The sequence below is a fragment of the Eublepharis macularius genome, chromosome 12, assembly GCF_028583425.1.
Source record: "Eublepharis macularius isolate TG4126 chromosome 12, MPM_Emac_v1.0, whole genome shotgun sequence".
Taxonomy (NCBI): domain Eukaryota; kingdom Metazoa; phylum Chordata; class Lepidosauria; order Squamata; family Eublepharidae; genus Eublepharis; species Eublepharis macularius.
This window is the reverse complement of record NC_072801.1, coordinates 39804392-40916362: the sequence shown is the minus strand read 5'-3', so window position 1 is coordinate 40916362 and position 1111971 is coordinate 39804392. Positions and strand designations below refer to the sequence as shown.

Below are 1111971 nucleotides of genomic sequence, written 5' to 3'. Positions count from 1 at the left end.
GTTCTAAACAGAGTGATACCCTTCTAAGTCCACTGAAGACAATGGATTTAGAAAGGTGTGATTTTGCTTAGGATGCCAGTTGGGTAAATTACAGTTGGTAGAGAAAGGATGAGATAGCAACATAATCTGTCAGGAGAATAGGTCTCAAAATACTTACCAGCAAAAAAGTCAGAGTGGGTTTTTGTCCCTGCTTTCATCTCTCTGTATCTTTAAAAAAAAATAGAAACCACAATTTTCTTGCAAAAATGAATGAGATGTTTGTCTTTCTGCTGGAATGGACGTCAGAAGCTGCTTCAGTCTCCCTCATGAAACAATTACCTAATCATAAATAATCACCCAGAACTCACCAAATATCCTCCAGATCATCTGCTTGCAAGCTACAATGGACAGGATACATGGCCAGTTGCAGTCCCAGCAACCGCCCGCCCCCCCCCCCCCCGCCGCAATTCTGCACCAGGCCTTGAAGAGCTGCTCTCCTCAAATCCCCATTGATCATCAAGGCAGCCCAGGAAGCATTAATGAGATTCTGGGCATTTTATAATTGGCAGCACAGCTTTGCAAGACCCCAGCCAGCCAGCCTGCCTGCTCAGAGCTCAGGGAAGATGCTGGCCTTTACAGGGGACGGGGGAAAGCAATTAGTGTACAGCTAAAAGAACCCCCCACCTGGCCCTGCTGAGTACCAGCTGCTGGGTGTCAAAGGAAGAAGACCAGTGCCTACTTGCATGTCCATATGGGGAAAGGGGCCAGGTGAGATGCCATAGCTGACTTACAGAAGGAAAAAAGGGTGAACTCTGCACTGCACTTTCCCTCTTTCTGTGTAGTTTGATGTTCCCCATTCCTTGAGAAGTCATGCTGATTGATGATGATGATGATGATGAAGACCACGATGATGGCAATGATGCTGCCTTCTTGGTCAGCTTAAGGTCCCTGAGGAAGCAAACCATACAAAAAATAAAACAAGATTTAAAATCCATATCCAAAGCAGCAGAAACTAAAGCAATTTACTGAAAATGAACAAAAATTAAAGAGGAATATGCCTGCAGAGGAATAAATCATCTGAGTGACACCACAGGAGAAGAAAGAAACAGACATGAAAACACAGGGTAAAATCAGAGTGATCCAAGGAAAGGGGTAGTAAATGAGTAATAACTCCTAATGAGTAATAACTCATAATAATAATTAAACCAGCTGACGGGGAAATCTTCAGATGGCATCTGAATGTTAGTTAAAATGATGTTCAGTAAATTTATTTGGTGGGTGGGTGGGAGCTATCTTGTATCTATTCCACCCTTCTTTTAAGGAGCTCAGGAGGACAGGTCTTCCCTCACCTGTTTTTCCCTGACAACAACCTTGTGAGGTAGGAGAGGCCGAGAGAGAATGATGGCCCAACATTAACCAAGCAAGCTTGGTAGAATGGCAATTTGAACCTGGGTCTCACAGAGCCTAGTCCAGTACTGTAACCATTACATCACAAAGCCCTTTCTATTGTGTGTGTGTTATGCGCCATCAAGTAGCTTCTGACCTATGGCGACAGTATGAATTAATTACCTCCAAAATATGGATGTGGCTTTCTCTTTTCCTGCTGCCTTCCAGCTTTCCTATCATTATTGTTTTTTCCAGTGAGTCTTTTCTTCTCATAATGTGACCAAAGTACAATAGCCTCAAGTTTTGACATTTTAGCTTCTAGGGGGAATTCAGGCTGGATTTGATCTAGAACCCACTTACTTGTGTTTTTGTCGTATTTGTTTTCTAGTAGACGGGTATATTTTGTATAGTACCTAGCACACTGTGGGGGAAAGCAATATTTAATATATTTAATTTTCAACAAGGCCCCATCTGTGGATACTTAATTCCAGAGGCTGGAGCCATGTACAGACAGGACAGATTTTTATTTATTTATTTATTTATTTATTTACATTATTTCTAGTCCACTTTTCTTACTGAGACTTAAGGTGGATTACACAGTATAATTCAATACAATTAACAGGTAGGACATTCAATTTGAAAATAAGCAGAAATCTGATAGAGAGTTGAAACAATGCTGAAATACAACATAAGCAATTTGACACGACATCATAAACAATAGTAACAGGCAGCACAGAGTAGTATAGACTACAGTCCCTATCGCTTTATCAAAGCATTTCTTTGAAACATTTCCTTACAGCATAGCCCTATTACCTTTTTTCAAGCCTGAGAGAAGACCAAGGTTTGCATAAAAATCTAAAATTTAAATAATGACCTCTCCCAAATAATATAAGTAGTCCTGCATCTTTAAGAACTTGATGTCCTCTGAGATCTTAGTGGCCACTGTTGTGTTTGCTAAACAACCACAATATTGTTAGCCTTCAAATTTTGGTTTCTGTCAGTAAATACCCGGGGGGAGGGCACTTTCTAAGGCTATTTTGGCCTCTTAGTTTAAACCAGCCCCCCTTCCTCCTGCCCTGGAGGGAATATTCATAGAAGCTAGGTCCAGTAGCAACCACTGGGCAACTCACTACCATGCAATTTGCTCAGTTTACCCAGATGCAGTAGTGGCTATGACTTGGTGCCGTAAAATGTGCTTGGGTGCCTTAGGGTTACCACATCCTCCCTAGGACAGCAGGCAAGCTTCTGCTCCAAGGCTCCAGGCCCTGCTGTGCCTCTTCACTCCAGTAGAGAGTCACACTGTGACATCACTTCCAGTTTGTGACCAGAAGTCATGTCACAATACTTTATGAATTCGCACATCTCTATTGTAAAAAACCCCCAAACCCATAGACTCCTAGAACGTGATGACATTACATCTGAGTAACAAGCCCTGCCACCAAAGGTTCCCACTAATTTCCATCTCTCTAGGATGCCTCCACACAACTCACACAACTTGGCCAGGCCTGGTAATAGCAATGACACAACTCACCTGAGCAACTTGCTATCGCATGACTTTTGCATCTTGGCCAGACTTTTTCCAGGGAGAGGCTGCCAGGGCCAGGGAAAGAGGGAACATTGAGAGCCAGTGTAGTGTAGCAGTTATGGCATTGGACTAGAATTTGGGAGACCCAAGTTCAACTCTCCACTCTGCCATGGAAACAGATTGGGTGATCTTGGACCAGTCACTCTCTGTCAGCCTAAACAACCTCATGGGCTTGTTGTGAGGATAAAACAGAGGAGATGAGAATGATGAAAATTGCTTTGGATCCTCATTGGGAACAAAGCGAGGTATAAATGAAGTAAATGATAAATAAAGCTGAAGAGTAGGGGAATGAAAGGTTAGCTGGTTGCTTAGCAGGAAGGAGAGAAGGCAGCTGGGAAAGAGGAGAGGATATGGCAGCTATGTGGAGGAGAGAAAGAGGAAGTAATGTAGGCAAGAGGATAAAGGGGAATATAAAGTAACCCCTGCACGTCCTTGCAGATTTCCTGCTTGTAATTTAAATAGTAGCAGATGTACTAGTTAATTTCTGGAAAAGGTGCTGGGAGGCACAGGGATCTACACTGGATGCAGATCCTTTCCCCCAAACCTGTTTGGGGAAGCTGCTCACATTTTTGTGCGCAGTTTTCTTGACAACCACAAATGGAACATGAGAAAGAGATGCCAAAGCGTGGTCCCACGTGGAAGGATCTTCTAATGACGTGAAAACACCGATTCTCACATGTGAAGAGGTGGAGACACAGCAGATGACTCAGTGGCTTGGCAAATGCAGTTTGTGCATTGCTTTAATTCCTGACCTGTAGCATGCAGAAGAGGTTGCCCCATGCAGCCTCCTATAGGCTAAAATAAAGCCATTTCTCCGAGGACTGGAAATTTGCTGAAAGGAAAAAAGAAAAATAAATGCAAAAGAGAAACCTTGGAATTTTCAGGGGGGAAAAGCAGAAAGAGGTTTCTCTCTTCCCACCCCCAGTGTTTCGGCTCCATGGAATATCCTGCTTGGTATGATTCTGGTTGCTGTAGAGGAACACTTTAGGCCTTAACTTCTTGCGTGCCCTTCTCATTTCTGGGCAACAGCTGTCCCGACTGCAGGCTCGCGCAGCAGGAAGGCCGAGTCTCTTTGCTCAAAGCCTGCATGGGTCCACAAAAAGCCAGCTGGTCACATAAATGCCTCCACATCCAAAAGAGCTTCACCAGGAAGGAACCCAAGTTTTGAGCTACACAGGAAATAGTTTTAAAAATTCAAAACAGAAAGTCAGCTTCCAATCACAAAAATCTCTTAATGGGGATTAGAAGAGATTCAGTCATGGCTGCAACGCATGACTTCTTTTTATTTTAGAGCAAAAGAGATAATCCTACTTTCTTTGCCATCATCTTTTAAGCACACGAACATGTTTTCCTTAAACTAGAACATGTTCAGCGGTTGGAGCGGTTGACTCCAAAAGGAGAGACAGTGTAGTCTGAGAGCATCAGTTCCCCAACACGGTGCCCATGGGCACCATTGCTTGCTGGTGTGTTTCCTGTGAAGTCTGTTGGGGATAAAATCCAAGTGATTTAAATGGCACAGGAAAAAAAAACCCAAGCCACTCAGAGGCTGCCCTACCAAGCTGACCGACTAGCAAAATACTGAGCTCATCTTGGGCAAGGACATCAGAGTGGTGCACCCTCAGTTTGGCTACAGACCTTGCTAGGGTTGCCAGCTTCCAGGAGGTGCTACAACTGATCACCAGACTGCAGAGATCAGTTCTTCTGGGGAAAATGGCTGCTTTGGAGGGTGGACCCTATGACATTAAACCCCACTGCGGTCCTTTCCCTCCCCAGCTCCACCCTCAAATCTTTGGGAATTTCCCATCCTGGAGTTGGCAACCCTACCTCACTTAGCCCTTTGGGCATGGAAATCTCTGCATGTGGCTGAGCAGAAAGCAAACCTTCCCCTTTCTATGAAAACTGCAACCAAACAGCATCTTTCACTGCAAAGCAAAGAGCCACTCCTAGCTTTCCTCTGCCTTCCCCAATGCAGGAAGCATCACTCGGGAAAAACCAGTTGTTAGAAGAGGAAGATCCTTTCCTCAGGTTTCAGAGGGGAACAAACCAAAGAGTGAGAAAGATAGTCAGGGCATCTGTTTACTGCTCTGACTGTCCTTTGATGTGTAGATTACTAATCTCAGGACTTCCTCCTCATGACATCCTTCTCTTCCTGGCTTTGTCACACTTCTCTCCCTTCTCTCCATCATGCACCATGGATGCAGGACTTATCCTGCCATCCATGTCCATCCTTAGACTAGATAGTAGATAGGAATCTATCTCTCTTTCTTTCCCATGGGAGTATGGAGCTCCTATAATAAAGAACTCTTATTTCTTTTCTAAACATAAGGAAATGTAAGTTTCTTATTTTCTTTCTCACATTCACACGAGCCAGTAGACAAGCTCTAACCACTCATCACATTTTCTTTGTAATTGATATTATTCTGCTAAGGCCCAGCTATGGATTCCTTTAAATAGGGTTCTGGGGCCAGTATGCTCCTTTCATAGGTTATGGGCCCAGTTTAAGGGTGTAAAAGGAGCAATACGACCCTGTGCTGCATGCTTTACCAACTGAGCTGAGAAAAGCTGATGCAGTTTAGAGAAGCATAGAGAACAACAGGAAAGATGAGTTTGAATAACAATGGAACTGGGCCTGCCCCTCCTAACAGCTCCCACAAGATTCTGCTCCCTCTGACTCTCAGAGGTTGAATGGGAAGAATCTCCAGGCTGGAGACTGGCATCCATTTGCTCCTTTAATATTTGCATCTGCCACGAGAGCATCTATCTAGAAGCAGCTGCAATTTTGTGATTGGCTCTGCCTTATGGCAGTCATTTTGTGATTATTTCTACCTTCACAACAGCCGATTTGTAGTGACCCCTATTACCCAAAGTGGCCATAGGCTTCACTAGGTAGAGGATCTCTGGTTTAAAGCATTGGACAGTAACTGGGGAAGATCAAGGTTCAAGTCACCCCTCTGCCATGAAGCTAACTGGGTCTTTGGACCAGCTACTGTCTCTCAGCCTGACTTGCCTGGCAGGATTGTGAGCATAAACTGGAGAAGGGGAGAAGCATGTATGCTGCATTAAGCTCACTAGAGTAAGGATGGGATAAAAAACATAATGGAAAGGTGGATCTCAGGGCTCAAGTCCTGGAAATCCAAATACTGGGTTGCCAACTCTAGGTTGGGAAATTTATGGAGATTTGGGGGTGGACACTGGCAAGGATGGAGTTTGGAGAGGGAGAGACCTCAGCAGGGTACAATGACATAGAGTCGACCATCCAAAGCAGCCATGTTCTCCAAGGGAACTGATCTCTGTACTATGAAGATCACTTGTAATTAGGGTTGCCAGATCCCCCAGCCGCTCGGGCAGGAGGTTGGAGGCCTGGTACCTACCTTTAGGAGTCCCTCTTGTGCGCACTGCCAGCCTATGCAATGATGTCTTTTCCCAGAAATGGCATCATCACACAGACAACATGTTGTCCTGGGAGCGCTCCCGTGCTCCATTGGGGGCCAAATTGGGCCTAATTGGGCCATTGCAGAGCACAGTAGCACTGTCATGCTCTACAGTGGCCCAAATCCACCCAGATTCTGGGCCAAATTAGGCCAAATCTGGCCACATTCGGTTCAAATCCAGCCTGACTTGGGCTGAATCCAGCTTGATTCAGGCCTGAACCCAGCTGAATCGGGCTTAAATTGGGACTTTGCGGCACACAGGTGCACACTGCGCCACCCAGAAGCGCACCCCAGGAGGTGTGTTCCTCCTCCCACCGGCCAGGTAAGTGCGGGAGGAGTATGGAGTGTGGGAGCTGGGGATCCTCCACCCCCAGTGTGGGACTGGCAACAACTACTTGTAATTCTGGGAGATCTCCAGTCACCATAAGGTTGGCAAGCCTACATAGTACTCAGTATGTGAGCTCTGGCTGTGGCTCTTGCTATGGCACTTTGCACATGTCCCGAGGCTAGGGTTACCAACAGGCCTGGGAAAAAATGTTGTTTCCCTTTAATACAGGCTTAATGAGATCTTAGTTATTTGGTGTTATTTACCTCCATGCCATGAAAATTTTCACCTTTGCCATGTCACACATTAACCCTCTATTGAAGGGACAGGGCATTTCCCCTAGGCCTGTTGACAACCCTACCTGACTGACATTTTTCTTTTTTGGTGTCAGTCCTCTGTATAATGGCCAGAAATCCAACAGGTGAAATTTTTCTGTTCATGCAAACACATGTGGAAACTTTTCCTCTTGGATTTCTAGCTGACCTATGTATTTAGATATCTATATCCTGCTTTTCTCCCTGGTGGTAACCCAAAGCAGTTTACAACACTGTTCTCCCTTCCTCCAATTTATCGTCACAACCGCCACCCTGTGAAATAGGTTAGGCTGGGAGTGACTAGCCCAAGGTTACCTTGTGAACTGCCATGGTGCAGCAGAGATAATTCATACCTGGGTCTTCCGGACATACACTGACCACTACACAACACTGCTAAAAGTACAGAAGTCTGCAGGCACCACTTTCGGGCAATTCTGTCTCTCCAAGAAGCCAGGAGGGCAAATCTTCCCTGGCAGTTTCACTCCTACTCCATCACAGGCTACTGAGAAGGCCTGCAGACACCTTCATTGCCTCTCAGAGGATCAGGCATCTTTGGCTAATGACTATGGCACCCAAGGCCCTCCAGTATAGTTATTTCAGTTAATATTAAGACTTCCTTTCTGTAAGTTGCTTTGAGAATGTTCAGAGTTGAAAAGTGGCTTTTTAAAAAGCCACTACTTGCAGCTAAATCCTCACTTGCTTCATTTTGGAAGTCGCAATCATTTCCTACAATTGACACCTGGTTCAACAAGATATGGGATTTTCTAATAATGGAAAAAATAACAGAAAAGCTATACCTACAGAAAAACCCCACTGGTACTTTGGATTTTTATGTTAAGTGGGAGCCTTTCCTCGAATTTCTTTCTAAAAATGATCTACTTTTGACAAAGCTACCTTACCAAGATGTTATTGATATGGAAATGTGGGGTTTGTGGTGACCTTTTGTGCAGATTGTTATATTACTATTATTAATCTCTCTACTGTTACGATTGTTCTGTTTGTTATATATTTAAAATAAGTGTTACTGGTTTCTTGTATAGATACTGAGAAATTCGTATCCATCTTTGGTTTTCATTTGAGTATATTGTTGTTTTGTTTGATGATAGCTGTTAATGTTAATAAAATTATTAAAACAAACAAACAAACAAAAAATTAGAGGAAAGAAAAAGCCACTACTCCACAATTGTACTAAATAAACAAACCCTGTCAGGAAAAGGGTGGCAACGATACCAGGAGGTCTGCATCAGTTCTTCACTTTCCTGCCAAGGTTTCAGAGTTCTGATACCTGCCATCCAACCCTTCTTCCTTTCAGAATATTTATTTCCTTTGGTTATTTGAATATCCCTAACCCTTCCTTGAAAGAATTTGGACAGGTGTATATATACCATACAACCCTCCGTTCCCCCTTTATTCTCACAACAACTCTGTAAAATAGGTTAAGCTGAGAGTGTGACTCGTTCAACATCACTCAGTGAGTCACATTGCCAACTAGACCGGGGGGGGGGGATGGTCCTGCCCCTTTAAAAGAGGTTTAATTAATGGGAAATGGGCAATTGAAGCTTTCATGGCATGGAGGTTTGTGACTGAAGGGACAGCTAGAGGGACCCTCTTAAAAGCTGTCAATCCTTCTTTTGACACAGTCCAAGTCTTGCACTGTAACTGTGATATTACACTGCCTAAAAGTAGCCAAAGGGGATGGAAAAGAGTTCTTTGGAACGAAAGTGAACTGTCAGGACATCTAAGATAGGGGAAAACAAAGAAAAATTAGTAGCCGAGAGTGCCATCTGGTGGACATTTATAATGTAGAAAACTGGTCTGGATCTTCACTTTTGACGAAAGCAACAACACTAACCAAGACAGTGTGGTGTAGCGATCAGACAAGGGCCTGGGAATCATGTCAAATCCCAACTAATCTATGAAGCCCATAGGGTGGCTTTGGGCCATTCACTCTCCAGTTAACGTTCCTCATAGCGTTGTTGTGAGCATAAAAATGAAGCTGGGGAGAACGATGTAAGCTGCTTGGGGTCCCCATTGGGGAGAAAAGTGAGGTACAAATGAAGTTAAAAAAAAAGATGAACTGCTTTGAGGTACTAAGGGGATGAGTTCTTATTTATTTCAGACATGGGCTTAAACAGGTAAAGACTTCTGAGCTTAAACATATCTATACTTATACCAAGTCTAAAAGAGTCCAGTAGCACCTTTAAGACTAACCAACTTTATTGTAGCATAAGCTTTCGAGAATCACAGTTCTCTTCTTGAAAGCTTATGCTACAATAAAGTTGGTTAGTCTTAAAGGTGCTACTGGACTCTTTTTGATTTTGCTACTACAGACTAACACGGCTAACTCCTCTGGATCTATACCAAGTCTGACACTAACAATTCATATACATTCAGACAGGGCTTTTTTTCAGCTGGAATGTGGAGTTCCAGCACCTCTTGAAAATGGTCACATGGCCGGTGGCCCCGCCCCCTGATCTCCAGACAGAGGAGAGTTTAGATCGCCCTCCGCGCTGCTGGAGCGGCACGGAGGGTGATCTACACTTCCCTCTGTCTGGAGATCAGGGAGCAGGGCCACCAGCCATGTGACCATTTTCGCCGAGGGCGATTTATACTTTAAAAAACTCCCTCCTTGTTCCAGCTGATTAAAAGTGATGTCATTGTGCGGTCCTGAGTTCCAGCACCTCTTTTCCCAGAAAAAACGCCCTGCATTCAGATATAGCTACTCCAATTTGATGCTACTTTTCTGGAAAATAAAGTTTTCTTTCATTTATTTGAAGACGCTTTCCTACAGAAACATGGCATCCTTACTTGACAGTGCTGGGCTGGCTGGTTGTTATGGCCCTGGAAACAGCACATCCAAAGAAGAATTGCCTCTAAAGGAAATGATTTTTAAAAAAAAAATGCTATTGCCTTCGACAATACATCAATGCTTTAGGTAGGTAGCTCTGTTGGCCTGCAATAGAACAGCAGGATTTGAGTTCAGTGGCACCTTAGAGACCAACAAGATTTTGGGGCATAAGCTTTCGAGAGCTCCTTTCTTCCCTTTGGTGTCTGAAGAAGGGAGCTTTGACTCTTGAAAGCTTTCACCCCCAAAATCTTGCTGGTCTCTAAGGTACCACTGGATTCCAATCTTGCTGTTTCAAAAAACGGAAAGACATTTTAATTATGTGAGCTCATGTCTGTATGGTGCTGCTTCAAAGTTATCACCTCAAAGAGAATTAGATATTAGTGTCAAACAGACCAAGGGAACAAGAGTTGAAATCCCTGCTCATCTATGAAGCTGACTGGTGCACCTAGGGCCTCTCACTTTCTCTGAGCCTAGCCTAGCTTACAAGGTTCTTGTGAAGCTAAAATGGGATCCTTTGACATATGCTGACCTGAGTGATAGAAGAAGAGTGGGATAGAAACTTGAGAAATAAATGCTGTTTATTCAACACTTTGTTGAATATTTGCAATAAAACTAACACTAAATGGCAAGCTTTTCCAGGAGCCCAAGGGGAAAGGTTTGTGGGAAGAGAGCATGGTATAGCCAGATCTTGTCAGAGTTTGAGAGCTAAGCAGGGTTGGCACTTAGGAGACCACCAAAGAACAGCAGTCTTGCTATGCTGGAGGAAGACAATGGCAAACCATCTTTGCTGCTCTCTTGCCTTGAACGCCCCATGGATGGGGTTGTCATGATTCAGTTGTGAGCAACCCAACAGTACATTATTCATTCAAGTGGAAGGGCTAATTCCTAAAAACAAGAACTCTCAGGAGCTACTGTTATACACCCTAATCCAAGATACAGATAGTGGTGAAGATTTAATTGTATTATCCAGGAGTTAAACAGAGCAGGCACTGTTATGAGTTTTGCATAGAAATGTCACAAACTATACCTGTTGCATGTTATGACCTTTTAACTCACTCTCCACAATCTCTCTCTCCCCCTCATTGATAATTCCAGCTGGGTAGCTGTGTTTGGAAACTGAAAGGATAATTATTCCAGCACCTGCTTTTGAGAGTCAGAGCTCACTTCATCAGATGCACTCTACTATATAAAAGGCTAACTGTGTTCCAGACAACTCACTCCCTACCCTGAAGCACCTCCAGAGGGCGATGCCATGGAGGGAAAACCAGAAGAGGCAGCCCATCCCTCCAAGATCGTGCTAAGGCTGGAAGTCCAGGCCAGGATCAGATGCAGAGCAGGCAAAATGCCTGCTGCATTCACCCAGCTGGGATCATAAGAAGAGCAGGTGGCAATGCCCGCCACCCCCCCGCCCCGCCTTCACCCAGCCAGGATCAGTCACGGAGGAGGAGGCAATGCTCACCCCTCGCGTTCACCCAGAAGTGCGCAGAGTTTCAGCACGTGAAAGAGTTTGTGGGAGAGTCGGAGAAATACCATCGTGGTAGGAGAAACCACGCCCTGTGAAGAAGTGCTCATGAAACAAGCTTGAGATACTCGGAGGCTTGTCGGGCGGGGAGGTCCCCCTTGGGGGCTCCCGGTTGCTGTTCTCCACCTGCACATTCCATTCTCCTCCCAGTCTTCCAGCTCCTTTCCACTTTTTCCGGAGGGACTTTTCATCTGCCCCCACGGTTCCAGCGGGAATCCTCAGTGTACTGATTGAAGACAGCTCATAAGAGAACTCTTGGGATTCTTCCCTTTTCTGAGGATACACGTGCTACTCCGTGTTGTAACACCTTGCTGTGTGTGATTGACTGTGATGACATTATAGTGATTATGATGTTTTAGAATTTCACATGTTGTATTTCACTCTTGTATATTACTCTCAAATTCACTAAATTATTTTTGTGAACATTGTGTGAAGAATTTAGTTTACTGCATCAGTGCTCGTTTGTGTTTTTTGGCAAGTTTAGGTGGGTGAGCAAGCTTGATAGCCCCTTTTGGTTTGAAATCAGGCATGGAGTGTCAGGGCTTGCCGCGACTGCCGCTGGGCGTCTGCACTGGGCGGTCTGCTCCTGACGTCACAGGGGGGCCAGGGATTCTGCAGGACCCTGCTCTGTGGAAGGAGGGGTGGTATACCTCACCCAGACTCCCTCTCAGTCCACTCGCTGGCCTGCTCAACCTGGCCTGCTTACCCCCTGCATCCTCCTTCAAGAACTCTCCCCCAAGCCTCCACCCTTGCATCCTACTGCTCTCACTCCACATGATCACTCCTCACTCACACCCACCACCTCAGAGCTCTTCCTAGCCACCTTATATAGGGCTTCCTTTCCCCGCCCCACCCTCCTCCTAGGTTTCTGCCATCTCCTGACTTGGCCCAGCTGTGCCTTCCCTCAGGTGTTTCCCTCCTACCACTAATCCCTTCTTGGCTTCCTTGCCTTGCTGGCAGGGTGGGATTGAATGCAAGCCATCCCCAGCTGAGGTCTCCTTGGCCTTGCTCATGAGGAGCTGCCCCAGCCGGCTTCGGTGCTGCTGAGCCTGCCTGGCCTTGCTCACGAGGAGCTGCCCCAGCCGGCTTCTGTGCTGCTGAGCCTGCCTGGCCTTGCTCACGAGGAGCTGCCCCAGCCGGCTTCTGTGCTGCTGAGCCTGGCTGGCCTTGCTCGCGAGGAGCTGCCCTGGCCAGCTTCTGTGCTGCCTGTTGGTTGATGCCGGGCGGGGCTACCCATCTCCTCCCCCAGAATGCCTGTGGCAGCTCCACCTGGAGGGGCTTGGCTCCTAGCACCTCCTGAGCCAGGCTGCTGTCGTCTAGCCAGGGTGTGGCTCTGGGCTGTAGTGGCTGCTTCTCCTCCTTGGAAGGTAAGGGCTTTGTTTGGGCTATTGCTGTGTCCCTATTCCCCCTGCCCTGGCCCTTTTCCTCTAGCCTGCTTAGCCCCCTCTCCTCCCCCTGGGGGGTGGGACTAGCTGGCTTCTCCCTGCTCCCTCCCGCCTTCTGAGGCTTTGGCCTTTCTCCCCTTCCCCCTGGAGCAGGCAGGTTCTGGCTCTGTTTGCCAGACAGAGCGGTTGAACTGCTGTCTCCCGGCTGCCCCCTGCCGCTGCCTGTCAGCAAGTCCGGGGGCTGGGCTGCTGACCCCGGACATGGAGCAGGTAGTGATGCCTGCCCTCTGCCTTCACCCAGCTGGGACCAGGAGTAGAGGAGAAGGCAATGCCAGCCCCTCGCCAACACCCGGCCGAGATCAGGAGTGGAGCAGGTAGCAATGCCCCCCACCTTCACCCAGCTGGGATCAGGAGCGGAGGAAGTGACAATGCCCACCCCCCACCTTCACCCAGGTAGGATCAGACATGGAGAAGGTGGCAATGCCAGCCCCACAACTTTACCCAGCTGGGATCAAGAGTGGAGAAGGGGGGTAATGCCTGCCCCCCACCTTCACCCAGCTGGGATCAGGTGTGGAGCAGGTGGCAACGCCCACCCCCCGCCCTCACCCAACTGGGATCAGATGTGGAGCAGGTGGCAATGCCTGCCTGCTGCCTGTGCTAGAATATATGTTAGACTTAATGTGTTACTGGACTCCTATTTTATTCTCATTCTGTGTATCTACATCCCACTGACAAACGTTCCTTTAATGATGTGACAAAATGGGCGTCAGCCCCCTAATATGCATCAATAAACCCACTAGTCTGTCACAAGATTAATTTTTGTTTCAGTGATGAGGAAAAGGCACTCTTAGGCTTAAGGAGAAAATAAGTCAATATGGGCTGGTACCAGGAAGAAAATGGCACCTTATGTCTTCTGTTTCAAGTCCCCTCCCTGCCCCCGAGAGATAGTGCCATTAAGAAATTTAAATTACTTTCACTTCTGGGCAGGCTGTATCTAGACATTCCTTTTTTGGCCCAGCGGGATGAGAACACACACTTCTTGGTGGCACAAATGGCAGCGTCCTGCAGTACCCTAAAGACTATTGTGACATGACCTTTTCTAGGCTACAAGCCCCCTTGATTGGAGTCACGTCCATGACAGAGGGATGGCAGCATCTTTTTGTCAGATTGCACCTCCATTGCAGCGAAATAAATGGCCAGAACAGCGCCAGAAGTTGCTTTGCAGGAGAGAATTCCAGAGGCACTACTGAGTTGATTAGAAAACCCTCGAGGGAACATGGAATCTCCCCAGTGCAGCCTCTTAGTAGACAAGCGGTGTGGCACACATCATTTTTCTTTTCCTCATTTTAACCTCCCACTAACCCTTTGAAGTAGGTCAGGCTAAGAGTGTCTGACTGATCCCCAGGAAGTTTGGGGATTCGAATGCCAGATTGCCTGTATTCTAGTCTGTCACATTCGCCACACTCTAGCCCTTACGGGATGTCTCACACACTTTTGCCTACTAGCCATGGTGATTAAAAGAAACTTGCATATACTGAGACAGCAAACTTCTGAATACCAGTGCTAGAAGGAAAGCCTTGGACTGTCTATTTTTAAAAGTGTTTTATTTTGTAAACCACCTCAGCCGGGTTCCCTAGAAAGGCAGAATAAACATTTTCTAAATCAATAAATTAAATTAATGCCCTGGTGGCCGTCCAGGGCAGCTGGTTGGCCATTGTGTGAAGCAGGTGGACTAGATGGACCACTGGACTGATCTAGCAGGGCTCTTATGTTCTTCTGCTGAAACGCAGCTCCGCAGCTCCTTCTACTTGCACAGAGCAAATGGGGAGAAGTGGGGAGAGGTTTATTTTCATCAATCATTTGAGAAATTTAATTGGAAGTGGCCGATTAGATACTGTCCCTACTGCAATCGCCTGTACCTCCTCCCAAGCTGTCCATGTTTCCCTAAATAAATATGCCAATCATTAGCAGGGTGCAGCTACTTCCATGTAACCCCCCTCCCCATTTTCTTGTTCGAACACAAGAAGCCCTAGGCAGATCCAGCTGCATTGTTCCTTCCCTTTCATTGACCAGCCGGGAAAGAGGGTGACAAGCCAATGCGAAGGAACTTCACAATTGCTCCAAGCCTTGTGGTTCCCGTTTTGTTACTGCAACTAAGATGTCTTCCTCTTCCACATGAGGATGGGATTTTGTGCTTTTCCAGTTGCTGGTATGGCTGCAGATACAGGGCAACCATAACCAGGTTTCCACATGGCAGGTTTCCCAGCAGTTTCCCTGCCCCAATCTCCTGAAAGTGGCCACCCCCTCTCCTCTCTGGGCCACCAGAGTGTTTGCAATTACAGGGGAAAATGCCACAAGAATATTATTATCTTCATATACCATTGTAACAATAGGTGTAGCTTGTTCTCTGAATACCTAGCTGTTGTTGAAAGAAACGTCTCTGGTCCCTTTCCTTGCAAAGCCTTTTTCCTTGTATCTCTGTAAGGGAAGGGACTAGAGACTTAAGTTTTTAAAAACAAAAGCTGAGCATTCAGAGAAGCTGTTGCTTCACCAACAGTGGTATATTTTTACAATGGTTTATCAATTACACTAGTTCTGATTTTAAAAAATAAAAGCCTCCTGGTGGCAGGGGGAGGGAATGTCCTCTGTGGGGGCAGGTTCAGGAGAAACGACTGTCATCTGGCCAGAAAATCCTAATATACCCACCCACACAGCAGCCACCCAGCTGGCTTTACTGTGACTTCAGAGCAAAGCAGGTTTGAGACACACTGGAGAAAACCTGAGGAAACGCCTGGAAGTGCATGAATGCATCACGATGCTGTGGGGAAGCACGAAAAAACCCACTTCCCGAAAGCACTGAACCCACCTCCCAAAAGCAGATTCCCCCAATGTGGGAAAGCAGTCTCCAAGCTGTTAAGTGTGAAGCTTTGGTATGTTCAAGCAGTTGCCTCTGAGGGGCTATTGGATGGTGCCCATGCCATTACACATGACAAGGCTCATCAATCTTCCCACCTGACAGCTCTGTTTTGGGCAGCTAAACAATGGGGAGAGCTCTGGGGTTTTTTTTACATGTTCTTTGTTGACACTTTTTGTGTAAAAGGTAGAGGTAAAGGTAAAGGTCCCCTGTGCAAGCACCGAGTCATTACTGACCCATGGGGGGGATGTCGCATCATGATGTTTTCTTGGCAGACTTTTTTTTTACGGGGTGGTTTGCCATTGCCTTCCCCAGTCATCTACACTTTACCCCCAGGAAACTGGGTACTCATTTTACTGACCTCAGAAGGATGGAAGGCTGAGTCAACCTTGAGCCAGCTACCTGAACCCGGCTTCCGCCAGGATCGAACTCAGGTCATGAGCAGAGCTTGGGCTGCAGTACTGCAGCTTACCACTCTGCACCACAGGGCTCCTACTTTTTGTGTACAGCTCTTTAAAATCCAGACACAATAAAGGCTGTTTCCTCAGCAGCAATCTCCCCCCCTGAACAAAGCTCTCCTTTTTGCTGGATGCTCATATAAACAGCAACAATTCACCTTATGGGGTGGGAGACAGTCCGATACTCTGGTCTGAGGACATGAGATAGAAGAAACATCTTCTTTGTATCCATACTGGGCCCTCTATTAGGGCATCAATTGCAGAGTGCTACTATAATGCAGTGGCTTAAGAGACTGAACTATGACGAAGACAGGCCCTGGGTTCAAATCCAACCTCTCTGCAATGAGCCCCTTCCATCTTGAACAATGGTCAAGTACCTAGCAATGCAGCAGCAAGACACTTCCACAGACAGGAACCAGTGTTTCTGGAGTTCTTCTTCGTCGTTGATTGCTCTTGTCCTCTCTCTTTTTTTATACTGACCATCCAACCTGATGAAGAATTCTGTGGAACTTGGAACCTTGATGTTTTGTTTTATTTTGATTCGTCTTAATAAAATATTATTACAACTTTTTTTTTTGGCATTTCCCCCCAGACCAGTAATGGCTTTCCCCTTTGTCTTGAACACAACCAAGAATACTGGGACAAAGAAACAATAGTTATTCTTCTTTTGAAAATATAACCAACTGCAGCTTTTCAACTGTGTGTCTAGCAGTAATAGGAATAAAAAGGTCCCTTGTAAAGTAGAGAGGAGAAGTTTTCAAAAGATACAAAACAACTGAGCAGGACTGGAATTTGTCAAAAAAAATTGCAGACAATATTTTATTGGGTGCAAACATCTTCCAACCCATGATTATTTCATCCAACAAAGGATTTCTTCCCACATAAAGTGCCTTTTATTCCAAAAAAAATCTAAGAGGCATTTGTACATGATGTCCCTTTTGGTGTTCTCCCTTTTTCCAAATTAAGAATAAAATATGTTTTGTTCCATTAAAAATGCATTTCAGTAGAAAATTTAAGTTTTAATATACCATGAAAACTCTTCAATAGTTTTGGCAAGGGAATTCTCTAAAATAGTGCAATATTTGCAGTGTTTTGATTATGAGCCCTCTCCCCACCCAGGGTATGGGCACAGTCCACAAAGAAAGAAAGAAAGAAAGAAAGAAAGAAAGAAAGAAAGAAAGAAAGAAAGAAAGAAAGAAAGAAAGAAAGAAAGAAAGAAAGAAAGAAAGAAAGAAAGAAAGAAAGAAAGAAAGAAAGAAAGAAAGAAAGAAAGAAAGAAAGAAAGAAAGAAAGAAAGAAAGAAAAGCCCAAGTCCCCCAAATCAGCACAGCCTCTTCTCCTCAAATGAGAAGTTGGCATTCCAGACTGAAACTGGATAGACATTAGATGTTTCTGCAGAATTTGTCCTAGCCTGTGGCTAGGAATTTTTACTCTTTACACAGCAGAATTTTTACTTTATTTAAATTAAATGTGACTGTCTTGTGCATACAGTTTTGTTACTCATAGATCAACCTGGATCCACACACTGCCACAAAGCTTACTGTTCCAGAGGAGTTAACCGCGTTAGTCTGTAGTAGCAGAATAGTAAAGAGTCCAGTAGCACCTTTAAGACTAACCAACTTTACTGTAGCATAAGCTTTCGAGAACCACAAGTCTCTTCATCAGATGCACTTGCATCTGACGAAGAGGACTGTGGTTCTCAAAAGCTTATGCAACAGTAAAGTTGGTTAGCCTTAAAGGTGCTACTGAAAGCTTACTGTGTGACCTCAGGGACCCACTCACTCACAGCCTAAAGCCACCTGACAAGATTAATGTGAGAAATTGGGGAAGGACTAAAACTTACTTTGTTGTGTGGGTGGGTGGGTGCGTGTGAGAGAGAGAGCACCAATAGGTAGGCCTCAACAAATTACTTGCTCCTGGCAGGTATTCCCTGTTCAGTGCAAAATGAGACCCTCTCTCTGACTTTCCTGGATCTGGGAGCTAGAGATGGAAGAGAAAGGATTTCTTGAGTCATAATCCTACTTCAGATTACTCCAAAACCAATCTTGCCTTGATCAGACCCCACCCATAAAGCTCTTTGACACATGTAGCTGTAGCTACATGTAGAGCTACTGTAGCACTGTGGTTAAGGGGTTTGGCTGTGAATCAGCACTCTACTGGTTCAAATCCCACTACTGCCATGAGCTCAGTAGGTGGGCTTGGGTAAGCCACTCCTCTCAGCCCCAGCTCCCCAGTTACATTGTGGGGATAACAACGCTAACTTGTTCACTGCTCTGGGTGAGGCACTAATCTGTCTAGAAGAGTGGTATATAAGCACAGTTATTATTATGTAGATGTCATGGGGAAGGGAGGGGGTTACTTGGGTTGCTAGTCAAGTAAGTTAGCCAAGGCAAAATTTGAGGACCACTTGGGAAGATGTGCGTAGAATTGAGAGGGGGGCAGTGCTAAGAAAGTCAAGAGGTGAGGAAAGACGGGGTCAAGAGGTGCAGAGTTTCAAAATTAAGAACAAACTTTAAATGGTATAGGGTTTAAAAGGGTTTTTAATCAGTTTGGGAGGACACAATGCCACTTTGCTCCTGCTGAGTAAGACAGCTATGGGCAATTCTGGAGGCCTCTTTCCTTTGACCAGCCCCAGAAGCATCTACAGCTAGTCACCCACAGCAACCTCCCTATCTCCGAGTGAAGGAGGAGGAAGGGCTACCCATGCCATAGACGGAGATAGCCTTTAAAGAACTGTTGGAAGTATATGCTCAAGGACTGGCCAAGGTGAGAACAGAGTCTCAAAAGAAAATGGAGGTAAGGGAGATGAATCCAAGGAAACTTGTTCTTTGGCCCACTTTCCTTTCAACCTGGCACTTGGAAAAGTGGGAAAAGATGTAAGATGTCTCTTCTGTTGCCATTGCTGGTACAATTCAACATTAGCATAGCCACTTAGCTTGTGCAGCAGTAGTGCCAGCAAGAGAAAGGCATCACTATTTCCCAGAGGTGTCTAGAGATGTGCACAGTCAACCAGCTCTGTCAAAATGGGATTGACTTCCGAAGCAAGCATATAGATAATATCGTTTGTAGAGAGAAGAGTGTATGGAAAGATACTTTAAGAATGGAGGGGGGGGGGGGGTTGCTAGCCTGTGTTCTCAACAGCACGAATGCAATTCTAGACATGCTGGCTTTCACAGTACAAACACTGTGCATTTGCCCTAGAGAAATATATATGCCTCAGTAGCCTCCTGTAGGATTTCTGTTTTTTCAAGAGGAATGCACCAACATGCTCCTTTAGCACAGAGGGTGATGCAGTGCTAAGCCATCCGTGCCTCATTCAGGAACTAAAGATGCCAGGAACTAATTCTTCCACAGGAGAGTTTTCAAAGGGTAAAGAGCAGGCACGCCCCACCACTGCAAGTCGCCTTGGCTGGATACGGCCATCTGAAGACAGTGAATGGGTTCCTCTGTGACAACGGTTGTAAAAGAAAGCACTGCAAAAAGGTATGACGACATGCAACATAACCAAGACCTGATTCTTGCACACAAAGGCCCACCTGTGCATGGGCAAGAGAGGGGGATGCCTGTCTAAATCCTGGCATACTCAAGTCTTGCACATTGACGGTGAAATCATCTCTGACCTTAGTGCTGCAGCTCCACACTATTCCGTTTCCACTGCTTTGTGGACAAAAATCTATCAGTGCCCATCTCTGGGCATCTCTTTGAACACGAGATCCAAGAACTGCCCTGACCTCCCCATACAGCTGCCCCACTGTACTGGAGCAGCAAAATCTGGATGCTAAAACCCAGCAGGATCAGCAGCAGGAAAATATACCACACACCTATTTATGGACTACCTAAAAACACATCGGCTTTGGGGGGCTGAAGGATGGATCATGGCCCCCCCCCACACACATATGTAAGAAAACCATCACTTTGTGTTAAAATAGTTTCAATTTTATTGACTAGCGGATATAAAAATAACACTTGTAGGGAGCTGTTCTTCCCCAGCCAGGTGAGGGGTGGAAGCGGAACAGGCAAGTTTTGCCCACCCACCTCCAATTCTGTACTCAGGGCATCCCATCTCTTTCCTTTTAAAACCAGCAAGGAAACCCTTGGACTTGTTTCTGACTTTACCCTCATCTCACTTAAGAGAACCATTATTTCTGATTTTAATTTTGCACTTGGCTTTCAATTGTTTTTAAAAGAGAGACAAGAAAGAAAAAAACAACACCCCACTCTCAATTTGTTGAACTTGGGCTACCTAGAGAGCAAAACGTTGGATACAACGAAAGCTTAAGGTGCTAGCTGCAGCGATTAAGAGGCTAGCAGTTATTCTGCAACAAGCCAAAAAAGAGAGAAATGGGGGTGGGGGCAAAAGACAACAGGGGGGTGGGTCCATCAGCTCAGAGGATCCAGAGGCGACCAGGCTTGCATGTCTAAAAGGTTCAACTAGAAGCACATCTCCCACAGAGTCAGTGCTTTTTGTACACACCACACACGTGCCAGTGCGCAGGGAACGCATGCCAAATATGGGCACACACACCGTTTATCCTGGGCACAGCTGAGAAAAAAGAAACGCCAGACACGGGGGTGGGGGGGGGTACTCCAAATAAGGCTTACATCTCCTCCACAGCTCAGACTGCCTTCCCCCTCAAAGGCGCAAAAGGCTTCAGGGTAAAGTATGGCAGTTGTGTTGGAATTCTGGGACGAGGAAGAGGAGGGGAGGGAATGATTCTCAACACAAACGAACCTCAAAAAACAGTAGCTTGGCAGTAACTTGCGGTGCATTGAAGCAAAAGGCCTGGGGGTGGGGTGGGGGGGAGGCCTCTCAGAAGAGCAGATGGGAAAAACAAAGCAATACACTTCACTGTTTTTTGTACATGGGCAAGTGGAGAAACAACACCCACTTGTCCTTCAGACACCCCTTCAGACAGAGCAGGGCAAGCCTGCCCCCCTATAGGGCGAGGAAACGCTTCCCCCACTGCAGCTGCACCCCCGTCAGAAGCACCCTGCCCACCCCATGTTTCACAGTCTCTGTATGGTCTCTCCAGGGGAGGACGGGCAGGGTCATAACTGTGCATGTGAGATCCACTGGCTGTCCATGGGGCGCCTCAGAAGTTCCTCCACATGTCGTGCTACATCCATCGAATCATCCAGATCCAAGTCCCCTTCTGTATCTAGTACAGAGTCGTGGCTGGAGACAGAGGGAAAGGAGAGGTATGAATTAGTTGGTCTGCATTGGGAAGAGGGAGACACAAGCTCCTTGACCTTTAGAAAAACCAGGACTACTGTTAATGGAAGGGCCATGGGCTCCCTTGACAAATTCTCTGTAGGGTTACTGGGAAGAAGCTGTGATAGATGAGCTTCAAACTGGTCTAAAATGTCTAGGTATGCTGCTTGACCACTTTCTGGATAAAAGAATTTGTCTCCTCTCCCCATTAGAAAATCTAAGATGGTAGGGAAAAGCTGCCATGAGTTAGGCAAGTATTGAGAATAGAGCAAGAAGTGTGTATAGTTACAGCCAGGGCTTTTTTTCTCAGGAAAGAGGTGGAGGAACTGTCACCCAGGGCAACTCCCAGGAGGAGGTGATCCCGTCATACATGTGCATGCGCACTCCAGGGGCTGAGTGATGACATCACTTCTGGGAAGTGACATCATCACACAGGTCGTGGCGACCCTGGAAGCACTCCGGTGCTCCATGGGGGGCCCGATTCAGCCTGGATCAGGTCAAATTCAGCCCAGATCACGCCTGAATTGGCCCAGAACGGATTGGGCCCATATCGGCCTGGAATGGCTGCTGCTGCATAGGAGAGCACTCTCCTGCCTGGCAGTGGCCCAATCCTGGCCATTTCGGGCCCAATCTGGGCCATTTAGGGCCCAAATTGGGCTGAAAAGGGCCCAAATCGGCCTAGATTGGCCACTGCCGCATGGGAGAGCATTCCCCTGCCCAGCAGTGGCCCAATCCTGGCCATTTTTGGACTAATCTGGGCCATTTCAGACACAAATTGTGCTGAAATGGGCCCAAAATGACCTGAATCCCCCTGGAATGGTCTGCTGCCCCATGGGAGAGTACTCTCCCTTCCAGCAGTGGCCTGATACTGGCTGTTTTGGGCCTGACCCTGGCCGTTTTGGGCCCAAATTGGGCTGAAAAGGGCCCAAATTGTCAGGATCAGGCCCAAATCAGCCTGGAAAGGGCTGCTGCCACATGGGAGCGCACTGGTCCGCCCGGTGGCAGCCCAATCCTGGACATTTCAGTCCCAATCCTGGATGTTTAGGGTCCATATTGGGCCAAAATGGGCCTGAAATGGCCAAGATCAGGCCCAAATTGGCCTGGAACGAGCTGCCGCCACACAGGAGAGCACTCCGCTGCCCAGCAGTGGCCCGATCCTAGCCGTTTCAGGCCTGATCCAAGCCATTTCGGCCCCGATCCAGGCCATTCTGGGCCCAATTTGGCTCCCCCGCTCGGCAGCAGCCCGTTCCAGGCTGTTCCCCCATTGTCCCACTCAGCAGCGGCCCGTTCCAGGCTGTTCCCCTTCCCCTCAGGAGCAGGCTTACCTTAATGGCCATTTGCTCCAAGGGAACTGATCTCTGAAGATCAGGGGGTGGCACCAGCACACATGGTGAGGTGCTGGAACACCGTTCCGGAGTGTTCCAGCAGAAAACAAGCCCTGGTTACAGCCTATTTGAGAGGTGGACTGGCCTGAGCAGAGGTTTAGGAAAGGTATGGAAATACTAGATTTAGCTCTGGAAAGGAACTGTGCACACTGCAAAGGGTAGATCTACACATTCAGCAGAACGAGGTCCTGATGAAACAGAATGGACTACACCACTTCCAACTGATCTTGGGGGAGGGTATCTATTTTTAATTTTTCCCCCTTGCGTGAACACTCTCTCCGCATGCTGAAAACTAGTAGGGAGCCTCTTCACTCTTGTGTGCTAGTTTTTTACTTGCAGGGTGCTTAAAAAAACTGAGGAGCATTAAAACCGGTCCAGCCCACTCTACCATCTCAGAACTCTAATGCTTCATTTCTGCTTTTGTGTTTACACCAAGCTGTGTAGACGGAACAAGCTGAGGAGGAGGAGGAGGGGATGGCAGAAGAGATTGGATTTCTGGTCATGCTTTGCCCTGTGAACTCACTGGTCTGGATGGCTAGAAATCTGAGGGCTCCTAGTTCAAATCCAGGGAGCTGAAGAATAGAGAGCTGGGAAGGAATATGAGATTAACAACAGGTTTGTTTCAGAGCAGATAAGGCAAAGTCACTGGAATATTAGTGCAGGAGAGAACAGGTTCAATTCCTTCTCATTCAGAAGCCTGACCTGCTTCAGTGGCTGAGGCAGAGGGCCAAGTAGGTCCTCCTTTACTTACTTCTGTGGATATAAGTTGTAGTGGGAGGTGGAGCCAATAGCTGGGGATGCTACATGTTCCATATAAGTAGTCCCTCCCCCTGCAGAGTCTCCTGAGGTGGTGGAAAAGCTGCAATAGAGTGAGACACACATCAGAAGAGTGAAACTCTTGCATCTTCAGGGCTAGACCTCTCACCAGATCAAATGGATTCCTTGTCCATTTAAGGGGCACTGGGTGTAAGACACTGGGGACCCATCTCCATGTCAGCAAACCCTCAGCAAACCCTTTACTCTTCCTCAAATATGACAGCCTGTCTGTTCTGATGAGCTTACATCCTCCTCACAAGGTTCTGGTGGGCGTCCAATGTCATGCTTTCCAGGTGTGATGGTTCCTAACTACACATGTCTTAGAAAGGTCTCTTGTTTCCTTATATCCTTTCTGAACATTGCTTTTGCAGGACCTTCTTGGCTATATTTGAAGCTGCCAAACTCCCCCCTCCCTGAAACAATACAGAGCATAAGGAGCAGACACTGGCATAAAAAAAGAGACCGAGGCGTGATCCATGGTCATTCAGGTAGCAACCTCTTAACCCTTGCAAGCCCCACCTCTTCTCATTCCAATCCTTCTCTTGGGGCTGGTGCCAGCAATATACAGACTTTGCTTCGATTTTTTAAAACTGTGAATTCTAATATAGATTCCTCAGCCCAGTTCTCAAAGAACCCTCCCTGCAGTTACTGGCTCTGCTCCTCCGGGTGGGAGGGAGAACATCTGGCAGATCTGAAAAGTGGAACCTCTTGAAGGAAAGCCTGAGAAAGATGACAGCATGCACAGGGAAATTTCTTCCCTGCTCCAACCACCACAAAGAGCCCTCCTTTTTTAAAAAAAATACTTTCCCCCACCACGACACTCACTCTGGCACAACTTGCTTGATCTGTGGCTTCACATATCCATCCACGGCCTTTGCTGCAAGCAGGAAGACAGACCCAAAGAAACAAAAACAAAACAGTGCAGTCATCATATGGAGCCAGACAAGCTCTTTGCGGCATCAGAGCTACAGGCACCTCCAAAGAGTCAAGAGGAGCCCTGCTTCTTTTAGTGTGCATACAGGTGTAAAAATCTTCAGCAGCAGACATGCAAATCTGCAAACGGAACCAAGCCCAGGAGAAACCACCCTTTCAGTTTTTAGCACAAGTGCGCTGAACAGCGTGCTACTGGCTGATCCTTGTGGCAATCGTGAAGCCACGCTCCCTCTGCTCAGAGCAACGTTTTTAAATGAGGCACTAAATAAATTTTAAACTGGATACACTTCTTAGTCACCTGGAGGAACGAGATTTAAAACAGAAAAGCCAAGAGCCCAGCAAAAGTATGTGAAAGAGATCTCAAAGTATGCGCAGGACTCAAAACTGCATTAGGTATGGCACTGAAAGGTGAGAGAAGCAGATTTGCCCTTGGGTACAAAGCAGACTGTACACCTGCCTGGTGGGACGTGTCTGTACATTCCCTTATTTCAGTTACACTGAGCCATTCCGCTGCCGTTCTGGATTAAAGCAGACATGAGATTAAGCCCCAAATACACTACTCCCAGCTGGTTTTATGCGTTTATAAGCTTTTCTCTTTGGCGGCAACTTGTCTATTTACATTGGGAAAATGAAATGAAAGAAGCCAACTCTGACATATTTTATGCACGTCGCCTTCTACTGTCTTAATGCTACAATCCTGTTAATACATTCTGAAAGAAACGTTACGTATGACTTAGACGGTGCAAACTCAGGTGTGACAGTTGCCGAGACTCCTCTGATGGATGTCTGCAGACATCAACGTGCATTTAGATGTAAGTGTGAGAATAGACCACAGCTGGAAAGCCAGCGAAGTTTTGGTGCTAAAAACTCACCAAGGACTGGTGTGTAGTATTTGGAAAAGACTTCTTCCTTGGGGCGCTCAGGATACACATAAAGGAGGTAATTGAGGTCACCGAGGCGGTCCGCCAGGGAGCGGATGGAGAAGTCGCGGGTGGTGAAGGGCATCAGGTTCCAGAACATTCGTTCAGCTGTAAAACCCAACAGCATCAAAATGTAAATGTAAGAAACAGCAAGGACATCCTGTTAATCAAAGAACAAGACACATTCCAATACAAATGCAAGATGCCAGCACAGGCAAGTGCAAAGTGCCATATTTTGTGACTGCTACAAAAACCACTGCTGTGGAAAATTTGTTATAATATGCCCTGTGATAGTCCTAATATGAGGTAACTGACACAAGGGGAAGAGATGCTGGATGCATTTTTTAAACTAACACTGTGACCTTTTAATCTTCCAGGAAATTCTGTTGCTGACCTAAAAGTAGCAGTTATTCTGCAGAGGAATTGCAAAGGGAGAGTAGAAAGAGAGACCGCTGAATTGCAACTGACAACAAAGCTCAAGACAATGCATCACCTGGATTGAATGGAGACCTAGGCTTCTGTCTCATTACCAATGCCGATTTCTCCACACCTGCTACCCCTCTGCATATCCCATCTAAACCAATCAAACCTGCTATTGTCACTTACCTGCAATTGTCATTCGGCATCTGAAATCACTCCACTTTCCAAGATATAAGGACAGATGGACTCATATTCTTGCTGTATCTGAAGAAGTGAGCTGTGACTCATGAAAGCTCATACCCTACCACAAATGTTGTTGGTCTTATAGGTGCAACTAGACTCTTGTTCTTTTCTACTGCTACATATAAACACAGCTACCCATCTTCTTGTGTCCTTTATACACTAAAAATAGTTTCTGGAAAGGTCATGATCTGACACTTACACAACACTCAAGAGCAACGTGTAACTTTCCTTCCACCACCGGAAAGGAACTCACCATTCTCAAACTTCCAGGCAATTGTGATGCCCCCAATCTCAGAGTCACTGAACCTTAGGAGGAAGGTCCCATCTGGCTTGTTGATCAGCAAATCATGGGCCTGCTGTTTGTTGACAAAACCTAGGATAGCCCTGGAGAAAGGAAAAAGGAAGAGGGTTAAGGCAGGGCTCATGGCCTGAGAAAGCTTAGAATGCAGAGAAGCTTGGAATGTAGAGAAAGGGAGATCTCACCCGTCATTCCAATGTGGCTTCAAGTGTTTCTTCAGGACTTCCATCACCCCGTCGAACCATTGCCAAAATGTGTAATTTCGTCCTGGAAGGTTCTCCTGGTGGAACAGAAAGGCAAACATTTCTGCCTGCTTCTCCCTCTGTGTTTGCTATCTGGCAAAGCAGCCAGATAGCAAACACATCCTCCGATCCTGTGCTAAAGGTCTATGGGAAGCCCACAGGGGCAAAGTTCAAAGGCACAGTTGTTAATCAAAAGTATGCATCCCTTTAAGTGAAGATGCCTCCCTGCTGGATGGAACTGACTTGCTGGAATGGTATATACACTTCTGTGGATTTGAACTATAGGTTGAAGGGTTGTTTCCAAGGCACATGTCCTTTGTCTGTGCACTTAAGGCAAATTGATACTGGGGAGGGGGATTGGCAAGCCATATGTTTGCAGTGTAAATCCTCAACTTACTTGTCCTAGAAGGGCGATGCAATCAGCAGTCAGATGCCAGCTTTGCATCCCAACAGTCACACACCTTCGGAAAGGTTTTTACAGCATGCAAAACAGTAGCGCAGGTTTCAGGTGAACTCTCACCTAGCCAGTTCCTCACTAATCTATTTTGCACCTGGACTGAAACCCTGCAAAGAATTTCAAGAACTGGTGTAGTGTAGTGGTAAGAAAACCTTCTCTGAGTTAGGGAAGTCCAACAGTTTAGCTCTTCATTTCCCCTACTGGGTAACACAACACAAGTCACCTTTTCTCAGATTCAGCCTTCCACCTGCAATATGGGAGCAATAATAGTAGCCTGCCTTACAGGGGACTTTGTAAGAATTACTGAGCAAATGCTTTCAAAGCACCGAGCGCTCTAGCAAAATGATATACAAACAACACTCTATTCAAAAGAGTGCCAGATTACACCAGGTCCCAATTCCCACTCACCCTGAAAGAAATATGTTGATCTCCTTAGAGGAAAGTAGAATAAAAATATGAGTCATTTATCTTTGCTGCATAAACATTTTGTGTCAAAATGTCTAATTTTCAGCGTATTCCTTCCTACACTCCCCATCCTCTGAGGTATTCTACACATACCGCTCCACCCTTTTTTAAAGACTGAGGAACTGAACCCCCAAATGAACTATCAGAGGTTTCCAAATAGAAACTAAGGCTGAGGAGGGGTACAAAGCCAGCCCCTCCCACATCCACTACTTCCTCCTTGTCCAAGATTTTCACTTGTTGTTTTGTTCTGTATGTATTTTAGCTCTGGTTTTAATGATGGTTGTCTTGGGTGGTTTTAATGGTTTGAAAATGCAATTTTATTGTGCATGTTTTGTTAGTTGCTTTGGTGGCCCTTGTGATGGCAGAGAGGCAGAACATAAATTTTGTAAAATAAACAGAAATAAATAAATACTCTGGTCCACTGGTCCAAATTAACTTTTATCTGAATAGAGACACTCCAATATGTATCTAGTAATGGTTGTTTTAAGTTGTTAGTATTTTAATGTTCACTGCCTTGGGGACCATATTTTGGGTACAAAGGCAGCATAAAAATGTTTTAAATCACTATCTACAACCCCCTCGCTTCTGTAAAAGCAAAGTTTTCACATGGCCCCATTTACACTCTGGATCTCTAACAAATCTTTTCCTTGTTCCTCTACTACAGATGGTTGGTAATTAGCTGTCCAGAGAAGTCTCAGGGTGCTGCTGGGCTTTCCAGCTGCCAAGCAAAATTTTTCCTCTTTCCTCACTTGAAACAGATTCTTCAAGCAAAGTGGCAAGTTGAGGATGAAAGAGTTTGAAGTGTGTATACAAAGGGGTGGATCCAACCATCCACCGAGGAGCCTTCCTCCAGCCTAAAGACCTTTCCTTAAACTTAGTGGCTCTTCCACCAATGGAGGAACTTAAGTTGAAGTTAAGTTGTAAGAAGGCTTCAAACTTGGCACAGTGGAGTGGCAGAATCCACCCCAGGCAGCGCCTGCCAGAGAGAAGACTGCAGAGACCTTGTTTTTCATTTGTAACCCACCTTTCTCTCCAGTGGGGAGCCAAAGCAGCTCATCACGTTGTTCTCCCCTCCTCCATTTTATTCTCACAACCACCACCCTATGAGGAAGGTTAGGCTGAGTGAAAGTAATAGACCCAAGGAAACCCAGAGAGTTTTCATGCCAGAGCAGGGATTCGGACCAAGTTGTCGTGAATCCTACTTGGACGTAAGTAACCATTACACCGCGCCTGTGATGGGAGTGGGACAGGCTTGCAGGCCTCAGCATTTCCCACTCTCCCTTCAAAACTGAACTCTGCCCCATATCGTCGCTAACCAGTTCATTACTAAAGCACCGCCCGCCCCGCTCCTTACTCTGTTGAACTGAGCCCAGGAGACAGCCATACTGTTGTACTCTTCGAGGTGATTAATGTTGCTGTTGAAGAGCTTCTGGGCGAGGAAGAGCAAGTTGTCCTTGGTGAGCCCTCGGCTGCTCTGGACCTCGGCCTTGAACTTCATGTTGAGGGCCTCACACAGTTGGGACCACATGACCTTGTCGGGCACAGCAAAGGGCACGCGGCCTGGCTCAGCGAACGCGTTGTCCCATAGCACCGTGGCGGTGGCGTTGTTGTCCTGGCTGCCATGCACGATCACCACTACGGGCAGAGAGAGAGTCTTCACCTGGAAGACAAGCTCGTTGCCGCCAACGCTGAACTGGGACTCAAAGAGGATGGTGAACTTCTCCTCCGTCACTGACTCGGCACCACGCCGGTCTGAACGTTTGATCCGCTTCAGGGACTGTGCAGTGAGGGGGTGTGAGGATGAAAGGCACAGGGAGGGGGGAGAGAGGAGAGATTGTTAAGGGCCCGGAAGAAATATGAACTACTTGGGGTGCAGGGGTATGCTTAAGTGGAGGCCATATATGTTTGAATTCAAATATACCATCAGGCCAATTTGCTGAAGGAAAAATAGTTTGCACAATTTGGTCTGTCTGGAGATTTTTTTTGTGCACATTTGAAGGACTTCTATTAAGGACTGTGGCAGTAAAAGTTCGAAGGAGCCATGTACATCATTGATGGAAGAGCAAAGAAATGGAAGAGGGGATGAAAGACAAAAAAGGATACAAAGATGCCCCCGCACCTCACTAGAGGCTCCACCCAGTTCCCTGCCTTTTAGAGATGCTTCTGCACTCCCACACATGATGGAGCTTTCCTCTGAAAACCAGGAGGAATAGTAATATGCTTTTTAGCAGGAAAAGAAGCAGAATGTGGAACTGGAGTAACAAGGGTAGGAATTCATATTGGCATCTCATCTCTCACCATATTGCGGAAGTGAGCACTCAGTGTTCCAGTTGCCTGGTGATATTCCATCACACAGCAGTTGTTCAAGATATCGCCACTGCTCTCGCTGCCAAAAGGAAAACAATAGTAGTTAGCAGAACTGATGCTATACCACAGATTTAGAATCTTCCTACTGAAGTTCATCAGGTGCAGAACTAAAGTAGAATTGATCCACTGAATTCTTGTTCATGCTTTAACAAAAAGCTCACTTTATTAATTTAGAGTTCACTAACTATTCTAACTGCCCTGACTTGGATAGCCCAGGTGAGCCTGATCTTGTTAGATCTCAGAAGTAAGCAGGGTTGGCCTTGGTTAGTAACTGGATACGAGACTTCCAATGAAGACCAGGGTTTCAGAGGCAGACAACGGCAAACCACCTCTGTTAGTCTCTTGCCATGAAAACCCCATCAGGGGTGTGTGTGTGTCATAAGTCAGCTATGACTTGAGGGCACTCTCCTCCACCATCAATTATTCTAACCAAAGAGATGTGTGTGTGTAGACTATAATTAATTAGGGGTTTTATCTTATCAGCCTTTCAATGGTCTGCTTCTGTTTTATGGATAGTTTTTATGCTCCTAGGTAATGACTTGTTTTTTTAATGGCTTGCTTTTTGTTTATACCGTGGTTCTTCATTGTAAGCCACCTTGAGCAGCTTTCTGAAACAGCATAGAAATATTCTAAATAAATAAACATAACTTGGCTTTTTTCTTTGGTGCCCTGCCTGCCAGCCCCAACAAGACTCTGGATAAATGGCAACGACGTCCTGGAATGTTCATCAGCATTCTTAATTCCTCAGGAGCAAGTTGAGAACACTAATATAATGCAGCTATTGTGCAGAACCAGAAAAGTCAGCTTTACTGGAAGAAAAACTCACACAGGTTAGGAGCTATGTGCTGTGAGCAGGAAGGGAGAATGTCAAGCAAGCTTTGGAAATTGTGGAGACCAAAGGCTGAACCAAAGCCTGCATGCCTCTTGGTTCTTTTACCTCTTGTACAAAACACTGAAAACACATTTACCTATGGCTCCTGTGAGGGTATTGCTCTCCAAGTATAACTGCTAATTTCTTTCTCCTTCTAGTTTAACAGAATTGGACTAACATCTCATTTTGTCATTTAGTTCTCACAGCCCTCTCTGGCTCGGTCACTCCTCTTCCCAGCCACATGCAATACACAGGGGTGTGGGGGTGAGTAACATACTTGCGGGTGCTCTCATTCTTGAGCAGGGCTTTGGCCTGCTGCTCACTGATGATGGTGGCCTTCACCTGTGGGGGGTTCATGTGCACATTTAACTTTCCGCCGACCAGCAGCCTCACTGTGGCTGCAAACTTGGTCTGGGTTTTCAGCACTTGGGGAGGCTGCTTTTCAATAATGAAGGTGCTACAGCAGGAGGGAAAGGGAGAGAAACAGAAGACGCCATTAGCACACAGAGAGATGGTTAAGTAATACCCTTGATGTAACTAGTTGTCACCACTCAGAATTTCCAAGTTCTTCCATTATGGTTCTGGAAACAGTGCTGAAATTCACAAAGGCCCCTTTGCATGAGACAGGAAAAGAGGGTCTGGAGCTCTCTAGGTTTAACACTATAACATTAGAAGGGGAGCTGCATGTCTGCAAAGAGTGTGGCTTGGATCTTATCAACAAGTTCAGCGTGCTAGGTAGTTTCGGCCCCAGAGTTTGCACAAGATGGTTGGTTTTCAATAAGACTTTGTGAAATGGAAGAGCTGACAGAAGAGAAAGCAAGGTTTGCGGCAGAGTGTAACTACCATTTGTAGGCAGAACATGTTCATAAGATCCAAGCCTGTTTCTTCTGAAGGAGACCATGAATACAAACACTAATGCCCCACACTGAGTCAAAATACCTGATTAACTAGCACGTGTCATCCTGGCTTAAAGAGAGACTTGGATTTCTTCAGTCACTACAATCTCGAATAGCTCCACACTTTTTTGGAAATTTTAACTGGCTGTTCTTAATATGTATTATCAGACTTGTACCAATATCAGTTAATTTTAACTTCAACTACTTGCCTGTTTGTTCAAACCTTTGACCTCCCTCACCATCCAGTATGTGTAACTACTAATTCTGTTGATTTATGACTGGATTCACTCCTGCCCGTTCTGCATAAATTCCTCCTTTCCCCCCTTACATTCAAAATTTACACTTCAAGGCTCATAGTATAATTCACAGCAAGTCCTGATTCCTCCACCCCAACCTGCCCCATAAAAATTTCCCAGTACACTTTTCCAGTACGTATCTATCGAAATACCTGGCCTGTCCAGATTTGCCAGAATGAAATCTATGCCTGCAACTGGATCTGCGTACTGTTGATCAAATATCTATTTTCTAGTACATTTCAAATAAACATGCCTTTCTGTTTGTTAACAGATGGATGATCTGCAAATCTGCCACCCATCCTCAGACTCTTATTTCAGCAAGGATGCCCCACCCCAGACCAATTACCTAGTGACCAGGGCAGAAATAATGTCAGTGACAGTGCTGTTGAGCTCTGCCAGCATCTCCTCAATAGGTCCAGGAATGGGTAGCTGTTGGCACAGGTGTTCGGCACGACGTACTTGCTGCCGATTCTGGCAGATTATCTCGGCCAGCTTCTCACACCTGGGGAGAGAAGAGGTAGTCAGGAAGCCATGGAGGAGACATGGCTAACCCAGAGGGCATCTCCCAGTTAAGGTCAGGAGGCTGCCCAAACATCCTCGCTATATCCTTGTTTGTGGTAAGAGTGCACATGTACATGAGGGCACCACAAACAAAAAGTGTGGATCAACAGGCACTACTTTCAGCTACCACTACAAAACAGGCTCCCAGGAATAGTGCTGGAGCACCATAAGGCCCTGGTGTGTGCAAACACCCAAAGCAGTGGAGAGTTTATTCCCTAGCTCACAGTTTCTTGCCTTCAAAGATCACAAGCCCTCTCAAACACCATTACTGCAATCTTGCCTGGATTTAGGGCTGATTCCACACTAGCCTTTTAGTGTGGAAACTGCAGCAATGAATCCATGGACAATTCAAACGATACAGTAGTTAGTCCATTACATAGCAGTATTTTCTGTTCGGCTTCCATCTTGTTTTCGTTTTAAACAAAACAAATTAAAATTGCAGCACTAAGCTGTCCCATGTAGCCGCTCAAAATCCAACTGAGGCTTCTTAGGGTTCCGGTCTCTTTAAAATGTTGTCTCTTATTGGCTTAATTAACTATTTCTGGTTCTTTGGGGTGTTCATAAATCAATTGTAAATTGCCTGCTCTTGCTTTCTTGGGGAGGGATGGTGCTTACATAGGGGGTTTGCACTTTTAGTCAGCCAAAACCATATTAAAAAGAAACTGGTAGTGGTAGTGGAAAGTGCCGTAAACTTGTAGCCAACTTATGGTAATCCTGTTGAGTTGTCAATGCAAGAGACGGTGGTGAGCCATTGCCTGCCTCTGCGTAGCAACAATGGACCTTCTTGGCAGTCTCCCATCCAAGTACTAAACAGGGATGACCCTGCACAGGTTCCAGAGATTGGCCTAGCCTTGACCATCCAGGTCAGGGCAAAAAATAAATTACAATCATTATTTTGTAAGTATAAAATAGAAAAGGGGTGAATGCTGAAAGCCACTGTGGGGAAAAAAGTGGGGAATAAATTAAATTTTTTTTTAAAATGATGAGCAATTACTTTGGCTGGCTACAAAGTGAAAACCAGTACTTCAGCCTGAGTGCCTATTCATGAGTGTCAAGAGAGTCGGCCAGCTGGGAGCAAAGAGGAAGTAATCAGGCTGAAAACAAGGTAAAATGCAATGAGAGATGGGATCTTTTCTGAAAGAGATTTATGAATAGAGCTGTATTAGGGTGAGGGTTTTTTTAAAAGAAAAAAAACCTCTTATGAAATTGGAATGAAGTATGCTAAGATCATATAAGGTACAGTAGTTGGCAGTACTCTCTTGCTCTGGTGTATTTGCAAAGTTGCTTGTAGAAACTTAAAAGTGCAATCCTAAGCAGAATTACACCTTCTAAGCCCACCGACTTCAAGAGACTTAGGATGTAAATCTCTTTTGAATGGCAATGTAAAGCATTTATTCTTTAATATTACATAAATATGACAATTATTAAAATAATTGTATATGCTAACTGAATTATAAATTATGTATTTTCTGTTGTTGAATCAACTAAATAGACATGGGCGGTTTTCCATGCCTTAAACATTTCTGGAAATTTTACATTTCTTAGTGGAGTGCCCTTTTTCAGTTCTGCTGAAAGTAGAAAAAGGATTCTTTTAAGCAGTGCTAAAAGATTCCAGCATGGTACCACCCTAGGCTCCAGCTGGCTCACCCATATCCAACACCAGCTAGGGCAGGATACTAAGTAAGCTGCGCACTAATGCTATATTGTAATAATGCTATAAAAAGAAACAGTAAAAGGACCCTTCCAAATTATTTTATATATTAACTGCATGCCACTATAATTGTGTTTTTATTTGATTACCTGATTGTGGTTGCAGTTTATTTTTATGGACGATGTTGTAAAGGCCAACTGCTGAATCAACAATAAATGTAACCTGAATCTGAGTTAGCACTGGGACTGCAGGATAGAAAACGAGACAGTGATGGATGTTATTACACTGAGCACAAAAACTCTGTGGCCTTATATGCATGCTGATTATGATAAGGTACAAGATGGAGATCTGAAGTTCTTCACAGGAAACATCTGAGAAGGCAGAAGAACCCAGCTTGGTTCAGGCAATTCCAGTGGGGTAGCCGTGTTAGTGAAGTGAGCTCTGGCTCACAAAAGCTCATACTGGAATGAATGCTGTAAGTCTTTACAGGTGCTACTGGACTTCCTTTTTATCAGTTCAGACGCAAAGGGTGCAAGTAAGCTGAGAGACCCCCCCGCCCCTTCTTTCACCCTCAATTCCATTCCCACCACACCGTTGCTACCTACCAGGCTTGCAGACCATCTAAAGGGCCCTCAGGGGGCCCACCGTTCCCTGCCAGCTGTTGCCGCCTCTTCCACTGGATCAGCTCATCATCCAGGATGATCGTCTGCTGTTTGCGGAGGAGGGCCAACGTCTGCTGGTGCTTTTCAGCCAGCTCCTGGAGGAGGAGGAGGAAGAGGAGATGGGGAGTTAGACGGGAAGCAGCATGAGGTTAAACAGAGAGAGGGAAAAGGGAATGAGGAGCTGGGGCTGGCAGTGCTCACCACACGATACTGCTGCAGTGTCTGGGCTTCCCGGTGCAGCCATGCTTCCAACGAGGCCTTCTTCTGTTGCAAAGTGGGCTCGCGGGCCATGCGCTCCTGGGGGTTCAGCTGTGAAAGCTGAGTAAACTGGGCTGGTGGGGGAGAAGAGAGCATCAAGCCCCACTTTGGCAACGTAAGAGGCCTCTTACACCCATTTATGCCAGAAGGGGGTGCCTTCTGTCCATCTCTGAGCTACTCATCAGAGTTCTTGAAGAGATCAGCATAGCTAAGGGTGCAGCATATTTAGAAAATCTGTATGGCGCCTACTTGAGGCAGTTTAGAACTAGAACAATCAAACAAAATCTACTGTGACAATAAAACAAGCAAACAAAACAAGCCAAGTAGAATAAATAAATAAGGGTCAATTAAAAAATCCCAGCCAATTAAAGAAGCCAAGTCATAAAAACAAACAACGCAATCTGAAATGATATTGATAAAACAGTCCCCAGGCTAGGTGCAGACAATGAAATAACCAAAAGGAAACATGTTAGTCAAAAGTAAAGAGAAATGTTCTAGGGTGGCACCTGAAAGGAAGTAAAGTATGCACAGGTAAGCCTTAGGGAGAGGGCATTCCACAGGAGAAATGCCACCATGGAAAAAGCCCTGCCTCTCGTAACCACCTGCCTTACCTCTGCAGGTGGAGGTAGAGAGAGCAGTGAATGAAGAAGAGGATCTTAACTGGCAGGTTGGACAATGCAAGAGGGGGAAGACTGCATACTTTCTCCTTTGCCTCACCTGTCTCGCTCTGACACACACCTTGCAGGCGAAGGCTCTCTTGGTACTGGATGATGAAGTATTCTTGAGTCTGCTGAAGCTTCTTCAGCTGGTTCTCGGTATCCTGAGTGACCAGGCGCAACTCCTCAAAGGTCTGGTTGATCTGCAGGTGCTTCTGGGAGAGGGCATCAGCCAGGCTGCTAACTTGGGAGGGGCTCTGAGGAAATGGGCAGGAAAGAGGAACAACAACAAGGTGGAACTAACTATCAGGAGTATGGGTCAATGGCCAAGGAGCCACCTCCTGGCAGATCTGAATAAGCTTACAGGCAGCAGGAAAAAAATTCATGTAGATGCTTCCACCCTTCCCAAGTGATACGCCATACTCACATCTGTGGCCTCTCGCACCAGGCGCTGTTCATGGTAGAGGATGTGTCGGATACAGCGCACCAGCTCCATAGGGCAACGCTCATACGTGTTCTGTGCAGAAAGAAAGAACAAATTACCTGAGACTTCAGGGGCAGGGAAACTGGGGAGGAGTAGCCCTCATGAAGAACCACCTGCATAACATCCATCCTGTCTCCCAAATTGCTACCTCTTTCCCTCCCTCCCTGCTGCTGCTGCTGGCACCCACCTGCAGCTGAGTGGCATAGTGGCCCAGCTTGATCTTCAGAAGGAAGCCATCCTCGCCCACCTGGTGGTCCGCCTTCTTCTGCAACTCCTGGATCAGCCCCTCCAGCAGCTGTGTGGCTTTGGTGCCCTCCTGGGGGTTGTCCATGTCGATGGAGTCCCTGCCAGTTGAGGGCACAGACCAAGTGCCTACATGTGAATTCCTAAAGGCAAGCCCTGCTTCTGCCCATGTGCATCATCCCAAAAGGAGATGGCAAGGGCAGCAAGCTTTGCCACCCTCTGACTTTCAAATGAGAGGCAGACACCCTGGATCACCCTATTAACAAATACATAAGTGCCCTAGTATGCTGTGCACATTAATCTGGAAGAACTACCAGCCCCTAGTTTCTTACAATTATTTGACTGAATTTAGAACGCAGGCCACTCATAGTCTGGCACCAAAAGTTCACCCTTTTATCACTGACAGGGAAGGCAACTCTGCTGGCATACAGATGTCACAGTAGATTTTGTCTCCTGTGGGTAGCCTAGCTTCATCTTTCCTTTGCAATGCAGAAGGTAGACATGTGTATCAGCAAATCAAATGCTGTGTTGTTAAGCGTGCTCACGCTTCCTGAAATTCAAGTGGGCTGCCTGCGTTTTTATTTTAAAAGTTGCATGTATGCGCATTGTTCATGAAAATGTAACATTCACCGAATATGTAACGTTCACTAGTTGCCTTTTTAAAGCCATAGAACAACAAGTATGTGAATTTTTTTTAAAAAAAGAAATACTCAAATCAGATAACACCATGTCAGATATAAGGTCAGGATCAGAGAACAAGTCACAAAACCAACTTTAATTCCTTTTGAGCTTCTGCCGAAATAACCAAGTTCTGCTGCCTGTATAGATATATCAACAAAAAGGCCATGAAGGCCTGCCTCGGGAGAAGCATGCCACACAGTGAAGGTGCCATAACTGAAAAGGCCCCATGCATTGTGCTCACCTGCCACTGGTTGCAAGGGAACACAGAATAAGGTTTCAGAAGTGGATCTGAACATTTGGTTCTTACTGAAAGAGACAGGTGGTTGTTGGAAGAATTCAGAGGTAGAGGCCCATTTTCACAGGGCCTTACACAGCCAGAGATGCCTACTCTAGAAGAAACAACACAACTAGAACCCAGTGACTAAGGAGTCAAAAATCAAAAATCAACAACCATATCTTGTGAAATTTACTAAATAAGCAAAGTGCAAAATGCAAAAAATACGTTTATTTCTGAGGTATTGACCTGCCGGGATGTTGTTCCTCAGATGGGGGGGATGAAAGGAAGAGTAATGTAAATAGGAGTTGCGGTCTGTTGGCTTCTTAAAGGGACGGACCCCTAAAGATGTTCCGTCACGTTTGTAAATGATGACATCCAAGAAGCTTATCTGCCGGAAGCTGCCCTGCCAGGTAAAAGAAATATTGGGATCCAAGGAGTTTAACCATGTAGCTAGGGGGGCTGCAGATGACCCACATTTCAAAATAATTAGAATGTCATCTATGAATCTCCTGTAAAAAATAATCTGATCCAATACATGATTGAAGTCTGAATTAAGAATAAGCTCTGACTCAAGGCGTGCCATATAGAGGTTGGCGATACTCGGGGCTGCAGAGCAGCCCATGGCAACTCCCTTTACCTGGTAGTAATATTGATTGTTGAATTTAAAATAGTTGTGTTCTAAAATGATATCCAGGAGGTTCAAAAGAAAAGGGGTGGAGGGATATTGGGAAACACGTTGATATAGAGCAGTCTCCACAACTTCACGTTTGGTAGAGCATTTCCTGCAGAACAATCATCGCTTTAAAGACCTCAAGATCTCTGTTTTGGGGACGATTGACACTACAGGAAGAGGGGACGGGGAGAAGGCACTCCTTAGGCAGGAAGTGTCCTGGATCTTTCATTTAAACAGCCTTGAACCTTATGGGTTAAATAATGAATTAGACTTATCGTGTTACGTTTAAAGGGAATCAACATCAGGTTTGCGGTACTGGAAGCTGCGGTTTGAGGTCTATTTATTATATTATGTAATATTGAATAACAATGTGTATCTGGGAAGTTTAGTTTTGTGATTTTTGGCGATTGTATGTGTGTATTGCTTTAAAATTGTAACACAGTGTGTATCTCTTTAAGTAATGTGAACCACTTAGTTCCAGTACCTATATTAAGTAGCGTGACTGGCAATTAGTCCCTACACGACATTGTTCGTAGATGAGACTTTGGGTCGAGTAAGAACTAGAAAATGAAGCATGTGGTGGTGACCAATAAGTTGCACATAACTTTATTGTATTAATTTTATTGTTATTAACTGTTATATATATATTTATTAAATGTTATATATATATATATTTATTAAATATTTATTAAATATTTATTATATATTTATTACAATGATTATGATTATACATATAATGATTACAGTCCAGTTGGATTACTAGCCTGATGAAGTGACCAACGAAACGGGTATTGGAAATTCTGCTGGCTGAAACCCGTAGCAGAGGAGGAGACCCAGCTTGGTGGCTGTGGAGGAACGCTGCCTGTCATCTTTCATTACCTCTGGAATACGCCATCTCCACTTGGGCTACTGTGCAACAGACTTTATGTTGACCCTGCCATTGTGCATATGAAATATTGGGTATTTCTGTTCTTCACTCCATTCTTGAGTTTTTGACTTATGATTTGTACTTCATTGACATGTTCATTGTTGTATTTTGCACTTTGCTTATTTAGTAAATTTCACAAGATATAGTTGTTGATTTTTGATTTTTGACTCCTTAGTCACTGGGTTCTAGTTGTGTTGTTCCTGTTCTGCCCCAGTGAGCCCATTGTGTAAGTTCTACTCTAGAAGAAAGGCATATTCTCTAAGAAAGCATACTCTCTAATAACTGCACACTGCCAAAAAAACAAAAAAAAACAAAAAGGAAAGTTTCCAGGAGCTTAAGAACCAGCAGGCACTGATAATGGTCTTCAATGACCAAAAGTCACAATTGCCAGCAGTTCCAGAAGCAGCATGGCAGGCAATGGAGGGATAATGAGCAAGCCCTTAAAAATCTGCGTCAGATCAGGGACACAAAGCAATCTGGAGGCACACAAAGCAAGCAGGCACCTTGCCTAGAAAACCAAGTCAGCTTGGGAGCAGGAAAGAGGAGGAACACTGGACTTGTAGAGTTCACTCTCTTTCTTGTGACGCTCATCCCGGCCTACCCAATCACAAGGCTGAAGGTGGCCCTGGAAGGCCAAACCTCACGCTCACCTACCATGGTTGGCTCTCAATCCACTGTGAAAGGTAATGGCGGACCTCGATGGGGAAGTGCTGTCCATAAAGGGCCTGCATCTGCCGCAGGGCATCCCCCTGCAGTTGCTGTGCTTGGATCCACACTGCCATGGCTCAGGACTGCTGCAAGGGACAGAGGGGAGGGGAGGGGAGAGAATGCAGCTTGTTAAAAGCAGAGGATTCCATCTATAGGCATGCACATTCTCAGCCTGTGTCTTCTTCAAAGACATCCCAGCTTTCCACCGCAGGAGATTCCCACTACGATAAAACCTGATATATTTATGATGCCCTCCCCATCTAACTTACCTGATAGATCTCAAGGGCAGACACATGGTGATACCTACATTGGTTTTTTTTTAATCCTGCCTTTCTCCCATCTTCCCTCAGCCTTGCAAACAAAGGATCATTAAGAAGGAATGAGGGGAGTGGGGAAGAATATGAGGCTCAGGTATTGCAGTGACTTCTCAACTTAAACATGTATAAATGCAGACTGGAAGAAAGAAGTTATTGCTTTGTCTTCCCACCCCAAAAATGGGCATTATAAATGACTGATAACTACAAAGTGAAGTGCTGAAATTCAAGAGAGCCTAGGAGCTTTTTTCAGGCTTGCCAGGGCTCCTGAGGCCCAGATGTCAAGAATGAAGGGCCCAGACCCTTGAAGCTTGGTTGGGTAGAGACAGATCCTAGTCTGCAGCACATGCTCACCTGGGGGCTCAAGGCTGTGCCTGGTGGGCCAGCAGCTAAGAGCCCAAATTCATTGGAGTTATGCAGAAAATAGCTTGCTCCTTTGCTTCTAGCAGCTCACCCAGAGATCTGTTTCCCCTGGAGACTAAAACCCTGAAATCCTGAAAGCTATGCTTTCCTGGAATCTATGCTCCCCAACTGGAGATGTCTATCCCATCCAACAGTGAAGGCTTAAATCAGCAAACTGTACTACATAACACAAAGTGCTTCTTTATCCCATAGAGCAGGTTGTGGTTTTTCATCACAGGGAGCAGGCTATGCTTGCTCACAAGGGTGAAAAACACTCTGCAAATCCTCAGGTACATTTTCCTGTTATGCATGCTCCTGCACTGGGTCCTTGCAATGAACATCTCTGGGCCAGAAAGGTGTTCAGAAAATGGCAAAGGTTTACTGATCATAAATGTTGCTGAGGAAAGACAAGAGGGAAGAGAAAATGGGAGTTACAGCCTCATGAGATTCCTCCCCCTCCCACAGCACAGTCGGGCAAAGTTGCAGGAAGAAACTTGAGTCTATGACTGATCTGCCGCAAAAAAATTTAAGTGACTTAGCTGAATTTTAGAAACTTTAATGGACTGTTTTAAACGTGCTGCAGCATACCATAATCCATGAACTTTCAGAACAATTCTTCCTTAATCAGTTTGGTCTTTACCGCATGAGAAGCTAGAACCTCAGACCTCTGTCATCATCCATTATGCATGGCAATAACAAGAATCGTTCAAGTCTCCAACATAGTCTCACACCCAGTTTATGATACCAGGCCTCTCTTTGCTCAATTCCTCCCTTTTCTCCCTCCAGTTCTGTAATTTTCTGCATTATAAATGAGGAAAATGATTTTTTCTTTCATTGTCTCTGAGGAAGTAAGCTCTGACTCACAAAAACTCATGCTGGAATAAATGCTTCTAGCCTTTAAGGTGTGACTGGACATCTGTTTCGTTTTGTGACAACAGACTAACATGGCTTTCACTTTGGAACTGAAATGTGATGCACCAGGATGCAAGCCTGCTTGAAGCAGAGGCCTTGGTTTGGAAAGATCTTCTAAATCTTTGGTGGCTCTTCTGTGGGGAAGGGAAAGCCCAGGTCCTGGAGAAGCTCCGTGATCAAGCCAAATCAAGTTCAAGAACTAGCAATCTCTATCCATCTTGATCACCACCCCACTCCAAAGTTCCATCAAGGGCAGTGGTAAGATAACCTGGAAGACCTGGCATGAGTGACTTTTCTATTTTAAATGCACGCACATGCACGCACACACACAATCTTTTTAAACAAAGGCCCCTTCCCCTTTGTCTATTAAGTTCTAAAATTCAAGGGCCTCCTATCAGACGGAGTTTGAAATATTTTGCATGAAAGACATCTGAGAAGTTTATTACAGAGCCACAAAGAATGGCCATATTAGTTTAAGGCACCTTACACAGCCTGGAACTTCTATTATTTATAAAATCAACATGATGTCCTGCAGAAGTATATAATCTGCCCACATTTCGGGGGGGGGGGAATCTAATAAAAATGACCGCATGATAGCACATTAGAAATTTTGCTGTGAAACACTCTGCTGTCACTGCAACCATTTTTCTGCACATCCCAAACTTTCTTTCAGTTTCTCCTTCTGCCAGTTTAGATTACATTAAAAATTTGAAGGATATTCCAGGAATCTGCCCTTCACTAGTCTGGTAAAAATCTGCTGTGTATTTCTAAAGTTATGTAGTTTCAAAACTTCACTGTTCAGTGGAAAATCATCTACTGGCATACTGTGCAATACCTATCAGAGTTTCCGAGGTCAGATATATGAGTGGGAAGAGTTGGCAAACATCTGCTTAAACATATTATGATGGAATCTCCTCCCACTAGTAAAATGACCACTGTTAGACTGAACAGCCAGGCAGAACCTTAAGAGAGATGGAAAAGGCAGCGGTTGGTTTATTGGGAGAGAGTAGGCTCTGCTTACCTCTGCATGTGTCTAAGGTCCAAACTACAAGTGACGAATGACACAGGTTGGACACTTGTTAGCTTCCCTCAAGTTTTGATGGGAAATGTAGGCAGCTTGGCAGAATGTTGGACAAGTGACAGTTGAAAAGTCCACTGGACAGTAGTCAAAGAGCCAAGCTGCAAGACCAGGATGCCTACATTTCCCATCACTTGTAGCTTGGCCCTTAGGGTCAAAACACACAATACTCATGGGCAAGTGTCAGATCCTGCAATGATCCCTGGGAATTGTAGTGAAAAAAAACCCCATCCGCTCAACGTGATTCTCAACTGGTGAGGGAAGAAGGAGTCTCTCTCTCTCTCTCTTTCTCTCTCTCTCTCTCTCTCTCACACACACACACACACTTACTTTCTCTCTTTCAAAAATCCTCTGAGAACTTGGGATGAGGGTGGGGGGATGGGGAACGATGGAACAAGAGACAGGAAAAAGCCAAGATGTTTTCCGAGTGCAAGAGAAATCTAGTCCCTCCCAGGAAAATTGCTGCTCCGATTCTCCCACCCCACCTCCATCTCTGAGCTGAAGGAAAACCAGCTGAGTGTATTTTTGAAAGAGAATCAGTCTCCCTTTGAGAGATCTCTTTGAAAAACAATCTTTTCAGTTGAGTGGCTGTTCTTTGAAACAGATGCAGAGGAGTTAGCCGTGTTAGTCTGTGAACTTGATTCTCGAAAGCTTATGCTACAATAAAATTGGTTAGTCTTAAAGGTTCTTTGAAAGAAAATCCACTTCGCTGGAGGGTTGGGGGGTGGGGGGTTAGACTACTATTTCCAGCAATGATTGTGGGACCAATCAAGTGCTCTTCACGTGAAGTTTGTCTCGTGTGTTCTGCGAGTCGGAGGAAAATACTCCTGCATGGATGTTGTTGTGTATTACAGGGTATAGCTGGTTAATAACTAATCAAGATATGACCAGAATATGTCTACTCTTTAATTCAGTTAATATTCAAACTGCAATGATTTTTTTTAGCATTAAGTAAAAAAGGGAAGCGTTCATGTCTGGCTGTTTGGCACCTCCCAAACTTGGTTTCAATTCTACAGGTAGGAAGAGGGACAATAAGGGTAGAGAGCGGCTCAGCAGACAGATGCCTGACAGGAACATCATCCAATCAGAAAAGGGTGTCAATGTTCCCACTATAAAAGATGTCTTATATGTTTTCTGCGCACAGCAAATCCACTTCACCAACATTTCAGTAGCTTTGAGTGGACATTTCTGATTCTATGTAAAGCATGGGTCTTCTTCGGAATTTCGGGCAGCAATCACTAGGCGAGCTGCACATGTACCACTGAAAGACAAGTAGAGCCTGGAAGCCTGGAGAAAGGGGAATAGAGGGCAGAGGACCAACCTTCTCCTCAGTGATAGACAGTATGTTTCACTGGCAAGAGATGACAGAAGCAAACACTTTGCTCATAGCTTCAGGCAGGCAGGGCTGCACAGACGGAAGAGTGAAGGGGCAGAGGCTTCCTTTCTCTACGACAGGCAGATTGTTTGCTTTGAAGCTCAGACTGGGAGGTAAAGATCTAGGCTCTCTCCCCTCTCCGCCATGGTTATAGACAGCATGTCTGCCCTACAGAGGGTGGCAAAGGGAAACATTTTGCGGGTATTAAAGGCAGGCATGGCTGCACGGACATAGAGGCTAACCCTACAATCCCACCCACACTCGATAGGCAGCTTGTCTGCTTTGCCAACTGAAAGGACGGGGGGTGGGGGTGGAATAGAGGTAGAGATTAAGACTTTACCTCATTGATAAATAAGCCCCAGTCAACCAGATGAGCTGAAAGAGATCAGCAATGAGGAAAGATTAGATTTCTCTGTGTGTGAGAGAACTGTTTAAAGATTTGAGATTTATGTCTTTAGGTTTAAATAAAAGTCGCTGGGTTAGGGGGAGAAAGAAAGGAATTCTTTTTTAAACTTTGTGGCCCAGCTGGATGACCCATGTGTATATGGGTCTGCCTGTTCATGCGTAAAACAGGAGAGTGGGATGAGGACGTCTGTTTTCAAACAAAACTCCACCAGCAGGCTAGTTGACCAGCTCCTCAACCACTTAGGTCTAGTGGAACATCTCCGTTTTGCAGGCCCAGCGGAACTACAATAAGTCCCATAAGGCCGGGGTCTCAACTGGGAGAGCATTCCACCAGAGCAGAAAAGGCTCTGGCCCTGGTTGAAGGCAGGTGAACATCCTTGGGGCCAGGGACTACCAGCAGATGTTAGTCTACCAAGCATAACACCCTCTGGCATACCAAAGATATGTAGGTCCCAGTCCATTAAGGGTCTTAAAGGTTAACACCAACACCTTGAACTTGACCCAGAATTTAACCGGGAGCCAGTGCAGCTGGCACAGTACAGGTCGAATAGGTGTCCTAAACAGGGGTCCTGTGAGGACATGCACCGCCACATTCTGGACCAGTTGCAATTTCCAGGTCAGTTTCAAGGGTAGCCCTGCATAGAGTGAGTTATAGTAGTCCAATCTGAAAGTGACTGTTGCATGGATCACTATAGCTAGGTCATGGGCGGAGAAGTAGGGAGCAAGCTTAAAAAGATAGGGAGGGAAGGAGGTCATGGGTGGAGAGGTAGGAAGCAAGCTTAAAAAGGAGAGACCAAACAAGGCTATCCTTTTTCCCTTTCCCGCCCCCCGAAACCATTTTCCTGTACGAAAACAGTGCATTGGGGGGCGGTAGCTAATTTTCCTGCTACAGCTAGAGAATCTGTGCATGTCATGTAACTGTGCAGAGCATGTTCAAGTAAGCGCATGCCCATGCAGAAAAAGTATCACCTAGAGGCACCCTGCGTCTCAGACCCATGGTGGGTCTCTTGGCTCTCAGGCTGTGGCCTCGTGCAAGCCAACAACCTATTGCTCCAGGACCAGACTGAGATGTGTTTTGGTGTACTTATTTATTTAAACTGTGTTTTGGTTATTTAAATCATTCATTCATTTGGCTTGTCCTTTGGTATTTTTTGTCAGCTACTCTGGGACTCTCAGCAAAACACTGGCCAAATAAATAAATAAATAGGACAACTAACCTCTTGCAAACCTTGTGTGTGCTGTTTCTACAGGGAAAGTGACCCTTTGGTGGGTGGGTTTCTAGTACAACTGGCTGAGTGTTAATGGGTGAAGAAGTATTGCTGTGTACTAACTGGTCTCTCAGATCAGATCTTCTACAGAAACTGTCTTTGGTTTTTAATTTTAATACCAGGTTTATGCCTGGTATTGGAAGGTTCTTTAAATCTGTTTTTGTATATGTTATTGTAGTTGCCCTGAAAATACTGCATGAGAAATGTACAGGGATCTAAGTGAAATAAAATTTCTTTTCCCACTACACTATCTTTTATTTCTTCTCTTCCTTGATTCTGCATTATTGTGGCCCTCTTTTTCTGATACTGGATTCTCCAGCTGGTCACTCTTCTCATGGATTGGGATACGATTTTCACTTTTTCCTCTAGAACAAACTGATAGACTTCTGGACAAGCCATCTATGTTTTTGATCCCAAATACCCATGTACACTGACGGATTGGGGTGAATTAATATATTTAAACAAGAAGTCTATTAAAACAGATTTATCTGCTTCCGCTTTAGAACAATATTGCCGAGCCACATGTATTCCCAGGCAACTAAGGTTCAACAAGTAATCTAGTCTCTTCCAATATGATAAAAAAAAATTCTAAACAAATGGTGCTCCATCCTTAATAAATGTTCCTTGGACCTAATGGTTATTATTATTATAGAGACCTCTAATCAGCCTGCTACTCAACTGCAATCCTCCACTGAAAATGTCTACGTTGAGGGATTCACAGACTGGGAATACATTTGAACAGAAACTGCAGAAGCTGAATAATGAACTGCAACAGTTTAAGGAGGAAATGAAAATATTCAAACTCAAAACATTTCTACAGGGTAATCTGGACTATGATAAAAACAGAGTCTATTCCTGGCTATTTAAAATATGCAGAACCTCCACACACAGGGTTTCCTTTGCAGATTCCTTAGCCATCTCTGGAGAACAACAGAAATCTATCCCTATAGAGACTAACATCAGCTTGGATGAAAGCACAAGTTATAACAGATCAGCAATCTCTGTGTCTTTTTTGGACAAAGGCATAGAAACATATACCACCAGAAGTATTTTATCTACTGAAAAAAATAAACATTTTCAAGAAAAGATTCTCTATCAACCCAGATTTAAATAGAGACTTTGATCTGTAAACGGTCAGGATTTCATCTCAGCAATGACATGAAGATTCTCAACAGGGGCTTATCCTTTATGCCGATTCCATGGTACGATTTGCTGGTCACGTGGATCAATTCAGTATTTTTAAATTTATTGAAAGTTTAGGGTTTAAGGCATTTAAACACACACACAAACACAATGTATGTTTAGAGCATCCCACCTCTATTCCTTTCCTCTCTGTTTTATGCTTCCAAATCTGATTCCACCTGTAATACAGGTCTTTGAGAGTAAGATTCTTTAAGACCTGGAAAAATTAGAAAACCTAGATGGAATAACGATGAGGATGACACTAAACAACTTGGCTCATGACAAAAGTATACAAAAGAAGCAGATAAGGGGGAACCCACTGTTATACAGAATAGGTGGAACTATGAACTTGAAGTTATGAGACAGTCTGACAACAAGATATATACTATACTTCATTTAGTTATGACCTGATCAAAACTGTACAAAACAAAATTAACACCCTTCTTCAAGAAGAGGGTGTTAACTATGGAGTATCTTCCTTTATGGGACAAACAATTTCTCAGTAATCCTAATCCTAGAACCCTAATATTTTATGTTCTGCCAAAGATCGAGAAGAATATTTCCCCTCCTCCTGGGAGACAAATTATTTCTGGCTGCAATTCTAAATATGTAAGCTTCTTTCTTAGACCCTTTGCCTCACTGAGGCCATTATACATAAAGGAGACCACAGACTTTATTAACTAGGTGAAATTATCAACATTGAGGTGGATATTCTCCTAGTCATTCTGCTCTACATCAACATTCCACCAATGGATGCACTATTAGCAGCAAAGAATATTTGAAATAAAAGCACTAACTGCTCACCTACTTTTTTTGTTAGGATTAGCAGAAAGTGCTCTGAAAAGGAAATATTTTTCATTCAGCTACCAATTTTATTGATAGACAAAAGGTATAGTAATGGGTTTTTCTGTAGCACCAGAGGTTGCTAATTTACATATGGGAAATTTTGAACAGCAACTTATTTACTCTAGACATAACTCCTTTGTAGATTACAAAATCAAATGCTAGTATTATATTGATGATGCGTTCTTATTGTGGAAACCAGGACCACCTACTGAATTTTCACAACTGGTTCAACAAATGAGATAAGAAAATAAAGTTTGAATTACATATGGGTAAGCAAATGATAAACAGGAAGAGTTATACATGCATATATTAAAACAACCTACAAATAAGAATTAATTTTCAGGGTTTGACAGTCACTACCATCCAGCACATATTAAGAAAATTTTAACACACAGTCAGCTTCTTAGATTAAAGAGGAATTGTATCAAGATAACAAGACTTTAAGAAAGAGGCCCTAGTTTTGGGACATAACTTGACCACTAGAGAGTACATAAAGTATACATTATAAGCAGCACATTCTAAAGCTTTATCTCAGAGAGAGAAAATTTGCTTCAAAGGAAGAAAAAAGTTCATCCTGAGAGACTGGTGTGCAGCTTTTCTTTTAAGTGTATAATGGAACGACTAATCTAAGAAACTAGTTAGTGTACAGTAATACTACTTTACCCATTCTTAGCTAGTTTTACCAAGAGCCAGCCTACCAAACGGTCATTTTCCCTGTGGAAATTGTACATACTGTATGTAAGTTTACATGAACCATTAAGGAATTTAAAAATCCAATAGATGGAAAACAGTATGTGCTCAAATATTTTATCATATGTAATTCCAAACAGGTTGTTTACTTCATTAAGTGCCCTTGTGATAAGATATTTTGGGGGAACATCCAGAGATTTATTTTATTTACTGTATTTATATGCCACCTTTCTCCCCAGTGGGGAACCAAAGGAGCTTACATAATACTCCTCTCCTCCATTTTATCCTCACAACAACCCTGTGAGGTAGGTTATGCTGAGAGTGTGTGACTGGTCCAAGGTCACCCAGTGAGCTTCCATAGCAGAGTAAGAATTCAACCCTGGTTTTCCCAGATCCTAATCCAACCACTCTAACCACACTGGCTCGTGAAATTTCAAAATATGTATTTCTGAACACAAAAGCAGTATTTACCTCAAAAAACTGGTCCTCCTTTAGTCCAACATTTCCTTGAACATAGTAACAGTCCACTGACATCACCGTCTGGGCTATTCAAAAAGTGACTAGTCAACATGATGGGGTGCTGCCGAGGAAGGAAGTGGAGTGCATCTTCAGACTTCAAACCATGACTTCACAGGGGTTAAGAGTCTAGACTTTTTAAAACTGGAGTGACTGGAAATCTTGCTGTACACTGACCATCTGTTCTATAGCCAGTTTAGTGTAGTGGTTAAGAGTGGCAGGACTCTAATCTGGAGAACTGAGTTTGATTCCCCACTCCTCTGCTTGAAGCCAGTTGGGTGACCTTGGGTCAGTCACAGCTTCTCGGAGCTCTCTTAGCCCCACCTACCTCACCTCAGTTTTGTATGGTTTGCAAGTACATATAAACAGCTCCATCTGAATACATGTAGGCCTGTTATCTAAAAGAACCTCAACCACTTCATCTCTGGTAAGACAGAGCATTTGCATGGCTATTCTAAAAGAGTTTTATCATGCTCAGTTTGTATTTTTATAGAAATTGTCTTTGGTTTTCAGTTTTCTGTAATATTTATGCTGGGTATTGACTTTTTAAAAAAATCTGTTTTTGTATATGCTGTAAGACAGCACCTGATGAAGCTGCGTGCAAAACGTAGGGATCTTTAAATAAAATTTTAAAAATTTCCCACTGCACCATCATTTTTTCCTTCTTTTCCTCAAATGCAAGTACAACCAGAAAAGTAACGACTCAAGAATTATCAGACCATGAGAGTTTCGGATCTTCTTGGCTCTAGCAACTGAAACGATTTAATTAATATATTTTAAAAACAGACAAGGCCTTTGCAAAAGGCCAGCCTTGTGCACGTTTACTCATAAATGCAGCGCTGTATTTTATCTCAGAATTTTTTGTATTTGCCGTGTTGTAAACTTTATTTTCTGTATTCAAGTTTCAATAAAACCTAATTATATATTAAAAATAAAATAAAATAAAAATAAATGCAGTGCTAGCCTAGCTCCCCTCTCCTCTTACTGATCTGTGAGACACCTTACAGTGGATGTACAAACTTGCCCCCAAGTCTTCCAGCATCTTGTCTAGGTTGACCTCAAGTTGTAAGCAAATTCAACACATGAGATTTTAGAATATGCTGAATAATCACACGGAGTGTAAATTAAGGGAAGCACTCAAACATATGATTTCCATGCTTTTTCAGCTGGGTGAATAGTTTGTAAGAACCTTCTCTCTTAAATCAAAGCTTTTTAGATCCTAGAATATTAGCCACAAAAACCACAATGCAGAGAAAACAATGGGATCTCTCCCCTACCCTTTCTCATCATATCAGAATGGGAGGTGGGGATCACCTTTAACAGGCATTAAACTCAACAACAGAAAGAACTCTTAAAGAACACAACTAATTTGTAAAATTTGCTACCACAGGTGTCACAAAGGCCACCTGCTCAAACGGCTTTTTCAAAAGGAATTACAGAAAATCATTGGCAGAGGATACTCACCATGCTGCACACAGAGGCAGCAGAACCCTAAATATCAGATACTGGGAGCCGGCAGCACAGGAGGAATATTGCCTGCATGCTTTGTTTCCAAGGCTCCTAGGGGCATCTGGTTGGCAGAAGCTACTGCTGGAAACAGAAAGGTGGACGGACCTTCTGTCTGATCCAGCAAAGTTATTCTTGTACGGATCTTGGGAACCCACATAGAGTCAGACATCCAAGCTGCCAACAACAACAAAAAAGTGATGATAGGTTCAATTGAGGGGTACTATTTTGAGGACAGTAAGACTTTCCAACAGCAGCACATAGGTGCCAGCTTCCATTTTGGCCCCAGGCAACACTCAAGCTCAGTAGTTTATTTTAGGCCATTGAGTATTTAAATTGGCACTCATTGTAGAAAGCACAACAAATGCAAAGGCTGGGAGGACAGATGGGGGCAAAAGGCCTATAAAAAGCAAACCTTTGCCTCGTCACATCCAGATCCCAGGATTAACTGGGTTGGATTCAGTGGCCAGAATCCACAGTGGTGATGCAATGACGGCCAAGGAGAAGGTGCACCATGGAGGGAGAGGAGACACTGGGCAGCCCCTGGAGAATGAAGCACAGGGCAGGCAGCCAGTTGCTAGTTAGTTCAGAAATAAGTAAATGGCACACATCACAGGTGCCGAAGCAACCTTAGCAGGGCAGAGGGCAGCCTGAGAAAGTTTCTGATGGTCTGTCGAAGTGACAAGTGTGTTCTGTTGTGTTAGGCAGATGGAAATGGTAAAGAAACTCAACCTCTCTCTGCATTGCTTCCCTCTCCCCTGGTACTGTAGGCACATAATGCATGCTTAGCTGCACTAGTAGGAACTCATTTTGCACAATCCAGGATGATGTGTCTCTTCACATCCACAAAAACATTCACCAGCCCACCCATACCCATGATAGTTATTGGCCTAAAGAAAACACATACACAAATCAATTGTATTTTTGGTTTACAAAAGACTCCCCACCCCCTATTAGGTTGCATGGAGGTGAATCTTATTCATCACACACAACCAGGCAAATGGTTATTTACAAGCTTTATACATGTATTAATTTTTGATTAACCTAAGCAGGCACGGCCGATGCGATCTGTAGTGAGTTTGAGACGCAAGTGAGGAATCTGCTCTCTTAGGCAGAACTGGAACCTCAACAAATCAGAATTCCAGTTCTCACTGCTTTTATCGAGAATGGATGTGGAGCAGTGCCAGAAAGATAACAGGAGGGTCTTCGGACTATCTGTCATGGAGCAGCTGAGGGTTTACTAGGCAAATACTGAAAATACTAGGTAATCCAAAGGTTACCAGACTGGAATGGGGGAGGGGAATGGCACATTTCACACCTTTGAGAGCCATCCTTCAAGGTCACCAGCAAACTCCTCCACTGTCAACTCCACTACAAGCCAGAAGCAATGCTTCTCCAGCACCTACAGCTTAGGGCCCAGCAATTTGAAAATGAACAATTAGAAATGGAGATCAGGGAGGTAGCTCTCTCTCTAGACAGCATTTCTTTCCCTATATTATACACCCTCTTGTGCCAGTAGAAGATTTAAAAAAAACAGGCTGGCATAGCAATGAATTTACACCAGCCTAGTTTTGTCCACAAACGCACTGGTGGAAACCTTTTGATAAAGGTACGCTAGACCAAGGGACAAAAAAAAGGTGGACTTGGGGCTACTGCAGGGAAGAACTGGAACTCAGTCAAACTTGTATGCTCCCAAGGGTTCATGTCCATTACTTGCGCATCATTGTTTGTAAAACAGATGGCAAAAGTAAAATTGTTCCTGTTCGATTCAGTGGAAAGCACCCAAAAAGAAACTTACAAAGAGGACAGAGACCATGTATGTAGTTAGCATTAAGGAGGGAAGGTCTCCTGTCATCAATAAACCCACAAGTACAGATAAACACCCATTATGCAATAGAAAAGTCCATGCAAAGCATAGCCACCAAGTGTTTCATTCCACCTTACTGTTCTGGCGGCCAAATTTATTCTTTCTTTCTTGTATGATTAGACCTAGCGCACATGGTTGCAGGAGAAATGCAGGAGACAGCACTTGAATGCACTGCACTGGGGAGCATTGTCAAAATCATATTCCCTCGCAGATGAATCCTTAAAGACAGACTTCTGGGAGAATTCCAAGGAAGTGAATTCTCAATGGGAGAGCCAGGTGAAGCCTAAAAAACTATCCAAATGATAGCACCCTTCCCCAATTACCATTCAACAATCATAAGAACATAAAGTAATCATGCTGGATTGGATTAAATGGACCAATAGTCTAACATCCTGTTTCACACAGTGGCCAACCAGTTGCCCCAGAGGGCCAACGAACAGGGTACAGGCGCCAAGGCCTTCTCCCAACACTGCCTCCCATGCAGGGGCGGCGCAAGGTTTTGCGGTGTTCATGGCCGGCTGGCCAGCCGGCCAGGTGTCCTCCCCGCGTGTGTGCAAGCGCACGCACACCAGGCTGCGTGATGACATCACGCGTGACATCATCACAGCAGTGCGTGCGCCTGCCGCCGGCCTGATCACTGTGGCGGGCAGCCTCCGAGCTCTCCCACTCGGTTGCCTGCGCCGCTGCAGATGCCTGCCCGCAGCGGCTGCGCCCAGCCGGGGGCTTGTGCTGGCAGCGGCGGCAGCGCGGGGCGGGAGGGATAGGAGGCTGCTGCTTTGTGGCGCGTGCTCCCGCCCCCGCGCCTCCTCCGGCGCTCCCTCCGGCACCCCGTGCCTGAGGCCACTGCCTACCTGGCCTCAATGAGTGAACCAGCCCTGCTCTCATGACTGATACTCAGAGGTTTGTTGCCTCCCTATATGGAGGCTCCCTTTACTAACTTTACTTCAGAGAGCATTTGTTTCAAGTGCATCTCACATCCATTGCTGTCACCATGTTTCCCTCATCACTCCATAAGAAACAATTCCCCTCGTACAGAGGCAGATATCCCCTTCCCCTCAGTGCCACACAGACCATCAACAAGGCCTGCAGAAGCAGTCGTTGGAGGGTTTTCTTCCTTTCAGGGCTTGCTGTGCATGTCAGATGGAACAGCTGCAGCTGCACCTGTACCACTTTGCCTGTCATTCAACTCCTTTTCTATGTGATGCTGTCAGAACTCACTGCGCAATTTTTATGCTCCGTGAAAGCTGTGCCTGTTTCCAACATCTCCCTGTCTGCAAACCACCATAAGAACACACAGAACCTCCCCCCCCCATTAGTCACATCAGATATTTTAATGGTAGGAGTTGGCATCCTTAGATGTAAAGCATGGGTTGCAGACAGGAACGGTGCATCATGCGAAAATTCAGAGCCTCATTCCCAGCTGCCTTGGTGGCTGGGTGTTAAGGCTTGAGTCATGACCCTGGATCCTCTTCCCTTTTCAACTTGAAATTATTGTTGCTATAAAGACACTACGACAGGCCTTGTCTTGTGTGGGTCACTCATGCTTATGTCTCCTGAGCTGGAACTGAACACGCATCTCCTTCTCTCTGCTGCTCTCTCCCACTAACCTACATGCAAATTCATCATGTAGCCTCCTATGAGTTTGCTATCATAACACAGTCTTCCTCATGTGTGTAGTAGGTTCTTTAAGTGGTAAATACCAACATGTTATTAGGAGACTCATCTGTAGAACCCAAAGGCCATTGGAAGGTCAGGACCCCCTTGTGGTGGCTGTGCATCCAACAACACACATAAAGGGGGGCTCTGACCTTCCAATGGCCTATGGGTTCTATAGATGAGTCTCCTAATCACTGGCCTATAGGAGGTATCGATGAGGAAAGATATGGTAGACTGTTTCAGGCAGCTTATCTGTGCACTGTGTATGGGTGGGATGGATTTTGCAGGGCTACTGTGGCATTCCTTCAGCATCACTTGCTGACTGGTGCCATCTAAGGAAGGCTAATGTAAGACTGTCATCGATGAAAAGCATGGTGATTAGTGGAAGGCAAAAGGGTTGACAGGCCTGCTGTGGGAGTTGCTACACTCTATTCTGTTTTTCTAACGGTATTTTTGTGCTTGTGATTCTACTGTTGGATGAGCATAGGATCCTGACTACCTTATACCAGCACAGGCCCCAGAACTGCAAGACCATAGGCACAGTATAGGCCTTTATTCCTCCATATCTTCTTGCTCATAGTTTGCTTCATTTTGCAAGTATAACACTGTTGGTTTGGCCTTTGGGGGATACAACCACAGTATCCATTTTACTATGAAAGCAAATGCAGAATCTGGAAAAGGCCTGGCAGGATACCTAAGGAGACAATGCACACCAGGTTATTCACTTGGACAACTTAGTTGAAGTCACAATAGCCACCACTGCTAAAGTAAGTGAAAGCAAAAAGCTTGGGATGAGTCTTGAGTTGCAAGCCAAAGAGAAATTCCAAAGTGCCAAACAGGAAGCATTCCACAAACTCGAACAGAAGGGAAGTCCTAGTTATATAGAAAAGAATATGGGACCAAGGTATGGGGCGGAAGTGAAAGAGTTGTGATTTGCAATGAAAATTTCAGTACCTAAAAACCGCAACGAGATCACAGCATGACCAAAAAGGTACTTTGAGGCCCCAAACAGTTTTGATCATGGCCCAAAATTATCACAGCCACATTCGGATGGGATCAAAAATAGAACACTGAGGTAGATACATAACTGGTCCAGCTACAGGAGCTGTAAGGAGACCCATCTATGTCCTCAAGGTCAAGAATGGTTGAACAGGAGGGAGGTGATGGCAAAGAAAAACAGAGCAGGCCAAGAGATCATTAACTACCTCATATTGCTCAAGTGAGAATTCTGTGGTGTGGAAGATAAACAAATGAGGTGCATATTTCTTATAAATAATCTTTGTACACATCTACACATCTTTGTACACACAGATAGAAAAGCATTTTCCTAGGAAAATAGGAACAAGTTCTCTGGTGCTTCAGAGCAACTCTTGGGAGTTTCTAAGTACGAAGAGAGGAAGAGTACTGGCTAGGGAGAAACGTAAAGTGAACTCACCCCAGGGAGCAGGAACGCTGAGATGAAGGAAGCCTCTGAGAGATGGGTCCACCAGTAAGAAAAGAACTTGGCTGCTCTAACAGATCCCTGATCCCTAGCTGCAGTCAGTTGAGGGAGGGGAATTTGCACATGGGAAGAGAGAAGTAGGCAAGTCCAATGTGCTCCATTCCGTTTCTACCTTTCCTTTTCCTTCCCCCCTCCCCCACAAACACCTTGAGTGTCTACCATTTGCATTACATTTTCTGAAATGTAGTGTTTAGAAAACTCAAGGATACAACTGCGTCATACCACACTACACCCAGACCCTCTGGGCATCTCCTATACATTCCTACACATCCATCAGATATACTTTTCTGTTCAAACAAGCACTCTTTTCTTCCATTGTTTTGATTAGGAGCGTACACATGGGGTAGTGTACCATAACACAGTGTGGCAACTGTTAAGTTGCATGCATGCAAACAATGCATGCTGTGGCAATGTGCAGGGGAAAGACAGCAATGCAAATACTCTTTCATCAAAGCAAGTAGGTGCATCCTTCAACATTGAATCCCAGCCCCATTTTCTGCCGTGGAAATGTAAGCCTAATTCCTACAACAAACACAGGTAAGACCTGTAGCCTTCTTGCTTTCAGATTGGATGATCTGGGACAAGCCTACAGGACAACATACATGTATGGTAGTGGGTGACTCTGTCGGTGTGTGTGTGCTTAATAACTCAATTTTGCAGCCAACCTGAGATTGCCACCTGTTAAGCACCAGACTACGTACAGCTGGTTGGGTCACAAGTTTGGAGACCTCATTCCCACAGTAAGAAGCTGGTACCCCCCTCAAGCTTTTGTTGCTGTTGCTGGCTCTCTGGTTGCCCCTGACAGGAAAGAGCAATTTCCTTCCAAAACATCAGCTGCCTCTAACAGACCAGCTTCCTCCCCCTTCAACGTTCCACAGCAACGTTCACTCTCTTGATTTCAATTGCATAGGAGGCAAAATACAAAGTGTAAGGAGCCACTGGAGATTGTGCTGTAAGAGTATCTTAGGCTTAACTACAGAGACAGCCCAAGCTAATTACAAAGGCAAGAAGAGACAAATAAGGTTTGACTACAGTACCATGCACAACAGAGAGGGAGGGGAACCCTCCCCCCCCAATTCCGCTCCAAGAAAGCCCATATTCTGTATTCCAAATAGCTGTTCTGGTGCTGCAATGTCATTGGCTCACAGCACAGGTAGCAGAGTGTCTACCGGCCACAGATTGAGGATAAAGGGCCTAAGAAGGCTGATATTGGAAGACATTGTATTCTGAATTTTTATTGCTCTATAGCCCTTTTCACACAATACATCCATACTGGAATGTAGGAAACATGCATATCAGGACAATGCATAATCTGCAATGGTCCTGTTACATGTGATCACCATTTGAACTGAACAGTGCGCATACAACTTCAGTACAAGGGAATGAGAACCCCGAAAAGTCCAGTGGCCAGTTTCCACATACTGAAAACTGTACACATGCGCAAAATACATGCATTGCTCCTGTTCGGACAATAGGGAGACCATGCTTCATGCGGTTGTGAGGCTCCAGTATAAATAGATGCAATGTTTGAAAAGAACTTGTGCAACTATCTTAGCAAAACCTAGGACTCCTCATCCATTACTGGAATTAACTAGCTTAGCATAGTGAATGAACTCTACATATTTCTCAATTAGGTTTGAATTTTTCACAACTGCATTTCACCCAGGACTTCCTGCTATTTTTTAAATACTCGTACACAAAATGTCTGCACACTGAGGGTCCTCTCACTGTATCTGAAAAAGTGAGCTGTAGTTTAGGACAAATTCTGCTGGAATAACATTATCTTAGTCTTTAAGGCACCACAATAGTCCTGTTTATTTTTGCATTTTTAAATACTTTGTGTATGGAGCTGTAGGCATTTTTGAAGATGTGCCGCACCATTTGCCTTTCTGTTTTAGGTCGCAAACTCGAAAGGAGAACTTCTAAAGCCAGATTTAAAACACATCATTTTTTTAAAAAAAACATGTCATCTACGATAATTTTGAATTAAGTGGTGCTAGTACAAAAACTGTTCAAAATACAACCGGATTTACAAGTTGCAGAAGCTAAAATATGGAACAAGTTTTAACATCAGTTAAAATTTGACCATTTCAAAAAGTGACAATTTCAGTGGATAGTAGTCTGAATCTGGAAGGGTTTTTTTTAACTTTATTTCTAGCCCCCTCCTTTCCCCAATGGGGACTCAAAACAGCTTACATCACTCTTCTCTCTTCCATTTTATCCTCACAACAAGGTGAGGTGGGTAAGGCTGAGAACGTGTGACTGGACCAAAGATACATAGCAAGTTTCTGTGGCAGACTAGGAGTACAAAGCTGGATCTTCCAGATCCTAGTCTGACACTCTAACCACTATACAATACTGTCTTACAAGTTGCTCTACAGTGCTTATTTTGAAAGTTTCATGACAGTTATATGATTTTTTTCTGTAACACACTAAGTGTAATCCTAAGCGGTTACTCCAGTCAGGGCTGGATCTAGGGTTGCCAGCGCCCAGGGCAATCCCAGTCTGGCTTTCACCCCGTGTGCACAGCGCGCGCATGCTCCCAGCACTGAGTGATGATGTCACTTCTGGGATGTCATCACGCAGGGCCCGGAGGCATGCCACCTGCATGGCAAGCCGGCCGCCCCAGCACATGGGCGGCTGAGTGGAGGGCGGGGAGGCCGCCCGTGCAGTTTGCCTGCCCCGCTGATGGGGCAGCCGGCTTGCCACGCGATCCCTGTCCTGCACGCATGGCAAGCCAGCCACCCCATCGGCGGAGCAGGCGGGCAGCCTCCTAGCCCTCTGCTCAACCGCTCGCACTGCCGCCACCAGCTCTAGCGCGCTCCCAGCGGCTGGGAGCCGTGCCCGGCGCCCCTTCTTTTGCGGCACCAGGGGCAGACTACCCCCCTCCCCCCCAGTCGATCCAGCCCTGATGCCAGTCTAAGCCCATTGATTTCGATGGGCTTGTAAGTTCTGAAGTCTTTTGTGCAACAGTAAGCTATTACTTTCCTTGACAAAGATTTTGATGGAAAAAGGAAGATACGATTTCTGAAAAAAATCAGATTTTGCAGAAGTCTAGCAATAAAGTTTCATGGAAACTGCAGTTCCCAGAATCCATAACCCTCAAAAATCTGAACAGTAAGGAGGCTAGCTGTGATTAGTTCTTCCTCAATAGTATTATCAACATTTAGAAGATTTTTTTTATTTAAACCATTTTATGTCACCTTTCCACTTAGCTTAGGATACAAGGTGGCAAACAATCAAAAACATTAAGACAAGCTTGTGTAAGTGGAATAAGATTGCCAGGTTCCTAAGGTCTCCCGGCAGGAGGGATGGCCATTATTCACCATGAGCAGCAACTTCGCACACATGTTCCTGACCCCAATGTGATGACGTTACTTCCAGAAGTGACGTCATTGAGCTGGCTGCAAGCATGTTCCCACGCTTCACACAGCCAAAATTGTCCCCAAACATGGCAGCATTCCTGCAGCCAGCATGATGATGTCACTTCAGGAAGTGATATTGTCATACCCCGCCAGGACCACATCCGTTGAGCACTTTCCTGGGTCATCTGCTGGTGATGGCTGATGGCTGGGTAGTTTGCCACCTCCTGCCAATCGCCAGCGATTGACGGGCAACAGGGCAAACTGCCAGGAGTTTGCTCACCACTGCCAGCTAACTGGGAAACCTGAAGTGGAGTATGGTCCCTATGACCCATGCCAGTCAGCATTCTGGCTGTGGCATTCTGCACCAACTGTAGCTTTGGAACACTCTTCCAACAACAGCCCCAAGTTGCAGTATTCTAATCTAGATATTAGCATGATATGTATTACAGCGGCCAGATCTTTTTTGCTCAAAAAAGGCCACAACTAGCTCACCCACCAAAGCTGGTGAAAGGCACCTCTGGCCACCCATCTGTTTATTCAACAGGAGGCCTTAGTAGGGGCGCAGGGGGAAAATTCAGTTGATTGTTGGTTATACTGAATTGGAAAAAAATTTGGAATTTAGGGAATACTGATTTCATTCTTCAGTTTGGTTTGGTACTACAGAACAAATTCAGTAAAATTCGGCTGCTGTTTCCTAGGAGAAACTGAATTCTGAAATTTCTGGTGGCTTGGAGCGGGGTGTGTGTGTCATTTTTGGAAAAAAAACCCACCAAATTTGCAGAGGATCTAGTCCTTATTGTCCTCTAATGACCCTCCAAGTTTCATAAATATTGGCCCAAGGGGGCTATTTTATGGACCCCCAAAGAAGGTGCCCTCAGTCACCTCCAATCTCCATTATTCCCTAAGGAGAAAACCTGCAACTAGCTTGCTTTAAAAACACTTTTTAAAAGTTCACACTTCACAACTCTCTCTTAGGATACCCAAAAAGTACACTCAAACACCACTGGGGTAAGTTAACAAACTGAACCAACAACAGCCCCCTCCCAGAAGAACAACCAACTGAACACCTGATCAAACCAAACTTCTATGCCAACAGAAAACAGAACCCAGCAAAAAAAACACCAACCAAACTTCTGTAAAGAAAGCCCAACACCAAGGGAAAACAGCCCCCCCCCCCGAAGAATAAGCAGCAAAATGAACAGTAAATATAACCAACTTCAAAAGTCAGAAATCAAAGCCCCCTAACACAGCAAAAGGCCATTTTTAAAATGCAAACTAAAAAAAGAAAACCCTTTCCCCATCCCACCTACACCTCTCCATCCCAGACACCAGGCTAACCCCCTCCCCATAAAGGGGGGGAAACCCAGTGAGTCTACGATTCTCAAACTAGGCAGCAGCCAGGAATCCACTCCACTCACTGGGTAGCAGGATCCAGTCGCTGTCCAAAGCAGGCCAGGAGAGAAAGCCAACAGCCAGCAGCAGCTAGCAGGCAGTGTCTCTTATCTCTAGGCCAGAGCAAAATGTAAGCTGACTGAGGCAAGCCTCCTAATTTAACTCCCTGTGGCAGTTTTAAAAAGGTACTCTGCTTCTTAAGAATCCCATTGGCCAGAGAAGAAGAGCTGCTGCAAGGATCGGTCACTCACACTCCCTTCCCCCTCCTCCTTCTGTCTCTGACTCACTCCCCCTCCCATCTGGTAAAAAAGGCCAGAAGCAGTGTTTCTTTGCTGTTCTTTAGCAAAGGAACAGCAAGGAACAGCACTATCCTGCTTCCCAAATTTTACCAAATAAATTCGGTAAACTTAAATTCGGTTTAAGTTCGGTAACACCAAATTATACCGACTCAAAGGGATCTGGCAAAGGAATCTGGTTGGTTTGGGGGCTCAGAATCCCAAGCCCAGATTGGGCGATGCCTCTTTTGTCACATGTGGGAAGAACCCTAAAAAACCCTTATTCCATCTAAGATCACCACCTCTTTTATGACTGCCCTCGGCTATGAGTTCTGCCCACAGCTATGACTTATGTAGGTCTTTTATCAGTATCTAAAGTAGCCTATGTATAATGGTGCCTGGAGTATTTTAATGTAAGTTTTAAGTGTGTTTTTAAAGTTGATTATTAATTTGTGTCTTATTGATGATGTGAGCCGCCCTGAGCCCATTAGTGGGGAAGGCGGGATATAAGTCAAAATAAACAAACAAATAAATAAAAAGTTGTCCCTTTTGTGTGTGTGTGAAGATGTGCATGCATATGTGATCCTGGGTGTGTATAACCATGGGTGGATGGTTTCAGTTGAGCAGCCGTGTTGGTCTGTAGTAGAAGAGAAAGATTCAGGTCCAGAAGCACTTTAAATACCAACTAGATTTCTAGAGTATGAGCTATCCTAGTTCTGCGCTGTATTTACTCAAGTGTTCTGTCTTTCTACTAATAAAGCTGGGTCAGTTAAGACACACTGAAAAAGTATTTGTCCTACAGGAAAGCAAAAAGCAAACACAAACTTTATAAATAGTACAGAATACCAACATGATGCTACAAAGTAGAAATCACCTTCATTTGGAAAATAGGAATGATGCTATGCAAAGAACAAATCTAAATAAACCCTTAACCACCCAAAGTGGAGAACAATTAATATAATAACACAGAATAAAATATAAAAATACTGAACATTAATATTTTATAAGTACTATGGCAATGAATAAACATCTTTATATAACTCTACCTTTGGCATGGTATATTTATTTTTATCACCATAAGCAATAAAGGGCATCCATCCTTTTAAAGAGGTAGTTCCCTTTGCCAGGCCCTGGCCTCCATTACTTGGTTTTTGAGTTTGTCCATAACAGCCATGTCCCAGCAGCCAACGACTGAGGGAAGAAGTGCTGGATTTTCACTGCTGGGTTACACAAAGGTTGGCAGCTGCTAGTAGAAATCTAATAAGCTTTTTAGAGAATAAGAAAAAGACACTATTTTGGCTACAGCATGCTTTGTCATTTTTATTACTTCAACATGGAGTGGGGGGAGTAAATCCTCAACTCTCAGCCCCTCTACCTAAAATTGGCCCTAACCAATATTAATTTACCAGAAGCCAGAGGCAACCAGTTATTTGGAATTTTTTTTTCAGATAGCAAACAAATACTCAAGATTATGTAATTCAGTGCAATTCAGCAATTCCGTGCAAGGTCAGTTAATGGACACAAAGTCCTGTATCTTAAGAATCTCAGCTATCATGGAACAATGTTTCTAGCCATTTTGACTGCGGTGTGGGAGCTTCAAATGTCTTTATATGAACAACAGCTGATAAAATCCGGGAAGTCATGAAGGCTGCTGAACAGGATTTTTCATAGTTGATTTGAAGAGCTTGAGCATGATGTAGTCCCTTACCCCTACCTATGATAGCAGAAGCAGAATAAATCAATGCAATTGTGCATATAGATGATTAAGGTATAATCCAATATAATATTGGCCAGTCAGATATTTCTCAGGAAATGAAGGTAACAGCTCTCCCCCATAAATTTTCCCCAGCACTGGTATACTGTGCCCGTACATGAAGCTTTCATTTGCCTGTCATTACTAATAGTCACTGAGAACCAATTCTCCATGCATTTGTCTAATCCTTTTTTATTGCTATTTAAGCTAGGGGCCAGCACCAGATGTTAAGGGACTGAAATCTGTAAATTAATTATGCATTGTATGAAAAAGCACGTTCTTTAATATCAAAGTCAGGACTAACAAATCAGCTTCATTGTATTATGAGGGATGGAGGAAAAAATATCCTTTTCACCATTCAAGGTTTCATAAACTTTTTATGCCCCTTTCTTATCTTTCCCCCTAAATTAAAACCCCACAGACATCTTAGCCTTTCCTCAAAGGACCATGCAATGTTACGGTCCCTTTATGTTTGTATTTACTACCAGACACTCGGATGTATTTTTCAGCAAAGATTTATTTTATCCTACAATACAAGCCGGGGCTATGAAAACCTCTCTCCAGCTGTCATGACCCAGTTGTTGGCTGCACCCTGCACCATCTCTCAAAAATTAAGAGGACTTAGAAAGTCATAACCTGAAGGATTAGTAGCCAATATGTATGCCCGTAATAGCTCTTGCTAAATAAAGAGGGCACGGAACTCCACCAGAGAGACTGAGCCACAAGTCTGGCTTAGAAAGAAAAGAAACTGAAGAAAATGAGGTATTTAAGAGAAAAGGTTTCTATGACCAACTGGTAGGAACAATACATTCTTCCTTATAATGCTGAGGACCAAAGAGGGACCATTAAACTAAGTTCAACAACAGACTACCAACAGTCAGTAACAGAAAACCAAAATACAGCATGTGCAAATTCTTATTAGTTACGGAGAGCTAAATTAATTGAGATATGGAGCTTGACCAAATCAGAGAGCCAGAAGGAATCAAAAGGTCATCTAGCCAACTCCAGCTATAGGTAGGGTTGTCAACATGTCCTGTCCCTTTTATATAGGTTTAATGGGATGTTATTTACCTCTATGCCATTAAAAGCTTCAGCTGCCTCCTCAGTCAGAGGCAGCAAGCCTCTGAATCCCAGCGCTAGGGGACGACATCAGGGGAAAGCCTTGTCCCGTGTGTACTGTCTGTTGGCCTGGATTCAAGTGACAACTGTTCCCTCATCCGCCCCTGAAAATCAGTTTATGCAATCCAAATTTTGGCGTGTCTCAAGCAAGGAGGAGGCGCAAGAATTGCTTATTCAGCAATACCTCCAGATGATGTACACAAACAAGCCGAATCACATGCAGCAAAGGCCAGTTTGGTTAAAACACACACACACACTCTTTCTCTCAAGATGGAAAACACACAGCCTTCAGAAATGTGCAAAAACAGAAGATAACTGAGAATGTACGCTGAATGGTTGTCATGAAGTGGGAAGAAGGTTACAGCCTTGCAGATATTTGCCACTTTTAAATGACTACTTGAATGCTACCATGCTTGAAAAGAAGAACTGCATCTCCAAATAAGTAGAGTAACTCAAAAACCATGAGGTTTTCAATCTAAATTGTTAGCCTTGACTAAATATCTAAGCACGTTTACATCAGTCAAATCAGAGTTACACCTCAATGTTGATGGTTGTAAATTCTCTTGGACTGAATAGCATTTAAAAAAAAAAAAGATTTACAGTTTGAAATGCTGCAGGCCAGAGCAACTGGTTCACTAAACACCAGAGCTAAAACAATAACGGGAACATGATATTTTTCTTTCTCTGTGATGAGAGATGCCTTAATCCGACTGGGAAATTCCAGGTTAAACCTGTCCTTAATCTCTAACATAATAACTCTGGATAAAGCAGCATCTGTCTGCACATATACACTTTAAAATGTTTCATGTTGCAAATTACAGACAGAAGGCACAAATCCCAGAGTTCCCAAATCAATACTACACACGAGGCAGAAAGAGCAACTTGAAACTTTTACCTCAGTTCTCACCACTAACTGTGTATCACACAACTCATATGTGAGGTTAATACACATTTTAAAAAAAATCTGATGGCAGTTTAAACCCAGATAGATCAAAATGGGTAGCCATGTTAGTCTGTCTGTGACAGGAGAAAAGAGCAAGAGTCCGGTAGCACCTATAAGACTAACAAAATTTGTGGTAGGGTATGAGCTTCAGAAGTGAATTGTGACTCACAAAAACTTATACCCTACCACAAATTTTGTCAGTCTCATAGGTGCTACCGGACTCTTGCAGTTTAAACTCAGAATGCTGAAACTTAATGAACAATTACAAATTCAAAGCCAGCTTGGGAAGAAAGTGTGAGTGGACATGGGAAATCCCAAGTCTTTGGTTGCTCTGAGACTCAATATGAAGTGCCCAAGAATTTCAAAGATCAGCTTGTACTGATCTAGAACCAAAAACTTCATGCTAATGCCTAAAAACTGGCTCCCAGGAAATGGAAATTTCCCCCATCCCAGAATCAGCAGAAGCTTCCCAGTATTTCCTATTTATTCAGAGATTTCTCACATCGCCCTTAGCTCTCAGTCCAGGCTTCCAGTTGCAAATGAGAATACAACTTCAAAGCCAAGTTACAAGTGATGCCTGACACAGGTTGGACACTTGTCAGCTTCCCTCAAGTTTTGATGGGAAATGTAGGCGTCCTGGTCTTGCAGCCTGGCTCCCCGACTGCTGTCCAATGGACTTTTCAACTGTCACTTGTCCAACATTCTGCCAAGCTGCCTACATTTCCCATCAAAACTTGAGGGAAGCTGACAAGTGTCCAACTAGTGTCAGGCGTCACTTTTATTTTGGCCCTCAGTCTAGAACAATGGTCAAATGGCAAAGTTGCTTGGGACTTCTCTGCAGGGTGGATAAAAATCCATGTTTTTTCTTTTTAAAATATGTTTTATTCTAAAGATTCTTTGGTTAAAACAAATATTACTTTGAAAATGAAATCCAGGTTAAAATGAAATTAGAATGTATCAGAAGGATGTTAAATTCTACAGTTATATCTTAAAACTCAACTCCTGGTTATCTCTTGAAAAGGGTGGGGGGATGGAAGAGCACAAACTATTTTATTTCAAGTCATGCACTGCAATTATGACACAATGGAGCATGGCACTGTGTTTATTATTGCAAGAAATTGTTGATACTTAGTGAAGATCACTAACCAAATAGAATGAACTATTCCTTTCCATCACATGGAGAAAGTCTGCTTTTGTCCATTAATTTCCAGCCTTGCTTCCAGAAAGTTCCTGCCCTGCTCAAGGCTGGAGCCGTGGCCCGTGCATACATGCTGTTCCAGCAAAGTCCGTAGATGAATGGAGGCCTTAAATATCACTGCAAGGAGATGGAGGTGCAGGCCCCTCCCCTCCAAGAGCAGACTATTGGTACTTAAAGGTGCTCTGTCTGATTACGGTAGAGTGTGTGGTGACTTGGCTGAGGTGGTTTGGAGTCAGTCAAGTCTTAGTCCGAGAGCAAGGCTGTTTCCCAGTGTGAGCAGGCCAGCTCAGACTCATGGGGCTCCTCCTGCCCGTCAAAGGGGGCTCCTGGAAGTGTCTCAACTGCCTCATTCTGTGGTGCTGTTAGATGCCCAGCTTCCACCTCCAAGTCTCCAGCATCCTCATCTGAATCCATGGCAGTTCCCAGCATTTAGCACAGTCTCCATTGCACCTAATTATGGGTTGGATCCCACAGAAAGTTTCCACATGCGCAACAATCCCTGCACAAACAGAAGCCCTAGAATTACTCCTTGCCTTCTGCTTGCACTAAATAAAAATGACTATCCCCACTACCTTTTTGGTGTAGTTCGGCAAGACATATCTATTACCTCTGATATAATTTCAAAAGAAAAATTAAATAAAATCATGCAAACTCTCTATTGTACGTTCCATGGCTCCGCATGGACACAGTTATTCTGTTAAAATTATACTTAAGTTCTAAGCATTCCAGATGCCTGCATGCTATTGCTTGCCCAAGAGGAACTGCACCAACTACACTTTCCTTTCCATTCATGTATCGCTGGATCCAACCCTGTTTTCGGACAAATTCTGGAGAACAGCCCTTTTAATCTGACGTGGTCTGAACAAACAGCCTTGTGGCATCTTAAGCACATTTGTTGTGGCCTAAACTTTCATGATGTAGTGCCCACTTCATGAAGGAGCACTTGTCTTCAAGTAAGACAGTTTGCTTAGTGCACAGTGCGCGCTAGACATTCATGATTTCATATATTAACCCATTTCTAAGCAGATTCAATTCTGTAGTTCAAAAGGCATATAGACTACACTGATTTGAGATTTTAAGTTATGCTCCAAGGAAGCAGAGAGGCTTTTTTCAGACACAAGCCAATGTATTTTAATTGTTATGGCAAGAATTTAGTGTATGTTCTTTATAGGGAATGCATTTTTAGAATATGGGAAGCCTGATTTAAATCAATGGTTTTAACTGAACATTTCTCCTTGGTGATTCAAATTAAAATCTACATCCCACCTTGATTTAAATCAATCCAATCTGCTTCCTTGCTCAGATCAACTCATATGAGTTTGAGGTTTTCCCCCTCATCTTCAGCTCTCCCTCTTATGACAGCCAGTGTGGTATAGTGTTTAGAGTATTGGACTAGGATCTGGGAGACCCAGTTTCAAACTTTCACTCTGCCATGGAACCTTTCTGGGTGACCTTGAGCTAGTCACATACACTCAGCCTAACCTACCTCACAGGACTGTTGTGAGTATAAAATGGAAGAGAGAAGAATGATGTAAGCTGCTTTGGGTTCCCACTGGGGAGAAAAGCAGGGTACAAATTAAATAAATAAAGGTGTAAGATGCCTTCCTTGAATGCAACTCAAATTTATTTGATCAATGCAACTTAAATAATGATGTGCGAAATTTCATTATCCCACTCACTTCCCACGGCAAACAAGTCTGCCATGGTCAGACTCAGGTAGCCATCACAGATCCGACAGCAGGCTCACACCACAAAGGGTCTAGAGGAGAACGCAGGATTTAGCTTCTCTAATCCACATGCTCCTTTTCATGTTTTTCCTGTTTGAAAAACAGACATCCCTCCTCCAAACACCTTTTCACATATGCAAACAAGACATGTGGCACATAGAAACTAGGAATGCCACAAACTTTGCTTTGGACAGGTTCTCTAGGCAAATAAATTGGATTTGACAGCCTCAATCACCCACGAGCCAAACTTTGGACCTGACTGCCTGTCTGCCTCAAACAGCTGTTGAACAGCTTTACAAGCTGTGCAGTAGCTGTGGCGGTGGTGGTTTCATTGCCTTGACATGATGGAGTTTAATTCCTTGCCTTGTGTGGGATTTTGCATCGATGCAGTAAGAGAGATGATTCTAGCAGGTAATTAAGCAACACAAAGGGGGGGAATTATGGCTCCCATAAGGCTGGGAGAAAATGTGCACGCACAAAACAGCATTAGTAACGTAGACTTAAACAGACATCAAATGGCAAGGCTTTTAAAGAAAATGTAGTGTTGATTTATAATCACCAGCTGACTGATTTGGTTACTGTTTATTTATATTACTGGCTGCTGAACAGTGTGCAGCAACAACAGGGTGGGGTGGGGGAGTTAGACTTTTATCAGGGTGACAAGCGCATTGTACTATGCTGCTGGATTACATGAAAAGTAATGCAAAGAAGCTTGAACTGTTAGTGAACAGCAGAACTGTTCCTTAAAATAAAACAGCCTCCCTGTTTGCAACTACTAAACAGACTGTCAGCCAAATCAGCATGTGTTTGAGAATCCCTTGTGGAAACAACACTCCCTCCCTTGTCACATCTAGGTTGACTTTGAGAAATTGGACTGCAGAGGGAAATCTCTTATGGTGCAAGGAGAAAAGAGAAAGAACACTATGGTGCAAAAAATGGGGGAGGGTATGCTGAAGGGAGTGGAGAGAGATCAGTGGGTAGAGGAACAGAAAAGGGGGGGGTACAGATGCTGGCCTGTGCTCTTGTAGGGAGAGAAAAGAATATGTGCAGTGTGCAAGCAGGGAGAAAGCATGCAATTGAGTGGAAAGAGAAAACAGAACAGGGAGAGGGGTTCAGGGAGAATGGAGGTGCTGCACAGAGAGACAGAGAATTTGTATAACATGACACACAGAAGTAGTGGTTAAGGGTTAAAAATGCTGAGTTAAAATTCTAAGAAAAGATGCTTTTCTGCTTTTATGTTTATAAGAGTACATACAGCCCTCTTGACTTGCTAATAATGTACAAGTGGCCCTCAGAGCCATTTGCTCTGCATACCCTGTCCAACTATGTTCACAACAAAACCAGAGAGAGGCAGCAGAAAGTACCACATCAAGAATTCAGGACAAAGAAGGACATGTTAACACAGGCAAACCCTCCAGAGAAGAGAAAACAGAAATCCAATGAACGGGAGTAAAAAGCAAAGCTGAAAAACAGTACCAAGAAAGGAATCATAATCTACATAGCTCCTATTTGGAAATATTTCTACAAGGTATTTATTTAAATGCCATCATTACTCCAATTTTGCAACTGAGAAACAAAGACAAAGAAAATGTAGCCAACTTTATACACACACAAATTGGCTACATATTTATTTATTTAAAACCCTCATGTTGTTTCCTTTCAAGTCCCCTAAACTTGTGCAAAAGAGGATACAAGACTGCCACAAAATACAGCCCCTGAAACAAAACTACTTTTGCTGCCTCCTAAAAGCACTCAGGGCTTAAAAAAAAAAACTAGTGAGATGACGAAAGAATGCAAAACGGGACCATACAGCAGCCAGAGCCTCAAGCTGGAGACGTCACAAAGCACACAAGTTCAGCCATGAGGGAAGGTCACGGCTTTATATAATTTTCAGAAACAGCAGAGTGATTCTGAATTGCTTTAGAGCACTCTGCCTGTTTGTGCAAGATACAAAAATAGGCAAACATTTCATTGGCTTTCCCTGTGCCATCCAGCCGATATCACTGGGCAAGCATACAAAACAGCCAGTGCTCCTAATCAACAATAGGACACTAAACATGAAAGCAATGTACCCAATGTACAATTTTTAAAAATAAAGCAAACACTCTCTACATCTAAGATGCTACAAGATTTTACAGAGGCATCTTTCCTATAAACAAGAACTGAAGTATTGCACGCACGCACACATTTATTTAAGAGGATGCTTTGTTTTTGTTTTTCAAAAGGAGAACTTGCCACACTCGCCAGCCATTGTATAAACCAAAACCAATCTGGGACCATTACAGCAAGATTACAACATTGCAGAGTGGGAAACTGTTAGCATGGAGTTGAGAAACCGACCTACTTTACCAGAGGCCTTAAATATAAAGAGCAGACAGCAACATGCGGGGGATGGGGGGGGCACACACAGCAAAGGTAGCAATTAAGCAGTGGCTTCTGTAAGCAAACAGCGCACTTGCCGTTCCACTGTCTGGAGCAGTCAGATGAGGGAATCCTGCTTTATCAGCTGCCCAAGCCCAGCCATATCATCCAAGAAGTGGTGCTCATACAGAGCCACCCTCAACACTTCCCAGCACTGCAGGGAGAAACAGTTAAAGGCGATGCGCCTTCTATCATCTAACAGATGTTCACATTGGGTCCTGGCACAAGCAAGCCAGCATTTCTTCAAAGCATGATACAAAGCCTCCTCTCTTGCCTAGCAGCATTCCCTCTCACACACATGCACACACACAGGTATCCCTCCTACGGGAATGTTTTATGTTCATTTAAAAAAAAAGAGGCAAACAGAAATTAATGTGCTTTAAAACAGCACTTATTAAAATTATAAATGCTGCAAAGCATAGAACAAGTCAACCAATGAGGCATCTTGCCCTATTGACGTAAAAAGACTATTGGGGATCGGATGTTTTTTCCTCTGTGCGTTTGGGCTCAGAACCATGCATAGCTCAGGATATCTCTGGAGGTTCTGAAAACCACAGATTAGAATTCAAGGAACAATTTGCCCAGTTTGCAAGTCACTGACAGTGCAATCCTAAACAGAGTTACTCCAGTCTAATGCCATGTATTTCAATGGGCTTAGAATGGAGTAACTCTGCTTATGTATTGTGAGTGAGTGAACTTCTGCACAGCACTCATCTCCTTGAAATTTCCTCCTTCCCACACCATGACACTGACAGCCAAGCCCGGGACATGGAAGTAATTTTTTTCATATGAAAAAAAATCAGGTTTTATTATTGCATACATAAACAGGAAGGAAGTCCCAGATTCTGAGAAAAAATCAATTACTGGCAAATGTAGAATTTTTGCCATGGAATGATGTAATAACCAATGCTAGACTGCCATGAAGATGTACCATTCCACTCATGAAAAAGTATACAGGTTAGGTCCAGGATCCTCATCCTGTGTTAAGAGTCAGACATGAGTTACTGCCCAATTCAGATTTTGACTGTGAAACATAAAAAAGGGGCACCTACCCACCTGCAGACCATTTCAGGTCTGGAAAATGGTGCAGGGGACAGGCAGAGTGAAGTCCCTTCTCCATGGGCACTGGATTCATTACATCTATCTGATATCATGTATGCGGGAACTGAAGAGAACCCACAACTTCCATTTGACTGTTACACAGCAAAGAAACCAGGGACCCAACCTGTGTATTCTGTAATATGTAAAGAGGCTGTTCATTTAATCTCTGACTGGAACCTCCCCATTAGGCTAAATGAACAGGACCTACCTCTCTGGAGCAAAGAACAACTTGCTGCAAGTGAGCGAGAGCGCCATAGGCTCTCTGTGAAGTGATTTGGAACAGATCTGCTCATACCATTCCAAACAGAAATTCATCTGGGTAGATGCAACTTAGAACAGGGTTAAGACAAATTATCACCCACATACTCTGCCCTCTTTCTATGCTCTCTAGTCATCATGCCTACCATTCATGCTGGTAGTTGAGCAAGAATTGGAGACATGTTTTTGAATATGCAAGTATCAGTCAGACCAGATTCTGCTAACACAACAGCTTCAGGCAGGAAGGGAGCACCCTGCCATGCTGCTTCTTTCCCCATGACCTGTCTTCACTGCAACCTTAAATTGCACATTGAGGAAATCTGATCTTCTGGCTCACGCATAGAACTCATACTGAAATGGCCACTATTCCCACATTTCTTCCTCATAATTTCCCCCCCACCCCACATCTTTCATATCAAGCCACTTACATTTATTAAGTTGGATAGAATACAAGTAAGGGAAAATGGTAAACTGAAATAATAAACAAGGAACACACAACCACATCAAACAATGTGGAGACACAAATGTCTTGATAAAATGGGAAATAAAATGGATCGAAGAGCATGTACCATTTCTCATTGCCTACATCCACACTCTCCAGTAATGTGAAAGGATTGGGGAGATACACAAAGACTGCCAAATATTTTCTGTGTTCTCTTCCAAAAAGGGATTTTAAGTCTCATAAGTCAGAGACTAATTAGAGGCAACTGGTGGAATCTGTTAATGCCTTTGATTTATTACCACTTGCCTAAAAGTGCTGGGAATAACTCAAAGCCAGCACCATTTGAAGCCGCATGACCAGGACTTACCATTGTGTCCTGAGGAATTTTCTTTTCACTTTTTAATTTATTTTTCAGTGACATCCAGCCTGATGAAGAGTTCCAGTTAACTCAAATGGTCACATACTATGATGTGACATTTGGATGCTACTAACAAAAGGTATTATTCAGAATGTGTTGTGTTTGGGGGGGTTATACGCTGCCAAAGTGCACATCAAAGTGCTTCAAGGTGCTGAGAAGCAAGCGGCAAGAAACCTGTTCAAATATTGATATATTACTCCCGATTCAGAGGTAAGTCCAGTAGCAGGTCAGTGGAAATGTCCTTACTTCCCTTGTATTTATGCTTGTCTTTACAGATTCCTCACTGGGATATTCGTCACTGGCTGGACTGACGCACTGATCTTCAAGGGAAGTATCTCTACAATCAGTGTTCCCAACCATTGCACACAATATCAGTGGGTCAGTCCAGCCAGTGCCGAATATCCCAGTGAGGAATCTGTAAAGACAAGCATAAATACAAGGGAAGTAAGGACATTTCCACTGACCTGCTACTGGACTTACCTCTGAATCGGGAGCAATATTATATACAGGTTTCCTGCTGCTTGCTTCTCAGCACCCTTGAAGCACTTTGATGTTGAGAGATCCAGAGCTTGAATGGTCCTTAAAAATAGTGAAATGACTTGAATAATCATATGATGTGAACATTTTAATCAATATTTATTACAAATATTTATTGGATGTATGGTGATATTGTTGTATATGTATATTTATTCACTTATGAGCACTGTGCACTTTCATTATTAAATTAAGGAATAGTACATAATTGTTTTCTGCAGAAGATCTTGTGCCATCTGCAGCCTTGCAACCCTAGGTCTACCCAGATGTAAGTATCCTTTCATTCAGTGGAGCTTACTTCCAGGAAAGTGTCCTTAGGGACTGCAGCCTAAATTTGGCACAAGAGAGAGAATTATGGGGAACAGCATTCCCAATAAGTCAACAGTTTTCGAATATTAGAATATACCTGGTGAGACCCAGGTTTAAATTCCTGCTCACTATGGAAAACTCACTGGATACCCTTGGGCCAGTCATTCTCTCTCAGCCTAAGCTCCCTCAGAGCATAGTTGTGAGGATAAGGTGGCGGAAAGGAGAACTAGGCATGCCAACCCTAGCACTCTAGAAGGAAAGACAGGCGTAAAACTTTAGAAATACCACAACTGAAAAGGTCCTGTCCTTAAGGGGTCACCCATCTTATTGGGGGGGGGGGTTGAGCAGGGCCTCTGACGCAAGTCTCAATTCTTAAGCAGCCTCAGATGAGAGGAAATAGGCCCTTTGTGTGTCTTGGCCCACACTGTTCAGGGCTTTCAACATAAGAACAAGCATTCCAAACTGAGCCCAGAAATTAAGAGCTAAACTACACCAGGACGCTCACGTGAAGGGAGTCACAATGTTAGCCGGAAAGCAGAGTTTTAAAAGACAGATCGGAAGGCTTTGTCAATTTTCCCTTTCTACAGAGCCAGCAAAGATCTCCTCAGAGGGTTTGTTTATTTCCTCTTCACCTCCTAGAAGGCAAGTTGAAACTGACAGAGCCTTCTGGAGGAGAAGAGGAAATTAACAAACCCTCTGAGGAACAATCTTTGCTGGCTCTGTAGAAAGGGGAAATTGACAGCCTTCCGATCTGACTTTTAAAACTCAGCTTCCAGGCTAACATTGTGACTCCCTTCACGTGAGCGTCCTGGTGTAGCTTAGCTCTTAATTTCTGGGCTCAGTTTGTAATGCTTGTTCTTATGTTGAAAGCCCTGAACAGTGTGGGCCAAGACACACAAAGGCCTGTTTCCTCTCATATGAGGCACCACAACTGAAAAGGTCCTGCCCTTAAGGGGTCACCCATCTTATGGGGGGTGGGGTTGAGCAGGGCCTCTTCCCTTCATGTGTGCGTCCTTGTGTAATTTGTCTCTTGTAGTTTAGCTCTAACTGCTAGCCAGTGGAGTTCTTTCAGCACTAACAAGGTATGTTCCTTGTAATCAGTACAGCAAGCAGTTGCTTGTTGGACCAAACAAAGTCTCCAAATGTCTTTAAAGCTTCCTTCAAAGTAACCTACCCATAGCCAAGCCAAGAGAGTGCACCTTATCTCTGCTGTGCTCAGGATCCAGCAGACTAGAGTTAAATTTTTTTCTAGCTATTCATGAGTGTACAATATTGCTTAGCTTGGAGTGTATATCTAGTTAATGTTCAGGTAATATATACACTGCTCTGAATTTGCAGAATGCTTGCAGATAAAAAATGTGTGGAATGGACTTGGTACAGATGGACACCCAACCCACTCCTGGGCAGCAGGATACTAAAGATCCTATCCATATACACATCCCTGAAATTCAATCATATCCATCATCATAGATGGGGCTGTGCATACTCTGCACTTAAACCTTCCCCAAATTCTGCAGAGAAGCCAGCCAAAATCTGCAACCTGAATAATTAATGCGAATTTTCACAACACAGTTGTTTGCATATCTATTCTACTACCCACAGAGAGTGGTAGATCACTTGACCACAGGAAATCCTTCTCAGACTTCTGAGATTTCACCTATTTACTGCCCACAACTTTCCAAGTTGATCTTAGATTTGCAGGATGTTTAATTTTATGCCCGAAGCTGATATCATTAGAGGCACATGGTATGCACTGCCCCCATAATAGTTAATGACAAGCAGTTCGGTGTAGTGCTTAAGAGTGCAGGACTCTAATCTGGAGAACCGGGTTTGATTCCCCACTCCTCCACTTGAATCCAGCTGGGTGACCTTGGGTCAGTCACAGCTTCTTGGAGCTCTCTCAGCCCCACCCACCTCACAGGGTGTTTCGTTGTGGGGATAATAATAGCATACTTTTTAAACCGCTCTGAGTGGGCATAAGTTGTCCTGAAGAGCAGTATATAAATCAATTATTATTATTATTATTATTATTATTATTATTATTATTATTATTATTATTATTATTATTATTATTATAATAAGCAGAGAGGCCATAAAATTGACATTCAGCTGCGGGGCAAAGCTCTACTTCTCCCTTACATTCATTACTCAATCAACACGTGTATGGTCCTTAAGTATAATGAAGTATCGCTGGAGACCAAGACCAAGGTAGTGCTTATTATGGTATTTCCCGTTACTATGTATGCATGTGAAGAAAGCTGACAGGAAGAAAATTGATCCATTTGAAATGTGGTGCTGGAGGAGAGTTTTATGGATACCATAGATGGTCAAAAAGGCAAATAAGTGAGTTCTAGATCAAATCAAGCCTGAATTCTCCCTAGAAGCTAAAATGACAAAACTGAGGCTGTTGTTCTTTGGTCACATCATGAGAAGACAAGGATCTCTGGAAAAGTCAATTAATGCTAGGAAAAGTGGAAAGCAGTAGGAAAAGAGGAAGACCCAAATGGGGTGGCTTGACTCAATAAGGGGAGCCTCATCCTCCAGGTCGCAAGATCTGAGCACGGCTGATAATGACAGGACATTATGCAAGCCATTCATAGGGTCACAGTAAGTTGGAAAAGACTTGACAGCACATAACACATACACACCTCTTTCCAAAGAGGAATTAGTTCCTATGAATGACAATTCTCTCCCTGTCTGTGCACACTTTCTCTACAGCAGGGGCTTATTATGCATTGAGCGAAAGTAATGAACTCTTAGCTTTCTCTACTCTTTTACTTTTAAATATATACTTGGCTTTGCATGCAACATTCTGCTTTTTAAAAAATATTTGCATTACAAACATTAAAACAATTTAATTTCGTCCTCCATCCTTAGTAAAATCCATGAAGAACAGACACAGAAGACACAATAGCAACACACTTTTCCATGCCAAGGACAGAGCAACACAATGTTTTTGCAGAGAATTTGCATATATGCATGAAGCCTTCCAGTGAGGGCTTCAGTTCCTCATAGAGCAGGTTTTGGTAGAGCCCGTCCTTTTATTATTCATCATTCTTAAAATACTCTGTTTGTTTGCATGTTCCGACACTCCTCCCTTATTTGTGTTTCTACATGCCATGCTACCAGGTTTTATTTCTCATACTTGGGGAAATATAACAACCTGGCTAAACTGTCAGAAAGCATTAAGAACAGAAATAATGAACACAGGAGTCCCCAAAATGATACCCTAGTGCCATGGAGCCCACTGTAACCCTTCCTGGCGCCCACCATGTGTTTTTAGAAAGTCGTCGGGCCCAAGTGGGGCTTTTGTCCAGCAGGGCTTCTGACTGGTCTTTGGAAATCTTATTGCCTGGCCGATTTTTAAAAAGTTGTTTCTGCAACAGCTACTACTACAGCACAAGGATCTTCCCTGTACTATTGTATGTGTCAATTTTAAAAGGCATTCTGTTAAACAGAGTTTCTGCCTGAATGCTGAACAGTTACTATTAGAGTTATACACAACTTCTCTCCCTGACATTTTGTTGTTGGCGCCACCACATGTGGTAGCCATTTTGTAGTTGGCTCCACCTCTCACAGCAATCATTTTGTGGCTGTGCCCACGACACTGTGTGAATTCCAAAGGGGCCCGCAGGGGACCCCTGCTATACCATGTGAGGATAAATATTTTATACTGAAACAGTGTGCTTTCTGAGAGAGGAAATCATTAATTGTATGGATATAACACACCACAAACAGCTGGCACCTACTGCCTCCCCAAATAGCCATTTATTGATCTGCTACACCACATCACAGAATGTTAAGGCAAATACACCAGCAAGAAACTGTTTACTAATTCTGCAACAGAAGAGCCTATGTGGATGGGGGGGAAGCCTCTCATGGACTCAGGAGAAGAAGCCATGGAGATAAAGGAGGATAGGAAAAAAATGTGATGCTTGGAAGCTCAGTGGAAACTGGACCCAGGAAAAACATGGTCTAAACATCATTGTTGCATGCAAGTAAAGTAAGGAAAACATGGCAGGCTATGAGCAAGAACCCTGAATCTTAGGAAATGGTGATAGAAAGGGAGAACCGCAGGGGAAAGGGAGGCAAGAAAGAAAAGGGCTACTGGTAGGAAAGGCTCAATGATATTGGCAGAATAGTCAGGAAAAGCAACTTTGGGGATCTTAGAGAACATGCAGAGAGAAACCAAAGGCCAATAAAGGGAAAATGTAACACAGTAATTGAGCTAACGAACCACCTCTTTGGCAGCTCATTTCTAGCATATCAGAAGGTTTTGAAAGCATCAGCTGGCATAAAGATTGGATAGATTCTGTGGATGTGGTATATTTTGGCTCTTTGGCAATATGACTGAGCACTACATTATCCCCCCAAATGTGTTTACACCTGCCCCACACCAGGCTTTCTGCACCCCTCTAAGAGCTTGAACTGCCTATTTTGCAAAATCCTGCCTTCACCAAGTACACAGGTCTTGGGCAAAACACAAAACAGACTCAGGGATGGGGGATGACAAAAACAAACTAACAGGCAACAGAGACCGAAGCAGCACAGCAATACTGATGCAATGAGCAAGGTTTGGGTTTCCATAGCACCTACCTCCACTGTTCCTTGCTCTGACTGGAGCTTTTGCACACCACACCACTGGGTGGGGGGAGAAGGGGGACAAACTTGTTTTTATTCTGATATGATTGGGACTCAAGTGTCCTCCAAAAGAAATACACTCAGGCAGTATTAACAGTCATTGTAATTCACACCGTTCCCTTTCTCCCACCGCACGAACGTGATTTTTTTTCAGCCACCCTGCAAGAGAGAACCAAGCGAATCAAGGCCTTGTGGAAATACCCTGCCTTGAGTTCAACTCCTTAACTACTAAGCAAAATGATACCAAGCCTTGATGAAGCTTCCTATAAGGCTAAGTCACACTGGGATCATGCCTCACAGAGGCTACAAAAGGATTCAGTTAACGGAATAAGCCAAAGTATCTTCTATTTAACTTCATCATCTTGTTCAACAACAAACAACAGCCTATCTAATCAGAAGTAATAAACAATATAGAATTCAAGCTCCGCATGTCATCATTCAAGTGGAAGGGACTGAAGGCAATCCAAGGCCCAGCAGTATGACCATCACTTACCAGCTATCTAGATCACCTCACACAATTTATTTATTTATGTCATTTATAGTCTGCCTTTCTCACTGAGACTCAAGGCGGATTACTTGGTGTGAGACAGTACAATCAATATCACAACATTTCAATATAAGTGAAATGGATATATACATGCAATTTGCAAGATTTAAAGAGAAAGAATGAATGAAAAGAAAGATTTAAAGGTTTAACAGTGTTGAAACAGAGCACAGAAAAATTCTATGACTGATATATTAAACAATATAGGACTGACCCAGTAAGATCATACTTATAACAATAGTAGTGAACTCTATGGTTCCTTACAGTCTACATAAATAGTAGTAAAGTCTTTAGTCCCTCTTTATCCCTTTACAGATGAGTTCTCTATCCTTTTACTGATGGATCTCTTGAGGCCACTTCCTTACAGTACAGCCCTCCCATCTGAGCAAAAAGCCCTCTTGATGCAATGGTTTTGCATCGTTTATGGAAGGCCAGGAGAATGGGAGTTTTCCTAACAGGTGGGCCATTCTATAAAGTAGGGGCCAACACAGAGAATGCCTGTGTATAGGCAGCTATTGATTTTGCCTATGTGAAAGGTGGTACCTGAAGAAGGCCCTGTTCAGATGAGTGAAGTTGCCACGGTGGAATATCCAGAAAACAATGTGCTACAAGAAGCAAGCATATCACTGCAACAAGGAACACCACTAAAAAGAGAACCTGCAGAACTAATATTTCCAAGTGTCTCATACAAGCAACACAGGTCAAGTAAATGCAGTGCAGGAGCAATGCCGGTAGTACTTCATTTAACGCCAGGTGGAATCAACCTGCACTGCCGGCTGGTAAAGAGGGTTGTCTCACTCAGGAGCAATTGCTTGGCTTTTGCCTTCAAGGGGAATATGCCTTCAAAACTGCCCCTACAAGGGCAGTGGATAGCATAGATGGCCACTCAGGACCCACGTTAAAGTCTCTGCTCAGCCATAACAATTTAATATTATCTTTTTATTACTAGGAAAAAAAGTTACCAGACATTATGAGGGGTGGAGACGGCTCATGTAAGGCTGTGACCAGGAGCTACCAGAGGAGGGACAAAAGACTCGCACGCATTCTATCCACAAATGCATCTCTTTGCTAGCCCCCTGTAACAGTGATGGTTATTTACTTATCTCTGTTGGCACTGGAGCTAAATTTGGACTCTGCACCTGGCAACTCCATTGTCACAAGCAGGTTTTGGCTTCTCAAGAATATGATTTGAGTTCATTTACTCTCCTAAGGGAAGAAGCAAGTGGATTGTAATGAAGTACATTACAACAGGTAGGTACCCAATGCCTGGGATAGGAATCAGCTATCGCTTGCTCAGACACAGACCACAAAGTCAATTTATTTACATATGAGGAAATCAATAGGAACCACTGAGAATGCTACATATCTCCATTTGCACAATCCCACCTTGAGTTCTGTTTTTTGCCTACACTAGAGATAACAGAGACTGGTTATTTATCCATAATGTGCAAACATGCATTTTTATGTCTCTGTGTATGTGCATATATGTGTATACACGTCTTAGGTTTCAGTGAGAATGGTGAACTATAAATAAGGTACATATACACATGTTACATTTGAATCTTATGCTTTCTCTCAAGAATTCAAAGAAGTATACATGGATAGGTGCCCAATGATTTCATTTTATCATCACAACGACCTTTCAAAGGTAAGATAGCCTGATCCAATTTGGTAGTTGTGGTAGAAAAAAAATAATAAACAGGAGTCTTGTGGCACTTCCCATACATCTAAAGAAGTATTTGTAAGTTCACAAAAGCTTATCCTGGAATAAAAATGTGTTGATCTATATGATGTCACAGGACTCCAAGCTGGCCTGAGAAGCCATTGCTCCAATTCAGTTATATTTCTGTGCACTGTTATATCAATAATGACCAGTAGAGAAGGGGACAAAATGAACTATATCTAGCCCTTTGCTCTTCCTCCCAGACAATGGAGGGATGCTGTCACACATGTACTGGTGGCTCAGGTTACACCTACAAAACCTTAGCTACTGAATCAGGGTACAACTACATTTCTGTTTATAATTTTTCATCCAGGTAGGCTGAGTCCACATACATAAATCCCCTGGCTAGTTCAGGGTAAGTGACTCAGTGAAAACTCTATTACAGTACTGAATGGCATCTGAGCTTCTATGTCCAAACCTGCCACTGTGTGGGCAAACACTGCTGAAGTAGCTTATAGCTTAGAGAACCAGCGTGGTGTAATGGCTACAGTGTTAGACTAGGATCTGGGTGACTCAGGTTCAATTCCCTACTCTGCCATGGAAGCTCGCTGGGTGCACATGGGCCAGTCAAACTCTCTCAGCCTAACCTACCTCACAGGGTTGTTATGACGGTAAAATGGAGAATTATGTAAGTTGCTTTAGATCCCCACTGGGGAGAAGGGCAGGATATAAAAATAAAGAAAGAAAATAGCAAACAGGACTTTGTTTCTGATGATATGCATCAGTATACAGTATTGGCACTTCTTTCTGGAGTACCAGCACCTCTTTTGAACAATGGGCTTGGGCACCCAAGGAAGTGAACCTCATGAGTACAGGCACCTTTTTTTTTTTAAGAAAAAAAGCAATCATCAAGTTGATACACATGAAAAGAAGCAAGCCACATATTATAAGGGAACCTCCCAGAGTCATTATTCATTCCTAACTGAAAATCTGATCGTGAGCAATCCACAGTGTGTTAGAGCAATACTCTTGACTTTCAGCCCAACTGACCTCAAGGGGCCATTGACAAGCTAAATATGTCTTGCTCACTGGGGAGCAGTATAGAAATAAGTAATAATTGCTCTGAAAGCAATTTTCAAAGCAATTATGCATGTACACACTGAAAGATTATTCCAGATCAGAATATAGGCAAGAAAAAAATCACATTTATGTAAGAAAAGTTGGGTAAGAATTATCCAGGTAACAGTCTGCGATGCATGAAAGCAGTGTGAAAGCAGCATCAGGGTCTCAATAGTTGTATCAAGAAAAAGTTAAGTACAAAAGAACTCTTGTAAGAACGCTGAGAAAAGTTATTCTTTTCACAGAAAATGTCAGCTTACTCCCCCAAAGCAGTCATTCTTAAAACATGTTTTACTATCAAGAAAGACCAGAGCAATTCAATATAACACATAGGATCTGATTAAGTATTGATCTACCAGTGATGTCGGCAGAGAATTTTTTTAAAAATTATAAAAACATGAGAACTTTGCTAGATCAGACCCATGGCCCATCTACTCCAGTACCATTACAGGCCATGGCCAAACAGCTGTTCTGGAGGACCAACAAACAGGGCACAGAGGTCAAGGCCTTCCCCTGATGTTACCTCCCAGTACTGGTACTGACAACTTCACTGGTGCTGAATGTGGAGGTCCCTTGATGATTATAAATTTGTGCAAAAACTCCCTGACAACCATGCTACACGAAAATGAAGAGAGTTTCATGCAGAATACAAGTTTTCTCACAATGTGTACCTGAACTGCCAGAACCTCATTCTTTTTTCTGAGGAAGGCAATGGTACCATGACACACAGGAAGAGGCAAATATGGAGCAATACATCAGGCACACATGAACCCTCGCACCAATGACATGGCTTTGAAACTGCAGCAAACATTTGGGAAACGGCAGGGAGGGGAAGCTGCATGGCAGATTTATTGCTGCTTCTGCTGGAGGTAAACACTTCCACTGCTCAGCACGCGTTGTTTACAGCTCATCAGGAAAAGCAGAAAGCAAAACAGATCACCCCAACCAACAAAACTCTGGGCCTCCATACAGAATTTAAAAAGAAAACAACGAAGTATTTGGCACTGTAAATTGCAAACGCCAATGGAGTTTGTGACTTAACAGAGAGATTTTATGCATGTGTCGAGTGATTTTCTTTTGCTCCGTTTCAAGAATATGGGCTACTAGGGCCTACAGTAGAACTGCAAATGTGTTCGTCTGTCATAGCAAAATAAAATGAAGGTCCAGTGACATCTGTTATCTGACAAAGGGCGCCTTAACTCTAAGGTGTTACTGGACTTGAATCTTGCTCCTCAGTGGCATCTTGGAGCCACAACCCACTTCTTCTGATAGTCAATAGGACTTCCATGAAAGGCTCAAATCCCAGCACCTTTTGGTTTACAAATCAAGCACAAAGTATACCTTGCTCAGAAAGACCTGTTCACATTATTCACAGTAATGGTGTTGGCTTGGATATTCATATACGCAGCCTGATACAGGCTGATTTTTTTTGTTAAAAAAAAAGGCATGCGTTTTTCACTTGCGTGGTTATAGCTTGAAAACCTGTAAACTCCTCAAAGAAAAGCCACATGTGACATTGTTTATGAAGGCCAATCCCAAACAATACAACGTATGTGGATGCTTTGTTGGGTTATTTTGACCCATCTTAATGAAAAGGTAGGAGATGGTTTGTAGGTAGGTTTTTTTTAAATTTTATTTTATTTTTAGGATCTTGCTAAGGACCCACAGGGGCTCCCTACTTTTCCTATGTCAGCAGGCATATTCCTTATCTCGTCCCTCCCACACTCTTCTCGGGGGTGCCTGATACACGGTGGGGGCCAACCAGTACTTATTTACCGCCATGCATTCAGCAAATACGCGGAGCAGGAAGGCCACCCCACTTCCCTTTTAGGCACCCAGGCTCCAGAGACACACGGGTATGCCGTTGCGCGCGTTCCAACGAGCTTGAAACTGCCCCCTCTGGCGTGCGCTGCGTACAGACCCGTCTTTATTTTTTAACGAACCAACTAACACGCGCGTGGCGTCACGCACTCTGAAGGCGAAAAAGCATTACGCATGAAGGCGGCGCTGCGTTCTTGCGAACGGGCGGACGCGTGTGTCCTTCCTTCCCCCGTCCCCCTCCAGTCAGGAAAGCCGCCCGGCTCTTACCTGGGCCGGCCGGGGCCGGCGGCTCCCAGGGCTCGGCACGCAGGTTCGCCTCCCTTCTCTGCGTCGACTCCGGGCCTCGCTCGGTCCCGCAGCCCTGCCCCCAGTCACGGTCCCCGACTCCAGCCACAGCCCTTCCTGCCTCGGCGGCCCGCCTCTCGCTTTCCCCCGAGCAGGCCCGCCTCCCTTCCCGCCCAAGAGCGGCTGGACGATGGAAGTCCCTTCAGTCGCAGCAGCCTTCGGAGGGCGGCGGCAGCAACGCGCAGCTCCTCGCACGCGCGCGCCTCCGAACACAACCTGAGCGGCTTCCAGAGGCCCCGCGCGCCTGGCGACGCGACGTCCCGCCGTAATGCCTCCTCCGGCAAAAGGCGCCTCAGGGGCACGTCGCCCAGTCCTGCCCGAGGAAGAGAAGAGCTTCCCTTCCAAATACACAACACGCGCCTCTCTAGCTAGTTCGTTTTTAAAATTATTAGTATTAAATTTTGCCTTTCTTCCGAGGAGTCCAAGGTAGCCTAACAGAGTACCCGCTCATGTTTATCTTCGCAACGATCCCCTGAGGTAGCGTAGGCTGAGAGAGAATCCCTGTTCACACAGGTAATGGCTGTGTGAATCCACATTCTGTCCATGTGTAAGTGTACACATTATTATTATTATTATTATTTAGCTTTTCTCTCTGAGATACAAGGTGGATTACACAGTGCAAATCAATAAAATATAATCAACAAGCCGTTCACTGAGCAAAATGCAACATGATCAACAGTTTGAACGTTCAATGAACAGTTACAATAGGGTAAGGTTGCAGACAATTTGAAAACCAGCATAAATCTGAACACAGAAGGAAACTTTCTGAAATAAAATGTAACTAATTAACACGACATCTTTAACATGGAAATTACCTTTTAAATATATGTGTTGAATAATTCTCATGTTACATGAGCCCATGTACAGATGAATGTGAGATTTAGACCACACATTTATCTACGTATTGGTCCTTTCATTTGTACATTGCATGTGTGTTGGCTCTTACAAACAGGTTGTGTATGTACATATACATTATACATGCATTTACTGTAACGTTTGAACAGGGCTACAGAAGCCACTGCATTAAATCTTCACAGAGTGAAGTTCTCCCTTTTTCATCCTCACAACACCCCTGTGAGGTAAGTTACACTAAGAGGGACTGGTCACTCAGTGCACTTTGAAGGATGGGGATTTGAGCCTGAATTTCCCAGATCCTAGTTAAATAATCCATGCTGCACCATACTAGGTGTCATAATTTTGCATGACAGGTTTGGAACAAAATGATTCAGTGTGAAGCATTGGGGAAACATGCACCTTTGATCCTTTTAGCGCATTTTTTTTCTCTCCCTTCTTCCAAGGAGTTTGGGGAGGCATATATTTTTCAACAACAACCAACAACAATATTAGAATATTTATTTACTTACCAGCAACAATTGCTGAGAGATTGTCAATCCCCATGTGTTGACAGTGTTCTTTCAAGCCTGGGAACAAATAGGTAGCCACTGAGGCTGTTTCAATGGATATTGCATGTGAGCAGCATCACACAGCAATCAATAGGTAAACTGAAGTTTTCAAGGTATCTTCAAGGAATCCCCAAGTGTTATGGTAGTCCATTCCTGGAGTTACAGAAAGTGTGGATCACGGTCAGCCTGATTTACAAAGGAAGGTAACTTAGGAACCAAGTGCAGAACACTCTTGGCAACTATGCCAACCTGGTCTTTCAGATTCCACAAAAACATACTGGCTCATCTATTTTTTTTTAAATAGCTCATCTATTAATACATGCATGTAACATTTGTGTTATACCGATAGCTGGAAAGGAGGAAAAGGGTGTAGTGGGTAATTTCTTGGAGAACCAGGTTTGAACCCACACTCTGTCCTTTATCTGCCCTTGGGCCTGTTACTGTACCCTACCTCATAGGGTGGTGGTTGTGAGAAGGAGGGGGGATTAATGTTGTAAGCTGCTTTGAATCCCTTTTGGAGAATAGTGGAGTATAAATATCTAAATACATCAACTAATGGAAAAATACTTGAGAAAGATAAGTCAGGAAATTTGGGATGGCCCCAAACAATTACAGTCTTCTCTTTGCAATTTTTTTGTTCACTCTCCTCTCTGGGTCTCTTGGAACCCTTTATCAACCATACATCTATGCACATTTGCTAGCATAGTTGCTGCTGCTTCCATTGCTTTTTCTTCCAAACTAGTAACAGCATGCGTAAAGATTTCCTCCCTCAATGGAAGAGCTTACCCAGTTTAGCCTGGTAGAAGTCAGCAGACGTAAGAAAAGATACATGCAAAGGGGGAGAGGGGGAGGCACTTGGCCTATGCTCTCAGTCTAGGCAAACCAGTTTCACAGCATCTTCCTGCCTTCTAGGAGAATGTAAGTTCTCCATTTAAAGACACCCCCCCCCCCGGGGTGACTGGTTTTCTTTCTAAGTAGCCACATGATGCCAAAGCTTAAAGGAGGATATTATTTCAGTGCTTTGCCCAGTGTGTCTGAGAATGGCAGTCAATGAACTTAGGTGTGCCTTACTCTGTATAGAATCAGTCTTTTAGATTAACAGTGCAGAACTACACTTAACCATGTTTTATTGTCATTATGAATCACTATCCTTATTTTCTGCACTCTCATAGCTCTCAGAAAGTCCACACTGAAAACACCACACATCATTTGGAGGCTGGAAACTACAGCAAGAACACATCAAAATCACTCATGGGTTAAGGTAATTTTTAAAAAATCTTTTCACCTGCACAAAGGTTTTAATTTGAGCAAGGGGGCTCAGCCATGCAACTTGTATTGAATGTTGGGTCTTAGCCCTAGAATTCTGTGATCTTAAAGAACTGTACTTTTCTCAGCACAGTGTATTTCTCTTACTCCTTAGTAGCCATAGCCTGCCCTCACACATCTGAGATTTTCGCTCAGGAGGATTCCAGGTGAGATGACATTACTGCGTGAACCCTCATCTGAGAAAATAAACAGTGGTGAGTGGAATCCATCAACCCTGTGAAGGGCCCACTTTTATGACTAGAATCTGTGTCTATTGATAATTTCTGTATGTTCTTGATCTGGGAATGTTCAGTTTGGAGGAGGGGAGGTAATGGGGAGACATGATTACTCTCTTTAAGTATTTAAAAGGCTGGCATTTAGAGGAGGGAAGGAAGCTGTTCCTGCTGGCAGCAGAGGATAGGACTCAAAACAATAGGTTTAAACTATAGGAGGTAAGGTACCAACTGGACATTAGGAAAAATTTCCTCACGTTAAGAGTAGTTCAGCAGTGAAATCAGCTGCCTACAGATGTGGTGGGTTTCCCACACTGGCACTCTTCAAGGAGCAGCTGGACAAATAATTGTTGGGGATGCTTTAGGCTGTTCCTGCATTGGGCAGGGGGTTGGACTAGATAGTCTGTAAGACCCTTTCCAACTCTATTTCTATGATGATAGGTGACCACATAATTTGACACCAACTTCAATTTCTCTCTCCCAGGTTTAGGGTGAATTGATGGCTAATGGGACTTCCACAGTAGTAATAATTGTTTTGTTTTGTCCTGTCCTGGATAGCCCAGGTGAGGCTGATCTTTTCGGCTTTCAGAAGCGGAGCAGGTTTGGCCTTGGTAGTAATTGGATGGGAAACCGCCAATGAAGACTAAGATTGCAGTGCCAGGCAATGGCAACCTCTGTTAGTCTCTTGCCATGAAAACCTCACCAGCGGGCACAATAAGTCAACTATGACTTAATGGCGCTTTCCACCACCGATAGTTGTCTTATAGTTCAATTATGTTCTATACTTATACTGAATGTATAATATAATAATCATTCTAGCTAAAAGAATATTAATTTTGTCTCTCCTATGCTACAGTACAAATGCTGCTGTTCTTTTGCACCTCCTTCAGAGTAATTGTATCTGTAGACCACCACCCATAGTGGTCTACAGCATTAGCTGTAACTTTGCACATTAGCTTTAACTTTACAGCAGTATAGTGCTTTGGAAATTGTATGTTGGTTGATAGCTGTATATTTTATTTGGCTCTTCTGTCAGGTATGTTTTCATTCAAGGAAGGTGAATCTCAGAGAATGATTCTTAAAAAGGTGGAAAAATAGGGGATGTAAGAGTAAAGTAAAAAATGTAGCACCATTTATACCCAGCTTTTAATGAGCAAGCAGTTACGGTAGTATCTTTCTGCCATTTGATTTCAATTCAATTCTAAAGCAAAAACCATCTTTGTAGCATAGACTTGTGTTGTCTGCACAGTGTTGTTTCTCTGGATTTGTATCTTACTTTGCAACTTACGCTTCTTCTTTGTGTTCATTGACATTCTGTTTGCTGAAAGTTTATAGTATGCCAACAGTGAGGGTTTCACCCTCCTGGGGAATCACAATGCACCAATGCAAACAATAAACATGCAAATCTGATAGTCACAAATATAATAAAGTGCAACAGTGCATATAGTATAATAAAAAGTGAATAAATAGTACAATAAATAATTACAATAAATAATGCTGAACAAAATTCCTAACCATATAGTCAAAAATCTGTCAGTGCAAACAAGTTATTTAACCGTTTCTGCTTTTTTTCCAGATTCAGAAAAATGGATCAGCTGCAGGGTCCCACCGGGTATAAGTAAGTATGAGTTTTTCTTAGTGGTGATGTAGTAATCCAATGCTTTTCTTTGCAGATTTCCAACCAGTCTGGAGGATGCCGCCGGTGCAAATTCTACCCAACAGACCGCTTGCCCCTTCTGTTTCGCAATGCTTTTGCTTTTTTAAGGGCTGCTTCAATTAATAACACAAAATCAATCTAAACAAGAAGATAAGCAAGTAAAAGACATCTGTCCCATGGTTAACATATGAAATAAACGTCTCATGAAACCATTCAGATTCTCTAGACCCAGATGTCAGTATGCCAGTGAAGTGACAGACAATGCTTCCATGATTCACAAGGCAAACCACACCCACTATATACCAAACACCAAGGTTAGAGCTGAAAGTTTATAGTAACCAAGCATTGCTCAAGGTGATGAAGTAGTTTGCTTCTAAACAGTTTACTCTGTCAATAACAATCCCTTTTGTTGCTATTTTTTATTTGCTTTCCTAGACTGTTTCCCCATTGATGTTTTGGTCACCCTTGGTTTCATTACTGCATTTACATTATATCTTCTATCACTACTGGTTTTGTGTTTCCTTCTGCTTTGCTATCTTCCCCAAATGATCTGTTTGGAAAGATTACAAGTAGAGCACCTTTGGATATCATATGGACAGGAAAATGTGCATTTTTTTCAGTTCCCATCCACACATTGGCACCATTTTCTTTACTTTAGTCCCTGTGTCTGCCACCCTCCCAAGGGCTTTTTGAGGCGTTTGCAAAAACCAATAGTAGCTAGATCTCTATAGCATTAATAATGATCCAGTGCAATAATATATTAGTTCCCAACATTAATTTTTAAAAGTCCCTAGACCTATTTGGTGTGGAGTTATAAGGGGAAAGGTGCAGCCTGCACATTTCTTCTTATAACTCTGCAATAATTATCTCCATGTGGAAGTTGCCCTCCATGTGTCTTTACATTACTCTTTTTTAAGGCTGTTGATAAACAGACTTGTTTATTTGAAAGATGCAGCAGAGCTTTAGCAAGCAAATCTAGGAATGAGACTATACTAGAAAGCTGAGTTCTTATCTGGATTCAATCTCTGAACTGCAAATACTTTATTGGCATAGTTATTCCTCTTGCAAACTAAATAAGACTTAAAGAGAAAGACAGTCCTTTTTTCTTGTGAGAATAAACAGAACTAATTAGCTCTGGTGTGGCTCTAGGGCAGCTGGTGACAACTCTGGGGCTGTCCCAGAACATCTTGGTTCCAACATATGTGACTGGTCATACATTCAGTTTGGGTTTCTATATTGCTCAATTGTCAAGTGGTCTAGCAGTGGTGGAAATTTCAACAACTCCTTTGTCATAGATAGACCACTTCTTGGTGAGGTTCAGACTTACAGGAACTCAGGATAGCCCTCCCCCTCCTGGAGGCTGATGGATCCAGAAGAATTCCTGATGGCCCTAAAGGAATTTGTTGCCAACCTGGCTGGTTCTCCCATCAAATTCTGATCAACCCTTGGAATCCAGAGATCAAGCCATCATACTTGTTGGCATGATTGCTCCTAGACAGCCTTTTTTACCCAGCGGTGCCTGTTCTGCTCTTTGATTTACTGAGGATCTGGGAGCAATGAAGTGGGTTGGCAGATAGCTTGAGCCTAAGTGAAGAACTTGGAACAAACATGACAGGCACATCTTTGTGACCACTTTATTAATCAGTTATTTAATAGATAAATGAAATGCTCTTCAGAGATTTAAAAAATGCTTTCATTCCTTCCAACGTGGATGCCACTAATTGTGCAGGACAATATCAGAATTTTATCAGAGCTCAGCCTAGTTGCAGTGCAATCTGAAGTTGAGTCCAGGTTGCTTGGAGGGCCCACTGCATCTGTGCTCAACCCCTGCTTGTCAAAGTATATTAGATCTTGCTAGAGGGGATTTCCCAGTTGGGTCCTGGGTACAATTAAAGGAGAGAATTGTTCAGATTACCATGAAAAATGATGCCACAGAATTTTAGTTTTCCTTTGTAGGAGAGTCAGGTGAGACAGTAGATGTACTATGCATGTGTTTGGAGGCAGTAACAGGCGGAATGAGGGACAATAAACTAAAGACAAAACACTGGTGCTATTGGTGGTAATGTTGCTAATCGGCGGCGGGGGGGGGGGTGGAATAGGCACCCTGTTCTAGATAGGATTTTACTCCTCCTAAAGGTTTGCAGGCTACAGATGCACATTTGAGTATCATTTTTAGCCAAATTTGATTGATGATCCAGTGGCCTTCTTGAAAAGAGCCAGAATGGTATAGTGATTAGAGTGTCAGACTAGGATCTGGGAGACCCAAGTTCAAATCCCTACTGTGCCATGGAAGCGTGCTGGATGACATTTGGCCAGTCACACACACTCTGCCTGAGAAGGATGTTGTAAGGATAAAATGGAGTATAGCAGGATGGTGTAAGTTGCTTTGGGTCCCCAAGGGTTTCTTTTTCTTTGAAAGCATCAGTTGGTTTAAAGAACAGCTATAAGAATGCTGATTGGTAAAGAATATAGGGAACATACTTTGCCAGTGCTAAAAGAACTACAGTGGCTTCCAGTTAGTTTCTGAGGGCACAATTAAAAGTGCTGGTTCTTACTATTAATCCTCTAAAGGGTCTGGAACTAGGACTACCTGCTGCTGTAGGAACCACCTCCTGCTAATGAACTTTTCTTTGGAGGCCCTGCTCTGTGTGCTTTAAGAAATAATTGCACATTGGTGACTAAAGACAGGGCCTTTTCTGCTGTGATACCTCACCTTTGGAATGCTTTCTGATGCCTAGTTGCTTGCCTGCTGCTGAGCTATTCCGTTTCAAACATTTGCTGTGTATTTTACCCTGGTTATTTTTATACTTGTTTCTGCTCTTTTTCTGCTTTTATTTGATTCACCTCTGCTTTGGTATTTATTGCTCATCTGTTTCTGTTGTTTTTATAGAAAAGTGGTTGTTTTATAGTGTAACTGTTTGTTGCAGACTTCATGTGACTGCTTTTACATGGAGTATATTCTTTTATAGTTTAATATTTAAGAGCTGCCTTGTGTGTTGGGTTGAGAGTAAAAGATGGAATTGTCTTAAATAAATAATTCCAAATTCTTTAGGCGTCCCTCCTTTTAATTGTCATCCAGAGCCTTGATAATTTTTGTAGAGTTATACCCTGGAAATCTTGTTGCCCTTTAAGGTGCTAACTGCAAACTATGCAAAACAGAATTATTCAAGAGGGCTTTTCTACACCAGTAATAGGGCTGTACTATAACAAAATGGTTCAGAAAGATACTTGGGTAAAGGGTTAGGAAATTTGGAGCTAAACTTCTGTGTATAGTTTATACTGCTTGTTGCTCTAAGTAGGAAATCTTTGCATTGTTTAACGTCTCATTTTAATATGCTTTGTTTCAGTTCTGTTTCAGATTTCTGGTTGAATCCTGTTTTCTACAATCCACATCCTATTGTGTTATTTATTGGATGTTCCATCCTGTTGATTGTAGTGACTTTATGTAATCTGCCTTGATTCCAAGTGAGAAAGCAGACTATAAATAACACAAACAAATAAGGTGCCACTTGATTTCTGTTTCACTTTGCTAGTATAAATGAGGATATATGCAAATATTTTTGTAAGACATTTCACACATCACAAAATACCTGTCATATAAATAACTGTTCTCTAGATATGAATGTAGCATCCAACGTAAGGGAGTTTACCACATATTCTGTTCAGACACACAAATTGTTTTTGCAAGGTGAAAAAAGAGCTGTAGATTTTGCTGTTTCAAAGTCTTGTTCATCCTGAAAGGGGGAAAAATAAGTTTAAAAAATGAGGAAGATGTTTGAAAATGCCAAAATTGTTAAGTTATGTACCACATTTTTTTCCTTTTCTGAGATCTCCATATTTTTGGCAGACAATTGCATTTGTTGTTGAAGAGCTGAGAGTGGGTCTCTGATCCACCCCAAGAATTATGTGATAAAAATGATTGTGCTCATTGTGGTTGGATGACCTGTATTAGTCTGTTTCTAGTTTACAAGAACAAGGAGTCCTTCCAAGAAATATAATAATAACTGTTGAAAAAGCTGTTGGGGAATTCTTCATGCATCTGCAGAACTTACCGCTTCAAGATGTTGCAAAAGTTAATGGTTCAGCAAGCAATTATGAAAATTATTAGGAATGTGTCCTGTGACAACTGTTGTGATAGTAGCTAAAATGAGGAGCCAATTCTTACAGGGTGTTGCAGATTAACATTTCTGACTTCCAGGGCAGGAAAAGTTCCTCCCTAGAGTGACAACTTTACATTTTATTGTGGCCAGGGCTCTCTAGGGTTCACCCCTGTTTTTCAGTGTCACCTCTGATGTGTGAATTAATTGAGCGCTTCTAATTATGTACAAAATGTCTTGCTCTTGCTAAGTAGTAACCCTAAGCCCCAGATATCAGCAAAGCGATTTTCTGGTCAGCCATGTGGCTTACAAAGACACTACACTAGGAGTGTGCATTCAGATATTTCCAAATGGTGCCTTGAATGTCCTGTTTATTTTCAGATGGGGTATTTCCAATCCAAAACTAAACAGGGAATTTCTGGCACTGTTTTGGATCAGAAATATCCAAACACACACCCATACGCTAGACCTCTGCCTCCTATCACTACAATATGTGCATTGGCTTTTTTTCCCTGGGGATACTGCGGGCATCACCACTGATTTTCCTGTGAGGTCCTGATCAGACAGACTGCTCTATTGAACCTTTTAATAGCATTCCTAGTTGTTTAATGCTGAGCTGTGCAAAGCTACAAATGAAATCACCCAGATGTCATAGAAATAAGATATGTGCAAGGGCTAACGATTTTGTAAATAATATTTCTACTATATTTTTTCCTTTGTGCAGTAATGCTCTAGATAAATCCAGCATCACCATTATCCGCTCTCAAGATAAATTGCCTTGCTATATAAAGTTTTGTTACCTTCACTTCATTTGCTAGAGAAGCACTTCCATTCTTACAGCAGCATCGAAATATAATTTTTTAAAAGTTTAGTATCCTAAAATACTGAGGCCATTTGAGGGGACAGGGAGAGTCATGTTCATTGTTGCTAATGATGTCACAGGCTTTAGCCAACGGTTGCCTGACACTAGCAGGGCACCCAAATTTCCCCAGAGGCAAATGTTGTCTTCTAATTTTGGGGTACCACTGCTGAGAAAATATTATTTCTCTACATCATCCTGATTCATTGAAGGTTCCATTTAGCCACTGTGGCTAATAGCTATTGATAGATGAATCAGGAAAGATCCATCAATGGCTATTAGCCATAATAATATGGATTGTGTAATTTCATTATTGAGGTCTCAAGAAAGTAGACTCTTCCTTCTCCTCTTCTTAAAAACAGAAATGTGTCACTGGGGCAGCCATAGTTTTGTCTCTTGGTCTGTCATGATGAGGAAAAATGTGAGTACCTGTTCTATTTCTCCTCCTAGGACTAAAAGTAGAGGGGGAGAGAAAAATTGAACTGGGGGAAATTGACCCCCCCCCCCGCAAATCCCACAGCTGCTTTCTGAGGCTAAATTAACATGGCATGTAGCTTGGTCCTTAGACTTTAACATATATTATTATACAACAACAGCAATTCAGTCTATTAGGCTGAACCTGTAGCAATCCCTTTCCAACTTCTAAACAAATTAATATTAATAAATATATTCTATAGATCCTTTTCTGTCTGCATCCACATGATGACTCAAAGTCTCAATTTCCATGTCATTGCTGCTACAAATACAGAATCATTTGCATTGGCAATGGCGCATCCACGTGGGAGTTTTCTGCATACTTGGTCCTTGGGCAGCTGCCATTTCCCCTGCATTCCTTCTACTGCCCTGTGCTGCTGGATGGCTTATTTCAGACTTTTAAAAATTGTTATCATGGTACACAACAATATTATACTGAATTCCCAGCTTTCTTATGCAATCAGTATCTGTCCCTTTTCATTGTAGAGATATAAAGAGGAAGGTGCATCCCCATAACAAAGGGCTAGACACTACATGCTAGGAAATTCAAAGAAACTAGTAGATCATAGCAATAGATTGTTATAGTGCTATAGTGGTCTAGCAAGTACCGTTTTTTTTAAAAGTCCCCCCAAAGCCCTCTAGTTGTATGGGGGGAATGGCAGGTGATGGGGGGGATGAGGCAAGAAAAATAATGTCAGTGTGGGCAGAAGCTTAAAAATGTGATCGTTTCCTTCATGTGGTTCACAAATGTGCCTTGAAGGTGGTCTTTCCAAAAAGATATCAAACCAGGTTTGGGAAGGATCAGAACAAAGCAGGAGAAAATCCAGAAAGTAGATGATTAGGGGACAACACTGTGTGAATGCTCAACCCCCCCCACCCCCAACCCAAACTCCTACTCTAGTGTGGATGCCAAACAGGAACAAAACCTCTGAATGAAAGGAATCTCTGCCTGTATCATACTAGGGAATGGGATATGTAAGTACTAACCACCAGCAATAAAAACTTGCTGGAGAGAGACATTCTAAAAATGTCTATGGCTTACTGCTGAAACTGTTCCTGGATACACCCTGCTTGAAAGAGATGGACAAATACTGGAAAGAAGCCTATAGTTGCAAAATTCTACAGAAATGATTAATAAATGACAAGATCTACAGAAACAGTTGCTGGAATATCCAGGAGGAGTGCCTTCTTTGAAAACGGCCACCAACTGAGTGAAAAGGGTGGGCATACTTTTTTGTGGCTCAGAAGGGAAAAGAGTCACCTCCCTTTGCATTCTGAATGGCAGTTCCTATGAATTCTGCCACAATGCTTTGCAGGAAGCAATACTCAGAGTAGTTGTCTGCGCTTCAGCGCTCTAGAAAGCCGCCTGGGAGTTTCCTGCACTTTCACTTTCAGTAGAAGCTGAGTCTTCCGAGAATGTAGCGTGTTTTTGATGGAGCTGAACTCATGAGGCATTTCCCCTGCCAATATCTCAACTATGCAAGGCGTTCTTGTGCAAGTTTATGCTTAGGTTGACAGTCCTTTACCCTGTACATAACTAGATAGTCTACAATTAATAGGTACATGTTAGCTACAGAGCTACGGTTGCTGTTCTTCAAATTGACTTCACAGGTAGGATCCAAACCAATGCGCAGAATTTTGAATTAGAATTCATTAACAAATTTAAGACAGTGCCCTCCTGTCCCCTGCCTTAACAGGAACCTTAGATTCCTAATTTTCTGTAGGTGTTAACATCTCGCATACCTCACCCTTGTAGATGCTGGGTTGGATAGGGCTGCCAGCATCCAAGTGGAGCCTGGAGTTCCCCCAGAATTACCACTGATCTCCAGATGACAGAGATTCATTTAGATTTATATCTCACCCTCCCTATGAATGGGCTCAGGGTGGTTAATATCAACAGACATCAATAAATACTGTCTTTAAAACACATAAAACTGTAACAGTTTCCCTTGGAGAAAGAGGCAGCTTTGGAGGGTGGGTTCCATGGTATTACTTTCCTGCTGAGCTCAGTCCCTTCCCCAGACTCTACCAACCTACCCCCCAGGCCCCGCCCCACAAATCTCCAGGAATTTCCCAAGCCAAAGCTGGCAGTCCTAGACTAAATTGGCAATTTCCACTGATTCCCTTTCCCATTGCAGACCCTATCATGTTGTGCCTCACAGTCCCCTATCTAACAGGAGCAGCATTTCATGAAGATGATCAGGCTGTAGTGGGAGGGGGTAGGCTGAAAATTCCATTCTTCCATTGGACAACTTGAATCCAATCAATAATCTGTTCACTATATAATTTTGTCCTGCATTAGATGTGTGAATTCTGTTTTGCTGCTATTTAGAAGTGTCTTACACTGACTCTATGAACTGATTACTCCTTCTATTGAATTTTGTTTTACACTGGCTTGTCTAGATAATATCCTTCTCCCCTCCCATATAAAACCCAGATCAATGGTTGTATATTCTATATATCTGAATAAGTGAGCCCTGACAAATGATGTTTCTGTGGGTATTTTCTGAAAACAGATGCTATATTTTTTTTTGGAAAACTTTCTGCCCCACATATATAAACACTGCTCTTTATCTATCTATCCAGGCTGTTAGAGGGGCTAAATGTAGGACCTGAAAGATGGACAAACCCCAGTGCTTGTTCATGGTGTATTTATCTTCTTTTGTTAACCTTGTTTAAATTATTTATTAATTTTAATCAGTACATTTTCCAATTTGAATTTTCCTTGAAACCCCACATCACCGGCTTGGACTCTTGAAAGCTTATTTGATATGAAATAAATTTTGTTAAGACTTTAAGGTGCTTATTTGATTCCAGTGTAATGCTGCAACAGCAGACTAACAAAGCTTCCCCTTTAGAACTGTCCTCTGAAGATTTCAGTGGGCTCTAAGAGAAGCAGGCGAGAAGGAGGCAGCTGTACTCCCACCAACACATTGCTTTCATTCCTCTACTGCAGAGTGGCTGTTGGCTTCTCTGCCTCCCTATGAGACAAATTATCTTGCTCTTTTCATTAATTGGTGGTGCTGAAAGCAAGAGAGAAGTTTTTGGAGGTCTGAAGATGTCCTTTACTGATCTTCCTTCATTCTATGTGACCTCTACAACCAGGGAATGAAAAGGTGAAGGACACACTATTTGTATTCAGAATATCTCTGATAGAGCAGCCAAGAAAAAAAAAAAGAATTGCACCTTGGAAAGCAAGTGAAAGTTGCTCCAATCTTTCAGGGTAGTTTGTATTTCATCACTGACAATCTGATCTGGCCAGAACACCTGTCTGTCCTGGTAATTCCTCCTTGCCAGCTGGGCATTTGGATTCTGCTAGCAACTTCCCTCGTACCATTAAAACATATAGGAGATGATTGCAAAAGGTAGGTAGCAAGCAGTGTCCTCACTTGCCACAAACGGCTCTTCCTCACTACCTATGGAAGGTCCTTCCCTGTCCCCTCTGCCCTGTCAACATAATGTCAGCAGCAGCTGTGTCATGCTGGACCCTGAACTTTGCCTTGGCAGCAGCCAGGGGAATATCCCAGCCAAGCAGAAAAAGCAAATGCATTTGCCTTGCTCTCATTGGACAGTCTTTTATTGTTTGTTTTGAAAATATAAATCTCTGGTAAGAATTTCAAACTCAATCTGTGTGTGAGATCACCTCCAGTCAATGATTTCAGTGGCATTGAAAATATGGGATAATTTGTGCCATTAAACTTGTGTAAAAGAGAGACCGTTTGGGGAGGGGGCTGGGATTTCAATTTCTGAACACAAAACTCGGCCTTGGAAGAAGTAAAGTAGCATCTCCGTTCTTCACATACATATGCAGAAGGAAAGGATGATGCAGATAGGCTTTATCATCGACAGAATGTGTGTGTGAAATAAATATAATTTTTAGGTAAGAATAAGAGCTCAGTGTTAACCAATCAAAAGTGCAGCCAATTAAGAACAGGAAATTAAACTCTGCATTAAACTGAAATGAGAACATGAACAGAAAAAAAGAGGGAAAGTATTAACGTGACAGAAAACGTGGGCCTTGGGGATGGGAGGGGAGACTTTTATCTTCCTAGTGAAACAGGAATTATTTACAGTAAAAAAATGATACGGGAGTAAAATTGAAGTAAGGTTCTCCTATTAGCAGGGTTTGGCCATTGTATCCAACCCAGAGTCTTCTAACACTGGGTTGAATCCATGAGTTATAGGGCTGCCAACTCTGAGTTGGGAAATTCCAGGAGATTTGGGGGCGGACTCAGGGCAAGGCAGAGTTTGCGGAGGGCAGGGAGCTCAGTGGAGTATAACACCATAGACTCCACCTTCCAAAGTAGCTGTTTTCTCCAGAAAAGCAAGATTCAGGTCCAGTAGCACCTTAAAGACCAACTAGGTATCCAGGGTATAAGCTTTTGAGAGAGCTCTGACACTCAAAAGCTTATACCCTGGAAACCTAGTTGGCCTTTAAGGTGCTACTGGACACAAATCTTGCTCTTCAACTACAGACCAAAACAGCTACCCACCTGAAACTATTTTCTTCAGAGGAATTGATCTCTGTAGTCTGGATATGACCTGTAATTCTGGGCGATCCCAAGCCCCACTTGGAGGTTGGCAGCCCTAAATATTCTGCTAATGATTGAGCCGTCCACTGAAGCTTTCTTTAGTGCAAGAAGCCTTCTGCTGTGGCTGTGGCCATCTTCTACCAGAGGATGTCTTCTTGCACGGGAAGAAGGTCCCGCCATTAGCTTAACAGAACTTTTTGATCTAACCCACAGAGTTTGTATGACTCAGCACTTCGGTCATGTATGAAGCCACCAACTGCAGTTAATACACTTGGTTTTCAGTGAGAATAATGGCTTATTTGATTATTTATTCAGTTATTCATTCCCTTGATAACAGGCCTTTCTTTCCCTTTGTTTTGATGTTAATCACAGCATGAATAACACTGCGATGAAAATAATATAACAGGCTCCCAGCTTTTGGGAGTGATGAGCTTTTCCAGGGGCAGTATTTCCCAGGTTTTGTTTCTTTTTTCAGGTCAGAGAAAAGGGGAGACTTTCATTGACTTTGTAATATTTGCTTCATTCACAAATCCACAAATGGGACACAAGTGTAGCAAATGGTGTGCTCCTCTCAGGCCGCAGATGGGCAACTACTCCACCTCAGATCCTTAGAAAAAGAACGAGACTTTGCAGCTTAAACAAGATTCACTTTTGGCCAGCTCACTTACAGTTTACCTATTTTGATGCCTTTTCTAAACAATTCAAACAGCTCTTTCCTCCGTCTCCCTCACCTGCACTTGCTGCTCAGCTAAGGAAGGGTATTGCCCACCTTCAAGCTCTGCTAGATTAATCATTTAAATACACAAATTCCCAGCCCCCACCTATCAGGAAACAGGCATCTAACCACTAGCTCCCCCGATCAAGCATTAAGGAATTGGCTTGGTCTGTTAGCCTAACTAAGGAACAGTACGGTGTCAGCTATGAAAATAACTTTAAAAGCAGTGGCATATAGCTCTGCTGCCTGGTTCCACTCTGCTGCCTGGTAGTAGTGGCAGTAAACATTATCAGTTCTTCTGGGCAAGCCTAATCCTATAGTTCTGCTGTGCCAGTGGGTGTCACAGTGGGGCAAACCCAGCAGCAGGGTCAAGGGCACACCACAGCTGCAAACCCCAAACAGAATGTAGCAAAACTTACAGACGCTCCCGTAGCATCCAGAAAACTCTGCTGCTACCTACCAATCACAGCGTTGCACACCAAATTAACACTCCCAAATTAACCATGCAGAGAAGTCACCAAACCATGCACAGCGACCGCCAACCAACCTTGTGCATGTACATCCTCTGTCCACAATGCACAACTAGGCAACCAGAAAGAGACCACAGTACCTCCCCTTTCCTAAACTATTGTGGCCCTGCGGGCATTTGACAATCTCAAGCCTCTGAGAACTTATAAAAGCCTGGAGAGGGAGATCCTGTAGAGGAGCTTATGAATTGCTAACCCTTTCTCATGACTTCTTGCACACACTGCCCCGCCCCACTTTAGGATGATTGCCAGCGTTTGCTGGCTATTCTCCAGGGACAGTTGGTTATCAGTTCTCCCCTCCTCTTTGTACAGTGCAGCTAACAAAGAAAAAATACATGCAAAATTAAAGAAAGTGAGCCAATGGAAGGAACATCCTCTTCTGCATAGCCACAGCCACTGATGAAGGGGCAGCAATTGGGACAAGGAGGTTGGTGAAAGGACTGAGCACCCCCTCCTTCTGCAGGAATGGCCATAATCACTCTAGCAGTAACCAAGAAAGGGACATCAGGAGGACACGACGCTACTGGGACTGCCCATGACCCCTTTGCTGGCCTTCCAGCGGCAAAGTTCAGGACACAGACCCTCAACCCAACTGGGGTTTGGTGTGGAAGAGTTCATTGGCCCCCATTCCCAGTGCCCAGTGTCATGGAGACATCCAATGTGTATAAATGTGGATCCTGTCTCCCAATTCTCTTAAGGACAAAGAGGCAGATGAAGCAGTCACAGGTTTTAGTCAGCAGCACCCATTGTGGCGTGAGTTCTGACTTCTGATAACCTCAGAGGAGAATGGGATTGGTTCCCTGCTTGGTTTTGCACATAGCACCAGGCGCAGTTGGCTTACTTGACATGAATGGTCCTAGCCAATTGGCAACAGGGGCAGCTGCCCTGGGCCCCATGCTGTGGGGGAGAGAAGATAAAGAGCAGTCTCCCACTGCTGCCACTCGCTGTCTGGGGCTCAGTCAGTTGACTCAATGGCAGCTGGTTGTGCTTGCTCCACCTGAGGCTCTGGCAGCTGGCTTCCACCTTGCATGAGGTGAGGGCTGCCTCTTGCTTGGCACCCTCAGAGGGGCAGGGGGCATCAGGGGGCCTGGTTGTTGTAGATTTTCCGGGCTATATGGCTGTGGTCTTGGCATTGTAGTTCCTGACATTTTGCCAGTAGCTGTGACTGGCATCTTCAGAGGTATAGCACCAAAAGAGAGATCTCTCTGTGTCAATGGAACTACAATGCCAAAACCACGGCCATACAGCCCGGAAAATCTACAACAACTAACGTGGTTTCATTTGTTGTTCTTTCATGTGGCTAATGCTAGTACAATGCAGAGAGAGAAATATCCCACCTTCTTTCCCTGCCTCTGCTTTCCTGGGTCGTAAAAGCCTAGGGGCACCTTGCTTGCTTAAATAAGCAATGGGGTTGAATGCACCAAGAATCTTCTTAAGAGGCTAATCCATGCCACTCCCCCCCCCCCACACACACAAGTGTGTGGTGTAAAGGCTCTGGCTGGGCCTGCAGCATTTATCTCTGCTAATAAGCAAGGGGACAAAAATCACTTGTGTAGCTTGTTCATCCCTTTGAGTGAAGCATTCTGCAGGATGGGTGGAGAGGCCGAGAGCTCCTGTTACCCAAACCCTCAGTACATTCTGTCCCTCTGCAGTGGCTGGATGGGATCATTGCAGGGACACCCCCCCCTTCCTTATTAGATCTATAACTTGGGCACAATCTGCTGTCCCAACACATACCCTCTCAACTACACACATTTTAAAAATCAGCACTGCAACTTGTGTTTTGCAGTGGACCACTTGTCTCCATGGCTCAAATCTGCAGTTAATGCTACAGTAGTGAACTTGGGAGTAGGAAAAGATGTTCCTGGTAGCAGGGTTTTTCTCCTCTCCCCCAGCATTCACTCTTAGGCAGTTCAGATATAACATGAAATAAAGTTTTTTTTAAAAACTATGATTAGCTAGAGAAATTTGGCTTGTAGATAATTACTCAAATCCTAGTTTGTCTCAGCAATTCCTGGTCTCATTGCCTTTGGTCTGGCTAGGCATCTCTGGAGCAGGGAGGGTGCTGGAGACCCAAAGCTAGGATGAAACCGGGATGCCTGCATTCATACATAACAATAAACTGTAGTTAAGACTAACTGTGGTTAAAAAACTAACTTCAAAACACAGTTTCAGATTCTGGTTATTTAAAGGGGCAGCCTGCATTCAGTTATGCAAACCATACTAATTAAACCCAGGTTTTGTGTTACAATTGAACCAAGCTTTAGACTGCATTACCTGCACTCAGGGCTTTTTTCCTGGGAAAAGAGGTGGTGGAACTCAGGACCGCACAATGATGTCACTTTGGGTCAGCTGGAACAAGGTGGGAGTTTTTAAAAGTTTAAATCGCCCTTGGCAAAAATGGTCACATGGCCGGTGGCCCCGCCCCTTGATCTCCAGATAGAAGGAAGTTTAGATTGCCCTCTGTGGTGCAGAGGACGATCTCAACTCCCCTCTGTCTGGAGATCAGGGGGCGGGGCCACCAGCCATGTGACCATTTTCAATAGGTGCCGGAACTCCGTTCCACTGCGTTCCTGCTGAAAAAAAGCCCTGCCTGCACTGATTGTACTGGTTTACTATCTGCATTATAAGTCCAAGTATCAGCATGGTCCCCACCCTCAGCCCCACTGATTGCTGTTTTAAGCACATCAAGTCATTGTACTTGCAGACTGGAAAAAAAACCCTCCCCCATCTTCAGGTGCCCAAATTCTGCAGTCGTCCCGCCAGCCCTCCCAGGACATACCTAGTCCCAGCTATCCAAAATGTTTTCTGTCTTATCTGAGAACTGGATCACTCACACAACCTTGCAAATGAATTTATAAATTCAGGAGTGGTGGAAGTTGTGTGCTCTGCAACACCATTTATGTAGCACCTGAAAAACAAACAGCATTATTGAGGACATCTTGGCGTAAAAATCTAGATAGTGGCAGTGGGATATATTTAGACTGTGTCACACATCTGTGACTCTGCATAAAGTCTGGCAAAACACTGGCACCAAGTGCATTTCTAATCATTCTGGTGAAGTGGAGTTTAAGTTTCAAAAAAGATCTTTGATGGGGCGTGCCAGCTGAGAGGATTGCCAACTCTGGGCTGGGAAATTCCTGGAGATTTTGTAGAGGAACCTGGGGAGGGAGGGACATCAGTGGGGAATAAGGCCATAGAGTCCATTCTTCCAAGCAGCCATTTTCTCCAGGGGAATGGATCTCTGTCATCTGGAAATCAGTTGTAATTCCAGGAGATCTCTGGGGCCCACCCAGAGGCTGGCAACCCACCCAAAACTTCTTGTGGCTCTGGCAGATGGTCACTACAGCTCCTCTCTGACATTCAAATGTTGAAACCAAAATGTGTTTTCCTGTCCCTCAAAAGGCTCTTCGCTTTTAAAACAACCTTTCAAACATACATGCACACACACAGAGGCCCAAAACGCATCCATGTCAAGACAACACTATCTAAAGGTGCCCAAAATACAGAAGGCCAGCCAGCCCTCTTATACGACTGCGGGGTGCTGATGATTTCTAATTGATTTCCGAGAACACTGTCCCTCCTTGTTCAGCTTCAGAAGCGCAAGCAGGCGGTTTTCATGGTAACCCTTTTTCTTCTAAATGGCACCTTCAATTACCCTCTGAAGAACAAGCACCTATTTAGACAAGAGACGAGACGCTGAAGAAGGCAGCTGGTGGAAGGGGAGGGGAGGGCCCTTGAATGTTTCCACTTTCTCCTGATGCCAGACAGACTCGGTGAATGCACCAAGCCAATTACGTGCCAGCTGTGTCCTAGGCAGCCACAGGATGTGAGCATTGGTCATTTGCTTTGAGACCCCCTTTGGCTATTTCCTCTGGGTGAGTGGGGGGGGGGGGCGGTCAGTGAGGCTGTTGTCATCAAGTGTGCTTCAGCTCCAGTTCCTCAGCTTCTCTGCAAAACAGAATTGTGGATTATCTTTTTAAACTCCTGAACAACAACAAGGCTTCATAAATTGCACAGGTGTTTATATTGGCAAACTGGCATTTTTTTCTAGTTATAAGCTGCCTCCAAACCAAAACATTGAAAAGTTTTCAAACATAGCAAGCAACACTGGAGATGCAAGAAGAAAACAATGAGCGCTAAATCTGAAAAGCAGCCCATAGGTCTGTAAACTTGCTTGCTGAATTCTTCATGACCAGAATTATCCCCTCCACCATGCATTGTCTTTATGATTAGAATTATCCTCCCCTCCTTTGCCCAATTAGAAAGGAAGAGATATAGGTGCCTTATGAAGAACACAAAGACAAACAAAAGCCTGTGAAAGAAGATCAGTTGTGATGGGGGAGGGATTTTGCCTGAGTGGCAGAGCATCTGCTTTATCTGCAGAAGATCCCAATTTCCATCCCTAGCATGTACAGGTAGTGAAAGACTTTTACGAGACCCTGGAGAACCACTGCCAGTCAAAGCTAGGGTTGCCAACTGTCCAAGAAAAAAGATGCTTCCTGTTCCAGTACTATGGTTGTTGTGGATTTTCCGGGCTGTATAGCTGTGGTCTTGGCATTGTAGTTCCTGACGTTTCACCAGCAGCTGTGGCTGGCATCTTCAGAGGTGTAGCACGAAAAGACAGAGATCTCTCAGTGTCACTGTGTCCTGTGACACTGAGAGATCTCTGTCTTTTGGTGCTACACCTCTGAAAATGCCAGCCACAGCTGCTGGTGAAACGTCAGGAACTACAATGCCAAGACCACGGCTATACATCCCGGAAAATCCACAACAACCATTGTTCTCCGGCCATGAAAGCCTTTGACAATATATTGTTCCAGTACTGTTAAAAAGTGTTCCTATGCAGAAATCAGCAAGGGATCATTTCATGGTATTGGAGTAAAATGTCATGGCGACAGATCCAGCTGTTAAAGAATCCTAGCAGCTGCTTCCAAAGCTGGCAAGCCTAAGCAGAGGAAACAATGGTTATTTTGGTGTATCAGTATAAGGCAGATCCCTGTGTTCAGACACCCCGTCTTCCATTGTGTCTGGGAACAAATTCACAGCTTCCCTATGGCTGCATTCTGCTTTGAGAAGGAAACATCCAGAGATGCAGTCATTGATTTTGTGATACGTAGCTTGGCCCTAAGAAAGAACAGTAGAAAAAGACAAGCAATTAGCAGGAGGTCTAACAAGAGGTGTTCTTCCCACAGAGTGCCCAGTCCTGCCCCATATCCTTAACTGTCCCTTCTAACCAGGGCTTTTTTTCTAGGAAAAGAGGTGGTGGAACTCAGTGGGTTGCCAGCACAGGGGACAACGCTTGGCAGGAGGTGGTGCCCCTAGTACCACATGTGCGCGCGTAAAGTGCACGCATGCTCCCAGGGCCAATGACGTCACTTGGGGTCAGCTGGAACAAGAGGGGAATTTTTAAAAGTTTAAATCGCCCTTGGCAAAAATGGTCACATGGCTGGTGGCCCCACCCCCTGATCTCCAGACAGAGGGGTGTTTAGATTGCCCTCCACACCACTCCAGCAGCGTGGAGGACAATCTAAACTCCCCTCTGTCTGGAGATCAGGGGGCAGGGCCACCAGCCATGTGACCATTTTCAAGAGGTTCCAGAACTCCATTCCACCACGTTCCAGCTGAAAAAAAGCCCTGCTTCTAACAACCTATTTTTGCTGCATTATTGGAATTCTGTTGATTGCAAAGGAGACATTGATGCCCGTTCCAATTCTTGTCTGTCTGGTCTTTTCACCTTCTTGTGTCATGCTTAAAAATGCGGACATAAATCAGACAGTTCCTCCTCCAGTTGTCAGTCTGTCTAGGAATGTCAGGACTGGAGGAGATTAGGAGGCAAGCAAGCCATTCGGTAAGTCCAGGCAGCTCAATCAGCCATGAGTTGTTCAGGTGGAGGAGCTAGGCTAGAATCAGGGCCTTCCTGGAGGGTAGGTTTCAGAAGGTGGTGTTGAGGGACTGCTGCTTAGCCCCTTGGGATTTGGCCAATGGGATTCCATAGAGTTCCATCTTGCCCCCTATTCTTTTTAGCATTTACATGAAACCTCTTGGTGAGGACATCTGAAGATTTGGGCTAGGTTGTCACCAACATGTGGAAGATACTCAGCTCTATCTTGCACTTCCAGCTGATCCTAGAGAAGCTTTAGAAACCCTGAACTAGTGCTTGGAGACAGTTTCAGAGTGGAGGCAGGCTAATAAACTAAAACTTAATCCAGGCAAGATGGAAGTGCTACTGCTGAGTGGAAGGTCTGGCCCAGGATTTAAGGCATCACCTATTTTTGATTGGGTTGCACTCCCCTTGAAGGAACAGGTCCATAGTTTGAGGGTGTTCTTGGACCTGAGCCTGCTGCTGGATAAGCAGGGGCAGCTGTAGCCAAGGTGCCTTTTACCAGCCTCAACTGGTTAGCCAGTTGTGACCTTTCCTGGGCAGGTAAGATTTGGCCACTGTGGTACATGCCCTGGTTATATTAGATTAATGCAATATGCTCTATGTGGGGCAGCCCTTGGAGAGTGTTCAGAAACTTCAGTGGGTGAGGAATGCTGCAGCCAGGATGCTGACTGGAGTGAGTAGTAGGGAACATATCACTCCAGTCCTGACTCATCTACACTGACTTCCAATTTGTTTCCAGGCACAACTCAAGGTGCTGGTGTTGACCTTTGAAGCCCTACATGGTTTGGGACCAACATACCTGAAGGACTGCCTGCTCCCTTATGAATCTACCCAAGCAGCAAGGTCATCTTTGGAGGCACCGCTTTGGGTGGCCCCACCTTATGAGAGTACGCAGGTGGCAACCTGGGAGAAATTCTTCTCAGTTGTGACACCAAAACTCTGGACCTCTCTCTGCAGGGAGATTTGCCTGTCCCCTTCCATCGTCCATTTTCCAAGACAAGATTTTAATTAGCATGTTTTGTTAGCTGCCTTGGTGGCCCTATTGGGGCAGAAAGGAAGGGTGAAAATCTTGCTGGCTAAATAGGAATAATATTAAGCATCAGGAAATGGATCAGCTCCGGTCCTTGAACCAGTACTACTCACTGTCCTCTAGTTGCCAGTCCAGAGGTAAAGGCTACAGTGGAGAGAGCACATTTGGATTAATGGGTCTTTCCTAGAAACTACTTTAGAGGAGGTGAGTCATAGACCATCCTTCCCAAAGCAGCCCTCTGGGAATATGGTTGTGAATGGGGAGATGACTGGCTTCCTTGTAGCACAGAGGAACTCTCTCCTTTACTGGGCTTATGCAAGTGGTGACCAGTTGCACAGCTGCTACCCACCCCTTCTGGCTCCCTGTTCTGAATGATACAAAAAGCACTGCCAAACATCTAAACAATTAGCATGTTTGTAACCCCTTTTGGCTGGTGTGAGCATCTGTCAGGGTAAGCTTTGCCAATCCTCCTCCCGCCCATTCGAGACATATACTCTGTTGTCAACGCACCAATAAACACTACCAAAAGGGGGAAGGGTCACCATAACTCATTCATGACCCAAGAGAATTAGCAAGGTGAGAGTCGGATCTGTGAGATCTCTGACTGGCCATTTGAGGATGGGCACAAAGTTTAAATGGATTTGGATTTATATCCGTGCATGCATACCTATCCAGGGGGACCTACAGTGGCTACAGCCTTCTCTGGATATGAAAAAGTTCTTCTGTTTCATGAGCAGTCTTCTAATAACTGTGGGACTGATTGAGGTTCTTCTCTGAGCACCACCATCCCTTATTTTCTTCTTGTATCCCATAACAACAACAACGTTTGATTTATATACCGCTCTTCAGGACAACTTAATACCCATTCAGAGCAGTTTACAAAGAGTGTTGTTATCCTTAGGACAATCACCCTGTGAGCTGGGTGGGGCTGGGAGAGCTCCAAGAAGCTGTGACTGATCCAAGGTTACCCAGCTGGCTTCAAGCAGAGGAGTGGAGAATCAAACCCAGTTCTCCAGGTTAGAATCCTGCCGCTCTTCAGCAGTATACCAAACAGGCTCTCCTGCTCTGAGCTGAGTTGTAACTGCATTTCTCTTTCCCTTTGGACAAAACAAGGTGGGTAATTAAAAGAGGAGAAGACAGGGTTGAGTAGACATAGATTCAAAACCAGAAGGCAGAAATTAGAAGTTGGTGCTGAGGATAACAGAGTCACTGCACAGACTGCCAAGCTCTGTCTCTTACTTGTTGGCATAAGGCCTTGGAGAACTTTTTATTTGCCTGTTTACTTGCTTTAAGAACACCTCTGGCATTTGGTGAAAGCTGTAAATAAAGGAGAAAGAATACAACTGCAAGATTAACAAAGCTCACGGATTTTCCTCCCTGGGCAGATCCTGTGTGATACTGGCTAGGAAAACTATTTTTACAACTATAAGTGCACTGATCATTTTGCAGAACTGGAGAAAAGATGGACAGAAATGTCTTTCCAGTGACCAGCCTCTTCCTCGATTCTACCTCTGAGCTGAAACAAAAGTCTCTGCTCCAGGAGGGTTGCCTTTTGTGCCCTTGTCCAATGGGGATAAATTCATCATACCAGCTATCGATGCTGCTCCTTGCTGCTAATTCTTTCTGGATTCATTCTGGACAATAACAAAGATATCTCACTGGCAAATGACCATTACTCCAGACCATTTCAGTATCTGTCAAAGTCTTGTAGAAACGACTACCCCAAATATTGTCATAACCCCTAAGTATGTATATTATTCTCCATACATACTGCATGGGCTAGCACATTCAGGGCCATTTCAAGTTATTTCATGACCTCAAGCAAGCTATATCCATTGGCTTCTCCTGCCCTGCCACGAGGCAGGCCCAGCCAGGCCCAAGCATTGCTGCAGGCCTTCGGCTCCGTCCTGGCCAGCACTGGAACAAATCCGGGAGATGATGCCTGTCACCTCCCACATCACCAAGCTGAGTCTTTGCATCGTATCAGCACCCCCTTATGGTGCCACCCTTGGCAGTCACTTGGGTTGGGTGTCTTGACCAGGGAACTGGCCTGAGATACATTTTTGTCATGCTTGCATCCCCATCTTCTTCCAAAATCACAGAGAGCAGCCAGCAGATATGGGGTCTCCCATTCAAGTGCTGATGAAGACTAGCTTGCTTAGCTAAGGACACAAATGCTGCACGTGATTTTGGATCATCCTCTGGCAAAACATTTCAACCTCTGAGGAGCAAATTACTAACATTTCTGGCAATTACAACTCGGCTCCTGTCGTAACTTTTCAGTCCCTGCTGTTTCTTCTGGCCTGCTCTCCCTGAAAGGTCTCTGTGTTTGAAGGCCTTGTCCCATCTCATCTTCCAGCTCCTGAGGCCTCTGCTTTCCGAGCCCTACCATCCTCGAGGCCAAGCGAATGTGATTCTGGGAGACCTGCGGCCAGTTCTCAACATTTTAAAAAGGGAAAAAATATCTGTTTTATTCCAATTGGGACTGAAGCTGCAGTGTGGGCTTAAACTTTGCCCTTCATTTTGTTTTGTTGGTCAAAGCTGACCTCACCTGAAAGGGGCTAAAGACAGGCAAAGAGAGAGTCTCTTGCTCTTTCTTTTCCTTACCGGTTTGATAACAGGGGAATCAGATTCTTATGGCAAAACCATGCCAGGGCAAAGCATTAAACTCATTTCCCTCCTTGCTGTACTTTGGCTCCTGTCTGAACTGGCACACCAAGCAGCTGCTAATCCCCCTTTAAAAATGCTCCTCTGGCATCTCTCATTTGGCGTTCCACCTCCTACCCCAATCTTGCCCTCTGTTCTGACTCGTCCGAATCTCCTTGCTATGGCTAACGCATGGAAGTCCTTCCTTGAACACTGTACTTGGTCATTCCTACTTAAACCCCACCCCTTTTACTTGGGGTTTGACTTCTCTTAATACTAGTTCCCAACTCTAATCAAGTCATATGGACACATAGCTGTCTTTTCCCTGACATTTCTTCCCTTCCCCCCCCCATGCACACTAACATGATCTATTCTATACATCCATAACCAGATGGTTAAGCGTCTTTCATTTTATGTACAAGCAGCTGGGAGAGGTTTGGATGTGGGCCATGATAGAGGAAGCCAGAACCTTCACCACCCAACACTATTTCCCACAGAGAAAGTACCCCTCTTCTCACGTCAAGCTGCTATTAACCTCTGCAGAGAGGAGGAAAGACAGCGTTGCTTTCCTCTCCCCACCCCCAGGTGCTTTTCAATAAAATTAAAAACATTGGGAGAGCTAGTCATAGAGCTCTCACAGCTCTATGACTCTTAGATTGCAAGTTCCTTGTGGGACAGGGACATCTCATTTCCCCCTGTAAAACCCTGTACGGCGCCGTATATACTGATGGAACTGCAGAAATCGCATTCATTCATCTTTGGCCTTAGGATCCCTACGCCTGCACTCTGCCCCACCCTCCACTTCTTTCGTTTAATTTTCAAAGATGCTATGCACCCTTGAAGTTGCTCCAAAGGAAATCTTTGCTTTGAGATCAGGAAGGCTCTGGGCGCTTTTATTTTGCATTCATTCTGTGAATATACAGTGTTCCTAAACTACAGAGATGTAAATATGCATAATGATATATCTTTCAATTTTGCTTAAGATCTTTCCTTATGTAGCAACAGCAAAACACACACCCCCCCAAATGAGCGTGCAGAGTTGCCTTGAGTTGGTACCCTGATGGTGCCAAACTTTTGATTATGTCATTCTTTTATGGAACCCTTAATATTTCACTGACTTGTACAGGCCTGTGGGTTCCTGCTAATGTTGCTGCTTTATCTTTTCTCCTGCTGCAGCTGTGCAACATTTTTCCCCGTTGTAGCTAATCACAGGTCTGGATCGCCATGGTTTCTAGCCAATTGCCAATAGGCTGTGAAATATGTGTTTTTCATAGACATCTGGATCTCATTTCACAATGTTGGTAAAACGCCATCTCTTCATGCTTTCCTTCAGAATTTCTGTTATAATCTTTTCCTTCTAATAAGAACTGACCCCTGCTAGATCAAACCAAAGATCCATCTAACCTGGTATCCCCACCCCCCCACACACACACCACCACCAGGCAGCCAGATACCTCTGGGTGCTCACAAACAGGGAAAGAAGTCAACAGTCCCTTCCCTGTCCTCAGTATCCAGTTAATGGGGTATACTGTCTTTGAACATGGAGGTTGTGTATAGACATTCTGGCCAATGTTTGTTTTATCTTTATGTTTTATTTGATTTATATTCCACCCTCCCCACGAATGGGCTCAGGGCAGGTTACATCAAGCATAAATTAAAATTTTAAATCAACATTAAAAACATACAATCATAAGATTACAGAGCATAGTCACCAAAGTGGCGGTCTTCACCAACAGCAATCCCCTGCCTCTAATACATGAGGGGGGGGGAGGGGAAAAGGGGATGGAGGGGCAGGCTCAAGTTTGTTCTTATAGAGGCCCAGATGACATTATGGCCCCCTCTTGACAGGAGACTGGAAGGGAGGCTCACCAGATAACATAGGAGTGGCTTCAACCATATGCCTGGTGGAACATCTCCATCTTGCAGGCCCAGCGAAAAGATAGAAGGTCTTGGCAGGCCCGCATAGCAACACACAGAGAGTTCCACCAGGTGGGAGTCAATAGCTATCAGTAAACCTATTCTCCATTCATTCATTCATTCATTCATTCATTCATTCATTCATTCATTCATTCATTCATTCATAGTCTGCTTTTCTCACTGAGACTAAAGGCGGATTACATAGTGTGAGATTAGTGCAATTAGTATCAAGGAAAGGACATTTCCATACAGTGTCAAGGACATTTCCATAAATAATGTCATAGGATTTTACAAAGACATAGCATTAGAGAGGATCCAATACGGGGTTGAAGACTTGTTGAAACAGAACATAATCAATTCTAGGACTGACATTAGACAACATGAAGCACAGGTAGTAAATAGGAGTACATATTTAACGCAACAGATAATATGTAAGGCAACATAATGGTGAAGTCTATGGTCCCTAACTCATTAGTGAAACTCCCTCCCTACAATATTGCACTCCTATCTGAGTAAAAAGCCTTTTTGAATAATTCATTTTTGCATTGTTTGCAGAAAGCCAGGAGCATGGGGGCTCTCCTGACCTACTCAGGCAGGCTGTTCCACAGGGTAGGGGCCACCATGGAGAAGGCCCATGTATGGGCTGCTGTTGATTTCACCCATGTGCAGGCTGGCACCTGCAAGAGACCCTGTTCAGATGAGCGAAGTTGCTGTGGAGGGACATAGGGAGGGACGTGGACCCATAGGTATGTTGGGCCAAGGCTGTGAAGAGCTTTGTATGTAATAACCAATACCCTGAATTGAACACGGTAACAGATAGGTAGCCAATGGAGTGACTGTAGGATGGGAGTGATGTTTGTGCTCCTGCTCGCTTCTGCTAACAGTCGAGCTGCAGCATTTTGCATAGCATGGATCCAGGTGGCCAGGTCAGCTGTGTTGAGATAAAAAGCCATCTTCCAGGCTAGAATGAGATTGTAGAAAGCATTTTTGTGGCTACCTTAACTTGTTTTTCTAGTAGTAGTGATGGTTCCAATATAACCCCTAGGCTCTTAACTGAGTCTGCAAGGGTCAGACAAACTCCATCAAAAGTGAGGAATACAATGTCTTTCAAGATCTCTGTCTTCCCAACAAGCATCACTTCAGTCTTGTCTGGGTTCAATTTCAATTTGTTATTTTTCAGCCATTTCACCATGGCTGCCAGGCAGCGATCTAAGATTTCTTCTGCATTCTGTGGGGACCTAGATAGCAAGATATAGAGTTGGGTGCCATCTGCATATTGATAACATCCAACTCCATAGCTGCGAATGAGTTCTCCTCCTAAAGGTTTTAATGTGACTATGTCTACATCTTGGGATAAATTCCATATGCCAGTTATATTTGTGTGAAGCAGTGCATCTTTTCTCCATCCTGAGCCCACTGCCAATCAGTTCTAGAATTATAAGACAGTGAGGAAAATTGTTTTTCATACACTGTTCTGATATTTGTCACAGTTTTATAAACACACAAAACTGCCTTGTACTTTGTAACAGACGATCAATCTGTCAGGGTCTGTATTGTCTATTCTGACTTGCAGCAGCTGTCTCAGGTGGAGGTCTTTCACATCACCTACTGCCCTATCCTTTTAACTGGAGATGCCAGGGATTGAATCTGGGACCTTCTGCCTGCCAAGCAGAGGCTCTACCATGGATCCCCATTCCCTCCTCAACCTTCTGCAGTCTGTGTTCATATAGTCCACCCAACCGCCTCATTTTCTTACATGGGTAGACCAAGTCAGCATGACTGAGGCACACACACATTGAGTGATGCAGGTTGTACAACTCAAATGGTTTACACTGAAGCAGATGCATTGAAGTAACATGGACTTGAAAAAGAGATTGCTTTCAAGCAAGATGGACTTCTAAGGTTGGAGAAATGCAAGCTTGTTCAGGAGGAAAGGCTGAGTGGGACAGAGTTGGCTTGCTAAAACAGCTGCAGGGAAGAGTGATTACCAGTGTCTGTATGAGTACAAGGACCTTAAGTAGGAATTCCTAGGATAAAGGTGGAACATTGCTGGAAACAAAAAAGAACAAGATTAAGCAGGTGGAGTCACTGCTTACTATACTGCAACTGGATATATGGGAGCAACTGCTCAAGTTCTGCTGCATTGTGGCTCAAAAACAAAATGGGTCATGTAGTTCTATAGATATGTGGCCATGTGGACTGACTTGACTGCCACCAGTGAGAGATAGATAGCTTTGAGGGTCAGGGTTTGGATGCAAGTAGGAGTACAAGGATAGATAAAGTAATAGTAAATCCAGTTCGATTTGGGAAATTTGTCAATTTCTGCTTGATCTGCCTGCTGGGTATTGATGGGCACGAACCGAAATATGAACCAAAATTCATCACAAACCAGCTGGTTTGTGGTTTTGTGAATTGGTGGTTCATCAGAGCCCATTTCTGACAAACCATCATGAACTTTAGACCAGTTCGTTTGGTTCGTTTTTTCAGTTCGACACTGCAGACAGCCTGGCACCAATCAGTTTCCTAGGCAACGGGGGATGGGCTTTCTGCAGACCTTCTACTGACCTGGAAGTGCTGTTTTGCTGACCCAGAAGTGACATTTTCACAAACCAAATGAACCAGTTCACAAACCAGGGCAAGTTCATGAAAGTTCGTGGTTCGTTTGGTTTGTGAGATGCGACGAACCACGAACCACATGGTTCTTTTTCCCCCGGTTCGTGCCCATCTCTACTGCTGGGCAATGCTGGCCCTAATCCCAGCATTTAAGAGGGGAAGGGATTGGTGGCACACTACGGTGGGTATAGCTGGCCATGACTGGTGATCTGCTGGATCAGATCTGTGGTCCAGCATACAGTTTCACACAGAGGCCAATCAGTTAATCTGGAGAGCCAACAAAGAGGGCATTGAAGGTAAGGCCTTCCCTAATGCTGCCCCTCCACCCAGCACTGGGATTCAGAGGTTTGCTGCTTCTAAAGGCTCCCTTAATTCACCTTGGCTAATAGCCATTGAGGGACTTTTTCTACATGAATCTGTCTAACCCCCTTTTCTATGCTCACAGCCATCACTACCGCCACTGGCAGCGCATACACAATGTAAATCTGGCAACATGTTGCTCATTGCAGTATTATGTTGTGCGTGTGGCTGCAAAGAGGGAAGGAGATTTTCCAAATAGCTGTAATGGTACTCAAAAAAAATGTAGTTAGTTGTGCATCAGATGGGCATTGATAGCAGAATGGCTGGAGGCAGGGGAGAGGAACCTTGAATGTAAAGAGAAAACCAGAAGCAAGACTTAGTTTTCTTTAAAAAAAAGTTTTGACTTTCTTCTTTTGCAGTATGGAAATTAATGAATGCACTGAGCACATGTCTGCCACACAAAGAGGTTCTGGCTGCATATCAAGGATAAGGGATGAAGGCTCTAAAGAACTACCCGTGCAACAAATGTAAACTGGTTTCACTATGCTCGCTTGTGGGGATTTTTTCAAGCTTCCCCCCAAAGTACTAATAGCCAGCAAAGTGTCCACACTCTCAATTCTAGAGCACAAACATTAAAACATTTTCCAACCAGAAGGGAGGAAGGAGGAAAAAAAATGACAGAGAACCAGAAAAAAAAAGGGGGGGATGACAGGGAAAGGAGGTGTTTGTCATTTTCGACACCTTTTTTCTTTATTCTTCCTTCGTTTATTTTGAAGAAAAACACAGCTTATTAAACCCTGCACAATTCATTTTCCTTATTTCACAAAATATGTCCAATTGCACATTAGAATAAACTCTGATTGCTCCCTTGAAGGGAATCCTGAAAATCATAGTTTAGAAAGGGTAGAAAGAAGACCGTTTAGCCCTTCAAAGTTCCTGGGATTCTTTGGATTAGTGCTCTGACTGTCTAATTGATCTGAAACTGGTTTGAATTTGTAGTGCAGATCAGCCATTTAGTGAACAGCTACCGTGAGTGGAAAGCATCAGAGAGCTACTATATGTTCGGATTTATGCTTGCTTTCAAATGTTTGCAACATATATCCTATTCTTACCTGAAGAAGGGAGCTTTGACTCTTGAAAGCTTATACCCTGAAAGTCTCTAAGGGGCCACTGGATTCAGATCTTTCTACCATACCCTACTGAGCTTGTTTATTGAATGTCTTAGCTGTGGTTCATACTCACTGCGTAATCCACCTTGATAAACTATGAATGAATGAATAAATAAAATAGGTTTTTAACAAATGTTTGTTGGAAGGAACAATGGTAGCTGGAATCTCAGAAAGAAAAAAAACCATAATGTTTGTGAGTTAGGATTTAGGATGGCTGGGTTTTGATGAAGAAAAAAATCCCCTCCCCACTAAATTTTCATGCTTTGTTTTTGGGAGAGAGGATTTGACAGATCGCAGAGCTGGAAGAGAAAGGCTGCAATATCAGCTGAACTTTCAGGCACGCAGAGAGTCGCATTGGCTGCAGCATTTATCACCCTGTGCCATGCATTCTATACCAGGGCAGTTTCTGGTTCAAATCAAGAAGACAGAGGAGGGCTATCATTGGTGCAACAAGGAGATTCTGGCAGGATTGGGCTGCTTCAGGCAGAATCAAGTCCTTGTGGAATTGGCTCACAGGAACTTAGATAATGGAGAAAGAGGATAATATCTTCCCAAGATGGCAAGAGGGTCAAACTGGACTTGTGTGCAGATGGGCCAGAGCAACTCAAGCCAAGTGGAGGGTAGAGAGGAGAAGTTGGAGAGCAAGAAGAGGTCAAGGAATGGTGCAGGGCAAAGCCACAGAAGGTGTAGCTCAGCGATAGGACACATATTTTGCTCGTTGTCTAAGGTCCCAGGATCAGTTCTCAGCATTGTCCATTGAAAAGGTTTGAAGTAGCAAGGCTAGGAAAGGTCTCTGCCTGGTTGATTGGAGAGCTATGGGTCTATCAGAGTAGACAACTGATTCACTGGCAACTTGTTGTGACCCATCCTACGGAGAGTCACAGTGTTGGCATGTGTGGTTGTTTGGGTCTCTTTTTAAGGAGTGGGAAAACAGTAAAGAGAAAGGGCGATTAGATGCAAAGCAGGATGACGGAAACACTTCAGAGAGAGATGGGTTATTAATGTTTTAAATCAATTGTCTGACATTTATTTTATCCTTGTGCAGAAGAAAATACAGGTGTGGTTTTGCAGCCCTAGGTAAAAAGCTGCACCTGCAAAAGTGTCCTCCTCTGCAAAGCTATTTAATATCGAGGAGCCCTGCCTTTGTTTCCCTGATTTTATTGGCAGGTGGGGTTTGTTTGGTACTGAACAGGTTTTAGTGCCTACTCTTGCTGAAATCTGTTTTACTGTGTATACGTAAAGCTCTTTCGGTCTGCTGTTCTTACTGACTCTTATTGATTTTTAAGAATCTTTTGATATTCCCATAAGCTACCTAGAATATTCATTTTGGACAATTTGGCTAATACTCTAAACAAATAGACACATTAAACAGAAGACATTAAAATCTGGCTTGAATAATAAAAAAATGTCTGAAAAGGCTGAAGACTATAGGAGCAAACCATACTAGTCTAGATGGATTAATATTCTGAGGAATCTTCTTATATTCATAAAGCACTTTTCCAAAAGCTTACATAGCACAGCATGTTTTACATGCTGACATTCCAGGTCCAACACCTAATAATATCAAACAATCTTCTTTGTAGGGTTGTCAATTCTGATTTGGGAAATTCATGGAGATTTGGGGGCAGAGCCTGGGGACAGCACAGGTTGGGAAGAGGAGGGAGCAGGGCTGCCACGTCCCTTCACGCCCCCAGCAGGAGATTGGGACTCTGGCTCTTACCTTGCTCCGTCCCTGTGCTCTTCTTTCTCTCACGCTTGCTCCCGGTGTGCATGATGATGTCACTTCTGGGAAGTGACATCATCATGTGGGTCAAAAGGCAGCCTGGGAGCTCTCCTGTACTCACCAGCAGGCTGAATCACCCCGCTGTGGGGCATGATTTGGCCCGAAACAGGCCTGTTGCAGGGCGCGAATTGGGCCAATGTGGGCACGGGAGCATGCCACACTGCCCAAGTGTTTGCTGCACTGCCCGGGGACGTGCGGCACCACCCAGGGTATGCCCCGGGGGGCATGCCCCCCTGCTGGCCAGGTAAGTGGGGGCGGGGGATCCCCCACCCCAGGCGGGGGAATGGCACCCCTAGGAGGGAGTTCAGCAGGGATATAATTCCATAGACTGTACTCTGAAGCTTTCACTTCCTGCAGGAGAACTGATCTCTGTACTCTGGAGATCAGTTGTAATTCCAGAAGAACTCGGATCCCACCTGGATAGGGTTAACAGGTCCCTATTGCTCCCAGCAAGAGTGAGGGGGACCCAATACTTACCTGGAGTCTTCACGCTGGCCATGGGAGAATTCCCACACTCTGCATGGGGTCAATTCTTTGAGAATCAGCCCCTTTGGAGCCAAAATTAGCCCAAAGCAATGCACTGGAAGACTTCCGCAACTAGCACAATGACGTTACTTCTGGAAGTGACGTTGTTGCAGCTGCTGGGAGCATGTGCACCACACGTGTTCCCAGAGTGCCTGTCACTAGTGGGTGATTGTTGGGAAGCCTGAAACCACTGGGTGATTGCCCTCCACCGGAGGGCACCTGGGATCCCTATACCTGTAGGATAGGGAACTGTCAGACCTGCCTTTGTAGTAGACCTTGCTAAATTGACCAGTATTCTAAAATAATATAAAGCAGTATGATTCTCAGGCTGCGTCTACATGGGGATGTGAAAATGCAATACAGCAGCAACAGATGTCTGGGAAAAGAGGAATTAACCTCATAGGAAGGGGCAGTATTTGGGGAATAATCTAGAAGTGACATGGGTGTAATTGTTTCATCTTTGACTTGGAAGTGGTATCATAGAACATGATACACATAACAAAGTGGCATCACATCCGTGCTAGGGATAGATCCTAGGGAAGGCGGAGTTTAGGAAGGGAACTCAGTGCAGATGTGATGTGTCATAAAGCCCACCCTCTGTCGTGACAATGTCCTCTAGGGAAACTGATCTCTAGAGTCTGGAGATCAGATGTGATTCTAGAAGAACTCCAGGCCCCATCTGGAGACTGGCACCCTTAGATAAACTGGAGAGTCTTGGGGGGGGGGCAAAATAACAGTTTTTCACTAAGCTCCTTCCTTAACCTATGATCTTTGCTTCCTTTGCTTGAAGCTGCGTGTTTAGAGCACTCTATCCACTTTGAAAGTTGCATAATCTTCTCAAATCAGAGCTATTCATACGCCTTGAGGAGGAGGGCCCTATTAGTATCCAAGCATTGCGGTCCAACCCTGTGAGTTGCAGCCTCTTTCCTCAGCCAGAGTGTGGGCAGCCAGTTAATACAGACAAGGTGTGGTTGTTCAAGAGAGACGGTTTCTTGCAGTAACTGTTCAGTGCAGTTTACAAAGCCTTGTTATTAGAGCTTGGACTGAGTTAGGGGCTGAAGCCAGCAGCCTCTTAGAGAGGCAGAAATTGGAGTCATTAACCAGGTTGGGTGTGTGGGCATAACACAAAAAGAATCTGCAGGTTGTCCGGGTCTTTTAAAAAGCCATAAACCAGCATTCTGTGATCTTGAATAATCTAAGCTGCCACCCTTAGCATGAACACCTGCACAGCAATGCAATAAAAAGGAAAACTTTTGCAACTGTTGAAAGGAAAGAAACGTTATCCTTTAAAAGGAGACCTCTCTCACAGGTCTTCTCTCTCATGATAGAAGCTACATCTGGATCACTGGCAGCCATTCTTTTATTTTGCTTTTAATGGTACATTTGTGTAAGTACTGCTACAGTATGGCTTGAACCTGCGGTGGTTGCTTGGGGTAGACAGCCTGATCTATATCAGTAGTATTTAACGGGAGGAGAGAAGAACAATGTAAGCTGCTTTGAGTCCCCATTGGGGAGAAAGGCAGGGTCCTGCACCTAATTAGATGATCTTCTCAGTAGTTGGTTGCTTGGCTGGCGTGCCAGGGAGTTTGGCGCTGAAACACAAGGCTTGTGCCAAGTGAACCGGTTGAACCAGCACTGAAGTGCGGCCAGGCTTCTGCCTAAATAGGCTGAGGGATGATCTGGCTTGGCTGCATCTAGAGATGGGCACGAACCGCATTACGAACTTCAAAACCCACGAAAATGGCGATCGTGCAATCGCGATCCGGCGGGTCATGATTGGCCACAGCCAACGAACCAGCAGTCAGCAAAAGCCTGGTTTGGTGCGTTCGGCCATGGTTCGGGAAGCCAGACACTCAGGCGCGAGCAATCAATTCCCCTGGCAACGGAGCCGGGGGAATGCCTGAACTCTGTCTGCGCTCCTTCTGTCGCCCTGGAAACCCGAATGGAAGCCCAGCTTACTTTGAGTGGCAGGTTTCCCTTCCAACCACGGAGCTGCAAAGCGGTTACAAGTTGGGAGAAGGCACCCGGGGAGGGAGGGGGAAGGGGGTGTCCTGTAGCCATGGGCACTCCAATCTCATCCCTGCAAACCCTGATAGGCAGCTCTGATGGCCAAACACAGACCTCCTGCGTTACTCAAGGGGACCTGTGCTTATAAATAGCCATGGGCTCCCAGGCTGGGTTTCACTTTCAGCAAGCAGTGGAGTAGGACAGAGCTCTTGCTTGCCACTTGCTAGCCTTTGGGGAGAGAGACTAATCCAGCTTAGATTTGGGTGATAGGGATCTATCTCCTCTGGTTCCAGGGCTGCTGCCTGGCTCTGGGGCCAAGTTCAGTGAGCACCTCGGCTGAGGGCTCACATTGATTATAATTAATCAGTGCCTGATCTGTTCAGGTCTGTGGGAGTGGTGGGCTAGGGCTCTAGTCCCTCCCTCCCTCTGGTGCCAGGGCTGCTGCCAGGCCTGGGGGCCAAGCTCGGTGGGCACCTCGGCTGAGGGCTCACATTGATTATTATTAATCAGTGCCTGATCTGTTCAGGTCTGTGGGAGTGGTGGGCTAGGGCCTGACCTGCCCATCCTCTACTTTCCGCAAAGGCAGGACGGCAGATCAGGTCAGCCCGTTTCACGAGGGACTGGCCTGTTACTGCTCCCTCCTTGGTTACACAGCTCGGTTTCGCTTGTACAACCGATTTTATTGTGTACAGATACAGTCGGTTGACAATGTGGCGGCACCCCTGTCAACGGGACTGACGGGAACTCTTTCAGCTGGGTGGGAATGTGTGCCGCAACTCCCGTCCTTTCCAGCAAGGCAGGAAGGTGGGTACTATTGGCTGCCGCCGCCGCACTGTCCCTCAGTGGAACCCTCGGGTGAGGACCCGCGGATGCTGAGGGATCTTCCCCCTTCCCCTCCTCATGATGACAGGTCCTCTCCCACCCACTCCGGGAATACCAGCGCGCTCCTCTTTGGCCTGGTGGGCAGGCACATGGGGGGTGCTGCCGGCGAGTGGCCAGACCCCCCGCCCCCTGAGGAGAGGTGGCTCATCGCTGTCTCCCCATGCCTGCCAGGCTGGGCGGCCGCCGGCATCAACCACGTTCCTGCCCTTGCTGGGAATACCAGCGCGCTCCTGTTCGGCCTGGCGGGCGGGCACATGGGGGGTGCCGCCAGTGAGCGGCCAGACCCCCCACCCCTGAGGGGAGGCGGCTCATCACTGTCTCCCCATGCCCGCCAGGCCCAGTGGCCACCGCCGATACCCACCTTCCAACATAGCTGGCAATACCAGTGCGCTCCTTTTCGGCCTGGCAGGCGGGCACATGGGGGGTGCCACCGGCGAGCGGCCAGAGGTGCCCACTGGTGGCGGGCAAATTCCTGGGGTTTACTTCCTTACCTGCCGGCGATCAGGAGGAGATGGAGGTCATTGAGGAGGCAGGGTGGTCCAAATCTCTTGTTGTGGGTTATTAGTGAAACTTAAGAATGCTTCTCTTTCTCTTCCTTGCCTTTTTTTGTCTCTTTTGTCTCTTTTTCTCTTCCTTGCTCTTTTGGATGAGTAGATGAGGCCCCAGTGACCAATTACCAAGCTTTAGGGGTCAATTAATTTTTAAATTCAAAGCAGCCATCATGGTATAGTGCTCAGAGTACTGGAAGAACCAGGTTCAAATCCCCTTTGCCATGAAAACTTGTTGAGTGACCTTGGGCCAGTCACACACCCTTAACCTAATCAACTACTTCACAGGGTTGTTGTATAAAATAGAGGAAAAGTGAATGATGTAAATTGCTTGGGGCGTCCCATGCGGGGAAGGAGGGGTATAAATGAAATAAAAAATAAAAATAATTTAACTCGGGCACCAGCCAGGAGGGGAGAGCTGGTGGTAACAGGCGTTAAAAGAAGGAAACGGCATTGGTGCTTCTTTCCCCCCACTGTACAGCAAAGACCAGTGTTGGGGAAGGGGCAGTTTAGAGGGGTGGTGTGGAGAAAGGGTAAACACCCTGTTCTCTTAGCACTGATTATGTTAGCGGCATCAAACAGCTGCTTTACAGTAAAAAAAAGAGAAGCACGGGAATGTCACCGATTTTGTCTAGATTAACAGCAACCAAACTTTGCTGGGATACAGGATACAGTTGTGGCTGCAGCTGCAGTGTTGCCAGCTGTCCACATGGTAGCAGCACTTTGCATCTCTATCTGTGCCAAAGCGGTTTTCAAACCATGTTCTTCCATGGGGCTGTACATCACCCAAGGGCATCTGTAAATATCGGGGAAGCATTCAGAGCTGGGGGGGAGGCGAATGGGAGGAATTTAGGCCCATAGACAGCCCTTTGTCCTAACTTCCAGTGGCTTCTGACATCCAACAGAGGAGTTATTTTATACTGTAGAAAAGAGCAAGAGTCCAGTGGCACCTATAATACTAACAAAATTTGTGATACGGTATGAGCTTTTGTGAGTCACAGCACACTTCTTCAGATACTGTTTTATACTGTTCACCCTGTCTGAACACCCCAGGCCCTTTAAAAAGTAGCATACACAGTAAATAGGAAACAAACAAACAAAATTTCTCAGTTCCTGAGACTAAGTGTATATGTGTATTCAGCTTCCACGAATTCCATGGAATTCGTTGCCACAGGAGGTGGTGGCAGCTACAAGCATTGCCAGCTTCAAGAGGGGACTGGACAAATATATGGAGCAGAGGTCCATCAGTGGCTATTAGCCACAGGAGATAGATGGTATTCTCTTTGTGGGGAGGTGGTGCTCTGTTGTCTTGATGCTGGAAGGAAGGCAGTGGGAGGGCTTCCGGTGTCCTGGCCTCACTGACAGTCCTTTAGATGGCACTGGATTTCTAGCCACTGTGTGTGACAGAATGTTGGACTGGATGGGCCACTGGCCTGATCCAACATGGCTTTGCTTATGTTCTTATGAAAAAAAATCCAGGGGGCAGTGTGATAGCAACCAAGACAAGGGAGAAGCAGGTTTGGTGTAGTTTTTAAGAGCAGCAGGACTCTAATCTGGAGGGCCGGGTTTGATTCCCCACTCCTCCACTTGAAGCCAGCTGGGTGACCTTGGGTCAGTCACAGCGTCTTGGAGCTCACTCAGCCCCACTCACCTCACAGGGTGATTGTATCAATATAACATCAAATTTGTTTATAAAATTACATGTACTATCATCTTTCAACCTGCCAGCCCATCCCATAACATTCCATGACAACAAGGAAATAATTTGTGGTTTATCCTTATGACTCCCATTCGTTGATTTTGATAGTCATTCAGAGGTGATCACACTCAGATGTCCCTCTTTATCCATATAAATACATCCATTCTTTGCAGTGTTCTTGGTGTCTAAATTGTTCCTAGGGCTACTCATTTCTTTTGATAAGAGGCATTTTTCTTTATTCTTGAGGTCTTCCTCACAATCTTTTGATTGGTGAATTTGTAGCTCCCCATTAGCAATATCAGTCTTAATTAAGGGCTCTATACCAGATGCCAAATTCAAGGTAGTAGGAGTAGTAGGAGCAGTAGTGTTTACACTCATGTGGTTGATATTTGGCAATGGCATTGGGCTCGTCGAATCCATAAGGTCCATGGATGAGCAGCCCTGTCTGATCTTTAATAAGGTCTCTCTTAAATACTCTAATCCAGGGCTCATTTCGAGGGGGAACGTGCAGGAACGCAGTTCCAGTACTTCCCCAAAGAGGTCACATGTCAGGTGGCCCCGCCCACCTGACTCTTGGCCATTTTGGGCCCGTTTCAGCCTGGATTGGGGCTGAAACGGCCCGGATCGGGCCTCTGATGGGAGATGGATCACTCTCCCACTCAGCAGCGGCTTGATCCTGACAATTTTGGGCCCCTTTTTGGCCATTTTCAGCCCCTTTTTTCCATTTTGGGCCCAATTTCAGCCCTGAATGGCCAGGATTGGGTCCAAAACAGCCAGGATAGGTGATGTCAGGGGATGTGGCATATGCAAATCAGTTATGCCAATGACACACTTCTGGTGATGTCAAGGGGCATGGCATATGCTAATGAGGTATGCTAATGAGCTATGCTGGTGAGTTCCTCTAGCTCTTCTTCTACGAAATGACCCCTGCTCTAATCTATTCGTAATTGCTAGCTGATCCATTGCTGGTAAGGTTGAAAAGTTCTTTATTAAGTCCTCCTCCACTGAATTTTCAAGATGTATAGTTTCACTTCTGACTATTTGTTCTTCCTCTGGCCTGGTGATCAAATCATGTTGTCATTCCTTTGCCACAATTTTCTTGTACTTATTCTCTTCCCCATCCTTTTGTCCATATTCTGTCACTGTTGTTGTGAAAAGAGGGGCTATCACCATATTATCAAAAACTCGCAGTGGAAAAATTCCTTTGCATCTCAGGCATGCTTTTTGTTTTAACAGCTGGGATGGTATTCTTGAACTCTTAAAGGTAAACATAATTCTCTGGGTTTGTTTCGGGCTGTTAATAGCTTCCAGCCTTAACAAGTGTATATTAACAGGTCTTTCTTTCAAAAGATAACTCAGATGCATTACAGCCTGTTGCTTATTTTTCCAAGGTAAAGAAGAGGGTTTTGAATAGTGGCTCCTGTGAGTCTTTTCTCTATTTTTCCAAGGTGGCATACAGCCTCTATGTCGACATATTATCAAGCAAATCTTGTTTGGTTGTAATATCAATTCTTGGGATGGCTTTTTATTGCTTATTTGATTTCCTAATTGATGCCTTCCTCTTTCCAGTCTAGCTTTCTCGGCCGTAGAGGAAAGTTCAGCGCAGCTCATTTTCATATATCTTTCATTAACTAGCCCTTGCACTGTCTGTGTTAGCTCTACAAGATGAGTTTTTAAATCCACCAATGAGTCAAAGATAAGCTGCACTGTCTTAGCAGTCAGTTCAGAGTAGTTTATCAGTACATCTTGGTTTAATTCTTCTCTAGTCCCTTCTTCTTTCATTTTTACAAGTTGTCCCAATTCTCCCAAATCCTCCGCTTCTTCCATATTAGTACTCTTTGTGTCCAGAATTGTAAATTTATTTGAAACAAGAACATTATATATTGTATAACTCTCATGAGCAAAAAAAATCTACTATTTTTGTCTGTTTGCTAGCAGGCAGTGAGAGAGTCTCCTCCTCCTCCTCCTCCTCTTTAACACGCTGGCGTTTGCCAACTTCCATTTTACTAAGGGTAGTGTTTTGCTTGAAACAGCAAACTATAAGCTTATCTTCTGGCTTCACAACAACACTTGCTAATTAAGCCAAATCTTGAGCGGGTTTATAAATATATATATATATATATATTCTTTTCCCATTCAGTTGAACTTGGGCTTAAGATAGTCACAGGTAGAAAGAGTCAAAAGCCAAGGAACTTACTATGTGTAGGAGAATTCCTTCCAATCCTTTCAGACAAGTTAAAATGAGAGTTATTTAAATACCCCCCCTCACATTGGCTTCACCCAATGGATCAGATGTTTCTCCCTCATTTCCCTCTTGAGAGTTCCACCACCTCTTTTCCCAGAAAAAAAGCCTTGCCAAGAAACACTACACCTGACAAACTTCTGCCTGCCATATCAATATTGCTGTTTAAAAGGCACAAGACCATAGTGTGTGTGTGTGAGTGTGTGTGTGAGAGAGCAACTGAGACCTAAGAAATTCCATGCTTCCTCTCTCCCTCCCAGAGAAAGGTACGTGATGAAAAGAGGACAGAATCAGCAACAGCAGCTCCTATTCTCCTCCTCCATCTCAAGCATTATACTGCCTAGCTCTCCCTCCCCATGCTACATTTCCTTCTTAAGATTTTGAGACAACCTTACATTTAAAAAAAATCTACATGGACACTTTTGATTCTGGAGCTGATGTTATTGTCTTGGAAGCACAGTCCTGGATGTGGGAGAAGTGTAGAGCGTGGGGCAGTTGATTTTAATATCAAAAGATGTGCAGGTACAGTATGCTACCCTACTTTACAGCAGCTTTGCTCTGACAGGAAGAATCTAGTAGGAGAAAAGTGCCTAGGGTAGTGGAGTACAGGGGGGAGTCCAAAGGAGGGTATTCAACTGCCTCCACCTGTGTACCCCCCTTTTGAGGACCCCTCCCCATACATAAAGCTCCCCCTACTTCATATACAAACCAAGCAGGCAGAAGAAACACTGTGGCTGCCCTATCACTTCTCTAATTCTAAGTGCCACTGTAAGGGAATGCCTTTATTATGGTCAACTGAGGCCAGGTTTATGCTTGCAAGAAACTGAGGCGATAAAGTGCTGAGGTGGTAGAATGGATTGTGTCAGTCTGCAAGAAACAATTGAATGAGTAAAACTCCCTGCAACTAGAAAGCCAGCATTGCAAGCACAGCAAAGGGGTAGCAACTTTATTCCTGCTGCTAGTTTACTATGTGCATGGAAGTTGCAAAGGCGCATTCAGAATTGGAATCTACTGCCTGCAAAGTGCAGTGGTGCAATCCATCCTGCTACCTCCTGAGCATGTAAAACCAGGAGTAAAGCATCACAAAGCAAGAAGCTCAGCAGGGTTCTTCACCTCCCTTGTACAGATTTAGGTGTCCCTAATGCTGCTGTTGAAAATTGTTCTAAACTAACCCGACAATATGTTCTGAACAGCAGGGGGTGCTGTTTCACCATGGCCGCCACCTCCTCCTCTTGGCAAGAGAGTGAAACAGGATGGTGACAGCCTGTGCCAAGCAAAGCAATTGGCTAAACAAAACCTGGCTCATAACAGCAGTGAACAAGCTGCATTTTTGTACATACTTAGGGGCAGCAGCCAGATTTTCTTGGAGAGAGATGGGTGCTGTTTATCTTGTGGCTTAGCTAACTTCTGTCAGGCAGAGAAATCACAGCAATATTAGGGTTTGTGTTGATCCACTAGTTCAGCTGTGAGCATAAGGTCTAGCATCAGTTACTTCCAGAGATTCTTCCAAACTTTCCAGACTATGATCTAAACTCGTTTGTTAAGTGGGTCTAGCCATTCCAGTCCTATTGCAAATATTCAATCAATTACATTGGCTACTTGTTTGTTTCCAAGCTCAAATCAAAGTGCCGGATTTCGCTTTTAAAGCTATTCACCGCCTGGGACCCACATATCTGAAGGACTGCCTCTCTTTCTATAAGCCTCTGCCAAAACAACTGCCCTCCCAGCAAACTCTCGTTTCTGTCTTCTTTTAAGAAAAAAAATTGACTGGTAGTTCCACTGTTATGCTAGAGGTTGCCCTAAACTTACATCTTGTTACTCTCCTTCAGGAAAGAGTATAAAACAGAGTTGTTGTGGGGGGGGGGATTTCACTGAGCTCTCTCTTCTTACTACTTTTACAATGCAATCCTATGCAGAGTTACTCCAGTCTAAGCCCACTGAAGTCAATGGCCTTAGACTGGAGTAACTCTCCATAGGATTGCACTGTTAGAGTTTAAGCTGTATCATATTAGTTTTAAGCCACAGAGGGAAAAGTTGGTATCTTGAATGCTGTAGAGACACACAACGTGTTGAATTTATTTCATAACACAAGACCGTATAACCCAGACTCACTTAACGTCGTGACCGCTGAGATATCCTGAGACCACTGCAATTGTACCTAAAGGCAGGCCACATAAGATTGAAGCCAGCCCGCCTCTGTGCTAATTCTTTATCAATGAATTACCAGCTTGTCAAGTTAAGAGTATTGTGTTGAATTTACCCATTTCAGAGTTGACTGACAAAACACCATGTTTGTAGCAGGTCCTTTACTTCATTTTTTAAGGCTATTGGGAAGGAAGGAAGCAGATGCAAAAAGTGAATGCATTCAAAGCTGCATTGAAAAAGAATTGTTCAGAAGAGCATTCTTATAAAAGTGATAGGACTGCGTAATAACAAAATAGTTCAGGAAGGTGCTTTTATAAAGGGAATAGGACTGTAAACTATACTTTTGCGTTTAGCATATATTATCTGCTTGTTGTATGTATTATCTTGCTCATTGCATTGTTTTATACTTATGTAATACAATTTTCTGCATTGCATCTTAACATCTCTAATACTCTATGCTTTGTTTCGGATTTCTGTAATCTTAGTCCTATTACATTGCTTGTTAGATTTCTCATTCTACTGCTTGCATTGATTTGCTACATAATCCATCTTGAGTCTCTGTGAGAAAGGTGGACTATCAATAAAATATGTAGGCTTATATCAAACCTGTATCATTCTGTTTTACGTCTCACAGAACAGTCATATTCATTAGAAGTCAAGATATTGCTCTGTTACCTCTCCCCCGGTCTTCTCCCAAGCCCTTTCTGCTTTCTGGATCACACAGAGATATACACAAAGCACCCACTGCAACCCTCCCACAAAGGAAAAAAAATAGCATTGGAATATTTATTGTAGAGAAAGTTGAAGCTTGTAGATACAGCAATAAAATATACAAAAAAGTTGAAATCTTTATGGTCTAGGCAGCATACAGGGAGGGAGGGGAGAAAATATGCTTAATATAAGGCGCAGAGTGGCACGAATAAGCTATTTGGTTAGAAGAGCAACCAGGGCAGCTTTGCTCTAGTCTGAACGCTTTTAGTTTGGCATTACAAAAAAGAGACAATTCTATTCCTAATGACAAACATTCCAGTAGGGAACAGGTAAACCTAAAAGCTTTGGCCACCTCCCATCCAGCCACCTCCCCTAACTAATACTGCAGAACTCATTTCCTCTGAGTGCCATAGGGAATTGTGAGGGAAGTCCCACAGTGGAGACTTGCCACCATCACTCAGCATCCTCTTGTCTTGCGCTGGCGTGCCAACATCACGACCAAGCAGAGGGCATCGGGTGCTGCTGGAGCTTATGCCACAGCAAGGGGCACGTGGGGAGGAAGACCAAGAAGGCTGAAGAGACTCATTGCACAGAGCGGGCCTTTTACTACAGGTGAGCAGTGCTTTTTTTAATTCTAAAAGCACTCATATATAAGGCTGCACCGATTTCCACCCATTACACCCTCAGGATTTGGGATAGCCCCTCCCTGCCAACGGTGCTGGTACTCAGTACCAGTATTAGCGCACACACACACACACACACACACACAAAAGCCCTACAAATAAGCATCTTGTAAGAAGAAAACAATGGGCTAATCCATGCGACGAAGCCTCAGGTGGTAGGGGAAACCACTCTAACTGCTATCTTCTTTTTTTAACTCACCCTTTCAAAGATTTTCTCCAGGCACAGCCAGGATACTTGGAGCTAAATGCTGGCAACACGCTCGCAAAAGGAGCCGACTGGTTGAGCTGTTTTGGTGCTACACCTCTGAAGATGCCAGCCACAGGTGCTGGCGAAATGTCAGGAACTACAACGCCAAGACCACGGCTATGCAGCCGGGAAAATCCACAACAACCATCGCTCTCTGGCCGTGAAAGCCTTCGACAATACATCGGTTGAGCTGTTAATTCAGATACGCTGCCTTTCTTGGGACCAAGGCCTTAAGAGCAGAAGGTAAGAATTCCCTGCAGCATGAAACCCCCTCTAACCTGCAACAACGCAAGAGAACTGTGGAGAGAGAAAGTGACTTTGATCTGGTTCAAATCCCACCCCTGACATGGTTGTGCTGTGCAAGCTCTAAGCACACCACTCAATCTCTTGCTCCCAGAACGCTCAGAAGAGGGAATGCCCAACATCAGCTTCAAAGCGCAAGGCGATCAGGTGACTGGGCTGCTGGCATGGCTCTCGTCCTGAGAACAACTGCTTTCCTCACAGGGCTGTAGAAATATTTTTTTAGGTTCATTTTTGCACCGCTAAGCAAAGTAGAAAATGGATCTTTACTAGGGAAACAAAAAAATGCCCTGATCTAAAAATGTCCGCTATCTGCCTTCCCTCTCTCTGGGGTGATGCGCAACTTGTTGAAAAAAAAAATCCTGCTCACACATTAACCAGACTCTGTCTGTTTGTTACTGCATGTGCTTGGATGTTAGCAAGAAGCAGTGTTTTGTGGCATGCACTAAATTTATGCAGGAAGCCAAGAAATACGGCTGAAGAGTGAACGCAAAGAGGCACTTGGTCTCCCAAAACACGTACACGCACACCTTAAACAAATAGCTTTATACATAAGGAAAAATAATTTTTCAAAAACTAAAAGTAGGACTTTTTCTTCCAGGCAGGCAAGGGCAGCCAGCAGTGGTGTGCTCAAGACTGGCAACCCCTGCGCACGTGTCTCTTGCTGCATCGGTGCCTGTGTGGCTGGGCTCCATGACTGCAGGAGGAGGAGCTGTTTCGTGCCAGGAAGCTAGAAATCATCAGCTGACTAGGAGGGGCTGGTCACATGGGCGAGGAGGCGCACTCAGGAGTCAGCTCCATGTCGAACTGCAAGGATTCTGCAGAACATGCAGAAAGAGGGGTAAGTATTCCAGCGACAACGCAGGGATTTTCACTGAGGCCACAGATGGCCGAACATCATCCAGCTCTCAACGACTGACTGACTGAGAACTTGCAGTATGGCAAGGGGGTATGTGCGATTTCGCAGGGAAGGAGGGAAGCCCCTCAACAGGACACTGGCCACGGAATTCAGTATCCCTATTTTAAAACTAACTCTTACGGCAAGAAGACTTGTTTGAGGCCAATATTTAGTAAACTCTTTTTTAAAAAAGTTTCTTTGTGTACTCAGAAGGTAAAGCTGCCCTGCGTAGCTCACTGCTTTTTGCAATGTCGAGCAGAGGCAGAATAAATTATGTAAATGTAAGGAACTCTAATCTTTTATACGGATTAATCCAAATCTGGATTTAAAAAAACCCTCTAGAGTGTAGATGGCCCCCCTGCATGCTGCACTGCAGAGCTACTGATCTCGTCTTGATGCTGATGTAGATACGCTCCTACCAGGGAGTTCCCACAGTGCTACACCTGACATGCTAACTAGTTAAGTTTTGTTTCAGAAAGATTTTTGTCTCTGTCCTTGACTTTATTGCTTGTTTCAAATTTTCTGCTACCATACCCTACTGTATCTACTCACTGAATGTCCTGTTCATTATTGTATTTTACTCTGAATTTCCTAGCTGTTTATTATATTGTATTTCACTTGCACTGTGTAATCCGCCATGGGTCTCTGTGAGAAAGGAATGATGATGATGATGATGATGATGATGCCAGCTCTGAGCTGCTGCTTCTCATCAACCTGTCCAGTTTTCATCTACACCCTCTTGTTGGTTCTTTCACCCTCAGCCAAGCCTTTCAAGTTCTCTTTGTGGGGGTCTTCTTCCTTTTTTACATTAACCTTCCACCTTTAAAAACTCTTCAAGGCCTTTTGCCAACTCACCCTCCCCTTGTATCATCCCTGCTTCCACCCCATCATCTCAGTTTTCCTTTTGGCTTCATCCCAGAATCTGGCACCCTTCCTTCCTTATTTTCTTTTCCTTCCAAAAACCCAGATGAAATTTCACTCCGTGTGTCTATCTTTAAACCCCTCTTGTCCGGTTCTCTCCTACCTCCCCACTCACAGAACCTCATTACTTGGATTTAGTTATCCAGGAGATGTCAAAGCTAAGTATTTGTTAAGTCCCCTTACCTTTAATGGGAAATAGTTAAGCACATGCTTAACCCGCCAAAGGGCTGCTGAATGGTACCCCAAGTGCCGCCCAATGGACACTCCCAGTGGTTCTTGCTACAGCAGATACAGCAGCAGAGTGCTGACACGCGTATCCCACTTCCTCCACCACCACAGACCCTGCACTCACCAAACTGGCCACTGGCATTTCCCTCTGCTGCTTCGCCGTTATTGCCAAAATGGATCAGGGATTCGAGTGTGCGGGGAGACATGGGCAGCTCAATGGTGCTACTGCAAGTCGTTCTGGAAAATGGGTGGGGCGGGGGGAGAAGAGGGAGCAGCTGTAAATGGCTTGGCCTCGGCCCTGGAACCAGGAACTTAGCCCTGCTGCAGTGAGGCACAGCCAGAGCAATAACCTTCCTTATCCTGGAATCTAGTCTCAGGGAGTAGAAATTAAGCTGGGGCCCTGCCTCCCTGATTTCTGTTCTCTCTTTCTCTCCTCTCATTAGAACTTTAACGAGGGCTTTTTGTGGAGCACAGCTCCTAATCGTCGTATGGAGTGTGGAAAGCAACGCATATCGCTTCCACCTCCTCTTTGTACCATATTTCATCTTGTCCTTTAGGGGAGCAGGGCCATTTCTGAAAAGGAGCCAGCTGAAATACAGCTGGGGAAGTGAGCTCCACTTATAAACAAGCCACATCGCAACACTGTATCGAACCCTCCTCCCCATGCTGTGGAAACCCACCCCTCTTGCCAAGACAGCATACTTACGGGGTCACGCAGATGAACTTGGTCTTTAGATACGGAGCAGTGCCTGTTGGGGGGGGGGAGGTTCGGGAGAAAGGGCAGAATATTCCGTTAGCTGATGTGTACTGGAGAGTAGCGAAGGTCTCCCCTCTCAAGACTCCAGCTCCTGTGCTACCCTCACCCCCATTCCACAGAGCAGGACTTAAAGAAACGATTTAAAGACTCAAGGCAGACATATTAAGCTTAGTCTGAAAGTTCTTGCACTTCGCTTTTATGGGTTTTTTTAAAGTTGCAAGTCAGACTTTTAAGAACCTTAAGAAACAGCAACATTTAACAGGGGCTTATGTTGACTTGCTATCTAAGATTTTCTATCTTCTGTTCTCTTTTTTGCCATCTTATTTTCAGACTCAAGACTGCAAAACAACAATTACGTTAGTATCAGAAGAAACACACCAATTCTCTAAATGAGAATGTGCCAAGGGGTGTCTGTGATGCCACCCAGATTTACTAGTTATGCGCATCCCCCGCCCATTCAACAAAGCCTAACAAGAGAGAAAGGAAGGGCAAATAGGATGGAGAGCTTCCTTGCTTTGTCACAGATGCCACGTGATCCTATGAGCTCTGGTGGTACAACTTCTCCCCAAACACTACTTGCACGCTCAAGGTCTGGCCATGGCTCAAAGAGGTATTATGAAGGCCAGTATTTGCGCAAGGCAGAGCACATGCACACACATGTCAAGCAGCTGTCAGTATTCTATAGACACACCCCACTGGGACCAATCAACTGAATAAACACTATTTGGAGATCTTGCTACCCAAAGTGGGAGAATGGCACAGAAAGTCAACAACTACCTGGGTCGGTAGCTTCAGGGTGCTCCTGGCTCTCTGGCCGGCAGTACTTTCCAAAGGCCTCCTCCTTGGGAATATCGGGATATAAGTAAACGAGAGGGGAGACCAGGATGTTGGTAGCATCCATGATCTTGTAGCCCATGATGATCTCGGCAAAGGACATGCTGTTGAGCTGCTGCTTGGTGTACGGCTCCACTGACTGGATTTGTGTCTTTCCTGCAGCAAGGGAAAGCCACAGGTGAAAGGAAATTAACAGGCATGCCCCCAAAAGGAACAAGAAGAATTTTTTGGCCAAAGGGGCGGCAGGGGGACAAACAAACGAAAGTTAATGATAAGAGTTGCTAAGAACAGCTGAAAAAAATCACAAGCTGGGAAATAAAGTTGTATCTAGACGACAGACTGAAAACTAGCTACGGAAGGTGGGACAATCCCCCAGCCATTGGCTGAGCTGCTGTGATGTCACTGTATGTACATGATTTTTTAAAAATTTCATTTATACCCTACCTTTCTGCCCAATGTGTACCCAAAATGGCTTACCTCAATCCTCCTCTTCTTCATTTTTTCATCACAGCAAACCTTGCAAGGCAGGTTAGGCTGCGAGTGTGTGACTGGCCCAAGGTCACCCAGCAAGCTTTCAGGGCAGAGGGGAGAACTGAACCAGGCCCTAGGACATCACTCTAAACACTATACTATACTCGCTCTGAATGTTGTTAGGGGAAAGCCATCTTTAATGGCATACCGACACACGGTACAACTTCTGTACAGTACAACTTCACAGTTAGGCGGTGAGAAGAGTATCATACTGGGTCTAAGGACAGGAAGAACTTGCTTTGGATAGGCAAGGAAGATCTGGGAAGCCACGGGCCAGGAAGTCTAGAACCCCTTGACTAAATTTCACATATTCATTTGAACTAAGCAACCAACTCTTTATTTTGCAGCTTGTTTTTGGCAGCTTGTAAACAACACTAGGCCAGTCTGTCACTTCTTATTCCAGCGAGGGAGGTGTGTCCTCAGCTGGTCCCTCTGGGGCAGACTTCCAGCCCTGCATGGGTAAACCAGAATCCCAACTCTCCATAATCACTATTATTTGGAGGTAGGAAGGAAAGTTTCTCACATCAGACCTCAAAGCTAGGCTGCTTTCTGCTGCATTTTGCAGCTTGGTGCATTGGCTTGAGTCATCTGGAGTGCTTGCTGAATCATGCAATAGAACAAATGTGCACGGGGAGCTCTTACTCTCAGAAGTGGTGGCTCGCCACCTGGAAACAGTCGTCGTATAGAGGCAGCTCCCTTGGAAAAAATGCCCCTTTAATTCTGGTCACTGGGAATATTAACACGGATCATTAAACAGTGCCCTTCCTAGGCAAAGCCGCTCTAACTGGCCGGACACCAGAGAAAGCCCAAGTCCACCAACTCCGGAAGGCAAACCAGATAAGCAGCAACCTTCTACCGCTGACCCCTGTGGTTCTGCAAAGTTACGTGAAGCGGCTCAGCTACAGACCAGTGGCAGAGCATATGCTCTCCTGTGCATTAGGCTCCAGGTTCTATCCCCACCGTCTTCAGCTCAAAGACCACAAAGAGCAGGGGGGCCAGGGAAGGTGCGTGCCACTCACACATTTAGGACCATGCTCCTTACCGCTGATGTCCTTTTCCACCCACGTGAAGGTGATCCCACCTTCCTTGCTGCTTTCACTGAAACGCAGCAGGAAGGTCCCTGGCGGCTTCGTGCTCAAGATGGCCCTCTCACGCTCCTTGCTGATGAATCCCATGATGTACCTGTAAAAAGAGAAACACCAGCTTTGCTTCTCAGGTATTTTCAAGCCAATGACTCTACCAGCAATGCCTGCTTCTCCAACATCAAGCTGCAATGAAAGCCCTCCTGCCACTGAAGCCAGCCATATTAAGGCAGAGAACCCCTCTCGGGAGCAGAGACACAGGCAACAGCAGAAGCCTTGATGGCAGGTACTCACTCACCCTTCGTTCCAGAGGGCCAAGATGTACTTCTTCACCAGGTCAATGATGTTATCCAGCCAGACCCAGAAAGAGAAGCCTTTGCCCGCCATGTTCTCCTACAGTGAGAGCCGGGGAGGAGAAGGAAGAAGAGGGAGATTCATGTAAGCAGAGGGAAGCCATATCTGGGCCTAGACACCACCTCCGGACTTCTGAAGGCCTTACCTTGCAGAACTTTGCCCACGTTATCTGACATCCAGAGTAATTGACACCTGGCCCTGGAATGAGGAAGGGGGAGAGAGGGAGAACAGCAATCAAGAAGAATGTCAGCCTTGAAGTCTTGCCTGGAATTTAATCTTTTGGGTGCCGGTTATCCCATGTGCCAGTGCTTTATGCATGGCCTTGGCAATCCTCTGGTGGCATATCTGAGAAAGGTTATTGCCAGTCAGAGTTGATGCTTCTTGGCTAGGCAGCTCACCGATTCAAAAAGGAGCAAAGGACATCTTTCTTCAGGCCACTATCCCCCAGAAAAAAAGAAGAGTCCATTACCAAGCAGTTTCTCAGCAAGTGTCGTCAGCTGCTCTATACTGAGCCCACGTTTGGTAGTAGAGGAGAACTGCCAGCTGAGCACCTCAGCCACCTGGTCCCAAGTGCCAATGGGGGGTTTGGTGAAGAAGTTTACATTCTGTCAACAACAGAACAACGTCTGTGAGTCAGAATCAGGGAAACAAAACTCTTTCGTTCTCTTTGGTACACCGAGGTTTCTGTAGCTGCAACATACCTTGGGGTTGTTTGTCAGCATGTTGTACCACAAAATTGATGCCCAGGCGTTTGGCATTTGGCAAATGTTGGAGATCACCACTACAGGAAGTGAATGTGTCTATAGTAAGGAAAGGAACAGAAGCTATGAGCACCAACAAATCCCTCTTTCCTCCAAACTTCTGTTACCTCTCTTAGGCAACTAGCATGCCCAGGTTCTTGGTTAGTATGGTAAATACAGGAAGGTGTGTCTGGATTGGGGAGAGGGGAGGAAGAAGAGAAGGCTTACAGTGTTATTGAGTGTGCATGTGAGTATCTAGGGAGAGGACTTGAGAGTGTAAAGAGATCCAGGCAACCAGGCAGCTGTGAGCATCAGGGTGGAAAGGCTAGGACAGCAATCCCCATTGTGGCACCGACCAATGCATTTCCTTGCACTCTGTTAAATCTTCTCTTTATCTACTATGTTAAAATTCCCCATTTCATTCCAATAGCGAAACAAACCTCAGCATTCTAACCCTGACACATGACAAAGCTCATCTTAGAAGTTCATCTTAGAATAAGCTTTCATGTTGGGATACACAATTCGGGCATTGACATAGTTAGACAAGTAGCCTCTTGTTCGCCTGTCTCCATCACAACACTGCAAGGTATGAAAGGCCAAATGAGTGTAAGTAGCCCAATGTTGCCCAGGGTCCTTCATTGCAGAATGGGGAATTCGAACCTGTTTCTCCCCCAGATCTTAATCTGACATCTTAACCATTACATCACACTACCTCACATGCCAAACACATATGAATTCCAGTGTAAAAAAGGGTAAAGCTGGGGCCAGCCATTGCAGAACTCACCTCTAAGTCAATTTTCAGGCCCTGGTGGTAAACTTCTGTTTCAAAGGTGATGAGATGGAGCTCTTCTGTGACAATGAGAGATGCCTGAACAAGAAGTGGAAAAGGGTGGAGGGGGGGACATAAAATATTTACCTAGGTTGTGTTTCTAGCCTTTTGAAATTCTTGTTTAGCCTTAGAAACCATCCTGTTGAGGCAGGTTAAGCCAAGAGGTAGGGGGATATTCTTAAGGCCATCCAATGAACTTGGGAGCCAAATCTGAAACTGGGTCCCTACAGTCAAACTCAACAACGGCCATCTTCCTTTTTACCAGGGTGTTCTTTGCTTTGCTGGAGATAATTGGGTATACACACTTTAATAGTAGGACATATGTCTGACACATCTGGGACAGTGTCTAAAAACAACTGGATGGCCCCAAAGAAAAATCATAACGCTTCGGAGGAAGCAAGGAGGAAGCTGCCCAAGGCAGAAGGTTCCATTGTCCACATTTCACTGGAGCTAACAGGTAAACTAACATACTCTTTCACACAGTGTACTGGGGCACTCACATCACAATTTGCTCTTCCTCCATTACCACATCTCTGCTCCCGCAGCGTCTATGGAGAAAAGTCAGGAGTTACACACGGCGTGGCCAGCGACTGCCTGGGCAGATGCCCAGGGGTAACGGGAAGAGAAAGAAAACTTGAGCAGCTCACCAGGTGCTTGAATTCTGCAGAAAGGCTTCCATTGTTGGACTCCTCCATGTTCATCACCTTGGTGTTTGTGCCTAGGATGTTAAATTTCCTGGACCTTGGGTGGGGAGAGAAACGGCACAAGGGGAAAAAGAAAGAATGGTTCAAATGTTATGTAATTTCAAAAACTGCTGCCCAAAGCCACAGGGGAGGCAGGAAGGATGCAACTTGGGATCCAAGAACTGCATCTTATGTATCTGTCTCATTTATATCCCATTTTTCTTCCATTATGGAACTTAAAAGAAGATGCCACAGGTTGTTATGCTTTGAACTTACCCCCGAAGTGCAGCTACTTCACCAGAATCCCTATGGGAGAAAGGAAGCACAGGACTTTGATAGCAGTTCAGGATGGACTGGTTATGTTATGCAATATAAAAATCAAGACAGGTCCACAATAAAGGCAGAGGAGATGGATGCTTTGTTAACAGTGAAGGGGGCACACAGCACTGCAAAATACTGCAGGAAGTGACTGGGGAGGGCAGAGATGAGAACAGGGGCCTCCTTATCTCCTTTTTTGGCAGGTCGGTCCTAAGGGAATTCGGTTAGATTAAACAGGATGAAAGACCACAATAATGAAGCTCCAAGCAAAACTGGCAAAATATCTATCCTTGAAACTGCTGCAGCTGCCAAGATGAACAGGCTTTTTCAAGAGATTTTATCACTGCATCCAAATTAGAAACAGAGATCTCTCATCTGGACAGATGCACAAGGCTCTATTGTTTTGCACCCACACAATCCAAGCACACACACCTCACTCCCTCAAATGTGTTGTGAAGGGCTCAAACCTACTTGTCAATGCAGACTTTGATTTTCAGCTGGTAGTTCAACTCAGGGAACTTGACCAATAACCTGCAAAAAAAAACCCCAACAAACAAAACCAGGTTAGGGTTTGTGTTGGGTTCTAAAGACGGCATCCCCTCAGCCCCTTCCACCTCCCACGGTGCCAGGGGTTGTACCTGGGGCCTTCCTCATGTCAAACATGTGCACAGCCATGGAGCCTTTGGGTCATGCAGCAACTGCAAGGCTTACTCTGTAGGAACAGTCTTTGGCTCAGACTAATCTGAGGGCCAAGCTAGAAGTGACGAATGACAACTTGCCTGGCAAGTGAACAGACTCGCGTGTATTCCTCCCTGTTCACTTGCGCTCCACTTGCACTCCACTCGATCATATAGTGATCACGTAGTGATCGAGTGGAGTGCAAGTGAACAGGGAGGAATACTCGTGAGTCTGTTCACTTGCCATTCAAGTGTAATTCATCACTTCTCGCTTGGCCCTGATATTGAGAATTCCATTTCAGCTAACTTTGCAGAATCTATACACACCAGGTGTTGAACTTGCATGGAGCAAGTAAGTAGATTCATGAGGAACTCATTTATTTTCTTTGGTGCAAGTTCAAGAATTTTTGTTCTCCAGAGTTTTAACTGACACATTTGCATTTCTGTCATTTTTATTTATTTATTTAAGTTATTTAATTGCTGCCTTACTCACTGAGACTCACAACGGATTACACAGCAAGAGTCATTTTGCCTTTTACCAACTCTTTAACCTGCTTATTGTCTGATCGCCCATGCATTTTGAGTTGTTTTAAAATTGGATTTTGTTATCCTTTAATACTTTTTTCTAAATAAATAAGGCAGCCTATTGACTTTTAAACAGATTGAAAATATAGTGCATATAAAGTTGCAGAATTTAGCTTTTTCTGGTGCAGAATTCCAGCCTTTCACTGTAGCACCATCCTCAAAATCTTTCCCACCACAAACACCTATGTAAGGAGACAGCCAACAACTCACCGCACTTTTGTTGTGAATTGTACTCCTGTTTTGATAACCAGTGGGCGATCGGGGTGCATCGGCATACAGGGCTGCCTCTCCACCACAAATGCACTGGGAGGAGAAAGAAAACAGATACGAGAAGGGGAAGCGTGAACTTCCTAGCTCCGAGATGGGCCCGTGCCTTCCGCCCACCCGCAGGCAATACCTTTTCATGAGGTTCCTGAATAACTCCACAATGCGCTCCTCCAGTAAGGGCCGGTGCTGGACGATGGGGTCGCCCTTGTAGGAGACCTTCTGTTGTAGCTCCTCAAGCTTCTTGATCTGCTGACGTGTTTGCAGCTGCGACTCTGCCAAGGATGTTATCCTGGGATGGAGAAACGGAAAGGGCTTCAATGGTACAAAATGTATCGTTTTCCTCCTTAAAAGTACCGCCTGCTGACTAGGCTTGCTGTCATCTCAGCCCTGCATGTGAGCAATCGTGCCATCTATTTTAAACAAAATATCAGAAATGCCCTCTGCAAAGCTGCTGGGTGTCCCGTCATACCGTTCATCCATCTTCCAATAACAACAACAACATTCGATTTATATACTGCCCTTCAGGATGACTTAACACCCACTCAGAGAGGTTTACAACGTATGTCATTATCCCCACAACATCAAACACCCTGTGAGGTGGGTGGGGCTGAGAGAGCTCCTAGAAGCTGTGACTGACCCAAGGTCACCCAGCTGGCTTCAAGTGGAGGAGTGGGGAATCAAACCCGGCTCTCCAGATTAGAGTCCTGCTGCTCTTAACCGCTACACCAAACTGGCTCTCAGGTACCATGATCTGGTAGCAGATCTCCAGGGCCTTGGACCAGGATGGGTGGAGGGATGTCTTTCCCAACCTTGCCACCAGAGAATCTTTTAACTGGAGGTGCCATAGACTGAGGTTGGGATCTTCTGCTTGTAAAACATGTGCTCCACCGCTGACACTCCTCTTCACGCAATTCAGGTTTTCCCCTACAGGGAAACCGTAGTAACTACTACTCACGCACGCAGGAACTGCCACACTGCAGCAGACCAATGATCCATCTGGTCCAGCATCCTGCTTCACAGATGCTCGTCTACAGGCAGGGCACAGGGAGCCCAAAGCCTCCCACTGCTGCTGCCTCCCCAGACCCGGCATTTGGAGGGCTGCTGCCTCTGAAGATGGAGGTTCTACTTAGTCACCACAGCCAACAGCTCCTGATGGGCCTCTCCCCTCTATGAATCTGCCCTGTCTCTTTTTAAAGCCCTCCCCATTTGCACAGCAGAATATCATTCTTATGTTCCGCAGCTCTCATGTCCTGTGGCGCATTATGCATTGAAAAGTCTCCATTTGTTATTTATTTGCATTATTTGCAAGCATGTGCTTATTTTGAGACATTGATCTCCTCCACACAGGTTACCTGCCCCGAGTTCACTGCTTTTGGGGTCCCCCCCCTGTTTCCCCACAGTACTGTGGTCCATTCATGCACCTCCAGGGGTTTCCCTGGCTTTTCTCCAATCTTTCTCAGACCTACTTGTTGAGAAGTTTGGGGAAAGATTGCAGCAAAGCCTGGATGGCCGCCACGTACATGAAAAGGTTGGATTTTCCCACCCACATAGCAGCCATTTTTCCCTGACTCTGTCCCCATTTGGGCCATTTCCTCTCCTGACACTGGAGGGAGGCTTTTGATTTTTTTAAAGAGTTAGTGCTAAAAGAGTATATGCCATTGTGCTGATGGGTAGAGCAGTTTCTCTGAGGTCTCAGGTTTCATTTTTTTTTAAAAGTCTAAAGATTCTTCCACTGAAGCGATAGAAGGAAAAAGGCATACCTCTGCAAGGGAAGGAATTTACAGACTTACTTTTTTAAAAAAAAATGTAACCCGGAAATTCCGAAAAACTGCTACACCAGTACAATGATAGCCTAGTGCTGATTTTTTAAAAAAACTGCAAAATCCCTGTCGGCTGGGGGTGGGGCACTTCTGGGGACTGGGGAACCTGCCACGTGGACGCCCTGCTGCGGCGGCGGCACTTTATCTGCTGCCCACACCAGTACTGGGAAAACAACAAGATCCTTTCGCTCTGTGGAAGATGCCATTGTGGAAAAACACATCGATGAGCTGTCTTGGGAAAGAGAAGGGCGGCCAAGCTGCGGGGCCCTCACCAGTTCTCCAGGCGATCCAGGCAGATGTTGGGTGGGCCACCGATACATGCGATCTGCTGTCTCCTCTTCCAGTCAGCCAGCTCCTCATCTACCAGGGTCTTCTGCACATACTCCATGGCTGACAGGAGCCCTGCCAGCTCACTAACAATTCCCTACGTAAGGAAGGAACAGGCGCATTCAGGACCCTCTTCTTCTTAAATTCAGGCATGCACCCAGTTCCTCAAGGAACACAACAGAAACCAGTGGTTTGCACAAGTAGAACAGCCAACACTGCATGGACTGCTTTGGTGTAACTAAATAGTACCTTGAAACTGGACTGTTTTAAATATATCTACCTTGGATTTTAACCCACCCTTCCTCCCAAGAGCTAACAGCAGCATGCGTGTTTTACTTCTCCTCCACTTTATCCCTACAGCATCCCTGCGGGGTAAACGAGTCTAAAAAGCAGTCGCTGGCTCAGTGCCATCCACGAAGCTACACGACAGAGGAAGCATCGAGACCCAGCTCTCCTTGGATTTAGTCCTCTGCTTTAGCCTCTATATCACCCTGGCTCTCTAAAAGCAGCCAGTTCACACGTTCGGCTACAATGAGCAAAGGAACAAATGTTCAGGCATGTGTGGACCAAGCCCAGAGTCTGCCTCCCATGCTGAATGCTAGACAACATTAGTATTCAGTATGGAGTATGGAGTCAGCGGCTACTCGAAAGCCTGATGCTTTCTGCCATGTTGCAAAGCAAAGACGGCACACGCACAGCTGCTAATGGGGAGCCCCAGGCAAGGAGGGGGATGTTTGGAACGGGGGCAAAAGAGGGAGGGAGGGAGGGAGCCTTCTCTCTGCAGCCCTCACCCTCCGCATCTGATCCAGTGCTGTCAGCATCTGCTCCAGCTGCTGCATCTTTTGCCGTGTCACCGACTGATTGTTCCCGTTCAGATCTTGCATGTCTAAAAGGAGAGTTGTAGAGGGAGAAGATTCTTAATGGATGCATGCGAAAGGCCCTGCAGTTTCATGGAACGCCTTCTTTCACTATACCGACCAGCCTAAACTTTGCCTCTGGTAAATGCATGCCTTTGCAGTTACAATCCTGTTTCCCTGCTTTTGGTTTCTTTGCATTGTTTACTGGTCTCTCTTTACTGCTTTCTGCCCTGACTCTAATGCCTCTCAAATATATTCTTCCTCTAGGTGTTGCTCATCCCCCGTCCTCCAATTTTCCAGACTTTGGCTCATCTGGTTCTTTGTAGTTGGTCAAACACACTTTTCTGCACATCTCTTTGTCAAGTCTCTGCATTTTCTCTTATTGCTCTTTATCTACAACATATCCTAGCAGCAGACTTTAATTGACCTAAGGCTGCTTTATTTTATGTAGCCTTTGCTAATGGTTTTTCAGCTTCGGAATTCAGCATCCTGAGAGTCTCAGCTATCATTTAAGAAAAAAAAGTCATCCAGTTTTTGACCTTTATAGCTGTGAAGATATGCTCAAAAGCTGCCTAGCAAATGCTCAAAGATGTTCATGTAATGCTTGGACAATTCTCAGACACCACAGGAGATCTGACCAGTATTCCAAGGGACTTCAGTTCTCCTGAGGATCAAAGTGATGTGTACACAATTTTAAAGTTTAGTCAGGTTTCCAAATCTGGCTTTTTAAAAAACGCCTACACAGTCCTGCATATGGGCAGATCAAGGCAGCCACCAGCCTCAAGTCCTTGGGGCAAAGCGCCTCGGTTACCCTTGGCCTTTCGTTCAAAAGGAAAGTTCCAACCCCTGGATTTTAATGAGTTCTTCTATGCTTCCAGGGGCAGACAGAAGTCTCTCTGCTGATGTTTTCTTTGGCAGGATAAAGCCTTTTGCTTGCTAGGCAGCTCCAACCAGCTCCCCATACCTACCACCTTGGCTCTTCAGGGTCTTGTAGTTGAAGTCAAAGTCGTCCTGGAGGTTTTCCACCACTTTCATCTTTTGCTCAAGGTCCTGCAAGGAAACCAGGAGGTCAGTGTTGGGGCCATCTGAGATCTGGGGACAAGGAAGAGAGGGCTGGTCTCCCTCCCTCACTTACCTGGACCCTCTTTCTCACATCCTGCAAGTGCTGCTCCAGCATCTGTTGTTTCTCTGTGACCACAGCGGCTGTAGGATGGTTTGCCTGTCCCCCTTGCTGTGGTAAAGAAGGAGGTGAGGGGAGAGGAAGAGAAGGAGAATGTCACCATTTTTACCTCAGCCAACAACTCGTTTTTTGTTGTTGTTTAAAAAGGAACCTTGTTTTGAACGGAGTAAGGACTGAAGCAACAGCATTATTGGCCGACTCATGTAGAAAAGTTTCAGGTGGGTAGCTGTATGTAGAAAAGTTTCAGGTGGGTAGCTGTATAGGGCTATAGTAGAAGAGCAAGATTCAGGTTCAGTAGCACCTTAGAGACCAACTAGACATGCAGGGTATGAGATACATCAGATACTCTGACGAAGGGAGCTTTTGACGCCCAAAACCTCATACTCTGGAAATCTAGTTGGCCTTTAAGATGCCACATCTTGCCTACATTCTCTGACATGCAGCCAGTATGAACAGCCAGAATGACTGAGACCGTGCCTTCTCCTTTCTTCTGAACAGTACTTGGGTCTACAACAATAGAGTTGTTAATTTCTTCCATCCCTAGCATTCAGGGCTTTTCCTTGTCCACTTCCTTGTCCACTTCACTTCAAGTCACAGTTCATACAAGCCACTGAATCAAGTGCTAAACTTGGTAGGTGGGATATACTCTCAAATGGCAGGGGGCAGGCAGTTCCACGGCTGCATGCTCTCCCACAGAAAAACGTCCCTTCAAACAGGTAACTAACATCGCTGGAGGTCAGCCTAGCCTCCTGCTCCCCTTTGCAAGCAATTTTTCTTCATGCAGGGAGATCCCTCTTCCCCAGGGTTTTAAGGTGCTACAGTTTAAGAAATGCACTGCCAATGGATTCTGCTCTGTGGCAATTTGGTGAGGTTTTTTTAAAAAAAATTAGTTTTAATTGTCCTGCCCCTCGGCCAGACTGTCACTATGAGGATAACGGGGTCTTATATATTTCTGTACATTGCTCTTCCACTGCCATCATTTGTCTTTGAAGGAAAAACACAGTTTTTATTTACATGCTGATAGCTTGGATTATAGTAAGCGTAGAATAGGCTGACACTGAGACTGAGGGATAACAAGAGCCCAACTATTTATTTATTTAATTGGATTTCTAAACTGCCCTCCCCTTTAACCGGACTCAGAATGGTGTACAACATTCTAATAGTTATAACAGGATAATTAAATTGCATAAATAGACATATAAATAGTTAATTAAATCAATTAATCAAGATAATACCATTAAAATAATGCAATCTAAACCAGAAATGGTGTTGAACAGTATATATTTCTTCCCTCAATAAGGGACAAATACTGGGGCCAGTAATGGTGGTCACCATTACTCTCCTCAACCATAAGCCTGGCCGAACATCTCTGTCTTACATGCGCTGCAGAACTGTATTAGGTCCTGCAGGGCACACAGATGTCTCCAAGCTGAGAGTTCCACCAGGCAATCGCCAGGGCCAAGAAGGCCCCGGCTCTGGTTGAGGACAGCTGGACATCTTTTGGGCCAGGGATCACCAATAAATTCTGATCTGCTGACCTGGTGTGGTTGGAGAAATGCCAGTCTGGCAACAATTGTGATCTGGGCTTCCATGGGTAAGGAGGCATCCAGGATCACGTCCAAGCTCTTGACGGTCACTGCCGGTGTTAAAGGCATGTCATCAAGAGCTGGGAGTTGGCGCCCCAACCTCAGATCACCCTTCCCCAGCCACGGGACCTCCATCTTTGATGGATTCAGTTGCAGTCGACTTGGTTTCAACCATCCAGCCACAGCCTCCAGACCTTCAGCCAAAATAGCTGAGGTGACATCTGTCCACCAACAGAAACAGCTGAGTGTCATCAATGTACTGATGACATCCCAGCCCGAAACTCTGCACCAGCTGGGTAAGAGGACGCATGTAGATGTTAAACAACACAGGAGAGAGGACAGCCCCTTGGAGAACCCCCCACTCTCTCAGCACCACCCTCTATCTCTATCAAAAAGAGGCAAGCCACTTGAAGACTACCCTTCAAATTCCATGCCGGAGAGCCAGCAGGTCAACAAATCATGGTCAACCATGTCTAACGTTGCTGATAGGTCTACTGACAATAGTAATGCCAACCCATCATGATCCAGCTGTCTGCAGAGATCGTCCATGAGGGCGACCAGTACCATCTTTGTCCCATGGCCAGGATGGAAGCCAAACTAGAATGGATCTTTCAGGAAACTCTGGAGCTGCTCCACCATCGCTCTCTCAATTACCTTGTTCATAAACGAGAGATTCAAGACTGGGCAGTAATTGACAAGATCCAATGGATGTAAGGATGGCTTCTTCAAGACTGGTATTACCACAGCCTCTTTTAAATAGAACCCACAACTAAGGGACAGATTGATCATGTCCATGCTGCCAGGGCGGTGTGACGGGCCTGTTTAGGGCTGAAATTGGGCTGGTGCAGAGTGCAAGAGTACTCCACAGCCTGTTGCGATGCCCTGCCTGCTGAGGGCCAGGCTGGCACGCCGGGCCTCCTTGGTGCCTCCTGGAGGCACCAAAGAGGCTGCTGCAGTGACAGAAAAGGGCGGCCTGGCTTGGGCCTCTCCACCCCCTCCTAAGCAAGCTGTATTGGCGACGACTCTTTATCCTCGTGCAGACCAGAATGCGCCTGCGCAGGGATAAAAAGTGAGCTGTTGCCAATACGGCTTGCTTTTTATATAGTAGAATTATCTAAAAGGAGAGTATAAATACTTAAATATATGATAGGCAAATACTGTAACACTAAAGAAAAGCAATATGGTGTAACTAAAGGAGGTGGCAAGCCCTATACTAGTTCTACCTCCCCTCCCCAAGCAAATTAAATACACAGTTTTCCTTTTTCTAGCTATCACCCTGAGCAAGCACTTGGCAAGAGAAGAGAAAGACCATGACAGCCTCATGCAGCACTCTGTGCTGCTGGTTGAGTTCCCTCTGAATGAAAACCTCCCATTTCAGCTCAGCCCTAATTCCAAATCAAGCAAGTGTTGCTGCTTACACAAAAGGACAAGGGGACAGAGAGAAGTCTCTGCCTAGAAGAAACAGGCTGAGTGTATAAGGGAGCCACACAAAGTCAAACTGAGCACCTTAGCATAGTCTCTTGTCCATAACCCTGTTCAAACAAAGAATCTGGTGAGATGTCTGATATTTTTTCTTTCCCTGCTGCATGGGGCTTGGCCCATTTGCACAAGTCCCTTGAAGCTTTATGCACTTTGTACTGTGAAAAACGATCCTCGAAAGGGCTATCACATGAAGGATCACACTGGATAGGCCAGTCTGCAGGAGGCTGACTCGGGTATGATCCTGCTAGATCTCTCTCTCTTTCTCCTCCACCCCTAATTCTAAGAACTGTATTTAAAATCAAGTCCCAAACACAGCAATCAAGAGATTGGCAGATACAAGGGAAAACCCAGGACACATTACAGCTGCGTGCAGAGACTCGTCTGCGGCATTGTGCTACCTTAGCCAGGAGCCACAGTTTCCCGACAAGTGGAGGCGTAGGCTCTTAAAGGAACACCGTCTTGAAGATTCGTGCAGTCCAGCTACTATGTTTCTGCTTCTTATGCACCAGCACACACAAGAGAGTACATGCTTGTACATCATCTCTTTCCATCATAGAAATTTTCTGAAGCTATGACCAAACGGTCAGCAGTTTCTTTAGTGGAATCAATAGCAAGAGCAGGCCAAACACCTCCGGGTGATCTCCCTTCTCACCTGCGCTGCCGTTGCTGCTGTCTGCAGGAGCCGATTCTCCTCCCAGAGGCAGCGGGCCACAATACGGGCAATTTCCATTGGTTTCTCCAGGTATCTGCTCTGTATAGAAGGACACAAACTTAAATGAAATAAAAGGAGCAAAGATACCATCAAAAATGCACAGTGAATATTGAGGGTATGCTCACACAAGCAGTTCCTTCATTTTAACCTCCCACCACTGTGAAGCACCTAAGAACGGCCTTGCTCACACCAAGGAGTCTTCTGGTCCAGCATTCCACCTCCCAAAACAACCAGTGAGACACTTCTTGGAAATTCACTGCCAGGTCTTCCTCTAGGTCTTCCCCTATTTATCCCCAATATCTGGTATTCAGAACCTAGGCTCCCGCTCTTCTTGGGAAGGCATGGTTTTGTTCTTATGATCAGGTTAAAGCAAGAAGGAATGTCAATCCCTTGGACTATCGGTACTCCAGCTTCTCACAACTGGGGCCAATTTGACCAAAATCTAGGCAGCAAATTTCAAGTTGTTCTAGCGGGAGCTGGTTTCAGCAGTGATGGAACTCTTGTTTCTGCCTCCACACGGTACTTGGAAGCATGCAGTATAAAGGGAAGCGTAGTGCTGGTTTCAGATTCAAAGCAGCAGGCAAATAAATATGCAAGGCGCCTAAGGAAAGCAGCCAAGAACTTATGTCTTGTAGAATGTCATCGTAAAAGCTAAAATAAGCTGAGTGTGGGATATGTGCCTAGCAATTAACCTGCTTATCAGAAGTCCTCAAACCCTCAGTGAAGCCTTAGATCAGAGGTGTGCTACATATAGCCTGGGGGCTACATGTGGCCCACTGACACATGTAGTACAGTCCAACCACGAATTTGGTAACTCAGCAGACACTGCTGAACTCCATACCCCTGTATGGCTGCAGGTCTAAGTTGAAACTGGCTCAGGTCAGGGCAGTTGGGTGCCAATGGAACAGCCCCCAAAAGATGGGTAGCATCGCTTAGGCAAGCTGCCCAGGAGTGGCAATATCTGGGACTTTCCCCCGCCTTAAAATGCTAACAATGAAACTGGAAGCCAAGTTTCAAACAAGGAAAACTAAGTGGAGGTCGAAGGGTTAAATCCTCTCTTCCTTCCCTGCACAACCCAGAAGCAAATGGAGACTTGTATGAGCCTAGAGTTTGCAGCTCATTTACAGAATAAGATGGTGATCTTCATCTTGTTTGCTTGACTCTGATCCCTAGCATCCAAAAACCTGAAATTCATGGGGAAGGCCAGATGATGTCATGATGTGAGACCTGATAATGTCATTCCAATCAAGTCAGTTTTGACCCATGTAACTGATTGAGTTGTGCATCTATGCCCTAGAAAGTGGCTGAGGAAGCCCCAACCAGGCTCTATCCCAGTCCATTAGGTAGTTGTGCTGGTCTAAGACAGAAGCAATACAGGCAGGGCACAGACTGAGGACTGTGCTTTACTAGATGCTGGGAAGAGAGATGGGGGAGGGGGCAAAAGAGAACAAAGCCTGCCTTGGTTAATTGTTCTCACAGCTGTCCATAAGGGCCTTGAGTTGGCTTTGTCTCTGAAATGGAAATATTGCTTAAATGATAAGTCTTGTGGGGAGCAGCAGCTTCCAATTGAACAAGGCCCTAAGTTAAACAGAAGGTCCGATGCACTGTAGCCTCAACTTCTCTGCATTCTTACACTCTGAATACCATGTGCTACTCACAGCCACTTTCCATTTTCTGTTGGCTCTGTTTGCGAGGTCAGAAATTTGAAGGATTAGTCAAGTGATATGAGCAAACAGGCATAATAGCTGTTGCACTGGGGGAGGGCAGTGGTCCAAGGACCAGGGCATCTGGTATTTCACCCCTTGACCCAGAAGCTGTCCCACCGAAATCTGTCTCTGAGGTCAAAGAAGTTCTGCTTTCTAAAATAAGAATATCATGTTTGCTTTCCTGATTGTTTTTTACATACACAAAGGCTAAAAACCATTTGTTTTTTTAAAAGCTGAGCGAGGGTCTCATGATGGATTACATTGGGCATAAAAGGACAGATGCAGGTTGCGATTCTCATCCTTGGGGATTCCTGATACGTTCTGGGATGATGATGCTTGCAAATGCTTCATGATCCAGTTTCTCTGGCCGCAAGATATACTTTATGCTACATTTTATGGGTTCACTTAGTAAGAAGCTGGGATGGAATATACTCAGCTAAGAGACTGAGCAGCAATATAGAAACCCTTAGTTTAAATCCCACTACTGTCACAAATTCAGTAAGGAGGCTTGCATACGCTACACTCCTCCCTATTCTAACATTGACCTCTCCTGCCAGACTTTTGCAAGAGCTGCTGTAGTAACATACATGAATACTTTTGAACATACTCAAGAGCTGCAGGATTGCCTAGCAGTTTCCCGGCAGCTTCAGATTCCCATATGTAACGAGGTCAGGATTCGGTCTAGAGCCTTATTCAAAATCAGCCACAGGTTCTGCTGCTAAGCAGGGGTAAATCTCAACTAACTGGATCACACAGCAGAGAATCATTTCTCTCTCTCTCTCTCTCTCTCTCTCTCTCTCTCTCTCTCTCTCGTTTCAAGATACCAGGAGCCACCATTCCAGACGGCCTCCCTCTTCAATATTCCTTCCGTCTCAGACTTTTACAACTTTTGGTCGGTGCTCAGGAGGGCCATGTAACATGAAGCTTCACAAATGCTGCTGGTGGGGCTGCCCAGCATTTAAGATCCCCTCTGCTAGTGCCTCTCACCTGTAAGAATTGCTTGATCCGACGCAGGTTGTGCTGGTAGAGAACATTGGATTCCTGTAGAAAGCGGCTATACTGCTGATCAATTTCACCCAGGAGGTTGTGGAATACCAGTGTGGCATGGGACTCCTTGCTGGCGGCATAAGCCCTGTAATGATATGGGGAACGAATACAGAGAGAGGTAGAGGGGAGGAAGAAACAGATTTACAAGACTGCCCTTAGAGCACTGAAGAGACGGCAGGGAAAGGCCTGCCTCACCTCTTCTTTGACGAAGAATCTCCACTCAGTCTAATCCTAAAAATGCTCCGCACTGAAACCAGGAAAGGAGTATAATTACTATCAGGAAGCTCTTGTTTATTTTCTCTAACTTTCCAGCCGAGTTCTGTAAGCACGCAATGGAACACAAGAGCATATACCCATGAACTGAAGATCCTTAGAAACCCCAACATTCCCATTATCAATTGCATTTTTACAAAATTCTGGCTGAGATGCAATGCCAGTTGGAAGATCATTAAGTGAGAATGTGATGTACTGTTGGAATAAGTGCTAAACCACACGAGACGAATTACATGAGGACGCTCAAGTGAAGAGAGATGCAAAGTCAGCTGGGAAGGGTAGTTTGAATTTTACCTCTCTCTACAGAGCTGGCTAGATCCCTCCTCAGAGAGTTTGTTAATCTCTCTACAGAGCAGGCAAAGATGATTCCTCAGAGTGTTTGTTAATAATTGACAGAGCCTTCAGGGAGGCAAAGAGGAAATTAACAAACCCTCTGAAATGTGATCTTTGCTGGATCTGCAGAGAGGTGAAATTAACAAACCCTCTGAGGAGTGATCTAGCCAGCTATGTAGAGAGGTATGAAATTCAAACTATGTTTCGTGGCTAACATTGTGTTTCCCTTCACTTGAGCATCCTCATGTAATTCATCTCGCGTGGTTTAGCTCTTAGACTAATGAGACCTGGGTTCTAGTTCCTGTTTGGTCGTGAAGCTCACGGGAAGACCTTGGGCCAGTTAGTTTGTCTCAGCCAAGTCTACCTTACGTTATTGTGAGGATGAAATGAAGGTAGGGAGAATCAAATCAAATCTAAAACCAGTGCAAAAGTACAACTCACCAGTCCTGGCTCTCTATCCAAGGTGCAAGGAACTGCCGCAGTTCCATTGGGAAGCTGTCGCTGTAGAGCTGGTGGAGCTGCTCCAAATACCGTGTGTCCAGCTGCTGCAGTTGGTTCCACTGCGCCATCTTAGCAGCTGGCTCCGGAAACCTGGGAACATACGCATAAGCACTTCACATGCATGATCCATTGGTGAACCAAGCCACTGCCAAGACAGATTGCTGATGCATGAAACTTAATAGATTTACTGGAAAACTGTCAAGCTCTCAAGCGTATAGTTTCCACCACCAAAGGAGTGGCTCAGCAGCAGTAATATCAGCCCTATTCTTATCATCCTCATGACAAATGCCCCTCTCAATTCTTATTCTCAAAACCCGCTCAATTCTTATTCTCAAGCAGAACAGCAAGGTCCTGTTGCTTGCTGCCAGCAACCAGGTACACTGCCTCTAATCATGGAGGCTCCATTAGACTGACCATGGCTAATAATCTCCAAAAAATCCACCTTCCAAAAATTCAACTGAACAACAAGAACAGGACCAGTAGTTTCTGAGGTTATAGACTGCCATGCCCTCTCAAAGTGGTTCATTCCTCCCAGGGAAGGTCAAGTGTACAGCATCCGTTTTGTAAAATCTCTGCCCACCCCCCCCCCAAGCAGGGAAACCGAGCTAAGGGCAACACACAGGAAATCCCTTCTTGTTTCCAAGAAGAACAAGAGGAAGAACTGGGACTTGCGGCAACCAAAAATGACCACAACATCAAAGGTTTTAGAAAGCAGAACTTGTGTAAATAAATCCACGCAGAAGATCTGATATTTACCAAGCAAGCATGACCCAACAGTCTTGCCTTCTGGAGCAGTTCTCATCAACAAGATAGGAACTCCACTACCTAAATCTCAAATGCCTGACCTGTGGGGGCAAGCAAGCCAAAATTTTATAGATAAGGGCTATGAAGGAGAATTTGCTAAACATGGTGTCGTGGTCGGAGTGTAGATCTGGGAGACACAGATTTGAATCCTCACTCTGCCATGCAAGCTCACTGGGTGACTGTGGGCCATCACTCGCTTTTAGCCTGATCTACCTCACAGGGTTGTTGTGAGGATAAAATGGAGGACTGGAGAATGATGTAAGCTGTTTTGGATCCCCACTGCGGAAAACTGCAGGATCTAAATGAAGTAAACAAAGTCAGCCCCCTGTCTAGAGAAATACCCCCAGCACATGCTCAGTTTTATAGAATATAAGAGCACCTGTAATGGAATTGTTGTGTAATACCGCTTCAATAGGCTATCCCAGTAGGTCTCAGAGCAAGCAAGAGTGGGAGGGACACCATTTCACCCTCCCCACTAGAAGCCTGCAGGAGTGCAGAGCCTAGCAAGAACCCTTCAGAATCAGGCCAGAACAACCCTGGGCCTAGTGGACAAGAAACAGCCATAGTTAAGTATTGTTATAGCTCTTCCTTTGAAGTCATATTCTCTGCTCCCCATTTACTGTTAATAAAGAACCCATCAAGTTAAAGAAAACGGCGTGTTTCGTTGTTTGCTCCACTATGCAACAGGAATCACCACTGAACATGAGAAAAACAGCCACTTCGTCCACTCAGACTGTAACGAGCTTTTGCCAGTGTCTAAAACTAAGCTTTGACAAGCCAAGAGAAAGATGAATCTCTCTCCTGGGAAGCTTGTAGCAATTAGTTTTAGACCTGTCAAACAGATAAGTTCTTTGAACCAGCTGTTTATCAGTACATGTATTTATATAGGGTTCAATATTGCTTTGCAACTCCTTATCAAACACACAGACACCTGTCTAGAGTTTATTTCACTTTATTGAAAATACACCCTAGTTTTTTAAGGAAGCAAGTAATCAAAATATAAAAGGCTATTAATATAAATCCTATAAAAACAGAACACAGAAAGGCAATAAGAAATAAGTTTGCTAACATTTCTTAATAAATCCTAAGTTTAACATGCTCAAAGTTTCTATGAAATACATAGGTAGAATAAGTTCTCACCTAGATTCTCTCAAGAGATTTCTTCCATCAGTACCCTGCTATTCTATCTGTGTTTGCAATTATATACCTCATCATATGCAAACATTTAAGGTCTATTCACATGATAGCACAAACAAATAATGATTGGTTTGACACTTCACTGAATATTCATAATTTCATAGTACAGCCTTCCAATTAGTTAAAAATTATGTCATAGTCAGAACTGCACAACAAAACTACGAATCTCTAACAAGTGTCAGAAAAAGTTAAGTTGAACGATCACCATTGGTTGAATTTCTGATAGAGGAACATTAATCTCGATAGAGTCCACTATTTTAATTAACTGTCTAAGGACGAAAGCACACCTGTTGAATTACCTAACACATAGAAAAAAATACACAGAAAGTTCATGCAAAGTTTAAAAGTTCATCTAGAGAATACAGGAGCTTGGCCTAGTGCTATTCAGTATTGATTATTGTCATGTGATTTTAATCTATATTGGCATAACAAGACCTAGCCAAACTAGATGAGACAGTGGAAGACCTGGGAATGGCTCTCCTGTATAACTTTTAAAAAGTTCACACCAAGTAGGGCAATTGTATTATCTGCGCATTTACCTCACGGGACAAAAAGCAGCTTGGGAGAGGGGAAGGATTTAGATCAGGAAAACAGCATGAGGGGCAGGGTTTAAAAAGCCCCTTTCCAACGCATGTGGCTCCCCTCCGGTTTTTAAAATATAAATAAAAAATAAAACACATAAAATAACAAAATACAATAACAAAAAAGTTAAAATAACACTAGAAGATTTTATCATGGCTCCCTGGCTATTATGGTTTTCAGCAATCTAGACTACTTCTCTATATATCCTCTAAGAAAAGAGAGAGGAAGGAACCACTCCAGAAAGATTACTCAGACAAGTTAACCAAGCCATGCCCTTCAGAGACAAGTAGAGGACACTGGCTGCAATCCTAAAGACATTTTCCCTCGGAGGAAGTCCCATGTTATTACAGAATTACAACTGATCTCCAGGTGACAAATATCAGTTCCCCTGGATAAAATGTCTGCTTTGGAGGATGCATTATACGCCACTGAGGCCCTTCCACTCCCCAAACCCTACCCTCTCCACGCGCGACCCCCTAAATCTCCAGAAATTTCCCAACCGAGACCTGGCAACCCTATATATTGGTTACAGTGACAGATTAGGAACTGGAAGACCAAAGTTTGACTATACACTGTCATTATTTAATTTTAAAACATTTATATGCCACCTTTCCACCCAAATAGGGTCTTCAAGGTAGAAGATTGCTGGGGACAAGGACACACAATCTAACCTCCCTCATACGGCTGTTGTGTAAGAATAAAATGGAAGAATTATGTCAACCATATTCAAAGGGAACTATGATTCTACTGCAGACCAACATGGCTACCCACCTTAAACTCATAATAATAATCTGTGGTCTATCTGATGGGAGACGGATGATCATCAGAAACACACCACACATGCCAATAAACCAGAGATAAAACTCTGCATTTGCATAAGAAGTCAGGAAGGTATGGAAAGAGTTTAAAAATAGAGGTGGGGAGGTGAGAACAGCCCCATGTGGAGCTTTCAAGATACTCCTTCCCTGTGGTTGTTTTTTTTTAACCTGAAAATACCACCTAAATTAAGTTACTCTTCTGGTCCCACGCTGACCAACAAATTAAAAAAACAAAGTAACTGTACAGCTTGCCCAAGAATATCAAACTGAAATAACTCCACATTTAAACACCCATATCAAGTGTTTAAAGGCTTCACATATATTATCTTAATCACGCATCTGAACATTCCTGTAAGCTGCATTAATTATTATTATCCCTATATTTATGGGAGGAGGACTGAGGCTCAACAAAAACTAGCTTACTGAAGGCCATCTCACCCACTGGGGATTTACCAAACACTGTCCAAGACAGTTTCCCAACAAAATGCTGCTGGGGAGGGCAGGGGTAAGCATCTAGCCTCGATTTTGGATTAAAGACTCTCCCAGATGAGTAACTTATTCTGACTTTTATCCCACAAAGAAAAGCAGGTATGAGTAGGGAGGTATGCAGCCAAAACAGGAAGGAATTTTGTGGCACCTTAAACTCTATCCTCATTTATTCTAGCAGAACATTTCTTCAGCCAGGGCCCACTTTTGAGGTCCAGTGATTACAACAGTATCCAGGATGGAGTCCTGAGTTCAAATCTTCACAATGGGTGATCTTGGGAGAGTCACACTCCTATTAGCCTCACTGACCTCACAGGGGTGTTGTGATTAAATGGAGATGAGAGAACCACATACACTGCTCTAAGGACCATGGATTACAGGTGGGATAAAAACGCAATAGAGGGAGACAGACATGAAGTGTTACAACCAACTATGTTACAGGTGCTGTGAGAGTCTTTGTCATTCTGCCCTACGTTGTTATTGAGGACAGCATGCCCTGCCTCTGTGGCAAGAGAATAAACAATTCCAGAGGCTAATCGTACAAGTCTCTTGCAGTAGAAAGAAATAGGAGCCTGGCAACACCCTAAAGACTAACATTTTATTCCAGCATAAGCTTTTACAGACTGAAGCCCACTTTGTCAGTTACCATGGGAGACTAAACAGTCTCTATTCATCACTCTCAAAGAAAAGGATCATGTTACGCAACTACATCTCAGGGTTTGCACCCCCCTTCAGCTTTCTACAGGGTGTCTGAAGGATCCCTGGAAAATGGGCCCTTCTCTAGTTACATTCCCACCAGGTTCACATGCCTGGTGATTATATAATGGGCAAGACCAGCAACTGCCCTTACCTTAGCATTCCCTGTCGAACAACCCATCTGACCATGTTAGGAAGGCTCCCATATTTTGATTGTTCTGCAGAAGGTGCAGAACAGAAACGTTCAGGAGAGCATTTTTATAAAGGGATTAAAACTGTAGTATAACAGAACAGTCCGCAACGGTGCTAATCCTAACTGTCAGCTTATGTTTAATGCACTGTCTTCTATCTTTGTACCCTCTGCATTGTTTATTGTATGTCATGGCTTTAGGGTTGCCAGCTCCAAGTTGGGAAATTCCTGGAGATCTGGGGAGTGAAACCTGGAGAAACCTGGAGAAAGCGGGGTTAGAGGAGGGAAAGGACCTTGGCATGGCATAATTCCATAGAGTCTTCCCCCCCAAAGTAGCCATTTTCTCCAGAAGAATCGATCTCTGTGGCCTGGAGACCAGCTGTAATTCCGGGAGATCTCCAGCCACTACCTGGAGGCTGGCAACCCTACATGACTTAGACAGTTATCTGTTTTCTAATTTCTGTAATACTAGTCCTGTTGCACTGTTATGGGATGCATTATGCTGTTTGATAAAGTTTTTAAAAATCTTTTGCAATCTGACTTGAGTCTTAGTGAGAAAGCAGGCTCTAAATTAAGCAAATGAATAAACAAAAGTTATATGGTTGCAAGATGAGATGCAACAGCCTATACAATGCCAGGCAGAACATGGGATGGTGGTATTGTTTCTGGATATTTTCCACGTGGGGACAGACTTGCATAGTTTCCCCATTGCTGCTGCAACTGCTAATACACTTCAGTAGTGACAGGGCTTCAACACAACAGGTTTCCCCAGTCATTCTTTTTTCAATTAGAAACTGAATATATTATATCAATATACTGTTATCCCAACCCATGCATCAGTTTCTCTGAATCCCCCACCTTCCACCTAGCCCTTTTCCTTGCAGAGAAATGCCTTTCCCCTTATATCACCACAACAAAAGGGGGTGACTTTTTTTTAAAAAATGGAAGGTGGGGATTCAGAGAAACCGATACACATATAGGTACATTGAAAATGTGCAGTTCAATAACTGCTTTTATTACAACAGAAAAAATCTAGTGACAGAAAGAGGAAAATGGCTGCCATGTGGCTGGGACTGGGAAACTTCAAACTTTCCCACCAACACAGCAACACATCCAGGTTTTGCTGTGACCGTTCCTAAAACTTCAGAGCAAAGCAAATTAATGAAAGACTGGAGACTCTGGAAAGTGCATGAATGCTGTGGGGAAGCAGGAAAACCTCCATTTCCCAACAGTAACAAAACTGGGGCAAATAATGCATGTTGAAACACCTTATATACGGATCATATCACAGCCCACTCTGCCCCTGGGCAAAGAGTTTCCCTTCTCATTCACCCATCCTTCTTGGGCTTTGTGTAATAGAAGACCTTGAGGGAGAAAATATGCTAGAGATCTCTTCCCAATTAACTGAAAAAAGATGCAGGAAAGGGTACCAGTGAGGGGAGAATGCACAGCCATCAAGACTGTACATAAGAGAAGAAGACAGCAGAGCACTGCAAACTCCTTTGCTTTTGACAGATGTCTCTCCACTGGAGCCTCGCCTGAGGCTACCCCTCAAGTCAAGACGAGGAAAGGGAGAGACATGGAGGAGCCCAGTCAGTCCTCAAGAGTGTATGTAGGTTCCCTTTAGGGGGAGTCCGAGCAACCCCATCAAAAGCTGAAGTATGTTTATGGTCTGACACAGATGTTGTGTGAACAGGGTTTGAGTTGTTCTTGGGAAAAGTACCTAGGGATTATCAACACCAAATATGCAAAGTCCAGAGTTACTCGCAGTAATACCAGGCCAGGGGGCAGGGGGACTTTCAAATATCACAAGGCTTCATAGCAGCATTTACCAATTATTCACTCAAATGAGAATATGTGGAACTGTTTAGACTGGACTGCAAAAAAAGGAAGGGACTGGACAAACATTTGTGGGCTGGAATCGTGTGGAGATTAACAACAGGAGCTGGGAAAATCCGCATTCAGATTTCATCTTCACCTTGACAAACTTACTCAGAAATCTGGAGAAAAGCCCCTCTCTCTTGCCCATCCCCTTCCCTCTATTTTCTGTCTGCAACATGGGATAAATAACATGGGCCTACCTTATAGCACTGCTGCAAAGGTTACTGAATTCTTATATGCGAAGATACAAAACGTGCAATGTAAATGCTAAAGCGTTATTAATCAAATAGGTCCTTCAGATCAGAGGATTTCTTGATTACATTTTTGGCAGGCCAATCACCTACCAAATCACAGACTGAAATGAGATCTGGTGATACAGAATTGCCTGGCACTTCCACGTGAGAACGCTCTTCAGCAATCCGTCATTTGAAAAATAACCACCCAGCAGCACTACTAGGAAAACAGATAGATCTTTTTCAGCAACTGCCCTCTGGTTTCAATTCAGACCAGCTTTGGTCATGGAACGAAGGCAGCTATTCGTTAAAAAAAAAAACCCTCTGTACAGCCAATGTTTGAATTTGTGGCTCTGGGGTGACAAAAGACTTTCTGTGTCACTTGTTAAAATGTTCCCTTTAAGAACCAGCCTGAAGGAAATTGCTCCCAGCTGTCCCAGCTTGCCTACTCAGAAAAACAAACATTCTCCTTTGATTACCTGCTAAAGGATATGGCCAGAGTTAGCGAAGTGCCAGTTTAATTAAATGTTACAAATAATAATAACAACAACAACCCATAATTGCACCCATTTAAGCACACACTGATGACCAGTCAAAATCTGTAATCCCCCACAAATTTGCCCCTACTCTTAGGGGAACAGGGTTACCAAAAGGCCTGGCAAAACATGTCCTGAAAGTGTTAACAGGGAGCTGAAGTGGTAACAGGGAGCTCGTATGGAGACAAACAACATCACTTGGTAAATAACATCCCATTAAGGCTCTAATAAGGAGACAGGGCATTTTTTTTCTCCAGCCAACTCTGAAGGGGGGAAAGGGCAGGGTCTTGAAGACGATGTCCTCCTGAGGTTTAGAGGCACTTGAAACACTTTTGAGATCCAAAAGCAGCTGTTGAGGCAAGGCTCCACCCTCTTCCCTTGTCTTGCTCAACCAACATCTTTGAAGCCTTTCAAACGTCCAGCGCAAGCTCGGGAAGATCTCCCGCACTTCTTCAAATCTTAGAGAAGCCTCCCAGGTCTCGCCCTCACACTGGAAATGCTCCGAAAACAGAGCAACATGCTGCTTTCTCAAGCCTTTACAAAACTAATGTTAAGGTCTGAGAGGCTCCACCACCCTTCTGGCCAGTATTGGAGAGGGTGAGGATGCTCGCCAGGGTAAAACACACACTTGGCAGTGGCAAAGGCATTTGTGGACACTCAGATTTTTATAAAAAGTATCCACATAAAATCTCGGAAGATAAAAGAGACAGTTCATCTGGACAATCTTTTATACCTTGGCCTTTCTCCCCAGTGGGGACTCAAAGCGGCTTCCATCATTATCCTCTCCATTTTATCCTCACAATAGTTCTGTGAGGTAAGTAGTCTTCCCTCACCATCAGATGCTCACTGGAGCGTCCAAAGGTGTCATAGTCAATTTTGGTCACATCCAGGTACATGTTTTTGGATGCTTCATATACCTGATCAGCATCTGAGGAGGTAAAAAATGCTAAGACAAGTTATCATATCAAGCAGGAAGTTATATATATATTTTTAAAAAAACATACATGATAAGAAACAAAACATCTAGCATACCGTGGAAAAAGGAGTCTAGTTCAGCCTGCTTCGTGAGGTGCCAATTTTCTGTGTGCGGGGATTTTTTAAACAGAGAAACATTTCAAAATTTCCCCACTTACTGCCTGAAGTCTTTATTTTCTTGTTGCATATGCAGTAGACCAGGTCTTAAAAGAGAAGCCCTTCACAAACCTTCTACAATGAGGGCTGCCAAGCTCCGGATGGGGCCATGAGTTCTCCTGGAATTACAACCAATTTCCAGACTCCAGAGATCAGTTCCCCAGGAGGAAATGACAGCTTGGGTGTTTGTGTCTATATGACATCACATCCCTGCTGAGTTCCCTCTCCAGACACCATGTCCAAATCTGCAGGAATTTCCCAACCCAGAGTTGGCAACCTCACCAAACTTCCATCAAGCCATATTTACATGTCCAAAAGCCTCCCCCCAACACAACACATGAAAAAAGGCTCACAGATCCCCACTCCAAACTGCCACTATAACATTCCCTTCTGAGTGTGGAAGAGATTCTCATCTCTTTCACTTTTATAAAAGCCCTCCTCTGGTGCCTCACTTGAAAAGCAGGAAAGGGGTTTACTGTAAATGGAGACGGCAGAGCCTGCTGGGAACAGCCCCAGAGACAAGGAAGTAGCAGCTCTTTGGATTTCTTCCATGCTTGTGTCACTTGGAAACAAATTATAGACAGGAAGGTGCCGTTTCCATGTTCTGGTCTGCTACCTTCTCCTCCCCTCTACTTATTTTCCCCTGCTTCTTTCCCCCTTAAATAGAATGATGAACAAAAATTTTTTTACCTCAGGCTTTGGTGTCACTTTAACTCTTTGAACACCAGAGTAAAGAAATCGTAAAAAGAAAGCAACACGAAATGTGAATTTTAGATCAGGAAGTGCTTTCAGTTACTTAAAGGAACAGAGTCACGTCACCTTCGCCTGGAGGAATGTGGTTTCTCCTGGAGACAAAGGCATCACAGCAAAAGAGAAACAGGGAACTAGGACTCCCCATGATGATTATTTAACCCCAAACAGTGAAGAACTGTTGTGTATGGCAAAGGACCACCCCATAAGGAGACCCAAGGTTTGCCAGCCTCCAGGTAGTGGCTGGAGATCTGGAATTACAACTGGTCTCCAGGCCACAGAGATCAGTTCACCTGGAGAAAATGGCTGTCTTGCAAGGGGGACTATTAAATAGTGGGTTCAGACTTGAAGTAAACCAACAGCTCTTTATTCAGTATAACCACACACAACAACAACAACTGACAGAAACCCTCAATATATATACATACCAGTTTTCCCTCCCAAAGAGTTATAGCCAATGAGAACACGTACTTTAGAATACCCTCGTTTGCATAACTCACATACATTGTAACTTATTTACAGCTCAGTGATTGGTCTTTATCTGGCTCTCCTGATTTGCTGCCACCCGTACTTAGTGGCCACTGATAGCAAAGCCTTGAGTTCTCTATCAGCTACAGTTCGACCAATACATTACACTCCTCCCCCCTAAGTCAGAACTGACCTCCTAACAAATATAATCTTTCAGGTGGCTGGGAGTAGTCCGAGTCCGCTGGGACCTTCGTAAGGTCACTTGAGGCGAGGGACAAAGTGCGTCCGACAATTGAGCCGGTGTTTGGGCAGTTGGTAGCCCGTTACTTAGTTCTGCTTGGTTCTCGGGGGTAGTACTTGCCTCTGCAGCCGGTGAGCTGACCGTTGGTGCCTGCTGTGGTATAGCTTCACTGTCCGTTTCTGGAGGGATGGTATCCTGTTCACTGGGCGTTGGTAAGCTCTCGGCTCCCGTTGTCCTGGTCGGCCATCTGCGTCGTAGCTGGTCCACGTGTCTTCGTAGTTTCCTGCCATCCGCAGCGACAACGGCGTATGACACTGGTCCCGTTGTGGTGTCCACGGTCGCAGGCACCCATGGCAGACGTCCGCTGTAGTCGCGGGCATATACGAGATCCCCCGGCTGGAAGGTCCTTACCTCTCCTTCCGGCATGGGCCTTTCCTCATCCGCTAGGTCGGGGTGCAGCCTGTCGAGAGTCACGGTGAGCTTCCTGTTCATTAGTAGTTCAGCGGGGCTACGCCCTGTCGTAGAATGCGGCGTGACGTGTTGCTGTAACAGGAACGCAGCCAATCGCGATTGCCACTCTCCTTGGCTGATTCGCCGAAGGCTGTCCTTTGTTGTCCGCACCATCCGTTCTGCCTGCCCATTGGTGGAAGGGTGGAACGGAGCAGACGTGACTTGCCTGATGCCGTTGTTGGCCAGGAACTGCCGGAACTCCGCTGACGTGAATTGTGTTCCGTTATCTGACACTACCGTGTCAGCCAAACCGTGTGTTGCAAACAGCTGACGTAGGGCCCTAATGACCACAGCAGTAGTCATTGTGGAGACGGGGACAACTTCTAGCCATTTTGAATAAGAGTCCACAACTATTAGGAAGGTTTGTCCCTGAAATGGCCCTGCAAAATCAATGTGGAGTCTCGACCAGGGTGCTCTCGCTGACTCCCAAGGATGTACTGGGGCTTGCGCTGGAGCTGGGCGTGTTTCTTGGCACGGCTGACAGGTACGGACCCATTCCTCGATAGCCCTATCCATGCCTGGCCACCAAACATAGCTGCGCGCCATTGCCTTCATGCGGACTATGCCTGGGTGTCCGCTGTGTAGTGCCTCCAGCACTTGTTGTCTCAGTTTGCTGGGAATTACAACTCTATTTCCCCATAGCAGACAGCCCTTGTGCACTGAGAGTTCGTGCTGCCTAATGAGGAACGGCCGAAACTCTTCGGCCAGCTGGCCTGATGGCCACCCCCTCCACACCCAGTTGAGAACGCGGCTGAGGGTGCGATCTTTAGCAGTGTGTGACGCCACGTCGGAGGCTCTAAGTGGTGGACTCGGCAAGTCTTCCAGCAGCATGATGTGATGAGCTGGAGATGGGTCGGTCCCCTGGTCAGCAAGTGGCAGGCGGCTCAGGGCGTCGGCATGTCCCATTGCTTTGCCGGGGCGGTGCTGTAAGTCGTAGGAGTAGGCAGACATGAACACCGTCCACCGCAGCATTCTGGGCGAAAGGATTTGAGGCGTTTGCTTGTCTGGAGAGAGTAGTCCCAGGAGTGGTTTGTGGTCGGTTGCGATGAGGAACTTCCGGCCGTAGAGGTAATCATGGAATTTTTTCACCCCAGCTACGATTGCCAGAGCTTCCTTGTCTATTTGGGCATAGTTTCGTTCCGCGGCCGACAAGGTTCTTGAAAAGTAGGCGATGGGTGCTTCATGCCCGGTATGCATTCTGTGGCTTAAGACGGCTCCGATACCATATGGGGAGGCGTCGCAGGCGAGTACGAGTGGTTTTTTCTCATCAAAGTGTGTCAGCACGCTCTCTGACGACAGTAGTTTTTTTACTGCTTCAAACGCCGCGGCTTCTCTTCTGCCCCACCCCCAGGGGGCAGAGGAATCTAGAAGGCGGTGCAGGGGTTCTGCAATTGAGGCCTTATGTGGCAAGAATGCGTGGTAGAAGTTTAATAGGCCCAGGAAGGATTGTAGTTCCTTCTTTGATCCTGGAGGAGGTGCACTTTTAATGGCCCGTACCTTTGCTGATGTGGGATGAATACCGGCTGCGTCAATGAGGAATCCCAAGAATTCCACACTCTCAGCAGCGAATTGGCATTTCTCTCTCTTTACCTTTAAGCCGGCGTCTTGTAGTTTGCGAAGGACACAGCGAAGCCTCTCTGCAAGTGCGCTTTCTGACTCCCCCGCGATTAGGACGTCATCAAAGTACGGAATGACGCCTGGAATTCCGCGTAGAAGTCCTTCCATGATGCCTTGGAAAATTCCTGGGGCGACGTTGACGCCGAATTGTAGTCTCTTAACCTTGAACGCCCCTCGGTGTGTCACGATCGTTTGGGCTTCTGCCGTCGCCTCGTCCACTGGTAGTTGTTGGTAAGCCTGTGCCAGATCAAGCTTGGCAAAAATCTTTCCCCCTTGAAGCGATGCCAGGAGATGGCTCACGACTGGTACTGGGTAGGCATGTTGCTGTAGTGCTTTGTTGATTGTGCATTTATAATCTGCGCAAATTCGGACCGCTCCATTGGGTTTCAGTGGGGTTACTATGGGAGTTTCCCATTTAGCGTGAGAAACTGGCTCCAGGATCCCCTGTTCGATCAGACGATCCAGTTCCTCATCTATCTTTGGCTTGAGCGCAAATGGAACCCTGCGAGGCTTCAGGCAGATGGGGGCCACGGCTGGGTCTAAGTCAAACGAGACAGGCGGTCCTGTGTAATTACCAAGGGCCCCGTCGAAGACTGCTGAGAACTCTCTGCATACTGATGCTACCTCATCACGATGCAGCCGCTGCACGCCTGCGATTTGGATGCCGAGAGGGCGGAACCAGTCGAGGCCAAGTAAGCTAGGTTGGCGGCCTTGAACTACCACTAATCGTAGTGGGCCAATAAAGTCCTTGTACTTTACTTGGAATGTGCCGATGCCCATGATCGGCACGCGGCGGCCTTGGAAGTCTTTCAGCACCATGTTTGCTGATTCAAGATGAGGTGTGGATGACCTTCTGCGTATCAGCTGGAGGGTGTGTGACGAGATGATGGATAACGCGGACCCTGAGTCGACTTCCATTTCACATGGCATGTTTTGGATTTTCACGGTTACTTTTATTTTGTTGCTGCTTGGAGGTCGTAATGCTTGCACTGATGACTCACTAGTCTGGGCTACATTAGCGTGGCGTATAGTGACTGTATGGCAGTCGCTCTTGCGGTTGGGTGCCTTGTTGTAGCCCAGTGCTGACTTGTGGCTGGACTTGGGCGATCTGACTTGGTTCTTTGCAGAGCGACAGGCTCGAGCGATGTGTCCCATCTTCCCGCAGTTCCGGCATTGTGCTTCCCGGAACCGGCAGGACTTCCTCCAGTGAGGTCCTCCACAGCTTGCCCAAGGGGTGCCCTGAAATGTTGTGGCCCCCCCCGGTTGCTTGCCGTGGAACTTAGTTCTCAGGACCTCTTCTTCGTCATCCTCTGATGATGACAGGTCCTCTACACACCCCTGATGTACCTGTTCGGCCCTGCGGGATGATGGGGAAGTGTGCGACTGCCAGACCTCTTTTGCAGACTGTTCTGCTGCTTCAGCAGCGAGTGCCTCCTCATGCGCTGTTTTGAAAGTCAGCTCTTTCTTCGCAAAGAGTCGTCTTTGTAGTTTTTCATTTCGCAGCCCACACACCAACCTGTCCCGAAGTGCCATCTCTAGGTCAGGGAAATTGCATTGCCGGGCTGCCTGCCGGAGGGCTGTGACGAATGCCGCTATGGATTCCCCTTGGGCTTGGTTGCGGTTGTAGAACGCGTGTCTGCTGGCTATTTCTGATGGCTGTGGTGAGAAGTGTTCTTTGAGTCTGTTCTTTATTGTGTCGAACGGTGTAGTTTGAAGCTGGGCTGGCGCCACTAGTGCCCGTGCTATATCAAACGTGGAACGCCCACACACGCTGAAGAACGTTGCTCTCGCGAGATCTGTGTCTTCAATCTTGTTCGCCTCAAGGTAGAAGTCGAAGCGGGTAATGTAGGATTCCCAGTCCTCGGCTGTTGAGTCAAACGGTTCGAAGTGGCCCTTAGCGGCCATGTCTGCCTTCTGGACGACGCGAGCGTATGTCGGATGGTGGAGGTGACAATTCCTCACGCTTAAGATTTCAGCTTAGGTCTTGGGGCTGCCTACCCAAGCACCTTGTTAGTGATATCGCTCTGGTATTGGGGCTGCATACCCAATCAGAGATCCCATCCTCGTCGCCAGTATTAAATAGTGGGTTCAGACTTGAAGTAAACCAACAGCTCTTTATTCAGTATAACCACACACAACAACAACAACTGACAGAAACCCTCAATATATATACATACCAGTTTTCCCTCCCAAAGAGTTATAGCCAATGAGAACACGTACTTTAGAATACCCTCGTTTGCATAACTCACATACATTGTAACTTATTTACAGCTCAGTGATTGGTCTTTATCTGGCTCTCCTGATTTGCTGCCACCCGTACTTAGTGGCCACTGATAGCAAAGCCTTGAGTTCTCTATCAGCTACAGTTCGACCAATACATTACAGGGACTCTATGGAATTATGCCATGCCAAGGTCCTTTCCCTCTTCAAACCCCACTTTCTCCAGGTTTCACCCCCCCCCCCAGATCTCCAGGAATTTCCCAACTTGGAGCTAGCAACCCTAGGAGACCCCCCACAATCAGACAAATAGCAGGATGGGGCGGCATTTTATGCAATAGATTGTTACTCATCAGAAGCTGATCTATAAGGGCAAGAGTTTCTGGCATTTTGCAACCAACACAGAGATTGAATTCCCCAAGGCATTTGTCTACTCAACAACAATTATAGAAAATCATGGCGAGTAGGTTTGCCAACTTCCAGGTGGGGCCTCGGTTCTACCGAAATTAGAACTGATCTCCAGACTACAAAGAAAAGTTCTCCTGGAGAAAATGGCAGCTTCAGAGGGTGGACTCTATGGCAACACATCCCTGCTAAATTCCCTCCGCTCTCCAAACTCCGTCTTCCCCCAGCTCTGCCTCCAGATCTCTAAGAATTCCCCAAACCTGAGGTGGCAACCATAAATTGGGAAGAGACAAAGGAGCAAGGCACCCACCCACCCACCATTCTGAACCCAGCCCTGAAAGCGGATTAGCCCCTCTGCTGCCCTGCTTTGAAGCTCCAGGAAGTGTTGCTATAAGGCAGAGAGGCAATTTAACCCTTTCCTCTCCAGGCCTCTCCAGCTATTTAAGTAGCCCTTCCTAAGATGAAGTAGGGAAGGGAAGGCGGCATGGTAGGGCCTGATCTTGGAAGCTAAACAGGGTCGGCACTGGAATGGGAGACCACTAAGGAAAGCTCTGCAGGGGAAGGCAACGGCAAACCACCTTTGCTTCTCACTTGTCTTGAAAGCTCCTTGCTAGGGTTGCTATACGTTGGGTGCGATTTGAAGGCACTTTACACCCTCTCTCTCTCTCTCTCTCTCTCTCTCTCTCGCACACACACAAGATACAGTTAGTTTCACACAGTATACTGGGAGAACAGAAGTAGCTACGCAGCGGCCTTTGTTTTGCAACACGGGCAAAAGTGGAAGAGGAATTACATCCCACCGTTTCTACACAGTGTGTTCCACCCACCCTCCCGTCATGACCACAAAAACCACTCCAGCTCTTCCTGTACAATTCAGCTACAGATCATGCAGGCTAGCCGTCCTCACGTGTCCTACTCACGAACTCCTCCCCAGTGGACCGGCAGTCCAGCATCAGAGGTGTTTTCCACATTTAGCTTCCCCATTGCTGCTGCAGCTGCCAGTACAGCACTGGGCAACAGGGATTCCACACCGTGTCAGGTTGCCTGACAGCCTCACTGCCACCACACATCATCAGGGCTTTTCCAGTTGGTAGTTGAGTATCATTTAATTTTATAATAATATTTATAAAAGTTTATCTGAATCCCCAGTTTTCTTTCCTTTAAAAAAAAAAAAACCTCCAGCCCCTTCCATTGCAGGCATACTTGCACATTGGAAGAGGCTAGATACTTTTTAAAAATGAAAGCTGGGGATTCTGAGAACTTTTCCCACATATTGGTAAACCGATGTAATAATATTTAATTGCTGATTATTTTAAACAAGAAGAAGCCCTGCAACAGGGGGTTGGGGATGAAATGGCCACTGTGAGGAAAACTGCTGCTGTGCGGACATGCCGGGAAACGTTCCTGCTCATCCAGGCTTTGCTGCGATCTTTCCCAAGACTTTAGAGCAAAGCACATTTGGGAAAGATTGAGGGAAGCCAGGGAAGCCCTCGGAGATGCACAAATGCACAATGATACTGTAAGGAGCAATAACACCCCCCCCCACCTCCCAACAGCATCAAATCCATGGAAAATGAACTACGTGGAGATGGCCAGAGACAGAGCGCTGGTGGTTAGAGAGACCTTTGGTCTGATCCAGCAGGACGTGTTTGTGCACTTATCCTACTGAGATGCATTATGAACACACTAAAAAAGGGTTCCTCAGCCACAGTGCCACCATGAAAAAGTGGTTGGCAGTTGGGAAAGTAGGAAGCAGTGGACTTCTAAAAGCAAAACAGAAATGAAACCCCCAGGCACAGGGATGATGTAGATGCCAAATAAAGCGGTCATATCTTACTTCCGGATACATTTCCTGTGCACGGGCTTCAGCTCAACTCAGAAACGCTGATTAGTTTTCTCGTTCATTTCTCATGCTTAAGGAGAAAAGAAACCCCACTGAACCAAGTGCAAAGAGCAGCAGGGTTCAGAAATCAGAAGCAGAAAACCGGCCCCTGAAACTTTGCCTTCTGGTTGATAGAAATTTCCTCCCCAGGAAATCACCTGTTTGATGGATGATCTTTGGAAATTTCATCCTAACCTAGTACAGTCTGATGAGGAAGGCTCTGCATGCCCCTTCAAGCCTCTTGGAGGAAGAAGACATAAAACAACAATTTCATTTCCCCCTGCAACGTGACGCATACAGATTCAATGAAGTAGCACTTGTTGAATTCTATCACTTAGCTATTGTTAAAAACTTTTGCTTTTATTTCTCTTTCAATGTCAATTAAAAAAAACTTGGAAGAACTAGCTGACCTTGGTGTCAGGATAAATGCAAAGAGAAAAGGGTTTAGTGAATCATTCAATTTAAATAAACCTTACCTCACATTGTTATGAGTACAGAGTTGCATTCAAAAATTAACTAATCATAATCCAAGGCAAATCTTTTCTATTCTCCAATATAAGTTTACTCACTCTAGAAATGAATATTTTTTTAGTGTGTCACTGTTCACTTTCACAACCGCATGAGTTAAAGAAAGGGAAACAGGTGGGGTAGAGAGAAAAGGTGAAACTCTTACGTAGGCATCTTCCAACTAAGAAAGTCTGCAGATATTCCCACCAAAGAGGATCTTTCTAATAGATATTTCAGTGCCCAGCATTTCCACTGCCTCAAGATCACTGAGCTATCTTTCTCAGTGGCTTGAGGAGGACGTTCTTGGTTTTATATAATCAGTGGATATAATCAGTGGATACTCTTGGTTTATTGTTTCAGTCTCTAGCTTGCTGTCAGGTTAGTAATTTTTGTCTTCTCAGGAATTCAGGCATTTTGGACTGGTGAGTCCAGAGGCTGTGGTTAAGATGTACTATAGTCTCTTCCCCACCAGGACAGGCAGCCTGTCTGCAGGGAGGAAAACACATTATGCACGTACTTTCTGGAAGACAGGCAGACTTACCTGCTACAATACAGACAGGAGAGGAAGGAAGGCTTCCTCCCTCCCAACAAAAGTTAAGGCCAAACCAGGTGAGACATAAAAGACTGTAATGAGGAAGGATCAGAGGTTTCTATTTATGAGATCACCAAGAATATTTCTGAGATGCCTTGACATCTTCAGTTTCATATAGAAGCAACCATTCCATTTACTAGATCCAAATACACCTCCCCAGAAGCTGCAGTTAGTCCCAGTTGAGGAAGGGAGGGCAACCTCCTGTTCATTAAAAAAAAAGCACTCGGGGCTCCATCTTAACACCATAGGGGTGTGCAGATGAAGAGAGTCAAACCCCTGCCCCTTCCTGCGCATTATTCTTTCTAGGAGCACTGATGATGTTGCAAGCATGGGAAAAAAATCATGAGAAGGGAGGGTTTAAACTCTGCTTAGGCTGGAACCACAGATCTTGTTCGGCCCTATGCCTAATCCTACAACACCTTCAGCAGAAAGGATACCAAACGCCACTTAGGATAAAGGCCTTAGACATTTGCACACTAGGAATAAATCAGACCAATACACATATTACCCCATGCAGGCACATTATCCTCCTCCAAAGAAAATGACTGCAGATGGGAAAATGGTACCCTACCTGGAGACTGCCAGCCAAAGTAACTGTTTTGCCTTGTTTTGTGGCAAGAGCAGCCTTGGAAGAAAAATCCACAGAACTTTTCCCAGAAGGGATTCCAAGTCGGAAGTTCCTCGTGGATGATTATACAAAGCCAGAATAGTTCCATGCCTTCCTCTGCTGGTCCAGCCACAGAGCCTTGCAGACCTCATGCCAGGGTTGAACTGAGCGTTTAACATACAGGGAAGATTCCCTGTGGCCTCTAGAGCAGAGGGCCATTGGCCAGGCCCTGGACCCCTGCCACAACACCTCAGGCTGGGGCCCCTCAAGGGAAACAATGAGTATCAAGCTCATGCACTGCCTCCTCCCACTGCACCGTCACTTTGCAGGCTGGAGGAACAAGTAAGGAAGGTAGTACTCATGGTTAGTACTGGGCAGCCCTGCAGCGATACCCAGGAATGCCACAAGGGTCACTCAGCTTGACTCAGTCCACAGTCAGTTTCCATCCCTGAGCCATTTGGGCTGCAAACTCCAGGCTGGAAAATTCCAGGAGATTTCAGGGTGGCACCACAGGAGGGCACAGTTTGTGGACAGGAGAGACTTCAATGGAGCATAATGCCATGGAGTCCATCCTTCAACTGGCAATTTTTTCAAGGGAACCTGACCTCTGTTGGCAGGAGATCAGTTGCAATTCCAGGGAGATCTCCAGGCCTCACTTGAAGGTTGACAACCTAATTCCCACACAGGTCCTTCAGCATCACAAGGAGCAGAGCTCTGCTTCTATTATTATTGGGTTTTCGTTGTAGTAGTATTGATTATTGCTTGATGAAATAAAGCCAAGACTCAACAATCAATTTCCTGTTCCAGAGAAGAAATTTTCAAGCCAGATTTGTAACTCTGATCACTTGCATTCAATATAATGTTTTTTTTAAAAAAATCTCCTTTAAGAAAAACATCTTGTTTCAGGCAAACAAGAAATTATTTTCATGATCGCAGTTAATGTTGAGGGAGACTAGGGCCGTCGTCACACGGGCTTTTATTTAGCGCTAAAATGGCGCTATTTCCTGGCAAACACCCACCTTATTCCAACACTGTAGCGATTTTCTCTCTTCTGCTTTGTGCTTGATAGTCACGCTATTTTGTGCCTCAGTGTGAATGCCTCACATCGATGTATTTCGCCTCGCAACGTCCTATGCCCTCCCTTCAATCCCAGAATCCATTTCTTCCTGCGACTCCCCTTTTTTTATTTTATTATGTCCTTATAATGCCATAACGACATAACACAATGCAAACTTTTTGCTGAAGTAAAAATGACTCAATCGCCATGGCAGAGTCGTCAGCGATGGGGATCACGTCAGACAGGGAGTTTTCTGCGGGCAAAGGGCTATTTATATAATTTCAAAGTTGGAAAAACAAAAGGGTCATAATGTTTTGCTCTAACGGAATGTTTATATGCTGTTATTCCGTTATAGCGAAATTAAACGCCAGAATATTAAAAAAAAACGGGGAGGAGCTGCTTCTGCGCGGTTAGAGAGAACAGAACAGAGTGCTTCGGTGTGGACAGCTGGTGGCGCGAAGAGCCGTTAGGTGACCCAAAGAAACGTTACTGTGCCGATAACAGGTAGGACGCTATATGCTGTAAATTTAACGGAAGAGATGCCCGTGTGACGATGGCCTAGGATGCTGATATCTGAACTGAATGGATCTCTGCTGTCTTCTGTAAGGCAATAGACAATTTCTAGGGCTGCAATGTCTAGTCAAATAATCATTAATTCATTTTTGCTATTATTAAAACTGTGGTTGCATTAGTTGGTTAGTCAATCAACTAAGATTTCTTCAATTGGACACCTAGGTTTCGAGTTTGTTTTCTGCATCTTAACCCTTTGTTACTCTTAACATTTCAGTTTTGTTTCCTTGTAGTTTATCCCTCCTCTATGCATTTCCTATACAAAGAAACACCTCCTCCTTATCTCAGGATTAGTGGCTCATATTTCATAATAGAGGAATCTATTTTAAACATACACAGCTTTGAATCTGTACAAACTCCAAGAACTTTGCTAGACCTTGCAAAACCGGAGAGGCCCAAGACGCCTCTGTGGAAGCATACAAGCCCCAGCGATTGTATGATGAAGGGTTGTTGGTGGAACACAAATGGAAAAAAATCTCTAGCACTTAAACAGTTGATATGGAAAAACTAATACATACTTATACAAGACTGCCCTTAAATATTAGGTGCTGGTTTTCAAACGTCTTGGGAACTGGAAGCATTCCTCCTGCCCCCCAACTTGGACAAATCATCATAACAGAATTTCTAAATTAAGTTAAAGATGTGAAAGTAGAAGAAGAGGAGCAATTGTTGGAATAAAGAGTGTTGTATAACGTCTGTCCAAATCATTGGTATTGTGAGAAAAGTTAGTGGCTGTTTTAATGAGCGCTAACTTTCACACTAAGAAATCCTGAAATGGAGCATTAATTGGAACAGAGCACTTGTCTCAGGGGGAAAAGAAACTGATATAGACACATCCTTGATGTCTATCAAAGCCTTTGTTTTTAACACACACTAAATTTCTTTCTCATGCCTTTCAAACAGCAAGATCCCAGAATACCCTACGGCCTCTCCAAGTCTACACACACATTCTGGAACTCAAAACCTTGGAGAAGTCAAGCTTACCACATTCTGACTCATCAATCCCCCTGGTAAAGAGCCAGGAGAATATATACAACTTGCCCTTCTCCAAAGAATTCAGATCAGCTAATGCCATTGTCCTCTTTTCCACTGAGACACTGCAAGTCTGCTCCTCTAAAGGGGCTTACAGCCAAGGCCGGTTGTCCAGAGCAGCTGCCCAAACAACTGCTTTAGGCAGGACAGTGAGGAGACCCAAGCCCTGCAGGGGTTCACTTTGCTCTCAGCTCCCAGCAGCCCTGAGGAGGATCAACATACCCTTCTGGACCCTGCTAGCTGCAGCGTGGTCCCAGGATGAGAGCAGTGTCCCTTGCTTGGGGCAACAAAGTGTTTGGGACTGATTCTGCTTATGTCTTGTGTTCAAATCAAGACACAACAGGTAAAAGTCAGCCAACAGAGCAGAAAGGACAGGATATTCTAAAAGGAAACAGTCTCCTTGATTAAAATTATAGGCCAAACTGTTTAAGATGTTGGCAAGAACAGAAGAGGTAACAAACTCCTTATTGCAAGACTGGGACGTCACAGGTTTCTTCTCATCAGACAAAGAAGTCTCATAGACACACACAAAAAGAGTTGCTATATGTTCAGGCAGGTGGGGACTCTGATAGGCTAGGCAAGAGTAGATTACGTTAACCAAGACACAGATGCTTGGGGGTGAGGAAGGAGTGTGGATTTGGAGAAGGGAACAGACATTACTATAAAATTAGGACTCTGGACATGCAGCATATAGATTTTCTACCTAAATAAATAATAAATAAAACCTAAAGGAAGGAAGGGGTAAGGGTAGGGACAATATTTCACAGACATTTCACCTAACCAAAGATACAGGCACTCCCAACTTAAGCTGAATTTAGAACTCAGAAAGATACCCACGAGGATTACAGTAATTGTCATCTCCCACTTTTTATGCCCTAGGAGAATGCAGTATACATTGTCCAGGTAATCCTTGTAACAAACCCAAAAGATAAACATCCCAGGAATTTCAATGATACATTGGGCAAAAGAAAAAAAGAGAGGCCTGTAGAGGCTGAGGCCAAGTACTTTCATGATTAAGCCACAATGCGTAGTGATTTAGAGGTAGACATTCTCACTCCAAAACATAAAAATTGCAAAATGTTCGGAAGGAGTGTGCCTCTGAAATAGCAGCTGCAATTTTGGGGTGTGGGGCTTTTTGACTTGCTTTGTGTTACCATTAAAAACAAGGATGTCATCTCCCACTCTAAACTCAAAAGCAATAAATATAAAATTACGATCATTTAAAATTTTAACACGTTGGTATCTAACCCCGAAAAAGCTATCTGTCATCACATCAAAATACTCACCCATGTGTTGGAAAAAATGTGGAAGTATAGGCACATTTGCCCACTTTTGGTGGCAGTGCCCCAAAATCAAAACATTCTGGGAGGAGATACTAAAGCAAATAAAATTAATAACGAACTACGACATACCCCTGGAGCCCCAATTAATTTTTTTGAATCTATGGCAAGGGGTAAACGTGCCAACGCCTCAACGAGATTTAATTACTAATCTACTTGCCATAGCAAAATCATCAATAGCATATTTTTGGAAAAACCAGTCTCCACCATCCTTGAACCATTGGTACTCCAGAGTGTGGAATCAGCTCATTATAGATAAAATAACAGACAATTTATCGGCTAATTCCTCAACATCTAACTATTATGAAAAATGGTGGTCTTTCTTAAATTTCATTGACGAAACTGAAACACTTCCTCCCAACCATCTATACCAAGATATACTGAAAGTCTAGCACTATGAACTAAACCAACTATACCAATATACTGTGACTTATTCTTGTGGTATATGAACTACAAATTATAGTAAGCAAGTGTTTTAAATGTTTTTCTTCAAAACCTGCAAACTTGTATAACCAATATATTACTCCATGTATTTGCAATTTAATGTTTATTGTTATTGTTTCTGTTTATAATTAATAAAATTTGTTTATTTAAAAATAAAAAAAACCAGGGATGTGGGAATAGGCCTGTTCTCACAGAGGCACCAAACCTCCGTCTGGGCTGTGCCACTTTAGATTGCAGCTCTTATGACTGAATGTTCCATTCAAACAATATTCCTGCGTAAAGAGAAATACCTTTTCGGGGAGAAAGCTGAGTAGGGAACTTTGTAATTGTCAAGCTACTATTTCATCACATCTTTTTTATTGTTTGTTTTATGACCTGAATGCAGTTGCTGCTCTATTGCGATCATGATTCATCTGTCACTTCTGTTGGAAAGGCTCTCTTGCTTGTTTTTTAAGTGACACTTTATGGTGGTATAATCAATAATTATTTTTGCTGGAAGCTTTTGTGTCTCCTGTTTTTACCTTGTTAACCATCTTGAATTTCAGGAGAGGCAACTTATACATTTGCCAAATTAAACAGAGGTGTTCAAATTAAAGAGAGGTGTTTGGTATGGAAGAACGTTGGTGCTGCATGAATCCCACATCTACTGTGGTATAGGCCAGATGTGGGTGTTCCACTTCAGCATGGCCCTAGATCAACTCTTGTTCTGATACAAGACAGTTGTTAAGTGATGCTCTCTTAAGACATCATATCTGGTACAGTGAACAAACACTGCCTCCGACCCCTAAACTACTGTCTGTTCAGAAACCTTGTTCCCTTAAGGTCTTCTCAAAAAGTGAAGGGGTAAACTTTATGATTAGAGTTGTCAGCCTAGCCTGTTGATGGCAGCTAAATCTTTAATAGCATGCAATTGGAAATCTACGAAAATACCAACAGTGGAAGGTTGGATTAGCAAAATATGGGACCACTATATCCAAGAGAAAATCCATGATGATTTATACCAAGCACAAAATCATACGAAAGTGATTTTTTAACGAAATGGTTTCCGTTTTTCAAATATCTCATTATTACTGAACTACACCCTCCTAAACATCTGCAATTTCTCACTTTAATTTAATAAGATATGATAATGTAATTCCCTCTGTTTACTTAGCTTTTTGTAAATCTTGTTATGTGATTGTTTAGCATATGCTCGATAATGTAATTGTTTAAACAAATTTTATAGTCCTTACTGTAATTCATAATCTCTATTTTTTAATTATCTTTAATATTGTTGTACTGTTATTGTTGAAATGAATAATATTTTTTTTTAAAAGTTGTCAGCCTACCTGGCTACTAGTCATCTTGCTTTGTGCTCTGGGTAATTCCACCACCTGAGCTTACATGGGTGGCAGCTTGAGAATGGGCCGCCTCCATCGGGACACCACAATTATGGAATTCCTTTCTCAGGTTGCCCAAAAGTGAAGACTTTTCTGTTTAGTTTGGCACGCCCTCAGTGACCCCCCCTTTTATGTGGCTATGCTTATGTGTTTGTGCTTTGTTGAACGGATTTTATTGTTTTATCTATATGCATTTTAAATTTCGTTTTCATGTTTTGACTGTTTGCCATGTTGGGGACCTTGAAGTGGGTGTAAAGCTGGCATTAAAATGTCCTATATATAAATAAACAATAATTTAAAGTGGTTTTTCTAGCTGTCCCTTTAATATCAGGTTGATCAAAAGCAATTATTGGGGCTGTTATTTAGCTTCCTGTCATGAAGAGCTTCAACTGCCTATTTCTACATATTCAATCTCTAATAAAGGGTCAGGGTCTTTTTTCACCCTGGACAGTTATCAACTGTACTTGTGGTGTAGAATTATACTCCGAACATGTACAAGGAATTTTGTTCTGACAGCTCTGTGTTCAGAGTTACCATGTGACTGACAGAGAGTGAGATGAAAAAGACGCCCAAGTTACACAAAAGTCCTCACGGTATTTAATAACAAATTTTACATGCTAAAGCCAAACCTTAAAAAAAAGAACTAAATTAAAAATCCTGATACAAGCAGGCGCACATTCGGGGAGTTGGGAGCCTGCGCAAGACTTCAAAATGTATTCCTAACAGAGTCAGAATTGATGGATCTAATTTTCCCCAAGTCAAATGAGACCGCCTGTTCTCCATTTTTCCAAAAACAGAAACTTGGAAACAAAGTTGTTTTGTATTCATGATGACCTTTCGCTAGTTTAACTTGTTCCAAGCAGCCTGGGCTTCCTGACAGATAGTGAAAGATTATGCTTTCAGAAAGGCAGCCTCCAGATCTTTATAATCAAGGTCTTACAAGAAGGCATTGCTTTTTCACACCCCACCTCTATAAACCCTGACCAGAGACAAAAACAGCACTATGGTTTTGACACTGTGGACACCAGCTGGGAGAACTGCAACAGCAGCCAGCCGGGAATCGTAAAATAGACTTACAGCAAACACGGTGGACGGGAAGAGGAGTACTTCTCAGCAAGCGGCTTACTGGATTTATATTCCAGATCGTATTAGGTCTACACTGGAACCATCACAGAAGCCACAGTGCTGGACTGGTGCATTACTGTGAATGCAAATTGTGATCTATTTCTTGTCTATTGACAAAATTGCAGCATATTCTGCAGGTATTCTGCCTGAGTGATCCTGCTGCTCTTGAGGAGAGCAGTAAAAGACATGGATGCTTGAGGTAGCAAGCCCTGCAACTTAGGAGGCCACAACACAGTCCCCAATACACAGCTATTCAAATAATTTATAAAAGGTACCCTAACAACAGGTTAACAACAGGAAATCTATGAAGACCTTGCACCAACTGCAAAACTGGCTCGTTTCAGCTCCTTCTCAGGACCCTGGTACAAATGAGACCTGACCCTCTAGCAAGGGGCCACATCCCCAGGTTCTGAGAGAAGATGTGCAGGTTCCATCAGGCATCCCAGAAGCAATCCCTATGGCCCACTTCGTCTCCACTAGAGAAAAAGCATCAGAGGAGGCTGGGAGCATTAGAGGAGGCTGAACTACCAGCAAAGCAAAAAAAGTTAGGTTTATTGCTTGAAACCGACAAGTAAACATCCACGGAGGTTTTAGGTTTGTATATCCTTGCTTTTATTTTCTTGTTTTTGCACTGAATGTATCCCCCCCACACACACACTGTTGCATAAACAACACTTCCTGTCACCTTTTTGGTTGCTGTACCAAGCACCCAATTTAGCTGGCAGCATCAAAAGCTACCACAAAGGATCGAGCCACTAAGATGGGGCACACACAAGAGTCTGCATAGTCCCAACCAGTTGCAGGCAACTTGCGATTATTTGTTCCCACTCTGCACAGGATCCAGCTTAGAGGCCTTGTCGTTTGAGTGTGAACTCTGCCCGCTACTTCAGACCTACAAGGGCCTCCCAGCGACAGTGAAAACCGCCCAAAGGAGCACTAGAGTTTGAGGCCAAGCCCTCCCGCCACACGCAGCTATGCCTTGCCATGCTGCTTTCCAAGGGAGCGATAACAGAGCCCAGCCAACGGAGCAGAAGAGTCCAGCCCACAGGGACATCACATCATATCCGGTAGATCTGTGCACATAGCAAAGAGCTCAGGCCCACAGGGCCTTCCATCTCTCAAAGATGTCAGCCGCTTACTGAACTGACAGGGGAGGAGAAAAGAGGGCATTCGCTCCTCTGCTCTAAGCCTGCCTCCGCAAAGGGACATTGCTCTTCCCAGCGGTCACCTGCCTCTTACCCTCTCTCCATAGGCACAGAGCTCCTAATCCTCCAGAAACCCACAGAGTTCAGGCACACACAAATCTTTTCAGATACCTGCTGGGCTATCCAATTCTTCCTCCACCACCAGAGCACCCATTTCAAAAAATGGTGTTTTTAAATTATCATTATCAGGAAGAATGAAAAAGGGATGAGGGGATACAAAAATAGTAATTTATTACAAAGTTTTCAAAGAACAAAAAAGGCTTCTCCTTCCAGGCCATGATAAACAAAGCTCACCTTTCCATGACCTTATATCTTCCTGGTTTGTAATTCTATTCTGATGTGTCCCATAGCCTCCTGATCCAATCCTCAAAATGGGGGACCACAGAAGGACAGTGCCAGTCCCTTCTGCAGCCAAACACTATTCATCCTCCCTCTAATAAAGCCAGCCCTGCACACCTTTGGAACAACCTGTGAAAAGGAAACAGCTCTCAAATCTCTCTCTCTCTCTCTCTCACACACACACACACCTCTTGCAATGCTCACAGCAGCTCTGCACTGGCAGACTTGAATAAACAAAGCAGCCCCCAAAGAACCTGCTGGGACCCTGTCTATAGATTGTCTGATTGCCCCCCCCCAACCATTCTCAACCATCTCTCAAGATGCCATCTGCCTCCTACATTGCTCTTCCCTGTCGCTTACAGTCCCATCACTAGCATACTATATGTGCCAGACCAGAACCAGGACGGCTTGGGTTCAACTTCCTATAGGCTGTGACCCTAGACCAAGTCATTCTTTTTACGCCTAACCCACCTCACAGGGTTGCTGCGAAGATAAAATAGAGAAAGCCACATACACTCCTCTGAGCTCTCTGGAGAAAGAGAAGGATGAAAATAAACTAAATAAGTAATAAACAAATCTTGTACCACAAGCACCAGCACCCACGGATCTCTCCACTGAGATCCTTGCTTTCTAAAGCGCTGTCAGTCGCTTGGAAATGGTACACAGAGACCACGGTGCTGTTTGCTCTCACCTCTAGTGTACAGTTTTGCTTATTCAAACGGTAAAAAGAAAGGCACTCTGCCCATGCTCATGAGCACTCCCTCCTTTAACAGAAGGGAAACGATGGCAATCAAGGCTTGGAAACAGCACTCAGTGACCACGGTGTTCTTGTCTCTCATCCCAAGCAAGTGACTCTGGTGTAAAGGGAAAGACACTCTGTCCGTGCTCAGGAGAACTCCCTCCTTAAACCGAAATGTTTGCAACGAAAGCTGCGGCCGGCGCTAAAGCCTATTCCCCCCACCAGTCCCAGGCCTACCTTGCAGTCCTCCCGCTTTCCCTCGCCCACCAGCTGGGGCCGATGCGCCTCAAACACTTCCCGTCGCTTTGCTCCCAGCCCCGTGTCAGCTGCTGACCGACGCTCGAGTCCCGCCCCCGGCTCCTAGCGTCTTCGAGAAGTTCCACCAATGGCCGGAAAGCTCTGCAGATCTTTCGCCAGAGGGCGCTGTGAACAGCCAATCAGAACGCACCGCCACTTTGATTATTCATCGGGCTGTTCCAACCTGGGCCCTCGACTCCCGCCGCAATGCTGGAAACCCAGCTGAGTTCCGGGCAATGCGTGACGTCGCCGCCGTCGGCTTGAGCCTAAGGAGGAGGCGGGGGGCGGCGGCGGCTGTTAAAGCGGAGCCAGATCGCGGGAGAGGCGGCGATTCAGAAGAGGGTGGGGGTGGTGTTAAGGAAAGAAAGGGTCCGGTTTAGGGAGTAATAGATATAAAACTCCACGTTGGAAGAAATCTGTATTTTCCCCCGTCTTGGTTCCGGTTCTCTTTTTGTTTGCTTGTCTTTGCAGAACTTTCCCTCTCACCCCCCACCCCGCTTGTAAACTGCTGCTTCTTATTTCCGAGCGTGGGGAGGGAACGATGTACTTTCTGTGTACAGAAGCGCTTTTTGCTTTTGCATGTCGAACCGAAGGGGGAGAAGAGCACGCCGTGGGATAGGGTCTGGCTGCGAAACAAGATGTTAACAGCTGAGTTGCCCCGAAAGTAAATGTAAAAAACGCGTAATACCAATGATTAGGACCGAGCCAATGACGCATAAGGATGTGCAAGTTTTCGAGTTCCTCAGAACTCTTCATCAGAGCTTTAATCTCTGGGGGTTAGGCCAGAGATTAATTTTTTTTAAAGTTTTGGTCATTGTGTTAAGATGATCTCCATAGGCCAGCGTATGGTGGGTTTATGGCCCAGACAAAGAAGAATTGGGCTGCTGTAGGCCCCAGGCTGGTAGATCTGGGTTCAAATCCTGATTCTGTCATGAAGCTTCCTGGGTTATCTTGGTACAGACATTTTCACCCACTCACAATTTTTGTGAGGATAAAATGGGCGGGGGGAGGTAAAGGTAGTTCCCTGTGCAAGCACCGAGTCATTACTGACCCATGGGGGGGATGTCACATCACTACGTTTTCTTGGCAGACTTTTCTTACAGTGTGGTTTGCCATTGCCTTCCCCAGTCATCTACAGTTTACCCCCAGGAAACTGGAAGGGAGAGCATAATATGCCACCCTAAGCTTCTTGGAGAAAGAGTTGAGATGCAAAAACAAAAAACATATTTCATTGAATCATATGAAAATTTCTTATGATTCTTTTACACTTTCTGTCCTGGACACAAATCATACCTCAATCATGTGAGGGTGATGGGAAAACGAACTCACTCCCATTTGGGGGGGGGCACTGAGTACTAGACAATGTTCCAAGCGAGAGCCAGTGAAGTGTAGTGGTCAGCATGTTGGACTAGCACCTGGGAGAGCCAGGTTCAGATCCCCACTCTAGCATGGAAGTGTGCTGGATAGCCTTGGGTGAGTCACACATGCTCGGCCTAACCTACCTCACAGTGTTGATGTGAGGATAAAATGGAAGCAAAGACCATGATGTAAGCTGCTTTGGGTCTGTATTGGGGAGAAAAGAGCGGTATAAATGAAGTCAATAATAAAATAATTGTTGCTTTATCAGGTTGCTGTTGGAGTCCCAGCAGACTCTTCTTATGAGGAATCTGTGGAGTGATCTCCCAATTCCTGTGGGAAGGGCAGCTAGTGAAGCGCTGCTGTTTCTTTCGGCCCTGCCAATGCCTAAAGGAGTATGAAGTACAAACTTGCTCGTGTGTACAAGGATGGTGGTGGCATGTTTAATAGGGGGCCACTGGAGGTCCTCTTAATGAGCCCACCCCCCCAGCCTGGAGATGTTCCTGAGTGATTGTTTTTGCATGAACGAACATATTCTATGTCATACAATGGCATTCTAAGTAGAGTTATGACAGTCAAATCTCCTTGAAATGAATGAGCTTGGACTGGCTTAACTCTGCATAGACTTGCCGTGATAGTCCGCAGCTGCCTTTGAGTATGGTGTGCCTGAGGCTGCTCTCTTACTTTTTCTTTGCTGATTCCATTGATCAGATCATCTGCTATTTCTGTAAATATCTTCTCACAGGCAGTGGCAGGCCGACATTTTTGAGACCCTGAAGCTTGAAGTGTTATGGGGGCCCCTTCTTGACCAGCAACAATCGGGCAACAGTTGGGGGTTCGGGTGCAGCAAGCCCCCAAGAAAATTTTGAAATGTGACCAATTACAGGGACATTTTGAGGCCATATGAAATGGGCATTAGAGCATATTCTAAGGTCAATATGAAGTACTTCAACCCACTGGCTTATGATTCTGTCACTAAAATAGTCTTATTTTAAAAACAAACACTTAAAAAAACTATCAGTTTGGTTGAAAAATTCACTCATTAAAAAAAAAAAGTTGCTTCAGGGCCCCTCCAGGATTAAGGGCCCTGAAGCTTAAGCTTTATTAGTTTCATAGTAGATCCGCCCCTGCGCACAGGAAGAGGGTAAAGTGAGAACCACTCTGTTTTGTTGCTCTGAAGGTGCAAACCCAGAGCACCATCTCTGAGAGCAGTACATGGTTGGCTGTAGGTGTGATTGGGACAGCCACCTCCTCCTGCCATGGCAGCCCTGGGCCTGATTAGAAGCCACCTTGGGGTCTGGATGACGGAGAGGCACGCTAGAAATGCTTTAAATATAGAAAACAACACTTGTATGGAGGAATTCAACAGGTGTAGAGTCATCTTTGCAGCTTCTCTTGGGAAAAGCTGTACCCCTTGAATTTTTGCCAGCTTTGCAGCTGTTGAACGCATAGAACCCCTGTCAGGAGAAGAAGAAAAAAAACAGAAGCAAACTTTGGAAGAAGTCATTGCATGGCCCCGAAGCTCATCTCCTGGGTGATTTTTTTTCTTGCAAAGTTGTTCAATTGGTTAAGCAATGTGGAACATTGTGTAAATTGTGTACATATTCTGCAGAGACTGATATTGTGAAATATTTAATTAAAGATGGCGTCTGTGGCAGAGACTCAATTGGACAGAGCTGTCATTGAAATTGTTCATTGCTGACGGGTGCTATCATATGAAGATGAGCAGAAGCAATATTTTTAGGATCTTTTATTTCTCTTGCACATATTTTCAGCCTATGCCAACATTGTATCTGGATAGCAGATGTCACAGAGTTTTAGTAAATTGTACATACATAGCCCCAATGGATGGGGCCTTTATGGTCGTAATATCCCGCTTCTTGTGAAATACTCATGGCAAAGGGACTGATCTACAGGTATCTCCTTTTTATTCTCCTGGGCATTTGGAGGCTGATTGTTTAAGCACACCTTGATCTTTTAAAATGTGCTTCTGTTGTTTCATCTTTAGTTTACTGTGTTTTTATGCTTTTTGCATTGCCTGCTATCATTTGCAAGATACTTTAAAGACTAAAAAGTAGAAGAGGGGATCTCATTTTGTATAAAATAAAGACTATTGTCCTCTGTGTGAGAACATCCAGGAAGAGATTCCTCTTTAGTGGTTTTGATGGCTTGACAGACTCCTGTAAAATTTGCAACTTGTGGCTGACTTAGATAACTAAGATACCAATAAGTGACTCCTCTGCATCTTGTTTGGTACTGCAGCTTTAAAAAAAATTGAGGCAAGTATATATAGTTTGTCATCATTGTGTTGAACTTTTTATTACATTGTTCTCATCTCTTCCATTTTATCCTCACAACAATCCTGTGTGGTAAGTTAGGCTGACCACGTGTGACTGGTCCAAAGTCACCCAGTGAGCTTCCATGGCAGAGCATGGATTTGAACGTGGGTCTCCCCGATCTTACTCCAGCATCCTAACTGGCTCTTCTTTTGCCTTTTTCTTGGGAGATCCAGCAGAAACATTTGTTATTCTTGATGCTTCCTTTTTCTGCTTTAGGGACATCCTGTCCCTTTTTGCTCTCAAAGGTCAATGTTGTCTCTTGTTACTTCTGACTCAGATGGTCTTGGGGTTTCCCCCAGGCTGAAGGTTGTCCCTGCCACTTTGATATTTCCTGTCAACTTGAACAGCTGGTGACATCAGAGGAATCCCCACCCTGAAAGCACTAGCACCCCCTAAGCTTTTGAAGAAGAGGGTGGGGCAAAGGCAGTGATTCCTGATGCTCCCTTTCTTCTCCCCCAAAGCATCTCTTCCTTCAAGCAAAGAGCATGTCAGGGCCCCTCCACAGCTGAACCCCGGAACGTTTTGAGGGAGAGCAGGAAGATCTGCAAACAGCTTCTCATGAAGATCTGTGGGGACTTTGTCTTCCAACCCCTAATGTTGCCTGGGCCCTCCTAGACCATAAGCTTCTCCTGAATCCTGAGGCCTCAGGAGAGGAACCTGCTTCCAGAGCCACCCCGAAAAGATACTGTCAATCTTTTAGCCACAGGGGTAGTTGTTCCTTCGACCGCAGAGGGCCAGGCCTCGAAGCAGGAGCTGGTTGCTTCCAATACTACTAAAACCTCAGTCCCACCTGAGAGCTTTGGTGGCTCACCTGCTTTGCACTGACACTCCCCTCCACCCGTGGCCTAGCGTTTGTCAGTCTCTGGGCCTAGCATACCATACCATACTGGAGTTGCCCTGGTAGTACTTTGCAGAACCCAAGTTAATTGATTGCCCAGGTACTTCCTGCTCGCAAGGGACCCATTTCTACACCTCTGGCATCCCACTTCCAGAGGAGAGAACAGAACTAATTCTGGATTTTCTTTACTGGAGGAAGTTTTGCAGAAAGACCCAGGGGATATCACGTCTGGGTCTTCAGGGAGTATTCATTCAAAACCAGCTGCCACTATCATTGGTAGATACTTGGTTTGGAACCTCCAGACATTTTACCCCTGTTACCGTGGCAGGCATTTTATGGTTGTATGTGCAGCCCATCCCTATGGCAGCCATTTTGTGGTGGTGCCCATTAACCTCTAAATTTCAAAGGTATCCACAGGTTCAACATCTGGAACCCCTGGATTAAAACCAGTTCTTGATACTTTTGACTGACCTCCTGAAATACAATGTTTTGTGCAATATTGTAACATCCTGTACTGACTTTTTATATTCTTTTCAACCTATAGTGAAGAATGTTATGGAAAAAAATCAATAAGGAGTTAAAAAAAAGGAATTCTAGAATAACATGGAAGATTTTTTAAAGTATGACCTTCCTCAGTCAAAGTCCATATTCCAAGTTCTAGGAGGTCACGAAGCACCATGGAGAGTCCAGTGACAGAATACAACTCTGCTCATCTCTCCCTCTGAATTCTTCTCATCCTCATAGAGTGGATGAAGTTGAATCAGTGATTCCTCTTTCATGAATTTCTTGAACATCACATCCAAACGCAAATTAGTTACTGAATGCTTTCTGAGATACCAGCTAAGTAGGGTTGCCAGTCCCTCTTAACGTCCCAGCGGGGGGGGGGCGCACTGGCTCCCTGCACTTACCTCTTGGGGTGGGGGGAGCGCGCATGCTCCTGAAAGTGCGATGACATGACTTCCAGGAAGTGACATCATCACGCAGCCCCCGGGGAGCACACCCATGCTCCGCAGGGGCTCAGATCGGGGCTGCTGTGGAGGACATGAGCGCTCCTGGGTTCCGCAGCAGCTCAAAATGAGCCTGTTTTGGCCCAAATCGAGCTCATTTTGGGCCTGTTTTGGTGTGGATCAGGCCCGTTTTGCCCGGATTGGGGCTGCTGCGGAGCGTGGGAGTGCTCCTGTGCTTCGCAGTGGCCCAAAATGGGCCCGATCAGTGCCAAAATGGGCCTGAAACAAGCCCAGTTTGGGCCTAAACGTGCCCGTGTTGGGTCGCTGTGGAGCACAGGAGCACTCCCACGCACCACAGCGGCCCCTATCCAGGCCAGAACGGAAGGTGCATGCCCCCCACTGTCCAGGTAAGTGGGGCGGGGTGTGGGGTGCGGGGGATCCCTCGCCCCCACTGGGTGTGTGGCATACCTACAGCTACACCAAAGCACAGCAGTCTTATGTCTGTATAGGAGGTGAGAGGGTTTAAAATCTTGCCCTGAATGACGATGCTGAAGTTGGTTCCCAGTTCCTTATTCTCAGTTCCTAGTTCCTTATTTGCAAAGCCAAAGAAAAATATCATGGGGAAATTTAAAAGCTCTGCACCCTAAAATAAAGGTGGTAGGGGCACATCTCGCACGCCTCCAGATTCAGCAGACTCAGCCCTCCAGTGGACCTGTACTGGGTTATCTTACACAACCCAGTTCATGAGTTAACAACTTCAAAGTAGGGTGCTTCCAGAACAAATCAATAAGCAGAAAGGGGGTGGCTGCAACAGAAAAAAAACCTCTTTGGATCACCCCAAATCACACAGCTCTGAACTCCAGAGTTGTTCCCTACAAGAAGACATGTGTTGGTTCTGATCCAGTCTCTGGTTCTGGACCTATGGCCTCCAATTTGGCCTGCCTAGAATCTTTTATTAGACACTGCTGTGAATAAGGAATAAGGAACTGGGAAAAATATAAGCCCTCTATGACCCAATGCTATTTTTTGATCACCCCAAATCACACTGCCCTGAACTCCAGAGACTGTCCCCTACAAAAGGACGTGCTGGTTCTGATCCAGTCTCTGGTTCTGGACCTAAGGCCTCCTATTTGGCCTGCCTAGAACCTTGTATTAGACATTGCTGTGAATAGGGACCTGGGGAAAATATAAGCCCTGTGCACCCCAAAACAATCTTTGGAGCACTCCAAATCACACAGCCCTGAACTCCAGAGACTGTCCCCTACAAAAGGACATGTGCTGGTGTTGATCAAAACATTGGTTCTGGTGCTGTGACCTCCTATTTGGGCCGCATCCCAGAAGCTTGTATTGGGAACAGCTTCTGTCTCAAAGCAGGCCTGGTCTTCTTGGGTCTGCTCAGATTTGGAGCCTGGACTAGAGTGTTAACTCATCTATCTTTTTCCCCTTTCCTATTATTCCCAGTAAGATATACTGGAAAACATGCACTCAGGCAGGACTGCACCTTCTGCTCAAAAACAATGGCTTAATGGTTGTCTCTGGGGGAGACAAAGAGAGGGCAAACTGTCTCCGAGGTGGGACAATGAAGTAAGAATGTTTGATTGTGCCTTCCTGAGAGGATCTGTAGGTGTAAAAAGATTATCTGATGACCAATGATATCTGGATGGGTGAGGCCATAATAGGGAAGGGGGTAAAGATAGATTTGGAAAGGTGTGTGAATGGATTCATTCAAGTTGTTCTGGAGACCTCCATTGTTCAATGGTTATGCATAAGTGTGGAGTGTGGGGCTCAGCGGGCAGCTCTCTCTGTGTCTCTCACTGCTGCCACTGCTGCCACCACTGCGCCCCTTGTCCCTGCCGGCGCAGGCAGCACAGGGGCGGCAGCGGCAAGAGAGTGAGCTGCGGTGGCCATGGCCTGCTCTTTCTCTCGCCGCGGCTGCAGCTGCCCCTGTGCTGCCTGCGCCGGCAGGGACAAGGGGTGCAGAGGTGGCGAGAGAGTAGGCTATGGCCATCGCAGCTTGCTTTTTTGGCGCCACTGCCGCCTCACCCCTTGTCCCTGCCGGCACCGGCTGCAGAGGGACAGTGGCAGCTGCGGTGGCCGTGGCGGCAGCAGTGAGAGTGGCGTGCTCTTGCAACCGCCGCCTTCTTTCTCACAGCTGCTGCCTGCTGTCACGGCGCGGGATAGCGCCCTGCACCCAGGGGCGCGCTGCGCCACCCGGGGAGGGGGTGCCCCAGGGAGGGCCCCCCCTGCCTGCCAGGTAAGTGGGCGCGGGGGAGGGAGGGTGGGATGGGGAGACCCCTGCCCCGAGCAGGGGGATGGGAACCCTACAGCTTGTCTGCGTTTTTAACACATGAGGAGAGGGGCTTATGATGCTGCCATATTCATAAGCCTTAACATCATGAGGGCAAATGTGACATAGTCAGGCATTCAAATGGATAAGTTAACACTCTAGTCTAGGCTCCAAATTTGAGCAGGCCCAAGACCAGGTCTGCTTTGAGAAAGCAGCTTTCCCCAATATAAGCTTCTTGGAGGCAGCCCAAATAGGTGGTCACAGCACCAGAACCAATATTTGGATCAGCACCAGCACGTCCTCTTGTAGGGGACAGTGTCTGGATTTCAGGGCTGTGTGATTTGGAGTTATCCAAAGATTGTTTTGGGGTGCAGAGGGCTTATATTTTCCCCAGTTCCTTGTTCACAGCAATGTCTAATACAAGGTTCTTGGAGGCAGGTCAAATAGGAGGCCTTAGGTCTCCTATTTGAGGTCTCCTAAGGCCTCCTATTTGGCCTGGCTAGAACCTTGTATTAGACATTGCTTTGAATAAGGGACTGGGGAAAATATAAGCCCTCTGCACCTAGGCTTGCCAATCCCCTGTCTGGGACGTGGGATCCCCTACTCCCACCTCCTCCCCCCAACCCCACTTACCCGGCTAGCATGAGAGCGCACCCCCGGGGCGCTCCTGACAGTACAGCACACCCCCGAGCAGCACCCCACTGCAGGGCACCCCCACACCCCGCAATGGGCCTGTTTTGGCCCAAATCGGGCATGTGGGGGTGATTTAGCCCTTTGGCGAGCGTAGGAGCGCATGCCAGGCCACCCTTCGTCCCGCATGATGACAGCACTTCCCGGAAGTGATGTCATCACACATGCCAGGAGTGCGCACGTGCACGTGTGAGAGAAGATGCACTGACAGCTTCAGAGGGTACGTTTTTGGTCCTGGCTAGAGGTGGGCACAATCCAAAAAAAAATACCGATCAAGCTGATCGTGGATCAGCGCCAGCGACGATCCCGAATTAACGATCCACACCGATCATCTCCCGTTTCCGATCTGTGGATCGTGGAGGCCAAAGTGGAGGGGCGCCCCGCTGTTCCCAGCGATACAGGAACGGTGGCTGATGCCGGTGGCATCTGCGTTTGTGTTTGGCTGTCTGTGTTTGGCCGTCAGAGCTGCCTATCAGGGTTTGCAGGGATGAGATTGGAGTGCCCATGGCTACAGAACACCCCCTTCTCCCTCCCTCCCTTGGGTGTCTTCTCCCAGCTGGTGACTGCTTTGCTGCTCCGTGTTTGGAAGGAAGCCCTGCTGATCAAGGCAATCTGGGTTTCCATTCGGGTTTCCAGGGCGACAGAAGGAGGGCAAACACAGCTCAGGCATTCCCCCGGCTCCGTTGCCAGGGGAATAGATTGCTGGCGCCTGAGAGTCTGGCTTCCCGATCCGAGCACGATCGCCCTGATCAAGCCCCCCTCCCAACCGCTGGATCATTGGCCATGCCCGAGCACGATCCGCCGGATCCTGATCGCACGATCGCCACTATCATGGTTTTTTTTCGATCGTAATGCGGATCGTGCCCATCTCTAGTCCTGGCCCCGACCTGGTGGAACTCTATTCATAGCAATGTCTAATACAAGGTTCTTGGAGGCAGGACAAATAGGAGGCCATAGCTCCGGAATCAGATCAGAACCAGCACATGTCCTCTTGTAGGAGGACAGGGTTGTGTGATTTGGGGTGATCCAAAGTTTTTTTTCCACTGCAGCCCCCCCCTTCTGCTTATTGATTTGTTCTGGGGGCATCCTACTTTGAAGCTGTTAACTGAAGAACTGGGTTTTGTAGGATGACCTAGTATAGGTCCACTTAGAGGGCTGAGACTGCTGAATCTGGAGGTGTATGATATGTGCCCCTACAACCTTTATTTTGGGATGCAGAGCTTTTCAATTTCCCCATGTTTTTCTTTGGTTTTGCAAATAAGGAACTAGGAACAGCGAATAAGGAACTGGGAACCAAGTTCAGCTTCATCCCTGGATGGTGGATCTAAGGCACAATTTAGAAGCAACTAAATGGAACTCTGAACTCTCCAAATCCTGCAAGCTTCATCCATACCTGCTTTGGCCTGTCATATGTCATTTGAAGCTGGTTTCCTTTGGTTATGGGTGCAGCTGTGAATGATTCCTTGTGGGTGGGTAAAGAAATTCCATTTGTTAAGGGAGGCAGTTGTTTACTCTTTCTGAAGAACCCCTTAGAAGCTTGCAAACTATCTTCTGTTCTTCAATTCACCTTCTCTGAGCAAAGTTTATCAATGGAGTGACTGGAGACCATCTTAGGAACCTTAAGACCCTGTTATCTAGAAAGTGCCCCCCCCTGCTGTGATATAGGTTCCCCTCCCCCACTGACACCCATATCCACTTTTGCTTTGCATATGATCGAGAGCCAGTGTGTTTGTGTGGTTAGAGTGTTGGACTAGGGTCTGAGAGACCTATGTTTGAATCCCCTCAGCCCAGGAAGCTTACTGGCAGCACAATCCCTCTCACAGAGTTACTCCAGTCTAAGCCCATTGATTTCAATGGATTTAGACTGAAGTAACTCTGATTAGGATTGCATGGTGGTTGACCTTGGGCTAGTCACTCACTCTCAGCTTAACCTCCCTCACAGGGCTGTTGTGAAGACAGAATGGAAGAGAGAACAATGCAAGTTGCTTTGATTCCCCATGGGGGAGAAAGTTGACGTCCACATGAAGTAAATAAATGATTCAAGAGCAAAAGCCTTATGCTAGGGGAACTGGTATGAACTTCGCGAAGCTTTAACCAAATGAAACTAAAAGCAGGTAAGGCAGAAGTTATGATAACTTGTATTCTTAAGTGATGTCAGTAACAGTATAGTGTTGTTTTGAAAAGAATGGTCACACTCCCTTAAAAGAAGAGGTTCGCAGCCTTGGGATGCTCCTAGGTCTAGTTTTGTTCCTGGATTCTCAAGCAGTGCCATGACTAGAAGCACTTTGATAAAATCTGGTATACCGGTTGTACTGGTTCTTGGACACAGAAGAGTCAGTCTCTTATCACATGCCAAGGATTATTGCCAGGTACTCCATGCTAGAAAATCTTATCTGACGGCGATTATTTCATGTAAGTGATGATCTTTTAAAAATCAATTCTTTAAAATGTAAATTGTTTTTTAAAAACAAACCTATGGATTTTTAAAAACCTTCTTATGTATGTTTTGCAAGAATATTTTCAGTGTATATACCATGTGTTTGTATGCTCTCTCTCTCTCTGATTTCTTCAATTCTACCCTAAATTTCAGATTCCCTGATATTCAAAATGCATGGTTTGAAGGAGAGAATAAGCTGGCAGGGACTTGTACTGAGTGCTGGTGAGGTGACCAAAATTATACCTCCATCTTCTACTTTGAGCCTTCCGAGAGAGTAGCAGTAAGAAATGTATTATTTCCCCCCAGGAAATGTATCACCCCCACCAGCCAGCAAAGGGTTTTCCTTTTGTTGCTTTTCATTGTGGTTCAATCCCCTTCTCTGGTTAGCAGTGCTCCTCACAGAGCTGTTGTGCCTTATACAAAATGTAACATTTTTTGCAGTTTTAGTGTTTTCTATAGATCTAGGCAAAGCCAAACAATACTAACAAGCATGCTAAGGGTGAGCTGGGGCAATATTTTTCTCCCTCTCATTCAGGGGCAGTTTAAATTGTTTTGCTGCCCTAAGCATGCACTGCACTATCTAGTATGGATACAAACTGACCTACAGTGGTGTTAATGGTGCTCACAGGGACCTGCCTTGGATTCTGTTTGGGTTGCTGTGCCAGGTGATGACAGACCTCTGCTGTGTCTATTCCTTCATCCCATGCCCCCAGCAGCTGTGCTGGTGCCCTTGCTGGATTGGGCTGCCCCAAATGACTGCCTGTGTCACTTGAGTGGTGAACTGGCCTTGCTTTCAGTCTGAATCCCAGAATGTCGAATGGGACTTACTGACCCACCTCTTACCTAAGGCAGGCAAGACTTCTAAGGTCTTTGTGCATACTGGCTGCAATCCTATGTACACTGATGTGTGAGAGACTCCCATAGAATTCAGTAAGGCATACTTCTGAATAAGCAAGCATAGCACTTAGGCTTGACAATTACCCAGTGGTGGTGTGTATTTTTCTGCTTTTGCTGCTGCCCTCCTCGTGCTTTCCTCTAGGTGGTGGGAGAAAAATGGGCCGAGTAAACAATGGCCGTTTCCAGACGGCCCCCCGCCTCGCGAAACGTCGCGCGTCGTCGCGCGTCGTTGCGCAGAAAACGCGAAATATCGCGTTTTCTCGCGCGAGTTTTGCGCGACGTCGCGCAAAACTCGCGCGAGAAAACGCGATATTTCGCGTTTTCTGCGCAACGACGCGCGACGACGCGCGACGTTTCGCGAGGCGGGGGGCCGTCTGGAAACGGCCAATGTCACTTCTGGCAGACACCTGGAAATGTCACAGCTACTCCACAGTGCTCTACGAAGGTCCCAAATCAATATGTTCTTTGCTGTAGAGATTTGGAGAATTCCTAGAGTGTCACGGGTGTGTGTAGGGGGTGCTGTGAGACCACTTCTGGTTTTTCTCCAGAAGTGACATTGTGACATATGCAACACCATTCTTTCACAGGTCCTGCCTTGTGAAATCTATTTTCTGGTGCTAGGCTGACAACCCTAATAACATTAGAGAATGATATATATCAAAAAGGCACATGAGCACAAAGTAAGCATTAGCTATTAGCCATTTCAATTGCTTTTCCAATTCCTTTTCTCTGGTTCTGTAAGCTGCAGTACTGCAGCCCAAGCTCTGCTCACGACCTGAGTTTAATCCTGGCGGAAGCCAGGTTCAGATAGCCGGCTCAAGGTTGACTAAGGGCCAAGCTACAAGTGACGAATGACACTTGAACGGCAAGTGTATTTCTCCCTGTTCACTTGCCCTCCACTCAATCCACTTGCCGTTCAAGTGTCATTCGTCATTTGTAGCTTGGCCCTCAGCCTTCCATCCTTCCGAGGTCAGTAAAACGAGTACCCAGTTTCCTGAGGGTAAAGTGTAGATGACTGGGGAAGGCAATGGCAAACCACCCCATAACAAAAAGTCTGCCAAGAAAACATCGTCATGTGATGTCCCCCCATGGGTCAGTAATGACTCAGTGCACAATAAGTTCCTACAATTGACACCTGGTTCAACAAGATATGGTATTTTCTAATAATGGAAAAAATAACAGAAAAGCTATACCTACAGAAAAACCCCACTGGTACTTCGAATTTTTATGTTAAGTGGGAGCCTTTCCTCGAATTTCTTTCTAAAAATGATCTACTTTTGACAAAGCTACCTTACCAAGATGTTATTGATATGGAAATGTGGGGTTTGTGGTGACCTTTTGTGCAGATTGTTATATTAATATCTCTACTGTTACGATTGTTCTGTTCGTTATATATTTAAAATAAGTGTTAATGGTTTATTGTATAGATACTGACAAATTTGTATCAAGCTTTGGTTTTGAGTATATTGTTGTTTTGTTTGATGATAGCTGTTAATATTAATACAATTATTAATTTTTTTTTAAAAGTAATGACTCGGTGCTTGCACAGGGGACTACCTTTACCTTTATACTGCTGTAGCACACTGTACTGCAGATGTTATATTAAGGGACTGTACACTTGAAGGACCGCCTCTCCCTGCATGTTCCTATATGGCAGCTTTGTTCTTCCCAGCAAGGCCCATTGCCAGTCTATTGTCCACCTGTCTGTGGAACAGCCTCCTGGAAGAGGTCTGGGGTATTTCTATGGCCTTTGGCAGGTCTGCAAGACTGAGTTATTCTGGAGCACTTTGGGGAATATCCCACTGGTGTGGTCATGATAAGGTGTTTTTAGATTGCTTTCTCATGTTTTTTATGACTGTTGTTTTAATGTTTGTCAAATTGTTTTGATTTCATTATTATTGTATCCTGTAATTCTTGGAGAAAAGGTGAATATATAAAATATTTAAAATAAATAATGGTAAATAGAAAATGTATGTCTCTGTAAGAGGCTTGGGTGCCCCCTCTTCCGCCCAAAATTGCCAACCTAGAGGCAATAGGTGTTTGAAAAAGTGGCATTTACGGCAGCAGAACTGTAGATGAGATACCGCCCCCCACTCCCATTGCAAAAAAGCCCACAAAGGAAACTAGTTGCTGATCAGGCTGAACTGCATCAGTTTCATTTTACACAGGCCGAGATGGGAGCTGCTGCCCCCTGGAGGGGAAAATGGGACCCATGTTTTGTTGGATATATAGATATTGTCTGTGGGGGAGGGGGTCTGAGCTTGGGACCCTTGAAGGCTGTCTCTAGAATCTGGCAAAAAGAGACATGCACCCCACTGCTCCCTGCACCAAAATGCTTCACACCTGCTCTTTTAGAAAAGGAAGTTTATTAAGTCACTCTGCTCACCAGGAGGCAGTCTTAGAAAAGGAACCAAGCAGCTGCTTGGCACAGCCCCTCCTTGCTGTCCCCAGTGTGGAAGTGGTGCCCTAGATGTGGCAGCCTTAAATGCTAAGCATCTTTTTTCACTTGGGCTCTTCTGGGCATGAGATCCATTGCAACAGATAAGAATACTGAAAGATGCACAGGAAAGCGGAGTGTGGCAGGGAAGCAGCCCCAACATTTACGTGCACACTCCATGGTCAGATAACAGTACTCCCCCCTCCCCCGCACACACCCATCGTGTCTTCCTGTTGGGAAGTGGATTGCTTGGCCAAATCAGGTAGCTTCGGTGTAGATGGTAGCAGGGGAACAGTGCACAGAACAGCCCTCTGCCCAAGCCTATTGCAGACATTCCCTCCTGGACCCCCACAAAGAACAAGCATGGAAAGGACAAAGAAGAGTACTCTGCCACATCATGCAAGGGAGGGCAGCAGCATGCACCAAACATGAAGGAAGGAAGCCTTGTTGCACTGGGGAGGGGGGTGGGAAGTGAGGCTCCTGGTTCTTTGCCCACAGACTGCAAAAGAAAAGAGGGGTGGGAAGGCAGAAGGCAGTTGGGACTTGGGAATGACCAAGTGGTCGGGTGTCTGTCTCCCCCGCCCCCCCACATGCCTCCCTGTTTTCTCCCTAGCTGGCAAATTCAACAGACATAGCTAAGTGTTAACCTGCTGGGAAGCACCCAAATAGCATTTGCTCTAGTTGAAAACCGGGTGATACCAGCCAGCCATAGCACAACCCCCACCCCCCACCCCCAGCGGTTGACCTAGAGCCCAGGCACTGCAGAAAACCATCTGCAATGCTAAGGATCTGCCCCAAGGGTGGGTATCAAGATTGCTAACTGACAGGATAACAGCTTTCCTTTTCTGTTCTCAGTCTCTGCCATTTCTCTCTCTGCTTAACACACCTGCCTGCCATTTCTTTCCATCCCTCAGGAAATAAGCACACATCCATGTAGGCCAGGTGGCTCAGATAGATGAAGCTATAAGCAAAAAAACAAAAAGCATTTGAAGATTCTTTGTAGAGAGCTCATTCCTCCTCTCTCTTAGTGTCCACACTGGAAGTTCCTGGTCCTTTGTGTGTGCAAATGTAGGGCCCCATCAAATGTGACAGCATCAAAACAATCTTTTTAGGGGGTGGAGCATAGACCTCACTCTTGCACCCTCTATTACAGACTTCCCCACTATGGCACCTGTGGACACCATGGCGCCTGCCAGTGTTAGAGCTCTTCAGAAAGTGGCCAGGGCCATTGTAAGGCATGGCTAATTATTGGCTGCGCTCATTCAACTGAAAGGGTTTTCTGTTGTAACAGCAGCCACAGCCACTATAGGATCAGGAGGAGTAAGCACCTGCCCTTTCCTTAGTCAGTATGTGGTTCCATTTCCCCTTCATGCTATCATTCTTTTAAATTCTTTTCTTTTTCCCTCCATTCCCTTGGGCTTTCCTTCTTTTCTTTTTATTCCTCTTCTGCAATTCATTTGCAAAGCAGAAAGGGAAGCACTGCACTTGGCTCCGTCTCCTGTGGCAGCCATTTCGAGTTTAGTTCTGCCTTTGCAGCAGGAATTCTAGAATGGTGCTCACCCCCCCCCCCCTCAAAATTCCAAAAGGTGCCTGTAAGGTTGAAAAGGTTGGGGATCCCTGCTGTAAGGACATCACATCCTTCCTCCCTAGCCAACCTTTCCCCATTTCCTTTCCAACCAGTTGCTCCCCTTCTCACTCTCCACCATGCCAATGATATATCAAGCCAGACAGCTTCAAGAGCCCGCCCACCTCTTCTTTGGTTCCATACTTCCTGTTCTCCTCTTGTCTGTCCAATCTGCTTCTGGTCCCCAGGAAGCACTCTTGACACTGCGCATCATAGCTGAGAGGCAGTCATGCTTCTGGGGGGGGGGGGTGCAAATAGGTTAAGTTGTCAATAGCACCTTGGAGGGAAGGGCAGGATGGCAGGTTGGGGTGAAGATGGCAGCAGGCTGGCAGAGAAAGCTTTCAGTAGCAAGGAATGGTGTTCGATAGGTTGCTAGGAAGTCCCGTGTTCTATGCTGAAACAGAAATATACAAAAATGCACCTTGGTGCTACATTTTGGGGGAAGGGGGTTATAAGATTGCTATATTTTGTGTGTGTGTGTGTGTGTGTGTGTATGCCCATGTAGGGCCAAAATAGAGGAAACGTGAAAGGTTACATGTTCAGCTTTTGACGTTCTTCTGCTTCGTGCCTTACTCACTGTCGCTCTTGTCTGCCAGCACTGTGTCTGACTCTTCCGTGATCTGCAGGAGCGTGCTCATTTCAGGGCTCTCGCCCCTCAGCAGATCCGTGTTCTCTGTCTCATCCCCACCAACCTCCACCATTTCAGTGGCCTTCACCTCCACTTCCCCTTCCCGTATCTTCTTGACGTGGAAGGTGAAAGGTGGCACTTTGTAGACTGCTGTCTTGGAGCGAGCATAGACCGTATGGTCAGGGGTGAAGGACTTCTTCAGCTTATCCCGGGAAGTCTTCATCTTCTCCCTGCGCTCATTGGTGACAATCTTGGTTCCCAGCTTGTTCATCCTCTTCTCTAGGTTGTGTCGGGTCTTCTCCAAATTCTGTTTGGTTTTCTCCAGGTTCTCTTTGGTCTTCAGCTTGGTCTTCTCCAGGTTTTCTCTGGTCTTCAGCTTGGTCTTCTCCATCTTCTCCTTGGAGAATGCTTTCTTGAAGTCATCCACCTTCCTCATACCACTCCTTTTGATACGTTCTGCCCGTGACTCTTCAATGATCTCCTCTACCTCCACTTCTTCATCTGAGGAGAGCTCGATATGTTCCTCATCAGCATGCTCATCACCTGCTGGTAACTCTTCTCCTTCCCCTTCCTTCTCTGTTTCTTTCAAAGACTTACTGATGCTCAACTTGGTTGGCAGCTTCACCTCATCCTGCAAGACATAAGGAGAAATGACAGCGAGATTTCTAAGGGCACGTTTACTGTTTCCTTGGGCAGCCAGTTAAGGAGCCAGTTAAGGAGCCTTTGCTATGTTAAGGAGCCAGTTAAGGAGCCTTTGCTATGGGGAGGGAAAAAACCCACTGAAAGGATCTTAATTCTATTTTACACCATCTTGGGGATCTTCCAGACCTGAGGCTCAGGGACAAGTGAGGGTCTACTCTCTTGGGCAGCAAGGGATGCTTGCTTAGTGGGTTACCCCTTTAAGATCAATGGGCGAGTTGTGAGAGCAACCGTTCTTGCAGTTTTGATCTTATATCAAGGCTGGCACAGAGAGGGGCTTCTCCTTAGATCTATAAACTTAGATACTACACATCACACTAACTCGCTAATAAAATGGAGAATCTCACTTATGACCAAAACCACATGTTCTTTGTCAAATAAACGAGATGCAGTGGTAAATCCCACCTTTCTGAATGGCTTCAGATCAATTCAGCTACCCTGTACTGGTGCAGTTAGAATGGCCTCTCGTTTTTCAAAAATGTACCCACCAATGTTGGGAAGAGGTGCTAAAAATACTTGAAGTCAATGAGAAGGAAAAATATCCTCTTACACCCCTATAATCTAATTGCTAAGCCTTCAAACTGAGGGCCAATAAAGAAGGGGAGATATAACAGAGGTTGAGGTCTTTCATGGTGGGGGAGGAATCTCCCCCCTCCCCATCCTCATTAGGATTGCAACATGTTCACCTCAGGAAAATGTAATCTGACCCCCCCCCCACACACACACACAAATACACATATTTAGGTTACAGGTCAGTTGTGATTGTTGGTGTCATGTGAGATGGGGTTGCATAATAAGAATAACATTTGATTTATATACCACCCTTCAGGACAACTTAACACCCACTTAGAGCGGTTTACAAAGTATGCCATTATTATCCCCTCAACGAAACACCCTGTGAGGTGGGTGGAGCTGAGAGAGCTCCAAGAAGCTGTGACTGACCCAAGATTACCCAGCTGGCTACAAGTGGAGGAGTGGGGAATCAAACCCAGCTCTCCAGATTAGAGTCCCACGCTCTTAACCACTAAACCAAACAAGTCTCCCACATACCACCGGTGTATTGTCACAGACTCGTTCTGCTTGTCTGCCCTGTGATATGGCCTGGCAGATTCAGCCCTCATTTTTGCTATGTCAAACTGGTATTGAACCCAGTCCTTGGCTGACATGCTTAATTTGCCTTGATGGGTCTGATTGGTCATATATTAGATTGTAAACCACCTTCAGATTTTGAAAAGCTGTGGTCAAATGTCTTAAATAAATAAATAAATTTATTATAAGTGCCCAACCATGGTAAAACTATGCTCTCTTTCCCCTAATTACATGTGAATGAGATATCATCTAGTTGGCTAGTGAAAACTCGCTTTCTCAAATATCACACAATGACTGAAATGCATTTGTAGCATGCCAGAGCATCAAATGTCAAAGGATGCCCTCTGGTGTGTAGAGTGGGATATGGCATTCATCCCAGAGCAACATAAAGAGAAGTTGGGGTGTCGAATGAAAGGCTGATTCAATAGGACAAGTTTTTCAGTGATATGGAATATACAGCCTTGGTGACCTTGCAGGGCTAACAAACTCCACCTTCTGCCTAGCAAAGTTTTCTTCACTCTATCAGTTTAGCACAGTTATGTTGGAATGCAGAAGGAACTGAATTTGTCAGCGTTTACTGGGGCGGGGGGGGGGGGTCCATCAACATTTTCTGCTAATATTTCTATCATGAACTAAGAGTTTCTCTACACGAGGTATCTGACACGTGAAGAACACGTATCAGGAGATGCAATGTTAGCTGGGAAGGGTAGTTTAAAAAGACAGCGCCAGCAGGGCAAAGGCTTTGCTATACATTGGAGCTGTGTGAAGGGGCTGTGAAATGCCAGAAGGGAACTTCAGCCCATTATAACCTCTCCAGGTCCAAGCCTGGTTCTAGAAGGCAGCTGCAGCCCATTTCAATTCCTGGATGCCCTCTGATTGTGGTCCCACACAGTTTTAGACTGGAGAGGTGAAAATGAAATTAACAAACCCTCTGAGGAACAATCTCCGCCAGCTCTGTCTTTTAAAACTACACTTCCCAGCTAATATTTCATCTCCCTACACTTGACGAACACGTGCAGAGGTATCTTGTGTAAAGAGACTCTTACAAATGACCTGAAAGCACACTGCAGACTTTTGAGGGGAACCATTTCTGGGCCACAGGGGAGGTAGAAAGGGGTGGTTTTCTAAAAGGGAAGCAAGCTATAGCAGCACCAGGGATCAGAATTCCAAGCTCTCCCACTGATTTCATCTCTCGTTCTTCTGGGATCTGACTATCTGAGAAATAACAGTGACATTTGGAAAAACAATTCTGGGCTCAACATCAGCCAGTTACAAAACTGCATTGTTTGGAAATAAGGATTAAGCAACATGCTCAAGGCTGCACAGAGTGTTCAAGTCAGAGAAGGCAGCAGTCTTTCTTCACAGCCTATGGTGTCCTGCACCCAAGACTGTCAAGGCAGAATGTTCAGGGACAGGGATGCTGGAAGGCTGGAACAAGCAGCACACCTGCATAATGGATGGCACCCAGCCATCATGAGGATTTCACACTTGATTCTGGGGATGTGCCACTTCAGACTGCAGGAAGAGAGCCTGATGTGGCTGACTACTCCTCCATGCAGAAAAACCAAAAAGAAATCCTGAGCATAGGCAAGAGGGGCTGCTTCCCCGTGGGATTCTCCCTGGCATAGAGGGTAGGAAACCCCCACACTGAAGGATATTGTACCCATTCTAAGTATGAATTGTGGTGTTCCTAGGGCTTTCCCCTTTAAACTGGATCAAACTAAAACTCTACTGTCTTTATAGTGACTGTGGGGATCGTCATTACAGAGAGGGGTGCGAAGCCAAGATCTTTTTTTTTCCCCAAGGGAAGTTCCTGAATGAAGTGTAGTTCTAGCCCATTGTTTCCCAACATTTTTCCATGGAGGAGCCCCTGAATTAATTTTTCAAATCCCGAGGAACCCCAGCCTATAAAAATGTTCACAGGCCAGGAATACCTGATGGCAGGAAGTGCATATGTGTTTGCATGTAAATATGTCTGTGTGTCTGTGTGTCAGCTTGCATATTTTAAGGGCTGTTTGGAGTTATTCCATGATTTCTTGTGGAACCTGGATGATAAGTTCTGTTCTAACTTGTTATAAATTCTGGGTTAGGTGCCCTTTAAGAGTCTTTCCCCCTTTTCCTGGCAAACCATGCTGTACAGCTATAGTATGGCTCAACAGGGAATAAAGAAAGTGAGGGGAAGGGGAAGGGGTTGGGGTTGGGGCCACAAAGGCCCTGGCAAAATCTCTGTTGTCTGTGCTTATGCATAGATGTATGATGGAAGAGGGGCTTAAGCAGGGGGTGGAGGTCCAGTAACAACAAGCAAATGGGAACAGGGAATGCAGATTGTGTTCCTGCTTGCTCCAGCCCCACTTACTGCTACATTCACACACCCATGTAGATACAGCAAAGATTTCACATTTGAGCATAGCCATCTTGCTTATCAGCTAATTTTCTACATGATTTGAGCAGATGAGCATTTAATCACATGAACCCTCACATGCAGTCGTAGAATAGCTTTACCTCTGCAGTGCGAAGTGGACTTAGGTCTCCACCCCCACCCCTGATAATTCAGCCAAACAGCAACCTCATTCTCAAGAGACCCCAGAGCTCTGTAGTGGCGTGGGTGCGTGCAAAGAGGAGGCGTGCAGGCGGGCATGTGGGTGAGGAGAGAAGCAGATTTGGACTGAGATTGGTTTTCACCCAAGCAGCACATAGTGTGCATCCCCCGCTCGGCATTCCCGGGATGAGCTGGAAATAGCCACTGCAGTTCTAAGCACTGCAGCTAGGCCCTGAAAAGCTAGGCAGATTTATGACCCTGAGAGTTGTTTGATTCAAAGAGGACTGAGTACGGAATGACTGGGCAGCCTCACAAGCAGAAGCAGAAGAGGGCTGAAGCAAAGGAGGAGGAGAAGGTTCATTCTGACTGAGCAGGGGAATCCAGCTCCGCCTGCAAAAGCCCCTATGCCTGTTAAAGAATCTTGAGATCTTAGAAACTTGAATTTTTCAACACCTCCCCCCCCCCCCCCCGCCCAAGTCTTTTTAACAAAACTTTCCTCTGGGCTTGCCTTATTTCAGTTTTGCCAGGGAAGGTCCCGGGAAAAAGTTATTTCATCTTATTATGAATTCTCGCTTAGGTGCTCTTTAATACTTTAAGTCACTAGGAATTCAAACTAGGAAGCCACAAAAATACCAAAACAAAGAATTATGATATCATAGATTTTTTTAAAGGCATATTATGGTCTGGCTTGGTAAATTATGGTCTGTCTTGGTAAATTAATTCAAGCACTGCAGTGGCATCAGATGGTATAAAGAGGGATGGTGGGGGGTGGGGGTGGTAAGAAGAACAGCAGGTTTCACCGTGGAAATTCCTGGATATTTTGGGAGTGGAAAAGGGCTGTGGAGGGGAGGGGCCACTGCAGGGTATAATGCCATAGGGCCCACCCTCCAAAGCAGCTGTTTTCTCCAGTGGGACTGTTCTCCATAGTCTGGAGATCAATTGTTATTCTAGGAGATTTCTAGGCCCCACCTGGCAACCCTAAAGCAAGTAATTATGAGCTCTCTGTATATGTACATTCCAATTTAGCACAGAATGCCAGGATAGGCTAGCCAAAGTGTCCACCAGATGGTTTCTTGCTGGTTGAAGTTAACATTAGCTTGAGGTGAGAGCATTTTTATGGACAATAAGTTAGGAGGGAGGCAGCTTACTAGTTTCCCCTCACCCCAGCCAGAGTTGGCTGGAGAGGGAATGGAAATGGTCCAGGAGAGAGGTGTTACAGGGGAGAACTGGAATGTGGGGGAAGCGTTAATCACTCTCTTTCACTCTCTAGTTCTCCCTTTCACATCCTTGTCCGCTCCCTTGGTTTGCCTCACCATGACCTCTAGTTTCACCCTTAGATGCCCCATCAGGATTTCAACAAAGAAAAATAATGTTTTATGCTTTGGATCCCCATTGGAGAGAAAAACATGAACATAAGAACATAAGCAAAGCCATGTTGGATCAGGCCAGTGGCCCATCCAGTCCAACATTCTGTCACACACAGTGGCTAGAAATCCAGTGCCATCTAAAGGACTGTCAGTGAGGCCAGGACACCAGAAGCCCTCCCACTGCCTTCCTTCCAGCACCAAGACACAGAGCACCACCTCCCCACAAAGAGAATACCATCTATCTCCTGTGGCTAATAGCCACTGATGGACCTCTGCTCCATATATTTGTCCAGTCCCCTCTTGAAGCTGGCAATGCTTGTAGCTGCCACCACCTCCTGTGGCAACGAATTCCATGTGTTTATCACCCTTTGTGTAAAGTAGTATTTTCTTCTATCTGTTCTAACCCGACTGCTCAATAATTTCATAGAGTGCCCACGAGTTCTTGTATTGTGAGAAAGGGAGAAAAACACATCTTTCTCTACCTTCTCTAACCCGTGCATTATCTTGTAAACCTCTACCATGTCTCCCCTCAGTCGTCTTTTCTCCAGGCTAAAGAGCCCCAAGCGCCTCAATCTTTCCTCATAGGGAAAGTGTTCCAACCCTTTAATCATTTTAGTTGCCCTTCTCTGTACTTTTTCCAGTGCTATGATATCTTTTTTAAGGTGTGGCGACCAGAACTGTACACAGTACTCCAAATGAGGCCTCACCATCGATTTATACAGAGGCATTATGATACCGGCTGATTTGTTTTCAATCCCTTTCCTAATAACCCCTAGCATAGCATTAGCTTTTTTTATGGCAGTCGCACACTGTGCTGACGTTTTTAGTGAGTTATCTATCATGACTCCAAGATCTCTCTCTTGGTCAGTCTCCGCCAGTTCAGACCCCATCAACTTGTATTTATATTTTGGATTTTTGGTTCCAATGTGCATTACTTTGCACTTGGCTACATTGAACCTCATTTGCCGCATGGATTCCCACTCTTCTAGCCTCGACAGATCCCTTTGGAGTGCCTCACAATCCTCTCTGGCTTTCACCACCCTGAACAATTTCGTGTCATCTGCAAATTTAGCCACTTCACTGCTTAATCCCAATTCCAAATAATTAATAAACAAGTTAAAAAGCATTGGACCCAATACCGACCCCTGTGGCACCCCACTGCTCACCACCCTCCACTGTGAGAAGTGCCCGTTTATACTCACTCTCTGTTTCCTATTAATTAGCCAGTTTTCGATCCACAAGAGGACTTGGCCATTTATCCCATAGCTACTGAGCTTACTTAGGAGCCTTTGATGAGGAACTTTGTCAAAAGCTTTCTGGAAGTCAAGATAAACAATATCTATCGGGTCTCCCTTGTCCACTTGTTTGTTCACTCCCTCAAAGAACTCTAACAGATTGGTGAGACAAGATCTTCCCTTACAGAACCCATGCTGAGTTTTCCTCATCAGCTTTTGGTCATCAATGTGCCCACTAATTTTATTTTTGATAATAGTTTCCACCAACTTACCCGGTATTGATGTCAGGCTGACTGGCCTGTAATTTCCCGGATCTCCCCTAGAACCTTTTTTAAAGATGGGGACAACATTAGCTACCTTCCAGTCCATGGTATAACTATCTAAATAAATAATTATAAATACAACAACAACGCCTAGTAGCCTGCACCTACAACCTCACAGGCCACCTTCCCAAGATTTTTCAGCCCTTCTGCATCACCATTCCCGCTCCTTGAATCACTTTTCTGCTTTAACCCTACAAAAGTCCCTTCATTTGGCTGGCATATCTTGCCATTCTCTGTTAACTTGGGTTATGCTCATACGTAGTTTGAAATTCATGCGAATCATTGCTGGCCTTTGTAATTCTAATGGAGCGATACTATCTGTCTTTTTCTCACTCACAGAAGCAAGGGTGCAATCTGCCAGCAAAGGTACTCTATGTGTCTACTTCCTCTCTGACACTGAGCATAGGGATACTGGTGAGAAAAGGCCTTTAAAATCATGGCCTGGAATATGTCTCCTCCCACTTTTAAAAAGATTTTGTAACATCCATTCTGACAAAGAATTCTGGAGAACTCAAAAGCTTGCACAGTGTTTAGTGTCTTTCAGATTGATCATCACAAAAGGTATTAGATGGATTGTGGTTTATATGTGGCACCTAGCCCACTGCTGGTACCAGGGCAGAATCTATTCTACAGTTCCATGATGGCGTGTACAGGACTGGGTGCAATTTCAGTAAATCTCATTTTCCCAATAATGTTTTTAGCCCTTGAGGTTACAAAGTATGTGGATAAAACCCACAGGCAGCCTAGAAACTTATGTGAATGGGAGAAAGCTGGGTCTCCAGGTGCCATTAAGTGTCACCTATAGTTCCTTGCCCCTCTTCTTACTTACAGGGTGAAAAGCAAACATATTCTTGATATGACTTGTGCATTTCTTGGCACAGAATCTGTATTTTTGTTTAAAGCACAGAGCGCAAGCAGCCCTGCTTATCAAATTCTTTTCCAAGCATCACTCCTCCTGTCTCTGCCCTTCCACTGTGGAGTTTGCCCATCTTTCTTGATTCTCTTCCAAGATGGCAATTCTTGTTGATAATTTGGACCCTGAGAGCCTTGACTCCCTTTCTCTGTCTCCAGTACATTGTAGTGGCTGAACAATGTGCTTGTCAGGGGAGGGGAGCTGTCTGGAGAGAGGAGTGGCTTCCTTTACTATAATTCCACAATCAAGAATGGCTAGAAAATGGCTTTTCAGCCCAAACCCATGGGCTGCAGGGCAAACAGTGTTTTCAACTTCAGACATTGAAAATGCCTGTGAACCTCCTGGGAGAGGTGTGTATATGAGAGAATGTTGTCAATACCAGGCAGGAAATGAAAGAGACACAAAAACTGTGTAATGCTTTTGGTGTACAAACTTTCAAGTTCTCCAGAACTCCTTCTCAGGTTAGATGTTAAAAAGGCCACCCAAAGTGGGTAGGTGGAGATGTTTCAGGCCGTGATCGTAAGGTGTTGTTTTGTAAACATCCTATGTGGAATGCCTAGCAGGTCTGCAGACTGGAAATGTTATGGGTTTCAAGTTTGCACCTGTAGCCTTTTAGGAAGATGGAGTGAAAAATGGAAGCGTCTAACTAGAAATACAAAAACCAGCAGTTAGTTGGTCTTTATTAAAAGTGTTACATTTTTAAAATTTTGATTTTGGACAGAGGTGGCTGTAAGGATGCCAGGCAACTCTCAAGAGACTTCACTTCATGAGTAAAAGTTCTTTATTGATAAGATGCCAGTATCATACACTTACGCCATCCTTGCTAGGACTGGTGACTACAGACAAGTATCACGCAGATATAGGTTCCCCAAAGCTACTCCTAATTCCCCCCACCAGAGCTTTTTTTCTGGGAAAAGAGGTGATGGAAAGCACGTGTGTGCTTCTGGGACCGTGAGATGACATCACTTCCAGGAAGTGACATCATCGTGCAGGCCGTGGCTGCCCCAGGAATGCTCCCATGCTCCACAGGGGGCCTGGTTTGGGCCCAAATTGGCCTGGAATGCATTGCTGCTGTGTGGAAGAGCACCTCCCTGCCCAGCAGTGGCCCAATCCTGTCCATTTTGGGCCTGAATTGGGCCGAAATGGGCCCCAAAAGGCAGAAACGGGCTCAAATTGGCCTTGAATGGCTGCTGCCACACGGGGGAACCCTCCCTTGCCTGGCAGTGGCCTAATCCTGGCCAATTCCAGCCTGAATTGGGCCAAAACCAGCCCAAAATGGCCAAAAAGGGCCTGGACCAGCCTGAATTGGGCCCAAATTGGGCAGGATTGGGCCGCTGCCACGTGGGGGAACCCTCCCCCACGTGGCAGCAGCCCAATCCTGGCTGTTTCAGGGGCAAAAATTGGGCCGAAACTGGCCCGAAATGGGCCCCAAACGGTCTAGATTGGGACTGAATTAGCCAGGATCGGGCTGCTGCCAGGTGGGGGACCCGGCAGCAGCCCGATCCTGGCCATTTTGGGCCTAAATTGGGCCAAAATGGGCCCAGAATGGCTAAAAAGGGCCTGAAACAGTCCAGATCAGGCCCAAAACAGCCCAGATCAGGCCCAAGTTGAGCCCAAACAGGCCAAAAATGGCTGAAACAGGCCCATTTGGGGCCCATTCCATGCTGAAATAGGCCCAAAATGGCCATTAAAAAAATTCTTAAAAATATGCAGTGACATGGGTGTTTTTAAGAGGTGCCGGAATGCCATTCTGGGGCATTTTGGTTGAAAAAAGCCCTGCCTCCCCTTCTCCTAACAGTCCTCTAACTCTGCATTCAGGAAAACAGGCTGTGTGATTCATGCACTGCTCAAGGTCAAGTAGGCTCTGAGGCTTGGGTGAGATTACAGCAGGAAAAAACACCTTCTGTTCCCAGTTTCCCACCCCAGGTTCAAATAACAGAAACACCCAGATGAACAGCATCAGCTTCAGCTGGAGGGGTGGTGGTGGTGGTGGTATTGAATATGACAGGTGATCCTGAGCACCTGACAACAGCTAGCTGTAAACCCTGTCAGTTTTGAAGAGACATTATAAACATGTTGGCCATGCATTAAACCTTCAGGCATAAGAAATTATAAAGAGGCTTTCAAAGCTGAGCATGAAAACAACCCCAGAAGCGCAAGACATGTTGTACTAAAATGGTATTCACGGTGGCTTCATGAGAAAGAAACCCAGGCTTGCTCAGCTATCAGGGCCAAGTGACATGTTACACTTTACACAAGTGGCCAATGGGGACTGATGTCCCTGCTGCAGTTCCTGCTTAAAAATGCAGCAAGAGTTGAAACAGTTCATGGTGCTGGGGGGCATTATTTGCTCCATCAGGAGGCTGTGTGTGCAACCATTCAATGTATAGCTTGGTCCTCAGGGCTCATTGGATGGCTTTAGGCAGTTACTCTTTCTTAAACCTAGCCTGTTTCATGGGGTTGCTGGAAGGAAAAAAAGAACTTATCTACCTTGCAAGGATAAAATGTAGGAATCACATATGTTTCCTTGGAGGAAAGGTGGGATAAAAACGTATGGACAGAAATATGAACAATGCTATCTGCATTAAAATGTCCAGTGCCCCTTCACTTGACACCACAATGATCACAAACGTAACATATCCAATACCCAGGCTGCTATCTAGTTTGCAAAGCTGCACCCATTTCACAGACCCTCCAGAGACTAGGCTAGTTGTTTTTTCATTGGGACTTGACATAGACCCATCTAATAAAACATGAGCCTTGGTGGTTCAGATAGCACACTACTATGAGAATGAACTCGGGATTTCCTGGTTCAAATCTGCTCTCAGTCAAGCTCTTGCTAGGTAGTCGAAGTCAAGTCATATTCTCTCAGATGAAATGCACGTGCTTTTAGAGCTTTCTAGTCCCTCTGTTGGGGCACACAGCTGAAAAATGAACAGGCAGCCTTTAAATGTGCTTTTATCCAGTTTCTGAATCAAATCACGGCCTCTCTACACTAGGCTCAAGTGAAGGGACATGCAACGTTAGCTGGAACATGTAGTTTAAAAAGACAGAATGGAAGGCTCTGTCAATTTGCCCTCTCTACAGATGGTAATTAGATGAAATTAACAAATCCTTTGGGGAGCAATCCAGCTCTGTCTTTTCAAACTACCCTCCTGTGTAGAGGGTAGACAGAGCTTTGGCTTTTAAACTATGCCTCCCAGCTAACATCGCGTCTTTCTTCACTTGACCATCCTCATGTAAGAAGTATCACGTAGAGGGACTCTAACTTACAGAAGTATTCCAATCTTCCTGTTTGAGTGATTTTGGACGTTAAAATACAGGTACAGAAATGCAGGGTGGCTGTTCTTGTTGTAAGAATCTCTCCCAAATCATCTCAGCACTTAGGAAGAATGAAATACAATACTAACAGTATGATCAGGGTTGCACTGAAGTATACTCTTATTCGATCGTGCTGATTTTGCACGGCCTACTGAACCCGCTTAGATCAATTATTGCTTCTGATATGGAAATGTTTTTGATGTCTTCTTCAGATGAAAGCCAGCCATTGTTTTATTTTGAAGGTTTGGAAGAGAAAGGTGTTCACCAGACACATGAAGCAATGCTCCAGAGATTCCTTGTCCCACTAAGAACCCCTCTCCAAAGCAGATTTCAAAACTATTAATTTATGTGGAGTTAACCTGGTTTCTAGAACAAAGAGCAACCATTTTGCAACTCACTCCAATGGAGGCTGTTTTCCAAACATGACTTCCCTTCTACCTTCTGTTTATACATAAGCTGCCTGTCTTGCTAGTTTCCAAAGCCTTGTTAAGAACAGAAGGCCAACATCTGCTTTGGTAATAAGGTCTATGAATTTGGGACAAGCTTTGCAAGCAGCCTCTGGGTGGAAATGGGTGGATGCGTGGAATCAGGATATCCCCCGTTCCTAACAAGGCAGAGGGCTGTCGTTTTCTCCACAACATCACCTGCCAGAGCAATTCCTCATCTCTCAGAGAGACTCCAGAGACCCCAGGAATCACTTCCTTCCCTGGGAAACTACACAATGACGCCAAAACAAAAGCCACCTTCCCTCCCCAGAGTGGCACAGCTACACCTGGAAACCAGCCATATCCGGGCAGCTGTGATCCTTATCAGCTCTCCTTGGCTTCATAGCTTTTCTGCAAGGTGGGGCAACTTCCAACCTCCCCTCTGTTGCATGTAGATTCTGTCTTGCAACAAACACAGGAGCACGGCCTGCATTGCTTTCTGCTTGTGGGTACAGATGCTCGAACACCCACCAGTTCAGCTCATGTCCTGTTCATCTGTTGCACCCCGCCTCCCCTGGGGCCACCTGCCACTCTGCTGTCTTGTTGCTGCACCCATCAGGGCTCTCCCTTGGCCTCAGATGCAGGAGAGGGGCCTGGTTGCACCACCTCCCCTTTGCCTGTTCTGGGAGTTGTACTTCAACAGCAGCAGCAACTCGTCTCAGGACTTCCTCCCTGGCCTGGTTGTGGATGCTCCTTTTATCCCCCTCCCTATCCCAAGAAGCACTCCCATGTCCCTGCTCCCAGTGCCTGCTCCTAAGTTTGAACCAATGAGACACATCTTGTTCAGCTTGGCCCACCCCCTTCCTCTGTGAGCCAATCCTGGGCTCTCACTGGCCCTATTTGAGCAGGGTCCATCTTCTGCAGAAGGTGCTGTGCCTTCTCCGGGGCCTTGCCTTGCCAGTCAAAGCCCTGGGTAGGGTAAAGCCCTGTCCCCACCCCTGCTGACTCACTGGCCAAGGCTTCTGGGGTGGAGAGAACCCCTGGTGGCTCTCCTTGGGTGTCATCTGATGCTGCTGCATCCTGCTGTGCCAATGCTCTGCCTGGCTGCAGCAAGCTGAGCATGACTCTGGTCTCCCTGGTTGGGTCGCCTTTCTCCGTTGCTGCTGCCAGCTACTCTGTGGGTTCTCTCCCTCCTCTATTGGTCGGGTTAGGGCAGCCCTGCTGGGGCTCACTGTCTGACAATCTGCCTACTTAATCTGGGGTGGAGGTGGCGGAAGGCCCTCTTGCACCAAGAGCGGGCCTGAGGTTGGCTCTGGACCTGGACATCACCACTTGTGAACAGGGAGATGGGTTTTTTGGACAGACTGTTCATCTGTTTGTCAACACGTTTACGGAGGTTCCGAAGGTTGCGCTATTTTCCTCCCTAATAGCACAGTACAGTGCAATCGGCTTTTCAAGCATGCACGTTCTCACACAGCCTGAGTTCTATTCCCCCTTTCCTTGTTGCTCTTCAGGGCAGGCAGTTTTTTAGTCAAAACCATATAAAACATTCATAATAAATTCTGTGTTAAAAAAAACCATTTGGTTTTCATTTAAGTAACCCTAATAGTCAAGACTAGCTCAATCTCCCCAGATCTTTGAAACTAAACAGAGTTGGCCATGGTTAGTACTTGGATAGGAGACCACCAAAGAAGACTGGGGTTGCTATGCAGAGGCAGGCAATGGCAAACCACCTCTGTCTCTTGCCTTGAAAATCTTATGGCCCTTGGGTTGCTATGAGTCAGTTGCAACTCAATCTGATACACAATTATTTATTAACCTGTAACCATGTGAATGGCTGCTAAACTAAAAAAACCTGATGCAAACCTATTCAGTGAACACTCAAGTTAGTGCTGATCATGTTGGAAGTTAAGGACTCTAAGCTGCAGAGGGGGAATGTGAGAGCGTCAACAAGACGAGAGAGGTCAAGACCTGCACATCCTTCTTTTCACTGTCCTAGTGCTATCTTTTTGAAATGTAGATTGCTATTCTTAGGGTTCCTCCTTCCTTCTGGCTGCCTTTCTCTTCCTCCCCCTTTCCTACCATCCACCATGAAGGCAGGATACGTTCTTGCATCTCTCGCCATCCCAGTATAGTTAGCTAGATTAGAATGCTGCCTCTCCTATCCTATCCACAATGGAGTTCCTTGAAATACAGGACTCATATTTTCTTTACTAAAGATAAAAGCAGGTTCCATGTTACTCTCTGTTCCTCAGCAGTTGTCACACATTTCGTTGCGCTTACATGTACACTCTTATCAGTCCAATGACTGTATCATGTCTGATTGTTACATTCAAACATGGTAAATTTGCTGGTTGAACATATTTGATGTGAAATTTGCAGCATCCCTATTTATGGGCACACACGATGATGAAGCGATTTTGGAATTTGCACGTGCATGACCAAGTCACAAATCATGGGTCATTGTGTGTCATGCTGTAGAGTTGTGAGATTTTGCAGTAATTATTAAAGAGCACTAAATTTCAAGTCTTCAGGATAATAGATTAAAAAAAAAACCTGAACATGTCTTAAGCACAAACAGGTGGTTATATGCTCCAGTAGGATATGTGTTGTACCAAAAAACATGATTTAGGGTTTCAATGTAGAGAACTGGACAGGCCTGGTTTCCTTGTCTGCATTGACAGTACACTATGAAACACATCTAACACTCCCCTGTGGCAGTGAGTTGCAAGAGAATGAGGTGTGCAATTGTTCACCATTGCTAATCCAGCTAAGGAACTCTTGATGCCAATTTACGTTATACAGATCTCGTGTCCTCCAAATAGGCTTCTCGGGTGTTGTCTAGGAGTTGTGTGAGCGGAACTCAATTCCCAGGCATGCAGGGTCTTTACTCAGATCAGGACTGTAGCATATGGGAAGAAGAGGATTAAGACTTTATCTCAACACCATTTCCCTGACTTGAACTGCTTCTGCATAGAGGCAATCCCAGGTTTGCTCTCATTGGTACTGTGAATACATGTTCCCCTCCACACTTTCCACAAGTGCTTTGGGCACGACCTTTTGGGAAAACATGCAGAGGAACCTGGAAGGGGGATGACTGGCTGAGGATATCATGCAGAAACTCCCACGTGGATTCCAAATGTACAGAGCAGCATCAGAATCCCCTAAGACGAAGAAGGAGAAAATGGGCCCCTTTGTGTAGGAAACAGTATTGAGTCAAAAGAAATAACTGGTGCAGATATAGCCTTAGATAAAAAAAATCTTCCCTTTCTTTCACCATGTACACAGAAAGATGGGGAAACTGAACAGAAGTCCAGTGGCACCTTAAAGACTACAAGACTGTCTGGATTGTAGGGCCTCCAGGCCACAGAATTTGCACACCCAAGGGAAGCCCTGATGCACCTTTGTGGATGGTGCAAGGGACAAAGTGGGCAGCCTCCAGTGTACTGCTCTCCCCTCCTGACTTGTTAACTCTACAGGATAGCTTTCCTTCCTGCTTCTCCCCGCCTCCCAATCATGAACTCCCCATCCAAGTCCACGTTCCTTAGCAGTGACTCACTGATCCAGCAGCCTTTATGGGCACACTCCAACTGCCTGGTTGCTACAACACACATAAACACTCCCCTCAATGTATAAAAGGCCATCAAGACACAAAGACAAGTGATGTTCCCAGCCTGGTGGGGCCAAGTGTTATGAAACAAGTGGGGGCGGGTAGGTGGCAGAGGCAGATGGAACTACAAATGTAAGACAGAAGCAAAAAACGGCAGCGCTGTCAGTCCAGGTCAGGCTGTAGAAGAAAGGAAGTGGCATGGGTTACATCCCTGCTACATAAAGAAGGATTTAGCCAGCCGAACAGTGAATGTGTTTGCCAGCCATATTTAGGCTGCAATTCTAAAGACATTTTCTGGGGAATAAGCCCCACTGAATAACATGGGACTTACTTCAGAGAAGACCTGATTAGTCTTGCTCACTAAATGGAAAAGTCAGACACAATAGTTTCCTAGAATGGTCGGGCACTGTCATTGTAATCAATGCAAATGCATTCAAGGTCTGATTTAGACAATACATGAAATGCAAGTCTGCCCAGGAAACACATGGAACCAGCAGCGGGACAAACAGCCTGCTTCCTCATGCCCATTTTTTTCTAGTAAAAGCGTGCAGGGTGGATGGCAGAAAATGCCGAAGCCTTTCTTGCTGCTGCACTATATCCCGGAGCTGATTCTACCCCCTCCCTCCCTACTTTTAAGATGAGTCTCAGGTCATATGTGAAACGCAAGCTGGGGTTTCCCCCAACCCAACTCACATTTCACATGTCATTTAAACAGATGCTCAAACAAGAAGGAAAAAGAATCCCCAGTTCTGCAAATTTGAAGCAGAAACTGGCTGGGCACAGAGGGGATTGGGAATGTTCTCAGTGATGTCACCAAGAAACTCCCCTGATGTTTGAAGGATGGAGAAGGTTGACAGCTGAACCACATTTTAATTCGTTGATAACAGCATCTGCCATTTCATCTGTAAAGCCAGGCTCACAAGGCAGCTAAGGGACACCTAGTGTCCCTATTCTTACATATGTCATTTTACATTATGTTTGCTGCCCTTGTGTGATAGGCTTATCAAAGACAATAATGTGATATCCAATCCATAAACAACGTTTTGGGAGTAGAGTTGCCATCTGCCCACACCCAGCAGTTATTTGCCCACAAACACACTCACTTGTCCACCAATACGGATCGTTACAGCAGGCGATAGTAGGATGTGTGTGGGTGGGAATTGCATCCAAACCCGGAAGAGATGGATAGTGCTCTAGGAATTCCCGTAAACCTCTAAGGTCTTTACAATAGAGACCCGGGGGGATTCCTAGAGTCACCCAAAGGTGACATCACATCCAGACACATCACATCCAGATGCAATCCACTCCCCATTTTCTCCTGCTGCCTTGCAACCCTATTTGGGAGAATGGACATACTTTGAGAAGGGATGGAGAGAGAGAGAGACAGAGACAGAGAGAGAGCGAGAGAGAGCTGTGTTGCCCTTTGCCCCAAGTATCAGGGTAAATGTGCATTCCAGTGCTGGAGACTAGCAGTGCACAGCTCCCACATAAGAGGAGGAGGTACAAATGGTTCAGAGAATGGTGGGCATCACTTGGATGGCTGTCCACAGAAGAACAGCCCAGAAACAGATTGCAAAGTATTAGAAATAGAGCTGTCAGCTAATATAAGGACTTTTATTGTTCTTTTTGCCTTTTAGCTGATTAATCAATGCATTACATTCCAATAAATATGCCCTAAATAAATATGTATTTCCAAAAGCCTGGGTTTTTACATGTCCTTTTTTGAAATACGGAAAGGAAGCTTATGACAATTCAATAAAAAAGCTACAATAAAAAAACACCAAAACTGTACCTCCAATATATCTTTTATTCTAAGCTCCATTCATTTAAATAGGACCCTCCCAATTTTTAATATGCAAAAGTTATGTTACAGCCCAGTCTTAAGTACACGTGTTTAGACATGCCTCCACTGAGTTCAGTGGGTCTTAGGGTCAAAGCAGTCACTGAACAGCCAAGGTACACAACAGTCTCTCAGTAGTTTTTTACACGATAATAATGATAACCACAGCATTGGTGACTGCAATTAGAAGTGAAATGGTAGCCAAAGAGGAGTTGCTGAATTCTTTCCCCTCTTTCCCACCCTTTATTAGCCAGCTCGTATATGCTTTCCTTAAACACATCTTTCCTTCAGGGAATTTGATTCCCTGTATATTTTTCTGAGTGGAAAAAGCTGATTTTGAATGGGAAAGAGTTAAGCCCTTCCTTCCCACCCACCACTTCTCTGATTGAATTGTGAATTTTTTATTTTAAAAAAAAGTTAGGCGAGGGCAGGTGCTGTGTAATTTTTAATCTGGCCACTACTTCTTAGTAAGCATGTTTAGAATTGCACCCTTTCAGCCCAATCATCTGCAAGTTTACTCATAAGTGTCTTCCATTTACTCTTAAGAAAGTCTGCAAGGACCGCATCCTTGTTAATTCTATCAATTCAGCCATTTACAACTTGCACCTTAATTAAAAATGAATAGTATTTTGCTTTTAAGTGATAAAGTGACACTGGAATGGGGGGGGGGGGAGGTTAGAATACCCATTGCCACCTATTACACGAAATATCCAACAGGGGCCTGCGACACACAATCGCATTCCACACTGTGAGCACAACAGCAATACATGTGCTATTTGGAGGGTAAAAGTAAGGATTGCAACACTGCATTTAAAATCTATAACCTACGTTTATACGCATATGACAAGGAAGAACAGCTTCTGAGCATTTTCACCCAGGAAATGCAGATATGCATTAGTATTACTATGGAGAAGCTTGGAGTAAGTTTTCGTTGTTTTAAAATATATATTTAGTATTTTTATCTGGATGTAAGCAAGCCTCCTTGAGCAATCTCATTATGGATAAAATGGGGCATAAATATGTCAAATTAATAAATAAAATTAGGGTACTGGAACTGATTGTTTGAGACCAGAACAAACTCCTCATGGGCCAACTCCTTTGCCAGACTGAAAGCTTGAAAACTTCAGACAAGAGAGACAGAGGATCTCATTGCTGGTATGATATGAGCATCTGTGTAATTAGTTGTGTCAATAAAATGTCCAAAGGCAGGTAAAGCTTCTTTAAAAAACAACAACTCTGCTTGGAGCCTGGCTGTGCCTTGCCCCCCCCCCCCTGGAACCCAGTGCGAATTCTACTTTTGGTCGCAGCAGCATTCCATTGTGGCTCTCCCCTCCCTTCTCTTGCCTGCTGGGTGGAGCTTGGAGGAGGGAGAGATTAAGGTAGGAATTTGAAGCTAGTGGGCCAAGAAGAGGCACGCTGCGCCCTGCCAGGAACACACAGCTCTGGCAGCCACATCTACATTCCTCTCTCACAGAGGGTTTGGTTGAGCGGTTGGAGTTCAGAATTTGTGAAGGCACATCTGGGAAGAGGCAGATGATGAGATTTGTTTCATGGTAGCATATGTAACTTTAAAGTAGACTATGAAGGTGAGGTGCCCAGAAACAGCAAAGGAATAAATGATACTGGATTACAGGTCTTCCTCTATTTATCACAGGGCAGTCCAGTCTGTTTCTAGACCTTGACACATGGACACATAAAACTGCCTTGTACTGAATCAGACCAATGGTCCAGCAAGGTCAGTATTGTCTATTCAGATGGGCAGCAGCTCTCCAAGGTCTCAGCTAAAGGTCTTTCATATCACCTCCTACCTGATCCTTTTAATTGGAGCCACCAGGGATTGAAGCTGGGACCTTCTGCATGCCAAGCAGGTATTTTACCATTGAGTCACACAGCCCCTCCTGCTCTGTACCTTTAATTGATGACCTGCAGGCAGGAGGGCTCATGAGCAACAGGACCATCTTTTTTCCCATCTCTCCATCTCAGGAAAGCTCTACCTTGTGAATTTTTGCATCTTGTATAGCCATCACGAGCACACAAGCCCCATTCTGCTGGAGGACAAGGCCTCTCCCTGGTCTCCAGCTAGCATCTTGCTGCAGTGAAGGCTCATTCTGCCTCAAAGCCTAGTAATTGGAAATAAAATGGGCTTCATTTGCCCACATATAAATTTGACTAAATAAAAACTAGGCTTTCAGTTTAAAATTGGGAGACCTCAAGATCAACTGCTGGCTAAATGGCAAAGAGAGCTTGAGTCTCGAAAGCTTATACCTCGTGAATCTTGTTGGTCTTTAAGGTCCTACTGTACTTGAATCTTGCTGTTCTATTGCAGACCAATATGGCTGCCTACCTGAAGGTCTTTTCAGTATCTCCTGGGCTTATGCAGGACTGTGCCTCAATGACAGAGAATCTGCTTGGCATGCAGAAGGTCCCAGCTTCAATTTCTTCAGCATCTCCATTTAAAAGGACCTGGTGGCACGTGTGATGTGAAAGTTCTCTGCCTGAGACCTTGAAGAACTGCTATCAGTCTTAGACAGTACTGAGCTTGACAAACTGATGGTCTGATTCACTGTAAGACAGCTTATATGTTTATATGTGCTTTTTTGCCTTTGCACAGGGAAGATGCTTCCATTTTGCTACTGTACATAAAAAAGAATCATATTCCAAAACATTTAGCAAAACATACCACTAGGCCTGCTTAGTCAGCCAGCAGAAGAGAGCTTGTACAGGAAAAACCCCAGGTAGATAGATAATAATTGTAATGCACTGATGTGGCTACTTGCAGCATTAATAATAACATAGTAACACCACCATCAATGTGCACGGCACCTTAAAGAGTTGCAAAAGAGGTAGGTTCCTGCCCCAAAGAGCTTACAATCACAATGTATTTTTAGCACATCTTCATCCTACCATTTCTCCAAGGGCCTTGGAGAAGTGTTTGTGGTTCCCTCTTTCCCATTGTATCCTCACCACAATTCTGTGAGGTAAGTTGAGTGGACAGAGAATGACTTGACCAATGTCACTCAGTACTAAGTTTCCCAGCAAGCAGGGATTTGAATCAGGGTTTATCAAGTCTTCCCCTCCATAGTCTAAACACTACATCACGTTGGCTGTCAGAGAAAGCCACCATTCTGAGTGGGGGAAATGGCACCCAATTCTATGTATGTGGTTTTCAACCCAATGTTTTAGAAATCAAGAGGTGAGGGCTAGATGAAGATCCTGGAAGGCTGGTGAAGACTGATCAAAAGGACCACCAGGAATTTGCACGGCAGAGGCCCATTGGGGGTGGGGCAGGGAGCACCAAGATGGAAGTGAAGGCAAGCAGGAGAGGAATATATTTTAAGGACAGTTACATGCAGCAACTGTCAGTGCCCCCCAAAATTGGCGACATTCAAAGTTCCATCCTAGCTCTAACCTATTTCCCATCCACTCTAAATTTCATTTCCTGTTCCACATCCATTCCCTCCTTAATCATTTCCACTTCAAGTGAGATTGTGGGAAAAAGAGATGTCCAAATCCAGACAGCAGGTGGGATCCAACCAGCCTTTTACCTCAATCTCAGCTAATTCCCATCTTTACTACAGCCGCTGTTCCACATGTATTTTGGCCATGCTGTTCAGTCCCCGGATACCTAGTACAGGCACTTTGGGTCAAAGGGGTCCCCCACATTCCTTTTTCACCAGCAGAAAAAGCTGGTTGGATCCAACACAGAAAGTCTCTAGCAGAAAATTCTTAAATATAATCCATCCAGGATTTTCTGCTTTATACAGACTGGGATGATAGGCTGAAAGAAAAGGATTTGTCCCAGAGCAGCCGCTCAGTCTTTGGCTGTCCTTTGCTGCGCCAAAAAGAACTTCAGTGTTCTAAATATTTGTGTAGAAGATAACATTTTGGCAGCAGCATATGTGCTCATCATATTGCTCCAGGATTTAGTTCTATAAGTATGAAAGCAACAAAGAGTATTCTGTGAATATGTGCAGAGTGCATTTCCCCTTACCACTGAACAAGCATGATCAGTACCCACCTCCCTGAGATCAGGGAGGAAGAAGCAGCCTCTTTAAATTTTATTTACTTCATTTATACCTTGACCTGCATACTTGGCATACTCCTCACTTTGGACACAGTTTGGCTAGGAAACGCCCCATGCTAGGACAGGCTTGCTTGTGCAAGCAGTGAAGAAGATTTAAATAAAGAACAACACCACAGCATCAGCTTGCTGCTATCTTTGTGCTGGCAGGCAGGCAGAGCCTCTGCAGAACAGACTGTGAGCCCACTTAAGCAGAGATGAACTAATTCTCACAGCCCTCATAGCAGAACCTGCCCAGTCTACCTAGAGTATCTAGAATTTAAGGCAAACTATTTTCAAACTTCCCCAAGAGGCCAATTATGGAAGCCTAAAGATGAAAGAGGGCTACAAGAGACAAGTGGTTGGGGATGTTCAGGTAAATCCCAGGGTACTCTTGGAGAGAAAATGTTTCAGAAGTGCAGGGTGGTGTTTTGGGAGCCAGAAGGCAAAATAACTTTGGTGTATATTTAAGAAGCCTGAAAATGTGAGAGGATCTCAACAGAGGGGGTGCTGGTCAGGTGTGTGAGGGTGTCAGAGGGTTCTTCCTGCATTTCAGAGCATTTGTGATTATTCCTCACAGCTGACTTACTTCTGTGGCTGACTCACTGATTAAGACACTAGGTAACCATTGTTATAAACTTCTTGACCTTGCAGTGGAATCCTTCCCAGTTTTATGGTAAATTAAGCTGAAGTGTGGGGAGAAGCTACCCCTTCAGTAGCTTCTCCCCACAAATTGTATCATGGGGTGCCCAACAGTGCACAGCCCTCCAGATTTCTCATTCAGGTCCTGCCCTTTCATCCTTCCCTCTCTCAGACAACACAAGCAAACACTCCAGAAAGACACACAACCGCTAGAGCAAAAGATCTCTCTAAGCAACTAAAATGAGGCAGAATTGCCCTACACACATGGGGGCTGAACCCTCAGTGTCAGTGTGAAGGCCAAGGCCCATGAGGCAGCAGGGCGTGTGGTGGGCGGGCTGGTGCTTTCAGAGTTTCAGAAGAAGGTGGGCATCATCCGTGGATGGCTTTGCCTTCAGTGGCCCAAAGTGGTTGCCTCCCTTCTCTTCCTGTGCTGGCTGAGGCCATGGCATGCTCTCTGGTGAAGGGCCAGAAAGCAAAGTCTCTTCAGAAGGGTCATAGGGCTCACTGTCTTCCGAAAGGTCAAAGGGCACATTCTCTGGTGAAAAGTCTGCGGGCAAGCTCTCTGGTGAAGGTTCGCGGGACACACCATGGATCCTCTCGGGCTATGGTGAGGAAAATGAATCATCAGTGGGCAGCAATGGGGATCCCGAGGCTTCTGCACAAGCACAGCCACGGGCTCAGTTAATCAGAGCGGCAGCAAGGGCACACAAGCAAAGAGGCCTGCTGCAGCCTTGTAAAGGAGTCCTTTGCCAAACATGTTCATACACCCCATCCAGCTCATGCATACTTTTGTTAGTTGTTTGTGGAGGAAAAAACACACTTGAAGATGCCTTTAACAGAGTCAGACCCTTGATCCATTGAAGTCAGTACTGTCTAAGACTGGCAGTGGCTTTCCAGGGTCTCAGGATGAGGGTCTATCACATCACCTACTGCTAGCTTCTTTAACTGGAGATGCCAGGGATTGAATTTGGGGACCGTCTACATGACAAGCAGATGCTCTGTCACTGAGCCGCAGCCCAGATCACCTTTTGTAAAATTCCCCTGCCTGGTTGCCCTGACACAAATCTGACTTGCCACCGGCAACCAGACATGTTGATGTTCCAGGTCTGCCCAGGCTGCAGCTCTCTATGCTGGGTGCAGCACACCATCCAAGCACTACGGCCTGCTGCTGCATTACAACCACACCCTGTTTTTACAGTCCCAGGCAGGCAGCAAAAAAAAGTCTTTCCTCCTGTGGTTTCACATTTTCTCAGGGTCTTTCAGCCTTGCTTTCTAATTACTGCATGGTGTGCTACTCATTTAATGTAACCACACTTGTGCATGTTTGCATCTTGTCAGATACTGATGGTTGTGCAATACACCAACCAAGTTCTCCCCTTCAGACCTTCAGGCGTGGGAAGGAGCTCAGGGTAGACAGGGAAGCTGCGTGTTCCAGGGCTGTTTTAACTTGTAATGGATCTGAGGAGTTTTGAGCTCAACTTTACGCCTGAAAATAATTTTTGTTGTTGCAAATCTGGCTGCCAGGTTGTTTTACTGAGAACATTGTAGGGAGAGGGAAACTTTTAACACGCTCCTTCCTGAATGTTTTCCTGGCAGAAAAAGTAATCCCTGAGCGGCTTTCCTCCTGCTGGGGAGAAAAACGGATACGTGCACATTTTCCCAAGCAGGGCTACTTCCACACCTGGGTGTTTTTCCATGGTGGTCAGGTTCCTGATGCAATCCTGTGTTAAATTGCCTTTGCAATAAGGATTCTAAACAGCAGAGGGTAATCCATTTTCTCTCCACTGTAAGCTGCGCTTTTGCTTTCATATAGGGTTGTCAACCTCTAAGGGCCAAACTACAAGTGACGAATGACACTTGAACGGCAAGTGTATTCCTCCCTGTTCACTTGCCCTCCACTTGCCCTCCACTCCATCCACTTGCTGTTCAAGTGTCATTCATCACTTGTAGCTTGGCCCTAAGTGCAGCCCAGAATTACACTGATCTCCATGACTCTTTGGCACCCTAATGAGGTCCCTCCCCACACCCGGCCCCATCTCGGGCTCTACCATCAGATCTTCATGAATTCACACCTAATGTGCACTGAAACCCACCCTCCTTCCATGTTCTCGTGTAACTACCAGGAGCCCCTCCACCTTGTTTAAGCTTATTAAAAAAACATCTCAGGAGCACAGGTAATGCTGCATAGAAATAATGCTATACCTTTTAAAAATCTTTTAAGAAAAACTGTCCATGGATTTGCAGAGGCACCTCCCTCTCCCCCTGTCTGCAGTAGAAGATTTGAGCCCAATAACACCTTAAAGATCAACAAGATTTTCAGAGTATAAACTTTTGAGATCAAAGCTCCCTTTGTCAGATACGGGTAGGAATTTTTACTTGTACCTGAGAAAGGGAGTTTGAGTCTCAAAAGCTTATTCCCTGGAAATCTTGTCGATTTTAAAGATGCTACTGGATTCAAATCTTGCTCATGCTGATAGCACTCTGCCCAGGAAATACTGGTTTTTACCAGATTCAAAATAAAGTAGAATATTTTGCTGAAGGAACAGGCTGTGAATGATCTGTGCACAAGGAGAAGACAACATCATGTGGAGACATGAGAGGGAAAAGTCAGGTGGTTGAAATGGGGGAAATCCTTGGTTTGGAAGCAGCCCAGGAGTAAAAGCTGCTCACAGGTGGCTCTTTCTAGCCACCTCTGAGCAGCTTTTACTCTAGCCACCTAACTCCTTGACAAAGCAGTCCTGGAGGATGCATTTCCAAAACAGCATCCTTTACAATAAACATGGAATAAATCATCAGACCCCCAAGGACCCAAGATGCTTTCATATAATCTTAAAGTTTCCACTGGATTTACAGTACCAAAGAGTTTTGTAGCACCTTAAAAACTAACAGCTTTATTGTGGCACAAGCTTCCAGGAATCAGAGTTCCCTGTCAAATGCATAAAGTGTTAACATTCAGGCAGCAGAGAGATTTATAGCCAAAACCACAAACAGCAGAAATGGGATGGGATGGTATTGGAAGTTATTACACAGGAAGGCCAACTCTGCTTAGGATATCACTAAAACGCTACTGGCAGGAAAAGTCCATCCTTCAGTACTTTCCTTTTCAACCTTGGCAATATGCCCTGTTCTAGTGACATACCAGAAGGACATCAAAATAAGTTCAAAATCTATCAGTAATATAGAAGATCTGGTATAGATTTTAACTGAGCATAGACCATTTTATTGATCTGTCAGTGATTCTTAATGCTGGAGAGATAAGGCAAAGAATGTCCCAGGTTTGGATGGGGAACTGGACTTAAAAGACATCTTAGCATTTATATTTCACTGAATCTCATGCAGGAAACTTGCAAAATGACAACAGCTCCTTCTATACTTCCAAGAAGCCTTTGCTTATTTCTATTAATCAACCAGCATTTTAATTGAAGTTAATATTTTGCTGATTAGGCAAACTGCTTACATTGACAACCCACTTGGCTTTCCCTCTGAAAATGCATTTATAGTCAGTTTGGTGTAGTGGTTAAGAGCACGGGACTCTAATCTGGAGAGCTGAGTTTGATTCCCCACTCCTCCACTTGAAGCCAGCTGGGTGACCTTGGGTCAGTCACAGCTCTTCCAGAGCTCTCTCAGCCCCACCCACCTCACAGGGTGATTGTTGTGGGGTAATAATAACATACTTTGTAAACCGCTCTGAGTGTGCATTAAGTTGTCCTGAAGGGCAGTATATAAATCGAATGTTGTTGTTGTTATTATTATTATTATTACGTTTTGTCTTTTGACTCAAGCCGGTCAAGTGCCAGCTGCTTACAATTTTTATCTGCCTTTCTGAAGCTGTTCCTGGCACACAACCAGACAACCTGCAGAAGGTAGAGGGAGAGGCACGCACAATATCATCCCTGAAAGGTGCAGACTAAACATCCTGAGGCTTTCTTTTTCTAAATGTTTAACTTGCTTTTCCTTCCCCTGACATGACACATGATCAACAAAGACTGCTGGTCTTTGTCCTGTCTTGTAGGAGGATGGCTGATTTGCTGCAAGGCTCTGAAAAGAGACCACAGGCAGGCTTTGTCAGTTCCCCAAAGATAACAAATGCATTACTGAGAACAAAGGGGTCAGTTACTGCTACCTTTTTCACTTGATCTCTGCCTGTTTCCCCCCACCTCTACAGACCCCAAAGAACATGCCTTTTGTCCAGATGGGACCCACATCCCAGGTAGTCTTTTGGAGATTTCGTTTTTTAGAAAGTGCTCTTCCTTCATTCACTAGTGGAAAAGCTGGTAGGATCTAGTCTGGTAATTCCTGAGCAGGGCAGGGCAAGTACATGTTTTTGGCCTTACGCATGAGACTGTTTCCTAAGATCTCTTCCTCAAAACACTTTTCTTGGGATTGATCCTTTCCTTTAGTCCCTTCGGTCTTCTTTGACCAAAGCATGACATAGCACTAACTTTATTCATGCTGGGAATGGGATATAAGTCTTTCCATTACAAAGGTGTGCGGCAGTCACTTATTTGGATACTATATGTACCTTGTGATTTTATTGCACCTTCAATATCCACAGCACCTTGCAAAATATCTAAGCAAAATAGACAAATTTGTACCCCAAGGAGCCGTCAATTGAAATACAAGATTCCTGTTCCTTTGCCTCATTTTATCTTAACTTGAATATGAATAGGAAATGTCTTTTCTCTTAATTTCTCTTGCTCTGGCTACTTGACAGCTACACAGTTCAGTACATTGTGACAACGTGAACAGCATTCCAGCAAAGCCAAGCTTCTAGCCACAGCAGCTTTAAAATAAAACAAGAGCATCAACATGTTAAATCTTAAACCACCAGATTCTGCTTTCTGCAGAAGAGGAGAAATATTGTGTACCTGGATGTAGAAGAGTTTTTAATAGACTGAGAAAAAGAAACTTAGAATGTACTTAGATGCTGTCAATTAAGAAGAGCTGGTGGGAACCACTGAGCCGAATTCCCCAAGCCTCACTTGGGAACTACAACTTCGAGGCCATCAGTGATACCGAAAATAGATGGAAGAGAACAATCCTGCAGCTAGCTCCCGAGGGAAGGTTTTGCCATAGCCTAATAGGGCCTTCTGCAGCTCTAATTGGGATGGATTTTTTTTTTTACAGCTGAAAGGGAGAAAACTCCTTTGTCAAAATCACCTTGCAGTGTTGAGGAGATGCAGTTCTTCTGATGGACCAGAAACATGGCACTACGTTAAACTCAAAGGGAGGAAGAGGAAAGATGCCCTAGACACAGTTTAACTGGGTCATGCTCAGAAGTGGCAAGTGTGCCATTGTGTAATTGTTCAGCTGGGACCAAATCATGGATTCTCTTCCTATATTTGCTCTCAAAACGTACAGGGGAATTTTCTTCTTATGAAAAGAGCATGGGTAAAAATGTTGGAACATAAGTGGCTTTTAGATACTGGACCAAATACAAGTTCAGGGCTAAGTGCAATTAGGACTATGTGAACTTACTACACAGCACAGAATCGGGAAAATCTCAGAGGGTTTGGTCTATTTCTAGCCTTTGTGGAAAGCTTGGAAACATGCCAGGACTCCCAACAAGAGGTTATCAAGCTAAAAGGAGCTGTTGGTGCAGCTTCTGATGATGGCCAAGAGTGAGACAGCTGCATTTTCTATCATTTGCTATTCCTTCTCACAATCCCCATGCAACCCCCCCCCCGCCAAAAGCGCCACTCCTACTCACCCACTACACTGTAGTTTAGAGAAAGCTTTTCTGACATTGCTGAGAAAAACATGTGTAAATATTTCTAAGTACACCTCTAAGTGTGTCTGGAATAAGAACTCAGAAACCATGTAATACCTATTAACCCAAAATACCAAACTAATTTTTGGCTGGCCTTTATAAAATATATTACATGGATTTTTCTACTGGATTTTGCTATGGACCACCACAACTACCTGTTTCTTTTCACAGTAAGGAGGTATAGGCAGAGTTCCTTTGACACTACCTCAGTACCTTTAAAGACAGTAAGAGATTTTCCATTTTGCTTTGCAAACCACACACAATTCCCCAAACACACATGAAAGGAGAAATGATAAATGGTATAATTCAAGGATGTGTGAAGAACAAAATGTGCTTCCCTAAGTTCTAAGAATTGCTGGCCTTCAAAAGGTTTTGGGGTGGATTTTAAATTATTCAAGGCTGCTCTCGAGTTGAGTTTCCAGAATATGAGTTTGGAACATTAAAGGAGATACACACAAGATCATTCTCATTCCAGAATAAAAACCACACCCTAGGAGATCTGTTTTCACAGTTGCTAAGGGCCAATCCACGCATTACATGTATCTTATCTGTGCAAGATGTTTCAGGTGCACTTGAATATGCAAAGAGGATGCATGCACATTTGCAAGTACATGCATGCATGCATCCATCATTATCTGCATCATGAGACTATTAAGATGAACTATTTCAAATGTAGACAGCAAAAGTTCAGCTGGGGATAAAGCTGGCACTCCACAGTTTAAAAGAAAGGGGAGTGGTCTCAAAATCATTTAACGCTAACTAGATAGTGCTTAATATGCTGTAGGTTCCCTTTTACTCACATGATCATAGTCTTTTTCAATGAGTTGTGAAAAGTTAAGAGTCCTGTATCAGCAAGCCACAGTTTACTGGATTAATGGTATGCTAACTAGTGAAAGTAAAACAGCAGACCTGGGCTTTCCTGCTTCTCCAGAAAGGACAGCTTTTGCATTTAGGAGGCATCAAGTCATGTTCAAGAACAAACCCCCTTCTTGTGCATGTTGATCCACTATGGCTATAAAATGTTAATACATATCCTGTTACATTCACAGGGTCACACCCATACAGAGCCGTGATAATTGCTTATGAAGTAATTTGCCACCTTTGATGTGGGCGATAGTATTAATTCTTCCAGAGCTCATTGCTGAATTCTCATGGCCTTGAGAACAAAAATAACTGTGCCCACCACCATTCTTGGACAAATCCCCAAATCTCAAAGCAGAGACTTGCTTGTAGGCTACAAAATCCACTCAGATGTGAAGAAAAGCATGAGCCTTATTGTAAATGACAGAGATGATTTTTAGTATTTATCAGCATAGCCCAATCCTTGCTCTCCCCACTTTTTCGGTGTGCAAAAGTGAGGAATTCTGAAACAAAACAAACAGTACCAGGCAGGGAGAGAAGCATCCAGAGCAATGAGGCAGGCTGACCTCAGTAGGAAAAAATTCCCTTTTGAAAGCAAATCTATTTTTCTTCCTCCATTGTATACAGAGTAAAATTGTTGCAATGGGGCAAAGTTCTGGAACAGATGCATCACCAGCTTTCCCCAGGGCCCCTGCAGTCCATTGTGATCAATCATTGTTACAGGCTGCCTGGCGAGGAGCGAATCTGTTTGTCTATAGCCCGCCTGCTCATTTAGTGGGGTAGCATTTGTTCTTTGCCATTTTCAAAAATGGTCCAGTGTGGTGCAGTGGTTAATAATATAGGAAACCGAGAATGAAATCCCTACTTTATCAGGAAGCTACTTGGGTGTCCCTGGGCTGTAGTCTCTCTCTCTCTCTCTCTCTCTCTCTCTCTCTCAGCCTCCCCAAGCTTGCAGAAGATCTGTTTCTAAGTTACACTGAATGCAACAGTCTGTGTACAGTGTATACTTGATTGTTCTTTATATATGCATTGGTTAATTCTCACTTTACATTTGATACATGTACAGCTGAACTTGAGGTTGAAACCCCACATTTATCTGAGTACTGACGCCCGGTTCCATTTGTAAAGTGGACATGCACTGGCTCTTTCTTAAAAATGGGCTCAACGCACATACATGCAGGTTGTACGTGTGTTCACTGTAACGTATGAACTGGACTGGCGTTGTTGGGAGAATAAAATGGGGAGCTCCTTTCTGAAGAGGGGGAATGAAGAAGTTCTAGGGCAGGAAAGAAATGTACTAAATAAATTCAAAAGGGCTTCAAAATTCTCCTCTCATTTGCTGCCCCCACCCTGACAATTCTGTAACAACATTGTTACATTCATTATCACAACAAGACTGAGGACTGGTTGCAATGATTTCTGCTTAATGAACAAGGATGAGACTGGGTGGCTTGTCAACAGCCACACACTGAGTCTGATGGCAGTGCTGGGATTTGAAGCCCATATTCCAAGCTTTAAACAAACTGTTCAGGCCCTGAAATGCTTATTTCATTCAAGCTATGGGGTTGTTCCTCCCATGCACAGCCAGGGTGGTGCAGTGGCTAAAACATGATGTCTTGATGCAAGAATCCCATGTTCAAGTCCCAGTTTAGCAAAGAAACTCATTGAGAGGCTTTCGTGTGCTCCCATCCCTCAGAGCAACACCGCACATATGTAGCATGAGGCTAAAATTCCCTGGCAAAAATGTGTGATCTAAAATTTAATTTTAAACCGTGGGCAGATTTGGGGAAACAGTTTTCTTAAGTTTCTCATTTTCCACCTTCATGGTGCATAACTCACTGAAGGCTCTCTCTTGCTGAAGACTCTCTTCCCTCTCCTCCTGAAAAAATGGCCCTGCTCCCAAGCTATCAGCAACAGGATGAAATGACTAACCACCACCAATTGAATTATATCTGGTATCTGAATTGCTGAAGAATAACTAAAGAAATGAGTTCACCAGAACCTTGACATTTGCAGAAAATCCATTCCTGCAATCACCATGAATTTCTCCTGCAAAATTTAACACTGTAATGATTATATGCGGTGAGAGTAGAAACAGGCTGGAGGCCACATTTCACAAATAAGTGGGACTGAGAGTCATGCATCTGCATGGTGACAGTCCACCTTATTCCTATTGTCTTTTGGGGCAAATGACCAAATCAGAATTAAAGCAGGGGAGGCAACATTCACATGGTCAAAGAGATTTTATCTGATTGATACCTAGCATACTCTTATAATGAAGCTGGTGCTGCTGATACTGCTGGCAGCCCAATTCTTAGCACGCTCAATTGGAAACAAGTCCCACTGAGTTCTATGGGACTTGCTCACAGGTGAGTTGCACAAAATTTCAGCTTTAGTACTTATATAGTATTTTAGATTAAGGTTTCTAAGCATTTCATATACAGAAAGAACCATTGTGTACCAAATCATCACCCCCACATTGTAGATGTTGCATTCAGGGTTAGTTTGGTGTAAGAGCGCGGGACTCTAATCTGGAGAACAGGGTTTGATTCCCCACTCCTCCACTTGAAGCCAGCTGGGTGACCTTGGGTCAGTCACAGCTCTCTCAGAGCTCTCTCAGCCCCACCCACCTCACAGGGTGTTTTGTTGTGGGGATAATAACAACATACTTTGTAAACCGCTCCGAGTGGGTGTTGTCATCCTGAAGGGCAGTATATAAATTGAATATCTTCATCATCATCATCATCATCTATCTGAAGGCTTGACTGTAATTTGACCCAGGGACTTGCTTGTTCCTAGTGAATTGTTTTAGCCACAATATTACACTAGTCTAAAATCTATCAGAACCACAATTGTTCACTGATAAATTCATAGCATGGAAACTGGACCTTCAGGGCACTTAATGATTCTAAGGTTTATTGTCCCACAATCTGTGCAGTTTGACACCTCTGGGTTCTACTGTGTGGCAATTTTTGCCAGGTTGTTGATTCTCTTTCCACAAAACCCAGGCAGATTCTGACACTGTCTTGGAATTGTTTTAGACTCCAGTGAAAGGGATGAACAAATACTTCGTTATTAAAGTTAGTAAAACATTCTGACTTATATAATGACAAAGACTGACCTCCAGTTTTACCTCTCTTTGGGGTGGATCCTTCCAGTTTTTTCACTGGTGCAAGAGGAAGGAGTGTTCTGACTACTGAAAAAGCTATGCTGGGGATCATGGGGACTGCATGCATAAAAAGCTGGGTGGGATGGAGTCGCAGAAAGAAAGAGAATTGGGCAAGAATACCCCACTTGCACCAGCAGATACGTTAGTAGGACCCAGTCCTTATTTCCTTCTCTTTCCTTTGCTATGCATTTTATTTTCTTCTGTTTTCCAGCCATTAGGGGCCCAAAACTTCCCAAGCATGATCCACACTGCTTCCGTTAAGTGTATTTATAAAACTGGTTTGGTGGTAGTTCATAATCCTGATATACTGTATTCCCGCCTTTGAAGCATGATATAATTGGGAATGCCCAAGCTGTGAATCAGAGGGCTATATTGGTCAGCTACTTGTCAGATTCCTCCACTAGACATAACTAGATCCAATTTCATGTTGCAGTAGTAAAAAATGGCTACATTATTTGCTGGTTTTCTCAGGGAATCACACTGGCCTTTTTGACACTTGTCCCTCCAATGCAGGTTAACCCTTTCTTGTGAAGTCCCACTTTCCCTTCCACCACAGGCCTCAAAGCTTGGACCACCACAGAAGAGGAAACCTGGCTTGGAGCTGTGTATTTTGTTTGTTTGATATTATGAGATCTGAAGGCTGGCCTGGGAGCATGCTGGGAACAGGGCTGCAAACAAAGTAGAACAAAGCAGCCTCTCACGGCAACTGTGAAAAGCTCCAGGACCTGAAGGGTCATGAACGAAAGAATCTGTAACCCACACTGCATCAGATTTAATTTTTCAGGCAAACTATTAAATGCAACCCACACACCCCTGGGGAACAGCATTGTTACCAAACCCTATTGAGGAGTGAAATTCTGCTTGCCAGTAAGAGAGCAGTTGCACATTATGCATAGCTCCCCCGAATCACTGCCAGACCATGCACATTAAATAACCGATCTTAATTCATTGTAACTTGAAGGACACTACTTGACTCTCTGTCTCCATACGAAACAATGGGCTGAATGTGTCCCACTACAATTTTGGGCAAGGTGACGGGCTGTCTAAAGCCAGCTTTGAAATCTTAGCACAATTGTGAGCAATACATTTTAACATTCAGCTTCCTTGCTCTCCAAGATTCCAGTGATGACATAAATCCTGACTGTCCTATATATGGTGTGCTATAATATGGGAGTCTTGGGAAGCCCTCTTTGGGTGTGGTCAGGGGATCAGGGGCACCATCATGCTAGAGGGCCAACCAGAAACAAACAACCTCACAAGCAGGAGTGATCAAAAGGGCACCCTTACCTGGTAGATCATGACTTTGAAGTTCCTGCGCTTCAGCAGCTCTGCCTCGTTGGATTCCAGCTTCTTGATCTGCCCACCTTGCTTCTCCAGATTCTGCCGGACAGTTTTCACATTCACACTGACCTTGCGGACTTTCTCCAACATCTTGTTGACGGTGTTGCTGGTGGTGGTGTGGGCCTTTGTGAGCTTGGCCAGCTCCCCTTGGATGCTGGCCACTACCCCATCCATCTCCTGCTGCCTCTCCTCGAGCTGACTCTGGGTCAGCTGAATCTGATCAACGGCTCCAATGATCTTGTCCAGAAGGGTGAGCACCATTACACCATTAATCTGGTCAGATTTGATGGGTTCTTCATTGGGTTGCTCTTCAGAAGCCTCAGAAGCTGCTGGTTGCTCAACAATCTGGAGGCTGGTGTCTGCCATGGTTGCTCAGGAGTCCTGCCTAGCAGAGCCTGGAGAAGTTTGTCACCACAGGGACAACTAAAGAGGAAAGGCGAGACTGAATCCGAGATCTCTCAGAGCTGGGAGGCGAGCCAGAAGCTGAGAGCGCAGCGCGTGGATGTGTGCTTCAATTGAAATGGCACAGCCTTTGCAAAGCTGTCCGGAGAAACTGTCCTGCAAAATTTTCCAGGCTTCCAAGCCATTGGCTGACTCCACCCCAACTGGAGGAAAGGAACCTCTTGCCAAATGCCTGGCAGCCCCACCCCTTTTTTTCTGAAATGATTAAAATAGTTGGAGAGGAGGCAACAGCTTCAGCATGCAAGCTCAGGCAGGGTTTGCTCACTCCATACTTCTGGAGGAATGCAAAAATGTTCATACTCAACAAACTCTTTTACCAAGTTGAAAGGCAGGAATTCCTAACAAAACTTCCAGGGAATCCATCGGGGAGGAAAAGAAACAAAACACTCTGTGTAAAGCAGCTGGAGACTTTTGCCATTCTGTGTATAACTGCAAATGTTCAAGAGTGGCTGGCTGGAAACAGCTGCACAGAGGAAAAACAGCTGGGATAACCCAGAGACCTCTCCTTTCAGCCAGGCCTTCATATGCTTTTAATGTTTCCTTTTAAAGGCACTAAATGACAATTGTGCGCACATGTGGCTTTTTTCACTCAGCATACACAGCTGGTTGTACTACTATGTGCCCACAATAATGCATTCCCAAGAGCAGGCATGCCTTGAGATACAAGTTTGCACTTACGTGCAATGAATTTACATGGATGAGGCAGATTCTAGCTGTTTTCTGGTACAGTCAGTGAAGCCAACGGGTTCATTGTGAATGATATAACAGAGGGGCATTTTCCTGTTGCCACCTCATCAAGCTAATGTCCTGCTGTGCCCAGATTTGAAGAGGTTTCCAGTGTTCTCTTCTAATAATCAGGAAATTGATGGAAGCTTCAGGAATAAATAGCATAGTGTGCAATTCCTTCTCCCAATATGAAGCAACAAGGCAGGTGATGAATTTGCTGATGGCCTGTTTTGCAAACAAGTCAGATAAAGCTGTTTTCTTAGTCTGATTTGGCCGCCTCTGGATCAATGTACCTTGGCCTGTCCTTGTGACTGGCAGTCAGACATGAATCAGGGATGGTGCGGTGGTTAGAGCGTTGAGCTCAGCGGTGATAACTGTCTGTTCAAATCTCTTCTCAGCTACGAAACTTGCTGGGTGAGTAGCTATGTATTTGAAGGGCAGGATTGTGTTGGCACTGGGGCAACCACGGGACAACCATCTGTTTTCTGGATTTTGGCTCAAAGTTCCCCACACCATCTCTGCAACCAACTGTAAGGATGAAGGGATGGAGAGTATGCATTCCAGGTCTAGATTCTGGGAAGGCTGTCTGATGGTCTGGCCTAGACATTTGGTTGACAATGATCAGGTGGGCCTGGAGATCGTCTAGAATTATAACTGATCTCCAGAATACAGAGATCAAGTTCCCCTGGAGAAAATGGCTGTTTCGGAGGGTGAACTCTATGACATTATACAATGCTGAGGTCCCTCCACTTCCCAAACCCTGCCATCCCTAGGCTCCATCTCAAATCTCCAGGAATTTCCCAACCCTGAGTTGGCAACGCTACCTAAACTTATGGCATTCTTCTGGCAATGAGGACAGGAAACAGACTCTGGTTTGGTTCTCAAAACCAGCAAATTGCTTGTCTAAGTTCTTTTCTTTTTCATGCACCTTAAAATAAGGATAACTTCTTTGCAGTCCTGTCCACCCACCCCCGCTGCCCAATCTTCTAAAAGCAACACAAGCTTCCCTCAGAAACCATCTTCACATGGCTCAACATCCAGCATTTGAGTTTTAAATATCACATATACAAATGTCTGAGGCACTCTGGTATCATGCCAGGAATTTGCCTGTCATCCCCCTTCTCATAGGATGGCATCTCGCTGAAGCCCGGCATTGTGTTAGGCAAAAAAACCTTCATTAGTTGATTGGTCAAATATTATTAAATTTTAAAAAATGGCTGCAAGTGAAAGTCAACTTACGGTGACCCCATGGAGTTTTCAAGGCAAGAAATGTTCAGAGGTGGTTCGCCATTGCCTGCCTCTCCATAGCAACCTTACTTCCTTGGTGGTCTCCCATCCAAGTACCCTGCTTGCTTCTGAGATCTGACGAGACCGGTCTATTTAATCACATCCTTCTTCCAAGCAGCTCATGATGCTCTACATGGTTCTCATCTCCTTTATTTTATCCTCCCAACAACCCTGTGAGATAGGTTAGGCCAAGAAAGAGAAAGTACAAGCACGCAACTGGCAGTGAGCTTCCTGGTTGAGTGGGGATGTGAACCCAGGTCTCCCCCCTCTAGTTGCTCATTGCTGGGCACTTGTGACCTGTTTTTCCTTTTGTTTACAAATATTCTGACATACAGGGTGAGTGACTCTGAATGTGTGCTTTTCCTCCGACAGGAAGGAAAACTTTTTTTAAAGGACCTAAAAACAAAGTGCTCCTGAGCACGTCCGGAAGGTTTTTCCTTTATGGGGGAAATGTTGCTTCTTGCCTTAAGACTGGAATCTTATTTATTCACTTCATTTATAGTCTGCTTTTATCTTCACTGGTGACCCAAAGTGGCTTCCATCATTCTCCTCACAACAACACTTTGAAGTAGGTTAGGCCAAGAGGGTGTAACTGGTCCAAGGTCAGCAACTGAACTTCTGTGTCAGGGTGCAGATTCAAACTGGGGTTTCTCAAATTCTAGTCCAACACTCTAACCACTACACTACACTAGCCTCACCTTTCTTGGAGTGACGAGAGCCTTGTCTGAGTGGGAGACCTGGAGGGCCATGACACTCATGGTTAGGAGAAGGAATTCAGGCAGTACTTTTGAGCTTTCTAGTTTGTCTATATGGTAGGCAGCTTTTTCAAGTGAAATGGAGAAATTTCAGTAGCTCCAGCTCCCATGATTTTTGTGGGTAAGAACATAGCTAAATGATGCATGGGACAGAACAGAGAGACTCACAGGTACCTTTATATTTCAGAAATTAAATCCAGCAAACTTGAAATCTTGTTTACCCATGCTGAACAGAGGTAGGCCTAATATCAATAAGGGCCAGCATACACAAGGCATTCATTCTTTATTGGTTGCGATGATGGAAACTGCCAGATAATCACCATCTAAAATGCTTACTCCCTGGCAATTGCTCTAGACTGCACACAGCATAAATAGAAGCACATGATCTGTCTGCTGAGATGTTGATATGTATGAAAGCACGTAGATCATAATCAAAGACAGAGGATTGGATCCAAAAAGCGTTTCTGCTGATGGAGAAAGGAGGAAGGGGTCCCCTTTGTCCATCTAAAAATGCTATGCTGAAGATCATGAGACTTGCATGGTCAAAAGGCATGCAGGACAGGGGGCTGCAGTAAGGAGGGGAATTGAGTGAGACGGAGTGAAAAAGCTAGCTGGATCCAACTCAGATCTTGTTGAGATCTGAAAACTATTCAGACTGTTTGTTATTAGCTTGCTATTAAAATGGTGTTGATTGGCAAAGATATTCCAGAAAATTACACTCCCTCTTCTGAGGATAGCTCTCCTAAGACTGCATTTTCTTGTCTCTCCAATGATGACCCCTTGGTTTTTGCAACTGCAGAGTAAACAAATGAATACGTTTACCTGGGTTATTTATATGCCGCATGCCCTTTTTGTTGCTTGAATTAGAACTCTGTTTTGTCATGACCTATATAAAAATTCAGACTGACTGACTGGCACAGCATCTAGGACACCATCTTATACGCATGCCATTTTTGTCAAACACATCCTAGAAAATGGTGTGAGCTGCCTCCATATTTCACTCTTACTAAAATTTGGAGTTGTCTGGAGCACCACAGCATACCTTTGCATTCTCATAACAAAGCTTGTACAGTACAAACATTATGAGGGCCATTATTACCCCCATGTGATACCTTTGAGAATGAGTATGTGCTGGGACAGTACACACATGCGTATTAGTAGCAGAAATTGCTTGGCTGGAGCTTACTCTGGCTTTGAACCCAAACAATTCTAGCAAAGAACCAACAGACTAGGACAATAACATTCTGGCTAGCTCACAGCCTTAGACTTATGCCTAGCTAATGAGTGTTTGTGTGTGATTCATACTTCCTTCCTGAACTGCGTTGTTAGCTCTCTTTTTAAAAAGTGCAGTTACAGCACATAGCCAGTAGGAGGAGCTAGGCCTTGTAGCTTACTTGAGAGAGAGAAGCTTTCTGTCAAGATCTTTATCTACAATGGCAAGGCAGGGGATGCCCCAAGAGACATGGGAATGCGACTGGGGTAAAGGGGGCATTTACCCCTGCCCTTGCAATCAGATGAACTCGGTATATATTTAAAAAGAAGGATGCCACTTAAACAAGAGTCTTCTTGATTACGTAGAATATCATACATTATTGGTCAAATAATACGTGGGCAGCTGACAAGGGCTGCATTCAGAAATCTCGAACAAACCCCAAGAACAAGTCTGAAACTCATGGCCTTACAAGCTTCTTCCTTCCTCCACCCTTGTAAGGTTTCATAATTCTGGTTTTGCAGGCAAGAAATAAAAGCATAATTTGTTAAAGTGGCTAAGATTCAACATCGGTTAGGCTGAAGGTTTCCATGACCACGAAATTCGTGATCTTGGGTGTGGTATACAGGAGGGAAGGACAGAACAGCAATCCTGAGGATTTCAGGCTTGTGCTTGTCAGGAGTGTAACGTGATTTGTATGTGACCTCTGAATGCAGCAGATATCTCATCAGTCATATGCCAGCCCTACACTCTCACCAGCCACTCCCTAACCAAGTGAGGAAGCTTGCACACAGACCTTTAGCTCTGCTCTCCCCCACACCATCCTGAGAAAAAATGGCAGCAATTTTCTTTTTAGCTTCCACAAGATATCAATCCTCCGCTATCCAGGTTCTCCTCTGCCTCACACCATGTTTTCCTGAACTTGCTACGGTGTGATTTTTCTAGGAAGATCACACTCAGAGTGGGTTTTGTCATGCTGTGGAAGGAGGTGTGAATTTTTGGACCTCCCTGTCTACATCTGGCACCATTTCCCCTTGCACCCAGCATCCTCCCTTCCTGCCTGCCATTGGCAGGAATTTTAAACAATCAGCAATAAATACATTGCTATAGCATCCCACCTACTACTGTTTTTTTTAAGCCAGCAAGAAGTATTCTGGCATGAGGGGAAATTAAGGGGAAGTACGGAAAGTATGGATGTTCTGTTGCTACTGAGAATTCCTCCATGTTTGCAACGGCAATGACAGCACAATGGGGATTTGTGCCCATGCTAAAGAAGCCTAGATGCATTTATTTTTATTAGGTTGTCCTGGATAGGGTGCCATGCAGTGGAAACTGAATTCCCTTCTGCATTTTTTTTCATTTACCACATGTTGAAAATAACAGACCATTTTACAGATAAACATTTCTTAGGGCACAACCCATCCTTCCTGATTTATCCTCAGAAGAGAAACAAAAGCTGCCAGTGTTGAAGAGTGATGAGTCAATTTTACACATAAAGGCTCTACTTCAGGCAGGAACACAGCAAGTACTTTTGCACAGATTATTCAAATGGCATCTTCTTCAGAGGTGCTCTAAAAGTCTCCAAGGTTTGTGCAGCTGTGGAATAAATCCTGTAATGTGTAGGGGGATATATGTACTCTGGAACTCATCACTCAAAGCATCTAGAAAAAACAAACTGTCCCAGAAATCCTGATGCTGACTAGAAAAGATTATTTACTAGATTCTGTCTTCAGAGAATGTAATACAAACATTAAACTACTTTGCTACACCTCAGAGGTTAAAATGTAGTGCTTAAAGAGTCCATGTGGGGAGACTTGTTTAAATCTTGATTACCAATGGTCTTTATTGGGCGACCTTGGGCCAGTGAGTCTCTTTTTTCAGACTAGAATCTAGGAGATTTAGGTTTAAATCCCCACCATACCATAGAAGCTTGCTGGGTGTCCTTGGGCCAGTCACACACACTCAGCCTAGCCTACCTCACAAGGTTGTTCTTGTGAGGATAAAATGGAGGAGAGGTGAATAATGTACACTGCTTGGGGTCCACCATGGGGACACAGTTAAAGCAAATAAGTAAATATTGTGAAGATACAAAAGGAAGGTGAGGAACAGCAAGTGCTATGAATTCCTTAGAAGGACATGATAATATCATCCAAAACATACAGAATTATTTAAGTTGTTATGTTTAACACATCATAACTGGTGCACAAGAAGCAGAAATATGACCACCTATGCACAAAGAAGCTGAGAAGAAGTTACACCTAGTGAATTTCAGCCTGTCAACCAATTCTTCAAAAACAAAGTATGAGATACTTCCGTGCAACAATTAATTTTATTTATAATATTTAAAAAAGCCTTGGGCTACATTTCTTTATGGGACGTTTGTTTTCTTTACAGCCATGCTTAAAACAACTGAAACTTGGGGGGGGGGGGAGTATTTAGTTTTGTGTGGAAGTCTGTTGAGTTCTCTCTGTGCGCCTCCCTCCCTTATAAAATTACAACCTTATTTTCAGGAGGGGAAGCACCTCACATCTTCAGCAGTGCTAAAAAGAAAATTCTCAACTTATACAATTCTATTTGGGAAAGTGGTATTTATTCTTTTCAGTATTATTAGTTGTAATAATAAAGGAGTGATTCAATTAAATCTGCATTACGCTTAACTATTAAATAAGAACTTATTTAACAACAATAACTTACTTAACACGTCATGGGCATTGCATTCTGGGGTGATCATGAGGCGTTAGGTAAATCGAAGCCGCTGAACCGCTAAAAACGACTTCGTCACCTCCCGCTCCCAATGACGCCATCCAACCCAGAAGAGGAGTTACTGCGCTTGCCCAGTCCCACTCCGCCCCTCAAATGGCGGCCTGTCAGCGAGATCCGCAGCGGACCGGTACTACGACAAGACACCTGTTGCTAAGCAACCAACTGGGTCTGGCGGAAGAAGGCACGTGGTGACGTCAGCGACGGAAGCCGAGGCGGTGACAGCAGTGGTTGATTAGGAGAGGTGCCGACGGGCCTGCGGGCTGCAGGTGGAGGTGGTTGTCGAGGTCTGTGGGAAGGAGAAAGACACCTCCCCCCACCGTCTTTTCCAAGGAGGTTGAGGGGGGAAGGGAGGTCTCGCAGTGCATTGAGGGATGCGGAGGCCCTGTGGGGGGTGGCCGCCCTAAAGGGGAGAGGGGTGTATGTAATTCTATACTATTGGGGCGGCTCTGACTGAACTGGGGAGGAGCCATTGTTTTTAAAAAATATATATCGGTATGGAATCATCTGGGGGGGGGCAGGTTTTCATTTGGGGCCTTTTTGTTACGTAAGTGGAGTGATGTTGTGGAGCGTGTATGTGGGAGGGAAGCTCTTCGGTTAGGTGGTTATTCCCTTGAGATGCTCTCTGGGTCACTGGGAAGAAAGGAGGAACATCTCTGAAGGCTACCGATGATGTTCTTCATATTAGGGGTTATGTTTGGGGTATTATTGTGTTGTTGCTGAGGAGTTAGCCATGTTAGTCTGTAGTAGCAAAATAGTAAAGAGTCCAGTAGCACCTTTAAGACTAACCAACTTTATTGTAGTATGAGCTTTCGAGAGCTACAGCTCTCTTCGTCAGGTGCCGTGTTGTTGCTGTATGGGGTGCTTCTCTTGGGAGAGGGGACTGGGGTTCAGTCTGGCATGGCAGAATCACTGTGCTAGAACAGATGAGTCTTTTTGTTATGGGCAGCAAAGAGAGGTGACTCTGCTATTTGGGAGGAGAAAATTGATTTCTTTGTTGATTAAAGCCTAGTTGTAGAGGAACAGCTGCATTAGTCTGCTGCAGCCCAAAGAGCATGAATACTGTGGCACTATAAAGATGAAAGCATTTATTGTGACCTGTAGCGAATGTCTGATGGTCGTGCTGCGCCATGAAGATGAATCTGCTATGTGGGTTCAGCTTCTCAAATGCTGCAGCAAATGTGTTTGTGGTGCTGCAAGACTAATTCATTAAACTGTACGTATATTCCCTATTGTGTTGTCTCTCTATGTTGTTTGAGGGGGAAATTGACCTTATAGGATATGGTGATAGCAGCTTTTTCTTGTGGCCTTAGGATGCTGAAGATAAAAATTACTCCTTTATTTGCCAGAAGAGCCTAATCTGATGGAATCAAAAGGTGTGTGTGTGTGTCTTGGACAAATGAGTCCCCCCCCGTAAGTTTTGCTAAAGAAAAATGCTGTTTTGCCATTATAGTTGTTTTGAAGTGAGAAAGGAGAGGATTGTGCAAATTGAAAGGGAAATTCTGGCAGACATTCTGTGAGTAGGCATTTCTCTACTAACATTTGATAAAGAAAAACATTTGTTTTAGTTACTGGACCTTAAAAGTGTTGTATGTAATATAGTGCAAGTTAAGCCTTCTCTGGGTTTGTGCATTAACAGCATACTGGGTATTTGGGCTTAACTAAGCTCAGAGTTCAATAACACTGACAGAGTGCCCTTGAAATGCCCACATATCTTGCTTGCTGACAAGAACTAAAATGGCAGCTTTGGGTTTGCCATTTAATTTTTGTGCCCAGCTTCTGGTCTCAATCTTGTCATGCGGTGTGGTGGAGAAGATGCTATGTATGTGGTCGATCACATTCTGACTCCCATCTATCAGCGTGCTGCACCTTTTGCATGCTCTGAGGCGGCTCTTCCTTCATGTTTTTGTTTTAAGTACAGAGCAAACCTTTTCGAGGCCTGCTTGGGCTGTTTGACAGGTTCCCAAGAAGAAAGGAAAACATTTCATTAATTTATTCCTGACTGGGTGAATCTCCACTGGGTGTTTTGTCCCAGCATGAGACAGCAGCAGTGGCTGCATTGAAGAAAATGCATTGTTTGTTTTGATTGCTGCAATCTGGACTCTGGATATGCCAGCCTCCTTCTGCTGTGATGTATCTTGCCACTGCAAGCCTCTAGTTAGTGGTTTAATCAGTTTGATTCACATAATGGCCAAAAGAGCCAGCTAGACATCTCTGTCACTGTGTAACCTCTGTAGACTCCAGCATGCAAATGGCCCCTTAATGGAAACAAGCTTTAGATCCCCTGTGCAGCCAAATAAATCTGCTGCAGCGCTGTGTGATGGTAAAGCCTTTCCTCACTGTGACTGTCAGCTGATAGGCTGCTGCTTATGTTTCTAGGGCACCAGGCTGCAGTAGCAGCTAGGTGCCATGTGATGCTCATGAAGCATTCAGGCTCTGGACTGTGAGGAGCATTTCAGCAGTGGTAGTGTTCTTTTAATTGCTGATAGATTGCATGATGGGCCTTAGCTATGTGTGGCTCCTCAGTGTGGTTTTTGAAATGGTTCTCTTTTTCCAGAGACTACCAAAGACAGCTGCTTGCAGCATGCGAGAATCACCAGGACCTTTTAACAAGGTGGTGTTTTTTTGGGCTACAACCTGGGACTGGAAGAATTCTAAGTGCCTACAAATTGGAATTATTTTGCAATGTTTAAATCACAGTGGAAAAGAGGAAGACCTTTTTAGCCCGTAACTGAATTTGCTATATTCCAGCACTGGCTCTTTTAGTTCATTGTGAGAGGGCTGATCACTTGGAATGATGTCACTATGGCATATCTTCTCCCTGGGAGAAAAGTTGGGGTGTGGGGGGAGGCAGAATAGAATGTATATTTTTCTGAGGAGTCTCACCTTTATACTTAAAGGCTTAAGAAGATTCTGACTCTGCTTTGGGCCATCTTTCTTTCATCATGGGGGAGCTGTTCCGGAGTGAAGAAATGACCCTTGCGCAGCTTTTCCTCCAGTCTGAAGCAGCATACTGCTGTGTCAGCGAGTTGGGAGAACTTGGAAAAGTCCAGTTTCGGGATGTATGTATCTGCCTTTCTGCATTGTGTGATACAGGTTACTGTGTTGTGACGAGCCTGTCTGTATACTTACTCAATATAACACTTTTCTACATTGTTTAAAACAATTTACCGTAAAACAAGCAAGTTTAAAGCTGGCCAGGAACCTTACTTGACATATTAAAACTTTAATACATTATTAACACCATTAAGTCAGGAAAAACCTGCCTAAACAGTGCATTGCCATCTAAACTGGATGACAGAAGAGAGAGACCTGCTTTAACCAGCAGCCCACTCCATAAGAAAGGGGACACCATAAAGAACATTCTTGCTTTGTTGTTTACAAATCTCCCATCTTTCAAGGAGGTGAAAAGGGAGCAAACTTTGTTCTGAGGGTGTTAAGGTCTATCCAGGCTATATAGATGGAGAGGTAGCCCTTCCGCTGTCAGGGACCCAGGCCCTCTGTACTCAGAAGGATTGTTCCTCCTTTCTATAAAGTTAAAGTATCTTTGGTTTCTATCTGGGTGTTAATTATTAGTAGTATTGCCTTAGAGAGCATTCAATGATCTGGAGTCAAACTTAGAAAAATGCAAATCGATCAAGTAGCAGTCCATTGTGTTTAAGATTTCTCCCACTCTTCATCTTTCTTGGTCTCCGTGGCCTTCAGCCTACAAAACCTTCTTGCCTCTCCATTTGATTCATGCACACAGGACATAGGTCAGTCTTAGGATAGACCTCCAAAGTCTTTTCACTTAGGAGATAAACAATTATTAACTTTCTGTTGCTAACTTTCTGTCACTTCCCTTCCAATTATAATTTTTCTGAACTTTCTCTGATGTCATAGCACTTCAGCCAGAAGTAGGGGAAGGTCTGTAGATTTTCCAGTTGCTAGTTCTCAATCACTGTATATACAGGACTAGACTACATTTTTTTTCATATTGTATTTTATTTAAGTTTTTCAAATTTTTTATAATACAACATCTTGAAAGTATTAACAGAAAATATATAACTTCAATTTCAAACCAATTAACAGTGTAATTTCTAGTAACAGTCAACAACTAACAACGTCTAAACTACCAGCTAGTCTAGACAGAACATTAACCTTAATTAAAACAAATAAATAGATGTAACAATTATTGACAACACATCTCTAATTTGCAGTGACCAGGTTATAAATTGCCTTATGGTGTAAGGGTCAGGTAATGTTTTTATAAATAAAGCTATATAGTATTTAAAGGTAGGCCAAGGAATAGTATAAGTCTTGTTTCACCTTGTTGTTAGACCATTGTTTGGACTAGACTACATTTGATAAGTATTTTTTTTTTAATTTACAGTTAAATCCTGATGTGAATGTCTTCCAGCGTAAATTTGTTAATGAAGTCCGAAGGTGCGAAGAGATGGACAGGAAACTCAGTATGTCATTGCTTCATTTTATAATTTCTACTCATAGAACAATAGAATTAAAGCAGCCTGTCCATCATGTATATTGCCTCCTACTTTTTCTTGTGGCTGTCACGTTGCATTTTGGATTAGATTTCTTGGAGTTTGGTTCCTTGATTGGAACCAAACCCTAAAAAGTCTATTCCAAAATGCAACATTACAGCCAAACAGAGCAATCTCTTGGTTAAGACAAATTGGGATCTCTGCCCTGGGCCCTGTACTTTGGAGGGCCCTACTGGGATGGGGAGGTATGATATTCCCAAAAAAACTTTCCCACCTACTTGTGAACAATGGAGGAAGTGCAGGGGTCTTGTAGTGATGGCTGAGACTGCAGTCTGGCCTTTTGGCTATCTGCCTTTTCTTCTCCCATTCAACTCTCCGTTCAATCTTTGCTAAGCATCCTCCTTAATAAAAGCTGACATGTGCTGTGCTCTGTAGACATGCACGTTGTCTTATGCTTCTAAATTTTTAATGGCTGTTATCTATTTTTCTTATGCATTTTTAATATTTTAAGCCTTTTTGAGTATTTTTTTAAACAGAAGAGCAAGGTCTACATGTACTAACATTAATAAATAACTACGTGCTCTAACGTTAATAAATAGTTACGCTTAGAAGGAAAATAGGTTTCATGAGGAGCAAACAAAAGTCCTTAGGGTGGAGAAAATTAACCAGTCAGGTTGAAATCTTTAGGCTCGTGGCAAACAAGGATGGCTTGTTGATGTAATCTGTGCAGTTTCCCCTTTTGCTTTTATGAAATTGCTCAAAGAGTTGACATGTTAGTTGTCCACATTTTTCATGTGTATTTATTTTTGTCCGTTACTTTTATTTAAAAATATTTTATAAATAAAATGAGTGGAAAGAGATGCTTGTTGATATTAAAGGTTAACATGTTGCCAGTGGAAAGGGGTGGAAAATGTTAGCTAAGATGACTTAAACATTCTGGTCCATTATGACATAACAATTTTCTGCTTCTTTTTTGTCGCCCCCCCCCCCTTTCAGGGTTTGTTGAAAAGGAGATTAGAAAAGCCAACATTCCAATTGCAGACACAGGCGAGAATCCAGAGGTGCCATTTCCTCGAGACATGATTGACTTGGAGGTAAAAACCTCTGCCCTAGCAGGCCTTATGGAATCTTGTCTTATTTTGGCTGTTTCTTTTAAAATGAGAAGATCCGCAGATCAGTAAGATCAGTCAGGAGAAGTGGCTTCTGAGCAGAGATTTAAAGAGAGAAGCCCAGGAAGGACAGTGGTTAAAGCATCTGAACTTTTCCAATTCCATTTTATAAAAAAAACTCACAGCAGTAGTTTGTATCAAGCCATAAAAGCAGCACTTGGGGAGGGAATTTGAACAAATAAAGACTTGCATAGGTTTATAGACTTCTAGTTGTCCAGAAAAGGCACACGTCGATTCTGTCAGAGGGGTAGCCATGCTAGTTGGTTGCAGAAAAAAATGAGCAGGAGTCCTGTGGCACCTTAGAGGCTATAATGAACTTCTATTCCAGCATGTGCTTCTGAAGACTCAAGCACACTTCAGGTCTGGGCTCTAGTCCATAAAAGCTTAAGATGGAATAACATTGTGTTTATTGTTAAGATGTCACAAGCAGGGCTGGTGCCAGAGTTTCTGGCGCCTGAGGCCGGGGGCAGCTTCAGGGCTGTTGCCGCCCCCACGCACACGCTCACACCTGGACCGTGTGATGACATCACTATGCATGACATCATGCAGCATGCCGCTGCGAGCCAGCCCCATTGGCGCGGCAGGCAGCTGGGAAGGCGCATGGGTGGCATCCCAGCCCTCCCTCCTGCTGTGCCTGGCCCGCAGCTGCGTGCAGGTGGCAGTGGTGGCAGCATGGGGCAACTGAGCAGAAGGGCTGGGAGGCTGCCTGCTCAGACTGCCCCGCGCTGCCGCTGCTAGCACGTGTTCCCGGCCAGGCGCAGCAGCTGCGGGCCAGGCACGGCAGGTGGCCAGGGTGGCGTGCGGGCAGCTTCCCAGCCTTTCTGCTCAGCCGCCAGCGCTGCCGCCACCAGATCCATGGCACATGCCCCCAACCCCAGCGCCCCCTCCGGCACCCCAGCTCTTGAGGCAGCTGTTGGACCCGCCTCCATGGACGCATCAGTCCTGGTCACAAGACTCTCATTTATTCTTGGATTATGCCAAGTGAACAGTCTGGAAGCTACTTTCCCTCTTTTATACAAATGAGCACAGCTTGCTGTACAAAATAAAATTATTACAAATTGTTACAGTTTTTGCAGAAAAGCACAATATTTACATGTGGCTTGCGTAACCCTTAACAAAATTTACCATTTCACACTGAAGGAAGGCGACATCTATGGCACATTGACAGCTAATCATTTTGCTGACTTTTTTCTTCCTTCTCCTTTTTTCCTCTAGGCAAACTTTGAGAAAATTGAAAATGAACTCAAAGAAATCAACACCAACCAAGAAGCCCTGAAAAGGAACTTTCTAGAACTGACTGAGCTAAAATTCATCTTGCGCAAAACTCAGCAGTTTTTTGATGAGGTCAGAATATCGGGTGTTTTTCCCCTTCTTATGCACTGGGCCTGCCCATCACAACCCACCACTTTCTTTCTTGAGAATGCTTGCTTAAGTTGTACTTTGGGGCAGCAGTACCTCTTTGGTTTTGAGAGAGCTCTACAAATTGGTTTCACATTGTTCATGCAAACATACATGGCTTGCATTAGCTGCAATTATTGGTAGTTTTAGTATTATAAGGAGACGTTCTTCCAATAGTTGTTTGAATGACATTTTGACCTCTGAACAGTGCATAAACATTGGCTCTATAGAAAGATCTGAGTACAACAGAACATACTAAGGATTTTTGAAAACACACCTGGGAAAACTATTCCTGTTCCAGATTCCTGAGTTCTAGTGTTAGATTTTCAGAAATCTGGAAGATCAGGTGCCTGGCATATCTCCAATCTTGCCTCTCCAGGTAGCAGCAGAGAGATCAGTCACATGTACAAATACATAATGTGCTATAAAAAGAGACAAAGACAGTCTGCTCTGTATCTAGATGTCAGACTTGGTGGTTCTGCCAGTTCTCAGACTTGAGGTTACAGGGCGCATCCTTCAGATTTTTAGGCTCCTGGGCAACCAGATGCCTGGAATTTTCCCAGTCCCGTTAGGCTTTCAGAAAGTGCAGTAAGGGATGTAGTGAAAACTAGCAATGTTGGATCAGCAAGTGTTATGATGTATCATTAGAATGTTGTCCTTCTTAGAGCAAGCCATAAGCAAAGCCAGACCAATGCTTTGCAGAAACCTCAGCTTTCAAGGCATGAAGACTTATGATTAAGGTTTAAGTACTTAAAAGCTTAAACTGTAGAAACACTGGCAGAATTAACAGGCTTTGTGCAGTAGATCATGACGTCTTATGCCTAACTTAGGCTTAAGGCCCAGTAAGGGATGAAGTGCTGTGTCCATCTAATTCAACAGTCCAAACAAAATGGAGTTACTCTTATGAGCAAAATATCTGCCTATCTTTTTGTCCTTGGGAAAGATTTATGCTGCCCCTCTCTCTGTTCACTTTGTGAATGATGATGCAAGCATGCTGGGAAGACGATCAATTATGGATCTGGGTGCTTTGTCTTCATGTGTTGAATGCCAGTTTACAAGCTGTAGTCTTTGGGCTGGGCTTTCTGGGCATGTGCCAATAAGTTGGGTTGCAGGTTCTGCAGTTGACACCTAAGTATGAAGTGGGGAATTGGATGCAATGCTCCGATTCTTGAGCGTATTGGCTTCTGAATATTTTAAATGGAGTATCTAGCTGCAAAGGTATGTGTTCAGCTTTATAGTTGGTCCCTGGAGAAATCTCAGAAATAATTTTTTTTCAGCGCTCAGAATGGAGATGCAACATCTGGTGTTGCCCCTCCACCGATTAGCAAAGTTAGTAATGCAAGATAAGCAAAATTTTGCTATTTTTGATGGAGGATTTGGCTTGCCTTGCTTCAAAATGAGTACAGCCTTGGTGATCCGCTATTTGGTTGCAGGAAGGCAGATGCTGTTTGCTTGTTCTCTTATTTGCAAAAGGGTATATCTAAAAAGGCAACAGAACATTTGATCTCTGTGCAAAGTACATAGTGATAAGGTAGTGAATAGGCAACCAGCTGCCTGCCTGGATTCTTTCCTCTCTCCAGGTTTCTTAATTGTCCCCTGTATAGATTCCTGTCTCATGGCCCCCTCTTTATTATCCACCTCAACTGCTGCTTTGTGACCGATTGTCTTGATACATCTGCCAAGAGTTCTTGAACCTTCTCTTGTGCCATGTGAACAACAGAGTGCTCTGCTTATGCCCATTGGCTGCTCATTCCTGTCTGCATAAAGATGATCAAACTACCTTGAGGTAAACTTCATGCCATCTGCACCATTCCATTAAGCAATGACAAGCTGTATCTATAAATCAGGTGGTAAACTGCAGTGTACTGAAGCAGAGTCTTAGCTTACGTGGTTGAAATAGGTGACTGGCCAAGGCTTATATTAAGTACTTGAATCTTAGGAAGGATTGTGCAGATAGATGGATCCCTACCTCTGGCTGGCCTGCAAACTAATACAAGCATAAACACAAGCAGATTAAGAGTTCTGGTTGTGTTAGCTTTACCAGCACCTAAGTGGAATGGCTTCCAGTTTGATGGCCTCAGTTATGGAAATGAAGAATCCAGTGGCAGTTGGTCCCAGGCAAATCAGTGGTGAGAGTCTAATCCCTGCTGCTCCCTCCTGCAACTGACACCTTCCAGGCAGACACCAGTGAAGGAGAACTGTGCTAGAGCTGTTGCTGTTTGTAGTGGGAAGAAGGAGGTTAAGAAGCCTGTTCCTTAGCTGGAGTGACTCAGTCTACAGAGTCAACTACTCAGTTCCCAGCTCCCATTCAGTTTGTTGCCAGACAGGGTTACATGGCCCAGCTGACACTTTCAAGGCGATCTCTTTCCTGTATACTAGTCATGTAACAAGGGGTGGGGGGAGCATGCATTAATATTTTTTAAATCCTGCTTTCTGTACAAGGTTATAAATTGCTGTCTCTTGTCTGTGTTGCTTAGATGGTCATAGTCTGATGCAGTCTGTTTGCAAATGGAGCAGGCACTGCTGTGCCTCATAGTGAAAAGCTATTTCAACTTCTGTTCTGAAATGAAAATAAAGTTCCTGAGCGTCAGGGTTGTGGAAGAACACTTGGAAGTGTAATGTTTGGGAAAGCATCCAATGTGCGCTTGGCCAGGTTATTCCCTTCTCTTGGCAAGATGCATCTGTGTGAGCAAATGTCAAACTTTGTGTGTCAATTGAGCAGCGGATTGTCTGACAAAGGAGCTTAAAGCAAAGGCTTGTGGTAGACTCTGTAGGGCCAGTTCCCTCTTTCCAAATTAGGTTAGTTATGTAAATTTTATGCTGTAATCACAGTTGTTTGCCCTGTACTAGGTTTTCCGGCATTGTTCATTGTACTGATTTGAGTGTTCCCCATTGCCGTTCTCCTTTGGGCATTCCTGAAATGTAGTTCCCCAAGAACCGGTTGATGACAACAGTAGTTTAAATATTCACAGCTTACCTAGAACTTAGACCAAACTTTTACAAACAGCAGATGGAGTGAAAATTGGTTGCCTTTCTGGACATGCCAATGCATATAAATACACAGGTTTGATACAAAGGTACTTTCTGAATGTGATCTTTATATACAAGTTTACCATTTTATTTGCTATTTTGTGAGGATGCTTTTCTAGCTTCACTGTGTTGATAGAAGGGGATAGAAGTTCTCACTGAAAAGAGCAAATGCCTGCACAAAGGCATGTTTTAATAGTTTTAAGATATTTGAACCACACAAGCAGCTATTTAGATTCTGCAGATTGACGTGAATAGTATGTACTATGTAATTTTCCACCGAAGTGTAATTCCTTCAGAGTTGTGTGGGTAGCCTTGTTGTTCTGCAGTAGAATAGCAAGCTTCAAGTCCAGTATCACCTAAAAGACCCACAAGATTCTCAGGGTGTAAGCTGTTGAGATTCAGAGCTTTCTGACGGAGGGAGCTCTGATTCTCAAAATCTTATACCCTGAAAATCTTGTTGGTCTACTGAACTTGAATGTTGCTGTTCTTTAGAGTCATCATGAGTGAGTTCACTTATATTCTGTGAACATCATCACCTAAATGGATAAATGTTCTTGTCATAGGGGCCATTTACAGTGATATGGCTTAGCTGTTGCTCCCCTGTTCATTTTTTTAAACCACTGCAAAGTTTGCAGACTGCATTCAACACTTGAAAACTTACTAAATCTTTGGGAATGTCTGCACAATTTTACAGCAAGAAATGGTTTAAAAGACAGATCCCTTAATCTGTAGGCCATACATGTTGTTGTCGGGAGGTGCAGGAGGGGAGATCAGGCCTGGCTGTGACATGAAAGGGTCCATCTTCTGCCAGCATAGCCATTTCTTGCCACTGGGAATGAAAGAACACCATGGTTTTGTTTCTGTTAACTGCTGATCCTTTTCTCAGTCTTCATGTCTTTACTTTGTGAAGAGCAGTAAGAGCTGGAGAAATATCTCTGGATCTTTTAGCCCTGTGCCCTGGACTAGACGGGAAGAAGACTGGAAAAGTAATGGTTAATGGCATGCAGTTCCCATCTCTTCTCCTCTGATTTTTCTTTCTTTTCCATCACCATTTGCCCTCCTCAGTTCTATTTCATCTGTCTTCTCTCTTCCTCCTCTTGGTGGTCTGGTTTTTGCTGCAGATGTTGGAGACAGAAAAGTGAATCTACTTGGGGAGGGGGGTTACTTCATGTTTTGCTTCTGGGCTAAATCTGGGTGGCTTCTTTTAAAAAAAAAAATCAGAAGGACCTTGTCTTGTCTGGCCCAAGCAGTTGTCAATTAAAGTTACGCTTGGGGATGTTGCCTGCTTAAAAACAGAAGAGGAGTTTTGCTGTGTCAGGCTGAAAGTCCCTCTAGTCCAGCATCCTGTTTCCCTCTCTGGCCAGACAGGTGCTAGTGAAAAGACAAAACAAAAGCCCTCCACTGTACGACCCCCAGGAACGAATGTGCCTCTAAAGCAAGCTAGCATGCTTGTTCCTTTTGATTCAGGTTTTAGGATTTTTGCCCCTAGTTGGAAGGGGCGGTGTTGACTCAGTCTTAATAACAATAGCAATAACAACATTCGATTTATATACCGCCCTTCAGGACAACTTAGTGCCCACTCAGAGCGGTTTACAAAGTATGTTATTATTATTCCCACAACAAAAACACCCTGTGAGGTGGGTGGGATTGAGAGAGCTCCTAGAAGCTGTGATTGACCCAAGGTCACCCAGCTGGCTTCAAGTGGAGGAGTGAGGAATCAAATCTGCTTCTCCAGGTTAGAGCCCCGTGGTCTTGATCACTACACCAAACTTTAATGAAAGGAATTGATATTGGCAAGATGGCTTGCAGTATAAACTACCCTTGTAGTAGTTCCTCCCCCCCTCAAATAAATTCAAGTGCTATGCAACTGGTGGCTGAAATTGCAGTAAGAAAAGTGCCTTGTCATGGTTTGCCAAGTTTGAAGCACGTCTTCCTACCATTTGTTCACTTAATATTGGGGGGAGATATTAGGGAAGGTTTCCTGTAACAGTTTTATAGTCTACAGTACAATAGAAGCATTTTTATACTGACAAATACAATTCAAGATCCTTCTTTTTTCAAACAAAGAGCCCCATGTTTTCTTCATGTGTGTTTTGGAACAGTTTTTGTGTTGTGGTATGGTTTACGCTTTCTGTATTGTGTTCTGTGGTGAGTTCGCAGCATGGCAGATGGTGCAAAGGTAGGAATAGGGAATGAATGGGTTATCCTGTGAGGAGTGGAAGGGGTTAAAAAAGTTGATATCCTAAGAAGTGCAACAACTGGGGAGCTTCACAGCAACAACTAGGGAACTGGGGATGCAAAAGGTTTCCTGCACACAAATGACCTGTGTAGGAAAACACTGTGTCTCTGGGGGGAGGGGGGGGGCAGGTAGCAAGTGAATAATTGCCCATGTCTGCCAAACACGGGGATCAAATTGCATATTCTCTGAAGTGGTTGGACCTTGTAGCTTGAAAGGAATTAGGGTTGTCAATCTCAAAGTGGGGTGTGGAGTTCTTCTGGAATTGCGACTTATATCCAGCTTGTAAAGATAAGTTCTCCTTGAGAAAATGGCAGCTTTGGAGGGTGTAATCTATAGCATCATATGTCTGATGAGCTCCCTCCCCAAGCTCTGCCTCACCAGGCCGCACCCCCAAATCTCCAGGAATGTCCCAACCTGGAGCTGGCAACCGTAAAGGGAATGCAAAAATCTACTGCAGAGACAGTTACGCTTGGTCATAGCAGTAAGATTTTAATACTCTGAAGTATGTAGTAATTGTAGAGCAAAGGAGAAATTTGGGAGGTTAGCGTAGATAATAAACCTGCAGAACTCTCCTGTCTCCCCCCACCTGATGACCAAAGGTTTGCCAAATGGATTTTGCCACCTGCAAAACCAACCTTGGCAGCCCTTTGTGCCCAGAATAGCAAGTCCATGTGCCCCTTTTTCATAGACCCATTACTTGCCATCATGGCAAGATGGGTGTGTTTTCAGGTTCAGTTGTCAGAAGACCCATGCACACATTGTAAGATGGGATATGCTTCTTCTTGCAGTTTAGTTTGTTTCAAATATTTTTTCTTTACTGCTATGGCCTGTCGTGGTGGAAATGATTGTAACTGCTTTGCCATGTTAATGCTGCCTCTGAGGGTGCGGCATCAACATCCTTCCTGGAGCTGCTCATAAGTACCAGGGCAAGCTAAGTTCCCAAGAGTCTAGGAAAGGACTAACTTGTAAATTGCAGAGTATTTTAATAGTCAGAGAGAGATGCTGGAAATATATTGGGTACAATTTTTACCATGATTGCTTGGTCTGACACAAGTTGTGCTAGAGAGAAAGGGATAAAAAGACTTTTCTGTAGGTGCAAAGAGTTGCCAAAATGCAAATGCAGGGAATAAAATATGCTTCCTTCTATGCAGGCACTTCAAGAATGACAGGTCACTTAATCTGCTCCACCTAGAGAGGCAGTTCCCAATGTAACCAGAATGCAAAAGGCTGAAACCAGCAAGGAACTAACATAGAAGTTTTAAAAACTTCAATAAATGCTACTGAAATATAGCAAATTTGTGTAATAAATCACCACATAGATAATACAATAAACATAATACATATCCACGCGAGACCGCATACCCTCTACCACATCCCTCAGTGGTGCATGCAGTTTTTCATTCAAAGTCCATCAGTAAATAATTTTCAACAATGCAACACACTGAAGACGTCAGCCCAAAGGGCAGAAGCGGTAAGGATGGAGAACGGCAAATCAAGAGAGGTAAGTAGCCCCCAAGGGGGTTCAGTTCTGGTGGTGTGACATTGTAAGGTGGAATACAAAGAAAAGTGGGGGACCAGAAATGCCCCCCCCCCCCATCTCTACAAGCGTCCGGTGAACTCTGCTTGTTTCATGAGGTCCACTTCTTCAGGAGATGATATACAAACAACCACCACGTGTTTTTTCTCCCACTCTCAGTGAAGGAAACACATTTTTCTCATGCATATATTTCAGCGCACAAACAGACTTGACCACGTGGATATTTGATTGATTGATCTTCATTGTAACATGTATATTTCCTTCATTGCTGTTTACTATGTTTATTGTATTATCTATGTGGTGATTTATTACACAAATTCGCTATATTTCAGTAGCATTTATTGAAGTTTTTAAAACTTCTATGTTAGTTCCTTGCTGGTTTCAGCCTTTTGCATTCAGATCACATAATCTAGCTATGTAAGCACAGCAGCTAGTGAGAGAGAGCCTACAATTCCATCAGTGCACGAAAAATAATGGCCACAGAATTTGAAGGGATTATTTCATTTTAAAGGAGTAGCAAGCTTCTAGTCCTTATGGCTGTGAAGACCAAGAAGTGTATGCCCAATTCCTGCTGAAATCTTGGAGTCAGAGGTTGTTGAGTCCATCAGATTGGTAACTGTTGCTTGACCTAATCTACCCTACCTTGTGATAAAATGGAAGATGTCAGAACAACACATGCCACCTTAGCTTGTTAGAGGAAGGGCAGGATAAAAATGTACTTAATAATAAACTAGTAGCATGCTTAGTTCAGTGCATAATGTCACCTTGAGCTGATTGGAAGGGCAGGATATAAATAGGTTAAATTTAAATTCCTTGGTCCTGTAATATTCTCCCCCCCCCCACTTTAGCTTCTAGGCTTCTTTTGACTCCTTCTCTGAGCTGAGAACCTCTCCAATGATGTCACTTAATGTTTGAAGCCTCCCTACCCTCTGGTTATTACAGAGGAAATACACAACTTATATAGTGGGATTTAAAGAAGCCCAAAGCCTTTTGGCCAAGACTGCTGACAACTTGAACAAAAAATGTTTATCCCCCCCCCCCCCCAGCTGAACTCCTTGGGAGCTTAACTTGAAGTCCAGGCAGTTTTTATCCTGCTTTTCTTGTCTTTTGGTCTCAGCTGAGATGCATTGCTGGCTGCTTTTTTGTTTTCTCCTTTGCTGTCCCTTCTCCTCCTCTTTCTCTCTCTGCTCATTCTTTGCTTCTCTCCACCCATCTCCTGGTTCCTCATCTCCCTGCATGCCACTAACTAGTTTCATTAGATATTAATTGATTTGTGAATTCAGGCTGAATTGCATCATCAGCAGATGGCGGATCCTGAGCTATTGGAGGAGTCCTCGTCGCTGCTGGAGCCGAGCGAGGTGGGCAGAGGAGCACCGCTGCGGCTGGGGTGAGTGCTGCTGTGAGTTCCCGTAGTCTCTGTAGTGCTTCATAGGATCTCCCTCTTCAACCACCAGCAGGGCTGGCAAAGGCCACAAGACGATCTGGTTAGGCCTGCATTTCCCTCTTCTTGCTTTCAAAGCAGTGACAGTTTTGAAGGGTGGTTCTGTTAGGTTAAATAGCACAAACCAAAATATGAACCAAAGTTCGTGATGAACTGGGCCAGTTCGTGGTTCGCGAACCGGCAGTTCATCAGAGCCCATTTCTAACAAACCGCCACAAACTTTAGGCTGGTTTGTTTGGTTCATCTTTTGGTTCATCACTGCAGACAGCCTGGCGCTGATCAATCAGTTTCCTAGGCCACAGGGGATGGACTTCCTGCAGACCTTCTGCTGACCAGGAAGTGACGATTTGCTGACCTGGATATGATATTTTCATGAACCAAACAAACCAGTTCGCGAACTGGGGCAGGTTCATGAAAGTACATGGTTCATGAAATGCAATGAACCATGAACCTCATGGTTTGTTTTTTTTCCAGTTCATGGCCATCTCTAGTTGCAAACCATGTTTGTCAGTTTGACCCCTCAAGGTTAACAATGGTTAAACTGAACTTTAGTATGGCCACAACATATGAGTAACAGAACGGCTTCTTGATACTGGAAGAAACTGAATATAGGCTCTTTCCTTGTCTTTGGGGCATTGGGTCTGTGTTCCTTTTACATTCATGCAACTGATTGAGTTGGTTGTTCTCTGCTGGCTTTCTTTTCTGGCATCTACATTATTCAAGGGCCTGTACAAGTTAGCTTTATTTCAGTGCATATTGATTAGATGTATGTTTTGCTTCCGTTTCCTCCTGTGGTGTTCAGGTTTGTGGCTGGTGTGATCAACCGGGAGCGGATCCCAACATTTGAGCGGATGCTATGGAGGGTGTGTCGTGGGAACGTCTTCTTGCGTCAGGCTGAAATTGAAAATCCATTAGAGGACCCTGTGACGGTATGGACAGGCCTTATTGCAACCTCTGACAGCTGTGCTTTACCAGGATAAAATTTGGCAAGCCTGTTTTTTAATGGTGCAATCATATGTGGAATTAATTCGGCATAGGATTACACTGTTAATGGATTTATCATTTTACTTTATTCCATTTTATCAATTGATTTATTGTGTGTGTTGATATGGGGGGGCGGGGAGATAATGTGGCTGAAACTGAAGGATATGCTTCATGCCTTGAAAGACTTCCATTGTCCAATTCCAATTATTATCCTCCTATTGAATTGACAGAACACTTTTTTCTCTTGGCTAGCTGGCATCCCTAGTTATATAATCAAAAGTACAATTGTGTTCATCAGATAGCCATGAATCCTGCTTCATATCCTTAAGGGAAAATGTCTGGTCTTCAAGCAATTCATCTGAACCAGAACGGGTTTTCTATACAGGGATCTGGCCCTGAATCCTGCAAGGTAGTCACATCTTACACTGTTGCAGAAGGCCTTTGTTTTCTTATCGAGGCTTGACAGTTAGCCCTAATTTTGGCCTATGAGCAGCTACACTGTCCTTAGAAAGAGTGCTGTAGGCATTAGACTGTCAGTCAGCTTTTGGCCGGGGTCATAGAGTATATTTTATGCTGTTTTTTGGTACGTGCTCCCTCTTACCCTTCCATCTTAGTTTCATTGACTGACTATCCCTAAATATTGGAGAGCTTTTCTTTTGGCTAGATTAAATACATTCCCCTTGGCTGCTTTGGTAGGCAGATTCAGCGGACTGTGCTATTCAGATGATGTGTATGTGGTGATTGAAACTTTATCTCATATTTTCTTTGACCGTGTGATGGTTGTCTCTTTGAGAGATCTTTGGCTACAGCTAGTGATGTTTCCCTTGCTCCAGTGTCTTTTGGGCATTACTTTACCTGTGGCTAAATTTCTGGCAGCAGTGACTTCTATGTGAGGATGTGAGGATGACTTCTGTGTGAGGATGGAAATAGAGTGTGGCATTTTTAATAGGTTGCTTCTGTCCAAGACTGTTGGGTAATCAGATTGTTAAATAAAAGAGTCAGTTATTTTAGGTCCAAAATAATTGCTTCATGGCAGCTTTGACCCATATATATTTGAATGTAGTAATTGACCACTGTATGTTAGGATGGTGAAATTGGGGTTAATTTATTTGTGTAGAACATTTTTATGCCACCTTTCCAGGAACTGTCCTGAGGTGGCTTACAAAAGAAAAGTAATAAAATCAAAATATTAAGAGATTAAAATTCAGCATTATGAGCAACTGGCTTGATAGTGAGATGTCTGAGGGGTTTCCGGAGGCTAGCTTGGGAGCCTTTCCCCACCCCCTTCGCATCTTCTTCTTATGTTCTGTTCAAATCTGTACAGCTTCCCTACATGTGCATATTTCTACAGGCTGTAGACTCTTGTTCTTAAGTGCAGCCCATTATGAGGCTGGAGGGGTGTTTCTAGCAGCTGCTTTCATCCTTAACAGAGAACGTGTACGGAGCAAGAGCTGAAACTGCAGGAGAGCACGTGCTGTAATTCAATTCTTTTTGGTGTCATCTCTCCCCAGTGCAAAGCTGCTCCTGCAAGCCTTAAGCACCACCCAGTGCAAACACTTCTAGGTAGCATAGAAAAGCAGCTCTTCTTCAATTTTCGGAAGCCCAGCACAATGAGGTTGAGCCCACTGCTGCTGTTCTCACAAAGTTGCGTGAAAGTTTCCTAATGGCAGTAGCCCCTCGTCTTGCTTAAACAAATGCAGGAAGGGGGGAGCTGCTATCTGAGTCCAGCCAGCTGCCTGAAGAATGTGCTGCTGGCCTCCCCAGAGAGTTCAAGGGCTTTGGACGCTGATGAAATACACCACAGCCACCAGCCCCTTTCCATTCAGTTCTTTTCCTTCTGCTTGTTTACTCCAGATCGGATCCTCAGTTAGCTGCTTAGCTGTCCAGGTTCTCTGGTTGCATTTTGGTTCTTCTTTATATTAGCCAAACTTAATTAGATGAATTTTTATTATGTTCCTCTTCTTGTTGCCTCTGCCCCTTCCCCCCCCCCCAGATAAAGGTAAAGGTAGTCCCCTGTGCAAGCACTGAGTCATTACTGACCCATGGGGAGATGTCACATCACGACATTTTCTTGGCAGAATTTTTGTTACAGGGTAGTTTGCCATTGCCTTCCCCAGTCATCTACCCGTTACCCCCAGGAGGGCTGCAGTGCTGCAGCTTACCCTGTGGTGCAGAGTGGTAAGCTGCAGTATTGCGGCCCAAGCTCTGCTCATGACCTGAGTTCAATCCTGGTGGAAGCTGGGTTCAGGTTGCTGGCTCAAGATTGACTCAGCCTTCCGATTCGGTTTCGTTTTCTCAGCCATGCCGGACGCTCCTCTCGGCTGGTCCGGGAGGAAACGACCGGGCACCCTGACCGGGCGGCTGATCCGCAAGGATTAGCCCCCAGGACTCCCAGGGAGGGAGCCAGGGTCCGGGACGCGGCGGGAAGAACTCCCCGAAATCAATGCGGGGGGGGGGAATTGCCCGTTTGTCCCTATGGAGGCCGGCAGATGTGCGCGGCGCCTCGAGTGCCGCCGGGCAACGAGAAACGGCAAGTAAAAGAAACAGGCGGAAGCCTGTAAACAAGCGAATCCCTTCTGTTCTACAAGCGTTTGTGAAGGAGAGGTTGATCTGAAGAAGACTCGCTCTTCCCCTTCGTTGAGTTCCAGAATTTTGTTGGCGCCCCCCCCCCCAAATGGCAGCAAAGAAGCAAAGTCCCGCTCTCGGTAAGTCAATCTCGGCTACCTTGAAGGGGGAGTCGCTCGAAGAGTTGGTGCGCAGGGCGGTGGTGGAAGCCATAAAACCCTTTGTTGACAAGCTGAACGAAACTGATCAAAGGGTGGGCTTAATTGAAAGCGAGGTGAAAACCATTAAGGCAGCAGCGGGGGGGGGCAGAAAAGTCTGCTCTGGAAAGTGCGTCACTTGTGAAGGCTACAAAAAAGGAGCTGAAGTTGGTGGAGAACCAGCTGATCGGGCTACAGGTGGAACAAACGCAGACAATTTTGCGTCTCCAAAACGTGAAAGAGGAGGAAAATGAGGATCTGTGGGATTTGGTCTCGGAACTACTGGCGACACCCGCGAGGACGACTAAGGAAGAGGTTAAAAGCGCCATTTTGGAGGTCCGTCGGGCTTCTTCAAAATATGCAACAAAGCGACAGTTGCCTCGTGAGATCATTATTGACTTTTCATCTAAAAAGATTCGGGACACCATCCTATATAACTCATACAATGTGGATTTGGACTTTATGGGTTTGAAAGTCAAGATTTTGAAGGACGTTCCATTTCTAGTCCGGAAACGGCGTTTTAAATATAAAAAGTTTGCAGCTCTTCTGAGGGACCATGGAATAAAGTACAAATGGTTATTCCCGGAAGGAATATGGTTCAGATATAAAGATCAGGCCTATAAGATATTATCAGAAGATCAACTAAAGGATTTTGAGAATAAAAACCCAGAACTCTGCTGCACCAAGAAAGAAGAAAAGGAGGAGCCGGAGGGGGGGGGGGGAGGAGAGCATCGCAACAGCAGTTGCACAGAGAGAATTGCGTCCGGGACCTAGAAGGGGGAGGAAAGTCTAATCAGATTTTGAAATGTTTATTCTCTGTATGATTAACCACTCCATCATTATTCTATGGAGCTATTTTTGTATTATGACAGTATGAAGGGAAACATTGAAGTGTAGTGTTTAGTGTTTGTAGTTCATTCCCCCCCCTTTTCTTTTTCCACCCCCCTTTGTCCCTTCCCTCTCCCCTTTCCTTGTGATAGTCTGTAGTGTTTTGTAGTTATGAAAAATAAAAAAATTTATAAAAAAAAAAAAGATTGACTCAGCCTTCCATCCTTCTGAGGTCGGTAAAATGAGTACCCAGTTTCGGAAACAAGAAAGACTTCAAAAACTGCAACAGTGGTACCGGAAAGTGTGGGATATCTTTACCATGGAGAAAAGAGCAGATCATCTTCACTCCATTGATAAGCCACAGTATCAGTCGACATTCTTTACACAATGGCTGCCTTTTTTGAACCATCTCTACATGATACCAATCAATTGCCTAATGCTGACATGAATACTTTCAGCTTTTTAGTAATACTATGAGTCTAATTAAGTATTGTACCTTCTCTATTGACAATGTAATTTACTGTATTGGCGGTTCTGTTATTGATTGTTCCAAGGTTTACTATTAGTGTTTTCATGATTGCTATGTGTGTATTTTGTTCATATTGTTATTTGTAATTAAGAAAAATGAAAAATAAAAAGTTTTTTAAAAAATGAGTACCCAGTTTCCTGTGGGTAAAGTGTAGATGACTGGGGAAGGCAATGGCAAACCATCCCATAACAAAAAGTCTGCCAAGAAAACGTCATGATGTGACATCCGCCCCCCATGGGTCAATAATGACCCGGTGCTTGCACAGGGGACTACCTTTATCCCCCCCCCCATATTGTTCAGCAAAAGCTCCAAGACTAATCTTGTCTTCAGTGGGACTTCTTAGTAGTCCATTTGGAACAATTTTGATGGCCTTGTCAAATGCAAGAGAAGGTGGAACAAGCAAGTTACAGCTCCAAAAATTGCTTCTAAGGCAACTTTTTCAACATGTTTTGCTTGCAGTCGGGAGTTGAAATAGCTCCTCCCTCCTACCACAGAAGGCGAGGCTATGAGTTTTGGATGCAAGAATCATTCAGTAGTATGCCTTGTAGAAGGGGGACTGGATTTCTTTTCTACCTCTTAGCATTCAGATTGTCAGCTGGTAGGGTGCCTTCATGTTGTTCAGATATGCACAGTTGATGGGTGTGATACGAGGTTGCTGCTGCTTTGCCAGCAAGTCTTGTAAAAAGTACCTACCCTGAACAAATGGGTTAGTAGGTTGTGTTACAGAGTGCTTAGTGATGGACTAGGATCTGGAAGGTCAGGCTCAAATCTCCACTCACCACAAAACTTGCCTTAGGCCAGTTATTTTCTCTCAGCCTAACCTTATTTACTTCATTTATACCGTGCTCTTCTCCACAATGCTGCTTACATCATTCTCCTTTCCTCCATTTTAGCCTCAAAACAACCATGTCAGGTGGATTATACTGCGAGCGTGTGACTGGCCCAGCAAGCTTCCATGGCATAGTAATGATTCAAACCTGGTTCTCCCAGGTCCTGGTTTGACACTACACCATGCTGCTTGTTGCCTCAGAGGGTGATGATTAGGATAAATTGGAAGAGGGGAGAGAACCATGTACGTAGCTGCACTGAACTCATTGAAGGAAGGGTAGGGTAAAATATGATAAATAAATACATCATCCTGGGAAAGATATTTTAAATAAGAGGTTTCTTTTGCTTTACTTTGTAATGTTTAGAGTGGTTTCCTTCCTTACGTTCCCTGAAGCTAAAGCTTTGTAAACATGTCTTAGGCTTCCTCTTTTCTCTGCTTCAGTGGCAAACTGGTCTTAATTGGGTGGATGTTAGTGGGGGCACCTCTGGAGATAGGAAAAGGCCCGAAGTCCTCTGATCTTGATTTATAGGCTTAACTGTTTAATAAGAATATAGAAGGTTCGAACCTCACGTTTGACAGCAAGTAGGACTGCAGTTTTGTAAAGCCAAGAGGGGATGTTTGTGTGGGAGAAGTGGCAGGTTTCTGGTGGTGGTTCAGCTCTCGTCCCCAGCTACTTTTCCTATAACTAGGCTTTGAGACCAGTGATTCCTGGTTAAATTGAGAAAAGCAAGTGGTGGGAAGAGATGGGAGTTGTAGTGGGTGGGTAATTTGAATCCTCTCCCCAGCAAATGTTTCTCTCCACCACTTTGCAGGTGGGGGACAGAATCAAGGCTGAGATTCTTGCATTTATTTGAGTCCATCTTGTATCTTCTTGCAAGGAGCCGAAGGCAGGGTTCACAGTTTTCTTCCTCCCCTGCATTTTATCCGTATAGCATTCTTTTGAGGCACATTAGGCACAGAGAGACAGGACTGGCACTATCTTAATGGCTGAGCAGGGGTTTGAAACTGTATCTTCCTGGTCTAAGCCCAGCCATTTGACTGCTGTGTGACACTGGCTCAGGGATGCTTTCATACATTTGGTAAGATTTGCCCTGTTCTGTTATTGGTCCCGGGCTTCTCCCTGCATCAGTTTCCCTTTTCTTTCAGGGAGACTACGTGCACAAGTCGGTATTCATTATTTTCTTCCAAGGTGACCAGCTGAAAAATAGAGTGAAGAAGATATGTGAAGGGTAAGTGGGTAAAACTGGATAATTTGCATTTTGCTTTTTGCCCGGATTCCAGCAGGTCTCGAACCCCATTCTGGTTTCTTTTTCCTTCGGAGTACAGTGCAGGTGGGGGGTAGGGGAGTGGAGTAAGTTTTCTCTAAAAGCTTTCCAAGTTAGTCTTGCTGTATGAAAAAAAAGGCACACTTTGGAAGGAAAGGCCCACTGCCACTCTGGTTGTAATGTGTAAAAGACATGGCCTGTGTTTGCTGCTCAGAGGAGAAACCCAATCCAAGTGCCTCATCTGGAGCGTGATTGTGGCCTGTGCCTTCTGTTCAGAGATGACACCAATACATACAGGAGTTTGCCTTCTGCTGGGTCATACCCTACGTCAAGGTTGCCATTTCCTACTCTGACTAGCAGCACCTCTCTGGGGTCTTAGAGGTCTTTTATCACTTCCTTAAGCTTTTTAACGAGATACCAGGGATTCAACTGGGGGCTGTCTGCATGCAGAGCAGGGGCTTTACCAACGTGCCACTGCTTCACCCCAGAACAAGACTGCAGAAATGGGGATGCTGATCATCATCTACAGCTGGCATGTGTGCTCATTGGAAATGTCTTTTGGGTGAGAGTCCAAGGCTCCATGCACCCTGGCTTAGTGCATGAGATTCTGCTTTTCCCATCCATCTGGGAAATTTCAATTCCCAGAATACAATCTGATGGAGGGAGGTACAAATAACATTAAGTCTAGAGTCCTAAACCATAAAGTTCATCACCATGGGCGCTATTCCAGTATGTTAACAGCCATTTAGTGTAGTGGAGTAGGTGTTGCTGCAGGCCATATCAAGTCTTCAGATTCAGCCACTGTGCTTTTTTCCTCTTAGTTTTGTGCCTTCCATTAAAAATTTGATGAGTGGTTGTCTTTGATTTGTCTGTTTGGGTGGAGGAATGTGTCTGCCACAGAGTAGCAAATTTGAATGTAACTATTTTTCTTAGGCTATGTGGATGTATTGGCTAACAACAAAAGGACAATTCCCCATGCAAAACTTTTGGAAATACGTAATTCCAGAAATCTCATTTACTTTGTTTTCCTAATCTTTCATGGAGAGCCTAGTTTTCAGATGCCAAGCACTGCCATCCTATTAATCACAAATAGCCTGTGTTTCTTTCAGATTCCGTGCTTCTTTGTACCCCTGTCCAGAAACGCCACAGGAAAGAAAGGAAATGGCTGCTGGGGTTAACACCAGGATTGATGACCTTCAGATGGTATGAATGGCGATGATGGAGAGGTGGCTTTTGTAGCTTTCACTCGTGGTGGCTTTATCCCCAGCCCTAAGTGGCTTTTTATTCCAAGTTCTTAGGCACATTGCTTATTTTTTTTTTGAAGTGAACAGATACTTCGGGTGTGCCTGGTATCCTTAAAATTACATGTGCCTTTCAAACAACCTCTTCTTGGGCCTGGATTTGTAGGGAATTTGGGGTTTTTTGCAGTCCCTCTATCAGGCTGTAGTTACTCAAGTACTCAATTGCCTACTTTATAGGACAAAAGGGCCAAAGTTGCTCCTCTTTCTTTCTGCCTGTAGGCAGCTCTTTGTACTTCTGAAACCCTGATATATAAACACAAATGCATGTGTGGACCATCTTAGGAATGATTTAGTAAGTGTCCTCATCAGTCAGACTGATGAGGAGGGCATAGTGTCCTTTTCCCTGCGGTACTTTGTAGGCGACTACTTCATGCAAAGTGGGCTCAGAAGAGATTTATGCCTCAATGTATTTTTTAAGTCTCTTTAAGATTCCACAAGGCTCTTTAATGGCCCTTGGTATTTCTAGTGAGGTATCTTTCCGCCCCCTTCAGTCTGTCTTCCAGCCTGGGTATATTGCATTAGTAGAATTGATGTTCTTGGTGAGCATTTTTCTTTTAGAGACTTACCGGGAGTAGGAGAATTCCTTCTTGCTGATTGTTCTTTACGGCTTTCAGCAACTTTGACCCACACAAAGAAAGGAAGAAGAAATGAAGTTTCTAGCCTTCTTGGTGGGCAGCTTATAGTGGACATTATGAGTTGGTCCTGAATTGCTTTTGCTGTTTGCATTCTCTTGATATACCCAGGAGCATTTGATAAAGGTTAGGTCATCTGTTTACTGCCTGCATTCAGTAGGGGTTTAACTTGACTGCCATGTTTTTCATCTATATGAAGCCACCAGCTGAGATTATTGTTGCCGAACTCCTGCCCAGTTTGCTGCTGTCACCCTGTTCTGTTTCACTACCATAGCATGCTAGAGCAGTGGTCTCTGCCTTGGGCTAGCATTGTGGGGGTTGCGATCAAGTGGATGAAAAGCAATAGTTTGAAGTCTAATTCAGTCAGGGCAGAGGTGGTCATGGAGGGGAGTTGGAGTGCTCTTGGGAGGGGAGATTACTTGTCGTTGATGGGATGGGATGCTGCTACTCCTGTCGGAGCAGCTTGGAGGCATTCTTGGTTCTGGCTCAGCTGTCTCCATAAAAGGCAGTGTCTGTCGACAGGAGAGGCCCCTTGGAACTGTAACTGACACGTCTGTTCCTGGGAAGCAAGGGCCCTGTAGACTGTGGTCAGTGCCTGTGCTGCTACCTTGAGGACTGACTGCTGCAGTTTCAACAGCATGGGCAGAGTATGCTGGCTCAAATATATTCGACCAGTCATGTCATGACTATTATTTTTCCAGTTAGTTTCTGGGCTAGCTTTGGTCTTTTAAAGATCGCAGGACCTACACTTCTCCATACCTGATCTCTCTCTCTTTGGCCACCATTGTGAGGCAGAGGTCCTGTTGAAGATCCTAGTGGTAAACAGAAAACCCATCAGGGACTAAACAGAATTTTCTCCTTTTTTGTCCCAAGTCTGTGCAGCATACTTTGCTAAATTACACAGGCCTTCAGAAAACAGAAAGAGGCACAATTGCTTTAATTATGTTTCAGGGGCTCTAAAAGAGAAGGCCTGTGCTGTAGCTTTCACTGTGTTTTTGTTATGGTGGTCTTGTTACAGACTTATTTCTTGATGGAGTTTTGGGGTGTGTGTTTATCTTGTAACTCCTTGAGTCCAAGGGAGTCAGGCGAACCTAAAGTGCTGTGTTGTTCTGGTCCTCTTCGCCAAGCATGCTTGAACTGTACATCTTTCTCTTGAAAGTTCACAAACCCCACACAGTCCTTTCCTGCAGTACTTTTTCCAGCACATGTCAGCAGATCTAGAGAAGGGGTAGACCTTCCCTCATTGGGAATGTGAGCAATTCATTCTTGCCTTTGGAATAATCAGAGGGGTGGTTGTGGGATGGGTCAAGAATGTGCTTTGTATAAGGTCTTCCCGAGCGTGCCTGGAACTGTAAATTGAGTGAGTATGGGTGGTCCTATCCACCCCCATCTTCCATTGCATGCTTGGATTCCTACCCCCTTAACATTTATTCTTGAACTGAAAGGCCTGTATGCATTTTTCACTTTCTGATGTTGTAGGCATGAAGATTATTACCCGATGCAGAATTTGGCTTTCTTTATATCTTGACTTTCAGGGTGGGGAAAGAAAGGAGGAAGAAATCAAGTTTCTAGCCCTCTTGGCTGCAAAGATAAGCTTGAAAAAATGCTGAAGTTTCAGAATATGATGGAGAAATATTTCCAGTGATTGTAGGGCGAATGGTTTACGTAGTTCTATTCTCGGCTAGCTGAATCAGAATAAACCAAGCAAAATAGTTAAATAGCAGTTTGGATCACATAGTCTTTGTCTGGAGAATTCAGAATGTGTCCTACACACAGCCCTAGCCCCTGTGCTGGGCTTCTGTGACTTCCAGCACAAACAGAAACTTCATTTCTAAACTGGATTAAGATACAGTGAGCATCTCTGATTTGTCAGCCTCCTGACACATGGCCTCTCTCCTGCGGCAGGTGCTGAATCAAACTGAGGATCACCGACAGAGAGTCCTGCAGGCAGCTGCAAAGAACATCCGTGTCTGGTTCATAAAGGTGCGCAAGATGAAGGCCATCTATCATACTTTGAACCTCTGCAACATCGATGTGACCCAGAAATGTCTCATTGCCGAAGTCTGGTGTCCTGTTGCTGACCTCGACTCCATCCAGTTTGCTCTCAGGCGCGGCACAGTAAGTGCAACATACGATGTTCCAGCTCTGCCCACACACTATGAAGTGTTGCTGTGCCTCTTGTTGTTTTGGATGGAGGTGTCGTCTTTATCTCTGGACAGGATTAAGCAACAGTAGTGCTCACTTCTCCCCCAGTTTCCTTGCATGGGTGTTTTAGTGGCAGGCCCTCTTGAAAGGATCACCCTGGAGAGAACACTAGTAGAGTGTGCTTATGTAAAATCTGTCCAGTTCTGAGAACAAGCAAGGCCCTTTGGTTCAGATTCCTCAGTGCTCTCTGAAGAGGATTGCCTTGATTTTTTTTTTAGCAACTAAGAGGGACACACCTACTGCTTGGAATCCCTTTTCTACTTTGGGCAGGATTCCCTCTGGCATCAGGACAACAGAGTCCTGTGTGAGGCAAGGAGTATTTTGCTGCTGCTTTAGAAGACCATTGATCGCTTAGATGCTTTTTTTTTTTTTGCACTTGAGGCATTTTAAAAAGATTTTTATCTGAAAGGATGATGGAATCTGTTAATCTGTTTACTTGGTAAAACAAAGGAGGTAATCCAACCCAATCTTGCTTTTTCACTCCTTGTGGAGCAAACAAGCTGTTGTAACTTTCATCCACCAACATCAAAAAACTACAAAGTGCCATCTAGGAAGAGAAGGGGGCAAGAAAGAATTGCCTAAAAGTATTGGGAAGAACTTGCTCATTCTAAGGGCCAGATGTAGTTTGTGATCACACACCAGTGAGCACAAACTTGTGTAATTGTCCACCCTTCCTCTGCCATACACATTGGCCTTCATAATACATGAAGTGGCAATTAGACTCTCACACTTGTGGTTCACAGGGAAAAACTAGGTGTGTGCATGCTCATGTGACAAGCTGTGTCATTTTTTTAAACTATATACTTTGGTAGAAGCTCTTGGATGAAGGAATCTGAAGAGAAGTTCATAATGTATTTGGAGAGACTGCAGAATTTGCTTTTTTGGGTGGTCTTCACCCTCCCAATTTTCATTCTGCAGAATAATCTTGGCAAATGTGTCCTAGAACTCTGGGGTTGGTAATATGTATATTTGGAATCTGATGATTCCAGTAATGAACTTCTGTCAATTCTCAGCCAACATATGGCAACCTCTCATGCAGTTTTCAAGGCAAGAAATGAGCAGAGGTGGTTTGCCATTACCTTCCTCTGCATAGCAACCCTGGTCTTCCTTGGTGGTTTCCTGTCCAGGTACTTTCTAGCCATGGCTGACCTTGCTTAGCCTCTGAGCTCAAACAAACTCAGGCTACTTCGGGCTCTTCAGGCTATTTTGGAATCTTACATCACCTTAAAATTAGCAAGAATTGGGAGTCGGCTGGGAAGGGATTAATTGGATAGACTCTTGGATTCTCTAGCTGTAAAATCCTGTTCTGTGCCTGGGGTGTACTCCACATGGCTCTGTGTAGGGGCCGGGTCAGCACTTTGTGGAGCAGAATCCCCAAGACACAGAGATCTGCAATAGGCCAGTCCTTCTAATCTCCATCCTGTTAATGTGCAACAGGAACACAGTGGCTCCACCGTCCCTTCCATCTTGAACAGGATGCAGACCAACCAGACTCCTCCTACGTACAACAAGACCAACAAGTTCACTGCTGGGTTCCAGAACATTGTGGATGCCTATGGCATCGGGACCTACCGTGAGATCAATCCAGGTAATAGTATGTGGCCTGTCAAAGCAGCCGGCCATCCAGGGTCAGTTCAAACACAATGCAAAACCATGGCTTATTTCTAACTCTGACAAATTCATAAAACCAGAATTATTCTTGCAGATCAAATCCTGGTTTGCCATGACAAATGCCAGTTTCATCATCTTTACTCTCACAAATGTGTAACCTGGGGAGTAGGAAAGAGCGGCAGTGGGGGATAAGCCAGGATCAAGTCATATGTCAGACAAAGACATCATTAGATTTTACTGTGGTTAATAAACCGACTGCAGGCTGTGATTTCAGGACCTGGTTCCCACTCTCCTAGCTTTTCCCAAACTATGTAAAACCGAACTTATTCAGGATGGATTTCTCCCCAGATTATACGGTTGTGTCATAAGAAGTATCTCAGAGAGATTCATTGATAGGGACCAGGGACTATATTCTGCTCTGTTGGGTACTGTCTACTAATGTAGACATGTGCATACTAGGAAGTTTTAAAAATGTGTTTGAAATGAATGTGGGCATAAAGAAGAAGAACTCTAAGCTTATGAGTTGGCTTAGAAGGAGCTGGAAGTACATAGCTTTCCCAAAGAACTTTTAGGTCTCCTGTGTTCTTTCTGGACCAAATTTTGTGTGATGCAGAACTGGTTGGATGATTGTGTGTGTGTGTGTTAAAAAAAATGCAAGCTGTGAAGTTTGTTCATTCAATTCAACAAAAGTGCACAAGTAACATCTGATGCCCCCCCCCCCATGCTTAACTGTGAAAAGAAGAGGAGTGGTGAGGGCTTGAGGAAACAGATTGTGCCAGGAAATTTGGAAGGACAGAGGTAAAGGCTGTTCCAAAATGGCAACATTTTTCTCTTGATTCTTCATAAAGATTTGATTAATACTTGTAAAAATTGCAAATGCTTTTGATGTGTTGAGGCCTAAACAAACTACAAGGGCCATGGCTGGAAATAGGGTTGCTAGATGGATGGGGGGAGGGGCGTAAAATATTGGATGGGGGGAGGGGCGTAACTCAGCTCCTGACCCTGGAGTGAAGGTGTTACTGCCAGAAGTGACATCATTTGCTGTAAGCAGCGGTGTCTGGACGGCTTTTGTCGGGGACTCTCCTTCCTGAGGGCCCAGTTGCAACGTGCTTCCTTGCCGTTTCCCTTCCAGCACATCTCTGTTCACCCAGCCCCAGAGGGCTGTTGCCACTGCAGCAGTCTAGTTGGCTCATTTGCGGAGCAAGGGGGCAGGTCACAGGCAGGCTGGCCACTCCCCTGACATGCAGGAGGATAGGAGGGAGGGCTGGGCAGGGCAGGCGAGGAAGCAATGGAACTCTGGATGTGTCGCAAGGCCAAAGGCAGCCTTGCTGGGCTGGGCAGGTGGACGGTGCCTTGGTGGGCACTCTCCTGCTGCTCCTGCATGCAAGGCCTCGTACACAAGAATGTCAGATATTTATATGTCCAGTGTTTTCAGTCCATTTTTCCCAGACACTCCAAGAAAATACTGGACTGTACAAGTGAAAACCAAACACCTGGAAGTCTTACCCGGAAATGATATCAAGACAGCTATAATCCATTAGCAGGACTAATTACAATGATCTCTAGGGATCCCAGATTGAAACACCAGTTTTCCTGCCCTGCATCGTTCCTCCACATGCTAATCTTTTTGTCCCTCTTTTCTAGCTCCATACACAATCATCACCTTCCCATTCCTGTTTGCTGTGATGTTTGGGGACTTTGGCCATGGAATTCTCATGACCCTTTTTGCAGTATGGATGGTGGTCAGGGAAAGCCGCATTCTGTCTCAGAAGAATGACAACGAGGTACTGGGGTGGGGTGGGGGTGTTTGCTCCTTAACTTGGGAGTGAGAAGGGAGGGACAGGTGCATGTATGAAAATGAAAGGCACACACTGGTTCCTTCGGGAGTTTTCCCTGTGCATTTGGTCTTGCATTGAAGGTAGAGAATTTAGTGGTTGAAAGGTCCTTCCCTAGTGGAGCAGCTATTCCTGTAGCTTTTGTCTAAATATTTTAGAGAACAAGCGTCATGCTTTGTCTCAAGGTTAATAAAGTCTAAAGGAGTGCTTGGGGTTTGATTCAGAAAAGAACTGGGATGTACACAAGCTCAGATGTAGCTTATCTTAAGTGGATCATGTTTACTTGGTCGGACTTTGTCTACCTTTTAAAGAAAACTTCGGTTTTTAAAGACTCTCTTGCCTTCATCTTCTTGTACTGAACAACTGAAAAGGTGTCCCAGTACATGCTGTGACCTCCCACCCTCATTTTTTACACTAAGATTGTTTATTAGTTTGTTTGTTACTGCTGGTTTCATCTTATTACTTTAAATTTTTTTCTTTATCATTTCTTTTTTTTTAATTGCTGCTGTCCAATGTGGTATTTATCCCTTTCTATTGTAATATGCTTCAAAAGCTCCTTTGGAGGGGGCAGGAAGTTGGCACTTAAATTTTCTTTAGTACCTGGATCTGGGCTTTGCGTTCTGGATAAGGTACATGAGGTGGTTTCCCTGGCTGCAATTGAGCTTGCCGTTTGCCTTCCTAGGGATGTGTCTTTTCCATATCGCTTTGTTCTCTTCTTCGTTTTTCTTCACCCCCTCTTGAAACCCTTCTTTTTTGTTTATTGTCCCAGATGTTCAGCATGATTTTCAGCGGTCGGTACATCATTCTCCTGATGGGCTCCTTTTCCATTTATACTGGTCTGATCTACAATGACTGCTTTTCTAAATCTCTCAATATGTTTGGCTCATCTTGGAGTGTCCGTCCAATGTTCCGATATGGCAACTGGACGTAAGTGACAAGACACTTGCGAGTGAGAGTGTATGGAAATGCTTGGGGGGAAGATTCAAGCAGTGTGTATCTCGGGGGTGGGCGAAAGAGCACAGCGATAAGAGATGCACCACTGAAACAGCCTTCTACCTTTTAGACCCAAGATTTATTTTGAAATCCTTGTGACAAATGGTCTCTAGTTCTACCCTCCAGATGTCACAGTAAGCTCTTGACTACAGGGAGCGTATGCTAATCCAATGGGAGGCTGTGGAGAGGGGTTAGGAGAGGAGTTTTGGAGGCAGGAAAATGTGTCAGAGCCTCAGATAAGGCTTGGCAAGAGGAGAGATGAAGAGAGACAGAGAGAGGGCTGAACAGGGAAAGAAGCTATCCATCCTGCTGATTTTTTAAAAAGCATACTTGATAGTACTACTGATGCTGTTCACCTTTGGCCCTGCCACCCATGTGTCACTTGTTGAAAGGCCAGTGAAATAAAATAAATGAAGCTTTTCCCCACTCCTTAGCTTGGTCAAAGCTGCCCGGGTGGTATTTATTTTTAAGCATTTCTGGATATTAGCATTATTGTGCCCATATTGTACATTGCAAACAATTTTTGTTGTGTAATTTTCTCCTTTCTTCCATGCAGAGATGAGCTTCTCCGGGATGAACCTCTCCTTCAGCTGGATCCTGCCATTGATGGTGTCTTTGGGGGAGCGTACCCCTTTGGCATCGACCCAGTAAGAGCACCTCTTTTTTTAATTCCTTGTTCATGTCCAACCCACACCTTCCTCTTAGCAGAGATCTCTTCCTCATTATCCCAATTACTACATGCATGTTGACCATTAACGAAAAAATGACCCCTGTCAGGCAAAAGTACTACAGTCCGGACTTCTGCCTTCCCTTTCTGTACAGAATGGCTCAATCACATACATGGAGTAAGTATCACTGATGTGTCAGATGAGACAATACGCTGATTACGTGTGGTGCTTCTGCTTAAGAGATTTTAACAAGGACTGTAGATGTCTTTTGGGGATGAGTAGGCAGGAAAATAAAAGACCGGAGTCTATATAGACAGACGAGAACCCCTTGAACTGCATTCAGAGAGAAAGGGGCTGAAAATGCCCCTCATCTACCTATTAGAATTTCCATTGCCCTCCAAGCTTCTCACGTTGCCTTTCTAAGAATGTTGCTTAGGTCATGAGTTCTATGTAAGTGTTCATTTAAACTGTACAGTTCTTGCTCTCAAAGAGGCACTGTGTAAACTATTGTGTCTGATTATATGATAAAGTCTAGGCAGATGGGGTATCTCCATTGGAAAAGTGTGTTGTGTGAGTGAGAGAATAAGCTGTTGCATTGTGACATCTTCATTCTGTTTCCCCTCCACCATATTGTTTCTGTTTTCCCCTTGTGCTAGATCTGGAACATTGCCACCAACAAGCTGACCTTCCTCAACTCCTTCAAGATGAAGATGTCTGTCATTCTAGGCATCATCCACATGCTCTTTGGTGTCTCACTCAGTCTGCTCAATCACATGTGAGCTGCTCTTCCTTTAGAGAGAGGAGGGTGGGCTTCCTTCCTGTTTGGAGAGGGATGTCTTCCTAACATAGATATCTAAAATGTATGCAGTACATTCTCTCCTCTGTCCATTTTCAGTCCCAGATGTTTCAGGCCTTTTTGTACTATAACAAAAATCCCCCTGAAAATCACAAAAAGTTATACAACTGCTTGGGAAAGGGAAACCACAGGGAGGAAATAGGTTATGCAAAAAGGTGAGCTCATTGTGGCTTTGTGGAAAGCATCCACCTATTTAAAAGTGTTTGAGCATTTTCTGAAGGACGAGGCAGGAGTCCTTTCCCCCACTGCTTCCAGTCATCCCTTGCACACTGTAGAGAGCATTACCCTCAGTTCACATAAAGGAATAGGAAGGCCACACCTGCCTCTCATTCTCCAACTGTGGTCTTCAGGCTGCCAGCTACTGGCTGTTCTGTCACTTAAAGTGGCCTGCCTGATGACAATCAGAGCCCATGCCTTCTCCATTGCAGCTCCCACTTTGTGGAATGGGCTCCCTGGGCATGCGCTTTCATTAGGAGGCACTGCAAGATCATTTTATTTGACAGGTATCTTTTTGAGGGGGAGGGAGTGTCATTGAGGTTTTTATTTTGCTGGTTTTAAATTGTGATGTTTTGAATTATGATTTGTAAGCTCCCATTAGCCATGAGGAAAAGTGGGATATAAATATTCAGTAGATACACTCGGCATGAAAGGAGAGCATATACTCAAGATGTGCAGTTGTTGCTCTGCAATGAGTCAGTGTTCAAAAGATTCCTGAAGGGGGGAAAGTCTGAAAGCTACAGCTCTAGAAGGAGAGAGTTAACTCCGATGGCTTCATCAGCCGCTGAGAGAACTGTCTTAAAATTCAATTTTAAAAAGAGCTAGCATGATGTAGTGGTGAGAGTGTTAGACTATGATCAGAGAGACCCAGGTTTGAATCCCCACTCTGTCACTGAAGCTTGTTGGGTGACTTTGGGTTACACATACTCTCCACCTAACCTTCCTCAAAGGGTTGTTAGGAGGATAAAATGGAGGAGAGAAGAATGATGTAAACTACTTTGAGGTTTTTCGCCCATTGGGGAGAAAAACGGGTTATAAATGCAGCAAATAATAGCAAATAAATTCTTTCCAATGCATCTCTTCCCTCTCTAGCTATTTTAAGAAGCCTCTGAACATCTTGCTTGGGTTTATTCCCGAAATGATCTTTATGTGTTCGCTTTTTGGCTATCTGGTCATCCTCATTTTCTGTAAGTGGCTGGCTTACGATGCAAAGACCTCCAAGGATGCACCAAGCCTCCTCATCCACTTCATCAACATGTTTCTCTTTTTCTATGACCCCAACGGCAAGATGCTTTATCATGGCCAAGTAAGTGGTTTTGTGAAGGCTTCATATTACCTGCAGTTCGGGTTTAAGTGTGGCAGATGAACCAAAGGTGGGAGGGGAGAATCTTAAGGGTCTGCATTTGATATCTCTTCATAAACTGGGATTCCAGTTCTGTGGGAATATCCTCTGGACCAAGCCATGTGGAAACAATGGGAGCTGGAGTACTTACTGAACTGCTGTGATGTTTGCCACTTCCCTACTCTCTGACACAGAGGCTGAATTGAATGATGCGTTATTTATACTGGTTAATAAATCAACAGTTTCATATTTGAGTTCCTTAAGAACTCTTTGTTGTATACCATCTGGACCTGGAGACTTAATAATTTTCAGTTTGCCTAGTAGTCCTAGAGTTTCATCTCTTGTTACCTCCATTTGACCCAGTTATTCAGACATACTTCCCAAAACTGCATGGGAAGCATGGGTACATGCCCCATATTTTCCACAGTGAAAATGAATGCAGATAATTTACTGGATGTTCTTGCCTCTCTCTCCCCACTGTTCCTGTTGCGGAGTGTATGTAAAAAGACAAGCAGAGCAGCACCCTAAAGGCTGCTGTGTAGAAACTTGATATGGCAGGTGAAGCTCTGCCATTTACCCACAGGTCCTGATCCATGGCTTAAAGGCCTGTGCTCCATAGGCAGAGGGTGATGTTGATGCACTACCCTTTTGTTCCATGCCTTAAATTTTGGGAGCACAGAGCTTGGATTTCCAAAAATAAGTAGGAGAATGAAGTAAGCAAATGTGAAGTATTTTTCAGGAGGGAAAGCAAGGTGGGTTAAATCTTATGTTAATGGCTCAGTTTCTGGATGTATCCTATCTTTTTGTTTCTCCCACAGAAAGGTCTCCAGTGTTTCCTGGTAGTGGTGGCCATGCTGTGTGTACCATGGATGCTGATTGCCAAACCTCTGGTCCTCCGCCATCAGTACTTGTGGAGAAAACACTTGGTGGGTGAATCTGGGTGGTTCTCTCCCCCCTGCTCTTGTAATTGTTCAGTGGCCAGGGGCAAAGTGGGGATGTCTGCAGAGAAGGTGTGCATCTTGAGGAGAACTCCTCATCCTAGACGTATTTTAAGTTTTGTAACTTGCCTTGGCAAGGTTAGAGTTGAAAGGTGGGATTAAAAATACTTCAGATGTTTACCTGGAATTAAGTCCTGTTGAGATCAGCGGGATTTCTTTCCAAGTGGGTGCTTGAGGAACTGCAGTTTAAATCCAATTTGCAGTAAGAGGCACAAAAGTGCTTCATCGAACTGGGTATGACCCACAACTGTGGTCATCGGGCTCCAGCTCCTGAGATCTTGAATCAGACGCATGTGTTTGTCACACAGTAACCAGGTTCAAAAGAGCTGCTTTAGACAGGCCTGGGCTTCTTGGCACTGTCCTCTCCGTCTCCCGCTCTGAATGGCAGACTTGCATATCAGAAACTTTTTAAAAAATTCCTCTTTGTTTCAAGGGACTTCCTGTATAGCTTTGGGCACAGTGTTCTCATGGAATACAAGCCCAAAGCCCATTCAGGCATGTGGAACTTGGGTGCTCTTTGGACCTGAATCCTGTTAGAATTACTTGCATATTGTTGAGTGAGTTGGCAAAGAGGTCTTTGGTGTTAGCTTGTCCTGAAAGTGTTCTTGCAGCTGGGCCGTCTTTGGCTGCTGGGAAACTAACCTGCTAGTGTGATTCTGTGGAGACTCACATCTGGCTTGTGGCTGTGGTGGTCTTGTGGCACTCACAAACCTGGTCCCAGAGAATACTGGCCTGCATCTCTTCACTTTTCTCCCCTCTCCTTCCACTGATAATGTGTGTCTATTAGGATGCAACACTCCTTCAAAGTGCAGCTCAGTTAAAGACACTCCCTCTTCCTTCTCTGACCATCTCATCCTCCCATGACCCCTCCATCCACCTCCCTTCTTTTCTCTTTGTTTTTCTTCTCCTTTCTCCTCCTCCTTTTTTATTTCCTTCCATTCACTATCAGGAAGGGCAGCCAGAGGAACCCCCTGTCAGCCCAGCCCAGAGCCCGCAGGCAGTAGAAGCAGCAGCGGCTGCAACAGTGAGTGGATTAAAAAGTTGCCAAGCAATGCACATGGCGAGGAACGGGAGGTGCCTGAGGGGGGCACTTGGAAAGTATCTGCCCTGAGGAGGAAGAATGGCGCAGCAGCCCTTTCCTCTGAAAGATACATTCCAATAATCTCATGCACTCCATATCCTACGCTTGGATGCCCAGACAAGTTGATGCAACCATATAATTGGGTTTCACGCTACCTACCCTCAGGGAGTCCTTCCCAGACTAATCTCTATGCTTGAAGAATCCCTGTGATGCAGAGGATTCTGGGACATGTTTGAGATTGTTTGGAGCACTGGCCTGGTTTGTTGGGCCTAACTGCTATCCCTCTCATTCCCCCAAATAAATGCAACGTTCCTCTTTAGTTGTATGTTTTTGGACAAATCTGTAACAGCAGCCAAGGCTGCCTTGCTGTAAAGCTCCTGATAAGCCTCTGAGGAACCTTTGGCTTCATTGGAACACAGTTTGAGAACTGCTGGTTCCTTATAAACAGATTCTTCAGTGTCAAAAGGCTCCTTCTTTCCAGATGCAAGGCCCTTGGTTTTTGTATAGTTGCCTGTTTCTGTAGACTTTCTCTTTGTGTGTTTTATCATGTTACCTAGGTTTTAAATTTCCAGGCTGTATATGCTAACGTCTCCTTCAGTAGTGCTGATCCTTCAGAGTTCGTAACTTTGGCCTTTCCCAATTTCTTGCCATCCACTATTTTAACACATTTTGTGGCACTGTGTCCATACCAGAATGCACACAGACATCTTCTGTGCTGTCATTAAGGGTGACTTACTGATGTTTGCTGGTTTGCTGTCTATGGTTATATGTTCTCCATTGTACTCTTACAAGTCTGATACTTAAAAGCCACGTACCTGTCTGTTGTTGTGCTGTTACATTCTTTGAACAAATAAGTTCATCAGCGCAAAAATCTGGCATGGTGGTATTGAGCAGTGAACCATTCCCAGTTGCCTGGCACATGTTTGCTGAGTAAGTGAGGTATTTGGTCTGCCCTGCAAAATCCAGCATTCTGGAATTTCTACTTTAAGGTTACAGAGATAGGCACGAGAATGGCTTTGATGCATTGGGCACAAATCACATGTAATCTGGAATTCTGTTTCCAGCAACCAGCCAGGCATCTTGGGGGGAGCCGCAAGAAGGGCCTTTTCCCTGTGTGTTCACTGCCTCAGGTATAGAGAGATGCTTTCTCTGTAGATAGAGGTCCTAAGCTGGCAAAACATGCAAGTTACAGTTGGCAGCACATCCTGTACAGCGCGCTGTCAGCTGGATGACCAAAGAAATGATATCCTGTGTAGGGCTTTGCCATTGATGCAAATCATATTGGGTGTGAAATTCAGTTTTCCTTCTTTGCAGGTTTATAATTCTTTTTGAAACTACAGTTTTCATTTTTTTAAAAAAACCAAGGTATTCCTAGTCCTGTCTGCGTAGCATAGATTTGATCTAAAAAGATAGGTTGCTTTTTATCTAAATATCATGTTTTATTCAAACAATCTAGCTGCCAAGGTGTTGCCTTCTAGTATTTGGGGGAGGGTTGTAGACGCTGTAGAGCTTCGAGTCCCAAACAGAGTGGCTTGTCAAGGCTTCCTTTGTAAGGGCACACCTGACCTTTGTGGCATGTTCAGTCGGTGGGCTAATTAATGCCAGCTGCACCTAGGGAGACACAGCAGCCTTTAGTGCTGCTTCCTCCTTTTGCTAACAGGTAGGATTTTTTCCTTCTGTGTCAGCAATTGTCTTCCTGTTCCCATTGGATGTAAAGTTGTAAGTCAACACTGAGAACCCTCAGTTACTGGCTTCCCTCTTCCCGGATCTCATTTTAAGGGGCCATGCACCTGGTCAAAGGTGATTGCTGGAAGATATCCATTGGCCCAACATTTTTCTGCTGTTCAGAGCTTAGCTCACAGCCTGTTCCAATGAAGGACTTCACTTGGAAGGTGCACTGTGGATGTCAAACCTTTTTGAGTATAGGTTCTTAAAAGATCCCCCCACCCCCGCTATTTCTCTTGACCTGTGTGAATATTGGGGGGGAAAGGAGTAAGAAGTGCCATGACTGGAGCTAGCCTTAAACACACTTTAGTATCTGATGCAGAAAATCTAAATGGCACCTCTCCATATATGCATTACCATGATGTGCAGCCTGCACATCTGATGTTCTGGGCAAACTTCCTTCAAATGTGAAATGCTTCATCAGTCTGTCTTTTTTACTCTGCTGTCAGTTACAGCATCTGTAGTTCTTCACCTGAGGTTATTGCCTCGTCGTAAGGCTGGGTTTTTTTTACCAGTGACCCTGCATGCCAGATTTATACTAAAGCGTGGACCATTTGTGTTTCTCCTCTTGTTTTCTCCTATCCCTGCATCCCTGGCCACCTGTTTTAGGGGACTATGAATTTTGGTGGGATCCGTGTAGGCAATGGGCCAACTGAAGAGGACGCTGAGATAATCCAGCATGACCAGCTCTCCACCCATTCAGAGGAGGCGGAGGAGGTAAGCACCTTCTTCTTTTGGTATCTTAAAGATGCCCATTGCGAATAAAGTCTAGTGGTGTCTCCTTGTGAGCCCCTTTTTCCTTACAGAACCATCAGCCTTTCACTGTGTTTTGCAATTGTGAACAGAAATGTGATTAAATAAATAAATAAATAAATAAATATATTAACTTTAACCTTGACCCAACAAGAATCCTGCAATAGTTTACCTACAATAATTGTTTTGGGAAAGGGGGATTAGGAAACTCTTTTTACCACTGCAGTTGAGTGTGTCTCCTTTCCTCTTGCCTCTCAGGGAATGATCCCCTGCCCTGGTAACAGTAGCAAGAATATGAATGGATGCTTCTGTTTTAAACTCTGAATCCTTGATCATTTTGGAACAGGCACAACTTCACGGCCTGTTTCTGAGGTGTTCATATCTTTTTGTTTTTTTTCCTGGCCACCCAGCCAGTTGACTCTGAGGAGCTGTCTGGAATGGGCTATGTCTCTGCTCTAGAGAGGCAAATAGGTCAACACAAGAATCTCCCTTTGCATTCTCTTGTGCCTGATAGGGAGGCACAGAGAAGGCAGCAGGGAACCTCTGGGCTCACTTGTGATTGCAGTGGGAGCTTGGTAGAATGGAAGAGAAGCAAAGAACTTCTCAACATGCCGTTAGTGATCACGTCTTGTTGGGATAGACTTGCGCACAGGTACATCTGACCCTTTCGACCCAACTTGTGCTGGGTCAGAGCACTGGTTATTTTAGCTGCCCAAAGCCTTGGGCAGAAAGAGGGCTTCCCTAAACTTATAAGTGGTAATGCCCGGGTTGAACCTGGGGCCTTCTGCATACAAAGCAGACGCTCTACCATTTGTATCATATTGCTAGCTGCTCAAAGGATTTAAAGATTTGTAATCCTTACGACAGTTATATAAAACAGGCCAATATTACCTCCAGTGGCTGAGAGCTTGTCCTCTTCGAAGACCGCCAATTCCTGGCATGAAATTTAAGCTGGGAATTTCACCACTCACAATCCTTATTCACTAGGGTGCACCCAATCTCATATGCCAAAGTGGGGTGGGATAGCGCACTCATCTCTGTGTAGATTTTTCATAGAAACAGAAGCTTGTGGCCAGACCATGCATTGTGTCCCATGCATTGTGTCAGGAGAGAAGAGAACTTTTTGCTGGGCCAAAGGACACAAACGCACGGCTATGTTGTTCAAATAAATGTGGTGCTCTTAAGTGTTCTCAAATGATGCACAACCAAATTGAATGTTCCCTTGTGTTTTCAAGCCTGCCGTGGAGGAGGTGGTAAGCCTGCAGCTGGTTTCTCTGCTTGTATTTGCCCAGCCCATTTCTTCCATTTGTATAAGTCATTCATACACATTTGTGATTTGTGTTCCTGCACCTTTCTCCCCTGGGAATAGTGTCTCAATTTTGTGAAGATCCCTTCTGCTTCATATAAATGGAGGCCATTATTAATCACCTCCCTAGAAATATAGCTGTGTCTGAATGTTGTCAATCGTATCTGTCTGATCTGCTGCATACAGTTAAATGCCGTTGTTGCCTTATCTTCTCTGAGGTGTTGCTTGCACATGTTTTTTCTCTTTCACAGCCAGCCACTTGTGGAGGTTGCTCAGTAGGATCTGTCCGCAGCAAACATTCCTTGGGACAGGATTTAGAAATGTTTTGAAATTGTTGAATGAGCTCTCTCAGTTTGGCGCAAAGATGTCTGGGGGTGGGAGGTGGGGAGACACAATAAAGGTTTATACAGTTATTCATGGGACAGAAAGATTGGGTAGAAAGGGCTTCTCTCTCCCACTCCCATAATACTGGGACTTGGGGGCGAGGGGCAGAGGTTCATTGTGCAGTAATTTCAGGAGAGACAAAAGGAAGCATTACTTTTCTTAGTGAATTATTTAAATTGTGGAACTTACTACCAGTGGATGTAGTGATGGCCGTGAGCATAGATTGCTTTAAAAGGGAAGAGGACAGGTTAGTGAAGGAGAGGTCCATCAGTGGCTAATAAAGGAAAGCTCCAAATACAGGGACAGTGAACCTCTGAATCCCAGTGCTAGGAGGCAACGTTGGGGGAAGGTCTTAGCTTGTATGTCCTGTTTTGCCCTCCAGGACAACTGGTTGGCCACTGTGTGCAAAAGGATGCTGGACGGGATGGACCTTTGATCTGATCCAGCAGGGCTCTTTCCTCCCCCCCCCCACCCGAACTCCACTGCCTCTGGCTTGCCTTTCCTGACTCGCTGCCTTCCTCGCTTTTCTAAGTCTCTTCTGTTCCACTGCTCTTTGTCAGGACATCACTCATTTGGTCTCACATCAGACTTCTTGAAAGAATCTGGTTGCCCATGTTTCCAGTGTTGACCAGGTTTTTTTTAAATCTATCCTCATCCCCTGCTGTATGTTACTAGGCTTACTGTAAAAACTGCTTGCTGTTCCTAAAGAGTGCCCTGTGAATGTTTTTGCTGCTCCTCTTAACAAGCTGGCTTTTGGTTAGGAGGCAGGTAGGGCATAGGTATGATTCTTTTCTGTAGCTGGATCTAACTGGGGCTTGGGTAGCAATCATATTTCCTAGAGAAACCTATGGTTAGTAAAGGAGTCTGGGAAGTGGGAATCTAACTAAGGAGTTAGTGGATCTCCTTAAAAAAAAAAAGATAGCTCCTTCCATTGTCCCAGCAAAGCACAGCAGGGCTTGCTGTTACAGAGGCTTGTGCAAACAACCATCTTAACTCTCTGTGTCCTGTGCTTATGGCTGCCTTCCTGTGAAGTACCCTTTCAGGCCTGGCAATGTGAGCAGGAGGCCTTAATTTCCCAAATGGGGAATTTGAGAGAGCATGTCTCCTCCTTCCTCCCCCCCAACCCAGAGCTCTTGGCTGTTCAGCTTTAGCAACACTTCTCCTTAATTGCTACAAAGCAGAAGCCTTTGTCTTGTTCCAGAGAGGTTCAGGATGTGCAAGACATGTTGAAGCCCCCAGAGCCCAGCTTGCTACACCCAAGTGAAGCAGATAGGATTGGAGCTGAGCCTCGTTGCCAAAAGGGAAGTAGCTGAGGCAAGCGTTGCCTTTGACCCGCCCAGCTCGTCTTGAATAACATTTCCTGGGAGACTTAGATGAAGGTGAATGAGCAGAACAGAGGCCAAACAGGAGATGAGGATTTGGGGCAGGAGGGGTGGATGCCACTTAGGCCATACAGTACCATCATATGGAACAAAGTAGTGGAATGGACTGCGGGTGGAGGAACACGGAGGGTTGCATTTTGCAATGTTCTGTCTCCTTATGGAGTTAGAAAGAGAGAGGTCACAGCTAGATGGCCACCTGACAGCAATGATGATTCTGTGACTCAATATGAATGCACACAGATTGGGAGAGCGAAGGCATGAAGGGATGAGTCTGTGCTAGGTTCTTTTGGCCCCTTCTTACATGCCCAGGGTAATGCTGATCGCCACTTTGGGATCAGGAAGGAATTTTCTTCCAGACCAGATTGGCTGGGTATCTTGGAGGGTTTTTTTTGCCTCCCTCTGGGCTTAGAGCAGTGGTTACTGGGGAAATGTGAGTGGAGGAGATAGCTTTGAATTTCTTGCATTGTGCAGGAGGTTAGACTCGATTACCCTTGGGGTCCCTTCCAGCTCTGGGTTCCCCCCCCCCCAATGTTTCTATGTTAGAGAGAGGTTAGTACTTTTCTCCCTTCAGTGCTAGCTTTCTCCTTACTTGCGAAGGAACAGAGGAGCAGTCCAGCCTTGCTATGCTATAATCTCATGCTTCTGCTTATGTGAACGAAGCCTTCCTTTTGCTGGCCATACAGTCAAAGTGGACAGAAATGTCCCTGCTCAGTATTTGAAAATAAAAGGTACTCTGAGCTAGAGACGCTATCAGTGGGTTTTGTCTTCTCTGCGCTTGTCCACTAGCACTTGGAAAAAGCATTGGCTGCTCTTAAGAACAGCCCCGACACCCTACTCAGCTTTGGTTTTCAGGAACCACTTCCCTGGCCGCAGATGATAGCAGAAGCTAAAAATAGGTCCTTTATCTTTAGTGTCTGTGCCGTGAGAAGAGCAGCAAGTGATCCATAGCACAGCTGCTTGATAACTGGTTGTAAAGATGTGTATCAAGGTGGTAGTGGCAGATAGAGTGGGCCCCAGACCAAGACAGTGTCAGCAGGGATGTCCCCAAATAGTGCATGCTTGCACCCAACCACTGAGTGTAGTCGGGCTGTACCTGAGTGTCACTGCCGCACAGAAGGAAATGAGACTTGCCCAGCAGCCATTTTAGGGATGCTGTATCCTAAAAAAGAGGAAGTGATTCTGACACAGTCCTTGTTGGTGTTTCAGAGACGGACTTGAACTGGTTTTATGGTGGAATGCATGTACAGCTTTTTCTGTAGAGATACTGGGGGAGGGGGGCAGAGTGATGCAGTGGTGTATCTGTAGATAATCATGGCCAAAAGCAGCTTTCAATTTAATCTAGACTGTTTACAGCTGTACCTTTTTAAAAAATGATGTTATGCGGGCCTGGAAGTGAGGCACAAGGCAAAGCAAAGCTTGAAATGCCCCCCTTATATCAATGTGAGAAATGTCGATGGCCTTGCTCCCTTGGCATCTCTGCCGAACCACAGCAGTACAAGAACTATTGGAGTGGGCAGCTGATACCTTGGAACAGAAAATAATGCTTCAGATTCTCAGTGTGGGTGCACCTAACAGCTGCCGTTGCTGGCACCCTTATGTTGATGCTGATGGGTAGAAATCTTGAAGTGGGTTTCCTATTGCTTGCTATCTATGCTGTGTTCTGTTCTTATTTTGCATTTCCCCAGCATCACATTCTGCACCTCCCCCACCTTGCGCCTGCAGTTCTGCACAAGTATGGAATATGAATTTGTAGGGGTGGGGGGCATGGAACTGAACATTCAGAGATGCTCTGCTTTCAGTTTTTTTAAAAAGCAAGTTTCTAGCCCTCATGGCTATGAGAGTATGCTTGAAACCTGCTGAAATCTCCAAAGGAGGAGAGGCGGCTGCATGAGTGGGGCGTCAGTTTCTGTCTTCTTTACTTTTTTTTGCTTACCCCTAAAGACTTGCAATCCCAGATTCTTGTTACATAAAGGAACTGCAGAACAAATTATACAAAGGGGGATTGAATTAACCATTTTTTAATGTACTGGGTGCATATTCTAGGGCATGAATAACTTCACTGCTTGCTCAGCGTATACTGTTTATTAAAGTAGGCTGTTTGAAAAAAAATTCTTTATGCAGCTGTGAAGCAAGAGGCCTGGGTTTTGACAGCTCATTTGACTTTCCTGCTCTGAAATGTTTATTGCGTTAGATACTGGAGAGGAGTAAGAACAGCACTTGGCCCTCCTCTCCCAGCATTAATCTTGGCAATTTTTTGGTGGGGAGCGGTGTTTAGGACTTGCCAACTTTTGCTGTGTGGGTTTAGGGTTTTTTTTAAAGTATGTTTCTAGCCTTCGTGGCTATGATGTTCAGAATTCTACAGTGTCATCTTAAACAGGTTTACTCAGAGTCATATTTATCTGATCGATGGGCCTTACTCCCAGGAAAGCATTTTCAGGATTGTTCTGTTGATTTAACAGACCAGATAAGATTCTTGGCAATGGCTCCTCTTGCAAATCTTAAATCTGTTTTATTCCTCTCCTTCTCCCTCCATCGCTCCTCCTTATAGCTCTTTCTATGAATTCCGTTAGGCCAGCATTACTTGAGGGGATTTGGGGGAGGAGACCAGACTTAAACAAATCCTAGTAGAGGCCCACAGGCAAGAACGTGTCCTGGGTTGCCACTTTTCCCACTAGGTCACTTGAGGACGGAGAGCATTTCCTGCTTGTATTCAGATGGTTTAGACAATCCTGGTCTTGGGGGGGATGGGACTCCTTGCATGCAGTTTGGCACTTGTAGGTTCTGCATGAGCACATAAGACTTGCACCATAAAGGTGTGGTGGGAGAATGGTCCTTGCTCAGCTACCAAACTGCAGCTTTAAGTTTGGTGTCAGAAATACAGGACTGCAGTTACTCCATTTTCCCCCTGACTTGTATGTGTCTAAAATAGAGCCAAGTGCCCTGCAGAGTAGACTTGTGTGTGGTGAACAGGGGGGCAGACGAACAAACTGCCAAGCTCCAGTGCCTTACCATAGAATTATCTGCCAGTGCTGTTGCTGCTGCTGCTGTTTGTCTTGTTCCCTGCTTTCTCAGCTGCCTGCCCATTGCTCCGTTATCTGCACATCACTCAGAACTGGCTTCATTTCCTCCTGCAGTTTGACTTCGGGGACACAGTTGTCCACCAGGCAATCCACACCATTGAATACTGCCTGGGATGCATCTCCAACACAGCCTCGTACCTCCGCCTCTGGGCACTCAGCCTGGCTCATGCACGTAAGTCTGTGGCTGACTACCTGGGCCCCAGGGAAGGGGGCAAGAAAATCTGGGGTGTGGGATGCTGCTCAGCAGTTGTCCCAAGTTAATTTTTCCTCCATGCAGACCTAAGAATCCTGTGCACTCCGATTGCCATTTAACACTCAGAGGACTAGAATGTTGCAGAGTCTCCCGAGACACCAGGCATCTTTCTCCTTCCCACCTTATTCCTTGGCAAAATCACCTGAACTCTAGAGGAGGGAGCATGGGGCAGCTTTTAACTGGTGATGGCAATTAAGTCAAAGCGTGCAAAACACCTGCTAAATTTAGAATTTGAAGTAGATTAGCAGCTGAGGTGTCATCTAGGAGCACAGTCCCTTTCAGGGCCTTGGGGGGGGCGGGGGGCGGTTATGTGCTCTCTCTGCTGTTTGTGCCCGCATGCATGCATGCACATGCTCTCCCTCATCCTCCTTCCCCTGCACCCAGCCAAAGGGGAGCACGCTAGCATCCCTTTTTCTCCAGAGCTGACTCGTGTAGTTCAGCATGCCTCCTTTTTTGCCTTTTTTTCTGCAGAGCTCTCTGAGGTCCTCTGGACCATGGTGATTCACATGGGGCTCAGCATCAACAACTTTGGCGGAGGGTTTGCCTTGTTCTTCATCTTTGCCGCTTTTGCCACCCTGACGGTGGCCATCTTGTTGATCATGGAAGGCCTCTCTGCTTTCCTGCATGCTCTACGCTTGCACTGGTGAGTTATTGGTCACGAGACTTTTTAGTTGCTGTACCAACATGGGAGGTGGTAGCTTGGCTTTGCACGCTGAAGGCCCCAGGCTGAATCTCCAATGTTGCTGGTTTAAAAAAGATCTTTGGTAGCAAGAGACTTCCATTGCAGAGTACTGGGCTATTAAGGCCCCAAGTTAGGCTAGCCCAGGTGTATTTTTCACCTTTGAAGGATAAGTCTGCTAGCTTTTCCTTTGCGTGCTGAAGACTCCATGTTCAATCCCCAGCATTAGTATTTAAAAGAACCAGGTAGTAGGTGATGTGAAAGACGTCTGCCTGAGGAACAGGAGAGCTACTGGCAGTCCGAGTAGACAAGACTGATCTTGATTGATCTGCAGTTCAACTCAGTGTAAGGCAGCTTCCTGATACCAGTTTGCAGCGGGTTGGGATGTGTGGCTAGCAGTGCTGTGGTCTGGCTGGCGTGATTATATAGCTCCAGAATATAAGTAAGAGCACTCGGCTTATAGAGAGAAAGCTCAGCTGAGTCCTGAGACCGTTTGGAGAAATGCCATGTTAGTGTTCTTGGGTAATAGCCATTTACAGTCCATGAATTCATCAAGCCCCTCATTTAAAGCTGAGGTAATTATATATTGTATGAAGGGATTCTTTCTGACCTGCGGCTACTGGCAGTCTGCTTCATGAGGAGATCCTGAGTTCCAGTATGATAGAGAGGAACGTTTGTATCTACACATTGTTCAGTCCTTATGTACATCCTATTTTTTTCTAAATTAAAAATCCCTAACTCTTTTAACTTTTTGTTGTAGAAAAAGGTGCTTCAGCCCCCTTGAAGAGGTTTGATACAGGCACAGGAAAAATATTTCAGCTTTGAATGAATCCTCAGTACAGTTTATATCTAAATCATTTTTATGTACTGCAGTTATTTTCAAGATACGGCAGGCGTGCATTCCCTTCTGCGTGTCTTTTAGCCCAGTGGTGACTCCTGTCCCGCTTCCAGACCCCCAGCCTGCTTTTGCAATTTCGGTGTCTGTCCTGCTAGATTCCCGGTGGCTAGCTGGGCACTGTTCCTTGTCAGGAAAGCCCAGCTCAGCAGAACAATAGCAGCTGCACCCACCCCCACCCCACTGAGCCATGACATCAGCCATTATCTCAATCTTGCAGGGGGACTGCGTTCCTCGCCTGGGCCTTTCTTCTCTGAGCCAAGTCCAAAACAAGAGAGCTTCCAACAGGGGCAGCTGTGTCTGGAGATAGGAGGCCTATGAGTCATAGGAGTCCAGAGCAGGAATCACCCGCAGAATCTGGGGGCTTGCAAGGAATCCTCCGCCAGTGGTTTGGAGTAACTCTGACAATGATCGTTACTGGTGGTGGTGGTGGTGTGTGAGAGAAGCAAGTGCATTTCATGCAGCTAGTGCTGCTGGCTGATCAGCCTACCTCCTTAACTGCACAAGGTGGGGGACCCTGTGGGCATTTGGTTTAAAGCCAGGAGAGGCTCAGGGGCTTGGCAGATGAATTTTGTGCTGCAGGGGAGGGGCTGAAAGGGTTGCATACCTGGATCTGGAAAAAACAGCGAGGAGGATGACGCTTCCTCTGTCCCTCCTTAGGTGGAACTCTGCAGGGCATGAATGTGTATGTCTTTAAGTTGGTGTGCTGGAGGTCCCAGAGGGCATGGAAGAGAGAGACTGTGGTCACATAATGCACTAGAGAGGATAATTGAGTTCCACGTGGAGAGAGGAAATCTCCGGGCCAAAAGGGCAGAAGAGGAGGAAATAATGAGGCGCCAGTGGGGAGCAGCAGCTGATGATGCCAGTGTTCGAGAGTGTTCGATGTGACTGTGATTCCACGCATAGTTGGGGGGTATGCATGTAGGTGAGGGAGTGAATTTGATCTGGAGCTTAATGGTGCCCCATTATCAGAGCTGTTTCAGAAGAATGGGCTTTGTCCCTCTGCGGTCAGCAGCCTGCAGAGAATGGAGATTATTACTGAGCATGTGCAGAGTGCTCTTTAGCAATACACCATTATTGTCCATCTTCCCAGCCCCTTTGCTTATGAACATAATCTAGAAGGCGGCTTTGTGAGTCTGGTGCAGGATTGGACTGACTTCATTTCTATCTCATCTTTCTCCCCAATAGGAACTCCAAAAGACTTACAACAACCCTGTGAGGGTGGTTAGACAGAGAGTGTGGGCCTGGCCCAAAATCACCCAGTGAGCTTCTATGACAGTGTGGTGGTTTGGACCTTGGCTTACCGAATCCTAGTTAGACTCGCTAGCCACCATACCACACTGGCTGTCTTGATGCTCTTACCCCCTCTTCTTTGGGTAGGTTGCTCAAAGGGGGGAAGTAGGATGCAGCAGTCTCCCTGTTGTTGAACTGACCCCACGTTGCTAAACCAGCAGACTGAAGCCTTTCCTGGCAGCTCCATGCCACCGGGGCGGGGGGAGGCGGAGCTGTGCATATGCAGGGTCGTGTTTCCAGACATCGTGTTCTCTGGATTGTTGTTTGGCAATTCATAAATGTTCCTGGACTGGGCTGCTGCTTGTTTGTTGAAGGCAGTGAAACTGAGACAAGACCTCCCCCCCTCCCAGCTCTGAACCATGAAATTTCTTGCCTGCCTTTGGATCACGCAGTGCCTGTTGCCAAAGACTCAGGGCTTGGAACTTCCGGGCTCTGCTCCTCAGTGGCAACTGGTTTAGTGCCTGAAACTGAGTGTACCCTCCCTTGTCAACTGGTGAAACAATTGGAGAGGAGTAAAAGCACACAGCTGTTTCCAGCCTGTAAACGCAACTGGTGCTCTATGGCTTAAAAGGGGAGTGCTGTCCTCCTGGTGGCATGATTGGCATTTCTGACAAGGAGGAGGCTTTTGCTGTGCGAGGGGTGTGGGCAGGCTGGGGGTGGACAGGCGTAGGCGGCCACAGGAGGGTTCAGTCGTCCACCCACCTGCTCTGCAATGCTCTTTAGCACTTTTTCCTTTCTTAATATATTTAAGAGGTTGTATGTACAGAACTTTATTCTGCAGGGTGGCATCTGGAAAAAGGCATTTCTGCTACCCAGCCTTGAATGCTTCTCCCTGCTCCCATCAGCAGGCTATGTTTACTCAACCCAGTTGTAGTTATAAAACCATCCTCCGTCCAGCTTGCTACTGCAACCCATGTTCTAGGTCATTTGAGCTTTTCAAATGAATGGCTCCACTTCTGCTCTGGCTTGGGGAAAAGAATAAGTTGCATGAGGAATGACCAAGGTCCACTCCCTGTTTTGAGTAGCAGCAGCTCTTCAGGGGCAACTATAAAATGTACAATTGTCATAAAAGAAGCAGCTGATCAATGCCAAAACAATTGCAGCACGCTCAGATTACAGAAGCTAAAGGAGGTCATAAAAGTGGAGGCAAAATGAATAAAATGGCAAAGCCTGTACAAGGAAATTTTTAAAAAATCGATGATATCTTAGGAACCAGCTTGATATCTAAAGCAGTTCTTTACAATTTGCGAACTTAAAAGAGCCACATATTCACTAGAAGGCCTTATGCCAGCCATTCTCTGTTTCACATATATCCTCATCCCTATCTGCAACACGGGGATTGGAATACTGCTCTACCTTGTAAAAAATTGCTGTGATCTCACACATTTGATCACAGAAGGTACTTAGGAATGCTTCTTACTATCCATCCTATATTTTGGCTGTATCACTTCAGAATGCAAATGGGGAAGGTTCTTTTAATCAAAGGCTCCTCTATATTTAAAAAAACAAATCCGTGCATGGGAGTAGCTGATGTATCTGGGAGAGGTCTGTTTGCCTTCCTCCGGACTTGGTATTTTTGTTCATAGATGGAGCCCATAAGTCATGTGAGTGTGCACACACACGACTTGAAAGGATGCTGCCCAGACATGGGTCCACACCTTCAGTGAAAACAGGGTCATAGTTGCAAGATAATCCTAACTGGTAGAAGCGTGCAGGCCATTTCAAGCTGGCAAGGGGAGCCATCTGACAAAGCCAGTCTGACCCTTGCAGTCTTCTGGGAAGGCAGTTTATATTTGTCCACGAGACTGTTGATGGCAGTCTTGGCTTTGCAGCAGCTACTCGTTGCCACTCGCTTCTGGTTCAGTCTCTGATACAGTGGCAGAGCTCCTCTTCATCCATGTTTTTGTTTTGCAAGAGGGATGTTTGTCCCCGAAGAGAGTCCCAGCCTTTGAAACATTTGACAGTCATGGGTTTGCTGCAAATCCAACTCTCTCTTCTCTCCCCCGCCCCCTGCAGTTGGTAGGCCAAAGAGATGGAAAATGTTTCTCACCACGGGGCCAGGAGAGAAGCACAAGGCTTGTTTTCCTAATGAATCATGGGGTTTTTCTTTCCATGTTTGGTGCCTGTTTATAATTGGGCAGCTGCCCAGCATCGCTTGCTTCACGTTTTGATTTTATTAGTGGAAACGGCAACATAGCTAGAATGCAGAGGGCAGGGAGACTCAGCCGTTTGCCAGCATCCTGCACCACCCTTAAGGTGAAGATGAAGCTGGTAGATGTGAGATGCTTGAGGAAGAAAGTTGCTTCACTCATCATCTTTTAGGAGTATTTTATATTGCTTTTCTTTGGTGCAGTCAAGCAAGCTGCTCTTACGGGTTTTACTGTTCACTATGTGAGAATGTATGTCTTAATCTTATAATCTCTCTGTGTTGATGTCAGTTGTGATTGCAGATATGGATAGGCAGTTCCTTTCTGTGGTGGCACCTTGATTGAGTGTGCCAGCTCTGCAAAACAGCTCAATGTGGAGGCAAATGAGAGAGATCTGAGAAGTGAGGAGGTCAGGCCTGTGCTGAGTATGTTGGGTCCGCTCTTATACAAGGGAGCCAGTAGGAAGTATCACAGTTTGACTAAGACCAGGAATGCCTGGATTCGAATCCTGCTCAGCTCCAAAATGTCATGGTGATAAAATAGGCTCCTGCATGGATGGAAGGCAACTATCTGTCTAGAACACTTTTAAAAAAAATTCTCCCTTACGCTGGCGAGATTTTCCCTGCCCTGTAACTGTCTTGTAAGGTAGGTTAGGCTGAGAAAGGTCAGTTGGCCCAAGGTCACCCAGGAAGCTTCCATGGCAGAGTGGGGATTTGAATCTGGGTCTCCTGGTCTCCATTACACCACACTGATAAGTGTGTCCCACACAAACCACTGTGTGTGTAGATGAGAAACCGAAAGTGGGGGTGTAGAGTGCTGTGGACAGCAATGCAGGTGCTCTTGGGAACCCTTGAAAGATGCCAGCAGGGAAAGGGAGCACGTAAGGGATGCACAATCCCCTTCCTTGTGTCGGAGGCTGCTCTGTTTTTCTGAAAGCCCCTAACAACCCTCTCCATCACAAAGTGTCCCTGCTTCTTTTTTAAAAGCAAGCTCATAGCCCTCTTTGTAACTCAAAAACTTGACTTCCTAACCTCACAGTAATCAAGCTTGAAGAAGCAGTGTAAGCCTTATAGGCTTAGAGATGGCCTTGAAGGGGATATTCAGTGCATTGGGGGGTAGGACCTTGTCTGACCCTCTTTCACACAGCCCTCCTTTCTCTTTTCTGCACTTGCTACAACTCCAGTCTTTTAGGAAAGGCAGCTGAGGGTCCAAAGGGCAACCTGGACAGGGGTTTGACCTTCCGAAAATGCACACAGCTGTGGTAAAGCATAGAAATCCTAAAAGATAAGGCCCTTATCACTCTTGGCTCCTAAAACCCATTTAACATATCTGCTGAGATGGCAACTGATGGCTGTTTACTTCCTGAGGTGTTTTTTTTTTTTTTGTCTCTCCAGGGTGGAATTCCAGAACAAGTTCTACACTGGTACTGGCTTCAAGTTCCTCCCTTTCTCATTTGACAGCATCCGTGAAGGAAAGTTTGACGAGTAACCATCTCTTGGACACTTGGTTTGGAGTGCGGCAGACAACTCTTATTTCCTCCTGCATGCTTGTGTGTGGATGTGTGCTTACCCATGTAATACTCTAAAGCTGTGTAGTTCTCCTGTTGTGAAAATGAGACTCGCGCTGAAGAGGGAAGGAAATCTATAGGGGGACTCTAGGAACTTAGGGGTAGTTGTGGAAATTCTGCATTGTAATCTCCTCAGCAGGGCCAAAGGGCAGTGTTGGCTTCTTCAAATGGCCCAGACAGAAGTCCGGGGGGGGGAGGGGGAGAGTATCCCCCACCACCCTGGTACTTCCATAGGAGCGCAGCCATTCCATTCACTGCGAGAGAGCTAGCAGAGAGTGCTCAGCTGCGTTCCGTGCCCCTAGTTCTGTTATCCAGCTTGGGTTGGGGGTGGTCACTAGTGCTGCACAAGCCTCTGCTGGTAGTACAAGGAGTTCTGCTTTCCCCGTGCGCTCTTTTGCTTCTCCTCATCCCCCTTCTCTAAACACCACCTTTGGATTTCTTCATATATTTGACTTTTAGTGGGGCATTTTAGATCACAACTCTACTACAGGCCAGTTTGTTGACTATGTAAGTGTTCTCCTGTGCTTTCCTAAGTTAAATCTCCCACTGTGAGAAACTTTTTGGCATAAAAGGAACAAGGGAGCGGCTGAACCAGAGAGCTCCCATCGGTATCTGCTACATGGCCTAGCTACTTAAGGCATGGAATTCAGTGCTATTCCTCCCCCCCCCCCTCACTTCTGCTGCACACTCTGCCTTGTGAAATTTTGTTCCCAAATCATCTCTCTCTGCACATCTCTTTATGTGTGAGTGTGAGCCTCTGGGAAACTGGGCTTGGAAAGGAAATGATTCTTTGGGGAAAGTGACCTGAATAAGCAAAGTTGGAATTGTCCCTTCTCCAGCCAAGAGGGAAGGAGCTTGTGGAGTCAACCTGCGCGTGGCTCCGCCTGATTAGTTTTCCCAAGGAAACTTTGACTGTCCCCACTGGAGATTTTGAATAGCTTGTTTTGTTCCAAGGAAGGCTGAGGGTCTTTCACCTCCAGGACATGCTCCCACATAACCCTGCCTTGATGAGAGGAATTTTTTTTTGGTAAGCTGAGCTGCTGTTACCACACCTTACACTGGGAACGTTCATGCACTAGGGAGGGCTTCCCTTGGAAAACAGGAATCTCCAAAGGGCAAGCCCCTGCCTTCTCTCCTCAACCTCCGTGTGCTCTGTTGTAAGCTGTGCCGTGTGTAATTTGTGTGTGTTAAAAAATATACTTTTTGAGAAGTGCTTTACTGCTAGATACTCAGGGCACTTGTGTTGAGTGGTTAAGGAAAGAGCCCAGATTTGGTCTGGTGGAAGGGAAACTGGAAAATTGCAAGCCCCTGTACCTGCTTTTGCACGAGACCTGTTGTTCTTGGGGCTAGAGAAAGCAGGCAGCAGTGTGGTGCAGAGTAGCCCCTTGTTGTGTTTACATGGTTTTGGACAAACATTTAGAAGTGTGGTGTCGTCTCCCTGTTTATCCAAATCAACCAGTCACTGTAACAATTAAACCAATTGATGTGATACTTACTGTGCATGGGTGTTCCTTTAGCAGGTCAGGAGAAAGGGGGATACTCGGGCAAGGAGGGGTCAAGTTGTGTCTACTCCATGCTAAATGGAAACCATTCTGCAGCCAGCAATCCAAAACCAGTGCCAAAGAAAGCTGTATAATTCTGCAACTGTTTTTACATGGCATAGTCCTAGTTCCATGGGGAGGGGAGTAGGAGCCTTAACCCTCACTCCAGCCACCAGAAATCGTAGCTGGCCATTCTTTGAGTATCTGAATAGTCCTGGTAGTCTCCAAGCAGTTACAAGACTAGTAAACGTTTTCAGTGCCTCTTGTCCAAGTGGGGTTGTATGGCTGCATCATCTGTCCCACTCATGCACTTCCAAAGGCAGGCCTGTTTGACTCTTGCAGTAAAGGGTGAATCCCACACACAGCACGTTCCCAACTCACCAATGTCTGGCACAGGCATTCAGAGGTAAGAGTTGTCAGCAGTGACTCCCCTTCACGCATTGTCTGTTCTACCATATACCACCATAACTACTCCACGGTTTGCTCTGGGATGCACTGCTCCATGTATTCAGAAGGTGTCTTCTGTTTCTCATGCCAGTTTGAATTACTATGCCAGGTCACTGTCTTCACACCCAGCAGCAAGCTGCATGCCTAGATCTTTTTGTTCCAAAAAAGATGATGGGAGAGAAGAGGGAGGAGGCAGAATAAGTTGAGAAGTGGGGAGTGAGCCCCCAGAATTTGGGAGTTTCTAAGCAGTTGCTGAAGCTTGGGTTTATACCACACTAGAGTCCGTTGCACCCTGTCTTTTCCTGGAAGTGCCTCCTTTAGGCTTCAAGCACTTGGCCCTGAAGGATTCCTGGCTCCCTTCTCCTTTTCTGACCCAAGCCGCTCCTAGTCTGGTGCAGGTTTACTCTTCCATGAGGTCTTTGTTGTGCCTCCTCCACCTGTGAGGAGGTGGAGGGAAGGAAAAAGGTTCCTGCTGTAACTGGCCCTATCCCAGTTATCAGAAGAATCTGTCAGGGAGCTTGGAGAGAGGGAACAGCTTGCACTACCCCATGTACTGGAAGAGTTTTGCAAAGTTGGATCACTTCCCGCGAGCCAATTGGATCTGTTAACAGAGTGCCAGGGTGTGTGGGGGGAGCCACAGTGTGTGGGAGGAGGGGGTGGATGGCCATTAACATAGGACTGGCTTTCACAAACAACAGCTGAGGAGACAAACGAGGGACCCCCACAAGCAGAAATGCTGGAGGGGCAGCTGGCTGTACCTGTTGCTGCAAAACCAAAATATCGTGCCACTTCCAAGACTAACATATTTTGGTATAAGTAATTCTGAGCTAGAATTCAATTTATTACTTGCCTGCCATGGCTGTTTCCCCTTATTGTGCACAGTTCCCCCGCCCTTCTGTGTATATCTCTGCAGTCTGAGAATTCATTTCTCAGTAGCCCATGAAAACTTACAGTACAATAAAATCATACCTACAGTTCCACAAGCCTTCCCCTTTACACCCTATGCTGAGTAACTCCCTTGCAGGCTGAGTAGCTTAGAATGGTGCTGTTTGTAGATACGGGTGCACCTCGGTATGTGGAAGGCAGGTGGTCTTTTCTTTTGGAAGCACAAAACCCCGCAGTTCTCCAAGACTCTGTTTTTCATGAAATGCAGCTCTCTGGGTTCCTTCAGAGGCAAAGAGCAGAAGCGATTAGCAAAGCTGGAGGTTCTAGAAAATGCACCTCTAAGCAGCTGCTAAGTGCATTCACACTGCCGCTTCTTTTAAAGTGGGGGGGGGGGAGGAGTTGCTTTGAGGCTAGTTTTAGTTCCAAAACCTCTTCAAGAAACTTGCCAATGGAGTATAAACCTGGCGGTTGGTATAGTCTGCCAATAGGATGGCAAAAAACCCCAACAACTGATAAAGTGGCCAGGTTCATTTCTGTAGACAGGGAAGTAATGCAGCTTGGTGGGGTAAGGGCTAGGCTTGCCAACTGCATGGAGAAAAACGTCCTGTCTCTCTAATGGAGGTTTATTTGCCTCCATGCCTTGAAATGTTTCCACTGCCCATTTACACCCATTAAGGAACAAAAGTCCAAGACCTTTTCTCCAGGCAATGCTAGGGCTACTGTTCTTTTTATCCTGCCCCTTCCCTACCTTGGAGTGTGGGTTTTCACATCCTTAAAAAAAAATTTTGTGAAGGGTCAGTCTAGCTCTTCCCCTTTGGGGAAAAAGGCTTGCAGGAGCATAAAGGAGTGTTATTTCACATCATCTTGAGTAGAAAATTTGTGCATGTAAAGTGCCCTTAAGTTACAGCCAACTTATGACAAACCCTCAAGGGGTTTTCATGGCAAGACAAGCAGAAGTTGTTTGCCATTGCCTGCCTCTCCATAGCAACCCTGACTTCTTTAGTGGTCTCCTATCCAAGTATTAACCTTGACTGGCCCTGCTTAGCTTCTGAGATCTGGCGAGATCAAGCTAGCTTGGGACACCCAGGTCTTGGCGTAGAAAATTTACCCTCCCAAGTGAATCCCTTTTTAGTTTGGTGTTGTGCTGCCCTCTACTGGTGAATACAAGCAAAAGAACGTGTTTCCTGGAGTATTTTTGTAGCCTGAGCTTGGTGGGAGTAGAAAAGATACGCTGATTTCACAGGCCAAGCAGGGAAAAGGAGATAAAAGCATGCCACATTTTTAGTTGGCTCAAATCTTTTCCTGATAGGCTTTGAGCCTGCAATGATTTTTCCTGGCAACTGTAGTCTTTTTTGTGTGTTTCTAAGGGCTCTGGCAAATGAAGCTTGAGTGCCTGTGAGCGTGTGTGTAAAGTTCCTTTCGTCCCTCCAGAGCCAAGAAATTTTGTTTAACTGAAAGATGGCTTCAGGTAAATTGAGCATGACTATTTATTGCACATAGGGGATGCTTTGTCATCTAGCTGATTATGCTGTGGAGACTGACAGTTTGCCTCCTTACTTTTACCCCCCATTGGGAGATGTATTGCAAAGGAAGGGAGAGAAGCTCTAGCTTTCCTCTGGGCTAGCCGGCATAGCCACATTGATATCTAGGCCTTGACAAATGCACCTTGCAAGATGCTACTAACCACATCCATTATGAAAGGCAGAACTTCAGCTGGTGCCATCGTGCGCATGAACTTGTATTTACAGGTTCCCACACCCACCCTTCACAGCACGGCTGCTTCCCTGCTATGGCAGCCCCTTCCCTGTGTGATCCCTCACTGTGCTTACATGCCTGTGTGGTGAAAGCAACTCAAATTTTGTACCGATACTGGCAGGAGTGGGCAGCTTAAAGCAGTACCACTTCTCACCGGTACGCCATACTAGTTGGTACAAGCTTACTTTCCCCTGCAGGATCATTGCACTTGGGCAGACTTCACAGCCCGAAGTAGCTCTGCGGGAATGTGGTCAGCTTTGCTTTCTCCAATAGTGGGGACTACCCAAGCTGGTAACATTTTGGGAAGGCCAGTAAAGAACTTCTCGAGCGGTTAACTCTGTGAGGAGAACAGGCCAAGCATATAAGATATACTTGTTTTTAATACATGTCATTCCTTTTCTTGAAATGTATATCAGAGTAGCCAAACAGATGAATGAGAGTAAAAAATGTAAATCAAATGTCTGGAAAAATCTAAGAATGACAGGTGCTGGAGAGAGAACAGTTTCAGGAACTTGGCAAGACCCCATTTTGCATGTGAAGTTTCAGGCTTCACAAACCAAAGGAGACCATCGTGAGCCTTGCGGCTTCCTAGTGCTGGAGCGGAATAATTTCTCAGAGCTGTAAAAGACCCATCCTGCACATAAGAAGATACCAAGTTAGAGCCAAGCTACAAGTGACGCCTGACACAGGTTGGACACTTGTCAGCTTCTCTCAAGTTTTGATGGGAAATGTAGGCATCCTGCTCTTGCAGCTGTAATGAAGAGCCAAGCTGTAAAACCAGGACGCCTGCATTTCCCATCAAAACTTGAGGGAAGCTGACAAGTGTCCAACCTGTGTCAGGCGTCACTTTTAGCTTGGCTCTTAGACTATGGTCCTGATACAAATGGGCAGACTGATTCACTGACAAAAAGCTACCTCTGAAAACTGAGGAAAACAGTGCCGCAACACACGCCAATGTTACAAAAACTAGCCTTGTTAATTCAATCTACTGGCTAAATGATATTCATGATGAAATTCCAAAAAGCTTCTCTGCAACAATGGATGTTACACATCGGCTCCCTTCAAACCGTCTGACTTGACCTGTGTGCCAAAGGAAGATGTTTCACAGCCTGTTCTGGGTCACCAGGATCCGTGAAGTCTTACACCATCCGTGCAGCATGAGCATGTTTCCTGATCTTATGCAAGGTAAAAGAGTTCACCAAGTGATGAGCCTGAGCTAGTGGCCAACCTGTGTGAGTTCTGGAATTCCATGACTGAGGCTCTTGAGGTGTAAATTGCCACCCTCCCCAACATAAGAATGTTAGTCGCCCTGCTGAGTTGGACCAATGGCCCTTCAAATCCAGCATCCTCTTTCCAACAGTGGTCAGTCAGATGCCACAGGGAATAATAGTAACCGGGCTTATATACTGTTCTTCTAGACAGATAAGTGGCCCGCTCAGCGTGGTGAACAAAGTCAGTGTTGTTGTTATCCCTGCAATACAGCTGGGAAGCTGGGGCTGAGACGAGTGGCTTACCCAAGGCCACCTGCTAAGCTCCTGGCAGTTGTGGGCATCAAACCAGCAGAGGGCTGATTCAAAGCCCAGCCACTTAATCACTATGCTACAACAGCACAATAGGGCCTGCTGGCAACAGACATCCTCTGCTGACTGATAGCCAGCAATAGACCCATTCCCCCATAAATTTCACCAACCCTCTCTTAAATCCATTTAAGCCAGTAGCCAGCCCCACACCTAGTGACAGTGAGTTACACAAGTCATCTGCCCATTGAACGATGTAGCACTTCTTTTTTGTCTCTCTCGAGTTTACTGTCAATCACTTTCAGAGGGCAGCACCATGTCCTAGTATTAGGCAGGAGGGATACTTGGAAGTCAATACACATGGGACTGCAACCTGTTACAAAGAAGAAAGTACTCTATTTGAAACCTCAGCCACAAACGCTTTTACACTCAGTCTCACTGCCCCCATCTATAATATAGGAATGACAACACACTCCTACTTTACAAGGTTGTTGTAAGGATGACTAAGAATCTATGTAAAGCATTTGGTTCACTCTAATTTTTTTTGTGCTGTCAAGTTGCAGCTGACTGATGCCGACCCTGTAGGGTTTTCAAGGCAAGAGATGTTCAGAGGGGGCTTGCCATGCCCTGCCTCTGCATAGCAGCCCTGGCCTTCCTTGGTGGTCTTGCTTCCAGTTACTGCCCAGGCCCAACCCTGCTTGGCTTCCAAAATCTGACAAGATTGGACCACCTGGACCATCCAGGTCAGGCATGTACCCTATAGTATCCCAAGGCAAAGCATGATTGCTAGATGTAGATACTTGATGGAGACAGATCTTAAAGCATTAAAATTTAAGAAGAGGATTCCTCATCAAAGAATGGGTATGCATTTATGAAACAAAATCACCAAGAAACAGAACATCCCTCTCACCTCACCTTATAAGTTATAAGCATAAAACCCGAGTGTACAATATTCAGCAGCTCTGAGCCTGCGCACAATATCTTTCTCTCACACACAAAAACTCCCCTGGCTTTCAGATCTGTGGAATTTAGGGCTAAAGACAGTGTGTGGCTGTGTGGCGGTGGAATGGAGTTCCGGAACTTCTTGAAAATGGTCACATGGCTAGTGGCCCTGCCCCCTGATCTCCAGACAGTGGGGAGTTTAGATTGCCCTCCGCGCCACTGGTGCAGAGGGCAATCTAAACTCCCCTCTGTCTGGAGATCAGGGCGGGGCCACAGGCATTGTGACCATTTTCGCTGAGGGTGATTTAAACTTTTTAAAACTCCTCCCTTGTTCCAGCTGACCCAAAGTGACATCATTGGCCCTGGGAGCACGTGTACACTTTGGGCGTGCACATGTGGTACCAGGAACACCACCTCCAGCCAAGAGTTGTCCCCTGTGCTGGCAACCCACTGAGTTCCACCACCTTTTTTCCCAGAAGAAAAGCCCTGGGTAGAGGATATTGTAGTAAGGAGGGAGGGGATATGTACAGTAAGCCCAGCAATAGCCGGCAATACTATCTGTTACAGAAGCAATTTCCTGAACTCTTCCATTATCCTATGGTTCTAATAATCCCATTATAAAAATGCCCTTCTGAACAGTTGTTTTGCCCATTCTGTAAAACGACTGAAGTGTATTATTGACTTCCTCGGGCAGTTTGTTTGCATGAGAAGAGCCAATTGCCAAGCGTAGCCATTTACACAAAGGATGTCAGGAAAAGAAGAAAGGACGTTGGGGTAAAAGTTCTGCATGTGTGTAAAGTTCCTCTTGCACCTCATTGCTTAGGATTTTATTAATTTCATTTGTATCCTCCTGGGAGCCCAGGGTACTGCACAAGGCTTTGTCCATGCATTGCTGGATGTTGTGCTGTAGCAATAATTTTCCAAGCAGAAAAATCCTGTGCCAGCCTCCAGCTGGAGCCTAGAGATCTCCCGGAATTACAACTGATCTCCAGACTACAGAGGTCAGTTCCTCTGGAGAAAATGGCCACGTTCAAGGGTGCACTCTCTCATGCCTTATGAGGCCCCTTCTCTTCCTAAACTCTACCCTCCCAGGCTCTACCTCCAAATTTCTAGGAATGGCCTATCCCTGAATTGGCAGCCCGTCACCAATGACTGCTGTAACGCTATATCCAGAAAAGGGGGCGTGCAGCACAAGATTCTCCCTTCCCATGTTTTATCCTTACAACAACCCTATGAAGAAGGCCCACCCAGTAAGCTTCCTGGCTGAATGGGGATTTGTACTTGGTTCTCTCAACACTCTAAAGACAGATAAATACTCTGCCTTTGTTCAGGCAATACAATCGCTGCACCGTTCGGAAGGTGGGGGCGATTCCATATTCTCCTGTCAGAATCCTGAAACAAGCTAGCGACCGTCCAACCTCTTTCTATCCATCTAATTATAGCTTTTAGCCAGTCAGGTGCTTGGGCTCCGCATCCTTTGCAGAGAAAACTGGACGCAATCACCGCCCACACTTGCCCTTCAAGCTAATGACCACAAGTTTAACTCTCCGTTAAAGAAATACTAATTTCCCCCTTTCTGCGCTATCTTGTGGGCATGTTCTGCAATAGCACCCTCTAAGCACGGTTCGTGCAGCACGCTGTATAATTCTACCATTTACTTTTATGTGTTGTGTAGGAAGATGCAGGTGTTAATCCAGGCTTTTCCGTACTGCCTGTAAAGTATAACGTCTACACTACACGTTTAAACCGATTTCCTGCCTCTTTTGTTGTTGTTGGTGGTGCTTCCTTCAGAAAAATCACCATTGGACTGAAGGGATTTGGGAACGTTCGGCACCGTTTGCAAAACTACAATTCCCAGGGATCTCTGCAAGAGCACCTATCGTTACAATCGTTAATATCCTCTTTCGAAAGCAAAAAGTCAGTTGTAAGGATCTGGAGATCGATGAGGCCGGTGCTCTGTCGAAAGAATTTACTGCTGAAACGATTCTCAGTCAGCACCTTTACATCCTATTTTACCGGGGATTATTTCTGACCCTGACTCCAGGAGATTAAATAGGAAAAAAGTAAAATTTCCACTTTGGATAACGCAAGGTTTTGAAGCGCCACTGTGGCGAAGTGTTTTGAGCTTTTGACTAGGTTTGAACCCCCAGCTCAGCTATGGGTGCTTTTGCTAGGCGATCTTGGGCCATTTGCTCACTCTCAGTTTAATCTACCTCACAGAGTTGTTGTTGTGAGGATAAAATAGAGGAGCAAGATTCGAGTCTGGTAGCACTTTTAAAGACCAACAAGATTTTCGAGGGTATAAGCTTTCAAGAGTCACAAAGAGAGCTTGACTCCTGAAAGCTTATACCCTGGAAAATCAGTCCTTAATGTGCTACTTGGCTTAAATCTTGCTCTTTTACTGGAGACCTACATGAGTAGCCACCTGAAACTATCTTCATGGAGGTGGGGAGAATGTTGGAAGCTGTTTTGGAAATGTAATCCCCCCCTTTTGTTAGGGCCAACAGCTAAAACAAATAAAATTGAACCAAGCTAATTTGTTAGAATAATCATCATAAGCAAAAAAACAACAACCCAAAACTGTTTTTCCTTTTTACTATTGTAAAGAATGCTGTGGTCATAAAATGAAGGAATACAGTACAATACCAGTGTGACATTTCCTCTTTTTGGATTGCCCCCTCTGCATTGGGAAATACCTGGATATTTGGGGGGTGAAGCCTGGGGAGGGTGGAGTTCAGGGAGGGGATGGTCATTAGCTTGAAGGGCAAGTGTGGGCGGTGATTGCGTCCATTTTTTTCTGTTGATCAAAAAGCCACCACCTATTTCACTGCTTGCTCAGACATCTGGGCATTTCTGCATCTTCCTACTTTTGTCTCCTATTTTGGCAATACCCATGTTAAAATAAATGTAGGCTGTTGGGTAACCCGTTAGCACGCAACTCTCATGTTTGCCCACCAAACGCCTCATTCACCTAGATCCCATCACAAGGCAAATATGCATCAGGCTGCAATGCAGGAGCTGCCAGTAGAGAGAATCACTTTTGCATGTCCTGCTGAGACTGACAGGAGTGGGAAGACTCCCTCCTACCCTGTATTGGCATATAGGATTCTTCTAGTTCTCTTGCTTGTCAATCATTGGAGTTGTGCTGTCATTGGCCAGTGTCTTGGGAAACCTGGAGTAGGGAGCAAAGGTATTTAAGGTAGCAGCACCTGCCCAGGATGTATGAGAAACAGCCTATTGAGGACCACAGTTTTATCAGCAGCATGTTAGTGAAATAGCAGTAGAAGTATACGGTTATAAACCCTGAAATTTGAATTATAGACTTGTTATGTGATATAATGGATTTACTTGTTTATATTTCTCCCGGTAGAGTTGTTGCTTGCTTGCTTTATACTGTACTAGAATCTTGTTGCTGAAGTACACTGCTTAACTAATTGTGTATTAACGACTGTTGTTGCTCTTTTGCCTGAGCATTGTTATGTATAATGCCATCTTCTATCTATACATTTATTGTTGATCTTGTTACGTTAAAATTTTAATAAAAAATATTTAAAAAAATAGCAGTAGAAGTATGCTTTAGCCCCATCATTTCACATCAAGTCTAAGTTCTGGAAAAGGCAAAACAGCAAAAAAATACATCAATGCCTCTGAGCATGCGTAGAGTGGTTCTCTACCCACAGCTTGCTGCTTAGAACTCAGTTTTGGATCATGTGCTGGAACATGAAGTAGAGTTTCATTGGTCAGTGTGATTTAACTTAAAAAAAATTAATTTAAACTGTGTCTTCATTTTATTTTGTAAAGCAATGTATTTATAGCTTTTGGACATTCCAGTATGCCAACATTTTAATCTGGCCAGCCAGCCACAGCAACCTTTATTGGCATAAATAATACAGACAAAACAGGAGAAATGTTGTGAAATAAATTTATAGGGCAGCACAATCATGTCCCCAGACAGCAAAATTATCTCAGGATACAAATCTGGCAAGTTTTTAAGGTTCAGTTTGGGATGTTAATGTTGCTATTAAGTCCAAAGCTGCCATGGCCTGGTTCCAGTTGGTCATGAGAATAGGCCCTTGGTGATGGTCTAGATGAGCAGTTCCCAACATGTTGCCCTTAGGCACTGTGGTGCTCATCGATACCGTTCCTGGTGCCCACTGTGTATTTTTTTTAAAAGTGGGTGGGAACAGCTGAGAGTTTTGCCCAGCTGAGCTTCTGTCTGTGCAGATGAAAAGGCATCCCGTTAAATAGAATATCTGCCTGGAACATTGAAAAATTACTTTTATAGTTATGCATAAATTCACTCCCTGTCATTTTGTGGTGAGTTCAGTTTCCTGCAGCAGCCATTTTGTTGTTGTGCCCACCACCTTATGTCAGAATTCCAAAGGTGCTATGGGCCCCAAAAGGCTGGGGACCCTAGGTTTTTATCCTGCCTTTCTTTCTAGGGGTTCAGAGCAGAGATTGTGCCCCCTCCTCATTTTATCCTCACAACAACCCTGTGAGGTAGGTAAGACTGAAAGAGTGACTGGTCCAAGGCCACCCAGTAAATTTCCACAGCAGAGGGGGATTTGAACCTGTGTTTTCTAGTTCTTGGACTGACACTCTACCCACTAAAACACACGGTCTCTTTTGAAGCAAAGGGGCATGCTCTGACTGACTCATTTTTAATTCACGCTTTACATAGCTGAGTCCCAACTGTGAAAGCAAGTTATCATCTTATATACTAACATGCAAGTGACCCTGATCTGAGGATACTTAAATCCAGAGATTGGAGCTGTGAACAGAAAAGATTTTCCTACACACCTGAAAAAATGCCCCAGGTTTTCCAGAAGCATCTGAAATCTAAAAAAATACATTGGGTATTGGGGGAAAAAAGCCAAAATGATAAAAGAAGTGCCTTTAGCTTTAACCAAATACCCTCAGTGACTGTTGCTAGGCAGCTATAACAGTTTAGCCACTTTTCCAGGCTTGGTTGCGGTCAGTAAAAGGCAGGGGAGGAGGAAGGGCATTTCTAGGGTCTGTGAGGGAAGAGGAGGAGGAGGATTCATTGCTGCCAGTACCAGAAGCAACCTCTGAGCAACTTGGTATCACATGACTTGCATGTCTCACCCAGGCCTGGCTGCTTGCTACTGTTTAACATTCGCCAACACCCCACAAAAGCCAGTGTGCTGTAGTGGTTAGTTTAGGGTTGCCAGGTCTAGGCTAGGAAATTCCTGGAGATTGCGGGGGGGGGGGGTTAGCTTCCAAAGGAGAATGGGAGATCAAAGTAGGTTCTCCGAGATCCTAGTCTGACATTACACCATTACACCAAGCTGGCTCAAACAGGCTCTTAAAACAGAACTGCCACACACAATGAGGATTTCCCAGACAGATGTGCCAATGCTTGGGCAACACTTCCTTGCCCTCCCCGCAGCATGACACTCTCCTCTTCCAGCCTGCTGGCAGGATCAACATTCGCCTTTTGACAGTGGATTGTGTCTGAATGGCAGCCAGCATCCATCTGCAAGGGCAGAAAGGGAGCATTCATCTGTCTGATGTTCTTCAACAAGTGGGAGAGGATCCAGATTTAGCAATCTAGTAGTCAGTCAAATTCTTCCTTGTGCCCTGAAAAAGAAATCACAGGCGTTCTCTGGTTTCCCCCATGAATGTGGCTTTCACAACTGGCATTCCTTCATTGCAAGCATTTACATTCATTTCCTAGTGCATGCTTTCTGTATATAATGCTGCACGCGCCTTGAAATTCATCCCCCACTTAAGGGCTGTCTCTATCAGGGATTTTTTTAGCCATGTATATTTGGAAGACGCTAAGTGGCGTCTTTTTTTTTTTTAAGGTTGAAATTTGAAGCATACTTACTTTGGAGTTGACTCCCTTGTTATCAATCAGTGTGACTTATTTTTGACCAAACATGCGTAACATCAGACTATCAGCCTTGCAGAATCTGTGAAAAGCCGGACACATTCCTGCTTATTAGCATGTGCTATGTCTGTATGTGTGCAATGCAAAGAGAAAATGAGGCAAAATCACATATGAAAGAAATTGCAAAATGGATGGAGGTGTGTAAAATCAAGGTTTAGTCAAAAATTTAAAATAGGGCTCAGATTTTTGAACAAATGAATGTGTGTAGATAGATTTTTAGAGCGGCTTTTAAAATACCTGTTGGAGTCAGGCCAGGATGAAAAGAGCTGCCATACATTGGTTGAAATAAAGATGCATGTAAAAGATCTCACTTATTCTCAGAAGCTTTAATTTGCAGTGCAGCAGAATGAACAGATTGTTGGACATCAGCTATAAGGATCCAGGTTCAAATCCCTTCTAGCAGCAAACAGGGCAATCCTGGGCAGAGTTCACTCCACTGATTTCACAGGACTTAGATCAGAGTAATTCTACATAGGATAGCACTGAAAGCTCATTTAGGTGACCTTGGGCCAGTCACTACCTCTTGGAGTAATACAGGTCTCCTGGGAGGTTCAGGGTGGGGGTGGGGGGAGCCAGAGATTCTTCTCTGAGCTCATGGCAAGGAGGACAGGGTGTAAATCTGAGAGAAAAATCAATGTTTAAAAATATGCAAGATAAGCCTCAACAGGACCTCAGATACCTGCTGGCCAAGTTTGAAGTGAGTCTGCAGGAATATTCCTTATTTGCAATATATTATGGGCACAGTGCAGCCTATTGTTGGTTGCAGTAGAGGTTAAAGTGCTTTACTCTGTGGAAATGAGTGGGTATTAAAAGATCATATCTGAGCAAATATGTACATAGTGCAAGGAATGTTGAAAATGGATAGATTCCAGCATTCCCATATCTTAGGCTGACAGCCTGGATGTAATAACATTTCCGCACTTTTGCAACATATTCAGGTGAATATATTTTTGCAACATATTCAGAGTCATATTTTCCATGCCCACATTTCTTGGTCTCTTTTTTGATGTTCACAACATTTGTCTAGGATGGTCTGCACACACATCAGAATGTTAGATATTCCCCAACTTCCAAGTATTTATTTATTAATTATTGACTTCATTTATACCCCGCCCTTCTCTCCAATGGGGACTCCAATTGGCTTACGTCGTTCTCTCTATTTTATCTTCACAGCAACCCTGTGAGGTAGGTGAGTGTGACTGGCTCAAGGTCACCCAGTACGCTTCCATGGCAGAGCAGGATTTGAATGTGGGTCTCCCAGATCCTAATCTGACACACTAGCCTTTACACCACACAGCTTATTGCACAATTATTTACATAAAATCAGAATGACATTGTCTGGTGTGGACCTACCCTGATGCTCAAGTCTTCATCCGCTGTGCAGATTCACTGGCTCCAGACCACAGGAGTACGTGTGGAGGTTCAGGGAAAGGACGAGCCCAGTACAGATGGCAAACGTTAAAGAGTGCAAGAGGCAAACTTTATTGCTGCTGGCCAACACATGCAGCGCTGGTTTGTTCTCTGGTGAATTCTTCTCAGCATCCTAGGGACTTGATCCTGGCTGTGTTCTTTCTTTGCGACATCCACTGTCAGAACGGCAGATCTTTTCCAGATGCTTTGCTTGGGCAACCGAGGCCTGGCTGGCCGTGCACACCAATTTGTCCTGTGAGCTTTGCCCTTGTTCCTCTGAGACAAAGCAGAGAGGAAGGATTAGATTCGGGGAGAGCAGTCCGAGCAGAGTGCAGAAAGGAATGCAGGAATCCAATGGCCTGGAAAATTGTGAGCGTGCGTGCGTGTGTGGGGTGGGGGTGTAGCAGTGTACTGCCATTCTTTGAAGAGCCAGGTTCTGTTGTGCAGTGTGCTGGCTCCGTGAGAGAGGCAGCAAGCATCCTCTAGCATCAGAACATTAGCTGATGGGTTGCATGCAGTTCCGACTTGGTTAGCTGATGGGTTGCAAGCAGGCTGCCCCCCCCCAAGTTAATCTCATCACTGTGTGTGTGTGAGAGAGAGAGAGAGAGTGAAGGCAGAGGGAGGGCTTTCTTGCTATTGGCTGAGCCATGCCTTCCCACCCACATCTCTTCCACATCACCTTGGTGTCTCCCTAAATAAAACCAGCCCTCCTTATCGCAGCGAGGAAATCAAGCGCTGGAGTTGCAATGGATTTTAAATAAACATTTTAACTCCCCCCTCCCAGACACTGCCCATGCCAGGCTGCTGGAGGAACAGAGAGGAGATACCACCCCCTACACACACACACACACACACACACACACTGCCACCTTAAATGCACAGCTGCCCCCTTGGCTATCTGCCTCCGTTGCTTCTGTCACCCCATGAGCACAGGCAGGAGCACAGGAGAGGCTGGCTGCAGGCAGAGGAGGGAAGTGGCACCTTGATGACCAAGTCCTTCTCCATGGATCTGAAGGAGAGCACCAGCGAGGGAAGCCTGGGCAGTCTCCAGCCCTCCAGCCTGCAGATCTTCGCGAACACCTCAACCCTCCATGGAATCCGCCACATCTTTGTCTATGGACCCATGACTATCCGGCGGGCCCTGTGGGCTCTGGCCTTTGTGGCGTCCCTGGGCCTCCTCCTGGTGGAAAGTTCGGAGAGGGTTGTGTACTACTTCTCCTACCAGCATGTCACCAAGGTGGATGAGGTCGTGGCCAACAGCCTGGTTTTCCCAGCTGTCACCATCTGCAACCTGAACGGGTTCCGCTTCTCCCGCCTCACCACCAATGACTTGTACCACGCTGGTGATCTCCTGGCCTTGCTGGATGCCAACTTGCAAGTTCTCCAGCCCCATCTCGCTGACCCAACAGTTCTGGCCATCCTACAGGAAAAGTCTAACTTCCAGCATCACCGAGCCAAGGTCTTCAGCATGAGTGAGTTCCTGGGGCGCGTGGGCCACGACATGAAGGAAATGTTATTGTACTGCAAGTTTCGGGGACATGAGTGCAGCCACAAGAACTTCACAACTGTGAGTACAACCAGAAGGCTGACTTAGTCATCTCATAGTTGGGTTTCTTTGTGATAGCTTCAGTGGGTGTCTTGGCAAGGCACTGTCCTGAACTGAAGCATGTTCAGTCACTCTCCTTGTGGCAGAAAGCTTTGAGTGTGAGCTTTGGAGTGATGGATGAGGCTCCAAGCAAAGGTAATAAAGCCCACTGTGCTGAAGGTCTGTACTTGTGCCAATAGTTGGTTGATGGTGGCTCTTGGAAGTACGGAAGTAAGGTTTTGGGCTGCAGTTTTCTGGGAAGTGATGGAGGATCTGTGCTACTATAAGCAAAATGGTGTACGAAGGGTTGCTTGCACATTTGAGGTCTTTCTGTCTGATGCGCTTCCTAGAAAATGCACAGAGCTCTTTGGCCAACTTGGGAAGGAATGAAACATGTTATTCTAGTGGATTGATGTGGCTCGTTTTCTGTGGCTGCTGTGTAGGAGGCAGCCGGATGTGAGCAGCAGGCTTGCCCTCTCTGCTGGTTCACACGTTTCACTTGATGAGTGTAGTGCCATGTGCTGACTTGCGTATGTGAATGAGGCACCACAGATAGGTTGTTTGCATTCCCTCATTGAACACTGTGCTTTTCAAGAGGAGTTGATTTACACATGTGATGATGGTCAGAGGTTATGAAAGAGAATTCAGCCCCTTTGGTCTTGCTTGTACACTCAACCAGACACTCACAAATAAAACCGGTGAAGCTTCCTCTCGCAATCAAGTGTTTGAAGTGTCTTGCTTTGTTTCTCTGTGTCCAGCTGAACTTAAAGGCACAGGCACAAAGCCAGAAAAAGAAGTTCATAATCGCTGTGGACAGACCTGGAGGGATGCCTGAGACTTTGTAGCATGCTGCCCCCCATACCACAAGCGCCCCTCTCTTCACTAGAGAGGCTGCTCTTTTCCTGGAATCGTTTCTAGGCTTTTGGCAATATCCTGAGCTGGAGAAACGGAGCAGGTGAGGTTTTCCCTGCTATGGTACTAAGTGGGTAGGGAAAAACCACACCAGCTTAATTTGTGTATGCCAGGCTGTTGTAGAAGACCCCCACAGCAGCAGGGCTTGGCCAGAAGAGAGCAACTTTGTTTGCGGATTGAGCCTGTTAACAGAAGGCACAATGAGGACTTGAACTGAAAGGGACTGGCTTCCACCAAGGGTAGCTTTTGCCCCACTTTTGAAGGAATGCTTACAGGCCTTAATGTGATAAAAGGACTCTTGAGAGACAGAAATGGAGTGTCTGGGTTGTACGGTTGCCAGCTCTGGGTTGTGAAATTCGTGGAGATTGAGGGTGGAGCCTAGACTGGAAGGTGGAGCCTTGGAAGGGTTGGCTTGAGGAGGGATCTCAACAGGATGTGATGCTATAGAGTCCACCCGCCAAAGGAGATGTTTTCTCCAGGGGAACTGATCTATCATTTAGAGATGAGTTTTAATTCTGGAAGATCACCACCAGCCGCCACCTGGAGGCTGGCAACCCTACATGCCACTTACTCAGCAAGCATGTCTCTGTCTTGTAGCCTTCTGGTAACTGTGAAAAGGAATCCTGTGTGTGTTGAGTGGTGGTGGTGTAGAGGTGAAGTTCTCGCTGAGGCCTAGGTGAGCAAGTATTCCACATCCCCCGTGGAAGAAAGGAGCCTGTTCTGCCCTGAGAGGTGTGAGGAATTTACTCTTCTATCCCTTGTCTCAAGATGCTAGACCTTAATGAGGGGTTCACCTCACCCATGATATCTTCCCTCACACCAGCATGGGAGTCCTAGCAGGCTGGGAATCAGGGATGGACTTGTTGAATTATTTGTAACCCAGATGCTCAGTTTTTTTAAAGGCTTTCCTTCACCTTAAGGATTGTCCTTCCTAATGTAAAGAACTGTGGAAGTAGGAGGTTTTGGAAGTCTGGCTTATTGGAGAGATTGCAGAGAGGAGAGCAATCTGGGTTGAAGGAATTGATTTAATAATAATATGGCTATTTAACACATGTGCAGACTTTCCAAGGGTTCAAAATACTTTATGTGGTTGGAATCCTTATAGCAACTCTGAAAAGTAGGTATTTATTTCCCTCATTATTGGAGAGGGTGAGGTGTGAGTAAATCACTTGGCTTCGTTCTCCTTTGTGTCCATGTGTACAGTACATTTTTATCTCAGCCTTCCACCCAGCTTAGGACAGCTAATATGGCTCTCTCATCCCCATTTTTATCTCATGACAACCCTGTGATAGGATATGTTGAGAGCACTTGCTTGGACCCCAGTCACACACGGCCAAGCTACAAGTGACGAATGACACAGGTTGGACACTTGTCAGCTTCCCTCAAGTTTTGATGGAAAATGTAGGCATCCTGGTCTTGCAGCTTGGTTCTTCGACTACTGCCCAGTGGATTTTTCAACTGTCACTTGTCCAACATTCCGCCAAGCTGCCTACATTTCCCATCAAAACTTGAGGGAAGCTGACAAGTGTCCAACCTGTGTCATTCGTCACTTGTAGTTTGGCCCTGAGACAGTTTCATGGCAGTGTGGGGATTTGAACCAGTATGTCTCTGTGGTGTAGCGGTCAGAGTATCAGATTAGGATCTTGGGAACCAAGATTCAGATTTCTGCTATGCCATGGAAGCTTGCTGGGTGACTTTGTGCTAGTTCAGGGCAAAAACATTTTTTTAAGCCCAGTAGAAACTTACAATAAGTACCCCACACCAGGGTTACAAACCTCCAGGTAAGGCCTAGAGATCCCCCAGAATTACAAATGATCTCCAGATGGCAGAGATCAGTTCCTCTGGAGGAAATGGCAGCTTTGGAGGGTGGACTCTACGGCATTATATCCCAGTGAGGTCCTTCCAACTCTCAAGGAAGTTCTCAGTCCTAGCTGGCAACCTTACCTCCCACACCAACATCACAGTCCCTCATCCCAGACATACAATTTCACGATGGGTCTGCCTGTAGCAATGGAAAAGAGCAAGAGTCCAGTAGAACCTCTAAGACTAATAAAATTAGTGGTAGGGTATGAGTTTTAGTGAGCCACAGCTCACATATCTGAAGAAGAGAGCTGTGGCTCACGAAAGCTCATACCCTACCACTAATTTTGTTAAACTTATAGGTTCTACTGGACTCTTGCTCTTTTCCACTGGTACAATTTCATGAATCCTGAAAATAGATTGAAATCACTGTTACGCATTCTACAGTTCTGAAAAAAAGCTTGATTTTGCAAGTTTTGTTTAATAATAACTCCCAGCCTGTGAGTCCTGCAAGTTTTCTAGCTATTTTGCAACTTTTGGGTCGCTAAAAAAGAACAATCTTGTCAGTATATTTTAAACAAAATCCTAATGGACCAACATGGGTCCATAGATTAAGCCATTCAATTTAAAGCTTTATTTTTCTGACTCTTTTCATTGCAAATCATGATCTAGTCCCCACCCCAATCAAATCCTGTTGCAACTTGCAAGTTCACTTTCAGCAGACCAGACGTCTAAGCAGCTTAACCATTCTTGCCCCATTGAAGAACGCCTAATGTTTTTGTTAAGTGCTAGCTCGCTGAAACTTCTTTCTGCTTCTTCCACAATTGCGAGCACTGTGCAAAGGATCTGCATGGCTTTGCACACTGCCCTGAAAATTAATTTGCATAGACTCAGTGTCTATATTGGAATAATTTTCATCTTGATTTTATTCATCTGCTCCCTAGTTACTACACTGTTGCCTGACTGCAGAAAAGCCTTGTCTGATTTGAAAAACTGGACTGTAGATTGGTATCGTTAGCTTCTTTTTGTTGCCTTTCTTTTTCCTCTTTACAGTTCGGGCTGCCTGATATATATTTATAGCTGCTATCACCAGACTTGGCAGTACAGAGTGTGTGTGTTTGTCTCTGGCCCAAAACATATGTTCTGGTAGAATTTGCTTGCCCAAAACATATTTTGGGCCAGCAAATTCTACCAGAGAGGGCTGTCAGTCCCCTGGTGGGGGCGGGGGATTCCCTGCTCCCAGCCTCTGTACCTGCCACTGCTCACCTGGCTGGCAGAGAGAAAGACACACGTTACAGACACAGGAGGCAAAATACTTCTGGGGCAAGCTCGCAATAGGCATGCTCACCGCAGGGTGCGACGATGTCAGCCTGGCCCAAAGTGTGGGAGCATTCCCGCAGCCAGCGCGATGATGTCACTTCTTGAAGTGACATCATCTCATTGGCACCAGGAGCGTGCACACACGAAGATTTTCCAACCAGTGAGTCCCGGGTCTCCTCCACCCCCCTACACACACAGGGGGAGGGTAAGGGGACCTGGCAACCCTACTACGAGAAGAAGCAGCTGCACTTGCTCCCACTGTCTTATGGCACTTTGTTTTCCCCTTCCCATCAGTTGTCTCTCCCTCCTGCATGTGCAAAAGGAACTCTGGTAATTCTTGATATAATAGACCAGGGATCCCCAGTGTGGTGGCTGTAGGTGCCATTAGGGTTGCCAGGCTTCCGGTTTTCCACCAGACAGTCCATTCCTTTTGTTGGACTGGCCAGTGGAAACAGAGTAAAAAAACTGGCTGGGCCAGCCTGCTGTATGCCAGAGTATAAGCTGGCCTGCTTGCCCAGCATCCTGCATTCCTGGGGCAAGGCCAGCCCTCCCAACATCCTGCACACTTGGCATCTTGCTTGCCCAATGTCCTGCACGCCTAAGGAGAGTCTGGATTGCTTGCCCAGCATCCTGCATGTCTGGGGAGAGGCCAGCCTGACCCCCCGGCATCCTATATGCAGGGGGGGGGGCTGGTCTGGTGTCCTGCGGGCCCAGGGAGTGACCAGCCCACTCATTGCACTGGGCTCCTGGGCACTCAGGAAACGGCCGGCTGGCCAGCCAGCCCTCCTAGCCTTGTGCTCATCCTTGTACTTCAGGAGTGCTGTCATCACATGAGGGTTGGGAGCATGCATGCGCCCATGAAAAAAATAAAATAGTGAGTGGAAGGCCCCCAGCTAGAGTTGCCAGGTCCCGTTACCCACCCGATGGGAGCGGGGAGACCTGGCTCTTACCTCTTTCTTTCTTCCTTACTCACGCACATTGGAAGTGATGTCACCACGCAGCCACAAGGGGTGTGCCTACTTCATAGCAGGCTGATTTGGCCCACAAATGGGCCTAATTCGGCCTGTTTGGTGCCCAATTCAGCCTGCCATGAAGCGCAGGAGTGCTTCTGAGGCACAGCGATGATGTCACTTCCTGGGAGTTCCCATGCCTTCATCCCCCACCAGCCAGGTAAGTGGGGGCAGAGGGCGAAAGCGGGGGCTCCCCTGCACCCAGCAGGGGAATGGGACCCCTACCCCCAGCTGGTTTTGGTGGGGGGGGAAAGCAATCTTGCAACCCTTGGTGCTGTGGCACCTGCCAACACCTTTCCTGTCACCCACCCAGTGTTTTTGGAAAGTGGGTGGGGCTCCTGCTCATCAGGGCTTCTGTCTGGCCGCTGGGGAGCCAATTGGCTGTAAACAATAAAATACTGTTGTTTCAGATGCAGCTGCCGCCACAGAGCTAATTTTCTTTTCTCTCACTCTTCTTTTGCAATGCTTTTAAAAAAATTACCCCCTCCTTACCTGCACTTAGGCTTCCTCTGTGTGTGGCTCCGCCTCCCATGGCATCCATTTTGTAGTTGTCTCTGCCTCCTGTCGCAGCTGTTTTGTGGTTATGCCTACCATCTTGTGTCAGAATTCTAAATGTGCCTACAGGCTCAAAAAGGCTGAGGACCCCTGTAATAGACCCAGGAAGCCCAGCACTTCAGCACGTTGCTAGAGATTGCTGCTCTAACACTGCTTCTGATTGGCTCCAGAAAATCTCACAAGCTCTGGACAACACAGACATAAACAAATAAGTTTCTATAAATATCCTTTACAGTTTATCCTCAATTTTTTCTTCATGGTAATAGGAATTGCAGCCTGGGCCAGGTCCCTCTGGCCCCCTTGGTAAGTGTGCCCTTTCCCCCCATATGGGGTCCCTGGGAGGGTCACAGCCTAACCTACCTCACTGGGTGGTTGTGAGGATGAAGTGGAGGCGGGAAGAATGATGTAATCTGCTTTGGGTCCCCACTGAGGAGAAAGGTGGAGTAAAATAAATTTTTAAAGTAGTCCAATATTCTAACCACTCTACCTAAGGTTGCCAGGTCCCCCGACTCCCTTGGCAGGAGATTAGGGGCCTGGCACTTACTGTATTGAGTGTCCTGGGTTCCTGCATGTTGACATCACTTCTGGGAAGTGATGTCAGTGGGGACCCAAAGCAGATTACATCATTCTTCCCGCCTCCACTTCTGGGAAGTGATGTCACCGTGCAGGTCAAGGGGCAGCCTGGAAGTACTCCCACACTCACCAGGGAGCCAAATCGGCCCACTGCGGAGCGTGATTAGGTCTGAATCGGGCCCGCTGCTGGGCAAGAATCGGGCTGCTGTGGGTGCGGGGATGTGCTGCCCCCTGGGAAGTGTGCCCCCCACTGGTCAAGTAAGTGGGGGCGGGGGGAGAGTGGGAGCAGGGGATCCCCCACCCTGGGCAGCAGAATGGCACCCCTAACTCTACCCCACTCCACCATGTCTCAAATATCAGTTTGTGGTAAATGTGCAATTTAAACTGGGGTCTTTTTGTTTGCTGCTTGGGTACTCTAAAACACGAGATTGTAGCTATCACTGATGCTGTGTCATAGTATTGTACTGGGAAGGGGAAATAAAGCTAACACTACTTGGATGATTTTTGTTTCTTTTTATTCTGATGGCTAGTAGAAAAACTGCTGCCTAGGCTAGAGTTTTGGAAGCATGGAAAGAACACACTCTGCCAACGATGAAAAGGTATGGGAATAGTTACAGCAACTGTTGCTTTGTATACGAGAAGAAAGATGGTCTTAATGGGATGCACAAGAATGTGTAAGCCCTTGCTTGTTAACCACTCTCCATAGATGTGTGCTGCAGTTTTTAATTTTTAATTTTTTAATTTTTAACAAAACAAACCTCATACCGAATATAATTAAAAATATGACACTAGTGGCAGGTCTATACATAAGCATCTATAAAAGGTTTCCAAATATCTAAAAGCAAATCTATAAGCGCTTGTTTTCTATATGCTGTATGTGTAAATAATGTTAAGTTGTAAAGTCCTCAAGCCATTTAATTAAGGGAGGTGGGAATTTGTCTCTCCAGTATTTTAATATGAGTCTTCCAGTTACAGTAAGTGCCTGGAGGGTCCATTTTTTGGCAATTGGTTAGGTTCCAAGAGACAGGCAAATAGCTTAAAAGTACATAAACATGCTCAAAAGTCAATGAGTATTCTAATATAAAATTAATAAGAATAATAACTTTCCATTTGAAACACTGAATAACTGGACATGCCCCAAACTTGTGCTAAAGAGACGTGTCCTGTGAGATACAGCACAGGCAATTAGATGTTATTCTAGAGTGTCTAGGTTCCCTTACCCTCCCAGCACGCTTTCCTGGTGCCAGTGCGATGACACGACTTCCGGGAGTGATGTCATCCTGCTGGCCGTGGGAATGTTCCCACGCTTTGTGCCAGGCTGATTCTTTAATTTTTTTAATTTTAATTTTTTGCTGAATAAGTCACACCTTAAGATCAATAGAAGCAACAGATACAGAGTTTAAGGCCATCTCATAGCTTTAACAAAATTCCCTAGTGCCTCAGATTTAGAGTTGCCAACTCCAGAATGTTAAATTCCTGGAGATTTTGGGGGTGGATCCTGGAGAGGGAAGGGCATGGGAAACAGAAGGGCCTCAGCAGCAGATAATGCCATAGAGTTCACCCTCCAAAGCAGCCATTTTCTTCAAGGGAACTGATCTCTGTTGGCTGGAGATCAGAGCCAAACTACATGTGACATCTTACACAGGTTGGACACTAGTCGGCTTCCCTCTAGTTTTGATGGGAAATATAGGCGCCCTGGTTTTACAGCTTGGCTCTCCATTACAGCTGCAAGACCAAGGTGCCTACATTTCCCATCAAAACTTGAGGGAAACCGACTAGTGTCCAACCTGTGTAAGACGTCACTTGTAGTTTGGCTCTCAGTTGTAATTCTGGGAGATCTGCAGCTGCCACCTGGAGCCTGGCAACCCTATATTTCTTTAAAGAGGATGCCTAGGGATGCTGGTCCTCTGGTGGGGGCTGGGGATCCCCTGCCACTACCCACCTGGCCGCCTAGAGGGAAAGGACAGGGGAATGGGCCTGGGAGACAAAAAACTTCCCAGGCCAGCGCACAGCAGGCACACTCCCGCTAGCTGCGACGATGTCACTTCCTTAAGTGACATCATACACCCAGCAACAGGCACGCTCCCACACTTCACAGGGGCCCAAATTGGCCCCAGTGAAGTGGAGGAGCATGCCCACTGATGGGAGCAATGTCATTATTTCTAGAAGTGACGTCATCGTGCCTGCTGGGAAAACGCATGCAAGGAGATCAACCAGGGTATGTGCCAGGTCTCCCCCCCTGCCCCGCCAGGAGGGTAAGGAGACCTGGAATGTAACTTCCATTTAAGTAAGACAGATTTGGCTTTCATGATCTTAGTTTATATCATCAGGCATATTTGTTAACTTCTACTAATTATTGAGATTGCTCCTCTCATTTGGAATATCCATTGTGGCTCTTTTGGAGGCTTCTTGTCTGGTGCTCCTCTTAAAATGCGGTGTGTTCATAAATAGGAGTGCCATCCTGAGGGGAGGTCATGACCTTCAAGAGTTAGCATTCTTTCATCTGACAGAGTTAAAGTCTGCTCATGCTAAAATGGATCCTGCTCCTCCTGCAACTTTTGCAGTTAGAGAACTATGGCTCATAAGGTCATGGCAATATCAAATTGACCCATTTTTACATGCTAAATTAATGTTATGGGCAAATCCAGATCTAAACATTTGGAGGAAATCTTTTTTATGGAAGGCTTGGACAGATAGAGGGATTTTTACTTTGGCTCAATTGATAGGCTTTAATGACTCGTTTCTGTCATTTTCTCAGCTGAGGTCTAGTTATGATTTCTCAACTTTTGCTGAACAGCAATATTTACAATGGCAATATTTGTTGGTATCAATATATGGTCCTGCAGCATTGAGTGTTTCAGAGCCTTCCCCTCTTCTGGAAACTCTCATTGAATCAGTGCAGAAAACAAAACCTATAATATTTGTTCATAAATGTTTGATGCTGGTTAACAAACATGATATGCAGAGTCTCAGGAATAGGGTTGCCAGTCCCTATACCCTCCCAGTGAGAGGGCGGAGAGACCTGGTACTCACTGGGATGGTGATATTTGCGCATGCTCCTGAGCCAGGCATAATGAAATCACTTCTGGAAGTGACGCCAATGCTGGCATTCCCCTGGCACTCAGGAGTCTCGGTGGGCTGGCTGGCTGCTCCTCCAGTGCTCAGGAGCTGGGCTGGCGAGCAGGCTGGTCACTTCTTGGGTGTGCAGGAGCCTGGGCGTATGGATGGACCGGCCACTCCTCTGGCACTGAAAGTAGGGGAGAGGGGGAAGTGGTGCAAGAGGGGGAAGTGGCTGCCAGCTTGTGGACATCAGTGACCAGCTGCCTCTCCCCTCCCTGCCCCCAAATACAAGACATATGTCTGGTATTTTAACTGTGTTTCCTCTGGACAGTCGTAGAAAAAATAGACTGTCCAGGGGAAGACCAGACACTTGGCAACCCTGGGTGCCCGACCAACACATTTCTCTTTACTCAGACTTTTAAATAAGGGATTCTATTTTTAAAGCTGTTTTATAGTCTGTTTGTAGCCTGTTGCATGTTTTATGAGCATTGTTTTAGGCTGTGTTATGTTTGTTTTATGCTCTCTTGATGCCCTAGCTTGTTTCTAATGGTTTGTTTTTGTTGTGCTGTTTTAGTTGCAAGGTATGTCAAGCATCTCTGGAGAGGTGGTACATCAGTTTCCTAAATAAATAAATATTGGAATAATTATTAAATGTTACTGTATCCTGAGCTTTAATATTAGCAAAAGATGAGAGTCCCTGTCCCCAAACCCTCACAACCTTAGAGACGAGGGGCTGCAAATATAGGTGCAAAATACAACTCCTTCTTGGCTCTATATTCACAATCACTGAGTCAGCTTGGAGATCTTGGAAGCAGGCAGTTTCAAGCGTGGGAAAACTTCCCTGTTTGCACCAATTTGAATATGACAGGGTGTTGAAGAGTGTTGTTAAATGCATAGGTTTTGTTTTTGCTGAAGAATGTTAATTTTAAAAAGAACTTCTGAGAGGTAAGCAGAAATGTGTGCTTTTCTGGGCACACTAAAATAAGCAAAAGCCCAGCTCCCTTTCCAAGCAAAATCCCAACTTACTTGTGGACCCCAGAGATCAGCCCAAACAGCTGCTTGACAATACATTTATGCATTAGACTTTCATAGCATTTCCTCTAATGAGCTCAGGGCAGCATGCATAGTTTTCCTTTTCTCCATTTTTATCCTCACAATGACCCTGTGTGGTAGGTTAACCTGAGATTGACCCAACATGTACGGTTGCCAACTCCAGCTTGGTTGATTCTTGGAGATTAGAGAGTGGAGTTTGGGGAGGGAGTTCAGCCAGGATGTGATGACAAACTCAGCCCTCCAAAGCTGCCATTTCCTCCAGGGGACCTGATTTCTGTAGTCTGGAGACCAGTTGTCATTCTAGGAGAACGCCTGCCTTGAGGATAGGTGAGCCAGATGGCTGCCCCCTCCCCAACTGGATGGGGCCCCTGGTATTTACTCTTTTAAAGGACCCATGTGCTCACAGCGCAGCGTGATGATGTTACTTCTGTGACATCATCACGGGAGTGCAAGAGGGCAGATGCTCGCTGGGGGTGCTGTGCAGCAGGCCAAACAGGCAAGTGGACTGGCTGCTCCCTAACCACGTGGCTGGCCAGCCTGTTGAACCAGCAGGGGTCCATGCTGTGCACCAGGCCAGGAAAGCGAGTGGGCCAGCCACTCCTCGGGTGCATGGCACACCAGCCCACTCACATATCTGGATGTGTCCTGGGTGCTCACAGGTGCCTGGTATTGCAACTTTGTTTCCTCCAGACAGTCTGGCAAAACTCCAGACTGTCCAGGGGAAAACTAGACACTTAGCAACCCTAACTGAGGCTGGTAACTGTATCTTCCAGTGAGCTTCATGGCTGAGCAGAGATTAGAAACCAAGTCTCCTCCATTGCTTCTCGGCCTTTTGGCTAAGATCAAGTGAAGTCTCCTAGGTCCTCGTCTGAAATTCTAGCTCACCACTCTGGGTCAAGGTTTAATTGATTTAAATAAACAAGGTTTGGAGTTACTGACAGAAATCACCACCGAGTTCCATGACATAGGGCTTTTTGAAGTCATAGCCTTAAAACCAAGTTTCCAAACTTTCAAACATGAAATGCTTAGATTCATAGAATCATAGGTTTGGAAGGAATCTCTAGGGTCATCTAGTCCAACCCCCTGCAGGAAATTCACAGCTACACCCCCCCCCCCCCCGACTGCCCCAGAGACTCCTGCTCCATGCCCAGAAGATGGCAAAACACCTCCAGGATCCCTAGCCAAACTGGCCTGTGGAAAACTGCTACCTGACCCTAAGGGGGCGATCGGCATTATCCTGGGCATGTAAGAAGGGCCATGAAACTAAGCAGTAATGTAACCCATTCTGCCCTTCCCTTCATCATCTGCCCAGGTTCACAGAATCAGCATTGCTGTCAGATGGCCATCAAGCCTCCGCTTAAAAATCTCCAAAGAAGGAGAGCCCACCACCTCCCAAGGAAGCCTGTTCTACTGATGGACCGCTTTGTCAGGAAGTTCTTCCTAATGTTTAGCCAAAAACACTTTTGATTTAATTTCAAGCCGTTGGTTCTGGTCCGACCTTCCAACAACTCCGCACCATCTAGGATTCCCAGGTCCAGGTTGGGAAATTCCTGGAGATTTTGGAGACGGAGCCTGAAGAAGGTTGGGTTTGGGGAAGGGCCTCAGTGGGGTATAATTCCATGAAGTTCACCCTTCAAAGCAACCATTTTCTCCATGGGAACTGATCTCTGTTGCCTGGAGATCAGTTGTAATTCCAGGAGATCTCCAGCTATCACCTGGAGGCTGGCAAGCCTAGCGCCATCTTCTATATGACAGCCCTTCAGGTACTTGAAGATGGTTCTCATATCACCTCTCAGTCGTCTCCTCTCTAGTCTAAACATTCTGAGCTCCTTCAACCTTTCCTCATAGGACTTGGTCTCCAGACCCCTCACCAACTTCGTTGCCCTCCTCCGGACATGTTCCAGCTTAAATTGTAGTGTCCAAAACTGAACACAATACTCTAGGTGAGGTCTAACCAGAGCAGAGTAGAGCGATAACATCACTTCTCATGATCTGGACACTATGCTTCTATTGATACAGCCCAAAACTGCATTTGCCTCTTTAACACCACATCACACTGCTGACTCATGTTCAGTGTATGGTCTACTAAGACCCCTAGATCCTTTTCGCACATACTACTGCCAAGACAAGTCTCCCCTATCCTATCATTATGCATTTGATTTTTCCTTCCTAAATGCAGAACTTTGCATTTATCTCTGTTGAAATTTATTTATTTATTTATTTATAATTGACTTCTCAGACAAGAATTGCTCTCTCAGTGGTTGCTGTGACAAATGTGTACAATATGATTGCCATAGAATTGAGGCTTGCAAGACTGCCCCACTTGAGGCAAAATTTAGGGGTGATGGGACATGTTTGCCTGAAAAGCCCTGTGCGACTGCTTTCAGCTGTGGGAGAGGGGCATTGGCTAGATGGACATGGTGGTAAGCTTATTGCTCAGAGTCCCCTGGGAAGCATCCTTGGATTTTTAGAAAGGGGAACAAATAGAAAGATAAACTGTGCCAGTTCTTCTGCCTCCTACATGAATACACTGGTCACTGAAACCATCTGGGAGGGGAAAGAAGGTTTCTCCAGCAATCTTTGGCTCTGTGCCAGGAAACAGTCCCACCGAGACTGAACATTTAGAAAAATGCTGCAGTGCAACTGTGTGTGTGTGCATGTGCCATCAAGTGGCAATCAACTTATGGTGACCCCAGCAAGGAGCTGTCAAGGCAGGTGAGAAGCAGAGGTGGTTTGCCAGCAAGTTCCTCTGCAGAGTTTTCCTTGGTGGCCGCCCATCCAAGCACTGACCCTGCTTAGCTTTCAAGATCTGATGAGATTGGTCGATACCATGCCCTCTTCCCTTCCAGGAGGAGTGCTTAGGGATTATATGTTACCCACCATACATACACTTTGTGCTAACTGTGGTGTAGCAAGTGGGAAGCAGTCCGAAAATTTCTTTCTGGTTCCTTCTCAGAAGAACCTACAGATTGTATTGTCGAAGGCTTTCACGGCCGGAGAACGATGGTTGTTGTGGGTTTTCCGGGCTGTATTGCCGTGGTCTTGGCATTGTAGTTCCTGACGTTTCGCCAGCAGCTGTGGCTGGCATCTTCAGCCAGCCACAGCTGCTGGCGAAGATGCCAGCCACAGCTGCTGGCGAAACGTCAGGAACTACAATGCCAAGACCACGGCAATACAGCCCGGAAAACCCACAACAACCAACCTACAGATTGCCTTGCTGGATGCAGGGCTGGTTCACCAGCCATGCAGTTGCTTGCATGTGTGTGTATGCGGGGGCGGGGAGGTCAGAGAATCTGGAGGGCACTGAGGCAACCAGGGACTCTGCTTAGCATGCTCCAAGCCATCAGTAGCTTGGGATATGATTGGCATCACATCTGGGGCCTGTGTCACCACCAGCCTGGGTCCAAGGCAAGCCCCTGCAGCAAGAGAGGGTGTACTTTGCTTGTTGCGGCAAAATGCTTTGAGTTGTCCTTGGTTGAATGAGATAAAGATCCGTCTAATTTAGCATTCTGTTTCCAACCTTAGCTGGACTGATGCCTCTTGCAACTCACACAGCCCGGGCCTGAAAGGCAGAGGCTTGATCTTGATGGCAGTTCCCAGCATCAGGTATTTGGAGGTATACTGTTTATGGACCTGGAGGTTCCATTCGGCCATCAGAGCTAGCAGTTGTCAGTGGATTCCTGCTTTCATGATTTTGTCGCAGCCTTCTAAAAAGTTGCATGAGCTGCTGCCCTCTCCTGGGACAAACCGTTCTAAAAGTCTAATAAAACTGGAGTCCAGTCGACCCTTAAAAAATAACAAACTGTAGCATAAACTTTTATGCATTGTTTTCTCAGTTCCATGGATGTTGTTTGGTGTGAGGCCTTTGGTGGTGGATTCTTCCTACTTTTTCTGATTTTGGGGGGGAAGGGGGTCACTCACTGGGAAAAGGTACATTAAGCATTTTAAAAATACAGAAATAAAATTACTTTATCATATACTAGTTGCAGAATGCCATCCATATATATTATTTTATAACAGTAGCATTTAAAGGGGGGACAGATCACCCTCAATACCTTTTACAGTGGGGGACATCTATGGGAAGAAAAAGAAAGGTGAGGCTAAGAATCATCATAACCCTGTTTAAGGCCAATTTGTAGCGAAAGGTTGGCGCCCACTGCGGAGGATAAGCACCTCATGTTGTATTTCTGCCCTGCCCTCTCCCCCAAGCATGACTGGAATTTGGAATTGGCATGTAGTGGATCCTTCTTGATGACAGCGCCATAATTATGGAACCATTGTCCCAAGATAGTCTGTTAGGCCGTTTCTGAGCACCAGACAGTCTGTGAAAACCTTCTTAGTTCTGGAGTGTGTTTAATATATATATTCCCTTATTCTCTTCCATACTGGTTCACTTCATGCTACGTCAGACGATTGGTCTAGCACAGTGCTACCAGCTGTCACTCTTGAGATGCCAGGCAAAGGATTTTTGTTTGGTTCTGCTGCACCATTTGTCGTTTTCATTGTGGAAGGCTCGCAGCCAGAAATTTCGTGGTGAGGGATGAGGGAGGAGTGCTTTATAATTCAACTTGAAACACCAAAACCCAAAATGTAAGTCCCATGTACCAGAACATACTTTATTTATTAATTTAAATTGAATTGCGTTTTGAAGTACCAAGGCGCTCTGTCTTCTAGAGTGGCTGCTGGCAAAGATTCCATTTAAAACTGTGAAAGATTGGCCGTTTCCACACGGCTTGCCTGTGCGTGTAACGTCCCGGTAGATTGCACAAAAAAACACAGAAGATCGTGTTTTCTGGCACAAGATTTGCGCAATGTCACGTGATGTCGCGCAAATCTCACACGAGGAAACGCAATCTTCCGCGTTTTTTGCGTGAACTACCAGGACATTATGCGCACAGGTAAGCCGTGTGGAAATGGCCATTACGTCTAGCCATCCTTCCATTACCTGACCAAAGCATTTTTGCACTTCACAAACATAAAAACCACAACCTCATTAAAGGCAGTATTAATCCATCTCTGTGGTAGGTAACTGGGAGGCCTCTGAACAGTTGGAGGAAAAACAATAGTGCAGAATAATAATACATCATTTTGTATTTCTTCTCAAAAGAAATTCGAGAAGAGCTTGGGTTTTCAGTTAATGGGGAAAGAGGGAGGTAGGCAGGGCCAGAGGTTAGTGTGGTCTGGACCATCTCTTCCATTTATACCTTATTCAGTCTGTTTTTGATGGAAACTATTTCCTATTTTGCCAGTAATTTTTAAATTTTTTAAAAAAGCTTTACCATTTGTGTAGGAGTTCTATGAGATCACAATGAAAACAGTGTTTTTTTTTTTAAATTCTAAGTGGAATTTCTAAGATAGAAATACCATTGCAGGCGAAGGGAAAAAAATTAATACAATGTTGAAAAACAGAAAACCTTCAAAAAGGAGTGTAAGGTCACAAATAGAATCAATACAAATTTAAGAGATAGTATGTAGAAACTAGATTTGGAGGAATTTGTGAAGATTATTTATAAAAATGTTCAGAACGCTTTACATATATTTTCTTAAGTAATCCTTACAACAGCGCTGTAAGGTAGATAAGGATTGTTATTGCCTGTATTGCAAACCAGAGGTGGGGGAAGAGCAAAGGTTAAGGTAAAGTATGGTTTGCCTAATGAATAGGGTTGCCAGTCTCTATGTGGGGCCTGGAGATCTCTTGGAATGGCAACTGATCCCCAAACATCAGAGATCCAACCCCCTGGAGAAAATGGCTGAATTGAAGTATGGCATCATACCCTGCCGAGGTCCCTCCTCAGGCTCCACCCTGAAACATGCAGCAATTTCCTAACTGGGTGTTGGCAGCCCTGTGAGTCAAGGCGGAGGTGACATGCAAAGGGGGCATTTTCTGATTTGTAGCTCAAGCCCTTATATCAGTGATACTCAGTGGCTCAAAAACCAGTCATGGCTCTTCAACGTGCCACCTGTGGCTCTTCTGACCACTGTTCCTCAGTGTGGCACCTGCCTCATGTTTTAGGACAGTGGACCCAGCTCTTCCCTGGTGAGGCTTGTGGCTGGCAATTGCATTTGGTTTTCTGAGGTACAGACCAAGGATGGAAGAAACTGGATATTTTGGTTGATGGTCATTTGTGACTGTGGCTCTCTCTGAGCCGCAGAGTGAGTACCACCACCTTACGCTATTTTTTCTGTAATGTGTTGAGAGATTAAACCCAAGACTTTGTGTCTGTCAACCTACACATGGGTTTGTGCACAATTTTTGTTACATGGCATGAGCCCAGTAGTAATGCATGGTTTCGTTTTTTTTAATGTAGTGGTGCTCATAAATTTTTCCTTATTTTTTTATAACAACAACAACAACAACATCATTCAATTTATATACGGCCCTTCAGGACAACTTAATGCCCACTCAGAGAGGTTTACAAAGTATGTCATCATTATCCCCACAACAAAACACCCTGTGAGGTGGGTGGAGCTTGTCCGGGGTCTGAGTCCCAGCCCCCAGACTTGCCAGGAGGGAGCAGCGGGAGGCAACCGGGAGGCAGCGGCCCTGCCACCCCAGCCAGCAACCAGGTCCAGAACCTGCCCACTCCAGGGGGAAGGGGTGAAAGGCCGAAGCCTCAGAGGGTCAGGGAGAGACCAGCCAGTCCCACCCTCCAGGGGGAGGAGAGGGGGCTAAGCAGGCCAGAGGAAAAGGGCTAAGGCAGGGGGAATAGGGGCCCAGCAGCAGCCCAAACAGAGCCCTTACCAGCTAAGGAGGAGAAGCAGCCACTACAGCCCAGAGCCACACCCTGGCTAGAGGACAGCAGCCTGGCTCAGGAGTTGCTAGGAGCCAAGCCCCTCCAGGTGGAGCAGCCACAGGCATTCTGGGGGAGGAGATGGGCAGCCCCGCCCAGCATCAATGCGCAGGCAGCCCAGAAGCTGGCCAGGGCAATTCCTCGCAAGCAAGGCCAGGCAAGCTCAGCAGCACAGAAGCCGGCTGGGGTGGCTCCTCATGAGCAAGGCCAAGGAGACCTCAGCTGGGGATGGCTTGCATTCAACCCCACCCTGCCAGCAAGGCAAGGAAGCCAAGAAGGGATTAGTGGTAGGAGGGGGAAACACCTGAGGGAAGGCACAGCTGGGCCAAGTCAGGAGAGGGAACAAGCCTAGAAGGAGAGCGGGGCGGGGAAAGGAAACCCTATATAAGGTGGCTAGGAAGAGCTCTGAGGTGGTGGGTGTGAATAAGGAGTGAGAGCAGAGCGGAGCGGAGCGGAGGAGGAGGAGGAGATGGCAGAGGCCAAAGAGGGTGAGTGGCACAGGTTGAGCAGGCCAGCGAGTGGACTGAGAGGGAGTCTGAGTGATGTATACTGCCCCACCTTCCACAGAGCGGGGTCCTGCAGAATCCCTGGCCCCCCTTTGATGTCAGGAGCAGACCGCCTAGCGCCCTGCCCAGCGGCAGCCGCTACAAGCCCTGACAGAGCTGAGAGAGCTCCAGAGAACTGTGACTAGCCCAAGGTCACCCAGCTGGCTTCAAGTGGAGGAGTGGGGAATTAAACCCAGCTCTCCAGATTAGAGTCCCGTGCTCTTAACCACTATACCAAACTTAGGGTGGAACTGCCACCCCCCCCCCTTGCGGGAGTTCTAGATATTGACAAAGTAGAAACCGTTCTGTTCTGTTTGACAAGGAGTTCTGTGACTTTCAGAATCTTGCACAATGTCACATAAACAGCTTTTAACATCTGCACCATTTTGAATGTCTGAGCAGTCCAATAAGTTGGGGGGAAAGTACCACACAGAATATGAATGAAGTGGGTAGCTTTTAGCTTGAAACTCAAAAAAACACCGGCAAAGTGATTGTCTGGGCATCTGTATGTTGATGCTGTAATCAGTGCTGGATCTAGTGTTCCCAGCGCCGGGGACAAGCGCAGTTTGGCCACCCTTGCATGCGTGCAGAGCGCGCACGTGCTCCTGGTGCTGCATGATGATGCCACTTCATGATGTCATCACGTGGGGTGGGTGTGCCGCCAGCAGAGTGGTGGCAGCGACGGTGGCTGGGAGGCCGCCCACGCCACTCGCCTGCCCCGCTGAGGGGGCAGCCAGCTTGCTGCGTGCACTCCCTGTCCTGTGGGGCAGGCGAGTGGCACAGGCGGCCTCCCAGCTCTCTATGCCATTCGCCTCCCCGGCTGAGGGGGAGGCCAGCTTTGCCGTGCGCGCTCCCTGTCCTGTGGGGCAAGCGAATGGCGTGGGCAGCCTTGCAGCCCTCCGTGCCACTCGCTTGCCCAGCAGGACAGGGAGCACGCGGCAAGCTGGCCGCCCACTCAGCCAGGCAGGCGAATGACATGGAGGGCTAAGCGGCTGCCCGTGCCATTCGCTTGCCCAGCAGGACACAGGGAGCATGCAGCAAGCTGGCTGCCCCCTCAGCCAGGCAGGCGAGTGGCGCAGGCAGCCTCCCAGCGCTCCATGCCATTCGCCTCCCTGGCTGAGGGGGCGGCCAGCTTGCCGTGTGCTCCCTGTGTCCTGCTGGGCAAGCGAATGGCACAGGCGCCCGCTCAGCTGCCCGCACTGCAGCTGGCGTGCTCCTGGCAGTTGGCAGCTGTGCCTGGTGCCCCCTCTTTGGCAGTGATGGAGGCAGACTACCCCCCTGCCCCCGCCTCGATCCAGCCCTGGCTGTAATGCCTAGAAATGTAATTTTTCAGGCACATTTAAGTCAGTTTTGTGCGTACAATTTCTTGTCTGAAGTGACACCCAAATGAAATTGCTTACTAGTCAAAGGGCTGTGAGGGACTGAAATCTACATTGTTCTCTACATGAAACCTCACACACTCATTCTTCCCAAACTCCAGGTACCGGATGCATGACCATATACGGTGGTTTCTAGATAGTGTGGTGTAATGGCTAGGATATGGCTACTAGTTCCTGGAGATTTGGTGGTGGTGCCAAGGGAAGGGAGCTCAGCTGGGATGCAATGCCACAGAGATCACCCATTGAAGCTGCTGTTTTCTCCAGGGGAACTGATCTATGTATACCAGTTGTAATTCCAGGAGAATTACAGGCTGTCCCAAGGTTGGTAACCCGAGACTAGTAATAGGATTCAAATCCTGACTCTGTCATGATGTCTACAAGGCAATCTTGGGTCAGTCACTTTTAGGCCGTGTCCACATTGTGATGATTCTTTGTGTGGCTGTCACTGCTGCTCAACAGCCATTGAGTGTCCACGTGGCAAGTGTCTACACCCTTTCCCTGCCTCAATCCTCTGCAGCTGCCTTCCCCTCTCCAGCTGTGCCACCCGAGGGGCTTTTTAGAATAATTGATAATTGCTGAAATAAGCCCTCTCGTAGCATGGTGAGGAAAATGGTGCCAGTGTAGGTGGGTCCCTCAATGCTCACATGATGTCCACATGACGTGGAAACTCTATTGGACCACAATCTTAAGGAAAGATCATACCAAGTCCGGTTTGGAGAAAGATTGGGGCAAAGCATGGGGAAACCTGGAAAGTGGTTTTCCCTTTCTTTGCAATTGCACCATTCTTTCTCCAACCTGGCTTGGCATAATTTTTCCTTAAAGAGTGATTTTTCAACCAGTGGTATATGTATCACAGATAGAATTCAGAAATAGTCAGGATAGAGCGCAGGATTTCATAACACTCTTGCTGCCCATGTCCACCTGCAGGTGTGATGTCTCCTGCTGCCCCAGATTATCCATCTGTGACCTTTGGCATGCTAGTACTAATAGCAGAATGGCTCTAAACATGTAAACACCCTTCTTGGGAAACGGGGCCTTTTAATTTCTGTCATGGCATGTGGCACTTTGCCCCTTTATGAGACCTTTATTAGGCTGCCTCCCTGCCTTTGTTAGTGTTCTCTTAGATTTTTGCTGCTGCCAAAGGCTCTCACTTTAGGGCTCTCTGTTTAACCCACAGTGTAGGAAGGCTTAGTTATATTTGGTAGAATGACAGAACTGTCAGTGTGGGGGGTGGGGGGCTGTGAGGTAAAAAGGGATCCTGTATTCTAGAAAAAAGAGATGTTTTACTTAAACAGAAACCGGGTTTATTTAGAAGTACCTGTGCATAATGGTTTCAGGGTAGTTTCAAATGATTTCTGTAAGACTACTAGCTTCCTAATTGCAAGATAAGTATGGGTTTTCTTTATATTTTTCTAAACCAATCTAGCCACCAAGACTTATTTCCTTCAGATGCCACTTATTTCCTTCAGATGCCACAAGAAAGAACAGAGTTCCCTCAGTTTCTAGCACCTCCCTGTTTCTCTGTCACTAACTCTCCCTCAGAACAACTCTCTAAATCTGCAGTTCACGCTGCCCCCTAGGGTGCAGCTTAGGGTTGCCAAGTCCCCTTACCCTCCTAGCAGGAGGGGAGAAGAACCCAGCTCTTACCTTCCTTGTACTTCCTGGACGCTCCTTCCACGCATGTGAAGCTCATGCATGTGGCCCCACTCTAGAACGATAACATCACTTCCAGGAAGTGACATCATTGCTCAAGGCTGGGGAGCACGCATGCATGCTTTACAGCAGGACGATTGGGGCCCCAGTCAGACCTGATTCAGCCCATTTGAGGCCCCAATCAGCCCACTGCAAAGTGCAGGATTGTTCTCAGAGCGGTGTGATGACGTCAGTGATGTTGTCGCGCCAGTCCTAGGAGCGCAACCAGGAGGCCCGTTCTCCACCTTTCCCCCCACTGGTCAAGTAAGCAATGGCAGGGGGCGAAAAGTGGGAGCAGGAGATCGCCTACCCTCACTAGAGGAATGGGATAGTACAGCTACCATCCAATTATAACACACATACATTTCACTCACCTATCCATATCCCTCCTTTTTCCCTCAGGGGGCCTGCATTTTATACCCTAGCAAGCCTACATTCAACCCCCCACGTTAATTAACAGAAATAAAGCACACAAAAATGTTTATATGCAGAAACATTACATGGTGGACCCAGGTTCTTTGACAGTCACTGGTGCAGAGAAAGTGCAAAAGGTTGCCAACTGCTGGTTTAGAGGACAATGTTGCAAGGATGATCCCCAAACTAGCACAACAGTTACAATGCAAAGGCATTGAAGCAGCTTGGAAGCAGCCTTAACATCACAGAAAAATTATTAGGGTTGCCAACTTCTGGGTGGGACCTGGTAATCTCCCAGAATTACAACTAATCCCCCTATTACAGAGATCAGTTCCCCTGGAGAAAATGGCTTCTTTTGAAGGTGAACTCTATGGGATTATACCCTGCTGAGGTCCTTCCCCTCCCCAAACCCCAACACCTCCTGGCTCCACCCCCCAAATCTCCCAAGAGTTTCCCCTCCCAGAGTTGGCAACCCTAACAATTATTGCTCTGTCAGTATTTGCTGTTGACTGAGAGCCGAAACAGACGTGACGAGATACCTAGGTTCAACTCGTGTTCTCTTACCTCAAGGTTTGTCGGGAAGTGTAGGCGTCCTTGCAGGTTAAAGTTTATGCAGCTCCGAGCTGTGCGGCTTCAGGTGGGGGCCAGGCGAGCGAGGGGGAAGATGCAGCGATGCCCTTGCCCAGCCCCTGCAGAGCGACACCAGGCTGCACGGGGAGAGCAGGAGGAAAAGCGCCCAGAGCATTGCTGCACCCCCCCTGCTCGCCTGGCCCCCACCTGAAGCTGTGCAGCTCGGAGCTGCATAGCTCGCCGTCGCTCTGTGGGGGCTGGGCAAGGAGTGGGTGGAGCGACGGTCTGTGTGATCGGGGTAAAGGCAGAGCACGCCGGGCTATGCAGCTCTGGGCCACATGGCTTTGGGCAGGGACCAGGCAAGCGAGGGGGGGAGATGCTCTGGGTGCCTTTCCTCCCGGCTCTCCTGGTGCAGCCAGGCGTCGCTCTGCAGGGGCCAGGCTGGGTGAGGGGGGGGGATAAAGCGATACTCCGTGTAAGCGGGGAAGGGAAAATGCTACGATGCACCTCGAGAGCGGGAGGAACGGCGCCCCACACCTGCACTTCCCTCCCTGCTGCTCTGTAAATGCTAAACTTTAAGCTGCAAGGATGCCTACACTTCCTGACAAACCTTGAGGTGAACCTAGGTATCTCATCACGTCTGTTTCGGCTTTGATAACCATGGTTGGCTGTTACCACTGAAGGGTGTTATAATTATTTCTGGTGATTGACTAAAATGGTACATGCTTGTAATTTATGCAAAGCCCGAAGGGTAGTTTAAGACGCTATAGCCAAGTGGTTTGGGGTATTCTTGTGCTTTCGCTTGCATCCCGGTCTTCAAAAAAATCAGGTGGTAAAGCTTTTCAGAGCTTGGAGACGAAAACGGTGACCTGCTAAATTCTGCAGGTCATGCTGCTGTTAAAAGCACAAGAGAGGAGGCTGGTAAAAAACTTGGTAACCTTAAGTCTAGAATCTTGTAATTTTTGTTAAATGTTTGAAATCTCAATGCCTGCGATTCCATGCAGATAGGTGGAATGTCTTATAAGCTGTCTAATCCTTTGTGTAAGAAGGAGCCGAGAGAACTACAAACCCAGCATGCCTCAGTTCACCTGACAATTGGCTGGGGCAGATGTACCCTAAGTGGCTATTAACTAACAGCAAATGCTGATGGAGCGTTTGTGCAATTCCCATGAATAACAAATGAATTTGGGCCCGTCGAGGCAACCACGATGGATTGCAGCTGAATAAACATGAGCGCATTTTATGATTTTCTATAAGGTTATAGGCATTGCATTTCCCCTGCAGTTTTATACATAGGCAAGGTGAAGAGGGTTGCTGCAGAAACCCTGAGTGAAATGAAACGAATGGAGTGCTACCATGCACCAGCTCCTGTTTTTATTTGTTCAGTGGAGTTTGCAGAGGAGGCCAAAATTGTCCCAAATGCGCAGTGCAGCCATTGTGAGCACAGCTGGGCTGGAGACTTTTTGATCCTTTTACACTTAGAAGAAAGTACTTTCTGAATCTCATATCAGAGTTAGATAGAACTCCAGTAAATCAGTTTGTGACCGCCATTAGTATACAATCTGTTTAGTTATTACCATATTGTTACAGGTAATATGGCGAGCAATTGGGTAGCTGAGAATACAGGTTGGTTACTGAGTTCTGCCGTAGTCTGTGGACCCCCTCCCCTTCCATCATTGATCAAGGTTGTCTTGTCTTCTTAAGAATCTCCCGGAGATCAGAGCTAAGAAATCTTCAGTGCAGTTTGAAACTGCGTCTCCTTGTTTATGAGCTGAAAAGAGTGGAGAAGTTGCTGCCTCTATATTCTGGGTCAGTCCTGATTGTGGATGCTGAAGAAAAGTGGAGGTTAACTCGGGAGCGGAGCTTGGCTTGATGAACATTGGACGGATTCTATAGCTGTGGCAGCTACATCTCCTTGAAGGTGTTGAATTGGCAATACAAAGGGAAAATCCACCACAATAAAACTGATGTTAAATAACAATGTAATGTACTTTATAAGTGCTTACTGAAAGTGCTAGGTGCAAAATTCATACTAATGGTTATAACAGAAATAAACATGTCATTCTATCCATTTTCAATATAACAACAACACAGTACAAAACATTTCTTTCACTACTCTGGTTAAATGTATTCCAGTTCCACAACCACAATCTGATGATTACATTTAGGTAAACTCATTACAGTCCATAGATCATTGTAATGTATTCCTGTTACTTGTTTCTTATCAGATGGTCTCAACAGGCTGTTGGAACAGTTCAGAAAGACACCTTCAAGGGCCGGTCAATAGAACAAATCAAGTTCTGAAAGCCATGCAGCTCAACAAAGTGGCAGCTTGAACTTTGTTTTGTCCTCTTCCTCAAGAGATGCAGTCAGCTTCACTCATTCCATAAAGTCTGTTCATTCTTTCATTCTCATCCAGGAAGCAATGCATTAAGACCATCCTGGTCATTTATAAAGAGAGTTACACTGTTGTTTGACGTCAGTCTTATTGCAGTGGGGTTTCCCTTTATATTGTAGATTTACTATGATACCCCTCTATTTTGTCTCCTGGGTGTTGAATTGGTAGCCAGGTGCCTCTTGTGTGTGAACTGCAAGGTGGGGATTATTCTCATCAAAGATGTTTCAGACACTGGTGAGGTGGAACACAACATAGACATGGCCAGTTAGGTTTATAAAGATTTTTTAATGTTAATTTTCATTGTCCAATTAAACTCTTGTTTAGTATCATATAAGCATGCAGCTAGTATGGTAATGGTGCAATCATAAACACAGTTGCCTCCCTTCTAAGTCCATTGAAGTCAGTGGGCTTAGAAAGGTGTAACTTTGCTGAGGATGGCCCAGTAAGAGGCCATCAGGAACAAATCAGGAACACCCCCACCCCCATTCATATCTTGCCTTAGACAAGCTGTTACTTTTCTCAGCCTCCCCCCTCCCAGTTTGCATTAAGGGGATAATAGCACTGACACGCTTTTCAGGTTCTTGCAAAAGTTACATTTCCAGCATGTTTAAAATGTGAAAATAGTAGGTATTATGTGCATATAATTTTTGTTTCAATACATTAATTTGTAGTAGTAATAGTAGTAGGCATAGTTTGTAGCCATTTTAAAGCCTTGGGACCCACCTTTAGCCTGAGCCTTCAACATGAGAGAGCCAGTTTGGTGTAGTGGTTAAGAGTGCAGGACTCTAATCTGGAGAAACGAGTTTGATTCCCCACTCCTCTGCTTGAAGTCAGCTGGGTGACCTTGGGTCAATCACAGTTTCTAGGAACTCTCTCACCCCACCCACCTCACAGGGTGTTTTGTTGTGGGGATAATAATGACATACTTTGTAGATCACCCTGAGTGGGTGTTAAGTTGTCCTGAAGGGCGGTATATAAATCTATTATTATTATTATTATTATTATTATTATTATTATTATTATTATTATTATTTAGGGTTTTACTTTTAATTTTTCTGTGATATTCATTGGACTTTTCCTCTTTTTCTTTTTCATCTCCCTTCCCCATATGTTTCCTCTTTCATATTCTCAAGAAAGAAAAAACTCTTTTTTTTGTCATGGTGGTAGTACTACCACCATGTGAAATGCTGCGCCACAGCATGATCTGTTTCTGGTAGCTGCAGTGTCCCAGTGAGACTAATCATATAAGTGATTAGCCTCCCTGAAGGCTCTGTCAATTTCACCTCCCCTTTGTGGAGGCAAAGAGGAAGTAAACAAACCCTCTGAGGAGCTATCTTTGTTTGCTCTAGAGAGGTGAAACTGACAGAGCCTTCAACTCGGCTTCCCGGCTAACATTGCATCTCCCTTCATTTGAGCGTCCTTGTGTAATTTGTCTTGTGTAGAGAGACTCTTAAATGGGGATGCTCAAGTGACTTGCTTTCTGTGTGGTCTTGTATTCAAGTGTACTCTGTCTCCCTAGAAGTGCATGTGTATCCACAGTGGGAGAACAAGTGTATGGTCTTTCAATTGAGCGTCCCTGTGTAAGATGTCTTGTGTAGAGAGACTTTCAGTAGTCCTGCTTTTTGAGATTTGGTATAGCATATTGGCCAAGAGTATGAAATGTCAGGCAGGAAGTCCCTGGTTTAATTATTACTGTAATCCTGGTAGCCTGCATTAAATTATGGAACTTCCCTTCAGGGCCGACCGTGGTCGGGATTAACAAGATTGCAGAGAATTCAAAAAGAAATGGGGAAATTACTTTGCCTATTGTAGATAAAAATGAGAAATAAAAGACAGGAATAAATAATGTAAATTTGGATAGAAGCTCAAACAGACAGAGGTTTTTGAAATATTGTTTATTTTATGTCTTAAATTTTCCAAAATGGAAACATATATTATTTAATTTGACTAATTTAGTATAGTTAGCATAGTTTGGTACATTGTAGTATGGTATTGCTAGAATTGAAATGTACAGATCATGGTGTGTTCTGTGCAATTGGTTTGGAGGTAGGAGGGGTACGACAGAGAATATTGTTAAATACTTTATAATAAAATTTTTGGTGTTTAATTTAACAGCGAGACATAGTGGAAGAGAGAGGAAATGTTGTGGGCTTGAACATGATATTCAAATGATGTATGGTGATTGTGCTCTAGATAATCTGTGTAATGGGTATCTCAATCAGATCTCTTTGTCAGATGCATCTGGCAGGGAGAGCTGTGGTTATCGAAGGCCCATACTGCATTGGAATTGGATGGTCTAGCTGTTTGGCTTCTACAAACTAACAGGGCAAACTCCTTTGAAGCCAACTGATACACACACCAAAAGGAGATGTTTACATATACTAGCAAAGGAATGTTTTGATTGCTCCCTCCCCCCCCCTAATTGCCTCTTCCCTCTGCTCTTCTGTGTTTGTCCAGTCTCTGTATCAGGCATCTGACGAAGAGAACTTGATTCTCGAAAGCTTATGCTAAAATAAAATTGGTTAGTCTTAAAGGTGCTACTGGACTCTTTTTGATTTTGCTACCACAGACTAACACGGCTAACTTCTCTGCATCTTCCTTTAGTGTGATGGATATGCCTGTTTTTCCTTATTTTTCTTTCTGTATCCCCTTTGTTGTTTAACAAGATTGTACCTACTGTGGAAAGATGTACAGCACTCCTTGGAGGAAGGTTGGGAAAAAATGTATTAGATTCGTTCAGGAACGAGTCCTCTATCACCTTCATTCAGATCAGTGGCTAGACTTGCTTGTTGAGACATCTGCGTATCCTGCAAGAGTGCGTAGTGTGACTCCTTTGTAATGCTCAGTCACCATGTTTGGAACATGGCCAACTTGCTGGTCATGAGCAGGCAGTTGATTGTCCAACGAGCTGATCAGAAGTGTCTGGAACAAACTTGGTTGTGTGTTATTTGTGCAGTTTCACTTTTCTTATATGATTAGACTGTCTCACTGCTGTTGTCCCCACTACTGTTGTCAAACCACTACTGCTACTGCCTACCGTTTTTAATAGGCACGTAGTAAAATGGGAGAAAACAAATTCAGTTTGAGATTTTTGAGCTGAGACTTACTACTTACTCCGGGCTGCCCTTGTCACAGTGTCACAGTGACACTGAGAGATCTCTGTCTTTTGGTGCTACACCTCTGAAGATGCCAGCCACAGCTGCTGGCGAAACGTCAGGAACTACAATGCCAAGACCACGGCAATACAGCCCGGAAAACCCACAACAACCATCGTTCTCCGGCCGTGAAAGCCTTCGACAATACATTAAATGAACAGGAATTTCCTGCAAGGACCGATCAAGATTTAAACCAGAGGTGCTCTTTCAGGGGTGGTGGAGGAAAGTTTTCACTGGATGGACCAAGATTCCTTTCAGCAGCACTTAAGAGGCTGCTTTTGGATATATTCCAGATGAAACTGGGCGGGGCGGGGGGGGGCAACATATTTTAAGAACCTTTGTTGTGGCTATTTTATTTATACCTCATAATAACTATAGCAACGCACTCGGGCCCAGCAGTCACTTCTCCTTCTCAGCTTTTATCCTTTTGGCATGCATAGGAGTGTTGGATTGTTTACAGCAGTGGTCACCCAGGGCCATACCAGATGGGACCTGTGGGACCTCAGATTAGGATCTTCTGTGGCCTTTTAAAAAGCTAAGAGCAGCCGTGAGGAGGCCTAGGGTTGCCAACTGTGCGTTGGGAAATTCCTGGAGATTTGGGGGTGGAGCTGAAGAGGGACCTCAGCAAGGTATAATGCCATACAAAGGCCACCCTCCAAAGCAGCCATTTTCTCCAGGGGAGCTGATCTCTAGCTTTATGGTCTATTTTCCTGTGAATAAACTGTTGTGAAACTATTGTAGTTATGGAAGATCTCCATCCCCCACCTAGAGGTTGGCAACTCTTCCTGTTCCTGGAAGAAGGGATTGATTTCTCTGCCCTTTTTAAGATCTCAGCTATCCCTCCCCTTGGAGCTGCTGTATGCTGAGCAAGGGAACATATACAGGTATCATATGCAATAAAGAGGAGTTTGCAGGGTTAAACCCGTGCATTCCAGTTTGTTCCCCTCCCAGCTGTTTTTGCCTCCAGGAAATCCTAATTACAGATTTTCTACCTCATGTGTAATTTGACCATTTATAAAACAAATAAACTGTCCACCAAAATGATTGAAAATATGTCCAGAGAAACACCAAACTTTCTATGATAGTTACCATGATGTCAAAGAGATGTTTAGTTTTTAATTTATTTAGATATTTATACCTTGCTTTTCTTTCTGCTGGAGGGTGGGGTGGGTGGGAACCAGAGCAGCTTTATATCACTCCTCCTCTATGTTACCCTCACAACAACCCTGTGAGGTAGGTTAGGGTGAGAATGTTTGACAGGCCCAAGGGCATCCAGTGCACTTCCACAGTTGAGTGGGAATTAAAACTTGTGTCTCCCAGTCCCTAGTCTGACATTCTAACCATTGCACCACTAGCGTAGTCTTGCCTGGCATATGTTTCTGCTCTTTCATTGTCAAAGGTAATCACAGAGCCATTAAAAAAATGCTTTACGGAACCTGGTTATTTAGTCAGCACTGCTTGCGTCAAGACAGGACTATCCTGGGTGACTCTATGGCCAAAATAGGGATCAGGTGTGCTCTGCCAAGCAAATGTGGTGCCTTGGGAGGGGTTGCCAACCCCCAGGTGGGGTCTGGAGTCCTCCCAAATTTTAACTGATCTCCAGACTACAGAGACCAGTTCTTCGGAAGAAAATGGCAGCTTTGGGGTGTGGGTTCAATGGCATCACATCCCCATTGAGCTCCCTCCCATCCCTGAACTGCACCCTCCCCAGGTTCTGCTCCCAAATCTCCAGGAATTTTCCGAGTCAGAGTTAGTAACCCTAGTCTAAAAAGAGTGAGGCAAGCTATACACTGCTTCCACTGGAGATATTCCAATCCTCCTCTTTTTATTTACATCCCAGTGTTCTAGCGCAAGGACATTGCCATGGAAAAGTCAGAAATCCCAGCTGAATTGAATCAAGGGGACTCACCAAATCCAGACAACTGGAAATGGTCTCTAAAGGCTCACTTGTTAAATATAATACCCTGGGATCCCAGCGTTTGTTGTAATAGATCTGCAGTCTTACACTCATGCTGCAGTGCATTTGAATGCAGGCTGCAGATAATGCCAGAACTGGCGTCAAGCAGGCGGCAGCTCTCCTCCAGGGACACCTCCTGGTAGGTCTGAGGGCTTTTCAACTCTTTGTCGGAACTGCTGCAGCCATTTCTTATCTGGCAGGGGAGCCCTAAGTTATCCCAAATGCCTTGCCTACAAATGCAGTAGAGAAGTCCTAAGCTGTATTTTCTCTGCTACTGTCCATAATAACCTTTAGCACTCAGGGCTATTTGACAGTTGGTGTGGTAAAGGTGCTTGCTACGTACACAGCAGTTTTGGTGTGGCAAACTCCATAACTTGTGATGCATAAAAGTGTGTTTATAGAGAAGCCTGTCAAGATTGTCTTGTGTGTATAGCTATGGTGTGTTCCTGTGAGTTTGTAAATGTACATTCGTGAGTCACACTTCATGAGAGACAGTATGGTGTAGTGATTGAATGTCAGGCTGGGATCTGAGAGGCCCAGGTTCGAATCCCCACTCTGCTGTTGAAGCTGGCTGTGACTTGGGCCAATCACTCTCCATCGCAGCCTAACTTACCTTGCAGGGTTATTGTGAGGATAAAACAGAGGAAGAGAGAATGATGTTAAGTCAGTTTGAAACCCGTTGGGAGTAAAGTTGGGAATAAATATTAAAATAAATGATGCAGGCCACTCGAAACACTATGATAAACCTCTTTAGCATACAGAGTACACATCAGCCTTTAGGATTTATTTACTTACTGTATGCCACCTCTCCAGAGAACTGCTTGAATCAGTTAGCCTTAAAAAGTAAAACAAAGTTCAAATTAATACAGTAGATCAAGTAAAACTACCGAGAATAAAAGCATACTAATCTACCAGTCAAAAAACAACAGTGCCGAAGGAGAGTAAAACAATACAAGAGTATCTCATAAAGGCATCTGCTGGGTGGGATACAAGCCCTCAGACGATTAAAAAAACATGCCAAACCAGAAAACTAAAAGATGGACAAAACTTCAGTTAAAGGCCTAGGCAAGCAGGTAAAGACCTAGGTAAGCATTTCGCTTGACTCCTAAACAGTATTGGGGTAGGCACCAAGAAGGCCATAAGGGAGAGGACCTTCCAAAGGTGTGGTGCAGCCACCATTGAGAAAGCTCTGGCCTGTTTCCAACATGATCATGTTCATTCCAAGCACAATGTGTGGCATTCCCAGGGCTCTCCCCTTTCAGTTTTTCTCTGGTGGAAAGGAGACTTTTTGCAGTAACTGTGGAGAAGGATAACTCTGCCACTGCAGGAGGGCAGAGTTATCCTTTGCTTTCAAAGGGATGCAGACAGCTTACTTTTGCGTATTACCTGCAGTCTCTCTCCAGTCCTTTAGCATCACAGTGAGTCTCATTAGGGAATGTGAACATGAGGAGGAAGGGGTGGCAATTTTGTCTTCTGGAGCAATGGCCTTGACTGTGTGATTGAGCTGGCCCTATAGACTATACTAACGGTATTGACTAGTTGCAGTTGTGTGAATATTGGCCAGTGCAATATATTTTGTTCTGTTGATGTGCTTCTGGTACCCCGTCCCCATCCCAAAATTGCGAATATAGTTGCAGCTGGACCACACCTACAGTATCACCATTGGAGAAGCTCATGGCTAGAGCCAAAAGGAATCCAAAAAAGGGAATTCTCAAGCAAATTCTCCTTTAAAAATTAGCTTTCCAAAATATCATTTATATATTCTTAATTAGGCACTGTTCTCCAGTGTTTCCTATTATGAATTCTTCTACTTTTCTGTGTCCAACATGAATGTTTATCTTTCTAGATGCCTCCAGTGATGGGTAGAGAGGTAATATTGGGAAACAACTATTTTCAGGAGGGATGTGTGATCCGGTTATCCCTGGTTCCCTTCCCAGATCATCTGGCAGGGCAGTATGTCTGGTGCCCCATCATGCCCATCTTGTCCCTGCCTCAGTGTTCCCCATTCTGTTCCTGCTATCAGGTGACGAGTTGACCTCCACTCTGGTTCTCGATGTTCTGGTCCCCTGTGTGATTTTGTAAGAGATCCTAAATGCCAGGCATGATCACTTCAAGGGTGAACCCACCTGGTGTAAGGGTAGAGACTGGAATGGGGGCATGTGCAGTGGGGCAGGGTCCGGGCATGGTGCTTGATTTGAAGTACTGAAGGAGTGTGGTGGATGTGGAGAACAAGAGGAGGCGAAGATGATGCGTGGCTAAAGTAGGGTTGCCAGCTCCAGGTTGGGAAATTCCTGAAGATTTGGGGGGTGGAGCTTGGAAAGGGTGAGGTTTGGGGGGTGGAAGGGACCCCAGCAGTGTATAATGTCATAGAGTCCACTCTCCAAAGCACTCATTTTCTCCAGGGGAACTGCTCTCTGCAGCCTGGAGATCAGTGGCAATTCCAAGAGTTCTCCAGCCACCACGTAGTGGTTGGCAACCCTAGGCTAGAGGAAGGAACAGGCCTCTGCCTTTTGACTTGCTGGATCCTCCCAGCACTCCCCGTGAAGTCAATTAGGGACCTGTGTGTATTCCAAAGGGAGCCCTGGTTCTCAAAAGCTCATACCCTGGAAATCTAGTTGGTCTTTAAGGTGCTACTGGACCTGAAAAAGCAATAAAAGGGAAGCTCAGCAAGCAACCTGGCATCTTCCTGTGTTTCGGTATGGCTGCCCAGCAGTGTGACCTGGATGTCAAGAGTCATCCTTGAAAAAAAAAATAGTGATCTCCAGCTATCATAAACACCATGACAAATTTATCAATCATGACCTTTCAAAAACTGGCTGGTGCAGTCATATCTCCCAAGAGCTGAACGCTGGATTTTATTGTCTCTGGAGTCTCAGCAGTGCAGAAAGACAGATGCTCACAGGTGGCGACTCGGGTTCTCCAGATAGATCGGTGCCTCGTGGGGCTTCCTGCCAGCTGTATGCTTGTCACTTATGCCTATGCAGTTCCTTTGGGAATTGGTCCTTGTTTGCCCCCTGGGCTCTTTATTGGTGAGCTTGAGAACCTGCTGTTGCTCATTTCTGTCTGCAACTTTATTGGAAGTGAAGTTACTGCTGTTTAAAAAGGTATGTGAACTTCAGCAGGAGAGTAGTCCACTGCTTAAGTAGCCACTGACGTCAAGTGGGGCAGGACGTGTTAAAGAAAATGCCAATATGCAGTTAGTATAGTCTGTTACAGGTAGTTACAGCTTGAATGCGGGTTTAAGCCCCACCAGTTTCACAGACACATCAGTCAAGTTTCTGAGATTTCATCAAGTATTGCTCATGTATGTTCAAGCTTATCTTTGCAGTCTTAAGTACTAGAAACTTGTGTTTGGCTTTCATGGTGCTGTCTTCTCTGCTATGCCTTTCCTGCACTAGGTTCCAGGCTAATGCAATGCAATCACAGCTGCAGCTTCAGCGCAGGTTTGCTTTTTTGTGGGCTCAGCCACAAGCCTTATCTTCTCAAAGCCTTGGTTCTCTGTCTATAAAATAGGAACTGCAGCAGCCCCTACCTTATAGGTTGTTGCACTGATGAGTTATTTCCATGCTTGCAGAAACACAGTTTGTGTATAATTTTTTTAAAAGCACTGCTTTCATAAAACAGAAGGAATATTTTCTAGGTTGCCCAGGCCAGTCCTTGATTTAGATCCCCCTCTATTGCAACTCAGACAAGATTTTTGCTTTGGCTGAGGTGTGCTTGTGCCCTCTACATTAACACAATGCCCACAGTCTGGTTCTCATTCCGTCCTTCTCTTGACATTTACAGAAAAGGCAAGAGAAGCTTGCATTAGGGTAAGGTTCACTAGCCATGAATTAACAGCCTATTCCCGCCTCCCATCAGAGAGAGCCAGCTGAGTCATCACCCTTCAGTTCTTGATCACTTCTGCATCTTGGGGGCTGGTGGTGGGGGACAAAGAGAAGCATTTCACTGGGAAGATGCCTGACCTCCATAAAGTTAAACAGAACTGGGAAAACAGGGGATAGATAAGAGGTGGGGATCACAATGTACATTGTACAATTGTTATTTATACTAACCTGCTCCCCCTTTTTATTTATTTATTTATTTTTTGCACCAGCATGTGCATACATGGCCAGAGGACTAGCCAAACAGCTGGAGCTCGACACTTATCAATTTGTAGTATCTTTTTCTGAAACTGATTTCAAATGCTGACGCCTTCCTACAGTCATTCAACAGGACCATTTTCTCTGCACTGGCTTGCTTTGAGACAGCTGGGTTTGGATTTCATTTGCTTTTCCCAGCAGCATTTTTTTTTGCTTATTTACTCTCCGGTGCACATGTGCTGTGCTGGAGGCATGGCTCATCCCTTGGACTTTGGGGGAGCATTGGTGGAAGGATTTCAGGGCTTGTAGTGGCGGGGGATAGCTTGCATGATTTTTGAGTTCCTTTTAAAAGAGGAAGTATAGAGAGGTTGTTTGCTCAGGATAGATTCTGAGTGCATGGCTTCCAGCCAAATCTTCTTGTACCGCTGGCCTAGCATTTCTGGCCCAGTTTCATACTGCTGAACGATGGGAGTATCAGATTCTCAAATCCACCCAGACCAAGATCTATTTACTTTACAAGTTATCTCCATCCAAATGATCGTACAGCTTAATCCTCCTCAGAGGCAGGATGAGCAAGAGTTTACATATGCAAATATGCCTGCGCTAACAAGTGTTTACATATGCTAATAACATCTGATTTGTTTTGGAGGCAGCCACTGAGAACCCTTGCCTCTCCTGAACAATTCCTGATGGGTAGCTTGTTAGTCTGTAGCAGCAAAATGTTAGTCTTTAAGGTGCCACTGGATTCGCCTGTTAGTCTTTAAGGTGCCACTGGATTCGCCTGTTAGTCTTTAAGGTGCCACTACATTTTCCTGTTCTGTTTCATCTCTTCTTAGGTCAGCTGCTGATAAAAGGGATGGGATTTTCATAGCCCATTCCCCCCCCCATCCCGTGATGCCCTTTCAAATTTTTCCAGGTGTCCATTTTCTACTTAAACTATTCTGGGCTGCAGGGCTGAAGAAATCAGCTCCCAAGTCGACATACAGGTATTTCGCCTGTTCCTGCTTTCTCTGCCGGGGCTTAGCTACGGAAATCAAACAAAAAAGAATATCGATAGGCGTGTTCAGAATGGCCTTCTTTTCAGTAATAAGAAAGGACAAACAGCCTCCATGCATCTGGGCTGATACTGGGCAACAGAGCATGGATTTCAAGGCAATGTATTCATTTATTTATGTACATTATGTATAGTCTACATTTCTCACTGGGACTCAAGGCAGATTACCCAGAGTAAGTCAATACAATCAGCGGGATGGGACATCTAATATATAATGTCATAGTATCTGGACTGTAAAAATCTGGAACCAATCAGATATCTGAAAACAGAACTGAAGCAAAGCACAAGTATTAACATGACATGTTAAATGAGGGGAAAATTACATAGTAGGAGCCTACTTAGAGCAACAGACAGCATGAACAATACACAGCAGTATACAGAGTGCCTCAGCCTTTACCAAAGTAGCTTCCTAAACTATTCTGTACAGTACAACCCTATAACCTTTGTAGAAAGGCCCTCTCGTAATAATTCAGTTTTGCACAATTTGCAGAAAACCAGGAGAGTGGGAGATTTCCTGACCTCATCCGGCAGGACATTCCATAATGTCGGGGCCAGACTGGAGAATGCACTTGTAAGGGCAGTTGTGGATTTTGCCCATTTGCAGGCTGGCACCTGCAGAAGATCCTGCTCAGATGAGCGAAGCTGTTGTGGCAGAGTATAAGAGGGCTGTGACCATGAAGGGCTTTTATATGCGATAGCTAGGGTTGCAAAGTCCCCTTCCCTTCCTGGCTGGAGAGGAGTAGGGAACCTGGCACTCACTTTTTGAAGGCCGTTGCAGGTGCGCAAAGTGCGGCACAATGATGTTCTAATTCTTAAAGACCCGAGGAAAAGCGCATTGGCACTCACACAGCCTGCGCAATGACATCACTCTTGGAAGTGATGTTGCTGTGCTGTGCTGGGAGTGCGCCTAGAGAGGTCCGTTCCCGCACCTTCCCCCCACCCCTGCTGGCCAGGTGAGTGTTGGCAGGGGGCGGAGGATGTGAATGATGGGTCCCCGCCCTCACCAGTGGATTGGCAACCCTACTGATAGCCACAGGGATGCCATTTGCCTCCTAGGGATCCCCTGCTCCCACCCTCCACCCCCAGCCTCTGCTCTCCTGGTCGGCGGGGAAGGAAAGGTGGGGGAACGTTGCTCTGGGCATGCTTCCAGGGTGGTGCGATGACGTCTCCTCCGGGAATGACATCATCATGCCACCCCTGAGAGCGCTCCTGCGTTTCATAGCAGGCCAATTTTGGCTCCAAACGGGCTGAATCTCAGAGGTGACATTGTCACGTAAATGTGCGGGGAGCACTAGAGGACACCAGAAAGGTAAGCGCCAGGTCCCCCATCCTCTCACTGGGAGGGTAAGGGGACCTAGCATCCCTGGATAGCCAACACCTTAAATTGAGCCCAATAACTGATTAAATGCCTGCAGAATGGGAGTAATGTGCATGCGCTATCTATCTCCCAGTAATGGCTAAGCCACAACATTCTGTACCAACTGCAGTGTCGTGCTCTAGCACGGTGCTTGGGGTGCAGGCTGAGGCCGGGCAAGGTTGCTCACCTAGGTGAGTGCTGGCTATTTCAATGTCCGTTCAGGCAAAGTCCAAAGTCAACAGTCCAGGTCAAATCCAGTCAAGGCAGTCCAAACAAGGGTCAGGCAGGTGCAGGGTCCAAAGCAAGCTGAGGTTGAGGTCCAGGAATCAGTCCAAGGGGGAACAAGGTTCAAAGGAGGTGGGAAGGTTTCCAGGTGTGAGGCTCCGGTTGCAGAGTGGATGACGACTGAAGTTGTTTCCACGCCTTGTTTAAGTCTCCGCCTTGTTTAAGAGGTGGACAGGGGCCAGGTGTTTCCTCCTTCATTGATTGCCCTGCCTCGTCATCCTGAATCAGCTCCAGCCGCCTCTGCGCTTGTAGTTGGGCGATGTGGCGCCGTCACCAAACTGCCCCCTGCGCCTGGCCCTTCCTCTGGGCTGCTGGCTCTGATGGCTCCCCTCGACTAGCGGACGGGGTTGTTTGTGCTTTGCTCGCTCCCTCAGCCCCAGCGTCTTCCCTGGGAGGCACGGGCTGCACCACTGGCTGTTGCGTGGCTGGCTCCGCTGGTGCCTCTTCATCCTCTGTTGCCAGTTCCACCGATTCTGGGGCTGGATTTGCCTGCCCAACGCAGTCCTCCTCCTCCGACGAGGGCTTGCTGGCAGGTGGCAAGAGCTCGGTCCGGGGCTGGGTCATGACATGCAGTCTCTCGGTGGATTTTGAGGGGAGACCAGTGTAAAGCGCATTACAGTAGTCTAGCCTTGATGTTACTGTGGCATGGATCTAGGCAGCCGGATCGGCCTTGTCGAGGTAGGAGGGCATTTTCCAAGCTAGACTGAGTTGGAAGAAAACGTTTTTTGCAGCTACATTAACTTGTTTCTCCAGCAGTAACTTGGATCCAGCATAATCTGAAGACTTTTAACTGAGTCAGCAAGGTTCAGGCCTGCCCCCCCCCCCCCCGCTTCCAAAGAATTTAGCAGAAACCTTTGCAGTGGTCTGAAACATATGAGCTGACTTCCTTGGTTACAAGGCCCCTAGGGGTGGGTTAATAGGAGCCCAGGAGCAGTAGTTCAGGGCTTGATGTGGGTGAGGTGTGTTTCCATAGCAACCTTTGCAAGAAGAAGACTGGGCAAAATGCTTAGGCCCCATGCAGTGACATTTCACAGTGTCTCCCCCGCCCCCCATTTCTGGCTGTCCTTTAGCTCCGGCCTCCTTCTTCTGCCATAAAGATCTTGAGTTAGGAAGATTTTCTGCTCTCTCTCTCTTTAAACACCCTGAGCATGTGAAGAATAGTGTGTCCCCAGAAGGTTTTGTTGTGGGGGGTATCAGAAATGGCTGTTGTTTCTCTACAAGGCCCTTGTATTGTAACATCCATTCATTTAAAAATGACCACCATCTGGTTCCACCAACGCTGATCCAAAACTGTGTGAAATTGGTTTTGGCTACTTTTTGTTCAAGCCTAGGGTGCGAAAGGCTATGCAATAAATCTTGCATGTTCTTCACACTTGTGGCTGCTATGTGGGAGTAAATTATGTTGGATTCACTAGGACTTGCTTCTAGGTAAACAGGCATAACATGGGACCGTTAGGCTTTAAGTGAAAGCAAAACCCATCTGTGGCATCTCTGCAGATGGAGATTTTTGATGGAGATTTTCCCCCACCTTATCTTGGCTCTTTCTGTAAGTATGGCATTTTAATAGACTTTTGAATAGATGCTAAAAAGCCAGCCTCTCCCTTAGCCTCCTGGGTTCTCAGGTGCTTTCAAGAGCCATTTTCAAAAAGCGGTGGATTGTCAGATTAAAGGTTAGCAATTAAGCGGACTGGACCGCAGTTTCTGGAACAGTTTCCAGGAAGTTTGATGTTGTAGGTTTAACAACAACAACAAAACAACCCGTAATTTTGTTCCCTGTTGTCCTGTTTACGGACACACAGGAGGCAAACAGGTATTTTTAAGACATCCAAGTACAGTTCCAAGATTTAGGCACAGCTCAGGCAATACTCACGGTGTCATGTCAGAGGGGGTGTTCTGGAATCAGGTACAGAGCAAAGTCAGAAGTTGCTTCCACGCAGCCACTCGTTTCTCTGTGGCTTTTAAGCCTCTGCTCAGTCATCTGTGCTGCATCATGTACCTGCCAGCTATCTCAGCGCCTTCTGATTTGGACATCTCTCCTTGCCTTCCTCTGACGGCGTTCCTGAGGCTCTGGTGACGAGCGGGGGGAGCTGGCTGGTGCCTGTTGCCGGCCCCGGGCTGGGAAGCTGAGGGGTCAGTGTGCTGGGACCTGGCTGTGGGTCTATGTCTGCTCCCTCAGAGACCGCCTCCTCCTGCAGTGCCACTGGCTGTGGGTCTGGGTCAGGTTCTCTGGCTGCCTCTTTCTCAGATGAGACCTCTGCAGCTCTTTGCTCTGCTGGGCATGGCTGGTCCACAACACTTGTATGTTTCTGTAGACAGATTGGGTACATGCGTGTGTCCTGACTGACTGACTGAATTTGAAGGTTGTCCGTGCTCTTAGTAAGACCTAAAAAGGGGTTGATGTCCATTGTGGTGTGTATTAGAGCAGGGGTCGTCCCCTCTGAGATGCCCATGGGTGCCATGGCACCTGCTGACAACTTTTCTGGTGCCCACTAAGTGTTTTAGAATGTGGGTGGGGCCATGTGGGGCTCTTCTGATTTGACACTAGTAATCTGATTGGCTGTGCAGATTAAAATAATTGTTTCAGCAGTAACTCCCAGTACAGTATTGTTTTTATTTTCTCTCACTCCTGTTTCCGAGTATATTTTAAAAATAATTTCTTTTCCCCTCCACTTGGGCTCTCTCTGTGTCTGTGGCCCCATATCCTGTGGCAGGCATTTTGTGGTTGTGTCCACCACCTTGTGTCAGAATTCTAAAACACCGTGGCCTAATTTGAATGTACAAGGTGCTTGCAGAGTGAAGGGCTTGATACTTTGTATAGCTTATCTGTAGCTCCTGAACTAGCCCCTCCCTGCTGTGAGTGAAGATTCTGTTCTGTGTCAGTTGTAAAATGTCTGTTGCAGAAACTCTCTCTCTCTCCTGTACAAGACATGAATGTTTCTCTCAGTTTGTTGTTTATATTATTGTAAATAGTTTTTAAGTGAAGTTCTTCTTTAACTAAACAAACTTATCTTAAATTATATTTCTTCTCACTGGACTTCACTGTGTACTCTGCTACACACATTCATATGTGTGGAAAGGTGGTATATCCTGCACCAGGTGAGTGGATACACTCCATACTGAGGATTCACAGAGATATTCACATCTCTCTCTCTCCCCCCTCACACTAAATGTGCCCACAGGCTCAGAAAGGTTGGGTACCTCTGACCTAGTGTGTCAGACTAGGACCTGAGGATCCCAGGTTCAGATCCCTACTCTTTAGGAGACCTTTGAGCCACTTGCTCTCCCTCAGCCTAATCTACTTCACAGGATTGTAGTTGTGAGAATAACACAGCAGAGGGGAGAGAACCATGTATGGCACCTTTAACTCCTTGGCGGAAGGGGGTGATAAAAATACATGACAAAAATAAAGTCCTAGGTCCTGTAGTATAAAGGCAATCCTGGACTATTGTTTATTTACTTACTTCATTTATAGCCTGCTTTTCTCACTGAGACGCCAAATGTGCTACACACTTTAAAACAATGCAGTCAGATCAATATGTAATATATGGAGTCAACACTGTTAAAAGGGGGTTACAAAATCAATGGACAGCACAATAAAACCTGTATAATACAACAAACAATGAAATAAAAGTGGATTATAAAATTCAAGAAGCAGTATGACAGTATCATGTACACAATGAACAAAGGAGTAAGAGGTACCTAAAATCTCACAGACATCAGCTATGACCCATCTGAACAATTCCATTTTATACATTCTGCTGAATGACCTGATGTCTTTAGGCCATTGCACATGGTGGGTGCCACAACAGAAAATACTTTGGTACGGGCATCTGCTAATCTTACCCATTTGCAGGATGACACATTCAGAAGGCTCTACTCAAATGAGCGATGCTGTTGCATTTGCCACAGAACATATCAGGAGAGACAGTCCTGCAGATGTATGCATATATGGTGCCATGAAGTTGCAGCTGATTGATAGTTACTAGGGGTGTGCATTTTGAAAATTACTGTTCTGTTTTTATAACTGTGGTTGTCAAATGAAATGTTAATTGTGTTTGGGTAGCTTTCCAGTAGGGTGCTGCTGGGTTAGACTAAAAACGTCTTTCGTTCCCATGATTTTTATGGCCGTTCTTTTCAATGGGGAAGCTGAGAGGGGACCAACTGAAGGCTGTTTTTGCACTCAATGGCACCAGAATCGCACAGAATACAGTCCTCCCTCTGAACCATTGACACACTGAGTTTTCAGCACACACAAACAAGGGGATTGGTGTTAGTGGATCCCAAAGTAGGAAAGTGTTGGTGGTGCTGGCTCGTTGTTTCACTGACTCTTTGGTGGGAAACTGCAAGCAAACCGTTAGTAGCAGGCGGCTGCCCATGCAGGAGAGCAGCCTCAGAGGCTTGTGCTGCCAGTGACATTTGGAAAAGAAATCCAGCTTTATGTTTACTTTTTTGTTGTTGAAGTCCCTTTAAGTTTATCCTAATTTGCCTAACATGATCCCTTGTTGTTTTGCAGGGAGGAGAGACTCCTCCCTCCCCACCCCTGCTGACACCTCCTGGTGTCCAGAGACGCCGCTTGCACCTCTTTCTTTTCTCTGTGTAAAGGTTTACAGCAATGGTCCTTTCTGTATGTAAAAACGTTTCTGAGAGGGGACAGCTCTGTGCTCTGTTATCACATTGCAAGGAATAAATGCAGTCGGTTGCCTTGGGGGGGGGGAAATTGGGAAAAATCCCGCGAGAATCGAGACACACTAGTGTGCTGCTGTAATGAGGCAGCACCATTGAAAGCACTCAACGTTGAAAAACATCACAATGTATGGAGGAGGGGTTTCTGTGACTGCCAAGTAGCCCAGACCAACATCTCCATTCTGGAGAGATGGAAGTAAGACTCGAAAACAAGTTTTCCATGACTTTTATGGCTCAAGATTTTCATTCGCTCTGCTAGAAATGTTAAGTCTAATAAATACCTGATTTTTCTTGCTGACAACTTCATCTTTCTGAAGGCAAAAAGGGAAACAAGGGGGGCTGCTATCTTGGACCTGATTTTTACCAACAGTGAAGAACTGGTTGATGAGGTGAAAGTAGTGGGCACCTTGAGCAATACTGACGATGTAATTGTGGAATTTAAGACCTCGGGTAAGGGAAAAGGTGAATGTAGTCAGACATATAAGCTGGATTTTAGGAAAACTAATTTTAACAAGCTTGAAGTTATACTGAAAGTTAGTATCCCATGATTGAGGATAAGGGAGTTCAAGATAGATGGGAGTTTCTTAAAAATGAGATATTGAAGCACAATCACAAATTATTCCAATGAGAAAGAAAAATGGGAGAAAACATAAGATGCCAGGGTGGCTCCATAAACAGCTTTCCAAAGATCAGAGAATTTAAAAAGACACATTTAGGAAATGAAAGGAGGGCTGTATAAACAAGGAAGAATATAAACAAATTGCCAGCACTTGTAGGGAGAATAAGATAGGCTAAAGCTCAATATGAGCTTAGACTAGTGAGAGATGCTAGACACACACAAAAGGGCTCTTTGGTAATGTTCAGGGAAAGAAAAAGAACAAGGCCATTGTGGAGAAAAGAAAGAATTTTAACAGGAGATAAAGAGAGGGCAGAAGTGCTCAATTCCTGCTTTGCCTTGGTCTTCTCTTGCAAGGGAAACTGTGCTCACCTGCCAAAAAGAGAACACATGATGAAGGAAGGGAGTTGCAGCCTAGGACAGGCATAGGGGTAGTATGTAAACACCTAGCTTCTTTAAATTAAATCAAGTCCTCAGGGCCAGATGAATAGCATGGATCAGGGGAATGCTGTGAACTTAGTTTATCTTGATTTCATTAAAGCTTTTGATAAGATTCTACATGATTTTCTTGTTGAAAAGTTGGTAAAATGTGATGTGGATCCTACTACTGCTAGGTAGTTTTGTGAGTGGTTGACAGATTGCACCCGAAGATGCTTCTAAATGGTTCCTCATCCTCTTGGAGAGGAGTAACAAATTGAGTGCCTCAGGGATCTGTCTTAGGCCCTGTGTTGTTCAATATCTTTATAAATGACTTAGATAAAGGAAAAGATGGGATGCTTGTTAAATTTGCAGCTAATACTACATTGAGATGTGTAGCAAATACAGTAGAAGACAGAATCAAGATTCAGGATAATCTTGACAGGCTGGAAAATGGGTCTAAAACTAACAGTTAATTTCAACAGAGATAAATGTAAAAATTCTGCATTTAGGTAGGAAAAATCAAATGCATAATTATAGGATCGAGATTTGTCTTGGCAGTAGTACATGTGAAAAGGATCTAGGGGTCTTCAGAGGTCATACACTGGACATGAGTCGGCAGTGTGATGCAGTTGCTAAAAAGGCAAATGCAATTTTGGGGTGCATCGAGAGAAGTATAGTGTCCAGATCATGCAAAGTGATAGTATCACTTCACTCTATTCTGGTTAGACCTCACTTGGAGTACTGTGTTCAGTTTTGGGCACTATAGTTTAAGAAGGATGTTGACAAGCTGGAACATGTCCAAAAGAGAGTAATGAAGATGGTGAGGGGTCTGGAGACCAAGTCCTATGAGGAAAGGTTGAAGGAGCTTGCTATGTTTAGCCTGGAAACAAGATGACAGAGAGGTGATATGATAGCCCTCTTCAAGTATTTAAAAGGGCTGACAAACAGAGGATGTAGCAGAGTTATTTTCTGTTGCCCCGGAGCGTCAGACCAAAACCAACAAGTTAAAAATTAAAAGAGTTTTCAGCTATAAACGTTAGGAAGAACTTCCTGACAGTGAGAGTGGTTTCTCAGTGGAACAGCCTCCCTCAGGAGATGGCGCACTCTCCTTCCTTGGAAGTATTTAAGAAGGGGTAGATGGTCACCTGACAGCTGTGATGATTCTCTGACTACATAAGAATATACACTGATCAGAAGAGGCAGTACATGAAGGGACGAGCTAGTGCTAGGCTCTTGTGACCCTTTCTTACATGCCCAGGGTAATGCCGATCACCACTTTGGGGTCAGGAGGATGGAGTTTTCTTCCAGGTCAGATTGGCCAGGGATCCTGAAGGTTTTTGCCTTTCTCTGGGCACACAGCAGCAGTCACTAGAGGAGTAGGGGGAAGTAGTGGTGAATTTCCTGCATTATGCAGGGGGGTGGAATAAATGATTGTTGGGGTATCTTCTAGCTTTGTGTTTCTGTGTTCCACACACCCCTAATAATTACCCCATAGAGTTTACAACAGTCATTCAGAGGTGGTTTGCCATTGATTGCCTCTGTGTAAATGACCTTGGACTTCTTGATGGTCTCCCATTCAAATACTTAACTTCCATACTTAACCATACTTAACTTCCAAGGTCCAATGAGATGGGGCAGCCTGGGACAGATCCTAATTCAGTTGTAAGGATATACAGCCCCAGATCCCTGTGGAGGCAGGAAGGGTGGGTAATGGCTATCATAGAGAATAGAAAAGGTATTCTGTCTACGGTATCCAGTTTATTTTTAAAGAATGTTTCTAATCCTGTGCCACTGGTTTGCTCGACAGGGAGCCATGGGTGGGTGTGCAGTGAAAAGGATGGCATGTCTGGGAGAAATGAGCATTTATTCTTCTCCTGCGGTCTGAGCCATCCCATTCGCCAAGTCAACCGCACTGACAGATACTCCCAAGCGTCACATCCCGGCCTGTACTTATCAGCCTCCCCGGCTGACAGCCTAGAAACAGGAGGAAGTTCTCACCAAAGCATCTGGCGTGCGATGAATCGCAAACGCCCATCCAAGCAGCCAGCCGAAAGCGTTTGTTGCCAAGATGCACATATCAGAGGGAAGAGGTCAAGCATTGTTCTTCTGGCAAGGCTGCACCAATGGCCAGCTGGTTTCCCTACTAAGCTGGAAATAGGCCTCTCCTCCAAACTGGTTTCATGTTGGAATAGGATTGCCAGATTATGATTTCAAAGATCGTGGCCCCTTAGTGACCTGGGGTGGAGGACAGGGCATGATGAAAAACAGCACCAAGACACAACCTGTTGGGTGAGGATTAGAGCCAGATTGGTGCATTGCAGGATTTTATGGGCTTTTTAGGCTCTGCTACTGGTTACTTGATAAAACACAGTTTCGAAGGGTGGAGTGGTCAGCTCTTTCTTTGTTGGTAACCCTAAATCAGGAAGCAGTGAAAGCACCTACGCACAGATTTGAACAATGTAGGTGGTGCAAGTTAAAAGATTTGTTCCTAAAAACTATGCATCCACTAGTGCCCGGGAAGAGATACTGTTTCCATAAAGGGCAGAGACAATATTGGCCTGGGTGGGCTAACAGGTCTGATTCAGTATAAGGCAGCTTCATGTGACAATACTGTAAGCTTCCTTGAGTCCATGACTGAGTGGAGAAGTGGGTTAAAGGTACCCTAAATAAATAAATGTTTCCCCTAGTGGCTTGAATGCTTTGGGATATATAATTTCTCCATAAAAGGCATGGGGCCAAGCTAGCAAAATGAAAGGTGTTCCTGGACCAATAGAGTCACAGTAATATAACACATGTCTGTAAATACAGGCCATTTCCACATACGTTGAATAATGCACTTTCAATGCACTTTAGCAATCCTTTGGAACTGGATTTTTTGTTCCACACATGGAAAAGCAGTTCGAAATGTTCACTAAAGAGTATTGAAAGTGGATTATCCAACATATGTGGAAGCAGCCACACTGATTTATGGCCAAGTTCATTTAGGATTCAGCTTAGATTAAAACCAGCTGGAGGAGGATATGTGGCCCTTCTGGGAAGATATAATTTTGTGGTGCTGAATTGCTGCTGACAGTATGTATAGCATTCTGGAATAGTTAAAGCTGAGCATGGTTTTATTATACCAGGGATGTTGGTTCTATGGCATTTCAGCCCTGCACATCCCCGAGAGCATTAGTCTTAAGTAGGGGTGTGAGATCCAGGATTTATGATTCGGCTAAATAGCTGGATTTATGCCGCTCCAGCATAATCTGGCTGTGCTGGACCACACTGAAGAATTCCAGACTGGATCTGAGGAGTTGAACTCTGCTGGGCCAGATTATTTGGCTGCAGGCTGTTGCAGCCATAGTAGAGGTGGAGAGGCAGCGAGTGAGAGGGCAGTGGCACAAAATGGAGGCAAGCTCTGTGCTGCGGCAGGAGAGCAGCACGAACCTGGCAGGGGACAGCAGGCAGATTTGATTCCCATACTTTCCCTCCATCCCCACCAGAGCTCCAAAAGAACCCTTCAAGCTGCTGCTGGCTGCCTTTTAAAACTCCATGGCTCCAGCAAACCTCTCCGTAAGTTTCAGTTTGGGATTCTCAGCTTGTACATTGGGTTCTCTGGTTTAACATTGGGGTTATCTGGTTTGACACTGGTTCCATTGTTTCACTTTGGTTCTGTTGGGCTTTGTTGGTTCACCTTGCATGGGACTGGGACTTCCATTTGCGACTGGGTTTTGGCCAGGGATTACTTCTGCTGAAAGTTTCCCTTTGCCTGAAAATCCTTGGAAATGTTTCCTCCATTGGAAACAATGTAGAGTGGCTGGGGAAGCCTGTTCAGGGGCCCATAGAATTAGACCTTTGGGTCCAACTTTTCTGAAACTTGGGGGCATTTAGTGGACAGGAAGAAGTAGGCTCCCTGCAAATTTACTTGAAAAATAACCCCCCCACACACCGACACCATCACCACCTCGAGTGTCACATCCCAGCCTGTACTTATCAGCCTCTGGACCCTTAGGGAATAATGGCCAGATAAATTCAGGATTCTGTAACCGGATTAGAACATCTGACCTGGATTTCAAGGCTACCGAATTATTTTGGTATCCCTGAAATCTGGATCCAGATCACTCCAAATTTGTTTGGGGTGCACATCCCTAGTCTTCAGTTGGGTCTGTCCTAGAGATGGGTGGGGATCACTTGAGTGGATGAGTCACCCTGACACCAGTCAAATGATTTGAAGCAATATGCCATGAATGTAGAGATTTTTCAGATCATCACCAGCAATCCCATGACAAATTCACTGAAGCCATTGCTTGGAACCCTGGGGTTGGAGCTAGACTAAATTAGCAATTTCTACCAATACTCCTCCCACATTGTTCCTTAGGTCCCACTATCCCCAGGGATCAGTATCTCCTGGAGATCAGTGTGCTGCAATGGGAGGGGAAGACAGGAAAGTTCTGTTTTGCTATCCGACAACTAAGTCTGGATTCAACCCCTTGTCTTCCTAAACCATGGGTGACCCGGGAATAGGTTAGACCATTAGCCTTATCCCATGCACTCAGCTATGTAAATGCCAAATGTGTTGGATATCTTGCCACGTTTCTGCAGGCAAAGTGCCCTGGAATTCCCTGTGCAAAAAAATGAAGAAGAAGAAGAAGAAAAAGAAGGGCTCCTCTTCAAATGCTGTGAATCTGTGCTGTACAACTTGCCAATTAAGGCCCATGAGATTCCATTACAGCTCAGGTTCATGTTCATGGAATTGCTGTACAGGACACAGGATTTTAAATGCTTTGCTCAGGCCAAGCATCAGTGCCGGGAGGTGGAGGGAGATAAAACTTTCAAACCCTTGTTAAGTCTAGAAGGCGAAGAACAAGTAAATGAGAGAGAAGAGAGCGCAGTCAGGCAAATTTGTCTTCTTTCGGGGATTAATTTTTCATTCTCTTTCTCAAGGCTGCAAAACGTTTTTAGCTCATCCCCCACCCCACCCCCCCAGCATATGTTCAGTTGAGGGGAAAAAATCAAGATGGATTTTAAAACCTCCCCAAAGCTCAGAAGCAAGCTGCAGAGGCTTCTTTGCAGGCAAAAAGGAGTCCTTGCCTGCCTTTGATTTGGCCTCTCGCTGCTGGGATTTCTGAGAAGCCTCAGCAGCAAGAGGCTTCCTAAAAGCACCATTCAAGTCATCTTATGAGACAGTTGTGAAGTTTTGCCTAACTTTCTGGAGCATGTATCTGGTTGCCAACTCCAGCTTGGGAAATTTGGAGGTGGTGTGTGGTTAGGGTTATTGTGAAAGGTTTTCTTTTCCTTTGAGAGGGGAAGCTCAGCAGGGATATGATGTCACGCTGGGACTTCCATTTCTCCTAGAGTCTATGGCAAGACATGGAGTCTGCCCTCTGGAGCTGCCAGGGGAATCCAAGATTTTCAACAGTAGAGTTGAAAAACCTCCAAGTGGTGGCTGGAGAGATCTCAGAATCAGTTCCTCTGGAGAAAATGGCCACTTTGGAAGGTGGACTCTGTGCTATTTTACCACACTGAGGTCCCTCACATTCCCAAAGCCTTTTCAGGATCCACTCCCCAAAATCTCCCAGGAGTTTTCCAGTCTGGAACTGGCAACCCTAACAGGAGGCTACATGATCAGAAATCCATGTGTGTCCTGGCAGCGTTAATTTTTTAAATTGATCACAATGGCAAAATATAGCCTGTTAACTATTCAAAAATATAGATTTTTAATAGCAATACAAAAGCAGTCCAAAAAAACAGCTCAATCAACTTTATTCGTACAAAAGGGCACAGTTACAGGCCTCGTGCTAATTTTAGTCATTAAGAATACTGACATTTAACAGATTGAACTGCTGTCCTGAAGGGCAGTATATAAATTGAATGTTATTTTTATTAATATTATTCTCGAGAACTGTGGGCACAGGGCACATATCAGTTTGAATCCAGGTTTACATCACCAATGGCAGCCCTCAGCTTTGATTTCAGCAATTTCATGAAAGAGGATGTACTTTCCCAAAGCTGGGTGGATGCAAACATTGCCAAGAGTTTGGCTATGTAACCAGAATTATCAGGATAGTCCTTGGATTCATATAATTAAAATTCCAGGGAATACTATTTCCTCTTGGTGGGCATAGTTCACTTTCAATTCATTCAGTTCCTTTTGAAACTGATCCACACTGATAGGGCAGATTCTTGTCTCTAATTCTTCATAATGTCCCACCTTCATGATACAATAATAGTGGAATTAAACTTGAACATCTCATTTTTTTAACTGTAAAGGTTAGGTGGACTGCATTTGGCTGGTGGGCTATATGTTGGACTCTTTTGTTCTAGGAAAACTGTTCTCGTAGGGTTGCCTAGGGTAGTCTAGAGTTGCCAGGTGCCCTTACCCTCCCAGTGGGAGTGGGGAGGACCCAGCACTTAACTGGCAAAGTGTGTATGCGCAAAGTGTGCGCTCCCAGTGCGATGATGTCAATTCCAGGAGTGACATCATTGTTCAGGGCCTGGGAGTGCTCCATGGCTTTGTGCCAGGTTGATTTGGGCCCCCAAATGGACTGGATCAGCCAGTGCGAAGCCCAGAAGCACTCCTGGGGGCTGTGTAATGACGTCACTCTTGGGAGTGACATCATGCCATCCCAGGGGGCTTGTTCCTGGTCCTTTTCCCCTGCTGGCCAGGTGAGTGGTGGCAGAGAGAGGAGGCTGGGAGCAGGGGGTCCCTGCCCCCACTGGGAGAATGCCAACTCTACTGTAATCTGGGGGATCCCCTGCACCCAGCGGGGGCTGGCAACCCTAACTCATGCTCACTCTAAATGTGGAGTTTTTTTCTGGTTCCCAGCAGATGGAACTCTTGACTTTAAGTGAATGAAAGTAGCTAAGAAGCTGATTTGTGCAGTAAGGGAAGTCTTTGGTGCAAACCTTAATTTCCACAATGGATTCGCAAGATGGCCTTAGGTCAATGTGTCAGATGGTTCCAGGTTCAGGTCCCATCATCTCAGTTAATCCCCAGCCCAGGGATGCTCCTGAGGGAAATGTAAAAGGTAGTCCATTAGATTATTTTTTTTAGGTAAGCTATGTAAGGTGCTTTGGGATGTTGAAAGTACTATATAAACAAAAATGCTTTAAAAGAATATTAAAAGCATTTTGTCACGCAGTATGGCAGGAGAATGTGAAATGGGATTGCAGCCCCAAGCAGCTCTTAATTACGGCCCAGAAAAATGTCAAAATACGCTTTCTGAAAGTTTCAATAATAATTAGTCCCAAGATTAATTTAAAGTTTTCTTCTTTTGTCTTGTTTTTATTTTTCCAGCCTGCCTTATTTGCTTCCCAAGGGTGGGAAAGCTCAGATTTTATGCCCTGCAGCAAACCATGTAAGATCTTAAGGGCAAATACCTAGGGCTCTTAAGCAAATGTAAGGCAGCTGGGAAATAATGAAATCAGTTTAGCTGAGGGAAAAGGCAAGGCCTGGGGCGTATTTGGGGAGGGAACCCTCCATGGGTATATTGCTAGGCCTGGAAACATGGAATAAGGGAGATGATGTTGGTGTTCTCGTGGATCTGAGGTCACAACTCCTTCCTCAAATCCTGACACCCCCGCAACATTCTGTTCCTGTGTTTCTGCCACCTCTGCAGCAAAGCTGCTCTGTCAATGAGAAAGTCTCAAGGCTGTTTCTTGAGTGTCAGCCTGATTTAGATCAAGGTGGGAGTTTGTTTATGCCAGAGGAATGGCAAGCAGTTCCTGAAAATCATGCTCAGTAAAATAAATATATATTGCCATGTTTCCTAAACCAGTTCAGAATCTTTCCCTTGACTAAAACTGATGGAGGTCAGATCTTTCAGTCCTAGTTATTTGGGGGTAAACCTATTTAGTGCTGTTGCGCTTGCACACTTCAGGGGGTACCTACACAGTCATTTTCAAGCAAAGGCTTTGGGGACATCCTTTTCTTCCAGATGCATTTTCTTTCAGGAACGATTACTTATTGCACGTATTTTTTTTTCAAAAAATGGAGGGAGGGGAGGCAGTCATTTAGAGAGGATTTGAGAGTCTTCAATATCAGGCACTTAAGGAAATTTTGCACTGCTTTGAAATTCAAACTTAAATATAAGCTTGTGGGGAAAATCCTAATACAGTTATACATGCATTATCAGACTTCCCACTCATCCCTCCCTACCTCGAGCAAATAATCAGTTATCTCAGGTGTCACAGGTATCTCAGACAATATTGCGTTCAGGAAGGTTTATTCTGGGAAGATAGAAGCAAAAGAGATGAGTTGGAAGTGGGGTGGAGTCATCTGTTTCTAGACAGGGGCACAAAAATGGATCCCTGCAGCAGGAATGGCGCGCATGTTAGCCACCCTGAGCCCGTTCATGGGAAAAGTGGCATATAAACAGAATAAAATAAATAAATAAATTGAGACAGCTCCCTCCCCCTGCTGCTCACTGCTGCCGCCATCCCAGCCCCACATTCCTCTGCTCCTCCCCTGCCCCCCATCATATGTACCTCTGCAAAAGTGCAGGAGTGACAACAATTATGCTTGGACCTCCTGTGGCCTGGGACCCCCTCAACCTTTCGGTTCACTTTTTCTCACCTTTCTCAGCCCAGGTATAATACTACAGGACAGCTGGGTAAGGAAATGGAGGGAAAGCCTTTTAAAGGGCTGCAAACAGTGAGAAATGTTGTGCCATTTTGAAACTGTAGCTTAGCTCCACTCTCCTATTTACCCGCTTGGGGCATGGAATCGCCAGCCTGCAGACCCAATTTCTCACCTCAAGGAGTGAGAGAGAAAAATGGACTCTACATAGTGATGCTCTAGGAATTTCCCCTATTCTCTGTGGTAAAGATAGTAAAGACTAGGGGAGGCAGCCTAGATCAACATCCAGAAGTGGCATCCTATTCTCTGCAGGCACCACATCCAGATCTCTAAACATATGACAAGATGGTGTTGGGAATCCTATCTGCTGCCCTTTCCAGAAGTGGCTGTAGCTGGGAGCATCTAGGCAGATGCTTTGGCGATAGCCATCCCACAACCTCCCTCCCCTTTTAAATGGGAAAAATAAACAGGTTTGTTTTTCATGGATTAAGAGGGAAAGTCCCAGCCATGTTGGCATGAGCACATGTTGTACGAGTGTTTCCCTTAAACTGGTGTGTGTGTGGGGGGGGGCATGGTGGTTCAGGAGCAGAGACCACATTGTCTGGCAGCCTCTGCTGCATCGTTTCTGTTGGAAGTACTTTTATTTCTCTGAGAGCGGAACCACAAGTGACGCCTGACACAGGTTGGACACTTGTCAGCTTCCCTTTAGTTTTGATGGGGAATGTAGGCAGCTTGGCGGAATGTTGGACAAGTGACAGTTGAAAAGTCCATTGGACAGCAGTCAGAGAGCGAAGCTGCGAGACCAGGATGCCTACATTTCCCATCAAAACTTGAGGGAAGCTGACTAGTGTCCAACCTGTGTCAGGCGTCACTTGTGGTTCCGCTCTCACTGACACTTCAGAGCACTGTTTCGATTCTTTGGTTTCTATTGGTGGCAAGGCCAGTTCCAGATTTGGATGTGCGGTTGTTAACATCAGTGGCTTTCTCCCAAGAGAAGCGCGAGGCAAAGCCACACTTTCTGATCCTGAAGAAGCCTTTCTTCTAATTTCACTTGGCTGGCTGCAAGATACTAATTGGTGAGGGAAAGGCACTCTGCACATACTCTAAGGTCTTTTGATTTTTTAAATTTAATTTTATTGTTGTGTGTGTGTCCCAAGTGCCTTGCCTACAGACCTTGGGCTTGCAGGTTGAGCGTATGAGCAGGATTTTGGAAATCCACTAACAAAAATATCAGTGGTGACTACAGTTCCCCCTCAGGTGAGCACTCTCATTCCCAGTATAAAAATGTGAACCACAGAGATCCAGTAGACAGATCTAGGAGGATCTAGGAGGAGCTGGTAAGAGGGACGGATTTGGGTAGCCTACTTTTCCTTTGGGAAACTGTGGCTTTCATGGAGCCCCATCTGAGCACTGATCAGGCCTGCACCTGTTCACCTTTAACAATGCTGTGGGGTGGATTGAGAAGTTAAAATTGCCCTGGAGCAAGCCAGGCTGAATGAGCTGTTTGGGGATCACTCAATGGTGGGAGGGGTCACCAGGTAGGCCAACAGCCCTCAGTGGTGCCTCTTTCCAGTTCTGAGCTGAGTGGTCCCTGCAAAGCAACTGCATCTTTGTTTACTTGCCCCTGACTGCCTGCAGCCCTCCAAGGCACTGGGCCACTGGGAACTTTCCCTGTTAATTAAATGGCCAATCTATGTCTGTAAAACATCCCTGATCAAATGCTCTTGTTGTGGCCTGACTTGGTGATTCTTCTGGAAAAGGAAGAGCGGCAGACTTCAGAAATAATCTTTGGGGTTTACTTTTTTTTTCATGCTGCTGTTGTGGGGAAAAGGTTAGCTGTTCCTCTGACAGCTCTTGTTCCCTCTTCAAGGTTGACTGTCATGTTTCTTCTAAGGAAGCCAGGATGTTAGCGAATAATCCCAGCCTCACTGAAGCATCTCAAATGGGTCTCTTTAGAAAAGTGGATGAGGATTTATGGCTCGGGAGCACTTGTTGCTGCAAATGAGAAGCAAAGAGGCGCTAATGATAGGAGATTTACAACCATGACAGCCACCAGAGTGTTGTGTTTGGGTTTTACAACTGGAACGCCATCAGGAATGCTGCATTGGTTTGGAGAGCGGAGTCTCCCTTTCTGCCCATAAATGTCATGATTTAAGTTTTTGTTTGGTCCTTCAGAATAAATCCCTCCATCATCTGCGTGTTCAGGACTGTGAATTTATTGTGGACATTGAGTTATGGAGGGCCGGAAACTGGTGTTGCAAAAGAAAACCTGCAGGAGAATTTCTTGTGTGATGGAAGCCAGTAACAGCAAAAAAGAGAGAGCGAGAGAGGGGCAAGAATATGTTTCACCAGCCCTGTGCTTCTTTACTATTCTACTTTTCCCATCTAGTGTCTTCACATCCCCATACTGGGTGGCCTTGGACCAGTTACACACACTCAGCTTAACCTACCTCACAGGATAGAGCTTGAGAGGATCAGTTGGAGGAGAGGAGAATGATATTGTAAGCCACTTCGGGGCCCCGTTGAGGTCAAAAGCAGGATATAAATATCTACGTAAATATTTGTGTGTATTGAGTCGATAAGGAATGGGTTTTTTTTGCATTGTGTGTCTAATGGAGAAATACCCATTGTAATGATGTCTGCATGTGTGCACGTTTATGGAGGGAGGGCCTATTTATTACAGAGCCCATGGAGGTGTGGAATGTTCCCCAGGATGGACTGGTGGGGTGGCAATTATGTTTTATCCCCACCTTCATCCTGTGCCCAAGTGAAGTGGCTCAGTAGTTCAAGGCCACTGGACTCTGGGATGAAATGCGTACTTACCTCCTTATTCGACCTGAATTGCAGAGGCCTAGTAGTACCACTGTAGCTGGTATTTATTTTTTTACCACTCTTTCATCCTATATTGGACATGAGGACCTAATATTTGGGTGGGACATGCATCCCTCAATCCTAATTTAGCATCCCATTTCAGGGAGCTATACACTGCTGTTTGAAGTTGTTGGGTGGGAGGAATTAGGAGTGAAGGAATCGCTTTAAAAGTATATCATATCCTGGATTTGGGAAGGTGGAAAAATTAAGGATCTGGGGAGATGCACTGTGACCCCAGTGCTCCCTCTCCAGAACATTATAAGCATAAGTACTCTATCAGGCCAATCCTCCCTCCTATAATTCCTTCCCACCCGACTGATAGCTCAGCTGCCTTCAAAATTCCGAGTGCATCTTGGAGAGCAATGAGCATGCTTGCTCAGCCTTTGTCCAGACATTTTCTGTGGTTTCTTTCTAACTGGCAAATAGTTGAACCCAATGTTTCTATTTGTCTAATGGTGGAACCTTACCTTCCACTAGTGGAACTGAAACATTGAGTCCAGCTCCCTATACATTAATCCTCTTGCTTAGAGAGACTTCCACCAGTGGTAAGCTCCTTGAATCAGAAAGCTTCCTGCATCTGTGGGACATTCTACTATAAGCAGGACAAAACTTTGGATATATTTTCTTTCCTGAATAACTGGAAAGATTCATGAATATGCACAACTCTTTGCTTTAGCACTGCTGTATTGATAGGCGTAGAATCATAACATTTGCTGTTAGGACTGGTGATGTTGCAGAGTGACAGAATCTTGGAGGCTAGCTCCAGTAGACCAAGGCCGTTTCCATACAGCCCATCATTTCACCCTTTTTCCACTTTAGGTGCGTGTTTTGCTGAGTCACTCCGACAACTCCTCCTCCACACACACTCCCCACAAGCTCTTACCTTGCACTGTGAGGTCACAGGACAGCCTCCAAACAGTCCCTAACGAAAGCATTTGTGGGGGGGGGGGGAGGTTGGGCACTTTCGTCATCGTAGCCTGAAATCGCCCACCTCCCTTTCAATCTTTTTTTTACTTGGCACACATGCAATTGCATTCAGCTCATTTTGCAAGGAGGCTTCTGTGGCTGAATGGAAAGAGAAAGAGCTTCGAGGGGGGAACTGGGTGGAGATGGGTGGATTGTTCAGAGCGCTTTAAGCGTTCCTACGCCAAAGGATGGAACTAGCCACTTTGTCAACCTGCAGCAGAAGAAAACACAAGAGAAACTGTGTTCCCAGTAAACACATGGAAAAGGCAGTAATGAAACGGTATGCATACGTTTTACAAACGTAGATGTGAGGAAAAGCCGCCAGAGTTCTGTGGGTGGGCCGTGCCTATAAGGACGTGTGGAAACATTAGGCTTTCAAGACGAATGTTGCAAATATATATGTGTGAGGAAGCAAAAAAATATGTATCTGGCTCATGGAAGCTCAGATTGAAATAAATGTTTGTAGTCTTTAAGGTGCCACTGGACCTTATTTTTTATTTTGCCATAACAGACTCACAGGGTTACCAGCAGGAAAAGGCATGGCAGAAAAAGGGAGAAGAGTGAGGGTAACTTGGGCAGGGGATTCAGTCTTGATCTGAGTGTATGGATAGCTGGGTCCCCTCACTGATCCATCTACCTCACACATACCATGTCCCATCATAATTTCTTTGTTTATTTAGAAAAATTCATATGCCGCTTGTCCAGAGATCTATTCCAGGGATGTTTCTGTACGAGGCCATTTGACCCTCCTTTTGCTGTCTTGCTTGTCTCCAAAGAGGGAATGCCCCCTTTTACCAGTAGTTGGAGGTTCTGCTTCTATTAGTTTTGTTTGCAACCTACAGATCAGGCATTCATTCAACACTCATTTGGGCCAATGGCCACCACACAGTCTTGCGAAAATGGTTTTATGTCCTTCCAGGCAATAGACCTCTTTTCTCTGCATTGTCCTTCCTTTCTGCAGGCGACCCCTCAAATTCATGGATTTGGAGAGAAGGATGAATAAGTTCTCCTGGTTTGCAGTATTGCGTTTGATAAATGCCTTCAATATGCCGTTTTGTGTTCAGTTTGGGTATTGCTGATTCAGACCTGTCTGCAGTTGGCTGGGCTTCTGCAGCCTGGCTCAGAGACCAAGTCTTGCGGCTTGCCAGGCAGAAAAAATATGGAGAAGGTGAACAGGCCTTGGACTATTTCCTGGATGCAAGCCTAGAGAAGGCCATAAGTTCAAGGCTTACCCAGCAAAGCCTGCTTTCTATCAGCTTAGTTTTTGAGTGAATAATGGCAGAGGCACACTCCAAAGTGCCTTTGAGTTTCTGTTTAGCTGTTTGTGTGGCATGCGGGTGCAATGCTTTGGGAACATCGCGTTGGATCTGGGCCAGGCAAGGTTCTACATGCTCATTGCCGACACCTATAATGCATGCCTCACTTTATAGTTAATCTGTTTATTTACAAAAACAATATCCCACTTTTCTCCTCAATCAGGGCCACTAAGGTAGCTAACAATTACAAAACACACAATAAAAACTAAGGTGATTGTCACAGCTGGTGATGTGAGGAAGAAGTCCAGGGCTGAAGGGTGAGTCCCAGCAGGATTGTGGCCAGAGTTGGATGGAGATTAGTAGAAAGGTCGGTAGGTTGGCAGTTACTGGCAGACCAGTGTCTGAGCCAGTTAGCCCATCTGAATGGTGAGGGTACAGATGTAAGTCTCACTGAACCCAAAGCCCTCCTGCAGGGTTAGCTATATGTTGGGTTGTGATGGGGAGGAGGAGATGCTGTGGATGGATGTCTTCCAGAGCCGGGCTTGGACCTGGAGAGTTACAGGGCCGGATCGAGGGGGGCAGTCTGCCCCCAGCACCGCCAAAGAGGGGGCGCCGGGCGCAGCTGCCAGCCGTCGGGAGCATGCCGGCAGCAGCGCAGGTGGCTGAGCAGCTACCCGTACCCTTCACCTGCCCAGCAGGACAGGGAGTGCATGGCAAGCTGGCCGCCACCTCAGCTGGGCAGGTGAATGGCACAGAGAGCTGGGAGGCTGCCCGCGCCACTTGCTTGCCCTGCTGAGGGGGCAGCCGGCTTGCCACGTGCCCTCAGCCACATGCCGGGAGGGCGCACGCGCTGTGCGGCCGGTCTTGGGTTGTCCCAGGCGCCGGGAACCCTAGATCCAGCCCTGGAAAGTTATAATGGGCTGAGGTTTCCCTTATGGCATTTCACAGCCCCTTCACTCAGCTCCAGTGTATAGCAAAGCTTTTGCCCTGCTGTCTTTTTAAACTACCTTTCCCCGGCTACCATTGCATCTCCCGCCACGTGTTCTTCACATGTCAGATGTCTTGTATAGAGAGACTCTGAGACTCTGTCGCTTCTTGTTTAAACCAGAAGTGATGTCATTGGGGAGGCCACGGAGCCTGCTCATGAGACATAAAGAAAAATGGTGCCCCCAAGTTTCCAGGCGTGGTTGATCTGGCAACCCTGGCCTCCAGGCATCCCAGCAGGAGGAAATGAGAGGCAAATGGAGTGTATGCCAGCATTGCACCAGCATCTGATTTATTTATACGACTTTCTTGTAATCCTCCAAAGAGATATGGTTCTCCTTATTCTATGTTTTACCCTCAGAACCATCCTGCAAGGTAAGTTAGGCTGAGAGTTATTTCCTTATGTTTTATTTCAGTGTTGTTGGGTTTTTTTGGTTAAAAAAAGAGATGTGGGCATTATTCATATATAAGGTTGTACTAATTTCCACCAGTTCCCCTTTACCAAGGTGCCCAGACTCAGTCAGTACCATTGTGTACCTCCACAAAAACATCCCTGTATTATTTTAACAATCTGTAGCGTATACTCCTGGCCAAACCTGGTTCTTTGGGAAGCTTACAACTTTAAAAAAATGGTGCTGCAAAGGAGATAAAAAACATGATTAGCAAAAATCTTAAAAGCCAGCAGGGCTAGCTGCAACAGGTACCCATTAGGAAATAATGTAATATTCATTAAGGTTAAACCATCGTTAGTCAGTAAATAGCAGGAAGAAACATAAAAAATAACAAAAAAAATCCATGCAATGTCTGGGAAGCACTGAAAATGGAAAAAAAATGAGTTAAAGTTTCAGTTTAGAGTTAAGACAGCTTGTGCTGAGGTCCCTCAGTGAGTTTCGTATCCATGTGAGAATAGGAAGTGTCTCTGTTTGACACTGAGTCTACTGAAGCAGGAGTGGGCAGACTTCAAACTGGAAGAATTTAGGGGTTCTTCAGCCACTGTTTGAGTGGCCCCCAGCTGGAACTAGCTGCAAAATAGCCAAAGTGGAGCCACTTACAAAATGGCTGCCTCAGAGCCAGTTGCAAACATTTGCCACACCACATGAAGCATATGTTGAGGTGTCTGTCTGATCAATACAAATTCACAACAAGAATTCCAACATTAAAGCCCTGTGCGATATAATAGTTTAAAGTCTTGGGGAGTTGGGTTCAAATGCAGACTCAGCCATGAAGCTTAATGGATGACCAACTCTGGGTTGGGAAATGCCTGGAGATTTAAGGGTGGAACCTGGAGAGAGGGGAGACCTCAGCCATAGAGTCCATCCTCCAAAGGAGTCATTTTTTCCAGGGGTACTGCTCACTGTCATCTGGAGATCTGTTGGTAAACCTAATGTGTGTCATTGGGTCAGTCTCTGCCTAACCAATCTTAGAGGGATGGGTAAAACAGAGGAAGGGAGAATGCAAATCCCGACTGAGCCATGAAGCTCACTGGGTACCTGAAGACATGAGCTGTGGCTCATGAAAGCTCATACCCTAGTCTTAGTAGTAGGCTTGCCCAGGGAACTCCATTTAAGACAAAAACCTATGGGGCTAGCCTGTCATTCTTGAGTCTGCCATGACCTAGCCCAGGATCTAGATCATAAGAACATGAGAGGTACCCCATTGGATCAGACCAGAGGATTATCTAGTCCTGGGCCATTTCCACACGGTTTACCTTGTTCCAGAAAACAGCGAAATCGTGCGAGAAGACGCTATTATCGCGTCTTCTCACACAATAAGTCTTCTCGTGCGAGTTCGCGCGATAGCGTCTTATCGTGCGATTTCGTGCAAGATTTCACTGTTTTCCGGAACAAGGTAAGCCGTGTGGAAATGGACCTGGTATCTGGTTTCACTCAGTGGCCAGCCGGTTGCCCTGGAGTGCCTGCAAACAGGCCAGGTTTGGGAATAAATGTGGTTGTGATAGAATCTTTATCCAAATGTGAAATCTGGCAAAATACCAGAATGCAAATGCAGTTTGAGTTTCAGGTTTCAATTTTTAAAAACACCTTGATCTTGAGAAATACTTAAAAGCAAGACACAGCACTGTTCTTTCTGGTGAACACATTCACAAACACATGGAGCTGGCTGATCTTAAAGCTGACCACTGGTCCATCAAGGCCACTGTAGTCTATGCTGACTGGCAGCAACTCTCCGGGGTCTCCTATCACCTACCACCCGAGCCTTTTGCCTGGAGATGCCAGGGACTGACCCTCAGGCTGTCTGCATGCCAAGCAGATGCTCTACCACTGAGCCATGGCCCCCTCTCTAATGGTAGATTTTAAGGCAATCATTTCAAGTACTGAATTGGCTCCAATGTCATGCTTTCCCATCTTGTTTTCTGTTCCTTAACTCCCTTAATAACAAAAGTTATCCGCAAATGGGAAAGCTGAAAGGAAATAATTAGAGGTACAAAATTTGAATGGAGAGTTTTGCAGGCAAATTCCACCTCCTAGGAGAATATTGCCAGCTCCAAGTTATTTGGACTCCAAACAGAACCCTAATGAGATGAGTGGTTTCCATGGCCACAATTTCAGGTTTCCATTGTTGTGCATGTGCCCAACAGGGAGGGGGTTCGGTTGCCAGCCAGATGAGGGGCTGGACCATGCTGCAGATCCCGTGTAGCCAAAATGATGTGGGATCAGTGGGTGGTAGGATGGGAATGCCTCAGCAGCAGCTCCGTTGTCCTAAAGAGACTGCGGGGGAAGCTGATTGTACTGCCAGTGATTAAAGAGCTTCTTCATTTTCTTTCTGTTTGTAAATACAGAAATTATATTATTGCTCAGCTGTAATATAAACTGAGCTCAGTGCACTTGGTGCTTAGGAGGGGGGGGAAATTATGTGACAAGGACAGCTGAATTCTGTGACTCTGTGGATGTTACACTTTTAGCAAATGCACCCATCTTTCAGTTCATTCAGTGACTGCTGCTCCCAGGGAAGAAATGCCGCAATGCTCTGAAGGCCCCTCTTATGGGCACAAAGATGCCTACCTGCCACCCTCCCTTGTATTCCAAGCAATTCTGCTTTCTCCGAAATCTTCTTCCCTCCACCCATACACTTCCTAAGCCATAAGAACTAGAAACTTGATTTTAAATATTTATTTATTTAATTTTACTAAATTTATGCCCCACCTTTCCCCCCAAAAGAATGCTGAGACTGCCAGGCTGGTATCCAGTGTTGCGCATCACAGCACAATCACCACATTTCGGAAATAGAGTTGGACTTGATTTGAATCAATACAACTGTTGCTAGAAATGCCCCCCCCCTCCGGTTTCCTCCTGAGGCTTTGCAGAAGTAACTGGGAGACTTGCCACAGGTTTGGCTGGCCATAGCATGCTATGCCCGATTCTATACATTTAACACAGAGTATGGGCAACCCATAACAAAGCTAACCATTGCTGCTCATCAGTGGCCCTGGCCATTGTCATCCAATCCTGATTTTGATGCAGGAGTTAAATGTAGAACAGAGGGTTGGATCCGGCTTCCCCCCACCTCCCCGCCCCAGTCGTGCCCAGTTTTCTTCCTCGCTACAACCCATTTTCAGATGGCTTTTGTACATGCAGGCCCCATGATCCCCAATAGAACATTTTTGGATGGTCAAAGGAGACCTCTCCTCCCATTTTCACTATCAGCAAAGCTGGTTGGGTCCAACCTAGAGGCTGCATCCACCCCCATTGTATATTGAGCTGTCGTTGCCACTACAGTAATCATACACAACACAGGGAAACCCAGTTTTCAGTCTGACTGAAATAGCACAAAATTTAGTATGTGTGGATGCAGCAGATTCAATCCCTTGGCATCTCTGGTAGAATGGCTAATAAAGGCATAGAGAGAGAGAGCTTGCCCTCTGAGGCGGCTATTTTTTTCAGGTAACTCATCCCTGTACTCTAGAAATCAGTGGTAATTCTAGGAGAAACTGAGGTCCCTTTTTGAGGTTGGTAACCCTATTTATGTACCCTATCTCTGCTCACAGGCCATTTCCATACGCCCTTCCATACGCCACTCACCAAACCCTGGCAGCTTTCCCCCAGGAATCCAGATGTCTCCGTTTGCAAAACATTTGTGGTCCATTTAGCTTACATTTTTTTGGCGCCTTTTCTGGGAATGCACTTTCTGCGGTCATAGAAAAGGCACCAAAAAAACGGAAGCCAAATGGTTCGCAAACATTTTGCAAACAGAGACATTGCCAGCGTCCTGTGAGTGGGCTATCCTTTTAAGAGTGTGTGGAAATGGCTGCAGTCAGGACCCAAGACGGGTGAGAACAACTACGTGACAAAAAAATGGTCATCTATTAAATTAAGTAGAGCACTTAATTAAAGACAAAGGGGTAGAACAGATACTTAAAAACAGATAGAAAAAACAGTTAAATTGTTAAGCCAGAACCGATTCAAGTTGCCCCATAAAACTCTCTTAAATAATTACAGTTTCACCAGAAGGCCCCTTAAGGTTAGGTGTCTGCTTCACCCCAACCCTATTTAGAAGAGTAATCTATTGGGGCAGCAACCAAAAAAGGCCCAGCTGTCTCTTGAGAGCAAGGGGGCTGTTTGGAGACCCGATTGTAAGGAGCACAGACGCTGCAGGGGATCGTGAGATATGGTTGATTTGGGGGACTTTGGGGAGCTGCTGCCAAACCTGCACACATTATTTAGGCAGGGCTAGATGTTCCTAAGGTAGGCAATTTGGTGCCCTGACTACTGGCAAACTCATGGGGCTGAGCCAGTTTGTCACGGGAAGGGGAGGAGAAAAGCAGGCGGAAGATATGCAGGGAAGCATCCTTCGTGGAAAGCATTGGTTACCTATTTTTATCTGCAAAGTGTTTGGGGGTATGTTCATGCCAGGGAGTTTCCAGCTGCGTTTCTGTGACAGCCTTGAGTCCGTTGACTCCTCTGCTGCAATCATTGACTGTACTGTTTCAGATTCTGGTGACAACAGGATGGGGACCCTCCCCCCTCCCCCATGTGACACTTGGCTGTAAAGAGTGTCAAGGCAGACAGCTGTAAGGGCCAGGCACTCAGTGCTTACAGTTCTGCCCTCACCGCCTTCCCTGCAGGCTTGGTCCGTGGAGCCTTAAAGCCTGAAAGGAATGCTGGCGGAAAGAACGGATCTTCGTGGTTGTCGTAGCAACAGCCTCCATCTGGTACAAATCAAAAAGAGCCTGATAGCCCCTCGGCAAATCATTTCTGAGGCTTTGGCTACAACCCTGGAGCTTCTTGCACCAGGCTTGTGTGCTGCTGTGTTAGAATCATAGAATTTATTGGCCTGGCAGGTGGAGTGTGGGAGGAAGAGATGAGAGCCGGTTTAATTTGAGATAGAGCTGAGCCCCAGAATCTATTGGGAATCTTTAAGAGGTTGGTCCCGGGCTCTGGAGTAATGATTAAAACTGGGGTGCCTTTGACCATGTGCAGAGTGTCTTCCTCTTATCATGTGCGGATCTGCAGGCCATCAATTTTATTATTATTTTTTCTGATGATGGATTTTTTTGCAAGAGATCTTTTAAAAAATCAAATATAATTTCATTTGACTCAAATTAAAATTTTTAATTCAAATGTAAAAATAAAACGAGGACATGAGCACGCCTACTTTCTGTCCCTGTTCAAAATCCAGTGACAAGACAATAACTCTTGTCAGATATGTAAATAAGGGAAATGTGAAAGTTTACTTTTATTTATTTATTCCCAACTTTTCCTCCCAGTGGGGACCCATAGTGGATAATATAATTCTCCTCTTGTCCATTTTATCCCCACAACAACCCTGTGAGGTAGGTTGGGCTAAGAATGTGTGACTGGCCCAAGGTCACCCACGAAGCTTCCATGGCAGAGTGAGGACTTGAACCTAGGCCTCCCAGATCCTAGTCTGACGCACTAACCACTACACCACACTAAAGCATATCCATAGTACATGGTATCAAAGAACAAGGAGGGGGATAATACTGGACACAGTTCTCCAGGAATGTTTCCTGTGTTGAATGTGCAAGATTTGAACAAAAGAACAACAAGATTGTTGTGGAGCAGGACGTAAGTATTTTGTAGGATTTTTTAAAGGACAGAAGTGCTTCTTGGGATCAGACCAGAACAGAAGTCCATCCAGCCCAGAACTCTGCTTCCAAGGATGGCAAGCCTTGATGATATTTCTCTGTCATTTTGTCCCTATTACCTGCAGTACATAGCATGTGAAATCAGAAGCCCCATTGTAACCATCAGAAACCTGTCCTCAATATACCTTCTCCATTTCCTGACCAGTTGCTTGGCTTTGCAATAGTTGAAGCCTCCCAACCGCCTCCCAAGTCTTGCTTTTCCAAGGGAGGCACATTCAGTTTTTTAAAGGAAATGTTAATATGCATTTGCCAATACATAGTGTAGTGTTACACGTGTATGGTACAACCCTTGCACTACTCAAGTTTGCAGCATGCACTGCCAATAATGGCGAACCCATCCATCTTATTGGGCTACAATGTTTTCCATGCTGATGGGTGCAGGGCCCAGAGGTAGATTTCCTAAATCATACTGGAAACCAAGAGAAACATGTTCCATCTTGAACAGATATAAGCTCATTCCTACGCCACCAGACCTCAGAGCCATCTCTCATTAGTGGCAGCCAAGTCACTAGGCATCAACAGCAGTCCCGTCTCCTAAGGAACTACACATCCCATTTGGGTTTTTTGAGTAGCTGTTCTTTTGGGTGCGCCATCAATTTCAGCAGTAAGAGGCGTTCAAGGGCCACAAACCATCCTTACTGTCTTATCTGGTTGTCTTCCTCATCCATGACATTTCTGACTACAGATTAAGAACTAATTTAGCCAGCTTGTTTCTATTTAGAAGACAGTCCCACTGAATTCAGAGCCAGTGTGGTGTAGTGGTTACATCAGACTAGCATCCGGGAGACCCAGGTTCAAATTTCCCATGCTGCCATTGAGGTTTCCTGCGTGACATTGAGCCAGTCTTACACACTCAGCCTAATCTACCTCACAGGGTGGTGGTTTTTTGTTAAGGATACAATGAAGGAAGGAAGAATAAAGTTGTAATCCGCTTTGAATCCCATTCATTCATTCATTCATTCACTCATTCATTCACTCATTCATTCAATTAGATTTTTAGTCCGCCCTCCCCACCAAGCGGGCTCAGGGCGGAGCACAACATTTTAATTTACATAAAAACACATAAAAGCAGATAAAACATTACAATAAAATTTAAAACACTACATACAATAAAAAAATCCCAACAGGGTATAAATTTCTAAACAATTTATTTTGTGGTCTCATCCTGCCGTCTCCTGGAAGTACACGATGGAGTGACCTTTCTGAAATTATGTAGGTTTGAGTCTGCCTGGGAACCCCACATATCTCATCTTCAGTCCCAAGGTCAAAAGGTGGGATAGGAATATAATAAACATGCCTAGAATTACGGCCTTTCTGCTGAAGAGAGGAGTTGCTGTTTGCTTCCTTTAACTGTTGAAGAACAAAAGGTCAGTCATGTGGTTCAGTTTCTTTGCTGTCACCATCTAAGGAACCTTGAAGCAAGACTTATTTGAGACAGGCCTGGTATTGAAGCCTAACACAAATTCTGCAAGACAGGGCATTTGACTTAAAACCTGGGGGATTTTTTAAAAGCATAATTCTTGCTCAGCACTTCTTTCCATATCGGTTTCAAGCTTAGAAAAGAACAGGAGCCCTGCTGGGTCAGACCAAAGGTCTATCTGGGCTTGGCTTTTGTGATGATCGGATGCCCCTGGAAAAAAAAGCTTACAAGCACTATGAATGCAATAGCCCTCCCCAGGCGCTTGTTGACGACATGTTTTATTCACAGATATTCTGCCTCTGAAAATAGAACTTTTATTTATGTAGGTGTTTTCTTGGTTACATTTGAATTTTACTGCTTGCCTGGTACATTTCATGGCCTATTGACCCTGCTGTTTACCACTCTTATCCTTTTAAATTTTATTGGTTTTTGTTTTGCAAATATTATGAATTTAGATTTATAGAATATATGTGGAAAACATGACATAAAGTTAACAAGCATGCAATGAGTAAACTTCTTACCTCCAAAGTTTCAGCGTCACAAAAACAATACAAATCAAAAATTTTGACGACATGTTTTATTCACAGATATTCTGCCTCTGAAAATAGAACTTTTATTTATGTAGGTGTTTTCTTGGTTACATTTGAATTTTACTGCTTGCCTGGTACATTTCATGGCCTATTGACCCTGCTGTTTACCACTCTTATCCTTTTAAATTTTATTGGTTTTTGTTTTGCAAATATTATGAATTTAGATTTATAGAATATATGTGGAAAACATGACATAAAGTTAACAAGCATGCAATGAGTAAACTTCTTACCTCCAAAGTTTCAGCGTCACAAAAACAATACAAATCAAAAAATTTTAAAGGAGAATCTTAATACTTCTGGAGCTATCAACTCCATACGTTGTAAAGCGTTATTCCATTGCAAACCCAGTTTTTAAAAACATCTAGGGAACCTTGTAAAGCCATGAATCTGAGCAATACGTATCTCTTTCACTTTATCTCACCAATCTTTCCTCCAGGGAAGAATTTTCTCTTTCTACACCTTTGTAAAGGTCAGCTTTTCTGCAGTTAATATATTCATGAGTAATTTTTAGAAACTGAAAATATGTAATTAAGCAGAGCTAATTCTGAAGTACAACTCACTTTAATTCCAGTTCCTAAACACAGCACAACGAAAATCATGGTGCCTAACATGCTTCCTCTCCTGTAAAATCTGAGAGCAAGATCTGGGTCCAATAGTACCTTAAAGATAGATTTCCAAAGTATGAACTTTCAAGAGTCAAAACTCTGCTCATCTTATATGAGGAGTGGCAAAAGCAAAGAGTATAATCCAGGCAGAGGGTGGAAGGTGTATTGTATATTAGTGTGTCAGGAAGCTATAATACATGTTGTAATTAGCTATAGTACATGATGATACAGCAGGGGTGTGAAGTACAGAAAATTATCATCTGTAATGTGACAAAAATTCTATGTCCTGATTCAACCCTGGATGATCCATTGTTCCAAATATGCAAATAAACTCAATTTCAGCAATGTCGCATTGTAATTGTCTTTGAAATTTCTCTGCTTGAGAACGACTACTCTTGTCAGCCATGGAGCATCCTGAGAGACTAAAATGTTCTCTCACTGATTTTTTATTTTTTGGGTTTTTTAAAAAAAAAATCAGATTTATGGCAATTCATTCTTTTGTGAAAGGACTGACTTGTTTGTCCAATACAGAGAGTTGAAGGGCATTGCTCACACTTGATGGCATGTATAACACTGGAAGATGAACAAGTGAATGATTCTGTGATGGTATAGTGATATTTTCGGATTGAATATGGGGAAAGAGTTGGCACCTTAGTTTATTGCAGGCCCTCATCCCAGAGTTTGTGTCTGTGTTGGGAAATCCAGAGGAGTTAGCCATATTAGTCTGTAGTAGCAAAATAGTAAAGAGTCCAGTAGCACCTTTAAGACTAACCCACTTTATTGTGGCAAAAGCTTTTGAGAGCCACAGCTCTCTTTGTCAGATGCATCTGACGAAAAGAGCTGTGGCTCTCATAAGCTTATGCTACAATAAAGTGGAGTAGTCTTAAAGGTGTTACTGGACTCTTTACCGTGTTGGGACGTGCATTGTTGTGAGTGAGGAGTGAGCATTTTTATTGCATTACAGATGCTTATTTTCTTCACTTCGCACCCCTGCTCTGTCAAGCTAATTACAGCATATATTGCAGCTAGCTTCCTGTCACTCTACAATATCCCTCCCACTGTTCCTAAATTTATAAGGACTCTTTCCTTTTTGCACTCCTTGTATCTGACAAAGTGTGAGGCTCCTCCCTCACTGGCGCCCCCACCTGATGGCCTGCCATCCTACCAGCTCTCCAGGCAGGTGTCCTCCAGCAGGCAAGGAAGGGGGTTGCACTAACTTGTTCCTTCTGTTGCCCTGGAAGTAACAGCACACTCCAGCTGCCTCTCCCTGCAAAATCCTCCTCTGCCTGAACCTGAATTTAAAGGCCTCCCCTTGCCCCACCTCCCTGGCTCTGCTCCCAGTCTCCACCCAGTCTCCCTGACTGGCCCAGCTCCCAGCCTATCTGACAGGAGGGCTGGGTAGACTCTGCCGTCTCCTGGCCCCACTCACTGTATCCCAGCCTAGGGCAGGGCATTTGGGCTGCTTTCTGCCTGGCTTGCCCCTGCTGCCTCTGAACCCTCCCCAGAGGCTCCCCTGGCATCTTGGGGCCTGCGCCTGCCTGGCTTGTGCTGATGGCACCCTCCTGTGGGCCTGGATGAGGTGGAGCTGTCTGGGCAACTGCAGGAGACAGGTGAGTCTGCTGAGTGGCTGCAGGCTGTTCCCCGGAGTTGTGCCTGGGCATCGGCTGTGACTGGCCTAAGAGTGAGGGAGACCTGGGGAGCCTCCTGCAGCTGCCAGAGGCTGCGCTGCAGGGCCTGAAGATGGTGTCTGCTGCTGCCGGGCTGGTGGGGTGGGCGGACAGAAGGACGGCATCGCCGGACACAAAGGGAGCTTTGACTCTCAAAAGCTCATGCCTTGGAAATCTAGTTGGTATTTAAGGTGCTATTAGACTCGGCTCTGGCTCATCAACTGCAAGCCAACAGGGCTGCCCACCTGAAATTATAAAATCTGGTTAGACTTTAAGGTCCCAGAAGACTCCAGTCTGGTGTTGATGCAACAGACTCCAATTGCTTCTCTTCAGATATTTAGCTGTTGTGACTAATTAGGTGTTGATGGACCTCTCCTCTGTGAATTTGTCAATCTTTTTTAAAGAGTCCGCTGAGCTAGCTGACAACCCTACAACTTGTTTAATTACGTGGTAAGCTTAAATGAACACATGAACTCAGCTCTGAGCTATGCTCCTTGAAGCATGACAAATTTATTATCCCAAAGGAAAAAAAAAGGCCTTTTCAAAGCTTTGGGATATTGAGGATTCTCACAGCAAATTTATAAAAGGCGAAAGAGTTAGAAGAGAAACCATAGTATCTCACAGTGAATCAGGTCATAGGTCTGACAACACCTGCTGGGTTAATTCAGTCATTGAAACTATGGTTTATTTGAATTAAGGCTATTGTGAAACTCGGATGCAGTTCCCAGGTTTCTGAAGAAGTGAGCTGTGACTCATGAAAGTTCATACACTACCACAAATTGTGTTAGTCTTGTAAGTACTACTGGACTCTTGCTCTTTTCTACAGTTCACAGGTGATCACTCAAATCCTTGTTTGCCTCAGCAAATGCTGGTTTCATTGGCTTTCTCTGGCCAGGCATGCGCAATCCGTAACCAAGGAGTCAACAGGGTGGCACCAAGCCAGGATGTTTGCATTCACACGTCACACAAAGCCATAGTTAAATTAATAAACTGGTTTCATACCAAGATTTCAGATCCTGTTTTAATGGACCCAAACTCATCAGTGTGATGTAGAAGTTAGGGAATCGGACAAGGATCCAGGTTTGAATCCCCATTCCCTCACAGAAGCTTGCTTGGTGGCCTGGGCCAAACCTGCTTCATAAGCTGCTTTGGATCCCCACTGAGGGGAAAGGTTAGTGTATAAGTGAAGTAAATAAATGAAATAATGACAGTTGGTTTGATTAAACCAGGCTTTTGTTGTTATTGTTATGTGTAAACCAAGCCATGTTGTCAGTTCTGACTGGCAATGGTTTTCCAAGGTCTTGGTCTTCCCCACCCATGAGATTTTTTAACGTGGTGCTAGGGATTAATCCTGGGACCTTTCTCATCTCTTCTGCTCTGGGCTGTTTTTTCATAGCAGTGCTCATCTCTCTCTTTTTTTAACATCAACTCTTCACTGGCATAGCTTATCTGAATTCAATAGTAGGAACCTTCAGTGAAGAAAGATGTTTGCAACGCTTGGAGATGGAACCAGACAGAAGAAAAGGCCATTTCCACAGGGTAGATAAGACACAATGTCACATCAATCCAAACAGGGCTGGCTTTACCTCCTTCAACATATAATGTTGGCAGATTGAGAAATTGTATTTTCTTCAGTAGCCGATCAGAGATTGTAAGCGGAGCTGTGTGCGCTCTGTACTGATATGTAGAAATTCTGTATACCTTATTCAATCAAATCAGCATTATGTCTTGAAGCTCTGCTGGCACATACCCTATTCTCTTTTAGATGCTAGGCCAAAACATTCCTTTTGCCCAGGCTTTTAATTGAGAAATGAATCCTGTAGAATTGCTCGTGTGGTCTGCAATGTCCTCAGGACTGCCTTTTTATGTTTAAGGGCTGTTTCTATGCTCTGGCCTGTGAACAGCTTGAGTTAATGACTCTGTGGGTTTATTGTATTTATTTGGTTTTTTATCATGAGCTGCCTTGAGTAAGTCTCTGGAGAGGTTGCATAGATATTTTCTAAGTAAATAAACTTTGTATAAAGTTGCCTATACTGCATGTTTTTTTTCTGGGGATAGTGTAACTCACCTGAATGCTTTTCATTCTCTCTGTCAAAGATATGAACTGGTTATTAGGGAACAGGGCTGGCTGGCTCTTCTGCTTACTAGGAACATTCCTAGTGGCCATTGCTCTGGGGAACCACTGGTGGTCAGCAGCAAGTTGATGTGGGTGATCTTATACTGTCATCAGTGTCACTAGGGTTGCCAGATCCTCACCGTCAATTCCTGGAAGCTGTTGAGAGGCAGAGCCTGCGAGGGTGCAGCATCACTAAAGATGCAATGTCAGTTTTGGAGATCACCCCTCATGACACTCTAGGAGTTTCCATGGACACTGGTGGGGGAGGCAGGGCTGTGATGTAATTTCCTTCCAATTTTTTCTCCTGCTGCTTGCTGGATCAAGGGCGGTAGGAGTTCACCTTAATCGCTATGCCTACAGGTCTGAGTCAAGTTGACCTGTGGCACTATTGGGGGGGGGGCTTGGTTTGGAGTGGGGAGCTTGATTGGCTCTAGTGCTGTGTTAACATCCTTGTCTGATCCAGTAGTGTGCAAGCAGAAACAAATGAACAGCACAGTTCTGTTTGCTCAAGGTCTTGTGCAACACCTAGTGGTTTCCTCCCTTTATATTATGGTGTCCAGGAACTGGTTGCACAAGATCTTGCCTAAGTGGAAACGTGAGGATACGATAAGCTTGACTTTACATAAGCAGCTACCGTGTTTTTTTTCTTGTGTTTCCACTTGGGCAAGTGGAAATTTTGCACTGGATCCAACCCATGAGTTGTGTGTCACCTGCACCAAAGCCTGCCTTGGGCAGGCTATAAGTCTAGAAAATAAACAAAGTGGATAGGTCAGGAAGTCATGGGGTTAAATTGCAGGAGAGATGATTTTAGGGTAAACCTTTAGGAAGAGGTTTCAGCTAGAAGTGCAGTTCAGCAACAGAAGGAAGGAGGGTCCTTGGGCTAGACACGTCCAACCTCTTTCTCTCTTCCAACTCATGGTCCTTTCTAGTCTCAACAGGCTGTCATACTTTCCTTGGAGAAACAAAATCCATTACCAAGAGTTAGTACATCTCTGCACTTATACAATGAATTTTATATTTTATATTATTACCATATGTGTTGTCTTGGGATTCTTGGGATTCTCATACCCCACTCGAGTAGCCAAGATTTGGCTGAATGATAGGATTAAATAAATAAGTAAGCTCCTGAGGCTACCTGAGAAGTTTGCAGTCCATTATATTGCAAGCTTGAGAAGGCTATCTCTGGTGGTGAGTAACTAGTAAAGAGAGAAGGTGCTCAGATCTTTACGTGAGAGCTCTGCATTATGATATGGAAGTCCTTTCCCCCGAAAAGGAACCAAAGTTGTTGCTTAGCCTATATGGATGTATACTCTGCACATGCTCTGAGGCACATACTCTTTTATTCTTTCCTATTTACATTCCGGAGCTGAGTCCTGATACTGAAAATGGATTTTAAGAGCACAATCAAAAAGAGTCCAGTAGCACCTTTAAGACTAACCAACTTTAAGACTAACCAACTTTATTGTAGCATAAGCTTTCGAGAATCACAGTTCTGTTTGTCAGATGCATCTGACGAAGAGACCTGTGATTCTCGAAAGCTTATGCTACAATAAAGTTGGTTAGTCTTAAAGGTGCTACTGGACTCTTTTTGATTTTGCTACTACAGACTAACACGGCTAACTCCTCTGCATTTAAGAGCACAGACTCCCAAACTAATACTGGCCTTATTTGGTTTGTTTAAATTAAAATTTGCTCTGTAATTGCTTGGTGAGAAAACCCCCAGCAGTGATGGCCTGTCATAATCCAGCCCCACACAGCTAAAGCTGATGAACCACACAATGGGACATTCTGTCCCCTGTTGACTTGGCATGTGGGACAGTTACCGGTTTCCTCTGCGGCAATGCTGGCCCTTCCAGCAAGCACCTTGCGATACACTCGTCTAAGTAGATGTCTCCCTCTTGCCAGGCCAGCCTCCCTACTGCGCTGCTAATAATTCTTGCACATCGCACATGGAACTGCTGCTGCACCTCTAGGTACGTGTTCTGGCAGTCAACTCTGAGGTAAAGCGATCCCGTTCTCTTTGCATCTCATTCTATTTTTATGGAGCATGCCTGGTTCAGTGCCTGCCAAAATCAATAGCAGACTCGCTTGGATGTTTCTCTCTTGCAATTTCAGAGCTCAGATCCAATTTCACAGGCAGTCGCAACATTTCCTTGGTGGTGTGCTTGTTTCTAGCCTAGCTGGAAGAAAAAAAATACACATACATAAAAGCAAACCCTGAATTTATGATGATCTTCTAGCAACAAAATCTCTTATATCAAGTGCATTGTTTAGAAACAAGCATTTCCTTTTCAGCTGTTGAAGACTGACAAGGCACATTTGGGGCAGAAAGTGCTAAAGAGCAAGACAGATGTGGAGTGACTGCTAGCACATTCATCACCCAGCCTGGTTTTGATCTAATTTGTAAAACTCTTGTCAGGTGTTAGCTCAGTGATGATGGAGGCGCACTCTGCATATGCTCAGAAACATTGAAGGCAACTTCTGGAGGGGGAGAAGAACCCTTTATTAGCCCTAACTTATCTGGTGGTAAAAGTTGTGGAGGAGGAAAGGCTAAATATACAATGGAAGTAGTTATGCTTTAAGTTTCTTGGAAAACCCACTGTTCAACCCTGCCTGAACTAAATAAGTCTGCACTGGAATTTGACAAGTCTGTCATTCTGAATTGTACTGGACATGCAGATCTTATATTTCATAGCTGAACTGCCGCATGGGATTGGTGGTGCTGGTAATTCAGGAAATGTATGTGCACTTGGTGAAGCTCACCTGCCTCATAAGATTTGAAGTGTTCTGGCTGCAAATTAGTTTATCGGAGATTGTGTGGTAAGAAAAGCTAAATGGTTATGCTCTTGCAAGAGTGCAGATACTGCAGGAATACAGACTGAGTTCTTCTGATGGAGAGTGTGAAAACAATGACATCTTTCTAGCTTTGCCACCAATGAACTTATTTGTCACAGCTGTGGTGGATTTTGGAAAGAGTGCCAGAATTTTCCATAGTCTGAATTTCGTGGAGTATAATATTCAACCAGAATTCTACTAATGGTGAATTTTGATGTCAACATTAGAAATTCTGAGAAGGTCAAGAAATAATAGACAGCTGTTACTTAGTTAACTCTGCCTTGAAACGTATGAAATAGGGAGAAATAGGCATCAGAGCATGTATAGATTTTCTAGCCTTCCTATCAGGCCTGGGAGAATCTTCACAGGATGATGTATTATGGATGTGTGTAGTTATTTGAACACATTTCTTAGAAAACGGCAGGAAGATCTAAGCAGGGACTCATGAGTGGGGGGGAAAGGGAAAACTTCGCTAAGGGTGACCAGCAGCATTCTCTGCTTTGGGGATGGCCAGTTGCAGACACAGATAGAGGAACTGAACAGGTGAAGCTGCTTATGTGGGGTCAGACCCTTGCTTTATCAAGGTCAATATTGTCTGCTCTAGCAGTGGCTGCCCAAGGTCAGAGGTAGAGGTCTTTCTCATCACTTACCCAAGTAAAGGGAAAATTAAAACAGGAGCTAGACAGGTTGAGCCCAGATCGGGTATGACATTGTTTGGACGCTTCCCTTCCCTTCAGGGACTTCACATCATCCACGCTGGGGGGAAATCCTCATGTAGAAGCAGCCGTGCAGTTTTCTTTTTTCCCCCATTCCTGCTTTTAAGTCACTTCAAAACAGAAACTCAGCAAAACCGATGAAGATGGTGAATAAGGAAATTTAAAATGAATACTTACGTTGAAAGAAAAAAAGAATGCAAGCTATATGCCTGCACTTTATGAACTCTGTAGGAGCAAATGAGATTAAATTTAGACTGCAACAGAAAGAGGCTTAGAAGAAGACGCAATATCCATGTATTAGAGCTGATTGAACCAGCCTTGCAGGTGGGGGCAAAAAACCAGAATTGGCATCGTTGTGCTGGGGCGAGGCTCTAGGATTCACTTCAAACTCTATGGTTTAACCATTGAGCTTTGAGTGAATTCTAAAGTGTCACCCTGGCATGATAATGTCAGTTCTGGTTTTTTTGCCAGAAATAACATGGTGCATTGGTCCAACACCAAAGATATTGTCCCTGTCTCTAAAATTCTCCTTGTGGGTTGTCAGCTATGCTATGGAGGTAGGAAAAAGAAGAATTGTATCTCAAGGGGGCCCTAGCTCTGTTAGTGGGCCACAAATTAAATGCTGACATTTCCGAGGAAATTTATACTGCATAAGTAGGCTCCATACAGTGAGTCATATGGTTTGGGATGCTGGAGGGCAACTGTTCTCATCATGGATAAGATCAAGATCCAGCTTGCCATTTGCCTGGTATTGGCAGGCAATCTCTTGCTGGTGCTGAATTGAGTGGGAGGGAGGACATGGAGGGAAAGAATGCTGGCAACATGTTGACATCATATCTGGGTTCCAGCAACATTCTAGGAATCTTCTCTCTTTCTGTGTTTTTACCATAGAGATTGGGTGAAATCCTACAGTGTCAGTGCAGTCATTTCCAGCTGAAAATGATGCTGATGCAATACCAATGTCCTTTTTCTGTGCTCTGCTCCTGTGGGTTCCAAGCATGAACCTGGCAACCCTAGATATCACATGCAATGGCATAGATGAGAGTGTGTCCAGTGATGTCACCAGTTGGGGTCTTGAGATGTCACCATGAATAGCAGCATTAATAATAGGACTTCCATACAGTGCTATAAATTGTACCATATAGTATTGTAGAATATGTGCCCTATGTGTTTTGTCGCATTCATGGTCTTGAAGAGATGGACTGTTCATGACACACAGAATAAAAAAAACATATACATGGAAATTAGGGCTGATTCTGCACACATTGGATAATACACTTTCAATGCAAATTATCAATCGTTTGAGGTGGATTTTTTGTTTCGCACACAAGAAAATCCATTCCAAATTATCTATAAAGAGGATTGGAAGTGCATTATCCAACATGTGTGGAATCACTCTAACTATGTGCTAAATGTAAAATATAGTTGAGTAGTTCGTGACAGACCATTGCTTCCCACACCAATTTACAGTGCAATCATTATCCTAAACAGGCACACATTCAAGCTTTAGAAAAACACATCAAGTTTGCAGGTCAGCTGCAATCCCTGAGATTTCTACCTGATGCCCTGCTGAGAATTAGCCCCCAAACCTGATTCTAAAGGCTAAACGAGAGTATGAGCTTCATGTCTGGAACATTCAATATTCTCTTAAACTTAATTATCAGGTGTGAGCCCCCCAATTCCGGCTATAGTTGGAATACTAAACATTCCCTCCCTGCTCGGATTTCCCTATTTAAAAAGGACCCCACAAAGCCTCACTTTGCCGTGTTGGGTAAACTAACAAGACATGTACTCACATGGTTGCCCCAATAGGGCAAATACCAGTTCCCTGGGACCATTTTAGATTGAGCATTGAGAAAGGTTAAACCCCCTTGCCCTGCTCTCGGCCAACGTAGGCTTGTCAACTCCAGCTTGGGAAATTCCTGGACATTTGGGGACTGTATCTGGGGAAGGTAGATTTTTGGTAGGGGAGGGGGCTGTGCAGGGATGTGATGCCATAGCCCTATCCCTTCCCGGCGGTAGGTGAAGGACCTGGGACTTACCCTCCGAGGGTGTGTCCTCCCAGAGAGGCATGATGGTTTCCCTTCTTGAAGGGATGTCATCTTGCTTGCCATGGGCATACTCCTGTGCTTTGTGCAGGGCCAATTCTGGCCCATTTGGGGCCAAAATTGTCCCCAGTGAAGCACAAGAGCACACTTGCAGCCAGCACGACAACGTCGCTTCAGGAAGTGATATCGTGCCCTCAAGAAGCATGCTCAGTAGGGTTCCCAGGTGCCCGCCAGTGGCAGGCAAACTCCCAAAGGTTTGCACACTTGCCCACCAATATGCCAGTGATCAGCGGGAGGCGGCAAGGGAGGTCTCCTGACATCAGGAGCCATCCCAGGAACAAGCGCAGCGCACAAGTTCCCCAGCGGGGGGGGGGGGGGTCGATGACATCACTTCCAGAAGTGACATTACATCGGCTGCGGGAGCGCTCCCGCGCTTCATATGGGGCTGATTTTGGCCCAAACGGGTCAAATCAGCTCTGCATGGAGCACTGGAGTGCTCCCATGGCCAGTGCAATGACATCACTCCCGGGAATGACGCCATTGCACAGTCGCTGGAGGGCACGCATGAGCACACCACTGGCACAAAATAAGTGCCAAGCCCCCCTCCCTCTGGAAAGGGATAGGGATAGGGTTTCCAGGTGCCCGCTGATGGCAGACAAACTCCTGGAGATTTGCCTCCTTGTCCACTGATCACTCAATGATCAGCAGGAGGGGTCAAGCTCCCGGAGGTTGCCCATCACTGGCAGGCACCTCAGGAGCATGCGCTGTGCGCACGCTCCCAACTGGCACAGTGACGATACTTCCAGAAGTGACGTCATTGTGCTGCCTGCAGGAGGGTTCCTGCGCTTCATTTGGGGCTGATTGGGCCCCAAACAGGCTGAATCAGCCCTATGGAGAGTGCAGGAGTGCTTGCATGGCCCGGCATGGTGACGTCACTTCTGGAAGTGAGGTCATCACCCTAGCTCCAGGGCACGCACGCGAAAGAAGACCTCATGCAGTGCACTGGGTAAGTGCCAGGGACTCCACCCTCCTGACGGGAGGTGAGGGGTACCTGGCACCTCTATATAGGGATTGGCAACCCTAGCACCCGGTGCACCTTTCTTGTGTCACCTTCTGGTGGTGGGTGGTAGGGTTGTTAGGTCCCTATACCCCCTCACCGCGGGGGTGGGGGGGACCTGGCTCTTACCTCATATTGGTGCCCTGGCACTTGTGCAATGATGTCACTTCTGGAAGTGATGTCATTGCACTGGATGCAGGAGCGTTCCTGTGCTCCATGCAGGGTCAGTTCAGCTCATTTGGGGCCCAAATCAGTGCTCCTGTGGCTGGCGCGAAGATGTCGCTTCTGGAAGTGATGTCACCATGCCCCCCTGGAGGCGCATGAACCATGCATGTTCTTTTGGTGCTTACCAGTGTCAGGCAACCTCTGAGGGGCTTGCCACCTCCCGCCAATCACTGGCAGATCAGCAGACAAGGGGGAAAATCCCTGGGAATTTGTATGCCAGCAGCAGGCAACTAGTAAGCCTTTCTCACTTGGAAGTCGGCAACCCTACCCCCACATCCCCAATCTGATTTGTCCCCTTTCCTCTTCCTCCACACCTGATAACCGAGTTTAAAAAATTCAGAGTAGAATCCCAGCATGTTGTCTAGTTTGGCTTTTAGAACCCAAGGCTGAAATTGGGCAACCTTTCAAGCAGGCCAGAGCTCCATAGAGATGCAAGGGTAGAGTGGCTTTTCCTCTTTGTAAATTAGAACTTTCATTTGAGAATGAGAGGCTGAAGGCCAGCCTTTTCTACCGCTGCAGAAGGAAACCTATCACTGTGCTTCGTTTCACTGGCTGCAGCCTCATTAGGATGCAAAGTCTAGTTTTCTGCAGCTCCATGGGGACTTAACCTGAAGGCCTTCCACTAATGAGTGGGTTCCACCCAGTGCATGTCAAATTGTTTCTTCGCACTATCTGAGGCAGTTTGAGCTGGCCCATTGGTGTATCCTATGTGCCTCAAAGACAATTTAGGACTGGAGAGAAAGGGACAGTCGTGTCTTGTGCCGTGCGGGCAATATCTCATCAAGTTGCAGTATTCCACTTCCCAGACCTAATCAGCCACTGATTTGCAGCACGCCTCTCTCATATCATTTGCAGGAACCGTTCCACAACTTTTATAATGGGGTTGCTTTTAGAAGTCCACAGTCCCTTGAGCAAATCTAACGGCATTGTCAGGGAGTGGGAAGCATTTGTAGAACAGGAGGGAAGGGTAGGCTGAATTCAGCTTCTCTGTGCCAATGTGATAAACAACAAAATAAGGCATTTTTGTGACAAATGGAGGAAATGCAAACAAGGGGGAAGGAAGTCAACAAATCAACTCTGGGCGTGGGTTTGTTTCCTGCCAGTGATTGCATGTGACTGAGAGATCGGTGGGAGGGGGGAGGGGGAGAGTTGGAGGGACTGGGTAGCAGCAGTATCCTGTAAAATATTTTTATAAGCTGTATGTTGTCCTGCTTTCAGGGCTCAGCCACTAACACAGTATGCTGATTAATGGACAACTGATGGGCTGCTTCATAGGGCCTGCTGCAGCCCACCCCCTGCCATGTCATTCAGGTTGCCAACTCTGGGCTGGAAAATTCTTGGAGATTTGGGGATGGATCCCAGAAAGGGAGTATTGGGATGGGGAGGGACTTGGGTGGCTAAATGGCTTTCCTTCCACAACTGGATGGGGGCCCTAACAACACTTTTTTTTTCTTTCATGTGTGCACAAAGCACACATGTGCTGGCCCCAGCTGATGACATCACTTCTGTGACATCATCACTGGAGCCTTCAGTAAGAGGCTCAGCAGGGAGGCTGGCCAGCTGCTCCCTGGGTGCATGGCAGGCCAGGAGTTTGAGCGAGTGGGCCTGGCGTGTTCTGTGCAGCAGGCCAGGTGCTCAGGCACATGGGCCAGCTGCTTCCTGGGCCCATGGCAAGCCAGGCGATTAAGCAAGCAGGCCAGGCACACACAGCGGGCTAGGCAGTCGTGAGCATGGGCCAGCCACTCCATGGGCATGCATCAGGCTGGACAGGCAAGCAGGTCAACCGCTCCACGCCGGGTATGTGGCAGGCCAGCCTGCTTGCCTCTTTGGGCCGCACCTCAGGCGTGCACAACAGGTGCCTGGTTTTTCTACTTTGTTTCCCTCAGATGGTCTGGCAAAAAAACTGGATTGTCCGGGGGAAAACCAGACACCTGGGGACCCTAGGAAGGAGATTAGCAGGATATAATTCCATCGACTCTACCCTCCAAATCAGCCATTTTTTCCAGAGGAACCAATTTCTGTCATCTGGAGGTCAGCTGTAATTCTGGGAGATTACCACTTCCAGAAGGCCAGCCATGGACTCCCACTGTTGCAGCCTTGATGGTACCTGGATGCATTTAATAGTAATGGTGAAATAACTTTGGGGAGGGAGTGATCTAGGACATGTGATTGTGTATTTAACTCTTTTGCTTGCTATTTTTCTGAGCTATCTTCCTCTCCCTCCGCCCCACTTCCTGTGGAGTAACAGACACGTGCTGACCTGGCAAACATGAGTATGGAGTGCTGTGATGGGGAAAGAGGCTGGGAAAGTTTTGAGCTGAAAAATAAGAGTATGGATAGGGTTAAACATCCCTTCCACCCCATCACTCCATTAACCACTACTAAGACTGCCATCAGCATTTAATAACATAGACTTGTAAGCCATGCCTCCTATGACCCACAGCCTAGCTTGGTAGATAGGGTTGCCAATGCCAGGTTTGGATATTCCTGGAGATTTGTGGGTGGAGCCTGGGGAGCGCAGAGTTTGAGGAAGGGAGGGAGCTCAGCAGGATTGTGATGAACTCATCCTCCAAAGCTGCCATTTTATCCAGGGCAGCTGATGTCTGTACTTTGGAGATTCCTTGTATTTCTTGGAGAACTCCAGCCTCCATTTGGAGGTTGGCAACCCTAGCTGGGGATCATGCAGTGGTGCCAATTGTTTGAACAATTGTGTGGGGGACAATTTGTGCAATGGCAGTGGCTCTTTGTTTGAACTGCCGGGAGAGCAGCCCACACGTAAAGATGCTGTGATCCCTAACAGACTGCCCTACACAACTTTGAGGTGGTTGCTGTCTGGCTATATGTACCACTCTATATCGGTAGGATTTTGGATGCAGTTCACTACAGCTAAGGAAATCTTGGTTTGGTAGGTAGCTGATGTTGTGTTAGGAACTAGCACTGCCTGTGTATTTCCAAAGAGTAACAGTTTGTTTCAAAAACCACCATAAGTCCTTTCTCCCCAAACCTTGTAAATAGCTGCCTATGGGTCCTCCTATCAGGAAGCATGAAAGAATTTCTTAACTATATTGATCCTTCAGTACCAAGATTGCTCTCGGTTCCCTCTGATTCTCATTCAATGAAGAGTCCCCTCTGTGGACATTTACGGTGTTCTTAAAAAAGAAATGGACTTGGAGGATGGCGGGTGTGTGTTTTGCATGCACATGCACACGCCAGGAGAGAGGATGGACTGGGGTCCCCTCTTCTGACTTGAAAACTATTCTTCCCAAAATTTGAGTGTTTATTTAGAGCACTTTCAACCTTCCACTCAGTTGTAGACTCAGCTTACAATATTGCCACAGGAAGCTGCATTATACAGAATCGGACCTATTAGTCCATCAAGGTCAGTATTGTCTATTCAGTCTGGCAGAGGCCAGGGATTGAACTTGGGACTTTTGGCATGCCGAGCAGATGCTCCACCACTGAACCCCCTCCCCTCTGTATTAGCCCCCAACATACACAAAACACAACAGAACACCCAAATTAACAAGTGGCAGCAGCTCTGCCCTTCGTGGCACTAGCGGGTGCATGGTTTTTAGGAACAAATCTTTGAACTTGCATCATCCACATTTTCCAAATCTATAGCACAGGTGTTTGTGCTGCTTCCTGATTTAGAGTTACCAGCCAATAAAAGCTGACCACTCCACCCTTCAAAACTGTGTTTTATCAAGAAACCAGTAGTGGGTCTACTGAGGGAAAACACTTTTTGCACACGGCCAGAGACCCTCTTAGGGTAAGCCCTGGTACAGATTTAATCCCTGGCAGGGCTTGCTTCTGTACTTGGACAATTACCTTACAGGGAGGAAGATAAATACTCCTGTCCTATACATTTTAGTGCATTTTGGATTATTGTCATGTCAGATATTACTTCCTGCCCTCTCCATGTCACCTCTCCTGCCATTTCCTCCCAGAATATCTGTTGAAAACTGCTGTGATTAATTGAAGAGGGCCCAAGTAACCCGTTTTTACGTGTTTAAGGACACATACCAGGCTGTAGGGTCAGAAGTGCTATTTCCATCAAGGATGCTTGATCATCCACCAGTTCTATAAGCATCCTGCGTGCAGGAGTGCTTGTGAGAGCTGAACATGGGAGGTAATGATGTACACATGATTGCAAAATCATGGTGCAGTTGCATATTGTTCTGTCACCTCTCCCTCCACCTTAAAGACAAATTGTAAAAAGAAAAAGTAACATTTTTTTTTAGTTCAGATGTAAAACTTTGATGTCTGTGTGCGCATTATGATTGTAGTCTTGTTCACATGTGACAGGGAATGCATGTACATCCTGCATGTACATCTGTTTGTAAGAAAGAGCAAATACATACTCATTTTGCAAATGAAACCAGGAACCAGTACCTGGATAAATGTGAGATTTATATCATATGTTGAGCTGTACCTATGTCGAATGTACCACAAGAATTACTCAGTGAAGATACAAAGAAAAAACAAAGCTGGCCCGCTCCCCCCAGTCACCGAGTCATCTGCATGGAGTGAATGTATGAAAGAAGTGTCCGCGTGTGCACTCCCTCCCCATGATCACCAGTGTTCATTGCTGATTGTGGGGAGGCAAAGTATATGCAGACACCTTCGCTGTATGTTCACTCCATGCAGACAACTTTATTTATTACAAAATTTATACCCTGCCTTTCTGCCCTCATCAGGGTCACCAAGGCTGCTAACATGTATAATAAAACCCCGTCTTAAAAACCATCAAACCCAAACAAAAACATATCATTAAACCAATTAAAACCAAGCTAACAGACACACAAAAATATTGGCTGGGTTGGGGCCTGCTCTTTCCCGCCAAGCAATCAGTCAACACACAGACAAGTTGCCTGTAAAGGAGTCAAGTGCACAATGTACACATATTGTACATGAGCCCACTGTAACTTGTGAACAAGGCTAATGTAATGCTGTGTACATAAATGACTGCTAGCTGTCTGGATGAATTTGTGTACGCACATTCAGATTCATGGGGATTTTAGTCTTCCCTCTGCTTCTTGGGGCTTGTTCTGCAACAAGGTATTCCTGTGCTGGTATACGGCACCCATGCTGGTTATCAAAAGAAAAGATAACTAAACTGTCCTGACTGGGGATACAGTGGCCCCCGCCTTGCAGAACGGCCTGCCCGCGGAGGTCAGCTTCCACAAACTGCAAAACTGAATTATTCAGGACGGAGGGCTTTTTTCACAGATAAGGCAGCTGTGCTGTATGGAGGCAGTTCAAAGAGATGCTTTGATAGAGAGAGACTGTAGACTATACTACTATGTACTGTCTGTTGCTATAGATATGTTGAGTAGTTTCCATGTTGTTTAATATGTCATGTCAAATTGATTACAATTTTGTTTCAGCATTGTTTCTTCGCTGTACCAGATTTTCTGCTTGTTTTCATTTTCTGCAATCTATACCTTGTTATATTGATTATTGAATGTCCCAGCTGTTGATTGTATTGGTTTATACTATGTAATCTGTTTTATACTATGTAATCCACTTTGAGCCTCCGTGAAAAAGGCAGACTAATAATAATAATTAGCAGCAATTTCTCCCATGTCAGTCATTTAAAGGATGCCTCTGACTGCTTAGGTGCGAAGATGTGGGGGCAGGGGCAGGGAGGAGCAAACTGGGAGTGTTTCTGTGTTTGACAAGCAGGGTCTTTTAATAATCCAGCCATAATCCTGCGTGTATACATGCCACCTTCTTTGGTGACTTGAGAGGATTAAGTCTGCAGACTGTGCACAAAATCTTGGGTGAGTTTTCAAAGTAGGCACAAACCATTTCTGACCTACCAAACTGAACATGGCCAAAAAATGCAAACTGACCCATACTTGCTTATTTTGCAGAACTAGCAGTGCAGTTCTGAACAGACTTATGCCCTTCCAAGCCCGTTGATTTAAATGGATTAAGAAGCTTGTTTTGGGAGGCACTGTAATTCTGCACCACTTGTCACAGAGAGCATAATTGGGGATGCTGAAATCTGACCCCTCACTGTTGGGGTTATTGCCCAGCCCCAGGACTGACCCAACCATAGCAAAGCTCTGATCCTCTAGCAGAGCAAATAATGTGGCCATTTAGTTGTGGATGGTGGCCTGCCAACTGCTAGACATCCCCCCCCCCATTTTTGTAGCCCCCTAGGCAGGCAGCAAAACCAGACCCTGGGGGCGGGGCTGCCACGCATTCCTGGTACATTGCCCTTCTTAAGCTAAGTTCTCCCATCTCTTCCTTGAATGCCATAAAGTGTTTCACCAACAGAGCAAAGGAACTCTTCATTTCTCTCAGGAAAGGCTGAGCCGAGAACAAATATTCAAAGACTTTGGAGGAATGAACAAAGGAACTATTATCTGCTTGTTAACAATGAAATCCCTGCAAAAGCGCTTTAGAGAGCTCTGCTTAATTGCCCTTGATAGACAGGAGAAGCTTTGCTGAAACCGAGGGATTAGGAGCCAGAGAATCTTAGCAGCAGAAGAATCTTTGGTGTGTGTGTGGGGAGGAATCTAGACTATTCTCCCTGTCAGGATACCTCCTATGATCCATGATTAGTAACTAAAAAGAGAGGCATGAAAAGGAGCAGATTAAAGCCCAATACTGCAGGGGTGCAACCAGTGTCATATTCTGGCCTATGTGTGCTCTAATAAATAATCAGAATTCTATGCTTGGAAATGGTGAACCTGGAGATCTCTTTAAATAATGAATATTTATTTGTATTTGCATAATTAGCTCTTCTTCCATTAGACAGAGAAGAGTTACGCAGGACCCTGAAATTTCACTCCTTAACTCTTGGGAAAATTGCTTGATCCCAGGGGGCTGACCCAGCTATAGAAGCAACTAGGTAACTTCCAGTTATGGGGATGTCTTAGAACAGCAGTCTTCATGGGTTGGGGCCCACAGGTTAGTATCAGAAGTCCAGAACCCTCTTTGCAAGGTTGCAAGACCCTACAGAGCTGCCATTGTTTCTGCTGTTTTGGAGGAGGAGGACTGCTGCTTGTCCATGTACATAAGCAAGCGCTCTACACCTCCTGCCTCTCGTTGCACACATGCTCTAAGGAGCAGCACAGGGATATCATCTGCTCAAGGGTGACGGGGAGTCTTGCGTCTCTGCTGGAGCTCTTTGCTTAAGGAGAGGATTGTGTAATGTTGCAACACCCTAGGAATTCCCCAACTCTTTGGTTTTACCATAGAGACTGAGGAATTCCTAGAGCCCGTCACTTTCTGTACTTAGCCAGAAGCAATGTTGCAACATTGCTTCCCAAGTCCTTGACCCCCCAGATACTCCTGCTGGTTGCCAAAACTTGGCTGGCAACTCGAGAGCAGTTGGATGGTGAGGTAAAATCATTCAGTGGTGCAGAGATGTCATGTGACTTCCTGCCACATGCTTGACACTCAGTGTGTCCCATATTGTTGCCTAGGGTTTAAAGATCAGTCCAACGTCTGTAAAGGTTGAAAAGACGCTGTTTGGCTTTTGGAGAAGGTGCACAGAGGCAGTTTAGCAACTCATTTTACTTAGTGGTATCCTAAGGGTCACAAATTTCCATCACGTATCCAGGGCATATAGCTTGTTGTGAAGGGGATGAAGTAAAGATGAGACAGATGTTACAAATGAAAACGAGAAAATAGTATCCCGGTCAGCCCTCGATCATTGTCCTCCTGCTCAGCATTTGATAAGATGTGGTAATGGAAATGTTTTGATTCATCCAGGGCAGCAAAAAGCCTTGAATTGGTTCTGTGCAGCCTCTTCATCTTCAGTGTTATGACCCCCTCTGGCTTATAACTGAAAGGAAGCTTAAGCACACATGCACATGCTCATAAACATTATCCACCTCTTTTTCATCTTTCCTTCTCTCTCTTTGCCTTCAATGATGAATTTTGAATGTAAGCACCTTGGAGCAGGGAGCTTTTCCTATATGTCACTTTGTAAAATGACTGTCCATTGTTAGTGCTACAGTCTTTATTGTATTGCGGTTATGGCGGTGAAGCCTCTGAGAGTGCTTGGCTGAGCTGGTCTTACATAGACATCTCCAATGCTCAGATAATGTTATTAGAATAGTCGCAATCTAGATTCTGTGAGGGAAGGGAAAGTTGCCAAATATTGAGTTGTGGGTACAGTGCCGTAATAGACATTTCTGTCATTAAACTATACGTTATGTATTGACAATAATGAACTACTAGATCCAGGCAAAAAACTTAGAATGTATAAGTTCCAGCCAAAACCCCAGAATGTGTCAAAGAAAATAGAAATGTATAATTGAGTTGATTTGGGGCATAGTGTTCTTCAAAATTCCTTGAAATGATTGCCGTGAATGTGGCCTGTGTACTGACTAACGTGGAATTTTGCTGCCACAAAACAAAGCAAGTGTTAAAATTGCAGTAAGATGTAATACCTTTCCCTGCTAGACATTTGGAGCTACTTCAGTTCTGCTGTGGTCCAACTGGCAAGTCAACAATAGTGTTTCCATCTGGAAAGAAAGGAGATGAGTCTGAGCAGATGGGAGCATCCTCCTTGTAGGCTCTCCTCAGAGGAGTTCACACTGGTGTTTGCAAACTTTTCAAGTGAAGGCTCAGCCATCAAGATAGTGCCCATGCAGCTCGTTGACGTGACGACTCCATACCTTCTCCATCAGCAGTCTGAAGTGTTTTTTGAGAAGAGGACCTGACCTTTTACAATTGTAGCAGGAACCCATGTTGATTCACAGCTTATGGCATACACATAAAGTAGACGTTCCTAACGTGGTGCCTATGGGTGCCTTGGTGCCCACTGACACCTTTCCTGGTGCCTGCCAAGTGTTTTTAGAAAGCAGACAGAGCTTCTGCTCGGCCACTGGAGATTTGGTTGACTGTGCAATGTTTAAAAATGTTGCTTCAGCAGCAGCTGCCACCACAGCACAAGGATCTGCACCGTGTAACTGAAGGTAAGCTACAGCAGCCATTGTATGGCTGGCTCTACCTCCTGTGGCAGCCATTTTGTGGCTGCACCCACCAAATTCGAAAGATGTTTGCAGGCTTAAAAATGCTGAGTATCCCAATACAGAGAGCAAGCAAAGACAAACTTTTACTCTTTGTTGAGCTGTAGATTTCTTACAAGTTCTAGACATGACAGCGTTTAGGCATGTCTTGAGCTGGTGATCCATAAGCTGCTTTGCTGGGCTGAATCCCATCATAAGGCAAAAGAGTAACATGTTGAGTGAATAGAAATCTTTATGAGTCTCTTACAGTTGTCTTCAGTACATGTTTTGTGGTTTGTGCTGTTTGTTCAATCTGCTGACTGGTTTATGGTTTGAAAGCCATGAGGGTTGTCCAAAAGTGGTTGCAATTTGCAAGAATTCTTCTAAAGTAAGCACACCACTGTTGTCTGAAACAATAGTGTCCAATGCTTCATGAGAAACAAACAATTGGTGGAGAGATGTTATAGCAACATCTGAAGTTCAGGATGAAAGAATGGTTCAGAACAATTAAAAAGTGATTTCTTTGAGGAGGCCCTACACTAGGGTTGCCAGGTCTCCTTACTGTCCTGGCATTGGGGTGGGGGGCATTTACCTTTAGTTTCTTCTTGTGTCTGCATGAAGTGTGCATGCACTCCTAGCATGGCACAATTATGTTATTTCCGGGAGTGATGTCATTGTGCAGGCCTCGGAGGTGCTCCCAGGTTTCACCCCAGGCCAGTTTGGCTCAAATCAGCCCAGCATGAAGCCCAGGAGCACTCCCGAGTAGAGATGGGCACGGACCGGCATTTGCCTACGGACCGCCGGTTCGGGGTTCGTGGGCTTCCACGGACCACGGTCCACGAACTTTTAACGGACCAGGCCCGGTTCGAGAGCCGGTTCGGGAACCGATTCGAGTCAGAAAAGGCCTTGGTTTTCCCACAGATTTTCACTTAAGTCGACTTTCCCCACCAAAGGTTTTCATGTAACGCTCCTCGATTATCACTTTTCCAAAGAGACAAACAACAACTTCCCCTCGCCTATTCTGACTGACCCTTACTCACCCTTGGGGGAAGGAGAGAGACTTGTGCTCCTGTCCAGGAGAGGTGGCTGCCCACAAAACCCACCTACATGGGCCTGCATCAACAAGAGATGCCCTCCCCGGGGGCGGGGAGACCAACTCTCCATGATGGGAAATGAATGGATGTACTTGAGTGAAAGCCAACTCTGCAACAGGATCATGTAGCAATTCAAAGGCCCCTTGCTGGAATGGAAGGCACAGGAGGGATGGAAAGGATGTCTTCCACACATTGAGGGAAGGAAACTTATGCTACCCTGTTCAGAAGGGGAGCCTCTTTGGGCAGTGGACAACGAGTCCCACCTTAGTGACGTGGTGTGTCAGCTTGCTTGCTATCAAGCAAGCTGACCTGGGCCACTGTCCTACTTCTCACTGGACTTTGGGGATTGACCTTCAGAGGGGCCCTTGTGCTCGCAAGAGCAGGACAGTCGCTGACGAAATCCACTTCACTGAACGTGATGCAGTTCATCAAGGAAGCTCATCATGTGCCTTAGACTGTTTTGTCAGCATACAAATCATATCAAGAAAAAGAGGAAGTACTTAGAAGGTGCCAGGGACAGGGCTTGTCGTCGGGAGGAGGATAATATATGTTTGTAAAGCTCAGTCATCATGTGCCTTACACTGTTTCGTCAATGTACAAATACAAATCCACTATTTAGGGACTGAAAAAGGCTTAGAAAGAAGTGAAGCAGACAGAGACCCCCAAAACATGCTGCCAGTGGTTCTAGGGTGGGTGTTTCACAGAGGCCAGTAGCAGTCTTCCCCCTGCACCTCAAAAGCCAGGCTGGAAATATCCCCCAAGTCACCCACTATTTAGGGAGTGAAAAAGGCTTAGAAAGAAGTGAAGCAGACAGAGCCCCCCAAAACCTGCTGCCGGTCATCAGAGAGTGGGTGTTTCACAGAGCCTTATAGCACTCTCCCTCCGCTTGCATCTCATCAGCAGCCAAGAAAGAACGTGGGGGAAAGAAGGCAAGAACTCAGGCAGACAACGCCCAAAGCTGCCTTGCACCCACTGTGGGTCTGTGAGTGGGTGGCGTCAGAGCACAATAGAACCCACCGGCAACCCAGAAAAAAGGAAGAGATTTGGGGGGGAGGGGGGATTAAGCCCGAGAAGAACCCAAGGACGAAAAATGCAGAAAGAAAACAGAGTAACTCGATAGTGCGGTAAAAAGATTTTTTAAAATGTTTTCTCAAGAAAGGAGGAGAAAAAAATTAAACAGGAATGGAGAAAAGAGTAAGCTCTCTTGCAACTGAAGCCCCAAAGCCCCAAGGCACAAGCCGCGCTCTCACAAAAATAACACCCCTTCCCCACAGCAAGCAGTTGCTAAGCTAACTCACGTCCCCGCGCCAGCAAAATGGAGCGGAGCTTCGCGCGCTTTGTCTTTTATGCAGAAAGGCTGGTGATCTCTGTTTGGCTGACAGAGCTGCCAATCAAGGTTTCCTGGGCTAAGATTGGTGTGTTCCAAATGGGGAAGGTGGCTCCACACCGCTGCCAAGGAAATTGTTTGAGCGGGAATCCTGGCATGACGGGCCAATGGACACACGGACAGAAAGCCCCAATGTTCGGCGATTTTGTGTGAAAAACACGCGCCCACGAAGGACGCGAAGGACGAACTGGGTAAGTTCGTGACGAAATTAGGTCCATTATGCCCATCTCTACTCCCGAGGCCCATTCCTGCACCTTTTCCCCTGCTGGCCAGGTGTGTGGTGGCGGAAGGAGGAGACGGAGTGGGGGATCCCCTGCCCCCACTGGGAGAACGGCAACCCTACCCTGCAAAGTCGCAATCAGATGCATGAACTAGCATTTGAATAATTTTCTGGCACCTTAGAGGAGTGGTGGCAGACAGATTGACAGGTGCTATATTCCCTCACAACTCTTTTCATGTTACTTTCTATTCCTGACAGCCACACATGATTGTCTTCCAGACTGCAGCCCTGATCTGTTTTTTCCTTATCTCAAGGGCACTTCTATTCGTAGCATGATTGGGGCAATTGTTCCACTTGGCAAAATTTTATGTGGATCTTCCCAATGCATGGGTCCTGTATCCTTTTACTGACCAGTTTGTGGCTTTTTTCATTTCATTTCTTCTTTTTTGATGCTTGCACAGTGGGGCTGTTTTGATGGAGCACTGTTTATTTGCATATGCACTTACTGCCTGCAGAGCCCACTGGCCAGTCATAGCTTGCATACATGTGTAAGCTTTGATTGGTTAGCTGCTTTCCCACATTTAACTGGTTGTTTTGATTGGCTGTGCTGTCCTTCCTTCCCTGTTTGAATTACAGGCAGTACCTAAAAAATTCAGCACAACTATGATCACAGCCAATCACAGAGCTAAGGAGATGTTGCTTTGGAAGGTTATTGTTGAGGTTCTTCAAAGCACCGTTACACTATTCTGTTCATCAATAAAGATTTTGCTGTATTTATATGCCATTCATTATTATTGTGCACAGATTTTGTTTGTGTGGGGAGGGGGTAATGGTTAACACTAAGGAAGATGTGCACAGATGTGTGGGGAGGGGGTAATGGTTAACACTAAGGAAGATGCTGCTAACTACCAGTGAATCATTAATGCCAAGAAATGTGTTTGTAGCTGCATTCTGATACCTGAATCATTACTCATGAACTTTTGAAAAGACCCAGTTTTTTTTAAAAAGTTGCCAATACTCATCTATATGGTTGTAGTGATTTCCACCAGTTCCCCCCTCAGGACTTTGGGGATACCCCAAAAGGTACCAGCACTCAGTAGTACCTACCTACCACTGAGTTCTATCACAGAAAAAAGCCCCCAATAGACTAGTTATTGTGCTGGGCCATTGCTGTCCTTGTTGTTGGTTCCTACGGAAGGCATGCTGGACAGGATCAGGAGTCCAGGTGATGAGAAGCCCTCTAAAGCTTCTCCTCACCCCAGATCAATAGCAAGGCAGTGATTTCCCTTTTCTCTCCAGGATATCCCATGTACTCTCATGTCTTGCCTTTCTCTTTAGCTTGCATGTTGAAAATGAAGCTAGCGCACAGTGCAGGCAGGCCTTGAAACTGGCACCCAGACACAGAACGTGGCTGTACTCTCTAAAGGAATCTTCTTTGTGGCTCTAAGGGGAAGGTTGGCTGCTTGTTTCCAACATTTCGATTGGCCATAGCTGCCATTTAGTGCATGCATGGTATATCACTGTGTTGCTATATCACTGGCATGCAATTTTTAAAAAAGGGTTAACCGCCCACTGCACAAAATGGCAAGCAGGGCAGAGCAAAGAAAAATGGCACAGCCATTACAGGCAAAGAAATTAAATCAAGTTGGTTCTGGAAAAAAGATCAGAGGAAAACAGGTTTGAGAGAGAGAGAGAGCAGGAAAAAATAGAGAAAAGCTGGAACAGCAATGAATTGTTAACAAAGCTGTATGGAAATGATGATGAAAGAAAAAACAGTAACAAAGTGAAATGAAACTGGCACATTAAGGCTGTCTGGAAGACACCATAGTTCTGTTTACCATCTTCAGCTGTATGTTTTCTAAGTTGCATGAAGTGCTGTCAGTGATCTGGTGTTCTGCTTCTGCAGTTAAATATGATTTACATGTAGTGGACAACTTTTATGAATGACAGTACCTGCTAACATGATGAAATTGGCCTGAGTTCTTCAGTACTTTTCCTTTTATGCCTGTTCAATTCATGCCCCGTTGAGAACATGTGCCAGAGTAGAGTCATCTTTTCTACCTATTCATCTCGCTGGTAATTCTGGCATGGATTCTAACACACTCAACTGAAGGGCAGGTTGTAAGATTGTGGGAGTCAGCATACCCCAAAGTATGACAGCAGCCGAGATCCAGGGCTTCTGGTGGGGTCCACTGCTGTCTCCCTGCTGTTCACCCACTTGGCCATGAGCCCTCCCACCACCTGCACTCCTGGCTGTGTGCATGCACTCCCCAGTGCAGTTGGAAGAAGCATGTGCCTGCAGTGTATCCAGCTCAGAGCATAGGTGGCGGGAGTGCTCATAAGTGAGAAAGCTGGCAGAACAGGACACATGGATGGGGAAGGGGTATGCATGCAGGTGGGTGGGAGGAGGGGTGTAAGCAGGTGGGCATAGTGGCAGATGGGGGAGAGCCCTGCTAACCCAGAAAGAGCCCTGGTCAATTGTCTGTAATTTAGGCAGCACTCTCCAGTGGCATGAGAAATCATTTTCCCTCCGTTTGTAGATGAGTGTGCATAAGCATTAAACATGACACTCCAGGATTTTTTGCATACAGGGAGACTAAAGAGGTTTCTCTTTGGGAAAAAAAGACTGAGAAGTGGCTTGTGTTCATTCACTACTTTAGAATTTTGTCTGTAAATGTAATAATCAAAGCTCTTCACTCCCACAATTATAACCAATGCTCCTTTGTCAATCTGGACATAGTTTCTTTCTGTTGATGGCATTGTCCTTGAAATGCATCGGTCCCAGATAGTGTATGCTGCAGGACAGTTCCAGGAACAAAGGATGAGGCATCATACTTGCTGGACAGTAGCCTCTAGTCTGTGCAGAGAACCAGGACAGGGTGAGAGGTCAGTCATCTCTTGATCCTTTGAAAGGTTTTATTGTACTGGTAAGCCCACTTTCGTTGAGCTTTTTCATCCAGCAATTGATGAAATTGTTGTATTATGGTGTTCTCTCCTCTTGTTTAATCAAAGGCACTTAAGGCTTGGGCATACCCAGAGACACTACTGGCAGAGGAGGAAGCAGGGAAAAGTCTGCTAGTGGCAGCTGAATAAGTTCTGCAGTTTATATTTTGTTTCTCCTATGCTCACTGGATTTAAAGTTTAGGCATGCCCAGAGGTATGAGCCAAAGAGCTCCCATCCTTCAGCTCTTAGCCAGAAGATTGTAGTCTAGAGTTCTCCCACCTTTGTATTGTAAGTTGCTTTGGGCTCCTATTTTGGGTGAAAAGCAGGATATAAATAAATAAAGACCTTTTGAAAAAGAGATAAAATTTTAGTCATCCTGGAGAGGCTTAAAGACTGGTCCATTTCCATGGGTCCTTATAGGGATGGCCCACCCACAGAATGCTGGCGGCTTTCCCCCACGATTCCAGACATCTCCATTTGCAAAATGGTTGTAGGCTGCTTGGTTTTTGTTTTTTGCGGTGCCTTTTCTGGGACCACACTTTCCCTGGTCATTTCTTTTGCCGCGGGCTGATGGAGCGCTTCTTCTTCATTCTTGGGCATGTGAATGGTTGAGGAATTGTCCAGTCACAGCCCAGCTCCTTTCCTAAAGTTCTCAGCATGCAATCGCGCAGGTGCAGAGCCAAAAAAAAAAAAAAATGAAATGGAGGCCGGCAACAATGATGAAAGTGCTCAATTTCCTTTCCCAAACCGCTTTTTCTAAGGTCCTGCAACCTCAAAGTGCAAGGTAAGCACTTTGGGGGAGTGTGTGTACAGGCTGAGTTATCAGAGCAACTCAGCAAAACACACACAAAAAGCAGGCAAAGGGTGGGAACGACCAGCTGTGTGGAAACTGTCCTGGTATAAAGTTTGTCATCAGGGTACCATACATTTTTGCCCTTACCTTGTTTTTAGTTAAGTAGGTGCCAGATGTGTCACAATGCAATCCCAAACACAGCTATTCCCTCCTAAGTCCAAAAGACTTAAAACTACTTAGGATGGCACTGTCAGTTTCGGTATCCTAGGAACATGATAGTGGAAACTCTACGCGAAGTTATTTTTCTTTTACTCTTAGTAACTGTTTGGTCAGATCTAATCTCTGCACAACTTTCATATGAGTTTCTCCTCAGATGGGCCAATGGTTCATGGAAATATGGAGAACTCCAAGGACTCCTGCTAGTAGTGTTTCCTTATGCAAAATGAATGCAAGTTTAGGAATGCAGATGATCGTTTTTGCAAGAAGGACCGCATAGGAAGATCCGTGTTCCCAGTTCCTCAGGGAATATCGACAGGAATGTCCACACAAGCATTTCTAGTTTCTCCCTGCAGCTCATTCTCAATGTTATGAACATTTTCTGTAGTGGGAAGTTTTTGCAACACTCTTTACCCGACCGTACAGGGCAGCCTCTGTTCTACAGTTCCACATTAGACATTTACATGACATTTAACAGCCTGTCTACTGTAGTCATGAAATGTTGATGACACTCTGGAACAGCTGGGAAAATGTGGATTTTTTTCCTCCCAAATCTGTGATAGATACTGAGGATCTGAGTCAGCTTCTATTTTGCACAGTAGCACTTAGTCACAGATAGTTATCTGACACAGGCTTTTTGCATAAAATACAGTGTTTGTTCCTCATGCTCAAAGTAAGTCTAGAATTTATGTTCAGGGAATGAGCACATTTGCCATAGTCTCTCTGCCTCCCAGAGCTAGCCCTGGACTGACATTCTCTGTACACCTTCTTATAAATATGACACTCAGCATCCCTAAATCTGCGTTTATTTGTTTATTGCTAGCATTGTTATAGGGAATGGAATTTCTTTTTCTAAAATTCCATTTTTTAGATATAGCCGATGATTCCTCTTATTATCTTATTCAATTTCTAAAGAGGAATTTCTCTTTAATTTCTCTTTGATGTCTTTGTAGTTTTCTGTTACACTACATATGCACCCTTTAAATTTAGTCCATGTAGGATTTCTCCCCTTTTCCGTTTCTTTTTTCTTCCTGATAATACATGCCACAGGGTGGTACTCTAGCAGGAGGACAGGAAGAGCTGGAAAGGCATTGCCTGCCTCTGAACAGCTGCAGAATGAAACTCTGGATTTTTTCAGAATTTCCTCTTCTCCTCTCCTCTTTGAATTTTTCTTTTGATCAACAAGGAATTGATTCAGAATGGACTCCAAATTCCTAAAAAGAGGGAAAGAAATGTATTGTTGAATTTCAGGGAGAAATTGGGGCAAGAGGAATGCAGATACGTTCTCTTAATGGAATGCAGTGAGATGCTTACATCACTTCTGGGTGCAGAGATACAACCAGAAGTGATGTTGCAATGTAGCATGATGTCACTTTCCATCCCCTATTTTTGCTCCTGCTGGAGTGAAGAGCAGAGGTAGGAGCCAGGAGATTGGCTATAATGGTGGACAACCTGTTAAGCCTAGCTGTAAGATTTTCAGATTCCAGGTTGGGCCCGGAGTTCTCCCATAATTACATAGGCTGGCAACCTTACATAAAACACAGTGTGGAAAGTTATTCAGTATTCTTATTATAGAGACAGAGAATGGTGGATAATCAAGAGGGTGTCATTAAAGGTCTTGTGGTGATAGGGTTGCCAGCCTCCAAGTGGTAGCTGGAGATCTCCCGGAATTACAACTGATCTCCAGGCAACAGACTGCTCTGAAAGGCGAACTCAATAGCATCATACCCCACTGAGGCCCCCCTCCCAAATACTGCCCTCTTTAGGCTCCAGCCTCCCAAATCTCCAGGAATTTCCCAATCTGGACTTTGCAGCCCTATGTGATGATGGCGTGGAAGAAGAATTGGCGTGGAATTGTCTCACTGGGACAATTCTCATTGTGGCTTTTGTTGCTTGGGGAAATAAAAAACAGCGAGCTTCAGATTATTGCCTGATGACTAAGGAAACACAGAACTCCTTCTGGGGTTGTAGACCGCAGCCAATCGCCCTCAGCATTTTCTCATGTATCGGGTTCTCTCTCTGTGGCCATAAGGGAAACAGATCCTCTAGTTTCTTTGGAGATTGAACCAGTGGTTCTTCCCTAGGGCTGCAAAGGCTGCATCTCCAGCAGGAGACTTCCTTTGTTCCCTGACATCACTCAATAGGGAGATGGGGGAAAATAGGATAGGGATAGAACCAGCATCGCTCTGACTCTACAATATCATTTCCAGCATGAACCCAGAAGTCATGTCATCGTGTCAGGGAAACACTCTAAGCTTCCACCAAAACTAGAGTTTTTGGGAATCCTAGAGTGTCGCCCCAGTGCAATGACATCACTTCTGAGATTGTTCTGGAAGTAATGTCAGAGTGATGCTGATTTACATGTCCCCATCCTCCAAAAGCACCCTCCAGTTGCCAGCACTGGGCTGGGAAAATACTTCAGAAGAGCCCAGGGGGGCTACATCGCCTTTGTATCTTCAGGGAGTCCTGTTCGAGTGCTTGGCTTAGAACCTCCCTACAATTTTCTGGTTGGCTCTGTCCTCATGGCAGCCATTTTGTGATTGGGCCCACTTTCTGTGGCAGCCATTTTGTAATGGCGTTTTATACCCTTTCTCAGAATTCCAAAAGTGCCTGCAACCCCATCAAGTTTTGGGGATCCTTACTGTAGACAGGCAGGCATTTGGGTGGCAGTGTTCTGATCATACATTCACAAACTCAGGAGGCATTTTTAGGGCAGAGGACATGTGTTCTAGCCATGACCACACTGCACTGAGCATGTCTGTATCTCTGTCTTCACCCAGTCGCCTTCCACCTTAAGATTTCTGTGTTCAGCCCCCTCTCCTGTGACATTCAGAAAGACCTCTCTATAAGCCATGTCCCCAGCGAGAATTAATTGACTCTCTGACAAACTGTGAACACAAAGCGCAATGAAATACATTCCAGATCTGTTTGGCTGGTGGAGATTGAGTACTTCTCTCCTAGATAAATCTTGTCACAGTGCAATTAGCAGAGCATCGCACAAGCAATAAGTGTATAATTGAATTTTTATTAATATACTCCGCTCCCCTTCTTCATTTCCATGCACAAAATATTTTGCCCATCCACCCCCCTCCACAACAAGTTTGTTTAAGGATGATGATGATCTTTGGATGAACATACATAATTTTTTTAAAGACTAAAAAAAATATTTTGAAAGCATCTTTTTAGCCATCTTGGTTTAAATGGTAGTTATAGCCTCAAGCATTCATCCAGCAATAATGAGCAAAGGGAGGTAATCTGCATATGTTTATACTTGCATAATTATTATGACTTAACTACTCTGCAGCAAATTCATCTTCTTATTCAGCAAGACTCCCAAAACTTATGCTTGGTTCACTGTGAGATTCCAAACACTCATCAAAGAGTGTCCCCAGTTGCTTTCCCTAATATGTTTCCAAGGAGAGTTTGGAACAAGAAATGTAAACTTAATTGGAATCCCATTTTAGCTCTTTAGTCAGGACTCGGCCTTGGATAACATGAATTCTTATGGATAAGTGCCTCTGAGCATATGCAAAGTGCTTTTCTTTCACTGCAGACTATAGAGTTGCCAGGTTGCCCCAGTCCCCGGGCAGGAGGCTTGAAGCCTGGCACTACCTTGCCTTCTTCCTTTTGCATACGCAGTGTGCGCACGCTCCCGGCCTGCACGATGATGTCACTTCCAGGGAGTGACATCATCACACAGGCCACCCTGGGAGTGCTCCTGTGCTCTGCAGGGGGGCAATTCAGGCCTGATCCCCTGCCTTTCCCTCCCGCCAGTGAGGTAAGCAAGGGTGAGGGGTAGAGGGTGGGAGCAGGGGATCCCCCGCCCCAAGTGGGGCACTGGCAACTCTACTGGAGAAAAACAGTGGGAGTATAAATCTATTGGTTCCTTCTGAATTTCTCAAGTTTTTAATATTATGATATCCTTCTGGACAGTTTGGCTGCCATGGGGTTTGGAGGCCCTGTGCTGCAATGGTTCTGCTCCTGTCTGACTGATTGGTGACAGAAAGTGATGCTGGGGGATTATTGTTCAAGTCCATGATGCTTATGGGATACTACCCACCCCCATTTTTAAAAAATCTGTATAAAACTACTGAGAGAGGTAATCTGGGGGATCTAGCATAAGGTGTTATCAGCTACCAGATATCTCCCATATCTGTTTCTCATTTTCAGCCAAATCAGGAGAGTTGGAGGATATTCCAGTTTGTGGTCTGGAAGTGAATAAAGCTTGGTAAAGGCCAATGAACTGAAGCTCAGGCCACAGGTTCATAATGTAGCCAATCTCAGACTGAGGAGTCAGCCTGTTCGAAATGGGCTCACACATTGTAAGGGAAGAGGGGCAGCTGTGCCCAGGATCCCCTAGGAAAGTTGCCATGTCATCCCGGAGGTGTCACAAAACAAAGTACAAAAGCTGGAAAGTGAATCCTCACTTTTCAGAGTAGCACGCCACCACCACCAGCCTCTTGGACTAACCCATAGCTTAAGACGGAAAGGCAAGCCTAAAGCCCTCTGAGCATTAATCAAACAGAAGTCAGCCCTACGAGGCAGGCAGCCAGCAGGCTGAGTCCAGAAAACTACTTGTATAGCTTACGGCAAATTGGCCAAGGTACTGGATTCAGATTGAACCAGTAGCACTCAATAACTGCACACAGATATCATTAATAGAATTTATTAAAGAAAGTGCAATATGCTAATTATAAGAATTTATAGAAGTATGCAAACAGGAGAAGCAAAATAACAAACACTAAATAGCTAACATAAGATAAACTTGAAACTTACAAAGCTAATCCAGATGTTACCTTTCAGGCAGTTCAGAAAATCCAACAGGGCCTTAAAATGTTAAGTCCAAAAATCCAAGAGACAAAGACAAAATGGACACTAGCTAGGGGACTCCACTTATAGCATAGTCCTCAGAACAAGGGATTGATCCTTCAGGCAGAAGTGGACAAAAGGCGTTCCTCCAAGAAGGAAGGGCGAAGGACTAAACTAAAAGACAACTTTTAAAGGCCAGCCGCCTGCAGCAGCCTGAACACTTAGGCAATCAAAAAGGGCTAAAAACCTCTGATGACAAGCCCTGCAGTGACTTGTCTTCACAGGTAAGGAAGGCAGGAAAGAACTCATCACTCCCATGATGCCGTGCACTAATTGGATGGAACGCCAGGGCTAGACTTCCTAATCGTCCTGTCCTTGAGAATTTCACACCTGTGTCTTCACGTTCTCTCTTCAAGTTCTCTCTTATCAGGCTGAGGAATGGAAGTTCTATCCCAGCCCTAGTCTTCAAAAGAATAACTCTCTCTTTCCAAAATTAAAGGGAGGCAATAAAGAGAGGGCAATAAATCTAACTGCATTTTAGGTAGGCCATAATCCTGAACCAAAGTATTTGATTTAAACAAGAAACAAACAGAGTGAGTTTTTTGATACACTATCCCAGAAGGGCAAATTCATAGCTTAGGGGTGCTGTTAGACCAAACCGCTACCAAGGTGCTAACCTCTTCTGAAAAGAAATAGAAACTTCAATTGGGGCCGTTTCCGCACGGCTTACCTCAACGCGGAACTCAACGCGCAACATGTCGAAAAAAAACCGCGGAAGATCGCGTTTTCTCGCGTGAGTTTTGTGCGACATCACGCAAAACTCGCGCAAGAAAACGTGATCTTCCACGTTTTTTTCGGCATGTTGTGCAGCATTCCGGGTTGAGGTAAGCCATGCGGAAACGGCCCAGCTTTGGTTGGTGAAACAGCTGCAGCCCTTCCTAAAGAAGCAGGATTTTGTCATGGTTACCCATGATTGATCATATCTAGGTTCCATTGCAGCAATGTGTTCAGTGTGGGAGTGTCTTTGAAAGCAATTCAGAAGCTTCAGCTGGTACAAGCATGCACCAACCAGATTGGCACTACTGTATCTTGACCATTGCTAAGCAACTAGGGCAGTTCCTCAAGAACAGCAGGCTAGGCAGAGCCAAGAGAAGCGCCAGAGAAATCTCCAACTTCTTGTGAAAGGCCAGAAATGGACAGGGGGCATGCACAGACTTGCTGGCTGGCCTTAAAAGGGGCTGGGAGGAGGGCCGATGAGGAGTCCACTCATCCTCTCCCCACCCCCTGCAGCTCAGAACAGGAGGCCAGCCAGAGGAAGAGAGGAATAAGGAGGTGCCCCCCCCCTCTTCTCTTGGCTAGGGTTGCCATCTTCAGGTTGAGAAATTCCTGGAGATCTGGGGATGGAGCCTGGGGAGTACTTAGTTTGAGAAGGGGAGGGAGCTTAACAGGTATGTGATGCCATAGAATCCACCCTCCAAAGCTGTCATTTTTTCCCAGGGGAACTGATCTCTGTCGTCTAAAGATAATTTGTAATTCTGTGAGAACTTCAGCCCACATTTGGAGGTTGAAAACCCTACCCAAACTATGAGGATTTGGACCAATGGAAGGGCAGACCGCTACCCCTACTCATCACACCTGCGTTGGAGGCCCTGGTGTATCACCTTGCTTTATTACATTTGAGGAGGGTTAAGAGCACGGCCTTTGTTGGTTTGGGCACCTCAACTTTTAATGCCCTCCCATAGATGTTTTCCTAGCCCTGAACATGATGAGTTTTACATATCAAATAAAAACGTACCTGTTTCCTCAGGCCTTTGTTGAATTTTTTTTTTAATGCTGCTTTGGCTGTTACTAATTTGTTTCCAGCTTTATTAAATTGGGGGGTTTTTTTGGTAATATTTTGAAGATATTATTTTCATTCTGTTAAATGATTGATTTTGAAAACCATTTTAAAGCCGCTTAAAAGAATGGCAACTTCTCACCATATTTAGTCCCTTTTTAATCTACTTTCTGGCTTGGATATATAACAGAACGTATCATGGTTGCTCTGACTGAAGATCTGTGTCCAACTGGAGAGCACGTTCGTGTTGGTTTTGCTGGACCTCTCAGTGACTTTTGATACCATTCATCATGACATCCTTCTTGAAACAAATGACTTGAATGGGTTTGGAAAGTACTGTTTATGTTTCTTCCTGCTGAATAGGTTTTCAACAGGTAGTGCGAAGACATGGCTGTACACCATTGTATAAACATATAGGCTCCTCTTTGTCTCCCAAGCCATTTACTATCTACATGAAACAGGAAGTTGTCCAAAGATTTGGAGTGGTGACGTTAGCTCTAGCGCTGTATTCAACTCTAGCCCTGTATGTACAGATGACACTCTCCGCCAACGCTTTACCAACTGCATGGACTCCCAGTTTCGTTATGCCGATTAAGGTATTCGATTTCGATTTTGACTCCCAGTTTGTTGCCAAGCTCAACTCAACATGCTGTTTTTGACCTTTAAAGTCATAGCCTTGAGTCCAGATTACCTCAAGAGTTGATTCTGCCCATATGAACTGCCCAAGACTGAGGTTGTCTGGCGATGTCCTGTTGTGAAAATCCACAGAACCAGGAATGAAAATGGCAAGTGCTTGAGACAGGAGTTTTCTTTTTTCCAGATCTTCCCCTCAGGTTTAGAATTCCTTGTCCTTGGAGGTACTCTGACTTCTTCTGGCATAATTTAAAAATCCAGCCTTTGAAACTGGCAGTGTTCTTGCTCACACAAAGAACTTTTAGAAATGCTGATGTGGTGTTTTATGGCTGTTTTACCTCAGCATTGGTCTGATCCATGCTTTATTTATCACTGATTTTATATTGTGATTCTCGAAAGCTTATGCTACAATAAAATTGGTTAGTCTTAAAGGTGCTACTGGACTCTTTTTGATTTTGCTACTACAGACTAACACGGCTAACTCCTCTGGATATATTGTGGTTGTTGAAGTTACTATCTTTATCGTGGTAAGTGGCCTTGGATATTGCTGTGAGCAGAAAGGAGGGATATATATTTCTATATAAATATTATAAAATGTTACAATCAAACCAGAACTGCTCTGGTATTTGGGCAAAAACTCTTTGGGTTTTACCCAAATATCAGAGTTTCACCTGGCAACATGATGACATTACTTCCAGGCATACAGGAAGTGATGCTATGTTTCCACCAGCAATGTCATAGTGTTGCCCAGAAGCACCTGCTGGGAGGAATAGTTCTTCCTGTTTCTTCTCCTGCCAGCTACCTGAGTGGTGGGAATGTGGGCCAGGGGCAGGGGATGCTCAGTCCCAGTGGGGGACTGGCTACCCTCCTTTCATTAGTCTTCTCCATCCAGTGAGCAAACAAACATAAGGCCTTTTATCAACTGGGCCCCTGTGCCTTACAACTCACTCTGTAGGACCTTAGCTGCAGCATAGAAGGCAGGGAGGACCTGCGCCCATCTGGGCTGAAATTTCAGATATCACCTAAATAGTCACATAACACCTGGGACCAATCAGGATACCTCTGTCTCTGGTTTGCAGATTGCCTCTTCGCATCTGATTGACACCTTCAAAACACAGTACATTTGACGGTTAAACACATTCATGGCAAAATTTGCAGCATTTCTCATCGTCACCTGTTGGCTTGCTTAACCCAGATTGTAGGAATTTACTCTTCCCAGATGAACCTGTTGTAGGAATCCCAGGTGCCTGATAGTGGTGTGCAATCTCCTAGTGGTTTACCTGCTTGCCTGCTGGTTGCTGGTGAGTGACAGGAGGTTCTCGGCTGCCCGGAGATCGCCTGCCACTGGTAGGGACCCTGGGATCATGTGCAGCATATGCACTCCCAGTGGATGCAATGACGTCACTTCCAGAAGTTACGTCATTGCATCGGCCATGAGAGCGCTCCCCGTGCTTTGTTTGTGGCTGAAATTGGCCCCGCGCAGAGTGCAGGAGCACTTCCATGGGCAGCGTGATGATGTCTGTTCCGGAAGTGACATCTTCGAGCAAGTGCCGGGAGTGCGCACGTGCAAAAACACACATGCAGAAGGCACAAGGTGAATGCCAGGTCTCTCCCTCCTGCTAGGCAACCTGGCAACCATAACCTGTTGCCTCCCTTAATATTGAACGTTGCCTATTCATGGTTTTGCTTAGGGCTCTTGGGTTCATATCTGACTTCTCAGGAAAACAGATCTTCTTGTCCATCACATTTTTATCCCACATTTCCTTCAAGGAGTTCAGGGTGAAATATACCTGTCTCCCCCATTTCATCCTCACAACAACCCTGAGAGGTAGCTTAGGCTGAGGCTGGCCCATGAGCTTTCCTGGCCTCCCAGATCCTAGACCAACATTATCCACTACCCATGTTGGCCCCTTTCACCCCCAGACTGAGCCCTGTTATCCTGACAACAAACCAGGTCTGAAGGAAGACCTTTTAGCAAACGGCCTTTTCATCCCAATACGCACTTTCCTGAGGCTAACTGTAGTGCTCTGATATCTTGCCAGGACAAGATGGAAGCTTCCCTTGAGTATAAATGTGAGTCAAGAATAATCGCTTTTGACTGATTCTTTCTCTGCCTGGTACTTGACACCTGGGTATGTGACAGAAGGCTGAAGGCAGCGATAATGGCTATGTTTTGTTTTTTAAAGGAGAAAAGCAGGGAGAGCAGGTTTCCTAACCCTGTAAATCTCACATGTGTAGGTGTGAGGGAGGAAGCATCCTGCACATACCCAGAGGCACTTTCTTTTATTATCCTTTCAGGTTGCTTTACGTGTGTAGTGGGAAGTTACCAGGGTAGCTGCTGTTGTAGCTGTTTTCCTGTGAAGAGAGTGTGCACCGCAGGCAGGCTGCATTTCTGCAATATATGTTTATTTACAAATACACATGTGGAACAGGCAGACACCCACACAGTCTAGCGCACTGTCTAGTGCTAATCTGCAAACAGCATAAGCGCCCCCCCCCCCCCCCGCAAGCAAACAGCATCTGTTAGGAGCCTCACAATATTCATCTTTTCATCCAGCTTCAAAACTGAGCCTTTGCTGCATAATATCCCTAAATGGTTGTCTCTCTTGCTCTCAGGTATGTCCTGAGGAATATTAGAGATCGGTTCTCGTTTTAAAACTATCTTCTAGTTATCAAACCCTTGAGAGCCCTAACTGAGTGGAAAGTTGGGATACAAATGTTTTCAATAAATACATATGACTTTAGCTAGCTCTAGAAAAGGACTCTGCAACTTTGTTGAACCTGTGGGCACTTCTGTGATTTTGAAACATCTAGGGTGCACCACTGCAATATGGCTGCCATAGGGAGGCATGGTGAACCACAAAATGGCTGCCATGGAGGATAGGGCCAGTCATAAAACTTTGCAAGATTCCAAAGCCAAGCATTCAGTGATGGAGGCAGGTGTTTCCTAATGCATGCTCCCTGTAGACTGAAGACTTCCTGCCAGCAACCTCATTTGCCTGCTGCTGCTCTGAGTGTCAGTGGGAGAATTTTTTGTAAAAAAAAAAAATTATGTTGGTTACATCATAATGTTGCTTCCAGGTTTCCCCCGGAAGTGATGTCACAATGTAGCCGACAGCACTTGCCCCTCCTATTTCCCTAACCTTCCCCCTTTCTTCGATTTTGCCCAAGTTTGCTGTAAACACAAAGTTTACTGTAGACACAAAGGCTCCCAGGAGATGGAAGAAAGCCAAGACTGGCGCTTTGCTTTGGGAAAGAAAGAAGCGGACATAGGGTTGCCAGCATCCCAGTCTCCCAGTGGGAGACTGGGATGCTGGCTCCTACCTCATTGGAGGATGCCCTTGTTGTGCCAGCGCGCGCAAAGCGCGCTTCCACGCTCCCAGTGTGCATGATGATGTCACTTTTGACATCATCATGCAGGGAGGAAGAGCAGAGAGCGCGGGCAGCTCTCTGTCTCTCTCGCCACCACCGCTGTGCCCCTTGTCCCTGCTGGTGTGGGCAGCACATGGGCAGCGGCGGCGGCAAGAGAGCTCTCGTGCGTGCCGCGGCCGCTGCTGCCCCTGTGCTGCCCACGCCAGCAGGGACAAGTGGTGCGGCGGCGGCGAAAGAGAGAGCAGGCCGTGGCCACCGCAGCTTGCTCTCTTGCTGCCACCGCCGCTGCACCCCTTGACCCTGCTGGCGCCGGCTGCAGAGCGCCGGCGGCGGCTGTGGCGAGAAAGCAGGCAGTGGCAGTGAGAGCGGCGTGCTCTTGCAACCGCCGCCTGCTTTCTCTCTGCCACCACCTGCTCTCGCGGCGCAGGAGCGCGCCCCGCACCCAGGGGCGCGCCACGCCACCCGGGGAGGGGGCGCCCCAGGGAGCGCGCCCACCCACCAGCCAGGTAAGCGGGCGCAGGGGAGGGTGGGATCAGGAGATCCCCCGCCCTGAGCAGGGGGATGGGAACCCTAAGTGGACACCAGGAAATGCACTAATAGTTATCATACTGGGGATCACTGCTCTTGAAGGATCAGAGACTGTCAAGTTCAGGGGTCATTTCCTAGAAAAAGAACTGCAGGAACTCATTAGCATATGCCACACCCCCTGACATCACCGGAAGTGTGTCAGAAGGCACCATTCACCCCTCAGGCCCCTTTCCGCAGAAGTCTCCAGGTATTTTTTTAAAGCAGAATAAACTCAAAGCAGCTTACCCTCCTCCGGAGAGCCAGCCCTGCTTGCACCCACTCACTCACTCTCTCAAGTCACAAATGAAAATAAAGCAGCATGAATTCCAAGCAGCTTGCGTTCTTTTGGAGCTCAGCACCACTCGGCTTACACTCAACTCATTTTCTCTCCCCTCCCACCCCATCACAAATGAAAGTAAAAGAACAGAGCAGAATGAATCCAAGCAACTTGCCTTCCTTTGGAGCCCAGGACCACTCGGCATTCACTCATTTTCTCTCTCTCTCTTCCCTCCCCACAGTCACAAATGCAAGTTAAAGAGCAGAGCAGAAGGAATCCAAGCTGCTTGTCTTCCTTTGGAGCCCAGCACCACTCGGCTTGCAGTAGGAGGAAAAGGAATCACGTGGGCGGGGCCCAAACCCACGTGACCTCTTTTTAGATCTGCCGGAACGCCGTTCCTGTGCGTTCCGGCTCTAAATGAGCCCTCAAGTTTATTTAAAGATAGCTTTTCAGCTAAAAAGTTCCTAAAGTAGTTGACAACAGAACAAAAATTAACTTAAAATACGATAACAATTCTGTGAAAATCAGTTTCCTCACAGTGTCCCCTCCCTATGCCACACCATTTCTTATTGCTCTAACTCAAAGACCCTCTCAAAAAGGCAGATCTTCAAACCCAACCATTCATGTTGTACAAAAGGTGGCCATGTTTTCGTGATTCACCACAATGGTGTTTCTCTCCAGTGGCTCTGTAGTCAGAAGGGTATTTTTCTCTGCAAAAATGTTGGCCAGTGTACCTCTTTTCTTCTGGGGGATGTGGCTTGCCTCACTCATCTGCATCATATTTTTTCTGCAAACGTCTTCCCTGTGGAATGCCTGCTGTCTCTTTGGGACATACTGCAGTCTGGATTGTGCCTGTGGACTGAGAGCAGAACCACAAGTGACAAAAGGCACAGATTAGACACTTGTCTGCTTCCCTCAAGTTTTGATGGGAAATGTAGGCATCCTGGTCTCACAGCTTCGCTCTCTGACTGCTGTCCAATGGACTTTTCAACTGTCATTTGTCCAACATTCCGCCAAGCTGCCTACATTTCCCATCAAAACTTGAGGGAAGCAGACAAGTGTCCAATCTGTGCCTTTTGTCACTTGTGGTTCTGCTCTGAGAGCGGATAGAGAGGGTTAGTCTTGTGTCAAGACGCTGGGCAGGGTAGAATATTGGCCCTTTCTGGAGTCTGCAAGCTCCGTCGGCAAGATTCCATTTTCTGTTATATTTTCTTTGAAGAGCAGATTTCTGTGGCAAACCCATCTGCCTATTTGAATTTCGGAGAGTTATATTTGTGCTACAGCTCATTCTGTGTTCTCGATTAATTGTTTCAATTAAGGCCTCAGCTAGTCTCATAGTTCGGCCCGAAAAACAAAGACAGCAAAAAATGTAGAAGAAATTAGAATGTTGCAAAGAGACGTTTTGAGGTCTGAGGCAGACAATCCCAATGGCAAGCCACACGATAATAATGAACAGACAGCATGGGTCCCATTCATTTTAATAAAGTGGTACACGAGAATGTTCTGTGCATTGTGCCCAGTGAATTGGATCTGTTCTCCTCCCACTGTCCTTAATGGCATCCAGATGTGCTGCCCAAGGTATCTTGTGTTGTGGTGGTGCTCTGTTTCAGCCAAGTCATGACCCTTTGGGGGACTGCGCAAGGCAGAGACTTGAGATAAGAGTCCAGCAAAAAGTAGTGGGTAGAATCCAGGAAGTTCAAGGTGACCAGGACTGGGTTAAGCTGTTCAGGACATGAGGCAGCTCCCAGGGAAGAAGGCTGTTGTATCAACCGGGAATTTCTCTCTCTCTCTCTCTCTCTCTCTCTCTCTCTCTCTCTCTCTCTCTCTCTCTCTCACACACACACACACACACACACACACACACTTTTATCCTGCCCTTCCCTCAAGGAGTTCAGAGCAGCATACATTCCCCATTTTAATCCTCAAGATAACCCAAGAGGTGAGCAAAAGTGTTTGGCCCAATGTCACCCTGTAAGCATTCACAGTAGGGTGTGAATTTGAATCCAGGTCCCTGGTCTGAGCCCTGGTACCCTCACAACAAGCTGCCATGGGATCATTCTCTTGGAAAATCCTTAAGAACCTTATCCAGCATACTAATCACTACTCCATACTTTGAACCTGCCCCTTACCTGAGAGTGAGCAGAAATTGAAAGGGGCAGAACACATTCCCGCTTTAAAGTCATCTCCAGGTGCACACTTTGTCTTTTCTGATGAGTGTTTACAAGGGAGCAAGGAGCCTTGAGAATATACTGTAAGAGTGCAGCTAGGAAAAGTGGACCTTTGCTTGAAGAATCTGAAGCTGGGGCCTCAGAGGTGAAACCAGACAATTCAGTACCTTTCTTTCGGATGGCCCACAGACAGTACCTGAAGCAAGCTTTCTGTGATAGCTTCCCATTCATGAAGGGTCCCTGGTTTCAGAATCACTGTGAGGTATCTGGGGTGTGAGAGAATGCAGGAGGGCCGGGGTGGAATTCAGGATGCTCCTGGTTTACCTAGTTATTTTCAAGGATGGGCTCTGCCTACCAACCTATTATCAAGAGAGCCAGTTTGGTGTAGTGGTTAAGAGCACGGGACTCTAATCTGGAGAGCCGGGTTTGATTCCCCACTCCTCCACGAAGCCAGCTGGGTGACCTTGGGCGAGTCACAGTTCTCTGGAGCTCTCTCAGCCCCACCCACCTCACAGGGTGATTGTTGTGGGGTAATAATAACACTTTGTAAACTGCTCTGAGTGGGCATTAAGTTGTCTTGAAGGGCGGTATATAAATCGAATGTTGTGGTTGTTGTTGTTGTTGTTGTTATTATTATTATTGGATCTTGTTTAACTTTTTTGCCTGGGTTAGGTGTTTAACCATTTATGTGCATTATGTTACCTGAAAACAGTAGAGATACTTAGAACAATAAGTTTCATCTTGATTTTATATTGTATTTTAATCAGAAGATTCTTGTGTCATGCTTGGGGGACACATTGTAACTGGTCTAGATTATTTGGGTTACCAACTCCGGTAGAGTTTAGGGTTCTTCTAGAATTTCAAGTGATCTCCAGATTATAAAGATCAGCCCCCCTGGAGAAGATAGGACAGAGGCTCTGGCACAACATCCATACTGAGCTCCCTCCACTCCCCAAACAATAAGGTACCCCCCCCCCAGATATCCAGGGATTTCCCAAGCCAGAGCTGGCTACCCTAATATCACAGTAGATCACTAGCAGTGGTCCCATAGAATCTTGCTGAACTTCGTATTGAGTGAGAATTTCACCCTTGTGTTGGGCCTCCTTTGGCAAAAAGGTAGTTTGGCTCTTGACAATGGAAAAGATCACGCATTCACTATAAAGCCTGTCTGAAGCTTTTGACTCTAAATAGTATCCTTTGGGTATCTGTGTGAAGGGTGGCATCCAGCAGTTGTACATACCCTTCCCACAATATGGATCTGGTTGATCCAACTTTTACACTCTTGTGCAATTTTCTGTTGGGTGTACATGAATTGCTGATAAAGCAGTGAATTTTTTTTAAAGATCCATTTATAACCAGTTTTCCCTTTTAAAAGATTTGCTTTTTTAAAAAAAACCCTGAAGATTAACATTTAGGTTAAGAAAAGAGAGAATCTAACTTTCCTCAGAGGCTCTGGTAAATATCACCCCCACCCCCCGCCCCGCTCCTTCAAATATTTCAAAGCCTTTTAGGCCTTTGTAAACGGCTCGTGTGTCCCAGTTTGATCTCCTTTTCTCAAAGCTAAACATGCTTGCATTTTCCTTTCTTTTCTTCCCCTCTGTCCCCGCATTCCCTTCATGTGTCTTGCGAACAGGCTGTGAGAATAGAAAGAGGCGACATTTGTTGAATCAATTATGTATGATGTATTTGTGCCCCTGTCTTCGGCTCAGCACCCGTCCCCTCTCAGGCACAAAAATGGCACAAGATCAGAGCATTCGTCTGAGCTGGCTTCTTATTCAGAATTTTGTACAGAGGTGCGCCTTCATTACCCAAGAGAAATAAATGATCCCAACTTTTGATAAGGTCTTTTACAAAAAATTATTTATCTCTAGCTTTAATATCTTTCTTCCTCTAACACACAAACTTACTCCCACTAGTTGACCACCCAGCAGATTAGCTGATGAGTCAGGTCTTGCAAGATGAATTTAAATGGACATTAAGTCTGATTTGGAGAGGGGGATACAATCTTAAGCCATGAACACACACTTAGATCTGAAAGGGGTAGCTGAGTTAGTTTGTTGCAGCAAAATTGCACTGGAGTCCACTAGCACCTTAAAGACTAACAAAATTTATTTCAGCAGCAGCTTTTGTAAGTCAGAACTCAGGTCCATCAGATGCATGTGTGACCTCTATTGTATGGGTTCTGTGGGATTAATTTAGGAAGGAACTTTCACATAATTTCAAATTAAGATTTTTTTCACCAAACCTTTTAACAATTAGAACAATACAACTATTTTTGTTTTTTCCTTAACCAAACTCGTAAGAGCTACAAAAAAAACAGAAACTTTCAGCCAACAATATCTTTGAAAACCACTCAAGGAAAGCAAATTCAGCTTGTCGGATCCCACCAGGTGATGGAATCCTTTGCCACAATCCTTCCAGTTATGAAGCAACTGGAATCCAGGCTTCTGTCCTCTTCTTGGGGAATTACAGCCTTTATTCAAGGTGATAAGAGCACATTAATTATTATCAAGCTCCCCAGCAACCAGCTTCTTTCTCAGCTGCCTGGCTCTAGCTACTGACTCCGCCCTACTGGGCTAAAAAATTAGCTCATAGGGGTTACACATGGACAGTAGATACAGCAACCAACTGGATATACACACACGTATGCATCTGAGGAATTGAACTCCAACCCACGCTAGTCAATCAGACCAGAATGACTATCCAGCATTTACATACCTTCAGTACATTCCAATGGGCAATCTCTGTCTGAACACTATACAATACTAATACAGGCTAGAATCTGTCCGGCATTCAAATACTGTAGGTGTCCGGTGGTACCTTAGAGACTGAGGGAGTTAATTCCAGTATAAGTTTACGCTGAAATAAATGTGGTTAATCTTGAAGGTGCTACTGGACTTCTCTATATTTGCATCTTAGATCTGGCTTCCCACTGTATAGAATTAATGGATCAGTCTACGGATGTCAGACCCCTGGCGGGGGCAGGGAATCCCCCACCCACGCCCCCACCCCCACTTACCTGGCCAGTGAGGAGCGGGCACCTTCCGTGCGTGCTCCCCTGCTGCGCTGCACACTCCCATGCGCAGCAGCCACCGGGATTGGGCCCATTTTGGCCTGGATCAGGGCCTCTGCGGAGCACAGGAGCGATCCCTTGCTCTGCAGCGGCCCCAATCCATGCCAAAATGGGCCCAATCTGCACTGAAACGGGCCTGAAACAAGCCTGATTTGGGCTGAAATGGGCCCTTGGGGCCGCTGCGGAGCACAGGAGTGCTCCCGCACTCTGCAGCAGCCCCAATCCAAGCCCCTGCAGAGCGCACTCACAGGGGCCGCTTGATGACATCACTTCCCGGCATACACCCCCCACCACCACCACAAGAGGTAAGTATGAGGAGCTAGTCCCCCTCCGGGAGGTTAAGAGGGACTGGCAGCCTTAGATCAGTCCTTATTTTTGATTGATGCAGGGCTAGCATAGTGGCTAAAGGAATGAGCAGTGAATGAGGAAGCCCCTGGTTTGAACGTCTCTTCACGATCACTTAAAACGGCATTTTAGACAGCACTCTCTCAATGTTTGGGTTAATAATAGTCATTGGGTTGCATTAAGGTTACTGAGATAATGTATACTAGGATTGCCAGGTCCCCCAGGGGCCAAATGGGGCTGAGGGAGCAGCAGGAAATTACCTTCCACACATGCACAAAGTATACGCTTGCTCCCACACCTGTTTGTCACACTGGAAAGTGACGTCATTTCCCGGCACAATACGCAAGCGACAGGTCGCACTAGGGGGCCATTCACTTCTGTAGCGAGCTGAAAAAATGACGCCATTCTCCAGCGTGATGCAGAAGCATGCTCTTTGTGCACATGCCTCCCCCAAGTACCTTTCCTCCCCACTGGCCAAGTGAGCGAAGGTGGGGGTTGGGAGGGCAGGGACTAGAGACGGAATTCCCCACCCCTGTGGGGGTTGGCAGCCCTAATGTATGCAAAAGTTGCAGGTAGCCAAGTTGGTTACCAAATGACACAAAACCATGTGCAACCTTTCAGGTTCTCTGGAACTCTTCATTTGGAGGGATGCAAAAGGGAAGGGAAGGAGGAAGGGGGAGGGGAGCTGTTTTATGCTATTATCTTTAGGCCTTGTTGTAAGACTCTGGTATAGAACGTCAAGCAGATTACATGGACAAAATGGTGCTGTGTGGAGCACAGCGTGGAAGCATACCACAGAAAATATTTAAAATTAAAACCAGTAACACATCAAAAGTCACACACCAAATCCAATATGCAATATTTTTCCCCAGTGGGGACCCAAATCACCTTACACCATTCTCGTCTCTTCTGTTTTATCCTCACAACAACCCTATTATGCTGAGAATGTGTGACTGGTCCAAAGTCACCCAGCCAGGTTCCATGGCAGAGTGAGGATTTGAACCCAGGTCTCCAGATCGTAGTGCAACACTCTCACGTTTACGCTATGCTGGGTGGAGATTATACTGGAGATTAATGTTAGTAAGCGCACAAGGAAAAAAGTGTCAATAAATGCCAAACTGTGTATTGTTTCCTAGCGGTAAGGAAAACCCCAGGAGCCATCTCAGGTTGGAAAAATTGCAAGGCTTAAGTCTCCTCTTCCTGTTTTATGATCCCAATTTAAATCAGTCCTGCACATGCCTAGGAAATTGAGTTTCCAGCAAGGAATTCCTAGCACGTTTCATTAACGAGATGAGGACTTTGTAACATGTCTGTACGTATTTATTTAGTATACATTTTTACTCAATCTTCTTCCAAGGAGCTCAGAGCAGCATGCATAGTTCTCCTCCACTTTACCCTCACAACAACAATCCTGTGAGGTAGATTGTGAGTGATTGACATGGCCTGGGTCACCAGCAATTTTCATGGTAGACTGGAGCTTTTAACTTGGGACTCCCAGACCCTAGTCTGACATTTATAATGCATTCATTTATCATCTGCCTTTCTTGCTGAGATTCAAAGTGGATTACAACTAAAAACAATTGATAGTGCAACCAGCAACTCTAGAGTGCAATATACTGAAAACACAGAATACTACAGATGATAAAGCAGGGATTACGAGACTGGAGAACAATGCAGCGAAACATTATACAATAAACAATGAAATAAAGCTAGACAAATTAGAGCGGAGTAACCAAAGCTGTTTAAAGATAAACAATATAATGACCCTAAGTATACATAATGAAGTTCAGAGTAATCTAGTGATATACTTTCAGTAGGGGTTCAGAATTGCAAACTGCATCTTGTTTAATAAACCCAGAATGTTAACTGGCTGCTTTTGAAGTCACAATAAGTTAAACGCCAAAATTCCCATAAATAAAAGACCCACAGGGCATGAAACTACCTAGATGCCAACCTCAATGCTGGGATTCCATCAGGTGCTATGTTGATGACCTCCCAGCCCTGCTGCCACCTTTCCTAGGAGGGTAAGATGGAGAAGAGGAATCCAAGGTGCAGTCCTGCCAGGAAATCGCATTATTCCAGTTGACATCCACTCTTCCGCTTGCTTCCAGCTGCTACTCTGCTGCTGCTTTCTCTGTGCCGCCCAGTCTGTCATAATGCTATTAGCCATGCTCTGGCAGCAGGGCAGTCAAAGGGGATGGCCAAGGCCAATTTGATGCTGATTTAAATAACAATAAAGATTATTGGTGGCTTTGTGCAGATGAATCTGTTCTGCTTTCCAGCATAATGCCTGACTGGAACAAGTAGAGAGCTGGAGAACAAATGAGTTAGCGGAGTATAAGGTTGCTAACTCTGTTTTGGGGAATTCCTGGAGATTTGGGGATGGTGCCTTAGGAGGATGCTCAGCAGGCATGTGAGTCCATAGAACCTGCCCTCCAAATCTGCCATTTCCTCCTGTGGAATGGGCACGATCCAAAAAAAATTAACGATCCAGCTGATCGTGGATCGGCGCCGGCAACGATCCCGAATTCACGATCCACACCAATCATCTCCCGTTCCCGAGCCGTGGATCGTGGATCGTAGAGGCCAAAGTGGGGCACTCTGGTATTCCCAGCTATGTGGGAAGGTGGGTTGTGGCGGCGGCCGACTCTCTCAGTCTCTCTCTCTCTCTCCAAAGGCTAGCAAGTAGCAAGCAAGAGCTCTGTCCCACTCCACTGCTCGCAGAAAGTGAAACCCAGCCTGGGAGCCCATGGCATGGGTCCCATTCAGCAACACAGGAGGTCTGTGTTTGGCTGTCAGAGCTGCCTATCAGGGTTTGCAGGGATGAGATTGGAGTGCCCATGGCTACAGAACACCCCCTTCCCCCTCCCTCCCCTGGGTGTCTTCTCCCAACTTGTGAGTGCTTTGCTGCTCCGTGGTTGCCAGGGGAATCTATTCCCTGTTGCCAGGGGAATAGATTGCTGGCGCCTGAGTGTCTGGATCCCCGAACCGAGCCCAATAGCCCCAATCCATGCCTCTCCCGATTGCCTGGATCATTGGCCGTGAACTATTACGATCTGCCGAGTCAAGATCACGTGATCGCCATTATCGTGGATTTTTTCCGATCATAATGCGTTTTGTGCCCATCTCTAGTCTAGAGATCAGTTGTAATTCCTGGAGAACTCTCAGGCTCCATCTGGAGGTTGGTAACCTTAGTTGGGTGAGTTTTCCAACTGGGGTTCCTCTGAAGTTTCTCTCATGAGATACCATTTTGTAAGGGCAGACATTTTGCCCAGCAGGCCACTTGGCTATTGCTATAATTTTCCTGCAGTGCAAAGCTACAGAGATACATTGGGCATATGAAGGATGCCCAGGTTTCCACAGCATGTTCAGAAAGCATCCTTAGAATAGCGTGCCACTGGAAGCAAGGGAAGCAGGACTCAGATTCAGTTCCTCTATCATGGTCCTGGAATGATAGCACCTTTACTGGGTAACCATTAGTTTTTAGTAGTAATTGTCAAATCTATGGTTGAAAAGGAGGATAGAGGGACTTTCCACTCCCTGTAAAAATTAAAGAACATCATATCAACCTCTAAAGGCACCCTTACATTCTTTCCAAACCTTAATGCCCTCTCGGGCAAGAAGGCTCTTGTGGTGAAAGTAAGCTTCTATCTCCCCTTCTGTACAGTCAAAAGTCTGCAGGTTTGCATTTTCAGACACTCTTACTTGAGCTGACCAATCACTGTGATGGGTGTCAGGCTGGGATCCTGGGAGACATGGGTTCAGATTCTCACTTTACCATGGAAGCTCTGTCTAGTTAATTTCTACCCCACTCTTCCTCCAAGGAACATAATGCTTCTCCATCTGCATTTTGTTTTCACTTTGTGAGGTGGGTTAGATTAAGAGCCAGTTTGGTGTCGTGGTTAAGAGTGATGGGAATCTAATCAGGAGAGCCAGGTTTGTTTCCATGCTCCTCCACTTGAAGCCAGCTGGGTGACCTTTGGTCAGTCACAGCTCTTCCAGAGCTCTCTCAGCCCCATCCACCTTACAGGGTGATTGTTGTGGGGATAATAATAACATACTTTGTAAATCGCTCTGAGGGGGGTGTTAAGTTGTCCTGAAGGGTGGTATACAAATCAAATGTTATTATTTTGTTATTAAGAGAGGCTGCCGGCCCATAGTCACACAGTGAGTTTCACAGGGATTTGAAACTGGGTCTTAGTCTGGTCCTAACCACAACACCATATGACGGCTGTAAGAAACGACTGTCCAGACTGGTTTTCCAATGGTGCACAGCCATTCTCAAACATCATCTTTCTAGAGCTTCTCAAAGTGCTCTGAAAGCTGGATGGGACTAAGATGCAACTGTACCAGTGGCTGAGAGGCAATGCATAGGGCTTAGGCATGGTTGTGTGTGTGTGTGGGGGGGGGGGAGAGGGTATTTCACTTTCCTGTGGATGTGAATTTGTTACCATGACACAGACTGTTTCATCATTTAAAAAAAAACATTTTTTAACAAAAGGCATTTTTGACTGGTGAGGTTTTATGTATGGGTTTTATTTATGTTATTTTTAGTTCTCCTTTCTCACAGAAACTCAAAGTGGGTTACATATGGCTGGGACATCCAATAAACAATGCAATAGAGTTTGGAACTGCAGAAAAATTGGGAAGACAAGCCAAGATTTGATACAGCATTAAAGCAATGCTGGGATCAATGTGTGTGTTAGAAGTGTGCACCACTCCCAGAGGAACAATGCTGGCTTGGCTCATGGTCTCTACAAGCTCAAGCAGTGAGCTTAGAACAGTGTTGGGGGTCCCTTGCTTTGGTTGAAGCACACCACCACAGAATGGTTGTCACAGGAGGGGCATGGCCAAACTCAAAGTGATGGGACCAATCACAAAACAGTTCCAAGCCAAGCATCCTCTGGTCATACAGGCGGCTGTTTCCAGATGGTTGCTGTACAGAGACACAAAAGCGATGCCTCCAGGGCTGTTCTGAGGCACCTTCTTCTTCTCCTAAGTGGACAAAAGGCAGGATTAGCTCTTTGATTTGATAAACTGTTTTGGAGAAGAAGCCAGTACATTCCAAGAAATACTGATAGGCAGCAGTTTTGAGAATCTCTGGAACAAGAGAATTATTTATTTCATTTATACCCCACTTTTTTCCTCAGTGGGAACTCAAGGGGGTTTATTCTCTTCTTTTCCGTGTGATCCTCACAATAACCCTGCAAGTTAGGTCAGGCAGAGAGCCTGTGATTGGCCCAAGGACACCCAGCAAATTTCTGTGGCAGAGTGAGGATTTGAACCCGGACCTCCCAGATCATAGTCTATTCAGGCACAGGACTTCAGTACACATAAGTTTCCCCAATGTAGCAAATAGCTCCTTGGAGCTGTGTAAAGTCAGGCAAATAGGATGCATTTGGGAGGGAGACTTGATCGCCCTCACCCCATATTCTGTGGCCCAGACCCTGACTGGGCCCCCAAACAAGGGACTCCTAGCGCGTAGGTGGTTATGGTAGGATTTTGGGCAGACTGAGGAGCTCTGAAATGTATAGGCTCCTGGTCGAAGACCCAAAGGTGCTGGCACAGGAGTGAGATTTCAGATAATGCTGACCTAAGAAGAGGAATTGGGTTTATTGGGAAGGAATTGGGTTTATTGCCTGATCCATTGACTGCAAACCTGCGAGGATGGTGAAGAGCTTCATGCATGGCAAAGTCTCCCTCGGGGGCTATTTTCTTTTTTATTATCTCTGTGCTTTGAAGAAATTGAAGTCTGAAAGCATAAACTAACCTTCTGCATATTTAAAGAACTCCACATTGATCGATGAGGGCAGCAATTACCCGGCGCATCTTTCTCTGAAGGATAGCCCAGGCGAGATGACAGTATGCCGTTCGCTGTAATGTTGTTGCCATTGCAAATTAATAGCAAAGCGGCGCTCTGAAATCGGCCCATCACAAGAAGCTGTTTTGGAAATTGTTGCGAAGAGCAAAGTCTGCTGCCAGCAGCATAAGCTTGCTTGGGCTCTGCTGTGGGAACGTCTATTGTGTCCCTTGATCCCAGTTAGGCAGGGAGTTGGATTTGAAGGAAGAGCGCACATGCTCAGAGAGGCTTTTTTTTTTTGGTGTACATTAAATAACTCAATTCATTTCAGCCATTTAGAGGATCAGAAGATTCACAGAGTCTGCCTTTGCAAAGGAGAGGGGGGGCTGCCAGATTTATTTATGTATTTTGATATTTACAAGAGGGGGACCTGTGAGGACTTGTAGGGGGCATCTCATTTCCCACTCCCTCATTATTTCCTCTTTCTGAAAGCCCCCATAGTGTCTTCCCTTTTCCAGCTTCTCTCCTTCCTACTCACCTGCATTTATATGCCCCCTTTCAGCTTTCCCTCCTTCCCTCCCCCTTGCAGCTAGAGATGCCAGGTGCCCATTGATGGTGGGCAAACTCTTGGTGGTTTGCCCCTCTGCTAGCAGGAGGTGGCAAGCACCACCTGATGATCACCTGCCACTTGCAGACATCCTGAGCAAATGGAGGTGTGCACCTCCATGTCCCCCTGAGATGACATCACTTCCAGACGTGACATCATTGTGTGTGTGTGGGGGGGGGGGACACAACTGCCAAAGTGTAGCACAGTAAGTGCTGCGAGCCCCTGTGCCTCCCACCTTCCCAATCTCCTGATAGTTGCCAGAGTGTCTTGGCAACTCTACTTGCAGCCACTATTAAGGAAAAAATCATGGCTCAGTTGCGCAATGGCAGCCACCAATCACAGTTGTATGATGGGAAACTCGCAAGGAATCGTGGGGGTACCCCACTTTCCCCTATATTCCCCCCTCTCCACACTATTTCCTCTTTCCCTTCTCTTGGCAGCCCCCATATTCTTGCCTTTCTCTGCTTCTTTCTCCCTTTTCCACCCACTCAGCAATTTACCTTTTATCTGTTCTTTGGCTATATTGATATTTATTTACCTTTCTCCATAATGGGGACATCTTACATCATTTCCCTGTCCTCCATATTATCTTCACAACAACTCTGTGAGGTATGCTAGACTAAGACCATGACTGCCCCAAAGTCACCCAATGAGCTTCCATGGCATTTGTGGGGTGGCTGATGTTGAACAATAGCAATAATTGAACAATAGCAAGCATCTGGGCCTGGGTGAGTCATGCAAGTTGGGTAGTAGCAAGTTGCCTGGTGGTTGTTGCCAGGCCTGACCCTGATGAGTCTACCATCAAAGGCCCAAAGAGCCCTGGATAAGGGCATTGCCTCCTCCTCTTGCCTTTTACTGACAGAAACCAATGCTTTAGGCTGGCAATACTGTTGTGGTTGCCTAACAACAGCCACTGGGGACAGTCCTCTTTCTCTTCTTTGGAAGCCACCATAGATTTTTGCCTTTTCCTCTCTCCTTCCTACCCACCTGCCAACATGCATTTATCTCCCCCACATCTTCAGTTTTGTCTCCTTCCATAATCCTGGCAGCCTCTCCCTTGAGATATGTTTAGCCAAGTTGTATTGAGCCAGCTTTCAGGTCAGGCTAGGGTTGCCTGCCTCCAAGTGATAGCTGGAGATCTCCTGGAATTACAACTGATCTCCAGGCAACAGAGATCAGTTCCCCTGGAGAAAATGGCTGCTTTGAAGGGTGAACTCTATGGAATTATACCCCACTGAGGCCCCTCCCTTCCCCTCCCCAAACCCCACACTCTCCAGGCTTCACCCCCAAATCTCCAGGAATTTCCCAACCTGGATCTGGCAACCCTAGGTCATGCCCAGTTACACTGTAGGGAACCTGCAGATATTTCCATGGCAGAGTGGGAATTTGAACCTGGGACTCCAAATCCTAGTCTGCAACTCTAACCACTACACACCACTATCTATCATGGAGTGGCTACTGTTCAACAGTAGCAAGCAGCCAGGCCTGGGTGAGTCATGCAAGTCACATAATAGCAAGTCACCTAGTGGTTGCTGCCAGTCCTGGCCTCAATGGATCCTCCTTCAAAGGCCAAAACAGCCCTAGAAAGGGCCCTAGCCCCTCCTCTTGCCTTTTACTGATAGAAACCAAGGCTTGAAGGCTGACAATACTGTTGTGGTTGTCTGGCAAAGGCCACAGAGGTCATTTGTTTCTTAAAGCTACAGACACTGCTTCTATCATGGGCGAGGGGCGGGGGGAGGTGGCATTATGCTCCTTTATTGTTTTTAGATTTTAGCTTTTTCTGTAAACCTGGTGCTTTTCTCAGGATTTCAGAAAGACCTATCTTGTTCCTGGCTACAGTCTCTGGATTTCAGTTTTCACAGATTTGGCCATGTTGAGAATCAGTTATATTGATAACCTGCTTTTCTCTTTAATGAGGCCCTTAAAAGACTTGTTCTTCCCTCCTCCAATTTATCTGCACAACAACAACCCTGTAAGGAAGGTTAGGTTAAAATAGAGGAGAGAATGATGTTGAACCTATCTCACAGTCCTATGAGGTAGGTTACAACATCATTCTCTCCTCTATTGTATCTTGACAACAATTGCCCTGTGAGGTAGGTTAGGCTGAATGTTTGTGGCCAGCCCAAGGTCACCCAGTGAGCTTCCATGGCAGAGTGATGATTTGAACCTGGGTCTCCCAAATCCTAATCTAACACTCTAAATACTACACAGCACTGGCTTCCTTTATTTTTCTTGCTTAGACCTTCTTTCTCATTTTTTTTAAAATTAAAGAGCCTGGAGCGAAAAAAAGAATTCATGGGGGACATTGAAGAATTGTAGAGCCTTTTTGCTGGAGATTTACCAAAGTACACTCAAGTGGCAAACTGGTGTCCTCCCTACATCTAGGGGGGAGGTTCATGGTCAGCTGGGACGGCCTCCTTGCTGGGTAAAGGGGCGCAGGATAGATGGACCCCTTGGTCGTCTGCTCTATGGCACATTTCCCAGTGGCCATAACAGCCAATCCGCCCTGCTTCACTTACCCAAAATCAAAACCTCTCAAAATGTTACAGTACTTCTACAGCAGATAGCTGTAATTTAGTACAGATTTAGTCCAACACAGTTTGATGACGGTAAACTTCAGAATGTGTGACATTTTTATGCTCTTGATTGAAACTTGGGCAGTGATGTGCTGTTTTAATGGCCAGTGTTCCAGCACAGGACAAGCCAAATCATATACAGAGAGAGGATCATAAAAGTTTCCTCTTTGCATACTTAAACTACTGGTAGAGAGCGGAGGAGACATGAAAGTGAAGACAGAATGATGGTGTGGGAGTTTCCCCTTCACACACACATGCTGTAGTTCTATACAAACTTTGGAGTAAGCTCTATTGAACTCCATGGGGCTTACTTCTGAGTAAACATGCATTAAGCTCAGACTTTGGATCAAGGAAAGGGGAGAGAGGTGGGGATTTCCATTGGTTGCCAGGAATGTATGTGCAGATTACAAGTGAATTTACTAATATCTGTATGAACAATTTAATTTTGCAGTTTCATTTTTGTTGTTAATCTGATTTGGTCAGTTGATATTAAGGTCAGTTTTCAGATGGTGAACCAAGGCTGAGAAGGTGACTTGACCAAGGTCTGATGGTTGCCAAAGGTCTCTTAGGACCAAGCTAGAAGTGACAAATTACACTTGAATGGCAAGTGAACAGACTCATGTGTATTCCTCCCTGTTCACTTGCACTCCACTCAATCACGTAGAAATACACGTGAGCAGGGGTCATTCCGTAGAAAAAGAGCTGGAGGAACTCATTAGCATAACTCATTAGCATATGCCACACCCCCTGACATCACCTATCCTGGCTGTTTTGGACCCAATCCTGGCCATTCAGGGCCGAAATTGGGCCCAAAATGGCAAAAAGGGGCTGAACATGGCCGAAAAGGGGCCCAAAATGGTCAGGATCAGGCTGCTGCTGAGTGATTCACCACCCGTCAGAGGCCTGATCTGGGCTATTTTGGCCACAATCCAGGCTGAAACGGGCCCAAAATGGCCAAGAGTCAGGTGGGCGGGGCCACCTGACATGTGACCTCTTTGGGGAACTGCCGGAACTGAGTTCCTGCACGTTCCCCCTCGAAACGAGCCCTGCACGTGAGTCTGTTCACTTGCCAGTCAAGTGTAATCCGTCACTTCTAGCTTGGCCCTTAGACCAATACTTAACTCCTTGCAATAGATGGTTGCTGTGACAGTTGTGTAATACCAAAACAGAAGATAATGAAAAGGAAAAAAATGTACTGATCCCATAATAGGAGTATGCAGACTTTGGAATTTCTAGAACTCTTCATATAATGGAAAGAGAACAAGCTGAGTTGCAACTCAGAAGGACATTTTCATTGATGATCATAAGAGAGTTACAAAGCTGGGAAACAGTTATGTTGTTTATAATAGGTTTTTTTTTGAAGAGTGACTAAACATTTACACTGCCGACAGACGGCATTTTCCAAAACATTTGTCATTTGCAAGCAGAGTAATAATCCACAAATCTACTATCTTGATTTAAACACTTGGCTGTTTGGCTTAGAAAGGTGATGAATTTTAATTCCAAAGGTCCTCTTAACGCAGGAGTAAGAATTGGGAGTGGAGGGGATAAAATGTCCCGAGAAATCTTTTATTTGGATGTTAAATGGATGGAAAGATTGAGTGAGTTAAGAAAAAAAAGGTTGCCCCACCACCTATTACGCTGTACTTTTAAGTCTAAGCATGGAATATATGTTGCTGGCTTGGTTGCAGGGAAGCTTGGTTTCCATGGTGATAGATTAGGGATGCTGACTGGGGCGCATACAGAATTGGATCAGGTTAACAACAGGGTTTGCTTGAAAACAGGATTCGTCAAGTCACTGCAAATACTACAGAATGAGGTTCGGAACCAGGTTCTGGATGGAGATAAGTGTCTCCCCCCCCCCAAACTAGAAACCCTCCCATATAGTCTGATGCCTCTGCTCTGGATAGATTTTATTTCATATTAAGTCCACACATTACATGGCAGCAGACTCAACTTTGTGATGTAGAGTACATTGGGAAATGTGCTGCAGCCTGTCTGACTTTCTGGTGAGGGTTCTGAATCCCACATGATGCCTTTGTTTCCACACATGTGTTTGGTTCATTCTCACATGATAGTTTTTAGCTGTACAGATCTTTGATGTGCCTTTGGGGGGGGGACACGTCCTCAGTGTCTGGTGAATGATACAATTGTGAAAGTTACCCCTTTTGCCACTCCCTAAGAGTTTTGTGTTGAAGAAATCGGAGGACTAGTTTTCCAGCATATCTTGGCTCCCTTACTGAAGCTGTTAGGATTATAAATCGATGAGTGATGCAAGTATGCATCAAGCTAGAATTAAAGGGGCCAAAGGGCATCCCTAAAACTCGCTTCTCCTCTTGCCTCCCTTTCTATGAATGGGGACTCGTTGGCTATGACAGCTAAATGGAACTTGTATGAACAGAGACAATATACCCCTAACTGGTGGTGGACAGTACCCTCAAGTCATAGCTAATTTATGATGACCCCTGGTGGGGTTTTCATGGCAAGGGACTAACATAGGTGGTTTGCTATTGCCTGCCTGTGCAACCCTAGTCTTCATTGGAGGTCTTCCATCCAATTACTAACCAAGGCCGACCCTGCTTAGCTTCTGAGATCTGATGAGATTAGGCTCACCTGGGCTATCCAGGTCACGAATACCCTTGATTACCAGATGCTAGATACAAACTCCTGGAATACAACCTATTTTGTGCCTTGTTCTAGGAATAATAAATAATCATCATAACAAAAACAGTGCACTTATATACCACTCTTCTAGATAGATTAGTGCACTACTCAGAGCAGTAAACAAAGTCAGTGTTATTATTATCCTCACAATACAGCAAAGCAGCTGCAACTGAGAGGAGTGGCTTACCCAAGGCCACCTACTAAGAACCTGGAAAGAGTCAACCTTTGTAGCCACAGTCCGTTTATCAGAAATTACCTGGGCTGTCCTTCGGCAGTAAAACATTATTCACTGTAATAAAAATGGTGACACCCGCCCCCCCCCCTTGATGCCTCCACAGGCTTTTTACAACGCCACTTCCCAAACTGCTTGTGGGTGATCTTCATGAACGAAATTGCACAATAGTGCTAGGAAAGCCTCCTTTTTAAAAAAATAAACAGGACGGGGGTGCAGGCAGGCCTCGGACAGAGTTGGGACCATAAGAATTGCTTGGCAATGAGGGATGGTGTTCCAGAAAGGCAAGAAACAAGGGGGTGGTTAAGAGGGGGCGGTCTCTTTGTGAACTGCTTCTATTTGTTCACATCCATGGTGAGAACTGCGCAAGAGAAGCATTTGAAAGCGTGACAAACTTGTCTGAGGCGCAGCGCAACAGATGTGAAAGAATGGCGGGATTGAGGTGAGAGCATGTGAACAGCCCTCTGAGAAGCGCATAAATGGTGGGAAAATAGCGGCAAACGAGCCGGGTGGATTCGGCCCTTGTCATATCTCAGAAGCTAAGCAGGGTTAGCCTTGGTTAGTAATTGGATGGGAGACTCCAGCAAAGACCAGGATTGCAGAAGCAGGCAATGGCAAAGCACCTTTATTAGTCTCTTGCCATGAAAACCTTACCAGGGGTCGCCATAAGTCAGCTATGACTTGATGGTATTCTCCACTACAATTGACTTAGGAAAGGGATGGTGCTTGATTTCCTAGTGTCCACAGATGATGGACAGTAGGGTTAAGTCTCTTCACAAGCCCTGTTCTCTGTGTCCCCCACCTTCAGAGATGAAGTGGGTGGTTTTTTCAGCAGGGGCACCATGCAACACCTTTTCCCTTGAGGCTCTACTGGTGCCTACATAACTTTTTTTTAGATGTCAGACCAAAATATTTGTGTTATTTTTTAAAAAAAAATTTCATAGTGTGCTTACAGTCTGAAAAGTGTTAAATTCATTTTTAAGCTGCTTAGTGTTTTTTTAAATCTCTTGCGATTTTTTCCACACTGAGTTTTAATTTATAACTTTTAATGTTATGGTTTATTGTGTTATTTTGTAAGCTGCCTCAGGCAGGTTTCCCAGGAGAGGTGGCATAAAAATTCCCTACACAAATGAATAAAACCATTAATTCTCTGTGACACTCGCAAGCACTCCTGCTTCCCCATTTGCTGCTTATTTAATAAGTCTGAAACTCAGTGGTTCTGGTCCTAGGGGAAGGGATGGCTCTCTTTGTAAGAGGACTACTCTTGTGCAAGAATGACAGAGGGTGGCAGGTGGTCTAATGGTGGATTATTGTGACTCAGTGGAAAGAGAGCAGAGACTTCTATTGATGGTGGCAGGGCTGTACCTTACTCGCTACAGCAAGGGGCAGAGGATAGGGGAATAGGGCAGAGAGGAAGCCTGCAAGAACCAGTAAGTTAGTTTGGGTACCACCTTGTATGTCAGTGCAGATGCTACAGTTACCAGCCTCCAGGTGGGGCCTAGTGTTCTGGAATTACAGCTGATCTTCAGACTAAAGAAATTAGTTCCCCTAGAAGAAATGGCAGCTTTGGAGAGTAGAGAGATTCTATGGTATATCATATAACTTATGTCCTAGCACCACTGAGCTTCCTCCCCAACAGCATTTCTGATTCTCCAGAAATTTCCCAGGCTGGAGTTGGCACCCCTAGTGTGTACACACTTATGGCACCATCAACAGAAGGACGAGGCCACATGCAAGGAGGAGTGGCACAACTCAGTGGAGGGAGCAATAGCAGCAGACGTGTCCAAGTGGGTGGGATAACCCAAAACTTAGAGCCTGAAAGGAATAGGGGGAGGATCGTGATAGACACAGGGTGGGTTTTGGGGTCAGCAGCTGCGACAATTGTGCACATCTGTGGAGTAAGGCTGATGGTGATCTACAGTGACAACTTTGCTTGTTTGCCTGTGGCACAATCAGCAAGTCAGGCTGAAGAGACATGACAGCCCCAGCGCCTTCTATAGATCCAATGTGTCCCATCTCCCTATTCCATCCCATTGCTGCCCCTGGTCATCTAACTGGAAAACAGCATGTTTCATGATGTGGGACAGGAGGTTTTCTCCTGACTGAGCTGGATTTATGTACAAACTAAGGAAGCAACAGTTTAGGGCCTCAGATTATGAGGAGTCACCCTCTAAATTAAAAAAAAATTGCTAAAATGTATGTTTCTGTTTGGAGGGGTAAGGCTATAGGGCTGCATAGTTTAGCGCCTCAGCATGTCTTAATCTGACCCTGAATCCTATCATGATGATCTTATCCTTGTTTGTAAAATCAAGAATATTTTAACTCAACACAGGAACACTGCCTTCTTCTAAGTCAGACCAAGGTCAGTATTGTCTAATCTGACTAGCAGAACCCAAGCGGAGACTTTCACATTACTGAATCCTTTGAAATGGGATATGCTAGTTATTCAGCATGGGAGCTTCCACATGCATTGCAGATGCTTTACTACTGAGGCACAGCCCCTCCCAAGACTGTTACCAGAAGTCTTCTATCTTGGAGTATTTTAGTGGTATCTCCTTATATATGTCATTCTCATGGGACTCCATGCAGGTGGAAACTTTGTCCATCTCAGTTTCCCCCAATATATTGGTTAGGGTGCCTTACTTTCGAAGATGAAACAGGTTAAGCAAGAGTCTTTAAATATCTAAGCACTCTTGCTCTCAATTTGCTTCCCTCTGAGTTACGGGTCTGTCATTTGGGGGCCATTGCGGCAGAGAAAAAAGGATGCAAAACAATTGAAGTGCCATAATTAAGGAGACACTGGCTCTCTAGAGAATGATGGCATCATCAGGAAATGACTTCTGGAAACATCTGGCTGGAGAAAGTGATGGGACAGAGGTTTAGAAGACCCACCTGCCCAGTTTGCTCTTTGATCCACTTATCTTCCAGTTCAAATCCAGTGACATGCCGGAGATTTTAATACCAGTTTCTTATGAAGATAAAATCTCGTCAACATTGGATGATTTTTTCAAATAAGAAATGTTTGCTGTTGAATTTATAAAAAATTAAAAATGTCTAGTAGAACTTCCAGTCCAATGGCTGAATTTGAGTTGCAACACTGAGTAAAAGTGGGAAGTAAAAGTGGGAAGCCCTTCCACCACCACTCAACATCAACATTCGCATCTCAGGATTTACCTAAACATAATATTTTCTGAATTCACATGGCTGCGTTTTGACCTTCAGTGTCTCTTTTGATACAAATTAAACCACAAAGCAGGACACAGGCTCCAATCACAGCTGTGTGCTCCTAAGTCCTGACCGATTGCTGTATCTTGTGACAATCCTTCCTCCCCAATCCAGCGGTTCCTTTTCAGGATTCTACCTTGAGTCTGAACAAGCTGTCAGTCCAGATTTATCATACCTGGCCCTTTCTTGAAGCTGGATGAGAAGAGAGGAGGGGGTTACATTCGCAGCAAATTAAAAGTCCTGTTTGTGAGGAGGGGGAATTAGTGTGATGCCTTACCCTCACTCGCCACTAGATGGTAGAAAGGGACCAGAGATTAGCTGAAGAGAGTTGTGAAAGAAATGAGCAAGGTTGGAAGAGAGGAAGGGATGGAACTTGAAAGGTGATGTAGTTTAAGGGAAATCCATATTGCCATGGAAAGCTTCCTCCTTTGGCTTATATTCAATCCCTGCATTGTCCCTGGAGCTGCAGGTGTGAATGAGAGAATAACTAGGTCTGCTTTAGTCACGCCCCCCCCCGCCCTTTGCATGTTGAACTAGAAAGTCAGCTGACAGTTATATGCTGGCATTTGTTCTGCAGAATTGAGTTGCTCAAAATGGAAGTTCTCTCTCCCCATGGGGGAGCACAGTAAAGAGAGAAGCCTACCAGTACAGTATCTGAACAGGGTCTCCTGCCACTGCCACTCTGCACATGGGTGAAATCAACATTAGGCCTTGCATGGGCTTTCTCTGTGGTGGCCCCTACTGTGTGGAACGGCCTGCCTGAGGAGGTCAGGAAAGCCCCCACTCTCCTAGCTTTCTGCAAACGATGCAAAACTGAATTATTCAGAAAGGCTTTTGTATTGTAGGGAGGGGCTCTCAGATGCTTCGCTAATGAGTTAAGGACCACAGACTTCAACACTATGTTGCCTTACATACTACCTGATGTCTTAAATCTGTGCTCCTATGAACTACTCGTGCTTCAAGTGGTCTAATGTCAGCCCTAGAACTGCTTATGTTCTGTTTCAGCATTTCTACAACTCTGTCTTGGAGTCTCTGTCAACTCTTGTCTTGGAGTCTTACTAATGCTATGTCTTTGTAAAATTGTGTTTATTTACCCTATGGCGTTATTTATGGAAATGTCCTTGAAATTGACTGTACTAATCTCACACTGTGTAATCCACCTTGAGTGTCAGTGAGAAAGGCAGAGTATAAATGACATAAATAATAAATAATAAGGCTGCAGACATCAACCGTTGCAGAACCCCATCTGCTGGGTCATGACATGAGCCCCTATAAGCCACCATTTGCCCCCTGCTTTTTGGAAGGACTCACTGCTAGTCTGTGTACTAGAGAGCAAGGATTCCCCTTCAGTGGCAGAGCATCTGTTTTGCATGTAGAAGGTGTGAGGTTCAATCCCCAGCTTCTCCGGGATTTGATGGTCTCTATCTGAATTGGTGTCTCTGCCTCTGTCCCTGGAGAATCATTGCCAGACTTTGGTAGACCAAGGGTCCGACTCAGTCTAAGGCAGTTCCTTCCATATGCTCATGTGTGTGGATAAATCTCCTACAATGCACACATGATGGGAAAGGAGCAGGAGGTGGCAAGGTAACATTACTCAGCAATACAGAGGATTCCTTTTTAACATAGGCAGGGTGGTTAGACTCTGGCTTCTGCTCTTCATGTCACATGACTGATGCCATGTGACTTCCTAACATGTGCTTGCCAGCATCAGAGTGCCTGGGGGTTAAAGGTCTCTCCCCCATCTCGAAAGGTTGCAGAGTCCATTGGCGTAAGGGATAAAGCACTGGACTAAGACTGTAGAAACCTGAGTTCAAGTCCCCTCTTGGCACCTAACTGCAGGATCCTCTGTTCCTGGGTCAGGTGGATGGAAGTGGTGTGGGTGTTCTGTGCTTGGAATTTAATTCCCAGGTGCACAGCGGACTGATGTAGATTGGGTCCATGATGCACTAAGAGAGATGGCTTAAGCCTCCCCCATGGCATTTTCCTGATCTAAAACAGCTCTGGGGAAATACTATTTGCTCCACTGGGGAAACACTGCAGCCCATCAGTATACAGCAAATTTCCCCTGCAAGCAAATCGTTTCCCTGGGGTTGGGAAAATGGCACAGGTTGGAAGGCTTAAGCCCATCTCCCTATGCACTGCGGCCCTGTATGTCTGAAATGCCAGACCACATCTGTTGACCTGTGCTGGAGATGGACTCGGAACAGGGGATCTTGTGGTCAGGCTCTCCGATAGCCTTGCACTAACCAATAAGAGGAGTTTTGTGATTCTTTCTTCTGTGTTTTTAAAAAAATGTAAACACAGAGCAGGCCACTGTGGCTGTGTCTGAGCAGAAAGAAAAGACAGGTGAGCACCTTCATGCTTCTCCCGTATCATGTTTCAGCCCAAAATCGACTTCCCCAAGCTGCTTCTTCACCTGTGGAGGGAAGGTCTGGGTATCCTGTATCTTCCTTCTAGTGAAAAAAACAACAGCTTAGCTGGAAAATGACTGAAGGGAAAAGAGAGCAGCTCCCTCTGCTCACCCCCTCTTTCTTCTGTGCAGACACAACCACGGCGGCCTGCTTTGTGCTTAAAACAACACTTGTGAAGGAATGCATCACCTAACTGCACATACATAATGTGTTGTTTGAGCATCCTCTGTGAAGATTACCAGCTGGCCTTGCAAGTCCTACTCTACCAGCTCGTCTTGGGATAATGCCCGAGCTCCTCAGAGAACGGACTGGTGCACAATGGAATTAAATGAATGATGGGTCAAGGTCTAAGTGACTAGGAGAATGTTGACAGCTCTCTTGGCTGTTGGCAGGCAGAATCAAGTCTGCTTTGAAAATGGATTCCTACAGATACTGGCAAGAGCTTTCAGGACCAATTAAAATAGAATAACATGCATATGATTTGAGCATCCACAACATCAAACCTTAGCATTTCCTACACAGAAAGCTCTTGTGGGTAGGAAAAATAGGGGATCGTCACCTAACGACTGACTTCCATACCAGTTTGGATGGTTAGTGAAATCGTGTGTGATGCTCAGCTGTGATGATCTACAAGCAGTTTGCATACGGGGGGCCCTCCTCTGGCTCCACAATGGATTATATTTACTTCCATGTTTATTTTAAAGATTTTTAGATTTCTGTTGTAATACACAACTTCCAGGACTGCTTTATCAAAGAGAACAGTATGGGGAGAAAGCAAAAATCTAACCCTTTCCTCATTGTAGTTTTCGTGGTGGTGGTGGTGAGACACACACCAATCTGCTTTTACCTTTGGCTGTGGGGAAAAATGCAGGTATCTATATATTCTCCCTAGCAGGGGTAAAAACAGCTCAGGGGTGGCTTTTTCTGCCGAGAAAACAGGAAGGGGGAGGAACAGAAAGCAGCCAGATGATTGCTTTATGAAGGAAGAGGATAGCTATGGGGAGATGAGGAACTTTTTTGTGCTTCTTATTTGTCTGAAAGCCCTGTCCTGCTATTGGCAGAGCTGCTGTGACATCACAGATTGCTGAAGAGTTTTCAAACAGGGCCAAGAAATTGGTGGAGTGCTGTCCTGTTCATTTTATCCTGCTTTTCAGACAAAATTGGTAAACTGTAATTTAAAAACACAAAAACAAAATTACATTAAAATTCAATACAACTGTTATGGTTGGGGGTCTCAGCTGAGCTGAATCCAGCCATGACAAAGGGGTGCCTGGTGTCTTCCTATTCTTCCTCTGACAGACCCTGATGTGTCCTGAAAACAAGAGGAGGGGGTCTCTCACCTGAGGCAGGGTCCATCCCCAAGGAGTGGTCTGGCTGTTTAACTCCTTTCGTCTGGGGCCTCAGTAGGAACTGGAAGCAGGAGGACATTCAGATGGAATGGAGCTACAGACTCGCAGCTAATTTGATCCAGGAGGAGCAACTGGAGGCCTGGCCTTTCTCTATTTTCAAATAGAGGTAATCCACTAAAGCCGCCAAAGTTGTCTCTGTCCCATAGCCCGGCCTGAAACCAGGCTGAAAAGGGTCCAGAGCACCACAGTTATCCAAGGAGACCTGGACTTGGCCAGCTACTGCACTTTGCCTAGAAAGGGCAAATTTGGGACTGGGTGATAATTGGCCACATCGTTTTTGTCTAGGAATGATTTTGTTTAAGGCTGATGAGGACCACCTCTTTGAGTGGCTAAGTGACTGAGTTAATGACTGATTTATGATAGATACGAAAGGTTCATTTTGGTGGTATTTACATGATTTTAGCAGCCAGGATGAGCAAGGATCTAGTGCATAAGCAGGAGCCTTCACAAATGCCAGGATCCTGTCAATATCCCTCATTGTAACTTCGTCAAAATGGTCCTTAAGTGAATCAGACGGTGTATTAAGCTCTTCTGCCTTGCCTTTATTACAGCAGGCATCCAGATCAGAGTGTATTTATGCTATTTTATCATCAAAAATTTTGCAAAGGCATTGTAACTAATTTTCTGGTCTTGATAGGGTTCCCAGGTGCCTCCCAGTGGCGGGGAATCTCCCGGGGACTCCAGCCTCTGCCTGTCTGGCAGGGTCAATTAATGTTATTGGGTGGAATTCTGGTTAATTGGGAGTTCTGTAAATGGAACTCCCAGTACTTTTTAAAAAGAACTAACTTACTGAGTAGATAGGGTCCCAATTCAAATTAGAAACATGACCCAAGGCAAAAGGGGCTTTTAAGCCTTCCCCTGTGTCAGTTTCTCCATTAGAAATGGCCTGGGGGATGCCTTATTTGCCCTCTTGTTGATAACATGTTAGGAGGAGATAGATGCAGAGGAGAAAAACTTTATCAACTTCTCTCATGCCTTCTCCAGTCACCACCACCTCTCTACACTAAGCACCGCCCAAAATTTTGGGTTTTCCACATAAGGAAAAGTCCCAACTCCTTGATCATTTCACAGCTATTGCTCGCTAGGTCTATGGGACTAAAAGTGTATCGAGCGTTGTCAACGCAGCCATACTGTTGAGCTTGTATGCACTAATTAGCAAGAATTGCAGGGTTTCTCTCTAGTTTGATTTAGCCACACGAGGGTGCTACCTGTACACTTTAAAGGATGGGGCTATTTCAGTGAGAAAGCTGCAGTTCTCTTGCTTGGGGGCACAGAAGGTCAATGGTAAGGCAGTGTCATTCAGCAGAAATGTAAAAAGAGGGGTTCATTTTGGCAAGAGTAGCCCCCCCCCCCCTCAAGCATCTGGTGCTTGAGTCCAAAAGTCTAAAGGGTATTGTCTTCCATTAAGAAACATCAGGCATGATCCATCAGGAAATGTTCCTGTACAAGAACCATTTTTCCAATGATGCTTGCGCTGTAAAAATGCTGATTGGTTCTCCAAAGCATCAGGTAAGGTTACCCCCCCCCCCCAGTCCTGCTTCCTGGTGAGATCTAATTTCCTTCTCTCTCCTTTTCTCCCACTGTCTTTCTTTAAGGGGGAGTGGGCAAGGAGGAGAGTGAGAGACGTTGGTTGACATACAAGCCAGGAAAAGTGTAGGAAGAGGGAGTACCAGAACAAATGACAGAAAAGGAGGAAAACCTCAAAAGAGATTCGGAATCAGAATATTCTGCTCATCAGGACGTAGTATTTAATGTCAAAGGCTGTGTGAAAAAACATGCAGCCTCCTTGACCTGAACTTTCTGATGTTCTTTGGATACTTTTAAAGAAGTCCTTCTTAATATTTTGTTGAAGCTTCCCTATCACCGCTTAATGAGTCCTTGCTCAAGATGTGATTTGAACTGTGTGTTTGTTTGGAGAGGGCACATATGGAAGCGCATATATAAAGTGAATTTTCTTTCCCACTGGCAGATGAAGCTGTTTCTCCGTAGCCTTCTGCATGTGAAAGCTATAAATTTCAGATGGTTTATTTAGAACCATTCCCGATCCTCCTGCGGTGAACATGAATCCAAACCCCCAGCTGAAGAGAATGATGAAAACGCAGGTCCATCATTCTGGAGAACTCCACACTGGAGGTTCAACAGAAAAAAAGGCACTCCTCCCATGCCAGAGACCAGTCACTGGCTCCAGGAGATCATGGGATCATGCAGGTTGAGCAGGGGCATTCCCAACACTGGGGGCCAAGCTAGAAGTGACGAGTTACACTTGAATGGCAAGTGAACAGACTCACATGTCTTTCTCCCTGTTCACTTGCGCTCCACTCGATTGAGCTCCACTCAATTGAGTGGAGTGCAAGTGATCAGGGAGGAATACATGTGAGTCTGTTCACTTGCCATTCAAGTGTAATTCGTCACTTCTAGCTTGGCCCTAGGGGAAGTGAGGAGAGGCTGCCATGTTGAACAAGAGTTTTTCCTGATGGTTCAGGATTCTCATTGTCAGGGGCACGGTATTCTGGATCACAGGTCTGGACTTCAAGGGCTGGCCACCAGTGGTCTCCACGGTGAGAGAAATGGGTTTGGGATACCTGAGTATCCAGTATTTCTGAGTAGAATTAATGTCCAGGAAATTGGTAGAGGCCTGTGTGTCCACCATTGCCATGGTATGCAGGAAGTAGTTGGTCAGGTCAAACATGATTTGAGTAATCAGATTTGTAGCAGTTAGAACCAAAGACTGTCTGGGACCCATAGATTCTGCCCTAGGCCCTGGAGCATTAATGATCCTGGAGTCTTGGGTTTCCTTGCCCTGTGAGTGGTGGTGTCTTGGCTGGGCAGGTCAGTGCATAATGCCCTTTGCCACAGTACAGGCAGAGGTTGGCTTTCCTTCGCTGACTCTTTTCTTAGGGGGTCATCTTTGTTTGGGCCCCTTCCAACTTCATGTGCTCTGCAGAAGAAGGAGGAGGGGTCCAGGACAGGACTGTCCAGCATGGTTTTGTCAGGCTCACAGTGGGTCCTGGCTTGTTGGCTGGGGACCGCCGAGCAGCCTGCCGATTCCTAAGCCATTTGTCAATCTGGAGGCACATTTGAAAAGATCCTGTAGGTTCATCGGTTGATCTACCTGAGCCAGTTTGTCCAGCACTTCCTATGAGATCCCTTCTTGGAACTGGTTGGGCAAGGTTGCATTGTTCTAGGACATGTCCTGGGCTAGGAGACAGAATTCCATCGCATAGGCAGCAACGAACCTTTTCCCTTGCCTGAGTCAGTGGATCTTCTTACTGGCGATTTCAGCTTTCTGGGGAGTCAGCAAACACTCTCTGTGAATGGCTCATGATTAATCCCTGAAAATATCCTAAAGCAACAGGAGCATCACCCATCTGACCACAGCCTCTTCGAAGACTGCTTGGCGAGGCCATTGGGGGAGTTGTTCTGTCGGAACTCCACGTACAACTTGCACTGTGCCAAGAAGTACCTGAACAGCATCTCCCTCAAACTTCTCTGGAACACTGATGGGGCATTTTCTTCATAGAGGGCAGATAAAGGCACCTGCAGGGATGCTCTCTGCTGGAGCTGTTCCTGTAAAGCAGCCACCTGTCAACTCAGAAGACCTACTTGAGTTCTAAGTGCCTGTTTTTCAGCTGCCAGGTTCTCCATCTGCAGGGCTGGACCAGTCAGATTCTCAGAGTGGCACTAGACCTTTGGAAGACTGGAGGCACAAGTCTTGCACCTAGTGGACTGGTTGATCCAGCAAGGCAGTCTTCTCAGGACTCAGCTGAAGTAGGGTGGGAGATAATTGAGCCCAGCTGCACTGTCACGTTCTGGAGTTCCTCAGGTTGCCTTATGCTTTGGATAGGATCCTGCAAGGAACTACTGTCAGCATTCTGCTCTGGATTTACAAGGGAGGTTGTGCTCAGCCAGTATGGCACTTGGCCTCCTTTGTGCCACCTCAGCCTCAGCCTTCCACCACCATCATTCCTGCAGAGTGGGAGAGGGCCCTCTTGGGCCACAAGCCCTGGTTTGAGTTCCTCTGCTCCTCCTCTGCCACTGACCTGGGCTCCTCCGGCTCCTCCTCTGAGGACTCTGAGTTGTAGTCACTAAACTGGTCCTAGGTGGCCATGATACTGTCTCTCTCAAAGGGCTTGAAGCAAAAGATGGCCACTTTATTACCAGTACTGTACTGGCCTGGCTTACTTTCACCTGGAAATATTCAGGTGGACCTTGGTAACCCTTTAGAAGAAGGGAATCACGGATAGATGCTCAGGGTGTCTTTCTAAATGCCCTTGCTCTTTGAATTTATTGTAAGGGATGGTCAATTGCCAATCGACTTTAAAGGTCACAAGAAACTCAGTGCTATTCTAGTGCTGACACAACGAGCAGAGAGGCAAAATGAGCAAGACCAGGAAGAAGCCCAGCAAGGAAAGGTAACGGTAGACTTGGCTAGGGTCCAGGAACTCATTGCTAGTTCCTAGGACCAGGCATCAACAGCCTACAGGCAGCAACTGAGATTTATCCCTGGCAGCTCCAGGACCCCTGATCCTGGAAACATTTCAGTCCAACTCTCATTTTCTGGAGATCAGCTTGGGGAAGGAAGGCATTGTCCTTAAGATGATACTCCCCTGTTTAAAGGTGGTGTAACGGACTCTTTATCCACACCTTAACTAAGCTTCCACTATCCCAGAAGAAAGATTTATCTTTTCTCTTGGATAGCTTTCAGCAATTAGTAAGACCTGTGAAACAGAATTGCTCTTTGAAGAATCTGCTTATCAGTACATTATTTATTGGGTTCTTTCTACTTTGCCCCTTCTCATCAAAGTACAAAGACACCTTTCTAGAGTTGATTTCCTTTATTGAAATTACATCCTAGTTTCTTAATGAAGCAAGTTATCAAAAGATATATAGTTATTAATATAAATCCTACAAAAACAGAACCCAGAAAGGCAGTAAGAATCAGGTTTGCTAAAATTTCCTAATTAACTCTAAGTTTAAAACAATATGAAATGCATTACAATGCAAAGATGAATTTATCACATAAATCCTCATGAGATTTCTTCAATCACAACTTTAACACACTATCTGAATTTGCATGTTTTATAGGTTATCTTATGCAAATATCTAAGATCTTTTCACGTGATAGCATAAACAAACTATAATTGGTTTGATGCTTCATTGAATATTCGTAATTTCTATTGTATAACCTCTTAATTAGCCAAAAATGACATATCCATCTTGCAAAACAAAACTATAAATCGGTGAGAAATGACAGCAAGTTACGTTGGTAGATCACTATTGGTCTATTCTCTGATAAAAGAACATTAATCTAGATAGAGTCCACTATTTTTAATTAACTGTCAAAGATGAAAGGACACCTGTTTTGGTTACCCAACATTCTGAAAACACACACACACAGTTCATGCAGAGTTTAAAAGTTCACACAGAATACAAATGTATTACTCTCTCTTGCTTAGTACAATGTGCTTTAATTCATATTACTGCAACAGTGGCTTCCTTCTAGAGTCCCCCCATTTTATTGTTCCTTGGGTATAATTGATATTCTTGGAATGGTCCTGTGTCCTTCCTATCTGTGATTTGAGTCCCAACTGGTGGCAGGTGCTCCATGGAGCAGCAAAAATGGAGAAATAACCCTTCAACACTTTCTGCATGGGAAAATGGCTGAGGAGGGGAGCAGGAGCCGTTCCTTCCCCCGTGGTGCCATTCCAAGCCTGTTTGGACTCTTATTTAATCCCCACAGCCATTCACTGAATATGAAGTTTGGCTCTTAGGTTCATGGATCTTGATAAATAGGAAACAAGGGCAAATGAGAGAGTGAGAGTATACATGGAGAATTTGAGCCATGACTTTGAAGGCCTTGTTTTCAGTATTGGTGATCTGCACTGGAAGATGAAATCTTAATGAAGAGAGGGTATTTGCGCTCATACAGAGTACTTATCTCGCATCACAGAGTAACTGTAGTCTACCTTTTCACCACCATCTGGCTCTGGTCCCGAGGCACATCATTCTTTAAGGGGGAAGCCTTACTGATCTTAATGCACGCTAATAAAATCAGTAGACATAAAACTCGACAGAGAAGTCCTACCAGTTTGAAGAGCATGGCAAGGGTGAATTGCAGGCGAAGCGAGCCTCCCTTCAGGGGCACACATTCTTAATGCATAAAAGTCCCAAACGCCTGTAATTTTGCATTTCCAACTCATTAACCAGATCAATATACAGCAGTTACCCTTCACCTCAATTGCATCGTTAGCCTATCTGTAATTTGGCTGCTATTAAGTTCTCTCTGGCTCTTTGTGTGTCATGGTCCGGGCCAGGAGAGGACAAAAATGGGAGCTTGTGATACAGCTTAATGTTGTGCAGAGAGATGATGTGTGTGTGGTAGAAACTTTTGAGTGGGAGCCAGGCAGACAACTGCAAACTGAAGCCAAAGAAGTTTGGCTTAACAGTTCCCAATGGGGACCACAACTCTTATCTGCTTTCAGCAGCACCAAGCACACCTTTGCCCCTTTGATATTGTCGCGATAAACTCTGTTTCCTGGATGGCCTACACATGTATATTCCTCAACATTTGGAGCATGCTCCTTGCATGTCAAATGTGCACACGTGTAGATGATCTCAGGTGGGTAGCCATGTTGGTCTGCAGTGGCAGAGCAAGATACGAGTCCAATAGCACTTTCAAGACCAACTAGATTTCCAAGGAACGAGCTTTCAAGAGTTAACTTCTATTAAAGGGACCACAGCCCTTTGAGGAATGCTTATGAGAATAGAAATGCAAATAGACAGAATGTAACTGACACAAATTAAATGGTTTATTTAAGAATTACAATTACAGAATAATTGAACTGAGGTGCATGCAAAAGAATACATAAAGACAGAGATGTACACATGCACCATAATACAATAGAGTTTATTAACTATTAATAGCTCCTAACTCCTACAATCTTAATAGAACAAAAGGGGTACAAAAGTAAATATACAAACATGTCCTGAAGTAGAAGTCCTGGGAGGCCTGATGCCAGGAGTCGAAAAACGTAAGAAAGAAAAGTGCCTGAAGCCAAAGTTCAGCTAATGAGGAAGACGCTGCAGTTTCACTGTAGTATCCAATCTGATTCTAGGAGGTTTCTGGGAGTTATACCCTAAAAATGCATAGGCATCAGGGGATGAAGACGTGCTTCGATTATGATTAGATTAGAGCCAAAAAGTTTAAACTGCATCGGTGGATTCCAATGACAATGGCTAGATAGGAAAGTATTGTTCCATGGAGAGGGAAATGGATAAATTATTGAAATGATAGCCAGAGACAGAAGTGTGTAGAGGTACCAATTCACAGGAGATCGATAGGGAAGTTTTAAAAAAAATCAAAACTGGATTCAGAAGAGGAAATAAACTGAGTTACGTTGAACCATTTGGTTTTGACTAGGTACTAGAGAGAAAATGGGTAGAAAAGTAAAATTTTCTTTCTGGGAGACTGATATATTCACATGTGTTTGTTAAATGCACCTTTAATGCCATGATTTAGGCAAGGCTGAATTAAGAAAAAAAAAAGATACAAGGTGCTATAGAAGGGGCTTCAGCTGTATTCTTTGGGTAGTTTTTGGTCTGTGGTAGAAGAGCAAGATTCAAGTCCAGTTGCACCTTAGAGTCCAACTAGATCCCAAGACTTAGCTGTGTGCTGCAACTCAGGGGTCACCAATCTTGTCCAGCTCTTCGTGCCACCACAGTATGATTGGTATAGGGTAGGGTTGCCAGGTCCCCCAACTCCCCGGGCAGATATTCAGGCCTGGTGCCTACATTTGGTGTCCCTCTCGTGCTCCCGGCTTGAGTGATGATGACATTGCTTCCAGGAAGTGATGTCGTCGTGCAGCCCACGTGCTGCCCTGGGAGTGCTCCCGTGTTCTTCAGTGGGGCTGAATCGGGCCACTGTGGAGCGTGGGAGCACTGTTGCTCTCCACTGCGGGCCGATTCGGGCTCAATTGGCCCAAATCCAGCCCAAATTGGGCCACTGTAGAGCACAGCAGTGCTCCTGCGCTCCACAGGGGCTTGATTCGGCCCAATTTGGGCCTCTGCAGTATGCAGGAACACTCTGTGCCGCCCAGGAGCATGCCACGCTGCCTGGGAGCTCACCCTGGGGGGCGCGTTCCCCCCTGCCAGCCAGGTAAGCGGGGGGGGGGGGGAACATCCAGACAACATCAGTTTGGTTCCCACTCGCCTTCCATTTTAATCCAGAGAAAATAGAAACCCCATTCTTCTTGTTCTAAAAGGAAAATGCCCAAGTGGCTGTGGATGGAGCGTCCATGAAGATACTCCAACTGTAGCCCTTTTGGGGTGGGGCAGGAGCTAAGATCCACCTTCAAAATGGTGTGGGCCATCTGTTAAGGTTGCCAGCCTCCAGGTGGGGCCTGAAGAACTCTAGGAATTACAATTGATCACAGAGATCAGTTCTCTTGGAGAAAAATTGATGCTTTGGAGGGTGGACCCTCCTTTCCCAAACCCCTCCCCTCCCTAGGGTCCGCTTCCAAATGTCCAGAAATTTCCCAACCTAGAGTTGGCAACCCAAGGCAGTTCAGTACTGTGCACCATTTCTTCCTTCTTTAAAGGGTTCCCCTCCCCCCCAGCTGAGCTATGCTGCAGTGTTACAGTGCACCTTGGATGGGAAAGGGAGGATCTAACTGCTGTCACATCACTTTTGCACGCGTGGGGCAGAGAAAAGGAGGGGGCAGTAAGCACAGCAAGAACGGGTGTGTGCAGAATGATGCTGTTTCCACCTGCTGTGCAGCCCTGCTTTCTGCTGCTGCTGCCACCACATGGAGGAAGCAAGTGAACGGATTTGCAAGTTTAGCCAACAGTTTTTCCTTTCTTTCTCCCATACAAGTGAATTGCTGCCTTAGTGGTCAAGATAAGGGGGAGAATGACCTTTGAACACATTAGCAGGGCTCCCTCCGTGCCTGAAAGGGAAGCTTGACTAGTTTTGACTTGCAAATGGTTCACAATTGGAAAATAAGAGCAAGCCTAATGGGGATAGCTAGTCCCCAACAGGTTCTTCTTGAGGAAGAGGCCTGGGAAGAACTGCCTGGGCACGCTTTGAAAGTTTGAATGCCCCCCTTTTACTGCCCAATATATCATGCTCTGGCTGCAAACACCACTTTTATAATTAGAAGCTCCTTGCCTGCTGGGCCCTCTGCAGAGATCAAATGCTTCCCTTCAGCACCAAAATCCCCCAGCTGCGTGTCTGCTCCGAATACAGAGCACTCCTTAATGTTTGCATCTCACACTCCCCATGAAAATCTTCTGGCGACATGGCTGTTCCATGGAACTCATAATCATGGGACGTTGCTTGCAGACCCGTTAAAAGCTTTGCAGTGTTGAAATTAATCAAGTGGCTTCCTTTACCGGAAGAGTTCAAAAGGTGGAGGGAACTGGACCAGTTCAAACCACTTCTGAACATTTTTTGGCTTGAAAAATCTATGGTGCTGCCATAACTCAGCTGTGACTTAATGGCAAAAAAGGATATAATTATTAAACATATAAGTATCACCTTTTTAATTGCGAGGGCCTTCTGAGTGTGTAGGGTGGTCTCTTGTCTTCTCTACTGTTGAACCTTAGTGATGGCACACACCTGATGATGGGCCTAGTCTGGCCTAGTACTCCTAGAGGAAAATACTGCTCACAGGCGGAGCCAGAGGACGTGTGGGTCTGTCCATGCAAGGCAGGGAAAGTAGAAACAATTGAGCATGTTATACTTGCCTGTAAGTTCTACCACGAAATACATATAAAATATATCCAACCTGCATTGAAGACGTTTTCGAACCTTCCTGATCCAGAGCTATCTAATAAGCTCCTGTTAGGTGCCGATCCCCAGATCACGTTGGCTAGTGCTAGATTTTTAGCCGTGGCCTGTAGAATTTGCAGGGAATGTACAAAGGAGTAACATCTGGTTTTATCCTTAATCCTGAAAGTCCACACTTCTGTATTTATATTGTCAAGCTTTTATACAGTTATTTTTACAAGTGGTGTATTTTGTGTATGATACCCACTTATGTTTTTACAAGTCTGTATTGGTTATTAACTGTAAATAAACCTATTGATTGATTGATCAGCTTAACTTGTTTAACCCTTTATACACACATGTGCCTTGAATTTCATACTGCACCGTTGACATAGGCCAATTAGCTTGGATTACCATATGTGGAATAGACTGCCCTAGGTATAAAAAGGGCGGTAGTTCTGTTTTCTGTGGGGAGCCTGAGGTAACTTTGTCGTGTTAAGAACCAGTTCCTCCCCTTATTGCAATAAACACTTTTTGTACTCCATCTACACCGCCTGCCTTTTTAATCGGACCAGGAGTTTGTGGGGCCCTTTTGGGCTAACATCAGCCAACTCCTGTATACGTGGAGTGAGGGGAACATGATCCCTCTCTGCCTTTTTGTTCTCGCCTCAGCGTGAGGCACAGCAACTCAGGTGAGAGAGGGAGATTGCCAAGAGAAGAGCAAGACAGCCACGGTGTGGAGAAAGGGAAGTAAAATCACCACCTTTCCTGGGTGGCTGCCATGGTAGTGTTGCGGATGGTTGTACTCTCTGTTCTCTATGGCACGCTTGCTGTCCTCCTGGCAGATGTCCTCGTGCTTGGATGAATGCTCAGAAGCTTTGGTGCAGGATGGGGAGTTTCTGGAGAGGACTGGCTCTTTATTTCCATCCCTGGCATGAGCTCCACAGTCTGGGAAACGTGCGGCCTACCCATTCTCCAGTCCCTGCATTGCTGGTTGCCACCTTCCAAACACAAGCCCTACTGGGCAATGGCCGTGCTTACTTTCCTGGAACACAGGGCTGGTTCCATATTGGGGGAAAGTGGTATTTATTCATTAGCCACCTCAGGTAGGTCTCTGGGAAGGCAGCATACAAATTCCTAAAATAAAATGAAATGAAATATGGGCTCTCCCTAGAATCAGCCAGAATAACAATAAAGAAGAGGGTGGCTCTGAGCATGCGCAGAGCGCAGGCCTGTCTTAGAGTCAAATTTCATTAGTGCTGGTTCCCACAGTGTTTACTGCCTGGTAATAGATGAAGTAATAATTCAGGGGGGAGCAGAGTGTATGCAAAATGCCATTCCTTAACATTGGTAGATATTACACATCTGGGATAAATTTAAGGAAAAGGTTTTCAGGTCGGAGGCTGTGGTTTGAACCTTGCCTTTCATTATTGCAAAATGACTGTTGCCCAAGGTCCCCGCCCCACCCCCCATCCACATTTCCAGCCCTCTGGTATTTACTTGCAACTTTTCTGTTGTGCAGACAATGGTCCTATCTGTCTTGGTGAGGCCTTTATTCATGGCTAATGGACCATCAAGTTAATCACCGCCAAACAGCAGCAGCCTGAAGAAAAGTCCCCCTCTTTCTATTATGTTCCTCAATTTATGGACATTATCCTTGCTGGGGAGCATGCAGGGAGTTCTTGCCCATTGAATTAATCGGCTTTTATGAGAACAGGATAGATCGATCCTGCAATCCGGAATTTTTTTATTTTTACACTAGAAGCTATTTAAGCACCTGAAAAGCTGGAATTTGGAACAGTATGTGGGTGGGACTGTTGGGCAAAATTAAATCCTAGAGTGTTCGACACATGGTACACCTACACACCAGATGCAGGGGATCTCCAGTGAGGTCCCCATTGAAAAGGCAGTGTCCTTTTTGGTGATTTACAGTGCAGTCCTATGTTTAGGAGTAAATTTAACAATGTTCAAAGAGCTTTACTTCAGGGTAAATGTGCACCAGACTTCAGCTTTAGGCTCCCATCGCTATCCTGTGCAGGGTTAGTCCAGTCTAAGCCCACTGATTTCAATAAGCTTAGACTGGAATAACTGTACACAGGATTGAGTCTCCTCCCAATGGCTCCCTGACATTTTGTGATAAACATTGACGGCTGCATACACATGGCGGTTTTGCTGCACGTTGGCATCCAAACTGGAACAGTGTTTTGGGGAGGATGGCATCCTCCAATTGTCCACTTTCCTGAGTTTCACCTGCTTTCTACCAGTCTTGACAGAACCAGCTTTGTTAGAATCCTAAAATGTCACAGTCAAAGAGAGTTAGCTTAGAACAAGAAGGGATGCATCGTTGAACCTCCTGCCCACGTTGCCACTATTTTGCTACTGTCATCTTCTTGAACCCCCCTCCCCTCATGCCACTGCGGGGGGGGGGGGTCTTTTTGCTGGCGATATAGCAACTACTGTGTCTTTTTAAGACAGCAAAAAATCCCTATGGTGGCTTGATGGGAAATGGGGTAACTAGGGGATTACCAAGGGAAGTATGGAGAACATTCCCGTATAGGTAATCCATTGCTACTGTAGATGCCTCTGCATGCTCAGCAACAATGGAAAAGGCCACCATATGGATGCAGCCCATGTTATGGTTCTTAATACATTGCTTCTTATTACCCCCATGCTGTTTGCATTGAGAGCATAATTGTGTTTCGCCACCATGCGCCTCTGCTCTCTTTTTAAATTGATAGCGATCTTGACTGTAGAACCTTCCTTGGGTTAAAGTATGCTCTGCTTGGTACATGAACATGTTTAATAATAATATTTGATTTGTACACCGCCCTTCAGGACAACTTAACACCCACTCAGAGCGGTTTACAAAAGTATGTCATTATTATCCCCCACAGCTCCAGAGAGCTGTGACTGACCCAAGGTCACCCAGCTAGCTTCAAGTGGAGGAGTGGGGAATCAAACTTGGTTTTCCAGATTAGAGTCCCGTCACTCTTATCTACTACACCAAACTGGCTCCTTTCCAAACCTTGCCTTGCTTGTTTTCCTTCCTTTTGAACTTAGTCTGGACTTCCTGACCAGATACATTCTGGCTCATGTACCTAAGAAATGGTTTGATTCGCTGAATTCATTTTATCTCTATTTGTTGTATTTCCCCTGCCTTGAACAAATGAGCACCTTTCAAACAGACATGTTGGGGCAATCATCTTTATTAGTTCACAGGTCTGCCTTGTTCACTTAAAATCTAGGTGTAGTTTTTTTAACCTCAAAATCATGCCAGGGGCTGCATCTTCCTCCTCTCAGCCTTGCATTATTGGGGAATCATGGCTCAGTGTCGGAGCACCTGCTTCACTTACAGGCGGCCCCAGGTATCTCCCGTTTAAAGGATCAGGTAGTAGGTGATGTGAAAGATCCATGGCCATGCTCCTGTTGGAGTAGACAATACTCACCTTGCTAGATCCAGGGTCCAAGTTGATATAAGGTAGCTTCATGTGTCTCCCCTCCCCTTAGCCATATCTCCCAGCAATCTGTCACTTCAGACACTTGCCTCTGCTCGGCTCACTTCTGGCAGACTGTGTCAGACTATGGAATCCCTGTTATCTAGAGTTCGTCTCCCCCTTCTGCAAGAAACACAATTTCTTGATTTCAAAAGGTTTTATTGAAAGACTAGGCTCTGATACAAGTATCCATATTCCAAGGCCCAGGATGGACCTTAGCTGAACACAGTCATTGTCGAGAATGGGAAAAGAAAGCACAACATGTGATACATCAAACCCTTCATTCCCAGCCTCCCCCCATCTTCCAGGGCGATGAGAACTTTGCTGTGAGAAGGCTCGGCTCATCAAGGTCTCTGGCTGTGGAAACAGATAAGAGTATTCTCTCCCATGGAAAGCGCGGTCAAAATAACACCTGGACCTGGAGAGAAAGACTAACAACTATCCATTTAATATGGCGTAACTCAGGTTAAGAACCTAAAACATGACAGATCGTGACAGACTGCATAGAGAGAAGGTTGGCTCTCACTTCCTGGGTTACCGGGTCCCTTGTAATTTGGCCTCAGGTCCCTCAGGTGTTTCCAATATGGCTAAAATGTCTGCTTGTGGCCACTAGGACTTCTGATGTGTCCACCAAAGGCATTGGTTGGATTTTGTTTACTTGTACAGGAATGGGTATTGTGGTCCATATCCAGGATGTCTGTGGTGTGTTCTGTGGCCTCCCAGCGCATACCTAACAGCCCATTTTTGACCCACTGATTTATTTAACCTTCCTCGCCAAGTTATAGCTATACTGCAGCTCTGAGCATCCTGGAGGAAAGGCAAGATAACGTATTAGCAAATAGTGAGTCTCTCTTTCTCCCTTGCTTTCAGCCTTTTGTGCCTTTGATGTCTCAACTTCCCACTTTGTGTCTTTCTCTCCCCTTTTGCTCTTGGAATTGAGACAGGATGCAATGTAGAGGGAAATAAAAAAAGGCATCCAGGCCCATTCAAAAAGCTGGCAAGGTTGGCTGTTTGCCTCAGCTGCTGCTTGAACCATGCCACCCTTTCCTACATTGCATGGAGCATCCAGTGATGCATTGGGAGAGAATTCTTGGCTTGCACCTCTTATCTTTTCTTGGTTTATAGGGCCCAGTGGGGACAATTGGCCCGAAGACTCCTAGAATCCTGGAATTGCACCAAGAGACGCCACCATTTCAAAATCCATCCTTGCTGAGAAGCTGGGCAAGGATCAGGGAACAGGAGCTGATTGAAGCCAAGGCTGCCTTCCAAAATCTCGTTCCTTTATTCCTGACCTATACCCGGTTGCAGCTGTGACCTGACTCCCTCTCCCTCTCTCCTCTGAGAGCTGCCTCCTCCTTTCAGAAAACAACCAAGTATCCACATTTTTAATTATTAATGTTAGGGAAACAAAGAGAGATTCATTAAAGCACGTTGCTTGCACAAAGAAAGAACAAAGATGATTCCTCCCACTGTCAGATAATTAGTTGTCGAAACAGAGAAATAAAAGTATTATTAGGACTTGTCTGCTTATTTATTTATGGGCCCTGTTTATCATACTGTTCAGTGCCTGGGCTGTAGCTAGCAGGAAGAAATGGTTTTTTCCTCCCGTAGGGTTAGAAATTAACCTCCCCTGTTTTTGGCATTCCTCTCCTGGTACCCTGTGTCACTCTTCTGCCCCACATCTGTCACTCTGTCTGTAATCCTTGTAGATTCCCCAAGACTTAACAGGAGAGGGTTTGAACTTATAGTAGAGAGGCTTGTAGCCTTGGAGAATAAAATGTTGCAGCGTGCCTTGCAGCTTCTCCCAAGACCCAAACTGTGTGTGCACTCCTCCCTCACCCTGCCAGAGACTCTTCGCTTGATTCTGGAGCACAAAGGCAGAGGAAATAGAGCATAGAGAACAGGGGCCTTGTGGTATGAATTGTTGGAAGTAGCAAGGTCTGGTGTACAAAGATGAAGAGAAGACCTACCCTACAGGGGGCAGCAAGGATTAGTCAGATAGGAATGTGAGGATAGCACCGCTCTTTCTGTTAAGTGCCTCTGTTTCCCTACCCCTAACATTAATAATTGTCTCCAGATTGGTATTCTCAGGGACAATATCCTGCTTCTTCTTGGAACTGAAAACTCTCTCTCCCAGCCAGCTAGATAGCTAGACGCCTGTCTCTAGCTCTCCTCTTTACTGTCAAGTATGTAGTTCCTAAATAAACTTTTCTTACTCTTTAAACTGGACTGAATGACTATCGCTGTATTTGGCACTCCGCCAACATGAATCCTCATAGCCCCCCCCCCTGCCCAAGAATCTCTTCAGTAGTGAAATAAACTCCCTTTGCCACTGAAAGGACTATTGGGGGGAGGTCTTCTTAGAGCATCCCTTCATCTGTGAAGAGGGGTGGGGAATCTTATCCCAGAGAGTTCTGTAGTCTTTTATTTGAAAAATCAAAGCTAGCTTTGGATAACAGGGCAGAGAGGAAGGATGAAGGATCAGTTTAAAGCACAGACAGTGTAGATGTGCAGGAAAATAGAAGGTTTGCTGGTTTGTTCCCTGAAATCAGATAAAAAGGGCAAAAGAGAGAGAAGAAAAATGCAGGCTGCTGTCTTTAAAAACTCTGTTGCTCTTGGCATGAGTCCCCTGGCTCTTGCTAATGGAAATGAAGTCTACAGACCACTGCCGAAGTGGCTGAGGTGCTGTGGAATGTTTATGAACATTCCAAGTGCTCAGAATTTTTTTAAAAAATGTGTCAGTGGTAAAGGGCTAGCAACAAGGAGAGCCTGTACTTTTAGTGGAAAGGGGCTCAACTGAGAAGGGAGCAGGGCCTGTGGGTCAACTACCTAGGGGACCTAGGTAGGGGGACCTAGGCAATGGGGGCCAAACGTTGAAAAGGGCCCTGTTTTCCAGGGGCTGCAGCAATGATTATGCCACTCAACTTATCCAATAAAATGTGTTTTTTTTTTAAGTAGTGCTCCCACCCTCAAAGTCCCTCCAATTTGGTCTTGTGCGCCTGTTTTTGCATGCAGCTTTGTATGCAACCCTGACCCTGTCATCAAACAGGTGGAAGGATTTGTTCTAGAATGGGTTCCATTTGAAGAAATAACTGGCACTGCATTTTCTTGTAGAAGAAAGGAAGAGAGCCAAGTGATTTCAGGAGGAGCCCATAAACGGGCTTTTTAACAAATAACATTTTAATTAACCTGCCATAGATTGTCCTCTTGTAGAAGAGCAGTTTTTCTTAATTAAAGCAGCACTGAAATTCCATAACTGGTCCCCTCCCTCCAACGTTTGAACAGGAACGTTAGATATATTTATAGCAGGTGTAATTTGAGTTAATGGCACAGTCGCTACTTTTATTGGTACACTGAGCGAGTGGTCCATTAGCTCTTAGGCTTTGACTGTTGATTATTAATATTTATCCTTGCGGCTGTTGTTATTTTCCAATTGTCCTTTCATGTCCAAGGGACACATTCTGCCCCTTTATTATCCCGAGATCAATCCAGAATGCATGCTTGGACTGCCAGAGATGTATTCTAGACAAACACAGCTGGAACTGAGTCTGAGATGAACCATTTTATAAAGTGCATTTCTAGCGAATAACCTCTCTCCAGTGCTGCCTTTAAGACAGAGCCTTAGCCATAGGCAAACTTAGATGGCTACCTAGGATGGCACTCGGTAAGGAGTGGAATTTTGGTTCAAGGGAAAGATACTGTAATACTAGGCTTCAAAAAGACTTTGACTGTTGAGTCACATAATAGGACACCTGCTGTATCCTGAGTGCTGATTATAATCTCCAAAGCTGCTTGGCCTTCATCTGCTTGAATGGCTTTTTCTTTGCCCTATCTCTGGTCCTCAGCCAAGGCTGCCTTCTTAACATCTTGGCCCTGTTAAGACTTGAGGTTGCCATTTTAATTAGTGCGTATGTGGCTACATACATATAGAAAAGCCTGTATCTTTGATGGACTGGAGGGACTGGGGGAAGGCTCCATGCAGCAAATGTGGGTGATGGGGAGAGAAAGCACTCTTGCTAATGGATAGCATTGGCAGACCTGCACTGACAAATGCCAGAATATCTATGGGGGTGGTATCTTATGGTAAAGACCCATAGAAACTGGGGAAATTCCTAAAGTATCATAGAAAATGTGATGTTACATCTGGGTGGAGGGCTGGAGAATGGGACATCAATTCTGGGTGATGCTGTAGGAATCCCTACAATCTCTATGGTCTTTACCATAGAGATTGGGGAGATTCCTGGAGTGTGACCATGAACACTATCCCCCCATTCTTTCTCTCATTCCTCAAATAATCAAGAGCAGGGGACTGGGGCTGTAGACAGGGCTTTGCCTGTCACTGGTGGGCAAACAGCAAGTCTGTTAGCTGAACAAATCTGAAGAAGCCAACCCTACGTATTTATAATAAATAATGGAAGTGACAATCCCTTCCTCAGACACTTGCTTCATGCAACATCAGTGGTTGTGCTGCTTGCACATATACTTGAGGCATTATGTTTATTCCACTCTGTATGTGCTGCGATGCATTGCTTGTAGAAGCTTCTGCCTGTTTTACCACTGCATGGTCAGGACTCTAGGCATGTATGTTTGCTAGTATAGCAAAGTCTAATTTTGTTTGTCATCAAGAAGATAATCGTGTCCCAATTTGTAAGAAATTTGATTTTGACATTTTACTGTTCATTTGACTATTTCCTCTATTATGTTTTTTTGCCTCTGCTTTTGGCTTAAATGATGAATTCCATAGGGGGGAATTTCAGACTCCTGGCACCATTTAACTATGGAGAGTTAGAGTTACCTTTCTGCATATGTAGAAGCTTTCTCTTGCTTTCCAATGGCAGAAATCAAAACATTTAGCAAATAACTTCACCGTAATTTGTGCTTTGGCACTCACTTAATTGGTTGGTCAATAGTTCTCATGCTTTATGCTTGCATGAAAGGACCAGTGGTACACTGTCAGAAATACATCATTAAAAGTCCTGCAGGTCTCAGAAAGGAGGTTGCCCTCATATCTCTGCCGGAGTCTCTGGTCTGGCCTTGTGTCTTCCCAATAAGACTCTGTTGGGGTGGGAACAAGTCTTTTTCCTACATACTTGCACACACTTGAACCTCCTCTCTTCACTCTCCTACTGTGAGGCAGATTTTCCTGCCAAAATTAAAATGTGCTTGCTGTGGCTGAGCAGCCTCAAGTAGAATGTCTCTGTATATAGTTTAAAGTTCTTTTTGTCCCACCCTGATGGTGGTGGAGAGTGCCCTCAAGTCATAGCTGACTTCCGGCATCCCCTGGTGGGGAACCAGGATTTGATTCCGTATACGGCAGTCTATTCATCACACACAAACACATACATTGTTACCTGCCCCAAGTGTATTGGACAGGCTGGGTTACAATGAAATAGTATACAACATAAATAGTTTATGGATCATCTTTCATTTGGATCTATGTGTATTGTTTAAAGAACGTTATGGTGATCCAGAAAGAGTTGGTAAGGGAGCCAGGATTCCTGGCTCAGAATTCTGGCTCAGGTCTTCAGCAGAGGACTTCAGATTAAAGAGAGCCTGTGTCCAGTTTTCTTCGTTACTGAGCTCAGCTACCAGGTGCCTAATTGAGTTCAGTGGGACGCTTGTGGGTCCAGTCACATCCACTTCCTTCCAGCTAATGTGCAGTCCTGCTTCCTTCCCAGATCCTTTCTGGATGGTGAAAATCTTTGAGTCTAGTGGCACCTTAGAGACCAACAAGATTTTAAGGGTATTGTTCGTCTCTAAGGTGCCACTACTCAAATCCTGCTGTTCTACTGCAGACCAACATAGCTAGGAATCTTTGTGGATGTTGCTTCTCATAAGGCTGCCGAGCATCTCCATCCGCTGGCATTGGGGACACATAAACATAGGAAAAGCTGCCTTCTAATGCCCCAGACTCTAGGTCTACTGAGATCGTATTATCTACTCTGACTGGCAGCAGCTCTCTAGGGTCTTGCATTCTTCTGCATGCAAAACAGATACTCCATCACTGAGCCACAGACTTTCCCAGTGCTGCTTTTGTGTAATCCTGCTATGGGGAAGAGCCGTGGCTCAGAACTAGAACATCATATGCAGAAGCCCCTAGGTTCAATCCCCAGCACCGCCAGCTAAAAGGACCAGGTGGCAGGTGATGTGAAAGTCCCCTGCCGGAGACCCTGGAGAGCCACTGCTGTACTGTGGAGACCATACTGACCAGCATAAAGCAGCTTCATGTGTTCCAGTCCTCTGCATGTTTGTTGTCACAGTGATTGGGCAACCAGTTGCTGCCATTTCCCTTTTTCTATCCCAGAAACAAAGCAGGCCACCCCTGCACAGATTTTTTTTTGCTATTTCTCAGTCAAGAGTTTTATTGCATTAGCTCAAAAGCCATAACAAATAATACAATTTCACTCAACAAGTAATAAGACAGGTAAAATACATATGAACATAAAGAATTAATAAAATGCCTAAAAATTAAAATACACATATCATTGCATCATTTAATAATATGAATTTAAAACCTAGCTAATCACATGTTGCAGATTGGCAATAAACACATCGCGCGAGAAAATGTGCGATATTTTGCGTTTTCCCCGCAACGTGGCGCAACGTACCGGGTGCAGGTAAGCCATCTGGAAACGGCCCAGTTGTCACAGTGATGGGGCAATCAGTTCCTGCAGGGTGGCCTGCAAACTAAGGTTTGGGTACAGAAATAGGGAATATTTCTGTCCCCAAACCTCAGTTTGCAGGCCACCCTTGCACAGAATTTGTCTTTTTATTGTTGAAGGAGGTGCCATTTCATTTTAGTTTCCTCCTTTCCCTCTTGGTGGGGGAGAAACATCCCAAATGTTTGCAAATAATATTTTTCACACCTCTTCCACAGAACTAGTAACTTTTAAAAAAAAGCCATTCACATGGCAATTTGGATTTTCAAAGTACTTAAAGACACATTAACTAATTATCATCACAGCAGCTGTCAAAGCAGGATGTTCCCTCTCAGTTTCATTTACTGAGATGGAGGAGGGGGACTCTGACTTTTTCCCTTTCTTTCCTCTCCTTCCCCCAAAGATTAAGTAATTTTTTTAGGGCTTAATATCTAAAAAACAGAGATGATATCTGAAACCCTAATAACCACCTGGTGCACTTTGAAGTGTGAATGTTCTTCCCACATGCCATACAGGTGTATGACACTTAAAGAGCCAGACCTCACTTTTTCATATGAAGTAGACAAAACCACAGAAGAAGAGGTGGAATGAAGAGGAAGAGGTATAGCAGAGAAGAGACCTGTTGTAAGTCACTCAGGTATGAATCGTTGTGTAAGGGACTGGAAGGAATGTGGTTGTTATCTCACATGTTATAACTCACATGGGAATTATTCACAACATGTCTCTCTCTGGTACAACTATCCCTCCCCCTTCTGTGATTTTGGCTATAAAATGCTGGAAAATAATGATTCACTTCATATGCATCTGATAAAGTAAGGTGTGACTCATGAAAGCTTATGCTGGAATAAATTTTGTTAGACTTTTAAGGAGCCATTTGATTTCTGTTTTACTTCACTGCAACAGACTAACATGGCTACCTTTTCAGAATTATTAAAGAAATGAGCCGAGACATCCAGTTTCCCTCAGAGTCAGTATGACTCAATGGAGGCTGGGTTTCATTTGACTTTGGGAGGGGAAGGTTGATAGAGAGATAGCACATACTATTGAGTGCTTGGAGTGAAATCTGAAAGTCGCTGCCCACTTTCTGTTTTATCGCAGATGTGGATACCTAAGTAAAAAATATCCTTCCATCCACACATCCATACATCTGTCTATTCTTCCATCCTGTATTCTGCCCGTGCTCTCAAAATGCTTCACTGCTATAAACCATGATGCGCAATAAGATCAATAATTTCAAATGAACTACAGTTTTAAAAAATTCAAAACAATTTAGAAAAGAACTAGTAACAGAATCTAAAACATACATTTACTTTAAAACTAACATGTCAGACCTCTAAAGTCTTGTTGAATAGGAAGGTCTTAACTGGTCTACAAAATAGAGAAAAGCAAGGTGGCCAGGTGGGCTTCTTTGACAGAGTCCCACAGGAAAGTTGCCCCTAAGGAGAGAGCGCCTCAGAATGTCCAAACTTTCCTCCACACATTTGCAAATGAGAAAACACAACAAAGTTGCTTCTAACTTTCTTACAGCCCCAATAAAGATTGGAATGTTAAGGAGGAGCTTTAATTTGAGTCCAAGCTTGTTAAAGCTTTCAAGGTCAAAACCAGCACTTTGAATTGGGGACTGGGAAAAAACAAGGCACTTGAACACTTCTTGAAGGGATACTCCCTCTGGCTAGCACCTACCCAGCATGTATCACTGGTAGCAGGGCCATTTGAGATGACAGGTGCAATTTTTGACACTGAGATACAAACACGTGAGTTGCCTTATGCCAGGACAGACCACTGGTCATCTCTTCTAACCCGCAGCATCTCATGCACGATTCTTTCTCAACCCTGCTGTCTGAAAGTTTACAATTCCAAATGCAGGTTCTTTTTCCTGCCACCAATGCCATGCCAAAATTCCTTCTTCATCATCTGCCATTGCTCCCCCCACTTCCCAGATCCAAAGCACCCATTGATCTTTCCCCTAATGGGAGTTCAGGAGGCCCCACTAGATGTATGTGTAAAGAAACCTGGAAATGGAGAAAGAAGTAGTATTGTATGTTCCAGGGCTTTTTTTCAGGGGGAACGCAGTGGAACGGAGTTCCGGAACCTCTTGAAAATGGTCACATAGCAAAAATTCTTAGAGCATCACCATACACACACACACCATGTTTTTTATGTTCCTCAAATTATCAGTAGTGGGGGATTAAAGGCAGGAGTGGGGAAATGGCAAGGGGTCCATGGAGCAAGAGAATTGGTGTGATTTTCTTTCACATGATTTTTGGATTGGGCCTGAGTGGGGTAAGGGAGGCCCCTGAAGGAACTTTTGTCTAGGGAGGCAGGTTGCTTCTCAGCAGCCCTGCCAGTAGAAGGCTCTTCTCTATCTGTGCTAGCCTGTATACATTTACCCTACAACAGGCTATCCTGCACTGACTTCTGAAGCAGGGAGTCTTAGAAACCTTATCTCAACAGTTTCCTTTATACATATTATATATAAAAAGAACATTGAATAGAACATTTTATCTCATGCTAGATCTCCTTGTCATTATTATAAAATAGCTGTACCACACACATTCAGCACCTTTTACTATCTAAAAAAGAAGTAATGGGGGGATGAAAGGGAACAAAGCCAGGCAGTGGCATTTTAAGTTTGTGCATTTATGCACATCTGTACTCAAATGAAGATGCCTCGTCTTCAGTAGCCCCTCTTGTTGCTCATGCACATTTGGAACATACCGTGGCTTTTTTTCTGGGAAAAGAGGTGGTGGAACTCAGTGGGTTGCCCTTGGAGAAAATGGTCCCATGGCCGGTGGCCCTGCCCCCTGATCTCCAGACAGAGGGGAGTTTAGATTGCCCTCCGTGCCACTCGGCGGTGTGGAGGGCAATCTAAGCTCCCCTCTGTCTGGAGATCAGGGGGCGGGGCCACCGGCCATGTGACCATTTTCTCCGAGGGCAACCCACTGAGTTCCACCACCTCTTTTCCCAGAAAAAAAGCCACAGTATGTTCCAAATCCAAGGCATGAGCAACAAGAGGGGCTACTGAAGACGAGGCATCTTCGTTTGAGTACAGATGTGCATAACTGCACAAACTTAAAATGCCACTGCCTGGCTTTGTTCCCTTTCATCCCCCCATTACTTCTTATTTAGATAGTAAAAGGTGCTGAATGTGTGTGGTGCAGCTATTTTATAATAATGACAAGGAGATCTAGCATGAGATAAAATGTTCTATTCAATGTTCTTTTTATATATAATATGTATAAAGGAAACTGTTGAGATAAGGTTTCTAAGACTCCCTGCTTCAGAAGTCAGTGCAGGATAGCCTGTTGTAGGGTAAATGTATACAGGCTAGCACAGATAGAGAAGAGCCTTCTACTGGCAGGGCTGCTGAGAAGCAACCTGCCTCCCTAGACAAAAGTTCCTTCAGGGGCCTCCCTTACCCCACTCAGGCCCAATCCAAAAATCATGTGAAAGAAAATCACACCAATTCTCTTGCTCCATGGACCCCTTGCCATTTCCCCACTCCTGCCTTTAATCCCCCACTACTGATAATTTGAGGAACATAAAAAACATGGTGTGTGTGTGTATGGTGATGCTCTAAGAATTTGGAACATCATTTGGAAGTGAAACCCCAGCCCAAAGCTTCTCTATCCCCAGGCATTGCCTCAAAAATCTCCTGGCATTTGGTGGCACACGTCTGACCCTCAAGAGTAACCATGGCCCCTAGAATCTTGTCCCTCTTTCCCCCCTAGGCTACAATGCAGTATATTGGAGAGGAGAAAATGCTTAAGCACTGAACCTTAGTGTGAAAACTGAACTGTCATAAAATACAAGCACGTCTCTATTTTCATGTGTGCGATGCTGGAAGGGGCTGGTACGTTCTTGTCAGTAAGGGCCATGGGTTGGATCCAAAGTTTCCATCATTCCACTAACAGTGTGCCTTCCCGTGGAAGTGGGGTACCCCAGTGGACTGCATCTTTTCCGCCAGAGGAAAGCCCTGAAGGTAAAGCTCCACCATTAAAAGAATGGCACTTTGGGATCGAACCCTTTGTCCTGATGAGGGAAACGGAGATAAAAAGCTATTTGTGCATGAGGGGCCATTGATCTACCTGTCTCTGATCCTGAATTTTCATACAAGTATGGAATGGCTGATCTGTATTAGATCTCTGAGTTTCTTTGTGTTGCAGAGAAACCAAAGACCTATCTCTTTCCCCAAGATAATTTTTTTAAATGGTGAAATGGTTGTCATTTTGATGGGTATGGCGTGCATGGCAAGAGCACCAGAACATAGCACAGAGTCCTGAGGGTACAGTCCTTCTCTGTCCATTGTGCACTGCACCCTCCTACCTGGTCCTTGTCAGTGGTGGACAGGTTTTGATTCCAATGCGCTGTTGTCTTCAAGTGGAGTGCATATGGAAAAGTGTCAAGAGGCCTGGGCCACCCACTGATTGGGGGGTAGTGGTGGTGGTGGTAAACCTGTAGCCCGCTTTAATGGCCTGGTGTGAGGGACAGGTTTACCTTTCTTAACTATTCTGCTGATATCCTGAGTCCCATAGGACTCCAGGGGAACCATTGACTGCTAAAGAGGCTTTATCTAAGACCTTTTCAGCTATAATAATCATGCATACTTGGAGCTTACTAACTGCATGTAATGAGAGCAAGTGGTACCTGTAATCCTATCAATATGTGCAGTTGTCGTGTTGTGCTGTTGTGCTGTTATTCTAGAGGAAATTATTCAAATTTCCTTATTCAAATTATTCAAATTTCTTCTAGATTAACAATTCCATGTAAGAGGACAGCTAGCATGGCTAGCTACTTGACATACTACTTGTAATTGGCAGGAATTTTTTTTACGTGAGGGAACATTAAGCCTGTGATACCACTCCCTCACAGCCTGAAGTGGTACAACCTATTCTACCACTGCAGAAGTCTGCCATCTCATTCTGCTGCATGGACCAGCCTGTTACCTGCATAGCCCCTCCTGAGTTTATTTAGTTATAAATTACTTCATTTATATACCCCACCTTTCTCCCCGGTGTGAACCCAAAGTCCTCCTTTTCTCCATTTTATACTTACAATATCAGTGGGAGGTAGGTTGAGCTGAGAGAGTTTGACTGGTCCAAGGTTACCCAGCAGGTTTACATGGCAGAGTGGGGATTCGAATCTGCATCTCCCAGAGATCCTTATCATGCACTAACCACTGTACCACATTGGCTCTGTTTCTTGGAATGGTGCTAGACAGAGGCAGAAGTCTGGGGAACACTGTTTTAATTGTGTTGATGATGATAGTAATTGGTGTTTACTATCCCAGCTTCCAAAGTAGTATCTAGAAAGACTGGCTTTATTTTCCTGCAATCCAGCAAATCCCCTTTTGCTTGTCAGGATATATTAAAGCATTTTAGGTTGGGGGAGGCAGACAGGAGGAATCAGGACTCCAGCCTTCTGAACCTGCCATTTACAGATTTCCTCTCAGCTCTTTTAGAATTTTCTCATCTGCCGTCTTTCATCACGTACACAACAGATATTTGTCTACCATTGATTTTCTCATGGCCCGAGCACCATTAACCAACATTACCTGGGGCTATTGATTGCAAAGGGACTCACTGGGTAGCTGTTCCTTTCATAATGAGGACACAGAAGTGACACCATTTGAATAAAGCTTAATTAATCAGCTAGGAGAGGCGGTGAAATGCACAAAGCTCATCTCTTCACAGTGCCACGAACAGTATCCAGGGGAAGCCAGCAATTTGGTGCATAGCTCTTGGCGAGGTCACTGGGCAACACAGGCATTTTTTCAGGGTGCCAGGCCTGTAAAGGGAAGCCAGCAGCCAAGAGCAGGCTGTTTCCACAGCTGCCAGCCACTGTCTTTGCTGACCTTCAGATCACAGCCACCTGTCTAGCCCCATTGCAGGGCAGGAGAGATGCTGTGGTTGCCTAGCAACCACAGGATGTGCTTAGGCCTGCCAGCTTCTGAAGCCCCTTAAGATGGAGACGAAGGCTCTTGAAATTCTCACCCCCTGAGCTTTTCATATGATTATGATGAAACCAGCATAGATGCTTTAATGTTTCCTTTTATTGGGATAATATTTCTAACAATATATTTGAAGCAGAAAGATTAAAATGCTTTCTTGTGTCAGCTAGGCCAAGTCTGTAACAGGTTCATGAAATGTTACTTCTTAGCCTCAGTTGCTGTTGACCTCCACAGACTAAGAGCTGTTTTTTTTTTAACCCAGATTTTTGGGGTAAATCCATTTTAACCTCAGACTGCTTGGGTCCAAGCTAGATTTGCCAGCTCTTGGTTGTAAAGTTCATGGAGATTTTGGGGGTGGGATTTAGGAGGGAATGAACCTCAGCAGGGTATAATGTAGGGTTGCCAGGTCCCTATATGTTCTTGGTGGGCATGGCATTTACTGAGAGCCTGTGAGCACACATTCCTGGGTGCCAATGTGATGACATCACTTCCAGGAAGTGATGTCATCACACCAGCAGCAGGTGTGCTCCTGCATTTTGCACAGGGCCAATTCAGCACATGGCAGGCAAATTTGTCTCCTGCAAAGTGCGGGAGCATGCCTGCCTCTGGGCACGATGAAATAACTTCTGGACGTGATGTCGTGCCTGCTGGGAGCTTGTAAAAACTCCTGGAAAATGTAGTGTTCTGGCGCAGTTCCTCTGAATTTCACTGAGGTGGACAAGAGAACTTCCTAATGGATTGTGTCCTGTGAGACAGGTCTGCTCGTTCCCCACTAGCATCCTTCATGTTGGTCAACAGACACGGTGTAACTGTACATTGGGGCAGACTCTCCATTCCCAGTGGGGCTACTGTGCTATAGAGCCAGTGTAGTGTAGAGGTTAGAGGGTCAGGCTAGGATCTGGGAGAGCCGGATTTGAATCGTCATGGAGACTCACTGGGTAACCTTGGGCCAGTTGCATGCTTTCAACCTAACCTACTTCATAGGGTTGCTGTGCGGCTAAAAGGGAGGAGAAAAGAAAAATGTAAATTTCTTTCATTCCACTAGAATGAAAGTCATAAATGAAGTAAATAAATATAGTAACTGGTAACCAGGGTTCTGACCTGGATGGCCCAGACTAGCCTGATCTCATTAGATCTTGGAAGCTAAGTAGAATTGGTGGTGTTGATTGGTACTTGCATGGGACACCACCAAGGAAGACTAGGTTGCTGCGCAGAGGCAGGCAATGACAAACCACTCTTGCCTTGAAAACCCCAGCAGGGGTCGCCATAAGTCAACAGCAACTTGATGGCTCTTTAGACATATATGCTGGTGGCCAGGAGCAAGCAGAGACAAATCCCAGCAACTCTGCCAGAGCCTCAGGAGCAACTTGACTTGGATCCTTCAGCCGTACTGATGCATGCTGTCAGCTGACCAGTTGCCTCCTCCTGCACTACTGCCAGTTTGTGGGAAAAGGTAATGGGCGATCCAGTGACAACTGTTGGTGCCACAAGGGTTGATTGGCTTGGTTTTTTCCAGAGCAATCTTCACTTCCCAGTAGGAAGTTGCCTTACATGACCTCCTGATGGACCTGCTTTTAAACAACTTCTGCTCCTGTTTGTCCGCTGCTCTCTGGGAAGGGGGAGGCATATTGTATGAGTTCAGAGGTACCCGCACCATCGGAAAGCAAAAGTTGTTCCTATGAGTGACTGAAGAAGAACGGGCTGCAGCTGCTGCTTTCCAAGCTTGCCTTTCCATTCTGGGCTCTCTTTCCCCATTTTTTTTCCTTAATGCTTTCCATGATGGCTTAACTAATCTTGCAGGGCACCCTCTTTGCACACAGCTTGGAACGACCAACCTAATCGCCTCTCTGCTGCACATAATATTTTCCAAATCTGATTTCAAAGGAAATGCTATTGATCACTCCTGTCCTGCCAAGACCTCTGAGTTTGCTGCTGTGCCAGAGAGCTACTTTGCATTCTGCAGGGGCTTGTGCAGCATCAAACAATCCGGGAGGGGGAATTAATCCCACTGTGAGTTGAGAAAAAAAGTACAGTAGGTTAGCAGTGACAAGAGAGAAGTCTGTTAAGAAGCAGGGTGAAAACAGATGTTATATGTAAAGACAAGTCACAGTGCATCCTTCACCTGCAGTGTGAGGCCAGCTTCCCCAGGTTTTGCCATTTGTATGGTAGCTGCACATTGTAGCTAGTCAGACACAAGACAAACTATAATTCTTGCATCGCTTTCCTTGCCCATCTATTTTTAAAATTTCTCTGTGTACACTTACCCTTTTATATATTTATCTTAAGCCTTATAAAGAAAAAGTTAGAAATGTTTTTGTTGCCTTCCATAGTTGGCTTTTGCTGCATTTCTATCCAACCATTTTCTTAAGAATGACAGTGCTTCCATTCTACTACGCTGCTCTGCAAAGATGACTTTGCTTCCATTCCACTATGCTGCTCTGCAAATATTGCATCTTTGCTCACAGTGTGCATAAACATGAAGTCAGAACATTTGTACAGAAACTAGTTGGAGTGAAATCCTAACCAGCAACCAGTTGGCTTCACTGGAATTACAAGGATTTAACTCTGTTTAGGGTTGCATTGTAAGTGGCTCTTGTATTCAGGAAGCATGCTACTGCCACTAGATGTGCTCCTTGCACTCCCTCCAGGCTAAGCTATAAAGGGACAACAGAAGTACTGTAGCCTAACATTCCAGTCAGAACTTGCTGAACTCTAGAACATAATGAGGCTGGGAGCCAAACTACAAGTGACGCCTGACACTAGTTGGACACTTGTCAGCTTCCCTCAAGTTTTGATGGGAAATGTAGGCAGCTTGGCAGAATGTTGGACAAGTGACAGTTGAAAAGTCCATTGGACAGCAGGTGGAGAGCCAAGCTGCAAGACCAGGATGCCTACATTTCCCATCAAAACTTGAGGGAAGCTGACAAGTGTCCAACTAGTGTCAGGCATCACTTGTAGTTTGGCCCTCAGAGGAGGAGAATTCTGCCTCCATAACTGTCACCAACAGGATTAGGTGGAGCCAGGACATCCATTATGAAGTCACAAAACCACAACCCAGAAAGAAAACCTCTCAAGGGTACCAGAAGAGCCCCCAGACTAGGCATGTCCACCTCCATGGTTGCCTTCAGGAATCAAATAAAGTGAAGGTGACCAATCTATGCTGTACAAAATAAGAGTGTTTTCCTAGCATCTTCAACATGTGAAGCTTCCTTATGTGGCTTCAGACCATTGGTCTACTGAATCTGTATTGTCTGCTCTGACTGACAGCACCTCTCCAGAGTCTCAGGTCAAACTCTTTCCCATCACCCAGTCCCTGATCCTTTTAACTAGACATTGACCTGGGGGCCTTCCGTATGCGAAGCAGGTATTCTACCACTAAGCCACAACCCAAGCTTAACTTATATTGAGTCAGACCATAGGTCTATCCAGGTCAGTATTGTCCACTCTGGTTGGCTGCAGATATCCAGAGTCTCTGGTGGAGGTCTTCCATGCTCCATGGTCCTTTCAATTGGAAGTGCTAGGGATTGAACCTGGGACCTTCTGCATGCAAAACAGGTGCTCTATCACCGTGCCATGGTCCATTCACAAGGTTTGGGGCATCCTGACTCATAGCCCTTCACAGAAGGAGGGAACTAAACAGTTAGCCTTGTGGAGATCAGGGCCCTCTAAGGCCTACAGGAAGGATGAGTTTACTAGGCAGACTAAAGAGCCTCAAGATACTGGCTATTGCTGATGTAACATTCCTGTCCATCAGCTACTGCCACAGCAAAGTGCAGCTCGTCTATTACTTTCTGCACTCCAAGCCCCTGACCTCTGTCTTGCTTGCCAGTATCCTTGGACAGCTCCTATGCTCATCTCTGCCTACTGACTGAGCAGCCCCTGACCCTTGCCGTCCTGTCTGTCTCGTTCAAACTGTGTCCTGGCAGATTGGCAATGAACATTTCTTGGGTGCCTGCTTGTTAAATTTCATTTCTTGCTAGTGTGTAACTACCTCAACTGTTTGGGAGTATCCATTGTGTCCTCTACTTCGGAGAAGAGATATGCAGACTTTCCTTTCATGGTAGTTAGGGTGGCTTGGGTACATCTCAACCACACTGCGCATCTTTAGGTCCTGTGAAAGAACTCTGGCCATTGTTGTTCTGTTTAGGAGCATTGAGGAGAGTGATAGCAAGGAAACATCTCTCTGTTATGTAACACATGGTAAGGAGACAGTGAACAGAGAGAATCTCCCTCCCCCCCATGGTCTTAGGGTCACCAAGCTGATTGTCTCTAGGTTCAGGACTGACAAAAATGAAACTTTTCTTCACACAATTTATCACAGAATGTGATTATGGTTAACTAGCTTAGGTGACCTTAGAAAAAGATTGAATTCAGAAAGGGTCAATATCCAGCAAAAGGGAACCTCCATTTTGCAGCATACCACTGAGTGCCAGATTTTGGGGGGGGGGGGAGTACAAACAGGCCATCACTTACATGTTCTAACTGGGAGCACCCAAAGTCTTCTTTTGGAAAAAAGAATGGAGCTTGAACTCAAAAAGCAAGACAACTCTTAAAGCCAAATCCTAGGTATTCCTGTATCATTGTCTGAATATTTTTCCCTCTTGGGGAGGAAAAGTATTTATTTAGAAATTTATAACCTGTTTTTCTTCCCAATTTGAACCCTTGTTCCCCCCACCTTCTTTTTATCCTCACAACTATAGCCTTGTGCAGGGCCGGATCTAGGGTTGCTGGCACCCACGGCAACGCAAGTCCGGCTCCTCGCATGCGCGCAGAGCGTCATCACGCAGGGCAGAGCGTCATCACGCAGGGTGAAGCGTGCTGCCCGCATGGCAAGCTGGGTGCCCTGGCGCGCCACAGAGTTGGTGAAGGCAGCGCGGGAGGCTGGGAGGCCGCCCGTGCCATTCGCCTGCCCTGCAGGGCAGGGGGAAGCTGGGTTGCTGCGTGCCTCCTGTCCTGCAGGGCAGGCGAATGGCATGGGTGGCCTCCCAGCCCCCTGCACTGCTTTTTGCCTGCCCCGCAGGATGGGGCGCACGGCAAGCCGGCCGCCCCCTGTCCTGCGGGGCAGGCGAAAGGCAGCACGGGGGGCTGGGAGGCCGCACACGCTCCCAGTAGCTGGCAGCTGCACCCGGCGCCCACTCCTTGGCAGTGCCGGAGACAGACTACCCCCCCCTGCCCCCCCATCGATCCAGCCCTGGCCCTGTGGGAGGTACGTTAGACTGAGAAAGAGGGTGACTGGCTCAAGGTCATCCAGGCCAACTTCCATAGTAGAGTGTTTCAAGTGGGTAGCCATGTTGGTCTGTAGTAAAAGAGCAAGACTGGGGTCCATTAATACCTTAAATGAGATTTCCAAGGTATAAGCTTTCAAGAGTGGGGATTCAACTGGAGATACTCTAACTACTGTTATCATACCAGTGGTTGAGGGAGATGTTGAATCCTCTCTTTTCCTCCTTCCCTTCTGGCCTTTTGTTAAACCTGAAGCCATCCATAGAATTAAAAAAAAGACATGATGTTTGCTTCTCAAATAATTGTTTCTACATTCTTATACTAGTTAGAGCAGCATAGGATACAGCTACTGAAAACTGCTCCTGTAACAGAGGTCTTCATCAGGGCTTTAACGGGATTAGATGAATCACTGAGGCGATAGATCTGTCATGTGTTTGTGAGCCAGACAAGTGCATTTTCTGAGGCCTGCAACTACCAGATGCTGAGGCCCAGCAACAAGGGACGACTCTCTCCATCCATCATACCCTTCGTGTGTCCCTCCCTCAGGCCTCCGCTCAAAAGATGGACTGCCAAGCTTAGCTGGACCAATGCTCTCAAGTAACACAGAAGTTCCTGTTTTCTTAAGCCTTGAATTATTTATTCATGGAGCACATAGTGCAGTTCCTGCCTCTGCTTTGAGTGAACCTCGGGCCCTGCAGCATTTAGCAGACATTCGCCTGCCTCCCTGAGTCACTACAGACGACACAAATGATCTGCCCAAACAAGATTTTCCCCTCTGTGCCTGCTGGGAATGAAGGGACAAAAAAAAATCCCCCCCCTAAAAATAATTTCTTCCAAAGCACTACAGGATTAATGGATTTTTTGTGTCAATTCTGTAAGGGTGGAAAGGCTGATTTCTGCACTTCTTTAATTTTGCAACAAATTGCAGGAAAAGGATGGAAGTACAAAAGGTCTGGTACAGACAGAGGTTGGTAGTCCCACCTCTCTTAGAATCAGTTTTCCATTACCAGATCCAAGGGGGCAAAATGGTTGGATGGAAAAGTTATGGGTTCAAGCGCTGCTCAGACACCAAATGTAATATTTTGCAAGGATTATATGTAGGGATCCCAGGTGCCTACCAGTGGCAGACAATCTCCTGACGGTTTACCTGCTTGCCGGCAGAGGTTTTAGGCTACCTTTAGGCTACCTTGAGATTGCCCACCACAGGCAGGCACCCCAGGAACATGTGCAGTGTGCACGCTCCCGGTAGAAACAACAGTATCACTTCCAGAAGTGATGCCATTGTGCCGATTGCAGGAGTGCTCCTACACTTTGTTTGGGGCCAAAATCGGCATGAAATGGGCTGATTCTCAAAGAACTAGCCCCGTGTGGAGCACAGGAGTGCGCCCACGGCCGGCATGACAATGTTACTTCCAGAAATGAAGTCATCATGCAAACGCCAGGAAAAAACATACAACGAAGGCACAAGGTAAGTGCCAGGTTGCCCCCTCCTGATGAGAGGGTACAGGGATCTGGCAACCCCATTTACATGGTGTAGTCCCTGTATCTGCTTCCTTGGAAGGATACCAAAGAGATCGAGTATAATTCAAGTCCACACTGTTAATTAAGGAGCCAATTCACATCATAAAGTCCTCATGTCCCAGTTGTCTGCCATGGTCCCGTTGACCAGACATTGTCATGGGTCAGCCAGGGCTCAGTGACAGTGTAGACTCCTCAGAGGAGGAGGGGCCTTGTGTAGCCAGTCCAGAGTTGACAGAAGCCAACCAACAGGAAAATGAGTTGCAGGCATGCCAGGACTTACAGCCAAAAACCGGTTCAGTATTGCCTCCACCCTCCAGCTCTAATTCAGCAGGTGAATGTTAGTTAGCTGCTCTCAGCCCTCCAGAATTACTTGTACCTTTGGAGTGCCGCGGCAGAAGGCTGAAAACCAGGTTATAGGCGTGGGGGCAAAATGTATGTTTTTTGGCTCAACACCAGCTGTCTTTTGATAGTGAAAATGACCTTTTACAGGACTGTTCCTAAGAAGCTTGCTGTTTGTGTGACGTTTCGACATGTCGCTATAAAGTCTCCCAAGAGACGCTTTTGAGATGTGGACGAGGTGGATGCAGTGGCGCTGAACTGCTGACACTGACTTGATTGATTGCTGAGAAACTTGACCCTGGACTGAACAACTCTAGACTTTGGATACCCTCTTCGGCCTTGTTATATTTGAGAGACAAAAAGAAACACTGTAACCTGCTACCAGGAGCCAGCAAGCCAGTACAGACATACTCGAGGTTCCACTCTCAGAACTTAATTCATAAGTACCACACAGGGAGAAGGAGCTCAGTTCTTCCAACACCACCATTTTTTCCCATCTGAAATGGCGCTGGGGACCACTATTTGTCCCAGTGGGGAAATCTATCTATCTATCTATCTATCTATCTATCTATCTATCTATCTATCTATCTATCTATCTATCTATCTATCTATCTATCTATCTATCTATCTATCTATCTATCTATCTATCTATCTATCTATCTATCTATCTATCTATCTATCTATCTATCTATCGCTCATCAATACATGCAAGTTTCCTCAGCAGGGCAAATAGTTGCTTCCTGGAGCTGTTTCAGGCATGTGGAGAGCGTTTAACCTTTTCTGACGCACCACAGTCCCCATCTGAACTGAGCACCCACATGCCTGTGAATATAAGTTCCAGACTTCTCATGTCTGATCAACAGGACTGGGGCAGGGTGTGTGTGTGTGTGTGTGTGTGTGTGTGTGTCATGAAAGGGATCTTTTTGCAATCTGTAAATCATGCCTTAAGATGTCTGAAAGCTGGATTGCAGGGGTCCCCAACCTTTTTGAGCCCGCAGGCATACTTGGAATTATGACACAGTGTGATGGATGCAGCAACAAAATGGCTTCCAGAAAATGGCTGCTGCAGGAACAGGAGGTGGAGCCTGCCACAAAATGGTTGCTACAGCTTACCTTCAGTCACACAACAAAGATCTTTGTGCTGTGGTGGCAGCTTCTGCCAAAGCAGTGTTTTTAAAAATCTGCACAGCCAATCAATATTCCAGTGGCCAATTAGAAACCATGCTTGGCAAAAGCCCCACCTGGCCCCACCCACTTTCTAAAATTAATTGGCAAGCACCAGGAAAGGTGTCGGCAGGCACAATGGTGCTTATGGGCACCATATTGGGAATCCTTGCTGTATTGGAACAGAGCTATCAGGAGACTATTTCTTAACAATGAGCACCCATCGAGGACATATCAGCTGGGACTTCTTGTAGTTTTGCCATAGGTCCTAACACCTACTGTCTGTGTAAAGTGTCATCAAGTTGCAGCTGACTTATGATGACCCGTTAACGTTTAAAAGACAACCAGAGATGGTTTGCCATTGCCTGCCTCTGCATAGCAACCTGCCTTTTTTGGAGGCCTCTCATCCAAGTACTAACCAGGGCCGACCCTGCTTACCTGCCAAGATCTGACAAAATCAGGCTAGCCTGGGCCATCCAAGTCAGAGTGACTTCCACTGAGTTGTATTATTTTAGTCCAAGCCCATAGCGCTGGATCTGTTCAAAGTACTCCCAGAGCAGTTGCATCATAACATGCCATATGGCTGCAATAAAATGGGGCAAGTTGGTAGGGGAGCCAATTAGGTGAGCCTTACTAAAGAAGTTGATGTGGCATTAGCGTAGGGCAGGACCTTAAAAGAGAAGAGGGGAAGGGACTCAGAAGAAACATTCAAACAGAGTAGAGGAAAGGTGAGGTCATCCTAGCAGTGTTTCTGGGAACATTATGTAAGAATACTGCAGCCATTTTAAAAAGGTATATTCAATGTTAGGAATGATTAGCAAAAGGATTGCAAATAAAAAAGGCAAGTATTTTCATGTCATTACATAATGTATACATCTGTGGCACAGCTGTCTTTGCAATACTGTGTACAGTTCCGGTCATTCTGTCCCAGAAAGGATGCTGTTGACTGAGGAAGGCAAAGCAAAGGATGGCAAATGTGCTAAGGGTTTGGAGCATCTCCCGTTTGAAGAGAGAGTCGCAGGGAGTTTTTTTAAAAGAAGTTGATTCAGGGATTTGATAGCAATTCATAAAATTCCGAAAGGTGTAGAGAGAAAGGAATCATTCTCTCCTAAAGAACCCAAATTCAAGGTTGTCCAATGAAATTGATTTGCAGCAGGTACAGGACAAACCAAAGGGAGCTCTTCACGCGAGACACAATAAATGTGCAGAATTCATTGCCAGAAGCACCGGTGGCTTTAAAAAAGGGATTGGACAAATTCTTGTAAGATATGTCTAGCAACTTCTATTAACCATAATAACTAAGAATAGAATCTTTACACTCAGAGGCTGAATATGCCTGATGAATAGACTCTGGAAAGGAACACAGTAAAGGGGAGGGGGCGGTGGCGGTGGCTGCCTGTGCCATGCTTTGTCAGCTTTGCAAGGGTGCATGACCGGTCACAGCCAGAGACAGAGCACTAGGCTGCTTCAGTGTTTGTTCCGATCTAGAGTTCTTCCATTTCTTATCCCCTTGTCTCTCATCATGATTTTATGTAAAGGAATTGCACAGGGATTGCAGAAGGACTTGTTGAAAAACATGGCATAGTCTGAACTGCAAATCTGAAATCTGGTTACTTGGATGAAGATGTTTCAGGATATGCAATGAAATAGCTGAACACCAGACCTTGAACGAGCCTCCTGCTGAGGAGAATGGCATCTACATCGCTTAAACTCCCTATCAGCAGCCAATCTAAACTGACTTCTCTTTGTTGCAGCAATGCGCTGTTTCTGAAGAGGGAGATGCCTAAGTTCAAATCTGACGAACTCATATCTCGTGGCCTGGAACAGTGGTCTCTAACGTGGTGCCTGTGGGTGCCGTGGCACCCACTGATTTGTGTTCCTGGGCCCACTGCCTTCATTCCCAAAGTATATTTCCCCTAAAGCCAAGAACTGACCTGGCTTTCTTCCATTCTCATGGACGCAGGAGGAGCTTTAGAGAATCCCAGGAAACATCACCTTTCTGTCTGCTGGGAGCGCCCATACAGAAACAGCTGCCTTCATCATAGGATTCTTGACTTGGAATTCACCACGGTTTTGTGACTGGATTCAGTCCACCATGGCAGCTACTGGGTGGTGGTTGCCCAGTCTGTTCTCAAAATTCCAAAAATGCCTATCGGCTCAACAAATTTGGGGACCGCTGGCCTAGAAGCACTTTCCTCTAAGCCTAGATGTATGTCTGTATGTTGGTCACAGTCCCACTGTGTTGAAAGGAAGATGCTCATCACCTGCTTAGAAGCCTGTCTTCATATTTCCAGGACTCACTTATGAAGTTGAGAAGGTTTCTGTCTCACAATCTGTTTTCTCCCCTTCCTTCACAACTCAGAAGGATGAGATGAAGACAAAATCCTTCAAAAGCCAGGAGTAAAACTTTGTTGATTACATTGGATCCTCCAAGATTTTGCTTCTCTGTCTGTTTGCTCAGACAGAGAGCAAACAGCTACCTCTGAAGAGGTAGCTTTGGACCTTACCTCATCATCCTACAAATCCTCACTATAAGGACAGTGCAGCAATGTTTATTTAGAGGGTTATACTCTACTTCCCCCCCCCCCCCGCCCCCGGTAGAGACCCGGTGCAGCTTACAACATCATTCCCCTCACAACTACCCAAGGTGGTAGGCTGGGCTGAATGAATGTGGCCATTCAGTGAGCACCCATGGCAGAGTGGGGATTTGAACCTGGGTCTCCCAGATCCTCTTCCAGTACTCATCCACTACTCCATCAGCTATCACATGTTTGCTGGTGGTAAGTGCCATGAAGTTATAGCTGACTTACGGCCTTGAAACCCCCTGCTGGGGTTTCCTGCTTAGCTTCCAAAATCTGACAAGAACAGACTAGCCTGAGATCCAAGTCAGGGTATAATGTGTTTAGCTTCTAACAAAACAGATACATGTGTGAAATCAATCCCCCATTTCTGTTTGCCCGTACAGTAATTTCAAGGCCAAGCTACGAAGTGATGAGATTGCATTTTTGGTTTGCCAGGGTTCATTTGCTCAAGGAAAGCTAGTATTTTGGAAGAAGTGGTTCTAGCCTTGTACCTGCTCATTTTCTATATGGCTAGCTTTTGTTTTTAAATATAAGCATTCTGGTATTCTGAATTGGTACATTCTTGTGAGGGTTGGACCATGTGCTTTTATGAATGTGCAGATCTGTCTTGGATTGAGAACTGTAAGAGTTTATTAACAGAGTAATCTTGGACATGGGAATTTCATGGGCTGCCAGTTCACTCGGCTGCCATGTTTGATTCCAAGCCCCCTGGTGGCAACTCATCTCACTGCCATTCAATTCAAACCACATTCTGGGCACCTTGCCAAACTCATTAATATTGTTTAGTGTTTGATTAGCAGTTGCGTTCTTCTAATCCCTGTAATTAAAGAGCCTCCTGCTGTGGCTATAGGATAGAAGCAACAGAAATCAGGAACGTGTAATAAATTATTTCTACCGGTTCTATAGGCCTTTTCTATATACAAACTCCCGTACATTTCTTAAACTCGTAATTTACCTTTATAACAAGCTTAGGAGGTAGGCTAGACTGACAGTTTTGCCCAAGTACCCTAAGACAAATAGTCATTTTTTTTCTTGCAAGAACTCTGTGCCCTTGATAGCTACATGACAGGAGCCTTCTGCAAATATTATATTCACACAAACTGGGAGCCCAACAACTGTGTATATCAGGAGTGCATGATCCCTGCAGTGCACCCAATATGCATCATGGCCGTATTATGTGAATTGAGCAACTCATGGATTTTCCATATATGTACTGCCCAATTCATACAATACAATGATCATGCATTTTGGGTGCATAGCAGGGAACACATCTCCAGATACACATAGTTGGCAGGCAGGTGGTTAATATGAATGTAACATCTGCAGAGGGCTATGTAGGTGCTACATCTCCATTTTGGGAAAAGTTACCCTTGTTGAACTTTTGATTATCATGTGAGTACTAAAGGCACAGGACTAAGGTTGTGAGGTCTCCTAAGCCTCAGACCCTGAAATAGGTAGCATTTGGCTCCTCGGGAACAGTAACTGTTTGGGAGGTCCTTGAGGATGTTTTTAGAACAGGTCTCAGTTTACTTGAATTGCTTTGATCTCCAGTGCTCAATGTTCACTCTCTTTTCCATGTGTTTTAAGAACAAATGTAGTACAAGCTGGGGCTTGCGAGGAATTGTGGGAGGGGAAAACCATTTGGAAATCCCTCCTTTTCAAAATCTTCCCCTCCAGGATTCTGTAAAGCGGAGCAGTCTGATTCCCTCCCTCCTTTTCTCTTCTGACTAAACATTCAGTGCTGCTGAAGCATGCTCAACCCACATCAAGACCCCCCCCTCCTCTTCATCTACAAAGCCATACCTGGAGAGTTCCCAACAAGTATATCCAGACCCCTACCTTGGCTGTAGGTGCCTTATTATTGCTACTGTCACGATTGTCAGGGGATTCAATTTTATTATTATGTCTAATAAGCTTGGAGTTTGCAAGGAATTGCAGGAAGACAAAACATGGGAAGCCCCTCTCCCACTCCCACCCCCAATGTTCTCAGAGCCTTGAGTTGAGGAATTTTTCTTCTCTCCCTTTTTTTGTTTTACCAGACACTCAATATTCCATCCTTCCAGAGCATGTTCTGTCCTCATCAGGCCATAGTTATCTTGTTCTTTTTGATTAACTTACAAAGCCACATTTCCCTGCATACTCTGCAAGTCCCCAGAGTATGCAGACACCCCTGCTTTGCCAGCGGGTGGCCCAGTTTTGTTTCTCTCATTATTGTAATAGGAGCCAGCAACTTCAGATATAGTAAAAGGAATCACGGTGAGGGACTGGGGCTCCCTTCCCGTCCTCAACATTTCTCCCTCCGGGATTCTGTCTGCTCTGGGTGGCAGGTGTTGAGCAGCAGGCTGATGTAGGGTTGCTAACCTCCAGATGGGGCCTAGAGATCTCCCAGAATATTTACAACTGATCTTCAGACTACAGAAAGCAGTTCCTCTGGAGAAAACGGCTGCTTTGGAGGGTGGACTCTATGGAATTATAGTCGGCTAAGGTCCCTCCCCTACCCAAATCAGGCCCTCCTCAGGTTCCAGCCCCAAACTTCCAAGGATTTCCTAACCCAGAATTGGAAACCATAGTCTGATGTGTCTTCTCTCCCCTTTTGTCCATCAACTGATTCTCAACTGCAGTCAACCTTCCATCCTTTCTGGAATGTTTTCAGTCTTCTTTAGGCTGGTTAAAGGTTTTTTTGTTCTTTTGCTAAATCTTCAAAGCATTGTTTCCCTGCATACTTTGGGAAGTCCCCAGAGTAGGCCAAGAGCCCTCCCTTTACTATGGGTGGGTCTGTTGTGTCACTTTCATTATTGATGTGTGTGTGTGAAAGAGAGAGAGGGAGAGAGAGAGAGAGAGAGAGAGTCAGTTTACCATTTAGTATCATACTGGCGGTACCTGGGCCGTTTCTACACGGCTTACCTTGCTCCAGAAAACAGCAAAATCTTGCGAGAAGACGCTGTAATTGCGTAAGCTGTGTGGAAATGGCCCTGTACTGAGGTTAAACTGTTCTCTCTCAAAGAAAGAAAGAGGAAGATACAAAGCTGGGGCAGGAGGGACAATGGGATTGGGTTGAACTTTAGAATGTGGAGAAAAGGGCTCAGAAGATGATAGTCTGTCAGCAAGGATTCTGGCTCCTCTCCCTGAGTTTTAATTCCTTCCCTGTGATCTTTGAGAAGGAGGTTTTGCTCATAAATCTTCAGGTCCAATTCTGGCAACCCTAAACAGAACTTCCATCAAGAAGAAAGATGGGAATCCCGTCGCTCAATGAGCTTTGCAGCAGGATTGGATTTGAGCAACACTTCCCTGTGTTTGCACCTAATTCTTCAGCTATCATGCCGCATTAGCCTTGTGAATAGTTCAGAGTGGTAGCTTAGGAAGAAAGTGTGGATACACAAGGACAAAATGCTTGTTCATGTACAAATTGTCACATCTTTCATTAGAATGCATGCAAGCAGGGGGTCCAATCCTTGCCATGATACCATGCTGCTTAAGCACATTTATGCCCTTCCCAATTGTTGAAGTTCACATGTATACTGTGCATCTGAGTTGTATATTTCTGTGCATGGTGGGAGAAGCTGTTCAAGTGCCCCTGCTTGGTCCTTATTAAGTAACAGACAATCTCCCCCCTCCATTCTTGGCCTGATTTTCTCTTCCAGATGGTAAATTACATACAGATACAAAATTGCTAATGGGCTCATTTTAAGGTAGAGAGCTCAAATCAGGATGATCGGTCATCAGGCTAAAGTCCTGACTGAAATTCACATAGTCCGCAGACCAACTTTGGAGCGGTGGGAGAGCAGAGCATAGAACTGTTGTGAATTTCATAGTCAGTCCTAATTGCTTCATGCCTGATGATGAAGTGAGTTTGCCTCACGAAACGGGTTAAATAGAAATATTGCTTGCTAAACCCCGTCGGCACTATAATGTGTTTATTTTGGGACTGTGAACCTTCATGAGAAGACACTCGGTTGGCTCTCCACCAAGCAGCGCTTTTCCACCTCGCTGGAACTTTGCACTTTACTCCTATATTTCGGACTGTGAATTGTTGATTGCATTTATTGTATTTTGTATATAATGTATGGACGCACCTTTTGTATTTTGAACACCTATTTATGTATTTATTAAGTTATTTCACTGGTATTGCATTTTTGCATTGCACTTTGGCACTTTTATAAATTAAAACCAAAAATTATAATTCTGGTGGGTTTTGTAGTTTTGACCTTTGGTCCACCGGATTTGCCCCCCTCTTTTGGTAGCTTGCTCATATAGATCCTAGCAACACCATCACTGGACCCAACTACATCAGCCATACATTCTCAGGTTCATACTCCTGCTCATCCTCCAACGTGATTTTATGCCATCACGTGTCAGCAATGCTCTTTCACCCTCTACATTGGACCAACTGGCCAGTCCCTTTAACAAAGAATTAATGGACATAAGTCTGACATCAGAAATCACAACATTAAAAAAACATTTTAGCCTTCCAGGACATTCGATTGCTGACCTAAAAGTAGCAGTTATCCTGCAGAAGAATTTAAAAGGGAGATTAGAGAGACTGCTGAATTGCAACTGATATCGAAGCTCAAGACAATGCATCCACCTGAATTGAATCAAGATCTAGGTTTCCTGTATCATTACCAATGCTGATTTCTCCAAACTACTACCACCCTGCATACCCCACCCTATCCAATCACACCTGTTATTGTCATTCACTTGCTATTGTCATTCAGCATCTGAAATCACTCCACTCTCCAAAATATAAGGACAGATGGACTCACATTCTAGCTGTATCTGAAAAAGAGAGCTGTTGCTCACAAAAGCTCATATCCTGCCACAAATTTTGTTAGTCTTATAGGTACTACTGGACTCTTGCTCTTTTCTCCTGCTACAGACAGACTAACACGGCTACCCATCTTGATCCATCTGGATTTTGAATGTGTAATTGGGATATAAAAACTACTACCAGGGGAACCCCAAAATGGGGGGGGGGAGGTGCTGCAGCTGTGGGGAAGGAGGGGTTAATAGTTCCCCAATACTGTTTCCTGTACCAAAAATGCATCTCCCTAGCTGGTTTAAAATGCACCATAGAAAACAAACAAATACCATATGAAGAACTGTCTATTTTCCTAGCAAAGATGAAAGAGGGGTGGGGGTGGGATTGATCTGTGAAACCTGCTTTCCACAGAGCCATGGCCTAGGGTTGCCAGCTCCAGGTTAGGAAATTCCTGGAGATTTGGGGGGTGGAGCCTCGAGAAGGTGGGGTTTGGGGAGAGAAGGAAGCTCAGCAGGATATGCCATATAATAATCCCTTCAAAGCAGCCATTTTCTCCGGGGGAACTGATCTCTGTGGCCTGGAGATTAGGTGTAATTCCTAGAGCTCTCCAGCCATCACCTGAAGGTTTGCAACATTGTGTAGGGATGCCAGTCCCCTGATGGGGGTGGGGGGTCCCCTGCTCCTACCCTCCACCCCCTGGTCCCACTTATATGGCTGGTAGGGGGGTGCGCCACCGGGTGATGCAGCGTGCTCCTGTGTGCCACAGCGGCCCAATTTGGGCCGAATTTGGCCCAAATCTAGCTGCATTTGGCCTGATTTGGCCCAAATTGGGCCGCTGCAGGGCATGGGAGCACTCCAAATTGGCCCGGATTTGGACCAAATCAGGCTTGAATCAGGTTGCTGTGTAGTGCAGGAGTGCTGCTGTGCTCTGCAGCAGCCTGATTCAGGCCAATTCAGGCCTGAATTGGGCTTGATTCGGCCCACTGGGGAGTACAAGAGTGCTCCCAGGGCAGCCTGTGAACCACGTGATGATGTCACTTCTTGGAAGTGATGTCATCGCACAAGCTGGAAGGGAAAAAGTACAAGGTAGGAGCCAGATCCCACATCTCCTGCTGGGGTGGGGGGCTAGGGGGACCTGGCAACCCTAACCCTGTGACTTGTTTTAAGGCTAAATCATATATTGGGAGTTCCATTTATTGGAACTCCAGTGTTCTTTGGCCTTCTGATAGAAGGGTAGGAGATTAATACTGTCAATGGGGTGAATCCAACCAGCTTGTCTGCTGGTAGAAAAGGGAGGAAGGAGTCCTCTGTGCTGGAGATCCTGGAGCCTGCATGTACAAAAACCATGTGGGAGGGAGTCTGTAGCATGCCTGATAATTGGGTAAGATTTAGTGGCAAAGTTGGTCGGATCCAACCCATAAAAGGTGTCCACCCTGAGTCTGGCATTCCTCTGTAAATCCCTCCACTACCCTTTCCACACACAAACCTGGCCTGTACTGGTCATTCAACTCTTTACTCTGCTCTCTCCTGTGCTTAAATGGGGTACAAGGTACATAATGAGGCTTAAAGCTATGTTCCTGGGCTCTTGTTTAATTTTTCCATAGAGTAGGACTTGCATAGGAATTCTAGACTGGCTAATTTCTAAGGGATGTGGAGCTGCCTTCCATTAGAATCCTCAGTTTTTACCACTGAGAGCTAATTTCCTAACTGTCCTGGAATGACCAAGTGCCTTTTTAAAACATTGTTTTAAACATTATGAATTTGAGGGGATTCTGATGTGTGTAGATCTCAATACCAGCCATAAAATAAAATAAAATATTGCACTTTGTCCAATGTCAGAAGTAGAGAACACCAAGTATCAAATCCAGGACTTTGACATGTGAGTGACAGTCCAATCAGCAGTAGTAGATTCTTGGGAGAATTTGATGAGGATTTGTTTTGGCATTAATGAATGCACATGATTGTGGATGGGAGAGGAGAAAGAATATTATGAATGACGGTCCACGCAGATGATGTCAATTTCTGTTCTGAGAGCCTGGTGACCTACTGTCCCACACAGTCTATAGGAAGGTTGGAAATTCTGCCTTGGAATACCCCAATGATTGTGGGGCCAGCTTAAAGGCAGAGGGTGCTTGGACAGGCCAATAAATACACATGGCACATAGCGTGGAGAAAAGAAGCCACAACTTTATTGGTTACAGTGATAGAGGCATTGACACAGTGTAGGGCGTGGATCCCTGCATCGGCTGACCTGCCTGCCAGTTGATGACCCCTCACCCCTCAGTCCACCTGTTGAAAGGGGAACTGCGGAATGACGGTTAATGGGATACACAACAGGCAGCAACCTCTGCATGGTTCCCCGTCACCTGGAAGCCTGCATGCTCTAGCAGCCCCCGAGCTGGGCTTGCCACTGCCCATGCCTGGTCCAAGATCCCTGTGGGCATCCTCATCTATGCAGAAACTGTGCACACAAGCCCTGTTTCCCCCCAAGGGGACCCATGCCCAACACCAAAACCACCAGCCAAAAGTTCTGACAAGGTAACGTTACCATAAAACCCCATACCAATGATTCTGGGTTTGAAGGTCAATCTTCCTTATTGATTGGTGGAGAGAGGGGACTCCAAATCAGAAAAAAATTGTGACCCTACACATTTTCTATTCATTCACACCAGCAGAAAAAAAATCATCTCTGCCCTGAGGTGAAATCTGGATTTTCTCCAAATGTCTTGGGTTGGATCCAGGCAGCTTTTTTTCTCTATCTCACCCAGTTTATTTAACATCATTTAACACCACAGCCCCTCCCCTATCCCATAATGCTTTTGTCCATGCAAGTCTCAGGATTCCCATCGTTTGGTGGTCAATGAGATCCCCATTCTCCCTTTTCATCAGCAAAAAATTTGGTTGGATCTAACCCTATCTGCTCTTTCTTCACCTTAACCCATAAGACTGTTAAGCCAAAGCTCTTGATTTTTAAAAAAACCACTGAAGTTCCGATGAGGTCAAAAGGACTGTCTCAACTTAAGGTATTTTAACATGAGTTGTATGGGTGTCTGAGGATCCAAGTGTGTCTGTTGAGCTCATTGGCATTCCCTTTGCTTGTCGATTACCCTTCTAATTCATCTGCAAATGGCAGCCAATCAATATCTAAATGTCAGGAAATGTCCTGTGGATTTATGGTTTGAAACCCTCTTATTTGCCCCCCACCCACCCCCAGTCTAGGTGAAGGAGAGTATAGACAGGGTTATGGTAAGCCCACAGAGTAGAAAAGTTCCAACTTATGCAATTATATGGGAATCTGCCATTGCGGTTCTTGTTGGAATATTCAGCTTTTTTTACCAGGATTTTCAGGGTGTGTGAGAGAGAAGGACTTCTGTGTAAGGGGTAAGGGGGAGAGGAAGTACACAGGGAGGGTCACTGGTATGGAGCATCAGAATTATTTCAGTTCAGGCATGTAGCCTCAGAACACATAAAACAGTGTCTCTGAGCATGTGCAGAGTCTTTTCCTCTCTGTAGCATGACCAGAAGCAGCAAAGTCCTCACATCTGGATTTAAGGAAAAAGACTTCCAGTTGTTGGAGTGTGGTCCCTGATACCTTTATGTTAACCACTTTTTAGACTATAATTCCAGAGGAATCCACATGAATTGACCAGTTTCCCTAAGGCAGACTAAGATGTTTGCCCTGTCATGGTTTGTAAGCTTCAAAGACTCCACAACCAACCTAGGTGGAAGATTTAATTGCTGAATGGCAGAGTTGGATCCAGCTGGCTTTCTTGCTTCATCTTGCTCAATTCCCCTTCTTAGAGATATTTCACACTCGGTGTTTACCGCGCTGTCAAGTAGAAGTCACGCCGATGGAGGTGGCTGCGGATTTCCCCCCTGTCCTTTCACACTTGTACTAATCCCCGAATCAGCCTCCCGAGATTTTTTTCACATTACCAGAGATACCCCGTCTTAGCCGCGGAATTTCCGGGCTCTCAATTAAAAAACAAAACTATCCAAAAAAGCACGCATGCGTGGAAACGTTTCGCCGGGGTTTTTTTTTTTGGTTTTTTTAAATACCGCGCCTGCGGCGTCAGCAGGCAAGCTAGAGAAGGGTTTGAGTTTTCTCTTCCTACGCTTTATTCTGTTTTCCCAGCCATAGCCGCTGTCTTCTTAGGCGCGCCGTTCTTTAGCTTAGTGCCCCTCTTGCCAAAGAGAGCTCATTAACCCCACCTTTAATACAGAGGTGGAATCTAGCTGAGAGGAGTCCCCCGTGCATGGTTGCTCGTTTAATTTGGGTCACGGGTGGGATTCATACGTGAGTTGCAGGCGCCCAATAAAAGTGTGTGAGTGCATGCTGAACACAGACATCACAGTACAGCGACCAAGGTTTAAATATGATCCTGGTTACTTATTCAGAGGACCTTGAAAAGTGTGTCTGCGGATCATCCCCGTAATGCTCCTGGTGAGCTGGGTTCATCAAACAGGCCATTCATTCAACTCCTGTTGGATGCTTTTGGGGAGAATGTCCCAGCAATAACGCATTTATACCCCGTGTGGTGGAACGTCTCATATTTGTTCCCTCCCACCTAGAAGTTATACTTTCAACCACCTTCTCCTGCCCACTCTGCCCAGAAAGGGGGAGGGGGGGTGGCTAATGACCAAGTCATCTGTCAGTTCTTACTACCAGTGGACATGGAACGTCAGCTGACAAACGGCACAGATGGGACCAAGGTTGTTGATCCTCATGTTACAATGTGAAATGCAGCAGACTGTGCGTTCTGCCACACGACAGACAGCTTAAAAGTCCACTTGACAGCATTGAGGCAGAGACGCTTCAAGACTTGCTTTCCCACTTCCTGCATCGAAGCAGCATGTCATATGACCATTGGTTCCATCTGTGCCTTTTGTCACTTGTGGGTCCTCTTTTTGTTTCTGCTATGTGACTTGATCCACAACATGAAAGATGCTATTGCATCTAGTGTGATCAGGGGAACAGGCTTCTTTTGACCGTGTGGATAAATTCAAGATGAGGATGCCAGGGGAGGTGACGTGTGGGTCTGTCAACTTATGGTTCTAGAGTCTGCTGCAAGCTGCGGCTTCTCCCTGGATTTCTGTCATGCAGTAACAGTATGTCAATAGATTTTCACCTTTACAACTGTTCCATGTTTGCTTGCTCCACTGGACTGATAGTTCAGGAAACAACATAAACCTATGTTATGAATGACTCTGTGGGGCATCTTTTTCAATTTTTCCCCAAGATAGGGACCGGTGGGGTGGTTGCCTAACTGCTGCAATTAACTAACATCTTGAGGTGTTCTCATGTTTACCCATCACAGACACATACGGCCTTGTCAACTATTGAAACCGAGCCATGATAGATGTTAAGTGTCAAGCATAATAAATAGATTGCTCGTGAGCTGCGGGGACACCTCTGAAAAATTCTCAGTCCATAACAACGTTTAACACACACAATGTCTTATTTTTTAACATTGAAAACAGATTTATTTATCAGAAACAAATAACACAGACTTCCCAACACCAAGGAACAAAAATCTTGTCACTGATTCAAAATTCCAATTTTGCATGACATTAGAACCACACAGTGATTAGAAAAAAATGAAAATAAGATCTTGCTTTTGCTGTTCATGAGAAATTATTATCCACATTGCAAACAACTTCAACATGATTCATAAAGCACTGGAAATAATTGACATGTGAGAGTTGTCAATTGTAATCTTTCCTTCCATTACGTTATTTTTAAACATACATTTTTTTTCTTTCTGAAACAAAGTAAAATATTGCTTAAACATTCTTCAAGCTGACATAACACTGGCTAATTCTTCTTGTCATCTCCTGATTGCTCTGATCCTGAGCTGCGATGACCTCGCTCAAGTGCAGAAACCTTTTTCTTTAGAGAACTCAGTTCTTTGTGAAGGCTTCTATTGTTTCTCTCCAATCGGCATATTCTTTCATGGTATCTTCCCACTGTTGAGAAACAGCAAAAAAATTTAGTTCTTCATAAACAGATGGGTTTCGACATTGCGAGAACTTTGCGGTTATCAAAACTACACCAGTGACAAACAATTTTTTTTAATCCTTGTGGAAAACTTGAAGGCCATTCCTTGCATTTTTAAAGGTTTGAAAATATCCACAAAACAATCACCAGGTACGGTTGGTGGTGTTGAGATGGCTCCAGAGAACAAAATCAAACAGAGTCCAGTTGTACCCTTGATACTGACCCATTTAATTTAAGCGTAAGTTGTCGTTATGAGTTGCGCTCTTTGTACGTTGCATAGTGGGTCAAAAGATAATGGTTAGGTGCATAAAAGGAGTGGACACTGTGGGGTAGATGCTTACATTTCCATCTGATATGCCAATGCAACCATATTCTTATGATATTGAGATCATTTTGCCCATGATAAGGTACATGGAAGCCAAGCTATAACTACATGTTTGCAAATTGCAAAAGAGTATGGCCTCACCTCCCAGACCAACCGAAACTAATGCAGCAAAATCTGTGGAGAAACATAGCTCTCACCACTGGACGCATCTGACGGAGAGATGTGTGTTCCACGAAAGCCGATATTTTGGCTTTTGGTGTTCACAGTTCTCTTTGTCAAACTTTATCTGGTGGGGAGAGCCCTGGTTATCAAAGGAATCCGCAACATTGGAAGTGGTTGTTCTCGGAGGTGCCGGAGGAGTCTCTTTTATTCTGCAACCGCAGACTAACGTGGCCACTCCTATGACCCATTACAGGGATGGACTGATCTGCATACCAGGGGGAGATGTTTGCATCCACATATTGGAAGGAGTTGTTTGAATCCACCCTGCACCCACCACACGTTCAAAACCTATGAAAAATGTATCCTTTGTGCCTACTTGCATCTGCCAAATAGTCCAGTGATTCATGAAATGTGCTTCAATTACATCGGTTATGTCAATAGTTTTGAACGGACACTATTTGATTATGTGACCACAGACTAGAACTGATGACTTATCTGGATCTATGAATCCACATATCAATGACTCGGTGAATGTTTCCCTACTGACTTCCATACGTGATGTGGGATTGGTACTGTCGCGCCTGATCTGAGCCGCGTGATCAGAAACACCACACCAAACTCTGCCTCAAGTTTTCCTTGGAATAGTCATACTTACTTCTTGATAGACATAGAGATTGTATTCCCTGCATACTACGATAGATCTCGCCAATATCAGCGGATTGGTCTTTATTTGGCATCATGTCACGCAAACCTCCCGCTGAAGTATCACCTGCAAAATTAAAGTCAGTCAATATTTTAGGCAGATATTGAAGTGTCACCCAGCAAAATAAATCAGCGAAAAATGTAACTCCACTCAAATGTGGCATAGCTAAAACGTGCCTGGGGAAAATGAGAGAACTGGAGTTCCCTCTGCATCCTCGGTTCTGCCTTCCTCAACGGCGTTTCTGTCCTCATCCTCAGCATCAGAAGAAGTTGTTTCCACAATTATGTGAAGTTTGTGCTCAGCGCTCATGGCATACTTTCTCACTGCGGCACCACTGTGTGTTGCTAAAGAAGCTAGAAAGAGAAAAGGTTTTGTTAGAAATTTCCAGAGGAATCCCACATCTGAAGGTTGTGCAAGTGTTGGCAAGGCTGTAGTTTGAGCCTAGGCTTGACATCTTTAGAGCCGCAGTGTGTTTTGTTCAAGGAATGAACTGATCTCCTCATCACCACATGTTGGGCATTGTTTACATTCACGATGATGAAGGATGGAAGATAAGTCACCACTTTGGGTTATGAAGACTTTGGACTGCTGATACAGAGACAATTTTTTCTGCCGGAGAAACCGCGCAGAAGATAACAGCCTTAGGCACAGGAAAAAACAAAGGAAACAAGATAATGGGAACACTGCTAAACACCCTTGAAAAATAAAGGCTGAAATTGTTTTCTAGTGATGAGAGCTATATCAAGAGATCGTGTTCACTTCACGTACCACTCAAGAAACGTTGACAAGGTGTTAGTTGTACTCCACTCACCTTCAAAGGAGTCATCATGGAGAACAAATATGTTTTGTTTTAGCTGAGAGTGGATCTGGTTACCTTGATGGTTTTTTGCCCAGGCAATAGTGCTTTGATTGGCAAAATAATGGCCATTCATTCCTGCAGAATCTCATGCAATCCCACAATTTTCAGAGCAGCTCTTGATGGCACGTGTGAACCACACAAAAAATTACCTGAGGTACTCGGTTGTGGAGATACATCTCCGGGCATTATGGTTTCAGGAGCAGTCATGTCATCAGTTGCTTCTTCGTGACTATTGCCGGAAGATATAACGATTACGGTTTCTTCAGTTTCTAGGCAATGAGATCCACTGTCATCTGTTCTTTCTCTCTCTGAAGCTAGTGATTTAATACAGCAGAATTCCAATTAATGATCTTGTTATTGGTACATGGAATACACCACTCACTTCTCAAAGTACTTGGACAAGAAAGCAAATTTTTAAAATTGCACCATTTTCTGATCTGATGACGGATCAAAAAACAAATTAAAAATGGTGGCTTTGTTTGGAGTTCATGACTTCCTAAGAATCCTGTCGATGGTTTTTGAATTAGTTTGCCATGGGTAAACTCTAGTAAGCTAACAATCACATAAAAAGTTAAACTTACCTTGAGGAAATGCTGCTGTATTGATCTTTGCTGGGTCTTCAGTTGTCACTCCAAGAGGTGCATAGGCTTGCGCATCAGATTCTGCTGCACTTGATGATTCCACTGCAACAGTTTCTGAATTCTCATCATCCTCAGATGAAGTTTCTTCAATCTTGACTGCTCTTTCACAGATAATCTCTGAAATGAAAAATCATTTGAACAATGGTAAAAAACGGAATGATCGCCCTGATAATGTTTCCCTTTACTTACTTTGCTTTTTATGATCCAGGCATTCAGTTAAGGGGATCAAACAGGATGCATAGCATAAAAGTGGTGACCGGGGGAATTGCATATTAACATGAAAGATGCTTTTGAGGAGATGGTATTTCTCTAAGAACACTCTATGGCTTTCCAATCGTGACAAATAATTCGAAGATTAAAATTAGAGCGTGACAAACAGAAGGTTGACTTCAAAAAACACCCATTTGTTAATGAGGAATGAAGTCTCTTTGAGAACATGCCACTAAAAAGGTGTCATTAAACATGGGGGACTTGCATGGTCCGCCATGGAACGGGGGGGGGGTTCAAAAAACTCACCATCATGAGGTCTTTCTTGACATCGAGGCCTCCCTGCCGCCTTCCAGATTAGCATCATCGCGTTGTGCACCCTAATTCTACGACTGCTTCTAGGAATGCATTGCAGTGCCTCCATTGATGAAATGAAATCGGACTTCAGTTTTTGGAATTTGCTTCGACACTGGTTGGCCGTTCGATGAAATCCGCGACTGCGTAGCACTCTTGAAAGAAATCGATAGATGCCGCGGTTGCTTGATTGCGTGCTGGCCATTAACCGAGATGCATGCCCACTCCTCCGAACAACCCTCAGAAGAAGAGATACCTCCTCCACTTCCCAGACATTTCCATGACGCCGGGAAATCATTTTGCACCAAGTGAACTGCGCCACACACAAATTCCAAAAAGTTCTCTCAAGAGTGATTGGTCTCCCATTTCATCCGCCCGCCCCCTCAACGATTTTAGCCAATCGTCTTAGTGCCCGCCAAAAACATGGAATGTTCTCAAGTAAAAATTTATTTTGGTGGACAGATCAAGTAGAGGCTTATGATAATTTCTCAGAAGCGTGTGGACTTGTGACTGTGACATTGAAGTGTAATTTTGTTTAATTCGTGGTGAACACAGATAAACCATTTTAAAAAAAAATCTAGGACAAGATTTCCTACCCTACCGCACCGTTTTTTACTCTTTCGTGGATGGATGAACGTGAAACTCGAGTTCTTTTCCATCACGTGACTAGTAAAGGGGAAAGAAATTGTGGGAACCGAACAAGACAGTGGTGCGTGTGCGAATTGACAGGGCAAAGAATCACACAACGCTTTAGACTGACTGCATTCCTTGTGCTTGAAAAAAACGGGACCGAGTACTTTTTTTTTAATAAAACAAAGCGCTACTTCACAAAACATACATACCGCTATTTTTTTTTTCTGATAGGTGTTTCAGAGTCAGGAAAACTGGACTGGGGAGGGGGTCAACACATCAATCCACTGTAATCCGCCCCTCTTAATTTTGCTCCATCACATGTGTAGTCATCGCTTTAGTTTGACATTTGAGTGGAAGAACTGGTCAATCTGCTCCTGCAAGTCTACTCTATGCTCTTTGCCCTAAAAGACACAAGCACAACTATCCCTAGCAAATGTCCTTCCTCCCCTCTAGGAAGTCATGATTTTTCTCCCGCCAAAAATGTGGCCACGATGATAGGCTGGCCAACTTGGGCGGGAGTTTTCCTTGGAACTGTGCGTTCTCCACTCTTGTGAACACATTTCTCTCACGGCATACTTTGAAATTGCGGAGGATTTTTTGAGCCCGATTTTATTCTGCTGAATTATGTCTGCGGTCCGAGCATTGGCACTGGCCTTGCTTCACATCATCTTTATCTATATTCAGCGATCGATCGATGCCTGCAACAGTTACTGGATGCGAGTGGTTAGAAGAAGGAGAATGCTTAGGAAATCACTTGCACTGAGGTGCATACCTCCGCCTTTATGGAGAACAAGGAGAACAGCAATGAACAGAGCACGTTTTCTCGCTGTAGCCGGAATCAGAGTCCCCCGTCGCTACTGGATTTATCCCCGTAGCAGGGACTGGTGGGACAATTTCGTCACTGCCATATGGGATGACCAGCTGTGGATTGAAAATTTTCGTATGACCAGGGAGACTTTCAATGAATTGGTTCATTCCATAGGGCACCGTCTTTCCCGTCAGCGCACCAGACTTCGCAATCCAATCTCTGTGGAGATGAGAGTCGCCATAGCACTTTGGTATCTTGCCAACTGTTCGACTTACCGTCAATGCATGAACCAATTCGGAGTGGGTATTTCAACAGTGGCAGGAATCGTCTTGGAGGTCTGCTTGGCGATAGAATTGGAGCTACTCAGTAGAGTCGTGTGCCTTGGACCTGATGTGGCGAGGGTGAGTACGCACTCATCTCCCAGAGTAACAGTCTCCATTCAAACTGTACTGGTCAAAGATTACAATTTGAAGCACAAAAAACTATGTTGCTGACATGTAGGCAATGAGCTGCACCTTTAAACCAATTTTATCGTGCCATGAGCTTTCGAGAGTCGCGGTTCCCTTTTTTCTTGTGCGTTTGAACAAGCGAACTGTGATTCTCAAAAGCTTGAGCTACAGTAAAATTTGCAAGTGCTGAGGGTTCTACTGTACTCTTTTTTATTTCACTAGTACAGACTATGGCTAACTCCTCTGGATTCTGGAGATGTGAGACTGCCTCAGCGCTGTAGTGAGAAGATTATGAATATAGGCGGTGGGAGAAAGAGGGGATTCTCTCTAACAGCAATCTTGTTTTTTTCTCTTTCATTGCAGATTATGTCTGGATTTCAGAAACTTGGCTTTCCTCATTGCATTGGTGCAGTTGATGGCACCCATGTTGCCATTTGCAAATTTAAAGGCCGTGGACGGGAGTACATCAACCGCAAGAAATTCAATTCCATTCTCATCCAGGGCACGGTGGACCATACTGGAAGATTCATTGATGCAGAGGTTGGCTGGAGTGGGCGGAACCATGACGCCTTTGTTTTTGTGAATTCTGCAATTTGTACGGCAATGGATGCGGGGGTGTTTGTGCCAGGCAACCCCAGTCTTACAATAGAGGGTGTAACCGTGCCACCACTCATCATATCTGATGCAGCCTACCCCATGAGAAGGTGGCTGATGAAGCCCTTCAATAGGCCCCACACTCCCGCAGAAGCATACTTTGACCGCTGCCTCACCAGAGCTAGGACCATAGTGGAAAGATGTTTCGGACGTTTGAAGGGGCGCTGGAGGTGTTTGAGGTCACAGCTTATGGTTGCGGAGGAGAATGTGACCTGCATAGCTACCGCGTGTGTGGTGCTACATAACATTTGTGAATTGAAAGGTCATGGCATTCCAGAGGATGATTCTCCCGTGAGGCCTGTGGAGGTGGATGAGGAATCTCTTGAACTCCCTGTGGGAGACAGAAGGCACCGGGAGGAGGGGAAGTTGGTGCGCGATGCCCTTGCACGCCACATGTTTCGAAACAGAGAAATCTAACAATATAAAAAGCTCTTCAGTCTGATTGTGAAAAAAACTGTGGTTGAACTAAGAAACGATTGTTGCATGTTCAGAGGTTGGACTCACGGTTTCAAAAAATGTTTCTTGTTGGTTTTGCCTTGATTGGATGTGTCATGCATTCAGTTGCAAGTGCTGGATTCCTATGAAACATGGTTTGTTAGAAAGCTTTGTTTAGAGATTCAATGATGATCTAATGAGTGAATTCTCATTGTTCCATTCCTGTTTTGAAATAAATTTTTATAACATCATGGTAAGAAATGTTCTGTTCGGTGGGCATCAAGTGAGCAGGAGGGGTTTCCACAAAGAGGGAAAGTGAAAAAAAGGGTTCATCATTGCACAGCCCAGGGGTGCCAAGATGGTCAGCACACTGTTGAATGCTAGCTTATCCGTGTGAAACAGCATCAGATCCACAAACACCCTCCCCCAACGTCACACTTCCACAGTGTTCCCTGCGATGGGAACCACCTACAGAACAAAGGAAAAATGACAACCACACACCAAAGTACTCTATTATAAAAAAACCATTCTCTCCTTCAAACTAAAATTGAGAAGGACAGTGTGAGACATAACACAGGCAGTACATAACACAACTAACCATACTGTGCAGAATTAAACCAAACTCTATCACGGGAAATAAAAAAAATTATTTCTTTAAGGTCTTTCAGGTTCCCATTTGGTGGGCACAACAGGACACGAAAGCAGCCTACAACACCAAATAACACAAATAGCATGCACAAATTCTGCCAGCAATTTTGATCGGGGGATTATTGTGTGTGAATTACGTAGTGTTATCTCTCTGGTTGAGGGAATGCTGTCACGGCCTTAGGTCTGCACCCACCGGTTTTTATATTCAAACAAGTGACATAAAAAATCCTTTCTTATAGCAATTGTGTTTTGGGTTGTTCTGTAAGGTGAAGTGACTTGTGCCCTATTTTCCCCTATAATAATAATAATAGCATTCGATTTATATACCGCCCTTCAGGACAACCTAATGCCCACTCAGAGCGGTTTACTAACTGTTATTATTCCCCCAAAAAAGTCACCCTGTGAGGTGGGTGTTGCTGAGAGAGCTCCAAAGAACTGTGACTCGGCCAAGGTGACCCAGCTGTCTTCAAGCGGAGGAGTGGGGAATCACACCCAGCTCTCCAGATGCCCTTTGGTGTTCTCCCCCACCACCAATGTAGACGGTGTCTGGTCTACCGCACAGTTAAAGGCACGAAGTTGTGTGGCACGAGAACCGCCCTTCGAGGTGGAACCAAATGCCCCCCCTCCAGGTTGGTTTGCCTTGGTGCTTGCTTGGGGGGTTGGAGGACAGGTAGGAAACGTTCCCCTGATGTCACTGGGCATCTTTCATGCAATATTCCTAACCCCAGAACGACCAGCCTCTCTTATTTTCAACGTGGGAGATGATGGAGAAAGAGGGTGCCAAGAACAACATATTTTTGAGTCCATTAAAAGGACCACCCAACCGGCATCTGCCTGAACCATGTTAGAGGAAGTTAGGACAGGTGGGAGCAGGCACCATGAAAGTTGGCAGCATTTTGATTACAAAAGGCCACCCTGAACTACCTGGGAAGATGAATTCCTTTTTCTCCATATAGAAACATGGATATTGTTTGAAGAATGGGGCACCTTGTTTTGGAGTCCGTAAAATCTTTATGAAATTCATGTGGAGACGGAAGGGAAGGTCTCCAACGGTTTGTGTTGGATTTGGTCGGAAACCCCCCGCCCCAAGCTCTGCTAACTCTGGCAGAAGGTTTCGGAATCGAGATTCTAGCCAGTAAGCTGGTTCTGTGGTGTCTTTCCGTGTCAGTGTTCCCCAAATACTGACAAGAATTCCTGATTCTTAAAACCAAATATATACAGCTGAGACAGGCGTCCCCTGCACACCCCTACTATTATCCCCGAAATATTTCCAGCTCATGTTTTGAGTTGCATTGTTCAGCAATCCGATGTACGCATGAACCTTTTCTTCCTTATCAAGCATTTCGGCGAAGGTGGGAAACATTTGTATTTGAATTCGCCCCTGCACTCATGCTGTCTGTAGAAATGGCCAACCTTTATTTTGGCGGAATTTTTTTTTTTGGAAAAAAAATTGCTCGCAATGATTAACCCTGACACAGCCAATCAGAGACGTTTATTTGGGTCGGAATATGATGTCTCTGACAAATCAGGATTGGCCTCTTCGACCGGGGAACCCAGGACTACAGGAAATAGACATGCCACCACGGAGAACTAGGGGCACCTTTTGGCAATTTGAGGAGGTGTCCCTGCTTCTGAAAATTGTTCTGCGTCTTGGTTTTGCAGCCGATTTTATGTCGAGCGCACACCAGCGCAACAGGGGGGCGTACCATGCCATTGCTAGGAAGCTGACTGATGCTGGTTATAGCCGAAATGCCAACCAGTGCAGGACCAAATTTAAAAGGCTGAAATGCGAGTTCATGGCATCCCTTACGGCATGCCAAGGCATCCCAAGCTGCAGCGGGCGGATCCCACACCATCACTCAATGATGCGTTTGTGGATAGCTGCTGGGAGACCACGCTGGGAGGATCGCCACCATGAAGGTAAATGAAGTACTGTGGGATGTTTATTTTGTGAAGGCACACCTCTAAAAATGTTTTCACCATGCTTTAAGTGAGATGGGGCCCCCCTTGCACCATCATCAAACACCGGGTCTTCCCCCCCCCCCTCACCCATCCCAATCCCCTCACTAAGATGGAAATGTATGTTGGTACAAGGCACCAATTTCCTGAATGAGAGGAATGTTGGATGGAAGTTTTCAAGGAAAAACCCCAGAACAGGCATGCTGTGTTGGGATCAGCACATGGAACACAGGAACACGTGGCACTGAACGGCACTGGGACTGTGCCCTGTCCTTGAAGACTATCCCACCATGTTTAAAAGTTGTTTTGTTTCTGTTCTTTGGGAAAGGTTTATGGTTTATGTCGGCACATATTTTTAATGTGTTCTCTTAAAGATGACTCGGCTACTGTGCGGTAAGTAAAAACAGCATTCCACACACCTCAGCCCTTATCATTCCTCCATGGGTATTCCCCCCCCTCCCTGCCCAAGATCCCAAACCGGCCTTCTAATCTAAACGGCATTCCCTAAATCCCTACACATGATACAGCATCGGTTGCCTAGGGTGATCAGCATTTCAACATTCCCTTGCCCCATTTTTTGAATTAGTCAGAATTCCTTGTTCATAACATTTCATCAATACTGCTCTTACTGATGTTTTAATTCTCTTCATGTGTTTCTCCAGCAACATCATACAGACATGAGGGGGAGGAGGAGCCCACGGAGGAAACAGGCTCAGAGGTGACCGTGCCAATGGATGAAATGGCCTTGCAACCCAGTTCTGAGGCAGTGAAGCAAGAAGAGGGAAACTGCTCCGAGTTCAATGAAGAAGTCACACCTCAGCAAGCAGTGATTCCACCAGAACAGCTGACTGAGCATTCAGGTACACAAATGGAACTAACTACACCGTCATTCTGCCACATGTTAAACACGTGCTCTGTAATGACAATGAACAAAATTAAATCAAGTTCTCCAAACCCCCTTTTCAGGTGACCCCTGTGAGGAATGCATTCAAGCGCGGTGTCCACTACACACTGTAAATGTGCCTTCTTCATCTTTGGCAAGGGAACAGCCCCTTGAGATACTGGAGACTGTTCACAAGGCAGTGGGAACATGCCTCAGCTGCGGTAAGTAACCATCAATGACTTACAACGTTTGTGAACACAGAAGTGGCCACTCTGCGCTTACACCTTTTGTTTCCACAGCAAAGAAAACCAACAGAAGGATGGACAGCCTGCAGGCCTTGGTGAAGAAGCTAGAAAACAATGTGAGGAATTTGAATGAGGAGAACAAGAAATTGAGGTCCGACATTGATAATGTGCTGTCAAGGTTTAAGGAGATGTAGAAAAGATTTATTTAACATGCATGTTAGTTAAGTGTCCATATGATGCCTCACATGTAATCTTTCAAGTTTTGAAAAGAATAAAAAACAAATTTAAAACTGTGTAGTTTCTCCCATGGGTCAACATTTCAAACAACCGTGGTCAAAAAATAGATCTGGCAAACCGCACCTGGATTGCGGTGGGAAACAAAAACCAATTTTTTTCAATGGCCATTGTCAACCCCTCGCCAACATCGAAAAACACAATTACAGCTGTGACAAACATAATTTCAACAGCAATGATACGTGTGATATGCAGATTCCAACCCAAATGCTGCACCGGAAAAACATGTGGGGCTCAGAGGGATGGATCATATCTTTCTCTCTTTTTAATGATCTGAGCCCTTTTTCTTAGTGGTGCCTTCTCATGATCGTTATCGCGTGTTTTGCTGTTGGCATTTTGGGAAGTTTCTGCAACCGGGCCTGCTCTTTGCTCCCTGACAAAGAGTTCAGTCAAGGAGCTGAGGGCACCGACAGCCCTATTAAGCCCCTCCATATTTTGTGACTGTGCCTCAATAAAAGCCCTACGATCCTCTCTTGCCTCCCTGATAATGTCCTCGTGCCATCTTGTCTCTGATTCCATGGCTGCACGCCAATGGCTGGTTGCCTCCAGAATTTCTCCACGTTCCTTTCTGTTGTTTTGTTCCTCCCTCTGTGCCTGAGATAGCATTCTCTCTGCAACGTTGGTGAGGACAGAGACGCGCCTGGTTCTGGTGCGCGCCTTTTCTAAGCGTGTAGCAGGAGACAGTTGTGCCGTGGGGACCTGCGGTTGTTCCACTGCTGGTGGATTGTTCAGATCTCCTGTTGGAAAGGACAGTGGTTATGCAAGTAGTAGTTACAAAGGAGTTTGCGGAGGTCACAATTTCAGCTCTTTCCTACCTTGCGGATCCTCTGCACCCTGTCCTGTCACCTCCGGGAACTCCTCTATCTGAGTTAAATCTGGATCTTGGAAATAAAAGATTTGGTTGTAAAATGAATGAGTTGATCTTCTTCATTCATGCTCACAGAAGTCTTCTTGACATCAGCAGAACGATGTTTACACCAATATTTTCCATGGTAGCCCAACCCCCACAAACAGATAATTATTTTGAGACTATAGCCATGTTTCTCATGGAGCGGAGCATACCAGGGCTCATTGGGAGGGCAGCATTGATTGTTGACCACAAGCACCCCACTCTATCTGCATCTTACCGTCTGCGGCATTTTCATCCTCTGGATCGGTCATGTCCATTGGGGGGGCTTCTCCGATTGATGTTTCTTGTTCTGTGGAAGAACCTGCAGTAATTGAAAACAAGTGATAGGCTGGTAAACAGTTAATGTACCATGGTTCTCCAGGGGGGGGGGGAAAGGGAGGTGACGTTACAGACCATTGTCAGGTGTGGATTAATGCTTGGTGGAAGATAACCCAACCACCTTTGGGATACCTTGCACATTGCTGATCAAGGTGAAGTCCCCCTCTCCTTTCACAGAGCCCTTCTCTGCTGAAACCTGCGCCAGCCCCAGTAAAAAACGTTTCCCACCGCTAGCTTGCCTTGAGAAGCGGATTTCCACAATATTGGTTATACGTCCCCATAGGCAGAATAAACAACACATCCTTCCACGCACAAAAGTTAAATCAGGGAAATGCCCCCCCACTTGCGCCTCATCCCTCTCCTGCAGTGATAACCCAAACACAATCAATCCGTTGAGCATATCCCCGAAATCCTAAGCAGAAGGAAAAAATGCCCCTGAGACTCCGGGAAAGTTCTGCCCAGGCGGGGCACACTGGAGGGCACAGCGAACCCACCCCAACCAAGGACCAGTCATGTCGGTCAAAACTGCATGCTCACCTGAATCATTGGGAGTGGAAGCGGGGACCGCCTGAAGATGTAGAGTGACCATTGGATGTGTGAATAGTTCCTCTGATCCCTCCCATGGAGCGGGAACGCCATGGTTCGACCGATCTTCCCCCATGGGGTCGGCATTGCTCACCGACTGCAGGTTAAGACTTCTTGCCACCCTTTGTGGCCGTATGCTTGCATCCCCTCTGAAAATTCTTGCAAGCTGTGCATAGAAAGGGCATGTTGCAGGGGCATTTCCCGATCTTCCATTGTGTGCCGCGACCCTCTTGTACTCCTGTCTCAAAGCTTTTGTTTTTGTCCGGCATTCGAGTGCGGTTCTTGCATGGCCTCTCGCCACCATCTGCTCTGAGATGCGCTCGAAAACATCAATGTTCCTGTGACAGAGCAATAGTGCCTCTTGCACCTTCTCCTCACCCCAAAATTCAATGAGGTCCAATGTCTCCTTCTCCCTCCAGGAGACCCCTCTCCCACTGGTTGGTTTTAGTGCAGCCATTTCCTTGAGCAACCGTTGAGCAGTGCACGGAGGTGGCACAGATCGCAGGAGTTGAATTTCCCGCCCAGCAAATAATGGCACCCCATTGGTCCACAAAAATCACGTGATCCCAGAAGGGGTGAGTTTGAACCTCGTTTGAGGGCACCACCCACTGCCCCAACCCCATTCCCATCCCGAAAAAAGGAGTCAAAATATGTAGAACACACAAGTGGAGATGTCTCAATGCACCTTTGCATCCACAGAACGCAGAAACGTTATGGCCAATTTTATTTTTCATTACTGGAAAATGTCGATGGTGGTTCCTGATTGAATTGTCAAAATGCAGAGAGTTTTGAGTGGAGAGGGGTTGTCACTGAAACGTTTGGTTCATCATGACCACAATCGCTCACCGCTAGGCAAACATTTTTTTAAGGGGGGGGGTTGGAAATGTGAGGCGCGTAACACGAACTTATCAGGATGCAAAAGACGGGGAGAGAAGAATAGAGATGGCACCAATGGAGATGTACCGCTGAAATGTTTAGGTAGCGGGGAAAAAATGGCGGACGAAGCATTTGGGGAGCTGGAGATGCAGACCAATCAGCTTCCGACGACAAGACTTAGCGGGGGGAGAGAGAAGCAAAAAAGGGACAAAAGTGTTCACACTGGGATTTATCGGATCAGCATTGAGTTGGCAGCGGATTATGGGAAAATTCGCGGTATGTCCGCAGTGAGAAAAATCGGGGATAACCCGGACTGACAGCGGCTCTGCGTCCCATGGATGCCTTGCTAATGTGAAAACTCTGAAAACATGGGATGCAAACCAGGGACAGATACGCTGCTAAGTGTGAGTGTGAAATAACTCTTATTGCAGCTCCCATGGCTTTTGTCCATGCAGGGCCCATGATGCCCAGTATAGCATTTTTGTTAGTTAAAGGGAACCCCCTCCTCATTTTTCTCCAGTCAGTTGAATCCACCCCAGAATCGTCAAGTAAACTCTTAACCCAAGGATGATGTAAAGTTCACCATGGCCCACCAATGATCAATTTCTAGTGGACCCCTTAGCACCAATAGGTTGCTGGGATTCTTGTGAGGGAAGACGGTGGGTCTTGGTCGGATCCTACTTGGCACTTTTTATGTTCTTAAGAAAGAATGGCTGTGTATATAGTACTCAGCATCACTTTGACTCATACGGGTAGGGTCTTAAAAGATCCATTCCTGAGTAAGCACTCTTTCTCTGTACACATAAAATGCATTGGCAGACTATGGGTATTCTAATTTAAAAGAAAAAGACTACGCCAGGCTGTAGTCCATCTACCACGTGTCTAATCTATGTTTCCCTCTCTGGAGAGAAATATAATTTAAATCCGTTGATACTCAGAAGCTTATTTGCTTCAGTGGCTCAAGGTTAATTTATATTGCCAATAATTTGACTCTGTGTTTTCAAAGCTCAGTGTTTCTGGATTGTTTACCTGTTGGGTAATATAATAAGCTGTTCTTTCTGAGCAGTGACTAATCATGCACATGTCTGTCCAGGTGATCAATTCAAAGTATGCTCCCCCCAACATTTTAATGTTTGCAGTCGCAGTCGGGCTTTTTAAAAATGGGAAACTTGGAACTGCAGAGTGCTGTGCCTTGCAATTGGTGCACGTAGCATGCACCACTAAAACATACCTGTGCATTTCCTTATGTGCAGGTGTCATTTTGTAGAAAAAGAGCTGGAGGAACTTATTAGCATAGCTCATCAGCGTAGCTCATTAGCATATGCCATACCCCTTGACATCACCGGAAGTGTGTCATTGGCATAACTGATTTGCATATGCCACACACCCTGACATCACCTATCCTGGGTGTTTTGGACCCAATCCTGGCCATTCAGGGCTGAAATTGTGCCCAAAATGGCAAAAAGGGGCTGAAAATGGCTGAAAAGGGGCACGGAATGGTCAGGATTGGGCTGCTGCTGAGTGGGAGAGTGATCCACCACCCATCAGAGGCCCAATCTGGGCTGTTTCAGCCCCAATCCAGGCTGAAATGGGCCCAAAGTGGCTGAGAGGTAGGCGGGGCCACCTGACGTGACCTTTTTGGGGAACTGCCGGAACTGCGTTCCTGCTCATTCCCCCTTGAAATGAGCGCTGCTTAGAGTTATGTTCTGTGTCTTTTAGAAGCCTACACAGAATAGAATAAAATCCTAAAAACTGGAAATTTGACTGCCGTAATGCAGAAGAGGGTTATTTCACAAAGGGAGTGTTAGATTTGGTTAAACGGGTTTGCGGAGGATAGATGATCCATCAATGGCTAGTAGCCAAGATGACTGATGGAAACCTCCATATCCAGAGGCAGTCAGCCTCTAAATACCAGTACAAGGAGGCAACACCAGGAAAGTGCCTTGGTCTCTATGCCTGGTTTGTTGGCTGTCCGGGGCAACAGGTTGACCACTGCATGAAACAGGGTGCTGGACTAGATGGCCCTCTGGTCCAGCCCAACACAGCATCACTTATGTTCTTAGGAGGCATCATTAACACTAACAAAGATATATTGGGAGTGAGGGATGTTGAAAATAAAACTAAGAGAAGGGAGAGGGGAACAGGTGTAAAAGCACAGAACTAGGAGCCTGAGGAAAAGCCTTCTTAAAATGCAGACTACATGGGAATCTGGCATAATCAAGAAGTCAACTCTTAAAGAAATCCTTCTACCATGTATTCCATACACCACAACAAAGAAAAAAGTAAGTAATTCTTAAAGCTTGTTCAGAGTTTTCCTCACTGTTGACTCGTCTCTTCCTGCTTCTGGTTAGCCAGAAAAAACTGAATTGGAGAAGTCAGGCCACTGGGGCAGATAGCTATAACCTCTTTTTTCCCCAGCAGCTGAAGAAGGAGAAATGATACTCTTGATCAGTATGGCTGTCAGCTTTGCATTTGAAAATTCTTGGAGATTTGGAGGTGGTGGCTAGGAAGGGAGAAGCTTGGTGAGAGGAGGGAGCTCATTAGGGATGTGACATCCCTCTAGGACTTCCATTTCTCCCAGACTCTGTAGGGTACCATAGAGTCTGCCCTCCAAGGCTGCCACTTGCTCCGAAGGAAATGATCCGGAGATCAGCTGTAATTCTGTGAGAACTCCAGGTCTCACCTGAAGATTGGTAACTCTATTGATTAGGGTTTGGAGTTCTAGAGGAGCCTGGGCTACTCACTTTGGTTTTCTCATTGTTGTCAATCTTTTTTATTACATTAGCTAACATAATGCAATATTTGTATGACTTTAATTTTCATATTGCACAAATGTTCTCTTAGAATTGCACATTTTGTGTCTGCTTACACATTTCAAAAAGTCCTCTGGTTTGCAGGCATATCCATAAGCTCTGATCCAAAAGAAACAGTGCCATGTGCAGCTCACACATAACATCTATGTTTTTGTGCTTTCTCCTGCCATATAAATGCTGGTTAATGCATGATCCAAAGGTGGTTAGGATGGCCAGCTGGAGGTCTACAGGCCAAACCAAGCCCCCAGAACAATTTTCTTCAGCCCTTACTGGCTGAAAGGAAAGAGAGAAAGAGAAAAGAACAAGGAATAGAGAAAGCCACTGGCGTCTCTTTTCTTACGTGTTTTGTCTGCTATCCCATTCAGCTTTCTTATGCGTTTTGTCTGCTATCCCATCCAGCTTTCTCTGCCTCAGCTCTATGGATCTGTCTTCACCTGGTAAGGGCTCAGATATAAGCTCTGGTATATGTTGCAACAGAGTGGGATGGCAGAGAGGCATTTGCAACTTCAGGTTCTAGCACGTCAAGAGCTTCATTCAGGAAAAGAAATAAACTCACACATGATAGGAAAAGATAGTACGCCAACCCATTCTTTACTGTTCTGGATTTCTACTTCATTTATTTTAATACTAATAACAAAGCTCATTGTGGGGAAAAATACAACGGGCTCTAGAAAGTGGAGGGCTGGCAAGCAGGCATTGACTCCTGCTCCGTGACTGGTCCTGGGTGGGTAAAGGGGGGAAGGCATTGCAACCTGCTCCGCTTCTGATCCTGGGTGGGTGAAGGGAGGGAGGCATTACCACCTGCTCTGCGCTTGATCCCGGCTGGGCGAAAGGGGTCATTGCTCCCTGTTTCATGCCTCATCTCAGCCAGGTAAAAGTGGGGAGTGGGCATTGCCGCCTGCTCCGTTCCTGATCCCGGTTGGGTGAAAACGAGGGGCAAGGATTGCCACCTGTTCCACGCCTGATCCCAGCCACATGAAGGGGGGGGAGGGCACTGCTGCCTGCTCTGCATCTGATCCCAGCTGGGTGAAGGGGGTGTGGACATTGCTGCCTGCTCCGCACCTGATTCCAGCTGGATGAAGGTGGGTGGAGCAGGCATTGCCACCTGCTCCGTGCCTGATCCTAGCTGGGTGATGGTGGTGGGCGGGTATTGCCACCTGCTTTGTTCCTGATCCCAGCCTGGCCTTCCCGCCACGGCACACTCTCTGGAGAGATGGGCTGCCTCGTCTGAGTTTCTTTCCATGGCAGTGCCCTCAGGAGGCGCACCAGGGTAGGAAGTGAGTTGTCAGGAATATGGTTAACCTTTTATATAGTAGGATATAGGAGCATTCAAAAATATTATCCCTTCCCCAACAGCAGTCTCTAGTGGGGTGGCATTCTACCATCTCAGGGTTCTGCCATCTCATCATACTGAAAGTGCTCGGACCTTAGGCTCTCAGGGGATGAAAACTGACCATCCTTGCCCTTTACTTGGCGATCAGTTCTCTTCAGCTTCTTTTAAAGCTGAACATGTGGGTCATATAATCTGGCATAGGGAGATGTATTATGAGTGATGTTATAGGCACTGTCCAGTAGGGGCTTAGGTCATTCATGCAACCCCCTACTCCGTGACTGGTCCTGGCTGGGTGAAGGGGGGGCAGGCATTGCAACCTGCAATGCCTGCAGGTTGCATTCATGCAACCCCCTACTCCAAAGATGTAGCAATGGCCTCACTGTATGGGGAAAAAAATTAAATTTTCCGCAGGAACAACATATTGCTATTTGGAAAAAAAATGCAATCCTAGCAGCGCTTCCTCAGCTTTGCATCCCCCACAGTGTAGGAACAACAATTGCACCTTTCTTGTGCCATGTGCTGATTGTTTGGATAAGCTGTGTGGCTGCATGCATACTCAAGAGCAAAAAAAGGACACTCAAATTACTCTTTGGACCTATCATAGGTTAGAAACAGCTCTTTCTCACATTATATATCACATTTATTATAGTCAGGAGAATTTTGATCTTCTTCTATTATGGCAGCTGATCTCTGACTGTAGGTTTCTGTTTCCTCTTTTTGCAGGTTTCTTAAACTATGCTACTAATTAATTAAGGTAGGCTTTCAAAAAAACTTGAACAGCTACTGCAAATCAGAACTCCTTGAAAGGCTCCAGCCCCTTTGCCAGCAGAATTCAAGCCAGTTTTCCAAAACCGACGTGAGATTTTCTAAGTATGCCTTCCAAGGTTTGACCTCACATGCCAGCAGGCAAAACAGAAGTTGGTCAGATGAAAAATTTACAAACTCCGTAAGATAAGAAAGATATAAATCTACAAGCAGGACAGAGTACAAAGAAGATCTGTTATCTACACACAGAGATCTTCAAGCAGAGTAGTTAAGAAGCACCTTAATGGGTTTGCTTTTAGCATATATTTGGGGATGTGATCAGAATGAATGACCATGTTGCCAAGCTTTCTCTGGGCTCCGTGACTTTATATTTTAAATCCTAGATGTGGGCTGGACACAGGAGAGGAAATTGCAAGGCTGAACTTGGTTCTCAGTTGCTTATTTGAAGTTCCTAGTCCATTTTCACAGATTGCAAAAATACACAGATTGGGTCTGATGTCCCCATTTGTTACACAATCACATGTGAGTGGTATGTTCTTGAATTCTGCACTTGTGGTGCCTGATTTACGTTAGGATCACAGTGAACATCAAAAAGGAGTTTCAGCCTCTTTCTCCCCTGCCCCCGACCCATTTCCCCAACCTGAAACCATTCAGGTGTGGGGCACTGTTGGGCCTACAGGGAAAGTGGAAACGTGTGTGTTTCCCCAGATTTTCCTGGATATTTTTTCAGTTTGGAAAAGGTGTGTATGTTGGGGGAGGGCGAAGCTCCTTCTCCACATGCTCCATGATCCGAGCAGGCACTGCACATGAGGGCATTAAGGAGAAGAGGGCAATGACTCTTTGGGGTCTCAGGCAGGAAAATAAAAGGTCTTTCCCAGTACCTGCAAGCTGAGATTCTTTAAATAGAGATGCCAGGCACTGAACTCAAGACCTTCTGCATGCAAAACATTGTGTTCTACCACTGAGCCAAAAGCCCTATTCACATATAGCAAATATGTATCCACCCTGCATGTATAGCAAATAAATCTGTTTGCTTTCTATAGACATTCCATCTGCAGGAGTCCATGTGGACCAGGAGCTGGGCATATTGAGAGAGCGTGAGTCTCCCCAGTGCACCCGATACATGCAGTTGCTGTCTCGTGTTAATTGAGAAATGCTTCATGCTCTTACTGCTTCCATTCACGTGAACCAAAACCTTGATTTTCCAGGGTTCTGATTGGCATGAATGGAAGCTCTATGTGCTTGGAAAAATCCATGCAATACCCAATTCACATGAAGTAGCAACTACGCATATTGGGTTTGTCACAGGGACCCAACTACACTCCTGATACATGTGGCTGGTGGGCTCCTAGTTCACATGAATGGAACGAAATGGAATATGTGCAGAGGGCTCATGTGAGAAAGAGCCGACACACATATACTTTAAAAATAAAGCTGCATAAATGAGGGGTTTACTCTGAACGTTCAGCTGTACATGAATTGAATGTAAATCACTCAACACACATACAAAGAACGTGTGACCTGTGAATATGTGTATACCCTTGGTACTTGTACTGGATTTTTCTTTTTATAAGCAATTCTTTAACTGGAGTGACTGGGCACTAATTTCCTCTCCATGACATTCAGAAGGTGTATGGCTTGTAGCAACCTTTTCCTTTCCCTTCTGCAAGACCACACAGTGACTTCTAATCCTATTTTATCCCCAGTGGGAGGGGGGAAAGGTACAAAAGTGCAGGCAGTGAACAGAAAAGCGGAGATTAATCCTGTCAGTTAGTAGCAACAGACCCATCTCCTGAGCCAGATGAAAATGAATTGAGCTCCTCCTCCTCTGCTCCCTTCCCCAACTTGTGGTGTCAACTCCAAGAGCCCCAAAAGACAACTTTCATCTTCATCTGTTCCTGATTGTTTGTGAAATTGGAATGCGAAGAGCTTAATTTGATCTGGTTCTCAGCAGGGCATAAATCCTGTTTTGTAACGCCAGGGCTCACTCCCGAAATAGGGCATCATAAAGCTGCGCTTATTTCTTAAGTAAATAAAGCTGGAGAGGACCAAAGACTGTCTGGTTCCTTCCTGCTTTCAACCCTAAAGATTATTGTTATTGATTGCTTTTATATAATAATAGCTTACCTTTTTGGTAGAGGGTGAAAGGATAGGAAAGGATAGGAAGGAAAGGGTGATGTGCAGGTGACAGAGGATGAATCTAAAGCTAACATGTTCATTGACCACGGACCAGCAAGACAGATGGCGTGCTCCAGAGGAAAGGGGAAATATGATGCTTACAGTACCTCTGAGCATGTCCAGGATCCAGTGACTACTTTTTTATCCTCCCCTTCCTCCAAGAAATCCATTTCTCTCCACTCCCCTTTTTATCCTTAAAACATCCTCTTTAGGCTAGGCAGTGGGAGTAAACCAGTTACTGGTTTAGGATTATCCTGAGAGATCAATAGTCTGGGGGGATCTGAACCAGGGAGGGGCTCGACTGCCCCTCCCTCTCCACCTATCAGTTGTGATTGGACTTCATAGTCTTCCAAGTTGCCTTGTGACTGAATAAACATGACAGTTTGTTGATCTATTACTGAGGACCTGTTTGTGGGTCTTAAATATTTATGTATATGATGTATTCAGTCTATTGATATCTTCTGGGGAAACCATTTCTTCCATGAGCTTGTGAGAGTTCGTTTCTCCTGGCATATCCCTAGTTGTTAGCTAAAGAGATCTTATCCATCATAGGGCTGTCAACCTCCAGGTGATGGCTGGAGATCTCCTGGAATTAAAACTGAACTCCAGGCCATAGAGATCAGTTCCCTTGGAGAAAATGGCTTGCTTTGAATCGTGGACTCTATGGCATTGTGCCCTCCCTAAACCCCACCCTCCCCAGGCTCCACCCAACAAATCTCCAGGAATTTCCCAGCCTGGAGCTGGCAACCCTAAAAATTCTGCCTTGATTTTTCTCTGGAGCATTTTTGTTAGCAGGTCTCTAAAGGAAGGTGCCCATAAAAAGAAAGAGGAAATATAGATGTCAGAAGGGATTCTTCCCCACCATGACATATAAGAGAACAGTTAATATAACACAGGAGACTCTATACTGCATATTGAAGCAGAAACGCAGAAAGTAAGCAGTGTGGGATATTAGAAGCAGATTCGGAGTCTAGCTAATTAATAGCCTGAAATGGCTTTTGAGAATTAATGAATTGTGGAAAACTACAAAGTGTATCTGGAGTCCAGCTCGTTAACAGTCTAATATGGTTTGGAGAGGATTAATAAACTGTGGATGAGTACAGCATATTTTCCGGGTACCTTTGGACTTTCCGTATTGGGTAACAACAGATTGTTATTTTTTTGTATAATTAGACAATATATATTCCTTGGTTATTGTAATTGCTCGGATGTATCCCCTTTCTCCCCTTCTGATTCTCCCCCTACTTTTCCATGTACATCTCTTGACAGCCAAATACAGACACTCTATGGGGGTAAGGAGAAAGCAGTTGGGGCCCTGTGGAGGGTACGTTGGTATCCTGCCTCTGAACATGGAAGTTCCATTTAGCAATCACCACTGCACCATCCAGCAACAGATTTATCCTCTCCCACTAAGGCTGTGAAGATGTCTTTTCTTGCCCAGATGAAATGGAAGGGAATTTTTTAAATGGGGGTGGGGGGTGGGGAGTTGTGTGTGTGTGTGTTCAGTTTGCTTTCAAATCTGGACACTACAACTCAACCAAGCCGAGCCGCAGTACTGTGTATATTTTTATTGATTTAGAAAGCATTAATCTTGGGCACTTTAGAAATTTCTCTGGAAACATCAATATTGGTATTTCTCTCATAAATGCCGTATCTATTTTATATAAACCACTGCAGCTCTCACCGTCAGAAATGGTTCTCCAGTTAAATCCCGGGGCTGAGAAAAGACAGCAAGAGGTAGCCCCAACCTGCCCCACTACACAAGAGAGAGAAACCTGTCATTAATGGTGGATTGGCAGCTGCTAAATTAACATCCATAGTCAGAAGCAGGCTGCCTCAGAATGGTATATCTTCGGACAAAGAACATTGGCATGGATTGATTCGGAAGTTAAAATGGGCCAAGTGAACGCCAAGCCAGCAGCTCAACCAGTGGTGACAACAACAAACGTTGTGATCACAACTAGTGGGATCTGAGAAAAGCATTCCCTACCTTCTGTTGTGGCTATGAGGATAAACTAGAGGAATGACATTGTGTGCCATTTTGGGTCACCACTGGGGAAACAAGCAGGGTATAAATGAAGTTTATTAATCCTTCTCCCCCATGAACCATTGTTCCAACGTGAAATGGCCCTGGGGAGATGGTATTTGCCCCACTGGGGAACATTACGTGTACTGATAGCTGAACCTGGTCTCCCCAGTTGTATTTTGACACTCTTCCCACCAGGGCTTTTTTTCTGGGAAAAGAGGTGGTGGAACTCAGTGGGTTGCCCTCAGAGAAAATGGTCACGTGGCTGGTGGCCCCGCCCCCTGATCTCTGCTCGGCGGCGCAGAGGGCAATCTCAACTGCCCTCTGTCTGGAGATCAGGGGGCGGGGCCACCAGCCATGTGACCATTTTCAAGAGGTTCCAGAACTCCGTTCCCCCGCGTTCCCCCTGAAAAAAAGCCCTGCTTCCCACAATACCACACTGGTTCACTAGTGATGTGAGGGATCCCCACAGGTACGTGGAACTGTTGTGGGGGTTGGAGGCTCCCTGGGGGTCAGTGGTACAGTTATGGTCTGATTTCTAAGTGCCGAGAGCTGCCACTTCCATTATCACTCCTGTAGCCCTGAAATGAGAAGCAAAACCCTCTCCTCCTTTCAAGAAATGTATCTAGCTCTTTCGAAAACAAAGCCTTGCTTATTGCAGGTATGTGTGTCTCTCTCTCTCTCTGTGTGTGTTTAGTGTGTTTCTTTGCCTCACTGGTTGCAGTGTAATCACGGCCCTTGTCACCCCCTGCATTGTGGCAGAGCATGGGCTTGCAGCATCCTTGTTTGTAGAACATTAAATCATCCCCAGGGGTTTCTGTGGTTTCGTATATCTGCCACTGGAGCTGTTGCTTTTATGGTAGGCTACCTTTCTGGATGGTAGATTAAGTTTTATACCATGACACCTCAATCCAGTTGATGTTACCAGTGCTGCAGCCTCTGCTTACACAAGAGAAATGTTTTTTCCCCCTCCTTCCTGGGCAAGTTTCCAAGACAGAGAGAGAAAGATGAATTAGGCTTTAAAAAAATTCATTGCCCCACAGTGTTCTTTGTATGTTTCTTATTTCTTTGTCAGGGGTCGGGGATGGATCTGTGGAGATGGACTCAAAGTCTCTCTACATGAGATGCCTCGGTGCGTGTTTGTCAAGTGTAGGAAGACACAATGTTGGCCAGGAAGCATAGTTTAAAAAGACAGAGCTGGTGGAGATTGCTCCTCAGAGGGTTTGTTAATTTCATCTTCACCTCCCAGGGATCGCAGCTAGAGGGGAGCGAGGGATGGAAATGGGCTGGAGCTGCCTTCCAGAGTCAGGCTTGGACGTGGAGAAGTTATAATGGCCTGAAGTTTCACTTCTGGCATTTCACAGCCCCTTCACTCAGCTCCAGTGTATAGCAAAGCCTTTGCCCTGCTGCTGGCTCTGTCTTTTTAAATACCCTTTCAGGCTTCCCTTGCATCTCCCTGATACGTGTTCTTCATGTGACAGATGTCTCGTGTAGAGAAACTCTCAGTCTCATGATATGAATTTAGGATATATACTCTAAACTGCAGAGAAGCTGATCTCTTGCTAGTAGGTGTGGTTTGATGTAGCAGCTAAGTTCTTGCAGTACTTTCCTTTACATTTGTATGGTTCAGGACACTTCCGTGTAGGGAAAGTCCCCTTGAAACAATTTATTCACCACAGCTAAAACGATAAAGAAGGTCTGTATGCAAGAGAGGTGTTGTCAAAATAGGTACACAAGGAGACAAGCATGTATTGGGCACTGCGGGACACAGAGCAGGAACCCTGTAGCCAAAGGTGCTGGTTCCTTTCAGGCCAGCTGCTGAGAGAGGCCTGCCCTCCTGGACATTGATCTTCTCAGCCAAGAACCTGCCTCCTCCTTGGAGTCAGATGATCCCTAAGAGCAATTCTTGATCGCAATTCTTGATCGCTGTTCGCTTTGATAGCCCCAGATCTGCCACTCACTCAATCTCTATGCCTCCTCCAAGCTTGTGGCGCTTGGCAGCTCACAGATCTGAGCACATAACAAGCAGGTCTTCTGACTCTTGTGGACCTCTGTGAAGCTACCTGTTGCATGTGATGGTCAGTACCTGCACTTTCATCTCCCTTGCTTGCCTTCCTGGCCAGCTTGTGGCTGCCTGAGAGATCCAAAAGAATTGGCTCTGCAAGCTCTGATTTCTGGAGAAGAACAGATTTTGCCAAGGGTCCAGTTCAGATAGATTCATTTTGGCCTCTAGATCATCCAGAGTCTATGTCCATTCCAAAATTAAGGCCCTTTCCACATGTCCTTAAAGGGACAGCCCACTCACTGAACGCTGGTGGCTTTTCCCCTCGACTCCAGATGTCTCTGTTTTCAAAATGGTTGCAGGCAGTTTGGCTTCCGTTTTGGGGATGTGACATCATCACACCGGCTACAGGCATGCTTCTGTGCTTCACTGGGGCCAATTGTGGCCCCAAACTGGCCAGAATTAGCTCCATGTGAAGTGGGAGCGCATGTATGCTTTGCATGCATGTGAGGACACTAAGTTCCAGGTCCCCCCATCCCACAGGGAGGGTATAGGGACTTGGGAACCTTACAGTGCAATCCTAAGCAGAGTTACTCTAGTCTAAGCCAATTGATTTCAGTGGGCTTAGACTAACTCTGCTTAGGATTGCACTGTAAGTCTCTACTCTGCTTTCACCAAATAATGTTAAGTTCTCATAAAAAGTACATCTGGAGGTAAAGCTCTAAATGCCTCACTTACAGAAAATTAGCAGGTCAGGAAGAAGACTAGGTTAGAATGCTTCATCCTGACAGGCTGGAGTTCTGTGTGCAAGGTGTTTATTTGCACAGAGCAGCTTTCTATCACATGCACCCCAGCTGCAAGCTGAAGTGGTATAGCCCAGACAGAAGTTAATCACCTGATCTTTGTAAGAATCAGGTTTCTGTGAGAGGGAGTCTATGGGAAAGGGCTGATTTGTGGAATGGCCCAACTCCGCCTTGAGTCCTGCGAGCTCTGGAGACGGTAAATGCCACCAGACTGTGGGTTCCACTACACATTAAGCTTTCTTCTGTGTTTATTTTAAATTACTTCTGTTACAAATGTAGCTGCTGGGATTGCTTTATGGAGAAAGAGAACAGCCTGGGAAGAGAGAGGGAGGAAACTTTGACTCTTTCTTCCCTGCTGTTTTCTCTCCAGGGGAAAAACACACACCCTCAGCTGCTTTTACCCCTGCTAGGGAAATATATGGGTACCTGTATTGGGGATAAATGCATTCCAGAGATTTGGAGGGGGGGGCTTTTTTCTATGAGAAAAGAATTAAAAGAGTTAAAGCCCCCCCCCCTCTCCTCATACCATTCCTCCTCCTGGATTAAAGCAATCCCAGCAAATTTGCAAAAAAGAAAAAATGGGTGCTTAAAATAAATATGGGGAGAAACTATAATGTGTTACTGAGTCTTTCTTTTCTGGGTTCTGATATGAGCTTTGACCATCTCAGCTGCTTCTGAATGGGGAGAGCTCCCCCTTCCCTATCTGTAAGCACCACAACCTTTCAGCAACGCACCTATTCTGTGCGCTGCCTGTGGCATCTCACATACTAGATTGCATGTTGCTTAATCCATGGGTTGCCCAGCAATCCTTCATCTGAAAAGGGAGACAAGATGAACTTGGGGTCCCTTTGCTCTTTTCTGTTGTCCTGTTTATCTCAGCAGCTCTCTGTGTGTCACCTTTCCTGGAGCTCTGCCCGCACGTCATAGCCTCATTAGTCTGGTCCCGGAGTGTTTTGCAAGGAAGATGAAACGCCCCAAGCATAACCTCTCTCTGCGCTAATGATGCAAACTCTTTCACGCACGTTTTGTTCTGAACTTTCTCCTACTATAATGAATTAAAACACCTGGCATGTAGCGTGGGGAGCGGGGGGAGACTCACCTAGCTGTTCTTTGGCTGCAGTTCTAGTAACAAAACCTGTTGACAGTAATAGCTGGAAAACACTTCTGTATAAATCTTACAGAGAAGTGGTCCAGATTTATGAAGAATATATGGACCAAATACCTAGTGGAGTGGGAGAGAACAGAAAATCCAGGGACTTCAGTGTTACAAAGGAGCTCTGTTTAGGATAGGATTTATTTAGATATTTATAGCTTGCTTTATTCCCTAGTGGACACCTAAAGTCACTTAAAACATCATGTTCCCTTCTTCATTTTTATCATCACAACAACCCTGTGGGTTAGCTTAGGCTGAGAGAGGCCATTCCCACACGTCTTAAAAAGAGCACCCCACTCACTGAATGCTGGCGGCATTTGCGCAGGATTTCTGATGTCTCCATTTCCAAAATGGATGCAGGCAGTTTTTACAGGGAAGCAATCCCTGTAAACATCAGAAATCCCACACAAAAGCCATCCACGTTCAGTGAGTGGGGCGCTCTTTTGAGGACGTCTGGAAACTGCCAGACGGTGTGTGACCAGCCACAGGCCATCCACTCTAGTGTGCTTTCATGGCACATTGGGGATTCAAACCTGGATCTCCCAGCTCCTAGTTTGACTCTCTAGCCACTATGCCATGCTGTCTTCCTAACCATTCTTTAATGCTGGTAGTCATTCTGAGAAAAAGCATGTTTGGCATAGACAAGTCACTGAAAGAATATTATTTATTTATTTATTTATTTATTTAATCAAATTTATACCCTGCCCTCCCTATGAACGGGCTCAGGGCCACTAACAACAGAAAAAATTATACATTAAAATCATAAACAAATATCAAAAACAATATTTAAAAGCTCAATACAATACAAAAGTACAAAAACTGGTGCCACGGATGATACAGGCTACAAGAAATATCTAAAAAAGCATGGATACAGCTGTGGCGCAAACCCGAGGCAGCCTCCAATGGAGCACAGGACATGGGGGGCAGGCAGTGGACAATTCATTGGCTCTCAACCAAAGGCCCGGCGGAACATCTCCGTTTTACAAGCCCTGCAGAACTGTAACAGGCCCCACAGGGCCCGGATCCCAGTCAGGAGTGCATTCCGCCAGGCCAGGGCCGGGGCTGAAAAGCAGCTTATCTGCAGAGCATTTCATTTACCCTGCTTTCCTTTGCAATGGGAATCCAAAGTGGCTTATCTTTCTCCTCTCCTCCATTTTTTGCTCACAACTACCCTGTGACTTGAGTTAGTCTGAGAATGTGTGACTGACCCAAGGACACCCAGCAACCTTCCGTGGCAGAATGGGGATTTGAACCTGGGTCTTCCAAATAATACTGGCTCTCAGATGTATTAAACATTGATACCAAATGTCATCACTGAACGTTTGCATTGTTTCAGTGCTGTGAGCACCATTTTTTCTTGCAATACGGGGCTGCTGCTTCTCGGCTGACACCTCCACCCCAGGAGTATTTCAGTCCTCTGCAGGGTTTCAAGTAACTTTCACAGTGGCTGTTTAGTCTGGAAGTGCTGTGATTAATTTACTTGATTTTAATAGAGAATCCAGGCGACGTTGTTGGCAACCCACTGCACACCCAGTACATCTCCCCTATTGTCTTCCTGTCTTTTTTCCAGCCCTGATTTGTGTAGTTAACAATTAATTCATTATTGCCCTGGCTAGCTGGGGAGAGAAGTAATTAATTAGGCTGTAAAACAAAGGGACAAAAGGAAGATTGCAGGGAGAAGAGGGATCTTTCACTTCCAAAGAAGAGTGTGGTCTGTAGCGGTGGTCTTCAACCCAGGGGTTGGGAACCTCAGGTGGATTGTGAAATCCTTATCCACTGGGTTGCAAGACCCTATGCAGCTGTCATTTGGGGCTGCTTTGTGGAAAGCCTTACTCCCACTTTCATTTGAGAAACAAGCTGCAAAGGGAAGAGGTTTTGTTTGGTTTTGTTTAAAACTCTTTCCTGCTGCCACAGTCCTAATCTGAATAGGGGATCCCCAGTGGCTGCTTTTTAGTATCGATAAACATATTTGAAGAACTCCGGTGACAGTTGCAGTCGTTTGTTCATGTATTTATTTAGGTATTTATACTTCGTTTTTCTCTCCCATAGGGGACCTAAGCAGCTGACGTTGCTCTCTGTTATCCAAGTTCATCCTCACAACGACCCTGTGAGGTAGGTTAGGCTGAGAGAGTCTTTGACCCAAAGTCAACCACAAAGCTTTCATGGCAGAATTGAAATTCAATTGTGTCTCCCAGATCTGAGGCTGACCTTGTCCTAAATGGGCCCTGCGACTGGCTTCCAGCACCCACAGGGTGCTCTCCTGGGTCCTGTGAGTGCCTTGCTGTCCCCTGCTTGTCTGCTAAGCTGCACAAGCCATCTTTAGCATAGACTGCAAGTGTTCATCGGCATCCCCCTCCTGCCCCACCACTTGGAAGCAGCAGCACCTTGGTGGTCTTCACATACCCACAGGAGGTGCTGAGGTTTGGATTGGCGTTTGACCATTCGTGGGTCTGCCCAAACCTTCTCTCTCTTCCCTCTTCTAGGCAGTGAGTGGAAACAAAATTTTGCACAAGTGCAATAATTTTATTCAGAATTTTGATGGAAATGGTTGCATTTTGCAAAGCTCTTTTGAATTTGGGCATCTGGTGATAATTTTTTTAAGTGACTGATCTTACCCATAGCATTAAGAATCAGCTTGACATGTGCAATATGTGTTTTGTACAGGCCTTAATAGTACAGTCCTAAGCAGAGTTACACCCTTACAAGCCCATTGACGGTAATGAACTCAGAAGGGTGTAATGTTGTTTAGGATTGCATTGTTCGTCCAGCAGCACTTGTATCTTGTGCAATTCCCCATCAGTGGACTGAATAATGGCTGATAACATACATGCATTTTAAAAAGGATCAAACAGATTCATAGAGGAGTGGTCTATCAGTGGCTACTAGCCAAGAGGTAAAGCCCTGAATGCCAGTGCTAAGGGGCAGCATCAGAAGGAGGCCTTGGACTCTGTTTTTTATTATGTTTTATTATGTAAGCTGATTCGAGCAGATTCCTTAGAGTGGTGGCAGACAAAAATTATAAATAAAATAAAATGACAGCAATTGGCTGCCCCTTCTGTGAAACAGGATGCTGGACTGTATGTACCATTGGCCATATCTTCTTATGTCCTTAACTGAGAACCAGAGAAGAAACATCAGATCAGGAGAATATGCATTTTGAGTGGCTGGGAAAAAAATGGAGAAGTTGGGTGACAATTCCCCACCACATCCCACTTTCCTACCAAAAAGGTGATTGTTCAGCTTTTTTTTTCAAGCTCTGGAATTCTACCCCTGCACAGTCCCATGCATGTATATTTAAAGAGTCCCGGAATCTGTTTTCCCTCCCCCGGCCCACCAAAGAACCCACCTTGAAAATGCGGCATCAGCCTGCAGCATTAGCTTTGCTTCCCTGTTGCAAAACCTGGGGATCCCTCCCCCTCTTTTGTTTGCATTGTTTAAGCTGGCCAGTTCATTCTTTTTTCCGAACATAATAGGCTCACTAGATTAACGAAGAATTTAACGAGAATTAAGCATGGAAAGCCTGCAGAAACCCATACAAAACTGGACAGAGCACATCCCACAAGCCAGATGCATGGGATTTGTAAGTACTTCTTTGCCAACTGTCAAGTGCTGAGTTCAGACCCACAGAGAGTGCACAAAAGAGAGAGAAAAAGGCATTAAATAGGAATTTGGGCTCCTACAGAGATAATCCTCGTCTTGCCTTCTTTCTGAGCAGTGCCAGCTCAACAACTACATGGCACACTTCTGTTTTAGTGCCTCTAACCATGTGCAGACTTCTTTCCCCTTCCAAGTAATATATTTCTGAGCCTAGGGAAAGTGAGAATCAATTGATGTTTATTAAGGAAGGCATTTGTGATTCAGGAGCATGTTAGTAAGAGAAATACAAGCAAGTCTAGCTCCAGCACTGAGGGCCAAGCTAGACGTGCAAGTTTTTAAAGAGTTTCTGCAGCCATACAGCAACTCAGGTTTCTGCAGCCATACAGCAGTTAAAAAGTAAACAGCTGTTAAAAAAAAAATTTTTTTAAGCCCAAACGGCCTCAGAATGCCATTTCCCCATCTTTCATAGCATGGGAGGAGTTCCCCTCCCGCTTTTTTACTGCTCCATGTGCACAGAGTACTCCATATGGAGCAGAAAAAAAGAAGGGAAAACTTCCTATTTTGACAGGGGAGAAAGGCTTGAGGGGGGACCGAGGAGCCCCCCCCCCCAGAGAAGGCATTTTGAGGCCATTTAGGGTCTCTCTTATTTTTAACAGCTACACTCCAAAGCGGCTGTGCAGCTGCAGGGAACTCGAGTTGGGTCCGGGGAACAGACCCACCTCTTTAAAAACCTGCATGTCTAACTGGGCCCTCTGTCAGGCCATTGGTCTGCCAAGGTCAATATGGTCTACTTTCACTCTCCAGGGTCTTAGGCAGAGGTCTTTCCCTTCTCCTACTGCTTGGTGATACCAGGGATTGAACCTGGGACCCTCTGTGAGCCAAGCAGATGCTCTACCACAGAGCCACAGCCCTTCGCCATGAGAAGTCTGTTCTACACAATGTTGTGGTATTCTGAGATGATGCAGCAGCTTGCTGTGAAATGCATTTAGCTGAGTAGCCCATTTTAGGGAGACACTCTGGACAGCCTGATCATATGCATAGTCACTCGACAGTCCCATTGAGCTTAATGGCACTTGCTCCAGGGAACTGTGCATGGCCTCTTTGTTTTGTTCCCCGAAATGAGCCATGTTTAATCCTTTCAGGGCCTTGCAGGGAAAAAGTAATTGTCACCATAGCTAGAGGGCAACAGCCAGTAATTCTCACTAGATGCTTCATTAATTTGCCCCCGGTTGGCTGCTGTAAATGAAAAAGATGCAGGTGCTCAAGCAGAACTCGGACTTAGCATCTCTTCCAGCCACCAACATCCAGGGGGAGAAAGGAAGCGCAGTCAGGCAAGGGAGACCTTGCAGTCTCACCCTCCGCCTGTATGTAAGAAGTATCACAACAAGCACAATGCTCCCGCAGGCTTCTCCTGCACTGATTGCCACAATGGAAGTGTTAAAAGTTCTATTCCCCCGCCCCCTCATACTCTTCTATTCAAAACTGCAGCCCCCGGAGTTTGCTTTTCATTTTAAAGACATTTGGGGCTTAAAGTTCTTTGTGTGTATCCCCCCCCACTCCAACAATACTGGGATTCCAAACAGGTGCTGGGACTGAGCCTTACTGGGATGTGATTTATATGAAGCCCTGAATGCCAGGCTTCTAAATTCCCCCCTCCCCTTGCCACTTCCCCATGCAAAATTACAGCCTCCAGTAGCTGTTTTTCATTTTAAAACCCACTTAAACAATGGGGGGAGGGCATAGTTACATACACTTTCAAGTCCCAGAATGTTAGTATTCCAAATAAGCTCAGGGGCTAAGTGCCAGCAGACTGTGTTTTGTGTGTTTAGTGCATTGTGGAGGGAGTAAACTTTGCATGCAACAATCAGCACCCTGGAAGTATTTCTTCTCTTCTCTTGCTTACTCAACATTTTCCCGCCTGTCAGTACAGCGTCAACCTGCAGAACGCTGATAGCAAACAATTGCAGCAGTCTGGTGCTTTAATCACAGGTGAGAGAAAGCAGGGGAAGGAAGCTGTCTTTCTCCGAGTCACCCTCCCTGCTTTCAAGCATGATGAGGCCCTGCTGTCTGCACCTGCGTAGGGTCAAACCACACGAGACAAAATACACTCGAATTACATGGGTAATTTGAGTATATTTGAGTGTAATTTGAGTATATTTTGTCTTGTGTGGTTTGTCCCTATGTGTTGCATGATGGTTAGAGCTGTGATTCCCAAGGTGGTGCCCACCTGCTTCTCTTGCAAAATACCTCCTCCCCAAAGCAAAGAACCAGTCTTGGCTTTTGTGTACCTTTCTGGAGCAGGAGGTGCTTCAGAAGAGCCCAGAAGGTATCACCTCTGGGTCTGCAGGCAGTGAGTGCCCTTTTGAAAATAGCTGCGGTTGTCAGGAAAACACGTAGCTTGAAACCTCCCAAGAACCTGCAGTTGCACCACATGGCAGTCATTGTTGCTGACCACTACTTTTGTTCCACATTCCAAAAGTGCCCACAAGCTCAATAAGGTTGGGGACCCCAGGGTTAGAGCCTTGAGCCAGTGTGGTGTAGTGGTTAGAGTGTTGGACTCAAATCGGGAAGAAACAGGTTCAAATCGCCACTCTCCATGAAATTCACAGGGTGACCTTGGGCTAGTCACTGTCTCTGTCACCTAGAGATTGTGGGGGCCACATGGACAAAAGCTATATGGGAGGGGGATTGCACTGAGGAGGAGATTTAAGCAAGATTGAATGGAAGAGCGGGCAGGGATCCAATCTGATGATTTTAAGAATTTTCTGAGAACAAAGCCGTGCTCTCCAGTGAAATGCCGAACTTGGATTTCCTCCTTTTCTTCCTCATTTAGGCCATATGCTGAAAGTAACAGTGGTCCAGAATCCTCAAGCAGGATGGGTGTGGAGTTTTCAATCCTAAATAAAAATTAAATGGCTATGAAGTGTTTGTTCACTTCCCACCAGATATTTCTGTCTCAGCTGTCAGGCTTTATTAAAAGACAGGCAAACGGGAGGCAACTCTCTTATCAAGCGGCACTCATCGGCAGGGCACTGACAGGAAAAGTGGAGGCTGGTCTTGGGATAACATGATATGGAAATGAAATCGGGGGGGGGGGGACGACACACACGACGACTCTGAAGCAAAATCCCCTCCCTCAAATTTCAGTGTAAATTCTTTTTTTTTTTTTCATTTTTTTCTCTTGGAGATGCCAGATTTCAGAATTCTTTTGTGGCTTTTGAACACTGAGTTTTCAACTCTCATATTTTAAAATCCAGTATTTTAGGTTCAATTTTTTAAAAATATCTATTGGATTTTTTGCAAGTTTAAATTCAATGATGTTATTTATAGTCCATCTTTCTCACTATTCAAGGTGGTTAAGTCAATACGATCAATGGCTGGGGCTTCAATAAGCAATGTAATAGGGTTTGGATTGCAGAAATTTCAGAACAAGCAAAAATATGATACAGAGTGGAAACAATGCTCAAACAAAGCAAAAACATTTTTAACACGACATGTTAAACAATGCAAAAATTATCTAGTAGGAGCATACTTACAGCAATAGACATCAGTAGTATCTTCTATAGTCCTTTACCGAAGCATCTGTCTGAACCATTTTCTTACAGCACAGCCCTGTTTCCTGAGTAAAAACTCCCTCTTGAATAATTCAGTTTGGCATAGTTGGCAGAAAGCCAGGAGAGTGGGAGCCTTCTTCGCCTCTTCAGGCAGGCTATTCCCTGAGGTGGGGGCCACAAAGGAGAATGCACGTGTCTGGGTAGCTGTTGATTCTGCCCAGGGTGGGACCTGCAGAAGACCCTGCTCAGATGAGCAAAGCTTTTGTGGTAGAGCATCAGGAGGGAGGCAGTCCGAGAGATATGAGGGACCAAGGCCATGAAGGGCTTTGTGTGTGATTGCCAGTACCTCGAACTGAGCCCAGTAACTGATGGGCAGCCAATGTTGTGATTGCCGAATAACAGTAATATGCATGTTCCTCCTAGCTCCTGATAATAACCAAGTTGCTGTGTTCTGTGCCAACTGGAGTCTCTGAGTTAACTTCAAGGAGAGACCTATGTAGAGTGCATTATAGTAGTCTAGTCTTGATGGATCCAGTTGGCTAGATTAGCTGTGTCAAGGTAGTGGACCATCTGCCAAGCTATACTGAGTTGGAAGGCCTTAAAGCTGGATCCTGCATAACCTCTAGGCTCTTAGCCAAGTCTGCAAAGCCCAACTGAACCCCACAGAAAGTGGGAAGCACAATAAGGTCTCAGGCTTCCCAAGCAGCACCACTTCTATCTTGTTTGGGTTCAGTTTCAATTTGTTTGCTTACTGCCATTTGACCACAGCAATCAAACTGTGATTTAAGACCTCTGCTGCATCACCAGAGGATTTTGATAGAGAGATAAAGAGCTGGGTGTCATCTGCATACTGATGGCATCAATTCCAAAGATATGAATCATTTCTCCTGAAGGCTTTACATAAAGGTTGAATAACGTGGGGATAAGATTGCACCCTGTCAAACCCCACAAGATTCCATACTAAAGGTCTCCAACAGCAAATCTTTGAGTCTGTTTCATGAAGAACAATTTAAACCAGTCCAAGGCACATCCCCTGATACCTACTTCTGCCTCCAGACATCTCAACACAAGGGCATGATTTACTATATCAAAGGCAGCAGATAGGACAAGGAGAAGCAACAAGGAAGCATGGCCTTCATCTGCTTTCAGAGGGAGGTCATCAACTAAAGCCAACAGAGCTGTTTCTGTCTCATATCCCAACCTGAAACCAGACTGGAAAGGGTCCAGAGCTCAAGAGTTATTCAAGAAGACCTGGAATTAGTTTGCTAGTACTGCTCTCTCAATCACTTTGCCTGGAAAGGGCAGATTAGAGACAGGGCTGTAACTGGCCACATCATTTTTGTCTAGGGATAGTTTTTTTTTTTTTAAGTAGATAACCACGTCTTCAGGTGACCAAAGGAAGGCGCCCTGTGTTGGTGAGTGATTTAGGATAGACATCATGTGCTCATTTATGTGAACCCTTCATGATTTTAACAGCAAGGATGGGTAAGGCGCTGGTGCACAAGTAGTGCCTTCAGATATCCCAGGATCTTGCCAATATCAATTGCCGTAACTGGGTCAAAGCGGTCCATAAGTAAACAAGATGATGTATTAAGCATTTCTTCTGCCTGGCCTATATTACAGCCAGCATCTAGCTTTGTATGCCTTTGCTTTCGAATCCCTAAAGTGTAACTTAAATAGATAGTATATTCAGGTCCCAGTAGGTTATACAGCTCCCATAGAGCTTCAACTTTGGTCTATGTGTTATTTTAATTTTATTTATTTTACTTCATTAATACCCCACCTTTCTCCCCAACGCGGACCCAAAGTGGCTTATCATTGTTGTCCTCTCCTCTATTTTATCCTCACAATAACTGTGTGAGGTGTGTCAGACTGAAAGTGTGTGACTGGCCCAAGGTCACCCTGAGAGCTTCCATGACAGAGCGGGGATTCAAATCTGGGATTTCCAGACCCTATTCTGATGCCCTAATCCCTGTACCACAGTGGCTTGAAGCAAGAACACTGCAGTGTTAATCTGCTGCTTTACGAATACAAGAAGCACTAGCTTGGTGAGAAACCATAAACTTAACATAGTACTACGCTTATTCACATAACTATCTTGAATATATAGTGAGGGCGATCTGGCAGCAACATCTGTCACCCTGTTTGTCTCCAGGGTTTATTTGGCTGATCCTGCTGGCTAGGTGAGCTGTCATCCAGGAAGGGATGAAGCCACTGTTCTTATGTATTTTAAAATGGCAAACAGCGATGAAAGGAAACAGAGGTTCTTTTCGCATCTAACATGCAAAATTGATTTTGTAATTAGATAGCATATCTTTGGCACAACCCCTCAGTCCCCATAGTGAATCTAATCCTAAATATAAGCAGCTCAATCCACCTGCTTCCTCTATTTTCCTTCTCTTTATCTATTGCCTTCCCTGTGCTGAATTTTAGAATGTAAGGTCCTCAAGGCAGAGATCTTTCCTTTTGTTTTTATGCTATAATGTGCTATGCTCTATCTACAACATTTTTATCCTATCCTCTGAGGAGCGCAAAGCAGCACTTCATTCTATCCTCACAACAACCCTGTGAGGCTGAGAGAATGGCCCAAGGTTGTCTAGTGGGCTTTATGGCAGTATGAGGGTTTGAACCTGAGCCTCCCAGATCCTAGTCTAACTCTCTAACCATTAAATTGCACATTGACCTTCATCAGTGGCATTAAAATACAATTTCTTCTCGTACAGCACAGAGGAAGTGGTTTAAGTATCTGTTATGTAGGCCTTGATAGAGACAAGACATGCCTGTCCATGGAACACTAATCTTCGGAATCAAGACTTATTTGCTAGCAACTGTGCAGCTCCTAAAAGCCAGAGCTGATCTGATAATTTGATATATGCTTAGGACATATCTGCGCTACAGTTTTGAACTGGCTTGGCGTTCATTCCATCTTCTCAAGAAACACTGAGGTTCAAAGTTCAGCAGGTGGAGAGGAGGTGCGACACAAGCAATCTTTGACAGAATTCTCGTCAGCCTCATCAAACTACAAGTGGGAAAGAGGGGTCGGGGAGAGATCACATCCATTCTTCCTCCTTCCTCCAAGCCAGTTTGATGTAGTAGATAAAAGCAGCAGGACTCTAATCTGGGGAACCGGGTTTGATTCCCCACTCCTCTACTTGAAAGCAGCTGGGTGACCTTGGGTCAGTCACAGCTTCTAGGAGCGCTCTCAGCCCCACCCACCTTACAGAGTGTTTGCTGTTGTGGGGATAATAATGACATACTTTGTAAACTACTCTGAGTGGATGTTAAGTCATCCTGAAGGGCGGTATATAAATCGAATGTGGTTGTTGTTGTTATGGCCCTTGATAGACAAATGGCATCACGCAGTATGGTAGCATCCTGTGAACAGTGGTATAAGGCTGGGGCTGGGGCCCACTGGAAGACCATCTTTTTTGCATGTGCAAGGTCCCAGGTTCAGTCCCTGGCATGTCCAGCTATAGGACCAGATGCTAGGTGATGTGAAAGACCTCCACCTGAGACCTTGGAGAGCTGCTGCCATTCAGAGTCTCAGTGAGAAAGGCAGATTATAAATGAATAAAAATAAAATAAATGAAATAAAAATAAAATAAATAAAGAGTAGACAAGACTGGCCTTAATAGACCAAGGGTCTGGCCCAGAATAAGGCAACTTCGTGTGTGCTGGAAGAGCCTGCCTCTCTCTTTTTTCCTGCCTGCTGTTCTGAATCTCTAGCTCAGTTCTCTTTTCTGCCATCAGTTTCTGCTTCTGTCTTTATTCTACCATGCTATGGTCTGAATGCCATAAAGCCTCTTATTAGAATTTTACTAATGAAAAAATATTAGTTCCATAGCAGGGGGGAAAGGCAGGTAAAATGATGCATTTTTATTCAGCTAGACTGCTGTCTAAAGAGGAGTCAAGTTTCCGTGTTCCGTAGAATTCTTCATTGGGCCAACTAATGCATGAAATGCTTACGTGGCCAACTGGGGGCACATTCTCACCTGGGCAATTTCATCTGAGGCAATGGAGAGCTTGGCTGCTGATTGGATTTCTCATCTAGTCTGCTTTTAGTCTCCACACCTTTACAGTGAGAGGCCTGGGGTCAATTTCTGGCCTCTAGACCTGCCTTTCATCTAACTTGGCTGGAGGGACATGGGGAATTCCAGTAAGGTTTTGCTCCTCTGAACTCTTCTTTCTTGCCTGGATGATAGCTTCCTTTTCTGACCTTGGTGTGCCCTTTTCGGCAATTCGTCTTTCATCCACAAGTGCTCAGCAATACTGGGTGGTTTGTGGCTGGAACAAATTTTTGGTGAGCTTTAAACTGAGAAGGAGTCCCTGTTGTGATAGGTGGGAAAGAGGGGTCAGGGAGAGATCACATCCTTTCTTCCTCCTTCCTCCAAGTTCCTCTCTGCAGGAATTGTTTGAGGTTTTTTGGGGGGGGGGGGAATGACAGCTTTTGTTCTCATGTCTTTGAGGTCTTTTGAATACTACTCTTTTCCTAAAACATAAGGTATATATACATACACACCTTATTTCATTTCATAAAACCCCACAATCGCTGTTGGAGGATACCACCTGTCATTCCCAATCTATTATTTCTCTTGCATGATTAGGACCGGTATTAAGCTGCCATGTCCAAGGCATGAGCCACTGGGGTAATAAAAGGGAGGGGAATTGGATGAGTCATTTAATTAACAGAATTGAGTGAATCACTCGGCAGTGAAAGATTTTGCCTTGTTTCCCCTTTCCTGTAAACAGGTCACAACGAACTTGTTCATCCATTGGAAATTTTTCTGCTAAGACCTCACAAACATCAGAGGAAGCAGCAAAACTTTCTCCAGGCTGTACCATTTCTGGCTGGCATCACAGAATGCTCCCGAATGGGGAGAAAAAGGCATTTCTACATGTAGAGAATTACTATGTCACGAAGAGGATGTCAGTATTCTTCTCTCTGAAGCTAGTTTTCTTCGTGCAGAGATTTTTTTGCTTTGTCTGGAGAAGCTTTCAGTTATTGTAAGCTGAAGCTGAAGTTTACTATCTCATCTGCTAATAATTCTGTGGTGATCACCAGCAAAGCTCTTTTTGAGGAGCGTTTCCAGTGTTCAGAATGCAGGCTGTCCCATAAAGGGTTTTGGGGGGGCCTAAACAAAAGAAATGCTAAACCAGATTAAGAAATCATCTCATTTGTCCCGAGGAGCTTAGTATCTATTGGTGAAGCACTCTACACATGTTCAGTATTACATACATGCTGAACCCCAGTGCAGACAACAGATTTGGGAAGAAGGGACACAAATGAAACCCTGTAAAATCCCTCTGCCTTGTGGGGTCTTGTAAGTCTACTGTTTTTAGACCAGATCTTCTTTTTTAAAACCACATCTATTGTACTTTTATTGCAATTTTTCTTTTTTTGTTTGTTTAAAGTGGATGGGGGAGGGGGAAGATAAGCCACTTTGGGTCCTAATTGGAGAGAAATAAGGGGTAAGAAATGCTTTGATAAATAGCTCTGTGCCTGTGGTTATTATTTATAACACTGCTTTTCGTCCCAGTGGAAACCTAAAGTGGCTTACAACATCATTTTCTCCTCCCCCATATTAGCCTTGTGACAACAACCCTGCGAGGTAGGCTAGACTGAGAAAAAGTGACTGGCCCCAAGTCACCCTGCGAGCTTCCATGGCAGACTAAGGATTCAAGCCTGACTCTCCCAGTTCCTAGTCCAACACACTTATCACTACACCACAGTAGTTCCCCGCTTACGGGAGCTTCACCATCAGCCTTAACTAGAGGGCTGAACTGGATTCCCTACTTGCAGAAAGGACCAAGTAGGACCAAGCAGGCCTAGAGTTTGTCCCAGGCCTGACCATTGCAGTGATTCAGTTTTGACTGTCAGTTGTAGAGTCTGATGTGGCACGCAGCCCTCTTTCCTTCTGTTCCTGAAACTGGCTTTGAGGACAGAGTACGCACAGTCCCAGGTAGTCCACTTGGCTAGTCTGAGCTTTAGGCCACAGAGTTCCTGATGGGGTTCTTGACAGGGAGTAGCAATTGGTCTCCACAATGCTGCAGGGAAGACTCTCTTGGACATGACGTCATCTCAGTCTCGTTGTAACAGGCGCTTGGACTAATTCTGGCAAAATATAGGGGGCAAGGAGCAAAGTCTCAATCGCTATTGAAATCTCCATGCGTTCCACCTCAATTAGGTAGAGATGGGGCTAATGAACTAAATTGAGCAATTATGTTAAACGGGCTAAAACCGAGCGAGCTGTTCATTTTTGCAAAGAAATGCAAATAGCGAATATATCACATTTTCATTTATTCTGCAATTGACCCAGTCGCTGTTCATATTTCAGCTCTCTGGGAACTGACAGCCCCTGGGATCTCTCTGCAGCTGGTGGAATAGGCCTGCAGGCACCCAAAATATAACAAGCCCGGCAGTAAAGTCAAATTAGAGGAATCTCGAAGTCTTGTAAAAACCCTGTGCTATACAGGCGAGGGTGAAGTCCCAGGCCTTTGTGGCTTTCAGTTAGGGATCGGGTCAGCTTGATTTGGAAAAACAGATCTTTAAAAAGAATGGACGGTTGTGGCTTCATTGACATTTTCTTATTATCTTCCAAAGATGATGCCATAAAATTCCTCTTTGCTGCTTGTGGCATTACTGGAATTCATAGAGTTAGAAAGAGTCTTCTGAAACTCATCTCCTTACAGTTTAAGCTTCTCATGTTTAAAACACGTGGGGAGAATTACTGGTCCAGGTTCTATTCCAGACTTCGTCTTGATGAACGTTTGTAGGGAGCCTGGAACCTGAATAACCTGAATTGTTTCAAGCAGATTGATTCAGAATTATTACCTGCCTCTGGCCGACCAAGGAAACTGCAGGGACACTGGCCAGGAAGCCTTGTAACAATAGGCCAGAGCAAGTAAGGTGATATTTCTGACTCTTAGAAAGGCTTCTGCTCCAGTGTGAGCATCTAAGACACTGTTCTTTATGTTTCCCGTAGACAGCCTTTCTTCCACTCTGACTTGACAGAAGCTGTCAGCAGAAATGTGAATAGACAAGCCCTGTCTGCACTGATATTCCTTGGACACTGTGAATTGCTTGCTTAGATTTAAGGCCATAAATGTTTTCAGGTCTGTGGATTTTTTTGCTTACGGGCCACTGTGCAATGGGGCTATGTAAACTCTTCAGCTTGCACCTAGGTACTTCAATCCAGCATGTACTGCACCAGCGGCTTTGTAGTCTTAAAGCTGTATGAACATTGTTCTCATAAAAGTATATATTGCCCTATGTTGCATCTTCTTTTCTGAGGTTACAGGAGATGCAATCCTTGTACATACTTGACAACAGTCTAGGATATCACCCCTTTAACTTTTAGTTATAGGTTAAACATACCAAACAATGCTAAAGATTTCATTCCAGAATTCTGCCCCTTTGAATTCCTTTTGCTCTTGATCATTCAGGACTAAGAGAGATGAGACAAAAATTATATTTCTTGGTCTGGCCATAAAATGCAAATTACAAACTCCTGAAGCCTCAGGGAATAGAGAGGGGGACTTAGTAACTTCAAATATATTTTGCCACTTGAAAATGGATGCCCTGATTTGAAGGACATGGCACTGAGTGAAGACTGAAGGGTTAAGCCCCTTTTCCGATCCATACATAAGAACATAAATGTGGTGTACTGGTTAGATTATCAGACTAGAGACCCAGCTATTGATTCCATGGAATGCCATGGTATGTCTTGGAAGCTTACTAGGTGACCTTGGGCCAGTCACTCTCTCTCGGCCTTACCTACCTCAAACGGTTGTTGTTATGAGGCTAAAATGGTAGAACAATATTGTAAGCTCCTTTGTGCACATTGGGGAGAAAAGCAGGATATAAATATTGAAATAAATAAATACGAAGATAAGAGATGCCCTGCTGGATTAGCTCAGTAGCCCATCTAGTCCAGCATCCTGTTTCACACAATGGCCAACCAGTTGAGTATAAAGGCCACAGTCTCCCCCTGGCTGCAGGGAACTCAAGTTGGATCTGGGGAACTCTGGGGAACCCAGACCCAACTCTTAAAAAACCTGCACATCTAGCTTGGCCCTATGTGACAACTGTTCTGTGGAGCTCAAGCCTCTGGGAGCTCCCTCAGGTCCTAAAAAGTCTCTCCATCCCACCCCCATCTGGACCAAATTCACTGGAACCTGATATTGCACAATTATTCCATCCCCAGCCATGACCCATCTAAGCATTTCCCCCTGTAGGCTCATGCAGTCTTATATGCCAATATATCACATGGTTGGCCATGCTCAGTACGTTATCCACCATAACTTCTCAAAGTTGTTCTGATGCGTTGCTGCTAACCAGTTTTCCCTCATCTGTTTTTTCTTCTTTCTTTTGTAGAAAGGGCATGTCCACACATGATACTAAAGCACCTTTGAGCCTGTGTGTTGCTTTTTGCATGTACGTGTGAAAGGAGCTTAACTGGAATAGTAAATGATGCCACTTGGGCTGCTGCATCAGATATCTCTGAGGGAACTTTCCTGACATCTCCTGTTTGAATTCCCAACAACCAGAAGGATGATCAATCTCCACTTTCACAGATCTGTGCTCACCTTAGACCTTCTGGGTTACCACTTGACAGATGCACTGCTCCAGTCAAATCGGTATCCAGAACTCTTCCTTGAAAGGAAGCAGCAATTGTATCCAAAAGACTATTTGTATTCACATCACAGATGCAAGATATGAAAAAAAAGCTATTTGAGCCACGCATAAAATTGCTCTAATGCTTCCTGTGTTCCCTTACTGCATTTCGTTCTGTGGCTCTTAGCCCAGCTGTACTTTTTTATTGAAATCATTTTGAGTTTGTACTCTATATCCTGTCCAATTCAATTCAACCCCAGGAAGCCACAGCCTGACCCAGAGAACTTTTTGACAGCCACTCAAAAGCCCTTATCCAAATCATGTGCAGAATGCAGGGCAAGAGATAGAGCTTCACAACGGGGAACAAGAAGAGAACAGATGGAGAAGTGTCTCTCTGATCATGGGCAGAGTTGTTTTTTTCTAGATCTGTCTCTGAAATGTAGTCAGCCCCACTCCCCAAATAATTTGGATTTGTGCATTTCAGTTGTGAAACCACTGACTGATCCTTCTTAAATTACCGATGGACAAAATCAGGATTTCAGCAGAGCTGTAAGGCAATTTGATCAGCACTTTAGCTCATCCATTGAAACTGTCATGGGAAGGAAAATATCTTAGAGGGTCTTGAATCTTGATCTGGATTTGTTTTTAGAAATATACTATCCTCCAGCTTGCAGGATGTTTTAGTACAGAGAACTGCAAATGCTATAGAAGGTGACAAACCCTCTTGTTAGGATTACAGGCATCACTGAAAGATTGGTTGACAGGAAAACCCTATCAGCTCTAGCAGGGCAGGATAAGGAAGAAAAGGGGTCTTGAACTTGGCCCAGCCATCCTTCTCCTTCTTTTTACTATGCAAAGCGGATTGGCACTGTAAGGGGTGCTGCAAACCTATCATGTTCTGTAGGCGAACATACCATGCCCAACAGTTGTGATCTTTTGTGAGCCGAGCCTCAGGTCTGTTTGCTTTGCTGCTGTCCAAGTGGAGCAGCTACCAACTGGCTTTGCAGCTGCTCAGGAGTGGTTGCGGTGGGAGGTTTCATTTCCTTGCCATGTGGGTGCTTTTGCATCTGTGCAGCAGTTGAAATCGATTTTCCCCCAGGATCATGAATGGTTGGTTGAGGTAATAAAATGATGTGGAAGGGGAATGTTGCCTTCCATAAAGCTGTGTGGAAAATGTACATGTGTGCCGTAACTGTGGTAATGCAGACTTCAATGAACACCAAGATTTTTTAGAAAGCTCCGTTTTTATTCATAATCATTGGCTGATGGATTACTTTGCTTACTGTTTGCTTGCACACATGGCTGCCATGTGGTATGGAGTAACAGGTTGCAGAGGGGACTGTAACTTTCATCACATTCATGAAACACTGCCAATTGCACTCTATTGGACTCTTTGTAGACATGCTGTATATACAGATGAAACTGCCTTCTACTGAGCCAAACCTTTGGTCCATCAGGTTGGTATTGTTGACTCTGACTGGCAGCAGCTCTCCAGGGTCTCAGGCAGAGGTCTTTCCCATCCCCTTTCCCTGAGAGCCAAGCTACAAGTGACGCCTGACACAGGTTGGACACTTGTCAGCTTCCCTCAAGTTTTGATGGGAAATGTAAGCGTCTTGGTCTTACAGCTTGGCTGTCCATTTAATTGAAGTTTGCAGAAACCCACACACACATACCCAGTGGAGGGGAAGGGGGGCGCCCGGCGAGAGCCTGATGCCTGCAATCCCCTTCCGACCATATGTTCTCCCTCCCATAGACTGCCGCTCTGTAAACTTCAATTAAATGGAGAGCCAAGCTGCAAGACCAGGACACCTACATTTCCCATCAAAACTTGAGGGAAGCTGACAAGTGTCCAACCTGTGTCAGGCATCACTTGTAGCTTGGCTCTGAGACTTTTAAGTGGAGATGCCAGGGATGGAACCTGGCAGATGCTCTCCCACAGAGGCACAGCTCCACCCCTTTGAATCCATGAAAAGTAATCCAATAAATAGGCTTTCAGCTCTGTGCTCATGATGGGTGAACAGAACATGAGCCGAACCATGTAAGAAGGATCTCAGGTTCAAACTGTGGGTTACTGGCAACATGTAGTCACAATGGGGAGTCGCAGCAGGAAGCCAGCCACAAGTTCCCCATGGGAACACAAATCTGAAGCACTACAGGGACCCGATTTGGGTCAGGGCCATGGCACAGCATAGGAGGGCTTTCAAGCTCCCCCTGTGCTGTTCTCACAACCTGAAAGAACCTGGGGGCATTATATGCCTCATCAAGGGGTTTCACATCCACTGAATGCCATTTCGAGTGGGGTAAATGGTGTGGGGAAGAAGGCTGAAGCCTCCTGTTCCATGGTCCGGATCCAAATCAGGCCACTGGCGTACTTCAGAACTGAACGCTTCTGTACGATTGCAAGTCCCTGGGGTGATCATGTGCTATATGTAATGCGTCATTTGAGGCAGAGCCAGTGTGGGTCTCTTGATTCGATGGCATAGAGGAAAGCAGGTCTACTCTGAATGCGGTGGATCTTTTCCCAACTCCTCCTCTCATCTTGCTCTTGCTCACCTTGCATCACAGAAGTCAGCATTTGCTTGTGACTTAGTTCACTTGGGGCTCAACTACACCTTAGAATTTCTGTCGTGATTATTTTAGATGATTTATTTTGCAAATGTAATTTCTGGGATTGATTTATCTGTCAGTGGGGGAAGAGAGAGAAGGGGGCGGGATTAAACCTTTCCTCCCCTACTATTTTCTTGCTGCATGTAGCTACCTCCAGCTACTTTTACCACCACTGGGGAAAACTTACCCATCCTACCCCCCAGCACTGGAGAAAAACCCAGCTCATTAGCTCCTTTTTCCAGTGAGAAAATAGAGGAAGAAAGAGTTAAAGTTTATCTCACCCCGCACACCATTCTCCTCATTGATAAAGCAATCTTGGCAGTGAAATGTGCAAAAGACAAAAAAGTTGTTTAAAATAAACATACTGTAACATGTAATTGAGGCCTAAGGGAGAGTCAGCTGACTTAACTATCAGAACTCAAGAGCCTCGAAATGCCTTCCTGAATCGAATTTCGCCTCTGTCTTGCCTGGCTCCCCCCCCCCCCAGCATTACCCATCCGGATGCCTCTGAGCATTCGGAAGTACAGCCTCAGGTCTTGGGGTTTTCGCTCGCTGGTTCTCCCCGGCGACGCATCTTGTATTCAGAAGGATGCTGCCTCTGTACATGCCAGTTCTATTTAGCTATTATGGCAAATAGCTGCTTGTAGGCTTAGCTGTTGATCTATCATTCTGCCTTGTTGTGGCAAACGCCTCGTCTGAATAGCACAGAAATTGCAGCTCCCCATTATGGAGGCTTCTGCTGGGACTCAAGCACTGTAGTAGTGAGTAATGATCAGACTTGATGAAATATAGGTGATAGATCTCTCAGCGTCTTGCAAATCTGTTTGCCAATTTTTTAATAACACTCTTCCTCTAAGGAGCTGAAGATGGTGTACATAGCTCTCCTCTCCTCTAGTTTATTCTTGCAACAAGCTGGAGAGGTATGTTATGCTAAGAATGAGTGACTGGCCCAAGTTTCATGGCACAGTTTCATAGCAGGCTGGGGATTTGAACCCAGGTTTTCCCAGTCTGAGTCCAACACTCTACCCATTACACCACACTGGCTCCCTTTAAATGTAAATTTCAGAAACCGCACACCCCAATCCTCAAACCATGTGAGGAGGAGATACGGGTTTTATTTAGTTAGTTACTTCCCTTCTACCCCACCTTTCTCCCTAATGGAGACCAAGACCAGCCTACATTGTTCTCTTTGCCTCTATTTTATCCTCACAACAACCTTGTGATATAGGTTAGGCTGAGAGTGTGTGATTGGTCCAAGGTCACCCAGTGAGCTTCCCTGGCCAGATCCTAGTCCAATATTTAACCACTACATGACACTGGCTCTCAATCCTTCCACTGCCTGTGTGGTTTTGCCTGGTGAAACTGCTCTCCTGCTGCTGTTTTTAGTCCTAGAAGGAAAAAGACAGGCACCCCTCTGTCGCTGGTCTTTTTCCTTTGAGGGTTAATAAGAGCGCTGGGGTGGGTCTGTTTCAATCAGCAGAGTTCAGTCCTCCTCTTTCCCTTCCCATGCAGGCTTGATTTGAAATAGGCCACTGTGCAGCTTCTCTTAGCATTTAATAAATGCTAGGAGAATCCACTCATGGGTCTCCCAGCCTCATGTCTGAAAAGATGACCCCGCCCCCCATTCCACAGCAACATGTCCCACTCCAAGGAAGATCCAAACAAAATACACTCAGATGCGCTGCATTGGGTGAGTGGGGGGACTGCAAGGCTGGGCTCATAAAAGAGCAGACCCAGGGCTCACAGAAAAGGGGATTCATATTGCAATCCAGAGGCGCACCCTTCTAAACCATGGATTTAGAAGAGTGTGAGGCTGTTTAGGATTACATTGTTAGAGACTCTAAGAAAAGCTCATCCTGATAAAAGGCTCTGCCTTTGCTTGTAGGTTTCCCCATCTCTTCTCCCCAGGTCTCCTCCATCTCTGCTGTACAGTACAGTAAGTTTTATTGCGGTCAATGACCAGATTCAAGCTTATAAAACAAATATTATCTGATATACAATATACAGGTTAAAAGAAACTTCAGTCAAAATATACAAACATCAGGATCCCTAGTTAAAATTGCATCATAGAATTAAAATAAAGTATTAAAAATATAAAATAGCATCCTAGATAACGATTTTAAAAATTGGACCTAGAGATCTAAAAACAACAATATAGTAACCTCCTAATGTGACCTGAATCAGGGCTCCTATCTGTGCTTAACACTGCTGCCCATCTGTTTTTTCCTGCACGTCACCTTAATCATCTCTTTCATCTTTGGTGGCTCTTTCTACCTTGTTATTTGTTAGTGCAAGCTAGGCATGGGCACGAACAGAAAAAAAATGAACATGGTGTTTGTTGTTTGTTGCCATCCATGAACAACGAACATTGACGAACATGATCTGTTCACGAACATGTTCATGGTTCGTGGGGGCCAGCAGACTCTCCTCCAGCCATCAAGATCTCTACCACACCACTCCCAGAAACCCTACCTGAGCAGGCAGCAGGAAATGTACCAATAATAAATAATAGCTTAGCCTCAGAGCCTGGCAGCAGCCCTGGAACCTGAAGGGGTAGATCCCTACTGCACCACTCCTAGAAACCTTACCTGAGCAAGCAGCAGGAAAGGTACCAGTAATAAATAATAGCTTGGCCCAGAGCCTGGCAGCAGCCCTGGAACTTGAAGAGGTAGATCCCTATCCCACCACACACAAAGAAAATTCAAGCTCCAATGCACTCTCTCTCTCAAAATGCCAACAGCAGCTGTCTCTCTCCCTCTCCACTGTCTGCAAAACCAGAGCTGGGAGACTGTCTGGCTTGACGAACAAGGCTTGCAAGGACCACCTGTTCGTTTAGAGTTCATTTAGAATGAGGCCTCAGGAACAGCTTGTTCGCGCACAGCTGATTGGGCTGTTCATGGCTTTTTAAAGTTCATATTGCTGTTCGTGCCTGTCTCTAGTTCAAGCATCTCCTGCCTACCTTTAAAAGTCCCATTCCCTTCCTCATCCCTGCCTTTCTTCTCATCTTCTGATTTCTCTGCTTCTTTTTTTTCTAGCACCAGCCTTCTGTCTGTGCCCAGGATTTGCATCACCATCTCCCACCTGCATGCATTTTCCTTCACTACCTTCCTTCACTGGTTGCCCTGCCCCCTGGACACCTGCATTGTTGTTTGTGAACCCTGAAGCGTTAAAAGACTCATCTCTTTCTTCAAGCCTTACCCATATCTTTTGCTTTCTCTGCCCCTTCTATTTCTTTGTGCCTTTTTTTTGCATTCTCAGTCCATGGGGAGGATGGTCCCCCTTTTAAAATCTCTGTAGGGCACTTGGTAGTGAACTGGATCCCACAGAAAATCTCTGATGAAGGAAATGATTTCCATCAATGGAGCAGGACTTCTGCACCTAGTCAATCCCTCCCATCCTCCATTGCTTCTCCTGAGGATTGATGTTGGAGGTCTGAAGCGGGAGGAGTAATGGGTGAAAAGTGCCCCTCTTCCATCAGAAAAAAAAATTGCACCCAGATCTGTTTTTAGGCACTTAATAAGTGACTGAAATATCAGAGACCCATCTCAATATTGTATTTCCTTCCCCCAACAGCCTCTCTCCCCATACCTCCCAGATACTTTGCTCCCTAATAAACCTCTTTTATAATTATGACATCCTAGCAAATGTGTCCCTCTGCACCTGCTCTCTCCTCCACCCTCCAAAAGCTGAAAACGAGCAATTGCAAATGTGAAAACAAAGTGGTGTCATTAAAATGCGCCAACTATTATATGCAATATGAAGGGAATCAGTGGGCTATGATAGGGACAGAAGTTAATAACATAGCCTCGTAAAGGAGATGGTTGCATTTGCTCCCTCTCCAAGCTATAATCGGTCCCCATTTGCAGTAGTTTGTAACTTAGCAAGTCCATCGCAGAGATGGAGGGTACATTTGCTTTCTATTTTCTGGCATAGTTATTAAATATGGGAACAACTTTTTTTGTGCAAGTGAATTCAGTACACATCCTGTTCTCCTAACCATGTTCTGTTCTCTTCCAAAGCATGCCATAAAGTAGTGTCCGATTCTCAGAGAAAATCTTTCTAATCTTACTAACCTTTCCAAATAATGTTCCATGTAATCAGTCTGTTTGCCTGTCCACTTTCTCTTCCTGATTTACTTGGACTGCCTTGGCTTGGGACTGGGAGGTACCCTTGGAATGTTCCAGTTGAGGAATAGTTGGATCTGTTGGTGACCTTTCCTTGGTGAAAAATCCTTACCCCCCAAACCTTCCCTGTAGAAACTACAGAGAAGAAAAACGACAGCAAAGCTTTCTACATACTAACCCCTCCTTCTTCACAGATCTATTTGCAGGATAGCATCTTGCAGCACTAAAATCCAGCTGTTGTACATTCTGTGCCACTAATTCAAATGATTACCTTTTAATTATCCAGTCCTCACTCTTTCCTTGGATGGAGTGTAAAAATTAGGTTGGGAATGGTGAGTTTTGGCAGAAAAATGGAATGAGGCTGCAGGATTAGCTGTCTCTCCCCCCTAACCCCCATGCTAATTTTCCCCGTGAAATTGTGGACTGAGGCTAATTTTAAAAAATCTGAAAGTAATTATTATGAAATACCTATAATGGGTTGGATCCATCCAGGTTTTTTGGCCCAGTCTCAGCCAATTCCTCTTCTGTCCCCCCATGGCTTTTGGCCATGTAGATTCCATGATTCCCAGTGGAACCTTTTGCGAGGTTCAAAGGAGATCCTGCCTTCCATTTTTACCAGCAGAAAAACTGGCTGGATCCAACCCAGTGCAAACTTTCTTCCTTGAATCAATTCATATGCTGCAAGCTTGGGACCATTCTGCAACTCTCTGATAACAGTTTGTTATGCACTGCTGACATTCAGAGAGGGAGGAGTTACTACAGCAGCCAGAAAATAATGAATGAATGCCCAGTGTTCCCGGAAAGCATGCAGACACATTATGAGGCCAGGTGCATGCCAAGCACAAGCGCGAGAGTCATGCTTCAGTAACAGGGAAGCAAAACCACACCTAGAACATGCCAGAAAGGAAGGCTGATAGAGCAAACTAGTAGGGTAAGAATGAGAGAAAAAGACCACCAAGGAGGCAAACACATGCTCCCACTAGCAATTTGATTTCATATGTATCTGAAAAATAGTTTTAAGTAGTCTCTGGTAGTCTTTCTGATTCTGGGGCCCTGGGCAAAAGTCCAGAATGGAACTGAATCACTGCCACATACACTCCCATGGCTGGAGCCATCTCCTGCCCAGAACAAGCAAGGGATGGCTGTTGCCTGGTGCACGGTGGGCAGGAGCCACCAGACGTTGGGTGCCTGATGCCTGGATGGGTGTGTCTGTGTGGTGATGGGAGCCTATTCTTCTTTATCCCTCTCCATTGGGGGATGGTTGGAAGTCCCCCTGCACAGGGCCTGGAGCAGGTATCCCAGTTGCCCATTGGCTAACCCTGCCTCAATCTGCAACATTCTGAAAATAAGCATTGCGTTTATGTCACATGTGGTGGATTAACAGAGTACAGAACATGAATGCACATGGGATTATGTGTGCGCTGTCTTGTTTACGAAGCTTTACGAAGCATTTATGAAGCATTTATTCCATTCCTTGTACATTTATTCCACTTCAGCATGGATGTGTGGCAGGTGGACAGACAGTGGAAAGACAAGGAACACAGTCTTTTCACATGTGACGGTATGCACACTTGCAAACAAATTTGAGGGAGAAGTCTCCCTCCTACAAATCGTTTTAACTGTGCAAGGAAATATACACACGAGCACATAAAACTACCTTCATATGAGTCAGAGTACTGCAGTGCTATCCTAAACAGAGTCACATTCTTTTAAGTCTATTGAAGTCAGTGGGCTTAGAAGTGTGTAACTCTGTTTAAGATTGCACCATTGTTTTATAAAGTTTTGAATCCCCACTCTGTCATGGAAGCTCACTGGGTGACCTTGGGCCAGTCACACCTACCTTACAGGGTTATTATGAGGATAATATGGAGGACGGGAGAACAATGTTGAAAGCCACTTTGGGTCTCCATTGGGAAGTATAAATAAATACATTGGAAAATGCATGATAGAATAACTGAATTCAGCACATGCTAATCACATCCCTGCTCAATACCTAGGTCGGGTGACCAAGAGAGGAAAATGAATACGCTTTTCTCCAACAATTCAGTCTAACAGTGATCCCAAAACAGCATCCCAGCAGGCAAGAGAGAGGGCTGTCAAATAGCCCTGTCCCCCTCAGTTTGGATCAGTAGCACACCTCATATCGGTCTATGCTGGAAGAGGGAGCAGGCTAATAGCTCCTTCCATCTCAGTGCAGGATAGTAACATGCCAAACACAGCATGTATTCTGGTGAAAAGGAGGAAGGGGGCTAATTGCCCTTTTTTCTCCTAAAATTCCCTGATTGAAACAGGAGTCTCATGGTATTTTAAAGACTAACAAGGTTTTATTTGGCAATTTAAGTTAACTTTCACCAAAGCTATAAAGTGAATTACTCTTATGCTGCTCCAAAGGCCAAAGCTTTTGGGAAAAAAACATGGTTAAGACAGCAGCCCTAAAGAGGCCGACTGCCCAGGGAAAACAATTTGGAAAAGGGTAAAATAAACCTTGTAAGCACAAAGAAATCAAAGGTCTCTTGTCTTTCCTTTGAGGGGTGCCTCTAACCCATCCCTTCCAACATTTTCATGGATTATAAAACCCATCACATAAAGGCCAGAGCATCAAGGAGACCAAAAATGAACTTGGCTGTTCAGCCTTTGACCTGAGCTCATCACACTGCTGGACCAAATCCTAAATTGGGATGTGCTACAACTGGTTGAACTGTTCAGCTGTCCTAAACTGCTGAAACCCTTGCAGTGCCCTGGCTACTCTCTGCTGCCAGGAGCTCAAGATAGTTCTGTGTCTTAGATCACCTCTCCCTTCCAAGCCTCCACAATGGTCTGCACATTGCATCATACTCAATCCATTATGGTGAGTATCAATGTGGAGTAGTGATCAGAGTGTCAGATCGAATCCCCACTCTGTCACAGAAACTTGCTGAGTAAACTTGGGTCAGTCACTCTCTTTTTTGGCCTAACCTACCTCACAGGATTGTCGTAAGGCTATGATGGAGGATGATAGAATGATGTTGTAAGCTACTTTAGGTGCCCATTGAGAAGGAAAGGAAAGGGTATAAGTATCTAATTATAGAGACAAATTTCAGTTTAAGAATGGCAGGACTCTAATCTGTAGAACCGGGTTTGATTTCCCACGCCTCCTCTTGAAGCCAGCTGGGTGACCTTGGGTCAGTCACAGCTCTCTGAAGCTCTCTCAGCCCCACCCACCTCACAGGGTGATTGTTGTGGGGATAATAACAACATACTTTATAAACTGCTGTGAGTGGATGTTAAGTTGTCCTGAAGGGCAGTATATAAATCAAACGTCTGTCTGTCTGTCTGTCTGGAGGCTAAAAACTGGACCTCTCTGCTCAGAAATGAGAGAGTGCATTCATGATGCTGTTATCCAAGCCAGATGCACACCATGCAGTCCACAACATATTCACACTCAAGCACCATAAAACAAAATTTTGACCAAGATCACAGGGATGTTTTAACATACGAGAACTGATGACATTACATGGTAGCCTGACTGGATGGCCAACATGGATTAGCAGACAGAGTGTCATTCTAGGGAGATACGCTTTCAGATCCCCATTCTGCCAGGAAGCATGCTGAGTAACCTTGGGAAAATCACTCTCTCATAGCCTAACCTCCCTCATAGGGTTGTTGTGAGGATAAGACAAGAGAGAACCATGTTTATTTATTTAAAACACTGATTAGCCACCTTTCCATTTCAGAGGCAGATTACAAAAAAATCAAAAACACAAAATACGTCAAAAAAACACAGTTAAAAAACTACCAATACATTAAAAAACAAAGCCATCCTAAATAAAAGAGCTGTCTCCTGAAGACAGAGAGTGAGGGGGGCAGATGCACTTCCCTGAAGAAGTTGTTCCGCAATTGTGGGCTGCCACCCGCCAGAGGAGCTTCCCTGGTCAATGAGACGGACAGGAGGAGCTTCCCTGTAATCTTAACTCCTGGGCAAGAACGTGTGGGAGAAGATGGTCCTTCGGACACCCTGGTCTCAAGCAATGTAGCGGTTATGGTTTCAAATCCTGCACACCCAGGCCAGAGACCTTTGAGGAAGGACCATAGTTCAATGGCTGAGGATGTGCTTTGCATGCAGAAGGTTCCATGTTTGATTGGACCCCCCAGCTGAAGGCTTTTCAAGCGAAAAGAAGGCTAAAACAAAAAGGCTCTGTATCCAGGAGGGATGGGAAAGGCGCTTTTGGCCGTGGGAGCAGTCAATACCAGGGCAGATTGACCCATGGTCTGACTGAGTGGAAAGCAACAGTCAGCTTTAGCCTCTCCCCGTGGAAGAGGATCTCTGCATGCATCAGCCTCAATGCTTGTTTCCACATGGAGAGGGAGCCTGACCGGGTATGCTAAGGTGCCACTTTAACTTGAATTGAATCTGCCCACATTCAGGCAAATCAGGTTGACTGATACATTAACACATTATCTTGTCTGTTTTCACAGTTGTTCAACAGCTACAGCTATAGTGTGTGTGTGTGTGTGTGTGTGTGTGTTGGGGGAACATGCAGTCATTTGCAAAAAAATGTACCCATAAACTCCTCCTCTTTTAATTTTATTGCATCCATGAGAAGTAAATTGTTTTGCTAGCTTCTCCTAGAAACAGATCAATTGCAAAGGCAGACAGTTTTTCATTTTGGCTTAATTGACATCTGCGGATGGTCCCCTTTGCCATTAAATAAGAATTAGGAAGGGGCTCCCCCCCAGAGGCACTTTGTAATTATCTCCTCTTTTAGTCTCTCCTTTCTTGCTGCAGTCTTATCTATTTGATTCCTTTTCCTGGGTCTCGATTTACATTTTGATGAAAAAGTCATAAATAGGGAGGAAATGAATGTGTTCTCTCCCTCCCTCCCTCTCTGTTCCCCTCCTTCTCTTTGCTACAAATCCCCCTCTATCACCCAAGCCTAAGAAATTTACACGCTGCCTTAAGACTTCCATTTCCAGCCAGCTGACCCATTCCAAGCTATACGATCTGCAGTCTCATTTGATGTACCCTTTCATGGATTGTACTATGTCAGACTGCAGGTGAGGTATTGAATGCTTGAATGCCTCCTCGCCCTGAAAAATATCTCCTCGTGCATGTGAGGCTAACATGAAGAAGATGCGCACCTTGCCCTTCCCTATCCCATGCCCATTTTGAATGTGCAAGGAGGTTTTATTCTTCTTCGTAAAGGTGGGAGTGCATTCTATCATTCTGTTGTGCCCTTGCTGGCTGAAGTGATACCATCCTCTAACAACAGGCGGTTGCTAATCATGTGCTCCACCTCTTTGTCTGCAGAAGGATTCTGTTGCAGAATCCGCTTGGCCCTTCTCTTCACACAGTTTCCTTAATGTTCTCTGGCCACAAGCTTCAAGCTGCTTCAGTTCCCAACCCCGAATGAATCTTTCCCCGCGCCACCCTTCCTGGTGCCCCTGTTCTGCTCTCTTGTTGACTGAGCCCTCCCCTTGATCATCTTCTTTACTCACTGTGCATTCAGCTGTGTTTCTTCCTAATCTTGGAAGTCTCCCCCTCCGTATCCATCAGGGCATTTCCCTTTCTTCCAGTGTTACCTGAAGGCACTAATACGGAGGTGTAGGGCTTGAATGAAGTGCTAAATTCCCTCCCCCTTGCTCCATTGGGGCTGTTGCTTGGTGAAGGGAATGCAGGCAGTTCAAGCTGAGATCCTAATACCTCATACGGGTGGTATGTGGTCGTGGGTGTCAAGGGATTCTTCAAAATAGCCCTGGGGTCTTCTGTACTTCCTCAACTTGGTGACTGGTAGTTGAGGGAAACTGCCAGGTAGAAAATGGCACCTACGGCCCCGTTTCTTTCTATCCCAGGGCTGATCAGACGCTAGAGTAGGGCTGGAGCCTCATGGGCTCACATTCAGCAGTCCTTTGGACCAGCAAACCAGCTATTTTAAGGTGTCCCCCCCCCCAAGGGTGCCGTGATGCACCCTTCTGTTTCCTGGCGCCCTCTTGCATCTTGGGGTTACAACCCAAAGGTCTTGAATGGAACAGGAAAGAAGAAGCTTTGAGCTCTATCCTTATCAGAAGATGATCTAACAAAGCACTGAGCCCCTCCCAGCCACCCTTACCACAAGCAGGCATCCTTGGCTTACCAGCAGACAAGAGCTGTCTCTATTTCAAGTATTTTTCATCTTGCTTTTCTCTTGATTTATGTCTCAAAGCAGCGTATAAATTTACTAACATAAATGATATAAAGCCACATCACAACAATGCCATCATCCCCTCTACTGTCTACTGTAAACCAAACCAGAACAACATCTCATTAACCTTATCCATAACATTTCAAAAGTCTCTCCACTTAGACAAATCTTCCTGTGACCATGCAGGGAACAAACCTTTTACAAATCAAACAGCATCTCTCTGAAGCACGGAACTGAGGCTGGATTTCCTCCACCTCCTTGGGGCAGGAGGCGCTTTGGAAGAGCCCAGGAGTTCTCCCCTTTGTTTCTACAAGAGCATCCGTTCAGAAACAGCTGCCTCTATTGCAGGAAGATGCTTGGCTTGGGATCGCCCAACATTTTGTGGGACCCTCTCCCATGGTAGCCATTTTGTGGCTGGCCCTACCTGCCATGGCAACTATTTTGCAAGTGGTTCCCATCTTTGACAGCAGCCATTTTGTGATTGGTTCTCATCTCCCATGGCAGACATTTTGATTAAAACTGGTAAGTTAGGAAGCAGTATGAGAGAGAGGGAGGGAGAGAGAGAGGGAGAGGCAACAGTCTTTTTGTGATGATGCCAACTACCCCGTCTCAAAATCTTAAAAGTCTACACAGGTTTGGAACCCCCTGCAGTAGGCCATCCTTGTGCACAGCTTTCCCTTCCACTATTTCTCAAGGTGGAGGAGAGTTTTGCGGATACCATGGACAGCCAAAAAGGCAAATAAGTGGGTACTAGATCAAATCAAGCCTGAATTCTCCCTAGAAGCTAAAATAACAAAACTAAGGCTCTCGTACTTGGGTCACATCATGAGAAGACAATTCTCTGGAAAAGTCAATAATGCTAGAGAAAGTAGAAGGCAGTAGAAAAAGAGGAAGACCTAAAACGGGATGGCTTGACTCAATAAAAGAAGCCCCGTCCTCCGATTTGCAGGATCTGAACAAGTCTGTTAACGATAGGACATTTTGGAGGTCTTTCATTCATAGGGTCGCCATAGGTCGGAGGTGACTTGAAGGCACATAACACACACACATTTCTCAAGGTATTTGCCAGTTCTCTGGCCATGGAGACTCTGACCTCAGCATCTGGATCTTGTGCAAAATATTTGCTGGAACTACACTAGAGAGTCACTAGATTTTCCTGTATCTCATCTACATTGCCCATTTGCCAGTGCCCTCATCTGTCTGATTGGATGAGGAGCAGAACCAAATATCACGCTTGTATCTTGGGCAGCAGCGAAGCCAGTTTACTTTGACACTGTCTTTGGGAGTGTCCCTGGATTGCACTTACAGATCCTTCAGCCTTTGAGTCACTGAGCCCCCAGGCTAGCATTTCCCTTCCTTAAGCCTGGGTTACATTACAGCTGTCAAGGCTTCCTTTTACAAGTGAATAATTTCTTGGAGAGAAATCTGCATTGGCGCCTTAGGGTTCCTCTAACTGGAAGCAAACAAGACGAGAGTGTGGAGAGTGTTGGGTAAGTCAGAAGCCATTAAAGATCACTGCACAAAGGGCTTCATTTTGCCTTTTTGCCAGCCTGGGTGAGAAGCAATGGTACAAGACAACCAAGCCCTAACACTGGCAAACCTTTAGCTCTGAAGCCACCATTTGATGTCACGATTCCTTGGTATGTCACTGATCAGGTGGTGATACTTGCAAACCATTGCTTTGTTATACACAGTTAATCTCTGGGATGAAAGTCTCCACGAACTCTTGCACCTTGTTTTGCCAGAAGGGCCAGTCGCTTCCATTTAAGTGAGAGAACATGCACAGACCTTTGCGAAGGCTGTGCAGATGTGGGGGGAGAACAAACTTCCCCTTCTTCTTAAGCAGAACCTGACAGGGTTGAAAGCAGACAAGCTCTCTCACGGCTGTTCTCCAGTAACATTCTGCCGCAGAGCATCCCTCCGTGCCTGATTACAAAAGGGTTACTTCCTCTAGCCTGTGGAAGGATCCTATTGCAAGTGTTCTTATCTCTTTGTGGTGCAGCGGAGACCAATTTTCCTTTACCAGATTGTCATGTGAATTTCTCAGCATGAGGCCAAAAAACCCAACAACCCTGCAATTTTAATTTTTGCTGAATCTATGCTGGATAAGACTTCTTTGGCATCTGTAAAGCCCCTTTTGGAAGGTGAATTCCAGACTCCATAGATCTTGGTTTCATCCAGCCATGCAATCTGTATGTTGCACTGGGGAGCCCCAGATCCCTGGTGAGATTCCCTGGCCCCAACACTACTCATTCCTGGGCTTTGCTGCAGCAATCCTTAATCCCTCCGCCTTGTGCACAGGAGTTGAATTGAGTGGACACAACAGTCAGTCCCCCAAGTGTTGTGATGAATCCACTTCCTGCCACTTAACTAGATTAGTTCTGATTCCATTCTGTTCGTGCCACCATGCATACGTCGAGGGCAGGCAATAAATATACAGTAAGTGAATTCTGGAGGCAGCAATATTTCATCAGCTAACTCAAAATAGTTGAGCATATGGTAGTGGGGGGAGGGAAGCTAAATAAATAAACCCACAATCTGTTGTTATAAAAATACATCAGAAATATGTGTGTGCGTACATAGACAGCAGACTGTATTCCCCACAGGGCATCTGAATCTTTGCCAAAGGTTCGGATGGCTGACAGTTCCCACCTCCACACCTAGTCGTGGAGCAATTGGCTGCCCCTTTCCCAATATGATTTCTGAATCATCAGGTGCTTCACTGAAAATGACAGCTGGCCCCCTCACTGCATCACTCTGCTATTGGAACAGAGATAACCTTTCTCAGGCTTATTGGCACAGCCCTGGCATTTGCTTGATAACTTCACTTGTTCTGAAACAAACAAACGGAAAGATGGCTCCTAATGGCAGGGGTGACAGAATTCCTTCCTGTCACATGTTCTCAAATTGTCAACTGTGATGAGGATGATGTAGGCAATAAGGTTTCAGACATAAAACCAGTTTGCTGCCTTTAAGAGAGCAAAGAGTAATTTCTCTAGTGAGGTTCAGGTTTGTTTAAAGGAGAATGAAAATGTGGAGAAATGGTCACTTCCCCTCAAAGAATGATAAATTAGAGCCAAACTCATGGAACTGTATTGTGAAGAGTCCAGTAGTACCTTTAAGACTAACCAACTTTATTGTAGCATAAGCTGTCGAGAGCCACAGCTTTAAGGTGCTATTGGACTCTTTGCTATTTTGCTACTGCAGACTAACACAGCCTCTGCATTGTGAAGAGGAGAAAGACGCTTGTAGAAGGGGCCATCTTCAACTTTTTTGGACACAGGAACCACCATTAATCCCAGGCAGCAGTATGGCCCCATTGAGTTGCAAGCACATGACCAGAAGTCACATGAATCGTAGTCACGTGACAAGAAAAGGAAATGCCAGAGCTCCACTGCTTTTCATTATCCACTACTCCCACACTCCAAATATTATTCAAGAAGTAGGGGGGAAACCTGACTCCATCCTTTGGTTCCTATAAGAACTCTTTCTCTTCAATAACCACCCACTGTCTCTTCTGTGCCTTTTTGTATACTTTCTCTGTTTTCATGTCTCCAGCAGTCCCCCTGGCTCTTATGTTGCAGGCTAGAACCTAATGTTTTGCTATTGCATCCTCCATTCCTGTGGTCTTCAGCATATAGGTCAGATTCCTCAGATAGGTCATGGAGTTCATGTCAGAAGAATCTGGACCAGGAACCTATGTAGAGAGCAAGGGCACAATACCTTCTGACTCTTTGTGTGTGTGCAGCAGGATGGTGAGGGGACTTCAGTCAGTGGTGGAGTCTTTCTTAGTACAGGTGGGGTCTGGGACCACTGCAAAAGTTCCCCCACCCCCACCACCTTTCTCTTTCTTTCACCTGGCTCAGCTGTCCCCTGCTGTCCTTAGTTGGCCTTCCCTGTGACCTTGAGGAACAGAGCACCTCTCACCTGTGACTCCTCCCCTTCCTGTCACACAACTATGATACCGGTGACTTCCTGTCATGTACTTGCAGCTGAATGAGCTCAAACTGCTGCCTGGGATTAAAGGTCTGGAAACGTTGTTCTCTTCTTCCTCCCACCCACATATGCAGATTGTTCTAGAGACAGGGTGACCCCATCGCAGTGGGCAAGGGGGAAATCTGAAATAAGACTGAAGTAGATAGATCCATCATTTCTTGCCCAGGGCCAAGGTTCAGCTTGTGGAGGGCTCCGTTTGCTTTAAATACAACAGATGAGAACATGTTCATGTCTGACCAAGCTTTTAGTGTCTTCTTGCAGAAATGCTGGGATTTCAAAAGGCATTGAAAAATAGCTTTTCTATTGTATAAGTTATCATCCACTAGCAGGAACTTTTCCCTCCTGTGTACCCACAGGCTGGCTGAAGAGCAGTGTCTCTGAGAATGTATATTAATATATCTGGTGCCCAACATGGTCAAATCTGTGCATATTTGAAACTCAAAGACTGGAGCCACGAACAGATGAGACAGATCTCTCTACAAACCAGAAAAGCCCTAGGTTTGCATAAAAAGCTGAAATTGGGAAAAAATACATTGGGAAAATGCACACCTGGGCCATAGTTTTCCTAGGGAGAGCCTGGGGGTAGGAAAGGAGGGAAATCTGAAGACAGGGGCAGATATAAGTTGGCTGGTGGAAGGAGACAGAAGGAAACAGAAAAAGGGGATTGGTACGGGGGCTTTCAGGGAAGGGAAAGGGGAAATAGTGGGGGAGGGAAAAATTAGATGCCTCCTGCAAGTCCTTGTGGATCCCCTGCTTGCGTTTATCTATTTATTCATTTCATTTATACCCCTCCTAAATGGGGAACCAGACTTATGTTGTTCTCTTTTCCATTTTATCCTAACAACCACCCCATGAGGTAGGTTAGTCTGAGTGTGTGATAGGCCCAAGGTCACCCAGAGAGCAGAGCGGGGATTCGAACCTGGGTCTCCCAGGTCCTAGCCTCACATTCTGACTGCTGCAGAACACTGACTTTCACAGAGTTCCATTCCCTCAACACCAAACAACCCCTTGATGTATCAGGGGTTACCAAGGACGTATTTGGAGCTCAGAAGTGCTCTTGGGTGAAATTTGAGGACCAGTTCAGCATTATGTCCTGTTTGGGTTTCCAGAACTCAGCCCTACATCACAGAAAGGAATATTGAGGAAAGGCATGGGCAGAATGCATCCTGCTTATTAGCAGGTAAATTAACCTGCCTTAACAGCTGGGAATTGAGACCTGGATTTTCTGTCATGAGGATTAGTTCCAGAAAGGGTTGATCAACCCTGCTTCTCTTAGAGAATTGTCTTCCTCTTTTCAAAAAATTTATTAAATAAAATCCCAACCCCCCCTTTCCTCACCTTCAATTCCAACCCTTTCTTAGATTAAATTCCTCAACCCCATTCTGCTTCCCCTGACAGGTGGGAGAGTAATTAGAATGCTCTCTGGCTCTGATTCTAATGCAAAACAAGGGGCCAAGCACCTGGACGAGGAATGGCATTGAGGGGAGGAGGACAGCCACAGCAGAGCAGATAATAATGGGCTGGAGATAACAAAGGAGAATTGGGGGCAAACAGCCAGGAGAGTGCTTTGGCAGTGAGATCTATTGCTGGGAAGTTATCTCTCCCATGAAACAGTGAAAGCTCCATCACCAGAGGCTCCTAAAACACTCTGAGACAAAGTGCTGGAGTGAACAGCATTAGCGAATCACTCTGTACTTGCAGCAGGAGACAGCTGGGCTGCTTTCCTCAATTCTTGGCACCAGCCATTCCTTAGACGTAGACTCACTGAAGGCTCCTCATCTTTGACGTGATCCCCAGCACACAACTATTCTTGGAGCCACAACAATTAGAACCCTCCCTACATATACCTGCCACATGCTTCCTCCTTCTCTTTCCTTGCCATCTCTGCCTGGAAACACCAAACGGGAGGCTTCCCAAATCTCTGATAATGTATTGTGCATGGCTGAGAGGCTATGTTTGGCTTGTGATTCAGAATTCCATTCTCACAGCTGGGTACCTTTCAGAAGTAGCGTGCGACCCCATGGGAAAAACATGTCAAAATGGGCATTTTCTGGGTGCCTCTCACTGGCATGACTAATCTTTATGTGTCTGTGTCTGTGGCTTGAGGTTTCAGGTCACCAAGTAGATCTGACCAAGCTTGATTCCCGACATCAGGCTTAGAAATTCAGCACTGGACAGCTCCAGCACTGGACCTTTAAAAAGTGAAAACCGAGACTGTTTTTGCAAGTGCCATGTACATTCTTCCATCACAAATGATTCTTAGCTTATAAGTCTTTTATTTAATGTGCAAGTTTGTAGCTCATATGTGTAAATATTGGCATGAACACAGGTTGGTAAAATCTCAGGAGCCAGTTGGATAACTCAGTAGATTTGATTTTGGTAAGAGGGCCATGTTTCAGCAATCCACACAGGTTTTTGTACCTCCCCATGATTATCAGAAATAATTATGAAAAAAATCAATAAATATGTAAATATCTTTGTGCAGTTTCTCCCCCCCCCCTTGCACAGAGAAAATATTTCTGGTATTATCTTTGCTAAATAATCCACATCCAAATGCCCCATCTTGAACAGGTTTGAGTGACGCTTGAAATGGCAAACAGGGAGGGGAAATAGCAAGTTAATTTCTTCATATACATCATGGGAGTCTAGACGAGTGACATCTTAATGATACCGAAATGAGAAGGGAATAGGAAACAGCCCAAAGTCGGCTGAATGAGGAGCTCATTTTAAAGCCTACGTTATCTCTGGGAAACAAAAACGAGATTTCTGCAGCTGAAGAAGATTTGCAGCAACAAAAGCTATAAAACAATTGATAGAGGCATTGCAAATATTCAGCAGCATCCCAAACCTGCTAAATATCCTACATTTGTACAACCTGACAGTGCAATTTGGGCTCATCATGGGAATCTGTCAAGGCCGAAGCAGAGAACATCTCAACCGACATTTCGATTCAATGAGCTTATGAATAGTGGTGAATGCCACAGATAGTCTGCTTGTAATGGAACATCTGAAGCTATTCTGTATGAGTCAGGGCATGGGTCAGTCTAGGCCACACTCTCTATTCTGCCTGGCAACACCTTCCCAAGGCTGCTGGCAGATCTTTCACAGCCTGGCTACCTGGGATTCTCTTTTAACTGGACATGCCAAGGAGCAAACCCAGCAAAACTTGTGCTCTGCCACTGAGCCATAGCTCCCCAACCAAGATCCATGAGGATGGAAGAAGAAAGAGAGTGATGCCCCAAGCCACCCAATGAGGAACAACACCACATCATTGTTCTGCAACAGGCTGCTTCAGACAAGCATATAAGTTGCTTTTTGCTTGAAAGCTCTATTCATGGATCCGTGGCTGAATGTGTGAATCAGCTCCACTGAAAAGCATTGTGTCTGAAATGTGAACTTCTGTTTGTGGTGTTAGATTTCTGGTAGCCTATACAGTTATGCAAGCCACCCCATGATCTTGCAGTGATCAGGTGAGGAACCTGCACACATCAGTCTGCCCAGTAAAGCAGACCCAACCATAGAAAGCTCAGAATTCAATAGATCAGAAGGGTCTCAGTGCAGGACTTGAGCCAATGTCTCTATGCCCTGGCCCCTATCCACAATGGAATAGTTTGCTGGCAGATTCCTGAACCCTCTGGGAATGCAGCAGTTATAAAGCAACTGGAACATACCCTTCTCCTCCTTTCCTGGACACATGAAGAAATCCCAGCAAGACATAAGACATTAAGGCATGTTGCCTGAAGAATTTGCAGGAGTTTAACTTTGTTGTGATAAAACAGCCATCTGCACAGCAAGCTAGAATACTCTCATTGCAAACTTATGGCTTGTACAAAGTTAGCAGTAAATCCATGGCTGATCCACCCTTTGGACAAATGGGCCATCTGTCCATGTCCTTAAGTTGTCAGATCCACCTGTCCTACCTGCCACAATTCAGCATTAGTCACATGGATGTTCCAGTTGAAGTGGAGGGGGAGGGGAATAAAACATTTTGTATTTGCTTACCCGAATATGGCTCAATGATGCAGAAGAAATTCGGGGCTTACTTCTTATAGTTTCTAGGCACCCAGAAACAGGTAAAGCACAACTTAGCAAACATGACAAGAACAAGCTTATGATTTGTGGGGCTTCACGCAAGCCAGGCTAGAAAACCTTCTTCTTATGATCAGCACATTTTTTGTTGTTGTCAAGGTTATTGTGCTTATTTGACTTGCCCAAATCCTCCTAGAGCAGCTTTTCCTTGCACAGAGATGCAGTGATGGGGAGATGTCTGCTTGCAAGGGCTTCAATTTTATCGAGCAAACAGTTCAGGTTTAGCAGAACTTGCGTGGCAGCTGAGGTCTTGCAAGAGCATAGGTTTGATCTATCAGCTCAGGTTTGTTGCAGAGGTGATGAGGTCTTGTAGTATCTTTGTGCCACCAAGCACTTCTTGAAACATTTACATTTCTAATAAATTATGCTTAGAAAGCATCAATAATTATGAATCTGCATATAAATAAGTATGGATGGTAGGGGTGAAGATTAGATTTCAAAAACAGGAAGAAAGAAGGGAAGTTGGTTCTAAAAAAAGCTCCTCAATGTGGGACAAATGGTAGAAAAGCAGGAATAACTATGGCTTGGATCACTGCATCCCCAAATGCCACCAGACAAAATATTTCAAATACATTCCATTTTTGGCACCTGCTGAAGGCATGCCTGAGCTGTGACCCTGTTTTCTTCTGGGACTTGCCTCTTAGATGGGGCTCCTTGGAGTTGTCCGTTGATGGTTTGCAGTCATTCACTCACCCTCATCTGCAGCCAATTTCCTGTTTTCAATTCTCTTCCTCCTTGTGATGAAAAGAACACTAACCTTTGAGTCCCTGATGTTTGCCCTCTGGTGAGGAATCTCCATGTTGAAACAGGTCAAGTATTATAATCAACATTATCACATTAAACTTCCAATGAATATCTACATGAGTGGGCAAGGAGAAAAAGTGCTGTGGCACCTGAGAACATTGATCCCCAGCTCAGTGCCTGGGGTGGGGTGCCATGCTGCTTACCAAAGTGTTTCCACTTGTCTCAGGACTCATTGGGGGGGGGGAGTTCAAATGGTCTTAAATGGAACAGGAGGTCACTTTGGGTCACTCCTTATCAGCTGGCTGCCTAGCTGGTGTAGTGGTTACAGTGTTGGACTAGGATCTGGGAGAACCAGATTTGAATCTGCCTTGCACCCTGCAGGCTCACCAGATCTGGACTCCTCTGAAGTAAAGCACCTGGCTTAGCCAAGGAGTGTATGGCAGCCAGGCATTGGGACCACAGAGCTTGTACCTAGTGGACTAGTTGATCCAACGAGGCAGCCTTCTGAAGCCTCAACCTAAATAGGCTGAGCAGCGATCTGGTTCTGCTACATCTGCTGGTGTTAAGCTCTGGAGGCTCTGCTGGGCTCTGGCCAGGATCCTGCAAGAAATTGCCACTCACAGCGCTCTGCAGGGAGGTGGTGCACAGCCAGCCTGGCACTTCACCTTCTCTGTGCCATCTCAGCCTGTGTGCTATGCCACCAGCATTCCTGCAAAGTGGAAGAGTGTCCTGGGGGGGTCTGTGGGCTCAGGTTCATGTCCTCCCTGGCAGAGGTCTAGTGCTTATCTCGGGGGCTTATGGTGGGGCACACTTCTAGGATCTGGCAGGGCAGCTTCTGGCATTGCTGGAGTATCGTCATCAGGAACCTCTGCAGCGTCAGGTCCTCCCTGGCTCCGCCGGTCCTCCTGGCTCCCCAACCTTGGCTCCCCAGGCTCTTCAGGTCAGAGTCACTGGCCTGGTCAGAAAGCTGGCCCAAGGGCTGGTCTGAGGGCTGGTCATGACAGAATCCCCGCTGCCCTTGGCATGGATCCCTTTCCTGTATGCCAGGGCTTTGGTGCAGTGGGGATGCCCTCTCACCGCCCTTTCCTACAGGCAGTGCATTTAAAATATCTAGTCCTGTGTGTGTTCATTTGTCTGTCTCTATGCAGAAGCAGAGAGCTCTTTCCTTCCCACACAGACATCTGGCCAGGCACAATTACAGAATAATTATAGCTGTGCATTCTGCCCTGGAGGTGGTTGCAAACTGCGCGTCACAATCTTTTTGCCACTCACCATTTAACCAAAATACACATTCCCACAATCAGCATTTGCTGCCATCAAAGCAAACCTTTCGTGGCGGGATCCCCTAAAACGACGTCTGAAAAGACCCACTTGCAGTTTTCATGCACAGGTGTTAGCTGTGCAGCAACTTACAATGGAGGCGTGCTTCTTGAGGAGCTGCAGCAAATCCGAAGATTACACGCCTGTGTTTATGCAATTAAGGCATTGGGAGGGAGGAGGAAAGTTTACATCGATCAAACTTTCAATTAAGGCCACTTCACGTGTTCATTTCTGTGCTGGATTGGTCTCTGCGTGGTGCTCCCACCACACAGCGAGAGGCAAATGTGCAGTGAGCGATAACGCGTCTTTCTTTATTGGCCTACTTTTGCTGACAGCACCACTGAGATGTGGAATCAGGGCTGCTTTTCAGTAAAACAGAAGCATAGGTAGTCAGCTGAGAGAGACACGTAACATATTGGCCTGCCTGAGTATCGGAGAGAGGGGCAAAATCTGACCTAGACTTCCCATGAACCATGCCGAGCTGTCGCTTGAAACAGACAATTCCAGACAACTCCATTGTGAGCCTGTGCTCACAATGCCAAGGAGATTTCTGAGGCAGGGTCTAGGGAGGGTAGCAGCTGACCCAGAAACAATGTCACTTTTGGACAGTGCTTTAGGAAGTTCCCCAAATCTCTGTGGTAAACCACAGAGATTGAAGGGATTCCTAGAGCATAACATCAAAGTGTTATCACATTCCAGGTCAAACATCATCCCCACCTTTTTTTCCCCAGCTGAAAATATCAGTGGCAGCAGGAATAAGGGTGTGGTGGCAGCTGTATGTGTTGCCCCCTAGACTGAGCACTTGGTGAGCCTAATTCCAGAGTGGGTGCTATTTTCCTGCTTACAATCTTTGTGTGGCATTTTTAAGTAGGAAGTAGCCGTTTGCATAACTGGATACAGGCTAAGGCCCAGATTTTTAAAAAGGGTCCACTGAAAATGCTCAGAAGCTTCAGCAGGGTTATTCTCCCCCCCCCCTTCCCCTTTCAGTGGTAGTCACTGCTCTAAACACTCCATCTCTTCTTGAACTGGATCTGCAACTTATGGCTCTAGAAACCAATATGGCTCTTTAAAAAAGCAAACAATAACTATAAGCTAGGGTCTATTGGCGGGGTAGATGGGATGCTAAAATAACCAGGATGTGAAGGGAACATCAACCAAAGATTTTTAGGGACTGAAAGACTTCTTACAGATGCTTCACAGAAAGGGAAACGATAGCAGGGAACAGTTGCCAGTCATCCAGTGGCGAACCACGCACAGATTTATGCCATTGCACTGAAACAACCGTGCAAGGTGTTTCTTTCTGTATTTATTGCTTATTTTGAGATCTCGTGTGTGTGCCACTTCCTAATAAAGGACTCGCAACGGCCAGGGTTTGGGAGGCAGAAACTTTACGGATTATTAATCAAAATGTCAGTTATCTGTATTGCTAAGCTGTATATTTTCAGATCTGCAGATGTGTTTTCTTATACTGGCTCTTTGTTGAAACGGTGTTCTGAACATTGATGTAATTTGGCTCATCAGTCTAGTTTTTGTTTTTCATTTCTTTTGGTTAATGTACAAAGTCATGTTTTTCTGTGAACCACATTGTCTGTGGGTAGCCCCATCGTGTGGCTTTTGTTATTGACACAGTAACCAGCCATTTCAATAATTAGATACAGTGATGGAGACAGAAGTGGGCATATTAATCACTAACTAAATGGTGTTCTGGGAGTGTTGGACAAACAGAGCATCATCTCCTTTATCAAGGTATGATACATGCAGGGGTAAAGGCTTGCTTGGAGCCACACCTGCTTCCCAGATCTGTAGAAGAGGATTGGGTTACTCAGAGGAAAAGTCGCCCTCCCTTTTACTATTTCTTCATATAATCTAGGGCTGGGATCTAACACTGAAAACATATTCCAGAGCTGAGCCCTGTCTCAGAGTACTCTTATTCTTTGCATGTTCTCAGAGACTAGCTTGTTTGCATTATCCTAGCTAGAGCAGAGCATCAAGCTGAATGAATACCGTTGGAGCTGATTTGCTTTGCGCTCTGTGTACTAGAGAATGTAGCATAGGAGTTGGGAGGGATTTACCGACATCTTTGGGATCTTGGCATCCACTGTAGGTGACCTACACAATCTCCTTCTTGCTTGGTCACCCATGAGCAGCTGATGCTTTGATGCTGTGCCAATGAGTCATTTATCCTTTGCAACATTCCCAGTGCCACCTGGCCATCCTCCTCGTATGCACCATCACACTCAGGCCTACATACATACACATTCTCTTGTATACTCACATTTCATCAAGGTTGCTCCAAGAGTAAGAAGGTGATTGCTTCAAGCTCCAGTGGTCAGTTTTGGCTGCCTTAAGGCAAGGCTTGGCTTCAGGCCATTGGCTTCTAGTCTCTGCTGAACCCTTTTCATGTGTGCTCTTGACATCACCACCACGATTCCATTATCATTTTTAAACTTGTTTGCCTGCAGTTCCAAGCTTGATTCTTTACAGAGTTCTTTCCTACTCCATGCCCCTGCAATGCCTGTAGACAATAAAAAAAAGTATATTAGGAGAGCTCTGTTGCCACCCTTTCTTCTGATGTTTTCTCTATGAGCCTCCCCACAGAAAGACTGACTGATGTGGTTTCTCACGCAGTTAAGGATGCCACAGATTTCTTTGTTAGCATGTCCGACAGTCAAACAACTGTGACAATCAGATCTGAGCTGAACACTTAGGTTGTTTGGTTCGTGGTGAGTTACTTGAATGCTTGTCGAACATGTTTGTATTGTGTATTTTTCAAAATCATGCATGCTCAAAAACGCTACCCATCCAAGCAAGTTAGCAGCCATTAGGAGCACTTAGATGAACACTGAATGGTAGGGTTTTTTTTAAAAAAAATGCAGTGTTTACATATGACTGATTTGTATGATTTGTGAAAAGCCAGGCAGACTGTGAAGAGCTCTAAAAGGATCTTGCCAACCTGGGCGAGTGGGTGGCAATGTGGCAAAATAAGGGTAAGTTAGAGTAAAATGATGTATACTGGGGCGGTGGGGGGAGGTTCTAATTTCGCATACAGACTGATGGGGCTGACCAAGAAATCTGTTCTAGCTGAATGACACTGTTGAGTCAGTATTTGGCAGCAGTTTACTCAAAAAAAGGCAAATCCCATTCTAAGGATTAATAGGATTGAAAATAAACCATCTAGTATTGTAATACCTTTGAATAAATCTGTGATGTGGCTACATTTAGAATAGTGTACAGTTCTAAGGACACCATAAATCTGGAAAAGGTGCAGAAATAAAAATGATCAAAGTGTTTCCTCCCAGAAAAGCTAATGAGTTTGGCGGCTTTTTAGTTTAGAATAAAAAATATGGTTAAGGGAGAACCAGATAATGATCTAGAAAATTTTGCACGGAAAGACATTGTCTTTATAGAAAGCAAATAAAGACATCTTATCAATATTATCAATATTGGAGGGGGGGGGTCACCTAATGAAATTGATTGGCAGTGGATCCAAGAGAAACAAAAAGACAGTGAAGTGCATAATTAATGTAGGGAACTGGTTGCCAGATGATGTGATGATGGCCCTTAGTTTAGATGGCTTTAAAAGGGGATGAGGCAAATTCTTGGAAAATAGGTCTCCTGATGTCTAATAACCGCAATAGCTAAATGGAACCTCCATGTTCAGAAGCAGTCTGCCACTGGATTCCTGTAGTTGGGGGTGGAAATGGTGGGGGGAAGGAAAGATACAGCTTTCATGCTCTGCCTGTGGGTTTTCCACGGCCATTGGGCTGGCTGTACTGGACTATATGGGCCAGTGGTTTGATGCAGCAAGGCTACAATGATGTTCTTATGTGAAGGAACGATTTATAGCCTTCTTATCTTCCCAATGGGGACTAAAATGGAATTGCAACATCATTCTCCCCTCCTCTATATTATCTTCACAACAATCCTGGGGGGTAGGTTTGGCTGATAGCTGGCTGACCCAAGGTCACCTAGGAAGGTTCCGTGGCAGAGTAGGAATTGGAACCTGGCACTATCAGACCCTTTTCCAAGGCTATAACCAATCGCTATGCTGCTTTGGCTGTCCATTGGTGGATTGAGATCTTAACATCCTTACTGTTGATTACGTATTATGAATTACACGCTCTAGCTTACCACCAGCGCTTAGAACGGCACCAGAAAATGTTCCTCACAATTCCTATCCCCATGACACATTTCTATTCTTAAAAGCAAGAAGAGAGGAATCTGTATTGTAGGGGAGTAGGAAAAAAAGGGGCCTCAGTGGGGGTGCTTCCAAGCCTATTGTGCATCCATGTAACAAAGCACTGTGAAGCCTGATAGTTGCCTTCAAATGGCTACATAAGAATCTCTGCATATGATGGTAGTGGCAGAGAGAGAATCGTTCGCAGTGGCAAATACATTGAATCATCGGATCACAGCTCCCCTCAAGAAAGCATCCAGCTCTGTTTTAAATCAAGAAAGATTCTTTCATCCAGTGACTGCTCTTGGGAGGCTGCTCTGCACGGTCCCTCTCCTAACACCTAGAAACCGTCTTCTGATTTCCAGGGCAGATTTATTAATGGATGCTTTGTACACATTTGTTCTCATGCGCGCCAGCTGACAGCTAGGACTGTTTGTGACAGGCTTGTCATCGCTGCTGCCACACCAAGGACAGGATGAGGTGCCTGATTTCCCTTCAGGCTGTGTGTACCAGGGGAGGAACATGGCAGACGAACAGCATGAGGGACTGCTTATGAGCTTGTTACAATGCTTCGCTGTTGTGTTTTGAATGTCTGGAAACATTTCTCACAAATCTTCCTACCTGGAATGTACAGGTGAAATCTTTTGATATGGGTCAAGATGCTTTGAAAACTGGAGTTTCTGTGGGACAAACATTGTGGTTTTCAATGTGTTACGTTCTCCAACCTGACTTTGAATCAGTTAGTCGCATGTCCACTGCAAATTATCTGCTGGATTGGGAACACAGGGCACAGAGAAATTTAGCTTCCCCCATGCCATTTTCCTGACCCTTAATAGCCCCAAGGAGCACTTTTTGATGGGCTACATCTATAGACCCCAGTAGGACAAAGAAAACTGGGTCTGCTTTGGGTCCAGGAAACAGCCGGGGGTGAAGGGTGAATCTGTTCTCCCTGCACGTAACAATCCTTAATCAAATTGGGACTCTAAACATTTAGGAAATGAGTTCCCAGCAAGGAATTCACAGTTGACATGTGACTGACTGGTTCAAAGTCAGATTGGGGAACACAGACATAGCACATCAAAAATCATAATGTGCAGTTTGGCCCCATAACTCTTTTGAGCATGTGAGACTTCAGGTCCTGCCTTTCTGACACAAACAGAGGCTTAATTGAGCTGCTCTGATGCCAGAGAAGAGTCTAATATGTATTCTTGGACTGCATTATACCACTGTAGCATTTTGTGTCAGGTACAGAATGCTGAACATTCTGAGAATCTCAGTGTACCTTTTTTCAAAAAGCAAGTTTCTAAGCCTCTTTCAGTGCAAGGCTGGGCATAATGTTACTGTTTTCTCCTCTTTTCCATAATTCTGATGTTTTCTTGGGTAGGCATCTCCAAAGCCCTTTTCTGTAGAAATGCACATAGGAATTTTTGCATAGTATGGCAAGTCTGGGGAATGACAGCTTTTTGCACTGAATTTAACACAAATAAAGCATTCTAAAGTTTGCTTTGATTCCTGTAGCCAGAACTGAGACAGGGTGTTATGTGACTCATCTTGAATTTCACACTTTATTTCCAAAGCTAGGTTTTGAGACTTATTTATTTCTCAGTTTTTTTCACTGTTATGTATGACAAGTATTGCAACAGCTATTATTTTATTTGCCAGAATAATGAATGTTAACTGAGAGCCTTTTATGTAACTGTTTTTTTTAAAAAAACTTCTGCCCATTTATTAGTGAGTTTCGTGTTCTGGATGGCTTCTGCATAGAGCTCTTTTTGCCCATTCCCCTCCTTCCCACAACTAGAATGGGTTTTTTCCCCACTCGGATTTCCGCATGACATGGTTGTGCAGTTGCAGGGCTAGACCATGTTTTTGGGATGCTCTAGAGGAACTATGACACTGGAACCCTCATTCAACAGAGAGAAAAGTTAGCAGTCTAGGATGAACTTTTTGCTTACTGGGTATTCAAAATGAACAATATAAAAATAAAAACAGAAGAGCTCTTTTCTTCAAAAGCCCTTGGTGTTCCATCAGGGTAGCTGTAGAAGATCAGAGTGATCAGATACAGAGATTCTAGAAGCCAGTTCATGCCAAGCTTCCTTTAAGCCTAGAAGAGGCTCCTCTTGTCTTTTTTCGTGCCCCCCCCCCAAAACCTGCTGCCCTAGGTAATCGCCTACATTTGTCTAGTGGCCGGGCCAGCTCTGTGCAATTGCCAAATGTCTACGTATCCCCCCATCTTTGCTGCATTGTTTCCAAAACCTGCATTGGTAACATATTTCTGGTAATTTCCTCCACCCCTGTGTCCACCTTTCCATCCCTGGCCATTGGCATGGTTTTTGCCTTTAAAAAAAATCAGCAGTACGTATATCACTATAGCATTTTAACAGTGTTGAGTAGATTGTTGGACTAGAATCCAGGAGATCCAAGTTTGAATCCTCACTCTACCTTGGAAGGTAGCTAGGTGACCTTGGGCCAGTCACACAATCTCAGGTTAACCTACCATACAGGGTGGTTGTAAGGAGAAAATAGAGGGAAAAGGAACAACATACGCGACTTTGGATCCTCATTGGGAGAAAAGGGAGGGCAGAAATGATGCAAATAAACAAACCTGCTAGCCATTTTTAAAAAATGGCCTTAAAAAATTCCACTAATGGCAGATAGGGTTGCCAACTCCAGGTTGGAAAATACCTAGACATTTTGTGGGGAGCCTGGGGTTTGGTGAGGGCTGGAACTCAGCAGGTTATAATGCCATAGAGTCCACCTTCCAAAGCTGCCGTTTTCTCCAGGGGAACTGGTCTCTATAGTCTGCAGGTCAGTTGGAATTCCAGGAGAGCTCCAGGCCCCATCTGGAGGTTGGCAACCCTAGTGGCAGAGGAGGGGGTATGGTGGTCATGAAGAATAAGCCCAGAGAAAATCCCTGTGTGGAGGCTCCATTGCTTTTGCATTCACAGTGGCAATGAGAACAAACTATGGAATGGCCTCTGTTTGGAAGCAACCCTTGTGTCACAAGGTACCCATAGAGGCCATCTAGTTTAACCTTCTGCTTCATGCAGGAAATTCAAAGCTAGCGCAACCCCAAGATGAGGCTCTCCTGGTTTTGTCTGAAGACTTCCCAGCAGCCACCTAGGTGATCGTTTCCATCATCAGACTGCTCTTATGGTTCTCATAAAGTTAATCTGAAATCCACCCTCCTGCAATGTAAGCCTATGTAATCTAGGCTTACGTTCTGGAGCAGCAGAGAACAAAGGTTTTGCCATCTTCCACGGGACAGCCATTCTGGCATTTGAAAAGTGTGATCATATCTCCCCTCGGTCCTTTCCGGACTAAACAGTTCCTTCGATCTTTCCGCATCATATGATTTTTTCCAAAAAACCCAAGTGTCTCATTGCCCTCCTTGGAACCTGTTCCAAGTGGTCTACATCCTTCTCAACATGCAGCACATAGAACAGGACACAGTACTTCAGATGAAGTCTGACCAGCTTCAAATAGAGTGGAACCATTCCTTCTTATGACAGGGAGACTTTGTTTCTGTACAAGCTACTCAAAACTGCCTGCTGTTTTTGCAGCCACATCACACCACTGAATCACGTTCAGCTTATGATCAGTTGCAATACTGAAATCCTCTCATGTCTTGTCCATTTGAATCTTTTGGGAAAAATATAAAACTTTGAATTCATCCCTGTTGAATTTCATTTTGTTAGTTTCAGCCCAGCTATCCCACCTATTGAGGCTATGCAGAAATGTCCTTCGCCCAAGAATTCACCCCAATATTTTAGTTGTTGGGGGGGACTGCACTCTGTCCATGAGCAAGAACCCAGCTGGAAGCTAGCAGATGGCAAAAAGGAAAGGGCTGAAGGAAGGTACCAATAAGCTCCAAGCACAGAGTGCTCAAGCTCTTGGTTATGCTAATATCTTGTGCCAAAGCAGGACAACAGTTAGTATGCCACACTGAAAAGGGACAGAGAGGGAAACAGACATATTGCTGGAATATAAATTGTTAGAGACAGAAAGGGCCAGTTCCAAGAAAGGAAGGAGAAAGACAGGTGTTATTTAAACTCAGGACATGAGGAAGAAGCCCTCTCTTGTAATTTGCTCTTGACATGGGAACACAAACCATGAAGGACTAAGCTTTTACCTTTTTAACCATCTTGTTCACACGACCCAGAAAAAAGTGGAGAAGACCCAACCGGGAGAACTAAGGTAATGCTGAACTTTAAGCTACTGCAACATAAATTAAAGCTAGCCTATCCTAATTTTAAAAAAACATTTAGGACAGGGTCCCCAACCTTTTTGAGCTGTGGGCACCTTTGAGAATTAGACACAGAGTGGTGGGTCTAAAATGGCTGAGCAGGACGGGGAGTCAAAGGCACAGGAGGGGCATGCACATCTGTTCCTTCACAGAGGTCAATTTGAATTATTTTCTATCTTCTGATTTGTTAGCTCTCCCTTCCAGTTTTATAGCATCTGCATATTTGATAAGGACTTCCTCCACCCCATCACTTAAAATCACTGATGAAAAAAAAGTTGAAGAGCACCAGCATAGGGCAGAACCCTGTAGTTCCCCACTGGAACCTACTTCTAGACTGACAAAGTGCTGTTACAAGCAGTCTTCAGTACAGTTCTCTTACTAGCTTTGATGCTATCAGCCTAAATGGTAAAGTAGTGGTTAGAATACTGGAGTAGGAACTGGGAGACCCAGGTTTGAATCCCTGCTTGCATGGAGCCAGTTACGCTATCATACCTCGCATGTTTTAAGCCATTTCGGGTCCCCATTGTGTCAAATGATATGCTGAAATTAAGACATATTGTGTCCACAGCATTCCTGTGATCCTCAGTGTACCAGCTTAAACTGTTTGAAAAACAATATAAGATTAATTTGGCATGGTTTATACTTGGCAAATTCATGCTGCCTTCAATTGCTCAGTGCATTCTTTGCAGGATCCTTAGAGACTGGCCACTTTATAATCTGTTTCAGCACCTTCCTTGATATCAACTGGTCTGTATTATATTGTTCATTTTCATTTAAGCTTTTACACAAATTGTGATCTAATGACATATGACGGGGGAATTTTTTTTAGGATGAAAAGTAGCTTGGAGGAGAAAGGGCTGATTCAAATTGAAGGCATGGTGCTCGGGGAGGGAAGGTTTAATTTTTTTTTTTGCCAGTACCCTTCTCCTAAAGCAGCTGCTTCTCACAGAGCTGTTCCTTGCTTTGAGAGACAATATATGCAGAGACTCCTATGGGGTCTTTACATTTCCTCCATGCAGCTGGAGTTGGTGATTTACATGAAAAAGAACCAGCACAGGGGTGAAGTGAGGGGGATGAGGGAAGAAGAGTGTTAAAAATTATCACTCAATATAGAAGGCTCCGTCCTAGATGGACCAGGCTAGCCTGATCTTGTCAGATCTCAGAAGCTAAGTAGGGGGAGGCCCTGGTTAATACTTGGATGGGAGAACACGAAGGAAATTCAGGGTCACTATGCAGAGGCAGGCAATGGCAAACCACTTCAGTGTTCATCTCTTGCCCTTGAGGGGTCACCATAAGTCAGCTGTGACTTGATGCATTTTACATGCACACAATGCAGTGGACACCATCCAAATGAATCTGTTTTATTTTTCAAAGTCTAAATATCTCATCTAACTGAAAAGACTCGATCCTTCCCACATCGCCAATTTGTTTTTAAATTTAAGAAAACTCAACAGGAAACTTGTCCACATCAAATTTATCTTTTTGATAATGTGATCATTTTGTCTTTTGTTAATGAAAGAACATCCAGGACTGTTTGGGCACCAGATAAATCTTCCCAGAAACACCTAACAAAACCACAAGATCCAAACAGGAAGCCTTTCAGAAACCCAAGAGAGGCACAAATAATTTTAAAAAATCTATAGCATAGTCACAAACAGGGCTTTTTTTCAGCAAGAACGCAGTGGAACGGCGTTCCGGAACCTCTTGAAAATGGTCACATGGCTGGTGGCCCCACCCCCTGATCTCCAGACAGAGGGGAGTTTAGATTGCCCTCCGCAGCACTTGGTGGCGTGGAAGGCAAACTCAACTCCCCTCTGTCTGGAGATCAGGGGGCGGGGCCACCAGCCATGTGACCATTTTCTCTGAGGGCAACCCACTGAGTTCCATCACCTTTTTCCCCAGAAAAAAAGCCCTGGTCACAGATGTAGGAATCCATACACATTTGTTTATCATGGCAAGGGCCTCCACTAACTGACTGATATCTGTTTTGCTATTTGCATGCTGGAAGTCAATTTTGTGTAACGTTGTTCAGAGACTCTCATTCCTTTAGCAACTCTGTGCCAGGAGAATGGAGTGAGGCTAAGCAGATTTTCCAGAGATCAGTGTGTGGGGCTTCAGGCCTATCTCATTCTTCTCTGTGGAGAGCAGTGGCGGAACAAATTCTTCTAAAGAGCAAAGGCAGAACAATATAGATTGCTACAACAGACATTATTTATATACAGTTTAGAATACTGTTGCTGTTGGTGCAGAATGTGGCTTCCTTTGATACAGAATTTTGATTTTTTAAAAAGTAGTGTATTTTGTAAGTTTAACCCTAACGCTATCTTGATACACACACATATAGGTAGAGTTGCCAACATGGGCTTGAGAAATCCCTAGAGATTTGGAGTGTTATCTGAGGAGGGCAGAATTTGGCAAAGGGAGGGAGTCCAACAAGTATGTAATAGAGTACATCCTCCAAAGCTGCCATTTTCTCCATGGGGAATTGATGTCTGTAGTATGGAGATCAGATATAATTCTGGGAGAATTCCAGACCCTACTATGAGATTAGCAACCCTACACCCAGGGCTGCAACCAACCAGTTTTTCCATTGATGAAAAGGGGTGAAGAAGGTCCCCCATTACCACTAAAAAGCCTGTGCTTGGGTTCATATAGTAGGATCAAGACTTCCCATCCTCCACCTCCACTGCCTGGTGCAACAGCAGAAGAAATTATAGGTGAAAAAATGCCCTTTTGATGACAACATGTAACCAAAATTAACATCATATGTCACCATGACACTCTAGGAATCTCCCAAAACTCTATGGTTTATCATAGACTTTGGGGGGATTGCTAGAGCACCACAGCAACACACAACATCCCTTCCAGCTATGCAACTCAAAATGGTGCCATGCAATACCACGTGATACCTAGCCCATCCCCAAAAGCTCCTAGGGGTTTCCAGCCATTGGCTGGCATTCTGGGATCATAGGACCTGTATGGTAATACAGGATGAAGGCTGTGGTAAAGAGAGGAAATGGGCGAGTCTGAGAAAAAGTTGGCTGGATGCAACCCCCTGCCTTTCCCCATCTTAATACAGAAGTAATATGAAGGGAATTTGGCTCACTAATTTTTTCTTACTTGTTTGTTTCTTGATATTTATTGACTTCATTTATACCCTGCCTTTCTTCTAAAGTGGCTCATGTCATTCTCCTCTCCGCTGTTTTATCCTCACAACAACTCTGTGAGGCAAGTTCGATTGAGAGTGTGTGACTGGCCAATGGTTTTCAGTTATACAAACATCAAGTCCTGTGTGGATGAGTGCAATCCTAAGTACATCTTCTCTGAGTTCTACTCTGGTCTGTTGCAGGGCCTTTCTACTGGGAAAGTGCTCTAAGGACTGCAGTTCTGTACTGTTTCAGGCTGGGGTGGGGGGCTTGATGGGAGAATGAGCCCCCGTGTGTCTTTTTTTTAAGTTTCCATCTTGTAAAAAGCTAACCTGCTTCCACCCTTCAACGTGCAACTTTTCAGTTTGCAGTGAGTTATTTTCTAGAAAAAACACTTCAGACCGCAGACAAAAATAGGACAGCCAAGATGATAAACTGGGCCTTTGTGTTTTGCCAGGGCTCTGATCTGCCACACTTGGTTCTATTCAAATTGCCATTCTATTGGTTCATGTGTCAGGGGCATTAATCTCCTCATTATATAAAGATTGAAACTTTTTGGAGCTCAGTTCTACCACGGGAAGCCAGTGCTGTGGCGCCATTGATGGAGAAATATTTTCCAGTGTCCCTGCTGGCTTCCACCCCACCCCACGCAGGCCGCCTTTCATTTCACAAGTGGATTATCATAAATATTGCACCATTAAAGTGGCATTCCTTAGATGTGGAATGTATTGAACAAATCATATGCATTCAGTTTCTCTGAGTGGCTTGCAGATGAAAGCTCAAAGCTGACCTTCGCTAACCGCCACTTCAAGTCTGTTTCCTGAATACTTATTAGCTGTTTACAAGCCAGGCCTACCAGCAAAATAACCAGGTATTTTGTATCAGAGGCTGTTTCTGGAGTTGCAGGTGCTGTTTGGGCAGGTTTTTCCATGAAGTTGTAACTTTTTGTGACAACGATCTACATTCCTAGCATTCTGAGTCTCCAATCAGCAACTTTAATGACTAACAAAGAGAGCTTCGACTCTTGAAAGCTTCTACCTTGGAAAAAGTTGTTGGGCTTTAAGGTGTTACTGGACTCAGGTCTTGTCCTTCTGCAGACCAACATGGCTCTCCACCAGAAAGCATCTTGAATAGCTGGTGGGCCAAGCCATCCTGGTCCATCTTTGAAAGTGGTCTACCAACAAATCCAGCTGCTAGTGTCCACCTCTCCACTTGCCCGCACAGCACCTGATAAATGGAAAGGGGCTAGAGGAACATGTGAGCAGAAAGACCTGATGTGTGGGGTTGTTTTCACAGTCAGCACTGGGCTCCTCCACCAGAAGGGATCAAACACTGAAATCCTAAGCAGAGTTACTCCAGTCTAAGCCCATTGATTTCAGTGGGCTTAGACTGGAGTCACTCTGCTTAGGATTTCACTGAAAGTATAGTAGCTGACCTGCTCTGGCCTGTTGGTACAAGGAGGTTTCCTTAGCTGGTCCCCCTGTAGTTGTGGCTTGTGCTGCGTCGTGCAGAAAGGGGATCTTTGCCTGACTGATATCCTTCAGATCACCTCTTCCAAAACCACTGCAGGATTTGGTCTCTTCTCCTTGCCCCTATTTTTTCCCCACTTTCAGATTCCCTATGAATTGTTTTTAGAACCCTGGAAAACCTTTCAGTAGAGGACATCAAAAGAAGAAGAAGAGACAAGAGATGGGAGCAAGTTTGTAAAGGAGAATCCACCAAGGAGAACCTCTCCAGCCTCATGAATAGGCTGCTGGCCTGCCAGAGCTCACTGAAGCTTTGCCCAGAAGCTCCTTTGCTTCAGCAGACCTCAGACCCAGGCAGGGGTGAAAGTAAGCTGGATGGTATATCCATAAGATAATAAAATTATCAGCAATTGGACAAACAAAATGGGATATATCATTTTCTTTTCTTTTTCAGTCACTAGGGGGGAAATGGTCTGCCTCTTCAGTTTTCTGTTTAGACTTCTGTCCATTGCTCTTGAAATGACCCAGAAATCAACACATATAGGTGGGGAGTGGTGATGATGAGTCTGCTGGCCCCACCCCCAACCTGTACAGGATTGCTAGCTTGAGAGAATGGCATTTGTGTGCATACTGAGAGTCCATGAAGATTCCTCTTCCCCCTGACTGGAAATGCTGCTGAAGAGGGGGGGGGCCTCCAATTACAGGGACTCAGGCTATAGTTGCACATTTTGTATGCACAGAGACAAGAGAGGGGCCAGTGCACTCATGCCCAGTCCAAATTCACACACACCAATTTTTATGCGCCCTATGCATAAAGAGGGCATCTGTGGAAGTCATTCACATCAAAGAGAAGAGGAGCGGGTGACAATACAGCAGTACTGGTAAGAAATGTAACAATGCAAACTTCTGCAGAGTTACTCCAATCCAAGCCCATTGAAATCAATGGGCTTAGCCTGGATTAACTTTGCAGAGGATGGCACCATAAGTTACTTTCAGCACCCGGACTCAAGATACATTTTAAAAATACCAAAGAGAGCCTCTATGTGATTTCCTGGCAGAGTGACTTCCTGGCAGAGCGGAACAGTCAGTGCATTTCATTTTGGATATTTCAGCTCTGGCCAGTGTTTAAATGCTCCCTCAAAGAAGCCCTTGGCTCTGTTCAGACATAACACAAAACCCTGATTAAATTAGGCACAGACAATGGTTGTGGTTGTCAGATTGCTGGCTACTCCAGTAATTGTGCTGAGAGTGTGTCATAGTAAGGTCTGAAACCATGGCTTATTAACTACAGTTAAAGTTTTTGTGTGATGTATACATGCAGACATTCTGGCTTGTTTCGTGGAGTCAAACTCACTCCCTGGCTAAAGAAATGCCAGTCCAGAGACCACAAGCAAAGAAACCAAAGTTGGCCTGGATTGGAGTACAGTAATTGCCTGTAAATCAAATCCTGGTTTCACATTTCATCTGAACTGAGCTTTTCGGCTTCATATAAACCTGGTGGTGTTTGGAAGAGTGTGTTTATTTGCAAATAGACAAGTTACGCATGGAGGATCAAGCCCTGAAGGCTTCTTTATGCCAGCCAGCTGCAAAACTCAGACTTCTTTCTCCTTCACTGGCTACATTTCAACTGCCAAATTGTTTTTGTTCGGCATCCACCCAAGCAGTTGAGGTGTGCCTGGTAGCTAGAAGCCACCGGCCGTCAAACACCATCAGCACTCCCTTCAACAAACATCTTCTAGCCATGAAAGCCCATTAGAGAAACATATTTTGTTATTATGCTCTTAAAAATAGCCCAGAGGAAAGTTTATCTCCTTGCTTTGCACAGCCACAAGAATATAATAGACTAAACACTTGCTGGAGAGATATTCTCTTTGCAAACCAGAATGCTGAGCGTGCCCTTCTTTGAAACCAAACATGTCATGTGATTGCCCTTGAGGTACATACTGGGCATTTTTATTTATCCTACTGATTTCTTCATTTGGCACTCGCCTTCCTAAACACTTGACTGCCTGTTGCCCATGAGCATCTCCTAGTGAATTAACTCCAGGAATGTCTTTGCAGCATTGTTCTGGACATTACACAGAATTTAGCTCATCTTTCTGTGCTTCCTGACAAAGAGTTTTAACAAGGAGGTGTGTGCATTGACTTCCTGAGAGATATGGACCCTAAAAATTATTATTACTCTGACGTGAATTGCATGCATGATAGGTGGAGACAGACCATGAAAGGCAATGGAGGAGAACTAGGCCAATCTCTACAGGGTTTTTTTTGGGGACTTCCTACATTTAGATTTGACATGAAAAAGCCACATTAGGTAGAATCAGAGCTGAGTTTTTAAATGGATTTCTTTGGCTTCCTGTCACACATAAACAACATTCACATATGCGGTCAAAGATCATTGAGAACGACAACAGAATGCTCCATGCACACCTACCCTATCCATGTTCGTAGGTTGGGTCCATAGGTTGGATACAGTCATATCTTTTCCTCTCCCTACTACAACCCCTGTACCAAATGGCTTTTTTCATGCAGTCCCATGATACTCAGCAGAGTCTTTATGAGTGATCAGAGGGGACTCTTGCCTTTTTCACCAATAGAAAAGCTGGCTGAATCCAACCCACTGGGTTGTGTTCTCTAGCAGTAGACTTACGTACTCATCAAAGAGCTGGGACTGCAGCATCTTCATTCATGGCAAGATCCCAGCTCCTGTGCATTGCATCCACTGATATAACCTATGTACAGAGCATGAAATCGAATACTAGACCAGACCCTGCACCTTTATAGATACACTTATTTAACATTTGCCTTACAAAGGGAAAAAAAGATTTAAATTGAAAGTTGCAACAGTCAGCTAGGAGAAGAGCTGAGATTAATTGATATAATTTACTGATTGCTTCCAAGGGGAAACCAGCAGTTTGTTGCATAGCTCTTGACGAGGTCACTGGACAGCACAGGCATTTGTTCAAGGTGCCAGGCCCATAAAGGAGCCACAAGCAGGCTGTCTCCACAGTTGCTGGCCTCCGTCTTTGCTGACCTTCATACCGCAGCCACCTATCTCTCCCATTACAGGGCAGGAGAGATGCTGTGGTTGCCTAGCAACTATAGGACATGTTTAGGCCTGCCAGCTTCTGAAAACTTCTAAGATGAAGGCTAACAGTGCCATCCTAAGAACATTTGCCTGGGAATAAAGCCCCACCTGAAGAGATCTCAGTAGGATTCTGAGTAGACCTGACTAAGAACACAGTATATTGGTGCCATCTGAAGTTTTACAGCCTTCCAAATGCATTGAAGTCAGTGGGTTTAGAAGGGTGTGAATTTGCTTAAGTTGTAGGGTTGCCGACTCCAGGCTGGGAAATTCTTGGAGATTTGGTGGTGGAACCTGGGGAGGGAAGAGTTGGGGGAGAGGAGGTGTGTCAGTGGGTTATAATGCCATACAGACCACCCTTCAAAGCAGCCACTTTCTCCAGAGGAACTGATGCATGTAGTCTGGATATTAGTTGTAATTCTGAGAGATCTCCAGGCCCTCCTGGAGGTTGGCAAACCTTTTAAGGTAGCACTGTATGGGTTTTGAAAACCTTGCTACCTGGTGCCTTTGTTTGTTTGTTTGTTTGTTTGTTTATGATATGTGTATGCTGTATCTTCAGACACCTGCTTGAGCTTTCTTCCAAGATATAACAAGATAAAAATTGTAAAAATATAAAATGATTAAAATTAACAAAGCATTAAAAACTCAGCTAATAAAAACTCAGAGCATAAAAACACATTTATAAACTAGAGCATAACAGCACATAAATCCAGACCATAAAACAGCAGCTTAAATCATCCTCAGCACGTGACTGAACAACCAACAAAGGGCTCACTCCGGTATGCAAATAGCCAACAACAAGTGGAAACCCTGACTGGAGAAATGACAATAGATACAAATTTGTATTTTAATTTAGCGGAAAGTGCAATGTGCATGAGCTTAATGGGCTTTGCCAGCCTGTTATATCCTGTTTCGTATTAAACTTTTTCAAAAGCTCATAATCACCACGAAGTCCAAGTTTATGTGAAATCTATGCTCTCATCCCCAAGGTGGGAAATTTTGATGTGCTATTGCAATTCAACGTGATCTTCTAGTTCCACGGTCAGTACTCTGAAGTACCATCTTCATCAGAAGAGACTACATCTGGAACAAAAATTTCAGAAAACAAATGGTCAGTGAGGACTTGTTGGTTTACTACAGTACTTACCTATTGGATATTTCCTCACCAGTTGGACTTTGGGACATAGTGCCTGATATGCTCTGATTTGTATATTGTAAGGTTATTAGTATATTTATTGTTCAGGAAAGACTTTGGATGTATTTATTGTAGGTATTATATTTATTGTATTTATTACTGTATTTATTAGACTATATCACTTTAAAGCACATTGCACTTTTTGCTAAATTAAAATACAAATTTGTGTCTATTGTCATTTCCCCAGTCAGGGTTTCCTCTTGTTGTTGTCATCTTCATGATAGTCTTCAGATTACAGGCAAATTATAAATATAATTCCAAAGATCAAACCCTTAGTTAAAAGCCTAGGTAAAAAGAAATGTTTTCGCAAGGCGCCTATGTGCTTATGAGGAAACTAGCATAGGTGCTTCTATTTTTACCTTCACTAGGAGTACATTTCTAACAATATATTAAAAGCAGAAAGATTACAATGCTGCATTGTGTCGTGTTTCAAGATTGAGCAGCCGGTTTAAGACTTTTTTCTCTTGATATATATCCAGCTAAGCCAAGTCTAACATCTGCTCACAAAATCTTGCATCTGCGTGTGAGTTGTCATCAACCTCCACACACCCAGGGGTGTTTGGTTTCTTTTAATTTTGGGATCAATCCATTTCACATCAGACTCTTTGAAATGGATTTGGATTGGGACTTTAGAGGCCTCTAGGCCCCTGGTACATGGCTCTGTTCCTGTGGTTCCCAGCTTTCCTGATTGGACTACGGTATCCATTTCCAAGCCATTCAGAGCAAATTTCTAACAGCATGCTAGGAGCAAAAACATGAAAGTCCTCTATTGTTTTCATGGTTTAAGACAAAGTGTCTGACTTTAGGCTTATTATCCTCTGCAAAATTTCTATGTCTGAGAAATTCAGAAGCTTCCCTATTTAAATGCTTCAAGGATACAAGGAGGTTTGTGACGTCACAGTCACCACTCAGTAGGCACCGGCCTGCCACAGGCAGATCTTCCGTGTTCAAACTCCATCACAATGAAAGCCTACAGAATTGGATTTTTTTAAAATAACAATTTGCTGGCAGTAGGGGGGAGGGGGGCGGATAAGCATACCTGTTTACAGAGCAGCAAACTGTCTCCATTACTTTTATGATAGTACAACTGTACATAGGATCATATCTTGAATGTCATTTGTGAAAACATCTGAAGAAATGGAAAATGTCTTGGGTATTCTAGGCAATAGTACTACAGCAAAACATTCAGCTGTCTGGGGTAAAAAAAAACCAAATGGGAAAATCGACAGGTAATTTTTTAGTTACTGATTCATTTACAAAGCAGGTCTACTCAGAATTCTATGGAAATCCATTCAATGGAGCTTCTCCCAGGAAAGTAATGTCATCGTGCATGTGGGGAGCACGCCTGCTGTGTGCTGGCCTGGGAGGTTTTTTGCCTCCTGGGACTGTTCCCCAGTGCCTTCCCCCCCCCCCACCAGCCAGGTGAGTGGCAGTGCAGGGCAGAGGCTGGGAGAGGGGGATCCCCCTCCCCCCATGCAGGGACTGAACCTCCACTTTCTGCCCAAATAGGGTCTCCAAGGTAGCAAACATCAGGCATTAAAATTTTTAACTTTAAAAACATTTAAAATAAAGTATATACAATAATTCAGTTTAAAAATTCAACAACTATGGGAGACAGCCTAGAAGGCACCTGGAAGTGACATCACATCGTCTCCAAACTCTGCCCTCCACAGGCACTGCCCCCAAAGTCTCCTGGCATTTACCAAGGCAGTGTTGTGAACCCTAACTAGATCACTATGGGGAGGAAAGAGAGAAACAAGGTGGTTGGTGGCATACTACCAAAGCATTAACTTCCTAGATCTGAGGGTTTTGGAAGAGAAGGGCTTCTTCTGAGAGATTAGAAGATACCATGAACCAAACCCTCTCGGTTGCTCTTGACTGGCCATGGTGAAGGAAGTCAGGAGGGGTTAAGAGGGTGATTTATGACAACAGCATTGGCTGTGGCTCAGTGTTAGAGCCTCTGCTTGGCATGCTGAAGGTCCCAGGCTCAATCTCCGGCATCTGAGCTCGCGTGCAAGGAGAGCGGGTTATAAATATAATAAAATAAATAAACATTAAAATAAATCTCCAGTTAAAAGGACCAGGCAGTAGGTGATGTGAAAGAATTCTGGCTGCTACCCTGGAGAGTCGTGGCTCGTTTGAATAAATGATACTGACCTATCAAGGTCAGTGTCATGTGTTTATGTGTCATGGCCTCGTTAACGAAAATGTCTGTGTTTATTGATGTGAAATGTATTTTTTTCAAATAATTTTAAAAAGGAGTGTCTTGGAGCATGTGCAGACAGAGTGTCTCCCCACCCACTAATATAAATGCATCACAAATACTTGCAAGCATCTGCAAACATCTGATGGACAACTTGGTGATATGGGGAAATCAGCATGGTTTTGTCTCCAACAGGTCCTGCCAGACCAACCTTATCTCCTTCTATGACCCAGTGATAGACTTACTAGATTGTAGGAATGCTGTTGATATTGTTTATCTGGATTTCAGTAAAGCTTTTGACACAATTCCTCATGATGTTCTGATGGGTAAACTGGAGGACTGTGGAGTGGACTCTGGGATGGTTTTGGCTGTGGTTTGGATAACCACACCCAAAGAGTCGTTGTCCATGGCATCAAGTTTGATTGGAGGGAGGTGTCCAGTGGAGTGCTACAAGGACTGGTTCTGGGCCCAGTGCTTTTAAATATTTTTATAAATGATCTGGATGAGGCTGTGAAGAATTACTCATTAAATTTGCAGATGACACCAAACCAGGAGGAGGAGCAAACACCCTTGAAGATAGGGATAGAATTTAACAAGATCTGAACACACTGGAAAAGTGGGCAGATTTGAATAAGATGCAATTTAACAAGGACAAGTGCTGAGTTTTCCATGTGGGTAACAAAAATGCAAAGCAATCATACAGGATAAATTTCTGGGTAGCAAGGCGTATGGACAAGATCTTGGGTACGGGTGGACTGGAATAGTCAGTGTGATGCAGCAGCAAAGAAGGCAAATGCAGTCTTGAGGTGTATTAACAAAGGCATAATATCCAAATCACTGGATGTTATTATCCCACTATATATCATATTGGTCAGGCTGCACCTAGAGTATTGTGTGCAGTTCTGGAGGCCTCACATCAAAAAGGATATGGACAAATTGGAACAGGTACAGAGGAGAGCAACAAAGATGATCAGGGGCCTGGAGACCAAGGTCTGTGAGGAAAGACTGAGGGACCTGGGAATGTTCAGTTTGGAGGAGGTTGAGAGGAGACGTGATCAGGGCCGGCTCCAGTGTCGCTGGCACCTGAGGTAGCTTAAGGGGTGCCACTGCGTGCGCATGTGTGCACTGTGAACTGTGATGATGATGTCACTGCATGTGACATCATCACACAGGGCTGGGTGCGCACACGAGGGGCCTTCCAGCCCTCCTGTTCAGTTGCTTTGTGAGCCAGGCACAGCCGGCAGCCCTGGCCGCCGGCTGCGCCTGGCCCACAGAGCAACTGAACGGGAGGCTGCCCGCTCAGCTGCCCCACGCTGCCGCTGCCAGCATACTGTCCTGGCCAGGCGCAGCAGCTGTGGGCCAGGCGTGGCAGATAGCTGGGGCGGTGTGCGGTGGCGTGCATCCTCCAGCTCAGATGCTCTGCTCGCCGCCCAGGCTGCCTGCTGCACCTGGCCTGCAGCTGTGTGCTGGCGGCGGCAGCTGCAGCGGCAGCACAGAGCAACTGGGCGGGAGGGCTTGGAGGCTGCCCACTCAGTGGCCCCACATCGCCGCCACCAGCATGTGCTCCTGGCCGGGCGCAGCAGCACAGGGCAATTGAGTTCCATAGCGCACGCCCCCGCCCCCGGGCTGAGCCCCCTGCGGCACCTTAGCACCCGAGGTGGCTGCCGGGCCAGCATCAATGGGCGGGCCGGCCCTGGACATGATTGCTCACTTTAAAAGTCTTTAAAAGGCTGTCACTTAGGGGATGGAAGGGAGCTGTTCCTGTTGGCAACAGAGGATAGGACTCGCAATAATGGGTTTAACTATAGGAGGGAAGGTACTGGCTGGATGTTATAAAAAAACTTCTTCATGTTACGAGTAATTCAGCAGTGGAATCGGCTGCCTAGGGATGTGGTGGGTTACTTCTTATTAGCAGTCTTCAAGGAGCAGCTGGACGAATACTTGTCGGGGATGCTTTAGGCTGTTCCTGCATTGGGCAGGGGTTGGGCTAGATGGTCTGTAAGTTCCCTTCCAACTCTATGGTTCTAAGAATTCAGAATCAGGGATTTATAATTAGACAGACTTGTTTCCAGGTAGGTTTGAATTTCTTTCCTTCCAAATTTAGAAATTAAACATCTCTCTTTATAATCTCTCATCTGCCTCACACGATCTGACCCCACACCTCAAGGGCTGCAGGTTGGAGTCTTGAAACAGAAATTACAATCAATGCTTTTTGTTATTCTGTGGTTTACTTTTCCCATCAGGAAAAAGATAAACCAGTGCAATTAAAATCAGAATATGAACCTAGGGAGTTTGACAATAAAACTTTCGTGTGTGGACTTGGGAAGGTTTACAACAGGAAAAATAAGCATTCATTAAAATGTAATGTAAGGAAGTTACAGTGGGGTAATTTCATGGTGTGGAGAAAAATAAAATTTTACTTCCATGTGGGACAAATCTTCCTTCTTAAGGTGCTACTGGACTTAAGGTGCTGCAGAACTGCTCCTGTGGCCAGTGTGACATCACTTCTGGAAGTGATGCCATCATACAAGTGTGGACGTGGAAGGGGTGAGGTACATGCCAGTCCCCACCCCCCCAAGTAGGGTATAGGGACCTGGCAACCATACTCTATGGTGCCACTGGAATCTAATCCTGACCCCAGCCACCCTGGCTCAGCAAGGGCCCCCTGAATGCCAGCTGTTGCTAGAGATGAGTGACCTCTGTCCAATTCATTTCCATTCATATTCATTCACTTCCTCTCCCAGTGCATTCTGGGAATTTTAGCTCCTAGAACGCTTGACATTAATGAAGAAAGAGGCCCTGCTAAGATCATGCATTCCAGATCTAAAATGTCCTAAATTCGCTACTATTGGAGGAAATCATAAGTAATTACAGGAAAGCCAAAAATACTGTAAATCTTCCTGTGCTCACTCTTTATCTCATCACTCCTTTAGCTACTTTTAAGTTAGTGTTTGAGAGGGAGAAGGAAGCAAAGATAAGATACCCAAAGATGAGTTATGGATGGAGAAAGATGGCCAGAGATTTTATGGTTCCCTCCAGCCTTTTCTTCCTGTGTTTGGAGAAACTAAGTTAAGAATCCTCTACAATCAGAGCTTGTGCTAGGTTTACCAACTTCCTGCTGGTAGTGGGTGATCTCCCACTGCCCCAGTCTGTTGCCCGCCAGCAACTGAAGCGCTGGTGGGAAAAAACTGAGGAAAATTTGAGTATGTACCAGAACTGATGTTGCTTCTATCAAAAACTGGAACTATAGAGTTTTTGCAAATCCTAGAGTACCCTTCCAGAGTTTCCTAGGAGTTGCCATCTGTGGCCTGGCTGCTGTTGATGTGATGAATACAGCAAGTTGCTGGTTCTTAGTCCTGTCCATTTGAAGCACAGATCAGCACAAGCAATCCTGACCACAAATGCAGTTCAGCTATGCTGTAAAGGGGGCCTCAAGAAGAAATAGCCTCAGATTACTCTAGAGGTACTGAGGATATCCTTCCTAAATGTTTCAAAACTGATCTGGAAACTCGGAGTAGTCACAAAATATGGAAACAATCTGACCAAACGTCCCAATTTGTATTTGAACAATGCTCACCATTTGCTTTGATACTTGGCTTTTGAGGGATGTGGTATTTTTAAAAGCTTTGTAATATCCTTTAGCCAGGAATGTTACATTTAGATTTGCCAAACTGAATACTTCTGCGGACACTATCATAAATCCAACATCTGCAATCATGAAAAATGCAAAGACATGAAAAGAGAACTTCTGAGCATGCACAGAGTGCCTTTCTCCTCTGCTTAGTTACACATTTCAGACCCTGCATTTCAGTATAGGGGTTGTGGAGAACAGAAATATTACTTTCCTCCAAATTCATCATATCGCTTTATTTTCAATATTGTTTTCCTTTCAGATGACTGAAGTGACACATTGGCTATTTTAGCCCATGTAAGACCAAAAAAGAACTTACATAGTGTAGATCCAAAGGTTCCATTCCTATAATGATAAAACCTGCCTCCAGCACAGGGAGCCTTCCACCATGGAACACATCTCTTCCACTGAAGCAAGCTTCCTTGACATGGAGGAAAGTTCCATCCACGGTTAGCAGAGTGCAATCTTTGTATCCAACCCCAGTGACTTTTGGAAGGAATTGAGTAATGGCGTTAAATTGGTCCCAGGGTCCAAGCCATCCTTTACTATTCATAAAATAATTTTAGGACACATATTGGCTTCTTGGGTCCGTTTTTTCAAAAATGAAGCAGAAATTATGGTTTGCATGAACATCTTTAATAGCTAGAATTGTATTGCAGAATTAAAAAGCTACATTTATGCCTGAAATAAATCAGAGGATTTTGCAATTGTTGGATCTAACTATTAAAGAAAAAATTGCTTCTAATAGAAGAAACCACTGAAGATAAATATGATTTAATATATGGCAGCCATTCTTAGAATTATATGCAGCATAATGAGGTAAGATTTATGGAATGACCACATTTTAAAAACTGCTATATATTGTTTCTTTCATACAGGTGATGATGACCCAATGAACATCTCTTTTGTTTTTCTGTACTGCAGTATTAAGGTTTTATCCATGATTAACTTTTGAAAAACCAGCACACTTTTGGTACAATCATAGGAACATTTTCCTCGAAGTAACCTCCATAGAATAGACCTGAGTAGGATTCTGAGTAGACCTGCTTAAGATTGCTCTCTTTAGATAATAAAATTTTTAAAGAAGTTGCAACTCACTGGTGATATCACAGAGGCGGACTCAGAGATTCCCTTATCTTCAGGGTTTAAAATCTAAACCAGCAAGATGTGAGATCTGTACAAACTGATTTTATTAAATCTAACATTGAAACAACAGAGGCAGAAAGGGGGCTCTTGAAAAGGCATGTATTCTTTTTATCCCTATCTAGAGTTGCTAGCTCCAGATTGAGACATTCCTGGAAATTTGGGACAGAGGCTAGGGAGGGTGGGGTTTGGGGAGGTTGAAGGACATCAGCGTGGTATAATTCCATAGAGTCTACCCTCCAATGCAGCCATTTTCTCCAGGGTAACTGATTTTGGTCATCTGGAGAGCAGTTATAATTCTAGGCTATCTCCAGGCCCCACCTGGAGGTGGGGCCTGGAGATAGCCTATCATCACTCCTCCATGTCAAAATTCCTTTGCTGTTTGGTTTGGTCACATCTCTAGAGGGAGAGGCATCATAGCAACCAGATACCATCTGCCACAAACCCACGTCCAACTAAGGCTTAGGCTGACCTTTCCCTACCCTGAGGTAAAACTTCTCCTCTTTAAGCCTGTGAAGCTGTATACTGGGCTGGGAAGCCTCTAGTAGTGTGGTTGATGATAAGTTTCAACTTTCCTTCTTGTCCCACCCTTAAGGATTATTAAAAATGGTTACCTAGCCAAGTCTTAGTAGGGAACAGATCAGGGGTTTGCGCTTCCCTTTAGCAGAAACTGGCACACAAGGCTTGGGGAGGTTCAAACGGTAACAGAAGGTTTATTTACAGTAGGTTAAAGTCAAAAGGCAGGTAGGCAGGTGTTTGAACTGAAGAAACAGAAAGGTTTTGTACAGGAACTTCACTGGTGTGAGGCACAAAACACTTGGTATAACATTAGGTTGCTGGCTTCTTTCAGAGGTTGACACTGCTTCACAAATGTTTCCCTTTTAAAGCACAGACACAGCACGACTTTCCCTCCTCTCCAAACTTAAGGGTGCTCCACTGAGACAAACCCTTCCTAAATACTGGGCAGGCATTATAGTTATGAACTATAACCCTGTTCCTGGCACTGAAGGGGAGACTCCTCTCTACCCACTTCCTTGGCCCTCTATAATTCCCAGATCTCTTGAGTCTAAGTAAGAGTTAGTGCTGGTTTCCCCCACTTTAGTCCTAGGACTAAACGTGTTTCACAAACATTATTTCCTCTCACAGAGGATTCTCTGGCTGACCCTTTCTGGTCTAAAGCCAGGCTCCAACTCTCCCTCACTCTCTTGTTTTCCCTCCAACTCACAGCTTCCCCCGACATTCCATCCTCAACTGCCATTTCAGGCTAGCCCCATGAAGTGGGGAGGGGGGGAAGGAAACATGTCAAGCATAGCTCACTGACTGGAAATCTCAGCCTCTGAAGCTGAGTCCATCACACTATCACATTCTAATTTTCGTGAGCACAGCATTTTGTAGCAGAGATTGCAAGCAGTTGCTGGTCCATACTTGGATTTGCTCTCATCCATCTTACAAGGAGACTGGAACATGCCCGCCCCCCATTGTGGAAGCAGCTGTAGGTGAGGTGGAGTCAGGCAGGGACACCCTCCACAATCCCTTCCCCACCCTAATTACTGTTGTCCTCACCTGTCACCCCTCTGTCACATTGATGCAGAACTGCCAACCCCCCAGTGTTTATCCTCGGCCACCTCATTGTTTCTGTAAGCCCCCGCATTTTTCCTTCATAGTTGAACTTCAGATAAAGGGACACTGCAGCTCATACGTGACCTGGAAAAAAAGCCAGTGAAATGGCTGAAGAGGAGGATGTGGAACTGAGCTCCACCCTCTTTCTAGATTGGCTGTAAGTAGAATGTCCATGTGAACACTCCTCCACCCATAGTAGTTACCCCACACTTCATCCTGTGAGTTGGAACAAAGGAGGCTTTTATTTGCTGCATCTCAAAAGTGAATGTCCCTTATAGGGTTGCCAGCTCTGGGATGGGAAATTCCTGGAGATTTGGGGATGGAGCCTGGGAAAGGTGGTGTTTGGAAAGGGGTGAGACCTCAACATAGTAGAATACCATAGAGTCCTTCCTCCAAGCAGTTACTTTCTTCAGGGAACTGATTCCTGTTATCTGTTGTAATTCTGGAATATTTCCAGACTGGGAGATTTCCACGTGGAGACTTGCAACCCTAATTCATACTTGGAAAGACCACGATGTCATGTAGAAGCTCCCCACCCACCCCCCAAAATGCAGGGGTTGCTGGGTCTCCAAAAAAGGCTGAGACTGCTGGGTCAGACCTGGGCCGAATCCACACTCACCTATTTTCCATTTTTTTAACGGAAAAAATCTGTGTGTTTCCAACCCGCAAATTTCACCTGTCTGTTCACATTCATGCTGAAACTGCGTATTCCTTGCGCGATCTACTGTTCACATATCCATTGGCAAAGCCGTCTTAGTGGGTGGGGAACAATCTTCCCGCCCAATTTTTTTAAAAAAATTTAAAACAGATTTCCATTATTTCAAAATCACCATATACTGAAACATCAGCAAAGTGATATATCATGTGCCATTTTTCATAGTGATTGGTTCACATTTCTGGCAGGGTACTTAAAAATCCTACAAAAAGGAAGCGTGCAGGAAAGATCTCTTTGTGGGTGGTAGTGGCTGGTAGGATTCATTATCATGGATCCCGTAATAGCTTTGATGGTGCAAATAGTTTTGATCATGATGCAGCACACCTCGCAGATGTTGGTTGCCTACAGGCGCTACTCTGTGCGAAGGCGTTGTGCTGCTGCCCGACTCCTTTTTTTCCGATCTGGAACGACTGATGCCAGGCTGCGTCTTAGAAGACAGAGGCGCAAGATGGTTCAACAGTGGTTCCTGCTTGCAGAGATGGAGGAGCCGAGGGAACACTGGGTTTACCCACGCAGCACCGACTGGTGGGAAAACATTGTCATGGTTCACTGGGATGATCGCCGCTGGATGCACCACTTCCGCATGTCCAAACAGACGTTTCTCAAACTGGTGGAGGCTCTTCGTCCGCGGCTGCAGCGACAAACAACATCTCTGTGTTCCCCAGTATCGGTAGAGCAAAGAGTTGCTGTGGCAGTTTGGTGGCTGGCAAGCAGAACAAGCTACCAAGTGGCTAGCGATCTTTTCGGGATTGGTCGCTCAACTGTCGCATCAGCGGTAGTGGAGTTCTGCCTCGCGGTAGAGTTGGAGCTCCTCTCCAAGACTGTCACCTTCGGAGGCGAGATAGGAGAGGTATATGTCCTTTTTATTTTTTGCCATTACATATAGCTATTACAAAGCATCGTTATAACAATATATGGATAAATATGTTCTTTAAAAAAAAAGCCTATGTGTTCCATTATATTCTGAATTGCGCAAGAATATTTAGTGGAATTTCGATATTACATTAATCAGATTAAAACAAAATTTTAAAGGGAAAAAAAAAACATGTGGTGGTCCGCATCGCGCCACTGAGGATTGAATTCTCCAGACCGCTTTCCCCAGCAATGAGATTTTATTCTGGCAACATCAAAATAATGTTTTCAATAGAACAAAGTAAGCTATGAAATCCCAGCGTTCATGGAGTACGGAGCATTTGCGGGGACAATAAGCCAATTGACACGTTAGGAACGGGTTTCCTATTCAGGGTAGAGAAACGGAAGTAGGGGTGGTTTCAAGAAAAGGCGCTTGAAAACCGCTTCTCGGCATTCACGTCCACCGTGCAACTCCCGCAAGAGACCAGTAACTGGCGATGAAAACCAAACCGAAAGAGAAGCGAGAGAACCATGGAATGGAAAACAGGTAGTGTGAACAGCACTGAGATTTGCGCAAAAAAGTTGTAAAACTGTGGTAAAATTTATGTAGTGTGGATTCGGCCCTGGGCTCCTTCCAGTGTCTCTAGCAAGAAATCTCTGTTGGTTCAATACTAGGAGAGAAGGGGGTTACGCTCACCAGCCATGAGTCCACTCTGACACACAATCTTTCTCTCTCCTTTGTCTGACTCTCCTTTTAAGGGAGTCACTGGAGCCACACTCATCCAAAAAGTCCCAGGAAAATCCCACAAGACTTCAGGTGAGGGTGTGACTTTATCCCTGACTGGGGAATTCCCTAGCCATATTCTAGAAATGCTGGCCAGCTACAACCCTTTCCGCACCAGTTAATTTTGCCAGTTCATCCCCCAAACTGCATTGATTTATTTGCAACCCTCCACACCCTATTTTGTGATATTCGTAGTGGGTATAGGTATTTTGCAGCTTTCCCCCAGGTTTTCTGGAGCACTTCCCCCAACTTTTTGAAAAAGTCATTTTCCAGTCAGGGCTTTCCCCTGCGCATAATCTTTAAGCCAGTTTTTAGTGTTCAGTCTTCTTCTACCCCTCTCCCACCCCTGCCAGCCTACTTTTTTGTGATTGGACATTCTCATATATCCAGCCACTCCCTCTTCCCTCCTTTCTCTCCCTCCCCCTCTCCTCTTCCCTCTCACCCATCCTCTTTTCTTCTTCTTCTTTTTTCCCCAATCCAGTGTTGGATCAATGAACTGATGATTTGCAAGCATGCAGGAGGTGTGAATTCCCAATAGCTTTCATTGCTTTCAGTTTTCCTTTTTTGTAGGGGTTGGAATATTATATAGGGGGAAGAACAGAGCCTGAATCAGCCAATCAGATAAACAAAGAGGAGGCCAAGAGGGAGAACTTCCAGGAATAGTAAATTCCCTGCATTCCAGTGATACATCAATTTATCATGTGCAAAAACAAAAACAAAACAAAAAGTTAAATGGTCAGCACTGTTAGACTGTGGCTTGCCAAAAGTTGCAACTTAGTCAACCTCTTGCAATAAGACAAAAGTCCATTGATTTCAAAAGGCTTTACTGAAGATTGTCAACAGCTGGAGTACACATTCCAAGATACATTGATCTTAGCTGATCCATAGCATTGTTATGAATGCCGAGCAAAAGAATAGGTACAGAGTATGCAGTTCCCCTCAGGCCCCATCCTCCCCCTTAGTTCTCAAAACAAACGGTCCGAGGGTGAGAAAAGGAAAGTTTCTCAAGGGCAGCAGGAAGGTGAAGGCATGCAGATGATAACAATCCCTCTCCCTCCTCCAGGTTCCCAGCAGCAGTCTCCCCACCTGCAAGAAGCACACTTGACACACTGACAAAGTTAAAAGGGAGTCTCTTTGGCTTAACACAATAAGGACCTGACAAGCACTGTGATGCTATCAATGACTCCATTGGTGACGACAGCAGCACTAGCAGCTCTTCATTTCAGATTTATTTGAATATGGAGCAAAATAAATAAAATAACACCACACCACTTTTACATGGAAGAAGAGTGGAGGGAATGTGGCCAAGATGATTGCATTGGTTTCAGCTCGACTTCTTGAAAAGTGAGGAGTAAATTTGGAGTGCAGAAGGGGCTTACTAGATATGGCTCTGAGGCTTGTCAACCTCCAGTTGTGGCCTGAAGATCACAACTGATCTCCAGATGACAGACGTAAGTACCTCTGGAAAAAATGGCTGCTTGGCATTGTACCCTACTGAGGTCCTTCCCCTCCCGTAACCCCACACTCTCCAGGCTGCACCTCCAAATCTCCAGGAATTTTCCAAACTTGTGCTGGCAACCCTAGCCAGATACTTGCCTGCCCCCATCCTCCATCCTCAGTAAGTACAGGAGTGAGCCCCCAATTCCAGACACAGAGCAAACTGCATTCCATGTGCAGAAAAATCTCCACATACAAGCAGCCATGGTTTAGAAGAGCAAAGAGAACCTAAAGGGCCCCAGACATCCACTCCCCACAAGAGCCATCAGGATGCAATCTAGAAACCACATCAGACCATTAAAATCCTTCAAGGCAGGGGATGATGAAATAGCTGTCAACCCTCACTACCCGCCTGATCCTCCCATTTTTCAGTGTCCCACTTTCCCCCAAATGGGATTTCTAGAGTGAAGCACAGCATTATTTCTACTTCATGAATCCATCTCCGGTTCTGTTGTCAAGCTTGTAACTTAGAAGTTGGAACTAAATTGTCAGTTTTGCATTCTGAGCCATGCTGGGGTGGGGCTAATGCAAATTAGAACCCTGCAGGTCTACCTTCCACCTGTTTGTCTGGGGCTGTGAGCTTCACACGCCTTTCCCCTCCTTTCCCTGGGCCCTGACTGTTGTACAGAATGAGATCTCTATCAGCTCACAGCTGGTGTTTTGCCAAATGGGCAGGCAGTTTCGGATCCGAATGCACACTTGGCTTATAATTACTCTCAGTTGTGCCTTTTCTTTTTCCCCTCATGCAATTTGCTTGCTAATTATTTGAAAAGTTCTTTAACCCAATGGTTTCCATTCATCTTAAATTAATTATAAGTTAGTCTTTGTTAATTTAACATTGGGGATTTAAAAAAAAATCTTTTGTTCTAATGTGCCTCTTGCTAATGTGAAGGATATGATCTTTATATATATGGTTTGCTTAAATACTACCAAATGTTGGAAATATGGCTATATTGTGGGATATCGTAAGGGCTAATGATCTGGAGATAGGCAGGCGATACGGCTAGCAGTTCCTTCTTCTGGCTAGCTGTGCTGGTGGCGCAGGGAAATGCGATGCCACAGCAAACATGGAACAAATACCCTGGTGTGAGCTGTTTCTAGAAAAAGCTAAACCTCTTAAGAATCATATTTCCTGCACTTTTTAATATACACATTTGTCTTATTCCATCCAAAGAATAATACATAAATACTGGCATGTGGTTAAACATATATCTGAATGTAATGGGTTTCCCTTTATTGGTTTTAGAAGAACTAAGTATTTTAGGAATGTTCTTGCTTATTCTGACATGAGTCATATCACAACAATAAAAGAATAAGTCTTAGTAATTATAAATGTAGGGGGTGTTCTCTTCTCTTTTTTGTGAGAGAAAATGTTTTGAACATCCACAGGATCACCGCCACACGTTTGAGTTGTACCTTTTCTCTATTTGTAATATGAAATGTGTTATATATTATCACACGGCCATATGGCTTAATCTACATGGGTGGGACTACCTGCTGTAATTGAACATGTACAATGGAACATTGATCTCACATTCGAACTATAGCTATGGAAGCACCACTGGGCATACATGTACTGATTTGCAGATTTTTGTCGCTGAAAAATTATTTTGCATCATTTTAATAGAGGGGATGTCTATAAATTGTTGTTACGTAAGAAGGTGGAATACATTTATAGGCTTAAGTCATACATGCTATACAGCCTTGATTCTGATTTGGTTTTAGCCTATTTTTATGCGTTTGCCATATTTTTAGATGAGGAACAAAGCACAATAGCAACTTTACAATTGTCTTTTTCCCTATGTAATCTTGCTTTTCTATATGATCTGAATTTTTGCCTGTATTTATGTATGATACATTTATTGGCGGTGTTCCCCTTTTTCTTCAAATTATATACCTTTTAAGTATGTGCATCCCTTTAAATTAGCACTTTTCCCATTTCAATGGCATCCTGTAAGCTCACTAACATAGTTGCAGTGAGTTATATTGATCACCCAGTTTGTTATCATGTCTCATTCTCCCTTTAAATTCACTTTACACTTTCCGGTCTGTAATGAGAACTTTATTTCACTGGCTGCAGTTAGAAATCTCCAAGCAGAAGATTATGTAGGTCTATGGAATCCTTGAGTATGTATGAACTTTAATGATTTATTACATTAATGGAATATATTATAGTTCACTATGTTCTACAAGGATCCCCAACTCAGATGGCTGAATATGTTTGAAAGAAGGTTCTAAGCTATTGTTGACTCCAGTCTTTATGCAAGAGAGGTGAGGCTCTTTTAAACTTCAATTTAGTTAATTTTTGTAGCTCCCTTCACCCTGAGTGTAAATAAGGAATGTTTAATTGCATATCAGCATTATTATTAAATGACAAGGAAATGTTTCATGTTGCAGCTGTGCTAAATAAGGCTGATCAAACGGGAGTCAAGTTCAGGTTCCTGAATTCAGCATGGTGGAGATGGGCACTGCAAAGTGTTCAGTGCAGTAACACAACCAATCCTGGAGAATCTGATGGGTGCCCTGAAGAGAGTTCTCTTTTGTTTGCGGAAGGCTGGGCTGCCTGGAATGGGTTTGCCCCAGGAGAGGGGCAGGGCTGAGCCTTTAAAAAAAGCTGTGTGCGCTGCAGCACCATATTTCTCTGTTTATCTATATTGTGATCCCTCCTTATTTATTTTTCTTCCTGGTGTGCAGAGCACAGGGTGCTTGGTTCCTGCTGATAGGATTCCTAGTTCTCTGCCCTGCAGCTGAAGCTACTGTTGACCATGTCAGATTTAAAACCCAGGTCTATAGTTAGGGGTGGAGGGTTTAGTTTTTAGAACAAAAAGGGCACATGAATGACACTTCCAACTCCATGGATTATCTTGTAGGGGCTGTGGCTCAGTGGCAGAGTATCTGCTTGGCATGCAGAAGGTTCCAAGTTCAGTCCCCAGTATCACTAATAAAAAATATCGGCTAATAAGTGATGAGAAAGACCTCTACCTGAGACCCTGAAGAGCCACTGCCAGACCGAGCAGACAATATTGACTTTGATGCACCAATGGTCTGATTCAGTAAAAGGCAGCTTCATCTGTTCGCCTCCTACAAGACCACTGATTTCAGTCCTAGAACGGTTTAACTATACACAGGATTGCATTGCGAGGCACTTCTTTATCTTCAGCCAAGCTTCAGTCTCAGAAACGATTCTACAGCTAGCACAGAAGTAGAGAGGGTTTTTTTCTCCCATCGACTCCTTTTTGCTGTATAAATTGGACCTCTGCATGCTTGATATGTGCTTGGAGGTTATCTGGATTGAAGCAAATATGGCTGGCATAACCACATGCATTTTAAGCTTTACAGACTCTTCTAAAACAACCAAGCTGCAATTTTTTTCTTGACAGATGTTGAGGGTTAATTTATCAAACTGATTACTCTAACACTATGTCTTTTAAAAATAAAATGAAATGATTGTAACCCTGATGACACAATAATAAATTTTGAAGGGAGATCTTGGGATATATTTCTATACAAATTTTTACAAAAATGGTTGAGTTAGTATCGGGTTGGGATTAAAAACAGATGGCCACTTCCTGCACGGCTTCTGTTTAAAAACATCTCCTGGCTTTATTTGGTTCCTCAGTGCCTACCCAGATGTCTTCAGCATGGTGTGGAAGCTATAGATCTTTCCAAACGTTCTGTCTGCATGTATCAGGAGTTCCCCATCTGCATGTATCGGGAGTCTGTGGTGTCTGTGTGATACTCAATAACCACAGTCACCATTTTGTGTGAACTGGGGCAAATGAGAACCCGGGGTCAATTGTGAGGATCACACACTCCTGACACATGCAGTTGGGAGGCTCCCAATAAACATGAACATATTTGTCTGAAATGAGGACTGACAACATCCTGGACACTGCAACATTTCGAAGGCCTCCAGCCTAGCAAGAACAAGGGCTATCTCTGAATCATTTGGTTCAACAGTTAAAATTAAATGCCTAAAAAAGTTAAAATATCTAAAAATAATGAAGAAAGCCACCAAATTCAGAATACAGAATGTCACCAATAGCCCCCACGTATGCTCCAAAGGAAACCTGCTATGATAAGGGTGACCAGGTTCAGCTAGGAGCAGGCAGATCCCTAAATTAACGTTCCAAAAGGAGATTAATACCCTGTGGTCTCCAGCACCTTGGCAGGCTGAGCGGACTACCTGTCACATTTTTACCCTGCCCTTCCACTTTGAGGCTCAGGTACATGTCCTCCTTGTGCCCTGTTGTCCTCATAGTAATGCAGTGAGAGAGAGTGACTGGCCCAAGGTCACCCTAGTAACCTTCATGACCAAAGGGGGTTATGAATCTAGGGCCATTGTCACACGTCTTGGCATAGCGCTAAACTAATGGAATGAGGGCATTTTCGTGGCACGGTTTCTGACATCATTGCGCCACGATTCCATTTTCGTGGCGCGATGATGTCAGAAACCATGCCACAAAAATGCCCTTGTTCTGTGAGACATGCGCTATGCAGAGACATGTAAAACAGCCCAGGTCTCTCTGACCCTAGTCTGATGTGCTAACTGTTACCCCACACTGTCTCTTGGGTTTATTGAAAGTGCTGGACACCTTCTTTCTTCCCATTCTTTTGGGAGATTAATTCGGTGCACTTCTTGCCTCTAGTTGAACCTGGTTAGCTTTTTAGGGTAGGTTCACTTCCATGAGTCATCTGGCACCCTTGTTGGCTATTATTGGCATCCTCTAGTCTGGATTTGGCCTTTTTCTTCTTTTTAAAGACTTTACATTTTTAGGCATTTAATTTTAATAGTTCAACTGCAACTGGTAAAACCCTTAGCACTCCAATCCATGTACCATAACAGGCTACCCAATGGAACCTGGTTCCAAGCGCAGAGCAGCAGATTGTTGCTTATTCTTGTCTGCACAGCAAAGTTCTGCTGGGGCTGCAGTCTTTTGAGGGCATGCCCCTACCCCAGACAGGAATTGATTACCAGGACCAAGAAAATGTCCTCCCTGGGCATTTGGTGGTTGATTTAGAGAAGGCCTTGACGTGTGCACAGTCTTGACTTAGAGTTACAAGATAGTCTTTGGATCCCTTCCAATGCTCTGATGTTATGACAATCAGTTGATGTTATGACAATGACGTTATGACAGTGAGTTCAACTATTCAGTACATTTTGGCATGTCAGATTAGATATAATAATGCTCCAGCATGTCTGTCCAACACACATCATGAGCCTAGTGAGTGGTCTGGGATCTTTGATAGTGCTGGTGAATCTCAGGTATTGATCTGATTACCACCTGGTTGGGAGGTGCTTTTCCAGCTGCTTGGATCTTTTAGAATGGAGAACAAGATGTAGGTATAATTGATACATAATGATCTTTGTCCAATTAGATTTCTTGGCTGTACAAAAGAGTCACAGTTCGTTCCTCCAGGATGCAGAGTTAGAAGCAGCATTTCCCTTTTTGATGCCATCTTATTATGTATTCACCATTTAAGGTCCATTTAGGATATTAACCTTTCCAGAAAGCCACTTCCCGAGATGGCTTAGTTTGCCTGTTTAAAATGCACCCCCTGCTATGGTCTGAATCTCATGCCTCCTATCTTAATGAATCACAGACCACAATTGTTGCCGTCTGCTTCATAACAAATAGTCTGACTTGCGGTATTACACAGTTAGGGCCCCATCCTGTTTGCTCTGAGCCAACTGGATTCCTATTTTATTTTATTTTATTTTATTTTAATTTTATTTAAATGTATAGCCTACTGCATCTTAGGACATAACAGTTCCCCTGCTGGATTTAACTAGTGGCCCATCTAGTCCAGCATCTAGTTTCTCACAGTGGCCAACCAGTTCCTTGAAGAGGCAACAAACCGGGTATAGAGGCCAAGGCCTCCCCTTGATGTTGCCCTGGTATTCAGAGGCTGATTGCCTCTAGATGTGGAGGTTTCCTTTAGGCATCATGGCTCGTTGCCCACTCTTCCATGAATTAATCTAATTCCCGTTTTAAACCATCTATATCCGTGGCCATCACTACATCCTTTGGCAGTAAATTCTACAATTGAATTACTTGTTGAGTAAAGATGTATTTCCTTTTGTCCATCTGAATCTACTGAAGTGTCAGGATGGGAAGCAAGAGACTGGATAAAACTAGTAGCATAGGGTATTCTAATAGGTATAATAACTCTGTGTGCTATTTGTTAATGACTGTAGTGAATCCAAATGGAACAATATATACCCAGTGCCAGTCTAGATCTGGCAGTTGTACCTCTTGTGGCTGGCACTGCCCGGGCCAGCCAGGACTTGAGAAAGGGGCATAGATTTTCCCCATGTTCTTCTCACCTGCTGGATGTCCTTTTGACCTTGGAAAAGGATGCAACAACAACACAATCTTCACCACAGCCCCTCAGCCTATGAGGCTGCATCCACAAGAGTCCCTTAACTGCAGGAATGATCTTTCCTGTGGTTGAAAGGGACTGCAGTGGGGGAGACAGGAACATGGGGACATCTGCATTGGTGGCAGTTTGTTGGCTGGAAGCCCTCATCTCAAGATTCTTTTGAAGCTGCTCAGACTACAAATATTTCCTGGTCAGGCATAACATTTACCCTTAAGATCTATTCTTTTCTTGCATTTCCTCCCTGCTGCACTTCTTGCCTCCTATTTCCGTCCTCCTTGGAGGGATCATTTACCTTTGACCCTATCAAATGAAAGACCTAATCCATCCTTGTAGAGAGAGAAACAGACCAAAGTTACTTGCAACCTGAACTTTCTGGTAACAATTGGATGCTGCCATTGACCACAAATGTCTATGTATGCTGAGTGCTGTCATTCAAGGCCTTGGCATTTGTGATGAATATACTGACAAAATTTGTTCCAGCATAAGCTTTCATGAGTCAGGGCTTGCTTTGTCAGATGCAAGAAGTGTACACTCATTTGGCAGATACATTTATGCCCAAAGCGCCAAACAACAGAAGGACAGGGGACGAGGGGGGTTAGTGCAAAGAGAGACCAGAAGGCACAGCTTTTCCTGACATTACATTGTAGGGCACGGGGCGGGGTGTGGGGGAAGAATCCAGTCCAAAGATTAATCAGTCCACTCAGAGTGGGTGTGGACCATTCCCAACTGTTGAGGAATTGGCAAAGTAGGGTAGGTATAAAATTCAGTTGGTAGAGACTTGAATGTACTGTTCATAATCTGACAGAATGGACTTCAGCCCACAAATGCTTGTGCTGGAATAAACTATGTTGGTCTTTACAGTGCTAGTGGACTCTTGTTTAATTTAGCTGCAGCAGACCAATAGGTCTACCATTCTAGGATGAAAACACCATCTGCTTTGCAAAGGAAGTTAGGGGCAAACCACATAAGACTCTGGGAGATCCTCTTTCATAGCATTTTGTAAAAGGAAAATAGTAGCTGCAGAAGACCTGGATTCAGTATGGGGCTGCAGTGCAGGTGGCTCCTATCCCATGTAGTTTCGACAACTGAAATTTACCACCCTGTGCTATTAGCTTTTCAAGAGAAAAAAGACAGGCAAAAAACCATAAATAGGCAAAGAGAGGATGCCTGTATTTTCCCCTGCCTGTCTTTTTCCCTTCCGGGGTTAATAACAGGCCAGGGAAAGGCAATTAACAAACTTAAACAAAGAGGAAGGTTTAGACTTTCTGTCCTCCCTGAACTATGACCCCATTCTGCTTTAGGGTTCTATTAGCCATTTAAAGTTACTGGCAGGTCCTGGCAGGTAGATCCCTCAGCCCCTCTCCAGTGAACACACATTGATTCCAGTAGAAAAGCTTTATTAGTGTCAGGCTATGGATGACAGGATACTGACAACAGATCTCTGGCCCGTTTACATTAAGACAACAATCCTTAGTCAAATGGATTTTTATTCAGAAATCAGTTCATTCCAATATACAGGTCCACAGGTCTACTTAGGAGCAATGCAAGCCACCAAGCAGCATGATCACAATCCGGCATTGTTCCGTCTGTATTAACCAACTGAGTCATGAGTTTATGAAAACTTGGTGACCATTGTACAAATCTCTTTACAGTCCAGTAGATATTATTGCCTATGAGGAAGTTGTAATTACGAAACAGGTATTGGAAATTTGCTGGCTGAAACCCGTAGGCTGAAGAAACACTCAGCTACAGCACCTTCGCTGGATCTTTGGATTTGGAGGTCACTGCCTTGGCATGTGTGCAATATACTAGGAGTTTCATCCTCACGTGTTGACTGCAATGCTCATGGACCTTTGAACTTTACCAGTTGGACTTATATGTATATGGTTGAACTTTACCAGTTGGATTGGTTTGCACATTGACTGTTCTTATTTGTATTGTTTATTGTATGCACAATATTAGCACTTTGCACTTTAAAATACTAAAAAATGTATAAAAAGTTTCTTAAGAGATTGTGGAACCTTGTAGTTCCTGTACACCGGAATTTGCTGGTAGTTTCTGGTTCATGTATCTGGTGGTGCCCGACCTTAGTTAGGCTTGATCACAACCCTTGACAGGAATGACCACATGGGAAAATTACATTTCTTTTCAAGCTCGCTTCTCCTTCCCCTCCCAATTCATAACAATCTTTTGCCGTTCTTTCTCTGTGAGAACATTCTGCATATTTGTGATATCGCATTTCGCTGCTAGGGAGAAAGACATATCATAGTCTGAGAGGAAGCGCAGGGTCATAAGCAGATAACCACCTGTGAAATCCTGAGAAATGGTTAGAGCTCTAGCAAAATAAAATGAAGTTACATCAGTTTGCAGTTTACAATGAATGGACTGAGCATCAGAACCAGAATTAATATTGGCATGGATGAATGGGAACAGGCAGACATGACAATTAGGATCTTTACAGGTCTGAACTCCATCACGGAGCTTGGTAGAAGTGACAAGGCAAAGCAGATAAGCATTGTTATACTTGATTTTCCCGCTCCCAAATAACTGTCAGGATTTGGGGCACACAACTCTACATGGGTCCTGTGAGAACCCTTTTTAGTTATGGTTAAACAATGAGTACACAATAATAGATTCCCAGTGACTGAGCAAAGTAGCAGGTGTCTGGAGTCTCCAAGGTCGTCTCTGGCTTGGAGACACATATTTCTGTGAGATAACATGAGAGGCCCCCTCTAGTTAGAAGGCCTGGAGAAATAACAGTTATAAAATGGAAAGAATATGGCTAAGGAGAGAATACATCATATTAGCATCAAACATTCAATATACTGTGGCATCAGTGACATAACAACCAAACAATCATGACATGGCTGTACACAAACATGACAGTTTCCACGAAGCTCAGTTCACGGATCTCCCAGCTTTGCATCTGGTTTGGGCCTTCACAAGGACAAGCAATGCAGTTTTAGACCTGAAGTTCCAGTAAGGACTGTGGTAATGCCCCCATCCATCCTCTGAGACACTTGGCTACTAGATCTTCTGGACAGCCCTCCCCCCAGTCCAGCGGATACTTTGCTCTCCCAGAAACCCAAGGAGACCACCTACAGCTTGTTTCTATTATTCCTCACACTGATAACCTAGGAAGTAAATTAGGCTGAGAGAAACTGACCCAAATCACCCAGCATGTTTCCACGGCTGCATGGAGACTTGAACTCCCAGATCCTAATCTAATTCTCTAACCACTACACTACACTGGCTCTCTATTTGGGGAATTAAATCTTTACATCCTTGCTACTGAGTACTTGATTTTTGATATTCCGAACCGTTTAGTAGTGTTACTTACAAGCCCTACTATGCACACACATTTGAGACTATTCCATATTATACCTGCAGTAGTCTGGTGAGATAAGTGAAGCCATTTACCAGAAGGCAAAAAAGTGAGCTTGGGAGCTGAGTGTGGGATTCAAACCCGAACCTCCCTGGTCCAAGTCTAGCACAGCTGATGGCTTTTGGTCTAGTCCAGCAATATTGGGGCCCAACGTTGTGACCCAACCATGCAAAGATATTTTGTGCACTTTGCTAGTGACAGACCACATTCACTCAGAAAAAGATGTGCAACCTAGGCTGTATTACTCTGTGATTACTGGGAGGATCACACTGACAGCCTGCTCGGTTGCCTTCTGCCCTGAGTTATTCCTATATCTTCTATCAGGGACATCATTAGGCTTTTGCCAGCCTGAAAAGCTGATGCTACCCTGTCATTCCAGGAGAAAAAGATGCATCATCTGCCCAGATTTTGGAAACATCTCCTCTCTGTACATAATTTCTTGCTAATTGCAAGCTCCTCCAGATGCTGCCAGCATTAATGTGTCTTGTGCCAAATGGAAACGAATGTAAATCCAATTTTTAATACATAACAAGATGTCAAATCCGATGAGTGTTCATGAAGAGGACCTGATCCACACCACTGAATTTGCACTGGCATATTACAGTGAGTTTAAAACAGGAAAAGACCAACAGACATTGTGGATGACAGCCATAGTTTTAAGGCTAGCATCTCTCCTTTGAAATCCTTGTTTTTGACTTTGTCCTGGTGAGTTTCAGCATCCCTGAACTTCGCTTGACCATTAGGTTAAGTTGTTCAGGAGTGCAGCTCTTTGGGGGGAAAACAAATCACTGCTAGTTAATCAAAATAATTCAGATAGATTTCATCATAGATAGTTCATGTTTAAAGTCCTGCTTGTTCATGGGTTTTTTTGTTTGTTTTGCTAAACTACAGCTGCTGGATGACATGCTTCAACATTCACCCTTTTAGCTCAGATCTTGTTGGCGGACTGTGAGCAGGAAGTTGATGGTTTGGCAAGCTGCTTGGATTCATCCAAACAAATTATGCCATTTTCTTGCATGCTTCCATGGCTTTCTCACAGCTGCCCCCTTCATCTCCAGGCATCTAGTAAAAAGAAATAAAATTAAGTTTGAGTTTTTTTGAGTGGAGACTTACTACTTAGGTGTCTTACTACTTAGGACACCAGAGCTCTATGCAGAGTTATTCCAAACAAATTTATTTCAGTGGCCTTAGACTGGAGTGACTCTGCATCAGATGGCACTGGCAGTGTGCCTTTGATGCCCGTGAACCAGCTAAACTTAGTCAGTTCTTGTGATCATTCCTTGAACAAATGTTGCTGGCTGGGCAGGCACAAAAAACAAGCAATATGTTCAGTCCAATACCAGTCATTTCAAGGATGCCTCCAACTGCACAGCCACAGAGAAGAGATGAGCTGCAAACAACTTCTTGCTTTATACAAACTGGTTAATGTAATGCCCTGAAATTTGACCATGACTGTGAGGAATATTGCCTCTTTTCTGGTAAATGAGATGATTTAGATCTTGGACTGGGCAAGAGGAGCCAGAAGCAGTCATAAAGCTGCCTGGCACAGAGCGATGTTCAAGACAAATTTTGCCAGGGAACATTGTGACGATCTAATCAGGAGCTTTCCTTGCATGTAATTGAAAGAGTCTGGGCAAGGTACGTTCTCCTGGTGGGCATGTTTGCCATGAAGTTTTCAGCATGCCTGTCTTCATCTTGATCTTGCAATACCTTAGTTCCTTATGAAATCGATTTAAGGATTCCTTCTTTTTCTGAATCATAGCAGCTCTACAAGCAAAATCTAAAACCCTACAAGGAGATCAGAATGTACGCAACATCTACAGAAATGTTTCTCAATCCATGTATTGTGGAGAACCACATCATAATTCCTATCAACCAAAAGAGCCATATTGCTACTCTATGCCCTTTATACCATATGTACATACAATAATATTAGTTATATAACTATTACTATTAAATATTAATAGGGTTGTCTCTCCCCACCCAGTTTGGTGTAGTTGTTAAGAGCAGCAGGCCTCTAATCTGGAGAACTGGGTTTGATTCCCCACTCCTCCACTTGAAGCCAGCTGGGTGACCTTGGGTCAGTCACAGCTCTACCAGAGCTCTCTCAGTCCTACCCACTTCATAGGGTGATTGTAGTGGAGATAATAAGGGCATACTTTGTAAACCGCTCTGAGTGGGCATTAAGTTGTCCTTAAGGACAGGGTTTAAATCGAATAGTCCTATTCCTATTCCTATTACTACTTTGGAACCTTATCAAACCTTTCTGTATCTGGAGTGACAAGAAAGACTTTTAAGTCAGATATGTGACACAGAACAGTATGCAAGCTTTTGTGTTCTTCGGAACTTTTTATTAGGCGAGATTTTTTTTAAAGTGCTCCTCTGTTAAAAGTTCCCTTCAAGTATTACTCTAGTTAATAGAAAAGGTGGTAGTTAGACCCTCTCTCCAGTCTAAATTTTTGCTGGCAAGGAATTTGATTTTTTTTGTTAGTATTTAACAGTGTGGTATGCCCCATTCCACCACCTCATTAAGTTGCATATGTTGGTATAGCCTCATAAGCTAACAGTTTTATTTTAGGCCCATGGTATGAAATTATCCCAGTTTCTAAAGAAATTGCTCACTTTGCTGGAACATGGGAGGGGTGGTACCATGGGGAATGGTGCTCAGAAGAGCCATATGTGGCATGCCAAAGAACCACATGAAGCTCCAGAGTCACTGAGTATCTCTAGTCTATAAGAATAATATCTTCAGACTTATAGCAAGGAAGATCAGTCTTATCATTGGGTTTCCTGTTCTGGCCACACAGAGAACCCATCGGGGACTGAGCAAGACTTAACTGGGGTTGAATGGAGAAAGAATAGCTCGACAAAGGGTTCCAGTGTGACCATGTACCAGCTAGGTTGGCTTTTCAGGACCTGGGAGAGCTCCCAGAAGAGGCAAAATCAGTGCAATAATGATTAGAAGAACCCGACCAAGCTTCTATTTAGAGTCTCTCTACACAAGACTTCTGAGTCCTGACACATGTTCGGAGACACAATATTAGTCGGGAAATGTAGTTTAAAATGTTAGAGCTGGTGGAGGTTGCTCCAGAGGGACAGATTCTCTCACAGCCCTCCACTGCCTCTGCCGTGCCAGACTGTCTCCCCTTCCGGAGCCTTTGCCCTGCCGAGACTCAGTTAATTCAAAATTTTAAGCAGCGAGGGCAGCAGGGCAAAGGCTCCAGAAGGAGAGATAGTCTGGCACACCAGAGGCGGTGGAGGGCTGTGAGAGATTCCGTCCCCTCTGGAGCAACCTCCACCGGCTCTGCCATTTAAAACTACATTTCCCGGCTAACATTGCATCTTCCAGCACTTGACGAACATGTACCCAGGCATCTTGTGTAGAGAGACTCTTAGTGAAGTAGTACAACTGAATGGCAAATGCCCACCCTGTCCCTAGACACTTAGCAAGAATTTAATGGAGCAGAGCCATGACTTGAGGTAACCCACTTACAGTGCAATTCTAAGAATACTTTCCTGTGAGGAAGGCCTGTTGAGGGGACTTGACTAATATTCTGAGTAGCTCTGCTTAGGATTGCCCTATTGAAAGCAGCAGGTGCTCCATCCCCTGATGTGTACTCTCAGGTGGGAACTTACAGGAGAATGAGGGTCTCTGAGCAGTTGCTGAGCTGGCAGAGGTTTTGGGTCCTAACCCCTGGTGCCAAAGCGAGTCAAGCATCAGGCCTCCAAGCTGAGTTCCATATTGCTCCTCCTTGTGTTTGGGCTTTGGGTAGGCATGGATCCAGGAAACGGGATGTATTCTCATCACAGATCCCTGCTGATCTTCGTCAGTTCAAACCTTGTTGGTCCAAGCATTGGGTGTCTTGTGCTCATAAAATCAGTGGCCGTGGCTACTTCTCCTTTGGCAGTATTATTCAGGCAACTCATGTTTCTTAGCTGAATTTGTTTCTGGAAGGCAAATGTTTCAAACAAAGCTTGCATGTTATAGAGGATTTGCTTCTCTTTACTTCAAGTGTTTAACTAAGAAGCTTCTCTGCAAGTGCCTGATCATTTATGGATGTGTTCTACGGCCTCCTCTTGTGTCTGGGGGCTCTAACCAAACACACAGTAACCATCTGCAAACAAAAAATGTTATCTTGCTCGGGGGAAGAAAGGAAAGGTACTACACAACATCGGTGTGCTGAGAAGCCCTATATAGGCCTAACCCGTCCAGCCAGATACATGTTCCTCTGCCTAGTAAATGGCCTAGAATCTTGAGAATAAGTCCCAGGTTTGAATCTCAACTCTGCTGTAGAAGCTTGCTAGGGGACCTTCGGCTAGTCACACACTCTCAGCCTAAACTGTCGCACATGGTTGTTGTTATAAAGATAAAATAGAGGTGAGGTGAGGTTCCAACCTGGGTCTCCCACATCCTACTCTTAAACTCTAACCACTACACTACACTGTTTTGTTTGGGGTGGTGGTGCTGTTGAATAGAAGCAAGCCACTGGGCCTGGGTGAGTCATGCAAGTCATGTGGTATCAAGTAGTCTGGTGGTTGCTTCTGGACCTGGCCCCAATAAGACCCCTCTCAAAGGCCCAAACAAAACTGGAAAGGGCCTGCCTCCTCCCACTGCCTTTTACTGACAGAAACCAAGCCTGGAATACTGTTATAGTTGCCTAACAACTGCCACTGAGGGCATCTGATTCTTAAAGCTACAGAAATCCCTTTTATCATTTTGGATTTTTTTAAACCTCTCATTTTTATTTTTATTTTACATTTCATATTTTTCTGCAAGCCTGGGCATTTTTCAGGTGTGTCGGAAGGTCTGTCTTGTCCATTCATGGCTCCAATCACCAGATTTAAGCATCCACAGATCAGGGCCGCCTGGCTATTAATGTATAAGATGAGCAGAATGGTGAAACATATGGAAATCAGAGCAGCATACATAGCACTGATAAATGATTTATTGTTGTGTTGTAGTTTCTAAAACTGTGCTTTACCTAGGCGTTTGTTGTTACTGGGAAAGTGTACCTTTTACAGTAAGTTTCTGGCTTGCTACTGCTTATTCATTTGCAAATTGTGAAGTCCCATTTCACAGGGAACTACAGACCCCAACCGTACACCTGTTGCCGTTGTCTCTGTGGCCCGTTTCTGAGCTGAGAGGATTATGCTGTGCTGCCAGTGCCTTGGGGGCTGCCTGGCCCTCAGCTTCTTCCTGGCCCTTCAAGGCAGGAGCCCACCAGCAATTCTCCCATTAAGTTAAAGGGCCTGTTCACTTGGCACTGGCAACTTAAGCCATCGCTTTATGTCTCTGGCTAAAGGGCTTTGCAGAAGCTGTGGAGTTTTGAGGCAGGAACTGAAAGGACAGAGAGGGGCGGCGTCACATAGGCATTCTGAGAAGGAAGAACTTGTCAACTGTACTGGTTCCAAAGAAAAATCCAGAACCTCAGAACACAACCTACTTAGTAGCTTTTATGGGACCAACCCAATGACGCAGAACAGTGTGCCAGCTTTCAAGTTGGATGTTACAATTTTTAAAAATAGGAAAAGAAAGATGAGGTAAAGTCCTGGTGTAGTCTACATTGGGCTTAGATGTTTGAGGCAGAGCAGATGCTTGTATCCAGTGACATTTTTTTTTTTTGGTGAGCAACAGGCTATAAAATGGTTGTATTCCACAGAAAATACCAATCACAGCAAAGGGCCCTTATGTCTCTCTGCCTAGCAAGGACTAACATCTCTTTTCAAGAGAGAGCTAAGAAAACACTTGGCAGTCCTTGCATTAACTTTGGAGATAAATTTGACATGATACATGAGGTATAAAGTCAGTTAAGTCCAAATGATATAGTTTTACTTCATGTTGCATTCTCAGACAAAACCAAAGGCCTGGAGAACAGCCAGGGGGCATGGCAAAGGCACTGACTTGGGCCATTTGGAGAGGGAACAGAGCCTCAAACCCAAAGGAGGCCTCTAAGAAAGGGGTTTATGCAAAACGCATTTCTTATTACCTTCTCTCTCTTTTTGTACCTTATTTTGTTTTGGTGTTTCATATTTTATGATGGCTAGGGTCCTCCAAATTAGGGTTACCAGTCTCCAAGTAAGGCCTGAAGTTTCCCCAGCATTACAACTGATCAGCAGACTACACAGCTCTACTTCCCTGGAGAAAATGATAGCTTTGGACTGAGGATTCCATGGCTTTCCATAGTGAAACAGAAGTCCTACAGCAGCATTCTTGCTGAGCTCCCTCCCCAAACTCTGCCCCCCCCCCAGGCACCAGTCCCAAATCTCCAGGAATTTTCCAAGCTGGAATTAGCAACTCTGTTTAAAATCTGCTAGGGGGCCTCTGAGAGGCCTTCATGAGACTTTGGGCTGCTGGGTCTCCCACTCAGTAGAGCAGTGTGGGAAACATGACCGGGGGGGAGGGGGAGACACTGTGCCAGAACTTCAGTATTACTTTAATGCAAATCCAGAAGTGATGTCATCACATCAGCAAAACACTCTAGGATTTCCCCCAAACTATATGGTAAAACTGAAGTTCAGGGTTGTCAGATCCCAACTGGTGTGTGGGGGGTGGGGGTGGGGGGAGTTACTGGCTGCCAGGCATGCTTGCTGGTGATGTAATGATACTGCTAACGATGCACCGATGTCACTTTTGGATGTGACATCATTGCATGGCTGAGCCTCCAGAACCACTCTGGCATTTAGACAAAAACTCTATGCTTTTTGCCCAAATATCAGGGTTTCACCTGGCAAAGTGCTGATGTCATGTCTAGGCATATAGGAAGTGGTGTTAGCACGTGGCTGGTGATGACATTACATTGCCAGCAAGAGCACCTGGCAGCTGGTGAGTCCCCATTTTCCCCAGAGGGAAAGTGGCGGCTGGGGGATGGCGACTGGGGGATTCCCTGCTCCCACCAGAGGGATGGCTGAAGTTGCTATATTGCACATGCCCTCAGCCTGAATCCCCCTCCTTTCTCAATAAGTAACTGATAAACTTTTCAGCAATATAAAACCACCCTCATGAAATCCAGGATGATAATCTTTGATTCAGAGCCACACTGGGAGCTGTTTTTAAAAGAAAATTATATTAACAGAGAGAAAGGATTAATGCTGAACAAAACTAGCAGCAACCCTGCAAGTTATATGCTTCGATCAGTCCTTTGTACACCATGGTTTACACAACAGTCAAGAGAGTATTTACATGATCAAAAATCTGAACATTTATTAGTAACTGCTGCAGTGAGTGGGAGATGTTTTCACAACAAAGCACTTAAATATGTCATTTTTGGCGAACAGAAGGCTTTCCGTTTTTTACCAGGTACAGAAGGCAGGAAGAACAACCACCAGAATGACTTAATATTTGGATGTATTTGGTTATCATCATCAGTAATGGACAGTCAGGTCTTTTGTCTGCCAAAGCAAGGTGAGCCCATCCCCTCCTGGCCTCGGGTGGAAGTGGCAGGGGCCCAGGAAGGGCCAGCAGTGAGCGTGTTCCCCACTCTGCCTTCTCAAGCAGTTACTAGAGTGGATGGGCCCTGGGAAGAGCCACAGGCAGGGGAGGCGAGTCAGACAAGGTTTGGCCTGGAGTTGGATGATGTGCTTCAGTGGACCCAGGGGAGGAAGACTTTGGGAGGGATTCAGTGCAGTTTCTGCTAGCAGTAGAACTGTTGGGCAAGGGGAGAGGGAAGGAAAAGACTTTGTACTAAATCAAACATTGTATTCCCCACTTGCATTTCTTATGCAATTGATTTCTGGGCATTATGATGTATAGGAAGGAAAGCAGTGTGTTTTACACAAGATCTCACGCAAGCTACGCTGCTCCATGTTTGTTTGTTTCTGCTTGCACATCACTGGATCCATGCCCAAATATGCAAGATGTAGTCATGGCCAGGAAGTCCGTTGGGGTGGGGTTGGAGGCTGGAATGTGGATGAAGGCAGGAAACAGGCAGAATGGGAGGCAAGTGGATAGAGAAGCGGATGAATGGGGGCAAGGGTGGGAAGAGAGATGAACTGACAGAAAGCAAGACTGTAGGGGCCTTTTGACACAGAGGTTCGGGTGCCAAACCCTGCAGTGGTTTGCCTCCAAGCTTCCTCACCTCCTCCCTTGCCATTTCTTTCTATTGTACCCCCTTGCTTTCTTCAACCACCTTTGATCTGAGAAGGCATGAAGAAATGAAGAAGAAAGCATGGAAAGACCACAGATAGAAAAGGATGTAGCCAGGAAGCTTGGGGGAAAATGACTGCTGGTTAGTACCCAAACTGTAGGAAAATCGAAGAATGAAAAGTCTTAGCATAGCAATGCCAGCTTGTCACTTGACTTTGAAAATATTTATAGCTAGGTTGCTGCCTTTCTGAGTGGACAGTGGCCCAGTCAGAAACCAATTGCCCTGCTTCGAAAGCAGTGCAGGACAGCCTGTGGCAGAGTAAATGAATGCCGCTGGCTGAGAGTTCTCAGCAATGCAGGAGCTGGAGGGACTCAGCTCAGGCAGTGGTCCTGGGTATAATACAAGTATTACAAAGATCAGTAAATGCCCTCCTTTAAACACACGAAGCTGCCTTTATACCAGGATATTCCAACACGATTGTTCCATTTCGCTGAATATTGGCTGCTTTAACTGACAGTGACTCTCCAGGGTCTCGGGCAGAGAAAGGCCTTTCCTGATAGTTGCTCTAACTGGAGACACCGGGGACTGATCCTGGGAACTTCTCATGCCAAGCTGATGGTCTGCTGGTGAGCCATGGCCTCTCCCACTGGAAGGAGGGGGGGAATCCACCCCATGGATCTGCCCCAGGTGCACATTTCTTTTGTGAAAAATGTTGGAGGGTATGCAAATCCTGTGCTGTTGGCATAGTAACGGAGCTTCAGAAAAAGACTGCACTTCTCCCAGTCTTGAAGATACTTTTCAGACTGGCAACTCTTCCTGCTGGAATGAATTCTTCCACCCAAAAAGGTGCCCTGAGATAAACCTGTGAGTAACTCGGAAGGAAGCTGGGGATCCTGGACAGTTACATCAGACTGAGAGCATGCAGAATTTAGCCCTAAGTTGTCACTAATTTTTTTTGAAACCACATATTAAATTACATAAAGGCAAGGCAAGTGCTTCAGCCAATCCAGGGAGCTTTGTTCTGTTTCATAACCATTCTTCTCAATTGTTCCTCCCTCACACCAGATGTCAACCTTACTGAGTTCTCCTCTGCCTAAAGGGGTCAATGGTGCCTGCATCTCTGGTGTCAGCTGCTGCATCTTATCGCAAAATCTTGTAAGATTTCTGGGGGTTGGACTTGCAGTGAATAAAAGTCCTTGTTGCCTCTAGGCAAATGCAATTGCACTACCTTAAATGGAGTGTAGAGTATGAGAGGTAATCCAGGAGACCAGAGGGTTTGCACCCATGGATGGTTTCTCCAGTAGAAGCCTATAATGGGAAGGGGTGGATGCTGTCAGAAGGAAATAGCAGACACTCTTCATTTATGCAATGTGTCGATGTTCTAGTCTTTTGAGGCGTCTTAGGAAGTGTGGAAAGGTTCCATTTGTCATTTTATTTAACAAAGATTCTGTGTGCCGTTCCACGGCAAATAATCCTGCGCTGGATTTCGCTGGAAAATTTATTCCTTAGAGAGAGAACGTGTGTGTCTGTTTTCATAATCCGTTTGTTGATTTGGTTTGCATGAAGTCTGCATGCAGGAATAAAATGACCTGGGGGGTGGGGGAGCGGTGAGGAAAGAGGCACTCCCCCCCCCCACAGCCCTTGCTAGGAAGTGTCTGAATCTAGGGAGCTAACCAGTTACACCAGCTATCTGCAGCAATCTCCAATTCCATCAGAAATTGAATACTGATCACATACCACGTGATTACTGCCCAGATTGGGGTGGGTCTGTGGTTCAATGGAAGAGCCTCTGCTTTGTATGCAGAAGGTCCCAGGTTCAGTCCCTGGCATCTCCAGTTAAAAAGGACTAGGCAGTAAATAATGTGCAAGACCTTTGCTTGAGACCAGGAAGAGCCTGTCTGAGACAACGCTGATCTTGATGGAGCCCTCGTCTGATTCAGTATAAGGCAGCTTCATGTGTATTCTGTATGTACTCAAAAGCAGTCTCTTATTTCCTCTTTTTAAGGTGCGTCTGATTTGAAAACAGCACTTGCAGCAGTGCTAGCACTTTGGTCCTCCTTTTCAGAGCAATTCAGGTTTGTATTTCTTATGTTATCTCTGAAAATAAGTTCTGGAGCTGAATCCTAGCTTAAAAGAAGCTCTGGAAACACGTCCATTAAGTCTGAAGTTTTTCAGAGGCCATCTCTGTGCATGTGTAACAGCCCCAGAGTTTTGTGTCTCATCGGACCCAAAGGCACCTTTGAACTGGAAGATAATGACAGTTACACGGCTCTCAACAATAAAAAGAAGCCTGCAATCTTGCAGACCCCTTTTTAATTAAGCCAGAATTTCTCCTATGGCTGTGTCTACAGAGCCATAAAAAGCCGTGGAGGTTGATTAAACACCCAGCGCTGTTGTGTGCAGAGCAGCCTCTCTGAAATAATAAAGAGATGGACCAGAACAGCAAAAAAACAAGAACAAAAAACACCTTCTTAGGCGAAGAAACAGCAGACAATAACAAACGGCTTGCAATCCTTTATTTGTTAATCTGACAATGCGGAGAAATTTCTCTGTGGGAGACCCTCCCAGCGCATGGCAGGGTGTAGATGCATGAGTTCCTTTGCAAATTGAGCCAAAGCGATAGCTGCTTGGACTGTGCATTTGCCGCATTTTAACCTACCTACCACTTGGAAGTTTGGTATTAGTTAATAATGAGACAAATCAAAGCACTTGAATGTTTTCTGTTGCAAGCCATGCTGGACAAGTGGCTCCTCCTCCATGTTTCAGTATAGCCATGGGTGGCCTTAGCCAATGGGCAATAGGCCTGACTGTCCAAGACTCTGCCCCCCCCTCCAATGGGGGGAAGCAGGTCCTGCTGTTGCCACACACTGTTTGTGGCTCGGGCCGCCCTCTCACAGTGACAGCCACTCACAGCTGCCCCATCCAGGGCTTGGGCAGCCAGTTCAGCAGCAGCTGCTTGTGCCCACCCCATTCAAGGTTTGGGCAGTGAGCAACAGCTTCCACCCACTGCGCATGGGATGAGGGCCACCCCTTGCTTGGCCTTGGTGGGAGTAGAGTTGCCAGCTCTGGGCTGGAGATTTGGGGGTGGATCCCAGGGAGGGCTGGATTTGGAGAGAGGAAGAAACTCAGTGGGTACTGTGTAGTGCCACAGAGTCTAACCTTAAAAGCAGCCATTTTCTCCAGGGGAACTGGTCTCTGTAGTCTGGAGATCAGTTGTAATTCCTGGAGAACTCCAGGCCCCACCTGTAGGTTGGCACCCCTATATGGAGGCTGCAGTTGGTCTTGTTGGTAAGGCAGCAGTGATTCCGAGGCCCCATGCTGGACTTTTGCCCAAGGTCCCAGAATCATGCCGGAGTATACACAGAATGGAGGGAAGTCACTGGTGGGCAACTCAGCTGCTCATGTTTAAAGTCTCTTTGGAGCCTGAACTTTGGGATTGCAGGGCTCTTCCACAATAAATGCCAAAACCAATTACTGCCCAGTTTGGGTTCAGCCGCTGAGAAATTTCTGTAGAGGAGGGAATTCTTGGCAGGGGGGGGCAGATTGTAGGAGGCCAAGGTTGAACAGCAATTAGCGAGGCCTTCCCATGGGCTTGCTCCCACACCAATGCTTGCTCAACTGGTACATTTTCAAATCAATGATTACAAAAACATTGCTTTCTGCTCTAGAGGAAATAGTCAGAGTAGTCCTGCAGTGCTGCTAAGCTGGCAGCTGCTGCTAATGGTATACCTTTGATATGATGGAGTTGCACTGCCTAGCACTCCAGGCAGCAAATATAAAACAAAAGGACTCTATCGTAAATGAGAGAGAATGCAGCAGTGCTGATAAATATTCCACAGACGTCCACAACCAGGCTGCCACCCCCCACCCACGAATTCTAGCAATGGGGCAGATCCAACCATCCTTCCAACCTAAGCAGCCTTCCCTTCGCTTACCGAGCTCTTCTTCCAATGGAGGAGGGTTCCTTGGGTTGCAGGAAAGCTTCAAACTTGGCTCAGTGGAGTGGTAAGATAGAGGCAGGATCCTCCCCATCACAAACTGATGGTTCCTTATGTTGGCCTTGCACATACGGATCCAGTCAATGCATTTTGATGTAGTGGTTAGAGTGTTGGACTAGGATTTGGGAGACCCGGGTTCAAATCTCTGTTATGCCATGGAAGCATGCTGGGTGACCTTGGGACAGTCTCCTTTTCTCAGTCCAATCGACCTTACAGAGTTGTTGTTGTGAGGATAAAGTGCAGAAGGAAGAAAGATGCTGTAAACTACTTTGGGTCTCCCTTGGGGTGAAAAACAGGATGTAAATGAAATAAATAAATGTCCAAATGATCTGATGTTGTCACTCTACCCAGTAAATACACAAAAGGAAGCCTGAGAGAAACTGTGCCCATCTCTCTCTCGGGTAAGGGAGGATTGGTCAAGTCAGCATAGAGGCAATGTGATATAGTGGTTAGAGTTTCAGACTAAGATCTGGAAGACCTGAAAATCCCAATCTGCTATGGAAGCTTGCTGGATGACCTTGGGCCAGATAGTGTCTTTTAGCCTCATTTACCTCATTTCATTGTGCTTGAACTGTAAAGATCCCAAGAAGACAATTTTTTTAGCAATGTGCCCTTCCCCTTCCCCCTTTAACTTTGGCTGTTTGTGTAAAATGCTTCCTTTCTGGCCAAGCGACCCTTTCACCAGAGTGACCATGACCAAAGTTCTCAATTAGGTGCTTCAGATCTTGAAAGGAAGTCAGGCACTGATGTAGCCCTAAGCCCCATGGCCTGTTTTCTGAAGCACGTGTTCTATGGCTTAGAACATATATATTACAGGCAGTGTCCGCGGCCTAGGGCACCAGGTTTGCCCCTGGCCCCACTGCCCTCTGGCCAGTTCCAGGCTCACTTGCCTGCGGGAATTGGGTAGAAACCTGAAAGTGATGCTGCTTCCAGATGATACTCTAGGAACCCTCAGATCTCTAGCTATTTCAGGGTTTCCTAGAGTGTATCCTCGAAGAAGTGTCACTTCTAGGTTACAGCATAATTCCTCCTCACTTCCTCCTGTTGCATCAGTGAACAATTCAGCCGCGAGCCACCCAATGGGTTGATGGCTCCAGCTGCGGCTGGATGGGCAGCAGGCGCAGGATCACATTCCTAGGTTGCTTATCTATATTAAGAATTCTCTATAAGTAGAAAACCGGCATAGCAAGCCAGGGGAGGTGGGGAGAGCCTTTCTGTCTGATGTGCAAATGTTCTATTTGTAGGGGGGGGGTTATGCAAAAGAACTTACCACCTTATGCAAAAGAATCTACCACCTGCCTTGCATCTGTGAACCAAATCTTAACTCTCATCCTGTCTTTTGTTTTTCTGGGCTCTCCACTAACCCATCAACCCTTTCCAGGTGACTTGTTGCTTGGCTGAAATAGAGGGACCAGCAATGACGCAGTGGGGTGTATCCAGTTACTCTGCTCAGCAAAGTTGGAGTCTTCCGTCAGTGAGGGAGACTTCCTCTATTGTAAATAACTCTTCCCTCCTGGAGGGAGACACCACTGTTTGCTGAGTGCAGTGGTTGGATACACCCCAGTGGCTCCAGTTTTTCATTACTGAGACCTGAAGTCTAATATTCAGTGGTGCATTATTCAGAACTGTAACAATCTTGGAAAGTGGCCTCGAATGTTCCATTTGTGCCTTCCCGTAGCACCTTTCTATCATGAATTATAGCGTTCCTCTGCACTTTCAGTCTAATAAGGTACTTGGTTTATGGAGCATCTGGGGCAAACCAAATGACATGGCAACATATCCCAAAGCCAGAATGGGAAATATGTTTGGTCTAATGGCCAAGCAACAGTGTGGTGTACTGGTTATGGAGTTCAACTAGAACCTAGGATACCCAGGGTTTAAATCCCCACTCTGCCAAGACACTACACTGGGTGACCCAGGATCAGTCATTCTCCAGCTGTCCACACATCATTATATATTGTGTGGTAGCAATCAGACAAGAGAATTCAGTAGCAAATGAATGCTACTTTGCAACAACAGTGCACTATCCATCAGTGCATGGATATAGTTTCTTTCACTCTACGCCACCTCAGTATGATTATCACCAGCACTGTTTTGGGAAATTCCTGGAGATTTGGGGGCAGTGCCTGGACAGGGCAGAGTTTGGAGAAGGGAGGGAGCTCAGCCGGGATGTGATGCTATAGAGTCCATCCTCTGACGCTACCATTTCCTCCAGGGAAGAGAGATCAGTTGTAATTTCTGGAAAACTCCATGACCTATTTTGAGGTTGGTGGCCCTATACTTCAGAGGGTTCTTGAAAAGGCAACATGGCAGGGGAAGAACCATGTATGCCACCCCAGAATCTAAGTCTTCATGTGTCAAAGCTAATGTCATCAGATACACATAAGAAAGCTCTGCTACTACAGACTAACATGGCTACTCACCTGAAACCAACTAAATAAATAAACTTCATAATGTGTTGAGAGACAGCCACTATATAAGCGTGGCCTGTTGGCAGCTGATTCTGTAATATAACTTCAGAAACCTTTTCAAGCGAAATCGGAATTTTTCTGGGAGATGTCCAGAATTCAGAATCTTGGGGTCATGATGGGCTGCATTCGACTGCATTCAAAATCAGATCAGGGTATGCAAAGCCAGAGGATCCCAGTGGAAACAGGTAGGGATATATCTAAAAAGGGAATAGCTAAAAACAGTGAAGCTGAATTAGTTCTCAAAGGATACGTGCAAGCATACCGGTGTGAGAGTAGTGGAGGCTGTTTCAGTGCTTTGGGAACAGATGTACTTTTTAAATTTGGAGGAGAGCTCTTTAGAAAATTGGTTATGCTAGTTTTCAGTCTGTTGAATCTTGAATGGAGAAGATTTGTTTGTGAAGTCTGTAATGTAACAAGCCCATCTTTTACCCTGCCCTGCCCCTAGTTCTCTGAGGAGTTTTTCTTCTCTTAAAAAAAATTAAAAGTGAAGGAGAAATATATATATTCCTAAATAAATATGAACATAGTTTTAACAATTTTTTAAATGAAGACAGGCAGCCATCTCAGTGTAATCAGGATTCAATTTGTTGCTATTTAAGGTTGTTAAGAGACACAGTGTGGTGCAGTTGTTAGCCTGCTGGACTAGGACAGTGATTCTTAATGAGGCCGATTTACAAATCTTGGGGAAGCATCCAGAACTTTGGGGGGCAAATGGGAGGCCTTTGGGATTTTAGGCAGACTCTTCTCCATTCTTGTGATGGCTTCTGACTCTACCATTCACTCCAACTTGAGGATACAATCCCAGATCCTCATTTTCTACCCCATCCCTTTAAAAATGTAGCATGCAGCAAATAGTAGTCAACGCCCATATCACAAAGCTGGCTGGTGGTCATTGTGCACAACACTCTCCTTGAATGTATGTCCGAGGTCTGGGTATTGGACATGTCGTACATCGTAAATATTATTTGAATGAAATCATCTTGTCTGGCGTGCTGTTTTGATGTCATAATTTTTCACATGTCATTTGGGGAATCAAAGCTGTTGGGCAGTAGTGGATCAAAAGTTCAAATTTCCATTCTGCTTTGCTTGCAGAGTTTCTTTGAGCCATCTGCATACTCTCAGCCTAACCTACCTCACAGGGCTGTTGTGAGGAAAAATGAGAACAGGAAATCCATGTATGTTGTTGAGCTCTATGGAGAAAGGATGGAATAAAAATGTACTAGATAAATTATTTGCATTTGCAAATCTGGAAGGAAGTCTTAATTCCTGCTGTGAGTGAAGTACCTGCTGGGACTTTTCTTTCTTCCTCCTACATTTATTATCAGCAAAGATCTGCTTGATTGTTTAGCTCTCTCTCTCTCTCTCTCTCTCTCTCTCTCTCTCTCTCTCTCTCTCTCTCTCACACACACACACACAGAGACGGTGGAGGAACCCAATTTCAGAGAGAAGAGGGTTAATATATAAGTCTCCAGACTACAGATATCAGCTGCCCTAGAGAAAATGGCTGTTTTGGAGCATTATATTCCTCCCTTCCCCAAATCCTTCCCTCCCCAGGCTCTGTCTCCAAATCTCCAGGAACTTCCCAACCCAGAGTTGAGTATACAGTGGTCTTGCCTGAGTGAAGGTTATATCAGGCTCCACCTGGTCCAGGTGATCCAGGTGGTCAGCCACTTGGAAACTAGTGGGCCACAATTTACTTTTTGCCTACTCAAGAAATCAGAAACCTCTGCTATAAATGAGTAAGTGAGTTATGTAGTAAGTGTGCTCAGCTGACTTGCTTTTATTAAGATTAGAGAAGACAGGCAATTAGAGTACAGACTTCAAAAGAAGTGGACACTTTTGCATTGTATTGAAACAAGAAATAGGGAACCAGTGCTGTTTCGTATGGAAATGTATTCTTTGTTCCATAAGTACTGTGACATTTTTAGTTTGATTTATGCACATCTGTTGTCAGTTCAGATGGTGGAGGACTACATTTCAGAAAGCCTCCTGTTGGACTAGGATCCAGAAGATGAACAACTATCTTGAACTGTGGGTGAACCAGTGTGAGACCATTGGAGGAATGGGCTAGGGAAGACCCAAGTTCTAATCCCTACTCAGGCATGAAACTTGTCTGGTGATCTTGGGCCAGCTGACTCTCTCTCTCAGTTTATCCAACCTCACAGGGTTGTTACCAGGATAAAATGAAGGAGGGAAGAACCATACATGATACTAGGAATGCCTTTACAGGTAGGATAAAAATATTATTTATTTACTTACTCCATTTATTCCCTGACCCAAAGTGGTTCACATCAATCTCATCTCCTCCATTTTATCTCCACAACAACTCTGTGAGGTAGGTTAGGCTGCGAGAGTGTGACTGGCCCAAGGTCACCCAGTGAGCTTCCACAGCAGAGTGGCGGTTTGAACCTGGGGCTCCCAGATCCTAGTCTGACACTAACTACTACACCACATTAACATGAGATAGGCTTCCAGGAAAATGGGAGTGCAGACTAATCTACTCTCTCATTCCTGAAGTTCATGGGGAAAACACATTCCCAATTTTCCCTTGTAAAAGTTTTGTCCCTAGAATCCCTTCTCCACTATCATTAAAAACCATAAGTTCTGAATTAATTCACACCGGATCAGTGCTGGGTATTTTGGAATTTTAAAATATTGGTCCATTGAGTGGAACCAGAGCACAATAAGGGTGGGCCACAGATGGCACCAAATGGAGTTGAGAGGCAGTGTAGTGTAATGATTAGAGTGTCAGACTAGGATCGGGGGGGCCCAGGTTTGAATCCCTGCTTTGCCCTGGAAGCTTGCTGGGTGACCTTGGGCCAGTCTCACATATTCAGCCTAACCCACTTCACAGGGTTAGTGTAAGGATAAAATGAAAGAAGGGAGAATTATGTTGCAAGCCAGTTTGGGTCACCAATGGGGAGAAAAACAGAGTATAGATTTATCTAAACAAATAAATTCCACAAGCCAGGACAGAGTCTGGCGGAACCTGGAGTTTGCTGGCTCTTCAGACTCCCCATTTACCTGATGGAACAGTTTTTCTCCGCAGATCAGTAAAATCCCGGCTGGCTGTCAGCCCAGCTCAAATCTTTATGGCACAAAGAGGCAGTCTCTTCAACTGAGGGCAGGAGTGGATTATTTCTGTACACATCTCTGCTAGCTCTCCGCCTCAGATTTTCAGTTCATGGCCATGCATTAAAAACAAACAGAGGCAGAGAGAAGGAAACAAAAAGGAAAAGATCCAGTCCCTGTAGTATGGATAATGCAGTTTTACTGCTCCGGGCCAACTGCTTTTAAGAATACCAGATGAAACTGGAGAGTGTTTTTGCTGCTAATTTGGTTACAGAAAAAAATGAGGCAGGGGAGGGAGGAGTCCCCACTAACAGAGTGTGCAACCATTTCCTAATAAAGAGACCTGCGACAGACGGGCCCCTGCCCAACCTCCCTGGCTCTCCAGTTGCCATTCTGTCCTCAATGGCACCATGAGAGGGATTTTTCCAAGTCAAATGGCTAAAATGAAAACTACTGGGAAACTTTCAATCCCATCTCCGTTGCTTGAGGTACCGACCAATTGTTTTTTTCTGAATTAGAAATACTGGGCCACCAAAGCAGAATCTGGATGGTCCAGCACTGAATAAGCGAAAAGGAATGTTGTCCCTGGGCTATGTTCAATCCCCTTCGGAAGGATAATAAAGACTTGCCTTATCAGGGGACATTGGGGTTATAGAATCATAAATTCATAGAATCATAGGGTTGGAAGGGATCTCCAGGGTCATCTAGTCCAACCCCCTGCACAATGCAGGAAATTCACAACTACCTTCCCCACCCCAACACCACCACATACACCCCCAGTGACCCCTGCTCCATGCCCAGAAGATGGCAAAACGCCATCAGGATCCCTAGCCAAACTGGCCTGGGGAAAATTGCTACCTAACCCCAAGGGGGTAATCGGCATTACCCTGGGCATGGAAGAAGGGGCCATGAGAACTAAGCACTGATGTAACCCTTCCTGCCCTCCTTCTCATGATCTGCCTAGGTTCACAGAATCAGCATGGCTGTCAGATGGCCATCCAGCCTCTGCTAGGGATTGTTTTAGACTTGATCTTTTGGGGTTTTTTTTAAAACTTTGGAATTTAATTCTGTGTGTGTGTGTTCATTGGATTTACTGTTAGATTTTATTGGAGTGATATTGTTTAATTTTATCATAAGCTGCTGTCGGAGCCCTATGGATTGAATGATGATACTAACTATGCAGCTGCCAAAATTCCAGATTTGATGCCCAAGGGATCCAAATTCACCCAGCAGTGTAAACTGTACAAATGAATTACATTTGCATACACCAGCTGATTTTGCATGAGATATTCTGCATCTTACACACACTGGGTGTAAAACTGCTTTGGAAAGGGGGAGCAGGCGTGTAGTTCTTCTGGAGCCCATTGCAAAAGTCCAGGATGGAGCCTTAAAATCAGTACACTTCCTTCTGGACCGCCTCAGGCTGGCTGGCAACCCTCATGCCTGCTGTCTACAGGAGGGGAGGATATGGCTCCGTGTGCCCCCTACCCCTGCTGACTGCCTGATCCTGGAAGGGGGTGTGCATGTGTAGCTTTGGGAGCCTGATCCCTCAGCCTGTTCTTTCCCCCTCCATGGGGGGCCAGGGCTACGGGTAGTCAGAGCCTAGTTGCCTCATAGCTAAAACTGCTCTGGTGGATCAACTGGCAGGACAGGGGCAAGGAAATAGTTACTGGCTTATACAAAAGACATTGGTTCCCAACTCCCTTTGGCAACAGAAAGTCTGCTCAGCCTCCATCCTGCAATTTGATTGAAATTTCAGCTGATGCTGTCTACACATTTCCAGTGATTCTTTGTGGCTGGAAGGAAGCTCAGTTCCGCATCAGAGCCCAAATTCCATGTGTGCATCGGGAGATTGTAGTGGCATAGGTTACATAAAGACCTGATAACACTCCTTCCTGAATACAACTGAACATTTCAGAAAATGGAAGATACTAGTGCCCAGGCCTTACTGAAAACTTTGCTACCTTGTATGTATTTGTGTGTGTGTAGGCTGCCATTGACCAGAGGTGAGGGATGTGCACTCTGCACATGTTCAAAGGATATCTTTATTACTGCTTTAGTGTTCCAAGGCCAGCTGTGGGAATGAATCTTGGTTTAGAAGATGCAGCTCACTTTCTTGACTGTTTCTGCCTATAATTTGTTTCGGGCAGGGACTCTCCAAACTTGAATTTGGGTCTAAGCCCCACAAATATGCCTGGAAAAGAACCACACTCAGTCAAACAACTGAGCACTAGGGCATACAAACAGCACTAAGGGATGCAGAGTGCCATAAGCAACCAAAGAAAAAAACTCTGCCCCTGGGAGCTTACAATTTAAATTATGACAGTGGAGGAGACATTAAGTGAATTCTGCATTGGGACTTCCTTGGGAAAATTCTGCCAGTTAATTGAAAATTTGATTGCCTGTTAATCTGTGTGGCTAGGCTGCAGTTGCTCACTTGTGACAGGGAAGTAGTCTGTTGTGAAGGGGAAGCATTCTGTACATGAAGCATTAGTCTGAATAGGTTCTTAATACTTCCAAAGCCTTCTATTAAGCCTGTGACTTTCTAATGGAGACAATCTTATCTAGTGGATTGACACCCTTTCATCCTTTCCTTCCTTCCAATGATAACCCCCCTGAGTTCCTCTTACAGTGGCTATAAGCAACTTTCTCTTCTCTTATCCTGCAGGGCACAGGGTCCTACAAGCCGTGGCCTCTGCCCCATCCTCTGTCCCGCACAAGGATAATGTTCAGGTAGTTCAGTAGGAAGTTAAGTGGCGCCTGCTGTCTCTGATACTTTTGTGGTAATCTTTCCTCCAGGGGTCAGCAACTGCTGCGAAACTGCTGAAATAACAGCTTTTGCACATACTTTCCCAGGCCTCAGGCACAATCACAGTATTTTCAGCAACCTACTTTAAGACTTTCTGCTTTGTAGAGGGAAACACCAGCTCTGCTAGACTGGATCGCATGGAGGAGTGGCGTGCGAGAATAACAGCAATGGGATCACAAGGGTTTGTTTACACAGTCAGGATTCAGAAGAGGGGCTTCCCACACCCTTAAATGTAAAGTCCATCTTCATGGGCTAAGAAGTCCTGGGCATTTCTTTTCTGGCTGTGTGTGTGGGGGTCACTGTGTCAATCCACAGAACTCTGGATTGCAGCTACCAGAGTTAACCATGATGTGGCTTCCACTATTCCTCCCAGGACTGAAAGTAGAGTGAGCAAGATGCACCTGAAGTTGTTTCGTTTAATTTCCAGGGCCTGAGCACCAGTTCTTTGGGCTTTAATAAACTTGTAGCATACCTTATACATAAACACACAATCCCATCCCATGCATACAATCTCATAGACAATAGACGTCTATTTCATTTCTGAAGTAACAAAAAGAGACCAGATCTGGTCATGTGCTTGCAGCCTGGGCTCCCCCCGCCCACCTTTCTGGATCCTGGTACAGTGTATCCACGCACCCTCACGTTTGGATTCTGCTCTGCCTTTCATACTGAGGGGAGGGGGAACACCTGCTGTACTAATCCTTCATATACCTCTTCCTGGAGCTTATATTTCTCCCCACTTTCAATCTGGATCTATGATTGCTGCTTCTGTCACTTGAAGATGCACCATTTAGAAATACCCTTCATTTTCAAAGAGATGTAGTATTCCTTACACTGCAGTGAGTCTAGAAGTTGTAACTTGGAGGCGGGGTGTGTGCGCGAGGTGGGGGGAAAGCGCCTTCCTTGGAATGACACCAAAATCCAGAAATATTCCATTTGAAATCTGGATCATTATTCCGGCCAGGCTGGGACCCAGGGTACAGAACAACAGCCTTTTCCTGCACCGTCCAAGTAAATCATCATCTTAAGAGCTGATTTCTGGACACTAACTCATGGAGATGAAGCATATGGCAACTAGAGGCTGGGCTTTTGGGGTGGGTGATGCCCCATCTTTGGAATTCTCTCCATCTTCCAGCTCACCTGACACATACCTTGCTCTGTTTTTGATTCCACGATAAAACATCCTTATTTTTCCAGGCTTTTAAGTGAACTTTTATCCCATCAGTTTTGGTACTTTATGGCCTACTTCTTGCCTGCTGCTTCTGAATAATTTTATTACCTACTTTTAAGATTGTTTTATGCTGCTGTATGCTTATGATTTATTTTTATTAATTTATTTTATTTATAGCTCACCTTTCTCACGGAGACTCAAGGCGGATTACATGGTGTGATTCAATATGATCGAAAGCTGGGGCATTCAGAAAACAATACAATGGAGTATAGATTGCAGAAATGTGAAAATAATGTTGAAACAAAACATAAGCAAGTTGAGATGACATAATAAGAAACAGTAACAGCCAGAGCACAGTAGTACAGTCTACAGTCTCTATTGCTTTCTTGAATCATCTGTTTGAAACATTTCCATACAGTACAGCTCTATTACCTATATGTGAAAGCATTCCTGAATAATTCAGTTTTGCATTTTGATACTTGCTATGTATGGGTTAGTTTATTTTTGGGGATCTTATGGTTTTGCTGTTGATTTGGAGTTTTGACTAGCAGCCTCAAGCAAATCTCTGGGGAGGCAGCACAGTCAACAAACAAACAAACAAACAAACAAACAAACAAACAAACAAACAAACAAACAAACAAACAAACAAACAAACAAACAAACAAACAAACAAACAAACAAACAAACATTTTCCAGTATGCAAAATGTTTGATGGAGCAAAAACAAAAACAAAAGGGGGGGGCTGTGAGTGTGTGTACTTCCTGCTGTTTTATACAAAAACGCATATGTGTGAATTTTTCAAAAAACGAATACTATGCGAACACATTTGGTATTTGCAGTAAACACAGATGATTTTTAACCCTTTAGATCTAAATCCCTCTTTTCAAGATCTCATGAGAACAGTCTGCTGATGGGATTGCCTGATTTCACCTTTCCCAGAGCAGCTCACCTTAGTCAAGAGAGACTGGCCCTGCCCTCTGGCCTATAAACTAAAAAGATACGAGTCGCAAAGAAAGGGAGAGGAAGGAGACATAAAGAAGGGAGATCAGTCTGTCAGCCAAAATGAAGTTGGCATCAATATCTGTCTTGGGCTAGGAAGTACTTCCCTTCTTGGTGTTTTTTGTTTGGATAATAACAGTGCAATTCTTTCACTGGTGGCAGAGACCAAAGTGTCTTCCTCCTTTCTTCTGAACTCTAGGAGTGATTAGCAGTTTATTAAAGTGCTCTTTCTGGTAAGGAGGGGAGATAGTGATCCTTGTGGCTGCTCATCCTCTGAAGCCAGGCTGCCATGGTGCTTTTCCGGGGAGGGAAAGGGGCACCACTTCTTATTCAGGTTTAAAAATGGCCAGCACTTGTTACATAGGAATGCAAGAACATCCCTTTTGGAACAGACCAGTGGACTCTAAGCCCAGTATCCTCTTTCCAACTGTGGTCAGTCAGCTGTAGCACAAGAAGTCCACAAACAGGCACCACTGATAACAGCCCTCCCTCACTGGATGCCCAGTATCTGACAAGCAAAGACATTCTGCCCCTGAACCTGCAAGACCCATTCAACTCATCAAGGCTGATATAGTCAGCAGTATTAAAATGTCTAACTCCCTTTTAAATCCATCTAAGCCAGTGGCCATCACATCTTGTGGCAGTGGGTTCCACAAGTCAACCATCTATTGCGTGAAGCAGTACGGCCTTTTGTCTGTCTCGAATCTACTGTCAATCAATTTCATATGGTGATTTCTCAATTCAAGTACTATGGGAGGAGAAAAGTTTCTATCTTCTTTCTTCGCACATTTATTTATTTACTTGTTTAACTTCATTTACATCCAGTTTTCTCTCCAATGAAGGCTCAAAGTGGCTTACCACATTCTCCCTTTCTCCATTTTTTCTTCACAATAACCCTGTCAACTAGGTTAGGTCAGGTATGTGTGACTGGCCCAAGGTCACCCAGAGAGTTTCTGTGGCATAGTGGGGATTCAAACCTGGCTCTCCCAGATCTTAGTCTGACACTCTAACCACTACACATGCTGGCTCTCATGCATATTCCATGAATTACTTCTGTGCCAGTTTTCAAAATCAGAGTTATCAGAGCTATTTATTTATACCCTCACTTTCTTTTCCCAAAGCAAAGCCCAGGTCAGCTAACAAATAAACATTGCCCACGCATTTAGTTAAAGCAGACTCATAAAATGCCCCCTTCTGCAGAGCAGCTAGCTCCTGAAGAAGGGATAGGTAGGAGGTAAGCTAGGCATACAGATGGGAAGGACCTTGTGTTCTCTCCTGCCTTCTGACAAACTGCGGAGTAGCTGGCTGCTGACAGAGCCTGCACTGCCCAGGATACTGTGCAAACATTAGCAAACTGTACATGTGCATGCATGAGAAGCCATTAGCCATACTTGATGAACTGCAACTGTGGAACATAGATACCCCGAATATTAAATATCCATAAGAATCCTTGTGAGATGCTGATGTCAGAAAAAAACAGAACACAGAACAACAAACCAGGCAGTCAGAAAAATACTGGTAAATCAGAACCATACAACATCAATGGGCTTTTCTTATCCCTATTTCCTCTCAACCAGAGGATGTACAGAGCTTGAAATAAAATACATAACCATTCAGTGTCAAACCTGCCAGAGGGGTTTCATTTCCAATTCCATTTCCTAAGAAGCAGATTTGCTTGGGAAATTGGTCAGCCTACATTTTGCTATCAGTCACAATGCATCATGGAGTTTGTAGTCTTAAGACTGTCTAAATAGGTGTTCTGAAGCATGCCTGTTTCACTTGGAAGAAGAAAGATGATTTGCATAAAAAAGTTTAAAACATGCAGAGAATACAGAAGGGTTGTTGCAAAAATGGATGAACTTTAGTGGTAAAGATGGTTTGGCTCTCTTTTACATATTTCATTTATGAGGATAAAGATTCTTTGGCACAAATGGGTTGAAATGTTATGAAAATACAGATGGTTTGATGCAAAAAAAGGTTGAAATGTCACGAGAATATATCTAATCCATGAACATGCTAAGATTGTAAACAGATTGATCAAAAGTGTGCTGAAATGGATACATTCAGGAATGTACCTAACTCCAGATTTTAAAATTTCCATTGGAGCTTTGGGCGGGGCGGGGGGGGATCTGTTAAGATTTTTTTATTATTAATGGGAAGTCTTGACAGATACACACTGAATGTAGTGAATCCTGGACAGGGATATGAAAAACCTTGGTACATGATTACTAGACAATGAAGGGATGCCCGGCACAAAATCATAGATCAAAAAGACCTGTGGGAGGAGGACATCCAAAACAGATGGCTTGCTGAACAAGAGGATTGTATCTAGCAAAATCCACTGCCTTGGCAGGGGAAAGACAGTAAATTTGTACAACACAGTCCTTGAGCTGGAAGGAAAATTGAGGAACTTTAAAAGGGCCATTTCACACATGCACACAAATTATTACATTTCACATCACTGGGTGAATGGCAGCTGAATGTGTGAACTGACTCAGTTGGAAAATGTAGCATTTGGGGTGTGATGTGAGGCAGTATGAAAGTGATAAATAACCAGGTGTTAAAGTTGCAAAGTGGCTATGATCTTTTTTTCTCAGAACCCGTTAGTAAATTCTGTGAGGATGTACACAAATTGTTGCTATTGTTTTTATAGCACTCAAAACATCATCACAAAAACAGTGCCAGGTAGAACAATATTACACCCATTTTAAAGACACAACAAATGAGGCTGAGAAAGAGACGCAGTTTTTCTTAAGGTCATGCAGTAATTTTGTAACAAATTGAAATTTTGAATCTGGGGTCTCCCAAATCTCAAATTCTGATGAAGGGCTCATTTTCTGCTTGGATCACAGCATCCCCCTCTTTTGTTTCAGTGTATCATAGGAGTGTCCATGTAACACCTGGGAATACTGAGGCCAAAGGCCAGGCAGGATGCCTGTGACTTTCTTAGCTACCGGGCCTGCAGAAATTTTGCAGGCAAAGGCTTCCATACCATGGGAAGCGATGATGGGGAAAGCATCTACTGCTAAGTTTCTGTTTGTCCTCCAGCAGTTAAAGGCAGAGACCCCTACCAAAAAAGAAAAGAAAAAGAAAAAAAACTTGCAACCCTATATGGATTCCATTGAGTCCAGAATCAACCTATTAGTGAGAGCGGCTCTTGCCCCAAACAAATGGTATCTGGGCAAGAGTCTAATTTGCATCTCATAATGACAATTCAAAACCCTGCATGAAATAAATTCCAGTGAAATAACAGACTCACTTTCATACAATGGATTGGATCCAAACTGAGTTGGCAGTTTCCACCAGTTCCCACTGCAGCTGCCCTTTATGCCATTCTTCAGGGTCCCCTACCCCCAGGAGCAGCATTTCATGGAGGTCAGTGAGTTGCAGCGGGAGAGGAGGAGGCAGGAAAGTTTTGTTTCACAGACTGAAAATTTTATCTGGATCCAACCCAATGGGCACAGCAAAGCTATGACCAGTCCTGAAGAATGTCCCACTGAACGGAGTGGCATTTATCCCTGTGTAAACATGCCAGGGTGTTTCCATACAGGATAGTTGCCCTAAGTTTGATGGTGCTGGGAAGAGAGTTTTCTTCCTGCTTCCGCACAATATCATGGTACGTTGGTGCACCTCCCAGGGTTTCCCCTATCTTTCTCAAACTTGCTTTACTCTGAAGCTTTGGGAAAGATACCAAGAAGGACCAGATGCCTGACATATGGGTAGAAAAGTTCAATTTTTTCTGATCCCACCCGCACATCACCTATTTCCCCCGCTTGTAGCCATTCATTTTCCCAACTGCAGAGGATTTTTTCCCAATTGGCAAATGAAAATTCAGCAGTCTTCATTGTGGAGATATGCTTTCCCCCATATATCACTGCAAGGAAAGGGGCTATACGTAAAAAAAATGAAATCTGGGAATTGAGAACCTGGTGCATATTTTAGTATAACTGTATATTGAAATAATACGATTAAATTGTCAATTTTTTTAAAAAAAAACCCTACTAGGGCAGCCCTGTTTATGCCATGCTGTTTTAACAGCCACAGCAGCAACAGAGAAACTCTACAAGCCTGTCCCCATGTGGAAAACATCCTGTGTAATGCTCCCCCTGGGTGTCGATGGTAACAAACTTTGCTGGATTATGCCCAGTGCATTTAAGACTGGGAGTACAAAAGCACTCTTGTTTGGACCATGTGGGCTGCTCATCTCCTGGAAATTAATAGGGCAAAGATGGATTAGATCCAAGCATCTCAGCTTCCTTGAATTTGAGGATTTACAAAAATCCCAAAGCAGTGGGGTGAATTTAAAAACCTAATAATTGCCTTCATTGAACAAGGCCCAAGGTCCATTTGGACTCAGGAAGAGGAAGGACTGTGGCTTACTGGAAGAGCACCAGCTTTGGGGACAGAAGGTCCCAGATTTCAATCCTTGGCAGCTCCAGTTGATAAAGGACAGCAGGTATCAGGAATGACTCCGGAGAGCCACTGCCAGCCAGCATGGATATTACTGAGCTAAGGGTCAATGGTCTGGCTGGATCAGGCAGCTTCATATGTTCATGTCCCTTGGAAATTCACAAGAAGGGCATTGTGCCACCTCCTGTTAATTGTTGCTGGCTTCTCAGTATGGATATTCCATTCATCATAGCTAATAGCCATTGAGAAATCTATTCCACATGAATTGGTGTAATCCCACTTTAAAGACAGCTGAGCTAGTAGCCATAGCAGATCATGAGGCAATAACTTCTGAAAGTTGATTGAGTGTTGCATGAAGAACTCATTTATCTGCCTGATGCCAACTCCCCCCTCTCTTCTAGAGAGTGCAAGTAATTTTTTTCTCCATTCACTCGCTCCACTGTTCCCAGTTTTATATACCTCCGTCATCTCCCCTTTACAGTTTTCTTTTTATACCCTAAACATGCAAGCCAGCGCTAAGCTCTGGCATCTATTTTCAGTTCCCGGACTCCACACTGAGATATACGGAGCCATAATAAAGGAGACTGCCTTTATCAAATGCTGTGTTCTTTTTTTAATGTGGATCAAACCAGCCTGTATTAAAGAAACAAGAGAACATGGTTCTATGTAGAATGCAAATCTTCATCCAACGGTGGCCTTGCAAAAGAGTAGCTCCCCAAAAGAGTGCCACGGGGATAGAGATAGCCTGCTGAAGGTGCAGAGGCAAATTTATTCATAATTAAAGAAACTAATATGTTCATAAAGATCAAATTCACCCTGGGCCACAGATGGCCCTTTCTCAGTATAATTATGTATATTTATACGGTACGCACTTTGCGGGAGGGGGAAGCCTGTTGTGTGTGCCGTGCAGAATTAGTCAAACTAAGAGAATCAGATCAGAATGCATTTTCAATAAAAACCGGTGTGGACTGGGACATCCAGTGACCCAGGAGCAAGGCACGTGGCCCACACAGAGTGCCACCAAGTCCCATTGCTGTTGCCAAGCTGAGCAACCAACATGGCACTCCCTGTGGTGCTGTGATGCTTGGCTTAGCTCCATCCTGTTGCCATGAGTTGCCTTCTAAGGTGATGGACCCACCAGAGAACTTTCCTGGTAAGGGCCAGTCGGCCGTGGACATCAGGGTTCCATTTCCTCTCATGCATCTGACGAAGAGAGCTATGGTTCTCAAAAGTTTGTTTGTTCATTTATTTATTTATTTTCAATTTCTATTCCGCCCTCCCCAAACTGGCAGCCCCAGGATGGATCACATTATGTAAAACAGCACACTAAAAAACTCACATTTTACATTTTTAAAACAGCAATATAAACCGGTGCAATATAAATATTTAAAAGGTCCAAGAGCACAGGAATAATCAATCATGCTACAATAAAGTTGGTTAGTCTTAAAGGTGCTACTGGACTCTTTACTAGAGTTCATTTCGAAATCCCGTGATCGAGTGCCTCTGAGCATGTGTCAAATGCCTTCCCTTTGAGTTAACTAAGGAGGGCAGAGGGTGTGGCTGCACTTCAGCCTCCTCGCTCAGCCCTCCCATCCGGAAGCCCTCCTTGACCCCGCCAGCCTTTCATCCCCGGCGGCTGCTGAGCTGTCCACGGCCCTGAAGTTCCCCGCGCCTCCCCGGCTGGCCGTTTTCCTGCAAAGCGAGCTTCTGAAACTGACTTAGGCTGCAATCCTATGCAGAGTTACGCAGGCCTAAGGCCGTTGACCTCAGCAGGCTTCAAGTGGCGCAACTCTGCCTAGGATCGCCCTGCTTGTCTGGCCGCCTCCCCCTCCCTTCCAGGGGGAGGAGCCGCAGCGCATCCTGGCTGGCTTCGCCGAGGGCGGCGGATGTGCTGCAAGCGCAAGGTGCAGCTCCGTCGGTGGGGGGCGCGGCTGGCGGGCGGGCGGGCTCCTTCGCCCTCCCTTTCCCTCGGCGCAGGACGCTCGGAGGGGTGGCCAGGGCAGCGACTGCGGAGCCTTGCGCCGCCTCCTTCTCCTTCCCCTCCTGGATCTGCGGAGATGAGCCTCGCCGGGGAGCGGCGCCCGGCTCGGCAAGGCGGGCGGGCGCGCGAGAGCTTGGCGGCGCGCCGAGCCGAGCCGCTTCCCGGAGGCGCCCCGATGCCGGCGCCCGTCTGAAGTGAGTGGAGCGGCCGCCCCCTCGGCCAGGCGCTCCCGCCGCCCCTGCTCTGGATGCTGCCGCTGCCGCTGCTCCGCGGCTGGCCCCCCTGCGAGGGCGCGGGAGGCGGGGAGCGCGCATGGCGGCGGCGCAGCGGCGGCGGCGGGGCGGCCCGAGGGGGCGGCCCAGGCAGCGGCCGCTGCGCCCTCGGCTGCCGGGGCTGCGGGCGGTGCGCTGGCGCCGGGCGGCCCCGGCTCGCCGGGCGCTGTGGCTGCTGGCCATGGGAGCCTCGCTGGGCTTGCTGCTGGCGTGGTCGTCCAACCGGCTGCTGCACTGGCTGGCCTTCCCGTCCCACACGACGGTGCGCACCGAGTGGAGCCGCCAGCTGGCCTTCCCGGCCGTCACGCTGTGCAACAACAACCCGCTGCGCTTCCCGCGCCTCTCCAAGGGCGACCTCTACTACGCCGGCCACTGGCTCGGCCTCCTGCTGCCCAACCGGACGGCGCGGCCGCTCCTGGCCGAGCTCCTGCGCGCCGAGCCCGAGCGCCTACGCTGGTTCGCCAAGCTGGCCGACTTCCGGCGCTTCCTCCCGCCGCGCCACTTCGGAGGCATCTCGGAGGACTTCGTCGACCGCCTGGGCCACCGCCTCGACGACATGCTCCTCTCCTGCAAGTTCCGCGGCGAGCAGTGCGGCCCGCACAACTTCTCCGCCGTGAGTAGGGGCGGCGCGGGTGGCGGTATAACCCTCCCTTTTGGCACCCTTTCCAAACTCCGAAGCGCGGATCCAACCCGGGCGCCTCTCTCCCCGAGGGGTCAGTGATGTGAGGAGACGCTGCACCGGTTGGATTTCTGCAGAAAGTGAGGAACGTCAGTCAGGAAAAAACAGAATCCTTTCCCCCAAGTCATTCACAACCCATCAACCTCTTTCTGAGGCTGGACAGGCAGTTGTTGACATTACATGTTTTAGAATGGTTCTCTTGGGTGATGTCTTCTGCATGAGGGTGAGAAAACCCAACAGGTATAGCTGCCGCCAGCAGGAGAGACAGCATTTTTTGGGAGGAGGGAAGGAGAACACACTGCACCTGTTGAGTATCTGTGCATCTTGCAGTTGTTAAAGGTAGCTTCTGTCAGGGAAGAACTTGGAAACCAACCAGCTGGGGGCTGCCCTTTCTTTTGGGGGTGACAAGAAACTGGAGGCTTTTAACAGCTGGTCCATAAGCAGAAGTTCAGGTAATGGCCTTTCCATTTGCAGGAAAAAAGTGCCTTGCCTGTTGAAGTTCTTCCTTGTAACGCACGGTTAGCCTTGGTAGTGCAGGTGTCCTACCTTTAGGAAAGAAGATGGTGTGTGTGAGAGGGGGGTCTGCTTGGGGGAGGGCTGGTTGGTTCTTGGTGTCTTTCTTGGGAAGAGGAAGAATTAGGCTCCCGTAGCACTAAGCCTTCCTGGAACAGGTGTGAGTGTGTGGGGGGGGGCGGGATGTTGAGATGATTGTGTGTTTGTTGGACAATGGGAGCTGGCCAGTCCCTGGCAGGGACTTGTGTGTCAAATATGCTTGGAACTTCTTGTGCTTGGAGTTTTGAAAGGCGAGGGTCTTGCAGTCACCACCCTCTCATTCATTCCCACTGGGCACTGAATCGGTGTCTGACAGGGGAGGGGCTTTCCATTCCTGGAAGTGTATGGCTGGGAGAAGAGAGTAATCTCTGTTCCTCTTTGGGTGGGGGATAGTTGGCAAAGAGAAAAAATATGTTAAGAGAAGTGTGGCTGTGTGGGTGGGGTGGACTTTCTCAGGGCCGGGGAGCCGCTCACAATTGTTCCCTAACAGGATGTGGTGGTGTGTGTGTGTGTGTGTTGAATCTGAAAGCAATTTCAGCATCCAGTTGGTGCTCAGTGTGAATCTGGAGAGAGATGTTTGCTTGATAATGTAAGTTCTGCCAACAAGCAGTTTGGGAAACATTTTTTTAGTTGAGAAGCAAGATTGCTTTCAGCACCAAGAACAAAACACTTTTATGGTGCACTTTATGGGTTGCAGGAACATGTACACTTGGAGGTTAATATTTCAGAAATTATGTGGTGGGCATGCTGCCAGCTGAGGCTTTGTTTCCCTCCTGTGGCTCACTAACCTACACGTTTAAACTCCCCCCTCCCTAACCTTGTTTACTTAGTGTAAAACAAGCAGACCTCTTTTCTTAAGGCAAACAGTGGAGGGCACGAAAGGGCCAGTAATGATGGCTGACACTGGCAGAATGTCCAAACTGTTGGAGAGATCATTATAACAGCTGTGGAAAATGCATTTCATGTGCATTCTCTTAGAATACAGCCCTACGCTATTGAGTTATTGTTGCAAATGGGGAGGGGGGGAGGAGAGGGCTGAACCTGAGAATAATTGAACCAAGGCCAGCGAAAGAGTTGACTGGGGCAGGATTTGAATTGGGGATTTCCTTATTTGCTGCTCGCTCTCTTGTCTGCTATGACTCAAAGTACTGGGAGCATAGCAAGCATAGCTGTCCTCGGGCGGGGGTTGCGTTCACGAGGACTCCAGTTCTGACTGCTGTGGGCTGGAAGCAGCAGCATCCGTACTTGCTTGCCAGCGTGCCATTAGGATAGGGACCCTCTCCTCTCCTTCCCAGTCTGCTTGTGCCTGTCAGAAACTTTGCATCCAGGAATGGAAAGCCAAGAAAATTCCTTATATTGTATTGACAAGATGTCACTTTTAAAAGTCCTCTTTAAGGAGAAATCTCTGGCACAGGAGTGCGGTGTTACTTCAGAAGTAGCACTGTTGCTCTTGAAGGAGGACTCTGTTCATGGAAATACAGCATAAGTGATCTTTGTTTAGCAGAACAATCCTGGATGTGTGGCTGCACCTATAACAAATCAGTTTGTATTATGACCCCGCTTAATATTTTATACATATTTGTTGGGGGTTTCACAGACCCTGCTCCAGTAACTTTCTCTCTCAAAGCATTTCCCTAATATTTCTTAGGCAGGTAGTGATCCCCTCCCCATGTATCATGGGGTCAGCTGTGCCCTCTGGGGGATCCAGGGCTCCTGTTCACAAAACCAGAGCATGATTCGGTTTTGCTTTTCTTCTGTGTTTCTGCTTCTTACTTGTTCTTTCTAACTCACGCCTGTTGTCTCCTCATCTATTTGATTTTTATTTATTTATTTATACTTACTTTTTTCCCAGTCAGGGACCTGAAGCAGCTTGCAACATCATTCTTCCCTCCTCTATTTTATCTACACAATAACAACAACCCTGTAATGTAGACTAGGCTTAGAGAGACTGGCCTAAGGTCACCTAGTGAACTTACATGACAGAGTGGAGATTCAGACCTGTCTCCCCCAAATCCTAGTCTGGCATTCTACCGTGCTTCTATCTCAACTCTCATTTACCTCCTTTTCTGTCTGTTGCATCCTTTTGTTTCCAGCTCCCCCTTTCTTTTTATCCCTGCATCTGTTCCTAAGCCCCTATGACTCTCCCTTGTCCTTTGTGGATCCAGTAAAGGAGGCCAATGTGGCTGTCCCTGTACTGACATTGTAAATGCTGCATCCCCTCTTGTGAGGCTGGTGCTGCCTTTGATCTGCTGCCCATAACTTGCCTGCGTAGCAGTTAGCTCTGTCTCTTCCTAGTGGCTACCTGTCCCAGTGATATTATAGTGCTTGGTACCCCAAAGCATGTCGCCTGGCCTGATTGCCCTGGTTTGCCCTAAGTCCAGTGGTTGAGGCACATTCAGAATTGGGGGCACATGAACACATGAATAATCTGCATTACACTGAAACAGACCCTTAGTCTATCATGGTCAATATTGTCTAATCAGACTGGCAGTGGCTCTCCAGGGTCTCAGGTGGAAATCTTTCACATCACCTGCTGCCTGGTCCTTTTAACTGGAAATGCCAGAGGATTGAACCTGGGAACTTTTGCAAGCAAAACAGGGGCTCTAATACTGAGCCACAGCCCTCTTCTAAATTGGCAGAACTCCAGTGTGAAGGACATGCATGGGCTAGGCTTTGGAGGTTGTTCAGAGGGCTGCAGAATTGATCAGGAGTGTGGCGAGTCTTTACAGTAGGGGCCAGAAGCAGGCCAGAGTTTGGGCAGTGGAGTGTCTGCTTTAAAAAATGCAAGTAGTGAAATGGAAAAAGAGACTTGGTTGCATTTTTTTTAAAGCAGCAAGTAAAGCTAGCAGATAAACATTTGGTAAGGTGTTGTAGCCAGGTGTGGCTTCCTGGCAGATGTGCCTGCATGATGCCTATGATTGCTGCATTCACGTATTACTAATGAAGTACATATCTCAAAAATCTTAGACGTATGCCCAAGAATCATAATATGTAAAGTGGCCCTGTAGTGTACAGATTCACTTAGCTGACTGAGACTGGGTATAGCAAATAACCAACTGAGAAACTGCCTTTTGAGGAAGGGACATCTTTACATTACGTTTAATATGACTGGCCAGACCCTGATCAGTCTGTTCTTGAGATAGAGTCAATGCATTGCACTGCTGGAATGTGAACAGCCCCGTTCAGCACCGTCTTTCTCTGGACAGCGGCACAGGTAGGTAGAAGACCAGGCCCTGAAGCTGGCTGTTTATAGATCACCTGGCAACAGCTGTTCTTTCACCTTCCAGTTAGCCAGTGCCAAGCCATCTTCTGACCCACCTCCTCTAAAACTCTTTTGTTTTTGTTTTTCCTGCAATGGTAGGAAACGACAGCTTCCTTGTTGGGTTGAGCAGATCTGTGGCAGTATTGTTTTGGATGGCTTATTGCTTTATAATTTATTTGCTGGATTGTATCCAGAGATGGAGAAAAAGAAAGCAGGCAATGGCAGTCCTTGAGCGCACCAGTTTTCAGTAAGGCTGTAGTAGTCAGAGTTGCATAGAACTCTGGCTTGTTAGTGGGGCTAATCATTATAAATTATCGTAAAACCCTCAGCATCTCAGTCTACCTCCTTCATTGTGTCCCGTCATAATCTCAGTACAGTCTGCCAAGAGGTAGGGTCTTGGCGGTATCCTCTTCCTCGATGTGCCATAAATCAGGAGGATATAGAGAGGCATTCTAAGCTTTGGAGGCAGCTTCTTTCAGAGACCTGCCAAAACTTGAACCCTCTGGAACTAATAAAAAAACTTTCTGAAACAAGCCATTTTATGGCCAGTGATGAGCAAGATAGTTTTGGAGACCGGTCATACATATATGATGATAAGCAAACTGGCCATTGCAGAGAGAACATGAGAAAGAGACCTTGAAATGTTGCCTCACTTCTAACATTCCACTTTTCAGTGGAGTCTGTTCATACAGTCATACTTCCAGTTGTTCATACAGTCATATTCCCAGTCGTCAATAGCCACTTTAGACATGCATAGTCATCATTCAGTAAGTGCAAGTTGAAGTGATGACTTGCTTATGTGGACGGGTCACCACAAATCAAACTTCCTTTCAACGCTGTAGTGTTGCTTTACAATGGAGCAGGTTCATAGTTGGCTGCTAAATCATCAAATGTGGATAAATTGTGGGATATAAATGCATATGTAAAGCAACCTTTTCTTTGGCTTTCTCAGCCACCCCAGACTGAAGTTGCAGCCAGTTGCAATATTTAAAAAATGCGCAATATATTCAAATGAGAACGAATGCTGTGGAATGTATCCAGCTGTCTGTGGACTTTGCAGAGTGAGACTCTTCCATTCCCCCCCCCTCCCACTGCAGTCCACGGAGTTCCCTGGAATTTTGTTCCTGTGGGTTTTATTCCTGTTCCTTCAGAAATAACACAGGGGCAAATAAAAGGTCTGCAGTGGGAGGGGGAAGTTGGTGGAGATAGCTGCTCCCTCTTCTGAAAACTTAAGTTTTGGGGATGGTGTGATTGGGTTTGTGTATTATGTGCTGTCAAGTCGCTTCTGACTTATGGAACCCATATAAATTAATGACCTCCAAGATGTCCTATTATTGACAGACTTGCACAAGACTTGCAAACTGAGGACTGTGGCTTCTTTTATTGAGTTAATCCCTCTCATCTTGAGTCTTCCTCTTTTTCTACTGCATCCTACTGCATTTCTTGGTTGCAGTTTTCATGGTTGATGATTGAGCCAAGGAAGAGAAAATCTTTAAAAATTTCAATTCTTCATTGTAACCCTTAAAATTGAGTCATTTCCTGGTAGTCTCATTACTTTTGTCTTCTTCATGTAATGCTTTGACGTTTTTTCCTTTAACCTTTATCAGTAGTAATTGCAACTGTTGTTCACCATTTTCTGCCTGTAATGCAGTGTCATCTGCATATCTCAAATTGTTAATGTTGTTTTCACCAATTTCCACTGCACTTTCATCTAAATCTAATCCAGTTTCCCATATGATGTATTCTGCATATAGATTAAACAGAACTATACATCCTTGTTCGACACATTTGCCAATTGGAAACCATTCTGTTTCCCCATATTCTGTCCTAACAGTAGCATCTTGTCTGAAGTACCGGTTGTACATCAAAACAACCAGATGTTGTGGCACACCCATTTCTTTTAACACCATTGATAGTTTTTCATGATACACTCAGTGGAATAATAGAAAAGAGTCCAGTAGCACCTTTAAGACTAGCCAACTTTACTGAACTACAGTTCTCTTCATCAGATGCAAGATGCATTCCACTCAGTGGAATGTTTTGCTGTAATCTATAAAACACATACTGATTTTCTTCTGAAATTCTTTGGTACACTCCATTAACCATTATAAATTTGCAATATGATTTCTATCACCTCTTCCTTTTCTGAATCCAGGCTGAACTTCTGGCATTTCTTGTTTCATATATGGTGAGTCTTTTTTGTAGAATCTTGAGCATCACTTTGCTTGGGTAGAAGTTAATGCAATTGTCTGGTAGTTGCTGTAGTCTTTGAAGTCTCCTTTTTTAGAGTTAGAATGTAGATCGAATGTTTCCAGTCTGTGGGTCATTGTTTTGTTTTCCATATTTGCTAGCATAATCTTGTTTTGATCGACTCAGGTTCTGTAGCTTGAAATAACTCTTTGATATCAACTCCTGGTGATTTGTGGCTCGATGGACCAGCATATCATAAGTGTTGGTGTTTGTATTGTGTGTAGTAACTAGAAAGATTTATTTGGCTATTATAATTACATTCCCAGTTTTTTCATATTGGGGACTCAAAGTAGCTTACAACATCATTCTCTTTTCTTCTGTTTTATCCTCCCAACAACCTTGTGTGGTAGGTTAGGTTGAAAATGTGCATGACTGGTTCAAGGTGAACCAATGAACTTCCATGGCAGAGTGGAGGTTAAACCTGGTTCTCCTAGTCTAAAATGTGTCAGACACCGTGTGGCCACTGCCTTCCTGGATGTATAAAACAAGAGTGTTTTGGTTATTCTAGCTAGCAAGAACTAGTTTGCAGATTTGCTGGGCATGTGGATATGGTTTAGAAGAAGAGACGTGCTTGATCTGGGGGGAAAAGTTGGACTAAGGAAGAAATAGCATTGTGGAAGAGGTCAAGGCAGAAACAAGCCAGAATACAGCTCTCTTCTAAAATGATAGTTGATGGGGCCAAGCCTGCCTGGCTCATGATCTAACTGCATAGATGCTTAGCTGTGATCCATAGTGGTCCGGTAGATATACTCTCTGGATACTCAAAGGCACTTTGTTCTTCTTTTACATCTTCTGTGGATGAGTTCTGGTGCTGAAGACAGGAAGAAGAGCCAGTGGGGCTCTGGCACAGATATCAGCCCAGAAGAGATTATTACCAGGTGATATACCAGGTCATGGAGTACTACAATGCCTGCCTACCTGCACCTCTTCCCACTTCTCAGGTCGTGCCAAGGTTGCATGATTTTTTGGTAGCTAAATCAAGATACAGACAGGTTTTATTGGAGGGAGCATGTGGAGCAAGTGAGGGTTGCGCTCGCAAGGTCAGGGAATAATGAAGCAATTTCTTCGCACCTGCTTGTTAATTCTGGTCTGTTCCCTTCCAACTTGGAGCTGTTAATTCTCAACTCAGCGGTAACCATTATGCCTCAGGGCTATGATGATGTTATAGTAACCCCAAAGAGGCTAGGGTGAGGAACGGTCTGCCTTTCAACCTGGCTTCCACCTGCAAAATATCTTCCGGCTTTCACTGGAAGAGGAAAAGACAGGGGATTACTGGTATTGGTTTTTTGGAAAACGGAGTGCTGTCCCTTAATGAAACAAGAGCGGTGACAGATCTCTTTCTTGAGGCGCCTGGAGCTGTTTGCTCAGTAGGCGGGCTTCATTTTCTGCAGCCTCCCCGCTGTCTGCTTGTGGCCCACTTGGGTCTGCATCGGCTGGATTGTTCTGTAGGGAAGGCGGCAGATGAGTCTCTGTCCGGAGCCTTCTGTTTTTCATGAATGTCCTTTAAACAGCTTTGTTGTTCTTATTTGAAATCTCCACAGTTTTATGATTTTCTTCAAAGGCAATGACAAAAAAGAAAAGACTGTTCAGATCATTCCTTTGAATTGTCAGGGGTTCTGCTGTTGATCCTACAGATATCAAATTGTGGGATTTTTGGAGCTATGAGGGGAAAGAAACTTTTGGGGAAATTTGAAATGTGTACAGTACTTACTTTCCTATTAAAATTAAACTTATATTGCTGCTTAAACAACAAAACTTAGTGTATACAATTGTACTAATTGACATATTTGTGGAATTTAAAGTTATTAAATGCCCTCATTTTTTACAAATAATACTGCAAATGTACCCCATACTGATGAGAGAAAGCTGCAAACTTGTACTCTCTACTAGGAAATGTATTTTAATGTTTGCCATCTGAAAGCTAGGAAAAATAAAAGCTGAAATTAGAAAACAGGTTTTGTAGTAAAGTAAAGAAAATGAATCCCTTGATTTGAGACAGTATCGGACTGTCACAGTAGGTAGGACTGTCAGCATAGTTGGATTTCAAGTTAAACTTTATAACATAGAAAATACTGAACTGTTTAATAATGTATTAACATGCATTACCACATTATAGCATGTTAATTCTTTCCCAGATTGGTCTTATTTAAACAATAAACATATTGAAAATATGTTGTATATTTGGTAGAGTTTTCATAGGGCTTATCATTATCCAGTGACACATTTTTTTTCAAGTGATACATGATAAGTGGGCAAAACTTGGTCTTTAAAAGCATTTCACTCATTTCAATATAAAACATTTTTAGTGAGGTTTTTTAGTGCTTCTAAATTTTCACAATTTTTCTGACAAAAAAATTAAACAAACTTCTAACCAGAGAGAAGCAGAGAGAACACTTTTTTCTGAAATTTTCCTTTTATCCCCTAGGCATTTACTAGGGGAGAGAGGGCTAATTAGAGAAACCTAGTTTGAAATTATATTTTAAATCAGAGATCATCACCGGGTTGTTTTGGGCAAGGCTGTCACAATGTGTTACCATACCTTCCCATCTGTAAAAGGGAACTTTTAATAGTCTACAACCTTAGCCTGTTATAAGAGAAAGCAATAGAAAGAGTATTTGCTGGGAAACTATCTAACAAAGGTAGCTTTTAGGGATGAATGACATGTTTTTCATGGTCTCTATGCACACATAAATATGGATTCTGTGACAGTGTAGAAGCAGCTTTGGAATATTCCAGAGGTTTAGGCAAAAGATTGGCACTCAGATCCTCTTCCCTGAAGGAAAAAATTGCTTTTCTGTACATGCATCAGCTTTTTTCCATCTACCATATCAGACACAGTTCCGTGACTGTTGCCCTGAAGAATATTTATCCTCTGCTTTAGCCTCCTTCCTTCCTATTTTAGCTTAGAGTTTTATTTTCTGTGTTAGGGTACTTTTGTCCTTGTTTTATTCCTTTGGGTCATTCTTCTATGCTTCAAAGTTGCTGGACTTGTGGAAGCCAGAGGCAGCTCCACCAGTGTTCTCACAACTTTCTCTTCAGGAATATTTTTCCTTGGCTTTATCCTCCCTTTTCTTATTTAGGTTCAGGTTTTTATATCTATGTTAGAAGTAAGCAGGCATTTGCCTGTCTTTAGTTCCCTCTTCTGAATTTTCTCTGTTGAAATGTTGCCAGACTAGGGGAGGCCAGAGGCAGTTCTGTTAGTGTTCTCCTCACAACTTTCTCTTTAGAAATATTTTCCTCAGCTGTTAGGCTTATGGTTTCATTTCTATGTTAGAACTGCATATCAAGTCAGCCTCAGACCTTCCTTGTCTTGTGGACCTGATTCTCTTCTTCTGCACATGTGATGTTCTTCACCACATGGAGCTGATATGTTGTTGCGTCCATCTCTGCACTACCTTTCCATCTTCAGTCGAGAAGTTTACTGGCCTTTTGGTTGGATGCAAATACAGACGTAGCAGCAGCATTTGGGTCACTCCTGTGGGACTGAGGTTTCCCTTCAGCCACACAGCAGCCGTGGAGAATGGCTGTTAAAAATAAATAAAGGAGACCCCCAAAATAAAGGAGATCCCAAACAGCCTCAGAACACCCCCAAAGGAGAAGGAAGAGCTCCTGCCTCCCTCCCAGCTGTTTGCTCATGGCAAAATAGCATGGGGAGAGATTCCCTCCCTGTATTTACTGCTCCCCGTGCATAGAATGCTTCACATGGAGAAACAAAAACCAAGACCCCCTCCCTGCTCACTATTTTGGAAAATGGCTTGAGGAGGGAGGACGGAGCCCTTCCTCCCCCTGCAGTGGCATTCAGAGGCCATTTGAGCTCTCCTTTATTTTTTAACAGCCATTCCCAGAGCTGCTGTGTAGCTGTAGGGAACCCAGACCCAACTCTTTAAAAATCTGCATGCTTAGTTTGATCCTTAGACACCATCTTTTAGGCCTTCGCCTTCACTAGGAAAGGTCCGTGCTGGCGTAACCATTTTACCTGAGGTCATCCGTGCACTCCTCCTGTTCTGGGATGCCGTGCTTCCTGTATCCTTTCTGCGGTTTCAGGATTCTGTGCCAGACGGCTGTAGAAGACTCTTTAGAATTTAGAACATGGATTGGCTTTGTTTCCGTTCACGTTCGTTCTTTACTACATTCCTTTGCTACAATGACCCATGTGCAAGGGGAAATTTTTCAGCACAACAGTGGCTGGAATGGATAGTGTGGGCCATTCCTCTTCCCTGTCAAAGCAATATCTGCTTTCTCATCCTCCCTCTAATGGCATGCAGCTGCTAAAACTCTGTCGTCAGCATTGGGGCAGCAGTGTTGACCTTCGTCGTACGCTCTGCCCTTCATGCTTGGCCCAGGGCTGATGCATAATTTAGGGCTGCCTGTTCTGTGCACCGATTTTTCTTCCCAAGGTGGCACTAACAGCCACCTCCTAGTAGATCAGCTTGCCTCTCACACATAGGTGTGATGGTACAGAGGCCCCACAGAAGAAAAACAGGTTGTTTATCTGTTGAGCTGTGCTTTTCTCAACTGTCTGAACAGTTGTACAACCTGCTGTTGTTCCTTTCTGCCAACTCTTTTCTTTCTTGACATGGGGAACTGTTTGTGGTGGCCAGAAAGGAGTGAGTGGGAATATTCCTGCCCCTCCTCTGAGGTCATGTCTGAAGAGATAAAGCTTTTCATTGCAGGAGTGGATTTGAGTGCCAATTTTTTGGCTAGGGCTCTAGAATATTCCAAAGCTGCTTCTGCACAAGTGTAGAACCCATCCGTAGAACTGCACAGATAGTAAACACCCTATTTTTATGTGATAGATCCATACTGCAAAGTGGTTATTTTGCAAAAGAACCCTGGAGAGCTGTGTATTGGGTCAGAATAGTAGTGTTGTGGAAGACCAAAACTCTTCCCCACACACCAGTTTTCCTGGTCTAAATCTCCCTTTCCACCTCCCAGTAGCAGCTGTTTGTCTCTTTGGGTATTTGTCCACTGCAGGATTAACTAGTAATAAAAGCAAGGCAAGGGGTGGGGGTAGGGGGTGGGATTTGGATTGGGAAAGCACCTGGGGGGAGGGGGAAAACTAAGCATCTCACTTGTAGGCCCATGTACAGTTGGTCTAATTCAGTTCAGAGTTCTGTGTGGCTTGTTTCATGAAGCAACAAAAAATGTGTAGAGTTTCACATCCTTGGGTCCAAATTTAGATGCAATATAGAGTTTTGGATCTCTTTCCCTCCCATTCCCCCACCCTCCGCCCAATTTAAAAGCAGCCTTTTAAAGCTGATCAAAAGAACATTGAAAAGGGCATACTTAACCTCTCTCCCTTTTGCCAGCCAATATATTACTCTTCAAAAATGCAGGAAGAGTCCAGATTCTCCAAGCTGTGTGCTGGTTTTTTTTAAAATCCAGCAAACAGCAGAAAGGGAAAGGGCCAAGCTTTCCCTCCCTGCACCATTTTTCTGCTCCCAGTTGCTGTTCTCCAAGGCTGCTTTTCATGTTTAAAAAAATCCGCACATGGATCCACACATAAATGGATAAGGGGAAAGTAATATCTAGTTTGATCTACAGATACTAGTTCAGTTCTGGCCAGTAGTCTCCCACTTGAAATTCTGCAGTGCAGTAGGTATGTTGTCTTGGGCCCACCTTCACAAAGGAGACCGCCTCCCGCTTAAAGTAGTAATGCTCTGTGTTAGATTTGTATGCTGTAGCAACACCCACTAAGTCTCCTGACACTGTTCCTTCTGAAAATGGTGCAGTAGTTTTTTGTTTCTGAGGTGAAAAAGAAAAACATGAATTGACTCAAAGACTTGATTATCCTTCTTTCTCCATTGCCAATAAAGGGGGAGAAGGGGAGACCAAGAAAACCATGGTTATCATGAGTTGATGGAGCTGATAGCTAGCTAAAAGAACCAGGAGGTACCCAGTTCAGATCTTGACTCTGCCATACACTTACTAGGCAGACAAGCCGTGTTCTCTCAGGGCCAAACTAGATGTTACATCTGACACGAGTAGGGTCAGGATTTCTCAACTTGTTTCACAGACAGATGTGATCTCGGGGAACTGATGTTCCCAAGCATTCTGGACCCCATTTTGGTCTGAGAGTATGATGTGGGCGGGGGGGGGGCTGAAGCTCCTCCTTCCACCGCACTGCACTCCCAGACTGAATTATGCCCCGGATTGTTTGACAATGTCAATTCCATGTCATTACATCGGTCCACAAAACATGGTAGATGTCTAGTTTGATCCTCAGCCTTCTGCATGAGCAATATGGGGATGGACTGATGGCTTACTTACACAGTTGATACAAGATTTATAACCAGATAATATAGATGTAGTGTTTTGAACACTGAAAGTGCTGTATTAAGGTTTATTATTGATACTGTCTTTGCAGCAATGTGTGAATGTGCCCAGGTAGCTAGCAGGTATATGAGTGGCCAAAATGCCTTGGGATTCCTCATTCATGTAGTAGACAGGACAACTTCTTCTGAGTGAAGCTTTGGCTGGTCTTTTTCAGCCTTTGGTTTCCCTCAGCGTGTAATAAGCTTTGCATCTCTCTTTGTTGAGTTTTCATTTGATCGGGGCTTCAGTTTCTTAAGATTGCTTTGAAATTTACTTTTCCTGTCATACCTGGCCCTTGCCTTCGAAGGGGGACTTATTTGAAGTCTTGGAGAAGAACAGAGAGGCTGCTCTGAGTGATGTCGGGAGAAATGGAGAGCTGTAGCCCTCTTCATTTCTGTCTCTCAAGTGAGAGATTCCAGGCATGTGGCAGGGAACCATGGGACTGAATGCCTGCCTCTCCTCTGAAATATCTGCAGCAGCTGTTGTGTCTTTTTTTTTCCTTTTTGCAAGCAAAGAAAGGGAAGGCACCTTTCTCCCCCTTCTTCCCTTTTCCCAGTTGTGAAGCATTGGCAGAGAGAGAGAGAAGGAGAGGGAGGGGGAGAGAGATTTAACTGTGTCATTGTCAAGCACACTTCAACTGCAGATGGATATAGTGTTTTCACAATGGTGGGAGTGGTTTGACAGTTTTGTTCGCAATATGCAGGGAACTTCCTCCTCCTCATTTTCTCTCAGCTCCAGTCATACAGATTCTGCAGGTGTTCAGCACTCTTCAGTCTGAACTAGGAAAGAGACAGTTCCTCCTCTCAAATAGTCTATGAATATTTCAGCTGTTGTGACATCTATTGGCTAGTGCCAATGCCATCACAGGAGCAAAGAGACCACCTTCACCCTCCCCTTCCCGATTTTAGCCTATCTTTTTAGAAGCTTGACTTCTTTTTTGGAAAGTGAAGAAGAGGCGCATGCATCTATTTGCATATATCCCTTTTTAAAAGAAAAAAAAGGCAAAGCTACTCTTTCCCTCTGCAGCACACCTCTGTGTTATCATTTCCTTATTTTTTTAACCAAATATTTTCCACTGAAACAGTGTGTGTTCTCTTTTACCATTATAGCAAACCATTACTCTTTATTTGTTCTCTTTTCATCCTACCTTTCCTCTGCAGAGCTCAGAATGATGTTTATGGATTTCCTTTCCCCGTCTTATCCTCCCGACAGCCTTCTGAGGTAGGGTAGGCTGACTGTATGTGTTAGGCGCCCAGATCCTAGTCCAATGCTAAACTGTAGTCCAGTTTTGGTTTAATTAAATTGTCAAAGGGTTTTTTCCCCTGTATAGCAAAGTTAACACCCCTTCCGCTCCATCCATTAGTTCTCAGAATGAAGGCTCCCACATCTTGATTAACTTTTTTTGGTTTACCACTGGATTTTATCTGGACCCACAGTTGACAAAAGTATTAACACTTGTATATATCCTTCCTTTGAATTATGTAACATTTTATTTCTTAACTCATCTTTCCCAGTTGCTTCTGTGCAGACTCTTGACTCTGATGTCCCCTCTAAGGGGGCACAAGATGGTCCCCTTTTAAAATTGGGTTCTTCTTTTCCCTATTAAGGAAGGGCTTGGTTTGTCTTCTCTCTCTCTCCCATCCAGTTTTTTTTGTAGTTTCTGTCTGCATCCATTTTGACCCCCATAAATAAACAGGGTTGAGGAAAGTTTTAAAAAAATCAGAGGATGCCAGAAAGACGTCTTTGTAAGAAGGTGTGAAAATAAGCCCCACGAGGCAGGTTGAAACAGATTGACTGACCCCGGTTCACCCAGCAAGTTTCCACAGCAGGACAGGGATTTGAACCTCCCAGATCCTAGTTGGGCACTCTGACTCTACACCGTCTTGAACTTTGGAGGGAAAAGTGATGAAGCAAATCTAATTATGAAAAAAAAACCATTTTTGTTACTCTATATAGTGATATCTCACAGGCCTTGTTATGCACATTCAAGCCTCTTCTCTCTTGCATGTGCCTCAGAGTGTGACTACAAGTGACTTTCTTCACGTGGAGAACACTAGATTTTTCTCACAAGGTTACCTGGGAAGTGAAGTCCGAGTGGTCCTTCCCCTCTCTGTTAGAATCGCTGCCTGAAGAGCCACAAGAGGGCTTTGTTTGGGGGCAGGCAGCTGCTCCTTTCTCCCAGGGCGCCCTGCGGGCTGCCTGTTCTCAGGGCCGTGTTGGTGAAGCTTCAGCTGCAGCGACAGTGGAAGGATCTGCTGCAGATCCTTCCACTGTTGCTGCGGCTGAAGTTTCACCGACAGAACTGCTTTCTCCAGAGCAGCTCTCTGGGAGCAGGCAGCCTGCAGGACGCCCTGGGAGAAAGGAGCAGCTGCCCACTCCCAAACGAAGCCCTCTTGTAGCTCTTCAGGCAGCGATTCTAACAGAGAGGGGAAGGACCACTCGGACTTCACTTCCCAGGTAACCTTGTGAGAAAAATCTAGTGTTCTCCACGTGAAGAAAGTCACTTGTAGCTTTGCTCTTAGTCACATGGGGAGAGATCTGCCTCATGACAAGAATAACTTTGGCGATCAGATTATGTACATCACAGGAGCAGGAAACTACCCATTATTCAAACTTTGGCCATATTCTAGATGCAAAGAATAGTCTAAGTTGTCCAGTATATGATATCCTCATCCCTGGAGTTACTAGCCGTGAGCATCTCTTCTCTGTGACCATTCTGTCTTCCAAGTGGCCTCTGACATCTCATTCTGGTCTTCTCCACACCGTATCTCACTAGACCTATTCCCTTTTTCAGCCATCCATAGGAACCCGTGTTTTCCGGGGTTTCTCCTTTCCTAGGGAAGGAGCTGTGGCTCAGAGCTAAACTATACGAGACACATGAGGATGCTTAAGTGAAGGGAGATGCAGTGTTAGCCAGGAAGCATAGTTTGAATTTCACCTCTCTCTACAGAACTGGCAAAGAACACTCCTCAAAGAGTTTGTTAATTTCACCTCTCTACAGATCCACAAAGAGGCTTCTCAGAGGGTTTGTTAATAATTGACAGAGACTTTGCAAAGGCAAAGAGGAAATTAACAAACTCTCAGAGGAGTAATCTTTGCCAGCTCTTTAGCACGGTGAAATTAACAAACCCTTGGAGGATCAATCTTTGCCGGCTCTGTAGAGAGAGGAAAAATTCGAACGCTTGCCAGCTAATATTGCATCTCCCTTCACTTGAGCGTCCACATGTAATTCATCTCGTGTAGTTTAGCTCTCAGTGGTAAAGTATCTGCTTTGCATGCAGAAGGTTAATTCCCTGGCACCTCCAGTTCAAAAGACAAGGTAGGAAGAGATGTGGAGGACCTCTGCCCGAGACCCTGGAGAGCTGTGGCCAATCAGAGGAGACAACATTGATGCTGATAGGCCAAGTGGTCTAACTCAGCAAAAGGCAACTTTCTGTGTCTCCCCTTCTTTCTTGAGTCCTGCCTACTCTTATCTGGGCAGGTCAGCCAGTGGCAGCCAGAGATCTGTCTGCCTGCGCAGTAGCTCTGTGACATTAGAATAGTTTAGCCTCTTGCTGCAAAAGGCCTTTCTGCCCCCAAATCATTTTTGAGGCATTGCAACAGAGATAATTCAAATGAAATAGGACTGTTCCTCTGAATGAATAACGCTTTAACCACATCCAGCGATTTAAACAAGAGAACGCAAGAAATATGTGCTTAGCCTCCTTTGCGGTCACTCCTTTAGATGAAGCATTTCTTCCCACCCTTCCTCTGATGACTTACATTCTGACCCTTTCATCATTTGAGTTGTTATTGCTTTTATTAGCCTCGGAGTGCAAAACCTTAAACCTCATGCTATTGATTTTCATCTCTTTGCTGCAAGTCTCGTCCACAAGGTCATCCCATTCCTCCTGTGAAAAAGATAAATAAATAAATTTGGCCCTCTCTCTTTTATTGACAATGTCTCCCGGCCTTGTCATCTCAGAATTGCATTACCGTTTGCCTGCTTCAATTTTTTTTCTTTTTTGAGCCAAGGACTTTAATGACAGTGGAAAAGAAGATGTCTCCCAAGATGGATCCAGGAAGGATTCCATCTGTGCCTTCTTTCCAGCTCAATAGCTTTTACTCGTCAATAACCTTTTAGGGGTTGGTTTGGAGGTCAAGGGTGAGTTTTTCCACATTCGCACAGTGATGTGAAGTTATTTAACCCCCCCTCCCTTATATTTTCAAGAAAGGACAAAAGCTGCGAGGAAAGAAAAATGAAATCTGTAATAAATAGCAAATCTTCAGATCAGAACTTCAGGAAACCTCCTTTATCTTTGGTTACATCTCGGCTTGGCTCTGTGTCCAAATTGTTTATGTTGCCAGGGTGTCTTCAGTGACAAACCAGCTCAACTAATCTGATTAATTTATGGAACTTACTGCCCCAAGATGTGACAGTGATCTGAGCTTAGGCCCGGTCTTCAAATGCAGCAGAATGCAGGTAGAATCTGGGAGGTGGCAGAATGGGCCGTATTGCTTCAGGCTGTGGGTGGGGAGAGTCACATGCTTAATATGCCCCAATGGAAAAACTCCCTACAAATAAATTTTACAAAGCACATTGAAGCGACAGGTTCTAGCCTGATTCTTCACATGTTATGTTTGTTTTCCCCTTGCAGGGATTACTACAGAGCTTGACAAATACCAGGTGCCAGGGCACCATGGCGCCTAGCAATTTCATTGTGCCTAGTATTTTCAGCAGTGATTTTATTGTAGCATCTCTCAGCTTTTCTCAGTGTGAGAGCTTATTTATTAGTTTGCATCAGAATGTTTTGTTGTGTGACAGAAAAATAAATGTGCATGAAGTTATCATCATTGCTTGCTTATATGAAAACGTATTCCTTTTTTTTTATTTAAAACTTTTATTGGTTGCCTCTGTACGTTGCAGGAACTCAAGGTGGCTTACAATATGAATAAAATAACAGTAGTAAAATTTTTAAAAAGCAAAGTTTAAAAACACAGTTTAGGACTGTCAGAGAACATAAACACATGTTAATTAAAAGCAGTCCTAAATAAAACTTTCTTAAAAGGTAAAAACTTAACTTTACACTTTTTGTTGGTAGTGGATGAAATAATTTCTTCACCTGGATGCTTTCTATACTAGCCCCAAGATTCAATTAAAAGGAGCTTTTAAAAGCAATAATGGAATTATGAGAAATTAGGGAGAAGTTAAGTTAGGGTTAGAGGTTAGCTTTTTGTTGTGCTGATGGCAACCAGGGTCAACTCTGTATTTGACACACTATAATACTTGAGTCATAGCTTTAATAAAATTTCAAGAGGTTCGGATTATGGTCATTGAAATATAAAATCATGATGGCTGAAAAATTAAGCCAAGCTCCTAAATTTTTGGACTGGCTTCTATAGTCCAATGTGTCAGCACCTGGCTTAGTAATATAGTGGGAGTTGAAGAAATTAATCTTTCACCTGCAGTCTGAACCAATGTTTTCTGTTCCATCACAGCTCTCTGCCACCTCCATCATTTGAGGTTTTTATGCCTCAGTGTATTGATCCTGGCATCTATTCATATTTATTAGAAGTAGGACTAATTGTGCGAATTAAGAGAACAGAGCACACTTGCTTACTTCATTTTGCAGAAACCAACTTTTCTTAGTGCAGAACTTGGGTTAGCTGGGTGCAGAATTTGTTTTTAATGTTGCACTTTGTCTACAGCCATGATTCATACTGGACTGTGCAACCAAGGTAATGCTGCGAATGCATTCTTACCACTTCCCTCCACAAAGATTTCGATGGTTGTCCATTTCCTTAGATGCATCCTAGTTTATTGTTGTTCAAATGAAGCATTAGTATTTTCAGACTCTGTGCTTATTCCATTGTCCCGATTAAGAAATCTGTGCAAGGAAAGTAGCAGCCTCATCTGTAACAGTACGAGCCAGAAAATTGCAGCCACAGATGGTTTTGGTGTGGTGCAAGTAAAGAGGTGCAAATTGAAGAGGGGAGGAGGGGGGGGATGATGAGTCTTCTCTGCTGCTTTCTTATTACCCACCTGCAAAGCAAAGTATAGCAAGAGGTGTGATTAATGGAGCACCTTGCGAGGCTCCAGAGTCAATAACTGCTTTTTTTTTTTTTTTAGTTTTTATGCCATCTTCATCTACTCTGTAAGGAACTTATTCAGTGGTAATTGGATGGAAACCTGTGTTAATTTGTTGCTGGGTAAAGTATTGTGGGTGGCTGTTCTCTTCACCTCTCCCCTTTTCCCCTACAGGTAAAGAGGCAGGAGGGTGATGAGATTGCCACTCTGCTAAGCGCCTGTTAGACCTGGCCACAGAACAAGAATGACCAGCCACAGCCATTCATGGCCAAGTTTCTTGGCGGCAGGCTATGATGTCATAGGCATCATGTTAGTAGTGCACGGCAGTGCCCTGTCACTTCTAAGTACATAGCACGTTCCACCAATCACAGTTGGCCCCACCCACTTTTTTATTGCTGCTTCAAGCAGGGCTGACCCCACCCAGCAAGCAGAGATAGAGGGATTTCCCAGTTCCCAAATCAGGCTGGTTGTAAGGAAACCTACATTACTCTAACATTTTTGTCTCTGTGCTTAGTCTCACATTGTACATCCAAACTTTGTCCCCCAACCTCAAAGCCATCTCTTGTTGGTAGTAGCCGTGTCAGTAAGTGTGGATTCAGGCACTTCCCCTCCTTAAGGGGCTGCATTCCTCAGCTTTGCCTTGGCAGGTCTTAGCTCCTGAGACTGAAGATTTTGGCAGTCTTCCCTAATCCAAAATGTTAAGAGTTCTTCAAAGACCTCTGCAAGAACACTGCTTTGGGTCAGACAGTATGATCAGCATCTTGATTGCTCCAGTTCAGAAACCTGCAGCCTCAGAAAGGGACTTTATCTAGGGAGCTACAAGGGTGAGAGATCCCTGTAAGTGCAGAAGGGAAACAAAGGAAAGCAATATTGATCCCTGTGACTGACAGACAGTATGAACCTTCTAGATTGGCCAGGCCTGGAATCAGGTTTAGGATCCTGGCCTTCTGCCCTTCATTAGTTAATGGAACAGCATTACCCCTGCCTCGGCCCTGACTTCAGCCAAGGCAGGGTTCGGCCTCGGCCCTGACTTCAGCAACTGACTTCAGGGGCCCTAGGTCGGAGACCACACTCCTAATGGCATGAATCCTACCTTAGCAGGAAGAAAGCTTCAGACTTTGCTTTGAGAGGGGTGGAAAGAGGCATGCCACTGTCTGGATTTGAATACATAACTGCTAAGTCCTTGTCACAGCAGTGGCCAGGCCAAAAGTCAGTGTGGGTACCCGATCCCTACTGGCTGCTGTGCTTCCCAGTGTGAAATGAGAGGAACCCCCCCCCCCCCATCTGTGTATGTTATTTCAGACACATCCCTTGAAATAAGATACCTACGGTGTCCTAGAAGCTGTACAGAATTTATTTTTTTACAGAATTTATGCCCTTATCAGGGCAACAGGGCAACTAATAAATTAAAAATGTACATAATAAAACACATCTTAAAAAACCATTAAAACAAATCAAAAACACAATTAAAACTAAGTTAAAAACACATACATAAAATAAGGAGGGGTCACTGAGGGAATGCCAAACTAAAGAAAAAAGATTTCACCCACTGGCAGACCATGGCAACAGAAGGCGGGGGTACATCCCTCTAGGGAGAAAATTCCAGAGCCATTACTGAGAAGGCCTTTTCTCTGATTACTACCCACCTAATCTTAGGATACAGGGGCACCCAAAGCTAGGACTCATGACTTAGAAACACAGAAGCCTTTGTTTGAGATGGTCAGTGTTTGTTTATTTTCTATATCTAGCCTTGCTCCCCAGTGGGGACTAGAAGTGGCATACATTATTCTTCTCACAACCCTGTGAGGTAGATTAGGCTGAACGTGTGTGTCTGTCCCAAGGTCGTCCAGAAAGCTTCCATGGCAGAGTAGGGATTTGAACCTGTGTTTCCCAGATCTTGATGTGACACTGTCACATCAAGATGGGGGAAGAGATCAAAGATTTCCACATGGATAAGGGAATATTACTTTTATTGTTCTGTCTGTCATGCAGAAAATCAACCATCAGCCAATAGAAAAACAGATTTGCTGTGGGAAATGGTGTTCAAGGGCCCAATGCATATTGAGTTGCTGGCTTTCCTTAGGGAAATGTTCTACTGAATCAAGAGTAAAATCAGGGTAATTAAAACTGTATCTGAAGGGCTGTCAGCTGGAAAAGGGAAAAGACTTGTTCATGCTGTTCCAGTTGGCAAGATGAGATCACATGTACACATGAATCTGGCATATATTTAATCGGGCCCTTGAACTGTCAAGGCCAGTGTTGACGGCTCAGACTCGAAGTGACTCTCCAGGACCTCTGGCAGAGGTCTTTCCCCATCACCTACTACCTGGTCCTTTTAACTAGAGATGCCAGGGGATTGAACCTGGGAGGGACCTTCTTCATACCAAGCACATGCTCTGCCCTTGAGCCACACCCCTGTCTTGGGCATGAATCACAGGAGGGTAAATTTTGGTTGGACTTTTAAGAGAAACCTCTTAATGGCAAGAATAGTTCAACAATGGAACCAGTTGTTGAGATGGGGCTTTCGTGCTGGAGGTCAAGCAAAGGATAGGGCATCACTAGTTAGGAATGGCCTAGTTCTGGATTTCTTTCAGGTAAGGTTTCTGTTATGTGCTATCAAGTCGTTTCTGACTTACGTGATCTACAAATTCACGACTAGGGGAGTGCAAAATGAAACAAGCCAGAAATACATCCAGAATTTGCTGTTTTGTTTAGTTAAAGCAACTTCTGGAATGCTGAATCCCATTTGGGAGAAAAAGCTGCAATGTGCCCCCCTCCACTGAAAAGTTTGTGTTTCATTTTGGTTCTTACCATGCAGCAGCAGTACAAGCAGGCAGGCACTGGGCTGGTGGCAGCATCTTTTTTTCCTTAATGGCCAATAAGATTCCAAGGGGAGAGACTGAGCCCTTCGCATTATGCCAGTTAACTTGTTATCAGGAAGGGGAATGCGCGTGCTGCGCATGCATGCACTTTTTGTTCAGTGCTTCCCAGACACTCGCATTGTCTTCCTGCCAATCAGGTCACCAGAAGAGGAGCAGCATTGGCCCCTTCTCCTGCCCCATGTTGATCTACCAAGGGGAATGTGTCCCACCAAAGGTATGGAGACCCACTAGAAGTTGGATGAATTTCCTGGCTTTTTGTCAAGCACTTGTTGAGCTACAATATATGGTTGGTGGGCTGTGTTTGATTTATATTATAAGTTGTGCAGGTCTTCTCTAGTGTACTGTGCTAGGCAGTAAGCAGTAGCCCAGCACTACTGAGCTAGTCAGGACTACCATGTACCCTCCTGCAGAGAGCCATGCTGTCATTCTGTGATGATAAACACTACAATAGAATATGAAAGTGCTACTGTCTCTTTTTCCTACCTTAAACTCCAATATTAATCTTTTTTTTTTGCGAATATTGCAGTGGTTTGAAAGTTTGCAGGTATATATTTGGGAAATGCTTGAGTTTTAATGATCGCAGTCTTCTGTCGCCTTCTTAACTACCAGAATCCCTGTGGTCTGCTACTTTGTTGTGTATGAAGCAAGAAGGCATATGCCTTCACTGACCATGTGCTCTTTTTTAAGAATCTAAGAAGTGTCTTGATGGATCAAATCAAGTTATTCTTTAATAATATACTATGATGTACTATATTAGAAGACACCCGGTGGTCCACCAGAAACTGGCCAGAAGTTCATCTTTTTCCCACCCTTGCTCTAAACCCTTGATATGATAGCAGTAAGAATACTTACCAGAGTGGACCCATGCTCCATGTATTGCTTTCAGCTGAAGGAGCCTTCCTCCAACTTAAGTGGCTCTTCCTCCAATTGATAAACCACTTAATTTGGTGGCAGGCTCCTTAGATTAGAGGAAGGCTTCGAACAAGCCAAAATAATAAATATTAAATTTTAAATATTAAAAAAAGTAAATAAGCTGAGCTCAGTGGAGTGGTAGGATAAGGATAGGATCCTCCCCTGTACAAATTTCTATGCAATATTCATTTATTTAAATATTTGTATCCTGCTTTACTCAGAGGCAAAGTGGCATACAACAATAGAAAATACTGTGTTAATAAACCACTCAGCAATCTACGTCTTGATACAGTCCTGGGTTTGATGGCTGGCCCATCCAAAGGCACAGGCTGCTAGATATGGGTGGAACCAGAGAGATGAGAGCCCTTTGGATTGTGCTTTTTTTGCTCACACCTGTGGCCACAACCAAGCTTTTATACCTACAACAGGAGGGGGAAAGCAAATGCTCAGGAAAGACGATATGGCTGGCAGATAGGTTTCTCCCAATCCCCCGCCCCACGCTATGTTTTCTAAGTGCTCAGAACATGTTGATGTGAATGATTTTGTTAGAGTCTCCTTGGATGTAACATCAGCATTATCCCCCCTTCAATATTTCAGACAAAGGACTGAGGCTTGCGTAAGGCCACCTATGAGTTCATGACTACCTTAAAGGTTAAAAAAAAGAGAATTTTACATTCCAGTCCCAATAAGAGGAAAGATTTTTATATTCTAGTCCCAGGTTCAATCAGAAATCTTAGAATGAGTATGGTATAAGAGATGATAATATTATTAGATCCCCTGTTGAAGCTAATATGAAAGATATAAAGATTGGAATATAAAAATCTTTCCTCTTATTGGGATTAGAATATAAAAATCTTTTAAAACCTATACTTATCTAATAAATATTCTGTTTCTTGCACTGCTGGCTTTTTTACCTGTATTCCTTTTTCAACTGGTGTGCGCCCCCCCTCTGGCCACCTTTTAGCTGGAATGTAACCTGTTAATTTCTTGGCTGGTGTGCCCATATTGTGTGTCTCTTTTTTCCTTATGAGGGTTTCTTAAAGAAGTCTGAGAGGACCATTTTTATTTCTTAGTTATGAATAAAAATTGGGACTCAAGGTGGGTGAGAACAATAAAATGCGAAATCTCACAGAAAACAGCGGTGCTAAAATCAGTGAAAAGCAAAACTACCATCAACACAGTTAGCATTAATAACCACTCATCCACCCACTTCAACAAGACTGCTGCTCACCCAAACAACCCCCTACACCCTTAAATCATCACCAGATATCAAAAGCCTCTTTAAAAGCGCCATCTTGCAGCTCCTACTAGGGTCAGAGACCCCTCCCCAGTATTTCTGAAAGGCCATTCCAAAAGGCTGAGGTGGCCCCGAAAGAGCCTGTAAGCAGGCAGCGGCGAGTTGAACTTCAGAGCGAAGGTGTCTCATGGGCTCCTACCAGGGGAGATAGTCCTTCCAGAATGTGTGCCCCAGGTCATGATGAGAGCTTTTAAAGCTAAGCACCAGCACCTTGAATTGGGTCCAGAAACAAATTGGCTAGTAATGAAGAATGAGGTAATCTGTTTTCTGTGGCTGGCCTCTGCAGGGCCAGCTCCAGCGTGGCTGGCACCTTAATGCTGCCTGCCTGTGTGTGTGTGTACGCACGCATGCACGCACACACCGAACTGTGTGAAGATGTCACTGCATGTGCACGGGGAGGGGGGGCCTTCCAACCCTCCCATTCAGTTGCTCTGCGGGCCAGGCACAGCCGGCCGCCCTGGCCGCTGGCTGCACCTGGCCCACAGAGCAACTGAATAGGAGGCTGCCCGCTCAGCTGCCCCACGTTGCTGCCGCCAGCACATGCTCCTGGCCGGTGGCGGCGGCTGCAGCTCCGTGGCATGCGCCCCTGCCCCCGGGCCGGTGCCCCTCTGGCGCCTTAGCACCCTGAGGCGGCGGCCTCACCAGCCTCAATAGGCAGGCCGGCCCTGGGCCTCTGGGTGTTCTGTGGTATTCTGTACTTGTTGTAGTTTCTGAGTTGCTCCTCCTGAAACATGTTACAATTCTGGTTCTGGAAAGGCTTGAGGGGAAGGAGTTAATTCCCCTTCTTGGGGCCATGGCCCCAGTCCAGGTGCTGCTGCTCCTCCTCTGCTGCTGCTTTTTAGGGCCAGATTACTTATCTAGAGTATCCAGTCACAGAATTCCTCCTGAATTGTGTAGCTTGGCCCAGTAAAGGGGCAAAGGTACTATCCCTTCATAAAGTTGTGTGATATGCGAGAATCTTGTCTGTACTTTCTAGGAGCTTTGATTACTTTAAAAAAATAAAATGGAAGTCCCATGGGACGTTTAAAGGTTCACAGCATTTATTCCAGCATAAACTTTAGCTCCACATGTGGTGAACTGGGCCCTGCAGGCATGTTGGTCTGCTGTGGGGCATGGGGAATTTACTCAGCCATCCTGGATATTAGACCTCAGTGAGTTCCCCTCTCCAGCTTTATTTCATTCCTCCAGCTGTCCAGTGCATCTAGGATTCCTTTTTGCTGCCATCAACTAGATTGAGAGTTGGCATTCTTTTTTAAAAAGAAAATTAAATTAATATTTATTCAGGTACAGCAACACCAAAGAGACCGAAACAGAACAAATACATACCACATAAGTACATTATCAAAGGATTTACTCTTTACAATTACAAGTGAGCATAAAAAAGAGAATATCAATGTAGAGCGATCCTAAATCTTCTTGTAACTGTTTGTTTTTAGTTCCATCCTCTGTACAGCTCCTGACTATGATGAGTCCCATCTGGATATATCACTGTATTTTCGGTAAGCCATTAATTTCACCAAAATATGGATTTGTTTTACTTTCAACATTCAGTCTTGAATCTTAGGTGCACGGACGCACGCACACAGCTTCCATTTCCTGGCAAAGAGCTATCAGGCAGCGGTAATAATATGTAAGACTACCATTTGAAGATCTCTTGGGATGTCTGGTCTATAATTTAGCAGTAATGTCTCTGGTTTGTAGGGGATTTGTTTTCCCAACTCGGCTGATACAGTTCTCACCACTTGCTTCCAATAACGAGGCATGTTTGTGTGTTCACTTCATATGGAAGAAGTCACCTTATCTACTGCAATAAAGGGAGTCAGTATTCTTGTTTGGTAACCTGGACCCTCTACTTCTGTGTCCGAAGAGACTTTTCTTCCAATTAAAGATCACTCCCCCACGCACACATTCTGAACCACCATAGGTGTAAGCAGGGAAGGCTGTGGAAATCTCACCTATTAGATTGATTCCTACTCTCTTGGTAATTGTTTTCCAAGTCAGGCTTTTGTGTGGGTGCAGGAACTGACTGTTGGTCTCTTAAGATGCCAGTATCTTATTTTGCTACTACAGGCTTAACACAGCTAATATCTGGAATTACCTTTTTTTTAAAAGGCCCTTGCTGTTTTTCATGCTAAGAATCTTCTGTCATAGGAGTAGGGAATAGATAGTTCATTACTGTTTTTAAAACATGCCATTTTATGTTGGTTTGTTTTGCTCCCAGAATAGATTGCAAATAAATGGTTTGCAGCCCTGGAGCGTGATGGATAAGATTAGGGGTGTATAATATCACTTACATCTTCTCATGGGTGTACTGAAGCTTAATTAATATTTGTAAGTTGATATGTGTTTCTCTTTTGTGAATGCTTTGGTAAAGATACCATGTATGGATTTCTGAATCTCCCCTCACATATTAATGGACTGTATTCTCCCTTTTAAAAAATTGACTGGGTTTCTTGTGGACCTTAGGGGCCTTGTGCTCGTTGTCTGCCTTGCAGGACATTTATTATTGTTTTTTTTAATTAATTACTCATTTTCTGAATGCAAGCAGGAGTTTTCCAACTTTTTCTCCTTGTTTTTCTAACAGTGATCTTAGATGTTACTATTATTTAGAGGGTAGTATATTTGTGAGTTCCAGAAGCTTTTATTTTTATTTATTTATTTTATTGAATTTATAACCCGCTTTCCCCGCAAGTGAGCTCAGAGAGAGTAACAACAATCAAAATCACATTTTAAATCCATTAAATATATTAGTTAACCATAAAAATCAGTGCAAGAGGCAGCAACTTTTAACAGCAACCCATATGCTGAACTTGATCTAATGCATCTTGTGGTATGAGTGGTGGTATGCCTGTTTGGTGGGTCGGCGGACAATCAGGAAGAGGGCGCTACATTCTCATACTGTAAGGAATGGCTGTCTCTGTTGTTGCTTGCTTGCTTGCTTCTCAAGAGCATCGATTAGCCATTGGTAGATAGAGAATTTTGGATTAGATGGATTTTTGACTTTGTCAAGACAGGCAAATGGGGGGTGGAGCCTAGGGAGGGGAGTGTTCTGGGTGATTGTGGCCATGCCTTATTCAGATATAGGTGAGTACTTAAGAAGTCCTAACAGGGTGGATTTAATTTAAATCGAATCGATTTAAATCATGATTTAAATCACTAGTCAGTAAGACGAGATTTAAATTATGGCTTTCTACATAAAGACTCCTCACACTTAGTTTCTTGTGCAGATCTGTTCTACTCCAATCTTCTATTCATTGAATTTTTTTGAAACTTAGCACTTAAGAGGTAAAGGGGTTGGTTCTGCAAAGGAACAATGAGATTAAGATCTTTTCCTCAACGGTGTATGTTTATTTTATAACGTTTTTGCTGTGAAGAAGAGATGTGATCTCTGCAGATACAAATTCACAGTTTTGAGAACTGTAAAAACCAAGCATCTGTTATAATATCTTCTAGATAGAAAAATTGCTCAATAATCTTACTGAAAGCTCTGGAAGAGCATGACATTGTGAATAGATTAATGGATTTCGTTTACCAAAAAATTTAAACATTGCATGAATAGCCTCATGCTACATAATTAGAAACTAATCCTTTTTCATGATGATAACCTTTGGACTATAATGTATCTTATATAGAAAACTATCTTTAGATAGATTTTTCATCAAAAAACATTTTATTAAAAAAATCCGATTTAAATTAAAAAATCTGATTTAAATTAAAAAATCTGATTTTTTTTAAATCATTGATTTTTATCCTCCCTGAGTCCTAAGCATCTAATTAGCTATCCTATATCAAATCATTTAACCCCTGGCAAGAAGTACACCTCAGATAATATTTTAGGTTCATTACAGCATATAGTACACAAGTAATACTATCATAGACTCTTGGCTTCCATTCGAAGCCTTTGTGATTAAAACATGACTATTCAGCATTCTTAACATTAGCTAAATCAACTGAAAATCATACCACCCATACAAATGCATAGATCATTAAAGGAGAGCAATTGCATGAGTCCAAAAAAGTATCTTACCCCAAAATAAGCAGTTCACAGGCTCCCGATCAATTCAGCTTCTCATATTTATAGGTTTTCAGAACCCTCTCCTAACAATAACTCTCTGTCCCTCTTGAAAAGGACTCACATTCTTGGCTAACTAATTATCGTATAACTTCAAACATTATATGAGGTTATATTTGAAACATCTCAAAGTGTATAAAATTGTTAGTTCTTTTTGCTACATTTTATCTTAACAAAGTCTGTGTAAAATTAGTAATTACAAGTTTCTTTTGGTCCTCAACCAATGTACCCATCTTCGAATTGTATCATCAACGTCGTGAAGTTGGACATTCTTGTCATTCTCAGATGCCTTCTGTACCTGGGCCTCAACCATAGTATCCATTGATATGGGTTAGAGATGATGCTTCTAATTAACACAAGGCCATACAACTGTGTAACTGTTCTGTTTCATGCCCCACTCCAAGGTTTTTCGGAGCCTCCAGACTCCCTTTTTGGCATGTCTAACTGAGGGGCCAGGCTAGCCCTGTTTTGGTGTGTACAGATATCTTCTATGATCCTCTTTGTCAAATCCAGCAGCAAGTACCCTATGTTTCTAGCTCTTTCCATGACAGCAGGGTTTGGGGAGGGAGGGACCTCAGTGGGGTATAATGTCATAGAGCCCACCTTCCAAAACTGACACTGTCTCCAGGGGAGCTGGAGGGAGTAGAATGAATTAATAACCAGAAAGCTTGCACTGTGTTGTTATTTTGGTGAGTCCCAATAAAAGGTATTCATGTGGCTTTCGATTCTGCTTACTAAACAGCTTAATTTATTTGGGCTTGTCTATGCGTTCCATTCTTTTGACAGTGATAAATTTGTGAAATGCATTGAAACAGTGATAGGAAAATGAACATGATAATGTTCCCCAGCAGATTGTGATCCAAATCTTAGGTTTGGAGCTGTCAAGGGTTGCTTCCAGGCAGAGCATTTGCTCCCCAAACTACAGTGTGAGGCATCTACAATACATCATACTTGAGCCAGCCAGGTTTCCCCCAGCTCCACTGCATGTTTTCCGAAATCTGCCTTGGTACAATCTTTCCTGAAAGATTTGTACCCAGTTCAGGTTTGGGGAAAGGATGAAAGGGAACATGCAGACTTCCATATCTATACCACCCACATCTGGCACTATTGCCCATTTGGCCCCTTTAACCACCCCCCCCCCAGCAGACTTTTTGTCAGCTGTTTTTAAACTGTTAGTATGTACATCAGTGTAGCATCATTTAGCAATGTAGCTACTATTTAAAAAAAAAACAAATGGGGGTGTGGGGAGGGGAGATAGTTGTGAATTTCCTGCATTGTGCAGGAGGTTGGACTAGATGACCCTGGAGGTCCCTTCCAACCCTATGATTCTATGAAATGGGCAGAAAGCACTCTGGTGCCGAGGGATGTGATGGGATACTGTGAATACGCCCACACAGAAGCTCTATTGCTCTTGTAGATTGCTCTGCATTTGTAATAGTAATGAAAGCAGAATAGGGCATCAGCCTCATTTGGAAGCAACTTAGGTCAGGTTGTGATAATCATATCCAAATTAAGTCTTTGTTCTCTACCCCAGGTTTGTTTATTTATTTATTTTATATAATTTAGTCCACCTTTCTCACTGAGACTCAAGGTGAATTACACAGTGTGAGATTAGTACTGTTGATATCAAGAACACTTCCATAAACAATGCCATAGGGTAAATAGATACAAGTTCACAAAGACATAGCATTAGCAGAAATCCAGTATAACATAGTGATGAAATCTATGGTTCTGAGCATTTGAGACTCCCTCTCTACAATACAGCCGTCCTATCTGAGTAAAAAGCCTTTTTGAATAATTCGGTTTTGTATCCTTTGTAAAAAGCCAGGAGAGTGGAGGCTCTCCCGACCTCCTCAGGCAGGCTGTTCCACAGGGTAGGGTCCACCACAGAGAAAGCCCCAGTATGGGCTGCTATTGATTTCGCCCATGTGCACCTGCAAGAGACCCTGTTTGGCAGAGCAAAGCTGTCATAGAGGAACATAGGGAGGGAGGCGGTCCTGTAAGTATGATGGACCAAGGCCATGAAGAGCTTTGTAAGTTACTGGATGTCCATTGTTGAAACGAGGGGCTAGAATTTTTGTGAGGGTGGGGAGATGTTAGGAATTCTGTGCTATAAAAATTCAGTAGTAACACACTTGATTCATTTATTTGTCTGTCACAGTTCAGGAGGAAGAAAACATTGTTCTAATCATCCACTCCAAAGAATACAATTTCATGGTCTGGTGTTGGGAAGTGAAATTTTGCATGCGAGCGTGTATGAGGATTCCCCACAACCAGACCTTTTAACATTTGTAATTTACTTGTCTGAATAAAAGAAATTCACCTCCCCAAATCCTTTTTAATGCCTTTGAGTTTTAAAGTTTTCCAATAATAATGGAGAGAAGGCACAAATTAAAAATTAAAGCAGTTGTTAATCTCCCAGAAACACACACGCGCATACACTCTCTCGGGCGCACGGAGATTTTCATACACTATTCAATTATGAAGAAATGCGTATTATGATATAATGAACTGCAATTCTCAGACTGGATTTACAGCTTGAGAGGGAGGAGGAAAACCTGGAAACACAATTTTAGGTTTCCCCCCTCCCCAACTCTGCTTCAGCAGCTGGGGGAAGCAAGCACTGGGGAATTCGTTAGCTTGTTTTGTCATAAATTAATATAATGATTAAAAATCTCCATATTGCAGCTTGCAAATCTTCAGACGTACCTTTACATGCCATTGGGCAAAAATAAATAACTATGCCCTACAGTTACGTTGGTGGAGCCGATAATTTTATTTCCCCCAATTTTTGCTTGTCGACAAATTTCTGTCAGATGATGTGTGTGTGTGTGTGGTGGTGGTGGGGCGGGGGGAGGTTCTGAACTACTTTTTCTGCTCTCGATAGCCAGCTCAGATAGTGCCGGAAGTCTGTGTGATTACAAAGCAGGCTTTTAACATCTTGAATAGCTGATTAGGGCCATGACACGATATGCACATTTTACAGCTAGAGTCCCTCCTTGGAGTCTTTTGCAGTCTGTGGTAGGGCAAGTCCACGTGTCACTTCATCCCTATAGTAAGCTTCTAGGTGGTGACTCACCTTGTTCTGACAATGAAGATAGTTTCAGGTGGGTAGCCACGTTGGCCTGCATTCTCCTGGCAAAGATGGTCAGTCAGGGTGATCAAAGCTGTTTCTATCCTGAACTCGTGTCTGAATCCATATGGAAACAGGTCTAGATAATCCATCTCCACCAAGACTGCCTGAAGCTGTGAAACCACTATCCACTCAAGAACCTTGGCCAAGAACTGAATGGTATGTACTAGGCACTAGTTGTTCAGGTCATTCAGCCCAGAGGTGTCTTCTTCAGGCCACATCTTCATGACCACATCTTTCCAGTAATTCAAAACTGCACCCTTCCCCAGAGTGGTGGTGTCACCTCCCACCCACTCAGCCAACCCAGCCTGGGACAATACCCTAATATATGAATTGAAACTTTAAAAGATGTTGAGAGACCATGTATTTCCAAATTAAGGAACGTGGGAAGAAGGAAAGTCAAGAGGGCAGTGAGGCTGGTTCAGTGGGTTTAGAGTGAGGAGATAGCTGGGCATGGCTGAAGTGTGCCTGGATAAGCTGGGGCACCAGAAGACCACAGTGTTGTGTCTCAAAAACAGAAATGGGGCTTGTAGTTGGTGGGGAGGAGGTGCTGGTGTCTATGACCATGGACTTGGCTGTACCAGAGAGAGGTTTGGGAAGACAGTTGGACGCAGCATGTAGGAATGAGCATAGCGATTGAAATGCTGGAGTAATACCCTTTCCATGGGTTTCCTAGGTTCGATCCCCAGCATCTCCAGTTAAAAGGATCTGGTGGAAGGTGATGTGAAAGACCTCTGCCTGAGACTCTGGAGAGCTGCTGCCCGTCTGTGTAGACAATACTGACACTGAGAGACCAAAGGTTTGATTTGGTGTAAGGCTGTTTCATGTGGTCATTGTAGTCTTTGCAGTTAAAGGGCACTGTATTGGGATGCTCCCCTGCGCACAAGGAACTTGGCAGAAGTTGTGAACTTGACAATGAAAGAGGGGGAGGGGTTACCAAGACTTTGAGAGAGGAGGGGTGGAACAGAGAGTAAGCATTGCTTCTGCTCTCTTGAAAGGGCATAGTTCATATAATGCTAAAGTGCTTGTGTGTTTTGTCATGTTCACGTTTTAAGCGCACAGATGCTCCTTTGTGTGTAGCAGTGCCTCACCAGAAGAACCATATTTATATGGTAGATTATTGTTCTGCCCCCTCCTCCCAGGACTCGGCAGTCTCCCCTGTTTTATTTTTATAACAGTACTGTGAGTTATGTTAAGCAAACAGCTGTCCCAAGGTCCATCAGTAAGTTTCAGGCCTGGTCTGAATGAGAGCCAGTGTGGTTTAGTAGTTAAGAGTGTTGGATTGTGATCTGGGAGACCCGGGTTCGAATTCCCACTCTGCAGTGGAAGCTCACTGGCTGACCTTGGGCCAGTCACTCAGCCTAACTTACCTCACTGGGCGATTGCTGTGAGGATAAAAGGGGGGAGGTGATGGTGACCTGGTATGCTGCGGTGGGGAGAAAAGCAGGGGATGATGTTCAATTAAAATAGTCCTCATGGTATTTAACTTGGGGCAGTAGGGGTGGGGAGAGTTAAGCGTAGAGATGCCAAGTTGATCTGAGGCCGTGATTGAAAGTAGGCAGAAGAGGGTATCTCAGAAGCCTGCTGACCTGGACACAACTAAGAAAGGCAAATTGTGTGTGGGTGTGCGTGCATGCAGCTGTATATTGGAAGTGCAGGTGATAATCGCTGCTCTGTCCATGTTCCTGGCTTTCTTTCATTAGCCAAATGAGAATGATACCAGCAAAGGGGCAGGGAGCAGAATGGGGGGCTGCGCTCTGGATTGAGCCAAAGCACGACCTGACCTCTTGTTGCGATGTGGCTGGAATTAAATGCCTCTAGCACTGCCCTGGGGCCTCCAGGCCAGGCTTAGCAGCCTCTGCGCCGCTGGCCTTTGACACAAGCGTTTGTATCCAGGCTGATCTCTGATCACTGTGTGTTAATTGGAGTCTCTTGGCTAAAAAGGGAGCTCCTAGAGACAGAGAGCTGTACCAGTTTTTTTAAAAAAATGGAATAAAATATGCATTTGTTCAGTAGCCAGCAGCAGTCTCTTAAGAGCAGGAAAGGTGGTGTGTAATATAATGGGGTGGGTTGACCTGGGCTCGACCCCCCCCCCCCCGCTCGCCCTTTGTATTATAAGGATTCTAAATGGAGCGATTTGCTTGATTGTAGCTGAACTAACTAGTTGATTCCTGCAAGAGATGCTCAGACTGGGGGATGAGTTGGAGCGAGTTGCTCCCTTTCCCCCTCCCTCCCCATTCTTCCCCTCCCCCCTTCCTGCACACAGACTTTATGAACATCATATAAACAGGCAGAATTTGAAGACAGGCTCTCTGAGGAATAAGTTTTCCAGCTAACATCCAGCTCTGGATTGTTTATCGCAGAATGACACACACGAGTTCATTGCTAAATAAGGTGATAAATGGAACCTTTGCACATTCCTTAACATGTTGGAAGAGAGGAAGGGAAAGACTCCCTTTGAATATCAACACATTGCATAAGATGAGAACTCCTGCCACTTTCTCTGTACAGCAGCCGCCCCCGATGAGTGTTCCTGTCGGAGAAATCTCCCCCAGGACCTGAGCAACTCGTCCTGCCTGTGGCTGTGCAGCCTCTTGAACTCAACACACGTTCTAGAAGCAACAATCACATTTGCCCTGGAGCAGCAGATACCTTCGGCCCCCCATCCAACCGTGCACCCCTCCCTCCATCAAATTCTGCAGCGCCTTTGCGCTGTTTTCCATAGAATCTGGGGCTGAAGAGGGCTTCCAGCAGTTAATGTAAGAAGGCTTGTACCTTCAGGGCTTAGTTTGAGCTGGAACATCTTGTTCGTGAAGCTGACTGCCGAAGTTCAATTTGTGTTCTAGGGGACCAGAAAGTAGCATCCCAGGCTCCACTGTGCAAACAAGGACAGATTCGGTTCCAAAGAGTTTTTCATTTGTTCTGTTTGATGCAGAGCAAGGGAGCTAAAATCTAAAAGGCAGTTAGTTGTGGGAACCTATCCCGTGTGTTTGATATGGATTGCCTACAGAAGGAGAAGCCAAGTTTAATCCTTACTCCACTGTATTCCTGATGTACCCTATGACTTTCACCCCGTATAAGTAAATGGCTGTTGCAGGAAAAAGGAAGATGCTCCTCGGGGGACAATTTTAATTTTATTTAATTAATTCTGTTTAGTTCATTTATACCCCACCTTGCTCCCCAGTGGGGACTCAAGGTGGCTTACATAATTCTCATCCATTTTATCCTCACAACAACCCTGTGAGATAGTTTAGGCTGATAGTGTGTGCTTGGCCCAAGATCACCCAGTGAGCTTTGATGGCAGAGAGGGGATTCGTACCTGCGCATTCCTGATTCTAGTCTGACACCACACTGGTAAACCCACCCACTGTCCTTGCTGTGTATATATACATTGTACCCCTTCTGTTTGGAGTCCCTGCAATTTACAGGTCCTCCCCACCAGTCCTCCGTTGTCCACCATAATGCTGGGTGTTGTGCACTAGGTTGAAAGTTTCTCTAGACATGTACAGAATGGCTTTCGTTTGGGCCAGCATTCACTGCATTCTTACCTGTTGCAACACTCCTGTTTGTTTCTGCAGAGACTTGTGCAAGATAAATTCGATGGGCGTTGTGCAGCACTGGTCAAATCTGTCAGGCTCTGCTGCAGTGTTCATCATCAGTACCCAAATTCCTCCATTCAAGGCAGCTGGCCATGTTAACAGAGTTCTTCACAGTGTCAGGGCCAGGTGTTACTCTGGCAACAACAGAGTCTCAGTGCTCCTTTAAAAGTGTTGCTGAAGGAATTAAGCATTTGACTCCCAAAGCAAAATGAAAAGTGGGGGGGGGAATATAACCTTCCTCCCTCCCTGCCCATTGCTCCCTGACTTAAAGTGCAAGAAAATTTCTTTCTCTGCTTTCAAGGTTGATTCTCAGATGAGCTGCTGAAACAGAGCCAAGAAAACCATATTTTATTTCATTTATTCAGGTCTCTAAAGGAATGTGTAGGGCTGTCATGAATTAAAGCTGAGCCAGAGACACATTGAAGGCTACGCACTGCAACCTCGGAGCATCTCCTGCTCAGCTTGCAGGCAAAAGAGCTCTGGCCTGGCCAGGTCTGTGTGCCAAACCCTATTTTAGCAAGTCTGGTTTAGCAAATGTCATTAGCATTCCTTGTATAGAACAGTGATCATTGGTCTTTCTAAGATCTGGGACCCACTGAGCACAGGAGCTGAACGCATGTGATGGGAAGTCAGGGGACATGGGACATTGGTGTCAAGGCCAGGTGCATGTGCAGCACTCGAAGAGGGTTGGGGACAGGAAACACAAACCAAGCACCCACAAGTGTACTATAGTGAGGAACAAGCCGTGGAGGAATCCGTTGACACTATTGAGTGGCCTCACCTTGTAATTAATAACAACAACAACATTTGATTTATATCAAAGGACAACTTAATGCCCACTCTGAGTGGTTTACAAAGTATGTTATTATTATCCCCACAACAAAACACCCTGTGAGGTGGGTAGGGCTGAGAGAGCTCTGGAAGAGCTGTGACTGACCCAAGGTCACCCAGCTGGCTTCAAGTGAAGGAGTGGGGAATCAAACCTGTAAGTGGTAAAGAGCGAGTCCTGTCGCTCTTTACCACTTCACCATACTGGCTCTCTGTTGTTCCTGTTGGCACACGTATAAATTGAAGCAGGGGGCATAGTGCTCTTGTGCTTTACAAATGTGGATCCGCAGTAGATCCTTCCAAAAAGCCCCCCAAATAATGGCACTGCCATAGGGACTCACAGCCCTGAAAGTGGAACCCCGCAGGCTCATCTTAAAGTTTTGACCCCTGGGTTGAAGATCTTGGGACAGATCCATCACTGTGCTCAGAGCCTTTCAGACCATTTAACACCCAGCCCCTGCCCTGAGGCATTTACTATCTAATATTTGCCCTAAGGGGCAAAACAGAGGGATGGAGAGAGGGGAGGATAAACAGGGGGACAAAATGCACTCGCTCCTTGCCATGTCATCTACCAAAAAAAGCAGCAGAGTTGGACGGACCCTTGTTTAGATTGAGCTGCTCAGTTTACAATGGTTTGCCTGCCAAAGGAACAATCTGTACCCCCTCTGACTTTATAAATGGTAGGTTTTACTGCCAGAACTTTACCTGCAGCTCCATTGTTAATGAACCTTACGATTCTCGTTATGTAATGCATGTTATTTTTCAGTGTAGGGGACGCTACTCTTACGTTACGATTTTTTTTGGTGCTCCCCCCCCCCACTGTTTCTCCATTAGCTTGCAGAAGAGTAGAGGTCTCATAATATAATATTGAATTGTGTTTATTATATTCATATCTTCTCCATCCTCCAAGGGGCTCAGGGGCAATATACCAATCCCCCCCCCCACTCCCCATTTTTTCCTTGCAAAATGTGTGCAGTGGGTTCAGCTGAGAGACTGGCTTAAGGTCACCTTGTAAGCTTCACGGCTGAGCTGGGGTTTGAACCAGGATTACATTTCAACATTGTCCATCGAACTACAGTCAGTGTCTGAGTACTGCCTGCCTCCCATAGTTATTAATTGCAATAAGGTTGTTTGTGTTCAGGAATTTCCCTTCAGAGGGTGTGGAAGTTGCAAGTTTCAATACAAGTTGAAGAGCTTATGCTACAATAAAATTGGTTAGTCTTAAAGGTGCTACTGGACTCTTTTTGATTTTGCTACTACAGACTAACACAGCTAACTCCTCTGGATCTAAGTTGAAGAGTAAATCCCAAAAACTGTAGAGAAAAAAATCGCAGGGAGGAAGTTGGGAGTAGTAGAGAAGATATGATTTTCAGTAGACGAGAAGGCTGATTTGACCAGCAGGGAGTGACCATTAGCTTCCTTCCATAGCACGTGTGCCATTTTTTCCTTTCCTAGTGGGACTCCAGTGCTTTTAACAGTCTCATGACGGAGAGGAATTTGACAGATGAAATCATTTCCATTATCACTTGTTTGGTGAGCATTTTTCCTATTGATTTTCCTTTCTGTCGCACAAAAAATGTTAAAGGTACAGGAACCAAGCCAGAAGGGGTGGGGGGCAGCCAAATATAGTTCAGGCATGAAAATGCTTGAAAGCTTCCCTTGCACAATGTGTGAAACCGTTCTTGTACTTCTGCCCCACAGTCGTCAATATCCACACGTTGAAATACCTCTGGTAGCTTTAGTTCTTAGCATCGAAATTCAAAGGCTACCCTTTGCTTTCAGTGGGATGTGTATTCAGGTGCAAATCCCCACTTTTAACTTACCCGGTTCCAATAATGCAAGAATCTTTCAGCGTTGCTTGAAATCCACTCATCGGCTTTTTCTGAAACTGGAGAAACTATGGATCTCTATTAATCTCAAAGCTGTGTACAGAAGCATGAAACAGTTTTTAAAAGTTGAAAACATGTTAATAGCAACTGAAACAAGCAGCACAGTAAACCAACTGATGAGAGTCTCAGATCAAAGAGTTCTGAGTTTTCTCCCAAAAAGTTGTTTTAAAGCTGTGGGGCTACAATAGAAAAGGCCCTGAATTTTTTGGAGAAGATCTTGAAGATTGGGGTAGAGCTGAGATTCGTGTGGGGAGGAGTTATTCTTGAGATAATTAGAGGCTTGGCCATTTAGAGCTTGAAAGATCAAAAACATCACTTTTAGTTGGATCTGGAAACAAATTGGTGGCCAGTTTGGGTAGTAAATCAAGGTTAATATGGTATGTGTGCCAGCAGATGGGGTGAATGCATTCTGCAGTAGATGATGTTTCTGAACCCTCTTCAAAGGCAGCCCCTCAGAGAGAGCAGAATAGTATTTACATTTCCCAGATGTTTCCCCCTCTACCTTCAGTTGTCTCTTTGCAGCTTTAAAAACTAGAGACTTGCCTTTAAAAAAAAGCTGAGCTATTGGGAAACTGGATTTTGCGTGGTTTCTGTACACTCACAGATTTGCAGCCTGCACACTGCCCAGTTCCTGTGTGCTGAGGGGAATGGGAGGGGGCTTAGATGCAATGTCTCCTGTATGTTTAATAAGAATTAAATAGAGCGCTTCAGCTGGCAGAGCAGGAGTGAGAAAAGCTGACCCTGTGAATTACCCTCTTAGAAACTACCCTCTTGAACACCAGCCCAGAGCCCTGCCTTCCTCTATATCTAGTTCATCTAAGAATCTCTCTCTACATAAGATGCCTTGGCATGTGTTTGTCAAGTTTACTAAGATGCAGTTAGCCAGGAAGTATAGTTTAAAAAGACAGAGCCCACAGAGATCAATCCTCAGAGGGCTTGTTAATTTCATCTTCGCCTCCTGGAAGGCTCTGTCAGTTTCACCTCTCCAGTCTAAAACTCTGTGAGATCGCAACCAGAGGGCAACAAGGAATGGAAATGGGCTGGATCTGCCTTCCAGAGCCAGGCTTAGACCTGGAGAGGTTATAATGGCCTGAAGTTTCCCTTCTGGCATTTCACAGCCCCTTCACACAACTCCAGTGTATAGCAAAGCCTTTGCCCTGATGCCAGCTCTGTCTTTTTAAACTACCCTTCCCAGCTACCATTGCATCTCCCGACATGCTCTTCATGTGTCAGATGTCTCATGTAGAGAGACTCTTTAAGTCTTCCCCAAACAGAGGTACATGTTGTCCACAAGTGCAAGAAGAAAATAAGTTAGTTCTTCCTACCTACACTCTTACCCCCTTTTGTGTTTCTGGGAAGAACGGGGTTCTCAAGTTTTAAGTTCATCCAAAGTATCCTCTTTCCTCTTTTCCAGCTTGTGCAATGAAGGCAAGATTGTAGCCAGGAATTTTTCCACTTAAACCATTTCCACTCTCTCCAAATTTGGGGGTGTTCTCAATAGGAAGGTGCGTTAATAGACACTACAAAAGAATGGATGTTAAAAACGAACATAAAGCTTTAGGCTGCAATCCCGGTCCCATCTAAATTGGGAGTAAGTGCCATTGAACACAGTGGGGTTTACTTCTAAGTAAATATGCATTGATTCAGACTTAGAATTGGAGTTGAAAGGGGGCCCAGAGGACCAACTAATTCCGCCTAATTTGCATTTGTTCTGCTCAGTTTCATCTTTAATTGCTACCAAATGTTCTTTTCTTTTTTTGAAATCATTTATTTTTTAAATGCATTGAAAAGACTGTATACAGGTACATTTGATCATTAAGCTTATTGTTCAAATAAGATACAGATCTTCCTTTGTCCAGGAACAGGCTTTCCCAGTTTAACCATGAAATATATACTGTTCAATTAACCCTACAACTGCCTTTTCCAGTTAAAAGCAAAATGACTTTTTTCACGCCATTGTTAAATGTAAGAACCTATCTGTTTCTTTCTACATTTTTCTTAATATATCCTAATAAGGCCATAGCTGGATAGTACTTGTATCAATTGACTTGGATGCCCTCTAGAATTTCCGTGCATGCAAGGATTTCTGCTCACGGAGCATAACTCTTCCCCCATGGCAGCCTGAAATGACCCTTGAAATGCGCTTCTTGTATGTCTTCAGGGGGTCCTGTAGTAGGGGGTGGGGTCTAGCAGAAAGCCTTTATATTATTTTTAATTAAAGATGCTCAAAGATGGGTTAGCAGCACCAAATGTGTTTTAAGCTCCTGCCTAAGCCTCTTCCATTTATATGATGCCTTTTTTTCTGCCCCGTGTCCCATGCCTCTTATATTTTGAAAGAAGATTCATTTCAATTTCCCCAAATTACTTGTTTCCTAGTCTGCCATGCTCATCTCCAACCCTGCCTTGATCTGAATGTTACCTGTTTTTCCTGTGTCTTTTCTTGATTTTTAAAAATTTTTATATAATTATGTCACCCCTTTGACTTACATTTCATGGACTTGAGACTTGCTATGTACAACATTTTTTTTTCTTTGTAACTTTGTTCGTGTTAGTCTGTGCCCCATGGCGCAGAGTGGTAAGTTGCAGTACTGCAGCCCAAGCTCTGCTCATGACCTGAGTTCGATCCTGGTGGAAGCCGGGTTCAGGTAGCTGGCTCAGGGTTGACTCAGCCTTCCATCCTTCCTAGGTCGGTAAAATGAGTACCCAGTTTCCTGGGAGTAAAGTGTAGATGACTGGGGAAGACAATGGCAAACCACCCCGTAACAAAAAGTCTGTCAAGAAAACGTTCTGATGCAATGTCCCACCATGGGTCAGTAATGACCCACCGGGGACTACCTTTACCTTTAGTCTCTGCCAAGTGTGAGGACTATCAGAGGAAGTAGTGATGGCCTCGGGCATAGACATCTTTAAAAGGGGATCAGGCAGACTCATGGAAGACAAGTCTATCAATGGCCACCAGCCATGGTGACTAAAGGGAACCTTCACATTCAGAGGCAGTGAACCTCTGCATCTCAGTGTCAGGAGGCAACTTCAGGGGAAGGTTCAGCCTCTATGCCTTGTTGGTGGCCCTCTATGGCAACTAGTTGGCCACAGTATGAGAAAGGATGCTGGACTAGATGAACCACTGGTCTGATCCAGAAGGCTCTTCTTATGTTCTTATGACCCTTCTCATGCATCTAATGAAGTGGACCCTAGTCCATAAAGGTTATGCTACAAATAAATGTTTTTAAGTCTATAAGCTCTACAAGACTTCTGTTTATTCTGGAAGGATATCATCTGTTCTGTTAAGATCACTTTTCTCATCATCAGCATTTTAAAGGGCCATCATTTAGTTTACATTATTCACGAGGTTTTATCATACTAAAACCATGGTGTCCATTGAGACTTCAGTGAAGTTTTTTCCCCCAGCAGTTTTACTGAGAATTAGCATAAACCAAGAACTCATTGCAAGAGCTGAGGTGCTCAATCAAACCTGAGGACTTTATAATAGCAGAGCAGCTTAAGAGCCCTGTTTTCTGAGAACTTTTTCCTGGGAGTAATCCCCATCAAATAGACCTGGGTAGGAGTCTGAGAGCCTCAAATACAGCAGAAAAGATCTTTGCTGCTTAAAACTGCCATATATTAAAATTTAGAAATGAATATGTTTATTAAAAATATTTAGCCCAGTTTGCATTTATTGGCTAAGTATAGGAAGTACTGAAAACTGTGGGTTCTGATAAGGTATAAGAGCACAGAGACTTCTTGATCAGGGAAGTGGTTTCTAATAACAAATATATATGTAACTACAAACTAAGCTGAGAGTGTGTGACTGACCCAAGACCACACAGCAAGAGTCCATGGCAAAGTGGAGATTTGTAACTGGCTCTCCCAAGATTTTTCAACCAGTAGCCATAATAAACCAAGTTTCATACCTGGGTAAACCTGGCTCTCCCTGTTGTTAGCCTAGCACTGCACAGGCTCTTGGACTAGAAAGTTTATCAAAAAGAGGCAAAAGCTAAGGTTCATGGACAGCAGATTTCTTTGTGCAATAAAATAGGTTTTGCTTGTGCAAAACTGCAGTGCATGTATGACCCTGCCATTCTGTATTGTAAGGGTTCCCAGGTCCAGGTTGGGAAATTCCTGGAGATTTGGGGAGGTATAATGCCATAGAGTCCACCTTCCAAAGCGCCCATTTTCTCCAGGCGAACTGATTTCTGTCACCTGGAGATCAGTTGTAATTTTGGGAGATCTCCAGCCACCACCTGGAAGCTGGCAACCTTATGTATTGTCCCATTTTGGACTTTGCTCATGTTTGGAGACTGACATCACCATTCTAAGCAGGTTGTTGGGGTAAGCAGTGTCTTGGGTACAAAGAAGAAGAGAGAAAGATCCTGTTGGAGGCAGCATGTTCCAGCTAGGCAGGACTAGATCGCGGTGGGGGGGGGGGAGTACCTTCTTTCTAAATGGGCTTTTCCTTGTCTATCTGAAGAATGCTATTGTTAGGCCTTTCTTCTAGAACCCCACTTTCGTTCTCAGCTAGCAAGACAGCCTATGTCTTCTCTTTCCTATCCAGTTTGTTAGTTCCATAAGTAAAGCCTTTGTTACTGCTTGGTGTCCTGACTCCTGAGTCTGACTGCTGCATAGGCACTCTGCCAACACAGTCTACGCAGAATCCTACTCAGGATTCTCAATGAGGCTTCAGCTCCCAGGACACCGTTCTTAGGATTGCCCTTTGAGAGTCTGTAGTTAGATTACACCTTGCAAAGCGTCAAGTATTGCAGGCATTTGTTTTTTTGTGAATTGCATGTTTTCAGAAAAAAATGCGTCCAAGGCCAAAAAGGAGTGTGACTCTTCTGACAGAGGCCACAGAGGAGTTGGTCTTTACCTTCCAATAGAAGACAGGTTGCATTTCCAAGTCCTGGGTGAGCAAGTTCTCTGCCAAGGCTGAGCAGAGAAAGGATGGGAATCGTGTGTGTGGAGAGCCGAGATTGATTGCCCCTGTTGTGTGCTTGAAGATCTAAAATGCCTCCAGGCTCCCCAGCAGAAGTGTTTTCTTTCTCACAGAGAGTTCCTCCTGGCCCTTGAGTGCAGGATATGGGGAAGGAGGTGGGGGGAAGAGTGGAAAGTGCTCCAGAGAAGAGCGATTTCTCTGTCTTTTTCCATCCTGGCATCTTGAGGGGAAAATGTGGGGCTGTCAGAGAAGGTATTACAGCCAATTCAGTTTGGCTTTTCTCCTCTATTGATTTATTCCATTTATCTGGAATTAATACCGCAAACCTATTCCCACCCCCTCAAATCTTTGTTTTCTCCCTCCTCTGTCATAATTTAGATTGTGATTTCCTCAGGCCAGGGACCCATCTCATTTGTAAAATACTGTGTGTGTGAATGACATCGTAGAAATAATCAGAGAACCCTTGTGGCACAGTGATTAGTATCGGACTAGGACCTGGCAGACGTTTGGACCAACCTTTAGTTCTCTCATGGCCTAGCCTACCTGACAGGGTTGTTGTGAGGACAGAATGAGGGGGAAGCAGCTCCTTGGAGGGACAATGGGACAAAAATTAATAGTCATGAGTTGGGGCTTCCTGTTGAAGAAGCTGTTAGCTATCACATCACAACTCCAGGTCCTAGGGGCATTCCTCCTAAAGATGTCAATCTTGTTTTAAGCCTTCCTTGTTATTTTCCTTATACCTGAGAAGCAGGTATGACTTTGATCTTCTGATTATCTGCTGATGTCATGCCATGAGATTTTTTCAATTGGGGTGCTGCCTTTATTTTCTAAGGACGCTCTTTTGCTTTTTAATAGCAAAGAGAGACGTTTTTGATGGACCTTTGTCAAAATCTGACCATCTTTTTAAAAGACACATAAAACTTGGGCTGACTTTGCATGGCCAGAGTTTAGACTAGTGTGCAGGAGGGTATCTAAATAGATTTGTTGTATTAATTTCGTTTGAATTCTTTTTTTTTAAAAAAAAAGGATTCAAGGCTTCTAAGAGTTTGCCAGCCAGTCTGAACTGCTGGGTTACAGGGGAGGAAAGAAGTCAGAAAACTAGCAACATGCAGGGTTACGCCATGCTGTAAAAGCTGAGGACCATTCGGTGCCAAATTCTCTAGCATACATGCTGCAACTGAATCCCATACACAGCTTAAACGTCTGTCTAAGCATTTTGCAAATGTTCTCTTTTTACGCTGGAGACTGCAGTCATCTCTTTGTAACTTCCTGATGGGCCAGCACAGGCAGGATGGCCATTGCAAATGTTTTAAAATAAATAAATAAAAAGCATGCAGAAAGGGGAGGGGAGACTGAACAGATGGTGAATATGCCACAGGTGTACCTAATAAGCATGAGCACACCTGCTCTGTACTGGCAGCTTCCAGCAAATAGAGAAAAGATACCTAGAAAATAGCTTTTATCTGGCAGCTGCTTTGCTTTGCATCTCTTCCCCCACCCCCCAGAACACCAAGAGCAGCGGGTGACCCTTGCAATTAGCCACAGAGTCATCGGTTCCAAACGGTGGCATGTCCTTGAGTTTGGCATGGGTGCCACTGACCTTACAGAGCAGAACAGAAGGTGTCTGCTAACTAGTCCTTGCCCCCAAAGAGTAAACTGTGCAGTGTTATATAGACTGCAAAAACCCCTTGGGGCAAAGTGCTCTTGGGTGTATATCAGTAGCTGCTTACTTCTGGCAAGGAGGGATTATCTTTGGGTAGCCAGACAGGGGAACTGGAAACAGGGCTTTTCTTACTAAGGAAAATTTGGAACTGCACAGTGGTGTGTGATTGTAATTTGTTATACACTACTGTAACATCTGCGGGGAGCATGTTTGGTGGTGGTGGTGGGAGACATGGGTGCCTTTGTTCAGGGTTGGGGGTTCTAGAACAGACTGGATGCTTTACTCCTCAGATAATCAGTCTTTTTTAAAACATCAGTTAACATACTGTCAGTGAAATCCTAAGAAGAGTGACTCCAGTCTAAGACCATTGGAATCAATGGTCTTAGACTGGAATAACTCTGTTTAGGATTTCACTGTGGAACTTCTGTAGGACTTGAAATCTGAAACTGTGAATGTTACATGGGATCTGTGGATTTTGTGTCTGAGTGCATATTTTAAAAAAAATTACAGAAAGTGAGTTGCCTTTTCTTTTAAAAATTCTTTTTAGGCTGTCCAAGCCACCAATCCCTTGCTGCCCCTCCTCAGCTATAGGAGGACAGTCTTGCTGGCCCTACCTTACAGGGCTGCTGTAAATGCTACTAAGATAATATATGTGAAGTGGTTTGAACATCCTAACAGGCTCTGTACGTTCAAGTATTATCATTACCAAGAGGTCTTGATCAGACAGGAAATATGAACCGTTTGAAGATGGATGTTGTAGAATTTGTGTGTCTGATATAAGTGGAAATGTGCAAGTTTTTTGCAGACTGTTACAAAGGGCAAGTGGAATGACCTTTTCTAAGAGCTGGATGGGTGGGCTGTCATTTCACTGCTGCTATTGCGGTGCTTATTTTAATTGCTGCTGTTTGGGTGGTTGAGGCATTTTTGAAATGATCCCAGACAAGTTATCTCCGTGTGTTTCCCGCATTGCAAAATAAAATGAAATGCTGGCTTTTAACTTTTTTAGAAAATCCAAATTCTGTGCCCGTGCATCACTTTTTAACCTGGGAGAATTTGGTAAATGATGCATATTGCCCGTCACAGGCACATTTTGCAGAATGTATTTTGTTTCTGCTTGTTTAGTCTCTGGCCGTTTCCACACGTCTTACCTGCTGCTGGAACATCACGTAAAACACCCGGAAGGCAGCATCTTCTTGCCCAAAATCGCGCCAGGAAGACATGATTTTGTGCAAAATTCCCAGATGATTTCGCGCCAAGAAGACGCTATCTTCCGGGTGTTTTTCACGATGTTCTGGTGGCAGGTAAGACGTGTAGAAATGTGGAAGGTACTCCCCCTCCTCTAGTCCTGCCTGGCTGGAACTTGCTGCCTCCAACAGGATCTTTCTCTCTTCTTCTTTGTACCCAAGACACTGCTTACTCCAACAACCTGCTTAGAATGGTGATGTCAGTCTCCAAACATGAGCAAAGTCCAAAATGGGACAATACATAACGTTGCCAGCTTCCAGGTGGTGGCTGGAGATCTCCCTGAATTACAACTGATCTCCAGGTGACAGAGATCAGTTCCCCCGGAGAAAATGGAAGCTTTGGAAGGTGGACTCTATGGCATTATACCATTCTGAGGCCCCTCCCCTCCACAAACCCCACCCTCTCCAGGCTCCACCTCCCCAAATCTCCAGGAATTTCCCAACCTGGACCTGGGAACCCCTACAATACAGAATGGCAGGGTCATACATACATACATACACTGCGGTTCTGCACAAGCAAAACTTATTTTATTGCACAAAGAAATCTGCTGTCCATGAACCTTGGCTTTTGCCTCTTTTTGATAAACTTTCTAGTCCAAGAGCCTGTGCAGTGCTAGGCTAACAACAGGGACAGCCAGGTTTACCCAGGTGTGAAACTCAGTTTACTATGGCTACTGGTTGCAAAATCTTGGGAGAGCCAGTTACAAATCTCCACTTAGTTTGTATTTACATATATATTTGTTATCAGAAACCACTTCTCTGATCAAAAAGTCTCTGTGCTATTATACCTATACCAGACTCTGTGCTATTATACCTATACCAGACTCCCCACCCACCCCAGCAGTTTTTTCAAATTCCTCAGCGTCACTCCAGATCAAAATAAAACTAATTGTCAATGCCAGTAGTCCAAACAGCCTTGCAAGTAAGGCCACAGAAGTTAGTAGCCTACAAATGTTCTGGCAAATGTGTGTGTGTGTGTGTGTGTGTGTTAGTTGCATAGTAACAATGCCTTATGTGATGTTATATGAGCCTGGCATGAAATAAAAATGAAATTGACTTCTATAAACCTTCATGCCAGGTTACTTGAAGGTGACTTTTATTTGCCATAGCCAACCAGGGTCATTTCCACACGTCTTACCTGCCGCCGGAACAGCACGCAAAACACCTGGAAGAAAGTGTCTTCTTGCGCAAAATCACGCCAGGAAGACTCTGTCATCCAGGAGTTTTGCACGAAATCGTGTCTTCCTGGCACGATTTTGCGCAAGAAGACGCTTTCTTCAAGGTGTTTTGCTTGATGTTCCGGCAGCAGGTAAGACGTGTGGAAACGGCCCAGGAGAGAGGATATTTGCAGGTCTGCAAATATCCAGGTGGTGGCTGGAAATCTCTCAGAATTATGGCTAATTTTCAGGCCATAGAGATCAGTTCCCCTGGAGAAAATGACTGCGTTGGAGGGTGGATTCTATGACATTATACCCTGCTGAGGTCCCTCCCCTCCTCAGCCCCTAGCCTCTCCAGGCTCCACCACAAGAATCTCCAGGAATTTCCCAGCCTGGAATTGGCAACCCTAACTAGAAACAAAGGAACATCAGCAACCAAAAGCACAAAGTGGCTCAGTGTGTCAGTGTAATGCTTATTTAGTTTAAAAAGAATCTTATCCTGCCAGTTTTAATGCTTTACATAATCCTGTAGGACAATGTTTTGTTTTGTTTTTTCTATAGAAGGTATTCTTCTGCAATGGTCTTCAATCATGGATCATGAAACCTTTCCTACGGGGTCATAGATCCCATGTCTACTGCTAGTGCACATGTGTAGAGAGAAAGGTAGCCATATTTCTCACCTCTCCTTGCATGCACACTGAAAGGAACAGTGAGATGGTGATGGGGTGGCCAGGTTTTACCATAGAGTTTTGAGGAAATCCTAGAGCATCTCGTGACATGGTAACATCACTTTCAGTTATGTACCCAGAAGTGATGTCACAGCATTGTGGGATGCCATTCTTTTACATTTCTTAGTGCTCAGCTTATCTTTTCTTGTGCCTGCTGCAGTGAACAGTGTCTTGACTTTGACACCGGGGAGGTTATAACTCTGGTTTCTCATCTTCCTTCATGTGATTCTGATGTTGCATCCTTGCATCTTGCTGGATCCCATGCTGAATGAGTCCCAGGTCTAAAGAGGTTGAAGGCCATGGTAATATGGAGCTCTGCAGAGGCCTGAAGCCCACTCCTCACTACTGCGGGAATCATGCGCCACATTCCTCTGAATCCTGGTTTCTGAGATTCCCCTCACTATTATCCACCATGAGGACTAGAAACTTGCTGGTTTTTTTTAAAAAAAAGAATAAGTAAGCAAGCAGATATTCCTTAATGTTCTGTTGGTGTAATGTGTTCAGAAAATACAGCTCTGAAATAGCTCTCTGGTAAATCACAGGCATGTGCAAACACACATATATTCTATTCCTCCCTGTGAAGTCGGGCACCCGTCTTCTGACTACCTGGGCACCATCAGAGAGGGGAAGAATAGCTTGATTTAATTATGTCTGTCATCCATTTGGTAACTTGTCTCTGTGGCTCTGTGATAAGCTCAGTAGCCCCTACATATAAATTATGTATGGGATTTGGAGGGGGGTGACACTTAATAAATTTAGATCTGGATGATTAAAAATGTTCAATCCCATTTTAGTGAGGGAAGTTAACAATTCTATTAAAAGAAACAGGCTGCCAGGAGCATGCACGCGTTTCTCTCTTTCAATCTCCCCCACCCCTTCCGGAGGAAGATCTCCCATCTATCTCAAGGGACTAGAACTGTGGCCAGTAAAATGTATGATCTCAGTTGGGCGGGGCTGCAGCCCTCTCCCGACGCCCAGTGTCACGCCCTGATCCTTGTGAGCTTTCCTAGAATTTGGGCATAATCTGCAAACCATTTAACCCACTATGACTCTGTTTTTGGGTTCTCCTTTGTCAGACAGCTTAAAGAAAGGAAAGTTTTAAATTTGTAAGGTATTTTGCTTTTTTTGCCTTTCACCACTCAGCAAATGGTGTGTGTGTATGAGAGAGTATTGGGTTGCTACCTCTTAGAACGCCTTCAGTGAGTTAGTGCGCCTTCTCTTGCTATGATCTTTGCTGATCAGTTCACACATTACATTTTCCAGATTTTTATTGGTGTTTTTAAAGTGCGCACCTAGAAAATCTTAAAGTATGACTATGACAAGCATGCATTTGTTTGAAGACTCAGCATGGTGTAGCGGTTAGAGTGTTGTGGTAAAATCTGGGAGGCTCAGGTTCTAGTCCCAACTTGGCCATGAAGCTCCCAGGGTGACCATGGGCAAGTCACTCTCAGCCTAACCTTCCTAATAGTGTTGCTGTAGGGATAGCTTGGGGAAGGGAGAACTGGGTATTCCTCCCTGAGCTCCTTGGAGGAAAGGTGGATTAAAAATACACTAAATAGATGCATTCCAAATACAATTGTTGGGATCTTGAACTGGCCACAGCTCCCCGTTAGTTAGTTATTTATTAAAAAAATTCTACCTTATCTCTCTGTATGTTGGAGGCACCTTCCTAAAGATGGAGCAGAAGGCTCCTTCCAAAAGATAGAGTAGGCAGACAAAAAAAAAACAGAAAGGAAAAAAGTACAAACAATTCAAAGCTGCAGTAGCATCAGGAAGTGTGCAAATGTGCACGCATGGAGAATAAGAGCAAAAGTTTGGTGCCTGATAGTATATGAAGTGGCAGAGTCTCCAGGAATGGCAGAGAATTGCCAACCAGCTCATTTTCCTTCCTTTTCATTGTGGCTACAGACACTTGCAAAGTCAGCCCTTTGAACAAGTCCCACCCATTACAATGCATGACCAGCCCACCAAGGCATGGTTCCATTGGAAAGAATCACCCTGGGGTTATCTTTTCTTTCTTGCTGGGTGTTCATGCCTAGTCAAAACTCAGTCCCTGGTTGTCAACCATCCAAAAAATTACCAGCAGGAATTTTATTCTGCTAGCTGTCATAAATGTGTACTATAATGTGGGCTCATTTTCTTATATTCAGATTCCTGGAGGACATTTCTGGCAATGGCTAAATGGAACCTCCAAGTTCAGGGGCAATTTACTTTTGAATATTAATTGCTTGTGGACAACAGGGTGTAGTGGCTTTGACTTCCATTGCTTGTATCTAGGCCTTCTGGGAGCATCTGTTTGGCATCTGTGGGAAATAAGATGCTGGACTTGGTGGATCTTTGGTCTAATCCAGCAGGAGCCTATGTGCCACTTGTATAATAATGCTTCCACTGTTGTAAAATCTGCTCATGTTGAAAATCCTCACTTAGATGCATCACTGCATATGTTCAGCGATATTGTGATCCATGCCCTTTTCATTGCTTGTAAGTTTTATTTTTTGTATAGGAAATTGAAGGCACAGAACAATACAAATCTCAGTGTTTAAAAGTCCCACCCCTGCCTCCCAGTTCCAGATGTCCCACCCCTGCCCCCCAGTTCCATTATGTACATGCTTAGAGGCAGAACCAAAAGAAAGCGACAACAAAAACCCAAGCCATAAAAGTTGCAGAAAAAGAAATATACATGTATGTAAATGTCTCTAGACACAGTTTAAAGCATCCTAAAAAGGCGCATCAACCAGAAAAAGAAAACTAATAACAAACATTTCTATAAATTTATATATATGTGCAGTGTATAAAATGCACCTTTAATTATAGCAAATAGATAAGAAAATACCAAATGCACATTGACAACTGTTTTCTTTGGTGGTCAGAATTAAACATTCAAATTCACAGGGATTAAACATAATGATATAGAATATGAGTGTCCTTTTTCTGAATGCTGTGTTTTACTTTTTGTAAGGATGTTTAGGGTGTTTAGAGACATTTACAGACATACGTAGAAGCGTTCAGAAGCTCTTACCAGTTTCACAATGTTTAGGTGATTAACCAGCCTGTAGACTGATTTAATTAATAGTTAATTTCAATTGAATGTGTGTTTTGTTGTGTTAATTTTCTTTCTTGTTCCTCATTAGTGTAAAGCACCAGAACCAAAGTCTCAAGAATTAAGCAGTTGTGCTCTTCCTCCCGTGCCCCATTTGATTGATTAATTAAAGTTTTAGATTGATTGGTCTGCCAATTAGAAGTTGTAACCCTGCCGGCCATGTTTGATTGCTTGTAGCCCTAGTGTGAGTTAAGCATTGTGTGTCCAGGGTATCCAAAAACTTCTTCCCACCTCTCTCCAGCAGATAATTAGAGGCAGATGGGAATGGCTGCAACATCTGCATCTTTTCTCCTGTTCTGAGTAGCAGCTGCATATGAATGAACAGCAACTACGTCCCTGTACTTGGGGATGCTGGTTTACTGTAAGCCAGAAATGAAAATTAATACCTACAAATTCACCACAAGCAGAGAAAATTACTCCATTATGCAAAGTGACCACTTCTTATGCAAATATGATTTGCTATTTCTATAGAGCTCTCGATGTACTAAACACTTTGCAGGCTTCCGATCAATTCATATTCAGCGGCTGATGTTGAACTAATAAGTCAAATTACACTTAAGGATGAATGAATGTCCCTCATTCTTTTCTTTATTGCTCCTGAATTCTGGTTTAACTGGGGGAATTTCTAAAATTAAGTCCAGAATTGGAGCATGCGCACTTAGCTGCAGAATCCCTAGTCCTTCTGTTTACGTTCCTTTTTCCTCCCCTCTTTATTCCTGATGTGCATGTGAACAATTGTGAACAATACAATGCTGTAAATAAGCAGTTTGGATGCTGTTGTGTGTTTGTATAAGTCCTGTCCTTTCCTTCCTTTTGAGTGCTTAGCTGGCCCCTTGCCTGTGCACCTACAGTGCTGCTGTCTCTGCCTGCCTGGCCCATGTGGCAGTGGCCGCTGCTGTGGTGAAGGGGAGGGCAATGAGTCCCCTCTTGCTTGCTTCCACCCACCTTGCACATAGAAACATAGAGCTGGAAGGGGTCTCAAGGGTCATCTAGTCTGCTGCACAATGCAGGAAATTCATAGCTATCTCCCCCCACCTTCCCCTTCCCCTTTTGACTCCTGCTCTATGCCCAGAGGAGGGCAAAGCCCCTCCAGAATACCTGGCCACTCTGGCCTGGAGGAAGATTCCTTCCTGGGTGATCAGCATTACCCTGGGCACGTAAGAAGGGGCCACAAGCGCCTGGCACAGACTCATCCCTTCATGCCTTCGCTCTCCCGATCTGTGTGCATTCATATTGAGTCATAGAATCATCATTGCTGTCAGGTGGCCATCTAGACTTCATGTGGAGGCTGGGAGTGGCAGTGGTAGCTTTCACCTCTCCCTCACTGTCTTCCACAGTTACTTTTATGCAGATCGGTCACCCAGGTCTGCAGAAGAATATCTCCGATCTGAATCTAACCCCATTCTTAGGATTTATTTATCCTCATGCAGGCCAGGTTCAGAATCAGGCAAAGTATGTAGTGCCGGTGCTCCCAAAAAGGAAGAGTCCAGTTTGGTAGCTGAAATGAGGGGGGGGGGGAATTCCTCAGTGTGAAGCCAACCTCTGTCTGAGAATCTGGAGCATTGGGTGCTCCAGATTCTGAGTGGGGGCAACAATAGGTGGCCTTGGGGTCAATTTTCTCCTGAAAATCTCGTGAATTGCTTTTGATAGACACAAAGAGATTGATACCAGTTCCCAGCCAGGCTCCCAGCCAGTCAAGGAGGATTGGCAAAGTGAGGGATGATCCACTGGGGAAAAAAGATTGCAAGTAGACGTGCAATTTTTCAAAATTGCAAAAAAATAAGAACAACAAATAGTTGTATAATTCCTTTTCATTAAAACCAACCAAAGTGTTTTAGAATAGGAAGAATCCTCTAACGGTCTGAATGCTGAGTATAAAATTGAAGGAAGGTCTTTGTGGGGAAGCCTTTGGGAAGGTGTCCACTGCAAGCCCTGGTAAAACAAACCAAAGGATTCTAGTGTGCAGTTCTGTCAATGCCTTTGTTCTCTCTCCACCCCCCACCCCCATCTTCACAGCGCTTGGAATCTACCTTTAGGAGTGCCCTTTTGATGCTGTTGCCCTTTTGATCCCGAGTAGCCCCTTTTAGAGTGTTAATAAATGACAAGATCTATTTTGCCCCTATTCCCTATTGCGAATATTTGAGGTGATGCCTTTTAAAAATGTTGTTAGTGTGAATTGCTAGCATTCTTCGGGTTTCATCCTCTTCTCTGGAGTGGTAGAAGTTAAATCTGGGTGCAGCTTTGCTAGGGCACATACATGTCAATGCGTGTGCCTGAATACAAAGGCATCCTGCAGTGCACTGCCTACTGTTTTACATGCAGCGGAGGCTCATTTTGAACTGATCCCTATAATAGAACAGCTATCTTTTTTTTCTAGTGTGCCTTTAAGCAGAAGGGAAAGCACCTTTGAGCTTGAATGAAGCTGCTTTATAATGGATCGAGCTCTTGCTTGGTTTTACTTAGTATTCTGACTGGCAGCTGATTTTCAAGGCTCAGTAGGGTTCCTAGCCCTGCTACCTAGGACCCTTTGCTGGAGATAGCAGAGACTGAACATGAGAGCTTGTGCATACAAAAGACATGATTTGTAGCAGAACTTATGAAAAGTAGAGCAGAGAGAGAGGGGCAATGAATCCAGTGAAAAGGGGTATGGGAATGGAGCCACTTCATGCTTTCTGTACATGTTGAGGAACTCATACTGGACTCTTTCACCCATACATGTAGATTCCATTATGCTTTGGAGCTCTGACCTTTGACTGGTTGAATGTGTGACCCGGCTCCATTGAAAAGCTTCATACTCTAGATATGAACTTGTGTCTGTGGTGTTTGGACTTCTGATGGCCCATTGTATATACAAAGCTGCTATGAGCTGAGTCAGACTGTTGTCTCAGCATTGTCTGCTCTAACTGGCAGGGGCTCTCTGCAATCTTAGGGTGGATGCCTTCCCCGTGACTTACTGCCTGATCCTTTTAGCTGGGGAAGGCAGTGCTTGAACGGTCATCTTCTGTGTGCAATTTCGGTGCTCTATCACTGAGCTGCAGCCCCTTATTTAAGCTGCCTTATACTGAGCCAGAGCCTTGGTCTACTGAAGTCTGTTTTGTCTACTTTGACTGGTGGCAACTCTCCAGAAACTGAGGGGGAGAGCTTTCACATCACCTGCTCCCTGCAACCTTTAAATGCAAAGCAAATGTTCTACCACTGAGCCATGGCCCTGTCTTTCATATAGGCCTCCCTTGATGTGGTGGTCACCAACAGTGCAGTCTTAAGCAAAGTTATACCCTTCGAAGCCAGTGGGCTTAAATGGACTTAGAGTTGGTCTGAGCTGTAGAACGGTCAGAATATTTGGAAGGTGTCTGTGTTGGGCTTGCACTTGGATTTCTCTCTCACAGGCAAGGCCTGTATGAGCTGAGGAGGTTGTAGGTAAATTCTTGCAAAGGGTGCCTCAGAGAGCAACGGGAGCATACATTCCTCCTCCTCCTCCATAAGGCATAGAAGAAAGCCCAGCAAGACAGAAGACATTAAGGCACGTTGCCTGAAGAATTTGCATGAGATGAATGTTGCTGTGATAAAACACGCATCTGCACAGCTTTTAAATCAGTGCAGGGCAGGCTGCTATTGCAGAGTCAATGAATTCAGTGCACAGCCTTCAGCAGTGTGTGATGGTGTGGCTGGAGGGTTTCAGGCAAGGAAATGAGAGTAGGGGTGCTGTGGGTATATGAGTTGCTACAACTTTAGAAGGTGTACAGCTTCTTTTTCTTCCCTCCTAGGATGACTGCCTCTGAGTTCACAGAGGAGGCAAAGAATCCCTCAGTTTGGGCAGCCTCCATTTTCTTTGGAACCACGCCAGGAAGGGAGAGGGGCTTTAACCCTTGAACCTCCATCCAATTTCAGTATTCAAAATCCGCTTTCCCACTTGGTTATTATGATAGCATTTTAAAGGAGATAAGAAAGCGTCCCTTAAAACATGTATTTGCTCATTTAAAATCCTAGTAACAGAACAAGGGAGACATTTTTGAGTAATAAAACTGAATGGAGCCTCCAAGGGCTCTGTCAGTTTCACCTCCCCCTCTAGGAGGGAAAGAGGAAATAAACCCTCAGAGAAGCTATCTTTGCTGGCTCTGTAGAGAGAGGAAATTGACAAATCCTTCCGATCTGTCTTTTAAAACTTGGCTTCCCAGCTAACATTGTGACTCCCTTCGTGCGCGCATCCTTGTGTAATTTGTCTCTTGTAGTTTGGCCCGTAGATGTAGAGAGGCTGTGGAATGAACTACTCTGAATGAACTACTGTGACTTGCAGGGGATGGATTCCAGTTTTGAATGATCCTTTGCCCCAAATATGCCATGCGGTGGGTTTGGTTCCCCTTGGTTTGCTTGCCCATGCTGGTTTTTTAAAACATGAAAGCATTCCAAAACAAGAGTGCTCCGTGGTGCAGTTTGTTCTAAGACTTTGCTACCCTACTGCCACGTCATCCCTCTACATGTGTGAACTATGCCTAGAGATGTGAAGGCCCAGTGGGAGGAAAATGGAAACATTGGGAGGGAAGCATTGTCCCCCCTCCCTTTTGTTCCAAGGAACAATGGAAAAACTGGAACATTTGGGAGAGCACTGGAAATGTTTAAGATACATGTGCTAAGGAAGCATAGGATGCAGCAGTTTGTAGCACTCTCTTTCGAATATTTGCAGCTTTATGTACAGAAAATGAAGGCATTTATGTTTTTAAATATGCCAGCTAGCTGCCTTGTGGCCCTGATGGGACAGAAAGGCAGGATATAAATATTGTAAATAAATAAAATTAAAAATGGTACAATTTTATATGCAAGCTAAGTTATAAATGATGCATTTTTATGTTACTAATGCAGCAAAATAAGTTTAGGCTTAATAGGAAAGTACTGCGTATATTTCTGTTTTTCTCATACTTTGTTTTTTTTTTCTTATGGCTTCAAAATTTCTGGAAACGTTTACGTCTCTAGCCATGCCTAGGGCATACATGTGTGATTTGGCCCAGAGTTGACTGCACTGGGTTAGCTGGACTAATTTTTACACTTGGCATAAGACTGCTCTTTTATCTTCAGCAGCAGTGCCAGCAACGACTTGTTCAAGATGAAAAATACTTTCTCCTAATTGCAAAAAAATAACGCACTGATTGTAATCTTGGAAAGAAGAACAGGGCAAGGTAATACCTACAGATGTTTGCATATATTTGCACAGATATACATCATTTTTAATGTGGATTTTCAGTTTTCTTGGGGTGCTGTCTGGGTAGGACTGTGAACTAAAATACCCCAAGCAAAATGGTTGCTTCAGACTGGAGGAGAGAAATGAATAAGAGATTCCCTCTGAAGGTTTCTATTTAACTGTCCAACACTGTCAAGGTTTATTATTTTTTCTTCCTCCATGGATTGAGCTGTAACATGAAGGCAGGCTGGAAGAGTGAGTCAGAGAAGTGGCGGAGAGAGGACTGGGACGAGTCTACTTTCCTAGATATTTTTAGGGTAGTCTCATGTTGCCACTAGCACAGCATCGAGTTCTCATGTGCCACAAGAAGGATTTGTGTGTGTTTTTGAGTGCTGTACAACATTTATGAGGCAGTGATTTTGAAATGAGGTAGAGAGCTGATGTAGCATAGTGGTTAAGCAGCTGGACTTTGAATCAGCACTCTGCTGGTTCAAAGCCCACAACTGCCATGAGTTTAGCAGGTAGCCTTGGGTAAGCCACTCTTCTCAGTCCCAGCTGTATTGTAGGGATAATAATAACACTGACTTGGTTCACCACTCTGAGCTGGCAACTAATCTGTCTAGAGGGGCAGTATATAAGCACACTGTTGTTGTTGAAAGAGTGATAAATTCACCCACCATGGGATCCTACAACTAGCAACACGATGGAATAAGAACTCTATTTTACATCCCGGGCATGGGGTGATTGCTTAAGATGGTGCCACACCAGGAAACCTGCTGTATAGTGGCGCAAAAATTTAAAAAGAATAGGAAAAGGGGCTGGTTTCCACACCTGCTGCCAGCTACCACCAATGAGAGACAGCTTTTCGGTTCAGGCTGGAGTTTGGCTGTGGAATTTGTGAACAGGGACAGGGACAGGTGTCCTAGAGCAGGCGTCCCCAACCTTTTGGAGCCTGCAGGCACCTTTGGAATTCTGACACAGGGTGGTGGGCACAACCACAAAATGGCTGCTGTGGGAGATGGAGCCAACCACAAAATGGCTGTCACAAGAGGTGGAGCCAACCACAAAATGTCAGTTATGCATACCTCTAAAAGTAACTATTCAATATTTCAGGCAAAAGCTCTGTTTAGCAGAATGCCTTTTTTAAAATGAACATATTGTTTAAAAATATTTTGTTGCATATACACAGTAACACAGTGAAGATCCTTATGCTGTGTTGACAGTTTGCACAGCCAATCAGATCTCCAATGGCCAATCAGAAGTCCATTTGAGGAAAATCCCCTCTTGGCCACTTTCTAAGAACGCTTGGGTGCCTTGAAAGGTCTTGGCAGACCCCATGGTACCCACAGATGCCGTGTTGGAGGGACCCTGTCCTAGAATAACGCATTTGCAGTGTGTGATTTGAGACATCCGTGGCTCTCTTCCTGATCTGCCTGCTGAGTGGCATTGGAAGATCTATGATTGGATTTCCCAGTTGCAGCCCTGAAATAGCAAGGCGTGTATGCTTAACTATCCCCTGCCGCCTTTTCCTGATCAAAATTGCCCACACCAACTGTAGTTTCAACTTCAGGGGAGGGATGCAAATAAAAATCCCTTTCCTCCTCCCACTCCTATGAATAAATTAACAAGCCTCCATCTTGAAGTTGCATTTCAGGGTTTTTAAAAGGAAGTGTAATGCGTAGTTTTTATAGCAGGCCCTTGGCCTTGGTTTTGACCTCAAAGAGCCCTCCCTAATCAACTGGCCCCTGTGATTGGCACAAAGTATGAAGCCTACGTGTTGGCCGGGTCTTGATGTAAATGCTAGAAGCTGGGCCCTTCTGCCTTTCCTAGGTCCACAGAGCAGTACAACAGAGATGCTAGAATTGGAATATGATTGCTATGATATTTATTACATAAACTGTAAAAATGTGAATGTTTTTTGCAAAGACTGTGAGGGTTTTTTTCCTCCAAAGTGATAGCATGCACCCAAGTCCCCTGGCACCAGCCCCCAATGTCAAGGCCCAGACCTCACTTGAGGTGAGACTCCACTGCTGGCCTGGGGAAGCCACAAAACTGGTAACCAGCTCTGCTTGAGTTCAGACTTGTCTGCTCAGGCAAATTCCTCTTTAATCCTGAATTGGGGAGGGGGGTTGTCCTATTGGCCTGTGCCCTGATGAAGTTAAAAGCTCTCTGCACAGGACCTTGGACTTGGTTCTAATTAAGCCTTGCCTGGCGTGACTTCCTTCCTTCCTTCCTTCCTTCCTTCCTTCCTTCCTTCCTTCCTTCCTTCCTTCCTTCCTTCCTTCCTTCCTTCCTTTCCTTCCTTCCTTCCTTCTCTCCCTTTCCTGCTTCAGTGGCTTCTCTGCAAATGTTTGGCTTTGCTCATCACAGCAAACCTTCCGCCAAGTTGCTAGAACTGGCAAAGCAGGTGACATCATTGTGCCTCTGCCAGCAAGAGGCCTCTGCCAAGCTATCTCCCTTCCTGTTCCTGGTGTGGGGGTAGAGAGGGAGAGTCCATGTTAGGGCCAGAGCCAGGGCCACCTTCCTAGGAAATGGCAAAACAGGGTAGATAGCAGAGGGCTGCTCCTTCTGCCACTGCTGCATTCCATGCATTCCCCCCCACACACACACACAAAGATTTGAAACACATGGTCCCGAATGGCCTCTTGGCTTGGTGGCAGCAGCGCAACACTACAGTGGCCTTCAAACTGCCCAGCTACTCCTCTCCTTTACAGAGCTACATGTTGATCAATGGTAGAGCATCAGATAGGAACCAGGAAAGGAGGTGAATGGGCTGGATTTGAAGCATGTCAATAGGGCAGGACGCCTCTTGGGATGAAAAGGGTAGAAAGAGTTGCCCTGCTGCGTGTCTCTGTGTTCTGCAGAGTTTCTTGCCCCACCTTGTCTGCCTCGACCAGAATGCTGGTCGCCCACTTTATTTTTTTAAAAAAAATCCTCAAGTACTTCACAGAATTGTAGCTGATGAGGAAGGTAGTGTGCACAAAGTATCATAATAAATCTGTAAATTAATACTCAAAATTTAGGTTCGGGAAAATCTCTGACACAGGTTCAAATCCCTGCTTAGCCATGAAGCTCATTTACGCTGAAATCCTAAACAGAGTTACATCCTTCTAAGCTCAATGAGTTCAATGGGCTTAGAAGGGAGCTACAGTGTTTAGGATTGCACTGTAAATGACTGTGGGCCTGTTAGGATTTGGCAATCTAAACTACCCCACAGGGTTGTTGTGAGGATAAACTTGGAGGAGGGGGAGAACCCACAACTCCTTGCAGGAAGGGCAAGACACAAATGTATTTTGAAGAGAAAGTTGATGATTTATAGTTTTCTCAGCATTGTGCTACAATAAAATTGGTTAGTCTTAAAGGTGCTGCTGGACTCTTTTTGATTTTGCTACTACAGACTAACACGGCTAACTCCTCTGGATCTATCAGCATTATACAGTTCTTCATAGCATTCAGGAAACTTCTCGTACTTTTATCTTGTAATCCTTGCAACTGCTCTGAAAGGTTGGTGAGAATGACTGGCTTCTTACTGTTGGTTTGATGGGGGTGGTAGGACTGATAGATGTTGGCTTGTCAAAGCCATCCATGGTAGCGATGAGAGAACCAGGGTGATGTAGTGTTTACAGTGTCTGGGAGATCTGATTCAAATTCTCACTCTGCCGTAGAAACTTACTAGTGGCCTAAGTGGCCAGTCATACTCTCAGCCTAACTTACCTCATATGATTGTTGTCAAGGGCCGTTTCCATACTACCTTTAAAAAAGCAGCAGGCTCCCGAAATGCTGGCGGATTCTTCGCATGGTGTTTTCTTTAAAACGGATGCGGGGCATTTTTTCAGCTCATATTGCATGAAGAAGCCGCCAGCGTTCCAGGAGCCTGCTGCTATTTTAAGGCAGTGTGGAAACGGCCAGCATAAAACAGAGGAGGGAAGAATTTTGTAAGCTGCTTTGAGCCATTAGTGAGGAATGTGAGGTATAAATGAAGGAAGTGAATAAATAGGTCACAAGCTCAGTTTCTTAGCTGCCTCACAGTCACACAGGCACTGTTTATAATTTATGAAATCTGTATAGGAAAATAAAAAAAAATTACAAGTAAATAATTTGCAGCAGTAATTCTCAAACATTTTAAAGTGGGAACAACTTCTAATCTTACCCACACACCCACACCCACCCACCCACACACACACACACACACCCACCCACACACACACACACACACACACACCCAAGCCTCCTTGAGATACCCTGCAGGTGAGGGATTTCTTTTCCTTTCTAATTCCTTCACTTCAGAGCAAATATCAAACCCGGACTTTCCACTCCCTTTTGAATCCTTATTCCAGTGGGGTAGCCCTATCAGTCTATAGCAGTCCATTGGGTGGAAGGCTCAATAGTGGTGCCTCTTCCCATATAGGTGGGGTTGACAGGATAAACCTGGTGACCATGGGGGGGCATGTTCAATTGTCAGCTTTGCCCATCTCACCAAATCATTTTTGGGTACAACCCATAAGTGACAGTGAGTAGCTCTAGGAATCGCTGCAGCTCTATAGTCCTAGAGCTACTCATTGTCACTTGCAGGTACAATGTGCTCCCTAGGCCAGAGCCTTTTCTCCCCCTTATTTTTGGGCACATGGTAAGTCAGCATATAGGGTACTTTAACTATGCCACTCTGCTCATGCATCAGTGGTGCAATGTTTGCCTACCAAGCTTGTCACCTCTGTACACCACTGGCCGACAGTTCTGATGTTGCAGGTGGTACTGATGTGGGAGGCAACAGCAACCGGATGTGCAGTGTTGGAGTTCCCTGCTGCTTAGATAACTGACTGTGTGCATGCAGCACTCACTTTGCACACAGCAGCTGACAGGCTCCTCTCCTGGAGCTTGAAGGCCAGACCGAAGGACTGAGCCAGGCCATAGGCAAAAAGGAGGGAATGTAGGAGCTCTGCACTTTCCTGCTGCTCAGAGCAAGTGGGTCCAGAGCAAGAGGCCCTCATGGACCTGCTTGCGAGAATGTCACAACCCCTTGTCTGAGAACCACTGATTGGAGAGTTCACTCCTACAGGTTGTGTGGTGCTGGCCACTAGCTTAAATAGCATTTTTTTTAAAAAGGCTTAAACAGATGTCTGTTATCGATAACAGCTTCCAGAAATGATGTATGCTCTGAACACTGGATGCTGAGGAGGATCAACATGGATAGGCCTTCATACTATCTTACGCTGGCATTGTAACACGATATCCTCCTACAAGGGATTTGATTTGGCTCTTTTCTCTTGAACCTTCTGGGGTTGCTTCTGTGCTAGGAGAGAGAACCCAGGAGAAGCCAGGATTGCTGCTGTAGCACAGTGGTTAAGTGGTTCCAGAGTCCAGAGCTCTCTGGCTGGCAGAATTTGAATCCTGGCATGTGTCAAACCACACAATTCCAAAGACTTTAGGGCACTGAAGTATTTGAAAGAGAGGGACCTGATTTCCACCAATATCCCCATCCTACTGCAGAATACGAGCTTGGCCCCTGTGTTTTGCTTTTGTCCCCTAGGAATAAAAAATGGGGTTGGAGCTCAGTGGGCTGCAGTAGTTGGGGGATGGAGGGAGTCCTGCTCTGTGAAATCTGCAGATGATTGCTACACGCTACTGGATTTTATCTGATCAGGCCCTTCATTGAGGACTCTGACAACAACAACTGTGCTTATATACCGCTCTTCAAGACAGATTAGTTCTTCACCCAGAACGGTGAATAAGTTAGTGTTATTTTTATCCCCACAATGCAGCTGGCAAGCTGGGGCTGAGAGGAGTGGCTTACCCAACACCACCTACTGAGCTCATGGCAGTAGTGGGATTCAAACCAGTAGAGTGCTGATTCGCAGCCGAACCACTTAACCACTGTGCTACAGCAGCAATCCTGGCTTCTCCTGGGTTCTCTCTCCTAGCACAGAAGCAACCCCAGAAGGTTCAAGACAGAGAAAAGAGCCAAATCAAATCCCTTGTAGGAGGATATCGTGTTACAATGCCAGCGTAGGAGAGGGCATGTTAATCACCTTCCCACTGAGTTCTCTTGAGTTATCAATTCGACATTTACTCTCTGAGAGAATTACCTCAGCTTTTTCTTTTACTGCTCTCTCTAGCTTCATTTATCCATAATCTAGTAAGGCAGTTCTTGTTCTTATGCCTTACTTGTTGGAGTCTTAATCACTGTTCTGGAATATGTTGTTCACATTGGGTGAATTGGTTATTGTTAACTTAGAAACACTTTAAGTAGGCCATCAGTAGCATCTCGCTGAGTGGTGAAGAGAACTTTCCCTTGTATCCTTACTAGGGGTGTGCAAGGAAAAAACTTTCGGCTTTCTTGTTTCGGGATTACCCGAAACAAGATTCTCTACCGTTAAAGCCGAAAGCCGAAACAAGAATCTCTTTCGGGATTCGGGATTCGGGATTCTTTCGGCATTCTTTCGGGTTTTTTGGGGGGGAAAATGCCTCCGTCTTCCAGGACGTCTGGAGGAGGCATTTTCCCACCGAATAAGCCCAAAATTGGTGGGGACCTTCCTCTAACCCTTCTCTAACAACCACCCAAGTTTCAGACAGATTGGACTTTGGGGGGCCATGTTATGGCCCCCCAAAGCAGGTCCCCCCATCCTCCCATAAGAAAGCGAAGGAGCAGCATATTGTTAGCATGCTGCTGCTGATCTTTCTTCATTATTTCCTATGGGGAAAAAATGAAGAGGCAGGCTTCCTTTGCCAGGGGTGGCATTTTGCATGCAAAATGCCCCCCTACCCTCAGGGGCCCTTCTCCCACCCCTCCTCCCACCCCCACCAAGGCTCAGCCTGCTCCCACTTGGGGGGGCCATTTCATGGCCTCCCCAAGTAGGTGCTCTAATCTCTACCACTGACAGCTGGGGGAGGCTTGTGTTGCCAGGGGTGGCATTTTGCATGCAAAATGCCCCCCAACCCTCTGGGGCCCTTCTCCCACCCCTCCTCCCACCCCCCACCAAGGCTCAGCCTGCTCCCACTTGGGGGGGCATTTCATGGCCTCCCCAAGTAGATGCTCTGCTCTCATCTCTACCACATGCATGATTCCTGTCAAAAACACTTTATTTCTTGAACAGCTTTAGGTTACACAGCAGGGGGGAACACCAAAGGGCATGGCAGCACTATCTTACACAAGCTGGGGGAGGCTTGTGTTGCCAGGGGTGGCATTTTGCATGCAAAATGCCCCCCAGCCCTCTGGGGCCCTTCTCCCACCCTTCCTCCCACCCCCCACCAAGGCTCAGACTGCTCCCACTTGGGGGGGCCATTTCATGGCCTCCCCAAGTAGGTCCTCTCAGCCCCTAAAGTCCACCCCTTACAGCCCCACACAAACCCAATTCCCCCCCAGCTGCCACACACAGACCCAAATCCCCACATTAGCCCCTCACAGACCCAAATCCACCCCCACCTGCCCTACACCCATAACCTCAGGAACAGGCTGGCAAAGGCCAGCCCTCTCCCTTTGTTCCCTATGCTGGGAACTTCTAAACTCTCTTTCCCTGGGCAATTCTGCACAGCCCAGGGGTGCCACAATGGTGGGCACACTTCTGAGTGCCAGCTGGTCCCTGTGAAAGAGCACCTGAACCACAGACACCCTCCCTCAAATTCCCCCACCACCTACAGAGATGGCTGGCCAGCCAGCCCCATTGTTCCCTATGATGGGAACCAACTGCACAACAAAGAATAAAACAAGAACAACACAAAATAAAGTTTTAAAAAAATTATATTCTCCCTTCCAAAGTACAAGTAGGCAAAGCATTATGACACATTACACCAGCAGTCCCCCACACAGAAAAATTAAAACAAAACTCACTTAACATCAGAGAATCACAAAGCATGATTCCTGTCAAAAACACTTTATTTCTTGAACAGCTTTAGGTTACACAGCAGGGGGGAACACCAAAGGGCATGGCAGCACTATCTTACACAAAAATAACACAACTCACTTCACATCAGAGAATCACAAAGCACAATTCCTGTTAAAAACACTTTATTTCTTGAACAGCTTTAGGTTACACAGCAGGGGGGAACACCAAAGGGCATGGCAGCACTATCTTACACAAAAATAACACAACTCACTTAACATCAGAGAATCACAAAAACACAATTCCTGGCAAAAACACTTTATTTCTTGAACAGCTTTAGGTTACACAGTAGGAGGGCACAACAGGGCATGATAGCAATGTACTACAAAAAATAATACAACCCACTTCACCGTTTTTGACAGCAATTGTGTTTGTGTGATTCTCTGATGTGAAGTGAGTTGTGTTATTTTTGTGTAGTACACTGCTTTCCTGCTCTGTGGTGCCTTCCTACTGTGTAACCTAAAGCAGTTACAGAAATAAAGTGCTTTTGACAGCAATTTTTTGGGGTGATTCTTTAATGTGAAGTGAGTTGTGTTATTTTTGTGTAAGATAGTGCTGCCATGCCCTTTGGTGTTCCCCCCTGCTGTGTAACCTAAAGCTGTTCAAGAAATAAAGTGTTTTTGACAGGAATCATGCTTTGTGATTCTCTGATGTTAAGTGAGTTTTGTTTTAATTTTTCTGTGTGGGGGACTGCTGGTGTAATGTGTCATAATGCTTTGCCTACTTGTACTTTGGAAGGGAGAAAATAATTTTTTTAAAACTTTATTTTGTGTTGTTCTTGTTTTATTCTTTGTTGTGCAGTTGGTTCCCATCATAGGGAACAATGGGGCTGGCTGGCCAGCCATCTCTGTAGGTGGTGGGGGAATTTGAGGGAGGGTGTCTGTGGTTCAGGTGCTCTTTCACAGGGACCAGCTGGCACTCAGAAGTGTGCCCACCATTGTGGCACCCCTGGGCTGTGCAGAATTGCCCAGGGAAAGAGAGTTTAGAAGTTCCCAGCATAGGGAACAAAGGGAGAGGGCTGGCCTTTGCCAGCCTGTTCCTGGGGTTATGGGTGTGGGGCAGGTGGGGGTGGATTTGGGTCTGTGAGGGGCTAATGTGGGGATTTGGGTCTGTGTGTGGCAGCTGGGGGGGAATTGGGTTTGTGTGGGGCTGTAAGGGGTGGACTTTAGGGGCTGAGAGGACCTACTTGGGGAGGCCATGAAATGGCCCCCCCAAGTGGGAGCAGTCTGAGCCTTGGTGGGGGGTGGGAGGAAGGGTGGGAGAAGGGCCCCAGAGGGCTGGGGGGCATTTTGCATGCAAAATGCCACCCCTGGCAACACAAGCCTCCCCCAGCTGTCAGTGGTAGAGATGAGAGCAGAGCACCTACTTGGGGAGGCCATGAAATGCCCCCCCAAGTGGGAGCAGGCTGAGCCTTGGTGGGGGGTGGGAGGAGGGGTGGGAGAAGGGCCCCAGAGGGTTGGGGGGCATTTTGCATGCAAAATGCCACCCCTGGCAACACAAGCCTCCCCCAGCTGTCAGTGGTAGAGATTAGAGCACCTACTTGGGGAGGCCATGAAATGGCCCCCCCAAGTGGGAGCAGGCTGAGCCTTGGTGGAGGGTGGGAGGAGGGGTGGGAGAAGGGCCCCTGAGGGCTGGGGGGCATTTTGCATGCAAAATGCCACCCCTGGCAAAGGAAGCCTGCCTCTTCATTTTTTCCCCATAGGAAATAATGAAGAAAGATCAGCAGCAGCATGCTAACAATATGCTGCTCCTTCGCTTTCTTATGGGAGGATGGGGGGACCTGCTTTGGGGGGCCATAACATGGCCCCCCAAAGTCCAATCTGTCTGAAACTTGGGTGGTTGTTAGAGAAGGGTTAGAGGAAGGTCCCCACCAATTTTGGGCTTATTCGGTGGGAAAATGCCTCCTCCAGACGTCCTGGAAGACGGAGGCATTTTCCCATAGAAAAGCCGAAAGAAAGCCGAAAGAATCCCGAAACGTTTCGGCTTTTTTCTTTCGGCTACCCGAAACGTTTCGGCATTCCCCGAAACGTTTCGGCATTCCCCGAAAGAAGCCGAAACACTTTTGTTTCAGCATTCTTTCGGCATTCTGAATGCCGAAACGCACATCCCTAATCCTTACTAGACATGGGCACGAACAGCATTACGAACGGAAAAAACCCACGAACAGCCCGTTCGTCTGTTTGCAAACAAGCCCTTCCTGGAGCCTTTCAATCAATTCCCCTGGCAATGGGAGGCAGAGACTGAACTCTGTCTGAACTCCTTCTGGCTTTCCTTCTGGCTTTAACCCTTCAAAGTACTTCCAGCAGAGAATCCTATTTTTGCCACTGTAAAGAGAAAATGACAGCAAAGCGGGGGACCCATGGATCATGCCTTTCCCAGGGTGTAATCTCTCTGAAACTTGGGGTTTTTTCGCAGGACAGTGAGGACTATGTCCCCTGCAAATTTGGTGGGTATTGGACATTGGGAAGGTCAGTTTGTAACCCCTCAAAATAGCTTCCAGTAGAGAGTCCTGTTTTTGCCACTGTAAAGAGAAAATGACAACAAAGGGGGAGACCCATGCATCATGCCTTTCCTGGGGTGCAATCTCTCTGAAACTTGGGGGGTCTTCGCAGGACAGTGAGGATTATGTCCCCTGCAAATTTGGTGGGTATTGGACATTGGGAAGGTCAGTTTGTGGGATGTTTAAAGGGCCCTGCCCCTTGCACGTGGCAGGATTCCCCCCTGCCGCATGCCAGCTGATAGTTTAAAGGGATCTTTAAAGGGCCACAAACAACGAACATGTTAGTGAACAGGGTCATGTTCATTACTGTTCGTTGTTCGTGGATGGCAATGAACAACAAACAGCTTGTTCGGTGTTTTTTTTTCCATTTGTGCCCATGTCTAATCCTTACCCTGTCAGGAAGAGTGATAACATCTTCCACACCAGTTAGCAGTGTTGACTAATTTGTGTAGCAGCTGGCATGTTGAAGTAGGATCTGGGATAACCAGGTTTGAATTCCCTCTCTGAGTGGCAAACTTTTGTTTTACTGTGATTTTTAATTCCTAAATAGTGTATGGCCTATGGGTTGTTAAACTTGAATAAAGTTGATTTGACTTGACTTGTCAACTCTGAAAGCTTGCTAGGTGGGTGACCTTGGGCCAGTCAGTCAGCCCAGCCTACCTCTCAGGCTTGTTTTTGCCATGAGGATAAAATGGAAGAGAGCAGAAAAATGTAACCTGTGTTGGGTTCAATACTAGGGAGGAAGGTGGGGTGTAAATGAAGCAAAAACCCACTGCAGACCCAGTTTTGTGTGCAGTGCTTGGAAGTGCGTTTGCGTATGTCTCGTGATTTTTGTGTCACACATGACTGTTGCTAATGCAAGAGAAGATGAAGAAGAAAAGCCAAATGTGCAGCCCAACCAATGCAGTTTTTTTTAAATTTTGTGTTTGGAACCTATTTTAAGCAAAGCCATTTTTAAGCTATATGTGAAAAAATATCTAAATGTTTATATACATCTTGAGGTAAGGTACCCCTTGGAGATGGCTTATCTGTATTTACCCCTTGACAAAAATCTGGGGTGGTGGTCGTAGTTCTGCCATTGTGGGTCAACCAGGGCTTTTTTTTCTGAGAAAAGAGGTGGTGGAACTCAGTGGGTTGCCCTTGGAGAAAATGGTCACATGGCCAGTGGCCCCGTCCTCTGATCGCCAGACAGAGGGGCGTTTAGATTGCTCTCCGCACTGCTCCAGCAGCACGGAGGGCAATCTCAACTCCCCTCTGTCTGGAGATCAGGGGGCGGGGCCACCAGCCATGTGACCATTTTCAAGAGGTTCCGGAACTCTGTTCCGCTGCGTTCCAGCTGAAAAAAAGCCCTGGGGTCAACTATCAAAAATGTCTCCGCTAAAGCCTTCAGGATTTGAAATGGGTGCAGTTAAGAGGGTGTTCTCAGTTCTTTACAAGTCATGATGGAATTAAGGGCTTGGACCCTAAGTCTTGCTTCTGCCTTGTGCTGTGTTATGGAGGAAGTCTTCCGCTCCAGAGCACATTTCACCAGCGCTAGAAGCTTCCACTCATGCAAGACCAGCAATTTCAAATGAGCCAGAAAGCACTTGCTGGGAAAGAAAAGTAGTGTTCTGGGAAGGCTTGCCTTTGTGACCGATGAAGAGGGACACAAGGAGAAGCAAGGATTAGAATTTAAACCCAGGTCTCTGCAGTGTATAGTGTCTAACCCATTAGGGGCTTTTTGGGTCAGTGCTTTTTATTGATGTCATCTTAATTCTCCAACCCATGCTGGGACTCACTGAGAGTCAGGGATGAAGGATTTCACAAATACCTTAATACATTTTAGTTTTGTAATATTTTGAAAGGGATTTATTTGTACCGTCCATAGCTTCAGATGGGCAGCTGTGTTAGTCTGTTGTCGTAGAACAATTCAGTAACAAATGAAAGACCAACAAATTTTTCTGGGTATAAACTTTTATGATCTTTCAAAAAGATCACTTTGTCAGTCACAAATGAGAATGAAGATCCATCTGGTTTTATATCCAGATCGGAAGATGGGAGGCATATTACAAAGAAGGGCCAGTTAGAGTTACAGTGTAGAGTGGTTCTGATTCTAGCTGACCCTCCCATCTTCAGATCTGGATTTAAGGGCTGATGTCTCTCCATTCTCATTTGTATGTGATGAAGTAATATTTGACCCATGAAAACTTATATCCTGGAAAATTGTGTTGGTCTTTAAGGTACTGTGGTGGTAGAGAGTGCCCTCAAGTCATATCTTACTTATGGCGACCCCTGCTGGGGTTTTCATGGGAAGAGATTAACAGGTGGTTTGCCATTGCCTGCCTCTGCAACCCTGGTCTTTGTTGGAGGTCTCCCATCCGATTACTAACCAAGGCCAACCTTGCTTAGCTTCTGAGATCTGACGAGATCAGGCTCACCTGGGCTAGCCAGGTCAGGGTTTTTAAGGTGCTACTGGACTTGAATTCTGTATAGCTCATGTTATTTTCCTGATTTAACTCTGGACTGTGAATACATTTAAAGGAGGGTGGTCATTAGAGTAGACCTAGGTAGTCCAGTGATCGGATGGATCTCCCTCCCATATAAATCCGAAGTACCAAGGGATTAATTCATCACCCCATGTTCTTAACTTTTGGTGGATGTGCAGCCTCCAAGCATCCATCCATGGGTTATAATTTGTATATTCACAACACCAAGCAATGAGGATGCCAGCATGTGTTTTGAGAGGTGTGGAGGGGAGGAAGGGTCTTGTGTGAGTGCACAGGTCCCTAGGGTGAAAGTATCCCAGGCCAGAGTTAAATGGCAAGGAAGAAAGCCCAGGGAAGGAGGAGGGTCTTTAGTGGAAGGCTTATGACATCATTCTCTCCTCCTCTGTTTTATTTTACAACAACCTGTAGGGCAGATAAGAGCGACAATAAGTGAATGCCCAAAGTCACTTGGTCAGCTTTCTGGGGCAGAATGGAGACTCAAACCTGATTCTCTCAGAAACCTAGTCTAACCACTACACCACATGGTGGTTCTCTGCTGAACAACAGAATTGAGGAAAGTGGTCAGTTTCAAGTTGTTATGCTCTCCAGACAGATGAAAATAACCTTGAAGCCTAAAAACAGACCAGCTTGTCAGTTTAGCATTTTCTCATGAGCCAAAGGGAGGCAGATACCAATATATGCAGCAGCAGCAACTCGTTCTTAGCAAACACTCGGCCAATGGAAGGGGGGGCAGATGAAAATTGGTTTGCAAACATTTGGATTAATTTTCTTTTCTTTGGGATTTTGGGATTTTTCTCCAGGAAGCATTCTTGGTTATGAATATTGCAGAGGTCTTCTTCTTCTTCTTCTTCTTCTCCTCCTTCTTCTTCCAAAAGTCATTTTAATTGTTCTTGTACTTCTTTTTCAAAGAAATATATATCACCCAAATGTCTGTCATTGCCTGTCATCTCAGGCAAATCATTATAGGTAGATGTTATACCTCTTGCTTATAGCAAACATGGAGAGTGGGTTATAAAACAATAAAAGACTTTTTTTACAAAAATGGAGGGGTGAAAATATTCCCTTTAATCTTATAGCTGATCGATATGTTCAAGGTACAGCGTATGGGTGGGGGAATTGCTATAAGGAATGTTTTCCTGGGGAGGGGGGAATGCCCTGCATTTGGAAAACTAGCCCGTCAGGGTTCTAGCCTCCCTTCTCCCTGATTTGTGATGTGTGGAGAGTTTGGACATGGGAGATTTGGGTTTTCATCTCTTATCACCAGCTTGCATTTGGAAGTGGCTGAACTTCAGGAGAGCTGTGCTACATGACAGCAAGGGCACAGAATGAAACTTAAGACCTTTCAGAAAGAGTCTGATTTGTACCTGTCCTTTGTAAGTGGCCTAGAATGTAATGGCTGTGCACTGGATCATGGTTTGGGCTGCTGTACCTTTCTATAATATACCATGAATGTTGAGGGCACTGAAACAGAGAAGTGGACTTTTGGGGATCCTTTTTTAACTTGGTCCCATCCCTATGTGATCTGTGTGGCAAGCTGGTGTCCTCTGCAGGGTAGAGAAAGTAGACTTGGCTCTGAATTCAGATTCTGCTTCTGCCACAGACTTCATGGGCGAACTCACCTATGGGCCAAACTTCATCTGATCCTCCTCTTTCGCTTTCAGTTCCCTTGCTGTAAAATTAGTATACTTACAAGAATGTACCGCATAGTTGTACAAAACACAAATTGCTGTATGGGTGACAAGAGAGAGCTGTATTTGATATAGTAATTTGTTTCACAGGAATTCTGAACAGGTTGTAAAAGTTTGCATAAAGCAGACGTCCCCTTGCCTACCTGTTCCCTTTAATCTCTTGTCCCCAAGCCATAGATAAAAGAGAATGCTGCAGGCTGATGAGTGATCTTTGATGAATCGTCAGTCTTTGAGGTTTCCCCCCCTGTTTTCCTCTTTTGATGCATTCAGCGAAGTGGGCTGTTGCCTATTGAACCTGTGATACACCTGCAAGTCCCTCTGATGCTAGGGTGTTTTAGATCTTTGTCTTAGCTCTCCTATAGATGACCAGGCGATGCCAGTGATTGCAGTGTCCAGATGTCCTCCAAAGGAGATCTGTGGGAAAAGCAATTTGGGGTGATGGGGACAGGTTGTAATCTGTGCGTGCCCGCTTCCGTAAGCCAAGACTTCTTATCAAAGCAGGGGGCATTTTAATGAGCATTGAGCACCTTGGTAGCAAAAAAGGAAACAGCAACTTTAGAAGTGTAATTAATTGATCAAAAAAGAAAAGCAGAGATGTTGGGTCTGGCATGAAACGTTCGCTATACACCTGCCCTTGGGTCAGAAGGACTTCTCTGTTATTTGACAGTGCTGAGGTGGTGCATTCAGAGTGCTGGCAAGCCCAGGAACAGAGAGTGCCTCGGATGCCCAGGTAATGAGAGTGCTAATTGGTTACATCGGGAAGAAGGTTGAGTGAATCACTGACCTCATCCCTTTTTTTTTTTTGCTTGTAGAATTTAACACAAAAGCTTTCCTTAGTCTCACATGGGGTAACAAAGGTGTGTTTGAACCCTAGGCCTTTTGCAAAAGAATGAGTACAAGAGAAAGAGAGCGAGATTGATCATGACCCCCTCCCCCCATTCCCCTGCTATGCAAATTTTTGAGGACCTAAAAAGCACACTACAAGTAAAGAGCTAGTTTAGTGTAGTGGTTAGAGTGCCAGACTAGGTTTGTAAGAGCAGGGTTGAAATCAAAATGCAATTGATAGATGGATAGATAGGGGTGTCAGTGGTGTTGCCTAGGAAACAGTACAAGTCCTGTCATATGATGGACTATAGCTTGGTAGAGCAGTGGAGCAACTGAATGTAAAAAGCTTTCTTACACCAAATCAGTCCATTGGGCTGACTGAGTCTGTATTATCTGTTCAGGCCACCAGTGACTCTCCAGGGAGTTGGACACAGAAAGGTCTTCCCTGACTCCTGCTGTCTCTGAGATCCAGTAACTGAAGGTTGTAAGAACTTTTCCCATTCAGTGCTGGGGCTTGTCCACCAAGCATTGAGGCAAGATTCAGCTCTGACCTGCGTTTATGGCCTAGGGTTGGACAATATCTGGAGTGGTGAAATGACACTTGGGGTGCAGCAGAACAATGCTGTCCTATTAGGGTTGCCAGCCTCCAGGTAGTGGCTGGAGATCTCCTGGAATTACAGCTGGTCTCCAGCCCACAGAGATCAGTTCACCTGGAGAAAATGGCTACTTCAGGGGGTGGATTCTATGGAATTATGCCATGCCAAGGTCCTTTCCCTCCCCAAACCCCACTTTCTCCAGGTTTCACCCCCCTGATCTCCAGGAATTTCCCAACTTGGAGCTGGCAACCCTATGACCTATTCATCCTTTGCTGTGCAGAGTGTTTCAGTGCTACAGGGATCTGTAGGAGGCTTCTAGTTTGAATCCCAGGAGGTCAAGTTAGAGAGGTGTCTTCCTTATGAAGATAGAGCACGAGCTTTCTCAGTCCTTTTGAAATGGGGAACCTCTCATCCAAATCTGAACATTTTGGACATTCTCTCGTCAAACTCCATTGGTTTCCTTTATTTATACCCTGCCTTTCTCCCAATAGGGATCATTGTTCTCCCCTCCACCATTTTGTCCTTACCGCAACCCTAGGAAGTGGGTGAGGCTGAGAGTGTGTGACTGGCCCAAGGTCACCCAGTGAGCTTCTATGGCAGAGTGGGGATTTGAACCTGGATCTTCCAGTTTCTAGTCTAACACTGATCACTACACCACACTCCATGACAACTGATGAGTAGAAGGAACCTTGGGAACATTGAGGTATCTGTAAACTGCCTGTAAGTGGTTGGTATTTTGAGCCAGGAACTCAGGGCCTTATATATCATCGTGGATGTCCTGTGGCCTGAACTTTTTATTGCAGTAGAGTTATTAAGTGGTTGCTATTTTAGTGATTACACCAGTAAAATCACATTCTGGCAGGAAATGGGTCTAGGAAATGAGTACACTTCAGAGGTAAGTCAGTAAAGCTTTGTTGTTGACCAGATCCTTGGACCTACCCAGCTTTGCCCCTGCTCTCTCCCTGCTGCCCCAGGCTCTGCCAGGCTCTTCCTTCGCTGTCTCCCTTCTCCAGCCCACCTAGTTGTACCTCCACTTGCCAAGGTCTGCCCTGTTTTGCAAGATTCTATCCTGGCTCTTCAGACTCAGGTTCCTGTCCAGGAAGCCGTTCAGTACTGGCAGCTCTGCCTCCCGGCTTCTCCTCAAGGTGTCACTACCCAAATGCACCTTCTGTCCTATGCAGCCACTTTTGTGCCCTCTCCAGAGCCTTTCCTTCATGTGCGATATAAGGTGTGCAGGACTCTGAATTTGAGCCTGCCTCTCAGATTTTCAGCCTGCGTTCTTGCCACTCACAGGCTCCCCCGGGAGACATTCCCCTTTCTGCAGCTGATGATCGCTGTAGACTCCCACTGCAGGGTGTGCATGTGTCTCAGTCCTGTGCAAATGCAGCTCCTGCAAGGCCTTGCATATACCTATGGAAATGTAATGCAGCTCAGGGGAGGGGGCCTGATGCTGTTGGAGTTTCTGGATTGTTTGTGCCTTCTGTACACCAGCCTCCTCCACCGTTGGTTTCTCAGAATTCCAAGGCATAAAATTTCATCATCAGTGTTTGCAGAGATAAGCCAACCCCACCAGCTCTTTACTGGGTGCCCTGTCCATTGTTCCCAAACTCCCTCACCTGCCTACTGTGTGCCTTTTGTGATGGGTTCTCTCCCCAGGCAGATAAATCTATTTTCATGCTTTTCAGCTGCCTCTTTGCTTGGATGTGGTTGTTTGCAAAATAAAGGAAAAAGCTGCAAATTCTGCAGCATCAACACATCCCCACTCAGTGAAGAAGAGGCTTGATGCTTTGCATGTGAGCTTTGTAAATACATAGGCTTGAAACTTGTTCAGCTTACTTAGGAAAACCTGGAAGTGGTTTGGCAAGAAGGTTAGGGACCTGTTCCAGAGAATTCTTAATACTGGCCATGTCCTTATCCTTGGCTGTCTCAAACAAGGGGCACAAGGGGCATTGACAGACTGGATGTCAGCAAGTTGGACAGCAAGGGATCTAGTCCAGTAGAGAGCATATGTCTGATTCTGCCCTTAAGGCTGAGGATCCAGTTCTTCAAGCAAGAAACCAGATTCTGCAGGAACTAGCAAGACCAATCCATTGTACGCTTTCCACAGAGAAGACTGAAGATGCACAAGGGAGGCTACCTTGGAATGGAAATACATGTTACTAAGTACTGGGAGACACTCAAGCGAACCTCATTTCACATGTCCTCCTTCCAACTTTCCATGCACTCGCTCACACACTTTAGTCACACTTTAGTCACACTTTAGTTTGCTCCGTGTGAATACATTCACACATTCAATATCAGTTCCTCCACAACAGCTCAAAATATCCCAGTTTCCCCCACATCCATTCACTGAAATGCAGATCTTGACAGTTTCTCGCACCTAAAGAAATGCAAATTGGCAAGTCAAAGGAGCATACAGTACTTGTTCTTGCAATGAAAACAGAACTGAATTGGTGGTCTGCCCTCTAGAATCGCTTGCAGATGCAATCACACAAAGGATGCTCCCGTGAAAGCGGCATTCACATGTGCTGAGCAAGAACAGCCTGCACATGAATTGAGGACTACACATACAATCCTGTAATTGAACATCCCTAAGTACTTAGTAATGTGTATTTCCACCCTTGTGCATGATGGTGTTTGCTCACTCAGTAAGCTTGCTTTTGCCATTTAAGGTATTCAGTGGCACTCCAGTCCATCAAAGAAACATCTATTTATTGGGAGCTCTCCAGGGTCCTGCAGAAAGTCCACCTCTTTTTGGAACCTTATGCCAGATACTTGGTGATTTGTGCTGGATGACACCAGCTAAATCTCCTTCAGGCTCCGATTTGTGTTTCATAGCCTTGCAGCTTGGTCAGTAGAGGACAATGCCTTCAAAAGTACTTTGGTTCCCATAGGAAAAAATAAAACAGTTGCTGTTGTTTCTTCTTAAATGTGTTTTTCGTTTTAAATACAAATGAACTATGGTTTCATACACTCACACCCCACCTTTGTAGCCAGGGGAGACAATGAATATTTGTTACAACCTAGGGTTTTAATGGTTTTACTCTTGTTAATATGGTTGTGTGTTACTCTGCAAAGAATAAAGGTATAAGCTTGAAGTTGGAAGAATTCTTTCATACCTTTTATAGTCACGCCCCAAAAGAGCAGAGTTCTCCCAGTGCTGAGTTTCTCTTATAAATATTTAAGTCTTGGCAGTTTTTTCTTTTGCTAGGTTTTTGTTGCAGTTTCCACCCTTTGTTTTTCTACTGGGCTGTTTGTTAAAGAAAAAACCCCCCACCAGTCATGAGCTACCAGAGGTGGAAACAATAATGTCACCAGAGTTTGAAGACTTTGGTGTACAACAGCATCCCTAATCTACTTAGCAATTGATTGGAGCTGGCAAGCATCCTAAGTAGGGCTGCAGGATTTAATCACTGATTGATTTATTGATTGATCAGAGTGGGCCAATCTCCAGTCAGTGGAGATGCAAAGTAAGGGCATAGCTCTTTGCCGATTGCCCTATTTTGATTCTGTTGGACTAACACACTTTCAAGGTGGCCTTTTCTTCTCACAATAGCTTTTGTTCATTCAATAGTATGTTTTAAGATCTTAACACTTCTATAGCTCAAAAAGGTACCTGCATTAAAGTTTTGTTGGTAAGTGTATATATCTGGGTTTAATCAATAAGTTAAAAAATTGCCAACTGAAATTTCTTTTATTGGCAGCCTTAGTCAGAGTAGAATGTACACTGTAGCCCCATTGGACCATGCTTGATGTGCATGTAAAGTGCCGTCAAGTTTCAGCCAACTTATGGTGACCCCATGAGGTTTTCAAGGCAAGAAATGAACAGTGGTGGTTGTCTGTCTGTCTGTCTGTCTGTCTAATGCCATATATTCCCTGCCATTCTCCCCAATGAGGACCCGAAGTAGCTTACATTATTCTACTTTCCTCCATTTTATCCTCACAACCTTGAGAGGTAGGTTAGGTTGAGAGTATGTGACTGGCCCCAGGTAAACCAGTGAGCTTCCCTGGCAGAATGGGGATTTGGACCTAGGTCTCCCAGATCCTAGTCTGACACTCTAACTACTGCACTGTTTGCCATTGCCTGGCTCTGTGTAATGACCCTGGATTTCCTTGGTTGTCTCCCATCCAAATACTAACCAGGGCCAACCCTGCTTAGCTTCTGAGACCTGCTTAATTTCAGACCAATAGTCTATTAAGGGCAGTCTTGTCTAGGCTCTCCAGGGCCTCAGCAGAGTTCTTTCACATCATTAGCATGTACCTGCCTGATCCTTTTAATTGGAGATGCCAGGGATTGAACCTGGGACTTCCTGTGTGTAAAGCAAGTGCTGTGCCACAGAGCCCCTCTTGGTTTACTGATCCTTCTGCAAGACCCCCTCCCTCAAAGACCGAGCCCTATTATGAACTCCTCATTCAGAAACCATTTTGATAACTTGGTTTGTGCAAAGCAGCCCTCTACTTCTGGTCTCGTTTCTACGTCTCAGCAGGGGGATAATCTTCCCTATACTGCATCTCTTTGCCCAGGTGGCTACTTTCAGCATGGCTGTTCAACAAATTGTTGTGAATTCAGACATCAAAACCCACTACAGTTAGTACAGACTCTAATGGACAAACATGCTACTTCTGGTGTCCACCAGGAAATCACATTTGCTGAACTCTCTGCATTCAGTCACAGCTAACTGGGGTTTACAAGCTATGTGTTGATGTGATGGGATGAATGGCAAAGCAACCACCACCACCACCAGATGGTCTGGGTCAGATGAAGCCCTGGTAGGTCTTAGGTACAGAGATTGTTCTTGGTAGTTTATTGCATCTTTGAAAAGTGAGGCGGGTGAAACCCAGAAACCTTTTGTCATCTTAACCACTGCTTTACGTACATGAACTATTATTATTGCAATTATTTAATCAGCATAATGCTTCCTTGGTACATTGCTCTGTGGCTAATGGAGTCTCGATGTTCTCCCCCGCTTCTTGTAAGGGGAGCCGGAGCGAGCAGAGCCAGGGAGCCAGAGCTGGGAGAGAAACTCAATCTGTCATCGGCGAAAACATAATTGACTTATAGTAACTTGTTGGGTCAGTACTTAGAGCTGATTTATTTTTAGCATAAATTGATGGGAGATTTGGGAGTCAAGTGTGATCGGGGGCATAACTGACAAGAAAAAATGATAATCTTATATATATATATATATATATATATATATATATATATTGCATGGCAGAATCCTCCTGTTCTGAAGTTTCAATTTGGGAAAAATTATGCAAACTGGGGAAATTAGCAAAACACTCCATAATTTTTATTTGCTCTGGCATTTATTTGTGATCAAGAAAGCAGAGAGAGTATAGAGTTTGGCATGTTTATTATGGCTGATATGTATTGATGGAGTAGATTAATTCTGATATTTTAAAAAACAAATCAGGATCGTGGACACCACAACAAATGCAGTCCATGTTCAGCTGCTCTTACCATATGCAAGGGGCGGACTGGCCATTTAACTTGCAGGGAAATTGCTTGGTGGGCCAGTGCTCTAGAGGGTCTCTGGCAGGCAGGTACCAAAAAAATCCAACAATGCTATTTGCAGTTCTGTATGTTCTGTGTTGGGGAGAGGAGGCAGCATGGTACAGACCGATCGCATCAGATCTTGGAAGTGAAGCAGGGTCAGTAGGATGGGCGACCACCAAGGAAGGCTCTGCAGCAGAAAACAACTGCAAACCACCTCTTGTTTCCTATTTGCTTTGAAAGCCTCTTGATGGGGTAGCCTAAGTTGATTGCAGTTTGACGGTGTATGTTCTCTCTCTCGCTCTCTCTTCACTGACTAGAGAAGTTGAGTTCTTCCTGAATGTCCCTTAAACTATCTGCACTCGTTTGTTTGCTCTTCCCTGAAAGAAGAAGAATCTCTCTTGAGTCCCCTCCAAATAAATTCCTGTGTTTGAGTGTGTGCACTCTACACACACAGTCCTACTTGTGGAAGTCTGCACAAAGATGCGTTACACACCCTCTAAGTTCTCTTACCGGTTTTTTTCCATAGGCGTAACTACTTGCCATTTGTTTTTATTAAAGGAAGTGCAAAAGCATGGAGATACTGAGGCGGGGACAACATCTGCCCTTGGTGATTCTAGTAGCTTGCATGTAGAACTCAGTTTCGGCCCTTGTCAGCAATGCTCCCAAATGCAGCCTATTGGTTTGGTCCCATAGGGCTAAATGGGAGCCGCTGAGAACTGAACCAGACTATTATCTGCACACCTTCTTCCTGGGGTCTATATCTTGGGTGGTTGGTTGGTCAGTCTGTCTCCTTAATTTTTAGCCCACCCTTCCTCCTAGAAATTTAGAGTCTTGTATACATGGTTATTCTCTATTATATCCTCACAACAACCCTGTGAAGCAATTTTTAATTTTATTTTATTTAGAGCCTTTCTATTCTCTGCTTTTTCCAGACACAGTCAGGATCTATGGTTGGTGGCAAAAACAGGTAAAATAAAAAAAAATTATACTAAATGAATTAAAATTCTTAGTTCAGAGAGCCACATGGTGTAGTAGCTTGTATGTCAGATTAGGATATGGGAGACCAAGATTCAAATTCCCCACTCTGCCATGGAAACTTGCTGGGTGACCTTGGGCCAGTCACACACGCTCAGCCTAACCTACCTCACAGGGTTGTTGTGAGGATAAATGGAAGGAAGGAGAATGATGTAAGCTGCTTTGGGTTTCCATTGGGGGATCAAGGTGGGAAATGAAGTAAATAAATAAAGTAGTTAAAGAATATAACTAAAACAGATAATTATTAGCGTAACCCTGAACTGATCGACTCAGATTCCTACTGAACTCTGCTTAATGGAGCTTGCTCCCAGGAGAGCGTTCTGAGGCTTGCCTCGTAAAGCAGGTAAGCCAGAACCCATTCAAGCTGCCCATAAGCTTCACTGAATAATCTTGCCTTACAACCCTGTTGGAAGGCCCTAAGGAGATGGTGCCTGCCTTACCCTTTCCAGGAGGCCCTTTCGTACCAGTAGAGCAGCAAAAGAAAAGTCCCCAAGTCACAGAATGTATCCTTGAGAGAGAAGGAACCATTAGAAGACCCTGTTGTGGAGAGCACAGTTTCCACATGTGTTCATGTTAGGAGAGCTGGTTGTTAAACTGAGGGTGAGGGGATATAGACAGACTTGCCCTACCAATGAGCTTCATGGCTAAATGGGAATTTCTCCCCCACCCCTGGTTTTGTCAGTCCTAGTCCGACACTGAGTTCTAGCCATGCTATAGTGGAACAGAGTAGGCTTCCCATATTTGTAATTATATTATGTAATTATTTAGTTCATTTATATTCTTTCTTTCTCCCAAATGGGGATCCAAAGCAGTTTATATCATATTCTTCTCCATATCATCCTCACAAGAACCCTGTAAGGTAGGTTAGGCAGAGAGTGTGTCCTATTGTAATGTCACCTAGCAAGCTTCCATGGCAGAGTGGGGATTTGAGCCTGGGACTCCCAAGATCCTGGTCTGATACTACACCATCTGAAAAGTCTTAATTTGTGCCACACCGGCTAGAGTGTGATTGTGCTTCTCTTTCTGTTCAGTAAACTTTTATGTCAGAATTGAGAGCTCAGGTTTCAAAGTGGGAGGGAGATCAGCCTTTAAGTTGAACATCCTCCTCTTCCCAGTCAGAGTACTGCCAGATTTCCTGGGGGTGTCATCAGATGAATGCCTCTGCAATTGCATCCAGGAGCCCTAAAAAGTATCATTGAACAGCCAAGCCTCGCGCAAATGTTGCCAGGCGCCCCAAAAGGCCTTGGCTCGAAGAACATGCTCTGGGAAAAGAGAAGGAAAGAAGGAAACCAGTCTCGTTAATCATTGATCAGCCATTAAATTTCCAGATCAATGCTGCACTCAGCTTGATAGCGGATTAGGCCAAGAAAGCTCCATATGTTACCCACGGGCTTGTAATACATCGTGCAAAATCTTTAATTCGCAGTCACTCTTCAGACCTTCCAAGAAGAGCGGCTTTACAACCCCTCTGGGAGAGATTCAGTTCTTGGCTCTCTTATTCACTAATAATGGGGGGAAAGAGTTCAAAAAAGGCGCTCTCTGCTTCCCTGACTATTGCAAAGGCTTAAACCATAAGCTCCCTTCATAGTGGTAGCTCTGAGCTTCTGACTTAGCATTTTCCTACAAATTGGTCCCTTCTTGCTCAATTTAATTTAATGGTGCAGGAAGAATTCTGGCACGTATGTGTATAGAGACACATACACAAGCTCCTTCAAGATCCATGGAAAAGGGTCCACCTGAGGAAATTGGATTTCCTAGCTGATCTCCTTCAGGCAGCTTTTGAATGAGCACAGCAAAAAATGTCCAGTGATTTCCAGAAGCATTGAATGCTTTTTCTTCCAGTGTGCTGCTGGGGATCAAACTTGCTTATTTGCCATTTATTTAGAACAGCTTGATCTTTCCCTTCCTTCAAGGAGCTCAGGACAGCACACATGGTTCTCTCCTCCTCTTTTTTATCCTCACAACTACCCTGTGGGGCAGGGTAACCAGTGGCCCAAGGACACGTATCAAGCTTCCATGGCAGAGCGGAGATTTGAAGCTGGGAGTCCCAGATCCTAGTCTAATATTGAAACCATTACACCACACTTAGTCTCCCCCCCCCCTTCATGGGGAGGGAGCATCAGGGATGATAAAATTTATGCATGGGATATATACTTATTTTCTTTTTTAGAGCATTTTTAGCCCTTCTTTCTCCCAGAAGGGGACCCAAATTACAATTATAATTTAAACCATATACAGTATTTAAAAACCAGTGGAACTTAACAAAGGCCGTTTCCACACTACTCACCTTCATTCGGAACGTTGTGGAATGTCACGAAAAAAACGCAGAAGATAGCGTCTTCTCGCACGAGTTTTGTGCGACATCGTGCAAACTTCGCACGAGAAGCTGCTATCTTCCGCGTTTTTTTTCGCGATGTCCCGCAACGTTCTGGATGAAGGTGAGTAGTGTGGAAAAGGCCATACACACACAATTGAAAATTAGGTGACAGTGTCTTTGGAAGCCATCCTGACAACTTCAGGTAGGTGATGTCCATGAAATAAGAACAGTCACCGTAAAAGCCCTAGATCTAGCAATGACTACTGCTGAATACTCAGGAGAGATACTGGGTTTCATAGACTTGTACCCCCAGTAAATCTTGTTCCTTAGATGACTTCATAGAGAAGTTTTGGTGTCAGAGACTAATGGATTGCTACATGGAGGGGAAAAAACCTCAATGCCCTGTATACAGTAGTTGATTGAAATGCAGTGCAGCCTGGGAAAACTGAGAGAAAACATGGGCCATGTTTTGGAGCGGAGCTATAACTCAGAGGTAGAGCATCTTAGGTGCTAAGTTCAGTATGTGGCAGCTCCGGTTAAAAGAACCTGGAAGTTGGTGATATGGATGTTTTGCACATAGGAACAGGCTTGTGTAGCTTCCCCACTGCTGTAGCAATGGCAATGGAGCTTCCATATGTCAGAAAGAGAAGAGTTGGTTTTATGCTCCGCCCTTCACTACCCGAATGGGTCTTGGAGTGACTCAGGGCCAAGCTACAAGTGACGAATGACACTTGAATGGCAAGTGTATTTCTCCCTGTTCATTTGCGCTCCACTCGATCCACTTGCTGTTCAAGTGTCATTTGTCACTTGTAGCTTGGCCCTCACAATCATCTCAGGTTTCTCTGTAGTTTTCGTTCCCTTGTCTGTTGACAGCAGCCGTTTCCCCCTTCCCTCACCTCCAGTTTTTTGAGAAAGCCCCCCCCCAACACTGATGAGGAAGGTAATGGCCAGGGATAGGAAAAATGGCTGCTTGTGTGGGCAGGACTGGGAAGCCCCAAACTTCCCCAATAGCAACTACCTCCAGGCTTTGCTGTGATCTTTCCCAAAACTTCACAACAAAGTGAGTTTGAGAAAGATCAGAGAAAAGCTAGAGAATGCCTGGAGGGTGCATGAATGCAACTGAGTGTTCTGTGGGGGAAGTAGGGGGGGGAAACCCACTGATTCCCAAAACATCAAGCCCAGGGCAAATAATCTGTGTGGAAATGGCTGAAAGGCTTCTCCTGCCTGAGACTCCAGAGAGCTGCTGCTAGTCAGAGTGGACAATGCAGACCTTGATAGATCAAAGGTCTGACTCAGTAGAAGACAACCTCATGTATTCATGTAGTCTCTGTGGCTGCAGGGTAGCCTTGCACTATATTTCCATGGTAAAAACATAGCAGAAAACCATTTGGTTTTAGACCATAAGTGACAATAAGGATTGCACTCTTGTGTGATTCTAATCTTTTTCAGTCTATGGCTTATTATGAGAGGCCAAGGAAGGGATATTTTCCAGGCTACACAGATCTGACCCAAGAGAGGTGGGCAGTTCAAATGCCTCACTCCCCCCCCCCCCAAATTACCACAGGGCATAGTCTGCTAGTAAGTTCTATTGAACAATCCACATTGAAATGAGTAAATGTGTCAGAGAGTTCTTCCTCTTTAAAGAAAAAAATCCTTTGGACACTACCATGATTTAGGTTGCATATGTGGGATATGAAAGTGGCAGAGAATGAAAAAGCTGGAAGACTTTTTTGTAGTTTTTGAGTATGAGTTGGGGTCTTCAGTCTAATCATTTCTGTGCTGCTGGGAAGGCCTTCAAACCAGAGAATTCACTAATCCTCAAGGTAGCAAAGTGTATAAACTTGAGATGCATTACAAATTTGGAACTTTTAATGTTTATGCAATGGTCCGCAAATGTAATCTGTAGGACATTGGGGAAACATTGAAGCATCTGAAAGTCCAAGTGTGTGAACAGAGGAGCAAAGAAGCCCCATTAAGTCAGCACTTCTCGAAATACCAGTGTTCAGTGAGGGATTTAAATTTCCTAGCAGTTGAACAAATGTGAGTACACTGATCCATCAACCATGAGATTGATAAGGATGCTGTTGCAGCAGGAATCCTTCAGGATGTTGACATTAAAAATCGTGCAACTTCACAGACTCAGTGAACAATTTGGCTTCAATTCTGTCTTTTAAAAATAGGTGGGTATTTGAAGGATTGCTTCTTCCTATGGGAGGAATTTACTTGCAGGATTGAAAAAGGGGTTGGGAATGGGATCCAAACAGCTTTTCTTCATGTGAAAAAGGGAAGAGGGACACACACACACACATGTGCGCACATGCGCACACACACACAGAGCCCATCCTTTCCCCATCATAGGGAATTTGCCTTTTAGCTTTTCCAGGGAGAATGAGGAGAGAAGGGGTTTGCCACCTGGTTCCTCTCTCTCCCCTGGATGCCTGCTCTTACAGTCCTGGAGGAGGATCTATTACTTCCTCCCCAGTCTGTTGTGGGATCTGCTTTTTATAGGTTGGGTTAAGCCCCACCTCTTCCCCAAGCTCCCACATTCCCTTGTTTTCTGGTGGGTCTGGCTTGTCAGAGCACGACTGAGCCATGCTCTTCCTCCCAACTCTCCCTGTGATAGGTATTCCCTAGGGCTGCCTGCTGGCTCCTTATTGGCTGACCTAGGAAGCCAGCTGGAGTGGGAATTCCCCCAGCTAGTCTCTGCCTGCCTCCCGCAGGCATGCCCACTCCCAGGGACCATTCCTGTGCTGCTGGTTCTCCCTTTTCCCCACTGGCTGCCTCCTCCTCCTGGTGATGCTGCCATGGCCACTGCTGTTCCTCTGCTGCTGGGCCAGTCTGCTGGGGTTGTGGTTGAACCCCTGTCAGCTGCAGTGAGTTCAGGACTGCTGTGCTTACGGCCCCTTTAGGTTGCTTTTCTGTTGGGTCGAACTCCAGAGGCTGGGGGTAGGCCCTTGGCTGGTCCCTTCCCCAGGCTTTTCTCCTTTGACCACCCCAAAGGCTGTGCTGGAGATCATGGGACCTGCATGGACAGAAAGCCAGGGGCTTAGGGAAAGGAGGAGAATTGAACAAGGCTGAGTGAAAAAGCTGGCTGGATCCAATCCAGTATTATAAGGGTTCCAGCCCTTTTGCTTTAACCTAGTTATTAAGCAAGAACCATCACCGAGAATTAGTTCTCTTCTTACAAACCAGAATATAGATGAAGGTACCATCTATATTTGAGGGCCAAGCTACAAGTGACAAATGACACTTGAACGGCAAGTGTATTTCTCCCTGTTCACTTGCCCTCCACTCAATCCACTTGCCAGGCAAGTGTCTTTCGTCATGTGTAGCTTGGCCCTGAGTTTTACTGCCTATGGTGGTCTGTTTGTTCAAATACCTTTTGGAAGCCTCTGTATTCTATGATACTGTGCAGTGTTTTTTTTTAGAAATAAATGTTTCAGCTTAGCTGTGAAATTCTTTGCTGTTCAATAATTGGATAACTATAAGTATCTTGAGAGTATACACACACACACTCTTGCTGCCTTTGATGTAATTTTAATATGTTTCTAGAATATCTTTTTAGAATGCATATGAAGCTTTGCTTTGTAGTTACAAGCACAGATTAAGAAGAGCAAACAAATTGGTGTTATCTTTCAAAGAGGTATTTATTTGTTTGAATATTTATGTCCTGCTTCTCCCTTCATTCAAGGTGCCGAACAGTCAGTTCAAATAAAATACAAAAATTTAAAATCCACAAAACAAAAGCCAAGAAGAGTATGTAAAGGTTTTTTCCAATCAACACCTACAGTATGATGCTAAGAACACTTTCTTGGGAGTAAGCCCCATTGGATACACCTGTGTGGGCTTTGAGTAGACTGCTTAGGATTACTTCCTTCAGGGGCCCTATGTCTGAATGCTTACATTGCAGTCCTATGCAGAATTACTCCATTCTAAGCACATTGATTTCATTAGGCTTAAATTGGAGTAAATCTGCATTATTGGTTTCCCCTAAAGTAGAATCACTGTGAGAGAGTCTGGTTGCGAAACATCTCTGGCTTCCCATTGGGGTGTAAGGGTAGCTATGCTGAAGCAGACCAGTGCTCTGCCAAGGCCGCATCCTGGGATGTCGAAGATTCACCATTTTGCCTTTACTAAAGAGGCATGTATATTTGCAACAGAGCATCTCCACCTGAGTTTTCTGTGCACTTTCCGCCATCATCTGCCTTTGCCCCTGCACTTTGCCCTCACCACACCACTGAAGGGCTACAGCAATTACCATTTTTTAAAAAAGTGTCCTCAGAAAGCTGTGTGTTGCAAATGGCAGCCATGATGGAGGGCAGATGGCGCCAATGTGGGCGAGACCTTTGAAAATGCACGCTATTTCTTCTGGGTAGCGTGCTGATGTACTCAGACTGCATTCTTTCAGAGAAGGTAGTAGTAAACCAGGTTTGACAGGGAATGTGTCAAGGACAGAGGGAATCTAGAATTAGAGGGGGATTCTATGCAGATGCCCCCCAAAATAGAGCTCCCGTTTAGGAGCAACGATGCAAAAAAACTCTGTGTGGAAGCCCCCCCCCTCCTAATTCAGTATATTATTTACAGCGGTGGCCAATCAGATGCCAAAAGGAAGCCTACAAACAAGGCCGGCAGAAAAGAGCTCTTACCTGCTGACTGCTCCCCAGAACCTGAGAATCAGAGGTTCTTTGCCTCTGAATCCAGAGATGTTGTTGTGCTTTTATGGCTAACAGGCTGTCATGAACTTATCTTCCAACTCCCCCCTTTAACCCTCTAACAACCCTCTAAAAACATGTGCATATGTTGCGTTTGGAATATGATTTCTACCTGAAGTCAAATTCCAATGTACCTTTGGGGTGGAAAAAGCTCAGCAAAACTGTTTATGTTTGTGGTGGCATTGTGTTTCAAGGCATTAAAACATCCAAAGCTTGAAAACTTACTTTGACATGAGGTAGAATCTTCTTTTTGCTTAGATTAATCTTTCCCCTTTAGGATAACTCACACCTGTATGATTCCTTTACAAAGCGTTTTTTTTTAAACAACAAAAACTATGGTTTGAATCTAAGATCTTAGACAGCAAACAAACTTTCATAAATTTTAAAGGAATGTGTTGAAAAACACCTACAATTAATGATTCCTAACATTTTGATGCTTAAAAAAGAGCACTTAAAAATGGTTCTCTGCAACAGAGTTTAATAATGAATTCCTGGGGTGTTTTTCTTGCCCCAATACGTTCCATGTGCAGGAGTGAACAAACTACCCCAGTGGAAAAATGCAGAGATAGCTGGGGTGTTTTTCCCCAGGGTGCTTTTTTGTTTTCTGAAAGCAAACTGTAAGTGGTAAGTGGCTGTACTTTGGAGATGTTGTTTACCATATAGGTGACAATGTCTTAAAAGGAAAACATTCTAGAGCCAGTTTCCTGTGCATTTGGCCAAAAAAAGGACAACTGAGGTGTGGAAATACCCCACAAACTTTGTTTTAGGGTTACATCCATCTAACAAGTGGCCATCACTATGCCTTGTGGTGGTGAGTTCCACAAGGTAGCTACCCACTGTGAGAAGCAATGCTTCCCTTTTTCCATCTTGAATCTACTGCCATTCAGTTCCAGCAAGTGAAATTGTAATATTGCAACTGAACCATTTCTTTACTCCATGATTAAATTCCTTGGCAAGTTATTAATATATTTGAAATTACTGAACTGTCTGCCTGTAATTTTTCTGTGAGCCTCCAGCTTTTTTTTTCATTTTGTCACCTTATTAGCCATTACATATGGTGTTTTTCAGATCACTGCTTTACGGTATGTAGTTTCTGATGTTAACTTATGGTATGTCTAAGATATTTGACTGTGCTTGTAAGATTTGCCTTTTTGTGTTCGTACAAGAAGTTGGAGCTTTAGAGGGGAAAAATTGGCCCAAGGGAGAAGCAGTGATAGAAGTTTACAAGTAGGGGACGGGGAATGGGGAATTCCAGCCTTTGTGTTCCCTCCCACACTGGCCCACCCACCCATCAGCCGACCTGTCTGCTTGCAGCACCAGAGCCACTAGCTGCCTGGCTCATGTGGTGGGGGGGGCAGTGGTGGCTCCAGCTCACCCCCCTCCCACCTGTCCACCCACAGCTCTGCTGCCTCTGCTTGCTTGGCCAGCTCATGCAGTGTGGGGGGTGGGGGACACAGCAGCAGCTTCTGCTCTCTCATCTCCCCACCCACCTACCGTTGGTGGCACTACTAGCAGCACGGCTGTGCTTATAGTCACCCTGGCCAAAGTAGGTTCCAAGCCAAAGCCCATGTTGTCTGAGCAAGCACAGGCAATGCTGCTCAGTTGAGGAGGGGTTTAAACACCATTTTTTTCACTTTTCACATTTTCCTGTAGATGTTGGAAGGGGGGTTGCCCAGGACTGTGGAAGAATGCATTTTATCTGTTTGTGGCTCCAGCCTCTGGATGTAAAGACTTGCAGCGGTGGCTGTGTTCAGAATGAGATATAATGATAAATGATATGGACAGAAAAATTATTTTTCTCTGAACACTAGAGAGGAGAATCCTTTGAAGAAATTGATTGGCCACAGGTTCTGGGTGACTGAAGACGGATTTGTTTTGCAACAAACAATTAATTTGCAGGGTTCGTTACTGCAAGATATGGTGGCTGTTTGGTTAGATGCCTTTAAATAAGGGTTTGGCATCATCACAGAGCAGTAGTCTGTCAGTAGCTTGGATTCAGCAGAGGGAATTCTATGGATGAAAGGGGGGAAGCAGTTTTTTCTGATTTTCCCCATTCGTGCTACAGACCTCTAACTCCTCCCCCCCCCCATGCTGTTCCTGAAGATTCCTTTGCCTTTTTGGGTTGGGACATTTTGGGCGGGGGCATTTTGGGTTGTAGTGGGAGGGGGGATGCAGAGAATTCTTGGGAAGAAATCCCTTTTGTCCATGGAAATCTTTGCTGAGTGAGCTAATGGTTGTTTAGCCATGATAGATAAGAATGAGACTTCTATTTCTAGACAAAGATATCTCTGATTGTTATTCTGTGGGCTTAAATAAGCTAGCTAGTGTATGCCTAGCCTGTGAGTCCTGTAAGGGGCATCTGTTGGTGATTATGTGCTGGACTGGTTGTTCTTTCATGCCAGTCCCTCAAGGCAGTCCTCACAAATTGGCATGCTTATGCTTTTCTCTGGTCTGTGGCTTGGCTCTCTTGCTTGAGTTTGTCTGGAAGTAATTGCACTCCACAAGCACCTTTTTTGCAGCTCATCTTCTCTTTGCTTGTGGCACATAGTGCTTTGTTGGTCCGTGTGGCTGTTCGTTGGAGAAAGGTAAATGCACAAATCTGTTGCAGAAAAAATAAACAGCAGTCTAGTGGCACCTTAAAGACTAACAAAACCTGATGCCAGCTAAAGCTTTCATGATCTGGCGTCTGTTTCCTGAAATGAGAAGAAGATATGATCTGTCAGCTGTCTGGCCTTACAGAAGAAAAGATTGGCGTGATGGTATCTAGCTCCCTCCTAGCTTGATAATTGGTAGTGTTTGTTTATGCAAGTTGCTGCCAACATTGTGTAACCTACAAAAGGGAAGTTGATATTGTTTGCTACAGATAGGATTAAAAAGCAGGGCATAAATAAGTCTTTTATTCAGGTCTGAAGGTGGTTCAAGGATGGCATGTGGCATATGTCGAGTTCAAGCTTATTTTTCCAGGCTTGTTGCACGTTCTTATCAAAACAGGTTCTGCCAAGACTTGAAAAAAGAAGCCTCAAATAGTGTTTCATGTTTTATGTTGTGGCTTTCCTGGACAAAGGGATTGCTGATGATTTGAACTGGGAATCTAGCTTCCAGAACAAAGAATCCTTCAGTTCCTTCAGAGCAAGTGTATCCCTTAGAGCAGTGGTTCTCAGGGCCAAACTACAAGTGACGAATGACACAGGTTGGACACTTGTCTGCTTCCCTCAGGTTTTGATGGGAAATGTAGGCAGCTTGGCGGAATGTTGGACAAGTGACAGTTGAAAAGTCCATTAGACAGCAGTCAGAGAGCCAAGCTGCAAGACCAGGATGCCTACATTTCCCATCAAAACTTGAGGGAAGCTGACAAGTGTCCAACCTGTGTCATTCGTCACTTGTAGCTTGGCCCTCAGATTGTAGGTCACAAACTGTGCTGAGAAAGGAGCTGAGAGTGGTAGAAAAGGGGAGGATAAGATGGAACAACCTCATTTCTTCCTCTTCCTCCTCCTCACCTCCTGTAGCCTGCAGCTGGAGAACCAGTATGGGGTAGTGGCTTGAGCGTCAAACTTGGATCTGAGAGGCCTGGTTCAAATCCGCATTCTTCCATGGAAGCTCGATGGGTGATCTTGAACCAGTCACACCAAGCTCAACCTCCCTCACAGGTTGGAGGAGAAGAGGATTGTGTAAACGGCTTTGGGTCCCCATTGGGGAGAAAGATGGGGTATAAGCAAAGTAAAATAAATTTTAAAAAGAACCCCATTTGTTCCTAAGGGCTTGGTCTTCTCCTCAGCCACCAGTGGTGCAGGAGGTGATTGACATCATCTGTGTCCACACAGCCTTCTGGTCTCACACAGCCTCTTCCTATTTCCCGTTCCCCCCCCTTTTTATAGCCCCAGCTCCACACTGGGTCCTTGAGGTAAACTCCACTCTCCTCTTTCCTGTTCCCTGCTCCTTCACTAGGCCATGCGTCCCACAGCTGTCCTGCCTTAAACAACCTGGGCCTAGAAAGCCCAGTAGCTTGCTCTCTGCCTCCATGCCTTTTGAGCCTCCCTATGGCAGACTGCCAAAGTTGCCCTGTTGCTGAGGCTAACCTGGCTGCACCTCATGCCCATGTCCCCCCCCCCCCGCCCTTGGTCCACCCAGGCAAGCCTTGCTGCTGTGGCTAAGGGCATGTCCTGCCCTGCTGGGTAGCCCACCACAGTATCATAGTGTTGTTCCAGCAAAGACTGTAGCTAAATTGAGGCCTTAAATACAACTGCAACAAGGAGGAGATATAAGCCCTTCCTTCCAGGTGCAGACCACCAGTACTTAAGGCACCATGCATGGTTACAGCAGTGAGTACTATGATGGTGCTGTGGTGGTTTAGGGCTTGGAGAAACTTGAGTCAGTTGGAGAAAGACCTCTGGTGTAGCAGCAGGCTCCGGGGTGAAGGGTCCAAGGACTGGGCCTGAGTCCGATGGCAGGGCTGTTTCCCAGGGTGAGCGGGCCCAGCTGCCGCAGACTCCTGGGGTTCATCCTGCCCATCAAAGGGGCCTCCTGGAGGTGTCCCAACTGCCTCCTTCTGCAGTAGTGTAAGTGCCCAGATTACTTTTCCCCTGGGTCTTCCACTTCTTCATTTGATGAGTCTGTCACTAGTCCAGGACAGATTGACCTATTTCCAATCACCCTGTGTGTGTGTGTGTGTGTGTGTGAGAGAGAGAGAGAGAGAGAGAGAGAGAGAGATTCCATTTTCCAGTTCTGTGACCCAGATCTGTATTGGATTCTTATTACATCCATTGCAAGATGCAGGGCTCATTTCAAGGGGGAACCTACAGGGACGCAGTTCCAGTAGTTCCCCAAAGAGGTCACATGTCAGGTGGCCCCGCCCACCTGACTCTCGGCCATTTTGGGCCTGTTTCAGCCTGGATTGGGGCCGAAACGGCCCAGATTGGGTCTCTGACAGGTGGTGGATCACTCTCCCACTCAGCAGCGGCCCGATCCTGACCATTTTGGGCCCCTTTTCAGCCATTTTCAGCCCCTTTTTGCCATTTTGGGCCCAATTTCGGCCCTGAATGGCCAGGATTGGGTCCAAAACAGCCAGAATAGGTGATGTCAGGGGGTGTGGCATATGCAAATCGTTATACTAATGACACACTTCCGGTGATGGCAAGAGGCATGGCATATGCTAATGAGTTATGCTAATGAGTTCCTCCAGCTCTTTTTCTATGAAATAACCCCTGGCAAGATGGATCCCTCACAACTGCTTTTTGCAGCTAAAGAAGATACGTGCTTGGGGGTCTGATCACAGAGATCAATCTGGGTAAATGGTGGCAAGTCTCCCCATACATCTCTTTAAATACAAAGGCTAGACTCTCTTTAAAAAACAAAAACAAATGAAATTTGAACAGTCAGGGAACAGGGTTATATCTGTGAGGGAGCCAGGCCCCTCCAAGCCCCCCTCACCTGCTCCAGCAGTTGCTGTGGCCCTCCCTGGGAAGCTGTTGAAACTTCATCAGGTAATGGTATCTGTAGACATCCTGTCAGTGAATCTGTGAGGGGAAGGAGGGACTGCACTGGCAATGCCAAACAGTGACATGGAGGGGGGTCCCTTCTTCAGAGTTACAGCTATGAGTGCCACAGTCAATTGGCAGCCATGACTGTTTGGCAAGACATATTTGAGCTGTAAAAATCCTAAGCAAAGCTTAGCTGTGGAAAAAGCCTGTTCAGCAGGAACCATTCACGCCAGCTCTTAAATATTAATAAGACAGCGGGAGGAGGGGGTGGCACCTGAATTTTTAAAGCTAATGAAGGCAGGCCATTATATTCTCTGCCTCTTAACTCTGTGGCCTCAAGATGCCAGCATTCGTATTCTGTAGGGCTTGGGAGGGGGGGTGACCTCAAGTTTAAATTACTAGCTTTTTTACCATGACTACCTGTGAATCCCTTCTTTGCTATTGGTTGGGCTGCTGTGATGTTGCAGAATGTTCATAAGCATTCTGATGGTAGAGGGGCAAGGGCCCAGTCATAGAATGAAGAAGTGCTGTGGCAGTTGAGAAAGAATTTGTTTGGAAGGTGAAAAATATGGTTTCTTTGAGGAAGAAATGAAAACCTACACCCAAGTGAGAGATGACATTGTGTACTGCAAGACTACTTTGTGAGACAAAAGACACCCCAGGGAGATGGTGAACAAGATGAGGTAGGGAAACAGAAGGAACCCATGATCCTAACTTTTTATAAATGGCTCACCAAGTGGACCAGGCAAGGCTGTGGAATCTCCTGATAAGATGTCCTTCCTCAGGGCCAAGGGTCTAACTACAGTTACGCATTCCTTGCATCTTGGGGATCAGACATCTGCTGCAGGGTTCTGTGCTTAAAATATTATTCCCAAGTTTATAGGGACTAGTTTATATCAGAACCATGGTGGAAAATCTTTTTCCCATGCTGTATTCCTGTTCTGAAATGGCCTTGCAAGGATACTGTTTGCCTCATTGGGGAAAAGTACACGTACTTTCCCCAATGGGGTAAAGTAGTACCCTGCTGAGGTCATTTCAGGTCAGGAAAATGGGGCTGGAGGAGGCTTCCCCCCTTTTTGCATGTGCTGTGGTCCCAATCCAAACAGGTCCCTTTGCTCTTGGGAACTGAGTTTCCAGCTTGCAAGTCACAGTGCATCTGATCACCAGGACCTAGGGAGGATTCAGCAAGAACCACTGTGGTGTAGTGGTTAGAGTTTTGGACTAGGATTTTGGAGACCTGGCTTCAAATCCTCACTCTGCCATGAAAGCTCACTGGGTGACCATGGGCCACTCACACACACTCAATCGAATCTACCTCCCAGGGTGTTGGTTTGAGGACAACACGAATGACGGAAGAAGGCCATGAGCTGCTTTGGGCCCCCATTGGGAATAAAGGCAGGGTATAAATGAAGTAAATAAATCATAGGTAGTAAGGCCCTCAATCCCGTCCTAAACCTGTCATTTTGTGGGCCAAGGACTGCAGTGCTTTTTGCGCATTGGAAACGGCAATCACAGTAATTGAATATACCGTTACACATACTTAAGACTCATTGATTTAAATAGAATGTATCTATGAGCTGGGATTGAGTGGAAGCGTCATTATTTCTCTTTAATAATGGTCACTGACACTAAAACAGATGTTGCTGAAGGAAAGATATAATGCTTATTGGATCTTTTGGCTGAGGTTGCATTGTCGTGCTGGTATTTAAAATACACCTTTAATAAATCCAAGATTGGTTCGCGCAGGCCCAGATTCATAATAAAAATTATTCCAGCTATAAAAGGCAACAAATAGCCTCTAAAAGTTTATAGCCTCACTAATATTTAAACGCTAAAAGGTTGCATTCTCATTGCAAACGTTAAAAAGTTATCTTCTTGTTCCCAGCCTTTCTGGATGGGCTTTCGGGCTGGTGAAACACTCCATTTGTGATCCAGGAGTGCAGAACTGTATTGTGGAAGGACGGGCAAATCCTGCCCTTCCTTCCACAAAACAACTGTTTCCCAGATGGTCAGTAGCTATCACCTGCTGTAGCACAGTGGTTAAGTGGTTTGGTTGCGAATCAGCACTCTACTGGTTTGAATCCCACTACAGCCAGGAGCTCAGCCTTGGGTAAGCCACTCCTCTCATCCCCAGCTGTATTGTGGGGATAATAATAATACTAACTTGTTCACCGCTCTGGGTGGGGCACTAATCTGTCTAGAAGAGCGGTATATAAGTGCAGTTGTTACCAATAAAGCTTTCATTGTTCTAGAGTATGTGTGGTCAAGCAGGCATTATGTGCTAGAGCTAGCATGAGGAAGGTATATCCCTGGATCATGTCATAGTTGGGTTCTAGGCTGTCTGTGTTTACCAGGCACACAGGGACTTGCTTGGGATCAGGACTGTGGAGTGTGAGGGCTTAGACCATCTCCCATGCCATTTTCCTGACCTGAAATGATCCCAAGAAGCCAAAGTTTACTCTGTCAGGAGATGCACAAGTACTTATATGCCTATATGAAATGGTTCCCCGGTGGAGTAAATAGCAGCCCCCTGGGGCCATTTCCGGCTAGTGAAATGTCATAGCGGGAGGTCTAATCCTGTTCCAAATCTGAATTGGGTCCCCAAGTGCTTGTACTGCAGCGCACAGAGAACTCAGAAACTGTGTGACCTGACCTAGAAATATAATCAGGATAAATGTATTGGGTATTCAGATCTTGAGAACAAAAGTGGCATTTTCAGATGACAAGTCTGCTGCCGTTCAGCAAACCAATACATTGATCATTTTAAAAAAATCCTCTAGAAGCAATCACAACATCTTGGGGCAGTTAGTTCCATGGATGTTGCATGTGTTGAACAAGGACCCATTTCTCCCTTAACCATGCTGCCTCAGAGCTTTTTCTGTGCATGTTTTTATCCGCCTTTTCTACAGGGAACTAGGACCGAATTGCATTTTTGGTCTGTGAAGGACTCTTGCTGGGGGCTAATAAGCTACTGACTGTTTGTACTGTTCTCAGAGGCCATCTCTTTCTCCCCATCCCTTCCCTCTTCCATCTGGAGTCTCTGGCAACTGTTAGTTTGCCAAGCCAATATCGCTTGAGAAGTCCCACCCTGTCCCCTGTACCATTTTTCACAGCGCTGTTGCATTGCTGACTCGCGCTGATCTCGTGAACCGTTCTGAGCCTTTGACTCCTTCCCACTTGTGTTGGTGCCTGGCCAATTTCCTCCCCCGCTCCTCAGATTGTATTTATATATTTGGTTTGTCTTTCCAGTTTGTAATGCTTTTACGTTTGCCTTTGCTGAATTTCATTTTACCGCTTGCAGCCTGGAGTGCCAATTTATCAAGGTCAGTTTTATCAGAGCAATTTTGCAAACTCTAAGCGAAGTCTCTTTTGCAGCAAGGAGGAAGAAGGAGGAGGAGATATGAAAGAAGGTTCTGTGGCAGTGTCACCTCCCACACATGCCAGTTTGTCCACTAAGCTTATTGAGCCTGTCCCCACAGCTCTAACTTACCTCACAAGGTTGTTGTGAGAATAATGCCAGAACAGCATATGCAGTAGAGACCAGAATCCAAGTCTCCAATGCAGAGCTGTAAAACAGTGCAGGGTGGGTAAAAGTGAAGATGCTTTCCCTCTGCAACCCTTTCTCCCCATAAACAGTGGGGAAATAATGGGGCAGGAGAGAGGGTTGTTGTTGTTGTTGTTTCTAATCAGCTTTCCCCACGGACAGGCTCAGAACGGAATACAACATATATAAAATACATAAACATATTACTTTAAAACCAGGTAAAAACATGAATAAATATATAAAACAATTTCTAAAAGACAGCAGCACACATATTACACAACCCAAACAGCAATCCATAGGGCTGGATGGCCAAGTATTGGATGTTGACAGAAGAGGGGGTAAACCCCTCCCCCATGGCAGGAGGCCAGTTTCACGGCCCACCTGCCTCAACCACCATATGCCTGATGGAACATCTCTGTCTTACAGGCCCAGCGGAAAGATAACAATTCCTGCTGAGCCCAGGTCTCCACAGACAGAGAGTTCCACCAGGCGGGAGCCAGAGCTGAGAAGGCCCTGGTCCTGGTTGAGGCGAGGTAGATCTCTTTGGGGTTGGGAACCACTAAGAGATGTTTATCCATTGATCTAAGTGTCCTCCAGGGAACATACGGTGAGAGGCGGTCCTGTAGATATGCTGGTCCCAGTCCGCTAAGGGCTTTAAAGGTTGAGACCAAGATCTTGAACCTGATCCGGAATTCCACTGCAGCTGGCACAATACTGGTGTTATGTGTGACCGGAATGGAGTCCCGCTCAAAACACTCACTGCCACATTCTGGACCAGCTGTGACTTCTGGAGCAGGCCCAGGGGTAGCCCAGCATAGAGCGCATTACGGTAGTCCAACCTGGAGGTGACCGTTGCATGGATCACTGTAGCTAGGTCATGGGTTGAGAGGTAAGGGGAAAGTTGCCGAACTTGGCAGACACAGAAAAAAGCCAGTTTGGCAACTGCTGTGACCTGGGCCTCCATATATAAGGATTAACCCTCCCCCCTTGTTGCTTCTCCACCTGAGTTTTCTGTGCACTTTCCGCCATCATCTGCCTTTGCCCCTGCACTTTGCCTTCACCATACCACTGAAGGGCTACAGCAATTACCATTTTTTAAAAAAATGTCTTCAGAAAGCTGTGTGTTGCAAATGGCAGCCATGATGGAAGGCAGATGGCGCCAATGTGGGTGAGACCTTTGAAAATGCACGCTATTTCTTCTGGGTAGTGTGCTAATGTACTCAGACTGCATTCTTTCAGAAAAGGTAGTAGTAAACCAGGTTTGACAGGGAATGTGTCAAGGACAGAGGGAATCTAGAAGGGGAAGAATTAGAGGGGGATTCTATGCAGATGCCCCCCAAAATAGAGCTCCCGTTTAGGAGCAACGATGCAAAAAAACTCTGTGGGGAAGCCCCCCCCTCCTAATTCAGTATATTATTTACAGCGGTGGCCAATCAGATGCCAAAAGGAAGCCTACAAACAAGGCCGGCAGAAAAGAGCTCTTACCTGCTGACTGCTCCCCAGAACCTGAGAATCAGAGGTTCTTTGCCTCTGAATCCAGAGATGTTGTTCTGCTTTTATGGCTAACAGGCTGTCATGAACTTATCTTCCAACTCCCCCCTTTAACCCTCTAACAACCCTCTAAAAACATGTGCATATGTTGCGTTTGGAATATGATTTCTACCTGAAGTCAAATTCCAATGCACCTTTGGGGTGGAAAAAGCCCCATATCAGGTAATTTTGCATGAGGTACGGAGATGGGCATCCTGGCTTGTGTAAACCTAAAACATCGGGGTTTCTGGTCGTACCAACTGAAGCTGGAAAGTGTGCACATTTGCCCTGTTGTCATTGACCTATGGTCAATATAATACAATAAACAATGACTGACATAAAATGGCAACCATGTACACCAAGAAGGCTGTGCATAGTGTGACCTCCCCTTGCCAAAATCATAATGAATAAACAGGGCTATTGTCTGTGATCAAACTCTTCCATCACGAATCTCTGCCCAATGGTGCACCGCTCTCCCAAGCCCACCCAGCTCCTGGTGGCATTCATAATTTCTCTCCAGGTATCTACGCTACCACCAACTGGTCATTTAGAGTATTTCCTGCGAAGAGAGCCAGCACTCTTACCACTCCACCTCTGTTGCCATTTACAGGTTTCTCCTAGTGTCTGCATCTCCCTTTAGCTCTGAGTAGCTACTGCAGGAGCATCCTACTGCACTTGTGCACTCTGAGGATCTATCAGTCTATTGACCAACTGCCTGCCTTCTCCAGGCACCCTTTTAGCAATATGTTTGAGGGGAGCCGAACATGGTTATGGAGAACAGACTGCTAACATTCAAAGTAATAAGAAATGTATTAAAAAGACAATGCTTACGCACATTCTCAGCATACCAACAGATCAGACATGGAGACAAAATAAAGTGTATACATGTCCTAAGTTTTGTTATTCTGGAGAAGGTTATTTACACTTGAAGTTGCAATGTTCTTTCAATCATGTATTACCTTGAGTCTTTACCTGGGCTGCCTAGTGGCAGCCATGAAGATGGAGCCCAGGTGTGAGAGCTCCTTCTTCCCATAGCAGACCACCAAAAATGGACCTCATTCCCCTTCAGTGAATTTATATCCTCTGGTTGTCCAACCCCCCCCCCGCTTGGGCCATTTCTTCTATTACTCCTATTTCCAGGAAGATATACTATCTAGCATTTGGCCTTCTCAGTCTCTGCCCCCTTCTAGGTGTCACATTCTTGCCAGGGTATGAGATGGCCCCTTGGCATTTGCATAATCAAACCTTTAGTATTGGGTGCTTGTAAGAGCCATTGATTGGTTTGTTGAGGCTTGAGCTCAGTTAACCTCCCTCCTGTTTCTGTCTTTTCTCCCACACATCCTTATGACAGAGCTTGCAAGCACATGGGGACATGGACCAGTCTGTTACATTGTTTTTATACAACTCCTAGCACTTTGACACTGTTCTGTCATTAAGCAAGAAAGGCCAGGCAGGCCTGTGTCAACTATTTTTTAGGTAAGGCAAAGTGGGTCTTAACCCCGAATTTGGACACAGAGGTTAGATAGGACTGGTCCATCCCTCCAGGCAGAAGCTGTCAAAGCTGCCGCACATTCCAAGGGGTGCTCTCCATTCTTAACGCAGCATGTAGGTCTAGAAGTGTGATTGAGGGAGTGTTCTCAAAATCTTTGCAGTGCTACAGGAAGTTCTGGAGTGTGCTGTCCATTGGGATAATAGATGATGGTATCCTGTCCTGTCTTGGACAGCAAAAAATCTCGAACCAACTAGCCCTTTCAGTGCCTGCCCTGATCCAGCCTTGATTCAGGGGACAGATTCATCAGAAGAAGAGAGAGACTCTTGAAGGGCTTGGAAGTCCCCACGGTCCCCACTGTTCCCAATGCTCCCTTCACCGCAGAACCTCCAGAGGAAGACCCCCCCTGCCTTCTCTGCCACTAGGCTTGCATTCAGGAGCCAGCAGAACAAGCAGAGCAGGAACGCCTTTAGTGGACACGAGCATAGACATGGTAGCTCAAGGCATCCCACATTGTGCTTTCATGCAGGAGGAAAGCTCTACTCCCTGGATCTTTGCAGGATCCAGGGTCGAACTCTGGCTACAGGAAGGGGCAGAATTATCCACTCCCTATATAAGCAGTTGGGCTCTAGTCCTTGGTGGTTCAACTGCTGTCCAGCACATGCTAACTCTGGACAGCTCCCTACAGCTAGGCTCTCTCTCCTACCCTGAGGGTTTCCCCCAGCTGCCCTGATCTCTGCTCCCTGCCTGAGACCCCATGCCTTTTCCCCACTTGTCGAGGTTCAGAACAGGACAAATCCTTAGGCTAGGCTTGGTAACCGCTGCAGTTCCTGTTCTGATTTTCTTCCGGCTTCCAGAACCATGCAGGAGACAGGAGATAATGATGGGCGGGCGTCGGCTTCATCTCACCCACATGAAATAAACACCTGTTAAAGGCTTTATTTTTTAATTAACTTGACACTAATTACAGAAAAAGCACAGGATCCTCAGAACTTCATTTGCATGGAAAGTAGCTCGTTGAATAAAGATTGGGCTCGAGCTCCATTTTAAAGGATTAATCCCGAGGTGTTTGCTATTCAGGACAGGAATCTTAACTCCCCAGCCTCCTTGTGTTCAGAGGCTAGCAGAAGAAAGTTCATTGCTGAGCAACTGCCAGTGAGGCATCTGGAGACGAAAGAAGATGATTGGAACAAAGTGATATTGCAGTTCCTGCACTAACTCCAACTTTCCAAATGTTCAGGGAAAAAACAAACCCGGGAATGAATTTTGAACACGGAAATCTTTATGTTGTATTTGGGTGGGAATCCCTCTGCAAATTCTGGTCCTCAAGTTGTGGGAAGTGCTCTCCAGTCTCTGGATCTGGGCTGCAAAATGTGCAATTCACCTGATTCAGACTCTGGAGTAGGATTCTTACAGGGGTGGAATTTCTTTTTCCAACATTTTCTTTTTAGATATAACAGTTGGTTCCTCTTAGTGTCTTTTCCTCTTTCAAAAAAGGAGTTCTTTTTGGTTGCTCCTTAATATATCTTTAATGCTTTTTAAACCATGTAATAGTATAAATTTCCTCCCCTGTGGATTTCTGCCTGTTGTTGTGCCACTGTAATATAATACAAAGGGTAGAAGAGTCTGATGCAGCAAGGATATATTCAGGCCTGGCTTGTGTTTAATTTTTTGTTTTATGGTCACCTTGTTCTTAATTATTCAACTGTGCTCATAGTATATAAATAAATGAATACATTACTACTTAGAGATTTATATCAAATCTTCCTCTTTGTGAAACTCAAACTAACTCAATTTCCTAAAAAGAAGAATAGAAACGAACTGGAGAGAGAAATAAAGAGAATTCCACTTAACAACCCTACTCCAGAGTGCCCCTGTAGTGTTTAGACCAGCCTGCTGGAAAAAGGAAGTTTGGGTTCAGGTTTTTACTCAGCTGTGAAGCTTGCTGGTTGACCTGGGACAGTTTGCTACCTGTTAACCCAACCTTCCATGCAGGGCTTTTGTGCACATCACTTTGAGCTGCTTTTGACAGATGACATGTAAATATAATAAAACAGAATCAATTTTAACTTATTCTCTTAACTTCAGATCAGTTGTTTTCAGATGGTCAAAACTTACTGCGCTGACCTGGCTGACCCAGTCTCATCAGTTCTTGGAAGCAAAGTAGGGTTGGCCTTGGTTAGTACTTGGGTGGGAGACCGCCAAGGAAGTCTAGGGTTGCTGTGCAGAGGTAGGCAATGGCAAATCAGCTCTGTTCATCTGTTGCCTTGGAAACCCTACAGGGTTGCATAAATTGGCTGTGACTTACCGACACTTTCCACCACCACCAAAGCTTACTGGATAATCTCAATGAGATAATCAGCAACAGATGAGCTTCCTGGAAGAAATGATTCCCTGCCGTTATCATTCTTCCCCATGCATATCCTGAGTGTTTCTAAATTCACCCCTGAGGACGGTGTGGTCTAGAAAGACCAACCTGCACCCTTTGTCCACTGACAGCATGCTTTACAACGTGCCTTAGAGCTTTCTGCAAGTGCGCAGCGACTCCGTGGCAGATTTTCAAAGACTCTTCAGCAAATGTGTTAGTGCAGAAGCGGTATTTCGAAAATTGAAAGTTTGAAAAACACATCCATTGGCGGGTCTTTTAAACTTGAGATTAACAAGAGACATTTTAAATTAACTGCTCCTTGACAAATGTCAAATAAATCCAAATTAACATGCATTTGGGAGCTCAGCTGCTCTGTGCAGAGACAGGCCAGAGGCACCCCTGAAGCTTCTTCCACGGCCTCACTGTAGGGTCCCTAGACATTTGCCTTCCACTGTGAGTGATTAATTTACAGAAACGGTTGAAGTGAAAGGAAATACTTCAGTATTTGGGCAGGAGGATCAATCCATACATTGCATTACACTTGGAAAAATGAGTTAATGACACATGAAAAAATGTGTTAATGACATTTGTATCAGTTAGGTGCACCCATCAGAAAGTCAGGTTTAGCTGTGTGCAGATGCTTGATGTAACTGGTAGATCCAAGATTTTCTGCTGTGTAATATGTGGAATGACTCCAGAATAGTGGTCTTACTCTTATGGCTTGGGACCCTCAAGTGGACTGTGGATCATAAAGCCCCACCTGCTGGTTCCTGAATCCTACCATGAGCCACCTTTTTTCCCCCTGCCTTTGGGAAGGACCTGCTGCTAGCGCACATGCATAGAGAACAAGCCAGGCCCCCAGCCTCTTTTCACGTGTGAACTGAGAAGACGAGCAGTATTTCAAGGCAAGGTCAGTCAGGGGCTGGAAAGGATTCCTCTGGCTCTGGCTTGTTCCTCTGTGCCCTACTCTTCTGGGGGCTTGGCTTGCGTCTCATGTTTCTGCCTCTATCTGCTGTTCACAGTCCTAACTTTGATATCAGTAAGATTGTAACTCTGTCTCCTGTCTTCCTGTCATAAAACTCTGATCCCAGAGTAAGGACAAAGGGTGGGGGGAGAGATATACTTCTGCTTGGTCAAAAGACTTCCAGGTGGGGTACAGTGTGTTTTTAGATTGGTTTTCTGTGAAGTTTAAAGATATTTTATATTTTATTTATTTATTTAAACTTTTACACCCTACCTTTCCTCTTGGATCAATGTTGCTGCATGTCTGTTTTAATGTTTATTTTTATCCAGATGCTTTTTTATTGTTGTTATCACCCCCTGTTGGGTCCTAAGGTGCTCGGGAGAAAAGCAGGTAAATAAATATTGTAAATTAATATGCTCAGTGGGTCCTAGGTCTTTATAGGTGAAAGGCAACCACTTGAAAACATAATATTGAAAGGACTGGGGAGATCTAGAAGACAGTGGGACAGGACCAGTTTTGTATGTAAAACATTCCAGTTCTTTATGAGGAAATGGCAAATCTATGGATAGGGAGAGGCAATTTGAGGAAGACTTTCAGGAGGATGGGCAAATGCTGAATTTAAAATCTAAGGTTGATGAGTAAGGCTATGGTGATTTATCACTGTGGGATCTTGGGTAGAGTTGGCAGCTAGCTTTAAAAAGTGCCACATGATTGCTGGGAACTGCAAATGGCTGTCTATGGCCTTGTGGCTTCTGAGCTTGCATGGACTGGGGAGCAGGGCTGAATTTAGGGGAGGGGCAGAGGGGGTCGCTTGCCCTGGGCGCCGCCAAAGAGCTGGCGCCAGCAAGGAGGCTACTATGCATGCATGCAGAGGAAGCTGGCCATCCTGCAGCCAAGGAGCGCGCTGAGCTGGCAACGGTGGTGTGGGCAGGTGCCATGGAGGGTTGCCTGATAAGGGGTGGGGATGCGAGTGGCCCAAATTGCAGGAGGATGTCATCGTGCAGTCCCAAGTGTGCGCGTGTTGTGCCCGGGAGTTGCCTCGGATGCTCCCAACTCACAGTACGCTGCTGTTGGGGAGCAGGCATTCTGGTCACTGGTCGATTTGTGGAATGAGATTGCGTACCCCAAGAGGTGTCTCCTCTCAGTTTTGGAGGCTTTGTAAAATTGTAGTTCAAGCAGGCTTTTCGCTGGCTGGGTTGACTAGAATACGGTGGATTTTTTTTTTAAAGCATGTTGAGATATAATTTTATTTTATGTGCTCCTGTATGCAGATTGGGAGGTGATACTGTTTAAAGTTACTGCTCCTTACTTCCTAGGCTTAGGGATAAGGTGGGCTTTCCGAAGAACAAAATCTCCTCAGTTAAGGCTAGCAGTGTCCCAAACCTTGGAAGCCCTGTGACAGAGCCCTGCCCTGGCCCAGCCTGAACATGGCAGGAAGGCTCCTCAGAGGAGTAGGTAGCCCTGGGCAGCTACCCACAGTAAAGCTCCTGCAGTGCATCTCCTACACTGATGGTCCATGCCTGCCCAGCCTGATCTCCACTAGAGACTGAAGACCCCGTGCTTTGTTATTGGCCCCATTTCTTGTTATAAGCAAACTCTCATTGCCTGTCCCCCACTTCCCCCTATTTTATACCAAGACCTCACCAGAGCTTAGCTTAAAAGTTTGTTTCCAGCATCACGGCTAAGATAAAAAGGGAGGCATCTCTGAGAATGTGCAGAGTGCATTTGTCTTGTCACTAAAAACAACTGCATCCTCTTTCCTCCAGGAGCCAGGTGTTTCTGAGAGAGATGTTGGCAGGGTTATCCAGCTTAAGGGCTGCATCCACAATCCCTTTCCTTCCTTTCCACCCAGTATATGGTTGGTTTCCTCTCCCGTCACACCCCATTTTCTTCCTGCTTGCACCAAAGATATATTTGAAAAAGATGCACATTCCAGTGCAGTGGAAGAAAATGCTTCCATATTTTAAATGTTTGTCAGCTGATATGCTTTTGAATTTTTTAAAAAATTATTTCTGCCCTCTGTTCTTGACCTGGTACAATTCTGGCTGGATTCACAGTGGGCTGAGCAAAAAATTCCTACCCAACAGTGAAAACATCTAATTTGTGTATAACACCAAGGTATTTGGGAAGAAAGTTCAGAATTTTTTTTAAAAATCAGCAAATGTGTGGGTGGGGGGGGAATTCTGTTGCAGTTTCTTTGTCAGAAACAGCGTAGTTATGAAATCAACAATCATAAATTTTATAGTGCTGCCGTTACTAAGTGCCTCAAAAATACGAGATTATTTTTTTAGCTTGGCAAAAATGCTCATTTGTGATGTCTGTTCTGGGTTTTTCCAGCTTTTCAGCTATCATAGACAAGTGCTTGCTTTTAAAAAGAGATATCTAAAAATGGGGCTATCTCACAAGAAGAGAGGGTGTGAGGGTGTGTGTGTGTGTAAGTGATGAACAGTATGACAAGCTTAATCTTAAAAAAATTTGTTTCGATGGAGTTTTGGTATTGGCCAATGAGTTTCAAGCGGACTAGGTCCTTAGTTTTCATATTAAAGATGCCTTTGTTGTGGTTTTTGGTATTATATGATTCTGTTTCTCTTTGTCAGGCTACCTGGAGCTTTGACAAATGAGGTAGAGTATCAGAGCCTGAAACAAAAAAAATAGCCTTTTCTGGAATCCAGATCCAATACCGTTCCTTCTGGACTTGAGGCACTTTTTAGAATTTTAACAGAAGTTACTGGAGAGACAGATACTTTGGCAAAGAGGGCTTCAATCAGAGCTGAGGCAGGCTTTAAACTTGGATGTTCTTCCTCCAACTTCAACTTCTACACCCCATGCTGTGTGCACTAAATATAAGTTGGGAAAATTCAAGGAGATAAGCTTGCAGATTTCAAAAAAAGAAGTGGGGGAAGTAGCTGAAGTTGCAACCATGATTTCATTGGGTGGAGATTTTTTAGGCAGATTAGAAGAGGACCCATGGGGTGCACAAGCTGTTTGTGAAAGATGCTGAGTGGAGCTTGCAGGGATTTGGCTGGGAGTTCTGTCTTCTCCTCCCAGCTTTGGGCTGGTAGCATCTGGGGTGACATGTTTGAAGAATGCCAGGGCACTCGAGTCTTGGCCCTGCAGGAGGAATGAGGGGGCTGAAGTTCCATCGAAGGCCAAGAATTATGCAGGCAAGAAATGAACTTTGCAAAATAGACAGCTGTCCCTCCCGTTCGTTCAGCTGTCCCTCTTGTTCATGTTGACTTCTTTCTTGATCTGAACTCAACGTTGCTTAAAGTTCTGTCTTCAAGAGAAGATGGCATTGTTCCCCCTTTCCCCCCCAACTCCGATGGGTGGAACTGTAGAACAGAATGGGAGGCACATCCTTCAGTTTCCCCCACCCCTCAAAATACTGGTGTTCCTTTCACATTAGAACAAATCATGGCTGGCAAGGATGGGGGGAGAATTTCCCAAACAGACTTTCCTACTTTTAAATTTCCTTTACAAAAATTAGAATTTATATTGTCTTTTTTATTTCTTTGTCTCTTCTTTCTCTTTCTCTCTGTTTTCAGCATTCCCTTATGAGGGCCAATGGGTTTAGCTACTCTTTTTGAAAAATAAAGAGCATTTAACTTAGTAAGTCAGCTTGTACAGTACACTGGGATCACCTTTACTTGGTGCAAGTTTCTCCTTCTTTGATGTCAGCTCTTGATTCTTTCTGTACTAAGTAACACAGAGAGAGACTTGGACCTGAGACAGGCGTTGCAGGACCCTGGTAGGACCCTGTGACAAAAAGAGAGAGAGGTGACTGAAAGTCTCATCTTGTAGATGGTTCACAGATGTTCAGACGTGATGGGATAATAAGAACATCAAGTGATGACTTGCTTGTCTAACTCCTTCAATAGAATGTCCATACCAGTACCACCTCTTGAACTGGTCTAATAGTAAAAATCAGCTTCAGTAACCTTTCAGTAACTTCAGTAACCTTCAGTAACTTTCAGGAGGGTGATGGCTAGGCACAGGCTGTTGGGTTCCACCAGCTTTACCCACTTGATTTTGCCCAATAACTCTGCCCACTCCATCCAGTGTGTTTTGTGTCTGTATAGGTCCTACAATTCTCTAGAATGGTCCTGATGATGATCATAAAGAATCCTTCCTCCTTCTTTGCCAGAGGAAAGCCTACAGAAGCCAACTCACACTTTTTGTGCTGTGGCACCTCAGTTGCGGAACACCTTCACTGAATTGATTTGTCTAGTGCTAAACTTCTAGAGCATATAAGTGCTGGAAAAAACACTAGATATTAATTAATTAGATTTGTTTCCTCTCTCCTTTCCCAAGCCTTCTTTCTTTCTTTATTTAGAACATATTTATACTGTGCTGTTCTCCCCAGTGGGGATCCAAAGTGTCTTATGACATTGTTACGGTTGCCAGGCCTCCTTACCCTTCCAGCAGGAGGGGGTGGGCTGGCTCATGCATGTGCTCCTGGGCCTGCGCGATGCCGTCCTTCCAGCAGGAGTGGGGGGACCTGGCTCGTGCATGTGCTCCAGGGCCTGCATGATGCCATCACTTCCAGGAATGGCCAATGACAGCAAGTGACGGCCAGAAACAGACCTCCTGGGCATATTCCTGGGGCTGATTTGGACCCCAAACAGGCCAAATTGGACCCATTTGGGGCCCAAATCGGCATGCCCAGGAAGTCTGTTCCCCTGCCAGCCAGGTGAGTGGTAGTGGAGGGTCAGCTTCAAGTCATCAGTGGATGGTTTATAACCATATACACATCCCTTGGTGATTTACATGTCTGAATGTACCATCACAGATATAATCCCATAGACAGACCTTTCATATCACCTTAACACACAGGTTTTTTTGGTTAAGTCTGTTCACACAGTCAGTTGCCTGTCATCAATGTACATTCATGGGGCATAGAAGAGGAAGACATCACGTAATACGCAGTAATATGTGAAGGAACCCATAGAAAACTTTTTTGGGTATGGTTTTAAGGCTGCAAAATCTTGCTGTTGTTGACCCCCTTCTCCAGCTCTTTGATACCGTCTATGTTTTGACCAGAACTGAGAAATCTTTGAATGCAAGAGGAGTAGGCTGCACCCCTCCCATCTCCTGTCTGTGGATTAAAACCACAACCTACACGCCAGGCAGCTTTGCTTTTATCTACACACTGGCCCGTGTATAATTGAATCCGTTTATAAAACTGCTCTTTAAAATGTTAAACATCTTTCCCTTGAAGGTCTTTGCCATCAATCAGGTTTGCAAAGAGCCTCAAAGCAGAGGATGAGCTGAGGCCGCTGTAAGAAATCCTTAAGCAAACGTCTGTCACTCTGGCCTCTGACATTTTCCTTCAGCAGAAAACGAGAATCCCATGGAAGGTCACCTCGTTGGATTATGTCAGCTTGTGTAGAACGGTGCTGTGGCCTAGGGCTGGGTTCCCCAATTAGCAAATAGGTTACAGGCAAGTGCCCCTCGTTCAGGTTCTTCTCACAGGAGGGCTCCAGTCCCTTTCTCTACATGATACAACAGCTCATGAAAATGTCAGCCTGAGAATTTACACAGCATAACTCTTGCAGAGAAAGAGAGAGTTGATGATCTATCTGAGCATCTCTCCACACCTCAGCTGTGAGGGTAGGCCTGTTTGTGCAAGTCTGTATAGTCACTAACTGTCTCCCCCCAAGAGCTGATTATTAATGTAATTATTTACATTTCTAGCCCAACCATATCTTTGCTCACTCAGGATGGTAAATCTTAATTTCATCCAGGCTGGTGCAGGTGTTACTTTCATGCTAACTGGGAGCCTGCCAGCCGTGCATATTGGGAGTGTGCGGTCTCTGTTTTACATGTAAGGAGGCAATACGGGAATGGAAAAATCATGCATTGTCCAATTCACACAATCCAATGACTGCATGTATAAGAGTAAGATTCAGGTCCAGTAGCACCTTAAAGACTAACTAGATTTCCAAGCTATGAGCTTTTGAGAATCAGAGCTTTCTGACAAAGGGAGCGCTAACTCTCAAACTCTCATACCCTGGAAATCTAGTTGGTCTTTAAGGTGCTGCTGGACCCAAACCTTGTTCTTCTACTACAGAGCAACACAGCTACCCACCTGAAACTGTGCACATATAAGGTGACTCTCATTGGGCATGCCTGATGCAGGTGGTTGGCTGGCTTCCAGTTCATGTGGATATAATGTCTGCCTAGGCCTGTCTATTCCATGGCCTCAAAGATTGGTAATCGAATTAGGTGGCTTGAGGAATCACAAGAGTGCAGGCAAAAGTATAGTCTACATTGTTTTCCACTTACAAACATTTCCTTGTCTGTGTCAGTCTGATTTTTTTTCAGAATAAAGATCTTCACCAGCATAAACTTCCATTCATCTCCTCCTTTCTCAGTTCATAAATTTAAAAAAGAGGCACAAAGGACCTCTAATAGTCCAGATGTGAAGGAGGGTCCTGCTGCTATTTTAGGGATAGTTGCAGCAGTGGAAGATGGCAGTGGGAATGGACCTTTTTTCACACTCCAAGCCAGTGAACAGTAGTTAGTAGTCATAAGCCTTTGGAATTTTATGGAGGGACCTCTTTAGCAGCTCGTTATACAAAAAAGCCTAGATATACTTGTGTTGGTGCCACAAGTTACTACGTGTTTGGGCTTTTGCGAGCACATCCCAGCTGAGAGCACTGGTATGAGAATTTGTCCTCTCCAAATACAGCTTAACTCTACTTTAGGACTTTACAGATAGTGTAGTGGTTAGAGTGTTGGACTAGGATTTGGGAGCACCTGGTTTGATTCCCCACTGCTATGGAAGCTTGCTGGCCAATCATTCTCTCTCAGCCTAACCTACCCTGTAGGACAGGATAAAATATGACAATAAAATGGAAGAGAGCAGAATGATGTAAAACGCTTTGGGTCCTCTTTGGTGAGAAAGGCAGGAATGAAGCAGGTAAATGGATTAAATGTGTACACCAGGCCTGAGTTGGTACAGCAGATCTGGAATGATGAAGCATGCCACATCATCATCAATAGTCACAACGGTCTTGTGAAAAAGAGTTTTTTAGGAGATCAATGGTGCATAATTTTCTGTGCGCAGGTAGCTTGGAATGTATGCCTCAAGAGTTTTGCCCCAGATTACTATCTTCATTGTTGTTCCCTTGTCAAGAGAGATGTTTAAGGGTCTGTGACGTCTTGTGTGTGGCTATTTTACCACCTGCTGTAATGCTGCCTGATTCCTGATGCAGTACCCTTGTACACCATCTGGCTGCGACTATCATCTTGTTGTATATGATAAGTGCTGATGCAAAGCAATAAAACTTGCTATTGCCACCCACTGCCCAAAATGGATGCCCTTTTCTAGGAAGTAGGTTGTCAGTTTCCCCACAGTGCCGTGGTGTTGTGCTTGGGCGCGTGTTTTTCTTTGACTGAGTTGGGTAGGATGTCTGCCAAGCCCAATATTATGCGGCCTCCAAATGTCAGGTTTAATCTCCTGAAGATGATAGAAGCGATGAGGTCAGAGATGTGGAGAGCAGAGCTTGTAAAGTTCTTGGAGATGTGTTTACAATGGAAAGGTTTTACTTTCAGTGTTTGTGATGGAACCTCCCATGGGGAGATTGTCAAGGAACTGAGGGGAAATGTTGCATCCCGATCCATTAGATGCATTTCAGACTTTGTTGGAAGGAGGCTGCCACCAATTTCCCACAAGCAAGCTTTGTTCAAATAAGGACTTATCAAGGCCTCAGACAGTGCCTGAGGCAAGGAGAGGTGTTGGGCTGCCATTAATACAGTTTTGCCTTTAAGCTAGAAACATTTAGAGTCCCCAACCATCTGGCCTTCCAGACAAGTAGCTGCAAAATACTTCTTCGCAATGGAACTTTCTACCTCCAGAGGGGCCGTTTTCCTTGTTCACACCATATCCCTCCTTAGTACAGGCCACCTCTGCTCCTCCCAGAAGGGCTTTCAGAAAGTGGACAGCTGTGGTAGCCAAGTCATAAGGCTACCATTCTTTGGCTCTGGCTACCCAAAGGACTTTGTCTAGGAAACCCTGAGAATGCAGAGCACAGCCATGCTCTCATGTTTGCCAACATGGAAAAAGAGAAAGATGAAAATGTGATTGATTTATGAAAAGTAGGCTGCAGATGAGGTAGAAGAGTGAATCTTGTGGCTGGTAAGCAACCACAAAGTGCTTTCCTTCCAACCTCTGTAAGTGTCAAGAGCATTAAGTGGTTGAATGAAATAAATTTAAATCTGGGATCGGAGGAGCACAGATCAGGAGGTAGAAGAGGCAAGGTGATTGAGGGTGGGGGTGAGGAGCGCAGAGTGCTTTTCCTTCCCTAAGGTTACCAGCTTTGGCAAGTCACAAAGCTAGCAAGGAGCAGTGTCCACCCTGAGGCGGAGCCTCGCCTGGGGCCTCCCCACAATGTATTTGCTGCGAAGGTCAGGTGGGAGTGAGGGGGAAGGAGTGGGAAGGACCAAAAGAGGAGGAAGGAAAAAGGCTTTATGAATGCCACCCACCATTTCTGGAAATTTCCCTCATGAAGTGACAGTTCAGTCTCTTCATGTGAGATTGGAGGGAACACTTGAATGAAATATGGAATCAAAGGGAGGAAAGATCAGTCTTTATTTGTTATTTATTTCTTATTGTTTCCTTCATGACTGGAACTCGGCACACTTTGAGAGAGATTGGAGGAGACTTTCCAGTCTTGCCCAAAGTGGTCTGAATTCCAGGCATTATTGAAACAGTAAGTTATAAATAAAGGATAAAAATTGAACTTTTCCCATATTCAGTTTGTTGTAAGGAATGATCCTCATTTGGCAAGTGTCCAGAAGAGAGAAAAATTGTTTACCCTAGTGGAAAACTGAGGAACACTTGCACTGTGTAATCTGCCTCAGCGAGAAAGGCCGACTATAAATAAATAAACTAACTACTGAGTAACCAGAATAATCACCCATACACCCGAGATGTGAAGACCAACTTTTTTGAGACCAATGGTATGATTTCACCTATGCCATCTTTTTAAAAAACACTTACGCAATGAGGAGAGGAAGGGGGAGATTCATAGGTCTGAAGAGAGATGGTGGAAATTGGATTCCCATCCCCTCAGATATCATTCTCCAAGAACCAAAATAAATCTATGGAAATCATGAGGCCTTGCCATTTGCTTCTGATTTAGCTTTCTGCTGTAACAGCGGAGCAGTGGAAGACTTTTGTTTGACTGGTGATTGCTGTTGAGGGCTCTTAGAGGTGTGGTAAATCACCTTTCCAACCATCAGCACAATTTAGCATTGCTTGAGTGGGTATTTAAAAAGAAATACGGAGCTAATATTCAGGCAGTGGTTGAGGAAGCGCTAGCGGTCAGGCTCCTAACAGCTAAGACATGCATGGGATCATAAATTAAACAAATTGCTGTCGTCATGGCTGTTTCCCCAAAGCGCTAATTATCTGGAATGAAGAATAAACCAGTGGTCAGAAGATGGAAGGAGAACTCCTTTGCTTTCAAGGACCTGGTTAGGAGTCATGTTAGCATCCTTAGATAGAAAGAATCTTTGGTGCCTAACTAATCACCTGGACATCTAACCCTATATTTCTAGTCTTCATCTTCTATTGGTTTGTTGTCAACCAAAAGATAATGCTAATCCCTCCAACATTAATTAACAACATGATGTTTTCCTTACTGGTTTAGGCCTAAGTCCAGCTTACTGTTTCCAGCAGAAGTCTTTGGGCTATCCCAATAGAATATCAGGTTCACACACACACACACACGGCCGCCGTTTATCTGCAGTATTTGGTATTCAGAGGCAAGCCATCTCCATACACAAAGCTTCTATTTAATTATTATGGTTGACAGCCATTGACAGAGCTATATCCTCTGAGAATTTGTCTAACCCTTTTAAAAAGCCATCTGAACTAGTGATGATCACTGTTCCATGTTTCCTAAGTTGTGTGAAAACAAATCCTTTGTTAACCACTTTCCTTGGGCGACTCTTGGTTTCTAGTGTTATGAGACACCTTGTCTCCCATTATCAATTTGTCTCTACAGCGTGCAACAAGAATGTCCTAGCTGTTGAGACATGAGACAGCCAGTTTGGTCTGTGTGAATTTAGTGTGAGACTTAGAACATGTCCAGAAATGTCTGCAATATGTGGAGATTTGGGGGCAAACTTAACATTGATTTTCAGCCAAGGTAAGGTAATTTTGGGTTCCCTGAAGATAGCAGTCTGTTGGGTTGATTGAAACAGAGTAACAAAAACATAGTTTATTTTAATTAGGGTTAATTTGAAACCAAGATTCTCTCAGATCTTGGTTTGCCTGCTCTGTAGAAAGGGCAGGCAGTACTGAAGAACCAGCCAGTATTACATCAGGATATCTTCATTTACACTTTCCATGAGACCATACTTAAATACTAACAGTGGATTCTAACCAACTATAATTAATGTAGTGGCCCTGGCCCACATTCAGATAATCACACTAACCACAGTTCATTTAATTAAACCATGGGTTCCCATAATGTTTGAATGGAGCCATTGGCTCACTGAATCTCATGAAGATAGGTTTGGAAGGCAGGGCAGCATGTGTCCTGTAATTTTCTGGAGGAAGACAATCAGGAGCACAGAATGTGATTAAGGGTGCAGAAATTAGCTTCATGAGGTCCTCAGTTGCCTTCCTCCCCAGCAAGATTGTAGCTTTTACAACTATGAAAATGTTCTTGAAGTTATGAGGTATTTATTTGGAAATTTACACCCCACTTTTCTCCCTAATTGGAGGCCCAAGCTGCTTAAAACATTCATCTCTATTTTAGCCTCCTAACAACAGCCCTGGGAGGTAGCTTAGCCTGAGAGAGAGTGACTGACTTTAATGGGGTGGTTGAATAAGATTCCTGTGGTCAAGTGATAGGGCTTCGTGAGTCAACAACAAGACTAGGAGAAGCAGGATATATAAAGCAATGTGGTAAGAAGTTGAACTGTAGATCAAGTTAAGCAACGGTCATCTCTAGGCTAGATTACTGTAACTCGCTCTACCCGGGGCTGCCCTTGAGCCTGACTCAGAGATTACAGCTGGTACAAAATGCAGCAGCACGTGTTATTACGAGAGTGCCAAATAAGGCACATAAAACACCGTTCTTACACGAGCTGCATTGGTTGCCAGTGGAGTACTGGATTAGATTCAAGATTCTGGTATTGACCTATAAGGCCCTGTGCGGACTGGGACCAGTGTATCTACAGGATCGTCTCTCCCCATATATTCCCCAGAGGACACTCCGATCAGGGGACAAACAGCTGTTGGTGGTCCCTGGCCCCAAGGAGGCCCACCTAGCCTCGACTAGAGCCAGGGCCTTTTCGGTCCTGGCTCCCACCTGGTGGAACGCTCTGTCTGCCGAAATCAGGGCCCGGCAGGACTTACTATTCTTCCATCGGGCCTGCAAGACAGAGTTGTTCTGCCAGGCATATGGCTGAGGCTGGGCCTCTGCTGGCCTGAAAAAAGGGGGTGTATAAAACCTTAACTTTCCCTGTGAAGGCTGTCCACCATCCTGTTTAAAATGTATATGGATTTTATTGTATTTTAATATGTTGTTATCCACACTGAGCCCACTCGCGGGGAGGGCGGAATAGAAATTTGAAATAAATAAATAAATAAATAAAACTTTAAAAATCATAAAATGTGTGTAATTTATACAGGGCTAAAGAATTCAGGGTGCAGAATTTTTTTCCCTAATAGTGTGGAGACACACAGTCCTAGTGATGGCAAATAGGGACAGATTTTTAAAAAGAAGGTGGGAGAAACTTTGAACTGACTGTGCAAGGTAGACGCACCTTGAAACATACAGTGGATGCATGCCGAGAAGCCAGAGGCAGCCCAGGGTCACTGACACGTGTCCCCAGTGGTCAGACACGAGTCTGTCCTTCATGCTTTATGTGTTTACCACAGGAAAGCCCAGTGTGACTGCGGCAAATATGATCACCACATAAAGTATGAAGCAGCTCTTTTTCTTGGCTTAGCTGGGGTGTGGAGCAGGGTAGTTCAGGCTGTTAAATAGCCTTTTGTCTTAGTGGCTGGGGAAATTGCAAACACCTTCATTAAGGAAGATGCAACCATTGTGCAGCGAGGGCCTCTCTCTCTCTCTCTCTCTCTCTCTCTCTCTCTCTCTCTCTCTCTCTCTCTCTCTCTCTCTCTCTCTCTCTCTCGAGCGATGAGATGGCAGTTGAAAAGGATATTGGAGTTTTGCGTTGATATGGAGAGTGGCTCTGGGGTTCAGAAGCATAAGCCGCTCTTTGTTCATTTAGAGGGAAACAGCAGCCCAGTAGAAACAAGACATCCTGGCTTAAGATGCTTCCCACGTCTTTGGTGTGACCTTTTTTTTCAGAAGGAAGGAGGCATGGGGTCAAAGAATCGAGAACATCTGCAGTAGCTCAGCTTTTCCCTTCCTTTCCCAGCTGCTTTGATTAATTTCTCTGCTTCTAAAAACATTCTGTCCCCCTCAGGTGCCATGACAAACCCCGAGTTTGAGAGGCAGCACGGCACCCTTACTCTGGCGTGACATCCAAGGGAGGCTCTCTTGCTCTTTCCTGGGCATTAGAAGCAAATCTTGTGTCCTAGTACAATTTCCAGTAAATAACGCTTTTTTGTACGCAAAACTGTCAGGATGCGATATGTCATGGGCACTGAGGTAATTCAGGAGTAATTAATTCACCTCAGTCAAACACCCCACAAAGAAGATAACGTGTAGAAGCCTCTGCAGAAGCTGTGGATTTAAATAAGTGTGAGACATGGCGTATTGGGTTAAGGTAGAATTAAGTTGTGACAGAAATGTAGCAATATGACTGTGTTGTACAGCCTAGCTGTCAAGAATGTAAAATACCCATTTTGGATGCTGAGTGGTATCCAAATGGACATTTGAGGTTATTGGTCTGACAGCAGAAGTAAACAAGAGTCTTGGGGCACATTAAAGACTAACCAGATTTTATTCCAGCATACGTGTTCATGGACTAGAGCCCACTTTGTCAAATTGCATGAAGTAGGACCTTGCTGGGCAGACATTTATATATGAGGTTAACAGCACAAACCTGCCCACATTTATGCAGAAGTAAGTCCTGCTGATTTTAAGAAGATAAGCTGCCAAATAAAAGTACATAGAGCTACAGTCTAATGCTAGCACCCTAGATGTATTTATTTGGAAGTAAATTGCATGAGCTCAGTGAGATTTCCTTCTGATTAAACAGGCAGAATTCTGTTTCTTGAGAGTCTTGCAGCTTTAAGAGTCTAGCTCTTGTGGCTGTGAAGGTACAATTTGAAGGTATATGGATAGAATACTGTGTTTACCCCTGAAATCTCAAGTCAGAGAAGGTGGCAAAATAAGAATTCCATTGATTGGAGGCAAGATCAGCACAAAGCTTTGTTCCTTGCCCTTTAGGGCCTATCCATTTTCACATGCCTTTTCCATTTAACTGAGACTTTACTTGGTTCTCTCTCTCTCTCTCTCTCTCTCCCTCCCTCCCTCCCTTCCCCTTCCATTGTCTTCCCTTAGCCCTTCTCCCCCTGCCCCACCCCAGTTCCTCATGTGTTTGTATATTTACATTTGAAACCTATGGCAGTATTGTGGTATTTGTTCTTTAAAAATTAATTCCTATGTTTTATACTGTTCAGTATCCTAATAATCTTTACTGTGATTGTTACACAGGGCTGACAAAAACAGAATGAAAGCTACTAGCTTAAAAATTACAAAATGAATTATTCTAAATGAAAAAAATTATGCCGATTTGCTTAATTTACATTATTTATATGTGTTGCAAAATTGGGTGTAGGGTTTGTTTTTTTTTAGTGTACTGTACATACAGCCCTCTTCTACATGCCAGCTGTTTTGAACGATTTAAGGTCTAGACTTTAGACTTTCCTCTGGAACTGTGCATGCTTTCATAGGTACATTGCAGCTTTTTGAAGGAGCTGTATGTGTACTCATGTGTGACCATTGGTAAGAATCTACTCTATGGCCTGGCTGAATAAATAGGGTCCATATACAGCCTGATCTTGTCAGATCTCAGAAGCTAAGCAGGTTCAGCCTTGGTTAGTAAGTGGATGGGAGACTTCTAATGAAGATCAGGTTGCATAGGCAGGCAATGGCAAACCAACTCTGTTAGTCTCTTGTGATGAAAACCCCACCAGGGGTGGCCATAAGTCAGCTATGACTTGACAGCACTCTCTGCCACTACTATATGCAGTCGAAGGATGCCAGCAGAGGTAAAATTGGTGTCTGTAGCTATCAGAGCTTTGACTGTGGAATTCTTTCCTGAGGAAAGACTTGTCAGGTCGATTCTTTTTTGATAATAATTTTGGGAGTTTTGGGCTGCCATACCGGTGTCCTGCTGCTGCAGTGGTGCAATGTTTCAAGGGAGATATTTTAAATAAGGAAAAGCAGAATTCAAACAACACATTGCAGTAAGTTCGTTTCTGGCCCTTCATACTTAACTATGCAACCTGAAGAGTTTATACAAGGGTTCCAGTCAATCAGAAAATGAGACCGGGAGTGAGGATGTGGATGAGATATAGCAGATACAGTATATATCAGTGGTAGGAAAATTCAGCGACTTTCCAGGCCTTCCCTGCTAGCCACTCATGAAGAGATTTGCCTTCAGGCCTGTGTCAAAGGACTTGTTGAGAAGGCAATTCAGCCGTGACAGTGAATACCTTCTTTATGTCTTTCTTCCCCTTAGGTTTTTACGAAATATGGGAAGTGCTACATGTTTAACTCAGGAGAAGATGGGCATCCTTTGCTGACCACTGTCAAGGGCGGGACAGGCAATGGTCTGGAGATCATGTTGGACATTCAGCAAGATGAGTACTTGCCGATATGGGGAGAAACAGGTAAGACGGGGACATCTAATAAAACAAGTGGTTGCCATTTATTTATTCCCTTCTTTTATACCCCACTTTTCTCACTAGTGGGCACTCAAAATGACGTACGTGTTCTCCTGTCCTCCAGTTTATCCTCACAACAACTCATGAGGTAGGTTAGGCTGAGAATGTGTGTGTGTCTGGCCCAAGGTTACTCAGCAAGCTTTCAAGGTAGGTTGGGGGATTTGAACCTGGTTCTCCTAGATTCTAATCCTGCACTCTTATCACTATATCACACTGGATCAAAGAAAAATGTTCTTGAGAATACCTCTTTAATTCCTACAAATGTTTATATATATTTATTTTTTCTAATATTATAATGACTCCAGCTTTCTGTAGCCAGACTTTCATTTGAGGTAGTATTTTTCTCCTTCTAATTCAGCTGTCAAGGTTCTAGTTGCTGTCAAGAAACTTTTTTATGAGATACTGATTTCCCTTTTTCACTTTTTAAGGCAATTGCCCTAGAAGGGCTGTTTTGGATGCACATGAGACTTCTAAAATTTTACTCTCTCTTCTGATCTCTTACAAGTGTCTGTTCAGAATTTTTAACAACTAGGCATACCGTGAGATATGGTAAAAAAATCCATACATTTCCTGTTTTCTCCTGTGACCATAATTTTTGCCATTCTTGCTGGTGTGTAGTACCATCTATATAAAATCTTTAAAGCATTCTCTTTCATTCATAAGTCAAGTGTAGGGAGACACGATGTTAGCCGGAAGACTTCGCAATCTCTCTATTTTCAGCTAAGCAGCTTCAGCAATATTCATTGAAATGTCTTTTTTCCACCTGATTCTATATATTGAACTTCTGCTTTCCAATTCAGTCAAAAATCTAATAATTCCGCCCCCCCTACTAATCACTTTACTTTTACTGGCTGCACTATGATTTGTTCATATTTATTTACTGGACAAAAATATTACTCCTTTAACTGCTTTCTGGATTGAGCTCTGTATCTTAAGGCCAGATTTTACTGTCAAAGCTATGACGTTTCTTGGCAGGCATCCTGCAGATCCGGTTGCTTATTCTGTTCCACCCCTTATGATACCTAAAAGACCCCCCCAATCCTGCGAACTGGGTCACTACAGAGAACCAGTCCAGTGTCATAGCACCCAGCTCTGTGCCTGCTGCGTTGTACCCAGATCTGCTGTATCCACTTGGGCCTAGACGACACATACATTTGTTTGTTTGTTTGTTTGTTTGTGTGTGTGTGTATTTATATATTTATATATTTATATGTATATGTTCATCTATACTCCACTTTCTCCGCTCCTCAATTTTATCCTCACAACAACCCTAAGAGGTAGGTTAGGATGAGTGTGTGTGACTGGCCCAAGGTCATCCAACAGGCTTCCATGGCAGTATGAGGATTCGATCCTGACTCTCCCAGATCCTAGTTTGACGCTCTAACCACTGTACCATTCTGGCCGTCAGATGGTAGAATTTGTAAGTGACAAAGTGAGCCTTACCATTTCAGACAGCAGGTGGGGAGAGACACATTTTTAACGTGCCCTCATATGAAACCTCCCCACATTATGTCTGCTCATCAGGGAGAAAAGTTCTCTGTTCTCTCCTTTTGATATTTTTTTTTACTTTCAGGGGAATTATTAATGCGAAAGAACTTTGATAAATACACTCCCTTCCCTACAGTCAGTAGTAGTACAGCCCTTTCAACCACCTCAACAGCTTTTGTCACCTCATCCTGCTGCATATGTGAACCATGCTGATCTGGTCCACTTATTGCTGAGTCAAACTACTAGATTACTGCCCCCCCGACCCTCCTTCGTGCTCCCTAACTACCTGCCCCCTCTGAAATCTGGATAGCATATCTAGGCCTCTGACATTTCCTTGGGTACCCTCAGTGCCCTGGGTGCAACTTGACGCTGTCGTACCATGATAAAAGCAGAGCTGTGGCACGAATCTGTGTCTCCCACCTGTTTTCTGACTGGCACAGCAAGGCTTTGAATGGGTCGAGCTTTCCGAACACACACACACTTTAATAGCTAGTATCAGCTGTGTTGGTTGCCATAGCAACACTTAATTCGGCTCTTGGTTTTAAAATAAGAGAGAGAGTTGAGGATGTCCAAATATTAGCATTCAAATGCTAGGGTGGTTTTGGTACAAAATCCACTCAGAAAGGCTCTGGTGTCTGAAAACAGGGGCTTCCCTTTGCTCTCAGAATTGCCCTTGGAGTTGAACTTGGGAATGAGGATTTAATCCATCCCCCCAGGAATGTGGGCTGGAGAGTTACCCATTTACACCTCACCTTGGACATGTAAGGACTAGGTGACCTCCTCTCTAATCCTCTGCATCCCACCCTACCTGTATCTGTAACATGGGGGAAAACAATACCAACTTACTTTACTGGGCTTTTTGTTTGCTTATGTGACCCACTTTTATTTTCAATGGGGGCTCAAATTATCTTCCCTTTCACTGTTTTATCCATGCAACAACCCTTTGAGGTTGGTTAGAGTTAGAGTGTATATCTGGCCCACGGTCACATAGCAGGCTTTAGGTGCAGAATGGGGATTCAAACTCAGGTCTCCCAGAACCTTGTTTGATACTAATCACTATACCATTACACTATAGGATTGTTGAAAAGAATCCTGAGCGCTTTCCTTGAACAAGTGTTCCCATGCAATCAGCTTCTCCCCTTCCCACTTTAAATCACAAGGAGTGGGAGGATTCACATAGGGATGCTACTGAACTTTGCAGATCCACTGTTTCAAATCAAGGACCTCCATTTTTTTTTACTTTTCCCTTGTGCAAACTGAACACATTACTTTTTGTGCTATTTTCTCTTTTTTTGCACCAGTCCCCCCATAAAGTTATCTTTCTATCTATATATTCCTTTTTATCTCATCATGTCTCCAAGGAGCTTAGGGCAATATACACTGTTTCCTCCCAATTAGGGGGGCGGGGTATGGTGTTCTCACAACCACCTACCATTGCCAGCCAAGGGCAAGACGCTGGGGGGTGGGAGCAAAGATAGCTGGGAATGGCATCACATGATACCACAGGATCTTTCTGACCAAAGAACCAGAAGTGACATCACCAAAGAGTGTGATGCTTTAGGAATTCCCCATCCAACCTCTACAGTTTTTACCACAGAGATCAGGAGATGATCCTAGAGAGTCACTCAACATAGCGATGCCACTTCTGGGTTTTGTGGGGGGCTGTTAATTATTGTTGCTGCCCCCCCCTGTTTGCTTCTGAGGCTCAGTGGTGGGGAATGGAGGTGAAGGGCAGGAGGTTACCAACCTGGTAGCCCTACAACCACTTCGTGAGTTGGGTTAAGCTGACAGAGGGAGACTTAATGGCGTAAGGTAACCCAGAGTGCTCCATAGCATGGTAGGAATTTGAAAAAAATATATACTTAAAAAGTGCATTACGTAATGCCATATTGAAGTGTTAGAAGCCTCAAAAATGGCAATTAAGATTTCTAGTGGTTAGTGTTAGGACTTTGCTGCCCTCTGTGGCTCTTTCTCCTTTCTTGTGATAGAAAAAAAATGCAAATCATCATTAGCAGTGAATAATGATTGAGAGACTGTATTTTGCATTAGAATATATTTTGCATCCTTCTTTCCCACCTTAAGAAGAGGTGCAGGCATATGGCTGGAATTGGGGGAGGCTGTGGCTCAGTGGTAGAGCATCTGCTTGGCATCCAGAAGGTCCCAGGTTCAGTTCCTGGCATCTCCTGTTGAAGAGGCTCAAGTAATAGGTGGTGTGAAAGTCCTATATCTGAGACCTGGTAGGGCTGCTGCTAGTCTGAGTACACAGTACTGACCTTCATGCACTTGTAGAAGGTGGGTTCATTGTGTACATGAATCCAGACTTGTAATTGTACATAGAATCATTCTTTTTGCTGTCTCCCTGCTCAAGAGAGAGATTGCATTACAGAGTGTGTGTGTTTTTCTGGCCCTCTTGCAAGTGAGTTTTGCTGAACTGGCACTTTTAAGCATAGAATGCCAATGTGAACATATCTTAGTGTTGAAAAAAAGAGGATACATTTCAGACAGAATGTACAGAGAATGCCGAATAGGTAAACTAAACTTTGCGTTTCTTCAGCTAATAAGTGCAAAAGAAATTGTGCAGATGTAATCAATTTGCGTGATTAATACAGGTCACAGAATTCCACTTTTCTTGCCTTGGAATTCTGATTGGGCATGCAAGATGCATAGTGCAGCTGTTGCCCTTCTCCATTGAGCAAACTGAACCATAGACTTCTCTGCCTCTTTGTGCCAACAGAAACCAGCTTTTTTCTGCTTGTAAATCTTTGCCGCAGTTCCCTCCTTCCCAAGTAGGACTTCATCTTGGGCTCTACTATTAAACTTCTCCATAAAACAACCTCAGCCCGGGCGCCAACAGCCTCACAAAAGGAAGGACGCAGCTCTCTTTTAAATAACGTTAAGAGGCTGCATTACCTGGTAGCAATATTTAGTCGTGGCTGTAAAAAAGTGACAAGGTTCTTGATTTATGTTGCCAGGAACATAAAAAGTCCGACTGGATGAATAACATCCTTAAAAGCGCCAGCAGGCAGAAGGATAAATAAACCCTGGGAGAACGAGGAGGAGGGTGTTGGCCTGAGAGCTTGTTTCTGAGCCCATCCTGGCTGCCCATGACCTTCAAGGAAGACAGGGAGAGATGTCATACAAAGGAGAGCATGCAAATGTTCTTCCGTCTCATTACGTCTTGGACCTTTTCCTAATGAACAGTGGAATTAAGGCAATTAGCCATGTTTTTGCAGAAAGAAAAGGTCAATGGCGTTTCCCCTCCTCTGGCAACAGCCTGGCCACCATAGAAATGGAGGCACCGTTGCCCAGTTTACACAACCATCTCTTGTGGATAAGGAGCAGCCTGTAGCCCACTCCTTCCACTCCATAAGTCAGGGCTGAGTCATGTGCTTTGCATGATGGAAAGGCTGTCACACACAAACCCTTCTACCCTGCACCTAAGAGTCTCTCTACACAAGACATCTGACATGTGAAGAACATGTGTTGGGAGATTCAGTGTTAGCCACAAAGGGTAGTTTAAAAAGACAGAGCCAGCAGCAGGGCAAAGGCTTTGTTATACACTGGAGCTGTGCGAAGGGGCTGTGAAATGCCAGAAAGGAAACTTCTGCTCATTATAACTTCTCCAGGTCCGAGCCCAGCTCTGGAAGGCAGCTCCAGCCCATTTCCATTCCTTGCTGCCCTCTGGTTGCGATCCCACACAGCTTTACAGTGAAATTGACAGAGCCTTCTGGGAGGTGATGATGAAATTAACAAACCCTCTGAGGAGCTGGCTCTGTCTTTTTAAACTAGGCTTCCCGGCTGACATTGTGTCTCCCTACACTTGACAAATATGTGCTGAGGCATCTTGTGTAGAGACACTCTAAGTTGACATGTGAGGCAGGAATCCAGTAAGCACAATGACTAAGGATCACTCAGGGAAGTGCTGTGGGCTTGGGCTAGGGAGGCCTGGGTTTTTATTTGTTTGTTTATTCAGATATTTATACTTGACCTTTTCACCCAAAAGGACCATAAGCAGCATATAACATCATTCTCCTGTCCTCCAGTTTATTCACACAACAGCACCTCCGTGAGTTTGGTTAAGCTGATGGAATTAATGGCCCAAGATCATCCGGTGAGCTTCCATGGCAGACGGGGGATTCGAACCTGGGTCTCTTAGGGCCAAGCTACACATGACGAATGACACTTGAACGGCAAGTGGATCAAGTGGAGGGCAAGTGAACAGGGAGAAATACACTTGCCGTTCAAGTGTCATTCGTCATGTGTAGCTTGGCCCTTAGGTTGTTACTGCCCGCATAAAATAGCTGCTTTAAGGGCAGAGCCAATAATTTAATGGGCTGCCACAGAGATAAGGCCAATCACAAAATGTTGGGAGGCCTCCTTCTGCAACAGAGACAACAGCTTCCAAAGGAGGTCCCTCTGCCCCTTATAAAGGTGGTGCCTTCTGTCATTCGCCTTGTTCAGCGTTCTTTCTCTAGAATTGGTCCACTGGATACCTCCTAGTGCTCAGCAGCATAGCATAAAGGTTCCTCAAGGGAGAAATGATAGAGGTTTAGAAAAGTAAGTGTAATTTGAAGGAAGTGGATAGAGAAAATGCTTTTCTTTGCTCATAATGTGAGAACTTCAGGTCACCCAGTGAAATTGAATCGCATTAAGGTCAGGGCAGACAAAACTAGCATTTCATCATGTAATACAGATTTGGATCCACAGTGTGGAATGACCCTGGCTTAGGTGTGATTAAAAGAAGATTAGATAAATGTGTGTCTATCGAAACCTCATTAGGCATGGTAGAACCTCCAGTTTCAGAGGCAGTATGCCTCTGAGTACCAGCTATAGGTGACAAGTGGGTGAGAGTGGTTCCATTGGTGCCCTGCTTGCAGACTTCTTGAAAGCCTCTAGGTCAGTAGTGCTCACTCTGTGGCTCATGGAGAGCCACATTCACAATTACCATCAACCAAAAGAGCCACATTTACTTCCAACCTTGGCATGAGGCCTCCACCTCAGGGAGGCTTGCAGTTTATCCATTCCTCCAGTGGTGGCTGTTTCAAGGTGGGGACCACCTGCCAACCACAAGCCCCACCAAGGCAAGGGCCTTTTCTACTTTCCTGAAACATGGGGCATGCACCACACTGGGGAGCAGTGCTCAGAAGAACCACAGGAGGCTCCCAAGCCACTGAGTGTCTCTGATCTAGAAGATCCAGCACAGCTGTTCTTACAACCGTCTCCTGTTGCTTGCCCCAGGCTTCTGGCATTCTGAGGCATGCTGCTTCTGGGCACAGAACTCTCACTTCGCTGTCATGGCTCGCAGTTGTTGATAGACGGCTCCTCCCCTGAAAGTGTCTAATCTGTTTCTTCAAGCCATCTCTTTGAAAGAGCGGGTTCTGCAAAGGTCAGCTGGGTTTCGGCTGTCTCAGTTGGATCGTTGAGCAGAATGATTTGTTCTAGCAGCGAGGGGCGGTCTCTCCGGAGCACTTGAACTGAACCAGTGTAGCTGCTGCCAAAGCTGTTTTGCCCTTTAGCTGATTCCTGTTCCCATTGAGTCATGCTTTGGCCCAGCGCTTCCTCTTTCACCAATCTTTTCTCAGGGCCCTCTGTGCTTTCAGCTTTCCCAGGGAGCAGGCGGGGAGCCTTTTAAACATCCTTTTCAGACTTGAGAAAGATAATTTAAGTATAGATACAAAGAACTGCAATTCTGGACTATGGTCTTGGTTCCGTTGATGAGGATGTTGAGGGCTGGGGTCTAAACTTGGGACAAGGGTAGGTTTTCATTGCTGGTGGTGGAGGTACTTGATATCTGGCTGGGCTTTTAGTGGGAAGCTGGTGATTATAGAAGCGTTTCTCTTGCATAATAAATGTCATGCCCTGGAATTCTTTTTGGCATAAATTAGAGTTGAAATATACACAGTCTCTAAAAAGAAGGGTGTGCTGAGACTAAGTTGGCTGTTTGAATGTTGGTGAACATTCCATGACATCATAGCTGTTTAGCTATGTCAAACTCACAGCCAAGCAGCAGTGATTCTCTCAGCTTTGTTACATTTATTATAACCATTTTATGGTCATCGGATCTGGTTTGTGGACTCCAGGCCATCATTGAGCCTTATGAGTAAGAAGGAAAAGACTGCATACAAGCCTGGTCAAATAGTGAAGCAGAAATGCCCTGCTTTGGGCAGTGGGTCCTGGGACAATTTACAAGGACACAAATTTAGGGCAGCTTTCTAAATGTCAACAAAAGCAGGAGAGGTAGGGTATCTTGGAGATAGTTAACTACTGCAGGTGTCAAGTTTTAGGATAAGTCCTTGAATTTGGTGGTAAACACTGTGTCTGAGGCACAGTGGCAGAGTGGAGCCATGACACCCTTCCATAAAGCACACGTGTGGCACTTCCAAGGTGGCTGCCACTGCCAGAGGTATGGTAAATAAAAGCTGGGGATGGGGGAGATCAAGTAATGGGGTGGAAGGCCATGCAGTAAAGGGAGTACAGCTGAGATAAAGAAGGGCTGGCTCAGGAATGCCTTTGCTGAGGAAGTGGATCTTGAGAGAACGTAAGAAGGGTAAATGTTTTGGTGAACGGGAGGAAGGCATGGCCGGGTCTTATTGATGCTGAATGGAGAGCTTCATTTACCTCCTGGGGCTTGCATTTCATGTTCCCATTAGTGGCATTCACAGCTTTGACAATATTATTATGCTGTTGGTTGGAAAGATTCCCCACCCCCCACACTACTTTTTGTCAGCAGATACTTGCTTTGAACCCCTTCTACAGAAGAATTCTTCCTTATTGGAGGAGAGGGACTGGTGAAGGATAAAAATATAACCTTTTATACAAATTGTATGAAGCCATTCCTGGAACGGCAGTTTACATCTCTAATAACAACACTGCTTAATGGAAAACCCTTGTGCAGAGAAGAGACCCCTATTTCTAAGCTGGCAGTGCCGTTACTAGTGATCGAGCTGCCATGCTGGAGTGTACAGAACTGTTCTCAAACCTGCCTGGAAGAGTGTAACTTTCTCTTCACAATATCAAAGTCTTCTACATCTGGTGTTCTTTTTCCTGCATGCTGCTCTCCATCTAATGAGGGCAAGATCTGCAGTGCAGTCTTAAGCAGAGTTGCACCCTTCTATGCCCATAGGCTCTAGTGGACAGAGAAGCTTGTAACTCTGTTTAGGATTTCTCTACTGGAACATCTTTTCCTTGCTGGAAGAGAAGCGGCCAGGAGAAGGTGGTTTTTGAGAAGGAAAAGTAGTAGGAAGGGAAAGGCTAAGCCAGTGTTCAGCTAGGGAATCCCAGATTCAAATCTCTGCTGCCATAAATCTTACTGGGTAACCTTGGGCCAAGAACTCTCTCTCAATGGAATCCACCTCACAAAGTTGTTCTATGGCTTAAATGGAAGGAGAGGGAACTGCCTTAAGTTCCCAAGGAAGGGAGGGGAGGAATTTAGTTAGCAGTTCCCCTTGCTTTATCTTCTGTTTCCAATCACAGCTGTCAGTGCAGTTTTTCAATTTAAAAAAACAACCAACAGGAGGCTGTTCACACAGCTCCCGAATATCTTTTGTTGAGAAAACATGCACAGGATAACCCTGTTTGTAATGTCGCCAGGCTGAAAGTAAAGCCTGCGTCTCCCAAAGCAAGAATCAGACCTGCAGCTCTCAGTGTTCTGGGGACCTTAGCAAGGGATGTAGGTCTTGTATTTTGGCCCGACCTTTTCCAAGTTACAAAGGTATATGCCAAGAGCTATTTTATGCTTCTTTCCTGCAAGCTACATTTTTGAAATTTCAGCAATGAGGCCCTCCTGTAGCGAGTCTGAAATGGGGCTTAATTGCAGCTGCAGTATTACCAGGGTTTAGTCCCAGAACCTGGTTTGAGCTCAGGATTACAATAATAGCACTGAGGACATGCAGAACTGAGGACTTGAGAACTGGCGGGGGGGGGGGGGAAGGGGGTTGATTTGTGCATAAGGGTCGATTTCTCAGCACTGAGTTATTGCGCACTGAAGCGGAATGTGTGAATTGACACCTTTTGAAAAACAGTTGGTGTTGAGGTGATACAGAATTTCCCTTTGTGGTTCTCTGCAACCCGTTTCAGTCCATTAACAGTTTTGGCGATCAGTCCATGCGTAAGGGGAGATCTCACTGTGCACAGTCCTCTCAAGACATGCTGTCACCATATTGTGTGAGTAGGTCAGTGCATGTATTTTCTAGCTTTGGTATGCATGAACTCGTACTCCTCAAAAATCTAGGCTTCCAGTTATACCTACCAAACTAGAAAATGCATACGTTGCCCTATTTGTTCTAGAGGGGAACAACATATAACAAGAGGGTCATGCAGAGCATAATCTCTTCCTATGCTTGCTCAAATTGCCAAAATTATAACCTCCAGGAAAGAATGAGAGCCCATTTGGACATACAGGTCATTGCTTAATCTTGTAACCATTGCACAATTTAATGTGCACGTGTGAACAAAGCAGGATTCTCATTTGGATTCTCCCTCAGTATTTCTCACCAGAAGACTGACAATAGCCTGTCTCACTCCCAGGTGAGCTGGGCAGCACAGCTTCTGTGATGGCAAATGTGGCTTTCAGGCAAGCTCAGTCCCAGCATCTAGAAATTTAATCTCTGTTCTGAGGCTTGTTTTGTAGGATGATGCTTTGTGGAGGTGGGGAGGGGGGAGCTACGTTTCAGGTCAAATTTGACTTCCTACGCCATTGGCGGCTCTGAGCTTTGTAACTGTTGATTGCTTTCTTCAGTCTCAACTGCCTAGAGCAAGATGGTGATGGTGATGGATTTGTGTGGCAGCAGCAGGGAATGGGGTTGGGGGACAGACAGCATCCCTGGGCACTGCACCTGCAAAGTGTTAGTAAGGACCTGAACATTGTGAACAGGAGCTGCTGTTCTGGGGAGGGGGGCACACACAGTGCAGGTGACGAACAGCTGTGTCTTCTGGTCCAAGGATGCTGGAATTTTTCTGCAAGGTTGCCATGGAGACGGCTGTTAGCATCACTTAGCATCCTGCTCAACTCTATGAAAGGAGACCAGTAGCAAAGTCTGGAGCCTAGTGCTAAACTGGAGTTGAGTTGCAGTAACAAAGAGGCCTGGAGGGCAAAAGGAGATGATCAAGCTCAGAGGAATACAACCTGTAGCTAATGGAAAGGCTCCAAACAGCAGCTCTGGGGCAGGAAGGCACACGGGCAGGCAGCAGTACTGAGACAGTGGCTCTGGGGCTGTAAGAGAACAGCTGGTGAGGAAGGCGAGTGAAATCAATGTGGCAGGAAGCAGGGCAGGGGATCGAAGCAAAGAGAAGGAAATGGAACAGATTCAACTGTATAAGATGCAAGAACTCTGAATGGCAGGCTCCTCATTATCCTTAGAATTGCTAGTTCAGACCAAAGGACTGTTGAGCCCAGCATTTTTTCTTTCCTCTAAAATCAGCTAGCTGTGATGTTGCTAGTGGCATGCCCCCCTGAATTTAGTAATCTGTTTAACTGTTTTAATGTTGTTGTTGTTGTTGTTGTTTTGGTTGGTTTTGTTTGTTAATGTGACTTTATTGTGTAAGTTTTAATTTGTCAGCCACCTTGGTGTCCCTTATGAGGGCAGAAAGGTGGGAGAGATATTTTGTTAAATCAGTAATCTAAAGTAAACTGTTACCATCTGGACCAATATCAAATATCTTTGAAGCTGGGGGGCCACAAAAATCTTATGCCCTAGACTCTCTTTTCAGCTCCAGCATTCAAATCAGGGACATGTGAAGTAAGAGAGTGTTTGAAGCATGTGTTGAGTGCCTTCAGCACTGACAAACTGGTAGTTACATCTAGAAGTAGGGGGTTCAGGTCACACAATGTGTGGCCTCCATGCCTGCCAAGCCCTCTTAGAAATGAAGGTCTTGACAAGGTTATGGCTTTCTTATGTTTTCTTACTGGATATTGGTAATTCAGATATATATGTTCTTTGGCTGGAGTCTGTATGAAAAGATACCTTTGTAGATTGGTACTAAGCATGTCTGATCAGAAGTCATTCCCATTTGGAAAAAAATCACAGTCAACAAGTCTTTGCATACTGTGTGGTATGCAATGCGCACTTTTGCATAAGGTGCACATTTTTGCAAGTCCTGCCCACATCAGTGTTGTTTTCCTTGCCTCAATCCCCCGAGGATGCTGTTCTACCACCAGAGGGTTTTTTTCAGGGTTTTCTTTTTATTGATGATTGATATCATTGTAGCTTAACACGATAGTGATATATTTAACATTTTTTTTTAAAAAGTACCGCAGTGGTTGGGGGGAGAGGGTAGCAGCCACAGTGAAGTGTGGCAAGAAACCACCACACTGCCATGTAGGCACTCTATTACCGAGGCGAATGCCTCTGCGTTCTCAGCAGTAATGGAAGGAGCACAGAAAATCATTGCAGTCAGGATACAGCCTTACTCTCAAGTCCGGGTGTTTAGGATTGCAGCCTTCCTATCATCAGGTTGAATCCAACCAAGTTTTTTCTTGGTGTAAAGGAGAGAAAAGGTGGTCCCCTTTGACCACCACAAAAGCAGTGCTGCATGAACAGTGGCCGTGGGGGGATGGAGGAGTATAGTAAGAAAGGGAATGGGGTGAGATGGAACAGGAAAGCTGACTGAATCTAACCTGTTATGTGGGGGAACACCCAAGTACAATTTCTTGTTACCTCGGAGTCTCAGGGAGCAAGAACAGGAAGGGTAAAAACAAGCTGCTATCCAGGAGCTGCCTACCAGCTGCAAAAGCCTGCTGAAGGCCTTCCATGGTGTTTCTTCCTGCGCGAGCCTGCCACGTCCCCCAGGCCCCGAGGGAGAGATTGACAAATGTCAATGTTTATCCAAACAAGCTTCCCACACGCCAGCGGCAATCCATCTCCACTGTCTCATCTTGAAAGCCGCCGACAGCGGGGTATTTATATCCGTAACAATCAGAACTGCCTGATTTGGTTATTTACATGGATATTATATGAGCTTCTATAAATATTCAGCTTGCTGAAAGAATAATTAAGCATTGTTAGTGCCGGCTGGAGAACGATCGTGGAGAGTAATAGGAGTTGCCAGGCCCTCCTCATACATGCCAGGACTGTCTCCTCCCTGCCCACCCTCAGCTAATGTGCTTTCCTTTGGCAGTCAGGTCTGTTCCACTGTGGTTGTTCTGGTAGGATGGCCATGTTAGTCTATTATAGCAGAATAAACACTAAGTCTGTTGGCACCTTACAGTCTAACAAAATTAATTCCAGCAGGAGCTAATGTCTGATGTTGCCGCCTTGGGGACCCTGTTTGGGTGGAAAGGTAGCATATAAATGTTATAAATAAATGAACACATTTTGTTGAGTCATTGCTCACTTCTTCACATGCCACTACTGTGGTTGAATGCTCTCACCCCTGGGGCCAAGAGGTTTAAGCACAAAAAAGTCATGCATTTCCCTATGCATGGATAGGATTGTTTTCTGGGACCCCCAGTGTGTTGGGAAAGCAGGGAAAACAAAGGGGTTAAGAGATAAGGGTACAAGGATACATAGAAATGGGGAAACCCATCACCCGGGGACAGTGAGAGTACAGGGGCAGGGGGTCACAGAGACAGAGATCTGGGAAGAAATCTAAGAAATCTTAGAAGAAATCTAAGAAATCTAAGGTGTGAGAAGCTGTGTACAGCTGAATGAGAAGGGGCTTGGTCAAGCAAGGCGTATTGAATTTGATACTGCAAACAGAGAGCTCATTCATGGAAGGTTCCTACTGTAGAGCATCGCGGTATCTAATGTCCATGTAGTCAGTCATGAAAGCAGTGAAACCAGGCCATCCACAGATGAGGGTGAGGTCTCTAATTGCAGACTCACCATGTGGGCAGGAAAATCCTGATGATACCTGAGCGTGCAGTATATTTGTTATGAAGAAATGAATGGGGAGAGATTGGCCTGTATAAAGCCCTTACAGGATTCTGGAAAGAGAGATCATGAAATTGTGTGTGTGTGGGGGGGGGGGTGAGTGTGTCACAAATTGTTCCCCCTTCTGGGATTCCTCACTGGCTCCTGATTGACATCCCTGCTTAAGTACATAATGAGTGACCTGCCAGATTAGAGCAGTGGCCCCCATCTGTTTCAGGATCCTGTTTCATATGCTGTTTCATACAGTGAGGAACCAGTTGCCCTGGGGGGGCCAACAAACAAGGCATAAAGGTCAAAACCTTTGCCTGGTGTCGCTTCCTGGCACTGCTATTAAAAGATTTACTGCCTCTGGATGTGGAAGTTCCCTTTAGTAACCGTGGCTACTAGCAAGTGATGGACCACTTCTCCATGAGTCTGTCTGTCCAAACCTCCATAAATCTGTTCCTTTTAAAGCCATCCACACTAGAGGCCATCACTATGTCCACGGGCTTTGAATTTCACAATTTGACTACACGTTGAGTGAAGAAGTATTTCCTTTTGTTTGTTCTGTACCTATTGCCTCTCTACTTCATTCAATACCCCTGAGTTCTAGCACTGTGGGTCAGGGGGGGAAAGCTCCCTCTATCCACCTTCTCCACTCCATGTGTAATTTTCCAAACCTCTACCGCTCCCTTCCCTCCTTAGTTACTGTTTTTTTCTAAACTGAACCCCACCCCCCAACTCGTTAGCCTTTCCTCATTGGAAAGGTGCTCCAATCCCTTAATCATCTGGGTTGCCTTCCAAATGTTCAGGATGCAAGTCTGTTTTTATTATCATTCACTATTTCTTCAGTGGTTTCTGTAGCTCTTAGTGTATGAACTGTGGTTGTCAAACTTTATTCCCCCAAACCCAGAGATTCCTCAATTAGAAGATTTTTTTTAAAAAGGGTCTCACTCACTATAGTGGAGCTGCTCTTGCAACATATTGGGTGTTTTCTAATGAGTATTCTTGGAGGTAGAGCATGTGCAAGTGAAGATCACATAGAGATCTCTGAAATAAAACTTCTTCTTGCTTATTTATATTGTGCCACAGTTCCCAGTTTTAACATTAGCAGTAGCCATTGTTTTATTCTGAAGCTTGCCACAGGGCGTTTCTGTATTAGCTGCCTTATGGAAGTGATGTGGCTGGTGAAGGAATTCACAGTGCCGGACATTAGCCATTTTGGCAGTCATCAGATGGAGACATTTCCCAGAGGTCTCCCTGTGGTCATCTTAACCTGTGCTGTGGCTCATTGCATCTGGAGGGACAAGGAGACCCAATTGGCTTGGCCTGCAGTGCATTCCACTTGAACTGGTTTAGAGTGTGCCTCCCAAATCCTATACAATACACAGTAGTTCCACAGCAGAGTTGTTGAAAGGTTCCCTGAGAGGAGAAAGTGTTAAACAGTGTTTCTTTTACACAAATTAACTCATTCCTCCTTAGAAAACATCTGTAGGATCGATCACTGTTGTTCCAAGGGCACATGCACTATACACATGCAGATCAGTTTTATACCTCTTTTCATTTGTCCTGATGCCCTTCTAAGCTGAAAGAATCCTGGGAGTTGTAGTTCATAAATGAAGATTCTATTCCATGTTCCTAGTTTACCTTACAATGCTGCAGTTCCCAATGGAAAAGTGAATGATCACTAAACTAATTTACATCTGCAGTGCAGGTACCTGCTCCCCCATCTCAATAATTTAAGAATAAAGAAGTTATGGATGATCCAAGACATCTTACTTCTTCAGCTATGGTGAGGGCTGCATGCATTTTATGCTAAATTCAAAATAAAAACGTTATGCCAGGTTGGCTTATATCCTTCTACTCCACTCAGCCAATCTTGAATCCTCCTTGCAGCACATGAGGCTCTTCCCAAGCCTCTCCATCACTGGAAGACTCCTTGGACTGAAGGAATGCTTCAGACTTGGCTGAGCAGAGGGGCAGAACTTAGGCCCTTACCCCAAATTTTGTGTCCAGAAAAGCTTGATCCTGTACTTTGTTTATTACAAGAAGCACTCTGAGTATGTCCCTGTGGGAGTTGGAGTGGAGGAAGACTTATGAAAAGCAAACATTTCAAGATTATTTAGCCAGGTACTAAATGGTGAAATGGAAGAAGATGGAACAGGAATCCTATATCGTCTTAAGCTTTAAATCTAGGAGCATCCTGGAGACAGCCATGTCTTCCTTTACCCAGGACATAATTTCAGGTGGGTGCTACAACAGTGACATGGAAAAAATTTGGGAAAGGGACAGGGAGAAGGGGGCTCCACATCTTCCAAGAGTAATGATAATAGTGTTTGAGCATGATGTTTGACTCCAGCAGGCTTCTTACAGGCCATCAATCTTCAACAGCTGAATATTTCAAGATTTCAGGGTTGCAGTGGTAAAGTTTGCACTTCCAGGGAGAATTTTTGCAAATCCAGATGCTGGTCAGTGGTTCTCTTCTAAACTGCCTCTTATCTTTGTTGCACAGAAATGTGTGACACTAGAGGGGGAGGACTGGGAAGACTTTAGCTCCTGATTTGCACCTTCCAACTTAGTAGTCAGCTATGCCTAATTTCTTGCTTGTATATACAGACTGTTGGTATGGAGTGACTTTATTCTGTCCATACTTTACCTGTTTGGGCTAGCAAAATGCAATGTGTCTGTCTTACAGAACTGGAAATCTAAGAGTGTAAATTGCTTCCAGTTGAATAGGGAGATGACCTATCAGTTGTTGAATTGCAGCCCCCCCAAATCAGGGGCTGCTTAGGTGTTGAAGCTAAATTGTCCAGAGGAGCCACAAGTATAGCTGAAACAGCTATTTATTTATTTATTTATCATCATTTTTATTACAGTACCAAGACCAACATACAAAAATTATGTTACCAAACCACTTATCAATAAAAAGAAAAACCATCTGTTTTTAAATCTTTCAAAGTACATTTCACACTGTTTAAAAATTAGTGTACAAAATCTGGCTACTTGCCATGTGATCATGTGGTTTTTATTGGCTATGAGCCAGCAGAGTTTTGTTTTATTTGTAGTTATATGACTGGGAATCCTATCTAATAATGGAGTAAATTTATTTATTTCCTTCCTTCCCTACTTTTCTCCCCATTGGGGGCTCAAAGCAGCTTTCATCATTCTCTTCTACTCTGTTCCATCCTGACAGGTAGGTTAGGCTGAGTGACTAGTCCAGGGTCAGCCATCAAGCTTCCATGGCCAATTGAGGATTTGAACCTGGGCTCTGCAAAACCTAGTCCCCAGTTGGACTGTAGGGATGGTTGTTGCATTGTACTTAACAAAAGTGGCACCTTACAGATTAACAACATTTATTCCAGAATGAGCTTTCATGAGACAGAGCTTCAGATGTAAGAGGAGAAAGAAACCCCTTCACCTCTATTTCATGGAAAATTACAGAAGGGGAGAGGGAAGAATGCGGGAGGTGAGCAGAGAGATTCATTATACTTGGCTTTCCTCATATTTTTATCAAGGTCTGTTTTAGTTATTCTGTATTCCATTCTTTTGTTTTTCTGATGTGGCATTTGGATGACAAATTTGTTATAAACTTGACTTGTTAATTTGGAATCTGGAACTCACCGATTCGCTTAGAGTTTGAGGATTCTACAAAATGTATGACAACCCATCTGTCTCCAAATCTGTTGTCTGACTAAAGCATGTAGGATCTCCATATCCTGCTCAGGACACTCCATGTTTGCTTGAAAGAAACCTAATCCAGTGTGGGCTAAAACTCATCATCTCCTATGGGCCCAACCAGCAATCAGACGTGGTTTTTTTAGCTATACAAAACTGTTTTGTGCTGGATGTTCGAGAACATTAGAGGGTAAAATAATAGATATGGATATGATGCTAAGCCTAGTTTATGCTTGCATGAAGATTCTGTGTTTTTTTTTTCAGTCGAGCTGGGAAAAGAGAAAATACATGCCAGCAGAATTAGGATAAGGCTCGGTCAAGCATTTTGATTTCAAGTGACACCAAGGTCTTCAGTAGGGTAAATAAGTCTGCTCCCGCCACTAATAGGTTGTTAATTCATGGGGAAGGAGAATTGAAGGCTAGGATTTACACAGTGTTGAGGCTTGCATTTGGGAGCTCCATTGGAGTGGAGACTTAAACCTGTTGCTGATGACCTTGGCCGTCGTCACATGGCCATAAATTTAGCGCCAAACTAGCGCCATCTCCCTCTGAATTCTCAGCTTATTCCGGCTCTCTTGCGATTTCGCCATTCTCCCCAGTTCACGCTGTGTGACTCTTTATGTCGTCTTTATCCACTTTCATGTGAATGCCCTGGATTGACTATGAACGCTTTGCAACACCAAAACGCTCACTCTCCCCAATCATCTGTCTCACCTAACACTGATTCTCCTGCCCTACACTCCCGCAATTAAGCCTCAAAGTAATTTTTTTTTAAAAAAACCGTCAGCCTTATAGCGCTATAACACTATAGAGCTATTCTGCCATGGGTGGGAAACCTCTCTATCACGGTTGGCTTTTGGGTTGGCCCAGCACAACGTTATAATAGAAGAGTGATATAAAGCAAATATGCGGAATTTTTTTTTTAAGGGGTGGGATTTTTAGGGCCCCGTTTCCAGAGGCACTTTGACTGACCGTCAAATTGTGATTTTCCTTTTAATGTGATTGACTGGAAGCGCAAGCAGTCGTCAAAAGATGGGAGAATCCGTTCGAATAACGATAACAGAAGAAACGATTTCTAGTGCAAAACTGATGAAATAAGGGCCCGTGTGACGACGGCCCTTGTTGGCCTCCTATCCAATGAGAATGAAACCGGTTCCTTCATTTGGCTAGCCCTATCGCATTAGAATGTGATGGAAAGTTGGGAACTGAGGAGGCAGTGCAGTGTATTGGATAGAGTACCAGACTAGGATCTGGGAGACCTGCATTCAAATCCCTATTGTGCCCTGAAGCTTGCTCAGTGAGCCTGGGCCTGTCACTCTCTCTCAGCCTAACCTACCTCACAGGGTGATTGTTGTTAGGATAAAAGATAGAGAGGAAGAATAATGTTCTAAGCTGCATTGGGTCCCCATTGAAGAGAAAAGCAGGGTATCAATAAAAATATAAATGTTGAAAAGCAAAGCAGCATGGGTGGATAAGAGCGGCTGCAGTTACATGTGCTCCAGCTTCAGAAGGAGGATTAACAGACTTAAACCTAAGCTTTTGCTTTGGGAAGAAGTTCTAGGCATAGACAGAGGCAGTGGACTTGGAGATGTTGTGATGTTGCCATTTCACACAGGTGGCTTTTCATTAGGAATGTGAGTCTCCCCAGGGAAATCCTATTGCCCTATCTATTTACAAACGTCTTACATTTCTTTTGGTGGGCTGTAGCATCCCACTGAGGAGTTCAGGGCATGCAGGTGGCCTGACTCCTCATCTGTCCATCTGGGTTTCAAGCCAGGTGGGCAAGGCACTGGACTTCCAAGTGTGGCTGGTGACTTTCTCCATTAGAATCCAGGGACAGCACCATTCTGTCCTAGATATTGCATAATGTGCTTTTAAATAATACACCTCGGGGCATATGGCCTCTGGATTTTGGCTGCGAGCAAAATCTGCTCAGCTAAAAATAGCCACTGTGCGTAATGCACTCTGTTGCGACACCTTCTGTTACTCAGGGAGTCGAGAATCACAGCTTTACTTTTTGCAAAGTGGCTTGAAGCAGAGGAGGCAAAGGCTGGCCTTGTCCACAGATTTCCAGGTTGTAGCAGATTGATGATGGTGGGGTGAGGAGAGAGGAAGGATGAGGGTCACTGTGCCTTCTGGCCCTTCTCGTGCTAACGGGGACACTCCTCGGTCTGTTACCTGTCTGCTTTTTTTCAGAGCTACCTTTCTGCAAAACTGGTTTCTGAGTAGTTGCAAGCCGAGCCTGTGAAACCCTGATATACAAATGATTGTGTGTGCGCATGCACATGCATGCACATGCACAAGCACACACATGAACTGGATGTAGTTTCTCAGTGAGAGCAGGTATGGCTAAGAGAGTGAGCTAGAAAATAGGATGCTCCTTGGTTCCCATGTTGCCTCTTCCATGAACTCCTTGGGTCCAAACTACATGACATGGTTTTTCTCAACCCAGCTTGCATTCCCGCAGCTGGAACTCATGTTACCTTATTGAGGTTGAATGACCAAGAAAAATAACGGCAATCATGGGGAGGAAAGTGTGAGGGTCTATAGACTGAGTGGTAAGCGAGTAAGATTACTGAATGTGTTCACTGATTATTTATTTCCTTAAATATTTATACCTCACTTTTCTCCCCAATGTGGACTCAAAGCAGTTTCTATCAGCATTCTGCCCTGCTCCACTATATCTTCACAACAACCCTGTGAGGTAGGTTAGGTGAGAGCTTATGTGGTGCAAAAGGTTAAGGCAAGTGCCTAATAGTGCTTGACTTCTAACTTCCACTCTTTTTGCGTGTTTGCATGAGTGCTTCTCTCAGACCACAAGTGTTGTTGATCCTAGAATTATTTTTCTGTTTATTTAACATCAATAATTTATGATGCCATCTGTCAATGATCAGCCTCCTGGGATGGCAAATAACTTTTTTTTAAAAGACGGGATAATAATCTAAAATAGTCAATAAAACAATTTAAAAGCACCATTTATTATTTATTTAGTCATAATACTTCCAGGCGGCATTTCTCAACAAAATGTGGGCTCAAGGTGGTTTACCGTACGCAAGTAATAGCAAGCCATAAAAACATCTCAATAAAACCCAGTATACACATACCCAGAGAAATAATTAATGATGTCTTGAAGCAAATATATCTTTCAAAATCAGCAGCATGAAAAAAAACTTAACAAAAAAGCCCTTTTGAGTAAAATCACCTTGCATGTTCTACAGAAGACAGAGAAGGAGGAAACAACTTGTTCCTCCACTGGTAGTACATTCTAGAACATCGTTACAGCTACAGAAGAAGCCCTGAAAATGGCTACCACTGTCCTAACATCCATATGAGAGGACAAATTTATTATTATTATTTATTTATTTTATTCGATTTATACCCGCCCTCCCCACAGATGAGCTCAGGGAAGCTAACATTAAAAAATACATTAAAATCACAAAAACATAAAATCAATAATAATTTTTTAAAAATCATTAAAATAGTCCAGGAGCAGGCTATTTAAACAAATATTGGGAGTCCATATACAGGCATAGCAGATGGCCAAGGGCAGCCCCAGAAGAAGTGGTGGTCTTAGATGACACCCGCTGGCACTCAGCTGAAGGCCTGGCGGAACATCTCCGTTTTACAGGCCCTGCAGAACTGTAACAGGTCCCACAGGGCCCAGATCTCCAGCAGGAGAGAGTTCCACCAGGCCGTGGCCAGGGTAGATAAAGCTCTGGCCCTGGTTGAGGCCACACAGATGTTGTTTGGGCCGGGGACCACCAGGAGTTGCTTGTCTGCAGAGCGTAACATCCTGCAGGGGATGTAATGGAAGAGGCGGTCCCACAGGTATGCAGGTCCCAGTCCATGAAGGGCTTTAAACACCAAGGTTAACTGTGTTCCAAACTAGATGAAGTGTCCAGGTTGTCTTTCGGTTTAGCCCTACATAAAGTGCATTGTAGTCATCCAGCCATGATCCAAACACATAGATCAATGTGACCAGATTAGTTGTATCTAATTAAGGGGGGAGGGGGGAGGGGGGAGGGGGGGCGTGTCAATCTACATACCAGACTACATTGATAAGATACTTTTGGCAACTGATTGGTCTCTCTATCAACAAAATCAGGTTCAAATGTACCCCCATACTTTTGACATGTTCTGTATTAGGACCTCACCTACAATCAGCACTACAACTCCCTCTGGATCTTTCTACTAGTATCTTTCCTACTAGTGTCACTTCCCTCATATCTGGCTTCAGTTCCAGCTTTCTTCTCCTTGACGATTTGACCATGGCACCCGGGCAACGGCATAGGACAGAGATGGCTACTTCTGGGGATTTAGTTAACAAAATATACAGCTGCGTGCCATATGACATACAACCACAAACTATGGATGATCTCTTTAAGTAGACTAACATACATGTTAAACAGCTTCAGACAGAGGACCAGCTGTTGGGGCAACCTATATGTCAACTCCTGAGGTGCTTACTTGGCCTCTTTGGTAGTAACTCTAGAGTCTGCTGGGACAGAGGTGGCCGAAACAATTGGAGCACAACTCCCCTCGCTTTTGCTTCTATCTCCAGATGGTTTAATAAGATTTAATTGTTCCATTGTGCAAGACCTGTGTTAAATCCAACACAATCGGCAAAGAATTATTGCTTCTGTCCATCTGTAATTGGAGATCGACCATCAGAGTATCTTAATGCTGTCTCTGTCCTCAAACTGGGCCTGATACCAAATTGAAATCAGACAAGGGCAAAGTTGTCATCCCAGAAAACTTGGGATTGCTTTCTCACCACCCAAGAATGGAAAGCTAGATACAATCTTGTAATTATTGACATCTTTTTAAGACATGGTAGTCTTCCTTAACAGAAGTTTTGTAATAGGCCAGGAAAAATTACCTCACTTATGGATCCAGCAAAACTTTTGCTCAGTCTCACTCAGTTCCCTCTTTATATAGTCCCCATCCTGCATGGCTATTGTCTATGCAGATCCCATGATCCACAACATAGCTGTTGCAGAGGGCAAAGAGGAACTCCCTTTTTCACCAGTGGAAAAGCTGGTTAGATCCAACCTCCTGTCCAACCCCCTACAAGTTTTTATGAGTCAAGGATCTATGAATCGAAGGGGTGACCTTCACAACTCCAGTAACCCTGGCCGATTCCAGACGGCCCTCCCCATCCCGAAACGTCGCGCGGAAAACGTGAAATATCGCGTTTTCTCGCGCGATGTCGCACAAAACTCGCGCGAGAAAACGCGATCGCGTTTTCTGCGCAACGATGCATGACGTTTTGGGATGGGGAGGGCCGTCTGGAATCGACCCCTGTCAGCATCCATCAATGAAATTCTGTCCATAACAAACTGACAAGACAAAGCTAGGACTTTTTTGTTGCCTGATCTCAAGCTAAACCAGCATCCAAGTCAGATGGGATCAGAAAGACTTTTAGCTATAAAGATTCATGCAAGAAACCACACAGTTTATCGCCAAGCCATCTCTTCAGCTGACTCCATCCTAGGAGTCATTAAACCGCGGACTGCTCTGAATAATTTAGCTGGATGAGATACAGCAGATGCAGTGGATAGTGGGGGGGGCACTTTCTTTGCCGGTTGATAGGCTTTCAAAATGAGCTCTATGGTGTTCTCTATCTGATCTGGCACAAGTCTTCCAAATGCAGTTCTCTAGATATCCCCCAACTCTCGTTAGTTCCCTCATCTCCTAGGTAAACCAGGAATCCAGGACTTTATTTGAGGGAGGGGGAGGGCACCGAGGAACCACTGAACAAGAGTAAAGCCAGTCAGTTGCAGAATTGAGGTGAAATAAAAAATCTATTTCCCAAAGGGCAGAGAAAAAAATTGCAAATGAAATAGACCTGTGGAGTCAGACCAATGATAATGCTTGCTCTGACACCTACAGAGGTGGCCCTACTTGTGTAGCCAGGTGAAGCAGGTGTTTATTTACATAATTTATATGCCACCTTTCTCCTCAATGGGAACCCAAAGCAGTATACATTGTTCTCCTCTCCTCCGTTTTATTCTCACAAAAACCCTGTGAGATAAGTTAGACTAAGAGTATATAAGTGACCCAAAGTCACCAAGCAAGCTTCTATGGCAGAGCAAGGATTCAAATGTGGGTCTCCCAGATCGTAGTCCGACATTCTTAACCACTACACCACCAGCTCTAGCCTCCTCAGGTAGTAGATTTGAAGCTCTATTAACTATTTGAGACTTCAAAGAGCTGGGATCAACCAGGGTAGATAATGCTGAGCTTAATAAACCAAAGGACTCCTGTAAGGTAGTTTCATTATGGATCCCTCACATGCTTGTACTGAGGATAAAATGAAGAAAGGGGAAGAAGGTTTAAAAAAAAGAAAAAAAGATATGAATTTCACATCTCAATGAAACTAATACAGCACAACAGACAATATCTACATTGTAATGTGTCTCGGAATATGGCACGGCCAAAATCACAGGCACCACCTTCCAGGATGTAGGAGAAGAGTTTGATGCCCAATGACAGTGTTAAAGTGGACAGAATCCTTGCCCTTGAGGAAGTCTTCGGACAAATAGCCGGCCCCAGTTAGGGCTTCGAGGGCTCATACCTCTTCTGTTCTCATTGTCCACGAGTGCACCTTAAAAAAAGAGAAGAAAAAAAATGAGAAAATACCAACGAACATGACAACCAAGTGGGAATAATCACTTACCTGTTGGATATTTCCCCGGAGCTTCTTTTCTCAGCATCTCCAAGAGCGATTTAAAGGGACACTCATTTAGGTAAAGCATCATGAGGACTCTGTTGCTGGGATATTAAGAGTTTAAATTGCGGCCATCAATTACTCTTTTTGTATTGTACAGCCTTTTTAAGAATGAGATTCATTGTAATATATTTATAGAAAGATAACTAAGGATGAAATACGTTATGCGATAGAGGAACGCTTGATGGAATTCTGAGCACCTTATGATATGCACAAATGCATATAGTCACTTTAATGATATTTTGATATTAGAGTTTAGAGTTTTTCTCCTAGTTGGGGATACATCCTGTTGCATTTTCGCAATGTGTGTGGCATTACTTTTAATGGAATGTTTGTTGTGTGTGTGTTTTTATAGAGATCTGCCCCCTGGGCTCCTCCTTGATGCAACACTTTTATTACCTGTGGCAGAGTTGAAATGAGAGAGATCTGGCCCAAGGGAGCAATGTCTGCTGGGGAATTCTCCAGCATGAGCCCCACCGCAATGAGGGAGAGCAACACAACCCAAGAGAAGGGTCATGGAGGAATCAGCACCTTGTCTTTGTGAACCATTGCCTTTATTTTATTTTTTTGTAAAAGTACGAGGGACACACAAGCTCACAAGCTAAGTTAATCCAGTTGGACCCAGACTACTTCCGCAGCCTCAAGGTCAATTCCGCACACACCCAGTCCACCAAAGGATGCTGCTTCTTATCTGCAAACCCAAAGATATATGGGGAGGGTGCTGCATCTGAAAAGGATCTGGGTGTACCACTTCGGCAAGCCGCTTCAGGATTTGGGTGTTTAAAAGCTTCAGTATGCTCCTTAAAGACTCCATAAAGACCCCCCTCCCATTGGGGGAAGCAAGTGGTGTGGTGTTTTAAAGCGCCCTGAAAAGGGTGTCTTTCAAACTTCCTATCCTGCCACTTTTCCTCTCATGGGAGGGGGAAAAAGCGGCGTGGCAGGAAGTTTGAAAGCAAGCAGCACTTTTCTTGCTGTTTGCAATGCAAACAGCTAGAAAAGTGCTGTGGGAGCAGCTGCTGCCACTTTGCCTGAAGCTTCCCAAAGCGATACGAATCACTTTGGAAAGCTTTACTTTGGGGTTCCCGAATCGGCTCAGGAATGCCGGGGCCAATTTGGGAAATCCCGAATCTTTACAAATAGGACCTGATTCAGGTTAAAAACCCAAATCAGAAATCTGAAGCGCACAACCCTAGGGGGATGTATTCCTGGCCCTGGCCCTTATCCTTTCTGTGTAGTGCATTTTTATCCCTGCCTCTCTTGAAGGACCTCAGATCAGCACATGTGGTTGTCTTGTCCTCCACTGATGGACTTCTCCTCCATGAATCTGCCCTTTATAGTTCATCTGTGCATCACTATGTCCACTGGCAGTGCATCCTGCAGTTTAATTACTTGTTAAATGAAGACGTCCTTCCTTTTGTCCATCCTGAATCTGTTGCCCATCAACTTCACTGGGTGCCTCCAAGGGATAGTATTATGGGAGAGGGAGAAAAAGTTCTCTCTATCTTCTTTCTCCACTCTGTTTGGAGACAGGGCATAGTTTCCACAATTTCTTTGTTATTGATTATAGTGATTGATACTGTATAATCTGCCTTGAGTCTCAGTGAGAAAAGCAGACTATAAGTGATGCAAATAAATAAATAAATAGGTGCTTGGGGTAAGACTCCTCATTTATCTCTGATTTCCATTTCTAGGGCTAAACTCTAGCATAGAAGCTTGGGGGCCTGAGCCCCAGCTCACCTTAAGCCCTGTTAAATCCTTGGTGCATCCCAGTTTCAAAATTAAACTCTCCTTATGTTGTCTTTCCCCTTGCTCTGGACTTCCTCTGTGCCACATCTTTGTCTTCCTGCTTTACTCTGTTGACGAATGGGCTTTAATATTTATATATTTGCATACTGAAGAGCCATCATACTAACATGCAAAAATAATGATGACCAACTGTAAGGATAAATCCACACATCTAACAAGTAGATGTTTTTCCAAACCGAGGGAAGGGTGCATTGTTGCCTGACACAAACATGCTCGAGATAAAACCCCTGGCATAAGAAGGATCAACGTAGATGCTGGAAGCATTGATTGGAAGGGGCCAAATTTCAAAGCCAATGTTTATTGATCAACGCCAACCCCAGATTGGTTGGAAGTCCTTCCCAAAAAAGAAATCCCACAGCTGCTGCGAGTTTTCACAGAAACAGCAGGCTGCTGGAGGGACTGCTTGGCATTATGTAAGGGAGCCTTTTAAAAAAAAACCTCTATTTATCTTTAAGCTGTTTTTGTACTTTTGAGACAAGACAGAAATGCAAGAGTTTGAAAAGGTTATGTATTAATAGGCTATCCTCTGTGCTACAGCCACAAAAGCCTTTTAAAAGAAGTTTCGGGCAGCAAAGGACTCGGAATGCATCTGTCCCTCCCCCACTGGCTCCTCACTCCGTTTTGTGAGGGATAGGGCTAGAGTTATCCAAATAAAAACAAGCTTGAGTGTCAAGGGGGTTTAAACAAACATTGATGTGGAGAGAATCTTTTTGCGTTTGTTTTTTCTTAATGTGGGTCTTTGTTGCCAAAATGTGAAAGAGTACCGGTGGAATCACACAACTCTGCCATCTGCAACCCAAAGAAACAGCTGAGCTCTTGGGGGCATGCTGAGAGGAAAGCTGAAGTGGATGTAGGGGTGGGAGGGATATATGTTCCTTTGAATCCAAAAAAAGCATCATGTGAAATTCCCCCCTCAAGAACAAAAAGTTTTTACAAAAATCTTTGTGCTGGTTTTCACCATCAAAATCCTAGTGTCCAGCCCAATCTTGGAAAATTAAGCTTTTTCTTCATGCTGTTTCCCCCATAGCAATGACCCTTCTACTTCCAAATTGTTGTTTGCTATTTGCAAGGGGAGGAGAGAATGTACCACTTCCTAGTGTCTTTTTTCCTCACCTTTTTGCCAAGGAGTTTGGGACAGCATTCATGGGTTTCCTTTCCCCAGTTTATCCTCACAGCAATTTCATAAGGTAGTTTAGGCTAAGGGAGTGTGACTGATCCAAGGAGACCCACTGAGATCCATAGCAATCTGGGGATCTTTGAATCTGAATTTCCCAGATCCTAATCTGACACAAGGTTCCTGTGGGATGCCTGTATGTTTCCCGGACGGCATGTAGCAGTCGGAAGGAGAGGAGAGCGAGAAAATGTGAGGAGGCAAAAAGGTTAATCGCCACCATCTCTGTGTGGTGCTGAGCCAGATTGTGGGATGGTATAGTCCTCCAGGAGCATTCTGTCTGCTGTAGAGTAGCTTGTGCCCCAGAAGGCCCAGGAAGAGATTGTGAAAAGATGTGCTCTTTTTTTTTTTTAAGTTTCTATTTTATACTGTCTTTTCCTGTGCTCCTGAACTGGATAGCTTCATTTCTGGTGGTCTTCCTCTACAAGTTCTGTTTCTAGGTAACATGATGTGGGGGGAGGAGGAGTAGCAGCTCTCATTAATGAAAAGGTTAGCGACCTCTGCTGTAATTCGTTCTCCTGAAGGAAATCTGAGGCTCAAAAGGCATCAAGATCCTTTCCCCATTCCATCCAACCTCCTCTTCAGTACTATGTTTTATCTGTCAGTGCTGCCCTCCTCTGTTACTGTACAAACTTGGTAAGTAACCAGAGTAAAATATCACCTGGAAGCTAAGTAACTTTATGCCAATTTGTTTGCCTTTTACTGGTTAATGACGTTCAACTTGGGGTGGTGCAGAATTATTATTTAAGCTTGCAGCATCTGCAATCAGTTGAATGTTGAAAGCCCAAAAGACTTCCCAGCTGAGTAAGTTTTCCTTGTTCTCTTGACAGATGAAACTACATTTGAAGCAGGAGTCAAAGTCCAGATCCACAGTCAGTCTGAGCCACCATTCGTCCAAGAGCTCGGGTTCGGGGTGGCACCTGGATTCCAGACTTTTGTAGCCACTCAAGAGCAAAGGGTGAGTTCATCTTTCTTCACATCCATTGGGTTAGATTCAACCAGCTTGTCCTGTGGTGAAAAAGGAGGAGTCTCTTTTGACCAACAATTAAGGCTACGCTGGGAATCATGGGACCTTAAAGGACAAACAATTGGTGCAGCAGGGGCTGTAGTAAAGAGGTGAGGTTGAGTGAAAAACCTGACTGGACCCAGCCTGTTGGCTTGCTGTGTTGATTCTTTCTGAAGACAGGAAGAAAAAAAGGGGTGTCTTGGTTGCAGGCTCCTTTGGGGAACCCTGGACTGGCCATAAATCAAGGTGAAGTGGTTCTCTCAGTGGGCACATTTTGGGGGAGACAGATCTGATTCCATGAGGCACAATCCACAGGGAGATTCAGCACTATCATAGAAGGGGTGCTGTACAGATTTTCTGTCTCAGGTGCCCAAATGTCATAGCCAGGCCTGGATGTTAGAACCTTTGTTATGCAGAACTGAAGTTAGTTTTAAATTCCCATGTGACTTTGAACTTGCAGTTGTCAAATGGAGCTGTTTATAAGGGGGGATCCAGATATGCAGCTCTTGGATGCAAGACCAAATATAAACTGAGAATTGCACAACAGAATTTGAATTTTGAATCCTGACCTGCAGCACATTTCAGATCACCTAAGGAAAATGGTACTTGCAGGTTTTCAGCCCAGTCTAGCAAAAACAGGTTCCTGGAGATTTGTGGTTTAGGGTATTTCCAAGACCACACACAGCAACCAGCTGATACTACATCTGTAACCCTTCAGGCCAAAGCATTTTAGCTGTCTATCTCACTAGATATTATGGGATCATGTGGCTGTCGCCAACCTATATCTTTCCCCATCTTTCTGGTAACATCTAGTGCAAAAAAGTTCTGATGTGATGTCAGCACATCCAGTGTTGATCCTCCTCCTGCAAGCAGCAGCCAGTGTATGGAAGCAGTGATCATTAGACACTGACTGTGGTGATGTCACAGAGGATGCCATAAATTGCTTTCCAGCAGTGGAACATCCCTATCCAATCTCACAAGCTTTACCCAATTTGTGAGGTAGAATCTATAGCTCATCCAACAAGCATGGTGTATAGGTTCAAATGTCAGACTAGGATCTGGAAGACCCAGGTTAAAATCTCCACTCTGCCTTGGAAGCTCAGTAGGCGACCTTGGTACCAATCCCTCTTTTGCAGCCTAACCTGCCTCATAGAGTTGCTGAGAGGATAAAATGGAGGGACAGGGGGAGAATAACGTATTTTAACTAACACTAAATCAGCAGGTGCATGAACGCTGCTTGTTGCCAGGCTGGCATACATACCTTTCCTCTTCTCTACTTTTCATATAGAGCACAATGAAGTAAGCCCAGTTAGAAGCTAATTCTGACTATCTGTGTTGTACCCAGGGCTTTTTTTCAGCTGGAATGCGGTGGAACAGAGTTCTGGAACCTCTTGAAAATGGTCACATGGCTGGTGGCCCCACCCCCTGATCTCCAGACAGAGGGGAGTTTAGATTGCTCTCCGTGCCGCTCAGCAGCACGGAGGGCAATCTAAACTCCCTTCTGTCTGGAGATCAGGGGTGGGGCTACCAGCCATGTGACCATTTTCTCTGAGGGCAACCCACTGAGTTCCGCCACCTCTTTTCCCAGAAAAAAGCCCTAGTTGTACCAATGTACTTTAATTGGCACTCATTGTCTTCACCCCACAAACTGGAATTGTAACCAGAGTTTAACCCAGGTGGGGATGAGGGGGAGACTAACTTAATTAAACCAGCATTTGTACATCACTGGTAGATGGAATTGGTTTCTGACATGTGAGGAGAGAGGGTGAAGGAGAGACAAAAACACGTTATACTGGCAACATGCACACATTAGTTTACCGTTGCTTAAAAGTTGCTGTCTGAATGCACATTCTTGGAGGAGGTAGTTTCTCTCCTTCCATTTGGACCTTCGCAAAAAAGTGCCAGCATGACAGGAAGAGAGAAAAACCTGCTCCCCTTTTCCCACCCTCCTCCATAAAGAAAGAAGGGATGGTTCCTCTGTCCTCACATAGGGCTTTTGTGGAAGTCCTGTATAAGTGCAAACACTCCTCCATTTCCCGCCCTCTCTTCACATACTACAGGGTTCAGGGACAGTCAGTGGTGACAGCAAATAATGGGCTTGGTTAGTAAGACAAGCAAAAGTGTGTCCCCCACCCTTGGTGTCTCATCATTCATTGCTTTGATCAGGTGTTGCTGGAGATATATGTGAGGAAAAATCTGGGTCAGCAGGAACCACAGATGAAGGCCCCTTCCCCTGATAAGTGCCTAGATAGACCTTGAGGCAGAAACACCAAATGGTTGCCTTAGGGTGGTAATGATATAAATGCCAACAACCACTCACAGTACAGTCCTAAGCAGAGTTGACTTAGAAGGATGTAACTGCATAGGATTGCACTCTTATCTGTTGCCTTTCAATGGTACCCCAGAAGCTGACACTTGGGGCAGGCTACCCCAACCTGCATAGCAGCTGAGTTGGCCCTATCCATAGATATTTCTGTGTACCCCAAGAAAAATTGCACCTAGCATCCTCTGAATCTTAGCGCCGGTGAGTGTGAAGTTGATGCTAATTTAATACGCAAACATTTGGATATATGCAAGCCTCTGTTAATTAGTTTCACTATCTATCCACGCTCCCCAAAACACGTTTTTGAAATCTGCACTTTTTACCTGCTCATCAGCTTACAGGTTTTTATATAAAGAATTTGGAAATGAGTTGGGAGGGCAGAAAAGATCATCCAAATTCCAATTAGGAGCAATTACAGTCGACTTTTCAGGCAGTTGGTGATGTGACATCTCTCTTTGGGTTGGAGGAAATCTTTACAGCAGCATTCATAAAAAATTCATATCTGCAAGCCAGGAAAGGGGGGCATGGCTATTGGAAAAGCAGACAAAGTGTGGTTGGAGTGATCCATGAAAGGCTTTGAATAGGAAAGTGAAGAGACAAGCCACAAAATGGGGGGGGGGGCGGGGGGGTGTTGTTCAATAAAAGTGAGAGAGCAGCGTGGAAGAAAGGAGTGGGAGGAAGGAGGTGGATCAGGCCTTTGGGGAAAGAACGTACTGGACTTTTTTGTTAGCACATGACCAACACAGTTCTGCAAGATAAGAAATGTAATGCCAGTTGTTCATAAAGATTGGTAAGATGTTAGAGCAGATTTTAAAGGGATCAGTCTGTAAGCATCTGAAGGACCACTTAGTGATCCGGAGAAGTCAACATGGTTTTGTCCCCAACAGGTCTTGTCAGACCAACCTGGTTTCCTTCTTTGATCAAGTGACGAGCTTACTGGATCATGGGAACTCTGTCGACGTGATTTACCTGGATTTCAGTAAAGCTTTTGATAAGGTTCCCCATGACATTCTAATGGGTAAACTGGAAGACTGCGGACTTGTCTATAGGACAGTTCGGTGGATAGAGAACTGGTTAGAGGACCGCATCCAAAGAGTGGTGGTCAATGGCATTTCATCATATTGGAGGAAGGTGTCCAGTGGGGTACCACAGGGCTTGGTTTTGGGTCTGGTACTTTTCAACATTTTTATCAATGATCTGGATGAAGAGGTAAACGGGCTACTCATTAAATTTGCTGAAAATACCAAATTGGGAGGAGTGGCAAACACCCAAGAAGATAGAGTTAAAATTCAACAAGACCTGAATACTCTGGAGAAGTGAGCAGTTGTGAACAGGATGCAATTCAACCTAGATAAGTGCACAGTATTACATCTGGGCCACAAAAATGTGAGACACAAATACAGGATGAAGGATACACTTCTGGGTAGTAGTGTATGTGCAAGAGATCTTGCAGTAAAAATGGACTGTAAACTAAATATGAGCAGTCAGTGTGATGCGGTGTCAAAAAAGGCAAACTCAGTCTTGGGTAGGGGTGTGCGCTTTGGGAATCCAATTCAGGTAAAATACCTGAATCGGACCTGATCCGGAAAGCTTCGGGATTTCCGAATCGGGGCCAGCATGCTTCAGAAAGCTTCAGAGGACCCGGGAGGTAGGTTTAAAGGGCCCTTTCGCAAGCGGCAGGGCCCTTTAAATCTAACCATTCCCTCCCACCCTTTCCTCCCCACCCACCCCCCACTTACCTGGCACCAGCAGAAGGGAAGGCCCTCTCTGCCAGCCAGCCACACCAGCCACAGTGCCAGCAGGAGGGAAGGCCCAGTCTACTGGCCAGCCGCACCAGTGCAACACCAGCAAGAAGGAAGGTCCAGTCTGCCGGCCAGCCATGGCGACGGCAGGGAAGGCCCTGGCTGCACAAGGTAAGTGGGATGGGGGTGGGGTTAAAGGGTGGGTGTGGGTGTTTAAGGATGGGGGCAGCCTCCCCCCTCCCTCCTCCCCCGTCTCTCCAGTATGCTCAAAATCTTTACAGAGCATACTGAAGCAACCTGGAAACCTGAATTTTTGGGATTTCCGGATCTTTTCCCCGCTTCGGGTAAACCTGAAGTGGGAAACCTGAATCTTTTCGGGTTGCATACCCCTAGTCTTGGGTTGTATCAAAGTGGCCATTGCATTGAAATCACAGGCGGTCATAGTCCTTCTCTATACTGCCTTGGTCAGGCCACATCTGGAGTACTGTGTGCAGTTCTGGAGGCCTCAATACAAAAAGGATGTGGACAAAATTGAGAGGGTGCAGAGGAGAGCGACGAGGATGATCAGGGGTCTGGAGACTGAGCCCTACAAGAGAAGGCTGAGGGCCTTGGGAATGTTTAGTTTGGAGAAGATGAGATTGAGGGGAGACATGATTGCTCTCTTTAAATATTTGAAAGGCTGTCATTTGGAGGAGGGCAAGGAGCTGTTCCAATTGGCAGCAGAGGATAGGACTTGAAGCAACGAGCTTAAGTTACATGCAGAAAGGTACTGGCTGGATATTAGGAAAAACTTGTTCATGGTCAGAGTAGTTCAAAGGTGGAATCAGTTGCCTAGGGAGGTAGTGAGCTCTCGTTCACTGGCAGTTTTCAAGAAGAGGCTGGATGAATATTTGTCAGGGATGCTTTAGGCTCATCCTGCGTTGGGCAGGGGGTTGGACCAGAAGGTCTGTATGGCCCCTTCCAACTCTGTGATTCTGTGATTCTGTAAGTATCTCCTGGGAAAGTGGCAGCTGCCCAGCTGTACCATTTCATGCTGAGGGTAGGTACACACCTCACTATTGGAAGGCCTTTTCCCTGGGCTAACTTTTGGTAGTTATGGTGAAAAATTGTTGTGTTTTTAAAAATCTTTCATATTAGTTTGATTCTATTTATGCTGTTTTTAGACTGTGATCTGCCCAAAGCCACTGGAGGGAGGGTGGGGCCTAGAATTTTAAAATAAAATAACACACACACGTGATGTTTTCACACAGACTGCTATGAAGGTTTTCAGCGTTGTTCCCCTGAGATTCTCTCTACACAAGACGCCTTGTTGCGTGTTCGTCAAGTATAGGGAGATGCAGTGTTAGCTGGGAAGCCTAGTTTAAAAAGACAGATCCAGCGGAGTCCACTCCTCAGTAGGCTTGTTAATGAACAAATTTCATTCCCCTCCCCCCCCCCCCCAGGCTCTGTCAGTTTCACTTTTCCAGCCTAAAACTGTGTGGGATTGCAATCAGAGGGCAGCGAGGAATGGAAATGGGCTGGAGCTGCCTTCCAGAGCTGGGCTTGGACCTGGAGAGTTAGAATGAGCCGAAGTTTCCCTTCTGGCATTTCACAGCCCCTTCAAACAGCTCCAGTGTATAGCAAAGCCATTGCCCTGCTGCCAGCTCTGTCTTTTTAAATTACCCTTCCTGGCTACCACTGCATCTCCCAACACATGTTCTTTATGTGTCAGATGTTTCGTATAGAGAGACTCTCCGTTGATGAGACCAGGATCACAGGGATCAAAAAAAAAGGGCTGATCTACACTGCAGACTTCTGTGGGTTTGCTACCAATATAACGACACACACACACACACACAAAGAACCATGGGAATTGGTGAGAATTTTCTGTTAGAGATCCTCTTCCCAGAACTTCAGCTCCCCTTGCTCCTTGGGGAGAAATCTCTCCCTGTGAAGGTGTTTCCACATATGAGGCTTAAATTGCCTTTGCGGCTCTTCTGCACTCTGCAGGTGACTGTCAGTGCAATCCTTAGCAGGTGTTACACCTTTCTAAGTGAGTGGACTTCTAAGTCACCCTTCTAAGTCACTGGGCTTAGCAGGGTATAACTACGGTTAGGATTGCACTGTAAATAACCAATGTGGAAGCAGAGTAAGTGCAAGAGAGGCATTTAGAACTCGGATGAGCACGCTAACAAAATACTGGTTTAAATCATATTTTAATAAAAACAACAACAGCAACAATATTCGATTTCTATACTGCCCTTCAGGACAACTTAACGCCCACTCAGAGCGGTTTACAAAGTATATTATTCTTATCCTCACAACAATCACCCTGTGAGGGGCTGAGAGAGCTCTGGAGAGCTGTGACTGACTCGAGGTCACTCAGCTGGCTTCAAGTGGAGGAGTGAGGAATCAAACCCAGCTCTCCAGATTAAGGCCTCATCACTCTTAACCACTACACACAGATTTAAAAAATCTGCAGGGCTGGGCCACTCAGGGTTAGGGTATATCTTTCTGCACACCTGGGGTGTCTGCACAAAAATATCAAAATGGAAGGGGGATAAAGAAAGGGGTTAAAAATCTTCGAAAAGTAGATAGAGAGACATCTTGTGCAGGCATTGAGTACATTGAGGAGGCAAATCAGGCATTTGGCCAGGCCAGAGGGAAAACAGAGGCAGAATAAGGGAAGCAAAGGGCAGGGGCACATGATGGGATTTCCTTCTACTGCAATCCTTTGTGGGGACCCCTCTTGTAATATCCCATTAGGAAATGAATGTACTTAAAGCAAATATTTCCACCACTACAGGGAGCGTTCCCATGCCCAAAATGGGTTAGGGAATGGACTAACTCATCCCTCGGCCCTCCCCTGACCCTCCAGCACAGGGACTTATGCACTGGTTACGTCTTTGCCCAGCCACCATGGCTAGGTACCAGCGGAGGACCCGGGTGCAGCGGCACCAGGCCACTGTGCCATCATGGGCTGATGACACCATAAATCCAGATATGCCGGCGTAACTCCTAGATGGCTTTCAGGGGCTTTTGTTCCCCCCTCAGGATTGCTATGTTAATTGCTTTAATTATAGTCCACCTTTCTCACTGAAACTCAAGGCAGATTATAAAATTTTAAACCAAAAACATTCAGCAAAAAATGCAAGAAGATTGGATCACAAAACTAGAAAACAATCCAATTAAAAAACATTTAGGAGGTGACATACCATAAACAATGCAACAGCTGGGTTACAAAAATGAGAAAACAATGTAGTAAAAACAAGACAATGCGTACAATCAACTGCAATAACAATATACAACCCTATTATTTCCAGTGTATTCTCTAGCATTCTGAGCATGTCAGAAAAGCTTCTGGCTTTCTCATTCCCTATGCAAAATCAAAAAGAGTCCAGTAGCACCTCTTTTTTATTTTGCTACTACAGACTAACACGGCTAACTCCTTTGCATCTCATTCCCTGTGGTTTGCTGTTGCTAGCACAGGACTCTCTGAACCAGGAGAATGCAGTGGCCAGGCCAGGGCTGGGTGGTTTCTGCTATCTCCAGTGCAATTTGTCCTCATTACTTTATAATGGGGTGGGAGAACAGCAAGTTCTCCACTGGAGCTGCATTGTCACGTGCAGTCTCACCCAGCCAGATGTTTCTATCCACCACCTGCAAAAAATGAGCAAAGCAGCCTCCACCAGGACAAAAGCACTAGAAAAGACCAACAGCATTTGCAAGCAAATGCAGCAGGTGCATAGTAGCCAGAGGGATGGAAGATGCTCAAAGTCATATTATCTGGGATCGATACGCTGTGAATTGTCCATGCCATACCACCATGTAAGGGATTGCTGGGGGTTGGAAGACCTTTCTTCCACACAGCTCTGTTTTCGGCAGCCAGAGGCAGGCATGATAATGAAGATGAAAAAGTTCCCTAAAACAGCCTTCTCTGCCAACTCAGCCACAAAAATTTAAGAGGCTGCAATTAAGCAACAGGTTAGAGATGTTGTTTAGGTGATACTGGATGGAATGGCTGAAATGTTCCTTGCGGGGAGTCATCCTACAAAAATATTTGCACAGAATGGAGCCCATAAGCAGTAGGGTTGTTAAGAGAAATTCTCTTAATGCCTCTTTACCCAGTTTCTCCCTGAAATCCAACAATCTATTTCCTTTCTTCTTCTTTTTTTAAAGAATTTGGAGTCAGTTTTGTAATCAATTCCTTTTTGATCAAAGAGAAATTTGAATAGAGGAGGGGCAGTAAGGAAGGTCCTGCAAAATTTTAGAATTTCAGTCTGTAGATGCTCAGAGGCAGGAAATGTCTTCCCAAGTCTTCCTGTCTTCCTGCTAGGTCACCACTCTGGAGTATATAACATAAAAAACTGCAAAGGCCGAAGTTACAAAAAAGTGCCTTGATTTCTTTTCAATGAGAAATGAAAGAGAAATCCCACTCTTAAAACAGAATAAGAGGAATCAATGGCTAAATCTAAAAAAGTGAATTTCAGAAAAAAAAATTCCTACCCCATAACAATCCTAGTAAAAAGCTAAGAAAGATCTCAGGGCTGAACTAGATGAGACGCTTGACACGTGGAGGACACTTGTTGGTTTCCGCAAGTGTAGTGAGAAAGAACCTCTGCAAAGGAGAAGAGGGAGAGAATCCCTCTTCTCCCTGGCAGAGGTTCTTTCTCTAGGCGTCTCGTCTAGTCTGCTCAGCTCCCTCTTGCTCCATCTGGCTGTGGAGTGCATTTAGGGGAGCAAAGGGAGCACGCTGGCGGCAGTGAAAGGAAGTCAAGCACAGTGGCGGTTAGAGGGAGCTGAGCACACTGGCGGCAGCAAGAGGGAGCGTGCTTCCCTTGCTCCCCTAAATGCACTCAGCAGCCAAGGGACCTGAGCATGCCAGTGGCAGCAAGAGGGAGCCAAGCAGACTAGAGAAAGAACTTTTGCCAGGAAGAAGAGGGATTCTCCCTGGCAGAGGTTCTTTCTCACTACACTTCCCATGGAAACTTGCAAGAAACTGACATGTGTCCTCCATGTGTCAGGCATCTTGTCTAGTTCAGCTCTCAGATGCGTGATTTATAGAGAGATTGGGGGAGAGATTGTCCTTTTTGACCCATCTGGTGTTGCCAGTTTACTCATTATGGTAGTACACAGGGTGGATACAAGGTCCCCACCCTTTGTAACAGTCAGGCATCTGTTCCTCAATTCCCTTGCACACAGTGTCTGATGTGGATGTGTGGAGAAGGGGCGTCAGCCCCACCCCACCCCCGTCTGTGTGCAATTTTCCCAACCTTACACAGTCCCAAGAGCAATAGTTGGCCTGTGAGGGTTTTCCCTAACAGGCCAAGTATTGCACCCTCTGGACAGTTTTATGATCTTACTTGGTCATTGCATGTGTGGGGATTGAGGAACTCATATCTTACTGTTACAAAGGACACGGCATGGGTCCCCCAGACCCAATCTTAGTACTCCAAAATGTGTAAATTGGCCCTCAGGCACCCTGCATAGTGTATGAATGAGCCCTTAAAGGAGGGACTGCTCCTAGGAAAAGTTGGAGTTTGACAGAGAGCTGAAGGCTAGTCCAAATTCCAGGAAGCATCATGGTAGAGCAGGCACTAAGAAGGTGAAAAAGAGCATATATGAAATAAACTCATAGGGCTGAGGTGGAGAGACGTGGTAAAGTGGGATACAGGAGGCTGAAAGAATTTCTTCTGTGCCAAGCTTCTTCCCCAGCCCATTTCCATTCACTGTTTGTTGAGGCCAGTTGATCCGTGAGTGCAAGTGAGTGGCAAAGTTTCCCTGGGAAGGGCACGGTAGAGTTTTGTGTTCAGATGCTTCCCCATGAAAATAATCCCTGCACCTTGAAAAGCAGCATGTTGAGGGGAAAGCTAGGCTGAACCTTCCTGAAATTCTGCATTTATATGTTCAGGGAGGTATTTGGGAGCAGATAAAAATTCAAACCTCTCTTGTAGATTATTCTTCCAGCCTTCCTCCAAAAAGAGAGCCAGTTTGCTGTAGTGGTTAAGAGTGTGGGACTCTAATCTGGAGAACCGGGTTTGATTCCCCACTCCTCCACTTGAAGCCAGCTGGGTGACCTTGGGTCAGTCACAGCTTCTAGGAGCTCTCTCAGCCCCACCCACCTCACAGGGTATTTGTTGTTGTGGGGATAATAATAGCATACTTAGTAAACCGCTCTGAGTGGATGTTAAGTCGTCCTGAAGGAGGGTATATAAATCGAATGTTATTTAATGTTATTATTAAAGTGGGGAGGGCATGTCCTGTTCCATTTTATCCTCACAACAATCCTGTGAGATAAGTGAGGCTAAAAGAATATGATGGTCCTCAGTGCACCCAATGAGCTTCATGGTTGAGTGTGGGTTTGAACCCAGGCCTCCCAAGATTCTAATCAAACACATTAACCATTATCCCACACTTGAGTGATCCCTACGTGCAGCCTGAAGTGGTGCCATCCAGGAACAATTTTACTCCTCAATTCTGCCAACTATATGAACCAGCCTTTCTCTGGTCTGTGCAGTCCTGCCAATTTTGTGAGCGTGTTATATTAAATTCCTCAAAGAGACAAAAGTGTGAAGGGAGAAAATTCTAAAGTACAATGTGTGCTGCCTCCCTTTGGAGATCGTTGCGGGGAGGGGGGCAGGGGAACGCAGGACTTTGTTCCCAGTTGCTGCTGATGATGACAGCCTGAATGGCAAGCAGGGAGATTGCAGGAAGGGATGCTTTTAAACGTCTTGCAAATGCAGAATCAGTTCTTGTTTTGGGTGGCCCCATTTGGTGTCTCCTTAATGAACACAGATTTCTGGCTCATAGAAGTCAACCTTCTAACTTGGCGGGGAGAGAGAGAGAAAACAGGCAAACGGCTTCCATCTGTGGTCCAAGCATGGCGAGGCGTAGGAGCCCTTGCTTCCCTCCCTAGCAATGATAGATCTGAAGTTTGCACACATCTCTCAGTGATTGGCAAGTCTGTTTTAACAGGGGCCATATTTCAAACTGTGCTGACGAGCCAGCAAGGATGGCTGTTCCCGTTGAGTCATTCTCCCACAAGCCAAGACACAGAGAAGGAAAGCTTGGTTTACCTCCTCTCCAGTAGAAACAGCTGCATTGTAAAAAGACCCTCCCCTTTAGACACCTTGCTTGCTCTCTCTCATTTTGTTAAACCTATGCCTGTGTTACTGTGCATGAATATATTTAGTATTTATTTATTTATACCCCACCCCTCTTCCCATTGTAGACCCTAAGCAGCTTATACCATTCACCTCTCCTCCCTTTTATCCTCACAAAAACCATGCTGTGAGGTTGGTTGAATTGAGAATGTATGACTGGCTCAGCAAGCTTTCATGGTAGATTCAAACCTGGGTCACCCAGATCCTAGCCTGACATTCTCACCTCTATACCACTCAACTTTGGAGATGGCTGAGAGAAAATAGCCTGTTTCTGGTCAGGGATCTGTTTCAAAGGGCCAGTTTGCATGCGACAAAGTCCTTGTGTCCCCCATGTGTCCTGTCAACAGACTTATTCTAGGAACTCCATGTTTAGTAATTCCCAGATGTGTGGGGGCCCAGTTCAGATAGGGATTGGAGAGAGTGGTGGCTTAAGTCTTCACACTTACCCAGAATTGTTTTCTTGACCTGAAACAGCTACTTGCCCCAGTGAGAGAATGTGTAGCCCATCAGTAGGCCTAATCTTTGAATTTATAACATGAGGCATAATGAATCTGAATTGTTGAATAGGAAGCACACAGTTCAAATCTTGCTGCAGCTACCCACTAACCAGGCAGCCCTAGGTACACACAGTCATCTTTCCTCAGCTGTACTCTGAAGACAACAATATTGAACAAATTTAAAGCATTTTAGAAGGATTTTTGAGATAATGTGTGTGAACTTGCTGAGGTGCCACACAAATGTGAGGTAGGAATGATTTGTTTTTATTGCGTAAAATTCCCCACCCTATATATCTTAACTGTAACGATGTGTCTTCCTCAGAAGGGCACAGGAGCTCTCGGTGCAGTGTGGCTCATGGATCTTGGATTGTGGCTTGGCCTCAAGCAGAAGGCCCGCCAAACCCAGCCTTTGGCCTTCACTTGATGCTCTGAGGAAACGGAGTGGCTTTTCCTTCTAATCTCTTTTTCGGCTATTCTTATTTAAGATGCTGCTAATGAAAATGTGGTCAGGTGATAATGTGATAGCTCCAAAACACAGCAAAGGTGACAGTGGGACCCATTGATCAGATCACAAAAGCAAAGTAATCACGGAGTGGGGCGGAGTGGGGAATGGGATCACTTTTCAGTACCAGCAGCCAGCCCACAGCAGAGGAAAGTCACTTTTCTCTGAGGCTTGGCAAGCCGAGCCTTGACCTTTCCTCCCTTCAGCCTTGTCTTTGCAGAGATAATTATTTACCCTTATAATAGTCAATCCAGATGGAGCAATAAGAGTAGGGGGGGTGGGGGAGAGACTGGGAGAATCCTTGCTGTCTTCCTTTCATGGGTAATAGATGAGACCTTCTTTTGGGCAGGCAGAGGCCTGCCAGTGAGTTGGGTTAATAGGAATGCATCTTCATGTTGGCAAGTGAGTGCAAGGTGAAAGACTGTGGACCAGGCACGCGATATGAGCAGTCTGTATCTGGGGCCTGGCAAACAACGGCATCTGGGAGCAAGCAGGGTTACCAGGGGGCTTGTAAGCCTGGAAAGTCCACATGGGGTGCTGCCGCTAGCCCTGTTCTCACGTTACAATGAATACACAGACATCCTTTGTACACCTATGTGTAAGAAAGAACCAGTGTGAGTTCACGGGGATTATACATGTGTGCGATGTCGCTTGTAAAGAGGGCTACTATTTTGCATGATCACAACAGCTTGGAAAAGATCTAGCGCACTTGCATGAGCCACATGTACAGGCTATTCATGGACATGATGGTTCATGAAATTGGCTTCTCTGCATGAACACAGTTGGGTTGTGAGTCTAACCAACGGCCCTGTGCGCCACCAGAGAGGATCATGTGTGCCCTGGTGTTCATTGAACTGATCTTGAGAGAGGCAGCATGGGAAGTGGGCAAGGAAAATGGGCACACAGAATCCAGAACTGTTGGATCAAGATGCCTGAAGATATCCAAGGAAACTGATGGTAATACAGACTTGCAAGTAAATATACACAGGCTGGAGTGCCAGTGTGTTGCGGTGGTTAGAGTGTGGGACTAGGATTGGGGAGACCCAGGATCAAATCCACATTCTGCCAAGAAGCTTTCTGGGTGACTTAGGCTAGTCACACTTTCTCTCAGCCGAGCCTACTCCATAGGGTTGTTTTGAGGATATAAGAGTGAGGGAGAACTAAGTACTCCACCTGAGCTCTTTAGAGGATGGGTAGGATGCGACATACTGGACAGACAGACATTGTTAGTCTACAAGCATTTTTAGTAGCCTATGTCCTGGTTTGCATAAACCTCTGTTAGTTTCTTGTGGCTGAGCATATTGACTTGGTTTTTGCCAAACTCTACTACAGGTGAGTATGGGAGTAGCTAATCACAAGCCCATTGTGATCTGCAGGTGGTCCAGTGGCCAGTCTAGGCCATTATATTGCATTATGGATGACCAGATCTCAAAGTTGGGAAATTTGGCTGGGTTCAAGTCCCCTCTTGCCATGGCACTTATTGGGGTGCCATGGGCTGATCATTCCCAACCTGACTTACCTGGACTCCTTGGTGGAAGAGCAGGATAAAAATGCACTCCATAAATTTGTAAAGAGATGGGCATAGATGAAATTATTTACAGCTGTGCTCATTCAAAGTCCAAAAACGATGTAATACCTTTATGACGACCAACCAGAAAGACATAAAACAGGGCACAAGTTTTTGAGTTCTCCAGAACTCTTCATCCAGCTGGATGTTACAAAATAAAGGAGGGCATCTTTCAGGCCATGGTTTTGAAGGCATTTTCTTGCCAGTATCCTCGCGCTCAATACCAGTGGGCAGGTCAATAGGTACACCGGTGCCTCCAGTAGCAAGTTGTAACCTAGTTCCTGCAAGCAAGAAAAAACCAAATGATATCTCTATCACCAAGACTCCAAAAAGCTACCCCAGTTCTACCAGCCCAAGTTGCCAGTTCAGAGCTAAAACTAGGGTAGAGAAGTGGGAAGAGCATCCTTTGGCAACAGGACTTGTAAGCTGAACTCAGAGGATCTTGAGCTACTTCTTTCTCCTTGAGGAGTCCTCCATTCTGCCCCGATCCTTATCTCTCACTCAAGGGTTGGTGCTCCATTGTTTTCAGCCTTTAGAATCCCTGACCAGCCTGCCCAAGCCATTACTAGTATCCCGGCATCCTAAAGTCCCCCAGATTTATTGAAGGACCCACACACCCAGAACTTTTGGCTGAGCTGTAAGAATAAGATTCTGTGCAGTTTAAGGCAGGGACTGTGTACATTTCAGTCACAGAAAAGGTTATGAGAGCCTCAACATGGATCCCTGCAAATGGCAAGCAATATGAGGCCTCGGGATTGGCCAGGCTTGGCATAATACAAGGGCCCTGGCCCTTGCCTGGTCAACAGAGCTGAATCCTCTGCCTGCTGCACTTCAGGCACTGCCTCCAGCAACAGTCACCCAGGACTGTAAGAGGGAGAAGAAATGCTCCAAGCTGAGGATCGGAGAGTTTCTGCAAGAGGAATGCAAACTTTAGCATCTCTGTCACTCAAGGCACATCTGAACAGGGGCACAATTAAGCATTCAGGGTGTGCTTTTCCCACAGACGCCGAGGGCCGACTCAGAAGGAATGTGGCTCAAAGCCAAGGCTAGCTAAGCGAGAAACACTGCAACTGAATATGTGATCATTCCATCATTTCCGATCCCATCACCTACACGGTGGCATACGGCAATTGAAACAACTGAAAAGATTTGTGTGGAAGTGGGGTTGGAGCAGACGCCGAGGTCATCAGAGATGACGATTATTTATTCTCTCTTATCGTACTGTCTGTAACATATGGGTGTCGCTCCCTACTCCAGATGACTAAACGGCAGCAGATGCTGCACTATTATCTTGCTGGAAGAACGCAAATGAGGCATGGAGGCCCTCTGACGGCACTTTGTCACTGTCACAAGGAAATTCTTGATTCTCCCATTGAGGAGTCTCCCCAAGAATGACCCAGACCTCACCCTTTGAGCTGGTACGGCTGGTGCTACCAGATGTTGAGGGGGGTCTCATTACAGCCTTTGGCTGAGGCCTTCCTCCCCAGCCAATCTGGTGCTTTAAAAGTTGGGGAGAAGTCATTCTTTTTTTTTTTTTTTAAATATAATAAATTTTATTGAAACGTTTGTTGCAACAAATAGTTTACAAGCAGTATACTTCATTACAAATCTGATTAATAGATCAGTGTACATTACAGAGTTATTCTTGTATTCTTATTAGTTGTCATAAATATATCCATGTATTTACATTATTATGCTATTAGTTTAGTAGAAAGAGAGATATCCATTGTTCGTTATAACTTGTAAAATTTTTGAATTAGGTTGCAGATTATTCTCTTCTATGTATTCCAGAAATGGGAGCCATTTTCACAGTATTTTCTGTGAAGTGTTCTGCATTTTGTATGTCGTTGCTTATTTTTTCTAATATGAAATGGTTCCAAACTTTAGAAAACCATAACTCAATGGTTGGTAATCTTTTTGATTTCCATACTGTTGCTATGGCACTCTTAGCTGCTATAAAGAATGAGGCAACAAGTTCCTTTCTGATTTTAGGGATGTGTACATTTTCCCACAGGTCTAAAAAGATCATTTTCGGGTCAAAGGGGAGTTTATAATTAGTGATTTCTTTAATTTTCATTAGTATCTCCTCCCAAAATTGTCTAATTCCATTGCATTCCCACCAGCAGTGAGCAAAGGTTCCCTCTTCACCACAATTTTTCCAGCATTTGGGGGATGATCTAGCTGATATTTGCGCTAGTTTTTTGGGTGTCAGGTACCATCTGTGAATCACTTTAAACGTTTGTAGTTTAGTTACTATGATTTTGGAGGTGAATATTCTAGACGACCATATTTTCTTCCAATTCTCCAAGGATTGTTCAATTGCACAGTCCCTGCCCCAGCTAGATTGACAGCTTAATTTCTTGTTCACAGTGGTGCTTAGTAGTAAGTTGTATATTTTAGCTATCATTCCTTTTTTTTGATGTAAGGGTGAGTTTAGAATTTGTGGGAGAAGTCATTCTTTTATTCATAAAGCTGAAATTAAGGCAGGGAAAACTGGTGCTTGAATTTGCATGTGGGAATCTTCGTTTCATGATCTCAATCTGTGCAAAAGATTGCTTCAGTGCTGGCCTACTGTACTTTTTTTTTAAAAAAAGTTTTCTTGGGGTATTTTTGTAATTTTAAAATTCAAGATTCACTTAAGTACAGTAGTATGTTGAGTCTGTATCATATCAATTGCCCAGCCATTTTAGAATACTCTTATTAACTTCAAAACTAAAGTGCATCCAGGGCTTTTTTTCAGGGGAACGTGGGGGAACGGAGTTCCGGAACCTCTTGAAAATGGTCACATGGCTGGTGGCCCCGCCCCCTGATCTCCAGACAGAGGGGAGTTTAGATTGCCCTCCGCGCCGGCAATCTAAACTCCCCTCTGTCTAGAGATCAGGGGCGGGGCCACCAGCCATGTGACCATTTTCTCTGAGGGCAACTCACTGAGTTCCACCACCTCTTTTCCCAGAAAAAAAGCCCTGAGTACATCCATATACCTACTGTCATCTTTTCTTTTATTTCAGTGTATTTTCCCCTAAAGCATAATAAACTCTTAGTTTACTGCAACCTTCCAAATAAGTCTAAGGAAGTCACTAGCCCCTAAAAAGTTTTACTAGCTCATCTGTCCACATATAGTTATTCCTTTGTGACCCATAGAAAGCATAAAAGACAAAAAGAGCAAATTCTCTTCTTAAATTTACAAACACTTCCTGGACTGGTCCCTGTTTAGTAGTTCTTATTCTCCATGAGGTATCAAATGAATACAAACGAGGTTTTTTTATATTTCAGTGAGGCACAAAAAGCTCTAAGAAACTAAACCTTAAAAAAACTCTAAAGGGGTCTAAAAAACTGCAAGTTGAAGGGTTAAAGCCCTTCACCCTTGCCTGCATGATCCCCAGGCAAATTGAGACTGCAGTTTGTATTGTTTATGTTGAACAAAGCCATGATTTTCTGTCTGTGCTCAAGGCTATAGTCTTAAGCATGTTTACCAGGAATCAGTTCCCTTCCCACTGAATTTAATGGGACCTCCTTCCAAGCAAGATGTTTAGGATCAGACTGGGACCGTTTGAGGAACTGTACCATCAACATGAAGCTGAAATCAATTTGGCCAGTGAGAAAAAAGTGATGCTTTTTATGTTCTTTGGTTTTCTGTTTTGGAGATGAATTTCATGTGGAGGAGGCAATGACTTCTTGATGCATGCTGATCAGGGAGTTCTTCCCTTTCTCATGCAGCTGACGTACCTTCCACCTCCATGGGGTGAGTGCCGCTCTTCAGACTTCGGCCTGGACTTCTTTCCCATCTACAGCATCACCGCCTGCAGGATTGACTGCGAGACCCGCTATGTGGTGGAAAACTGCAACTGCCGAATGGTTCACATGCCAGGCATGTCTTTGGAGATAAGTTGCAACAGGCTGTACAGAAGCCTCTCCTTTGGTATCAGACCTGGCTTTTGCCAAGTCAAGGGAAGACTCTGAGGGTGAGGCAGAAGTTAATCTGGCAAGGTAGAGACAAAGTCATGGCACGTTTGTGGCGAGGAATGGGGGGAGCTGCCCTAGCAGTAGACTCTCCTTTTTTGTTCTGACCAGAGAACAGGTCTAAATTAGTAGTTTTTTGTTCAGGAATCAGGACTCTGCTGCCTGACTGAGATTCAAGAGCTTCTTTAATGGTGTGGCTGGTTACATTATTGTTCCCCCTTTAACCAGAGCTTGATGTGCAGGCGGAGTGAACCCTTCACATCCCCATAGCTGCAGAATTAGGACAAGTGCAGGCTTGAGTCCAGATGTTTGGACTGATTTATTTTGCTTTTTTAAAGCATATTAAAGTCATTCTAGCTTGACTTTCATCAATAAATGTTTAAACAGCCTTTTAAATGCTCCAGCGTGTTCTCAGAGTGTAACTTACCACGGCCCAGGCTTAAGCAATCTTCTGAGGGCAATGAGCTGCTTCCAGGACAAGCATAGTTGCTAGCATCTACAGTTCCCCTCATTGTTTGAGATAACTGATTCACAAGACCTGCAGTTGTAAGGCTGCTGCAATGATCTTAATATAGCTAATTTGGTAAGTTCGGTGCTTATTTTCCCCATCCAGAAAAAATGTTGGAATCGGGCCAGCTGCATTTACTGAAGAGACGTCAGTTCAGATCATGTATCCAACTGGAAATGCATGAATTACTACAAATTTATTGCACCTTTTATATTTGTTTGTTTTAGTCATACACAGCCCTTCATCACCCTTGCTCAAACATGGGCAGTTCACACACTCAGTCTAACTAAGAATGTGTGAGTGAGATAGCAATCCCTTTTCTGTATCCTTTCTCATCAGTAGCTTCATCGGGTCCCTAAATCTAGTGTGTTGACAGAATTTGTTTTACACTTCTTAGTAACTGAACTGTTTAAACATTCTGTAGCAGTTTAGCAAATGAGCCAATCGCTAGGGAGATCTCATTTCAGCATACCAAAGCCAGAGCTTTTTCAACCAGTAGCTCCAAAAGTTTCAGACTTTGCATTGTGCATTTAATTCTCTTTGTGTTGGGGGGGAAATTGGCAAATCATGTTTTTGTGCAAATCTTAGCAGTCCTTGCAAAGCTCACACACGTATTTTCCTTTGTTATTCAGGAGATGCTCCATTCTGCACACCAGAGCAGTATAAAGAATGTGCAGAACCTGCACTAGGTATGGTCTGAAGAACGAAGGATTTTCTCTCTGTCCATAATGTCTGCGTCTCAGGGTTTCCTATGAAGCACCTATGTTTTCAGAAATTAAACACTTATGATGGCTATAAAGAATTTGTGGTGGGAGGGTGGGGGGCAAATTGTCACACAAATTCTTTTAACATGAATTCACTTGCACAATTTCAATGTTATTCTCTCTTTCCTAAAGTTTCCCGTTGTGGGTGCCATTGGATATAGAGTTGGGGAAGGCTAATGTTACTGCCTCACAATTCATCAGCAAGGCTGCAAATTCAGAAGTATTATTCAGTCAGATTTCAAAAGCAAAACCTGAATATTTTTGTCAGTTGGTAATTTTGAACTCGTGTGACATATAATTTAGGCTCTACTGCCAAATTACTGGAAGAGTTGGGATTTGGCCAGAGGTTAGATCCAATGTGAGCAAGAAGTTGCACATGGGTCTAGGATACCAGAGTCAGGTCTTACCTCAGACAGGGAATGATTGCCTTGTATTCTACCACGCTTTTCAGCAATGGTTGATGCCTTCTAGTATAGCCTGAGCCTTCCTCCGATATAAGTGGCTGTTTCTCTGGAAGAAGTTTCCTTAGGTGAGAGGAAGGCACCCGACTTTGCTGAGTGCAGTGGTTGGATACAGGCCACTATTCAGCGTTTGGCAGACTGCTGCCTCTCCACCTCAGACATCAATCTGCAGAACAAAAAGCTATGGCCTGGCATATCTCTGATCTGATCCAACGTGGCAGTCTTTCCTTTCCACATGCATTGGCAGGTGGATCAGTTACTCACTTGGCTCCAACTTTACTTTTCAGGGCTTCTTGGTGAAAAAGACAGCAGTTACTGTGTGTGCCAAACACCATGCAATTTGACCCGCTACAACAAGGAACTCTCCATGGTCAAGATCCCCAGCAAAACTTCAGCCAAGTACCTCGAGAAGAAATTCAACAAGTCAGAAAAATACATCTCGTAAGAAAGCCCAAATGGGGATGGAATTACTATTATAAGCTATATAAGCCACACAGAAGTTCTTAATTACAGGGCAACACCACAGAATATATGGCTGTTTGCTGAGTCACAAGGCAAGGGAGCTGCTGAAGAAAAAAAAAATCAGAATTTTGGTAGTGGAGCTGGTCTGTGGAGGGATATAGAAACTATGGGTCAGTTTGAGATCACCCAAAACTGTGGTTCGACCATGGTTAGTGTGATCATTTGAACATGGGCCACTCTGCTAACTATGGCTACTTAATGTAAGTCAAGCTAGGATCTGAAACCAGGGCTTGAGGGTGGCTTATTAATTCCAGTCAGTCTTAACTGTGGTTTTGGGTGATGTTCAAAGGTGCCCATCCAAGCTTAATCCTGGCCTGTCTCCTGGGACCACCCTTCACCACAGTGCATAGGGGAGGCAGGAAAAAGAGTGACGGTAATTATCCTGGCTAACTAGGGTTTGAATGATTGTCTGCAAGCCAAGCCCTAGTTTCAGAGGCTAACTATACTTGAAATAAGCTATGGGTTCATGTTATGTCTGAACCACGCCTATGCCATCTGCCTGGCAGCTTCTCCCACCTCTAGCTGAATCCAGTTTTCAAAGAGGTGGTCTTACTAGAAGGTGAAGTGAACCAACTGTTTCAGATGTGAGCACCATTAAGAGAAGCAAGGTGGGAGGTAGAACTGTACTATCCTGGGTACAATAGCATGACTGAATGCTCCCTTGTGAGGGAAAAACATTCTTCTGTGCAGAATTAATAATGTCAAGGAGAAGGCTATTTAGAACTATTCTCCCTGACATCCTAGTTTCCACATACAGGGATTCTAAAAAATTTAATATGCAGGTGCACTCCATCTTCATCTGCAATTTGAAGTTTCCAGCAGCAGTTTTATACCATGTGACTTGTGGCTTGGGTAGACCAGCTGTTTTCCTAGTCTGTATTTAAATCTTTTTCCTCTGTATAACCAGGGCTTTAATGTGTATTGAATGGTATTGTACGTATGTAGGGTATCCTTTGTCCCAAGGGCTAAATAACATCAAAGAAATATGATTAAAAAAAAATTCAGGATTGAAACATGGTCAGCCTTTTTCATAACTCACATTTTTGTTTTCTGGCTCAATTACAAAGTTAATCAACTTTTAATCCTGTATATCATAGTCTAGGAATAGCAACCATTTATAACTAAAAAGCCAAACTGCATAAAAATTCAGAGCAAGAGACCAACAAAGAGCCAATATAAGAAAGCCAATTTGCATAATTGAAAATAGGCAGCTTAATATTACCAATAATTGATATGTTGATCAAGAATACATAATATTTCTGCAGCCCAAGTCCTGATTGTTACAAGTTAGGAAGTGACTTACATGAGATCTCTCAATAAATACACACAGGAGCACCCTGAACGGGTCGCTTTTGTGCACTGGCATGGATCTGTGCATGGTTCTGCCATAGATTGCTGACAGTTGTTCACCTCTGTTATTTCTTCTTCTAAAAAGCCCTTTAACCCCTACAAATCTTGGTATGCTGTTTCTTTCACATCCTGTTTTTTTAAAGATTTCATTTTCTGTTTTAAAAGCCCATATTTGGTTCTGTACTGAGCTATATCTGTCCTAGATCAAAAATTCATACCTACATTCCACATTTTTTGGACAACAGGACAGAAATTGGAAATCTTTCCCGAGTCTATCCTCTCTTCTCTTGAATTTGTATCCACGCCTCCTATTGCTCTTGTAGGCGGGTTGCACTCCCATCACCAACTGGATAGACATTTTGGGTCATCCAAGAGAAAGAAGTATGTGGTGTTTGCTTAGAAGCTCCAGGGCACACCGGTACACTTCCTCTCAGTCTCTGTACAAGGGTGATCTGACTCCTGCCTGCATAACACATTCCTCAGGCTGCCCAGTGGGCATACAAGATCTCTCCGCACTCAGCTGCAAATGTGCGCTGGCAGCAGAAAACGTCCTTGTTTTAACAGACACAACTCCTTACTTTTGACTCCTACCTGAGTGCTGCTCTTTTCTTCCCTCAGGGAGAATATCCTCGTGTTGGACATATTTTTCGAAGCCCTCAACTACGAGACCATTGAGCAGAAGAAAGCATATGAGGTGGCAGCTTTACTTGGTGAGTAAAACACACACACACTTGTGCATCTCTTAAATATAAATTAGACAACATGGATGAAGTTTGGGACTTATTGGGGATAGGAACTTTGAGATTAGAAACGATTTCAGTAACAGGGGAGCCAGGAGGATGTGTGGCAGTTAAAGCAAGGCAAGGGCCAAAAGGCAGATCAGTGAGAAACGTCAGCCCAGAAGCTTTTCTAACAGTCATGGATGATCAGCTGTCCTGTGCTAGCTAGGGGTGTGCAAGCCAAAAATTTTCGGCTATAGCCGAAAGTAGAAAGCCGAAAGAAGATTCTCTATCGTTAAAGCCGAAAGCCGAAACAAGAATCTCTTTCGGCTTTCAGCTTTCGGGATTCTTTCGGCATTATTTCGGCATTCTTTCGGCTTTTTTCTATGGGAAAATGCCTCCGTCTTCCAGGACGCCTGGAGGAGGCATTTTCCCACCGAATAAGCCCAAAATTGGTGGGGACCTTCCTCTAACCCTTCTCTAACAACCACCCAAGTTTCAGACAGATTGGACTTTGGGGGGCCATGTTATGGCCCCCCAAAGCAGGTCCCCCCATCCTCCCATAAGAAAGCGAAGGAGCAGCATATTGTTAGCATGCTGCTGCTGATCTTTCTTCATTATTTCCTATGGGGAAAAAATGAAGAGGCAGGCTTCCTTTGCCAGGGGTGGCATTTTGCATGCAAAATGCCCCCCAACCCTCTGGGGCCCTTCTCCCACCCCTCCTCCCACCCCCCACCAAGGCTCAGCCTGCTCCCACTTGGGGGGGCATTTCATGGCCTCCCCAAGTAGGTGCTCTGCTCTCATCTCTACCACTGACAGCTGGGGGAGGCTTGTGTTGCCAGGGGTGGCATTTTGCATGCAAAATGCCCCCCAGCCCCCTGGGGCCCTTCTCCCACCCTTCCTCCCACCCCCCACCAAGGCTCAGACTGCTCCCACTTGGGGGGGCCATTTCATGGCATCCCCAAGTAGGTCCTCTCAGCCCCTAAAGTCCACCCCTTACAGCCCCACACAAACCCAATTCCCCCCCAGCTGCCACACACAGACCCAAATCCCCACATTAGCCCCTCACAGACCCAAATCCACCCCCACCTGCCCTACACCCATAACCCCAGGAACAGGCTGGCAAAGGCCAGCCCTCTCCCTTTGTTCCCTATGCTGGGAACTTCTAAACTCTCTTTCCCTGGGCAATTCTGCACAGCCCAGGGGTGCCACAATGGTGGGCACACTTCTGAGTGCCAGCTGGTCCCTGTGAAAGAGCACCTGAACCACAGACACCCTCCCTCAAATTCCCCCACCACCTACAGAGATGGCTGGCCAGCCAGCCCCATTGTTCCCTATGATGGGAACCAACTGCACAACAAAGAATAAAACAAGAACAACACAAAATAAAGTTTTAAAAAAATTATTTTCTCCCTTCCAAAGTACAAGTAGGCAAAGCATTATGACACATTACACCAGCAGTCCCCCACACAGAAAAATTAAAACAAAACTCACTTAACATCAGAGAATCACAAAGCATGATTCCTGTCAAAAACACTTTATTTCTTGAACAGCTTTAGGTTACACAGCAGGGGGGAACACCAAAGGGCATGGCAGCACTATCTTACACAAAAATAACACAACTCACTTAACATCAGAGAATCACAAAAACACAATTCCTGGCAAAAACACTTTATTTCTTGAACAGCTTTAGGTTACACAGTAGGAGGGCACAACAGGGCATGATAGCAATGTACTACAAAAAATAATACAACCCACTTCACCGTTTTTGACAGCAATTGTGTTTGTGTGATTCTCTGATGTGAAGTGAGTTGTGTTATTTTTGTGTAGTACACTGCTTTCCTGCTCTGCGGTGCCTTCCTACTGTGTAACCTAAAGCAGTTACAGAAATAAAGTGCTTTTGACAGCTATTTTTTGGGGTGATTCTTTAATGTGAAGTGAGTTGTGTTATTTTTGTGTAAGATACTGCTTCCATGCCCTTTGGTGTCCCCCCCCCTGCTGTGTAGCCTAAAGCTGTTCAAGAAATAAAGTGTTTTTGACAGGAATTGTGCTTTTGTGATTCTCTGATGTTAAGTGAGTTGTGTTATTTTTGTGTAAGATAGTGCTGCCATGCCCTTTGGTGTTCCCCCCTGCTGTGTAACCTAAAGCTGTTCAAGAAATAAAGTGTTTTTGACAGGAATTGTGTTTTTGTGATTCTCTGATGTTAAGTGAGTTGTGTTATTTTTGTGTAAGATAGTGCTGCCATGCCCTTTGGTGTTCCCCCCTGCTGTGTAACCTAAAGCTGTTCAAGAAATAAAGTGTTTTTGACAGGAATCATGCTTTGTGATTCTCTGATGTTAAGTGAGTTGTGTTATTTTTGTGTAAGATAGTGCTGCCATGCCCTTTGGTGTTCCCCCCTGCTGTGTAACCTAAAGCTGTTCAAGAAATAAAGTGTTTTTGACAGGTATCATGCTTTGTGATTCTCTGATGTTAAGTGAGTTGTGTTATTTTTCTGTGTGGGGGACTGCTGGTGTAATGTGTCATAATGCTTTGCCTACTTGTACTTTGGAAGGGAGAAAAAAAATTTAAAACTTTATTTTGTGTTGTTCTTGTTTTATTCTTTGTTGTGCAGTTGGTTCCCATCATAGGGAACAATGGGGCTGGCTGGCCAGCCATCTCTGTAGGTGGTGGGGGAATTTGAGGGAGGGTGTCTGTGGTTCAGGTGCTCTTTCACAGGGACCAGCTGGCACTCAGAAGTGTGCCCACCATTGTGGCACCCCTGGGCTGTGCAGAATTGCCTAGGGAAAGAGAGTTTAGAAGTTCCCAGCATAGGGAACAAAGGGAGAGGGCTGGCCTTTGCCAGCCTGTTCCTGGGGTTATGGGTGTGGGGCAGGTGGGGGTGGATTTGGGTCTGTGAGGGGCTAATGTGGGGATTTGGGTCTGTGTGTGGCAGCTGGGGGGGAATTGGGTTTGTGTGGGGCTGTAAGGGGTGGACTTTAGGGGCTGAGAGGACCTACTTGGGGATGCCATGAAATGGCCCCCCCAAGTGGGAGCAGTCTGAGCCTTGGTGGGGGGTGGGAGGAAGGGTGGGAGAAGGGCCCCAGGGGGCTGGGGGGCATTTTGCATGCAAAATGCCACCCCTGGCAACACAAGCCTCCCCCAGCTGTCAGTGGTAGAGATGAGAGCAGAGCACCTACTTGGGGAGGCCATGAAATGCCCCCCCAAGTGGGAGCAGGCTGAGCCTTGGTGGGGGGTGGGAGGAGGGGTGGGAGAAGGGCCCCAGAGGGTTGGGGGGCATTTTGCATGCAAAATGCCACCCCTGGCAACACAAGCCTCCCCCAGCTGTCAGTGGTAGAGATTAGAGCACCTACTTGGGGAGGCCATGAAATGGCCCCCCCAAGTGGGAGCAGGCTGAGCCTTGGTGGGGGGTGGGAGAAGGGGTGGGAGAAGGGCCCCTGAGGGCTGGGGGGCATTTTGCATGCAAAATGCCACCCCTGGCAAAGGAAGCCTGCCTCTTCATTTTTTCCCCATAGGAAATAATGAAGAAAGATCAGCAGCAGCATGCTAACAATATGCTGCTCCTTCGCTTTCTTATGGGAGGATGGGGGGACCTGCTTTGGGGGGGCATAACATGGCCCCCCAAAGTCCAATCTGTCTGAAACTTGGGTGGTTGTTAGAGAAGGGTTAGAGGAAGGTCCCCACCAATTTTGGGCTTATTCGGTGGGAAAATGCCTCCTCCAGGCGTCCTGGAAGACGGAGGCATTTTCCCATAGAAAAGCCGAAAGAAAGCCGAAAGAATCCCGAAACGTTTCGGCTTTTTTCTTTCGGCTACCCGAAACGTTTCGGCATTCCCCGAAACGTTTCGGCATTCCCCGAAAGAAGCCGAAACACTTTTGTTTCGTCATTCTTTCGGCATTCTGAATGCCGAAACGCACATCCCTAGTGCTAGCCTATTACTACTAAGAGGCTACATTTTGCAGTTCATTCCTGGGTTCAGTCTAATCCCTGCCTGACAGCTCCCAGGCCTCAAGTGAGGGCTTGCTGTGGATTCAGGTCCTCAGTGTCTTCTGGAATGATGGAGTTCTATAAAACAGTGTTTCTCCCGCCGCCACCACTGCCCTTTCAGGCTGTACACATACTTTTTGTCTTTCTACCAGTCAGAGGTGGAATGAAAGGTTGTGTAAATTTGGTATGAGGGAAGGATTCACCTTCCTAGTCTTGAATTTCCATATGTTTTTATATCTGTTTATTTCAAATGTCTATATATTGCTTTTCTGAAAATAGTAAACACCTGAAAGTAGTTTCCATACATATTCTTGGTTTTTAAAAATGGTATTAAATCTTTACATCAGCAAAAGTACAAAAAACGTTATTTTCAGGGCAAACCAATGTATTTTATTTATTCTAAGTATTTATAGTCCCCTTTTCTCTAGATTAACAGGACTTAAAGCAGTTTATGTCGTTATAACCAGCACAAATCTCCCTTCACCCAAAAAAGTACAAAACAAATAACAAAACTAGAGCAAGCAATTTAACCCCTTATTAATGACTTATATGCACTTACAAGCTACCAGAAGCATGTTGGAAAAACTCTACTTTACAGAGCACACCCTGCCCCCCAATTTACAGCCAGTGTGGTGTCAAGGCTCAAGGGCTAGACTAACATTTGGGAGAACCAGGTTCAGTTCCCTGCTCTGCCCTGAAAGCCTGCTGGGTGATCTTGGGCCAGTCACACACGCTCAGCCTAACCTACCTCACAGGGTTGGTGTGAGGAAAAAATGGAGGAGAGGAGAGGAGAATGATGTAAACCACTTTGGGTCCCCATTGGGGAGAAAAGCAGGGGATATGGGAAGTAAAAAATTCTTTTAAAATTCTGCAGGGTTTGAACAGAAAGAAACTGAACTGCTCAAAGGCCCTTCTAAACAATTTCAGCTTTGCAGCATTTTCTAAACACCAACAAAGATGGCTTTCAAAATTTGGGGAGGGGCCATGGCTCAGTGGTGGAGCACCTGTTTGGCATTCCGAAGGTCCCAGGGCCATGCTTGACTGCTGAAGGATCTGATGGTAGATGATTGAAAGACCTCCGCCTGAGACCCTGGGGAGTCATTACCAGTCTCAGAAGATTACAATGAACTTGATGGGCCAATGGCAGCTTCATGTGATCAAGCAACTTTGAGGGATATTTTTTTAAAAAAATTTTAAAGAAAGGCCAAATCTTAAGTCTTGTTGAAAGATGATAATATTGAGAATTTATTTGCTGAATTCAGTACCTTTTCATTTATTGAACATACAGTATCAGTAATGGGGAAATTTTTTTAAAAAAATAAAGTTGAGGAACTATAAATCAACATTTAGGAGGATTTGTGTGGGAACTTCACTCCTCACCCAAATATTATTATCAGTACTGTGGCAGATTGGCCGCCTCAGTTTTTTCCCTCTCCATTTCCGCCCCCCACCCCACCCCCGTCCCCACGGCTTTGGATTTCTATCCATCACACTGAAAGCTGCTTCACTCGCTCTTCTTGTCTTGGTCAGTATCTAGCCCCTTCTGTTGTTTGGATTAAAGGAAGGCGAGTTTAATTTCTGTTTGTCCCGCAGCTGTTGAAAGCTACGTTTAAGCATCCACTCTGTTGCCATGGGGATACAAACTTCCCTTTCCAAACAATGAGATTCTTACCAGTTAATCTAGAGATACCTTCTGGCAGGGGAAGGAGAAAGATTCCTCCAAGATGCTCATAACTTCCTTCCTCCTTTGCTGGCCCTTGGAATGTTCTGCCTGAGCATGACTTGAAGTAGCAGAAATGAACTTGGCTGGTTATGATGAAGTGCAGAGTGTCCATAGGAAAGAGAAACCAAAGTTGTAAGATCATGATAAGTGATGAGGTAGATTACATCCAGGTAACATAATTCGTGGGTAACACAAAATTGGGAGAGACTGCAACCACGCTGGAGGATGAACTACAAGTTCTCAACGAACCCAAGAGGTTCACAACAACTGCAAAATTAAGACTATAGATTTATGCACACTTCCTTAGGAGTATTGTGTTGAATTCAGTGGGACTTACTCCTGAATAAGCATGCTTAGGATTAGCTGTAAATTCAGCAAGAACAAATGTTTCAAATGGGATAGAAAAATCAAATGCAGCAGGGTAGCTTAGATTGTTCTGAAAAGACGAAAGGAACTTTAATGGAGGTCATATAATTTAGCAATGTGTTGCTGCAGCAAGAAGGCCCAATGTTATTTTAGGCTGTATATACAGATGCATCAAGATGATCTCGAGAAAGACGAGAGGGAACAATTGCTTGCTTCGTTCTAAGGGGATCCAAAAAGAAAGAGTGAATGTAAGCTGCATAGAGAGTACATTTGGATTGTTGAAGAACTTGCTCACTCTTCCAGATAGCAGCAAGACAAGCTGCTTTGATGGGCAAACAGACTCTTTTTCAAGGTTTTCAAAACTGAGTGGCTTGGTTTAAATTGAGGCAAATTAAACCAATGATTCAAACCACCAAGGAAGGTCTGAGTTTTTTATTTATGTAAGAAAATCCTGCTATTATTTAGATACTCTCTGAATAAAAGGATGTATCAATCTATTCCTGTCACCATTTAAACATATTGATTGAAAACTGAGTAGCTGTTAAGCACCCACAGAGGGTACAGAAATAAGTACATTGAATATTTAACATACTATGTTTTACTATTTTTAGAAAGTTATATACAACACGGGGCTTATTTTTAGACAATGTGTATGACCCAAATAGAATCTCTTCTGCATCCTGCAGCCAAGGGAGGTTTTTGTAGACAGGAGCTGGCTGAAATCAACACCAGGAGGTGCATTTTTGCAGTGTTTCTGTCTGGTTTCATCTGCCTTTGTCCTATAATTGGCCTTGCTCTGTTCCCACTCCGCAAGAGTAAATAATTTCAGCTGAAAATGGCTACTGAAGTGGGGGGAGGGCCCCCAAACAGATCAATGGATGACCCTGGAGTTAATTGCCAGTCCCTGGTCCCCAGTATCAATCCCATAATACCAGTCCCTGAACTGGTGGGCTGTACAAGGAGGCTTAACCATTCTTTCTTTGCAAAGAAAAAAACCAATTTTTTCGTGAGTTCATTCCAGGGTCATAAAATCCAGTTTGAAGAGATGATATGTTTGCATTAAGTTCAGAATTCATTTTAAAACCAGGTTATTTTAAATGCAGAAACTTGTTATACCTGCAGGATTTGAGTCCAGTGGCACTTTAGAGACCAACAAGATTTTTCAGAGTTTACATTTTTGAGAGTCAGAGCTCCCTTATTCAGATACAAGTGTTATACCTGATATTTTAAAACATCTGTCTTAAATTTTTAAAATTTGATTAAAAATCTTAAAATCTGATGGTTTCATTTTTTTTAAATGTTGGTTTTTGTCCAGCCTGGTGGAAAGCTACTGGGTGACGAGACTGTAATTATTTGATGTCTTGTTTGTATTGGCATTCTTTGAGTTATGATATAACCTAGTAGTGGCTAACCTAAGCCACACATTTTTTAGGTAGCCACAGAGCTGATTCACACATTACAGAGAAGTGTTCTGGAGTTCCATGCTTTGCATGTGGTTGCAGACCCAAGCCAGACTGGGACTGTGGCACATGGTGAAGAGAAGCTTGTCCCCCCGCCCCTCCCCAACATTGTTATCCCGACCTAAATGCCCTCTGTTGGGGACTCTAATATTTAGCCCAATGTTTCCCAACCTTTTTCCCATGGAGGAAATTTTTCAAATCCCAAGCAACCTATGAAAAGTTGAAAATGTGTAAGACAGAAAAAGTTGAGGGCGGGGAGTGCAATTCAGAGCTAAACTACAAGAGACGAATTACACGAGGGCACACAGGTGAAAAGGAGTCACAATGTTAGCCAGGAAGCTGAGAGCCAAACTAAAAGTGACGTCTTACACAGGTTGGACACTAGTCGGCTTCCCTCAAGTTTTGATGGGAAATGTAGGCATCCTGGTCTTGCAGCTGTAATGGAGAGCCAAGCTATAAAACCAGGGCGCCTACATTTCCCATCAAAACTTGAGGGAAGCCGACTAGTGTCCAACCTGTGTAAGACGTCACTTGTAGTTTGGCTCTGAGTTTTAAAAGAGATCTGAAGGCTTTGTCAATTTCCCCTCTCTACAGAGACAGCAAAGATCATTCCTCAGAGGGTTTGCTAAATTTCTCTTTGCCTTCTAGAAGAGGAGGTGAAACTGACAGAGCCTTTGGGAGGCAAAGAGGAAATTAGCAAACCTTCTGAGATCTTTACTGGCTCTGTAGAGAGAGGAAATTGACAAAGCCTTCCGATCTCTTTTAAAACTCAGCTTCCCGGCTAACATTGTGACTCCCATCACGTGAGCGTCCTCATGTAATTTGTCTCTTATAGCTTAGCGCTCTCTCTCTCTCTCTCTCTCTCTGTAAATCAGCGTACATCATAAGAAAAGAAGCATTTCCTCTTTTTTATTATCCAATCTTTTTTTCCAATATCACAATATCAAATCAAAGTAAAGTTCACATCCAAACTCAACGTAAAGTTTCCTTTCAGTATGATATTTGAGTTGGTTGTTTTTGCACAAATGTTGAATTTCTTGGCTGATTTCTCGCAAATTTCCCCCAACTAACAGATCCCTGAGCCATTTCGGATCAGCAAAATGGCACAGGGTGAAAGTTTAAAGACCCTCTCCCTGCGCATCATGGCTCTGTTCCAAATCTGGCTTGTGTATGACTGAGAGGCTGAGATCTCCAGAACATGTCTTTGGAATGGGTGAATTTGCCCTGCAGTTGGCAAGACTCTCCACCCCCCTCCCTGCCCCCCCCGAAGGCAACATGCAGAAAATAGTAACAATCTACTATAGAGAGCAGTTGCAAAGGTTATTGCAATAATGAAGTGCTTTGAACGCTCTATAAAAACGCTACGTCTTTTTGTCATTATTTAATGTCAGTATTTGGGTTTCAGATCAGCTAGTTTACTGTTGATTCTCTTTGTATCTTGGCCGTCTTCCAAAAAGTTCAGAATATTTATGGAGTTTTAACCTCACAGCGGAGCTATGAATGGGAATTTGAACTTGGGTCTTCAGTGCACTTGCATCCCTCCTCCCAAGCTCTTGACGGCAGGTTTTCTAAATGCTGTCATGGGGGAGAAGTAATTTCCCACCGCCTCCAGATCCGGAGAACAAACTAATGCAAATAATGCAAACTTTTTAAAAAGAAGAGTATTTTAAGTCGCACAAGTCTGGAAATGTAAGAATAACACAGCTGTGTTTTGAAATCAATCCAGGTTGATCTAAGGCAGAACTGTCCAATGACAGAACTAATGAAGTCACCGCTAAAGCACTGCACGTGCACATAGCTGGTGACTGGTGGAACTCTGTGCCAGCATGGGGTGATGAGATCACTTTCTAGCACTGGGTTCCAGTAGCCATTCAGTAGCTATGCAACTGCACATTGTTGCAACAGTGGCCCTAACAGCTCAAACACCTTCCTTTAGCAGCCCATGGGATATTCCCTGCAAGCCACTGTCTGAAATGCCACAAATGGATTGTGCTGCTCCATCAACTAGGCAAGGCCGGAAGGCTAGATCCTGCGCCTGGCTTGGTCAGTCTCAAAGGCTTCGTTTCACCTGCCAGTCACATTGCACGCTCCTTTTCAGTGCCTCCAAGAAGGCTCCAGGGTATGAAAACACAGTCTCAGGTTCTTCATTAGTCTGGTATGCGACCACAATACTCCTTCAGGCTCCAAAGTTCCTTACTCCGGTAAGGGATGGAGACCACAGGGCGGTGAGTATGACTGGTTTTGGTGGATAGGAGGAACAGATGTTCCTCCTCTCCCCTGAAATTGGACGTGTATCATTCTGAAACATATATTCTGTGAGCCAATGGGAACAGTGCTTCTAGAATCCTCGCTTATTCCCTTGAGGGATCTCAGACTGTTTGTTGTACATCTAGCAATTATATTGGTGGTATTTATATGGTTACAGAGTCTCTCCATCACAGTGCATGAAACAACTCTTCTCTCTTAGGTGATATTGGAGGTCAGATGGGCCTTTTTATTGGTGCTAGCATCCTCACCATTCTAGAAATATTTGACTATATCTACGAGGTAAGTGACAGCCTTTTCTTGTCTTGTGTCAGCAAGGTGCTGCTGCAGCCAGCTTAGTAGGAGTGTGTATGTGTACCTCCTTTATCATCAGCCTCTGTGGCCCTTCTACTGTGTGGTCCCTCATATTAGGAGACAGCCAGTTTGTTGGAGAGGGAGGAAAGTGAGGAGAGGAAGGCGGGAAATAAATAAATATAATAATACTAATTATTGTATCCACTACTTTCATGTTATCTCCATTCCTTGCACCTACTACCCACACGAACGGATTGTCTCTCTCATCTTTGTAAGTGTTTTCCACTCTTCCCTTTGCCATTCTCTGAAATCTTGCATGTTCAGAAACCTAAACAGTAGGGTCTCGTGGGGTGGGGCTGCAACAAGTATGCAGTTTCTGAGTGGCTAGTGGAACTTGGTGCCTGTAAATGACATCATCATCTCAACCAGTGCTGGGTTCCAGTGCCTGCTCAGGAGCTGGGCACCTGCACAATGCTATGGTAGTAACTCTGACAGCTCATTGGCCTCTTCATGATAGCCACTGGAAAGGGTGCCACCTTCCCCTGCTCCTTCAGCCGTGCTCATTGGTGAGGGTTGGAATATACCCTGCACACCAACCTGTGAACCACTGCTGTTCTTGAACGGAAATCTAAGATGACCTACTTTTTGTCCACAATAATTTACAGGATAGGGACCATTTTGAAAAAAAATAATAATATTCTATGGTTGTTGTGGGTTTTCCGGGTTGTATTGCCGTGGTTGTTGTGGGTTTTCCGGGTTGTATTGCCGTGGTCTTGGCTACAATGCCAAGACCACGGCAATACAACCCGGAAAACCCACAACAACCATCGTTCTCTGGCCATGAAAGCCTTTGACAATAATAATATTCTGTTAAGGCATATTGCTGATGCAGATGTAAAATGGAATTAAAATGGCCTATCACTGATGTGGAAATAAAATTAAACCAAAATATTAAAAATAGATTTTGGAAATCAGATTTTTGTAACCTGAAGCACAAAATCAAGACTTGCATTTCTAGTTGGTATGGGGAGGTGGGGGGTCTGGGTCACCAGTTATTTCAGATAAAGAGCACTGTCATCTAGAACAATCGTTTCAATCAAGTCTCTTCACACATTATGGGAATACACAGGTTGGGTCAGGGTCAGTGCCTTGTGTAATAGAGTCTCTCTACACAAGACAGCTGACACATGAATAACACGTGCCAGGAGATGCAATGGTAGTTGGGAAGGGTACTTTAAAAAGAGCCAGCGGCAGGGCAGGGGCTTTGCTATACACTGGAGCTGTGTGAAGGGGCTCTGAAATGCCAGAAGGGGAACATCAGCCCATTATAATCTCTCCAGGTCCAAGCCCTGGCTCTGGAAGGCAACTTGAGCCCATTTCCATTCCTTGCTGCCCTCTGGCTGTGTTCCCACACAGTTTTAGACTGGAGAGGTAAAATTGACAGACTTCTGGGAGGCAAAGATGAAATTAACAAACCCTCTAAGGAGAGATCTCCATGGGCTCTGTCTTTTTAAATTACGCTTCCCGGCTAACATTGCATCTCTTTATACTTGATAAACATGTGCCGAGGCATATCACGTAGACTCATAGTCAAATATGGTTTGCAGTTTCTCTTCAGTTCCCATGTGTGCAGTGCAGAGTTTGGACAGCAGCAATAGCACACATGAAGAAAAGCTTTAGCCTTCACGGCAGTTTCCCAACCTGCAAGGGTCCAAGGGGTGCCCTGTTAACCCATGTGTACACTTGTGGGTTTCCCAACAGGCCAAATAGTGCCGCGCCCAGAGAATCATTTCAGGTCAAGAAATAGTGGGAGGGGAGGCTGAAGCTCTTTCTCCACACACACTGCAATTTCAATCCTAAAAGACTGATTGAGTAGAATCTGCACAGCTCATATGACTGTTACACCAGACACAGGGTGAAGACCATGGACTCCACATATGTACTCTATAAAGTGTGACATTCCACCTCCAAATTTCAAAACGTTGAGGGAAACAGAGAGCAATTTAAAAGTGGACAATTTCCCTACCTTTCTAAGTGGTGACACAGATTAAGGTGGCATGATAGGTCTCCCTTTCCCAACTCACCAACTTATTCTGTTTTATTTCTGCTTCTGGTCTCTGGACTAGTGAAAATTTCTCTGAGGTGAAAAAAGGGAGCGCCTCACCCACTCCACACACAGGCAATTGGAGATCCAGAGCCCTGCCTTCCTTTATCTTTTAAAGATGGGTGCTTGACTTACAATGCAGGTGACATCTCTACACCAGTGCTGCAATTTTGAATCCGAAGAATTAAATGGCACTTGATTGAGCACAGGCTCATTTTAGAAGCTCTGGCTTCCCAACTTTAAATAGGCCCTTGCTCTTGCTGTGTGCTAGTTATGTCAGAGTTGCTTAGCTTGGGATCTCACTCAGCTCTACTGGACACCGGCTCTCGAGTTCAGCACGTGCCAACTAATGGCTCTGGAAGAAACAGCCAGCTATCTGGGGAAAGTGTTCTGGGGGTGCATTCGAGAGGCTTTGATTTGAAGCAGAAACAGACTGGATTATTAGGCTGTTGTCTCACACACGTGTGGTGTAGCAGTTAGAATGTTGGACTTGGATCCGGGAGAGTTGGGTTCAAATCTCCACCCTGCCATGGAAGCTCACTGGGTAAGCTTGGGCTACTCTTGGCCTAACCTACCTCATAGGGTTGTTGTGAGGATAAAATGAAGGAAAGGGGAATGATGTAAGGTGCTTTGGGTCCCCATTGTGGTGTCAATTAAACAATCACATACTGGTTGCCATTGCAGGCTCTTTCCTATCTTCTCTGTCTTCCAGTGACCAAACCAGGAGTGGGGTCACTTCAGTTCTTTCTATTTATTCCAAACAATGTCTGTTTAAATATGAAGACTGTCTTCAGACTGCAAGAGTTTTGAACCCTTAAATCAAGAAGATCCCACAGGCTGCTTCCCACAACCACCTCATAAACTAGTTTTCTCTTTCATGTACCACAGTTTTTGCCTCACTTCTGCCCCCAAAGCCAAGAGGTCTGTGTGGCCATAGTTGGGTACCCGCTGAAGTCACCCAGTAACCTTGTTCAGTAGATAAAGTGCTTCAAGCCTGATTGAAGTGGCAAAAACAAAATTAGTTAGCGGTTGTTAGCCAGTCAGAATTAGAGGGAAGTCTGTTACCAAATCCTTTTGTTCCTGTGTATGAAGGAGGACTTGAAGATCAAGTACCTCCAAAAGGGAGGTTGTCTTTTTGCCCACTGATTGGTCATTTCTAAGCAATGGAACAAAGTTCCCCTGACTTCATAATTCTGATATTCTGATATATATACATTGTACATGAGGTTATTCTTACAAAATTGCATAGCACTTTGCACTTTAAGAATCATTTCTCAATACACTTTTTGTAAGATATTTGTAGAGTTTCTTTATTGTAGGTTCCCTCTGCTCTTTTGCTTTTGGGTTTTGCTCTCAAGACAAGGCAGGGGCTGTGCAGGCACAGCTGAGCATCAGCCTCAGTGCGTGGGGAACCTCAGTGCTTGCCGAGATGGTTGGCTTTTTCAGGCTGGCACAAACAACACCACTTTCTCCTTTCCAGTACTTACGGCTAGCAGAGATGGGTTTTAATGTGTGTGGATGATGCCTGGTGGCATTTCAAGGCCCAAGATAGTGGGAAGGGCAGGAGAAGATGAATAAAGCGAAAAGATACTTCTTCCCCTCTCTGTAAACTGCAAGAATCCAAACAATTAGTGAGCTGGATTCAAAATCTGTTTCCCTTGATGCAGATGAGAATGTTCTGTGCTGATGTTCTGTTGCGACTGAGAGCAGTAAGCATTTCTCCCATTTCTTTCAGCTGATCAAGGAGAAATTGTTAGATCTTCTTGGCCAGGAGGAGGAGGAAGGAAGCCACGATGAGAATGTGGTAAGTATTCCACCCCACATGTCTCTGGTCAGGCTTCTGGGCCTTAGTTGTAGAGAATGCAAGAGCAGAAGCCGGCACAGACAGTATTGGTGCATTGCCCTGCAAGATGGAGAAAGATTTGGGGGCTTGGCTTGGAGAACTGTGTCCTCTCCCTGGTCAAAGGAAAAAGTTTGCACATGCTTAGGGAACACTCATTATTTCCTTTCACTTCATACCTTTCAGGATTAAGTCCTGACACAGTGAAAAAGTTCTGGACTTGATCCCAGGAGCAAATCCCCTGGGAGCAGATAACGCATAAAGGCTCTCTGAAATCCAGGCGGGAGAAAGGGGTGATGTGTAATTTTTTTAAAAAAAATAAAGGTGCATGGAAGGCAGTCAGCTGTGCTTTCTGGCCCTGAAATTTAACCCCTCATTAATTAAGGCATTTATACCCCACCTTTTCCATGGTTCAGGGCAGCTTACAACAATAAAATTCCAAATTTTCTGCCCCCTAAACTTAATTAAGCCTAATAAAATCTAATAAAATTCAATAAAACACTTGCAAACTACGTTCTATTAAAAACTCTGTTGAACAAAATAGCCTTACAACGCTTCCTAAAAATTTCCGGGGCAGTGTTCCCCTCTCCTCAGGAAGCCTGTTCCATAAAATGGGCACAACTGTAGAAAAAGCATAAGCCCTGGTCTGTGCTGAGTGGGCCAGCATTAATGAGGGAACATTAATCACAGATGTGAGGGCTTTTAATTTTTCACTGGTACAGGAAATGCACTCTGCTTATCTTCAGAGGCACTCTTTTTCAACCTCTAACATTCATATGTTGCTCTCAATATTCTGCGACTCCACCCAAGTTATCCTAGTCAACATTTCAAAAGCAGCGATGGCCCATTAGAGCACGTTTCACCAGGACACTTCTGTCAGACCGGCCTAGCTTCACTATATAGTATATGAGCTTCTGAGTAATGCAAAACTTTTTCTTAGGCTAGATGTTCAAAAGAAATATGAATAAAGGCCCAGAACAAATAGTTCTGAGAGAAGGTATTAGTATTAAGTCTCATCTGCAATTTATTTCATCCTTATGGAAGTAATCCTTATGGCAGACTGTTGGGGGATGTGTGCATATTATAATAAGAATAAGATAAATAAGGTAGCAGAGTAGCAGAATTTGATAATAGCGCAGTGGAAATAAGTAGACAGACTTCTGTGGTTCTACTCTATAAAAATACTTTACTACATAAGGTAAAGGTAGTCCCCTGTGCAAGCACCGAGTCATTACTGACCCATGGGGGGGACGTCGCACCACGACATTTTCTTGGCAGACTTTTTACGGGGTGGTTTGCCATTGCCTTCCCCAGTCATCTACACTTTACCCCCAGGAAACTGGGTACTCATTTTACCGACCTCAGAAGGATGGAAGGCTGAGTCAACCTTGAACCGGTTACCTGAACCCGGCTTCCGCCAGGATCAAACTCAGGTCGTGAGCAGAGCTTGGCCTGCAGTACTGCAGCTTACCACTCTGCGCCATGGGGCTCTTTTTTACTACTTTACTACATAACAGGATAAAAAGGGTACATTTGGTAGGAAAACAATAAACAACTGACTGACTACATCTTGAAGACTAGACTAAGAGTTTAGAGAGAGAAAACCTTAGAGACTTAGACTGAACTGAAACATAGTTAGAACAGACTGAAACAAAGAGCACTACACCTTAGTATATGTTGCTAGCTAATTGCTCCCCAATAAACTGGCTCATCCAGTAGACATTCCTAGATTCCCTCATTAAGACTAAAGACTCCCACTTTCTCTGATGGGAACTTTTCTTGACGCCTAAGTAATCCTATGCTAACTAGCTATCTGAATAAACAAACAGAATAACAATTTAACTCTTTCATGACTGAATGTAGGACACTTGCAAAAGAAACCCAGCACAGACAAACTCGGTTTTAACCACTTAGGCGCTGAAAGCCCCAATCCTAAGGACAAGTTCCTGGGAGTAAGCCCCATTGAATAACATTGGCTTACTTCTGACCTTCATAGGGTGGCTCCCTAATTCATGTATTTGATGAAGCTCAGGCCAAATAAACACGTACAAGGCTTTTCACTTGAGTTTAGAAATGAGCTTTGTGTAAAAGTTCTGATTCACAGAAGCATGCTGGGACAGCGGATGGAAGCTCTTCTCTTAGAAATATAAAAATCAGTCATTCATTTTAATCTGCTGTTAATCAAGAAAATTACACCTTTGGGGTTAAGAGGAAATTTTTCCTTTGTGGTTGCTGTCCATGAGAATTGTGGAAGAGCAAAAGCTTTTTAGGAACTCGGGATCTTTTTGAGCTAACCAGTAGTTACAGCCAACATGTAATCATGATAACACAGAAGAGTGAAGGTAGATTAGTCCCTTCATGAAACGCCATGACAAAAGACAGATTGATTTAAGGGGTCTCTGGAGCCCCGAGCACATGATGCCCCTCCATGCATTCAGTCAGTGTGTAGAGAAAACGAGCACACATGAGCATGCTTGCCAGCTCATCTGCACTGTGCCTGCACGTGGAGGAAATGTGTGCATGTACGTTCCCCACCCATGATTAGGGTCCTGCTTTCCAAAAACATGGGATGGGATGGGAGAGAGGCTTAAATGCCTTCTCCTTACACATTCGAGTCTTGATACAAATCTGGCCCCAGTATGTCTGAGAACTCCTAGCAAGGAACTCCGGGTATACATCTGTCCTCATGACAGCCACAAGGGCCTTGCAATGTGTGAATTGGCTGTAAAAAAGTAAAGTATAATATGGGCATGATCCAGCCAAAATTATGCATTTTTAAAATCTCATTGATTTCCACAGAGAGTGAAGCATGTGCTTAAATCTTTCCCACGGAAATACCATGGCAGGCATATTTTTATAGCCAATTTTCCTGAACTTCAAGTTGAAGAAATTATCCTATTCAAACTGTCAAAGTTAGAAACTCAAAAAGAATTTGCTTTTCAGAACTGAACTCCGCCCCCTGCCCCCCAAATGCACAGTTCAAAATCCAGTGGTCCAAAGCACAAAGTGGGACAGTTTCAAGACAAAAAGTTCATGACTCACATTTAAAAAAATAAAGTTACAATCCTGCCAAAGTTAGACACTTTGAAGACCCATTGATTTCAGTGGAAGAGACTGAAATGTTTAATTCCCCCAATTAAAATCAAATAGGACTTAGGCACTTTAACTTTGGTTAGATCTTGTCCAACATTCACACATTGCTGCTTAAATGTGCATCTTGGCACTAAGATTGTCTTGTTCTAACCAGACAACAGATACATGGGACCCAGATTTGGTTCTGGATTCTAAATTTTGTCCTGAAATCTGCAACATTTATCTGGAATTTGAGATTCAGAATCTGAAAAATACATATATAAGAATGCAAATATTTTGAGCTGTTTAGTTCAGATTTTGAATTCATGCTGTTCAGTTTAGAAACCCCAAAATGAATTACTTTTCAGAATCCCCTTATGAATGAATGACAAATTTATTGTTTGTGGCCAAAGGCCATTACAATCATACAGATATAACATATAAAACACTCTAGCATGTAAACATATGTACAAATATTAAAAAATTAAAATGATCTAGGCAGAAAATACCAGTCAGATAAAACCATTGCTGTCTCTGGACACAACTCTAGCCCGGATTTTCTTGGCTGCTAAGGCGAACAGAGAGAATCTATAAGAGACGAATGCAGCAGTGTCAGACAGGAAAAAAACAACTTCTCAGAGTCTAAAGAGGAGTTTAAACTGATTAAAAACTCCTCTAGGGATTTATTCCTTGGCTCTGCATAAAGTGGGCAGGATAGTAGGTAATGTGGTAAATCCCTCACAACGTGAGCACCACAAATACAGTAGCGGAGGGCTTGAGGTGTTCTGGCATAGCGCCCAGCTAGCAGCGCTGTGGGCATAGTTTGGAACTGAACTGAGGTAAGGGCTGTTGTGAGGGAGGATGTTGACCAAATAGGGTGCTCTAACACGGTCCTTTTTGAAAATTTTAAACCATGGGGAGAATTTAGAATAGGAGATCGCCTGCCTATCCATTACAGCGTCGCAGTGGAACACCCATTCCCAAATGTTATAGCCAGCAACCCAGACACCCTGGGAGTCGTCACAGATGGAGTAACATCGAAGGATGCATTATAGCTGGCTAGCTGTACAGCCTCATTTTTATGTATATCTTCATAGCATAACCTGTGCAATAGATTGGTATTGTCGTTACGCTTCTTCCTCCAGAATCTAAGCAGGGTTAGATGTACACAGGCTCTGACTGAGGGCAGGCCAAGCACTGCTCACATAAGAGCTGCAGGAGTACCTTTTGGTAAAGCTAAAATTCTCCTTAGGAAATGGTTTTGGATAGATTCCAAAGCTGTAATTAAACAATCTTTCCAACCCCAGACCTCTACTCCATAAAGGAGCTGAGGAATAGCCTTGCTCAAATATATTTTCAGTGCTAGGTCTATTAGAAAACCTCCTTTTGTATAGTAAAATTTCAGAATGGCACCGATTGATCTGAGAACTGTAGATTTGGTTATTGCCAAATACACCCTCCAAGACAGAGTTTTGCTAAAGGTAATCCCCAGGTATTTAAAAGTGCTGCACTGTTCTATGTTGGTTCCATCTATGGTCCACTTGTACCTATGAGGTCTTCTCCTAAAAACCAAGACTTTTGTCTTGGCATAATTGATGTTTAAGGCCTCTTCTTTGTAAAAGTCACCAAGTTTATGTAAAAGCCTTTTAAGGCCAACACGGGTAAGAGAGACCAGGACCATATCATCAGCATATAAAAGAACTGATATTTTCTGAGATCCTAAAGAGGGGGGGACAAACTCAGGGCCTGATAATGTCGGGATAATATCGTTTCGATATAGGTTAAAAAATAAAGGAGCCAGGACACATCCCTGCTTTACCCCTCTCAGAATTGGTATTGCAAAAAGTTTATTTATTAAAAAAAAAAATTGGTATTGCCTCTGTTAAAGAGCCTGAGGGGCCCACCCTGATTTTAGCAAAGATGTTAGAATGGAATTCCCGCAGAAGAAACAATAACCGCCTATCTATATTTGAGGCAGCCAGCATCATCCAGAGGCGTTCTCTGTCAATGGAGTCAAAAGCGGCTGTTAGGTCCACGAAAGCCGCATAGGGCCCTTGATTCTTTGGGATGCTAGTTGGTAGAGGGTTTGACAGTGGTCGATGGTACAATGCCCTTTATGGAAGCCAGCTTGCTCAGGATAGATGACTTGGTTGGAGGCTTCCCAATCCTCCAGTTTACATAGCAGAGATTTGCTATACAATTTGGCAGCTATGTCCAGCAAGCTTATTGGATGGTAATTCTGGGTATCTGCTTTGCTCCCCCTTTTAAACACTGGGACTACTATACTCAGTTTCCACCCTGAGGAGAAGACCCCTGTTGAATTTACCTGGGTGAATAACTTAGCTAAAATGGGAGCCCGCCAATCAGGGAAGGACTTAAACATCTGGGGTGGGGGGAATCAGATCCTCACAGATCAGAGGCAAGTGAGGAAATAAGACCTCTGATCTCAGTCTCTGCAACAGGGGGCCATTGTGGCAGGGTAGAGAGATCGGCAGGAAGTATCTGCTTGGTTGCTCTGTTCTGGAGAACAGAGGAGGCCCTGAATACTTGGCGGAAGTGTACATGCCAGTCTTTCGCTGAAATTTGGGCATCCAACTGAGGGGGGTGTCTACCTGTTCCAAAGGACACTAGTTCCCGGAACCGAGCCTCCCTCTTTCCTTGAACTACCAGGCCTAATTCTTGCCATAATAGTTTGGTGTGATCTGACTTCTTCTGTTTCAATAACGTTTTGTAGGCTGGTCTTAAGAAGATAAGACGATTTAGAGATGTTCCTTTCTTCAAGTGGCGGATCTGTCTGGTGTAATAGGCTAACTCTTTCCTGGCAGTTCTGCATTCTTGGTCAAACCACCCTCCACTGGGATAAGTTATAGTTTTGGGGGGTCTGTCAGTAGAAAGCAGAGGATTAAGAAGCTGTAGTATGCCCTCAAAATGTGTAACAGCATTGAGGATGTCCTGCAGTAGTGCTTGACGCTGTAACCGCAAGTCCTTCTTCGCTAATGACTGGGCCAGAATCCCCTTATAACAAACAGCAGACTGAGATTGAACGAACAAATGTTGCTTTTTGATTACCTAGTCATGGAAAAAAACAGATTGGAATCAGGGACATTTTGTGCTACACCCGCTTCTTTCTCTCTGTCTCGCTCTCTCCCTTTTGCAGAGCACATGTGATCCTTTGCCAAATCACTCTGACCCCATCAGCCACACTGTGACAGTCCCCCTGCAGACAACACTTGGCACGTTGGAAGAGATTGCGTGTTGACAACGCCCTCCCCGGACACCATGGATTGCCAGATGGCAGGAACTCTCTCTCCAGGAGCCAGGGAATCGCGCGCAGGTTCGCCGCCCGGGGTGGGGGAACAGCTGAGGAATTCGCTATGCATCCAACTCTTCTCTTTCTCTTTTTGCCAAAATCCAGTGAGAGACACCTTGGACTAAATTGCATCACCTCTGTCCACGTGGAGTTGGGAGGAAGAGGAGGGTGTGGGGAGAAGTGGGGTTGTCTTCACCGGCAGAGGCCGTGTCTCAGTATTTGAACTATATGAACCAGACAACCAAGGAGCCATTTCCTAGACTGCCAACCAACTGTACAGAAGAAGCCTGCATGCCAATCCTTTTGATGGCAATATCTCCCTCTTTTTTCTTTACAAGCCGCGTCTCTGTCCAAAAGCTGTTTGTTTTTTTCCACTACAAAGGAGGAGGCCACTGGCACAGATGCCCCCTGAATTCACCATTACTTCAATACACCACAGGACAAGTTAGAATAAAGAGGGAGCCAGAAGCAAAGGTCATGGACCACCATTCCCTCTTTCTGTTGTCTAAAATCTGTAACAGAGCTCAAGTCTTGCACGGGCTCAGCCATTGGTAACTAAGGTGAGCGGAACCCAATGAATCAGCTTGCCTCATCTACCACCAGGAGTAACACCCCCCCCCCCAACACACACTCACAAGCATTTGCCCCATTGGCACACATTAAGTCACAGCTACTCTTGTGATCAGGTCAGCGCATAATACAACATGTGTGTTTCAGGACTTGGGATGGGGGAGGCTGGGTTCAGTTGCCTTTCTGCTCTAACCTGCTTCCTCATTCTTAACAGTGCTATTAAAGGTGGTCTTGTGGAAGGAGCCCATTTTTGTTGTTTCTGTTCATTTCTACCCTCACGGACACTTGACGAGCACTTGAGGGAGGGCTTTGTGTGTGTGCGTGTTTCAGAACGACATATTTTTATTTCCTTTCCTCTTATGCCAAAAATGGGAAGCAACGTTTCTTTTTTAGGATGTTTGTAATCATCCTCTTGAAAAAATTAGTTAATTTTTTATTAACAGTTGTTAAATGAGCAGCCACAGTGACATCATAAGCAGCCATGGTGACATCATCACAGCAGCCATTAATGCCCTCTAGTTGGCCAACCGGGTAGCATTAATGGCACCTGCTCATGATGATGTCACCATGGCTGCTTGTGATGATGTCACTGTGTTGAACTCCATGGATCAAATAAGGCAAAATTTGTTCTAACAAAAAAAGTTCTGGGTTGGATCCAGACTAATTTTCCACTTGCACAAAACACTTCCATCAGTAGAACAGAACATTCCTGCCCACCCCCCTTGTATTGGAGCCCACTGATCCCAGAATGTTGCTCCTGTGGAATGGGTCCCTTAGAAATATGAGGGGCAAATCAGGTTTGCAGCAAGAAAAGGGAACTAGTAGAAATTTCCCCGCACCTTCTGTTAGCAGAGAATTTAGCTTGGATTCCCCACTCCCCCCCCCCCAGTCTTTGGAAGTACACACTTCAAGAAGAAAATCAGAAGGCACAGAAATTCAGCAAAGCTCTACCTTTCCCCCCGCTCCTTGTGTCAGTTGTTCAGAAAAGAATGTACAGACCAGATGAAAACCACTCATCTTCCAGGTTAGGGCTTAAAAGTCTATTGTGATAATGCCTAATTGCGAACAAGGTGCGCTTGGCACATCATAAATATGTTGCTCATCTTCCAGTAAATATCAGGGGAGCAGTTCCAGGATGACAGGATATTTGATATATTTCCAAAGAGGCCTCTGCGCTGAACTGCTTTGGCGAAGGGGGGTGGGGAGGAGAAGAATTGCAGCTGGTGCATTTCAGGAAGGAGAGAAGGTAAGAAAATCATACTGTTTGTTTCTCGGTAAGAATGACACGCTCTCTTTTTAAGTTGCCCGGGCAAGGACTACAATGGGCCTTATGAACATAGATTTGGTAGATGCAATGTGGCTACTTGAAAGTGGAAAGCTTGACAAATCTGTTAATGCAAAACACAAGACAGTGGATGATTTATAGTTAAATGTTCTTTTGTCAATGGGCAGGTAACTCCTATTTATCAAGCACCAAATCTTGATCAAGAGCAATGCCCTGACCTTACAGAAGTTTTCTGGCAATTCTAGACCCCAGAAAGGTGCCACAGTTCACAAACACCCTTGAACCAAAAACATTTCCCTTCTCCCTTCTTGCTGCATGACGTCAGAGTTACTGAGGAGCAGTGGACTCTTTTTACCATTATCTCTTACCTGTAGCCACCAGAAACAGCTATATAGTAATCTATAATACAGAACCTCTGAAAATGTACAGAGCATCTCTCCCTCACAACAGAGCAACTGCAGCTTGTCTCAGACTGGGATTTCCTTCCAGGACACTGCACATTGGTTTTACCTTTCCTGTCACCATTCAAAGAGTACAACCCACTTTTTAAAATGAGGCTTCTAAAGCTTATTGCTTGGGACACTGCAGCAAAGGTCCAAGGCTGGTTCCCCTAACAGCACCCACTTGCTGCCACCAGAGGGAAGCCAGAGCAGATAATGTTCCTTCTCATTCCCTAGGCATCTTTAAACATAAGTATGATAATCTACACATTCCCAATAGTGCTTCTCAATGTCAAGGTCCTCTGTGACCCCTCCCGGCGCAGCACGGGTTTGCACTGGGATGCGCCCTCCACTCGGGTCCGATCTGTCTCACCTGTGTCTGGGCCACCTAGTCAGCCCACTCCTTGCTGGCAGCCATCCCTCCCCCTTTTAAGGCCTCAGAAAGGGCCTTCCCAGGGTGTCAGTACACCAGGATGCTGTGCTGTACCTGTGAGGCTACCCCTTAGCTTTAGAAGTAAAACTTCACACAATGTCCTCCTTGGCCTGGGTCTGGAGCCCTTCTTATATACCCACCCTCTAGTGCCAACCCCACCCCGTCTCCCAGGTGAGACCCACCACCTGGGCCAGGTGAGGGCACCTCTGTGCTCCGTCCCATACCTGTCTGTCCATAGGTGCTTGCCCCATTCCTTTGGGCTGTGCCCTGTCAGGTTCCTCTTCACCCCTGGTTGACCGTGCGGACAACAAATTGCTGTGCTCAGGGTTTCCCGCTGCTTGGGCCTGGGCTTGGAGGCATGGCCTCTGTTCCCTGGTTGGGGTGGCGGCTGGTGGCATTTTGGGGCAGCACTAGCTTCCTATTGGGCCATGGAGCAGGGAGCGGGGGTGATCCTTGCATCTTCCTCGTTGCTGCTGGGGAAGCCCCTGTCGGAGCCCAGCGTGCCTCCCCGTGCCGCTACTGGGCAGATCTCACCACCACTTCCTCACAGCCAGGTGTTTCGTCAGCCCTGGACTGGAGCCATGGAGACCACAGTGGCATTCCTGTGGCCCTCAGGCCAGCTCTGAAGCTGGTCATCACACTGCAGGTGGGTGCTCGTTAGGTCGTCCTTGGGGGCTGGGGCCATGGGGTCCACAGGGCACCAGGACACCAACCCTAGACACTCAAATTCTTGTGAGAGTTTGGGAAGCCCTCTTCGGCATGTGCAGGTTGCCACACTATTTAAAGACACCTTGGGAGCAAGGAAGGAAGGAATGTTAGGTGTTCTGGCCAATGTAGCGTACTGGTTAGTGTCAAACTAGGATCTGGGAGACTCAGGTTTGAATCCCCACTCTGCCACGGAACCTTAAGCCAGTCACACACACACAGTCTAACCCGCCTCATAGAGTTGTGAGGATAAAATGGAGGAGAGAAGAACAATGTGAGCTGCTTTGGGTCTCCATTGGGAAGAGAGGCGGGGTATAAATGAAGTAAATAAATAAATTGAGGGCAGCAGTTAGAGGCAGCCATCCCTCCCCAAAATTTCTAGGCAAGACTACTGCCTCACCTCATTGCTTAGCACTCTCAACCCACTGCTTATCCATACACAAACCTGGTCTTACCCACTTCACATCTGAAGCCATAAAGATTCAAGTACTTCCTGTGCCATATAGCCTTGCCAGTGTCAGCTGAGGCTCCCTTGTGGCTTTCTTCACAGAGCCACCCCTTTTACATCTTATTGACTTATATGAAATTTTTCATCATCCTTTCTGATGTTATCCTCATTGCGTGCCCCTGCACCATCCTGCCCAGAAGGCAGGGTGCTAAGATAAATCACGAAGTTCCCCGTTTTATAGGTAACACATTATGACAGAGAGTTCATGGCCAGACATAAAGTTAGACACAGGCCAGGCTTCCACCCAATGTGTTCCTTGATTCTGAAGTTGCATTGCAGAAGGCATAGAACTTAGCATCAGGTGCGATATTTGGCATCCTATCTCCAGGTCAAGGGTCAGATTAACAGGTATGTTTACAGTATAACCTTGACCTGGTTTCAAAGTCATACCCCGCCCTTCCCTGCTGTCTGTCACATCTCCCACTTTCCTCCAAGGTGACACGTATGGTTCTGTCAACTTCAAACACATTTGAGTATGTCTTTTGAAAGTGGTAAAGATACTTCTCAGAACAGTCATCAAACTACAATTCTGTGAACACTCATGGAAAACCTTAATAGTTGAACTAGTCTAAAAGCAATCTAACTTCATTGTTAACTGGTCATTGAAGCACTGAACAAATAATGTTGCATAATTTACAGGATTTGAACAAACCAGCACACAGTCCTCATCTCTCTGAAGATGGATGTACTTAGGCTGAGCAGCGATACTACTGTGGTCCAGCTGGAGCAGGTTTCCAAACTGAATCAAGACCAGGAGTGACCAGTTCTTTGTGCTGGCAGAAGCAAAGCGCTGATTTACTCAAGGACCAGCCAATTAGAAACTCATCTTATCTGGCTGTATTAGGAGAGTGATTGGCTGGCCGTTTTGGCAATCATGAAAATACTCCCCTTTCTTTACCTGGAGCAATGCTGTTTGCAAAAAATGTTTAAATAGATGCGCATTCTGGATGCATGGGGGAAATGTTTTTGAAAGCCAAAACTATAGAAGAGGGATTAAAATAAGCACACCGAAGTTGGAGCCAGATATGCATGGCATCCCAGGACAGAGGCAAGTAGCGCTTACCATGCAACAGCGAAAGCTAGAGGGGCAGGGAGCGTGTTGGTGTCCTCCCTGAGGAAGGGGAGATTTCAGGAACAATAGATCAATTCCGCACATGCTATTGAATGTGCTTTTGAGCCTTTCTCCAGCATATCCATATGCAAAAGACATATGCAAATGTGTCACAGATGGGTAGCCATGTTGGTCTGCAGTAGAACAGCAGGATTTGAGTTCAATGGCACCTTAACAACTAACAAGGTTTTCAGAGTAGAAGCTTTCGAGAGTCTGCGCTCACTTTGTCAGATAATGAAGGAGCTATCTGATGAAGGGCGCTTCAACACTCAAAAGCTTCTACCCTTAATATCTTGGTTTTTAAGGTGCTACCAGCCTCAAATCCTGCTGTTCAAATGCGTCTGTATCTGACTTCATTAAAAAAATCTATTGATGGCTACTCAATAATACGGATGAACGATTTAATTTCAATTTTGTCAATTTTGCATTGCTTCCAAATAGCATTGTTTGATCTGAAGGGCAGTTTTATTCCTGCTGTTAAGAAAGCAGTAAAATGATATGGCTGCTGCATATTTGTTCAGTATGCAGAAGATTGTTTGTAAATTAAAAACAAAGGCACCACCAATCTCCACCATAGGAGAGGGTGCTGATGAAGACTGGACATGCTTGTTGCTCTCTGTAAATCGCAAGCAGTTGAGAATAAAAGGGAAGCGAGAAGACCAGACATGTATTTATTTATTTAATTATTTGCCACCGTATCTCCTTAGACTCCAGGCAAGGCACGGACAGAGCAACAGCAAGTTGCGATTTCATGAAACAGCGTAACAGTCCATCAACAAGATAAAAACAACACACAAGGTTTAAAAGCCAGATCTGCCGGAACTAGGTTCCCAGGTGCCCACCAGTGGTGGGCAACCTCCCAGTGGTTTGCCCCATTGCCCACTAGGAGGTTGCAAGTCACTTGGCAATCACCCGCTGTTGGCAGGCAACCCAGGCAAGCACGCAGTGAGTACAGTCCTAGTGGGGCGCGATGACATCACTTTCGCGCAAAATGTGACAATGTCACTTCCAGAAGTGACATCATTACATTGGTGCTGGGAACACACACGCTTCATGCATGCGTGAAGAGCTCCATGCGTGTGAGTACTGCCCTCTCTCCCACTGAGAGCGTATGGGGACCTGGCAACCCTACTAAAACTGTTTGCCCTTATCCAATGCCATTGGAAATAAAATTTTCACCCCTTCTGAATGCAGAAAGTGAAGGCGCCATCTGCACCCACTTTGGTAAGTCATTCTGAAAGACTAGAGCTACCACAGAAATCATCAGATTGTTACCAGGTGGACAATCCTAAGAGAGCATATCACAAGGAGAAGGTTGTCTGAAGAATGTAACTGGCATAGGAGAGATGTGGTTCAAGAAGTAGGTGGCCTGAAGCCATGAATAGCTTTAAAGGTAAACAAAACTTTGGGAAGGTAAGGAAATTGACCAGCTTTGGATCCTAGGAATTTACAACACCTTGGAAAGGGCAAATTTGGGCCAGGGGAGATTTTTTGACTCATTGATTCGCCTACCCCCAATTACTCACATGCACCTAACTTGTATACATATCACACACACATTCTACTAAAAGGTACTCTGTTTGTCTTCTATACTTACAATCATGATAATGGAAAGCTCATCTATGCATTTCTTCCTCCTTCACAACCCCAACTACCCCCACCCCTCGCCTTCCATGTTAAAAGAAGTGTTTGCTTAAAGGGTCAGTTCTGCACATTAGCACAGGAGCACGTTGATTTTTTCCAGAGAAATCTGACAAGGCATTTTAGAAGTGCAATTGATACAAATTGCTTTGTATAGAAAGCAATTGCTTTGCACCACTTGGGACAGAAGGGAGGCCAGCAGGTAAAGTGGAAAGGCTGCACAATATTATTATGGCACAACATTTGGGGTAGGAAGTATGCAAATGTCTTTGCCCTTGCTAGTCAGAGGGTGTGGTGCATCCATGAGAACTAGGAAACACACAACTTGTGCACGGTGGTAATGAACAAGGGGGAGATTCCAAACCAGTAACTAAAACACATTAAAGTGCAAGTGTGAATTTGTCCTTCAAAGGAGTACTGGAGTTGCTGACATTTTTTGCAAAAAGCCATTACTCACCAGATCTGTTTATCAGCAGCAAGCCCCCCACTCAAACCTCCCTCCCTTCTATAGCTATTCCTCATGGGGTATATAACATGTCCCACCTATTTCTCCAAGCCTGTTCGAAAAATCCAAAATTCTTGCTAGTGAAGTTGGGTCACAAATTCTGTGCAAGGCTTATAACCTGCCTGTAGCTGCTTCCACATGGAGATTTTGCCACACATGGAATACAGAAACCCCTGGGTTAAAGAAGGCTCCTGGCTTTTTCTGTTTAATCCAGAGAAAAACAGAAGCTATTTTCCTCTGATTTAAAGGGGGACCTGTGGGGCAGCTGCAGACAAAACATCCACCTGGACACTCCTCCCATACCTACCACATACCTGTGGCTTGGTAGGGAAAGAGAAAGCAGGGAAGGGGGATTTCAGGGTCACAGACACCCCAACATAGCCACTGCAGCTCTTGCATTTTTCACAGGTGTGACAGTGGAAAAGAGAGGGGGCAAGAATTGGGGGTAGTGACACCAGTGAGCAGCATGGAATGCCATGGGGAGGGTTGGATGCTGTTCCCTTCTCCACCTGTGCTGCTTACAGATGCCATTTTCATGCTCCTCTGAAAGCAGACTGTGACTGCAGAAAAACAAGTTAAAATTATTGCTATTATTACTTAGATATTTATACCCTGTTTTTCTCCTCTATGGGAACCAAAGCAGCTTACATCATCATTCGCTCTTCCTCTGTTTTATCTTAACAACCTTGCAAGGTAGGCTAGGTTGAAAGGAAGTGGCTGGCCCAACCCAAGGTCACTCAGCAAGCTTCAAGAGTGGGGATTTCAACTTGGGCCACCTAAATCCTAGTCCAACACTCTAGCCTAGGGGTGGCCAAACTTGCTTAATATAAGAGCCACATATAATAAATATCAGATGTTTGAGAGTCACAAGACATGAATTGAAATGACTTCAGAGGAAAAGGCAGGTTTGGGGGAGTGTCCTGAAAGTGACATCACTGGAAGGGGTGGAGTTTTGGTGCAGTATACTGGAAGTGACATTTTCAGGGGGTGGACTTTGGGAAGTGCCATCACATGACCTTTGACCTGGAAGTGACATTACAAAAGTGATGTCACATCCTTGCTAGGCAGCACCCCCCAAAAAGTCTCCTGGCTCCACCCCCAAAGTCCCCAGATATGTTCCGAGTTGGACCTGGCAACCCCTACATTTTTATTGAAAATATGAAAGACATGGAAAGAAAGAAGGAAGGAAAGAAAGGGAGGGAAAGACAGGAAAGGAAAGAAGGAAAGAGAGGGAGGGAAAGACATGGAGAGAGAGAAAGAAGGGTAGCATGTGTATGCCTCAACTGGCCCTCTGGCTCCCTGGCTCACCTCTTGCTGCTGCAGCTGGATACTTGGAGCATCTGGACGTAAGATCCCATACTGAGTTATGTGGCTGCCCAATCTCATTTCCTGCTCTCCCTTTTCTCCCGGCAACCTCTGATGGAGGGGAAGAGCTTAAGCTTGCCTATTTCCCCCTCCTTCCCCACTAAAATAAACTGTATGGCCACTGCAATGCTCAGAGACCTCCAGGAGCTGCACGATATGGCTAGAAGAGCAACATGCTGTTCCCGAGCCACAGTTTGGCCACCCCTGCTCTAGCCACTGCAGCACACTGGCTTTCAAGGGAAAACCTGATTTTAAAGGCATTTATTTTATTATTTATAGTCCAGCTTTCTCACTGAGACTCAAGGCGGATTACACAGTATGAGATTAGTACAATAGAACATTGAAAACAATTAAAAACAACAATAAATAATATATATATTAAAATTAAAAACATCACTACAATTAAGGGGTCCCACAAATACAACCAATAATAAATTTTAAATGCATTAAATAAATTAAAGGCTTGATCTGTGAGTCTGCTCCATCTGTCTCCCATTCAGCTTCTCTGCTTTCCCCTAAATCTGCTTCTCTCCCCAGTAGGTTTCTCCTTTCCCCGCTGTGCCTCAGGTGGCCAAGGCCCCTGGCCTCCCCTGCTGGTGTCCTAAAAGGCTTGAGGCCCAGGGGAAGCTGCAAGGTTCAGTTAATCTGTTGGCTGCTTTGTGACGCTGATGGATGGTACATCATAAACTAAACGAAGGACTGTTGGGGCTGGATTAATCTCCTGCCCCTTCCCAACAACCGGACCCATCTCCGTTCCAACTCATTCAACATCACTAGAACATTTTTCTATGTCTTAGGGAGACATTTCATTTGCGGAGAAGACAAAGTAACTCTTGGTAACTTAAAAGCCAGCTGCTGCCACCGAGTCACAAGGTTTCCTGCTGTAGCTCCCGGCTGGAGGAAAAATTAATTAACTCTTTGCAGAGGTTCCCTGTTGAGACAGCGTTGGGGGCCCAGAAGGTGAAAATCCCCACCACCACCACCACACACTCCACCTGGTAGTAAGAGACTGAATACCTGAACACCTTTTAGGTTACCGAGCGAGGATTATGAGGGCTGGGTCTCTGGGAGAGATCTCTTGCTGCCGGTGACAGGCAAGCCCTGTCAGAGGTCCAGAGCCACTTCCAGCTTTTGAGGCAGCTCCCAGTTATAATAAAAATAAAAGATGGCACTAAGGCACTGAAAAAAGGGGGAATAATTTGAATTTTGTGGCAAATTTTGGTCCCGTAGGGGTGTACATAAAAACAAATCGCAAAACTTCTCAGTGCCAAAATCAATCAGTATATATTAACGTGTCTAAATTCAAGGTCCCTTAAGTTTAAACTGGAGGCCAAGACCAAATGGCCCTCCGAACATTCCCCCCACCATGGGTCCTGATGGCGCATAGTCACTGCCCCCCTACTCCATTTTGCCACGGTTGCTGCCATTTGCAGTTATCTGATGCTGCTAATCTTTTTTTTTTTTTTTGCTTTATTGTAGTCTTTGTTTTTGTGTGCTTGCAAATTATTTCTTCTATGATTTGCCTTCAGTGATACACATACACACAAACATAAGCACAAGCAGGGACCAGTGACAACTCGCAGGGGAGAGGGAACGCCATTCCTCCCCTCACTGCTGGCTCTGGCTTCCCCTGGTGCTGCCCACCTTCACCTGCTACTGACTCTTTTTCCCTCTCCACCATCACTGCTGCCTTTCCTTTTGCACTGCAACTCCTCCATCTCTCTTCACCCCTCTTTCTAGGCACCCCCCCCCAACTCCTTTTGCTCACTACTGCTGAAGCAGTTACATGCTATTTTGGGTTGCTATAGAAACCCAAAAGGCCACCTGAAAGCCACAAGGATTTGTGTGTGTGTGTGTGTGTGTGTGTGTGTGTGTGTGTGTGTGTGTGTGTGTGTGTGTGTGTGTGGATGGCTCTATTGTGTGGATTTGCCTGTCCACAAGGGGAGCTCATGTCTGAAAGATGGGTGTATGTGTGTGAGCGCGTTGGTAAGTGTGGTGTAGGGTTTGAACCTCCACTCTGTCAGGAAAGCTTGCTGGGTGATCTTGTGCCAGCCTCATCTTCCTCATAGTGTTGTTGTAAGGATAAAACGGAGGACAGGAGAATGGTGTAAGCCACTTTGGGTCCCCATTGGGTTAAAAGTGTTGGAATAAAATTCACTAAACAAATAAATGCAGAATATATATATTCTATATGTTATTAAAAATGCCTTTGCACCTGGAGGTTCTATTAGCTGTTATGATTATAATTCACAAATACACTTTTTCTGCCATGAATTTGTCAAATCTTTTAAAGCTGTCCAAGCCAGGGGGCATTCATACATCTAGTGGCAGTAATTTTTACTTATATTTTTGTGAAGAAGTGCTAGCGGAGAAGGCAGTCTGTCCTGGAGAATGCTCAACTCATAGCTGACTTATGGTGACCCCTGGTGGAGTTTTCATGGCAAGAGATTAACGGGCGGTTTGCCATTGCCTGCCTCTCCAACCCTGGTCCCATCCAATTACTAACCAAGGCGGAATCTGCTTAGACTCTGAGATCTGACAAGATCAGGTTCACCTGGGAAAATCCTGGTGAAGGCAACCATTTCATTTAGTGATGTGAAAAAGAGCCCCTCACTTTTTGTACATAACACCAGACATGTTCTTAAAGTCCAGTGGACAACATCTAGAGATGCACAGATCCAGTTTTGTCTTCCTCCTGCAGACCTGTGACTCTCACCATATGATGTTGGGGCAGGGTGATCCTCTACTTCCCAGAAGCAGCAATTTAGGGATCATTCTGGGCTGCAACAGAACTCAAGAGGAGGAAAAAATCCATTCCCTGGGCAGAAATTCCACTAGTATGGCAGGGATGGGGAAAGATGACTGCAGTTTCATCTCAAACAAAGAGAAAATATGGCAGAAAGGGGGATTTTCGCATGTTTGTGAGATTTGGTAACACCTCTAGCAAAATCCTCATTATGCAACTTTTTGTTGCTGTCTTGGTATCTTTGTACAGTGTACATCACTAGAAAGTCGTGATCATCACCTCGGCATTTTTTAAAAAGAAAAATCCTAAACTACCTTGTGACTTTGCACTTTAAAGCCAACTGCTCCTCCTGGTGGCCCAAATGGTTGATGCAACCAACTCTAAGTTTTAGATGGCTCGCTTCAAGAGTTATCGGGCATTTAGCTTTCTATTTCTCCTACAGTTCATTGGCTTTGTTCGCAATGCCCCAGTGTAGCTCCCAGGCTCCTTGGAATGATTGTTGAAAGACTGGAAGCTGAACAGAGCGGAGCTAATGGTGGCTAGAGGAATCGCTAATAAACAAATTCACTTTTTCTCTCCCTCTCTCTGAGATTCTGGGAATTCTGCAAGAAGCGGAGGTGGGGGGGGGGTGTCCTGTGCAAATCCTACCATTCAAATCAATATTCTGAGCAGCCAGGTAGTCCAGGAACAGAAGTAGGGATCGGTGACAGGGGAAGGAGAAAGGGTCTGTGATGTAGTGACCTTCTGAGTGACCTTGAGCCAATCACCATCTTTCAACCTCATAGGGCTGTTCTATGGCTAAATGCACCCATGAACACACATGAAGCTGCCTTACCCTGAATCAGACCCTTGGTCCATCAAGGTCAGTATTCTGTACTCAGAGTGGCAGCGGTTCTCTGGGGTTTCAGACAGAGATCTTTTGTACCATCTACTGCCTGGTCCTTTTTAACTGGAAATGCTGGGGACTGAACCCAGGGACCTTCTGCGTGCAAAGCAGAGGTTTTCCACTAAGCCACAGCTCCTCCGCACAAGTGCTCCACACAGGGCTAATTCGGCCTGTTTGGGGCACAAATTGCCCCCAAATGAAGTGTGGGAATGCTCCCCTGGCTGACACGACATCACTTCCGGAAGTGGTGACACCACTGCACCAGTTGGGAGTATGTATGCGGTGCACGTTCCTGAGGTGCCTGCCAGTAGCAGGCAACCTCTGGGAGCTTGTCCCCTCCCGCCAGATGAGGGGGGAAATCCCTGGAAACTCTGGTCCCACTGTCATTAGGCATTCTGCTACGTGGTCTGTTCATTCATGTCCAACATTTTTCCTTTTGAAAGAAACCTCGTTTCACTAAAGCACAAAGGACATTAGTTTGGGTTTGGTTTTTTTACTGTAATTCAATTGTGCAAATAAACGTTAAAATTAATATAAATGGTGGACCTGTTCAGATTGCAAAGAAGATATTTATAATGAAAGAACCAGAGTGCTGAGAGGAAGCAAGAAATGATTAAGAGGAAACGATTAATGAAGGGTCAGAAAGCCAGCTTGGGTGTAGTGGTGAAGATTTGGGGGGATACTATTTCAGATCTCCACTTTGTCATGAAAGCTTGCCGGGTGATCTTGGGTCAGTCACTCTCCCTAAGCTTAACCTCCCTCCTTGGGTGTTTCGGCGCAGTTCAGGAAATAATCCAATCCACGTTTTGGAATTTGCTCTCAATGAATTTACTGCAACAGGATTTTTGCAAAAAACCATAACTGACTGCAGGCCATTCATGCAACAGAGAGGCCTTCAGAGCACAAACACTAACACATACTGATACATAGCAGAGACAGAGAAAACCAAGAGGTAAGTTAAACTGCAAGAGAAAACATTCAATAAACCCTAAACACTAGAGAATGCTCCATAGCTCCCCCTAGGGTATAAGTGGACTAAACTACTTTTTCAGAAGCATTTACAGTGACGTTCTAACCACGATAAAACACTACGTCTTGCATCTCCTGAGATACAGATCCTGTACATTAATCAGCGCTCATCCATACCTACTTATTGAGAAGAAGCTGGTCACCTTGAAATACTTCCCACCTTGTGAAGCAAGCCCATCCCTGCCCAAAACAGACATGAAAGAGGCAAAAACTCCTGGAGTTTGCTTGCTCTGTGCTCAAGTAAATTTCACGTCTCAAATTCGGAGAATCAGATTTGCTGATATCCTAGGTTTAGACGGTTCTAGTAATCAGCACATGCCAGATTTCAGCTTTCCTTCTAAGCTGGCAGCACCTTAATCCATGTGGAGTGCAATATGCTGTGCTACTGTACTGATTGCGTAAACACCTTTGGCACCCATGATAAGGCAGTTTACAAATTGAACTCAATGCCACCTGCAGGCAGAACAGATGTGTTTGCATATAACTTCCTTGGCAACCGTTCGGAATGTGTGCCTGCTTTTTCTGGCTGCCACCCGCCAGCTTGGGACGTTACTATGAACGTAGGGTCAGCCAGCGATCTCAGGGGGACTCAAGATACTGCCTCACCACCAGTTCACTTCATTCAACAACCAGTAAGTTGTCACTGTGGGATGTGGAATCAAAAGGGAAACAGTTCTGAATGAACCACAAAGAGGAAAAATCCTTTGTGACTCTGAATTGCTTTATTCTCTCCTACCCTTCACCATTCTGCAGAAATTCTGGAAAACATTGGCATGTTGAAGGGCTGGTGGAGCAGAAACCACCAGAGCAGAGAACTCATGTTCTGCCTGCCATTAATAAATTTAATCTCTCCCCTAACTCTCAACAGGAGACTCCACTCAGAGTCAGTGTGGAGTAATGGTTAGAGCACTGGGCTGAGACCTGGAGTTCAATCCCCTTGCAGCCATGAACCTAACTGGATGACCTTGGATCAGTCACCCTCTCTCTGCTTCACAGGGTTGTTGTGAGGACAACATGAAGGGGAAAGACGCCCCCCCCGAGTTTCTTGGAGGAAAGGCAAGATAAAAATGTGTAGACAGAAAAAGAGTCGTGTATGAGTGTTTGTGCATGAGCGCACGCATGCATGTGCTGGGGTGAGAGGGTCATGGGGAAAGGACTGTGGTATGTATGCCCATCATCTCCTCTTAAAGAAATAACCACAAATGTATTTATTTCATTTATACCCCATTTGTCTCCCCAATGGGGACCCAAAATTGCTTACAACATTCTCCCCTTCTCCATTTTATCCTCACAGCAACCCTGTGAGGTAGGTTAGACTGAGAGTGCATGACTCACCCAAGGAGTCAGCAAGCTTCCATGGTGGAGTAGGGAGTTGATCCTGGGTCTCCCAGATTCTAGTCCAACTCTCCAACCACTACTGGCTCTAATAGAGTTGGAAAGGAACCTCATGTGATCTAGCTCAGTCTCTGTCTGGACACAGGTTATCAAACCAAAAAACCATCACCATCATCTGCTAACCCGACCTTTTCCTAAATGGAATGGCACCATTCCTTAGGCTAGATGTTTCAATCAGCACTGAAGACGAATTGCAGCTCCACTCTCCAATAAAGGAGGGATGGGCTCTGCTTCAGCACTACAGCTTCAAGGCTCATCCTCTGCATGAAAGAGAACTCTCGGGGCCACTCGTAAGACATTTTTCTCATGCTAAACAATCCAAGGTGTCCTGCAGTGTCTCCTACAGCATTGCAAGGGATTCTGGGGCAGACTTCCAAGATCCCATGCTGCTGTAGCAGCACCCCAAGAAACAGGGAAGTCTCAGGCAGCCAGTGGGGTTTGCAACATCAGAACACTCGGGGGGGGGGGGGCGGACTCAGAGCACACGGGTGCATGAAGCAACTCCCAACTGTATTTTTAACTTCACTGCAGTTGCAGAAGAGTCCACATTTGATCACAGCAGCAAACAGTGGTTGGGGCACTTAGCTCTTACCCTGGGGCTATTTTTTCCCTATCAAAAGCCACTCTGCTTTCCTATCCATGGAGGAACAGAACAGGATCCGTGTGTGTGTTTAGGAAGGATGAGTTTTTTTACCAAAAAACAGCACACAGGGAATGATCTAAACCCTTTTCTTTTTGCTGAGATTTGGAGTTCCACATGTCTGGAAGAGATTCTCAGTACTATCCCAAGCAGACGTAAACCGTTCGAAGACCTTTGAAGCCAATGAGCTTAGAAGGGTGTTAACTCCGCTTAGGACAGAACTGTAAAAATGGTGGGTGACTCCTCCTGCCTCCTCCATCATGTCCAGTGTGACTCTTGATATCATCTTTGGTATTGCTACATCAGCCTCTAAAATAGAAGCAAAACTAGCTAAACTTGAGCCAGGAGAAAGTGGCTTTCATGAATGGGAGATGGCTGGGGATTCCCTCCAACAGACTGAAGAGTTTCTCTTTGTTCTCCCAGGTTGCCCAACAGCCAGAGATAACAATTCTGCAGCAGATGCCCTGGACTGCATCTTCTCTTCCTCTGTCCAACAGAGGGGGCCAAATCAGGGAAGGTAGGCAGCCAGCAAATGAGAAAACCATGTCGACCACTAGCCACACTGCTCTGACTCATGGAAAATTCCACAGCGTTTGGTCTGGCTGGCTTTTAGGACTAGAATGGTAAAATCTGAAAAGGAAAGTTCCAGTGCAGGAGATTCTATGGATTTGATTCCAGACTGGAAGACAGTAAAAATGAACAAAATGTTGGATCCAGATAACTTGTTCACTCCATCTCACCCAATTGTCCTCTTTACTACAAGCCCCCATTCCACAGGGCTTTTGTCCATGTAGGTCCCATGACCTCTGTGTAGTCTTTTTGGTAGTCAAAGAGAACCTACCTCCCTTTTTCTCCAGCGGAATGGCTGGCTGGTTTAACCCAAAACTTTATCCCCCTAAATTCAAAATTTAAATTTTGGTTGAAATTTGTTGCGTTCAATAATCAATAATCCAAGATCAGTTTGCAAAACTTGTTTTTTCCATGTGAATCTGAGCAGTTCAGGGGGGTGTTTTTGTACACAAGATTCACCTTTGAGCTTTTGTTCCTTTATTTATTGAACTATCCAATGCAAAGCCAGCTGGAAAGCCATTAGTATCTGTAATGCAAGTAAGTGTTCCAGGTTTGTTTGTTTATTTGTATTTGCATTGCAGTCCAATTGAAGCAAGAACCATGTCAAGCCTTGCCTTCCACAAATCATTTTTGAAAATGCCTAATAGGGGAATTTTGACAGCTTTCCCGTGGAATTTATGCAGAAGCCAACAAGACCAAAAAGATCTTTGGTCTACCATCCTCCCAACTTCAGTATCCTGTGAATTGACATTACAGACATGCAGACTAGCAATTCAAATTGGTCCTTGAAATTGCATTTTGGCCTGCAATTCAATACCACCATTTTCCCCTTGCATGTATCCCTCCTTGTGCTATGGCCAGTCCTTACCTGGTGGTAATGGAAAGTGCCATCAAGTTGCAGCTGACTTATGGTAACCCTGTAGGGTTTTCAAGACAACAGACATTCAGAGCCAAACTACATGTGACGTCTTACACAGGTTGGACACTAGTCGGCTTCCCTCAAGTTTTGATGGGAAATGTAGGCATCCTGGTCTTGCAGCTGTAATGGAGAGCCAAGCTGTAAAACCAGGGCGCCTACATTTCCCATCAAAACTTGAGGAAGCTGACAAGTGTCCAACCTGTGTAAGACGTCACTTGTAGTTTGGCTCTCAGAGATGGTTTGCCATTGCCTACCTAGACACAGTGACCCAGATTCCAAGTACTAACCCAACCCTCTTTAGCTTTCAAAATCCAACAAGACTGGGCTAGTTTAAGCCATCCAAGTCAGGGCAATCCTTACCTAGGTAAATTAAAGGAGCATTGTCAATTCCTCTTCTGCTAATAAAAAATTAGAAATGTGCTTTTTTACTTTTCATAATTACATTCTAAAGCATGTATGCTTGGAAGTTCGCACAGAAATCAATGAGTGGGCCTTCTGAAAAGACATGGCTAGGAGGATTAAGAAACATGAACAGCAGGATCTGTATTCATTTTCTATTTGACCTAGATTTTTCATTTGATTTGAGGCTTTTCGGCACCAGATTTTTGCTGCTGCTTGGCTTCTTAACTGCATCAGGTCTTCCCCTCTCTTACAGACATTGTTGCTGTCCCATCCTCTCCCTTACAGACAGTATTGTTTGCCAGTCATCGCTATCCTGTTTTTCCCCCTGAGTTTTTCCTGTTTTTTCCAACATGGGAAAAACTCAGGACAGAGAGCAACAACAGGCAAACAATACCATCAGTAAGGGAGAATAAAACTTGATGCAGGTAAGAAATTGAGGTGTGGAAAATCCCTTGGTCACCACCCAACAATACCATTTTTAATGAAAGTTTACACTAATCGCAAAAGCTTTCCCCCTTTTTCTGATTTGTGTCAACTGTTAGCCTTTCTTTCTTGGCAGATTTAATGGAGCTAATGATGATTCAAAATGCCCAGATGCACCAGGTGATAATGAATAACTTAGCCATGTCAGCACTTGACTACTTTGGGCTCAGTTCAGCCCAACCTGCTGGCCAGGTAGGTATCTAGACCTGGGATGTTTTGCACCCTCTCCTAGAAATGTCCTGTTCAAATAATCCTTTGCTGGTGAATCAATGAACACGCAGGGCCAAGCTACAAGTGATGAATGACACTTGAATGGCAAGTGTATTTCTCCCTGTTCACTTGCCCTCCACTCGATCCACTTGCCGTTCAAGTGTCATTCGTCACTTTTAGCTTGGCTCTGAGAGATCTACAAATCAAAACTTGAGCCCAGAGTTTACAATCCAACCTAACATAAGCACTTTGTAAAACCCATAGATTTCAGAAGATGTTCCCTTGCCCCCCCCCCCCCCAGTTGGAATAAGAGGCAGACACAAGGCTTGGGTAATAAAGGGCCACTTTTATTTAGGCAACAACATGAACTGCAGCAACTAAAAAACCCTGGCAAGGGCCTAACCAGCGGTACAGGTCAAGCCCTGGGGTCACTCCCCTGGACCCTGCCTTGACCTGTCTGGGCAAGACCCGCTGCCCCGGATGCGAGCCACCCACATGCATGGCTGGGATCTGGCTGGCCTGGCAGATGGTTTCCCCCTTAAAGCTCCAAGCACCTCTGCTGCAGAGCATGAGGGAAGGACTTGTCCAGGAGATCCCACCAGGCAGCCTGCCCTCTCAACTGGCTGCCACAAAGCATGCCAGCCGATCCTGACAGGCCCCTAATAGCCCCACCAATGGGGATGTGCCAAGGGGACTCACCGTCCCGCTAACATCCCCCCAACTAAATCCTACCAACGCTAAGGCCAAGCCTCTGCTTAGGCCTTTGCACCCCACAGGTGACTTACTGTAAGCCATAGCCCTTGTCAGTAGAGGTTGGCCAAGCGGGCCTTAATCCTGAGATGGGGAAGATAAATGCCCAACCCATTCCCCCAGCTAACTAAATATCTCCAACCAAATAGTTACGACGCTAGATAGGGCCGGATCGAGGGGGGCAGTGGGGATAGTCTGCCCCCGGCACCGCCAGGGAGGCGGCACCAGGAGCAGCTGCCAGCTGCCGGAGCGCGCAGGCAGCAGCATGGGCAGCCTCGCAGCCCCCGCGCCGCCTTTCACCTGCCCCACGGGACAGGCAGCGGCCGGCTTGCCACGCACCCCCTGTCCCATGGGGCAGGGAAAAGGCAGCGCAGGGGCTGCGAGGCCGCCCGCGCCATTCGCCTGCCCCGCAGGACAGGGGGCAGCCAGCTGCCCCCTCTCCTGCGGGGCAGGCAAATGGCGTGGGCGGCCACGCTGCCCTTTGCCTGCCCTTCAGGACAGGGGGTACGTGGCAAGCCAGCCGCCCCCTGTCCCACGGGGCAGGTGAAAGGCAGCGCGTGGGGCTGCAAGGCCGCCCGAGCCATTCGCCTGCGGAGAAGCAAATGGCGCGGACGGCTTCCCAGCCCCTCACGCTGCCTCCGGCGCCCCGCATGATGACATCACCAAAATGATGTCATCACACTGCACAACCAGATACACATTGCCAGTTCTGTGCTGGGAACTTTATTCCCAGGAACACATGGGCCTGATTTCATTCAGGGCCATAGCCACAGGGACGTGGGTCTTAAGCCTCCCCTGTGTCCTTTTCTTGACCTGAAATGGCCCCTAGGAACAGCTATTTGCCTCTGAGGGGAACCTTACGTGTGTTCAGTACAGGAGCTTTCTCCGGTGTGTCAAATAGCAGGTCTTAAGCAACCTCTCCGTATGTTCTGTGGTCCTGATCTGAATTGGGCCCACATTGGTCTGGGAATTAAGTTCCCAGCATGGAGTTCGCAATACATGTCTGTGCAGATGCAGGGTTGGGGTGAGGAACACAATGAGGTTAGGTGGCAGAGCATTTGTTTGCACACAAAAGTCCCCATGTTCAATCCCCAGCATCTCCAGATAAAAGGACTGGGAAGTAGGTGATGGGGAAAATGACCCCGGACTGCAGCTACCAGTCAGAGTAGATGCTGCTGACCTTGATCCAGCTTGGTACAAAGCAGCTTCATTAAATCAAGATAGACAGATACTGTAAGACCCGACTGGATGTGGTGAGCAGTTCCATGATTTCTCCTTGCACGCTTTAAAAAAAAAAGAAAAAAAAGGGAAGCCGACACGGAAAGCAGAAGATTGGCGAGGAGGACCAGTTGCTTCACCTTTCCCTTTCTTCCATTTTCCCGGTCAAAATCCAAGCTATCAAACTATCGTATTTTTATTCTGTTCTTTCTCCAAAGAACTCAGGGCAGCATTCATGTTCTCCTCTCTTCTACTTTATCCTCACAGAAACTCTGTGAGATAGCTTAGATTGAGAGAAAGCCCAAAGCCTACCAATGAACTTCAACCTCTCATGTTGGAGGGAAGTAGGATTGATTTAATTATGCCATTTATACCCTGTCTTTCTTCTACCATGGCACTCCAGGTGGTATATCTGGAGCTTCCTGGACTGTACATGGAGCTTCCATGGAGCTCCTGAGTCCTGATCAGGCCCTGGCCAGACCCAATCATGCCTACCTTCAGCAAGGCCACTGAGCACCTTCCACCATACCCTAGGATCCCTCTTTTCTGAGACTTTCTTATCTTTCATTCCTTTCAGGTGGCCCATCTCCCTTGGGAAGTAGAAGATGATGAAGATGATGACTCAGAACCCCCAGTTTTCCATCACCACTATGCTCCCTATCTCAACACCATACCCTTCTCAGCATGGCAGCCCCAGCCTCAGCCATCAGCTTGGCAACAGCCGTCCATTCGCCACGTGGGCCTAGATCCTGAGCCAATGGCAAGACACGATGAGTGAGTGAGTGTATACGTGCAGGGAGTAGCACTCTCAGCAGTGCAAAGGTTAAGGTGCCATGGCTCAGCAGCAGAACATCTGGTTTACATGCAGAAGGTCCCAGGCTCAATCCCCAGCAACTCCAGTTAAGAGGATTAAGGAGTAGGTGGCAGGAAAGACCTCTCCCTGTGACCTTGGAGAGCCACTGCTAGTCAGAGTAGACAATACTGACCTTGGTAGACTAAAGGTCTGACCCTGTATAAGGCAGGTTGTGAATCTGAGACCATGGTGATATCACAAGCTCCGAGATCACAGAAACTTATTGCAATATTTCCAGTGCAGAATCAGCTGCAATGTGTTGCTTCCACCTGGACATTTTGCTGATTTGGGGGGGAAGGAGGCAGAATTCTGCACCTGTGCAGAGAAATCCCATTGGGAGCAGAGAAATTGCTACCCCAGCTTTACTAACAATACCTTTTGACTTGTTCCAATAGACAAGTGGTCCCTCCACCCCCACCACCAAGTGCAACTGGAACTGTGACAGCTGATGTGCCACCAGCATCAGGTAAAGATGGGTGATATGGTTTACAAGTGGGTCTTTCCCCCAAACCACAGATATAGTCTCTATCCCAACTCTATGAGGGCAGTAGAAGAAGGAGGTGCATGCCAATGGAGTCCAGTGCCTGCTGACAGCACTGCTTTGCTCTACCTAAGAATTTGTTCTAGAAAGCAGTCTTTTACATGTTGTTATAAAACACCTTTCTTTTAGAATTGGGGAAATTCTGTTTGTTTGAGAAAATATCAGCTGCCACCAATGTCTTCACCTGCGCCCACCCAAAATTCCCTGGGCTGAGGGTGGATTTTCCAGAAACACACAGATGGGTTGGGGAAGGCCTTAGGTACCAGGACTGTGAGCAAAGCAGGATATTTGAAGGGGGTGGGAGGTCATTTTGTTCATTCATTCATTTACTTCATTTATACTTTGCCTTTCCCCCCAGTGGAGATTCAAAGCAACAAACATCATTTCCCCTCCTCCATTTTATCCTTACAACAACCCTGTGAAGTAGGGTGGCTTTGGTATAACTGGCCCAAGGTCACCTAGCAAGCTTCCTTGGTAGAGTGGGGTTTTGAATCTGAGTCTTCCAGATCCTAGCCTGACACCCTAACCACTATACTATGCTGTCTGTGGGTGTTCTTATTTGCATACATATGTACTGTCAAGTCACAACCGACTTACGGCAACCCCAGAAAGGAGCTTTCAAGGCAAGTGAGACGCAGAGGTGGCTTGCCACTGCCTTCCTCTGCAGAGCCTTCTTTGGTGGTTGCCCATCCGATTACTGATGCTGCTTAGCTTCCAAGATCTGACAAGTTCAGGCCATACCATGCTGACTTCCCGCCAGAGTTCTTACACCTCTGGCTTTGGGAACCCTTGTCCCAAGGATGACACAATCTCAGCCCTTTTGAATATTCTCACATCCTTGTAGCCTACTTAAATACACTCTGCATCTGTGCTGATTAAATCATTCTTGAATATATTTAATGCATGCAGAATGTCGATGGAGTGGATCCAGGCTGCCTTCAACCTCCATGTTTGATATCCTGGGAAGACTGAAGTCAGCAGCTTTCTTCTTTCTTTTTCAGAATACTACGACTTCACCCAGGGACGGTTGTGACAGCAGCTTCCCCCGCTCCAGCCCCTTTATAAGGAAGTGGCACATCTTCCAACCCAATCAGGCTCCTGACCAAGCAGTTTGGTATGACTGACACATTGCTGCCTTAACTGGATCAAGATCTTCAGGAGTTGGCTGCCTGTGTGTGTCTTCATGACGTAGACTGTTGGGAATATAAATAGTTGATGTTACAGATCACCTTCTGTGAACCAGCTCCTCCACTGGCCAGAACTGGCTTTATTTCCAGATGTCCCAGGGTTAGGGAAGCAAACCCCTAGATGTGGTCTGGTGTCCTCCTAAAACTACAGTTGATCTCCAGACTATAGAGATTATTTTCCCTGGAGAAATTGGCAACTTTGGAGGGCATACCATAGATTCAAGGTGAAATTCCTCCCTGAACTATAGGCACTGCCTACAAATCTCCAGGAAGTTCCAAGGTCAGAATTGGCAACCCTATCCAGGCTACACTGCTTGGTCCTGGGTCATTGTTTCTGATCATTCTGGACAGTATCAAAACATCTAGATGTTTATTAGTAGGTTGTCATTTACTCTCTGGATGAGGAATATCTCCTGCCCCCAGCTCCCGTTGCCTGCTGGCACTCTGGTGTCCAACAAAAGGGGAAAAAATTAAATCACCTTTGAAATCACCATTAGTGTGATGATGTTACATTATTTCTGCAGGAAACCTAGAAGTGATATCATTGCAATCTAGGAATCAGTGGAAACACTGTGGGTTTACCATAGAGTTTTCAATGGTTCCTAGAGTGGCTTGATGTCACTGCCAGGTTTTCCCTAGAAGTGGTATAACACCATTGCCTGATGGTGCCCCCTATGTCCCTGCCCCCCCCCAAACTCCCAACAGTTGCCAACTACTTCCTGGCAGCCATATTTCTTAGTTTGTTCATTTATATGCCTCTTTTCAGCAAAATGTACCAGAGGCAGCTTTTAACACTGTAAAATCCTATAAAAATTAGTACTTTCAGATAATGCAGTTTAAAAACAATAAAATCAAGGAAGTGCAAGAGATATCCGTCAAATCATCTGCAAAGATAAGCCCTGACTTGTCCTGATCTGCTCTACATTCAATGGGTCATACAACATTTCTATGATCAGAAATGCCCTGCCAACCTCCAGGTGGAACCTGGAGATCTCCTGCAACTACAGATATCAGCTCCCATGGAGAAAATGGCAGTTCTATGACATTATACCCCACTGAGGCCCCTCCTCTCACCAAACTCTGCCTTCCCCCAGCTCTTTCCCCAAATCTCCAGGAATTTCCAAACCATAGATGGCAATCCTACCAGCCAGAAGGAAACATAGGCACCTTAGCAGATGCTCTTGCCTGTTAAGCCATCCTATAAAGATAAACGCAGTGGCTGCCTCAGATCTGGGCAGGGAAAGGTAAATTCACTGTGCCAGCCCTGTTCAGTCTTTTACTTCTGCAGAATGCTGTAGGTAACATAATGAGGAGTTAATGTAGCAAAGTTTCTGATCAGCAGAGGGCACCCAAAATCCAGCAGGAAATTTTTGAAAGGTTTTGTTTCTTTTAAACAGGGATGAGCTATTGGGAAACCTGGCTGCCAGATCAACTTCCTCTGGCCAGTGGTAGCCCTACCAAATTTTAATTTATATGCAATTAAAAAAAAAACTTCTGTGCTGAATTTCACTTGTAATTGTGAGATTCTTTTTCATTTCATAAATGTTTTATCATGTTACTAGCAACAAAGCCTGTTGTGGTAAAAAATATAACAGGCTGTAGAAAACTGATTTGGCAGGCCCCCGCTGTGGGGCCTTGGGAGGGCCATGCTACTGTGCCAGGCCTCTCCATTGCCTCCGTAGCCACTGCAGGGCCTTGGAAGGGCTGTGCTGCCAGACCAGGCCTCCCCGCCACCTCCGCAGCCCCTCAGAGGCCTGACCCTTTACTCTCCAGGCAGAAGACCTGGCACTCATCATTGAGTCATCCTTGCACGCAAAGCGCATGCGCTTCCAGGCTACATGATGATGTAACTTCCGGGATGTGATGTCAGGCCATGTGACGCCCCGGGCTGAATCAGGCAACTGCAGAGTGTGGGAGCACGGCTGGGGTGGCATGATGGGACCAGGAGTGCTCCTGCACTCTGCAGCAGCCTGATTAGGGCCAAAATGGGTCTGTCTGATTCCGGCCGCTACAGAGCCTGGGAGCTCTGCTGGGGGCGGCACAATGGGCCCTCCTGCACTCTGCAGTGCCCCAATGTGGCCTGCCAGCGTTCCGTGAGTAGGCCATCCCTTTAAGGACATGTGGAAACAGCCTATAACTCTTCATCAGGCTAGTTATTAAGGGGGATGCTGTTTCTGGCCCTCACCTTAAAGGCCTCTTAAAGCACTGCCTAACAGGTGAAGCAGATCCATTGGCCTATTGCCCAGACTGAGGAAACATTTTCCTCCCATATCTGTCCTGGAATCATACCTTGCAATTGTTGCCTTGCCCAAGCCTATAACAGGATTCCTGAAATGCCTGAGGCTGACAGAGATATTGAACTTGTACTGAGTCATCCACGGGTTGCTGCCAATGCAAAGGCAAACAGTTACACTCTACTTACCATCAGTCTATGAATCATATGCTATAGAGTAATGGCGGGCCTTCCTTGTTAAAGAGTTAGTGATTGTGTGTGTGTGTGTGTGTGTGTTGCGGTCTTAATCTGAATTGGGAGCCCATACACATACTTTTCAAAAGAAAAAAACTCTTGTGATCTATCCTGTCTGATTTGGCCTGTGTCTTTTGAGGTGTTTGAGAAAAAAAATTGCCTGTACAAAATATAAACATAGTACAAGTGGCTTACAGTGCAATCCTAAGCAAAGTTACACCCTTCTACATTTATTGACTTAGAAGGACGTAAGTCTGCCTTGGAGTGCTCTGTTAGCATCAGGGATGTTCTGTCACCCCCCAGTCCGGCTTGTGTCCTGCGTTCCAATGGCAGTCAGGTAGCTAATTGTTCACTGAGCCATTTGGACGGACTCACACAAATTTGGTCTTCTGTTTCCAGCTGCCCATCCCACACCCACACACCACTTGTCTACCACTGCCTACAACTGGTAAAAGGCTATAGTTAAAAGGAAAAAAAATGTTTGTGAGTTTCCAGTTGAGACTAACTACTTAGGTGTCTCTTTGTCGTGTGTCTCAAATCCCCACTCTGCCATGGAAGCTTGCTGGGTGGCCTTGGGCCAGTCGCATATTCTCAACCAGACCTACCTCATAGGGTTGTTGTGAGAATAAAATGGAGGGAAGAAGAACAATTTGAGCTGCTTTGGGTTCTCAATGGAGAAAAAAGCAAGTGTGATTTTTGTCATGAGTCTGATTTTGCCTACAGGTCATCAAAAAAGGATGATTGCTCTCCTTGTTGCTTCATCAGGTATTGCTGCAACTCGTTTGCCAGGAGGAAGAACTGCTCATTCAGTATTTAAACTACTATTAAATATTGCAAACACAATGATCAGAGGAAGTCCACAATAACTATATAAGCCTGCAGAGCTGTGTAAAAAAGTAGGTGCTTATCTCTTTCCAGTGAAGCTGTTGCTGCCAAAAAATGTCCTCCTCATCGGGCTTGTGCCTGTGTCTTTCAGTATTTCTTTCCATAGTGATGTAATTCTATATTTTATATACACACAAACCAATGGAGGATAAACTTCTTGCATCTGATAAAGTAGGCTGTAATTCACAAAACTTCATGTCACAAATATGTAGTAAGTAAATCAGTAAGAACCCTATTTCAGTTTACCCTCGCACCTTTACCTAGCCCAAAAGTAGGGGCAAAACAGGTTATGTGTTGCTGGATGAGAAATACTGGGATCATTGGGACTGATTTTTCTGACATTTTAAAAATAGATTACATTGTTTGTCATATAACATGAAGCATAATGCCTACAGTATAAAGTGGCATTTACAAAGGGATATTAGATGTCCCACCAATATGACCCACTTCTCAAAAAGTGTTAAAAATGTAATTAAAGAATCTGAAAGAAGGGAGAAGGAAAGGAGGATTTCTAACTTACATTCCACATTAATAACTACTAAAGACAGATTAAGATTTCATTACCGACTCATATAAAGAGTAGAAGGAAAAACACTTCATTTTACTACTTTGATAGATTATGGAGAAATATTAACTTGACCCCACCTCCCTCCTGTTCACATATTAATAAAGGTTTGATGCTATATTGCTATCAAGTATGTTCTAAATTTCCCACTAGAGTAGCGATGAGGAGTTGAGACTAGAGATGGGCACGAACTGAAATATGAACCAAAGTTTGTGATGAACCAGGCCAGTTCACGGTTCGTGAACCAGTGGTTCGTCAGAGCCCATTTCTGACGAACCACCATGAACTTTAGGCTGGTTCGTTTGGTTCGTTTTTTGGTTAATCACTGCAACAGCCTGGTGCCGATCAATCAGTTTCCTAGGCAACAGGTGATGCACTTCCTGCAGACCTTCTGCTGGCCCAGCAGTGACTTTCTGCTGGTCCAGAAGTGACGATTTGCTGTTCTGGATGTAATGTTTTCACGAACCAAACAAATCGGTTCATGAACCAGTGCAGGTTCATGAACCGTGGTTTGTGGTTCGTGATTTGTGAAATGTGACGAACTACGAATCTCATGGTTCATTTTTTTTCCAGTTTGTGCCCATCTCTAGTTGAGACCAAGACTGAAAATAAAAGTTGGGGGAGGGGAGAAAAGTTAGAAGGGGAGAAATGAAGGCAAATCATAAAAGGAAGAGAGGAAAATGAAGGCAGAGAAAAGTGTGAAAAAGAGGAAGAGAAATTAAGGAACAGAGAAGGAAAGGTAATTTTATTTTGCTTCAGCACACTAAATGAGCTGCCCCTTTTCAAGATCTGTCTGGGCAGACAAAACTATGGAGTTGAGCAGAAGGAAACAAAACGGGAAAGGACAGACTGCTGCGACAATAACCTTGTTAACAGGCTGGAGCCCGGTAATGATGGTAGTCATCGGCTATGCTTGATGGTCTTGTCGTGCTCTGATGCTGGCTTGCTTGATTGGCTTAGCAGCATTTCACAATAGACAAATGTTCGCCTCAGCCTTGTGGTAGTAAAATCAAACAGATAGAGCTACTGCTATTTACTGTACTCTGCTTTCCCTACACCCTAGTAGTTGAACTGCATTAAAAGTAAATAAACTGAAATGCATTCATTGAATGCAGCATGACTCTGGCTTCATAAGCCCCAAAGCTGACTTGTGCCCCTTGAATTTTGTCCCTCCCCGTCATGGGGTCCTGCAGGGATGCATGCTTTTTCTTCAGAAATCAAGAGGGTTTACTTCACCTTCTGTGCGACCTCCAATGTGGCTGCAAGTTGAGCACAAATCTGCTACTGATCAGGGTTTTTTTTCAGCAGGAACGCAGGGGAACGGAGTTCTGGAACCTCTTGAAAATGGTCACATGGTTGGTGGCCCTGCCTCCTGATCTCCAGACAGAGGGGAGTTGAGATTGCTCTCCGCGCCGCTCCAGCAGCGCAGAGGGCAATCTAAAGTCCCCTCTGTCTGGAGATCAGGGGGCGGGGGTCACCAGCCATGTGATCATTTTCTCTGAGGGCAACCCACTGAGTTCCACCACCTCTTTTCCCAGAAAAAAAGCTCTGCTGATGATCAAGGCATCACTGGTGAAGTGGTTGCTGCACAGCGGCAACCTTGATTGGCATGGTGCTCAGGTTGAATTGTGACAGAAACCATGGTGGTGATCCAATTTGGAGCTCACCTTGCCTGTAAACGAGGAAGTTCAGTCAAGGTAAGTTCGCTGAGTGATAGCTTTTGTGCCATAGTTCTTAACATCCTTCCTCGCTTAGATCTTACATTCAAAGACAAGTGGGAGCCCTGCACTGCTGTGGTTATGTGAGAAGCCTTGAGTTAGGTGGCTGGAGCAGACATGGCAGCTCCATCTTTTGGTAGCATTGCCTCTGTTCTAAGAGGGGCAACATGCAACAGGGTTGCCCATAGCATCCTGCCAAACAATAGGGAGAATTTTGCCATACACCAGTCACATAAACATAGGCAATGTACTTTAGTTCCACCTCTTTGTCATAGGAACAGAGACATTCCACACAAGAGTTTTTGTTCTGTGTTTCCCCCCTCAACTGCAGGGTGGGGTTTTTTTTGGGGGGGGGGGAATCTATGTGGACAGGAAAGTACAAATTTCCACACCTTTGCATTCACATCTCTGGTGATATTTCTCCTTGTACATGCCATTCCCACCCACCCATGCCACGCCCCACACACCAGCAGTCTTTTAAAAAAATTGCTAGTCAATAGATCCTTATGCTGTCATTACACTACAGTGATAAATCTACTACTGGTTTTTTTTAATGCTGGCAAAAAGCATCATAGTGATGAGGGGCTGGAAATGATGAGCTTGAAGATGGGCATATAAAATCCCCACCACTATCAACATGGAGTTTGGGTTGCTGCAAGAAAGTGGCAACAAGAACACGAATGGAAATAATTCCTGTATGGAAGCCACCAAGCTGGGATTGCTCAAACAAGCAGAAGTGTGTGACAGCATCAGCCTCCTGAGGGCTAGAAATCACATTATGCTGATGGGTTTTTTTTTTGTTTAAATAAAACACAGTGCTCTGACAAAGAAGTCCTATGGAAAAGAAGATAACCTTTTTGTCCTTTTCTCCATTTTTTTTTTGTACAGAAGATTTTTGATTTTTCCACACTGGTGCTAAGTAACCTGAGGCCACTTTTGTACTAGTGAAACAGTCTGCAAGCTTAATCTCTGCCAGAGAAGACACTCACATCCCTTGAGGTCCTGGTTGTTAATCCCTGGAATTAGTTGGCTCAGCAGGCCATGTTGAAAGACAAAGGAACACCCAGGCTCAAGGGTTTATCTGAAATGAGTTAAATGGTTTGTTGGGGCGCAATTAGTAGAAGACCACCAAATAAAGCAAAATACAGAATTAAAAGAAAATAGAAGACCAAAAATAAAAGAAAGAAAAAAGCCTAAACCTTACATATTGCCAGAAGACAAAATACAGTGTAGATGAATTACAGCAAGAGAGGAATTTATTCCCTGTCATTTGCTGAATTGGGTGAGATGGAGCAAGAAAGATAGCTGGAACCTCCAACCTTAAAGTCTTAACTATCCTTCAGCTGAATAGACAGAATGCAATGGAGAGAGTTCCTGATATATTTCAGGCAAGGGAACTGAAATCCCAATAATAGGATAAAATAAAATTGGAACAGCAGAAAAATAAAAGCCAGTGTTTAGAGAAGACCCTCCTGTCCACTCTAGTTAAATTCACAGTTCAGTCTCTTGTACGGTCCACAGCTTTTCCTTCCTACAAATACGTGTGTATTCACATAGAATGAAAAGTTCAGCAGCTTGAGCTTGATCACAACAACTAGCTTGGGAAATTCCTGGAGATATGGGAGTTAAAGCCTGCAGAGGGCAGAGTTTGGGGAGGCGAGAGCTCAGTGGAGTATAATGCCATAAAGTCCACCTTCCAAAACAACCGTTTTTTCCAGGGGAACTGATCTCTGTGACCCAAAGATCAGTTAGATCAGGAGATCTCTAGCCAGTTGGTAACTACTATATATAATAGTAATAACATTTGATTTATATACCGTCCTTCAGGACAACTTTATGCCACGCTCTGTGAGGTGAGTGGTGCTGAGAGAGCTGTGACTGACCCAAGGTCACCCAACTGGCTTCAAGTGGGGGAGTGGGAATCAAACCCAGTTCTCCAGATTAGAGTCCTCCTGCCGCTGTTAACCACTAAACCAAACTTGGGCTAGGCTCTTTTAAAACTCTTTTGGGTTCAACCCCCCCATTTTTATTTTATTTTTTAAAGGACACTTTCAGGTTTGAAAAGAAAAATCTCTTAACATTAACAAGCACACATCCTTCCATTATCAAGATGTTGTGTATAATGATTGCTTTCTCGGCATTTTCTGACAAAAATAACGAATCAGCATTAGGTTGAACTTAATTGGTCCTAGATGAGGCGGAGTTCTTTAATGTCCTCATGGCAGGACTCCTCAGCAGTAAGGTGGCCACATTAACATTGGTCAGGTAATTAAAGTGACCTGTTTTTTAAGCATAGAATCACCATGCAGTCTGATGTATCCCATAAATAACCTTACACAGTGTATGTTGGCTGCTTTTTGTACTTATGCAGTTATTGGCATTTATCTTGAAGTAGCTGCAAGAACTGACTGCAAGATTAACTAGGTTCATCACCAGAGGCACCCAGAGGCATCTGAGTAGTAAGTCTCAACTAAAAAAAATTAAGTCTTTTTTCCCTTTTAACTGTGTGTCTTGTAACAATTTGAGGTGGCACCTGAGAGAAAGCATTCTGCAACAGTACATACAGCCACAAATAGTTTGTTGAACGATCAGTTCTCTGGTCATAAACTAGCGAGTAGGATGCTCAGCAAACTGGCAGGTTCCCAAGTATCCCTGTTTCTCCATGAAACAACTCATCAGAAGGGCTAAAAGCTCCTTCTCTTCCTACTTCTCTTATTCCTAATCTCCCTCCATGCACAGAGCTTCTCAGGCAGACTGCAGTTCAGATGTTTTCTGTTTTGTTTTTAAAACTGGAGGAGACAATTACATCTGATTCAGTGGCAATTTTAGTTTGGCTCTGAGACATGTTTTTACATTTGGTTTCTAGGTCACCTGTCTGCAGTCAGACTTACAGGCAGTGTCTGGTGAAATCTCAGGTCAGAAGAATGGTTCAGCCAATGGTCAGGAAGTATGGCTGAACTCCCCTGCCTAATCCCTTGCCATTCCCCATGATTAACATCTACAGAATCATGCAAATGTGCTTAAATGCCAATGTATAAATTTCACAGAATCCAACTTTTCTCAGTACAGAACCGGAGTTGCCTTGACACCGAATTTTTATCTTGATGAGAACACAAGACACGTGGCCCTAGACATAGTTGCTTTCCACCCAGGAAGCAGTGAAGATTTAGATTCTCTGACAATAGGCTGACAGCTTCCGCTAATTATTTATCTAATTAATATATTAGCAATGCCTGGAATATGGTGGAATTTGCACAGCCAATCATATGATGAGGAAACAATTACACGGAAAGGCACCAGTTACTCATATGCAATCACAGACACATGGTGTGCCTAGTTGTGTGTCCAGCCACTATTTGTTTACACAGTGTTTGCGTACAGCTCAGACAGAAGATGCTCTATTTAATCTTACCAGCACTTTGTTGTGAAAACATCATCTTGCAAAGCGCAGAGCAGTTTCCAATAAAAGCAAAGAGGTGTGTACGTCCCAAAGCAAAGAGCAGTCCAAAATATGACACATGGCAGATCTCTCTTAAACCATATCAGCTAGAATTGTGAGTCGCTATCGAAAGCCTTACAAAGCAGGTGTCTCTTGTAGAACCGCAAGCACCTTTGTCTGACATATTTATGGCAACATAAAGTCCACAAAAGCTTGTGCCTTCTGAACTACTGTAGCATGTTCTATGTAGGCCTGCTCTTAAAGGTAACCCAGAAACTTGTGCAAAATGCACTAACTTAACTTTCAAATGGTCTTGGACAGTAATCACACTTAACTCCAACCCTACAGCAGTTGCACCAATTACCTGTATGTTTCAAAATAGTAAAGAGTCCAGTAGCACCTTTAAGACTAACCAACTTTACTGTAGCATAAGCTTTTGAGAACCACAGTCTTCATCAGATGCATGTATTTTGCTACTACAGACAGACTAACACGGCTAACTCCTCTGAATCTATATGTTTCAGGACACGTTAAGATGCCAGTCTCAACAGTTTAAGCCCTACACAATCTGGGAAGCCAATAATGGAAGTACTGCCTCATGCATGCTAAATAAATCCACCCACTCTAGATTTCTTATTAAGAAGGAGCATCTGATTTTTTTCAGTGGTGGGACCCACCTTTGGAACATTCTTCCAGAGGAGGTACAAAGAGCACCTTCTCTGGTCACATTTTTGCAGACTTTGCAATGTCACATTGTTCCAAACCATCATTTGAGGTTCCCTTACGGGGAACAGCGTGTGTGTTTTCCCTGTTGCTGCTGCTGCTGCTGATACAGCACAGTGGCAGACAGGCTTCCACAATTATTTTGCTGAATCTATTTTGCTGAATCAATTTCCCAATAAAGAAACAAATATTTCAACAAGTATATAAGACTTGCTTTGGACAGGATTCTGTTCCACATTACAACATGGTAATTTGACCCTTGTTCAAAGAGTCATAGGTTTGACGATTAAATCAACATTAATTGAAACTGACAGACAGAGGTCGGAAAAGCAACTTGCCCATCTTCCCACCTTTTTTTACCTGTCACTTTTTTCATGAGGTTTCCCTCCTATATTAAAAAAAATCTTTTAAGTAGCTGGCAGGTGGCTTCAGGTGGGGCAGCGGACCAGAAGGGAAACCAGTTGTATAGATGTTACCTTGACAGATGTTTATCTACTCATATTCACCCATCCCAGTTGATTTTCTCCTGAGAAATAAACAATAGGGGGGGGGTTTGCCTTTCCAGAAGAAAAACTGCTTGAGGGGAAATTTTGAGGATTGCAAGGAAAGGGTTAAAAAGCCCCCTCCGTCCCTCTCTCTACTCAGTCAGAAACCACTCTGTTCAATATGTGACTGGTGCTAGTGGTGAGAGGGAATGGGCTCCCAAGCATGTTCATTGAGGCAGAAGCTTTGTGCTTCCCTCCCTTCTAACCAGCACATTTTTTCTGGCAGAAAAGGGCCATGGGGAGTGGGCTGTTTTGTCTTACTGCCAGAGACTTGTCTCCTTGGCAGATGCGGTGGTAAGACAGACTGCCTTTAGAAGTAATGCTTTTTCTAACATAGGGTCTGCAGGGCCACAAACTTGCCTCCTCTAAAAATACAGGTGGGGGGGAACCTTCAGACCTCTTTTATTTGTATGCAAATATAAATAGATTTAAACAATAAATTCATTGCAACTTATATGCAGGGCTTTTTTTCAGCTGGAACGCGGTGGAACGGAGTTCCGGAACCTCTTGAAAATGGTCACATGGCTGGTGGCCCCGCCCCCTGATCGCCAGACAGAGGGGAGTTTAGATTGCCCGGCGTGGAGGGCAATCTAAAGCCCCCTCTGTCTAGAGATCAGGGGGCGGGGCCACCAGCCATGTGACCATTTTCTACGAGGGCAACCCACTGAGTTCTACCACCTCTTTTCCCAGAAAAAAGCCCTGCTTATATGATTAATCCACAAAAAAGTTCCTTAACTACAGTACTGCTTATAGACCTATTCTTTTATGGTGAAAAGGGAGGGACATCAAAAATTCTACAAAAATAAATTGGTTTTATTAGACTTGGAAATGTATCCAATGATAAAATGTATCCAAAGTCTAGGCAGATCAAAGTGCCTAGACTTTGGACACACCATTTTAAGGAACAATATTCCAAACAACATGAATTTAGGAAATTTTGAATAATTTGGCCTCTGTTGGTCTCGTTCACTTAAAACTTTTGTCAGATTAAAAGAAAATACTTAGTGGGTAAGTTCAGACGTCATATAAAATCAAAGTTAAATTAAACTAACGGTAGTTAATATGATTGTCTGAATGTGATCCATTAACTATGGCTAGCTGGATACATAAAACCAGAATCTGAAATCATGGTTTGAATTTCATTAACCACAGTTATTCTTAACTATGGTTACAGATGATGGGTTGGATCTAGTCAGCTTGTTCACTCAATCTCTTCCGGTTCTCTTCCTTACTCTATCCCCCATGATCAAGACCAATCCATACAGGGCCCAGCAGAACTTTTTTGAGTACTGAAAACACCAGCGGAAAAACTGGTAGGCTCCAACCTGGGCCCTTTTCACACTACATACCTGCTTCCGGGACATCACGAAACGTAGCACAAAAACCGCAGAAGATAGCGTCTTCTCGTGAGAGTTTTGCGCGACATCACGCAAAACTCTCGCGAGAAGACGCTATCTTCCGTGGTTTTTGCGCTACGTTTCGCAATGTCCCGGAAACAGGTATGTAGTGTGAAAAGGACCCTAGTGTATCAAGATGGACCACCTGGCTTAATTCTGGCATGTTCCCCTACACTGCCACAATGCAGTCTAAAATACCAGCCAGGTCTTTGAAGGGGAGGCAGCAGAAAGAGAGATGAAACCAACATTTGAAAGATCATCTGCAAAACCAATCCTGGTTTCACAAACTGAACATGGCTAAAATAAATCAAGGTTTTGAGTTATACCTGAAATGAGTCTCTGACTTTCTTGTACTTATGAACACTTTGAACAGTTCACTCTAGAAATAAACTGGGATGCTATGAAACCAGTCATGTAATGGTCTCTAACTCAGGTTTCCTACAATAGCTTTAGATCTGCTACAGATAGCAGGAAGATCTAAGAACATAAGCGGAAGTATCTTTCATTATCTTTGATTTGACATATACAGCTCTAGTGAACTCTTCCTATAGAAGATTTGTATACCTAAGGGTAAATATGTCTATTACACAGTTTGAAGCAATCCTTTTATTGTTGTTATTGCAGTGCATGATGTGTATAGGTGGGTTGACAAGGAAATATTGGAGAGTCATCCACATTGTGTAAACTCATTAAGTCTTTATGATGGCAGCCTCAGAGAGTCATAGATACACATCTAAGCAACAACGACTTGTACAGAAAAATGATTATGACATTAAGAAAGGAAGTGATGGACTTAACTCTGCTAGTAGAGAGACAGGATGTAACATGCAACTATCCATCACATTTGATCCTGCTCTTCCTCCAGCAAACTCTGGCCAGCATGCAGGATTCTCCCTTTCCCCCCTTTTATCATCACAGTAAATAACCACAGTAAAGTAGGTTATGCTGTGAGTAACTAACTTGAGATCGCCTACTGAGTTTCGTATCTGCATGGGGATTTGACTCCAGGTCTCTCTCTTCCTGATCAGCACTCTAATCATTACACCACACCAGGTTGGATCTAGATGGCATTTTCACTTAATCACACTCAGTTCTTCTTCTTACTATAGCCCCCATTGTCTATGCAGGTCCCATGATCCCCAGCATAGATTTTTGGTGGTCCAAGTGGACTCCTCCTCCCTTTTTCATCAGTGGGAAAGTGGGTTTGATCCAACCCACTGGCTATTGGTATCCTTCTAACATATAGGTATTGTGTGCATGCCAACAATAGAAAAAATTGTCTATACACAGCAGTAGCTAAAAAAGAAACCCAGCTACAGCACATGTTCCATTTCTAAGCATTGGTCCAAAACCCACAGATTTTTAATTGCTTCTTCTGTGACTAAGATCTTAGTTTCAAAGGGAAGAGACAAATGAAAATATTTCTGTGAGAGCTCATGTGTTCTTTGTGAAAGCCTAAAAGATATGTACAACACTAGGCATGGGTTCTGCTGTGCCATTCATAAAGCAGGAAAAGTATGTAAAGTAAGAAACTGATTTCACATCTGTTCAGGATCAACAATGATGTGGAAATGATCAAAGGGCCCATCAGAACAGGCTAACACAAGTCCTTTTCCCAGACATGATGATGAAATACCATACCAGGAAGGATAGGAGTACAAATAACCATAACAGATTTAGTAGAAAAGATTATAATCTTTACAACATGCTGACCACTGGTCTTCTTGAGATGACCACTGTAATAAAGCTAAGAAATTAGAGAGACGATAATGTTAACATTACTACAGTGTGCCACACCATCAGCCTTCCAGGGAAGATGATTTGCTTATAATCATACTACTGTGACTTACTTCGTGTATCTCTATTCTTCTCTCAAGAGATGTTAACTGGCAGAGCGTAAGGCTGTGGGATGAGAATCAAAACAGTGTTGGGAAAGCTGGAGGGTGGAGGAGAAGGTAATGAATGACTATTTGAACTACTGTGATGGGAGATTTTCCAAATTACACCTGCCTGTAAATCATTCCTTCCAATCCTTCCCTAATACTAAGTAGGCCAATGTGTGAAGTTATGGTACTACTGAGGGCCAAGCTACAAGTGACGAATGACACTTGCCTGGCAAGTGAACAGACTCACGTGTATTCCTCCCTGTTCACTTGCCATTCACTTGCTCTCCACTTGATCAAGTGGAGTGCAAGTGGAGCGCAAGTGAACAGGGAGGAATACACGTGAGTCTGTTCACTTGCCAGGCAAGTGTCATTCATCAGTTGTAGCTTGTGAAAAGTGTTTGCAGAGCTGGGCATTCAGAGCAGATATTATTCATGGCTCAGATTTCTTCTCCAAAAGACCTTATTTTTTTTTGTAGTAAGAGGTGATAGAGCGTAAGACTGCCTGGATGTCATGCCCCATCAGCCCTTTGGCCTTCTGCAGTGAAGTACTTCTTTTTCTTTAGAGAAGGTTCTGGGGTTTAAATCTATCTAAGCATTATGCCTTGTTTGTCCTTTTGTGCTAATCCCAGGTTTGGGGGGGAAAGGAGGGAGTTTGGTCATCATGATTATTAAGTAGTGAGTAAATGGCATTCTCAATGTAGAGAGGCACCTATTCTTTCACATAATCAAGTTGTATCATTCATGATTAAAATCATTTAATAGTGAAGCGGGAGGTTCATTTTCCTGTTTCTGACCACCAACACCCTGCAGCCCAACCTAGGCCGTTTCCACACGGCTTACCTTATTCTACAAAATAGCGAAATCTCGCGAGAAGATGCTGTTATCGTGAGAGAAGACGCGATAACAGTGTCTTGCGGGCCCAGCTTGATACGGTCCGGGTTTTCAAGCAGAATAACACACTGACGCTTATTTTTGGAAAAAAATAGGCCACAACTTTATTGATTACAGCATAACAAAGAGCCTTGGCGGCGTAGGGCACGGATCCCAACATCGGCAGACCCGCCTGTCCACCCATGACTCTCTACCCTGTCAGCCCGTCTGCTGAGAAGGGGACACCACAGGGTGACGGATAAGGAAGCCACACTGGGCAGTAGCCTCTGCGTGGTCCCCTGTCACTTGAACGCAGGCTTGTTCTGTCAGCCCCCCGAGCTGGGCCTACTGCTGTCAAGCCTGGTCCAAGACCCCTTATGGGGATCCCTTCTATGGGAAAACAGTGCACACAGGCCCTTTTTCCCTCCCAAGGGATTGCTGCACAATGCCCAAACAGCCACCAGAGCCACTAAATGGCTCCCCGCCAAAGCTTTCCCGCTGTAACCAACGAAGTAACCCAGCGTGAATATCTTGCAACCATATGTCTTGCCCCCAGCTGGAAAGATGCACGCCATCCGTGTGATAAAGGGCCTCCAATCAAAAAGAGATGTCAGGGTGGGCCACCACCAAGCCCCCTGTGGACAAGTTGAATTTCCCCACTGTTTTGGGCAGCCGTCTCCGAGCTAAATCAACCTTGTCGTTATCCCTAGCCCCCCGCCAAATCCGACGTTCCAACAAGTCGGACCATAAAACAGTCATGTTCAAATAACTCTCTGTCAAGACTCCCAAATCCGTCAACATGTCCTGCAGCACTTCCAGCTTCTTTTGCCCTGGCAAGTCATTCTCTCCAAGTTGTAACACGACCGCCTCCGGCGGTCCCACCTTCGTAGCCAGCCGCAGGAACCAAGGTAGCAAGGCTTTCCACTTCATTCCCCTCGATCCATACCAAACTACATCGATCAAATGGTCGAGGCCAAGATCACATCCCCAGCCGGAAGTCTTCACATAATGAGCTGCCCAGTAAACAATGCTGTGGCCCATGATCCACACCTGCTTGGCGCGACCTGAAGAGACTAAAAAGAAGAGGGATTAATAACCAAGTCCGGACGCACGTAAGCCTTGTAACAGCCGGATGCCCATCTGCCAATGGCCCGCACCCCATCTGTGGAGAGGCCAATCTGAGAGGCCACTGTGGCGGCTCCAATTCTAAAGGAATGGGCACCGAACTCCTGTGCTGGAAAGCCGGTGGAAGCCAAAGCAATCCGCAGCATGCTGACAAATTGGAAGCGTGATAGGGGGGTGCCGTTCTGATGGACAAACAGAAAACCATCCCCAGCTGGGCGCAGTGCCAGGTAAGCTGCCAATGCCCAAAGAGGACATGGACCGGATGTGGACCCCCCCAATGTGAAATGAATTCCGCGGCCCCGCTGATCCGTCTTAGATCCCCGCAAATGGACGGATACCCCAGCAGTCCCCAGGGAAACATCCCCAAAAGCTAATGCATGGCCAGGAGCTTTACGACGGGAACCTGCCACTAGCTCCCCTACTCGGAAAGCGCCGAAAAAGGCCAGCGTAAAAGCAGCCTTGAAGAGCCATGCCTCATAACTCGAGTGACATATGGCGGACAGATGGTTCAGCAGGCGCCCCAAGATGCGGTATGTAATGGGTTGTCTGGAATCCAGCGGCAGAGGTGCCAACCGCCTCCAACCCTCTATGGCCTTATGAGCTGCAAACAGATTACAAGGATCTGGGAAACCCCTGGCTTTGCTAAAGAACGAAATGGCTGCCAAATACCCTTTCATTGTCCTCATGTGTGCTAAATACCGAAGAACCATGACCCCTGAAGTAGGGAGGCTGCCAGAACCCCGCCATCGCCGGGTTGGATTCCTTCAACTGCGCGCGTTCCTTTGGGGGCCGGCAATGATGCCGCTCCTGCTTGCTTTTTTCCTGGCCGCGCAGGCCCGCAAACGCTGGCCCAGGTGAGTTCGAGGCCGGGGCTTCTTGTGAGATTTCGCTATTTTGCAGAATAAGGTAAACTGTGTGGAAACGGCCCTACTCCTGAGGCAGATCCCCCAATGCAAATAGAGAAGACAATACAAAAATAGTACAAATCTGTCAGATTTTCTGTCCCATGTTCTCACTTATCATGTTTACAAAGGACAGAAACAAATAAGAAAGAAGAAAAGACTATTGGACTCAGTGGATGAGAATGAATTTAGTCAGTAAAAGGTTAACTGCTTCAGCTCCAGAGCTATCTTGCAGTTTTCCATCCCATATTCCTTCCCAAACTGCTTGCATATCCCCCCAACCCCTTATACCTTTTCCACAAGGAAAAGGGCTAAAGATTTTTAAAAAGAAAGAAAGCTGGAATTCAGAGAAGAAGCCTGGGATATTCCAAAGGGGGCATTGCCCTCATATGCCCTGCTGTAGCTACAGTCAAGATCCTCATGTTGTTATTACCATTTTAAAGGGGGGGGGGGAACACATCCTTTATCAATCCACCTTTCCCTCTTTGAAACGCTAATAACTGCAAGAAATCTCATGTCACTTAGTGAAATTACATGGAGTGCAAAGGGTTAAATCCTCCCTTTGGGGACCTGATTGGAATCAAGGCTGCACAATTTGCCTGTTTCAGACAGGTAAGGGATCTGTAATCTGTGTCATGTCTGCTTGTGACATATTGTACTAATAATGGGACCACAAGTAACTGAAGCCTCCAAATAGACCTGGTGATGCTACATTCACTATGCCCACACTGTCCTTCTGGCATTTAGATAATACATCCTGTCTCTTTATGGCAAAATCCTTCTTTCTTTTTCAATGTCACAATGGCCTTTCCATATCAGCTTCTGTTGTTTAGACATATGTCTCCAACTCAGAGCATGCCATCACAACATCACAATGAGTTTACACAGTGTGGATGACTCGCCAATGCTCATTAATCTAACTTTAAGATGTAATGACAACAATACGTTTCTCCAAACAGACACTGTCGCAGTTATCCATAAGTACACAGGTTCCACAGAAGCATGTGGAACCAAAGAGGATTTACAATTAAAGAAAAATCTAAGTTACAGACCATGATCACACTGCTTCTGCAGTATTTCCTGCTTATTTCTCCAGTGAACTGTTTAAGATAGCTTCAGTAAATAGTTTTCTTTTAATCTGAGATGTTTTAAGACCAGCAGAGGCAAAGTTATGAGCATTTTCCTAAATGTACACTAGTTGAAATGAAAATCAACATCTCAAAATGGCAGCCTTCACTGGGTTCATTTTTCCTAAACTAGGTATGTTTTATGTGATAGCTTTCCAAATCTTAAAAAACAGATGTAAATTTTTGCTGCAATTTCTTTGAGGGATGTGCAAGCATGACTTAATCACACAGCCTATCCTGCCATTTTTAATTGCAAAAAACAAACAAGTGAATTAAAAAAACCTCTTCTAGCAAAAGTTTTCTGCTGCTATGCTGAATAGTCTTCAGTTTTTAGTCAAACTCCAGGGATGGGTACTGGATGAGCAGCAAAAGACTGGGACAATCCTAGGCTTAGCAGGATTTATTGATCCTATAATTTAAAAAAATGAGAACAAAAGAATACACTATAATTTGTAGACCAAATTTTATAGAATCAGCAAACATTGCATAGCTGGAAGTATATGATTCCTCTTTGGAAATTCTTGGGGAATTGCCTCGTTTCAGTATGAATGGAATGTCCTAAATTTGTGCTCATCACAACATTGAAATCTGTCAGCCAAATGTTCTAATTTGTCTACGAGTGTGTCATGCAGTAGGCCTGATTCAACTCATAGAAACTGAGCCTGATTCAAGGCTTGATTCAACTCATAGAAACTTGCTAAGGTAGCTATTAAATATTCTATTGATCATTTGATTATCACATACCAGCCATTCACTCAGATTTTTCCTCATAAAAAAAAAAACTTGGTTCTGGTAACAACTGCTACTCCTTTACATTTTCAGCAGATGTAGATGTTTTCTAAATTAATTTCTCAAGGCTCAAAGAAATGAGATGAAGATTGTGGATTTTTAAAACAGACATCTCCTCTTCTTCAAAATGTTAGCAGATTAGGGGAACTAGTTTTGAATATCAAAACCAAGTGGAAGTTAAAGGGTTAAGTACCCTGTCCCTTCCTTGCACATTTTCAAGGCAAATTGAGGCAATGCAAACCAGCAGTTGGAATGTCTGAAACTTCTCCAGTATAAAGAAGAAGGAATTGTTGCAATTGGCAGGTCAGGGCTGCCAAGATTCAAATCGGGCAGGGTTCCTGTAGCTTCAAAAATTGCAAAAGGAGCACTGTCAGGCATATGTTACTTCTCCTCTGTTCTCAAAGAGTGATTGAAGACAGTACTATGTTGAATCATTGGCAAGTCCTACGCAAAGTATAAACTGCAAAACGCGGGAACGCTGTTGGGACAGTGCGATGACATCAGTGATGCCATTGTACCAGCCCTGGAAGCATGCCTGGGAGGCCCGTTCCCTGCCTTTCCCCCTGCCGGCCAGGTAAGCAGTGGTGGAGGGGCAAAAGGTGGGCGTGGGGGATCCCCTGCCCCTTCTGAGGGAATGGGATCCCTATGTGCACACTAGGCACACACAACTGCTTTTGGGGGCAGTATCCCAGTTTGAACAAAATACAGGGATCAGGCAGAAGTCGCATTAGACACTGCATTTGCCTAACCAGCATTGCATCTCTACTCTGCCATGGAAGCTCACTGTGTGCCCTTGGGCCAGTCATACTTTCTCAACCTAGTGGGAGAATGTTGGACAAGGGAAGAAAATGGACACGGGGAGAACGAGAAGAAAATTTAACAAGTTAGGCCATACTCGAGTACAAGCTATGGGCCGAGGGATATTTCCATATGGATGCAAAGTATTTATCTAAATACCAGGTCAATGCTGAACAGCATCCCTTAATAATTTAATAACCATAATTGCATCATAGATATCATCTTTATTAGATTTCAGAAGTGACTGTCTAGCGATTTCAGTAGGCTTTTACCATTCCTTGTTTTCACAAAAGAGACATGCAGCCAAGCTACAAGTGATGCCTTACACAGGTTGGACACGTCAGCTTCCCTCAAGTTTTGATGGGAAATGTAGGCGTCCTGGTTTTATAGCTTGGCTCTCCATTACAGCTGCAAGACCAGGATGCCTACATTTCCCATCAAAACTTGAGGGAAGCTGACAAGTGTCCAACCTGTGTCAGGCGTCACTTATAGCTTGGCTCTGAGGACCGGATATGATGACTCAGACTTGGGGAAGGACCTGTTCTCCTTTCTCTTTTTTCAAAATCAGGCATTAGATTAAACACACTGTTTTTATAGCTACAATGGCTTCTGCCCAAAGAGTGCCACAATCACGGCTCCCTCAGTTCCATAGCAGCTCAAAGTGCAACTCCCCCACCAATTCTTTTCCTGGGCCCCCCTAATCTCCAGGAACAGGATTGAAAGGAGCTGCAAAAGTCAAATTCCAGGAGCAGAAAGAAATCCTTGCATCCACAGAAATGCTGTGCTGGACCCAATTCACACTGCACTTCTCGCGCAAAATCACGCCAGGAAGACACTGTCGTTCCGGGAGCTTGGCGCGATGTTCCGTGGCCGGTAAGCAATGTGAAAATGGCCCAGGATAAGAACAGAGATAACTGCTTCTGAACACCAATACTGAAATGCAGATCTGAGTGCACATTGATGGCATCCAACTCCAAAGCCAAACATGATCACACATGAAGGCTGCACAGATATATTGAACAGAACAGGAGATCATTCTGAACCCTAGGGTGCTCCTTTTAGTAAGGTTGCAGTTGACGGTTCTGAATTTCCAATGCTTCCTTTGCGATCTTCCAGAAAGGGAAGACAGAAACCACTGTAGGGCATCTCCAGAAATTTCCACATGGTATTGAAGGCATTCTAAAACAGTGGCATGATCTACTATATCAAGTATTTAGGAGAAAGCAAGCATAGGACCACCCAGAAAATGTTCCTAGGTTGTGATTCAGCTGAAGCAACAATTGTGGACAAGAACAACAGATTTTAAATTAGGTCTGTGAGCGCATCTGATCATTCAACACAGGTTTTTTGCCATTGTCTCTCTAAACATCTCCCAGCCCACTTCATATTCTTCAATACTTTGGTAAACCAGGAAGCTCAGAGATGACACCTCAGAAGAGGACGCTCTTCATATCCCCCCAATTAATGCTACATTCCACTCACAGGCAAGGGAATCTACAGGGATTTTGGTTTGCTATCTAAGGAATCCCTCACAGCATCCTAGAAACCCAATTGACCCATGAATTTCCAAGGCCAGGCTATCTTCAGCACCTGCAGACAGGAACAGCCACATCCCAACAAATCTCTAGAAATGATCAAATAATGGTTCAACCCTGGCCATAGAGATCAAAATAACCTGGTACAGCCAAACGCTTGTCATGTGGTGTCCCATTCTCCCTGTTGAGGGCAGGGGATCCACCACCCGCTTTTCCTGTTGCCTGCTATTGCTCAAAGCAGCAGAAGAGAAATTTTGAAAATCCTACAATGTCATGTGTGGTGTCAAGTCACTTCTGGTAAAATACTGGAAGTAACATAGGGTAGCTCCAGGAATTGCTGAAAATTCTATGATTTTAACCATAGAATTTCTGGTGATTCGTAGAGCTACCTATGTCACTTCCTTTTTAAAAAATCAGAAGTGATGTGATGCCACAGCCACTATTGAGGCCCACAGTCCTCTTGCTGACTACCAGGCACTGTTTAGCAACCCTAGAACTAGTTTGTTTCAGCGTAGAACTGTGACTCTGAGAATTGGGATGGCCTGTTCATAGTGCTTTAACAAGGGCTTGGGTCCTATAAGTTCTTTCCAATCAAGCTTCTTTTGTTCTGTTGCCCTGATAGTCCTCTTGTACTGGTAGTGGGTTCCTCTTGTACTATGCACGTCAAAGACATCTGTCCTGCAGTGGAAGTGCCTCGTGCCAGGGAAACACACGCTCCACAACAAAGGTCTACCTCCACAACAGACAGAGGATTGCAAGCAGAAAAAAGGTATAGGCTCCAAGCCAATGTCTTCTCATAGTTACACTGTTATTAATCCATAATTGTTCTTAATGTTTAATGATACTATATCCTACTCAACTGCCACCATTAAGTACAGGCATGTGCGAGGCACCTTACGCAACCAGATGTTCGACTTGCCATGACCTAATGATTAATTTTCCTTCCATTGCAAGAGGCAAACAGAAAAAAACAGATCAAGCAGCCATATTCTGGAATGTGGCACCCCAAACTGAAGGCTGGCCACCTCCTACTTAGGCTGCATTTGCACATTATTGCATATTGCACTATCATTGCGCTATATCAATACTATGCAACTGGTTTGTCCTGTGTGTGGACAAGACAATCCATTTGCAGATGAGTGCTAAAGTGTCAGCAGAGTATTCAAGCATGTGCAGATGCTCCCATATAAGACCATTTGGTTTGTGCGTTGAATTCTTGCACATGAATGTTTGTGGTTCAGTCGTAGAATTTCATTAGTGTTATGGTGACACAAGAGCGGCTCCTGATGAAGATTGAGCATCTTGAAACAAGCTGAGAACATTAAGCCGGCAGCTTGTAGAGCTGAGCGAGGGGAGCCCCGGTGGGGGTTTCCTCCTTTTGTTCCTGGACTTGCTTTTTGAAAAAGAAGAGATATAAGATCTAAGAACGTTCTCTCTCACTAGTTGTGCCATGCTTATTTGCGAGTCGAACTAAGGGAGTCCCGGCAAGGGGTCCTTTCCCCTTTATTTTCTTGGTCTTCACCTGACAAAGAGAAAAAGAGAGTTTGATAAACATCCATTTCAAGTCGGCTGTCGTGCCACGTTTACCTGTGTTCCCGACTCTGGGCTGGGGGAGACCTGTTGTGGCTCCTTCTCCCCTCGGAGTTCTATCTGAAATCATAAGAAGAGAGAACGGCAGCAAACAGTTTCTGGTAGGCTACTTCACTGTAGCTCCAAGCAAATATTTTGCTACTGCGCCCTTGGTCTTGAGCTCTTCAAGCAAGAATACACAGAGTGAGGAACTCGAGACGTCTCAGGGACTTTTCTTCAGGACTATTGTTGATTGGAGTATGAACCTTTTGTATATTTGCAGCACGGAGCACTTTAAAGGAATTAAGAATTTGTGATTGTATTAACTGAAGTGTGTGTCTTTAATTTGTATGCGGGTGCTTTTGTTAGGTTACCCATATAGTAGGGGCCAGGTGTTAAATAATATTACTGGTTTTGCAGTCCAAGGGAAGTGGTGACTACGGGAAGTTTATCCAACCTCTGGTGCATCGCGGGCTTACTGGGCACACAGGCCGTGTAAATCAGCACTGTAGTTTCATCATTTTAATGAGAGACATTTTAATCTGGTTTTAATTATTTTAATCTGGTTTTAATCTGATACAGGATTTAAACTGAGAGATCAGAGTTGTGGTGCATACGTAAGTGAATTTTTGGGATTTATTTAAAGGCCAGAACAGTCTATCAACAGGATGGTGGATATGTGAGGCAGGGCCTTTTCAGCCATTGCTCCCAATCTGGAAATTCCCTGTCATGAGCTGCCAACCTCCAGTTGGGGCCTGGAGATTCCCAGAATTACAACTGATCTCCAGATAACTGAGATCCGTTTCCCCTGAAGAAAATGGATGGTTTGGAGTGCAGAGTCTCTACAGCATTATGCCCTGCTAAGGTCCTTCCCCCCGCCCCTGGCTCCACCCCTCAAATCTCCAGGAATTTCCCAACCCACAGTTGGCAACCTTACTCATGCCTGACCAAGCAGGGTTCTTAACCCTGGTTTTGGCTTTCCACTATTTGGTGGGGGAAAGAGAAAGTTTGGGGTGAAAGGAGAAGGGTATTTTTCCATAATGGGTGGGGTTGACATATTATTTAGTGATAATTTGGAATCTAAGAAGGGATGGAATAGGATGTATTACAATGATCCACCCTTGGACAGTAACAAATCTAGATTGTTTCCAGATAGCTAAGGATATGTTTTGTTTTGAGTTTTAACTGACATAAAAGGCTGTTGAAATACAGTCAATATTGAAAGAGGACATGATCCCACCCCCTTCGTGGGTGGGCACATGCCTCACATGGGTAACAGTCCTCATTCTCTGGAGAACTGGGAACAAAGGAAGTGCGGTGATGAAGAGCAGAGTAATGGAGGAAGAAGAGTTGTATCCAGGGCTTTTTTTCTGGGAAAAGAGGTGGTGGAACTCAGTGGGTTGCCCTTGGAGAAAATGGTCACATGGCTGGTGGCCCCGCCCCCTGATCTCCAGACAGAGGGGAGTTGAGATTGCCCTCCATGCCACTCAGTGGTGTGCCGCTCAGTGGCGCAGAGGGCAATCTAAACTCCCCTCTGTCTGGAGATCCGGGGGCGGGGCCACCAACCATGTGACCATTTCCAAGCGGTTCCGGAACTCTGTTCCACCGCGTTACTGCTGAAAAAAAGCCCTGGTTGTATCAAAGGTGATTAACTGAAGATGGGTTGGATTTCATTTTGCAGCCTGCTCTGTTGCTGTCATGGTGTCAAAGAAATTTCCACCACTATCACCTCATCCAGCAATGATGATTGGCAAGGGCTGAAGTACACACTGGCCACCAGGGGAAGATTTAGGTTCCTTGTGATCAATTTGCAAACCATTTGGCTGGTAAAATCAAAGTATCCAGGCTTTGACTCCAGTTTCATTACAGCTGTGGTGACGGATGCCCAGAGGCCACTTTATATTATGGTCATACGGCTGCATTTCACATAATACACCTGAGGATGAGGAGATGTGATGCCCACCATTTCTGTCCTTGACCTTCAACTGCCCTGGCTGATTAATCTGCCAGAAGGGGACCAACATATACGTTGAAGCAGATAAGCCAGTGGTGGAATAGGATCTGGTTCAAATCCCCATTCTATTCAAGCTTACAAATATGGTGCATTTGAGAAGATACCAGAATTCATTGCTTTCAGGAACAGACTGAACTCCTCACTTCACTTTGCACAAGTCCGCATACAGCGGATGTTGTTAGACCGCTTACTTGAAGCAAATATATCAGTGAGTTTGGAAGAAAGTATAAGGTCCATGAGTCTAAGTCCAGAAGAGGATGGCATTCCATGGAATGACCTGCAGGATAACAGAGACCTAACTGTCTTATTCAATTGGGACCCAAAAGAATTTCTGAGGAGCACTGGAAACTCTCATTAGAGGAAGAGACCATCTGGTTGCAGATGGTCTCTTGCAAGCGGTGTGGGTGGCCTCCCAGCCGCCGGCGCTGCAGCCGCTCCGCTGGTGGCATGCCAGGAGTGCACGTGCGCTGTGCGCATGTGCAAGGGCAGCCAGACTTGGGTTGTCCCGGGCTCCGGGAACCCTAGATCCAGCCCTGAGTAGTTCCATTCAAATCTGCTCAGTAGCTCTCAGAAGATGGTGCTAGGAGAAGGAGACTCAGTGGGTTGCCCTCAGAGAAAATGGTCACATGGCTGGTGGCCCCGCCCCCTGATCTCCAGACAGAGGAGAGTTTAGATTGCCCTCCGTGCCGCTCAATGGCGTGGAGGGCAATCTAAACTCCCCTCTGTCTGGAGATGAAGGGGCGGGGCCACCAGCCATGGGACCATTTTCAAGAGGTTTCGGAACTCCGTTCCCCCGCGTTCCCCCTGAAAAAAAGCCCTGCCTGAAAGTATTCAAACCATGGTATGTTAATGTTAGCTTTAGCTTCTAAGGTAGCTTTCTCACTACAAAGGTTGTTACTTAGAACGTCAGTAAATTTTGTTATATTTCCTAATTTCCAGTTGGGAAATGAATTAATCTCTTTTGCTGGTAGGAACCAGGATTGGTTCAAAAAGGTAGAATGTTTGGAGTATTGCAGTGCTAAGAGACACATTTTTTGCCCCATATTTGCAGTGTCGACTTAAAAAGGGATTAGTGGTAATGCCAGGGGGCCTAGAATTTGTAGCTGCCCACACAGCTGCCAGGAGACTGGTACCTTCTGTAAATGTTCGTTCCCTTTTTTTCCAGTCCAGTGATTGTGACTGGTCCAACATTATTAATACATTTTTCAATTGGATTCCTTTGTTATATAGTTTTAAATCTGGAAAATTCAAACCTGCCCCCCCCCCTTTTATATGATCTCTTTAAAACATTAGAAGCTGTTCTGGTTTGCTTGTTGTTCAAAATGAATTTGAGGAGTTTCTTTTGCCATTGGAGAAATTCTGAGTCACGGATATCAAAAGATATAGATCTAAAATAAAATAAAAATTTGGGCAGAATTATCGCCTTTACTATGTCTATCCTTTCCAAGAAATTGAGATCCAGCTGTTTCCATTGATCAAATTGATCTGTAAGGGGTCTAAATAAAGCTTTGTGATTATATTTTATGAGATCTTTGAGGTTGAGAGGAATTTTGATACCGAAATAATTAAGGTAATCTTTTACCCATTTATATGGGTATAGTTTTTTAATGTCAGCTTCTTGAGTTCCAGATAAATTGATAGGATAGACTTCACATTTAGATTGACTTATTTTGAGTCCAGAGACTAATTCAAAATCCAATAGAATTTTTGATAAGGATTTTAGAGAGCTTTTGAGATCTGAAAGAAATAAAATCATGTCATCCGCAAAAAGTGACAATTTATATTCTAAATTTTCCATAGTTATGCCTTTTATGCCTGTTTTTCTTAATGTCCTTAGCCAGAGGCTCTATCGCTACGGCGAACAGGAGAGGGGATAAGGGGCACCCTTGTCAAGTCCCTCTTTTCAGTACAACGGGTTCTGATTTCAGCCCATTGATCAATAATTGGGCATGCAAGTTGGCATATAGGGCTTTCATAAATGCGAGGAATCTTGGGCCAAAACCCATGGATTCCAAAAATTTGTAAGTGTATCTGGGTTCAAGACTGTCAAATGCTTTTTGAACATCCAGGGTTAGCACTAACGCTGATTTATTTTTTGCTTTGCAGAAATTGATAATATTTAATGCTTTTCGTGTATTATCAGTAATTTGTCGTTTGGGCATAAACCCCAATTGGTCCTGGTGGATATAATCTGTGATTTGGGAATTTAACCTTGCTGCAGGAACTGAGGTAAATATTTTTGCGTCTTGGTTAATAAGGGCTATAGGTCTGTAAGATGCTGAGTTGGATGGGTCTTTACCACTTTTTGGAAGCGCTATCAGATTTGATTGGGCCCAAGTGCGGGGTTTTGTATTTGAAGATGCTATTTGATTGCATGTGTCAGCTAGATGGTCTGCCAGAATATATTTCTTGTAGAATTCTGAGGGTAGACCATCGTTTCCCAGGGCCTTATTTGTTTTAAGTGTCATTATAATTTTTTTATTTCATTTGAGGTGACCGGTTGTTCCAATAGTTCTCTAAAAGAGTCATCTATTTTGGATACGCTATTGAGGTTTGCCAAGTATGTATGTATTAATTCTTGTGAGGGATTTGTAGAGTCATAGAGTTTTTGATAAAACTGTATAAAATTGTCTAGAATTTTGCTTGATGAAGAATACAACTTGCCATCGGAGTCTTTCACTGAGTGAATAAATTTAGAGGCCAAATTTTGTTTAATCTTCCATGCTAGAATACGAATAGATTTTGAGGATTTGTGCCAATATTTCTGCTTTAAGAATAACAATTTATTTTTTATCTGTGTGCACTCTAGGGCTTCCAGTTTTTTCCTTTCAATTAGTAGTTTTTTGTAAATGCATTTACTTCAGGTTCATTTATGTTCTGCCTCTAGGGATTGTACCTTGTTTAGAATATTCACCCTAACTTTTTCTCTCTTTCTTCTTTTTATATGCAGATGCTAATGAAATATATTTTCCCTAGATAACGGCCTTCATTGTGTCCCATATAACGAGGAAGGAAACTCCACAATGCTGATTATTTTCAAAGTATCCCATAATGTCCTTTTCTGTTGAAATGATTCCTTGTGAAATAAAAAACATTTTGTTCAATTTCCAATTTGAGTTGGTGTTATGATTTGAGTGTAAATTAATATTACAGTCTAACCAAGCATGGTCAGACCATAGCCTAATTCCGATGTCTGAAGAGTCCACATTATTAATCAGATTTTTGGAAACTAGAATATAATCTATCCGTGTAAAGACATTATGTCTGGGACAGTATGTATAATCCCTCTCTCCCAGATATTTATGTCTCCAAACGTCTAGCAGATCAAATTTAGTAATAATTGGGGTATGCTTTGAACCTTTATTTTTAGCTTGTCTCTTCCCCTTGATCAGATTGTATGTACGGTCCATTAGTTCATTATCTATCATATTAAAATCCCCCCTATAATGGTGCTTCCTTCCTGAAAGGAGTCCAATTTACTTAGTGTTTCCTCTATAAAAATTTCTTGGTTTTGGTTAGTGGCATAGATAGAGGCAAGAGTCACCAAGCGATCTTCCATTTTACCTTTTACGAATAGATATCTCCTCTGGGTGTCACTTAGCATACTCACAAGGTCAAATCTAATGTTCTTTGAAATAAGGATGGCTACTCCCCATGACTTGGAGGAGCCTGCTGCTTGAAACTGGTGAGCCCATGTGTGGGATTTGAATACTGGCAAACTCGTGTCTTTCAGATGAGTTTCCTGCAAAAGGAGCAGATCAGGGTGAAGTTTCTTTAATGCAGTTAACACCCGCCTGTTTTTAACTCTATTATTAAGACCTCTGCAGTTAAACAAGATTATTCTAATAGACATTGTAAGATTTGTTGTTGCTAGTAAACTTGAAAATTAACATTGTGCCCCGAGGGCCTCTCCTTGGGTATTGTGTAATCATTCCCTCTAATAGTATAAGCCCTGTATGAACAAAAGTAAATTCACATTCAGTTCTGTTGTCATGCATAAATGAAGGTAATCTGTAATCCTTTGGTCTTGCTGACCTGCTTTTATGTTTAAAATTTGAAGTGTTTAAATTGGTATTATGAGCAACCATTTCCCCCCCAACTTTTTTACCTTCCCCCCAACATTACCCTCCCTTTGTAGAACATCCCATCCACTCTTTACCCCAACTCTCCCCGCAACAGTAACCCCCACCCCAACTTTGCCACCCCACTCCCTCCCCCTCCCCCTATCCCAACTTTTCTTCTTTAACCATAAGAAGAAAGAAACAAAGAACAAGACGGAAGAAAGGGAAAGGTTTGCAGAGCCACATGCTGCACTTGTTACTCTTCTAAACCTAGGAGAAGAAAGATAAAGAAAGTCAAGTATCAAAATTGCAAATTAAACAATTGAACTTTAGGGGGTATAATCGAATTGTCCCCACCCCCACCCACGGGCTTTGTGTTTTACTTTTCAGATCAGTATTTTACTTTAACAGTAACAAGGCCTCTAAGCATTAAGGCATTGTTATAAGTCATGTTGTAAGCTGGAGACTGGTTCAGGTATTCAGACGTTCTCCTGGTTCCAACTCCAGTGAAGCCTTAACGAGAATTTTGCTGCCCTTTCCTCTTGAGTTTCCTTTAGGTGATGATGTCTTGCTGACCTCTTCTTTTGGCATATCTGTGTGGAATAAGTCCAGTGAGCAAAGCAATGCTTGACCTGAGTTCAAATTTGTGGATTCCACTGTCATTCCTTTATATTTTTGAATTTTTTCCTACTCAGGCACCAAAATATCTTGAGCCAACTTTGTGCTTGCCTATCAGGTCTTGCCAGGTACTCCACCTAAACACTTTACTGCATCACTCCAGAGTATGAGTTAAAAATGTTTATTTAGAGTAAATACCAGTTTCAAGATACTGTAACAAGGGAATTGACTGGAATGCCTAAAGGTGGGAAAATCAGATCAGTTATAGGTCAGTGTCTCCTCCCCCCTCCCTTAGGAAGAAGAGGCAGTTAGGAGTTTGGCGTGCATTGCCTGGGAAGAAGGGAGGGGGAAGAAAAGAAGCTCAGTTTAGTGTCTGTAGTGAATCCAAGGTCACATTCCCAGGCTTCTGCAGGAACTCGTAACCAAAACAGCTTGCCTGGAAGATAAACAGTTAGCAACAAGACTACACAACTCTGCACTCACTCAGAGTAGGGTTGCCAGCTCCAAGTTGGGAAATTCCTGGAGATCTGGGGGGTGAAACCTGGAGAAACCTGGAGAAAGAGGGGTTTGGGGAGGGAAAGGACCTTGGCATGGCATAAATCCATAGAGTCCACCCCCCAAAGTAGCCATTTTCTCCAGGGCTGATTCCAGACGACTAACCTGAAAGCGCTGCATGCCGCCATGTTCCGGATCTCGCCAAACTTGCGTGAGAAAACGCGATATTTTGCATTTTCCCCGTCGCGATCCGGAACATGGCGGCATGCAGCGCCTTCAGGTTAGTCGTCTGGAATCGGCCCAGGTGAACTGATCTCTGTAGCCTGGAGACCAGTTGTAATTCTGGGGGATCTCTAGCTATTACCTGGAGGCTGGTAACCCTAACTCAGAGGCACTGAAACAAAATACAGATGATGCATGCTACATGGCAGATATGCTGGAAGCCTATCTGACATTACCTCACTTTAGTAAAAGGCCCTTTGTGGACCATCTTGTCTCCTATACGTTGAGTCCATACCTTAAGTTCCAGTCCCCTCCCCAAAACCCTCTCATGTAATGTTGGCTGCAGTAGGACATCAGCAGTTCAACCCTAGAAGCTGTGGTAAGTTGTCCAAAGGCAACTTTCTGAGCCTCCAGAGCTGGTTGGCGAGAAGGAAGCCTGAAAGTTTTGCTTTGGGGGAAAGAAATCTGATGCCGCTGTGACACTTAAGCACCACCTGCCTATGTGCTGGCTTCCCCTTCCTGCTCCCCCAATATACCCATCTTTGGGTAGTGGATGAAGTACTAGGCTAGGTACCGCGGTTCAGATCTCCACTCTGCCATGAGGCTCACTGGACCAGTCACACCCTCTCAGCCTAGCCAACCTCAAAGGACTGTTGTAAGGATAAAATGAAGAAAGACTGGCTTAAAATGTACTAAACTGGTAAACAGATATTGCAGAAATAATGTGAAGTCTATCTAGAGCGTTTTCTTCTCACAACCCTGTAAAATTTCATCTTCTTGCTGCTTGGGAAAGTGGATTGCATTTTTTTAAAAAATACTCTTTAAATCCTTAGAGGGGAAGGTAAATAAAACAACAGCAAAGCAACATGAACAAGCTAATTTGTGTCTGTCTCGGTATGGTGGCCCAGCAGACAATCTTCATTTTAAAATGTTGATTTCTCCACCATCTACAATATACTTGTAATGACCTTAATGTGGTTTTTCAAATACTGTTACTTGCCTGCAATTACAGTTTCACCTGTAAGAAAAAATAAGTGTTTTCACTTTCAGATATTTAGAATGTGTTATGTGTAGCAACATTACAGCGCAATCCTGATGTATGTGCTGAAAGCACCCGGGAAGCCAAGTAGGCCTTACATTGGCATATCCCAGACTTATACTATTGTAACCCCCCCTACAATGGTGCAGCAGCCCAGTGCTGCTCTGCCCAGGTCTTCTGCTGGCGCCCAGACATGGTAGCTGGGTATGGGTAGCTGGGGCATAAGTTCCTTCACTGGTGGGCTGGGAGGGTGGGCCAGGGAACAGGGCATGAGTTAGTCTGCTCCTTACGCTGTTTCAGGCACAGGAATACCCCCTGCAGTGGCAAAAAGTTACTCCATGAAAAATGACGATGTAGCCCATAGGTGTCCGTTGTAGGGGAAAACTCACCTCCCCCTGTGTCCGGCCCCGTCCAAGCAGCCTGGTAGAGCATAGGATGTCGACTACCACGGTGACTAATCCGCTCATGCCCCACGGCAGCTGAACCCCTTCCCTGACAGCCAATCAGTCCCCCACCCACCCTACATAACCTCCAGGTGGGCCACCCATGAACCCAGGTAAATAAGGACGTGGCCGGAAGCTTTAACTGAGAGCCCTTTGCTGTGGGACTTCATGAATCAGGAGACAATGCACATGGTGGCAGAGCAAGAGTGTGCTGGGGGAACTTTGCGAAAAACAGGATGTACCTTGCACTCACACATGGGAGGAGAGTTGTTTTTATTATTATTATTATTATTATTATTATTATTATTATTATTATTATTAAGTCCAGAATATCTAACAACCACCACCCAAGCTGCCTTACAGGCTACCCAGCTCCCAAGTCCTGGCTCAAGTCGGGATAGGAAAGGAGGAGCTGAGGAGCCAGCTGCCCGTTTGCTCGTTCATATTGACCTACCCTCTCCCCTCACTGGCACTCCCCCCCAACAGTGGCCTCTGTGCTTGAGGCTCACCACCAGGGAGGCACAACCTATGCCTGCCTCTGTTCAGACTCCCTTGGCTGCCCTCCCCCCAGGCAAAGGAGAGAGGGCAGCAGCAGGCCAGGGTGACTGGGTACTTGCTCTGAAACTCCCCAGCGGTGGTGAGTGCAGAACCCCTTGACTGTCTTCCTCACAGGATCAGAGCTCCAAGCAGCCATGGGAGTAGAACAGCAAAATGCAGACAAGGAGCACTTTCCCACTGGAGGGGCATCCATCATCTGGTTGCAGGTAGCACCTGTGATGATGGAGCTGCCGCTGCTGTGCCCAGCCACGGACACCCTTCCAGGATGTGGCAAAGCTGGCTGTGGCTTGCACAAGGCCCAGCCCCTTGCTACACGTGTCTGTTTCCCTTTCAAGCAGGTCGCAACCTGTCAGGGACACCAAGGAGCATGGCTGTTCCAGTCCCCGGTGATCCTTCTTGGCTGCCATCCAAGCCCAGGCCACAGAACCATTCCCCAGGCAGCCTGTGACTTGACCCCACTCCTGAGAAGGCATTATGAGGAATGGCTCTCACGGCTCTAACTGCTCCGTGAACAGACACCTCTCCTGTCCTGGCTACGGGAAGTTGGCAGCTTGTGGCCAGACATCCTCTTTGTTTTTAGTAGTTCAATAAAGTCTGTATCAAACAACTACTCCCCTTCTGCCTCTTTGCTTGCCCGCAGCTGATAGTTGCTTCCCTCCACTCCCCACACCCCTTGAGGCAGCCCCACGGCAAATTCCCAGGGATGGTCCCTGGCCCTGGGCCGTTAGGGAAGCAACTGCCCTGAGGATCCACCAGGTGCCTCTGCCCTGTTGGATGGCTCAACTCCTGAATGGAAGTCCGTCGAGCCCATAGGGGCTGTGCCACATGCTGCCTCTGTCCTGCCTGGCCCCCCATCACACAGCAGTGCAGCAAACGGGGTGGGATGTGGGGTGTCACTCATTTGCAGGGGGCTGTCACCCCCCTCTCCTCTGCTGGGGTAGATGCCCATTGTATCCAGAGGGTAGAGATGGTCAGGGACAGTAGCTGGTCCCTGTGCTGCCTGCACACACATGCTGGGGGAGAACCCCTATCCCCAGGGGATACTCAGAGGGTGGTGGGATTCTTCTCTTCACCAGTGACATTGTGGGTCTGGACAGGTGGCTGCCTGCCAATCCCCTATTCTTGCTTGGACCATTAACCCATAGACTATTGAAGAAAAAGAAGCAGTGGAAGCCCCCCCCCCAGATCAGTGCTTCCATGGGGAATACTGGTCCAGGGAGATCAGAATATGCATGTGGTGGTGTGAGCATGCACCAGCTCTCTTGCAGTACTCGCTGGGTTAAAAATCTCAATTGGAATGGCCCAGGTATACTGAGGGATGCCTGAACTGGATGAGCCTCCCACTCCCAGTCTCCCTGCCCATCATTTCCAGAGGGTCTTTTTGGTTGCGGCGAGCGGCCCTCCTGCCCTGCCGTGGGGAGGCCAGCCAGCAACTAGGGGAGGACACAGGGTAGCCACAGCAACCACTGGAGCAAGATCCCCATGAGCACCTCCCTGGCACAGCACACTCAAGAGCAGTTTTCACCAGTATGCCCCCCTTATCTGCATAGAGAGATCCTTTGCTGCAACATGGGTGCCAGGGGTGGGCAGAAAGCCACCCCCTTCACATTCACATGTGCACAGCCAGGTGGGAGAAACCAGCCCCATCCAGCAGTACATGCAATGCTGGCACAAGAGGGCATTGCAAGGCTGTGGGTGGCATGACCAGGGAAACGGCCACCTGTGCAGGATCCCTATGGCATCCCGGGCCCTATACGAAGGCTTGGTGCCCTCAGCAGTGCCCAAGGGCCCAGGGCTTGTCCAACCAGTGATGGCGGCTACCCCCACAGCACCAGGGCTTTGCCCCTGGACAGCTTCCCCCTGGACGGGTGCCTCAGTGCAGGTGCTGTGACTGTGGGCCATGTGATCCCTGGCTGCAGGCTCTCCTGTGAGGGGGGGGGGAGGTGTCAACGAGCAGAGGGGAACATGGCCCGTGCATTGGCTGCACCTTTGCTTGCCACTCGCGAGCCTGTCATGAGGGAGGTGTGGCCATTGGGGGATGTTGATGGGGTTGTCAAGGGGGTGTCAGGGTGTGCGTCTCCTGCTGCAGTCACACCACACCTTGCTGGGCTTGGCCACCAGCATAGCTCTCCTGCGAAGGCCCTTAGGGAGCAGACAATCGATGCCACAGGTACACAGGTGTCAGTGGCATGGAGGGCCTCAGAATTGTGTTGTACTTCTGTAGCAATGAGACAGACTAGCTAACATGGCCATAGAAAGTATCAGATCTAGCTGTCTGAAGTACAAATCCATCAACCGTGGGGGGGGGGGGGATTTACTTCTATACTCCTACTCACTTAAGACCAAACTAGATTTGCCAGTATTCTCATGGCAGCCATGAGGCTGCAGTCATGTCACATTTGGCCCTTATGAGAACACTTCATGTATCTGACAATGTGACTGTCCCACAAAAATTTATGCCACAATACATTTTTTAGTTTTTAAGGTGTTGTAAGGCACTTTAATTACATTATAATAACACCTGATTTATATACCACTGTCATGCCTCAGGTAAGGTGAGCCACTTTACGCTGCCACTACTCAGGGATTTAGGGTCCCTTAAGAAGGCCCAGAGTACCCTCCCAACCCTTCTGACCTCCGTAGCTTGGCCAATAAACAGGCATGATTACCCATCAGAGTAACAACAAACAAAAGAGTTTATTTACAAGGAGGTCAGTTAATATCAAACAAACAAGCAAGGTGCATTAGCATGGGTGAAAGCAAAATAAACAAAAGGCCCTAGCACGACTGAACGCACTGTCCCTCTGTCTGCCGGGCCTGTCTTCTCACCCTACCTGGATGAGGGCCTCTCTCCCTAGCAGAAACCTCTTCTGGCCTGCTCCTTGGGAGAAAGAACACAGGTTTTTTCCTCCCAGACTTAGACAGCACTAGCCCCCTGTGTTCTCATTGGCCAAAAGGGTGCCAAAACAGCCCAGGGGCTCCTGGGAATCGTAGGCAGGCCTACTCTCACTGCTAAAAGGCTTCTGAGAACTTGCTAGGCCTTCCCTGCACCGCCAGATTATGACAACCACCCTTCAGGACAACTTAACGCCCACTCAGAGTGGTTTATAAAGTATGTTATTATTATCCCCACAGCAATCACCCAGTGAGGTGGGTGGGGCTGAGAGAGTTCTAGAAGAACTGTGACTGACCCAAGGTCACCCAGCTGGCTTCAAGTGAAGGAGTGAGGAATCAAACCCGGCTCTCCAGATTAAAGTCCCGCGCTCTTAACCACTACACCAAACTGGCTCTCCAGTTGATTTATACAATATGTAGTAGATCAGAGATCTGCACTCTATGGCTCCAGTGCCAAATGTGGCACAGTATGGAACCAAATGTGTCTCTATAGAAAACAACAATGAAATCTTTTAAGTTAAGGTCTGTTGGAAAGGTGGGTGGATTGTCAGAATAACCAGCATCTGAAGATAATGGTAGGCAAAGATTATTAAGAGACTGAAGGGCTTTTTAGAGATGCCTTACGAAAAGGGAAATGATCAAGGTGAACAGTTGTACGAACCATGCACAAATTTATGCCAGCACACTAAAGCACACAGAATTCTGTGTTTCTTTATTAGTTATTGTGATACGTTGTGTGTGCCACTTCTTAATGAAAGACCTACAACAACCAGTGTTTTGGCTGCAGAAACTTTATGGGTTAAAAAGGTAAAGGTAGTCCCCTGTGCAAGCACCAAGTCATTACTAACCCATGGGGGAAGTCGCATCATGACGTTTTCTTAGCAGACTTTTTGTTACAAGCTGGTTTGCCATTGCCTTCCCCAGTCATCTACACTTTACCCCCAGGAAACTGGGTACTTATTTTACTGACCTCAGAAGGATAGAAGGTTAGTCAACCTTGAGCCGGCTATTTGAACCCAGCTTCCGCCAGGATCGAACTCCAGTCGTGAGCAGAGCTTGGGCTGCAGTACTCCAGCTTACCACTCTGCGCCACGGGGCTCCATAGGTTATTAATCAATATATCAAATGTCAGTAACATCAAGTTGTGTATAGTTTCAGTTATGCAATAGGCTTTCTTATACTAGCTCTTTGTTGATCTCTTGCTATCATTACAGGAGACTGCAGACCCTGATATTGATGAACACAGAAGTGTGTGTGCTTTGTGAAGTCATTACTGGTGCTAGAGGGCACCAGTATTAGTTGCTGCTGGGACTTGTGTGCTTTGGGCCCTCAGAAGAGATCTCCAAGAAGCCATCCACACCTGATCTGTTTTTGTTGCAGCTCAGCTTCTTAACTTCATCATTTTATCCCCTCCGTTACATATAATATAATTGTTAGAAATAGCAATGTCTGGTGTACTGCAGCAGCAAGAAGTAAGAAGAGCCTACCATGCAGGGGGCAGCAAGGATCACTTAGTTAGGACAGTGAGAGTAGCACCTCTCTTGTTTCCTGGGGGTCATTTCCTTGTCTTGTCTCCTATTGGGCTAAACAGGGCAATATCCTGCTTCTTCTCTCTCCTGCCACACTTCTCTCTCTGCAAGATGTAGTCAGATAGCTAGGATCTATCTCTCCCTTTTTCCCTCAAGTATGTAACTTCCTCAAATAAAGCTTTTGCCTCTCTAACCAGCTCGGCGTTTAATTCTGCAGCGTTGTTTTACACTCGCTCTAACAATAATTTCATTTCCCAGTTTTCCTTCAAGTTTTACTCATAAAACTCCAGTAAAAGAAAAACCGAGAGAGCAATGACTGCAAATGATACCGTGTGTCAGGAGGGGAGGACTGGACGATGCAGTCAAAAAGCCAGTGCAGAAAAGCTCCGTGTCTTCAAGAAGGCACTGTGCAACGTCCTTTTAAAATGCTCCAGAGAAGAACTATTTACACCACACAGTCCTGCCATCTGTGGTCCTCCTGTTCTAGATTTCAAGATCAACCTTTTGTCAGACAATTAGATAAAGTCACAGAGGATGAATGCAGTGTTATGGCTCATCCTCAGGCCATTCTCCAGTGTAAATGGAGAGTGACTCATTTTGGACTGTCCTTACTCATCCTGCCCTTGGTTGGTCTTGTTCTGGTATGTGTGTGGGCTATGTAGTTTGGGCAATGTCCCTCCCACAAGTGTCTGTAGATATACCTCAGTGTCAGTATCTCGACAAGAGCACCACAGCTCTGCACCTCACAGATAACTCCTGCTGATATCTCACTATCTGTACATGAAGATTGTTCCTTTTCTCCTCCTTGGCATGCTGGGCTGCCTTCAAATTCTACTTCTCCAAGAACATCACAGTGGGCAGACATACCCAGACCTGTAAGCCTCCACCCTGTCATCTAGCATCGTGATGGACCTGTTCCAGTGGAGTTTACTCTTGTTCAGCATCTTGCTAATTGGGATCTTTCTCCTTTCCCAATGGAGCACCACCTTCAATTTCTACTGCAAGATGGCTTTCTTTTTCACCTGGTGTACATACTGGGCTGCAACAATGACCATTTTCTTGTCTCCAGTCCTGCGGAGGAATCCAGATAACATGAAGTGAGTAGAAGGCCTTGGCTCTATTTTTTTTTTCAGGATGGGCAGTTCTAGGAGAATGAGGTGGGTCTTGGTGCCTGACATTTCCCACTTCTTCCTGTTGGACTAGGCCTCCGGCATCCATGTTCTTGAACCTAAGAGGCAGGACTCCCTGGCAAAGTTGCTTGAGGATTGGATTACCTCTGTGTTATGAAGCGATCACACCACCTCCGCAACTGTTTAGCTGATAGTCTACCACCACCACCCCGCTGAAGAAATCAGTAGGCACCCGTCTTTTTGACAAGCAAGAAGCCTCCGAGGAATCCTCCAAGTCCCGGAAGGGATAGGGTGCTGACTACTTTTGGTTTGCTTGGTTCCTAAGCAATTTCACTCAAGAATTGGTTTTGACTAGGCAAAAAATTACTTAGGGCAGAAAGTGACACAGACATGGATGAAAGTAACCTAAATTTCTTACCAATACTGCAACTCAGGCTAGCCTGATCATCCAGATCTCAGAAGCTAAGCAGGGTTGGCCCCGGTTAGTCCTTGGATGGGAGACCATCAAGGAAATCCCGGGTCACTATGTAGAGGCAGTCAATGGCAACCCCCTTCTGTTCTTCTCTTTCCATGAAAACCCCATGAAAGGTCGCCATAAATCAACTGTGAGTTGGCAGCACTTTATATATACACACCATCTATTCAGGGGGACATCAAGGCAGAAGATGGCAGGTATAACTTCCCCACTCTCTTAGCAGTACTCCTGTATCAGCTTACTATAATCTCTGGGCAGAGAGCAACCATTGGGCACCTGTTGCTTTTGGTCTGGTCAAATCCCATCCCCAAATAAGAATCATATGCCCCTTCATTGAGGAAGTAAGGAGGGGAAGCTGCTTGTTAGGTAGTGGCAAATGAGTCTCTTGCAGCCCTCCTCCCCCACACCAGACTGGGAGCATCAGCCCTGGCACTGCTTCACAAGCTCCTCTCTCATTTCTTGCTCCTCACACCACTAATCAGTCATAGGGGGGCTGCTTTGAATGTCCAAAACACTGCACTCGATGCTCCAAGACACTGCACAGGCTCAGATGTCTGAAGGACATCTGGATACAGTAGCATCGTTATACTTAGCAAAAAAGGTTACTTACCTAGAAAGAGAAATCAGCCAGTCAGTCATTGATCCAGTAAAGTGTCCCAAAGAGATCCGTCCATTCCCCCCTCCCCCTACTCTGTAAAGCGCCAGGAAAGGAGATTCCGTTTGTGGAGAGCTTACTAAACTCACTGACTACATTCTGACATCACTTTTACCACAGTTAAAGAAAAATGTGCACCAACTCAACTTGTGGGCAGGCTCGTGCACAGGCCTCACACCTTCCTCCTCGTCAGAGAATCACAATTAATTAGTCATGGTTAAGTGGAGTTAATCTTCCCACACACATACATTACTATTCTAAGGCAGAGTTTACTCAAGATTTTGAATCCTAGTTAGTGAGGGGGGGACTCCAACTGCCCCATAAGCCTGCAGTCCTACATCATGGAAAACCAGAATGCGTTTTCAACTACTATGTGGCAGGGGGGGGGGGGGAGGCACAAACCATTCGCGCACATATTTCCTTAACTTGGTTAAATGTCAATTATTCGAGGTGCATAGTCACATTAGAGTCAAATTGGATGTTACATTTTTAGTTGGATCAAAGTTCCCTCTTAGTCAGACAGCTACTTCTGGAAACTAACTCCCCAAGCACCCTAAGGGCCCAATTCAGACTAGGACTGTGGTGTGGGTAGGGAAGGCAGTCTCAGGCTTTCTCCTTGCCACTTTCCCCTGCAGCTCAGGGGAGCTCTGTTTTCCCTGCTGGGGCTGCAAATGCAGTGCGGACGACACATGCAGACCCCCAATGGGGGATTGGGAAACGGGGCAGGGATAAAACAGAAGCCCCTTCCCTCCTATTTGCCACTAACTGGGAAATTAGTTTCCAACAGCTGCTGTTTAGTTTGGCCCTTGGACTGCAGCAGAATAAAACAGGAGCCCAGTGGCATCTGAAAGACTAATATCATTTATTCTAAAAATGTATATCCTACACATTACTGATGTTAATTATGTCAGCTATACCTCTGTAACTTCTCATTATATCTGCTTATCTCATTTCATCTGGTACTAGTTTTTTACATTTTGCTTAACAATTTTTTGGAGTTTCTCACACCTCATTTTTAGTGATTCGATTACTCTTTGGATTGGATCTTGTTTTGAACCAGCCTTTCTTTGTAACATCCCACCTCCTGCCTTTCAGCTGTGTATATAAATTGGGCCTGATGGATGTGCTTTTCAGTATCTCTGATGAAGTGCACTCTGAATCACTAAAGCTTATGCTAGAATAGATTTTATTAATATTCAAGGGGTTGCTGATCTCCTGCTTTATTCTGTGCTGAAATGTGGCATTACTAGACTTCAGAGTCACCTGATGAAACTGATTCATGTGAAGTTTCGGAATGACCAAAGGAAGCACTTCTTCAAGACTGCATAGAATGCAATTAACAAATGGTATTCATTACCTCCTGTGGTAGCTGACAGACTCTCTGATAAACAATCTGGGAAACATTAACATGTTAATTGCATTAGTTATCTAATGACAAGGTGTTGCATTTCTCGATGGCAACACTGGAAAGCCCTTGATGTCTGGTACAGAAACTGAGCCTTTGAACATAGGAAATAGTCTTATGCTGAAAGACTACATTTTATACAGAATCTCTAGGTAATCCCTCCAATTTCTTTTTAAAATGTAAAATAGCTGCTGTTGATTATAAATCAGAAGTGAAGAGCAGATACATTTGTTCCTGCTCCTAAGCTGTCTGTCTCATATGGCATACTAGACTTACCTGAGTCACCTGTCCCTAAATCTGGCTCTGTCCAGAATATTATTTGCACACTTGGTTAGTAAAACATTTGTGCTTTGGATTCCCTCTCTTGCACGGAATGGAGAAGAAGGATTTTACTTACTTCTCTAATTATGAATAGCACGACATGAAGCAGTGCACGAGACGACTGCTGCTACCTGTATCAACTAGCTAAAGGAAGGATTTTTGGCAATACAGCTTGTCACACAGGGGCGGGGAGAGACACACATGCTGAACTTCCCTGTTGAGCACAAGGGAGGTACTAAAGCCTTGTTCTCATATACATATTGTAAAGGCTTGGCTGTCTGGCCACTTACCTGAGCAAGGGAGGGTCCATGGATTTGTGTTAGGGCACAAGCTTTGCAGGCAGAAATCCCAGGTCCACTCCCTTGCATCCAATAGCCTGGCTGAGATCACTGGTCAGAATAGACTATATGGGACTTATTCAGGGTGGGACACCATATTTCACAGAGATCTATCTGTGTAACTTTCCTCCAACTTATTTTTTTAGAACAAAAATGAAAAGCTCCCATGGGAAGAGAGTACCCAGAGCAGAAGGGTGGTTGAGGAGTATGGTTGCCAACTCCATCTTGAGAAATTCCTGGAAATTTGGAAGTAGTGTTTGGAATGGGCAGTTTGGAGAGGGAGCTCAGCAAAGATGCCATAAAGTTTGACTTTTGAAGCTGTCATTTCTTCCAGGGGAACTGACCTCTGTAGTCTGGAAATCAGTTGGCAACCCTAAGAGGGGACTGCTAAACCCTTTCTACTCCTCAAACTTCTTTAACCTCCAGACTGCAAAGTCAGTCTGTCCCAGAGGGGGCTGCACTCCCCTGAAGGAGCAAGTCCGTAGCTTGGGAATTTTACTGCATCCTCCTGTCTCATGGCTGTAAACTCAGGTCACCTCTGTGTCCTGCAGCACCGTTTATTGGCTTTGGCTGATATGCTAGCTACAATCATACCTCAAAAAGTGTGATTTAGCCACAGTGGCTCCATATGCTGATCGCTCCCAAGTTGGAGTACTGTTATGCTCAGTACATTGAGCTGCCTTTGAAAATGGTCCAGAAAGTTCAATAGCTCCAAAACGCAGCAGCCAGGCAATTGGTGAGGGCTGTACTAGGGATACACTAAAAGATCTGCGCTGGCTGCTGGCCATAATCTGAAGTGCAGATTCTTATCTTTAAGGCCCTACGTGGCCTGGGGTCAGGATACCTGAAGGACTGCCCTTCACTAATCTCGCTCCCTATTGAAAGTCAGTCTACCAACGTCCACTTGTTCCTGTGTCTTCAACAGCACAGATCTTCATCTTTGGGGAATTCATTAGGAAATCTGAGAACCCAATAGCTGTTCTTGGAAGGATTTTCTGACAGAAAATTATCAGCACCACAATAAAATTCTGAGGATTCTTTGAGGGAAGTCATGACAGTTGAACTGGTATTAATGTATCTAGTAGCCAACTGGCTGGCCTTTGCGTGGGTAACAAAAGCTACACAACAGAGCTACCTACAAAAAAGGCAGGGGTTTCTACATATTTAAGGAATTTGCTAGGGAGGTAAAAAACTATAACTTTCTGAATTAACCAAAGCAGGGGTGAGGGGGACCCTCAAATACTGAAACTGAAAACTGAGTCTAAAGATGTTCTAGGAGTACATGCTGTTGAAAGCAACTGTCAAAAGGAAAAGCGTAGTGACATAGACCTCCTGACTGGCCCAAGGTCATCCAGCAACCCTACAATATCGCAGTGCCCTTGGCCTACACAATCAAACACCTCTGTTTTCTGCTCTCTACAGGTTATTGCGCATCTTTATTTGGCCACTCAAACATTTCTACGGCATCAAGATCGCAGTGCAAGGCTCTGAGAACTTGAATATGAAGGAGCCATATGTGATAGTTTGCAACCACCAGACCTACCTTGACCTCTTGGGTATGTAGCTAGCATGGACAATCTGGAGTTTTGCACTGAAACTCATTGGAAAATTTGGACTGTGTTAGTAGTAGCATTTATTTCATAACCGTCTTTCAGTTGCAGAGGAAACAAGAGAGTTGGCTGAATAAGAAAGAGATGAAAGCTGGCTATTTTACATGGGGTCTGAAAACAAAATAAAAAAAAGTTTTCCTAAATTAGAAGACAATGGTTTTTTCCACTCATTTACCAGAATTACAATTGGTCTCCAGATTACAGATATCAGCAACCCTGGAGAAAATGACTGCTTTGAAGGATGGACTCTGTCATTATATTCAACTGAGATGCCTCCCCTCCCCAAATACCACCCTCCCCAAGCTCCACCTAAAATCTTCATAGATATCTCAACCCAGAGATGGCAACCCTAGATCCAGCCCATGAGTCTTTTAATTATCTGAAACCTTCACTTTTGCATTGTAAAAACACAAGCCAAAATTCTAAAATTTTGATTGGACAAAATGGGATAATTTTAATGTTCAGAATTCAAATTCAACATCAAAATCTCCAGCTTTGATATCATCTTTTGAATTTGAACCTTTCTCCTCTTGATTTTTGTTGGGTTTCTTGAACACCTTAAAAAATCCCAGATCTCAAGTCTAAACTTGCCAATACCAGCACCCAAATGTGCTGAACTGCGGCCGGAAATCTGATGACTGTTGTAATCTCAGATCTCAACAGTCGTTTCTATTTATACTTAATTCATTGAGAGAAATGAGATCATGGTGCAAAGCATTTTGCACAATAACAAGGGCTGTGGCAATATTGTTAATAATTATTTACATTTTGTTTCACTTCTGCTCAAATCTGGTCAAAGGGTAAAGGAGGAAAATGATTTGGGAACAGAGATGCAAATTCTTGGGTGGGAAAATGGGGACAGTTTTTGGGGGGGGGGGGTGTCATTTTCTTTCCGGAAGAATTTCCTTATATTTTTTCCCAATGGAAAAACTGGAAATGTGGGAAAGCACGGGAAAAAGAACTCCTGAGGAATATTTTCTCGTTTGGAATGAGTGAACAGTTTTTTAAGACAATGTTTTATTTTAGCACAAAGATTTTTACTTTAGACATTAGAAGTATCATTAGAGAATGATACTTCCTATTTTTACTAGAAATATACAGCATATTTTCAAGGATATATTTATAATTTAAATGTGAAATTGCTTTGGCTATAATATATATTATCTCCGTGCCCTGTTGCAGAGTTGTGTATTCACTATTATAAAATTTAACTTGATGTCCAAATATGCCCTTTTGTAATAATATGAAACAGGGACTCCTCCCACTCCATATTAAAGGGGAAAGTTCACATGACGACATGCTTGAGCACAGCGTCCTGAAACTATTCCCTTCAAATCAGATTAAATATAAATCTTTAAAAAAAATATTTAAAAATTGTTATAAAGCTAGGCTTGCCAATTCTGGGCTGGGAAATTTCCAGAGATTTGGAGGAAGAGCTCAGGAAGGAAATGTTCTCTGTGATTTGGGTATCATTTGTAATTCTAGGGAAACGCCAGGCCTCACCAGGAGGTTGGCAGTTCTACCCAAGGATGCCTTTTCTCTCATTCTCTGCCGACCTGCGTTGTAGCATTACTAGGGTTTTCAGCCACTGGTAAAACCATAGAGCTTTGTCTGAATCCTAGAGCATTACAATGGTATCATGCCAGCAACATGTCATCACTTCTGCATATCCACTGGAAGTGATGTTGTTGCACTGCTGGCACAATGCTGCTTATTTGAACATCTCCTAACCATCTGCCCTCTGGGCAACAGAGAGGGAGTCCAGGAGATCTCCTGCTGAAGCGGGAAACCTGGTCTTCCTAAATGGTACAGAATGACTCTGCAAGGAAAAGAGAAGTAAAAGAGAGGGTTTCAGGGCCATAGAAGGCTACACTCTCGTACCTGCAATTTTGTACAGGAGTGACAGGGGATGGGGACGGGGATGGGGGGAGTGGGGGCAGCAGCAGCAACATGTGAATGAGTTATGTGTTGTGTTGCCAACTCCAGTTTGGGAAATTCCAGGAAATTTGAGGGTGGGAGCTGGGGAGAGTAGGATTTGGGGAAAGGAGAGATCTCAAAAGGATATAATGCCCCAGAGTCCATTCTCCAAAGCAGCTATTTTCTCTAAGGGAATCGACCTCTGTCATATGGAAATCAGTTATAATTCTGGGAGGTCTGCTGGCCCCACCTGGAGGTTTGCAACCCAAGTTATGTGGATGCTATTCCTGCCTGTCCCTGAGTCAGTTTCTACTGGTGTGGTTTGGGGCATGTTTTTGGACCATGGTGTGGATACAACCTGTATGTATACAAAATTGCATATTACAAAATTGGTGTTTATTTTTCCTTACCTCTCAAATGGACAAAGCTAAGATATAGTGCTAAGGTAGCATAGAGGCAGGCAGTCTGTAGCTCCCTCCTCCTATATAGTCATAGTTTTGCTGGCAGAAAGCTGTGATCCTATGGATAAGATTGCACTGTAGGTATTGCATATATTTTAATTATCCCCAAATTTTCATTTTTTTTCTTATTCAAAACCCAGTTTTTTTCATACCAAAATTTTTACATCTTTAAAGGCTTTTTTGTTTCATTTGGCTTCCTCCCTGGTTTGTGGCTGTTCGTTTATATGTTTTTATTGTATTTATATATACATATTTTAAATGTTATTTTAATCTTTTAATAATTTTCTGCTGCCTTGGGGACCCTGTTTTGGGTGGAAAGGTGACATATAAATGTTTTAAATAAATAAAATTGGTGTGAGCAGGAGATTCAGGAAGAATTTTAGAACCTGGTATACTAAAGTGCTCTGTTGGCCAAGAAGCTTGCAAATTATGACGTGTTCCTCCTTAGGAATGATGGAGATAATGCCAGATCGCTGTGTTCCTGTTGCCAAAAAGGAGCTGTTGCAACTGTGCCTGGTGGGCTGGGCCTGCTGGCTGTCCGGCATGATTTTCATCAACCGCAGGGAGAAGGAAGAGGCCAGAGAGATCTTCAGGCAGGCTGCACAGACCATGTGGCATGAGAATGTGAGCATCAGGGAATGGGAGACTAAGGAGCAGGGGTGAGCTCTGAAAAGAAAAAAGGGGAATGGGAGTAGGGTTGCCTGTCGTATTATGGCAACCCCCAAGAGCTTTTGGGGGACAGGGCAGGGTTGATGTCACAGTGCAAAATGGTGCCATGTCGATTCCAGTTACATAGCTGGAGGTGGCATTACAGTGATGCTGTTGGAAATTCCTAAAACTTAACCATGATATCACCTCTGCATACGTAACCCTGAAATGATCCTAGGGATCTCTCTTCCCCAGTGTGGATTCTTACATGTAGCCTATCACTACAAGTGTACATTGGTGCATATAGGTAAAATTTCCCCAATGGTGCATGTATTGGTTTCCTGTTGCTGTTTTGAAATGGGGCCATGTGCGCCTGGGGAATAAAGTGTCAGCACAGACGTCTCACTGCATATCTGGACCAACATGACCTGGGTCAGACTGGTAAAGAGTGTACCATTTAGTTAGCTACTCTATGGTACAGGTTTTACAAAGTGTACATTTCAACCTCTTTTTTCTCCCTTCATTTCTTCTAATGCCTCCACCCAGTTGAGGATCTGGGTTTATCCAGAAGGTACCAGGAACAAGGCGGAAACCCTGCTGCCCTTCAAACGGGGGGCATTTCATCTTGCTGTGCAAGCCCAGGTAAATCCCTGAATTATAAATCCGGTGGTCTTTAAAGGACAGGTTGAGCACAGATGGGGATGATAGGGGTGGAGCATCCATGGATCAGTCTTATGTATCTGAATGTGTCAGTGAATCTGCTGTTATATCTCACTGAGTAGCTGGATATGCTGAATCTGTTCTGCTGGTTTTACTGTGTTTTTTACTGACTTAGTTTCGAACTTGTCTCCCAGTCTTACTGAGTTAGTTATAAGGTTAACAGCAAATATCTTACAGTCAGTGCTAGGATTTCGGTGACAACCCCAGAGTTTCATCAACAATTATGTATTAGCAGTGAATGACAAAGAGATTTTGAATTCTTAAATATTTGGCACAATTTACAGAAAAGGATGCCGTTGTTTATGGAATAGCTGTACTGGCTGTTGCTCACCTCCGTACACCCATATTCGTTTTTGACTGTTTTCAGCTTTATTAAATAGGGCGGCCTTTGCTCCTCTTGTTGTTGGTTGTTAGGCATGAAAATAGAGATGAGATAAGGGCAGAGAGTCACGTAACGGATGGTGATTTCAAAAATGGTTTGATGCATGCTCCCTAAAAGAAGGAACGTAATGCTGTAACACTGCAGCTTTTGAGGGGCTCTTTGGATTTAAAAGAGTACAAGTTCCCTTTCTTCTCTGCTTTTGGCCTCCTCTGTCCATGACAGCAATGCTAGTGTAGGACAGTGGTTAGAGAACAAAACCATGTTTTCCCACACCGAACTTTAAATTCCCCTCTGCCGTGAAAGCTTGCTGGGTGACTTTGGTCCAGTCACTCATGTGCAGCCCAGCCTTCCTCACAGTGAAATAGTGAGGATAAAATAGAGGAGATGAGAGAACCACTCACACGCATCCCTCTCAGCATAGTCTTTCAGTTGTCCTGCTCCTGATTCTGGAAAGGTTAGGTTTTCCTTACTGACTGTCTTTCCTTCCCAGTTTCATACTAGGTCCAACAAGTTGCTGCAGCCACCAGAAACCCAACATTTGAAAAGACTCAACTGAGTTGAACCAGAGGCTCTGCCTGGCCTCCCCCTCGCCCACTGTTCTCTGGCCCAGTGAGGTTCAAAAGGAGAGTGTATCTGCACAGGCAGTTATTAATCTGTGCAATACTGATACTTCTATAGGAGATGGGAATAAATCCAGGCTAACAGTTCCTTAAACTGCCTGTGAAATGTTCTACAACTTATGCATTAAAGTTACAAGAAAATAATTGAACTCATTCCATCCCAGGCAAAATTCAGGATATAAAAGACAGAAGTTTGGTTTGGACATAATGTGAAACCAGGGTTTGTTTTAAACATGGTTAGCTTGCAAAACGAGGATGACTGGGTTTACAGATAATCTCCCAAATCCTGGTTTGCCATAGCAAATGCTGGTTCATCACCTTTGCTGTTGCCCTTGTCTGCCCTGTAAAACCTCAGTTGGTATCCCTGCCTTTCTATGAGGACAGCATTGGGAAAGAAGCCAGGATATCTGGCTAACTGTGGTTAATAAGCCAGTTTCAAGCCATAGTTTCAGGCCCTGGCTTGACAGACCTAAACTGACCATAGTTGGCGGAATGGTCCACCATTCAGATAAATATACTAACCATGGTTTCATCCAACATCTGGATGAAGCTGGAACATCCCTCTGAAGAAGCTCTGCAAGCATGCATCTTCCCTTCAAAAGATTGCTGCCAAAGGACCTCCTAGGTCAGTGTATTGTAACTCCAAGTCATTTACCTTCACTTTCTTTCCTCACAGGCCCCCATAGTTCCTGTTGTGATCTCTTCTTATCGGGACTTCTATAGCGCCAAGGAGAAGAGGTTTACTGCAGGTGAGTGACCAGGGGAGTTGGGCATATCAAGTGGTTTCTCCCACATGCCAAGTCCTAGCTGGGAATCAGATTAAGGTGTGATCTTGTTTTAGAGTTGGAGTCCCCTCTCCACTTTCAATATACCCTTTATAAAATGATCCTGTCACAGTAGCCTCTAAATTCTACATGCCAATATATTTCCAACCATAATTACATATAGAGATGGATAGACGTGGCATCCAGTCAGGGCGGTGCTGGAAAGCAGACAACCATCATGAGGGGGATTACGAGCTCTTTCCTGTCAGCCAGTTTGCTGTAGCACAGCATGGCAAGCAGAAATATAAACTTTTGTCCATGCTAGGCCAAAAAGCTTCACTTGCTAAGTTCCTATCCATCAATCAGTTAGGAGGAAAACAGGAGCCCTGCTTGGAAAACAAGTAAGAAATAACTGCAGGGGTGGGGGTGGGGGTGGGGGATGGGACGCTGTCTTACTTGCAAGGACTTCAGTTCAGCTGCAGGTATTTCCAATTACAAGAATTCACAAGGCTTTCGTGGCCTATGCTTGGCCTCCCGGGAGTATTCTATTCCCTTTCAATGGTTTGCAGCCCTTGAAATTTTAGCTTTTACCAGCGACCAGGAAAAAAATCAAATATCGAGTCTTATAATTTACAGAGATCCAAGGGGAAACATAAACATATTCTGGCCAATTGCCTTGTAATGAGCTCGCTGATTGACTGAATAATTTTGTTTTACTACATATCTTTAAGATTCAAATATTGTTATAATTCAAATGTTATCATATTTTATAATTGGCTTGTTGATTGACTAATAGTTCTATCATAGTTGTAATCTGCCTTGAGTCTCAGTGAGAAAGGTAGAATGTATATGATAATAAATAAATATAAGAAGAAAGCCTCTCCAGGTATTTTGGCTAAACAGTGCAAAGACACTGGGCATTTGGCTGTAATTTTTAATAATAATGAATTATTGTATTAACTGGGAGACTTGAGGTTTAAATCGCTACTTTGCCATGGAAGGCTGCGGGGTCACCTTGGGCCAGTCACACACACACACCGCCTAACCCACCTCACAAGATAGTTGTAAGGATAAAACAGAGAAGAATAATGTAAACTGATTTGGGTCCCCCCAGTGGGGAGAAAGGTGGAGTACGTATGCAGTAAAATAAATAGTAGTGTAATGTACTTTTGTGTAGTACATCATGCAGCAACAGTCCGATAAAGCTATTCATGGATGGCATCAGTTCAGACTACAGAAGGGGGGGGAAGCACATGGTTCAGCACTCCCCAGTATTTATTTTGTAAAAACTGCCTGCACATAGAAAACTAGACGTCAGGGGAAAGAGTTCTAGCTTACCCTCCTTAACTAGAAAATGCTAACTGTAGGTGGGGCATAATCTTTTCTGCTCTCTGGTGGAGCATTCAAACATGCAGTTTCCTGCTCTGAGGTTGACTAGATGGTGTTTGTCTAGACGCTGACTCCATCGTTTGGCCCTTCTGAAGAACGGCTGTATTCGTAAATAAAGCAGTCACACTTGGTTCAGGTTCAAGGAAGTCTTTTTAATTTCCCCTCCAGCAGTCTCCCTACTTCAGGTTACCAAAAATGTATGTTGTGGGTTTTAAATTATCACTGGCAACGTCTGCCAGAACAGGAAATAATTGAACCCAACCAGGAACGCTCCTAGCTCCTCCCCATAGAACTCTTCTATTGTGCTACAGTTCAAAGGTCTGCACTTGTACGTACCTTCAGCTGCTCCCTCACACTCTCTCCCCCTTCTCTCTTTATTCTCAACAGGAACTCTTAAGATCCGGATTTTGCCCAAAGTGGAAACACAAGACCTGAGTTTAGAAGACATCCCAGAACTTTCAGATAGCATCCGCAGGAGGATGCAGGATACTTACAATGAAATCTCTGGGGAAATGAGTAAGGGGAAGGATGCCAAACAGTGAGCGCTCCTTTCTACTTCCTTCCAAAGAGAGGACCTGGGGCAGGGGGAGCGTAGAGACTTTGGGCAGGGTGGGTAGACCTGCTCTGGCCTAGGTTTGGGACTATCTTCCTCATAAGGTTGCCCATAAGCATGGCCTATTCCATCATATTTCTGCAATCCAAGCCTTTTGTTGCCAAATATTTTACTTATGCTGCAAAAGGATTAAGTTGATCTACAAAACAGAGGAGCAGAAACAGAAATGCTTTAGAATTCTGGGATGAAGCATTCTTCAAATCTATTTTAATTGTCAAACAAAATGGCTAACACAATGTTTTTAATTCTGCCCTTCCTTTAAGGAGCTCAGAGCTCTTCATTCCAGTATCCTCAAAACAGCCCTGTGGTAAATTAATCCCAAAGGGTGAAGGTGGCCCAATGCCACAAAACTTCATGGCCACACAAGTTTGAATGCAGGTCTCTCAGGTCCTTGTCCTCCTACCAGGGCTTTTTTTCTGGGAAAAGAGGTGGTGGAACTCAGTGGGTTGTCCTCGGAGAAAATGGTCACATGGCTGGTGGCTCCACCCCCTGATCTCTAGACAGAGGGGAGTTTAGATTGCCGGTGCGGAGGGCAATCGAAACTCCCCTCTGTCTGGAGATCAGGGGGCGGGCCCACCAGCCATGTGACCATTTTCAAGAGGTTCCGGAACTCCGTTCCATTGCGTTCCTGCTGAAAAAAAGCCCTGCCTCCTACCATTATGCTATAGTGGCTCTTTGACAAAAGGTTACCTTTCTTCTTAGTGAGAGGACTGTTGGTATATGAGTAAGCAAGCTTTTGAGACCCACAGCCCTCTTTTCTGTTGAGGAAAATCTCTGTGCAACCCTAAAGTTTGCAAATAATTACACCACAACAGAAGTGGACCTGGATAGAAGATTCCATCTCTTGCATTCTACATACATCTTTATTTGCTGAGAACAACCCAACTAGTTAACCCAGGGGAAGGGGGCCTACTGAACTCTGATAAAAGAATCTAGGCAGCTCCCTTTAGAAGGGGAAATTGGGACTCTTTGAAAGAATAGGAGGTGAGCCCTGCAACTGGGTTGTTTTAATAGGCTACTAGTTTATAGATATTGTTGTCAGATCTTTGTGATTTTTATTAGAGGTTTTATTTATTTGTTTTAAATGTTATTATAACCTGCCTTTGGGGGCCTTTTGTAAACCAAATATAATTTTTGAAAATAAAAAATAAATGTGCCTTTGAGCATGTGCAGAGTGTCTGTCTATTACCACTGTGCAAGCAAAGTGAGTTGCCAGACATGTAAGGCTGAAGGGCTCTTCAAACATGATTTCTCTAAGTCCCAGCAAACTTCTTTTAAAACAGCTGCACACGGAGCAATCAGGAGGCCTGGCTGAAGCAGCCCCCTGGACTCCCCCCTCCCCACCCACCCAATGACCAGGTCAGAGCCAACACCAGTCCCATTTTGCGTATGGAGGCCTACTCTTGCATTAGTAGTAGGAAATGCTACTATGGCAACGCTACTGAGTGTTCTGCCTGATGAAGAAACAAGTCTGTCCATGGGCCAGACCAGTCTTTAGCCAAGCTTTCTAAAGTCTGTAGAGAGCCTCTCTTGCTGTTACTTACATTAAACAGAACTTCCAGAGGTTTTTTTTAGCCCTACATCTTTTTGGCAACCAGTCAAGGCCTTCAGAAAATCCAGGACTCGAAGGAATTTTGCATGCCACCGATTAATGCCACCAATGGGAACATGTCCAAACTTCTGCTCCAACCAACCCTGCTGCAACGCAATCGGTCCCAAGTGTCCCTGCAATTAAGCCTGCCACACCCTCAGGGCGTCTCTTTATCTGCTATGTAGGCCGCCATATTTGAACTTCAAACGAGCTCCCCTCCCTGTAAACAGGCATGAAATCGAAGTTGGCTCCTCTTTTATGATGCTCTGGCTGAAGATACCAATCTAGCGATAATCATCTGGTCGCAAGATGCAACTGTGCCTGAACAGCACTCATTAGGTAGGTGAAAGAAGGGACGGCAGCAGAGAGCGTTGTCAAGGGAATCATTCACACTGTGTTCAACCCTCTTCAGAATGTCATGATTGAAACGGTGGGATAGATAACCCGGGGAAAAAAATTGTTCCTATTTGCTCGCATCAATCTGGAAATGAAGCTGGCCTGTCTAGGTTTCAATCAGTATGTACCAATGGGCATCAAGATCATGCTAGCCTGGTCTTACCGTGCCTGCTGTTTAGACTTTGTAGGTGGTTTGGCATAGGCATACATATGAAACACCCAAGGCTTGTAGGTGTGACCTGCACAATCTGTCCACCCTGAATTTGTGACACGCAGATCATATACATTAAAGCCAAAGCGTTAGGGATGTGCACCCAAAGAGATTTTCTCTGGAATATTTACTGTTTTGTTGGTTCTTCAAAAATGCAGGTATTGTACCTGTTTGGATCCTTCAGTCTGATTTTGCTTTCCAGCAAAATGAAGGTCTTAGGGACTGTATACCCCTTGCCCGAAGGATCCTCCCTGCCAAATTTCAGGCAGAGAGGAGAAATGTCCCCAGCTTTATGGGCAATTCCCACCTGCACAATGAACAGGTGAAAATAAACTCTGGTCTTTAGTCCCTTCCTGAACATCTCAGTCAAGGAGGTCAGCTTTGAAACAAAAAATAGAGCGTACAAATAAGGGAAGTTAAATCCTACACTTTCCCCACACATGACATCTCTGTGCTCAGTTGATTACAGTACTCTTCTCATAGCCTAGCTAACAAATGAATCAGACTGGGATGAAAATGGTTCAAGCACAGCAGTAAGGCAGGGGAGGGGCAGGATTTAGCTTCCTCACCCATATTGGCTGGTTTTGTTTTAAAACACTCAATCTGGTCCAACTGTAGATTCAGAAATGGAGGAGATCTGCACGGGGGGAGGATGGTCACTGGTTTTGACCCTTAAAAAACATAAAGAGATACCTGTTATTTGCTATTCACCCATCTTCATCCTTACGAAAGATCTTTCATGTCTCATCTGATCTGGCTCCAGTTTGTTTTCACAAGGAAGCTTTTGCCTGCCTTTCTCCTGCCCACATGTGATCTCTGCATGCCTGTCTGCCTCCCAGGAAATACAAATAAACTATGTATTTTTCCATCCTGATAACAGCAGCACGGGGAGGTAGGTCTGTCTGTACCCCTCCTCTACTCCCAGCAGTGTAATAGAATGTTAAATCTCATAATGGGTCTGTCTGTAATCATTATAGAGAGCCAGAGCAGTGCAGTAGAAAGCCAGTTTGGAGTAGTGGCTAGAGAGTTGGGACTATTATCAGGGAGACCCAGGTTCAAATTCCCCACTCTGCCATGGGAAGTTTGTGGGTGATCTTGGGCAAGTCACACACTCAGCCTAACCTACCTCACAGGGTTGTTGTGACAATAAAATGGAGAAGACAACAAGCTGCTGTAGCACAGTAGTTAGGCTCCAAATTAGCACTCTGCTGGTTTGAATCCCACTACTGCCATCAGCACAGTACGGGGCCTTGGGTAAGCCATGCCTCTCAGCCCCAGCTGTATTTTGTGGATAATAACAACACTAACTTTTTCACTGCTCTGGTTAGGGCACTAGTCTGTCTAGAAGAGCAGTATATAAGCACAGTTGTTGTTGTTATTATTAACAACAACAACAACGAAAGCCACTTCAGATCCCCATTGGAGAGAAGAGCGGGGTATAAATGAAGTAAATAAATAAATAGAATAGCTGTGACACAAATACATTCAGCAACGATCACTTTGGGGATTTAAGGGAGACAAGGAAGCAGCAGCGTACTGGCATTTTGTTGTACATGCACATGTATCAATTCACGTAAATTCATCTATCCTCCCATTCTTCCACTTAAGAGAGTTCCTTCTAGTGACCTAGGGACAGAGCATGCTAGCCTAGATTAACCTTGCTTTAATCCAGCTTCAAAAGATAAAACAGAAATATTGATTAACTAGGACATAACACCATTGGGCACGTATGGAACATCTCCTCCCAGTTTCATATTGACCTACTGATTTCTATTTTTGGAAATTAATTAAACTAATTACATATGCATCTTTGAGCCATACCTTCTAACCTAGATTTAGCAGATGTAAAGCATGGTGCAGAAAGAGAAAAAAGATTGATTCTATGTAACAATATGCTCATTTGTATTAAAGAAATAACACAGAAGTTGGGGTTGCTTTATGCAGAGGAAATTGGATGAGTGCAGATGCAAAGAACGCCTGGGTTCTGACTTGGGCAGGGGTGAGGACTAAGAACCAGAACTGAATCTTAACTTGCCTCAACAGAGTAAACAATCCCAGCCCTTTTTGCCTCTGCTCATAATTCTTGGGATTTGCCTGTGAAATTTATTGGCCAGTTAAGTTCTGGACTGAAAAAAAAGGAAGCATTTCTTTATCCAGAGTCTAATGGCAAGATTCACCCGATTTATGAGATGTCTGCTTGCTTAATATGCCAGTTAACCACTCTCTTCTCTTGCAGTGGCACTGCCAAAGTGATATCCTCTTATCTTGTATTCTCCCTGGCCTTCCCTTTTAGATTTGAAGCCTGAAGGCAGAGGTTGGGTCTTCCAGCAGAGCATCTAGTTAGCTTAGGTTCTTTTTAACATTAATAAAGAAATAGATGACTTCCAGGAGTTTGTCTATCAAAAGAAAGAGAATTTATAACTTGCTTTTCTCCCCAACGAGGACACAAACAGCTTACAACATAATTTGCCCTTCCACAGACATAGGCAGGATATCTTCTAACAATGATACTGGAGAGAAATAATAGGGAAAAGCCATCACATTCATGCCCTTGTTTGTGAACACAGAATTGTGCAGTTTGCCATTATTGAAAACAGAACCTCATAAAGATCTGATGCAAAATGGCAGTTCTTGTGCCCATCATGCCTTAAGTTCAGCCACCCAGTTCTCCAAAAGCCAAGTGTGCACGACCCTAAGAAAATCTGCACGCAGATTAAAGAATTCAGTTCTGGCCTTGCAAAATCTGGCCAGTCTTAGGATGCAAATTCACACTTGCATGCATCCTCACATCTTGGCTTACTTTTGTCTTGTTTCAGCAAGTCCTTTACATAACGCAGTAAAGCTCCATTCTCAGACTAAAGGTTATCCCCCTCCCCAGCTTCTCCTGTCACATTCCCCGAGATTTTGTCAGGCATTAGCCCTCACATTAAAAACTCATCTTTTTTGGTGCTGAGGGCTAGAAACTTGTTTTTAAAATGTAGAGTGAAAGCCTTTAAAAAGATGGTGCTTTGTTCACCCAAAAATAATTTCTGAATTTGTGACACATGATGAAGGACTTACATGTCTCCAAGTGATCTTCTCTCCCACCATTCTCCACAACCATATAGCCTGCCCAGCCTCATCCTGAACCCTCGAGGATCTAGAGCTTGTACAGAGGATAGAGACAGCAGACATAGCTTATGGGGAAAAATGATTTAATGACAAAGAACAGAACTCCTGAAGGGAAGGCACCCAAACGATACCCACCACATGTGCAAATTTCAGGTCTTGGTATATTTACAGCTACAGCACAAGGCAGGAACTAGTCCTTTTATTGCTGCTTGGCAAGTTCAGGGTGTCCCAAACATTCCGGAACGTTCTTTCAACATTCTGACTAATTTCAGGCCTGCATGAGAGACACTCACAATCCCGTGGTAACATAACAGTCCTTTACTTCCGCCGCCGGCGCTTTGGCTTCTGTTCTTTCTGCTTCTGGGCTCTCACATCCTTCTTGAGACGGCTGTCAACAACCTTGAACTGACCTTTCACTCCTGCGGGCCGGCGAACCTTCCGGCCTGCGCCCTTCTTGGCCACGACATAGGTTACTTTCCGTTTTTCCTTGCCTAACCCTGCCTTCTTGTAGATGCTGCAGGTAAGGGGGGAGAGCAAGAAGGGGGAGGAAGAGAGAGAAAGGTTCAAAGGGGACTGGATCTAGCTCCATCTGAAGCCAAGCAGGTCTAACTTGCCAGGAGAGCCCACCATAAAAACTGCTCCAAGATTCTTGCAGGACAAATGGGTTAGACGGAGAACAAACATTACATTCTTGATGGTGTCCCCTCTCCCCTCAAATCTCTAGGTACTGCTCACACCACCCCAACTGATCAATCCTATTTATTTATGCATAGTTGTGATGGGACAGCAATGGAGTGCTTTCAAGAACCAACAGAGCACCAGTACCCTGAAAGACTGTGCAGACAATGGAATTCTGGGAAGATGCTCCTTCTCTCCCTCTGCAAGCCACATTTACCAAAATCCTGTCCTTTCCAATACAATTATTAAAGGTGCAGAAACTCAAACCCTCTTTCACCTCGGGTTACACAAGAGAGAAGGTGACAGAAAGTTATAGACATTTTTCTTAAATGAACTACAAGTTGGATTTAGGTGAGTCCCTATTCTTCCTTACCTATGGATGAATTAATATGTTGATTGTTTTACAGAGAAAAGTCACCATGAAAAAAGCCCTGAACATTTTCTCCTGGCATCTGTTTTTATAAAGTTCCTTCTAGAGGTGAAGGGAGGTCCTACGCACAGAATATTGCCTCTTCAGTAGTTGTATTTATTTTAGGAGAAGGTGGAATAGGCAAGAAACCTTAGAATTATGGTGATTTTTTTCACCTTTGAGAGACATTTCCCTCTACAAATCAAACATATAGTCACTCTAAGATTGGAGTGATTGGTTTTGGAGACAGGAATCAAACTTCACCCAAGCATGCTGGTTGTAACCTGCCTGAGGTCCTTAAGCTGGCACATGTAAGGAAGTGGCAGTCAACTTCTACAATGCACAGATGCAGCAAGCAACACACATTCTCTCCACACAAACAAACAATATCAAGGTGAGGAATCACTGCATACAGCACAAGAGGCTGATGAATCTGGACTACGAGCAAGTAGTGCCTGCTACCACAAAATGGCCACCACAGAGCCAGGTATAGAGTTTTCAAAGGTTCCAAGCTAGGCATCTTCCTCCGATGGAGACAGCTATTTCCAAATGGGTACCCTTTGCAAACACAAAGGTGATACCTCCTGAGCAATTCCGAAGCACCTCCTGCTCCAGTCAGGTGGTGAAGTGAAGGAAGAAACAGGCATCAGGGAACACCTCAGCAGGCACCATGGCACCCACAGCCACCACACTGGCTATCACTAGTCAACTTCCTGTTATAATAAATACACTGAACTCCGAAATATAGTTTGTCAAAAAAACCCTCCAATAAATAAGTTGCCTTATGAATTCGAGGAAAACCACTTAGAAGTTGCTACTGCAATTAGTTACTGCTGTTGATAAAGTGACTTCCCACAGCAACCTTTGAACCTTTTGAAATTCAGGGTGATTTGGTCAACATGGAACGCACAAGTACCTTGCTCAAGAGCATGCTAACCAGCAGACACTATTTGCTTATCTCTGTAACTAGGGTTCACTGCTTGTTACTTGTAAATGTGTGATTTTAATACGTAGCTCGAAAGCTGATTCATGTGTGGTAACCTGGGATCTAAGAGTAAGGAACCCAGCACAAGGGCTCCGTAACATTTCTAAGGCTAGAGGAAGGAATGTTGAGGTTTGAGACAGGGCAGCTGAGATGGAAGGAGGTGGAAAAATCACAAAAGGATTCAACAGATAAGGATAGTTTTTTAAAAAACCAGAAAGTAACGAGAGAGAGAGAGAGCAAAATAAACATGTGTGATCAAAGAAACAGTGTAGCAGAAGAAGGTAATGGTAGAGCTGAAAAAAGATGAGACAAGCTGAAAAATGCAAAGGACTTGAGATGCCACTTCCAGACAGGACAACACAGAAGGTGGTGGGTCTTGGGCTAGGAGCACTAATGAGACCCTTCAGCCAGAGACTTTAGGACGCAGGCCATAAGGGAATGTATCCTTATTTTTTTCTTAGAGCACCTGCATCACTCAGCGCACCCTTCTGAACTGACATGGGAGCCCCCACGTGAAGCTGAAAGACCCACCTGCGCAGTTGGGCAGCCTTTTCCCTCTCCGAGATGTCCACAGTGTTCACCACAGACTCTGCTTTCTTCTTCATCTGCTCCAGTTTCTTCAGCATCTGTGGACAGGGGATAGATGGTTCAGCACAGCAAGAACAGGCCTCGGGAAGGATGAGTGTGTACCCACATGTGCACATCTCTTTCTCTTTTCCATCGCAAGGATGGATCTTGGCTCTCAAACAACCCCGCACAAGAAGTGGGAGCTCTCAAACATTCCTTTTCATTCCTAAGGCCCCTTTCCAACCACCAGAAAGAGGATTTCCAAAGGGCATAGGACTGGCCCAGAGAAATAACCATACTGGTCGGGTGGGGGGGGGAGGGGGGCTGGAGGGAGAAGAAACAAGAAGGGGTGGAATCATTCCTGCAGCTCCACTGACCCTTCTAGGATTGGAAATGGCAACAGCAACGGAGGGAAACACCGGAAAACATATCCCTGGACGGGTACAACCCACTTACCCGGCGCTTCTTGCGGGCCTTGGCTTCTGCCACTTTCTTGATGGGCCGGGCATTGATCTCCCGCCAGCGCTGGCGGTACTCTTCGGCTGCCTGCCGGTCCACAGGCAGCGGTTTGCGCCGATGCTCCTGCTCGTTCTGGACAAACCACTCAGGTAGCTCCCCCTCCTCTTCGTTAAATGCATATCTGGGGAGAGGGCAGGGGTAAAGCACTACGCAGGCAGATCAGGGCAGCCTCTCTGAAACTTCTGATGCAGAGGCCCTCCCCACCCCCCACCCGCCACTGCAGACAGGCATTCTGGGTTCTGAGCTTTAAAATCTATACTGAAGCAACCTAAATTCTGCACCAAGGAAGTAGAACTTGCCAGCCTCCGTCAACTATGGACACTGAAGCAATCTGCACAGTTGCATGTTATGGGGCGGGGCAAGAATTATGCAAGGCAGAAAACCACCAGGGAATCTTGTTCGCCCACTTCAGAGATTTCAGCATCTGCATGATTATAAGAGCTGGAAGGCGTCCCACCCCCCACCCCCCGCCGCAAAGAAAGACATAAAAACCTAAATGCAAGATTCTTAGGAAGTTAGATTCTGCTCCCAATGTCACACTTTGTACTATATCTGCATGCCCACATCCTTAAGTGCTTTGCTTGGAGTTTGTAGCCTTCTATGTTACACATTAATAATGACATCAATGCCCCCCACATTTCTAAAGCGGAAACTGTGTCACTCAACAACCCTCCCCCATATAATCAGAGCCCCCAGAAACCCTCAGCAACTTCTTTCCAGTTCCCCATTCTTCATGGGGACCTTTATTGTTTGTCCTCACCCCCACCCTCCACAAATTACCTGTTGAAAGAGTCATCGATCAAATCTCTCTTGGCCTTGTGGGATGTGGCAATGACTGCTCCCAGCGCCAGTCCCTCGGGGTCCAGAATCCGAGCTCGTTTCACTGGGGGGAGATACACAGTATCAGTGGCCCAGCCCCTGTGCTCAGAGAGGAAGCAGAAACAGCCAGCGTAATGGAGGGCGAGGGAAAACCCTTTCTTCTCTTCTGGCTTACCTGGATCTTCAATAGGGACCACCTCGATACCACCTGACTCTGCCAAGGGACGCTTCACTCCCACACGCGAACCTGGCTGCTCTCTGGATGTGGAAACAGAAGGGAGTTATGGGACCAGTGGCACTCACTCTGTGGCTTGCAGAGAGCCACATTTACAATTCAACTGTAACAGTCACATAAGCTTTGGCATGAGGCCAATACCTCAGGCAGGCCTTCTTCCCCCTTCCCCCTTCCCCTGGGGGCAGGTGTTTCAAGGTGGAATCCACCTGTCAACCAGAAGCCACACCAAGCAAGGACCTTGCCCACTTTTCTGAAACCCAGGTCTTTCATTGGGGAACCGTGCTCTGAAGAGCCACATGTGGCTCCTGAGACTCTGAGTACCTAGCCCAGCAAAGTCTCCAACCATCTTACCTCAGCTTTTCCCAGACTCGATAAAGAAGCGCTTTCCCCCTTTCCTGAATTAACACTGGAGGCACATTTTGCTTTTGCACCCCAAAAGGAAACTGGATAACCTGAAGGGATTTCTTAGAAGGAAAGGCCAGAGGAGTTCCCTGAACTTGCTCTCTAACTCTCAAATTCCCAACTTCACTACCCAATCACACCAAGCCTTCCAATGAGCTTTGTCAAAATTTGGGCATGTATCTGGAACAAGCAGGGTTTTCACTGGGATGGGAAACGCTATCCCCCAAAGCTGGCCCTTATCCCAGTCTCTTCCCCCACCTACCTGCTCGCTCTCCCCTGCGCAACACACCCACCTGCCCGATTTTGCCTCCTCACTCACCCCCAGCTCAGAAGAGGGCTCTCCTCTTGCTATTGGGAGTTGCCTCAGAGACCTAAAATGGTGACCAAGCTCTCATCAGGTCTTCTTACAAGATCCTGGGTATCATGTATGTAGGAGGGTTTCCCCCCTGCCATGCCTGCTTATTAGAACTCAAATGATGCAATATGTGGATGGCGTGCAAGATGGCATATGAGAGCAATCAGCAGCCAAAGATGACGGGGTAAGGAGAACTAGGGGAAAGACCAGACTGAAACTATAGGTTGATTGCTGCCCTACACTGCCATCAAAGAAGAAGAGGGGGCTCTTTTTTTGAATAGAGCTGTCCAGACAAGATATATTTTCTTACACCCTATATGTTTAGCAAACTGATTACATTTTGCAAGGTAACCTCAGGTTTCTGTAACAATCAATCATCAAAATTTGGGGAAAGATTCAAGGACGGGTACAATGAGGGAGGGTGAAGGAAAGATGGTTGAGAAAAGATCTTCTGAGGAAGCCTAGAGGAAGAGGCAAATTTACCAGTGGACTGAATAAAATGGGGCTTCTCTCCTAAACAAGTAACAGAGACTGAGTTCTGATCGTCTGCCTAGTTTCTCGCCTCTGAAGCCTTGCCTTGGGCAAGAGGCCCACAGCCCACTTCCAGGAGGACTGGCCACTTGAACTTTGGAGGGTGTTTAAGGATGTACCCGCTGACAGAGAGCACCCATAACCTCCTCTCAAAACTCCAATGAGGTTCTATTGCGTCGGAAGACCCTCCTCCAGTATTTCTATCCCTAGGTTCATTTTCGCACTCTGCATCAAACTCCTACCCTGAACCTCAAAGCTGCCTCTCAGCGGTGCTAGGAGCAAATACCAGCAACTCTTCCTAATGTCCCAATGTTGGTAGTTTTGAGCCACAATGAAGCAAAAAAGCCAACGTAAGCAGTCGCCGTGGTAGAATGGTTAGTGTTGGACTAACGTCTGGTTCCAGGTTTGAATTCCCCTCTGCTGGGTGACCTTGGGCCAGCCCCCCCACCCCCACTTCCAGCCTAATCTACCTTACAGGGTTTATGTGGTGAAGATAAAATGGAGAGTAGAATGGCAAGCCACTTTGTGTCCCAGACCAAACTAAAAACCGCATTTATCATGCTCCAGTGGAGCCACTGCTAAAAAGATATATTCCCAACAGTCGAAACCAGAGTCAACCCATCCGTTCCTTACATCAGCAGCCAACACACAACCCCTCACGGGTAAAATTACTTCACCTCTCCTCGTCGCTGTCACTGCTGTCACTCTCTTCCCTGTCAGAATCTTTTGCTTCTGAAGGGGCTTTGGTTCCTTCTGAATCCTGGTCTCCTTTGAGGGTCAACTCTGGTGCAGCCTCCCACTTGGGGACCTTTTTCTGCTTCTTCTCCACCTTTTGGGAGCCTAGGTAAGAGAAGGCCACAGGTAAAGTGAGGAACTTCTCCTCCCTCAGGCACCCAGAACTCACAAGTGCAGGACTTTTGTTGCAGACTCACACCCAGAACTTCAGATCTGGCACCTGCAAGTCCCACCCAACATACACATTTAGGCTGGAGGGGGGGGGGGTCATTTCTTGGTCTCTAGTTGCCTGAATCAGAAGGAATATCTCCAGGTCAGTGAAAGCTCCCCCTGTCCCACAAACAAAGAGGATGACGCTTCAAGGGCCCTCCAACAGAGCGGGCAGATAATTGGATGAAGTTTGGTGGAGGGGTGGGTCACATTAATATGTTGACTTCTTCAGCTGGTGTGGACTTTTGAAATCCCACCTGGGCTTGTGTCTGGGTTACCTGTAAGAGGGGGCTTACTCCTGAAGGAGCCCATTGTGCTAGCACACTTTCCTTGAGGGACAGCGAAATACCAGGGCACAGCACAAGGCACAGAGATGAGGGTCCTGACAAGAAACATCACGAGGCAGATCCAAGCAACAACAAATCACAAGTCAGGTGACTGACTGCAGAACTCAGTGGTACAAGAGCCTCATCACCAAACATGGCTGCCCCCATGCTTCTCCTTCTTGCAACATCCAGTAAAGGAGCAGGGGAAGCCCCATGTGATAGGGCATTGCTGCATTTCCAATCCCCTTGCCCACTTCACTGGCAGCAACCTGACTTTGTTTGTGGGCAAATGGGATGATGCCGAGTCAAGAAAAAACCTGGAACAAAGACAGTGCCAGGCTATGTCTCTTGCACTGAGATTTTGCTTCATAAATCCCCTCTAGCTTTGGGACTGGGGCCATTTACCCAGGAGAGAATTCCACATGGTCTCGTCAGGCACTCAGACATCAATCAACTCTCGGTTTATTTGGGGGATTTTCGAGAGCCATTGAGGCACAATGGTTAAAGTGCCGGACTAGGATCTGAAAGACTCAGGAAGGATCAAATCCCCACTCTGGCATGACAAATCGTTGAGTGACCTTGGGACATTCTCCTCATAACCTTCCTCACAAGGTTGTGAGGAGAAAAGGGAGGAGAGGAGAACAACATAAGCCTCTTTGGGTCCCCACTGGGGAGAAAAGGTAAAAAAGAAGCAAAATACAATTTAAAAATTAGAACATTTCAGAATCTCTATGGTTATGTGCATTGCTGGTTTCTTTGGTTTGTGATTTTTATTAATGTTTACTGGTTTTTATTACTTTTATTGTTATTATTACTTTACTGATTTTAATCACTTTTATTTTATTAGCTCTTTTTAACTAACTTCTTGTTTTGTGTCTATTGTGGTTTAAAAAATATCACTAACCACCTTGAATGAATCACGAGAGTCAGGATAGAACCATTTCCTCTCTTCCGTATACATTCCCCCCCTCACCAGACCCAACAATCCCCTTTTTCTCCAGGGCCAAAGGGTTTACCTGTTGCAGGAGCCACCTGGCTTTGGGACAGGATCTGGGCCTGCCCAATCTCCAGATCCTCATCGCCGTCGTCATCGATCCCAGCAAAAGCTTCCTGAGCAGCCGGGGTGGGGGGAGGGGGGGAGAGGCACAAAGCAAAGAAAGCATCAAGGCATAAGCAGGATCATTCCGTCTTGCACGCCTCCATGTCACAGAGCACCAATCCTTCCGGCTGCTGTCCTGATCACAGTGCAAACCCAGTCAACAGCCTCCTTGGCAGAGAACCTCTCTGTGTGCTCTTCTGGGAAACGGGAAAAGACACCTACCTTACCAAACCACAGGTGGGCCTGATGCTTCTCAAGTTCCTCCTTGTCTTCCAGAGGCACCAGCAGGGGATTCCCAACCTCTGCATCGTCAGTCTCCTCCTCTTCCTTAGCAGTCCTGCAATGCATCGTCAGAACTCCAGTGAAGCCCCATACACTCCTCCAGCCTTCCCAGCCCTCAGGCTGCAGCTGGCTCCCCATCCAGGTGAGAATCTCCGTGTGGCAAAGGTGGAGATATGGCCTCTTGCAAGCGTGTTCTTGCTGCCCCCCAGAGGCCAGAATCTCTTACTACAAGGACCAATGCAATCCTACTTGATAACACAAAGGGAACACATGCGAATGGGTGCTGAAGAACATGGGCTGGATCCACCAGAAGAGTTCACGGAAGGCGCTGGCAGAGCAGATCTTTTCTCACCTTCCATCTGCCCTGAAACTGTCCCCTGCCCTGATCCTCAAATGTGCCACAGGACAGAAGAAATCAAATACGATCGCCTTGTTGGACCCCTGGCCCATTTGGCTTGTGAAGCTCTGCCAGTCCTCAGGCAGGAGTGTCAGTACAAACAGCAGGCTGCTTCAAAGGAAGGGGGAAGGCTGGGAGAGAAACACTCTGCCAATTCCTGTTGTGAATTTCTCTCATGGATCCTCCCACCTGCCTGCCTCTCTTTCTTCCCCTGCCCCCAGTGCCCTAACTCAAGGATCCTTTCCTCAGTGATAACAGCAGGCAGGATACGGCTTCCAGACCAGTTACTTTTTCGACTGTTTCTAGGAATGATAATATTATTTCACAGGGTGTATGCACACAGGCATTCAGTTATTGTCTACCCCAAGATATTCTAGCACCAAGACCTCTGGTCTCCTAAATATCCTAGCTCCTCAGTACCTCGTTTCACTTCCTCTCTCCAAGACAACTGGAGAGCCAGTTTAGTGTAGTGGTTAAGAGCGGCAGGGCTCTAATCTGGAGAGCCGGGTTTGATTCCCCGCTCCTTCACTTGAAGCCAGCTGGGTGACCTTGGGTCAGTCACAGCTTCTAGCTCTCTCAGCCCCACCCACCTCACAGGGTGTTTTGTTGTGGGGATAATAATGACATACTTTGTAAACTGCTCTAAGGGGGTGTTAAGTCATCCTGAAGGGCGGTATATGAATTGAATGTTGTTGTTGTTGTTGTTGTTATTCGAATTATCCGAAACACAACCAACAATAAGCACAGCTCACACGTTATTATTGATTGGCCTTGCTAAGCTGATACAAGTATCAACCAGATATCGGTGTATCATCATCACCATCTCTGAAAATTCACCCAGCAAATTTATGGTCAGTTCAATGTCGGGGTGTGTGCGTGTGCAGAAATCACACCAGATCACAGACCCCTCCCCATCCAATTTGTGATTTCCCCTTTTTACAGAATGGTAACTGCCGCTGTGCACAGTGCACGTGTGGTTCTTCCCCATTCTCACACAAGTGGTTCATTTTCCTCAAGTTGGCCACATCATTGGAAGCAGTCGCACCTCGTGACCATGTTACCTCATCTCACACACCTCACAGGGGCATGGGCTGACTTCAGCTGGTGTGCCTTCTCCTCAACCTCGGCCAGTTCTTCATCGTCCAGCTCGCTGGCTAAAGAGATGTCGTCACCGGATTCTTCCCCCTCTGAGAGGGACAGGTCATCTGTGGCCGTTGCAGTTGCCACAAAAGAGTCTGCTGCAGTCATGTCACCCTGGACCACCTCGTGGAGCAGCTGGAACCAAAAGGAAGATGTGCACATGTGACAAGAAAGCGCAACATGTCCCACTCTTGCTCTTTCTGGTGATTATACAGGCAGTCTCTCCCACCCACCATCTGAACACACATTTTCAGCTGCTTCACGGTCCTCACCTGATCCTTGTTGATGGTCCGGAGGGAGAACATCCCTGTGTCCCCATCGTCTGCCACAGAAACACCTGGAAGGTCCATCTTGAGCTCAATGCGCTCTCGCTGCCGCCGCCGCTCACGCAGAATTTTGCGTTTCTTCCTGCAGAGGAAAACAGCACGGTTATGGTGGCCAGAAGTGATAGCACCCCCACACAGCTCCAGACTGTTCTTGTGCTCTGAAGAGGAAGGTGCTGTAAAGCTGTAAAGTGGGAAAGCACATGAAGGAAAAATGGAAGGTATGCAATGCGGAGAACAGACTGCAGACTTGGGAGAATCCTGCCCCCCCCAGGGGGGGGGGAAGGGAGCATCCTCTGATGAAAAAAAAAAAAGATGCATATTTGGATTTTTAGACATCAGATGCTCTAGTTTCTCCCTGGGGAATGATGCATGTTCAGAAACCTCATGGTTGTGGAGCAGATGGACACACGTGTATTTTCCCCTCACCGTGCAAGTAAACGCATCTGGGACAAGATGGTTTTTGGCAGGTGGAAGAATTAGCCTTCCCAACCCTCCCATATTCTTTCCTTTAAACTGCAGCCCCTGCTGCTACATGCTGTTTTTTTGTGAGACTGGAGGGGGATGGGGGTGAGTTGGGAAGAAATTCAAAGGCAAATCTGGGTTTGCTTCTGCAAAAGGTGCAAAATGAGAGGGAAGGCGGCATGGTACAGCCCAGTATCAACAGATCTGAGAAGCTAAGCAGGGTTAGTACTTGGATGGGAGACCCAAGGAAGAATCTGCAAAGGAAGGCAATGGTAAACCATCTCTGCTTCTAACTTGCCTTGAAAGCCCCTTGCTGGGGTCCCTGTAAGTAGACTTAACAGAAATACATACATAAGTGCAGGATCCCACAGCAGACAGTGCTGGCAGGTCCCAGGTATCGTTTTTGGATCAAGATTCCAGGTCTCAGACAACGCTGTCATCACTGCCAACCACTAACTTACTGAGGATACACCTCCCCAAGCCATTTAGAAAGATATTTTTTAAGGGGCTTTGCTTGCCCTGTCTCCCAACCAAGTAGCTCCAGGAAAGAGACTTTTTCAAGAGGGCTAGAAGCCCTCTAAAGGCTTCTCTGCAATCCTTGCAAATACGAAAACATTCTTAAGCTATGAAGTCTAATGTTGCCTTTTTAAAATGTGTAAAATATGCCTTGGGTGTCCTAATGTAAAACTCACGACAGACCTTTGTCACTAGGCACAAACCAGAGGAGCTGGGCCCCCGACCCTACCGCTTGAGTTCCGCCACCTCCTCGGCCTTGAGATTGGCTAGTTGCAGCTCCAGTTCCTCCTCTTCCGTTTTTTCTTCTGGCAGCTCATCACCACCCTGGGGCTCCGGAGCTGCTCGCCCAGCCTGTATTTCTTCCTCCTCTTCGCCGGAGCTCAAGCTAGCAATGGGGGAAAAAGAGATCTTGGAACTGCAGGAAGTATCCTCTCCCTCCTCACCTCTGACTCTGGGAAGGGAGCTATCACTCAGCAACAGAGAACATGCTTTGCACGCAGAAGACACTTCCAGCTCAAGGAACTCAAGAGAGGCTGGCAAAGAGCCACACCTAAGGCCATGCAAAGTTGCCAGTCAAGAGTATGGAGTCGATATAGCACAGTGGTTAAAGCATCAGGCTATGATTGGGGAAATGTGGGTTCACATGTCCACACTGCCACGGACCTTGCCTTGGGCCAAGCACTCTCTCTCGACTAAATCTATCTTGCAAAACTGTGGGGAGGATAAAAGGCAGAGAGGGAGCCTATATTCACTGCCCTGAGCTCCCCAGAGGAAGAGCAAGATAAAAAGAGCAATGGCCTAGATGCTTCATCTGGCTCAGCCAAAGGCAGCTTCGGATGTGCGTGTTCTCTCTTAGATACATATACCCCCTGCAATTCTCCACAGCGGACACCCAAAGCAATTGATGTGGTTCTCCTCTCCTCCATTCTACCCTCATGACAACGCGAGGTACCTCAGGCTGAGAGTGAGTGCGTGGCCCGTGGTCACCCTTCAAGCTTGCAGGGCCGAGTGGGGATTTCAAACCTGGCTGTCCCTGACACTCTAACCACCCCGCCATGCTGGTCGCCCCTTAAGGAGAACACCCAAGGCAGAGCCCCACCCTCTTACCTGATATTCATTTCTTTGGCTTGTTCTTTCAACTTTTTGGCAAGGAACCGCCTGAGCTTTGCCCTCCAAGTCAAGAGCGCCCTGAGCAGGAGGAAAGAGGACAGTTAGACTCTGATCGTCTTCCTCTCCCTGCCCAAGCAGACTCTCACTGCAATAACTGAGGCCTGAAAGAGAACCCAAGCCCCAGCGGCCAGTGAGACACCTGAAAGCATCTTCCAGGGTCTCCATTCCTGTATATGCAGGGGGAAAGACTAAAACATTGCATGCAGAATTCACATGAATTCACATTAAAACACACACACACACATGCACACAGAGTGAGGAGCAGAGTGGGAAGTGAAAACGGCCCTGAAGCAAGCCAGGCTGAATAGAGCTACAAGCTGGTGCTACAGGGGCCAGTTAGCTCAGCAGTGCTGACAACAGGTATTATCTTACCCATTGCTTCCTTCCTCAAACTGGTAGCAGCGCAGGAGGAGGCAACAGGTGAACTGGCATCAACTATCCATGCTGATGAAAGGTTGGTGCCAAGTTGTCCCTGAGGCTTGAGCAGAGATGCTGGTGCTTGGTTAAATTTGCTCCTGGTCACCAGCAGCCCCCTAGGACAATGGTCTACTGGGGAAATTTCTCTGTAAGTTAAATGGCCAGTACGCTTTGGTGAAGATGTGTTTGGAAGTGCACAGGCAACACCTGTCAGAAGAAGAAGCAGCCCTCTCTGCCTGTCCCATATTTAGCAAATAATGTAAAATAATACAGTGGTGGAGTTCCACTCAGAGAATCTATAGATGGTTGTTCAATTTACATCCTTGATGCAGTTCACAGCTGTACCCCACAGAGTTTTAACTTTTTTTTAAAGAACGAAATACACATGTTGCTGCTGGACCAGGTGTGTGCACTCTGTGATAATTAATAACAATTTTAAAATTTTTGTGCCAAGACAGGCTAATGGTAAAAAAAGGTCCGTAGCTCTGTGGTCAGAACACCTGCTTTGCCAATAGAAGGTCCTGAGTGCAACCTCTAGCATCTCCTATCATAAGCATTTCAGTAGCTGGGCCAGAAATAAACTTCACTCCTGTTAAGTCAGAGCAGACTATACTGGTATGTGACATCTAACCAGTTACCACTCAGAGAGGGAATGATGAACTACGTAGATCACTGATGCAATACAGCATGGCTGCTCTTATGTTCTTGCCACACATGACAAAAGGCTCAAATTAGTTCTGCCCTATTATCTCAGCCGTTATCCATACCGGAGCTCCTTGCGGCCTAGAACACGGATGTCCTGACAACAATGGCACAACTCCTCAGTAGTTGCACTGTGGCGTTTCAGCTCTTCATTGTCCAAGACAATCTAGAGGCGAGGAGAGAAAACAGCTGAATCCCAGCCCTAGTCCATCCACACGGCTTTGTCCTCATCAAAGCTATCCCATACATAATACTGCCACCATCTTGATAAGAAAACAGCTTCCAATGCTCAGCCCTACATCATGGGCCCCTTCCATCACCACTACCCTGGCTTCACCTCGCTGGCCTTGGAGAGGAAGTCCACAGGGTTGGAGGCCTTCAGAAAATCTGTCAGCGTGCAGCGGTTGTAGAGAACTGTTGCACCATCTTCGTACCCCTCAGCCTGTTGGAGGGGAGGAGAGACACAGTGAGGAAGAAATGAAGCACAGAGCTGAGCCACATCCCTCTAGCCCACCCACAAAGCCCTGAAATACTTTCCTCCTAATACTTCAGAGGTCAAAGGTTTTAGATCTCCTGATCTCATAACCACATACACAAAATCACTAAATAACCCAGCGCCCATATTTTCATGCTGCCAGTTTCTTTTTTTAAAAAAAGGTACAAATCTTTGCAGTTTCAGGTAAAAAAAAATAACTAAAAGAAATAACAACCTCCCCCATCGAAAATCTGAAGGGAACCTGACCAAACTCACAAGCACCTTCACCCAGCTTACAACTCCTTATCCATTTCACATAGCTAGTTGGAAGGTGCTTGAAAGGATATAATGGTCAGAAAACGGATTTAACTGATTTTTTTAAAATCCTGGTTTTATATGTTAGAAGACCTAAACAGCCTACCTAATAAGCCATCATCCTCAAAGGAGCTCAGCAGAGAATACCTGATTTGCCCCAATGATATGTTAGGCTAAAAGAGAAATTGGACCAAAATCCAGCTTCCTGGCCAAGTGGGGATCTTCATTCATTCCTTCTCACAATAGCCACCAAGTGAGGTAAGTTAGGCGGGAGGGGAGAGAGGTGGGGAAAGACCGCCTGGCCCAAGGTCAGCCAGTGAGCTCCCCAGATGAGTGCAGATATGAACCTGGGACTCCCAAACCTTATTCTGACACTCTGACCACTAAAGCACAATGGCTGTAAACTAAAGAAACAGAAAAGTGGACAAAAATGAACATTTGAGAAATCTTACATTCTTTTTGCTACTACAACCAGACCAGTATGTCCTGTTTGCAAAGATTCTATGTCTTCTAGCACCTAAGCCTCCATATGTAAGAACTCTTTTTTCTGCTCTTCTAAGCTTAACTATCTAGCATACTTTTATTCCACTCTTCCTACAAAGAGCTCAGATTTCTCCCTCATTTTATCCTCACAACAACCCTGTGAGATAGGTTAAGCTGAGACAGAGAAAGCGTGACTGGCCGAAGTAAAAAAAAAGAAAAGAGAATATGGCTGATGAATAGAATCAAGCAAGTTAATAGATTTATCTACCTCAGGGTAGCATTTCAGGAGAGTGGATCCAATGCTGTAACCTGAGAGCAGAGAGCGCCGAGAGAACTACGCATGCAATACTGAGATTTTTCCATTCCGGGGTGGTGGTGGTGGTGGTGGTGGTGGTAGTGTTTATGTACCTGCTGCACTGAAATTTTTCCAGGGCAAAGTAATAGCCCAACTCTTGCATGGCACTGTTATTGGTATCTCAGCTACAAGTTTGAAATTCTTAGAAAAGATACAATCTAAATTTCTACGTGCCATTTTACAGGTCCCTCCAGGTGTCCTAAACTCCCTTCTTCATTTAGAAATGGGATTAATGAGGACTGAGGTGAGGATTTTCTTGGCATCCACTTTCCAATCACTTAAAATTTGTAGGATCCTAAAAGTCCTTTTCCTCTTTGCAATGCAAGATTCTTACCAACTGAGATGGCTAGATATGGCTGAGGAAAGATTTGAAGAATGGGCCTCTCACCTGGTGCTCTTTTGTCACAGACTATAGATCAGGCAAAATTTACTATTAAGCAAAGAATTTGTGACATCGAATACCAACAAGATCTAATGAAGTCCCCTGGATTCAGGGCCCCAAGGAGACGAGGTTCAGTATGAAAATGGCCCAATATCCTAAAACATTAGATTTTCCCACTGGCCAGATGCAATGTTATACCATCAATTATTTTGGAAGGGGGATACAAAAAGATCGAATACTCTGAGAGGATTTGCCCCTGGCCACTAGCCAAGGTGGAAACTATGGGACATGTTTTTTTATGCTGACCCCTCTATAAAGAAATTTGAGTCAAGACAATTCTTCCTCTTACGGACAGATTTGTTATAGAGGCGGATATAGTATATACCTAGATAAACTACTAACAGATGAAATTTCAGCTATTACTAAAGTAACAGCTAAATTCTGTGCTCACGCGATTAAGCTGCACAATAAATTTCAGTTCTGTGCGCTTGAGCTCTGATTCAGACCACATTAGGAGGCTAGTATATTATTGTTGTTTTTAGGTCTCTAGATACAGATTTTAAAATGGGTATCTAGGATGTTATTTGATATTTTATACTTTATTTTAATTCTATGTTGAAATTTTAACCAGATATCCTGATATTTGTATATTTTTAACCGAAAATTCTTTTAACCTGTGTATTGTATACTTGATAATGAACTGTTTTGTTTTATAAGCTTGAATATGGTCATGAACCATAAATAAAATTAACTGAACTGTACAGCCATATCGGTTCATGCAAAATCCAAAGACAAGAACAAAATCCATGTAACACCTTTTATGAAGACCCCCCCCCCAAAAAAAACCACCTGCGCAAACTTTTCAGCTTACCAGAATTCTTCATCAGGCTGGATATTACGAAGTTTTATAAGACAGAAAGGTGGAAAATACATTATTGAGGCCATAAAGTAAAGGTCTGAGGAATGCAAGGTCACTCAGTGAGTTTATTTCCATATTGGGGATTTGAACCTAGGTCTCCCTGACCATAATCAAACCACTCTTACAACTACACCACACTGGCTGACTGCAAAATGTCTTTTTTCACTGACCTTAGGCTTCTTCTTTGTCACCAACTCACTCACAGATTTAGCTTGCACCTCCACTTCCTTGAACGCAAACTTGGGGTCAAAGAATTTGCTGTCAATTTTTTCCGGGGCTAAGTAGCCTGAGGAGGATCAAGAGAAGGAGGTCGTTAATTGCTGAAGGACCTAAGAAATCAAGACCATTCAGGACTAGCACTCACAATCAACAAATTCTTTTTTAAATACGATTTATTCTCATGAGACCTTAAGAAAGGTTGCCTTTTTTCGAGCATGAAAGAGGATGGAGAGCATCGGATGCTGCGTTATTGAAGCTAAACAGGCGTAAGCCTGACCAGGGCCCACTTCCCTCCCCACTAAGCCTGACTAGGACACACTGCCCACCCCACTAAGCCAATAAATAAAGAACTAATAAAGTCAGGATTATTATCCGCCCTGAGCCTGCTTGCGGGGAGGGCGGAATATAAATATGATAAAATAAATAAATAATAAATAAAATAAAGCTTAACTTGCTATTTTAATAATTAAACATCTCGGTAAGGGGGAAAAAACATCTTCAGCACTTTCTTTCTCAAACTGTGGAATTTGGAATGTAATTTTTAATTTTGTAACCTGCCTTGAGTATCAGGAAGAAAGGCAGACTACAAAGGAATGAATAACATTGTCACATTATGTAATGACACTGCAAGTGATTTCTAAGTCTAATTCCCCAAATCTTAAGTCCCCAGCTCTTCCATTCAGCGGTTGTACCTCCGGTTTCAAGGAGACCCACTAACAACTGGCCAGCCTACCGCTTGTCCTAAAAGCTGCTTCCTTCTGCAACTGGTTTGTTCACACACAAACCTCCCTTGACCCTTTCTACCAACTCACCCTGGCAGACGACAAAGATTTCCGCCGATTCATTGCGCGAGGCCTGTGGCTTTGTGGCTTGCACCTTGTGGAAGAGCTGCTGAAAGATCCACAGAAGGGGCTGGTAGTCCCGGGAACGGAAAACCTTGGTGATGAACCAGCCACCCTTGGACAGGAAGTCGCAGGCCAGCTTGAGCGCAGACAAGGTAAGGCTGGCTGGGGAAGTGAAGCAGAAGAGGAGGAAGAATAAGTGGATGCCAATGGGCTGCTGGCTGGCAGTTCTTTGCAAGCCCCTTTTACACTTACAAACACACAACACACATACACTACTTAGCACTTTCCATTTCCAACAAAGCAGGGTCTTTTGAACGCACTTGGTAACCTTAAACAAGCCACTTTCTTTCAGCCCTCTCCCAATAATAATGCTGCCGTACCTTACAAAGCTGTTGTAGTGCTAGAGAGGGGTAACGTGAAGTGCTCTGAATCCATGAAAGCGCAACCTAAGAACTACCCACCATTATTTCTTGAGAAAGTCCTAAGACAAGAGCCATATACCATCCTACAGAGAAGTGATGGGGAGTACTTAAGGCTAGCATATATGTTTCTGGAAATGTGTAATACATTTTTATGGTGTGTGCGTGGAAGGTGTGGGTGTCCAACAATGTGGTGTAGCACTTACAGTGTTGACCTAAGATCTGGGAGGCCCAAGTTTAAATCCCCCCTTAGCCACAAGAGCTCATTGGGAGGTCTTGGGCCAGTTGCTCTCTCTCAGCCTACTTCACAGGGTTGCTGTTGTGAGGACAAAATGGAGAACGGGAAAACAATGTGGTAAACTACTTTGGGTCCCCTCTGGAGGAGAAAAGAAAGATACAAATATTTAAATAAATATGTTAAAAATAAATTAAAAACCCAGGGGTGCAAAATCTGTGTGTATGGAGGAAGGGAGTAGGCAATCAGCCAGAGGGAGGAAACTGGGGGACTGGGTGGGTGGTGAATAGTGAGAAACTGAGCAAGAAGATCCACCCACCCACAAAAAAAGAGGAAGGAGGAAGGAGGAACTAGTGGAAGGGATGCAACCCCCCACCCCCACCCCTGGCACATTTCCTCATGGATCTCCTATAGACCACAAGATGCAGGGTTAGCACTTTTATCTTAAAAAAAAATACAGCAAACCAGAAATAAAAACGGGTGTAGAGCTGTAGGATACTTTATATGAACTGTTCAATGAAAGAATCCGTCCATAGCACACCCCACATTTGCCACAGCTGGGACGGACTGCGGGCCCCATACCTTGCGAAAAGGCATCATGCACCCAGCTGGCTCCCACATTGGGGGCCCCGTCATTCAGCACAACGTCCACTTTCCACGTCTTCAGTTCTTTGCGCAGGGCCTGCAGAGAAAAGAGAGAGAGACCCGCCTTGAGTGAGGGCCACCCTCACAGCATATGCCACCTCATGTGCCAAGACCAGAAAATCTCACTGCCCAAAGGAAAGCCCAACCGTGGAGGAAATGTGAGGCAGGTTCTTGAAAGAGATCTGTTACCTGGCGACACTTCTCTGTGGTGATATCTTCCTGCAGAGTGACCACGTTGGGGATGGGCTTGATGGGCACCAGGTCAACCCCTGAAGATGACGGAGGGGAGATAAAATGTGGAAAGATGAGAGAGGGGGGGGGGGAAATGTGGGGTAGGGGAGACAGCGTTAGGAATGGCATGCATTTTGCAACAGGGGCACAGAACTGACTCGTGCCAAGCTATGCCAATGGCCCACTGGCCCAAGGTCTCAGGCTAAGGCCTGATCTAGTCCTTCTACCCAAAACTCTTAACACTTGTGGACAGAAAAAAGGAACGACGACCCAGGAAAACGTTGGCATGTCAGCAAATGAAGGGAAATGGAAGAAAGACTGACAGTGCAATTCTATGACAGTGCAGTCTAAGCCATGGTGGTTCTTAGCCAGATACATGGCATAGCCAGACAAATGGCATATCTTGTAGACATACTTAAATCTCTTTTATGCTTTACTATCACCCTTCCAACATACATGCAAAGTTCCTCGTCTGCTGCTTCTGGGCTATCCAGAGAGAGCGTGCGCGCACAACAACTGAACCACAAATCAGAAATTTTGCTCGGTAAAATAAGAGCATCGTGCTAGACTCTGGGAGTTCCAGGTTCAAATCTCCACCCTGCTATGCAAGCTTTCTGGGTTACTTTAGCCCAGTCACACCCTCTCAGCCTAAACTTCCTGCAGGGTTGTTGTGAGGATAAAATGGAGGAGAGAATGATGATGTCACTGGTCTTGTTTGCCCATTTGGGGAGAAAGGCAGGGTATAAATGAATTAACTAAATAAATAAATTGGCAACCTTGGGCCAGTCATTCTCTCTTTCAGCACCTTTCCTCTCTGGTGCCATACAAGGATATACTTGCCAACAAGATAATGGCTGTGAAACACATCATTCTTTTGTGTATTCAGTCTACATCCCCACTCCATCCCACTTCCCTTCCTGCACCTTGGCTTTGGCACCACGTTTGTTCTAAGCACACCATTGCGAAATCACACAGCACCCCTCCTCTCCCACTAAAGTTACTCACCAATAATCAGACTGGAAATTGGCATGAACTTTGAAGCCACTTGGAGCCTGTGGGAAAAACAACCAGAATCAACACCAGAATCAAACAGCTACAGTCAAGGGATGCCACAGGAACTTGTTTTCAGCGTAGGTAACAACAGAATTTTCCCATCGCGCATGCCGAAGCAGAACTCAAAACTTTGCACGTTGAAGTCTCAAACTTTCCAAACAGTAGAAGGATAAGATTTATTTGTGGGTTTTACCCCATTTTTCCTTCCTGGAAATGAGAGCAGTATGCATAGCTCGAGCACATCCTCCAGTTTCTCCTCACAATGACCCTATGAGGTAGGTTTGGCGAAGAAGGAGATAGCTATTTGCCCAATGCCCCTCAGTCCCTTTTGCAGCAGTGGAGATGTTTGAACCGAGATCTCCACCTAAGATTCTAACCACACCGGCTTCTGAATGCTAACTTATGTGGCATAAATGCCAGAAGGGATGCCACACTGCCCTGGTGTTGGCGGAACAAGAGGAAGAATCTTGTGGTTCTTTAAAGATGAACACATGTACTGCGGTGGAAGCTTTTGTCAGCCAGAACCCACTCTGTCAGCTCCACGAAACGTTAGTATCTCTCTGCCAACTGAGTATTAGCTACCACCAGCAGAAGGGCCGCAGGAAATGGGGAAGTTATTACAAAGAGAAGCCAGTTTCTCCAGACAAAAAGGTACATGATGTACCACTGCCAAGCGCAGGAGGATGAGATCCAGTGAAGAGTCAACCAGCTGATTTGCATAGATGGGTTGATGAATTAGTAATGTGGGATGAGCCTGAACAGTAGCAGGAGGAACAATTCCTTTTTTATATTGAACTAATCTCAAATTCTTCCTGAATCCAAAAGTAATAATTCCTGCCTGGTAGTTTCCTGCTGGATTCTCTCTTTGAAACTTTGCTACTGATGGTTTCAGGTGGTATCTGACAAAGGTCAGATACCACCTGAAACTATCAGTAGTAATGTCTTAAAATTTTAATGTGCCGCTGGACTCATGTCTTGCTGTTCTGCTAACAGTGCAACCTTAAACACCATTCTGAAATTAATATGTTTAGAAGGGTGTCACTCTGTTTATGATTATGCCATAAGTATATTATTAAACTTCCAGGGACACTGAAATCCCTCTCCCCTGTTAGTTTCTCAGTGAAACCAGCTTTTTAATGTTCATTTATTCTATGTCCAGTTTCACCAATGGACATGGCAGAAGGGCTGTGCTGACGGGCATGGTAGAATATATCATATTAGAGGGTGTGCAGGTAAACAAACCCTCAATACTTCGTATGGCAGCAAGAGCCCAGTGTGGAGTGAGATCAACCCGTGCTTCTCCAGAGTTGCTTGGGATATATGGAGGACCTGAGGAAAGGGCAGAGACCAGTACAAAGTGACAGAATTCTCCCACCCATCAGGTCTCTTCAAGGGCAGGCAACCATTCAAATAAAGAGATCCACAGTCACTGCCGGTCACCTGTAATTATGGACCCCGATCTAGTATTAATGAGTTTCTTGAGTAAGACAATGATGCTTGGTAGCATTTCAAGCTCCCCTCCCACTACAAGCAGCACCTAGTCCTATGTTTACTATCCTGTGAATGTAACAAGACTGCTGTGCCCCTTTAAAATAAAACAGGAGTCCAGCAGCACCTTAAAGACTGACATTTATTCCAGCATGAGCTTTTGGGAGTCAGAAGCTCAGTCTTTTACAGTGCCGCTGTTTTATGTGGCTGCAACAGACTAACACAGCTACCACTATGGAAGTACTCCTTTACAAGCATCCTCCATTCTCCCCAAAACTCTTACTGACCATCCTCCAGGGGCAGCACACAGATCCAAGAGAGCCCGTGATTTCGCAAGGAACTGGAATTTGCGGTTCAACTGGATGAGCTTGAAGGACGAACGGGAGCGAAACCCTGGAACAGAGAGAGACAGATAGACCATCAGGCTTAGGTAGAATCACTGAACCCAAGGCTAGGAAGGGCCCACTGTGTGGTTATCTTAAGCCAACCATTCCATGTTCTAAGGAGCACTGGGGTATAACAGGGCTGGGTGACTGAAACAGGACTTTAAAAGCTAGGCTAGCATATTGTATGGATACTCCACCTTATTCCTATTGGAGGCCTTGTGCTGCATTTATCTCCCCCTCCCAACATGAGCAGCAACATTGTCCTGGGAGACAGAATTGGACACACTGGGATTCTGTGATGCAGCTCAACTTGTAAGTGACAGGCATGCAGAAATCCATGAAGAATCATCACAACATGCAAAGTACAGCTCCATCCCTGAACCACAACCACTTTGTCAAAGGAGGAAGGACCGGGGGGGGGGGATGTGTGATTAACTGATCTCTCACACGAGGAAGAGGCCTGCCCCTCATTCCAACCAATTATTAGCGCATGCATAGTCTGAAGCATGTCTCCCATTTTAACCCAGAAAAAGCTGAAATGTGGAATGAAGCATTAAAGAAACCCTGAGTTTGATAACACAGATACTGGAAAGGCAACCTGTAACTGAAGCAGCACTTTCAGATACTTGCCCATTTCTTGAGACCCCCACCCCTGGAAATTCCACTCTCTCCCTAATCATCTGATTTTTAAATGCTTATGGTATGAAAGGTCAGACAGCACTTAATCTACCTTCCACTAGTTAATGGCTATTGTTCCATATCTCTCCTCAGCAAACAGGACAAATCATAATTGCCCTCTCGGAATCTGCAGACAGCTGCCACCTCTTTCAACTCTGGGGTAGAGCTGTGGAGCAGTAGCAAAGTATTTGCTTCCCATGCAAAAGGGTCCAGGTTCAATCTCTGGCCACCTTACTATCCTTTAGGCACTAGGCAAAAAAAAGTTCTTTTTACATGGGTGTTTAACTTTTAAAACTCTTTTTATTATCTGCTCTAGGCTGACAACAATTTAAGCCACCAAATACTATTTTAACGTCCATAGCTTATTTTTGTGGCTTGTTTCATTACTGATAAGTCTTTGCTTACATTTTAAAAATTATTTTCTTGAATTTGTACTATTTAGTTCTGTTTCTGTTTTGTGGGTTGCCTTCAGTAGCTCTCGGGTGAGGCGGTATATACATTTTCTAAAGAATCTGATAGAAGCTATTTCCAGGTGTTTAGTACCGCCTGCCTTCCTTTAGAGCAGGGTAAAGGAACAAGGACTGGGGTTTAATTTCAGTCCACCCCACCAAGGCTGAATCAAGAGCCTATTAAGAATGCTTGCTGCGCATGGTTGACTCCGAGGAGCTCAATGAAGAGTACCTCTGAGGTGAGAGTATCCCTTCTCCCTCCCCGTCAGGGAATCAAGAATTTTCTCACCCGTCTCTTTGGCCAAGTGATAGAACTTGTCCCTTCTGCTCTTGCCCAGTTTGCCCTTCTTGCCCATCTTGGATGAGACTCAACCGAAGTAGAATATTACGAAAACCAACAACCACACATGTGCGCGCAGACTTCCACAGGTCCCTCACGGCGACTCGTCGCCCTTCCCCTTCCGGGTTTTCAGCCACGTTCTTGTCGCCATCTTGATAGTGGCAAAGACCAAAACTAGTAGCTTTCAAAGTACGCTCCCCCCTCTTCGAAGCGGAAGAAGAGCTGTGTCTGCTCGATGACTTTTCTGTCGCTTTTCTTTCGAATCAACGCAACTCTTTTGCAATCTTTCCGTCATCTAGAAAGGCATTGACCCTACCAAGATGGCGATCAGCGATGTCGACTTTTTACTTGGGCTTCCGTCGCGTGAAAAGGAAGAGAGAGGGAACGAAGAGAAACAGTTTCTTAAAAGTTCTATAGAGCATTCACTTCCGGCTACTCTTGGAGAATCAGGAAATTCTTCCTGTACGGAAGTGATCCAAGAATCTTAAGCAGATACAAATCATGGAAGAGTTGTCAGTCCGCTGCAGAAAAGGCGTCTTAAATTAGGCTACCTACAGGGCAATCCTAACCAGACTTATTCCAGTCTAAAACCATTGATTTTAATGGTCTTAGACTGGAGGAAGTCTGTTTAGGTTAAGCACTGTTAGGCAAACTCGAATGCTAAATGTTGTTTTTTTCCTTCCATCATTCAGCAACAGCTATGCCAGTTTGGTGTAGTGCCAGTTTGGTGTAGTGGTTAAGAGCACGGGACTCTAATCTGGAGAGCCAGGTTTGATTCCCCACTCCTCCACGAAGCCAGCTGGGTGACCTTGGGCGAGTCACAGTTCTCTGGAGCTCTCTCAGCTCCACCCACCTCACAGGGTGATTGTTGTGGGGGTAATAATAACACTTTGTAAACCACTCTGAGTGGGCATTGCCCTGAAGGGTGGTATATAAATCGAATGTTGTTATTATTATTATTATGCACAGAGCCTGGAAACAGGCACCCTGAACTGACTTACACATTTTAAATAAACAGGAACCTGCTGGCCATCTTTATTCGGATCCAGCACACAGCTGGGGGGACTAGTCTAGAGCCCCTTCTTCAGATGCAGTGAGTGGACCCGAACCATGAAGATATTTTAAATAGGGAATGAAGAACAACCGTTATCGTTAAGTAAAATAACTAGGTAGCACAGACCCATTAATTGCCTCTGAAAAGAGAGCTCTAGTCCGTGAAAGACTATGCTGGAATAAAATCATAACAGTTTTTAACATTCCACAAGACTTGTTTATTTTTACTACAATAGACTGGAATAATTCTGAAATTATTATTTTTTATTCTGAAATTATTAGTTTTTTAAATCTCCACGTACCATTCCAACAAACTCCTTCGGTGAACAAAAAAGATATTTTTCATAGAATACTGGATTATTGCAAGTTATTAAAGTGACTCTCTAGTTATGCCTTTTTTAAAAACACCCAAATCAACAAAACATCTTGTAGTACCAAACAGATTTATCATGCCATAAGGGAATTTGTTTTAATAGATGCATGAAGTGTGTTCTCAGTAGACAGATGGCCTGGCCATGAGCAGAGAGAGGAAAAAAATGTGAACAGTGCAGTAAATGTGAAAAAACGAGGACTATAAAACTCTAATGCTTACAAGATAAGCAATAACAGATGATAACGCAATCTAACTAACCTTGTAATGTGACAGAAACAATCACAATTGACCATTTATTGGACAGCAGCAAGTTTTAGACAACTTCTAGCTCAGGTATTTCGCACCAAGTCACCCTTTACATTTGTTGTTGAAGAAAGGTGACTTTCAGATCTGCTGGGCCTGGTGAATTTAAAGTGTAATTCTAAACGCATGATTCAAAGACTTACAAGTATGTAACTCAGCTTATAACTGTGTTGTAAAAACATCTCTTCCATTGGTTTCTCATTTTAAAAAGTTTTTAAAAATCCTTTGGGGCCTATTTAATGAGGCCATTTATATGCTGCCTTTTCGTATGAAGTGGCAGGCAACCCACAGATTAAATACAGACAGAAACATAATAATTTTTAAAAATAATTTGAAACAATAAAAATTGTGCCCAATACTCTGCTAAAGGAGTCTAGACACAGCAATGAGGAAGTGTATAGCAGTTCATTGAAACTGTTCCCCTCCACCTTTCAATTTTTTAAAAAATCAATAGACGTCGTTCCATAGTAACTGTCTCGCTCAAGAAGCAACGATGGCCATATTGGGCAAGGGCAAGGAAGAGGAAAAGGAAATGCCTGTAGCTTCCGGTAATCTTGTGCAAGTCATGCGCACAGGCCATACCGGTGAGGGGGAAAATGGCGACGGAAGGGCTGGAACAGGTAGGTAGTTGGCTTGTGCTGCTGAGTCACTCCGGGACCCCCAGTGAAGGTGGTGTGGGAAGAGGGGCGGCAATTCCGGGGGGTGAGATGTTATTTTTATCGCAGTGGGAAAGGGGAATGATGGGGGGAGCACAAGGAAGGGGCGTGGCCTGGCGGGGGTGTGTATTGGCTGAGGGTGGGGGTTGTAATTAGGCCTATGGGGAGCGACACAGTTATGGTTCCAAAGGGGAGAAAGGAAGGAGGCGGCGGCGGCGGCGGCGGCGGCTTGGAAGTAGAGAATCTACTTTGTGTGGGGAAGGTTCAGTCACGAGCATCTCCTGTTAAAAAGAGTCCAATATATGAAAAGCCTCCGCTTGAGACCCTGGAGAACCACTGCCAACTAAAGTAGATAATGGAAAGCTTGACAGACTTAATGGTTTGACTCCGTGCAAGGTGAGGAGAGAATCTTAGTGCTGTCAGCATGACATAGGAAAAGGCAAACAAACGTACTGGTTTAAGACAGATAATTCTCAAATAATACTAAATAGGTAATTTTTAAAAATCAGTATCATAACTATATTCTGCTTCTCGGCCTTTTGGCTAAGATCAAGTGTAGTAATATTCATTCAGCTGATCACAGATGGAGTTCTTGTTGAATTGAGCTAAGCCACCCTGAGCCCATTTGTGGGGAGGGCGGGGTATAAATGGAATATAATAAATAAGATGCTAGTAGACTAGAATCGTGCTCAGCTGAATATGAGTATCTTTGTGATACAGAATTGAGATTGCCACAACATCTGATGTTTTTGAACAATTTACAGGGATATTTCAAAACAGACAGGGCAAACTGTAAATAACCAAGTAAACTCTTGGCCAGCTTGTTTTCCATCAGGTACTTGTTTGCAGTGACCTAGAAATACAAATAACACAATAATAAAAACTTATAGGCAAAACATTACCCCTAATGAGTAGATCAGATTTATTTTATCGACCATCATATAGTTCACCAATTCAAGATGATAAAATTAGGTACTCTTGACATTATGAAAAAATACTATGGAATAAAATCCCAGAATAATGGAGAAAGTCATGTAGGATCCTGTATATCTCACCCTCCCACCCCAGAAAAAAAACTTCATCGAAATGGATGACAAAGCACTGTTAATGCCAGCCAAAAGGATGTTGCCTAGTGTAAATAGTAGGAAGGTAAATGCAGTATATCCTCCCCTTACTTATATACTTAATTTATACCCCACCTTTCTTCTCAAAGTGGCTTGCATCATTCTTTCTCCTCAGTTTTGTCCTCACAGCAGCCTGTGAGGTGGATTAGACTGAGAGTATGTGACGGGTTCAAGGTCACCCACCAAGCTTCCATGGTAGAGTGGGAATTTGAACCTGGGTCCTAGTCCAACACTTAACGATTACACCACACTGCTTGCCACCTGAGAAATTAGAGGTGAAGCCAGGGGGAAGGAGAGGAGTAATTGTTTCAGTTTAGATGCTGTCTTGGTGATGGGTGCTTGAAAAATTTGTCTCTCTTCTTGGGACACACTAACCTTAGATGACCAGTTCCAGATAGGTAGTTATAGCAGAAGTAACAAAGAATCCTCTAACATTTTAAATGTTCATGGTGATGGGCTTTAGTTTCTGGGAGCCTGATCTTGTCAGATCTTAGAAGCTAAGCAGGTTTGGCCTTGGTTAGTAATTGGATGGGAGTCCTCCAACAAAGACCAGGGTTGCTGAGGCAGGCAATGGCAAACCACCTCTGTTAATCTCTTGGCATGAAAACTCCACCAGGGTTCACTATAAGTCAACTCTGACTTGAGGGCTAGATTTAATTTTCATACCACAATAACAGCACAATCTTGTGCAGTTACTTCAGTAACTTAGCTCCAGTTGGGTTAGACTGGAGTAACTCTGTAGGATTGCACTGCAAGTCTTAGATTCCACAAGACCATGTGTGTTAAAAAAGAACACATTTCTCATAGGGTAGGAGAAAACTGAAAAACAATATTTGAATCTCACCCTTCTTGAACTGACCAAGCTTTCCTCCTCTGCTTGCCTCTCTGACTCTCCTGGACAGATGGAGCTGGATGAAAGCAAGGGTGGGACTGGGCTGCGCCAGTATTATCTATCAAAAATTGAGGAGTTACAGGTAAGATGATCCTACTTCTTTGGAAAGGGAATGGGTAGGGGTTGTCATGTCTAATCTTTTCTCCTGCAGGCCAGGCAGTGTAATTGTTATACTCTGTTGGGAAGCAGCTGAATCAATTAAAGATGGTTAATCTTGAGATTAATAAAGCCAACATGCAGAGTCTGCATAAGTCTTTTTGAATAAGTTGCAGCTCAGCAAATCTTTTTCTGTCTGCACTTGTTGGCTGTTATGTCTGCAGTCTCTGTAACACATTCTAAAGAGCAGCGGCTGCAAGTTTGACACCCATTGTCTGCATGTCTCAGAGAATCTGCCTTCAAAACATTTCCATCAGACTTAAGAATGTATCTGTGTTCACTGCAAAAAACAAGACTCAGGAAAAGAGGTGGGGAGGTCATTATGACTAGTAAACAACAGGGGCCATGGTGATCTTTCTATGGCCGAGAGTTACCCCATAGTCTTTGGTCCCATGGCTGGGATCAGAGAGGCCTCCTTCCTTCCACTACAGTAATGTGATGACTGGGTTATTTTTGTCAGAGATGGATGAAACAGACTGTCTGGAGCTGCTCATTTTCTGTTCATGGCCTTAAACTTTGCTGGGATGCCCTTGCTGGAAGGGAATGGGTGCAACTTCCCAGCAGCGATTAGATAGCCTGGCAGTTTGGAGATGAGCTGTTGTTTCTCTGCTTTCCTCTTCCAAGCTGATAGTCAACGATAAGAGTCAGAACCTCAGGAGGCTGCAGGCCCAGCGGAATGAACTGAATGCCAAGGGTAAGCTGCAAGATAGCTCTCCACTTTTCCTCATTGTTTGCCCGCCAGGGTAGCAGGAAACAAATAAGGGAATGGTTTGGCGTGCATAAATGCCCCAGGAGCTGAACAAGTCTTTGAGGTGTGACTGTGAGAGGGAAAGAGAACATGACGAGCCCTGCTGGATCAGACCTGTGGTCCATCTAGGCCAGACTCCTCTTCCATACAGTGGCCAGCCAGTTGTCCCTGAGGGTCTCTGAACACAGCACAGGAGCCAAGGCCTTGCCCTGACGTTGCCTCCTAGTATTCGTATTCAGAAGTTTACTGTCTCCGAGTGTGGAGGCTCCCTTTAGTCACCATGGCTAAGTAGCCATTGATAGGCCTAACTTCCATGAATCTGCCTAATCTCCTTGTAAAGACTTTTATGCTAGTGCCTGTCTCTACATCCCCAGGCAGTGAATTACACAAAGTTGAGTGAAAAAGTAGGCAGGTGTCTTGTGGGTAAGCCTGGAGAAAGTTCCCTTCTGCAAAGCTAATGTTGTGCTGTCTGCTCTCCGCTGCCCAGTTCGCCTGCTGCGCGAAGAACTACAGCTGTTGCAGGAACAGGGTTCTTACGTGGGTGAGGTGGTGAGGGCTATGGACAAGAAGAAAGTACTCGTCAAGGTAAGGTTTTCCTCCAGGTACCTGCATCAAATGCTTGTGTTCTGCAGTTTGGCAAAAGGGATTGTCTTGGAAGGCATCAAGCAGTGTAGGTTGAGAATAAGAAACCTTTTAGCATTTCTTTCGTGCTTGTGAATGTTCAAAGCCCTTCCCTGCCCATAATTCATTAATTCTTAAAGCATCTCCATTTCATATTTATTTATTAGGATTCTCTCAGGCTGCACTTTCTCAAGACAGCCTCCATGTTAAAATTTCAAAACAAATGTAGAACAATAAATAAAAGAATCAATCAGCTGCAATTTAAAAGCAGCAAATCGAACACCATGATTAATTTATCATATAAACAGAAGTAATATTAACATGAGGGGAAACACTGTTACTCTGAAGAAAATGCTGGGTAAAACACATCTTTACTGGGTGCCTGAAGAGTAACAAATTTGGTGCGAGGCAAACTACTGTGGGGAGGGCATTCCATAATCAAGACTGCCACAGACTCATTCTTCAAAACAAGAGCATGAATGGGGCTTGCTGGGTCAGACCAATGGTCCATCTAGTCCAGCTTCCTGTTTCACACAGCGGCCAACCAGTCGCCCTGGAGGACCAAAGAATAGTGCGTAGAGGCTGGGCCATGTTGCTGCCTTCCAGCACTGTTAGTCAGAGGTTTGCTGCCTCAGTAGATGCAGGCTCCCTTCTGTTACCATGGCTAGTAGCCATTGAACGACCTCTTCTTGAATCTGAGGAATTGCACAGGCTGATTGTGTCCTTCAAACACCCAAGTCCAGGCCATTTAGGGCTTTCTCTTTGGATTGTGCCTGGAAACTAATTGGAAGTTAGAGTGGTAGAATACATTTCTATAAACTGCACCGTTAAGTTTCTGAACACTCTTCAACGGCAATCCTATGCAGAGTGCATTGCAGTAATCTAACCAGGATGTGATCAGAGCATGAATAATCATGGGCTGATCTCACTTCTCAGTCAAAGCTGATACACTGATTGAAGTTGGAGAAAGGGGCCACACATCACCGAAGAAAGCGATTGTCCATTTCCCTATAGGCCAGGATCTAATGGCCTATAGGTGCTCCTATAGGGCCTATAGGTGGCCCTATCCAAAACAGGCTGACTCCTTAATCTTGGGTTGCTGACATTGTCAGCCAGCCAGATCACAATCTTGTCTGGAGTTATATTTGGGTTGGGAGAGGGTGGCTTGCCAAAGCCGCCTAGTGAGTTCATGGCAGAGGCAAAATTTGAATGGCAGACGTGTTGGTTTACACAACTCACTTTCTTCCCCGTAACACTTGCTCTAAGCTGCAGGAGCAGCAAAGGGGACTAGATTGCTGGGTGCTGAGCAACTCCAGCTTTTTGACCTAGCCTGTAAAATGTATAAGAGGCCAGTGTATGTTAAAAATTTCTCTTACTGTAGTAGGAATTTTTGTTCAGAAATGGTGCTTTCTGGGTGTTTTATATGTAAGCTTTGGTAAAAGGATCTGCGTTCTGGTGACCTACACTTCCCACTGACTTTTTGGACTTACTCTATTTGCTGTTGAGGATGTGAGTGTTCTGTTCTCATGCTGGCCGCTGCCCTGCCTCTCTTCCAGGTCCACCCAGAAGGCAAGTTTGTGGTTGACGTGGATAAAAACATAGACATCAATGATGTGAGTATCACTGGCTGTGTCAAGGAGAGCATTGTGCTCTTTTCTAGGTCCGGTGGTCCTACATATGGATATTTCTTTGATAGTAGGGGTGCTTTATCTTTCCCTCCCATTCTTTGACATCCAGGTGACCCCGAATTGTCGTGTTGCTCTGAGGAATGACAGCTACACACTTCACAAGATCTTGCCAAACAAGGTGGACCCCCTGGTTTCGCTGATGATGGTAGAGAAAGTGCCCGACTCTACCTACGAGATGATTGGTGGCCTCGATAAGCAGATCAAAGAGATCAAGGAAGTGATTGAACTGCCTGTCAAACATCCAGAGCTTTTTGAGGCTCTGGGGATTGCTCAGCCCAAGGCACGTGAGAGCACATTTAGGGGAGAGAGGTGATTCAAGGTGTCTGTTCTTTCTCATCTTCCTTCATAAGCAACATGGTAGTAGTGGACCTCTGGATCAGACTAGCTTTAGGATGGGATGTGCTGTAACAGACACTTTGTCATTGGAAGATCATGTGAAGGAAAGCCTTTGACTTTCTCTTGGTAGAGTCAGTGGAACATGAATGCTGAGAAATGAGAATCAGAGCTCACTGGTAGAGTATTGCAGAAGGTCCTAATTTCTTTCCATGTTGTGGCTTATGTCATCTTTAATTGAAAAAGATTTCTACAAGTGAGCCCCTGCTTGGAGACCTTGGAGAGGTGCTGTGTGTCAGACTAGGCAATAGTGGTCTGGATTAATACAGGTTCCTGTGATTTTCCCCACCCCCTGGTAGTAGTTGACTTCTTATTCTTGGGGTCTTGAAGAGACAAAATTACATGCTCAGACTTAGGTGCCTGCCCCCTGGCTATATTTATGGTTATTCAACAACATAAATGCACTAAGCATTCACTGGCGTTCTAATCTTGATGTGTTTCAGGGAATGGGCTTTTAAGCGTGGTAGTAGGTCCGTCTTTTAACAAGTCATGGCTCTAGCTGGCTACAGACCTTGCTTAAGCCTCCTGACCCCTTCATATATGTGCTGTGCCTTGCTTTATTTCCCCAACTGGCACAGTAGAGGAAGACTGGACACCTGACTGGAAGTTGTGGGGAACTGCCATGAATTTCTGTGTATCTTAAGAGTCCTCATTCTCTTCCTTCAATTTTGTGCTGCTCCGTTCTAGGGTGTGCTGCTTTATGGACCTCCTGGTACCGGAAAAACTTTGTTAGCCCGAGCAGTGGCGCATCACACAGACTGCACCTTCATTCGTGTCTCTGGCTCTGAGCTTGTGCAGAAGTTCATTGGGGAGGGTGAGTGAGACAGACAGATGGGGAGGCTTTTTGAAAAGCTAACTACTCCCCTACCATTTTGGTGGCTGCCTTGAAAGGTAGCTAACAACTTAAAAATGCTAAAAGGGGACCCCAAGGCTTTCCTGAAAATTCCCAGCACCTGTGACCAAGCCTTCTTGCCATACTTTGTCCTGGCGTTGTCCCATAAATAAGCACAGTATTTAGGATTGCCCACTTCTGCTTTGGGAATGGTGCTTGAGGACATGGAACTCAGCAGGAATGTGATGCCATCTTCCAAAGCTGCCATTCCCCTCCAGGGGAACTGTCTCTCTCTAGTCTAGAGACGTTATAATTCCAAGAGGAACTCCAGATCCCACCTGGAAGTTGACAGCCCTCATCTTTTAGAAGTGCAGCTCCAAATTGTAGTTCGAGTCTAGCAGGATATGAACTAGAGGGAAGTGGGAAGAAGGGTGCAGTCACCACCGTTTCCCTGTGGCAGGTGCACGGATGGTGCGCGAACTGTTTGTCATGGCCCGGGAGCACGCTCCTTCCATTATCTTCATGGACGAGATTGATTCTATTGGCTCTTCCCGCTTGGAGGGAGGCTCTGGAGGGGACAGCGAAGTGCAGCGCACCATGTTGGAGCTGCTGAACCAGCTGGATGGCTTTGAGGCCACCAAGAACATTAAGGTATGTTGGGTTATAAATTACACAAAATCTAGTTTGCACAATTTTATAGAGGGTGTGGATTCTAACTCTACTTGGCTTTTGAGGGGGAGATAATACACCTAGTATATGTGGGACTGGGCTCCTGCCCATTCTCAGCAACAGCAGAAGGACCAGGGAAGAGGGAGAGACAATGATAATAGGAAAAAAGGTGACCTAAATACTTGTATTTCTGTTATAGTGAATAACAAAATAGTACCTTTTGATGAAATAGCTAGTTCTAAAAGTTCAGGCATGATTACGTTTTTAAAATATATTCAGGTTAAGAGCTTCTTCAATGCCACTATATTGAGACTGGAAGGGCTCAGACACTTTGCTGAGTTAGAATTTGTTTTTGTGCAAGGTAAAAACATTCTATGTCATGTATATATAATTTTCTGCATAAATGTATATAGAGGTAATTTTTAAAAGTAAATGGATCAAAACAAACGATGTTGGAAATATATTCTTACTTCTGGTTCTCATTTTTCAATGTCTTCAGTTCAGTGAAAATATCTTTAAAATGATCCCATCAGTGGTATTTAACCCCCACAAAAACTTGCTAAAATGTATCATTTAAGCTCTAGTAAATGTTGATACTGTAATTTGCCTAAGGCAGACTTTTACCATCTGTGGCGGACCTGCTCTCACATAGCAGTTTATTGGGGAAAAGCAGGTAAAGTTATAAACATAGGTCTAAACCTTAATACACCTGTCTCCTGAGATATTTTTGTTAAGCAATCTTTCTAACGTTAAGAAATAATGTCATCATATTATACTGCATTTTATCACAGTTGCTACAATGATACTTGCAAAATATTGGAAGGATTTTCCCCTAGATTTTAGAGAATGGATAAAGAAATGTTTATTATGATCTAATTAACCTTTTTATAAAGAGGAAAGAATTTAAGTATGAAATAAATTGTCTTTTTGGATAACTTGTATTGAACTGTATGTTTAAAGTATATTTTGTAAATTTTGATTAATTACCTTAGAATTTTGTCCTGTTGTATAAACTTAATAAAACTATTGGGTGGAAACAGATGACACATTGATGGCATACGAGGCAGAAATAGTTCTCTAGCAGCCTCTATTAAAATTGTTTTGCACAGGTGATCATGGCCACCAACCGGATAGACATCTTGGATTCTGCCCTGCTTCGCCCCGGCCGCATTGACAGAAAAATCGAGTTCCCTCCCCCAAATGAAGAGGTGATGGAAAGCTGGTGGGAGGCAGCAGTACCTGCCTACTGTACTCTTAGCATCCATTCATCATACCTCCTTCCTCCCATAGGCCCGCCTGGACATTTTGAAGATTCACTCTCGCAAAATGAACCTGACTCGGGGGATCAATTTGCGAAAGATTGCAGAGCTGATGCCAGGGGCTTCGGGTGCTGAGGTCAAGGTGAGCAGGCCAAATGCAGGTGCTTGATGCAGGTAGCCAAGCTCTCCTCCTGCCTACCCGCGTATGATCCTGGGGATGTATTGATCGTCAGTACTGGCCTGCATGTTATTTGTGGGATGGTTTGAATGGGTTTCTTACAGTTGTGTATTACAGGGAGTGTGCACAGAAGCTGGAATGTACGCCCTGAGAGAAAGGAGGGTACACGTTACACAGGAAGACTTCGAAATGGCTGTAGCAAAGGTAATGCTGGTTGTGGCTATGAGGGGGGAAGCCTGTTCCTGGAAGTGAAGAGGGTCCCCTCCCTCCCATTTTGCAAGGAGGTTTGATAGGAGGTAACATTTGCTGCTGCTGCTGCTGCTGGGACAGTCACTGCTTCTAGTGGGAAATCTGGCACAAGTCTAGCTAGGAGCAGGATGTAAGAGGTGGGGTATGCTTTACTGCAGCACTGGTGGTAGCTCAGTCTTCTGTGAAACTTAAGTCTGCAGTATATCAAGCAGCAGAGACTAGCTTTCAGAAGCTAGAAAGTACCAACTAGCCTCGTCATAGCCACCTTCCCTCCTTGCTGTTCCCTGGGGCTCTTTCCTGCCTCTTCTGTTTCAGTTGATAGCATTCTCTTCTTGAACAGGTGATGCAAAAGGACAGCGAGAAGAATATGTCGATTAAGAAACTCTGGAAGTAGAAGTTCATCTGTGTAATATGTACTGTTTCTTACATACTGGGGCATGTTTCCGTGTTACATCTCCACCCCAATTTCCTTTTTCTTGTAATAAAGTTGAGTGTTAACAGAACAAAGTAATCTCTTTAAGAACTCATTCCCATTAGCTCTCAGAATGGATTCCAGAATGTCTTTCCCATAGCACATGTTCAGGCCCACCTAATGGGCTGAACTGGCCTGAGCAGTCATACATAGAAGAGCCATTTCAGCTCTTTGTAAGCACCTGAAAGCCACCTGGGGTTGCTTAGGAACTTTTCCTGTTGCAGTGTCCTGAAAGATAGGATTGTTTTCCACAGAAGGGATAACTACGCCCTTCTGGAGTGATCTGGAAAAAAAATCATTTCTAGGGTACAGTTTCTGTTACAGACCTTGGGGAATGAGGGAGAGCTGAGAAATGATGTTTCTATTGAGCAAGGCAGGAGACAAGCAGTTTACCTGCCAAATCCCTTGATAGGGAAGCTTGGCCCACATTCTCTCCCTTGCCAACTGTTGCTAGATGGAAAACATACTACTGGCAACTGATTGCAAGTTGCACCTCCCTTGAAATGCATTGGTTCAGTTGAGAACAACTGTATATTTATTTAAACAAAAATGTTTTCAAGTGGTAGTTCTTGGGAACAGATCCTTTGCTGCCTTGTTCTTAGACACAGTCATCTGACCCATCACAAGCAGCTGCTTGAAAGTGTTTTTTTATTAGAAAACATTCAACATAGAAACTGGTCACAACATCTTCACTTGTAACTGAACATTCCACCAGTGCCCAGTTGGCCAACTGCACATCTCAAGATTAGGACCAGAAGGGCATCTTCCTGATTAAGTGCTGAGGGGCAAGGAGGCTGGGGAGCAAAGGCACTTGAGAAGACCAAGAAGGGTGAGGCAGATGTCACTCATCTCCCCTTGGCTGATGGCCCAGGGAATGTTTTCTGCAGTGCTAACTGATGCCTGCAGAAAGAAAAACTGGTCCCCCACTTTCTAGAACACCCTCACAGACATTGGCGAGCCAAGGAACAGCAACTGATTGTCAAAACAGGAGCGCAAACACCTGAGCAAAACCCTTCCCACACAACACCAAGTGTCTTAAATTGGAGGGGGACAAAATACCACACATTTAACAAATCTTCCTCTGTACAAAAAAAATTATAATAAAAGAAAACCAGCTCCCCCCAAGAGAGATAGTGCAAAGACTAAACGCTAGCAAGGCCAGCTGTTTGGAATGGACAAAGCTTTGGTTAAAAATGAGCAGCGGCAGCAACAGCTCACCTGCATTGCAAAGGAGGCTGCTGAGACTTAGCTAAGAGGTAGAAAGTAACTCAAACAAAATTTCCTAGTGTCCCAGAGGCAAAGCACAGAGGGAGGGCAGGGGTCTAGTGAGAGGGGAGCTTGCTGCCTTCTGTAAAAAGAGGCGTTAAACCTTGCATATTTCCAGGAGCTTAGTGAGTAACCCACTCTTTTAACTCCCTTTTTAAAAAAAGCATGCCCCAAGAGCAACAGGCAGCTAGCAGAGCTCCTCCCAGCCCCAACAAAGACTGAAGATTTCAGACAAATATCTGTCCAGTTTGAAGTACCACAAGGTGCAGGTAAATTGGAGGCGAGAGTGCTAAGTGAGGCGGACACCAAGCACTTGTTCCAGTTCTTGTCTGCGCTGCTGAACCTGGAAGATACAAAGCATTTAGCAGGGAGGACAAGATGATGGCAGAATCCTATACACCAATCTACCCTCAGCAACAGAGCCTGCCCTGCTCCCTAAGGCCAAGAATAGAGCCTTTGCTGGTTCTTGTGCCAGTTTCATAATACACCTCCCACAGTACTGGGGTGCAGTCTGAGGATGGGATAGGGAAGGGATGAAATAACTGTGAGAACACCTGGTAAGCAGCAGTGCTAAGAGATTTGAAGAGGGGGCAAAGACCCAGGGAAGAAGCCAGATCTAAGGAGCCTTCCTCTAGAATCCAGATAGGTCCCAGTTTCTACTAAACAGCAATGGACTTAACACAGAACTGTCTCAAACTCCCCTTCTCTGGAACTGTCAGAGTGAAATGCTGCACCATTTGGAACTCCAGGAAAAATCTTAAATCATGGGAGTCTCAGACCGGTATCTCCAAACCTTGGCAAAGATGTGTCTCCCAACAGCCTCCTGCATCCAGGGTTGCTGATAGAACTCGACACGTCTCTCCTCTTCAGGGTTCCCAACCACATCTGTGATAATCTAGGGCAAAAAGGGGGTGGAAAAAGAACAAACTTAGGACACATGAACTTGGCCACTGGTGTCCAAAGATGTGACACGGGAAGGGATAGCAGGAAAGCTACATAAGAACAGACTGAAGGGTGGGTGAAGAGAAGAGTCAAATCATGGCTGGATCCAATCAAGCCAAGATCAGTCTAGGCCAGTAATGCATGCCTTAACACTGGTTCACTAGATACCTTGCTGAAACTCACAAATACCGTTGTCTGTATGGCATCCCCTTGCTGCTCACCTTCACTAAAAAATCTACACCCAGAATAATAATGCAAGCAGAGGAAATCAGTATCATTTATACTGCACAGTTTACTCTGCCTCCAACAGCTTAAGAGTTCAGAAATTTATGGGTGGTACAACAACAGAGGGAATAGAGTGGCAGTAAGGGATGCATTTGCTGTGAGATATGTATGAAGCACTGTGCCAGGAACTGAACAAATGTGAAGACTTCCATACCAAAGACCTGTTTGATTTTTCAAAAAAAGATCTAGACAGTCTGCTCACAACATAAACAGGCTTATCACTTTTGATTCTCAGTTCTGAAAGGGAACTGGATACCTTAGCCCCATCCTTGGAGCTACCAGACAAGGGCTGCAAGAAGTCCAAGCAACTCCTCATATACAAGTCAGTTGCATGCTCCCCCAGCATGGTTCACCCACGATTGTCTCGGAAGCAGTTACCTTCAAGTCCCTCTGTTGAGATCTGATCCATTCCTGGATGAAATCCTGCGGGCTGTTGCTGAAACTCAGCATGAAATCTCTTTGTGTCTTCAGCTGGTTGATGGACTCAATGGTTTCATGGATCTAAACAGGAAAAGGAACAGGCATATGTTGTGGAGGGACAGAAAGGCTACCAGGAAAGCCTGGCAATTTGGTTCGGCTTCAGCTGCCTACTGCCAAGACACAGCAACCACTGTGGGACTTCATCCTTCTAGTTTAGTACATACACTGCCCAAAGTCATCAAGCAAAGTCTGCTCAGAAGCCCAGGACTCTCCCCAGCAGCTGCCATTTTAAACAAAGTCAGTGGCTCTTTTACTAGATGGAATATTTTGGAGCAGGTGGACATGGGCAAAATGACTGCCGTTATGGAAAGAGTGGAACCTCTGGAGTAAAGCAATGGCTTTGAGTTGTCCAGAGAACCTGTGGTCAGGGAAAGAACAAAACAAAAGTCCAATGGCACCATAAAAGACTATGGCATTTATTAAAATACGAAGTTTTGTGAGTCACAGAAAGCTCACATTTTAATAAATGCCAGTAGTCTTTAAGGTGCCAACGGACTTTTTATTTTTCTACAACAGGCTGACATGGCTACCCCCTTTGCAGTTATCAGGAAAGGCGAAGCAATAGAAAGAATAAGGGGACCTGCTCTTGTATATTTTTCCAAATCTGACTTCCCCTGTTCCTCCATAGCAGCCAGCTCTTCAGATACACAGGAATCACCGTTCCCCCTGCCATATAGCCACTATTTAATAACCCAACTCAGCTCTTCTGAGATATGGCAAGCTATACAACAAAATGATGTTCTGAGTCTCAAGGAGGCTTGTCTTATTTTCTTTTTTGCAGCATAGCTACTTCTACAAATTATGTTAGTATGCTTATGTATACTGATTGTGCAGTGGGTCTGCCCAATTTCCCCTTTTTGCAGGATTCAGCATGTATGAGAATACGGGGGGGGGGGGGAGAGATATGGAAGGAGCATATTTGAAAGGACACCATATTTATTTTTTTCCTTCCTAAAAAGATTCATCAGGCTCTTGAACAGTCTTAATTCCCATCTGATAGTATAAAATTAAGAGTTTTTTCCTAGACCTTCTGTTCACAGCACAATGCCCAGTTCCTGCTCTTACACGCCTAAATCCCATCCACTTTTCATTAAAAAGGGCCAATACATTTCTAGTATTGTTACATTTCTGTAACAATTACTTGAACATGCATGTCCAAATTATACAGAATTAATTCAAAGAACAAAACGGATATGTGGCACGTGTAACGTAATCTGGATACCCTGCCATAAATTTTACTTTAATTTGTTCAGTTGTGCTGTAATTTCAGTATTTAGGTTTTTGTATCACAAGACTCCAGAACTCAACACCAGGCTGGATGGGTAGTTCCATCTCCACTTGCAAGATACCCTAGGGAAGTAACATTTCCCAGTTTTAGACACCCACTTTGCTGAGATTCTCAGGATACTCTAATACAAGCTTGAACTTGGAAGGCTATCATCCCCCAGCCACAGAACCACCATGTCCAAGAGAAGTTTGTTCTGGAAGCCATGAGTGATGATCACTCTAGGGCTAAGTAGGGTTATCCTAAAGGACAAAGAGAACTATGCGCCCAAGTGAAACTACAGTAAAAATTTCTGAATGAGCCACCACCTGCACCACATTTTTCACCAAACTGTGGAAGGTCTGGGTCTTGTCCTTGCTTCACAGTTGTTGGGAGCCTACCTTAACGTCCAAGGAGGCAATTTCCTGCTGGTTGGTGGTAGAGGCCAAGAAGTTGCTCATTTGGGCCTTCAAGGGGTCATCCACCTCCACATCAATGTCATAGCAGGCAGTCTTCTTCTGATCATTAGGATCCACACTGGAGAATTTGGGGACAGGAGGCTGGGGTGAGGGCCAAAAGCACCTACCTCACGAGGGGTTGCTCCTTCACCACTAACCCACAAACATTAAAATCAGGATTAGATTCTCACTTGTCCACCCTGAATGGCTTCACCAGAATTTATTTTGTTTGTTTTTATCCCACCCTTCCTCCAAGGAGCTCAAGGCAGTACACATCATTTTCCCCTCTTCCATTTTATTCTAACACCTCCCCCCACCATCCGCAAGTTAGTTCCAGCTGACAGAGAATGAGTGGCCCAAGATGGTCCAGTGAGCTTCAAGGTCAGCAAGGATCTGAACCTGGCCATATTCCAACCCTCTAATCACTATACAACACTAGCATTTGAAGACAAACAGCAGCCTGACTAATCTGGGTAGCAGAGATGCACAGTGCCCACAGTGAACATATAACAGGCAAACAAACACATTTAGGCAAAGCAATACAATATGTGCCAGAAGGTAATTTTTAATGATTGAAAATGTTTATGTTGCCTTGCCTTGGACCATAACCATAATAATGCCACACCACAGACAATAACTTCTGTAGCAAAGGGGGGAAAAGAATTCACAACGCTTTTCATTCATCTCCAAAAACCACCAGAAATAAATGGATTTTCGAGCTTTTCAAGAGGGACATAAAGGAAAAATTCTCACCAAAATATGCATGATTTGCCAAAGAGAGCCTTCCTCAAGCAGTAGCATCACCTGCTAGATCACAGGTCCTCAACTCTGTTCAACCAACAGGTGTTTTTGGAATTTTGGTAACAAATATTGGGCACCAAAACAAATGGGCTGTCATGAGAGGCTGGGTCCATTCACAAAATGTTGGGAGTTTCTACAATGGAGGCAATGGTTTCCAAACTGGTGCTTCCTGAAGATCAGTAGGAAAGCCTCATGACTCTTCTGAAGTGGAAGGGAATGAAGGGAAGTCAAGACTGAATTTTAGCTTCAGGGGAAGAAACAAGTGGGCACCAGGAAACACACCTGCAGGCAGACACCTCGTTGGGAACCTGTCTAGATGATGGAAAAGAACACCACTTCACCCTGATTCTATTTCTCATAGGTCTTTTAATTAGCTTTTGCAAAACATTTTCTGAGAAGCAAACCTATGTTATTCTCATTCAAGGATATGAACTCAGGAAGTATACAGGCTGTGGAAGACCAATAAGGAACATGTTAGCTCTGACTCATTTGTGCAATGCAGAATTAAGGGGGTAGCTGTGTGCATGCATATCAGGACGGACAGACAAACCTTGCATTGCTGGTCCTACCTGATGACATGGTTGATGACAATGGGATCCGGGTGTTGCAGGAGCCCTGCCAGTTTCATGGGGATCTCAGAGAACCGCATGCGGATGCAGCCAAATATCTAGAACCAAGGGAGCGAATCTGTTAGTGGAAGTCTCCGATATCACTTGCCATGCAAAAGACAGGCCCACGAAGTCTGATCTGCAAGTACCTCAAAGAAGACACATGAAAGGTTTCTAGATCCTTGGGGTCATGTTCATACAGTAACAGGAATGCTCTGTTGATTTTTAAGGCATCCTGTCAGGCAGAGGTGCAAGGTTACTTACCCAAGGCCATGACTTACTGACCTGGCGGAAGTAGCGGTTGCAGTTGATGTACTCCTTCTCATGACTGTCCTGAAGCTTGTTGTGTTTGATGTACAGCCAGAGGGCCTGCATGATGCTGGCACGAGTCTGGGTGTGAACACCCAGCAGGCGAGCCAGGCGGGGGTCCAGCTTATATTGGGGGGGCTGAAAGGGAAACGTTGCCTGGTTAACATGCACTCACTTCAGTTCAAGTCAAGCACTGTAACCCAGTCCCACTGTCAAAACTAACAGAATGAGCTGGGACATTTTTAGTAGCCTCCGTTAGGGGGATTATTCCTATAACTGAGTGGGGAGGCAGATCTCAAATAGGCAGTAGACAGACTTCAGACCCACCATCCAGTTCTAGTCTGTACACCAAGATGCTGTGCAGAAGAGAAACTAAAGGTGAAGAGCTCAGTACAGCAGAGCCCAGCCAGACATCCCTCCCCAACATACCTCAAGGCAATGGTGTCAAGGCAAGAAAATAATGGAAGAAACCTACTACCAGACTTCCTTCCTGCCCAAAACTCAGCTATCTGTGCAATTATGCGGCTGGAATTCTGAGAAGTCAAGGCACTGCAACTGGCCTGTTCTGGGGCTCTTCCCAGTTACCTGGTGGTCCAGCATGAGAAGCAGGGTACATTTCACATTGACATCACCCGGGCGCTTGACCTGGAAGCCATCTGTCTCTTGGGTTGAGGCAATTCGATGCCACTGGTGGATGAATGGGGGGGGGGGGAGCACATGAGACAAGACATACATCATTCATTTTACTATGTAGTTCTTTTATCTTTTAACAATTCCTTATCAGATTACTGTTTAAACCCCATTGTTCCTATATCATGATGGACAGAACATGGTGAAATCAATTTTTTTAAATTGAATTTGCCCAGCTAGAGCCCTTAAGATCAAACAGGCACAGAAAAAAGGGGGGCAACAGCACAGCCACATCTAGCACCATCACCCTGCCCTCATTTCTGCCCTTTCCAAGCCTCCATTAGCACCTCATGCATTGGCTGCATTCAAGAAATAGCAAATAAGCCATTCCACTGCTGCTGAATTTTTCTGAATGAAGCCACTGAGATGGTCTAATGCATTAGTGGCTTTAACAAAGGTGCAGCCAGACAGCAAAGGGACTTTAATGGCACCTGTTCAAAGGATAAGTAAGTATATTTTATTTTATTTATTTCATTTATACTTGGGGTTGGCAAGTTCCCACTGGGGGTAAGCGATCTCTCTCCCCCAGTGGGCCCTCCCCCCAACCACTCAGATGGGCAGTGGGGAAAAAGTAATAAATAATAATAATAACAACATTTGATTTATATGCCGCCCTTCAGGACAACTTAATGCCTACTCAGAGTGGTTTACAAAGTATGTAAACCCCACAACAAAACACCCTGTGAGGTGGGTGGGGCTGAGAGAGCTCCGGAGAGCTGTGACTGACCCAAAGTCACCCAGCTGGCTTCAAGTGGAGGAGTGGAGAATCAAACCTGGTTCTCCAGATTAGAGTCCCACACTCTTAACCATACACTAAACTGGCTGCCAGCATCCTGACCCCTCTCTCCCATTTCCCTCTTATGTTGCCAATAATGCTGAACCTCATATCACACACATAAAATGGCACCTTATGAATAAACATTTCACCATGCTTCTGGAGGTGTCACCATAGCTAAAAATACTGGCACTGGGCCCATTACCTGAGATGACACCAATGGGTGAATTGATGGACCGGTCATTAAGTTCCTGAAGCAGTGAAAAATCTTGATTACCTCACAATTTTGCTACAAGAGCAGCTGAGCAAAGAGCTGCAGAGCACTTTCTAATCCATGAAATGTGCTACAGAAATTAATTAAAATGATTATGGATGACTGTACTGGGGGAAAGATGCCAATCAACGCTGAGTGCTATTTCTTGAATGCAGACAGCAAAGACCCTAATTCTTTTCAATACCGCAAGCTTATGTCCTGGCCAAGCTACTGAGTAATCGTATCAGCTGCAATGGCATAATTCAGGTGAAAGAAGAGATCACCATCAACTCCCAGAGAGAAACATGATCTGATATGGCAACTTGCTAGGGCAAGAGGTTTGTCCTCCCAAGCACTGAGACGGAGGGTGTGAAGTTGCTCTGAGCTGCTTATCAGTCCCCCCAAGACAGTCACCTACCTCTACCAGATGATTGTCTGGACCATACAGCTCTTTATCCAGCTCGATGACCAGACTCTTGAAAAAGGAGGAGAACTTTCTCTTCTGCTTACTTGGCTGAGACAAACAGAGAGTTAGTTTAATGAGGGGTCAAACTCCGATTTCCACAACAGCACTGTTGACAAGTGCACCTCTAAAACTAAGGAACAATTCCCTTCTTATATTAGTAGTGCAATGACGAAATAGGAGGGACATCAGTTGTGTGGACTGATACTGTAATAATCTTACATTTTTAATTATTTTGCAGCACTTATCTTAAGAGCTTTCAGTGAGATAGAAAGCAAGAGACAAGGAACAGAAAGAAAAGATGGGAAAACAACATGTTTTATACAGCCTACATACCAGGCTTTATTTGAAAAATGGGAACAAACATTGTAGCTGGGTGTGAAATACAGTTATGTTCTTTTTATCTTCTATGGTGGCAAGACAATCTGGAGAAGGGGACAGTCCTTAAAAATACATTTGACAGCCTTAACTCTTGAAGGGAGAAATGGAATTAGACAATCAGTCTGAGAACAGCCTATAGAGCCCTGACTTAAGGTGAAAGAAAACCAGACATAGATGGGATTGGCTTGTCTCTTCTAATTATGTGTGAAGGAGACAGGTATGTCCTAAGATCATAAGAATAGCCCTCCTGGATCAGACCAGCAGCCCATCTAGTCTAGCAACCTGTCTCACACAGTGGCCAACTGATTGCTATGGAGGGCCAACGAACAGGGCATAAAGGCCAAAGCCTTCTCCCAATGTTGCCTCCTAGCCCTGGTATTTAAAGGTTTGCTGCCTCTGTATGTGGAGCTTCCCTTTAGTCACCATGGCTAGTAGGCACTGATGGACCTACCCTCTATGAATTAGCCTAATCTCCACTTAAGGCTATCTATGCTTGTAGCCATTGTAAGAACATAAGGAAATAAAAAGGACATAAGAAAATGTCAACAACTGATAGAAAAGAACTGGCTAGCTGCTCAGGGTGTATAGGTTCAAAGTTACTGTGAACTGCTGACCCCCACCTCCAGGGAGCCACACTATCACAAAAGCACTTATCTGAAGTAAGGTCCCAGTCTTACATCATCTAAAAGTTTGCCCTCCACACGAAGTTCCCATGAGGCTATCCGCTCGCCGCCTTCAGATTCCTCCTTGCCAGGAGTAAAGGTATTGGAGATGTAAATGCGCAGCTTCCGCTTTTGCTGGAGATTTAGAAAGAACAAGCATTGAGGCAGCAATGGAACGGCTTCATCACACAGACCAGATACCAAAACCAGGGCCAGAGCTTTCTTCCTAAACCAAACTTAGTTAGCAGGGCAGCACAAGTCATTTGTAGAAAGCAGCATCTATAACTAAGACCTCAGATAGCCTGGGAACACCCACCAAAGTGGATCAAACCACTTGGGCTAACCACACCTCCCATCCATCCCTCCACACCGTCAAAGGTTTCTTGATGGCCTCCTGGATCTCCATCCTTTTGCGGGCGATGGTCTGGTCCAGCTTGCGTTCAAAGGCAAGCAAATCCATATAGGCCTGAGACTCTGGGACCAGCTCACGAATCTATAAAAACAAGACAGCCCATCAGAGAGGTGCCTCTCCAGTTTGCGTTACCTGATTCAATTTGCACAAGGCTCCTATGCCTTTAAGCAAAGCTACGTACAAGATGTAAGTCAACTGGTACAAATATTCCTGACATTTTCCCTTTGCATCACCAAATAGTATCTACTGCCCTTTCTCCTCCCTTTAAGGGTGGAAAGCTCTCCCAGAAAATGAATGCTTACCCTCTGTGGTAGGACTTTGTCTGCCATCTTCCTCCTTTTCAGCCTGTAAGAATTGGGCAGAGTGGTAAGCCATGAAGGAAAAAAGCAATCTAGCTAAAGACATCCAACTGATGTTACCAGTCCCCAAACTCTGCAACCAGAATCAATTATATAAACTAGATCTCAGGCAGTCACGCAAGCGAGCTGTAACAGCAAAATATCTTCCCTATCTTGAAAGCTCTCTTGATAGATGCCTGTCCAAATCTTTCTTTTTTAAAAAAAACCCTCCAAGGGCCATATTTTTCACAGGCAGCTTGATCCACTGCTTAACTGCTCGCAGAGATAAGATTTAGGTTTCTTGTGTGCTGATTGCAGACGTTAGGGTTTCTTGGGGAGGAGGAAGAAATACACCGTGTTTGGTCTATAAACACATTTAGTTCCAAATCCTTTGCCGAAGCCACAAGAAAGAACTGGACATCATTTTCTTTCTATTCAGTGAGACTTAGATTTGTACCTGGAAATTTTGTTTCAATTCCCACCTGTGCCAAGTGTCCCATGGGTATGCCATTGTCTGCTCCATAAAATGAAAATAATAGCGACCTACCATAGAGTAGAATTGTCAGAGTAAAGCCAATTATAAAGTGCTTTGAAAATCATCTATTATGATTTGCAAAGCACAGTATAATTATGATATTATTATATAGTGCTTGAGTATGCAGAAGTCCCCAAAGAGCTACTAGATTCAGCAGTGGAACTGAATTCCAAACTTTCTAAACCTCTGGCCATTAGAACAGGAGCAGCTTGGCTTTAATGAAAAATTTGTTCCTGTGTCTATTTTCCTAAATATGAACACCATCTGAAGACCACAGTTATAGTTCATCTTCTCATGGCAGCAAACACGGAAACAGCACAACAATGGAAAAAGCCTCAAAACCCAGCCAAAACATTAGTCTCGGTTTTTTTAATGTGGGACTTTGCTATTACTCATCAACTTAAAAATTCTGCCTGGTTAATGTCTTTGATTTTTTAGTTCCTTGGATGTAATTTATATGTTGGATAAACCACACAGAAATGTATGCATTTAGAGATTTAAGCTAATGAAGTCAGTATGAAGAACTATTAAAGAAAGTAGTGGGGTGGGATCCTACCGCTGTTCTTTCACTTCACTGAGCAAAGGTTATACATTTATTTATTAAAATATTTATACTCATCTGCTTTGGGGTCAAGTTTGAAGCCTTCCTCCAACCTAAGAAGCCTTCGTCCAACTGAAGTGGCTCTTCCTCCAATGGAAGAGCCGCTTCAATTGGAAGAAGGCTCCTTAGGCTCGAGAAAGGCTACTTAGGAGGATGGCTGGATCTACCCCACTAAGAGTAGACAAAGATCATTATTTATTGTATATGATTCACAATTTCAGAATTCAGATATGATGTCAGTATTGTGAATATTAACTGTTGGATCCAGGTAGCCTTTTTTGTTCAATTTTGCCTAACTCTCCTCCCTACTACAATACCCTCCCACACTGCTTTTGTCTGTGCAGGTCTCACAATTTCCAACATTGCCTTTTTCAATAGTCAAAGGGAGACCTCTCCTATTTTCACCAGCAGGAAAGCTGGCTGGATCTATTCCAATGTATAGATTTGCAGTTTCTCCATCTATTTGCACATATTTATTTACACTGGCTTGCCCCCCCCACCAACCTCTACATTATAACACTGAAAAAAGAAGAAAGCCTTTTCAGAATAACAGTGTAGGAACTGAAGTTTAGCACCCAGCATCACTGAACTGCTACAGAAAGTAAAGCATTTTCACAAAGTACAGAATGACCAAGGGAGTGAATGCCTGTAGATGGAATCCCACTGCATTATTCCCTTGGTTCCTTCATGCTCGCTATGAAGAACTTGGCCCTTGAAGCCTGGATGCCAGATGTCTGCAGCTGCTTGTTTTTTCATGCAAACTCCTTTCTTGGAGCAAGTGGGGGGAGGGGGGGAGAAAGAGGCAGGGCTTGCCAAGAAATTGAGTGTCATTTGCACTGTATTTGTTTTGAAAAACAGCTGGTAAAAACCCACTCCAAGCAGGGCCTGAGAGAGACTAGAAGTATGCATGAGAGAACAATACAGTAAAACTCAATTGAGTGCAGGCAGCTTATATAAGCAGAGTCCAGAGTGTCCTGAAGCTGGACAGGCAGCATTCCCATACCGAAACGAGAGAAGGGAAGAACGAGAGGAGGCTTATCCTTAGTTCCCACCAATAAATCATCACTAAGAGCTACAGAATTCAGAGCCAGGTGAAGTCCCAACCGCACTATCCAGCTCAGTCTTTACAGGCAAGCTGGTGAAGTGCGTTTACAGGGTCAGTTACCCTAAAACTACAGCTTCTAGAGAACTTTCAGCCTCAACGCATTTACACGCTCAAGGCCTGGGATCAAAGTTCAAAGCAAGGAAACAGAGGCTCTCAACAATCACTTAAACAGCAGCAGCATTGTCTCGGGTGGGCCAAGATGATCTTGTGCCACAAGGGCACAAAAAAGTCTACCAACAATTCAAGCACATGAAGCGAGGTGAGAACGCACCCTATAATTCTTTATTCATAGACTAAAGAGGATTTTATGGCAGCAGAACCCAATTTGAGTTGTACCATGTTCCCATAGCTCAGGAGAAGCAATTTAAAACATAGTATGGATGCCAGAAGCGCTGAGCCCTCTACTCACCAGCATTCACCACCCTCCTACCTACTTCTTTCCAACTATTTCTCTTCCAGTCAGGGTTACTTCTTATTTATTTATTTACTTCATTTATAAAGCACCTTTCTCCTCATTCAAGACCCAAAGTGGCTTACAAAATTCTCCTCCATTTTATTCTCACAGGAACAACCCAGTCAGGTAGGTTAGTCTGAGTGTGTGTGACTGGCCCAGGGTCACCCACTGAGCTTCTATGGCAGAGTGGGTCTCCCACACCCTTGTCTGACAATTTAAACACTACACCATGCTGACTATCAAGTCTTCCAGTCTTGGGACAAACACAGATGGTATGAAGTAGCTGATGAGCGGAGAACTGGCAGAAGGTTTCATCCCTCACCTCCCACCCACACCATGCTTTATATACACATACCAGGAATTCAACAGCAACCCAACAGGTCTTCCACTGTTTGATCTAGTCTGATTCAAAGTGGACAAGTGATGCTATTTCAGAATAAAAAATTCTTCATTTAGATTATATGAGCAGGGAAGTCCACAGTTCAAAAGTCACCTCTGCTATGATATCATAAGGGGATGCCTTATATGCTGGTTTCCCTTATGGGATTGTTTTAAGGATCACTGAAATGACATATGCAGAGCACTCTGAACACTTGAAATGGGGTGTGTAAAAGCCAAGTATTACCTTGTTAGTCTTCAATGAAAAAATAAGAGAGCCAGAAATTGTTTCTCAAACTGGATGCAGGCCGGGAGATAGACTAGGGGGAACCTCACCTGTATGAGGGTTAAAGCTACCTTTGTTCAGTGACACTGGACTTAAGAGACATAAGCTGAGGATTAACCCCCCAGCCTTCTAGCAGGTACAAGAGCCAGCTTTGCACTCCCTGTAGCTTTTTGTGCAAATCAACAGCCTTCAGGAAAACCAGAAATTGGGCCAAAAAGATATCAAGAACAGGAAGCTCCAGAGCAATGAAAGAGCCTGAAGGAAAACGCCATCAGAACTTCTGAAAAAGCCCCACCAAAGACTTCTTGTCTGCATTTCCAATTCCCATCTGAAATCTCTACCCTTTTCTGGATTATGATAGATGGGGGGTGGTGGTGGTGGAAGGGACTGAGAGCATCTGGCAAGCATCACTGGTTCCTGTTAACTGAAAACAGACCGTGGGTGCATTCAAGGCCTCTCAGCCAACATCAGCCAAAAAACTTCCTCCCTGCAAAGATTAGAACTAGCAGCTTCATAGGAGTCCATGTGCATGGTGGAATGGACATTCAGGAACAGAAGTAACTTGCATCCAGTGCTCTGAAAGGCACTCCCCCCAACACCCACAATTATTCTAAAATCTTAGGGGATATCACAACTCACTCCACTATTGCAAACAAAGATAATTTGCACCCTTAAGCTTAGAAAAGTCCAGTCCAATCTAGTTCTCATTGCAGTGGTAAAGTTGTGCCTGGTTGTACCCCTCCAAACTATGGGGTTGGCGGCGGCAGGGAGGGGGTTCACATTACAATTTTTTTCCATGCAAAAAACTAGCAAGCCAGAGAATAATTTGATCTTATCCCTTCTCTCATGTTAATGTGAGCATTTGACATGGGGGGCTTTCTTTTTAAGGTGGAGGAGCATTTAATCATGCAATCCCTTCTTTCAGTCTGAAAGTACCAGCCTGATAAGGGTGTTTTCCACATGGGGACAGGCTTGTGTGGTTTCTCTGTTGCTGCTGCTAACTTAAATTAATTTATATGTATTAAATTTAATAAAGGTGTTTCCAGATGCATTAATACATTATTAACCTCAAAATCCCCTTTTTTACAAAGGCTTTGTCACACACACCTTTTAGACTCCTTTCCCTATTAAAAAGCAACCTAGGCAGTGTGACTGGAATGAAGGCATGTGCTTCCCCTATTTATTACCACCCACCCCCACAACAGCACTTAGTCCATTATGTCAAATTTTAGATTTCAAGTTTTTCAGGGCAGAAGCCTATCTTCTTACATTCTCTAAAGTGCCAGGCAGATAGATGGCTGGTGTCACATACATAAATATATAATTAATAATTTGTTTTTGCCAACAAGGATTTTAAAAGTGGTTTAGGAAACTCATTATAGCACATTCCTTGTGTATCTTAAACCTACTGGAAACATAGCTTATTAGCTAGTACTTTCTTCCCCTCAATGACTTGCCATTTACATTACTTTTTTCCTGATTCCATTTTAGCCCTAATGTTATTTAACAGGGGAGTGAGTGGATGTGGATTTTTTGTTCTAAGGTTTCATAAACTTGATAAAGACAAGTTGGCAAATGCAGGGGGAGAGAATCTTATTTTGTGTTCAAGTGTTCCATATCTGAATGAACTGCATTCATGCTCTGGCTTTAGGGCAAATATCTTAATTAATTTATCAAGGGTGGTGTTAACTCCGCCCAGTGAATAGTAAGGATAAGGGAGTACATTTGCATAACAATGCAGAGATTCCCAAGTGACAGACCAGAAGCCCCCAGCAGAGGTAATCATTTGAGTGTGGATTATTTTGCTATTCTGCATAGTAGCTAGGGTGGGGGGGCGTAATTACTGGGTGGATAGACAGAGTTACCAAGCTTCCTCTTCACAAGCAGCTCCATTTCAACATTGTTTCAATTCCACTGCTTTACAACTAGTGAGCCAAAGAATACTGAAGGCAAGAAGTTAAAATAAAAGCAAGAAACGGCTTTGTACACCGGTGTCCCGCCGATAATTTTTGACCTCACTGCCACAGGATATAGCAATGGGCAAAAGCGCAATCAAGTTCCAAAGTGGACTATAAGTGCTTGCAGGGATGGTGGGATATAAATCAAATGTATAAATAAATGAATGAATAAAATTATCAGTGGTTTCTAAGGAACTCTAGATGTACAAAAAAAAATCTCCTTCTGAACGTAAAATCTCAAAAGTGCTAGCCAAGGGTCTGGCAATGTAAAACTAGATTTGCTTAAAGATTATCAAAAAAGGAATGCTGGAAGAGATCCATCAAGAACTGGAAGCCTTCAGTTTATGCTACTAACTTCACTAGCATATGGAAGGAAAGGACAATAGGAGAGGGTCTGCGAGCAAAGTCTGAGAGGCGGACAAGTGGGCTGTTAAGAAAATGCTCCCCATTGGCAAATATTAGTGATTAGAAACTTGGAAAAAATAGGAGTCCAGTGGCACTCTGAAGACATTTATTACTGCATAAGCTTTTGTGAATCAGAACTCAGTGGGGAGTGCCACATATCAAACCTTAGGATCCACCTTCAGCAGTCTCTTCTTTGCTCACATACATTCTCCAATTCAAAGCGCCCCCCCCCATTCTTACCCTCGCCTTTGGGTTAGTGCTGAAGGTGGCTGGGCCTGTGGAGCAAGCAGGCGCTTCCGGAAGGGATCCATCATGGACTGTGGCATTCCAGGTCTCATTGGAGAAGCTGCTCCATAGGGAGGTCCTGAGGCAGACCCCATCTGCATCCCTGCCATGGGCATCCGGCCACCAGGTAGCATCCCAGGGCGCTGGTAAGAAAGAACAAAAGACATTCTAGAAAAAAAGTGGGTCCTGTAGCCACCAGGAATTCAGGCCACGGGCCCAGGCAAAATTATCTCCACTTCCACCCCTGCCCACCAGCACCCCTTTTATACCAGGGGATTTGCATATGCAAATACATTATGCTAATGCTTCTGGGAGGATTCCCCCCCCTCACATTTCTCACTATAAACAGAAAAGCTAAGGCAGAAAAGCCAAGAGGAGAAAAAAGAAAAACGAAGACCAAATCCTAAACTGTACAGCTTCTTTTTCTGAAGTTCTAGACCTAAGAAAACCACAACGAAGGGAGCTTTAACTCTCGAAACCTCATACCCTGGAATTCTACTTGGTTTTAAAGGTGCTACTTGACCTGAATCTTGCTCTTTTCCTCTGGGCACCCTTCCAACTAAAAATTAAAGACTGCAGCAGTTTATGGGGCAATCTCCCTTTCTTAGCTGAGAGGAACCCCCAGAAAAAAGGAGCAGATTGCATGCTCTTGTAACCTCCCTCCTCCTCGACAGGGTTTGATCACAGGCCTTCCTAAGGCCCTGGCACACTGGCCCTAGAGCTAATTGTTTCTAAGAAAATTTGTTTCTACACTTCTCAGAACAGTCAAGTCAGTTAATCCTGCTTAAATGTGCAGTGCAGACATGCTAGGAATGGAGAAATATATCTCCCCTCCATAAATTCTGTGCTTATTCTGTTGTGCCATTAAACTTGAGATAGGCACTTTTTCCTCCCAACCGCATGCCAAGAGTTACTAAATCTACTGGCACACACTCCTCTATGCAACTACTAAAGCACAGAAGCCCTACCTAGCTTTAAGAATGGAAAACAGAGCAGCATTCTTGCTTGCTCAAGACAGAGGTAGCAAGGAGAGAGATTAATGTCTCCTCTCTTATGTTGCAACCCCTAGTTAGTTAGTTAGTCAGTCAGTCAATTACCCATAAGGTATGCTTTTATGCCCCTGGTGGCATAAACCCATAACAGCAGTTCAGGTTGCAAACTCATATGCAAGAAATTCACATTCACTAATTTTGAGCTAACAAAAGTAAAGATTATGCTTAACAGTGGATGGCATAGGGTGGGGGAGTGGTGTGTGTGTATATATATATATATTTTCACCTTTCTTCCCAAAGAGGATCACATTGTTCTCCTCTCCTCCATTTTATCCACACTACATCACTATGTGGAAGGCTAGGCTGAGAGAGAGTGACTGGCCCAAGGTCACCAGTGAGCTTTTATGGCAGAGTGGGGATTCAAACCTGGGTCTCCCAAATCCTAGCCTGGCACTCTAACCACTGCACTATATTGCCTCTTCCTTTGGCTTTACTAAGCACAGCTCCCCATCATTCTCACCACCCTGAAAACAAGAACATGAAACTAAATCCACAAATGATCCACTCCCCGTGCCTAATACTGAACAGAAGAAGTTGGATCTTGAACCAGGAGAGCTACGTAGACTACAGGATGCCTAGCCATTCCCACTGGAGATCTGCATAGGATGAAAACTGCTGGTGTAGCATAAGGATTAAAGGCATGAGTCATAGGCTGGTGTAGGATCCTCAGTTAGGGTCTTGTGACTGTCCTGTCCCTTTAACAGAGGCTTTTCATGGAATGGAAGTAAATAATACCTCACTAAGTAAAGGGATAGGACATTTTTCTCCAGGCCAGTCAGTAATTCTATCCTCAGTTCAAACCTCACCTTAAGCTATGAGCTCAGTAGGTGGCTGCTGACAAGCCCTAATCTCTAAACCTCAATTCCCAATCTGCAAGTTAAGCGTCAGACTGAGTTATCTTAAAAGCAGTTGCTTTGCAGAGCGCTCAGAAAAAACAATACACTGAAATGTTCAAAGACTTATTCCCAAACTCTCTAACCTCAAGTCTTTGAGCAAGACAATTATGCTAATGGAATGTAAAATGTTGCCACCAGTTGTTCTGACACGCAACACCAGGCAAACTACAGGACCACATCAAGGTGCTCATTCCCTGCCCCAACAAGAGAAGACAAGAGCAGTCCGAGACTAGGCAAAACATTCGCCACCACTCACTGGACCACAGGTTTTATGCCTGGCTTGGCAGCCAAACCAACCATGTTTTCTAGCAGCCAACAAAGACCAGCTTTTCAGCTCCTGCTCCACAGAGAAACAAAGTAAATGCCTTCTTTTTGCACTTACTGCCAGGCAAGACGGTTTTACAGGGGAAAGCAGAAGGCCGAGAAAGAATGTTAGTTTGCAGCAACCCTTCCCTCCACAAACAGCAAAGTTGCATCCAGGCATGAGATGCAGCCTGACGCAGCTATGAAAGGAAGTTTCACCCTCGGCTGCCAGTAGCTTTTTACAAATCTGTCGCTCCTGCAGCAGAGTATGCTACAAGCTTTCCTTGCTGGTTGCCAGAATTGAATTTCTACTTGCAAAGGGCAATTGAACAAAAGGCCTTGCCCCCCCCCCCAATTCCTCACCAAAGGTTGGAGGCCTTGGGCTTTGTGACCCTTCTGCCTATGAGCCACTGTACTTTGATGGACCCACTCTCAAAAGCCACCATTCTTTCTGCCACAGCAGCCAGCCAGCTTTCTCTGGAGCCATCAGCTCGATCCTCCTCACTTGAGCTTCTCTATGGTTTTCAATGGGTCGGGGCAGGCTGCTGCTCACGCACACCACATTCTCATTCACCTCCTTGTGTTTATCCCCCTTCCTTACATCTCTACAGCTTCAGAAGGATCTTTGGCTTTCCTAAACAGAAGAAGCTAAAGGGAAGGGCAAGTGCCGTCCTCTCTGCCTCCTCCATAAGTTCCAGCTAGGACTGCCAGGTAATAAAAGCAGTGTGAGACGATTCACAGAGAAGGAAGCAAAAATGCTAGCTCCTACAACTGCATTTAGACATAGTAGCCTAACATTTCCATTCTGGGCATTAACCATGGTTGCTGAGAACCTTGTCTTGGACCACTTTCCCCTCAATGTTCTGGAGTCACTTCTCCTGGGACTGGCCCAGGGCTGTTGGACTGATTACAAGACAGGACTGCTTAACTTTCAATCATTCTATGCATAACTGCATAGGAGGGAGAAATTCCGCCCAATGAAAAAGCACTACTAGATCAAGGGACGTTGTACCTGCCAAAATTTCTCCCATCCACACAAGTATTAAAGGCATGCCCAGGACTGAATCAAGCAATCCCAAATACCTGCAGGCTGCTAATGACTGGAGAAATGCATGCTGGAGCCTGCCATTTTTCACGGCTGCCCTGAGCCCTCAGCTCAGGTTACCTATGGAAAGGGCTTGTTTATGAAGTCCTGGAGGGGCCTTTCTTGTTGTATGCGCGCACACACTCCTGCCCTCCCAAACCTGCTTCAGAAGGGGCTCGCTCACACTCCCTTGCCCTGTGGGACTGAAACAAGTGGCTGCTGCCAAGGAGCCGGCAGAGCTGCCAAAGCCACCGAGCGAGCAGGGCAACATTTCAGCCCTCTCTAACAGGCCCAGGCAGTGCTGCAAGTCTGCTGCCACTCCTACCCAGAACACAGCAGCAGAGGGGGTTGGGTAGCACCAAGTAAGCTCAACCATGGAAGGACAGCCTGCAACTGAGAACACTGAGGAGGCGAAGAGACAAATTCCACTGAGAGGTATGAGGGTGATCAGCTATGGAAAAGACAAGCCAGGCACAAAAAACTTAAAGGAAAATGGTAAGCTTTAAGCTTAGTGACAGAAGACAAAGGAGATAAAAATGGCTCCTCTGGCCAAACATCTGAAAAAGTGTTGGAGAGGACCACCATTTGCCTTATCCAATATAGTGAAAAGCTGCTGTACCATAGTGGTTCATAGAGAAATGCTTAGCAATGTTGCAAAATACGTCACAAGGCCTCTTTCTTCAATGAGAGGCTAGCCTTCTACCCAATCTCTTTTTTTCCTCCTAGGCCAATGTAGGCTTTGGTTGATGAAGAAGATAAGATGCAGTTATCCCCAACGTTCCTTGGAGGAATGAAGTGATCTTTACTCCTTAATTCTGCATGGTCACGACATTTTACGCAAGAGTTCCTCCACCCACTTTTTTATTCCACAGCCCACTTTCACACAAGTAATAGCAAATGGAATATTTGCTCTCTGTACTACCCACACACAATTTCATTTAGGTTACTAGTATCCTGCCTTTCCACAAAATGTAAGTTCCCAAGGCTAATGCACATTTTATAATTCATTCCCCAATTTTCCACCTAAGCATCATGTTTGATGGAAGTGTGCTGATATTCCAGACTTCTACATTTGAAGGGGGCGGGGGCTGCTGTGTGAAAAGTTGTTGGATGGTTCTCTCTCAGATACAGGGTAACTTCGCACATTACATTTGCAGTTCTCAGATATTTTAAGCACACACTAAAAATATAGAAAGTGTGAAAGTGATAAGCATCTGTTTGCAAACAGCTGTACCATATAGATATGATCACTGTGCATACACACACTACGGCAAACTTGGCTACTGCTTCCATATGATGCCTACAATGGCTCTGAGGGCGGAGAGGACAAATAGGCTACCCAAATTGATTAGTATGCCTGGCAAGAGCAAAAGAGAGAGACTGTGCACATGCTTCTTCTCCAGCAGCATACGGCTTAATTCACTTGCCTGTATTTCTCACGGAGTACCTTTCTTCCTTGTGAGACCAGAAGCAAGTGCCAGTGCTAACAGAATACATTTCTGGGATCCAACCCAACAAACTGATGCACAGCAAGCTGATTATTGTGGGTGCTCCTGACTTGTGCTAGGGAAAGCTTGATGGCTTTCTAATCCTATCATTCTGTCTAGCTAGCACTGGAAGAGGGCAGAAGGAAAGAAGAGTGTGGGTGATTAAACGTCTGCTTTGCTGCTTGTTATTGCTCAAATCCTCATGTTTCTCTCAAGGGGCAGGCTTGGTTACATGTTCAACTACAGCTTATTTTTTCCTTACCCCAAGAGGAACACTCAATTAAGAGATTCAGACAGGAGGTAGCTTCTACTGCCACCCAGTTTTCCCAAAAGGATTATACAGCCATCTGCAGTTTAAAACAAAACATCTAATTGCTTTTGTATGTTGTCCTATTTACAGCAAAGCTGACTCCTAGGCCCATTTTCCTGTCTCAGAATATTGCCCTGGCTCCTTCCTGGTCATAAACTCATAGGGATACAAGTAACCTGAAAGTCAACTAGTCCATTCTCCTCCCGTGTGAAACAACACACACCAAAATATCATCTTAAGCATGATATGACATAGATAAAGTTGCTGCTGCATCATTACAATATTTGCAAAATAAGAGTCAGAAGCAAAACAGAGAAGAAGAGAGCTAGAGGAAACAAAGTAAAAATTTTACCCTGTATGCTTGGGACAGTACCTATTTTCTGCCTCATGTAAATCACTGTTCCCATTTTGTCTTGGGGAGGTGCCTTTTAAAGGCTGTGTTTCAGGCTCCTCCCCCAGATCTTGGAGTTACATCTGAGGGGAGAACAGAATTAGTCTTATGCTAGTGCAAGCATGTGTGTTCATGTGTGCATGAACATTTATTTATTTTATTTACATTACTTATAGCCTTTCTCACTGAGAATCAAGGTGGGTTACACAGCGTAGTTCAATAGAATCAACATGCAGGGGATGCCAATTTGTGGCTACTCTTCCAGCTGCATAACCACCAATCCAGATAGCGAGCACTAATGTTCACAAGATTTTTAAAAACCTGTTGAGTTTAATAATATACTTGCTTCAGCAGCCAGTGCAGGATTAGCTATTATAGAGTTAATGAATAAAGCAGCCACAGCAGAACCTTCCACAATGGAAGGGATGGATCACTGACGTGAGGACGTGAATTTTACAAGTACACAAGAGTCTCTATTTTAATCTGTGAAGTACTGGAAGCTAAGACACCAGGCACAAACTTCACACAAGGTGATTCATGCACAGCTTCCTTTAGAACACTCATCTCTATAGCAACAATGTTCTAGTCCTATACAAAGTGATAAGGCCTTATCCCTCCTCCAACACCAAGCTGCACACAATGGTTCTGGTTCTCCCAGTAATCACTAGCTCAGTAACTAGATCAGTGAATCAGCATTCAATTCCCAATAACAGTTTCCCCCCAGGTCTTATGCAATTTAAAGCCATAATTTAAAAAGACCAAGCAGGAAAGAAACGAGAATAAGACACTCAGCATTAGGAAAGTGCACAAAAGTGCTTGTATTAAATATTTGGCTGAACTTTAAGACTTTACAATATTATCTTACCACCTTTATGCCTATGCCAGTGCAGATCATCTACTAACATTCTTCATACAGAACACCCTACCTTTTATCAGGCATGCTAGTTCAGAATCTTGAGAATTTCAGCTTTGAGAAAGGGGGGCTTCTAGCCCTCATGGTGAAAACATGCAAGGAATGTTTGCTAAAGATTTCAATATCCAAGGAGTATCTCTACACTGCAATCCCTAATCCACATACCATCCTACCACATTACATTTGCTCAAACACTACTTCTACCATTCACTCTGACATACCTCTCTCACTGTCAATTTTTCTATTCATACTTCATGTTCTGTTTAAAGTCTCTCTTAAGCAAAGTTATGCAAAATAGTAACTTAAGAGTTACTAATCAATTTGGATATTAACAGTTCAACCAAATACTTTGCTTTATATGCTACTTGTGTAGTCTATGTGAACTTTCAAGTTACACAGAGCTCTTCATCTGAGAGAATGGAGCATACTTAGGTGAAGTAGAGTGCTGTGCAACTTGAAATTCTGCATACTCTTATACTAACAGAAGTTGGCCTAATGAGAGAGTTTGCACTACCCATTTTAAATTTATTCTTTGACACCAACACAGTAGCTTATCTGTTGCCAATTCTTCGGTTAAGTGGTTCAGCTGCAAATCAGCACTCTGCTGGTTCAAGTCCCACTACTGCCATGAGCTCAGTAGGTGGCCTTGGGTAAGCCCCTCCTCTCAGCCTCAGCTCCCCAGCTGTATTGTGGGGATAATAATTGCACTAACTTGTTCACTGCTCTGGGTAAGGCACTAATCTATCTAGAAGAGTGCTGTATAAGCGCAGTTCCTGTTATTATAAACAGTGTGCAAAGACAATGATCACAATGTGAGCCCTTTCAGCTGCTTTCTGCCTTGTACAACTGTCCTTCTAGTCACAAGCTTGCAAAACATCACCTAGCAGGTTCATGAGGCTGATAGTTCCTAAAACAGTTGCTGCTGTATTGGGCGGCTTCTGCTTCCTGTTTTTTGCTACAGAAGCACCATCACGGGAAGTGAAAGGACATGCAGAGGCACAGCTCCCTTGCTGCTAAAAACTCAAGCTAACACATGGAAGGCAGATCTCTGCTAATTTTCTCATTTGTAGAACAAAGCCTAAACTTCTCATACGTGGCACATACAACATCCACAAACCATGCAACTTCCAGAGCAGTAACTTCAGGTGTTGAGAGCCACTTTTGCTGGATCTTCTCAATAAACTTCAAAACAACCAGGTGAAGTTTCTAATTTGATAAGGAAAGTGGCATGGGGGGAGGGCTTTATAGAACTACCAAGATTACTTATTTATAGTGTATTTTTAATTTGAAAAATCCTCTATGTTCACCCCTAAAAAACCTGTAAGATAGTCAGATCGCTGGCATTTTCAGTTTACAAAAGGGGAACTGAGTGTGTGTGTTACTCCAGGTCACACTTACAGAAGCGAGCCTCGAAACCAGTTCTTTTATATCAAAGCCCAACTTCAGGCCATACTGGACCATACTGGCTTTGCCAGTAGTAAGAAGGTACACACTAAAAACATACTCGCTTTTTGGTGAGAACACAACAGTAGCTTCCGTGTAGGAAAAGACACTAAATTTTATTCTCAGCATATTTTATTTTTATTTGAGAAAAGACTTTTCTTCCCAACGGTTTTTACAAACCCTTACAATGCTCTTGGTCAAAAATCCTCTTCCTGCTAAAATAAGGGAGCTGACCTGACCAAAACCACTTCAAAACTGGAGGAGGGCCGAAAGAGTCATCTTAGCGCCACACACATTTTTAAAGAGTTGGTTTAGGTTCCCCAGACCCAATTCTAGTTCCCTGCAGCCACACAGCAGCTGAAGGGAATGGTTTCTAAAAAGAGAGAAAGAGGACCCAAAATGGGCTCAGAAGTCAGAACACCTCTTTGGGGGCAGGAAGGGCTCCTGCTTCCTCCCCTCAAGCAATTTTCCCATATGGAAACAATGTGGGGATTGTGGGGGGAGTTATCCTCCCCCAGTGGTGTCCTTCTAAACCCATCTGGGCTTTCTCTCTTTTTTAGAATCCATTCTCCTGCTGTGTGGGGAACCCAGACCCAGCTCTTTACCCAGTGTAATTTGGCCCTTAGCGCAGGCCCTATGTTTTAGAAAGCTTTTTGGCCCTGAGCACAGAGAGGATTTGTGAAGACAGTCTCCGCTGAAAAATAATGTTACCTAACCCATTAACCCATCAGGAATAATTTTCCTATGCAGCATATAGCAGTGTTTTTCACAGCTCTTTTGCTCCCTCTCATTTCTGATGCCACTTTATTTATTGATTTGATTTCTATATCACTTCTCTTCAATTAAGAGCTCAAAGCAGTTCACATCATAAACAATTACATCACTTGAAAACCAATATAAAACATAATATATTCAATATTATGTTGTTTTATTGTGTTTTTACACAATAAAACAGCATAGTACAAATACTTAAAACCGCTCGTTTGCTAGAATTAGCTTTTCTAAAATGCAACCTATATGTATGTTCAGCTTTCCTCTTTTCCAAGATCTTAAATTCCAAAATAACATGTTTACTGCTAACCAAGGTAGCCAGGTAGACTTTGTGAACTTCTGAATAATGGGAATAATTTGTTATTTGAGAAAGAAAGATCAGCATTTCTGTAATGAACAAAAGGATCTGGAAACCATATCTTTGCACTCTGGAATGAATTGATCCAGAGAAACGAGACCACTTCTTGGCCCTGTACTCAATCACTGACATTAACAGTTTGGGTTCCATCAACCTGGATGAAGCCAAGCAGCCAGGTACTGGAGCCAGCCAAGCCCACAACATCCCCCCCCACCTCCCACCACCAGTTTTTGCAGTCCTGGGCAGGAAGCAAACATGCATAAGCCCCTTGTGGGTCACAATAAACAATTTGTGGGCTGCATTTAATTAAGTAGGTCAGAGGCTGCACAGGCTCAATATATTAGAATCTCAGCTTTTCCAGCTGTGTGTGTATGTATGAGTTCCCCCTATTAATCCATTTGTAAAAGCAAATTCTTCAAAGATAAAGGAAAGGAGGGAAGAGCAAGTGGCTTAACGGGTAGAAAAGGGATATTCTGTCTCCTTGACCTTTTGAAGCATTTAATGGGGTGAGGGGCAAGGCTAGAAAAATATTTCCAATTTCTACAAGTTACCAGGATTTTAAGTTACTGAACTTTTCTGAGCCCTAGTCCCAAAGGGCCCAAGTGTCCCTATGTCCCTGCAACTGTGCGTGCATTTGTAGAAAGACCAGCCCCATGCACGGCAAATTGTTGGTAGTTAAACTGTGTGGTTGTTGCCCAACATCTGTGAAAGGTCTTCATTACTGAACAAAAACAAAAGTATTTAATTCCGAAAGGCATGCTATTGCACTACAGTAAAATTATTGATAAAAACAGCATTATGTAATTCTCTATAGTATGATCCAACGCCCTATAATATTTCCAGTCTCTCCCTGCTTTTGATGTTGGAGAGCAAGCGAGTTTTCTTGTACCCCCCCAACTCCCCCTCTCTATATCATCCCTGTCTCTGCCCTTTTCACTGCTGTATTATCTATTTCAAGGCCTGCTGAGGAAAGAATTATTGCATTATACAGGACTTATATAAAGGTTGGGAGGACAAGAATTTGTACTCCAGAAACTCCAAGAAGTAAAAGCCACAAACTCAATTTTCAGGCAAAAGATGCCAGGTCCTTCTCCTTTCTGGCATTCCTCCATATTCTTTTTTGTTTAATGAGGCTATAAGGGCAGCCCTGTGAACCTGTGTGACCCTTTTTCTATTGACATGACAGCCCTAAAAGGCAAGTACCAGCTCTGTCTTCAGAACCAGTTTCAATATTGGTGATTGTGTAACAGCAAAACCCAGCTTTTTCTCTGAGCTCCAAGACTCCTACACCACAACCTGACTTCAGGCCCAGAGTTTACACTGAGGACTCTTCTTCCTTGGCACTCAGTCCTGGAGAGCTCAGCTGGCACAACCAAGAGTTCAACAGCCCCTCCACATGGTCTTTGAAATGACTCACTTCCACTTATATTTATTTAGATTGCAACCCAGATAACTAAACTTACCCAGCATAATAAATTATTCAATGTATAAAATAAAATTTTAATTTTTTTCTGGAAAGCTCTTTTGCTTGGATTTTGGCAAGCCACTGGGGGGAAGGAAAAAGTGTTTCTCTCTTGCATCTCCTCTTCCATAGTCCCCTTATACTGCCCTCTCCACGCTTCCCACTGTAAAACTGAACTGTATATACTAACAGCCCTCAAGACATCCACCCAGGAATACCAAACTTCTTCCTCACCCACAAAAGCCACTTGGAAGTGAACTTGCTTCCCATCCAACACCTACCATGCCATTCTTCCACGCATCTTGTGTCTCTCTGTAAAACATTTTCTCCCAACAAGCCTAGGGTGGCATACATGGTTCTCCCTTACCCATTTTATCCTCTTGACAACCCTGTGAGGAAGATTAGGTTGAGAAACTGTGTATGTAACTGGCCTACAGCATATCCAGTGAGTGAGGATTTGAACCCAGGTCACCCTGACATGCCACCATTTTGACCCTCTGCTTCATAGTCTGCTCAAGTACCCTCCCAGGATCTGGTCTGATCCTTTGTGCACCCATAGCCTCCCCACCTAAGGTATTATACTGCAATATTTAGCTTTTCTTCCCAAGTGTTAAAAGCAACTCATTATTATATAATGATGGATAATATATACATATTTGTTATCTGATATAACATAAATGCATTTGACACACACAAACACACACACACAGAGTAGGTATTACTGGTATTATCCAACACACATTATCTAGTTATATATGCACAATACATATACACACACAGAGGTTTTATACACACTAATATATCTACACACACATCTATAATACATGCATACAAACATCTATCCACACACACATTCTACATGCTGTGTGTATACAAACACACCCAAGTACTATGTAAACACACATATATCATATACATATCGTATGTTTATACACACACACACACACAAATATTATACAGTGCATAGTGTTGGACTAGGATCCGGGAGGCTCAAATTTCGAATCCCCACTCTGCCATGGAAGCTCACTGGATCTCCACCTAGCATGCCTCATAGGGCTGTTGTGAGGATCAAATGTCGCAGGGAAGAATGCTGTAAAAGCCACTTCGTGTCCCCACCGGGGAGAAGGGCAGGGTAGATAGGAAGTTGATAAAACACACGCGCGCACATAATTTTATATGCATACACACATACCTAATTTTACAGATTCGTACGCACATACGTCTCTCATCCTTCCATCTGCTCCCCCCCCCCCCGCCGCGGCAGCCCACCACACACGTGCCAACCCCTTGCGCACAACCCCCGGGGTCGCCTCTCCTCCCGCCCCACCTACCTGGAACTGCGCGACGGGCCCCACGGGGCGGTACGGGGTGGCCCCAGCCGGGCTGAGCCCTCGCAGGAGTCCCCCGCCCGGCCCGAGAGGGAGTGAAGCGGCCGCCACCACGGGGATCGAGGCGGGCGGCGGGACCCCTGCGGGGGGCGGGGTGAGGGAGAAGCCTCCGCCGCGCCCGGCCATGGAGGGGGCTTCGCTCGAGGGAGGCGGCAACGGCCGGAGAAGCCTCGAGCAGCACGCCCGACACAAGGAAGGGGGAAGCGGCGCTGGCTGACGAAGCTGGCGGCTCTCCGCGAGAGCAGCACCACGCTCCGCCTCTGGGGCCGCCCCGCTCAACTGCCAGAGCCCGGCCCCGCGCAGCAGTCAGGAGGGCGGGAGAGGGAAGGGCGGAATCGCCTCAGGGGGCCGGGCGGACGGCTTTGCGTCGCAGCTTTCCGGCGCCTCGCGGGCGGCGGGCTGGTCCCGAGAGGTCACCGTTTTACCCCACGTGTAATTCCCGTGTGGTAAATAGTGCGACTCGTTGTCGCTCTTTGCGTGGCACCTACGTGCTTCCCTCCCCGCACACGTCTCCATTTTAGCTTCACAGCAGCCCTGTGAGGTGGGCTAAGCGTGAGAGGAACTCGACTAACCGCATTAGATGAACAGTGCGATCCTATAAGGAGTTACTCCTCTCTAAACCCGTTAATTTCAATGGGCGTGGACTGGAGTAATTTTGTGTAGGATTCGCGATATTCGACAACAGCAGTCGCACCTTAAAGCCTAAGAACACTTCCTTCAGCCTGAGCGTTCTTGAGTCAGTTGTGACGCGGTCATACGAGCTACTGCCTCACCCCGGGGCAGTTAGTCGTAATCTGTGGAAACGAATTTAAGATTGAAATGAGGTATGTTGGCTGTTTCACCTGAACTGACAGCTTAGACGTTCCCTGTGCCGGCAGGCCAAATTAGAGGGACCTTTATTGCCCTTGCTAGGTGGTTCTTCCCATAACATTACTGGGGTTTCCCCCATTGTTTGATTCCTTAGAGAGGGAGTTGGGAAAACAGGTCACTAATGCCTAGTATCCTTTACTACGTTGCCGTTTGGGGTTTTGAAAAGGGGGAGGACAAACCAGTTCTGTGATTTACCCTTGTTACTTTTTTTTCCCTTGCCTCTGCCTTTCCTTTTCCTCTATTCATTTTGAGAGGGAATAAAATATTTGCAAAAAGCAACAAAACTAAAGAATTAAAGAAAAGAATCATCATAACCATATTTTTTGAAAGTGACGGCAAGAGTGATTGGCCAGTCGTGCAAAATGTGAACAAAATTTATTTTATAGTTACATTAGGGATAGAATTTCTAAATATGAATAACTCTGTAAACATTACAAATAAACTCCAAGGATATTAACAATTTTACTTGGCACTCAAGAGTCCTCGAAACGTTTTGCATATGTTGTAATCCTTATAACAACCCATTCAGTAAGATAAATCAGGATATAATATTATGTCTATATTGTAAATAGGAAGATGGACTAATCCACTAGTAAATTCATGGTTGAAATGTTTTAACTTTCATTTTCTAGTTTGTAGCTCAAACCTCACATGCTCTCAGACACCAGATCTTTTGAGGAACTCATACAATACACAACAACCCAACATACAAAGGACAATTATGTTTCCAAACCTATATTTCCCTCACAATACTTAATACAAGATCCAGGATCATTTGCAGGGAAGAGTGTGCTTAAATACCACCCCCTTCTTATTCTTCCCTGAAAATGTCTTACTGCTAAATTTATTGTTTTTCTCCTAGCCAGATTCCGAGAGCAGATGATGCCTGTGCAAAGTTACACATGGAAAGTCCTTTGCCTTGCCACCCTCATATATAGATCTGGCTGCAGTGTCAATCAATGAAAGGCACTAAATCATCTAAGAGGCACACCTACTCTATGGGACATTCACATGAGCAACCTCAGCAGTGTCTCTGTAATGGGCATACTGAGGTGCCAAAACTCGGAAAGACAAACACAAACCAGAGATGAGAACCTTGACACGCACGCACAGAAAAAAAACAAACTGGGTACCAATTTGCACTTTGCACAGCAGCTTTGTGGGTGTTTGCTACAGTAAACACTTAAGGTGTGAAGGTGAGAAGCAAAAACTCCCTTTTCCAGATTGCCACCTGCTGTTTAAAGTGTGAAGTGGCTCTTTGAAGTGGATCCCAGAGAGAACAGCTTATGAAACAAACACACGCACAGGAACGTTGACGCAGAAATAGATACACAATAATCACAATTGCACAAGTGCATTTACCCACTTCAGGCTCCTGCAAACAACTCATCAAATCTCAGAAACGCGCCCCCATGCAAAAATCATTTTCACACAGCCCTTTTCTTCACACCTGATGTAAAAACTCTGTGCATCCGTAAAAATGGACGTGTCCATAAGTTACAGTGGTCAGCTTCTCAGCTGTATAGCTAATGGGAAGATGGTTCCCTAGCACTATTTATCTGGTCATTACAATATTAATTCCAGGTTTCAGTTTCACCCAATATTTTAGTCTGTCAGAGCAAGCTTACAAGGATCTTCAACATGGAGCTTACAATGGATCTTCAACATGGCCAGATATTCTTTCTTGACAAAGTTTATTCACACTTTTTGGTGGGTTGTGTGTTGCTACATCAATCTTAAAAACAACCCAACATCCTCTGTCATGTCAAAAAGTCTTTTGCATAAACCAAGATTACCTCCCTCACGTAGAGGACATAGATGATCATGAGTCACACCATTTGGTAAGGTGCAACACCATTTGAATCCACCCACACAGAGCAGGCATGGCTTGTGGTTCCTTCACCATAGACTTGGAGCCTTCTGGCACATGGAATATTTTAAAACTACCCCACCACATGTAAGTGATCTTTCCCATTGTACTTAGATATGACTGCTAGGTGACCAGTCTTTGTTAAGCAGCTCAGATCTGAAGAAGTGAGCTCTGACTCACAAAAGCTCATGATAGAATAAAAGATGTTAATCCTCAAGGTGCCGCGTCCCTCTGTTTTATTTTGCTTGCTCATGGCTGAGGCTAGTTTCCTCTGTAAGTGCAAATGACTGCATATATTTTTTCTAGGTGGACAATTCAGCTGCAGGGTTGAGTCAGATAAAGTAGGTGGCATTTTTAATTTGGTCACAGACAAACAGCGAGACAGATGGCTGGGAGTTTTTGAAATGAAGTCTGCAGATCAAACTTGTAGGGGGGTGCAGTTCAAGTTGTTGCTCTCTGGGAATCTGATAAAAGATAAGCAGTTCTAGGAACTTTTTAAAGTAGGTAGAATAGAGTCTTCATTATGATCTATTTGTATGGTAACATACATAACAGATATTACAAAAAGCACGTATCTCTCGTGTTCTCATCCAAATGAAATGAAACTACCCGTGCTGCCCCAAGACTTTGGGGAGGAGGAGGGGAAACAAGGGGCCTTTGTGTTGTGCGGTAGCTTATAAAGGGAGCCACACTGATCAGCATTTAGAATTTCTTTTTTTAAAGTTGAGCAGAAATGGTACAATATTTCGGACACAGAAGAGCCACAAGGGATGCTTGTTGTTTAATACGATAATAAAGGATCTCCCAAACATCTGAAAAAGACTTGGTATTAGATGGCTATTTTAATGTTTGCAAGATTTTGTTTTATTTTCTGTTACAGTGAATTGAAAGATACGGTCATACCTTATATAGAAACAGGACAGAACTAGCTGTCTCCAGCAAAGGTAAACTGGTTAGAATTTAACAGTATAACAGTTCCCTTGCATTGATACAGTAATTTAAGACATTAGCCATTAAAAGTTTTTAGAAACATTTTCCCTATCTTTCGGTCGTTTGAGAATTAAAATTGGAGTCATTGTGGACCCAGATTCTGCTTTTTCTTCATCATCATCGTACTTATAAACTGCTCTTCTAGAAAGATTAGTGCCGTGCTCAGAGAGCAGTGAACAAAGTCAGTGTATTATTACCCCCACAATACTGCTGGGGAGCTGGGGCCGAGAGGAGTGGCTTACCCATGGCCACCTATGGAGCTCATGTCAGTAGTGGTTCACAGTCTAACCACTTAACCACTGTGCTACAGCAGCCTTCCACCCTTGTACTTCTGGAGTATAAACAGTGCTCCTTAATATAACTTTGCCTTGTCAAATACTGTGTTCTTTTTGTCAAATGCTGCGTTTTTTAAAAACTTTAATTGCGGTCAATATCAGTAAAGTGTTTTTTCCAAACAGTTAAAGGATTAACAGCTACCACGTCATTTTTGCGTGCATATAAAAAAAATTAAATGCTCTGATTTAAAAGGTTCTAGCGTCGCTTGCTCCCTGCCGCACTAGATTTCTACTTGCAGGGAATTCTTCGAAAGGCGCATTCGGCAGTGACGGCCTCCCTGGCCGGAAAACTCAAACAACATAGTTCATTCTCGTTCAAGAACACTGCCGCTTCTTTCGGCACTATGTGCAAAGAATAGAGATTGACCAGTGGGGGGAGGGAGTCGGCCACCGCGTTCCTTGTGGACAAAAACGGCCCATCGGCCACAAGAGGGCCCGCTTTGTTGCTGAAGGAGAAGAGAGGTCTTTCTCTCTCATTCTTTTCTCTAGCCAGGATGTGGAATTGAGCTTCCTGGGTTTTGCAGCTTGCAGCTGCGACTCCCCCCCTCCCCCCGCGACTCCCCTTTCATCCCATCTCCCTGCAGGGGGGCGAGGATTCATCCCTAATCGGCCATCTCCACTCCCGGCCAGGCCGCACACTGCAGTCTCTGGCTAGCTGCAGGTAAACAGATTTGGAATAAATTGGTGCTGGGGCGCGCGGTGAGCACGAGTAAAGAGCGCCCCGGCCATTGCGATTCTTTCCAGACGCTGCCTTTGCAAGGTCCGATGCACAAGGAGGAAACAAAAGGAGCTGCGCAGGGCATGGATGGACCCAAGAACCGGCGGGGGGGGGGGCTGATAATGTGCAATCCTTTCCCGCCGGGACCACCGGCACAGCGCGCAGATCCTAGTTCTAGACTGGTAGCCGGGGGGGGGGGGGGCGCGTGCAGTGTGGAGGGGGTGGGAAGAAGCGGTGTCCAGTTCTTACGATTGTCTTTGGTAACCTTTCCACCCCCTGCTCCCTCCCTTCAGATTCCAACAGTCAGCCTCTCCCACGAAGTTTCTTCCCTTTTCCGATTTCTGCTTCTTTGTTGGAAACATCCTTCGATGTGCGTAAACACAGGCACACAGACCAGGCTAGTTCCCATATGGCAGTTACTTGTTTTCATTCCGAAATACTGAGTCAAGATCTGCAGGTACAGAAGGAGGCGTTTTCACTTTAGCCTGGTTCTAACGCTTCCCTGAACCTGGGAAAAGGGGTTGTAATCCGTAGGAATTTGGGCCATAATAAAATGGTTATTCTGTTGCCTTTTCTGCTACTCTTAGAAATCTGTTTGTGCCTGGAGTGGAATTTTTATCAGGGGATAGTAATCTTTTCCACAGGCCTGTGTTTTTAACCCCCCAAGACAGTCCTGATGGGAGGAGTTTGGACCTTGGACTAAATAATCATTATTAGAAACTATAGTGAACATTACACTGCAAATAAGAGCTGGTTCACACATTACGCAGCAACAAACCCAAGTTGCCACCTAGTGTATGCTCAAAATGGAATTGTAATTCTCAGCTCTCTGACAAGTATTGTGCGGTGAACAAATATTAGAAAACGTGTCATATTCACCCTACACATTTTTGGGGTGTGCTTAAAAACGATCTTAGATGTAAACCTAAAAAGCATACAAAGTCCCCAAATGAAAAAAAGTCTCAGGTAGTTTTCTACAACGTGTTTCTTTTTTTGTTGATTAATATTCACAGTAATTTGTGGATTCTCTGTTACAGTTTTTTAGAATGGTGTGTGGTTATAATCATTTGTAGCAAACACTTGATTTTGTAGTGCAGGTATGCAACCGTGCATATGCTGCATGTGTCCACTAACTGTAGGCGAACCTGCCAGGTGGGGGGCACAATCAGTGAGTGCATGCCTGCCCCCACCCCCTTCCCAAATGATGCTGCAGTACAATATTGTTGTTTAATATGCTGGCTTTACTTGAAAGCTTGTCGATTGATTTAAACTAGTTCATGTTTAAAACCATGTTTAAAAACCTACTGGCGGGTCGCAGTGTTCACGCTCTGCTTTTTCATTCTGCCTCGTTTTCAAGTGGACAGCCAAGATCACCGTGTCACCACAGAAACAGACTCCATTGCACAAACAGGTCTTCCGTTTCTTTTAATTCATTTATCTAGGTGCTGACAGCTGCCTCTCTTGTGGAAGAGAGAAGACACTGGGGAGCTCCTACTAAAAGGGGGCACTGGGGGTCGACATGCAGGAGAGCTACGAAACCGTGATCTCGCTGGGTAAGGGATGGCAAAACGTGTGCGTTAAAAGTAGAACTTGGATCTCAAGTATTTGCATCTGCAGGTGGTAAAAAAAGTCCTGTGCTGGGGTGTGGTTGATGATGCTTGCCTCACAGAACATAAGATGCAAAACTTAGAAGCCGCTGTGCCCCCTCCACAAATGTTTAAATAGCTAATCCATGCTGCTGACTGAACTGTTGGCTCAGCTGGCTGCTTTGCCCCCATGGCTGGTGAAGCTAAAGGGGAAGACCAAGTTTAAGCATTGGGCCTGTTGCTCAGTTTACATACCCAAAGCCTCTCCCATAGTAGGAGCCTCAGAGAAATCCCAGACTGGTCACTTTTGCAGTGCAGTCCAGGTGAATTGTACTGAAGAAGGCTAGAGCTTTTTGTTGCTTCGACTTTACCCTACCTTAAAAATTTGAGGCAAGTGTTGATGCTTAAAAGAAAGCTCAGTAGAAGAAACAAGTGGAGACCCGCTGAGAGTGGCAGGGTGCAAAAATCCCATTCCCGCCCCCCTCCACGACCCTTGCTTTGTTGCTACTGCAGACAACTTCCCTGCCACTTCTCATGCCTCCTTCAGCTTCCCGTACCTGCCCACCTTCCTGCCCTCTCCATTTGTACCAGACAGCTTCCCTTCCTCACCAGGCTTGCAGAATTTTAATTTGTGGCGAGGACCAGGACAGTTTGCAGATTTTTTTAAAAATGTGCACCACTAGTTTGGGGAGAAAGGGATCAGAGGCAGAGCATCTGTCTCACATACGGAAGGCCTCAGATTCAATCTCTGGCTTCTCCAGTTAAAAGGATCAAGGAGTAGGTGATCTGATAGATCCCTCTCCCTGAGACCCTGGAAAGATGCTGCCAGCCAGAGTAGATGAGACTGGCTTTGACAGACCAACCGGCAACTTCATGTACCTATGAGAAAAAGTTCCAATAATCCACTAAAACAATCCTTTTCAAAGGTGTTCTGCTTTCAGGAAACACTTTTTTTTTGCATGCACTGGTCTGCTGAGGAGATCCAGAGGATTGTCCACTGAGTACTCCAGAAGATTCTGGAACCTGGTCTGGGGAGCACACTATCCATTTGACGGCTAGTCTTATGGAACGAATGCATTACCTAAAACAGTGGTTCTTAAAAGTTTTTGAAGTGGGACCCATTTGCAAACTTATTGTTGTTTCCGGGGCCACTTGCAAAGTAACTCCATTCTGCTTTTCTCCTCCTCAGCATAAAATGCAGGAATCTCACACCAGTTAACACAGAACAAGTTTATACTTTATTTTGCATGTTTAGTTTTTATAAATATATAGCATTACTGAGCAAGAGGCTGTGTATTTCTTGACCATTTCACACACGATACAGAGGCAAAGGCAACTTTGCCATTCAGCCTCCCAGACCTTCGTCTCCCTGTTCCTCCTCTTCCCTCCTGGCCTCGCGACTCACCTCTGATAGAGTTGCAAGACTCTTCTGTGTCGTAATTCACAGTGTGAGAACCGCTGGCCTAGAGCACTCCCTGTAATCCCTGCCAGTGATAAGACAACTGTCTTTCTTGATCTTTTCGCTGGGGAACCCCAGGAATCTCCCTCTGGAACACAACTGATCCACTGATCCACTGAATGGTTTTTTTAATACCACAAAGCTAAAAATAGCTCTGTACTTTGACTCTGGTCATTTTCATACGTCTTTAAAATAGCGCAAGACTCACCGAACGCTGGTGGCTTCATTGCACGATTTCCAACGTCGCCCTGTCATGATGCCATTTTCATGGTGCCCTTGTAACTGCCTGCATCCGGGTGATGTCAGAAATTGCACTACGAAGCCGTCGGCATTCAGTGAGTCTTGTACTATTTTAAAGATGTGTGAAAACGGCCTATGTCCAAAAGGAGATGGGTTTGTGTTCAGATTTTCCCCCAGTTGTTGTACCACAAAAATGTAGAGGACAGGGCCAACTTCAGAAAAACTTGCTTCAGGAGGCAAGGAGATGGTTATTACTAGGGAAACAACTTTTTTTGTGTGTACTTCATGTACCTTCACTTTGTAGAATGGAGGTAAACGTTAACAAGGTATTTACATTCTTAATAAAGCTGGATATGCCTAATGTGAGAACCAGAAAAGCAGCCTATATAATTTTCTTCAGATCAAGGGACTTTGACAAGTCCCCCCGCCCATGACCACAATAGCGATGTCAGTCATGCATCACGCAGTTCCTCAGGTTATATTTCACCTGTCAAATCATGAGAATGTCTTTCTCATAAAACATTTGATGTAATACTAGACTATCCTGATATCCCACCATCACCCTCATGATCTCTGCCTCTGATATTGAGTGTTCTGCTTCTCCAAGGTAACATAGAACATTTTTTATACAAGGGACTGAGTAATTTAGAAGCAATTCTAGCTCTCTTCCCCATCTCTCCCCCGCCCCAATAAGGCCTGTTTCTTGGTTTTAGTGGAGGACAACTTGTGGAATTTCAGAATATTTGATTTTGCTTGAGGCATTTGGTTCTGTAAAAATCTCTGAAATTGTTTGATTGAGTGACATTTTAAATATACGTTTTTACTATGCATTCATGGAAACAAGGCTAGACTCTTCAATGGACTGCTTTGTTCTTGGGATTGGATCTAAACCTTCCAGCCTGGATGTGCCAAGCTGGATTCATTTTCCAGTCCAGGACCAGGTGACAGGGGAGACAACTATCAGCTCAAGCCTGCCAGGAAAAAAACTTTTTTAAAAAGATCTCCGCACTGTTCATTCACACTCCCCAGAGGTATAGTGGTTAGAGTGTTGGTTCTCTGGGAGACCCAGATTCGAATTCCCGCTGCCGTGGATGCTTGCTGGGTGTCCTTGGGCCAGACAGGCACTCTCAGCCTCTCAGGGTCATTGTGAGGATGAAAGGGAGGAGAGGAGAATGATGTAAGCTGCTTTGGGAAGAAGTAAATGAAGTAAATAGATAAAATATGGATGAGCTTAGCAAGCAGAGGCAGCTTAGGAGGGTTGGCCTGGCCTGGCTGGAACAGCCACAACTTTCTATTGCTGGGGCAGAGGGTGGAATGATTAAATTAGGGATTAAATTAACCCTAACCCTAAATTAGGCTCAGGCTTTTAAAGTTTTTAACCTGTACCAGTGGATCTTAATATACTGTGCTAGAATGGTGTAGAAAAAAAGGGTTAGCAGGAAGTGTTCATATCCTGCCTCTCCCCGCAATGAAGTAGACTCCGCTACTTCTTCACTAGGAGGAAATGGTTTATGTACATCTTTTTGTAAGATTTTTTTTCCTGTAAGGCCATTTAAAAGTTGCCTTTCCAGCCTCCCTGTTACATAACCTCCTTTGTGAACATCTTCTTTGTCTTACCAAGCTGTTTTCTGCCCTCCTGCTCTTAGCAGAAGAAATTGCCATCAGCTGGCCCCGCATCACTGCCTTCACAGAGACCAGAGGGCGGCGTGGCCTGGCTCCTGGTAAGTCCTTTGGAGAGAAGAAATGCTTGCCCCCCCTCCCCTCACTGTGGAAAATGTGCCAGAGGGCCTAGGTTCCCATTCTTCCCATACCTCCAACGATTTAGATGGAAGCTCCTCCTTCAGTTAAAAGGTTCTGCCTCCCAACCTGTATTGAAAATGGAGCGAGAGCTCAGGGTTGAACTGGACATGACCTTGTGGCTGCCACGAGGACGCTGCAGCCATTTTAAAGTCATTTAAGCATGCTGCAATGGCCCAATCCTGATCAGGCTCACACTGTGCTGCTCTTGTTCCCCCTTCCCATGCCTTTGCAAGTGCTGAAATAGCCACAAGGGGGAGCTGTTTTGGGCCCTTGCAGCATTTTTAAATGACTTTAAAATGGTGGCAGCGTCCTTGTGGTGAACACAAGGACACAGTCATATCTAGTATGGCCCTCATTCACCAGCGAGAGAGGTGAGAAATACCAGGGGTGGAGAGAGAGGAGGTTTGCAGAAAGACCACCAGCCCTGTAGTTGTCCTTAGTAATAATTAACCCAGGCTACTACCAGCCATGGAGGTTTCTAGCCAGCAGTGAAACGGGATTGGCTCTCTGGGCTCACCTGCTTTCCAGGAGCTGAAGGATCTGGGTCTCTAATGTTGGTATCCCTTGGGGTTGCTTGCTTGCAGTTCTCTCTTCTGATCAGTAGCCCTGGTAGCACAGGTCTTCTTGCTCAAGCCTATCTCTAAATCCTTTTTTACTTTTAACTTCGGAAATAGAAACAAACAACAAAGAACCCTTGAGAACAAGCAGCTAGAGCCATCTTTCCTAATCTGATGGCAAAATCCAGCCTGCTTCATTGTAGGATTTCACAGGCTTAGCTCCTGAAGCGAGTAGGGAGACAGGCTCGCTGGGCTGCCCATCAGGGTCTCCAGGCTAGGGGCAGAATCTGGTGTTCCTGTTGTCCCTTTTGGGTTTTTTGGGCTTTCTTTACAGGGCTAGAAATGGAGCCAGAGCAAGGGCAGCTGGCACCTGTGCAAGGCCAAGCAGCAGCGGCCACTACTGCTGCCTCAAGCGAAGAGGGGATTCTTCCAGACTTCCGGAGGCAGCTTGGGGTGATCCTGCAGACCGTGGGCAAGGCACAGGTGGAGAAGATGCTGAGAGAGCTGGTGAAAGAACAGGAGCAGCAGGGCAGAGTCAGGCGGCGAAAGAGAGTGGCAAGAAGTCCCCGGCATGGAGGTAAAAAAGCATCACCCCAGGGATGAGGGCACCTGGCCGGGGCAGCAGAAAAGGCAGGGGGTGGCACTGCTTGAACATTTAACAAAACAATTAACATTTAAGACTTGCAGTCTGAGTTTGTCTATTGATTTCAAATCGTTATGTGGCATGGTGAGCCACCCTCTCTCTGCTGCCCCTGCCACACCAATATCCTTGTCCTCCCAGGCCTACAGTCCCCATGCCTATTTTTCCAAGCCTTTATTCATTTATATCCCACTTTTATCCCCAGTTAGGATCCAAAATGGTTTACAACATTCTTCTTTCCTCCATTTCATCCTCATAACAACCCTGTGAGGTAGGTGAGGCTGGGTGACTGGACCAAGGTCTCCCAGGAAGCTTCCATGGTTGACTGGAAATTCGAATCATGGTCTCCCGTATCTGAGCCCGACACTCTTAACACTGTATCACTCTGCCTTTCCACTAACAGCTCAGTCCCATCCTACAGAGTGACGTATGATTCTCCCTAGCCCCTTTTTTCTGTCAGCCCCCTGCCTCCTCTTCCTTTGCTGCATAACGCCTCCTTCCTCAGAAATAAAGTAAATAATGCAAAAGCAAGCAGATGTACTCAGATTGACCGGAATGCCAGTATTTGTTCAAGTAATAGAATTGGTTTACTTTTGAACAGAATTTGGATTTTTTTAAAGCAAAGTCCAAGCAGAATCCAGAACAAAATTACCACTAGTCTTTTATGTTTCCTTCTTTGACTTGATTGTTGGAGTTCCAGGCATCTAGATGGTATGTGCCTGGTACAGACGACCTCCTTATGTGTTGATTCATGGCGCAGGAAGGGAGAACAGCACAAGCACACTGGTCTTGCTTCTGCACGATCGCCTGGTTGTCTACAGAGAGTGACCATGCAGAGGAAGTGCCTCCACACACCCACAGCCTCCCTGTGACTGGCGATGTTTGCATGTCTCCACTCACAGCAAGCGGCTATGCATACAGCCACTTCTTTCACATGGTTGCACTCAGTATGCGACCGTGTAGAGGCAGAGCCAGTGCACTCATGCTCGTTCTTTGTCCCTGCGCTGTGAGCCAACATGTGGGAAGGTCGTCTGTACCAGTTTAAACTGTTGAACAAACGCTTCAGATAATGCTGAGTGCATTTCTAAGTGTCCTACAAAGACCTAAAGGACCCAACGTATCAGGAACCTGCTGCCTTCTTTATTAAGTTATACCTAGTCAAGTCATAGATTCATCTTTCCCATCTGGCAGCAGCCAGAGGTTTTAACTACACAGAAGAGGATTGAACCCGGCCCTTTAACATGCATTTGCTGCACTACTAAACTCTTAACTCTTCTTGTGATTTGTAAGACTGACCAAACCTTCCTCCGTAACAACAAAGGGTGTGTGGTGGCCCAGTTACATCTTGTATACATTTCTGTGCTTTATTCCCAAAGTGCAAAGATTTATCCTCCTTTCTTTCAGCAGGTGATGGCAGGCAGAACAGTTTGGAGGCCCCACAGGAGCTTCGTGGTAGAACATTTGAAGGATCTGCAGTCCTGGCCAGGAAGCCACCTGAGAATGAACTGCAAATGTCCCCTCTTTTGTATTCAGGACAGGTGGCTGGGCAAAAGCAACCAATTTCAGGGAAGACTGGTCATGGGGACGCCAAAGAGTGTAAGAACAGTCTTTCCCATCAGCAGAGCTCTTTAGTGACAAGGTGGGGGACAGGCTCTGAGTCGAGGGAGAGCATCAGTCGCAATCTGTTCAGCAACATGAGTCGGGACACCATTGATGGTGGGAGAGTCTGGCCACCATTTGGGGAAAGAGCCCAGTTCTTGTCTGGATGGCAGAAACCACGTTATGCCCAGAGACGCCGGCGCCCACCAGCAGGAGAGAAACCCCACCGCTGTGGGCCATGCAGGAGATCCATGGTAGCCCCAACGGCAAGATCTGATTCCCCTCTAAACTCTGCCATGGCTCTTCTACCAGACCCTGCCTCGACGTCTTCTGCACTCCTGCCACTAAACTCCATAGAGCCACTGACCTCCACCCAGCCCTTGCCTGTGAACTCTGCTGCAGCCCCACCTCGAAAACCCCATGCCTGCGAGGAGTGCGGGAAGCGATTCCGAATCCTTGCCAACTTGGAAAGGCATCAGCAGCGCCATGCGGCAGAAAAGCCTCACCAGTGCCGTGACTGTGGGCGGCGATTCCGCTGGGGTTGCCACCTAGAGCGCCACCGGCGCTCACGGCGCTGTGTGGAGTGTGGTGGGGGCCTGGCAACACCTCCTCCACCTCCATCCCCGCCCCCAGAACCCGACCGACCCTACTCCTGTGGGGAATGTGGGAGGCGGTTCACGCAGCGCTCGGCACTCAGCAAGCACCGGCGGCTGCATTCAGGGGAGCGCCCGTATGGCTGCGGAGAGTGTGGGAAGCGCTTCCTGCAGCGCTCTGACCTCACCATCCACGTGCGCTCGCATTCCGGGGAGCAGCCCTATGTCTGCACAGAGTGCGGCCGTCGCTTCAGCGTCAGTTCCAACCTCAGCAAGCATCGCCGCATGCATCGTGGTGAGCGCCCCCACGCCTGCTCTGTGTGCGCCAAACGCTTCCTGCAGCGTTCCGAGCTCCTCATCCACCAGCGCGCTCACACTGGGGAGCGCCCCTATCCCTGCACAGCCTGCGGAAAGCGCTTTGCTCGCCGAGCTCATCTCAAGCGCCACCAGCGCACCCACGGTGGGGTGCCTGCCACAGCCACTGCCTCTCGACACCAGAGTGCCCGACTGCTCACCACCTCTGCCATGGACACCATATCCCTTCTTGAGCACGAACGGGGAGGGGTGCCCGATGCCCTTGAGTCACGGCCCCACACCAACACACCATGCCCTCCAGCGGCTGGGCCCTCGGCATTCTCAGCAGCCCGAGGTGCAACGGGTGCTGCCTCACTGGGCCTGCCCTGGGCCGTATCCTCCTCTGCCCGCCTCTCTTTCTGCTCCAGCCCTCTCTGATCATTTGGGAGCTCCCCTGCACCCCTGCCCTTCATCAGTCTATCGTGACCTGTGGGCAGCCCTCGCGAGACCTGTTTTGTGGGTGGGGGTCTAGCCCTGTGCAGATGGCAGTGGGGGGGTTCTGCTGGGGCGTGGGAGCAGTTTACATTTTGGACCCCAAATGTTGTTTGCCGGGTAGCCTGGCAGCTTTGCTTCTTCGTGTGGCCTCCTGCCAGCCTTGCTTAGAGCATCTGGTGTACGGATGGAGCGGGGTGTAGGCAGGCAGCCCCAGTCCCTGCGTGGGACATTAGCAATATTTTCGGAGTCATGATTGAGCTCTTGAACATCAACCAGTGTGAACAAGCTGGACATGTTATTAAGCCTGGGACTAGGGAACAGTTAATCTGCTTTTCTGCAGAAGCACAGTGGGGAAGGCGGGGGGGAGGAAACACTCCAGGCTGACTGCCTCTAAGAGGTACAAGTAAGCATAATGGTTTGTGAACCACAGTGTGATCACAGGCACACATTTCCTAGCCCCAGACCTACCCACTCACACCCCCTGTACCCTTGCCACCGACCACCACGCCACCACTTACCGTTGGCTCACTTCTCTTTCCCCCACCTTTCATAAACATGAGTGCTCCCTGCCTCCCCCAACAATATTCCTACCGAGGTTTCTCAACGAAACATTTCCCTTTGATCAGACTGCCATTGTTTCCTTTTGTGCAAGAGAAGTTTCACCAGGCTTCACTAAGGTGCTACAGATCCACTTCTGGGAGCAAAAATGACACACTAGCCGTTGCATAAATTGAGAGTGGGTTGTGTGTGTGTTTTGGGATCCGACAGGGTTTAAGCTTCTGTTGCTAGACAAGATTGCTCCGAGAGCCAAGCGCTGGCAGACATAGAATCAAGTCGGAAGAAAGGAGGACACTTGCTCATCCTTTCACAGAAGTTCAGCTGCAGAGGATGGGGCAGCGGGTTGGTGTCGGGCTGAAACTGCTGCTGCTGCTTGCTGAATTTGGGATGGCAGCCAGCGCTTTCAGGAGGGGTCATCGTGACTTTCTTCACCGCCGCTCCCGAGGAAGCAGATTGGAAGAGGAGGAGAAGCAAGTGGCACCTGCTCTGATGGGAACTGTGGACTGGAACAGTGTGGGTGGAAGCGGGATGGAGTCCAGTTTCAGCAGCCACTTAAAGTTTTAAGTGTGTTGAGAGGAGCAGAGATGATGCTTCTGAGCCCTTGGCCTCTACCCACACGCCAAAGCTGTGCCCGGTTCTACGGCTGTTCACCAGAGCCATGTTATTTCTCCAGTTGTTTGTACATTCCTGGTACCTTTTGGACTGGTGCTTTATTGCTAGGGGGGATCAAGGGGGTGGGTGGGCCACAAAGGTCTGTGGCTTAGCCTGGACTGGACTCTAGAATGGGGAGGGGTAAATGATATCTGGTTTAGGACTAAATATAGTAGAATTTTGTTTTACCAAATCTTAGCATGGCATTTCTTCCACCGACATGGTGGGGTGGGATGGGAATCCAAAATTGTAAATGCAGTTTGAAAAATGTGCAACCCCCTTCCCCTGCAAGAAAATATTTTACATCTCAAAGGTTGCAGTTTAAATGAATGCAAACATTCCGGGTTTGAGGAAGAAAAGATTCCCCCCCTCCCAAAAAAACCACATTTGCTGGATGCAAAGCTTTCCTTGACACTTTTTTGAACATCACACAATCGTCCCATTTTGAATCAGTGCCATTTTTCACTACAGTGCCTGGTATAGTAACAGCTGACCTTTCCGGTGGACATCTTCAGCCATTTTCTGGCCCAGATGCATTTCTAAAATGTGTTGGCAAAAGAGTTGCACTGAAGTGTCCTTGAGTACTTGTGTTGTGAGGAAGAAAAAAAGGTTGACAAAGGATGGAAACATGCTGAAAACACATTTGTACTAGACAAGAGGTCAGCCTGTTTATGCAAAAGCCTTTCTAAGACGGATCTCACGCCTTTCCTCTAAATGATCTGCAAGCATGTGGAAAACAGGGAATGTCTCCCAGTGACCACTGAGATCATATCTAGAATGGGGGCGTTGGGGGTGGTGCAGGGCTTTTAAAATAGTAAGAAAGTGATATCCTGACCTTTGCTGAGGGTTTGGTGAAGGAGCACCATTCAGATGTTAGTAATAGCAGATGGAGAGATTGAGCAGTTAAAACACTGTGTGTGTGTGAGTGAGTGAGCGTTATGTGTGCACGTGCATGCGGAGGGCTTGGGTGTGTGCATTTCCACCAGTTGCTTTCTCCCAACTTGGTCCTGAGTAACATCAACACATTTCCGCAAGAATACTGGAACCAGAGATTACTAGAAGGAGTTTTGAATTCAGTTGGGCAGTACTGGAACTGCATGCAGATGGTCTGAAATATTCCAAGCTGCATCACTTGAGACCTACCCAGCTAAATCCAGCCCATCAGCCATGTGCTGTGGTCTGCTGGACACCCCCCCTGCCACGCCCATATTTGCTCTTCCAGGCAGGGAGACAAATAAGGTGGTTTACTGATCTGCTGGTGGGCTGCATCACTATTATCTTGGAGCATCATAGGTTGTGGAAGCCAGCTTTAAATTAATTTGTAGGAGTAGATGGGTGTGGTGCCAGTACTGCTGCCACCCATCTAGAAGAGTTAAGACAGAGGCATGGAATTTCTCTGCCTGTAATTCCCCAGGATCTGTTTCTGAGGCTTCCTTTGCCCACATCCCAAGTTTTTATAAGACAGATTCCTTTCCTAGAGGCTAGCTGAAATGGCCCATTGAAAAGGATACTCTCCATGTGCCCAGACATGCTGAAAAAATCATCCCAGGTAATTCATTCTCCAAAGAATACATCTGGACACGTGAAATATCCTTACCAAACAAATTCTGGGCTCTGAAGAAAGTGTGTTCCAGTATCAACAAAAATGCAAGTGGTTCTGTTACTCTTTTTTAGGTTTCTTAGTCTGACAACTAATGCAAGATATGTTGTGTTCAATGCACTGGCTGGGTACCAAGGCTACTTCCATTTTGCAGCATGCTGAAGTCTTGAATGCTGTGTGGCCTGTATAAACGATGCAACTTGGCTTCTTGTGGGGACAGGCAAAGATCAATGAAGAACCTCCTGACCACATGAAACCGTCACTCCACCACCCCTTAAATTCTGAGATTTAACCAAGCATTGGCCACACATTTTCAAATCTATCATTGCATGTATATGAACTAGAAACTTCCTTAAAAAAACAAATGAGCCACTGTCTCAGGAAGTTAAATATTGTGGCCAGTGAGATTTTATAACCTTGTGGAGGGCTGTTAACAGAATACATGCAACCCTGATTATATTCCTCAGTGGGGAAGTACCAAAATTGGATGAATCCTTGCAGAATAGAAAGGCACATTGCCCTTGCGCTGGGGACAGTGTTGTTCTTTATTAAGAGATAACCAAAACAGATCCATCAACCTCCCACTCCACTTTGGGGGCTCAGAGGGAGTTTCCAGGGTAAGGGAAGATGATGGCAGGAGTGTCTTTTCTGTAGTTTGGCCCTACAGCTTTGGAATGGACCTCCCAGATGATGGACTGGTCTGCTTGCTAAGAGTCCACCAGGCCACAGCTCCTGGTTTGCTCCTGCTGAAGAAGTGTATGAGGAAGACCACTGGAATGGTACTGCTGGACCTAGCTGAACTGTGAAGCAAGAGACGTCTCCAGAAGAAAAAAGTTCACAAGCAGGTCCTGATGGTGGTGTCCAACTACTCTTGTAAATCCCCATGATCGGGTAAGTCAGAGACCACTAAATGTGGAGTTTGTGCTTTTCTATCAGGGATATCAGCCACTGATAAGCAGCCATCAGAAGCTCACAGAATCCCTTAAGGAAGCTGTTTATGCTAATGTTCACTTCAGCATCCTGTGGACAAGAAGTTCTCAAGATCAATCCTGCTGCAGAATCCTTTCCTTTGCCTTGGGCTGCCTATCAAACTCCAGTGGATGATGAGAACGCCCCCAGAGTTTCTGTATGCCGGGAGAGAGTGAATCGTCTGTCCCCTTCTGCTCTTTCCACATCACTCGTGATTTTGATAAACCCCTTTCAATTCTGCACGCAAAACGGATCAAAGAGCTCCAGATGGAACAAATGCACGAGGCCACACCTTTGCCGGAAAAGCGTCTCCCAGTCGAGACTGGAATATTGTAGGCCTTGAACCTCCCATTGTTTCAGAGCTATTGAGTTTTGCTAAGACTGCAGTTCCAACTAGGGGAAATGCTTACTTCCAATGCATACGGCTTCTCAGACAGAAGGCAGCCAACATTTTCTGGGGACTTGCTTGACGCACAACTCTGGGAGAACAAAAGTCCTGGTATGCCGGCCCCAGTTCCCGCAACTGCCATGACGATTCAGGAACAGCCTCAGAGTGCCGTTGACTGCTTGATGCTGTGGAAGCTGACGCGTGTTGGAGACGTGGGGATGGACATGGCTCTTGCCACCCGGGCCCGGATGGAGTGCTTGTCCTGCCACCGGTGCCATCTCTTCCGTACCGCAGAGCGGACCTGAGAAGACACGTCACGTCACAAAAAACAAAAGAGTAATTTGCTGTACAGCCGTCTACATAATAATAACCACGCTTATATACTGCTCTTCTAGACAGATTAGTGCCTCACCCAGAGTGGTAAACAAGTTACTGTTGTTGTTATCCCAATACAGCTGGGGAGCTGGGGCTGAGAGGAGTGGCTTACCCAAGACCACCTATTGAGGCCATGGCAGTAGTGGGATTCGAACCAGTAAAGTGCTGATTTGCAGCCAAACCACTTAACCACTGTGCTACAGCAGCTCTGTGCTACATGTACCAGTTTCACAGCTGACTTAACTGTCATGGCTTCTCCCAAAGACTCCTAGAAGTTGTAGTTTGGCAAGGCACTAAGGACCTTCTGTTAGAGAAGATTCTTAGCCTCCCTGGATAGTCCCAGAGGTCCTTGTGGAAAGGAATGATTGTTAAACCACTTAAATTCTCTCTATATATCCACAGGTCAAGGCCAGATGTGACTGTGACAGTTTTGTACATTTAAACACTGAACAGACAGCCAATGTGGTACGTGGTTAGAGTGTCAGACTAGGATTTGGGGATCTTAGTTCCAAATCTGCAGCGTTCTGCTATGGAAGCTTGGTGAGCGATCTTGGACCAGTTGTACACTCCTAGCCTAAAAAGGCTGATGTGAGGAGAAAATGGAGGTGAGGAGAAGGATATAAGTTGCTCTGAGTACCCGCTAAGTAGAAAGGCTAGGTATAAATGCAGTAAAATAAAATCAAGAACCACGACTGTAATTATGTAAAAAGACAGGAAGAGGGAGGGTTGTGTGGGTAAGGAATGCAGAGAGCCCCTCTCATTCCCCTCATCCATGCAATGCTTATGTTTTTCAAAGAGGACCTCTTACTCTTTCTGTGCAATTGGGGTGGTTTATTGTTTAAATGAAGGCATGCTGGCCAATGACCTTACAAAGAAAATTCCTGGTGAATTGCACACCTGCAGGGCTGCTGGTAGGGTTGCCAACCTCCAGCTGGGGCCTGGAAAACTTCCAGAATTATGACTGGTCTCCAGACTGCAGGGATCACTTTCCCTGGAGGATGAACTCACTGGCATTATACCCTGCTGAAATTCCCTCCCTCCTTTCCCAAAACCCTGCCCTCTCCCAGCTCTACTCCCAAATATCCAGGAATTTCCCAAACCCAAGTTGGCAACCCTAGCTGCTGGTGACCTGGAGCAAGCCAAGCTGGGCTTCAAGAGGACTGGCTGCATGACAGGGGACTCTTGGCTCAGATCCGACGGGCAGCAGTGCAGGAAGAGGCAATGAGTTTGCCTAAACCAGCCAACTTGGACCTGGCAAACCTATATCCATCACTGTTACTTAACGTTGCCTGCCTTAACCTTGGGAAATTCCTGGAGATTTGTGGGAGGATGGAGTTGGGCAGGCAAGGGAGCTCAGCAGGGATATGCCATAGACTTCACCCTCCAAAGCTGCCGTTTCCTCCGTTTCTTTAATCTGGAGATCAGTTCTAATTCTGGAGAACTCGAGACCCACCTGGAGGTTGGCAACTGATGGTGTGGTCCCAGCCAAAGGGCTGCTTCGCTTGACTTGCTCCTCAGCTATTTGAACAGCGTGAGTCAAAACCAATGTACATTTCTATGTTCTTTATGAGCATTAAGATTTAGTTCTTTTAAAAGCATCCCTCAGAATAAAAAATAACATATTAAATCCTAACATCTGTGTTCCAAATTGCAAGCTTCACCCACATTTTGAAACTGGTTCTGCCTTCCCAGCAGATGCCTCAATTCTGTAAGCTTCAGAGTTCTACACCCTCTTGCCCATAACTGCCTCCCTCCACCCACATCCCTCCCTGGCCTGATGACTGGTCTGTTTCTTCACGGGCCCACCTACCAGCTACCTGCTGTGCAACCCAGAAGGTCTCCATCAGTGCCCCCCTCCCACAGCTCACCTCACTGTTCAGGAAACAATAGAAGACAGAGACAAAAAAGCCCTGAGGAGGAAACAAAGAAGAATCCAGAGTCAGTCAAGTCCTGGGAGAAAGTACACATAGCTTTTTAGCCCCTTGTTTACTATGGGGCATACCCAGTGGTATATTCCTAAAGCAGCCCTTTGATCTTGTCAAGTCTGCACCCCATAATCCGAGACATGTGGGAGCTAAACTGTTTAACACAGTGAGGAAATGTGATACACTCTGCATATGCTCAAAAGCACACTTTAATATTTTGTTGGGATGTATATAGAAATTTACTCATTTTATTTCAGCTAATTTTAGAGGTATAATTTTTTTTGTTATTATTACTATTACACTTATTCATATTATATTTGGTTTTATTTTCATTCATTTCAAAGAGGAACACTTTCACCTGTAATTTTTTTTCCTCCCAACCAATTGGGAGGAAAAATTCTCAGGGAATGTCCTACTCCACCCAAGGGATCTGGCTTGCTAAATTTAAGACAGATAAGAGAAATCTTCCTTGTAGTATAGGAAATCCAAATTCTCACTTCAGAGCGGGCATAGAGGCAACATTCACACAAGAGTTTCTCCTCCTTTCCTGAGACCATAAAGACAGGAATGGGGGAGGTCTGTTCTTAAATATAAGTAAATATGTGGATGAGAGGAGCAAAACCTTGACATACCTTGAACACTCACCCTGCCCCCCCACACACTGTGCATAGGAATGCCTGTGGTGACAATGCTCTGGTAGGAATATCTGTTCACTCTTTTGGTAGGAAGATGACATTATTAATTGAATTATCGTCTGAGTCACTTTCTTTTGCTTTCCTACCTGGAACTGTGCAAACCGGGGGGGCACCAAAATAGCAAAAATTCTGGAAAACTTTCTCACAGTCCGCTATCTCTTCCTAGCCGCAGGTATGTAAACAATAATCGTTTTTCCGCGCTAACTTCTCTTTACAATGTCACTTTTTAAAAATTTATTTGCCGGAGTTTTCTCAGTTATATATCAAGTCTCTCGCAGTTTTCTAATTCTCTTTGTCACTTTATTTCTTATTGTAATTTGTCCCGTATTGAGAGATAGCAATCTTTACCTTCTTAAATGTTTCTCTTGGGTTGTAGTCGCTGCTTCGATTATCCAATCGATTCAGGTTCCCTTCTTGGTTTGCTGAAGCTTGGGCATGTAGGTCTTATGCCAAAAATTGACTCCAGAGCCGCTGCAGAGATCTTGGCTACCTTTCTTCGGGTGGGACCTCAAGGGTGGACGGGGGCTCGTTGTGTAGAACCCCCCTCACACCCGAGATCAACACGCCCTCAGGTTCTTGAGCGTACTTGCCTGTTCTCCGCCTGAGAACAGGGGGCTATGGGCAGTTTGCGCCCCTCCAGCCCCTACAAACAGCGGCACGGACAGCTCAGCTCCCTGAGCTGCGTTAGACCTTCATGAATCCCAAACCGGAAGTCCTCATAATAAAAATGTTCTAGGTGTGAGATCTAGGAAGAGCTGCTCAAGCCCATTAACTGGGAAAACTAGAAGGCTCTTTTTTGTAGGGGGCACTTGCAGTGACACCATGAATAGGTGAGAAAATTACTTGAGATAAGGGTGTGGATGGGGAATGGATTCTACAGAGCCCAGAGAAAGGTTTGCACACATCCAAAAACATTTTTTTTTTAAAAAAAATAAGCTTAAAATGTGGCATTTGAAATGTGCCCTGTGAGGATAACTTGGACTTTCTAATGAATTTAACACAGTATGTACCAAATCTACAACCTTCTCTATGTCTTAATATTCCCCTCACCCGCCCACCTCAATAGGTTTGGGAGAGGTTCAAACTTACAATATATCAACATTACAAGCAATTTCAAATTGAGAAGGTTCTGCATGCAAATCCCGTCCCCATCATTTCAACTCTGGTTCTGGGAAGGTTTCCGTACCTGGAAGGATTCCAAGAGAGAGTTGAAGTAGATGAAGACAATCCGGGATACTTCATCTTCTCCAGGGTTGACAAAGAAAAGCATGTAAGTAATGCCCAGTAATGGAAGAAGCACAAGAGTGGCCTTCACAGCTTTTCTGAAGAAAGGAGGGACACTGATGTTACCACCCAGCCTAATCCAGCAGTTTTCCAAAACAGTCCAATGCCCCTGCTTTCCCCTGCATTTAAAGCCGATGAGCTATCTCGATGATCTGTCTAAGCTACAATCCCTCCCCTAAGCTAAGGCATACAGGACGCGGTCTTCTACTAAGTTAAACTGTTGGTCTATCAAGGAAAGTGTTGCCTCCTCTGACTGGCAGCAGCTCTCTAGGCCCTGAAGGAGAGATCCTTCACATGAGCTCCTATCTGTCTCTTTTAATGGGGTTGCCAAGGATTGAACTTGGGACCTTCTGCATGCCAAGCAGATGTTCAACCACTGAGTCATGGCCCCTCCACAACAAACTGCCCTTTTGTAAGGATTGAGATTGGATCTCAATCCAGTAAGCAGTGTGAAAACAAAGGCGGTTTTCACACTGCTTACCAGCCACGGAACATCGCGCCAAGCTCCTGGAATGCCGTTCTCACGCGAAATTGCACCAGGAAGACGCTGCCGTTCCAGGAGCTTGGCACAATGTTCCGTGGCTAGTAAGCAGTGTGAAAACGGCCAAAGTAGGATTGCATGGTGGACCCCTAAGAGTGATAGAATGGGCTGTACCACTTTAGACTGCAGGAAGGTCATCAATTCTTGAATGTTTTCTGTATATCTAAAAGAAAGTTTCACAGGTGAAGGATGGCTAAGACTACACTCTGGTGGGCTCATTTTTTTATATAGGGGAACATGAACAATGGTCTCTCTCTCTCTCTCTCTCTCTCTCTCTCTCTCACACACACACACACACACACACACACACACACACACACACGTGTAGTCTGAAGCAGTACAGTCTGTTCAATCAGTTAAGGGCTCTGCCACCTCATTCTGCTGCATGTGTAGATCTGGTCTGAACTGAAACTAAAGACAACCTCCATCTCTCTAGAATTACGGGGATGGGGGAGGGCAGAGCTTCTTAAGATCAGGGTTGGTTTCTGATAGGCTTAGAAAATATGCAATTATTGCACCCCTACCTATGGCTGCTTTCTCATGGTTGTTCCACACCACCCCAACCAACTACCCCATACAATGACAATAGATGCCCACCTAGCCTTCCATTTTTGTAACCACAGAAGCACCAATTTGCAGACTCACTGGGGCTAATTGAGAACAGAAGTCTGTACACTTTCAAAGGCTCTTTGTGTTTATGTGACAGGGTCAGTCCCTGTTCAGATCAGAATCTGTCTTCTGGCTCAGCCCCACTAGAGCCAGTGTGGTGTAGTGGTTAGAATGTCAGATTAGAACCTGGGAGATCCAGGTTCGAATCTCCACTCTGTTATGGAAGCTTGCTGGGTGATCTTGAGCCAATCACACACTCTCAGCCTAACCTACCTCACAGGATTATTGTAAGGATAAAATGGAGAAGAGAAGGATGATGTAAGCCACTTCGGGTGCCTATTGTAGGGGAAAGGTGGGGTATAAATGAAGTAAATAACATAAAACTAGGGTAGTTCTTTTCTTTCTGGCAGAACTCCCGAGATTTTAACAGTTGCAAGCTAGACATAAATTCCAAACAGAACTTTCTGTGGCCAGCCCCCACCCCCACCCCAACTTTACAAGGGGAGACGATTGGCTAGCAGAATCAGAATAAGTAACGTACAGTAATGAGACCGGCTTAACTTGCATAATGGACTTGAGCCACGGCATCAGACCTGCCCCTCCCCCTCCCCACCCCCAGCCCGCTGTCCTCACTCAAGTTGATACCTGTACTGGATAGTCTCTGAGGTGGTTGAGGCCCGAAGCTTCGTCATCAAGATTCTGACAATATTGAACAGAAAGATAAAGTTGATCTGGAAAAGACACAGAAAGCCAGTTAACTGGTGGCAGGACCAGCCCGGACAGCTCCATCTCCACAAGTGCAAAGCAACCCCTCTTGATTTTGCACTACAAGCTAAGTGTCTTTTTCAGTTCTGCCCCTTATGAAAAGTCCAGGCCTGAGGCCAGGTGGGAGCAGGGTCCCTAACTGTCTGAAGGTGTACAAAGGCCCTGTCCCTTTAATAGAGGCTTCATGGAATGTTCTCAACCAAGTGATAAGATTTTTACCGCCATGCTATCAAAAGCTTAGCTGTCCATTGCCACACATTAAGCCTCTGCTAAAGAGGTAGGATGTTTTTTTGCTTTTCAGGCCTGTTGGCAACCCTAGGTGAGAGACAGGCAATTGCCCTGCTCCACATACACCATCTCAATAATCTGTACAATAGTCTGGTAAGGTAGGCCAATGTCAGCATTGCAGGTTGGTGGAACTGGGGGCTGAGGCAAAGGAAACTGGCATGCTGGGTGAATGATGGCCCTTTTTTTTTTTTTTTGTAAAGCCATGCCCTGTGGATGATTTGAACAGACTGCCTGGCTCCTAAAGTTTTCATACTCACTTTCTACAGAAACAAGATCTCCTCAATAGTTTTTTTTTTCATTCTGGATTAATTTATCTCTTTCCAGGTAACGGGTTCACAAATACTAACAGAGATTAGATTCTAGCCATATAACCACATGTATGCTTTGAAAAAGTGCAGAAAATTCAATTGTGACCACAAGAGGACTTGTGTCGGTGGGTGTAACGAGGTCACTTGTTTCCATTAAGTCTTTAGGAGGGGAAAGCCGCACTTCCAGCATGGGTGGACGCCGTGCAGTGCCGAAAACTGGGCTTGGAGTAATAGGTTGTAGACCTCATTTTATCACTACATATTCCAGCTACTGGTAGGTACTAAATTTTTATCCAGTCTTGTCCTATGGCTCACCCACTCAAGTGTTTTAGGAAGAAGATGTGAACAGAAAGATGGAACTCTGATCTTCAGAGCTGAGAAGGCTGCAAGCCAACATGGCTGACAAGGGCCAGCACAGGTTGCAAGCCCATCGGACTTTCCATGGTGAGCACAGGGCATCCTGCAAGGGGCAAGCATCAGCCAGCTTTCAGCTGGGATACCCTCTGCTTTACAGCTCAACTGACAACATCTACCACGTGGATATGGCTGAAAAGCATTGTTATTTTTCTGGATAATTTATACTCAGATTACAAAAAAGACACGATATTAACAGTGCCATCCTAAGCAGAGTTAAAGCCCATCAACTTATGTGGCTTTAGAAGGGCACAACTCTGCTTAAAACTGAACTGTAGGTCTTTGAAACATTGCTATATCTATCTTTATACCGTATATCTTAAGCTTAGAAAAGCAGAACAGTCACCAACATCCAAGGCCGTGAGATTAATACGACACATTAGAAATTATGTAATTCCTTTTATAGATGTTAAAAATGTATTTCTAAAGGAGAGGAGAAGAAATGTGCTCTTTTTTATCTCCAGCAAAGTATTCCAATATGGGTTAGCAGCATCCCAAAGATCCATCTAAACAAGGCCCTATGGAAGTAGCTTTGTAAAGCCACTAGGGGGAGCTAGTATCTCAGACAGAAAGGGAACCTTTACTTATTTATTTAATTTCCATCTGACAACATATCTTGCATTTAATCTTCTGGATTTGAAGGATCTTTATGGCTATACAAGAGGATTCCCTGCTGTAGATGTACAGGGATTTTTAGTTCTACAAATGCAAAACAAAATTTCTCAGATCACATCCTTGAAATATCTCCAGGATCTTTTTTTGAGTGCAGAGAGAGGTGTGTGTATGCAATTTCTTCTAAATGGTTTACTGATCCAGGGCATGGAAGGTTACAGAATGCCAAAACTATGTTAAAGAGATCAATCCATGGAAGGAAATCAGCCGTTTCAAAATCCTGAGAATCACCATATCCTTAACCAGTAACAACAATATCCTTAAGCAGTAACAATATATTCCTACCCCAATCATTCCTGATTCAGCATGAACTGGCAATTGTTACACAGCACTTTAAAAAGAGGATACAGACAGAATCTTGAAATGCAATACCATTTAACCATGCTACAATCCTATGTTTTCACCCTTAAAGTTACTGTCAGAGTAAATGACAGAATTGGAGATGAGAGAATCCAGAAAGGGTTTTATTGCCGAGAAGCTCCAGGCCTCCCACATATATAAAAAAGTTAGATTGATGTATTGCAGAATTGTGGGTGCCAAAGTACTGCAGAAGCCCCGTCTGGCTCCTATTCTTTCAGACTGTCCACTGGTATGTGAAGATTAGGAGAAAAAAGTAATCTGTTTCTGTTTCAATCAGGGCTTTTTACTTGTCTGTAACAAAAAGACTGAATTTCTTCTTTTCACAGAACAGTTTGTTAAAGCTAATGTGATTGATTGTCCCACTGATATATTGGATGAATGATATTTTATTTTATTTGTGGTGTTTTGTATTTGTGTAGACCTCTCGTTATGGCCTGTAGCTATAATGGAAGGCAGATGTATCATTTTAAGTAGCTGAGTTCTTTCTGCCCTTAAAACACACACTTTCCCCCTCTAAACTGAGGCGATATCTGGGGGCGGGGGAAGGGGGGTGAATCTGCCAGCTTTGGAAACAGTTTTTTTTCCCCTTTTAATGTTGCATTGTTTATTGTATGTTTGTATTATACTATTGTTATTTCATAATTCTCTATTTTGGAATTCAATTTTACTGTTTTGTTCGCTGTACTTATGATACTGTCCCTTTTTGCATTGTTTTCTAACTCTGTGATCCACCTTGAATCTCAGCAAGAAAGGCATACTATACATGAATAAAATAAAATAAAATAAAATAAAACAGCCCAGGGAATGCCAGTTTGGGTAGGTAGCTGTGCCTTTGACATCATCATCAACATACTCATTCTCCACCTCTGCACAAATCCCTGGAGCAGTTTTGAAAATGGTTTTGAAATTATATATATATATATATAATTTCAAAACCATATATATATATATTTAGATCACGGGCAGGAGAAGGCAAAAAGGTATCTCGTTTTTTAAAGAGCTTTTAAAATGCAAACAGCCTGCCAGATACACCAGCAGGGAGGTAAAAGACTGACTCACCTCATTTGTGCAAGAAGTACTGAGTGATACCACATTTCACTTACTGATGTCTACACTGGCAATCCCAGCAGTGAAGTCTGCTTCATTCCATGGGAAAGAACCCTGTTGTAACTGTTCCTAAATTGCCATGTTTCACCATACAAAAATAATAACCTTTAAACTAATTCTAGGATCTAGGGAAGGACATTGGTGTTACAAAAGTATGTGGGAATAGATAGCACTTAAACATGAAATGGAATTTTCTGGGTGATGCCTGGAGACTTTGAAAAGCAGTTGGCACATCCGTCGTTTGACTGTAATGAACTCCTGATTATTATATCCGAGCAGAGATGCCCTTCCAGCATAATAGGAATGAAAGACCCTGCAGGGGGAATGAGAGATGTGTCCTCGTCTTCTTTGTCTCTGACAAAGAACAGGATCAAGTTTGTTCCAGACCGAAAGCTCTTCCAGAGACAGGCTTCCTTTCTTTCAGCATGCTTTTACTTTGGGGTCCCCTCTACCTTCTCCTACCCTTTGGTCTCCATCTATTCAGATATAACCCATTTCAAGCACAATTTGTTGCTGGGGTTCAGAAGGCTGAATCACAAGGCTGCACAGAGGGGCAGAAATGGCAGCATTATTATGGTATTGCACAGCACAGCCTTGAACGACACAATCGTCTGCTACTTACGCTCCAGGCCTCCTCATTGGGCAGGGTTGCAAGAATGGAAAAGGTCCAGGTAATGCCAGGGCAGCCATTATCCTCATCAAAGAACATTCTCCGCAGGCATTACCCGGGCGAGGAGGGGTGTGAATTGGACCAATGTTCAGCCAAGAAGGGTGTGAGAATGAGAGGAAAATAAGTGTCCTGGGAGGGGGCAATAACAAAGGAGAAAAAGGGCAGGGGAAGAAGTGTGTGGGGGGGGGGGGGCAGGGGAATGAGAAGGGAAGCAAGCATCATGTGACATGAGAACCTTTTCTTTTGCTGTATTTTGGGGCAGGGGGAGGTTCAAGTTTGATCACAGCAGTGACATGGGTCAGGGTCTGCCTAACTTTTGAACCATTTGCTAAACCCCCTCCTCCCCCACGCTGCTTTCTCTCTGCTGGAAATGGGCTACAATGGCCCCATAGTTGCTGGAAAGGAGTGTGCGTGCTGGAGGGGGTTGTGTGATTTTTAGCAGATACATGGTCTGAGAAAAGGGCTAAACAGCCTGTTTGCACTAGGGTTGCCAACCTCCAGGTGGGGCCTGGAGTTCTCCCAGAATTCCAATTGATCTGCAGACGGCAGAGATCAGTTCCCATGTAGAAAAGGGCAGCTTCAGAGGGGGAACTCTATGGAATCATATCCCTGCTGCCCTTGCTCTTCCTCATCATTTATATTCTGTGGTTGTTGTGATTGGTGGGTAGTTATAGTTGCTAGATATCATAGGTGTATATAGAAGAATAGGCTTGGTAGGGGGGAGAGGGCCATTATCATACTTAGTGCTGTAAGTTCTAATAGAGTTATTTCTTTCAAGAAAAGTCATTTTGGCATGAATCCTGAAAGTGGAGGTATGCCCCCTAGTGATATGAATGTAAGAGCCAAGCTACACGTGACGCATTACACGTGGAGAGCGCTTGATTGGTCCGGCAAGTTTACCTGGGAAGTGTAGTTGGCGACTCCTTCCCCTCTGTTTCCCTTCTCCATTTTTAAGAACAGACGGTGGAGTGGCGGCGGCGGAAGCCTCAGCAGCTTCTCCTGCTCGCCGTCTGCCAGCTTCAGGCTCCGTTCCGGGGTGGGCAGCTGCTGCTCCCTCCCAGGGCATCCTGTGTCCAGCGGGCCGCCTGCCCCCAGGGAGCTGCTCTGGAGAAAGCCGCTGCCTCAGCAAAGCTCCAGCTGCAGTGACAGCAGAGGGATCTGCTGCTGCTGCTGCTCTAACATGCCCTCACTCCGATTTTCCTCCGGGAGCTCAGGGCAGGGGAAGGGCATGTTAGCCTGAAGCTGGCAGGCGGTGAGCAGCGGCAGGAGAAGCTGCTGAGGCTGCCGCCGCTGCTACTCCACCATTAGTTCTTAAAAACGGAAAAGGGAAAAAAAAAGAGGGGAAGGAGTCTCCCACTATGCTTCCTAGGTAAATTTGCGAGGACCTGCCATGTGTAATGTGTCACTTGTAGCTTTGCTCTCAGTATTGTAAGTGCAAGTGTTGTTGAGGAGTTTGATCAGGCTACTCCTAGGTCCGTTAGAGTCTCTGATGTTGAAATTATTAGGGTGGTGAATATGGATGCTGTTATTACTACATAAAGTACTATGGTTAAGACTGTGAGGTGCAATAGATAAAGTGCTATGGTTAAGATTGTGAGGTGCAATAGATGAATAAGCTATGATTTTTTGCGTTTGGGTTTGATTCCTCCAATAATAGCAGATAAAAGTCTTAGTAAAAGTAGCACGGGCAGGTGAAGGTGGTAGGATGTTAGGTGGAGCAGTGAAAGTGGGGCTAGTTTTGTCATGTTGAGATGATTAGGGCTGTGTTGATAGATGATCCTTGTATGACTTCTGGAAATCAGAAGTGTACTGGTGCTGGTCCTGTTTTTATTTTGATTGCTAGGGTTATTGTTATTGTTGCTTGTGGGTCTTTAAGTTGGGTAATGGTTCATTGGCCTGTGGCTCATGCATTTATTGTACTTGAAAATATAATTAAGGCTGAGGCAGCTGCTTGGGTTAGAAAGTATTCTGTCGCAGCTTCAGTAGCTCGTGGGTGGTGGTGTTTGGTGATAATTGGGATGATTGTTAGGGTCTCCCCCCAAATCTGCAGGAGTCTCCCAAGCTTGGAGTTGGCCACCCTACTTGCCACACTGATAAAATTTAAAATTGCCATGCACTTTATTGATAACACATCTCTGCCCTCACTTTTCTCTCTGCAGCTGCATCAAACCAGCTTATTTCAGAGGTCCGGAATACCCCAGGGCACTTCCAGCTTTTGAGGTAACTAGCCTGAAATAATTTTTTTTTAAATGACGATGTGTGAAAACAAAATAAGATGCCAAAAAAGAAAAAAAATGACAATTAGGGCCAAACTACAAGCGACGAATGACCCTTGAACGGCAAGTGAACAGACTCGCATGTATTCCTCCCTGTTCACTTGCCCATCACTCGATCATGTAGTGATCAGGGAGTAAACAGGGAGGAATACATGTGAGTCTGTTCACTTGCCGTTCAAGGGTCATTCGTCGCTTGTAGCTTGGCCCTAAGTTAATCAAAAAAATTATGTCTTTTACTAAATCATGTCTCTTAGTTGTTTAGATTTGAATCTCTAAGCTAAGAGAGCATGTCACATTTTGGTCCAAGAGGAATGCACATAAAAACAAGTTGTGAAACTTATCAAATGCCAAAGCATTAACAAGCATCTAAACTGGAGGCCCCCTACAGAGTTGAGTCCCAGGCTAGCTCCTGCATCCCCTGCCCCGCCCACACATTGGCCATGCATTAGTGTAAAAAAGTTGGTCAAAACTGGTTGTGGGAAGGGTCCCGGCTCTTACCAGCAGCACCAAGATCATAGGACCTTGATAGATGTAGTCCGTGTAGATTCCTGCACGCTTCCCAAACCAGCACCTGCAAGGATCACAGCGAGGATCAGTCTCTACCCATCGCTGAATCTGAACTTGACTTCAGCTGGTCCCGTTCTCAGATACCGTTCATTGATTTGAACCGGTTACTTTAAATCCTGTAACACTTAGGATACATGTTCGCAGTGACATGCAACCAATGATGCAAAGATACAGGAAAGAGTGCCTCTGATCATGAGCAGAGCGCTTTCCCTGAACAAACTCTTTAACTGCACCCCATCTCCTAGATTAAGGACAATAAAAATAATGCAGCTGGACGTGCAAAATATACCTTTCCCTCACAAACAGTAAGATCAGGAGGAAGTGCATCTACTTTGGAAGCAGAAGCCGTGTTAGCGATTCTGGGGTAACTGGTAAACAGAATCACCCTGGCAGTGCACGGGGTGGGGCGGGGGAAGAACAACCAACTGTAAGGCGGTGGGGCCCCCCTTGAGTCTCAGCTCTGATGACCCCACAGTAGCAGATGGTTTAAGGCAGCGGCTGGGGCCGCTGGCTGCAGAGAAATGGGGATTCCTAGTGCAGCCCCCCCTTCAGCACAGGGCCTGGGGCAGCTCACCCAGATGCCGTGTGGATAAGACCACCACCGTTTAGAAGGCACAAGCTTGGGCAGATGTACCATTTTAGAAACTAATCCCTCCCCCCCGGACTATCAATATGCCCATAAATTTGCAGCTCCTGTGGACAGAAGGAAAAGGTCACTCCCCTGGGAAGAGACCCCCTTAAGGCAATAAAAAGCATTTTTAAACACCCTGTAAGTAGGGTTGCTAGGTCCTCTTACCCTGCTTGCTGGGGCGGGGGACCCGGCATTCATCTTTCCTTTGCTCCTCACGTGTGCAAAGTGTGCACGTGTTCCCAAGCCTGTGTGACAACATCACTCTTGGGAAGTGGCATCATCGTGCAAGCCCAGGAGCACGTGCACACTTTGTAGTGGGCTGATTTGGACCCCAAATCACCCCACTGTGAAGTGAGGGAGTACTCTTGGGGTGGCATGATGGTATCACTCCTGGGAATGACGTTGTTGCACTGCCTTGGGAGTGTGCCTGGGAGGTCTGTTCCCCTGCCGTTCCCACTCGCCAGCCAGGTGACTGGTGGGGGGGGCAGAGGGCGGGAGCGGGGGATTCCCTGCCCCCACCGGGGGCACCTGGAATCTCTACCTGTAAGCCACAAGAAGAAGATGGTCTGGTTTCAGCTAGGACTTAGCATGGAAGTGAAAAACTGCAGCTAACAATGAAGGGAATGGTGGCTGTCCGAAATCGATCCCGTGTGCCTGCATGATTAATGACTATAGAAGAGGCTCATCACAGGTCTGCTAAGCCCTCCATTAGCAAGTCTCTGGGAAGGCAGGATCAAGGCCCAGAAGGGAAACACCAAAGGCCTGTGTCATTAAATTGCAGCCAATTTTGCTTGGCTGTGCCTCCCACTTCACCGTTATATCAGCCATTTTTGGAGCTATGTTTGCTCTGCACTTTAAAAAGCATTGCTACAAGCAAGGCTGGATCCTGCTACTTAAATTGTATGCAGCTTTGCTGAATTTCCCCCAAACAGTTGTGCTTATGTATTCAGTACCATACCCCTTAAGTTCTGCAAGACCACACTCAACCCACTCTCTATTTTGAAAGGATTGCTAGGACATTTCTGGGCATCCATGAGGACTAGAATATTGCTGTTAAAAAACAGAAATCTGAGATACACAAGAACAGGCCTGCTCAGCTTTTGATCATACAAAGCTGCCTCACCCTCACATAGACAAGAGGGCAGTGCCTCTCTTGCAACAACAACAACATTCAATTTATATACCACCCTTCAGGACAACTTAATGCCCACTCAGAGCGGTTTACAAAGTATGCCATTATTATCCCCACAACAAAACACCCTGTGAGGTGGGTGGGGCTGAGAGAGCTCCAGAGAACTGTGACTAGCCCAAGGTCACCCAGCTGGCTTCAAGTGGAGGAGTGAGGAATCAAACCCAGCTCTCCAGATTAGAGTCCTGGCTAGTGCAGGGAAGAGACAAGTTTAACACTTTAACTCCCACTTGGCTTTGTTCTTAGGAACTGACAACTTTGTTCTGCCATCAGCATTTTAAAGAAATCATGTCCTTTACAAAACACTGGGCCCTTTCTCTTCCTACTCTTATTCTGACTGGCAGCACGTCCCCAGCAGAGGTCTTTCTCAGGCCCATTCCCTTTTTAGCTGGTTGTTGCAGAGATGGAGCCAGGATTTTATGGATGCAAAAGCACGAGCCTCTGTCACTGAGCTACAGCCTCTCCTTCACTCCCCAACAGTAGAAGGCTTCATAGTCTTCCTGCAAAAAGGTCTGAATTCTGGCATGTCTCTGCTCTGCAAATGAAGTGCCGAACTGCTATAGCCTGCAACGGTTCTTTAATTACTGCACAGAAGAGGCAATTTTTATACTTCCTACTAGCAACAAAGCCTGTTGTGGGGAAAAAATACGAGTTCTAGAAAACTGATTCAATTGCGCTCTGCAGTGGGCTGAATTGGCCCCAAATGGGCCCAATTTGAGCCGAATCAGGCCACTGTGGAGCCCAGGAGTGCTGCTGGGGGGGGGGCGCAATGGGCCCTGGAACACTCCTGCACTCTCCAGCCGTCCGATCCGGCCCCGATTAAGGCTGAATTGGGCGGCTGAGGGCCCAGGAGCGTGAGGTGGGGGCGGAAAGGGCAGTGGAGCACTCCTGCGCTCTGCAGCCACCAGATCCTGCCACGATTCAGGCTGGATCAGGCAGCTGAGAGCACAGAAGCAAGGGGGGGACAGAAAGGGTGGTAGAGCGCTCTTGCACTCTGCAGCTGCCCAATCTGGCTCCATTTCAGGTTGGATCGGGTGGCTGAGGGTCTGGGAACACAGAGGGGGGTGGTGGAAAGGGTAGTGGAGCGCTCCTGCGCTCTGCAGCTGCCTGATCCGGCCCTGATTTGGGCCAGATTGGAGGGCTCAGGAGTGTGGGGTGGGGGCAGAATGGAAGATTTATATTCACTTACCGTGAAGCTTCCTTTCTCGGTGGTCTCGGAGTGGGGCAGTCGTCACTAATGGGTAGCTCCTCCTCCTTCTCTTTCGCAGGGCCGGCAAACTTGCGATCCTTCAGGGGGAGGGGCTCCCAGGCTTCCTCAGTTCCTTTCCAAGCCCTCTTCGGTCCCCAAAGCAGGTTCAATCCAGGTCTCGCCTGTCCTGTAACTTATATAACTAGAAAACAGCAAGAGTCCAACTCGGCCAAAACAACCGGCCACTAACCAAGGTGGAACTATTTACAACCGTAGACCCCTGACCTTAACGTTCCTTCGTTCCCTCTTGCTCATTCCTCATTCCATTTCCCCTTCTATTAATATTAATATTTGTTTTATGGGTGGGTTCCCGACTGCCCCACTCCGAGACCACCGAGAAAGGAAGCTTCACGGTAAGTGAATATAAATCTTCCATTCTCCTGTGGTCTGGAGTGGGGCAGTCGTCACTAATGGGATATATGCTAGCAGTTTACCCAAGGGGAGGGGCATTCGGTTAGTCCAGGACGTGCTGTAGCACCCTTCTACCAAACGCCGCCTCTGCTGAAGCCAGCTGATCAACCCTATAGTGTTTGGTGAACGTGTGTACTGACTTCCATGTTGCTGCCTTACAGATCCTGTCTAATGAGGGGAAGGCCCTATAGGCCGCTGATGTTGCCGCCCCTCTAAGGGAGTGGGCCTTGATCCCTTCGGGTGGGGCAAGGTTCCTAGATTTATAGGCTAACACAATGCATTCCCTTATCCATCTACTCAGTGTTGATAGTGAAACCTTCTTGCCCATAGAGCTGCTTTTGAAGGAGATGAACATATGTTCTCCCTCTCGAATCGATTTGGTCCTGTCTAAATAGAAGCTTAGGGCTCTCTTCACATCTAATTTGTGCCATTCTCTTTCTCTATCATTCTTGGGGTTGGCACAGAATGAGGGCAGAACAATATCCTCCCCCCTGTGGAAGGATGAATTGACTTTAGGAATGAAAGCCGGGTCCGTCCTCAAAACTACCTTATCCTGGTGAAAAATACATAACTCCCTATTTACTGATAGGGCCCCTATCTCCGATACCCTCCTGGCTGAGGTCAGGCCCACAAGGAAGATTGTCTTAAAGGTCAAGATCTTTAAGGAACAGGTCGCCATTGGCTCGAAAGGTTCTTTAGTGAGTGCCTTCAATACCACATTGAGGTTCCAAGTTGGAAAGCGGTGAACCTGAGGCGGGTTCAGCAGCATGGTTCCCCTCAGGAATCTCTTGACGTGAGGATGCGAAGTCAGGGACTTCCCAGTCTTAGATCCTTTAATCGCTGAAAGTGCCGCCACTTGCCGTTTAAGGGTGCTGGTGCTCAGGCCCTTTTCCAATCCATCTTGCAGGAAGGAGAGAATCTGCTTCACTGATGTCGACATAGGATCTCTACCCCTTTGGGTGCACCAGTCCGTGAACGTTTTCCATGTCTTACTGTAGCTTTTGTTGGTGGAACTCTTCCGTGAAGCCAGCATTGTGGTGATTACTGTTTCCGGGTATCCTAGTTCCCTGAGCTGTCGATGTTCAACCGCCAAGCTGTCAGCTTTAGGGACGACGGGTTCGGATGTCTGATCTCCCCTTGTGTCAGTAGATCCTCCCTGGATGGCAAGGTCCATGGTTCCGCACAAGACTTCCTCATGAGGTCCTGGAACCACGGTCTCCTCGGCCAGAACGGCGTGACCAGGATAATGTTCGCTCTCTGTTCCAGAATTTTCTGAAGCACCTTGGGTATAATCTTGGTTGGAGGAAAGGCGTAGAGAAGTGTTCGAGGCCAATCCCGACTCAGCGCATCCACTCCCCTCGCCTCCAGTTCCCTGAACCTGGAGAAGAAGTGCGGAACCTTTCTGTTGGCAAGGGTGGCGAATAGGTCCACCTCCGGAGTGCCGAACTTTTGACATAGCGATAAGAACACCTGGCTGTTCAGTGACCATTCTGACTGGTCCACTTTGTTTCTGCTTAGCCAGTCCGCCACCGAGTTCTTTTGACCCGCTATGTGGCTTGCCTTTATCGATTTGATGTTCTTCTCTGCCCAGAGGAAGATCTCGTCCGCTACTTCCCCCAGGCGCTTGGATCTGGTGCCTCCTTGTCTGTTGATGTAGGCCTTTGCTGTCATATTGTCCGTGTATACCATGACGTGCGCGTTCCGTACGACGTCTGCGAACTCCAGTAGCCCGTTTCTTATGGCCTTGAGTTCTAGGAGATTTATGCTGGCCTCTTTCTCGCTTTGCATCCATTGCCCCTGGGCAAACCGGTCGTCGGTGTGGGCTCCCCATCCCTGTAGGCTGGCGTCCGTCGTGATTGTCATTCTGTTTGGTTCCCTGAGAGGGGATCCTTTGGTGAATCTGTTTGGTGCCAGCCACCAATCCAGGTCCCTGGAAAGTGATTGGGGAAACCTCACTGTTATCTGCAACCGCTGGGCTATGGACCTCTGGTGGGGGCGCAGGAACTTCTGCAGTGGTCTGGTATGGAACCTGGCCCATTGCAGAGCATCCTGGCAGGACACCATCATGCCCTGTAATTTTGCCAGCTGCAAGATCTCCACCGACTTCCGTGACTGGAGATCCCGTATCAGTGAGAGAATCTTTTGTCGCCTTTCGAAGGACACGAAGGTCTTGTCCATAGCTGTGTCCACAATCATTCCCAAGTGGACAATTCTTTGCTTCGGTAAGAGCAAGCTCTTCTGTTGGTTTATGATAAATCCGTGTTCCTCCAGGCAGCCGATCGTCGTCGCTACCGCCTCCTCCGCTGAATGGAGGGACGGGGCCTTTATTAAGATGTCGTCCAGGTACGGAGACAGGGCTACTCCTTGTACTCTGAGGAATGCCACTAGAGTGATTAGCACTTTGGTGAAGACTCTCGGCGATGATTTCAGGCCGAAGGGGAGGGCTCTGTATTGATAGTGCTCCCCGTCGTACGCAAAGCGCAGGTACTTCCTGTGAGCTGTGCAGATGGGAATGTGTAAGTAGGCCTCCGATAGATCTATGGACGCGAGGAAGTCCCCATGTTGAATGGCTGAGGTGGTGGACTTCATCGTCTCCATCTTGAACTTCCTGGACTTGATGTGGAGGTTCAACCATTTGAGATCTAAGATGGCTCTGATTTCCCCATTCTTCTTCGGGACGGTGAAGAAGATTGAGTACACACCCTGTTTCCTGCAAAGCCTTGGTACCGGTTCTATTGCTCTGATCTGCAGCAAGTGCTTGATGGCTCCTTTTATCTCCAGGTGTTTCCGATGGGAAGGATTTCGAAACACCTGGGTGAAACGCCTGCGTGGCGTCTTCTCGAATTCCAAGGAATAGCCCCTGGATACTGTTTCCAGTACCCACTGATCTGACACAGTTTGTCTCCAACGGGGCGCGAAGGCTTGAAGTCGGCCTCCTACTGGTCCTGTTGCCTCTCTGTGCGGATAGTCATGCTTGACTGGCTTTCTTCTGCCCTTTAGGTTGAAAGGATGATTTCCGGAAGGTGAAGGGTCTGCTGTCCGATCTATGCTTGGTTTGCCAGCGATTTTTAAATGGCCTGTCTGACTGTTGTCTGGCCGGTCTTTTGATGTCACGAAAGGACTGCCTTCCTTTGTACTTTGCGTCTCTCTTTTTGGACGGGAGCACCTTCTTCTTTTCAGAGTTCTCCACCAGGAACCTGTCCAGCGCCTCTCCAAAGAGCTTGTCCCCGGAATATGGGATCGCTGCCACCTTGCTGCGTGCCTGGGGGTCCACGTCCCAGTTCCTCAGCCACGTGTTCCTCCGAGCTGCCACGTTGAAGCCCATGGCCCTAGAGGACATTTGAAAGGAATCCAGGGTGGCATCCGCTGCAAAGGCTGCTGCCAACGCTATCTTTTTAACTTCATTCTTGATTTCTTTTGGAACTTCCCTACCAGCCGCCGCCAGGTCCGATGCCCACGTGTATGCCGCTCTGGCGAACAGGGAGCCGGTAGCTGAGGATTTCAGCGACGCTGCCGAGGCTTCGAAGTTTCTGCGTAGGGCCTGCTCAATCTTCTTGTCTGACGGGTCCCTAGGCATGCCTTCCGAGTCCATAGGGAGGACTGATGTGGTTGCCAGGCTGGTGACTGGGTCATCCACCACCGGAAGCTTGATCTTTTTTGCATCATCAGGACTTAGTGAGTAAAACTTGTGAAAAACCGATTGGTAGAGTTTAGGTTTTGCAGGGTTATCCCATTCCATCCTTAGGGTGTCATGGAAGATAGCCGGCAAAGGAACCCCTGAGTGTTTGGGGCCCATTTTGGGGAGTGCCCTCGCCAGGCCTTGCGGGTGAACAGGCTCTGTTTCCGCTTTCCCTGCCACAGGTGGAGAGATTTCCAGGGTTCTTAGCACTTTAGCAAGTAACTTGGAGTACATGTCCTGAGGAAAAAGCCTAGGTTGCGTTTGAATTAGGTCTGTCTCTTCTTCCTCTGACAACTCCCCTTCCTCGCTTCCTGATGAGTGAGGTGACTGTACAGAACTACCCTGGGACTCATCAGACTCACTGGAGTCCTCCACTAGCCGTTCACTTAATTTTCTCTTTTTTGTTTCAGTTTGGGAACTAGGTTCCAGTTTCCTTTTCCCTTTAGAGGTGCTGGATTTCTGTTTGCATTTTCCCTGAGAGGCTGTCTTTAATTCCTTAACTGCACTATCAATGCCTCTTTTAATTTCTGTTTGAAGCCATGCTAAAATGTTTGCTTTTGCCTCTGGACCTGCAAGGTCAGGGTCACCAACCCCTGCATTGCCCCCTTGGTTGGGGTGTTGCCGACTTGAGCTCTCCAGGGAGTCCATGTTATTAATGTCTGACTCCCCTGGTTGTTTGTCACTCGTGCCAGCCTGGGCCGCCATTCCCGCCAAAATTCTTGCAGCCTAAAGCGAAAGTAAGCGTGGGCGCAAGTTAGAGTCTGGCCATAAATACTTCCCCCCTCCGTACCCTATAGTTGGAATACTCAGGGAGGCCAGAGTTAATTTTCCTTGCACCAAACTAGGTCCGTAATCAGAAAGGGGAATGATCTGGGGCCTGCGCCGTATATTAGTGGCTTGCACCGGCCTTCTGCAACGAGCTAGGGCTGCTTTTAAGCCCCTGTCCATCCACCAGCCCTCCAATCCTATCCCCCCCCCCAGTTCCCCGAAGGCGCCAAAAGCCTCTCCTCGGGCCGTTTAAAACTCACGATTCCTTTTGGCGCGTTCAGTAGAGTCCCCGCCGCTTTGGAGCCTCTGGGCTTCCTTTCGGCTGCGTTGCCGCGGCTCCGACTCCTGCCGCTTTCCCCTGGGTCTCTCAGCAGCAGCCGGGACCTAGCTGGCTAGGTTTCGTCGGCTCTGCGCTCGCCTTTGGAGGTTGAATGCGGAGGGAGGGAGGGGGGGGGTTGGAGGACTAAGCCTTCCTTCGCCCCGGCGAGCCCGCGCCTGCACAATTCTTCTTCTTCAAGGATCGCTGCTCCGGAGAGCACAAACTTGCATCCGCCTGCTGAGCAGGGCCGGAAAAAACTGAGGAAGCCTGGGAGCCCCTCCCCCTGAAGGATCGCAAGTTTGCCGGCCCTGCGAAAGAGAAGGAGGAGGAGCTACCCATTAGTGACGACTGCCCCACTCCAGACCACAGGAGAAAGGGCCACAATCAGCCTACTGTGGCATGCAGGAGTGCGACTGGGAGATGCGTGCCTCGCCTTTCCCCATTGGATAGGTGAGTGGGGCTGGGGCTGGAGGATGGGAGTGGGGACTGGCAACCCTACCTGAGGTGGCAGGGAGGCCTGGTGCAGGCCTTGGCCATTCCACTGCATTGGGCCTTTGCACCACCAGCAGCGGTCTACGTGGAGCCTCCTTGGCAAGCCGTATTGCCAAGGACTCACCTTTCATCCCCATGGAGGGGTGTGTGAGTTTGCCAGCGCAGGGATAAAAGGTGAGTTGTCGCTAGTGTCTCCATTTGTTCAGTCTCCATTTAGATGGTATTGTGTTCTAGTCTGACCATCAAAATGTAGGAGTGTTAGCTATTCTTTATTTTCTCTCCAAATGTACCCTTTCTCCTAATATGTAGTAAAGCATTTTTCTAGAGCTAAAACACTGGAGTCTGTCTTCTTATATTCTACGGTGCATTAACTAATCTCTGCTAATTAAGTCCAACATAAGGATTTTTAAAAAATTCAGTGGCTGCTATCTACGTGGCCCCGAGCTCCTTTGGGAAAGGGCAGGATAAAAACATGATAGACAGTTTCAGTAGGCCCTCCTCCTCCCCACCCCTGCAAAAAATCTGACAAGTGGCATTTGCCAAAATTCTTTCTTTTTTGCTGCAGCCGGAGGTACGGAAGCCTTGCTGTTCTCCTTTGCGCTCTTCTGAACTCTGCCAGGGTCCCACTTCCATGCTTTGGTGGTAGGATTGCAGGAGTGTAGAGGAGAATTTAGGTTCTAGTTATCCAAGGAGCAGTACAAATAGACACCAGCATCAGTTCTGCACTTCTGTGATTCTACCTCCAAAACATGGCCCTGGAGCCCTGGTGGAGGTGGAGCTGAAACAGAGTCATTCATCATTATTCAACCTACAAAACGTTTTGCAGCGTATAGCTCCTTTGTCTTCATGTCTCTGTGAAGTAGGCTGCATTGAGGTAGCAAACAGGAGGACCTAGAGAACTTAAAGGAAAAATGGATTTGAGGAAAAGGCCTTCTTGCTCAACTACCACAATTCCCTCTTTGACAAAATTTCATGTAGGCTGTTGTCTCGTATGGTTACGCTCTTAGTGAATTGCTCTAGAGTTTTGGACAAATGCTAGAGCTTTGCCCAATGTGATGATGTCACTTCTCAGTCACATGGAAAGTGACATCAACATGTCATGATGTTGCCAACAAGGGCCCTCACCACCCAGTAAGTCTCCTGCCCAAGGCTGGCAACCCTAGGACAGAAGTTTAAAAGACAGGAAGAAAAGTGAGAGTCAGTTTGGTGTAGTGGTTAAGAGTGGCAGGACTCTAATCTGGAGAACTGGGTTTGATTCCCCACTCCTCCACTTGAAGCCAGCTGGGTGACCTTGGGTCAGTCACAGCTTCTAGGAGCTCTCTCAGCCCCACCCACCTCACAGGGTGTTTGTTGTTGTGGGGATAATAATAGCATACTTTGTAAACCACTCTGAGTGGGCATTGTTGTCCTGAAGGGCAGTGTATAAATTGAACGTTGTTGTTGTTATTATTATTATTACTTTATCTCTCTCCCCCATAACACTAGCATGTGGGGCGTACCTAATGAATGGGCAATACGTTCAGGAAAGACAAAAGGAAGTACATTTTTACTCAAGTAATTAAATTGTGGATTTCGCTGCCAGAGGTCATAGTGACCACCATGTGCACAGATGGCTTTAAAAGGGGATTAGATTTGTGGAAGGGCCATCAATAGCTATCAGCCCTGATGATTAAAGGGAACCTCCACTATCAATGGCAGTGAACCTCTGAATCCCAGCACAAGGAGGCATCAGGGCGAGGCCTGGGGCTCTTTGCCCTGATTGTTGGCTGTCTACCACAACCGTGTGAAACCTGATGCCACCACTGGTCTGATCTAGCAGGGCCTTCTGACATTCTTAAAATTCTTGGCAGCCCTTGGGAGATGCTGGACAGTATTTCTGAGATTAAAACATCCATGTTTTATGCTGGTGGTTTTCTGTTCGTCAGGTTTGCCAAGGAGAGTGTGTGTATCACAAGGACTTGCCGCAGTGGGTAAGAACAGTTCCCCCAGGTACAGGCGAGCCGTTCTTACCTCTGCTCTGTAACTAGTCTACCAAAATCGCCTCCGTCTGTGCTTGTTTAGCAATTAAAGAAGATTTCTTGGATGTCTGCATAGCATCCCGCCTTCCACCTCCAGATCCTTCTGTAACACCCACTCCGAGGCTGCACAGGCCTGCTCTAGAAGTCATTGCCATAGCAGCAGAGAGGTGGGTGGTGGGGTGGGAATGACTTACTTCTCGTTGTCATAGTAGAGCTTCCCAATGGCCCAAGCAATGATGATGGGGAAAGGGATGCCTGTGAATGAAACAAAGATGCATTTCAGCAGCTCTACTGATGGATGACCCCAGAAAAGGAGAGCAGAGGAAGGGGACGGTGCATTCGAGGGGTTCAGCTCTCAGCACCTTTTCCCATCCCGAAGGTATTTTCAGAATTCAGCCCCAGGATCTATTTTCCATGCAAGGGCTCACTTCAGTGACACATGCATTAAACAATGGAAGTATGAGAATGCACAGAGTGCAGGGAGTCATTTGAGGTCCTGGAATCATTATGGTGCAGCCCCAGATCCTGTTTATGAATCACCAGAGCAGGGATGGTACTTCTGAACATATACACAGTTGAGGGACTTTATTTCAGGTAGGCTTAGCCCCAGATTCTTAGCAAAGGGAAGCAGTTCTGGGCATCCGCAGAGTCAGAGTCCAGGCTCCATTTTCAATGCCAAAGCTAAGACCCGAAATTTAGGAAGTAATAAAGGTGAGTACTCTGAGTATGTAAAGTGTGCCTTTTCCTTACTGCTTACTAGCTGCAGATATATATGGCTGAATGGGGAAGGTATGGGGACATTGGTGCATTCTGTGTCCTCTTTACTTTGCCCACCCCATGCTATTAGGTGTGTATGCCATAGATCTCCCTCATATTCACCCACCGGATGAGACTAGGGAATTTTCCCCAAGAAGAGGCTACTACTGTCCTCTGGTTGTTCTTTACCCATTCCTTTCCTCAGTACTCACACCAGCCGATACAGATGAACATCCATTTCCGAAGCTTGTCTGTGGAATAGGTAAGGACGATAGCTGTGTGAAGGTAACAGCCCTCACCAAACATCCAGAAGAAATTCGTGACATGGAAATAGTTGTAGGCAGCAGTGACGAGCCGACACCAGGGCTACCGGATGGGAAACAGAGCAAGTCAGGAGGAGGAGTGCTAGGAAGCATCCAAACACCCAAATTCTACCCATCACCAGGTCCACTTTAGAATGGCGAACTGATCTGCCACCTCTATACAGCTTAGTTGCACATTAGCTTCCTTCCTCCACCTGCCTTCTTTTAAAAGTCCAGAAGAACAACGTTAAGACCCTCTTCCCTCTCTTAGAGCAAAACAATTTGTTAGATAGTTAACTTTAAAAGGAGTTTGTTTGGGACAGCCTTCCTTCCTCCACCTGCCTTCTTTTAAAAGTCCAGAAGAACAACATTAAGACCCTCTTCCCTCTCTTTTAGCAAAGCAATTTGTTAGACAGTTAACTTTAAAAGTTTGTTTGGGACAGCTATCGCATAGTGATGATTCTCGGTGTAGCTGTTGTTGCTGCTACAAATACAGAAGCGTTTGCAGTGGCAATGGAGCATCCAGTGGCAATAGACTATTATGGCAGTAGATTGTTACAATATTATACTACTATAGTAATCTAACAGCTGCCAATTTATAATAAAGCCGTCTGGGGGTATAAGGGAAATGGCAGCCATGGGGTCGAGAGCGGAGACAAGGAAAATGGCAGCCATGAGGGCAATGTTTTCAAAAATGCGTAACTTCCTATTCACACACCGTTCAAAAATGCTTTAACTATAATCTTCCCAAAAGATTCTATCAAACCAGGTTTGGAAAAGATCACAGCAAAGCAGGGAAGATTTCCTCCTTGCTTTGCTGCCATCTTTCCCAAACCTGGTTTGATACCATCTTTATGGATCTTTAAACTCAGCCAGGCATGCAGACCAAATCACAGATCCCACAATCACTGGACCAAGCTCAGGTGAACTTACCACATTGCTTTCGTGCACATCTGGATTCATGGTGAGCTGCACCACAAACCATGTGGCATTCCTCAAAATGAAGGCCGTGATCAGATTCCAATGGATAATATTTCGCAGGCAGCGGATACTCCTGAAGGAGGAAACAAACCATAATGAATGTCAGAGTGGAGAGGAACCCCAACGACGACTAAGTTCAACCCCTCCCAAGTTCGAGGCAGGATCCACCCTGCAGCATCTCCTTTCCTCTGTGTTCAGTTGATCTTGGGACCCCTCTCCATAGCTTTGCTCACCTCAAGCGCATAAAGAGGACAAAAGCCGCTAGCAAGGCTCCCAAGGAGATGCAGTGCCCAAGGTAGTTGATGATGACCGCAATGTGATAATGAAGTTTGCTTCTTTTCTGTTGGAGGAAAAGCACAACAACAGATTATACAACAGATTATATAGCACAGGAATGTGTGTGGGAAAGGAGCTAGATACATCTTGTTTCCAGACCATGGAATGTATAGATTTGGTGGATTGGATTGCCAGTCTAATCCACCAGTCCAATCTGGATTGCCAGTCCAATCTGGGGTCCAGCAGAATCTAGATCAGTGATTCCTTAGCATGGTGTCTAATATTCCCAATGCTATTTCTGCTGCCAACTTGCTTCTTCCCCAAAGCAAAGAGCCAGTCATGGCTTTCCTCTACCTTATTGAAACAAGAGGCACTTCAGAGATAGGAGTCACCTGCTCTTGTTGCCCACTGCCACTCAGAGTGGCAGCAGGATTTTTTTTTAAAAAAAACAGTGTTTGTGGCTTTATGTCATCTCCAGAAGAAAAATGGAATTGCCAGAGGGTAACTCTAGGAACTACCAGAAATTCTATAGTAGAACCATAGAACCAAAGAGATCGGAAGGCTTTGTTAATTTCCCCTCTTTGCAGAGCTAGGGAGATCACTGCTCAAAGAATTTGTTAGTTTCCTCTTTGCTTCCCTAAGGCTCTGTCAGTTTCACTTCCCCTTTTAAGAGGCAAAGAAGAAATAAACAAACCTTCTGAGCAGAGATCTCCCTGGCTCTGTAGAAAGAGGAAATTGACAAAGCCTTCCTATCTCTTTTAAAACCCAGCTTCCTGGCTAACATTGCAACCCCCTTCATGTGCTCCTCCTCATGTAATTTGTCTCTTGTAGCTTAGCTCAGGTCAGACCTGACCTGAGAACACTGTATTGTGTAGTTATCAGAGGCACTAGGGATGCCACCTCTGGGTACAGTTATTCCTTGAGATGTGGAGGCAGAGTCTGGAGAGGGCAGAGCTTGGGAAGGTTTGGGAGCTCAGCAAAGATGTGAATGTGGTGTCATACAGTCCACCCTCTGAAGCTGCTATTTTCTAAAGGGGAATGGACAATCAGTCATAATTCCAGGAGATCGCCAGGCCCCGCCTGGAGGCTGGCAACACTAGGCAGCACCGATTTTAGACTGCTGGAGAAACTTTTGATTAACTGCTGGTCTTTAGATTCTCAAATGGCAACTGCCACACGTCTGAGAGAGCTTTGGAGCAGCTCAAAACAGGTCACAACAACCAGCACTGCCTAATTTAATTGCAGTCTGTCCTGTACAAAATGAAGATCACAGGCTTTTGTACCATAGCCTAACTTCTTTTTGCACCCCCCTCCCTCTTTTAACCTCCAACTCGAGTAAGAGGTCTGGAGAACTCCACAGCCTGATCACTGCTTTGGGATATTTTAGCTGGTCCTAAGAAAAGGTATTAAACATTTTTTTTATTTTTTTCCCCCTGTGGATCATGATGGCTACTTACCATCTCTGAGCACTATCTAGTGGGACTGTTTGGCAGTGCATTCAAGACTAACATTCTGTCTCTCTACACAAGACATCTTACACAGAGACGCTCAACTGCAGAGAGATACAATGTTAGCTGGGAAGGGTAATTTTAAAAGACAAAGCCGGTGGAGATTCCTCAGAGGGTTTGTTAATTTAATCTTTGCCTCCCCAAAGGGTTTGTCAAGTTCACCTCTCTACACAAGGGTAGTTTAAAAAGACAGAGCTGGTGGAGATCACTCCTCAGAAAGCCTGTGTTCATGAGAAAGAGAGATTATAACAATGAAAGAGAGCAGTGGTTTGGGGGGAAAGAGGCCTGACCAAGTTGCACAGGGCTGGTGTGGCAGGCCCCTTCTCCCTCCTTCCCTCCTTTGGAGGGCCAGGGTCCTTTTCCTGGGCTGTTTTTTCCTTCCATCAGGGCTGGATCGATGGGGCGGCAGGGGGGGTAGTCTGCCCCCGGCGCTGCCAAAGAGGGGGCGCTGAGCATAGCTGCCAGCCCTGGGAGCGTGCGGGCAGCAGGACGGGGCGCGCTTGCTGCACGCCCCCTGTCCTGTGGGGCAGGCGAAAGGCAGCGCAGGTAGCTGGAGGCTGCCCACGCCATTTTCCTGCCACGCAGGACTGGGGCACATGGCAAGCCAGCCGCCCCCTGCTCTGTGGGGCAGGTGAAAGGCAGTGCGGGTGGCTGGGAGGCTGCCTGCGCCATTCACCTGCCCCGCAGGACAGGGGGCACGTGGCAAGCTGGCCGCCCCCTGTCCTGCGGGGCAGGCAAATGATACGGCCTCCCAGCCACTTGGACTGCCGTTGCCAGCTCCACAGTGCACCGGGACAGCTGGCTTGCCGCAGGGCGGCCCGTGCCGCCCTGTGTGGCGATGTCACGTAAGTCATGTCATCACGCAGCGCCGGGAGCATGCGCACTGCGCACATGCGCAAGTGTCCAGTCTTCAGTTCCCTGGGTACCGGCAACCATAGATCCGGCCCTGCCTTCCATCTATCCATCATGGAGGTCTGGGATAATCTAGATACCAGGTCATACAATTATTATCTTGGTGACGTTTACCTCTCCCAGGCCAGTCCTCCCACAGATATAGCTGAGGAACTGGGACTGAGAGGAGGAAATACAGAGCTGCTGCACTGTGACTGTTGTGACTGGAGCAGACCTCCCGGAGAAACTCTCAGGAATGAAAATAAATCATTGTAGAAGCAGAAGCTGTAGTCTGTATAGGAAAGATCAGCTTGCAGCCCTCAGAGGTTTAAGGTGCCGCAGTTCTCTTGCAAAGGGGGCGGCTCTTTCTCTCCCCATTAATTGCTAATTCACAAATGCGAGATGTGAGCTTCACAGCAAGGCAATTGGCTAATTTAATTAGCCAGCCATTCTCTCCTGTGACTTCTACCCGAGTGCCCCCTCCCTCCTTCCTGCCCCCAGGGACAACCAAACTTAATTGCCACTGCGGATATATCATGTTTCCAGGAACCTTTGCTAAATTCTAATTAAGTGACAGCCTTCTGGGATTTTCCAGATAATGGCTACACAATAAGAACTCTTTGCACTCCCCTCCCTCCCACACTCTGTGCCACACACAGGCTGCAAAGTCGGAAAATGTTTGCACTAGCCACTAGCGGTTATCACGGTGACAATCAAACTGCAGCAAATTCTTTACTGACTCAAATCTACTTACAAAGTGGGACAGACTGGAAATAAGATGAGACCTGGGGTTTAGGATTGCCAATGGGCCAGTTTTCCACTTGCTCGACTGTCCCCCCCCCTCTACTTTCTGGCCAGATGCCAGATGTGATTTCCCTCTTCAGATAAGTGAATGACCAGAAGCCAGGGGGCCAGTTTTAACAGTTTTGTACCATTTATGGCAGAGGAATTTGTTGTGCTACACCTTTAAGACCTTTGTGGCACTTAGACTTGCAGCCAGTTTTAACTTCCATTTTCTTCCCAGGTTTTACTTTGCCTCAAAAGCAGCTTCTCTAAAGCTATCTTTGTCTTTTCTGCTTCTCTTTCCCTTCTGTAGGGTTGCAGGATATAACTGAGACCCTGATGGGAGAAATCACGGGATGGGGACAAGGGATTTTGTGTTATATCAATGCACAGTTTTGGCCAGAAGTGACGTCATGGTGTCAGGGTGTCACTCTAGGATTCACTTAATCTCTATGGTTTACCCATAGAGTTTTGTGGGAATCCTAGAACCAACATGATGATGCCTCTTCCAGTTTTGCACCAGAAGTAATTTTTATGTACGCCAAATCACCCTCTCCCCATCCCCCCAACCTTTGAGCAGCAGCAGGGTCCAGGGATCCAGGCTGTGAAGTCTCCCGAGAGATCCATCCTCCTGTTATCTCCCCAGCAAGCAAGAGCAATAAAACCATGTACTTAAAGTCTAACCACATGTTAAAATGTTTACAAGTCCATCCCATGCCTGCCCCAGGATCTGTCAGACAGACTTGCCCTGTGAATTCCCCACTGAAACTTAATCCCAAGGTGCACAAGGACCCAATTGAATTGGGACCATGGCACACAGAGAGAAAAGGCTTAAACTTTCCTCCCACACCATTTTTCTTGACCTGAAACAGCCACAAAAAGTCATTATTTGCCCCACTGGGGAAATTTATAAACAGCCCATCAATGCACATCTAGCACACCACTGCATGCAAAGTTCCTCACTGGAGCAAACAGCAGCTCCTGGGGGCATTAACTCCATTCTCCCCATACGCCATGTCTCAATCCAAATCAGGCCCCCACATGCAGAGACATTTTCATCGGGAGGTTCCCAGTACACATCAGCTTGATAGGATCCAGAGCAGGGCCAGAAACAGCGTAATGGGGAGGTATGGCCTTAAATGAATTAATATTTTCTGGAGGTTCTGTCCCTTGGCCCATGGGCTCTGCCCTTTAACTCCAGTGGTTCCAACTCTAGGTGGGTGAACCCTGGGCTAGGCACTGCCCTTGAATGGGGCCTGCCCCTTGCCAGATTTGTGTCTTTCAAGAACTGGTAACCCTGTCTGGCACAGAAATAGCCTACTATGAAAGAAGATGAGGCAGCAGATTACTGGTGGCAGAGAAGAAGACAAAGTGGTAGAATCGACCAAGAAAGTCTCCTCTACAAGCTTCACTGAAATGTCCCATTGAGGGTCATTCTGATGCCTGTGCGTTAAAAGACCATGGAGACCCACATTCAAATTCCCACTCAGCAATGAAGCTCACTTGGTGACCTGGACTACTCACTCTCTGTTAGCCTAGCCTACCTCACAGGGGTGTTGTGAAGATAAAATGCAGGGTGGAAAATTGTATGAGCTCTTTGGAGGAAGGATATGATAAGAATATGTGGACAAAGAGTTCCATGGGGTTGAAAGGCACATTATATAAACTATATCAATAATATAATTAGATATAGTGGTAATTATAATTATAATATAGTGGTTCGAATCCTCACTCTGCCATGAAAGCTTGCTGGGCAACCTTGGGCCAGTCACTCTTTCTTAGCCTAACTTACCTCATAAGGTTGTCATTGTGGGTATAAAATGGAAGAAGGGAAAACGATACTGTAATCTGCTTTGGGTATGAATAAGTAAATTGAAAGGTCTTGGATTAAAACAATCACAGAATGCTTTGGAAGAAACAATGGCAGTGAAACCAATCCCAATTAGCAGCGCAGAGACGTGGGTTTTTGTAAAGCGGATCCCACACCTGTTTTGCACTCTCTCAACCTGACTGGGGATCAGTGTCAGTTCTTCTAATCCCCATGGTGGAGGAATACGGGCTTAAACTTAACGTGCAGTTCATACCTCTTCATTGAGGATCTCTTGACACTGGGAGTAATTCACACGAGTTGCCCAGCTCCCATTGGCAAAGCACTCTCTGTAAACATTGTCTGGAAAAGAAAGGAGTAGGGAAAGATTTAGCAGTGCCAGCAGCAAAGAGCTCAAAAGGATTCAGGGACGTGCTCATCTGACCCACAGAGGTGCCTGCCCACTAGAATTACCAGCTTTGGGTTGGGAAATTTCTGGAGATTTGGGGGTGGAGCCTGGAGAAGACAAGCTTTTAAAAGGTTAAGATCCTCAATGGAGTAGAATGCCATAGATTCCACTTTCCAAAACAGCCATTTTCGCCAGGAGAACTGATTTCTGTCATCTGGAGATCAGATGTAAATCTAGGAAAGCTCCAAGCTCCACCTGAAGGCTTGCAGCCCTACCATTTTTCTTGCCACAGCCCCTCACACTCACCACTTACCTCACACTCACCAAATACCCCCAATCACCAGAGGACCAAATACCCCCAATCACCAGAGGCAATAGCATTTGGTACTTGCTATTGCTGCAGCAATGTTATAATGATCTATAGCCATGACCTACTAGGCTTTTCAGGTTTCATTTTTTAAAAGTAAGTCTCGAGCCATTTTTGTTGTGAAGATATGCTTTCTCTTTATATCTCCACAAAAGGGAGTGGGGGTGAAGAGGGGCCAGCAGGGACGATGGCACCGAGTGGCCTGCTGGGAGATCTCGGTGCAGTCCGTGGCAGGTGCTGGGCCTTGCCTTGGGAGAGGGTCCTTGGGGAGCAGGGTGGGACTCCATTAGAGGGTGGGAGATTTAAGAAGGGCAGAAAACCCCAGCTGGGGAGAAGAGTGGGAGGACTGACCCTGCTGTAAGGGCAGCTTCCCAGGTGGAGAGAGAGTTTAGGCCCCACTTTCTCCCCGCTACATCTGAGGCCACAGAAGGGGGAGCCCTTGGAGGGGATTCATGGTTGAGGCCGGCAAGGCGGTCCAAGGCAGGAGCCCCCTTTTCAGGGGAAGCAGCACCTGGCAGCGGCACAATGGTGGACTGATGGACAGTGGACACGACAGACGGTAAGGTTCACAGTGTTTCTAAGGGTGTAACTCTGTTTGGGATTGCCCTGTTAATTGTCACCTACTTGAAAAAACCCATTTCAAGGCAATGTAGGGATCTGAAGTCACATGGTCTGAAAAATGATATGAATTATTTCAGCAATTTAAACCAGGATGCCATGGGATAGGCAATATTTTGCAAGTGTTTGATCTAAAGTCTGAACCATGAAGCTTATTAGATGACCCTAGGCCAGCCATTGTCTCTCAGTCTAAGCTACCTTACAGAGCTGTTGTGAGGATACAGTGGGTAGCAGAGAGCCATGCATGCTGCTCTGAGCTCCATGGAGAGTCAGGATAAAACTGTATTGGACAAATAGAGATCTTGGCATGTTCAATTTTTTTAAAATAATTTTTATTGGATGAGGCAATATATAATAATTGATTAATACATTAAACTTATCCAAATTAACCCTTCTACTTAGATATATATTCCCCACCCCCCTCCCCACCCCCCTTTTCTTTGTTGACTTCCAACAACACTCGAACCCTCCGTTTATTCATAGATATTATTATTACACTATATTGCTATTACTTTTACCATGGTAAAGATCTTAATATATTTTTCTTTTATTAGAGTCTTTTTATATAAAATTTAAAATCCTTCCAAAGACCACAATTGTCCTTTAACATCGCATTTCTTTTCCAAATATTTCTTAAGTTTCTTCCAGTCCTCCAAAAAAGTTTCTGGATCTTGCTCATTCAAATTTCTAGTTATTTTATCCATTTTGGCCATGTACAACAGTTTTCTTGTCCATTCATTAACATTCGGTATTTCTTCTTTTTTCCAATATTGAGCATATAAAATTCTTGCTGCTACTAACATATAATATAACAATGTCTTATCCTTTCTATTAACCTCTTCTAAGTGTAAAGATAATAATCATATTTCAGGATTTTTAGCAACATTATATTGTAATATTAAAGACATTTCAGCACATATTTTAGACCAGAAGTCTCTAGCCTTTTGGCAAGTCCACCACATATAAAACAAAGAACCTTCGTGCTCCTTGCATTTCCAACATTTGTTTGATAACTGTTTATTAGCAATGGCTAATTTTTTTGGTGTTAAGTACCATCTATACAATATTTTATATCCATTCTCTTTGATACTGGTACAAGTTGATATTTTTAAGGTATTTTTCCATAATTGTTCCCATGCTTCCATGGCTATTTCCTTGTTGCAATTTATAACCCACTTTACCATTTGAACCTTTACTGTTTCATCTTCTGTGAACCACTTCAATAACAACTTATACATTTTGGATATTACCTTAGTATTGTCTCCCAGTAATATCTCTTCCAAGTCTGAGTTTTGGGTTCTAAAACCTACCTTCCTTTGCTCTGAGTCAAATAAGTCTTTAATTTGCCTATATTGTAACCAACCATATTTAAATGGCAAATCCTCATTTCACTTAAGTTTCAACTCATCATTTTCTAATATTGTTAATTCTTTGAGGGTAAGCCATTCTTTTCCCTGGTATTCCAAGGCATGTCCAATTTTTCACAGGCAATGTTGGTCAAAATGGGAGTAACCTCGGCTGGCCAAGATCATGTCCAGTAGGTTTCATGCTCAAGTAGGGGGATGCTGCTGTCCTCTCTTGCAGAAGTCAAGCCTTTCTGAAACTGTGATGCAATCCTGCCAACACACTGGGATTCTATCATTGCCATCCCAAAAAGCAAGCAATTATTTCCTCTTAGAGCAGTTTCAGGGAAGGACAAGCCAGAGCCCCGTCAACAGAACCCACCTCTTCCAAAGCAGAGAGACCCTCCAGTGTACAGCACAGCAAATCATCCTCACATGTGAACCATTTAGTGTTTGTAGAGTCTGAGGGGGCTTTGTTTGGGAATTACATAGCAGCCCATGCTCCTTCCTTAGAGCCCAACCAAATGGAGCCCCCACAGTAGTTACTTCTGGGCCGGGAGGCACTCACTGAGTGCAGTCAAAGCCTGCCTATAAACAACATGCAAGTACTAGAGGTTTGGGAAAGGTTTGAGGGGAGGGAAGGCAGAGGTTACAGTCTTCCCCTCCAGTTGCAGCGGTGTTTTTATTATTTATTTCCCACTCTGCTTGGCAGCCCAATTTTAATCCCCATTTGCATCTGCACACAGAATGACTGAATTTGAAAACAGATTAAAGATTGCAACCAACCCCCCAGGCCAGGAGCACAGCAGAGCATTGTTGGACTCAATATGAAAGAGGCCAGTAGTCTCTTGTGGGGATGTGATTTCCTGTGTTTTCTCTTCAACTAGGGCTATCAGGATAAGTTTAAGTGCATTTATGATGCAGGGCTTTTTTCTGGGAAAAGAGGTGGTGGAACTCAGTGGTGGAACTCAAGACCGCACAATGACGTCACTTTGGGTCAGCTAGAACAAGGGGGTGTTTTTTAAAGTTTAAATTGCCCTCGGCGAAAATGGTCACATGGCCGGTGGCCCCGCCCCCTGGGAGTTTAGATTGCCCTCTGTCTGGAGATCAGGGGGCGGGGACACTGGCCATGTGACCATTTTTAAGATGTGCTGGAACTCCATTCCACTGCATTCCCACTGAAAAAAAGCTCTGTTTATGTGTAATATGTAGTTTGGCTCAAACAAAAAGGTTTCCAAAAAAAAGCAGGAAGCAATGGCATTTAGTTTGTGCCAGCTCTAATCCATCCATAGCCATAGAATCTGCCCCCAAGGAAAAATAAATCCCATTTGGGGCAGCTTCCCTAATGGTTGGCTGACTAAGACCAGCAGGAGAAATAGTCAAAATGACATTTGACACCATTAAATGCAATATTCCAAAATATTTCAGTCTTTTGAAATAACTTGGTAAACTCTCCCTCTCTTGAATATCCCCATCTCTGGGGAAGTCTTTGCCCAGGTGTGATAACTCATAACTCTATTACATTTTGCAGCTTTGTGATTGACAACAATCACTACATTTAAATACAAAAATAGCGCTTTTTGAACTATCATCTGCCTAGCTCAGAACAAAGCAAAGAGTGGGAAGTTTTCCCTTCTTCAGCTCTATTAAATGCCAATTTTCAGCAAAATGTTTTGTTGAAAAAGAAATATTCAAAGATACTACAGAAGACATGTGAACTCCAGTCCACAATACATGTGCCACAGAACACACTGCTAGAGTTTTTTTTCCTATAAGAGATTTGTACATATATCGCTTCTGTAATTTGCCATCGTGGAAGGCCTTGGTTTTAGGTGTATAAAATGGAACTCAATCAACTTCATAGATACATAACAACAACACTTGATTTATATATGACCTTCAGGAAAACTTAACACCCACTCAGAGTGGTTTACAAAGTGTGTTATTATCCTCACAACAATCACCCTGTGAGGTGGGTGGGGCTGAGAGAGCTCCGAGAAGCCATGACTGACCCAAGGTCACCAAGCTGGCTACAAGTGGAAGAGTGGGGGACTCAAACACGGTTCTCCAGAATAGAGTCCTGCCATTCTTAACAACTACATCAAACTATGAACTACTACCCACAAAAACATAGTTCACATTGAATTTATTCATCTCTAAGGTGCCACAAAGCTCTCCACAGCTTCCAATTCCAGATACTTTGGTGGAACAGCCATGGCCTCCCACCATACAAAATGAGGACTGTGTGGTCCTGGACATGAGCGAGCAGTACGCATGATCTCAAGTGAAATCTAATGGGATCTGTTTCCGTGGTACCTAATAGCCAGTCCCCAGTTGTGGCAGACTCCAATGATCTAGGGGGAAAGGGAAAAAGCAGGAGGCGGGGAATCTCTTCCTAACCCCCATGGGCCACAACTGAGGCATTAGACCGCAAGTCACGATTTCCCCATCAAATTTATCCTGACTTTTACCCACATTCTTACAAGTGCATAAGGAAGACCATTCCAGACATACTTTATAACCAGAGTTTTAACTGGTACATGAGCCACCAATATGTTCACAGAGGAACAATAATGGCTCGACAGCTTCTTCCATGCATATTTTAAACAAAGATCTTTCCTTTTGCAAATGCATCGTCCAGAACTGCTTTATCAAGGAGAAGAACAGACTGGAGACTCTCTTGCTCTTTTCTTGCTGAAAAAGCTATTCCTGAGCTGCTTTTATTCTGGGACCCAGTACAAATTCCTGACCTCCTAATGTGTTCTAAACTCACCATCTTTTCGTTAACTCCAGCTTTGGCTTTCAGTGCCCCACAGAGACCCTTCCCTACCAATTTCACTTCAGATGTTATGTCTCTCAAGCATTTCCCCTACTTACTTGTTGTGTTGTATCTCACGCCGAAGAAAAATTCAGGACATGGGCGGGCCACAAGCTGTCCTGCAGCACTATGAGGCCAACATGTACCAATCAGGTCCACTAAGGCATTGCACTGGGGACCTGTAGGGACAGATGTAGAGAAGAATGAGCAGAACATGTTGACATTGTTGATCTCACAATGCCCATACAGTCCGGAAACCCAGAAGGCGAAAGCAAATGGAAGGTGGTTATATATTTTAATATCTGGCATAAGGAATGATCTCGATGAAGAATTTATCAAATCAGCATCTTTGATCACTTGTTCAGTTTACAAACCACGTGTATCTCTTAGAAGCATCTATACCTGTGACGAGCTCACGGGTTCCACACACTTATTATCATTACAAATCATTAAATGGATCTGGAGAATGCACTGGCCCCTGAAGATACTAAAGTTGCCCATTCATTCTTCAGCATCAGCCAGCTCTTGTGGAGATGTTACTGTTGGCTGCTGCACAGTTTTGAAACATTTTGCCAACCCTGCTTAGCTTCTGAGATCTGACAAGGCTGGGCTAGCCTGGACCATCCAGGTCAAGGAAGTTGTTTCACCTTACAAATGTTCTTTTGGTGTTTCAACCGCCTGACATATTCTATGCGGTCAGCATACATGTACATTTCACTGGATAGATATGAGACAAGCACTAGCCATTGGATGAGGCTTCCAGGAACAAGATATTTTCATGCATGCATTTGATCTATACCCAGTAATGATCTACTTGAGATTTGTTTGCTAACCCTTACATGGAAGTATTTCCTGCAGAGAAACATTTGCAATGTTTAAAGCAGCTTTCGGTGCCTAACTACATGATGTATTGGCCCACTGGATTCCATCTGGGGATCCATCTCAGGTCTTGTAACGTACAACGTGTGCTGAGACTTGTTTGGCACGTCTAGCAATTTTTAAAGTCCATTTTAAGGTACATATGGGCCTGACTAGGATTGGAGCCATGACACATACGGAGAGGGCCTTAAGCCTCTACCCCCAGACACCATTTTATTGCCCTGAAATGGCCGCAGAGAGTAGCTATCTGCCCCACTGGTAGGGATAGGACTACATATAAGTTTCCCCGATAGAGCACACAGCTGCTCCCCGGGGTCATTTCAGGTAGGGAAAATGGCACAGAGTGGAAGTTGTAAGCCTCCTTTCATTGCATGCTAAGGTTCTTATATATAAAATGAACTTAATAGCTTTAAACTTGTTTTTAAAATTGCTGGGAACTCCAGTGCATGTCTGGCTTTACATACTAGTGGATCTATGGATAGAATTAAGGAAATGGACATGTAGCCATATCATTACACATGCAGCCCATAATAGGGCAAACAGCAGCTCCCCAGGGCCATTTCAGGTTGGGAAAATGATACAGGAGCCATTATTTGCCCCACTGGGGAAACTTATGTGTAGCCCACCAATATGCATGTTTCCCCAATGGGAAAAGAGCAGCTTGCCAAGGCTGTTTTGGGTCAGGAAAAGGAGAAAGGGAAAGGCATAAATATCCTCTTTCTCTGAGCCACGGTCCCAATTCAGATCAAGCACAGAGCTCCTGGAACACATGGGTGATACACCTGGGAGAAATATATCATGTAGTTAGGCCCTCATAGACCTTGAAGACCTGCTGTTCAGCAATACTTGCTTACCTCTTCATTTATTCCCAGCCTTTCTCCCCAATGAAGACTCAAAGAAGATTCCATCATTCTCCTCTCTTCCATGTTATCCTCACAACAGCCCTGTGAGGAAGGCTGAGAGTGTGTGATTAGTCCAAGGTCAGTCAGCAACCATAGCAGAGTAGGGATTTGAACCTGGGTCTCCCATATCCTAGTCTGACACTCTAACCACTATACAACACTGGATCCAACCCATAACAACTCAAACTAGATTACTTCCATGTTTATTTTAAACTATTCCCCCCCCCCCCCTTACCCAAATACAGCATCTGAGATTGCTTTATCAAAGAGAACAACATTGCAGGGAGAGAGGGAAGCGTCAGCCCTTTCTTCCCAGGTCATTTTCTCAAGAAGAAAAAACACCCTTGTGGTACTTTTACTTCAACTGGAGGAAAAATGTGGGTACCTATAAATTTTCCCCAGAGCGGCAAATACATCTCAAGGGCAGCTTTTTCCAGTGAGAAAATGTCAGGGAAAGAAAAAAGTCATTCGCTCTCTCCCCTCACCATTCTTCTCCTCAATAAAGTAATCCCCAAGTGTTGCTTTTGTGAAAGAAGTCATTTAAAAGAAACATCAAAGAAACCTTAATGTGTAAGCCCTGATTTTATATAAAGCCTCTTCATATGTTTGTTTGTAACAGCATGACATGGTGAGAGTACACTGGAGCATAGGGCCGTAGGCTTTTGATATATTCCAGACCAATGATTTCTATGAAGTCTGAGGGCTTTCCTACACAGCTTCTGTTCCTAAAACTTCCCCTCCTTGCCCAATTTGATATCGGGGCCATATGGCTTGCCACATTTGCAGAAGGCACCCAGGCCCTATCTTTGAATGGTGCCACTTCACGCTTCCTTCCCTCCCTCCCTCCCTCCGGAATGTTGAACTTAATTAGCCTCTGGCCTCTGTTATTAAGAGAATCATTTCTGAAGACTTCTGGAATTAGCTTCTGCAAATTACTTACCACCAAGCTGCAAACAGCAGCCTCTCCTCCAGCGTGCCCCAGAACAGGCAGTTCTCCAAAAAACTATCATATCCATTGCCAAGAAAATTGCATCTCTGAACTACAGCCCACAAGGAGCTGTTCACTCACTTGAAAGGTGGGGATTCAAAGCCTTCTGTTTTTATCTCCGGTTGGAAATCTGTCGCCATCCAGATTCTCTCAGCAGCATTACAAACATAGCAATAACAGTTCCCCTACCCTACCCCCAGCCCTGCCAATGGCAGTCAGTACAGAGAGTGGACAACTCTGGGGCAGAAATTAATTTCGGGGAGCAAATTCTAACTCCCAGTTTGCTTGCAATGATTCAAAATACTGGGACAAGGATAAATTTCATGCCAATACCAAGCAGAGGTCACTCACTGAGGGAATTTATCAGCCATCTCTCCAATGCCCTGCCCCAGGTGGCTGTCAGGTAAAATCAATACCAAAACACTGTAGCATCATCTTAATAGTTGTTACATTGGGTTGGATCCTGCCAGCTTTTTCGCTTAATCGCACTCAATCTGTATTGCAGCCCTCTGCCCATATGGCTTTTGTACATAGAGGTAACCATGAACTCCTCCATAGCCTTTTTGGGTGGTCAATGAGCTCTCCTTCCTTTTCACCAGAAGAAAAGCTGGTCAGCTCAGTCCCATTATATTTATAGAAAAAAGCCCAATGTAAGCAGGGAAGACCGCAGCCATTAACTCCTGCACTCTGGTGTTGTTCCTACAGTGCCTCTCAATAGGGGTCACCAGTCAGAATGACCCAGAGATATTTGAGTAGAATTCAATCAAAGTGTTGAATTAATCCTTTCGGAACTCCCAGTGATGCTTTTGTACCTTGGGCACCTGTGAATTTCCCAGCCCATTTCTTTGGAAGCCAAGCAACAGCGACGGGGGCAAAAGAGGACACAGTTTAATCAGAACCCAACAGACTGACTTTAAAAAATATATTTAACACTCTTTGTTCAAGCGCAGGTTGTACGTAGGCAGAATCCATTGCAGAAATGGTTTATCCATTTTCCATTCATGCTCTTGATTCAATATCCATGCTTGAAATTGGTAACAGAAGGCAGGCACAACTATTTCTGAACCTTCCTTTTCTAACTGCTGGAATGGTGTATGTGTGACAAGCCAACTGGCAGAGACTGTTATTTTCATTTGGCTTCATATTTGCCACTCTATCTAGACTTAATGGCAAGTTCTGAATGCAAGCGTTTCTTGGATAGAATCACTATTCAAAAGCAATATACAGACTGAGCAGGGGGCACAGTGGCTAGCAGGAACATTTGAAGATCACCTTTACCATGGGTCCTTGCCTAGTGGTGTCTACTTTACCAGGCAAAAGTTCTCTGGAATGTAGGTTTGCTAACTCTGGTTTAGGAAATTCCTGGAGATTTTAAAGTGGACTTGGAGAGTAGAGTTGCCAATTCCATGTTGAAAAATTCCTAGAGAGCTGAGGGTGGAGCCTGGGAAAGGCAGGGTTTGGGGAAGGGAGGGACCTTAGCAAGGTATAAGGCTGTAGAGACTACCATCCAACACAGCCATTTTCTTCAGAAGAAATTATCTCTATTATCTGGAGATCAGTTGTAATTCTGGGGGAGTCTCCAGGCCCCGCCTGGAGGCTGGCAATGTTACTGAGAGGGTGGAGGGAACTCAGCGGGGATGTGATGCCATACAGCCTGCTCTCCAATGCTGCAACTAGATCTAGGAAAACTGATCTCTATCTTCTGGAGAGCAACTGCAGTTCAAGAACTCCATGCCTCCTTGAGGCTGGCAATTCTTCCAAGGCAAGAATCCTTTCTAAGGCTTACAATTTTTTAATGGAAATACTGGTGGTTTGAACTTGAGGGACCTCTTGCATTGCAAATCATGTGTTCTCTTCCTAAGCAGCTGCTTCTCCTCTGCGCAGCAATACTAGCCCTGTTCCCCCTTCCCAAATCAATTTCCCACCTGGCAGATCAGCAGCTGCTGATCCCTTCCACACAATCTCTTGATGGGAGGGAGACTGGCTTCAGTTCTCACCCCGACAGGTAGAAGCAATTCATAGCCGAGATATTCAACTACTCATTATCCCCCATCAAGCACCGATTTACACCAAAACCTACAGGGAAAACCGTTGTGCAGAACGGACCAGAAGTGTAAAACAGAGGTCATTTTCACACTGCTTACCGGCCACGGAACATTGCGTTGAGCTCCCAGAACGGCAGCGTCTTCCTGGCATGATTTCGCGCAAGAACATTCTCACGCGAGAACGTTCTCACGCAAAATCGCACCAGGAAGACTCTGCCCTTCCGGAAGCTTGACGCGATGTTCCGTGGCCAGTAAGCAGTGTGAAAATAGCCAGAATTATTAATTTTATAAAGTGAATTAAGGTTGTAGTTAATAGTGGAATTTAAGGCAGTCCGCTGTATATATTATGTGGTGCTTACTGAATTGTCTTTTAAAATTTTGTAATCCAGTTTTGTTGAATGGAAGTTGTCTCATGTTTTTCACTGCATTATTCATCAGTTTTGTAACTCCTACTTTACTATCTGCATAAATCTGTTTTAGTGCAATGTTCTCTAATTTTGTTCACAGTTACTATGTTCTTACTACATAGTTTTGAGTTGTAATCTCTTTTATAAATAAAACAATCTGCCTTGAGTCTCAGCAAGAAAGGTGGTTTATAAAAGAAGTAAAATAAATAAGTAAAAGAAGTAAAATAAATAAATCAACAGGCAAACAGCGTGGATTAGGGGTGTGCTCCAAGTAAATTTCTGTTTCAGTTCTAGGGGATTCTGTTTCAGTTCTAGGGGATTTCAGTGTCAGCTCAAAACTGATCCATTTGGTTTTTTTTTGTTTTCCTGAACCACACACATTGACTGCTTATGAGTAAACACATGCTATTATTTTCAAGGTGGGTGGTGGGGAAATTTGGCTCTGGGGCAGCTGTTTTTGCAACCAACAACACCAAAATCGCACAGACAGTCCTTCCTTCAAACTATTGACCCACCAAGTTTGAGAGTGAGGTTCCATGTTTATGAATGATTCAGGGAAGGCACGCGTCAAAGTGAGTGTTGAGCTTCACACAGACACATGCTGCTCTTTTCAAGGGGGTGGTTGTTGCCGAGCTGGCCTTTCCTTGCATTGTGCCTAAAAGTGCACAGAAAGGGATGGTGATGGCGACACTGGTGCAGATGGCACTATGCCATCTACTGCTCCCCTCCCCAGGGCAAAGAAAACCTTTTATCTGACAGCGTTTGGAGAGGGAGAGTGGCACAGAATTAGGGTTGCCAGCTCCAGGTTGGGAAATTCCTGGAGATTTTGGGGGTGGAGCCTGGAGAGGGTATGGTTTGGTGAGGGGAGGGACCTCAACAGGGTAAAATGACATAGATTCCACTCTCCAAAGCAACCATCTTCTCCAGGGGAACCGATCTCTATGGGCTGGAGATCAATTGTAATTGCAGGAGATCTCATTCTCAAGCCACCACTTGGAGGTTGGCAACCTTACGTGACAGAATCCACCTTCAAAAACAGCTATTTCGTCCAGGAGAACTTCTCCCTCTAGTCTGGAGATCAGTTGTAATTCTGGATGATTTCCAGGCTCCACTTGAAAGTTGCCAATCTTAGTTCAGAACTTGGGGGGGGGGGGAGAACCAGGTGAGTCCCCCCATCTGTAAGTGGGCTTTCAGCAACTGCAAAAGGTAGGGCTTGTGAAAAGCCAGTTGGAAGAGCTGTTTTAAATGGAGGTTTCTGCTTTCCAATATAATGAAGGTTGTTTCAAATTAAGCACCTTAAATGTCAGGCCCTTCATCAGAACCTCTAATTTGCATCTCTCAGGAGTAAGCTGACCAGATCTCTCCAGAGTATTTACAAACACTTGAGGGTACTTAAAGCTAAATGGGCAGCTATTAGCTAGGCAAGATGGAAAGGGTAGGGAGCTAAGTACAGCCAGCACACATTCTAAGGAAGAAAGATGGGCTTGGCTGACCCCCAAGGTAGAATTCTGCTCTTTTAAAATGCAAGCAAATGATGTCATGCTGGCCAAGACTCTGCAGTCCTGTCCTATGTAATCACAGCCTCTGACCATATTGTTGTATGATCATATCCCACATTGTAATTTAAATCGAAATAAATATGCCAACTGTACACAATTCTGTGGGTTCAAACCTTGGGAATATCTGATGGCCCACTTAATGGTAACAAATCCTAAATCACTTGAGTGTTCAAAGGACTACCTTAAGGTTAGTTTCCAAGGCTCTGCTTTGGTACCCCCCTCTGCAGAGGTTAGGCAAGCTGAAACCAGGGGCAAGGCCTTTTCTGCAGTGACACCAGTCTGTGAAATATATTTCTTGGATTCAGCATCACCACCGTCTTTTAGATGGCAACAGAGAACCATTTTATTCACCTAATGAGGTTGCCAACCCCCTCAGTAAGACCAGGGGGGATCTCCTGCCCCCCTCCCCCTCCCCCCTGGCTGGTGGGAGGAAAGGCACCTGGAGAGGAGGGGGGTGCTTCCATATCATGCTGGAAAATGATGTCATTTTTTGGTGTTATGTGTGGGCATGGGAGATAAGTTCCTGCTACTCCCCCCCCCCCTCACCGGGTTGCCCTCTAGAAGACTGGGCATCCCTTTCACCCCATCATTTAGTTGATGGTATCTTTTATTTCATTGAATTGGACGGGGCCTCCAGGGTCATCTAGTCCAACCTCCTGCACAATGCTGAAAATTCACAACTATCTCCCCCACCCCTAGTAACCCCTGCTCCTTGCCTAGGAGATGGCAAAACACCTCCAGGGTCCCTAGCCAAGAGATTTCTACGCTGCCTCATCAGAGTCCTAGTTCAGGCAGCTTATAATTAAAATAATAAGTTAATGATACAAAAAAGCCATTTTTAAAAATCCATTAAAACAAGCCAAAGGACACAGCATGAAAGCTATCCGTAGAACAGACCTCAGATCAGAAGCAGACCATTTAAAGAGCTGGAAAGATACTCCTAATTAAAAATCTGGGTGAAATGATGTATTTTGGCCCAGAGCTTAAAGACAATAAAGTAGGTGCCAGACAAGCCTCGAGGCTTTCTACTTCTGGTGTATTTTAGTTGATTCTGCTGGATTTTCATTGTATTTAGATTTTTCCGTGGTATCTTATGAGCCAGCTTGAGGGCTTGATAGTGGAAGGGCAGCCTACAAATATTTTAAATGAATACAACTGTACTCATATTGCACCAAAAGCTGGTGTCTGTGTCTGGAAAATTCCTAGGGGTTTGTCAAGACAGCTCGACATGTGTGCCGTTTTAGCACTTCCAGTTCCTTGGTATGCAGACATCCATGATGCTTTAACCTGTGTTTGTCCTCACTAGTCAGTGCCATCCATGAGATGGCCTCATCACTCTAGAGACTACTTGTCTCTAGAGAAGCAGCACTTCCAGTTTTATGTTTGCACGTCAGTCCAAAGACCCTATGTACAAAGACTATATGTACAAAGACTATATGTACTGGGGATCAAACAAAGCTCTCTCTCTCCGCCCTTCCTTAGAAATGTGTGTTGTGTTGGTAATTACCATGCAATCCTGGCAGATGGGGACAAACAGATTAAAAGGCTTCCTCTGGCAGTTAATTGCCCACTTAATCAACTTCGATCAGTCCCTGTCAGAATAGGGGGCATTCCTCCACACTTGATTGGTAGAAATACATAGCTATTACAATCTATAAGTGGACAAAAGCAGGAGAAGACATACCCCCTTACTTTACCCAAACAGTGATTTGCTTTTCCTTGCACTAGAGTGGATTCTTTTAAGTCCTTTAATTTATTTTCCTTTATCAAATCTTGCCATTCCTGCAAGGATTTCAAGTCAGTATGCACGGGGCTATTTTATTTCACCACACCCCTCAACAGAATTCGAATTATTAGCCCAAATGAAACTGCTAAGGCCAGGGGAAGCCCTGTGGGCGCTTTCTATCAAATAATAGCTACTAGGATTGCGTCTACACCAGAACTTTGGTCCAGGTTGGATGTTAATGTGAAGTGTTTGTGTTTCATTTTTTAAGCTGTGTCATGGTGCATTTGTGCACCTTCCAGCATGGTGTAGTGGTGGTCAGAGTGTCAGACTAGGATCTGGGAGGCCCAGGTTCAAATCTCCACTCTGCCATGGGTGCTTACCGGATGACCCTGGGCCAGTTAGGCACACTCAGCCTAACCTACCTCACAGGGTTACTGTGAGGATCAAATTGAGCGGGGAGGACCATTCTTAAAGTTGCTTTGGATCCCTATTTGGGGAGAAAAAATGCTGTATAAATACCTAAAACAAGTTTTTCCAGCTTTGTGGTAATCTTTCCGAAGTCTGTTTTACCATGATGTCTTTGGAAAGATTATTTTATTTGCTTCATATACACGTCATTTTTCTCCCCAATGGGGACTCAAAGTGGCTCACAATATTCTCCCCTTCTCCATATTATCCTCTCAACAACCCTGCAAGGTAGGTTAGGCTGAGTGTGCCCAACTCAACCAGCAAGCTTCCATGCCAGAGCAGGGATTTGAACCTGGGTATCCGAGATCTAGTCTGACACTCTGACCACTACATCTCATTGGTTCTCAGTCAAATTGTGGCGAATAGTATGTGAATGGGAAAATGCGGCTCTTTCCTGGTACCACCCATCCACACTGGCACCATTTCCCATGCCCTATCTTATGGCCACCACGCCACTGGATGGCATTGGTGTGTGTGTGTTAATGGCTTTATAATGCTATCTTTATAATGCTACAGCAATATGTCAATTACTGATTAATACAAGAATGTGAAAAAGCCCTATGGCTCTGGTGGTGGGGGAGACAGGCATGACATATGGAAGCTCAGTTGCCACTGGAAATACCTCTGCATTTGCAGCAGCAACAGGATACCTGTGCAGAGGCAGACTGAGTCTGCAAGCTGCAGAAGCTCTTTTCTGCACATGTGCAATCACTAACAGCCCAGCATCCTCCTCCTCAGTTGGGCTGCCAAAGTAGAAGGTGCTGATATCTGGCTGGCAGAGACAGAACCTGGTTCAACCCCATCCCTAACTTATTCCTCATCCCAGGAAGGCAGTCCTTCACATTTCATGCAATTGTGTGGGAACGTAAGTGAATTCCACAAGAGTAAACCATGCTTTCGGCATGCTGTACAAGACCATGTGAAAAATCTGTTACTTGCTGTAAAGGGCAGTTGGGAGAGAGAAATGAAATCAGAATTGCAAAACACTTTGTACAGTGACAAGCACTAGAGAAACAGCTACTCATTTGCACTAAAAAAAAATCCATGAAAGATAGAAGCAGCGCCAATAAATATTTCTGCCCTCTGCTCTGCATCCCTGTTGTCTTGCTTTCTTTCAATAGGATGAAAAGCCAGTATTGCAGTGGCAGCCGCTCAAAGCTATCCCAAAAAGTAGTCTTTTTCTTCCCACAATGGTTACTGATGAAATAAACACAACCTTAAAAACCTTGAACACCACCGCACAGTCAAGTTGTAAATGAAAAGATGCACCTAGAAAATGAATTTCATGGAAACTAAATCATAATGAAGTTTTAATTTTTTTTTTAATTGTTTGTGCAAAAAAGGATTTTTTTTTAAGCAAACAGAAGAAAAAAAACAATGCTGCCTATGAAAATACTATTGGCAAAATTATACATAGGTATCTATTCCAAATATCTAAAAATAAGTCCATATGCAATTGCCTTCTAAATGTGATATGTTCAAATGTTAATAAGTTTTAAGGTCCTCAATCCAGCGATTTACAGGAAGTAGGCTTTTGTCTTTCCAGTGTTGAAGTATAAGCATTTTAGCACCTGTAAGGGCACAGAGGGTCCATTTTTGTTGACCACTGGTTAGATTCCAAGAGACGGAAGCAAATAGTTTAAGAGTACATTAACATCCTCAAAAATAAATGAGTTCTCTAACACAAAATTAATATGACTAACAACATCCTCCTGAAAGGGCTGAATGACTGAACATGGCCAAAGTATATGCTTAAGAGATGCATTTTGTGAATTGCACCGCCAACAATTAGACACTGTGCTTAAATCTTTAGTAAAAAGATGCTGTGGTGTCCCATATAACCTAAGCATAATTTTTGCTGAATAAGTTGCAAGTTAAGATCCATAACAGCTTATATGCCTTAAAGCCTTATTGCATTGCTTTAGCAAAACTGGACACTCCAAATTGTTATTCTATTCATCTCTAAGGCTCTGTGTATCATATTTATCAACTGACCTCAAAAATTTGTATACAAATATTGTAGACCTTGCTAGCGGTATTGATTCAACAAGAATCTCTAAAAGTAGGGGAGATTCTGAACACTCAAAGCTGCTGGACCATAAAATTATATTGCCATTCAGCAGAAGTTGGTAAATCATATTTAGACCTCAGTTGGAAAAATGACAAGAACTCATTGTCATTACCTATCAATTGATCTAAAGTACAACTTCCCTTATCTTTCCAAACCTTCCATAAGAAAGATTTTGTCCCACTTTTTAAATGTGGATTTGACCATAATCTTAGTGTAGCATGTGAGAACAGGTCAAATTGATATTGTGATATGATACAAAAAAAAAAAACCTAATGAGTTGGCAGGACATCTAATGGCTGCAAGAAATGTTGAAATAAGGGCTTGAATCTAGACATAAGCAACCAGAAACATAAATGGGTTTAAAGTAGTTCTGCTTCCGCAAGATCTTGTGCAATATCTAGTGCATTCATTCCTATATATTATAGTGCCCAGAAATTGGTTGCCCAAGACCTTATGCAAGTGGGAACACAACTGGAGGTACAGTAAGTCTCATTCAACACAAGCTGCTACTGCAGTCTTTTTCTTGTGTTTCAGCTTACACAAGAACTCTAGCACAAGCAGAAATTTCAGGGAGGGGCTGTACTTTGGTGGCAGAGTCTCTGCTTGGCATGCAGAAGGTCCCAGGTTCAATCCCTGGCTTCTCCAGCTAAAAGGATCTGGTAGTATGATGAGAAAGACGTCTGCCTGAGACCCTGGAGAGCCACCACCAGTCTGAGCAGACAATACGACCTTGATGAACCAAAGGTCTAATTTAGTATAAGGCAACTCTCTGTGTTAAAATTTTTGTACTGGAACCAATCCAAGGTATATCTATCTTCACTAGAAGTCAGACAAGTGCGGCAAGATCTTATGACACTTATTCAGAACTACGTTCTGTGAAATTCAGTGGGATAAACTTTTTAGTATGTCTGTTTAAGATTGCTGGCTTAATATTTTAATAAGGGAAAAAACCAAACATCTAAGAAATTAAATAGTCTTAAACCATGATTAGAGTACAGAATGTATTTTGTTCTACACACAAGCAAGCCCAGCTATCGGAAGATGCATACTCATGCAGACATGGAATCTGTATTTCTCACATCCCAGGCTTCCTATAAGGAGCCTGTTTGTGTACCCTGGGAAATCTCATTTTATCCTCACAAGAAGTCTGGGGACTGAGACTAAGAGAGAACAGGCTGCATCCAGCGCGACATTTCCACTTAACACTTGTCCAGCAGAAATGCAAGAAAAAGACCAAGGTAGCCACTTGCGCCAAGTCAAATTTATTGCATCCCCATTTGTGTTTCTGCTTGCGCAAGATCTTGTGAATCAGTATCTGGGTGCTACAGGGAGGAAAATGCCGGGTGTTGCACAAGATCTTCCACAAGCAGAGCTGTGCTAAGTAGTTTACGTTTCACTTGCACATTGCTGGGACCCAAGCCAATGACTGGCCAAGGCCACACAGTGACCAACTTAGTTGACCATGGATTTTAATCAAAATCCATCATTCTCTATTAACCCATAGCAGTCATTACATTGTTACATCATCACCCCAGTACTGATGGGTGATTTTTTTTCTTAAGCTATTTTTGCACTTCTATTGGCTATTTTTTTTTTAAGTTTTTTATTGGATTAGAAATATTTTAATGTCCATTACAATCAATTTCCTTTAAAAATTCCAATTCTAACCCCCTCCCTTTCCCCCCCTTTTGTTGACTTCCAACAGTTTTCCAACCCCTTATCTATTTTCCCCTACTCATTTCAAACTTATTTTACCTATTAAACATATACTTTCACTCTCTTCTAAGCTCACCTATTATATCACAATGCTGTCTCATTTCCCTTTCCATTTAACTTATATTGGCTATTTTGGTGGCTTACTCTCATAACAGAGGGATTCCCAAATTCTGGATAGCTAAGGTACGCTGCTTTTGAAAATTAAACAGAAGATGCATATCATTCTTATGCCTCACAAGAAAGAATAAAAACGACCTATAGCACAGAGAAGCACATCCTTATCTTAGGAGTCTTTGGAGGCAAAACTAGAGCAGGGTGTGTGCATAATATGTGCTGTCAAATCACCTCTGACCTATGGCAACCCTATGAATGAAATACCTCCAAAATGTCCTATCATTAACAGACCTGCTCAGATCCTGTAAACTGGAGGTAACAGCTTCTTTTATTGACTTAAGCCATCTCGTTTTAGGTCTTCCTCTTTTCCTACTGCCTCCCACTTTTCCTAGCATCATTGACTTTTCCAGAGAATCTTGTCTCCTCATGATGTGACCAAAATAGGACAACCTCAGTTTTGTCATTTAAGCTTCTAGGGAGAATTCAGGCTTAATTTGATCTAGTACCCACTAATTTGCCTTTTTGGCCATCCATGGTATCTGCAAAACTCTTCTCCAGAACCACATTTCAAATGAAACAATTTTCTTCCTGTCAGCTTTCTTCACCATCCAACTTTCACATCCATACATAGTAATGGGGAATACCATAGTTCAGATTATATTGATCTTGGTCCCGAGAGAGACATCTTTATCTTTAAGGATCTTTTCTAGTTCCCTCACAGCTGCTCTTCCAAGTCTTAATCTTCTTCTGATTTCTTCATTGCAGTCTCCCTTTTGGTTGATGATTGAGCCAAGGAATAGAAAATCTTGAACAATTTCAATTTCCTCATTGTCACCTTTAAAATTGTGTAATTTAGTAGTCATTACTTTTGTCTTCTTGATGTTCAGCTGTAATCCTGCTTTGGTGATTTCTCCTTTAACCTTCATCAGTAGTCACTATTTTCGGCCAGTAACGTGGTGTCATCTGCATATCTCAAACTGTTAATGTTCCTTCCACCAATTTTCACTCCACCTTCTTCTAGATCTAATGCTTTCCTTATGACATACTCTGCATAGAGGTTGAACAGCTTGGGAGATAATATGCATCCTTGTCTGACATCTTTTCCAACTGGAAACCATTCTGTTTCCTCATATTCTGTCTGACAGTAGCCTCTTGTCCAGAGTACAGGTTGCGCATCAAACAATCAGATGTTGTGGCACCCTCTTTTAACACTCTCCATAGCTTTTCATGATCTACACAGTCAAAGGCTTTGCTGCAATCTATAAAACACAGGCCAATTTTCTTCTGAAATTCCCTGATATGTGATCTCTAGTACCTCTTCCTTTTCTTAATCCAGCTTGAACATCTGGCATTCCTCGTTCCATGTATGATAAGAGTCTTTGCTGTAGAATTTTGAGCATCACTTTGCTTGCATGGGAAATTAACACGATAGTCCAATAGTTGCTGCACTCTTTGGCATCCCTTTTTTTGGAACTGTAATGTAGGATGAGCATTTCCAGTCTGTGGGCCATTGTTTTGTTTTCCGTATTTACTGACAGATTCTTGTTAAGGTTTTGTTGGACCTAGAGCAGGGACTCACTCATAAATACAACAGACAGCATCCTCTGAGGACAGGCAACTCAGCTGACTGCAGAGAGTGATTGAAAGAGCCCATCACACTCAATGCAGGTTTTGCAGAACTCCTTGGCTCAAGCAGAGACTAATTGGGAAAAAGGTGGAAACCACTCAAGCAGAGAGACAACAGGCAGCTTCCTCATGGTAGCTTTTAATTATTTAATTAACATGTTTCTGTCAGCACAGGTTTCTCACAGCTCACTAATAGACTTCTTATCCTATAGTTTGATAAATAATATCATAAAGACCTGTTCCACATCCAGCGTACCCAAATGTGATGAAACAGAAAATACTGAATTTCATTTTACTCTGTAACAATGCTTATCACATTGCAAGTCACTTCCTCTTACTTCCTTTGAATCCTGCCAAGAGGCATATATACTGTTGCCTGAACAAATATGTACTTGTAACCATTTATTCATTTGTAATACGTCACCTTTCCAAGGACCTGCTTGGGGAGTTTTACAAGGTAAAAACACCACAAAAACAATAAAAATAATGATATAAGAACAATCAATATTAAAATAATTATGGAGAAAAAGCCCAGGGTATGAAACAACGTCGAGCAGCCTAAAATGATATCCATAAAACAGTCCTCAAAGTAGAAGCAGATCATAAAAATAGCTTTAAAAGATGGAACCCCTACATTAAAAGTCTGAGTAAAGAGAAATGTTTTGGCCTGGCGCCTAAAGGCCAGTAATGTAAGCAAAGAGTGAACCGCAAGGAAAACGGCATTCCAAAGGCAAGGCAAGATGCTCTGTGGTAGCTTATAGCTCCCTCTCTCTTGGGACCCCTCCGATCTGAACGATTTGGTAGAAACCCCTCCTCTTTTTCGTACAATGTTGAAATTCATGTTCTTTTTGTGGTCGTTTATTTCTATGTATAAATGTTTATATCCTTTTTTTCTTACTGATTATTAATTTTACCTTTTCTGTAATTATATTGGATGGTTTTATTACATACACAACCATTGTGATATTTCTGTAGTTACACAGTTTTTATGAACACACTCACACATATACATACATACATACATACATACATACATACATACATACACACACACACACACACACACACACTGTGGTTTAGAGGTCCTTATCCCTACCCCCCTTGGTTGGAGAACCTCTTCCCTCTATCCCACCATCTTCACCAGGGCCTGTGCCAGACAGGCTAGTTTGGGTTTGGTTTCTTTGAGCATCTTGCTGGTCTTTTCCCATATCAGTCTCAGGAGGTGCATAGCAAGCAGCAGGTGAGTAGCGCATCACTCAAGCAGACTCTGGGAATGTAATGGATGGGAAGTCCACAACGCTGCCAGCGCTATGAGTTTGGGAAAGATAAATAACAGCAAAACCATGCCCATCCATCATCGAGGGTGCTCAAGGGCATATGGCAGCTACCGAAGCAGGGAAACAAGATGCTTTTGAGTGGAAAACAAATGAATAACACCTCCACTTCCTGGCCCAGCCAAAAGAGGAGGGAAACATTCCATCACATTTTCTCTTGGCAAGTGGCTTTAGTTCGGAGGGGCTGGAGAATGTCAAGAAGCCACGGACCTGTCATAGAGGGCCTGCCCCTTCAATATAAACAGCTTCCACACGCAGGTCTTTCTCAGCTTCAGCTACCAAACTGCAGTAATTTTGTGGGGAGAGCATCCACACAGCATCGTACTACAATGGATGTCTCCCTGTCTTCAGTACTCTCTAAGCCTGCCTTTCTCCAGTTTTGGGGGGGACAGAGCAGCCCATGCATGTATCAGGTGGTCTGAATTGGAAGTTGCACAATATTCAAGGTCACACATACTTTGGCCCCATTTCCCACCCCTCCACTTCTTGCAGCACCCATTTTCCCTACCACATCACCACCTTACAGGGGCTCTACCACAGGATATCAGCAGTGACTTACCCTTTGCTTCTTCTTGGAAAGTGAAGGGAATGGATGGATAAATGCCTCTACAAATTCAAGCTCTTGGCAGATGAAAAGAATAAATGGGGGACTTGCAAGAAATATTGGGGGGAAGGGAATACTCGATTTGGAAAAAAAAAACCATGTGCAAGTGTGTGAGTCAGATGAGCTCCGACTCAACTACAGCACAATTGCCATATAGTGCTGACTCTGCTTATCTAGCCCTGAACGGGGTGGGTGGGTACTGGCCCTGTTTCAATGGGAAAACACCCTGGCCGAATCCACACTTCCCTACCTTCTGCTTTTCATGTGCATTAATTGCACTGCATTCTATCCTGCAATGTCCCAGTCTGTGTTCACATCCCTTCTCTTACTGCTGCTGCCTCGCGCTATACTTCGTCCACATCCCTGGTAGAATCGCGCAATATGGGGCGGGTTTAGATCCAACGTCACCAATGATGACATCACGTTCATTTTCTTTTTCATTTTTTCATCAGATTTTCGCTATAGCGTTTTTTTTGCTAAATTGATATGGCGAGGCCACACCCCTATGATGCCTGTGATTGGTTAATGCTATTCTATGCTTTCTTCTTTGAAATCCATTGGACCATTATTCTGGCGGGCTAATTTGAACTGATATTTAAGGTGGGGGTGATCCAAACTCTCCAAACGGGCAGACTAATTATTTGATGCTTGAATGTAATGTTAGAATGACGGATTTCCGCAGTAACGGTAATTTCAACAGTTAAAAAATAATAATTTTAACAGCCACCGATATTCCCAACTGTTTGGCATCCAAAAATGACACGGAAATGGAAATGACGCCACCCCTTGATGTCTCCGTGGGGATTCTGGAGCACCCCGATTAAGATTTATGGCCAGGATTGTGCAACAATGCACAAAAAAAAAGGGAAAGGCAGGCAGGCAGGCATGCTGCAGAGAGAGTGGAAAAGCTTGATAATTGCACGGCAAAAAGGGATGGTGTTCCGGAAAGGCTGCAAACACGGAAGTGGGGTAGTTTGAAGGGGGTGGTCTCCTTGTGAAACGCTTCTATTTGTCCACATCCACGGTAAGAACCGTGCAAGAGAAGCGTTTGAACGCATGACAAATTCGTCTGAGGTGCAACGCGAAAGACACGAGAGAATGGTGGGAGTGAGGTAAGAGTATGTGAACAGCCTTCTGAGAAGCGAATAATGGGCGGGGGGGAAAGCGGAAAACTTGAGATGTGTGGATTTGGCCCCTGTGGTACCGCTTTGGAGGGACACTGGTAGCCAGGAGCAAGCTCAGCCAAGTGATCCTCCAGCACTGGCAGTGCCACAGGATCGGCGTGGACCTGGACCATGGGAACAGTAGCAACAGGTAAATCTGCACTTCACTTGACCTCCATTTCACACACTCATTTTAGAATACTGTGAACTGTTAGGAGTGCCACTGTCCTTGCTGCTTAAAACTTCTGAAGGGTGTGTGTGCATGCACACGCATGCACAAATAGAATTCCTTAGGATCAGAGGAAGTACTTTCATTCCTGTTCCCATCAATCCCTGCAGAACTCTTAGCTTCAAAGTGATCAGAGTCCTTCTTACAGCACCTTGAACTTGGAAAAGGCACACCTCACGCTGTTCATACTGTCTCTAAGGCTTTCTTCCCAGCATACTGTAGACCAGAAGTCAAAAACTTATGGTTCCAGAGCCACATGTAGCTCTTTAAACAGAAAAAGAAATCTTTCGGTTAAGGTTTACTGGAAGGGTAGGTGAGATGCTAGAATAACCAGCATATGAAGGGAATGGTAGGCAAAGATTTTACAGGACTGTAGGGCTTCTAAAAAATGTGTTACAGGAAGTGAAATGATAGAGGTAAACAGTTTCAAGCAACTTGCAAGTAATCCAAGAGTGAACAATGCTCAGATTAAGGCCAGTGGATGAAAACAATCACACAGGTTGCTCCTGTCTATACTTATTACATATTGTGAGATTTTGTGTGTGCACCACTTCCTAATAAAACACCCACAACAATGAGCATTTGGATTTCAGAAACTTTATGGGTTATTAATCAACCTGTCAATTATATACAATCTTAAGATGTATATTGTCAGTTCTGCAAATGGGCTTTCTTGTACTGGCTCATTGCTGATCTCTTGCTCTGAATTTTGTTGTAGAGTGGCTCTTTAACTATAAAGGCTGCTGACTTCTGCTGTAGACTGTTGGGTGTTTAATCAGGCCAATTTCCCACCACCTCTACTTTCTAGTTGACATTCAAATACCTTCATCATTCTGTGTCTCCCAAAGAGCCATGAACTTGCTCAGTTCTTGGTGGGCTGTTTTCAGGGTGTGCATGTCCTTTATCTGAAATTTACAAACAGGCATTTCCCCTCATCTGGGGAGCTGCCTGAATAGGCAGAAATCCCTGCCATGTCTATAGGTAGCCCCGTTTCATCATTCTACTGATAAACATGGACTGCTATGTTTGCTATTAGATATACTAAAGTAACATGATGGGCTTTCTGGCCAATGGAAAGTGAGTTAGATGAATTGATGCTGGGTTCTGATAACTGGATGCATGTTCAAGGTCATCTCATGGGGATTAGCTAATGCACTTTTGCTGCTCTTCTTCCAGAAGTTCAGCTGATCACTTAACACTATGCTGAATTCTCAGGGCTCAGCTACATAGGACAGTGTTGGCCGTGGCTTGTATCCTATCACTGGTATTCGGGAAAGTTTGAGGCTTCTCTCCCGCCAGCCTACAGAGACTTGATTAATTTGGCTTTTAGCCTGCTCTCCCCATGAATGGGCTCAAAGTGGGTAACAACATATTAAAAGGTACATTAACATTTACATTAAAATCATAAATAACATACAGTTCAATCATAAAAACTCAAATTTATCCTGCCCAATAAACAATTCTATTGGTGGGAGGTGGAGAGAACAGCAGCGGTCTCACTGATGGAAACTGGGGAGGGATTGCACTACTCCCCCCCCCCACCCTCAACAGGGGACTGGCAGGGAGGCTCACCCATAACTCAGCCTCAGCCATATGCCTGGCGGAACATCTCTGTCTTACAGGCCTGATGAAAAGATAGTATATCTTGTTGGGCCCTGGTTTCCAAAGACAGAGAGTTCCACCAGGTTGGAGCTAGGACCGAAAAGGCCCTGGCTCTGGTCGAGGCCAGGCGCGCCTCCCTGGGTCCAGGGACCACCAGCAGATTTTTACCAGCTGATCAAAGCACCCTCCAGGGCATATATGGTGAGAGGCAGTCCCATATATATCCTGGTTACAACAGAAGCGGCTCTTCCTCTGGGAAGTATAGCTTCCATCCAACAGAAGGCATTTTGGGTGGAGAAAGGCCTCCAATTTTGTTGAGCACCAGTGGTAAGACACAAACCCCCCTTTCTTTGTTTGTCTATTTGTCTTCCATTTATATGAAAAAGGGTTGGATCCAGCCATCTTTTATACTCTTTCCTTATTCTAGCCTACACAGCCTTTGCAGAAGCAGGTCCAATGATCCCCAACATATCTTTTTTGGTGATCAAAGACCCACCCCCAATTCCTTTTTCCACTAGCAGAAAAAGCTGATTAGATTCACCCCCAGGTGAAATTGTGGTGGTTTAATTTTAGCATTAAAAAGGTCCAAGGTGGAGAGAATCTGAAGGCTTCCCCATTCTGTTTTCTTGGCTCATGCCCGCCGGCATTTTTCTGCCAGTACTATCAAAGCAAGGTAGGGGTGATGGATTGCAGCAGGGAAAGGCATGAGAAGAGAGAATTCGGCTCCTGCTAGGGTTGTCAACCTCTAGGTGGGACCTGGAGATCTCCTGGAATTACAAGTAATCTTCAGGTGACAGAGATCAGTTCCTCTGGAGAAAATGGCTGCTCTAGATGGTGGACTCTGTGACATTATGCTATGCTGAGGTCCCTCCCCTCCCCAAACACTGCCCTCCCCAGGCTCCACCCCCAAACCTCCAGGAATTTCCCAACCCAGAGCTGGCAACCCTAGCTCATATCTCCTTTTCAGTACTAAAAGTAAATCTCTCCCTGCTTTATACGTGAACGAGACAGAAGTGTGAATCCAACAAACCTGTCAGCGACCATCAGATATAATTTGCTCCACAAACTCCTCTCCCTAAATAGTTTCACAAAGGATGCTCATTGTTATGGGAGTGGGGATTCCCATCCATTTCACTTGAGCAATTTTGAATTGAAGAGAAGGTTTCTCTTGTCCCTGATGCAGTGCAAACTCCAAGAGTAGGAACTTGCATGAGGAAGGCAAGGGAGTTATTCCAGACTGATTCACAGTAGGCTGAAAAGGCAAATGTGAGGGCATAAGAGGGAAAATGTGCTTCAGGGCACGATACATGGGTCATTTAAAATCTTTCTTTTGCATTTTGCCACATTTGGAGGTATAGGGACTGACTGTGCCTCTGTGCTCTGTAAACATTTGGAGGATTAGAACATTAAGGGGGGGGGGGCTTTGAGAGCCTGTGTGATGTTGAAGTTACAGTGTTGAACTAAGAGAGGGAAGACTTGGGTTCAAATTCCCAGTTGGTCACAAAGCTCATAAGTGATCTTGGGTTAGTCACTCTTTCTCAGTCGAACCTACCTCACAGGGCTGTTGGGTGTGGGTGGGGATAAATTTGAGGAGAAGAGAACTCTATGTGCTGCTGCAAGCAGGATGGGATAATAACAGAAAGTCCTTCCTTTCCAATGAAAGACTTATTATTATTTATTTAGTACATTTTTACACTGTCCAACATCAAGTTCAAGGTGGTGTTTACCCTGCCCACACTTTTTTACTTGCAACAAGCCTGTGAGGTACGATAGGCTTAGTGAGTGTGGCTGGCCCAAGGTCACCCAGCCAGCTTCGTGGCCAAGCAGGGATTTGGGCCTGGGTCTCCCAGATCTGACAGCCTAATTGCTCCACCAGCTGGTATTCTGAGTGTCAAAATGTTTGTTTACTTACTTGTATTTATACCCTGCCCTTCTGATAGAGGACTTGAAATGTTGTGGAGTGAGGCAGTGTTCACATTTAAGTCAGACCACTGGCCAAACGAGCCCCGTACCATTTACTCTGACAGAGAGTGAGTGTCTTTTCAGGCTGGGCATCTGAGATGGTGACGAATGGACCGTCTGCTCGAAAAGCATGTCTTCTTACAACTGAGCTATCTTCTTTCCTAAATAAACTGTGTATTTACAGACCATAGCCCAAGAAAGAAGCTGTGGAACGTGGGGGGGAAATGAAGCATGGCTAACAGCTTTAAGACAAAATATCTCAGTGCTTTAGAACATACCTAATTTAGTCAAGGTTTTCATTTTTTAAAACATGCTTTTTGTGTTTTCATTAAGAGCAAGTATCTTTTTATTTTTGGAAATTACATGATTCAGTGTTCTGTGGGTGTTGAATGACAACAGTGTCACTGATTGAGGTTGACAAAATACCTGGAGCCAGACTCGCACACGATGAAGGAGCTGGGCTTCCCAAAGATCTTAGACGCTAAGAGCAGTGTCGTCTGTGAGTTAGGGCAGGCTAGCATAATCCAAACTGGGTGTGATCTGTTCTGTTTTATGCCGTTAATACACTGCACACCTAGTACCTAGTCTTGGTACATTGTTTTTTGTCTGTCTAGGGCAAAAATCCTAGGCACCTCACAAAAGAGACACCAACCATACTGCAATGTTGTTCATTACTAGCAAAGGTCATTGGCTCCATCATGCAGACTTAGGCATCCCGGCCATATCTGGCTTCATCTCAGTCAGCTTCTAAAATTTTTAATTTAGAAATATAATTAGAATCCTATTCATACACAGGCTCATATTTAACAAGCTTCACTACTTATAACCCTGTTTAGGATGGTACAGCTGCTCTTGTGTTCAAACCTTGGCAGGGACCATGGCTCAGTGGCAGAATATCCGCTTTGCATGTTGAAGGCCCCACATTTAATCCCCAGCATCTCCAGTTAAAGAGATCAGGCAGGAGATGATGTAAAAGACTTTATCTGAGACCCTGGAGAGCTGCCTCCAATCAAAACTGACCTTGATAGACTAAAGGCCTGACTCAATATATAAGAAGATTAAGTTAGAGGTGGTTCAGTGGTAAAGTGTCTGCTTGGCATACAGAAGGTCACAGGTTCAATCCCTTATACAGAATCAGGTAATATGAAAGACCTCTGCCACAGTACAAGACAGGTTCATATATCCAATCAAATTTTCCTTAATGGGCAAGTTATTATCTCCCCTCCACCATCTCCTGCTGCCTTGATTCTGCAAACTCTGCATATTCATCAGTGTATCAAAGAAGCACTTTTCTAGCTATCTGCCAATGACACATTTTTAAATAAAGTAGTAACTCCCCTGTATTTTGAATTATGCTTGTTTTCAAATTTCTGCCATTGATAGCCTACCATATTGTTTACTGAATGTCCCAGCCATTGATTGTATTGATATACATTGTGTAATCCTTCTTGAATCTCAGTTAGTAAGGCAGACTATAGATAAATAGATAGATAGATAGATGATAGATAGATAGATACCAACTCTAATATTGCTAGAGGAAGAAATCCAAATATAGTTTCAAGGTCAAACTCTTAGCAGCACCATTACCCAGTAGCAGCCTCCCATTAACAGGGGAAGGTTACCAGGGCAAAGCGGTGTTTCACCCTTCCTTCCTTCCTACACCATGATTTAAACAGCCCTCTCCCTGCAGCTGCAATTAGCAATGCAGGGAGGGGGACAATAATACAGGACCATTTGATTTATCCATCTGGGTAAAAGCTGGTTCCTCCTCTCTGGGGAAGTGGGCACAGGGAGAAGGCAGAATGTTGTTGTCCAAGCAGCCTCACCTGACCAGGATTGACTCACCTGCTGCAAATGCCAATACTTAATTTCAGCCAGCAGTTTTGCAAAGCCCTGTAAATGAGCTACTTGGCAGAGGCATCCATCATCCTGAAGCCGCAAAGCCCATCCATCAGTTCAAAAGCAGCCCAGGATTCCTGAGAACAGCAAGAAACTGCCAGATGTTTCCCCCACTCATCTTTGTGTGTTTTCTCTTAAGTACTGACCTCCGTGTTTGTGCAGCGATGCCTCTGGCATTTACACTTCCTTACAAAAAAGAGTTTTAAAAGTGAAATCACATGGAGGCAAAGAGAAAGTAATTTTTGTAACTACAGCCTCCAGTTGTAGGTTATAAGCCCCTGGGGGTCATGAGAGACACGCTGGCATTCAGAAAGCCGTCTACTGCTGCCGCCAGCCCCAAATGTGGAGGGACAGGTAGTTATGCAATTGAAATAAAATAACTGCTTCTACAATGCCTTATTCTTCAGCTGGCATTATCTTAGAGGACATGGGTGAGCCCTAGATTGCAAGGATTTGCTAGGAATGAATGCTCTTCGTGCTTTTAGCTGCAAAAAAAAACAGTTGCTAAAGCTTGGGGGAGCAAACTGACACCTGCCCAAAATCCATGGTATCCCAGCATATGAGAAATTTTAATCGCTGACAAAATAACTGCGCAAATTCAAGCCACTCAAAAGTCCTTTTCAATGAATAAATACATAGAAAAATGGATGCCCTTTTTTCTCATTTGTTGACTCAAATCAGCAATTTTAGCACATGCCTGCAAAGACTGTGAGCCCATATCGCCTGAAAAGGCAGGGTATGCAAACGGAGAATTCTCACTCTGCCGGCACATTTGCCTGCCTTTTTGCTGATGGATTTGCCTTTCTAGCCACTAGGAGAGGCATCTATTTCACCAGCTTGGAGGAGCCACATGAGCTCCTTGAGAGGTCACTGGCGCTTGGGTGGACTTGCAGCCCATTGGCTCTACCTTGTGTCCCCTTGGGCTATTCTGGCATACAGAGGTCTGCCCAGGGCAGAGGCTCTCATCTCCTCCTTTCCCTGACCCCTCCCTCAGCCGCAGACACGTTATTAAGTTCATCAGAGGCTCCTCTCCTGTGCTGGAATATCTCCATGTGTGTGCTGGCACAGCTCCCCTCACCCAGTTCTCTCATACAGATGCTAAGCAGGACAGCCTCCCTGGGGTCTGATCTTGCCACCTTCCCTTGCCCCTCCCACCAGCCCCAAGGGCCACTTAAACACTGGTTACCGCAGGTGCAGCATTTCTCTTGCCACCTGCCTGACTTCTTCAGACGCTCTGCTCCCTCACTTACAGCCTCAGATATTCACAGCTCAGTGTGGTGGCTAAAGTGCTAGACTAGGATTTGGGGGAGACCCAGGTTCAAATTCCCAAAGCTCACTGGATGACTCTGGGCACCACTCTCTCTCTCAGCCTAACCTACCTCACAGGGTTGTTGTGAGGATTCAATGAAGGATGGGAGAATGGTGTATGCCACCCTGAGCTCCTGAGAGGAAGGAGAGTACAAAGAACTAAATCGATACGGGAGCACCATGATGAGAGATGTGCTGGAGAAGGAGCAAGACTACCCAGGGGAAGCCCAGCCACAATTTCTTCTGTGCCCTGTGCAATGCAGGAGTGGCCGTTCTTTAGAGGGTGATAGGCTCGCCGTGGGCTGCCATAAACGCCCAGTCTGGAGCTGTCCTGGCACTGATGCTAGGAGGCGTGTAGAGCCCGGTCTTAGCTCTTTCAGAACCCAAGCAGCAATTCTGCACAGCAAAACCTGGACAAAGGGATCTCTTTATTTCCTATCTCCAAGTTCAATGCCAAGAGCAAGCAAGACAGGTCCTGCCATCAGCCAGCGTGGTGAAGTGGTTAGAGCGTCAGACTAGGATCTGAGTCCCAGGTTCAAATCCCCTACTCTGCCACAGAAACTTGCTGGGCCACTCTCAGTCTAACCTACTTCAAAGGGTTGCTGTGAGGAAAAAATGAGAACAACAACAATGTAAGCCATTTTGGGTCCACACTACTGGGCAAGGCACGGTATAAATCAATCAATAAAATAGTCAAGTAAGGGAGTGGTGGTGAGGGGAAAGGAACAGAACTCATGCATGCTGATATCTGTTCATCCCCGACTACAGATGTGTGCATTAAGTGTCAGTATGCCTGCTGCGGAGTGTACAATTCCACACACATTCACCTGCCAAACAGAACTGATTTCCTAAATGTAATGCTGTCTTTTCCCTAGTAGGGTTGCCAACCTCCAGACGGGTGCCTGGAGATCTTCTGGAATTGTAATTCATCTCCCAACAATGCAAATCAGTTCCCCAAAAGAAAATGGCTGCCTCTGTTATTATACCCCACTGATCTCCTTCCGCTCTCCAAACTCCGCTCTCCCCAGACTCCAACCCCAATTCTCCAGGAATTTCCTGTCCTAGAGCTGGCAACCCACTCCCCAGTAAAATCTACCAGTTCTACATAATTCATTCAATGAAATGTTGAAAATATAATTTTGTAGTAAGCAAATACAATTTCAAAAGAATTTGCTCATGGATCTCCTTCCCCTTTCGTTTTGTGCTTACAAAAAGCTAGGGAAGTCTGTTAGGGCCATGAGAGCGCTCTACCAATCTACGTGGGCAAGAGGTTGTTAGAAGTCCTCTTTGGGAACAAATACAACCCAGCCAAGAGTTAAAACCAAAGTTTGCCCCATGACATTAAAGCAGCAACTTGTGTGGGTCATGAGTCTACCTGAGAGGTGTTATGATGTCAGAGCAGCTGAGCCAATGACAGCCAGAGGGCAGGACACTAGGACAGCTGATTCATTTGCATAAGAAACAAAGGCCTACTGTCATAAAGGAGGGCTTGTTTTAAGCTCCAAGGGAATCAAAATAGCTGATCTGGTGTTACTGATTTTAGAGACACTTTGCAAGGATAAGAACAAAGAAGAGAGGACAAAAAAGCAGTTAAAAAAAAGGCAGAGGGGAGAAGGGAAGTGGGTAGGGAAGGATGGTCTATGACCTTCACACCCCATCATATCTAGCGTGCTCTTTGCTAGTTTAAAATGTCTACAGGATCCCAGAAAGACATCTCAAGAGGGGGGAGATTGTTGGGATCAGTAATTGTGCCTGCAACTCACAGAGCTAACAAGAATAATAACAGAATCCACATAACATAATTTGACAAACAGCATGAAACCACTGAACATTCAGGGGGGAAAAACCCCTTATAAACCAGTCACGAAATTGCTGCATGGATAAAATGCATATGCTTGCTCTCTTTCTCTCAGTCTCTCTTTCTTTGTATTGATTTGCTTCTGTGGAACCCCACCATCACCCCATTCAGCTTCTTTTTTCTTAAAATTAAATCAAGTTCATAGTTCTCATTGTTCCTCAAACAAATCACTATCACTACTCCAAAATTCCCTAGACTTTCCTTTCCAGTTCCTATTCCATTTTCTGAAAACCAAATAGAGATGAAAAATTTCCAGAGCATCATGTATTAATGATCTGGCAATTTTTTTTAGTAAAATGTAAAAATATCTAGGATGATCTTTTACAGGATTTGAGATTCCTTTGGCACAGAAGTTTCGTCTGCTCAGTCGGCTACATGGTAGCTGCAACTAGCCAGTGGTGCACTAAGATTCTCTTACACTTTGCCTGCCTAGCCTGAATGCCAATCAAACTCCTCCAGCTCCCAATTCTTCCTTTGCAAGGCTTGAATCCAAATGCCTTTGTGCTGATGCGCTATTTAAATTGCCAAGTATGATTTAATGACTAAGCAAACTGTAATGCACAGAAAGGAGTAATGGAAGCACAGAGGGGGTCTGTTGATTAGGCAGGCAATGATCCTGCCAGTTAATTAACAGAAATTAGCAGTGCCATTTGCACAAGGCACTCATGGCACTGGCGGAAGAGGGTTTCAACCAGTATCACTGCATCTCAGAGCTGGCAGACATAAGACTAGGGGATTAGCAATCTCGTGTAGGGGTCTAATGCAGACTGCAGCATTCCCAGCATTAGGGCCAGCCCAACCACTGGGCAACCCTAGGCAATCACCTAGGACACCAGATTTTGAGCGGTGCCAAAAAGGTTCAGTCCTCAGCCCCTCCAGTTTAAAGGGTCAGGTTGTAGGTGATGCAAAAGACCTCCACCCGAGACCCTGGAGAGCTGCTGCCAACAGACAAAACTAACCTTGATAGATCAAGGATCCAATTCCAGATAAGATAAGACAACATCATGTATTCAAGAAGCTCTAATAGTGTGGGATAGGGAGTGGCAAAGTGGGCTCAGGTCTGAAGGGCTGCTAGTGAAGAGACTTTAGGAGGTGAGAAGAGCAGCTCATGGGACTGGTGCAGAAGGGCAGTTTTTATCAGTTAGCTGCCAGTTGCAACACTGCCCTCTCCCCCATTAAAACCAGTAGTGGCCCTTGGACATCATGTATTGGGAGGAGAGTCTGGCCCTTCAATCTGTCTGAGCTGGCTGTCGCCTATTGCAAGCCCATCTGTCCAACAGGCTCCCCTCCTCATAAAAGGCTACCACTTCAGTGCCAGCACTCTTGAGCAGTGAGAAGGCAGCTGAAATCCTGGATGAGGGATCAGGGCATGTCTGGGGCTCTCTTTGGGGGCCATTCCAATTTCCCCAGGCAGCTGGTTGGATGCTGGTGCTGGCCAAGAGACTCTGGATTCATCCCAGATAGGACAAGATACTCAGAGGCAGCTGAGTCAATGAAGTGGCCAGGTTCTAACCCAGAGGATTTGCTCATCTCTTTCAAAGCTCGGAGGAAGCAAGAAAATGTTTCAATGCTCCTCCTTCCCCCTCCTGCCTCTAATGGCAGGAGGATGGAAAGAGGATGAGCTGCAGAAGAGTCTCAAAGAAACAGGCAGAATCTCTGGGCTAGCAACTGGCAACCTACCGAAACTAGATCAGCAGACATGATTTCCAGTGTTAAAAGCCAGAGAGGTCTAAAAAGTTCTCTAGACATTTGTTCCCTTGCCACAAAGGATAACTGTCCACTGGGAAGGATTCCAGAGTCCTCTGTCAGAGGTAAAGTAATTGGAATACACTTACTGGTGCTGTTGCTGGCGGGAGAAGAGTTTTCACAGCGCTCATCCTGAGTGGAGGCTGCAGCCAAGTTGATCCAGACGAAAAAAGCCTGTGTAAAGATAAGATGTTGATGCTTTGAAGCTGCTGGGGAGGAAATGCACGGCACCTCTGACCCCCTCACAATCAATCATTTCTGGGAGGAGCTTTGGAAGGGCTGCATTAAATAAGCTTTCTGACTCACCCAAACACACTTTGGGAAACAGCTGTGAGTTGGTTCAGATATTTGCCAAACGTTCCAGTTTTGCCATTACCACCAACATTTTGATCTGAAATTTCAGTTTTGAGTTTAGTGCCTTTGAGGGGGAAATTTTTGATTGTTTAAACTTAGTACATCAGTCTTTGGCAATTCTTGATTGCTTTGACAGGTGTCGGATAAAAAGTCTCATAAGCTGTTAGTTGTCAAATTCTAAAATATAAGTATTGTCAAATATCAACCAGTCAAACATCTACTATCAAATGTAATAGGATATCAATACAACCAGAGTAGGCCCAGTTGAAGCACTGAATCACCTAAGATCTATGGAGCCCCCACTCGGCTCCAGCTGAAGACAAGTAGATTGCATCTAAAAAACGGAGGAGAATTCCGGAGCACCCCTTCTTACCTTGTTACCCACGGAGCACATACCCGACCTAAAAGCAAAAAGGAAACAACGGAGTGGACTTTCCTACTCGCATAAAGAGAAAGACGGGACTTTTTGCAATCCCATTGGAAGTTTGGAAAGGATTCTTGAAAGTATATTTATTTGCATAGAAACTTATGCTGCTGAATGGCACAGGAAAAGGTTGTCTGTTGCATGTTTGTAGCACTAGCACTTTGAATACACCTTCTTATGAATTTTGAAAAAGGGTTTATTGTATGACTATAGCTTTAAGAGTTTCTTGTTTCTCTCGATACATCTTGAGCAGTGAATATCCGGGTGCAATCACTGTTGTGTTGTTCTTCACTGGGTATTAAGCCTGTTATTTGTGTATGCCTGCCTGGTGTGGCAGTGGGTTCTTCCTCCTCTTTCTCCCCCCCTGCCTGGTTCAAATGGTGGTGGGTGGCTGCTCCTCCCTTTTCCAAAACGGCATCTGAGATCCCCTGATGTAGTGTGCTTCTGTGTTACACACTGAAAACATTAACATTTTGATTTTTTTTCTTTCTGTTTTTTCTGCAAACCTACTGTGTATGTGTGTGGGGGGGTCCACTCTAGGTTTGCAGAGAAATACCTCCTTATATGTACTTGGCCCCATTATTTGGACTTTTTGATCTGCATGGGGACCAGGTTCAGAATTAAGTATATCATGAGAGATGTGAAAAGAGAAAGAGAGAACAAGAGAAAGACGGGACAAGAGAAAGAGGGAACAAATTGTTTGCTCTTAGAATTCAAAACCTTCGGGTCATCAGATTACACTTGCAAGTAACAACATTAAATCAGCAAAAGGAAGAACTTCTTCATATAATCAACCCATGGAACTTGATATGTGCTAATAATATATAATGGTGTGTGCCTATGTGTGTGTATACACACATCCACACATGGTTTTTAAAAAGGATTGGATCTGGCTGTCAAACTGGCAGTCCACGGTCTGGAGGTGGCAGACCATTCACCTAATACAACGTGTTGATCCCATTTTTATGGATCCAAGAATGGTTTGGTAACCAAGCACATACTCGTGAAAGCAGTCCATTTGAAAGGTTTAGAATATATTTATCATATTGATATTCCATCCTTCCTTCTAGGGGCTCAAAGAAGCATACATGGGATTATCACATTTTAACCTCACAGTGTCCTTATGTGCTCGCATAGTCTGAGATAGTGACTAATTTAAGGTCACCCAGTTTGCTTTATGGAACTCACGTTTCTCCATCTTCCATCTACCACAATGCCATGCTGGCTTTCAATAATTAATACATGCATCAACCTTTTTTACAAGGCACAGGAACAACATGTCTTCTTATGTTCAAGGCATGGCTACTTTCAAATACTAACTTCTGGAGCCTAACAGAGAATTGTTGTTCTCAGTTTCATACCATTCGCAGACTTCACTGAAACACCTAGATGCCCAGTACCAACAGATGCCATACCAAGACGAGCAATTTTTCATTCTTTGTGCTTCCCATCATAGCACCCTGTATCTTTGTTTGTCTCTAAAGTGGGCCATTGGACTGCTGTTCTAGTTCTGCTGATAGGTCTAAAATGGCAACCAAACCATATTTCAGTGTAGACACTAGCCTTTGCTATCATTTATGGAGTAATATAGACATAGATATTACTCAAAGTAAGCCTTAGGGTGCTGTGACATCTCAAAGCCAGATACCAAAATGCCCTCTTTCAGGGTAAGCAACCCACACTCTACAGTGACAGGGAATGCTAGCAGCATAGACATTTCAGCGTCTGGGACAAGATCAGATTGCCATCTCAGGAAGCACCCTGACAGCTCTGTAGAAGGAAGATGGATGGGGCCGCAGCTTCAGCAGAACTCACCAATACTGCTTGCCTGTACTCTTGTTATAAGGTAATTGCTGCAATTTATTGGGTAAATAATTCTACTAGTTTGCAAGGGCTATTTGGGGGATGTGTGTGTGTGAATGAGTGAGTGAGAGAGAGAGAGAGAGAGAGGAGAGAGAGAGAGAGAGAGAGAGAGAGAGAGAGAGAGAGAGAGAGAGAGAAACAGAAATTTTGAGCTAGAGAGATATGATTTACAAGACTAAACTCGTTGGGGCTCCAGAGTGATGTCTTCTGATCAGGAAATCTTTTTCTATAATCTGTCCTGGGAAATTTAACTAAGGCCCTGATGTCAGTCAAATATGGAGCCCTAAACTTGAAGCAAGCAGGTCATGTACAAGGGTAAATTGGCAACACTGAGGCAACTCTCAATTCTCCCAAATAAGGAGATAGCTGTGTTGTGACTTTTCTATTGGTTCCTTGTTCCCACTCTTTTTGTGGCAAAAAGACAGAAAAAGTTATGATGTTATTTGCTCCATACTTCTGTGGCAGGAGACTCCCAGAGCCCATGCACGTTAAATAAAGCTTTCTGGTTTTAAGGAACAGAGTGGCTATTTCCAGTCCACCAGGGATAGCCCAGCTTGCCTCAAAGAATAAATTCTCAGGAAAAAAAATCCCAGTTTGGTATGGCGTAGCTGTGGTTATTCAAGTGATGAAGACAAGATAACAGATGCCACGAATTTTGCCACAAATATGTTCAACAGTTGAACTTACTGTGTCAATCAGATGTGAGGCAATCATGTGGACTATTCAGTAGAACGCTGAAAGAGTCCCATGTTTGCTAAACAGCTTTGCATCGGCTATTTTCAAAGCTGCACCTGCACAAAAATACTACTGAGCCAAACAGATTAGCAGTCCTTAATGCTGACAATGACTATTCTGACGAGCACTGAATGGCAGTTTTTTAAAAAAAAACAGTATTTATGATTCGTGACTGACTTAACTGTCTATTTCAACAATTTTCTATTAACTGGAGCAGTAATGCAATGAGAAGGGCAGGGAGTAGAACTCAGTCAGGCTGTGTTGGAATGCACGTGCTGATCGTGCTGCACTGCACTGCTAGGAAGGGATACGACAAAGCAACCTGCTGAACAGCCCCAAAGTGGTTGATAAATATATGAAAAAGGAAATTGGGGGCTGATTTTCACTCAATTGGCCCCCGGTGCGACCTGTTACTTCTGCGTCAAGCTAGGAATGACCTCCCCCAAGCTCCCTCCCAAACTCTCTAGCACTCAGTTGGCACCCCTAGCATCAGACCAGAAGGCAATCAGTGAAAACCATGTTAGTCGAACTGGACATCCCTAAACAAGATACTTTTGTTTTGTTTTGCTGCTATCACAGCTCCAGTGCTGAGATTTGGCTTTTCTAGGGCTTAGGCCTGGCTTGACTGGAATCCTAGGTATAAGGTCTTTCACAATTACATAAATCTACCACAGCGAAAAAGTGATGCCGAGTGCAATTACTCCTATTGTTAAATCCCATGTACCCACCAGGCTCTTCTTCACCTGATCGGTGCTATTAGGGGATAATCAATTCAAAACCAAACTATTCAAAAAGGCTTTTTACTCAAATGGGAGGGCTGTATTGTAGAGAGGGGGTCTCAGACGCTTCGCTAATGAGTTAGGGACCGTAGACTTCATCACTATATTGCCTTACATATTATCTGTTGCTTTAAATATGTACTTTTATGTACTACCTGTGCTCCATGTTATCTGTTAGTTCTAGAATTGATTAAGTTCTGTTTCAGTATTTTTTCTACTCTGTATTGGATTCTTACTAATACTATGTCTTTTAAACTTGTATCTGTTTACCCTATAGCATTGTTTATGGAAATGTCCTTGATACTGTATTGAAATGTACTTGATACCTAATCCTCCTTGAGTCTCAGTGAGAAAGGCGGACTATAAACGACATAAAATAAATAAATAAATCATACCAGTTTGAATGAGCACATGTGAATACCTGATGAAGGACGAGGTAATTTCTTTGGAATACCATTCATGGCCCACATGAACTGTGTGGGAAGTCTGAAAAGTTATTCATTTGTTAGAGCAATTGAGGGGAGAAAAGATCAGTCTCTCTCCTTGTGAGGAGAGCTCTTCAGTGATACATTTATTAATTAGCTCTCATTCATAACAAGCTTCCTTCAAATTGCATTTTTTAAAAATTGCCTTTTTCCTTTGCGGAAGGTGTTCTCTGCTCTTCCGAGCAGAGATTAAATTTTAAACAGATTTTTTTTAACCATTGGCATGTTTAGCATAGAAAAAGGATGTTCAAAGAGGCATGAATAAATACATCTTGCTGATAGCTGTGTAGTCTAATCGTTTATGGGTACCAGAACTAGTATGGTCTACAAACTGGCTACTTAAATAAAGTTTTGAACTACAGCTAGTGTTTAATCACAATTAAAGTGTATTTAAATTTCCCAGGCTTAAATTTGCTTACCAAATTTGAATTTTATATTACCTTAATTTTGATTTCCCCCCCTACATGTCTATTGAATTGACATATTTGAAAAGCAAGGTGCAAAAAATCTGAACATAGCAAGGTGATGCCTAATAATATTGTCTTAAAATTAATCATCTTGAATTTGTGCGTAATTTAATTTCAGCTTTATATGAACAAAGCATAAGACAAACAACTTCATCAGGATACATCAAAAAGTTGAACATTTATGAAGGACCAACTGGAAAGGAGTCATCATTATGAAGCACTCTATATGCTTTCCAGAACCCCGCTCCTTTACCTTTGATTTCCCTACCTGTCGTATCACTCTTGATGCTATTGGCTGATACACAGACTGTGAGCCTTGACAATCAGAATGGGGTCAGTGCCTACCTACTATTTTAGGGGTTCCAATCCCAACGTCGTGCCCAAAGGCACTATTACCCTGCTGACACCTTTCTTGGTGCCTGCCAAGTGTTTTTAGAAAGTGGGTGAGGCCAGATAGGGCTTTTACCAAGCATGATTTCTGAATGGCCACAGGAGATTTGATTGGCTGTGCAGATTTCTAAAAGCTTTGCTCTGGCAGTAGCTGCTTCCACAGCATCAAGATCTTCACTGTGTGACTGCCGGTAAGCTGGGACAGCCATTTATATGGCTGGCTCTACCTCCTGCATCAGCCATATTGTGGCAGCCATTTTGCAGCTGCACTCACCACATGGTGTCAGAATTCCAAACGTGCCTGCTGGCTCAAAAAGGTTGGTGACCCCTGTGCTATTGGTTTATATGCTCTGATGTCACAGAAGAACCTGGGAAGAACTGGATGCTGAGAGAGGCTGGGATGATCCACCAGTATTCAAGGTCTATGATCAACATATTAACTCACGTTAACTGTGCCTAGATGCCATGGACTTTTGAGAGATAACTTTACATTCTCAAATTGGTTAGGCAGTTTCTGAGCTTGTAGACAGAAATAGGTAAACAATCATGCATAGTAAAGGTATGTGGCACCTCATGGTTTTTATTTTATGAAAAGGGAAGGTTTTTATTGTGGTGCTCAACTTGTGGCCCATTTGGGCCAAGGAAGGATCTCTCTCCCACCTGGCATTGCCAGGCTGCAATGCTGACCCCCTTGAGGAACTGGAGGTGGGCCCTGGCATGCTGGTGCACTAACATCACTTCTGATAAAAACTGGAAGTGACATATTGGATGCTCTAGCATTCTGCAAAAACTCTATGGTTGTCAGTGTGCTTCATCCCCATTTCCTCTTGCCGGTGCCCAAGGTGCCAGCAGGCAACTAGAGGGAATGCTGGGAGGCCTCCTCTTATACCTGGAAGTCTGGCATCCCTACTCCCACCACATAATCTTTCTCCTCTTTCTGCAACAGACATAAATGCAGCAACAGATGTTTGGTGCAAGGAGCTCTGGAGGACTTCAACTGAGTCAAATCATGCCCCAGATTAGCTCTAGAACCTATTATGAATGTTATATGCAGTGAACAGGAGAGTACACTAAAGCATACACAAATAGCATTTTCTTCAATGATTATTCTCTACAGCTGCCCCCACCCCCATCTGTGAATATCTTTTGGCCCTTGTCAACCCTAGTCAATATCTTCAGAGAGATCACCTTTGTTTGTGCAATGCAAGTGCTCCAACCCAGCAGTTACTCTAGGAGCTTTGTGCATGTGGAAATGCAAACCCACAATGAATCCTCATGTCTGGAGTCAAAAGGGCAGATCCACACATCTTCTCTTTAGCCCAATGTATCATGTGTGAGCGAACATCCTACTGGACCTATATGAACAGATGCACTGACAGGTAGGCACATGCAGGCTGTATGATGCAACATCCACTCTTCCAGTCAGGAGGCAAAACTGTGCGTTCTTTTAATGCAGGTGCAGTCAACAGACTTGATTCTGGGCTGCTGCACATATAGACTTGGTCTGCCCGGCACCCAGTGAATATGGAAGCTTTGTTAGAGTCTTAAGAATTCTGGGATGATGACTTGCAATGTTACAGATCCATAATACTTTGGCGGTCTTGCAGCATAGGATTTCACTGAGCCAGGGCTCAATTAAGCTTAGCCCTGGGAAACATGAAAGAATTTTGCAGGTGAGCTCTAAAGTGCACACTTGCAGAATTCATTTTTAAGAAGACAGGCAGAAGGCACGCTTCCCATGATGAGCAAGAGTCTGGTACTCTCTGTTTAAAAATTAACTTACAAAGCGAAATAATAACTGTAAAAGTATGTGCTGTAGTCCCAACACCAAGGGCACCTTCTAACACAAGGCAGAGTTGAAACAAGCTTGCTTGTAAAAATTTGGCTTCAAAAATCTCCTTATGAATTTCAATGTCAAATGATTTCTGAATATTCAAACACTGGCCAAATAGTCACTGAATGCTTGATGTCTTGGATTAATTTGAATATTTATTTAAATTAGTGTATGCTGCCTCATAGCCATAAGCATGCTGAGACGGTGTACAAGAAATAAAATTGCAAAACACTTGAGAAAACAAGTAATAGCAAAACAGCTTGCAGCATTTAGTATCTGGTATTTCAGAGTACACTTTAGCTGGCACGGAATGGTAAATTATTTAGTGTCTGACAACATTTGATAGATGATGTGCGCCAATCGTTAATATTTGACAATATTTTAGGGTTGACAGTTTATGAGATTTCTTACTTGATGACTACAAAAATACAAATAATAAAGAGATGCTAGCAAGTTCAAAGCACTTCAGTTTTAACATTTAAAGCCCGTGTTTTAATTTCATGATGGTAAAATGTGCTAAATTTTGAACGATGATCAATTATTTTGGTGCTACTTCCTTTGTTTAAATCAATGTGTAATGCAGTTTTGGTGGAACCATTCATCCACATCATTGGCTTTCACTGGTAGAGAAATGCAGAACATCGCGGCATCTTGGCAAAGGTTAAGTTCACCTATATGTAATCAGGTGGATACAAGAACTGAACGTGTAGCTGATGTTTCAGAGCAGCTTCAGATTTAGTACAATGTCTAATTTAACCCACAGAATGCATCCTGAAGGCTCATTTGGTTAATTACTAGCTTACAAATCACTATGACTGTATCCCAGTACAGGTGATATTTCCAAGCCATTTAGGAAAAACAAGAGCACATCTTGAATACATGGCAGAGACAAACTGTTCATTGTGTCTGAAACCATACTGCAGACATTGCATAGATCTTGTTTAACAACAATGCCACCAGAACCTTTTCTCACAGAGTACAACTGTGATTAACAGCCCACATTTTAAATCTGCAATTAATTACACCAATTAAGACTTTCAGCCCTATTTCTAGAAGTCCTGTAGAAAAAAACACTTGGGGCCAGTGAGAACTGCCTCTTCACAAAGGCAAACACTGCCACAGACAGTCTTCACTGTCTTAATATTTCTATTAATTGCTTCAGTGAAATATTATGTATTTTAAAAGGGCCTCAAAATAGCCTTGAGAAGATAAAACCGTCTAGGTATGTAAATAATTGACCCACAAAACAGACATTAAATGTTTAACTTCCATTTGCATCAGTAACACAGCTGGAGCAGACTCTGCATATTTGGGTAACAGTTCTAAGAATACTGCCAATGGGCTGATAGGGCGTTCTGTCTTATAGGGTTGCCAGTTCAGGGATGGGAAATTCCGGGAGATCTGGGGGTGATCCTGGGGAATGCAGGGTATGGGTAGGGACCTCAGTGGGGCATAGTGCCATGGAGTCCACCTAGGGTTGCCAGCTCCAAATTGGGAAATTCCTGGAGATCTGGGGCATGAAACCTGGAGAAAGTGGGATTTGGGGAGGGAAAGGACCTTGGCATGGCATAATTCCATAAAGTCCACCCCCCAAAATAGCCATTTTCTCCAGGTGAACTGTACTCTGTGGCCTGGAGACCAGTTGTAATTCCGGGAGATCTCCAGCCACCACTTGTGGGCTGGCAGCCCTAAGTCCACCCTTCAAAGCAGTCGTTTTCTCCAGGGCGACTGATCACCATAGTTTGCAATTCCAGGAGATCTCCAGACCCCACCTGGAGGATGGCAAACCTACTGGATGATCTTGTGCCAGTTACACTATTTTGGTCTGACCTACCTCATCGAGCTGTTGTGAGGATCACACGGAGGAAAGGAAAACAATGTAAGCTGCTTTGGGTACCCATTGGGGAGAAAGATGGGGTATAAATAACATAAATAAATATTCACAAGTTCTCTCTTGCTTCAGGTGTCACAGGTTTCTATACTATAAAGATCCATTAATTCTACTATAAAGATCCATTAGTACCTTGCTTTGTTTGAAGGTAAAGGAAACAAAGAGAATCTTCCATGATACCATGACACGTAGATTTGACTACAGGATGGATAGAGGTGATAGAGGCTGCTTCCACATTGAGACAATTTTCTCTGTGGCTCTTGATACTGATGTGATTGCAGATGCATTCATAGTGGCAATGGAGCATTGCACAGAAGTTTCCCCTGTACTGTCTCTGGCTTAATCCCACGTCGTCATCCCCCGCACCATTGAAAAATGTTTTTTTAATTGCTAGATCACTGCAGCAGTAAAATATGTATTTCAATAATCTACTAGTTCCCTACATTCATTCAAAACAAAAGCCTCCAGCACTTTTCATTGTGAAGTTATAAGGGGAAATATAACTACAATGAAAAGGACTAGAAAAATGTGGCAATAGATCGTTATAATCTTACAGTGCCATAACAATCTTGTTTCTACAGCTCTGCAGTGTATTGGGGGGGCGGTTTGAGGCAAGGAAAATGGCATGGATATGGAGGATACAAAGGCATTGGATGTTCCCTAAAACATTGCTGCTGTAAGGAAGGTAAGTGAAACCAGAACATGCCTGTGGAAATAGCTCCAAATCCAAACTTTCTTTGCCAGTGATGACGGTTACAAAGATGCCACCAATGGATCACCAGCAGGTGAGAGGATTATAGGTGAATTCTTGTTCACGTTTTTCCATAAAGAGACACACGTGCCTTATGTTTACAAAAGTTACCATTGAAAGTAAAGTTGTGGCAGTTACGGTAAAAAGAAGTTAAGAACCACAGGAAGTTCAAGCTGTTTAGAAATTCCTTTGGAGGCTGACTGGCAGGGCTTTTTTTCAGCTGGAACGCAGTGGGACGGAGTTCCGGAACCTCTTGAAAATGGTCACATGGGCTGGTGGCCCCGCCCCCTGATCTCCAGACAGAGGGGAGCTGAGATTGCTCTCCGCGCCGTGTGGTGCGGAGGGCAATCTAAACTCCCCTTTGTCTGGAGATCAGGGGGCAGGGCCACCAGCCCATGTGACCATTTCCACCCCCCCCCCCAAGGGCAACCCACTGAGTTCCACCACCTCTTTTCCCAGAAAAAAAGCCCTGCTGACTGGTATAAACAAAAGTGAATTCGAGTGTGACAAAGTATTATCAAATTGATGCTGCTTAACAGTGACATTCACTGCTCTGAGTGAGCACTAATCTGTCTAGAAGAACAGTATATAAGCACACTGTTATTGTTCTATTATTATCCAAGGATTAAGTCTTATGGGGGAAATCGTTTCCAAAATGTTTAAATAACAATAAACTTCCCTCTGTTTCATCAGTCACAGACTGACATAAAATCACATCCTAGTGGGATCCATAATATACTAAAAGCAACACTGTTTACTTGTTTTTCTATTACTCTCTTTATATATATGTGTGTGTGTGTGTGTGTGTGTGTGTATATATATATATATATATATATATATATATATATATATATATATATATATATATATATATATATATATATGTGCACACACACACAAGTTTATACAGTCAACGATCAGCTTCTCCCAATTTCCTCGTGACATATGGTTATGTAGTGCTTTTACTCCTTGATGGTCTTCCCGTGAGGTTTTTCAGTTCTTGGGAGAAACATTGCACAAAAGTCTGTTAAAGACAGACAAGAAAAGACGAAAATACACAATGTGCCCGTAACAGGATAAGTTAGGAATGTACTATTCAACTCGCAACTTTCATTGGGGGAACTCACCTTAAACTGCCCTTATTCGCTTGACATTGCAAGAGGGGAATAACTTCTAGATTTCCCTCCCATCCCACTTTCACCAGTGGAAACAAAGCACTGGGGAGAGGTACTTTTTGCCCCTTCCTCTGGCTCTGTATATCCTTCCCTACATGTGTCAGGCATATGGAACTTGCTGGCTGACCCTGAGCCAGTCACTCTTTCTCAGCTTAAACTACCTCACAGGGTTGTTGTGAGAGTAAAATGGAGGAAAGGAGACTATATATGTCACTCTAAGCTCTGTAGGGGGAGGACGGGATAAAAATATACTAAATTCCATTCAGAATTCCTAGGTCATTCTCTCACTCTTACACAACAACAACTAGGGAGGGCAGAAAGGGTTACATCAGTACTTAGTTCTCTTGGTCCCTTTTTACAAGCCTAGGGTAATGCTGATCGCCACTTTGGGGACAGGAAGCAATTCTCCCCAGGCCAATTTGGCTAGGGATCTTGATGGTGTTTTGCCATCTTCTGGGCATGGATCAGGGGTCACTGGGGGTGTATGTGGTGGCAGGGAGAAGGTAGTTGTGAATTTCCTGCATAGTGTAGGGGGTTGGACTAGATGTCCCTGGAGGTCCCTTCCAACCCTATGATTCTATGATTCTATGATGATGATGATGATGATGATAGTATGCTGTCAAGTTGCAACTGACATGGCAATGCTTCATGGGGATATCAAGGCAAGAGATGAGTAGAGGCGGTTTGCCATTGCCTTCCTCTGTAGAGCACCTGGACTCTCTTGATAGTCTCCCATCCAACTACTGACCGTGGCCAACCCTGCTTAGCTTCCGAGCTCTGACACGCTCAGGCTAGTCAGGCCGCTACATACAACAAATGCACCTGCCAAAAGCTACAATCCTGTGCACGTGTACAGAGAAGTAAATCCCACTGAACTCATTTCTGAATAAAGGTGTACGTGACTGGCCTGAAGTTCTCCTTTTCTGCACACCTCTAGAAGATCTCGGACCACTTTGGTTTGGGCCACTCTTTGCAAAATCTGTGCCACTTAAAAGTCTGCTTCAATAAACTGTCCCCAAATCTACTGAGAAGTCCCCCATGACTGGGGAAAGAGTTGCAAATGGACTTAATAGAACACAGCAGGCAAGACTGAGAAGGCGGAGGGCAATAAAGGAGTGCTACGGCCAGAAGCAAAATGTTAAACCATGCTCCAGATATAGTTTAAGCATCTTGCCTGCCTCGTAAGCAAGCTGCAACCACCCAGATATTTCCAGGGAGTGAGGGGGAAGCAAGTAACTTGTTTTGCCCTGTTAATCATTCCCTCCTCCACCAAAATTTCTTCTAGTGCTGGCTAATTTCTATTGAGCATCAACCACTGCGTTGTATGCCAGTGTTTAAAACAGAGGAAAAGAAAGCTGTCTTTGCCACCACTCCTGTCTTCCTAACATTACCCCCCCTCCCATATTTCCCTCTGAGATGTACCACCAGTTCTCCCAGCCCCATTAATTCATCCACTCCCCAAAATCCCTCCAGTGGCAGGCAATCCTTTCATCTCTTGGGAGGCAGACTCCATCAGGAAGACACACTGGTGTAAAACTGATGAAAAAATGCTGGAGGTTGGGTTGCAGCAAATGGCAATATTCTGCGCTAGTAAAGAAGAAAAGCATGTCAGTACTATTTCAAGATGGGTAGCCCTGTTAGTCTGTCTGTAGCAGTAGAAAAGAGCAAGAGTCCAGCAGCACCTAGAAGACTAACAAAATTTGTGTGGGATATAAGCTTTTGTGAGCCACAGCTCATTTCTTCAGATTTGTGACTGATCTAACTAAAGAAGTGAGCTGTGGCTCACAAAAGCCCTACCACACATTTTGTTAGTCTTATAGGTGCTACTACTCTTGCTCTTTTCTACAGTACAAGTTCAAGAAGCCTGCATTCTGCAAACGTTTATCCACAAATGTGACTGATGTTAGAAGTCCCCCCCCCCACCTCAAAAAAAGCTTGATTCAAGAGTGGGAAGAGGCAGCACAACACCGACAGGCCATATGCAGTTAAGCTTGCTCCACGTTGAAATGCTGACATACCTCTGCTGGGAGGCACCATGCTTTGACTGTCAGACGTCACAAAAAAATTGTCCAGATTTCCTTGGAAATCAGAATATTCAAGCTATATGTGAACCAAACTTCTGCTTTCTGGGTGGACCCAATGAAAACTTATGTCCCCCCCTTTCTTGGGGTGGATCCAGCCCACTTTGTCACTCAATCTCAGTCAAGTCTCTTCCTTACTACAGCCCCCATTTCTCATGGTTTCTGTCCACGAAAGTTCCACCATCGCCTTTTTAAGTGACACCACGGAACACTCTAGGATCTACAAAACTTACGCCAGTCACCACCTCTTCAGTGCTCTTGGGGGTTGCTGGCCACAGCTTGACAACCCTAAGTACATGCCAAAGCTCCTGCAGAAGTCTATTGTGTGACTGCCCAAGTGCCTTTAATTTTATACTTCTAGGAGGCCATTCCTGAACATGTTTATGCAGAAGTAATTCCCACTGATTTCAATGCAGTTTATTTCTTAGGTGGACTGAGTACAGTCTTCATTGCTCTGGACAGGGATATAAACAGACACTTGTCCATTTGTCTAGGGGAGTAAGAAATGCCTTCTGGTGACCAGCCTGGTGAACAGGTTATAGGCTAGTAACTTCTGACTTATTTGCAAAACAGGCTCAGGATACAATTGAAGCAGAGATCTATGGCTATGCAACACAGATAAAAAAATTACACACCCTGCTAGTTCCATCACAGTCCCATTAAATTAAAAGTAAATTCTCTGCAGAAAAAGAACACTCAGAAAATGCAACCTATCCACAGAATGAAATATAACACAACTGTGATAAAACACAATTGCTTCAATTACCACAAATATATGTATTTACCGAAATATCCTTGCTCTCTTTCTAATCTGGGCTGAAAAGTCTCCCATGATCTAGCCAGTCCAAAACAATTCAGGACCTACCAAATACCTATCAGCAAAAAGTACTCAGAAAGACTCACTACACGTTCTCTGGCCTACCTTATGAAAATAATGCTGTCTGAGCACATACATTCATGTCCTTTAAAGGAAGTTGTGGGAGTCCAGGGGGCACCCTCACTTTGGAAAAGACCCCAGATATCAGGATAGGTTCCATGACGGGGAAGGAAGAATGGCATGGAAAGCGGAAACTCTGCTCAGGGATTTCTTCTGAATAAAGGTTTGCTTGTGAGTAAAGAAGTAAGTACAACAAATGCAAAGGAGACAGAAAATCCTAACATACAAGACAATGTGCGATGCTAAGGAAACACGAGTCCTCTGTGTCTATAAAGTATGACACAGGAGCCTGTGAGAAGAATGAAAAAGTCTGGTTTAAGTAACCTTCTCTGCCCTTACCCAGATAGCCCAGGTGAGCCTAATCTCATCAGATCTCAGAAGCTAAGCAGGGTCGGCCTTGGTTAGTAATTGCATGGGAGACCTCCAGTGAAGACGAAGGTTGCCGATGCAGGCAATGGCAAACCACCTCTGTTAGACTCTTGCCATGAAAACTCCGCCAGGGGTCACTATAAATCAGCTATGACTTGAGGGCACTATCTACCACAAGTAACCTCTACAGCTGAAAAAGAGCTATAGATCGGGTTGCCAACCTCCTGGTGGGGCCTGGAAACGTCCGAAAATTACAACTGATCTCCAGACTATAGGTATCATTTCCCCGGGAAAATATAGCTACTTTGGAGGGTAGACCCGATGGCAGAATACCCCACTGAGGTTCTGCCCCTCCCCAAACTGCTTTCCCCAGGGTCCACCCCCAAATCTCCAGGAATTTCCAAACCCAAAGTTGGCAACTATAGCCAGAGATCTGAGCATCTTCCATGTGGGACAGACTTGTGTGGTTTCCTTGTTGTTGCTCCAGGTATTAATAATGCAGCAACAGGGCTTTCACAAGGCAGGTTTCCCCACACTGTATGTCTGTCTGTATTATTTATGCCAATAAAGGTTGCTGTGCTGTGTGTATGTCACAGGGTTTTTTTCAGGGTTTTTATTTAAAATCAGCAAATGAATATTGTTATAGTGGTCTGCCAGGTCCTTTGAATTCCCAGCTTTCTTTCTTTCTTTCTTTCTTTCTTTCTTTCTTTCTTTCTTTCTTTCTTTCTTTCTTTCTTTCTTTCTTTCTTTCTTTAAGCCTCTAGTCCTTGTCATTGTGGAGATATGCTTTTCTTCTTACATCTCTGTAGCAAAAAGGGCCACAGAAAATTTTATTTTTTTAAAAATGGAAGCTGGGAATTCAGAGGACCCAATAGACAAATAGTTAAAAGTTATTGCAACATAACAATATTCAATTGCCTATTAATAAATAAAAGCGCCCCCTAGTGGTGGGGGGAGGAAATGACTGTTGTGGGGAAAGAAAATGACAGCTGTGTGAGTGAGACTGGGAAAATCTGCACTTTCCCACCTGCACACAGGGATCCAGACTTTGCTGAGATCCTTCTCAAAACTTTTGCAGCATAGTAGGTTTGGGAAAGATGGAGAAAAACTGGCGAAACTGCAGGAGGTGCACAAAAAGACCTTGCTTCCCAACAGCATCAGACTTGGGGCAAATAGCTTGTGCAGGAATAGCCTCACTTGGCCTCCTTCCACATGAGTGCTAGCCTTTTGGGGCATAATAGCTATACACATACACAGAATACCACTTTGGTTGCCAATCAGCAGTTGGCACCTGGTGAAAAACTGGGAAGCTGTCTCCATGTCAAAGCATGACATAATTTCCAGATTGAACCCAGATGCAATGTCACATTGCTCTGGGATTCAGCAGAAACTCTATGGTTCACTTCAAGGTTTGGCTCAGAAATCACATTATGGCATTGATGCCATCGGTGGGGGTTGGCGGGGGGGGGGGAGACCTTGGAGATGAGTCCTTGGAAGGCAGGCAGGAAACTGAATGCATAGCCTTCCTGAAGAATGTTTCTTTTCTTTTCTTTTTCCAGACAGGCAGACAGCTGGTGGCATTTGGCTAACTAGGCCTTGTAGAATTTGGAACAGGTTAGCACTGTTAACTATATTATGTGAGTCCATTCAATGAGCTGGATCCAAGTGGCTTTTTAGTGGATGCAAATGGGAGGAGGGGGTCCTCTCTGGCCATCCAAAAAGGCTATGCTGGGGATCACGGGAGCGGCCCTTGTGGAGCAGGGAACTGGGTGAGATTGAGTAAAACAGCTGGCTGGATCCAACCCGATGTACATTGAATCAAACATCAGGGATCTGGCTAGGAACTGGTGTCTCACTTTGGGAAACTGTCCTCCCTTCCCATTATATTCCTTGATTATGAGGGGCTAATTTGGTGATACAGGAATGTTTGTTTAAACCTGGGTTTCCTCCAATCATGTCTAAAGTAAATGAACCCAGTTTTTAGAACCAAATAAACATTTAGGAGAAGGGAATCAAATCAGTCCCATTCCTACCACCTTGTAACCTCATCCTGCAAGTGCATCTCTACCAGGAGGTATCAAAGTTCTGCTGGGGAAAGCACTTGGGGGGAGGGATATAGTTCACGAAGGATTATGCCAAAGGAGGGTTTGGAGGACCTCACACATGCTCCTGCAGATGACAGGCCATGGGAGATCACAATGGATGGGAATGTAACTTTTCTGCATCACACCAGTGCCATGACATCACTTCTGGAAGTGATGTCATCACACGATGGTGACACTCTAGCATTTTCCCTAAACACTATGGTTTGGCTGTAGAGGTTTCAATGAATGCTAAAGCTTCACCTAATGTGATGATGTTACTTTGGGTCACACTGGAAATGACTTCATTGTGTTGGCCTGACACTGATGGCCACCCTATTTTTGCCAGCATCTCCCCCCCCCCCACATACACACAGCCCATCTGAGTCGTGGTGCGTAGAGCCAGTCTTCCTACCATCCTCACTACTCAAAAACAAATAGATCCCCATTTAACACGATTTTGGCAGATCAAAGCTCTCTGCTTTTGCTTCTCATTTGACCCTAAGACAAATTTCTCAAAAAGGCTTGTATTCTTAAGTATTCTTAACAGCCAGGCATAAAGGAGAATTTCCCCAAAGGCTGCTTTTCACATCAAATATTGCAGTGGCAGAAACTGATATTCCTTTTACACAATACGATGCTGAGCAGTATAGGCTGTGGGTTGCATCCAGACTAAATTGGCAATTTTCACCGATATCCCCCTTCCTGCTGCAACCCCCCCCCCCCCAATATCATTCCTCAGGTTCCCTAATCCCCCAGAAACAGCATTTCACGGAAATCAGTGGGATGGAAGGGAGGCAGGAAATTTCTATTCCATTGATGGAAATTTTAGGCTGGATCCAACCCTGTATGCAAGGCAGGGTGCAGCAGAAAGCCTTCAGCTCATGCATGCTCCACAACACACAGAAATACTAGTATTCAATAGGACTTATTTCTTTAGGAACTTATGCAGTTAAAACATTATTCATAGAAGAGGTTCTGTCTGCAATCAGATCATGTTTGAATGCTGATAAATTGTGATTATGTCACAAGAGCAATGTTTGGTAGGACAATATTATCTAAATCATAGCTCTGCAGTCCTTTCAGATACAACTACAAGAACCTTTAAAGATCGAGGAATGTTCCCAGGTCCAGAGCAGATTACCTTAATACCTACTGAAGTTAGTTTGGAGTTGTGGTATTGTTAGATCAAAGCTTACATGGAGTGCCTTTAACCAGCTTTGGCTGGTTCATCAGTTGCAGCTTTGTGTGATCTGGTTACAGTCAGGCCTTTTTTTCTGAGAAAAGAGGTGGTGGAACTCAGTGATGGAACTCAGGACCACACAATGACATCACTTTGGGTCAGCTGGAACAAGGGGGGAGTTTTTTGAAGTTTAAATCGCCCTGGGCGAAAATGGTCACATGGCCAGTGGCCCCACCCCCTGATCTCCAGACAGAAGGGAGTTTAGATTGCCCTCTGCGCCTGTGTTGTATTTTCAGCTCACTGCATAGGTTTTAATATGGTGCTGTTTGCTCTTTTTGTTTGTTTTAATCTGTTTTTTAATTTTTGTAAGCAATCTCACAGGGAGAGATGGGATATAAATATTTTAAATAAATATCTTTTTTAAAAAGCATACATTTTATTGGGAAATGTCAGTCTCAACTTTGCAGGATTTTGGTAGGTGATTTACTTAATTTATCCCCCACCTTTCTCCCCAGTAGGGCCCAAAGAAGCTCACATCATTCTATTCTTCTCTATTTTATCCTCACAACAAACCTCTGAGACAGGCTAGGGTAAAAGTGTGTGGTTGAATGTCGTTAGCTTATTTCTAAGAGCACATTCTAAGAAACTTTGTGCCAACTATCTGAAATTATCTTTGTGGGGGAGTCACGGTTATCCCAGTTGGGACTGGTGAATGTTCTCTCATCCTGGCCGGTTTATGGTAAGGTATTCTGAAATATGTAGTCCTCTCTCTATTTAGTTCAATTCAGAGATATCTGTATGCAATTAGAACTGCATATATGGTGATATTTTGATGTGAATATGAACATCTTCATTGGCAGTGCAGTCCAAACCAGTTATACCCTTCTGAACCCATTGGCTTCAGTAGCTTTACAAAGGTGTGACTCTGCTTAGCAAAGAACACATGAAGCTGCATTATACTGAATCAGACCATTGGGTCATCAAGGTGTGTATTGTCTTTTCAGACAGGCTGTGGCTTTCCAGGGTCTCAGGCAGAGATCGTTCGCATCACCACCCGATCCTTTGAGCTGGAGATACTGGGACTGAAACTAGGACATTCTGCATCCCAAGCAGATGCTCTTCCACTGAGCCACAGCCCCTCCCCAGAATTACACTGAGTTAAGACAGACTGATTATTTGAAGCACCTAGCTGAGCTCTTTTTTTCTTTTCTTTTGCTGCTAAAGCAATAAAAACCACTTCCCCTATCAATCGGCACAAAATGTTTGGCACCCATGTGCAGCAAAAACCCAACAAAGATTTCTGAACCTGGAAAACAGAGCTAGAACTCTGCTCTGTGTTTCTGTGCACAACAGGATTCCATTGGAAGTGTGCACATACTCCTCTGTGAACCCAACATCTTGGATTTCCTCCCTATATTTCCCAAGTAACAAAAAGCTCACAGCATTTTGCAGGGTCCATTTTCTATGCAGAGGAAGATGACACTGGAGATTTAGGGCACCACTGTAAATAGAAAAAAATAAGCAAACTTCTTTACAAGTGGCAGCTTAGGAAGCAATGATGGAAAAACAGCTGTGCAAATGTCAAAAGAGAATGGCCGCAGGTCTCAAAGTCTCTCCATAATTGGCCGTACCACAAGATTTTGTGTGTCATGAAGGTCAACGGCGTAGGAAACTGACAGATCTGGTGCATCTGGGTGTAATTCTTCGTGCACATCTGCAAGGAGCTCTTGTGCAGATCTTGTTCATTTCAATAACGTGTGAGCAAGAGAATTTCACTGCAGGTTTTGTCCTGTCCCCATTAGTAAATTATAATGGGAGCCTGTTTTTTTGTTTCAGCACCACTAAAATCCTTCTGGATGTCCAAATATATTGATAGTCTTGGAAGCAAGAAAGCAGTACTACAAACTGAGAATCTCTTTTTAGCATTCTATCGGTATGTGTGCACCCAGCTCCATCTCTTTTCAAAATATGCCAATGAAGATAGCACAAGCAGCTAATGAAGTCTGTAGGTATTTCACTCTATTTCTAATCACTGATTAACCTTCATTAGCATGCTTCTTCCACATCTCTGTGCATGTGTGTGTGAAAACCAATGTCTCACCAAAGAGATCCATCAGCCATGCGTGCACAATGTGGCATTGAGGCAAGCCGCTATTCTCTCAATCTTAACCATTTCGCTGTCAGAAAGATGAGCATAATAATCAAAGCCAACCTTTCAGGGATGCTGTAAGGATTTCTGAGATAATGAAGTACTCTGAACACTCAAAAGTAATGTATAAATTATGATGAGTGGGCCTTCCAATGAAAATATTCTTATCTTTATTCCTAGCCCCCGTTTGCACCTCCTCCTTCACAATTCACCATGCAGTGCTTAAAGAGAGCGGGGGTAGGGCAGAGCTGGGTTTGAATCCCCGCCCTGCCAAGAAGCTTGCAGAGTGACCTTGGGCCAGTCACACTCACTCAGCTTAATTTATCTCACAGGGTTGTTGTGAGGATAAAACTGCAAAGGAAGAACCATGTATGCTGCTCTGAACAATTTTGGCCAAAGGATGGGATACAACCATACTAGACAGATAGATCCGTGCTGTTGATTTTAAAATTGGTTTTGTGCAAATCCATCGCAACAGTGAAGGTGACAGATGAAAACGGCTGTCCATCAGTGGACTACTGGTCAATTTCTCACACACCCCCTTGCATCTGCTAATTGTTGCAACTTCTGCAAAGAGTGCTGGACAAGATATACTTTAGTATGATCCTGTCAGGCGTTTCTTACTTTCTTAATCCAGAGTGCAAATTTGGGGACACTTAGCATGCATTAGCTATGCATTAACGCTCTTGATATATTTAAAACACCTTGGTAGATCATATGGAATTCCGGAGGGAGAGAATAAGTATGCTCAAGTTAGCCATGCCCTATCTTGAATGTAGCCCGGATGGGCGCAGAGCTTTCTTAAGAAAGAGTATCTTTTCCAGGGTGTAAAAATAGTTTCTATTCTTTGATTTACATATATTAATTCCTATCTGAATCAGGAATGAATTCATGTAGGGAAATTCTGCAGACTCTATTTGCACAAAGCATAATTGATGTGTGTGGATTATGCAGATGCGTAGAAAATGGCATTAATTCAGCTGTGCAAATCGGAAACTGCCTGCCGTCTTAGTGGGAAGGATGGAGAGAGTGTGCCAGGGTGAAGTTCCGCCTACCTGGAAACTGCTCCCTGCTTGGTGGCCAGTTTGCCCCTCTCCCTAGATCCCAGAAGCATGGCAGCAGACAACTCAGTAAAGAAGAAAAGGCATTCTACATGTGCTCAGAAGTACTCTTGTTAAGCCACACACTCCCAGATAGAACCCTGACATTAAAAATGGGTTCAGAGTCTCAGCCCAGTCAGAAATTAATCTTTAGACCCTAATTGTAAGACTTGTGTGTACATCAACTGCCTAAGAGGGGAGCTGCTTCCCGTGGCCTTATTGCATGCCACTGCCATCATGTGAGTGGGGCCAAATGTGCGGGTCCTTCTCAAGAAGGGTCCCATTCACACACCTATAATAATAGGAAAGCTGCTTCTTTGCAGTTCCTACGACACTGTGGCAGCAGAGGCGGCTGCATAGGTTCTTTCCATGTAAGTGGCTGGGGGCTGTGCCCAACAATTCAATGGGAAGGACCGATGAGGGTGGTCTAGCCCACGTGGTTCCAACACCCAGAGAGTACAGCAATGGCATAGGGAGAAATCACCAGGATTGGGGCTGTCATACCATTTTGGTAACAAATGAAGGAGTCTTTGATTCTAGGGCATATGATTCTCAGAAAAGTCCGTGTCCCCCTACTTGAGATTTGTGGATATGGAGGAGGGGCATTCCTGTCTTGTAATTATTCATGCTGACTCGATAAGAATCTGTGAGTGAGAGGAAAATTTTTGTGCATTCAGTTTATACATACAGAAGGAGATGTTTTGTTCTTTACTGGGAAGATGAACACCCAGCCCAACATTTCTCAGTGATGGCTTAGACACATGTGCGCGTCCTTTTTACTTTTTAAATTTTCTTTGATATAATTTTGAACTTTAACATACCTTCTAAGGCACCCTTTATTCAGGTACTTTTGGCCAAAACTATGAATAATGACCATAAAATACAGCAAACTGCTCATTTAATTACCCCCTAATATCTGGGGCAACTTACGACTGCTGACATAAAATGGTGCATTTCCCGTGCCCACCAAAGATATGGGGTGGGGCATGCACCATGTTTTGATGTTAAGAGACAATTAAAGTTGTCCTAAATGTCACAGAGAAGGAAGGGCATTAATCCAACAGTTCCTGTTTCGGGTGGTGACTATGTTTTAAAATTCTTTGGTCTCCGATAGATTTTTTTTGCAGATTCCAATGATCACCTAGCAAAATGGGGGAGCAGCTTCTGCCATAAGGAAGAATAATCAGAACCTCAATCTAGACTAACCAATGTGGTCTTCCAGACTTCAGCATGCCAAAAAGAAACAGCAGGGTCTCTGCCAAAGGGTTGCCTGCAGAGCCAAACTTTTCAGATGGTCGGGTGGAACCAAGGCACAATTGTGAAGTTTAAAAATCACACAGCAAGGAATGGATAGTTAGTGATGTAAAGAAATGATGTTTTGAGGAGTGCAAAGAAGATGATCAATGAGATCATGAACGTTAGCAATAACCTGGTATGGGATCTTCATTGGTGTGTTTTTATTGGGCACAAGGCAACCGCAATCTTTTGTAGAATAGCTTTCACTCTTTCGCTCTGTGTGACCTTGAACACCATTACACACACAAATTAGGAAGGGGAGAAGCCTCATAGAGCCACGGCTTCGAACTGTGTCCCAGGCAAGGAACCCAGAGGTTCCTTGGAAGCTTATTGGGGGTTCCTTTAGTAACAGGCCAGTACTGGCACACAAGCTTTCCTGAAAGAGAACTTGCCCAGCTCCTACTGATCTCCAGCAGGGTAAGGCCACAGGAAAACGCAGGCTATGCTTTAGGCTGGGGTTCACTCTCAGTTTACAGCAATCCAACAGGCCTAGACCATGTCCCACTTACAGTGAATGTGAACTCTGGATTGAGCCATTGTCCCACAGCTGACCCTAACGTCTCTTAGCAGCCAAAAACATACATCAAAGATCAGAAGTCTGAAAACCACCAACCTAAAATATTATCCAGTTCTTGTTCCTCTGTGACCACAAATCTATCTTAAAATCTGCTTTTTGTTATAACGGAATTAACCTTTGTTGTTGTGCCGTGGGGAAGAGTTGTTTGCTACTGGCAATCCACCAACCCTCAGTTAAACATACATATACACAGCTACCTTGGTGTAATGGTTAAAGTGTCAAAATAAGATCTGGGAGACCCAGGTTTGAATCCCAACTATGCCATGGAAGCTTGCTAGGTGACTTACAGAGCTGCTGTCGCTGTAAGGATAACATGGAGGAGGCGGAAAAATATAATAAGCCCCATTACAGAGAAAAACAGAGTATAAATAGCTAACTAAATAAACAAACCTCTCCAGCCCCCAAAAGGACCCTTAAGACCACCGACACACTGAATTTGTTACCTCTTTATAGTTTAAACTATACTTTCATACACATAACCTGAGAGGAGAGGTGGAATATCTGCCAGGGACCGTAAGTGGTTATTACAGATTAATTAGCCAGAACAAAGAGTCCATTTGAAGAGACTAAAGGCTCTTTCTGTGGGATTCCCCCCCAAACAAACTCTTGCGATGGAGGGCAGGGCTCACTGTGGATCCACCACTGGAGTCCTGGGTTGGTATTTTGAAATGCACCATCAGAGGGAAGGGGGCGGCTTTGGCGTCTCCCATACTTTGCTCCACAACCCACAGAGGGGGGACATGAGCAAAATGGGGGGAGGAGATGAGAATTGTAGTCAAGGAAGGAAAAATCAGACCTCCCTCCCACAACTCACGCCTGATTTCCTTGCTCAGCCCGGGGTTGGGATGCTGAATGGAGAAGAAGAGAGCCCCCCCCCTCAATTCCAGTGGGTATCCTACTCCCCGCCACACACTTTGCCTCCATTCTGGTCTGCCCTCTTTCTGGGGCTGGAAAGTTGAGCAAAGGGGGGAGTGCATGTGGGAGGAGGCAGACCAAGCCCCCTGCCCAGGCATGGCCCATGCAACTTAAGTCCTCTCCTTTTTCCCGCATCGCGGCCCGCCTCTTACCTGCAGCGTCCCCCGGGCTCCCATCCTTCCAGGCTCTCTCCGTCCAGGCGCTGGGAATCTCCTGCAGCCGCAGCAGCGCTAAACTGAGCGAAACGGAGCCGCCGCCGCGGCTGCCTCCTCCCCCTGGCCCGCCCCCACCTGCCTCCGCTCTAGTTCGGGGGGGGGGGTGGAGCCGGAGAGAAGGGGAGACCCACCCCCAGCTTCCAGGCGTCGTCTCTGGGGCTGAGGTTGCAGACTGTGAATGCTATAGATACCCCCCCCCCCAATACATGCACCTGAGATTAGTAGGGAGGGAAATGCCTCGCCGTGGCTCTCTGCCTTCCTTTGCACCTCTAGATGTGCTATGCAATGCCGTCTTCTTTGGTGTGGAGTGCACTCGCCTTCCCTAATACAATTGCTCAGGGTGTGGAAGTCGCCTGGAGCCACTACCTGGCACTATTTTGCTCTGGCGCAGTTTATTTATTTACTTCATTTATACCCTGCCTTTTCCCCCAATGGGAACCCACAGTGGCTTATGTGTTCTACCCCCCTCTATTTTATCTTCACAACAACCCTGTGAGGTAAGTTAGGCTGAGAAGGTGTGACTGGCCCAAGGTCTGCCAGCGAGATTTCATGGCAGAGCAGGGATTTGAAGCCGACCGATTCTAATCCAACACACCAACCACTACACCATGCTGTCTCTCTCACAGAGTTGATCTGACCCATACAAATGAATGGGTGGTTTTTCATTGGGATGCGAGTGGCTCTTAGGCCCTTTCCCTTCTCTGAATGGGCCTAGGGTTGTTAACCCCTAGGAAGCACCTTATGTTGTCCCAAAATTACAACTGCTCTTCCAATTACGAACCCTGCAACAGACCAAGAGTCTGCCAATAGAAGGCAGCTTCATAGGTGTCAAATCCCTCTGACGTGACCAGAAAAAGTGGTGCAAGAATGAACTTAATGAATGAACCGCAGGAAACCAGGCGTTTATCATACCATTTCAGGCACCCCTAAAAAATTTTCTGCCTCCAGGCTTTGTTTTCAATGGATTGCATGGAAACAGACCAAGGGACTCGAATTTGTGTACATTCTCCAAATAGTGGCTCCCTTTGATAAACACAACCTTGCTTCTCTGTGCTTCTCCTCCCAATCTCTCCTTTTCTTTTGTAAAACCTGAAGTGTACAGGCTTAGACTTCTTCATAAACACACTAAGCTAATTGCATTGATATGATGGGCAGGGTTAGTATTGGAGGGAAGAGCCATATATTTGGGGGACATTTGTGAAGGTGGCAGTGCAGTGTGTGCCCTGTACACAGAGATGCATTTGCATCTACACAACTGGGCCTCTATTGGCAGAGGCCAAGCCACCCCGTATCAGAGGTGGCAGACAGATTTTGGCCCTGCCGCAAGAACCAGACTCCAAAAACATTCATTTTTCACCGTTAAGAATGCCAGCCTTAAGTTACCTAGGGGAGTAAAGAGAATGGATTCATCAACTCCATACGGCTGGGGGTGAAACCTGCCCCGGAAACTGATGTCACCAATATCTTCTGGGATGTTTTTCCCCCCAGTTGTGTTCCAAGTTTCAGCTCAGTTACCCACCAGCATGTATCTGCATATTCTCACCCTACAATCTGTTTCTTGTAGTGTGATAGAATTCTGGGAACTGTCTTTTATAGAGAGATGTCAGCGTCTCCCCTTCTGAGCCGAACCATAGCCCAAGTGTATTCTTTATCTGTCTTGTGCTATTAATGTCTAGTCCAGTAACATCCTACTTTTTGTCAGTAATAATTTTCTATACGGACAGGCACAAGTAGTAAGTACCTTTTAAATGCAATGCCATCCGTGTGGAACACCTAAATGAGCAAGTATTTTTGACGCGGCTGCATGATATTAAATTGGGCTGGAGGCTGTGGAGAAACAGGCATATAACGTGTTCCTAACTTACACGCTAATGTAACTAAAATGCTATTCAGTGGTGCCAAGGAAGGAGACGACCTTTTCTTTGAGCTTTTGTATAGCAGTGATTGCTTGCCAGACAGCCAGTTGATATTTCTAAGCGATAGGAATAAAATTATGCAAAGCACACACCAATGTGCGGACTGTGACTGGAGTTGAAAGGTAGTCAGAAAAAGAGAGGACAAGTTTTTGTCAGCAGGCTGCTGGTACACATGAAGCTGCCTTTTTTCAAGACAGACCACTGAGCAATCAAAGTCAGTGCCGTCTGCTTTGATTGGCAGAGGCTTTCCAGGTTGTCAGGTAGAAACCTTTCACATCATTTTCTACCTAATTTTTAATCTGGAGATGCCGTGGATTGAACCAGAAACCTTCTGCATGCAAACGAGATAATCTACCACTGAGCCACAGCTTTTCTCCTCATAGAAGGGGTGGGTTTCCCAAGATATGCTGCTTGCTTTGGGAGAAACCAATGCTACTTAAAGACTAAAACAGGAGATTTGGGTGCTTGCCTGCTTCCTCATGCTCAGTTTGTAAACAAACATTTAAATAAACAAATCTGTGTATCTCCAGTCCTCCTATCTTTGCACCAGAAAACCAAGCTTGTAAAATGCTAATGTTAAAACTTCCTATCAGTCTACTGCTGATACAGAACTCAGCTGCTTTCTTTCAATGGCTACCTTCCAGCTAATCTAAAAGTGTTAGTGAAGGGTAAGCCCTGCACAGAAGTGATCTACCTCGGGTTGCCAACTGTGGGTTGTGAAATCTGGAGATTTGTGTGTGTGTGTGTGTGTGTGTGTGTGGAGCCTAGGGAGGGCAGGTTTGGGGAGGGACCTCAGCAAACTATAATGTCATTGACTCCACTCTCCAAAGCAGTCATTTTCTCCAGGAGAACAGACCTATGTCATAAGAGATTAGTTGTAATTCCAGGAGATTTCCAGGCCTCACCTGGAGGTTGACCATCTTTGTTAGCTCTGTGAACAAGCAGAGTATTGTATTTGCTTCAGCATCTGTTCCTTCCATTCCTGCATTTGTGGCAAGGGACTCTGTGGACATTCCCTCTTTGGCCAAGGATTAGTACCGTCCTTTTTTGCTACGCCATCAGTTGGGGACCCCCAACAAAATGGCACTGGTGTCAGATCTCCACTTTTCCAGATCCTCGCTGGGAGAAAGAGGTTCCCCATGGACAACCTTCTTGCAAAATGCTGGGGTTGAGGAAGAAACAAGGAAGGAGACACAAGGAAAGGGGGGGAAAGCACTCAACTATTTTTAGTCAAGGAACTGGTTGCCAGGGACATTAAGCTAATTCTATCGCCATACATCAGGGAAATGACTGCAGAGCTGTTTTGGAGGCCTAATTGAGGGGATTTATAGCAAAACGCAACTTGTCAGAGGCAGCAGAGGCAAAATAAAACGCTCCCCAAGATGAGGAAAATCAGTCCATTTGTCATGGTTAACATCGGATTCCTCCGATGAGCAAGAAGCAGGAGGAGCCAGTGGTGGGACAAAGGGGTGTGTGTGTGTTTGATCATCCCCGAGGCCTTCTGAACCGGGCTTGGGATGCTCTGCAGGTTCAGAAAGTGGTATTTGGACACAGAACTCAGCATTGCAAGACAGTTAGCACCAGGGCTTTTTTTCAGGGGGAACGTGGGGGAACGGAGTTCCGGAACCTTTTGAAAATGGTCACATGGCTGGTGGCCCCGCCCCCTGATCTCTAGACAGAGGAGAGTTGAGATTGCCCTCCGCGCCGCTTGGCGGCATGGAGGGCAATCTAAACTCCCCTCTGTCTGGAGATCAGGGGGCGGGGCCACCAGCCATGTGACCATTTTCTCTGAGGGCAACCCATTGAGTTCCACCACCTCTTTTCCCAGGAAAAAAGCCCTGGTTAGCACACATCTTTCTAGTCCATATGGCTTTGAAGGCATCATGCCCTTTCATCCATTCCCTCAAAAGCATAATATTGGGGCCTCCTAGTTAGGCAGCTGCAAAGCTCAGACTTCAGTCTCATTCACAGGCTACATTCCAATAGCTGGTCTCTAAAATGCTATCAGACTCAAATCTTGCTCTTTTTCTACATACCAACACGGCTACCCACCTGAAACCTGTGAGGTAGGGTAGGCTAAGAGTATATGACTGGCCCAAGATCATCCAGCAAGCTTCCATGGCAGAGTGGGAATTTGAACATGAATCTCTCAGGGCCAAGCTACACATGACAAATGACACTTGAACAGCAAGTGTATTTCTCCCTGTTCACTTGCCCTCCACTCAATCCACTTGCCGTTCAAGTGTCATTCGTCATGTGTAGCTTGGCCCTCAGATTCTAGTCCAACACGCTAAAAACTGTCCCGTGCTGGCTTAATGTGGTATCACATGGGTACTCAAAGCACCAGCAGCAACTGGAAGAAATTTACACAGAATATATTTCTCACACCACAATTACAACCACGGGTGTGAACCAAATTTTCAAATGGGACCAACTGTAAACACTCTATGGGCCAAGCTACACATGACGAATGACACTTGAACGGCAAGTGGATTGAGTGGAGGGCAAGTGAACAGGGAGAAATACACTTGCCATTCAAGTGTCATTCGTCATGTGTAGCTTGGCCCTTACAGACAAGATGACAATTCTAAGTGATCTCCAGAAACTGAGTTACAAAAAGAACAATTAAATACCACAATTAACTGCTTATATTGCAGAAATACCTTTCTTTGAGTGTTTTAAGAAAAACTTTGAGAGGGGATACTTGGAGTATATTATATTGAAGGAACCATAGGAATAGGCTTTTATCATCCTTTGAATAGATCTTGAAAATCCAAGCCCACCAAGACCCTGCCTGATTTTGCAACAGCACTAGAAGAGTGCTCTGTTAGTAACTACGATCTATGGTATCATTTTATTTAGGAAACTTGAATTCAGGGGCAGCGCCAGGGCTGCTGCACCTGGCCAGGGGTGTGTGTTGGTGACGAAAGCAGCATGGGGCGGGAGGGCTGGCAGGCTGCAGCAGCTGCAGGCCAGGCACGGCAGGTGGCTGGGGCGGCGCACGGCTTCCCATCCCTCCCACTCAGCTGCCAGCTCCGCGGCGTGCACCCCCGCCCCTGGTGCCCCCTCCGGCTCCCCCTTCAGTGCCTCAGCGCTCAAGTCAGGGGTCGGCCCTGCCTCAATGGGCGTGCTGGCTCTGCTTGAATTGCATGGCCGAGGCTCTTGGAAAAATTACAAGTCACAAAGAGGTTATCCAAATTTCCACATTTTCCTTCAGGAAGACTCAGCTGATGGCTTCTGCTTTTACACTCAGGAGGTAACAAACTGACCTATTTCAGATTGGGAAAGAGTTTTCCCTGCAGTCAAATTCATGTTGGGCAATTTTATTTTTCTGTTTGATAGGTAATGCTGCCGTTTGTCGAGATCTAAATGGAACTGTTGGTGCCCAAGACAGTTTAGAAGCATTACTCTCTGACCTGGAAGTCCCCAAGGTGTGTGTGGGATAGCAATTGCTGCTGTTTCTGGTGCACAGTAGGCATCTTGCAAAAGCTTGGAGCACAATTTTCTCAATTGTGTCACATGTTCTACATGGAAGTTTTGACATTTTAGTTTCAGAAGCTGAGCTCCAAACCTCACCAGGCCACATGCACAGGGGAAGAATAGCATGTAAAGATGGCATCACATATTCCAGGCTCAATCCATGACATTCAAAAGATGTTTCAGGACTGAGGCTCTCTTCATGTTTAAGTCCCGAATTCCTGGCACCAAATGTGATGCTTGTCCTACCAAAGTTTCTGGTCAGCTTCAGTGTGACTCCCACACTTCTAATTGAGTGCCAAGTGATTTCTTCATGTTGGATGTTGGAGCATGATGGTTGGTCACACCAAAGAGGAAGCTGGGCAGGGAGGGTGCACAGATAATAGCCTATCGACTTCCCTTGGTGCTTGGCCCTCTGTAAACAATGATCCGCCACAGGAACGATAGCTGCATGAGATCAGCTCATCAAAAGATGCTCTCTGTCACGGTACATCTTATTTATTGTGAATGAGGATGATGGTTTTCTATTCCTGTATTATTTATCACATTTTATGCCATACTCCCAGTCTTGTTCCAACACTGGCGCATGGTTCCCACAAAATCTCCCATCCAGGCAGTTGACAGGGCTAGATCATCCAGGCTATAGTCCAGTCACATGCCTTCAGAGCATTGTCAAACCCTCCTGCTCTGAGATGGATTTTTAGGAGATTGAGCTGTTTTGAAATGTGAAACATTTCAATTCACAGGCCTTATTTACCACGCTTAGAAATTCTCTGAGCAAGTCAATAATGTTTTTCCCCCCTTTACATGCCCAAGCTCATCAGCACCTGGGGGAATACCCAACATTTTTTAATACACCAGTTACTATTCCATATTGTGATGCTATAAAGGGAGTTAAAACATTACAAAGAGGCACTGTGTTAGGGTCTTCCCTCCTTTCCTATATATGTCTTTATGATGCAAGCAGGGAAAAATCAACATCTTAAACAACCTCTTAGACTCAAAGGACTCTGTAGTAATGTAGGCTTGGAGCTTGTGCATGGGTACTGTGCATGCTTGTTTTTGACACAGAATTTGACCCATGCCATCCTGTTGAGGCATTTAGAAACAGAAGCAGGCATCAAAGGATGTACCCTGGACTGGTTTAAATCATTTTTCATGGAACAGACTTAAAAGGTTGCCGTCGGAGACCAGCTATCTTCAGAATGGGAGCTACCTTGCAGGGTTTTGCAGGGCACAATCTTATCTCCCATGTTATTCAACCTCTATGTAAAATCTTTAGGAGAACTCATTTGCAGATATGGAGTTGGATGTCATCAATATGCAGATGACACCCAACTCTATATCTCGCTATCCAGGTCCTCACAGGATGTAGTAGAAATCTTAGACTGCTGCCTGACAGCCGTGGTGAAATGACTGAAAAATAACAAATTGAAATTGAACTTAGACAAGACTTAAGTGATGCTTGTTGGGAAGGCAGAGATCTTGAACTCCTCACTTACGATGGAGTTCGTCTGACCCTTGCAGACTCAGTTAAGAGCCTAGGGGTTATACTGGATCCAGTGCTACTCCTGCTATCAGTGCTACTACTAAAAAAACAAGCTAAGTTTCTGCTATTCTCCTTAAAACTTTTTTTCTGATTTCACTGATTCCATTTCTGTTATTCACTTGGAGCTACTTGGCCTTTTGATCATGTCTATATGCATCCCTAGGTTAAACAGGAAAAGTGGATAGAAATAATTTAAATGAATAAATGTGGAGGGTCATAGCCTATGGCTCTCCTCCCTTCTTTAATAACAACAACATTCGATTTATATACCACACTTCAGGACAATTTAATGCCCACTCAGAGTGGTTTACAAAGTATGTAATTATTATCTCCATGACAAAACACCCTGTGAGGTGGGTGGGGCTGAGAGCTCCTAACCCGAGATCACCCAGCTGGCTTCAAGTGGAGGAGTGAGGACTCAAACCTGGTTCTCCAGATTAGAGTCCTGTACTCTTAACCACTACATCAAACTTTAAACAGCGTGGGAAACACTGTTCAGAAAGGAAGATACCCAGCACCATAAGGCTAAGGAAGAAAGACACGGGAATCATTTGCAAGAGTCATATTTTGAGGCATGGAATCACCATTCCTTCCTTACTTGTGTGGGGTGCTTCACATCCCCAGTCAGACGAATGAAACTCTGTGGGAATTTGTGTCTGGATTCCTGAGGAACAGTGGCAGTGCCATTTCACCACAGCGCCTGTCAACAAAGTTCCCCAGTTATGTGCCCTGAACTCACTCAACATGAATCTCAGGGCCAACTAGATTACTGGGTACCTGTTCCCTCAGGTCAGGGAACTAACATTCCCAAGCATGCCAGGGTCTGATTTGGAGGAACTGTGGGTCTGTGTTAGAGCCTTGGCTTGGCATGCAGAAGGTACCAAATACAATCCCTGGTATTTCCTGTAAAGGGATCTGATAATCAGTGACATGGAAGACAATCTGAGGAGATAATACTGACTATGATGGGCCAATGGTCTGATTACGTATAAGGCAGCTTCATGTGTTTGTGATTCAGCTCCGTATAGGGATAGGAACGTCTTCAGCCTTCCATCACACTGCCAGGGGAAGGTGAAGACAACACCAGGCCCCTCCTTCTCAGCCTCCCACAGGGTCAAGTCCAGCATCCGTGACATCCAGTGGGGTGAGGTACCTTCGAAAGAGCTGCATACCAGCCAACTTTAAGAGACAAGCATCCAGCGAATTGTTGGCCCTTTGACAGACAGTTGTCTGACTATCAGATGTTGTAAAGCTCCGCCCTGGGGGCAGGAAGGGGAGTAACAGGCCAGAAATTGCTCAGGAGGCACTACTGGTCCCACACAGACTGGGCCATACCCACATAAGGCTTCTGTGTAGAGGGAGAACAGTGGAATTAGTGTTCTGTGGCACACAGCTATTGTGTGCTGTGACTGGCTGCAGAGTTACTCACAATACTCTTGCTTCATGGCTGTGGGGATGGAATGGGGAAAGGTGGGACAGAGCAAGTGATTTTTGACTCTCTCTTGCATTGTGGGAGGATTTTACGCTCGCCCCCACTCCATTTCCCAGTGCAACATTCTGGCACTGCCGAGGATGAAATCGTGGTCTGAGTGAATTTAAGTCTCTGATCTCTGACGGACCCAACATGAAAAACTGGCCACAGCTGAGCTTCTGAGCTTCCTGAAATACCGGGGGGGGGGGTTCATGTGAGCTATATAGAGCTTTGAGAGCAAGATTCAGGTCCAGTAGCACCTTAAATCTTAAATTTTCACTTTCATTAAATCCAGTTTCATTCATTCATAGAATCATAGGGTTGGAAGGGACCTCTTGGGTCATCAACCCCCTGCACAGTGAGGAAATTCACAACTACCTCCCCTCCCCACACCCCCAGTGACCCCTAGTCCATGCCCAGAAGATGGCAAAACATTCATTCATTCATTCATTCATTCATACCCCACCTTTCTCCCAAATGGGGATCCAATGTGGTTTACATAATTTTTCTCTCCTCCATTTAATCCCACAACAACCTTGTGAGGTAGGTTAGGCTGAGTGAGAGTGGCTGGCTCAAGTTCAGCTCCAGCAACCCCATGCCAAAGTGGGGATTCGAACTGGGTTCTCCCAGATCCTAGTCTAACACTGTAACTACTACAACACACTGATTTTCCCAAACATTCTGGGAAAACATGTATTCTTATCCACCAAGAATGACTGAAGTGTCCAGGCCATTCTTTGCTTGTTTTCTGCAGGATGAAACAACAACAGCAAAATCAAGCATTTTTAGCACTGGATTGCTACAACTACCTTCTTTTCAAATGTTTACATATTATTAAGACCCTGTTAAACAAAGAAAGCAGCCACTTGAATCTGAATTCCAGCAACGGGCGCTATTAAATTTAAATGATTTGGGGAACTATATTTTTTCTATTTTTCCTATAAAAAGTTGCATAAATATGAACATTTTTGGTGGTTGATTTTATAGTTGCTACTTCATAGTATTATGGATGATCACTGCCTTTTCCCATTCAAATCTATTCTCAAAACTCACATTTTCTATGAAAAGTTTATTATTGGTTTATTATTTTATGTATTTAAAAAAATTATATGCCTTTTCTTCAGAGACCTGCTCCAAGTAGCTTACAACCAGGGCCGGTGCCAGTGTTTCTGGTGTCTGAGGCAGCTTCAGGGGTGTTGGTTCCCGCACACGCACCTGGACTGCATGATGATGTCACTGCATGTGACGTCATCACACGGGTCTGGGACAGTGCACAGGTGGCCTCCCAGCTCTCCCATTCAGTTGCTCCACACCGCCCTGGCCACCTGCTGTGCCTGGCCCGCAGCTGTGTGCTGGTGGCAGTGGTGGCGGGTAGCAGCAGCACAGCGCAACTAAGTGGAAGGGCTGGGAGGCTGCCCACTCAGCTGTCCCACGCTACTGCCACCAGCACGCGCTCCTGGCCAGGCGCAGCAGCTGCGGGCCAGGCGCAGCATGTGGCTGGGGTGGCATGTGTGCATCCTCCCAGCCCTCCAGCTCAGTTGTTCTGCGCGCTGCCCTGGCCACCTGCCTTGCCTGGCCTGCAGGTGCTGCACCCAGCAGTGGCAGCAGTGGCGGCAGCAGCACAGAGCAACTGGGAGGCTGTCCGCTCAGTTGCGCTGCGCTGCCACTGCTCGCTGTGCATCCTCCAAGCCCTTCAGCTCAGTTGCTCCATGTGCCATCCCGGCCACCAGCACACACTCCTGGCTGGGCGCAGCAGCATGGGGCAATTGAGCTCCGTGACATGAGCCCCTGCCCCTGGTGCCCCCTCCGGCGCCTTAGTGCTTGAGGCAGCTGCCAGCCTTGTCTCAATGGGTGCGCCAGCCCTGCTTACAACCAAGTTATTAAAACAATTAAAAATAAAGCCATTAAAATATTATAATAAAGAACATAGCCATTAAACACACACCCATGAAAAAAGGCAATGCCATTAAAACAAGCTAGGGCATAACAACAGCATAAATACACACTGAGCAGCCTAAAATGATGTAAATTAAAAAATGCTTGAGCCAGAAGTATTTATTTATTTGATTTGATTTATACCCCGCCCTCCCCACAAATGGGCTCAGGGCGGCTAACAACCTTCATAAAACAGTGACTGTAACAGGTTCCACAAGGCCCGGATCTCCAAAGAGAGAGCATTCCACCAGGCCAGGGCCAGGGCAGAAAAAGCCCTGGCTCTGGTTGAGGCCAGACGGATGTCCTTCAGATTGGGGACCACCAGGAGTTGCATGTCTGCAGAGCACAACACCTTGCAGGGGACGTAATGGAAGAGGCGGCCCTGCAGGTATGCAGGTCCCAATCCATGAAGGGCTTTAAACAACAAGGTTAACACCTTGAACCGGATCCAGAACTCCACTGGGAGCCAGTGCAGCTGGCACAGCACAGGATCAATGTGCGCTAGGATTGGCGTTCCAGTAAGAACATGTGCTGCTGCGTTCTGGACCAGCTGTAACTTCCGGGTCAGGCCCAAGGGCAGCCCAGCGTAAAGTGAGTTGCAATAGTCCAGTCAGGAGATGACCATTGCATGAATTACTGTGGCCAGGTCCAGAGGTGAAAGATAGGGTGCCGGTTGCCTGGCCTGTTGGAAGATGAAAAAGGGCAGACCTGGCAACGGTTGCAACCTGGGCCTCCATTGAAAGTGTGGCATCCAAGGTCACACCCAGGCTCTTCATCATCGGTGAAAGTTTCAATTGTACCCTTCCGAGGGTTGGGAGCTGGGTCCCCAACCCAATTGCCCCACGACCCATACACAGAACCTCCACCTTTAGGGGATTCAATTTCAGGTGACTCTGATGTAACCATACCGTCACAGCCTCAAGACCCTTGGCCAAGGAATCCGGAGCGAGATCAGACTGGCCATCCATCCGCAGATAGAGCTGGATGTCATCCGCATACTGGTGACAACCCAGCCCAAAGCTGCGAGCTAATTGGGCAAGGTGGCGCATATAGATGTTAAATAGCATCTGGGAAAGAATCACCCCCTGAGGACACTGCATATCAAAGAATGGTGAGTGGGCATCTGTTCCCCGAGTGCCACCCTCTGTCCCTGATTGTGAAGGAAGGAGTTCAGCCATTGCAGGGCTGTCCCATGAATCCCCACATCAGCAAGGCGGTGGGTTAGAAGATTATGATTGACCGTGTCGAACACTGCTGTAAGATCTAAAAGTATCAGCAGTGCCAACCCGCCATGATCCAGGTGTCACCACAGATAATCTGTGAGGGTGACCAGAGCTGTCTCCGTTCCATGGCCAGACCTGAAGCCAAACTGGAATGGATCCAGGATAGAGGCATCATCCAGGTATACCTGCAGCTGTTCTGCTACCGCCCTCTCAATTACCTTACCCAGGAACGGAAGATTTGAAACTGGGCAGTAATTGGCTGGATCAATAGGATCCAGTGATGGTTTCTTTAATAAGGGCCGCACCACTGCCTCCTTCAGTGAGTCTGGGAAAGTCCCAGAACTCAGAGAAAGATTAATGATGTCAGCTAATGGTGCCCAAATCCCATCACCGCTAGTTGCGTGGTGGGATAGGGATCTACCCCTTCAGGTTCCAGGGCTGCTGCCAGGCTCTGGGCCAAGCTATTATTTATTACTGATACCTTTCCTGCTGCCTGCTCAGGTAAGGTTTCTGGGAGTGGTGCAGTAGGGATCTTGATGGCAGGAGGAGAGCCTGCTGGCCCCCATGAACAACGAACATGTTCGTGAACAGGTCATGTTCGTCAAAGTGTTGTTCATTGTTCATGGATGGCAACAAATAACGAACACCATGTTCGGGTTTTTTTCTGTCCGTGCCCATGTCTAGTCACCACCCACATCACTGTTGATCCTAACAGAAATAAAGTTGGGTACTTAAAGTAGCTTACATTTCTCTCGTTTCCTTGCATCTCCTTTCCTACTAAGTCCTCTTGTTGCCTTCCTTGCATCGAAGTCTAGATTGTCATCTTCTTGAGGCAGGGATTTCCCCATTTTTAAAATGTTATTCTGCAAGGCATCCACTACACTGAAGAAGCTGCATAAATAATAAACGATGGTTCTAAGCTTAAGGTGTATTCATTATGTTCTGTTATTTTATGCTTCTTGAATGATTTCATAGGTTTCATGTGCATAGCTGTGCAGTACAAAATGGTTCATCTTTACATTGCTCATTATGTCTTCTACTGTGAACTGTTAACAAGGCTGAAGCAGAAGTTTATTTATTCCCTATCTATATATCTATTACTATGAGAGAGAGAGAGAGAGAGAGAGAGAGAGAGAGAGAGAGAGAGAGAGAGAGAGAGAGAGAGAGAGAGAGAGAGAGAGAGTAGTGTAAATTAAAAGTGTGCCTATACTTTTAGAGGCAAGCGCTGAAGGCACTTTGGGGCTAGCAACATCTGTCTCAAACCTGGTGAGTCCCCACAATATAGCAACAACAAGAAGAATGTTAGTGCGGTAAGTATACAGGGAGGCTTTGTTTAAAAAGAGGTGGGAAATAATTACTAAGGATGAGTCTTCAATTAAATCTTATGTGCTTGCCAGATAAGAGCCAAACTAAATGTTGTATGTTACATAAATCCAGACAAGTGCCTGACCCAACTCAGTGGCACACAGCAGAACTGGGTGAGTTGCCCTGAAAGCACTCCATTGCTCCGTTCAACTCAGGAGCACTTCAAGGGGGGAAGAGGGGCTTTTGGCTTCCCATGCTGTTTTCAGCTGTGAAAATGGTTAATGTTTGCCCCCTTCTCTGGCTCCACATCAGAGAAATGAGAAAACAGGAACAGGACTACAGAAATCTGAAACAAAGCAAATAGTGATAGACATTAAACAATGCAGAAAATAAATAGGAAACAATGCACCAGGATAGTACATACAACAAACAGATAAAATATACTGTACACAGCAGTATACTCCATAGTCCCGTTCCCTTTATTACAGCACCTTGTTATAATATAGCACTATTTTCTTTATAAAGATGCCCTGAACAATTCTGTTTTTTATAGTTGGCATGTCAGGCAGTGGCTCAAGACTTCAAGACCTCTATCACATCACCAGGAGAATTAGAGAGAGAGAGAGAGAGAGAGAGAGAGAGAGAGAGAGAGAGAGAGAGAGAGAGAGCTAGGTGTGATCGCCATGGCATCCAATTCCAGTACTACGAATGATTTCTCCCAAGGACATAGAGATTAAATTGCATGGGAGAAGGATTCCCCCCTATGGACCTTCTGTAACCTCCCAGAGTGCCCTTCCAGCTCTCATTGCTGCACTTCTTCCCCCCCCTTTCTTTTCTCTCCCTCCTCCTCTCAGCAAAAAAGCAACACATCAGAGATAAGAGGAGTTAGCCGTGTTAGTCTGTAGTAGCAAAATCAAAAAGAGTCCAGTAGCACCTTTAAGACTAACCAATTTTATTATAGCATAAGCTTTCGAGAATCAAGTTCTCTTCGTCAGATGCCTGATCAAAACTGGGCAGATACAGAAGAGGAGGGGGAAAGAGAGAGAAAAAAGGGAGGGGGCATAAATCACAAGAAGGCAGAATGCAATTAGCATGGAGGCTATCAAAACATTCCTTTGCTTGGAAATGTAAACATTTCCTTTTGGTGTGCAGTCAGTTTGTAGCAGTGAAGGTATCCAATTCCTATGTAGTATAAGCCTTCGATGACCACAGCTCTCCCTGCCAGCTGCATCTGACAAAGAGAACTGTGGTCCCCGAAAGCCCACACCAGGCGTCACTGGGCTCCCCCAGATCATGCCTCTGTAAAGAGAATCTGTTACCTGTGGTAATGTGATAACCATTCATAGTCTCTATTCAGTCCCCGCTTGACAGAGTCAAATTTGCATATGAATTCCAATTCAGCAGCCTCCCGTTGGATTTTGTTTTTGAAAGGTTTCTGTTGAACCACAGCGACCTTTAAGTCTTTGGTGGAATGTCCTGGTAGATTGAAGTGTTCTCCCACTGGTTTCTGGACGTTTCCATTTCTAATGTCAGATTTGTGTCCATTTATTCTTTTGCGTAGAGGTTGGCTGGTTTGTCCAATGTACAGAGCAGAGGGACATTGTTGGCACATGAGGGCATATATCAGGTTGGAGGATGAGCAGCTGTAAGAGCCAGAGACAGTGTAGTTGATGCCATTGGGTCCTGTAATTGTATTCCCTGGGTAGATATAGGGGCAGAGCTGGCATCTGGGTCTGTTGCAGGGCTTGGTACCTGTGCTGGTGACTCTGCTGGCCGATTCATGATTGTAAGTGAGAAGTCGTTTAAGATTGGGGGGCTGTCTGTAGGCAAGGAAAGGTCTTCCACCCAGGGCTTCTGAGAGAGAGGTATCATTTTCCAGGATGGGTTGTAGCTCACTGATGATACGTTGGATCGGTTTGAGCTGGGAGCTATAGGTGACAACCAGTGGTGTTCTGTTGTTAGTTCCTTTAGGTTTGTCCTGGAGCAGACTGTTTCTGGGTACTAGTCTGGCCCTGTTAATTTGTTTCTTCACTTCATTTGGTGGGTACTGTAGTCCCAAAAATGCTTGTTGTAAATCTCTTAAGTGTGAGTCTCGGTCGAGAGCATTGGAGCAGATACGGTTGTAACGTAAGGCTTGGCTGTAGACAATAGACCGAGTGGTATGTTTAGGGTGGAAGCTGGAGGCATGTAGATATGAGTATCGGTCTGTTGGTTTCCGGTATAAGGTGGTATTTATTCGTCCATTATGTAGTTGTACAGTGGTGTCCAGGAAGTGTACCTGTTGTGTAGAGTGGTCCAGGCTTAAGTTGATAGTAGGGTGAAAGTTATTGAAGTCCTGATGAAATCTCTCAAGGGCTTCCTTCCCATGGGTCCAAATGATGAAGATGTCATCCAGGAATCTTAAGTATAGTAGTGGTTCCAGTGGATGGGAGCTGAGGAAGCGTTGCTCTAAGTCCGCCATGAATATGTTAGCATATTGTGGTGCCATGCGTGTGCCCATGGCTGTGCCATTAACCTGTAGATATAAGTTGTCACCAAATTCGAAGTAATTGTGAGTGAGCACGAAGTGACAAAGTTCAGTGGCGAGGTTTGCTGTGGTTTTGTCCGGGATAATATTCCGTATGGCTTGCAATCCATCTGCATGTGGGATATTGGTGTACAAGGCCTCCACATCCATGGTTGCTAGGATGGTGTCATCTGGTAGGTTGTCAATGGATTGTATTTTCCTGAGGAAGTCAGTGGTGTCCCGTAAATAGCTGGGTGTGCTGGTGGCATAGGGCCTGAGGATAGAGTCCATGTATCCCGAGACTCCTACTGTGATGGTGCATTTTCCTGCAACAATTGGGCGTCCTGGGTTACCCGCTTTGTGGATTTTGGGTAGTAGGTAGAATCTTCCTGGTCGTGGTTCCTGGGGTGTGTCTGTATGGATGCATTCTTGTATGTCCATGGGGAGTGTTTTTAATATTTTATTGAGTTCCCTTTTGTATTGTTCAGTGGGGTCAGAAGGTAGTATTTTATAGAATGTTGTGTTGGAGAGTTGTCTTTCTGCTTCTTGTATATAATTTTGTTTATCCATGATGACAACTGCTCCGCCTTTGTCAGCTTCCTTGATTACGATGCCAGAATTATTTTGGAGGCTGTTTATGGCCTCTCTTTCTCCACGGCTGAGGTTCTGCTTTAGGTGTTGTTGTTTGTCAATTACCTCAGCCTGAGCCCGTCTACGGAAGCATTCAATGTAAAAGTCCAATGAGGAGTTACGGCCCTCAGGTGGTGTCCATGTGGAATTCTTTTTCCTGGAGTTTTGTAACGATGGTTGTGTATTGCTGGGTCTTTACCCAAGGGACTTCGTGTGAGGAATCCATTGAAATCCACTTACCACACAGACTACAGTGAGAAACTATGCAACACCTTATCCAGGAAACTCTTAATTCACCTCATTGGACTGATGTACAGCAAGCAACAATGGATCAAGCAAGAGGTCTCTGAACTTGACTCTTCCATGAAGTGCACCCCCTCTGCACAGACCGGTAACTGGGAGATGTTTGCCACAACCAGAGAAACTATTTATTGTAATCTATTCACTGAATTACAGAACAAGAAGGAGAAGAAATTCTCAAAACTCCTGCCTGCAACAGAGAGCAAAAACACTTGGGATCCAAGCAACATCATCAATCTTTCCAGTTACAAGCTGAGCCCAGCAGAGGAATCAGTCCTCTCACGTGGACTATCCTTTTGCCCAGCCAGACCCACACAAACCATACAACTTTGTGGAGACCTGGAGACCTATTTTAGACGCCTAAGACTGAAAGAATTCTTCAACTACTCTGCTGGACAAAATGACGAACAAAGCACTGAACAGACACCATCACAGCAGCCTCAGCAGCCCCCACCCCCCCAACCCAGCAATACACAACCATCGTTACAAAACTCCAGGAAAAAGAATTCCACATGGACACCACCTGAGGGCCGTAACTCCTCATTGGACTTTTACATTGAATGCTTCCGTAGACGGGCTCAGGCTGAGGTAATTGACAAACAACAACACCTAAAGCAGAACCTCAGCCGTGGAGAAAGAGAGGCCATAAACAGCCTCCAAAATAATTCTGGCATCGTAATCAAGGAAGCTGACAAAGGCGGAGCAGTTGTCATCATGGATAAACAAAATTATATACAAGAAGCAGAAAGACAACTCTCCAACACAACATTCTATAAAATACTACCTTCTGACCCCACTGAACAATACAAAAGGGAACTCAATAAAATATTAAAAACACTCCCCATGGACATACAAGAATGCATCCATACAGACACACCCCAGGAACCACGACCAGGAAGATTCTACCTACTACCCAAAATCCACAAAGCGGGTAACCCAGGACGCCCAATTGTTGCAGGAAAATGCACCATCACAGTAGGAGTCTCGGGATACATGGACTCTATCCTCAGGCCCTATGCCACCAGCACACCCAGCTATTTACGGGACACCACTGACTTCCTCAGGAAAATACAATCCATTGACAACCTACCAGATGACACCATCCTAGCAACCATGGATGTGGAGGCCTTGTACACCAATATCCCACATGCAGATGGATTGCAAGCCATACGGAATATTATCCCGGACAAAACCACAGCAAACCTCGCCACTGAACTTTGTCACTTCGTGCTCACTCACAATTACTTCGAATTTGGTGACAACTTATATCTACAGGTTAATGGCACAGCCATGGGCACACGCATGGCACCACAATATGCTAACATATTCATGGCGGACTTAGAGCAACGCTTCCTCAGCTCCCATCCACTGGAACCACTACTATACTTAAGATTCCTGGATGACATCTTCATCATTTGGACCCATGGGAAGGAAGCCCTTGAGAGATTTCATCAGGACTTCAATAACTTTCACCCTACTATCAACTTAAGCCTGGACCACTCTACACAACAGGTACACTTCCTGGACACCACTGTACAACTACATAATGGACGAATAAATACCACCTTATACCGGAAACCAACAGACCGATACTCATATCTACATGCCTCCAGCTTCCACCCTAAACATACCACTCGGTCTATTGTCTACAGCCAAGCCTTACGTTACAACCGTATCTGCTCCAATGCTCTCGACCGAGACTCACACTTAAGAGATTTACAACAAGCATTTTTGGGACTACAGTACCCACCAAATGAAGTGAAGAAACAAATTAACAGGGCCAGACTAGTACCCAGAAACAGTCTGCTCCAGGACAAACCTAAAGGAACTAACAACAGAACACCACTGGTTGTCACCTATAGCTCCCAGCTCAAACCGATCCAACGTATCATCAGTGAGCTACAACCCATCCTGGAAAATGATACCTCTCTCTCAGAAGCCCTAGGTGGAAGACCTTTCCTTGCCTACAGACAGCCCCCCAATCTTAAACGACTTCTCACTTACAATCATGAATCGGCCAGCAGAGTCACCAGCACAGGTACCAAGCCCTGCAACAGACCCAGATGCCAGCTCTGCCCCTATATCTACCCAGGGAATACAATTACAGGACCCAATGGCATCAACTACACTGTCTCTGGCTCTTACAGCTGCTCATCCTCCAACCTGATATATGCCCTCATGTGCCAACAATGTCCCTCTGCTCTGTACATTGGACAAACCAGCCAACCTCTACGCAAAAGAATAAATGGACACAAATCTGACATTAGAAATGGAAACGTCCAGAAACCAGTGGGAGAACACTTCAATCTACCAGGACATTCCACCAAAGACTTAAAGGTCGCTGTGGTTCAACAGAAACCTTTCAAAAACAAAATCCAACGGGAGGCTGCTGAATTGGAATTCATATGCAAATTTGACTCTGTCAAGCGGGGACTGAATAGAGACTATGAATGGTTATCACATTACCACAGGTAACAGATTCTCTTTACAGAGGCATGATCTGGGGGAGCCCAGTGACGCCTGGTGTGGGCTTTCGGGGACCACAGTTCTCTTTGTCAGATGCAGCTGGCAGGGAGAGCTGTGGTCATCGAAGGCTTATACTACATAGGAATTGGATACCTTCACTGCTACAAACTGACTGCACACCAAAAGGAAATGTTTACATTTCCAAGCAAAGGAATGTTTTGATAGCCTCCATGCTAATTGCATTCTGCCTTCTTGTGATTTATGCCCCCTCCCTTTTTTCTCTCTCTTTCCCCCTCCTCTTCTGTATCTGCCCAGTTTTGATCAGGCATCTGACGAAGAGAACTTGATTCTCGAAAGCTTATGCTATAATAAAATTGGTTAGTCTTAAAGGTGCTACTGGACTCTTTTTGATCAGAGATAAGGACTGTTAGGAAATGAGGCCCCTCAAAATTTCATTAAGATAGATCTTTATTTTTCTTATTTGCTTGCTTTTCATCATTTGTATTCTGTTGCTTTTGTAGTACATTATTTACACTGCCATAATGAACCGTTTAACTTGTATCAATTAAGACCTGAGTCTCTGTTTTATTACTTACAAGCATCTTCACCCTCTGGTGACCAACACCAAAGCTGAACAACACTGCCCTCTGCCGTGTGCTCTGCAGTTTTTTCGTGCCTTACATGTGATTTCCGGTAAAAGGCTAGCACTAGAGGAGGAGCGTTCTCGAGGCGGACCAGAAGAGTTTGCAGACCGGCTCATACTTTAAATCCGGAAGTATGTAGTGAGTTTTTGAAAAGTTACTTATTTTCTTCCTTTAGGATTTCTAGCAACTTTTTGGCTTCGGTCAGAGACTTATTTGGAGTTGGTCTTAAGTGTGGAAGGAGAGAATGTGAAGCACTCGGGCCCGCTGTAAAAGTGGAAGTAAGACTTTTGCAAAAGTTAAAGTTGTAATTCCTATCTGGAGGAAACCGTTCTGGAATTTAATAGCGCTTGTGACATTCCCCCCCCCCCGTCTATTGGTGTGAACGCGTATATATAGAAAGGGGGGGGGAGGGAATGTGAAAATCGTCTGTGAGTATTCTAACCCCTCCCCTCCCTTCCCTAGGTTCTGAGGATGGACCCATTTTTGGTTTTACTGAATTCATTTTCGAGCAGCATCTCTCCAGAAGAGCTTTCTGATCTCAAGTTTCTATGCCAGTCAAAAATTGGTAAAAAAAAGTTAACAGCTATGGAAAGGGGCACTGAGCTATTCAACGTTCTTCTTGAACAGAATGTCATTACACCTTACAATGTAGAATTCTTAAGAGTGATGCTCCAAAGTCTGAAAAGAGAAGATTTGCTAATTCAACTGGAGCAGTTTGAAGGAAGTGTAGAAGGTGATCCTGCTGATCAACTGGACATAGAAGAAAAACGTAGGTGGACAAGTGCTGCTTTTTTGTGACAGTGTTGGGTGAGATTCAGAAAGCTGATTGTGGACCTGGTTTGGTTTGCATAGATTTCCCCCTGCCACTATGTCCTTATGCTGTATCCTATGGCATTCCAGAGTCTCAGCTGACCATCAGGAGCAGCTTTTCAGGGGCACCAGGGCTGCAATAGGATGGCAGTGCTGTCTGAATGGACCTCCATTTACCATTCTCATTTACCATTCTCTGGGTCTTGGATATCTTGATGTGTGATGTGTGCTTGATGTGTCCACCAGAAAACTTTTCATAAAAGAAATAAAAGCTGGGGCCCACAAGGAATCACCTTGGAGTGGGGCAAATTTGGAACTCCCCTAATCCCACCACACCCCCAAACATCAACTCACCCCCTCAAACATTTGTGACTAAGTTCAAAAAGCTGAGTGCAGCAGCTGAGTGTCAGTTAAAGGGAAAAGATGAGCGGGGGGACTGGTCAGCCTGCTCACATCTTTACCAGACCTGTTTTTAGGTCATTCTCCATACCTGGAGAGTCTCTTGAGTATGTCTGCGTGGCCTGGTCTATGTTGGGGAGGGGACATAGTTGGGGAGCCTGACATTCTGATTTGGCTTGAGAAGGATCAAGCTGCTCTGACAGCATAAGAGCCAGTAAAAAAGATTCCCACCTTTCTGGCAAAGATTAATATGTCTTGAACAAATATGACAGAAATAGGCATTGGAGCATTCTGAGGGTTGCCAGTCTCCAGGTGGAGTCTGGAGATGTCCTCGAATTACAGATCAGTTCCCTGGAGTAAATGGCTTTGGGGGCGGGGGGATAAGCTCTATCACATCACATGCCACTCTCCATAAGCTTCACTCCAAAATTTCCAGGAATGTCCCAACTCTTGAGTTGGCAACCCTAAGTTTTTACCACAATTTCAACCTTATTAAAAACATAAAAAGCCAAAACTTTGTGCAGTTTCTGCAGGTGTTTATGAAACTATTGTTGAGGAAACAGTGGCTGCTGCAGAGGGTTTTTTTTTGTTATTTACTTCATTCAGACCCCACTTTTCTCCCCTACGGTTACCCAAAGCGGCTGACATCCTTCTCTCCTCATTTTATCCTCACAATGATAATGTGAAGTATATTATGCTGAGAGTGAGTGCTTGGCCCAAGGTCACATAGCAAGCTTTCATGACAGAGTGCGGATTCAGAACTGGATCTCTCAGATACCACAACAAAAGATCACAAATTAAATGGCATTTAATACACTTTTTGATGTCAACTGCTGAACTTTCTTAGAGAAATGGATGAATATGTGAACAAGAGGAGGATTTTTTTATTGTACTATAATTTTGCTGCTGCTGCTGTTTTTCTCCTCATCCACAACTAACAAAATTGTCTGGGAAGAAAGACTGGGAGAAGATGGGCAGGTTGGAAAGTAATTCCAGTGTGGTCCACTCTGTACCTTGTTTTTTTCTGGCTCTTCTCCCTTTTGATGTGTTTCTTCAGTGGGGGGGAAGAAAGGTTGAGGTCAGTTAATACAACTCATTTGTGAATGCCCAGAAACTGTCTAGCTAGTGTGAATAAAGAAATTGGAAAGTGGCAGAGATCAGAAGCTCTCAGACTAGAGTTGTGCTGCAATCAGGTAAGGGTTTAGGAACCAAGAGCAGTTCAGAGAGTGACAGACAGGAGGGGTAATCACCCAGAGTGTTCTTTGATACTTTACAACAAATAACTTAAATGTTCTTTTGTGAATCAGTGATTTGACATAAGACATACTTTCCTTTCTAGGTAAGGTGGAGAGAGCGTTTGAAGTCATATGTGACAATGTTGGAAAAAACTGGAAAATGCTGATTCGAAAACTTGAAATTTCAGATACCAAAATTGATCGAATTACGGCTGCCCATCCATACAACTTAGAGGAACAATTGATGAAATCCCTTCTTGAGTGGAAGAAATTAAAAGGAAAAAATGCTAAAGCTGATGACTTAATAAAAGCCCTTAGGGCCTGTAAAATGAACCTAGTGGCAGACAAAATCGAAGATGCTTTACGTCCGGTTGTCTAAAATGCAAAACAAAAAACAAAAAACAGTGGGAAGAAAACATTACTGAGATATTAAATGGAAAATAATCAGGAAAACAGCTCTTTGATCATTCTCTTTATGAGCTGCATTTGTACATATACTTCCTTGCTTTATTTGCTTACAGTGGAATTAAAACTACTTTAGCTCTCTCGCTCCCAGAATGGCAGAGTTGGACCCATGTGGAATTTCAGTTGCAAATCTTATACATGTTAAGGTAAAAATACACCTTACAGTATTTATAGTTCTGTTAAAAGTCAGTTTTATGGGAAATCCTCTATTAGTCTTCTTGGAGGACAGATTTATTACAACTGAGAGAAATGCGACCAAAATGAGTGAGTGAGTGGTTTTATTGTGGTCAAAGGCCAATTAAAGATAAATAACCAAAAGATGAAACAAGATTGTAAGTATTATATGAATGGTAATGGACTAGAAGAAACTGTTCTGTAAAATCTTGTTCTTTTTTTAAAAAAAATGTATGAGGTCATGTATGACTACCTAGTTTTATACAAGCATTGGTGAAAGTTGCCTTCTTTGGACTTTTGATGAATTTGGAACTTGAATGGTGTGGTACTGTTTTGATCTTTGTAAAACTAATAATGTGCTTGACAGACACCTGCAAAAATATTTCCCATTTATATGTTTGAAAATTTAATTCAACATTATTTTTCTATCAATAGAAGTCAACCTGTCTTTTTACATATTCTTCTTCTGTATTGATAATAATTTATATGATATAAATCCTGTGAATTGTGACTTTAAAAAGACTTATTTTTTAGTTAATCATAAATCTTACCATTGCTTTGAGTTCTAAGAATCACAGTCCTGTTTTGACAATAACCATTGTAGGACTCTCAGAACCAACATGAAGAATCACGACTTTGTCGTATAAACCTCTGAAAACTTTTAGGGCAGCTGTTTCTTTAGTCATAATCAAATGTTATTGTTACATTTACGTACTAATTCTGATGTATTTATTGGGGGAGGAGGGAAGCGGGTTGACTCCATCTACTACGTTACATACCTTCTAGGCCTGGCCATGCTTTGCCCTGTGAAATAAGCCTGTTTTCCCATTTTTAAAGGGAAACGTGGTGATTTACATGGAAAATGTAGCAGAGCTTCTGAGCTGCTGAACCAGCAAGTATGTATCCCGTTCAGGTAGTTAAGATCTTGCCTTTGTTGTAAAATCACTTGCTAACTTGTCTCTCTCTCTCTCTCAGACTGTGCACCCTCTCCATCTTCAATATTACTGACTTGCATTATGGGATTGTTGCAAGGAGAGCCAGTTTGGGGTAGTGGTCAAGAGTGCGGGACTCTAATCTGGAGAGCCGGGTTTGATTCCCCACTCCTCCACTTGAAGCCATCTGGGTAATCTTGGGTCAGTCACAGCTTCTTGGAGCTCTCTCAGCCCCACCCACTTCACAGGGTGTTTTGTTGTGGGGATAATAATGGCACAGTTTGTAAACCACTCTGAGTAGGTGTTAAGTCATCCTGAAGGGCGGTATATAAATTGAATGTTGTTATTATTATTCTGAGATAATGTACACTCATATAAACGATAGCATAATCTAAACTCTAAATATTACTGTAGTTTTTCCATATGGGTATGAACTGCCCTTTTTTAAAAAACAGCAACAGTGTTGTCTGAATTTGCTGCATCATTTTCCTTTTAAAGGGCTACATTGCACATTCATAGGACAGAGTAAGGAAGAGCTCAGCACGAACATAACCTATGTATGCAGGGACACATTATTTTGTCCTTAGTGGCTTCACAGGAATTATCCAATGAGTGGCTGCAACAGTCTCATAACTATTCTTTAATACAAGATGTCAATAACAATACGGGCGCTTAAAGGACTTGGGAATTACAGCATAGCTAGCAATAGCTGATTGCAGTTTGAAGGCTGGGTTCTCTGAAATGGAGACCTGCAATGAAGGTGTGTGTGGCCCGGACAGCAAAGGAATGTACAGTTCCATTGTCTGAATAAAAATGAGGTGTCTGAACAAGAGCTAAGCATCTGTCCTTGTTCACAAGGCTGCTTCCCTCCACCTGTAGCGTCAGTCTCTCAAACACCTCTACAGCCCAGTCATTACAAGAGTAAGAATCAAAATAGTAATTATTTATTAGGCAGGGTGATCTTTGCCCCAAGGTGCTGGTGTCTTGTATGGATCAAATGGCTGTCTGGCTTGTGTATTATTAATGCTGTCCAAGCCTGCACATTTGAAATAAAGTTGTGATTCTTTTCTACATACGCTGTAAGTTCTAATTCACCTCATTGAACCTTAGTTGATAATAGCAATAGTAGCTGTAATGTCAAGTGTGAAACTTTTCTTAAGGCAGGCAGCTGCTAAAGATTCAAAATGTTGAGGCATTTTGAGTGAAAAAGACTAGCCTGACCATCAAAGATTGGATGGGAAACAAAGCCATTCGCCAGCATTTCAAAGCCTGAGCTAGCGTGAAGAAGTCAGTGGTGGTGTTGTGTTCACCTGTTACAGCACATTGTTAGTTTTTAAGACACTGTCAAGCTCCTTTTTAAAACGAGACTGGAACTATGTAATTGTCACAACAGAGAAATGTACCCAACCCTAGCAATCTGTTCCAGGCCCTGGAGCTTCGGTGCATGCATGAAGCTCACTTACATGCCTCTGCTTCCATAGAGGGAGCATATCCACATCCACAATTAGCAAATGAATGAGGTCATCTGCACAGAAGGGAGAGTTTGTGGAGTGGTAGGGAGTATTCTAGTACTCCAAGGGGTTCATATTAAAATCGTTTTCTTTTTGATCTAAATGCACGTGCCCCTAATGTAAAAAAAAAGTCTGACAAACAGATGAAAAGGAACTCCTGTAACCTTGCACATTACACGCTAATGCTTTTTCTATACATTTTTAATTTTAAAAAGCCGAAGCCACTATAGAAAGAAGGAATTCAGAATGGAGAAGCAGGGAATGGGAAGATGTTTGGACATCCATTATTTTAACATTCAGTATTTTTTAACATTCAGTTCTAGTTGAAGGGGAAAGTATACAAGTAATGTATCAGGTCTCCCTGATCCCACAAGAAGAAACTTAGAGGCCATGTGAGTCTAGATAGCCAGTTATGTTCATATTCTAGAAACAATAACACGCACACACACGCATGCAAGAAGTTACTTAATTGGGGTATATTTGACCCCAGTGCCAGTTTAGTCACATGCATTTTTACAAGCGTATGAAGATTAAGATGCTTCCGTTTTGCCTTTGCTACAGTGGACAAACATGGCCACCCTTCTGGAGTATCGCCCCTTCCTCCTTAATGAGGATGCAGGCTCCTCCCCCGCTGTGTGATGTGAGTTCCTATGGGAGAATCTGCCCTACCTCACACCCCTGGAATATGTAACAAACCAGCATATTATGCTTCAGCACGGTCAAGTCAGTTTGCGCCTGCCAGGAACATCTCTGAATATTTATGAGGCTGATTCAGTTGCTCATCAGTTTGCTGGGTTCAATGGGTCACTCTTGGCAGATGCCACATTGGCTGATTTAAATGCACAGGAGCAGCTGGCAACTAGTGGGTGTCTTACAAGGGAGGAGCTGGTCTTTGGGATTGGCTCAAGGTCTCAGACTTTAGCTACCACCTCTAACTTGCAGGGAAACAGTACATTCCATGGGTCTGGGCAGCTGAAGGGTTCCTCACTTTGATCAAATGGCCACATAATCAATACGAATCAATATGAATTTATTCATGTTAAGTTCTAGGGAAACAGCAAGGCATTCCCCACCCAACCCCCGCCCATATTCAGGACAGCTAGAATCTGGCCACTATAAGGTTTCATAATGTTGTTAACGTTTCAGATTAAGAACCTAAGAATTGCCTTGCTAGATCATTCCAAAGTCCTCTGATCTGGTATTTGTGCTTCCACATCAAACAGCTGGATACCTCTGGGAAATTGAAACAGAGGGCATCTAGATGATGGCCAGCCTCTGCTGTTTGTCTGCTGCATCTGGTATTTGAAGGCATACTGCCTCTGAACAGGGAGGTTCTGTTTAAGCGGCTTAGCAACACAATCCTAGGCAAAGTTATAGTCTTCTAAATCCATTCATTTTAACGGCCTGTAAAGGGTATAACTCCTCTTAGGATTCTGCTATAGTAGCTATATATAGACAGAGCCAGCAACTGGAAGAAGAAGGCTGTTGCTATTGTTGGAAGAGGAGGATCCAGTGCTGTCAGGTTTCAGAGGGGGACCAACCAAAGAGTTAGAAAGACAGAGTGGTCAGGGTTTATTGTTTACTGCTCTGACTGTCCTTTAATATGCAGATTGCTGTTCTCAGGATTTCCTCCTCCTGACTTCCTCCCTCTCCCTCCTTCTCTTCCTGGCTTTGTTCCAGGCAACACCTCTCTCCTTTTCCTTCCTCCATCTTGGCAGCATGGATGCAGGCCTTGCCCTGCAATCCATGTCCATCCTTAGACTAGATAGGTAGTTAGGATCTATCCTCCTTTCCTATCAGAGTACAGCATTCCTGCAATAAAGATCTCTTATTTCTTTCCTAAATATAAACCAAGTGTATGCTTTTATTATTTTTCATTCCTGCACACACACCAGCTGGCAGCTCACAACCACCTATAATCACGCTTCCTATGCCACATAATAGACTCTGCTAACAGCCCAAACATGAAGTCCTTTAATTAGGTTTCTGGGGCCAGATAACGATTTATTTATCAGCTATGTCTTATGGCAGTGAATTCTATACCGGCTGATTCCGCACACGTTGGATAATGCACTTTCAATGCACTTTATCAATCATTTGAGCTGGATTTTTTGTTCTGCACACAAAAAAATCCGTTCCAAATGATCTACAAAGAGGATTGGAGGTGCATTATCCAACGTGTGCGGAATCATTCACATTCTATCATTGCAGCTACCTTCTGGGGGAGGGAAAGCGGCACGGTATAGCCCAGTCTCATCAGATCTCGGAAGCTAAGCAGGGTCAGTATATGGAAGGCAATAGCAAACCACCTCTGCTTCTCACTTGCTTTGAAAGCCCCTTGTTGGAGTCATCATGTGTTGATTGTGACTTGACAGCACACGCACACACAGAGAGCTGCCTTCGGGAGGTCCCCCACTCTTTTACAAGCACAGACACACACACACACCAAAGAAGTTTGTTTCAGCTATGCTTTGCTTTTAATCTGCAGAACAGCATGGAGAGTGATATTATCACTATAGTCGCCAACATGCCTGGAGAACGATGTCCTGTCCTTTTAAGAGACGTAATGTTTGAGAATGGGCAGCTGAAGCTTTTCATGGCATGGTGGGAAATAATGTCACCTGGCAAATAACTTGCCATTAAGCCTCTGTTATAAGGGAGATTCCACCGCCCCCCCCCCTTGGGCAGCTGGCAACTCTAATTTTTTACCTGCTACTGTTAGTAGGGCTCTGACCTGGATGGCCCAGGCTAGTCTGATCTCATCAGATCTCAGAAGCTCAAGCAAGGTTGGCCCTGGGCCAGCATTTGAATGGGCGACCACCAAGGAAGCCCAGGGTTGCTACGCAGAGGCAGGCAACGGCAAACCACCTCTGTTAGTCTCTTGCCTTGAAATCCTATAGGGTTGCCGTAACTCAGCTGTGAATTGATGGTATTTTCCACCTCCGTTGTAAATAGGAGAAGGTTCTGTTAAATGCACAGGATGGGCAGAGGGGAAATGCTGGCCGTCCTCCATACCCTATTATGATCTCTAGATTCAGTTTTGGGGAGATCTATGAGGATATGAGTCAAAGTTCCCTTCATCTCCCTCTCAAAAGCTTATACCCTGAGAATCTTGTTGGTCCCTAAGGTGCCAGTGGACTCAAATCCTGCTGTTTTACTGCAGACCAGCACGACTACCTACCTGGCACTGTCTTCAAGGGAAATACATGGGCACTGTGGTGACCCAATGCTGAAGGAATGTACATGTGCAAAGGCATTCCCTTTGGTGCAGCTACTCTTCCAAAGCTAAAGGCAACCCGGGCTTGTGGGTTTGGCTGAAACCTCAGCACTGATACCCACCACTTGGCCTTTCTTCACCCAGAATGAGCCTGCTCAGTTTAAGACACACCAAGCTGAACGCAGCTTGCCACAGGTTTATGGTGGTCTACCTAAGAACAAATAAAAATTGCTCTCTTTGCTGTAAATTGCCAGATGGGCCCCAGTACATCGGTGTTTTCTGCTCAGTGGTTCGTGGGTTGTGCAAACCTGTCCCAGAAAATGCCCAGTAATGAAAGCACCCAGCTACAGGGGCCAATTCAGACAATACACTTGTCCTATGTATGGTGGGGCAAAGGAGGCATGCTATACTTGGTTTCGCTTCCAGCTCTATATTTCTACTTCCCACCCCCTAGATTGCCCCACCTATGATGCCAGTAGCTATCCATCCACATGTTTATTCCTATATCAACCAGTATGGTGCAATAGACTCTGTACATGTGGTTAAGTCCTAGATAAAATATAGGATTTCCGTTGCACTAACAAAGTTAAATTGGATGACATAGCAACATGTGGAGTATTACTGCTGTCAGAGGTTCTGCCAGTGTGGATTCTATGGGGCTCAATCAGGAACATAATTTGCAAGAAAAATTGAAAGCACAATTCCTTTAACTCAAAGACCTTTCCCCTACAGAACAATACAACAAAGATTCATATAGCAAACCACGTAGGTATAACAGTGAACAGAAACTTGCAATAGAGGGTCTCTCTGAGCCCAGTAAAGGTACTGTTTGGGGCTTACAGAAAATGATTGGTGAGCCAAGTCCACCTTTTCCAGTCCATTAAAAATGCAAGATTCTTCCAATATGCTCCTCTTGTAAATGGAACATCTGCCAACAAACTGGATAACGCAGAAGCCAGGCTACAATCTGCAGGATGAAAGACATGGAACTGCATTAACAATATGATCACAACAGTAATACAGGCAGTACTCAATTAATTTCCCCCTCCTGTTAATTAACTTTTCACATACATCATTTCCAATTACCTTATACAAGGTGACAAGAGCCCAGAAAATCTTACCAAGCCCCCAACAAAACAGACTTGCACTCTGCTACTACCTTCCATTTACTGACTTCACCCCTACTTGGCTAAACTACCCAGTTTCTGGGGAATTACACCAGCACACTATGGGGTATAATGCACTTGCCCCTGCTTCTGCCACATGTAGGGCTGACCTATCGTCCAAAGAACCAGTTTGGTGTAGTTGCTGGAGTGAAGGAGCAAGACTGGGGAAAGCTCATTGGGTGAACTTGGGCCACTCACTCTCTTGGTTTAACCTACCTCACAGGGTTGTTGTGGAGGTAACATATGCAGGAGAGTTTGAAGAAAATGTCACCTGTGTGTCAAGGTGCTTCTTAAGGCTGGTTAAAAGTTGGCTGTTGTATATATTCCAGGACTGCTTCTTGTTCTTTTCATCTTCATGCAGCCCCAGAAATGTGTTAAGGAATTTGCAGAAATGATTCTGAATATGACTCAAACATCTCTTTCTTCTGCAGGGGTGGCAAGAGAAGGTAGACTCTCTGGCTACAATGTACGAGGCCGTCAGCCACAATGGGAAGGTGGGCGCTGATCAACCAGCCTTTACTAAAGTTAGCACGAATCGAGTCCCCTGGGGAGGCAGCGCTGTTCAGAAGTTGGTTGGTGACAGGGTAGGGAAGTTGGAGAGAAAGACAGAAAGGCAGCAACAGAGAGGAGAGAAGCATGTGCACTGGGAGGGAGAATGACAGAAGTTGGGGCTTCTGGTGATAAACAATGGCCACCAAGTCCCCATCTACTAGAAAGGGGTATAAAGAGCAAGCCTAAGCACTTCTACTCAGAAGTAAGTCCATTGAATACTCTCAGAAAAGTGTCCTTAAGATTGCAGCCCGCAGTCTTCACTAGCTAGTTTTGACAGAAGGTACCTCTGGCCAGGACCAAAGCGAGGTACAGCTACCCAAATAGGACCCCTTCCTAAGGTGTGAGCCTCAGTGGCCAGCCTTTCCTGTTCTTCGTTCCTAGGCTCTACCCACTGAATTATTCTCTGTTTCTGCAGAGGGTGCTGCAGTCTTTGCTGTTGTACCAGGTCCTTCTTCCATACTCATTCACCCAGCTTCCTATGGCAAATGAGTTCCACAATTAACTTACAAATATTATGAAGAAAAACTTGTTTTTATCTGTCCTGAACTTGGATCCAGTCTGTTTAACAGCACAATGCATACATAACCTCCTTGGCCTTGGTCTATTGTTCTGAGAGTAGAGAAAAGAGTATTATCTCTGAACATGTTATTATGGGAAATAGAATGTCTTTTTCTGAAATTCACTTTTTTGGTATAGCCAATGATTCCTCTTATTCTTTTTTCTCTTTTAAAAGAGGGATTTTCCTTTGATTTCTCTTTGAAAAGAATCAAAACATTCTTTTGTAACTTCAGCCGATGCAGTGGTGGTGGTGCTCTACCAGGAGGATAGAAGGGTTTGGGAAGACACTGCTAGCCCTCTGGGCATGTACAGAGTGAAATTCTGAAATTTTGCAGACCTTCCCCTCCTGTCTTCAACAATTGGTTAGAAACTGCCTCCAAATTCCTAAAAAGAGGGAAAGGACTATTGGATTTCAGGGAGAACCTGGGTAAAGAAGAATTAAGACACTTCCTCTTAACAGCCCTAAAAATAAACAACACCTAATCTGTACACTGAATTATGAAACCCTCAACCACAAGAGCAGAGGGCTAAAATCAGACTCACCATATACTAAATGAAAAATAAGGTTCGGCAACCTTTTTGAAATGAAGGAAGTTGGAGAGAAAGATGTATATTCTGGTGGCTATTGCAGCAAAGACTCAGCTCCTAATCTCACAAAACAGGAGTGTACAAAAGGAGGCCCTTCTCATGGTGGTACAGCCCAGAGAGAAGTTTCGTGGTTGCCCAACAGTGCAGGAACTCTGTACATTCTGAGAGGTGCCTTCCTTACTCCATCACAAGGTCCAAGACCCCCAGACAAATTAAGCAGCAAGAACCTCTGATGGAGTTCAGAGAGTTTCTGGCACATGGAGGGTGAGGGGCAGACAGGCAGGTAACCCACTGGCTAAAGAGAAAGCCTGCTGGATGTGTGTGTGTCATAACTTGGTCTAGATAAAGCAAACAAAACAGTGAGGCTGTAGGAGACCCCCTCCTCAGCCAGAAGCACAGCCAGAGAGAGACACGGTGGTGAGGTCCAGGCAAAGGGCCCGTAAATAGATGGAGGGGAGCCCAGCCATGGCTGCCTGAATCCTTTCAAAACAGCAGAGAAAGGTTAGGGGGCCAAGACCTAACCAGATCCCTGTAATTTGAGCATTGTCCCTGTGGTACTCCTCAGTGGAGTGCTAATTGACACATTCACATTTGCGTTTGACACTTAGTAATGGAAACAATGGGTTGAGGACCTTACAACTTTAGCAATATTTAAAAGTATGACACGCAGATGACAATTGCATACGGAGTTATTTTTAGATTTTTGGAAACCTTTTATAGATGCTTATGTATAAAGAAAAAAACTAGGAAAAAATGGAAACATTAGGGCTGTGGTTGGTATGGCTCATGGAGAGCCGCATGCCCAGCTGCCATCAACCAAAAGAGCCACATTTCACTTCCATCCATGGCATGTGGCCTGCACCTCAAGGAGGTTTGCAGCTTACCTGTTCCTCCAGCAGCAACTGTTTCAAGGTAAGAAACACTACCTACCATAAGCCTCACCAGTCAAGGGCTTTGCCCACTTTCCTGAAATGCGGGGTCAGTGCCACATTGGGGAACAGTGTTTAGGACAGCCACAGGTGGCACAGCAAAGAGCATTAAGGGATGATTCACATACATTGAAACTGCCCTGACTTATCAAATCCACAAACCAAATGTTCCTATTATTCCACACCAGTGGAAAACAATGCTTTTCAACAGAGCCAAGGGACACCTTGAGAGTGAGTCTATTCAAACAGTGGATAAGGCAGTAAAGCCCTTCCTGGATTGTACCACCAGGGTTTAAGTAGGGCCAGTGTAGTACACTTGAACACTTCCCAAACAGTAACAAAAATGTCACCCTTGAACATAGAAATTTAGCACACATGTTCCATGATATGCTAGATCTCTAAGTGCAAGGATTATGGGGTGGGCTGACACTTGCTTTACCCGGGGTCAGAAGTGCTACAGTCCAGGAACAGTTTCACCATCTTTTGGCTGGTGTGTAAACTGGCCTTCTGCTGGGAATCAACATGAACGTGTGTCTGTGAATTAGCCCTTAGAAACTGTGCCTCGAGAGGGCACTCTCCCCAACTACATCCAAAGTTTCTAAGCAGACAGACAGACCTCCACCATTTCTGTTCCAGTGGTTGGCGCAGGCCAACTTGTGCACTCTTGATCGGTGTTAAAGCAGAGGAATGGATTCATCGTAAAGCATTTCAGCTTGTCAAAACAGATTAGCTGAGCCTGTCTGGATAATTCCCTTCCATCAGCTAAATGGCCTCATTTTCAGGAGAAGAGAGGAGGAAATTCATGTGCATCTTCAAGAGTGCTCAGGATGATGGGCATTAAGCTGCTGCTCTTGCTCTTAACACATTCCTTTTCTTTAATTTTCTTCTCTTCTCCCCCCGCCACTCTCTATCTGACTGAAGGTTCCTAGAGTTGCTCCGAGTCTAAAAATTGAGAGGTCACAAGGAACAAGCCCATCTGAGTATCTATCACATTTGCATATTGTTCTTCCTAAAAAAAGTTCAGGGTGGTGTCCACGCCTCTTCTCGTCCATCCTCAGTTGCACTTCATCCTCAGTTGCAAGAGAGTGACTGGCCAGCAAGCTTCATGGCTGTGTGGGGACTTGACCTGGGGTCCCTCCCAACCTACCCATTCTGGCCCTCAGACTCTGATCCAGATGCCCTTTCTCCCAGAGATCGTTAAGGTTGATGTTACTCAGGAAAAGCATTTTGCACAGGATTGCAAATGATAGTCTTGTGGAGGAAGGAAGGCAGATGTGTGAATGGTTCTCGATGAAGCAGATGTGCTCATGCTGGATTAGACCAATGTCCACCATGTCCTGCATTCTCTTTCCATTTCCAAGAGAGGCCAGTTGGCTGCCTCTGGGCACTCACAAGAAGGTAATGACCCCCCCATGTTATTTTCACTAATCCATTCACCATCACTAAAGGAGGCAGCTCTTCCTACTGCAAGGCAACACATTTGCCATGTACATGATCCAATTAGCATGTGCCAAATCTGTTCTCCCCAGTGGGCATGCATGCAAGAGTCAAATCTGATTGCAGGGCCATGCTGGGGAAGAAGGGGTTTCATCCTTGATCCTTGGGCTGCCTTTGGAATCAGAACCAGACTCTCATGCTCTTTTGCTGCCCAGTGGGTAGGGGGGAAGGGGAGGACCTGCAGTTAAGAAAGCAGATTGGAGTCTAGTGACCCCAAATCAGCTGGCATCACAGGTAGCTCAGCTTTGAATGTGAGCAAAATCCATCTGTCCGTCAAGTCTAAGTGGGATGTGATTGGCAGGGATGGACTGGGATGTTAGAGCAGCCCTGGAACAAACAGAGCCAAATGATCTCTGTGGTGCTGGCAAGGTGAACCCACACCCACTGTTAGCATCACCATTGCCCGGAGCTGACCAGAGCAGGCCCTGCAGTGCTGCCAGCGCTGCATGGGCCACTTAGTTCTGCTTGCTCCCAGCTCCAGGACAGCGACACACCAGGAACGTCCCCAGTAAGCTAAAGAGCTGGTCCCAATATGTAACTTGCAACGCCCTGTTACACAGGCCTCTGCCTCTACATGAGGCAAACCAGATCATACCTGGGGCATCACCAGACCATACCCGGGGCAAGAGAAACCTCCGCTGATCCGAAAGGGCAGCAGCTGAAGCAGCAGAATGAAGCCACCCTTCACAAATCCACCCAAATCTTCCTCCCGCTCAGTGAGATATTTGGGCTCCATGACTGTCACCGGTGCCAGAAGGTTTGCCACAGGAAGAGCTCCAAAATAAACACCACATTAGGGGACTGTAAGAATGATGAATGCCACCTCACAGATCATTAACAGCATTTTATTTGAATATAAATTAACTTTTCTGGGCATGTTTTTCCCTTAGTAGTTCTATGACTACTAAGAAAGGAGCAGTTCTTTTAATTAAGGAACAGATAACAAGCCTCCAGGATTTGGGGTGGGGGGTTCTGTGTCCTCACTGAGCCTCCTTATTAGGGATTAGCATTTTATCGTGGTTACAATCTCAGACTAGGATCTGGGAAACCTAGGTTCAAATCTCTCCACTCTTCCATGGAAACTTGCTGGGTGACGTTGGACCAGTCGCACACTCATGGCCTAGCCTACATCACAGGGTTGTTGGGAAGATAAACTGGAAAGAAGGAAATGCTGTTGTGAGGTACTTTGGGTCTCCAGTTGGGAGAAAAACTGGATATAAATAAATAAACATCATGGAAGAAGTGGAGCATTCAAACTGGTAATTCTCTGTCACTTCATCTGACTTTCTCAGGTCTTCCCACGAAGTGAGTTTAGCAGTGCTTTGGGAGGCAGCAAGTCCTCTGCAAATCTCTACCCCGCCCCACCCCAGAAAATGAGCTCCCAGCAACTTCACCATTCTCTCAGAACACCCCTAGTGTCATTGCAATAATGTTTTGTGCTTACCATTTCCTCCTGAGCTTTCCTGTGGGAGTTTCTAGTACTGGCTATGGAGAAAAAATAATTCTTTAAAAAAACAGCACAGTATTATTAGCCAGCTGCGGGGCATATCTTGACTGGGTTTGAACATAGATCCAAATTATTTCCTCTGTCTTCTTCATCTGTAGTTAAAATTGCTTTTGTGCTTTCAAAGTGGAGACTTTAGCTCCACAGATGCCCAAGGTAATTCAGAAATAAACAAGAGTCTTGTGGCACCTTAAAAACTAAAAAGGTTTTATTCCAACAGCAGTAAATATCAATAATTATTACTCTGTTCCCCCAACGCCTTGTTGTTTTCTCTAGGCGAAGACAGCTCATGGAGAAGGAGTTAAGAACAATTTCACTAATCTTAGGAAGTTTTACTGCATTACTTATTTTATGTACTATACCATTCTTACTGCATTTTTTTTTAAAAAAATTGTAATCTACCTTGAATCTCAGCCAGCAGGAAGGAATATAAACAAAGTAAGGAACAGGGCAATCTTAAACAGAGTTGCACCCTTCCAACTCTCTTGAATGGTGTTGGGTGTAACTGTGCATAGGATTGCACTCTAAGTATATCAAGGCGCCACAGGTTCTTTGGTACCTTGCAACATTGAATTAGCTAAGTAACCCAACCAACCAAAGCTGCTGTGTGTCCTCAGTCTAGCAGACCCATTTGGGCTCAGAGAGAGAATTTCTTTGTATTAAGATGACAATAGATTCCTAGTAGCAATGTTGATTGTTTTGCACTGGAGTCCCTCCAGGATTTTTAAAAGTGCAGTGTGTCTTGGGAAAACTGAAGAAACAAGCATGTTGCACTTCCAGAAAACTGATTGGGCGAGACAATAATTGCCTGCTTTAAAATACTGACAAGGCTGCCTTATGTGACACAAATCAGAAGCCTTTCATAACCCACTCTGGTGTTTTTCGAAGGCTGTCCAATTCACTGGCAACCACAACCACTTTAAAATAACATCACTGAAACTGGATGCAATTCACCAGCTGAGCTCTTGACAGGAAAGATTTCCACACCTTGCCTGCCATCTTTGCAGCCCAGAATGGCAATTGGCATTTTTGCAATAGCATCTGCTATTGATGCTAGCTCACATTTTTGCTAATAATAACCTCACGGTGCAAACCCTCTCTCATTGGCAAGGCCTCTTCCAACTTGGCAACCCCTGCTCACGCCATGTGTGGTAATTACACCAGTGAGCTATTAAGGATGTCGTGTTTTTGGAGTGGCCATGAAATTGACTCTGGCCAAGTCTTGGGCTCCAATCTGAATAATGAGGTTAATAGCATGATATATTTGGGCAGCTGTTCACTTTCAATCATTGACTCTCTAGCCTCATTCAGGATGGAGGAAGCAGAGAGATCTAAAGTGGAAACAGGGAAATAGTACAGTGGACATAAGAATGTAAGACAAAGCCCTGCTGGATCAGATCAGTGGCCCACCTCATCTAGCAACTTCTATTTCACACAAGTTGTCAACTGGTATAGGGCAGACAAACAGAGAATAAAGGCCAAGACTTTCCCCTGATGTGGCCTCCTAGCATTGGTATGCAGAGATTCACAGCCTCTAAATACCAGTTTTTTTCAGCTGATGGACCTTTCCTCCATGAATATATCTAACCCCCCTTTAAAGCCACCAAATGCTGATATAAGCAATTATCAGAAAATGTTCACCACTCCAAGCTAAGGGCATTGGGCAAGGGCCATGGTATGTCCACCTCAGCAAAAAGATCTGTACCAAGAATGCTCCTTTCTGTACACGAATATGCAGAGGCATCCAGAAGATTCGAATCAGAACTGCCTGCCTCAACACAATTCACTGAAAATTCCTTTGCACTTGCACTACATCCAGATTTCCATGAGGGGTGCTCATTTCAACAAGGGGTAACCAGTACAGTGCAGTGGTTAGAATGATGCACTAGGATCTGGGAGACCTGGGTTCACATCTCTACTCTGCCATGGAAGCTTGCTGGGTGACCTTGGACCAGTCACCCACGCCCAGCCTAACCACCTCACTGGGTTGAAGGATAAAATGGAGAAGAGCAGGATATAAGCCACTTTAAGTTTCCATTGGGTTTAAATGAAGTTAATGATAACAGCAGCAACTTCCTGGAGTTCTAAAAGTCTCCCTCCTAATGCATCTTAAGACCAAAATTCTGTCTTTTCATTTTCTCAAACTGTGTTTCCACCATTGTTAAAACCACAGACCACTCTATTTTCATTTGTTTCCTGTTATAGCTGCACTGCATTCCGCCGCCCCCCTCCCCAGGGCCGGCGCGCCCATTGAGGCCAGGTAGGCGGTGGCCTCAGGCGCGGGGTGCCAGACAGAGTGCCGGAGGCGCAGGGGCGGGAGTGCGTGCCACAAAGCAGCAGCCTCCTACCCCTCCCACCCCGCTGCCAGCACAAGCCCCCGGCTGGGCGCAGCCGCCGTGGGTAGGCATCTGCAGTGGTGCAGGCAACCGAGCAGGAGAGCGATTGGGCCGGTGCACGCGCTCCATGAGTCATCACGCAGGCTGAAGCGCGTGCACAGGGAGGGCGCCTGGGCGGCTGGCCGCGAGCACCATAAACCCTTGCGCCGCCCCTGCCCCTCCTGCATTAGAATAAAGAATTAAATCCTTCTCTAAGTACAGGAGAGAGGTTTCCCTGTTCTTTCTTCTTCACAAGTCCTCAGCTGAAAACCAAACAAGAATTTAACATGAAAAAATAGAACATTTGGTACACAATACTTTCCCCGCTAATAAACAAGCCAGTAAGGACAATATATATGTATTTTAAAAATGTACCTTAAATAAAGTTCACCAGCACTGCTAGAGGCAGACTTGAAATTGCTTTGCAGGCTGGATGGGACTGCCACCATGAACTGGTGCTTGGACATCTCTGATCTAAGCAAGTCATACAAATTTAACTTCATATGAGAAGAGTTACCGGATTGTGAAGATTGTTTTGATAGATCAGAGCTACAGCTTCCAGATTGCATGAGGTTGCTTGCATCTTGCAATGCCACAAACAATCTCTAGGAAGGTTCACAAACAAGCTATTCCCTGCTGTTAGCCTCTTGTGATCAAGAGTGTTACCCTAATGGAGGGGTTTCCTTGTGAATTGTGGAAATTAGCAGTGAGAGGGAGTAACTTGCAGGATCTCCACCGATGTCTATGAGGATCATTCCCTCTCAAGTAAACAGGCAGATCTTAAACAGGAGAGGTTTTTATTAAAGGAACAGCAAGAAAGCAGTAACATGCAATATACACAGCACACACACACACACAAAGCAAACTAGGAAAACGGTGAGGAAAAGGGAGAGAGATTCAGAGAAGGGCTATATTTACCAGGCCTGGGAGAGAAGAAAATCCGTGGAAATAGCAGTGAGGATGGCCAGCATCTCATGGAGAGAAGAGGGGAGGGCTCAGGCATATCTGAGGGTGGGTTAGAACGCACATACTGAGCACATGGCAGGGCAGATGAGAGGAGATTTGAAAGGGTGTGAATGAGACAAAGCAGGATCTTTTGAAAGACTTCTTTTGTCGTAAATCTTTGCACATCTCCAGAGTGTGGGGCTGATAGTCTTGCCTCATGACTCACATTTCAGTACTTTTCCATCTCCTCTCAGAGTTGGGAACCATTCTGCTTAGCCAGATAGCATATCTGGTGCTTGAAGCACATGGGGGGGGGGGGGGTGCGGGAACTCATGATATGTCCATATTCACAAGCTCTTGTTTCAATGTGAGGCAGGGTTGGACCACTAACAAGAGTGATAAGACTGCTTCTGAATATGGGATATCCCCTCTTTGCAAGATAGCCATCGATTGGGGATCCCATTCTCCCTGTGGGGGTGGGGGATCCCTCACTCCCACCTTTTGCCCCCCCCCCCCCCCACCACTTACCTGGCCAGCAGAGCAGGGGGAAGGTGGAGAATGGGCCTCCTGGGCATGCTCCTGGGGCTGGCGTGATGATATCACTAATGTCATCACGTTGTCCCAAGAGCACACCCATGCTCTGCAGCGGGCTCCCCATCTTGAGCGATAAGGTCACTTCCTGGAAGTGACGTCATAGCATTGGTGCATGACCATGCACACACGAGAATGCCTGCAGCAAGAAGAAAGTAAGAGCTGGGTCCCGACCCTCCCACCAGGAGGATAAGGGAACCTGGCAACCCTACCATTGATACACCTGTTCTTGGTCTCATTCTGGATTAAAACTGTTTCTTAGCTCCTTCTGACAACCTGCATTCGATTCCACAGATGGATAGTATATGGAGAGAAGAACTTTATTTATCTAGCATTAAAATGTGTTTCCAGTCTTTTTGCCAAGACCAACACAGCAGCTCAGGCTAAAATGTATAACAGAATGTTTAGTGGTTTTGATTTTACCATTAAAACTATATAAAACAGATTCAAATAATCACATTAAAGAGGAAGCTGTGGGAAACACGGGCAATATAACAGACTGTTAAAATCCAGAATTAAAATCCTTTTGTTCATCTTTGACCTACATGTCTACCAATTTCAGTCACTTGGATTTCTTTTTTGTATTTTAAGGGACAGTCCGTTTTCCTTCTTCACTTTTTGTGCACAAGTCAGGATTTTTTATTTTATTCCCTCCCCACACCATGATAAAATATCTGGCCCCATTAACTTAGAATTTCATATTCATAATGAAACATTCTAACATCATTCTTGCATGCTCATCCAGTAATGAACAAACGACTACCAGTTTTCCAAATGTTAGAATAATCTTCTTTCCCCTCAATTTATACATAATTTATACATAATGTATCAATTTATACATAATTTCCTTTATCAACAAAAACCAACCACTTATGGATCCAAACTTCTGTTTTATATAAAATTATTCACTCCCAGTGTTGTGCAATTAAGAATCTTATACCTATAATCAAGTTTCATATCAAATATTTCTTCCTTTTTAATGATTTTTTAAAAAATTATTAATTCAATTCTTACATGTCCAAGGGGGATAAAATGTCTAAAGAAATAAACATGTAACAACGCTGTTAGGGAAGTTAGGCAGTGACTTGTCTCCGGGCCAAGCTACACATGACGAATGACACTTGAACGGCAAGTGTATTTCTCCCTGTTCACTTGCCCTCCACTCAATCCACTTGCCATTCAAGTGTCATTCGTCATGTGTAGCTTGGCCCCTAGTTCCTCTCCTCTAGTGAGCTTTTGTGGCTAATCAGATCCCTGGTTTCTCCAGCCAAAGCCCCATATTCTATTTTAGCACCTAACAACATTCCTCTCTATCATGTTTTTTTTTAAAAAAGGCATTCCTAGTTGTTGAAGTTGTTGTACATGAGAATAATCAAAAGCTGCTTATTGTGTTGGCCTATTAGAACAAAATCTGGAGGGGCAGCAAATCCCCCCAAAAGAATAAACCAGGGTTTATGAAGCCTTCTGTTCAGTTGCACAGAACTCTTTCTCAGGCTGACTTTTTAAAAAGGATGACAAGGAAGCTGCTTCTGCAAAAACGCCGAGTGTGTCTCACCCTGCATGAGGTTTACTTCAGGTATTACATGCAAATAGAAAAGTAAGGTGCAAGGCTATTAAAGTTACGTGTCTTGTAGCAAGATGTTCTGGTGCCCCAAGTTGTGTGGGGAGAAGGAAGCCATGGAGAACTCTACTCTGAAAATAGAACCACTGTTTAGATGATGATTCATTCCTCCAGGAGGACTTTAGTTTCTTTAAAAATCTCCCTGAGGGAATGCAAGGGCAACGGAAGTGGGGCAGGGGTGAGGAACAGGCCGTGGAAAAGTCTGAAAGAAAGAGCATTCACAAACAGAAAATAAAGCACTCATAACAACAACAACAACATTCGTTTTATATACCGCTCTTCGGGACAACTCAGCGCAGTTTACAAAGTATGTTATTATTATCCCCACAACAATCACCCTGTGAGGTGGGTGGGGCTGAGAGAGCTCTGGAAGAGCTGTGACTGACCCAAGGTCACCCAGCTGGCTTCAAGTGCAGGAGTGGGGAATCAAACCTGGTTCTTTAACCACTACACCAAACATGAGAAGAAGCTTGCAGGATCAGACCAGCTAGTCCACCGTCCTGTTTCACACAGTCACCAACCAGTTGCCCTTGAGGGCAAACAAAGGAGGCATAGAGGCAAATCCTCCTCTTCTGCTTGTATTCAGAGGTTTCTGTACATGATAGAAGTGAATGGCTTCTCATGCCTTATGTTCAAACACAGGCAGAACACAGCATTGTATCTTTGAGAAGACATAAAGAGGAACACAACCCTACAATTTATGAAATGAGAAATAACGCATCTGAGCATGTTCAGGGTGTCTTCCCCTGACTTCTGTATTTTGAGAAGCAGTGTGATGCAGCGGTTGTCAGACTAGGATCTGGGAGACCTGGTTTAGAATCTTAACTCTGCCATGGAAACTTGCAGGGTGACCTTGGGTCAGTCACACTCTTGGCCTAACCTACCTCACAGGGTTGTTGTGAGGATAATGGAGAAAGGGAGAATGATGATGTAAGCCGGGGTTCCCACTGGAGAGAAAAACAGAGCATAATTATCTAAATATATACATTGGAAATAAAAAGGTTTCTCTAGGGCTTCATTTATTCCAGGCTTGATGCATCATTTTTACACTGTAGAGTGATTGATGGGATTGAATGCCTGCTCTGGAAGCCCTTAACGCTATTAGAAGATGTGCTGGAAATAGTTCTGTAGTGGAAATAGTTCTGAAATGGTTCTGTATTGTTGGGTAGGAAATGCACTCTCCATATGCTCAGAAATACCATCTTTATTATTACATACTGAATTTGTTCCAGGGTCATGCCCACAGAAGTTCTGGGGCTAAGCCTTGAGGAAAGCAGGTGGAAGCCTGCCAGGTTAATAGAGCTGAGCAGCAGCCAAACTTGTATCTGGCACTGGTGGAAAAAGGGGACAGAAACAGCTCCAGGAAAGCAGCCTTATTCATTGTGGCCAAGAGCCAGATTATTTATTTATATCCATTCTCCCATCTCTTAATTCTGCAAGAGATCCAAGCCTAACCTGAAGATGAATGTGTTCCCTAAACTAATCGGACTTCTTTTGGAAAGCTTCCTTAGCAGGAGAGAATTTAAAAAGATCATGTGCCCCAGAATTTGATTTCAAGTTGCTGCTTAGGCCATATTAATGATCCCTTGATGCCAACTCTACTCACTTTCAGGTGCCAGGCCAAAACATTTCTTTTCACCCAGGTTTTTAACAAGGGGTGGTAGTGGATATTTCTAATTATTTTTAACAATCTGCTTCTAGCTTAAGGATTTGTTATGAGTAGGGGTGTGCAAGCCAAAAATTTTCGGCTAAAGCCGAAAGCAGAAAGCCGAAAGAGGATTCTCTTTCATATAAGCCGAAAACCGAAACGGCCAGCCGTTTCGGCTTTCGGCTTTCGGCTTACTTTCGGCTTTCGGCTTTTTCAATGGGAAAATGCCTCCGGCGTCTTCTTGGACGTCTGGGGGAGGCATTTTCCCACCGAATCAGCCCAAAATTGGTGGGGACCTTCCTCTAACCCCTCTCTACAAAGCCCCCAAGTTTCAGACCGATTGGACTTTGGGGGGCCATGTTATGGCCCCCCAAAGCAGGTCCCCCTATCCTCCCATAAGAAAGCGAAGGAGCAGCATATTGTTAGCATGCTGCTGCTCATCTTCTTCATTATTTCCTATGGGGAAAAATGAAGAAGCAGGCTTCCTTTGCCAGGGGTGGCATTTTGCATGCAAAATGCCCCCTTACCCTCAGGGGCCCTTCTCCCACCCTTCCTCCCACCCCCCACCAAGGCTCAGACTGCTCCCACTTGGGGGGGGCATTTCATGGCCTCCCCAAGTAGGTGCTCTGCTCTCATCTCTACCACTGACAGCTGGGGGAGGCTTGTCTTGCCAGGGGTGGCATTTTGCATGCAAAATGCCCCCCAGCCCTCTGGGACCCTTCTCCCACCCTTCCTCCCACCCCCCACCAAGGCTTAGACTGCTCCCACTTGGGGGGGGGCCATTTCATGGCCTCCCCAAGTAGGTCCTCTCAGCCCCTAAAGTCCACCCCTTACAGCAGGGGGGGAACACCAAAGGGCATGGCAGCACTATCTTACACAAAAATAACACAACTCACTTAACATCAGAGAATCACAAAAACACAATTCCTGGCAAAAACACTTTATTTCTTGAACAGCTTTAGGTTACACAGTAGGAGGGCACAACAGGGCATGATAGCAATGTACTACAAAAAATAATACAACCCACTTCACCGTTTTTGACAGCAATTGTGTTTGTGTGATTCTCTGATGTGAAGTGAGTTGTGTTATTTTTGTGTAGTACACTGCTTTCCTGCTCTGTTGTGCCTTCCTACTGTGTAACCTAAAGCAGTTACAGAAATAAAGTGCTTTTGACAGCAATTTTTTGGGGTGATTCTTTAATGTGAAGTGAGTTGTGTTATTTTTGTGTAAGATAATGCTTCCATGCCCTTTGGTGTTCCCCCCCTGCTGTGTAGCCTAAAGCTGTTCAAGAAATAAAGTGTTTTTGACAGGAATTGTGCTTTTGTGATTCTCTGATGTTAAGTGAGTTGTGTTATTTTTGTGTAAGATAGTGCTGCCATGCCCTTTGGTGTTCCCCCCTGCTGTGTAACCTAAAGCTGTTCAAGAAATAAAGTGTTTTTGACAGGAATCGTGCTTTGTGATTCTCTGATGTTAAGTGAGTTGTGTTATTTTTCTGTGTGGGGGACTGCTGGTGTAATGTGTCATTATGCTTTGCCTACTTGTACTTTGGAAGGGAGAAAATAATTTTTTTAAAACTTTATTTTGTGTTGTTCTTGTTTTATTCTTTGTTGTGCAGTTGGTTCCCATCATAGGGAACAATGGGGCTGGCTGGCCAGCCATCTCTGTAGGTGGTGGGGGAATTTGAGGGAGGGTGTCTGTGGTTCAGGTGCTCTTTCACAGGGACCAGCTGGCACTCAGAAGTGTGCCCACCATTGTGGCACCCCTGGGCTGTGCAGAATTGCCCAGGGAAAGAGAGTTTAGAAGTTCCCAGCATAGGGAACAAAGGGAGAGGGCTGGCCTTTGCCAGCCTGTTCCTGGGGTTATGGGTGTGGGGCAGGTGGGGGTGGATTTGGGTCTGTGAGGGGCTAATGTGGGGATTTGGGTCTGTGTGTGGCAGCTGGGGGGGAATTGGGTTTGTGTGGGGCTGTAAGGGGTGGACTTTAGGGGCTGAGAGGACCTACTTGGGGAGGCCATGAAATGCCCCCCCCAAGTGGGAGCAGTCTGAGCCTTGGTGGGGGGTGGGAGGAAGGGTGGGAGAAGGGCCCCAGAGGGCTGGGACATTTTGCATGCAAAATGCCACCCCTGGCAAGACAAGCCTCCCCCAGCTGTCAGTGGTAGAGATGAGAGCACCTACTTGGGGAGGCCATGAAATGGCCCCCCCAAGTGGGAGCAGTCTGAGCCTTGGTGGGGGGGTGGGAGAAGGGCCCCAGAGGGTTGGGGGGCATTTTGCATGCAAAATGCCACCCCTGGCAGACAAGCCTCCCCCAGCTGTCAGTGGTAGAGAATGAGATTAGAGCACCTACTTGGGGAGGCCATGAAATGGCCCCCCAAGTGGGAGCAGGCTGAGCCTTGGTGGGGGGTGGGAGGAGGGGTGGGAGAAGGGCCCCTGAGGGTGAGGGGGCATTTTGCATGCAAAATGCCACCCCTGACAAAGGAAGCCTGCTTCTTCATTTTTCCCCATAGGAAATAATGAAGAAGATGAGCAGCAGCATGCTAACAATATGCTGCTCCTTCGCTTTCTTATGGGAGGATAGGGGGACCTGCTTTGGGGGGCCATAACATGGCCCCCCAAAGTCCAATCGGTCTGAAACTTGGGGGCTTTGTAGAGAGGGGTTAGAGGAAGGTCCCCACCAATTTTGGGCTGATTCGGTGGGAAAATGCCTCCCCAGACGTCCGGGAAGACGCCAGAGGCATTTTCCCATTGAAAAAGCCTAAAGCCGAAACGTTTCGGCTTTTTTTCTTTCGGCTAGCCGAAACGTTTCGGCTTAGCCCGAAACGTTTCGGCTAACCTGAAAGAAGCCGAAACACTTTTGTTTCGGCTTTCTTTCGGCTTTCAGAAAGCCGAAATGCACATCCCTAGTTATGAGTGTTCAGGCTGCCAAGTGTTTTATGCTGTGGATTTTGATGGCTTTTGCAGTTCTAGGCTTTTCTGGCTGATTTTTGATGGTTGTTAAATTTCACTATGTTCTTATGATTTTTATCTTGCTTCATTTTGTAAGCTGTCTCAAGCAGGTCTCTAAAGAGATGGAACCTAAATTCTTTAAATAAATAAAATAAATGAATTGTGCCACACAATCTCACCTTTGTTTCACTAACAGGAATATTACTTGCAGCACTCTAATTAATTTATATCTCATTTTTTAATTTTTAAAAAAAGTTTATGGGATAAAAGACAGTAACTATACATACAAGAAAAAACCTTAACATTAACAGAATAAACTGAAATTGAACATAAAATAGGTCGGGAAATTCCCTGGTTTTATTACTTTCAATTAAACTACCTTTTAAATAGTTTAAAAATTAAGGATATAATGAATAACTCAAAAACAGAAATTGAAATTAATCTTGGATTCTCCAAATTATATTTGCAAAGGTTTAATTTCAAGAATATATAATATTCTTGTATGTATTAAAAATATACCAAACACAAAACTTCAAAGTAAATGGCAACAAGACTGTGAAGTTGACCTTTCAAATACAGAGTGGGAAAAAGTGTGGTCATCTAAGACGATCAATTCAAACGTAATCAGTGTAAGATTGCAAACTTTCAAGATTGTTCAGAGATGGTACCTTACCCCTCAAAAACTGGAGAAGATTTATCCTAACAGGTCCCCAGCTTGTTGGAAGAAATGTGGTGAACAAGGTTGATAATTGCATTGTTGGTGGAAGTGCAAAGTTGTGGAAATTTTTGGCATTCAGTTCTACATCAAATCTTCTTAATCAAATCTTTTAAGGTACCCTTAAGACCGGAATTGATATTTCTGGATATATGGAAAGAACAACATACGCTGTGTTTACACAAAGAATTAATATCTTCGCTATTGGCAGCAGCTAAAAATACCATAGCGTCAAGATGGAAATCGCATTTTCCTTCAAATTTAGATACATGGTACCTTAAGGTCTTGGAGCAAATCACTATGGAAAAAATTACAGAGAGAAAACAAACATCTTTAGACCCTCTTAAACCAACACATTTCTATGAGAAATGGTACCCTTTTTTGGACTTTCTTTCTAGGAATGATCTTTTAGTTACTAAACTACCTTATTATATCATTAATCCAGAAATTTGAACTTCTGTATTTAAGCTTAATATAGACACGGTTTTACTAATTGGCATAATTACTTTGGAACTAGATAGATCTAATAGGACTGGATTTTACCTATTACTAAAAAAATTTTTATGGAAATCTTATGACAATATCGCACTTTCTAACTGTTGAATGTTGTTTTTTAAAAATATTATTAATAAAAGTTTTAAAAAAACATTAACAGAATATATAACAGCAAATTTAAGCTAGAAAATATTGCTTCTCTCCATTTATCAGTAGCAATCTTGTTACATTATTAGCCCCATATTGCAAATGTGGATCAGGGGCAGGGTGGCTAGCTTGGGGCCACATGTAATTGAATCTTCTCACAGTCAACAGGCGGTTTTAATGAGTTGGGCTTCAGCGTTTCCTTCTTCCCCAGCTGAAGCGGCTTCAAAGGGGCCGTGTGTTCCCTGATGAGGGGCTCAATGTCACATCTGGTCTGGCCCTTAAAAATCTTGGGGAAAGTCCTTAGGAGCTTATGGTAAAACCTACCAGTACATTCTCCTGTACAAAACCTGCCACAACAAATAGGAACTCTTGAATGGGACAGCTCATTTCAGCGGGGCTTGTGCAGGAGAAGATTCCAGTGAATTTTAGCCAAAAGGTTTTCTAATCTGAGTTCAAGGCCCAGCTTTCTTCCCTTTAGCTTTTCCATCAGTTTGGTGTTTGTTAATCCAGCTGTGATTTAAGAGCGAGATTCCTCCTCCCTCTTTGTATTCTCCTCGAAGCGGATAACAAAAATTATTGCTGTAAAAATGTTAGTTCATCGTGGGTGTGAGCTCACCCCTGCTCCCTGTTAACAGAGATTGAAATGGAAAAAAAATAGAAGAGAAAGAAAGAGAATGATCCCCCCGCCTATGGAATGTCATGGTTGCTAAGAAGGCATTAGCCTTTGCAAACAACACGCATCTCTTCAATTCTTGCAAGACAGCGACATCCCGAGAATCTCTTCATTTTGGTGGCTGGCATCCTGACAAAATGCCAACAACCTCATAATTAAGTTGTGGGAGATGCTGATGAAGAGAAACCAGAGAAAGTCAAAGAAGGAGGCGGCTGAGACATTGGGATCATTTTTAATCTCATATACTTGTTTAGATAGTCCATTCCATATCCCAGTACGTGGGAACATCTTAGCACAAGGTGTCAGGGCTGCTAACCTGCAGACTGGCAAACACTTCATCAGGGACTCGTGATCAGGACGTAGGCTGGACACAGTAGCTTAGGGTTGCCAGGTCTCTCCTGGCAACTAGCAGATTAGGAGAGTGGGGGCTATGTTTTGGGCTCATTCTTAAGGAATTGGCCCTGGTGCAAAGTGCGCAAGCTCCCACTCCCCTCCTCATGTGACGATGTCATTTCTGGAAGTGACATCATCATGGCAGGGCACAGAGGTGTGCATGCCCATTGGCCCAGGCTATCTGCTGGTGGCAGGTGATCACCAGACGGCTTGCCTCCTCAGAGGGGCAAACTGCTGGGAGTTTGCCCACCATCAGCAGGCAACTGGCAACCATATAGTGGCTAGACGGTATGCTGTTGGCTCCTTGGGTCAGGGAGGAACCATGGCTCAGTAGTAGAGCATCTGCTTTTTATGCAGAAGAGGCCAGCTAATGTGATCAGGTTGCATGTTATGTGAAAGGCCTCTACCTAGGTCTTCCAAGCTCTTGGATACTTTGTGGTGCCCACCTTTCCAGCAAGTGTTTTTAGAAAGTGGGTAGGATAAAGCTGCCAGTTCCCTGTTGTGGGTGGGGAATCCCCCGCTGCCAGTCCCTGCCCTCTGCTGCTACTCACTTGGTCAGCAGGAGGGAAAGGCTCTGGGGCAAAAAAACCCTTCCAGGCCAGAATACAGCAGATGTGATGACATCACTTCTGGAAGTGCACAAAGTGCACAAAGTGCACATTGCAGCGCAATGACATCACTTCTGGAAGTGATGTCATTGCGCTGCACTTGTAAGATGCAAGAAGTCTTACAAGGGAAGTGCTGGGTCCCCTCCCATCAGGAGGATAAGGGGACCTGGCAACCCTTGGTAAAGAAGATAATGAACTTACTACCAGCGCACAGAATGAAATGATACTGATTGGAGACGCTCTCTGAATGTGGCTTGTGAAGAAGCAGTGCGAAACAGGATGTTTTAGTTGCTAGTGCACCCGTTGCCAACTCTCCTGGACTGTTGCTCCCTGTCGGATGCAGCCTTTGTTCTCCACCAACGGTCTTCTGCCTACAAAAAGGAATAAAGAAAGAGATTAATAGAAAAGAAAAAGGACTGGTGATATGAACTGTAATTTGGACGCGTTGGTTGATTGAAAAAAACGTGTTTTGGGGTACTAATTGTATGAATGTATATGTATTGAATTGTTAATAGATGTTAATTGCACTTGCACCTTGCACTTAATATAAAAAAAAATTACTTAAACAATATTGTTTTATAGTTAATTTGTATTTGATAGGTCTCCTAGGACTGCGGTCCTTGGTTGTTGTTTTTTGTTGAACCCTAGGTTGGGGCCAGGTGGGGCTTTTGCCTAGCTAGGCTTCTGATTGGCCAATGAAGAACTAACTGGCTGTGGAGAAGTTTTAAAAGTTAGGTTGGCAGCAGCTGTTCCCATAGCACAAGGACTTCACTGCATAACTCATGGTAAACTGTGTTTATGTAACGAAATACATTAAAACAATGTTAATTTTAAAACTCACCCTGTTAAAAAGAACTTCTGCCTGAAATTCTGAAGAGTTACTATTAGAATTATGTGTAACCTCACTCCCTGATGTTTTGTAGAGGGCTCCGCCTTCTGCGGCAGCCATTTTGTGGTTGCACCCACCACCCTGTGTAGGAATCCCAAAGTTGTTGCAGACTTGAAAAGGTTGGGAACACCTGATCAGCTGTTTCAAATAATAGGTGGTACATGGTGGTCCTTAGATGTGCATGTCTGTCCAAACACATGTGAGAGGAAGGAGAGAAGACACTTAACACCTGCAGACAGATGGATTGTGCCTCAAAATCATTTTAAGAAATATAAATAGTTTCACCACGTTAATTAATTTATTTAGGGAGCTTCTGTTTCACTTTGACTTAAAGTACTAGTAATACTTAAAAATTACACAGTACTTCAGAGTATTCAAAATGCTTCCTCATACATCTTCCTGTAATCCTTACAATATCCCTGTAAGGTAGTATTTCAATTTAATTTATTGAATTTCTAACCCACCCTTCCCATGAGCTGGCTTAGGGTGGGTAACAACCTTGTTAAAAATCAATCACAATAAATACAATGTAAGAGCCCCGTGGCGCAAAGTGGTAAGCCGCAGTACTGCAGCCCAAGCTCTGCTCATGACCTGAGTTCGATCCTGGTGGAAACTGGATTCAGGTAGCTGGCTCAAGGTTGACTCAGCCTTCCATCCTTCCGAGGTCGGTAAAATGAGTACCCAGTTTCCTGGGGGTAAAGCGTAGATGACTAGGGAAGGCAATGGCAAACCACCCCATAACAAAAAGTCTGCCAAGAAAACGTTGTGATGCAACGTCCCCCCATGGGTCAGTAATGACTCGGTGCTCGTACAGGGGACTGACTACCTTTACCTTAAATACAATATAAAATTAGTATCACAGTACTAGGTACAAAATTCAATTTAAAACCATAAGCCATCCAACAGCAGTAAGGTAGTAAAACAATATACCTCTTCAACAACAGGGAAGGGTAGTTGTATTATCACCACATGGCAGCTATGGGGGGTGAGGATCAGAGAGAGTGGCTTGCCTATGGCCAAATGCAGCCAGTTCCTATATGTGCCAGCATGGTGTAGTGGTCAGAGTGTCAGGCTAGGATTTGGGAGATACTGGTTTGAATCCCCACTCAGCCATGGAACCTTGTTGGGAGACCATGAGTCAGTCACACCCACTCAGCCTAATCTACCTTACAGGGTTGTTTTGAGGAGAAAATGAAAGACAGGAGAATGATGCAAGAGTTGGGTCCCCCTTAAGGAAAAAAGGTGAGGTATATATATATATTTTCATGGAGTACATACCATTTTTATTATTTATTCATTTTTATCTACGTTGTTTATACTCCACCATTCTCACCGAGACTCAAGGCAGATTATATAGTGTGAGTCAATATGATCAACGCAATGGGGTCTGGAGTGCAGAAATACAAACAGAAATCTGATACAGATCAAAACAAAGCATAAGCAATTAGACACGGTGCATTCAATGATGCAGAAGGGTCATTTAAGAAATGATGCATAGAGTGGACATTTTGTTTGGATCACGGATATCCTGGTTCACAGTTCAGGCTTCTAGCCACTATGTTAGTTACAGCATCTCCTCCAAGTATACCCTTAGTTCTATCCCTCCTGCCAGAATCATGTAAAATTTCCAACCACAGAGCTGGCTGTACAAACGCATTCTGCAATGTTTGGTTCTCAAGTTGCTCGGATAATGCAGCTTGTTGGCCACGTAGTCGCACACTGACACTCAGATGCAACGGCTCTTTGACAAAAGCATTTGGCCTTGGTGATTGCATATTTACTCTTGGGTGTGTGCATATTCCCTAGGGAAAGAGGTGGCAGAGAGGATGCCTGCAACTTCAGCCAGGATTAGTCAGATGGGAAAGCAGGCTTGACAATTGATGTACGAGCTCTCCAGAGGTAACAACAGGGCTGCTTTCCAAGATGGATTTTATATGCCCTTCATAAAACCCTTTTTTAATGGAAAGTAAAAAAATAATCTTGCTGCACTGAGAACAACCCTTGCAAACAGAAACTGTACTTGAAGGTCTTGAATAGCAAAGGCATTTGGAGTGAGAGGGCTTCATTTGCCAGTAGGAATTCAGTAGCAAGTTATCAGGTTTTACAGGACAAGACTGCAGTCCTAAGAAATGGTGCAGTCCCCATGGAATAAAATGGCACTTACTTCAGAGTAGACCTGCTTCGGCCTTCTCTCTCAACAACCTTTTGATTGCACGTGAAGATATATAAGTGCCTTTTCCCTTACAACCCTTATACATCACCCCCCTTATACATCCACATTTCCCCACACATTTTAGATCAAAAAAATTTCATAATGTATTTCAAAGAAACAAATGTCTGTACTATGATCTGGCAGCTGTCATGAAATTATTGTGCTGCTTCTGGCAAATCACTCTTGTTCAGCACATGAGAACAATTATAATGTATCATCAAGGTAGAAGTACAAGATCTCGGGATGTGCTGGAATATTCCACAGGACAGGCAGTGTGATATAATGGTTATAGGTTTGGACTAGTATCTGTTGGACCCAGATTCAAATCCCCACTCTTCCTTGGAAGCTTGGTGCATGACTGTGGGCCACTCACAGACCCCTCAGCCTAACCTTCCTCAGAGGGTTCTTGTGAGGATGCAATGGAGGAGAGGAGAATAATGTACGCTTCTTTGAGCCCCACTAAGGGAAAAGGTGGGATATGAAGTAAGTATGATATCCAAGTGCCCATTCTTAGATGCATCTATCTATCTATCTATCTATCTATCTATCTATCTATCTATCTATCTATCTATCTATCTATCTATCTATCTATCTATCTATCTATCTATCTATCTATCTATCTATCTATCTATCTATCTATCTAAATTCAATTTAATTCAGTAGGAACTTGGAGAACCAGGTTCAAATACCAACTCTGCTATGGAAGGTTGCTAGTGACCCTGGGCCAGTCACACACTCTCAGCCTAGTCTACCTCACAGGGCTGTGAGAAGAAAATGGAGAAAGGGAAAACAATGTAAGCTGCTTTGAGTCCCCACTATGGAGGAAAAGGGGGTTTAAATCAAGTAAAATAAAAAATAATTTATTATAACCATCACAATATAAGTTCAGAGAACAAATTCCGTTTTTCAGCATACTCCCTTAGCATCTCTTTTAAGTGTCAGGATTTGCACCTTATACTAAACAGCACCAAGTGTGTCAGTACATACTAACATTTAATTTTTTTACTCAAGTTAAGTAGTGATATAAGTGCTCCAAAGTCCTGCAACAGACAGACAGTGTGCATACTGAACTAGGACTTAACAGACCCATGTTCAAATCCCTACTCCACCATGAGGTTTGCCAGTTATACTCTCAGCATAAACTACTTTACAGGGTTGTTGTAATGATAATATGGAAAAGAGAGAACCATGTATACTACCTGGAGTATCTTGGAGGGAAGGCAGAGAAAAAGTGTACCAGAACAGAGAAGGAAGAAACTATTCCCCCTATTCTAAATGAACAAGATTCCAGTTCATTTTCTACTGCAAACCAACATGCCTCCCCCGTTAAACTTCTCTAAATAGTAAACGTGATTAATAGGGACCTCTGTCATGGCAGAAATCACAGAAATCAAAAGCTTTTGGAAAAAGGCAATTGAAGGATAGGCTCTAGGAGGATGGGGTTTGTCCTCTAAGATCCATAAGCATGTTCTCCCCCAACCCACCCCTTACCTCTAATCTTTCCTGCTTTCTAAGCTCAAATTCCCAGCGGTTGATCTATTTCAGGACCATGGAGAGCAGCTCCCTCCCAGCGTTTTCGCACTTCATCTAACGGCCTTTCCAGATAAAAGGTCCTTTCTGGTGGTGGTAACCGCTTAGCATTTTAATAGTACTAGACAGATCAATTCAAGCGATATTCCCATATACAGACAAGAATAATCTCATCGGAGCCACCTGAGAGAAAAAAAGGAATAAAAGAGAGGAAGAGCGGTTTAAAATGGGGATAGTATTAAAAATTGTTCACATAGGTGGTCAGAAGTCTTGTGGTAACATCATAAACGCTATTCAGTGTACCTGCTGTAAAGTAAAAAGAGATAAAAATATACGTGGTTGCTAGCACAAGTGCCCCCATTTACAGAAACCTTGGGTGTTATGTCTGAAGTGCTATTACAAAGAGTTCTTCCACACAAGAATTATGAGAAAATATTGTATTGGGGGGGGGGTAGTTTACCAACCACAGTTACACTGCCTCCTTCCCCAGATAAAATGTACACTTTAGAATGGCTAAAAGGGGGGAAAAACTCTACCACTTTTCACATAGGTGGTTAAATCCCATGCAATTGACTCAGAATGTCTTCCATTACAACCTTCAGAGCATGGTCCATTAAAAAAAAAAAGATTTAAACTACATTCCCCCCTCATACAACAAGCATGAGTTGGGGCCACCTTGCCATCCTAGCTATGCTGGCTTCTGTTAACCTAGTTTAACATCAGCACAGCATACTTACGCACTCTCAAGCAGAAAACAGGAAAGAAAAAGATAACACTTCCAACAGCAGAGAACGTAGCAGCATCCCAGTCTGTAGTAGCACCATGGATTTGCACCAATCACCACATAGCATTCCACTAACTCATCTCTATTAGCTAAGCATGGAAGGAACCAATCCATGCTTGGCGACAGCAGATCATCTCCATAATGTCACCAAACTCCATCACATGAACAAAGCACAAGCAAGCACATTAAGGCATGGCACAGCATAATGCAGGCAACTATAGATCCTCCTGCACATGCACGCATGCACATGTACACACACAGATCTTCCTGGGATTTAAAGCAGTCAGAGACCTTTTCCAGATGGGGAAACAGGATACGTGTGGTGGTAGAGTTAAACTCAGGGCCTACATACATGGTATGTTTTCTATGCATCCTCCCCAGGGTCTGCTCCAAGGACTTTCAGTCAGACTTCACGTGGGAATTCCACACTGGGAACTCAACTTCCAAGCAGATGTGGGATTGAGATGACAGCACACAGGGTGAAGGCACTTAAGCCTTCTCTCCCCTAGGCCATTTCCTCCCAGACCTGAAATGGTTGAGCAGGGCATAATTTTTCTGTTTGGAACTGTACATATACTGGTGTGGTTCCCCCTGCAGTTTCAGGACAGGAAAATGACATGGGATGAAAAGCCAAAGCCCCTTCTTCTCATGCGCCATGATCCCCATCCGAAATGGGCTGCTGCACACTAGGGAATTGAGTTAAGAATATGAGAAGAGCCCTGCTGGATTAGACCAATGGTCCATTGAGTCCAGCATCCTTTCTCACACAGTGGCCAACTAGTTGCCATAGAGGGCCAACCACAGGGCACTGAGGCCGAGCCTTTCCCTGAAGTTGCCTCCTGGCACTAGGATGCAAGAGGTTCACTGCCTCTGAATGTGGAGGTTCCCTTTAGTCACCAGGACTAGTAGCTACTGATACCTAACCTTTATGAAACTTTGGTAAGCCCAGTCTTCAACATTTCCACATTTGGGACCCTTGGAGAGCCAAACTAGATGTTACATTTTTCACAAGTTAGTAGTTGCTGATGGGTAGGGTTGCCTGTCCTCCAGTGGGGGTGGAGGAATCCCCCTCTCCCACCCTCTGCCCCCCACCATCACTCATCTGGCCAGCAGGGGGGGAAACATGGAACAGGTCTCCTGGGGCATGCTCCTGGCATGGCACAACAATGTCACTTCCAGGAGTGACATCATTATGCAGGCCATAGGACTGCCCCTGCATTTCATGTACAGGCTGATTTGGGCCCCAGATGGGCTGACTGTTTAAGAATTGGCCTGATGTGAAACGCGGGAGCACTCCTGCAGCCTGTGTGATGTCACTCCCGGAAGTTATGTCACTGCACCGCATCAGGAGCACATGCACACTTTGTGTGCATGTGAAGAACTTCAAAAGGAGAGTGCCAGGTCCCTCCTCTCCAGAAGGAGAGTAGGGGGCCTGGCAACCCTAACAATGGGTGTTGGCTCACCCCCTGCTTTGTTACTGGGATCTTCAAACAACCAATGGCAGTGTTGGAGGAGACAGGTAGTGAGCCGACCCCAATCACCATTGCCACTGAAAGGTTAATCCCAATCAGACTTTGTGGCACTGGCAAAGCTGCTGGACATTGGCTCTGATTCCTCTTGGCAGCCCTTCAGGGACATTTTTGCAACTCTGAAACGGAGTAATGGGTGCAACCACAAAATGGCAGCCACAGGAGGCAGAGTCACACACACATCCAGAGCAAGTCCAAGAGCAGGGAAGATTAGGGGTAACTTAAAAAATACACTGGGAAAGAGAAGCGAGAGAATGAAAACAATGCTGTGGTGGCAGCTGCTGATGAAGCAACAATGTTATAATTGGCACAGCCAATCAGATCACCAATGGCCAATCAGAAGTCAGGCCAGGTAAAAGCCCCCCCCCCTGACTTCACCCATGTTCTGAAAATGCTTGACAGGTGCTAGGAAAGGTGTAAGCAGGCACCACGTTGGGGGCCCCTGCCCTAGAGGCATTCTATGGCAGGCTAGGGTGAGATACTCTGGAACAGGGTGTGGGCAGGCTGCAGGGCTTCCAAGGGGAAGGAAACAGGCAGACAGGTAGATAGGGGACCGAGCACACTGACTGGCAACAACACCCTGGACAAAAAGAGGACACTGAAAATAAGGGACATGGCTAAGTGGTCAAGTATCTGCTTGGCATGCAGGAAGTGCCAGATGCAATCCTCAGCATCTCCAGTTAAAAGGATCAGGTAGTCGGCAATGTTAGTCCTCCACCTGAGACCCTGGATAGCTGCTGCCAGTCCAAGTAGACAAAAAGACTGACCTTGATAGACTAAGGGTCCGACTCAGTAAAAGGCAGCGTTATGTATTCTTCCTCCCACCTGATCTCCTTGCCCACGATTGGTGCCAAACCCAGCAACATCGACAGCCAGGGCAATTCAGCCCACAAGGAAAAGGCACACTCTGCACATGCCCATAGATGCTCTTATCTTTTTAATTATTTCTGCATTCACTGCAGCATAGCAAGCTGGTTCCTGAGCCAGAGCTCAGCTCCGGGGAGACAAGGTGGAGATTAAGCCCCTCCAGTAGAGCAGAATGCAAACTGTCACATTTCTCTTTTCCTCCGGCTTCCTTCTGCCAGCCTCCCTCTCATTACGATGCAAAGGCTTGAAGGCCCTGCAAAGCCAAAGGCGCCTCTCTTCAGATGCCAGTGATTGAAAGGCTTGCTCAGGCCTTGTCAGATAAAGGGCTGCGGGATTTGTGTTTTGCTTCCAAGGATCCTCACCCGGACAATCAGTTTGATGCGCAGCTGCCTCCACTGGAGACTCTGAGGCATAAATCTTAATCAGCCTCCAGCAAAGATGGAAAGTGGCCAGGAACAGCATGCATAAGACAGAGAGGTGTCCTTTAGCAGCCCTTTGTGCTCCAGGCCCCCGTGTGGGTTGTGCAAAGCACAGATTTCAAAGAGCAAACGCACACGGCGAGGTGGAGGATACACTGCAAACACAAGGCATGGCCAGTCACCGTGCAAGGGTGCTCCCCCAAGGAGGCTTTATGTGGCTTGCAGAATTCCTTCAGCATGTCCAGGATATCTAAGCCACATTGCAACTGTACCAATTCCTGTGCAAAAGGGATGCCAGGATCTTTCAAGGTGGGACTTGGGGAGAAGTAGGTTTAACAGCCAAGCACTGGCAACTGGCAGGAGTTTTAGGGGGGCTAGGATCCAGAATTTGGGGGGGGGGGCTGAAAAGGTATAGGGCCCAAAGCAACAAAAACCACCTGTGCAAAAAAGGCCCTATTTACCCTCTCATCTCCCCCCCTCTACCAAACAGCAGCAGGAACCAAGGCTGCTGCAGCCCTAGGGAGAAGGTATGAAGGACTGCTGTGCAAAACCATCCTAGAGTTTCATCCTCCTTATCACTTCTCAGATTTAGCACTGAAATAGGGTTTTAGCCAGCCAATACCTTGGAACTCAAGCCTGAAGAACCTTGGGCATGATGACAGGTCTTTTTCACCATGTTCACGAGGACTAGAAACTTGCTTCAGTGGTGGCGGAGAGCTTAGCGAAATAAGCAATGGGTGAAACTCCCATCACAGACTGATATGTGGAACTATCATGGTAACAGATTCTAACTGAGAAGATATTCACTGAACAAAATGTAGCTTGGTCTGAACAATTCATTCACATCAATTAAGGAAAGTTCAGCTAAGAGCAAAGCATCGTCCAGGTGGGACAGTTTCCCCTGCATAGGCATGTGGAAGGCTCTGCAGTATTTTGGAGCATCCAGTTGGTACTGTGCCCAAAGCAGACGTGATTTATCTGACTCCTGTATTCCCCTGCTGTGAGCTAGATTAAAAATAAACCTACCTTGACCCAGCTCAAAGGGGAAACGGTGGGTGGAGTGCTGCACCCGCAGCCATCCTGAAGGAGTTTTCCTAAGCTCTGCCTTCCAAATGGCAGCACTAAGCTCTGCAACATCTCTCCCACAACTCTTTAAAGGGCTTTCCCCCCTTTCCCTGCTGAGCCATGCTGTAGAATTACTGGGTAGTCCAGGAAAGGGAGTAAGAGGAGGGAGTTCTGAGCCATGGGAGCCCCAAATCACCATTTTATATATGGCAACAGCACAAGCACAGCATATCCTTCTGGCTGCTGCTGGTATGCTGTATGTATGTGGTGGGTGTTAGCCAATAGTGTTAACAGCAAAGAATCTTTGAAGACAGCTACAAACCAACTGGTACTTTAGTTCATGTAGTTTCAATGTAATAATTCAGAACTTCAGCAAGAGTAAGGGGTTTAACATGACCGCAAGCATGAATCTATAGAGAAACTGAGTGTGAATGTCTGAGCCACTGATTTAAAATGTATTCATTAGCTGAGTGTGAATGTCTGGACATGTGCCTAGAAACTTGCCCAATCTCATTTAACAATCCAAAATAGTAAGGAAATGGGAGTCTGATGGTGCTTAATTTATAATTTTTTGCCAGACAGTAGGCAATCACCCATTGCTGCACCCAAGTGCCCATTGCCAATCCATTTGGTGGCAGGAAGAGAAGGGGGAAATGGCATCATTGAAAGCCCATGCCCAGCCCCTGCAATAGTGTAGACTTTCCAGCAATCTCTAGGATCTTTACCAAAGAGATCTATGGAACTCTTAGAGCCTCAAGGGGGGCGGGGGAGAGGAAACTGGGACATCACTTCTGAGTTTCCCCCTGGAAATGATGTCATGGCATCAGCAACACCGTTTTCCAGTGCTCTGCCCCTGGAAATCTCTTTGGGGTCACCAGTGGTGATCTGGCAACCTATTTATAATACAGGTGAATATTACAAACTAGACTCATTTGTGTTCAAAACCAGACAATTACAAACTAATCCGTAATTTAAATCAATGAGGTTAGACAGGCCTGTCTCTGACGAGGTCTGAACTACACATGTTCCTGTCCAGTCTTTCATCCTGAATTTTGTCCTAATTGTAGAGGGCAAGATCATGCACACAAGGCACTTCCTTCCACATCCTATTATGGAAATGATCTTCTGCCCTATACCTTGATTTGCAATTCAATGAAATGCATTGTGGCTTCCAAACGACAAGTCCCTGCAGTCCATAAATCAGCAAGCCGTAATTGCAAAAGGGAGCTGTACAAATCCATCCAGCTTTAGAAATGATTATTTGTAGTAAAGGAAAGCCATAAAGGAGAGCCGGGGGTGCTTTCCAAGAGTGGAATCATAGCCTACAGGGAGCCAGATCCAAGTAGTAATTGCTAATGTGGGGTTGTTAATTGGCTTTACTGTCTCAGCTGGTGTGTAGATTTACGATGAAGGAAAAGGAATGGCCTGGGGCTGCCTTTGGTGGCTAAGCTGAAAGCAGGAGCGCCCTTGCCTAACAGGCAACTCCTGTTCCACATATCAGCCACTGTGGGCTTTTCCTTCCTCCTCCCCCTCCTTGCCATGATGGACAGAATGCAAACCACTTCAGTCCTATCTCCTTGCATAAAACCAGAGGCTTAAGTTGTGGAGTAGTGGTTAGTGTCAGACAAGGATCTGGGAAACCTGGCTTCGAATCCTCACTCTGCCAAGCAAGCTTGCTCGGGAACCTTGGGCCGGTCACTCTCCGCCTCATCTACCTCACAGGGGGTTTGTGAGGATACAATGGAGGAAGGCATGATGCTGTTGTAAGCCACTTCGGGTCTTCATTGGGGAGAAAGGCAGAGTATAAAGTAAATGAATAAATTTTAAATCTTGCCTTAAAATTATGAGAGTAAAAAACCCCAGTTTATAAACTGGAATGTAAGAGTTGTCCTGATGGATCTAAGCAGGAAGGTGTACTGGCTCTGTACACAGATGTTCTTTTTGCAATCCTGATTTGATAGACTTGTTCTCCAAGAATCCCCCCCCCACTGATCCAACTAAGCAAGTGGCCAAAACCTAACCCTGTTGCAGTGAGATCCATTAAACTCATTAAGAGAGAGAGAGAGAGAGAGAGAGAGAGAGAGAGAGATGTGGCTCCTCCATTCCACCAGAGGATTCCCCTTGGCTGGAAATTCATACCCTCTACCTCACTCAAACAACACTAGATTCATGCTTCTAAACGACCTTGTATGACCTTAAGGAAGGAGCTCAACCTACAGTGAATAATATTAAATAGTAACTGCACTTATCTACTGCTCTTCTAGACATATTAGTGCCCCACTCAGCGCAGTGAACAAAGTCAATGTTATTATTATCCCCACAATACAGCTGGGGAGCTGGAGCTGAGAGGAGCGGCTTACTCAAGGCCACCTACTGAGCTCATGGCAGTAGTGGGATTCGAACCTGCAGTTTACTACTTCACAGTCCAGCCACTTAACCACAGTGCTAGTTCTACACATCCCTTTGTTTAGAAGCCCAATGCACTCTTCAATTTAAAAGGTTTGTAAACCTCCAGGAACCACTTTTCATATTTCACATAGTACAGAGAGACCAATCCAGATCTTCCTTTCCTAGATGTATAGGCAGATGCAGACCATCAGAGCTTCACAGCTTGTGTACAAAACATGTGTTTGCAATCTTGTGGGTTTTATATTTACAGCTCACCTTTTTATGTGTATGTGTACCACAAATGTATGACGTGGCCCTCTGCTTTTCCTTTGGCGCCTTGGCCTTGTTTTTCAATGCTCAGTTTAAATTTGAGGTTCAGTTTCTGCAGCCCGACAAGCAAGGCAAAGCTAACATGTCATTTCAGAAGTGATTGGTTCCATCCATAAAATGCAAACTGCGGACTCATGCAGCCTCAATTGGCCTCTGAGCTGTTCAGGGAAAGAAGAGAATATTTAACCCCTTCAATCTTCACTCAGTTTGCTATTCAAAACTGGGCTTCCTTGTTTATCATTAGCATTTTCAAGGAAAAAAGTGTAAACCCTTCAAATGTTTACTACATTTATAGGTTATAAAATAAATCTTCAAAAATCTGAAGGGGTGGGTTTAATTTATCATTTTCCTAGTTAGCTGCACTTTCTTACATATTAACATATTGAATATAAAGCACTGCCTATTAAGTATATCTGAACCCACCCACCCCCAAAATTGAGAAAATACAAGATTATAACCGTTTAAAAATGCAATCAGAAATTCTTGTTATTAACCTTTTGGTCATCTCATTCTATTTTGGGGATAGCAGAATATCTATAATAAAATGTTTTTATTAGTTAAAATTTTATTTTTTTAAAAAAAAATCCTCATGTGAAAAGCAGTATTTTAAATCGGTGGAAAAGATTATCTAGCTGATTTTAAGAAACTAAAATATGGAATTATGGTTTTGCTTTAGTATGAAGGAAGGAATTTCCATTGGGGGATTCCTTGCCTTAATGATGATTTAAAGATATGGTATAAATTAAAAAGATATGTAGATCTCAGACTCTCCTTGTTGAATTCTGTTTTTAGAACAAGAAGATGACTAATATTTTATACGTGGGTGACACTACACTTTGCTAACAATAAAATCTTTATAGTGCAGATATTCTCTTGAGCTGAGGTGCAGTATTATCTTATGAGAAGCTAACTCATCTAATAAATGGTTTAAGACCTTGCTTTTTCCCAATGTCTACAAATTAAACATATGATAAATGACCCACTAAGCAAATATAAGGAAGTCAGAACCAAAACAGAGTTCTGATAAGCAGTATTCCCTTAACGGCTGTATGTCAGGGTTCTGTAATTTATTAGTGCAAAATAAAAGATGAAATCCTAGAAATTCTGAAATTGAAATAAAATGCTATCCTTTGAATTAACAAAAGAACTTTGGGGATGTTATGGACTCATGTAAATCAAACACTTATTTCAGCTGATTTAAGAGGAAATATGAAAACTTCTACGTGGCACTAACATCCTATAGATTATCTTGAGAGTATGGAAAATCACTGTCATGTCTAAACTGACATATTAAAATAGAATTAAAAACCAAGAAGATATAAGTACTGGTAAGTTCATGAACAGATTTGTTAAAAATTGTAATGTGACCTTTTTGTGATGATTTCTACTTTTTCTCCTTTGTCTTACTACAAATGCTCAAAACAAAGCTGAGAACTTGGTTTGGAAGTTCAAAAACAAGTGCATATTGAGCAGCCAGCAGAATCCTGAGGCAAACAGAGGGTATATAAACCTACAATGTACATTTTTATATACAGAGATGTGAGTTTTGTGTTGTCTGACCAAGATGTAGCCCGGGTCTGCTACATAGCTAGAAAATGAGGTGTCCATGAGTTGAATTCTTTGTATGTATGTATGGATACCAAAGTAGCGTAGTGTTTAAAGCAGGGGACTAGGATCTGGGAGTCCCAAGTCTGAATCCTCATTTTGCCATGGAAGATTGCTGGGTGACCTTGGGATCTTTATTTATTTTTAATTTTATTTCATGTTATTTGTACCCTGCCTTTCTCCTCATTGGGGACCCAAAGCAGCTTACATCATTTGTCTCCTCCATTTTATCCTCACAGCCCTGTGAGGCAGGGGAGGCTGAGAGAGTGTGACTGGCTCGAGGACACCCAGTAAACTTCCATGGCAGAGTGGGGATTCAAACCTGGGTCTCTCAGAGCGGGACCACAAGTGACGCCTGACACAGGTTGGACACTAGTCAGCTTCCCTCAAGTTTTGATGGGAAATGTAGGCATCCTGGTCTTGCAGCTTGGCTCTCTGACTGCTGTCCAATGGTCTTTTCAACTGTCACTTGTCCAACATTCCGCCAAGCTGCCTACATTTCCCATCAAAACTTGAGGGAAGCTGACTAGTGTCCAACCTGTGTCAGGCGTCACTTGTGGTCCCGCTCTGATCAGATCCCAGTCATACACTTGAATCACTGCACCACACTGGGTCTCCTGGACCTCTCAGCCTTGGACTTATATCACATGGCTATTGTGAGGATCAAATGGAGAAGGAAAGAATGCTATATGTCACTTTGTGTCCTTATTTAAGAGAACAGTGAGGTATAAATGAAGTAAATAAATAATTTCTTTAAAAAAACAAACCCTACCCTCTCCCAAGTCGCCTCATGACAGCTAACAACGCAAGACAAAAACAAAAGTGTTGCACTAGGAGCTAAGGAAAAGGCAGCCAAAAAGCCAATTGCACCATAAATGAGAGCAGATATTTGTGCATTTCACATTAGTTTTATCAAGGGATAAACCTAGTATAGTTGTCCATTCTACTAAATTAATCCCCTGATGAAACCAATACAAAAAGCATAGGGATTTTTAATTTCTGAAATATCTGCTCTCTTTGATGGCACCATTAGCTTTTTTGCCTACTTGGTTTTTTTGCTAACAGCAAAAAATCCAGTTAAAAGTCAAAAAAATATAACCACTGAAACAATTTATAACATCAGCCATAAAGTTCATTCATCACATTTTAAAACAGTAACTAGTAAAACCAGGAGTGTACATTTGACATAAAATAGGGCATAAAAGCAAGCAGCAGAACCAGCAAGGAGATAACAAGGAAATAAATTTCAGTTTCATATAGCAGAATGAACATCCCAGGAGGGTACCTTTATACAGGAATATCCCACTGCAATGATTATTGTAGGTATTACCTGTTTGTACTGCATTGTCCTATACCTTTGGGTTCCACTTTCTGTACTGATTATAGTATAACTTTACCTTAGATAATTTACTATTCACGTTGTTCTCTAATTGTCCAATTCCTAGTCCCATTGCATTGTTCATTGGTAGTTTTATGCTTACTGATTGCACTGCTTTATTCCACAATACACCATAATTCTCAGCAAGAAAGGTGGACTATAAATAAATATAAGTATTTTTTTATAAAAAACTTCTCAACCAGTACATGAAGGAGCAGTCCCATATGGGACTGCGCGTGCGCAGGCCTGCCGATCGGAGGGTTTTTAGCTTTAAAATCCACTAAAGGGCACCCTCACCTCCCAGCATGCATGTGCAGATATCTTCCTGCCAAAAACAGCTCCTTAGGAGGCGCAGTGCCCTCTGACCCTTAGTTACTCTTTTACTGTTCTAGCTGATCATGTTCGATATAGCGGTTGCGTTTCCTTCACAGATTCCACAAAGATCTTAGTAAATAAAATGTCGGAGAAAGTCCTCTTCAAACACTGCACTAAATTCAACACAAAAATGACAAAGAAGGATGGGCATTCCCGGTGTCCAATTTGCTTGGGAGAAGGGCATAATACCCAATCCTGCAAACACTGCCTGAAGTTTACACCCAAAGCCCAAGCAAAAGGGCCACCAGACTGAAGGCATCATTGTGGGAACAAGCCCTAGTGGTAGTAGGACCCTCACTGGAGGTGACTAATTCTGCCCAGGCTGATTGCACTTGGCCCTCAGATCCGGAACCATCTTCATCACTGCGACTCAGCCCATCAAGGTTGCGAACACCTTGGAGTTGTACTCACTCCATCTCACTTGAAGTGTCAAGCCTACTGGATTCAACTCGAGATAAAACAGGTCCCTCGGATTGGATCCGACCCCTTGGACCCGAAGATTGAAGTTGAAAGATTCGACTAAGACACCGCCATCTGTCATAGCACCTCAAATGGATCAAAGTAGCAAGGAGAGAACATCAGAAGGGGAGCCCCCCAAGAAAGAAGACAAAAACTAAGCACTTGTCTAAGAAAGAGGTGTCCAGAATATCTGCCAGAAGGGAATGGGTTGAACAGGGGGCATTGGTGATTGAACCCCCTCCCACTCCACTCCATGTCACCTTCACTATATTCCAGGACACTGTCGATCCATTCGTCAGAGGAGGGCGAGATTCCCCAAAGAAGACATCTGTCTCACAATCTCTCACAGACAGAGTGGTACTATTCCTACAGGGACATCTCGTGGTACCATCACACTCAGGCTGTTTTCACACTACCTTAATTTTTCACTTCGATCCCGCCTTTCCAGATGCTGCATTTTCCACATTATCCAGAATAAGCCGACTCTCTCCCGCCATCCAGTGTTCTCACGCGTCTCCAAAAAGCGCCATTTTCGCCCAAAGGTTCTGGAGCATCATCAGTGATGTGACCCAATACACGCTCGCAATTTTTTTGTCAGGTAAAGCGGAATAGCGCTATACTGATTAATCAGTACACTTCATTGATCTTCACTCCACCCTGCACTCACAGGATTGGTTGCTGGCTTGCCCGCCACTTTCTTCCACATTCCATTGGTTCTTTCCGGAGGTGGGCAAATTTTAACCCATCAGTGGTTTTCTGGTGCTCTGGAAATTCCTTTAGTTTTTGAGGATCCTTGGATCTGCAGAGTCTTGGCCATGGCACTCCATGCCACTCTGTTCCTTTTGGTAGCTAGATTAGTGTTGGGCATAATTCAGACAACTATGCATCTGCATTTGGAATACCTAAGACGCATCATGCGGAGGTGCAAACACTATATCCACCTCAGAGATGCCCTGCCACGCAGGCAGAAGCTACGACAGAGGCTTGCGATCCGAAGGTGGCAATGTCTGCGAGATAAGTGGTTCACTCTGGCAGAAGAGCATGTTCTGAGGAAGTGCTGGGTCACCATGAAAAGCCAGGATTGGTGGGATAGAATTGTCCTCGGCATCTGGGAGGACCAAGAATGGTTAGAGTGCTTTAGAATGACCCGTTAAACCGTCTGGAATGTCAGAAAACTTCGTTCCGCAATCCGGTTACTGTTGAGAAAAGGGTCGCTGTGGCAATCTGGTGCCTGGCCACCGGCAGCTGCTACAGGCAGGCCAAAGATCAATTTGGGATTGGACTTGCCATCATTGGTACCGCTGTTTTGGAGGTCTGCCACGCACTTGAGTCTGAGCTGTTCTCCAAGACTGCCTGGGAGGCGAAGTTGGCTTGGTGAGTTTTTAATTTTTTTTTTTTTAAATTAAGATTTTGGTATAGCAATATACTGGTGTATAGACATAAGTATAGTGTATAGACATAAGTATGGGCATAAGCCACGCTTCTGAGTTATTGGCTTTAACTGACAGTGCTCTTTTTTTTATGTAGATGATGGACGGATTTGCGGCGCTCGGGTTCCCCCACTGCATGGTGGCCATAGATGGGACCCATATCCCAGTATGTGCTCCCAGAGGTAGCCCCGAGCAGTACGGTAATAGAAAGAAATTCTCGTCTATACTCCTGCAAGGAACTGTTGACCACTGAGGGCGTTTCATTGACACTGAGATAGGGTGGAGTGGCGAATTCCGCGATTTGCGCAGCAATGGACGTGGGAACATTTATTCCTGGGAATCCGAGCTTTCATTTGAAAGATGTCATAGTATCTCCACTCGCAGGGAGGAGAACGTTGTGGCTGTGGTGACAGCCTGTGTTATATTACACAATATTTGTGAGGAGCAGGGACACAATTCCCTTTGTGACTGGAGAGGTCCCACCCCCGTCTTTGTGCCGTGTGAGGAGGAGGCTGTCTTATAACAGGACAGATCTCACCTGAAGGAGGGGAAGGTTGTTAGAGATACTTTAGCCACATTTATGTATGCAAACGTCAGACGATGAATAGTTATTTGTTGTCCATCTCAGTGGGTTCTTCTCCTCCCCTTATATCTTCAGTTGACAGTTGACAGATTATCCAATGTAAGTATGTTCTCTAACTAAATAGTGTGATGTTGTTCAATAAAATGTTGGTTTTGTTATTTTCTTTTTCCTATCACATTTTCTTAAAGGAGTTACATTGGTTTTAGAACATTTCACCGCAACACCGGCATCCATCCACCGTGGGATGAGGTGGGGTTTTATGACAGGAAGGAACAGCTGCTGGATGCTGATGCTGACAGGTGTCTGGCTGAAAACACTTTCTACAACACGCACACTAAACCATTGCACATGTTGGCCTCATTGTGGATGCTCCGCAGATGAGCATCCCACTGTAAAACCAAAGTCCAAGTCCCAGTTATTGAAGAATTAGTAAGATCATAAATCTTAGGAAGCGTACCAGCGTGCAAGCTCAGAATGACCAAGGTCTTAAATCTTTCCAGGAGTGGGCAATGAGGAGTAATGGCAATGTTTATATTAGACTCCAAATTTGTTTTTCCTTAGCCTCAGTATAGAGCAAGCTTCCTGGAGCATCAGTTCTCCTCTTCAGAGGCATTGTTGCATCTGAGGATGACTGCTCTTGAGGAAAGGTTATGTTATGTTGAGTGGCTCGCTCATCCAGTTGAGATGCTCCTGTTGCTGCCTCTGCAGTTGGGAAGCCACTCTTTGGAAGCCACTCTTCAGTCGACTGCTTGTACAGCAGCACACAACCCATCTGCTTCCAAATGATGCCTCATCAGCAGTCTCTGGATTGCCCCACAGTCAGCATCACACAAGTAATGAATAATTGCCAGCTACTCATGGGTGAAGGTGAACAGTGGGAACATTTCACTTTCCTGCATTCCCGTAAGTGCATTGAATAATAAAGAGTAGTGCAAAGATTCTCTGTTCAATGTTTAGGTGCAGAGGCGGGAAAGAACTGAGTCACGTTGCATCCCGCCACACAAATCAAGGGTGACCCACACTCTGCCAGTTAGAGGTGCTGCTCTCGTCCACTAAGCGGGCATCTAAAAGTTCTCCCACAGCAAACTGCAAACCACCAAGCCAGAAAGTCACTGATAAGATATTCTTCCACAGCCCAGCACTTCTGAAGCATCCATCCCACATCCCCCACCCAAAGTAAAATTCTTTTAAATGCACAAGGAGATGGATTTGTGAATTGAGTGACTAGCATATCCACCATTAATAATGGTTGTGCCCGCAAGGTCACGCAGGCTTTCAGCAGGCAGTTTAATTTACGCACACGTGATAACACCTCATCAGTAGATCAATATACCGAAAATCCCAGTACAGAAATGGCGGCTAGGAGGCGAGGAGCATTCCGGAAGGATGGGGAGGTTGAGATGCTCCTGTTGCTGCCTCTGCAGTTGGGAAGAGCCGCGTGCCTAATGAGCAGCCCTCATCTGCTCACAAGGGCAACTTTTGTTAGTGCTGCTCACCAGTTGACTCAGCGCAGATTCCCCAGGATGGTGGAGCAATGCTGCTCCAAATTTAAATGGGTTGGCATGGCAGGGCATTCCACGGCAAAGTGGAAAGCCACCATACTTTGCCTCAATGATGCAGCTTTGGGAGCAGGCAGGGCGTCCAAGTTGGCAGGACTGCAGACATGCTTATAAGTGCAAAAATAACAGTTCTAAAGGTCAAGTTTTGTGTTTCTGCGAATGTCTATTCATGAGTGTGTACTTTTGGGGGGGGGGCCTCTGTTGAAACCAAAAAAATGTGGTTAGATTTCCCTGGAAGCAAACACTTGTCTTGTGCTTTTTAATTTGATTATATTTTTATGAGGGCTTAAATGAAGCCTGATGGGCAGCATGAACAAAAACTTAGTGCATTGTATACTTGCCAAAAGCATATCTGCCCACATTTGGATGCATTCATTCTGGAAAGCAATCAGTGATCACAAAGATTGACTCTTTCCACTTTATGGCTTATGGTGTGACCAGTGAAACAGATAAACTGCTTCAAAGAACATGTTCGTCATGTGTGTAGACATAACTATACACCAGGACACACGGGTTTTGTGAATCTCCAAACATTCTTTTGAACAGCATTGTTAATTTAGAGTTACCTAGCAGGAAATATTGATTTCCAGAGAGAGAAATCACCCAATATTACTTGAGATGTATCATGAAAACAGGACTCATTGAAGACAGCCACCACCGCCACAGTCTGTCAGGAACATGGATGAAAAAACAACATGCAGACAATTACTTTCCTGCTCTGCAAAAAAAAAAAAAAATTGCTGAAGAGTTTCTGTGCGTAGTCGCGCTATCACTATATAAATTTTGGGTTTTTTAAAAATATAAAGGAATGCTTTTGGGTGTGAGGAAGTTGTGAAATAAAATCCCCCTTGCATAAAATTCACTGGTGGGATCATGAAGTTCTTTGATAACACGGTTTCGGGTCCGAAAACAATGTGTGTCTTCTGTCTCAATAACGGGATTTTGCAATAGCACTATACTTTTGCAATATATATATATATATATATATATATATATATATATATATATATATATATATATATATATATATATATATATATATATATATATATATATATATATATATATATATATATATAATTTGTGGCAAAGGTTTGTGCGATTGGCATGATTGCTCATCTGAGGGGTGAAAAAAGTTTAAGTAAAAGTGGGAGTGGCCAGAACAGCCAGAACCACTTCCATGTAACCTCATGTTTAGAAAAAGGAAGAGGGTGATACCGGCACGTTTCAGAATTTAGTGTAACAAGCTTGTACCTGCAGAGCAGCATTGGCATCAAAATCTTTAAAGCCCTGTCAAGATGTAAACGATTGTTTCTATGTATGTCCTGTTGACAG

The 1111971-nt window shown here is 45.0% G+C and overlaps 15 protein-coding genes across 28 annotated transcripts; 7 read left to right on the top strand and 8 right to left on the bottom strand.

Annotated features, from left to right (window-relative positions):
* Nucleotides 1-20061: 20061 nt before the first annotated feature.
* LOC129338434 (signal transducer and activator of transcription 5B) lies at nucleotides 20062-82695 on the bottom strand. 3 transcript variants are annotated; one of them, XM_054992672.1, is made up of 17 exons: nucleotides 82579-82695; nucleotides 39693-39836; nucleotides 36428-36584; nucleotides 36184-36273; nucleotides 35839-36013; nucleotides 35044-35174; nucleotides 34786-34937; nucleotides 32315-32470; nucleotides 31054-31233; nucleotides 29837-29924; nucleotides 28893-29315; nucleotides 26560-26654; nucleotides 26330-26460; nucleotides 25366-25521; nucleotides 24386-24437; nucleotides 23496-23603; nucleotides 20062-21323 (listed from the first exon to the last, which is right to left on the bottom strand). In XM_054992672.1, the coding sequence occupies exons 2-17, from the start codon at nucleotides 39785-39787 to the stop codon at nucleotides 21197-21199; spliced, it is 2316 nt and encodes a 771-aa protein (XP_054848647.1). In that variant the 5' UTR covers nucleotides 39788-39836; nucleotides 82579-82695; the 3' UTR covers nucleotides 20062-21196. The 3 variants fall into 3 exon arrangements, with proteins under 3 accessions (XP_054848647.1, XP_054848646.1, XP_054848648.1); XM_054992671.1 differs by having other exon boundaries at nucleotides 39697-39836; XM_054992673.1 differs by lacking the exon at nucleotides 23496-23603 and having other exon boundaries at nucleotides 39697-39836.
* Nucleotides 82696-126623: 43928 nt separating this feature from the next.
* Nucleotides 126624-177220, bottom strand: STAT3 (signal transducer and activator of transcription 3). Of its 3 annotated transcripts, none has more exons than XM_054992331.1 (24): nucleotides 177138-177220; nucleotides 149261-149410; nucleotides 148154-148298; nucleotides 145401-145499; nucleotides 141636-141731; nucleotides 141469-141550; nucleotides 140435-140529; nucleotides 139589-139740; nucleotides 137627-137785; nucleotides 137440-137532; nucleotides 136439-136498; nucleotides 135926-135955; nucleotides 135614-135707; nucleotides 135467-135514; nucleotides 134922-135005; nucleotides 134099-134197; nucleotides 133867-134002; nucleotides 133543-133595; nucleotides 133342-133436; nucleotides 133004-133143; nucleotides 131371-131586; nucleotides 130546-130588; nucleotides 129964-130076; nucleotides 126624-128610 (listed from the first exon to the last, which is right to left on the bottom strand). In XM_054992331.1, the coding sequence occupies exons 2-24, from the start codon at nucleotides 149386-149388 to the stop codon at nucleotides 128555-128557; spliced, it is 2316 nt and encodes a 771-aa protein (XP_054848306.1). In that variant the 5' UTR covers nucleotides 149389-149410; nucleotides 177138-177220; the 3' UTR covers nucleotides 126624-128554. The 3 variants fall into 3 exon arrangements, with proteins under 3 accessions (XP_054848306.1, XP_054848308.1, XP_054848309.1); XM_054992333.1 differs by having other exon boundaries at nucleotides 131374-131586; XM_054992334.1 differs by lacking the exons at nucleotides 149261-149410; nucleotides 177138-177220 and having other exon boundaries at nucleotides 145401-145447; nucleotides 148182-148293.
* Nucleotides 177221-191335: 14115 nt separating this feature from the next.
* Nucleotides 191336-227489, bottom strand: CAVIN1 (caveolae associated protein 1). The gene is made up of 2 exons (XM_054992512.1): nucleotides 226828-227489; nucleotides 191336-194308 (listed from the first exon to the last, which is right to left on the bottom strand). The coding sequence occupies exons 1-2, from the start codon at nucleotides 227245-227247 to the stop codon at nucleotides 193619-193621; spliced, it is 1110 nt and encodes a 369-aa protein (XP_054848487.1). The 5' UTR covers nucleotides 227248-227489; the 3' UTR covers nucleotides 191336-193618.
* Nucleotides 227490-228399: 910 nt separating this feature from the next.
* ATP6V0A1 (ATPase H+ transporting V0 subunit a1) lies at nucleotides 228400-287047 on the top strand. Of its 6 annotated transcripts, none has more exons than XM_054994857.1 (21): nucleotides 228400-228483; nucleotides 236982-237143; nucleotides 238454-238532; nucleotides 239559-239656; nucleotides 240947-241075; nucleotides 249219-249322; nucleotides 250179-250305; nucleotides 256455-256537; nucleotides 257683-257776; nucleotides 260412-260624; nucleotides 262149-262299; nucleotides 263967-264106; nucleotides 264927-265084; nucleotides 265707-265797; nucleotides 266475-266593; nucleotides 267764-267977; nucleotides 268832-268939; nucleotides 272427-272534; nucleotides 278777-278894; nucleotides 279447-279618; nucleotides 285384-287047. In XM_054994857.1, the coding sequence occupies exons 2-21, from the start codon at nucleotides 237027-237029 to the stop codon at nucleotides 285475-285477; spliced, it is 2517 nt and encodes an 838-aa protein (XP_054850832.1). In that variant the 5' UTR covers nucleotides 228400-228483; nucleotides 236982-237026; the 3' UTR covers nucleotides 285478-287047. The 6 variants fall into 6 exon arrangements, with proteins under 6 accessions (XP_054850832.1, XP_054850831.1, XP_054850837.1 ...); XM_054994856.1 differs by lacking the exon at nucleotides 228400-228483 and adding an exon at nucleotides 234220-234368; XM_054994862.1 differs by lacking the exon at nucleotides 228400-228483 and adding an exon at nucleotides 234221-234368 and having other exon boundaries at nucleotides 249240-249322.
* A 13905-nt stretch (nucleotides 287048-300952) lies between these two features.
* Nucleotides 300953-796504, top strand: ASIC2 (acid sensing ion channel subunit 2). Its single transcript, XM_054992824.1, has 10 exons — nucleotides 300953-301534; nucleotides 725299-725449; nucleotides 753053-753180; nucleotides 770719-770869; nucleotides 772102-772158; nucleotides 772982-773135; nucleotides 775185-775276; nucleotides 785286-785365; nucleotides 789217-789285; nucleotides 795551-796504. The coding sequence occupies exons 1-10, from the start codon at nucleotides 300953-300955 to the stop codon at nucleotides 795650-795652; spliced, it is 1566 nt and encodes a 521-aa protein (XP_054848799.1). The 3' UTR covers nucleotides 795653-796504.
* LOC129338523 (uncharacterized) lies at nucleotides 477268-480480 on the bottom strand. Its single transcript, XM_054992825.1, has 5 exons — nucleotides 479566-480480; nucleotides 478990-479166; nucleotides 478558-478722; nucleotides 477726-477902; nucleotides 477268-477615 (listed from the first exon to the last, which is right to left on the bottom strand). The coding sequence occupies exons 1-5, from the start codon at nucleotides 479906-479908 to the stop codon at nucleotides 477446-477448; spliced, it is 1032 nt and encodes a 343-aa protein (XP_054848800.1). The 5' UTR covers nucleotides 479909-480480; the 3' UTR covers nucleotides 477268-477445.
* On the bottom strand, nucleotides 486905-489721 carry LOC129338524 (zinc finger and SCAN domain-containing protein 29-like). Its single transcript, XM_054992826.1, has 3 exons — nucleotides 488384-489721; nucleotides 487746-487829; nucleotides 486905-487499 (listed from the first exon to the last, which is right to left on the bottom strand). Exons 1-3 carry the CDS (start codon nucleotides 488886-488888, stop codon nucleotides 487411-487413), a joined length of 678 nt encoding a protein of 225 aa, XP_054848801.1. The 5' UTR covers nucleotides 488889-489721; the 3' UTR covers nucleotides 486905-487410.
* A 12962-nt stretch (nucleotides 796505-809466) lies between the features above and the next one.
* PRR29 (proline rich 29) lies at nucleotides 809467-819538 on the top strand. Of its 2 annotated transcripts, XM_054995034.1 has the most exons (6): nucleotides 809467-809559; nucleotides 811386-811479; nucleotides 813413-813528; nucleotides 816092-816288; nucleotides 816763-816833; nucleotides 817910-819538. In XM_054995034.1, exons 1-6 carry the CDS (start codon nucleotides 809482-809484, stop codon nucleotides 817939-817941), a joined length of 588 nt encoding a protein of 195 aa, XP_054851009.1. In that variant the 5' UTR covers nucleotides 809467-809481; the 3' UTR covers nucleotides 817942-819538. The 2 variants fall into 2 exon arrangements, with proteins under 2 accessions (XP_054851009.1, XP_054851010.1); XM_054995035.1 differs by lacking the exon at nucleotides 817910-819538 and having other exon boundaries at nucleotides 816092-816292.
* A 35511-nt stretch (nucleotides 819539-855049) lies between these two features.
* LOC129340206 (1-acyl-sn-glycerol-3-phosphate acyltransferase alpha-like) lies at nucleotides 855050-868920 on the top strand. Its single transcript, XM_054994846.1, has 6 exons — nucleotides 855050-855406; nucleotides 860056-860189; nucleotides 863070-863245; nucleotides 863816-863911; nucleotides 865668-865740; nucleotides 867532-868920. Exons 1-6 carry the CDS (start codon nucleotides 855216-855218, stop codon nucleotides 867684-867686), a joined length of 825 nt encoding a protein of 274 aa, XP_054850821.1. The 5' UTR covers nucleotides 855050-855215; the 3' UTR covers nucleotides 867687-868920.
* A 4211-nt stretch (nucleotides 868921-873131) lies between these two features.
* Nucleotides 873132-896620, bottom strand: FTSJ3 (FtsJ RNA 2'-O-methyltransferase 3). The gene is made up of 21 exons (XM_054995650.1): nucleotides 896215-896620; nucleotides 894700-894805; nucleotides 892877-892923; nucleotides 891830-891909; nucleotides 891578-891677; nucleotides 890309-890503; nucleotides 889448-889563; nucleotides 886686-886790; nucleotides 886414-886514; nucleotides 885167-885247; nucleotides 884289-884444; nucleotides 883028-883163; nucleotides 882691-882890; nucleotides 881159-881273; nucleotides 880854-880947; nucleotides 879244-879406; nucleotides 877219-877301; nucleotides 877005-877107; nucleotides 876162-876345; nucleotides 875670-875764; nucleotides 873132-873580 (listed from the first exon to the last, which is right to left on the bottom strand). The coding sequence occupies exons 1-21, from the start codon at nucleotides 896279-896281 to the stop codon at nucleotides 873385-873387; spliced, it is 2523 nt and encodes an 840-aa protein (XP_054851625.1). The 5' UTR covers nucleotides 896282-896620; the 3' UTR covers nucleotides 873132-873384.
* A 1944-nt stretch (nucleotides 896621-898564) lies between these two features.
* PSMC5 (proteasome 26S subunit, ATPase 5) lies at nucleotides 898565-907960 on the top strand. Its single transcript, XM_054994871.1, has 12 exons — nucleotides 898565-898614; nucleotides 900677-900748; nucleotides 901447-901516; nucleotides 902058-902155; nucleotides 903748-903804; nucleotides 903929-904159; nucleotides 904960-905086; nucleotides 905565-905755; nucleotides 906883-906981; nucleotides 907064-907174; nucleotides 907328-907414; nucleotides 907800-907960. Exons 1-12 carry the CDS (start codon nucleotides 898591-898593, stop codon nucleotides 907851-907853), a joined length of 1221 nt encoding a protein of 406 aa, XP_054850846.1. The 5' UTR covers nucleotides 898565-898590; the 3' UTR covers nucleotides 907854-907960.
* Nucleotides 907961-908562: 602 nt separating this feature from the next.
* SMARCD2 (SWI/SNF related, matrix associated, actin dependent regulator of chromatin, subfamily d, member 2) lies at nucleotides 908563-936446 on the bottom strand. The gene is made up of 13 exons (XM_054993236.1): nucleotides 936127-936446; nucleotides 924281-924468; nucleotides 918283-918325; nucleotides 917939-918061; nucleotides 917584-917703; nucleotides 916481-916576; nucleotides 914930-915031; nucleotides 914321-914482; nucleotides 913997-914094; nucleotides 912570-912705; nucleotides 910803-910925; nucleotides 909991-910092; nucleotides 908563-909540 (listed from the first exon to the last, which is right to left on the bottom strand). Exons 1-13 carry the CDS (start codon nucleotides 936307-936309, stop codon nucleotides 909487-909489), a joined length of 1530 nt encoding a protein of 509 aa, XP_054849211.1. The 5' UTR covers nucleotides 936310-936446; the 3' UTR covers nucleotides 908563-909486.
* Nucleotides 936447-940774: 4328 nt separating this feature from the next.
* Nucleotides 940775-951587, top strand: LOC129340718 (zinc finger protein 260-like). 2 transcript variants are annotated; one of them, XM_054995669.1, is made up of 5 exons: nucleotides 940775-940909; nucleotides 942409-942519; nucleotides 945898-945972; nucleotides 946943-947185; nucleotides 948656-951587. In XM_054995669.1, the coding sequence occupies exons 2-5, from the start codon at nucleotides 942486-942488 to the stop codon at nucleotides 950170-950172; spliced, it is 1869 nt and encodes a 622-aa protein (XP_054851644.1). In that variant the 5' UTR covers nucleotides 940775-940909; nucleotides 942409-942485; the 3' UTR covers nucleotides 950173-951587. The 2 variants fall into 2 exon arrangements, with proteins under 2 accessions (XP_054851644.1, XP_054851643.1); XM_054995668.1 differs by having other exon boundaries at nucleotides 948653-951587.
* A 2968-nt stretch (nucleotides 951588-954555) lies between these two features.
* On the bottom strand, nucleotides 954556-1019820 carry CRHR1 (corticotropin releasing hormone receptor 1). Its single transcript, XM_054993701.1, has 13 exons — nucleotides 1019800-1019820; nucleotides 1019162-1019246; nucleotides 990926-991045; nucleotides 985589-985674; nucleotides 980280-980386; nucleotides 979999-980119; nucleotides 978976-979129; nucleotides 978202-978262; nucleotides 967183-967255; nucleotides 960470-960555; nucleotides 958577-958712; nucleotides 956639-956680; nucleotides 954556-954696 (listed from the first exon to the last, which is right to left on the bottom strand). The coding sequence occupies exons 1-13, from the start codon at nucleotides 1019818-1019820 to the stop codon at nucleotides 954556-954558; spliced, it is 1233 nt and encodes a 410-aa protein (XP_054849676.1).
* Nucleotides 1019821-1062620: 42800 nt separating this feature from the next.
* On the top strand, nucleotides 1062621-1066956 carry LOC129340065 (FAS-associated death domain protein-like). Of its 3 annotated transcripts, none has more exons than XM_054994622.1 (3): nucleotides 1062621-1062683; nucleotides 1063008-1063314; nucleotides 1065094-1066956. In XM_054994622.1, exons 2-3 carry the CDS (start codon nucleotides 1063017-1063019, stop codon nucleotides 1065366-1065368), a joined length of 573 nt encoding a protein of 190 aa, XP_054850597.1. In that variant the 5' UTR covers nucleotides 1062621-1062683; nucleotides 1063008-1063016; the 3' UTR covers nucleotides 1065369-1066956. The 3 variants fall into 3 exon arrangements, with proteins under 3 accessions (XP_054850597.1, XP_054850596.1, XP_054850598.1); XM_054994621.1 differs by having other exon boundaries at nucleotides 1062622-1062676; XM_054994623.1 differs by lacking the exon at nucleotides 1062621-1062683 and adding an exon at nucleotides 1062690-1062823.
* Nucleotides 1066957-1111971: the final 45015 nt, after the last annotated feature.

Excerpts from the sequence above, each read along its gene's own strand:
- LOC129338434 (XM_054992671.1), bottom strand. The coding sequence starts at position 39,824 with ATGGCAGTGTGGATCCAAGCACAGCAACTGCAGGGGGATGCCCTGCGG. Across the intron at positions 35,175-35,838 it reads AGAGAGCCTTCGCCTGCAAG|CCCAGTTTACTCAGCTTTCA; the intron begins GTGTGTGTCAGA and ends CTCCCCCACCAG. Across the intron at positions 31,234-32,314 it reads ATTTCTGCCCTGGTCACTAG|CACCTTCATTATTGAAAAGC; the intron begins GTAATTGGTCTG and ends CTCCTGCTGTAG.
- STAT3 (XM_054992331.1), bottom strand. The coding sequence starts at position 149,388 with ATGGCGCAGTGGAACCAACTGCAGCAGCTGGACACACGGTATTTGGAG. Across the intron at positions 135,708-135,925 it reads GAAGTAGCTGCACTTCGGGG|GTCCAGGAAATTTAACATCC; the intron begins GTAAGTTCAAAG and ends TCCCCACCCAAG. Across the intron at positions 133,437-133,542 it reads CGTGGGCAAAGTTCTGCAAG|GAGAACATGGCGGGCAAAGG; the intron begins GTAAGGCCTTCA and ends CTCTCACTGTAG.
- CAVIN1 (XM_054992512.1), bottom strand. The coding sequence starts at position 227,247 with ATGGCAGACACCAGCCTCCAGATTGTTGAGCAACCAGCAGCTTCTGAG. Across the intron at positions 194,309-226,827 it reads TCAAAGTCATGATCTACCAG|GATGAGGTGAAGCTGCCAAC; the intron begins GTAAGGGTGCCC and ends TATGTCTTGCAG.
- ATP6V0A1 (XM_054994857.1), top strand. The coding sequence starts at position 237,027 with ATGGGGGAGCTGTTCCGGAGTGAAGAAATGACCCTTGCGCAGCTTTTC. Across the intron at positions 257,777-260,411 it reads GGATTGATGACCTTCAGATG|GTGCTGAATCAAACTGAGGA; the intron begins GTATGAATGGCG and ends CTCCTGCGGCAG. Across the intron at positions 264,107-264,926 it reads CTCAGAAGAATGACAACGAG|ATGTTCAGCATGATTTTCAG; the intron begins GTACTGGGGTGG and ends TTATTGTCCCAG.
- ASIC2 (XM_054992824.1), top strand. The coding sequence starts at position 300,953 with ATGACCAAGTCCTTCTCCATGGATCTGAAGGAGAGCACCAGCGAGGGA. Across the intron at positions 725,450-753,052 it reads GCCGATATGGGGAGAAACAG|ATGAAACTACATTTGAAGCA; the intron begins GTAAGACGGGGA and ends TTCTCTTGACAG. Across the intron at positions 775,277-785,285 it reads TGAGGTGGCAGCTTTACTTG|GTGATATTGGAGGTCAGATG; the intron begins GTGAGTAAAACA and ends CTTCTCTCTTAG.
- LOC129338523 (XM_054992825.1), bottom strand. The coding sequence starts at position 479,908 with ATGATTTCCCGGCGTCATGGAAATGTCTGGGAAGTGGAGGAGGTATCT. Across the intron at positions 478,723-478,989 it reads TACAGCAGCATTTCCTCAAG|CTTCAGAGAGAGAAAGAACA; the intron begins GTAAGTTTAACT and ends TTAAATCACTAG. Across the intron at positions 477,616-477,725 it reads AGTTCTCTCATTTTCCCCAG|GTGATACTTCAGCGGGAGGT; the intron begins GCACGTTTTAGC and ends TTAATTTTGCAG.
- LOC129338524 (XM_054992826.1), bottom strand. The coding sequence starts at position 488,888 with ATGGCTGCACTAAAACCAACCAGTGGGAGAGGGGTCTCCTGGAGGGAG. Across the intron at positions 487,830-488,383 it reads TTCCACTCCCAATGATTCAG|GTTCTTCCACAGAACAAGAA; the intron begins GTGAGCATGCAG and ends CAATTACTGCAG. Across the intron at positions 487,500-487,745 it reads GGATGAAAATGCCGCAGACG|ATCCAGATTTAACTCAGATA; the intron begins GTAAGATGCAGA and ends TTTATTTCCAAG.
- PRR29 (XM_054995034.1), top strand. The coding sequence starts at position 809,482 with ATGAACGTAGGGTCAGCCAGCGATCTCAGGGGGACTCAAGATACTGCC. Across the intron at positions 809,560-811,385 it reads TTCACTTCATTCAACAACCA|GTTGCCCAACAGCCAGAGAT; the intron begins GTAAGTTGTCAC and ends TTGTTCTCCCAG. Across the intron at positions 816,289-816,762 it reads CCAATGGCAAGACACGATGA|ACAAGTGGTCCCTCCACCCC; the intron begins GTGAGTGAGTGT and ends TTGTTCCAATAG.
- LOC129340206 (XM_054994846.1), top strand. The coding sequence starts at position 855,216 with ATGGACCTGTTCCAGTGGAGTTTACTCTTGTTCAGCATCTTGCTAATT. Across the intron at positions 860,190-863,069 it reads GACCTACCTTGACCTCTTGG|GAATGATGGAGATAATGCCA; the intron begins GTATGTAGCTAG and ends GTTCCTCCTTAG. Across the intron at positions 863,912-865,667 it reads ATCTTGCTGTGCAAGCCCAG|GCCCCCATAGTTCCTGTTGT; the intron begins GTAAATCCCTGA and ends CTTTCCTCACAG.
- FTSJ3 (XM_054995650.1), bottom strand. The coding sequence starts at position 896,281 with ATGGGCAAGAAGGGCAAACTGGGCAAGAGCAGAAGGGACAAGTTCTAT. Across the intron at positions 881,274-882,690 it reads TCAGCCCATGCCCCTGTGAG|GACTGCTAAGGAAGAGGAGG; the intron begins GTGTGTGAGATG and ends GATGCATTGCAG. Across the intron at positions 875,765-876,161 it reads AGGCCCGCAAGAAGCGCCGG|ATGCTGAAGAAACTGGAGCA; the intron begins GTAAGTGGGTTG and ends CCCTGTCCACAG.
- PSMC5 (XM_054994871.1), top strand. The coding sequence starts at position 898,591 with ATGGCGACGGAAGGGCTGGAACAG. Across the intron at positions 898,615-900,676 it reads CGACGGAAGGGCTGGAACAG|ATGGAGCTGGATGAAAGCAA; the intron begins GTAGGTAGTTGG and ends TCTCCTGGACAG. Across the intron at positions 905,087-905,564 it reads GCAGAAGTTCATTGGGGAGG|GTGCACGGATGGTGCGCGAA; the intron begins GTGAGTGAGACA and ends TCCCTGTGGCAG.
- SMARCD2 (XM_054993236.1), bottom strand. The coding sequence starts at position 936,309 with ATGGCCGGGCGCGGCGGAGGCTTCTCCCTCACCCCGCCCCCCGCAGGG. Across the intron at positions 916,577-917,583 it reads AGGGCAAACTTTTAGATGAT|CCAAGTAAGCAGAAGAGAAA; the intron begins GTAAGACTGGGA and ends TGTTTGTCTCAG. Across the intron at positions 910,926-912,569 it reads TTGCCTCCTTGGACGTTAAG|ATCCATGAAACCATTGAGTC; the intron begins GTAGGCTCCCAA and ends TTTCCTGTTTAG.
- LOC129340718 (XM_054995668.1), top strand. The coding sequence starts at position 942,486 with ATGCAGGAGAGCTACGAAACCGTGATCTCGCTGG. Across the intron at positions 942,520-945,897 it reads CGAAACCGTGATCTCGCTGG|CAGAAGAAATTGCCATCAGC; the intron begins GTAAGGGATGGC and ends TCCTGCTCTTAG. Across the intron at positions 947,186-948,652 it reads AAGAAGTCCCCGGCATGGAG|CAGGTGATGGCAGGCAGAAC; the intron begins GTAAAAAAGCAT and ends CCTTTCTTTCAG.
- CRHR1 (XM_054993701.1), bottom strand. The coding sequence starts at position 1,019,820 with ATGTGCTCCGTGGGTAACAAG. Across the intron at positions 985,675-990,925 it reads CGTGAGATACAACACAACAA|ACAATGTTTACAGAGAGTGC; the intron begins GTAAGTAGGGGA and ends TTTCTTTTCCAG. Across the intron at positions 954,697-956,638 it reads ATTGTTTCCTGAACAGTGAG|GTCCGCTCTGCGGTACGGAA; the intron begins GTGAGCTGTGGG and ends GTGTCTTCTCAG.
- LOC129340065 (XM_054994622.1), top strand. The coding sequence starts at position 1,063,017 with ATGGACCCATTTTTGGTTTTACTGAATTCATTTTCGAGCAGCATCTCT. Across the intron at positions 1,063,315-1,065,093 it reads ACTGGACATAGAAGAAAAAC|GTAAGGTGGAGAGAGCGTTT; the intron begins GTAGGTGGACAA and ends TTTCCTTTCTAG.